Source organism: Copidosoma floridanum, unplaced genomic scaffold (genome assembly GCF_036245765.1).
Source record: "Copidosoma floridanum isolate Cflo_tuat_1 unplaced genomic scaffold, Cflo_Japanese_pri ptg000009l, whole genome shotgun sequence".
In the NCBI taxonomy this organism is placed as follows: Eukaryota; Metazoa; Arthropoda; class Insecta; order Hymenoptera; family Encyrtidae; genus Copidosoma; species Copidosoma floridanum.
Genome location: NW_028321886.1, coordinates 3,560,035 through 4,669,172, shown reverse-complemented (window position 1 = coordinate 4,669,172; position 1,109,138 = coordinate 3,560,035). Strand labels below are relative to the sequence as shown.

The 1,109,138-nt window shown below is 39.3% G+C and overlaps 107 protein-coding genes and 1 non-coding gene across 188 annotated transcripts; 45 read left to right on the top strand and 63 right to left on the bottom strand.

Moving 5' to 3' along the window:
* The first annotated feature begins 1,380 nt into the window (after positions 1–1,380).
* On the top strand, positions 1,381–10,805 carry LOC106640986 (prohormone-2). Of its 4 annotated transcripts, none has more exons than XM_014355183.3 (9): positions 1,381–1,588; positions 3,866–3,986; positions 4,147–4,251; positions 4,529–4,658; positions 5,791–6,084; positions 9,854–9,964; positions 10,061–10,146; positions 10,250–10,539; positions 10,681–10,805. In XM_014355183.3, exons 2-9 carry the CDS (start codon positions 3,866–3,868, stop codon positions 10,765–10,767), a joined length of 1,224 nt encoding a protein of 407 aa, XP_014210669.2. In that variant the 5' UTR covers positions 1,381–1,588; the 3' UTR covers positions 10,768–10,805. The 4 variants fall into 4 exon arrangements, with proteins under 4 accessions (XP_014210669.2, XP_023248156.2, XP_014210678.2 ...); XM_023392388.2 differs by having other exon boundaries at positions 4,144–4,251; XM_014355192.3 differs by lacking the exon at positions 4,147–4,251.
* A 2,554-nt stretch (positions 10,806–13,359) lies between these two features.
* On the bottom strand, positions 13,360–17,580 carry LOC106641020 (peptidyl-prolyl cis-trans isomerase sig-7). 2 transcript variants are annotated; one of them, XM_023392386.2, is made up of 4 exons: positions 15,603–17,580; positions 14,792–15,282; positions 14,480–14,721; positions 13,360–14,302 (listed from the first exon to the last, which is right to left on the bottom strand). In XM_023392386.2, the coding sequence occupies exons 1-4, from the start codon at positions 15,670–15,672 to the stop codon at positions 13,576–13,578; spliced, it is 1,530 nt and encodes a 509-aa protein (XP_023248154.2). In that variant the 5' UTR covers positions 15,673–17,580; the 3' UTR covers positions 13,360–13,575. The 2 variants fall into 2 exon arrangements, with proteins under 2 accessions (XP_023248154.2, XP_023248155.2); XM_023392387.2 differs by having other exon boundaries at positions 14,792–15,212; positions 15,603–15,639.
* Positions 17,581–17,657: 77 nt separating this feature from the next.
* Positions 17,658–34,421, bottom strand: ova (ovaries absent). Of its 3 annotated transcripts, none has more exons than XM_089589416.1 (7): positions 34,401–34,421; positions 25,372–25,672; positions 25,121–25,261; positions 19,958–20,155; positions 19,606–19,806; positions 18,867–19,377; positions 17,658–18,594 (listed from the first exon to the last, which is right to left on the bottom strand). In XM_089589416.1, exons 2-7 carry the CDS (start codon positions 25,576–25,578, stop codon positions 17,831–17,833), a joined length of 2,022 nt encoding a protein of 673 aa, XP_089445542.1. In that variant the 5' UTR covers positions 25,579–25,672; positions 34,401–34,421; the 3' UTR covers positions 17,658–17,830. The 3 variants fall into 3 exon arrangements, with proteins under 3 accessions (XP_089445542.1, XP_089445541.1, XP_089445540.1); XM_089589415.1 differs by lacking the exon at positions 34,401–34,421 and adding an exon at positions 32,518–32,858; XM_089589414.1 differs by lacking the exon at positions 34,401–34,421 and adding an exon at positions 26,250–26,674.
* On the top strand, positions 34,104–35,870 carry Ubc10 (ubiquitin conjugating enzyme 10). Its single transcript, XM_023392399.2, has 4 exons — positions 34,104–34,258; positions 34,475–34,570; positions 34,673–34,859; positions 34,980–35,870. Exons 1-4 carry the CDS (start codon positions 34,226–34,228, stop codon positions 35,138–35,140), a joined length of 477 nt encoding a protein of 158 aa, XP_023248167.2. The 5' UTR covers positions 34,104–34,225; the 3' UTR covers positions 35,141–35,870.
* On the bottom strand, positions 35,824–40,817 carry Dna2 (DNA replication helicase/nuclease 2). 2 transcript variants are annotated; one of them, XM_089589413.1, is made up of 13 exons: positions 40,791–40,817; positions 40,475–40,686; positions 39,681–40,354; positions 38,869–39,621; positions 38,378–38,782; positions 38,084–38,320; positions 37,865–38,011; positions 37,405–37,801; positions 37,143–37,336; positions 36,852–37,038; positions 36,516–36,704; positions 36,259–36,438; positions 35,824–36,181 (listed from the first exon to the last, which is right to left on the bottom strand). In XM_089589413.1, exons 2-13 carry the CDS (start codon positions 40,538–40,540, stop codon positions 35,969–35,971), a joined length of 3,642 nt encoding a protein of 1,213 aa, XP_089445539.1. In that variant the 5' UTR covers positions 40,541–40,686; positions 40,791–40,817; the 3' UTR covers positions 35,824–35,968. The 2 variants fall into 2 exon arrangements, with proteins under 2 accessions (XP_089445539.1, XP_014211220.2); XM_014355734.2 differs by having other exon boundaries at positions 40,475–40,816.
* Positions 40,818–41,338: 521 nt separating this feature from the next.
* On the top strand, positions 41,339–45,340 carry LOC106641353 (uncharacterized). Of its 2 annotated transcripts, XM_089589323.1 has the most exons (9): positions 41,339–41,492; positions 41,603–42,031; positions 42,118–42,427; positions 42,506–42,820; positions 42,906–43,329; positions 43,431–43,612; positions 43,679–44,258; positions 44,320–44,676; positions 44,745–45,340. In XM_089589323.1, exons 2-9 carry the CDS (start codon positions 41,610–41,612, stop codon positions 44,915–44,917), a joined length of 2,763 nt encoding a protein of 920 aa, XP_089445449.1. In that variant the 5' UTR covers positions 41,339–41,492; positions 41,603–41,609; the 3' UTR covers positions 44,918–45,340. The 2 variants fall into 2 exon arrangements, with proteins under 2 accessions (XP_089445449.1, XP_089445450.1); XM_089589324.1 differs by lacking the exon at positions 41,339–41,492 and having other exon boundaries at positions 41,578–42,031.
* A 28-nt stretch (positions 45,341–45,368) lies between these two features.
* On the bottom strand, positions 45,369–51,169 carry Pex5 (peroxisomal biogenesis factor 5). The gene is made up of 8 exons (XM_023392375.2): positions 50,339–51,169; positions 48,538–48,898; positions 47,766–48,180; positions 46,806–47,349; positions 46,214–46,382; positions 45,917–46,074; positions 45,639–45,806; positions 45,369–45,468 (listed from the first exon to the last, which is right to left on the bottom strand). The coding sequence occupies exons 2-8, from the start codon at positions 48,886–48,888 to the stop codon at positions 45,429–45,431; spliced, it is 1,845 nt and encodes a 614-aa protein (XP_023248143.1). The 5' UTR covers positions 48,889–48,898; positions 50,339–51,169; the 3' UTR covers positions 45,369–45,428.
* Positions 51,170–52,802: 1,633 nt separating this feature from the next.
* Mvd (mevalonate diphosphate decarboxylase) lies at positions 52,803–55,029 on the top strand. 2 transcript variants are annotated; one of them, XM_014355787.2, is made up of 8 exons: positions 52,803–52,884; positions 53,420–53,490; positions 53,564–53,631; positions 53,702–53,748; positions 53,825–53,976; positions 54,052–54,513; positions 54,584–54,745; positions 54,813–55,029. In XM_014355787.2, the coding sequence occupies exons 1-8, from the start codon at positions 52,833–52,835 to the stop codon at positions 54,960–54,962; spliced, it is 1,164 nt and encodes a 387-aa protein (XP_014211273.2). In that variant the 5' UTR covers positions 52,803–52,832; the 3' UTR covers positions 54,963–55,029. The 2 variants fall into 2 exon arrangements, with proteins under 2 accessions (XP_014211273.2, XP_089446041.1); XM_089589915.1 differs by lacking the exon at positions 53,564–53,631 and having other exon boundaries at positions 52,805–52,884.
* Positions 55,030–55,204: 175 nt separating this feature from the next.
* Positions 55,205–56,504, top strand: LOC106641384 (tRNA methyltransferase 10 homolog A). The gene is made up of 5 exons (XM_014355796.2): positions 55,205–55,455; positions 55,525–55,834; positions 55,900–56,046; positions 56,113–56,218; positions 56,295–56,504. Exons 1-5 carry the CDS (start codon positions 55,286–55,288, stop codon positions 56,477–56,479), a joined length of 918 nt encoding a protein of 305 aa, XP_014211282.2. The 5' UTR covers positions 55,205–55,285; the 3' UTR covers positions 56,480–56,504.
* Positions 56,505–56,533: 29 nt separating this feature from the next.
* LOC106641364 (uncharacterized) lies at positions 56,534–66,813 on the bottom strand. 3 transcript variants are annotated; one of them, XM_014355775.2, is made up of 7 exons: positions 66,378–66,813; positions 60,188–60,967; positions 58,835–58,948; positions 58,649–58,748; positions 58,417–58,567; positions 58,207–58,326; positions 56,534–58,113 (listed from the first exon to the last, which is right to left on the bottom strand). In XM_014355775.2, exons 2-7 carry the CDS (start codon positions 60,673–60,675, stop codon positions 57,734–57,736), a joined length of 1,353 nt encoding a protein of 450 aa, XP_014211261.2. In that variant the 5' UTR covers positions 60,676–60,967; positions 66,378–66,813; the 3' UTR covers positions 56,534–57,733. The 3 variants fall into 3 exon arrangements, with proteins under 3 accessions (XP_014211261.2, XP_089446038.1, XP_089446039.1); XM_089589912.1 differs by having other exon boundaries at positions 66,505–66,813; XM_089589913.1 differs by lacking the exon at positions 66,378–66,813 and adding an exon at positions 64,635–64,794.
* Positions 66,814–71,890: 5,077 nt separating this feature from the next.
* Hecw (Hecw ubiquitin protein ligase) lies at positions 71,891–79,793 on the top strand. 3 transcript variants are annotated; one of them, XM_014355950.3, is made up of 12 exons: positions 71,891–72,324; positions 72,840–72,931; positions 73,668–74,746; positions 74,857–75,144; positions 75,294–75,495; positions 75,591–75,671; positions 75,954–76,405; positions 76,519–76,856; positions 76,950–77,147; positions 77,229–77,722; positions 77,817–78,282; positions 78,373–79,793. In XM_014355950.3, the coding sequence occupies exons 3-12, from the start codon at positions 73,703–73,705 to the stop codon at positions 78,482–78,484; spliced, it is 3,675 nt and encodes a 1,224-aa protein (XP_014211436.2). In that variant the 5' UTR covers positions 71,891–72,324; positions 72,840–72,931; positions 73,668–73,702; the 3' UTR covers positions 78,485–79,793. The 3 variants fall into 3 exon arrangements, with proteins under 3 accessions (XP_014211436.2, XP_023248159.2, XP_014211450.2); XM_023392391.2 differs by lacking the exon at positions 72,840–72,931; XM_014355964.3 differs by lacking the exon at positions 78,373–79,793 and having other exon boundaries at positions 77,821–77,920.
* A 439-nt stretch (positions 79,794–80,232) lies between these two features.
* On the top strand, positions 80,233–84,063 carry Arp2 (Actin-related protein 2). Of its 5 annotated transcripts, none has more exons than XM_014354908.3 (9): positions 80,233–80,311; positions 80,430–80,636; positions 81,037–81,147; positions 81,339–81,356; positions 82,186–82,265; positions 82,355–82,490; positions 82,623–82,982; positions 83,138–83,416; positions 83,503–84,063. In XM_014354908.3, the coding sequence occupies exons 2-9, from the start codon at positions 80,589–80,591 to the stop codon at positions 83,671–83,673; spliced, it is 1,203 nt and encodes a 400-aa protein (XP_014210394.2). In that variant the 5' UTR covers positions 80,233–80,311; positions 80,430–80,588; the 3' UTR covers positions 83,674–84,063. The 5 variants fall into 5 exon arrangements, with proteins under 5 accessions (XP_014210394.2, XP_014210370.2, XP_014210365.2 ...); XM_014354884.3 differs by lacking the exon at positions 81,339–81,356 and adding an exon at positions 81,898–81,915 and having other exon boundaries at positions 80,236–80,340; XM_014354879.3 differs by having other exon boundaries at positions 80,236–80,340.
* A 326-nt stretch (positions 84,064–84,389) lies between these two features.
* On the top strand, positions 84,390–88,063 carry LOC106641409 (solute carrier family 25 member 35-like). The gene is made up of 7 exons (XM_014355833.3): positions 84,390–84,674; positions 85,665–85,912; positions 86,035–86,165; positions 86,434–86,622; positions 86,757–86,871; positions 86,942–87,037; positions 87,307–88,063. The coding sequence occupies exons 1-7, from the start codon at positions 84,640–84,642 to the stop codon at positions 87,408–87,410; spliced, it is 918 nt and encodes a 305-aa protein (XP_014211319.1). The 5' UTR covers positions 84,390–84,639; the 3' UTR covers positions 87,411–88,063.
* A 188-nt stretch (positions 88,064–88,251) lies between these two features.
* LOC106641402 (solute carrier family 25 member 35) lies at positions 88,252–91,007 on the top strand. The gene is made up of 6 exons (XM_014355821.2): positions 88,252–88,395; positions 89,407–89,788; positions 89,861–90,082; positions 90,163–90,277; positions 90,386–90,480; positions 90,570–91,007. Exons 1-6 carry the CDS (start codon positions 88,349–88,351, stop codon positions 90,663–90,665), a joined length of 957 nt encoding a protein of 318 aa, XP_014211307.2. The 5' UTR covers positions 88,252–88,348; the 3' UTR covers positions 90,666–91,007.
* Positions 91,008–92,084: 1,077 nt separating this feature from the next.
* On the bottom strand, positions 92,085–97,958 carry LOC106641396 (solute carrier family 2, facilitated glucose transporter member 1). The gene is made up of 7 exons (XM_023392374.2): positions 97,868–97,958; positions 96,104–96,252; positions 94,202–94,333; positions 93,567–94,131; positions 93,082–93,488; positions 92,743–93,011; positions 92,085–92,549 (listed from the first exon to the last, which is right to left on the bottom strand). The coding sequence occupies exons 1-7, from the start codon at positions 97,881–97,883 to the stop codon at positions 92,441–92,443; spliced, it is 1,647 nt and encodes a 548-aa protein (XP_023248142.2). The 5' UTR covers positions 97,884–97,958; the 3' UTR covers positions 92,085–92,440.
* A 4,437-nt stretch (positions 97,959–102,395) lies between these two features.
* On the bottom strand, positions 102,396–115,722 carry LOC106640640 (putative chitinase 10). The gene is given in 26 exon segments (XM_089589739.1): positions 102,396–102,737; positions 102,934–103,059; positions 103,163–103,627; positions 103,697–104,213; positions 104,467–104,818; positions 104,886–105,171; positions 105,264–105,449; positions 105,539–106,029; positions 106,432–106,707; positions 106,787–107,191; positions 107,307–107,643; positions 107,714–108,094; positions 108,176–108,487; positions 108,615–108,952; positions 111,274–111,468; positions 111,471–111,809; positions 111,880–112,068; positions 112,132–112,360; positions 112,456–112,946; positions 113,019–113,387; positions 113,461–113,602; positions 113,688–113,873; positions 113,967–114,547; positions 114,622–114,675; positions 114,749–115,002; positions 115,448–115,722. Coding segments are annotated over 26 exon segments (7,935 nt in total). The 3' UTR covers positions 102,396–102,578.
* An 8,029-nt stretch (positions 115,723–123,751) lies between these two features.
* Pdf (Pigment-dispersing factor) lies at positions 123,752–124,815 on the top strand. Its single transcript, XM_014354797.2, has 3 exons — positions 123,752–123,981; positions 124,052–124,189; positions 124,315–124,815. The coding sequence occupies exons 2-3, from the start codon at positions 124,061–124,063 to the stop codon at positions 124,438–124,440; spliced, it is 255 nt and encodes an 84-aa protein (XP_014210283.1). The 5' UTR covers positions 123,752–123,981; positions 124,052–124,060; the 3' UTR covers positions 124,441–124,815.
* A 43-nt stretch (positions 124,816–124,858) lies between these two features.
* On the bottom strand, positions 124,859–130,637 carry LOC106640667 (cyclin dependent kinase 11B pitslre). The gene is made up of 6 exons (XM_014354766.2): positions 130,430–130,637; positions 127,896–128,270; positions 127,064–127,455; positions 125,677–126,979; positions 125,362–125,592; positions 124,859–125,281 (listed from the first exon to the last, which is right to left on the bottom strand). Exons 1-6 carry the CDS (start codon positions 130,483–130,485, stop codon positions 125,002–125,004), a joined length of 2,637 nt encoding a protein of 878 aa, XP_014210252.2. The 5' UTR covers positions 130,486–130,637; the 3' UTR covers positions 124,859–125,001.
* A 260-nt stretch (positions 130,638–130,897) lies between these two features.
* LOC106640545 (uncharacterized) lies at positions 130,898–134,746 on the bottom strand. 3 transcript variants are annotated; one of them, XM_023392377.2, is made up of 6 exons: positions 134,612–134,746; positions 133,878–134,207; positions 132,976–133,214; positions 131,649–132,891; positions 131,347–131,577; positions 130,898–131,274 (listed from the first exon to the last, which is right to left on the bottom strand). In XM_023392377.2, the coding sequence occupies exons 1-6, from the start codon at positions 134,644–134,646 to the stop codon at positions 130,992–130,994; spliced, it is 2,361 nt and encodes a 786-aa protein (XP_023248145.2). In that variant the 5' UTR covers positions 134,647–134,746; the 3' UTR covers positions 130,898–130,991. The 3 variants fall into 3 exon arrangements, with proteins under 3 accessions (XP_023248145.2, XP_089445458.1, XP_089445457.1); XM_089589332.1 differs by having other exon boundaries at positions 132,976–133,190; XM_089589331.1 differs by lacking the exon at positions 134,612–134,746 and adding an exon at positions 134,298–134,403.
* Positions 134,747–137,542: 2,796 nt separating this feature from the next.
* LOC106641008 (MORF-related gene 15) lies at positions 137,543–139,220 on the top strand. 2 transcript variants are annotated; one of them, XM_014355223.2, is made up of 6 exons: positions 137,543–137,755; positions 137,839–137,956; positions 138,028–138,330; positions 138,403–138,621; positions 138,768–138,862; positions 138,946–139,220. In XM_014355223.2, exons 1-6 carry the CDS (start codon positions 137,722–137,724, stop codon positions 139,113–139,115), a joined length of 939 nt encoding a protein of 312 aa, XP_014210709.1. In that variant the 5' UTR covers positions 137,543–137,721; the 3' UTR covers positions 139,116–139,220. The 2 variants fall into 2 exon arrangements, with proteins under 2 accessions (XP_014210709.1, XP_014210704.2); XM_014355218.2 differs by having other exon boundaries at positions 137,546–137,755; positions 138,690–138,862.
* Positions 139,221–139,366: 146 nt separating this feature from the next.
* On the top strand, positions 139,367–140,292 carry Ubc7 (ubiquitin conjugating enzyme 7). Its single transcript, XM_014355204.2, has 4 exons — positions 139,367–139,524; positions 139,606–139,687; positions 139,765–139,883; positions 139,946–140,292. Exons 1-4 carry the CDS (start codon positions 139,482–139,484, stop codon positions 140,203–140,205), a joined length of 504 nt encoding a protein of 167 aa, XP_014210690.1. The 5' UTR covers positions 139,367–139,481; the 3' UTR covers positions 140,206–140,292.
* A 222-nt stretch (positions 140,293–140,514) lies between these two features.
* Positions 140,515–142,266, bottom strand: LOC106641134 (guanine nucleotide-binding protein subunit beta-like protein 1). Its single transcript, XM_014355420.2, has 5 exons — positions 142,138–142,266; positions 141,593–141,857; positions 141,318–141,496; positions 140,919–141,249; positions 140,515–140,850 (listed from the first exon to the last, which is right to left on the bottom strand). Exons 2-5 carry the CDS (start codon positions 141,734–141,736, stop codon positions 140,548–140,550), a joined length of 957 nt encoding a protein of 318 aa, XP_014210906.2. The 5' UTR covers positions 141,737–141,857; positions 142,138–142,266; the 3' UTR covers positions 140,515–140,547.
* Positions 142,267–144,532: 2,266 nt separating this feature from the next.
* On the top strand, positions 144,533–149,769 carry Glob1 (globin 1). Its single transcript, XM_014354989.3, has 4 exons — positions 144,533–144,917; positions 147,317–147,471; positions 147,625–147,850; positions 149,032–149,769. The coding sequence occupies exons 2-4, from the start codon at positions 147,320–147,322 to the stop codon at positions 149,164–149,166; spliced, it is 513 nt and encodes a 170-aa protein (XP_014210475.2). The 5' UTR covers positions 144,533–144,917; positions 147,317–147,319; the 3' UTR covers positions 149,167–149,769.
* Positions 149,770–153,702: 3,933 nt separating this feature from the next.
* Positions 153,703–154,655, top strand: LOC106640534 (uncharacterized). The gene is made up of 4 exons (XM_014354610.2): positions 153,703–153,917; positions 154,008–154,114; positions 154,199–154,355; positions 154,427–154,655. The coding sequence occupies exons 1-4, from the start codon at positions 153,703–153,705 to the stop codon at positions 154,653–154,655; spliced, it is 708 nt and encodes a 235-aa protein (XP_014210096.2).
* Positions 154,656–154,856: 201 nt separating this feature from the next.
* Positions 154,857–155,647, top strand: LOC106640525 (uncharacterized). The gene is made up of 3 exons (XM_014354599.2): positions 154,857–155,049; positions 155,130–155,364; positions 155,446–155,647. The coding sequence occupies exons 1-3, from the start codon at positions 154,857–154,859 to the stop codon at positions 155,645–155,647; spliced, it is 630 nt and encodes a 209-aa protein (XP_014210085.2).
* A 905-nt stretch (positions 155,648–156,552) lies between these two features.
* LOC106640514 (uncharacterized) lies at positions 156,553–159,141 on the bottom strand. 2 transcript variants are annotated; one of them, XM_014354588.2, is made up of 5 exons: positions 158,973–159,141; positions 157,468–158,777; positions 157,238–157,398; positions 157,062–157,162; positions 156,553–156,983 (listed from the first exon to the last, which is right to left on the bottom strand). In XM_014354588.2, exons 1-5 carry the CDS (start codon positions 159,094–159,096, stop codon positions 156,808–156,810), a joined length of 1,872 nt encoding a protein of 623 aa, XP_014210074.2. In that variant the 5' UTR covers positions 159,097–159,141; the 3' UTR covers positions 156,553–156,807. The 2 variants fall into 2 exon arrangements, with proteins under 2 accessions (XP_014210074.2, XP_089445687.1); XM_089589561.1 differs by having other exon boundaries at positions 158,947–158,992.
* A 4,967-nt stretch (positions 159,142–164,108) lies between these two features.
* LOC106640965 (uncharacterized) lies at positions 164,109–187,513 on the bottom strand. The gene is made up of 6 exons (XM_014355154.3): positions 187,278–187,513; positions 178,847–179,236; positions 172,511–172,640; positions 169,401–169,589; positions 166,902–167,038; positions 164,109–166,128 (listed from the first exon to the last, which is right to left on the bottom strand). Exons 3-6 carry the CDS (start codon positions 172,634–172,636, stop codon positions 165,969–165,971), a joined length of 612 nt encoding a protein of 203 aa, XP_014210640.1. The 5' UTR covers positions 172,637–172,640; positions 178,847–179,236; positions 187,278–187,513; the 3' UTR covers positions 164,109–165,968.
* A 116,245-nt stretch (positions 187,514–303,758) lies between these two features.
* sli (slit guidance ligand) lies at positions 303,759–343,729 on the top strand. The gene is made up of 30 exons (XM_014355568.2): positions 303,759–303,946; positions 315,623–315,694; positions 319,667–319,810; positions 319,891–319,962; positions 320,304–320,375; positions 320,459–320,666; positions 322,028–322,191; positions 322,341–322,412; positions 322,953–323,024; positions 323,136–323,207; positions 323,590–323,733; positions 324,563–324,726; positions 326,443–326,593; positions 326,678–326,824; positions 327,078–327,149; positions 327,256–327,327; positions 327,520–327,683; positions 329,617–329,818; positions 331,284–331,355; positions 331,492–331,563; positions 332,001–332,072; positions 332,447–332,610; positions 336,511–336,730; positions 337,984–338,293; positions 339,616–339,829; positions 341,011–341,472; positions 341,992–342,261; positions 342,456–342,602; positions 342,744–342,883; positions 343,213–343,729. The coding sequence occupies exons 1-30, from the start codon at positions 303,780–303,782 to the stop codon at positions 343,297–343,299; spliced, it is 4,461 nt and encodes a 1,486-aa protein (XP_014211054.1). The 5' UTR covers positions 303,759–303,779; the 3' UTR covers positions 343,300–343,729.
* A 4,112-nt stretch (positions 343,730–347,841) lies between these two features.
* Positions 347,842–364,477, bottom strand: stac (C2 and C2B_Munc13-like domain-containing protein staccato). The gene is made up of 15 exons (XM_014355451.2): positions 363,840–364,477; positions 363,577–363,624; positions 359,257–359,593; positions 353,828–353,992; positions 353,402–353,580; positions 352,467–353,195; positions 352,025–352,183; positions 351,769–351,906; positions 351,178–351,661; positions 350,733–351,094; positions 350,481–350,670; positions 350,123–350,423; positions 349,933–350,056; positions 348,372–348,565; positions 347,842–348,177 (listed from the first exon to the last, which is right to left on the bottom strand). Exons 1-15 carry the CDS (start codon positions 363,941–363,943, stop codon positions 348,083–348,085), a joined length of 3,609 nt encoding a protein of 1,202 aa, XP_014210937.2. The 5' UTR covers positions 363,944–364,477; the 3' UTR covers positions 347,842–348,082.
* Positions 349,162–394,578, top strand: LOC106641183 (zinc transporter ZIP3). 6 transcript variants are annotated; one of them, XM_089589616.1, is made up of 9 exons: positions 349,162–349,346; positions 376,645–376,850; positions 378,102–378,272; positions 378,520–378,726; positions 378,854–379,009; positions 379,462–379,675; positions 379,798–379,924; positions 393,007–393,110; positions 393,471–394,578. In XM_089589616.1, the coding sequence occupies exons 2-8, from the start codon at positions 376,666–376,668 to the stop codon at positions 393,081–393,083; spliced, it is 1,137 nt and encodes a 378-aa protein (XP_089445742.1). In that variant the 5' UTR covers positions 349,162–349,346; positions 376,645–376,665; the 3' UTR covers positions 393,084–393,110; positions 393,471–394,578. The 6 variants fall into 6 exon arrangements, with proteins under 6 accessions (XP_089445742.1, XP_014211042.2, XP_014211030.2 ...); XM_014355556.3 differs by lacking the exon at positions 349,162–349,346 and having other exon boundaries at positions 376,114–376,850; XM_014355544.2 differs by lacking the exons at positions 349,162–349,346; positions 376,645–376,850; positions 378,102–378,272; ... (2 more) ...; positions 379,462–379,675; positions 379,798–379,924 and adding exons at positions 386,501–386,961; positions 389,865–390,206; positions 390,872–391,913.
* LOC106640792 (Sterol regulatory element binding protein) lies at positions 394,420–399,144 on the bottom strand. Of its 2 annotated transcripts, none has more exons than XM_089589615.1 (7): positions 398,744–399,144; positions 397,757–398,341; positions 397,052–397,690; positions 396,044–396,976; positions 395,672–395,967; positions 395,289–395,444; positions 394,420–395,208 (listed from the first exon to the last, which is right to left on the bottom strand). In XM_089589615.1, exons 1-7 carry the CDS (start codon positions 398,841–398,843, stop codon positions 394,855–394,857), a joined length of 3,063 nt encoding a protein of 1,020 aa, XP_089445741.1. In that variant the 5' UTR covers positions 398,844–399,144; the 3' UTR covers positions 394,420–394,854. The 2 variants fall into 2 exon arrangements, with proteins under 2 accessions (XP_089445741.1, XP_014210425.2); XM_014354939.3 differs by having other exon boundaries at positions 397,058–397,690; positions 398,744–399,143.
* Positions 399,145–401,798: 2,654 nt separating this feature from the next.
* Positions 401,799–405,420, top strand: LOC106640874 (Lipid storage droplet-2). The gene is made up of 4 exons (XM_014355059.2): positions 401,799–401,986; positions 403,444–403,837; positions 403,918–404,167; positions 404,257–405,420. Exons 2-4 carry the CDS (start codon positions 403,502–403,504, stop codon positions 404,523–404,525), a joined length of 855 nt encoding a protein of 284 aa, XP_014210545.2. The 5' UTR covers positions 401,799–401,986; positions 403,444–403,501; the 3' UTR covers positions 404,526–405,420.
* A 480-nt stretch (positions 405,421–405,900) lies between these two features.
* ash2 (set1/Ash2 histone methyltransferase complex subunit ASH2) lies at positions 405,901–408,786 on the top strand. Its single transcript, XM_014355048.2, has 11 exons — positions 405,901–406,032; positions 406,230–406,418; positions 406,498–406,676; positions 406,748–406,920; positions 407,035–407,209; positions 407,408–407,616; positions 407,677–407,854; positions 407,936–408,080; positions 408,143–408,278; positions 408,352–408,603; positions 408,682–408,786. The coding sequence occupies exons 1-11, from the start codon at positions 405,995–405,997 to the stop codon at positions 408,784–408,786; spliced, it is 1,779 nt and encodes a 592-aa protein (XP_014210534.2). The 5' UTR covers positions 405,901–405,994.
* A 191-nt stretch (positions 408,787–408,977) lies between these two features.
* On the bottom strand, positions 408,978–409,969 carry LOC106640856 (bolA-like protein DDB_G0274169). The gene is made up of 4 exons (XM_014355036.2): positions 409,791–409,969; positions 409,417–409,637; positions 409,269–409,337; positions 408,978–409,192 (listed from the first exon to the last, which is right to left on the bottom strand). Exons 1-4 carry the CDS (start codon positions 409,816–409,818, stop codon positions 409,112–409,114), a joined length of 399 nt encoding a protein of 132 aa, XP_014210522.2. The 5' UTR covers positions 409,819–409,969; the 3' UTR covers positions 408,978–409,111.
* A 530-nt stretch (positions 409,970–410,499) lies between these two features.
* Positions 410,500–429,673, bottom strand: Swip-1 (EF-hand domain-containing protein D2 homolog Swip-1). Its single transcript, XM_089589403.1, has 4 exons — positions 428,840–429,673; positions 416,234–416,381; positions 411,539–411,673; positions 410,500–411,459 (listed from the first exon to the last, which is right to left on the bottom strand). Exons 1-4 carry the CDS (start codon positions 429,007–429,009, stop codon positions 411,322–411,324), a joined length of 591 nt encoding a protein of 196 aa, XP_089445529.1. The 5' UTR covers positions 429,010–429,673; the 3' UTR covers positions 410,500–411,321.
* Positions 429,674–430,434: 761 nt separating this feature from the next.
* tum (Rac GTPase activating protein tumbleweed) lies at positions 430,435–433,870 on the top strand. The gene is made up of 9 exons (XM_014355908.2): positions 430,435–430,758; positions 431,191–431,393; positions 431,484–431,635; positions 431,705–432,128; positions 432,205–432,380; positions 432,457–432,583; positions 432,713–433,243; positions 433,368–433,555; positions 433,639–433,870. The coding sequence occupies exons 1-9, from the start codon at positions 430,671–430,673 to the stop codon at positions 433,697–433,699; spliced, it is 1,950 nt and encodes a 649-aa protein (XP_014211394.2). The 5' UTR covers positions 430,435–430,670; the 3' UTR covers positions 433,700–433,870.
* A 15-nt stretch (positions 433,871–433,885) lies between these two features.
* On the bottom strand, positions 433,886–446,928 carry Iml1 (GATOR complex protein Iml1). 4 transcript variants are annotated; one of them, XM_089589785.1, is made up of 22 exons: positions 446,899–446,928; positions 446,251–446,700; positions 445,573–446,170; positions 445,304–445,500; positions 444,697–445,225; positions 444,120–444,626; positions 443,890–444,027; positions 443,107–443,115; positions 442,197–442,414; positions 441,876–442,081; positions 441,606–441,780; positions 441,310–441,510; positions 440,434–440,532; positions 437,855–437,925; positions 436,597–436,719; positions 436,309–436,516; positions 436,098–436,206; positions 435,763–436,002; positions 435,535–435,695; positions 435,278–435,446; positions 434,719–435,038; positions 433,886–434,486 (listed from the first exon to the last, which is right to left on the bottom strand). In XM_089589785.1, exons 2-22 carry the CDS (start codon positions 446,599–446,601, stop codon positions 434,289–434,291), a joined length of 4,827 nt encoding a protein of 1,608 aa, XP_089445911.1. In that variant the 5' UTR covers positions 446,602–446,700; positions 446,899–446,928; the 3' UTR covers positions 433,886–434,288. The 4 variants fall into 4 exon arrangements, with proteins under 4 accessions (XP_089445911.1, XP_089445908.1, XP_089445909.1 ...); XM_089589782.1 differs by lacking the exon at positions 443,107–443,115 and having other exon boundaries at positions 435,763–436,008; XM_089589783.1 differs by lacking the exons at positions 437,855–437,925; positions 440,434–440,532; positions 443,107–443,115 and adding an exon at positions 439,389–439,462 and having other exon boundaries at positions 435,763–436,008.
* Ssadh (succinic semialdehyde dehydrogenase) lies at positions 441,174–452,829 on the top strand. 3 transcript variants are annotated; one of them, XM_014355012.2, is made up of 3 exons: positions 449,925–450,700; positions 450,783–450,877; positions 450,983–452,829. In XM_014355012.2, exon 3 carries the CDS (start codon positions 451,006–451,008, stop codon positions 452,524–452,526), a length of 1,521 nt encoding a protein of 506 aa, XP_014210498.2. In that variant the 5' UTR covers positions 449,925–450,700; positions 450,783–450,877; positions 450,983–451,005; the 3' UTR covers positions 452,527–452,829. The 3 variants fall into 3 exon arrangements, with proteins under 3 accessions (XP_089445914.1, XP_014210498.2, XP_014210508.2); XM_089589788.1 differs by lacking the exons at positions 449,925–450,700; positions 450,783–450,877 and adding an exon at positions 441,174–441,217 and having other exon boundaries at positions 451,062–452,829; XM_014355022.2 differs by lacking the exon at positions 450,783–450,877.
* On the top strand, positions 447,640–449,815 carry Dhrs4 (Dehydrogenase/reductase 4). The gene is made up of 5 exons (XM_014355279.3): positions 447,640–447,914; positions 448,153–448,333; positions 448,411–448,635; positions 448,725–448,859; positions 448,941–449,815. The coding sequence occupies exons 1-5, from the start codon at positions 447,757–447,759 to the stop codon at positions 449,109–449,111; spliced, it is 870 nt and encodes a 289-aa protein (XP_014210765.2). The 5' UTR covers positions 447,640–447,756; the 3' UTR covers positions 449,112–449,815.
* A 696-nt stretch (positions 452,830–453,525) lies between the features above and the next one.
* LOC106641029 (lipid droplet-regulating VLDL assembly factor AUP1-like) lies at positions 453,526–456,201 on the bottom strand. The gene is made up of 3 exons (XM_014355244.2): positions 455,617–456,201; positions 454,073–454,983; positions 453,526–453,985 (listed from the first exon to the last, which is right to left on the bottom strand). The coding sequence occupies exons 1-3, from the start codon at positions 455,655–455,657 to the stop codon at positions 453,747–453,749; spliced, it is 1,191 nt and encodes a 396-aa protein (XP_014210730.2). The 5' UTR covers positions 455,658–456,201; the 3' UTR covers positions 453,526–453,746.
* Positions 455,897–460,887, top strand: Mtmr6 (Myotubularin related protein 6). Its single transcript, XM_014355937.2, has 14 exons — positions 455,897–455,940; positions 456,996–457,248; positions 457,318–457,431; positions 457,514–457,676; positions 457,756–457,913; positions 458,005–458,133; positions 458,220–458,354; positions 458,457–458,589; positions 458,683–458,909; positions 458,983–459,233; positions 459,309–459,449; positions 459,523–459,649; positions 459,720–459,980; positions 460,052–460,887. Exons 2-14 carry the CDS (start codon positions 457,216–457,218, stop codon positions 460,184–460,186), a joined length of 2,007 nt encoding a protein of 668 aa, XP_014211423.2. The 5' UTR covers positions 455,897–455,940; positions 456,996–457,215; the 3' UTR covers positions 460,187–460,887.
* LOC106641487 (E3 ubiquitin-protein ligase TRIM33) lies at positions 460,170–468,759 on the bottom strand. Its single transcript, XM_089589787.1, has 13 exons — positions 468,116–468,759; positions 466,685–467,516; positions 466,209–466,444; positions 465,857–466,128; positions 465,637–465,747; positions 465,184–465,491; positions 464,564–465,090; positions 463,520–464,050; positions 462,996–463,317; positions 462,598–462,736; positions 462,323–462,512; positions 462,006–462,158; positions 460,170–461,926 (listed from the first exon to the last, which is right to left on the bottom strand). Exons 2-13 carry the CDS (start codon positions 467,037–467,039, stop codon positions 461,756–461,758), a joined length of 3,315 nt encoding a protein of 1,104 aa, XP_089445913.1. The 5' UTR covers positions 467,040–467,516; positions 468,116–468,759; the 3' UTR covers positions 460,170–461,755.
* Positions 468,760–469,770: 1,011 nt separating this feature from the next.
* On the bottom strand, positions 469,771–471,017 carry LOC106640492 (uncharacterized). Its single transcript, XM_014354557.2, has 4 exons — positions 470,575–471,017; positions 470,342–470,458; positions 470,060–470,216; positions 469,771–469,981 (listed from the first exon to the last, which is right to left on the bottom strand). The coding sequence occupies exons 1-4, from the start codon at positions 470,785–470,787 to the stop codon at positions 469,827–469,829; spliced, it is 642 nt and encodes a 213-aa protein (XP_014210043.2). The 5' UTR covers positions 470,788–471,017; the 3' UTR covers positions 469,771–469,826.
* Positions 471,018–471,970: 953 nt separating this feature from the next.
* Positions 471,971–494,473, top strand: Cnot4 (CCR4-NOT transcription complex subunit 4). Of its 2 annotated transcripts, XM_089589677.1 has the most exons (22): positions 474,836–474,994; positions 477,588–477,658; positions 477,806–478,100; positions 478,184–478,325; positions 478,405–478,524; positions 478,673–478,935; positions 479,020–479,126; positions 479,221–479,952; positions 480,269–480,478; positions 480,568–480,923; positions 481,172–481,480; positions 481,686–481,927; positions 490,216–490,374; positions 490,536–490,716; positions 490,816–490,973; positions 491,528–491,685; positions 492,602–492,766; positions 492,864–492,950; positions 493,067–493,240; positions 493,315–493,517; positions 493,579–493,683; positions 493,773–494,473. In XM_089589677.1, exons 3-22 carry the CDS (start codon positions 477,871–477,873, stop codon positions 494,184–494,186), a joined length of 4,515 nt encoding a protein of 1,504 aa, XP_089445803.1. In that variant the 5' UTR covers positions 474,836–474,994; positions 477,588–477,658; positions 477,806–477,870; the 3' UTR covers positions 494,187–494,473. The 2 variants fall into 2 exon arrangements, with proteins under 2 accessions (XP_089445804.1, XP_089445803.1); XM_089589678.1 differs by lacking the exons at positions 474,836–474,994; positions 490,216–490,374; positions 490,536–490,716; ... (6 more) ...; positions 493,579–493,683; positions 493,773–494,473 and adding exons at positions 471,971–472,034; positions 482,588–482,719; positions 482,794–483,128; positions 483,301–483,451; positions 483,612–484,305 and having other exon boundaries at positions 481,686–482,007.
* On the bottom strand, positions 485,610–488,102 carry ohgt (E3 ubiquitin ligase component cereblon). Of its 2 annotated transcripts, none has more exons than XM_089589679.1 (8): positions 488,008–488,102; positions 487,555–487,723; positions 487,222–487,370; positions 486,790–487,122; positions 486,455–486,704; positions 486,228–486,373; positions 485,956–486,152; positions 485,610–485,870 (listed from the first exon to the last, which is right to left on the bottom strand). In XM_089589679.1, exons 2-8 carry the CDS (start codon positions 487,616–487,618, stop codon positions 485,693–485,695), a joined length of 1,317 nt encoding a protein of 438 aa, XP_089445805.1. In that variant the 5' UTR covers positions 487,619–487,723; positions 488,008–488,102; the 3' UTR covers positions 485,610–485,692. The 2 variants fall into 2 exon arrangements, with proteins under 2 accessions (XP_089445805.1, XP_089445806.1); XM_089589680.1 differs by having other exon boundaries at positions 488,033–488,102.
* LOC106640803 (ATP synthase subunit C lysine N-methyltransferase) lies at positions 494,266–495,642 on the bottom strand. 2 transcript variants are annotated; one of them, XM_089589681.1, is made up of 4 exons: positions 495,226–495,642; positions 494,996–495,117; positions 494,733–494,921; positions 494,266–494,651 (listed from the first exon to the last, which is right to left on the bottom strand). In XM_089589681.1, exons 1-4 carry the CDS (start codon positions 495,320–495,322, stop codon positions 494,502–494,504), a joined length of 558 nt encoding a protein of 185 aa, XP_089445807.1. In that variant the 5' UTR covers positions 495,323–495,642; the 3' UTR covers positions 494,266–494,501. The 2 variants fall into 2 exon arrangements, with proteins under 2 accessions (XP_089445807.1, XP_014210437.2); XM_014354951.2 differs by having other exon boundaries at positions 494,271–494,651; positions 494,996–495,168; positions 495,235–495,640.
* A 3,337-nt stretch (positions 495,643–498,979) lies between these two features.
* LOC106641085 (arrestin domain-containing protein 3-like) lies at positions 498,980–501,887 on the top strand. Of its 2 annotated transcripts, none has more exons than XM_089589584.1 (7): positions 498,980–499,361; positions 500,286–500,408; positions 500,482–500,708; positions 500,791–500,967; positions 501,064–501,261; positions 501,372–501,483; positions 501,564–501,887. In XM_089589584.1, exons 2-7 carry the CDS (start codon positions 500,288–500,290, stop codon positions 501,725–501,727), a joined length of 999 nt encoding a protein of 332 aa, XP_089445710.1. In that variant the 5' UTR covers positions 498,980–499,361; positions 500,286–500,287; the 3' UTR covers positions 501,728–501,887. The 2 variants fall into 2 exon arrangements, with proteins under 2 accessions (XP_089445710.1, XP_014210809.2); XM_014355323.2 differs by having other exon boundaries at positions 498,980–499,799.
* A 165-nt stretch (positions 501,888–502,052) lies between these two features.
* Positions 502,053–504,239, bottom strand: asf1 (histone chaperone asf1). 3 transcript variants are annotated; one of them, XM_014355116.3, is made up of 4 exons: positions 503,730–504,239; positions 503,474–503,669; positions 503,097–503,212; positions 502,053–502,915 (listed from the first exon to the last, which is right to left on the bottom strand). In XM_014355116.3, the coding sequence occupies exons 2-4, from the start codon at positions 503,580–503,582 to the stop codon at positions 502,550–502,552; spliced, it is 591 nt and encodes a 196-aa protein (XP_014210602.1). In that variant the 5' UTR covers positions 503,583–503,669; positions 503,730–504,239; the 3' UTR covers positions 502,053–502,549. The 3 variants fall into 3 exon arrangements, with proteins under 3 accessions (XP_014210602.1, XP_014210614.1, XP_014210597.1); XM_014355128.3 differs by having other exon boundaries at positions 503,474–503,661; positions 503,799–504,239; XM_014355111.3 differs by having other exon boundaries at positions 503,474–504,239.
* Positions 504,240–504,772: 533 nt separating this feature from the next.
* Positions 504,773–508,356, top strand: l(2)41Ab (lethal (2) 41Ab). Its single transcript, XM_014355102.2, has 8 exons — positions 504,773–505,301; positions 505,413–506,035; positions 506,112–506,355; positions 506,450–506,860; positions 506,942–507,463; positions 507,544–507,834; positions 507,911–508,069; positions 508,132–508,356. The coding sequence occupies exons 1-8, from the start codon at positions 505,011–505,013 to the stop codon at positions 508,354–508,356; spliced, it is 2,766 nt and encodes a 921-aa protein (XP_014210588.2). The 5' UTR covers positions 504,773–505,010.
* A 117-nt stretch (positions 508,357–508,473) lies between these two features.
* Positions 508,474–510,488, bottom strand: TyrRS-m (Tyrosine--tRNA ligase, mitochondrial). Of its 3 annotated transcripts, none has more exons than XM_014355380.2 (4): positions 510,409–510,488; positions 509,995–510,178; positions 508,963–509,858; positions 508,474–508,883 (listed from the first exon to the last, which is right to left on the bottom strand). In XM_014355380.2, the coding sequence occupies exons 2-4, from the start codon at positions 510,162–510,164 to the stop codon at positions 508,510–508,512; spliced, it is 1,440 nt and encodes a 479-aa protein (XP_014210866.2). In that variant the 5' UTR covers positions 510,165–510,178; positions 510,409–510,488; the 3' UTR covers positions 508,474–508,509. The 3 variants fall into 3 exon arrangements, with proteins under 3 accessions (XP_014210866.2, XP_014210875.2, XP_089445711.1); XM_014355389.2 differs by having other exon boundaries at positions 510,340–510,477; XM_089589585.1 differs by lacking the exon at positions 510,409–510,488 and having other exon boundaries at positions 508,963–509,808; positions 509,995–510,041.
* A 5,237-nt stretch (positions 510,489–515,725) lies between these two features.
* Positions 515,726–641,670, top strand: LOC106643267 (uncharacterized). Of its 4 annotated transcripts, none has more exons than XM_089589306.1 (6): positions 515,726–516,585; positions 595,091–595,150; positions 602,721–602,747; positions 617,391–617,487; positions 629,034–629,499; positions 637,865–641,670. In XM_089589306.1, the coding sequence occupies exons 1-6, from the start codon at positions 516,483–516,485 to the stop codon at positions 638,033–638,035; spliced, it is 924 nt and encodes a 307-aa protein (XP_089445432.1). In that variant the 5' UTR covers positions 515,726–516,482; the 3' UTR covers positions 638,036–641,670. The 4 variants fall into 4 exon arrangements, with proteins under 4 accessions (XP_089445432.1, XP_089445433.1, XP_089445434.1 ...); XM_089589308.1 differs by lacking the exon at positions 515,726–516,585 and adding an exon at positions 543,305–543,467; XM_089589307.1 differs by lacking the exon at positions 602,721–602,747 and having other exon boundaries at positions 515,727–516,585.
* Positions 641,671–645,725: 4,055 nt separating this feature from the next.
* LOC106643263 (apoptosis-inducing factor 3) lies at positions 645,726–649,150 on the top strand. Of its 4 annotated transcripts, XM_014358332.2 has the most exons (7): positions 645,726–645,998; positions 646,387–646,448; positions 646,673–646,965; positions 647,048–647,938; positions 648,016–648,229; positions 648,323–648,560; positions 648,770–649,150. In XM_014358332.2, exons 2-7 carry the CDS (start codon positions 646,442–646,444, stop codon positions 648,906–648,908), a joined length of 1,782 nt encoding a protein of 593 aa, XP_014213818.2. In that variant the 5' UTR covers positions 645,726–645,998; positions 646,387–646,441; the 3' UTR covers positions 648,909–649,150. The 4 variants fall into 4 exon arrangements, with proteins under 4 accessions (XP_014213818.2, XP_014213816.2, XP_014213811.2 ...); XM_014358330.2 differs by having other exon boundaries at positions 645,726–645,965; positions 646,387–646,965; XM_014358325.2 differs by having other exon boundaries at positions 645,726–646,317; positions 646,387–646,965.
* LOC106643266 (uncharacterized) lies at positions 649,137–649,972 on the bottom strand. Its single transcript, XM_014358335.2, has 2 exons — positions 649,756–649,972; positions 649,137–649,447 (listed from the first exon to the last, which is right to left on the bottom strand). The coding sequence occupies exons 1-2, from the start codon at positions 649,812–649,814 to the stop codon at positions 649,183–649,185; spliced, it is 324 nt and encodes a 107-aa protein (XP_014213821.2). The 5' UTR covers positions 649,815–649,972; the 3' UTR covers positions 649,137–649,182.
* Positions 649,973–654,127: 4,155 nt separating this feature from the next.
* Positions 654,128–656,107, top strand: LOC106643264 (glucose-fructose oxidoreductase domain-containing protein 2). Its single transcript, XM_014358334.2, has 2 exons — positions 654,128–654,736; positions 654,807–656,107. Exons 1-2 carry the CDS (start codon positions 654,253–654,255, stop codon positions 655,475–655,477), a joined length of 1,155 nt encoding a protein of 384 aa, XP_014213820.2. The 5' UTR covers positions 654,128–654,252; the 3' UTR covers positions 655,478–656,107.
* Positions 655,915–668,440, bottom strand: LOC106643262 (uncharacterized). 5 transcript variants are annotated; one of them, XM_089589857.1, is made up of 10 exons: positions 666,337–668,440; positions 664,989–665,740; positions 664,358–664,895; positions 663,823–664,245; positions 661,539–661,595; positions 660,501–660,763; positions 660,026–660,418; positions 659,076–659,438; positions 658,164–658,256; positions 655,915–657,649 (listed from the first exon to the last, which is right to left on the bottom strand). In XM_089589857.1, the coding sequence occupies exons 2-10, from the start codon at positions 665,696–665,698 to the stop codon at positions 657,310–657,312; spliced, it is 3,180 nt and encodes a 1,059-aa protein (XP_089445983.1). In that variant the 5' UTR covers positions 665,699–665,740; positions 666,337–668,440; the 3' UTR covers positions 655,915–657,309. The 5 variants fall into 5 exon arrangements, with proteins under 5 accessions (XP_089445983.1, XP_089445985.1, XP_089445986.1 ...); XM_089589859.1 differs by lacking the exon at positions 658,164–658,256 and having other exon boundaries at positions 655,915–657,652; XM_089589860.1 differs by lacking the exon at positions 658,164–658,256.
* Positions 668,441–670,404: 1,964 nt separating this feature from the next.
* Positions 670,405–675,308, top strand: LOC106643180 (leucine-rich repeat flightless-interacting protein 2). 3 transcript variants are annotated; one of them, XM_023389463.2, is made up of 8 exons: positions 670,405–671,011; positions 672,079–672,310; positions 672,497–672,623; positions 672,809–672,948; positions 673,044–673,449; positions 673,526–673,651; positions 673,730–673,926; positions 674,002–675,308. In XM_023389463.2, the coding sequence occupies exons 2-8, from the start codon at positions 672,227–672,229 to the stop codon at positions 674,110–674,112; spliced, it is 1,191 nt and encodes a 396-aa protein (XP_023245231.1). In that variant the 5' UTR covers positions 670,405–671,011; positions 672,079–672,226; the 3' UTR covers positions 674,113–675,308. The 3 variants fall into 3 exon arrangements, with proteins under 3 accessions (XP_023245231.1, XP_023245230.1, XP_023245232.1); XM_023389462.2 differs by having other exon boundaries at positions 670,406–671,011; positions 673,724–673,926; XM_023389464.2 differs by lacking the exon at positions 672,079–672,310 and having other exon boundaries at positions 670,406–671,011; positions 673,724–673,926.
* Positions 675,286–679,099, bottom strand: LOC106643239 (uncharacterized). The gene is made up of 3 exons (XM_014358285.2): positions 678,808–679,099; positions 676,772–678,327; positions 675,286–676,606 (listed from the first exon to the last, which is right to left on the bottom strand). The coding sequence occupies exons 2-3, from the start codon at positions 678,203–678,205 to the stop codon at positions 675,590–675,592; spliced, it is 2,451 nt and encodes an 816-aa protein (XP_014213771.2). The 5' UTR covers positions 678,206–678,327; positions 678,808–679,099; the 3' UTR covers positions 675,286–675,589.
* Positions 679,100–680,096: 997 nt separating this feature from the next.
* On the top strand, positions 680,097–683,588 carry bwa (alkaline ceramidase). Of its 3 annotated transcripts, none has more exons than XM_089589426.1 (5): positions 680,097–680,408; positions 681,074–681,250; positions 681,804–681,960; positions 682,044–682,281; positions 682,471–683,588. In XM_089589426.1, exons 2-5 carry the CDS (start codon positions 681,158–681,160, stop codon positions 682,790–682,792), a joined length of 810 nt encoding a protein of 269 aa, XP_089445552.1. In that variant the 5' UTR covers positions 680,097–680,408; positions 681,074–681,157; the 3' UTR covers positions 682,793–683,588. The 3 variants fall into 3 exon arrangements, with proteins under 3 accessions (XP_089445552.1, XP_014213767.1, XP_014213766.1); XM_014358281.2 differs by having other exon boundaries at positions 681,004–681,250; XM_014358280.2 differs by having other exon boundaries at positions 681,001–681,250.
* Positions 683,589–683,948: 360 nt separating this feature from the next.
* Positions 683,949–685,164, bottom strand: purple (6-pyruvoyl tetrahydrobiopterin synthase purple). The gene is made up of 3 exons (XM_014358307.2): positions 684,799–685,164; positions 684,432–684,511; positions 683,949–684,287 (listed from the first exon to the last, which is right to left on the bottom strand). Exons 1-3 carry the CDS (start codon positions 684,861–684,863, stop codon positions 684,004–684,006), a joined length of 429 nt encoding a protein of 142 aa, XP_014213793.2. The 5' UTR covers positions 684,864–685,164; the 3' UTR covers positions 683,949–684,003.
* Positions 685,165–685,931: 767 nt separating this feature from the next.
* rudimentary (carbamoyl-phosphate synthetase 2, aspartate transcarbamylase, and dihydroorotase rudimentary) lies at positions 685,932–707,120 on the top strand. The gene is made up of 25 exons (XM_014358243.2): positions 685,932–686,385; positions 688,915–689,053; positions 690,291–690,567; positions 690,651–690,970; positions 691,046–691,619; positions 691,733–692,143; positions 692,227–692,694; positions 692,768–693,329; positions 693,392–694,194; positions 694,277–694,475; positions 694,565–694,716; positions 694,801–694,905; positions 701,178–701,426; positions 702,383–702,634; positions 702,748–702,912; positions 703,014–703,175; positions 703,284–703,455; positions 703,765–703,880; positions 704,218–704,623; positions 704,707–705,020; positions 705,107–705,248; positions 705,340–705,410; positions 705,491–705,669; positions 705,809–706,016; positions 706,163–707,120. The coding sequence occupies exons 1-25, from the start codon at positions 686,274–686,276 to the stop codon at positions 706,358–706,360; spliced, it is 6,756 nt and encodes a 2,251-aa protein (XP_014213729.2). The 5' UTR covers positions 685,932–686,273; the 3' UTR covers positions 706,361–707,120.
* LOC106643211 (uncharacterized) lies at positions 695,207–699,854 on the bottom strand. The gene is made up of 7 exons (XM_089589705.1): positions 699,490–699,854; positions 698,446–698,753; positions 697,807–698,059; positions 697,083–697,538; positions 696,589–697,022; positions 695,956–696,479; positions 695,207–695,893 (listed from the first exon to the last, which is right to left on the bottom strand). The coding sequence occupies exons 1-7, from the start codon at positions 699,723–699,725 to the stop codon at positions 695,267–695,269; spliced, it is 2,838 nt and encodes a 945-aa protein (XP_089445831.1). The 5' UTR covers positions 699,726–699,854; the 3' UTR covers positions 695,207–695,266.
* Positions 707,121–707,587: 467 nt separating the features above from the next.
* Positions 707,588–715,679, bottom strand: LOC106643217 (uncharacterized). The gene is made up of 3 exons (XM_014358251.2): positions 715,371–715,679; positions 709,581–709,731; positions 707,588–709,208 (listed from the first exon to the last, which is right to left on the bottom strand). Exons 1-3 carry the CDS (start codon positions 715,390–715,392, stop codon positions 709,010–709,012), a joined length of 372 nt encoding a protein of 123 aa, XP_014213737.2. The 5' UTR covers positions 715,393–715,679; the 3' UTR covers positions 707,588–709,009.
* Positions 715,680–717,505: 1,826 nt separating this feature from the next.
* Positions 717,506–718,703, bottom strand: sing (MARVEL domain-containing protein sing). The gene is made up of 4 exons (XM_089589684.1): positions 718,518–718,703; positions 718,256–718,438; positions 718,019–718,159; positions 717,506–717,667 (listed from the first exon to the last, which is right to left on the bottom strand). Exons 1-4 carry the CDS (start codon positions 718,692–718,694, stop codon positions 717,590–717,592), a joined length of 579 nt encoding a protein of 192 aa, XP_089445810.1. The 5' UTR covers positions 718,695–718,703; the 3' UTR covers positions 717,506–717,589.
* Positions 718,704–719,425: 722 nt separating this feature from the next.
* Positions 719,426–721,540, bottom strand: LOC106643216 (MARVEL domain-containing protein sing). Its single transcript, XM_089589737.1, is given in 7 exon segments — positions 719,426–719,598; positions 719,677–719,928; positions 719,999–720,232; positions 720,491–720,816; positions 720,905–721,145; positions 721,148–721,273; positions 721,360–721,540. Coding segments are annotated over 7 exon segments (1,533 nt in total).
* A 635-nt stretch (positions 721,541–722,175) lies between these two features.
* On the bottom strand, positions 722,176–729,630 carry LOC106643231 (uncharacterized). Of its 3 annotated transcripts, none has more exons than XM_014358274.2 (6): positions 729,539–729,630; positions 729,300–729,394; positions 726,675–726,801; positions 722,589–722,765; positions 722,399–722,503; positions 722,176–722,310 (listed from the first exon to the last, which is right to left on the bottom strand). In XM_014358274.2, the coding sequence occupies exons 3-6, from the start codon at positions 726,783–726,785 to the stop codon at positions 722,242–722,244; spliced, it is 462 nt and encodes a 153-aa protein (XP_014213760.2). In that variant the 5' UTR covers positions 726,786–726,801; positions 729,300–729,394; positions 729,539–729,630; the 3' UTR covers positions 722,176–722,241. The 3 variants fall into 3 exon arrangements, with proteins under 3 accessions (XP_014213760.2, XP_014213758.1, XP_014213759.1); XM_014358272.2 differs by lacking the exons at positions 722,176–722,310; positions 722,399–722,503; positions 722,589–722,765 and adding exons at positions 722,880–724,157; positions 724,251–724,361; positions 724,526–724,711; XM_014358273.2 differs by lacking the exons at positions 722,176–722,310; positions 722,399–722,503; positions 722,589–722,765; positions 729,300–729,394 and adding exons at positions 722,880–724,157; positions 724,251–724,361; positions 724,526–724,711 and having other exon boundaries at positions 729,539–729,624.
* Positions 729,631–730,611: 981 nt separating this feature from the next.
* On the bottom strand, positions 730,612–749,368 carry LOC149375243 (plasmolipin-like). Its single transcript, XM_089589653.1, has 4 exons — positions 748,781–749,368; positions 732,796–732,963; positions 732,584–732,679; positions 730,612–732,211 (listed from the first exon to the last, which is right to left on the bottom strand). Exons 1-4 carry the CDS (start codon positions 748,919–748,921, stop codon positions 732,131–732,133), a joined length of 486 nt encoding a protein of 161 aa, XP_089445779.1. The 5' UTR covers positions 748,922–749,368; the 3' UTR covers positions 730,612–732,130.
* Positions 733,414–736,615, bottom strand: LOC106643181 (dynein axonemal intermediate chain 3). The gene is made up of 5 exons (XM_089589704.1): positions 736,240–736,615; positions 735,688–736,160; positions 734,322–735,614; positions 733,922–734,236; positions 733,414–733,863 (listed from the first exon to the last, which is right to left on the bottom strand). Exons 1-5 carry the CDS (start codon positions 736,598–736,600, stop codon positions 733,414–733,416), a joined length of 2,892 nt encoding a protein of 963 aa, XP_089445830.1. The 5' UTR covers positions 736,601–736,615.
* A 509-nt stretch (positions 749,369–749,877) lies between the features above and the next one.
* Rpt6 (26S proteasome regulatory subunit Rpt6) lies at positions 749,878–751,839 on the top strand. Its single transcript, XM_014358340.2, has 6 exons — positions 749,878–749,946; positions 750,024–750,116; positions 750,211–750,355; positions 750,439–751,076; positions 751,153–751,428; positions 751,504–751,839. The coding sequence occupies exons 2-6, from the start codon at positions 750,099–750,101 to the stop codon at positions 751,642–751,644; spliced, it is 1,218 nt and encodes a 405-aa protein (XP_014213826.2). The 5' UTR covers positions 749,878–749,946; positions 750,024–750,098; the 3' UTR covers positions 751,645–751,839.
* A 297-nt stretch (positions 751,840–752,136) lies between these two features.
* Positions 752,137–756,536, top strand: LOC106643230 (uncharacterized). Of its 5 annotated transcripts, XM_089589633.1 has the most exons (7): positions 752,137–752,805; positions 753,017–753,430; positions 753,516–753,808; positions 753,839–753,952; positions 754,079–754,531; positions 754,656–755,274; positions 755,338–756,536. In XM_089589633.1, the coding sequence occupies exons 1-7, from the start codon at positions 752,665–752,667 to the stop codon at positions 755,509–755,511; spliced, it is 2,208 nt and encodes a 735-aa protein (XP_089445759.1). In that variant the 5' UTR covers positions 752,137–752,664; the 3' UTR covers positions 755,512–756,536. The 5 variants fall into 5 exon arrangements, with proteins under 5 accessions (XP_089445759.1, XP_089445758.1, XP_089445757.1 ...); XM_089589632.1 differs by having other exon boundaries at positions 753,516–753,949; positions 754,656–756,536; XM_089589631.1 differs by having other exon boundaries at positions 753,516–754,529; positions 754,615–754,662; positions 754,735–756,536.
* Positions 756,537–757,990: 1,454 nt separating this feature from the next.
* LOC106643237 (actin nucleation-promoting factor WAS) lies at positions 757,991–761,636 on the bottom strand. The gene is made up of 7 exons (XM_014358282.2): positions 761,143–761,636; positions 760,348–760,628; positions 759,971–760,270; positions 759,600–759,897; positions 759,184–759,525; positions 758,770–759,037; positions 757,991–758,693 (listed from the first exon to the last, which is right to left on the bottom strand). The coding sequence occupies exons 1-6, from the start codon at positions 761,236–761,238 to the stop codon at positions 758,783–758,785; spliced, it is 1,572 nt and encodes a 523-aa protein (XP_014213768.2). The 5' UTR covers positions 761,239–761,636; the 3' UTR covers positions 757,991–758,693; positions 758,770–758,782.
* Positions 761,637–762,631: 995 nt separating this feature from the next.
* On the top strand, positions 762,632–765,546 carry LOC106643254 (uncharacterized). 2 transcript variants are annotated; one of them, XM_089589669.1, is made up of 8 exons: positions 762,632–762,708; positions 763,015–763,509; positions 763,588–763,849; positions 763,925–764,056; positions 764,127–764,288; positions 764,369–764,560; positions 764,649–764,857; positions 764,933–765,546. In XM_089589669.1, the coding sequence occupies exons 2-8, from the start codon at positions 763,325–763,327 to the stop codon at positions 765,096–765,098; spliced, it is 1,308 nt and encodes a 435-aa protein (XP_089445795.1). In that variant the 5' UTR covers positions 762,632–762,708; positions 763,015–763,324; the 3' UTR covers positions 765,099–765,546. The 2 variants fall into 2 exon arrangements, with proteins under 2 accessions (XP_089445795.1, XP_089445796.1); XM_089589670.1 differs by having other exon boundaries at positions 762,849–763,509.
* A 2,089-nt stretch (positions 765,547–767,635) lies between these two features.
* LOC106643223 (monocyte to macrophage differentiation factor 2) lies at positions 767,636–776,284 on the bottom strand. 3 transcript variants are annotated; one of them, XM_089589548.1, is made up of 6 exons: positions 775,831–776,284; positions 770,699–770,900; positions 768,721–768,966; positions 768,280–768,541; positions 768,145–768,183; positions 767,636–768,007 (listed from the first exon to the last, which is right to left on the bottom strand). In XM_089589548.1, the coding sequence occupies exons 2-6, from the start codon at positions 770,770–770,772 to the stop codon at positions 767,765–767,767; spliced, it is 864 nt and encodes a 287-aa protein (XP_089445674.1). In that variant the 5' UTR covers positions 770,773–770,900; positions 775,831–776,284; the 3' UTR covers positions 767,636–767,764. The 3 variants fall into 3 exon arrangements, with proteins under 3 accessions (XP_089445674.1, XP_014213744.2, XP_014213747.2); XM_014358258.2 differs by lacking the exon at positions 775,831–776,284 and adding an exon at positions 771,767–771,858; XM_014358261.2 differs by lacking the exon at positions 775,831–776,284 and adding an exon at positions 771,371–771,623.
* Positions 776,285–776,886: 602 nt separating this feature from the next.
* Positions 776,887–782,483, bottom strand: LOC106643232 (monocarboxylate transporter 10). Its single transcript, XM_014358275.3, has 9 exons — positions 782,291–782,483; positions 782,030–782,166; positions 780,071–780,222; positions 779,716–779,989; positions 779,483–779,621; positions 779,237–779,402; positions 778,898–779,144; positions 778,639–778,803; positions 776,887–777,545 (listed from the first exon to the last, which is right to left on the bottom strand). The coding sequence occupies exons 1-9, from the start codon at positions 782,467–782,469 to the stop codon at positions 777,373–777,375; spliced, it is 1,632 nt and encodes a 543-aa protein (XP_014213761.2). The 5' UTR covers positions 782,470–782,483; the 3' UTR covers positions 776,887–777,372.
* A 50-nt stretch (positions 782,484–782,533) lies between these two features.
* nero (deoxyhypusine hydroxylase nero) lies at positions 782,534–788,014 on the bottom strand. 3 transcript variants are annotated; one of them, XM_089589384.1, is made up of 5 exons: positions 787,816–788,014; positions 787,150–787,446; positions 786,742–787,065; positions 786,339–786,659; positions 782,534–782,569 (listed from the first exon to the last, which is right to left on the bottom strand). In XM_089589384.1, the coding sequence occupies exons 2-4, from the start codon at positions 787,424–787,426 to the stop codon at positions 786,352–786,354; spliced, it is 909 nt and encodes a 302-aa protein (XP_089445510.1). In that variant the 5' UTR covers positions 787,427–787,446; positions 787,816–788,014; the 3' UTR covers positions 782,534–782,569; positions 786,339–786,351. The 3 variants fall into 3 exon arrangements, with proteins under 3 accessions (XP_089445510.1, XP_014213786.1, XP_089445511.1); XM_014358300.2 differs by lacking the exon at positions 782,534–782,569 and having other exon boundaries at positions 786,092–786,659; XM_089589385.1 differs by lacking the exons at positions 782,534–782,569; positions 787,816–788,014 and having other exon boundaries at positions 786,092–786,659; positions 787,150–787,794.
* Positions 788,015–788,784: 770 nt separating this feature from the next.
* On the top strand, positions 788,785–796,174 carry gig (TSC complex subunit tuberin). 2 transcript variants are annotated; one of them, XM_089589892.1, is made up of 25 exons: positions 788,785–788,949; positions 789,029–789,165; positions 789,247–789,440; positions 789,503–789,706; positions 789,774–789,948; positions 790,011–790,353; positions 790,426–790,574; positions 790,645–790,986; positions 791,064–791,288; positions 791,351–791,600; positions 791,685–791,803; positions 791,878–792,054; positions 792,132–792,297; positions 792,372–792,568; positions 792,640–792,756; positions 792,839–792,996; positions 793,072–793,735; positions 793,790–793,955; positions 794,036–794,234; positions 794,303–794,492; positions 794,586–794,705; positions 794,785–794,957; positions 795,031–795,523; positions 795,598–795,768; positions 795,855–796,174. In XM_089589892.1, the coding sequence occupies exons 1-25, from the start codon at positions 788,871–788,873 to the stop codon at positions 796,077–796,079; spliced, it is 5,433 nt and encodes a 1,810-aa protein (XP_089446018.1). In that variant the 5' UTR covers positions 788,785–788,870; the 3' UTR covers positions 796,080–796,174. The 2 variants fall into 2 exon arrangements, with proteins under 2 accessions (XP_089446018.1, XP_014213734.2); XM_014358248.2 differs by having other exon boundaries at positions 794,559–794,705.
* Positions 796,175–796,366: 192 nt separating this feature from the next.
* CNPYb (FGF signaling regulator protein canopy b) lies at positions 796,367–797,657 on the top strand. Its single transcript, XM_014358303.2, has 5 exons — positions 796,367–796,633; positions 796,699–796,825; positions 796,902–797,036; positions 797,120–797,284; positions 797,358–797,657. The coding sequence occupies exons 1-5, from the start codon at positions 796,531–796,533 to the stop codon at positions 797,473–797,475; spliced, it is 648 nt and encodes a 215-aa protein (XP_014213789.1). The 5' UTR covers positions 796,367–796,530; the 3' UTR covers positions 797,476–797,657.
* A 4-nt stretch (positions 797,658–797,661) lies between these two features.
* Positions 797,662–798,360, bottom strand: mRpS33 (mitochondrial ribosomal protein S33). The gene is made up of 2 exons (XM_089589890.1): positions 798,309–798,360; positions 797,662–798,230 (listed from the first exon to the last, which is right to left on the bottom strand). Exon 2 carries the CDS (start codon positions 798,110–798,112, stop codon positions 797,765–797,767), a length of 348 nt encoding a protein of 115 aa, XP_089446016.1. The 5' UTR covers positions 798,113–798,230; positions 798,309–798,360; the 3' UTR covers positions 797,662–797,764.
* Positions 798,361–799,745: 1,385 nt separating this feature from the next.
* LOC106643246 (organic cation transporter protein) lies at positions 799,746–805,325 on the bottom strand. Its single transcript, XM_014358302.2, has 9 exons — positions 805,188–805,325; positions 802,745–802,876; positions 802,158–802,374; positions 801,295–801,556; positions 801,013–801,202; positions 800,804–800,921; positions 800,340–800,700; positions 800,074–800,258; positions 799,746–799,956 (listed from the first exon to the last, which is right to left on the bottom strand). The coding sequence occupies exons 2-9, from the start codon at positions 802,867–802,869 to the stop codon at positions 799,765–799,767; spliced, it is 1,650 nt and encodes a 549-aa protein (XP_014213788.2). The 5' UTR covers positions 802,870–802,876; positions 805,188–805,325; the 3' UTR covers positions 799,746–799,764.
* Positions 805,326–809,143: 3,818 nt separating this feature from the next.
* LOC106643228 (senecionine N-oxygenase) lies at positions 809,144–812,350 on the bottom strand. The gene is made up of 6 exons (XM_014358267.2): positions 812,061–812,350; positions 811,763–811,907; positions 810,593–810,854; positions 810,056–810,159; positions 809,652–809,903; positions 809,144–809,576 (listed from the first exon to the last, which is right to left on the bottom strand). The coding sequence occupies exons 1-6, from the start codon at positions 812,261–812,263 to the stop codon at positions 809,256–809,258; spliced, it is 1,287 nt and encodes a 428-aa protein (XP_014213753.2). The 5' UTR covers positions 812,264–812,350; the 3' UTR covers positions 809,144–809,255.
* Positions 812,351–813,006: 656 nt separating this feature from the next.
* LOC106643229 (RNA exonuclease 4) lies at positions 813,007–814,912 on the bottom strand. 2 transcript variants are annotated; one of them, XM_014358268.2, is made up of 2 exons: positions 814,207–814,912; positions 813,007–814,134 (listed from the first exon to the last, which is right to left on the bottom strand). In XM_014358268.2, exons 1-2 carry the CDS (start codon positions 814,480–814,482, stop codon positions 813,571–813,573), a joined length of 840 nt encoding a protein of 279 aa, XP_014213754.2. In that variant the 5' UTR covers positions 814,483–814,912; the 3' UTR covers positions 813,007–813,570. The 2 variants fall into 2 exon arrangements, with proteins under 2 accessions (XP_014213754.2, XP_014213755.2); XM_014358269.2 differs by having other exon boundaries at positions 813,007–814,131; positions 814,207–814,800.
* Positions 814,913–814,951: 39 nt separating this feature from the next.
* Positions 814,952–816,913, bottom strand: LOC106643182 (uncharacterized). The gene is made up of 8 exons (XM_089589738.1): positions 816,562–816,913; positions 816,273–816,430; positions 816,046–816,120; positions 815,818–815,958; positions 815,521–815,718; positions 815,360–815,452; positions 815,160–815,271; positions 814,952–815,090 (listed from the first exon to the last, which is right to left on the bottom strand). The coding sequence occupies exons 1-8, from the start codon at positions 816,682–816,684 to the stop codon at positions 814,962–814,964; spliced, it is 1,029 nt and encodes a 342-aa protein (XP_089445864.1). The 5' UTR covers positions 816,685–816,913; the 3' UTR covers positions 814,952–814,961.
* A 912-nt stretch (positions 816,914–817,825) lies between these two features.
* Positions 817,826–822,979, top strand: LOC106643278 (protein-lysine N-methyltransferase SMYD4). The gene is made up of 5 exons (XM_014358356.2): positions 817,826–817,905; positions 819,207–819,870; positions 820,239–820,502; positions 820,923–821,529; positions 821,766–822,979. Exons 1-5 carry the CDS (start codon positions 817,853–817,855, stop codon positions 822,251–822,253), a joined length of 2,076 nt encoding a protein of 691 aa, XP_014213842.2. The 5' UTR covers positions 817,826–817,852; the 3' UTR covers positions 822,254–822,979.
* Drp1 (dynamin related protein 1) lies at positions 821,333–825,836 on the bottom strand. 4 transcript variants are annotated; one of them, XM_089589871.1, is made up of 8 exons: positions 825,604–825,836; positions 824,727–825,291; positions 824,409–824,656; positions 823,801–824,331; positions 823,533–823,735; positions 823,020–823,288; positions 822,717–822,928; positions 821,333–822,636 (listed from the first exon to the last, which is right to left on the bottom strand). In XM_089589871.1, the coding sequence occupies exons 1-8, from the start codon at positions 825,703–825,705 to the stop codon at positions 822,580–822,582; spliced, it is 2,187 nt and encodes a 728-aa protein (XP_089445997.1). In that variant the 5' UTR covers positions 825,706–825,836; the 3' UTR covers positions 821,333–822,579. The 4 variants fall into 4 exon arrangements, with proteins under 4 accessions (XP_089445997.1, XP_014213839.1, XP_089445996.1 ...); XM_014358353.2 differs by having other exon boundaries at positions 823,020–823,335; positions 823,544–823,735; XM_089589870.1 differs by having other exon boundaries at positions 823,020–823,290; positions 823,544–823,735.
* A 1,051-nt stretch (positions 825,837–826,887) lies between these two features.
* LOC106643270 (uncharacterized) lies at positions 826,888–841,538 on the top strand. Its single transcript, XM_089589869.1, has 17 exons — positions 826,888–827,304; positions 827,634–827,701; positions 827,791–828,708; positions 828,809–829,138; positions 829,376–830,283; positions 830,365–831,590; positions 837,180–837,400; positions 837,472–837,636; positions 837,708–837,833; positions 838,080–838,387; positions 838,462–838,742; positions 838,826–839,044; positions 839,122–839,241; positions 839,328–839,667; positions 839,740–840,041; positions 840,113–840,219; positions 840,377–841,538. The coding sequence occupies exons 1-17, from the start codon at positions 826,896–826,898 to the stop codon at positions 840,617–840,619; spliced, it is 6,291 nt and encodes a 2,096-aa protein (XP_089445995.1). The 5' UTR covers positions 826,888–826,895; the 3' UTR covers positions 840,620–841,538.
* Positions 840,822–842,955, bottom strand: LOC106643272 (uncharacterized). The gene is made up of 2 exons (XM_014358345.2): positions 841,926–842,955; positions 840,822–841,853 (listed from the first exon to the last, which is right to left on the bottom strand). The coding sequence occupies exons 1-2, from the start codon at positions 842,832–842,834 to the stop codon at positions 841,578–841,580; spliced, it is 1,185 nt and encodes a 394-aa protein (XP_014213831.2). The 5' UTR covers positions 842,835–842,955; the 3' UTR covers positions 840,822–841,577.
* A 62-nt stretch (positions 842,956–843,017) lies between these two features.
* On the bottom strand, positions 843,018–847,499 carry LOC106643271 (bolA-like protein 2). The gene is made up of 3 exons (XM_014358344.3): positions 847,140–847,499; positions 843,864–843,958; positions 843,018–843,796 (listed from the first exon to the last, which is right to left on the bottom strand). Exons 1-3 carry the CDS (start codon positions 847,200–847,202, stop codon positions 843,691–843,693), a joined length of 264 nt encoding a protein of 87 aa, XP_014213830.1. The 5' UTR covers positions 847,203–847,499; the 3' UTR covers positions 843,018–843,690.
* Positions 845,043–847,122, bottom strand: LOC111642876 (dolichyl pyrophosphate Man9GlcNAc2 alpha-1,3-glucosyltransferase). The gene has a single exon (XM_089589873.1). It carries the CDS (start codon positions 846,883–846,885, stop codon positions 845,125–845,127), a length of 1,761 nt encoding a protein of 586 aa, XP_089445999.1. The 5' UTR covers positions 846,886–847,122; the 3' UTR covers positions 845,043–845,124.
* A 22,667-nt stretch (positions 847,500–870,166) lies between the features above and the next one.
* Positions 870,167–873,787, bottom strand: LOC106643184 (uncharacterized). The gene is made up of 5 exons (XM_089589736.1): positions 872,321–873,787; positions 872,009–872,205; positions 871,792–871,930; positions 871,184–871,405; positions 870,167–871,108 (listed from the first exon to the last, which is right to left on the bottom strand). The coding sequence occupies exons 1-5, from the start codon at positions 873,341–873,343 to the stop codon at positions 870,167–870,169; spliced, it is 2,523 nt and encodes an 840-aa protein (XP_089445862.1). The 5' UTR covers positions 873,344–873,787.
* A 559-nt stretch (positions 873,788–874,346) lies between these two features.
* On the bottom strand, positions 874,347–879,000 carry LOC106643185 (calnexin). 3 transcript variants are annotated; one of them, XM_089589504.1, is made up of 8 exons: positions 878,352–879,000; positions 877,800–878,232; positions 876,827–877,122; positions 876,083–876,742; positions 875,866–876,006; positions 875,266–875,388; positions 874,952–875,140; positions 874,347–874,880 (listed from the first exon to the last, which is right to left on the bottom strand). In XM_089589504.1, exons 2-8 carry the CDS (start codon positions 878,125–878,127, stop codon positions 874,824–874,826), a joined length of 1,794 nt encoding a protein of 597 aa, XP_089445630.1. In that variant the 5' UTR covers positions 878,128–878,232; positions 878,352–879,000; the 3' UTR covers positions 874,347–874,823. The 3 variants fall into 3 exon arrangements, with proteins under 3 accessions (XP_089445630.1, XP_089445631.1, XP_089445632.1); XM_089589505.1 differs by having other exon boundaries at positions 877,800–878,215; XM_089589506.1 differs by lacking the exon at positions 875,266–875,388.
* A 17,228-nt stretch (positions 879,001–896,228) lies between these two features.
* On the top strand, positions 896,229–904,628 carry Vmat (Vesicular monoamine transporter). 3 transcript variants are annotated; one of them, XM_089589638.1, is made up of 11 exons: positions 896,229–896,353; positions 899,062–899,253; positions 899,428–899,560; positions 899,659–899,801; positions 899,899–900,081; positions 900,183–900,284; positions 900,353–900,527; positions 900,592–900,643; positions 900,733–900,916; positions 901,020–901,153; positions 901,274–904,628. In XM_089589638.1, the coding sequence occupies exons 1-11, from the start codon at positions 896,239–896,241 to the stop codon at positions 901,343–901,345; spliced, it is 1,485 nt and encodes a 494-aa protein (XP_089445764.1). In that variant the 5' UTR covers positions 896,229–896,238; the 3' UTR covers positions 901,346–904,628. The 3 variants fall into 3 exon arrangements, with proteins under 3 accessions (XP_089445764.1, XP_089445763.1, XP_089445765.1); XM_089589637.1 differs by having other exon boundaries at positions 899,404–899,560; XM_089589639.1 differs by lacking the exon at positions 901,274–904,628 and having other exon boundaries at positions 899,404–899,560; positions 901,020–901,162.
* On the bottom strand, positions 898,854–898,925 carry TRNAA-CGC (transfer RNA alanine (anticodon CGC)). The gene has a single exon. It is a non-coding gene; the product is annotated as a tRNA-Ala (tRNA).
* Positions 904,629–906,476: 1,848 nt separating the features above from the next.
* Sou (required for meiotic nuclear division 5 protein souji) lies at positions 906,477–908,978 on the bottom strand. Of its 6 annotated transcripts, none has more exons than XR_016292868.1 (8): positions 908,655–908,978; positions 907,963–908,246; positions 907,741–907,878; positions 907,360–907,658; positions 907,179–907,281; positions 906,944–907,098; positions 906,721–906,885; positions 906,477–906,634 (listed from the first exon to the last, which is right to left on the bottom strand). XR_016292868.1 is itself a non-coding variant. In XM_089589358.1 (8 exons), exons 1-7 carry the CDS (start codon positions 908,887–908,889, stop codon positions 906,807–906,809), a joined length of 1,293 nt encoding a protein of 430 aa, XP_089445484.1. In that variant the 5' UTR covers positions 908,890–908,978; the 3' UTR covers positions 906,477–906,634; positions 906,781–906,806. The 6 variants fall into 6 exon arrangements, 5 of the variants coding, with proteins under 5 accessions (XP_089445484.1, XP_014213776.1, XP_014213777.1 ...); XM_089589358.1 differs by having other exon boundaries at positions 906,781–906,885; XM_014358290.3 differs by having other exon boundaries at positions 906,477–906,885.
* Positions 908,979–909,273: 295 nt separating this feature from the next.
* Positions 909,274–910,471, bottom strand: LOC106643250 (Vacuolar H[+] ATPase M9.7 subunit a). Its single transcript, XM_014358305.3, has 4 exons — positions 910,237–910,471; positions 910,073–910,120; positions 909,890–909,977; positions 909,274–909,715 (listed from the first exon to the last, which is right to left on the bottom strand). Exons 1-4 carry the CDS (start codon positions 910,332–910,334, stop codon positions 909,695–909,697), a joined length of 255 nt encoding a protein of 84 aa, XP_014213791.1. The 5' UTR covers positions 910,335–910,471; the 3' UTR covers positions 909,274–909,694.
* A 700-nt stretch (positions 910,472–911,171) lies between these two features.
* On the bottom strand, positions 911,172–914,715 carry Spt (Spitting Image). The gene is made up of 12 exons (XM_089589580.1): positions 914,607–914,715; positions 914,238–914,444; positions 913,972–914,157; positions 913,727–913,900; positions 913,538–913,662; positions 912,960–913,462; positions 912,685–912,887; positions 912,422–912,623; positions 912,140–912,349; positions 911,989–912,072; positions 911,635–911,913; positions 911,172–911,544 (listed from the first exon to the last, which is right to left on the bottom strand). The coding sequence occupies exons 1-12, from the start codon at positions 914,658–914,660 to the stop codon at positions 911,285–911,287; spliced, it is 2,487 nt and encodes an 828-aa protein (XP_089445706.1). The 5' UTR covers positions 914,661–914,715; the 3' UTR covers positions 911,172–911,284.
* Positions 914,716–949,385: 34,670 nt separating this feature from the next.
* On the bottom strand, positions 949,386–951,027 carry LOC149375242 (glutathione S-transferase D2-like). Its single transcript, XM_089589897.1, has 5 exons — positions 950,805–951,027; positions 950,657–950,715; positions 950,241–950,382; positions 949,660–949,827; positions 949,386–949,581 (listed from the first exon to the last, which is right to left on the bottom strand). The coding sequence occupies exons 1-5, from the start codon at positions 950,937–950,939 to the stop codon at positions 949,438–949,440; spliced, it is 648 nt and encodes a 215-aa protein (XP_089446023.1). The 5' UTR covers positions 950,940–951,027; the 3' UTR covers positions 949,386–949,437.
* A 906-nt stretch (positions 951,028–951,933) lies between these two features.
* Positions 951,934–955,248, bottom strand: LOC106643189 (glutathione S-transferase 1). The gene is made up of 6 exons (XM_014358221.2): positions 955,134–955,248; positions 953,350–953,505; positions 952,970–953,028; positions 952,717–952,858; positions 952,377–952,541; positions 951,934–952,282 (listed from the first exon to the last, which is right to left on the bottom strand). Exons 2-6 carry the CDS (start codon positions 953,488–953,490, stop codon positions 952,139–952,141), a joined length of 651 nt encoding a protein of 216 aa, XP_014213707.2. The 5' UTR covers positions 953,491–953,505; positions 955,134–955,248; the 3' UTR covers positions 951,934–952,138.
* Positions 955,249–956,079: 831 nt separating this feature from the next.
* LOC106643190 (uncharacterized) lies at positions 956,080–972,655 on the bottom strand. Its single transcript, XM_089589735.1, has 37 exons — positions 972,138–972,655; positions 971,906–972,061; positions 971,541–971,836; positions 971,339–971,447; positions 970,990–971,255; positions 970,848–970,929; positions 970,115–970,772; positions 969,829–970,016; positions 969,584–969,751; positions 969,345–969,494; positions 969,193–969,268; positions 968,999–969,118; positions 965,619–965,686; positions 964,939–965,496; positions 963,894–964,343; positions 963,743–963,818; positions 963,551–963,658; positions 963,301–963,460; positions 962,981–963,068; positions 962,519–962,886; positions 962,157–962,434; positions 961,749–961,960; positions 961,360–961,671; positions 961,200–961,278; positions 960,925–961,128; positions 959,873–959,894; positions 959,226–959,826; positions 958,694–959,155; positions 958,439–958,619; positions 958,187–958,358; positions 958,037–958,118; positions 957,576–957,961; positions 957,228–957,505; positions 956,955–957,145; positions 956,556–956,867; positions 956,411–956,492; positions 956,080–956,330 (listed from the first exon to the last, which is right to left on the bottom strand). The coding sequence occupies exons 1-37, from the start codon at positions 972,644–972,646 to the stop codon at positions 956,178–956,180; spliced, it is 8,661 nt and encodes a 2,886-aa protein (XP_089445861.1). The 5' UTR covers positions 972,647–972,655; the 3' UTR covers positions 956,080–956,177.
* Positions 972,656–991,700: 19,045 nt separating this feature from the next.
* mAChR-B (muscarinic acetylcholine receptor) lies at positions 991,701–1,009,885 on the top strand. The gene is made up of 8 exons (XM_089589614.1): positions 991,701–991,934; positions 1,006,264–1,006,494; positions 1,006,595–1,006,775; positions 1,006,972–1,007,726; positions 1,007,766–1,008,177; positions 1,008,244–1,008,766; positions 1,008,836–1,009,211; positions 1,009,454–1,009,885. The coding sequence occupies exons 1-8, from the start codon at positions 991,827–991,829 to the stop codon at positions 1,009,880–1,009,882; spliced, it is 3,015 nt and encodes a 1,004-aa protein (XP_089445740.1). The 5' UTR covers positions 991,701–991,826; the 3' UTR covers positions 1,009,883–1,009,885.
* Positions 1,009,886–1,014,366: 4,481 nt separating this feature from the next.
* LOC106643256 (uncharacterized) lies at positions 1,014,367–1,016,769 on the top strand. 2 transcript variants are annotated; one of them, XM_014358313.2, is made up of 4 exons: positions 1,014,367–1,015,702; positions 1,015,781–1,016,070; positions 1,016,142–1,016,278; positions 1,016,371–1,016,769. In XM_014358313.2, the coding sequence occupies exons 1-4, from the start codon at positions 1,014,807–1,014,809 to the stop codon at positions 1,016,521–1,016,523; spliced, it is 1,476 nt and encodes a 491-aa protein (XP_014213799.2). In that variant the 5' UTR covers positions 1,014,367–1,014,806; the 3' UTR covers positions 1,016,524–1,016,769. The 2 variants fall into 2 exon arrangements, with proteins under 2 accessions (XP_014213799.2, XP_014213798.2); XM_014358312.2 differs by having other exon boundaries at positions 1,016,139–1,016,278.
* Positions 1,016,770–1,017,503: 734 nt separating this feature from the next.
* On the bottom strand, positions 1,017,504–1,019,004 carry LOC106643193 (vitamin K-dependent protein C). Its single transcript, XM_014358225.2, has 7 exons — positions 1,018,909–1,019,004; positions 1,018,747–1,018,828; positions 1,018,495–1,018,663; positions 1,018,196–1,018,401; positions 1,017,895–1,018,103; positions 1,017,754–1,017,811; positions 1,017,504–1,017,667 (listed from the first exon to the last, which is right to left on the bottom strand). Exons 1-7 carry the CDS (start codon positions 1,019,002–1,019,004, stop codon positions 1,017,504–1,017,506), a joined length of 984 nt encoding a protein of 327 aa, XP_014213711.2.
* A 686-nt stretch (positions 1,019,005–1,019,690) lies between these two features.
* On the bottom strand, positions 1,019,691–1,026,062 carry LOC106643194 (transmembrane protease serine 9). The gene is given in 12 exon segments (XM_089589734.1): positions 1,019,691–1,019,873; positions 1,019,976–1,020,178; positions 1,020,622–1,020,827; positions 1,020,866–1,021,061; positions 1,021,153–1,021,228; positions 1,021,639–1,021,669; positions 1,023,296–1,023,413; positions 1,023,483–1,023,734; positions 1,023,828–1,024,036; positions 1,024,137–1,024,299; positions 1,024,373–1,024,529; positions 1,025,931–1,026,062. Coding segments are annotated over 12 exon segments (1,926 nt in total).
* Positions 1,026,063–1,028,013: 1,951 nt separating this feature from the next.
* LOC106643195 (transmembrane protease serine 11B-like protein) lies at positions 1,028,014–1,029,453 on the bottom strand. The gene is made up of 5 exons (XM_089589733.1): positions 1,029,363–1,029,453; positions 1,028,955–1,029,114; positions 1,028,714–1,028,892; positions 1,028,284–1,028,489; positions 1,028,014–1,028,199 (listed from the first exon to the last, which is right to left on the bottom strand). Exons 1-5 carry the CDS (start codon positions 1,029,451–1,029,453, stop codon positions 1,028,014–1,028,016), a joined length of 822 nt encoding a protein of 273 aa, XP_089445859.1.
* Positions 1,029,454–1,033,402: 3,949 nt separating this feature from the next.
* On the top strand, positions 1,033,403–1,035,228 carry LOC106643197 (trypsin-1). Its single transcript, XM_014358228.2, has 7 exons — positions 1,033,403–1,033,474; positions 1,033,553–1,033,784; positions 1,033,877–1,034,039; positions 1,034,131–1,034,339; positions 1,034,653–1,034,855; positions 1,034,932–1,034,989; positions 1,035,086–1,035,228. The coding sequence occupies exons 1-7, from the start codon at positions 1,033,403–1,033,405 to the stop codon at positions 1,035,226–1,035,228; spliced, it is 1,080 nt and encodes a 359-aa protein (XP_014213714.2).
* A 732-nt stretch (positions 1,035,229–1,035,960) lies between these two features.
* LOC106643198 (soluble guanylate cyclase 89Db) lies at positions 1,035,961–1,041,422 on the bottom strand. The gene is made up of 13 exons (XM_014358229.2): positions 1,041,381–1,041,422; positions 1,038,649–1,038,848; positions 1,038,340–1,038,533; positions 1,038,095–1,038,228; positions 1,037,777–1,038,013; positions 1,037,461–1,037,699; positions 1,037,282–1,037,389; positions 1,037,011–1,037,179; positions 1,036,788–1,036,931; positions 1,036,552–1,036,705; positions 1,036,361–1,036,470; positions 1,036,127–1,036,216; positions 1,035,961–1,036,053 (listed from the first exon to the last, which is right to left on the bottom strand). Exons 1-13 carry the CDS (start codon positions 1,041,420–1,041,422, stop codon positions 1,035,961–1,035,963), a joined length of 1,914 nt encoding a protein of 637 aa, XP_014213715.2.
* A 3,183-nt stretch (positions 1,041,423–1,044,605) lies between these two features.
* Ggamma1 (guanine nucleotide-binding protein subunit gamma-1) lies at positions 1,044,606–1,046,184 on the top strand. The gene is made up of 2 exons (XM_014358253.2): positions 1,044,606–1,045,342; positions 1,045,921–1,046,184. The coding sequence occupies exon 1, from the start codon at positions 1,045,062–1,045,064 to the stop codon at positions 1,045,272–1,045,274; it is 213 nt and encodes a 70-aa protein (XP_014213739.1). The 5' UTR covers positions 1,044,606–1,045,061; the 3' UTR covers positions 1,045,275–1,045,342; positions 1,045,921–1,046,184.
* Positions 1,046,185–1,046,196: 12 nt separating this feature from the next.
* Positions 1,046,197–1,053,300, bottom strand: DNApol-zeta (DNA polymerase zeta catalytic subunit). Its single transcript, XM_014358254.2, has 18 exons — positions 1,053,148–1,053,300; positions 1,052,792–1,052,978; positions 1,052,619–1,052,712; positions 1,052,046–1,052,546; positions 1,051,746–1,051,974; positions 1,051,395–1,051,670; positions 1,050,802–1,051,323; positions 1,049,706–1,050,703; positions 1,049,470–1,049,623; positions 1,049,024–1,049,389; positions 1,048,742–1,048,924; positions 1,048,349–1,048,661; positions 1,047,957–1,048,275; positions 1,047,644–1,047,892; positions 1,047,470–1,047,580; positions 1,046,978–1,047,396; positions 1,046,539–1,046,779; positions 1,046,197–1,046,441 (listed from the first exon to the last, which is right to left on the bottom strand). Exons 1-18 carry the CDS (start codon positions 1,053,284–1,053,286, stop codon positions 1,046,292–1,046,294), a joined length of 5,451 nt encoding a protein of 1,816 aa, XP_014213740.2. The 5' UTR covers positions 1,053,287–1,053,300; the 3' UTR covers positions 1,046,197–1,046,291.
* A 6,646-nt stretch (positions 1,053,301–1,059,946) lies between these two features.
* On the top strand, positions 1,059,947–1,085,051 carry singed (fascin domain-containing protein singed). Its single transcript, XM_089589650.1, has 8 exons — positions 1,059,947–1,060,378; positions 1,074,341–1,074,757; positions 1,077,182–1,077,425; positions 1,078,086–1,078,219; positions 1,079,974–1,080,257; positions 1,081,084–1,081,244; positions 1,082,512–1,082,982; positions 1,083,105–1,085,051. Exons 2-8 carry the CDS (start codon positions 1,074,701–1,074,703, stop codon positions 1,083,308–1,083,310), a joined length of 1,557 nt encoding a protein of 518 aa, XP_089445776.1. The 5' UTR covers positions 1,059,947–1,060,378; positions 1,074,341–1,074,700; the 3' UTR covers positions 1,083,311–1,085,051.
* A 333-nt stretch (positions 1,085,052–1,085,384) lies between these two features.
* On the bottom strand, positions 1,085,385–1,088,874 carry LOC106643238 (ribonuclease Z, mitochondrial). The gene is made up of 7 exons (XM_014358284.2): positions 1,088,831–1,088,874; positions 1,088,339–1,088,688; positions 1,087,505–1,088,219; positions 1,086,996–1,087,414; positions 1,086,523–1,086,921; positions 1,086,095–1,086,438; positions 1,085,385–1,086,014 (listed from the first exon to the last, which is right to left on the bottom strand). The coding sequence occupies exons 2-7, from the start codon at positions 1,088,528–1,088,530 to the stop codon at positions 1,085,600–1,085,602; spliced, it is 2,484 nt and encodes an 827-aa protein (XP_014213770.2). The 5' UTR covers positions 1,088,531–1,088,688; positions 1,088,831–1,088,874; the 3' UTR covers positions 1,085,385–1,085,599.
* Between the last annotated feature and the right edge of the window lie 20,264 nt (positions 1,088,875–1,109,138).

Genomic DNA, 1,109,138 nt, shown 5'->3' with positions numbered 1-1,109,138 from the left:
AAAACTCCTCTCGCGTCCCAATCGGTATACGGGGCTGAAACCCGAAACGGCGTGGGCGCCCCCCACCGAATTTGGCCAACCGGCGCCCTTATAACTCTCCGCGTATCTCCGTCTCTGACGCGCCGGCCTCATCGACTTTTCTTCGCTCCCTCCACCTCCCCTTGCTCATTTCACCCCCTCCTGCCTCCGTTGGTCGGTTTCATTCATAAAACCAACGACGGCGATTTTCTTTACGTGTCGTATATATACGTATACAAAAACATGTGTGTATATATAGGTAGGGATGCGTGGCTCGTGTATCCATGTACGCGTGGGTAGGTATAATGATACACGTTTTGCGTCGCGCTCGAATTTACATGAAAAACTGCGGGTATAATATCAGCTCCATCTCGGTGATGTGAGAAACATCTGTGGATAAACGAGCGTTGGGTGATACGTTGTACAGCCCAGCAAGTAGATGAAGCCTATATTTGGTCAGACGTCTATTGGGAAAAGCAAGTGTATATAAGGTATCAAGGGAAAAAATTTGACTGTACGTTTGGTATTTTTCAATTTCCGATTTCAAAGGCTAATGTGTCGATACGCGACAAGTGCACGGTGACCCAACGATAAAAAAACACTCTTGCACGCGTGTGACAACAACAACTTGCATATTCATATGTCGGTGGAGCACCAACGCGACACCCCAGGAATGACGTGGCGGAAAAAATTACATGTATACACGCGAGTGTGTAACCCACCGCCAAGGTCGTCCCTCTGCGAGATACAATTGACCGGCAAAGGGACATTAATCAATCGAACCGGCGCCGTTATCATTGTGTACACAGCTCCATCGGGTGTCTCTTTCTCCCCGTCCAACGACAGTTCAATCGCTAATCATCGGGGCACCGGCATAATACGTCGAACGAGCTGCTGTACCATCGCCAATGGTGCACACCCCCCCCACTCCCCCCTTGTTTGTCATCGATACGTATAATATTGTATAGGAACTCGAGCACATAAATCCAAGTTTTCCCCCAACCGGAGCATCCGGTCGTTTACAACTGGTGTCGCACTTTGTGCAAACAAAACAGATCAAACAAAAAGAATCGATATAATCCATTTGTGACGCTTACGGCGCATCTGCTGCACTCACCCCACCCGGTCTCCACTTTGAATATATCGCGTCAGCGCGAGGCGCTACATGTACCACAGCCGACCCGAGAGAATGAGGTACAGCGTCAGAGCCACCCCAGAGGATGGGAGGGAGGGAGGCGGTAGTCTCTCGCCACCCCCCTTTTTGCTCTCGACGTAGAGGGATTTGCGTGGGTGTCTCTCGCCCGAGAGGGGGTAAGAGGGGCTGGCCCGGCTGTTGGGTGCGCTCGCCCCTCGGAGCCATTGCGGCCCGAAACACCCGTACGGAAGGACGCGCGTGTCTTCCTCCCGTTTGCACTCGCACCTCTACGTTTCTATAACTATCTGATACTCCTGCTTTCGACGCCAAACGAGCTTCAAGTGGTGCGAGGGACAGAGGGGGCTCTTTTCAAGACTAGCTCTGCTTGCTACCTATACTCCGTACCGCTGACAGCTGCTGGCTGCGCGTCACGAGGTGAGTCTCGTTTTTTTCTTCTTCTCATTTTTCCAGTTAAATACCAGGGGTTTTGCTTTATAATACACTGTTTTGTGGGCTGACGTGTGGGTATATACGTTGGTAAAAATTTCACGCAATTTTCTTGATTTCAAAGGAGGGAAACGAAAAATGATTTCCACCTTCCCTATATATGTATAGCTGCTCCCTTCCGCGCACAGAATTTCAGCGTAAGGGACAAAGGGATGAAAAACAATTTCCGCAATAAGCCATCGGAGGAGCGATTTTTCGTCCCTATGCATATAACCAACCACGCATCCCCGCTACTGTAGCCATGCATATACGGATTAAACGTGCGCCTCTATCCCCGCAGGACGAGCAACAAGTTGTGTCACTTTGTCCCTCCCCTCCCTCGCCGACCCTACGTCTCCTCGCAGTAGGCAGAGCGTGGCTTTTGGTGTCCTGGACTGTCTAGTGGGTTGTCCATGCATGTCGCGCACGGACGGCACATTGACGTCAACGAGGGCTTCATTGACGTCACGGTAGCCAACGGCTTAGTTATTTTGTATCGCAAACTGTCGCACGCGTCTACACGTGTATGTGCATGGGTGTTCTATCCTCGGGCATCACAACAGTCACTTGTTTTCCCACATCGGCTTCTACATTGTCCTTTTGTTTCTCTTTGTCCCTTTCTCTCACTTAGACTTGTCCTTGTGCTGTACGATTATATCGATCTTTGCCGAGGCTGCCTAAGCTTCTTCTTTTTTCTTTTTTTCCCCAACTCCACTCGGATATACTCTATAGTCGTAGCGATAAGCGTCATCTGTCGACAATGGACGATTCGACCGGAAAATTGTCGATGACTCGATTTTTCCTCACCGATAATCACACGCGTGCACCCAACCGAGGCTCTTTTCGCGCCAAAGATACAAAAAAGCCCGCGCGTGACTTTTACAATTCCTTTTGGCTTTGACTACACCGTGGTTTGATGATGCATTGAAAAAGTTTACCCCCTCCCCTCCCCGCCTTTACCGAAAATCGATTTCCCACCGTACGCTCCGTCAGCAGAGTTGTTGCCTTTTTCCGCTCATTCGATTATACCCGCAAAGTCTATTAAACTCTAACGGCGGGGTATATAGGGGGGAATTGTTGATGTACCCAATCGAGGGTTAAACAAAAATACGGTGCAATGGCACTCGGTGACTAAAAAAAAAAATAGATTCGAACAATATCGTCGAGACGCAAAAAAGTGTATATCGATTTTAAACGTAGATCAGCGCGAGCACTTGCAACTTCGGAAGCACGAGAAACTTTCTCCCTCGAGGTGTGCACAACCTATACTCTCAAGGGTAAACTTGGAGCCAGCCGACCATTCCCGTGATGCAGGTACAGGGAGAGCTTGCAGCCCCTAGAAATTGAAAATCAATGCCCGAATGTACCGCACGGCCGCAAATTGCAGGCGTCCACCGTACATATATATATATATGTATACATACCAACGGTATATGATATTATACCTTGTGCACTGGAGGACTCTATTAGCGCGGTAGAATCTCCCTGTATACGTGGTACTATATACGTTAAGTCTAATGGAACGCGCCGTCGTCGTAGTTCGACGAGGAAATCTAATTGGGTTACACCCGCGCGATTCTCCCCGTGTGTTAATATGCTGCGTGCACGTGCGGATAGTACACCTATACACTGGGTCGGTTCGCCTGATGGCGTGGGCCTATATCGCGCCACGAGTCTATTAGAGTTGCGAGGCTCGGCGCTGCACGAATGCGTATATATATTGCACTTTGAGGGGAGGGAGAGATTCGTGGGTGCGTTGAAGCGTCCGAGGAAACAGAACAACCAAATGAACCGACGTATATGTTTAATGAACGCTCTCAGGTGGCCCGAGGTGTTTTCAGTTTGTTACCAGTTTTTTACCAAAGTAAAAAAAATAACGGAACAAAAAATACAAAACAGAAGGGGTGGAACTAACTTTGATAAAAATTACGTTATAATATTTATATATATATATTTTTTTTATTTCCACGAGAGTTGAAACATCAACAGTTGGAGCTGTTTGATTATTACTTTTCAAAGAGATAAGTCCTTCCAAAGAGAGCGCATATGTTCGCCGTCCGAAGGCGCAAGTAGTCGAGATCAACGTTGGGTCAGACATTGCGATTCGTTGGGGGGAATCTGACGCGTTGATTTAGGGATGTTTCGTTGAATGAATAGATATATATGTATTAAAAGAAGAGAACGAGATCTCATGACTTGTGGTCTTTATGGGTTTGTCTGTTGCAGATGTACTCCGAGTGGATGTGGTTCCTGGGGCTGAGCGCGATACTCGTCGCGGTCCAGGCGCTTCCTACCGCAGGACTCGCCGACGAAGCCAAAAAGTCGGAGCAACCGGCCAGGCCCAAAGGTAAACAAACGCTCGACGCGTACGTTACATATATATATACGATCGCTTTCATCCTCTCATCCGTATGTACATACATGTCTATTATTTCTTCGTGTTCCGCGTATCTGTCCATCGGCGCTGCACGGCCATGACGTACATACACTTACACAATGCGCAGTAGTCAAGCGATCGCAAGAACTTCTCATGTTCGGCAATCAGCAGAATCAACGTGCAGCAGCCGACCGGAACGCCTCACCTGCCAATATCGCCCCATCGCTGGAAAAGAGTAAGCTTTCCTCCCTCTATCTCTCTACCCATTGTTTGTTTTTTCACGCTATTGTTGATCCGATCTTCATGAAAACTACACCTGATTGGATGCAACGTGTGTACAGAGTTCGTTGTGACATTTAAGAGGAAATTTTAACTAAATTTCAAGTCGGGAGGCAACAAAAAAAAAAACCAAAGCTCTTCCATTAACGCTCTATAGTCAGTAGAGTCAAATTCATCCATCGCGCGTTGCCCTCCATTGCGTATATCCATATGTTCAACCGGTATCTCTGCAGGAACACTGAGCAATTCTGGACTCGAGGACGCGAGCGCCGTGCTGTCCGAGGCCGAGCAGCGCCCCGAAGTCTTCCCCGGCACTTACATCATGGACCAGCCCGCTGTGCCCCAGCGCGACAACAATTACGAGTGAGTCTCTTTTATTGTGCGTCGTAAACCTATATACAGTTTAGGTAAAGCATGATTCGACAGTGCACCTGTTAATGCGAATAAACGTATAGGACACACTTAGGTCACCTCCCCCAATAGTCCTCTTTTTAGACGCGTTTCTTCTGACGTCAATTTTCGGCATTTGCATCAATCGATGGATTTTCAGGCGCGGTAGGAAAAACAAGGGAAAAACGTGCCCTGAAACGTACGTTTATATACATGTACTTGTACGGTTAATCGCGTAATTAATTCATGGAAAGACTCGCGCGATAAGAACAGTTTGAAAATAGCTTGGTTACCGGGAACGGGCTTGAAACGTTTTCACGTGGAAACGGCTCGAGACACGCGCGTCCCAGCTATTGAAAAGTTATAATATTAGAAGGGTACTTCGAGCGAAACCATCGGGAATGAAAACAACACCACGTGCTCGTTTGTAAAAACATTCGTCCCTCCCCATGGCAGGGAGAATGGGGGGGGGGAGAGGAACCAAGCAAGTGGTAGTGGCCATGTGTGGTACCAAAGTGGAAAAATCTCGGTTACGATAAAGACGTGGATTCGAAGGACACGCGTACACAGGTGAATTGGCCCCAACGCGATTGACGTCAGCAGAGGAAGGTGTGTTGTACGTACAGATCCCCCCATCCTCCCCCCCCCCTCTCTCGGTAATTTTAGTTAATAACACGGCTCGGGTGTTTATCCGCGCGGACTGTACCGTTCCGACGATCGAAGTGGGCTATCGGGCGGAAAAGAGAGACCACGGAGGGACGCGACGTGGCTTTTATCGAGGGGATTTTTTTCGTGGTCACGTACACACACTGCGACCAAATATCGTGTGACGGTGGATTGAAAAAAAAAAAAAACATAAAAATAATAATAATAATAATAAACTGAGTAACCTGCACCCCTACGGTGTGAAAAGAGATCGAAGCACGAAAGAAGCGAGACTAACGCTTGAATTATCGCCACCCCCAGAGGGATCGCGATATGGCACGCAACTCTACACCCTCTCTCTTGTGCACTCAGAGACCCATTCTGGCACCCTTGCAAATCTCTCTTTTTTTGTTGCTCACATTCATTTCTCTCTTCCCCCCTCTCCGCGCAACATGTATAGGTACGGCCGGGTCCTGGTTAACGAGCTGGACGACGTGTTCCCCCGGAACTCGTGGGACCGAGGTCCCCAAAGGTTCGGCCGGAATTACGCTGTCGCCGGCCTCTCGGCCGAGGAGCGCCGCAAGCGTTCCGGAGACTCGAGCTCGCCGACCACTACCACCACTTTGGCTCCCGCCTCGCCGTCCTCATCTTTTGCATCCATCGTCGGCACGGCCCCGCCATCGCCAGCTGTCGCCGGCCCTTCAAAGTCCTCGGCTTTGCTCCCGCAGCTTCCTCCGGCCCAGCCCAAGAGAAGGTAAGCCCATCCACACGTACTTCGTGTATTTACCTCCAGGTATACATATTACGGCAAACAGGATGCGCCTGGATTCTGGTGATGGTTCGTGTTTTCGCACGAAGAGCAAAGACGAAGAGAGAGAAAAATAACCAGCTTCCCCTGAAATTGATGGAAGAGCGCGAGTACAAGTATGAACTAATCGCGTTCAAAAAGCAATTCACCCTTCGAATGTATGCATGCATATAAAGAGCGAGGTTTATATATATATTATATACCTACCGCGTAAAAGCTCATACTTGAACCAAAAATCGTATATGCCGTTCCTTTTCTTTTTCTCCCCCCGTTATACCTCGGGTATCGCGAGAGGGCTATAATAAATAATATACACCTGTTTCGTGAAACTCGCAGAAGCTTCGTCACTTTTACGATGCACTAGGAGCGTGTGTATATGTATGGTGAAACTTCGAGGGGGGTCGCGCGGAAGATAGATGGGAGGGGGGATTTTTCACGGGAGCACAAGGTTTCCTCGGAAATTTCAGCAATTTCATTTTCACCCGCGTGCGAGTACGAAATTGCACTCGAATAGGGTATACGTGGACCGGCTTTTTTTTTTTTTTTTTTTATTGATGGGGCGAAGAAGCTCGTCCGACGTCCACTCGTGTGGGGGGGGGGAGGGGCAGGAAGAGATGCGTCTCTTTCTCGCGTCGATATATATACACGCACCTTATTTAGCTTTCCGTCCACGAATGTCACGTATTCGATATCTCCTTTCTTCCATTCGTGGATGTTGTTTTTCTCTTTTTTCTTTCCAACGAGTTTTTGTTTTCCACGCGCGAAATGCGACGCGTGACGAACAACCAAATGGTGAAAGACTCACCGGGCTAATCCAATAATCTTCGTGAACACCAATCTATGAACTTTCGATGACGAAATAAAAGAAGCGCCGATCGCGCGTTTACGTAATAATTTTTTTTTTTTTTTTGCTTCCTTTTTATTTGTCATAGGAGACAGTACGATCTTCTCAGCGACAGCCGGCATTCCGTCGAGACTATTATATTGCACCCTTCCCTTCTTATTCCTTTAAACTTCACTTTATCGCGCCCTTTTGTTTGCTCCCTCGTCTCGGGCTGTATTGTTTGAATTCCTTCACAGGGAGAAACAGTACCTACAGACGGCTTCTCTCGTTATTGACCGGCCTACTATCTTTTCTCGTTGTATTGTTTTGCGCTCTCCAACATTTTTCGATTGTTTAACCGCAAACAAATACCTTACACGACGATTGGTCGAACAAATATCACTTGTACACGCCGAGGGCTCTTGAATATATACTTATATATCGGTAATGATCGTTTATTCCCACGCTCGAAAAACCCTTGGGAAAAATATACATCTATAAAAGTGTAAAAAAAAAGGGGCTCTATTTTTTAGTCGTGACGTTTCTTCCTCTCCGACCTTTCCCTGTACACCTTACATTCGGGTATGTAGACGGAGGGGGAAAAAAGAAAAACTCAGCCAGACGTACTCGACTTTCTCCAAAAATACACCCTCGCGACCGTCGAGCAATTAAGGTGTATTTATACACGCCAGCAAGTCCCGTTTCCTTGAGAACCCACGTGTATATATATATATATATACACTTGTACAGTATATGCTTTACACGTAACCCACGTTTGAAAGCGCATCACTTTTTACCTAATCCACTATTATCATGTAGGTTCACACATGCGAGTAACCAAATGTACGTGGCACAGCTAAACTAATATTATACACGTACGCGTGTACACCTATACATCCTCCGGAGATAGAGGAGAGCGAACGCGTTACTCTGGCCATCGGGGACGAGGAAAAAATATTTATATGTACGCAGATTTTATACATATCGCGTGCGCGACAGTTGGAATAACAAACGTTGCCTTCCCGCTGAACAAAGGTGGCTGATGTGCGCGGCGTGTATGTGTGCGCGTGAAAGAGAAAAAGCGTGGGAGGACACGTATACGTTTTACACGAGCGATTCCGCAAAAAAAACAAAAAACAAAAAAAAAAGAAAAAGAAAAAAAAGAAAATACCGAATTTAAACAATTTTGTCTTTCGAGGCACGTGACTCGGGACCTTTGTTTTCGAGGATACATGTACATACTATCAAACAAACCAAGTGTGACCCGTTTGAGCTTTTTCATTCAATTTTTAACCAAACTTTCATTTTCATTGTAAAACTGGGGAAGTAAAAAAAAAAAAATAATAACGGTTGATTGCAAGCTCGCGCATATTTTTTGTCATCCTCAAGATAAAAAATCCGGTCTCTCAGTGTGTCCAAACGAAGAAAAAAAAAAAGAAAAAAAAAAAAAAAAAGATTTTTTCGTAGATTCCCTCGTGTGCGTATACTCTTTCCTCGGCCCAAAGGGGAGCTTAGCTACTCCGGGGGTGGCTCCCGAGCCAAAGGATACGCGCCCGCACAGGTGTATGTGTATCAAAGTTACGTACGGAGGAGCTTGGTGGTGGTTAATGCCGGAGAGGCTGCGTCCTCCCGTGTAACGTGGCGAAAAGCTGAATGGAAGCGCGTGTGGAAAGTAGGTCACGCGAGGACTGGAAATCTTCCTACATAGCCTCCCTTTTTGCCCCCAACCGGGAGGAGGGGAACCAGCTGACGGGAGCAACTCCTACATACATACGAGCGCGTATCGATCGAACCTCCTGCTCCTCCCATACACCCAGTGTATACATGCATGTATATACATACACTTCGATGCGTGGGTTAATTGTATATGCAATGCCGCGTTTCACTCGCATATATGTATACATTGTACATTGGTATACAAATTAGGGGAAGGGAGAGGGGCTCATTAAAGCGAGAAACGCGAGTATACGCCAACAGGTACAGAGCGAGGAGAGCTTGTTTAAATTATACTCGGTATTGTTACTTTCCGTTGTTCTTTCCCTTGTCGATAAACTCCGTGAGGTAAGTTACAGCTCGATGGGATTTGTCGCCAAGTTGTACGAAAGGGCTGTTCTGGATCCGACAGCCGTCGAGCCAAGATGCATCAGGCATCGAGTTGCTTCGAGCGAACAAAGTTAGATCGAGCCGATCGGTACAGGTACCCACTCGTACTTGTGTGTTTGTTTTCGTACGAACGAAACGTTGAAATTTATCGAGCGCGCTCAGTTTGCAACGCGATCGTTAAGAGATCGGTATCGAAATACTGGAACTACTAATACTATATAACTCTGGAACGCAGCGGTTGACAATGTTAATAAGGGCTTTCATACAAAAGTACAGAATAAGCGGCACGTGTGCAGGTTTGCGCGCACAAGATCATGCGTAGCTGCACAATGGAGAGGCCTTTGCCAGGAAGTGGAGATAAAAGCTCCCTCGGAGAGAACTTGCGAGCCAAACGACACATACCCGAGGGGATGAGAAAGAGAGTAAAAAAGAAAGAGCAGGGGATGGGGGGGGGAGACACTTGTGGACGAGTGCTCGCATACGTACATGGGCGGACCACGTACTTATCATAGGTATATACACACTCGTTCGGTCGTTCACTCGCGACTCGTGTGTTTTCGATCGATTCTTTTTTTTTTTTTTTTTTTTTTTTTTTTAACGAGCGTCACGTTGCAGACGCAAAGATTTTCGTCGCGCAATATCATACCTACACACGTACACGAGAACACGAGCCACCACACGCGTTGCTCAGCAGTTTTTTTTCTCAACTTCCAATGGAGTTATATATACATGTATAAGAATCACAAGGTATACATATATTGTAATAATGTGACGGCGGGCCTGTTTCAGCATACCAACCTACTACCCTGAGATCCGGTACAAGCGCGAGTCGGACGTCGATCCGGACAAACAGCTGTACGCCCTCCTGCAGCTGTACAACAGCGAGCACCGTAACAGAGGGTGAGCTTGTTTGTTTTGTTTCGCCATCTAGGTATATGTATATACCTGTAGTATACGGGGGGGACCGTTTAAACATGAATGCTAATGGTGTTCCAGAAACTGGAGGAATTACGGTAACGACGAGTACGAGAACATCGAGGACGAGTCGAACTTGATGGGGCTCGACGACGAGGACCCGAGCGGTAATTACATATACATGTCATTGGAAACCAGCACGTCGACTCCCATCCCCCCCCCCTCTTTAACATTAATCGCACGACACAATCCAATTTTTCACAATGGCAGCCGGCTCGTGGCTCGACAACTCGATCGGCTACCCCCAGCAGCCCAACTACCTCTCGGCCGAGCCCCTTTTGAGCTCCGAGCTCGCGGCTCTCGGGCGTGCAGCCAGGCCCCTCGGCTACTACGAGCAGTACCTCAACCAACAGCAACAACAGCCGCAATACGCCGGACAACAGTACGACGCCGCCGGGGTACAGTACGGCACGCCCCAGTACGGATTGCCCCAGTACAGCGTCCACGGCTCTTACTACCCGCCCGAGAAGAGGTTCATGGTGTCTAGGAAACGAACGCAGGTCGGTACAACAATTACAATTGCATCACGTACACCCATTACATATATAGTATCAAGTGGGCCGCAATACGATTCACCGTTCAACTCAAGTAGATCCAATCAGATTTCGGTCAGGCATAATACATCCGTTCGTTGATTGCAGAATTACGACAGCTACGGCGGAAGAAGTGGTTATCTCGTCGGTTCGAGGGGTTATCCAACCTACAACCAGCATCGCTTGCTCTACTAGATCGATCGATGAAACACGCGCCTACACACACACACGTACACATATACATACACGAAACGTCAAGAGAAATGGGAAAAGTATTATAAAAGGGGATTCGTGCGCGCGAATTGGCTGTTTGCCGGTCATGTGCCGGTGATACAAATATACGTATAGGCAATTCGCTCGTACATGTACATACCTGATGCGGAGGAAGAGGAGGAGGAGAACGAAAATCGACAACATAATATAGTCGAGGATAATGTTGGCCTTGCACCCGCCAGTTTATTTTATTTCCTCTTATTTGTTTTTCAAATAGATAATCAAAGAGTAAGATAATATATATTTATGAATAAAACTTGCAAACAAAGGAGAAAATAAGACCGAGTAATATTATAACGAGTAAGTGTACAATGATAATTAATATAATAACAATATTTCGGGCGCGTGCTGCATGCATGTACGATGTATGCACGGTGGCTCTTTTTTTGTTCTTTTTTTTTTTGTTCCTTCAATGAGAGTCAAATTTTATCAACCTTTAATCAACACAAAGGAAAACAAACTTATCGTGCACACGTATAATTATAAATGCATGTATATAATATATACGTGTTTTTTCGACTAAATCGGTTGATGGAAATTCGCGCGGTATCATGTTGTTGCGTAACAAAAACACGCGCGACATGATCAAGGGTCGAGTGCGCGGGCACAGTTGCTTACCACTATCAACAAGAAAATATTAAAAGCAACGTGCAAAATATAATTTTTTTTTTTTTTATTTCTTCTGAGATGCTACAACAAAGCGAAGCGATACTTTTCCTCCGAACAAATTTTCATAAGTGAAGGTGCAAAGGGACGAGTGCATAAGTACACGCGTGCATACGTATATTTGGAATAGCAAATTTATTTTTTTGTAAAAACATTTTTTTAAAGCGACGCGACAAGTTTACTGGCTGATGGACTGATAAAAAATATAAATGTATATTTTTAACCGTGATCTTAAACGTTTACGCATCTTCCTCTTTAAATTCAAAGACAAATTTTTAACTTGTGTGCGTTTACACGGTCTACAGTTTATAAGTACAAAAGGAACGAGGAAGAAGGAAATTTCAATGAATTTGGCTTAAAAAAAACGCCGTAGCGTTTAATGCGATCGCTTCGCTTCGTACGTTCGATAACGTTCTTCTTCGTAAGGCTAATGAGAAAAAAAAGACTACTAAGGTTCGAATTTTTTAAGTGTCCAATCCTCTCTGTCGTAAGCTTATATAATATATATACACAGCATAAAGTATATAATTAAGGTAAACGTAAAAAAAAAAAATTTTAAAGCGCAAAATAAATAAATAATCTTTGAATTATAATTAATTATAGTTATTTAGAGTTGACATTTTTTAGGGGTGCAAGAAGACAATTTATTTTGAACTGATATTTTTTGTTGCGGAAAAATTTTATTTTTTATAAATAAATAGATAAATAAATTTAAAAAAAAAACTAAATCAATTAATTATACAAGACTTGAAAAAAAAAAAAAAAAAAAAAAAATATCCGACATGCTTTCATGGATGCATATTAACGATCGATGTTGGAGTGAATTATTTGGGCTATACATATGGCTTTAGAACGCACTAAACGATTTTCTGGTTAACACCTACCAACCATATCTACAATACCGGAAAGTCGATTTAAAAAAAAAAGGAAAAACAATCATCAATGTATATCATAAAAAAAAAAAATTAATCTAGTATTTTTTAATCTCGATAAAGCTATTTGTAACAATATGCATCTTGGACATCGAAAGGCAACAAAAGTGGGGAAAAAATAAACGGAGTGTTGGATCTCGAAGAAACAAATGGATCTAAAATTTATTTATGTATAAGTACTTCCATGTGTACTCGTATGTATCTACATATATTTATATATATATGTGTGTGTGTATAACTGGAATCCTTCTTTTGCATCAAAAAGATATATGTAATGTAACGCGATGATTCAATGAAAAACAAACACATTACACGATTTTTGTCGAGTCTTTATGGTGCTTACTCTCAAATTGAACATAAAAGAGAAATAAATGCACTCACATGCTCTTGATATGTGGGATGGATGAACAAAAAAATCGAAAACCAAAATTTTCATGCTATTGATTGTAAGGACGAGAGGATTAATAAATAATTATATTCTACGTATGTAATTTATCGTCTTTTTTCCTTGCGAAGCTTCAAAGAAGTTTCCTTTTGGAGATGTTCCAACTATACGTTATAAATAGTGTTTTCTCGAAACTAGCTTTTACTTTGATAATAACGAAAAGAAATTGGATTTTCGGGGTATAAAAGTAAAAATAAGATCAAAAATAGTGTTGAAGTAAGATTTTCAGTCTTCTATTTTTGAAAATGCGGTATGCTTACTTGTGGGATTCCAGAAAAAAACCTCGTGTTTTAATTTGTGCGACAACGTTTTTTAAAAAGTTTTTCTTCGCTGATTAACTTTTCTTGGTAAAGAATATATTTGACTTATACATAGCGATAGTTTTGTATAGAAGCCATTGGGAAAACTCTTTGGTATAGTTGAGAGCTTGGACTATAAGTACTAAAAGAAGAAGAAAAAAAAAGAATTACCTTGAATGCAAGATTGTAAACATTTTTTTATTTTGTACTCTATGTATTGTAAATAAACTTACCATCACACTTATACAGTTAAAAACATTCGCGTTTTAATGTACAATTTATGAAATCATACAAAATTTAGTTTTTTTTTTCTTCTATTATTAAAGCTAGCATTCATTACGTTCATTCATACCCACACCTATATTATAAAAATTATATACAAAATCTATTAGCTTCTATGCTTGTGTCGTCGTTTACTACTGTTTTTTTCCTCTGATCTCTCTTTCGACTTTCGACGTTTTCCTGAATGTCTATCATTTCGCTCTTCCTCCGAAGAAGACGAACTATCTCTAAGTTTTTTTTTGTGCTTTTCATCTCTCGAGTTTCGCGAATCGCGTTTTCTATCTTTCCTATCTTTACTTTTGTCTCTTCTGTCTTTACAAATGTCTTTTATTTCTCGTCTTTCCCTAACTCTTTCCCTACTCTTTTCTCTCTTTTCTTTGCTTCTACTCCTATCTAGTCTTTTCTTACTCTGTTTTTCTTCCCTAACTCCACGTCTTCTATTATCCTCATTTCTATAAGATTCTTGCCGTCGTTTATAGTCTTTTTTCGAATCATACCTTCCTCTATTTTCATCTCGATCTTTTCTATTTTCATACCGATCTTTTCTTGGGCTTCGCGATCTGCTGCGCTGCCTAACTTTCTTGTTTCTTCTATCATTTGGCATTTCATCTTTTTTTATTTTACCATTATCATCATAATAAATTATACCTTTGCCTTTTCCGCGCCATCGCATTTTAGCCACGGACTGTGAGAAGTCAACGTGAATTCGGCGGTCATCGATCAGTACGTTATCCATCTTAAAATACGCATCTTCACAACTTTTTCGATCAGAAAATTCTATAAATGCGTACTGCAAGGAATCTCCGGTTTGTTTGTCCCTGATGACTTCACAGCTGAAAAATAATTATACATGACAAAAACTTGTTCTACTTGATGATTAAAATAAATTAATTTTAATTTTTGTCTCAAACAATTGAGAATTTTTATTGATTTCATTTAAAAAAAAAAAAAAAAAAAAAAAAAAAAAATTAAAATAGATGCATAACATATGATTATTAAAAAATCCGTACCTAACAATTTTTCCAAATCTACTGAAAATTATCTCAAGATCGTCATCACTTGTTACTGGGTTCAATTTACAAACAAAAAGGACATTTTCTGGTGGGGCCATGTCAGCATCTGGAATATCACCAACTATCTCCAGAATCGTTGCTCTAGCTTTGGCTTCTTTTTCTTTTTGCATTTCAATGACTTCTGCTTCCGTCATTCCTGCAGTGTCGTCAATTATCTCATCCGCTCCAATACGATCACTCTACAAATTTTTTACATCAATCATGAGGTGTACCTACTTTCTACCTTTCGTTTATAAATTGATGGTTTACCATTAAAGCTTCTTTAGTTGGTGACGGGCTCCTGTCTGGTATCGTCAGGTCTTTTGGATCATCATATGGATCCTCTAAAATCACTGTATGCGATATCCTAACATCCTGATAAGGTCTGTGATCCGTGTCGCAGATTGTCTCGTTAAATTTTAAAATAATCTCAAGACCCTCAGTTATCTCTCCAAACACGCAGTGTTCTCCATCGAGCGACTGCAGATCTGGAGCCAATGTAATAAAAAACTGTGAACCTAACATGTTGTCGCCACAATTCACCATTGAGATTAAGCCAACTTTATCGTGTTTCAATTTTGGCAACTTTTCAGCTTCATAAAAGCGTGCTTTTTCTCCTAAAACCACACCATAAATACTCATTCCACCCTCTCCAGTAGCTGTAGGATCTCCTGTCTGTGCTATGAAATTGCTTTGCACAGTAAAGAATAGGTTCCAGTTGTAATATTTGATTTTGCATAGTTTCAAAAAGTTGCGGCAGGCTAAAAGTGTCAACAGATGATTGTATTGGTCAGTATCTTAATAAAAAAAAATTACATGATGTTTCAAATCTATCTCATCCAATATGCTCATGTATAAGAAATAAGTAAATAGACAAGGAAATAAATAAATGAAACAAAATTAGTTTCCGGTATTGATTATTAATAAAAAATTCCAGTACCTAGTACAGAAATAATTTTTCTTCCCTAATGTCCAGAAATAGTAACGAAAATAAGAGAACAGTGCAACTAATACATTAAAAAATACTTCTACGCAATATAGCGGAAAGTATAGGGTTATGATACAAATGAATTAAACTCACTTTGTGGCCGCTCCTCAGTGTAAAGGTCAACTGTAAAATCACCTATAGTAGTTTCGATAACTACAGCCATTTTTACGCTTAGTTAGTGCGGTGTACTTGTTTTATTGATAATTGATTGAAAAAATGACGATTTAAGAAGTAAGGTAACCTCAAAACTGAACGCGATCAAGGAAATTTGGTTATTTCTTTTATTGCGATTAACATAGTTTCTTTTTTGTGCTCACCGAATAAATTCTAATAATTCAAAGACAGAAATTGACGACAAATGCTCTCGTATATTTTACAGTATTTTTACAATACAGCTACACTTGCGTTAAAGTAAACACTCGTCAACTCGTCATAAATCAAATCAACAGAACGAGTTTGCATTTGCGCTGCTGTCTGCTCAAGACGACGCCGCTGTCGCCGCACACATTTCGTAAAACGCAATGGCCGATTGATTAGAATTTTTTTTGGCGCGGATATCATTCTTTCGTATTGTTACTACAATAAGTATGCATCCTAAAACTTCAACATTATTTTTTACCTAAAAAAATTGTTTTAGTTTGAATCCGCACTCTTGGTGAGGTATAAGAAAAGTTTAAGATCTCTTACCATTGTTTGAATTAACGATTCAGAGTTATTGATATTATTATTTTTTTTTAACTTTAGCAGTCTTTAACGATTGTTTTTTTTAATTACTCATCCTAAATATACAAATATAAATATATATTTATATATTATGTAATAATAATAATGATAATAATAATAATAATCACTCAAAGTCGATAATCATTAAATTATGATGACTGTAACCATACAAACGCTATCCATTACTTTTCTTAACTTAAAGAATGCTATAAAAAAATATAACGATCGACTTTTCCAAAGAGACTTAAAAAAAGTTTTAATTTGAAGCTACAATTAATTTTAAGGTAAATAAATGAAAGTATACATGTACAGATCGATGCAGCGTATACGGCGCTGGAATAACTCATATTTTATATCGAAGAAAGAAAGAAAAAGACACAATGGCTACATTTTTTTTCAGCACTAAGTAAAATTTATATAAAAATATGGAGAGTGAAAAATCTACCTCGTCTTGGTTCCGTTTGACGGACATAACTCGTAATTCAATCATTTACACCCATACGTACGCGCACACACACGTATACACACACATTTACACGAGTAATTTTTTCAAGTTGCATTGTTTCATAATTTTTTTTTTTTTTTACTGTCATTTTTTATTTTCACATTATAATTAAAAACAAAGTGTTTGGGAGACAGTCAACACACTTTATTTTTCTTATACTCTGTTAACAAATTATTAATTATTAATGTTTAAAAAACTGACTGTTCCTATTTAATGTTCATGTTTTGCTTTTCATTATTTCGCTGATAACCTCATTCGACGGATTTTCAGTGAAATACATTTACCTAAATCATTGAGAACTACAACTATGACAAATAGATCGCGTCACAACTGGTTTTGCAGTCTCACGTATACGTTATTTTTCGAGCTCATAATGAACGGTAAAAACAAAATATTACTGTATTCTATTCAGTGGCAATAGGAAGAGAAGACAATATGAATATATATATAATATGTATATCTGTACAATTTTTTTTTCACTTTTTATATGTTTTTTATTCATTTTTTACCTTTTATTTTTCAGATGTTACGTTTAACTCGCACTCACAATTTCGTTATTAAGTTTCTTCAACTGTCCTTTAAGCAAGATTTCAAACAGAAATATCGGACCTTGCTTTAAATTGGTCTGCAACTGTAACGACTCGCAGAGCTCTATCTCCTAACTTTTCAAAGCAATCGCTTCTTCTGAGACAAACCTCTTTGTTTTTTTAATGTTTATATTTCTCCATTAAATTAATTAAATACTCACAGTGCTCAGCATTACAATGTTTGAGCCATGCTGACTCAATGTTTGACTCGTTGCTGAGCCACTGAGTTTTCAGAATCTCAGGAAAGTTCATCCATTTGAAAAAAAAAAAAAAAAAAAAAAAATTTTAATAATACTCTTGCATATTTACAACCATAATGTTAAAAGAGATACAAAAAAAAAAAAAAAAAAAAAAACAAATTGTTTCTCAGAAACAACTTTATAAACTTATCATGATGTGGACGTATTTTAGAATAAAATAGACGTTGCACTGCAGTAACCCATCAGCACTGATCGACGTCTTTTAAAAAGTTTGATGAAAACCAGTCTACCTGAGATCACAAACGTTCAGGGTTCGTCGTCGTAGGTCGAGGCCGAATGATTAAGATAGCTGTTTCTGTGCTGGCTCGCAAGCCAAGTCGTCGTTGAATCAGCCACGTAATAACGAGTCTCGCCGCCGCAATATCTGTTGGGCGATATGTACATGTTCATTTCGGGCACACCCTGCATTGTTGTTTGCTTCTTTCCCAGATGGTCGTAATTATCGTCCATGGGCCTATACGGGCTCGAGCTCACCTCGTCCTCGGACAGTTCCTCGTCAGACGAAACGAGATCTACCACGGTAATCGTCCTGCTTGCGTTCCTTGACTTTGCGAACACCATAGGTGAAGGATTCGGGCGCTTTAGAGTTTGCGGCTTCATCAGAGGAGTTCGTGTTACTACAGGAGGGTTGACTGGCCTGATTGGAGCGACTACAGCCTGCGGTCTCTTATGATGTACGGTGGTCAAGCTCACCATGGGCTCCCTGATGCTTAGTTGGGACAGCAGTGATAATGGTACTGGTGGTGGAATTGGTGGTGAAGGTGGTGGATCGTCGTCTTCGAGGTCGATGATTTCGATAGGGTTGGACTCGTCACCCGGTTCAGCCTCGAAAGAGAGCACCGACTCGATCGAAGGTGATCTTGGTCGAAATTGTGGCACCTGGCGCTCTGGGCTCTTATACCTAGAAGGATCGCGTTTCAGCTCTTCAAGCTTCTCATCAGTAAGTCGTTCTACAACGACGTAGATTGGCTTACAGGACAGATATTTCAACTGAGAAGGAAGATCCAACACTGGAACAACAACAAAAAAATAAAACATAGACAACGCTTTTTTTTCAATTTTACGCGTCGGTCAATATAATTATATCGACAAGGAAAATCTAAAGCCGTCTCTGTTTTCATTTTTTCAAGTACAATCATCGAACACGAATGTTTTACGTGGATCAAACGACGCGGGATATAAAAAAAATTAAGGATATCCGGATATCGAAAATAAAACATTTTTGCCTTTCTTTCCTTTCCACCTACATATAAAGAAAATGTAAAACTGAGATCATACTCACTTGGTTTGCCGCTGTAGTTTCCAAAATTGTACAAGTGAACGTACTCGCTCGATCGTGACGTTTTATCTCGGTTTGGTTTGTATGTAACAGACCATCGATCGAGTTCGTACGTTTTTGTGAGCCACTTTGGCTTCAACGATATGGACAAGGCTGGTGCGTGTAGGTGCCTTTCTATTCTGTCGAGTCGTTCCTGCTGGATGGCTTCTGTCATCATTTTCGACTTTTTGCCGAGAGATAGACCAGCTGGGGAGGAAAAGGGTATCGTGGGACATCGGGTAAGATTTATGGAGCCGCGAATGCGATTTGAGGAACGGAGTTGCGCCGAGTCTAAGAACGCCGACAAGGCGTTCTTTTTGTCACTACTCTGAGTGCTCGGTTGATTTGTGTTAGAATTGTTTGGTCTCATGTGAAAATAGTCCATAAATTGGTCTTGCGTCAGTTCTGGTTCCCCTTCGATATCTATGGGTGTTGGTGGTCTTGGTTCAACGGTATAACACAGTTTTTCATGTTCCTATGCGATGCAAACAAAAGAAATTTTTTTTTTTTTTTTTTTTCAAATAATAAATTTTCTATGTGACAAAAGGTGTTTATTGAGGATACGTTTATCCTAATATCATTTTTACGTACTGAATTTATTTTTAAAACGTACATAATTTACAGTTTTTTTTGTTTTAATCTCACAAAAATTCAAGACTGATGAAAAATAGGTAAATCTAAGAAATCTTTGATGAAAGTATACCTGCATTTGATGATAGCCAATCAATTCTGCATCGCATGTATCACAAAGGTAAATATCGTCGGTTGGTGGCTCTACCATAGCTGGGGATGGAGCTTGTCTTTGGGATCGTCTTCGTAGACACTTTGCTAAACTGGAATTTTCTTTCGATTTTTTAGCTGACAGCAATTTTTTTCTTGGACTCTCGATTTCTTTATCATAATTCTAGAATTGATACATTTATTCAGATATGGATACGAATAAAATTAATTTCAGTACCTTTTAAATTTAACAACGGTAATTTTTTTTCCATCCCTCCAAATTTTTACATTAATCGCGAAACAAATGAAATGAGGAGAAAATTTTAATTAATTACCATATTTTCAATACGAAAGGTAACTAGTAGTTTTCCAGTAGTTTTGAGGTATAGGCTTGTTGTAGAGTCCCAATTATTGATATATTCCAGTTTTTCGTGAGGATATTGAGCCAAATAAGAACAGAAGCGAAGTAAATATTCACTTCTGTGGTACGTGTAGCACCGAAAAACGAGTTTTTTTAAGTTACTCATATAGCTCTGAAACGTAAATGAAGTAACGAAATGAATACACCTACGAGTTTTGAAAATTCAAGTATACATAAAAATAAGACTTTTTAAGCACTTTGAGTGTGCTGCTGTTAGAGAAACTTAATGTAAGTAAATAAAAAAGAATTTAGATTATAAAATAATGTTGAGCAGTATGAAATATGGTTGATTTTGTTTTTCAACAGGATTTACGGTGCACGTATACTCTACAAACATTACATGACAAAACTCAACAATTTTTATTATTTAAACGCTAAAAATATCTTTATGCTAAAAACCTGACGATTTTTGAAACCTTTGTATTCCATTAGATATTTTTCTACCTCCCAAAAAAAATTCAGATTTTTACCTTCTGAATTTTTTAGATAATATAATCAAATATGCTATAAAAAATGCGCAGTTTAAGAATTAAAGTTGAATTGAAAGAACATGTATCTGAATTTTGTTATACTGCCCGTTTCAAGAAAAAACTTTTGTTATTAAATTTTAGCAACAAAGTGAAATATTAAAGATGTTAATTAAAAAAAAAAATTATTTGTTTAAATTAACGAGTATTATTTTTCTTAGCTCATTCTTTAATTTCCTTGGCTATTATATTCGTTAACTATGAAGTAGTAATTTTTAAGACCAAAAATACTACCAGGAATTTTTAAACTACTTTTCCATAATTAACACATCATGTTTCCTCTGAATTAAAATTAAGTATGTTATCCCATGTATTTACTAATCCAATTGATGCGAGGTTATGTTATTTTTTCTTTACGAACGTAATACATTTTGGCTAGCTCCTATACTTCAATGATATAATGAACCTCAATGCATAACCTATCATCTAAATCGACTAGTTTCAGCTTCCATATTTCTAGTGGATGGGTTTTAAAAAAATTCTAAGAATACATTTTTTCTGGACTATTAATATGACTAGTATTTTTTCCAATGATGTCCATTTTTTTAACTTTACTTTAATTGCAGAAATTAGCTTAACCAATTTTTTACTGATTTAAAAAAAACTGAATATAATTTTCAACTTTTCACTAGGTATATTAATTTAGAAAAATTCTATTATGTAAAATTGTAGGGGGTGAATCTGATAACTTCACTTCAAGGTATTACACGATGATAATAGTAAAAAAAGTCGACTATTTAATAATTAATACATTAATATAAAATTCGATATTTTGGAAAAATACGCACACATAAAAAATTACGAAAAAGATTTGATATCCAAGGTTATCCCTCAAGTCAAAAATTATTGTCAAAAATGTTTTGTGAACGTAAATTTATAAAAAATAGTTTTTAATTCATATTTTACGTAAAAATAATTATAATTAATAGTATATTTTTACTGTAGCATTCATTAATTAATAGTAACAATATTATATTAGAATGCACGTAAAAAATTACAATTAAGTTAACAATGAAATATTTAACATGTGTTTTCTAGTATTTTGAAAAGCACATGCAAAACTACCACATAAAAAAAGAAAGATAAGGGCTCAACTCAAAAAAATCTCAGATTATTATATTACTATGAAATAATGAAATTAAATATTATATTAAACATGAAATGAAATATTAAAGAGAAAAAAAAAATGTATAATATGTAGTTGTATTAAGAATTGACGGAATAAAGTGAAAAATGCAATTAGAAGCGATAGTAAGACTGAATCCTCGCCAAACTTATTAAAAAGAAAAAAAAAACAATTTGTAATACAAAAAAAAAGAAATATAAATAAAAGTCGTAAATATGGCGTCATTAACATTACTAAGAAATGATATAATATTAAATACTTTTTATGCCAGTGGCCTAAAATGTTCACTTGTCACTCGCTGCGACATGAAAAATAATTGTATACGTACCACGGTCAGAAGTGAAGAAGCCTCATTGTCCTGTTAGACTGAGGTAAAGCCAAGACTTTCTTAATATTTATAGCCTACAGTTAAGTACTTGATGTACTCAGGGAAATTATTTCGAGAAATAGTGAAATCTACGGCTTAGCATATTGTGCCATAAATGGATTAACAGTGATTCACGTATGTCGTCAACACATTCCAGTGACTTTAGTATGGGGCAAGCGAATTGGCAAGCTCAGCTCAGAGGGCGCTAGAGAGAACAGCCGATTTTTTCGAGCAGAATTTTCGATGAAGACTTAATTCAAGAAATTAAATAAAACTTATGGGGTTACTTCATGGCTGAAAATTGCAAAAAAAAACTGAAAAATATTTTCTTAAGATTTAAGAGACGAGGTTATACGCTATCATAATTTTACTTCATAACTCACGAATAAAAATTACCTAATTTATTTTAAAAAATTGTAACACTCAGAAACAAACAACTTTCGTACATAATGCTACAATCTTAAATTGTTAAACTATATATTTTATGAGAACACTACCTTTATTAATTCTCCAAAAAAAATACTAAGCTTGCTTCTATTATTTCCCCCTGATAACTACTAAGTACATGAAGGTGTGAAGTGCCACGTCACTCGAATGTGGTTCGTTTTCATGGGACAGAGAAAATGACGCAAGCGTCACCTTCGAAAGTACAATATACTTAGGTCTTTGTTGTGCACCAAACTTTCGATACTGTAGGTTAAAATGGTTACCATGCATCTGAGTCATGCTGCACGTGAACAGAAAGCACTTGAGTAACGCAGCTCACGAGCTCACCTCGGAGTTGTATATTTAAAAAGTTGATAACAATTACATTTTGATTGATGTTTGACACATTCGCAGTGGACGAAAATTTTTCATCTATTAAAGATGAGATCTTGGCACTATTTCTACCAAAGTTAAAATATTGAAGCGTTCTGTCAGTGCGTCTTTTTAAGCGGGACAATGACTTGTCATTTAATAATTTTAGAATCTGTTTTATTAAAAGCTACAATCCAAAGTAAGGTGCAGCTATCAATAAGACCATGTATAAATAATATAATAGTACAATTTAATATTATCAATATAATTTAAACAGATTGATGGATCACGCGACGAAGCCTATTTAATCGAGATTTTATTTGTTAAGGCTAATCACATAGTTAGTTCATAGCAAGAAAATTCAAGTATGTCAGGTTTAAGACATAAAAAATATAATTAGTACATTAAGGTTAAATCAAAATAAGTATTATTTGTTAAGAAAAAAAAAAAAAAAAAAAAGGGGGTTATGGGTTAATTAGTTGGGTAATGGGTGAGGGGTTATTGGTGGAGGTTAGGGTCAAACCACTCTACTTATTTGAGTGGTATACAGGTAGGAAAAATACAATATAAAAATATTCCAATTAAGAGTTTGTGATGTTGGGTTCCACTTAAATAAATTTTGAATTTAATAACTAAATTGGACTTTTCAGTTGTGAATATTAGTATTTTTTTATTAAACTTGATTTTATTGTGAAGGTCCGCGATTGCAATTACTTAAGAGGTTATGTTAATAAAACGCAGTTATACATGATTTTTTTTTAAATAAGATATTACAGGGGGAACTGAGGATTTGTTTGTATTGACAGATAAAAAAAAACAGTAATTTACTGACTAATAATGATGCTAAGCGTGAGAACTATCAGAATTACAATAAGTATGAATACCGTATCTGTCCGTAATAGCAAATATGAAATAAAAGAGTTAGATATTTTTAACGATTTCATACAAGCGACCCGAAAGTGAGTAACATAACCTTCATTTCGTTATGCCAAATCAGAACGGACTGATCTCACCGTCAAAGTGACACGAGAGTGATGAGAGTGACAATAAATTACGTTTCCACCACAGTCGTGACATTGTATTATTTTATTAACTATCAGTCATCTGTTGTACTATTTAATTTAGTTTCTTTTCAATGATAAAGCTGTGAAGAATGCGCTTATTACGACCTTCGTTAATTTTACGTCTGATAACGCAAAATGGTTAGAAAATTGATACAATATATGTACAGCCTATACAAATTAGCGCTTTTCTTTCAAAATGGGCTCTGCTATCCTTTTTTTTATTCTTATAAATACTTACACACAAATATTTCGATTAAGGTATGACTAGCCCTGTCAAATTTCAACTTCATTAATAAAGAACCTTTAAGGCAGTTCAATACATAATAGAAATGATGAGTTACTCATGAAATTTCGTATGCAGGTAAACTAATATCTAATAGGAACTTTATTTAATTTTTGTAAATTTAGAGATGCCTAAGAGGTGACAGCGGGAGTGGTAACAATCATAGTTATAATGAATTTAATATGGAATTATCAGGATTGTCTTTCTGTGCACTTCTACTGTCATATATGTATATTAAACAAAATAACGACTAGCTTTTAGTCATTTTTTTTGGTACATTAAAAAATATCTAATTTACAAAACATAGTAAGTTAAGTAATTTACTAGCTTAATGCTATTATTTTATTTTCTTTTATGTAAGATATGTTATTAAATTTTGAATATTGACATATGTGTAAATAGGTTCTTTATCGATTAAATACTTGGCGTCAGGTTTTTATCATATAAATAAGTAAACACGTATATTAATTATTTTTACAATAATCAATGTGATGCAAAAAATTAACAATGTTATTTCTTTAAAACCATACTTTGTGATAAATTACAGTTAACCATGGTCAAAATTTCTTTACATAATCTTGGCTAATTTGAATGATGTATATTTTGAAAAGATATATATATATAAATGACAGAAACATACATTTTAAAGATATCATACTAATGTATATTAAGAATCTTTCTATATTTAGAACAAAAATTAAGATACTGTGTTTACTTATTCTGAAGTATAAGTAGGGTGAGCCTAGTTAACAATGAATCGATACAAATGTTGTGTACAATGAAATGTGTTAAATTTGTATATGCATTTCTTTGTAATACTAGGATGTTTTGAAATTGTTCTATAGTTCTTTACTACAAAATATTCACAAGATATAATTGAATGTGTAGAAAAATAAGTAAAAAGATACTTACATCATAAATTTTTTTGGGTCTCACAATAGGTATAGAAAATTTCACTTCCTTAGGCCACCATTTTGGTTCACTTATCACATCAGTTGTGTCATGCCCCAAAGAACACTGTACCATAAACGTTATGAATCTTTCCAGCTCTGGCTACATAACAAAATTATTTCTTTTATAACACACACTCAGTTTTTACTTCTCAAAAGTATATTCATGCCAGTCCATGACTGCTCTTGTATTACAAGTAATACAATACATACCAGTGTGATCTTTTCCAAGGATGTGGGATATCCATTGGCAAATAATAAAGGAAGATTTGATATCATTGAGCCTTCCTCGACAGTATCGCCGGTGCCTAGATCAACATCCCCAGTGGCAGCCATCATACTTTCATCCACATAAGTGGAGAGAGATTCTTGCCCCAAACCTACCCCATAACTATTTTCTTGAACAGCTGAGTACCTCATTTTTTCAACATCAGCATCTTGATTTTTTTGACACCACCTTCCACGCTTGTATCATAGCGTGTACATGTTACAAAAATTTTCGATCCATAGTTATCTGTTAAAAAAAAAAAAAAAACATTTTTTTTTCAAAGTATAAAAAATATACAGTTATAATCTAAAAACGAAAAAAAACTAAGCAATATTTCTTTTGATCATAAATTAAATCAATAGTTTTGTAATGATTGAAATATTCATTTTGTTCAAAAATACTTTTTTTAGTTTTACAATTTTTTATACAAACTGATGTATTTATTTTTTTTATTTTTTTTATTTTTTTTCTTTATTTTTAACCCAAACCTTTTAAACAGGGAAGAAAAATATATTTAAATATTATTTAAAAGAAAAACAATCAGTTCCAAGTTAAAAAAAAAAAATCCTCGAGGAAGCTGTAGATGGAAAAGTGGAACAAGGTTACATTCGAGCGTCCCTCGTTACGCTCCAAGTTGGAAAAGTCACGAACCGAGGAACTGACAGTCGTTCCCCGATTACGCTAGTACAGTCGCCTTCAACTGTGCACGTAGTTCACGCCACTACGTAGCCAAAGATGGCGGAATTCTCACAATTATATTTCAAGAAAAAGAAAGAGCCAAGGACTATCTATAGGAATTACAAAAGAAATGCTAGAGTAATACCTCTAGTGTGATTGTAACTCCCTTTCTATGAGTTTTCAGCTGGGGACGCAGTAGTCTTAACGACTTTTTACAACTTTGTGTTCCTTTCCTATTTCTCTTGTACTCATACACTTGCGCGCAAATACACACACGCGCGCGCGCGCACTATCGTCCACATGAGAACGATAAAGAACCGCGCGCAAGACAAAAATGCTCTCCACGATCCCGAAGAATTTATAAACGGGAATTAAGCCTCTTAGGTCTGTACTCGCGCCGGGAACGGTGGAACTGCAGCTGTTCTACGTCGCTTGACTACAGCTCTATACTACTTTTGCTACTGTCGATGTGGCGGAGGGGAAACAAAAGTTATTCTCGCTGTATATTCTCTATACTGTATAGAACTACTCCAAGTTTCCTTTCCCTACCAGCTGAAACTACAGCGGTGAGCAACGCCAAGCGACTGAACTGGGAGCTTGTGAAACTATATTTGTGCGAGGTCATAAGTACACTATATACAAATACCCCACACGTCCACGCACGCGCACTTACTCCGGGAACAATAATGAAGTAAACATGGAGGAGTTCCAACAGACCCACCACACCTAACCTTCACTCATTTTTATGCAATCGACGCCATTTTGACGTAGTTGTACGTTACTTATGATACACTCATATATTGACAAAATATGTTTAATACAACTGTTGAGATCTAACTTTTTGACAATCAACGTGTTGTCATGTCGTAAGTTCTCTTTTTATTCAACAAATGGAAATTCAAACAATCGACCAATAATTTCAAGAGTCTTAGAGAACCCTAACCTTCAAGTTACACAGTTCATAAGTGTTCTGCTCTAATCACAGTAATCAGTTTAACAATACTTAATGTTATAAACGTAAAAATTTACAACGCCAAAATTAGGATCGGCCATTGAAATGTAGAAAACAAACTTGTCAACGAAGATTTACTTTTTCAATAACTAATATCTTGTAGGTTATAATAACCTTACTACTTCAATCATAATTACAGTAATACGTAAAATAATTCGATACATTTTTTGCATAAGCACAAGTATACTTCAAATATAAGCACAAAGTATATTTCATGTACATTCTAGAGGTTATAGCAGGTTTTTTTTACAAATCACCATACCAACTAACAACTTTCAATATTTCCTTGCAATTTTCTCAATAAAATAAAAAATCGTTGTTCATTCTTTGGCACTTCATAATCCCCACCGCCCCCCACAGTTTTTCTGTCAGCCTCCCACTGTCTCCCCGCATGCTATGCAATGCTTTTTAAGTCACCTTTCTCTCTATATATATGTATATATAATTATTAAAGATACAGAAAGAGACTATACAAATCAGAACTGAAGCACTTAAAAACAATTTGTACTTGATTTATATTAACAGCCCCCCCCCCCCACACCAATAATTCTATTTGTTACTTTACACCATATTTTTTTATTAATAAGTATGAAACGTATAAAACAATTGAAGATACGTGACTTTGCGATGTATGTGTTCAATTCTCAGAGTTGTTATATTATTGTCCTTTTCTTTTTTCACGTTTTTATCTGTATTTTCTACACTATCAATGCTGAGTCAAATAGATTGATTTTACACTTTTAAATGTTATGAAAAAAAAAAAAAAAAGTTTTCAAGAAATTAAATGTAATTCAGAACATTTATAAATCACAGTCAACATTACATATAGACTCAAATAAAAAAAATGATTGCCTTCAATGATGAATGATTCATTTTTATACGTGGGTGGCGGCTGGCAAGCGAGGCAAGTAGAGGGGGCGGAGTCCCACGAGTATGAATATATACCTACACGTTTGTATACGTGAAAACGTTATACTGATTCAAGTAAAGCAATACTACTAGCGGTCAAAATCTAATAGTGGACATTTTCCTCATTAAGCGATTTGGAGCATATTTCGATGTACGAAAAATGCGATTTTAAATAATAAACAATATGATAGTAATAATAGTAATAGTAAAACCCACGAGCCCACTTCATACTTCATAAACAAATGAAAAAAAAAAATTTTCCTCTAGAATTATGACCTAGCATAAATAATTTAATGAGTCAGTATTGGAAAATTAATTACTAAGGTAGTGTCTGCAAACAGGATCGCAATAGTAACAGAAACATCAACGAACAGACAGTAAAACTACAATATTTTAACGTAGCGAAGATTTAATTACATTAAGCTTGCATTAAAATCAGTCAAAAAATTTGGTTTAAAAAATCAGAGAAGATTTAAAATACAAATCAAGTATGCACCATTTAAACAGTTAACAGCACTGCTAACCTATAGCAGCTATAAGATTTGAATATATTATTTAGTTTTCTACCTGTACTTTCGCATGTCTACAAAGAGAAGGGTGCTCCAAATGCGAATTGGACAAGTTTAAAGCAGTATGTGAAACTTGTATGGTTTTTAAACATCACCTACCACCACACTGATCGGATATCGAGGAGTACAGTAAAAAATATACTTTTATAAAAATCATTGCTGAAATACATACTACATTGAAATGAACTTTTGAAAAAATTGTTGCAAAAATTTCCTAATGATTTTTTTTATTAATATTTAAAATGTAAGGTTTCGTTACTTTATCAAGATAAATCAAACGCAATATTGTGACTAAAATTTAAATTATCTTAAATTATTCAAAAAAAATTTTAAAGCAACAAGAATTAGTATGTTGTTATACTTCTGCATAAATTTAGTTGCACAGTTTATTGATATATTTAGATGTTACGTGAAGTATAAAATATTTTTCCAAGTCCAGGAATATATCAAATAGATTATGAATTATTTATTATTTTTAGCATTACTAAAAATATGTGTGATAATATAATACAAAAATTTGATCACCTCGACCTTTGCAAATATTAATGATTAAAAATATGAAGTCTTAACAACATATGTGTGCCTTTTTTTCAGCTTGTATTATACCAAACATACAAAATACTTGGTATTTTATTTGATACCTTTTTCATTTCACTTTTATTTCAACAGTAACTATAGTCTTGTGTAAGTGAAGTAAGTAGAGATATAACGTAACTGCGAGTTCAAACTTTCTACGAGTGTAGTAAGTATAACTCGCAGGATACTAAACAGAAGGGGCTTTATTTTATGAATCTACCTAAACAATTTCCCAGTGATTAACTTTAACTATATTTTTTGCGAATACAATTTTTTACAACAATCTAGCTGAAATACCGCAGGAATTACATTCAATATTTTTTAAAAATATTTCTTCTTGGTAGAAAATAATTGATTCTTAATGTAAATTGGCTATATGAAAATAACATGTAATTGTACAGTAACATTAATTTTAAATTATTATAATGTTAGCATGAAAAATACGTAAAATTATAGAAATTGATGAAAGTAATCATTACCATCAAAAAAATTATTTTTGTCAATAATTATGTAAAAATGTGTAAATAATAAAATGTATATTATGTTTATTAAAGACAAAATTTAGTATATTTTTAGTAGCTTGACAGTGATTTTTTGTAGCTGGGTTACTATTATTAATTATTTCGATACTTCAATTTTTGTGTTGGCTGTTTCTCGATTGTTGACTGCTATTTAATTCATACATGGTGCAAGAAACAATTTTTTTAGGGCATTCTTACACAAAATAGATAATAAGTATATACTTTCCAAATTTTATGATTTACATAAGTTAAACAATTACTGAGTATATTATTAGCCACTACAAGTTTTGAAAACTGGATTGTAAGCATAATTTTTATTGATACATCCGAATAATATGTGCACTTAACTGACATGTTTATTCGGGATTATATTTAAAAAAAAAAAAAATTGTGAATCAAATTAAAGCTCTGCGATGCCTCTCTGGACTAAAACCCTAACTAAAAAAAAAAAATATCGTGTTTGTGTTAGATTTTGGGAACCCTGAAACGTTTTTACAATTAATGTCGTTTTAACGATAAATTTGAAGCAAATAAGTTAATATTACACCCCCTCAATACGAACTTAATGTTTCTAGAATGCTTACAAAAAGGAACCTCATCTAGCACTAAGAATACCGTTATATTTTTGACGACGTATAACCAACTGCAAACTTTTTAATGAATTAACTTTTTATACTTGTGTACATAAAACAATTACGGAAATATATAATATTTTGATAATGCTTATGAGTTTAGTGAAAGTTAATAAATTTATGATTGATTTCAAGTACAGAATTTTAAATCCATAGCGTATAGATACGATTTCTATAATTCAGCAAAAACAAAGTATAAGGAATTTAAAATAAAACTTTAAGCGTCATAGTCTGGACAGTTTGAATAAAGTAATGCGGTATAAAAATTGACCTATCTCAAGTTTGCACATGTTGATAAAAGAGCTCGTTCGACTCACTTATTGCTAACGAAATGCTACTTAATTGAAAATTTTTTATTTCAGCTTTTTCTCAACAAATAAATGCAAAAATTTTAAGGTTAACTTATTAATACGTTGAGTAATAACTTAATCAATTAGAGTTCTGTTTGACATAAATTTATTAGCACACTTTTTGGCTGACACTTATGAGTCGTACCTCTTATCCGCTATTAATTCGAAGCTCAATGCTTACAAACAATGATGAATTTGCCAACATTTTCAATTTGCCTACACTACCTTCAAGAGGGTGTGGGAGAAATAGGTTATGTCAAGTAAAAGATCTGTTTTTTTTTTAGTTTTTCCTCTATTGTTTAACAAAATTTAATAGAATTTCAAAAATAAACTTAAGAGTTACAACAATAGTAAAGAGCTTTCACTCTTGAGTTAAAAAAATAAATAAATAAATGATTTACTTCTTTTTGACTGTAGAAAATTTGAGACTGATCATAAGTTTGACAGTCATAAGTATCCACACTTACGTCAAGTTACTGTAAATATTAAACAATAGTCTTCAAATTGGGCTAATATTTAGTCATTATTGCAATCAGTGATTCAGTGACGGTAGCATATTAAGAGGAAAAATAACCGAAACTAATCAGTCACTGTACTTATCTCACTAAACTCCTATATATCTAAATACTAAATGATTTACATTTTTGCGAAACCATTACAAAGCTTGGCTTTTTAACTTTTTTTATTTTTACCAAGGTATGGTACCACAAAATTTGTTATGTTTCGATTATTCTACGCCGATGTTTGTTCCTGTATTATTCAATAAAACTTGAAATTTCAAAAATAGACTTATAATCAATCATAGAAGAAAGCTCGACTGTTGGTTTTGGAAAAATAGTATATGGGTGAACCAAAACCAAACATAACCTCTACGACTGACGTTTTTTTAAATAGATGATCCTGTTTTTATCTTTATAGAAAAAAAATCTTGCAAGGTATGATTTATAATTAGGATTGTTATCCAAATAGTTTTTTTTTTCAAAATTAAATTATGTATAAACTTGTTACAATAATCACTTGAAAAAGTAAGAAAACAAAAAACAATGTTTCCTTACTGTATGACTTATTCTAATGACATACGAGGAATTTTTATTGTTTTAGCGAAGTCCAGCAGAACCCTTACTAACACACCGTTTAATCAGGAGATAAGACGATAAATGGGAGAGTCCATCTTAGGTGACTCAAAATGACGATATAATGTATTTATTAACTTGATACATGTTTTCGTATATTTCTTTAGCATTATTTCTTGTAGGAGGTAACGAATAAACAATAAATTTAAAAATCGCAACTAGTATTAATTGTCAAGTGACAAAAATTATACATACATACGTTACAAACGGTAATATAAGATTTGTTCAAACTCCTTACGATTCGGTCCGGTTCTCTTATCAATATATACCTATATATACAGAACCAGATATGTTTGGTTCGCTATATATAGGTATATTTTGTTAAGAGAACCGGACCGAACCAAAAGGGGTTTGAACGAACCTGGTTTCTGAGGTTACGTAAGTGCCGATAACCTCCTTAGAAAAATTTTCGTATCACTATAAAATTGTGTAATGTGATGTCATGATGTAAATATTGAAACTATTGAACTCAAATAAAAAAATGTTTGAATTTTTTTATCTATAAATTATTGTCACCTCTATTCAATAATTTTATGGCAAACTTGCGTAAATTGAGGTGTAATCTTGTAGGTTAGGAAAAACAATAAAATGCCAGCAGTTTGATAAACAAAAAAAATTAAATTTACGTTACTAATTTCATCAAATATAACGAATCTTTCAACATTGAAAGCCGTAGAAATAAAAGAAATTTTTTAATTTGCGGAAAAATACCTTGATTTCTATTTCAGACGTTATTTATGAGCTTGACCACAGCGGGATGATTTAGAGAGCACCAGTTCGACAAAATGGCGATTGAGTGTACGTTGGCAGAGTACGAGTCTAACCTCTTTGTTTAGTCAGAACGTTGCTGACAAAGCAAGAGATAAAAAAAACACTTTAAAAAGATATACACTATCAAGCCACAAATATAAAAAGTAATGTAGGTACTTTGAGGATACAAATAACACAAGCTATGCTTAAAATCGTCACTAAAACGACAAAATATACGAGAGACAAAATGTATCGTGCTTATTTACTTATTAGTCAGACTCACGACGTAGAAAACACATCCGCAGCCCGCGATAGCTTGCAGATAATGCAGAGGCGGTTTGTTGAGGCCTTGAGGCGCTGCTGTGCTGTCTTTCTGTAACGCACATTTAACGTTCATTGGTTGTACACCTACAAAACTAGATTGTCGACTATTTTCGACAGAATTTGAAAAACATTTACTTGTAAAAAACCGCAACTTTGAAAACGCTAATCCAAGGAGTAAATACATATTAACAATTATTAAATAAATATTTGTACCATAGTTACGGTATTTTGATTAATTCAATGTAAAACCGTTTTAATATATATTTTTCCTTGCATGGTAACAGAATGAAAACGAATCATATTTTTGAAAAAAAAAAAAAGCCAAACGGTGTGTTTATCACTTTTCTTGAATTTTTATTCGTAAAATAATTTATGAAAAATAAAACCATAAAACTTGGAGCCAAAACGTAGTTTCTTTTGTATTAATAATAATATTATCAATATTATTAAAATGGTTACTGTGCTTGTGAAAATTTCCAAATTTCACTGTAGCTCCATAAAATGTTCAGTTGGGTGATTTTGTTAACGAACATTAATGGGAACCTTTAGGGTTTTATATCTACTTGTGGTTTGACACCTTAATTGATAAAAATATTCATGACAAAGTGAGACTACTGTCACTCAACAAGAAAGAATTTAACGTCAAGAATTAACATTATCATGCACAACTCTCAGATGAAAACTCACCAACTTTTTCGTTGGATGCGAATAAATCCGTCGTGTCCTTTAGTCCTTTTGTCCAGTTTCACTTTACCACACAGTTTAAGATCAAATACTGATTTACTAATACAACAAAAGGCATCCCACGGTGTATAACTCAAGTATCCGAAAAATTGTATATATTTATGACCTATAGGTTTCATATACTAGGTAAGTAAGTAGCACACTATACTTAATATAACTCTCAGCTTCATTTAATATAAAACCCCTATTTTGGTGATAACTTCTAACTTTCTAAACGTAGTTTGTAGAACTTTTGTAAGTATTGGCTGGAGTTTCTAAGCTACACCTAAGCGGCTCTTCGCCGGACACGTGCAACACGTATATTACACCGTACGGTATCATCGTCGGTCGTCGAGATTTTGGGTCCTTGCCCTTTCGGCTCTCCTCGTCATCGTCGTCTCCGCGACAATTGTAACCCGCAGTTGGCGGCTCCTCTACACCAGTGTGTGTCCATAATCTATACCTATACCTAGTACTTGTCCATCCCATATCCCATCAGAATATCAGATGTGTAGCTGTACAACACTTCTCTACAAGTTACGATAAAAATATACGTTTCTATATCATAAGACATAGGTATAACTCAACGTCGAGCTTTCTCTGAAATTTTAACAGTGTGTATATGAAAATGGCAGCTACGAGAAGGCTGCAAAAGGTAAGATGTTCCGAAATTCACTGAGTGTGCAGCTTCGACTATTAATTCCCTGGAAATTTACCTTTGCGCTTGTTCTGCTCTGATTTTCTCAAGAAAACTTTAATTTTTAAATAAGTGACGAAGTGAGATGGTTATACTTAACCTGAGAGGAATAAAGATTCAGGGTAGAGCCAGTGCGTGGGATTATCATTTGTACTTAATTTTTTTTTCCCCCAGGAGTTGGGCGATTTGCGAGCTTCGTCGATGAAGTACTTTACAAATATACAGGTCGATGAGTCAAATATCCTCACTTGGCAGGGCCTTATACAGCCGGTAAGTCGACATCCTTGTCCTCACACGGCGATTCACTATTTTTTTCTCCATGTATCTCTGACTTGATTGAATTTTTGTTTCTTTTATTTTTGCTCCAACCAGGACAATCCACCTTATAACAAAGGTGCTTTCCGAATTGAAATCAATTTCCCAGCTGAGTATCCTTTCAAACCACCAAGAATAAATTTTAAAACCAAGATATATCATCCAAATATTGATGAAAAGGGACAAGTGTGTTTGCCAATGATCAGTGCAGAAAACTGGAAACCAACCACTAGAACAGATCAAGGTTATTACATTTTAATATCTGCAAGTTTTATGGTCTTAAGTACAATATTTTAATTTAAGGTTGTGCTGTTGCATATGAAAATTAAAGTGCGTTTGTTATTTAATTAAAAATAAATTACAGTGATACAAGCACTAATTGCGTTAGTCAACGACCCAGAACCCGAACATCCACTGAGAGCTGATTTGGCAGAGGAATTCCAAAGAGACAGAAGGAAGTTCCTTAAAAATGCAGAAGAGTACACAAAGAAATATGCTGAAAAAAGGCGAGAAACAGCAGACTAATCATGTTCATTGTAATTAACACCAAGATGCCTGACACTTTTTTCCAGATTTTGCTAGAATGTGTTTCTGTATCAAAAGTGGAATCAGGCTGAGGACATTTTTGTACAGTATAATTTTGATTTTGATGCCGAAGATAAATACATAAAAATTGTACTATTTATATGAAGAAAAAAAAAAAAAAAAAACTTTTAGGAAATAACGTATGTTGTAATTAACTATTGTGTAACATATGTCTTCATTAATAATGAAATACACCTTTTATTTAAAAAGTGTGTACTTTTCAAGTTTCTCTGATAACTTATTTATATGCTTTATGTTAAATAATTGCACTCCTGATATATTAAGTAGGTAGCCTATTACAAATTGTAAATTGTTATTTGCAACTAAAGGTTAAGTAGCAAGGTAACTTTGTTAATGAAAAGAGAGTTTATTGCAATTTTTAATGCATTCAGCTCAGAGTAGTACCCAGCTTGACGCTTTATTTTGTGTGAAATAAATTACTGAAAGACTTTTTCAGATGTGAATAAGCATTTCATGCAACCTAAGTTTAAACAAATATATAACTATTGTAATTTTGAAAATCGTTAAAATAAATTTTTCAAGAAAACACTATTACTTTTCAAACATGTATTTTTATTTATAAAGTAAACAATAAACGTACATGAAAAAATTGTATCATGAAATTAAAAATAAATGTGCATAAACTGTAGAAAAAACAAATCGACATAGATATCTGAACAGAGTTATTTTTCACTTATAAACTTACTATAGTCATGGAAATAAAAAATTTGTACTTTGCAGTTTATTAGTTGTATCTTTGAGAAAAATCTAGACTATTACCCTAATAAGATCTTCAAAACTGAAATCATCTTCTCCATCTTTTAAATCATAAATTTGGTCATGGAATTTTAAAGCTTTGATTAATTTTTTGAATGGCGTATACCTATTTAATGTATTGAGATCGCCTACAATTATCAATTTGTGTTTAGCTCTAGTCACAGCCACAGTTAAACGCTGCTTATCTTCTAGAATGTCAAATTCCTGCAAAAATAAAAAAAAAATAGTGTCGGAAAATCTCATAAATTAATATTGATAATCATTAATTAAGTTTCACTCACTGCTACATCAGTGTCTTTTGGTACGCTTTTTGAGCAACTATAAATAATTACGTCTTTATCACGGCCTTGATATTGATCAACAGTATTAACTTCAATATCACTGGAAACTATGGAGCGCAACAATTGCACTTGAGCTCGATATGGTGCAATTACGCCAATGGTTTGAGCATGTACTCCTAACTGCAATAATATCGTTGTGAATTTCTCTAGATAAATGTATGAAACATTTATTTATATTTGATTGGGTCTAATCTCACATTTTTAAGGACTTCCGTTAACCGTAAAATCATAGCCGTTTCCCAGTAGTTCGAGTTTCTTGATTTTTTTTGTTCTAGATTTATATCAAGATCGAGATGATAAGTGGCTGATGTATTTAGCATTATTACCGAATTTTTTAATCTTAAAGATAGCGTTTTTCTTATCCACCTTTCGCACAGTTCCAAGTCCTGAATATTATTTTGAAAATTAAAAAAAAAAATTTTCTACATCACAAAGAGTACTAATTATACTTTTTTTATAGTATGATTTATTTTTACTGCTATATTATAGTGTACTGTCCTCAAAGAGGTATGTACACTACCAAAAATACTTACAGCACAATTAGTTACAGGTATAGTAGAGATTGCTACTTTTTCGTTGCCAATTTGCAATTGGTCGTTATACGTCAATTTATTTGCGATATTCATAATGCATTTATTCATTCGATACTGCTGAGTTAGAGCCACTACATTGCTTTTTGCATCTAATCGCGCAAATAAAGATTCGTTTATACCCATTTTTCTGAAAATTACATTTTTCATTATTTGAAATATTGAAATTTATTTTTCTTTTAGAGTTTAAAAGAGTTTTATAATTGTAAAGTAAAAGCAAATAAAGAAACGAACCTTGCTACGTTATTTTTAGCTATTGGAGGTAACTGTTCTGGATCTCCAACGAGAACAAATTTAGATGCACAGTAAAGTGGTCGTAGAATCGTTGGCTGTAAAACTTGGGTACTTTCATCAACGATGCATACGTCAAATTTACGCCGCGACAGATGCGTATGAGTCGAACCATAGCATGTTACGCCAACGACTTTCTGTAGACATAAATTAACGTCAAAACTAAAGAATAATGTACAATGTTCAAGCACACATTGACCCTTACTTTACTGCAGTAAAGAGTGTGCAAGGCTTCTGGCGAATCACATTTTGATGTCAAATTATCATCACACTTTTCAATTAAAGCTGAATGAGCTCGCGAAGTAGATCCAAGACGTATGAAGTCTACATTAAGTTCCAGCAATTTTACTAATATGTTATCTAAAGCGGTATTTGTGTGGGCAGTAACCAGTACAGACATATCTAATTTTACCAGCAACTCGATCATAGCGACCAAAGTTTGCGTTTTACCAGTTCCTGGAAAGCCTTTTATTAACAAGTAATCATCAGCTGCCAAAGCTTTGAGGACTGCGTTTTTCTGATTTTCATTGAGTCTTTTTAAAATGCTTTTGCCAGTTTCCAGTATTGATTGCGGGAAATCAGATGAAAATGTCGCTGGACGTCTTGAATAACATATAAACAAATTATCATGATTAAGTTAATAAAAACCAGAATAATTTTTGTACCTTTCAATTATTATTCTTCGCAATTTGGAACAAATTTCGTGATCATCCAAAAGACCTCCTAGTTGTGACAAATTGTGCGTTAAAAATGAGTTGTATAAAGATTTATCTATGTGATATTCTTCATCCTTATAAATTTTGGTTATATCTCTAAAATAGTGTTAAATACATTAAAATGATACAAATATTACAGTTTCATATGGAATCGTAATGTTTTCTTACTTTTCGCAACGCACAAAAATACTAGATGAAGTATTGCTATCAAGATATCCAGTACAAATATTTATCCTACTATTTGTGCTTATAATAACGTATTCATCGTCTGAAAACTCTAACGTATTAATTTCTTTTTTTGAATTGTCACTATTTTTCAATCTTTGAAATTCGAGAAGAAATTTTCCATATTTTGGAGTAGCAGCAATTATCTTCAAACCACTGATACATGAACCTCTCTTCTCTCTGGTGAAAAAAATTCGTTTTAAGCACTTATTAAAAAGTTTTTGTAATCTAGATTACCTTTTAGAGGGCTTCATTGTCCAAAGATCACTCCATTTGAATACATCCTCGTTTTCAGTAATTTCTTCAATTTGCATTAAAGTTATCCACTTTTTTACGTATTCAACGTGTTCAGGTAATAAATGACTAGTTACGTTATCATCAAGATTTTTAAGATGATGTCCATCGTGCATTTCTTTTCGATCCCCATCAGTAAGGTATGTACAACATAAAGATTTGTAAGTGCATTTGGAACATGAGTGATGATTGATAGGTTTTGGTAATTCCATAGGCAAAACCTTTTCTTCGTCTTTTGTTTTCATTATTACTGGTTCACGTGTCGAATAGTAGGCTACCGAGTTTCTCAAAGTAATTAAATCGCGTTGTGCATGATAACTACCAATTACTTCTCTCATTGTATTTTCTCTGGAAAAAATATTGCAGATTCGACAAAATTCAGTTTGTATTCTTTGCAAAATTGTCATGGATTATTATTTAATAAAATGTATTACCTCAAATACAATAGTAGTCCCGAGTTTGTTTTACGTTCAGTCATATTCATCATCATTGTATAAAGGATTAACTGTCCCTGATGTTCATTTGAAAAACTTGCTCTACCAGTTTTTATCTCAAGAGGAAGTACTCTGCGCTCAACAGTTGGAAACAAATTATTTTTTGACTTTGTCGTAACTTCAACAGTTAAATCTATTTTTCCTTTTAATCCTAAATTCGGTAACCAAACGTTTTCTTCAATATCACAGATTTTTTCAATTCCACCATCAAAATTATTGTCAGGAGCATCCGGTTGTACTCCTTTGATGTAGCGTTGTATGAATTTATAAATTTGACCAATTGAAGGCCTCATTAGATTTTTGCAATCAGCCATAGAAACTCCAGCACTGTACATCATTTGAATGGCATGTTTTGATTTTAAAATGTCATTAAGTAAATCATTTATTTTCTTAACTTCGTATATTTCCTTTTCCAAAACTGTTTGAATAAGTTCATGGGTCAAGCTTCCTGTAAGCATAAATTGACCAGTGCCTTGATAGTATGGTAAGCTTTCCATTAGTCTAAACTTTTCTTGAAATAAACTCCGTCTATTACACCACAGTGCATTAACAACTGAAGTTCCAGAAATTAAAGTATCTGGTTGATTTATGATCCAGCCACAGTTGTTATCAACAGTCCAGTATTTAGCATCAGGAGATTCTTTCTGAGCTTTTACAATAACACATTCTCCAGGTTGAATTTTCGTGTAGCGCCTGAAACAAACAACTTTTTTCAATATTAAAGAAATAAGTAGATAATTATTATTACTCACCAGATTCCAAAACATTTGACAACTTCAGTAGCTTCAGTCTTTGGATCCTTGACAGTCATTGTGAAATCCATTTTTTCCCAAACAATATCAATGATAAGACACCTCTTTGGCTCACTTAAGTCAATGGTAGTTTCATACGACCAATCATTCACAAAAAAGTCATCTAGTTCATTGGCAGTTTCTTTATTTCCCTTATGGTTGAATGACCAATCCTCATCAAATAAATCATCCAAACTCTCTATAGATTCTGGCAACTGACTGTCAACCTTTTCCTCGTTGTTCTTTTTATTAGTTCCACACACAGTATTGCTCTTGACATCACCATTAGCTTCTATTGAGGGAATCTCTTTTAGCACCTTTTCAGGAGATTCTTTATTCTTTGAAGGCACAACATTTTGATTCTCAGTTTTGAGGGCAAACTCATCCTTTTCATTTTCAACAACAGTGATGTTACTATCAAAGGTCTTTCTGATCTTGGCCAACTTTTTAGACAAAGGATCCTTGAATTGCTTTCTCTTCTTGAGCGAGCCATCTTCGGTTATTTCATAGTTTTCTGATTCCTCATCGTCATGCTCAGATGAATCTGATGAACTTGCAACCAACTCCATAGCATTTTTTGACTGTGCAAAGTAAATGCCGACCTTTTTTTCTTGCGGTAATTGTAGAGGTGTACGCTGAAATTTTTATTTAAAAAAAAAAAAAATTAAGATAAATTGAAAACTATTTCTAACGGGTACGTGTGAGAGCCATTATTATTGAGAAGAGATACACTTATCATGTATTGCTGCACTTGCCTGCTTGGTGGGTGACTCTTTGTCATTATCTACGCGCTTTTTCGTCACTTTTAACGGTGTACTCATACTCGTTAACTTCGAAGACTGATCCTTCACGTAAAACTTTGGTAAGTATACTTCAACAAATTGGCAATCACAAACGAAACGAGATTCACGATTGACTTTGACTTGTTCATTTCGCGCCAAAATATACGGAAGTCCGGTCACGACATCTAAGTACATAAATAAAAAACGCAGAAGTAAAGAGTGCATACGAGTGCACGAAAGAGCGACATCACAACAAGTTTCAAAAGTAGACGGTTTCTATTTCATTTACTTAAGTATACAGCTTATAATTGTTACATCGTTATGCGGAAAAGAGATTTGTTTATATATATGTGTATATATATATATATACACTTTGTACATATCTCTACTTTTGCAGGTCGATTTTCAGGTAAAAGATAAATTGTACACTTCCCGCAAATAACACAAACAATTTCAACTTTTGATCTTCCATCTATAAGATTAGTTGCGGCTGGTTTATTATTAATTACATGGCTCTGCTTTGAGTTGATAATTATTTGGATAAGCGCCATCTAGCGTTGCAGATTTCTGAACTAAAAAGTGGCCCTAAAATTCTGAAGGAGAGTTTTAGGCTTAGGCAGTTTAGGCCCTAGATCCATTTAGTCAATTACAAACCAGCTGCAATAATAAAATAGATATGTAAAATGAAGATAAAAAGTTGAGATTGTCTGTGTTATTTGCGGCTGGTACACAATTTATCTTTTATCCCGAATGGAACGCACCCTGTATATATATATATATATATATATATATATATATATGTTTTGTTTACATCGTACAGCAGAAAACACAACTCCATAAAATGTCAACACCTGCACGCTTCAGCACTCCGAAAGCTCTCTAATAAACACTACATGCGAACAACTTATTTTTATTTTCTAATCACTCAGCTGAAATTTGTGTAAATTCTGAGACAAGAAGTGTATATATATATATAGATACATCATACCGAGTAAATACACACTATTAAACTATCTATTTTTTTATGAATTGGGGGTTTAGTTGGTTGTTACAACCCCCTTCGATGTAATAGAAAATTCAAGCGTTTTATTGTTTTGTCAGAACGAAAATGGATGATACGATTACGAAATTCGTGCGCAAACATCTGCAACTGCTTCTTTTGGAGCGCGAAGAAGATCTTCAGAAGTTCTTTAATGACTTTTCCCCAGTCAATCTTCATTATTTGGAAAAAAGTGGTCTAGCTCTTACCAAACTGAACATTAATAACATTGTCTGCAATGGACCGGAACGTTATCAGATTGACTTTGAAAAAGCTGATGGTCTACCCTTGGAGCATGGATTATCAAGGGGTGATCTGGTTATCTGTATCAGATCAAAGGAAAAAGGCCAGATGATCAAGGCCATTGTCATGGACATTAGCGAATCTACTTTGAGTATTAGCTCAAATGGCCAGTACGAGGATGTTCAGGATGATGAGCAATTTACCGTGGTCAAGTCCGACTCTGATTACACTTACAGGAGTCAGACAAGGTTGCTGCTGATTTTTTCATCTTGTGTAAACTTAATTTAACTGTTTTTTTTTTTTTTTTTTTCTAAATATGCTTGTGTGGTTTTAGAGCTTTAAACGCTTTGGAGAAAAAAGAAATTTATTCCTCACAATGTCTGGAGATAATTAAAATTCTATTCCATAAAGATGAGGATGTTATTCACCAATTACTGGTTGCAGAAGATCCTATTCTCAAAACAATTTTGGATGATGATGATAACATTAAATTTCACAATCGAAGTCTTGCTAAAGATCAAAAGCTGGCTGTGGAGTTTTCTTTAAAAAGGAGACATTTTGCAATTGTTCAAGGACCACCAGGAACTGGTAAAACCACAACATTGATAGAGGCAGTCGTACAATTGCACAGATTAGGCAAAAAAGTATTAAAAAGATATCATTTACATATATTTTATGATAAGTTATGTAGATTTTACACTAATTTATACGCTAATTTACAGATTCTCATATGTGCCCCAACCAACGTTGCAGTAGATAATTTAGTCATCAGACTTGGTGGAACAGAAGCTAAGCCGTTGCGTCTAGGTCATCCTACTAGAATCGCAAAGTCGGCTCTAAAATATTCTTTAGACTCGTATTTAGAGAGAGATGATAGTTTTAAGGATCTGAAAGATATTAAAAAGTCAATAAAAAATCTAGAGACAAATGTCGAAAGCAGTGGAAGAAAATACATTTACAAAGAAATAAGAGACTTGAAAAAAGAATATCGAAAACGTTTGTCTAGACTTACCTGCGATATACTAAGGAGAAGCACTGTATGGATCTCGATTAATAAAAAAATAAAATTAAAATAAAGCAACTATTAAAAATTACATTTAATAACTTTTCCTACTATTTCAGGTAATACTATGTACATTAAATTCAGCATCAGCAACTAATGGTCAAATTCAAAGTCTTCCAAAGGATCACTTTGATGTATTGATTGTTGATGAAGCATCACAAGCTATGGAAGCATCAATGTGGATTGCCATTCCAAATGCTCCAAAACTCATTCTTGCTGGAGATATAAATCAATTACCACCAGTAGTATTGTGCCAAAAAGCCGTTGATGGTGGTTTGAATATAAGTCTGATGGAAAGAGCAATAAAAAAATTGAAAGACGATTGTTTTGTCAGATTAACAAGACAGTATAGAATGAATGAAAAAATCATGTCTTGGGCTAGTGCCAAATTTTACGATAATACACTTGAAGCTGATGATTCAGTAAAAAACCATTTACTCAAAGACTTACCTTTATCAGACAAACATGACGATACTTTGACAAGTAAGCATATTAATTTTGATAGAAATATTGATTTTTTGCATCAACCCTCTAACAAAATTGATTTGAATGATGAAGTTTAAAAAATAAATTCTTTACTGTAGGCGAAGCTATAGTGTTTATCGACACATGTGGTTGTGACTGTGAAGAATTTAGGTCTGGAGTTGATTCTGCATCCAAAGGAAATGTTAGAGAAGTTATTGTCGTACATAAAGTTGTAACAGCTCTAATCAAAACAGGTTTGCGACACAGAGATATTGGTGTGATTACTCCATATGCATTACAGGTAAAATTTTTAGATTAAAAAAAAAACATTTATTCACAACTTAATGTTTCGTGCAAAATACTGTAGGTCGACTTTATCAAAAGAAATTTTGCGTCAGATTCCTACAATGTCGAAGTAAGCACAGTGGATGGTTTCCAGGGAAGAGAAAAGGAAGCTATCATCATTTCGCTGGTCAGAAGTAATCAAGAAAAGGAACTTGGCTTTGTCACTGATTTCAGGCGGTTGAACGTTGCCGTTACGCGAGCAAGAAGGTCGCTCATTGTCATAGGCGATAGTGAAACAATGGAGAGTGACGATGTTATCAAAAGTCTTTTAAAGCATATAGAAGAAAATGGCTTACTACAGTCGGCAGAAGAGTACCTTTCAGAAACTGTCGACAAAGAAAGGGAAATAGAAAAACCATTGCAAAAAAACTTAAAATCGAAATCCAAATTAAAGACAAAAAACAAATCCGTGAAAAAACAAAAAAATTCCAAAAGTAAAAATGATATGCCGAAAGCACAAAAACAAGTTAATCCGCAACCATCTGAAGCACTGAAAAAACCTCTCGATAGAACTAGTGAGAAAAAAACGGACCTCAACATTTGTATGAATAAAAAAATGTACAATATTTATGAAACCATTTCCACAGTTCACTCGGACCAAGGTGAGAAACAGCAATATGATGAATTTTAATTTACATGTAATACAAGGTTTATTTAATGCAGAGGAAATCGAAACTTCTAAAGAAAATGATGAGCCAGACGAGGAAGAATCATCACTTTTGGAGATCTCTGAAAAACGTCCAAATAAAGAGCAAAGTAAAAAAGAACAGACGATGGAAAAATTTGAAATTAAAGGCACGAAGGAGAGAGTTTGCAAAAAGATAGAAGTCACAGAAAAAAACAGCGAAAATGAAGTTTTGCAAGATAAATCTGAAGTAAAGAAAGAAGATAACTTTGACAAAATTGTTCAAGAATTTGCAAAATCAAATTCAACGTGTTCGTATCAGGGGTGCAAAAAGTCAACGAAACTTATTCAACTTATTTGCCAGTTTTGTAAAAAGTGGTATTGCTTGGAACATGGTAAGAATAATTGTACATTAATCAAAATTTTTTTAATAAAATGTATATATGTTTGTCTTCCTTTTAAGGTTTACAAGAAATTCACGGATGTGGTAACGCAATAAGGCAAAAAGCGCGAAAGGATTTCAGACAAAAACAAAAAAAAATAGAAACTTGTACAAAAAAAGAACAAGACAAATTCACAAAGAAATTAAAAGAATTGGAAGAGGCGCGAAAACCTAAGAAGAAAGCTACAAAATGAGTAATTTTCACAGGTATTTCATTAAATAAAAGTCAAATTTTGGTGTTGTCGATACGACAAATTTTTTTTTTTTTTATTAAAAATATTTATTTACAAAGTTCATGTCAGTTACGAATTCATCATGCCTTTTTTAAATAAACATACGAGTTTTAAAAAGAAAAAAAAAACAAAACAAAAAAAAGAAGTTGCTTTGCTCTTTGAGTCGAAAAAAAATTTCTTCAATTACTTCACAAGTTTAACATTAAACTTCAACTAATACATGATTTTTTCCCAAGTATGCACTTGTTGGATAACGATTTTTATAAGGTAACAAAAAAAATAAATAAAACTAAAAGTCAATGTAAAAAACATGTTCTACATTGGTTTGTAATAAACAGCAAACTTTACAAAATCAATGTACACCATGTATCCTACATCAATATAAATTCGTTAACAATGATACGTTCCCGTCTTTTTTTTTATTTTTTATTTTTTTATTTTTTTTTTTAATGATTTTTTATTGCTTCTTCCCTTACTCTATTTCAAACTCCTTATTCAACCTGGCGAGATCCCTGTAAAAAAATATTTAAAATAGTTATTAAAAATAAAAATTCGAATTGAAAATAAGTTAAACAAAACTTGTAATATAAGTAAGTATAAATAACTATCCAGATTGTGAATACATGTAGTAGAGAAATAAAACTAACATTAAAAAAATGAATATTTAATTAATATTACTCACCTATTGTCTATAGCATCGTTTAAATGGTACATGTGCATTAGCGATACAACCAGTCTCAGGGTTGACCAAATTGTGTCTGACATTACTCTCATTGGAGCTTGTTCCCCAAACGCATCTCTACCCGCAGCTTGTTGATTCAACGCAGTCAATAAATGCTCTCCAGCTTCCCTGTAATGATTTGAATGATTTATCCATAAAAAATCACAAAAATACCAAAATCCGTTAGGAAATACAATTTAATACTTCATTATGTTGAAACAAATAATAATTATATTTACTTGTAGGCATTTAAATTGATGCACGAAATGCCAAGGTTATATCTAGCGCGAATAAAACCGGGGGAGAGCTCGAGTGCTTGATGGTAAGCTTCTATTGCTTCTTCCGATCGTTGACTGTTTGCCAAAATAGCTCCTAATCTGTTCCATAGCATTGGATCCTGTAACATTATGAATAAAATAAGTTTCTTAATAAAATAAGCTTCATGACACACAAGATTTAAGCTGTATGAGTTTCATTTGAAAAAAGGATGTTTTAAAAGTCAAGTTACATTTGAAAAATTGTCAAGTACAGCTTACCTTAGGCCTAGCTTGAATCGCAGCTTTGAAACAATCTGCCGCTTTATCATATTCGCTTGACAGATTTAATAAAACGCCTAGCCCACATTGGACGTCAGCGTCAATTGTGCCGTGCGGCTGCATTCGAGCGGCTTGTATAAATAAATCTTTAACTTCTTCGTGAACATCGCTGTAGAGAAAATTAAAAAGAAGGAACGTGTCTAACATTAATCACTTCAATTGCATAACTATAATATATGGACTTAGTAACAGAAAATATTAACTGCGGCATTGTTCGAATCGACTATTTGGAACTTTTTGTTTTAATTAATTTTAATAATTAAATGTATCGAGTATTTATAATCATCCCATTAAAATGATCAAGATTCACAAATAGTTTAATAAAAATTTTTTTTAGGGATATCCTTGTATTATAAGTAATTTACAGCCATTAATCAGCTCTTTTGGCACGAATTATTTAACTTCCTATAACATTTTTTTTACAATTTTGCAATGCATCTCGTGTGATTTATTGATGCTAGTAAAAATCGAATTTATGACTTAGGGAGGAGCCGCGTTGCTAAAAAAAGTTCGTGTAAATATGTAAACTTACTGAAACAGAATTGTGGAGACGCCTATCTGCGAGGGCGGCTTGCTGGCCGGTTTTCTGGACGTCAGGTGCTTGTACTTGTCATTTTTGAGCAGCCAGTCTTTGAGCGTAAGGCAAGCCTGACTTTGATAAGACTCGTTTGTGTACGAAACGGCAAGTGCCATGAGTGCCGTAAGATTCGCTGGGTCGAGTGTGAGACAATGTTTGAGTGCTGATATGGCCAACGGATCCTGCTCATTTTCAGCCTGTGTTTTACCAAGAAGGAGCCAAGCTTCGGCATTTTTGTCGTCTTGCTTAGCGGCCGCTTCGAAGCACAGCACTGCTCCAGGCAGGTCGCCTAACTCTAGTCTATTTTTGCCCTCCGACAATGGATCGGTCAAACGCGTCATAGGATTCTCTTCGGTGAACGAGTACTCCTTGAAGGGGTCGTAGAAATTCTCGTACTCGGATATCCATGGGTGGTTGGATGATAAGTTCTCAGTTTTGGATATCTTCTCCCATTCGCCCTGAAGTTGATTCCAAAACTCGTCTTCGTATTTTTTGAAATCTGAGCATATACAAAAATATAAAGACTTTGTTGAAGCGAACCTGCCGCTTCGTCGACTTCTTTTTATTGTTTTTTTTTTTTTTTTTTTTTTTTTTGTTTTTCTTTTTTCTTTTCGTTTTATAATGCATATCTTTTTTGCAGTACAGCTGTCTTAAAAAATTAAATATTTTCTGTTTTATTGTCTAATGAGTATCGTTATTTTTGGTAAATACTTGTATAACGTCTTATTAAACTAAGAAATTTTTTTAGTCTCGAGATTTTTTCATTATTGTCTATAATGCATATCTGTAGGAGCAACCACTTGTTAAGTTGCTGTTATCTGATGTTAATTCTATTTAAAAAAGATATGTCATTTTAAAAATAAGCTTTAACAAACGAAAAAATTCGATAATCTGAGAGCATTATGCGATGCTTACCTTGAGAACGACCGTCTTGCGAGAACTCGTCGACCCAAGTGCCGGCAACGGTATTCATTTCGTCGATGGCATTCAAAACGCCATCAGGTTCCGCTGGGGCAGTTTCTTGAGCAGACGCCTCGACTGGCTTTGTATTTTGGGTTTCCACGAATTCCGAAGCCCATTTGTTATCTACATTTTCTGTTTTCGACTGGTTGGGATGGGTCACGTTATCCTCTATTCTCATGAATTTCATGAATTTCGAAGAGGCATAGTCTGAACTGTCCGTATTAACGTCGGGGTGATCGATGCTCTGTTCTAAATATTCTTCAGCCCATTTAGGGTTGAGGCCCAGCTCGCGGGTCTCTCCTGGGAAGGCAACTGTGGTATTCAAAACTGCTGGATGGGCATTCCAAATATCATCTCTGTGATTTTCCTATGTTGATACATTAAACAGCACATTACGTAACAGAATTTACAATTAACTGGTCATCTTAATTTTCAACTAGTACACGCTATTAAAAAATTAGTGCAGAGCCAATTATTTGAAGAAATATAATTTTAAAAATTTATTTAACAATTTCATATAGTTGATATACATACTACTTGCCATATTAAAAATATATTCAACATTGATATCGATATAGTTAGTTTAGTTCAATAACAGAAAAATATTTGATCTAACGTTTAGTGATTGTTGAAAAATTTATTTGATAATTAAAAGTACGTGATATACTTTGGGTGTAAATAATTAAAAAATCATCAAATTAAAAGTAATGAGATGTAAATTTACTTGAAAGTGTCCACCAGATTGTAGATACTGGTTGGCCCAAGACGTGTCTTGGTTTGTCAAATCTTCACCAATACCAGTGGCAGTAACTGGTGGGTATAGACTCTGATCTATGTCTCGTATCTCGTGAAGCAGACTTTCCATCTTAAAAGTTTGCGGATGGACAGAAGACTGTTCCTCAAGAAACTGTTTGACAAGCTGGTCTGAATTTCCAGTTTCAAAGGGACTTGCAGAGCCAAATATATCTCTGACACCCTCATCTTTCAGGCCGTGATCCTTGACAAAGTGGGAAGTGAGTCGCATTAGGGAACTGGGTCCCCCACAGTCACCTTCCACTAAATCTCTTAATGCCATCTTAAATTAGCTGCAACATGAACAATAATAATAGTAACTGATTAATTATCGTGTTAATTTTAAAAATGAGAATTAATCGGCTTAACAATGCATTCAGCAACGAAATAAGAATGTTTAAACGAATTTACTTAAGATTGGTGTGTTTGCTGTATAAAAAAGGCCTGGCATGAGTTTCTCAAAATAAACAATCAAGCGCACAAAGAACGAGATACGGAGAAGATAATTAATAATAAACACTGTGTCAAGGCGTGACGAATCCTTAGTAGGGAAACGTCAAAAAATCGCCATCGCTACTGCTGCTCGGTAACCACTACCACAAATATATTATACATACAATATAAACATGTAGGTATGTAACGTAAGTAAAGTAAGTACACATGTATATTGTACATAGCATGAGTGAACACACGACACACGTCATCTCTTGTGACCGAACGGCTCTTTCTTTCTTCATTTGAAGCAGCCATTGAGAAGAAATTGGCCGGATAAAAAGTTGAAAAAAAAAAAAAAAAAAAAAAAATTTCTTCTAATTAATAAATATTTCAGTGACTACGCAAATAGGGTACGGAGAAGCTTTCCCACGATGTATTGTGTTTAATCGTTAAATGAACCATCAATTCATTATAAGTATCCTCATTTAACGATGATACAATTTGATACGTGGATGAGTCGTAAGCGGTATACTTTAGGTATGCAGAGCTGCAGTCAGCACAGGAAGCAAAAAAGCGATTTGTTTACAAATATGTTTAAAGGGACAATCACCATTATGCCTCGCCATATCCTCTCAGCGCGCAGCAATAGGGGCAAGAGAGGGGTGTGTTTGGGGAGGGGGTACCCTAATCCAAATGTCTCAAGGTCGTGTGTGGTGCAGCAATTGTGATTTTTATAATTATACTTTTATTGTTATTTTGATCTTAGTTTTCAGAAGGAGAGAGAGAGAGAGAGAAGAAACTCGTTAGATGTATTTGAAATATACATATAAATGATTGTTACATACAATTCATTATTATACACGTCCTCTTTTCTCTGCCAGAGTTTAGCTAGTCCCTACTTACGTCCTACATCATGAAAATATTAACTACATCAACTCTCGTTAAATTTTTCTTTTTATTCATGTCTACAATGTGCAGATGTAACAAACAGCAACTAAATAAACTAAGTCGACCAGATCTCTTGATTGAAAAATAAAAGAGGCCATACCAAGAAGAGTATTTAGGTGTATGTGCTGCAAAACAAAAAAAAAAGGAGACAGACAACACGGCACATCATATATATACGAGGGACCACTTATAACGTGCGAACTCCGAAACGTGAATCTTTGCATCCGGTCCCGTGATGCGGGCGGAAAGACAAAAAAATCAACAAAAATCTACGTGCACATAAATTATGGGTGTGTTTTATATACACATTACGTATAATACATGGGCGTGCTTTTACGCCTTTTACGTACCCTCTTCTACTGCACACGAGGTCAATAGACGCAGGCTATACAAGCTGCAGCAACAGTCCTGGACGATACTCTCCCCGCGCGCGTACACACTCGCACACAATCACTTGGATACGGCACGCATGGTGTATGCACTATATGCAGGAGGAGGAGGAGCACAAGAGGAAAAGACGTGGAAAGAGACGGAAATAAAGCAAGCGGTTTGGTATACTTTGGTAGTGTTCGAACAACCAAGAATATCAAGAGAACGAGAGAGAGCGCTAAACTCTTTCTCTATACATCAGTCTGATGCTTGCCTCCGTTTTCCCGTTTAAACGATGATGACGACGACGACGACGACGACGACGACGAGCGATGATGATGATGATGATGATGATGATGACACACGCTGCTCACTCGTGTGTGCAGCTTTTCCGCTACTTCGCGTAGCGAAGCAGGGCTGCACGGCTAACTTACCCCTGTACTCACCGACTCGCCGTCGTCGTAGGGTCGTTTATTGATATATGTATCCGTATTCGTAGGGTTACTGTATATTTATTTCTATAATAATGTAAACACACACGCACTCAACGGCAAACTAAATTAACTAACTCTGCCAGTAGTAGTGAGGTATATAGTTGCGTTGCGCGACCGCGAATTGCGAAAAAGGAGCCGCGCAGTTGAGGCGCGCGACCGACGGCGGCGGGGCGACGACGAAACGAAGAATGGCGAGGAGGAGAAGGAAAGGGGAAGTCGCGCGAAAAGAGCTCAGCTCTGCAGCTCTCTCTCGAACACAAAGTCGTCGGCGAGAGGGAGTAAGAAAGAAAGAGTTTTGCTTTCTGTCGTGTCTGGTACAGCAAAAGGAGAAGAAACATTGTTGGAATGCTGCACAAGGTCGGGTAGTCAGTTTTACAGCAGTAGACTATATAGCCTACACGTTTTTTGTTATCAGCGCCATCTAGCGTTGTGATTTTCGGAAAATATTTGCCTAGGGGAAATCGTCTTGGGGAAAAAACCCTAGATTTTAGTTCTATATATATTAGGCCTAGGGTCTTCCACCAGAAGGAAATCACTATGTTACAGTCGGTACAAATCCAGAAACACGGGCCCTGCAGTATCAACGCTTATCTTATTTACCCGTCAAAGGTATCTTCCCTACCCGTTGTCGACCGTCGGTACGTCAGTACGTTGAGTTCCCTCATTCCAACGTCATCTAGCGTTGCGATTTTGAACTATTCCACACATTTAGTTATACCTGCAACGAGTTAACCTTCGGTACGGCAGGGCCCGCAGGGTCGGTATTTCTGCATCAGTACCCTTCTGGCGGAAGACCCAATGGATGAAATTGTAATGTGAATATACCTATATAAAATATATTACTTATGTGTGTATACCTATCGTGTGTCGTCAGCTCAAATACTTAGTACTGAACAGAATACAGAACTGAACTGTTTTCTTGTTAATTACTGTGGATTGTGGAACAGACATGAGTAGACTCATCTCTCTGCTGTAGAATAAGTTATACAGTGCGAGTTAAGACTGCGGTCTATGCCCGTCTGTCGCCTGTCACAAAACCTGCACTTCTGTACACCTATCACCTATATATGCCGCCTATCCTATACACTCTGTGTACACTCATGCATTCGATTCGGGAGTTTACACTTGCAGTCATTCGCAGCTCTTTCATGGATGAAATAAATATACAAGACTGTACCCATATATATATAGACTGTACTTGGATTACTTGGATAAACCTTTAATTTGCTTCTAAAGTCTAAAGTAATTCTCATGCGTTGGTGATAGTTATAACCTCCAAAGTTGAGTTATGTATATATTATATTGTAATAGGTTGAATTATCTGATGAGCTGAATAGCTGATTTTACTTATGTGACGCATTGCCGAGAAGTTGTATTTTTTGAATTATTTGTTATTTAAATTTTGGAGCACCGTAACTGTCGCTTGAAATATGATCGATCTTTAACTCTTTCTTTTTCTGTACAGAACACATAATACATATACTTTTATTATACTCGATATGATTGTCTTCTACCATTGTTATTCGAACAAATACATTATTTTTAAAATAACAATTTCTGTACGTATAAATGAGTTGTAACCGACAGATACTCATGAATGATATTTAAATGTTTGATACGATTTTTGCTATGATGAAACGCCCATTGCATTAAATTTATTGTCATAATATGAATATCATATACAATATTGTTTGATTCGTATAGTATTATTACAGAGAAAGAAAACAAATTCAGCTCTCACAGAGCATCAATCATCATAAATAAGCATATTTACATCTGTAAGTATGTCAGAGTCAAAAATTTAAATTCTGTCGTTCTACCTATATATATATATGTTGTGCAGTATTTACCTTTGTGTCGTCTGCTCATATATATGTATATATATATATATATGAATTGAGTGAGTGCGCAACTCTGCACGCCTCGATGAGCTCGATCATTCGTCGAGGCAAGGCGACACGTCGCACAGGAGCTTTTTAAAATGGAGCGCGTCACCTTTGTTGCTCCTGTAAACCTTGCAGTTATTAAGTATTGTAAGTAACGTGACGTTTTACAAATATTACTACTTACTGTGTTCCGGTATATTTTGTCTCAGATAAACTGGATTTTTTTTTAAATTTAATTTACTGGTGAAATCGGTAGTATTTGGAAATGTTGGTCAACTTGTGCGAATTTACAGTTATCTGGCACATTCCTTATACACATATGTTAATTATATTTGACTAGTCGAATTACCTATTCATAACTTTAAAGTATCTGAAAATGTTGATTTTGAGAAATGTTTCGAAAATAATATTTTCATTTACTCTGTGCATTTGAAAACAGTTAGAGTTAACGGTACATTTAAAATTTTAATTTATTTAATAAAAATATTAACTGTCTAAGAGTGTAAAAACAGAAAGAATTTTTTAAAATGTATTTCGAGAAATTTATATTGTCCAAGGATTCCAAGGTCCTTTAAATTACTGACCAGTGTGTTTTGTGGGTATAAGAGTCTAATTGGTTAAAAAAGAAATTCTGTGCAAAAATTCAAGTTATAATTTTATGTTAATAAAACTTATTTTTCAGGGGGAAAAAGAAATGAAGAGTTGATACTTCCAATTAATGATTCACTCAGTGCAACCTTGGATACAGAGCATGTGAGTTAATATTCTTCCAGCAAATTAAACGAACGAATTAATATACATAAATGTACTGCACATTTGATTCCAGTTGTGTGCCAAGACAACTGTTATGATTAGCCCAGACTTTGAACAAGATAAAATATGGTTGAATGGATGGTAGCACACATTACTTTTCCATCATGATTTTTATTTTAAATCAAATATTAAGTACTACCTTTCATTTCAGTGAGGAGTCAATAGAAAATGCAAGGCTACAAAATTGCCTAAGAGAAGGTAATCTAATACATTTGTTTCAATATAACTTACCATTTAATTAAAAATACAAGTAAATAATTACGGTTACTTGCAGTGAGAAAAAGATCCCAATTGCCAGATAAACAAGAAAATTGGAAAGTTCACATTTGTTCAGAAAACAATTTTCCTACTTCTGCAGGTTTAGCATCTAGTGCTGCTGGATATGCTTGTCTAACAGTAGCTCTTGCAAAATTATTCAATGTACAGGTGAGATGAAAAATAAAAATTATGTCAAATTAGCAATATAATTTTGGTAATAATTTTTCTTCCTTCATTTAAAAGGGAGATATATCAGCCATAGCTCGCTGTGGTTCTGGCTCGGCATGCCGTAGTATTTATGGAGGATTTGTCAGATGGTATATGGGTGATAATATTGATGGTAGTGATAGTATTAGTAAAGAAGTTTTTGATACCAATCATTGGCCAGACATGAGAATTTTGATATTAGTTGTAAATGATACAAAGAAAAAAGTATCCAGTTCTGAAGGAATGAAAAGATGTTACCATACATCGCCATTTCTCAAGTATAGGGCTGAAAATACTGTTCCTCTGAGAATAGAACAAATGCAAGAGGCCATTCGGGATCGAAATTTTGAAAAATTTGCCGAATTAACTATGAAAGACTCCAATGAAATGCATGCAGCTTGTGCAGCTGCTTATCCTCCGTGTTTCTACATGAATGATACCTCTCATCGCATAATTGAACTTGTGCATGCATACAATACAGCTCACGGTGAAATAAAGGTGGGTTGAAATTTAAATCTCGCTAAAAGCACTTAGGCTAAATTTCGTCTGTCTTCCAAAATATTTTTAGGCTGCCTATACATTTGATGCTGGTCCAAACGCAACATTATTTGTTTTGGAAAAAGATGTTTGCGAATTATATGCCGTAATCAATAATTATTTCCTATTTGTTGACGATCGTCAAACGAAAGATCAAATTGGAAAATCTCTACCGGGTGCCTCGGCTTCCTCAGTAAGTATTAAAAATCAAATACCGTTTGTGTGGCATTGGAGATTGTAATTTAAACATTTTGTTTAAGGAACTCTTGAAAAAAATAAACATAGAAAAACAGCCTCTTGGAAAATTAAAGTATGTTATTCATACGCGTGTAGGTACTGGACCAAAACAAGTTTTAGATTCTGAAAATCATCTGTTGGATAATCAGGGTTTTCCTAAAAAGTTATATTAATTATTTATTCGTTGGCTTGTATTTTGTAATTGTGTTATGTTTTCAATAAATTTTATTACGAAATTATGCATTTTTGTTGATAATATATAAAACCAAATTCACCTTGTATAGTGTTTTTACGCAGACAATCAATTAAAATATTTCAAATTCCTGAGCGCCAATAGCAGAAGATAATTTATGAGCGGCGGAGGGGGTTTATACTTTTTACAGGTTATGTTGTCCATAAGCACCATGAAGAGTGACAGTTAACATATTTGTAGTGTTATCCTGTTTGTAAATACATGTTTTATTTATTTATAATAATTGTGAATATTTTGTGAAAAATGGAAAGTTGTGTTGAAAATACGATACCCAATGTCGAAGAGCCTGAAAAAGTAGAAAAAGTTACTTTGGATGCAGAACAAGCCAAAGGACAGGAGCCAACATTGAGTAAACGTCAACTTAAAAAAATAAAGAAATTAGAAAAATGGTTGAAAATAAAGCCGGAAAAGAGGTATAATGAAGAACGACAGATTTTCGAAACAGTTGGAAAACATTTTTTTATCTCTTGCATTATTTGCAGGTTAAAAGAAAGGGCCAAGGCAAGAGAAAAAAGAGCCATTGCTAAAGCAAATAATCTCGATTGCGGCCCATCCAGAAAGTATCTAAAAACTTGTACAATGTCAGATAGTCCATGCAAACTCAACGTAACAATTGATTTGTCCTTTGATGACTATATGATAGGCAAAGACATTGCTAAATTGATCAAACAGATTTTGAGATGTTACACTTTGAACAGGCGAGCTATTGCACCCTTGCAATTTTCGCTAAGTAGTTTTGAAGGAAAATCTTTAGTAGAAATGAAAAAACATAACGGTTACGAGAATTGGGATGTAAGTACAACTGTGGATAATTTTACGTGATTTCTATTCCATTCACTTTTAATTTCACGTGATAGGTGTTATTCTATGAAAAACATTATTTGAGTGTTTTTCCAAAAGAGAAAATTGTATACTTGACAAGTGAATCGGAAAATGTTATAGAAGACTTAAATCACGACCATGTGTACGTCATTGGTGGACTTGTTGATCATAATCAACATAAGGTGAGTCATTTTCACACAAAGTTCTTTATTTTTAAAGTTTGTTGTTAATATTAATGTATTGTTTAGGGTCTGTGCCATAAATTAGCTGTCGAAAAAGATGTAAAACATGGCAGACTGCCTCTTGATAAATTTTTGCAGATGAAAGCAAGAAAAGTATTAACCGTCGATCATGGTAAGTACAATAAAGTACTTTTAATTTTGGCAAATTTTTTTTTTTTTCAAACAGTACAAAATACTTGCTTTTTCAGTTTTTGAAATAATATTGAGGGTTGCCGAGGGTAAAACCTGGCAGGAAGCCTTTTTACAAGTTTTGCCTGAACGTAAAAATGCTCAGCCAGTCACTAATAGTCAAATTTCAAATGATTTAGAAGATTCTCAAGAATCTATACAGTCAACGGTTGAGGATATGAATGAGTCAGTAAAAAACAATTGATCGTTTTTCGTTGAAACTGAGTAAAAAAAAAAAAAAAAAGTTTATCAAATTTACAGACTGTTTATATTCCTTATACTTTCGAGACAGATTTTTTATTCACAGTTCTAAGGGATATATATGTAAATATTAACTGTTGATTTACATAGTGAACAAAATAAAAAAGTTATTTTAAAAAACATAACGTTAGACGGTTGTTATTTAACTGGAATCAAAAATCATAAATATGCTTTTCAAGTAATTGTTCTTTATTCAAACAAATCCTTAAGTTTTTCTGTTTATTTATTTTTTTTTTTTGCTCACATAACGCTCTCGTTTAACACGTAAAACTGCAGTTTTCTGGCATTTGTACTTAATCGCTTGAAAGAAGAGTACAGAGTACTTCTTAAAATTATTAAATACAATCATACTACCTACGTGTGACTCATAGATATCGTAAATATTTATACATAAATAAATAAATTTTATCTATCGGTATCTGGTAAATACTACTCGCTGCAGAAAAACAAATAAGTATCTCATGTTCACTTTCGCTTAAGCAGAATAAGTTGATGTGTCTCAATTAATATCGCACTTAAACATATAATTTGCAAATCCGTTTAACAAATTCATGTAACAACAATATCGAGGTTAAAAAAAATCAATACGTCCGTTTTCGTCGTTTTGTGTGTTTAAAACTTTACAAGTAAAAATGACGTTATGGCTGTACAAAACAAAACATGGTAAAAGCACGAACGGAGTAATAAAGAAATAAGTGCACGACGAATCAAATATTGTTATCGTAAATGAGTTACACGCCAAAGAGAAGTGCAATCACGCAATAAAGTATTTTGCGCTTAGTTATTTTGGTTGAGAATGGAAGGAAAATGCTTTTAGCGTTAAACAACACAACAACATGTGTGTGTATTTGTCGTAAGCACAGACATATACGCGCGCACTTAAAGAAGGCCATTGCGAAAGCAAAGACAGGCAATGGATGTCGAAAAAAGCCAGGTACACGGTGATATATATGAGTAAAATGATTGGTTTTATCTGAAACTCGACGCAGGCAGAACTGTTTTTGTTTATGTCAATAACTTTTTTCATTTACCCTTTTATTGATTGATTTATATTTTATCATGTTTTCATTTTTTATGATCGCAACAGACACAACTTACTTGTTGCTCTCTTTTACCCTCTTACAATTCTATAATTGTATTGTTGATTTAATTTCCTTACTTATTTACTTTTATTATTGAAAAATAACGAAAAGATTGCTCAAACGTTTTTCAATTCCTCGATTTCTATAATCTCAAAGTCATCGTCGCTACTGTTGTCGCTTCTGTCCAAGTCCAGATGCTTACTGTTCTTGTCGAGCTTCGTGGCTTTCTTCCGTACCATGTCTTGGAGCGCCTCGCTTTCCTCCTCCTCTTCCTCCTCATCGTCATATGCATCAACGTCGCTGCTGTCGGACGAGCTATCTTCGTCTTCCTCACCGATGCGCCGATTTTTCCTGGACAAAGCGTCGGTGTCGTCGAAAGACTGGATCTCTATATCGTCCGACAGATCGTCCGCGCTGTCTTCTTCGGCTTCGTCGTGGGAGGGCATCTTCAAGCCCACGAGCTCCTCCTCGTCCAGTTTATCCGACGTACTGTTACCTATAGATTGGAAAGAAAAGAAAAAAACGTTTTTCCTTTCAGGAGTTTGTTTATTTATGAAAAAACAAAAAACGAAAAAAAAATGTTAATTACCATTCGCCGAGTTTGAATTCGGTGGGGCTGGCGAGTCGCCAGTTTCGCCGGCTCGGTCCAACACTCGGAGACTGTCTTCCGTTACTTCTGGTAGGAATTCCGATATTTCACCATCCTTTTCTGTAATTTCGGGTCAACCCCGGATTACTCGTTGTTCTACGATAACGCGTGATGATTAACGTGTAAGCAAACGCGCGTAGGTATACACACCTGTGTTTGATGGTTGGTAGCCAAAAAACCAGACGAAAACCGGGGGCATGACGAAGACGCTGGTAAACGAGATGTAGACGAGAAAAACAGGATTGATGCACGGTATGACGAAGGCGGAGAATGCGAAAAGAATCAATAGGAGTAGGAAGAACTGAAAGAAAAAGCGAAGAAAAGCATTTTAGCATTGGTCCACACCATGGAATTCAAGGGAGAAAAAGAGAGAGAGTCTCACCATCGTCGGGCACTCTCGATTAACTTCCTCAACCATCAGTTGTAGTTCTTTCGTGGCATGTTCCACGTCTTTCTCGAACCGGTTGTATTTTAGTGTGAACCTGGAGACAAGGAGAGGGAAAAAATAAAGTTTTGCTCCAAAAATCACGGAAATCGGTATAACGCGGTGTGGAAAAGTTGTACTCACTGAGCTTTTTTGTGATCACTTTGCGGTTCCATGACAGCGATGCTGGAAATACCAAATATCACAGCAGCACTGCAGACCGCCGTGATACCTCGCAAATGGAACAATACCGTACTCCTGTGAACAATGAAAATCGGCATCATTGAAATTGTAAAAATATTGGGGGAAAAAAACCGTTAAGCGAAGCTTTTATTGTGTTACTGTTGAGTCTTGCTGACTTGGAAACGTCTCGCGAATATACACATTCACACGCTTGTTTGTCTTTTTTCTTTTGTGCACCTCCCTTGCAGAAAAAAAAAAAAAAATCGAGAACTCTGACGCTCTTCGCACCTACGTCTTCGAGGGAGGGAAAAAAAAAATTGCAATTGACGTTTTCTTTATTCGTATACGTCAAGTTTCAGGACGCGAAAAACGTATGTAAACGAGATGTTTTCACACGGTCGTCGAATTTTACCAGCAAAAATGTACCGATGATAAAAAAATTAAAACAACAAAAACTGCGGTCAAAGCGTTTTATGGCAACTCGTCTCCTTCTCGTAAACAGCAACGCGCACACGCTGTTGAATTCGGGAAGTGATTATCCCCTTGGATATGTTGTTATACACTTGTGCGCGCGTGAAACCTGTACGTATACAGTATAAAAGAGCAATTCAAGATTCAAGGACAACCTCGAGCTCGAGCCAACGCACATGTATCTATTTTTTTTCTTCTCTGCGCGATAACCCGAGCTTTTATTCCGAGAGAAGAAGAACAAAAATAGTTCCTGGTTATTGATCAGGACCAGGAACGAACGGAAAGGGAGGAGGGATGTATTAACGGGACTCGTGAAAATCTGTACTATGAATAAATAATTAAATAAACAAGGGGAAAGCCTACGATGAATTCTCGTGTCATTGAATTTCGTACGAGTACATAATTAAGTATACACACACACACAAACGAACGGCCAAAGTGCGCGCGCTAAGCAATAATGCAGCGACCGGATGAATAAATATATACACACGTGCTCGTCGAAATCGCTGAGGTATAATTATAATATCGGGTGTTTTCGATCGGGCCATCGCGGAAGCGCGCGCTTGCGTACATCGAGTACAGTTAAGAAATGTGGACAGTCACACTCGAGACGTAGGGACTGACGCGATGTCGCTCTTTTTCCCGATGACTCGGCATGCTTTTATTCACCCCCTATTTTTTTTTTTTTTTTTCCATTGACAAAACTCCCCCTCGAGATATACCGATCTCCGATCGATTCTACTACACGCGTACCTTAGATACCCGTACCAATGGTCCCACGAATGATTGAACAAAACAAAAAAGCCCCAATAGAAATGAGAAGAAGAAGAAAAGAAAACACACCAGAATATGACGTTGAAGGCGAGAAGGTGGATGAGGGTGTGCTTGGTATCCTCCCAGAGCACGATGCGGCCAACGTGCCAAACGAGAAAGTTCTTGATCTCGCCGATCCTCAGACTCGACGGCTCGTCGTCTTGTTCGACCTGCTGCTCGTCCGCCAGCCCCTCCCGGCCATCATCGAGCTCAGCCGCGGCAACGGCGCTCGTTTGCGACGCTACCGATCGTCCCTCGTCGTCCGACGACTCGTCCATCCCTCCTCCCGCGATGATGCCCTCTTTGAACAGCCGGTGATACCGATCATCGTAAAAACTCGTCGAGCCCTCCCGTGCGGAGGGCCGGTCAAAGAGCCGCGCGATGAAGCAAGACACGCGGCCGAGTAGCGTGCCGGGGCCGACCGTTTGACCCTCGTGGTGGTGGTGACGGGGCTCAGGTGCGCCGGACGATGCAGGCGTTGTTGACGATCGCGCCGGCATTGGTTGAGCTCGTGCCATCTTCTTCGCCAGAGCCGCTTATTCGCATGACACACGTGATGTGTATATAGAGTGCAAGCGCCCCTGCACGAGCCGCAACAAACAATAACAACCGAGTTTTTGTCTTTGCGCGGGAAATTCTTGCGGCTTCTTCTCGATATTCTTCCGTGGCTCGACTCTTCCTCCACCTCTTACGCGTTGCTCCGATTTTATCGGCTTAATTTTTCATACTATCTCCTTACGCATATATGTACCTTATACGCAGGTATAAATGTGCAGGCTGTGGTGGTGATGCATCAGCTGCACGGATTCGCTGCAAACAATTGGAAAAACCTCAGTGTTAGTTGCGATTTGTTTTTTAGATTATTTTTCATTCAATAATAATAGTAGAGGGGGCCACACGCGTGATTTGGGAGTTGGCTGATGAGCGGAAAAACCTCTCCTATATCTTAAAAAAAAAAAAAATTCAACTACTCTGGTTGTGGTTCAAATTGCAATTGATTCGGTACACCAAGAGCGAGTGTACGTTGCCAGCTCTCGTCGGGGTGAATGAAATGACCGAGTATATAAGTGTACGTCAAACGCGGCGGTGGCGCTTCTTGAAAAAGGCTCGAGCGCAGTAATGATAAATGAAGCGACAAACAAAAAAAAGAAAAAAAAGAAAAGAATCAATACGTAGGAGAGGGAAGATCGGTATGTCACGCGACTTCTTTATCCGATCCACTCCCGCCCTCTTTTTTTTTTTTAATTTATTAAAATAAATACAATGTGGTGTACATATGATCACGGAGAGATGCAATCGCTTTATGGTTGTATAACACACAGCGTCAGCTTCCGCGCATCTGGTTTGTCGTGTTGTGCGTTTCGAGTGGAAGCATATACCCACCAGAAGGAGCGTAAATGTATACGCAAGTATATGGATAATCGATTAGATAGGGCGAGAGTGTTATTTTTGATATGCGCATTGAAATACCTTGCGTTTGCTCTTGTGCAGAGGACGAGATTATACATGGGAAAGATGAATCCTCGTATGATTGCGTTCAAGATATACCATTTTTTCGCTGTGTATAAATATTGTTGCAAACGCCTTACTCACGTACTTATATATATAGGTGACACGCGTAACTTTGGCACGCGCGTTGCTCGTTTTGTTCTCTCTTCGGCTTACTTATAGCCTTTTTTTAGAATGTCGATTCTGGCTTTGCGGTTTTTACTTTCTAGAAGCTTTTGGCAAAGTGAAACGAACCGCAGTTTTTTGGCTTTCTTTTTGTACAATACTTTTATTTTGTCTCATCAAAAATATGGGTGCTGATAGAAATATTATTTCGCGTGAAAAATTGTTGAAACTATTAAAACATAGCACCCATCAGAAAATACGAATTAGCGGTTAAAGTGAGTTGTTTCCTTTCATAAAATTTAATCTTGGACAATTTTCAAAATATTTAATGAGTTAAAGTCACGTACGGAAAAGTTCTGCAAAAGAAGTTCTCGCCTTTCTATGGATGATTGCACATCATTCTTTACGTATTTATTATTTTTTTTTTTTTTCACGTACCGTTTGGCCTGAAAATTATTTATTTAACAAAATAATACATTCAGAACATTAGAATCTATTTTAAATTGAATCAATATTTAATACATACTGCAGTTTTTTTCCTTCATATAATTTACAATACCAAAGAGTCTTACAAATTGTAGAAAATTTATTTTTACTCACGAAATACCCCGAGTTTGCGAATGTTAAAAATCTGGTTTTTGTAAGGGGTCAACAATTTTTTTAAATCATCAATTATAAAACAGTACTCTTTTTTAAATTTAATTACCAGCTCCGTTAAAGTGAAAAACAAAGAAAAGAAATAAGGCACTGTACCTACAATTTAAATATCAATTTAATACTTTATTACGTTTTTTTAGAATTGAATAACATAGCTAAGCAATAGTTTTCGTGATAGTAAATGATTAACTCATAGTTAAAAGTGACGATAAAAATCCCTTTTAAATAGTTTTTTTTTTTTTTTAATAAATTCTGCGGACACCTGAATAATCGCCTATTAAGATTGTGTGCTACATACTATTGCTTCATTTTACGCAATTTTATTTGCAAAGGGTAAATATGAAATCACACTGAATGAAATCATCGAAAATTAAAACAAGTGTTACGTACGATATGTTTCTTTCCCACGTAAGACAAATAAAAAATTCAGTTAAATAAATTAATCGAAAATATCGAAGAAAACAGTAAAATTGATTTCTTATTGTTTATACTTGAAGTTCTTACTGTAGAGTGAAAAAAAAATCAACATGTAAAAATAGAATCAACACCAGGTAAAATTATTTATGATCTTTTTACACCTGATTTTAATTAAGAAAAGCATTTAAGCGAGCGGTTGTACAAGCCGTGATGTATTGTTTAGACGTTACGCGTTAATGAATTTAGTTTCAAGGCCAAGTGTTCATGTTCTACAACACTTGTAGATTTACCCGACAGAAAAATGGCCTATCAGAAAAAAAAAAAAAAAAAAAAATTTAACCATGAAAACTTGTATCAACATGTTTTGGCACATCGAATACGGTATAACAGAACGAACAACTACATAACAGTCGGTTGCGATAAAAGTTTATCATATGAAAATGACAAATCACACAAAGTGCAGTTGACGCGCGATTTATACGTACGTATATCTAATCGGCGCTTCCGACAGTGTAACAGAAAACAGAAAGTATAAGTAAGGGCATATTATTGAGAACATAAATGTGTTTAGCATCGGGGACGCGTGTGCTCACCCGAAACGATCATGTACTTGATTCATCAGTTCATTTGTATCGTCACTATGCATAAATCATACACGCCTACAATTGGAAAGCTCAATAAATTATTTCGTACATATATGTATCGTCTATGCCTATACGCACACGGGAGCTTCGTGCAAGGCACTCGTTTACTTTACTTTCTGCAACTGCGCGCGTACATGTATTTACGTGTATCGGGTCTCGGATGGAGTAAATAAAAAAAATAACGATGCCAATACGCACTTGAAAAAAAGGAACAAGATCTTGTTATCTTGTAGTCGTTTGCGCATGACCGAGTCGTTTATGAAATACTTGGAGATAAAAACAACAATTACATCACTCGGATAACCGACAATAGGATGGAAACATCATTTCCGCTGAAACGATTTCTCGAACCTTATTCCTCATTGCAAAATGAAAGCAGTAAAAAAAAAAAATACGTGAAGCATCAATAACAATAAAGTACGAATCTTGAACATTTAAAGTCACATTATGAATGTCAAAATATTATTTACTACTTTTTTTATACTATTGTACTTATATTTATACTATGTGACTGTAACACACAGACTATCCTATACATACTACATAAGTATAAGGTCGAAAAAGTGAGAGGAAGAAAAGAAAGAGTAGGTTTGCGCGCAGATGGTACAGTTGCAGCATACACACATGTACGAAGATATATTATTATATTATGTGTGCGCCACATACCTGTGTACGTGTGTGTCTTCCTTTGTTCTCTCCGCAAACGCGCCCCGGAACTCCGCGACTTTTCACAGCCGCATGTAAGAATCGCCCGGAAAAGATTTCCAATTTCGCTACGTTTCATCCCGTGGTTAAAAAAAACCAAAAAAAAAAAAAAAAAAATCATCTTAAATTTGATAACATTTCTTTCGAGAGCAAAATCAAGTTTCTCCTCTCTGTACGTAAGTATACAGGAATGCGCGAAAAAAAAGAAAGACTCGGATTGGTGGACGTGACACAGAAAAAGAGAGCTTCAACGCGCACACCTCTTTTGGTTATACCTATTACTTACCACAATGTAACAAACCTTGCTAACTGCGGAGAGAACAAAAACATCTCTACAAACACACATGCACACACGTGCGCCGTACGCTCGTCTCCACCGACACACGTTTCAAGAAGTCGGTGGAGAACGACTCTTATTTTGGGTCCCGTCATTGTCTCACCTTTAAACCAATCAGCTGATGACTTAACACTTTGTTCGTCGCACGCTCAATATGTTTTTGTCGACGACCAGGTGGAATGACACTCATCATTTTTGTTTAAAAGTAGGTACACATGCTTTGATGTACCCTCCGGTAGACAATACATGATGTTTTGTGCCCGTGAGGTTATTCCTCGTTACCTAGTCGAACAAGCAGGTACATACAACTCGTTAAATAATTCGCGTTAATTAACGACGAAGCACTGTAGGTATATAGCAACGTTGACGCGATGCAAGTTTAAAAGGCATCATCAGGTCGCGCGCGTGTAAAAGAGATTTATCAATATAACCGAGTGAAGTGAGGCGTTGGCGCGCACACGCAACCTATATAATTATATCGGAGCAATTTGGAGCTTTACAGGTATATACACCCCAACGCTCGTAAAGCAAATTGGCAAGCTCAGCTGGTGTGCTTATATTGGCTCGAATATTGTGCAGAGGTGCAGAATCCATTCTAGGAAATTTTACCCCGACCGTATTTTACCAATTAGTTGTACAACTCCAACGATTATTTCCTTTTCTTTCAGCGATGCATCCGGTGTATAAATATAATATATACAAGGTAACTATGTACACATATTATATACAATAAAAAAACGGATTCTCCGTCTCTCTGCGTTTGTAGGTCTTGCACATGTAGTTTTGCACTGCAGGCGCGCACACACATACATATACATCACCTATAAACGTTAACGATGCCAGAGAGGAGAAGACAGCGTGATTCGCTACTAACTTGAGTAGGTATAAGTCTATAGGTATATGTGTGTGCGTGTGTAACGTACAACCTATGTATACTTATATATACCACTCTGCTGTCAACGAAGATTTAATTTTACTCCATGTATACTAGTGTGTGATGCTTGTGATTACAATATAAGGCCCTATCGTAGAACACGACAATTTCAATATTCCAAAAGATAAGATAACAAAGGAACTTATCAGGAAACATCTAGTTTCTTTCGTTGTTTTTTTCGTTTTTTTTTCCCACGAGTTTTGATTGTTGATTGTTGTTTCCCGTGGACTATTAAACAATGGATGGTTGCGATGCGATGAGCTTCAACAACCCCGTGAAGCTTGACTTATGGAGGGAGTCAAGAGGGTGTTGGTGAAAAGTATTTCTCCAAATAGCCCAGCACGTACAAATATATGAATATATATACACTCCCACGCGAGCTTGGCTCTACTGCACTGTCTTAGCACACTGTTTTTACTTGCTCTTGGTAAATTAGTGTTGGGAAGACGAGAGAAAAAAAAAAAAAAAAGAAGCGGGCATGACCACCCTGTGAGACTTGATTGTAAGTACGAATATAAGTTTTTACCTATGGGGTATATAGTCAAGACTATTAAAAAAAAAAAAAATAAATAAATAAATAATCGTATAAATAGATAGTGTGTTCGCGGGTGACAAAATAAGCTCTAATATATCCATCGTATATATATATATATATATTATAATATTGGATGTATCTAGTTACCTACTCGTGTATAAGTATACCTACTTATTGCGCACTCGAGAATATACCGAGGCATTGAAAGTGTATGTATTTATGTGCATCGATATCAAACTACCTTGACTTGACAGTTCTTGATGAAAGGAAAAATAAAACAATTAAACGAATACAAAAGTATAACGCAACAGCCAACTTCCACCGCGTATACGTATATATATATAGAATAGATGTCATAGTAAAAATATCAAACGAACCTTTGCAGCTTCGGCAGCAGCGACAAACTACCAAGCAGCAGGGACTTATCTGCTTTTTTTTACGGTCAACACTATTTTTTTATGTATAATATGTAGGTAAATGAAAGAAAACTAAGCATATACGTGCCTAATATATACGTGCACACGGATATGACTGTAATCAGAGGCACAAAAACACTGTTATGCTCCAACAACTACTAAATGGAAGTACACCTGGACACTGTGGTATTATGACAGTGTTGCACTATAGACGATGAAATTCATGTAAAACGAATAATGTAACTGCAATAATAGCACAAAGCACGTACTTAATGTGTACAACAACAATACCATCCACCTACGAAGCGACGCAAAATAAACATATATATATATATATTCTACGTATAAAGTATATACATATGTATATATTGTATTTGTGTGCCCTCCAAGGCAAGTGCAGAGCAACTAAACTGGCCGATCGCTGTGATGATGCTGCTGCGCATGAAACTCCGCGCTCCGTTGTGCTCAGCGCAGAAAAAAAAAAAAAGCAGAGAGTGGAGGAGCCGAGTCGGCCGATCGAGCCGAGAGAAAGAGTGACGACACCGCAGCCTTTCTCGTTTCCACCCCCGCGCCGCACACCCTTTATACTTTCCGTCCGCATGTATGTTTTCATATACATATACACACACACACACACACATGCATGCATTGCGCGCGTACACATATAATATTTGCCACTTTGCAGCGTGAATTGCAAATTTCATGGGAGGGAAGAACAAATAAAACTTTGCTAAATCTCGCTGACCAATACTTGTTTTTTTCTCTTTCTTCTCCCTTTACTCGCCTTTTTTTCTCCAAGTATGTATATATTGCTTTTCCGTGATGGTAACAACATTTTTCACTCGATCCCGGTTTTACACGAGTAGGTATTTGTGTATATGTAAGTACATTTGTGATTTCGAACGTTATTTGGGACGTTATTTTGATTATTCCCTTCGTTTCGGGGCAAAGAAGCCTTGTACCTTTGTAAGTATACGCGTGTCTGTATAAATACGTAGGTATAAGCTTTTGTTTACGAGGCCAGTACAAGTACAAACAACCACAGCAAACTCTCACGTCGTATCTCGCTATAAGTACTACGCACTTTATATCTTGAAATACGTCGATTTGCGTCAATCGTACCAATTAACGATACACTACACACGCGGATGTAAGCACTTGTGTTACGCGTAATGAAGTTTCATGACGCCTCAAACCATCTGTTTTTCTTTTTTTTATTCATTCAAATCTTATAATCACATATATTTTTTAATTTTTCAGTTCTTTTACTGAGTATAGTCGTCAATATCGCTCCGCCAAACGATTCGATTTGTATTGTTTTAAAAATTTACCAGAAAAAGAAACATCATCACTCACTTTCCCTACTCTACAATATACACGCGCACAAATACAATACAGCTTCGGTTAGCTGAAATGTTACACCACGTGGATCAAAAAAAATTTCACTTTCTGCTTGTACATACCTAACTGTCGAGAGTTGAAGCCAAAGGTGATGAGACCCAACAACTTGGCGAAATCACGACTTCGATAACGTTGATTTGTCTCTTTAAAAAACGATGCGTTAATAACGTATAATTTTCCATCGCGTAAGCTGCAGGTACATTATTATTGCAAGTTATTAAATTTCCCGAAAAGACAAAAAAAAATCACTCAGACAAGATCTGACCTCGAAGTACTGCTTCAACATCCTCGTGGCAAGCCTGAAACACCAATGACTCTTGCTGAATACACGCGTGTTTGTAAGATGTACATAATATAATATTTTCATTTTGGTGGCCCATCAAAGATCGTTTCCTCCTCTCCCTCTACTCTGGGATTCCCCCAATGGAAATATGATCTGGAGCACTTGTATGCATTGGAATCTATACCAAATAAGTGCACAGGTAATTCTTTCGATCTTTATGATATTCATTTTTGTGCAAACTCGCCAACCTCCTCCTCGTTTATTACCATACATATACTTACGTATGTTCAAAGAGGACCGATTACTTGATTATATACTATCTCATCGCGCACGTCAGCTGTATAGTATACGTAAATTCGGCCTTACTGTATTTTGTTAATCGAGCACAATTCCGTATATTAATATACATCGGTGAATGTACAACTTTCATTTCAATTCACACGTTATTTACTGACTTCTCTCGTTTTTCCTTTCCTTCATTTGAATATTATCAAGCGCCATATTATTATTTTTTTGGTTTTTTTTTTTATATCTTCAACAGGAGCTGCGTAGTTTTTGAAAATGTACGTGGAAATTTCGTAACGAACGTCGTGCCAGCAGATGCATGTACTTACCTGTGTAGGTAGCGCGTGTAAAAAATACTCTTGTCGACGAGTGTGATATTTCATAGCATAGGTTTTTCTTTTTTATAAAACGTGACCATCGAAGTAAACAATTTTTATCCTCGATTTCACCGAGCACAGTTATGAAAAATAATAATTTTGGAATTAAATAAATGATTTTTGCAATTGTATATTTTAATTTTACGATTACAAAAAAAAGGGCTCTTGAATCTGATTATTATACATTTTCTGGTATTACGATGTTGTGGATGTGATGTCGTAAAGTCGAGTATTCGTTGTTTAAAATTCTCGTTAAAGATTTTTCAAACGACGATACTTGAAAGAGCAATTAAACTTTTACGCGTCTCCATCTTGACAATAATTTGTTTAGTAAAATTATCGTTTCCAACATTATTGTCAACACCGCCGTAGTAATTTTTCCTTTCCTCACTAATTGATATTAATATTTATTTAAATAAATATTTTTTTTATTCAATTTCTATTCCATTGTTATTTTCATCGTATCTAGATTTTTCGGTCACGTTTACATGAATCAACGAACCAAGTCCCGATAAAGATATAACGTAAGTATATAGACAAATCTAAAATTCACGCGGACTACTATTTTTAAAACGGCACGCCAAGTTTATTTACTTTCTCGAGAGCACACCAAATGAGAGCAAATATGCGTACGTACCTCTATATTATACCATTATATTAATATACCTGAGAAAGGAAATTGCCAAATATACATACATGCGCAGTTCGCGCTCTTTGTTTACGTTTATCAATCGAGTGAGTGCCCCGCCGAAACGAGCGCGTCTCTCTGCCAAGTGTTTTTACTCGATGACTCATTCACTTTTGCCGAGATAAATTTGTTAATTTCTAGGTATTATATATATTATACGTTTCACCAATGAGCGCGTGCATCACGTCTTTTTTTTTTTTTTTTTTTCAATTGTTTTTCACGACTTTTGATGGTCAAGGAACTTTTTTTCAGCTATAAATTATTGATAAAAGAAAAAAAACAATTATACATAGGTGGGTATATCGCGCACAATCACCAGACCTGAGCTGCAGTGGTGACTCACGAGCGGACGCGCACTTTGCCGTCGAAGAATTAATTGGCACTTTTTTTCGTTCACGCGTGACGTTTTGTTAGTCACATGTGACGCTTTGCAAGGAAAAACAATGCAACAGGTCTGAAATCGTACTTTGAAATTTGTTCGGCGATCGAAAACTTTTGCGAAACAATAATACTCTTCCGTCATCTCAAAGTTTTCGGTTCGACAAACAATGTACCACTATACGTATAGATTCTTATTTCCCATTTGCTTGTTTTACAAGAACAGTAATTGTTACGAAATATTCATCGATGGCGTTGAAATACAGGTAAAAAAAGTCCTTTTTCGTCCGGTAAGTACATATTTTATAATATAATGAACGAGTATATTTATGTGCCTTATAGTACACGCACAAACGGTAGAACCGTTTAAAATGATAATTACGTGCCTCTTTAAAAGCACAGCCATCAAGGACTTTTCGTCCTGCTTTCGCGGAGTCTTTGGGGACTCTATTTTTTTTATTCCCCCCTTTTGCTTTTGGCCTTTCACTCGCGTATAAGTAGGTATGTATGCTACGCTTCTATGCCGAGGCGCACACGGGCATATCGATATCGAGATAAATAGGCAACGGGTGTACAAGTAGAGCCGGCTGACCTCCATTCCTTCCCCGATATGTTGCTAAACTCGATTCGGTACGGAAAATGGCATGCCCACTTGGTACGAGGCGTGCATATAGAAGCGCACTGTTTTCCTCGTTTTCTTTTTTTCTTTTTTCACTCTCTCTCTCTCCCTCATTAGGCATTTTGCAACGCGATTGAAACGCGGTGCGTCGAACGGGAGAAATATGTAATCATATGCAGGTGCTATTGTAACGTGGACTATAATTTGCGAGCAGGTATATATACATATTCTTGTGTACGGTAAGACAAAAACGGGTATCAGAAAGCGATGATCGCTCGGTGGCGTGATTTTACCGGTGAACCTGTTTATGGATGATTAGGTATGTTGATAATGATGTTATTGGGGAGTTCGCTTGGGAGTCAACGCTGCCCAATAGAAGTGGGTCCATTTTTATCCCTTTCTCTCTGTAGGTTCCCCGGCATTATCTTACCGATTTTTTTTTTAATGCTTGGATCGGTCAATATTTTCTCTTGCGACGAGACGACCTGGATAAATGTAATACATTTATACTAAGCCATGCAATAACGGTTCGAAACGGTACATAATATTGATAAAAGTAGGTAATTCTTGTTTTATAAATAAATATTATAAATAGTAAAACGATGTTTAAAACATTAGTGGCAATGTCTAGAATCACACTTTAAGACGCTCGAGAACAAAGAAATAAACGAAACAAATACTAATAGTTTAGAGACTATATTTATTTATTTATTGAACCTCAGTGTCCTAAGCTGTCGTTGATGAACACTGCACCCCTACAAGTGACGCGATCAAACCATTGTCTCATATTTCTTTTATTTATTAATGTTTATTACATTTTAGCTCTCCTCTAAAGGAAAAAAGAACATATCATCGGATTTGCGCGATAAAACAGAATTTGAACAAGTTGGCAATGACTGTACGGTCGAGGCTGACCACCTGCCCATACTTGCCTATCGTTTTTTTTTTTTTTTTTTTTTTTTTTTTCCAAGTTGCGACAGTAAGGACAGAGAGAGAGAGAGAGAGATTCACTTCTCACTCGATCATGCGATCATCTAATAAATGAATGTGTGTCAGATGGTGCGACTACTGCAAGTTTCGTCAATTAATAGAAATTATTTATTTTGTTTTCGCAAATGTAAATATATAATAAAAGTAACTGGACAGTTGAGTTTAAATTCTGTGCCGAATTTATTTTGTAGTTGTATATACTGCAACGTATCTTGTGTTTTAAGGACTGTTAAAAAAAAAGAAATAAACAATTAAAATAATGTAAAAAAATACAGCCAACGCCACAGAGCATCGAATCCTGATGCCAATATTCAAATCTCGCGCCACGAAAAGAGCGACAATCCCTGAGGCCAAAAATCCCCTTTGCACCCCAAGATCTTAGGAACTTATGATAAAATATATTTTTCCAACCAAGTATATACTATTTACAATCCAGTGCAGCAGAAATGCATCGTCTGACTGGCGTCTGCACGTCCATCGTCTTCTGCACATCAACACGCAATAAATTCGCAACAAATCGGGCGCGGATCTTTTCAATAATTGTTCAAAGTCCTCCGATTTTTTCGCACGTTAACCATCGATTTAGTTACAACGGAGAGCACACTCCCACAGCAACCATACACCGACCGTACGTTGCGTAAGTGTGCGCCAAAAAAAAAAAAAAAAAAAAAAAAAAAAATCGTACACGGCAAGAAGGTCGCGGTCGTGGTCAAACAAATACTCGGTAATGTGTGTGAATTTATACTATCTACGTGGATCTTATCGTATAAACAGCTGATGAGCTCAGTGCTGTGCCAGTAGATGAAAAAAAAAAACAAAATAAAGGAATTTATTCAACTTATGTGCATAAAAGACGCACGATTCTTAAAAGGGGACGTGCAATTGAGGTAAGTTTAATTTTCAATGTCACGCGTAACCATATAAGGCGATGCTCACTTCCTTTCTTCCTTCCTTCCTTACCCTCATCACAATATCACGTCGCATTTCCGTTAAAAAAAAAAAAGAGCCGCCTCAGTGTCGCCTGCAGTCGGATATACTCTCTTGCTCCACAGCCAACTTGATCCATGCACACATCCGCTTTTGGGAGCAACCCCTAATTTTTCTTTTTTTTTTTTTTTTCTTTTTTTTTTACTCCATAACGCTTATGATGATGATTATGTTCGTGCAGCTTGCAGCTCATCTACTGTCGCTGTATACATGTGTTTTTCTTTTCTTCATTCCCCGAATAAAAGTGTACGTGTACGTTGGCTTCGTTTCATCTTCTACACTGTAAATTTTAATAATACTCGGTTTTACAGTCGCAGTTGTAAATAAGTTGTATGTGTAAAAACGCGTTATTTACATGCCCCATGTATCATCATTGCCAAAGAGATGGATTTATCATTATTTCTTTGTTTTTCAGGCAATAGATACAATCTCGTTCGTTCCCAAATACCACAAACATGCTCGGATGAGTAGTTTTGGCAGCTTCTGTTGTCGTCGGATTATCGATCGGTAAGTAAAAGTGTATACACATATATATGTATTTGTGCGTATTTGCTCGCTCGTACACTTGCGGCGTGACAGCAGTTTTTGTTTTATCGTTATAGCTGCAAAGTAGAGTCGAGTCTCACTTATTTGGAATTTGATTACTACTTATGCATAAGTACATCTGATTTTTCTTTGCTGATTCAGAGATACAACTATTCATAATGAGAGTCGCATCGTTACTTTTTCGCGCTGCTCTCGAGTTGGTATAAACGAGCCGAATTTACCACAAAAACAAATATACAATTACATTCGGTCCACTGAAATTGAATAACAGTTTGCCCAAGGGGGTGGTGTTTATATAGTACCGTTCGGATAGCTTCCGTATACCTTTGAATTCTGGCTTCTAAAGAATTGTTAAGTAAAGTGGGCGTGTTTAAATATGTCGCCTCAAGCCAAAGTTCAATTTAAAAAAAAAAAACATTTTTGAGTAAAATCTTTACCCTACACAATATCGATGTTTTCGGGTTTTAACACCACCGTTTTAGGGGACAATGTACAATTGTCACGTCAAATGCTTCCACTTTGCCGGCTTTGATCATCGTATTTTTCCTCCTCGATAAAAATAGAATTTGGCCCGAAATCTGGCGCATTGATCAACGACGCCCACGAACGGCTCTAGCGTTAGTTATTTATCATCATACATGTGTATAGATTTGTCGACAGCGAATATAAGTGACAAACATTGGTTTGGATTGTTCAGGTGCGGGGGAGAAAAATGCCGTGGGCCAACGTGAAATGCCGTCGGGAGTAGACGCCGCGGTGGACATGGTGTCGAAGCAAGATGACGGAACCACGAGCACCGGGGAATCGGGGACCGGCGAGGGGACGACCAGCCCGAACAGCGCCTCCACGGACGACAACGTGTGCAGACAGGGGGAGAGCAACGACTCGAACGAAGACGCCGGCACGACGACCAGAAACGACAATTACGCGTACAACGACGTTGCCGAGGCAATGAACTTGGACAACGCCCCGTTGGTGTTGTCCCTGAGCCAGCGGGGCTCGGCCGTCGTGGTGGAAATCGACGAGCCGACGGGGAGCGAGGAGAACGACGCGGAGAACAACGTCACTGGGCCACCCGAGACGCGAATCTACGGGGATTCCACTTTGGCTGCCCGTAACTTCACCACGGATAACACGACGCAGACGTCGCTGCCGGACATTGTGTCCCAGCTGCCCAAGAGCGAGCCCAACCGGAAACACGTGGCCAGATGCATCGCCGAGCCCAACAACTTGCACCACCAGAATGACTTGGGTGGCAACTTGCAACAACCGGCAAGCAGCAGCGGAGCAAGTTCAACCACGGCAACAGACAGGTCGGGCGACAACAGGGAGCACCGACCGAGGCAGCAGCCAAGTGCGGATGACAGAGCTGCCACCGGCGCAGCCTCGAAAACCGTGCCAGCCCCGATGTTGAGCGCTACGGAGGTGGGAGCAGCGACGGCTTTCGACAACGTCGAAGATGACGAAGATGACGACGACGACGACGACGACGACGACGACGATGTCGTTCTCGTCAATTGCGACAAGCCGTTCAAGCTGCCCAGTCTGGTGAACCTGTACGAAGCGGCCGAAGCGCAGAGAGCCGAGCTTGAGGGCCGCGATGTGCCCACCGTTGGACATCAGAATATCGGCACGGACATGTTTGCCGGGGAGAGCAGCAGCAGCAGCAGCAGCAGCAGTAATAATAGCAGCAGCAGCAACAGCAGTAGCAGCAGTAGTAGTTCTAGTGCAGCCGAGTCTCTAATGCAACCACCTACCGATCAGCGTAGGAACAAGGTGAACACGCATGTTACATTATTGTAGACTATTTTGCACGATTCGAACAACAGATTTGAAATGACCAAGGGGCTTTCCTCGCGCGTATTTAAAATTTCGTTTGGTTTTAGACTGCGGCTGAGGTGGCAAACGGCCATGGCCGCGAGGGAGCCGAGTACTACCAGCTCTGGCGTAGCACCGGGGGCGTCTCGTCCACCTCGTCCACGGATGGGGTTTACCACACCCTGTATCCGAATCCACCTCCGCTGCCACCTCGAGCGGTGCACAAGCCCTTGCATCGGACGAACGTGCCGTTCAAGCTACTCAGACGTCAGGCCCAAAAGCTACCGGCGATGCAGCGTCCGGAGGACTGCTTCAACTTCGAGATCGTCGACGTCGACGAGGCGGCCAATTTGGAGGTCAATTTTTATTTACTTTACAATGAATTGTACTCTTTGTTAGACAAGCGCCAAGTTAGCCGAGTCAAGGGATTTACAGTGAAATAAGTCATTTCGCGGGTGTTCGTGTACATATTGTACTCAATATTTGGCCTTTTAATGTGATGCAGGCCCGCACGGCAGTGACAAAGAGCATAGCGCTGCTGAGTTCGCCTCGTTCGCATCACCGTCCGCTGTCGAGGCCGGAGACATCGGCCTCGTCGAGTAATTCGCAATCAGAGTGTCCACCCACGCCGACACATCGGCCGAAACCTCTGCGCCCGCTACCCATGTGTCCTACTCTCGCTACGGCCGAAGAATCTCTGCCCTCGTGTAAGGAATCGCTCTAATTTTTTTTCTTTTCTTTTAAGACAAAATACTTGTATACTAATGAAAAAAAAAAAAATTGGAATGGTTCGATTTTTCAGCCTGGGAAGCACGAATCGACAGCCACGGCCGTGTTTTCTACATCGACCACATAAACCGCACAACTACGTGGCAACGTCCAGGTGAATAAAATCTTTGATACCTGCATACTTCCAACGACAAAAAAAAAAAAGCGATTTTTAATCGGTAGTTTTAGCTCGATGGGGAAGCAATCTTGTTTAATCGTGAGCACCATCTTGTTAAATTAAGTTAACGATTTATGTTTGCTTATTTTTCAACATTTTTTCTCCTCCATAATAATAAAATCATTTTTTACATTCAACAATACTTTTATCACGCAAGTCAATGTTTTATTGTTGTTGTTAATTTAATTTTTTCGCAACCAAAAAAAAAAAAAAAAACAGGCTCAACGTCGCGAAACGCTGGCTGCGACGTGCGCTTGCAGCACTTGGACCGGCGCTATCAGAGCGTCCGTCGAACGATATCGCGTCCGGACAACATTGACCGCGAACCAGCGAGCAGCTCGAGCTCGTCACTGCACTCTGGACAACAACAACAACAACAACAGTCGCAGCAGCAACAACAGCCCGAAGCGTACGACATAACTCGGACGCCGGCGGTGCAGTTCCTCACGAGGCCGGACCTCTTCACCGTCCTTCACACAAACACCGAGGCCATGGAGTGTTACAATAGAAACACGAGCCTCAAGTACATGATCAGTAAAATCAGGCGCGAGCCCAGAGTCTTTCCAAAGTACGAGCACAATCGGGATCTCGTGGCTCTCGTCAACTTCTTCGCCGACCAGAGCAAAGATTTTCCAACCGGTTACGAATCGAAGCTCGACAGGACCGGCAAGGTAAGCGACTATGATGACACTCGTTATTTCAAGCTATCCACCATCACGTTTCGTTGGAATCAATCGAAGAATTTCAAACGCTTATTGGTAATGCGACGAGACTTTATTTGCAGCGCTTCTTCATAAACCACATGAGAAAGTCGACGTCGTTCATCGATCCGCGATTACCAACGGAGGCCGCCCATCCGCGCACATTACCGGACGAAGCGCCGATACCTCCGCCCCGGCCCCAACAATCGATGACGACGAGCGCGCCCGACATACCCGTGGCCTACAACGACAAGGTCGTCGCCTTTCTGCGCCAGCCCAACATCATGGACATACTGAAGGAGAGGCACGCGGGCCTCGGTCAGAACGTCGCGCTACGCGAAAAGGTCAACGCGGTGCGCATCGAGGGCACAGCCGCGCTCCAACGCTTGGGCCACGACGTACCGCTGGCTCTGCTCTTGAGGTAAGGACGCACATCCAATTGACGGGCACCAGTACGTATACTCACAACTGGTTGGTATATACACATGCACACAATAAACGTATCTTTGTACAGCTTGTTCGAGCAAGAGATCATGTCGTTCACCGGTAACGTTGGCAGATCTCCGCTCAATAGTCCGCACGCGTCGCCAGGTCTGGCGAGGGCGTCCGCCAGAGCACCGGCCCCCTACAGGCGGGACTTTGAGGCCAAGCTGCGCACGTTTTATCGCAAGCTCGAGAGCAAGGGCTACGGTCAGGGCCCCGGCAAGTTGAAGTGAGTACTGCGAGGAAGGAATGAATGTATATTGAATTAGCATATGTATTAATTCACCGTGCGCTTTTCCCCGTTGTACAGATTGCACATTCGGCGCGAACACCTTCTGGAAGACGCGTTTACTCACATAATGGCCGTGTCGAAGAAGGATCTGCAAAAGGGCAAACTGGTCGTGATATTCGATCGCGAGGAGGGCCTCGACTACGGGGGTCCGTCGCGCGAGTTCTTCTTTCATCTGTCGCGGGAGCTCTTCAACCCGTACTACGGGCTATTCGAGTACTCGGCCAACGACACGTACACCGTCCAAGTCTCGCCAATGTCCGCCTTCGTCGACAATTACCACGACTGGTTCAGGTTCTCGGGTCGCGTGTTGGGCCTCGCGCTCGTTCACCAGTACCTACTCGACGCCTTCTTCACGCGGCCGTTCTACAAGGCGCTGCTGCGAATACCCGCCAGCTTGAGCGACCTCGAGAGCCTGGACCAGGAGTTTCACCAGAGCTTGATGTGGATCAAGGAGAAGGACATAAGCATCGAGCCCCTCGAGCTCACCTTTTCCGTCACGGAGGAGCTCTTGGGTACTACAGGGCGCACATATTATACCTACGTATATATTTGTTGCTTTTTGAAAATCCGATTGAATTTCACGCTTTACGTGTGTACATTGCACAGGTAGAGTCGCTGAGCGTGAGTTGAAGCCGGGCGGACGGAACATCTCGGTTACAGAGAAGAACAAGAAGGAGTACCTGGAGCGCATACTACGCTGGAGGCTCGAGCGCGGCGTCGCCGAGCAAACCGAGTCCCTGGTCCGAGGTTTCTACGAGGTCGTGGATCCTCGGTTGGTGTCGGTCTTCGACGCCCGCGAGCTCGAGCTCGTGATCGCCGGGGCCGCGGAAATAGACCTCAACGACTGGCGAGCTCACACAGAGTACCGCAGTGGCTATCACGACGCACATCCGGTCATCGAGTGGTTCTGGAGCAGCATAAGTCGCTTCACGAACGAGCAGAGGTTGCGGCTGTTGCAGTTCGTCACTGGGACTTCGAGCATACCGTACGAGGGCTTTGCGGCGCTGAGGGGCTCCACCGGGCCCAGGAAATTCTGCATCGAAAAGTGGGGCAGGCCAAACAGTTTACCCAGGTATATTATATGATACAAATAATGACTGATTAATATGATGTACATGGTCAGGTGTGACGGATTGGTCAATTTTTTTCTTTTTCCCTTCAGAGCGCACACGTGCTTCAATAGATTGGATTTGCCGCCGTATCCAACGCCGGAAGTTCTCTACGAAAAACTGCTTCTGGCGGTCGAGGAAACTAATACGTTTGGAATAGAGTAAGCGGAGTGTTTTTGGAAAAATTCCTACGGCAAAACTGCAATTTCTTTTATCCGCATACTTTATGAAGTATATGATGAGCTTTCATTGTCTTTTCCGCTACTTACAGCTTTGATTCAATTGATAAAAGGAACGCGAGTTGTTTGACACGGCAAAGGAAACGGAAAATGTGGAGTATGTTTGGGTGTATTTTTAGAACGGATAGTTTAAAAAAAAAGTAGTTAACCAATCGGTGCCCATTTTCGTATCTTCGTTTCATTACTGAAACACCAGAAAAAAAAAATAAAAAAATATGCCTTGACAGAAACTGATGAACAAAAAATCAATAATGTTTTGACTGAATCACTGCCTTTGTCAGATAAGGAAACTAACAACGATATAAAGAATCGACACAAGTGTAGAAACATTAAGCTTTTGTAAGCTCTCGAAGATGGATGAGAAGGGAGAAGTTGAAAGATCGCTGTTGCTCGGATTATTATAACTATTGTAGGCTGTACTAATTTTCGGTGAACCGTATAATGTATTACATAATATGTAAGGCTTATACATTCAGTTTCCGAAAAGTAGCCATCTGGGATTTTTTTTAAATCTTACTGCATATAATTATATGTGTACAAGAAGAGCACACATTTTCAAAAGTATCATAACAGCTGAAAACTACCGTTACTTACTTTTCGTTGATGGCATATTATATGTATGTTATAGTGGAGTACGACATATATATTTTTTTACTATTTGAACTTGTAATGATTTTTTTTTGTTTTTATAAGTTAAATAGTGAAAAAGTCTCATAAGACTGATTAACATTGTTATTAAGTTATTTACGATTGAAAGGTAATTTGTTATCTCGTACGATCAGTATATACTTTGATTTTAGTTTATTTAATTTAATTGGGAGATAAATTATAAATGTACATACATTTGTAAAGGTCGAGTAGACTATTTCTTCAAAGTTATATATTTCAAGGTACAGGATAAACGCAAAGAAAAAAATAAAGAGATATTTTAAAAACTACCCTGTATTAAATGTGTGTAAAATAGGATGTCGTAAGAATACCACGATATTGATTATTAACAATCGTACAAAAAAATAATAAATACGCGATTCAATGCTAAAAACTCTTTATTCGCGCGCCTCACAAGATGCGCGCCTGTTATCCACATAAGTACAATTGTGATTAGAAAAAAAAAAGAAAAATAAACCTTATGTATGTATTCCAAAAGTTAATGTTTGCTATGTGTTAGAACGTCGCCTTTTTTTCTTGTTACGAAGAGAGAAAAAAGTAAATAAACGATGCCTTTTGTTACGTTACTTTTGTCTACACTTATATCTCATTTACTTTCTCAATTTAAAATGTATAAATAACTAAAGAAGCCCCTGTAAATTTTATCAGCTAACTCGAACACCGGCAGTAAGTATAAAATATTTACCATTTTTACAGCATGATTAATCTTAATGTGTTTTTGACGTAGCGATTTTAGCAGCGATCCGCGGCTGCAACTGCCGACAACTGAATCATTCACAAAAAAGGTGAGTACGCTGTGGAACGATGCTCGCGTATAGCTTATCTTTTCAATAATTTTTGATAAGGTTGAACCACTCACAATAAGTATCGCACTGTCAATGCGTGAGTAATGAAAAAAACGAAAATAAAAATGGTTCTATACTACTTACCTACACTTTTACAGAGAGACCGAGAGATGAGATGGTATATATGGTATGCTTTGCGGCTATACATACATATATGCAGTCTGCAAGACGCTGTTTAGTTCCGTCGTCGTATACGTCACCATCAACAGTGTAAATTTGTGATACTCCGAGAGGAGAAGGTACTTTGTCGTTAAATTATAACATTTAGGTAGTGTAGCGTCATACAAATTATAACAGTTATATCAAACTATAAAATTAGTCGTACTCTTATAGGTGGTAACAATATTTATATTGTAGTGGACGAGACGGAGGAGGCTATGCTGTGTGTCGGCGACGCCCATTTTCGTAATAGATTATAAGCTGCCAAGGGGTTTAACTGAAACTGTCAAGTTGAGGAGTTGTTGTGGATATAATCCTTAGTTTGTGTAAAGATTGATCGGGAGTTGAAGTGCAATAATGGACAGCAAGGGCAGGAAAGTCATCGTCTGTGACAATGGAACGGGGGTAAGGTTATGTTTGATGGTTTTATTTATTTTTTTTTTTTTTTTTTTTTTTTTTTTTGTACTCCGATTTCCGATATGACTCATGTTTTTATCATCGAGTTAAGAGTTTTGGGCGATGATATTTCTTTATGGTGGATTTAATTTAAAATTTGATCGAATTTTTGAGTAAATGATTTATTTTTATTAAATTTTTGTGAAATATTTTGGATAAAAGTGTTCATATTTAGGGATTAATAGTTTCGTTGATAACGTCTGCGAGTGTCATATTTCTTTATCTATAATGGCTCACGAGTATAAACAATCATATCTGTAGAATTCTATATATCAAAAGAGTGCACGTTTTATAATAGTAAACTCAGTAAATTTTTTCAAATCAGAAGATTTAAAGTAATGTTTTTCAGTTTGTCAAGTGCGGCTATGCGGGATCCAATTTTCCAGCACATATATTTCCATCCATAGTGGGACGACCCATCATCCGAGCTACCAACAAAATTGGGGATATCGATGTCAAGGTAAGACATTAATTGTATATTATTTTATCGATGACAGTACAATAAAGGAACTAAGTCCTACATGACTCGTTTCCTTCACAAGTCTACGACATTTCTAAAAAAAAAAAAAAGAATCTCAGCGCGTTCTGGGATTCGCACAATAATTGCAAGCACTTATGAAAGCCTAATCACGTTGTTGTATGTATTTTCAGCAAGAACTTTGTGTCCGCGTAAGTCAATTTCTGGAGTCTTATATTTGACGCAACACTAGCACTGATCAGAATTACTCTGTTATTTTGACCAAAAAAATAACCATAGCGATGTACTATATCACGTTTGCAAGCTAAAACATATATAAAATAAGGAGACAGTGAAATTATGATAATCTTTGTCCACAAAAGTTTGACCATTTAACTAATACCTTCATAAATATGCTGTCGTTTGGAGTCGCAATTATTTTACAGAAAAAAAGCTTTAGTTTGCGCTCGTGCGCTTGGTGTGTTGCTAAAAAAAAAAAAAAAAAAAAAAAAAAAAAAAAAAAAAAAAAAAACATTTTTTTATAGCAGAAAAGTAAAAAAAAAAAAAAAAAAAAGAAAAAGAAAAAATTACTAATTATCGCGAGGAGAACTAACGCACAACCCTTAACAAATGAATAATAACCGCCAGAACATGTGTAGTCCTGTAAGTTATCTCATTTTGAGCGTGCCTAATAGTAATAATAAACTTTTTTTTGTATGTTTGCGTATGCTTGCCTATTATATCTTCTGCTAGGATGTGCTTGAGATGCCTGTAAGTCTAAAAACAATTAAAAACGCACTTTTTGTCGTTGGTTGTAGTCTTTTTTAGCTTAATCCTTGATTTTCTTTTTGAACATTTTGTTTCTTTGTCTGAACATATACTTACGTTAATGTCCATTTTAAGCCTTTTTTTTTTTCTCATAGATATTCTTTATCATTAAATCATGTGTTGTATTGTTTGCAAAATTTTTGTTTGTATAGAATCTTTGCATTCTTTTTCTTACATTGTGAGTGTGATAATCGTCCAAACGTTTTTCTGCAGGATCTTATGGTTGGCGAGGAAGCTAGTAAATTACGGTCTATGCTGGAAATCAGTTATCCAATGCAAAATGGTATTGTTAGGTAGTTGAAATTTTTTATAAACACTAATTTTAGTTTTTCGAGTTAAATAATATAAAAAATATTTCTTTTCGGTTTTTTATATAATACAGAAATTGGGAAGATATGTGCCATGTGTGGGATTACACCTTTGGTCCGGAAAAGATGAATATCAATCCCAGGGAGTGTAAAATTCTTTTGACAGAACCGCCAATGAATCCCATAACAAATAGAAAAAAAATGATTGAAGTATGAACACAACGATAATCAAGATGCATCTAAGAATCATTTTAAACTTTGCCCATTACAATCATCATTAAATATTTCTTCATTACGATTATCGTTGCAATATGTACAGTACAATGTTGCTATTGATTTTAGGTAATGTTTGAAAAGTATCAATTCGCTGGGACATATATTGCAATTCAGGCTGTACTGACGCTTTACGCTCAAGGTTTAATTAGTGGAGTCGTTGTGGACTCTGGCGACGGTGTGACTCACATATGTCCAGTTTACGAGGAATATGCCTTGCCTCATCTTACGCGAAGGTTAGACATTGCCGGTCGTGATATCACGATGTATCTCATAAAACTGCTCATGCAGCGCGGCTATGCATTCAACCATTCTGCAGATTTTGAGACTGTCAGAATGATTAAAGAAAAGCTCTGCTATGTAGGGTATGACATTGAAACCGAGGAGAAGCTTGCACTTGAGACAACCGTTCTTGTGGAATCTTACACGGTAATTACTTTTACAAGCTTCAAGGAACTCTAATAGATATGAAACCTACAGTATAATTATTAAGTTTTATTACTGTTGGATTCTTTTGGATTTTTTTTTTTTTTACATATAGATCTATCCTCGAAACATTTTTTAAACAATGAATATTTTTACAGTTACCTGACGGCCGCGTAATAAAAGTTGGTGGAGAGAGGTTCTCAGCGCCAGAAGCATTATTTCAGCCGCATTTAATTAACGTTGAGGCTCAAGGCATTGCCGAGCTTGTGTTTGACACGATTCAGTCCGCCGATATCGACATGCGTAGTGAATTGTACAAGCACATAGTACTTAGCGGAGGCAGTACCATGTATCCCGGTTTACCGTCGAGGCTCGAGCGAGAAATAAAGCAACTTTATTTGCAACGAGTATTAAAGAATGATATTTCAAAGTTGAATGTAAGTACTATGTAAATTATTTGACGATTGCGTGGTGTAGCCCAAAGATTCGTTTGCACCTAATATTATGATGTTGGTTTTTGCAGAAATTTAAGATAAAAATTGAAGACTCACCCCGAAGAAAAGACATGGTGTTTATAGGGGGAGCGGTACTAGCGGAAATTTCCAAAGACAGAGACGATCACTGGGTACTGCGAGAAGAGTACGAAGAAAAAGGACTAAATGTGATGAAGAAGTTGGGTTCGCCATACGTCTGAGACTAACCCCATCCTAGATTTTCTTTATTTCTACAATAAAGAATACGCATTTACTAGTATCTAGGAGAATAAATATTGCATTTTTGGGAAGGCACAATAAGCGTGCACAATATTGGTGCGGTTTAATAATAAATGCTCTGGTCAAAGCGCTCGCAAAACGGATCGATACGAACATAATTGCAAGGAAACAATAATCAACACAAGAACTATTCGAAGCATTAAGCAGATCTCTTTTTTAATATTCCACAAGGAGCACGTTTTTCAGAGCGCCAGTAAGATATTGCGTCGATAGTTTCTACAGGGATGTCAAAATTCTCTATTGACATCCAACACTTGTAAATATTAACTCTTTTATTAAAAAACAGTGTAAAAAAAAAAAAGAAACAACAATTTTATTGATGTGATCCCTTTTCGTTTTTTTTTCTTATTTCTTTAAAATATTTATACGGCTGCAGTTCTTCTCTGCTAGTAGTTTGATAAATAACTTATTTCCCGCAGTTGGCGAGAATCGCCCATACCTATTACCTGTATGCGAATTTTCGTAATTAAATAGACACGTTATCCGACGACCGACTCGCCGACAATCTGGGGATCTAGCGCAGCCGCATAAGGTGCATAGGACATTAGAAATATATATTTGCCATCAGCTTCAGACTTCAGTAGCTCCAAGCTTCACGCGTGCGCTCATCGTTCTGTGCCATTGAGGTATACCGACTCGCAAGTTTTATAGAAAAAAAAATTAAAAAATTCAAGTACACGTGAGTAATCTTGAGTACATACCCTCGCACGACGATGAGAATGCAGCGGTGATTACATTTTCTAAAGTGCATGTCGGCGTATCAGTACAACAAGCAATGCCGAGCGGATGAACATGCACCAGCAGCAGCAACAGAAGAAGTGCATCGCAGATGTCAAACTACATCGAGATAGCTATTGTCGCGACCCAATTTAAGTGCTCGCATCAGAATGCCGGTCATTCATGATTCAAACGCCGACAGACCGTAAGACATGTTAATCAAATTGTGCCGATTTCATTGTTTATTTTCATTGGTTTTGCATCTTTGAAATTAAAAAAAAAATCAAAGCCTTTTAAAAGGTTTCCGTTGATGATTACGTAAATTCATATATTATCACGGGGAGCTTGCAAGCTTTTATCTCAAATCCAACTTTCCACATTTATTGCTTTACTTACTGCTGTCGTCATCGATCTCGAGGTTTCGTGGGTATTTATACTGTCAAAAAATGAGTTGCATATTTGCACTCGTATACGAGGATGCGTTTATAGATGCATGCAGAGACGCGCGTAAGAGCGAGAGGGAAAGAAAAGCTCGGATCGCGCGTGTCCGTCTCTCTCGCTCTTACGGGCTGTGTGACGGGCGAGTCTATCCAGTTTGTAGACTCCATATATATAAACGCACCCTTATATTATTATTATTATTATCACTATCATCGTCGAAACGGTTGAGTACAACTTACCGAGGCACCTGTCATTTGAAGGTGATTCTTGTTGACAAAACGAACAGCTAAATATATAATATAAATGTGTACAAGTAGTCGGTCACCTCAGCTAGGCTGGATGTACGTACAGATGTATAGTAATATACAAGAGACTAATACTTACAGCCATCGGCATGGCATATTCAGAGCAACAACAAAAAAAGATAAACATTGGATACAACCTCGCGCTGGTTTATTAGCATTCCTCTGGTGCATATAAAAATGTTCAATGTAGTTAAATAATTAAGCCGTTGCCAATGAGCTAACGTGTAGGTCTTCCGCGTCATCTGCGCTGCGCGCTATACATCACTTGCTCTTTTATTTTATTCCAAGCGTTTTTTTTTTTTTTTCCAACTGTACCGAACTAAGTATTGCTTTTTTTTTTTTTTTACAAAAGAGAGTGGAAAATAAATCTGGCTTTAAACAATTACAATACCATTAGCGATTAAAAAAAGAGATGAAAAAAAAAAAAAAAAAAAATTGATGCTCAACAGACCGGGCATAGAATTCGCGTTCGCCGCGTTGTCGGGGGTGGGAGCCGGCTGCTTCACCAATCCCGTCGACGTCATAAAAATCAGAATGCAACTCCAAGGGGAGCTCATACGAGGTCCTTACCCGAAGGTCTATCGCAACACGTTGCACGCTTTTTACATCATCGCTCGCACGGAAGGCGTTTTGGCCCTGCAATTGGGCCTGATGCCCGCTCTCGTCTTCCAGGTCTTTTTGAACGGCACGAGATTGGGTAGGTATAATAGGTTGTACATGTGCAACCTGTACTTGCATCTTTTTTCTCTGTGGTTGCTGGAAAAAAAAAAAAAAAAAAAAAAAAAAAAACAATAAATACCTGTTGTGCATAATATATAGGCACGTATCACTGGGCAAAACGTTACGGTATCATTCTCAACGAAAAGGGCGAGACGAGCATCGGCAAAACGGCACTCGTGTCTGGTTTTGCCGGCATAACCGGCGCAGTGATCGGTAGTCCGTTTTACTTGGTAAGTTTTTACATGTATGCACATCCTGATGCTTGGAGGATAAAAAAAAAAAAAAAAATTGACAAAGCGCCGTCATAATGTGTTCAAACTTTGTTCAAGATGCAACAAAAAATGTAAAAAGAGACCTGACATTTTTTTTAACTTGACGCACGGGGCAGAATCTTCGCGATTATGGCGCTTTCTTTTCCCCAAAGTGTTGATTTGGTTTAAAAAAAAAAAAAATTAAAATTAAGCACAATGGGGGTTGCAATGGCTCGTACTTGTACAGGTAAAGACGCAGCTGCAGTCGCAGTCGACCAAAAGCGGCATGATCCCAGCTTTTCGGCATCTGTGGAGGATGCACGGTTTTTTCGGCCTGTACAGGGGCTGGTACGCTAATTTGCCAAAAACCTTCATCGGCTCGGCTACTCAGCTCACGGTGTTTGGCATCGTCACAGACTGGCTCAAGCCTTACGACGTGTGTATAACACATTTATTATTTGCAAATTTTATTGGTTGAAACAAAAAAATAATAACAACTAAAAAAAGGGAATTTGGTATGACATAATTTAAAGAAAATAAAAAAATAATAATAATTCACGTGTTACGCAGGCGTTCAAGGACAAGCCGCTACTGTTGACCTTTGTCGGCTCGTTAATCAGCGGTTGTTGCTTGGGAGTGGTCATGCAGCCCTTCGACGTTATATCGACGAGACTGTACAATCAAGGTTCGTCAACTTAAAAAAAAAGTTGTTCGATTGCACGGGGACGTGTTTTCTTGTACTTGCTTGTTTTTAGGAACGGATGTCAAGGGAAAGGGTGTTAATTACAACGGGTTGTTCGACGCGTTGTACAAAGTTTTCACGGTAGAAGGCTTTTTTGGCTTGTACAAAGGTAAGTGTGTTTTTTTTTTCTCTTTCTTTTTCAGGCTATATTGAACATATCTACCATCATACCAACAGTCCCGAGTTTTTGCTGTTTAAACATTATTCCACAGATACGTTGTTGTTTGTTTTATTTTATTATTTCATCATTGCAAGAATGCTCGTGTTTTACAAAATATTTGTCATTAAAATATTGTGTCACGTGTAAAATAAAGTTTGAACAGCAAAAAAACGAACGATTTTCTACCTTTTTGCAATGAAAACTCCTTGGTTCAACAGGGATAACTCCAACTCTGTTCCGGAGCGCGCCTCACGTGGTTCTGTGCCAAGTGTTCTATGAAAATCTATCTCAACTTTACGACCAAATTTATGCAACTGCGTGACTTGGAACCGAAGCTCACGGATGACACAATTTTCCACCCAAGAGTTGTGAAACTGTTCATAGTGAAAACAATCAACAAATAAACGACTCTATACAGTAGTGCCTAACGGATGCTTTTTCTCTAGGTTTAACTAGAGAAAAACGTTCAGTCTCTGTTACAAACGTTGTTACAACTAATCGGTAAGGCGTATCAGTCACACATGTTAATTTGTTCAAGTACGTGAAAAACAGTATGTGGTACACGCAAGCAATACAACGATACGAGTATTTTGATTTAATTTTTCCTTTTATTTTATTGTAAAAAAATTAAAAAATGTATATTGTTTTCAATTGCACAGAATTTATGTTATGTACTATATTTTCACGTATAAATTTACGACAAAAAAGTTAACTAGCTCTAAATTGAAAAAAAAAAAAACAAAAAAAAAAAAACAAAAAAAAAACAGGTCAACTTATCCGATGCAATGCTTGATGTGACTTTCGCGTTAACTGGCAAATCTTTATTTAGATGTAAGACGATTAAGAGGATAGAAGATGATATATATATACATATATAATTTGATAAATAAACTAGGTAAACCGACATTTGACTCATTTTTCTTCGATTTCGTCCAAAGTTGACACCAAAACCGATCAATCCTCCCCTCAATGTCATCAATCATAACCCGACATTGTGGTCATCGACTCCGCACAGTCAAAAGCAAACATACATGTACACACGGACAAGCGCGCGAGATAATGTACACGAAAGTTGTCTGTCGTCACAGTGGAGGGGAGCGTTTCCGTGTACGGCAATCGTTATCTGCTAAGGCGCTCGTACATATATGTGGACAATAAGTAAGTAGAAGGCAGCGAGCTCCCGCGCAGCCGAAATTATTCTCATGCTGCGGATAAATGAAATAAAGAAAACGAGAGGGATACACTGGAAAATCGGCAATAATGGCCGATAGCAGCGGCAAGCATCGCGTGCTCACCAGCGACAAACCGTGAGTTAATTGTGTACCTACCCACTGTTTGTACTTTTATTTTTCCTATACTTATTTACTCCCGCACCAAAAAAAAAAAACAAAAAAAAAAAAGATAGAGAGTTTCAATTTTGGAGATCAGGTAGGTTCGCGTGATTGGTAAAATCGTCGTGAAAATACGATCTCTTGGCAGTGCTGTCGCCACTGTGAAACAAGTTAGCCTATTGCGAATTCAAGCTCCTGCCAAGCAAAACGGTGTACGCGTGTGTACCGTGACCAATCGATTTTTCGCGGAATAAAAGTGTATGGGATTACGTAAAGGCCTTGGGTGCATGTGTATATGTGTGTCACGTGCATTTTAGAAGCCGGCGGGGATAGAGAGAGAGAGAGAAAATAAAGATGAAAATAAAAAAAAAATAAAAAAAGAAAACAAAATCGACCTGGATTCCAACAGGTTGTTTTCGCGTCGGAAGGTGAAGGTCGCCTCATTACATTCGACGATTTTTCAGCCGATTGCCACGATACGCGAAATCTTCGGTTGACGGAGGTATATAAACATTGTATGTATTGTACTTGTCAAGTTTGTTTCATAAACACTGTACATCTATGCGCTCGATATTTTTAAATAATTGGCACAAACATGTGCAGTGATCCGACACGATATATATGTACTTATCACGCATGTACTAACATGTACGTCAGGGAAATAACGTATCTTATCTGAAAAGTCAACAACACGCCACGTATTTTTTTTTTTTTTTCAGGCGCAATGAAAAGATTAAGGTTTTTTTTTTTCCCACCGGAGCTCGTAATAACATATCTTCTCGAGTTTTTATTAAAAACGCTTCAAAATCCAATCGGTTGATATTAATTTATCATCGTACCAACTTGTTGAAAACAGATTGTTCATGGGGTGAAAATATATAGGAAGGATAATTTTGTTGGATGTTTTTTTCTACAGGCAACGATATTAAATTTGTATGAATATTTGAAATAAAGAAAAAACTAATTGCACGCGCACCGTGTGTATAGACCAGGTGTCGAGTTCGTCATAGGAGCAGCCGCGGCGGTGGGCGCCGGTTTTTTCACGAATCCCATAGACGTGGTCAAGATACGGCTGCAATTGCAAGGCGAGCTCGAGTCGCGGGGTAGTTACAAGAAAATTTATCGGAACACGTTTCACGCGGCTTACACCATAGCCAGGATCGAGGGCTTGCTCGCCCTACAGCGAGGCCTGGTCACGGCTCTGGGATTTCAAGTTGTCCTGAACGGCATGCGTTTGGGCTCGTACAATTTGGCTAGGAGGTACGAGCTGACGGTCAACGACAAGGGCGATACCAACATCCTCAGCACGGCTCTGGTCTCCGGAGTCGCTGGTTGCGCCGGTGCAGTTCTCGGAAGTCCCCTGTATTTGGTGAGGCACAATTTTTTTTTTTTCCCTCCCCCCATAGGTACCCAACTTTAATTGGCTCGAATTGGCTATCAGGTGAAAACGGTGCTGCAGTCAAAGTCGTCGAAGAGCATTGCGGTGGGCACCCAGCACGAGTACGCGTCGGGTACGATTGACGCGTTTCGCCACCTCTGGAGGGAGGGTGGCTTTTCTGGTCTCTACCGCGGATGGTACGCCAACATACCTCGAGTTTTCGTTGGCTCCGCAACTCAATTGACCACCTTCAGTCTCTTCTTGGACTGGCTCAAACCAATGGAAGTGCGTTGATACGATGACGTATCTGTATAGTTTATTTTCTTTCTTTCGTTCAACTTTTTTTTTTTTTTTTTTTCCTTCAGATATTCGACCAAAAACCGATACTCTTGACTTTCGTTGCATCTCTGCTTGGAGGAAGTTGCGTGGCCTTGACCATGCAGCCTTTCGACGTCGTGTCGACGCGCTTGTACAATCAGGGTAATTTGTAACTTTTCCCTCTTGTTTTTTTTTATTTTATATTTTGCTTTATTGGCTGATAAGCGCCTGAATTAGTGTAAAGTTGTTTTCAAATGATAGTATTTTCAGGCACGGATGGAAAAGGCAAAGGAGTTCTCTACGATGGACTGTTCGACGCGCTTTACAAGGTGTTCAAAGCCGAGGGACTAACCGGATTGTACAAAGTAAACGGGCGATTTTATTCATTATAAAATTAATTTTTTTTTTTTTCTTGTTCACACGTGCATTATATAAAAACTTTATTCTTTTTCAGGGCATATCGCCGACATTCTTCCGCATAGCTCCGCACACTGTTCTTTGTTTGGTGTTTTATGAAAAATTAGCCAGGCTGTATGCTAATTACAATTAATACGAAAGTTTGACGCTACGTAACAGATGAAGGCGTGAATGTTTCATACATGCATGTGATTTTCTTAAGCGTAGATCACTTTGTCGGTGCACCGTGTAAATGTTGTATTGTTAAAGGGTCCTTCAGAGTCATTGACTCGTAGTATAAGGTCTTATTGGCACCCAACTTTTCTCTGCGAGAAAGCTGCCAGAGTCTATTGTTTCATCATGTATCAACAGTACAATTTATTAAATAGATCGTATGAGATTATGCTGTTTTTCTAAAAGTGCATCCTAGATTAGTTTTTTTTCGTAATAAACAATCTGTTGGTTGTTGAACAAAAAAAAAAAAACAAATATCATAATGCGTGTTAAACTATTTTTTAATAAATCTAATGTTGGAAAAAAATTTCTTTTTTTCTTTTTTCATCATTCCGAATAGTATTAAAAGTTGGTTGGACATAAATAAAATAATGAAATGACATCTGTATGGTAGATGGATGATATCGTGAAATGTGAATGCTGATTTTTGGAAGAATCGAATGAGAAAATAGATCATTATTATTAAATAGAAGGGTTTGCTTATAAAAATTGTCAACACCGTCTTTGTCATTAACGTATAAAATATATTCATCCTTTCTGAGTTAGTCACGATATTAGTTTGTGCATACATTACATAAATATGAGGTATAAAAATAAGTTGTACTTTATAATAAATTGAAGTTCAACAATTACGTAATGGATGAAAATTTGGCAGTAACTGTCGAGTCAATTGATATTTTCGGCATAACGATTTCAATTACTCCAAATAATGATGATTTCTCATAATAAAATAAATTAAAGTCAAAGAAAATGCACGCTAGCAACGTACTCAGATAAAATATTTTTTGTTAAAATATTTAACAAGATTAAATTAACCTACATTCAAATGAATTTTCATAAAAATTTTTTAGTAGCCAATACGTATAGCTAACGCAATGCAACAGTTAGACATAGCTTGGAACATATTTATGTTACTGCGTCGTATTTTCCAAAAAATGAAAATTTTGCGTAGTGTGTGTTAACTATTACCATTTATAAATTTTTTCCTCTTATGTTAACACATTTTTAAATAATAGATTGAACGGCTGTCGTGCAGTAGAATTTCAGTTATACAATATTTTCACAACCAAAAGAATAATGGTATCTCTATGTACAAAAAAATTATTGGATAAATGTTACCGCAACAAGACGAGAGGTGTACAAGCAAATTCTGCACATAGTACACAAAAAATAGTTTAAAGAACTCACAAGTTTCTTAATTCATTAACGTATATGACTTAGCATGAGAGAGACTATGACAGCAAATCGTAAAACTTTTTGCTTGAGATATGTATATTCAACTTTCTTTGGATGTGCATTAAAAATCACAAAATGTGCAATGCTGACATTTTTTCTTAAAAAAAAAAAAAAAAAAAAAAAAAAAAGGCAACATTGTAGAGAGACACAATTGATTTTTATAACGACATGTATAACCTGAAGCTTGAAAAAAATTTCTTCTCTACGCTCGTCGTGTAATAAAAAGAAAATAAGAAGAAAAAAAAATCATCCAAACAGTGAAAAATTCATAAAAAAAACCTATAGAATTACCAAGGTGAACAAATTGCTTATCCAGTCTCTTATACTAGCGACTCGAGCATATAAGTACTGTAATTCAAATACTTTTTTAGGATACTGTCCACCGACTTAACTTTAAAATCCAGCACCAAAGTTTTGTAAACAGTATTTATAAGTTAAAAAAAATATATTATTGTCTACTTATGTTACGTTTGAAGCAGGACCTTCGAGTGGACGTGATTTAAGTCCTTGGCTGACTGATGCTGCAATTTCAGTCGTTGTTTTGCCTCGCGTTTCTGGCAAGTATTTTCTGGAAATGCACCGTGAATATTGTTTTTAATCAGTTTTGATCATACTTTATAGAACAAAATTTATAACTCTAGTTTTTGAAATATAAACTGTTTTAGAACATTTCGAGATCGTATAAATAATATGTATTATAAAAAGATTTAAAAAATTGTATAGAATGTAACTAGATAATACAGTGAAGTGAAGTATTTTACCTGCTAAACAGCACCAAAACCAAAATGCACGTGGCAAACACGAGGAAAGAGTAGGAGTTTATCCACTCTTGCAAAAATGGAAAAGTCATTCCAACAATAAAGTTTCCTCCCCAATTGCACACGCTACCGAGCGACATGGCTGCTACTCGAGGGCCAACGTCAAACAGTTCTGAACCAATAAAGTAAGGAATGGGTCCTAAACCTATACCGTAAAACAGTACAAAAGCAAGCACTGCTGCTATACACACCCATCGCATGAACCCAAATTCCTGTAAGTAATAATAATCAAAATGATGATGAGTGAACGTTTGATTTTTAAAAAGATTTCGTTGTACTTACAATGAGAGCAATAGAGGCGCACAAAACGACGAGACACCCAATGGTCGAATATGCACTTACAAAGAGAAGTGTTCTTCTCCCAAAGCAAGACATAACAGGAACAGAAATAAGAGCCATTCCTATATTAATTATGCCAGTGCCAATAATAGCATATTCTGACTGTTCATTTGACAATTCAACTTTTTGAAAAATGATTTTTGAATAATAAAATACAGCGTTGACACCACTAAGCTGCTGGCCAAGTTGTAAGAGGCAAACTAGGATGAGAGGCAATCTGAGGGTAGAGTCTTTTATTACATCTATTATTGTCCACGCGGTATCGGTGGATTTGTTTGCTAATTCCGATTCCAAGTCATCAATCTCAGTTTTCAGAAGCATTATATCCATATTTCTGAAACGGCTCAGAGCTGAAAAAATTCATCATTAAAAATCTATAAAAATCTATATTAAAGTTAAAAAAAAAAAAATCTTTTTCAACCACACACCGTGTAACGCCTTCTCTTTCTCTTCTCTAAAAACAAACAGATATTTTGGACTTTCTGGTAAGGCATAAGTAAACAGTAAGGCAATAAAGCATAATGGAGAGAATGCAGCCAACATGTAATTCCAGTGTAATTCGTTTCCCAAGACATTTTCTAAACTGGCGATTTGACCCAGCAAAACACCACAGGTAATTCCTAATTGACATAGAACCCCAACAGCACCACGCAGTTTTAAAGGAGCGATTTCCGTCATATAAGTCGGTAAGAGACTTGTTGCAAGACCCCCGGAAAGTCCAACAATCAGTCTGCCTAAAAGGAACAGTTCTACTGAATGTACAATTGGTACTAGAAAGAGCATAGCTGCACCAATTATGCCACAAACATTTCCGATGGCTAGCGCTCCTCTTCTACCCAATTTATTAGCAATAACACTTGAAATAAGGGAACCAGTCACTCCTCCAATTAGAAAAATTGACACTATTGAGGACCAAAGTGTATTAAGCCAAAATGAATTAATTTCAACACCATAGTTATCTTTGATGCTATCGTTACAGAATCTCTTCATTACCTGTTTAAGAAAAATAGTCATATTTGTCAATTTGAAATAAATGTATTTATTAATGCTCTATAATACTCACACTAGCGGCATTGTTTATAACTCCAATGTTGTACCCAGCAGGCACAGCTGAACCTAAACAACATATTGCACCAGCCAGCATCAGCATGGGAGTCCATCCCCCAGCTTTGATTTCATTCCCAACAGAGCTTCTCTGGATTAATAATAATAATAAAAATAATTTAAAAAAAATCATAATAACAGTAATAATAACTGTTTGTAAATGTATGAATGTGTAAATACGCGAAAATAAAGTATACAGCGAGGATACACTTGAGTTCATTCATAAGGCCAGTTACAGACAATTGTTCTTTTCGATTGAACTAATCAAATAATTAACTCTTAAATCAGTTTGCGACAAATAAGGAGTTGAGATGAGAGGAGAATACAATCATCTGAATGAATTGCGTGAAGTAATTTAATTTCTTGTAAAACTATATTCTACATGACACCTCATAAATTTAGCAACTCAGAGTATTGTCAGGTGATGAATTTTAACTTGTAGAAATTGAAATTCAACTAAAAATTGTATGATTTCATGATATTTATGTAATATTAATGACGGTCTAAATAAAATACAAGCTAGTTTTCAAATTTGAAACTATGTATTAGATCATTACACGGTATTTCTTTTGTATAGAAAAATATTACAAAAAAATAATAAAATTTATTAATATTTTGCATGACATGGACGCAAAAGCGGAATAAAAAAATATTAACTCTGTAGGTATATGTAGAAAATTTTTTAAAATTATTTCATCTCTCATGAAATGGAAAAAAAAAAAAAAAAAAAAAAAAACATTTACAAGTTGTCAAATGACGCAGCTCACAGCGTATTCATACTACTTATAGCGTACGAATTTTTTAAATCTAAAAATAGTCATGATGAGTCTTCTTTATTTGTCCAGTTAAATAATCTGTATGAGGGCAAAACGAGTCCTTTGCGAGCAAAAAATGTCCACTCTTTACCCTAGAAGGGTTTAGGATTAATAAGAAAAAAATGCAAAATGTATATCCGAAACAGACTTTTCAATAAACGGCTATCTTAAATATTAGTGTTTAGATAAGCAATTTTTGTGTGATAGTCGATTGTACAGAAAGAAAAAAAAATGTATATCAAAGTGTAGTCTTTTTTTCGGTCGCAATCGGTAGTGTTTTTAATGAGCGTAAATTTATCAAATCATTACCTATTAAGATATTAGCATTATCTGTCAATACGAATAATAAAAAATTATAATTAATAATTTGCAATCTTGTACGCGCGTAAACTGAAATACAAAGCTGATGTCATTACTCATGATATATGTTCAATGCTTGTACAGCGTGTAAAACTAAGTATAACTACCGCGTTTAACAAAAATGATAAGGTTTCGTTGATTAAAATAACAATTTTCCAACCGATTGCGACTGAATATAGTGCTCCACGTATACCTTTTTTTTGTTAGCAACATATTTTGTACAAAATCTCTTTATATGTAATGCTCAGTATCGAAGGTATTATTAAACAATTTAATTTTGAAACGTGTTTTGCATTTTTTAAAGTAAACCCTTTAATAATGTCAAATCGAAACTAGTTTATCGGAAAAAGTGAAAGATATTGGCATTGCTCTTGTGTAAATTGTTTTTAGAACAACTTCCTGTTTTACGGGACTAATTATTAATACATTCTAACAATCTCCTACGTATATACCTTGCATGACGCGTTCTAAAAAGGAAAAAATTTTTTAATTAAATGAACCGCGATTTTCACGAAGAGTGATATATTTTTTTTACTTGACGTCAATTGAAGTATTTATGTATGGTAATAAAAAAATATGGTTTGAGAAAAAAAAATAGAATAAAATAACAAATGAAAGCTATAATAATTTTCTTATTGTCAAATACTGAGAGCAATCAGTAGATATAGGTAGTTAGGTAAACTCACCTTGTCGTTCGATTCGTCGTTGGACTTGAAAATGTATAGAGCCGAGACATTGGAATCCTCAGCAAGTGCGGGTTTGTTATTAACAATCAGCTCATCCTTATTTTCTTTACTTTCTGAAGACATTGTTAAATTTTTTGAGGGATATAAGGCTGAAAAGCACGAGCATGTGTTACATGTGTATATCACAGGTAGGCAACAAACAAAAAAAAACAGTTTTTTAAGGTTATGGTGACACGGTGTTTATAATTCCCACACCTCTTATTGTTTACTTTTAACTCTGCTGAAGCTAGTGGCTATATAGCTATGTGCTAAACTAAAACTACTTATATAAAGTATAAGTAAGCGAAAAATGTCATTTAACGATTGTCGAGTGACAAATGCCGATAGCCGAGCCGTCGTGGTCGTCGTGTCGTCTGCTTACCACCCGTGGGAGAACGCGCGCCTCCAACTTCAGTTTCAAATCTTTTGTTCGACGACTAAGTATAAAACATGAGGCATCAACGAAGTAGGTGTGCTTATTTTTTATTAAATAATTTACGTAACTACATATAAAACTTAGAGTTTAAGCATATAAATTATATGAAACGTATTTATTTTTATCATTAATAATTACCTCACGTAAACATATAAACGTATAAACATAATTAATAAATACAAGCAACACAATCAAGTTAAACTTTGATGGTTTTTCCTCTTACAGAATTGGGACAATTTTTACGAAATAATTAAATTTCATTAGTTAAAAAACAAAAACAAAAAACTAAACCAAAGTTGAGTTTGATTATTTTCTAGCTTTATAGAGATAAGCCTATGATATAAATGTATTCATATGCGATGAGTATTTGTCCGCATCGATGAAAGCGTCAGTCAAGGTTGTCGATTTGTCAAACAAACACATTTTTATCATTTCTTATTGTATGATACTCGTTTAAAAAAAGAGGGTTTTTCTCTCTTTTTTTCAACTAGAAATAATATTTCTTGACGTATTATTACGATTACTATAGTATATAGGATATAAACTATCCGTTGGTCTGTCATCTATAATCAATCGTCATAATATATATCATTATCTCGCGACGAATCTTGGTTGCAGAGGTTGAATATGTAAATTTAGCTATTTTGTTAGAATTCTTTCGCATTACTGAATGCATGATTTCTTTATTTAATTTAGTGTTGCAGATTATTGTAGCAATCAAAAAATAGAAATAAAAATTTCATTCATCATCCAGAAATAAAATGACAAAATTTGACAAGTATACATTAGAAATTCAAGATGAGGAAAACTAAAAATTAAAAAATTAAAAAATGATATCTGAACATCCGCATACGTTCTACTAGTTTCATAAGTACTCGACAATATATCGATCGATAGCAATTATTTTTTCCTGATTTAGTTATACGTATGTAATGAAATAGGTTTGTATAATTGCACCATCAATATAGAATTTTCATTGATTGGGAAAAGCTCTACGATGGAATCTTTGATCGGAATCGTTTAAATTGGATTCTAATTTTTTATAAATGAAATTAAAGTGAAAAGCTTCCTACATGTATTTATAATTGAAAAAACAAAAATCATAAAATTTACGGAGAAATTTAATGAGTTTTAGTAAAAAAAGCGCTTACTTCACGTATTGCACTTCAAACAATAAACTTTCCAAGTTCATATTGTGTCCATCAAACAATACCCACTAACTTTCAATTAAAAACAAACTTAAACGTCTAAGCAAAAATAATAAAAAATTTAAAATAGTCTATCAATACCTTCATTATTTGTCATGATCAAGTAACGCAAGCCGAACTTTGAGCTGTACTTGTCCCAGAGAAGCTGCTACCGCGCGTCCTTCAACTTTCACAGATTTTTCCCGAGTGAGCTAAGTACTGCCAATACGAAGATTCCAAGTATGGTAGTGACGCAGAACTGATGAGCTCGAGTAGAGAGAGAAAGAGACAGTTTCTCGATTCAAAATTAATATTCTCGGTCATTTTTTTCAAAACAATTTTTCAATTCTTTTTTGTGCTTGAACCCAATTTTGAATATTTTCAATGGATTCTCGTACCCATGCCGTGCTCCCAAGGGAAACTCTGACATATACATACACCCGTATACTTGCTTGATTCAATTCATTTTCAGCTTCAATGAACCGTTTGTATACGTCGTATTATCGTTTGCCTGAATTTTTTTGCAAAAACACAGTCGACCTATTCTTCATGTGCACAGAACACAGATAGCACTAATTTACTAATGTATGAATACAATCTCATCAGTTGGCGTATTATATAAAGTCTTTTCTTGTCAATGAATTGCCTCAATCTTAACGAAATAAGTAATCATGAAAACAAAACATATTACTTATTTCAAGAATTTTGCCATCTCATTTACAGCTTTGTATCCGTTGACAAATAAATTTATCCTAAAACCATGTAAAAAACAACTATTCTGATTTTTAAAATTAAAATAACTTGCTTAGAAAAATATTTGCCAATTTATTGTCACACAGCTTTCTTCGACTCTTCCTCCTTCTCTTTTTATTCTTGTTATTTTCAATAAACATCACAACGAATACGAAAAAATATTTTTGCATTAAATAACTAAACTTCAAAACTACTGATACGATATTTATTGATCAGTTATGATAAAGAACCTCCACAATACACGCATTACCATAAAAAAGTTCTCTTTACACTATGGTTGTGCTGAACTATGATCATCTAAAATCTGTAATGTCGTGCCCTCACCCGGATAATTCCAGCATATTCTTATCTCCCGTTGTCGTACAAGTCGTCAAAACGGTAACGTAGGTGGCAGTAACTTTCATGACCTGCAAATAATTATTGAATCTGTGTAAAAACCCGTTAGTCTATTTTAATCATTAGATATGTCATTAACTTTTCCGAACGACTCCATTGACAGGGTCATTATTTTGCCTGCGGTAAGTTGAATCGGCTCTATTGAGCTACGCATGAGCAACTTCAGTAACATTCTGTCTTTCGGGGAAATCAGGTACCAATTGTTGCAATATCTACAACACAATTAACAAGATTTTTTTTTTTTTTTTTTTTGCCAGCACTTTATATTTCAAACAACAACTACATATTTAGAACTTACGAAAAATAAAAAACTTTCTCGCTGCTGTTAACGAGCATTTGACCAATGAGATGTATGTATAAACAATATATCATTAAACCGAGCATAAAGTAGGCGCCTTTCAAACTTTTTACAAAAGTATTGGGAATGCAAAACGACTAAAATTAATTTTTGGAATTACATCTTCAATACTTGGGTGATTTTTAATTGATAGATAAACTATTTAATTACATAAAAATATGTCATCGCCATTGAAATAGTTGCCAACAATTGTAGTATGGCAATGATTTCGCAGAATGCAGCGTCTATTTGTTTGGTATGCCTATAAAAAATAATATGAAACGACTGTTCCATAAAAATGCTTCATACTTATTACAGTATCGTGCAATAAAACTTCTATTTAATTTAGGACATAGAAAATTGCATTGTCTTGTGTGTGATGTTTTTAAATAAAGGTGTAAAAAAATATTAAATATGTCGCACGGTTGTGTAATGCCCGAACAAAAGTTTATAGACGCAGAAGTTCTAAAAATAATGTTTAAGTAAAAAAAAAAAAAAAAAAATTATGCCAAATTATGACTAACGGTTGTTATTTTTTACTTTATAGGAAAAATTATCAAACATGTATATATGTTATAATTAAAATTGTTGCTGTGGATGGATGTATTATTTGTGCCTTTTTGTTCTAATTATTTTACACTACCTCAATATTCGATTATGCAAAATCATGATGGCTTTTAAATTTTCTTTAACTTCTTTGCGATTGTCCATCGAGTAATTACCTTTGCTTTCCTCAAATTGGCCAATACACTCTAATCTATATCTAAATATATTAATCATCGTATAAAAGTACCTCGTCCACAAAATGTACAAAAAAATCTTAATATCTTACCCCACGATACGAAGTAATCCACAACCATGTTTTACGGAGATAACGTAAGTTGACGTTATTGCGGTTTCCAAGAACAAATTTTCGAATTGTACTATTGCCATGTGAGTAGTTGTTGAAAAATGATAATCTGTTTGATTGAAAAAAACGTAGTCGCAGTAAACAAGGACCAATGGTGGATACGTTTTGGTATCGGTGGAAAAATATTTGATCAAAATGTAGGACACGTATGACGGCGCCATTAACGTCACGAGACCAATGACTGAAACAACTGGAAACAATGTCACTCGATGATTTGTCGAAGCAAAAAAATGTCACTTAAATTATTGAAATAATTAAACTCACCGGAGTAAAAGTTCACCATTAACCGACCTTGGTTACAGAATTTGTGAAGTATGTCAAGCTCTGTTTTATCTCTCAGGTACTTCCAATCTTTTATCATATGGGTGAACAGCGATTTTATCTATTGGCATAAAATTTCAAACCTATTATTACATCCTTAAAAAAAACAACTAAATAATTATTTATGCTTTTATATGACCATCGAGTCATTCAATAAACATACTTGTGATGATTTGTTGTACATTATGATGTACTTTAGTATACTGGCAATGCAAAATATCACTGCGAGTGTATTTTCAAGAACCACGGTGATCTGTGTACCAATGGATCCGTACAGCATTACTACCTAAATTTACCATATCAATGTATTATATATTGAATATATAAATGTGTGTTGAAAGCAATCAATGCAAGTATGACAACACTTTTTTTTTTTTTTTTTCAAACATACTTCTGGTATTAAAATTGACAAAATAGAAACTATGAAAATAAAAAACATTATGTATGTCGTTTGGAATGATTCATCCGGCCATAATCCCGAATACTTTATAAATAAAGATGCAAGTTTATAATATCGGTCGTAAAGGGGCCTCATTTTAACAACTATTTTTAATATTTCCTGCTACTTTCAAATTTTTCGACTGCGTGCTGGTACTTGACGGAGAATCGCACAGAAATTAATTCATGTTTTTCTACACGTTGAATAAAAAAACTGTATTATTAACTGATGAGAGTTTAGCATGAAATAAAGATACACATACAAGTTTTATGATTCCTACGATTGATTTTATAATAAAATAATGCTCACGTTCTAGAGAAATCGGCATTCATATTCAATAATGAAAAGGTATCGATGGTTATAATTTAATTAAAGATATTGATTAAACACAATACTCAAACGTATAGACGTTGTAAAATCATTTACAATTAAAATATTGCATTTTGTGTTATATTCATACTTATAGGCTGTTTTTCTTTGAAAGTAATAACATACAATTTTCATATTATTTTGAGAATAACAGGTAAAAAATAAATTGTACGTTTATGATTTACTATCATGTATGATTCGAATGATAGTGTCAGTTTACCAACTGCCTAATCATTATTATTATTATTATTATTATTATTATTATTATTATTATTATTATTATTATTATTATTATCAGTTTTCAAACAGTCCTTTAAATAAAAGTTATCTCACTTTTGTACTTATAAACAGAGTAATGTCGTAAATATACGTTTAGTTTTATTTTGACATGACGTGATAAAGTAAAATTTTTTTACTCAATGGGATACGAAACAATGACATTTTCGAAAAAAAAGATCTATATATACGCACGTACGTAGTAGTAAGAATAAATTATTAACAAATTAAAACATTCGAAAATTTATGCTAAACGATAACTATGTAAAATGATGGTTATTGGTAAATAAAAACCCTTTGTTGCTGATCAGTTAATTGTTTTTATTTTCATTCTTTATTCTCTTTGTTCTTTTTTCTTAATAATGACATTAACAGTATCAGTTACACCAGTGCTAAAGATGAAATAATATAAAATCCAAGAATGGACTATAATCATAGCTATTACAACAGACTAAAAACTAAAACCTTAAGTATACACATATAATATGTGTTATATAAAGCACATACATCACTTATTGCTACTGTATATCTTACGTGTACCATAACATGTTAAAACTAAAATTCATTATCTTCCAAGCATCTTTGGATTTTCTTACTTAAAAGCTGCGTATGTTAACATTAAATTTTTTTTTTTTTTTCAGATGCTAGGAAAAGAATAAAATGAAACATCTTAACCTTTGTCCAATTTGCCCATACTTCTTTATTTGTGGATCTTGAGCGTAACAACTGTTGTTTATAAATGTTTTTAATTAAATATCAATTTGATTGTGTTTACCGGCACTTTGTTACGTATAAAACGATTACAAGGATTTTTTAATCCATAGGCACAAATAGTGTGCAATAATTACTCTCGTCGTGCACGAGTAAACCCCATGTGCAACGTGTCAAAAAGAATTGATTGGAGCAAAGGTTAAGAAGCGGCAACACACTATTTTTTTCTTTATAGCCATCGACACACGATGATACCTATATATACGCGCATATAAAAAAGAGAAAGATGAGAAAATAAAAATTACGTGCAGTCTTGTATATGATCGTACTCGCCGCGTAACCCACGCGCGAGTGCGTTCAGCAGCGGGTACTTGCCGCAGCCACAACTGTTGCGGAAGTCGTCTAAATCCAGCGCCCAGATCATACCGCCGCCCAGATCCAAATCTCTGATGAATTTAGCCTGGAAATTTTTTCATGGTGGGGTCAATTGGTAATTCACATAAAATATTGTTCATTCGTGCCCGCAATGTATGGTTAAGTAGCGCATCAAAATCATCGAAAAATTACGAGATTCGAAGAGCAATGAGTGTTTTACGCTTACATCAATTTTACACCACCCTGTACAATAAATGATACTAGACATACATGAAACCAACCTTTCTAGCAACGTCAGATACGTCGTCGTAGCCAACCCATTGGTCACCCCTCGTGGCGTACGGGCCGATTCGACCTTCCGGATCTTTGACGACCGTCCAGCCGTCGCGCTTGACTTTGCTGCAGATCTGCAAGTACACATCAAGTCACGTGAGATCGATCACGTGTACGTAGGTATCATACAAAGGGACGTAAAAGTGCATAGCGTGTAATAAACAAAAGCCACCGTACCTCGTAGAAAGCCAAGAAGCCGGCGGCCCGGGTAAACTCGCCGGCTTGTCCGGGCCCAGGGGCGTGCGCCTGAAGTCCACTGTTCCCAGGTTGGGCCAGTGTGAAGCTTTGGCCGTACATCGGCGTGCCCATGACCAGCCGGTGCGCCGGCGCGCCCTTCGATATCCAGTAGCGCATCGAAAAGTTGGCGTTGAAGTAGTCGTAGTCGTCACCAGGATAGTAGTACAGGGGGGCCAGGTGGCCCGTTTTCTTGTCCCACTGGCCGTGGTAGTCGTACGTCATCACGGCTATCCAGTCGAGGTAGCTGGCCAGTTTGGGCACGTCGTAGCCGTGGTCGATGACGCGCTTGCTCGACGACACGGCCGCCGACAGGAGAAGCCCGCGCGGCCGGAACGCCTCGCTCAGTTCGCGCGCCCACTCCGAGAAGCCCTCCTTGTCCGACTTTGGACCACTGCCGCAGTCGACCTACGTACGACACAAACCACACGGTCACGCGTATGTCATGACAATGGCGTGTGTGATGTGTACACCCACCTGCCAGCAGACTGGGTACTCCCAGTCGAGGTCGAGGCCGGAGAAGCCGTGTTTCTCGATGAAGCGCAATATGTCCTGGACGAACCTCTTCCTCGCGGCTGGATTGTTCACGAGGCGGCTGTACTTGTCGCCTTGGGAGTCGTTCCAGCCTCCGAGACCGATGAGCACCTTGATGCCCTTCTTCGTCAGAGCCGTCACGCGCTCGTAGAACCGGTTGTCGACGTCGGCCCAGGAATCGTGCATCTTGATGACGAGGCCCTCGTAGTCGAGGACCGCGAATCCGTAGACGATGTGCGTGCAGAGGCTCGGATCTATGTCCTCGGGCAGATACTTGCCCGCTCCCGGTCTGTACCACGCCCAGTTCGTGAAGTAACACACCAGCTTGCGGCCACCGAACGTCGGCCCACCCGGTGTTGATTCCACAGGATGGTGGTGTTCGGTGGTGGTGGAGATTGTGGGAACCGTGGCGGTTGGCTGGCTACTGGACGACGATGGTGAAGATGACGGTGTGCTGGTACTACTGGAATAGAATATGAATATACGATGAGCTATCGGTGACTATACATTGTTACGGCATAATGCCAGAACCTCCAACTGCGCACGGTGAGTTGTTAATCGTCGAAATTTTTTTTCAGAAGTACGTCGGCGTACCGTGAGGGTGTTTCGTTGTTGGTCTCGTTCAACCTCCGTATTAATCACAACGATTTATGCTTACGCAAAAAATAACAATTTTCACGCGCTAATCTAAAAGTGCTTGTAAATAATCCAACCTGATGAGTTGGTTGTCCCCATCGGGCGAGCCAGGCGTGGGGACGTTGCACTTGGTATTCATCGGCCAATCGCAGTGGTCCTCGTTCCAGACAAGTCCATTAGGACAGGTGAGCTCGGTCAGCTGGCCAAAGTTGCACAGGTAGTACTTGCGACAGTCCTTCTTGTGCGGGATGAACAGGTGGTTGTGACAGTCGCCGATGGGGTTCATGACCGGCGGTTGACCGTCAACCGCCTCGACTTCCACCGTGTCCGTATCGTCCTCCGTGGTTGCTTCCATACCCGGAGAAGTAGCCGTAACAGCGGTCGAGGGTTTTGCGGTCGTTCCTGGGGCTGGTTCAGCTAAGGCTGAGTCTGCAAATGTTCAAACGTTATAATCAACGCATCACGGTCCTAAATCGATGAAAAAACCCAAACTCACCCGTCACTTGGCACAACGGTCCTGGAGGGTATCTTCCTAGAACACGGTTCATGGTTCTTAGGAGAGGACTGGGTTCGCAGCCGCAGTAATTCTTGAAGTCGTCGAGATCGAGGGCCCAGACCATGCCACCACCGAGTCCGAGCTCCTTGATGAACTCGGATTTGCGCCTGACCTGCTCCGCGTCGTCGAAACTGACCCACTGGTCGCCCTTGTAGGCGTAAGGTCCAATCCGCCTCTCAGGATCTTGAACCACCGTCCAGCCCCGCTTGAGGGTTCTCTGGCATATCTGCAACGTGGCATTCAAACGCAATTCCGTTAAACGTCACATTTATACATTATTACACGTGTGCTTTGAATGCCCACGCGAAAATGCCGTACCTCGTAGTAAGAGAGGAAACCACGGGCTCTGGTGGCATCCCCGGCTTCACCACCACCGTAAGTTAGGGCGTTGAGTCCATTCTGTTTGCTCTCGGCGAGGGAGAAGCTCTGACCGTATAGTGGAACACCCATGATCAACTTCTTCGGGGGCGCACCGCGTTCCAGCCAATAGTGAATCGAGTAGTTCTGGGGGACAAAATGATTAAAACGTGCAGTAGAATTTGTACGACGAGTTGGTCAGTGCAAATAATCTTTAGCTTATTTGGAACACTTACAGCGTTGAAGGTTGGCTCCCAGTCGTCGGGACGAGCGTAAAACGGAGCATTGTGTCCCGTTTTCTTGTCCCACTGGCCGTGGTAGTCGTAAGTCATCACGGCTATCCAGTCGAGGTGCTGGGCGAGCACCGGCACGTCGTAGCCCTCGGTGATGACTCGCTTGTTCGGCGACACGGCCGACGAGAGCAACAGACCGCGGGGCTTGAACTCGTTGCTCAGCTCGACGATCAGTTTGCTAAAGGCGTCCCTGTCCGATTTTGGGCCCCTCGTGCAGTCCACCTGCCAACAGACCGGGTACTCCCAGTCGAGGTCGAGCCCGTCGAAGCCGTACTTCTCGATGAACTGCAACACGTTGGCGATGAAACGCTGCCTGGCTGACGGATTGTTGGCCAGCCGGCTGTACTTGTCGTCCGCCGAGTCGTTCCAGCCTCCGATCGCGACGAGGACTTTTTTACCCTTGGCTCTGTACGCCACCACTCTCTCGTAGAATTCTGCAATACGCATCACTTTCACGATAAGCACACGAGTTCTCGAAATATTTTACTCCTTATTTTATTACATAATCCCTATAGTGGATTTCACATGGAAGTGTTCTTGCAAGTTATATACAGAATAAGTTACAATTGGATTTTTATCGTTCATTCCGCATGGCATGTATGCCTTGTGAATTTTTCTTCAATTTATGTAATGCTCATCTATAATGGCATTTGTAATTATTAAGATTTATACAAACGTATGTATATACAACCAAATCATGTTTCTACTTGGTAATTACGCCGATTTGATGAATATTACAGGGGAACACTTCCATGGGAGTTGAATTCAAATTTCCAAACGTAATCCATCGAACCTCTCTGTATTTGGGATGGATGTATAGAAAGGGAGCGACTTACTGTTGTCGATATCGGCCCAAGAGTCGTGAGTCTTGATCGTAAGAGTCGAGCCGTCGAGGACCGCGAAACCGTAGATTATGTGGCTGCAAAGATCGGCGTCTATGTCCTCGGGAAGAAATTTTCCCTCGCCCTGCCTGTACCACGCCCAGTTCGTGAAGTAACAAACTACCTTGTACTCGTCCTCTTTCTCCAACATCAGAGGCGCGCTGCTACCTGCCAGCGGAACCTTCGCCGGCATCCACTCCAACTCTTGTCCCACGTGTGGCGGAGCTATCGCTGTCAAACGCGACGTAACGTTTATGGCCCCCGCAAAATATGGCAAACGAGTAAAAGCATATACGTATAGTACACATACGCCTGTCGTGGCTGTTGGGCGGCTCGGCGAGAACCTGCTGGAGAGTGTGCATCAGGGGATGCGGACCCTCGCCACACCTGCCCGTAAAGTCATCGAGATCCAGTGCCCAGACCATGGCCCCACCTAGATTCATGTCCCTGACGAACTGCGCCTTCTGCCTAATCATGTCGGCGTCGTCGAAGCTGACCCACTGGTTGCCCTTGTAGGCGAACGGGCCCATGCGACGCTCCGGATCCTGGACCACCTGCCAGCCCTTGTTCCTTATCCGGTAGCAGATCTCGTAGTAGGCGAGGAAACCCGCGGCCTTGGTGAACTCGCCCGCCTCGCCGGCACTCGCCGGTACGTTCAAATCCGTGCCAGCGCTCGGATCGTTCATCGAAAAGGATTGTCCGTACAACGGCATACCTGCACCAACAATGTTGCTTGTCAATCACAAAACGACTCTTTCTCATATGGGACCAGTTTCCATTTTATGGATATACTGATCTTTGAAAGCTGGACGAATCAAAGAGGCACCCACCCATGATCAGTTTCCTCGGCGGCGCGCCCTTGGAGATCCAGTAGTTGATGGTGTAATTGGCATTGAAGTAGTACACGTCGTCGTTGGGGTGGTAGTACATGGGGGCAACGTGTCCCGTCTTCTTGTCCCACTGGCCGTGGTAATCGTAAGTCATCACGGCTATCCAGTCGAAGTACTCGACGAGGGCCGGCACGTCGTAGCCGGCGTCGATGATTTTTTTGTTCGGCGACACGGCCGACGAGAGCAACAGACCGCGGGGCCGGAACGCCTCGCTCAGTTCCCGTATCATCGCGGCGAAGCCCTCCTTGTCCGACTTTGGGCCACTGCCGCAGTCCGTCTGCCGTTGCGGATCAGATCATGGTTATTTATCCCACCCAAGGATCAGGAGGAGTATAGGATGTACCCACCTGCCAGCAGACCGGGTACTCCCAGTCAAGGTCGAGCCCGTCGAAGCCGTACTTCTCGACGAACCGGAGGGCCTGCTCGACGAACCTCTTCCTCGCGGCTGGATTGTTCACGAGGCGGCTGTACTTGTCGCCTTGGGAGTCGTTCCAGCCGCCGAGGGCGAGACTGACATTGAGGCCGCGCTTCTTGTACGCCACGACTCGCTCGTAGAACCGGTTGTCAAAGTCCGCCCAAGAGTCGTGGGCCTTGATTATCAAGTCCGAGTAGTCGAGGACCGCGAAACCGTAGACTATGTGCGTGCAGAGCGTGTGGTCGATGTTCTCCGGCAGGTAGCGGCCCAAGCCACGACGGTACCACGCCCAATTTGTAAAGTAGCACACGATCTGAAGTGGACATTTAATGACGTTAATAATGGCACTGGCTCTGATCGATACGCTGCTTCAGTTTTGGAGTCCCGTTCGAACCTTAAAGTGGCCGGAGAGGGGCGAGACTTTGTCGGGGTCTACGACGGCTGGTGCCAAGGTGGTCGTGGGCGCAGGGGACGGCTGGGCTGGAGCTTGAAACTCCTCGTCCGAGTCGACGTGGTCGGGCGGGATTTCTTCGCTGCCGGTGGATGTGGGCTTGCATTGGGCCCTGATTGGCCAGTCGCAGATGCCGCTCGCCTTGTTGAAGTGGAGCCCAGGCGCGCACTGGAATCGCTGGGGCTTGCCCCACAGGCAGGCATAGTAGCTCCCGCAGTCGCCCGGCACCGGCAAGTACTTGCCGCTCGTACAACTCTGCGCTCGATCAAATTAATTTAAGATACATTTCTGTTTTTACACATTATATCGATCTTACACCTAAGGTGATGAAAAAAAAAAAAAAAATCGCGATACGTGGGTATATGTATGAGTATACACCAACCTTCTGAGCCTCCTCCGACTGTTTGAAGGGGGCCTTGTGCTTTTGCTTCTTGGCCTTGTTGCTTCCGCACGGATTTTTAAAGGCCCAGTCGCACATGTTCTTCCCGTCGTTCCAGTTGAGGCCAGGGCCGCACTGTTGTTTCACGAGATCGCCATTGACGCAGATCAAAAAGTGGCTGCACGAGTCCGGGTACGCGTAGTACTGGCCGTGCTCGCATACCTCGTTGCCTGGGTTTTGGGTCGTCGTCGTCGTTGTTGGCCTTTTCGTGGTCGTCGACGCAGGTGACGTGACCTCGTTTATTGGCCTCTTTGTCGTTGTGGTCACTGGCTTTGAAGGGCCTAAAAGGACGTTTTTTACGTGATTGCATAGGTGACTTTACCATAAATACCTATTCGTGTATTCTTCTCGACAAATTTTTTTTTTTTCATATTAATAATTTTCGATTGCATAAGCGCGTTTAGATGGACGCGTGCAGGTGTTTGGATGCACAATAATTAACAGAGACACGCCAAGAGAGAGAGAGAGAGAGTTGTTAACGCGATGTATTATCGAGTAAGGGAAATCTTATAAATGTACATGCTATCGTAATACATTTTTGGGTGAGCTAAAATTTATTTACCGATTTCTTTGTAATGTACAATTATTATTTATCGTTCAATTTTTACAAATCTCAAAGTTAGTTTTTTTTTTTTTTTTTTTCTACTACAATCAAATAAATTTTTCATCCCATTTTTCATAAAGTCTTATTAAATTAACTAAAGCGTTGTATAAATTTTTTTTTCGACAATTTCGGAAAGTCTCGATGAAAACATAAATAGATGCACTCGTAAATGCTTGTCTGAGTGTCAAAACTATTTGTGAAAGATTAATATCAAAAGGCTGCACAGACATACGTACGCGCTTAGTATAATTAACTGCTTTAAAGGTTCTCCGAAAAAAAAAAGAAAAAAAAAAAACTTGACGATATATCTTCTTCTTCTTTAGCTTTGATACTGACATTTATAAAAACTAACTTGCACCACATAACTCCTCGTGATAGTAATGATCACGGAGCTACCACCGAGAAACTCCGTAATTACCCGCGCTACCTTCGTTGCAATAATAAGACGAGATAATTTTAGGAAGGTCTTATTAACGAAACAAAAAGAAAGATCTGCTATTTTGTAGAAACTCGGAAGTGTGAAACGACCGGTAAGTATTACACAAACGTGTAAATAAAAAAAAAAAAAAAATAAATAAATCAAACTTTTGGCGCAGAGGATTAAACACGGAATTCAAGATACCGATTTTTTTTTTTCCTCCTGATTTTTGTTTATTGCACAGTACGAATGATGAGTCCCAAAAACAAAAACAAAATTGTGTAAAAAAAAGTACCTTTCTCGGTATCCGCACAAGTTTTTCCACAGGCCCCGGTCTCGTTTCCCCGCGCACCGGTGCCCAACAGCAAAGAAACCACCACAGTCACGAAAATAGGCCCGTGAATCGCGGACGACATGTCGATCTAGCAGCGATCGGCAAGCGACTCGCACCTGCCTCGGAAGCGCGTCCGATAGTAAATATAACAGGCAGTCCCCCCCCGAAGCCGAACGACACAATGAACGTGCACGCATGCAACTCGCTCTTATCCACGATATCTGTACGCGTACAACAAAAGGGACATTCTCGGCCGATTTTTTTTTTTTTTAATTTTACGGCTGCTCCCACCACTATCCGGCTTTTTTCTTTAAATTCACCGTCACACACCGTACACCTGCTTACGTTTGATACACTACGCGTATACAATATATACCCGCACATCGATAAATAATCAACGATTCGTGCGTCATTGCGCAATGAGCCATTGTCGGGATGCGTGAGGTGCACATATAATATTATACACTTGTACACGTACACACCAGGAGGAGGTATGATGACGTAGGCGAGGATGCTAAGCGCTTAATTACAAAGTTCGAGCGTGGATGATCGATTCGGATCGCCGCTGCCGATGGGGGTATTATACTTATCACGTATATAGGTACACCGATCCTGAAATCCATCGTCCGATGATTGCGTGTGTTACACGTGACCTATACCCAACTCGTCAATTATTCATCCTGCCAGATGGAGATATCTCGGGAAAGATTCGATTGCGCGCTGTTTATTTATGATTTTTTTCCCTTCCTTTTTCATAATTCGATTCGAGCGTGAAAGACAACGGCGCGCAAAGTCATGAATTTCATCGGCGAGCTCTAATTGGTCCAGGAACGAACATCTCCCAAGTGGATCATACATCCGGTGGGGCAATAAACCATACACACAGGTGCCACTTAACGAGAAGCGCGTTGATCGTTAAAGTTTTCATCTTGGCTCCTCCTTCAGTGCGAGTTTAGCCTCGTTATCTAACGTAGTACGCTGTTCATAATATACACATATACCACTTCCTTTATTCGTCTTTTCAAATTAATCGTGAAATCTTGATTTTCAAAGGATTATTGCGACAAATTCTCTATATATCGCGCAGTTCATTATCCATAATAATCGTTCGATTTGTTTTTTCTTTTCCGAAGAAGCTTTGAATTACACAGTCACACAAACAACCACACAAAACTCAGTGGGAATAATGAAAAAAAAAAGAAATAAAAAAATAAAATAAAATAACAACATAGAGCCTCACCTTGGCACTTGGCAGCACCGGGCCAGTCGCAGAGCTTCCTCGTCGAGTCCCAGTGCAATCCCGGGGCGCAAAACTCGCGCTTGAGCTCACCGAGCACGCACCGGTAGAAAGTACCGCAGTTTGTCGGGTCGGACTGGTGCTCGCCGGTATTACAGGCCATACCGGCCAGGGAACCCGTCTGACTTACCGGCGGTTTCCTACATGAGTAAGATGACTTTAAAAGCTACTGTTTTTTTTTTTTTTTTTCTTGGTAAATACAATCAAACCACACGCGTACCTTGTCGTAGTGGTGGTGGTGGTGGTGGTGGCACTTGTGCTCTCGGGCATCCAGGAGAATGTAGTGGTCCCTTGGTGCCAGGGAGTCGTCGGCCTCTCCGTCCACGTGGGCCAGGTGGTCGGCCTAGTCGAGGGAGTCGTGGGACTCGGCATGGGTTTTCCATCGTTGGAGTCGGTGTGCGGCGTCAGAGTCGGCGGGACCGGCGTGACCGGCTCCTCCGGCTTCTGGCAGTCCTTTTGCGATGGCGCCGGAGTCAAGAGTCGCCCTACAAAATACATTGACCGACTATTGTGAAAAAAAGAAACGAACGAGAAAATTTACCGCCGTGTACGTACCCAAGGCCCTGTTGATGCTGCGCAACAGGGGAAAAGCCTCCAGGCAGCAGCGATTCGTAAAATCGTCGAGATCGATCGTCCAGGCGGCCACCCCGCCAAACTTCTTCTTCAGCACGTACTGGCCCTTGTACGCGATGCTCTTGGCATTGTCGAAACTCACAAATTGATTCTTGTGATGAGCGCTCGGGCCTGCAAGGAATAAAAAAACCCAATATATCCTTAATCGAAAGGAAAGAAAAACCGTGCACTCACCAGGTCCGAGTTGCCAGTTGTCGTTCTCGAGTCTGTCGCAGATCTCGTGGTAAGCGAGCATACCGGGCTGTCTCGTGTACTCGCCGGCTGTACCGGGACCGGCCGACGGGGCCCCGAGCCCGTGCTCGCTCGGTGTCGTCAGCCGATACGATTGCCCGTACATCGGTATGTCCACGATCAACTTTGACCTGTCCGCCCCGAGTTTCACCAGATAACTCAACGTGTAGTTCTGCAACCGCGTATAGACGCAAACCATCATCACAACTGCGCGTAATGGGAGTAGAAAAAAAAAAAAAAAAAAGGGAAGCACGTGCGGGAATTTACCAGATTGTAGTGGGGCGTGGGGTCATCGGGCACGGCAAAGAGCGGGGCCAGGTGGTTGGTCCGCGACTCGTAGGCCCCGTGGTAGTCGTACGCCATGACGGTCATGAAATCGACGAGCCTCGATATCTCGGGCACGTCGTAGCCCCGGTCGATGATCTCCTTGTAGCCCGAGATGGCGACCGCGAGGGCGAGTTTCGGCTCGTGGGCGTCGAACTCGGCCCGCAGCTCGGCCAGCAGTTGCATCAGGTTCGGCCGGTCCGTTTCAGGGCCGCGCCGGCAGTCGCTCTGCCAGCAGCCCGGGTAGTTCCACTCGAGCGAAAGGCCTTGGAAGTTGTGGGCGCGCAAGAAACTCGCGGCCGAGGCGACAAATTTCCGACGGGCCGAGGGGCTGCTCACCATGCGCGAGTACTTGTCGCCGGCGCTGTCGGTCCAGCCGCCCAGGGCCAACAGTACCCGCGGCCCGGCTATCGAGGTCACCCGCTCGTACAGATCTGCTTCGCCAAAAAAAAACGTCACAATCACCGGTACGGAGGGGGGCCAAGAAGAGTAAAAGAAATACTCACTGTTGTCTATGTCGGCCCACGAGTCGAAGGGATGGAGCATCAGGGTTTCCGGGTTGAGGCCGGCAAACGCGTAAACGATGTCAGTGCAGAGCCGCGCGTCGATGTGTTCGGGGACAAATTTGCCCTCGCCCTTGCGATACATGGCCCACGAGGTCAGGTAGCAAACGACCCGTGGTCCGTCCTCGCCGTCGGCCTTGAACTCGAGCTTGTCGTGGCTCTGCCGTTGCCGCAGCCGCTCCAGCCTCAAGCTGCCGTACGAGGACTTGTCGCTGTGCCCGGGCTTGCAGACCTCGGGCCGCGCGCCCACGCACCGGCCCCGCACCGGGTCGTAGAACCGGCCTACTCCGCAGGGGCCGCGGTGGAGCCGACCTGCGCCCAAACACCAACTCCATAGTGTCGTGGGAAAACGATCAAACGCCCATATATTGGGTGATGTACTCACCGTCGAAGCAAGACAAGAACCCGGAGCAGTTGTCGGGGTCGCTGTAGAGGCCGGTTTTCGAGCACTTTTCCCTCGGCTCGTCGAATATGCCCAGCGTCTTGACGGCCGCGTTGAACATTGGCCACGCGTTTCCGCATATGCCCTTCGAACCGACAAAATAAACACATATGTGAAACTCGTCCCTTTTTTCTATTCAACGGGTTGTCATGAACTGTGTCGATCGGTACCTGGAAGTCATCCAGATCGAGCGAGTATATCGATATGCCTCCCAATCTGGCGGATCGGGCGTAAGCTGCCTTGATTTTCATCGACAACGGGTCGTCGTAACCAATCCACTGGTCGCCCAGTACCAGGTACGATCCGTTGCTCTTGTGTCTCTTGTACTGCCACTGGTCCTCCAATTTCTCGCATATCTGCGGCCCATTTAACACGATTATTCGCATACAATATACCCAATGGTACGTATATATATATACAACGTATGAGGTATATGTATGAGTTTGTACCTCGTAGTAGGAGAGCTGGCCCCTGCGTTTCGTGTACCGTCCATCGATGCCGAATCCCACGGCCGCGTCCGACTCGTCGTTGCTCGCCATGCGATACGACCAGCCAAACAGGGGTAGTCCCACGATGATCTTGGCGGGTGGGGCGCCGGCGCTCGTCAGCCGCTCGACGAAGCCGATGAGGAGGTCGAGGGGCGCGGGTGTCGTCAGGACCTGGGGATCCCGGCTCGAGTGCCAGGAGCGCAGCACCAAGAGGTCGACCATCTCGGAGAGCTCGGCGTCGGCGACCTGTTCGGGCCTGAGGGCGACCGCCAGGTAGTAGCCGCGCTCGCGCAGGGCACCGCGCAAGTGACGAAGCAAAAGCTTGAGCGAGGCCACGCTGCCGGTCTCCCAGTCGATTTCGAATCCATCAAAGTCGTGCTGCTCGAGAAACTCGAGCGCCGAGCTCACAAAGATCGGTAAGCGCTTCTCCGGCAAGGAGAGGATCTCGCGGTAAACACGGCCGTGATCGGCGGAGCTTAGAGAGACGAGGACTCGTAGCGCCGGGTCCCGACGACGCAGCCCCACCGCGGCTATGTAGCCACCTGTTCGATTGATGTTTATGTATAAGGATAGTTTGCGTTTGGCGATATACCGATTTCTTTTTCGTCCGATTTACCTTTGACGATGTCGTACTCGGGATCGCGCGGGATCACCGTGAACTCTCGAGGATCTGGAAATCAAAGTTGGCGGTTGAATCGATGGCCCATGAGAGATAGGTGTATATCGGTAAAGTATACACTTACCGATGATTGCCGCGCTGTATACGAGGTGGGTGCACTTGTAAGCCGGTAGGGCACGGGGCAGTAGTGCAAAGGGCTCCTCGCGGTACGTGGACTCGGCCTCGAAGTGGCAGAGCACGTTTTTGAGGTGATCGACGTGCCGGATCGCAGGTGGAGTCAGCTGCTCCAGCCAAAAGGCCTCGTGGTCGAAGCCCCCCTGGAAACTAGGCGCCGGTCGGCGCTCCACGGCCTCGCGTAACGGCTGATTCCTCGACCACCTGTTTGTACGTTATTTTTCCATACGCGTCACTGTACATCCGACTCTAGAGACATGTATGTATGGGGCCAAACTTTGCGTAGATCTCGACGACGGTGATTCATATTTTTCTCGGTAGACGCTTATTTGAATAAGAAGAATCAGAGGAAAGGAGAGAGAGAGGGACGACTAGTAGTAGTGCTCGAGATGCCGTTTAGAGGTCACCGATCTCTAAAATTAGTGCCAAAAAAAAAAAAAATGAAAACTAGTTTTTGGCTAGCATGGGGAACGGGTTTTTTTTCTCTTTTTCATTCTGCAAGAGCGCGTCTGTTGCGATTAAACCCCCCCTCCCTGCAGATGTTCCAAAAGTGTCACTCGTCCCGACGGCAGAGTCGTCTTATCTTACCCCGGAATCATAAGCGGATCAATAATATGCCGTCCGTTCGATGCGGGGAATGTTTACTCACATCCTGGGGCTGGTCTCGACGGCATCTCTGAGCTGCTGGCGGCGAGACTCGGGATGATCGGGTACCGATTCCACTGCCGATCTCAAGGGCAAGCTTGCCGATCCGTAGGCGGAGGACCACACGTCGTCCGGCTGGCTCTCGACCGCCGTGCGTTGGAAGGTCGGTACGTCGGCTGGTGGCTCGTGCTCGTTCCCGAGGTGCCAGGGCAGGTGATGGGCGGTGGCGAGGGCTAAGAGCAGGCCGAGAGCCGCGATCGCCCCGATCGGCCGGCCCATCGCTCCTGTGATTGCGGCCGTTTACTCGCGCGTGTCCCTGAAACGATATCGTGGTTTTAATTTTTTTTTTTTTTTTTTTTTTATTTGGACAATAGCTGGAACTACATTTTGTTGTTTTGTTTTGTTTCTCTGGTGCACGCAAATACCGGGTTGCACGTACGCCTGTGGGTTTACAATTTTCTTTTACAACATTAGCGCGCTTCGAATATTAATGACGACCATCCATCCGTACATCGATTCGACTTAGTTTTACGACGATACGATGTGACGTATTGTTACCTACGCTGCAAGTAAAACAGTTGGCATTGACGAAAATGATAAAACAATAAGAACAAAGTTTTTTTTGTACATGGCACCGACAAACACCCAAAAAGTGTCTCACAAACGATCGTTGACCGAAATCCTGACGCGAAAACCTCACCTGCGATGAAAACCGAGTATACGTAGGTACATTGTATCGCTATGTATATAAAGAAAAGAAGCTCGGCCCGATATCCCGCACTGCCGCACTTGAACAATTCGAAATTTTTGAAAACACTGGCACGATATAATCACCTCAACTCTCGGTCAGTACAGCCAACCTCCGTCTGTAATGGAAAAGACAAAAAAAAAAACAAAAAAAAAACAAAACCAAATCCACCGGTGTCTTTATCGGGTCCTCCGAGTTCCAAATGAGTGCGACTCTGTTTCGGTGCACGGCCAAGTATGACGCGCCGGGCTTGGCGCGAGGAGTCAACAGCGCGGGGGCCGGTCGAGCGGCGAATGCGGTATTCCGGCCGCGTATAGGGCCCATATATATACGCTCGCGCCTTCCCCGCGGTTTTTTTTTTTACTTTTATATCTCACGCACGTACGATACATGCACGCCCGTGTATGTAAATAAACGCGTGTGGTGCGCGCCAGGAGGCCAGCAGGACACCACGACTATGGGTGTGTATTCTTTTTTTTTTTCCTTCGTGTACATATATACGTGTGCCAGTACGTATCGAGGACTCCCCCTCCTTTTTCTTCTTCCTCTGTGGATACATATAGTGCCTCCTCTGATCTCGTATGTGTGTATATGTTGTACAATTGTACCTGTACGTTTATCGGGCGCGCCGATCTTACCTCATATGTTTTCGTTTCTCAAAATCGGTAGCTGTGATAATGCTAATGAGACATCGGGGGGCCTGACAGCGACAGAAAAAAAAAAAAAAAAAAAACGAAAATCAATTCATCGACTGACTAATTTTTACCGAGAACCTACGGTACTGCTGCGGTCATTAATTTTTTAAACCGAAAAAATGGGGGTAAAAAATCATAGTAGCCGATTGTCGGGGCATCTCAACTTCACGTATGTATCAACACAAGTGTCCTTTTTTTTTTTTTTTTTTTTTTTTAGACATTTGCTGGCGAACGAAGCGAAAATCGAGCGATCGGCACGCCCGCGGTCGTTGGAGATTTGAATAGTGTTTTTAATTTTTTTGAACGGGACAATCACGCGACCTTTCCCCCCCCTCCCCGAGCTCAATGATCCGTCAAATCTCACGTACGTTGCTCATTAGAGGCGCTTGACCTTGCTCTGAATCCACGATTGTTAGATGAAAAAAAAAGTAGTTTTTTTTTTTTTTTTTTTTTTATCGAGCAGATGGATAAGATCTATACCGTAGTTTTGAAAATCGATTAATCGTGATGTCCGCGAGGACTCGGTTCGTTGAACCTCGCGGGTTTTTAATCTCGTTTAGGTCTCGGACGTCCTGCCAACCGATTTCGCGCGAAATCTCTGTCGACGCCCCCGTCCGTCATCCTCTTGTCGCCGAATCTCCGAACTTTGCATAACAGCATCGTGCTCGTTTCGGTACTGCAAAAGATCTTATCGGACGATTTATTTGTGAGTTTTGCATACGAAACACATTTGCAAATTAATTTAATGCAAACAACTGTACAATGTCTTTTCTTTTTTTTTTTTTTTCTTTCTTTCTTTCTTTCGGGTACGAGACTAGTATGCTTAAGTGCACTTTGTTCAACGCCATCAAAATTCACACAAGCGTCGTATGGAAGGTGATTTTAATTGGCCGTGGAATTAAAATTAAATTGTTGAAAAAGGTCGATATAAAGTACTTTTATAGCGGAAAATAGACGATCGATTCGTATGGATGTACAGCGTACTAAATAATAAAGAAAAAAGACTCGAGATCAATGTGCAGGTGTACAGGTATAATTATTATTATCATGTGCTACTGTACGAGTAGGGCAACGACCTTTGGCTTTGAGTGGGTACATCGAGCTAATAACGAGGGTTTGACGTATAATCAAAGGAGGAAAGAAAAAAAAAGTTCAGTTATACCATAAAGCCATAAGCTCTCGTTTCTCCATACTTTTTTCTCTCTTTTTTTTTTTTTTTTCTTTAACGCAATGTAACGTAAACGGTGCCCCCCTGACGTAATGCGTTACCTCGATTAACGAAAATGTTGTTAACTAGTCCCTCTAATTGTATCGATCGAGAAAAGCTCTGTTGCAACCCGTTACGCCAGAGTAAGTAAATTCTCAGAATTACCTTCAGACTACAATAATCGCGTTAATCAGTATAGCAATTTACCATTTTTTTGGAGGCATCATTTTTCTTAGCCAAAATATTGCCTTTGTTCGCAGTAACGATGATACGAATGAAATAAAATGAAATCCCCCTCCCCCCTTCAATAAAAAATGGAATTTCTCAAACCTTATCGGGCCCCCGGAGACCACTGCCAAAGAATGCAAAATAGACGGAACAAAAATCACCACGGGAAATGCAATAAAAACACCCGCAGGTATACATTCCGGCAGAAAACTCGAATGCGGTAGAAAAAAAAAAAAAAAAAAAAAAAAAGGACTTTTAAAAGCACCACAAAGCCAAGTCTCACCTGCAGGTCCGACACGCGCAGATAAAAAAATACGCACCCTCGCGCCTCGGCTGCATGAAAAAAAAATCCCGTTAAGCTCTGCGCGGAAAATACAGTCCCTCCCTTTTTTCCCCCGCTGAAAAATAAAAAAATGAAATAAAAAAAAAAAAAAAAAACAAAGAAACAAAAGCACCGAGCGGGCTCGCCGAGCTCCAAAGCATCGATGATATCCATACAAATGGTATACCCACGGATCGGCTTCGTGGCAATAAAGACCCCTCGCGTTATCTCCTCTCTGCGCTCGACTGGTCGATTAATGAAACGTCAGCCGGGCCGCGGTACCCCCTTTTACTCGCGTGGCGGTCTTTGCTTTTTATCGCGCGATGACAAATTTCACCTCAGCCCGTGAGTTATGTGCACGCGCGGGCGAGTACAATCAGTACCTTATGACCTTGTGGATTTTTCGAAGCGCCTGCAACAGTCGTGTGTATACCACATTGTTGCTTGTTACTTCCATCGGCTGCGGACACATGCATTGCACCGGTCATTTTCAGAGTTGGCCCGAGAGCCTCATTTGGCCGCGGATAAGTCTGGAGCACTTTTTTTTTTTTTTTTGACTTTTAGTAGTTAATCGTGTGATGATCGCTACCGATGTTGATTTTCATTTCGAAAAGATCCTCCGTGTCTGTACTTAACCGTTCCTCTCTTTCCATCCACTTAATCAATTATTTTTGTTTCAAAATCCCCGTCTCGATCTAAGTACTTTTCCATTACAACTTTAATTACCAGCTTCAGTCTCGTTTTTTCCTTCTGTACGTAATCCATCGTTTTCTTTCATCTCGTCACACGTGATTTTGGTCACTTTTCATCCTTGCTATGAGTAGTCGTTTCAAATGACCCACTTGATTCGTAGCAGCGAATTACGTAGTAGTAGTAATAATGAAAAAAAAAAAAGCAAAAAAACGCTTCTAGTATTTATTATTTTTTATTATTATTTGTGTTTTTCTTTGTTCCATCCATGTAAGAGTTGTAATTTTTACTACCGTTATTCAAGTTAAAAAAAAAGAAGCAAGTGTATTGTGTCTCAAAAAATATGTAAATCTTCATAAAATTAAAAATTCCATCGTATATACCTCCGTGTGACTTTTACCAGCAAGCGTTGGCTCAAATTACACATTCATTTTTTTTGTGCATTTTTTACTTCTATTCACCCCTCATCCTTTCCGAGAAGTGCAAAGCACCCATACCTACATTAGCTTGGTTTTACTTATTTTTACAATACTTTGATCAAAAATAATTGGGTTTTTTTTTTTTTTTTTGTTACATCCTACCAAAGGCTTTGCAGGTTGTCTCTCTCTCTTTTCGTAACCCTCGTAAGTCATTGACCATCAACACAAAGGCGCACAAAGTCAATACAAGGGCACGTATCTACACGAAATGTAGGGCGTGGAGGTATAATTTTACCGCGTTGTTGAATCGGCCCGATTTCTCGCTCAGTCGATCCATGGATAACAGAACCAATCCGCCAGTGGCAGACGGTTTTCTTTGTGCTGTCGATAAAATAGATGAAACCCGCTACTGTATACATCGTACACTCCTCGCCACTGTATAATTATGTTGCAGATACCCCCCCCCCCCAAAGGTGGTCGGTATACCCTCCCACGCGGACGATCTTACGAAACGGAACAAGTACACCGGCAATTATGTATTATTCGCCTCGTCGAGCTGTCCGAGGAAGTAATCGAGCGAAAGACGCGTGAAACGAGCTTTTTATTTATATAACTACCTTTTTTTTTTTTTTTTTTTTTTTTTTTTAAATCAAATGAATCAGCAGTGTGCGCATCACGAATCGGTGTGAATTTGATGTATGGGCAGGCTTTATTTATGGAAAAATTCTTCCCGACAAATCACGTGGATCCCAAAAGTCGTGAGATCAGCAGAGCCTCGCGAGTTTGTTTTATTTATCCTTCGGGTCTTTTACAATCATTGGGAGCGAGATTTGCGATGATGAGTCTTTGAAAAAAAAAAAAAAAAACGGCTAGCAAAATACAACCTTCGAGCAGAGAGGCAGAGCACATGTATACGTGGCCGGAATCTTTATGACCCCTTTGGTGCGTTTTATCTTTCCTCGGCATATCCCATACGTGCATTTGTGCATATGACTATACCCCCGTGTACCGATCATAATCCGCGTTCATAAACGCATTACCACCGAGGGAAAAAAAAAAACAGTCATACAGAGGCAATCCCCTTATTTCTCCGATTATCGAAGATGAAGCTCATCCATTCGCCTCGAGGCGCGACGTTTATAGGGGCCGTGCCTTTTTTGTACAACGACGCTTCGCTGAGCCTTGCAATTAGATCCCTTGGGCGCGAGAAACGTGTGCGCACGCACTTTATAATGTAACACGCATACGCGAATCCCATTTTTTTTTCCCCCCCCCCATCAATCGATCCCTTCGATTTTTTTATTCTCTTAATGTACCCCTCAACACGTTTCGTGGAATTAAATTGATCCTCGAAGGTATGAAGAAAAAAAAAGTGAACGATGTTTACAAAGGAAAAAGAGGATTTTAGTAAGTACAGCTAAACTCTGAAATTTATCATAAAAAATTTTTTCCATTTCTTTATTATTCGTCGGCCTTTCAACGCCAACTTCATCATCGGGCTCTAGGGGTTTCCTTGCACCTATTCTGCTACAACTGGGACCATTGACTTGATCTTGTACACCCATACTTTTCCATAAGTCTTATGATGAAAAAATTGCAAACAATCAGAGGAAATTTTAAATCCATAAATTATTTTTTCTTTATCATCATTCCCACGCTTTACACCTACCGATCCCACATTGTATCGATTCAAAAAAAACTAACTCTTATGTTGTTATTCGGGTGTTTTCCTACGACATAGCATACAAGTATAGTGCGAATTATATAATTATTAACTCTCCATAAAGTGCCCGTTGACAATTTTTTCGTCACTTCCATAGGGTAGGTGGAAATAAAAAGGCAGTGATCTTCGGAACTGTACGATCGTTTGCCAACAAATTTAACCATTTTTACCTAGAACTTAAGGGCACCTCACTACCCAAAAAAATCGAGGTCTAGGCTATAAGGAAAACGCTGGATCCAAGTAATCGGTATGTCTGCAGTTTTGTATAGTTGTCGCCAGAGTCCAACGAAACATACCTGTTAAATATATATACATCCACGTGGACGAAACATTTAAACCAGACGGATATTTTTAATCAAACAGGTAGATATACACGCGTGTATCGAGTATAAAAATCAGCGTCGACGGCGCGCCGTAAATCATAGAGCGGGTGGCTCTCCCCCCGCACACATTGTAAACGTGTAAGCGTCAAGCGTGCAATAATGACGAACATAATTTAAATAAATATAATACTATATTATGTTGCTGAGCCAAACGAGGCACGGTACTTGTATGGTATGTACACGAAATCAAGGGGAAGGAAGGAAGGAAAGAAAGAGAAGTAGATGAAAGGAAATAAACGAAATTTAAAAAAGAGAGAGAGAAGGAGATGGAGAACGTGTGGTTCTTTTTGTTCTGTGTTGTCCGGGTGGAAGGGGAGAGCGAGGGAGAAAGAGTGACCTGGTTCAAGGCCACCCGGGGACGGCTGGTTAGTGACCCGGCTTGGCTTCTGATGCTGGGGATTATTTGCTACGTCTCTCGAGTGCTTTTTCTCGGCTAACCGGGGAATCGCATGTATGCGCAAACACGCGACGCCACGATCGGTGGTTATGGTAAAATGCTTTTTTTTTTTTTTTTTTTTTTTTTTTTTTTTCGTCTTAAATTGGGAATTTTTAAACCATGCTGTGGGACCAAGAATCTTAACATTTCCCTCTATCTCCAATCGATCTGTTTTCACGAAGATCCAAGTATATATAAGAGTCAACGTTTTTTCGTTTCGTTTTGTAAATTCAGCAAGATTTTTCAATACCATTATTTAAACGACAATTGATGAACTGCTCGCAGTTTTTTTCATTCGACGCTATAAAATCGGCAAAAAGCAACCCATAATAATTACCGATTTCATGAATACTCAACTCTAATTTGTCTTTGGATCGTTACATTCACGCAACTCAATGAACGTGTATGCAGTGCTTCGCTTGACTTTTATCTTATTCGTCATTTTTTTTCCAAGTTTTACGGTGTCCTTAAAAAAATACGAAAAAGGTCACTGTTTAATTTGAAATTATTATAAGTATTTTTAAAAAATAGCGGACTTTGAAATTTGTTTTCAACTCGAAAACAAAAGAAAAAAAAAAACTCTATATTGTGACCATTTTGTTTTCTTGACTCATGAACTTGTATGGGATGACGATGTGAAATCAACTTCCTGTTTACGTATGGAAAATATTGCGAATCAACTATATGATTATCAATCGCATACCCAAAATGTTTTTGTAAATATATAATAGATAAGAAAGACAACGGCGAATTGGGAAAAATTCGCAGCTAACTTTCGATATTATATAGATATATATCTAACGTGTTTCCTGCATGCGCCGCAATCTTCGTCCTGCCGATGCATTTCTCGAGAAAAGTGCATCGGCGATGTTTAACATCGCTATGGTATTTCTATCAATGTTTTCTTCTTCTTCGATGCCCCAAAATACATTTAGCCTGTTCGGAGGGTCACCTTGAAAATCAGGTTTTTCTGGGCGAGGGTAGGACGACAGCTACGTTATAGCGGCGCAGCAAGTGCGGATATGTTATCCACTCGATTCGCAACTGGATCGTCCGGTGTTTATTTTTTTTTTTTTTTTTTTTATGTGGAATAAGTATTAGTAACGAGGACCTTTTTTTTCTTCTTTTTTTCTTTTCTAGAACTGAAGCGACATAAATGCATATCTATACATGCATACTTTGAAATGTATATTCATGATTCTCATTTAAACTGCTCATCCCAGGAGTTATTGATTTTATAAATATATTTATTTCTCACGGTACGTCTTGATATATATATGTCTATCAGAAGTGATGACGATCTAAATGTATATCATCGGTATCGCCACACGTACAACCATTTAAAGTTAAGCTTACGTTACATCCTTTTATTACCGTCACGCACAAGCGTAAGTATGTACAAATGTAGGTACAATCGATGGAATGACGCAAGATACAATCAATCCCATTGAACCGATAGAAAATGTCTTTTGCAAAGGGTACAGGGACAGTCAATGGACATCTCGGAAATAGATGCGCGTCCGGTGCAGATGTTCTTGGCTAACGAGTCGACTCGATTTTTCTACCTATAAAAGACGAGGATCGGCTAAGGGCCGCTCATTCAACGTCCTGAAGGAGCTACCCGTATCGACGATCCATATATTTTTTTCCCTCAAAGTGATTTTAAGCCATTATTTGCTACATCGAGGTATATATCCATTTCGAACTACACCTTTTTTTTAAACAAGTTGTACTTAGCATTTGTTTGCTCTGTGAAGGTAATAAAAATGCAGTCTTGGTTGAACGGCTTTGTCAAAGTTTCTATCCTCTTGGCGATCATCTGCTGTGCTTCCGCCTCGATGGAGGACGAGTCACACAGCTTGGTCATGCCCAACAATTTCTACGGACGTGATTTGGTGAGTACTATTGATAGTACGTGTGATCTTCACTACTTTTGGGAGATTTTTTTTTTTTTGTGATTCAACGGTGCACTTATTACTCATTGGGTAGTTTGGGTGAAATGAAATTATCCCTTTTGCAGGATAACGATTTGCTTGTGAAACTTTTGCTGACGATGCCCCAGCGCCTCTGTCACCCCAAGAGGAACTCGGATATCATCAATTCGCTGCTCGGTTTGCCAAAGAACATGAACAACGCCGGAAAGTAGATTAATAAGCATAGATAAAAATTGCGTAACCGATCCAACATTACCCAATGGTATTTTTCAGTTGTGCTTATCATGATGTACATTTATGTTTATAATAACAATGTTTATAGTGAAAAGTTTAATGAAAACTTGCTGCTGTGCGTAATCGACAATAAATTTTGATTGCGAATCATGGAAAAATTTATAACACTGCTTAACGGCTACACAAAAAATAATTTGGTTGTTTCTTGGGGAAAATTTTTACAAGCTGTATATCTCTATGTTGTTTGTTTAACATGAATAAAGAGCAAAAAATACGTAGAAAAAATGTGAAATTTCTTTTTGTAACATTGTGTACGAAATGTTTATTGTAACTTCAATGAAAAAGAGAAGAAACAAAATGTCACGGGAATGCAGCTAGAACTAAAAGTAAACCTAATAATTTACAATATTTATTTTATTTACATACAGTCTTAGACATCTACGATTTGTTCTCTGCCACAACATAAAACCGGTACAAAAGTTAACGCGTTTCAAAGTAAAAAAACTTTGCGTGATCACACATTGGCAAAGGCTATGCTGTCAAAATCTCAATTGAAAGCCAACACCAGCGGGTCTACCAGCCTCTCTCGAGCCCATGTGAAAACCAGAAGAATTATCCTCGTCCTCGCTCAAAGCCTTGAATTCCTTGCCACCACTGGGTGGCTTTGGTGACGCGTTAACTGTCCGCACACCAAATTCTGATTTCGCCGGCCACGTGGGAAACATGGCTGGATCTATTGGTAACGGCGATTCAGAAAAGTACGAATGTTCCAGCGCCTTTTCCGCAGTTATTCTTTGAGCTGGATCATACGTCAAGAATCTGGAGAAATACAATCAGCAAGTTAAAAAAAAAAAGTAGTTATCGAGGTAAAAAAATGAAAACTTTGTCCTTATACTTACTTTACTAGCAGTTCAATTCCCAAGTCAGACAAGGATAAACCGAATCGCTGCCTTATACTATTCACAGGATACTGCGCAAATGGGATTTTTTTTACCATTGGCAGTTTGCTGTATCCCGGCCAGACTCTGTCACTTGGTGTACCTAGCTCTTTGAAAATTCTATTCAATAATTCGATTTCCGATTTTCCGGGAAACAATGCCTCCATTCGCAAAAGTTCAGCAAAAATGCATCTGCATCGCAAAATAAAAGCAGCCGTGAGATTACGAAAAATCTCAAAAATATTGTTATATTTAGATTTAGTTCCTCTTACTCACCCTACGGACCACATGTCGATTGGCGTACTGTATTCTTTAGCTCCAAGCAACAATTCAGGTGCGCGATACCAAAGTGTCACGACAATAGATGTATACTGCTTCAGTGGCGATCCATATTCTCTGGCTAGACCGAAATCACCGACCTTTAGAATACCTCTGTGACTTAATAGCAAATTAGAGGTCTTAAGATCCCTGTGAAGTATCCAATTGTCGTGCAAGTGAGCTACAGCAGCCAGTAGCTGTTTCATTAAGCACTTGATTTCCCCGGGAATAAAAACATGATTTTTCATTTTCATCGTTTCCATGAGAGACTTCAAGTCGTGTTCGACATAGTCCATGACAATAAATATCTTGTCCATATTACTACCAACAACTATTTCTCGCACTGTGACTATGTTGGGATGCTGAGCCTTCAGCAGAGTATTGATCTCACGCAAGCTTGTAATGGGAAAGCCATCTTTTTCTTTCTCCATTTTCAAACGTTTTAGAGCTACTATTTCTTTTGTGCGTCTGTCTTCGGCTCTGTACACGACGCCATACGTACCTTCCGCTATGCGATTCAGACACTTGTACTCTTCAACGCTTCTACAACCCTGAACTGCTGGAATGTAGGGAGGCAATTCAACCTCCTTGTCGGGAACATCTATGGTTTCGTTGTTGTTTGATATCTTATCGGTACCATTTGAATCAATATGACCAGGCGAATCAGCGCCCGATCTGTCTGACTTGGCAAGCTGATCGACAGACAGTGGACTAGGATTATTGTATTCCGAGTCCTCAGAGTTTTTCGAATCTGTTGAATCATCGTCGTCATCAGTACTCGTAGAACTGGAGCTCGAAGAGTCATCACTCGAACGATCGCGTTGGTTATCTTCCTCGGATGCTCGCGAACGAATACTTTTAGGACTACTCCTGTCCGATTGATTGCCTATGTGTATGCTCTCGTCTGATAGCTCGACAACTGATGGATCGTGTGGAAGCTGCATTAGTTCGGGACTGTGTTGGCGTTTTTCGCCACGCATTTTACGACGATTTTCAAGCTCTAGTCTAGAGTTCTCTTTGATTCGGGACATTTCGCGATTGGCTTCGATAAGTCTCTGGCGACGAAGCTCTTGTTCTGTCATCTCTTTTGGATCTTTTGTAATAGATAGCAGCTGCTGGTGCTGGTGTTCCGAAACTGACATTGCCTCCATGCGCTCTAACTCTTCAAAGTCCTCTATTACTTGCTGATGCTCGCGCGAGTGGTGTTCACGACTTTGATGCTCCCTCATTTGATAATCTCGAGCGTGCTTTTCTCGATGTACTAAAAAAGAATAAAACATTAAGTATTTGATGTGAGCATTCGACAAAAACCTAAAAATACAGTGACTTATCAACATTGACTCACCTATTTCTTTCTCCATTTTTTCCCGCTCGCGATCTCTCGTCCTCTCGTGCTTATGCGACCGTTTGTGCCTCTTTTCGCGTCCAGAAGATATCCTCTGATTTGATTCCACTATCTCAACGTCAGGATAACTGTCTTGCTCCATTCGCATGTGTCGATTACTGCGTTGATCCTCCATCCTTATCTCCCGACGATCTCGTTGCGATTCACGGTTCATTGACTCTTCCGCTGCCATCCTAATTTCTCGCCGTTCGCGTAAATCCTCTACACGTACTTCGCGCCTCTCACCTCCCCGAGAGTCTCGTGATGAGTCACCACGGCGTGATGAAGAAGACGACGATTCCATTTTGTAGTCTTGCATGTCCTCGCGTCTTTCCCGACGTTTATCCAGTAATCTGAAACGCCGGTATGAATGGATTAAATTATCTGAAAGTTGTCATACAGTGAGTGGTAAAGCTTTTATGCAAAATGACAAGTGTAAAAAATAGTCATTATTTTTGATAATCCAAAAGTATAGCTGTTTATTTTAAGACAGCACAGTACCAGCTGCATATTGCTCGTGAGTAAATACGATATATCAAAATGCAAAGTCATAGGTACATTGATGAAAAAATCAACATGTAAAATAATGATATTTAGCAGGGCTTGCTGAAGATGGGAAAGAAAAAATTATTCATTAAAGGCTAGTCGTTAAAAACTTTCTAAACGTTTTTTCAATATTGAAGATTCAATTTTAATAATGCACCAAGTATTTTTTTTGTCGGGCTTCATCAAACGTTGAAATTAACTACAACAGAGCACATGTGTTGATATATTTAACTAAAATCTGACTCACCTTTCCCTTAGATCCTCGAGGACCCTGTCTCCTGTACTTCGCTCTTTTCTCTCGTGCCTGGTGGGCTCTCGCTCTCGCTTGGAAGGATCTGACCTCCTGGTCTTCTCCTCGATCTCCCCGTGCCTTCGATGCTTGCTGTGTTTCGTGCCTCCACTGTCTCGAACATATCTACTGGTGTCATCTCTTTCCCCGTGATGTCTCGACGTCGACGATGACGATGACGATAACTTGACGCTGCGCTCCTTGTCCTCTCTGCTACGGTCCGAGTGCTTGTTCCGCCGATGGGAGGATGTCGCCTTTCGATGGCGCACCACCGCCTGGGGCGGCTTTATCTCCAGGGAGTCCGTTGTGTCTACGCCTTCTCCCTCGGAATAACTTGAGTTGGAAAAAAAAGACACGCGCGCCCGACGCTTACATTAGTTAATTCCTTGTGTTCGTACACTCGTTTTTTAATCTGTATTTAGATCTTTAGTAAATTTAGTAGTTAGTAGTTTGCAAGAAAAGGAATTTTATTGTAATTAATAAGTACACTAGATTACGCCGCGGACGCACATAACCTTGTGATTCGTGGTTTAGTTTCTAATTTTAATAGTGATTATTTGTTATTATATTATTTTATTTAGGCTGTGTTTTCATTAAAAAATTTTCCAACGGAAAACTAGTTTCCACGAAATTACCTTGAAATGGACTTGCGAACTGCTGGCATTTTTCAACATACCTATAGGTATACACTACAATAGACACTATAGTGAACCCATACACTGTACATGATTAAGAGTACGATAGCTGCACTGAACACATCGCTTTTCTTTATTTATTTATCAAATAAGAAGTGAGTATATTCAATCGAATTTACTTTCTCATGAAGCCTTTAATACTTATAGATGCACCATACATCACAAACATGTACCTATACTGAGAAAACTGCAACAAATGTTACAAAATTGTTTGCTAGAGCAAGTCAGCCAGTGCTCCGAATGTTGAAGCATTGAACTTGAACTGATGCGTACGGAAGCCCGGTCTGCACGAAACTGCACGTATATATTATGTATACAAGAGCACGAAAGCGCGCACATAAATTGTAAAGCAGACGGTTTCTATTTCATTTACTTAAATATATATACAGCTTATAATTGTTACATTTATTTACTTTGGATTTTATCATTCTGGTAAAGAGAGCACGGTGTAAGATCTACGTGAAGTTATGTGTAGTAATTATACTCATCACTACGAAGTAGTGCCATATGGTCGATTTTATTAAACCATACAAGTAGAATATCTATACTTTTGGAGTTAGATTTTCGGGTTAAAGATAAATTGAATCCTTGCCGCAAAACATCACAGACAATGTCAACATTTTATCTTCTATCTACAAGATTAGTTGCGGCTGGTTTATAATTGCAGATTACATGGCTCTACTGTAAGAGAAATAATTATTTGGATCAGCGCCATCTAGCGTTGCGGATTTCTGAACTAAAAATTGGTCCTAAAATTCTCAAGGAGAGTTTTAGGCATTTTCAGCCCTAGAGCCATTCAATCAATTATAAACCAGCCGCAACTAATGTTATAGATGTCAAATATAAGTTAACGTTGTCTGTGCTGTTGGTGGCAAGTTTGCAATTAATCTTTTACCTAAATATCGACCTTCTATATATTTATACTTTCGGGTAAAAGATAAATTGTAAACTTGTCGCCAACTATGCACATAACGTTAACTTATATTTGATATCTATAACGTTAGTTGCGGCTGGTTTATAATTGATTAAATGGCTCTAGGGCTGAAAATGCCTAAAACTCTCTTTTAGAATTTTAGGGCTACTTTCTAGTTCAGAAATCCGCAACGCTAGATGGCGCTGATCCAAATAATTATTACTCTTACAGTAGAGCCATGTAATCAATTATAAACCAGCCGCAACTAATTTCATGTATATTACATATAAAGTTGACATTGTTTGTGATGTTTGCGGCAAGGGTTCAATTTATCTGTAACCCGACAATCGACCTCCTATAGCTCCTACAAGTATATTGTAGAAATGTATTGAAAATTAAAGTCTCATGTCTACTTAATAATATGAATATTTATTTGGATATTTTTGTCCAATCATTAGAGATTTCTTATTATAATACAATGGGCTACTGTAAAATAATTTAAAACAGCGTACATCTTATGGCTTCATTGTACTTTTTGAGTAAAAATCATAAGTAGAATAAACTTGAGTAAATGTTTTTGTAAAAACAGTACGCAGCGTGGTATTCACAAAATCACAACACTAACTATAATTTTTTGTTCAAATTATAAAAGTAACATCAAGCATATTACATGTCACCATATCAAACTTGTCATGTATAAATTCAGACTTCAAAAAATATTATTATGTGGTCGATTAATTCAAGCAACAATGTATATATTAGTTACATCTACTTGAGTATTAATGCTTTCAATAAATTTAATGATAAAGAAAGAATTGTTTGAAAAAAAGGAATGTATGCTGTTGATACCTTAACCTATAAACAGAATATTACATTGCACTTACTATCCCTCCGGAGTTCTCTTGAGCTCTCCATCCTCGCTCTGTGTGTCTATATCCATGTCCAATTTATCACTCGTTATTCAGAAAAAATTTATTTACAATTCCATGAAACTAAAATAAAATTTACTGTACAAAATTTGTATAAAGTCAAACTAACAAACAAGAATGCCTCCGTCAGAGGTATTGCACTAAACTTCTGCTAAACTAGCGCGTCTGTGGCCTGCGTTTTGAACCGAATGAACCACAGTTTCATACTAACCTTGCTGACGAGATTTGCCGTGTTAATAATTATATATTTAATATACCTATATATACTTACGTATAAAATTGTACAATATCCTATCCGACTGATTATGATTCATTAATTGATATACGTAAAAATATCTGATTTCTAACGAAACGAATTATTTTACTAAAACAAAAGAGTTGATGAAAAAAATATTCCATAGTTTTTATTTAATTAACGTATATATGTACAGTCTTATTTTGTTCAAAATTTATTGGTTGCAACATAATAATGCAGGTACAATAAACGACGCCTTCAAATGCTGTCCAGTTTAAATCATCAAAATTTTAAGTGAAAACCACCACCAGCAGGTAACTGAGTACTTGTTGACATGTGAAAACGAGACTCCATTTCTTCATTTTTTTGTTCCTTAAGTGCCATAAAATCTCTACCACCGCATGGTGCTTGTGGAGACGCATTAATTTTTCGCGAACCAAACTCTGATTTAGCTGGCCATTTAGGAAACATGGCTGGATCTATAGGCAGAGGTGATTCTAAGAAGTACGAATGCTTTAATGCCTCTTCTGCAGTTACTCTCTGAGCTGGATCATATGTCAGAAATCTGTAAAATTTATAATTAAAATTAAAGAAAAAGTTATATGAATAAAATAATGATAAAAATTAGGTAACTAACTTGCTGAGTAATTTGGTTCCCAGGTCAGATAATGACGAATTGAAACGCTGTCTTAAATTGCTCACGGTATAGGTAGGAAATTTTATCGATTTTACCATAGGCAATTTACTGTACTCAGGCCAAATTTCATCAGTTGGAGTGCCTAATTCATTGAAAATTTTGTTTATTTGAGTCATTTCTGACTTTCCTGGAAATATTGGTTCCATACGTACAAGTTCTGCAAAAACACACCTACAAAAATACATAAGAAATTATGAATTTTAATATACCATAATAGTTATATGTAAATTTTTTTTACTCACCCTACGGACCAAATGTCGATTGGCGTGCTGTATTTTTTAGCTCCAAGCAACAATTCAGGTGCACGATACCAAAGCGTCACGACAATAGTTGTGTACTGCTTCAGTGGCGATCCATATTCTCTGGCTAGACCGAAATCACCGACCTTTAGAATACCTCTGTGACTCAATAGCAAATTAGAAGTTTTAATATCTCTGTGAAGTATCCAATTGTCGTGCAAGTGAGCTACAGCAGCCAGTAGCTGTTTCATTAAGCACTTGATTTCACCAGGCATGAATCTCCGTTTTTTGGTTTTCATTGTTTCTATGAGAGACTTCAAGTCATGCTCAACATAGTCCATGACAATAAATATCTTGTCCATATTACTACCAACAACTATTTCTCGCACTGTGACTATGTTGGGATGCTGAGCCTTCAGCAGAGTATTGATCTCACGCAAGCTTGTAATGGGAAAGCCATCTTTTTCTTTCTCCATTTTCAAACGTTTTAGAGCTACTATTTCTTTTGTGCGTCTGTCCTGAACTCTGTGTACAATGCCATAAGTACCTTCTCCTATTATATTTAGTGACTTGTATTCTTCAACGCTTCTACACCCGTGAATAGCAGGAATATAAGGAGGTAGTTCGACTTGGAGATCCATTTTTAGATTGTCTTTGGAGATTCCGTTGGTACCATTATGTGCAGGTGAACAACCGTTTGATTTGCCCGACTTGGTGAATTGGTCGATTGACAGTGAATTTAGATTATTGTTTGAATCATCAGAACTTGTGGAATCAGAAGTATCGCTGTCATCATCATCAGTACTAGTAGAACTGGAACTTGAAGAGCTGCTGCTGCTACTGCTGCTGCTACTGCTGCTGCTACTGCTGCTGCTGCTGCTGCTGCTTCTTGAATGCTTACGCTGCTGATCTGTGCCTGACATACGCGAACGCTTACATTTAGGACTGTTACTGTCTGACTGGCTGGCTGTGTGTAAACTATTATTGAATACCTCCACAATCGAGTTATGCAAATGTTGACTGATCTCAGGACTATGTTGTCGATTGTCATTCGACGTTGTACGAATTTCTTCGTCAATTTGATGGGATACCTCTATTTGTTTCTTTAGTGAATCTCTTACTAATTGCAACTTTTGTTGCTCGCATTTTGAATCTATGGACATTTTCATGGATGCATGCTTTATTGAATCCATTGTAACTTGGAATTCTTTCTGTTGATACTCTTGAGTCAATTTTTTTTGGTACACTGAAGAAATTATAAAAAGTTATAAATATGTTTTAAATCAATTTAAATCATTTAAAGAGCACTAATCTTGTTGTTTTCACTTACCCAATTCTTTCTTTGTTTTTTCATGTTCACGATCTCTTGTTTTTTTATGTTTATGCGATTTCTTGTGTTCCTTCTTTTGCATTGAAGATGGTGTCACGTTCAGATTTTGAATTCGATCCATCATATCAGGATGATTACGTGGCACTTCACGTCTTTTACTACGACTGACATGTGATAAAGAAGATTTCTTGTCATAGAAGCAACTTTGATCGTACCTTTTTTGGTGGTCATTTGAAAATCTGAAAGTTTAGGAAAACTGAATTACAAAATTTACAGTTTTTAAAAATTTTACTGTAATGACTTTTATTAATAATGATATTTTGGCAATACTAAAGATAAAAAAGAACTTAACCACTGAATGACGGAGAAAACATATTAGTGGCTACATGATGCAAGTCAAAAAAATAGTACTTATCACCCTGCAAGAGTAGTCCATGTTATTTAAATTATAACTGGAGTAAAGAATCACCACTATTATTTAAAAATAGTTTTTCGTGTAAAATTTCTGTCCAAAAACGAATATGAATGAAAAAACTATATGATGTCCATCCATGTAGGTAGAGAAACAGATTTGTAATTTTGTGTCACCGATTCGATTTCTCATCTTTATTACATCGTATGTGTAAACTATGAGGTGAATGGGTTTTAGACCTATTTAATGGTGAATGAATGATCAATGAGTCATTAAGTACCAATACAATAAAGTATTCAACTTAAGATTATACTTTAATTAGATTTTCAATGTCAGCTTTGTACAGGAACATTTTCTTGGTATTATGTGGCTGATGCATATAATGCCATGTAAACACGTCTTAATTATCTGACAGTAAATAAAAAAATATTGAATCGCCTATAAAATGGTATATGTACCCATCAATATAAATAAATGAATTGGAACTTACTTTTCTCCAAGATCTGTAGGGGACCAACTATTCGTACTTTGATTTTCCTTCTTATACTTGGAGGACTTTGATTCTCGCTCAACAGGTTCCGATCTTCTAGTCCTCTTTTCATGCTTACTTTTGCTGCGATCTCTGTAATGTGCACTACTATCATTTGCGTCCCATGTTATAGATGTGGATGATGACGATCTACCACTGCGTTCCTTGCCATCTAAATTACGAGTAGAATATCTGTGATGACTATGGGAAGCTGACTTGCGATGTTGCACCACTGCCTGGGGCGGCCTTATTTCAAGAAAATCTGCTGTATCTGCGCTTTCCAGAGAGTAGCTAAAAGAAAGATGATGCTTAATAGTTAGCATTGCCACATAAGAAATTATGTGTACACTTGTTTCTGAAATTTTACAATAATTCACGTACGAATTTGTTCTCATTCTTCAAATATGGCAATTACTGGTGCATTTCTTTCAATAATTTTAGATCAAGAAAAAAAGTAATTTAAAACAATAGCTATAACATCTGCTCAACTAAGTGTAAACAGTATTTTCTCATATTTCTATGATCCTTGAAGGTTCAAAGATTCAAGTACAACTATCAGTTACTAACTACATAACAAATGAGTGAATCAACTAGTATTTTGAGGATAAAAAGAAAAGCAAGGAATGAAACAGTTACTGCTATTTTAATTTTTGATTTGAAAACACGAAAACTTAACCATCACTAAAGTAACTTACTATTTTCTCTTTGTAATCCCATTATCTCTCTCCATGGCTGATTAAAAGCTAATAATTACAATTTGATAAATTAAATATTATTAATTAAGAACTTTACGCGCTATGTTTCCGTGATTCATGTCTCTTTTTCGACAAATGACGATAATGTAATATATTATTCAGTACCTATTATACCTATAGTCTACTCATCTTTCATTCAGTCTGTTGCCAACGCCATCTAGCGTTGTGATTTTCGGAAACTTTCTATCTAGGGGAAATCATCTTGAGAAAAAAACCCTAGATTTTAGTGTTGCCATCTATATATATATACATTCATCTAGGGTTTTCTGACAGAAGAAGCCGTGGTGTCGGTACTGATGCAGAAGTCGTGATCTGCCGTACTGACGCTCAACTTACCAATAGGTATTTCTTCCCACGCATTATTGACCGTCGGTACGGCAGAGGTCTATTGATGCAACACCATCTAGCGTTGTGTTTTTAAACTAGGGGTGTTTTCCGCAATCGTCACCAGCAAGTGATTCAAGGTTGCGCTCTACGTTACCGTCAGGTCCGTAAGTCAACTAACCTTGAATTAAACTGCACTCTGTTCCGTAATCTGCACTTACTGAACTGACGGTAACGTAGAGCGCAAATTAAAATTACTTGCTGGTGACGACGATTGCGGAAAACATCCCAAGCAGCGTTACCACCACGACCTACGTAACTTTACAGCCTCTGATTTTATTATTCTGGTAAAGAGAGCACGGTGTAAGATGTACATGAAGTTATGTGTAGTAGTTAAAGTAATGCCATATGATCGATTTTATTAAACCATATGAATATCTACATTTTTGGAGGTCGACTTTTGGGTAGAAAATAAATTGTAAACTTGCCGCAAACAGCACACATTACGTTAACTTTTTATTACCTATTTGTAAAATTAGTTGCGGCTGGTTTATAATTAGCAAAGTGACTTTGCTGTAAATAGCAATAGTTATTTGGATCAGCGCCATCTAGCGGTCTTTACTTTTTGGCCAAAAGTGGCTCCTAAAATTCTCAATCAGAGCATTCAGGATTAGAGCCATTTAGTCAATTATAAACCAGCCGCAACTCATGACGAAGCTATAGAATGAAAAAATAACGATACGTGTGTTTTTGGCGGCAAGTTAACAATTTATTTTTTACCAAAAAATCGACCTACTATGTGTTTTTACTTTTGAAGATAAATTTTCAAACATAAGATGAATTGTTAACTTGCCGCCAAAAACACACGTATTGTTATTTTTTCATTTTATAGCTTTGCCATGAGTTGCGGCTGGTTTATAATTGACTAAATGGCTCTCATCTTGAATGCTCTGATTGAGAATTTTAGGAGCCACTTTTGGCCAAAAAATAAAGACCGCTAGATGGCGCTGATCCAAAATAATTATTGCTACTTACAGTAAAGTCATTTTGATAATTATAAACCAGCCGCAAATAATCTTATAAATAGACGATAAATAGTTGATATTTTTTATGCTACTTGCGGCAAGTTTCTACATTAATATTTTACATATCTTATATGGCTCATAAAATCGACAATATTTACAAAATTACAATACTCTTGACCTTTTACCATTAACTCATGTAAGCACAAATTAATCAGTCCATTAAAGAGACAACCGAAGAAAAAAGGCCTGAAAAAGAAGCACAGTCACACGAAAAGTCTCACATAAGAATGGAGCATTGGATCTCACTTGATCAGAGAAGGTTGGGTTCTTTGTTTACTTATAACACATAAAATTTACATCTCTGTAACAAATGTATTTTTCAATTAGTGAGATCCGATGTTCCATTCTTAGGAGACTCTTTGTGTGACTGTGCTTCTTTTTCAGTCCTTTTTTCTTCAGTTGTCTCTTTTCGACTGATTTATTTAATTTACGTGTACATGTGATCGTGATTAACGATTTCTGTAACACAAATTTTGCTTTGTACATATTATATAAGTTAACTGTTTATTGGACATCTAAAGTTGAAGGGCTGTTGGGCTGTTCTTTCATTAGTTAATGGTAAAAGGTCAAGAGTATTGTAATTTTGTAAATATAGTCGATTCTATGAGCCAAATAAGAGAAGTAGAATATTGATGGTTTTGGAGGTCAATTTTAAGGTAAAAGATAAATTGTAAACTTGCTGCAAGTAGCACAAAAAATGTTCACTTTTTTATTTGTATCCATAAAATTTGTTGCGGCTGGTTTATAACTAATAAAGTGACTTTACTGTAAGTAGCAAAATAATCATTTTGGATCAGCGCCATCTAGCAGTATTTATTTTTTGGCCAAAAGTGGCTCCTAAAATTCTCAATCAGAGCATTCAAGATGAGAGCCATTTAGTCAATTATAAACCAGCCGCAACTCATGGCGAAGCTATAAAATGAAAAAATAACAATACGTGTGTTTTTGGCGGCAAGTTAACAATTCATCTTATGTTTGAAAATTTATCTTTAAAAGTAAAAACACATAGTAGGTCGATTTTTTGGTAAAAAATAAATTGTTAACTTGCCGCCAAAAACACACGTATCGTTATTTTTTCATTTTATAGCTTCATCATGAGTTGCGGCTGGTTTATAATTGACTAAATGGCTCTAATCCTGAATGCTTTGATTGAGAATTTTAGGAGCCACTTTTGGCCAAAAAGTAAAGACCGCTAGATGGCGCTGATCCAAATAATTGTTACTTATTATGTTAGAGCCATTTAATCAATTATAAACCAGCCGCAACTAGTTTGGTATGTATAAAATAAAAAATTAAACATTGCTTCTGTTATTTGCGGCAAGTTTATAATTTATCTTCTACCCAAAAATCGACCTCCAAAATCATTAATATTCTACTTATCTTCTGTGGCTTATAAAATCGATTGTATTTACAAAATTACACCACTTTAGACTTTTTACCATTAACTCATGGAAGCACAAATCATTTTTATTGCATCTCATAAAAATGTGCCCAGAAGATTCGAGATTCTATAGGCGCCAAGATGGACGTCAAATCTCATTGTTTACGTTCAGTTTACGTTACGTCGTCTCGTGCGTTTGTTGATTATTGTTCGAGATAGAGTCTCATTTATTGATAGACAATTAAAAGTATCTGCACAGCATGCCTAACAGTTCGAGTGCTAAATTTCAAGAGGGTGAGTTACGTCTTTGTTTAAAGAATTCATTACAAAACTTAGACAAGAAAAATACACCGAAAAATTTGTTAAACATTTTTTAGGTGAACGCGTTTTGTGCTTTCACGGACCATTGATTTACGAAGCTAAGTGTTTAAAAGTCAATGCGACTGAGGAAAAAAAAATTAAATATCTCATACACTATGCTGGATGGAACAAAAAGTTAGATTTTTCATTTGTTTTTTTCAAGCATTGTTGATGCAGAGAATCACGAATGTGCATTTTATTTTCAGTTGGGATGAATGGGTTCCCGAAAGTAGAGTTTTAAAGTATAATGATGGCAATGTACAGCGTCAAAAAGATGTTCAAAAAGCACACGAGACTCAACTCATTGCTCAAAAAGCAAAAAAGTCTACTTCCACTCTTTGCAAAGTGAGTTTGAAAAATCGTGAAATTAAAGATAAAGAATCGGAAAGTAGGTGTAGTACCCCAACTCTTTCAAGTGACAAAGCCAGTACTAGAATACAAAAAAATAGCGGATCCATCACACCAACGTCAAATGATTCGTCTTCAGATGGGCCAAAAAAAAAGCGAAGGTTAGAACGGCTACTTTTCTGATAACATGTTCTTTGAATTAGAATTAAGCCTCTATACATCATTATTTTCAGCCGAATTGATCCCACCATCGAGACAGAAGAGCAGTTTTTGACAAAAGTTGAAATCAGAGTCAAAATCCCGCATGAATTGAAGCCCTGGCTTGTTGATGACTGGGATGCTCTAAGTAGGCAAAGAAAATTGGCAATATTACCCGCTAGACACACGGTTGACAAAATATTAGATGATTATGTCAAATTGAAAACATCGAGTAAAACCAACACCCCTAACAAGTAAGTTCAAGTACTTAAATTACTTGTGTCTATCAATCTTGTAACCATGAGGTGTTTTTTTTAAACAGAGAAAACGCTATTTTGGAAGTGACAAAAGGGTTACGTGAATACTTCAACGTAATGCTAGGAACTCAACTTTTGTACAGGTGGGAAAGACAACAATATGGAGAAATTATGAATGAAAAACCAAACACACCAGCTAGCCAAATATATGGAGCCTTCCATTTATTAAGACTGTTTGGTAAATATTATTAACATGTAGTATATCTATTTTAAAGTATATTTATAAACAACTTTTATTAATTTGCAACAAAAATTTTGTAGTTAAACTAGGAGGTATGCTAGCATACACTCCATTGGATGAAAAAAGTGTTCAGTTCCTTCTTACACATATTCATGACTTCTTAAGGTTCCTTCATAAAAACAGTAGCGACTATTTCAGTCTTCAGGACTTTGGCGTGGCGCCTGCTGAGTACCATCGAAAGTGCACTTGAACAGAACTGTGAATAAAAAATTTTTACGATTATAGAAATTTATTAAATAATTGATTATGTGTAAATAAAATATTACTGTTTAGCAATAAAAGTTTTTTTTTTCTATTCTCATTACTTTTTTTTTTTTACTTCTAATTGAATGGGATTAGCCGATAGCAATAAATTTTCATAAATTTCTATGCTTTTGCGCCGCCCACATTACGAACTGACAAAAATCAGCTGATTGTGACAATTTGTGACATAACCTTTGATTTGACAGTTTGCCCATTGTTTTGTGTGTGTATTGTATACGTATTCACGTACAGGTGAATAAATCATACTTTACGGTTTTTATCATTAAATAACAAAAATCTTAATAGTTAAAAAATGGCGGGTTCAGCCTTACGACGTTTAATGGCTGAGTACAAACGTAAAATGACTTGCAACATTATGTTGAACACTTATTTTGGAGCAACAGTATCAATGTTTAATTGTACTTAATGAATTGCAGAACTGACAGTAAATCCCCCTGAAGGAATAATTGCCGGCCCAGTGAATGAAGAAAATTTCTTTGAATGGGAAGCTTTAATCTCGTAAGTTTGGTAAAACTTAGAAAAAGTGCACACATTAACAACGACATTTTTAAGCTTGAAGTAATATGTTGTTCCAGAGGACCTGAGGGAACATGCTTTGAAGGTGGTGTCTTTCCAGCCAAGCTAACTTTTCCCCCGGACTATCCGCTAAGTCCACCAAAAATGCAATTCACCTGCGAAATTTTTCATCCAAATAGTAAGCTGTGTTATTGAAAAATTAAATAGAACCTGAACCTAAGCTTCATTGTATCTTTTCAGTTTATCAGGATGGCAGAGTGTGCATCAGTATATTACACGCTCCTGGTGATGATCCCATGGGTTATGAAAGTAGTGCCGAAAGGTGGAGTCCTGTACAAAGCGTTGAAAAAATTCTGTTGAGTGTTGTGAGCATGTTAGCTGAGCCAAACGATGAAAGTGGTGCCAATGTTGATGCTGCAAAAATGTGGAGGGAAGACAGAGCAGAATTTGAGAAAATCGCTCAAAAATTAGTTTGCAAAACTCTGGGAATTCCAGCATGAAAATTTTTAATAACACAGTTTTTTTATTGATAGTTTAAGGTATTTTGTTAATATTTTAAAGTTTAAATCCAGCTGTGGGGTAACAAAATGATGGTTCAATAAAATTATAAGTATTTTTCATGCACTGTTGTCAATTTTTCATTTAAATTTTTATTGAAGGAAGATTAAATTGACATTTTATTTAATACGATGATTAAATTACAATGAAGTATGAAAAATAGAATAAACGTTTTTACAAATCTAGTCTAGTATTAAAATTTTATTAAATATTTATAAAAAAATATTTGTATTATTAAATAAGCAGTGTTCACAGTGCTTTTTCTTCTACAGTCAGTATTCAAATTAGTTATAAAGGCTCCAAAGAGATATTGTTCCATCTTTTCCAGCAGCAGCCATTATACAATTGCTATTGTAGGCTTCAACTCTACTGGTTGAATAAATAATGTCGTGGACAGTATCTTTATGTGTATCCAAAACAGCTAATGCTTTGAGAGTTTTCCAGGAAAAAATTCTTATTCTACTATCCCAGCCACCAGCAGCAAATATTCTCATATCTGGCCTCATAGTAACAATTGAAGTACCTGGATTTTTTAGAGGTATTACCTTCTTTTTAGACAACTTATGATCTTGTGATAGTGAAAATACCTGAAAAAGTAGGACTTAGAAGTAAAAAATACAAATAATGTATATGACGGGATAAAATAGTTATTTACATTTAAATTATCTTCAGGAGTTCCTACAACTCCACTCATGACAGATGTGTTAAAGTCAATAGTCATAGGACAAGCATCGAGAGTTAGGGATGATAAAATCTTTTTGGATCTTATATCCCACAATAGTAATTTTCCAATGTCATAGGCAACAAGTACGTAATTAAATCCATCCAAACACGGTTTCATTGCCATAACATCTCCGAGCTTATCAATGTCTGGAAAACTGAGAGGATCCAATTCTATTTCTGTTTCATACGTTTTCAAGGAAAACAAACCAATTTTTGAATTATTCAGAGGTATGAACATAGTATTTTCTGTTGATTTTTGACATCTAAACAGACGTTTTATAATAAGTACTATAAAAGTATTATTACAATAGATAACTATTTTCAAACAGACCGACAAAAAGCATAATAATTCGTTTCAACAGTCTTAGTAACTTCCCACCGAGAATCATGGGCTTGCCAAAAATTGAGTGCACCTCCTTTTCTCTGAGTCACAAGATTTTCATCACCAAAAATTTGTATTCCATGACAAGGTGCCTCTGATGAATTCAATTTCAACAATTCTCTGTTTTTCTACAACAAATAGAATGAAAAAGTCGAAATATTTTTTTGTGATACAATATAAATTGCCTTAATATTTATACAATGCAGATATATAAATTGCCTTACTTGCAAGTCCCAAATGTGCACCGAGCCACTTTCAGCTCCTGCATAAATGTGTTCATAGTGAGGTGAAATGCGAAATAGCAAACAATGAACGGGACCCATGGTCCCTTTCATAACGTAGACAGGATCTGGTGGAGGGGCTGCCATTTTTCTGTTATAAACTATTTACTATTTTATCATTAATAACCCTTTGAAATGGAGGTAAACCCTGTGAAAGTTGTCACCAGCAAAACGTAAATGACTATGCCGATGAAAATGATAATGACACCTGTAAAGAAATAATTTTATGACAACTCTAAATAAATTTTTTTTTATGTATTCATATATTATAAAGATTTCCGTGATAACGTCACTCCTAAGTAAAATTTTTATTTTTGACAATTGATGCATACATGTCCTATATAATTTTATAAATACATAAAAGAGTAGGTATCCGACTTTATTTCAGACAGGTATTTTAAAATCATGACTTAACACTCTTTAATAATATTTTTAACATTTCAACAGAACAAAAGTTATTTAAAAGCAAATGAAAACTTATAAAATACCATTAAAAAATACACGAAGCAACAGGTGGAAAAAAGTGACTAATGTATGCACTCGATTAAAAAAAGACACAATTAATTCCTACAAGCAACAAAAGACTGAAAGAGTCGAAAAGTGACCTCTCGAATGTGGGAAGAGACACAAACTTTTGAACTTTTGAGACGTTTGAAGTTTCACAGAAGTCGTCTGCTCTATAAAAAAAATATACCCGCGCGCGCGAAATTTAATTTTGCCACGCTCCGGCTTTCCTTTATCGCTGCTATTTACTGCTAGAGAAACTGAAACGATTTCATTGAAATTTAGAGAAGGTTTTTTATACTTTCCGGTTCATTTTCTTTTCACTCACCTATCCTTTGAGAAAAAATTATCAAGTATTATAATACTATTATTTTAATATTTTCATGAATATTGTTTTTTTTTTTTTTGCAATCTCTTTTTATCCATTTTTTTAAATTTAAATCCTACATAAAAGTAATCCTGTTAATAAATCTTGTAAATAACGCTGACATCATTTTCACAATCACAATTAAATAACGAATCAATAATTTAACCGATGACCGTAGACGTGATAAATAAATAAAACTAAACTCAAGATCCACTCAACGATCAACGTATGCTCGAAGTGCTGATACGCCTTTGCGTTAAACCAAAAACGACAAGACCGTTACAATAGAAAAATACTTTTTAATTAACAAAAAAATAAATAAACACAAGCAATACAAGTTGTTTGACGTATTTTCACATTTATGTCATTTACTTTAATCATTTATTTCATCAACTCAATATTATTGAATACTGTTGGTGAATCAGCTGTCATTTTTTTTAATTAACTCAAGTTGGAGTATACAAGATTTCTTATATCATATACGTTATACCCAACACTAATGCAATCGGCGAAAAAATATATAAATTAATTACAATTTAATTAAAAGTCTGGCAAAAAAGTTCTTGAACCGTTACCACAGTAAATAAAATCAAGCTTGATGAGACTACATCTTAAATTGATGTAGAAAGCTTTTTATGAAATCTCACCTACGAATTTTTCTCTAGGCAAAATATGACACACATACACCTACTTAGAGAAACTATCGTGCCTCTAATTGAACATGTTGGACAATTTGCTGTGTTGCTGGCGGAGTTTGATTAATTTTTCCAAAAGAAAAAAAAAAAAAAAAAAAAAAGAAAAAAAAAAAAAAAAAAAACAATGCATTGATTGGTTGTACGCGAGTCTATGTAGCGCGATAGAAATGAAATTAGAGTAACCACCCAAGTCTGCTGGTGACAAGAGTCTGCTACTCTAGTCGAGATCAAAAGCTCGAAAAGTCCAAGGTGCACTCCACCTGCACCTTTTCGTCTCTATTGCTTTTTCTCCTTCGTTCACGTGTTCTTTTAAGTACAGGAAAAATTCCACAGAAAAAAATCATTCATTGAAAAAACTGTTTTTTTTTCAGTTAGGAAAAACTTATTGTTCAAACGGACGGAACGTGATCAGAAATTTAAAAAAAACGTACAAGCAGTTGCAAGTAAGACTTGTAAAAACATCATTCAAATGAAAATCTGAATACATTTTAAATATTCATTATTAAAATAATAAGTGTACATGTCAGACGTTAATAAACATTCGTCACAATGGAGATTAAAAAAAAAAAACTTAACATTGACAAAAGTAACACTTTTCATTAAATTTTAATTTTAAACGTGATCAATTGAAGATAAATGTAACTTTTGTTCTTTGTTCGGGCATCGTTACGGATGAATATAAAATAATTTTTGATAAATAAAATCTATTGAGGTTTGAAGTAAGACTCGTCGAGTCGAAAAATTTGTTACACAATGACCAGATATAGAATAAAACCATTCAATTTTTTGATATAAAATTATATTAAAAAAAAAAAAAAAAAAAAAAAAAAAGATGCAAATCATCCATGATCTATCGCGAATACAAGATCTGCTCGTTCAGCCCAACGGGACTCGAGATACTTAGCTAATGCCTACACAGGTGAAAAAACCAAGTTTTATCTATAGTTATTTGTCGAATGTCGTTATCGATTCTGTACTTAATCGTACACGCAACAACGCATGTAAAAACGGGAAACCGCAAGTTGTTGGCAAAATCATCCGTAGCGATGCACAATACATATATGCATCTAACGCGCCTGCGGGCACCGGGAAAAAAATAAAAAGAGGGAGATAGCGAGCTTGCGCGACGCGTGCTTGCGCAAAAAAGCCGGCACCAGAGACCGCAGAGACGGAGGTTGTATGTACGTATACATACGGGTAGGTATAAAGGGAGAAGTAAAGAGCTGAGCGATATGTTGCGTGTATACGTATGTATATGAATTTGCCTGTATACGTGGCACGAGGGAGCTTGCGGTGGTAAAGACGCGCGGCCTGTCTATCTCGCACTCGGCGCTCGGCCGCGCCGCTGATCGCGAGTATATAACGCGTGTTCCTCCCGCGCGTGTAAATATTTGTCACACTTATCGCGTACCTTCTTATTTCTATTTTTTTTTTCCCACATCGTGCAGCATCGGCTCCAGCCCGGGAGGCCTATTTTTTTTTTTTTACTCTTTAGTTACATTTTAATTTACGTTTTTCTTTTTTGTTTCGTTCTTGTTTTTCCCTCCCCTTTCCCACTTCTGTTGGCTTCGAACGACTGATCGGGAAGACTTTTTTCCACCAAAGTTTTACCCATCGTTTTGTGCAGTGCTACCTCGTGGGACATCGAGAAAATCTCAATTTCAAGATCGCCCTTGTGCCTAATCTTATCGTTCACAAAGAGGTATTTGAGTTGTTGTTTTCGTAGTTGGTTCAAGCTGTTTTTTGTCCCCCGCAATCCTATACTTGAATATTGCGTTTTGCTCTTGCGAAGTGACTTTTTATTTCGACACGGCGTCGGTGGTGTTTTATCAAATTCAAGCGATGATTACACTTGTAATTACTTCCGACGTAACTTTTAACCATACCATAGTTAAATTAATCTTGTCGATTTTCTGTTCCTTTAAAAAAAACTTTAGATACGAGTACGTTACAATACAAAGTTTATTCTCGAGGTACATTGGATGATAGTTGGCATTGTTTAAATAACGCGGGGTACGTGCTATTGAGCTTTTTCGGGTGTTTTAAAGTATTGTGCGCTAATCACCCAAAAGCTTGCAATATTGTAAAAGGGACAGTTCTGTTTGTTTTTTTTTTTTTTTTTTACAAACCTAGTAATTCGTTAACTAAAGAACAAAGTGATTTAAAAAAAAAAAATTTTTAAACTATCGAGAACATTGTCTAGAGGTATCTAGTGCCATGCCAGTGGTACCTACTGTTCTGATATTAAAAACAAAAAAAATTTTAATTAGTTTCTGGTATTTTTGGTGTTAAACACATTATTAATGTGATGTTTAAAAATTGACTTAAAAAGTATAAAAGTCTGGATCCACAAACGTGTGTCCCAAACTTTAATGATCATCAGGGACTTTAAACAGGATTTTTTTCGTGGAATGGCTCATATATCACCGGCAGACGCCTTAATTTTTCTCAGTAGTAAGAGCCGAGTACAATCAGCCGAATGGGTTGATGGATGGAAAGAAAAAAAAGGACTTTTCCATCTCGGCCGCAGCTCGAAACGAAAAAAACCTCTTTCCAATCAAGTAAATTGTACGTGCCTAGACTTTCTCCAAGCACATTCCGTCGAATTGAATCCGTCTATTTCCGTAGTTGACGTACACAACTAAAATTCGCCCTGAGATAAATTTTTTTTTTAAATTTTATTTCTTAATTGTCTTTCATTGTTCTTAAATCACGTGCTTCGATACTTGAAAACCCAAAACTCTGGAATTGTATGTTTTATATTAAAATGAAACATGGGACAGAACAATTTCGGTTGGTAAAAATGAATAATTTATATTGATCCTTTTTTTTTTCTTTTTTAGTTATTTGTGATATAACTTGAACAAAACTAATTTTCAATATTCGCCAGCACCGGGTACTCGCACTTGTGTTTCTCGTAGCTCTCTAAAGTAAAAAATAAAGCGACACGTCATTTACCTAAATAGTTTCGAGACAATAAGGTTTGAGGAAAAAAAAAAAAAATGAAAAAAAAAATGAAAAAAAGCAAGCTTACATGTAGGTATGACGTTTTCTTTTGAACGTAAAATACAAGCAATTTTTCATCAAATGTCCCATGAGTTATACTCCAAGAAAAGTAGTTACATATTTTTCCACTTTTAGCTTGCAATTACCTGTACTCGTGTCAAGTCAAGCAATATAAGTATTTCCTTTTTTCCCAAAATTGTCTGTTTTCATTCAATCGCATGGATAAAAAAAAATTTTTATTTTTCGGTATAATGTGGAATTGAAAATACCGTACTCGTAAGAACTACTAGTAAAAATATTCTGTCACTACGTCAGGAAATTTAACCAAATCATTACTCCAATTTGGCAGTGGAGATAGTTTCAGTTGGAAGTAAACTATTTTTTTTTTTCCTTTTCAAACTATATAACAACCCTCAATCACCCTTGAATGCCCGCTTTTCACCTCTTTCTTTTTTTAAAGAATAATAATAATAAAGTACAATCGAAGCAGAACAGAACGTCTAACGCTACCATTATCGCGTTCTCTCGATGACATTGAATAAAAAGAAAAAAAAAAACAAAAAAAAAGAAGAATTTCGACTTCACGAGTGCCGAATCGCTATACTTATATATTAACGCATGACGAGGAATCGACGGGATCACACTACATCATCAGGCGCGATAAAGTGCACCACGTTAATTGGTCCAATCAGAGGGTGTTGGCAATTAAAATTAGCCAAGCGTCTGCGCGTCGTCGTCGGGAGAGCAAATTCGAACGGCACGTATATATAAACGGGTTGTTACTTTTGCGAACAATTGGGGAGCTTTTTTTTTTCTACTATAGCGAAAAAGAAACAAAAATAATCCTCATAATCACGGCAACCACTCTCCTTTTAATGTGCCGATCGTAAAGTATTTTTCGTTCGACCATTTGACCCATAATGGATCCTATCTGTCTCGGGTTTTATGCTCCCACGCACGCAGTTGACTCAAACTGCAATATAGCCGCAAGTTGAGGGCACGGGCCAATTTGCATTTTAATTGGCTTTTGGAGCGGCGCTAACGATCAGCTGTATGTATGTATGTATGTATGTGTATGTGTTTGTGTGTGTACAGGCAATGGGCTCGTCGACGAGCATCTTGTGGGGCAGCGAGGGCACGGCCCCCGACGCGGCGACAGGACTCACGGCCAAACAAAAAAAGATCGTCCAGAGCACGTGGGCCGTCGTCAGGAAGGACCCGATAGTCAACGGCGTGGCCATCATGATTGCGTGAGTCGATCGTATAATACATTTATAATCTTGTTGCCTCTCCTGAACCCGGCATCTCGAGCCAAAATAACGCGGAGGGCATCGGGATACGACGATGCCATTTGCGAATGAAAAATGTCCTCGAGAGTAAAAGTATTAATCAATGGCCCCCAGGTACTTCAAGGAGCACCCCGACTACCAGAAGCTGTTCAGCGGGTTCAAGGACGTGCCGTTGGAGGAGCTGCCGGGGAACAAGAGGTTTCAGGCCCACTGCCAGAGCATCATGTCGGCCCTGAGCAACGTGATCGATGCCATGGGTGACCCGTCGCTGCTCGAGGCCACCCTAGGGGCCATCGGCGAGAGGCACCACAGGCGCGGCCAGACCAAGAAACAATTCTTTGTGAGTCGACGATACACAACATCATATTGTACATCCTCCGCGCATATCTTTCTTTCTCCCGTGCGTGACAATTGCGGCCCATCGAGGGGAAACAAAGGGAATTGACTATCGGAATCCGTGTCATTTTTTTACAACTCGCCAAATGTAACGGCAAATAACATTTTAGCTCGCGTGTTGATCGAGCAAAATAATAGAGCTGACGCGTATTTGACGCGTATCTCGGTATTAGTTGGAAAAGCTTCCGCAAGAGCTTATTTTCTATCTCGATGGCTCGCTTCTGTAGTACATCAATGATGTGATTGAAAAAAAGGGGGAGAAAAAAAAATGTATTCGCGATCTCGAGTGGAAAAGAAAACAGACCGACGCAATGATTCAAGTGTGTATGTATATACCCTCGATGCGAGCAGTGTATCGAGTACGGCATGCAGAATGAGAAGGAGAGAGAGGAAACGCTCTCGAGCACGAGGTACATTAATATTATTATTCTTATTGTTATTGAGCGCATCGCGCGAGAGCAGTTGAGGCGTAAATTATCATTCCATTGTCGCACGTACGTGAAAATTGCGTGCTCGGCATCAATGGCTCGTCTATCCGTTTCACTGCGCGCGCGGGTTTCAATTGCGTCTAAAGTGACGCGCGCGGCGTACAATCGTTGAATTATTATATTTTGCACGAGCATACAGATATACGCCCATTATGCCACGGTCATGTCGGACTCGTGTACACAGCCTTTTTCTTCTTCCCTTCCGATGCGATCGCCAACGGATACGTAGCTTAACTCGTTGGCGATCAATTTCATTCGACGACGATTGCAACTATCCATGACAGGCTGCACACGAGCGATTGATGCACTCCTGTTGACAGTCTCCTGAAAAACAATGGTTTTTTTTTTTTTTTTTTTTTTTTTTTTTTTTTTTTTTTTTTGTACAGTTCATTGTCCCATAAGAAAAGAAAAAAAAAGTTTCCAAGATTAATTTTTCAAGTGGCACACCTCGCGTTGACGAATTTTGTCCTACCCGAGAAGACTCGTAAAAATTGTCATCCCAAAAGTAACGTCCGTGTATAATGTCGTTGAAGTTTCAGTTGGAATAAAATTTACGATCCAATAAAAAAGGCAATCAAGCAAGATTGATAGTACGGGAGTCGGCGCCGACGATTTGAATGAAAACGTGAATTTACAGGAACTGAAAGACGTGGTGATGGAGGTGCTGAAGCAGAAATTCGGCTCGAAATTCACGGCTGAGGTGGAAGAGGCCTGGAGCAAGATCCTCGACGCGGCTTTCACCGGCATGTTCAGCGCCGTCCCCGATGTTTAACAAATCTTTCTCTCGCGGAACGGTTCGCTGCTTGCGCCCCAAGAAAAAAGAAAAAAAGAAGAAAAAAAAAATCATGTCATCTCGCACCTTTCATTTGACTATATATATGTACTCATTGGGTTCATCCTCACTTGCAACTACGAATTGTTTTGAGCCGGTGATGGGACACACTAACTGATAAAAGTCCTAACTATCCATGTAAACAAAGCTCCATCGAAGGTGGTATTTTAATACCGAAAAATTAAAAATTTTCTATTTATAATATTAAAAAAAAGAAAAAAAGACGACGACGATTTTCTTTTGTAACGAGTGTATGTGTAAATAATAATAATAATAATAATAATAATAATAATAATAATAATAATAATAACAATAACAAATTAGTACAAGGCGCTTTATCAATCAGAGTGAATCGTATTCAGCTTTTTGAGCATCAAGTTGAATACTTTGGTGCACCTAAATATTGACCCGACGTACGCTGTAACAGATACAGATAAGCTCAAGCTAACGCTTTCAAACAAATGAACCAAGATACGTAAATGTACATTTTTTTTTTGCTCTGCGTTAAATTTTTCAAGCTCAAGCGTGGCATTTGTGAAAAAAAAAAAAAAAAAAAAAAAATGTAAGTAATTTAAATCCCAAAGTTAAAAGAAAACAAACTTTCGTGAGTACATCGGGTCGACGCGATCAATTGATTTTTAACTCAAAGTAAGTATATCATTGTCGCGAATGAAGCAAAATGTGACCTTGTAAATAATTAATACCCACGTCAAAAGTATAAAAAAAAAAAAAAGGCACGAAAATTTGCGTAATAAAACAAAGTACAAGTGCGCCCTCGCGGTTATACATTCGTCCCCGTTGAACATGTTGCCGTACAACAAAACAAGAATTCGTTTGGGAAAAACTGCGTTGTACCGCGGATACGAGTCGACTGTTCCGCGAGTGCGAGAAAGAGAGCCACAGAGCACGAGTTTCCCACTCCGATCGATAAAATCGCGGCCGCATATGAAACACATGCACACACACGCGCGCCACCCCCTTTTTTCTCTGCCACCGCAGCCTCCCCCCTTCACGTGTTTCATGTTCCGCGAGTCTTTCCCTGTACCTACCTCCTTCTCCACCTTATCCTCCTATTTTTGCGCAGAGCACACATTGTATTCATCACTATGTGGTGTACATTCACACGTAGGTAAGGGAGAGATAACGTCGAGACGGGGGTTGTTGTATTTTGCCCTGCACGCTGGGACAACAATAGAGGTCGACCTGGTATTTTTGTTCGTTTCTCGGAAAAAAAAAAAAAAAAAAAAAAACAACATGCCATTTGAAAATAGTATGCAGACACAATCGTAAATGCGTATAGCAACCGTAATGCTCTCGTCTACGTCTACGGGGTGAAAAAGTTGATTCCGCTCAAAGCTCTCTTTATCAATTCATTGGATATTTATATTCATGCTCACCCGGGTAACCGTAACGACTTGTGTTTATTCCGAGTTGCTAGGTTTTTTTTTTGTTTTCTCAAGCGCTTCTTCTCGGAGTGTGGGTTCATCAGGCAAATCAAGGCATCACCATAACAATGACAACCAACTAACTCTTGCACAACGTTACTTTCAACGCGTCTTACGTGAATATATTACTCGGTGACTATTGCATGTATATTATATTAATAATAATCATACACACTTGTGTGGGCACATAATTGTATGGATTCGTAACAAGTATATATACAATAAACAAACGCTACATTTATTTTTTTAACAAAACCTTTTTTCTGTACTGTGCTCCGTTTAACATGTTTTTGTAATAAATTTTATTGTAAAATGCATAAAACCTCTTTACGCCAACTTCACGCAATCTCCTCCTTATAAAACAAAAAAAATTATGTATACATTATTTATACAATCTTCGCAATAAGGTATTTAATTGTATTTACGAAACAATATAGAAGAACCCGGTCGTCACGGTGTACGCCAACGATCGAATCAGTGAGCGCGACGCTGTGGTGTAGCGCGTGCCAAAGAGTTTCCGCACGCTACAGTTATTTACGCGTGGGAATTCCTCGCGGTTCATCCATAGAGGTATAAGAATAGAGGAGAAAAGGGGGCGTGATATGCGACAGCAGAATTCGCTACGTAACGAGGCATCTGTCTTTGTCTGGCAGTTATGTTATTGGTCGAGTCATACATGAGATTGAATCAACTGTAGGATTCAGGACGAAGAAGTAGCCAATAACGTGGCTTTGGCAACAAGGACAGATGCCCCGTTACACTTAGTTATGCTGTCGCTGCCGCTAATGGGCTAGTATAGCGCTTTTCCCCTCTATTCTTATACCTCTATGGGTTCATCCCGCGCCCGGCATCTCCGACTTTGAAGCAAACTTTTGCCTCCCCCTCCCCTCCCACCGCGCTACCATACAAGCATCGGCGTTCCAGCGGAGCTATTTGGCCAGGAATTCCCTTTGCCTCTCCGGGGCAATCTCGAGCCCCTCGTTTCAATTTTTCGCCCACCATGACGATGCCAAGGAGCTCGACGCAACGAAAAACCGACCGAGCGGAACTCACCGACTCGAGAATCCTCGTCGTTTACTTTTTGATTCTCAGGGTCTTCTTCTTGTCGAGCTTAGTGTAGCAATCGGCGCAGTTGGACCCGCTCGCGTTGAGAACCCTCAGAGCGTCGAGCTCCGAATTGATCCTACAGAGATCGGCGAGGCACCTGATCTTGTTCTCATCGCACTTTGCGTCATCGCACGGCTCGGCTCTGCTCTTTTTCCGAAACAACTTGAACCTCTTGCGCTTCGGCTTGCCTATAACGAAACAATAGTTACGGTTACGGTACAATTAAGTGTGTAAGTGTATGTATATGTATATCTGCTTACCGATCTCGGGCTCGGCACCGCACCTGCAGCACTTGCACCCAGCACACTGGTGGCGCACGATGCAGGCTATCTTGTCTTGCAGCTCCCTAAGCTCGGCCTTGCCGATCTTTCCCGAGCCCTTTGTCCTCGGCTTGCGACCAAAGATCTTCCTCCTCGCCTTTTTTGCCGGCTTGACGACCGCCGCGGGCTTCTTCTTCTTCTTCGTGGCAACTGGCTCGTGGGACTCCTCGGAGCCGCAGGTGCAACCCTCCGGATCGTCCAGGTTGTGGCGCTCCATTCCGATATCAGGCGGGCTTAGACACAATTTTTATCGTTATTTCGCGAATGAACTCAAAGGCGTATTATATACTTACCAAAAAAAGGGAGGCCTTTGGCGCGAGTTCCTCCAGAAGCACAGGTACAGCAGGCTCGAAGCCACCAGGGACGCGAGACACGCGAGGACGGCCAGAGCCACGTGATGATCGCTCGTCCGGCTGGGGCGTCTGTCGGCGATCGGCTCTCCGACTGGAATAACTTCACCGTTGCTGCTAGCGTCGACGAGAGCACGGACTTTAGCGAGACTTTTTGTCGTTGAAGACTATACTGAAACATATACTTGGGACAATAAGCCCGCGTGGTTGTGGACTCACTTGGTTATGACTTCGTGCGCCGTGACTCTGATGGTGGTAAGCAACGCAACGCAGAGAAAAAGAGTCAAAATGTACAAGGGCGTCTGACCACGCTGTGTATATGAGGTAACGAAATTGATGGTCATTACTGGCTGGGGGGTCCAGTGGTCGGGAATCCAGTGGTACCGGGTTGTCTCCGTTTCCGCTTGCGTCGTCTTCCGTGCCCGGCAGAGTGGCGTCGGCGTCGGCGGTACTGGTCGTGGGGCGGCATCCCGGCCAGCCGCAGGAGGAAGCGCGCCGGGGATGGTTGGCCCACCGCATCCTTGTCCAGGGTGTGGACGCTGTCTGGAAAAATCAATGTCCGTTTTTATGCGCCCACCTGTGGTGTTTCGGTGGCTCATAGCGCGTACTTACGTGGAGGGACGTCGGGACGCCAGAGACTGCAGTCACAGCTGGCACCGGCCGGCTGCTGATGCGACGACGATGGCTGGACCGTTGATGAATCGATGGCACCCTGTGCTCACACGGTTGATGGACGAGCCGTTTGTACAGTTTTGGATCGGGGAATAAAGGTTACAACTTTATGTTTATCGCGCACCCATACGTACCTCCAACAGTAATGCCATTAGCACAATGAACCCCGACGAATGACGTGAAATTTTCATGTTGAAAAACGTAAATGGAAACCAATGGGTCCAACAACGTCGAAACGACAACTGACAACATCTCGATGGTGGGGTGAGTGGGGTCTCATATTGATCTCATCAATCTCATGATGGATGGTTATGTTGTCATTATTATGTCGTATACGATGCTGTAAAGAAGTAAAATATCTCGATGACAAACAATTAATCGTCAGTTAACGAATGAACGGGAGAGCTTGTTTTGATTTACGATTCAGACGCGAGTGTACAGGACGGCGATGCCGATGAGGGACGAGTTGAACAAAAAACGATAGCTATATATATTCAGCGGGTAATTAAGTGTAGTATAAATAATGATATGTATGATCGATGTGAAACTTTGTATAATGTTTAATCGGAGGACCGGCGGATCATGCTGATGGTGAGCGGCGACTCGAAGGCAGGGCCGACGGGCAACTTTTACTTCAGTCCGTTGCGCCTGCGACCGGTGCTTGGGTCGGCTTATCTGGCCGCGAAGTCACCGAGGTCGGTCAAAGAGTCCAGGTTAGGTTTGCCGCTCGACGTCGAGCCCCAACGGGCCAGGCACAACGGCCCCAAGGACGTCGAGGACGAGGCAGTTTACGCAAAGTCACGTTGTTTATTGTCGGGCTTGTTTGGGGGAGACCTACTGTGTGAGTTTTTGTTGTTGACGTTGGCGATTGAAACGTGCATGTACAGAACTGACGTGGACGACAGCAGCGGGTCGGAGACGAAGCCAAGGAAGAAGAAGCACGGGAAGACGAAAAAATCAAAGAAGAGTTCCTCGCTGGATTCTACCCTCTTGGGCAAGTGTATATACAAGAAGACTCGAAGGCCACTATATACATAAGTATGTAACATATATTTATGTACACGTTGGGGGGTTCCAGAGCACCTGTGCCCAAAGTTGCGAGTTTCCGTGGTTCTCTCGGTCCTCGGTGCCATTGTCGTAGTTGCCTGCTGCTGCGCGCTGTACCTGAGGAGACGCATCGTCGCTTGTTTCAAAAAGTGCTGGCCAGGAAGCAAGAAGAAGAAAAAGGCGAAGCAGCAAAAGTACAAACGCGACTCGTTTATCTTCTTCTTCGTTATCGGCAATTATAAAAATCCCGCGCGCACAGCTTGCTCGACGCCGAGGAGGGCGGCTACCCGTACCAGCCGTCCATCTTCCGGAAGTCGGGTAAAAAAAAGAACAAGGCCCCCGCGAGGCTCATCGACACCGGGACACAAGACAGTCGAACGTCGATGGCCATGGCCCACAGCCAGCCTCCGCTGGAGAAACCGAAAAAGGTCGGCTGCTCGCCTTGTTGCAGGAAAAAGAACAAGAAGAAAAAGCTCCGGAGAACCTGAACAACCACGAGCGCGCTTCACTTGTTGTTTATCCTTGTTAACCATCATATTGGTAACACTACTTGTAAGTGTGTATTTTTTTTTTTTAAATATTTATTCGATAATAAAAAGAAGAAAAAAAACCCTCGTTTACACTTTGTTTGCTTTTTCATTTGTATTGCAGTGAGTTACATGTACGTATATTCGATAAGTTGTGCGATAATGCTGGCCATCGCGTTTGCTCTGCTGATTTGGGAGGGTGGCAGAAACGTCGTCCCCGTCGAGGGTACGATAGATGTTAACCTCTCGGAGCTGGAGTACTTGGCTGCTCGGCTGGGACCGCGCGAGTGCCGTAGTCTCGCCGCCGCGCTGCACTACGACTCCTTCGAGCTGCCCAATGATCTGGCCAAGGCAAGTAAGGACTGAATCTACGTTTTGGTCCGGACCGATGCAGGTGTTTCGTGCATTTTTAATTTTATTCTCGCTGCTGGGAAGGTCGAAAGGTAGAGCCGAGTCTGCCCTGTTTGCGGCACCTCTTGCACTGGAATAACGGCCTCGGGGAAGGCCGAGGCCAGTCGCACGAGCTCTTGGAGCGCAGGCTGCGCCAACTCGGCAGGAAAGACCTGGCCGACTGGTTGGGCAGGACTGTTTTCGCGGAGCTTAGCAAGGACCTGCTCAGGGTCGTCGACGAGCCGCTCGGCAAAGTCACCACCGAAGCTTACACCGAGAGGTGAACTACTTTGACATTTGATCACCAATTGCCGGGCGCGTCCGATTGATTTATCGATTATTGTTTCCCATTCTTTGTTAGCCAATCGACAGAGACAACGACTACCTCGGGGAAATCTCTTGGCAACGAGGACCATGGATTGTGGGTACTGGTCAATTGGATTGTCTTTCTGCTGTTGGGCGTGCTTGTTTTCACGCTCGTTTCTCTACTCGGTCTGATTGTCATCGACAGAGTCGCTCGTTGCAGGTACGACGAGTACTCGGCGGTGGATCGATCCGAGTGATGGTTAACTACTCATGTTTTGCCTTGTTGTAAAATGCAAATCGTTTGACCGTGAATGAAAAAAAAAAAAAAAAAAAAATCCCCGAGTCTCAAAACATGTTGTGGGTAATCACATGCGCGCGTACATGTCCGTGCATAATAATTGTAGATGGATGTACTTGGGAACAAAAGCAGCTCGTCTTTAACTTTGATTGTTTAGAGTGTCCGCGGCTGAGCGACGTGCATAAAAAATATGCATCGCGCGCGCGAGAGGAGATAGGTATAAGCACACGGGGGAGGCAGAGGAGGAGCTATAGGCTACTCGTTTCTCTCATTCCCGACGCCGAGCTGGAGAGGGAGGCTCTGCGGAGGCGACCTTGACCAGGAAAGATACCACACCACCGGGGAGGACAAGGCCGTACGCGCGCGCGGAAAATTTAACGAGAGAGACGAAGAGAATGGAGGCATTTTCAGATTTCAATCGACGATTTATTGTGGAAACGCTTCCTCCCTCGCTTGCCGGCTTTTTCTGTTAGCCTTTTTTTTTTTTTTTCATCAACAAACGGCTTTTTTAATTTTGGAAACTCAGCAAAGATTGAATTGAGTGGTTGAAACTGTGAAACCATTTGACCCCCCCTTCTGAGATAATGTGTCTGTAGGTATAACCACAACAAGCTGCTGCTTAAAAGCCGAGTGTTGGTAATTAACACTTGCGTAATTGACAACAAACTGTTTGGTCAAAAATTACATGACTTCAAGTTTTCAAAAACAGATATCTGTGAAAATAAGTCCATGTTGTGATAGAAATTGAAGAGAAAAATTTTATTTCATTCAAATGTTATATTTACAAGTAGAAAAGAACAAAAAAAAAAAAAACAAAAAAAAAAAAAGAAAACAAAAAAAATAAAAGTTTTTTGTACAGCAAGAGAGACTTTAATATCGCTTTTCAAATCTTCTCTTAGGCACGGCTTCATTTAAATAAAGCATTTTAACAATATAACAATTGATTGTTTTTACAGGGTCGTGTTTGACACAGACATGATTAGATTGAATTGCACTGCAGTAAAACAATAGGAACTAAAACTTTTTGTACTAATTATAATTACATTACGCTTATTCAACTGTAATATTGGCAGTGCACAACTAATTGGTATACATTAAAACCAAAGAAAACAAGACTTCTCACGCGTCATCAAACTGTCCTTCTTGTATTTTAAATGTTTGTAGTGAACCATAAACTCGCATGGATGCTACTTCGGCTTTAATTCTTTTTAAATGAAGATCTTCTGGACAAAAACCTTGAGGTTTTTGATACATGTAATTTTTAGACTTTCCATTGTCATACACAATTTTGGGATCTGAATCGATAAAAAGTTATTTGTTATTAAAATTGTTTAATAAAACAAGAAAAACATTTTTTCTCGTTGTGAGTTTACCTTGAGGATCAAATTCATCATCGGTGTCATTTTTCTTATCCCAATCGTTATCGGAATCAACATTTGTATTTTTGAAATTTTTTTCGCTGGCATCATCATCGCTGAAATCATTATTAAAAAAAATAATTTGTTTTTTCCAGATGAAAGTAAAAATTTTAGAATCTAACAATAATCACCTGCTTTGAGACCACCATTTGTCTGAAGGAATTGACTTGTCACTTTTGATTGACTCGCACTTTTTATAACTTTTAATTCTTTCATTAAACATAAATTTTGAGTTTTCTTTGTGATAAGCTAAGTAAGTGTTGTACAGCTCAGAGTATGGTTTGTCTCCCAGCTAAAAATTTCATAATAATTTATTATTATTATTAAAATTGACTGTATCACAATATCTTTAAATACCTACTTTAATGCGATCCGTTGAGAAAAAGTTTTGCTCAACGTCCAATCCTTGCAAATTAGACATTTTCATAAGTTCACGAGGAAACTTTTCTAATTTATTATCATAAAGATCAATCCATCTTAAAACCTTCAGTTTTTCAAAAGTTTTTGGTAATCTCGCTAAAGCGTTGTTATTTGCTTTCAATTCCGTAAGAGATTTTAAATTCCCAATATTTTCTGGAAGCATAAATAAACTATTTCCATCAACAATCAAACATTCTAAATTTTCTAAAGCACAAATTTCTTCTGGTAACCACATCAAGCAATTAAAACCAACATCAAGTTTCTTTAAATTGACCAGCTGATTAATCTTGGGTGTCACAGAAGGAAGGCTAGTGGCTCGAAAATTTAGTTCTGTAATCGTCTGTGTGTTCTTTAACAGTTGGGTAGGCATTTCATTAAAAATATTTCCCGAGATACCCATAACGTCTTCTTCGTTACTAACGTTCATTTTTTCAAGGCACACCATGTTTTCTATCATCATGTCCAACACTGTATTTGATAAATTCGAACATGTCATCGAGAGTGACTTGATATTCAAAAATCCTTCCTTACCTACAAAACTGTACACATCAAACTTTGTTCGACTTAAATCGACATCGTTCAGTTTAAAAAATTTTGGCGTGATCACCCAATCGGGGAATTTATTGCAATTTCCATTGCTTTTGGCATGAAATTTTTCCAAATTTTTTGTGCACGGTATTATGTTCATCCTAATATTCAAATTTCGTGAGATATCCAAAGCTTTTAGCGTGATCATTCCATCTCTGATACACTCAGGAATGATCTTAAAACTATTATTTGACAAGTCGAGTGTTTTTAGTTTTTTCAAATCACCATAAGAATTGGGCAAAGTTTCCAATTGATTGTTACTTAAATCTAATGTCTCAAGATTCTTCAATGCACTCAAACTGTCTGGTAGCTCGGTCAGCTTATTGTGACTCAAATTGAGCGTAACCAAATCCTGCAGTGTACCAATAAGATCTGGCAGTGCCGGCATCATATTATTATAAAGATCCAGATTGTTTGATTGCTTCAGTTGGTCCAGCAGCTGAGAAAATTTTGTCAAGTCGTTGTTTTGCTCTATCACTTTGTTTAACAGTTTGATTACTTCTTCGGACAAGACTCCTTGACTAGACTGCGATACTAGTTTACTTATGTCTAGGGCACTGTTACCGTTTTTGCCAACAGATTGATCGATGGTATTGACATAATATTTTGACTCTTGATCACTGACCATAGCAGCGGGGATTTGGACCGATTCAACATCGCTCCCTGTAAACGAAAGAGAAAATGGCAAAAATGTTTATAAAATTAAGAGGTTAGATTGACGACAACGTAAAGCAAGCTTATTGGGATTGGATAAAAATTAGAACGGGTGGTGTGTTTACATTATATATATACGCAAATTACGGGAAAAGCGGTAAAAACAAAACAGACATACACTAGTGATCTTAAAATTATTCTCACCGAAGCAATCGGAAGCTGGTTCGTGCATTGTTGACACTTGCTCATATTCTTCACTCCAGCGATTGTTGTTGCTCGTGTAACGATGATATATCGGTTGATCGTGGTCGAAGTAGTACGCGTACATTGCTACAGATGCCGGTAGAACGGTTGCTTTTTTCCGTGTTCGAATGAATAAAAAACTTTTCCGATAACATGAGAACGAGAAAAAAGCCGCACAAGAATCCTTCGCGCTTTTTTGCACGTGTAGGTGTGTAACGGGATCAATGAGCTTTGTTTTGATCTTCTCCCTCTCTCATTGTCTTCACGTGGAGGTGGAGGAGTATACATTTTATATATTCTGTTGCAGCGACGGTTACGGCATAAAGCGGCCGTTCATCTGAAACAGCGGCCAATGTTGAACGTATACCTATATATCTCGTGTTTTGGAATGGTCAAGGATGCTACAATTAGTTCGACTTAAACAAAACGGCCAAATAATACGTTTGTGGATTGAAGCATTGCATAAATGAGTAAGTAAACAATTACTATGAACCATTTTTATTTGTTTGCGACGAAATTTTCCTATTTGCAACGCCTTACACAGACGCAGGCGGTTGTTGTTGCAGTTATAGGACTGTGAGATGTTGAAAAAAAAAAATATGCGCTCGTTAGATATTTAATAAGTATAAACTTTCATTGAAGAAACCTATTAATTTGTAATACTGCACACTTGCGAATTTCCATAAAAATTTCAGTAAAAATTTTTCGTAGAGCTGCATGCTTATGCATTTTTCTTTCAACTAACCTCATGGAAACTCTTAAAGTGTAAACCGATTGCATATCATGTATCTTTTAAACAAATTCCTTTAAAAATTGGATGGCTTCATACTTTTGAGCTCGTAATAAGTATATAACTCACAAATGACAGCCTTCTCTTGTACTTTCAAGTTGATGACGTCAGTGCTAAAAAATGTATTGTTTCAACTAAATAATGTTAATACAATTCAGATCACTGAATACAATGATAGTCAATATGTCATTCACACTATCTACGATTTAATGCTTAGAAAAAACTTTTTTTACAGTTTTATTAACAAGATTGATTTTCCTTTCTCTTTTTTGAATACTTATTTTATTTGCAGATTCCATAACGTTGAAAGTAGCTGAAAGAGCTTAAAGTTCATCAGCATACCGTATTGGTGATACCAGTGTTAGTAATAAAATAAAAGCCAACAAAAAACAGTGATTGTGAAAGATTCTTCCTCGCTTCTGGTGCGTGGTAAAACAGTAGTCTGCGGCAAAAGGAAAGGCGGACAAATTATATACGCATCTTCTCTTACAAGTATGTATTGTTTATTTATTAAACAATAATTTTCTCTTTGTACAGCGCTTTCTTCGTCATATATGACCTTAGGCAGTAAGCAAAGCTGCGAATCACATGATAACTATTATGAACATTACATAAAGTTCGAAAACATACATAACCACCCATTGTAAAGTTATAAGCTTCTTTTGATTTCGTATTAATATTTTTAAAAACATGCAAGTGTAGGTACTGAAAACAGATTTATTTTCTTAATCCCCACAAATAATAATTATTATTATTATTATTTGCACTATCAATTGCATGTTGTTTTATAAATAAAAATACATTAGTGCCTTTCAAATTTATAGAAAAAAAAAATAATAATAAGAAAAAATTTTCTTTGAAACTAACAATACATCCAGCTAAAGTATCAACTACCTAATATGCACTCACACGCTATAAATTTTTTAACAGAAACTAATAATTTCGTATACTTACCTTTTAAGAATTTCAAGGTGATTTTTATACTATTAACACATTTGTACACAATTTCCTGAGCAAACTTACGTGACAACTGCATAGTATATTTCTGTTTGAACTATTTGAAGATTAGGATGACGATTTTTTAAAACAAACAGATAAACGGTGAGAGATATGTGTGTCTTTACCAATGGACTGAACAAAATTTTGAAAACACTCTATTGAATCTACCCTATTTAATTTGACACCTGAGGAAGTATTTATCTGTTTTTAGAAAATCTATTACGTAGATAATCAACAAGTAGAGCGATAAAAATAGGAAAGTTCTTTTAGTCTATTTTTTGAGATGGATAAAAATACCACAAAAATTCTGTCCATGTAAAAATAAAAAAAAAAAATTTTTACGAGTACAACGTGTGTTCTGCACAAGTTTTAGTAGTGGTTGAGTACCAGAAATAGAAAAATAGCATTCCAAATATAGATGGCTCTTCTGTTTACCAAACAACCCCTTTTTCCACCTCACTCACTGATGTTAGTGAGAATTTAATAGTAATTAATTAATTATGAAAGTTTTCCATCATTATTGTTACATAGCGAAATAAAATGAAAAAAAATACCCAGTCAGTTGATTTCATACGTATATAGTTTTTGCGTTATGAATACGTACCTACACCCTACGTCTTCACTTTTTTTCGACATTTCGGCAGCAGTATTGGTAAACATCGATTCAAATCAAATTCCAGTTAATTTTTTTAATTTTATTTTATTTTTTTTATTTTTTAAAAGTAGAGGAAGGTGCACAATAAAAACTAGGTATTTGATAAATTGAGAATAAAAGTTTAGTTTCGTGGCAGATAATAGTAAAATATGAACATTTACATATTGTTGACAATCGAAATAATATTTTGTTAACAGAAAATTCAAATCTATATATATTTATATATTAATACGCAAAAAGTAGGGAAAACATAAATCCTGTCAGCAAAAATAAACACTAACGAAGATAATAATATAATAAACGTAATTGCACACGTGTATTTGTCAATGTGAGGATTTTTCTTTTTGTCCAATCGGTAATCATTTTTCTTGGTTTTCAATTAAATGTATACTTTATCTTTAACAATTCAAAAATATCAAATTTAAAATTGTGCTAAAGCAATATTGCTATATTGTCAGTTTTTTTGTATTTATTTGAAATTGACTAAATTTTCATAGCATTGCATTTGAAAGAAAAATGCTTACTTAATTTTAAAAAACCCTCTGAATAATTTAAAGCACTAAAATTTAAAAATTCCATATCGAAAAAAATGATAAATTGTAAAGTTGTTTGAATATAATTTAAATAAAAATATTTTTCGGTAAGTTATGGATAATCCTTTGTGCGATTGTATATACGAGAATTTCTTTCGAAAAAAAAAAAAAAAATTATCATCGCTATACAATTTTATATTTATAATCCCTTGATTAGCGCATATTCATTTCTTTTTTTTATGTTTTCATACAAATATAAAAATATGAAAAAATTAAACTTCTATATTCACATTATTTTCATAAATTTTCGCGTCTCGATGGCATGCATGTCTTTTTACAAGTTTGGATGGGGTATAATAAAATATTTTTTTTTTTTATTCATCTCATTATTTCATCCATTTATGAAGTAAAATACATTACTTTGCTCGAGGCTTGGTAACTAAGCACCGAAGCTAGGCATCGATTTATTATTATATTTCTGTAATTTTTCTTATTATGCGTTTATTCTCTATCATCTAATATTTTTAACAAAACGAAACGACCATTTAGACAAAAATCTAAGTTTTTTTTTTTTTAATCGCATCCATCGAAAAGTTACTAACGATCTTAATACAAAATCGATTGCCTAATAAATAATTTATTGTGTGCGCAACGTGTACGTGTATTTTTCATAAAATTTTTTTTTATCTATAAACTCTCTATAATATTATAAATTATTTTATCAAACAAGTCTTAAAAATTTTTAATATTCAACAATAAATATCAATTTCATTTTCTTGACTAATAAATACACCTTTCATCTACAATTCATCTTTCCGGAAGTTCATTAAAAAAATATCAGTGTGTAATCCTTGAGAATCGAGATCGCGAAAAACATTTCGTTTTCTATCAATCTTCGTTATCTTATGATATTAATGAAAAAAACAAAAAAAAAACTGTTTAATTCGGTTTATTTCCGCTCGATTGTCAAAGCTGCTTAAATTACTAATATCATATTCTTTCGGCTCGTTTCAATCTCGGATCCTGAAAAGTTTCAAGCCATCATGATATAATAAATCATTTATTTAATCAATTTCGCATTGCAACATCCGCACGTGTGCATACACAAGTATACATACGTGTACACGTGCATTTGTGTGCAATTTATACATACGCAAGTTATTCACGTTCACTCACTCAACTCGTATAGGTATACTGATATACATAAAAATTAAAGTTCGGTACGTAACGTATATATTTATAAGTATATAAATGGTATTGGACGCTATGTATTTCTCGCTTTTTTTTTAAATGCAACTTTCCATATGTAATATAACATACATGCCTGTATACAAATGAATGCGCGCGCGCGTGTGCTTGTGTGCCTGCCAAACTGTAAAAAAAAAAAAAATCACGAGATGTAGAGGTAATAAAAATTGACACTGTACATTTCAATGTATCGAAGCTCTCAGACTTTTTGAGCATCTTGTAGTCATCAACCTGATCCGGCCAATCCGGTTTTATTCGTGGTACGAAAAAGAATACGTGCCAAGAAGAGAAAAAACAATCCAAATAGTGTGAATTTTGTTTCCAATCTTTTGATTCTAAAAATAATTTATAAATGAGTATTCGCTCGGAGCGAGCAATGAAACAATTTTTAACTTGAGCTTCGGATTGCTTATAGAGCGGATACTTCATGTATTAAACATTTTTTTTTTTTTTTCCATCTGTCCAATTTTCTTCTCGTAAAACAAAGCAAAGCTAAACAAGTAAGCAGGACATCGAATTATCGGCAGTGCAGACCTATCTCGTGATTTTTCACAGATTTCGACGTGTAAGTACACACATCCACGATTCGACCGCTCGCTCTTTCTCCTCTCGTCCTGCGTCACCCGACCCACAAGGAAACGCGAGAAGCCCAAGAGTATATTATATTATAAGCGAAACACACCCAAGGCAACATACGAAAAAAACACACGGTAGGAAAAAAAAGGATTGTATGGTTGTATATATACGGTGTCGTAGCCCGTGATTTGCTGGCTCAGGGGAAAAAAAAAAAAAAAAAAAAAAAAAAAACCACCAGGAGGAAGAGGGGGTACTTAGTATAAGGTACGCGCACGAGCTCGCGCGTGGAAGCGTTTACGTGTAAGCGCGCGCGATACACCCCGAGCATACGTCGACTAAGTATATATATATATACTACTCGTTGGCCCGCATTCTTTTTCGGCATCGGCGGCGAGAAAAGTTCATTGACGCCGCGCAAACAGCATCGCCGGGACTACAGCGGCATATCGGCACTTTTTTCGGCTGAACCGTTACCTTAGCCGCGATGGCCCGGAGCTGATCCTTTTTCTTCGCTCTCGACGAGCCAAAGTTACATCGAAGCTTCGATGTGCCACTGCTTACGGCTACCGCCGACGATGCGCCAGGTAATCTTCTCCCTTGGAATGTTATGCGATAGGTACACTGATGCACGCGCCTTCTCGCCCTGCCCGAGCAACGGGCGGTATTCTTTTTCACTTGCTTCACTGTACATTATACGTTTGCACTTTGCGTCCTTTATTTCGAAATCGCATCGTTTTTCAGCGGAGAGAGGAGGAACTCGGGGGGAAACCGTCTTGTTTTGTTTATTTATTTATTTTTATTTTTATTTTTTTTTGTTCACCTACATCGCACCAGCGTAGTTCACAAAATCTCTTGCACAAATCCTGATCGAAGCGATGACGCGTTAGTGTCGATAAAACGTATCGCCGGTTGATGGACATTAATCCGTTACCGCGAGGACAATTGTTTCTTTGACACCACTTTCCCGAGGAGCGAAGCAAATATAGGCAATTTTGCCATTTCACCTGGAACTCACTAGCGGAGCACTGAGATTACGCGTGTAGCACTTGGATTTTTTATTTTTTAAAATTTATTTTATTTTATTTTTTTCGTCGTCCTTGCAAACACGTCGTGTCTAAAGAAGGAGGAAATATAACCATCCATGGCAAAAGTCTCTTCGCAGCGAGAAAGATTTGTATCCATACCTATGCACGTGTGCTTCGAATTTTGACTAAAAGTCGCGAACGAACGAATAAAAAAAAAAAAAAAAAAAAAAAACATCAACAATCGGTAAACTAAAAATAATAATAGATTAATATAATTATTATTATTATTATCATCATCATCATGTGTCGTAAATATATTAAAACATATATCATTGTTTTTTATATGTGTATACATATATATTATTTTATATAAATATATATATATAAATGCCGAACGATCGGCCAACTCATCCGAAAAACAACACGAGGTTTCGTATCACAGTTTTGCCCCTCCGAAATTTGCTAAACAAACTTGTGTGTCTCCTTTGCTTATACTTTTATTTTTCATTGTCTTGTCCCCCTCCTTCATCATCCGACACCACAGTCGCCGTCGTCGTCCTCGCGGATCCATTCGCGTGTTCCAGATTCAGTACACACAAATACACACACACACTGGTACATTTTATGTTGTGTCAGACTTGAGATATAGATCGGTTGGGCGTACAGTGTGGTATTAGTCGTAATGGTAGTATAGCACTTAGCATCCGGGGACCGACCAACTGTACGACGGTGAAAGGCAAAATCTCTTTTCCTTCTCCTCCTCCTCCTTCGAGCTCTTTTTTGATCCTCGTTTTTTTTCCTCCCTTCCCTCTCTCTCTTTCTATCGACAACAACAAACACACCTGTCGAACGAAATTCACTGTGTATGCACTTCCTCCCTCTATATCTCGGTTCACTATGTATTTATAAACACTGCGCACGGGTACTGTTTTTTTTTATTTTTATTTTTATTTGTTTTTTTTTTTTTTTTTTATTCTTCTCTCCCTCTTTCCGTTGGCTCTTCGCGTTGTACGCGTTTTCCACCTTTGAGCGAAGGAGATGCGGCGACGGATAAGGAGATAAAGAAAGAGAAATCTTGTATAGGTGCTGAACGTTGCAAAGTTATATTACGTCCCGGAGCGTCCTCGTTGTCTATATCCTACGCTCGAGGTCCTCGTGCAGGAGACTGTTGTTGTTGGTCTCGTGCAGCGAGCCGGGCGATGCTTCTTCCGGTTGCTCGTCCCCGCCGCTCAGCTCCAGTTGGCCGGTGCTGCTGTCCCCGCTGCTCGAGCCGCACTCGCCGTCCACGAATCTGCAATCATTACCGTTTTTGTCATTTGGGCGTGTATATACTTGCGATCGCGCGAAAAATCTCGGCTTTTGAACGACACTTTTTTGTGATTATTACCGTGACTTTGACGTTTTTTTTTTTTTTTTTTTTTTTTTTTTTTTTTTTTTTTTTTTCCAATTGAAGAAACGTGTTCTAAAGCAATGGATTTAATACAAGTACGTTAAATTACTCGCCGTTTTATTTGCATACCCTGTTTTATTTGCTTTAGCGAATCAGGTACGTACTATTTTTTTTTATCAGTTCCCTGAAATTACTATCGCACGAAAACACTTACTTTATATTGATATAGCTGCGGTGCATGTTTTAAAAATATTTTTTATGCAACCTATGCTCCAATTAAATTTTCAGCAGCTATTTTACCGTCGAATCACGATGAGGGGTATACACATTTTTAATTACAATTTTATCGCTTATTCCGATTACTTCTATAAATAATAGCTTTACGTAATACGCATTTTTATAAACGTCGAAAAAAAAAGAGCTGCCTTTTTCAATAGGTCTTATCGAACGTCGATAATTAATTCCAAAGTTCAATGAGAAAAAAAACCAACGAGCAAAAACAATAACCCTTTTCAAGAACGATTTCACCACGAGAGTCAAAACTTTTAAATTATAAAGTTGCGTATGATTGATAAACAAAAAAAATCTTTAGGCAACAGAGCGATCGGCCTCTGCCCGAAAGATAAGGCAAGAAAAATAATAATAAGTAACACAATGGAGGGATAAAAACTTACGTGTAAGGCTGTTCCTCGCCCCGCATCTCGCATATGACATTCGTCAGAGCCATTATATAATTCTTGGCGAGCGTGAGCGTTTCGATTTTGCTGAGCTTCCTCTCCATTTTCACGTGAGGTATGACTTCTCGCAGTTGCTGCTCGGTAACAAAACAAAACATATCAACGATCTAATCTCGGAGCGTGTGTTTGCATTTGTAAATTATATCGTACATTGTCACGTATATTGGTAGATTTTTTTTTATTTTTTTTTTAAATTATGCAATGATGAATTTACCACTGTTTTGAGTAAATTGATTTATTGTTAATATCTCTCGGTCTTTAGTTTTATTACATTTAGGAGGGAAACGATAATGTTAAGACGTGTTGTTTAAAAAAAAAAAAAAAATTTAATGCTTCATTCGCACACGTGTGTAAGAATTAACAATTTTTTAATTGTAGTGACTGAGGAAAAAAGCTTTATTTTTCAACCGATGCTCATTTTTTAACGATTGGTTGTTCTCTCTTGGAATTTCGTACTCACTTTTAGCAAAAAATTCAAGCTTGATTCAACATTGTCGATTGAAAAAAGGCAAAATATGTTGATGTGACATATGTTTGTATGTAGTTTCAGTAAGAAATTTGATAAAAATTGCTTTTTAAAATACTGTTGAGAGACAAATTGTTTTAAGTACCGCACTCAGACATTACAAATCATAAAAAAGTAAACAAAAAAAAAATGACGCATCAAGAAGTAAATAATTTTTACTGAACAAACGCAAAGAATCAACCAAATAAGTAGACAAACGAACAAATGAATGAAAGTAACAAACAAAATTTTGAAAAACATACGATATTATTTAGTACATTTCAAAGCTTCGATTGATGTAAATGTAAAAATGTTTCGTTTATTTTTATGCTGATATCGAAATTCATCCAGCCTTTATCATATCCATGTAAATGTGACTGCAAACAATCATTAATGTTACGTCATGTACTTTTGAAAAACAGGACAATTAATGCCGTAATTCAATAAAAAAATTTAATTATTTGATCGATGGAAAAAAGAAAAAAAAACATGAATAAGCCTAAGGTGCCCTTATTCTTGTATTCCCCCAACATCAGTGTAAAAGTCAGATGGTAAATTTACCCAGGAGAGAGCAGCCATACGTCACACGTACGTGGGTATATGTCCTCTATTTTTATATCAACGAGCTCGATTTCACAAATACAGGCATCTGAATACCCTCAGCGCGCAGAGAGAGAGAGAGAGAGTACCTATCGGGCGACGGGCTATTTTCGCGCTCCATATCCGCGAGGCGCATAAATTTTGACGGCTTACAGGAATACCGAGAAACCGGTGCTACTGCTCTATAATACGTCCTGCCATTCATCTTTTCTCGCGCATATACCCATACCCGTACAAAAAGAAAGAAAAATCAGCATCGCAGAAATTCACACGTCGACGTCGACGTCTCGATAAGCTTGGAACACTAATCGTGTATGGATACGTGCATGATCATAAATATATATATATGTTCTGCCACCGCAACGAAAGGCCATCGGGGCGTAATATTAAAGTTCAAGTGCAAATTTCACGCGGACAAATTTCAAGAGTCATATGAAGTGTCATTTTGATGTGCTGCAGGCGATTATGTGCTTTCAAAATTCACTGGGTCATTTCTTCATACCGAAATGGCGATAATAAAAGTGTTCCCCTGAATGTTTAATCGTAAGTAATACACTCCCTCTGGCAATAGCCTCCTTCAACGAGGCTAGCCTTATATTATTGACAAACGGGTTTTTTTTATTTTTTACAAACTTTAATTCGAAATTAATGAGTTTTCCTATCAAGCGCCAATTAAGTTACTCTGTCCAGAAGCGCGTAATCGACTGTTTCGGGTGTTTGAGCTTCAAAGTTTTATCTGTGTATTTTTTCATTCCTCGTAACAAAATCGAGGTACAATAAAGGTGACTTACAAAAATGCAAACCAATCAGGTGCATATACCTATTATATTTGCGTACGTGTACGAGGAAAAAAAAAAAAAAAAAAAAAAAAAAAAAGGCAGAGGATGAGCTTGAAATGTACAATGCATCAGTCGATAATCTGAATCGGCACTATTGTTGTTGTTGTTGTTTTCTTCTTCGTTGTATCACGTACGGCCGCACATACTTATTTTGCGCAAAAAAATATTTCATCACGTTGTAGATAAAAATTGTTTGCAGCCCTGTACATGTGTACACATTACGCGATCATTTTTTTTTAAATTTATTTATTTTTTACTTTATTTTGGTTTTTTTTCTGCTCAATTTAAATTGCTATACTTGGAGCGCCCCTGGGGTTACTCTCGAGCACGCACCTAAAGCGATTGTAGCTCGGATCAAATAATATACAGATATATGGATTGTAGCAGCTCGAGAGTAATTATAGATCGGAAGAATGGCTTTGCGTGAGAAATGATGAGAGAGATGAAACAACGATCGAAGTAGAGGAGACGCTATGGGGCAGGTGATCTCACCTCGAACGCGTCGTTGAGCGAGTGCATCCTCATCCTCTCGCGCTCGTTGCTCTCGAGTCTCCTGAGGGTGCGTTCCCGCGCGGAGATGCCATTTTTTCGTCTGCGAGTCGTCGGTGGTGCGCCTCGGCTGCGCCGTTTCATCCGCTTTGGGCCCCGATCGCTGCCGCTGCTGTCACTCTCGTCGCCCACCTGTGTGACAACCTTTAGTTAGTTTGGTTGAGACCACTATTCTAGGCGATAGGGGATTGATTGGAGATTTTTTTCTATTTTTTTCTTTTTTTTTTTTTTTTTTTTTTTAAGTACGAGAAATACACTTTAGATGAAAAAAGAAAATAGGTTTTTCGACCGGGAGTTCAAAGTTCTAAGTGAAGGCTTTTTAATTTTTTATTTTTACGTAAAGAAATTACGTTGGAGGTACGAAAATAATAATCCCAGAACCATGTCACGTGCTTTAAAAAAAGACACCTACTATTTTTAATGATACATTAGTCGGTGATGTCAATGTACAATGTCAACACCTCGGGGCGAAAAAGCGTTATCTCGAAAACTTTTTAATAGGAAGAAAGCGGTATCTTGGACGATCTTTTTTGGTATTTCAAAAATGCTCGCATTTGGTGATGAACTTGATGGATTTTCGTAATAGGTAGTTTTTCGTCGAAGGAGAAAGATAAAAATTAAAGTTTTTTTTTTACACATGCCTTTGTGATTTTTTTTTCTCTTGTATTATTTAGAAAACAACAGTAGTAGTGAGAATAATAATAAATTACATTTTTAATGTGGAGCTTTTTTTTTTCTACGAGGTGTCGGTATGTAGGATATATGCGCCATTGGCTCGAGATTTTGTTGAATCGAGTAGATGTAATTACAAGATACATACTCATTTGATCGGTTATTCCGAGTATTTAAAATCACGAAAATTAAATTTGTTAATGTTTATGCGCGATCGAGTGATTTTCGGGGATTTTCGTCGATAAACCGAGCGGTAACTTGAGAATCGATCGGCCAGATGGTACCTATATTTTTATTTTTATTCAAGAATGTCTCGACGTTTTAATAATAATCTGCTGTTGAGATACACCCAGTACATTGAAAATATAGTCCGAAGCCAACATAACGCCGTTACGAGTATCATAATTTTGTGTTTCGACATCACTCGTGCAAAGATATTATACCTTGTATAAAACCGGTGCATGTACATTATTACACCATTAATTTCGCGAGATTTCGCTTTTTTCTCTCGATAGATTAGACTCTCAATTTTATTCACGACTACGTACAGAATTATCGAGGAGGAAAAAAAAAGGCAAATTGAAAATAGAAATAACCCTGTGGCACGTAGGTATACGTATACTAGCCATAAATAACAATCACGAAGGTATTATAAACGTAAAAATCACGGCTAACAGCAAAAGTAAAAAAAAAATAAAAGAAAAAAAAAACAATAAATAAAAAAAACTTCATATCTCTAATAGGATCTTCCAGTGTATGTGTTTCAAGGCCTATACCCCTCGTTCGTTAAAAATTTAATCGCTTATCGAAGATAATTTCTCTCTGCCGCTTGGCCGATTGGAGGCTACAGCAACAACCGACGGGATTGAGAAATCAATATTTATTTGCGAATTATTAAAACACCATCAATATTTTAATGCCTAGATAAAACACAATCAGCCGCTCCCCCCGTCCATCTATCGCGTTGGCAAAGCCGCGAATTTTACGGACCTCAGCTCAATTGAATCTTGGATGTGGGATATTATTATACTTTATGAGTTATTATGTATGGCGGACCGCGATAACGACTTGAAAAAAATTTCCCCCGGCCTGTGCGTAATAATTACCGACCGTCCAAAGTAAACATTTGACGCGAAGATAAGATACTTGTGTACGGCGATTTTCCAATGCTCGTGCTCGGCGTGAGCCGCGTCAAGTGCGAAACTCGGAAAAACACGATAAGTGTGTGTATAAAAAAAAAGAAAAAAAAAAAAAACCTGCGAAAAATCCCGAAGCATCAGCAGTACATAATGGATGCCAATGACGAGCGCTAATTGTCGCTTTACAACGCGATCGGGAATAAAAGAATGTACTCGCTCCGACAATGAGGAGAAGAAGAAGGTACACAGTCGCGGGGGGCCGGGGAGACAAGGCACCAGACTGGAAATTCGAGTTATGCAAAATGCGCGCGAGCCGACGAATGCCCACATGGCGGGAGGTGTATAGGTTACCACCGACTCTCGGTTCCGTGAAATTTTTTTTCGACCGAGCATCAACGAAATCGCTTCGCGTTTCTCACCTTTGACGCTGTTAAACTTCTCACGCGGTAAAAACCCACGTACACGTTCACGCTGTACGCGTATGAATATGTATATGTACATAAAAATCCATTCGACTGTCCGTCGGGCGATTAAACGAGACGCGCGGCTTGAAAAATTAAGAACTCGGCTCTGCCAGCGAGAGATGGATTTTTATCGATCCCCTCGGAAGACGGGGACGATTTGTTTGCAGGAAAAGTTTTCCCTCGAGAATTCGGCGACTCGGTTATCTCTCGCCGCGTGCTTTCTCCCGGCGCGCACGTCACATGTAAGTATACTGTTTTTTTTTTTTTTTTTTGTTTTTTTCGTACTTGGAGCGGCTGATTTTTTCCAGCAAAAATAATCACTGTTGTTTTTTGAGAGGGAAAAAGACAACTCGACTATCCGTAAAGTAATGCCTGAAAATATAATGCTTCGCGTTATGTGAACGAGCACGAAATAAAGGCGTTGACGGCGTCGAATTCGCGCGTCGCATATGAGAAAACCAGGCACGCGATAGCGGATCCGAACAAGGAAGGAAGTGCCGCACACGTGTCTGCGTACGTAATGAGCCAGCCTATATCTCCTGTCTCCTGTGGTTTCTTTTTTTTCTTTCCCCCCCTCCATAATATACCGTCCAGGCGACTCGTAAGCGCGAAACTACGCGCTGATCGAAGCAAATTTCACATTCGCCTCGGCCGCGCATGATTTTGCGGTGTAGCTGATTAATCGACGGTTCGTACAGGTGTGAGAGAAACAAGTTCATGTTTACGAAAGGGTCGTTGTACAAGGGAGGGCAAATAATAATAGGGTAGCGATATTCACCTCGGCGACATGGTGGCGGCCTCGTTTGCCTGTCAAGGAGTCAACGGAGGCGTCGTCCAGGTCGATGTACATCTCCTGATCGACGGAGTCCTGGTCGCTGCCCGACAACCTCTCCAGATTTCGCATTATCCTGGAATTGAAAAAACATCCTCATTAGTCGACATTCAATTCTAATTGACCAGTGGAGATAAGCACTGATCGGTCAAAGTATAGACTAAACGCTTGGGGGCATGTGTCGCTTGGTTTATTTCTAACGCGGTTAATGTCTCATTTTGCCCCGGGGCTCCTTTTTTTTCTCATTAGAAGATTAATCTGTATATTGTTTGAAGACTGATCTTTTCTTTTTTTAATATCGCTAATGGCAATGGTTACTAATGGGGGTATTCTGCTTGCGCTGGGAAACAAATAGAAATAGAGCCAAGTCGAGTTATCAATTAATTGAAACCGCGATAGAGGAGAGTGTAACTGGAGGCCAGTTCGCTGTATTGTCTTTTATCGCGAACAATTGCAATGATACATCCTACAACTCACCACTAAGGTCTAAAATTAATTTTGATGGCCAACATTAAAATTCAAAAAGTACTTTTCACTTTGAAGTGCATATTATTAGTTTACTCGTATTACGTTTTAATTTATTTAATATATAATATTGGTTAACTATAGAGAAGATGCAGGGCCATCCCATCCCCATGGGCCAAAAACGTCTCTCGAGAAATATTGTATAATAGCTGGTTCTACAGAATGCGATTTTCGTGGTATTATTTAAAGATGTAAATAAAATTAGCTTCCGTACTTCTGCATGTCTGATGTGATACATAATTACAGTATGTAGCTGCTCGTCGCGTAATCACAGGCTACTTTGTCATTCTAATGCAGCCGAAGACGATTGCCACTAGCTGATCAGGTCTAGTGTTCTTTAGCAGACCGTGAACTTTTTTTTGTTTCTACAGCGATATGATAATCTGTTTGAGCTTATCGCGGGTAACAGTTTACCGCAACACGCACGTGTTTTATCACTTTGAAGATGTTTAGGGGCAAAACGGGCAACTCTACACGCGTAGACGATACATCGGTATAATATTGGATCTTTTTTTTTTTTTTATCAATGTGTGCCTGTTTACACGGTACATCTATACATATGCTTACAAGTATATAGATTTTTAATTTCGTCGTGGATGACTGACTGTGCTTCTACGCAACTTTTTAATAGTTTCTATCGCTTTTATTTCGCAAAAATACTATAATTTGGAAATTCTAGTTTGTTAAACCATATATGCTATCTCAATGAAAACTTGAAAAGTTGCACGTTGTTGATTGCAAAGAAATCCAAAATCGATAAACATGCAGGCGACTGCGGCTTGGAAAAGTCATACTTTGCGAATTTTTAATTCATAAACTGTGAGTTTCATAAAAAAAAATTGAGAATGAGCCAATAAAAAAAAATGCTATCACCTGGTTGTTCGAAAAACAACACATGCTCATTTCTATGATTGAAAAATGTAAAAAGACCAAAAAAGTACATGTATAGCGTAAGGTGTTTGTGTGCATTTGCGTTCGTTGATACGTATGTCTACGTGGATGTATGTAATGCGTTGTAAACAGTGAGCATAAGTGACGCTACAAATTGGGTCAAGGTGCAGCGAACCGATCAAGTTCATTGACACTTTGCGCCTACTGTGCGCGTATACGTATAGCCGCGAGAGAGCGGCATTCCGTAGATTTTTCTTCCCCCCCGTCCGTCCGTTTTTCCCTGCACGCATGGGTATGACCACGGTCGCTTCATCGACGCAAAATACATTGGCATCCGGCATCGACCTTGACTCTCGATTTTTAACTATGATTCAAAAAAATTTTCGCCCTTTCACTTTCGATACCGTTTAATAAAATATCGAGCTTTGACGCACGTTTCGTGCTATATACATGCGTGTAAAAAATGCTGCATCGCGTTTTCGTTGGAGAGGAAAAAAATTCGTACCCTGAGGAACGTGATATTAGGTAACAGGACGAGACGTTTTTTTCCACTAGTAGTTGTCGATAAAAGAGTATATCGAGTTATCGTGAGTATGAGCGGTCGAACAAAACTTTGTTAAAATTAAGCCTACGTAAGACAAACAAGTAAAATGAAAAAAAAAAAAAAAAAAAAAAAAAAATCATTCAGCAACGCGACTGCTTCTACCACTACAAACACCAAGTAAGTACTGCTATTCGCGCGTACTGCGCAAGTTTTTCTCGAGATCGCGTGAATTCCACTTTCCGGCTTCGTAAGCAAGTTAGCACATTTAATGTACATACGTGCCCGCGCATTACATCCGCGATGATCTTTTGCGACTGCACTGCTGCTTCTTGAAATTTTCTTCACGGGGAATTCCCCTTGAGTGCGATTTTACCAATGGTATAATCAAGAGTGAACAAAAAAAAACCATTTATGATAAAAGTGTTTCAATGACGTTCTTACAATCGCGTGTTACAAGCAATAATTAATAAGGAAAAAGTACATACTCACGTTTACTATTTACAGGAAAATCCCGGAAATTGAGGTAGAAAATTCGCTTCCAATTAATAGTAAAACGATACGCACGTCGATTCGTTATCACGGTATTGCCCTGTTGATGAAATAATACATTGTTCGTGATGGTTCATTTAAAACTCATTAAAGAGTTAAAGTTTTTTTTTTCGACCACAAAGAGTAGACACGAGTGAGAAATGCAGGTGTGCCTCGCGTTTTTCCACGAACCGATTTAATACCATTGTTATTTAAATACAGTCATTACAATGTAATCGAAATCTAAGAAACGAGTTATACTTAACCATGGCACATTATAATTCATTACGAGCTATTAACTAGAAATGGTTCCTCAAGTGCGTACATTATTACGATGTTTGATATCGATTCTAATTGAAAACGTATTAGTTACCATTTTTTGCTCGATTTATCATTTATACCTTTTATGCATCGTCTCTACCGTGGTTATTTTATTTATTAAAACTTCTGCCACTTAAATTTGTCTCTAGTAATGAATTTCGTATATAATTTAACAACTCTTTAATGAATAAAGTTTGTGCATTCATTTTTTGATAATTTTTTAAGCATTTATGTAATATGGTTAAGCGGTTTGCTACTTTTTTTTTAAGTGGAGGTGGTTTCCGTAAAAACGTATATTTTCATTAAACTCATAGTAAAATTATCTATAATTATAACAAAAAGTTTTTTGTTTTTTTTATGATAAATGGCTATTTAAGCACTTTTGTCGCTTGCGGAAAAAATTACTCTTCGCTTTCAAAGAGTCGAAATCGTCTACATTAACAATTAATATTGCTAATTTAATTCAATGATAAGTAAAAGTTTAAGAAAGCCATGTGCCATCATACAATTTAAAGTAGTATTTTTTTCACGTTAATAGAGAGCGCGTGAATCATCTCACATTGTTCGATACTCATGGATTCAGAAAATATTACGTCAAACGATGAATATTAAAATTAACCACTGTACAAATTAAGAGAAGAAAAGTAAATATCTTCCCCCACCAAAAAAAAAAAAAAAAAAAAAAAAAAAAGAGAAAAAGAAAAAGAAAGAAAAAAAGTGTGTTGTCCATAAGAAAGCTCTTCCTCCGGGCTCCGGGGGCTTAAAACACATGTGTCTTCGCTCGGGTTATTGATAAGAGTCACCTACACAAACACACCCAAGTGACACTATATGTATGAAAATTACGTTCACGTATAACATAGTTCAGCGCAATTTCCTTGATACTCGTGTACGCTCTAAGTGACGCCGATTGCCGTAACCTTTTATTGAAAGAGAGCAAGAGAGAGAGAGAGAGAAGTGACGTATAGCGAATGAGAGATGTATATTAATTGCGGCTAGAATACGCCGGACGGAGAACCAAGTACGTCTGTTTATGTAGTGTGTCACGAAGACGAGGAGGAGAGGAAGGAGAAAGACATAACGATCAGAGATTACTTTGTTGTTGACTTGTGTCAGGTGCAGTGTTAGGATCAACGAATGTTGCTGTATTCATCAAAGTTTCATTCACTTTGTAAAGAAAAGAATTTTTTAACCTATAGATGACGTTCGTTTATGCAGACACAGCGAACGTACGAGACGAGGTCAATCCATAGTTCATTTACAGCAAAACCATATGATGAAATTAATTTGTATGATTTTACAAAGCGAATTTATAATAATTCGCATCCTTGTCGCGGTGCTAATTCACGGCACAAAAATCATAAAATAACGCCGAGTCCGCATAACACAACATAATATATACGTATACCCACGCTGAGATTTATTTTGTATTCTCTTAGCTAAACTACTGCTGACTTGACGCATACCACCACGCGTGTCGTGCCATTTACTTGTACGATACATCGGTTTGTGTATATATGTATATAAGTGCATCTACGCGGGTGAGCATACGCGCTACAGTACATTGTGCATGACGTGCGATACTAGAGACCTATATAGAGCATTAGTCGCTTTATTCGTTGATTTTTGTGTTGACTGTTGTTTGTGTCATTTTTTCAAAGATAATCTATTGTTTGATCTGATCATCAGAATGATAAGTTGGTCGGAATTCGCCTGATTATGACTCTTTTCCTTTTTAATTCTTAGAATTGAATCGTAAATCACAAATGATGATAAATTTGCATTGTATAAACGTACGTGAAGTTGTATTACTAGCTACGCAAACTCGGTTAATTAATCCCTTTAACGATGTACCAAATTGTCACACGTTATTCGTCCGAAATCAGCGCCAATCGAATCGTACAAAAATTCCTACAGCTTTTGCTTCATCCATAAGACGTATGCGGGTCCAATAAATATTTTTTAATTCATCGTAAATACAGCTATTAAAATAAGTTAATAAAAATAAGTTTCTACTAAAATATACTATATTATGTGTGAAAGGTTTATTTATTTATTTTTTAAATTTTTTCATACGAAAAATTAGTTATATACTGAAAAATGAAAAAACAAACATTTTTTTTAAATGTGATTGATTACATATTTTAGCAATTTCTTGGAAGACATCTGTTTTCCAAAAATAGTTCAGATATTTTATGCCGTTCAAACTGATAAGGAACACGCGTAATAAAACGTTTAAAAAACATTTTTAATTTTATTTGTTAAATTATATAATCTACAAAGTTACGAATAATTAAAGCCAACTTTTGAATTTCAAAAATTGTTTCAAAATTAAATAAACCTGACTAAATTAAATTAATTACCGGTAACTCTGGTTCCTGATTTTTAGGTATTTATATTACCTCTTTCGTAAACAGCTACAATTAACAGGAGTTTCATTGTTTCCCCATGATTTATCTTTTTCTTTGAAATTTGAAAGAAAAATGTTACTTCTGTTAATGGCAGCTATTTTCAGAAGAGATAAGATAAGTATACAAAACTTCAATGAGAAAACGTGGCATTTGTAATATTCAAAATAAACAATGATTAAGAAAAAAATAATGCCAGAAACAAAATTTAAATTCGATTTATTGAGTCATGTATTTTTTCAATTGAAAAACTAATTCTATTTATTATTTTTCATTATTTAGCATATTTCTAACAATCTTTCAAAGACATTGAAATTTTCAACCAATAAGTGCATAGCTTTCTCTCTCAGATCGAAAAATCAAAATAATTTAAATTCATCCTTCATAAATAGTAATGGATCAAATGTTGTCCCACTTGTATTTAAAGTTTAATTTTTCTTTTACTGGTACAGATGTGAGCTGAGATGGAAAAGTACGATATCACGAAATATTTCTTGATATTTTAAATTTCTCAAACGTCATCACACACTGTTTTTTTTCCCACCAGACCAACTTGTGTTTGATTTGCTTTCTTAGATAACGTTAGATGTAATGAAGCTATTTTGACAGCAGGGAAATAGGAAGTAGCTTATGCGTGACGTCGACGTTGTACCACATAATATATATATATATAATAAGCGAGTAGGGAAAAACCCACGAATCCCTCGGACGTTATCTTTGCTTATTTTTATATTTACCAAAGCGTCTTGTCAGTGAACTTTTTGGTTGGTTTTCACGGTTCACACGATTTCCAAGTCATTTCTGTATTTACGACTACGAAATTTCCACCCAAAGTCTCGTTATCAAAGAAAATTTCTTACCACAATACAAATAGAAAAATTGCTTTAATATTTTATTTGTACCAAAGAAATCCATACAGGTGTTCTGTCAAACACATTAAAAAAATCCTTTTTCAGCGATATAAAACATGGGAAGCCCACTCGCCTATCGTCTAATCAAAACAAAAAAGCTTTTGCGTTGGGAGGCAATGATGTGTGTCATAAAATGAACATTGGGTTCACTTACCCCTGGCTAGAAGCCTCGGTCGATTATGTACGTATACAGCTCTGGCTGTGTGTCTCCCGAGAGTCCTCGACTTATCTCAGGAGAACGCCCATCCAACTATTTGTTTTTCTTCGTTGTGTCCTTTTATTCGCTGTTTGGTTGGATTTGACCAACTATTACACTCGAAGGGATCGATTTTAACTCGGAGAAACACCTTTTACTGCGCACGTAGGTATACTAATTGGCTACTGCCGTTATATCTTTTTTTTTTTTTTTTTTTTTTTTTTCAACGTCGAACTATGACACTTTTACCCGTTCGTGGACTGATTCCTTATTTTTCCTCGTCGCGTTTCCAAAGTCGAGCCTATCAAGCCTGCGAATCACGTCGCATCGCCCAATCGCCGGAGAAATCTGGAACACCAAAAGAAAGAAAAAGTTGATTTAATTTTACGGATGTGCAGAAGTTACTCTTCTTTAAAGTAAAAATAAAACATTTTCATCCAGGATATTAAGGTTTTATTATTTTTTTTTTTTTAATATCTGCCATGGCTTGAGTAGTTAGGTATACGCATGTAGGATTCGTACACAGTAATAGAAAGATACTAGAATAATTTTTATTTCAACGAAGCGAGCGCAATCGCCACCATGAAATAACCAGCCCTCGATGTTACGCGTCAATTTGATACACAATTATTTAGCGCACCCATGGAAATCAGTACTTTCGGTATGTTTCAATTGCTATCAGGGCAATTTATTTGGGCAAACACTGTTGTTTTTTCAATGAACTGCAGGGGAAAGGAAAGAAAGGGCCAATACTCTTGCTCCGAGGTAACATCGTTCTCTCAGACTCGGCAGAAAAAAGAAAATGCCTCTCTTTATGATCCTAACTAAGGTGTCCATTCAGGAATCGAGGCGCATCGGTACACGGAGGTGATTGGAGAGCCAGAAAACGGAGCCATCAGAGAGACGCGCGCAATATATATAGGTGCAACGCATGCACAGAAGGAGGAGGCTCGCAAATATTTCGTGAATGAAGCGACGCTCGGCGTGTGTGGCGCGTAGGCGGCGAGGGGTATTGTAAGTATAATTATCCTTTCGCGCGAACGGTGCGAACCTTAGGTCGCGCCGCGTGAGATCGCATCATCAAGGAAAGATCGAGGTATACGCGCGCGACATACAGTCGTATATACTTATATGTACAGATGTATACATGTATAGGTGGAATATAGAATATAATAAAGTGTGTATAGTGGCTGGCTCGTCAGAGCGAAGCACCGCGGCATCGAGCGGTTGCGAATGTACAATCTGTGTACACGTGTATATATATATATATATATATATATATAAGATGATGGCTTTTCCGCCTTTCGCCTCGGCGGTTTTGCGCTGCTCGTCGAGTGGTTTTACTGCTCGAGGTGGAGGTGCCACATTATATGTATACATGTATAAATCGTGGCGGCGGTGCGGCATGCAGCAGAGGAGGCGGCCTAAGAAATGGAGTACTTTCATTTTCGCGTGCGCTAGCGAGAGAGAAGAGTGTATTATATAGGAGAGAAAGAGAGAAGGAGAACGGCAGCGAGCTCGGCATTCCTCGCTAATGGAGATTGCGAAAACGTCTTGAATCACTCTCTCTCTCTCTCTCTCTCTCTCTTCTTTTGCGCGCTAGAGTGTGCACATGTATATATCTCATCACCTACAAGTCCCTGTACACAACACCGGCTTGTAGGTGTGCTTCATCACTGCGATTTATACATATATGTACAATGTGTGCGTCCTTGTGTAAGTATATAATATACAGGGGAAAAAAAATCGGTGGCCAATCGTTAACCTACCCGTACTCCATATCTGTATACATCGAGCTTTGTTTTCCATCTCCGACTTTCTCCGATGCTCGCTTTGATTTTCCGCGATTATTGATGACCGACTCGCTTGATGTTTGCAAACGATCGGCTGGTGTCTGCGTCCGGTTCTCGAGGCAGAGATCGCTATGTTTTCTTCGATTTTTTTCCTTTTTTTCCAAGCTTGAGATTGAATTTCACGAGGGTTTATAGGTACCCTGGAGTGATTGGAGATGCTAATTCCTAGTTAAATGTAAATCCTCGGTTTTAAAAGCGTTGAGTTATTGCGCAATTTCGTATACAAACATATACATGCGCGGGTATGATTACATTTTTTTTTTTTTTTTTTTTTTTCTATAATTTTAAAATCTCGTACTTTCAAAATACGAGAACTCGTAGTTGCCGATCCAACTTCTCGATCTGAGCGGTTTGGTGATTATTTTGTCAAACGTTTAGTACGCATACGGTTTTTTTTTTTCCTCTCCAGTTTTTTAGTTTTACGCAATGAACGCGTTGTATGAAATTTCATCGCGCAGATTTATTTTGAAATTTTAATGACCTTATTGAAATAAAACGTATTTAATACTTACATTTTATACGATTCTAATTAAGATTAGTAAAAAAAAAAAAAAAAAATCAAACTAACGTATCACGGAGTTATTTTAGCAAAAAAACTTCTCGTACCAACGCTGAAAATCGTTTAAAAATGTATGCACGTCGTAAACTTATGAGAGGTTTTTTTCTTCCACCTGTTGTGTTTGCACTATATATTTAATGAAAATTTCGTTAGGTTCGATGGATTTGAAAGAAAACTCGCGAATCACCTAGTGTACAACCCCCTTTGAACGTGACACATCTCGTGCAAAACGATGAGACTAGAGATCGAAGCTCGTAGGCGCATCTCCTGTTGCAATATAAGTACTGTAGACTCGTCACGTCCGGCAAACAGAAGCAGCATCACCGTGGCCACAAAGACTGGCACAAAGAGTTTATCGGCGACCTATTAAGGGAGAGGAGCAGCTCGCGTCGACCGCGCGGAAGTGCACCGCGACGCACAGTGCGTCTCGCGGTATCTCTCTCTCTCTCTCTCCCTCTCTAGGAAAAGAGTCGCGACTCGTCTGCGGTGTAAGTAAGTATACTTGGACTAGCGCGAGACACCCGACATTCACCGAGTGACTTTGCCGGTTCCTCTACTCTGATGCAGCGTATTATATACCTATAACCTATTTGCAGGATTTCTTGTACGCACATGCGTGTGCTGTATGTGTACCTCGTGCCAGCATCAACCGAACGGCTGATGTAACGTATGGGCTTGCTCTACGAAGACGGCCCGCGACCAACAACCGGACTGTATCCCTCGCTCTCTCGGCCCTATTAAGCTTCTTTTCTCGCGAGCACCGGGGAAAATAACCTGTACGACATCCGGCTTGGGCCTTTGATTACCCTATCTGTTTTCTTTCTCCCGTTCAGTCCCAGTTTTGCACTCTCGGGCGTTGGGAGGTCTCGAGGTACTTATGTGTGTGTGGCATATATACCTATTATGTACCATGCTCGGTTCGTTTGCTCGCGTGCTTGTTGCTTGGCGCTTCGAATCGGGGAGTCGATGAAATGTCACTCTCGCGAGATTAAGTATTGTTTTACTTTTCGGCGAAACGCCGCGTTACTTTCGAGTATATATATAGGTAAGCACCTAATTGGTGATAGATTGTGTGGCCCAATTGTTGACTCGCTGGCTTGCATCAGCAAACGCGAGATAAGATAACATTTCGCTAAATTTGGACGTTATTTGGGGCGCACGTTAAAATTTTTTTTTGCGGACAATTAATTTGAGACTCGTGCTCTTTTTTTTGTTTGATCGGGGAAAAGATAATTGTACCAGTGCCAAGATTTAATAGCTGCCATTTGATTATTGTCGTAGTTATAATTATGTTCGGAGTATACAGATCTTTACATGAAAATGCTTTTTTTTTTCTTTTTCTTTCTTTTTTTTTTTTTTTTTTTTTTTGTAGTGAGCATTTACAACTACCAATGGATTTTAATAGACCAAGGCTAATTTTCTTTCGAACTAAGCACCTAGAAATTTACGGTCGACAGTTAAAAAGAAATTTTTATATGCTTAAGAAACTATATGCATTCATAAAGTTTTGTTGAATTTTTATTTTTCACTTAAAATTAATCCTTTTTTTCTTTATTAGAAAGCTTATTGAGTAGTGGACATTTAATTGAAGAAGAAAAATAGCTTTGACGAGTTAAAATTTAAATATTTCCAACAAAATAGCGATTATTTTTTTAAATAGACAACGCATTAATTGAAAATTTTTTTAAAGCTTATTTGTTATGGTTACATGTGTCACAAAGTTTTTTCGAAAATTATCGAATATTAACAGATACGTAAGCATACCCTTTTTTAACGTTTTTAACGTTTTCCAATGAAAAATGAAGACACCTTTACAACATCTCCGTCAGCAATCCGAGTTTCCATGACGCACTAGTATGATTTTGCATTGTCCAACAAGGTGAATGGGTAATTCTCGCGCTTGCGTTACCTTGGAAAACTACGATGTATCCATTAAACTCTTGTTTATCACGTAAGATTAACAATGTCCCATTGGTAAATAAATTACATGGTCTGCGTGATTTTTGTAACGATTATCATTAAGTACCAATTATTTGTTCATCGGTAAAACAATAAGCTACAACGTGGCAAAAAGTTGAAAAATATGTGTCTATTAATAAACTTGTGATTCAAAACAAAGGAGCCGAAAAAATTGCTTAAAAAGATATTACTCAAGTGCACGATGTCGGTATTTCTTCGAATGAAAAATAAAAACACGTACATATATATATATATATATATATATATATATATATATAAAAGCAAATTTGGGGCTTAGCCTTTCCCCGCAATGTACCGTACAAAAGATAATCGTTGGAGGCATCACTTGAGATTGCCTATATCAAAGACCCGCAACCTTTCAAGGCAGCATCTCTCTCTCTCTCTCTCGTAATGTTGACTTCTCCACTGCCTTCTCTCAGCCAGGAAAAAAAAAAAAAAAAAAAAAAGAGAGAGAAAAGTAAGATTGCACCAAACGGCACTGCCCTTACGAAGAAGGAAACCGAGGAATTTAATAATTTAGCTTCGCGATCGGCCGCTCGTTCTTTATTTTTGCTCATTACATTTTGCGTTTATTTTTCTATCGGTATTTTTGCTTGATAATATTAAAAAATTTTTTTCCTTCGATTTGGCAGAAACGGTCCTCTCTGATACACTTTTGCCGGGAACACGGACATTCATATTTACACACTTTTTTCGCTGAGCACGCCAACTCGTGCAGGTTGTTCGCTTCAACGCGAGCACTTGAACATCATTTTTTCTCATTTGTGTCACTTGGTGTTCATAAATATGTAATACACAGGTGTACCGGGTGTACCACGTCGTTTCACTTTTATTTATTTAGCTTAACGATCCGTCGGTGCTTAGTTATTTCATACGTTTAATTTTTACTCGTTCACTGGTAATAACCATAGCAGATTAAGGCATAAGCAATTGTTAAATATTCTCATAGTTATCAAAATTCTTAACTTTTTAAATTTCTCATTCATCGACCCTAATCAAACTAAAATACAAAAAATGTACTTGTAAAAAAAATTTTTGTTCAAGTTTCCTCGTTCAATTATAGTAGAACTAATAATTACACAAAATTATTCAACGTGCGACTGATTATTATTTTTATAATTATAATGTGCTTCCCCTTGAAATGTATTTCGGTGCTATTTTTTATCGAAATTTTTTTGAGCTGCTACAATCATAAGAATATTAAATGTATTCATCAACATGTTGGAGTATGTTGAAAAAAAGTTTTTAATCAGTGTAGCTTTGGTAGTACTTTCAAGCACCAAAAAATATTAATCGCGACTTTAACTTTGCTTTTTTTTCAAAATTTAATGATAATCAAGAACTGCCAGCATCACTTGTCATATTGCATAAACAATTCGATAAGTCGTGGTATCGGTACTAATCTCTTAACTTTACGACGTACAAGACCTAGCAACAGTTTGGAACAAAGCGAAAAAAAAATTAGCCTAAAAAAAATAAATTAAAAATATAACAGAAAATAGGTATAATAATTTTGATTCACAACCAAAAAATATTATATTTAATTCAGTAAAATTGACTTTGAACACTTCTATGACAACAATAAGCAAACAAGTTTTAACGCTTTATTTTTTAGTAAATTTTGAAATTTATAGAGATGTCTTGTATTACTCATTATTTTTAATAATAATAATTATTATTATTATCGGGCATTCTTGTGAAGTAATCGTGACTAAAAAAAAAAATATTTTTTCCATGATAATTCTGTTTCAATTTATGTAACACACTAGACACTAAACCGGAATGCAAATAAATTAAAAAAAATTTTTTTTAAAACCATCACAAAAATACAGTTTCACTCGAGTAATTCGATATATTACTTCATGTCAGTCACGAATTTTTAACAATCATATTGGATGTGTTGTTTTAAAGAAGAAGATTTTTTAATAATGTCACCAAAAGACTCGCAGTAAAATCTTCACATTTTTCTACCCACCAATACGCGACAGAACTGGCCTATTGAGATCGCGTGCAAAGAAAGAAGAAGAAAAAAAAAGGAGCATTGCCAAGTAATCGCGTAGGTGGATTTTTCGCGGTGACACATACACACGTACATACATACATACGTACATATATATCCACGGACGCAGAGACAGTGTCCGCGTTCGCCTATCGATGAAAGTTTCGTTGTCGAGCCGTAAATACTGCTATATTTATACTGCCGCTTTATCAGGAATGAGAGAAAGAGAGAGAGAGAGAGCCCCGCGAGCGTCTGACAGTTTTGTAACGCGCCAAGTGAAATTTCTCTGGCTCCGGCTTCGGTATCGCGATTCCGGCCGATCTCGCGATTTCTATGCGGGAACGCGCCGTCGCTGCCGTGGAATCGCTCTCGTCCGCTTTTTAACTTGTAATTAAATTGGGTAAGGTTTTTAATTAAAATTATACCTTGGATCGTTTTCTTTTTGCTTTTAAAGTTCAATTAGTTATTTTTTTTTTCTTTCTTTCTTTTATTCATTTTTTTAATCGAAAATTAATGGGATTTATTCGAAAAAATTCACTTAGTTGATATCTCGTGCGGACAATAGATTGCGAAAACTTTTTTTTCCATATCACCGATACGTCGTCGATAAAGTTCTTTATACTCAGAACTCCAATTAACCAATAAATAGCATTTTAAAGTTTATAATTCGACCAGTGCTCCGAGAGTTTGATGGTGTTTTGTTTCATCATCCAAAAGCCACGGTTAAACAAATACCATTGACTCTAAATTTAACAGCGAAGGTGTAAAAATCTCGATGGACACTTGCACGAATGAATTTGATTTAGAATGTCGATAACATTATTTTTCCTTATCGCAACGCGTGTACGAGCACACACGTATATTTTTACACTCGATCCATTTTGTGTCAAATCAAACGATTGAACTTTGTAAAATTTCAATGAAAAAAACTAGTGCACTTCAATTCATCGATATCAGGTGGTTGTTAGAGGTCTAAAAAAACTCGTAAGCAGAGTGAAACAGTATTATGTATTCGTGTTAAAGGCCAGCGTGATTTTCATACTTCTACATGTGTCTATACATGTCTCGTGTTGGAGATTGTGGGGTTTCAAACAATTCCTTTTTTTTTTTCGAGCAATATTTAAATCTTATCAAACATACTCTCAAGATCCAAGTTTTATATAACTTTTCTTTTTTTTCTTTATAAAAAAATAATGTGACTACATGCTTATCGGAAATTTTAATGTTGGCATGTTGAGAAAAAAAGAGGATTAATCTATACTTTTCGAACGATAGAGGAATCTTTTTTTTTTTATCTTTAATGTAAACTTATGCGTACAAGTATACAGACTTGCCCACACCACGGTATTGGAGTCTCGTTTTATCAAAAAACACAGAGATACAGATACAGAAGAAGAGAGAGGGGAAGGAAAAAAAAAAAAAAAACATACGTATATATATAAAGTGAAAAGTGCTTCCCCTTTGAATTTTACGTAAGCATGCACATCAGATACCTACACCTACAAGAGCATCTCACGAACAACAAATACACGTTCCATCAAATCGTGGGTAGCGTTTTTTCCTCCTACCGATTGCTGCGTCAAAGTGAATTCAGTCATTCGTAAAAAAAAAAAAAAAAAGTGGAGGATAAATATTATAGAGTGAAACATTGCAAGCTCGCATATTTTGCGTCACTTCCGTGCACGTAAAAAATGGGTTTATGTTTGGGTTTGTAAGGAAAAGAAAAAAAAAAAAGGTGCGTGCACACGTACCGTTAAACGGCAAACGAAGAAGAAGAAGAAGCCGAAGAAAAAACTAGTGGCCGGCGCATACTACATATTTATTACGTACAGATGTATTAAAAAATACCCGTCTTAATAGGTATTCAATTAGACCCTAACGTATACTCAAAGTAAAAAAAAAAAAAAAAAAAAAAAAAAAAAAAAGATAAAACATAAGGTATATTATAGTTAGCGAGGAATATATATGTAGATGAGAAAACAGTAGAATTCAACGCACTCTTTTTTATCTTCTTATAGGATCTTCTCTCCGCATTCCTGTGCGCGAATGTATTTATTCGTACATACACGTGCGTACATGAAACGTGCATGTGTGTATTTTCACAAGCGGTGACACTGAACGTTGTGCTCGTCCCCCTGGAACTCTGGTGTATGCAAGTACACCCCCAACACGGGGCGAAAAACTTTTCGTCCTGGTGTTACTTTTCGGACGAACGAAAAGAGAAAAAAAAAAAAAAAAAAAGAAAACTACACTTTGACTCGGTCTCTTTGATCGGCAGCGCGTTTTATTCGTACGGAAAAAAACGAACCAACAAGAATTGACGGATCTCGTGGTTAAATAATAAAAATAAATTTTAAAAACCAGCCGAAAGCTGCGTGTTCGCCAGCGATACTACGACTACGGCGACGACGCGCGTGTCTCAGCTGTGCGAACGCCCGATACGGACTGACTATAACTGTAAACGACTACTTGTTGCGGTTATTCCCCTAGCCTCCCGCTCCCCCTCTTCTCCCCTCCCCCCCAAACTCTCCAGGCTTGCTACTTTTGCAGTGTTATCCCCCACTACTCGATAACACGTATGTATATATATATGATACCTATACATGTACTTGATCCCAGCCAGCGTGACTGGCGGAGCGCGTACATGTACATGGGTGATTTTACAAAAACCGCGATATTTCGTGAAGCCTATGTTCAAAAAACAATATTTTGCTAAAAGATGACAGCAAATTATTCTTAAATGTATTTTTTGGTCGAAAAAAAATTTTGTTTTGCGTGGTTGTAAGATACCAAAAAAATAGGGTCGTTACCGTAGTGGGAAGCAATTAAAAATTTTATCCGATTTTATCATTAACGGTTCATGGCACCTATACGCGTTGATTTGAAAATTTTTTTTTTACTTCATATTATTTGAAAGTCTGAAGTGTCAAACATCTTTTCTTTCAGTTTGGAATGATAAAAAAAAATGTTTGAAAAAAGATGGGGCCTTTTAGTCGTGAAGCCGTCATTTGAATTGCGCGCAATAAATGATTTTATTTGTCCATGTGACCAATTTATCGCCACTAAAAAAAATTTACCATTTACCGTCACGATTTTTCAAAGTTTTAAAAAAATTCCTTTAAAATTAAGATGGCTTTTTAAAAAATGTCAACAGCTCCGGGCCCAAAAGTTTCTAGCTATTTATTGAACCTTGCGTGAGATAAAAAACCAAATTTTTAACACCGAATGTCAAAAATTTCATTGTCTCGAAAAGTCGCAGTTTTTCGTGAAACAATCCATGTATAGGCATCAAAGCCGGCTCATGTACCTCCCCTCCTTGCTCTGGATCCCCCACTCCTTCGCGTGTGTATTCTCTCGCTCCATCTCTATCGTATCTCTTGTAAAAAAAAAAGCTTCGACGACGACCGTCGAGTTTGACTTTCTGCCCCACCGAGTCTCTCCCGTAACCGGCTCCGAAAAAGTTACGGTGGCGTCTCCACTGCTTTTTGGTATTTTTAATGGATTTTTGGTCACTGGAATGTCGGCCTTTAAAAAAAACCTGGAAGATTACGGCTCACCGGGCTGTCATTGGAACGCATACATTATATGCACGTATTTACGGACATTCCCGGTTCGTTCCGATCGAGACGCTCGATAGGATTTTTCGGGAAAATCCATGTTTCCCCCGTCTACACTGTACATCCATACATTCGATTTATCATCGGCGATCGTTTGAAATTCTTAGATGCAAAAGGAAGGGGAAAAGGAAAGAGAGAGAGAGAGACTCCATATTATTATAGTCGCGCGTTTCGAAAGCTCACGACGAGTACTTACGGTGAATCCATTGTCGCGAATTCCATGGCTACACGCGTGGACTTTGCAGTTTAATCTTTAAACGTGTGCGCCTAATGGTTTTTTTTTTTTTTTTTTTTTTAGCGCGAGCGAAAGTTTTTTAATTTGGGGGAGGAGGGAAAGCGATTGTTCAACCATTTTGGGGTCTCCCTCGACGATTCGCATTGGAAAATACCTTGCGTTCAATAAACGGTATAAACTCCTAGTCGGCCAAAGGGGGACTGATGGCACTCAGAAATAAAAAAAAAAGTTTTTTAATGGTTGCAAAATCAGCATTGAAGCCAAGGTCGCTCGGCGAGTCATCCAAAGCCGTTAACTGGACAAAAATAACGCATAATTAATCTGCATCGAGGCACAGTGTCACAGCAAAATACCTATACGTTTAACGGTGGATAAGAAAATGACCGAACCGAATCATCTGTACATATATATATATATATATTAAAAGAGCTGTACGCATCGCTTTTATCAGCCGGATGCTCTTGGGGCTGATGTGTGTGAGTGTTCGTATGCATCGAAAGCTTCGACTCGTTATAGCCACTGACGTTGGGCGGACTAATTAAATACATACCCACGCGTATTTACATGCATATTTTTCGAATATACATACTACTCTCGGTAGGCGTTTTCGTTCGGCAGGTGGACATGAACCCACTGTGTCACCGAAAAGCGAACGAGTTATTGACTCGTTGTGTAAAAATGTATAGGTATATATACGTCACATCCATTCACGTGTCGTAGCCTATTTATTTTCATGAGAAGAAGGGTGTATATATACATATGTATGTATATTGGGTACGTAATATATGTATTGGTACGTACAGGTACACCTAAAGCAGAGGCTGCGTGAGAAAGAGGGACGAAGCGGGCGTGGGTATGTGTATTATATTGTCCGTATATATATATACATACACACTTCCCGACTGTTAAGATCTCGGACGGCAACGCGGCGTTCCTTTAAACCAGTTTCGGTGTACCTACACCACCTCCAGGTTCACCTGTGTTTGCCCGTTCCCCCCCCCCTCTTTCTTTCGTTTCCTCCATCGTCTTTTTTATTATTACATTTTGTGTTATTTATCCATGCACTCGGTGCATTCGGTTTCACGTGCACCTGCAGTTCCATAATGGTAAATATTTTAGGGCAATGTGATGTGTATACAGCTGCGAACTTTGGATCTACCGTAACAATCCGAGAGCGTATACATTATTATTATTATATATTATAAGGTTTTTTTATATATTATAATCGCGAGCAAGTGCCGGAATTCCACCAAAGTTGTCTGTGAGATATGGTGAAATCCGTGATGTCGTCAACTTGATTCATTTCGCACCAAATGACTCGGGTTGATGGCTGTGATCTACTGGATATAAATAGTTCGAGGGTGGATACAAGACTGTACAGTATCACCACTAAGTGGGTCAATTATGTATATAGATTTATTTACAAAAAGACATTGAAGCATTATATATACATTTCAGAATGGCGTGAGTAAGTCTTGTGATGCCTTTTTTTATTTGATTTTTATTTTTAATTCATCGAAATTGAAAGAGAAAAGAAATTTATTGTTAATATTATAAGATGCAACTCTGAAACTTGGCAAAAACTTGTACACATCACCTCAGAGGCGCTTGCCCAAGCCAGTGTCTGGCACCATTGACACCAAAGTAATTTCGTGGTAAAAGAGCGCATTTTATAGATATATATTGTTGTTGTTGCACAAAGCCAGTATATACTATATACACATATATAAATGCGCAGGAACGCGAGAGAGTGAAAGTATCGATTCGTTCCGGATGAATTCAATAGCGCGCGCGCATTTCAATTCCCTCTCCCTCGCGCGAGCTTAGATGTACACGAGCGATAAAATTAGCCAAAAACACTATACGGCCGACGACCGTGACGTGCTCTCTCCCACTACCACTAGATATACTTGATTCCCTTTACATCATCACGAATGTATACATGTTGTATCCCACATGCGTAGGTGATTCGAGACGGAATCTCGCCCAAATCGATCGGGCATCAAACGAAAAAGGAAAAAGTGGCATTGTTCGATGTACTTTTGCAGCTCAAACTTGCACGCATCTCTCGCTCGATGAATTTTCAAACGATAGTTCGTACATGTACGTGTACGCGTACTTATACAGAGCGACAAGCGTTAGCGCAAACCGATGATCGGTATGTGAATGTATGCGTGGGCGAGAGTTTTTTTGTTTTTTCTCTCGTGTGCGCTGTGTACGGGATACCAACAGGGAAATCGATGTACTTGTATAAAGGTAGGTACATGGAGAAAAGAGCCCGTATATGCGTGACACATGTGCTAATGCGTCTCTCGTGTGTACAAAAATAGAACAAATAATGTCGCAAACGAAGGAGAGAGTATATTTATATTTTGGTCGATTAGCAAATTATGTGGGGTTGTTCTCCGACCGCGCGATCAAGTGTCATCGTACTCCTACTTTGTGGATATTTTTAGAACCAAACTAATATGTATACGCATATTTACATATACGAGAAAATGGAAAGTTTCTTTTTTTTTTTTTTCTGTAAATCGTCCAAAAAAGAAGGATCAAAATCTGTAAAATATATACAGGTAACCAGTGCCGTAAATATCGTACCATCAATTATGCATACGGTTCCGATGAAAAATTCATAATAAACCGCGCATATATAAATATACATCTATTCCCCGTACACTATAGCAAGCGCTAACGCAATTGTATGTACGTATACGTATTAACAACAATCGGAATATATTATATTCGCGGCGCCTTAAAACCAATTAAAATTTCCATCTGGTTGGAGTAAATTGCAAAAAAAAGTGTATACACGTATAGGATAAATACCCTACCGTATATATATATATACGTACATATACGTGTACGCGCGGCTCTCGCATTGGGCAACAACAGTATATATAGAGAAAGAGAAACAATTCCAAAGTAAAAGGTCTCGGTACGGGTTGTATATTTGTGCATTGTATACATATATGGACTTGCGAGATAGAGAGAGCACGGGAGAAGAAAAAAAAAAAAAAAAAGCAAAAACACACACCTTTACGTGCTTAATCTTTGCCAACAATTAAATCTAGATCGTACGAAACGAGAGTCGAAAAAAATAGAGCGAGTGAAAAAGAAAAAGAAAAAAAAAAGGAAAATCAGTCGAAACGCTCAGGGAACTTCCACTGTGTACGTGTATATAGGTATATACAACGCACTTGGCGAGGCGATCGGCTCGAAGTTGTACGCGATATGCAGATGAACTAGGATATACATAGGTGAGCGAGAAAGAGAAAGACCAAAAGATCACGAGACTCGATAAGCGATACGTATATATATATACAGTCCATATACTTTTATACCACGAGCACAGTGAGAAAAGAGAGGGTGGGGGAAAGTAAAAGGAGTGGATCATACATCACGGATGAATGAATGAATGGCAGCAGCAGCTCGTACAGTGCAACCCCTCCCCCCCCTCTCACGGTTCCCTTTTTTTTACATCATACCTGTCGGCTGTCGAACTCGAGGATTTCGAAAGCCCGGAGGGTCTCCGCGATCCCCGGAATTTCACTACGAGCCTCAAAATTCTATTGACGGATACCCCCTTTTTTTTCATTTATTTATTTGTCGAGTCGGACACACGCTTCAACCGCGCACGTTGAGCAAAGACAAGGCGAGCGATAGCCATCGCAGCCTCTGGGCCATTTTTTAAATATTTTTTTCCCCTCCTCCAACTTTTTATTTCAAAACGAGGGTACTTGTACACGCGAACCGTGATTAATTGAACTTATCGATGCTTACGAGCAGTGTGTTATTTTCCCTCTGTGTATACGCGTGTGTGCTCCTGCAGCTCTGCGTCTATTTTTAGCTTTCGGAACTCGCGCGTCACGATTACGAATTCGTGTATAGATTTTCGAGCCCGCGAGAAAGGTCAGATTTTTTTTTTTGCCTCGAGACGTGAAATGCTGATGATTAAATGATGGTTGTATATGTATACCAAACGGTCGACGAGATGACAATCGTTTTGGGGCAAGTATACCTCTTCGTCAGCGTATACGGGTGTAGGTTCGCGTTGTGAAAGACACTGGTCTCGCGAAACCAAGAAAAAACTCTGACCTTCGTCGACGAATCCCTGATGCGCGAGAACGGCCGTGCGGTAGGCACACACGTATATATAGGTATTACTCTTACGGGAGACGAGCATTACCGTTAATCGTATAAGGACGTTGACCAACGCGCTGTGCGCACCACGTCGCACAATACACGCGAGACGGCTATGGTTAAACATTGTTTGGTTACTTGAGCTTCGGGAGATAATAATTATAGGCAAGTGCGTGTATAATCCATTCTCGAGGACGACGATTACATGCGGATTGTGCTTACATGGTGTATGTGTAAGTACGTGCAGGATAAGTATAAGAACACAGCCAAGTGCGTCACGCGCGTTGTTTTTAGTCTCAGAATCATCGGAAGCTTGTAACGATTTTTATGAGGCGAAGAAACAGTATGAGAGGAAAAATTCATACATTGGACCATCTGCGGATAATTTAACTTTTTAATTTGCAGCGCGATCAAAGCCAAGAAGCATCATTATGTATAGCTTAATTAATAATCATGAAATTTTTTTCCAAATTTATTTTAACACCCTGAAATTCACACCGAATGTTATCTTGTATTGTGTGTTTTTACTCATTTTGCTTTTAAATTATAGGAAAAAAAGTGACAATTTTAATGTCATATTTCCCTTAGTAGGACCCATCTGTATGATGAAGTTTCGATCGTTTGCGTTCAACAAAAAAATTAAAAATCATTTTTTCAACTAAAAAAGGGGAACGTTTTAGGTTATGGGCAAATAATTTGCAAGATAAAAGTAAAAATGGACAATATAATATTTGAAAGTTTACCGTTTTTACTAAATACTAGATTTTTATTTGTAAGTGAAATTTAGTGAAAAAACAAAAAATGAGGTATCAGTGTATATTTGGAGTACAATCAATTTTATTTTTAATGCTACAGTAAGGAAAAAAAAAACTTTATCAAAACAATAAAACTGGCCTTATCCTGAGTAGTTCCCGCGTAAGCTAAAAATTAAATGAACGTATGTATATAAAATTCTCTAAGCTCGTACACATATGTATGAGCCTGCAAAATGTAGTCACAAGAATTTTTTTTCTTTTTTTTTTCTTTTTTTTTCTTTTTTCAAGCCAACAGTCAAGTGCCAGAAGGATAAAGAAATCGATCATTTATAGATATTTATTTATTTTTCGTCTTAGTCCGGACACCACCCTTACAGATCCTTAACCCAGATTCCTGAGTGTAACGACGGCACGGCTGTTATTCCAAAGGTAATACAAATATATACCTACAGCTAAAAAAAATTAGGCAAGCGATCGTAAATAACAAACGAGCGAGCAAAGTTGAAATATTGATAGAAGAGCCCGGGGGCCCCAAAAAATCAGCCCCAAGGACCCACAGTCGTTTAGTTTCTACCGTGAAAAATATCGCCAATCCCGATAGGCCAACATGACAGTGTGTATGTATACGTAAGCTCGGCGAGATTCGTTGTTTTGTCCACGCGAACTAATAGAGATGGATTGGTGAAAGTCGCCGATCGAGATCGGCTCTTTTCTTTCCTTTTTTTTTTTTTTTTTTTTTTTTTTTTTTTTTTTTTTTTTTTTTTTTTCTCCGCGCACCCAAAGAATGTATCAATTTTCGCTTAGATTTTTCTTTTGCCTTTGTTTTAGATTACATTGCTCCGTAGATGTTCGCATGTGAGGTTTGATGGAATACAGGAAAAAATTCGAGTTGATTCGAAATAATTGTTGTGCTGATACCAACGTAGGATACTTTGTTGTGTTGATTTACGTGACGACGCGACGAGTGTAACTCGAAAAAACAGTCGTCAACAAAGAAACAGTTTCATTCATAGTAGCGTGTATATATATATGGATGTAATTATGTGTACGACAATAAGTAGTTTACCATCGTTGTTTCCGCGCATGTAATACGTGAGGTGATAATACACGTTGGCGTTACAAGCGCGTTCATACATCACGTATATGGTTGCGTAAGGTGAGGGCGTAGAGCGGAAAAATTGTGTCGTGTGGTTTTTTTTTTTTTTTTTTTGTAAAATACGTCCCGAAGTGCAAATAACGAGTTTGAAGATTAATTATTTATGAACACGCGTCAAATGTATACACAATTGCACGGGCGCGTGCGTCAATTTATTTGGAGTTATTTCTTCTTCTCGAAAGCACGGGTGTGTGCACAAGTGTCTGTACGAAGGCCTCGAGACGATGTAAAAAAATAAGTTCAACTTACGCATATACATTATATACGTGCCCGTGTCTTTATCATCAATGTCATTTGCAGGCCATATGGGTTTTTTTTTTTTTTTCTTTTTTTTTTCATCATTATTATTATTATTATTATCATGAAAGCGATAAACACCGTTTTTTAAATGTTATTTTTAGCTTTGAATTGGCTAATTAAAATTTCAGGGCTTACGACGTTTTTTACGCGAATAACACACGTATATGTTGAAAACTGTTGGAAAAAAAAATTGGTGTATCAATGAATTCCGCGTTTTCCTTTTTTTACAAAGACATCGTGACTTCCTGCGCACGACAGGCCTTATCTGTGTATATACTTTTTGAATCCGCAGTTTCGACAAAACAGCGAAAACAGTCAGGAGCTTTTGCATTGTCTTTTTTACTTGAACCAGAGCTTCTTGTCCCCATCGAATCTCCACGCAGGAAGTCATCGGAGCTTACGTAAAGGCTGAAAATTAATTTCACGGCCGCTGCTGAAAAATTGCCACCGGCGAGAGAGCCATTCAACACAGACACTGTACACGGATATAGTCGTGCATGCGCATGAATATTCTCGCGAAAATTAATGACGCGCGTAGCACGCGGATCGAGGGACCGACAGTTCCCGACACCGCAGGCCAAACGCGTCCGTTGCGAAACGCCCCTGTATATATACCTGCGATGTGTATATGCAATTGTTGTCCCGTGCATGTATATATGTTTATCAAAATGCGCGCGCGCCAATCAGCCTTTATTAAACCTCGACGTGGACTCTCTTTCCACGCTGTTGTCTTTTTTTCACTTGTTTTGTTAAAAGAAAAAAAAGAAAAAAAAAACAAAAAGCGCTGCCACCTCGTTTTGCTTCGATGTTGTTTTAAAAGCTCTGGAAAAATCAACCGTTTGCTCCTTGGACAAAATGAGAATTGTAAATCAACGACAATCACCGGGCTGGAATCACACTTTTGACAAATCGGCGCGTCGGCGGAAAATTTAAGACTCGGATAACGGGCGAGGGTCACCGGCTGGGATTTACATGAACAATTAACGACGGAGGAGCTTCCTCGAGCCTCGGAGCACGTAGTTTTCAAAGCCGAGAAATCCGTTCGGTGGCTCATCTGCATGATAATCCAGGCGAGCCATTTATCTAACGAATTTCATTAAAATGTCAAAGACACAATGGAGATGGATGGAGAGTGAGTGAGTGATTTTTCCCGCATGACTTGGCACACGACTTCGTAACCGATCATTAATGAACAATAAAACGCTCGCTGCATGAAAGGGTACATGGAAGACAAAAGCGGGGGGGGGGGCACATACTGGAAAAGTAACAAAAACAAACAAACAAACAAACACAAAAGCGGCAAAAATTTCACTCGTTATAAAGTGCTGACAAAAGAAAAAGAAAAAAAAAAATACCCCGTAACGATCATCAATCGAGGGGGATATCGCGAGTGGATCAAGTCCTTTTCTTGCTGGTATAGGCATTGTAATACGAAAATAAGCAAGTGTGTACAGCGCACCGTATAGTCCCGAAAAAGCGTCGGAGCGTAAAAGCCAGAGCTTTCCGGTATGGAGAACGGAACAGCGAGAGAGAGAGAGAGAGACAGGGGGGGGGGGAGAGGAGACTCGACAACTTGTGCAATGACCCGATTATTAGCGAGGCTCGCGGATAAAGTTGCGCTCGTCGGCCTAATCCGTGCGAGTGTATGTATGTATGTGTGTATACATCCTCACAGACACGTATACACATGGCATACCTCGAGCGCTGGTGTGCCCGTGCCGTACGAACAACGGTTCTGGCATTCCTCGACAGCTGATTCAGTGGCTGGCCAGCAGCACCAGCAACAAGTGGCATATTGGTATGTAGGTAGGTAGGTAGTGGTCACTGGTGGTCAGCACCGGCACTCACACACCACCCGTCCTTATTTAAACGATGAAAGAGCAAGTATCAATATAGGTATATTGGGTGCATTAACGGAGTCCATAGGTACACAACAGGTTGTACACGGTACAGAGCATAGTTATATTATTGTGAGTAATGGTACCTACGTTGGTATGGTGTACCTGATGTGCTTTATACATATATAGGTACATTCAAGTAGTCGAGATATTCCTTCCACGCGCCTCTCAGACCTGCTGTGTCTTACCTACGACTACTTACTTACTTTTAAGTACTTACGCTATACTAAGTATAATGGGGATACATATGCTTATGAATATTACACACATTTGCTGATGAATGATTTTTTTAAATATTTTTTTTCTTCCTTCTTCCATCCATTCGTGCGAAAGAGTAGGTACGTGTAAAGGTTCTATTGCGAGTTTTCCGGTGTACTTTTTCATTAGTTCTTCGCAAATCAAAATAAACACAATTCGTTGTTTGGATTTTTTAAACGCAGGAAAAGCAATAGAAACAATAACTATCCATTTTTCGGGTAAATGTTTTTTTACATCGCACGATAATTGTTCAAAATTTTGCATCAAACCATTTATTCGTAATTAGTAAACCATCCAAGTAACGTTACAAACAACCGAGAAGTATTTGCCTAAGCCGAAATAGGTAAAGTGTACCTATATATCATCGGAGTCACAAGTTGACGATGCACAAATAATAACAGGATACAAAAACGTAGCAGTGAAACCCGCGGATTTTCGTACAGCAGCCTCTTTTTTTTTTAAATTTATATATGCTCTCGTTTCCATGCGACTATATACGACAGCGGCCAGCGCAAGTTGTTGGACTGAATCGTGACTCGTGTTACATATTATATACACGTACCCGTACCCGTATGATATTTATACAATGTGTACTCGCACAGCGGAGCACTTTGGTGTTATATATAGGTGCCTACGTACAATAAGTATATGGATATAGTGGAACAGCGCCGGCTTGCAGGTCAAGGCCTTACTGTACATAGGTATTATCTATTCTTTCCCCCCTCCTCGCCACCTCGATCCTTTTTCTTCGGAGTTTTGCGGATCGCGTCGCGGTACTCTCTCTCTCGCGGCTGCTCCCCGCTCCGGTCAGCTGATGATCTATTGTTTCGTCGGGATTCCGGTTGGCTTTTTTACGTGGGATCTAGATTTCTTTTTTTTTTTTTCTTCTCATTCCGTACAAGCGGGACTTTAAAGAGGGACGCAAATACTTTGGGCGCCTTTTACATCCACACCCATGGGTTTCGGACCGATCAGAAATCTCTTGAAATTACATCGTATCGACGCTATCTCTGGTGGATGCTCTTTGGTGAAAATTACGGAAAAAGCTTGCGTGCCCACGTAAAAAAAAAATAGAGACAACATCAGTGACGAGTCTCGTTCCTCCGTTACTCCCTTTTTAAATTGATCCTGTGGTGTCATAATGGTACGTGGCGCTATATTTTTTCTTTTTTTAATGTTTCCGCTCTCCCTCTGTATTCTACGCCACGCCGCGCTCTCCGTATCCCAGTCTACGCGACGTAGCTTTAGGACGGCGAGTCCCGAAAAATCCACGAACCTCTGCTTCCGCTGTTACGTATTGTATGAACACTAGGGATCTCGATAAGCAGGAAGCCGTGAGCCATTTTTTTTTTTTCATTCCCGACGGCAACAAAGTATGTGAATTTCTCTCCGACGCGAGAAAGAACAACAAAGTGTATACACTCGGGCTATTAAAAATTTAATTTTATATGATCACGCGACACGAGTAATTAAAAAAAAAAATGTGCGTTTCCTGTATCAAAGGTTTTTCGGTCCTCTCTCGGAAGCGCTTGCCATTTTTGAATCTCGACGCGCCTGTTGGCTTTTCCGTCGCTGTCATATATACACGTATACGTGTATCATTATACTTTCACGCGTCCCAATCAGTTTTGTGGAATTCGTGTGAATAAAAAAACCTCAAAAGTCAATACACCCGATGGAAACTCATATACATGGTTAATTAACAAGCACACCACGAGTGACCATTACTGCGAAGCGGAGCAAATAACGCATTTACTTACGTTGCTGTAATCGGCTTCCGCAAACTTGGAGGAAAAAAAATAACGCATTGATCCAAGAATTTATCAGCACCTATGCACATACGTACTTATGCGCGATAAATAAAGAAAAAAAAAAAGGGAGAAAAACATTGAAAATCCAAACACACGTGTGTACACATGAGGTGTGAGTACGTGCGTATACAAATGAATCCCGTGAAATAGCTGAAGAAGCGTATAGACAAGGTTGTTTCTTCGCGCGACTCTTTCCGTGTTCATCATACCTATACATGCATCAGAGGCAGATAAATATCCCCGAGATGAGTCGCGCGCCAAGGGGGGGGGGGAGTCATTAAGCCCTGACCTTTCCCGACGCTTGTACGCTTACTTGCCTCTACTTGGCTGCAATTATTGTACGGTAAGCGGCTGATGGGACACTTTTCCGCGCACACGTTCGTCACGGGGATTACATGCACTGTCCGTGTACCAAACTGTAGAAAGTTAGCCGTGTGTTTCGCGCATAGTGTATACCGTCACATAACACACGTGGATTTGCACGTTAATTTGCCGATGATTTATTAACGAGCTATACAGCGGACTAGCCATTTCGCGTCTCCTTCGCTCTTTCCTCGCAGCGGTTCCACTTTTTTCTTCTGATTGATTGTTGCTTCTTGTTTTTTTTTTTTTTTTTTTTTTTTTTTTTTTTTTTTTTTTTTCTCCTTCGGCCACGTGAGTGATGATGTGCTAATGCCAAGCAAGTACAAGTACATACATTTCATTAGTCACATCCACGTGAGTTTTCCTGTGTCCTTCCCCTATACATATATATATCTTCTCGAAACAGTGTGTAGGTATAAATCGCGATAACAATGCGCGAGATCTTGAAAAAAGAGGAAAAAAAAAAAAAAAAGTATGAAAACAATAAATCCACGTGATTTTTGTATGATTCCACTTTCGACAAGTGCATCATTGACGTGCGGCTAATTGCACCGCGTGGCCTCTAATGATCGCGCTCGTCGTGCTTTATGCAACAATAATGGTGATAACAAGGTAGCGTCGTTCGCGATAGATTTTTTTTTTGTTCCTCCCCTTTGGATTATCGTTTCACCGGGAGATCGTCAAATCCGACACTGGCGGTCGTTAAAACTTGAATTGAGCGAAAAAAAAAAGGAATAATCCCGGGACGACCGGCATCTGTGCTCGTAGCTCCGACGCGCGTACAAGAGTTTCGTACAGAGAGTTGCCTCGCGGCTTCCAAGTGTCATGTGTATACTCGTGGGTTTGCATGCAAATGTATACTTATAAGCCCGTGGGCTCGAAAAAACCAGCATAATTTTTTAATCGCACCCGTACAAGGGAAAGTAGCTGAGATGAGGAACGTTCGCCATAGAAATCCCGGGCAGCTGTACTAGTAGCGTTTTTTTTTTTTTTTTTTTTTTTTTTTTTTTTTTTTTTTACTTCTGCTTGGTCACTTTGGGAACTACTGCGACTGTCTTGGCGCGCGTGTACTCGATACATCCAAAATTACTGCAATTGTATCGATATGGACAACAGTTTGGGTATTGGCAACGAGGCATTAAATAAATAAAAAAAGCTCGAGCGCAGTGCTCGTTACAACGCTTCGGGTACTTACGTCGCTGAATATGCAGCGATACGATAATTTTCGTACCAAAAGTCCAAAACAAACTTACTCGATCGAGCGAACCCAGAAGATCAACTCTGTTTGCCTTTCAGAGCCGAGATAAGCTTCTCACGCGGTATTACATTAATTTTTCGTAGCACAATTTTTTTTTTTTTTTTTTTTTTTTATCATATTGGCTTTTTACGGTTTTAATGTGTATAGCGTCGCGGTTTTTCCAAGTGCTGTATGCTATGGTAGTTGGTTACATGCTTTTTTTTTGTATTAACAACACTTATTATCCAACTATGTCGGGGAATAACATTACGTAACAAGTACTTTTGTAGATAAAAGCAAACACATAAATCACTGTATACCTACTTTGTTGGTGGATTACAAAAAATTTTATTCTTGAACTCGACACTTGGGGGTTTTTTTTTTTTGTCTCGAAATCAAGGATGACGAAAAATGATTTGCTCTCATTGTGGGTACTCGTGCATCAACAACTTTTTATTTTATTTTACGTAACATTCGATTTTCATGTGAAACAACCGTCCCGTGTAAAAACACAGCATCTCGAAAGTATAAAATTACGAAGGGAGGAAGATGTTCAATAGGGGAAAACCCGTTCTGCGGAATCACAAGAGGTTGTATCTATATTGATCTATATTGCTTGGCGTACATGTACACACATCTGACGCTCCGCACAAACGTGGTATAGTCGTTACGCACATCCAAGAGCGCGTATACAACGTCTGACCTGATAAAACATCAATTACAATGACAATATTATGATGAAATAAACGTTTATTCGAAGATATAACGTCACTTGTATCGCGAATCGATTTCATCTCTGTCGCCGTGCCACTTCGATAAAAGACATGGATACAGCAGGTACAAGATACACCGGATACATGGTAGATTGTTTAATTTTTCAAGTAGGACACAATCGTACATTGGCAAGTATACCGAGCAATTGTTTTGAAAATTGCAATTCGGGAATTTCGCTGGAGCGAAACGTTTATAAAACAGACCCGCAGTGACCACACGTGGGAGGATCAACAAGCGATGATCAAGTGCCGTGCTGTACGAAGCAAACTTGCGTAACGATTTAATCGGAAATCCATACGAATTTTTGGAATATAAAATAATACACGCTTTTATGATTTTATCGGCAGCTTTGGACATTATCGATCGGATCGATCGATCGATTATCGTCGCCGGAATGAGTCACTCGAGCGGGGGGATCGCAGAGTCTACGATTCGGTCTAATTGTTACATGGCTCCCGGTACTTGTATTTTTCTCGAGGACTACAAAACGCGACAGCAAAATGAATGATGAGAAAAAATATGAAAAACGCTGTTGTACGCGATCTTATGCATGGCGTATTTGGTCAAAAAAGGCCAATTTCGAAGCTTTCAACCGAGAAGCGTTGGGTAAAAATTAAACTTTTTTTTTTTTTAGTCCCACTGGTTTCCTTAAAAGCTTGATAATGGTACAGTTTTGCAGGGTCATCAGTAGATGCTTAATAAACTGCTGCTGGTGGAGCCGCCGCTGTTGAGAGATAAGAGATAACGGCTCGGAGTAACCAGTTACACGGTTTCCAAGTCACATACTCGTGCGTGTGACATTTATCGAATTAATCTCGAATCTCGTACGTATAAATATATTATATACACATCACACACACGTATATGTATATAAAGCGATACACGCGCATAGTATTCAGTGGTAATGGCATTGCTACAGTCCAACTCGTTGGATACAAGTTAGTTTTTGCGTGGTGAAAAGTATAGTCTCGGCCGTGCTCTCTCTCGCTATCTTATCGCCACGCGCGCTCGCTAAGGTATAAAAAGCTCGAGTCGATGTGAATTTTAAGAGGGAGAGCGTATTGTATCCACATGCGGTGTACATGTATATATACAGAGCAGCGTTTGTTTGGCGGCGGTGTGGCGTTTAGCAGAGTATGTAATATATAATAACATAGAGCTCCGTCCCCATAAATTGACAATCGAGGGCCAATATTCGCCGAGCAAATTGAAAATTTTGCGTGATGTAGGCGGGTGCACGATGCATGTACTATGAGCCTCACTTCCTCGTTTCTCTTTGCCAAGCGCCCCTTTTTTCTCGGGGCGTTTTTCGACCGTTTGGTTTTTCGATGGACGCGCTCGTAAAAATACGTGAGAAAATGCTGTGTTAGTATATATATATATATATATATATATATATATAGGTATACCATTTTTCCAAGCGAAGAGAAATTTCATCTCTGGAGAACGTAATATGAAATTCACATGTATAGGCAAGAGGAGGAGCCGGTGGCGAGGATCGTAATTTGTCGTCACCGTCGGAGTTGGAGATTGTGTATAATATATGTATACATTATATAGTAGTACAAGTAGAGAATAGTCCGTCTATCTTTTTCATTCTCACGTGCATGCCCGTGTACCGGTGCTGATGTTGTATACAGCTGATGCAGGCAAACCATAGAAGAAGGAGCGAGCGCATAATCAGTCACGGGCAACGGAGCTTGGTTGTATTTATTTTTTTATTTTCATTTTTTTTTTTTTTTTTTTTTTTTTCATTCAACTATAACGCGCACCGCGTAACTATGTTTGTATACGTATAATAGCCCTCGCAAGTGTGTCCGCGTCACCTTACCTCACAGAGATCTTAGATAAAAACACCACTATACCTGCCTATATGGCGTCTATACTGTGTAAAACCTCTGTTACTTTTTTTTTTTTTTTTTTTTATATATACCTACCTGTTGAGTCTGGCGCTGCAACACCCGCTCCTGTGAGCCATAAGTATACAGGTATGTGTGCTTTTAATATATACCCATACCGTTCGTTTCATTTTGAGTGTACGGTTTGCGTAATAATCACTCGAGGTCTTTGCTTCGCCGCTTATTGCAAGTTTTATTAAAAACGACTCGTAATTTTCGTATTGCAGATGACCAAGCGAGGAACTTCTTTGTAGGATACTGCACACGTAGTTGTATGGTATTGGTTTTTTTTTTTTTTTTTGTTAGTAGAAGTGGGAAATTTGGTGTATTGGTTTGAGGTAAAAATCGGATGTTCCTGTGTTTGGTTCTTTGAACAAGTGTGGAGACTAAAAATGAGAAGAAGAAATTGGGTATTCCCGTCCAATTCACCCAACTTTCCAAAAAAAACCACGCTAATAAATAGTCCGATTAACGATGCAACTTCTTTTCTCGAAGGACAGTAAAACAAAAATGTATGTATCAACGAGAGTTCCGGTTGCAAGAGACGGGACTTGTTTTTCGTAAAGACGAAGGAACAGCTAATCTACATGATACGAGGACAAATCATTGTGAAAAACAGCATTGAGTTCGGAAAAACCCTAATATGTGGGTTACACATGAATCTTCCGTGTATTATTACGAGAGGTGATAAGAGGGGAAACTTATCATCAGCATGTTCATACAAAAATAAGAAATGGGGTTAAATAACAAATCGCTCCACGAATTTCACGAAAAGCGTAACGTCATGGTTTACATCAATTGCGGCTTTTTCCACAACCTTCGAACTAAAGGAATCGCTTGCTTAAGGGCATATTTTTTAAATTGTTCAGTACATTGAGTGACGACCAGTTCAACAGGATCGTAAAAACCTTTGTTTCCATTTTTTTTTTCAAACCACGACCACTTTTCTATACGCATCGCAATGTTCCGAGACTACGATAATTCGTCTTCCCAAGTTACTTCTGCAAGCTTTTCGTCCCATCCATAGCGTTGCCACCTAGGCTTTTTTTTTGTTTTAATTTCTCAACCATCGTCAGCTTTACCCACACACGTGTTACATGCTAATGCAAGTTTATCTCGAGATTTAATAGCTACCTGGCCAACACCACTTTTCCATGTACGCTCATTGCACTCAACTAATTTTCCCGCTCGCGATACAATCTATACCTACTTTCGGCCGTGCATTTAAACGAGCTGCTGCTTCACTCTGCAGCACATGCACACACAGAAAGAGAGAGAGAGAGATACCTATAGATAAATTGTTGGCGTATTACAGGCACACGGACATAAGAAACAAATTTTCCAAAGAGATCCACTTTTGCGTCTATAAGACTTTTTTTTCTTTTTTTTTTTTTTCAACGCTTTAAGACGCACAATATACGTATAAGGTTGCAACTGTAAACGCAGCACGTTGTGGGGTGCACAAATTGAGGCGGCAATATTTACCGACTCGCAACGAGAACTTAATGCACGCATTTGATACAAGCTGTGCGTGCACGTATATACAGCGGTCAGTGGTATAAGTAGTGGTACAGCAGCAACAGCCTTGCCGCTGGCTTATCGCGCGCGGCCGAGCGAAAGGATATGCCCCGATTGAATAACGAGATAGATAAATAGACGCCTGGATTCCGATTGGAAATCATTTATCACGTTTATGCATGTAACGGCCGTATGTATATGTATGTACAGCTGCCGCCACCGCAGTCCCGGAGAAAACCTATTTTCACGGCTCGCGCGCGTGTGCGAGCATTTTCTCACGTATAGGTACTTTGCCGCGTGGGGTCGAGCAAAAAGGTCCGAGAGCCCCGTGTTTTTCTTTCTTCTGAGCTAACTCTTCGAGGTTTCATTGAGAATTCATTTTTAGGCTAGTCGCTGCAACGTCAGCGGGGGGGGGGGTTTTTTTTTTTATTTGTTTTTTCTATGCCAACAAAGGCACGTGCGTGAAATTGTTATTGCCGAATTCATTGGGTAACGAGTTCCACGATTATCCATAGAAATTTCTTTCACGCGCGTTACGCGCGCGCTGCTGTTAGCTGCAAGTATTTTTTAATCCTGCCTCAAAAAGATTACGTGAAAGTTAAGAGAGTGGAAAAAAAAAAAAAACTACAAAACCATTTTACTCCCCCCCCCCTCTCCCGCGAGAGTTTAGCGAAGACGGTGGCTGTGTAACACTTCAATAGCCGATCGAACCAAGTATGTTTAGCCATGAGAAGGAAGTGGGTAATTTTCGTTCGATCAAAGTGAGAGCCATTTTTTTTGTATGCCTTGGCCACGTGATAAATGGTGTATAATCGAGAGCGCGAAAAGGAATTTTGATTCATTATGCATAACATAGCGATATTTTTTTTTTTTTTTTTTTTTCACCGGTGACGATAAGATAGGAAGGGGAGAGTTTATCGTTACGCGTATTGCAATAGTTTTTTCGTCGTTTTCTAAGTGAGGTGTACGATTTTTGTTTTGAGTTTATTAAAAAAAGTAGTAGTAACTGGCACAAATTTATTTCGTAAATTTTTTTTTCTTCTATTCATACATACTTGAACAAATTGTTGTACTACTTTACTTCCTCGTCAAAAGGAAAATTCGTGTATAGATAAAAAAATTTGGTTTCTTCAAAAATTAGCGATGCACGAATTTGAACGACATCTACCTTCATCCATTGGAAAACGAGACAATGTCTTTTTTCAAACGTTAAACATTTGTCATAAGCCCATATAAATACGTATAGATATTCGAAAGTCTAAGGTTACGGCACATCAGAGTCTGATTGGCATACCAACCGTTGACATATTTTCGTCCTCTTCCTTGATAATATATATACACGCAGAAAAGAATTACAGGAATTTTTACCGTAAAAGCTACCGTAAATAATCCTGTGATAATTTGTCATTACGTAAATTTTTACTGTAGATATTCATGAATTTTTACCGCATTTTACAGTAATTTTTATGGTAACTGTAAAATTTATCCAAAATTCACTACAATTTTGTAAACTACGGTTAAAATTCATGAACACCTACGGTAATAATTTACGTAATGACAAATTATCACAGGATTACCGTTGCTTTTATGGCAAAAATTCCTGTAATTCTTTTCTGCGTGTAGGTACCAACATTTTTCCACTTTGCTTCTGTCTTCGGGCGGATACTTACCTCTTGACCGAACGAAACAAAACAGGTTTTGTGACTAAATTAGCCCCTAATTGGTCTCTCTCTCTCTCTCTCACCCTCAGAAGCGATTAAACGATTTCTCAAGGGAATACGAATATATGAAAAGTACATCGACATGCTCATGTATATTTACAACGCGCAGGTACACATTTTTGCGAGGCAGGCGCTATCGGGACACCTATTGAAGTAACTTTGCTACGAATACCTGTAAGTGTGATTATTCTTTGGGGCGCTTCATTTGTTTGTTTGTTTTTGCCAACACCTTAAATTACTGCTCAAACTGTTGAAACGAAACATTATTTTCCAACAGCAGAGCTTATACCTTGGTTGCTGGTCCCTTAATTTTAATTAATAGACATTGTTTTATTAGGTGAATGGGCAAGTGTGGCCGGTTAAATCAGTTGATAATCTCCACGAAACAAGTGTATTTTCTTTTCTTTACTGTTTTTGAAGTGGAATTTAATATCTGTGATAAAATACTTGGGAATTTCAGACATTTAGATAAAGAATTAAATATAAACAAACTCTAATTGCCTTCAGTGATTTATATACAGGCACATTTTACGATGTGTATAAATCCTACAAGTGTCACCAACGTTTTTATTCTCTGATAAAACAACCGATTAAGCAGTATAGGTTTTCTTGAAATAGTAATCAGTACGAAAGTAGTTTGAAGATACGCAATGTTAAAACAATACGCCTTGGCACATTCTTGGAGTCTTGGATGGAAACAACACATACGAGGAGAATTTTTCCTCTCAAAAATTGTAGTGTCATTGACGCAACAGTTTATATATTAAAAAGTAAAATACGGTATGATTTCGTTCCAAGTATCTCTAATGTCTTCAATGGATTTTTTTACAAGTTGGTGTGTATTAGATAACTATCGACTTTGATGAAACTTAGTATGAATATAAAATGTGCATTATCTTACCGGAACTACGCCTAATGAAATTCAATTTTTTTTTCCCCCTAATACACCTCCCTCATTAACGAGTGAGTATGATTTTCTTTATATACTATCAGCTAAACTACACATACGTTCAAACCAAAGCTGACAATCCGATTGGTCTGATAAAAGAAATTATTTCATGTCATTAGTGAAAGTGTGGTAGGATCATCGATTTTAAATAACCTCCGTTAATCATACATTTGTGGTAGAATTTTTACATCTTACATAATTGTATGCTAGTTGTTGGTTATCTATATTATCTAAAGAGGAAAAAAAAACAATTAAACAACGTTACATTACTTTTAACGGAACGGAACAACACATAAAAATGTGCCATCTAATTCAGTTTGTCGCAAGGATTATGTTATTTTTACACGTTATTTCACAAATTTTCATAGCTTCGTGCTCCATCAGCGCATAATAACGTTGGTGAAATTCAGTATAGGAAATAAATAATAAGATTATTTATTTAAGGTTTATTATGACTACACAAGACCAAAAATCAAGATATTAAATATAATAATAATAATAATAATAATAATAATAATAATAATAATAATAATCCTGTATTTTTCTTACAACAACAAATTTTTTCTCGTAATTTTTCCCTACCAAATCACTCTTTACCTTTTCAGTTTGCTTCTGCAGTATTGGGACGGACAATGAATACCCTCAGTCGTTGGCAACGAATCCACTACGATGCTGGTGTGAGCTTCTACAAGTGGACAATTGTGTATCTGGGTACGTTTCACAAATTCGTAATAATGTGTGTGTGTATGAGTAAAGGGTAGTAGACGAGAGGGAGACATAAAAAAATGGCCCCACACTATACAGTACGCGCATTGGAGGTTCCCCGAGTTAGACCGTATACGAGCTTTTTTAACAATTTGTCTCTCTCTCTCTCTCTCTTTAATTTGTGTATAGTGTTTACAAAAAAACACATGTATATAGTACGTACACAATACGAATGTGGTCTCGCACGCAGTGAAAGGGAATTGGCTGTGAATTGCGCGTGCTCTCCCCCGCTGTTCTCCGATGGCGCTCTATACTCTCTATACTCACTCTCCCTTCCCAACAACTTTTATCATTACATATATTATATGTACCGTAGGTGCAAGATGAAATGACGCGTACTCAAACACCTGATATGCCCACCTATATGAGCAAAGAGATACGGGCTTGCAGCGATTGATACTGATTCCCCCTCTCTTCTTCGGCTGCGATTTTTCGCAGAAAGTCAATCGGCCGATGCTGGTGTTTGGCACAGTGGTTGCAATTGTTTTTACAAACATTAATTAAACGAGAGCTGTTACTTTGTCGGAGGAGATCGGGTGGAAACTCGTTTCCCGAGCCAAGTATTTATGTATATATATATTATGGGCGGTGTAGTTTTCGAGCCGTAGGTTTCACTAGTATACAGGTATACATCGCGGTATACGGCGAAATGAAAGCAAATTCGAATTATTTTATGATGACCTTTTTTTCTTCTTTTTTTTTTTTTCTTTTCATTTACGTTTCAATCATACCACCGCGCGCTCGCTGCTCTTGAGTTTGATTTCTCTCTCTCCTCGAGTTGACTCGAACGATAAAAATTTATGGGTGTCCGCCGATAAAATTGAAGAATAATACCTTTGAACGATATACCATATATTTTTAATGGATCAACTTCTCTTTGGCCGTACGTATGATACATATATAATATACAGTATCCGCGAACACTGAGCGACCCAATTCTTTGAATCAAAGAAAATTTCTTCACCCTCATTCCGTTAAATATTTTCTTATGAGTAAAAAAATATAAGTTAATTGAAAATAATATTTTATTAAATTAAAATTTTCTTTTTTTAATTACGAATTTCTCATTTAGTTGTACGAAATGTTTTTTTTTGGATCGACTAAATTTGTTTGAATTAAAAGAAAATATTTAACGGAATGAGGGTAAAGAAATTTTCTTTGATTCAAAGAATTGGGTCGCTCAGTGAAGGAATACACAAATGATGAATTTCAAGACTAGTCGGGTTTTGTGCCCAAGCACGTATACTCAACAGTAAAGTCCCGAGGGGCGCACATTATGCCAACGTGCGCGTAGTTTTTGCTACCCCCCCCCCCTAAAAATATTCAAAATATCTAATTAAGCGAGTCATTTGAAAAACTGGATTTGACAAGTGCATACACTCTCGTTGCGTGTAATGTATACCCGTACATACAAGTACTTAACTTGATACCTGCATGTATACGTGAAAACTGCACGCCGCTCCCCAGAGAGAGGGAGAGTTGTCCGGGCGTTTGTCCGCGCCGTGCTGTGGGCCTCGATCGCGAGACTCGGCCTACCGTGATATGTATATGTTATATGTACCGCAATCCCAAAAGGCTCTCGGGGCGGGTTCTCTTGGTGGAATTTTTGTTTGTTTTCTTCACTCTCGCGCGTTCGCGAGGCTCGCCCTTTTGGAAACAGGCGAGCGCTCGGAATTCTCTCGTCGTTAGCGCGCTCGATAAAATTGTTGGGTCCGCGTGTAATTCTCACGTGGCTCCGTTGATGGTTTTTTTTTCTTCTTCCTCCCTTTTTTTTTTTTTTTTTTTTTTCTTTTCTTTTGGCGGTATAGAGCTGTCGTTATTTTCTCGAGTTTATGGGGAATCGTTTGCTGTCCGCGTCCTGTGGACCTGCCCGTGACGTTCATATTAATGAAAAAAAAGGCCTTTGCATGCAGTTGTTTTTTTTCCCCCCCAAAACGATCCGAATATCCTAAATCATGCGTTTTACGCGCAATCGATGTAACTTTAAAAATCATTCGACGAAAACATAAGAGCGCGATGCTTTCAATGATGCGTATACGCATAAAAGCCGCGTTTGATGTTCAACTGCACTTCAATTTCTCGGTGCAGGCACGACCCGACGGTTTTATGCGCGTAACAACATTTCGTTACGATAATCGCATCCGTAAAAAAAAAGCAGTCGAAATTAATAATATGATGAAACGCGACAACACAGCAGCAAAAACAAATCAGCCTCTGACCTTTTGCAGTATAGCTGTGTATACACTATCTCTCAAATTGATGTCAAAAAGTTTTCACGAATACCCAATTATTTACACCTAATTAAAACAGCTTTTTGTAGTTAATAATGAATATGATGTTTTGTCTGCTGAAATACAATTACCAAGGAGAGTGGCTTCTTTGACCAAAGCAAATTATGTTGCATTTGAAATATACTCGGAAAGTTTTTATACAAGCAATACCACACATCGTATTGCTGTATACAGATCAACTTACTCATGTATATATTGATTGTCCAAAGAAAGTGGCGTTGGCGTTTCACGTAATACAATTATTTTGAACAACAAAGCCCCACAAACTTCTCAAGTATAGTAACAATACGTTTTGTGGTCCAATGTTTTCGACTCAGCCTCATGGTAGGTACTGCTCTCATGTATATATGGTTTAAGAAAGTCACAGGGATTTAATAGCAGCAAAGTCTGATAATTCTTGCGAAATAGACGTCTCCTGGGCCATTACACCTGGTGTTCTTCGATGCAGAGAGGCAATTTTGTTTTCTCCGCTGCGAAAATACCAAACTCTCCGTACCTTGGCACTTACAGGTATATATAATAATATACACACACGCACAGATCCACCTATACATCGGTGTGCACTTATATTTATATCCTTACGACTTACATGCACGTATGTATATATGTATGTATACAAGTATAATGGCGTGTGAATTTTCACCGATGGACGGTTGATTGGAAAATCGCGTTCTCCCTCAATTTTCTTTGTTCGGGTGTAATATATCTTTCGGCTGAGACGTGCGAGCCTCGGGAAAATTTATGTCGCCATCGGGTTTCCGTCCGAGGGATAATTAATTTCTCGCCAGGCGTACCTACGTTGTGTACCAACTGTTGCTTGTAAATAACAATTAAAGTCGAGCAAAAGCGTTTACACGTTGTTTGTTGTTTTGTTTCACCCTCACGCTCAAAATTATAACGATAACAGCACGAGTATTGTGTTGGCAGCGAGTATAGCAACCCAACGATCGTCAAACTTGCACGAGTAAGTACATTGCAGGGAGGACGAGTAATGATTGTACTTTTGAATACGCGAAACATATGTGTATACGTCATTGAGCAAGCGATGGTTATGTATATAGTGAGTGAGTTTCGCAAGAGACTCAACCCATTCGTGGCGACACTCGATGCATCTTTGTCGTCCATGGACTGGCCCAGGGGCACGTAGGATGCAAGGGACCATCCTGGCTCTTCTCAGCGATCCATATACACACGGGAACTGTCGATTCATAAATTCATCGTTGGAGCTGGGGAATGAAGCGATTCTCTCTCCCTGATGCTCGTACCATTGTCATCCGATGTACATGTTTTTTGACAGCGGAGCTAACGCGCGACTATTGTGTATGACTGCCAACGACAAGAAATTCTGCCCGTGCCGATTCCAACTTCGAACGGTTCGTGTTTCTCTCCCGTCGGCTCGAAGTGAAATCTTTGAAATTTTCCGCGGAGCAAGGCCCCGTGATGGGCACTGTAGGTCTTCAAATCGCGAGTCGTACTTGTATTTCTGGCTCCATGCGGGTCCAAAACTACAATTTCGAACTCGATCCCAAGCCTATACAGAGAGACAACGGGCTAGTGCATCACCAGTGCACGTGAAAACGAAAGCAGGGCAAACCATATATACTTACATATAAATATCGCGAGCATTATTATTTCCCAGTCCCAATTATACTTGTACTGTTTCGAAAAAGGTAATGGGCGAAGCATGCCGTGAGGAGTCCGTGCGCACGAGCCCTCGGTGGGTATGACGTCAGGCTCTGCTGCTATACCATATATTGTATAACCCATATAATATACCACCGATACGAGTACCGCTGCAGCTCGGAGGAAACCAGTTCGCGCAGAGATCCGCCTCTGCCGCGCGTAGGTACATTATGTGCGCCGAGAATTTTTCAGCGCCGCTCTCTGGGGCACGAGGGGCACGCGCGCTTATTATGGCCAGAGAGAGAGTATAATATATTATTAGGTATCTACGGAGGACTGGCTCTGATAATATGGTAGGTGTACATTATATATATACTTACCTCGCGGGCGTTGAAACATTCGTGTCAAAACGTCGGAAAAGTGTAGCGCCGGGCGATCGATGCGACCCTTTTTATCTGGTATTTATTGCATAGAGAGCATATTCCCCGTCGACGGATGATGATAGAGAGAGTCTATTGTGTGAATGCAGGAGCGTTAGAGAATCGTATCCTATGAGTATAATATTGTGTTGGCTTGGCGCTTATTTTTCTTCTCGCGTGCGTCCAACGCTTGTCTAAGTGCGTTTTGAATCGCGTATAAATTCAGCGTTGTGGTTTTCATTGCGATTCGTCGCACATGTATGAATTTTAATGATCCGATCGGTTGTTTAATACATGGGGAGATGGAGACATGGATTATTTGATTGAGGTGTGTTTTTTCCTTGTGAGATTTTTTTCAAAAATATAGTGTTACGAGCGTAAACACAACGTACCCATCAATGTTCCTGTCGATTGTCGACGTAGGTAATTCTCGAAGCTAACGAAATCGCGCTTTTGCCGAGATAAACTATATTTATTCAGCCTTGCAGAAACAAAAAATTTGTTTCATCGTAATCATAAGTTTTTGTGTTTATTTTCAATTAGAAAAAAATGTGTAGGATGATCGAATTGGAAAAATCAAGTTACCGATACTCGTTCAAATTGGCCGGTCCTTTTACTGTTTGCTTGCGAATTTTGTGACCATTTCGGTGTTGCGTTGGTAAAAAAAAATTTAATTTATTTTATTTTTATTTTTTTTCCACCATACAAGATTTATGTAACGTTGCTGAGGAATGCGAGGTGATGGAACGCCAGGACCAAACGGACAATGAACGCTTTCCAAATAAAACGAAACACTAGCCGACTTGGCCATTATTTCGACCAAGTTTCTCCGTAACCACTTCAATTGCAATTTCCTTTCAAATACACGCACACGTATACGAGTACGGGTGTACCACATAGCACGCTCTAACAATACATACATCTACTGTGTTATTTTATTTATCGGCACATACAACGTAAAGCAAAGCAACAGCAGATAGTCAGATGTGGTTATTCAACTGCGTTGATATCCAAGCTAAAGGTATTATGGTATATCAAAGGCTTCCCTTGTCGGCCACAGCGCTATGTACTACAACTGTATCCTCGTATAATTGCAGAGCTCACGTATAGCTCTAATTTAGTTTTAAAAAAATCAAGTTTTCGCGTTTACTCATAAAACAATCGAATTTTGAATGATTTTTGAAACACTCACTCAATCTCTTGTGCGATCTGATGATTATTCTTTTTTTTTAATATTTGAATAAAATTGTTATTATTTTTTTTTGTTTTTTTCTTTTCATCTTTAAGCGCGATTATAAACCTCGAGGAAAATTGTTATTTTTAAACAAACATATACTTTTACAAGCAAAAACGTGGAAACTGCCGAACAATAAAGCGCTCTAGCGACTCGGGCTTATCCAATTTCCCGAAAAATCAGTTCGATCCGACGACATTGACGCAAACCAAGTAATTGGCCCACAGAATTTCTCTCCATGATCCATCGTCGAGCGCTATGTACGACAATGCACGAGACACAACGGTTGTTATCGTTCGTGGGGAGTGCAAAAGGATGGATAAATGTATAAAGTGCGGTTCTCCGAGTATCCGATCTTGTTGCAACGAAAACCGCACGCACCGCCAAATTGAACCATTAGCTGAGTCGGATGTGATGGGAGGTCCACCTGCGCGTATCCGTATACCTATATACCTTTTTCCTCCAAGAGAGGCGCACCGCGGGTATCATGCACAAGTTACCTTGAACAACGAAAACACAACGGCTGCCCCCAAAGTGAATATCCGTATAATGTGCAGTGTATACGGGAGGACAATGAGCGGGAACGCGCTGAAGGGGGGGGGGGCTCTTCCATTACACCGCTTAAATGGTAATGCACTTACACGAGGCAATGACTTTCTCTTCTCTCTTTCCTCTCTTTTGAGTTGTACGTATACATATATGCCCCCCGTTATAAATCTCGAATCGAATGTATAAATATAATACCCAAACTCTGCTGATTTATTCGTATAATTCATACACGGGACACGAATGACCCGTAACATTGTATTTCCCCGTATGCATAGCTCGGTATATATGCATGGGTTTTTTTTATTTATTTATTTATTTTTTTTTTTTTTTGCGGCACACGAATTGTCGCCGATAGCGCACGGATTAGCGAATTATCGTGAGCACAGCGATGAAATTGATAAACGCAGGCTGATTAATCGCACGCGCTCGCGTGGCAGTGGTGGTATCTATACTCACGTACCTGTGTGTGTATGCCTCGAACGTGCAATATGAATTATGGGGCTGGACGGGAGGGTATAAATCGCGTCGCATACCGCAGGACCCGGGCAGAGTTTTGTCGTCGAAGCCATAAATTTATTATACATATGTACATACATACACGTGTGCATACGTGTACGCGTGTATTCTCATCGCCCTCTTTGCACTGTTCTGCTGCTCCGGCAATCACGACACACGTATTTTATCAAACGCACGCGATGCTTATCGATATCGATCGAAAGCCTGCGGTGTGTGTATGTGTGTCAGGAGAAAAATAGAATGAGAAAATATATATATTCATAGCGTTGATTTCGCTGCTCTGAATATCATTATTTTTATCATTACTCAGGTGCAACCTGGAGATTGCAATGTATCATTCGTATAGGAGAAGTGTGGGCGATTCAAAGCTTAATTATTGATGATTGGTTTATTAGTTTGGACTCTAGGTGCTTTTTTTTAACTTTGGAGTAGATGTAGGGTATTTTTCTCCCTTGGCTGAATCAAAATACACATTTTACGTTTCGGGAGACGTGAGAAAAAACAACAGTTCCCGTAAGGGTGTAAACTATCTTTGTGTCCATATCATTGATATTGTATCAAATTGTAAAAATTGGCGCTTGCCCTGATTTTCACGACAGAAAAAGTATGAAAAAACAATTTTGTTACAAAAAATGCATTATTAATGAAGAAAAAAAAAAAAAGAAAAGAAAAGAAAAGAAAAAAACGAATTTACATAAATGTACGGCGATTCCAACATTCACGCAATATTGATGCCGTAGGTATAGGCACAGTTTGAAAGTTAAAAAGAAAGAAATACGCGCACGCGAATAAATTTATTCGGCCTGGCGGCAGATCATCCGAAATTGATAATGATAGCTTTCGATACTTCTTGCGTGAAAGCTGTTTTGGTTACGTAAGCCCCGGAGAGGCAAAATCGAGCAGCTGCAGCAGTATAGTTGTAGTACCTATATTTATAGGCCGCTTAGAATTTTTCTCATCCAGTTTCGTGGTATATGGTACATGTATTGTATATACTCAATGTCTGGATCGATATGAACGCAGCGATAACTCACGAGCGTGTGTATCCGTACACGAGCGATTCCGCAAAAGGGACTCTATAGATGAGATTTTTAACTCAAAAAGCACATAACCACTTATTCTCCTTTTGGACCAAGAATCACCATTATTTGAAGAAACATTGAAATAAAATTCTATAAATATCGGAGCGTATAATTTACGCCATCAACACTTGTATATAATTATATATAATTTAAACTCGCAAAAAATTCGCTCCCAACATGTAGACAGTGAATTAGAAAGAAAAAACAATGTATCCAAATGCAGAGTTTTTTGTGGAATCACTTAAAAATATAAGGACTCGTTAACAGCAACGGCGCAAGAAAAATGCAGTTCCAATTCGCGGAATCGAGTACTCAAGTATACATTATTTTATACATGCAGCCCAACGCACAATGTTTGCGCAAACAGATCGACAAAGGCTCTCCTTCCCGATTCGCGCGTAAGGATATGTATATCGCACGCACACGCGGTCAATCGTATATTCGCCGCAAAAGTCAACCGCAATAACAACAATAATAATAATAATTGAGATACCTTTTTCGCGCCAACACCTCCCCGGGACCGTCGGCCAGGATGCATGGGATTTTGCAACAAAAGCATTATTAAATGCATAATATGATTATAATAGGTCGAGCGTGGCGAGGGCAACAATTGTGTCATTAACGAGAGTGCCGATTCTAATCTGTCCGCGCCCATTATTATCCGCTGCTGCTGCTGCTGCTGCGCCTCGGCGCCCGCATTACACGCGCTCTTATCATCAGCGCATATAGGTATAAGGTCACGTTACGCTTTCGTGCGCACACGTGTTTCAGGTATTCCGCATTTATTGACTTACCTATATATGTATATAAATAACCATACGTGCGATTGCCCCACGTAAATCCAGGTGCGTTTTTTTTTACAAATTAACTCTCGATTCAATTTGAAACCCTTGCGGGTGTTTGATTGTAAAAACACGACCATACTCGTATCCTTTTTTTTTTTTTTTTTTTTTTTTTTTTTTTTTTTTTTTTTTTTTTTTTTTTTTTTTTTTTTTTTTTTTTTTTTTTGAAAGACTACGAAATACTTGATGTTTAGTCTCAAAAGCACCTTGATTTACAGTATATAAAGTGCAACAATGCGTGGACTCTGCGGAGCAATATATCTACATCACACCTTGGCACTGCCAAGTCTACATTCCTGTGCAGGAATAATCCCAGACGCGGGTACCTATACCTATATATGTCTGTCTCGTGTACTTGGCGAGAAAATCGGCTTTTTACGACCGTCAAAGTTTGGTCGAGCGCAACGTAGGTACAGGTACAATACTGAGTATTATATATTATACACACTGCCAGGTATACTATTATGCTTAGCAATGCACGCAAGCAAGAGAGAGAGAGAGAGAGAACGAGTTTTACCTTTAGATCCGGGTTAATTGATCGGCTACCGCTGCTGCTTTTTTATATTCTCAGCTCATGCAAAGTGCAAGCGTGCACCTTTTCTCCTGTTTTTTTTTGTTTTTGTTTGTCCTCACTATCGTTCTCTGCCTCTATGCCGTGTAAAATCTGCCGGGCGACACTTGTTCGCCGGTTGCATGGCTCTCTCTCTCTCTCTGCTCCCGAGGTTCGTTCGCCGAAGCGATTTATCGACGCTGTGGGGGTGGGGGAGGCACCGTTACCGATTTCTTTTGTCCCCCACCTTTCTCTCTTTAGGGCTCTCCGGCGCTTTAACCGCTGTAATCGCGCCATCGCAGGACCCGACCCTTCTTTCCGTCCGAGTTACATCTTCTCTCTCTATCTCTCTTTTTTCTTCTTTCTTCTCGTTTCGACGATTCCACGGCTCTTTGGGCATGATTTATCCGTGCATTGTTCTTTCATCTTCTTTAATTCATACGTTACTCCGGACAACAGGTACACGTACAAGTTTTCCTTTGGAGGATTAGGGCAGCGACGTCGGCTTCGCGGTGTGTCGTTGCCGAACTTGGGGATAAATCGCCCGATCCGATGATGGGAATTAAAATTATATATATATATATATATATATATATATATATATATATATATATATATATATTGATGTACTGTGACGATTAAGGATAATTACCTTGACTACGCGGGTGCTTTTACGGGGGGATGAAAGAGATGCGCTACATTTTATCACGCGGGTGATCTTGGCTCTTTTATTTATTTTTTTTTTCCTTCGCGTGATATATTATATTTGTAATTGAAATATTTTCATTTGGAGACATATAATTTTTATAATTTTTCGATCGAGCGTACATGTGGTACTCGGTACTGATGAAGCCAGTGAGGTGTAAATTATCTTAATTTAATGTAAGCTCATAAAAAAAAATGTGTCCCCTGTTTTTTTTTTTTTTTTTTTTTTTTCTCAATGTCATCGGGTATTGAAAAAACACAAGTTGTATTTTAAATGCTCCTTAGCGAGTCACACGATCTTCACGATTTATTCCTCTTACTCTTTGCTTTGCGCGCTTATTTCGAGGACAGCACCGGCTGTCGTTTTAAATCCTCGGATTCGAGCTCACCTGCAACTCGGCGCGCTTGGCCCTCGAACGGGTTCCGAAAATGGGCCTGTCGAGCTTTCCTCGTACGAAAGTGCCGTGAGAGTCTTTCGATCATTTGGTTTGCTCGAGTGTATACTTTGCCGATGAGAGATTTGGATGTAACATACTTCATCTGTAATATGCTTCATTTTTTTATTTCGTTTTAATGATTTTTTTTTATTTATTTTTTTTTTCATTATAACATTAGAAAGTACAGACTGAAACAGGAATACTTTTTTAATTTTTTTGCCAAAAATGCAATGCAATATTTATGCCTGAAAAAAAAAAAAATTTCGGACAAAAATAATGCATTTCAGTTCCTAAAAATAAAACAAAGGCAAAAAAAAGAATTGGAAAAGTACTTAAGTGTTTGATTTAAAATACTTAACCATAATTTTAAAAATCTCAAAAGTATTGCACTTATCTGCTAAAAAAAAATTTTCTAATGCATTGAGATTAGTGATGAATTAAAAATTGTGCCTATATTTCTGGAAATTCAGATACTTAAAATTTGGCACTTTTTCGGCTAAGATATTCGATGCGATTAGCCAGCAGAAGTCAAACAAGCAATGATACGGCGCTGAAAATACGTAGATTTAAAATATTTGCTCGCGTTTTATCGTTGATATTGTGTTATTGGCTTGCGCAATTGTCGTGTACAACTTATCATATGGCAGTTCTGGAACGCTTTGAAAATTTACGACCAAATAATAATCATACCTGTAGATTTACATTTTGAGTGATCTCATTTGTGCAAATATTTCTAAATTTATAAATATAAAGCGCTTCGTCATTCGCCACGACGAATAATTACGGTTAATCATTTTTTTTTTTTTTTTTTTTTTCTATTCAAACATCGCACACTGCATTATCGTGTCTTTCAAAATATTCATCGTCATTAGGGAATATTCATATCTCATTTAATTTTTGAGATTTACAAGTATAATGGATGAATAACTCTTGTAGTTTTTTTTTCCTCTGCAGTTGTAAAGAAATGGCGGCGAACCTTTTATCTTCCGTGAAATGAAATTTCCAGCCGTAATGAGGAAAAATCATCTAATCTCACTTCCCATAGTTACAGACGTTAGTTAACGAGAGCCGCTAGATTTAGCGTGAGAGATTACCAAGTTTTTGAAAAAAGTGGAAAAAAAATCAACACCAGGGAAAACCCGTGGTAATCAACCCAACAGGAAAGTGTCACCCGAATTCCTTCCAGCGGTGCGGCGTATAGGTTTCGAGAGGAAAGAGCAAAGGGACCGAGGCTGCAGGGTAGGGCAGAACCTGTTTTACTCCCTCCTCCCTGTACCACCGTTTTACTTAGTTTCTCGGTACCTTGGATCTTTCACAGCTTTATGAGTAGTTAAGGGAAACAAGCTTAAAAAAAAAGGATAGAGCATCCTCTCCCCGTGTGATTTTCAAAGTAACAAGTGAAGGAAGCAGACAGCCAGTGATTAAGAGAGAAAGGGGAGCCTTTCACCTTTCGAGAAATTCTGAAAACCACCAAAAAAACAAGAAAATGAAATAAAATTTCTTCTTCATTCATAATTTCACAATTTCATTTTTGATACGATTCTCGATGTGACGTGAGTACTTGGTCGTATCAACTCGTCGCTTGTAGTATTTTTAATTTTTACTCCCGCCTTGTGTTTCTCTCGATGTTGTTATACTTTCCTCTTTTAGAAAATAAATATATACTCGTGGGCTCTGCTATTATTTAAAATAAATAAAACTATTTTTTTTCCTCAAACAAAAAACATATTATTATTTAATTATATTCATTTGTTCGTGAAATACTTCTTCTTCAAACACCCGAATTGCGAAAAAGAGATACCGTAAAGAAGAAAAAAAAAAAAAAAAAAAGCACGCAGGCATATGTATATATATCAGTTAAGGCCTCTTACATCTTCTTTCCCCGTGCTACCCGAGGTGCTACCATTCGATCGTGACAAATGCGTGTTGATACGTATAATATGTACTCAAGTGCTCGCAAAATTACGCGGCTTCTTCTCTTTTTCTCTCTCTCTCTCTCTCTCTCTTTGTCGTAAATTACCTACCCGTGCATTTATTTTGTTTGTATATACCATACGTTTCGTTTATCTACGTGAGTGCACAACTGTAGGTATATTCATACACGTAACCTCGCACGTAACACTTTTTGCCAAGCTCGTTTGTAAAAATTTACCCCAGCCAACACCGGTTTCTTAATTTTTTTTTTTCTAGTAGCATGGTTTTTCATACTCATAATCGATTACTTAATGGCATTGAAAAAAAAAAAATAATAATAATAATAATAAATAAAAATTTATGCCATGTTTCTCCTCATAAATTTTTATTTATTATTTTTTTTTTTCAGGCATACACATCATTCGCATGCTTCATGTTAAAAAATGCATCATTCCTTTTAGGGGATAAATTTACATAAACACAGCAAATATTATCATTCAAAACTTCGGAAGAAGCAAAACCTTCGGCATAATATCATAGGTCTTCAACCTCAAGGATCTCAGGGAAGGAAAAAGTGACCACTATACTTTCTTCTCTTGTGAGCATATTTTTCCTCCGCGAGGATAATGCAATCCCGTGCGTATGATGGACGAGCTCCGATGCAAGAGAGAGAGAGAGAGAGAGTATTATCTAATTTCATGCAATAAGTAAAGGGATTAAGGAAAGTTGCTGCGTTGCACAGCCTCTGCGTCGTGACCCGCTTTCCCGAGGCGTCGCAGCTTCAAAATCGATTTCATGATGATGATAATTTTTTTTTTTTTTTTTTGTCTTCCCCTCTAACGCCTTTTATTTTCTCTCGCCGCTCGAGCAACAAACCCGTCGTCTCTCTTTTCCTCCTTTTACCTAATTACCATTTCATTTATGTAAGTGCAGTTTATGAAATGCACATTTTACGTTGCAAGGCACTAGGTGATACAACATCCCCCTATCGAACGCACGACTTTTTGTCCATGAGTACCTATATACGTACGTACGTATTATCTGCGTCGAGCAGAATCATCAGGATGATAATGATGATTACGGGGTAATTCGTATCGAATGAGCGCGTCTAAAAATCTGCGGTTCATCAAGTTTGTAATTTCTAAACTGCAACAGGTCTCTTTCATTATACTTTTTCTTTCTTTTTCTTTTTTCACTCCACGTTTTTCCTGTGCGAATGAGATGAGAAAGCGCCCACTTGTACAGCTTCGATCGAAAGGTCCTTTAAATAATCGAATCGTGTGTCCCATTGGCTTCCGCAATCCACTAAAATTTCACCAGTACCTTCGTCGTCTATGTTTAGAAATTGTAGCTTATGTGTGGGTTATTGATCTACCTTCCGAATGCGGGCCACTCGGGCTGATTTATTGACTCTTTCTAATTATAAAAATCGTCCTTGATACTTTTTTTTATAAGCCTACTTATCTGCTTCAAGGTTCACGGAATATTAAACGAAAAAAAGACAATAAAAAAAAAGAGCCAATTAATAACCTCGTTTAGTTATTTAAATACGAGACTTGGCACGACCAGCGGCTGCTGTACTTTTTTTTTTTTTTTTTTTTTTTGAAGATTCGCTCGAGAAGCGTTACATCATAAAAAGTCAAAGATTCGAATAATTCTTTTTTATCGTCGCACGCGTTGACGAAATCTTGATTTATAGTCATTTGATATGGTTTTCGAGGTTGAAGCCACCCAACGCGTGCAACTTGACAAAAGTGCGGGCGATATTTTTTGCGCCACGCGCGCGTTGAAGAAATAAAAAATGGAAAAATGAAAAACATCAGTTCGTAATGTACCACTGTAAGAATGTATTGTTTGCAAAGAGATATCACTTTCCACATACAAGCGAACCAAATATTATCACACGAATACTTGAACGAAAAATTTCATATTTCTGAAATGGAATGAAAAAAAAAAAAGATACACTTTATCGTCAGAGTGGGAAAGTGATGTCACATGTATAAGGTACCAATCATTCGTCAATGCCGCAAACACCTTTGGTTTCACCTTTTTTTTTTGCAAATGAAATTTAACGATCATCTCCTTAAAGCCAGACAATCGAATTCGCTCCCCTTTTTACCAAAGTGCATTGCGCAATGTTCTCTCGCGGGACGAAATCGCGGCAAGTGCATCGAAATTCTCGTTTTCGCAGCAGCAGCTATTATGGAACGATCGGCTCGAGTTCGCTTAACGAGCCCCGCTCAAATTCTCTCTCTCTCTCTTATGTAAATCGTGCGAGCAGCGGTATTAGTGGCGCGCACGCAGCAACAGCATTTTTTTATAAATCACTCCAGGCTATTAATTGCCACCCGATCCAAAGTGTAATATCCACGTACATGCGCGCACTGTGTGGATACAGATAGTGCGTGTACAAAAGGCGCGGTGTGCACACGTGCCTTTTTTTTTCTCAGATGAACTGCGATAGGGAAACTGAAACTCGAAAACTTGGGATTGTATCGTTAATGTTTGTATTTTATTCATGTCAAGAGGAAGACAACGGGGCATGGGTATACTCTACACTCACAAGTATAGAAAATGAACCCAGTATTGAATGTAAGAACAAAAGTACCATTTTTACCTTTTATAGTAGTCATCGTTTTGAAAGCATAATTTGAGTCAATGTCACTTGATAAAGCAAACGAAAAATTAAGTGTTCATCCATTTGAAAGTAGAAGAGGTGAATTTATACTCGTGAAAAGAAAGGAAAAGAGAATTAAAAGCGATACGTCTTTTTACATTCATTTTTTCCCCACTTTTAGATACAGTGTCAAAATTTTCGATGCCCCGAGGTCAGATTTTGTTCGTAAAAAAAAAAGGCAGCGCTAATCGACAGTTTTTCTAATACGACATGTATTTAAATGAGTTTGTAGCTCTCGAGTTGTAGAATATTAAAGTGTTTAAATTTGGAGAGCGGCAGTTTGTGTTTGCATCATTTAGCGTATATATCTTTGATCGGTTTGGGATATTTTTACTTGGCGTGCCTTCGGGCAATTGTTTAATTTTCGTGAGTAATGAATTGCAAAATAAAAAAAAATGAATCGCATTTATACATCGAATAAAACACAAAATGGGACGAACGCGCGAGTTGTGGTACAACAAATTTCCGATTGTCGCAACAATGCTTCATTGCGAAATTATTTTTGCTTATTGTTGTTAATACTGTTGCTCGTATCATAACTTGTAATATTTGCCATATTTTTCGGCGAATGCTGTACAAAACATTACCGTTAGTAATTTTTCCTGTTGATGGTATTAAGATTGTAATGTATGCCGATTAATACACCCTCTGAGATTTGAAAGAGGTAAAATTCGAGCTTCAAGAGGGAGATATGACGTAACATCCTCAAAGTGTTACTCATGTATAGGCATTATCATCTCATTGGCCGCAAAATTGTCCTCCTCCACTATTATTGTTATTATTAATGAACCAAGCCAACATGAATGTGCAAAAAAGTAACCAACAAAAGGACCCAAATGCACTCTCTACTTTTCAAACTCACCTCGACCAACCCCTTCTCAGTTATCTCATACGCGCCCATAAATCAGATTCTTCATATTTTGTCCTCCTCCTTCTGCACCCCTCTCTCTTTATCTCTCGAGACCCTCCATATGCATACTTCCCAGCGCAGTGAACTGCAGCCAAGCGTTTCTAAATCAACATATCTTTCACTCTTTCTGTAAATATATATACCTTTGTTTGTACTGCTTGTATTATACATGTATAAAATCGTGCGAGTGCATACGGTTGTTGTGGTTATAATTGTGCCAGCCACGCAGGTGGTACGGGCAGGGCGTGGTGCGCATGCTATACATATATATATTTACAGGCGAACCGAGCGCTGGTCAGCTTTCCTCGACAAGGCTGTTCTTGTTCCGGTTTTGGAAAAGTCCCGCGAGCTCGCACACACGTTTGGCTCTCTTTTTACACTTGCGTGAAAAAGATCTAGAGAGAGAGAGAGAGAGAGAGAGAAATAGTTGAAAGAGAGGGATATAATATATTATCGGACATATACAGCTGCCGAGCTAATGGGGGCCATAAGTGTTAATCGATACTTTTTATCATCGTAATAAAATTTTACGATTATTATCGAGGTGAAAATTAAATTTACCCACACTATAATTGTAGGTGCGTATAGTAGCGATGATTAAACGGAATTTCGAAATACTGCCCCCATGATTTTGTTTGTTCACGTACTCCTGCACAGCGGAAAAATTCATTGTTGTAGATAATTTGTCGTGGTAATTTTTCAAAGTTGTAAAAAAAAAAAAAAAAAAAAAAAATAGTTTCAGTGAAAGTAGGTAGATGGTATCGTAGTGACAGAAGACGACGAGCATTGGTCCTTGTATGATACATACCTACAAATATACTTAACTATTACAGGATACGCGCTGTCGGCGTTTGTTATTTGAATCGCAACAACGCATCCCCGCCACATATATGTATACTTTCTAGGGGGCCCGCGCGTATCCTTTGACATCCTCGCGTGTATAACTTATACGTGTCCGGGCGCACCGTTGAAATAAATTGATCAAATTTGTCATTTTTCCCCCGAGCTGCGAGTATACAGGTATACAAAATTGTAACGTACGGCCGGCGCGGGGCTTTTGAAAAATCACCGCTTGGTTTTCCGTCGAAAGCACGGCTCTAATCCCCGGAGACTAATATACATGCAGAGTCAACGAGGTCGCTATTCATGTAACAACTCTAGACTAGGGTGGGGGGGGCCCATACGTATAATTTTCACGAGGCCCGCGTATATGCGTCCTTGCCTCTCTCCTCCGCCCCCCGCGCTCCACTAGGCGCTACTATCCACTCGAGGCGATCGCGAGCGAAATAGCCGCCGTGAATGTGGGCGAAAGTCACAGTATACAGGTCATACACCGGGGATACCGGAGAGTATCCTCAACGAGAAAACTGGCCACTTGTGTATACCTGCACGGGTCCACTGAGACACGCCCTGCTCGTGCGCTACAGCGCAAAGAAGAACAAGAAGGAGAAATGAAATTAAAAAAAAAAAAAAGAGTCCGAGGTAAATGCCTGCCATCCGACAACACAGTGTGCAGCGGTACACGTGAAATAGCTGTTGCGAGTCGTCTTTTTTTTTCCCCTCTCTAATGCACGCGTCCACGGTGGTGTGTCGCGGAATATTGAGTGGATGTTTCTTCGGTACGCGGAGCCGTGTTTCGCGTACGTATAGGAACGCGTTAATCATTTTCTCTCTCGTTTACAGCGATCCATCAGAGTCTCAACGAATATACATAATGCAGTTGTCCACCCCGTAGCCATGGTGTATATATACCTACAATTTGATAGGTCGTGGTATTATATCTATGTACTTTCGTGACAATCCAGAGCCGATCGGTGTCAAACTCTCAAACGGTTGTCCAACCCACGCCTAAAACCAGATGTTAACAAACGTAAATGCATCGATTGGATTCTCCTGACTGGGATTTAATTTGCGAGATGCAGAGAAATTATCCCTTAAGGGACCAATTGGTGCAATGGTAATGAAAAAAGTTTCTCCTCGAGGTAAGTCGATCACGAAGGACCGGGGGAAAAAAGTGTACTTGGGATAGCGAAACTTGTAAAGAGGATAACAGTCATCGGGTGTTTGTTGATATTGTTCAAAGGAGAGGGGAAACCAGAGGAAGGACGAGCCGGGCCCAACGTAAGCGCCGGCCCAAAATATACATCCCGGCGGTCACTGACCCAACTCCCCCCCCCTCTCGGGTCTTTACCCTTGGCAGCTTGTCGGCTCTCTTCTCGCGATCGCCCGTATAATTGTGTGTGTGGGTAATATATAATATTGCGTGTGCAGGACTACAGGTGCGCGCTCTCGTACTTGCTTATGTACTCGGGCCAGCTCTTTGATGTACTGATTTCTTTTTTTCTTCGCCCCCCGTCCCTAGTGCGCGCGTAGGAGGGGAATTTTTTTTTTTTTTTACTGTGGGTGTTTTTAAATTTGAGGCTGCACCATAAAATAAGTTATATACTTGGGTGCATTTTTTCTTTCGACTGTCAAGGGCGTGTCCCAAGCCGTTGATCGGCAATTGTCTCACCGGACGAAGGGAGAAGAATTTGGAAATTCAGCTCAAGGCCCTTGCTCCCATCCCAAATTTTTGTTTCTTTTTTTCTTCTCTCCCCTCTCGTTGGTCAACTATATACTCCTCTTGTATGTATACTTTTATCTCCCGTGTCGTCCCTCTCGCTCCTCCTCTGCCCCCCCCCTTACTCTCTCGGCCTTACGATCCGAGATGTCGATTTGGAACGATGCTTGACGTGTACAAGCCAGAACCTTTCTTTTTTTTTTCTTTTTTTTCAGAGCGACTGGGTGACCTTTTTTCAATGTATTTTTTATTTTTTTTATAAACGCGATTTCTCGAATAATAATGACGTAATCCCAGGATCAATATTAAAATCGTCTTTTCAAAACTCGCATCGCGAAAAAACATCAACACTTCGGTAAAAATAACAAAAAAAAAAAAGGTTCAGTTGACAATAAATCTTCGAAACCTCGTCTCGATTTAAATGATAATACATTAGCGAAGCAGACGCACTCGGGTTTGTCACGATGTTCGTTTATCGGCGTACCCGAAGCTCTTTTTAGGCTACAACACGCACCTCGGCACCGTACACATACTTTTTTTTTTTTTTTTTCTTTCTCCCGGTCCGAGAGAGTACATTATATATACCCGAGATCTCTCGTGCTCTCCCGCTCGAAGGACGGAACTGGGAAGAGGAGAGCCTCGCCCCTCGCGAATTGCGCATATCGGCGAGGATCCAAGCCGGTTCTGACCTCGTGAAAGCACCAACGAGATCTCGCGTGCAAAGCGATGAACGGGAAAAAAAAAAATAAAATAAAAAAGAGCGAATAAACAGGGAGGGTGGAGACGGGTCGAGGACTCGGACTTTGTAAGTTACCTGCAAGCTCGCAGCTCCGTACACAAATCGAGCCAATTTCTTTTCTTCTTTTTCATGCTCGAGGAAAACTAAATTACTTAGATCTACTTTGAATTATTCCGTCAAACTTTTTTATGTGTATTTTAATTGATATAATTACCGAGCAGTCACAGGGGGAGTGTGTCTTTTTTGTTCAATAGCAAGAAATCGCACGTATCATTAGCAAATACGTTCAAAAAAAAAAAAAAAAAAAAAAAATACCATAGCATCTATCGTATATTCAACGTTTTGGTTACAAAAAAAAAAAAAAAAAAAAAAAAAAAAAAAAACTCCAGCTTCTATGTACAGTACATATCTTGACAGTGTACGACTAAAAGAGGCAGCTCGATCTCCGGCATCGCGACACACATAAGTAAAAAGCCAAGAGGAGGGCGTGGTGAAATTCGGCGTTTAAATGCACCTGCGTCTATATGGACGGCGTCCCCCTTCTCCGAACGTTCGTTCTCTCCCGGCAATTGACGCTTTCACGCACAGCCTGCACCACCTCTTCCCCGTCAGAAGGAATGGGACTGTCTTCCCTCGCCCGACGACGTATTTATTTCAGATCGCTCGCCATCGGTAGGTATATACAGACTTTTTGAGAAAAAAAAAAAAAAAAAAAAAAAAATTCCAATGTTTTCCCTCTCTCGCCTCCATAATATACTCCAACTTTGTGCCCCTTATTTTTTACTCCGACGCGCGAGTTACGTGGGGAGCACATTACGCGGACCGATCGAGTTTTCATGCGCTCGCGCAATGCCCGCTCGAAATTTCGCTGATTGTCCCTACCTACTATAATATACACGTACAAGTACGGGTACAAGGGGATAGTGTATATATATATATAATTGTGCGGTGGCACGAGATTTGATGTTGCGGGCCTGATGTTGCAATGGTCAAGTGGGCGCATTGAAAATCGTTGGGTGAAAAGGGATAATTCGCAGGCTCGTCGTCGCGCGCACCGGGTATTTGCGTTTTTATTTGATGCCCGGCCGACGTTTATGGCGCTATGCAAATTGCACAGCGCTCGCCGATCCATGAGAACGGAATAAAGATGTTTCTCTCGCCCCCTCCCCTCCCCTCTATATGCGCGATGGTTATTGAAAATGATCGCCATAAGCTTGTTGACCCATTGATTTTCGCTCGTAAGCACCTCTTGGGAATTTAATTGAGATCGACTTTTTTTTTTTCCCCCGGTTTTATATCGTCGGCTGTCTCCGCTCGTGCATCGCCTTGAAGTTTGCACTAATTTCTTTTTTTCTTTCACTCCCTGTAATAGACACAGGTGCTTTTGTACTTCATGCCCTGTTTACATACTTGGCTCTTTTTTTGGCGAAATATTTCGGCAGCGATCTATCCCGATGGGGGTCAAACACCTATACCATTTTATTTCTTAAAATTCCAGCCACACGAAGGGGTCGGGTATGATGGACGTTTTCTTAAAAGAAATATATATATATGTGTAACATTGCATGGAGCGGCTAATTGAATGTGAAAAATATCGTGCATCGATCAAGCGCGTAATGTTAAAGCCTCTCGGGCCGTAATATGCATCCATCTCAAATTACCCGGAGTGGGGGGGGGGCGACACTCCGCGCAACGTGTAATTACGACCCGCCATATACGAACACATCGGACGCACCGTGTTACAATATTAATACTGATTGTCTCGCTTTTTTCCTTCTCTCGTTCCTTATACTTGTTATTGTCACCGCTGTTTCGATTCTGTTTCTCGGATGCGTCGATGAGTGTATACGTGCAATGGGGAGGTGCTGCTTGTATTTTGCATAATATATTGTATCCGCCGTGTGCGCGCGGGTACCGATCGGTCACTGCAACGACGGACGCTTAATTTATTTTCTCCTCGGGTGAACAATTACACCTCGACGCGCATGATGCAGAGGCATTATACCGACCATCGTGTATCCCCAACCTGCCCATCATCTTTTACAAGATAATATACGTATTATTGTAACAGCGAGTGCCCAAAGGAGTTATTTTTCAGGCCGAGGTACCGAAATTGACTGGTCTTTCGAAGAGTAATTTTGTTGTCTCTCAATTGCGTTGCTGTTACAATAACACACATGCATACACCTGCTGGGATGCTGACTTCCTGTCCATTTTTTTTTCTTCACGATGTAACATGTTTTTTTTCTCTCTCCTCTGTATACATGTATGATTCAACTGACTTTTTCGCACTCGTACACATACAGATAGTGGTTTCATCAAAAATTTTTCCACCAAAGCATCGGACAAGATAGGGTCTCACATGTCAAAGTATACCTGTATTCCCAAATAAGCAAGCAACTTATGAAACTTGAACGTATAGGCCAATCTCCTTGCCAAAGTACCAAAAGAGCCTTAACCAGCGTTGTCGGGGGGGCTCTCCTTAAAATTCTCCCTTTCGTATACACTTACCGGCAGTAAAGTGCTACATGACCCGGATCGGCCCTCCCTGTACCGTTTCCGCGTCCAGCGAGTGAAATTGCGCCCGAGGCACGGGCGTCGCCCCGCATCCTCCTCTCCTCTTTCGGCTCCCTTTTTTGCCCCAAGTCTCTCTTCTTCATTATCCCGTCCCGCGCGTCGAGACTTTCCTCCTTCGGCTCCTCTTTCCCACAGTACTTACCGACCCCTCCTCCCGATTTTGCTCTCGTGCTCCTTCCACGCGGTATACTTTCTTCCGCTCATCTCACCCCGCCTTTTATCAGGCTCGGGCCGAAGCGCCACGTCAGTCCGTGCGACGCGAAAAGGGACCCGAGGGACGGCAGCTGTCGAGCGGCAATCTCGACCGATCATTGTCAATAAGGTCGGTCCAGTGTTAATATCGTATACACCCCCACCCCCACTACCCGATCCGGTGGAAATTATCTTCCGCGGGGGATGAATAATTCAGCATTACTTTGCTTGAGCGTATATAGGGGTATACCATTTCGTCGTTGACGAGCGATGACGACGCGCGCTCAATTTGTATTTTCGCGTCGTTGTGTACGGGACCGGAAAATCGGTGATTAGGCGCTCGGTCGATTTGGGAGGCTGTTAATCATTGCTCAGGCTGTACGAGCCACGTGACTCGTGACTTTCGTTTTTGCCGTTTTGAATAATCGCGGGGCTAGTGTGTCTATTTTGAGTTTGACTGAAGTAGGTATAAATACATGTCTCTTTGATGAATATAACACATACATAGAGTCAACGTGAAATCTGATGATTAAGGGACCCAGATTTTTGTACGCCTTCTGTCACTCGCGTGTATTTTCGTACGCATGAAAAATACCAAGCACTTTTTTAAGTACACAATTTGTCGCGCGTGGATCCTGATTCAAAAAACGTCCCCATTGCACTTTTGATTGGACAAAAAAAAAAAAAAAAAAGGAAAGAAACCATATTTCTCTGTTTTCAGCAAACGGATTGTACCTGTGTATTCATTGCAAAAAAACAAGTAGATATATCGCTCCTAATATACACAAAAAAATCAGATCAGCCCATGTGTGCCTGTTCTACATGATCAAAAGTTCGACAACTTACGATATGGAGGACGAGCTCCTGCAGGAGTTATTGGCCTCCTTGTCCGCGCAGCGAGGGATTACTTCCGTGTAGTCCACGTGGGAGAGAAATCCGTTCGCGTGGGCGTTTCAATTTTAACGACGCGCGTGTGGCTTGACGTGTAAGAAGGATTTTTTCGATCGACCACTGGCAGCGGCTACCGTGGCATTTGGCTCGTTATGGCAATTGCTCGCTCCGGATCCGATGTAGCATTGTGAGGTTGGCTTTCTCTCATTGGCTCGTTCGACATTTTTGGAAAGCCAATCGACGGGGGGACCACCGGATGTCGGTACAAAACATCGCGAAAATCAATTGTCGTTACAATGTCTCCCCTCCCCCCTCTGGTATACAATACTGTATACTTTTCCAGCTGCTCGTAGATGTATACCAACGTGAAAGTTGATCGCAAATCGATCTCCTCTCGGACACACCGCCCAATTAAATTCGAGAACCTGGAATTCGATCCATCGCACGGGAGAACAATCTAGAAATTGATGGGAAGCACGCAGAGCCCTGGGCTGTGGTCTTGTGCTTTTATCAGCCAGTGCTCCTAATAGGTGGTTGGCTACAAACTAGTTCGTGTAAGATCGGATCCCGGGGGGCGCGTTTCTGTTGTTCTCGTAATTAATTTTTAATCTACGTGTGTTTATTAACTATATAATGATAAAGATGATTAGAAAAAAAAAATTGTTCAGATAAGATGAAAAAAAATTTCATGAAAAAAAATTAAAAAAAAAAAAACTCAATTTTCGCTCGCATCGTGGGTATAATCAAAGGATATTTACGACCAGAGGTGTATTTATGCGCGCACCGGAGCGAGAAAAAATATCTAACGGGGATTCGAGGAGCAGTACATAAGTAGTAATTAACAGTACTGGTCAGACATGTGTGCGCGGTCCGAGAGAGAGTTGGTACAAGTCACTTTAGCGACATGAATTTTGATGCCACGTTATTTTTATTTAATAAATCAGCCGTAGGTACCCGTACACTCGAGAGTGAACGTAAATTAACAAACGGCTAATGTAAAAAGTGATATTTTAAACAAACTTTTCAAGTATCACGTGAGAAAATTTATTATTTTGGTTTTTCTCCAACTATCAAAGTCACGCATTGTTTCGTGCATCAAATTTCGATGCTGTTTGCCAATTGGAGTCAAACTCGTTGTTGAATGAAATTTTCATCCTGTTGGTCTCAACGCGAGCAAAGCCAAGTGAAAAGTTGCCTCCCCGCGGGAGTACATTGATTCTCGCTCCCATCGATCACTTGGCCATTGGCTGTCTTTCAAAACGACGCGCAACGAGCCGCGACTCGCTACTTTGTTTGCGGCTCGCGAATTTCGTAAAAGTTTTCTCGGAAACTTGGCTGGGCTTACCCGCCTATACATGGGACACTTGTGCACCCGGTCTGCTTACACTTAACGACCACGCCCACGAATCACCCGCGGTGGCAGTTCGGGTTACCCAAGAGCTTCGGATGACGCGTATATATATATTTGTGCACAATCATGTATAGGAAGCGAAAAACATTGTGTCCTATATACCCGCAGTTAGATAGTATTTTGCTTCATGTACTTACGCCAATTACGGTCTTGTTCAAAATCAAGAGAGAATATTTCCGCCAAATTTCAGTACAGTGTAAAAACTATTTGGCACGTTGAACTTGCTGCGTTGCCCATTGCGCGAATGCCCAAAAATGGTATACAAATAATTTTATAATTCATCCCTATGATAACTCTAAGCTCGTGGAAAGTGAAAACAACGATCCTATACTGTACCTATGCGTACAACGCACACGCATGCATAATTACGATAGCGAGTCGAATGAATCGTAATGTATAAGTATATCGTACCTGTACATACGTGCGCGCTAGCAATGCTGTATATATAGGACTGGCGTGCGTCATGTGATCAGTTGCGAGAGATACCCAATACGTGCGCGCGCGAGCTGTATGTATACGTAGGAAAAAGTACTTTGGTAATTGATGAATCATCGGGTATCGCCGTTTGCCGTTGTTATTTGGGTCACGCGAGAGATTCGGCGAGCTCGTGGGGAATACCTATATTTATGTACGAGTGTTATGTATACCTGTACCCGGACGTACAGAGGCGCGCGCTTTCGACTGCCATGCGACTCGGGGTTTTTTAGAATAAAAGAAATGCAACGGAAAATCGGGGATTTCGACACCCCGTGTACACGTGAGTTTTTGTCACTTTGATGACGACGACCGATGACGATATGATAGGTATATATCATTTGCATTTTCTGCTTATTAGCATACCGATTTTTTTTTTTTTTTCCTTTTCACTTCAAAGGTCAAAGCAGGCGATAACATTGGAATTACCATGGACCCATCACCACATTGAGTAATCAATTTCGTTGGTCGCATAAATATAAGTACGGTTGTACCCACTTGTGAGTTGTTTCGTAAAAATATATTTAAGACTTGGAAAAAAAATCTCCACGTACAGTATGTGACCAGGACCCCGTAACTTTTCGTTGCTTCAATTATACGCATCAAGTATGGAAAAAAGCGCGATAATCCACGCATCGTATATATATATGTGTGTGTGTGTGTGTCCCCAGCTTGGCGTGAATATTAATCAAGACAAGCGAATAAATTGCCCCCGACACTTTCGAGCGGAATCCTGGAATGCCTCGAAACGCTTGCCGCAGTATCAAGTGCCCGGGAGGTAATAATCTTTGAAAGCGGTTTCTCCGCCGTATACTCTCGGACCAGGAGGAGAGGAAAAGGACTGTATTGATGCCAGTCTCCTATCTCCCACGTATATTACCTATACACAAAAGCGTCACTCCAACGCACGATTCGGTCGCAGTTGAGCGTAAAATTTTCGCCAAAAGAGAGAAATCCTTTTTCCGGGCTCAACGCGTTTGGGGAAAAATCGGCGAGTGTACAAAAGCGCAAGAGAGCGCAGCGACAGAGGGACAAACACATAAATCGGCCGATTAAATCGGAAAGCGCGGCGCACGATTTCGCGCTCTTTGAGGACGAATATATATATACATACCGATATCTGTATACATCACCGCGTCTCGGAGAGCGCAATGGGGGTATATAATACGCCGGCCCGAGCGCTAGGAATCCGGATGTCCAGCCGAGGAAAGCGAGCGCAAACAACCGGCCACCGAGAGCTGCGCAGGTATATATAGTTGCGGCTATCGAAAATACTGGGCTTTTGTGGAAAAAAAAAGTTTCCCAACAATATTTCGTACACGCCAGTGGCACTCTGCGAGTTAAAGCAGTTTCAATTCCGCGATTCTTTATCTTGATCGTTTTTGTTGTTGTTGTTGTTGTTGTTGTTGTTGTTGTTGTTGTTGTTACAACCGAATCGAAGCGTTTATTATCGACAATGACGAGGCGACGTTGCTGAGCTGCAGATCAGGAAGATCGGCGATGACTCTGTGCATTTAATAAGCAAAGTATACCCGCGACCCAGTTTGGCGATACGAGAGGATGTTAATTATTATTAAAAAGAATATACAGGGGGTACCTACACGGGAGAGCTCGGTGGATGAGATTTTCACGCACTTACGCGGCTCTCGGTCTTAATGAGCTTATAAATTTTTCATCTCTCGCATCCGATGGATTTAAGGCACGAAGCACCTTGGAAAAAAAGCTTTGGTAGTACACGTATATGTACGTGTACAACTCGTACGAAAGACCACCTGCTGCATCAGCCTATTGGGTAGACCGAGGTATATTGAGAGAGAGAGACGAGGGAGCTATACGTCGATTCATTAATTCACGTCGCCGTAATAACACCGCATTAGCTCGCGGGATGATCTCGCGAAAGGAAAGCACTGCCGAGCCGATGCACCCATGCATATATATACGTATTACGGACGTACTTGCACGCGTATTTTATATTACCTACCCCCCTTATACCTGATGCACCGAGGTTTTACAGCACCGAACTTTCTACATAAGCGTGCATCGTGCATATAAAAAGCATATTGATGTGCGCGCCCGCGGAGGAGGCTCTATTACTTCCGAGAATCCTCGCGCGTGCAGATTCCCGATCGAGAATACAATCCGCATGAGCCCACCCCCCTCTCGACGCGCACGTGGATCGGTATATGCGACGCTGTTGCGTTACAGGTCGTCCGGTTCTTTATTTGAGCCCCTGCGGGATGATTGTTGTTGTTTTGTGGGAGAATTATCCAAAGACTTAACCGGATGGTTCAGCGATGTGTGTGTATATATATATATATATGTATATACATGCAGCATGACGTAAAAGCCTCACGGTGCGCCGCACTCAGGGGAAGGGAATGTTTAATTTTATAAATATTCTGATCAGCTGATGAAGATGCTGTTTCCCGTAAAACTGATCAGTTATTGCTACCAAAAGGTGTTGGGTAGTTTGTATGTTTATTAGCAGTGACTTTACTTGGTTTCGTCTCGAAAAGATGAAGAAAAACCACAAGCAGTCCGACAACTAAAAACTTGGGAATGGGAAAAAAAAAAAAGAAAAAAAATTAATCCCAAGGAGAAAGTACGACGCGAGCTACGGATACGTAGGCAGGTACATACATGCACAAGCTCTTGATGGTGTATCGAGTAACGTCAAAAAATTCTTTCACGCGGCGTGTACTTGTACACACCGAAAAAGTGTATATTCGGACGCGTCGACCTGAATTATTTTCGTATGGCGTGACAAAAAAGAAAAAAAATAAGCCTCACTTGCGCCCAGGAGGAGAGTCCTTGGGAGTAAAAATTTTGCCTCTCTTTCTCCCCCTCCCTTTCGATCGAAAAATCTCTCGCTTACGCCCAAACCCGAGGCCACATTATCTCTCTTTTCGAGGCGAGTAACAACGGCAGCGGCGATTCGGACGCACTTTCATTTCAAAGTCACCGGCTTGTAACTGTCAGGAGCTACTTATGCCGCCGCTCCGACGTGGCCGCGGTTGAAATCGCGGCCGCGTTTTCGCCGAATGAAAAAAAATAAAACAAACGAAAAAAAAGGCATCTTGGCAAAAAAATAACGACGACGACCATCTCCGTTGTTTATTATTTGTTATACACGATGGACCCAACAGAAATAAACAAAGGCGTGGAATAATATTATAGCATAGGGTTGATGAACGAGTTTTAGATTCCATGTATTTCCACGAGGGAAACTCACGTTATGCCGTGAAAAATATTGTATCTGTAAGTTGTACTACCTGTACCCGTGCATTCTCTCACGTCACCCGATTTCGTCGTACACGAGAGATCTGCAAAAAGGGCGTCGGTGCGTGCGTATACGGTATACATGTAGCCCACCGATTCCGGCTCGCGGAGAAATTTAATATTCCCGCGCGAGCCGAGAGGAATCCGTTAGAGTGCAGGTAGCCGATCGGCTCCGACAAGCGGTGTCGGATAATTGCGGGCGGCGTTGTCTCTCGGACAAGGAAAACAAAAACGCCGAAGGTCGATGTCGCTCGGACCTCAGGCTCCTCGATCGTTTCACAACTCGCGTATACATATAAATCCATATTATATACCCGTGAAACAAATAATTCAACACAGAGACACGCGAGCGAAGGATTCCATGCACCGAAATCGACGAAACATCGATCAATCGGCCGATCCGAGCGAGGAATTCATCATTGTCGCGGGAGCGAACGTATCTCCGCAGGGAGCGATTTTTCAGGGGTTTATCTGAAATTCTGTACGTATACACTTACGTTTGACGCCGGTGAAATATATCGATCGAGGGGACAGCAATTTTCTTCCGCTCCGCGTCCCCATACGTAAGTACATTCCGTATAAATGTATTGCGAAGATAAGCAACGACGCGAGTGATTTCGTCTCTTGCGGCGTACACGCTCGGCCGAATCGAGTTGTCCGTATAGAAATGAGAAAAATTGATGAACAATTGTCAAGCGCTGGCCGTCGATCGGTATAGTTTTCACTTGCTCGTGAAAAACTGTGTGTGCAGTATATTTAGGGTAACGATTGAGTGATCACAGTAACAGTGACAAGATAAAATGCGAGAGGCAAGGTGCTGCCATGATGATGATTGTCCGTCGACATTATTTTTGAAAACGCGCACGCGGTCCTGTACGAACAAGTGCAAAAAAAAAAAAAAAACGAAGAAAAAAGAAAGGCGAGAAGCGTGTGATCGCAATTTATGATTTGACGTCGACGGTTATCAGGACAGAGAAAGTCGGCGGCGGTGCAAACTGTCGGGTAATAAACGAGTTTATAAACGACGTGGGATTAAACTTTGGAAATGCAAATTAACGAGAGAGGCGGAGCAAATGCGAGATCGGAAAGAAAAAAGAAAAGAATCGGTATACCCCCCCTCCCCCCAACCCCTTTTTACTGTGGTATAATATATCCTTTTGTATAACAATATACAACAGTATACAAATAAAAAAAAAAAAAAAAAAAAAAAAAAGAAAAGAAATCATCGGGCAAATTTGTCGAGAGCAGAGTAGGTGTCCTTGGCGGAGGTTGCGACTTTGTAAAACGCGCTGTAATGACAGTTATTGCGCAACCGTACGCTTGCCGTTCGCGATAAGATTTTGACGACGCGCGGTAAATTATTTGAAAAATTTATTTTCACCGCGGTCTGCCTCGATTCACAACAGTCACAACCACGTGAACGCACAATGGAGAAGAGTTTGATTGGGAGCGTTGCGCAAAAAACTATGCCCTCGAGGTTTCAACGATTTCTGCGGCACCCTGTGCTGAGAAAGAATCTACGCGTTGGCACAGGTTGCAAATTATTTTTGGCGCAGTTTGGCCCTTGCGTAACTTTTCATTTCCAAATAATTACTTGCAAAAGCGCATCAACGCAGACGCGATCGCAATTCTATCGGAGGCATCTCTAACGCACACGAGGAGCGACAATTCAAAGCGACTCTCTTGGCGAATTCCGTTTCCGAGGTGAAAGGTAGAAAGGTGCGCGCACGTGTGACTTATACCTATACGCATGTAATAAGTATGCATGTGTATCTATACGCACGTGCAAACAGCGCGAAATCCGTACATAAACGCGTTTTTTACACCTTCAGGTAACGGTGGGCCGAAATTTCTTAGCTCAATCGACTCGGAATGTGAGAACCTAATGTCCTTCGGTAGAGTCCGCGGGTCCATCCGATTCTTTCGGCCCCCAAGACAGTAACGGATGTGAATCCCTTCACGAGTGAAAGTTTCCGGGTGTCCCTACCACCTAATCTTATTGATTCCTATACATAGATCATTCGAGTTTTTCTACCTCGTGATTTTTTTCCAAACACATGCACACTTTGCAATCCTGGCGGCGGTGAGTCTTGCTCGTGAACCCATTCGCCTCTTGTATCGATTTTTCCAACTTTGTCCGATGGATCAACGACATACAGAGGGACACGCGACACGATACACCGCGAGAACCGTCCCATGTACATCGCGATACCGCATCCGCGTCGACGGAGATGAGTAATTTCAAGAGTCACGCGTCTCTGGCAACGAAATAACCAGAACCGCGATTCTTACGCAACCCGTACTCTACGTGTATACTTATAGTTATATCCACCTCATTGTTCTCCCCGATCCCTGGGGGAGACGCTCCGATTTTAAAGACTCGTTGTGCGCGCCGTCGTCATTATAATATCATCCTCCGTTGAGGAGTGCAACACCGGGACGTTGTGTGGTGTATATATGTCATACGGGTATAAGATCATCTCTATAGCGCAACCCATTGGCTTTCTACACGACTCACAATAGCTGCAGCAACAACCCACGTGTGTCTATTATACGAAAGGCTTATACATATGGAGAGAGAGAGAGAGAGAAAGGGGTCCAAGGGGGAGGTGACAATCGTGGCTCGGTAAATCACGCGGGCTCCGCGAATATTGTCGCGATACCCATCTTGTCGCCGCCGCCGGCAAACATACATATACTCTCTGATCTACTGTATAGGTTATTAAGTATACATGTATTGGCGTGCAAATAGGTACACCGTTTTTTTCTCGGGTCTCTTATTTCTCTCGTTCGTGATGGCTCTTCTCGCCTGATGCCTTGTGTGTGTGTGTGTGTGTGTCTCTTGTAACGTAACCGCTACAGCCACCACCGAGTATATTTATATAAGATAATACTTGCCGATTTACAATAAGTCACCCGGCGAGTCTCCCGCTACTTAAGGATCAAATTAAAAAAAAAAAAATAAAAAAATGGAGCGTCGCAGTGCAGCTTATTGTGTCGTCGCCGTACCTGTACAGTAGTGGCATCAGGAAAAGCGGATTATAGGTATAATATATATATATATATATATGTACGTGTGTAACATTGCACGCTCGGTAGCCCCCGCGCGCGACGATTTGTCGAAGAGATTACTCGGCTCGCGGACGGAAACTCTTATAGTTTGTTCTGGCAGGATTGCGTGCAGTGGTTTTGTCTCTTTCTCTCTGGAAATGCTGTGCAGCTACCGATTTTCTATTCTTTTTTTTTTTTTTTTTTTTTTTTTTTTTTTCTTTCAAATAAACAATGTTATGATATTATACAGTTATCGACAGCTCGGGCTGACTGTTGATTTTGTTGGCAAAGGAGGAAGGGGGTAGTTGTGATTGCATAAGGGCTGCAGCGGTGAATTTACGAATTGGCGATTAGCGACTCGAGGGGGGAAAATTTATTGAGGGCGATAGCGGATGCTGGAGGCACCTAATATGGACGACGGAGCTGTAGGCGCGAGCGTCCTGCTCGTGGAGTGGGTGAATTTAATTGGGGAAAAAAAAAAAAATTAAAATTCGTACTAAGCGAGAAGTTGAGGAGACCAACGGGAGGGAGGGGTAATCGATGAGTTTCCGAATGATTGTATAAACTCGACGCGAATAAAAGTACTGGTAGAAAGAAAAAAAAAAAAAAAAAAATGAGCTCGCTCGATGATAACCCGAAAATTGTTTTTCACGTCACGCGTACAATTTATAAGTAAACTTGGTAAACCATACACGCCATTGACCCTTTCACCTTTGCGCACAAGTATCGTACGGGTGCCCGCCTCAATAATCAAAAAGTCATAAAAAAAAAATGATGCGTGTTTACACACCGTGACGTTAAATCACACGCATGTACACTGTACGAACACGCGAAAAAAATTTGTCGAAGAAGCCAGAAATCCCTCTTATTAGCCGTGGCTCCGCGTTTTTGGTATTTCGACTCTCATCGGCGGGTAGGTAAACGCCAAATGCGTCAACAGGACAAATCTTTCTCTCGGAAAACATTGTGCCGATCGTTACGCGTCGTTAATCCCGAGCACACACGTAATATAACAATGACGATGCAGCGGGCGGAGAGATAAGCGAGGCTGATTCGCTTCGCGCGTGCGATATGCACTTTTGTTTGTTTAATTTTTTTTTTTTTTTTTTTTTCAGGGGCACTGTTTTGACGCGACAAAAAAAAAAAAAAAAAAAAAAAAAAAAAAAAAAAAAAAAAAAAAAAAAAAAGGGAACAAATTTTGCGGCTCTGCCCTCGTTTCCAATATTATATATTAACCCATATCTACGGATTGAAATCCAGCAATGTATACGTACACCGTCTCCACCGCACCGCGATCTCGGTCTCTTCCTCCCGTTCGGTATATCTCGGCGTCGTTATCGCCGCGGCCGAGATGACCCGGTAGAGCGACCCCAAGTGGTTACTCGCCGCGTTGTACACGTATACAGCCGCGAATGATTCGAGGGACAAAAAACGCGACGAATTTGTAAAAATAGGATCGACGCTGGTGGCGACGACCTCGTTGCGAGGGACCGATTAACCACCGGGGAGATACGCGGCATTTCATCTGCGGGTGCGTAAAAAAAAAAAAAAACAAAAAAAAACAAGAAAAAATAGAGAACCAGAGCCCGTACTCGCGATACACCACGTACGTATATATGTATTCGCGACGACGAGCTAAATGGGACACGCTTTTTGTACACGTTTGCATATATATATGTAAGTATATTAAGTATTTGTACGTAGGTGATGTTATATGTAGGTATATACTTACGGAGCTGCACGCGATGCGGATGTATATGCTCCTTCAACTCGCGATCCCTCCGACGCTCACACGTAGCGCGCTCCCCTCGTTGGTTGCTTTTCTTTAATTAAACAGCGAAGCGTTTGTGTTGCGCTAATGAAAACATTAGCAGCGCTCTCTCATATATATATATATATATATATATATATATATATATATATATATATATATATATATATATATATACTTAATGAGTATAGTACACAGATAGGTACCCACATTTATCTCTCGTGCGGTCTGCCGACGGCCGTATCCACATGTATATATATACATATATTGCAGTATTTCGCAAGAGATCTGCCCGATGGGCTATGTGCTCTTAAAAGCCCGACGTACAAATGCCGCGAGTACCACTTTTTGCGTCTGAATCTCGTGCAACGCGTGCAATGTAAAATGCATTGTGAAGAGTTAAGTAGTCTCTCTCTCCCTCTCTGACGTATACTTTTTATGGACCGCAGTTCTCTTTTCAAGTGTACCACTGCCATCGTTTGCGCAAAAGATTTTTACACTTGCCTGTATGTATATTATGCATGTTTTGTGCTTGTGCGCGACTCCGATGATGTTTCAACAAAACAATAAAGTTATTATTGTTATCGTCTTCCGTGATTGCATTAAAAACTCGTATATCGGCATTAATCGACCGATTACGCGCTCCAGACACGTAACGGCAGTAACAATCTAAAGGTGCGAATTACAAACTGCTCCCTATAAAAGTTTATTTAACGTCTTCGCTGATCGATATCGACGTATGACAGGTACACACGCGGACGATTAAAATTTTTCGTTCTCCGTCTTGGTGGACTGATTTCTTTGCAGGTTCGTTTTACGAGCACATATGCTCACACATCCACGTGATGGATTTCGGCGAGAGCTCAACCCGAAGGTGGAAGCAAAAAACCACCCCACGATGCGCCGTGCGTACGCGGGCCACGGAAACGCTAATTGGCAGCGCTCGTCCCGCTTATTTTTTTTCTTTTTAAATTTTTAAGGAGCGCTTGGGAGAGCTGCCAGTTTCATTTTTCGCAAGCAATTTCGAGCCTGTAACGATGCCCCCCTTTTTTTTGCTTTCCCTCCTCTCGAGACACGTCAAAATTCATACGGAGCGCGTCATCAGTGACCGATATCGCCAATCATTGGGATCGATTTGATAATTGTTCTCGGCTCTTCCCCCCCCCCCCGTTTGTGTTCGATAAGAGGTCCATCCCGGAGGAGCGCCTAATGACCAAAAAACAACAGCCCAAGCGCACGGTGTAATTCCCAACTTTCTCCCCGAGGGTCGAGTGCGCCACGTACGAGCCGAAAAAAAAGGAACCAACAAGTCCCAGCCGAGTCGTCAATTCGAGCGCGGTCTGGGGCGTAATAAGACATTATTTGTTTGTTTTTTCTCGGAGATCGTCAACGGCAGATATCGCAATTTATGGCTCGAGCATCGCCGATTTTCCTCCACGGCAAAAACAACGGGGGTCCTCGAGTCGGGCGTGCTGCTCCCCCGTTGTCATCGATCGGTTAAGCGGCAAAGGGGATCCCGGCCCAAAGAGATTCGCGTGCGCGGATGTATATACAGTTGCCTCTCTCTCCCTCGTACGTATATAACGCATATATACGCGCGCGTAATACTCGCGATTGCGTAAGGTCGGCGGCGCCGATTTCTCTCCTTCGCTCGTTCACCCGCCGCGGACGTTCTCGCTCGGTTGAAGCGCGGCTTTTAATTAGCCCCGTTCGACCGAGCGTCTTTCCTTCTTTTTCCCCCTTGGATTACGCGGACGCACTCCACGCGGAAGGATCTCTTTTGGCCGGAATAATGTGATCTTTCATTCTTTTTTTTTTTTTTTTTTTTTTTTTCTTTTCAACCATGATCGCTAAATTGTGGTAAAAATACGCTGTGATTTATTCCCCATCGAGAGCGCCTATGCATGATCAATTTTACCTTATTTCCTTTTTTTTTTTTTCCTCAACAACTACGTCGGCTACGACGTATACACACGCCGAATAATTATACATGCACTCGAAGAGAAAATGTAACTTTCACTGGGTACCTGCTTCCTTTTTCACCGCGTCCGGCGACCCTGGCGAGCTTTCCTCGGTTATCTATTACCGATCATCGCGTCTACACTCTGGCGTTTTCCCGGGACCAAAAATGTGGCTATGCGAGATCGAAAACTTGAAATTGACCATCGCATCACTTTGGGAGTAAGGAAATAAAAACAAGCGTATATATATATATATATATATATATATCGCGAAAGCGCTTAATTACCACGGGAGCCAGCTCTCCTTACTTCCCATCCTTTTCACCTCTCCCTCGAATTCTTCCTCTTATTCCTTTTTTACTTCCTCCTGTTTCTCCGCGTATCGTAATAAGCGCGTTTCGGACGGTATATACGTGGCATTTAATTGGGCGCAATTTTCGAGCTAAAGGATCCGTACAGGATTTAACGAAATGGAAAAAAAAAAAAAAAAAAAAAAAAAAAAAAAAAAAAAAAAAAACAAAGTACAAGGAATACCCGTGTAGTTGTGCTGGTTCGCTTTCTAATTGGCGCGCCTCGAAAAATTTGTCGCGCGCTCGCTCGCGTCTGATGCCCGTCTGGATGACAAAGTCGGCTCTGATGGATGGCTGCGCTATTAATATTTCCTCGTGTCGTGTACACGTAGGTAAGTGTACAAAGCCAAGACCGAGGAAACGCGCATTGTTGGCGCAACTACAGCCGATCCGAGCACTTCTGGCATACATATGTATAGTCAACCACCGAGGGAACGGGCTCCGGTCGTAAATTAACTCACTTTTTCTCCCTTTAATGAATAATTAGCGCGAAATAATACACATACAAAGAGATCCAAGACAAGAGCGGTGTATAATATAATGGTCGGCGAAAAAAAAAAAAAAAGAAAAGAAAAAAAAAAGTCCAAATAACTTTTACCGCTGCTGCTGCTGCCATAAATTGTATCTTTCTAATCGGCCGTGATATTCCGTGAGGTGAGTGCTTGGTACGGCCAATAAATAAAACAACTCGCTCTCTAGATAAGAGCGTATAATTGTTTCTCTGAATATTGCCTCGGGAATAATGAAATAAACACACTTGAAGTTCCAGGCAATCGCTATCGTGCTTGTCTAAACTTCGATTTATTTTTTACCTTGGATGATCTGAAAATTTAATAACGCAGAGAAGCGTATTTCGTTGATTTAATTGCACTTGCGCAACGTGCTACTGATTTTTTTTTTTTTTTTTTTTAAATGCGTCGACGCGAGAATCGATCGTTGGAAAATCGGCAAGCCAATAAGCCATAACGGGACCCCGATATATCCAACAACGTTACCGATTCCTTGAGCGCAAAACCTCAGCCGATACCGATATCTGGTATATGCAATATGCAGGTATATACACGACAGAGCAACAACTCGCCATTAGAAATCCTCCACGTACACGTATGTAAAATACAGTACACGTAGGTGTTCAAAAAAGCACCTCCGCGAATCCGAACGAGTTGAGCAACAACAACAACCTCTCGGGCTCTTGTATTCAAAGTAAAATCGCAACGGCCTCAGCGAGGCCGCGCGTGCGCTCGCACAATGGCATAGAGATCGGTTACTCGATTTTCCAATATAGCTGCGTTTCGGGATGCTCGCCGATACTTTTACGCGCACGTACGGGGGAGTTCAGACGCCGCGGTACCAAATTTCGCAACGCGTTACATATTATAGGATAGCTCGTGTACAGTGTGCCAATCGCCGATCTCTCGCCAGCGTCTGTTGTGCCGTTCACGTACGTAAAGGATGGTTTTCCCCGAGATCGGTTTTATTTTTATTTTATCTCAATTTTGTTTTGTTTCTATAATAAGTGGAGCACGAACAAGTAGTATATTCATGGGGGCCGATGACTGAGTTGGCAAATCTTTGAGGATGCTATTCTTTCGAAAATCCGATGTGCAAACGTGCTATTATTGACTTTTTCAAATGCAATCGTAACGATCGAGACTGAAGACAAAAATATCTCTATGAATAACCGGTGTTTCGAGCTAAGCATTTATACATGGAAATTTTTTTGCAAATCAGTAACCGATTACTCACATCTGCTTAGTCTTTAAAAGTCTCGTTGTTGTTATTAAATTTTCGGAAAAAGGAGAACAATAGCGAGATTAAGCAACATCGAAACTGCCGATGAGGTCGCTAGCGTACGGAAAGCACGACATAACGTACCGACCGTCGATACGATTCATCTTACCGATCGTGAGTAACTAGTAGGATCACTTATCCTCCGATGGTAATGGATCTTTGCACCGTCGGTCAAAAAGACACGAGCAATATATGTTGAAGAGTTACGTTGGGATAAAAAATGTACCACACAAACACACCATACAATAAAAACCATATAAGTATTCCATTGCTCTTGGAATACTCTAAATGCTATGTTGTGACTAGAATATCTTATCCGTTTGATCTTACACGTTTCCTCGTACAAAGCGCAATTGCAAAAATATATAAATATCCAGTCCTCGCCTTCGTTAATATTAAGTATACATAATGAGGTGGTCGTGTTATCGCACTCACCGCATATATATTATATGCGTGGCAAAATGTTATAGCACGCGGTATAAAGTACATAGATGTTCTGCTTTAGGGCGTGGCCATTTGATTGTATAATGGGATTAGTTGAGAGCTCACCGCTAGCTGGCGTAAAATCGATTGACAGAGAAGCGCATTTGCGCGCTGCGTATATATATACAGGTATACGTGTAAGTAGGTAGGTACTGCTACATCAATCTCTACCTCTATACCTGCACCCTCTCTCGATCTCTCCACCCCGGGCTTTCAATTGGTTTTGCGGGCGCGGTGTAAATAATGTCTCACGCATGGCTTCTCTTCGGGAACGCGGGATCTCGAGTTTCTGGAATGCGATCAACCTCGTGTCATCTTTCCTTTTAACGCTGATTTTCACCCTTTCCCCGTGCTCCCAGTGTAATTAAACCAAACCGATGTTACATTCTATCTTTGCCTTTGATGCCACGTTCACGTAATTCCGAAATTACGATTTCAGAGCAGAATAAAAGCCGCGAGAGTTGCTGTACTCGTTCTCTTTCTATTCGATCGCGCGTACAGGTATAACGAGCCAGCGGGCCAATCGTCAAATATTAAACCGCCTAATGGGATTGTATATACGTTAAAAATGTCCAGACCGACGAAAAAAGAGGTAATATAGTGTAGAATAATTAATAACGTTTATCGCTCGGCCGAGTGACGTACGTGTGGTGGACGGATAGAGCGTCAACGGCCGCGATGTGATGGGCAATTTCAAATAATTGACGGACGATCCGTTGCAATATTGGAAAACGAGTCATCATTGACGACCTTCCGCGTGACTAAATTATACACTTGGCCGAAAACGCCCATCTTTGGCCTGATCATCGGGGTAATTGTGTGATTCGGGTCATACACATCACGCTTATGCGTTTATATGTATAATACACACACGCACACACACACGGCTCGTAACCCCCTTTTTCTTTTGCAGCATCTCTATTATCGTCGTTTTTCCAAATCAACCAGCTTCGCGCGCGCTAATGAAATTTCGACGCGATCGCCTACAATACGCGTATACGAACCTTAATTAACGGCAATGCCCTTCCGTTTTCTTTTTTTTCCCCGTTATAATTAAACTTCGAACGCGAGGTGGTGTGGGCTGCAGTCGATCGGGACACAACTATTTGTTTGCTGGTTTTTGCTTCCCTCGTTAGTTATTAACGATGCGGTGACTTGCCTACCGAGTTTTAATGATTAATTTATACCTTCAAAACAATTCGCGAGAAGACGCATCCTTTCAGGACACGGGAGGGTTGTCGTACGACTTTGATTTAATTAATGCCGCTCCGCGAGGATGGTATTTTTACGATGGTGAAAAAAAAAAAAAAAAACGTAAACGTAACTGATTAACATTTCCGCTTTACCGTATACTATAAACGTAAATTTGGTACGTGTGTTAAGAGAGAATAAATAACAAATAAGTAGCGTCTTGCCAATAAGGAAATTTCATCCGACTTTAAGGATACATTTTTTTTTTCTTTTTTTTCCATCATTCGAGATTTTGAGCGAATCAGCGTTAGAACAGGGAATATATAAATATACGCGTGAATAACCATCGGCTGTATATCGCCTGGGCGTTTAAAATGCAGTGGTGCCTCCCGTTCCCCCTGTCGCGACTGAAACAAGACGCATATTCGCGTTAATGCGTGTATAGTAATCTTCTTAAAATATATACGAACGATAAGGAAAAGGAAATATTCGTTAAGTCCCGCGTTGCACCCGAAACGGCTTTTGTATAATGTGTCGCGTGGGACAGTTCGGGGGAGATGAAATCGGCAACGCGTTAATCCTCTAATACGCTTCGATGGGGGACGATGAGAGGAGGTGCTTTCGAGGAAGGAGAAAACGCGTCGACTTTCAGTGATCCCGGGATAAGATTGTTTTAGTGTTTTTTTTAACTAAAGTTAACTCTCCATACTTGATTCTGATAAAAACAACAATCTCCCTAACTGAAACATTTACATACATCAATGACTTGACGTTTTTTTTTTCTTTTTTCGAACCCCAGATTATTTTTGTTGTACAATTTTCGTTGTTTCTGTGATTTTCAGAGCTTCATGGAAAATTATCGGACTGCAGGTCGGGGCGGTGGCTTCGATGTCCGTTCCATTGCGACCAACCAAGCAGCCCCCGGCGTCTATACTTCTCGAGTGTATGTAGGTAAGTACCTACCACTTAGTAGCTCAAAAACACGAAGTAGGTGTACAGCATCGGGAATCTCTTCGCACGGTCCTGCACCGTCGAAAAAAGAGGGGGAAAAGGGTCGGCACATATATAGGATCCTGTGCTCTGGAGGACTAACTTTAACAACAACTCTGTCAGCCGCAAGCCGCGGAATCGCCCATTCCCATCCTCTTAAGATGGTTCGAGAGACCTTTTTTTTTTTTTTCAATCAATTGATACGATTGCCGTGTGAGGGGGCAAAATGCATTCTCCCTTCCATTTTTTCACGTAAACCGAATGTAGGACGATGGAGGGAGTGTGGGGAGGGGGCGAATAAATTATATTCCATTGAACAAAAAAGAAAAAAAAGGGAGCTTGAGAAAACAATGTGGTGCACAGTCGTATCCGTGCAGCAATCAAATCAAATGAATCCTCCGAAAGGAGGAGGGGACAAAGAGTACGAGGGAAAGGGAGACGGGCCGATCGACCACCGCAGAGAACAACCGCTGAACCGCCGAGTCACTGGACACCGAAAGCACCCGTAATCCCTCGCCGAGAACATCGGAAACTCGATCGAAATCATTAGCGACGGGAAAAACAGAGACGTTGTTTCGAGGCGCTCATCCGAACGGGGAAATAAGAAAGAAAGAAAAAAAACAACCAAACGACTTTCCACACCTTTTTGTTTTTCTTTCTTTCCCTCTTTCTTCTTTGTTTTTTGTACCTTCGTATACGTATACATATATACAAGGGCCGCCCCATTTGTCGTCTCCTGCCTTTTAACAATGAAGACGCATTAGGATGTGCACGTATATATATATATATATACCTACATAAGACGAACGAAAAAAAGTTGAGAGCATGTCTTCCTTCCCCTCTGTGTATCCTACTGTTTGTCATCGGCAAAAGAGCCGTGACGTGATTTAAAAACCTCCAGAGAGAGAAGGGGGGGAGAGGCGGAAATCCGTGCATTGTACTATACGTATGTATGTATATACATATAAACGCTCTCGCGCTCGCAATCATCATCATCATCATCATCATAATTTTTCTCTTTTTCTCCCTCTGTGGCTCGCTTTTTCTTCGTTCCGCGTTATATATATACCGCGTGTGCTCTGCTCTCGAGTTTCGAGATTTCACACAGCGAGGAGGCTCTTCTTCCCAAATGGAATTAGACGAGCGCCTCTCTTCCCTTCTGTATATAATAAGTACGCGATGCAGCTGGAATTTGAGCGCCTTATACCACATACATTTTTATATATATATATAGCCAAAAGCACCATCTTTGGGACTTGGGTGTGCGTGTAGTTGTCGGATGTCCGTGAAATTCGACCATTTTTTTTGTCGTATTGTGTTCGGGCTAATCCGCATCATAAATATTAACATACACAATAGCGTGATTTCCACTACTCCCCCCGATCACTTGTATTCTAATCATCGTCATGCCGTACTCAATGGCCTGTGTCTTCTCGTATAGTCATGTGGACCGATGTGGTTGCGATGGTAGATACATGATACATATATATATATAATAACAATGAAGTTAATTCGAGCAGCCAAATTGTAGCAACGGTATACCGTTAAATACCAAATTAAAATACATGAAGGGTACCCGAGGTAGAGTTTGGTATTTGAGGGTACTCTGCAATTTGTAAATCATAAAGTTTAGACCGAATCTCAATGTCAAGGGTTTTCGGGAAAATTCCTTTGTTAATTATTCCCGTGTAGGTACGCATACCAATAACCATAAACAATTAATTTCACGTAGTTACACCAATCGCAATTATTCACGACGAGCGTGCAGGTTTTCCCTACCTATTTGTATACCTACATCGCCCAAAGAACCATTAAATTTTTACACCGTGTGTATAGACCTTATATATTATACATCATTACGTGTACAAATTAACGCTCAGGGAGGAGAGTTTAGCGACTAGGCGCTTAGGTGTACGTCGATGTAATGTATAAATGCATGTACGTGTAACTATGACCACACTTGTACACGTACGGAACGTACATTATATTATACATGTAGGAGTTGCGAGGACTGTAAAACAGTGTATGCATAGTATTTAACGTGCCGGAACTCGGCGATTTCGTTGCCGCTGAAACTTTGTCGTACATGAAAACACTCCATCTACATGCATATATATATACGAGTACAGCACTGTAATACGCGGGTACAGTAGGTGTATACATATAAGTGTTTGCGACTTTAGACAGCGCAGGTGATTCCGAGCGAAATTTCATCGCGGCGCGTTGATGCCCGTTGTTGCGGATGAAATTTCAAATTTCTCTCGAGCCGATGGTTTTTGAGCAAGCGACAAGTATAAATTTAACATGGTAAATAAGATCCCCCGTCCTCGTGTAAATACGTCGCAGGAGACATGGTCGATAGGAGAAAAATTCACTCGCCCTCTCGAGATGGAAGTAATGTTTTGCACGAAAGTGCAACAAAAAAATAATTTTAACGAACAGCGCGCGTGTGCATGATGTCGTGGAATTGGATTCCCCGTGTACTGCACAAGTAGCGTGGAATGATCGAATTGATCCATCGATCGCGTTTTCCGTGCTCGCGCGCGCCCTGCTTCGACGTGTCACGACAAACGAACGTCAAAGACGCTCCAAAGTGGCTCTCGATCTCGCGTGGACGATCACAAATTCACCCTCTGTAAAGTCACGGCTCAGCGCTTTTATGATAATCCCCGTATACCGATGTATCGACCGTATAGGTACATATGATCTGTCTTTCGTTTATGGAAAAAAAAAAAAAAAAAAGGAAAAAGGCATCGCTGTGTTTTACGACGCGTTTCGTCATACTCGCGTGGCCTTTTACAAGCCTCGAGATAACGATATCGAAAGAAAAGAACACGAGCCGAACGAATCATCCGCGCAAATGCTCACGCATATATACACGCGCGAGCCAAAGTCCCATTTCAGCTTTTTATACCTGTACGTGTACGGGCTCCGATGGTATCGGCCCTTTTTTTTTTTTTTCTCCTTTGCTTTACTAAAAGCAAGGAGCTAAAGACGACGGCGTCGACGCTACACGATTTCCGATAGGCCCCCGTGCAGTCCTTCCCCCCCGAGAAAAGGACGGGGGGAGAGAGGACGAAAAAAAAAAAGCTGCATCGCCGGATCAGGTAGATCCGCTTCTGGTCGTTCTCGGGGTCGTTCGAGGATCAAGGACACCCGTGCCCGTGTATCTATATACACGCGTGGATGTAACGCATACACACGCGCATAAATACAAGCCGTGGAAATGCTTGGCGCGCTCGGAATGCAGCTCGGGGATGCATCAGCGGACGCGCGCGTGCAAGGGATGGAGCCAATCGACCGAGCTAATGAGCTTTGCCTCCGTTACCTTATAGTTATTGGTACATTATACCCAAGAGTGATTGTGTGCTTCTCCTTTTATTTTCTTTTTTTCTTTTGCGGCTCGCGGATGATGAGCGTTATTATTTATCAGACGGAGACCTATATATATACCCATTATTCTCGGTTACCTTGGCGGTGATTACTATCTCTCGGAGTCACACTTGCACGCGTATCGAGTGTTTATCCATCGGCATCGCGATCGCGCTAGTCAAACAGATAGCGTTTATTGTTCGCCGATCGATTATTATCTATATGTATACGTCCGGGCCATTAGAGCAAACTTGCCGTTCCCGGTATCTCCGAGCGGATGAAAACTTTGTACGTATAGCCACGTACCTATTAATGGAGACGTCCCACCCACTTTGTTGTTATTATATATGTGTATACACGCGTGGGGCCTAACGCTAAGTGAGCTAAATATGAGGTTGGCTTATTGCTTAACTCGGATGGAAAATTCACGAGGGTTTGTTCGAGCAAGTTTCGCAATTGGCGGCTTTTCTCGGTTAAAGAGTAATTTTCGGCGCCCGTCGGGTTTCACGTGCCAATAACCGGGGCCGGTCCATACCGCGCGGGATGAATTATTCTGCGATGGTGGAAAATCGATGGGATATACTTACCACCGCGAAACGCAAACTCGTCCAATGTCCAGTACCCTCGTGACATTCGTTAATTGTCCAAATCGGTTTGCCAAGTATATATATTTATAATTATACGTAGCTCGAAAAAAATCATCTGATTGCACCACCATTGGTGTATAAATATAGTATCGATTACAGGGGGTTTTATGTACGCTTATACTGTATATCGAATGCGCCTCATCACAATGGTAATGGTGATGGCAGGTCACGAGGCTGAAATATTTGATAAACCAAACAGAGTACATCCATCCCACGTGTGAATAATCAAAGGGGGCGCGATTGATTGGCGTTGAAAATTACACACGACGATATAATTACAATGTAAGATGGTTCGAATTTAATTTGAAATTGCCCGTACCTCGTGTACCACCCTTGTTATTCGCGCAAAGGCGTGGATTAGGAGGATCAAGCGAATTAGCCGTAGCTTGCATTACTTATTATTCAAACACCAGTAACTGCGACGACGACGGACGACTCCGCGGGGTTCAACGCTCTGCAATCACTGCTCCACTAGCTCTTGGTATATATATACTATATACGTGTGTTTGGTATACTTAACCACCACCGTATATAGCTGATGATGTGTACATGGGAGCACACACTTACGCGGAAGGCAGCAACAGCATTACAGCAGTCGAAGCTAAGAATAGTTTATAACAGAGCATCATCGTCATCAGCCCAGCAACGCCAAAGTACTTGTTGATGTATATATATATATATACACACACACCTATACATGTAACGTGGAATAATTATAGGCGCGTCATAATCATCCCAGTCTCTCTCTCTCTCTCTTTCTCTCTGGTATGTATATATGGGAAACACCGACACACAGACACACATCTAAATATATAAAGCGCATTAACAACTCGCACGTGTATAAGGCACACTCGACACTTGGAATTTATCTCAATTAGGTGGTGCGTGCGCGCCCAAGATTCACGGTTGATGTATATATACCTAGTCGTGGTTGTTTCAAACAGATAATTACAACCCGAGAGGTAAGTACTTATGGTCTCGAGAGTTTGATTTTCGTACCGAAAGTGTTGGCAAGTAAGCGTGTTCCTTCGAAAGATAAAATTGACGGAGGGGGGTAGCTCGAAGACCGGAAGCGAAGGCTGCGAAAAAGCTGGTTATAAACCGCAAGGGCCCAAAACAAGAGGGGAAAAGGGGCGAGGTAGATGAATCTGCATGGCTGGGAAAGGAAAAGAAAAAAAAAAAAAAAAAAAAAGAGGAGAAAGACATCAAAGCAACAGTCGCTCCTCGCAAGAGTCGATCAAAAATAAAGAGGCGAGAGAAGCAGCAGCTCGAAATACATTATGATAAGCGGAGCGTGGCGTCGCTCCTCCGACCGGCGAAAGCACCGTCCGGGAATACATATTACGCTGCGAGACGAAACAGTTTAGCGGAGAAAGAGACGGAGTTGGGGAGCAAAAAACGACGGGGCACATGGGCGTATGTACCAGCTTGGCTCTCGAGCGTGGGTGATCTATGAGTTTTTCGGACCCGATGTACCGCCTGCATGTACATAAATATAAATATATACAACAGTCGAATCGAGGAGAAAGGAGCCACGGTGAAACGATAAATTTACGTATAATTAGATAATATACTTATTTGTGTCCGATACAGCTCCTCTGATCGCAGGGAATTCCGGGCAGTGTCTATCTACGTGTACACTGATCAAAGTATCGGGTTGCACAGAGCGCAGTTTTTTTTTTTTTTTTTTTTCTCTCCAACTTATACCGGTACCACCCAGTGCTCGAGAGAGATATACGTTACACCGGAAATCCAAGCGTTTTAGCCGGAAAACAACTCGAGCGTTCGATAATTCGTTGATCAACGAGTGCCCGAGGGTGTCCAGTTCCTATGTAATTAAAAACCACAATCGGAATATTGTATGGTGTCCGGGTGTCTTTTTGGTCTTTTTGGAAGAGAAAAAAAAAAAAAAAAAAAAAAAAAAAGTTATACATGACGTGTCTGCAGTTAGGCTACCATATAACTTCCGATTGAATGGGAATCAGCCCACCCCGGTTTTCCCGGTATAATATACACACGCACCTCCGTGCGCTTGCACAAATGACTTTTCTCTCTCTCTCGTGGTACGAGTGAGGGCATAGCGGTCGCGTGAAAAATTCAATCGCGCTTTTTTCGAGTAATCCCCGAAACGTGACTCCTCGAAAGTGTAGCCGTGGCCAATTCAATTAATGAGACCATAGGTACTCTCTCGATGTGTCTTCGAGAGCATCTGTCTCCCACGGACGGAGGGCTCGGCGATGAAGATAAAAAAAAAAAAAGGGGGTGATGCACCCGAAAATATAAAGGCGGTACCTATAAATATCTTCTCGTACGTATGCGTAAGTACTTTTGTACGTAGGTGTATACATAACAGCGGATATAATAAAAGCAGAGGAAGAGAGAGAGAGAGAGAGCTTGATGCGTGTATTATATCAAAGGGAGAGAGAGAGAGAGTGAGATAGCAACCGATAGCCGAGAGAGAGAGAGAGAGGCTGTACGAGCGGAACTCGCCGTTTTGGCCTTTGGCGTTTCGCTCTCGTTTGTTCCTCCTCCTCCTCCTCCTCACCTCCTGCACGTGGTGTACGCAGATAGAGATAGACGTACAGAGATGTATAACCCCCGTATAGTATACAGTAGAGCAAACAGTCCCTCCCCTTATTAAGCCCGCGAGCACATGCGAGCTCACGTACTCTATCTCTCTCTCTCTCTCTATCTGCTTGTACTGCAGGGGGGTATAGGTGTATATGTATATAGCGGCTGCAGACACCTCGGCAAGCCTGGTAGCGGAACAAGCACAGTAGCGATGGATATATTATATACATTTGCAGTACAGCGTCTTAAGCGCCCCATTCATTGTACTCGCCCCGCGTTCTACCGTATACCCACACACACACACACACACACTATGACCCAAGTGCACGGGGTGTGTGTATATGTAGGTACGTGTCAGCCTCAGGCAGCGTCGTTCTTTCTGTCGGATCAATGCCGATCGCGAGGACAAAAGAAGTAGCTGGTATACTACCACTACCGTCGGACGGCGACGACGACGTGACGTGACTGGACGACGCGCCCGGCGGATCAGAGTGGCGCGTACACGTATAATGCCTCCACTGCCCCCGGGGGCTTGATTTATAGAATCAGCCCCCGAGAACTCGTTTCCATATTTTCTTTCTTTTCTCTTTTTCTCTCTTCTCTTTTCTCTTTCATTCATCACCCAACTCGATTCACCGCTCCCTTTCGCTCTTTTTTTTTTTTTTTTTTTTTTTTTTCTCCTCCCTCCCTCCCTCCTGTCTCTATCGCGAGTCACCAAGCATTACACATACAGCGGCCACGGCAGGTATTGCACACATATTATATACGTACGCGCGCCTTTTGACCCTCCCCCCCCGCGTCCGGGACGGTCGGGCTTCCTGCGCGACGACGGCCAAACAACATCCGGTGTGCATGTGGAATTTGCCAGCAGCAGTGGACCGCGCGTGCAAGAAAGAGGGAAACAACCCCCCTCCCCCCCGACACGGAAGAGGCGTGTATTAATTTCGTGCCGAGCTTTTTAACCTCCCGCTTTCCATCACCTCCTTTTTCCCGTCCGGATGAGAAAAGTCGCGGGCCACTCGGAGGCGTTTCCGCGGTCGAAGCTGGCTGCACCACGGTTTTCTTTTATACATTCTCTGCTGCTCGTTTTTTTTTTTTTTTTTTTTTTTTTTCCCTCATTCGCGAGGGAGGGAGAGCACGAATTTGCTCGCTGGACGCGGGTGCAGTGGATACAAGGACCGGCTGCTCCGTCCACGGAGTTTGAATGCGCTCATTTCGCGCTGTTTCCCTGCTTGCGGATGGAAAAAACGATTTTTGAGCGCCATGCATACCCACATCCGATTGTTTGCCTGTGAAGGGGTGTACGTATAAGCTCTGCTTCGATATACCCTTCCATTGTCTCGTCGTTTTATCGGAGATATATATAAGTATAGGTACATATACGTGTTGCTCCGTAGTTTTAGTTACGATTGGGAGTACCCATGAAATTATTTCAATGCTGGTCATCAGCAGTAGCAGCAACGCATACGTAGCGTTTAAGAAAAATTTACTGCATTGTATTAAAAAAAAGCAAAAAAAAAAAGAGTACCTTTATAATATGTATACTTTCCAAATAGAGGAAAACACTTTTCGCGCAACGCGAGTGTTGTTGTATTTATTTCCTTCCCCCGACCGAATCGCTCCTGCTCATATTCGCGAAAAGTACCTCGAGTGGGGCGTAATTCAAGCTGCGCGCGAGCCAGCGAATATATATATATATATATATATTTTTTTTTTCTCCCGCAGAAGAGCGTAGCACAAAGGTCGTCCCGTAAATCTCGGCGAGCGGGTATATGCCGCGTGTACCGTTGCTCTCTCGGAGGGCCCGAAAAAAAAAACAAAAAAAAAAAAACAAAAAAAAAAAACAAAAAAAAAAAAAAGAAAACGGAAAGAAAACCGCGAATAACAATATTTTATTCAATCTACCGTTTCTCCGCGCTATTTAATCGACCCCCTTCCTCCCACCCTAGCACGGCTACGTAAACACATATCTCTCCCTTTCTCGGAAATTAAACCATCTCGCCGTCGAGCTTTGGTGACTGTACACACCCAAATCCCTCCTTTTGTACTTGCAACCACTATGTACTTCATAAAAAATCTCACATTATTTATATGACTCAATAGCACTCCCACACCGAATTTCCCAAACAAATTTCCAACTCGCAATGGCTGATGGTCCATAATGCTCGATATATTTTATAGACTCGGGCAATGTGTAATATACTACATGCCGGGCGTTAATTTAAAGATTTAAGTTCAGGGAGGAGTTTGCAGGTGCAATTATGTACAGCACCGTTTAGAAATGAGATTTCAGAGCACGTCCCTCCTTGATTTTCTACTGCAATCATCGACGTTGCGCGCCCCAAAAGTTCACAGTAGCGCTCTCACGAAAACTCATCCACGACGATGAAAAACAAGATCAGCACGACCCGTCCTGCACCTTGGAAATTCCGCTTGAGGAAATTCATCTTCGCCCTATGAGCTACACCATACATGTATACCCCGATATGGTAGCATATTTTCACTCTCGGATTTTTCGTCCCGGCCTGTTTACAGAGGACTATAATCGTCAAAGCGCGCCAGAGCGAGCTGCAGACGTACAAAACCCCTCGGTGCTTCCATTAACGACGAATCATCTCGACGAACAGGTATACATACGTAATGTGTTCAAGATGGAGAGAGAGCTTTCACTAGAAGAAATTCTCGGCCCTTCCTCCTCCTCCTCCTCTTGCAATGGTCTTATCTTGGCCGGGGATCGGCCTCCTCTGCGGGCCATCCTCCACACAGCCCACACGATACATAGGTAGGATGTAGAGGATAGGCCTTGTCACTTTGTGTTTTCTTGTCGTTTCGAAGAGGAGGAGGCCGGCATGGGAGAAAGAGGTAAAAACAAACATCTGGTGGATCGAGCGCGATCGGCGACACGGAAACAACTGTTTTAGGTATATACAATGTATCATGATTGGTGCACGGGCTTCTTTATAATATATGTAAAATTAGTGTACCTGCAGGTACTTCTTATTAAATGTACGACATGGTGTGTATACACTTTTTGCGAGATGATTGACGCTCCGAGACGCTTGGATATTGTGACGATCGTGCGACGTTGATAATTTTCGTTGCCTAGATTTTCCCGGCGTACGTGCAGTACATATACACACAGACGCCGTTTGCTCTCGTCTCAGCATGTATCAGGCGATGGGTATATACTTATGTGTGCTCGCACAGAGAGACAGCTGAGTTTCAATTTAGAGTCTCGCGTCTTTGAAGACAACCAAGTATACGTGTATAGTAGACAGCCTCGCTTCGCTACGGGTATAATTAAAATTCTTCCTTGCAGGTATACAAACATATATATATATATATATATATATATATTAGGAACAATGGCCAATTACGAAAATCGGAGTCTTTGGGGCGGAAAGGCTATTAATATTGCATCGAATGAAAATTAAATGAAGTAAATGGTATAAAAATGGCAAATACGGAACGTTTAATTGGAAGCTCGTTGTGACGACGGCTCCATTAATAACGCGTACACGCGAATAAGAAGACGAGCAAACGACGGGCCTCCGCGTACGGTATATATATATAAGACGCGTGGATATATCGCTAAGAGCCCCAAACTTCCTTAAAACATGTACGCAGGCAAAGGCAAATATGTGCCCGAGCGTTCGGAGGCGTCGATCCGCTGAATCCCCGTCGTCACCGAGAAGAACTTCCCGATTGAGTCTATATTCCTCCGAGATTTGTCGTCCGTATACAGGTGTGCGGCAGTCAAAGTTTAAATTGGCTAGGCTCCTCTGACTAATTCTTTCATTTTCCTCTGCCTTCGCCTCTCGCCGCGATGCTTTTAATTTCATTGAGGAGAGAAAAAAAAAAAAAAAATTACCGATGGCTCTACCCGTGAAAATCGCGCGGGGGCTAATTGATTCACCCCTCGTGTACGTATATTATACAATATCCTCCCGTCTCTTTTCCCGTTGGCGGTGAAATTTCATAAACTCCCTCGTCACCGTCTTCTTTTTCCCCTGATTGACAACACGGCTGATTGCACGCGGTACACACAGAGGGGGTGAATTTCACTTTTCACCCCCATGTATATATTATATACTTACGCTCGGAGGGACGGAGCTGTGAATTCTTCAATCGCTGCAGCAGACGCGTCGGGGCGTGATATATTGTGTTATATAGGTAGGTAAACAACAAAAAGCCCACGGCGAGAGCTCGACGTCTCGCGGTGGCGCATCGGAGAATTTACCCCGAGAGTTAATGAGTATTCATCCCTCCACGGTGAGACTAATTATCTTGACTATCCGAAATATAAAGCGCGCACAGCTTATAGACACGGTATAGGTACACCCGTGTTGTGTATCTTTTATGAATATATGTATAAAGTGCGAAATCAGTTTCACCTATGCAAGAGCAATTCGGACATGTATGTGTACACTTTTGGAAGGACTTACGCGGAATCCTTTTCCGAGGCGCGTGTGTAAGCCCACGCGGATAGAAACGGAGAAACAAATCTCTGCTCTCGAGACGAGCCGGAGGTGTCGAGGAGGATGAAGCAAAGAATGAGCGAGAGGAGCTGAATGCAAGAGATGAGCCGAGGATGAGCGAGAAAGAGTACAAAAGACAAATGAGCTAGTTGGAGGCGAAAGACCGGGGGGAGGCGGAGGAGGGGATCGAACAAAAAGAGGACAAGGATACACACACACACACATATATATATACTTATGGGTCGCGAGCGTAGTTTTCGAAAGGGGGAAAAAGGGGTCTTTACGTGGGGGTGCAAAAAAAAAAAAAAAAAAAAATCGATCGGCGATACATCGGCATTTGCATCCCTTTCCTTCGTTAAGGGTTGCACATGGATATGTATAAGCTTCTATGCGCAAGCATCCGGATCCCCGCGATACAGGATCATCCTCTCTACCCCCCCGTATAAGCATGTACAAGCGACGTCGCCAATTCACGTCTTAAATCGCGATAACGTATACGTACGTATACGCGGATGGAAGTGGTACAAGGTAAGGTATTACCTACGGCGTCGTCGTGTAGCTGCCGACTCCCCTCGCGCCGCATCATCCGGTCTCGCACGCTCGCTCGGCTCTTGGTGGCGAAAGCAAGCAACCATTGGTTGGCGCGAGCTACCACTACCATGGTAGGTACCGAGAGTGTTGGATATGTATATATATGCGCGAGCGCGGGGCGCCCCGCCAACTGTATGTGTATATATAATACTCGTGACGAAGGGGAGCGAGAGAGAGACGGAGCGAAGGTGAGCTGCCGCCGCCGTTCCGACTCTCCGGTGGCGGACCAGTTGAGCGCGGGACTCCGGCTCGAAAGCACTGCCGACGAAGCATTGGCGCCAAGGGACAAAACAAAAAAAAAGGGAGAGAAACAGAGAGAGAGAGAGCGCACGGGGGTGTTTGTTTGTTCGTACGGGGGTGCGGACTCTTTAGATTTGTCATAGAAACTCCAGTGCGGGTGTTGGAAATCGGAAAAACAAGGGACGACCGATCTGCTCGATCGTGACCGTGGCTGCGATACGGATCGGTAAATCGAGGAGGGTAAGAGTGCGCGGTCGCCCTTGAGAGGAAAGAAAAAAAAAAAAAAAGGAGGAGTTGGTGCAGACAAGAGTGCAAAGGCGAGAGAGACGGCGTTTTATGTAGTTCGCGAGACGGCACCGGCAGCGCCGGAGGGACTCGACGACGGTCAGGTTCAACGCACCTGGGCGCAGGAGGACAAGGAACGACGAGGAGCAACGAGAGAAGGAGGAGGAGGAGGAGAGGATGCTGCTGTTGCATCGCGATGCGCGCCGCTGACCGCTTAGCGGCTGCTCGGACGATCGGTAAGTCTTTCGTCGCTCGCCTCTTCCTTCCTCTCTCTTTGAACTTTTTTTTTTTCAAGAGAGAGAGAACGTCCTGTGCAACACACCTCTCGCAGGATTTATCTCTTTTCTCGCGCGTAGCCTCCATACCGATATGCCGTGCATGTACGCGACCAAGGATCATCTGTAGCTCGCCGATGTTCTTTTCTTTTTGTTTTTCACCTTCCCGCCCCGTACTGGTTACTTTTGCTTTTCTTACCGATCTTTACCCACCCCTTTTACATTATGCCGCTTAAGTAACGAGCCGACGTCCGAGTATGTATAGGTAAATCGAGCCATTGTGTCGATTCTCCCTCGTCGCGAACTGCAGCTGACGTGCATCAGGTATATGGGTATAAGGTTCGCGCGAGGGGCCTGAGGCCCGTAGGTACATACATGCGATAAAAACATTGCGAAAAACCCCCTCGGCGAGATTTATGGCCCTTAATGAACGATTTCGTCCCCTCCCAGTCTTTTTTGCATCTCCTAGACAGACGCGGTAGGTATATTGATGTCGTGGGTACACATATTACATACATCACCCACCCATACGATGAACAATGCCCGAGCGAGGGTCATTTGAAAATCAAATGAACGAGCGACGAAACGAGCCTGTATATCTACCTGGAGATATATGCATGAGAGAGAAAAAAAAGAAAAAAAAAAAAAAAAATGCCCAATAAGCCGATGCTTGGCCAATCAATTAGCGACCGATCGCGAGTAGGAGTCGCAAGTATACGTATACCACTACATGCGCGTGTAATCGCAAGCTATCGGTGATCCTCGACCCTGTTGTTGAGTGGGATTTTTCAGCCGCGTCTCTCTATATGCCGAGTGAAACAAAAGAGATAATCACCCGCGTATAGGCCGGCTCTTCTGGTGCGCTGTATACACCTCATCGTGATCGGTAGTACTTGTGTTACGCACGACGAGATCCCAAAAAGCCGTGGCTGGTACTTTAATCCCCTCGACAAAAGTCCTGCGTTGTTTCAAGCTTCGCGTTATAGCCGCAACCTGAAAATGCTCGTCCTTATTTTTCGTCTCGCGGTGGGTGTACCATTGTCCTCGCGCCGCAACGTAGCGCGAAATTTTCGTCCAGCGGAGGGATTTCGGTGTGCACGCGGTCCCGAAGAAAAATGAGGAGCTTTTTTGAAACGTGAACCCGTCGCAGGCGCATCCAAAAAAGTGCACACAATGCACGAAGAGGAAACAAAAGGGAGGGGGAGAGCATCGGAGAAGTTAACGGAAGTGGAAGATAAGCCGCGCGTTTTTAGCGGCGGGGCAGACTATCGGCTTAGACAATCTCTCTCTCTCTCTCTCTCTCCCTTTTTTTTCTCCGATATAGCTCGAATTTGGCTTCCCGACGTACATAGCCGATGCTCAATTGCAAGAGAAAGAGAGTCGATGGCGCCCGTGCCGATCGTGATTATGCTTATTATACGTACAATTTATAAGGTATGTGCGTACAGGTATACGATGCAGCTGCAAGACGTGTATATACATATATACCTATTCTTTCACATGTATACGTATACATATACGCGATAGGAGCAACTCTGTGCCGCGTATACTCACTATTACCCATGGGAATCGAGCGGATGCAACGATGCGAAGTTAAACAGAGTGCCCGTGCAGTGTATTACCTATACTCGATGTGTGTACAATATATATATACTGTACAGAATTGAGAGAGAGAGAGACGAACGGCGACGTAATTGAGGCGTTCCACGATGCAGTTACATAGTATATAGCAGCAGACCGTCGGCCCCTTATCCTCCCCCTATTATATTGTACGCACACACATGTATAAGCACGGAGATACCTATTATCCACAGCTCCCCCGAAATGTCCATCCAGTCTACATCACGAATGAATGTACCTACTCCACTAGGACTGCTTCTACTATCGCCTACACGTTGCACTGGTGCGTTATCAAAGCTGGTCTCTGCTCCTCCTATACTTTCACGTACTTACTTTCTATAGCCCATACCATATAAATGTACATATATAAGTATGTGTGCTTACACATGGGCGGTACCACGAGAGCCTCCCCGATGCAGAGTGCGTGCGTGACGCGCGTGCGGGATATATAGGCACAGGGAAAACAAATTCCATTAGTCCTGATGCCCGTGTATGGAAGCGACAGAACAACACACAGCCGGGCCTGCTGCAAATATTTTCGCGCGCGCGCGTCACGTGCCTTTCAATTAATCAAGGGGGAGGCTGGATGTGTGTATGTGTGTGTGTGTGTGGACGGGCGAAACAATAATGGCCCTTTTGCCACCCTTTTTCCCTTATCTATATGTATAATTTAACGCGTAAGGCTACCCGATTTTACAATATTTATATCGCATACCTATGTAAGGTCAGCCAAATCTTTTTACCTGTGTGCGCGAGTAAATACAAAAGAAAGAGAGAATAATATATACACGCGTGAAAGACGGAAAAACCACAGCAAACAGCCCTATATTGTGTACATGTATATTATATTATATATGTATAGAGAAACGCGCGCCACGCCGACAGTGATACATGCGAATGGTATACACACCATGAGCGCGTGGTGGGCGCAAGAGCGGCATTTTTACATCCTGCACCGCCGGCTGTCTTCTTATCTCGCCGCGGAACGCTACTTTTACCTATATATACACTTTATACACAAACGTATGGGTTATACACGTACTCTACTGTCGATTGACAAATCGGAGCTACCAATACCCAATACCCGATGTATATGGTATACATATAACTTAACAGTGCACCTGGGCGCTGCCGCGGCTTTCTCTCGGGAGGAGTTCTAGATTCCTTGGCTCATTCCCATACATATGTATACGCCACTTGCCTAGCTTTGCTTTGAGAGCTAGACTCGGATATTGTGTATATACCCTACAGAGGGAAAAAGAAAGGGGGTGGATCAAAGCTCGTCGACTCTTGACGGAAGGAGAAGCTTTGAGAGGACATTTCGGTGGTCTGCTTGGGCTCTATTTTTTTTTTTTTTTTTTTTTTTTTTTTCCTCCCTCTTCACAGTCACCACCGCCGAGGGAGGAATCGAAAGAGAGGAGGTGTTTTCAAAAATTCACGAGACCACCGCGCGACAGCCTTTTCAGGGCTCTCTTTCGTATTGGACGCGCGCGCAAAGAGCCGATTAGTGAAAAAAAACGTGCACTTGCATCCCGCGGATTCACCGGTTATATATATACATGAATCATCGACTGACGTTATATTTTACGCTGACGTGTGTTTTGAAATATGGTTTTTTTTTTTTTTTTGTTTTCTGCTTTTACGGGCCAGCGAGCGCTGATGGATAAAACCGATAGGAGTAGCTCTCCATACAGCCGTATATGCATGACGTTTTTCCAAATGAGAGAAACGCGAGACCGCGGGAGCCGGAAAAACATGTGAGGCTCCACTGCATATATATAGATCTTGATAAAAGTTGTGCACATACGTTACTCGTATAGGGTATACCGTATACACGGGTGCTTTTTTTTGCGAAAAATCAAAACGTATACAACCACACAGCGTGTACAGTTGAAAATTGATAGAGATCGTTAATTTTAATATGTACGGGAGCGCATGTTGCATAACCAAGGGGGGGGGGGAGGGGGTACGACCGGTGAGTGGATTGCGCAACAATTATACGACAAGGTATAGGATCGACAAACCGTTTTCCGATCTTGGTCCAAACCAACACCCATACAATGAAATAATCAAAAAGAAGAGCCCCCGAGAGCCCTCGGTCGTCGATGACTCTGGTTTTGAGACCACAATCGATCGACAGCAGCTTCTAGGTGATGTATATAGGATGAGGAAAAAAAAAGCAAACTAAACGGGGTTGTCGCTGTACGCGCGGTCACGAGCACTGCTCTCGCGGAGGTTGATTGCATTTTGGCCAAAGTAAGGAACGATCCCGCCAAAGCTCCCGAGTCCACTTGGATAAAACTCCTTCCATCATCTGTTGTCTCTTGCTGGAGGTACACACGGAGAGAAAACAAGCGAACGAATGAAAGGAGCCGGAACGTCTCGCTGTTTACGGACAAACTTCCGAGGCGCACTGGGTCCCAACAAACCGCGGAGTGACATTAATTTACCCGTATTGAAGAATTTCACTTACGTGCACATAATGGGATACTTTCTTTTCTCTTATCTCCCATATATATACCGGAGCGCGAGCAAACTCGTATGTACATACAAACTTGATAGCTGTAATGTATATTATAGGCTCGGGTGACCAATGGGGCCGTAATCGCGCTGTGCGTTATCGATAAGTAAGCGACTTGGCTCGCGGTGAAAACCAGTCGAATGGTGATAAAAATATAAGTCCATACCTTACGTGCGAGGTTCATATATATATAATTTTTTATCATTTCCGTGCGTATACACGTGTACTCGCTCGTTTCATTGTACCCATACCTACTTAGCAGCGATGACTCTGTCTTTCCCCCCTTTCGAGGGCCATTTCCCTTCCACTCTTTTACGTGCGAACTAATCGCGAAAGTGCTCGACGATGTAAACCTGATGTGAACACGTGATGGTCATTGGGGCGCAGGGCGAATTAAAGTTCTATAATATTGTAATTTTTTTTTTTTTTTTCCCCTCCGACGAGCTTAAACTTCAATTTCATCGCGAACTTTTGCTTCTCTCCCCGGAAGGATCGAGTTTGCTCGTAATACACGTCCTTCGAGTGGTAATTAGGTGCCGGGCCGAGAAGTTCCTGCGGGAGGCGGTCGGAAATTAATTTAATCTTCCGCTCGAGACTGGCGTGTGTATAATATACATGTATACGGCCTTTCGTACAGTTTGCGAGTTTGAGCCTGTATACTTTTTTAATTTTGCTCTTCGGCATAGGATCGGCATTAGTACTCGACCTGGAGTGTTTGTACTGTTCGATCAACCACATACCTCGTGGAAAAAGAAAAATATGGGAAAATCTTGGAGAGTATCGGTCGCTCGCCATCCCCCCGACTGTGCCCCGTCGAGAGTACAGTGATAAGCAGCAAGCAAACAGTCATCGGGGGTTGCGAGAGAAGAAGGAAATCGACAACAATGGCAAAGGGCGACACCGCCGAGAGGATCGATTTTCCTCGGCGCGAATCCCAAGCCCTAACCATCGGGGTCCGCGTCAAGCGTATATTGTACACACAGGACTGTGTGTGTGGGGGGGGGAGGGGGTGGTAGCCGGTCGGTAGGGAAAGAAAAAAAGGGAGGCGCGTGGAAAGAGGATACACTTATTTCGCCGCGAGGATGTTGTGTCAACGACCGCAGTCGCACGCGTAAACGCACGTACTTACGTCACCCATACATAGTAGAGCTCAGGGAGCAGAAAAAGAGATGGAGTACCCTCGCGACCCGATGGAAAGGGAGAAGGAGGACGACGACAACGGAGCTCGATTCGCGGGTCGAGCGCGAATTATTGCTCTGGGAAATCCAGGCTGCCGTTTATCGCTCGATGCGCGGGATCGCTTCGTTTATGTTACCGCCGATGATGGCCCCGCGGTGCGCAACGTAAACGCGGTGCTGTTCTCGCGAGGGTTTTCCCGAAGCGCCAATGGGTGCGGTTGCCAACTCTGTGTGGCAATAACCCATCGTATATACGGAGCTGCGACGCGTCGTCGCTCGATGTACATCGGTGTACTGTAATCTCGAGGTTTTGCACGACCACGCGAGAACTGCGTGTATATAGCTTTTGGGTATTTCGAGAGCTTTTCCCTGACGCCTGGCTCGCTCACGCGTCAGTTTTCCATTTTCCTCGCTGTCCATCTTTCCATTTTTTTTTTCCATTTAATCTTCCTATAAGGTTCCCAGAAGGACCAAATGTACCGAACCGCGGTCGTGACGAATCGACAACCGATCCATGAGGACCGATAATAATACCGTAGGCTTTTCTGAAGGCCACTTTTCCTGTTGCCTCGACTTTCAAAGTGCCCCCACACTGAGAGAAAGATTTATTTACCATCAACGTACAAATATGCTCACAGAAAATTAGTTTACTTTTTAAATTTCAACTGATACAGACGGCATCTTAATATAGTTAACATGCCATATTTGCGTTAAACCTGCGCTGCGTTAGATGGCACTATCACGTGGGATACATATTATACGTAAGTTAATAGTTAACATATGAAGTTAATTACTAACAAGTCCTTCTCTCAGTGCACTTACCTACAAGATCCATTCGATGCGATCGACTCGCGGATAGACATACGCAGGTTTGTGTGCCATACAGTTTCACAGCTACAGGCCGTGAGCATCGAACTTTTACATACGTATCGCTCTGGCTGCTCTAATGGAAAAAAACGTGTAATTTTCCCGGGCACGAGTACAACTCCCCATTTACCCCATATTTTTCACACGTAACGCGGTAGTATATACGTATGTAGGTCCATCGGCCGCAGTTCCCGGGTGGGTGCACGTGAATTGTGCGAATGCATATTTGATCGAAGCCCTAGATGTAGGTATACAACCGCCAGTATACGGCCGAGTGTCGCTGCTGCTTCTGCATAATAACGTGCACTGGGGGCTATAGAGGCCCTACTTGCGCGTCCCAGCCATTAGAGGTAACGGCGCTGGGATACGGAAAGTGCATTAAAAATTGCGGAAAGAGCTATAAGCTCGAGGCGGCGCCGGCTTCGATTGGCACCGCGGCGACTCGTAGATGCCGAAGCACAGCGAATCGAGTAAGAATGAAAATCCACCTCGTGATATATATACAATAAAAATAAAATACATCATTGGCGCGTTCAATTGTATGTATAGTTATAGTTTGTACGTGGCACGGGTGTGCTCGAAAGCGAGGGAGGGACGATAAAAAGAAACGGAAGTCGTTCTCAGCAGAGTCCGGCCGAGGTGTCGAGAAGAGCCGCTTGTATGTGCGCGACAGTAACGAGATAAAGGCGTTTAATGAGACTTGCCGAGCTTATACGTGCACACATAGGGGGACGAAAAGCAGCAGCACCGGCTTAAGATTACGGGGATGCGCGGGATGTGTGTCTTTGTGCTCTCGCACGCGCGCCCTGCCCTTGTGTAAGCGTCGCCGAATAAAGAGACAATTTGTTTTCCGATCCGAGGCCTCTCCGTGTGTTGGCTGTCTTGTGGGGGCGATAAAAACATGAAGAAGAAGGGGCGAGTGGGTCGTGGTACGTGTATGTGTTTTCGTGTAGGCTGTCGAGAACGAGATATGCTGATGCGATTTGGAGCTGTTGATCTTTAGTGTCTTTTTTTTCCACAAAAGGCTGCTCTTCTGTGGCTTTTACGAGACATCTTTTCATTTGTTTTTCTTTTTTTCTTTTACCAAAAGAACACCGAGTATCAAAACATTGTAAACAACGTCTGCATCGATTTCGACTGCTGTAGCTGTACGATATGCTATTTTTATACATTTTTCGACTGATTCATCCAATTTTTTTCATGCGCTCGCGCATGGCAAAGACGTTAAACGATTTTCAAAAGTCGCTGTCGAGCTCAAAAACCATACAGGGAAGCACAGGTATAGTATGTTTTTAATAAAATCTATCTCGGCTTACCATCTTTCTTTCATTAGGGCCGCGTAATCGAGAAACGAATTATCAGCTCTTACGTGCGTCGGAGTACAAGGACACGATAAATTGGAGCTCCGCGAATGGGGAGGCAGGATGGAAATTGCTCCTTTTACCCCGTGCACTAGCTTTAAAGTGACTTCTCAAATTTAAGCGCTAATTAGAGCACAAAGAGATAGGCAACTGGAGGAGGGGGGGGGAAGAGCGCGGACCCAGGGGTTATAAAGGTAATTATATTTTTTCGATGCGGCTTTTACTAGGCTCGTCTTGTCCTCCCACCCATTTTTTTTTTTTTTTTTTTTTTTTATTCATTCAACCTTTTTACGCAAAATTTTTTAAAGCTCGTAATCATAAAAGAATCTAAAAGCGTATTCACGTTTTTTTTTTCTTCACGAGCCAGACAGCGTCATTTTTCTCTGGGCACTGCTGCCTAATCTCTCTCCCCGCAGGCTCTTTTTTTCTTCTTCTTTTCTCTAAAAGCACTGCGCGACGACGATGATCCTTCAACGCGTGCGCGCACGATGAATTTGCATAATCTCTCGCGCCGAGTTGTAAAAATTAATGGAAGCTAATTGCCTTACGAATTTTCAAGTCCGTGTGCTTACGTTTCTCTTCTCTCTCCTTTTTTCCCTCCCCCCCCCCACTAGAGTAAACACACCCGTTGGTGTACATACATGAGCGACCGTATACGTATAGTCGTGTTTTTCGCCCACTTTAAGCGTAAAAGCCGCTTCATTGCGTGCACGCACGAGCTCGAGTGTTGAAAGTAACAAAAAAGAATAAATAAATGAACAAAAAATGGAAAAAAACAACACAATAGTACACACTATAGCAGCATTATCCGTCTACCCACGTAAACCCCATACGTATACGTACGTGATGTATACACGCGACATCGGAGTGTCCAAATGTCCCCCCCCTAATGAATAAATTCCATCAATTAACGTCGAGACGTATACCTATACACAAAGGCAAATACACGCACACGGAGACAGACGCGTGTATTAGCCAACATTATGATTTATGCGTCGAGCAAACGATGCACGGGCGCACCGGCCGCGATACATAACCGAAATGGTCGTCCCGCATGCCACGACACAGCATATACGCGGGGATCCCTCCCTCCATTTGATTCACCGACGTTCTCGCGGCAATTTTCAGCTCGACGTACACACTATTTATTCCCATGCACACGTATATACATGGAGCATACAAATGCGCGCGAAACTGGATTATTTACCGATCCGCGTTTTCGAAATCGAAGCGCTTTCCCCCGATCTCGTCGGGGAAATAAAATCCTCCCCCTTGACCTCCACCCCCCCCTCCCCCAGCAATTTTCTCGCAATGCACTCCCCGTGTGTGTATGTATAATGTACCCTGTGCAGCCCGTGTTGGTGTATCCGGTATCGCAAACGCTAGAGAAGAGCCTCGAGCTGTTGTGGGAAAGCGCAGGACAAAAAGGACACACGAGTCCAGGGTTTCGCGTTGTACGCGCGGTCGGGCAGAGACATAGATACTACGGCGTTTACACGCTTGTCCTTTTTTTTTGTGTATGGGGTACGTGGAAGGGGAGCCCGTATGAAATATAAAACAGTAGTCGAGGCAGAGAGGGAAGGTATGTGTGTGTGCACGGGAGAAGAGTGAAAATGAAACTGAGTGTTTGCGAGAACCCGAGGGTGGGACGGGCACGGCGACGACTCGAGCGGGCCCGGTAAGGGTGTACACACGTGTGCGCAGGGAGGAGGGGGTAGACTAGGCGCGGGTGAAAATTTTATGAAGCGTTCAGTCGTCGTTGCCGATGCTACCGCTGTACGCGAGTAGTTTTACGCGCCCCCGCGACTTTTAAGTAGATCTCCGTGTGAGACACGTAAATGTACGCATATATAAGAGCGATTCTGATCAACGGTGCATATACTTGAGGCTTTCCGTAAGAAAAATACACGATACACGAACAAAAGAGCTTCCTCAGTTGTGAGGGACCCTTTTGACCCGCTTGGTCAATTTGCGTCTTTAAACGGACTGCGTGTTTTTCCACCTCGAATGTTTAACGTAGGAGAGATAACCAACTGTGCCAACGGAGCATCGGTTCGCGGATTTTCTTGTCCTGCCTGTATATCGACCGTACACCGTGCCGTGCCAACTTCGACGCATTATTTATAAATTCCGCGATACGAACAATCGATGCACACCCGCGCACGACTGTGCTCTAAACACGTGGAAAAAAAAAAAAAGTCGCAAGCAAAGTCTCGCATCATAAACAATTTGCGCACGCTTTGACTTTGCGGAGAAAGCGCGACAAGCGAGTTTTGCTCTTTACGTTTGTGTCCTGCACTGGAAAAAACTACGCGACGCACTCACGTAAGTATAGATGTACGTAGCCGAGTTCTTGTGCGTACGTGTATACCTGCATAGCTACACATAAGATAGACGTGTAAAACAATTTGTACAGGAGCCATTATGTATATACGTTACCATAAACAATCGTAACAGCACTATAGCATATAGGTGAAATGGTGCGCGTATCTCGGTGGATATATGGATGAAACTAAAAAAAACTCCATTGCGCACTGCCGACTCGCGAAAAATGGGGTGCACTTTGTATATAAGAAATAACAACAGCAGGGATGGGACGTACCCGTACGTTGGTACATGTTTATTTAATATAAAATATGTGAGAGAGCGCAGAGTACCTGTATGGCTTTAGAGAAATGAAAAATGCACGAGTGACAAGTGTACACGTACGTGTACCGCGAGTGTGAGGAGCTTGAGGAAAAAAAAAAAAAAAAAAAAAAAAAAAGTATAACGCGAACTCCCATTCGGAGCTAGTGTATAGATTTTCTACGAGTGCTCGTCTCCCCCGTCGTATTATCTGCCCCCGAGAGTACTTACTGCTATACATACGTGTATATGTATAGGTACAAATGTGCGCGGATGAGGGACAAAGTGGCAGGTCGTGCGGTGGAAAACTACGGGGTTGAGGCTCGCTGTCGTGCATTACACGTCCGTCCATTCGTTCGTTCGTTTCGCCGCAGCTTTTCCAACTGGCACACATACGATTGTCTTTAAATATTCACCGGCCCGGCATTCCTATAGGTATTTCCCGTTTTTTTTTTTTTTTTTTTTTTCTCGCTCTTCGTACACGTGCATGCAACGAATCGATAAAATAATTGACCAGCGGACTATACGTGTGTGCACCATACACGCGCCCTCGTTTGATCGAGTGGCTTTTTTGTCCCCTTCTCTTTTTCCTTTCTTGCCTTCCCTTTCCCTCAAAGTGGGTCTCCGATCCCTCGGGAGGGGATCTTTTTCTTATTTGGCCCGCGGCCGGGTCGTGAGACCACCAGCTACCGGCACCCGCTTTTTTATTGCGTCCTCCGGGAGTAGTTTACTCCCTCGTTTTCTTCCTCTTTGGCCCTTACACACATCTCCTTCCTTGCAATGTACATGAGGATGGGGATCATTAATAGAATTTTCGTGCGCGCGTTTACGCCCGTCTGCCCTAAAAAATAACTTGGCGTATCTTTCGCGTTTTTTCCTCTCTCTTATTTCTTCTTCTTCTTTTATCCAAACTCCATACCAGTGAGCTCCAAGGCTATCATCTTCCTACCCCCTTTTTTTTTTTCGTGCAGCTAGTTTTCTTCGATTTTTCGCAGTAAAAGCTGTACACAATCGCTTTCTATATAAATCAGGAAGAATATCCTATACATAACGCAACAATCCGAACGAAAGAGTATATAATATACCCACAGAGAGCGGATGAAAAAAAATGGAATCCAAGCGCCTTACTCGTTTTTTTTTTTTTTTTTTTTTCGTTGCACTTTGCAGGACAAAACCAATTCACTGGCTGTCAAACGCAAATCCGATAGCCGCGCGGTTAAAAAATATGATTATCGTTATCCCCGTTTTGCGTCAATCAAACACCACCACCCCCAGCCCCTCGCTGTCTCTACAGACGTATCTTTTTTTTTTTTTTTTCCATCGATAACTCGGGGTAATAGACGACGACGGCTATGCACATCAGCTTATTACAGAGCGACGCGACGGAGGGACCACCGGTACGATTTTGTCAAAAAGCTCGTCCTTCTCGTTTATCTTTCATTGTCCCATTATACACGCGTATGCATTTTACACGAATAAACAAATTGCGACAGTGAGGGTGTCCGTTATTTCTCTATTTCTCCATGACGATGTTCCTGCGGTGCAGTAGTAATTTTTGTCCCTTCCGGCGCTGCCCCGACTGCTACAGCGCTCGGCCGTCAGTTCGCCTCATCTTCTTGTCAACGCAGCACACACACACACTAGCTCGCCTCGATCGCGTTGTTCGTTTTTTGGCTGCTCGCTCGCAGCGGGACAGAAACACACAACAGAGAGGAAGCCGCCTCTCGGCAATTACAGTAGCCGCAAGCGTCAACGGAACGGACGGCTCCGTTCGTCCCAATTCGCAGACGAGGAGAGGGCCACCTCCGTCCGCTCTTGCCGTTGTCATCCGTATTACCCACACTTGTCCTCTTTGCGGTCGATCCTCACCAGATGGATACACGCATGTAGAGGGAGGCAGGGAGGGACCATCCACGCCCCGAGTGATATGTATGCGTTTGATTTATTCGTTGCGCGGACACTCGATACATGAATCGCAAAAAATATACTTACAACCGACGTCGGAAAATATTTTGTTGTACGCGCGTAGTAAAATCCCTCGGATTGAAATGAAGTTACGGATACACTTTTGCCGGTTAAAAGAGAGCTTGGGTATAAGAGACGCGACGTGCAAATTAATCATCCCAACGCGTGTACACCATATACTATCCTTTTTGCTTCTCTCGTTGGGTGCTTTTTAAAGCCGTCCGTTCGAAAACGACGGGAGGAGGGAAGAAAACAAAAAAACAAAAAAACAAAAAAAACTCAGAGGGAGAGGCGCACAGTCGGTATAGACAGGCACGCACACGAGAGCGAGAGTCTCGGGTTGATTAATTTCTCTCGCGCCTCGTTAGGGGCCACCGGACGCGCATCTTCGTTTGACTCCTTGCCGTCTCCGTATACTTGTACACATATATTGCACGCCTCTGTGTGACATAACGTACAAAACACGCCTGCACCGTCGCGTATCGCGTGGTTTTAATTATATCCGCACCCGAAAGAGACCCACGCCACAATCGTCCCCGTCGTCTTGGATGTGTCCTTTATCCCTACGCCCGTGAACTCGTCTCCCGAAAAATTTACCGCCCGCTTAGCTTGTATTGTATATATATGTATATGCACCCGTTTGGCGTATAAATATATATAAAAAACAGCAGCAGAGAGAAGTCACCAAGTCTCGGAAGGAGGCGGTGTACAAGCTCTACTGGCTCGGAGTCGACCGTACGAGAGGGGACAGGCGAGGGGTGCAAGGGTCGCACGGAGAGCGAGGCCGAAGGCGCGCACTGTCCGCAACCATCGGAGGCCGATAAAATCTAATTCGCGAAAGAGCGCAAACGAGCGACGACGAGCTCTCTGGTGGACCCCGACTCGGCTCTAATGCGCTTTCGTGATCCGTCCCCTTTGCTCCGCGTGTACCTTAATACGTATACCTGCTCCGCACCTCTGATGCCGGCAGGGATTAGGTACACGGATTTTATCTCTCGGGAGTCCTTCTTTCTACTTTATTTTATTTTGTTTTTCTGCTTCTCCTCCTGTCGCCGTGTGCGTTGCCCCTTTTTTTTTTCATTACCTTCTTGTGCATATACAGAGCACAGATGTTCCGTTAAATTTTAATGCCCGTGGGGGGGGAGGGATTCATCAGAGTATCGTTTTCCATTGAATCGGGGGCAAGTAGTGCTGGCGTTGCAATAATTGTCCCTTCAAACGTATATTATTATCATCGCCATGTATACTCATCTCGCGTAATCGGTATACATGGCAGATATAATATTCGATACGAGCTCTCTCGAGCCATATAGCCGCTTACTGCTTTGTGAATAAAACCCGATCACCCGTGCGGGATGAAAATTAACAATTCTATACATTCCCCATCGGCGCGCACCAACAGCGAAATTATAATAACGCCCCCTTTCTTTGAGCCGCGCGTTAGATACGTGTATAGTATATGTGCGTTCGTCGGTTCGACGGTGCATCGGACGCCCCCATCGCTCCAAATATCTGCCATACACGGACGCCCGTATGTAGTAAATTAAAAGGGTTGGGGGTGGAGGAGGAAAACACTCATTGATTAACAAATAAATTGCAACGGAAGAGTAGGTATATATACAGGCGCTTGCCACCTCGTAGATCATCGAGGATATGTGTGTGTGCTCTTTCGATGCCCCGTGCGATATTTTACGCGTGCATAAGTATATACACGTATTCCGCCGACACTCCCCGCTTACAAATATATGTATACACATTTATAGTACCGAAAAAGGGAAAGCCGCGCTAAATTATCCCGAGAGTTTACGTGTGTATATAATACATGGTATGGCTTTTTTCCTCGAAAATTTCACGTCGGCGCATTTAAGTATTCGTCGCCCGAGAATTACGCGACTCGTTAATTTCGTGCCCGCGAGCGGATATAAGTACACCCGAACGAGAGTCGTTAACGCGCTCGCGTCCTTTCATCCTTGCAACCCAAGTGTGTACATACATATATATGTGCGCCTCTCTGTGCACGGCCGAGCGCATTATGCGCGGTGTCTACTGATCATGATGTATAATTTACACGCGTATACTTACTCGCCGGTTAATCAATTGAAATTTCGTCGGGGAGGGAAATCTGAATGTGGAAAAATTGAAATTCATCGGTGATATACGAGGAGGAGGAGGAGGAGAAGAAAAAAAAAGAATCGCTCCTCATCGTTGGCGTTTATTAAAACGAGCTGTCCAATAAAATGAAAATGAGCGCCTCCGTCCCTTTTGTATCGTCAATTAATTTTCTCGTCTGTTCTTACTCGTATAAAATAATAACAACATAATAATAAACGAGCTCCGGTACACGCAAAATTCCAGGACACGCGGTCGGTCGTACCTGTCCTTGGAAATCCCCCACGGATCTATTATTCAAGCCGCGACGTCGCGTTTTGATATGCCCTCCGGTGGCGTAAATTATCGCCCCGATGCGAGAGGTGTATACCGGCTGCATCTACATCTTATAAAATATTAATCCCCCTCCAGCCCGGCTCCTCCTTAAATATTCGAGCGAGCCTCGGTATACGGCGAATAAAACGCGGAGGGCATGTGTGTATATAACATATATATTACACACCCACGGCGCAAGTTCCATTGTACATTTAAAACGGGGCCGGGCTCTGCTGGTACAGGTATATACACGTGCTATATAAATGTTACCGAATTTCCGAGGGACCAATGCACGGAACCGCGCGAACAAGTAATTTCGACGAGTAAGCGTTCCCGCGTGGATTCTTACACGGGAAATAGTTCCTTCGCGCCTCGGTCCCGTTACTTTTCCGACTGGCAAGGAAGAAGATAGGGGGTGGATTTTCGGCCACCTTTGATCCCGGGGCAAAGAGGTGTTTAATTGATTGTCCATCGAGACGCGACGAGGGGACGCTTACAGGCCATGTCAAACAACATAATAAATATATAACCGTACGATCGAATTTTGTACCATTCGACAGGCATATAACAGCTCACGTGTAATAAACCGCGATAAGGGGCGGGTGAGAGACAAAGATGGGTGGTATATATACATCCAGCTCTGTTGTGTGTATACCTATACATAATATTATATAGTCGCAGGGGCGAGCTCACACGTATACAATGTACATACCCATACCTGCAGATGACTATATGTACGTACGACCATACACAACCCTGGTCAGAATGAGGCAAAAGTTTTTAAAGTACCTACAAACGACGAGCCCATCCAATTATCGTAATTAAGCGAACTTCATCCCTGGAGTAACTTCCGGCTATTCAAATTGAATTTCATAGTCAAAGAGAGCGGGGGGGGGGAGGTCAGGAAAAAAAAGTAGCAGCAGGTAGCAATTGTGTGTGTATATATATAAGGGGTGGGGGAGTAGAGACAGAGACTTCTTCTTCTCCTTCCTCCCATTCTCATTTCCATCCGCAGTACTTACTCGGTACCCAGCTACCACGACAACGACCGTATACCTAAGTGCAGCAGCGTGTTTTGTTCCCTGATCCCTCTCTTACTCCTGCCTGCCCTTTTTTTTTCCCCTCGGTACAATAGTGCAGTTGCGGAACTGCTTACCAGTGCCCGTGTAGAAGTACGCACCTATACATACCCACGAGGATATACGTTAGTATATATAGGTACGTAGAGCGTGTACGTGCACACTCAATTGCGCTCGTTACGTCAAAGTACGCGACAACTCCATTGAAGCCATCCGCCCTTCTTCCTAGTCCTCTACTGCGGATGTCTGCTTCTCTTTTATCCCGCGTGCCTCAACCTCTCGCATTTATCTTCTTCTTCTTCTTCTTCTTCCCCATCCCTCTCTCTCTCTCTCTCTCTGACTGACTGACTGACTGGTTCTTCCTTTCATCCCAGAGTTTGGGTATCCCTGTATGTATCTCCTCTCCGGTTGAATATGTGTGTCATTATAACTTTGGAAATATGCTGCTTGCGCGCGCGAGCCACCTCATCCGAGTTCACTTGCAAGTGGGTGAAAAATTTCGCTGCGCTCTCTCTTGCATATGTACTTAATTGCTTTTGAACATTATTATCATCATCAGCAGTCGGACGGGTGATTAACGTTTTTTGCTTTTCTTTTTTTTTTTTTTTTTTTTTTAATTACTTAGCGAGCGGTCCGCGGAATTTTTGCAAGATCGTTATTACACGCGTTTTTGACGAGCTCGCGACACGGTAATTGGATTTCTTTTTTTTTGGCAATTTCGCCATTGGTACATGAGGGCGATTCCATTCTACCCCTACAGTATTCACGTTGTATGAAAATTCGTGTATAAATGGATATACTTGAAAAATTCAGCTTTTTCAATGAGATGATAATACAATGTAGTTAGAGCTGCTTTTTCTTGGGGATTACTCTTTAGTTTCGCGAATTTTCGACAAAATTTACAAAAACCCGTAAGTATTGACGTGGGCGTAACTGAATCGGACAAAATGAATCTCGAAAAAACTCCACAATTGACTAAAGTGCCATTTTTCTGAATGATCCACCTTTCTTCGTTAAAATATAAATAAAAGCTTTTATCGACATGTAATTAATAAAAGAGGTCGATTTAACTGTCTTTGGTCTATAATTTTGCTGATTTCGAGTCGAGTTTATTATTATTTTTGATCTCGATAAAAAAAAAGTGTGTCACAATTAGGTAAAGTGACTAAAATTTTATTGAATTTAATATATATTGTTTATAAAAAATGAACCCAAAGTTGCCAGACTCGTCAGTGCTGATTACAGAAGCGGTGAAAAGGTAAAACCTGTAAAATTTCAACTACTTGGTAGTGTTTATCAATTACCGTATAATTTGTATGCCGATTCGTTTATTGTTATCTCCTCCTTCTCCTCTACTTTTGAGCCATTTGAGTGCACAACATCGCTTTGTGTGGGCGTTGGCGTACAAAAATACTGCCGCGTAATAAAATCGACAAGATGCTGCAAGTGAGCTGTAAAAAAAAAAAAAAAAGAAAAGTCGAGCATTCGTGCAATTATCGTAAAGTACTTGGGCACTCGTACAACGACATCAAGTGTTCCTATACATTATAAAACGGCACGTATCGCGAAGTAACGGGTTAAACGGGACGTTGTCACGATTTTTTTCTCCTTTTTTTTCCTTTTCTTTACTTACGCAGCAAGTATATTTATATTGTAATATAAGCACGGCTGGGCTGTCCGATCAATCGACCGCTCGTTCTTTCGAGGATAAATCTGAATATATAAGCCTGGAAAGAAATTGATGATCCCCCTTCGGACAAATTGAAAACATAGATGATGTATACATTCCGCTCCGATTTGGAATTGTATTAAAAAAAAAAAATAAATGAATAAAACATCCAATGTGTTATGACACAGATGACTTTAGGCTCTTTACTCGAGACTCGGACGATAAACTTGCAAGGTCATATAATATTGTAAAATTGTAGTTGTACAACTTGAACTCTTTGAGGAACAAATCGTTAATCGGTATAGCGTAAAAAATGTTGTTTCTTTTTCCCCCAAATGTACATGGAAAAAAAAAAAAAAAAAAAAAAAAACATCGTAAATCCCGTATACACACTCCGTCACAAAGCGCGCACAATCAAAAAGTCGTTTATCTCGCCCGACGATCCCTCGCATCGGCTTCCGTACACCTACTCCGTTGCGTGACAGCTGGCTTAAAAATTTTTCAACATCAAGCCCATCAGCTGGGTACAAGAAAATAAAATAAAAACAATTATCTCCCTGTCCCTTGACAGCGCGTTTGTCATCGCTTTCACGGTAGTAGAGTGGTATATATAGGTATAAGTTAAGTGTTTCACCGGCGCTCTTTTTTGCGGCGTATACCTACTGTACTGCTCGCGGTGAGCCTTACACTGGCATCTCTATCTGTCGCTTTTGTTCCCCCTGTGCCTACCCACTCGGTCATAAAGGCTCTCATTATCACGACAGAATCGCTACGACAACGACGACAATGTAAGGAGGTATAAGTAACAGAGAGAGAAAGAGCACAAGCCGCGACAAAGGAACTTTGCTCTCCATTACCTATATATTGTATATACACCTACCTCCTTCTACAGTCTCTCTCTCTCTGCTCTATGAAAGCTGTACGTGTGTAATAATACATCATCATAACATTATATAAATTTTCAAGCACTGGTCTATCATAATGTATGTTACATATACATACGCGGGGTGGTTGGTAGCAGCAGAGAGGCGTAATACGGTGATTCAGAAACATTATATATAGGTTCCTATACCCGGAGGAGATCCAGATTAAAATCCTGTGCACACGTAGATAGATAGGCATGCTCTCTCCTTCGCCTGCAACAACTGCAGTAGCCGTATTATAATATATACCATATTGGCTCTGAATTGGCTATAGGTGTATGCATTTGGCGTATACATTGTATACCTTCTTTCTATACATCTTTCCCCGAGGCAGAGAGCATAATATTATAGGTACACACGTTGTGAGTTGTCGTATGTTGCGCAAGTCTCTCGATCTCTCGAGCTACCGATACGTTGGCATAGGTACATATGAAATTATTATTATTGTTCCGAGAGCGAATCTAATCGAGCGCATGCATGCGTATGTAAACGCACTCGCTTCTTCTCTCTCATTTTCTTCTTTTTTTTTTTTTTTTTTTTTTTTCATTTTCTCTTTCTCTCCCCGTATATAGGTATAAGCACCCCACGTTGCAGTGCCCGTGCATAATACGAGCTTGCGGAATCATTTTTTTTATCCTCTCTCTGCCGGTCCTCCACCGGTGCGCTGAGCTAATCCATTTTTACGATTTGCCCTCCCCATATACGTATACACTCATTTGTATTATCTCTCGGAAAATATCTCGTTGGATTTAAACCCGTGATTTATCCGACAGTCATCCTCCGATCCGCGGGACTCGGGATCGAGAAGAAGAAGCGGCACCGCCGACGATCCGATCGCCACGGCCGTTTGGGGATTCGCGACTTTCTCCCTTTCTTGTTTTTATATTGTATACGACTTGTATCCCCCGAAGCCGTGATACGTGCGCTTTCGGAGGAGACCCGATGAATAATACATTCGTGCGTCTGCCTTCGATTCGCGAGGCTCAGACTCCTGGGGAGCGTTTTGTGACCCATCGTCACGGAAGCGTCTCCCGGCTCCAGTGTATACTTCTCTCGACACGCTAGTTTGAGAGCAATTATTACGTGGCAACCATAGAGCCCGCCCGGGTGTGGGCAGCGGTTGTTAAGTGCCTCCTCCTTCTCGACGATTGAGATGTATTTTCGGAAGCCGACACCGTAGCGTATAGGCACATGAATATGTACATAAAAGTGTATACACATCAAGTGGATACCGTAGCAGGGCTCGATATAGGTGACAGGGGGACGGCAAGACGGACAGAGTCGTAAATAACCTTCGATTATTCAAACATTCACTTTGGCTCCCGAAAAAATGCTTATACCCGAGAGCAATGTATATACCCGGTGGGAGTTAATACGGTTGGAAAGCCGTGTCGACCTCGCCGGTGCAGGCGTCCAGAATAATTTCGATGACCCGAAAATTCACCTGATGCTTCGCCCAATTGACGGCGCATATCCAACGGTTATACACTGAATTATTCTTTCCATCAGCCTCGCTCACACTATTACCCTGTGATTCCAGGCGACATCTCCATTACCCATATACCGGAGTATTTCCAACTTCTCCCTTCTCCTACATGAATTATATAAATATGACCGGCGGACGAGTTTCCAAATCTATAAAAGCTTGTTTCGCAATCGCTCGAGGCTGTCACGGTGTAAATACATATGGAATATTATTCTCTTGGCTTGATGGACAATAGTATATATTATTGACGCGCAGAGAAGTGAAGGAGAGAGAGTAACTTAATTGATTATCTTCGTGCCAATCGAGCTTGAAGGAGAAGAAATGGAAAAAAAAATCTGCGGATTTGCCTACAGCTCCCGTTTCCATGGCAGTTTCACCGTATATCTCCAGTTAATTGCAGAGTCGGCGGGGAATGCCGACGACCCTTTTTTTTCCTCTCGAAGAATGAAAGAGAGGAACGGGGAGGGGGAGGAAAAGAAAAGTTTGCCTCCCACGCAGACGCGACATTCGTTAATTTACGCCCACGAGTGTAGTATCCCCTCGCGCTTAGAGGCTGATGACGCCCCCCGCATCGCCGGTCGCTCGATTAATCATTACCTAATCAGCTCCTCCTCCGGCGTGGCCATCGACAATTCCCCGTCATCGAGGACATGCCCTGCCGATTAACAAAGGGGATTATTAAGTATACGGACTTTTTTTCCCATCAGCAAGTGCATCACCGTTTTACGTAAGAGCGCGGATAGGTATATACAAGTACATGCACATCGAGGGCTTAAACGCATCTGCCTGCAGCATATTCAGCCTATACGTGTGTACCCTCCTCGCTCGTTGCTTCGGTGTATATGGTCGTCCGGGGTGCTCTTTAAAACGAGAGCAGCTTGCGGGTTTAATGGGATGCACGTGGCGGGCGTGTGCTATCGGAGCCTTTGCTTGATGCCTGGGGAAAAAAAAAATAATAATAAGTGCCGATTAAGTACATATACACCGTGAAGAGGAGAGCTACTGCACTACGTACATGCATGCACAAGTTTACCACGTGTGCGTTACAAGTACTTACATCAATCAAAGCGCGCCGCGATTTTGTTCATCTTTTTTCTTCTTCTTCTTCTTCTTCTTCCTTGTGTGTGCAATCGAAAAAAGAAAATCTCTCTCTTTCGGGCCGTGCGTGCACATATATACGTATAATAGCGATGGCTTGTGGGACGGTGAAACGTCAAATGGTTGTACCAAAGTTACTGTGCCGTTGCGAATCAAGCCGAGGGATTGCCTTGGCCCGAGAGGGGGTGAGAGCCACAGGTAAGCAAAACGCTGCAAACAAATTCGCTGGCACGTAAGGGTCGTATTTTTGGATAAACTTCTTTGTCCTCGGAGACTCGCGCTTTCGTGTATTCCTACATGGAACAACGGGTGAAACTCTGCGTCGGTTATGTATAGCTACCGTAATTTACCGAAAATTTGTACAAGACAGAGAGGCGTGTAAAGTACCTCGAGGAACGAGTCCAGAGGTAGGCGGTGTCAAAAATTTCTCTCATCTTCGTGCCTCGGTGTGGCGGTCGACGAAATGAAAGGGAGCCGAGAAATACGATGGGAGTAGCATCGCCGCAGTCATCACCGCGTACGTAAATACGCGCACACACATGAGAGGGCGAGAGAATATATTATATATATTATATACCCACATACGAGCGAGAGCTAGGGATGAGGAGGTGCAGCCCCGAGACAGATGAGTGGGTGGAGAAGGAACTCTCGCTGGCCCGTTGGTCGTTGTCTCGGATTGTACATTTCACAAATACCTGTACCGAAATAGAAAATCGCCTTATGGGGATCCTGTGATTTATGGAACACCCACACGCGTATACAATATCACACACACATATAATACGCTCTACACGCGCTACCGTGGACGGGTTAATCTTACGTCCGGACGCCGCTGGCTCATCTGCGCTCGATATCGTTCGCACCTACACCTATACTGTCTTTATACATATTGTACGTACCACTGCCTCTTCTATTCGCACATGTATATTATTAACTTTCCTCCGCAAAGCTATATATATTACAGCCCGCCGATTTACGCGTACGATAATACGCGAGCGGCCCTAGAGATTAATTTATCCCCGTGTATATATATACACCAGCCCGCAATATCTCGAGGGCCTTTCCCTCCGTCAAGCTGTTGGCTCGCTCGCCTCCGCGAGGCTATGCATTATATAGATGCCACCTTGTTTTTTGTAATTTTTACCCAAGTTTCAATGGTACTTCCAATGAAAACTGTTCCAGCTGATGTTTGTGTTTGACATTTTTATCAAAGTGGAAATCCTCCTCGGGGTGGAAGGGGAATGCGCGTCCGGTAATGGTTTCTACTTGGTGGACACCTTACCACCAACTGCGGAAAAAACAATACAATATAAATCGACCCTCGAGACCCTTGGCAGGCAGCTTCCAACGAAAACTTGACGTTTGCCAACTCCAGCCGTATATAATACTTATCAAAGTGTCGATAAAACAACGATGTACGTTACATCCGATACACCTCACATTATGTATTACACTTTGTCCGCCCGACATCTGTTCCGTATATATACATATACATATATGTGTAACAAAAACAGTCAAAGTGTAACACGCCGTTCCAGCTTAATTACTCGCTCGCGGCGCGCGGTTACTCAAACAAAAGCGGCAGGCTGACGCGCCTATATATGTATAGTTGCGCACTTGAGCTCTCGAACGCAGGTCTCAGCCCCATCGCGCTTTATACGTGTGTAGATACCACGTGTAAGGGTAGGAGCCGCTAATTCGTATAATCCGAGGAGCAGCGGCGCACGCGAAATTGAACTTGAATTCAAATTCATGGCGCGATGCTCATCCTGCGCCCCCCCCAACCCCCTACCCATCTTGTTCGCGCAAACTTTGCATGAAACGCGAACTCGTATACTTGTACGTACTACGTATGCACATGCACGTAAGATTGAAGCGAATCAGCACTAGTCGAACACCTGTGTATGTATAATTATATACCATGTTCAAACTTAGTTCTGGGTAACGCAAAAAGAATTGGGGGTGTAGGTGGCATGCAGGGTAAGGAGAGAAGAGGTGAAAGATCAATGAGTCTCGAGGCTCTCCGTAACAATGATCCGATGCCCAGGCACGCTTCTATATGCATGGAACACGGACAATGCCCAATTAGCGGGGCCTTGTGGTATGGGTGGGCGGGCTTTCGTTTTTTTTTTTTTATTTTTTTTATTTTTCCACAACGCACACCTCCTTCCCGTTGTTGACGTATACGTCATCATGTTATGCCCCCTCGGTCAATCGGGTTTCTATTCCGCTACACGTACAATGCAAGGCTTCACCGCGTCGATAGATACACAGTACATATTGTACACGACTCTTTGATGATTCGGTGTTCGCTGACCTATATACCTATATATATATTATATTATATATACTATGTGGGTTATCGGACATAAAAGACACCCACCCTAATTACGTATAGGTAATGCAAACAGTCAATTATTCCAGGGGATGAGAGTCCGAGGCAGCCGAGTCGGAGATTTCTGATGGTCCGAGAACCCACGCGTGTATTATACACATGCTCATGGGAGTACTTACGGGTGTAAAAGTCACATTTACTGCTCGTCTCTTGCATGGTTGGGGGAGAAAAATCGAAGCGACGTTTATGACGAGCCGAAAATACTACTTGGCCACGTACGGGCGCCCGGGCGTTTTTTAATAAGCTGCTCTTTGGCGCGCGCGCTTTTGCACGGGAGGGGGGGGGAGGAAGGGAAGGGAAGTTCATTAACTCTTCCCGGGAAGAAGCAGGTTATTTTGGCTCGGGCATGGTTAACCGATGATTTATCACGCGTGACTCGTCATTTTTCCTTTTTTCCATCCTCACTCGTCGCTCGCCCGCTTTGTGGATTATATAAAACTCATCGAGTGCCCTCGGATCTATGCTCTCATGAACCTGCGTTAAAAACCTGCTACGACGAAAAATCATTTTAATCTCTATGAAGGAAAATAAGTTTTTTTCATTTTTTTTTCTTTGATAAGATATTTCGATAGACGAGGTGTGTGTGTGTGTGTGTGTGCTGTATCAAAAGAACTGCGAGGAGACAATAAACGTATACAAAGTAAAAAGGATATTGCAGGAGGTGATGAAGCGGTGGTAAATATTAATGGAGAAGAAAGTCATTTTATTTCAGTGTGTGCTCATACCTTGTTCACGGTCTTGGGAGGGAGGGAGAGAAAGTCTCCTCTCGCGATTCGGAGATAGCGAGGCGAAGGCCGAGCGTGACGAGGATATGGACGGGTACGTACTTTATTGCGCTGGAAAGTGACGCGCGCGAGCTTCGCTTGTTTACGATATAGCTCTTTAAAAAAAAAAAAAAAAAAAAAAACATTATTTGATGTCCAATGGATAAAAAAAACGTAAAGTACATCAATGTGTCTTTCGAAACCTTTGTACGTTTGTACGTACCTCTATACGTTCAGCCGCGACTCGTGCAGGCATAAATCATTTCGGAAGAGCAAAGACGCGCTGCAGTGTTCTCTCGGGCGCGTACACGAAGGAACTTTAGTAGGTTACATAGAACCGAGAGACGGAGGAAATAGGGGGAGAAGAGGAGATACTGGAGTACCTGTACAATTATGTATATACAGACATATTACTCCCGTGTCTTCCCGACGTAGCGAAACATATCGCGCGCGAGGCATATTCGTGAAATTCAAAAGCTCCTCTCTCTCTCTCTCGGCAACCTATTCAATTCGCGTACTAGCAGTGGAGAGAAAAATTCATTCGTCTCTCTCTCTCTCTCCCTCTGGAAAATTGCTGCAGCAATGTACGAGAAAAATATCGTTTCATTCAAGTGTTACTGCTATTGCTCTCTCGAGGAGAAATAAAAAAAAAAAAAAAAAAAAAACCTCACAAGAGTATATATTATACGGCAAGCGATGCAGTGTATACGTCTAATGCCGGTAAACGCGTGGGCGCCGATTTTCCCGTGCCGGTGACACGAAAATTACGATAACGACGACGACGACGTTGCCTGCATCCTCGCCTCGGCTATTGGTTCTTGCGCATTATGCAGACACACACGCCTACCTGCTCGTTAAAGAGATCTTGATTGCTCTTCCTTTCTCTGTCTCCTCGTAAGAGGCTCTCTGTACATGTATGGGTGCTCATATACGCGTGTGTGTATATATTATACGGTACGAGCCGACAAATGCGAGCTTTTATGATTTTACAAGGTTTTTTTTTTCCAACTCCAAACGCGCATATACGTACACACGAGCTATACAAGTGCAGCATCCACGTGAGGCAGGTGGCCCCAGGTGTGCTTTTATTGCGCCATCCAGTTTATACGTATAGCCATAACGAGATCGTTTGTCTCTTCCCTTTTTCCTTTTCTCTCGTGTACTTATATGCATATACTCTTCCCATTCGCATACAATATGCGTAATGAGCTGTCGAGACCTTTACGACTTTAATTGATTCGTGTCGCAGCTTTTTATTTTTTCGCAGAGCTACGAGGATAATTGCCTCTTGTGTACATGTATTGGAGTTTACGTGTACCGTAGAGGAACGTCCCGGGATCCCGGATCGATCTCGGATTAGCCACAGCTTCCGCGGGTCGAACCGATTGGTCCATCGTGTGTTTTTTTTTTTTCTCTTTCAACGGAAGAGTGGGTGTTATTGGGATGTATCTCGCGTTACGCGTCACGAGCGAGAGACGGGCGCGTGACAGTTTTGTCGAAAGGTGCAAGTCGTTACTTCCGTCGGCGCGTGCGAGTTGAAGAGAGAGCACACACACCGGAGCCCACTGGATTTGTTTTCCTTGGCTCGCGGGAGAGGTATATTATTTTAGGTCCGTCGGGCGAAGCCGAGGAAAAAAAAAAAAAAAAAAGAAAACATCATTTTCCTTCGCTCGCGGCGCACATATACTTACGCCTTACTCGCGGACCATGAGAAATCACTTTGCCGACATAATAGCGCCGGGCGGAGGGACAGACACACGTATATCTCTCCGAGTAAGTACGAGTGATGTCTTTAAGTTGTTTTTTTTTTTTTTTTTTTTTTTTTTTTTTTCTTTATTTCCCAATCCGTTCTCGGACACTCGTGCTTGTATTTATTTGTACACCCCTGATGTACGAGCTCTCAAGTAGCAGCGCCCGCGTATACCACGCGCTACCGAAAGGTATTTTAATAAGGCGAAATTTCAATACTCGCCGAGCTCGGCTGATCGATGGCCATACTCTCGCTCCTATACATTATTATATATATTATTGCGCTGCTAGCTGGATGTAATATGCATACCATGATACGCTCGCGTTTATAAATGACATCGATTTGTACGAGCGGGAAATATTGGAGATACGCGAGTATCGAATAAACATTTATCCATATGCATATTTACCGATGTACATATGTTGTATAGTGCTGGTCTAAACACCCAACGCATACATGGAAGGATGATAGTCCGACACACTGCCAACAGGTTGTAAATTCGCGCTACGCGGAGTATGTATACATATACAAATGACTCTTGATGGCGAATGGACCTAGTAAATGTGAACTTGCGGTAAAAAAGTATAACCCTCGGTAACTTGATAGCTTTATATATATAATACATATTTGTGTATACAGTAATGTAAAATCATGCGTCAGTGATGATGATAAAACGGGCGAGTAAAAAGAAAACATCGCGAATGGTCGTCCACTCGGTGGATTAGCATTTATGGCGCGACTGCATAAACGCGTTTCCTTATCTAATAACCCGTTGAAAGAAATAATCGCCCGTGTACCCACCATACTACCCCTATACCCTATATATATATATACATAACAATGCTGGTTCAGCACCGAAAGATGAGCGCGCATGCATTCCACTTAAGGCTGCTCCCGGTGCGCTGTCTCTCCTCCTTCCATCCCTCGTCCCGGCTCGGCTAATTATTATTAGCTTATCGTTAAAACTTGGCCGATAAATTAAGCCGAGCCGAGATGCTGAAGAAGAAGAAGAGGACGACGAGGACTAAGAGTAAGTCAGTCGGGTGTCTCCCGCTAAAAGTACATAAATTACGCGAAAATTCTCCCGAGCTCGCGCGTCTTGGAGGTACGCTCATTCATAAGTCGCAGGAGCTAACGAGCGCCATGGTAATGCAAGGAAGAAGCAGAGAGAAACGCGCGTGTATAATTGGTGGGTCGGAAGGGGGGCTGCCTCGTTATATACTCGCGTTGGAACGGGGAGGCCCGCGTTTGAGGAAGCTCCGCCATCAAGGTTAGACGCTCGACTTTGCAAGCACAACGCACCATAGGGCCTGGATGTACTCATCGACTCGCTTGGATAACGCGAATCATTTAAAGAGGCCTCTGCTCCTCCAACCCCCTCCCCTCCCATCACCTCGCGTTGGGCGTAACACACAGCTTTCGTGCGCGCCGCGCTTCATGTTATATATATATGTATATTTATACACTCGTCTCGTCCAAAAGTCACCCTCTGGGCGTCTCACTTGACTCCTCCACCTCCTTCTCTTTTTCTCTCCTGCGTGTGTTTACGTGCACAAGGTGAAAGGGACTTTTTCTTCCGCGAGTTTTCTGCATCTTTTCACTCGCGCCGTACGGCGTACGTCGCTAAGTTTATCATATTTTTTAACGTAGTTTTGTTAGCGATTATTTTTTTCTTTTTTTTTCTTTTTTTTTCTTTTTTTTTTTTTTTTCCATCCAACTTATAGTGTGCACCGTTGAGATCCGTGGGGCATGTAAGTGTATAATATCACCATGATGGCCATTTGGATGAAACGACATTACTAAGCTAAACCTATAAGGCCACGTATCCCGAAAAAAAGAGTCCACTCGAGGTCCCGCGCGAAAGCAGCGCACAAGAAATGGACAAAGGGAGGGAAAGAAAAAGAAAAAAAAACAATGCACAGAAAAAGATAAAAGCTGGGGGGTTAATTAAACGACCCTGGCTCGCATAAACAAGGGGGTTGGAATGAAAAAAAAAAAAAGGGGGGGGGGGAGAGGGATAAAAAGGAAGCATCGGCCAAACATATTAGTGAGAGCGAGTGCGCCCTCAAAGAGTCATAAAAGAAAATCCACCCGAGTAACTATTATAACACACAGAAAGAGAGAGAGAGACAGAGGACAGAGACCTGACAAAGTCACCCCCAAACATTGTTCTTGTCACCGCAGAGAGAGAGAGAAAGAGAGAGACCATATACACGTACACGCTTTTACGTACGTATACGCACGCCCACAAACTGACGCAAACAGCAGGGAGAGAGAGAGAGAGAGAAAGAGATAGAGAGTGGTACGTATACGAGCTGCCCGTCCCTTAGATCTCTCTCCCTCTCGCTGTGCTGGCATTTTTTCCTTTCCTCCCTTCCTTGGAGGAGTCCAAGTCCATCTCGACCGCGGCAGACGCAGTAAATTACGAGAGAGAGAGAGAGAGAGAGAGAGAGAGAGCGAGCGAGCCTTTGGAGAACCGGACGGGAGGGGTGGACGTGTATACGCGTATAGGTACAGCTCGGCCTGCTGCCAGAGACTTGGAGCCTTCGCCGATGTGATTAGATTTTCCTTCTCCTCCAACAACGTGCCTTCCTGCTCGAAGGCTGCTGGTGCATGTGCCCATCACCAACTCCTTCTTTGTGCATACAGCCACCCCCGAGTATACGTATATATTATACGCTATGCAGGTCGGCGAGATGGGACACGCACAAAGACATTATACATCAGCTATATACCTGGCCGGTACGAGGCTCCGCGGGCAATTTCGGGGGCTGGGCCCTCTCCCCCTCCCATATAAGTATCTATACGTAAGGGAGGCACGAGTGGCGGAGAAAGCGCTTAAACATACCTAACGAGATTGCGAACAAAGTGCCCCCTTCCCCCCCCCTCCTCACTATCCTCTTGAACTAGCCATTTTTTTTTATTAATAAGTGTAAGTATTATTATACCAGCCGGCTGTATGAAACCCGCGCCCTTTTAAAGTAGAAGCTATAGGGGGAAAAAAAAAAAAAAAAAAAAAAAGAGTTAAAGGGTGCATCGCTGCTCTCATCTCGAATCTTCTTTTCTCTCTGTCCGCGAGTATAGGTGATGTACCTATATTGAAGGTATGTATGTACCTACGCTGTAATAAACCGGGTCTGGCATTATTTGCATGACAAAAAGGTTATATAGCTACCCCCATACATATACACACACACACGCGCACACACAACTCATTATACACCGGTACAATCTAAGCTCATGGCGTATGAACTATCGGTAAAGAGGCCCTTCCTTCCCTCCTCTCCTTGTTGCGTGTGTTTCAAATCGATACATATATAATTATACGCAAGCTCCGCAATACTCGCAACGCTTTATATACTTACCTTTTATAATTATGTCAGCTCCGTCTTTTTTCCCCTTTTTTTTTTCGTTTAAATTTTTCATACTGTACCGAGCACTCGCGTTGATAGAAAAGGGGTGGAGAACGGAGGGAGAGGGAGACAGTGCATTATTTTGCGATGCTAATGTAGCGCCCCTTTGTCCGAGCGACGGACAGCTTGGGCCCCTTGTTTGAAAAGCACGCGCTTAACGAGATAGGAGATGCGCTTACAGAGGGAGCCTACACGTGTGTGCACCTCCTGTACGTATATGTGCACGCTTCGATTATACGCCAAGTCGCTAGGGGTACGAACACACTCACTCACTCACTCGCGTGATTTTACGTGCATATAATACACGAGATCGGCGAAATTGACTATGTGCAGCATCGAGGGAAAGAGAGAGAGAGAGAGAGACGCCTGATGCAACTCTCGACCGACCCCCGATCCACGTCAAGCGCTCGATCACTTTTATATTATATATATGAATGTTTTATACACACGCACTCTATGTACGCCTATGTATTTTATACGTTGGCTCGCCTCTCGTCGAGGGATGCCCATTGTGCGCAAACATGCTTTTTCTTCCTTTTCCCTCTCTCTCTCTCTCTCTCTCTGTACATTTTTTTTTCTGTTCGTATACACAGCATATTCAATTGTATATATGTATATTATCATGTGGGTACGTGCAAGATTGCAAATGACAGCTCGGCTAATGTATTATAAGCTTTTGTTTTCTCTTTCTCTGTGTTCAGGTGAGTTGAACGACTGCTCGCGTGCGTGTGGCTCCTGGGAGTATAAGAGGCCACATTCATACATATATATGGATACTTAATAGAGGTACAATATTGATTGTCGCGATGATGGAGCCTCAATTTCGTAAGTGATCATAATATATTGACAATTTATTGCCACGTACGATTACACGTCATTGCCATCGTTAATCATCATTATTGACACTTGTATTATTGACAATAGCCTCTCCAACTACATAATATATATTTTCCATTCCTCCATCTATATAATATTCCATTTGCGATTTACGATTTTCGCGTGTTCAATTGGACGTAGGTATAATTTATTGCACCACGACACGAGTGTTATTCTTCCGTTTGAGAAGCAAAGCACACAAATCCTGTGAATTAATAAAGCTTATCAAGCATCGCTCCGGAATTAATAGCAACGACTACGACGGCGGCAAAAAACGAGCGGGAAATCGCGAAAAATGACAAAAGTCACCCCCGTAAATCCCGTACACCTAAATAACGAAATTCGTTAGCCCGCGGTAGGTAGGTATATGCTTATATGTATATACGTAGCCGTACAAAAAAAAAGGAAAAAAATTCCTCGCGCTGGTAGGTATACCGAGGTATACCCCATGCGCATTTATTTATCACCGAAAATTTATCGTCCCCCGGCTCTTCGCGAAGGCACGTTAATGCGCGCGCATTACAAAAAGGGGAAAAATGTCTCCTCTTCCCATATTTTTGCAAATAAATGCGCGCCCGAGAATATATATACTTTTTTGTTCCCTTTCTCTCCAATTCCGCGCAATATCCGCCCGATCTGTAACTGCGGGCTTTTAAGGCTGTTTTGTTCGCGTCATCCGAGTCCCGATATCACCACGAGCGTTCCTCTCTTCTTTCCTTCGATTCCGAGGTGGGTGGAGTGGTAAAGGAGAAAAAATGCTGCGGTGGCGAGTTACCGTAGATATATGTATGTTGCAGCAACGCAGGGGTAATCCTCGCAACCATTGCCGCAGGATAAGGATATATTATATTGTACTCGTGTACTCGTCACGTGAGGCATCTGCGTCTTATACCTACTTACCTTACGTGATACGAGATTTCGATTTAACCGAGCGACGAGTTGTCCATCTGTACACAGAAACAAGGGCATCTCGTCTCCCCGGGACGGATATTGCGTTCCTGTTATTTTTTGTTTGTTTTTCGTTTCATCCACTGTTATTGCACCCAAAGTAAATTTGCTGCGCGTCATCGATGCCTCGACGAGCTTTTCACTAGATGAAAATTCACATAAAGTGGTCTTTTCGTTCATTTCCTCTATAGTCTCTTTTTACGCGCAAACTACTCTTTAACAGCAGTCGTTTGTCCTTTGTTTCCACCCCTCCCACGAGATGAAGAAGGAAGGAAAAAAAAAAAAAAGAAAGGAAGGAAGCAGGAGCGCGGAGAAACACAAGTGACCCGAAGAGAGGGAGAATGAAAGGCAATAAAGCGCAGATTGAAAGGTTTCGTCAAACAAAATGTTTTATTCCGCGGGCGGGTAAACACGGAAACACACTCACGTGAACTTGCACACAGAAATTCACGGAAACACACGGCCAAGTGAGCAAATTCCCCCAAATATATAGCTGTGTAACAAATACCCCCCCCCCCCGTTGTTTCAATCGATATTGCGCTGAAACTTTGTCAGCCCAGCGCCAAATAAGTCATAATACTCGTTACGTGTCCACGCGAGGCTTGTAATTAGTTTCGACCCACCACCTTCAGTCGAGAAACACAATTGCGGCCGGCGTTGCACCAATACGCACGTACACGTAGCAATCGATCACAAATCAACATGACGTAGCTTGAATCTTTTATCGCGAGTCTGCGCGACAAATTAATACATTATACGTACACGCCCAAATCGAGATCTCATCTCTATGATAAACAGACAGTCGTATCCGATTTGATAAATTTGCAAAGACGCACTCCATCATGTATATACGGGCTACCCCTCGACGTTAATGGTCCCGGCAATTCGTAATAGATTTCCTCTCTCTCTCTCTCTCTCTCTCTGTATTACGAGTAGAGATACCCCAGGCAGAAGCGCCACCGATCTCGATTAATTTCTCCAGTCTGTGTGGATATGGGTATGCGTGTACATGCAGAGGCACTTTCTTCTTTTTGCCTATATATATGTGTACCCAGATGTATTTTTTCCCCGTCTATAAATTCACCCCCTAATAAACCCTACGCGGAAAAGAGAGTGCCTACATTATACCCTCGAAGGAGCGAAATTCTCTCGAGAACCAATGACTCTCTTGTTCAAGCGTATATATACATGTATATGATACGTAAGTACAGTGTATATGTTTAAAAATCGATTTCTCCTGCCCGAAAACGGAATTCCACGATGCCACCGCCCATACAAGGTTATCGCGTACTCCCATCGCGTGTATTTTCCCCCTCGCCCGCCCATCAGAGGAATGTACCGTATAGAGATACACGAGCGCCGCTGGGCGACGACTTGCTCTCCTCTCGCTGGGCTTTTTTTTTTTTTTTTCTGGAAAGGACTCGTGTTGCGGGATAAAGAGCCGAACGCTCGAATTTCCCTTGGTTTTCTTGCTCGCGCTTTTTTTTTTTTTTTTTTTTTTTATAACCACCGATAAATTAAAAAAAGAAAACTCGAGTCGGCGATGGAAGTTTTTATTTTCGAACGGTAATATAAAATATTATTCCCACCCATCCCATCCAATGTCCATCAACATAAAACGATCACACGAGCGGAAGCCAAACTTTTGGTTGTGGGAAAAAAAAAAAAAAAAAAAAAAAAAACAATTGAAACGTTGAGCGAAAAGCATCGCGTTGAAGTGGATCTCGTGAAAATCTCTCGTCGAGTCCATCCCGAGCAGAAAAACCTCAAATCGGCCAGCAACGCAAATCGAATGAGCTATCGGGTCGAGAGGGCCGTAAAGTATCGGCGGGAGAAGGAGAAACAAGGGAAACACAAAAGAAGGGAGGAAAAGCAAAAAAAAGCCCATAAAAGAGCTTTTCCCTCTCGTGTGCGTGTATACACACCGTGTAACGGTGCTTGCATTGGACCGTGTGTATTGTACACGCCCGCCACCGCAAAGAGTCAGAGAGAGAGAGAGAGAGCGCAGTTCGGGAGAATTATCGTCACGCGATAATTAAAAGAGCGTTATGGCCCCATCCGCGCGTGTGCTGTACCAGTACACCTCCCTTGTTTTTCTCTCTCTCCAGCTCCCGAGAATTAAATGCCATTACAGTGCGCTGGAGGTCGTAAATATCGATTCTCCCCGTCGCGTGGCACTATGAACACACCGAAGAAAAGTAGCCTCGAAAAAAATCGCCGGGCGCGAACATTTATACATATACAAGCACGAAGCAAAGGAATTGTACCCATACACCATGTGTGCGTGTATGTAAACCGAAATAGAGAAACTCGGGAGCTGATACGTAAGTGTTACATGGGAGCAAAAAGACTCGTGTATGGAGTAGAGAGAGGAGGAGGAAGCCTTCCGTCTGTAGCTACATATAATCCATCCCGATGTACACACACGCACACTCGTGTCTGGTGTTACCCCCTCCCCCCCAACACACCCATACGTATGTGATATGGGAGCTTGGGGAGATTAGAGGAGGGATCTTTTAATCCCCGTGCGCTTTCTCTCCTCTCTTATTTCCCCGTTCCGCGGTATAGCGGCTTGCGTATGTATGTGTACATACACTTATATTCCCTTCGCTCTCTTTCGACAGCTCATTGTTCGGCCGTTTCGCGTTTCTTCTCTCCCTCGTTTAATTGTTCCCAGTGCAGTTCGCTCGCTGAATAAATTACGCTCCTCTCGTACCCGCGCGTGCATATGTATACTACTGGGTCACGGGTGTGGTTTTTTCCTCCCAATCCTCTCTATCTCCCGATCCCGCGCACGCCCTACCCCTAAATTTCCTTTGGCCTTGTTTTCCAATTTGCGCGTCGATCGGTGTCGCTTGAAATTACTTTTCCATAGTCTGTTGAACTCCTGCATGATGTCCTTATTGTTGCATACATCTCGATTTCTGGGATCTCAATTGTATCGCCGAGTATAGGAGATACTTGCACGCGGCTAAACTCGTGTACATTTTTCTTTCTTCCATCCTGACAGGGAGGGGGTTTGAAGCATTGCAAAATCCATCGTATCCCTTATCTTTTTCTTTTTCATGCAGATATACAAGTGCCATTTTTCGCTCTCTTGCATATCTCTAATGTCATGCATATACTATACACGCGCGTCCAACCATCGGCCTTTATTTTTTTCATGCAAAATTATTCAATTTCGTGCCGAGCGAATAAACACATAATATATGATCATGCAGATACACACGATTGCGGATATTTATGTTTATTTTCTGGTTTCGTCTACCAGCCTTATTTGCAGCTATACTTAGACTACACTGCTGTTGGAGCAATCAAACGGTCATTAGCATACACGAGTATATGGTACACGTGAATATAATATGATGCTTCACGTCTAGGATTGTAACAAACGCCAGTGAAATAACTTCAAGGTGTATTCACGCCCCGGTGTCCCTCTTGTTTCAACTGGATTTACGTCCATACTCATCGAGATCCATCTCAATAATAATTTATCGCGTAGCTGTAAAGCCCAAGCCTCTACTAGTGTCCATCACCAAGGACTCGGCAATTGCCAGAAACAATCCGCAAACGATCGACAAACGAGGTTCGATTGTAATAAACAATCCATAGAGTCAGCTCACTCGTAGAGGAAAAAAAAAAAAAAAAAAAAAAAAAAACCTTTCGTTTCCTCCTCTCCCTTTCGATATTTTTTTCCCCGTCTGTTACTCACCTAGACTGATGCACCCCCTCTCCATCTCCCTCTTTATTTTTTTTCTCCGTTTACCATCGTCATTTCATCCCTCGTCTCTTTCTTCTTGCCCGACTGCTCGTCTCTAATACGCACACATATTTCTTTCTTTCTTTTCCTCTCTCGACAGCACACGCTGACGGCTCTCTGCCATACCGAAGTCGGAGGTAATAGTGGCCCGCTAAAAGCCAAGGCAATCTACCCCCTCCCCCTCCCCCCATCCTCCTCAAATATACATAAAAGTTACGTGTGGCCGAAAGAAGGAAATAAGCGATGAAACGCCCGACGTATCCATTTGGGAAAGAGAAAAAAATTGAAAAGAAAAAGGCAAAGAGAAAAAAACAAAAAAGAAACGAAATGTGGAGCAAGACGCGTTCCGGGGGTGGTTTTTAGGGGATGAAACAAAAAAAAAGGGCCGAAAGCAGTCGAAAATGTCGCTCCGCGTATAGGGCGAGTGAAGGCGAGCTCGGACGACAGAAGCGAACCGTGAACAACGTGCACTTTACCCGAGCTCCCTCTCTCTCTCTCTAGATGTACCCACCGTCACCATATACCCATATATATGTATACACGTATATTTACTCGCGCGAGAGATACGAGCGTGATCACGACGCTGTAGGTACACACAGCCAAGGCTGGTTTTCGCTCGCACGTACACTTTGGTTTCCGAGGGTGGCAGCCCTACTTTGGTTGTTTGTTGTACACCGGAACGGGCCGAGGGGTAGGTGCATCATGTAGAGCGTTGTCGGCTCCATGCATTATATTGTGTATTCCACGAAAGATCATTAGCCCATGTGTCCAACAGCGTTATCGTGCTTTCCCCGGGGAGAACATGCACGCGTTGAAGGAAACGGGAGACACACTCGAGCCGATCTCATTGTTTATTGATTATTCGTGTTTTTAACTTACGATTAATCGCTTCATCTAATGGATGAATTTTCGCAAATAAATTGCCGTACAACCGATAATTGGGTTTTTTTTTTTTTTTGTCGACTCGCTCATGTATACGTGTACATAAACCGTGCAGCCATCCACGACACGTATACTTGCACCTATACTGTACGGATAAGAGGAAGGAAGGGGCGAGAGGGAGGGGTTCTCGGTCCGCGATCGCGAGAGAGCAAGGAGATTTCTCGTTTTGCTCGTGTACACCTCTCGTCCCACAGTTATATATACACCTGAAACGCGCGCACCGGTCCATGAACCGTACAAGTACAGGCGCGAGGTGTTGGCTGGCTGCCCTCAACGATAAGTATACATGCACCCATATATATATATATATATATATATATATATATATATATATATATATAATACTACACATTATGTGTGCTGGAGCGTTGGATGTAATACTATTGTGCGCCTATATATGTATACGTACAGTAGCCGGACGGTGGAGGCTCGCGACTCTCGTCGTCCCTCTCCTCCTCTCCCGAGAGAGCTTTGCTCGGCTCTGATATGGCTGGCTTGGCTGGTGTAACTAACTAACTAACTAGCCAGCCAGCCCTAGGAGTAGGTGCATTGTACTTATAGGTGGAACCGGGGAGAGGTCAAGAGGAATGACGAATGGGAAAAGGAGAGAGGAAGCGAAAATGGCAAACAAAGTAATAAAAGGGGTGGGCGGTGGGGGGTGATAACGGACTGGAAGTATATATATTGTTGAGTATGTGACCCGGGGATGATCGTAGAGCGTCGAAAGTTGCAGAGTTACCGAAAGTATATATATAGGGCTGGTGACGGATAGTAGGGTAACTCGAGATATTTAGCCTCGGTGATCGAAGCAGGGAATCGGCGTGTAGGTATACATAGAGTGCTCACGGGAGGAAAGAGAGTGGCGAGAAAGTGCAGGATTGAGGCTCCGTCTTTGGTTGCTTTGCCGCTTTCTCCTGGGACGTTTTTTTTCCGTTTTGTTTTATCTATATATATATAATATATATATACTCAAGAGCATGTACACGGCTTGCCCGTAGCTGTAATTAAACTCGGAGCTCGTGATTTTTCGGACGAATGACGCGCAAAGAGATCGCCGTAACGTATACGTAGCTCGAGCGTTTGACGTAGAGAGAACAATTAAAACGGAGACGGGACATTTTTTTTTTTCTTTTTTTGAGCTTTCCAAAACAGACAGACGGGGTACGTATCTCGAACAAAAGAAGAGGAACTAGAGGCAAGTGCCATCCGTACGCGATTCGGTGCGCCGATAGCATGGCCATTGTCGTTATTCCTCCTCCTGTGACGTTGCACTGAGCAAAAGAGGCAAAAGTTCGAAAAAAAAAAAAAAAAAAAACGACACATCAAAAGCAGCGCGGAATCAGAGAGAACAATGATCTCTGTCCTCTGAGCTCTGCAGCTAGAGAGCTATTAGCTAAGAAAAACCAAAAGTGGGATAGCTGCACGATAAGGAGTAGGGAGAAGAGGGATGGAGGGAGGCGAAAAAAGCTCGGGGTGGTATATACGAGGGACGCAAATTGAAAAAGACACGTCGACGGGCAAAAGTCAAAGGGCGGCCTATTACAGATCAAAGATTGCGGGTGACAAGTGCATTATATGTATATACATGAAGGGGGGGGTAAGGGGGGTGTGTACAGTTTAGGAACCTCACGTGTAAATGTGTGTATACGAGCACACAATGGGAGAAGAAAGGGAGGGAGAGAAAAAAAAAACTTGGCCAAACACGCACACGTACGGAGCCGTAAGTACTTATGCCTTCAATGCGATAATGAAAGAATAGAAAAGGAAAAAAAAAGGGGGGGGGGGGGCTCGCGTGTACGACAAAAAAGAGTCGGAGGAAGAGAGGTGGGTGCGAGAGGGTTGGGGAAAAGTAATAAGGAACGCGACATTCTCAAAGAAGAGAAAGACAAGTAGAGGAGGTGGGGGTGAAAGAAGCAAGTGCGCACACGAGAGGAGGGAGGCATTCGCAACTACCGTAACTAGCTATACATGTATAGGTGCCATATCCTATACAAGAGAGCAAGGAGAGAAGCTTAAAGGGGCACTCGCTCGGCGAAACTTTCCGAGGGGCTGATTTTTCACTTTTCTTTGTGACTCGACGCAGCCAGTAGCTCCTCCTTGCCACTTTTTTTTTTCCTTCCCCGACGCCGTCGTCGCTCTCTCGTCGACTTACTTCCGCTTCCCTTCCGCGTTAGTCTTCCACCAGCGAGCGCCCCGGGGCCCTTTTTACATGTTCAGCCGTATATACATATAGGTACACGGTATAGACGTCGGTCTCTTTTTGCGCCCGAGCGAGCGCCGGAGCCACCGCAACTCCCCGATCTTTTCACGGTGCCGTTGTTCCCTCCCTTTGTCCTCCGCCTCTCGCTGGTCTCGACAAATGCTCTTACGTATACACATCATGGGGTATAATATATTAATAGCAACGATGCATTGCCTTCCTCGAGTCGCGGAGGAGCCAAAGCCATGGTTAACAAATGTCCCGAATCGGCCCCATTAGCAATGGCACAATCGTCCTCCAAAGTCCCGGAGGCGTCTTTGAGGGGCCACGGAGCGACGGGAAGCGGATCTGCCGGGTTTATATTCTTTTTAATTGGCCGTGCCGCTTAGATGGCACGACTCCTCGAGTCCCCGTATCACACTGTATGTCCCGCTCGTCGTTCGTATTGATTTGCGTTCCAAGTCTGCCGCGAGTTAGCCTCGCTCGATTGTTGTCGCTGATGTTTATTGTTCCCCGACGCATGACCCGTTATGTACATGCCGCCTCGAGCGACGGACCACTCGCAATTATGCGCTCGCCCATGGGGGCGCCTCGATGGCTTTTTCATGATTCGATTCGTCGAAATCAGCGAGAGCTATCGTCGTTATACGTGTGCCTGCCAGTACAGGAGAAGAATAGGGGAAGATGATTTTTCGAATCTCCTCTCTCTCTCTCTATATAACTTTGACAATGAGCGTTACCGTGCACTTTGTCCCGTGAATTGTGTATATATCATATCGAGGTTGCATGCCCCGTAATCGCGATAATTCAATTGTTCGGTCGGGAGCTACCTGTGCTGGATTTAACGAGGCTGCTGATTACTTGACGAGCTTGGTGGCAGAGTATAGAAAAAATATGTCCCTTCCGATCGGCCCGTGATTGTCTCGTTTATACCCACGTGAATTGGGTACAGGCGTTCTCCTGCCACAAAGGACCCCTCCCCGGATTGGCCGTTGCGATTTATCCGACACCAGAGTAAACAACTGTTATGTGCAGTACATATATATATATATATACAGTTTTCGACACAAGGTTAAAAAAAAAATAAATTTCAAACATTTCTGTTTAATAAATTGCTTGATTCTGATTCTCAAGATTGGAACCGCGAACAAGGCATTATCTCATGACTCTAAAAACTTTTAAAATTATTTTTAATAAAAACAAACTTATACAATCTTACAATAGCTACAATAGTGTTAAAATAAGTCTAATCAATTACGTTAAATTTATTTATTGCCAAATTATACGATTATTACTATTACCAATTTTATTAATTATTTTGTCAATTATAATTATATGTATTCTACGAACTATTACTTTTGTCATCTTCACTGTATTCTTATTCCATTGTTATTAATTATGTTGATAATTTGTTATGTATCTTATTACTCTATTAATTATCTGTAAATTATTTGAGAACCATACGTGGTTATACCACAAGGTTTGAATAAAGAATTAATCTAATCTAATCTAATATATAATATAGGTATCCGTGAACCGTATGTTTGGGCCCTGTAAAGCCATTGGGAAAAATAACACCGAGCTTGCCTCTTTATCCCCCATCCCGTGATGCATATGGTTGTGTATATGTAGGAATAATATTGACACCTGTGCAAATAAATCCTCGAAAATTCCGTCCTCCCCCCCATCCAATTAATCGTCGATTATTCAAGCCGTGCGCGCTCGACAATTTTCTCGTGTCGCCGATGCGAGGGGGACTCATCCCCTGCCACGTATCGGAAACGCGGATTAAAACGCCGAGTCGAGTCGAGTATATAATTGTACGTTCCACGCGCGGGTACGCGGGAAAACAGATACTCGCGGAGGTGGACGGGAGAGACGCGCATAAATCAATAATCCACGAATCGCGTCGCGCTCCGTCGGTGATGCATCGCGCAATGCGTTACTACACAGGAGGGCCCAAGGGGTAGAGGTATACAACACGGAACGTACATATAACATTAACAATATACACAACGCGTCGTTGCTATTCATATACATAGCGAGCGCGGGGCGCGTAAAGCGTGTCCGAGTAGGTATATATACCTTGCACTGTACACTAAAATGCTTCGACCTCGCTCCAATCTTAACCGTGTATGTATATACTGTAGTTTAACAGCACGTGGGAGATCGTAGAGGAAAGATAATTAGCATAGCTGCCTTATTCTCTCTCTACAAACGTATGACGAGGCAATAAGAGAAGCTCGGAATCGAGAACAGGAAAAATTTGGAGCGCGCCGACCTCTACTTGAGTCTTTTTCTCTATACCCATCGGTGCTCATCTTCTGTCTTTTTTTTTTTTTTTTTTTTTTTCTTCTCTAATATAACCTGTATACACCCATACATGCCATAGCTACATTGTGGTCGGTCCCCCCCGACAAAACGACTTTTCGTGTGGGCTACCATGTGCGTGTGTGCACAGACGGTGTGTTTCAAAAAGATTAAGATCCGACTGGGACTTTTTTTTCGGCCCGGTCAATTATTGTTACGGCTGCGATTCGTGTACCGGATAGGGGAGCGCGTTGTAAGTACACGACAGATAAAGCCTAATGGCAATGTTCGGCTGTAGCACGGAAAATGGATATCTCCACTTTCTTTTTTTTTTTTTTTCCTCCGTTTTCCCGAGACTTGACACTTAATTTACGGACGATTACCTGTGCTTGTGCATGAACACGCAGAGAACCGTCGGGAGAAACATTGGAAACAAAAAAAAAAAAAAAAAAAAAAAAAAAAAAAGAATGAAACATTCCCTTTTTTTAAAACATTTTTTACTCCATCGATCGACAAGCGCTAATTGCGTTCGGGGCGCGCTGTTGTTGCTCTACACGCATGCATCAATATGTATCGTAGCGCGGCCCATTTGAAAACCATAAATTTGAATTTTCATTTCCCTGAAGTCGGAATTGGCTGCGGCCCCGATGTTCCACCACCGTCGCCGCTGTTGTTGCTGGGAAATTGCATATTTCGCGCGCACTCAGCTATACTCGTACGTACACGCGCATGCATTTCCCCGACAACTCGCGATGCATATAACGCGGGTACAGAGAGAGAGAAACGCTCACGCGGCCGTTTCACGTTCGATTATTTAATTAAGTGCCAGTTATCGTTGTAATAATTACAACGACTACGATTCGCGTTTAAATTTAATTAAAAGCGCTCGTTTGTGGGCAAACAATCATATATATACGTTTACCATACCATCGTTACATTGTATTTCGGTTTTAACGCTCTGGACTACAATCCGATTACAGTTTAGCCCCCGTACCTCCATTTGCATTTCACACTGTATTGCGTTTGTTATGCCCAAAACTCATGGTCAACGATGCAATTGTAAATATACCTCGCCTGATGTACCTTTGCTTGGTTACAAATGTTATACCCTTGCATAAATATGTATAGGTACATCTAAATCTCCAATATGGACCCGTTGCAGCGCAACTATAGTATCGTAATGCAATCATATCGTCGATCGCGCCCGAGTAGGTATATTGGTAACTCAGAATCGAAACGCGAATCGAGCCCCTCGCGCATATACATGTATATATGTATGTACGTATGTATATCGGTATCTAATTTAAATATGCATGAAGCTAATATGAACTGCAGCCGAGCGATAAGAATTTTTCTTTTTATTTCAAATCCCAACCCTTGTACAATTACGCTTGCAGATAAAAAAATATATGTGACTAAAAGTGCAACGGAGGCGCGAAATTTTACCTACACGTGTACACATACATGATACAATATAATATATCCACGCGGTAGTATCGGACTTTCAAATCTCGGTCGCAGCGACACGAGCAACGCCGATGCAAAACGTTAATCATCGGCGAGAGAGTATAACCAATCCCTCCCTTTGTTCGTGCACCAATATCATGAATGACCCCATGTATAGTACGATATGAATATTAAACATCCGTATGGGGGACGTCCCAGAGGATGATGATGGTTACTAGTGATGCGCGCGAGGATCGGTGGATAAAAGGAAACAGGTGAAAGCTACACGCAATTCGTAAATACAACTCGCAGGAGTATAAGCAGCCAAAACTTTCATTTTTCGTGTGTCCGTACGTGCATGTTGTACACTATATACGAGATATTAAGTGTTATTAATTATACACACAGGGAAACCCCTGATTGCTCTTTCGTTTATCGCTTGCAAGCTCGAATGTGTATGTATGTATACTGTGTGTGTAATTACAATCGCTGCAGTGGACTCCCTGTTTATCCCATGTTATACCTGTGGTACACATTTGTACACGTTCAACGATACAATCATCGTTGTTATTATTTAACGCATGGCTCTACCTTGTGAATTCAATCAAAAGTGCCTTACCCGTGTAATATATAATAATAATATTATTATAGAGGCAATACGCACTTGTAAAAGGCCGCAATCGCGGGACTTTCCGCGCGCTCTCCTTTTAACGCGGAAAGATTAAAATGTATACATCCACGCGGAGAAGTTAATTACAAGGCTGTACATGTAGGTATTTATTGCACAAGACCCATACACGAGTGCGCGCGTGAAACATATTACGGGAGGGCTTCGTCAAAGTCTTTGCCGGTAATTACCTTCAACTCCCTCTTTGCTGTCTGGACGCTGCTGCAAGCGCCTTTTTTTCAGTTTTCCTCCTCGAAAAACCTTTCCAAGACCATATGAAGCTCGTACGCGCACCTACATGTATTATGTATACCGACACGCGCGCATCATAATTCCTCCTCCGTTCACGTTCACGGTGGAAAAGAAAAAAACAAAGCAAAAAAAAAAAAAAACGTCCCCGTACTTGTAGTTTATTACCTGCAAACGAAATGGGGGAACCCTCTCCTATAATTATAATATAAAAGCATCCGTATATATATATGATGCTTAGTATAAAAAACGAGAGGGGCCCAAGTGAAAAGTTGAAAAATGTTGGATGCCCCGCTATGAATCACTTTTAGCTGAAAGTGTAAGAGCTCCTCCTCGTATACGCGTTAACTTTGGAGGAGAGGCTGTAAAGGCGCATTGGGGGTGGAAAAAAATGAAGCAAATAATCCCATAGCTGTAACAAATTTGCCCGTGTTGTGATTACAGGGCGCGGGAGTACAGCGGGAGCACAGCGTCTGGGATAATCGAGAAAAATGGAGGCGGCTGCTCGGGACGGAAGAGGAAGGAGCCGATGGAGGACGCCGCCGCTCGTTCGTTTGCTCCTGCCCCTGCTGATGCTGGTCACGGCGACAACGAGGACAGGGACGTCAGTGGCTGCAGCCGGTGGTGGGGGTGGCAGCTCCGGCGGTCCGATGGTGGACGGCGCGGACCTCGAGACCCTGGCGGGGACGATCGGCAACCACAACGGGGTGCGCTGCCCCTGGGCTTGCAACTGCGGCGGACAGGAGCTCGACTGCGCCGAGAAGGGCCTCACCCAAGTCCCCGGGAACTTGGCTGCCCTCACCCTCGCCGAGAAACTGTGAGTATAAATATACAGCACATGTGCACTGTTATTGTTATTATGCGCGCACCCAGTAATATATGGGAGGCGGAAGAGGGAAGCTCTCCGTCTCCGAGCTCTGTGTGTATAGTTGAACCGCGAAAGGAGCAGGAAGGAAGGAAGGGGGTTGTAATAATTCGCGTGCGCTCGGACGCCCACTGTCTTCTGGCGCTCCGGGGGGCCCACAGGGATGGTCCTTTTTTGTTTTCGCGCTGCGCGTTTGCCAAGTGTGTAGCTCGACATTTCCGAGCTGTCCGGTGTCGCGTGAAAAAAAAAAACAACGACACTTGGGCTCTCCCGCGGATGATGTACGTGGATATATTTTTGTACCCTTTCTTCTTCGGCCGGTCAGAGAAATCGGGGCCGTGAGTTTTCCGGGGGGCCGCCACCTGTTACTCGTACATTCTGTGCTCATCCGAGCGTCAAAGGGCTGTACACCTGTATATTTACTAATAATCCTTCCCGAGCGCCGCGGGCAAAGTTTTAATTCTTTAGAAAATATTGGTTTCACGCGCCAAAGAACAATTTCGGCCCTTTTTTCCTGTTTTGCCGTACTTTTAACTCGTTCCTTCGGTAATTCCGCGACGCGAAATTGAACGTGAAATCCAATTTTTCAGCGCAACGAGATTTCCTCGATGGATACTTGGTGGTTTTTTTTTTTTTTTCCTCGCGCAAGAGATCGACGAGCGAAAAAATTTGCTCCGACAGCGAACCGCCTGCGCCACCGAAAAATTCAAACAGCGCCGGCTGCTGTGTATATACAAGTGTAATTAACAGGTATATATACAAGAGCAGAGAGAGAGAGAAAATGCTCTCGTTGAAACAGGGAAGGGTATTTTACTTGTGTATGTAGGTGAGAGGAAGAAAAAGAAATCGGTCGACCGATGTACAGAGGTGCAGAGAGGAGAAAGAAAAAGAAATCGGGGGAAAGTAAGTGTACAGGCGGGAGGTGGATACATAAAAGTCACCCTCGGCAGGGAGTGAGCGAAGCGGCGCGGAGAAAGACACTAAAACGCGGGACAAATCAAGTAAAAGCAAGAGAGATAGAGGGGATATAGGCGAAAACTCGGTTTGACGATAAGACGGGAATGGCTCTTGCCCGTCTCTTCTGCTGGACCTGAAAAGGCGGTGCTTACGTCGTCGTCGTCGTCGTAGTTGGCGAGACGTCGGTAGAGTACCCACCTATATACTTATGGAGTTTGGAAATTTTATCGTCGCCAGACGACCTCGTCGATGGACCACTCGATAGTCCAACGCTTGGTCCTTCTCCTCGTGTTTACGCAATGATTTCCCAATCGCGTTACACACGACTTTTTTCCTCTCCCTCCCCCCTCCCACCGCGCGCTTTTTTAAGTATGACCGGGAAAGCGTTGTACCGCTAAGTGTTTTGGAGACAGCCGTGTCGATGGCTTCGCGACAATAACGAGAGCGTCGTCCGATGTATAAATACATAATTCGAAACTTTCGCCGGTATAACTCGATGTTACCCACTGATACGTGTATGAGTTACACACTCGTGCTCCTGTAAATGTATATACTTGTATTTCCCATACTTAACTTTTTTTTACGAGAGGTGCCATTATTGCGGGTCGCCGTGTATTATTATTATTATTATTAAAGATGTTTTTGTAAAAGCCAGCTCTTACGCGTGCACGGAGCAAGAGATAAGAGATACGGAGAGAACGGACGGCTTGAATGCTCGTGTGCACGCGTATGTGATCACCAATATAGGTGTATGTGTGTAAAACTTGCGTTGAACATTTTTTACTTCGTTATATTTTTGTTCGATCGGCAAGCGAAAAAACAGCAATATTATACGCTCGCGATGATCGAGATGAAGATATTACCCGGAGGCCATACTTTAGCACAAGTAAAGAGGTATACATATACAAAAGATCCAATCTGTTTAACCTGCCGTTCCGTCAAACTTACAAACGAGGCATCACACGATATTTTAGTCATACTAATAAATATACACTTCTTGTCCACTTGTATTTTTGATAGCATACGACGAGCCATTTATGGCCATTCTGTCGGTCAGTGTTGATTATTTTGTTGCGTAAACCATCAACACATGTAGGTATATCCCTCGTAAGCTTGAAAAATGAAATCGACAAAGTGTCAGGGGGCAACGGGACTCCCATGGAATACCACAAAAAACATTGTAGCGACCGTACGTGTGAAACAGTCTGCAAACAAAGTGGGTGTAAGAAAAGAGCACGAGTGCGAAAACAACAATAAAAAGAAGGGTGGGGAGGGTGTACGTATACACCCCATCCTTCGTGGGTACATAATAGGGTGTGAAAAGCCGTGAAAAACGGGGGGGGGGGTCGAAAGGAAATCCCGTGGCGAGCAGCGACCCCCGGCGCGTGAAAAACACATTAGGTATTCCGGATGCGTGAATCGTCGCGTCCGCCGCAAGGGATGTACAGATGCACGGCGGAAGCGCGCGTACAATGTATGTATAGCGACGAACGAAAAATAGAAAGGCCAAAAGAGAGCAATTAGGACCTCGTGGGTATACCCCAATTTGTCACGAACGGGCCCTCCTTGCTCTCGGTACAGAGTGACGTATCTATACATCACGTCCCGAAAGTACTTGGTTTAAATTGTTAAAAAAAAAAGAAAAACTCACTCGTCACGTGTGCGGGTACATGTGTATATATCACTCGCACGGAAAAAAAACTTTTACAAATATATGATAGGTATACGTATACGTATGCCCGTGAATGCGGGTTGCAGTAGCTTACAGGACTATACTCAGACTCGCTCGAGCAACCGGGTAAACACGGGCTCGCCTCCTCCTGCCTGCAGGACTCCTCTCGATACCCCACAATGAATTCTTTCTCCCTTGGCCCCTTTCGCATCGTATATATACCTATACACATCGGTTGGTATAACCCGGTCGTTGCTAAAAGGAAGGGTATGCAAAGGATATGCTGCCGATGCTCAAACGGTGCAAGGAAAGCAAAGAAAAAATTCGCCCCTTGCGTTCAAGTGCTGATACACGAGCCATGGGTATATATAGGTATGTACATGCATCACGGGGCTCTCTCTCTCTCTCTTTCTCCCTCTGCACTCGGGATTAACTAACAGCAGTACACCGTGTGCGTGCGAATCTAAGCTTGTTTAGTTTTTTAAAAAGTTTTCTAGTGTGCTGATGCCGATGTATACTAGGTGCCCCGTGATGTGTGAATTTATAGTGCGTCGAGAGGCTATACACATGCAGCCATGCACGTATATATATTATGATATTGCGTACACGTATAGAGGGAGAGGGAAGAAGAGAAGAGCGCAATGGCGCTGAATGGAAATTGAATCGGAATGCCTGCTGGCTAACTCTTTGCACGCGTGAGTTCCCCTCGCGCCTATCCCCTGGATGTATATATAGGTATGTATACCTACATACTGGTGTACGCGGCTGGACTATATATATATATATATGTATATGGTGGTGAGAGAAAAAAAAAATAGAAAAAGATTTTCCATGATGCGAGGTGATGTGTATGTATATACATCGTTCTCTCTTTTCATTCGCGTTGGAGTGGATTTTATTCGAATAAAGAGTATTGATTATATCCCCAGTACGTTGGGAAAGACGAGAATAACCCGCGCGATTCGGAAAATATCTCCTTTCATCGCTCGTATACGACCATTCGTTCCGTCCCGTGTCTCAACGTTACACACACACACACACACGTACGAGGGATAATTATTTTAATTACAAAATTATCGTCGCTGCTCGGGCTCTCTCCACATTTTCTATATAGACAGATGTATAGGTATAAAAAATAAAAATAAAAAGTATTGATAATTCTTTGCTTTGTTCCTACAATGTAACGATATAATTCACACGCGTGTGCCCGTTGCCGCGTATACTACCTTCACGTACTTGGATGCCTACTCGACAGATTTATCGATCTCCGAGGGCGCTCGTGTGTACACCGATTAATACCCGCGTACATATATATATATATATATAGATTTATACCTACGTACCGTAATGCCGATAAGTACATCTCCGGCTCTCGCTTTCCTATCTCGTCCAATCAATCGCTCATCTCTCTCTCTCTCCTGCGATTTCTACCCCGCGAGTTTCTTCATTATACATTTTTCTCCCCCTTTCCCGCTTTCAATTACAATGATCGGTGTACCCGTGCGGATAAATTTTACCATGTACATGATAGGTGCACGGCTACGTATGTGTGTGTACATCGATCCGCATCACGTGTAACGTGCTACAATATACATATAAGTACGTATAATCCGAAGTTAACATCAGCAGCGTAAAAGCGATTCCCCGTTCGTTCTCCGTGCACTACTATCTGCAATTAAACGCAATTTGTAACGCTACGCTCTGTACGTCTCCCCATCACACGCATATATATGTATAGTGTACCCATGTACCGCGCGAACCCTCGCACTTACATCCTCCTATACTCCCATGCATGGTTGTCTCTTGCGCGTGAATTACCATCACCCAAGGTCTATCGCGTATCGGGGTCTAAGATTCGACTTTTCGCTCCCCTCCCTCCCTCCGTTTTTCTCTGTGCTGCATAAGTATACAATTTGCTCGACCGGCCGGCGACGCAAGCATATGTCGCGCTTCCCCCCTATACACATATATAACTATACGGCACGTGTACCAAGAGAGAGGATTATAGATTCGATGATTCCTCCACCCCCGCCTGTGCATATACGTACGCTCCGACACCCTAAGCTTTCGCCATGTACACCGTATATTTATACAGTGTCGTCTCGAAGGGGAGTTGTCACGCAATATGCCTGAGCACGGAATACTTACATATATGTGTACATGTATACCACCTATACTGCATATATATGAAAAAATTTGGGGCTTTGCTCTTTCTTTGGCTCACGGCACGCGTTCTCTTTTGTGTTTCAACGCGTGTGCTTCCAACCGCATGCCTGGGCACAAAGGACACTTCCTGTGAACACCTTTTGGTGTCATATACCCACATGTGGATTGTTGCGGGAGACGAGCTCGGGATATTTAAAATTTTTTTTTACGCGTTTTACATATAAGTCAATGATGCATCGAGCAGCTCTGTTTTATTTTACATTGTTCTCTCGACTCCGATGCTCACTTTACATTATTTTGTGTATAAGTACATCTATTTCCTTGTAGGGTGGAATAAAACAAAAAAAAAAAAAAAACCAAACACAATAAAGATTGATTATCACCATGTTTACGGGGTTGAAAACCGTATAACAATCAAATTCGTTCAATCGTTCGGTTACAGCGAAGCCGACTCGACGCGAAAGTTCGCGTTGCAAGTTTCACGAGAGCTCGCTCACAACTGCAAGCTCGCGCTTTTTAATATTTCGGGTCAACAGGGAAAACGTGAAATTTAATATTTGAAGTGCCCGCGCGTATATAAATTGCGCCGCGGCTCGGTGTTCGCGAAATAGTTGTGTTTGCACGTGAAAAATCATTCCCATTCACATAGTAAATTGAATTAAACGGCTTTTAATAATAGAGCGTGCTCCCGTTATTTTATTATTATTATTTTTTTTTTCCATGCAATAAATGTTATTACTGCAGTAATATTGACACTGGTGCTTTATTGCCGTGCACGATGAATATATTATATGCCTGGCTGTTGGATGAATTGAAGGTGCATATGATAGGTATAATGTTGTAACGGAGGCGGCCATTCGTAATGCATAAGAGACATAATGGCTTTCTCGCGAGTTCGGAATTAAATTTTAATAAATATGACGAGCGATTCTTTTCTCGGAGATACTTATCCTTGTATATATACGGACGCACAAAGGGGTAGGTAATTTTTCATAAAAACTGCATGCCGGCCCGAATGATCAGCAAACTCGTATTGCACGTTTCAATTGTCATCTTCATAAATACATCAACGAAAAGTCAACGGCATCCGCGCTTTTCTCCCTGTACGCGTAAAATTTTTCTCCAAGTCGAGCTGTTTCGCATTACTTCGAGCCGATAACCTTTGCTCCCCTTCTAAGCACAAGTACAGCCCCACGACGTAAAACTCACGCAACAGACATTATAGCTATGAATGTAGGTGTGCATGGATATATAATGTATAAACACAACATCTTCCCGAACAAAAGGCGTTAGTGCGCGCATGCATCCACCCCCCCCACCCTTTTCCTGAAAAGTTTCGCGCAGTCGAACCACCCCCATCCCCGTGGGTACACACATCGAAAAATCTGCAAGCCAAGCAAGCTCGAAAGCTCATTCACGCGGTGCAGGGGAAAGCTCGCGAAACTTTAACGGCCGATATTTTCCGCACCGGAAGCTCCGCCCCCCCATCTATGCATCCATCTATCTCGCGAGCGCATAAATCAAGCTGGCTCCGCGACGCGTGCACAAAAGCTGTGTGTGTGTGTGTGTGTGCACATCAACGTTTCTTCTTCTCGTCCGCGTCACTTGTCCCTCCGTACATAATATGTATATATATATATGCATCTTGCGTCTATGGGTACGCGACTGCACTCGGCATAATTTATGCGGCCCCTCCGCCTCTCAATTAGCCGTCAACACCCTCCGCCCCATCCCCACCCTCTTTCTCGTGTCTAACGACGTTAATCAATTACCAGAAGGCACACAATACATGTGTGTATACCTGCTGGCACTGCCTATCCACCCTCTTTCTATCCTGAGGGTAGATCATCGGGGCATCCCTCACTCTTACCCTCGACTTTTGGCTGTAGCACGCGCGAGCGCTCAACTCTGTGTGTAAGGGTCCCAAAACGCTGGCGATGATGCCTCCCTTCCTGATGCCTGACTCCTCGTTTTTCGCGTCACAGGTGGTGTGTGTGTGCGTGCGTGAGGATATTCGCACGGGGGGAAGAGGGCTCGATCAAGAGCTCGCCAAAGACGGATCGATGCGTATTTCAATTACTTTTATCAAACGCTTCGTCAGGCGCTCTCCCTCATGCAGGGAGAGTTACGTATTTCGAGGGTGTTTTTCAAAGGGAAAAAAGGTGCACGTAGCTCGAGTCTTTTTTGTCCCGGCACTTACTTGCTTGCGCTCACACTCGTTTCGCCCATCGAGCCTCTGCCCCGGTGTATAAGCGAGGCTTGCATGAGAAATTAGAGGCCGCGGTCCTCCTCCTTGCATATATATATAAACTCGACTTTCCCACTCTCGCGTATACGGGCAAATTTGTCAGCCACAGGTTTTTTTTCTTTCTTTTCTGGCGCACGGCAAATATTTCCACTCCAAGTCAAAGTAATTAAAATTTTCCAGTGCTCGTATACACACGCAAAGTTTAATAACGAGAGTTGAAGACGATTTTTTTTCCATTTTTTTTTTTTCTTTTTTTTTTTTTTTTTCACTCACGCAATTAAACAGAAGTTAGTTCGTGCGTCGAGCGGGAGATGTTTTTTTTTCTCTTCCTTTCATTCCCAGTCGGACGTCGGGACCAAGAGGGGAAAGAACAAAAAATGAAAAAAAAGAAAAAGAATGTATGAAAACTTGGCTCGTATACAAACGTATAGGCGCCGGCACGCGTAATGCATGTATTTTCTTCATTGTGGCTTGTACGGTGTGTATAAAAACGTAATAAACCACTGCAGCCCTACTTTCACCCGGTTTTTACAACCCTCGCGTATATGTGTGTGTATCAAGCCGGCGCTTTGCGGGAGGATGAAAACTTTTTCCGAATAAAACGCGATCGTAAAGTCAGGCACAACTTTAGTGAATGCAAAAATTTCTGTGTTTTTTTTTTGTTTTTTGTTTTTTCCGTTTCATTCCCTCCACGGCCAACCTGCTTTTTCTCGCTTATACACCCTCGAGACCAAGCGGCCCGGAACGTTTTGATTGATACACACACATGTATAAATCCTCGGCAACAATACACGTGTGTATGCACATTTTCTCGGATCGCACATGGGCACTCCCCCTTGGAAAAAGAGAGTGGCACAACGATTCGTCACTTTGTGTACGCGTATATCTAGACGAGGCGCGATTCGTCATCATCCAACTTAGCGTTCAGTCAAGAAAAATCCATCGTCTGCGAGTAATGATTTTGGAAAAAAAAGGATGTGGGAAAATATAAATCCGGCCACCCGATGGAAAAGGGAACAACGCGTGTAGGCTCCCAGGGACCATTAATTACAAAAAGCACAGTCACTCTGACGTTAAGCTCGTTAGCTTTGGGGGGTAGGGGGAGGCTGACACATTTCCGATCGTCCGCGCAATCGAGCTTCATTAACTTTTCCATTCGAAAGATCCATCGGCGCGAGCTCGGGAGGATTTTCCCACAAATGTGCATCGCTTTTCACTCCATAATGGGGTTAAAAAAAAGGGCTCGCCAAACAACCTGCATTACACTATGCTATACATATAATTAGCAATCCTCCGAGGGGGAGGAAAATAAGGGGGGAAAAAAAGTGTAGGAGTGTAGGAAAAAGCAGCCACGCGGAACGTAAGTGACTGTGGGTGAGGGAATGGGTAAAAGTCCGACAGGAGGATCGACATCGAAATTGGAGATTTCTTACGAAAAACTTTTCCACGAGAATGCCCCCCCACTCCGTTCGGAGAGTAGTATATCCCCCTTGGCGCCGCAGGGCGTCTCTTTCCATCGGCTATACATATTATACATATACCCGTCGCCACGTAAGGACTGCATATATATACTAACCGTCCCCAAGTCCCTCTTCTGTTCCCTTTCTCTATATATATATCTTCTCCCTTTCCTCGGGCTTTATTTGCATAATTCGTGCATTAGAGCGCGAATGATTCGAGGAATTTTTGCGTCTTGGTCGTCGTTCCCGCTGATGGCATTCTTATCCTTATTATTATTGTTACCGGGCCATGGCGTAATTCCTCGCTTGTCGGGTGCCGGCACACGGGCTCGCCTCGCGTTGCACGGATCCGTCATGAATTGCTAAAACGTGTACCTCCTCTCGACTCTTGGATTGTTCTCATTCGTAGAATATATATAAAAGTATACCCATACCCACGACTTTTCAAAGGAAAAACATTTCGGCCACTGTAGGGATTTTCAAGTTGTCCTCCAAAAAAAAAGTAATTTTTTTTTCGCTTTAATCAAATTGTACGTATGAATTTCTTGATCGATTGTCGAGTAAGTACACGTTGGATTTGGCGCATCACCTATATACTTTTCTATACTTGCTCTCTTTATTTGTCAAGATAAATGCCACCCGAGAGTAAGAAGCACTTACTCAGTGTCTCGCTCGTCTCCTCCTCCTCCTCCCTTCTTTTCTCTCCTTTCCACTTCGAAGGAGCTCAAGAGGAGCTTTGCCCATTACGAGCAATAAATAATGTACAAAGATACCGCGACCGCGGATTCATCCTTCTCTCGTGGAAAAGCTTCTTATTACAAAATGTAGGTTGCACCCTTCCCCTCCCCCCTTTTTTTTCCTCCTTCGATAAAACGAAAGACGAATAAATCCATAGCCATTAAAAAACAATTTGGCGAGAGTCTCCTTCGACGCGGTACAGCCGAATTGTCCCTCTTCTTCCGAGCCCTCGTGCCTTCCAAAGTACACCCAACAAATTCACTCTACACCACACCTACGCCAGAGTCGATCGCCGGGGAGGCGACCTCACATAGTCATTTAATGCCGTTGGTATACAAATGTATAATACCCACAGTATATTATTTCATGGTCCACCGCGAGCGGGCGTGGTCCTCGTATAGTTATGCGTATACCGCCATGGCCAACTATATATTATACACGATACACTCGATCCATCGGCCGAGCGGACGCTATGCACACGCGACGCAACGGGGTGGCTTCCAAAATCAATTTCAAGTACCCCACGCGCGCCTCGGCGACGCCAGGGTCGGACGATGATTATTCCCGGCACGTTTTTTTTTTTTTTTTTTTTTTTTCCTCCTCCTTCTCTCTTTCTCGCGCGAGCGTGTGTGCCCGTGAGAAGCCCGAGAGAGCCGGATCAATTGATCGCCCTTACTATCATCATGGTATACGTGTAGCGGGCGTTTGTGGTGGTACTTTGTATTTTTCGCGCTATTAATCTGGATCGTATGAATAAACATTTTTTTCTGCTTTTTGCCTTTTGCAATATCCAGTTTTATATATTCAAAGGCCAAATTGATGAAGTTATGTATGTGTGGCGAGGTGCATGCTGGTACTGGGCCTGCAGGTTACATAAATCACGATAGGTGCGCGTTTATACCTATATATATATACGTGTATGGCGTATATACAGAGCGACACCGATATCTTGGCCGGCGCGTTAAAGCAAATATCCATTAAATAAAAGGAAAATCAGATTGATAGAGCGCAATTTACGCTTTCATAATTTGAACTGTCGGGGGCTCCGTGATTTACAGCGCTCGGCGTGGCATTTTTTTTTTTTTTTTTTTTTCTTTTTTTTTCATCGTTACAAAAAAAAGAAAGATCGCGAAATAATCGAGCTGTATGTACTCAAACACACGTACACACTTACGTATTAACAAAAGCAACGATGTTGTTCTCTTCGTCAATTATATCGCATCCCTTCATTCCCGTCCACATTTCGTAATTGGACTGGAGCACGGACGTTTGTTAATTAATGAAAAACAAGGTGAAAATGTCACGATTGTCCTTCCAGAGTGCAATTAAAAGCTAAGCGTGCAAAACGAGCTTTCCCCGCCTATTGTGTATACGCGTACTTACTCTCGGCAAAACAAACAACACTGCAATATTGCGTAAGCGGAAAACCGTATATATACGGACACGTAAGTAATAATTGTACGAGAGTTTCGCCTTTGCGACGATGGCTTTTATCGTTGTACTCTCGACGCGTGAAAATCAATAAGCCGAAACTTTTCATTCCTCCTCTCTCTCTCTCTTTTTTTTTTTTTTTTTTTAATTGAATTTCATTTTGCGTCTCACTCTGAGCCCCTGTATAACTATATTCTGTAGTGTAAAATTAATTAATTAATTAATTAATTTATTCACCCGCAGGCTTCAGCGGACTCGAATGTAAATGACGGTTCGACAGGAAGCTCGAGGACGGATAAACTTTTTCGCCCTCCTACCCCCTCCCCGAAAATACTCCCACCAAAGCCAAGCTCCTCGAAACGCCACTGATATTCCGTTATACATACAGATATTAAATACAATTTCTGATGGGTTAAACAAAGCAGCTTTTTAATGAGCAATTTTGCACCCGTTGGCGTCCTCGTCCCCCTCTACTGTATTTTATAATAAATTGTTCGTGAATCAGCAAAACGAGTTTTTCGAGCGATGTACACGTAACGAGACGAGTTGTCGTTTGCTTTTTTTTTTTTTTTTTTGGAAACGCGTGTGTAGAGCTCATCTAGCGTACACATATTAAATCATATACGTGTGGTGGGCAGGGCTTTTTCGTTCGCCGCTTGGTCGCAGAAGGCGGGTGGGGGTTGATTGATTAATGACCGCGTGGACTTATTGAATTTAATATTCGTGCGCCGCGGAGAGGTTATTAGCGTGATTGAGGAGGTTTAATTCGGGAATTCAGAGCCGACCGATGCTGCTAGCGAAAGAATTTAATTACGCGCCTTTCGAGAGCTTTTGCCCCCCACCCCACCCCGGGGGGGCATAGAAATCGTCATGTGTATGCATACGTGTGCATCTGTCTCGGCCGACATTGGTATGCCGATGGATTGATGAGGTTTTTTTTTTTATTTCTGTTTCAGAGATCTACAAGGCAACAACATCTCCGTCATATTCAAGACTGACTTTGAGGACATGGCTACCCTTCGGCTCCTGTGAGTACATACAACATAATATACCAGACATATAAATATACCTGTTGGTATTTTAGAGACCTTTCGACTTGTTGTTCTCCTCTCGATGGGGGAAAAGTCCCCTCGAACGGAACGAAAGGTGCGCTTTTCCGGAACACCGCATCTCCTGGGATGATTTCGAAGGGTATATAATAATAATATGTACGATAAGTGCGCGGAGCAAACAGTTAAGCCGACTCTTTGCATCTGAGTGAAATCAAAGCGGGGCACAATGAGTTTGTTGTTTGCGAGTGCAAAAAATAAAAAATAAATAAATAAAAGGAGGGAGAGAGAGAGAGAGAGCACGAAACTTTCACCGGCCCTCCGTAACTCAGGTAAGAAAAGATGATGCTGCGAGATAAAGTTTTTGCGGTTGTTGCGGTGTGTGTGCGCCCGCCTATAAAACGTATGGTTTAAAGTTTCCTTTCTTATGCGTTGCGCAACGTATTGTTGTTTATCGTGCGGTGGAAAAACTTGCGCGAGCATCGATACAGCCGATGATGAAAAAGGTGACGGGTGAAAAAAAAAAAAAAAAGGCTTGTCGCGAGAGCGGAAAAACCTCTCGAAAATTCACCTGAAATTCAAAGTATTTTTCCAAGAGATTCCGATCGTCCGAGCTCTGTATCGTATCGCGTTCGCCTTTGATCGTTAATCAGCAAGCCGACCTGTTATATACATAATACTCGTACGAGAGGAGCAAAAATCACGATGGGGCCGAGGTAAGGTATAAGCGCATTATGAGACAAGAAAAGATTCGCCGACGAGCACAAGACAGTGAGGAAGAGGAGAGGTATATCGTATCGGCAGAGTTTCCAGCACAAGTTCACTTTGAAGTTCGCTTGGAAGCAACTTGATCTGGCAGATGCTTTTATGGCAGGACGTACATGACCACGTACGTGCGCACGGGCAATTTAAGGGGAGCCGATGGGAACACGCCAGTGGCTTCCTCTATATAGTATATGTATGTGTATATGTATGGCATGGGTGCGCGAAAAGGCAGTACCAATCATATTGGCGCGTCTATCGACGTCAAAGCAATATATATAGGTAAGCACAGCCAGCGCTGTGGCCCTCGAGCATCGCGAGTGTGTATAAAATTGAATTAAAAATAAGTAGCAGCCGTGCACTCTCACCGACTCGCAAGCTCTCTCTCTCTCTCTCGAGCATCGCGCCCCCGCACCTCTTTGATAAATGGCCGACGAGCGCAAGCTCCCCTCGGTGCCAAAGCAACCTGTGCCGTTTGAACCTCCACCACCCCCTTCGTACTCCCGCACGGTTTTGCCGAATCTCGATTTCTCGCGTATACCTCTCCTTTTGGGGATTCCCCGAAGAATCTCCTTTCGGCAGCTATACCCAGCGCGCAAGACACGAGATCCGGGGCTACATGTAGGATCATCGTATCCGCTGATTTTCAAGCGTATCCCGTTTGTACCTGGCCCGTACATCGTATCGAGTTTCCGACACCGCTGTCACGTATATGTCTTGTATATGTATATGTGCTCTACATAATTGTATAATAGAGCGTTATTGTTATCCGCCCAGCCCCTTTTTTTTTATTTTTCCTCTGCAAGTTTGCGGTAAGGGCATCGGGTATATATGGGGGTTTGAAAAAATTCTATCCAACTCGGGTAGTAATAATAATAAATAAAATAAGAATGAAAAATCAATCGATCGGTAGAGAGATGATTGAGAGCGTGGCTCGGATTGTGTGTGTCGTAAACACGTACGAGGCGCATGCAGTGAGAATTTTGAAATTTCATACAGCGTCTCGGGAAAAATGAAGCGGCAAACAAAAAAAAAGTGTGCAGAGGTTGCAGCGGCATGTACGTATATAATAATAATAATATGTATATACTCGGGTGTGGGTCGTGAGCAATCCTTCGTACATTGTATACGTATACGTGGCATCAAAACCGCACGGCTGTACATTGCGCAGCGACTGCAAAAGGGAAGACGACGACGACGGGGATGACTATTTTTATCATCGTCTCCAGCTCGTGTACGTACACGTATGCAAGCGATTCCACGAAAAATCATCAGTTGCTCACGGTGTCTCGGACAACACTGAAAATAATGTTTTTTGTAGGTGCAGATTTTTTGTTCTTGTTTTAACAAACTTTTATGGAATTTTCCAAGGAAATTGTTCCCATTTGTATGCAGATAGAAAATTACAATCGATTTTTATCATCAAACGTAGGATGCTGGATTATCAGAGTCTTATTTTGTCGAGCACACCCTCCACAGCAAGATTTTTCAAAAATTGAATACAACTTTATCCCTCGATATCATCAAAATGAATTTCAGCGGATGCGATTTTTCGCGGGATATTTCCCGTACGGTATATACCATACACGTAGTTTATTATACTCTCTCTCCCTCGGCTGGCTTCGCATGCCGGTCCAGGCCGGTTGTATATACTATTACGTGCTGCCGATCGGTAAGCCGAGATATCGATTTCCCGCTCTCGCGCGCATCATCCACGGAGAGTTGAATTTGAGCTTTGCTGCCCGTCTCTGTACAGTATATATACGTATACGCGCGTACTCTACGTCAGCGATTGATACTTCTACCTATACGCATATTTAATTGAAATCGACTTTGCGCACACGCACGTACAGACGTGCCTGTACTTTTATTTATCAGGATGAGCTTGTGGAGGTTAAAAATTTCCAGCGGCAACAGAGGATCATGCGTACTCGTGTAGCTCTGTATCGTGGATAAACAGTGCAAACAGTGATGGCCAGGTATAATTGGAAAGAGATCGAATTCAGAGGGGGATGTGGAAAAAAACGCGAATCGGCAATTTCCCGCGTATTCCGAGCCGCGGTTGACTTTTTTGCGGATCACCAAAGTTTACGCGAGGCGAAAAGCCCGATGTGTGTTACCGGGCGCGCACGTGCATCCGCTTTATCGAATGGCTTTTGCAATTTCGCGTTTTTTCGCGGTCGCGCGGACTAAAAGGCGTCGGAGAGGGAGATTGGTACGTGCGAGCGCGCCTCGGTGCTTCGGGTACTCCGCGACGGTCCAGAGGCCATCGTGTTTCTCGATTTTTCGTTACCTCGAATTTTATTTATATTTTCAGATGAACGTTTCTTTCATGGATGTAATACGTGTATTTTTCGGGGCAAAGCAATGGTACGGTAATGAATAAAAGTTTTCCGAGACCTTTCAATTTCGAGTCATCGGGTTTTCTATTTATAAGAAACGCGCAGATAGCCGATGCAGCAAAAAATAACAAAGTGGCCCGTGCCTCCGAGGGAAATTAAATTTTCCCTACGCTACGCGTCATATATATATATATTAAACGTACGCCTCGCGTTAGTTTCATTCGCCAAACTTGATTATCAACATTTAATCGACTTATAAATACAACTCGCGATCGCGCGCTTTCAAACTTTTTTACGAGTATACACCTACGTGCACGTGAAAAAGGGTCGTCCACTCTCTTGATAAATCGGTCCCTAAAGAGGGGAAAAAAAAAACTCAATTTCACACATCTATATGTATATACGCAGTGGAAGCACATCGTGCACTCAACGGAGGAGTAATCCATATGAATTGTAATTAAAGTTAATTTAGCTGGCGCTGAAAAATTCATTTCATCCCTCGTTTGGCTAACTAGCTCGTAACGCGATTGCCATTATAATATTATACTCCCTTTTGCCTCGTGACTTCTGTCGTAAATCAACCTCTCGTCGTCGTATTATTCGATCGCGCGACTTTTTCCTCGTCGGAGGCTCAACTCTACTGGTAGTACCGTGTGCCACCACCGGCAAAAAGTTAAATCAACTTATGTAAATCGAGTTTAATCAGCTTTCGGAGCCGAGAGAATCAGACCTCGCTCGACTTTTCCGGGCAAAAACAAGAGATGGTAACAACAAGTCGAAAGGTACACTTGGGCGTGCGCCCCGAGATAAAGGGGGCCCTTTATTTTATTTTCTTTCCGCTTCGCAGACAACTGTCGAACAATCAGATACACACGATAGAGCGAGGGGCCTTTCAGGACTTGGTGAGCGTCGAGAAGCTGAGGCTCAACAACAACCACATCCGCTTCCTCCCGGACCTCCTCTTCAGCAACATGATGAACTTGAAGCGATTGTGAGTTGGTTTATTACAAATACCTTTTTTCTTTTTTTTTTTCCTTTCAAGGATTATTTTAACAAACCGTCTCGTTTCAGGGATCTCAGCCACAATCAGATCTCGATGATCGGCCAAAAGACGCTCAGGGGGATCGCGTCGCTCAAGCACTTGTGAGACTCGTTTTCTACCTCTTGTTTCAAACAAAGCTCTTTGCGTCGTATCTTGACTCATTTTTTATGCTAATTGATAACGATGACAATACTTTCTCCGAAGAAAAAAAAAAAATAATAATAATAATAATCAATAGACGTGGAGTATTCGCGATGACCGAGCACTAAATTACGCCGAGGGAAAAAAGAGTAGTACATCAATACCTACGAGCTTTTTTTTTCGTGAGTTACGCGTACAAAGCAAGTGCCGTGTCACAAAAATCAATAGTACAGGAAACAGAACGACGCAAAGCGCATGGCTATACGTGTGCCGAATAATTTTGTTACCGTTTTTACCACAGGCTGCTAGACGACAACGAGATAAGCTGCCTCGACGAGGCCGCGATCCGCGAGCTGAAGGAACTGGAAATTCTGTGAGTACATATTTATAAGATGGAGCCCTTTTCACCGTGCAATTTACTGAATTTTCATTGCTCCCCTATATTTCCATTGAAAGGACGCTCAACAACAACAAACTAACGACGCTGGGTAAGGACACGTTCGGCGGACTCGGTCACCTGCGCACCCTCAAGCTGTCGGACAACTCGTTCACGTGCGACTGCCACCTGATCGGGCTGTCGCATGTGCTCAAAAATTTTCCGCGGCAGAACACCCGCTGCTCGGCGCCGGCGCACTTCAAGGGACAAAACCTCGTCGATTTGCAGGTGCGAAAACTTGTTTTTTTTTTTCCTTGTCCCCTGCTCTCTTTCGATCAATCAACCCTCTCCGCATCTCTCTCTCTCTCTTTGTGGCGCATTTAAAGCTAACTGCGTGAAGCGTAGGCGCGTTTTCTTCTTTTGTTTTACCGATCGTTCGAGAGAGCCACGGGGCCTTTTGTACCCTTTTTCTCCAATATCCATCCCGGAAACACTCGATCATCGATTGAAAGCGCCTACGTATACATGCACGTACAGCGATTATTTAACGAAACCCTCTGGACGGGATAATATAATCCGCTACGTAATGGAGCGAGCGGGGGTGGGTGGGGGCTTTGTGGAAAATGAGCCGGGAGAGTGAGAGGTGGGCTTGTTCCTCTTGCTTTTGGCGCGGCTCGGAGGGACCGTGTAAGTAGAAAGTTGGCAAGACAAACGACGAGGAGGAGAAGAAGAGTCTCTTGAACGGGCGCCAGGAAAATTTTTAAAGCCCAGCCCCCTTCCACGGTGCAAGACCGCCCCCCCCCCTTACATCGGAACTTCAGATAAGACAATGCCGAGATTTGTCTTTCGGGCGTGGCTAAATCTCCGCTCCCCCGTGTATTAATGGCTAGCCGGAAATGTAATTATAGATAAAATTGCTCTCTTGCGTGCATGACGGCATTTCGCGCGGATTACCCGATTTCAAACCCTTTGGGCCGTTTAATAATGCGTCGTCGTTAACCCACTTTTTCGGAATCACTTACCTCCCTTGTCTTCCTTACCCCGTGGAATACACATTAAAAACAACACACACGCGAACTTTCTCAAAGACAAGGGTATACTTTTTTTTTTCCCGCAGCTTTTTCGCGATGAGCAATTTTCAACTATACAGAAGCACTCGCGCGTAAACCTCGAGTGCAAAGAACGAAAGAAAGAACCCGAAGAACGTATACACCTCACCTCGTGGTTTCGAGAGCTCGTGCTTTCAAAGTGCACAAAAGAACGTACCTATACGTGCATAATATATATATACCCTACCCACAAATATATTTCTCGTGCCCGTATACACCATCATATATATTATATACGAGTCGGTACTGTATGTATGTACCCATGTTGTACTCGTGGCGTCGCGATGAGAATCTCCTTTTTCTCTCTTTGCCGGTGGTAGACGAAACACGTATATATATACATAACAACGAGCGCAACGTATAGGCGAGAGCAAAGAACGGAGAAGAGATGAGCGCAAGGAGACTTGCACGGTGTACCTAATCTAATATGATGTATTGCGCGTATCCATATACCTTCCCTATAATAATATTACACACATGAACGTGCACGGCGTACAAAATATATTATGTATGTACGTATACTTACGCGTGTGTTTACAGGAGCACGACTTGAAGTGCTCGGGTCTGGTTGAGAAGCCGAGCTCGGAGTGCAGCAGCGAGCCCCAGTGCCCGCATCCGTGTCGTTGCGCCGACGGTATCGTCGACTGCCGCGAGAACTCCTTGACGAAGGTGCCGACTTACCTGCCCGAGGACACCGTCGAGCTGTAAGTCCATAATATATACTTATATAGATATATATCGCCCCCTTTATCCCCTCATCCGCCCTTCAAGTGCGTGTACATAAATATATTATATACGTAGGTATACACGAGTGTTCACACGTAGGGGGGGTTTTTGTTCTGCATTTTCACAGGCGGCTGGAGCAGAACGGCATCACCGAGATTCCCGCCAAGGCTTTCTCGCCCTACAGGAAGCTGCGCAGGATGTGAGTGTTAACTTATGTGTAACATGCAACTTTTTATACCGTTGCAATATCGAGAGCAACGATTCGGCAATAAGTATACTTACATGTCCATGGTCGACTCTTGGGCATTTGGGATCGATAAATCCGAGTTGTCGCCTTTTTTTTTTTTTTTTTTTTTTTTGCCATTTTTTCAAATAAACGTACCTTGGCTAGGCCAACAACGGGTTATCAATTTTTTGGTGCGTGTAACGCGAGTGCCGCAATTATATTGTGCAATTGAAAACGCGCTCGATAAGATTACGAGCTGCTCCCGAAACCGGTACAAGATTAACGCACGTTTTGCGAGGAAAAAGTAGCTTATTAGCTGAAAATTAATTGCCCAACGGCGTCCAAGTGGTGCATAAAGAATTTTTCCGGGAATGCGTTGGCGATAATACACATGCAACCGATTCGTTCTTGGGGGAAGGGAGGGGGGGTGGGAAAAAAATACCACCTGTACGTATACCTAGTATTTAGTGGAAGTATCGAGTTACAATGTGCCATATGTGTCTTGTCTTTCAGCGATTTAAGCAACAACAAGATCCGGAAAGTGGCAGCGGACGCCTTCCACGGGCTCAAGTTCCTCGAGTCACTGTAAGTGATCGATAAAGTTGAACTTTATCGATGGAAAAAAAGCAAATGAAACAAAACGATGCATAAAAACTAACGAGAAATTGATTTTTTTTTTTTTTTTTTTTATCGTAGCGTGCTCTATGGCAATAAAATTGCCGACCTGCCGAGCAAAATTTTCCAAGGCCTCACGAATCTGCAACTTTTGTGAGTATATACGTGCACACGAAATATCCGATACACAATGTAACATGTCCTATACATAATATGTACGTACATTCGAGAAAGTGCCCTGCACCGGCCGTATACTAATGAAGCCGTTTATTTTCGCTTCTCCCTCCCATTTCTCCTTTTCTCTCTCTCATAACCGGCTGTCAAAGAAGTTGATTTATCGCCGCTTCCCTGAAAAGTCCCTTCCCGCCTTCCTTGCCTCCCTGACAGAAAAAAAAAAACAAAAAAAAAAAAAACAAAAAAAAAACCGTTTTCAAATACTGCTCCGGCAGACATGCTCCCACGAGCGATAACACCACCATCAGCAAGTTATTTATTTCCATTTTCAACAATAACATATCCTCTTATATTTTCGCAGACTATTGAACGCAAACGAAATATCGTGCATACGTACGGAGCTGTTTCGCGATCTCTCCGGCCTGACGCTCTTATCTCTCTACGACAACAACATCAAGTCCCTGAGCAACGGGACCTTTGCCAATCTCCGGAACATCAAAACTCTGTGAGTACACACGTCGCATTGTACACGTATCGGAAGCTCCGATCAAGTGCAAAAAGTGCGCGAGGGCGACCTTTTCTTGTTGCTTGTTTTCTTTCGAGCCCCCCCCCCCCGATTTTATCTGGCCAATGGGACCCGCATTTGTTTTCCCAGAGCTCGCGTTTTCATTAAAAAACATTTGTCCGTTCCACCGCGAACTTTTGCATCGATTGAAAATGATATAGGTATATACCGTGGCAGTAGCTTCTCGTCGGATGCCGCTGCAATTTTTCGAGATCTTTTTGATGAAAATGGTAAAAAGGGAGGGGAGGGTAAAAGAAAAACCACTTGACAAAAAAAAAAAAAAAAAAAAAAAAAAAATACACGCGAGAACATCGAAAAGTGTGTCATCCATTCAGACCGTATCCCCCGAGTCTGTCGCACATGCATTGAAATTCAAAAAGGAAACGGCTTACAGCCGTCATTAACCCCGCGCCGACGGAATACACTACGTATAATATACTTTACCTTTACCTTACGTGTATAGGTGTAACATACATATAATATATATATGTATATGTATGCACACAGAAGTCGCATGTATAGCTCGTGCAAGCGCAAGATCGCGTGTAATTCCGCTGTCGCGCCCACTTGTCTCTCTATTTGCTTTTCCTTTGCTTCTTTCTGCTTGAAAAAGACGTTGCCCTTCTCTCTCTGTCTCCCCCTCGTACTTTTTTGCGCGTATATATATATATATATATATATATATATATATATATATATATATATGCGATTGAAAGCACACGCAATGCACCACACACATGTTCTACAACGTGTGCGTATACGCGTACAGGCACTTGGCGAGGAACCCCTTCATTTGCGACTGCAACCTGCGCTGGTTGGGCGAGTACCTGCACAAGAATCCGATCGAGACGTCGGGCGCGCGCTGCGAGTCACCCAAGAGGGCCATCAAGCGCAGGATCGACAACATGCGCGACGACAAATTCAAATGTAAGGGTAAGCACGATTTCTTTTTTTTTTTTTCTTCTTTTTTTTCATTGTACTCGAAATTAACGTTGTCATTGTATATTATATTCCTTTATAAGTGCAGATAAATTATGCACACTTGATTGGTTGAACGACAATGTCGATGATTGTACAAAGCGACGAGAAGGTTCCGCTCTCAAACGCCAAAGTGAGAAATATGACCTGCGATTTGCATTTCCCGACGTTTAATCATCCCTCGCTCCCATTAGAATTATAATAACTCTATCAAAAGGCCGTTCGCGCGCGCGTCGCATAATGCACGCGCCCGTGGCTCGTGTGGCTTGTTTCAGTAAACATTTTAATAAATATGCTAATCCCGGCTAGAGATGCGCACAATTTTTAGTAATGTTTTCCATCAGTAAGTATACCGTATCGCGCAAACAGCGCAGGATCATCATCCGCGTTGGAGGCGAGTGGTGCTCGTGGAAAAAAGCTCGCCACGGAGCAGCTCGGCGAGAGCTTTATAAAAGCTCCCGGCCGAATATTATCGGAGCAAAGAGCAAAAGGCTTCGAGTGCGATAAAACCCGCGCACGCAAGAAAATTAGCGGCGGTGGCCGGTCGTGCAATAAACGCAACTCTCTCGGGAGAGCCCACATACGTGTACGACGTTATACAGTCGACGCACGCGACTCAGTCGAAGGAGAGGGGGGGAAGGGAGGGCAAAAAAAAGCTGCGAGCCTGCACGCGGTTCCGCGATAAATCGTCCGATTGCGGCCGCTCGCGTATATAGGTACGGCCTCGATTCGCCTCCGTTCGAAATTATAATCCCCCGGTTTCGTGCGCGCGAGGTGTCCCTCCTCTCGACTCTATATACGTATATATATGATGTAAAATATAAATATAGGCGTACAACACCTCGTGCGGACGCTCGACTTTCTTTCCCATTATTCCCATTGCGCGTCGTCTCGCACTTGTTCCGTACTTTGCGTCCCTCTCCGAGCAGATTCGATCCGGCGGGTTCGTGAACATATCGAACGCGCGTTTGTCACGAGCTGCCGACGAGCCGTTTGATATTGAAAAAAATTCGTTTCTTTCTTTTTGTTTTTTCTTTTTTCTTCCTCTCTCGAAGCTCTGCATTCGTCACGCCGACCGGGGAATGAAAGGAGTCGGGCGCGAGGCAGAGAAGAGCGACTCACGGAGATTTATATTTGGCGCTTCAAAGGAACTTATCGGACGGATCAATTTGATGAATCACGGGTTCAAAAAGAGACGAGCACGGGGCGGGAGAATATTTTATAAATAAATTGAGACCGGCTCTCGAAAGCGCGCATCGGCGGCTATTTTTTTTCATTCGGTCGGTTATTTCGAGACTCAGTCCAAGTGTACCTATATACTTGAAGAGAGGCTCCGTGAGCACATTGAAATGATTAATTAACGCGGCGGGGAGAGATGATTGAAAGAATTCCAGTGGAAATCATTATCCTTCTCTTCTCGAGTTGATCGAACAAACTTGGTCGCGCGCCTCCTCGTCCCTATGTACAATCGTTCGACGAAGCGAAATTTAAAAAAAAAAAAATTTTTGTTTTAATAACTATGAGCTCGAGTGCGAGAGATAAAAGTTTTCCCATTCAACGAGCTGTTTCTGCATATTGCATACAGTTCTAATGGAATATATATATATTCTCCGGGTACATTTTTTTTTTGTTGGCTCTTGAATATGGAAAAAAAAAAAAAAAAAAAAACAGGTGACGAGGAAGTCCTGACGAAGCGGGCGGGTGAGTGCATACTACCCGGACCCTGCCCGGCTCACTGCACCTGCAACGGCGCGACTATCGATTGCTCCAACGAGAAGCTCACCTCCGTCCCGAAGGACCTGCCCATTTACACCACCACACTGTAAGCGATTGCCCCTACGTTTTATGTACCACCACGTCCAGTGCGAAAAATAATCATCGATGACTTTTTTTTTTCTCGCTGAAGATTACTCAAAGACAACGCGATCGAAAAGATCAAGGCGGAGGGGATTTTCGAGAAGCTCCCGGAACTCCAGCACCTGGACCTCACGGGCAACAAGATCTCGCGCATCGAGGCTAACGCGTTCAAGGGGGCCCACAAATTGGTGGATCTGTGAGTATAGTTTTCTTTTTTTTTTTTTTTTTTTTTTGCACCCTAAAATTTATAAAAATGCCGATCGGAAAATTTGGCCAAGTTGGCCAGCGAAGACCGCGCGAGTGGAAAAGTGGAGGGAAAAAGACTCGCGCCCAAATATTATGAAACTTTTAACGAGTTTGGCCGGAAAAATTGCTATAGGATTAAAAAAAAAAAAAAAGAGAAAAGAAAGAAAGAAAAAAAATATACCAAACAAGTAAAACTTTTTCAGACATCTGTCGGATAACAAGCTCCGAGAAGTCCACACGAAAATGTTCACCAGCCTCGCGAGCCTCAAAAACCTGTGAGTATATATCTACCTACCTATGCCTATACACGCCATTAACGAGCCAGTCTCACACGTACGAATTTTCCTTTTCTTCCGCCCACGCCCGTAAAACCAACGACAGGTATCTCCATGGCAACGCGATCACTTGCATGATGAACGGATCCTTCGACCACATGCCCCACTTGCACACCATGTAAGTACATTTGCATATACACACATAGGGACATATACAATAGAGAAGCTCTCGTTAGCCCTTTTCTGGGACGACCGTCATTGTCGACGTCTCCCGTTTCCCCTCGAAATCGGAGCTTCGATAAAATCCGTGTACGCTCTCGAGGGGAAAGGACACTCGGTAATACGAACGTGAAATCGGGAATTTTCGTAGAAATGTCCAGGGGAACCCACTGTCGTGCAACTGCCATCTGTCCTGGTTCTCCGAGTGGCTGAAGAGGCACGAGGCGGTCAAAGTGACCGGACACTGCCACGACCCGCCACGGCTCAAGGCTGCGGCCATCAACGACATCCCGAGGCACGAATTCAAGTGCACCAGTAAGTACTTTACTCTTATGTCGATTACTTGTCGGTTTGCACTGGTGTATTTTTGTGCACTTGCGAAGCTAAAAATATTTTTTGAAAACCGGCACTCGGGGGATGGCAACTGGAAATCGAATGGAACGAGGATTAAAACTCCGATGATCCTGTGTACTTGAAAATGTGATTTTTATCGTGTTTGCGTTTCATTACATTTTATTTTATTTTTTTTTTTTTTTCAAAAAATCCTACGTACATTTTACCTAAATTATTTTTCTCTTTTGGAAAAATTAATGAAAAACTATGGCATCCCGATGAAAGATACACGGAACAAATAAGCAAAGTACATGCCGATCGACTACTCGTTATTTGTTTCCCAAAAGACACGTATTTTCCCCCCTCGATGATCAACACCCGTGTGTCATAAACACCGAGCCGAGTGCAGGGGGGAAACAAACTCTTTTGCCGCAGCCGCGTCGTGCCGATCTCGGCGAGCGATTATTTATATGAATTCGAGAGCATAGATCGGAATTTTCAGCGTATGCGATGTATAATCCACACTCACACACGGGAAGTAACGGCGGAAGGGAGAGGAGGAGAGAGAGATCGGCCGGCTAATGCAGGTTTTATATATACTGTCGAGAGGAGAGATTCGTTTAAGAGATAACAAGCAGACGTGTACATATAGGCGCGTTAGATTTGTCTCGCGCAATGTCGTGCATTAATATAAAAAAGAGCTCTCGAGCGAGATAGAGAGAGCGTCGTCGTCGTCTCTCGTGTAAGTCGTTATACTGTAATCTTAATTTCTTGCTCCAATAGAAAGTCGCGTGCTCGCCATACTCCTGCGTTTAACGGTATACCTACAGCTAAAGCACACACGTACCCTATATATACACCCAAGTGCATAGGCACCAACGATCTCCGGTTAATTAAGAGCGCGACGAAAGTAATCGTAGTCTTTTTTTTTTTTTTCTTCATCGTCCCGCAAATAAAACAGTTTCCACTTATACGTATCACGCGAGCGATTCGACACTTTTTCCTTTCTTTTCGAATTTACCACGTATGAATGAAAAAAAAGTTACAGAGCAGCGCGATGTTTCGCGCGCACGTGGCATGCATGTGTTCCGTAACGAGAGCTCTCCATGCAAATTCAAACGAGACCTGATAAAGCGCACCTTCGCCTCGTCCAGCTATACTATACAGGGTACGTGTGTGTATAATATATACCTATCGTGACAAACAAACAGACACGCGCGCCGCAAACGTCGACTCGTGTAATATAGCAAAGAGCAAAGCGCTCGCGCTTAACGAAGCCGAGTGAACATTTGCCTATGCGTACATGAACATCGAGAGAATTTTTTTTTTTTTATTCATTCCACCGCAAATCATCGGCGCGCGCCTACAGTAATATCCGTCTCCTCGATGCTCGTTTTACCCCGCCGCCGCACCGATGATTGTGCGTTGATCAACGCGTTATTGCCCATGTGCATGTACTCTAGGGAGAGAGAGAGAGAGAAATTTGCCCTCTCCCTCTTGACTCCCTGTTCTTTTTTTTTTGTTCTTCCTTTTCTTTTCTTTTTACAAATACGATACAATAAGAAACGGCTCGAGTGTCAGCGGTCGGCTCTAGCGCGTGTCGCTGCACACGCCAACCGTAATCGCGTAAAAATCTTTTACGAGTTGGTATACGAGGTACGATTGCTCCCTATTCTCTCTCTCTCTCTCTCTTTTACCCTACATATTGTACGTATAGGTACACCTAGAGGTTCTCTTGACGTTTATTGGCTTCAACGTGTGTACGCTTCGGCCACGCACATCAACGCGACACTTGGCTTATCGATGAACAAACGCATCGAACAATTGTATACATGTACCCGAGTAGTCAGGCGTATGATACGTGTACGAGACTTAAAATAGGCAAATAATAATAAATAAATAAATAAATAAACAGGCGACAGCGTGGGCTGCCTAGGCGACGATTACTGTCCGCCCCAGTGCAGTTGCGCGGGCTCGGTGGTGCGCTGCTCGCGCTCCCGTCTCACGGAGATTCCTCGCGGCATACCGCCCGAGACTACGGAGCTCTACCTCGACGTCAACGACATCAGGAGCATCCAGCCCGAGAGGCTCGCCCACCTCACCATCCTCACCAGGCTGTACGTATACCATACATACATACATACATATATATACATGAATCAATGTGTCGTGTGTGTTTTTTTCATCACCCGTACAGCTCGTCGATCCAATAATCTCTATATCCGTACATATCTGTACGTCCTACCAGGGATTCTCGGCATTTTCCAGCCGCTCTCCGGTATACCACAGAGCTATGGTTCAACGCGTACGGATCTTATACGTATATATTATATCCGATACATTCGCAGTCGATCGATGAATCTCTATCTCTCTCCCGCCCCGCTCACCGATCGTCCTTGTTATTCATTCTTGCATGCGCGGCCCCGAGAGATTCATACCCGAGTATATACTATATATTATCTGTTGTGCAAGACTCCGAGGACGGAATGTCGTCCCGATAATTGAGATTTATACCTTTTTCTTTCTTCCGATCCCATCATGTATAGAAATGTGTACGACGATTCTCTTTTTCTTCTTCTTCCTTCTTTCATTGAGAATAAGCAGCGAAACTCTATAATCATGCATACTACGTGTGCTAATAATGGCCCTTTTTTTTCGCTACCATTGGCTTACGCCATTAAAGCTTAAGTTGTAAGTATGGGCACGTGAAACCGAGACAATTCATCGTCTGTTGCGTCTTTCGTTTTTTTTTTTGTTTTTCCGGGGTAAAGCCGCAGGGAGCGAGCGAGGGACCATATTCGGACGAAGATTAATGATTTTTCCATTGAGACGCGGTCAAACGATTTTATTGCACGCGGAACAGGCTATAACGCCGTGAGAGTATCTTGTGCACACGCATGGCGATGATGACGCGTGACGAGCGATTTTTCAATGATGTATGTACCCCTGACGTGCGGCTCATACGGTGTCACTGCAGACCCCAAGAGGATGAAAGACGTCGCTGCAACGCGTGCCGAAGAATTTAATGATAATAACAACGAGTATACATAACGCAGGGGGTTTCGCGCGCAGGAGAAAACACGCTATAGTTTCGCAAGTCCCGCGCGTATATACCTAACACCTAATACTTTAACCGATCGTCTCTGTGTTCGCGAAGCGGACGAATAGGGGTAGGGGAGCCTCGATCAATGGCCGATTGGTTGTTACGTATATTGGGTATGAGACTCGTGTATAAGTATGTAATATATGTGATGTCGTTACGCAAACGTGCACCGATATGTATATGGCACAGAGGCATGCGGGCCGATTTTTCGCGATCTCAAAGGGACCATCCGTTATATATTATATCCATGTGTATTTAAAAAAGTCGTTTTTTTTCCGCGCAGCTAATGGCCCCTACCCTCTGACGTTCTTTCAAACAACTCTCGAGGGTTACACAACGCGTTACTCGCTAACAATAACACAAAAAAAAACCGTAGTCTCATGAAATTTTATACATACTGTTACGGAACAAGCAAAGGCGTCTCTCCATTTACGTTATGTGTTATATTATAATGGTTCGTTTCATTTAATGAATTGCAGGGACTTGAGCAACAATCAGATCGGAATGCTATCGAACAACACGTTCAGGAACCTTACGAAACTGGCACATTTGTAAGTATACGTGTAACACACATACATTAAACGTCCTCCAGAAAATCTCTCTCATCTTTGCTTAAGATAAACGACGTTTTGTCTTTGTTTTAACTTTATTTATTAATTGTTTTTTCGTTTCATCATCTGCTTACAGAATCATTAGCTACAATAAGCTGCAGTGCGTGCAACGAGGAGCCCTGGCCGGACTAAAGTCGCTGCGCGTCATGTACGTATACACAGTGGAATTAAGTTGTAATAATATACGTGCACGTGCACAATCATGTTTATACCAATAATTGATGATACCTACAAGTACTCGTTGTATATTAGCATCGTTTACTTGTGATGAACGTATAGTAATGTATAGGACACGCAGATTTGACGCTCGGTTGAATTTCCCAAACATTTATTAACGTAATATTTTAAATAGCGTTGGAACGACAGTGGGGTCGTAAATTTGTACATACGGGGCAAGTTGATTTTGGACTCGGAACGTACGTGTAAGTACGTGTCAAAGATAGAGTGAGAGCATCATGTAGGCGCAGGGGGATAGGTCGGGCAATCAATTAAGCCTACATATGTATACACCTGGCGTAGATGTATATTGTGTGGGTTATCGCGTAGTGGATACGTGTAATGATTGCGTATACATGTATGTTGCAGCTCGCTACACGGCAACGACATATCGGTCATACCGGAGGGCGCCTTTGAGGACCTGAAATCCGTCACCCACTTGTGAGTATTACGACGACAACGTCTCTTATCAAACCTATACGTACACACACATACACACATGTATAACGGATTGAGTTACACGTAATTACCTGCAACAGTACATCCCAAAACCTTGTATACACATACGTACGAGACATACATAGCCATACGTATCTCTACGAGTACACGTTTAGGCTTGGGATCACATGTGTATGAATGTAACGAGCCCTGGTCGATAAAGGGCTTGGTTATGCATACATATACATGTGGATAAAGGTATTACGTGCAGAGAGTAGGTATCTACACATACACAGTTACACGTGACATACGTATATATAATAATAATAATAATATTGTCAAGTGGAAATAACGTAAGCGTGTAAACTTGTTTGAAGGGCGCTGGGCTCGAATCCGCTCTACTGCGACTGCAACATGCGCTGGCTGGCAGAGTGGGTGAAGCGGGATTACGTGGAGCCGGGAATAGCTCGTTGCGCCGAGCCGGCCTCGATGAAGGATAAGCTGCTCCTGACCACCCCGGCCAACGCCTTCACGTGCAAAAGTAAGCATCACCCACTTACTCTCCTCCACCCCCCTCTCTCTCTCTCTGTGGTTATTCTTACTCGTTTTTGCATTTTCACGTTTACCCTTTCTTTCTCACCGGGGTCACGTACATTTTACACGATGCGTTAATGTTAGCTTGGCCTCTGTTTGGTCTGCGGTGCCTTTTGTGTGTGTATACGCTTCTCGCTCACCAGCTGGATTTCTCCACAGTGGGTGGATGCCGATTAAATTTCAACGAGACTTTGCTCCCGAATCAAAGCTTCCTCTACCGTTCTGGCTGTGCCTTTTAATTTTCAGGGCTGGGCCGAGAAAACCCCATTTTTTTTTTTTCATCGAGGAAATCGACTCTTTGATTTTTGGCTTGGAAATGCGGGAGCCTTGATTTGCCAGTTGATGGAAACGTTAATTGCAAAATCTCTCTCTCTCGGAAAAAAAAAAAAAAAAGGTCATCCGTCGCAAGCGGAATCGCTCGTTATCGTTTAATTGACAAAAGCCGCTGTTGTCCGGGCACAGCGAGCGCGCATGTATTAATTGATATTTCGTGTTATCCGCGCAAACGAGAAAGATATATGTATATATACACACACCTTGCAGCTTTTGTGTTAATTCGTTCGTTCGATTTAAATGGTACATCGGTGCCCCCAGCTGCGAGAAATACAGCCTGTAGGCTTTTATCATCGTCCTGTAGTTGGTTTTCGTTCCATATTGTTCTTTTTTCACTCATTATTTCATCCGACGCCTCGCTCCGTGGTTTTTCCAGCTACACGCCTTTTTTCTCCCTCCTCTTTTTTTTTTTTTTTTTTTTTTTTTGCTTTGATTTGCTTGATGTTTTTTTTTCTGTTTTGGTGTTGGAATGCAAAACTCACTGGTGATGGTGCAAGCTCTTTCGCATGTAACGAAACCGAAAAACTTTTCCAGCTTGGAAGTAATAAACCTTTGCTGCAGAAAAACTTTGATCGAGCTCGATAAATTCATCCTTTACTCGTGTTTGATTGCGAAAAATCTCGCAAACGCATAAAAAGGACGATTAAACGAGAACAGCCGTAATAAATCGCGCAAAACGTATTATTCTTGCATATACTGCATATACAACTTAAATCCATAACGATATTTCGTTGTTAATGGCGCCATTATTGTCATTATGGTTCATGGTCGATCGGAGGGCCTGGATTTCGACGCGATTACCGTCGTATCTCTGCACGTGCACGAGCATAAAGAGATCTCAGTTTGAAGCACCGAAGACGGGAAATAAACGACTCTGGCGATACGCCTTTTAACGTCATTGCGACCCACCTGAAATGCACTAAACGACCGCGCCGACGAAGAACTTGAAATATTATATAAATATACCCTATGCCTAGAGAGCAGTGCACACACACGCACGCAAGGAGCACTTGATGGCTCTCTGCACCTCTTATCCCATTTGCTATCTCTACTTCTCTCTCTTTTTTTCCCTCCCCGCGCGCGCGCCCGATATTTACATTAGCATCCCCCGCAAAAATCGCTAAATAAATCGGATGCACCTGAATTCCCTGATTGAAGCACAGTAAAAAAAAGCACGGCGAGTCGAACAACCGTACAACCCGCGGAAAGCAAGGAAGCTGCATGTAATGTAAGGTCACCGGACCCGTGGGAGCGAGGAAAAAAAAAAGCCCCTCGTAAAAATAAATTTTCCGCATCCTCGAGCTCCGTCGAGACGTTTACGGGGGCCCGCAGCCGGCCCTCCTCGTGAATTGTGCAACGCGGAATTACGAAACCGCGCGTCCTTATAATAACGCGGAGGTCGCACCCGCAGCTTTTTTCCCCCTACCGCGTGCACCACTCATAACGTAGGAAAATACCCTCGATCGATTATTTGGCTCGAGCGGAAGGGGTCATTGGGGGAAAGTACGGTAACACGGATGAGCGGTGCTAAATCAATCGGGGCAGAAGAGAGTCGCCACGCCGCCCGTTTTTCCGTGGTACGTTGGCGCCCGGTGTATCGCGATAAGAGCTACGATCTTTTTTTTTTTTTGCGTCGGTGGCCCGGTGCGAAATAAACTCGCGGCTGATAAATCAATCGAGATGTAGCGGTTTTTTTTCGACCGCACACTGTATTATAGGTACATTCCCACACATGGGTACCGGCAAGTGATGTGTAAAAGGGGCACGCGCGTACAGCGAGAAAAATTATGGTCGAACCGAGCGTGTCCCACTTATTAGCGGTTTTCGTCATATTTCCCTTGTTTTTTTTTTTGTAAATTCAAACATTAGAATCCATTACCGATTTCTCATATCCCGCGTTCTATTTGTACAACGAATTTCAGTTCGAGAGCTTTTAACGATTGTAACGTTTGCTCGCGTGGATAAATGGAAAAAAAAACGGCCGGGATATCATCGTTTTTACTGAAATATCGGTAAAAGTTTGGTACCATCGACAGATGAAGCAGATTAGTACTCGAGATTATACGTGGAATGTGCGTCAAAGCTGTAGTTGCGTTTGGCAATTTCCGGAACGATTTCACCCGTAATATTCACATCATATCGCACGAGACTGATTAGCTCTGACATTCGGGTGTATCCCGAGAACTTTATTTTTAATTCTGTCGATGTACGCACAACTGGTATCGTCGCAATGAAAATAGTTTGCTTCACTTTTCGCGATAAAACAGAGCGAAATTCAATGCGTATACCCTCGAGATTCCTAAATTTACTTGGCGATATTGCACAAAAATCGTACATCCGTTGCTGTACTTGGCAAATAGGTGGAAAGAGCTTGCACGGGTGCTCTTTATGGCACGCTTTTACCGCGTGGCACGTACATTTTCTTTGCTTTTGTCATCTCTTTTGCAATGGAGCTGTTCATGTACCAACCCCCCAAACCTATTCCGATACCTAAAATCGACTTTTACTTACACGACACCGTTATTACGTGCAATACAGTAAAACTTTTGCTTTGCAACGAATCATCATCGAGTTAGAAAGAAAAAAAAAAAAAAAAAAAAAAAAAAAAAAAAAAAAAAAAAATTATTATTCCTCCATTTACCTTAATCACAGTAATATCACCTCGGGTAAGCGTAGATAGAAAGGCGAAAGGAGGGGGGGGGGGATTTACGTTCGTGCGCGATATCGGCAAAGTTGAGCCACTTTTTATATTTCCTGGGAAAAATCGCCGAGTAAGGACCCACTTTGCCCAACGATAATACTTCGAGTGCGTATACCTGTATATGCATACACGTGTAAACTTGCAGGACAATCAAATTAAGCTTTTACGACCGGCACTTTGCAGTTTAGTCGCGCGTATACATGTATATATATATGCACTTATATCTTTGGGCGATAAGGTCTCGGTTACACGATTTAGGAAAAAATCTCTCCTTCCTTCCATCCCTTTCTTCGGAGTCTCGAGAGCACGGCTTTTCCGAAGAATTATCGCAGGGAGTTTAAAAGCCCACTCGTACGGTTGAAAACAAGCTTCTTGAAAAGCGCGGAAATCAGATAAAAACGAAAAGTGCCGTATCCCCGCACACGGTGGACTCGGATTAATCATTTTTAGAAGAGAAAAAGCGCGAGGGCGGAGAAAAACGATGGCGCGTCGATAAAACTTTTCAATCTGTTTTGAGAAAACTCGCCTCAACTTTGCACAAGAGTTGCGCCAGTTCGCGCGACGGGCTCTCGTGTATGGTGTAAAAAAACGTCCCCCGCTGTATTAAACTCCTTTTTTTCCCTTATTCGTGTATCTATATGTGGTAGTTTGTTTGATTGTTAAGTGTGTAGTGTGCTTGGTGTATGGCTGTTGGGAAAATAAAAAAAAAATAAATAAAATTGGGCTGTTGGAGGCGAGGCAGGCAGGGAGGCATCGGTCGGGTCACATTTACTAAAATTTCTCTAATTAATCGTAGACCTTTCTTCCGCGCAGCCAAACAACAGCCAGCCGAGGTACTGGCGAAATGCAACGTGTGCTATACTACGCCCTGCCAGAACGGAGGAGCATGCGAGGCGCTACCAGACAAACACTTTCGTTGCAAATGCGCGCCAGGATATCACGGGGACAGGTGCCAACATAAAATTGACGCGTGCTATGGAAATCCTTGCCGGAACGCCGGATCTTGTAAAGTACTGGAGGAAGGAAGATTCAGGTGACTCTCCGTTACTTGACACTCGAACACGTTGTATATCGTACACATTGTTTTCTTCTCTTCCATTTTTTTTTTTTTTTTTTTTTATTTCATATGCCGTGTTTTGTTGTTTTGGACTTTTTTTTTTTCCTCAACTTTCTCCTGCTTTGCTCCGCTCTTTGGGGAATTAACGAGCAAAAGTCGAAACTGTAGTGTGTAGAGGTATTACGTTTGCGCGCCCTCCCTCTCTCGAGCTATCCCCGGGTTTGTCTTTGCACCCCCGAGTTTCTTAAGCCTATAAGACTGTTTCCAAGTGTACATATACTATGCACACACACGCGCTCGCGCGCGTACCTTATCCGAGCGTCTCTCGGATTTTTATTTAACATTTGCATACACAAATACTCTCTGGCTTGTTGGTAAAAAAAGGAAAAGGATAGCTCGTGCTACCGCCGCCGTGTATACTGTCGAGCTCGATTAATGCACTATACGGGGCGGAGGGTTGTTGGCTCGAGCTTTTTGTTTCGCTACCGAGGCATTGCTTTACTTTTCCCTCCATCCTCAAGTTAGTTTAACGAGGTGGTGATGCTAGAAGTTGGGCATTTTGTACGTGTATATATTGCATATATAGATGATGTCGTTGTGTTTTTGTTGATCGGTGCAAATTGGATGGTAAATTGAAATTCTTTTCTCAACGAAAGTGCCACTCACTGTAAACAGCCGGAGCTTTTTGTATCAAGAAGAAAAAAAAAAAAAAAAAAAAGGGAATGAAAGCTTGGTTCAAAGTTCCTTTAGAAAAGTAAATCGCTCTTAATTCATCCGCTCCATCGTCGGCTGCACATTTTTATAATATCTCGAAAGACTTTCTGTACTCACTCTGTGGCTTTTATAAAGGTTTCTCATCAACTCTCTCTCTCTCTCTCTCTCTAAAGCTTTTGGGTCAAGTCTTTTTCCTTTTATAAATACACGTACGTGTATACACATCTCTATGTTTAACATTAAAATGAATATTATGTAGGTCGCCTAAAAGCGAGAATACGGTCACGAGCCATTAGCCGGTCTAGCTTTGAAACGCGCTGCGTGAAAAAGGGCCATTCGTTATATCTTGCACGCGCAACTATATATCAAACTGCATGGCAATTGTCAAATGACCAACGCAACTAATCGCCTTTTTTCGCCCGGCAACACTCGTTTCTGAATACGTATATAATTATGTACGCTGCGTATGATGAGAAAAAAAAAAAAAAAAATTGTTTTCCGATCGCCAACTTAAGTTGCAACTGCGCACCCGGATACGAGGGGCTCCGATGCGAGAGCAACGTCGACGACTGCGCGAGTCACAAGTGCGTCAACAACGCGAGCTGCGTCGATCTCGTCCAGGCCTACCGATGCGACTGCCTACCAGGATTTACCGGCGAGTACTGCGAGACAAAAATACCCTTTTGCACAAAGGAACACAATCCTTGCAAAAACGGAGGCAGATGCGTCGACCACCAGAGCCACTACAGCTGCGAGTGCGCGAGCGGCTTCGCTGGTGCCAATTGCACTGACAACCTCGATGACTGCGATAATCATCTCTGCCAGGTGAGGTTACTCTTTCACCCAATATACATAATATTCAATAATATTATATTATGTCCTTTCAAAAGCGACATTGTTTCGTACCCATATGTACACACATGTATGTTATTACTTGTATTTTCCGAGCCAACTCAATTATTTTATACCCTCCCCTCCCCCTTAAAATAAATAGCACGCGCGCTTGTATCATCGATTGCGAGAGCACGCGTGTATACGTATACATTATGGACAAAAAGGAAATCCAACAAAACAACAAAAGGCCTCTCCCCTTTCGCTGCCTCGAGTCTATATGTTAAAATCAGCGGGGATTAATCTGCAATGTTCGCACGAGCCTGTAACATGCACGGGTACGGATCGATTGTCGGAGTACATAATCCCTCGAGAGAAAGGAAAAAAAAAAGAGAATCTCCCTCTGGCCGATAAATTCCCGAGGACAAATGAGCAATAACGGAGGAGGATTTTCTCGAGGTGTAAAATCACGTTGGTCAATCAGCATCAATGTATACCTTTCTTTTTGTTCGCTGTAAAAGCCAACTTGGCCGCACTATATCCCCCCCCCCGTGTACGCGTATTAAATGGCTTGTTCGTCCTCCACTCTCTCTCTCTCTCTCTCTGTCATTTTAAAAGGCTCACTCGACGTAAGCTACTTTAAAGCTTGACCGGTGGTAAACTTTTACACATAAAATCACTCGACGCCAAAGCTCGAGAGTGAAAGAGGGAGGCTGGGGGGGGGAGGAAAGAAAGATATACACCGTAGGATATACGAAGAGGAAAAAAAAGGGGTGCAGCCGGTCTCTCGTGCACCCAAGTTGGCAAATAACGACGTTACAACAAAGAGCATCGAGATTCCGCCATTAAATCTATTAGAGGAGGGAAGTCCTCGCGCTACGCGATAGGTATAAGCTGTACGGCTCTGCGGAAAGATTGAGGTCAACGAGCTTATATATATATAATATAGGTAGATGAGTTGTACACACGGCCTGCTTCCACATGAAGCAATGCTATACGTACCGCGTTATATGTACAAATATATTTACCATGTAGGTGTGTGTATGCATTTGGCGTGCTTTGCGGAAGACTTTCCTTGCCTCGGTTCGCGGGTATATACTTACACGCGCATCTTTATGTAGAGGTTCGCAAAGAGGATCGCGGTGAATTTGTTTTGCTCTCCACCGAGGCAATAAGTGGCGCGTATAAGCTCAGCGTCTATCGATGGAAAAACAAATTTCCTCTTTCTCTTACCTGCAGGGAACATTTCAACATAATCGGATTGAAATAAATGAAACATATATGTATGTATGTATATTTTTCCGTTTGATTTGCAGAATGGTGCTACCTGCATCGATGGCATAAACAATTACGCTTGCAAGTGCGCACCAGATTATACAGGGAGGTACTGCGAAGTTGCACCATCAACTGCCTTACTATACCCTCAAACTAGTCCGTGTGCTCATCATGACTGCCAACATGGTGCTTGTTTCCTACCATCGCCGGGATCTGGAGCCGATTACCTGTGCCAGTGCCATCCTGGCTACACTGGTGAGCTCCCCTTGCTGGGTATATACTATATGTACGCCAACAATACTGCCACGAACCGATAAATCCACCTTTTATTTCTTAATTAAAATCCACTATTTGCATAAAATTAATATATATTACAAGGAGCGCGTGATTTTTCATTCCCTCCCTCCCCCCTCCCCCCTTTTTTTTGTGACTCGGATTGTTGAATGACCGAGGAGGAGGCGACTCGGTTCTTTAATTACATTCAGGGGGATGTAAAGTGCCTTCGTTGCTCCCCCACCGCGCATTACCATGCAAATCGCGCGAATTCTTAAAGCCTCTCCCCTTCCTTGATTCGCCACTCCCCATCGGCACGATAATTGTCTCTGACCTCGCAGAATTCCGCCGATCCTCGAGTTCGGCCCAATATACCTAACTAAAAAAAAACAAAGAGACCAAATGAATAAAAATTGCCTCGGCGTGTGGCGTGACATTTTTTTGTTTTACATCGATTACACGAGATATACTTACGCGTTCATACGAACTATAGTATAAGTATACACTTGAAGCAATACTCGCGGCAAGCTCTCTTTCTCTCTATCCGGAGTCGGATCAAAGTTTTTAATTACGCCCCTCGAGGTTTCTCTTCCCACGGCTTTCCTCAGATCGACTTTTTCCACGTAGGTATGAGTTTATTTCCTTTTCCTTTTCTCCGCTGGTCCAAGCAATTTTCAAAGGACCGGGCGTTTATCTCGAAATTGACTTTTCGACGCGCGTGAGAACGAGAAACTTGGCCGAGAGAGGATCGAGCCGGGCAATAAAAAAAAAAAACAAAAAAAAAAAAAAAACCCAAGATCTCACCTTCGGCCGGTCCTGCGCGCGTGTATACTGTGCACACGTACACGCGGCGCCCTGTCAGCGCGTCCGGCAAGCTGCGACTGCCGCCGCGTTGCCCAGAAAATTGACTTTTACCACGGAGCTTCCGCATCTCTGCACTTGTATACGGGGCTCACACCACTCTTTTCCCTTTTATTCCTCGCGAGAAGTCACGTACTTACTTACGACTTGGGGCGGGAAAAAAATTTCGCCCACCCCTCCCCCTCCCCGAAGTGATACGCACGACGGAGAAATATAAATAAAAATACACGTAGTTGTGTAGGGAAAAAATGTTAGTAATGATAATAATAATAATAATAATGATTGGGTTTTGATGAAAAAAGGCAAGCGGTGTGAGTACATGACGAGTCTGAGCTTTATCGATAACAACTCGCTGGTCGAGTTGGAGCCACTTCGCACGAGGCCCGAGGCAAACGTGACGATTATTTTTACAACGAGCCAGGAGAACGGAGTACTGCTTTATGATGGCCAGAGCGGCGAGCACTTGGCCGTGGAGTTGTTCAACGGACGCGTCCGCGTCTCGTACGACGTGGGTAATTACCCGACCTCGACGATGTACAGCTACGAGCAGGTGTCGGACGGCAAGCCCCACATGGCCGAGCTCATGGCCATCAAGAAGAACTTTACCATGAGGATCGACCGGGGCGCGGCGCGCAGCATCATCAACGACGGGCCCAAGGACTACCTCAAGCTAACCAAGCCCATGTACGTCGGGGGCGTTGCCACGGATACTGCCACCGTCGCCTTCACCGAATTCCATTTGCGCAACATTACGAGCTTTCGGGGTAGGTGTATAACTCTCTCTCTCTCTCTCTCTCTCTCCAGCCATCCATGATCCATCCATCCGTCTCCCCTTATTCTTACGCGAGTTGCCACCGCCACCGCATAACTATATACGTTATTGACTCTGTGTGTTATATACACCCACCAATCTACCTATACCTATACTGTGTCTGTCGTCCCCCTTTCTCTGCTCGATTGAATTTTATCATTGACGCGCCGCTGCCGCCGGGGGAGCGCTACAATTGGACCGCCAACCAACAGCGTATCATCCAAGCCCTTGTGCTTTTATTAATAAGCCGCACAAACAATTGTCTCTCTTTTGGCCCTCTCTATATACGTATAATATATGGTGTTTGCCCGAGGCTGCCCGGGGCCGGTGGCAGAGTTTTATTAAAAATTTATGCTAATGCCGGGCAGCCCCTCGAGCAGCCTCCCATACCCCCAAAAGTTATTGAAAGCCGGTGATAAAGACGGAGCTGGTGTCGCACTTTGCGCGCGTCTGTTTCATGTTCGCGGCTCAGGGTGCATTTCGGAGATGTGGATCAATCATAAGCTGGTGGACTTTAGCAACGCGGCAAAGATGAGCGGGGTCCAGCCGGGCTGCGGGGCCAACGACGGCAACGAAGACGACGAGGAGGAAGCTGACGAGGCGAACAAGAACGGGGGAACAGACGGGGCCACGGCCGACGCCAACGCGGATGACAACATGCAAGTCGACAACGCCGACCAACACCAGCAGCAACAGCACCTCGTCGTCCAACAGCCCCAGCATGTCCTGCACGAGCATTCGGGTGCGCCTCTCTCCCCTGACACTGTCAATTATAATACTATCTCGAACTGCTGCATTTGCTGGATTTTCTCTAGCTAGTTTTCTTTGGTTTAGCCGATGCTGGAGTCGTTTAAGGCTTTTTTCCCTTGTCCGCGAGTACTTTAGCCTCCAACTGATTTTGTTTTCATTTGTTGGTTTGTGCGTGGTTTTTCCCAGATTTCGCGGTGTTGTCCAGCTCGAGCAACATCGACCCTTGCATGAGACACGAGTGCAAAAAAGGCTCGGCTTGCGAGCCCGCGCCCTTCGGCACCGGCTACACGTGCAAATGCCAAATCGGCTGGCAGGGACGGTACTGCGACAAAGGTAACGTACTCGAGGCAAATTGCTCATCCACGCGAGACACCCTCAGGTTTTTAATTTCTTTTTCTTTTTTGTTCTCTCTCTCTCTCTCTCTCTCTCTCTCCCCGGTCTTTTACTCGTACATGGGTACAAAACGCGATGCAGCGCCGACCTGCCGGAAGGAGCACATTCGCGAGTACTACACAGCGAACGGATGCCGAAGCCGCCGACCCGTCAAGCTCGCCAAATGCTGGGGCAGCTGTGGCAACTTTTGCTGCTTACCGCGCAAGACCAAGAGGCGCAAGGTATTCATCATCATTGTTATTATTACCACCTGCGCATTCATTTTTCTTTTTTGTTTTTTTTTTGTTTTTTCACCCACCCCATCCACGCGCGTCAAAACAACAACGATCGCCCCGTCTTTCATTCAGCCATATTCAGCGAACGCGCTTCTACGCTCGTTCAACTTCTGCAGTTCCAATTAACGCGAGATAAACACGACTTGTAACGTCGCTGACGTCTCTTGAGGGAAATTAAATTCCCCTTTTGCCCCTCCCAACCCCCCGAATGGGGGAAAATGCTGTGTACAAACGAGACTGCGCGTGTATACTTCCTCTGCTCTTCGTGTTTCCAGATTCGGCTGATCTGCAACGACGGCACCCGGTACACCAAGGACGTGGACCTCGTGCGCAAGTGCACGTGCACGCGCAAGTGCTACTAACTCCCCCCCTCCCCACGTCTCCCTTTCTTTATATTATTTCCCCTGTATAACGTGTACGTCTAAAGCGCCACTCGACGAGGGGAAAAGGAGAGACAGCAGCCGGATCTCTTGGTGCACTCCGAAGCAGCGTTGTATAGCAGGAGAGGAAGTCGAAGCAGAGGAGCCAGACTAGCGTGAAAGGCGAGCTTGCGAGATACAGTGGTCGCGGAGGGAAGAGCACACCTGCGTCCCGTGCTATATATGTATACGTATACATGAGAGCGGGAGCGAGGGTGAGGGATAAAGTTTCGTCGCTCGGTGCATCGGCAGCCGGATGGGGCGTGCAAGTGCTCGCGGCTCGATACGCGCATTACCGGGCTGGTTAAATCCTTACAGCTGCTGGGCTCCGCTTGTACGCCATGTACCAACATCCCCGGCTGTGCTGCTTGTACTTGCACGCTCGACGTGCCCCACATATATATAATACACATATATGTCCGTGGGAGTCTCTGATACCGCGCGGCTTTTTTCAACCGGAAAAGCTCGTCTTTTTTTCTGATCCTCTTTACATGCCCCTCTTGCAATCAAGGGATGCTGACAGAGAAACGTCTTTAAACTGTCAGTTGTTTACCCCACGGCGGATGGTAAAAAAGCAATATCGTGCGCGCGAGGGGTTGCAGTTTTTTTTTCGCCGATAAATTTTTCTCGACACGTTTACGGGACGCCCGACGGCTCGTTATGTTATTAGTCGGGGATCGCGATACGGCTCATATATACGTAGAATCGCATTTGCATAATATTTATGAAAGTGCAATAATTACCGTCGAGCTTTCCGTAGCTTGGTGGCGAGTGCGCGCGTCGCGGTACAATGACGAATGAACGTACGCGCACCTATGCAAAAACCAAGGGGGAATACCGAAGAAGGAATAAAAAAAAAAAATCAACGTCTCTTAGACCGTATGCAGTCTAATGGGATATTGTATATACGTGTGCGCGTCGCGTGCAACAGCAGCGGCAACCCACGCGTAATTATACACCCATACGTGTTACGGGGCCCTCCTATTTTTTGTAAGGAAAAAAAAAAAGCTCAGCCGCTTGCATATACGTGCTACAAACAATTACCCTCCGCGTCTACTCTCTCTCGCTCTCCCTCTTTTTGGCTCCGCCACTCTCTTTTCCTCCTACGAGTATTATGTGGAAGGAATGCGCGCGCGGTGCATTGTATACGCTTGACGAGGGAATGACAGATGGATCATCGACGTCTCCTTTCCAACTCCTCGTGCTGTTTTATCTCCCTCACCCCCTCTCTCTCTCGCTTTTTCTCTATCTTTCATCCCCATCCTCTCGACCATCCGTATATAATATATGTGCACATTTTCTATTCGCTCGACCGCCAGTGAAATCTGTCGGGGCAGAAATTTTATTCTCAATGTTGGAATGATCGTGATTACGCGACTTATATCATATTTTATAATAGGTAAGTAGTTATCGAGAATCCGAAAATTTTTGCGAATCATCGTGTTTTTCATACAACGGATTTTACAAGTATATAGGTACTCTTACAAGTATCTCAAGGTAATGAAGCAAGAATACCTTTTTGCACGTTAGCGAGATTTTTTTGAGATTTATCATTGATTATTACCATACACCGTTGGAATTGAATTTTGTAATTCGCGCGCGGGACGATGTAAGTATACGGAGTTTCGTTGTACGAATGTAAAAGATATTTTGTGAAATTGTACATGCATCATCGCCCGACGATGACACGTATAGCTTTTTTAAACTTTTCTAAACATATTTTATCCGAAAATTATTTATTTTTAGCATTAGACACGGATGAGCCTTGTTATTTTTGACGCGCGAAAGTCAAAAATGAAGAGAGACTCGACATCAGTGCGAACATATAATATCATATGTTCAACGCGACGATTTCACATGCGACATTTCACTGCCCTCTAGTACAATATACTTTGGCCCGCTGTTTAACCACCCCCTCGCCCGTGCCGTCGTGCACGCGAGAGCCCGTCTCCCATCAACTATCGACATCTCCGATTCCCTTTTCATACTATAATAATATCCTCGTGCCCCCCCGCCCCTCTCTCGTATATATGCTAACCACTGTCTACGTAACCGATATTTGCCTGCATGTAACAATATGTGGATTTGCGATTATTAAAACATATACATAAATAATACACATATATATATACATAATACGTGCATGTATATTTAAAAGTGCGACAATTCGTCTGGCATCCCTGTACATATATATAATCGACGACGCTTTTTGTGCTCATAAGCTCTGCCCGAGGAACCCATCATAAAACACGTACTCAAGAAGACTAAGGAAAACAATTTAAAACAATTAAGTTAACGAGTTAACCGTAATAAAAATGTTCTAAGTACAAGTATGTTATAACGAAACACAAACAAAGTTTGATAATAATAGTAATAATAAAGAGTAAAAAAAAAAAAAAAAAGAAAAAAAACATATACAATCGTCGAGTAAGTATTACATTAAATGTAAACTAAAAATTTAACGCAATAACTGTTTATTATTCGACGGTGAGTGCGTGGCCACCCTGAACTCGAAAATATTTCGTAAAAAAACAAACTTTTTACGGAAAAAAAAAAAAAAAAAAAAAAAAGATAGTACTAATAATAAATAAGCAAAAAGACAATGCAGCGCAATTTGTGTTCGAGAAACAGAAAAATTCGGGTGCGGGCACGCACTTCCGTTCACTCTCTCTATCTCTCGTGCTAAATATTTAAATGAACCGGAAAAGAGAAACAATGTGAGAGTAATAGATGTTTAAGAAAATTAAAAAAAATCGGTCGAACCACGCATCTATGTATTTATTTTAAGCAATAAGTTTTTTTTTGCTTTACCCTGTAATTACATCGAGACAAATGTCATGTATTTTATTATGATTATCATGTTTAATTATAAATATTATTATTTTCGATACTATTATTGTCATTATTATTATACCGATCGCATACGTTAATTATACCACGTGAGAGAAAATTTATTTTCACTGCTCGACAAATTTCGTTTAAATATTTGTAACGCATTTTTTACGTTGTCGTGAAAAACTTACGTATCACAATATTTAGTTTTATAAATTCTACGCTCTTCTTTTGCGTCCAAGTGCTAATAGACATCTCACACAGGTGCAGTGTAAAATAATTTCATCGCAATTTTCTTCTACTCGCCGAAAACACTTCATTTTTATATTTTTGTTACGTGATTCAGTTCACAAAAATAGTCATGTTGCTTACATAATAAAAATTCGAAAAACGAATCGTGCGACGAAATTAATTTACTTGTTTTACTTTTAACAGCTCAGTATTTATAGTTTTGTATGTACATGTATGTATAGGTATTTTTGTTTTCATTTATTTTCCTTTGCTATCCAAACAATTCAATGTAAGGGAAAAAAATACAATGCGTCAGAACCGAAAAGAAGATAAACAAGAGTTTTCTCGATTTCATAAGAAAACAGATAAAACATGTACCTCACTGCCAAGGTAGAAGAAAAAAAAAAAAAAAAAAAAATCCGCTCGCGGACTTTGTAACAAAATCAGTCACATGTATAGTTGAAGCATCCTAAGATAACACAGTAGATTGAACGAGAGAATAGAATAATGAACAATAAAACTACGTGAATATAAATGTCACCTTGCTTTTGGTGTGGGGTGTGCTTGTAAATTCGTCAAAGAAACAGCAATGTTAACGATAAAATGAATAAAAAAAATTTTTTAAAGTGCAGGTCTTCCGCTCGTGGGTGCTTCGGTTCTCCAAAATAAAAATAAAAATGTCACGTGTGCTTCGCGCCTTATGGTATATATATATATATATATATATATATATAGATAAATTTTTTATTCGATTAATAAACCCTATATAAATATATTAAATGGCTATAATGTATTCACTCAGCTCAACTGCCCAGACACCGGCCAGGAAGTTTTGTAAAAAAAAAAAAAAAAAAAAAAAACAAACAAACAAACAGAAAATAAAGATTGTGGAATAAAAATAGACAACATAACAATAACATTTTCTGCGAAGGAATTGATTGCACGTTCTGCTGATCAATAATTGTGTGGCAATACCAAATTAACAAAGAAAAAAAGAAAAAAAAAAAAAGAAAAAAGAAAAAAAAAGAAAAATACCATTTTACTGTAATGTCCGAAAGCGCCTAGCAAACAGTATGGCAAATCAGGGTTAGACAAACGCATTCAGATTCAATGTTAATTAGATTATATTTAATGTATTACTTGTCATTTTTTATTCTATTAATAAATTAATATCTGATAATAAATGACGAAAGAATATTCAAACGTATATAATATATATATATATAACAGTCGTTAGCTACTTTTTTTATTATCACAGGAGTAAATTCGTAGATGACATCACGTGTATTTTTGTTTTCCTCTTCCATTTTCCATAATATATAGATGTGTACACGTGATCCTACAAACACGTAAACAAGGGCTCATCGGGTGTGACGATAAATAATCTTTCAAGTACACTTAAAAAGATAAGCAATTTTTTTTTTATCCTTAAAAAAATAACTTTAACAAATATCATCAGATCATAACGGCTCTTTGTTCCGTTACAGTACATATATGTTTTATGATCGTGAGGTACACTGCACAGAAGCTAATTGGTTTTTTTTACACATGCTTCCTATCGCACTAACGGAGCTCCATGTATTGTTATTATTATTTTTATATTATATTCATGTATAAAAAGATAGAGTCAGCTCGGGCCTGGTGTTGGAAAAAGACGTCATCTTCAGCTGGAGTTCATTTTCGACTGTAGCCCCGACATGAAGTTCGATGCCAAGTTGTCGCCCTTGCGGCGTGACAAGACGTTGATAACTTCGGAACCTGATTAAAAAAACAAAGTCAGAGGGGGGGGGGGAGCTTGGAAGCGTCTCTCGCCGTACACACCAGTGGCAATAATCCAAAAGTACCATTGCGCATGATGTATATTATGCATATGCAATTACAACTCGAGAGAGAGAGAGAAAGCATTGTTAACTTTTAAAGGTATGCGTAGCAATGTACACGGTGCGACTCACTTTGAGATGTGGGCCGCGAAAGTTTCAAGTGGATTTGTTCAAGTTGGCCGAATCCCTGGTGGGAGTCCTTCTCGTGGATGTCGCCGAACCGCATGAAACACTCGGCCATGAATTTCGTTCGCAAAAAGTCCTTGTCTTTCACTTCGAACCTTATTATTGCGTTCTCGAGCTTCCTCTGCTCCGTCGTCAATGGACTGAAGCGCCGACGAAAACGAGAAAACGAGAAAACGAGAAATTCCATGGATATAATTATTATACACGTCCGGCCACCCGTCACTTATTTCACGTATTTTCTATCGATTATACACCACATAGTCTCATTAACGCACGGCCGTTTATTACCCGCGTATCATCGGCTTACGCAACACTCCCGGCTTTTTACTTCTTTTTCGAACACGTGTATGCAAATACGCGTGAAGACAAAATGAGGACACGCGAGTACTTTGTGCACGAAAAACATGAACAAAAAGTTAAAAAAAAATAAATAAATAAAAGGTATAAATTTAAGGTAACGAGAGCGAAGGAAAAGGGAGAGAGAGAACCGACCCAAGGGAATAATACTCGTGGGTAATGATAATTCGACGCCCAGAAGAGGAGGAGGAGGACGGCGACCGGCTGGATTATTTTCTATTCGTCTATGTGTGTTATAGAGGTAAGGAGTCGTTGGTATGGAGTCACGCGACCGGTGCCCAAAGTGGCGGGAGCCGTGCCGATTGGTCGTCTTTGTGTGAGTACAGGTCGCCCCTGTGCCTTCTCCGGCGCTCCGGCAGGCCATTTTTCGTTCTGTACTCTTTGAACGTCGACAACGTGCGGAGGGACGCGCGTCCTCCCTGTTATTATTATTATTTTTACTTTCTTTCTGACATACGCGCACAACAATCCGGTGGTACCTACGAAGTATCGATTTTTCACTCCTGGATCTCTGCTCGCGACATCGAATATCAACTCATCGAGAGGATTCCTCGTCTGTTGCAGGTAAGATTACGATTACGGATAGTTAAAAACATTATCGACACCCATAAGTAGGCCGTAAAATTAAATAATTTACAAAATTTTCGCCGCAAAAGGAAGACGAACAACAACGTATTTATACTCGGTGAAAGTGTACTGCGTGTACTATTCGGAAACAACTCAAAGCCCGTGTTTTTAATATCTACTTGGAGAGAAAGTAAAAATGTACGCCAGTGTAAATCACAATATTTGGAAGATGACGCGTGTTTTTCGAGCCACAGTTTTAAAGCCCAGAAACAGGAGAATGACAAAACCGATGTTTTGCTCCTCGAAGCATAAATCTCTTTTCGACCCCCGGATGACTGCCGACTTTGTGTGTATACATATACTCGCTGTTTTCTCCGCAGTCAGCCATTTTACGCTCCAAACGTAAATCTTGCAAGTATCTACAATAAAAAGGCCCGTCGCGCGTGTTCGGCGCCCGTATTTATACGTATACGTACAGGTACACACAAACAAAAAAAAACATCCACACACATTTAACTTGTCAACTAAAAAGTAAATAGCAAACGAGCTCGCTGCGGGTGTGTGCCAGTGCGCATATACTCACATGTTGAAACTTTCGTCGTAGAGCGGAAACTGCGTTTCTTTCTGAACGCCCGTCTTGAGCGACTTTGTCCCCGCGAAAACGTCCTCGGGGTAGAGGGTGATTTTCACGTAAGAATTACAGCTGCCTGCCAAAGCGAATAAATAAAAAATAAACAAATGTATGAATATGTACACACGCGTGTCCCACGTACCGTCCGTAGATCGGAGATTCCGGGCGTTGAGTATCTGTATGTTGAGGAGGTCGTTGAAAAAGTACGCCTTGACCGTGAGCATGCCGTGGGGCTCGTTCTCGATACCCGACTGTTCCTTTAGCCTGTCCAGGTAGTAGCGGTGGATGACCTCGTTCGTCTCCATGCCGTAGAGCTTCAGGGTTTTCTCGATGCGCTCGAGCACCTGGACGTTCGGCACCTCGTTGGTCCCGAAATTGAAGAACTGTATGAGGGCTTGCAGCGTTTTGTGCAGACTCGAGTAGTAAGAGGGCGGTCGGCGCCGCTGGACAAATTCATTTTCTTAATGAGTGGAAGAAAAAAGAAATAAATAAAAACTCACCTCCAAGTTACTGTCGACGAGCGAGGCCAGAACGGCGGCCATCAGTTCCCAAATGATGACCAGGATCCTCTGGAAGTTGTCCTTGTTGAGATTGTCGTGCAACGTTATGAGATTCTGGTCCAGGTACTCCATAAGCTTGTCCATCGAGTTGCTCGACGAACCCGACAACTCGGCGCCCTCCATCAGATACCTGGTGCACCGGCACACGTGAACGTAGGGAGAAGAGAAGAATGGAGGAAAAAATCGGCTTACCGATCCATGGCGGGCACCATTTTCCGCGCCACGCTCTCGAGCATGTCGTCGATCTTGTTCTTCATCGTGTCCTTGGCGTTGTCGATGATGAGCTGTAAGGTACGATTGCACCGATCGGCGTCCTGTTGGCTGAGGTTCTCGGCGAGTGCCTCTATGACACTACCGAGCCCGAGATCCTTGGCCAGCGGCTCTATGGACGTGCGCACGTAGTCTATGTTGTTGATGGCGTAGCACCAGGCCACCGACACGTTGAACTGCCTGCCGTAGACGTTGGCCGGGTTCGCCTCGTCCTCCTTGCGCTGCCTCTCCTCCGCCTTGTTGGCCATGCAATCGACGTAGACGATGCAACACTTGCATATGTCCTGCAAGGGCGCGTCATTTGTATAAACATTGTGGTGACAGAGACGTCGATTGGCTCGTTCATAGGAAAAAAAGGACATGTTACATCGATGATCTTGGCGACAAAGGCGTAGGCACCCTCGGTCTCGGGCCAAGCCAACTGGGTCCAGAAGACCTTGATCTGGTAGAAGATGGTGAGGGCGTCGACGGCGCTCGATGTGTACTGGACGCTCGAGTCGACCGGCTGGAGATTGTCGAACTCGACCGCCCGCTCGATTCGCTTGATGGCCTTGTACGCGGCTATCTCGAGCCAATGGGCGACCCCGTCCTGGAACCACGTGTAGTAAGACTGGACCTTCATGTCCTTGAGCTCGTCGGGGCAAAAGTTTTGGCCGACCGCGGCGAATCTTTGTATGGCCAGGTACAGCTCGAACAAGGTCATGCCGAGGCCGAGTTCCGGGTCGTTCGAGCCATCGAGCTCTATCCTCTTTAACCTGCCGCAAATGTCCTCGATGATCACCATGCACAGGCTGCTCACGCGCTTCTCGTACGCTATGTACAGCGTCTTTGTGTACGGAAAGTTTATCGTCCTGCGAAATACAACAATCGCCATTACAATTATCATCAACTCGTTTGTGACGGTGTAGTATGGAAAATTACAACAACAACCAAAAAAACAAAAAAAACAAAGACGCACTTGATGAACAATTTCTCGTAGAGCTCGTAGGCGCGTTGCAGGTCCAGTCTGACCAGTTGAATTATTTTAATGTGGTACTTGAGAGCCTCTTCGTCGCTGTCGCTCTCCAAATTGTTGTTCGCCACAATGTACTCGAACCTACAGGTGCGTATACATGTACATACGTATAAGGTTGTTCGCATCTCCCCCCCCCCTTGGGTATTTTCAATCTAACTTTTACCCGCACACGTGCGAGCAAAGCGTTAATAATACTCACCGCTCGGCGCCACCTCGAATCACCGCGAATTCCAAGGCTTCGGGTATGCTGATACGGTCGCCGTCTAGAATTTCCGGGGGCAGCCACGAGTACATTTCCAGGGGGAACAGGTTGACGGTCTGGGGCACCTCGAGCGACGACGACAGCAACGAAATCATTCTACGTACAGGATAAATATGGTTTGTTTTTTCTCTTTGCTTTCCTCCTTTGGCGCGTGTACAGCATATAATATATAATGTATTGATTTCCGAAAATGGTAATTTGGAGGTGGGCAACAAGTTTTTTGGCGCACGGGTTGCGTAACGCGGAGCTCGGAATTTCAGAGGGGAAGAAAAAAAAGGCACGCATCGGGCACCGGTCGTCGACCGAATACTCGGCATCGCTCTCTCTGTAACTTATGTAGTGAGGAAAAAAAAAAAAAAAAAAAAAAAGCATCGCTCACCTAAGAATAGCGACTAGTTGCTTCATCATGTGCTCCTTGTCGACCTGCAGCCTGCGTATCTTCCTGAGGGCGTTGAGGCCCGAGTAGAGTATCTTCTTGCACGCGTCCCAGAACTGCAGGGCCTCCTGGTCGGAGAGGCTCCCACTTGCCACGGGAGCAACGAGCTCCTCGGCCAGTTTGAGGAAAACGGCGAAGCTGAGCTGGTGCTCCTGGTGGGCGGCCGCGAACTCGATCCACCGGGCCAGGTTGACGAATTTGGGGCAGAGGCCGCGCTGGACCGCGTGCTGGAGGACGACGACCTCGGCGGGCCCGGACCAGCCGCCCTGCCAACTGTACCTCTCGGCAGGGTGGCTCTCGAGCTCGTGGAGCAAGAGGATGCGCAACAAGCTGCGGTGCTCCTGGTAGGCCACCCGGGCGTTGTGCTCGGTGCTAAAAGCTAATCGGAGCTTCACCAGGCCCCGGCGCTTCGGCTTGTTGTTTTTCTCGAGGGCGTACCACATGACGTGGCCCGTCACGGGGATCGCCTGCAGGGGTACACGAGCCCCCCCGATGAACTCGTTGTCGTGGTTGCCGCTCGTCGCCGTTATCGCGATCTCCTTGGCCAGTTTCACGAGGCCCCGCATCCCCTTCACGCTTTTCACTTTGCTCATTTTCTCGGGCACCGACTCCGCCGCGTCAAAGTCCCACACCTCCAGGTGCAGCACATCGTTTTCCGGGTTGTCGAGCGGCCTGTGCAACAACGCGTCGTTTATCAATAATATATATATGTATATATACATGCACCTGCGCCTTTTCTCCCGGCACTGTATAAAGAGTAGCATGGGTAAAAAGTGGTCTGTCGCCGGGGCGTGTGCGTGACGTTTATTTGTTAAGGGGGAAACAGAGAGAGAGAGAGAGAGAGAGAGAGAGTTCATTATCTCAACCGAGTTACGCACATTTCAAAGTGCTCGTGCCAAACGGGTTCCAAGGTCTCGGGCTTGACGGCCGTGTTGAATCTGTGGGTCGGCGCCGATTCCAGATATAGAACGCAAAATGGGTCGCTCTTCCCGTTAGAATCCAGTGGGTTTAGCTCCTTGGCCTCCATCACTTCAACGTTCAAGTGCATCTTGGGTGCCTAAAGTACCACGGACAATACATTTATTTTCTTTTTTCCTTTTTTCTTTTTTTTCTTTTTTTCTTCACATCCCCTCCCACCCTTTAATACTCTTCGTTATCTCGTTGCCAATTTATCGATGGCGAAACGTGCGTGCGGTAATTTTTGCAACCATTGTCTTTCAGAGGCAGAGGTCATTTAATTGATTTTTTTTTTTTTTTTTTTTTTTTCTTCATCGCCAAACTGTAATAGGATGATGAATGTGTACCTCCATCTGTCGCGTTTCCTCCATGACCCTCTGGTGCGTCTCGTCGTCGATGTTGAACGCTTTTTGCAGGTATTCGACGACGTCATCCTGCGCAACTTCGTCCACCACGTCGAAGCCAATCTGGTGCTGGATCATGTACAGCAGGGCTGTGTACAGCTCCTCTACCTGAAAGCAGAGATTTATCGGGTGTTTTTTTTTCTTTTCTGATGTCTCCAATGCTCCAACCCCTCCCCCCTCCCCATACCCCTCCCCTTGCCCTTTAAAAACACAAAGTCGTACTCAAGTAGGTTAATGAAACACGTTTCTACGAAACTAAATTTACGCAAACGCAACATCTTCGAAACGTGAATGGGCCTTGGGTTAATTTTAGCCGAGAAATCGGTATTTAAATCTCTCATTTGCTCGCTCCCCCCGACCATTATCACCGAGTTTCTGGCTCGGTTTTTTCTTTTTTCCTCTTTTTCCTTCGTTTCGGAAAAGTAAACATCACAAAACACTCGTATACGATATATTTATACAACCCATCCGTCACCAGAGAGAGATTTATCTTTCAAAGCAAACGCGACGTCGCACGATAACGCCAAGACTCGTCAACCAAAAGGAAATTCCTTCTGGTGTTTTCTAAACACACGTGTGTTTACTGTATACCCCCTTTGTATGTGTGCTTTATGTGTATATGTACATGAGAATAGAGGGCAATAAAACTCATCGCCTCGTGCATCCTCATCCCAAATGTTCCAAGGTCAATTTTCTGGTCGGGCAAAACCGTTGCAAGACAGAGGATGCACCACCCGCGCACGCGAGCTCGAACACTTTGCGTCGCGTATAACATATACGTGTATACTTACACGTCGGGGGGGCATGTGCGCGCATCGAAAATAGAAGCACAGAGTGGCAATTCAAGATCAATTAAGTTGCGCGGACGTAGCCGGTAGTTAATGGGTGTCGTTTTACCGCTGTGTAATTACACGCTCGATCGATCAAAGCGAGAGCCGGTGCTCGTTAAAATACATACACGCATCGGAGTAAAGTGAGGGGTGGGGGTGGTGTACTGCACTTGCCTCGAAGTATTTCCCACGCCAAGCCGGTGGGCCGGTGATTCGGCTGTGCGGAGCCATCGGCAGGGTGGTGGGCGCTACGCCACTGCGACCAACCCCCGGGTCCGTCACACGGCTCGCTGGACCATTTCTACCTCCGACTACAGCTCGACACCGTCGTCGCGGAACGGCGATGCAAGTGTGCGCCGATTTCTCCAGATCTGATCGGTACAGTGCAATAGTTCTCTCTCTCTCTCTATCTCTATCTCTTAATATATGTACACCATACGCGAGTTTGCTCGATCAATGGACTTTTTGTCGAGCAGCGGCTGATTTTCTTCTCCTATTTTTTTTCTCTCGTCTTCCCCTTCGCAGTCGAGAGGAGTCTCACGCAAGGTCGGGAGAAGAAAATCGCAAACAACCGATCGCGTTGTCCGCCACGGGTGATTTTCTTCTTCGAACGAATCAAGCTCGATCGGTCGGGTGTTCCGTGGGAGTATTATTCTGTTGGAAATGTTGATTCTCCTCTCGTGCAGTCGAGCGAAGCTAGAAAAATCGAGGCAACTCGGCCTGAAAACACCAGAGGCATCGCGGCCCGGTGCGTTACGAAACTCCGGTACACTTTTACGGCAGCGCACATCCATGTAGCTTTCGGCTACGGAAACTCATCGCCCACTGTCACCGTCGTAAAAACCATGTGTACGTTATACTTAGCGACGGGTTGACGAAAAAAAAAGAAAACGAGAAGGTAAATCCGTGCACCGACCCGCCCTTTCACTGGGTTCTCGGGTCCTTTTTACGATTTCAAGTTCACACGCGCCCGTTGCTGTATGTGGTACAACAAGGCAGGCCGATAGCTGTGCTTCGGCGAAATCCGAGTCCGCACTGCGAGGGGGACCCCAGGAATAGCCACGCCGGACCGTTGCTGTTTCTACTACTACACAACTTCTTCTTCTTCTTCTTCTTCTACTTTTCTATCTATATCAAGACGATACCGAGATACGTATAGACACGGGTGGCGCGCGAAAAATGCACGCGTCGACTTTTCTGTGCTCCTACGCGCGAGCGACTAACGCTGACTGCAAGCTCCCCGTGCACTTTGTCGATGGAAATCGCTCGATCGGAAATTCCCCGAGAGGAACGAAATTGCAGGCCTACCCGCCTATACGAGCGCGTAAAATTCCCCCTTGGGCCGAGAAAATCGGTTCCAAAGAAGCTTTCGATGCGTATGCGACACGGCTCCGTACATACAATATACACATGCTCGAGCCATTATTCAGCGGTATTTCTGATTCCCAAAGCTCATTTTAACGCGTTAGCAAACCGTACCCATTCTGTCCCAATGCATCATCGCGAGCGCGCTCACCCTATTACAATATTATACACACACCCCACCGAGTCGCTATATGTGCGGCACTCGCGAGTGAATAAATCCCGCGCTACGTGACTTTTTTTTCCCTCGATCCCGTACTCCATCATGCCCGTGACAATATTGTACAAACGAAAAGTAAAACTGCGCAAAGGTTAAACATGAGTTGTTGGAGCGATGACGTGGTTTAAACGTGCTCCTCCTAACCGGCTGTACGTATGTAGATACACGAATACGTTGAAAGCTCGATCGAGTAGCGAACGTAATCCGTTCCGTAACATACACCGCACGGGCGTCTGCTGATGGAAGGTGGAGGAGAAGCTGTGGGTGGTAGTAGAGCTTGCGAGAGCTTGCACGAGAGAGAGAGAGGGGGGTACATAATCCGTGCACGCTTATGGGGCGTGGGGGTGTTGGCACGACGGTAAATAAACGACGGCGCGAGGGTTGAGGTCGCACACCTGATGATTACAGAGTGGGTTTCCTCCTTTACTATACACTTTTTTTTCTTTTTTTTCAAGTGGCCGGTCTCCGAAACGAAATCGCCCGGGCTATCGCAAAGTCCAAAAAGATTCCCAAAGTTCGCAGCCCCAATCGGTCGCCGATTCTTTCCGTATTCGGCAACAAGACTAGAGTACGGTGATTCTCCACGCCAACATGATGTTTGTGTAGTAATGTACGAAAAACGCGACTCACCGTCTTTTTTTTACTCCTCACTTGTATGACGATGGGCTGTACTGTATGCGCGTAGGATCGTCTCGGTCGTTTGCGCTCGACAACCAGTCCCCGAATCGACTTTGAGCCTCGCACCGGTATTATCACCGGCAACGCTGGCATGGCCTTTCGTTTTTTTTTTTTTTTTTTTTTTTTTTTCTACCGCGAGCCCGAGTGCACCGGGCCGACTGAACCTTTTACTTTGGTACCTTGGAGTCCCTGCTCGCGTGTAAGCGGCATTGCCCACATTCGAGGCGCCGTTTTAACAACCAACCAACCCTCGTTTCATGTGTATTAATGCACACGCGGCAGCCGCGTCCTGTGATCAATACCGGACAATTGGTATACGTCGGAGTCTTCGAAAATTAAAGGGTCAAGTTCGCGAGATGGTTTATATCGAAAGTACATGGCGACGTGAAGAGCTTTCAATTTTGACCTCCTGGTACCTACAATGGAATATTTCCCTTTCGGTCGATAGTTACGGGCTGTTTAAACTTTGGTGATAAACGCCACGATTTTATTAACCATCATCGAGTAACATTCATTTCCCTACTTACAAACTTGTTTGAAACTAGTTCGGCCGTAACTTTTGATCCAATAAATGTATAATTTGGCCCTACCAGGGCTCCAATTTGCTTTCGTTTATATCCCTAGAGGATAATAACGCATCCACTCTTTTTGCTGTGCTTTTTCCAGGGTGAGGGTGGGTTACGAGAAAGGATGATAATGGCTGCCCAGAAGATGCAAAGTATAGTCACGTCAATGTTCACCGTCTCGTGATTTTTTCGGAGATTTCAACGTGTATATTATGCAGGCGTTGTTGCTTGTATACACGTATACGTATATACATAAAAGGGAACACAGTGCGGGCAACGACTTACACGAGCGGGGGCTGTGTTCGTGCAATACTCGTACTTTTTATGGATCCTGCGTTCATTAATACAAATGGAAGTATTGAAAAGAACTAGGCTATGAAATATAATTTAATTTTCGTTACTCTGCATTTTCTTTCTTTCTTTTTTTTTTTTTTTTTTTTTTTTTTCCATCAGCTTTGAGTCCCCACTGTACATATCGCCCCTTACCATCTTGGTAAATGAACCGTAGAGACACTTTAGTGAAAAATGGCTGTAGTTCGATATCCTCGTACACCTAATGAGTATTTAATTTTAAATCGTAATAAATAGCACGTATTTTTTATTAAAAATTGAAAAAAGTACGACAGTGTTGGATAATGTAAATTCTAATTATTTTGAAAATTTTAATACAGATTGTTGCGATGAAGAAAAGCTTTTACTGTACTACATCGCTTTAAGAAAATCGTTCAATATATTGTACATATATACGTGTACAATTATAATTTAAAGAATAAGATAAAAACACATACATACAGCATTGTTTTAAAACATTTCGAATGGGTTTTTTTTCATTTAATTATTAAAGACGTGATTGAATGTTTCGCAAAGATCCGAAGATATATGATTCTCTATTAAGGAAGTTTTATCGTCGATTGCATGTTATTATCTATTTACGTGTACCGCGTGCAAAAAGTGCATGCCTTGGTACGTATAGCGAATCATGTTTTAGTAAACACCGAGGAAACCATTTGAAACTACAAAAAAAAAAAAAAAAAAAGACCAATTAATTTGTTAAAAAATCCCCGATGTATAATCGAATGAAACGTATCGCGCGTGCTGAGACCGATAAATCGATTTCCCGTTTTCCATCCAATACCCCAGCTACTCCAACTTCCATCAAAGTAGTATAGACTCGGTATAGCCAGCCGTAGTCTATATACACAATATATTATATACAGTGTCTCACGTCAGATAGTTTCGGGGCTAAAATCTTGAGTGGCCGTCGTCCCGGCGTGGACTGCCGGTTATTGCGAGCCCTCCCCCGCTTCGCAACCCATCGAGAAACTCGGATCCTTTGACCGTTTACGCGCACACACTCCCGTATCGTGAAGCAAATTTGCAAACTCGTTAGTTTTTTTGGACTTTGGTACCACTACAACCGATAAAAACGATACCGATATTTCACTGCATAGTAGAGGACGCTCTCCATACAAAGCGAAACAGCCCAATCGTGGCCACGCCAAGCTGGCTTACTCTTACATTGGGACTATTTGCAATTTAGTCCTATTCAATATCATGTAGATTGAATACAGTTAACACCGAGTATAGAACCAACGAGAGCTTGCAAACCTAAATTTTCCTGATGCATTGGATAACTGATATGCAGGTGCTACAATTTCCTCGTTTTATTTGCGAAGTGGATGAACAAAAGTACATGTATCAATGTTTTCGACTCACGTTCAATCCAACGGACTTTGCGACGATGTTGTACGTGGTCTCTCCATTCTCGCTTTCGGACTCGGTGGAGTCGGCAACCTGCTCCCCCTTGAGGGCGATCTCCTTCTCGGTGTAGAGGGCCTCCCTCTGCTTGGCCACGCAGAAATGCGCCTCGATGTCCTCCACCTCCTCCTTCCCCTCTTGGCCGGTGTTACATGTACCGACGGCCTCCTCGTTGGCCTCAAAGTCACACGGGGGTGTCGCCTCGGGCAAACTTTCCTCGAGCCGCTGCGCCTTGGCCTTGTCGGCAAGACTAGTCCCGAGCTTCTCGAAAAAACTGTTGTCCTCCTCCTGGATCCTTTCGTTGCGGAAGGGAGAAGAAAAATAATGGTCAAAATTGTCACCGCAAGGACCGTCCTCTCTCCCTCTCGAGATGCGGTTCGAGTATTTTTTTCCTTTTTTTTTTTCAAACAAGATCTTGAGAGGCATTCTCCCGTTGATTCGCGAGTCTTTGATGGGCGTTAATTGTGCAAATTGCGGCCGTAAACATTGACCGATTGCACGTTGATTTGTGCCTGATAATGACGATGGGAAACAATTTTTTGAAAAACAAAAAATAAAAATCCTACTTGGCCATACGATTCAATACGCAGATCTAGGACTGATTGTACGGGGGGGACTTCCAATAAAAATCGTGCGAAACTTTAGATCCCGCGAGAATGGATAAACCCGCGCGAGGTGAAGGATATTTCCCGCGAAGATCACGGGCAATTTGAAAAAATATGATTGGCCGATCGTTAGCCAAGATAATAATTTTGTGCGGCGTTGAATAATTCAAGCACAAGGTAATTCATAATTTGCCTGTGATTACTGTTATTTTTTCTTTTTTTTTTTTTTTTTTTTTTTTTTTTTTTTTTTTCTATCATCATCGTACAGCTCTTTTGTAGGAGTATTATTTTTTACTATACAAATGTCATTAGTTTATTAAAAAATATTTTACTACCTTTGAAAAGCACAAATTTAATACTTTTGCACTTCACAATACTTCAAAATGATAAATAGTTACTCGATATTTGAAAACTAAAATTCACCACATAAATCAACGTGTAATCCCATGCACCGGAAAAACAAGATAAAACGTTTAACAGCAAATTCAATGTGAAAACTGTCAAAAGTACCCGAACCGCAGGACACCAAGTAAATGAATAACAATAAAATGAGAATTACGTGCGTAGTGTTGTTACAAGCGTACTAGTCAAGCAGTAGACAAGCTTTTTCACTGGCATTTCGATCCCATGCACAAAAAACCACTGACGGAACAATGCAACGGTACAAAAAGCGTTTGATCTCAAAAAAAGCGAAAAAAAACGATATGCGCCTCGCTCGAAAATGCGCAGGTGGAGTACTCGACGCGTCGCTCCTCGGTCATACGTGCGACTAAAATCTCGCTCCGGTATTATTCGCACTTCTACATCCCAAAGCTCTACGCGCCGGCTTTTTTTTTTTTTTCCTCCACTGCCTCGTTATAACGTGATTCGTTTTCTCTTCAAACACCCGAGCATTATCGTCTTGCGATGGAGCATTGGTGCACTGGTTAGCGGAAAAAACGAACCATTTATGAAAACAAAGATTTTTTCCTCCTACGCCTAATACTCTTGATTAGGATTAACGATATATAAATATTTTTTAATTAACATTCCAAATGTTGAACTGATTTTTTTTTCTTTTTTTTTTAAATTTAGATTAATTATTTCGTGCTCATTAATGTTACAAATACTAGAGCCGTTAATTAGACCATCACTAAAATATGTGTAAAAAATTCGTGAGAAACTGACAAACGTATTTTTTTTTATTTTATACCGTGCGTTTTAAGCCCACGAAAATTTTTTCTTCGAATTTATTAAGTATAAAATTTATATGTACGTGAGTTGGTTTATAAGAACATTTCATTCAAGCTATGTTTTTTAATAATGTGATAAAAATGAATCGTGCACAGTTTCATTAATTGTAATTTTCTTACTCTACTCTTAAAAATATCTTCATTCTGTTGCAGCCGATCAATTAATTTTTAATACTTGAAGAAAATATTGATACAAATCGGGTAATTCCCTCAATTTCGAAGCAAAATCACGCGATTCTTTTTTTTTTTTTTATCGAATACTTTAATGAATTTTATTCCATGGAGTGAAACTGAAACATGGCTCTAAGATAAATATGCTGTGTGCCCGTTTGGGTAATCTACTACAGTAGTATCGGTAAATATCAAAAGTTTTTATTATAGATTTGAAGTAATAGTTAAAATAAATAAAAATACATTTTTTTTATAACGTTGCGAGCATCATTTAGGAACAAAAAGTTGAGAATTCTTCATCTACTAAAATAATAACAGTATGATGATGTGTCCACTTAATACAAGTCGTTACCGATTCATATGAAAATACGTGAGATTAAAGAAGGTTTCACAACGCGTAAATCTCGGTGGATGGCATTTTCATGTGGGTATTACAGTATTCGGATGAGATGTTTACTTTGTTATTCTTATCTACCATATTCAAATCTTTTGAAAGGACAATTCGGTATCTACAAAATAATATATATGAAGTATGTTAAAATAAAGCGTTTAACCCGTGCAGTTAAAATTTCTAGTTTTACGCAATGCGTGATAGTAAGTAGCATTAAAAATCGTTTAAGAAACAACCAAATTTGTTTCCTTACAAGCAAATTAAACCTGCGACAGAATATCTCACGTCTTTCTACACTTATTTTTATGACTAGATAGATTTGGGTAAAATAGTTTACATTGCGTTGAGTCCGTTGTGTCTGAAGCGTTTAAGGTAGCTGTATTGCATGTTTTTCTAAGTAATAAATTTTTTTCATTGCTTTACAACTGTAATTAAAGTGTACCACTCGTCTTCAACTCCTCAACAATTTTTATGAAATATATTGGAACTGATTAAAACATTATAACACATTTTACATAAGCATATACATATTACAGACGAGGGTATATTGGTATTGAACAGTAAATGAATATTTTATTACTTTTTAAGTTACAATAGCAAATGAATGAAAGAAAAAAATTACTAAACAATTTTTATAAACTACAATAATTTAAATGACAAATGTTTTGAAAAATTCTTCAAAAACAATACCAAAGATAAAAAATTAACCGTAAACATCGTCCGATATTATTGGTTTTAATAAAGCAGAAAAAATGAAGTACGCTCGTCGTGTAAGATTTTGCACTCGGTAAGAATGTTTTACGATTCCTTAAAAAAACGCTTGCTCCATCATAAAGTTTCTGTTTGTGCATCGTGTAAATATGTACTTTGGCTGAGTCGAGACATCGCTTCACGTGAACATCCCAGCCGATAGTAATAATTATTCATCATATTTAATCACAATGTACTTATTTACTGTTGCCGAGCATCACGAAACGAATAATCGGACATTGCAAAAGACAGGCCAAGAAATTCATTACAGATTAAAACTATCGAGCAAGTGCACGCGTGTGGATTGAAAAAGTACAAAAGTGTGAGAACGCACGCCCGATACTTTATGAAAAACAGATTGCGATGCAAAGCCCGAAGGTCATTCTTTTGTATAACGGCGTATGTATCTCAACGTGTTACTAACTCTATACTCGTACAGTGCGCGCGTAATAGATCACCTAACGAGCGCAAGTGCGAATCCTTGATACTGTCATAACGATAACGCACAGTAAATTCATTACCATCGTGCGTTTTTTAAGCCTCTGTGTGTACATTATAGTATGAATTTATATACACATGTCATGATGATGCCCAGCAGCTACATCAGCCGGCACTCTCGCAGCCTCTCGTTAACCCGACGATGACGTTTCTCATGCCTATACCCACATAAATATGTATACGTACATCAGGAGAACGCGTTTGTATAGGCATACATACACGGCAGAAGACCTTTCACCGGCATATCGCTATTCACGGATGACTCGAAACACCGAAATAACTCGCCAAGCCGATCTTTACAAATCGCTATACCTACTTTATATCATGTTTTATCGCGTTGCTTTGAACAATATTTACTTTCGTTACAACAAATAAGTAGGTACACCTGAGAATCCAGGTACATGCAAACCGAGATCTGAACTATCTATAGACGCGTACACGTTAGTACAATCGCTATAAATAGGCATCAGGTGTATGACGAGGTGATGTAAATATAAATATACGTAGATCGGCGAAAAACGTATAACAAATAAAATAAAAAAAACATCACAGGGACTTGCACTGGACAAGACAAACATTCGTACGGTATATATATATACGTCTATATCCACACACATAATAATATAGTTACCAAAAATAATCGGATATTTCAATCGTGTTAGGAGAGATACCGTCAGTACTGTAAAATAATAATCATTAGTGAGAGGGTGCATTTTTATGTACAAAGTGTGGCTATTTGTTTTTATTAACACAATATTATGGGCTACAATGTACAGGTGTACAGGAGCTCCGTAGAGCGAGGGAAGGATCGTTAATTAACGTTAAAATATGAAAGTACTTGATATAGGTGAGCTGTACGTAAGCGTTGAAACAACAAAGAAATGAGAGTATTACCTGGCCTCGTGGCTACTTTGCTCTTGCGGCTCCTTTATTTTCTTCTCCTGATCGGCAACGAACTTGTGATAAAAGTTCTCCCACATCTCATCCTCCCCGTTCATTTTCCCTACGAGTTTGTACTTGCGATCGTTGGAAATAAAAAAAAAAGAAAGGTCAATCGGTAAAATCCCAAATGAATCCGCGCACCAACTGGAACTGGGATCTAAAAATACGCAAAGCGCACTTTCACAATAACACTGCGCGCCGACCAACTCCCAAGCTCCGGGGGCACCTTTTTGTGTCGCGCACGTCCGAGAATGCTCATCAACTCGGGCCGGTTGCGATCGGCTACCGAGTACACCAACGGCACACAAATACACACCCACACGTGCACGAGTATCGGCAATAGTCACCGGTCATATTACATCTACCCCACCGTGACCCGAGGAGTCACCGACCCAAGAGTCCCAATCACGTGTTTGCTCGATTACTTAATAAGTAATCATACTTATCCGTTTGTCAAATGTAAGTACAAACTACTGCTGTCCGATGGAAAACAGAGAGGAGACGCGGCGTAACGGCGATCGAGCCAACGACGACTATGTATGATTTCGAAAGGCAACGGTATAAGTAGGATACTCTTACCAGGGCGGCGATTTCATGGCTAAAAGTAGTGTATGTTGTGCTATAAAACGTTACTCCAGTTGGAGCTGACAGGTGGGAGAGAACGTTGACAATGCCTTGGAAGGATTATCTTGCGAGTCGAGCTTGAGCTTTTTTTATTTCTTTCACTCCCGGCCGGCGCGCGGGAGATGTCAGCACAAACTCGACGAAAACCCGTACTATCGGCAGAGATAAGTAGGGAGATTGCCAGTGCCTATGTTAAAGAGTGTGCCGATGTTTCGGCGCTGATTTGAGCGCCAATCCATCGTGGCCAGCAGAGGAACCGTGCACATGTTTTCTATTGGCTGGCGGCTTGTAGGCTCGGCTCGCGGGGAGAGGTAAGGGGAGATCAGTGAGGGAGACATGAGAATCCAAATGTGTGCATCGGTGATGGAGATGGAGATGGAGGACGGAGGAGAAGCTAAACCTATATGTATACAACGGGCTATATATCTATAGCTGTAGTTGTACACTGCTAATACGGAAAAGAGCTGCGCGTATTACTTTTCTCGCTTTTCCTCCCTGAAAGAAAGATAAGCTTTTTAAATGCAGTTGATCATTCGTTCAACTACAATAAACAAAACATAATTGTCACGTTATTAACAATTTTTTTTTCATTTTTTAAAAAATGACAAGCTCAACGCAATTAACATATTTTTTTGCTTTTTTCAATGAACGAGCGCCTTTATTCCAATAATCCGGTGCGCTCAATAGTTCTTCACTTTTACGATAAGTGAAATTATTGAATAATATATGAAGGCATTCACCACAACGACACACTGTACGCACAAATATTTTTTGTACTAAGTAATATTATTTACTAATATACTGAACACCTTTACCCGAACGCTCCATTGCACTGACATCTTTTTTTTTTTAATTTATATTTTTTCACCATTAATACATAGCTTAACGGCAATAATACGATAAAGCTTAAATTAAATCTCAAGCTTTGAAACTTTACGATAAACATATGTAACTTTTAGTCTTTGGATATCCCAAGCGCTACCAGCTGAGAGGGCTAGAGCAGGAGGGTGGATTTTACTTTTGCGGCTCCGGGTTCCAATCTCACTTGGAGCAAATTTTTTTTTTTTTTTTTTTTATTCCAACATTACTTTAAATGTTCATACCTTTTTTTTATGATTACTTACGTATTTTAATTTATCAGTGACTAAAACGATTTTTTTTTTTTCCTATATTGGTACACGATCCAAGAAAATTTTTTTCCATTCATGGCTAAAAAAATTATTTGACGCATCAAGTAAAAACTTTTCAAGTGCAGTTGATCATTCATTCAACAAAAAAAAGAAAAGCATCATTGTCAAATTATTAAAAATTTTTTTTTCACTTTTCAAAAAATGACAAGCTCAACGCAATTAACATATTTTTTTTCTTTTTTCAATGAACGAGCGCCTTTATTCCAATAATCCGGTGCGCTCAATAGTTCTTCACTTTTACGATAAGTGAAATTATTGAATAATATATGAAGGCATTCACCACAACGACACACTGTACGCACAAATATTTTTTGTACTAAGTAATATTATTTACTAATATACTGAACACCTTTACCCGAACGCTCCATTGCACTGACATCTTTTTTTTTAATTTATATTTTTTCACCATTAATACATAGCTTAACGGCAATAATACGATAAAGCTTAAATTAAATCTCAAGCTTTGAAACTTTACGATAAAAATATGTAACTTTTAGTCTCTGGATATCCCAAGTGCTAATAGCTGAGAGGGCTAGAGCAGGAGGGTGGATATTACTTTTGCGGCTCCGGGTTCCAATCTCACTTGGAGCAAATTTTTTTTTTTTTTTTTTTTATTCCAACATTACTTTAAATGTTCATACCTTTTTTTTTTTTCATGATTACTTACGTATTTTGTTTTATTAGTAACTAAAAACATTTTTTTCAATTACTGTTTATGAAGAAGTAATTATCAAAAAAGAAAGTCATTACAGCTTTGTTTGTGGTAATACCTGTAATAGGTTATTTTGAAAAAATGCACGTTCTCTCTGTAGTTTTTCCGGGCTGGAAACCGGCACACTAAATGTGGCTACATTGCGCGCGTGTTTTTTTTTTTTTTTAATTTGTTGAGTGCTTGACGAATTTATTGAAAATACTACTTCAAGACAAATTGAATAATGAAAACTAGTGATTAACTAGTTACTACAACGAATTCATAATTACTGAAAATTTTTGTAACTGTTATAAAAGTGAGTTGTTTTCCGAAAGCACTATAATTATTTCGTTAAGCGATTATTTTACGACTCGAATTGAAAAGTATAATACAATTCTCAGTGACGCATACATTATGTACATAATTATAAAAATAATAAATATCGCGTAGTAAACAATATTTTTACAGAAATTTAAATTCATGACTCCTATCACACACAGTAGCGCATCCTATCTCGTTTGCATCCCATTTAGAGCGAGAAATTATTTTAATTTATTACGGCTAATAATAATAATAATAGTAATAATAATAATAATGATAATAATAATAATGTCTAGAAAATTTTTTAGACAACACAAAAACAGTCCTTATTCTTTGGCAATGAAACAAGTAATTTTTTCTACATGACTATCTAAGACATACTAATCAATCATTTTTAATGTACAAAAAAAAAGTATTTTGCTTATAATTTAAAAAAAAAATTTTAAATTACTTTTTTAAATACTTTCAAGCAATTCAAGAATTCGTTAACGTCAGTACTTGTAATGCAAACTAAAATATGAAATTGAAATGATTAACTGCACTTAAAAAGCTGTTACTTAATGCGTCAAATAATTTTTTTAGCCATTAATGGAAAAAAAATTTTCTTGGATCGTATATCAATATGGGAAAAAAAATTTTTTTAGTTACTGATAAAACAAAATACGTAAGTAATCATAAAAAAAGGTATAAACATTTAAAGTAATGTTGGAATAGAAAAAAAAAAAAAAAAAATTTGCTCCAAGTGAACCCGGAGCCGCAAAACTAAAATTCACCCTCCAGCTCTAGCCCTCTCAGCTATTAGCGCTTGGGATATCCAGAGACTAAAAGTTACATATGTTTATCGTAAAGTTTCAAAGCTTGAGATTTAATTTAAGCTTTATCGTATTATTGCCGTTAAGCTATGTATTAATGGTGAAAAAATATAAATTAAAAAAAAAAAGATGTCAGTGCAATGGAGCGTTCGGGTAAAGGTGTTCAGTATATTAGTAAATAATATTACTTAGTACAAAAAATATTTGTGCGTACAGTGTGTCGTTGTGGTGAATGCCTTCATATATTATTCAATAATTTCACTTATCGTAAAAGTGAAGAACTATTGAGCGCACCGGATTATTGGAATAAAGGCGCTCGTTCATTGAAAAAAGCAAAAAAATTTGTTAATTGCGTTGAGCTTGTCATTTTTTGAAAAGTGAAAAAAAAATTTTTAATAATTTGACAATGATGCTTTTCTTTTTTTTGTTGAATGAATGATCAACTGCACTTGAAAAGTTTTTACTTGATGCGTCAAATAATTTTTTTAGCCAAGAATGGAAAAAAATTTTCTTGGATCGTGTACCAATATAGGAAAAAAAAAAAATCGTTTTAGTCACTGATAAATTAAAATACGTAAGTAATCATAAAAAAAAGGTATGAACATTTAAAGTAATGTTGGAATAAAAAAAAAAAAAAAAAAAATTTGCTCCAAGTGAGATTGGAACCCGGAGCCGCAAAAGTAAAATCCACCCTCCTGCTCTAGCCCTCTCAGCTAGTAGCGCTTGGGATATCCAAAGACTAAAAGTTACATATGTTTATCGTAAAGTTTCAAAGCTTGAGATTTAATTTAAGCTTTATCGTATTATTGCCGTTAAGCTATGTATTAATGGTGAAAAAATATAAATTAAAAAAAAAAAGATGTCAGTGCAATGGAGCGTTCGGGTAAAGGTGTTCAGTATATTAGTAAATAATATTACTTAGTACAAAAAATATTTGTGCGTACAGTGTGTCGTTGTGGTGAATGCCTTCATATATTATTCAATAATTTCACTTATCGTAAAAGTGAAGAACTATTGAGCGCACCGGATTATTGGAATAAAGGCGCTCGTTCATTGAAAAAAGCAAAAAAATATGTTAATTGCGTTGAGCTTGTCATTTTTTAAAAAATGAAAAAAAAATTGTTAATAACGTGACAATTATGTTTTGTTTATTGTAGTTGAACGAATGATCAACTGCATTTAAAAAGCTTATCTTTCTTTCAGGGAGGAAAAGCGAGAAAAGTAATACGCGCAGCTCTTTTCCGTATTAGCAGTGTACAACTACAGCTATAGATATATAGCCCGTTGTATACATATAGGTTTAGCTTCTCCTCCGTCCTCCATCTCCATCTCCATCACCGATGCACACATTTGGATTCTCATGTCTCCCTCACTGATCTCCCCTTACCTCTCCCCGCGAGCCGAGCCTACAAGCCGCCAGCCAATAGAAAACATGTGCACGGTTCCTCTGCTGGCCACGATGGATTGGCGCTCAAATCAGCGCCGAAACATCGGCACACTCTTTAACATAGGCACTGGCAATCTCCCTACTTATCTCTGCTATCGGTCGGTACGCGCATTTATGTACTTACTCGTCGACGCTCACGAGGAAAACTACATTATTCTCCGCAGTTGTTAATTGTTAATTTACTTATCTCTACTCTCTTTGATTTTTGTTTTTTTTTTTTTTTTTTCAAATCGGAGCAAGTGCAAGTATATTTACATCATACCGGTAATGTTATTATTTAACACCCAAGTGCTCCAATTACGTTGCAAACAGTAGTAGTACTAATTAGATGCGAGGTGGTGGCAAAAATTAGCACTGGCAAGCTTGTGTTAAGTTATACATAAAAAAAAGTCACTGCTTAACACGAGCGAAACAATTATTATTATTCAATGCGACGCACACAACTTCCTGTTTTGTTTTTTTTTTTTTGTTGATCAATGTTTATTTCACCCTTATCGTATGGATTCACTGGAAGAGAGACATAAATAAAATCATGCGTCCACAGTTTGGCTGTTTGTAGTGTAAGAAAACAACGTAAGTTATACGCACAATCGAAATTAGCAACCAAACTGTTTGGAAAAAGAGCTTTTCAAAAAGAAAAATATGAGCAAGTTTGTCTAATCACTTGGAATGTCACACGATTGGGTACCTCGATCACTTGGATGTCTCACACTATGAGCTCAAGAAATGTATCTCTCTCGTTATAGGTTTAAGCTGTTTCTGTAGGTATATACATATATATGCAGTGCAGACATTCCGGCATCTCAAGAAGTGGGTGTATATATGCGGACCGACTGACTCATATCTATCGAGAGCGCATTCGTATATACAAGACACGTAATGTTACGTATGTAGGATCATAAGTTGCCGCATCGCGTCAATACATTTCAGTGCAGAGACTTTGTATTTCGCAGTCTATTATTTGAAAATTCACCTCATTCGAAATCGTCAATTTGGAAGCTTTTTTTAATAGGTCATTCCTTAGTGGACATATACGTATGAGGTGTTGGTTAGATAATGTGAAAAAAAAAAATTAGGCTATCAAGCAATTGTCTAGATAAACCTTCGACATAATTAGGCTTCAAAATAAGTATTGCCTGCAGGTGTTTAACAGCGACGTTAAAAAGTTCCGTTCGGCGATCAAACTAAACGCAATTATCACAATCAACATAGATTTTCGTCATTAAAAATCGATTGGCCAATACGGCACTCGATCAATTTCGTGCACAATCACAGTGCAGTATATCCTCAAATCGGTGGTATATAAATTAATACGCCTACATATTTACATGTATACATATCATTGCTACTCGGCACGAATAATCTGAAATCGACTGCCAGCGGCGCAACATTAGATACCACCCCATCCCCCTCCCTCCTCGTGCCATTAGTAAGACCTTGACAGTGGCAGAGAAGTTTGAGTAATACCCCCCCCCCTAAATCGATTGAATGCTCATCTCCAAGAACTTCACTTGCACGCGCGTTGGAACTACTGTTTCTGTCAAGAGTCTGCTGCAGATGCTATAGTTGTTCTTTGGGGTATCGGTGCTCAATCGTCTCGTGTACCTGAAATTTCATTCGTCCTCGTTTCGATTTCAGGTCGATTTGATTCTCCACTTGACATTTATACATTGCGTCGAAAAATCCAATTGCAGTACATTTCATCCAATGCCTGGCGCAATAAACAGAGTATAATGTGTGTGTGTGTATTGCTTTATCGCTTATTTTATTTTTTTCTCTCGGGTTATCGAAGAGATCCCTGAATTTGATTGTAATGAACATTTCGCAAAAACGAATTGTTAATTTACATCGATTTTTTTCGTCAACCCTGGTTTTTTATATTTAATTGCTTATTTGTTAATATTTAATTATTACTCGACTGTAGTACAAAAGTAAAAAAATATTTGGTAATAATCGTAAAAACGTGTTTCCTGTAAGGTGAAAAAACTTCCGACCACTGCTGTCGATCGTCCACTACGTGATTCACAAATAAAATACAAAGAAAACTGACAATTAATTGGGCTTATGACAAGTAATCTGATTTACAATAATTTTTTATCACTTGGATCTTTGATACAACTAACGCATTTAATGGCAACTCACCTATGCAAGCATCATATAAAGATAATAAGTCTTTCATACAAAAATTGCTTGGGTATTCACCTCACTTCCGCACAGGGAAATACAAACTGACGCAGAGAAGGCACACGTGGAGCCTTGATATTATCATCGGACACTCGAGTACTTGTAGTTCGAAAATATATTGTACACAAGGAAAACGCGAGGTGCGCGCAAGAGTGTGTAATAGTCTGGGATTCACAGCTGAATGTGGTAATCCTTCAAAAAGTTTTTTTTTTTTTTTTTTTTTTTTTTTTTTTTTTTTTTTTCCACCAACAAGCGCCTTATTGCCTTAGATTACTTTCATTTTGTTTTCCTGAGCTTGTTGTTGCTGTGTTAACTAATTAAATTCAAAAACTGTCATTTGCTTAGAGTCATGGAAAAACAAAACAAAGAAAAGAAAGATTATCGTTATCAAGTTGATGTAGAGAGATCAGTATCCGTTAAAGTGTCCAAACAGACGTTTCTTAGGTATTCGTAGAAAATAATAAGACCCGACGGTAAATGTTTTTTCTGATCAATGCTCGCACGTCTTTGACGTCTCGGGTTTTTAGAGAAATCAGCCCGGCTTATCCCCTTGAAGCAAAAATAAACCATATCAATAAACAATTTGTTAACACGATACTGTATTAGTTCCACTGCAATGTCAAAAAATAGCATACTTATACATTGGTGGTGTAAATCGTTAAATTTTCATGTACAGTCGTTTTTTTTTTGTAAAAAGAAGGTGTAAACTTTGGAGTGTGCATTAGCTGTTAACGATAAAACGTGATAGAGCCGAGATTGCGTTAAGCCACAGCCTAAATCCTAGTAGGCATTGATAGCCTTATCTCAGCCTAACGCTTAGGTTGAGGTGCACAAAAATCCAGATTTATATCGCATGTTAGCCGAAAAAAATTGTTATCAAAGTCGACGCGCATCGTTCAGGAAAAAAAAAAAATACTGACCTATCGCTTAACAATAAGATTAGGCTCCTTCCGTGAAAATTAATTAGGAAATTTTTTCAACACTTCAGCCGCATTATTGTCGAATTTTTTTTCTGTTTATTGAAATCATCTAAAAATAAAATAAATGAACTTTATCAAAGTATCATCTAATAACGTTAGCACACGTAGATGATTATCATGCCTCAACCTAATTTGTATTTGTTTGTTTTCGTGGGTTAGAATTAGTCAAGCGTTCGTTATCAGTTATAGCCCAACTCTGCGCAGCTTGAAATATAAATCGTTATCTGTAGGTTTTAATTTCATTTCTTTGAGTTGAAAAAAAAATTGGAAAATGTTTTTACGTTTTTTACAGTATTTTAATGGAAATTTCATGGGTAATGTAGTGATTTTCAAAAAAATTATCTTAATAAACTATCGCGTTTTTCATCGGCAAACAATCGTGTACATACAATATTAAGTGAAACAAGGCACGACAGTGCTTCATCAAGTCATCGTTAAAGTAAAAAATTTAAATCTTTCAAAGTTAAAGCACGTACTTATTTTACTTCCTTTTTTTTGTCTTTAAAAACCTAATAATAAATGAGTACATGTTTTGTTTTGTACGTAGACCCGCGCTTTATCAACACTGGCATGTAGTTGACACAAAAATAAACTTTTGTTTAAAAAAATATTTAACACGCATGGCTCCACGAATTTCATATTTTATGATCTTTTGCTTTTTACAACACTACTCGTGGTAGGAAAAAAAAAATTTATTCAATATTAAACTGAAATGAAAAATGTTAAATACGATAAATTACTTTAATAATTATTAAAATCAAAGTAAACATTTTAAAATTCTGCGAATGTTTAAAAAAACACGGGGTCGCGGAAATCACGCGTCAGTTTGGCCGAAATAAACAATGGTCCGCATTGCTACGAAGAAAAAAAAACTATAAATAAAATTTAAAAAAAAAAAAGAAAATTCAGCCAAACAGAGTGCATTCACCGGGCACTCCTCGTTTTCTTCATTCTCCAGCGGCAGCTGTTTTTCCTACGATAAAAAGTACGGCAAGCCCAACCGGCGATGTTCTCTCTTTGTCCCGAGCATCACCTGGTACATAAATGATTAACGACCATCCAAGGAAACTGCGGTGGTACCTGTAGGTATACACATTAACTGCTCCTTAGCTCTCACCACCCAGTCCCCACCCTAAAATTCTGTATAGTTTTCTTTCCGCCCCATATTTATATCGTATACTCACCACAACCATACAATGGATATATGTATAAGTACAACACGACCACACGGGCAAGTGCGTCCCATCTAGTATACCCAATGACGTTCTTACATCAGTTGAGTCGGAGCACCAACAACGGCGAGAGTTGTAGGGACGCTATTCCCTTCCACAGCTTTGAGATATACTTGCCTCTTTGGCGCTCAGTTTCAACCAAGTATCCTGTTGCTGCCGTTCCTCGCATCTCTTGCAGCTAAGCGTATGTAGGTACCCGCATATTATTTTCCATTACACCTCTAATCGCCGGTCTCGGAGTTGCGCCCGAGCGTTTCATTTGCATCGAGCTGTTTTGTGGAACTTTCTTCTTCATGCATGGTTTCTTTTCTAATTTTTTTTTTTTTTTTTTTTTATCTTTTATCTTGTCTAAGGTCGTGACAGTATACATTACTCACCTCTATATACATTTTGTCAACTACCTTAATTACTGTTTGGATATAAAAAAATGCTTCACGAGATTATTCTATGTTTAAAACATTGTACATTGGATTTTTTTGTGCGCGATACAGTAATGGAGGGTCAAAGTGCGATAAGCGCATTGTCTGTATTCCCGTGTGAGCGTCTTACCAATTACCGTCCTGATCTACTAGTGAAGTTTTACCGGCTCGTCATCACCCCTGTTGTAAATTACGCCAAAAATGAAGATGTAAAATTTTTCAATGCTGCTTCCAATCACGGTATCCCAATTTCGTTGCTGTTGAAAAATCGATCGATGTCGAAGAAGGCTGGCAATACATTTTTACATGTGGTTGATGATTGATTTGATTGTTTCATAAGTACTTATTTATTTTCGTGGTAAATTTTTTTTATAACTCGAATCAACACCCGCATTTCATTTGAATTGTGAATTAAATTTCGACCTCTCGAGCTGCTTTTGATAAAAAGTGTACTTGCTTTCGTAGAATAACATTATAAAGATTTGTTGTAATGATTTTTATACACATATACTGTTTTATGCATTATTTTTTCTTATTTATTTATTGTGAGGAAGGAAATGGCGAGGTCAAAGCAAACACAAATATTATAAACAAGGTGTGAATTTATTTGAATTAATGTCTTGGATTTGAATGTTAATAATAGTTCATGTTTTTTGATGCTCAAGTATCTAAAATGCGCAAAAAGAACGTTTGTTTGCCTTTAGTGAAAAGTAAGACACCACTACTAGAATAAAAGTTTCATTTTATCAGAGTTGTATATAATAAAAAAAAAGATTTCATCCAATTGTAATAATAACCGTTGTTTCACCGATCAAAGGTTTTTGATCTCTTCGAGTACAATAGTCTTATTGTTTTGGACGAGATTATTTTTTAAAGAGCATTTCTAACGCGCGTGCGAGTGCACATTTCTCTTTAGGATTTGGTAAAACATATAGTATTTGGAACTTTGCACGAGAAATTGAATTTCATGCACTTACTGCTTATTAAATATTTCGTTATGAAATAGCTATACGATAAGTACTTGGCAAATCTATCCTATAAGGCAGATAATTATGACGTGCCTATTACTTATGCTGCCACGCCTAATATTGTTGATTGTTCAGTCCACAATAATGATTTTAATTGTCTTCCAAAACTGATAAGATTGTGATACTGTCTTCGAAACGGGGCCTCATCCCGATTTAAAACAATGGGAACTGAATAACAACCGTGTCTTTGATTATCAAATTAACATTGAAAGTTACGTTGTATGCTTCAAAGTAATTTTAATTTTCTGTCATTCAATTTTAATCATACCGTGGGCGATTGGACACACCGATCCCATTACGAGTGTGTCCTTCAAAAAATTATCGGTGCGGTTTCCCCCTCAATTGAACGAGTAACGAGACCCAACTTGCGGCGTTCGACTCGTTCGGCAATACTTTGGTAATGTTCCCTCCGTTTCAGCGGATATGATAAAGTAAGTTTTTGCTTATCGCCACTTTCACCGATGGACTAATGTGTTCCGCGAAAAACGATAAAAATCAAAATCCAGAAACTAAAAGTGCAACTTCCCAATCAATCCTTGTACTGGCATTTATAGCAACGGTCTAAAAACAATCCAACAACAAAAATATTAAGGAACCCTCACTATTGTATCAACCGTTAAAAAACATACGTAATGCTGATTGAAATGGCACTACGTGATGTTGTAGCCATAACTGCAAACGCTGTTTTACTACTTTTGTACAAATTTATCATGTATAATTATGATTATAATGTATACTGTTTGCGTAATAATTACCGTTGCCGTGCAAAATTGGTGATATGTTTTAAAAAATATCGGCAGACATTTGATGAAAAAAGAAAAAAAACCAAACTGAACAACACTCGTAATCTAAAAGAATTGTTTATAAATTCTTCTTGCACAAACCCTTGGACATTGTATATATATTTACACCGTATCGCTATACATGCAAAAACGTAAAATTTTTCTCTTGAAACTTCGTGCCGGCGGTCGTAATATTGTTTATTACGAGTATAAAAATAAAACAACTCGGCACAGGACACGAGCAGATGATGTGTATATAATATACACATTCATGTTGTACATGACGGCACTTTCAAGAGCTTTAAGTGCACAATTAACAATATACGTATTATCTCGGTGATAAGGTCACGCGGCGCACAGCTTTGACATTATGTACATGGCGATGCACCAACACAATACTCGAAAGGCACGTATACACGTTAAAAATATGATTCTCGAATACTCGTGGAGCGGGAGCTTATACTTAGGTGCACGGAGACACACACATAGAGAGATACTCGTAGCGTAACGAGTAAACGAACGAGTTTCGGAGTGCGAGTACATATATTTGGCCGATCGATTCATCGGAGGCCCGTCAGTCTTCGTTTATCGGGAGCGACGGCCGGTCGGCTCCTTGGCTTACGCTCGCCTAATCACCTCCCCGAACGACTATACGCGGCCCGCGTTAAACTCGTGGCACTGATAATATCGCGGCTCCCATATCGTGGGAACGTTTTCTCCTCGGCGTCCTCTCTATCTCTCTATATCTCTCGTAGGGCTCGCGTGACACACAATATAACATGTGCAAGTGCCACAGCGTGTGCGAAAAGTTCGAGGACCGGTACTGCTCCCCGAGTGAAGCTGAAAAGCGCGAGCCACGCGGCGCCTGCTGACTGGCCGCCCTCCGATCGAACGAAAAACGCGCAAAAAATAAACAAAATCCCCCTGAATCTAGTCAATCTGGTGTAGTTATATATATACCCGTACCGCGTATAAATCGTTGTGCGAATATTAATTATTTATAACATATTAACACATCTGTCATTGTTTCGTTGAATAATTGCGTAGTATCGCAGCGCGCTTTTGACGATGGCGGCGTTCAACGAGTCGGGCTTCGATGGGGAGGAACCCTTTGACGAGAGTACGAGCGTGCTCGTGGCGAAAAGCGTGACCATGGCCTGCCTCTGCTTGGTCAGCGTGTGCATGGGGGTGATACCGATGCAGGTGGCCAAGTGCTTCAATGTCGGGCCCAGTGACGGCATCGGCAATCCGAGGTGAGTTTTTTCTTTTTTTTTTTTTTTCCACCGAGTCCGAAACTCGAGTGTGTTTTCTTCGTCGGGGCTTATCTCTCGAGGAGAACAAACGTATTTCAAGTGCTCCAAAGAGGTGATTGCGCAGCTCCGGAGATATGAATCATGTGTGGATTTTGTTGGAATTGCATCATCGCGTGGCTTATTTTTATTACCTTCATTGGCAAACGTTTTGTTTCGGCCTCGGATAATCAGCGCAAACTATCCTTTCGTATAATTATATGTGTATTATGTACTTACTTTTGGTTTGGAAAATAGTTTTCGTAACTGATATGATTACCCCTGTGCTTTCACCTGGAAAATTCCACGAGTGGCTTTTTCGCCGTAATTTCCTAATCGTGATAATGACGTTCTTTTCTTCGGCCAGGCGGGAAAGTTACTTTGATCCAGATACAACTTGTTTCCATTTCAATTTTTTATCGTACCTACCGGTGTAAACGACTTCCCAATTTAAAAATTTAAAGAGTCGTCGAAAAAAAAGCTCGTCAAGTTAATCGATTCTCCGATACAACCACGATTTCTCTGATTCGTCACACACGATAACCAATAAATTTACTTTTTTAATTAAAAGCATTTCTCGTGTGATATCGAAAAAATGTTTTTTTCCCTTTAACGTGTCGATGATTAATGTATTTTTTTCGTTTCTGATTCAAATCGCCTCTGCTTCGAGTGCCCGGGAGACTTATTTATTACACTCGCGACGAAATACCCTCATCTTTATTGAAAGTTATGCGCACTCGATTATAACTCGATACTGTGATCAGGTGCGCGGAGGAATATATAAAATATATTTATTATGTTTGACTCGGTAACTAGTAATTAGAAACATATATGCAACCGACGCTCCTTTGATCAAACCCTCGAAACCATCAATCGTACGGATGGCCAAATTACGTAGTCAAAATACAGTGAATTTCAAAACCCCGCATGTATTAAAAAAAAAAAATGTGTATTTGAATGTACCTTAAGTATGTGCTCGTACTACATACCCCACGGAATATTCTTGCAATTTGTTCAAATGCATCAAGTTTTTATTGACCTCTGCAGAAACCTTTCAAGACTCGATTGTGTAATTTCCGTTACGAATTTCAATGACACTAAAAACTTTAACGGCAGCAACAAAGATACTGCACATCTCGAAATACGCGATACCACGTTTTTTTTTTTTTCCTCATTGTACATGAAAATAAAGACAATATTGTATCGCAAACGCAGGTCATTGAAGTACGTGAGCGTACTGTTGGGCTTCGGAGGTGGTGTTTTGTTCTGCACGATTTTTCTGCACGTGCTGCCGGAGGTCGAGGAGGGCGTCGCTCAGCTCACGGAACGCGGCGTCCTTCCAACGGAACTCAAGATTTCCCTGGCCAAAGTTTTGTGCTGCGTAGGGTGAGCTGTTTTGATTTTTATTTACTTTCCCGCTTCATTATTTTTACTCGCTTTCCGCAACCCGTACACGCGGAAGTCATTCACACCCAAACAAACAAGTAATAATGTTTTTAATTTGACAATCGGTTGATTTTTCACGCGGGCTCGTAGTATAGTGCTTGGGAGCGGTGAATTTCATTTTGCCGTTCCACATCGGAAGGACTGATGCAATATGACCGTTTCGATGGTTTATTTGTTTTGCGCTTAGGTTCTTCATAATGTACTTTATCGAGGAATTGGTGCACACGCACCTGAAATGCCAAAGCTCGAAGAAGCCGTGCATCGAGCCAAATTTGAAGACCAGCAGCAAAGTCAGCATCTACTCGACAGATTCGGCCGAGAATTACGGAAGCGTCGCCGATCCCAACTGCAACCATCACCACCACCATCACAATCGTCACCAGCACGAGAACGGGTGAGTCATGAGTATACACCTATACTCGGGAGCAGCTATTTCTTTGTTTTTCTTCGGCAAACACGCCAACTCGAAAGGCATTGAATGAAATTCAAATTGAATAATAACAAAAGTTGTATCGGTACAGATGTGAGATCGGGCACACGCACCTCAATGTCATCGACAGCTGCGACGATTACCACGACGGGGCCCTACGTGGCCTCTTGATCGTGTTGGGCCTGTCGGTCCACGAATTGTTCGAAGGTCTCGCCATCGGCCTCGAGGGCTCAGTTGCACACGTATGGTGAGTTTTCTATACACCTTGTATTATTTGATCATGTATGCGAACGCGCGTCAAACGCACCCCTTTCAATTCACCGTCGAGTTACGAGTGCAGGTATATCATACGCAACACATGCGTACAGTTGTGCCCCCAGACATCTTTTTCACAAACTTTACGCGACCGAACTCGAGATAACATCTAGAGGATAATAAAAATGTATTGGATCGTAAAATCATTTAACCGGAAAAAAGAAACCGAGTTTAGCCGTAATAATAATGGACATGTGCGCGTCTCTCCTTGAATTATTCATTAGCTCCGGAAGAGCTGGAGATAAAAGACGAATATGCACAAACGTATATGGCGTTGAGTGAATTTTCTCGCGAACGTTGTACCGAGTGGTAAAAATTAAAAAAAAAAAAAAAAAAAAAATGGAAAAAGAGAAGAAAAAAAAGAATAAAAAAAATGCTTCAAAGGTACATGTTCGGCGCTGTGGCGGCCCACAAGTTCATAATCGCCTTCTGCATCGGCGTCGAGCTCATGACTTCTCGCACGCGCACGCTGCTCTGCTACATCTACGTCTTCATGTTCGCGGTGGTCTCGCCGATGGGCATCGGCATCGGAATGCTCCTAGTCGGTGGAGTCGGCACCGATGACGTTCAGGGATCCATGACGGCTGTTATTTTACAGGTATACACACCCAACACTCTGGACACAGTTGTAATATCATGCCCATCGCTCTTGTACTTTACACGGGAATTCATATCGGTTTTTACAATTTGGCGTTTTTTTTTTTTCTTTTTTTTGTCAAGGGCCTTGCCTCGGGGACGCTGCTGTACGTCGTGTTCTTCGAGATACTGGACAAAAACCGCAGTGGCATGATACAGTACTGCTCCATCATCTTGGGCTTTGCCCTCATGCTGGTTATTCAAACACAGAGTAAGTACACCATCATTATTATTATTATTATTATTATTACCATCGTTGATCGTACCAATGGCTCGATTGTTCTCTTTGTATTTAATTTTTCCCCGCGTTCGCCTTGTACCGATCTTAGATCGCTGTATCGTAATATTATTATTATTATTTTAAATACATATACCTACACGCAAAGCAAAACAGGTATGTCAGCGTATTCCTGAACGATGTATTGCCGTGCCTCGCTCAGTAGGGAAGATTACCTTACCGATCGCCAGTTGCGATACAACCTGCGATCTGCGATCGCGAATCGTGTACGAGTTGCCAGAGAAACAGATCGGTGGCGTCCCGTTCGAACGCGGCCAAGTACGACATCGCGGCACAATATAACGCTTGTTGTTACTCTCTGCACGACCAGCGGTTGACAGTAATAATAAAAAAGTCCTCTTTTACGAGAACCCTCAGGGTAAGATCGGGGTCTCGAAAGGCCTCGTTGAAATATGCATTTGGAAAAATCGAAAAAATACAATAAAGAAAAATAACGTCGCACAATCGCTTTCGAGGAATCAATTTAGTTAACGACCTACTGGGGAAAATATCAGTGTTTCCCAACGTAGCGCAAAGTCAACGAAACACGAGTAAACGAAAAAAAAAAAAAATGGGAAATAATTTATTCGAAAGATACTACAGTCCAAAGAGGAAGGACATGAATAAGAGTCGCACTAGGGCCTTGAAGATCGGTAAAAAAAAAAATATTTCTTTTTTTTTAATCGAGCCATAACTCTTAGGGCCACAGAAGGAGACCCTATCGATGTAAAAATCTCTCGTGACTGCGATCAAGTAAGTATATATATATAATACCGAAAACGCATCACTGAATCTAAAAGTCGTGGACCGTAAACGCCTGCAGACTTTAATCAATGAGAGAAAACCCAATCTCAGTTATCTCGGGGCAATAAATATAGTGAGACATCGTAGATACGGAAAAAAAAGCACGCGTGTAAGCACATATAAGTATATACCAGCGCAAGAAATGTAAACGTGTTCTTACACTTTTTACGCGGTTGTTGAACACATTATACGTGCTAAACACACACGTGGATGTTTATTACCCGTTAATCGCATATATATGCTCTCATGCGTGCCACGTGCAATGTTTACACACACGTGTGTTGCAAAAGATAAGTAGGCGTAAAATTTTTACCCGTGTATTGTCCACGCTTATGAAAATATATATTATATATCGCGCATAATGTATAATACATCAGCGAGCTCGTGCCACCCGTACCTAATCCTTGCGGCCCTTGCGTAACCCGTCGAGACAATTCGTTCGTTGTGTCGCTCTATACTGTTGCTTTTATTTTTTGTTTCTTCCTTCTCGGAGGAAAAAAAAAAGAAAAAAAATGAGGAAACGTGCATTTCTTTTGTTTTCACGTGACGCGTGACTCTTTCACGACCATAGTGACACCAGCGATGCGAATGTAAGACACGCTTATAATAAACGACGTCAAACGCCCAAAACTAAAAGCTTACAAAAATTTATAGTCATATAATTATAAAGAAAAAAAAGCGAGAAATAAGAAAACCAACAAAACGAGAGCAGATGGGTGTGGGCGTTATGTATCCGCAGAAGGGCCGAAAAGATCAAACGCACAACAGGTCGAGTCAATTTGTACCAAGATATGGAAGAAACGAGCGCGTGTCAGCGGACGATAACGCAATATAAATGCCCGTGCGAATCTACGGGCGTCTGGAATATTGTGCCAACATGGTGAATCCGCGGGAGTGAGAAAACGAGGGAAATTTGCGGATGCATTATTTTTGCGCTCGAAACGAGGAGCGCGTGGGTGTCCGGTAAATGTCATTATGTGTGCATGTGTGGGCCATTACCCGGGCAATTGACACGAATCACAATAAGTTGAAAATTGGAGCATCACCGGAGGAGGCGAATTCAATGTCAAGACCCAACGACAGTAATTCCGTGAGCACCGCCGATATGTGTGCATTTACATCCATATAGATGTACACAATATTATAGGTCACAGGTGGTGCTACGACATGTAGTACGCCTGCAGGACTGGCCTTTTGTTTTTCACGTACACTGTACCGTCCTGCCAACTGTCATCCGATACTTTTGGACCAAAGATAATATTATTGAGTCAATGCGTACTATATGTCAATCGTTTGGAATATATCGTACATGGATATGTGTAAAAGTAGGGAAATAAATGGCCGAGTTTACCGGAAAGGGGCCAAAAAAAAAAAAAGAAGAAAAAGAAATACGATAAACAAGTGAGGCCTTGAAACTTGTACAAAACCAATTTAAATTTACAAAGCTATTTCGCGGACTTTGAAAATGGATCAAAGTTTATGCTTACGCTGCTCCAGTTAAAGAGCGCACATATATATGCCACAACACACGAGAGCGAGTTGGCCAAACTTCCAAACTTCGTTCCCACGTAGTATTACGTAGAGGGGATAATTATGGTACTGGTTGATCGGCCCTCGAGTTCAGTCTCTTTAATAATCAATAATCAAAAGACAAGATTAAAATGAGAAAAAAGAAGGAGAGATAAAAGTTTCGACCGCGGCCGTGCACGCGCGGATGTACATGGGGTGTGTGTGTGTATAGAAAAGATTGACCCAATAGCACAGATAATACACGCACGCGAACAGTTGTGTATACTTACCTACACGCGTTGTAAGAGGAATTGTATATATTACACCGGTGCCGGCACGTGCGAACATTCCCTCGTCTTTCTTCTTCTTTTTTTTTTCTGAAGAGATAAAAAAAAAGTCACGTGCTCCTCGAATCGTCGAGTTTTTGGTTCCTTCCCTGTTACGAGTGTATAAACTTAGAGCCATGTTGTTTCAAACAGCGTCACAACACACGCGCAAATGAGTTAGAAAACCCGGCGCGAAGCGACAAGTGTTCGTATATACTTGTATATATATATACTTGTAAAACCTGCCTCTGGCCGCGCGTGTCCTTCTCGGGACATTTAGAAATCGAGATCGCCGCGAGTGTTTTGTTCTCGGGGGGCCAAGGCGCTGAGGAGATGATGTTTTCTCCGAAGGCCCGTGACTTGTAGATTTTTTTTTTTTTTTTTTTTTTTTTTCAATACATGTCAACTTATACGAATATATAGAAATTGCGCCTCAATATTAATCGCGTACCGAGTCGACGTGACAGTCGAAGGATCAACGTCTCCAGCTTTCGAAGATTACCGGCTTTTGACGCAAGACCTTGCCGATCGTGCCATCACACACTCACACACACTTTTCGTACTTGATATAATTGACGTGAGATGTTTGTTTGCCTCGGAGAACAAAGGGTTCAATCATTTGTATTGTACCGTGTGACACCTGATTTCTTGGTAAAACGATGCCCCCCACGCCCCAGCCGTTATCCAATTAACGGTCGTCATCTATGAATCAGGATATGTATGTGGCGATAACAAAAAAATCTTACAGCAACAAACTGTCACTCGCGCCAATAAACTGTAATTATATGGTCACACCAAAGTTATCCTTCCCTTTCTTTTTTCGAAGTTGACCCATCCGATAACGATCACAGTTGCGCAAATCTGAAATTCCTCGAGTGTGTCCAAAACAACCTTTCCATCCGATACTTACTCGAGAGTGGGCAACAATATTTCGGTACCTACATCAAAGGCGTGCAGATCGGAAATCCAAATGCGCACCGATCGCGGGATCGTTAATTGGTGATGCAGGGGGCACCGGCATTATTGCTACACGCAGTTGATTTCCCCGTGGAATTTCACATAAATTGCGGACCCACGAGGGGAGGAAACATTATATATATATATATAAGCGATGGCGAAACAGCTACAAAGCAATACACCTATACATATAATTACATATTACGGGAATGAAAAAACTGAATATGCTCGTCTCGGAGCTATATGGTACGTGTACATGTATGCGTGTTGTGGAATATAATATATAGCTATTTATGTGATTACACCCAGTGTGTGTTATGTATACATGATGATCGAACTCGCTGAGATCGGCACGAATAAATCACGAACATTGAGAATTTGCACCGGTATACCCATACAGTGCGCGCGTTTACTTCATATAGACGGACGTGCTCGATCGCGCTCCACTTTCGCTTGAACCTTCGAGTTTTCAGGTGTTTGGGTACTGGAGTTGACGGCAATTTGTAAAAGCGCAACTCAAACTTGGAAATATTTCAACTTTTTGCTCAACGATCGAAGGAATCAACGTGTCGATTTATCAGATAACTCGACAATCTGCGTTAATCCACGAGCAATTGAAATTTCCAGATGATGGATCGGCCGATTATTCGGCTTCGCGGAATAACGTTGAGCGTGAGCTCCATCGATCGATCCCGGGCCTTTGTCTGCCAGAGTGAAAGGAAAAAAAAAAAAAAAAAAAAAAAAAAAAAGTAACAATGTATCTACACTCGTTAAAAAATTATGGGCTGGGAGACCGATGGCGGCAAGTGGAACTACATTAATTCGGCCGATACGCGGTCAAAGGCCACGTACCGGGACCATTTAAGTTCCCATTAGCCGCGAGATGCTCTAAACAAGCAGCTCCAATGTACGCGTGGATGCGATTAAGCGCTGCATCATCCACATGTACTTGATATACCCAAATGGTTAACTCGAAGAATCGGCAGCGACAAAGTACGCGATGTCGATTTCCTTGTACTCTTTGAAGTTCGCCTTCGATTGACGCGATGCGTCGATCGTTAACGCCTGTCAGATACGGAGTTTTACGATCGCAAAAGCTTTCGTCGTCGAATTACGAGGGATCTCGCTCGATTTCGTCCTGATTTCGCGCACACGGTAATATACGACGCGCGCGCGTTTGAAAAAGAGGAAAAGAAACAAAGATCGAGGTTGACGATCGGCAAGTCGCGCTTTCGACAACCTCGACGATCAATAAAACTTTGCCGACTCGTTGAATTGATTATTGTCGTGTGTATTATGAAATACAATAAGGACGCGAGGGGCTGTCCACTAAGTTCTCTCACAGTAGATAACAAAAGATCAAATGGGAGAACTTGAGAGAATTTACAGAACGAAGAGTACAAATGAGAATGGAAGAGTACATGCAAGAAAACTTGAGAACAAGAGATAATGTACAAGAGAACTTGGGAGTATTTATGAAATTAAGCGCGATCATCGAGTAAATGGATTGAGTGGTGGGGCTGAACAGAAACTATAGTTTCTCTCGCTTTACCATCCCTGCGCTCCCATACTCTCCCTTGTTCTCTTTACTTATCTCAAGTCTTCTCTCCCGTTCGGGCAGCCCCTCAAAGAGCACCGTGTGTTTGCGCAGATCAATCATACGTGCCCACCGAGTCGTTTTTGCAATCGTTGATTGCTCGTCTATAATAATCGTACACGAAAAACCTAAGCTTCTCGATGGCGGGTGTATAAAATCACCTGCTCTCGCGGACGTGACAAAACAACGAGCGTAACATAATACACGTTTTGTATCAAAGATGATTGCATCGATCGAGAAGGCGATAAATAACGAGCCGAAGGTGTACTGCATGGCTACAGAAGTGGTGGCGGTACGGCAAACTCGTTTTCGCCCCGGTGAAGCGAACTCGAGGAAAACGAAGGCGCTCGAGTTGGAGGAAAAAGTGAAAAGGAGCTCTCGATGGAAAATTTTTTAGGTATGGTCGGAAAGCCCATGTGTAAGTTGCACACGTACACACACCCTTTTCACAGCTGAGAGTCAAAGTAGATATAATATATACGTGCCAAACAGTTCTCTCTCTCTCTCTCACTTGCTTTCTCTTCAATCGATTGTGCATATATGTACACATCGGGTGTTTGCGTGTGCGGTTGAAAGGAAAGAATGTACGTATAAATATATATATGTATACATACACGTGCATCGCAACCCAAAAAATAAAAGGAGAGTCGAGCAGAGGACTATGTGCTGCTCGTGAAAAGAGAGTCGTCCGGCCAGTCATTTAATCTTGCCATCGTCAGAGAAAGAGAGAGACATACTTGTATCCGAGGAACTGGTTTTTTTCAGTGTCTTAAAATTTTTAATTACAGGTGCCATGTGTAATATATATATTATTTACTACATACATGTCGGTGGGAACCTCTATACACGTGACTCCCATCTTTCAATGTAATGATAATACAATATACGTCCACACGATACCATCATAGCAGGTATACACAATATGTACACCTATACGGAGGAAGAGATGATCAAAAACGACTTTGGATAAATACATATGGTAGAAGTCAATTTTAGCAGCTATAAAAGCTCACGGTCCGGTCTTTTTGGGGCTGGTTACACAGGCTTGTAAAGCTCACTCCGGACGTACACCCACTTGGATAAGAGTGACATACACGCGATGGAGTTCCCTCCACCTCTTTCTCCCGCACACGTGTGATTGTGTGGGCGTTTGGATACATTTGTAGAAATTGTACATGACAAAATAGTGTACGGTTAACAGTATGAAAGTATACAGAGCTAAAGAAGAGGCAGAGGGAAGGTACTATAAGGTACGTTTGCGTACCTACATGTGTCATTTGTGCAAGTACGTGAGAACATGTGTATATACGTATATGTTACGTACAACCATGACTTGTATACCTCGGTGCCTCCTCTATATATTATCTCCCTCTCGCGATATCTCCGCAGTCTTCCTCCGCGTTTTCATTCCAACGCGCGCACTCGCCGCGGACAGATCCACGTATACCACACATCACCGCACAAAACACGCCGTTCACGCGACCGCTGCTGCTAAAATACACATGTGTATAGTGGCTTGCTAACGCTTTGCTTCGTGACTGTTAATCAGTATACTTATAACATGGATGTATGAGCGCGTGTGCCGGTCACTATACGTATTGTATTACTTTTTACTCGAGAATCGGAGCACAAAATCGGTCATACCGATCCGATCGCTGTGTTGATTTTCGCATTTTCGTTCCTTTTTCGTGCCAAAAAAAGAGTGGATGAAAACCATGTGTCTCGTTGACAAACCAAAATAACAAAGGTTACATTGTTGAAAAACAACGTGCTTGTGTGTGGGTGGGTGCTTAATTGGATAATATACCTCACGTGTTGCCGATATTCGCAGGTCGTGATTGATCAATTGGAAACGGTAAATTTAGCTAGAGGTTCGGAGCTGGCCTGTCTGCGCGTACATGTATTTGTTTTTTTTTTTTTTTTGTTTTTTTTTTTTTCTTTATCGGAGGTTGTACGGTAACGCGTGTAACGGAATCCCGAGTTGGGAACGTTACAAAATGCGTTTATTGTGATTTCGCGTCTCATACCGATTTCCTCGGACAAAAGTGTTGCATAACACGAGCGAGTGTTTGAAATTTGGGTCTCAAGTTTGAGCAGCTCGAGGCCGGAAATAATTATCCGTCTTGTGAAAAACGAGAACTAACCGATCGAGCCGTGTGCGCGCGAGTTTATACACATATACACACACAATTGTGAGCACAATACGTACGTACGTATATAATATTATACGTGCGAGTGCAAGTGGCGATGCAGAATTCCTTCGATGTGATCGATAGGTAGATCCCGAGAAGTTGATTAAATTCGCGCGGCTGCGCCATCCGATCGATGAAAAATATATGTGCATGAAAGTAGCCGGGCAACGGATAACTTGTTTATAACCGGCGCTATAAGTACGGGCACGCGCGCCCGATTTTTCTTTTGTTTTCTACCTTGGAAATCATCTTTCCCCCCCCCCCCGATTAATTTTATAAGGAATATTATATCAAGGGATTTGACAATACGTGTGAGTGTGATTTGCAATCGTTACCGATACGATCTAGCATGTCACGGGGATAAGATTCAAATTTGGCATCGATCGTTTTGATGCTTGCGTTAATTAAAATCGTTCCTTTTTTTTTTTTTTTTTTACAATTCGTACAAACACAAAACAACAACAATAACGTCTTTCCGAGACGAGAATAGTTTGCCCTTCCGAGATATCGTACTATTTTTATACCTGTACCAGACGTGCGTCCGGCAAAAATAAATTTCTCACTCGCGTGTGCTATTTTTAATCAAGAACGACAGTATTGCGAGATACTCGTGCAAAGACAGAGTTACGTAATAAGTATACACAGAAAACATACACTCGTGAGATTCCTTTGTAAAACGATCGAGGTAGCGATCAAAGGTGTTGGGGAGGAAAAAAAAAGATCGGTAATATGCACGACCGATATTGTCAAATGTTGGAGCGCGCGTGCGGTATTACATCAAATTCCGTTCGCAAAAAAAAAAAGAAAAACAAAAGTAACGCGTTATCGTAACACTTAATTTTATGCTTGCCTTTTTTTTCACCCCGTGAGCGTTGCATGCGTGGAAAAAAGTGATTATACGTAACTGTATACAGTTGCCGCAAACACGCGTCGAAAGGAAGAAGAAAAATTAAAATTTGTCTATCCCAACGAGACAAGAGAATGCTGAATTGGGATTTATCACGGTAGCAAAGTGAAATATCTCGTACTCGTATTTTTTTTTTCTTTTTTTTTTTTTTCAAATGTCCGTGATCCTTTACTCGCATTATGTTGTGTCAGTAAAGCAAATATATCTCTAAACTTCCGATAAAAGTCTAGGCTTATCTGAGCTCGTATGTAAATTGATAAGAATTTCAAACTAAAAATCGAGACCACGTTAACCGCGCCGATGGACTTTAGTGAAAAATCCAACGAATTTACGCGTCAAAATAATTTAGCTTTCAATACACACTGCCAACGCAAAATTTCCAGAAGAGAAGACAATCCACTGCAGCTACACAACAATCTCCCTCTCTCTCTCTCTGGCTCTTTTATCCTCACTTCCTCGATCATCGGCTTTTACGGGCGGTGTGGTGTACGTGTATACGCGTTCATTTCACGATTGACTCGTTTACAACCCCACCCCCCTACTCCCAACCGAGGCCGGTCGCACAAGTCTTTGTCCCGATTTTCAAAACTATTATCATTGAACGAAAAAAAAATAAAAAAATAAAAAAATAAAAAAAAATCCTTCCCTCGATTTTCCATCGCTGAAAATGTAACCTACTTTCGTCGAAACACACCTGTCGCGACGTGTAACCGTGTGCAACTTTTTTTCTTTCGATTTTTCCGTAACAACTCGAGCAGAACGGCATTTTCCAAGAGTAGGCACTTGATTATCGAGCGCGACCGTAAATTTAATCATCCCCAGCTAGACCGTAATTTCACCCGCCGCCTCTAACTGCACAAACGTCCGAGACACAGAGAGAGAGAGAGAGACGGACCATCAGAGCCGTAAATAAGCTAATCGAGGGCGGACACTATATATGTATATGTACGTATACGCGCCGACAATAATTACCTTATTACACCTCGCGCTGCTTTCCGTTCGTAAAAATTGATCAGCGCGCAGTCGTCCATAAATTATTACTTGCGCAGGCATTCGTTGCGCTCTCGCTTTCTCAAGTTTTTGCGGAACTATTTGACGTACGTAGGTATACTTTTTTTTTTTTTCCCACATTTGCCGATTTCACGCGATCAAGCTGCTCAAAAGTACTTGCCCAAGTTTCAAACACACGTGTCGCACGTATTATACAGAGATTGAGATAGAGAAAAGGTAAAAAGATACAAGTACACCTCGACCTCGCTATTACGATGATTTGTTGTTTTTGTTTTCTTGTAACGAGTATTATTGTCATCGATGACGCTTAAAGTTTGTGCGCGCGGACGGGGGTACAGCACGTAACGTATCGATCGATTGATCACCAACGACAGCGGTAATATCGCTAATAACCAGCCGCGGATTTTCAAATCAATGAGGCTTTAAACCCGTACACAGAACATGTGATCGATTGGCAAGATCGGCAAAGGTGACGAAACGAAGCGAAAATCTTTGTGACGGTACACCGCAGTCACCGGCAAGAAGGATGAGAACGAGCGGCTGTTAGCGAGTGTGTACACCCGCGTTCCAGAGTCTCGAAGCAGTTGGAAGCCGAAAAACCGAGGGGAGGAGAGAAAAAGGGGATAAAATGGACATGCCGGTGGTTACGACGACGCCAACCTCCTCGGACGTGAGTCCTGCGACGATTCTCCTGGTATCGAAGATCGGCTCGATGTTCGTCCTGGGATTAGGTTCCCTGCTCCTCGGCACGCTGCCTCTGATGATCGGACGCTGCCGGGCGAAAAAGTGCGAAAAGAGCATCAGCAGGCGCGCCATCGGCAGCAGCGTGTCCAGCGCCTCGACTACCCTCACCACCGGCTCTATCGTCACCGCGAGCAGCGGCTCGTCCGCGCAACCGGCTGATTCCTCGCAAGTAATACGCCGAGATCAACACAACCATCCCATTATTTGGTGGTTGCGCGCCAAGTTGTCGGGGGGGCGTGATAGAGTTTTTAATCAAGGGATAACGTCATTCTCACGCGCTTGTTGCATAATGTTAACGTACAGTCGTTGGTAAATTGCAAGCTCTTGAATTTTGAAGTATTGTTTTCCTATTATTGCTCACCACGTACGAAACTGTGTGTGGCGAGGTACAGTATAGAGGATTATTCGATTTGGTCGACTTGCCTGTACCTCGTGTTACATACTTATAATTATTATCCGCGAGACAGGTATATACATACATAATTATACTGTAGCGATCAGGGAAAATTTTTGTTGCTTCCCATATCTTGGCTCGATGAAATACCGGTGTTTCGATAAAAACACGAAAACAACATTCCTAGATTTTCGCACGACCATTGTTGTTACGAGGATAAGCTATTACTGCTGCTAAGGATAATGAAAAAAAAAAAAAAAAAAACAATCCAATTACATTTAGAAAGTCGCGTACGACAGCCGTGCGCGTGTATGAGCAATCAATCAAAAGACGTTTGGATTCATAAAAATAAAAATAAAAACCCGACAACTCGGCGCGATCCAACCGAGCGACGCTGCAAAGTCTAAAGAAAAGAAAAAAGAAAAAAACAAAATTGTCAGGGCCTGTTGACGTCCCTGCTGCTGTGCTTCGGCGGGGGAGTCCTGCTCTTCACGACCTTCCTCCACTTGGCACCGGAGGTCCGCGAGAGCGTCGAGCTCCACCAAGCGAGCGGCCGGCTCCTGAGCCTCGGCAGCCTCAGCCTCGCCGAGCTACTGTTCTGCGGCGGCTTCTTCCTCGTGTACCTCGTCGAGGAAGCCGTCCACGCCGCCCTGAGCGGCAAACCCGAGTCGTCGGACGCCCTGCTCTACCGCACCGTGTCCGTCCGGCGCTGCAACCACGCTACCAGTCCCGCCCACCACTACAACCACAACAACGGTGGCGGAGGAGGATCATCATCAGCTCAGCCCGTCCCGGTGAGAGCTTGGCGCCTGTCCGAGGGCTCGGAGGCCGACGAGGAGCGCTGCCCCGCGAGCAAACACGGGGACCGTCCCGTCTTTGTGGCCGCGGTCGCTCCCATCCGGCACAACGACCACTACCACGACCGGCCGCTATCCCAGCGGGGACACTTGCCGGGCTGCGAGGAGGCCGGTCTCAAGCCACGAGCCAACGAGCCAAAGCCCAAGAAACAAACTCGGCCCCACGACAACTCGATGCGTAGCCTGTTGACGGTCCTGGCGTTGTCCTTCCACGCGATATTCGAGGGCCTGGCCGTGGGCCTCGAGCCGGCCATGAGCTCGGTCCTCTACTTGGCCGCCGCCATAGCCACCCACAAGCTCGTCATCTCCTTTTGCGTCGGCATGGAGCTTTACGTGGCTGGGGCCTCGAGGCGGGCGATACTCGGCTACTTGAGCGTTTTCTCCATGGTCACGCCCCTCGGTATAGCCATCGGGCTCGGGCTCGGGCAGTTTCGCGACGTTGGCGCCGGGGACGAGACCCTCGGGCCCGTGTCCACGATACTCCAGGGCATGGCGGCCGGCACCCTACTCTACGTCGTCTTCTTCGAGGTGTTGGCCCGCGAGAGGGCCAACGACAAGAGCGGCTTGCTACAGTTGGCCGCCATCTTCGTGGGTTTCATGCTCATGCTCGGCCTACAGCTCGTCAGTAAGTTTGTTGTTGTCGTTGTCGTTTCCATCTCTGCGCTCCTTCTCCTCCCCGATCCTCGGCTTGGTTGGTGCAAATTGTATAATATTGCTGCACGCATCGTTTAGGCAATTTGGAGCAACCTGAACCTTCGTAATGAATGTTAATGAGTATACATACCTATGATGCGTGCATGCCTTCATAATATACAATGTCAAAGAGAGCTTTTTTGTCTTTGACTGTTGTACACGCGGGCATCAAATTTACGTGACGTACAAGTACTCGTATAGAGCGATTGTAATCATGCAAATTGATGGTCTTGTGGATTGCGTCACTCGTCACTTCGTTGTTCATGACTTGAGCTATATTTTACCCTATATACATATTATATACACGATATTTTACCATGATCACCGATGGCTCCGCCTTTGTTTCTTTACCTGCGCGTATCTATACATAATATAATATAATATACCTATACTGGCGAACATTGTGTGAATGCGTATACGGCACACACGCGGATAATTCCAGGTGTTATTGATATACACCTATACCTACTCTTTAAATAATGATATAATGAAGGTATACAAGTACGCGAGGCCAACCCATGACTTGTTTGCCTTGGGTCAGCACATGATTTTTGCTTACTAACTACGAAGTAGATATCCATACAAACCCATATGGAGACAAAAGGTCACATAAACTCGGTCCACGTAGTGCAGGGAGTGGAATTTTGTTTTCCCTTTTGGAAACTTGATTAAATCAAACCACTTTTATTTCAGGATCAAACAGTCCTTTTTACTAGTTTGATGAAACCACAATACCACAATACACGGTCTCGTGAAGCAGTGATGGTGTCTTAATTATGCATACGTACATACACCACACAAAAAACGAAATTCCAAACTTTCTTTACTGACGCATGTATACGTTATGGCCCCGGTAACGATGTAAAATTTAGCACATGCTGCGCAGCACAACCAAGAATATAGTACACATGTTTCGGCAACGCGAAAGTCCATTCCAATTGAATATCGATGAGAACCATCAGGAACGAGCCTCGGAGTTTTTACATTTCCTTTACTATATTGTATTTTTTTTTCTTTCTTTTCAGCCGCTCACTCGCACGGAGGTCACGATCATGGGACGAACCATACACACCATACTCACCCCGAGACCCTGACCAGTTAAACGCGCACAACTGTTGTTGCGTCTTGGGTGAGTACATTATAATGTACATATTTTTTTTTTTTTTACGTATCTTCTTCGGTTCGCCCAGCGTGTAACAGAAGCAATTATTTTTATCGCTCAGAGCGCCAATCCAAGATATTTTGCCATCGCGTACATTTAGAAAGTAAGATTGGTTTGAAGGAAAAAAAAAAATTGAAAAAAAATCGAAATCTTTAACGCGGTGACAAGTGTCGTCTCGTACGTGTCTAAAATTAAAGAAAATGTCGATCGGGGGTACGGTGAGATAGACTCTCGTTGCCGTTTGTGGGACAAATTTTATTTTCTTGAAATTTTATTCATCAGGTACCGAAAAGTGAGGATAATAATCCTTTTGTTATCTGTTTACAGGCAGTGCCATCATCGTCGTCGAGCAAGTAACCATCAAGGCCGTTGCAGATGGTTTATCGACTGCACTATGACGTAACCGCAGCTTTATATATGTATATGCACGAAAATGATCGTGCATGTATATATATACACACATACAATTCATAATAAAACAGCCGTAGAGCCGTATTAAGTACATACATCGCACAAAAGCTCTCCGGTTCCTTTTTGACCTGCACAAGGGGAGCGCGACTCTTATGCAGATTTAGATAATATACATGTACACGTGTACCTATACATATATATATGTCATGAATTATTTTTTTATCGAGTACCTACAGTTGTAGCTAAAGTCTAGTTGAAAAAAGAGCAATAGAGTTTAGGTTTCAAGAGGAGCAAGTGCGTCTCGATGGATATTTAGATGCATGATAAACAATTTTTTTTTTTTTTTCCTTATTTTTATCCATGTCCTATTATTAAGAAAGCGAAACTTTCGTATGTTTTTATGCGTGTGTGTGCGTTTATTTGTCATAAGTTATACTGACAATATTATATTATTCTTTAATGTTATATTTTACAATATTTTTCTATCGTAATGCGCGATAAAAGAATAAAGACATAGTAACTCTGTAATGTAAGAAGGTGAGGTCATTTGGGACAAAATCACGTTGTCTTGCATTTAAATGTATTACGAGTATTTTTCAACTGAACTTTTTTCCGAAAGACTTACGCATGATGTATCATCGTTACAAGTATGATAGTGAGAGATCTTTGGAAACTGTAATTGTGTTTCCGAGAGAAAAAAAAACAATATTTTTGATAGGTTTTTAAAAGTTAACTTTGTGATAGGATTAACCAGTACAATAAGAATGAGACACGTTGTTTTATTTTATATAAAGACTATTATATAATATAATATAATATAATATAAAATGATTATTTTACATTATTTTTATTACGATGTATGTACAGAGAGACGAAAAGTTTGGACGTAATAATGATTAAGATAAATGGTATAAATATATTTCAAGTTTTTTTTTTTTTTTTTTTCCTTAATTTTTTCCAAATTTATTATTCTTACTTTGTACATTTCCCATGTAAAAAAAAAAAAAATAAATTAATATAACTACCATAACGGGATTCTATTTTACATGTATATACAAAAGAACATCTTACTTGAAAACGAACTTAAAGATCTACATCAGTGAGATTTATGTTGGTAAGTAGAAACAAAATATAAATTGGTTCTTTTAGTAACTCAAGTCCACTGCAAATTACTTTATAAGTAGACTCCACAAGAAATTGCCGATTGAAAGAAAAGCTTAGTGACACAATCGATAATTTCAATGCCACAAAAACACAACATAATAATAAAGATAATAATAATTAAGCTTTTAAGACTAACTCAGTTGGATGATATCGTCGGCGTGAGTTGCCTGATGAGTTCGTAGCACTCCTGTAGCCTCTTGCGGTCGCCAATGCGTTCAAGCGTCTTGGCCGCCTCGGCGAGCATACCTGCACGCTCGCCCGGAGATGCCAATAAAAGTACCGGTAAGTGCCGGCAAGCCAGACACAGAGCCGCGGCATGCTCGCGCTCGCCACCGCCGTGCTCGTTGGATCGGTCCTTCCCACAGATCACCGAGCTCCGGGAGTTGCGATGGTGCAGGCTACGATCCAGCAGAATTTGCGTCTTCACTGGAGTGGCTCCGGCAATTATCCTGGCCGTTGCCTCGTACAAGAAGATTCGCGGTAAAACGGACTGAAAGCAAACGATAATCGTTTAATTCCGCGTGACTCGCAATATACCGATGTCGTTTTAAAATTTACGAATATACTTACTGGTATGTGCTGGCAAATTTGTCTCATGCAGGCCAGGTCTCGCTGAAAGCCGACCAAAATGGGGTTGACGGCGGATTTTTTTATGTCTCCTTTGACTTCCTCCCATAGTTGGGTCCTCACTTCCAACAGCCAATCGCATACCCACAGTTGAGTGAGCTAAAACAAATTGCATTAATTTTTACAAATGCAACAACGATGGAAGTCAAGCAATGTTTGAACAAATGACTTGTTGTCTCGACCAACCACGAGACTTGCACTGCAGAAGTACTGCACAATCAAGTGCACGTGCAATGCAACTACAATGCACTCTCGTAGCAGCTTCAATGGATCACCGTGTTATTCAATGATAAAAATACAATCAATATCTAAACGGTATATCTTACCAAAACATTTTGAGATGACTGCTGTTTGCAGTTGTAGTAAACGGTCGAGTGCTCCAAGAACATGCTAGCTTGATCGATGAGACGCATCGCCATTCGTTTCGACGGTAATCTCATCAATTGCAAAAGGAAAAGCACAGCGTGGGGTAGTGGATTTTTGTTGCCTGATTGCGAACTTTTTTCGAATGGAAATTTGCCCTCGACAATGTTCCATGCGTCCGAATCCTCCTCACCCAATCTGAAGCTGGCCGCGACGCACATTGCGGCGCCCCACCACAATCCGATTTCATCTTCAACTTCTGAAAAAATATTGATTACACTTGTTACGCTCATCTGAACTAGTGATTTAATCAATTCGATTCGAAAAAAACTCACTGGTAACTCCAACTTTTTCCTCACTGCAAATGCACAAGTCAACTTGGGCCGAAACCATGATTTTCCGGGAAATATCGAGCAATCCCGACGAGTGAGCCTCGCCAACTGTACCCGCCAATAATCTCAAGCCTTGGCTAATAAGATGTTCCCTGTAAGCTCTGGAAGCATATGACAGGGGGTCCGACTTGTTATTTTGCTGAGTAAAGTCGCTCTCTTCTTTCTGACCGTAGCTCCACTTCTGCGAGACTAGGAAGCGCATAGCATCGTCGTCGACGATCCACTTGAGCTTCTGCGGCACGACGCAAGAAGCCAACAGATTGCGAGCCTTGTTGAAGTAAAATTTGTGAACTATCGGGAAACGCGATTGCTTGAAACAGAGCGCCGCGTTCACGTAGATCTCGGCCAGCATTGATTTAGGAATGGTCTCGCCGGAAGCTTCCGCGTAGTTAACAGCGGACAAAGCTACGTGCACCAGGGAATTCTTCGAGCCACGGGACAACTTGAGACACAAAATATGCTCGTAGACAATGGCCATCTCCATAGCCGATAACTCGGCCAAGTACTTTTCGGACTTGTCGGCGATCTTTTTACCAAAGAATGACACCAGTCTGCTGATGTAAGTGCGATGCAAGAGCTGACGAAACATCTGCCACACGGTCGCGAAGAAAACCTCCATGCGCGTAAGCGGCAGATGATGCGAAAAGTACTGGAGGCACTTGTGGAGATCTCGATAGGCTTGTTCGTAGTCGTCCTTGGACATGTTAAACTCGGCTTGACGTCGCCAACGGTGTAGTTCCACGGATACCGTATTGTCGGCTGGTAGCACAGGATCACCATGTAGTAATAATTTGTATAAACCAAAAGCAAGGAGTAGTACATTAGTTAGCCACAAAAATACACTACTCCAAACGTTTGGCTCGGAATCCGGTGTATCTGTAAAAAGGAGTTATCATTTATGAGCAATCGTTGTAAATCATTTTCGATTACTATTTGTAAAAAAAAATTCACGCAAACCTCTGTTATATTCTAGAATTGTTCTTCCCTCGTAATTCAATTTGTAATCATAATTGAATTTACTCATACTGTTCATGACAAGTCCAAGTGGATTGAAGGCTAAGAAGATAAAGAGGAATGCACAGAGCGAGACGCGGGTGTGATCGGTCATACCCTTGTTTGTGGGAGCTGTAGGTCTATGTATATTCTGCAAAACCTCCGGCTCCTCCTTGATAGTTGGAGGCGGAGGCGAGGGTGGCGATAAGGGCGCAGGTGCCGGTGACAAAGACGGCTCGCTGGTATCGGAACGCGGAGGCGTCAATTCACCGCACACGAGCATGTCGCGAACGTTGTGACGCTGTGCTGACATTTTCAATGTCGCGTTTTCCGATTTCAATTTCGAATTGCAATTCTGAAGATGTCTGATGTAATCTATTGTTTTTCGTAGAATCGCCGATTTGTTGAGCTTAGCGTCAACCCCAACGACAATGTTTTTGAGCTCGATAATTTTATCATTTATCGACGTGCGATACCGTCTCTCAATTGCGTTGTGAGCACTACGCTTAACTTCCTTGACTTTTGGAACAGCTACATGGGTACTCGTGTTTATTCTATTTATTTGAACTTTGTCCGTGTCCAATACAAGAGGAATTCCTGAAATATTTAATAATTAAAACTAATTCACCTTTTTATTGCAAAACTGATGGATGTATTGCATACCTGTTGCAAGAACGGTGCCATTGCAGGTATTTACTAGAGTGTGAATTTGATGCTGCACAGGTGCAGTGTTTATAGCTTGTGATGTTCCAGAATAAACAATAGGCTCGGATTTAATAAGCTTAGCCGGTAACAGCAACTGCCTCTGCTGCGCGGATACAGGTGCCAAGGTAACCACAGGTGACGATTGAACGTTGAAGTTTATGTTTGGAGAAATGGTATAATGTGAGCCAAAAACAGCTTGCGCCTGAACAGTCGGTGCTTGCACAATTTTTTCCGGTGCCACCTGGGTTACCTGGGAAAGTGGTTGTCGTTGCTGTAAATTAACACTCGTCTCCACTTGACTGGGCTGTTGACATTGTATTTGTTGCGCTGGTATCGTCAACACAGCAATATTTGGTTTGGTATTGATGGGTTCTTGAAAAATTGGATTCACTTTCATCTCTTCCGAACTTGAAGTATTAAAAAGATTGAACTCCAAATCTCCTTCCTCCATAGGCAGAGAAGAATCATCGAGTTCCAACAGATGTTCATCACTGAACAAGTTATCATTGTTCAGCAGATCATTTTCACAATTCGACAATAAATCTGCAAATAAACACGCAGCCATTAAAATGTAATCATGTAAAATTCACACCAAATGGTACAATCTTTGTTGAAATAAATCAAAGGGAAGAAAACAATTTAAATTATTAAATGTGAAAGGAGAAGAACAATTAATCATAGTTCAAAAGAAAGCCGAACGAGATGTCATGAAAGGCAAAACCAGAGAAGTGTTTACCACCCAGTGTTTTGTTTACATGATTTTCGACTGGTGGCGCACTGACATTTAGCAGAACACATTTAAAGTCCAAGCTGATTGGTGTATTTCTACAATAACAACGCACGAGCTCAAAAAACTAATTAAGAAAAAAAAAATCCAAGGCAATAGTATCTCAATAGAAGGGGTTTGTGATCAAGTACAGAATGCAGTGCATTGTATGTAGGTACCATCGAAGCCGGTCATATCGTTGATGCCAAATGTGTCGGTAGCGGAGAAGCCGGAGAAGTCGTGCTCCTGGACGGGAGCCCAGGCGTCGGCGTCGCTCATCGTGCTGCTTCCGTATAGCGTTATTCTTCCGGACGCTGCACTCGAGTAACATCAAATGTAATGAAAATTAAAAAACCAAAACAAATTGTTTTCACCAACGATTATCACATGTGTAGAGAGTCACGCTTTTCACTGCACACGACAGGATACAATAATAATAAGTGGATGGACACTGTAAGAATAATGTACACAAACACGAGTTAGCAGCAACGTGTATCAGGTATAACCGGGAGAAAGCAGCTGGGAATATGTCAGAGAGGTGCCGTGGAAAAAAAGAAAACCACAGGAATCACCCGACCTGCGCCACAGCCAATCCGAACGGCAAACCGAATCGGACGATATTACGTCACGAGGTCACGTGGATGCGCTGAGATCGACTACAGAGTCCGAAAGTCACTGATTGGCTCCGCCATTTTCGGGACTAACTAAGAGAATGATTTGGATCAGCGCCATCTAGCGGTAGTGATTTTTTTGGCCAAAAATTGCTTCTGAAATTCTGATGGAGAGCTTTAGGCAGCTTAGCCCTGGAGCCGTTTAATCACTTATAAACCAGCCGCAACTCTTGAAATAGATACAAAATAAATAATTAACGATGTCTGTGCTACTTGCGGCAAGTTTGCAGTGTATGTTTTACACCAATATCGACCTCCCTTATATTTACACTTTTGGGTAATAGATGAATTGTAAACTTGACGCAAACAGTGCAAACAACGTTAACTTTTTATTTTGTATTTATGAAATTAGTTGCGGCTGGTTTATAAGTGACTAAATGGCTCTAGGGCTAAGCTGCCTAAAGCTCTCCTTCAGGATTTCAGAAGCAATTTTTGGCCAAAAAAATCACGACCGCTAGATGGCGCTGATCCTAATGATTATTACTACTTGTAGTAGAGCCATTTGATCAATTATAAACCAGCCGCAACTGATTTTGTAAATACAAAATAAAAAGTTAACATTGTTTGTGCTGTTTGCGGCAAGTTTGCAATGCACCTTTTATACGAATATTGACTTCCTATATATTTATACTTTCGGGTGAAAGATACATTGCAAACTTGCCGCAAACAGCACAAACAATGTTAACTTTTCATTTTGTATTTATTAAATCAGTTGCGGCTGGTTTATAATTGATCAAATAGCTCTACTACAAGTAGTAATAATCATTTGGATCAGCGCCATCTAGCGGTAGTGATTTTTTTGGCCAAAAATTGCTCCTAAAATTCTGAAGGAGAGCTTTATGCAGTTTAGGCCCTAGAGCCATTTATTCAATTATAAACCAGCCGCAACTAATTTCATAAATACAAAATAAAAAGTTAACGTTGTTTGCACTGTTTGCGTCAAGTTTACAATTCATCTATTACCCAAAAGTGTAAATATAAGGGAGGTCGATATTGGTGTGAAACATACACTGCAAACTTGCCGCAAGTAGCACAGACATCGTTAATTATTTATTTTGTATTTATTTCAAGAGTTGCGGCTGGTTTATAAGTGATTAAACGGCTCCAGGGCTAAGCTGCCTAAAGCTCTCCATCAGAATTTCAGAAGCAATTTTTGGCCAAAAAAATCACTACCGCTAGATGGCGCTAATCCAAATGATTATTACTATACTTATACTGGAGCCATTTAATTATTTATAAACCAGCCGCAACTAATTTCATAAATATAAAATAAAAAGTTAACGTTGTTTGCACTGTTTGCGTCAAGTTTACAATTCATCTATTACCCAAAAGTGTAAATATAAGGGAGGTCGATATTGGTGTAAAACATACACTGCAAACTTGCCGCAAGTAGCACAGACATCGTTGATTATTTATTTTGTATCTATTTTAATAGTTGCGGCTGGTTTATAAGTGATTAAACGGCTCCAGGGCTAAGCTGCCTCAAGCTCTCCATCAGAATTTCAGAAGCAATTTTTGGCCAAAAAAATCACTACCGCTAGATGGCGCTGATACAAATGATTATTACTATACTTATACTAGAGCCATTTAATTATTTATAAACCAGCCGCAACTAATTTGATAAATACAAAATAAAAAGTTAACGTTGTTTGCACTATTGGCGGCAAGTTTACAATTTATCTTTCACCCGAAAGTATAAATATATATGAGGTTGATATTCGTATAAAAATACACTGCAAACTTGCCGCAAGTAGCACAATTATCTTTAACTATTTATTTTGTATCTACGAAATCAGTTGCGGCTGGTTTATAATTGATTAAATGGCTCTACTATAAGTAGTTATAATCATTAGGATCAGCGCCATCTAGCGGTCGTGATTTTTTTGGCCAAAAATTGCTTCTGAAATTCTGAAGGAGAGCTTTAGGCAGCTTAGCCCTAGAGCCATTTAGTCACTTATAAACCAGCCGCAACTCTTGAAATAGATACAAAATAAATAATTAACGATGTTTGTGCTACTTGCGGCAAGTTTGCAGTGTATGTTTTATACGAATATTGACCTCCTATATATTTATACTTTCAAGTAATAGATAAATTGTAAACTTGCCGCAAACAGCACAGAAAATGTTGAATTTTCATTTTGTATCTGTCAAATAAGTTGCGGCTGGTTTATAATTGACAACATGGCTCTAGGGCCTAAAATATCTAAAGCTTTCCTTCAGAATTTTAGGGCCACTTTTTAGTTTAGAAATCTGAAACGCTAAAACCAGCCGCAACTAGTTGTGTAGATAGAAAATAAAAAGTTGACATTGGCTGTGCTGTTTGCGGCAAGGGTTCAGTTTATCTTTTATCCGAAAATCTAACTCCAAAAGTGTAGATATTCTACTTATATGGTTTAATAAAATCGACCATATGGCACTACTTAGAAGTGATTACCATAGTTACTAGTTACTACACATAACTTCACGTATATCTTACACCGTGCTCTCTTTACCACTTTACCAGAATGATAAAGTCCAAAGTAAATTGTTGTGTGCGCGCGCTTTCGTGCAATCGTAGTCACGTGTTTTTGTTCACTCTTCTGCGTTTTTATGTACTTACGTAGATGTCGTGAGTCGTGACCGGGCTTCCGTAAGCGTATGTATGACATATGTATAACAACAAAAACAACATCCCATACCGTACGAGCCTTTTAGTTTGTCAGCATAGGCCATAGCTCCCGGAAGAATTTTAGCGTATATTTTTAATAAGAGGTAAGTGATGTTGTTTTTAATTTGTCATGAACAAATATTGTAAAAACTATGCTTGTATTTTCATATAATATATCTCGATAAAACACATTGTTGTCGATGAAAATACACTTGTCTGACCCTACAATACTTAGTATAATGTAGGTACCAACTTGCGTATCAAAATACTCTTTACTCGACGCAATAATTCCTTATTATTACTTACATCGCCATTCGTTATGTTGTGGTGTACGAGTGTGTACATACGTATTTACATGCATAATTACATGCATGATACATTTCAAGTGATGCGTTGCCTTCAGTATAAGAGTGTATCTACACCAGTCGTGACCAGAGCAATTTTTTTTATTCACGAGAAGTCCAGCTGATTAATATTTTAACTGCACATTACTCCGAAGATTCTTGCAACAGACTTCAATTTAATGATCAGTAAAAACGTTTTGTTCCTACAAATATTTCGATAGTTTCAATTAAATTGTTATTTTTAATGCGAAAATATTCATTTGAATTAAATTCACACAAATTCATTGCTTTTTAATATTTAAATTGTATTCATTGCGATATTCTTGGTCGAGTCATTGACATGATGGGTTTATGTTCAAGTCATCATATGATCGGTAGAAGAAAATTTTCTTGCCTCAACGATCCACGCGTTACAGTGTATTTTTATAAAATAGCTATACTTACACAACAAAGTTTTCGGCTAAAAATGTTTCGTAAAAGCGTGATAAAAAATTAATTCTTCGAGTTTACTTTATTTTATTTCAGTATTTAGTATACTTGACGTGATGCGATGTTTGTAATGCATTACCCGATGTGATGAAGTGTCTGGAAGGATGCTTTTTATAGATATAATATAAATAATGTGTACATGAAATGTGGCGTAATGTGGCGATCAGTGATAATAATTGCCCATCTATATATAACTATACATATATGACATGAGTCATACAAACTGTATGTACACTCGTGATACGTGTTTTTTACGTTTTTTATCGTCAATCGTACACGAATTCTTTTATGTATGTATTAATAGTATGTCAATCTTTTTTTTCCGAACGTCGAAAAAATAAATTCAACATTCCAATCAATAAATCTAATTTTTTTTCTCCATTTCGTTAATTCTTGGTAAATAATTTTTTTTGTTTTCTAGATGTAATGAATATTTAAAATCCAAAAAAATTGCATCATTTGGAAAAACAATTCATACACTGTCTTTAAAATTATATTTTTTGAAAATTTGAATATGTTAGATTTTTTTATATCGAAATAAAGTAAACATTTTTTTTTTTAACTCCAAAAGATGCGCAGTGGTATTATCGCTGTAGAGTTATGGAAAAACCAACACATTATACTGTTTTTTCCTAACATGTTTGATGTAGTGCTCCCCAATATACCTAGTCTCTGTACTAGACATTAAATTAATATCCATTTTTTATATAAAATACACTTCTTTTCAGGTACTCATTTTTCCTAAAACAAAACCAAAAAAGGAAGGAAAAAAAAAAAAAGACAACTATGTCGGATCAAACCACAAACGGAAGCAGCCCTGCGGTGAGCAACGTACCACACCTGGAGGTGATCGACCGTGTGATGAGCATACCGGTTGTCCAGTCAGCAATCGAGAAGACCAACTCCACCTACTCTTATATAAAAGATTCGCACCACCTGATCAACTGGGCGTTAAATTACGCCGAAGCTGGATTGCACTATGCTACTGCCACGGCTGTACCGATGGCTGCACCTTTGGCTAAAAAGTTTGAGGGCCCCATTAGCAGCGTCGACCAGAAACTCTGCCAGGGCATGGACATGGTCGAGCAGAAGGTGCCTATCGTCAAGCAGCCGCCTACTGAGGTGAGGAATTTTTACACTGATCTCCCCCATTTCTTGGGTAGAGATTTACGTATAAAAATGATTGTTCGTTTCTTTCTCAGATCTACGAGGCCGCGAAAAAAGTGTTGAACAGCTCGCTCCAGCCAACGGTTGAGAAGCTCGTATCTGCCAAAGAGTCCGCGAGTGTTCAAGCCAGTCATCTCAAGGAGATCAGTATCAACAAGGCCAATGAGATCTTGAGCACCGACTACGGTGCTCTGGCTATCCAAGGCGTCGACAGCACGAGTGTCCTCATCAACCGCCTCCTGGATAATTTCTTTCCACCGGCAGCCAATGAAGAGGAAACTCCAGGTATGTAACTATGTATCAAAGGCAGTTTAATGCAGTAAATTAAAAATTGACTTATTTTATAATATTCTCTCTCTTCCCCTGTCTTGCAGCTCCAGTATCGGCGGACGAGAACAAAGTTCTTCACGCTGTCCAGACGATTGGCCAGCTGTCAGCAAAGACGGCGAACCGCGTGTACCATTCAGTGGCTGCACAGCTGAAGACCGTTAAGAAAGAGGATGTTTCCAATTACATATCCAGTGTCGTGTCAATTCTTCACTTGACCAATTTCCTGAAACTCGGACATCAGCCAGAGACGCCGAAAAGTACCGACGAAACAAATGGTGATTCGGCGGCTTCGGATAAGCCAAAGTCCAGTTAAAGAGAGGAAGACTCGGCAAAGAGATGATTTATTATTTTTGGGTGATGGTCGTTAACTTCTATGCGTATCGAAATTTATTGTAGTTGCCAATGAAAAGTTGAGCTTTTATGCATATATAGGCTGTATTTATTTGATATATTTATACATATGTTTACCTGAGATAAGAAATTTTATACAAAGTTTGTAAGAGACGCTTATTGATGAAAATTTTGATACCTGTTTTTTTTATATACTTCATCTATTTTATAAAAAAAAATATATGTCTCGTAGCTCTGAATGCTCGTTTCAAGGACACGATTTCGTAAATACTGTTTTTGTAATGTACACAATTGTAAATCTATGAACATTATTATACTCGTTATTTTTTTATACAAGTCTCAGTGCCAGTACTGATATTGTTACTTTCACAAAAACCGTGTAAGACTTTTAAATACAAAAAATCTTCTAATATATTTCTAAAAATGTACAAAATCATCGTACATACTCCAATATAAAATCACAGGACTTGTGTTTAAAAAACAAAAAAAAATTTGGTATTTGTATTGTAATTTTTTATACGTATTTTAACACTTCTGTAAAAAAAAATATTAGAGTATTACGTACATTACATACATAAATAAATACTGTGTATAACTAATGTGGGTGCCAACAACGAAAAATAAGTCTTTAGCTACTTTTATACAAAAATGTTTTGCATGAAAATTCGAAACTTATTGCTCCATCTCGATTATTGAATTTAACAAAATTTAACTTTTTCCTTACATGAATATACATGTATATATCTGCACATTTTTGCAGTACTTGTAATAATTAACAAGTGTCGATTATATTTTATGACATATGGGTATATAGCATTTTTATTTTTTATGTTCAATAAAGTACTGATCTTTATTAATTTGTAACGTTTTGATGATTTTTACCTAGAATTTATTATTTCAATAATTCGTATCAAAATATTTTAAATGTATTTTTAATTTGTTCAAAAATACAATGTTATCTCGTATATTAAATAATTGTTTCGCTGATGAAAACAAAATGTCCCACTATCAATTTAAGTGTCAGTGTAAATTGTATCGTACAGTTTAAGTCTGGTTTAAGTTAGTTTATTGGCTTTGTATTTTTTTACATATATACAGCCTGATGTTACGGACCGAAAATTTCGGCTGTATTCCGCAAATGCTGTATAATCTCTTTCCCACGTAACGACGTATAACAATTATAGGTACAAGCTGATGTACTTACTTAAGTAAATAAAATAGAAACCGTTTGCTTTGCAACTTGTTTTGATGTGCGCTCTTTCGTGCACTCGTACATAAGTACGTGGTTTTGTTCACTCTTCTGCGTTTTTATGGAGATGTCGTGACCAGGCTTCCGTAGAATCACCTTCTCTCTGAAAGTCAAACACATCACTTGTCGCGCTCGATGCGTCGATGTAAACTCCCTTACTTAATCGCGCCCCTTTAAAATTAATGTTTACAATGTCGGAGGTCAAAATAGAAGTAGAGAGGTAAAAAGTCCTTCTTATAAATTAAGTAGTTTGTACTTTTATAATGAAAAAATTTAAGGATTTTTTAAACTTTTGTACTTAACCTTCATATTTATAAAACTGATAAAATTTGATGTATAAGATTAAATTTTAAGGTTATAGAGTTGTTTGACAACAAACTAACGAGAAATTATTTCTTTTTATTTATTATCTATTAGCACAATGCTGGAAGAAACAGACAATGTGCTGAAAAATGGTAATGGTGAAAAAACTAGTGACAGTGACGTTAATTACAAGGAAGAAATAAAAAACGAAATCAAGGCAGAAATTAAAAACGAGTTAAAAACAGATGAGATGCATGACAAAACCAATGGACGTGCGACAGTCGAAATTGGAAATTGTTATTGGTAATTGTTTCATCAGTCCACTAATTTTTCTGCAAACGTATCATATTTTTGCATCATGAGGTTTACAATTTATTTCTAGTGGCAAAGATAGAAATCTGAATATTGCAGAGTTGTTGTGTGCCAGTTGCACGAGATGGTTTCATGAATCTTGTGTTGGATATCAATTGGGCAAATTGGTACCATTTATGATGAACTACGTTTTTGTATGTAAAAATTGCTCTCAAACTGGACTAGAGAATTTCAAGAAAAATCCAGCACGTAGGTTTTTGCAACTAAATTTTATACTGCTCTATTATAATTGAACTTATGGGTGTGTGTTTGATCTACAGAGTTTCCACAAATGTGCGTGACTGCTATTGCAAATTTAATACAAAGTTGCCAAAAAGATAATACCAACAGAACTGTCTTTCACAAGGACAGAGATATAATTCCATTTATAGAATATCATTGGGAAAGCATGACAACAATACCTAGAAGAGTGACACTGTCATGGCATGCAAGAGTCAGTATTTTCTTTCATTAAATCTCTTACATGTTTTCTTCTTTTTCATAAAATAATTTCTCTTGACGTCTTATCTAAATAAAATAAGTTAATTTTAATCAAAAATCTGCATAGATACACAAAGCTCTGATAAAAGATCTTGGAACACTTTTTTTTATGGATGACACAGCAGCAGAAAGCCAGCTGTATGGACTTGTATGTGCAGATCTAATGTCCATTAAACCTAATTATGAAGCTATGGTGAAAGGAGGTACTTTGAAAGTGACTGACATGGGAATACAGCAAATCGGTAAATACAAAATCTAAGATTTAATCAGCTATTTAACAACTTCAACCAAGCCTTATCTTATCTATACACTTTGTGTCGGGTATTATATAGCTGTACGAATTTTTTGTTAAAAACTTCAACTTGAAGCGATATATTTTTGTTTCTTCACTTTTGCGGGCTTTGTAATAATGTTTTGTCACATTGATATAAAAATTACAGTACCAATATCTGGTGGCATGAGAGGACGTAACTCCAAACGTAAGTTTCCTGTGGAGGGAATTAGTTCTGGTCCAGGCAAAAAAGGTAGAGGTTCAGACATCACAGCTGCTAAGCTCTCTGCTCATGGCTACCCCATGGATCATCCTTTTAATAAAGAAAACTACAGATATATCCTAGCTGAACCAGATCCACACGCGCCTTTTAAACAAGTAAGTCAACTTTTTTATTGTAAAATTTTGGTAATTGAATGTCACGTGTTATTATTTTAGGAATTTGATGAAAGTAGTGATTGGGCTGGTAAACCAATTCCTGGGTGGCTTTATAGACCACAGAGTCCAAATGTTGTGCTTTTGGCTTTGCATGATAGAGCACAACAGTTGAAAGTTTCAGAGGATAGACTGACAGTTACTGGCGATAAAGGATATTGCATGATCAGAGCAACTCACTGTGAGTATTTAAACATTTTTGTAAGTTCAAATTTTATGAGGCATTAAAATTGATTGATCATTATTAAATATCATATTGCAGCTGTAAGCAGAGGTACATGGTATTGGGAAGCAACTCTGGACGACATGCCTGAAAATTCTGCCACTAGGCTTGGTTGGGGCCAAGAATATGCTAATTTACAGGCACCACTGGGTTATGATAAGTTTGGCTACTCTTACAGATCTCGGTAATTGACAATATTTCAAAGTATGTTTTTCAACTTGTTGGATTCATAAAAAAATATTTTAGTAAAGGAACGCGTTTCCACGAAAGCAGAGGAAAACATTACGGTACAGGATATGGAGAGGGAGATACTGTAGGATTCCTCATAATATTACCAGATGATTACAGGCCGTCACACATTCCTAAAACATATAAAGATCGTGTATGCATTAAAAAAACAACTTTTTTACATCAATTTTCCCCAGTAGTGACTCAAAATTTTTTTTATGTTTTAGCCATTAATAAAATCCAAAAGTCATTTATATTACGAAGAAAGGGATCAAATTCCGGAAGCTATAAAAACATTAAAACCTCTATTAGGCAGTAAGATAGTATATTTTAAGAATGGTGTTACTCAGGGAGAAGCTTTTGTAAATATGTATGATGGTGCTTACTACCCATGTGTTTCAATTTACAAAAGTGCCACAGTATCTGTGAATTTCGGACCACATTTTAAATATCCTCCTAAATGTGTCAATTTCAGAGGGGTAATTAATAATTTGTTTATCTTTATAATTATTATAAAACGTTACCATGTTCCATGTAACTTTTAATAACTCTTTCAGATGTATGATAAAGCAGAAGAAGCAATTGCAGAACAAGCAATGGCTGACATACTGTTTTTTACAGAAAACGAGGGAAAATTAAGATTAGACAATATTACATTATGACACTAGTAAATGTTTTTAGTTTCGTTTTACTTTAATTTTTAATAAAAAAAAAAAAAAATTAAAAAAAAATTTCTTCATACATTTAGTCCAGCAATGTCCTTTGGCTATTGAAAAAAATTTGAACGAATACGGAAAACTTACATATGAAGTAAGTTACAATGACATAAGTTAATTTGAAAATGCAATTTTATCTTAAGGTGTGATGAGATTTTTTTATCATACAAGTATTTACATTTGTATAAAAACCATTTTCAATGCATTGTTAGAAAATTTTAGCTATTCATTACAAAATAAGCTTGATAAAAATTTGTCAATCACAATAAGCCTATTTGCCAAATCCACCTCTACAATTAGGACTAGGCTCAATTACTTTAGTGGACTCTGCCCACTGACTTGGTGTTTTAGCCTTAAAGAAACATAAAATTATCTTTATAGTTAAAATTTAATTGAGATAAGACTGAATATTAAAATTATATACTTACGTCAATGGATAGTGCATGAACATTAGACCGCAATTCATCACTGAGTAACTCATTAACTAATCTATGTCTCTGTTCAACATAAAAGTAATTTTAAATAATGCAGTAAAACGCTCGAAAAAATTTTTTCATTTGTAAGATTAATAATTACCTTGATCAATGGTAAATTTTCGAATTTGTCGGAAACAACGACAACTTTAAAATGTGTTTCTGAGCCTTTGGGCACATTATGCATATGAGACTCGTTGAGCACATCCATGTAAACAGGATTAAACTTTTCCTCCAATTTCTTCCTCATTAGAGTTTCAACGGGTTTTGGAAAAACTGCCTGGGCCATCTGACGAAGTGTATTGTTGTAGCAATAATCATAACCTGTAAATCATTTTTATTACAATGACACATTAAATAGCACTTTCTCTGATTCGTTGTTGAATCGTTTTATTTTTCAATGAGGTCTCGATACTGGCAGTCCTTTAAAAATCGCAACCAATTTATTTGAGTCTTTTATTAACGTCACAAACTCACCATACAATCGTGCAAAGATCCTCAACATCTATAAGCAGAGAAAAAAAACTTAACGCGAGTTTTTTTCAAGTACAGTATTTACTTGAATCAAATGGCAAACGAGAAATAAAATTTTTGTGTTGATTTTCGAAGATAACATTAATTGCTATTGGTGGAGTTCTATGTTACTTTGAAAATATTTATATATTCTAACGTGTGTTATAATGGTGACTGGTCTAGAACAATCGGTATTGTGACGGTCTGCAAAACTGCTTCGTCCTTTGCTATATTCATCCGCTAGGTGTCTAACCGTTCCTTCCGCCCGTCAGTGACCGGAATTGGTATCGATCGGGTCGGTACATAATGCTGTTTTAATTTAAATCGGATACTCTCTCAACTATACAAAAGATCAGGATTATTCCCGAAAATACAATACATATAATACATCAATAGCAACTTCTGGACGTTCAATGAGACAGCTATGGTGCAGGTGCTGAAATACCCATATAATCTCTGCCAATCGCTCACAATCGTTCCTCTCCAAAGTTACAACGGTACTGAAAAATCTAACAGCGACCTTTTGACACTTTCAAATCACTGAGCACGAGATTACGATAAGATGGAACTATACGGTATATCTAAAATCTTCAGCTGGTATTTTCAGGACATGGCCACAGCAATGAAATCGTTAACATTATTGGGACTATTGAAATATAAATAATGGCAGTAATTAATACCAATGCAGTTTTATTAAACATGTATGTACAACACAATATCAATTTGCGCACTTTAAATCATTTCAAATACATGTAATAAATTAACATCTACATAGTTGTATAATAGTTTCACATAGTTTATATACAATACAAAAAATTTTTTTATCAAGAAACAACATTGCAATAAATAAATAAATGCCCATAAGTATATATAGGTGTGGTGACAAACGGTCCTCTGTGCGCGTCAGTCGATCAGTGTTAATTTATCAGTTCGATAAAAATGTTACATTTCGGCTCAACGTTTGTAAACGCAATATTTTAAAATGCAGTATATGGATTTTTTTGTATGCTTTTTTTCCTTAGTACAAGTAAAACGTTATTTTAACACCTAAAAATTGTTGTTTTCTTTTAATTAAAATTCGACAAAAATCTAGTAAACTATAAAAATAAATGCTCAACATGTTTAAGAAAAGACAAAATGATACACAAAAACATAAATTGCACTGTTGTGCGTTTTTTACGCACTTTCAGTTAATATTACAATGTTGCGATTAGCGTAGGTATATCTAGGTTTAAAAATATTAAAATGTAACCAACAGTTGTACTGAATCAAACAAGCGTTTTCATGCAATATTATTTTTTTCTTATCGATTCTGCAAAAAAAAAAAAGGAAACAGAAACATAAGAATCTCGATTTAAAATTCCTGTCGATAACAAAAAAAAAACATTCCGATAAAAATGACCAACTCGGCCAAAACATACAAATATATGATTCGTTTACAACGATGAAACGTAAAAATGCATAAACGATCTCTATAAAGACTTCACCAGCTAGTTCAATTGTTTCCGAAAATAGCCGCCCGCTGTCGGAACTGTTCGCGCCGCGCTGCCTTTTCCTCCTCCTGACGCCTACGTTCTTCCTGCTCCATTCGAATCTCGTGCTCGAATTTATTCGAATTACTTTGCTGCTCGATCTGGAAAGCGAAAATATAATTGTAGGAGATATTTATTACGCATAGTTAATGAAAAGGCAATTGCTTGGATCGATCTTACTTTAGCTTCGAAGAAGTTTTTGGCACCGTTGACACCGACCGCGTCCACGTCCACTTCTGTGAGTCTAGCGAGCTGACCCAAGCCAGAGTCGTGCTCGAGTTCACCGGCAAGCGCTTTGCGGTAAATCAATAGGAACTGCAAGAGACAAAATAAATTTTTTAAAAATCACTCAACAAAATATTACGTGCTGACTCTCGTGCACCTTTTTTTCTTTCTTTTTTTAAGGGGGGAGTATGATTTTAAAATGTTGGACGAAACCGTTTCTTAGAAAAACACGGGATTTTCATTGTATCGGTTGTTGTACCCATCAGATCTGCACGCGAGTCGTTTAATTAAGAGAGAGGGGAACAACTTTCCAATCCATGTAATTGTTACCATCCATCGAGGCCGTGCGCTTGAGTTACGATTAATTAATGTAACCGATTTTCGGCTGTAAGCTTTGAAAAAATTACAGTTACGAAAGTTACATATAGTTATGGGTACATAACATTATGAAGGGAAGGCATCGGTCACACGTGACACTCCAATGACTCATTTTCTTTCAGTCAGCACCGGGGAGGGGGGGGGGGGAATTGTCGTTGTTCCGGTGAACTTTGAATTTCCTATATCCCAATGTCACGAGTAATATACACGGTAAACCCTACAGACTTGACAGATTAATTATCTACTAATACTCATACGAGCGAACTGATTAATTGTGCTAATCATCGGCAAAAAGAGAAAATTTTTCGTTATACGTTTGATTGTATGGTTGTGTGGCCGATATACTTACTGACAAACGGTACGATTTCTAATTTTCAAATCGAGTCCATTCAGTAATTGGATACACTTGGAAACATTTCGTGGGTTTCCTCCTCGTGTCAGATTCCATTGAATTTTTTTTACAGTAAGCCGGGTATTACGACAAGAGTAAATATACCTATGCATCTGCTCATATTGTATAAGTTTCCCTGCAACTACGACATTGTCTATTTAATGGTTTTTTAAAAAAAACAGAAAAAAAAACAGAAAAAAAAGTTTAAATGTCCCGTGTTACTTGCAAACAAAATGACCCCTAACACGATCCAACCGAATATTCCTTATACGGACAGAGTAAATGTATACCTTTTATTGTACTTGCAGTGATAACATATCATCATCATCATCATTGTACGTGATGGTGAGTCACTCGTGCAATATAAGTACGTACACGTGTTTACCCATTTGAAATTTCACACGCGCTGGGGAGCAAAAAATCAATAAAATCAAGCAAACTACGCGAAATGCCACGTTTAAAATGACCCTCTCCTGCATTGCACTTACTGTACACACGATATGACGCATAAAATTCATATCATATAATATGAACATGTATGTTACAATCGCGTGCTAAATATAAACACACGTACAACGAACAAAGATAAGGGGAGAGAGAGAGAAATTGTCCACTCCACGGATAAGAGGGAAAGGGCGAGTGTACCACCAAACAGCGGGGGAAAAATATATTACTTGCGCGTGAATTAACGAACGAGAGGATAGCGATTGGTATCGTCTTTTCCCGCAATTGTATTCTCACTGCATTTGAATGATTCATTGCGCTATGAGTAATAGGGATGTGTACGTACACCATACATTAAAAAAAAAAAAAAAAAAAAAAAAAAAAAAGCGATTATCGAAATAAGTAAACTAATGATTTGTCCAGACACAATTTATGCCCACATTGATATTGTAGGGGAGCAAAAAATTGTATAACTCGGTATACCTATATACCTCATGATTTATCTTTACCGCAGCCGATCTCTGGTATATACGTAGTATATATATTATTATTATGGGGGAGCTGTTTACTCCGATGGAACTGACAAACAATGCACACGAAGGACGAATATGCAATATTATATGTATATGTATGTACTGGCGACCGATACAGCGAAAAATTCGCGTGTATTCATTTGCAGAATACTTGAACAAAGGAATAATTAAATTTATTGAGATGTAAAAAAAAAAAAAAAAAAAAAATAGTAATAGGAATAAGACTTATAGACCTGCAATAGGTGCCATTAATTTCACGTCTCACGCGTTGTACATTGTATCGTATCGATGATGCTACTTATTGTGGCCTCAGAGAACTTTCTTGAACGAAGAGCCGGTCAGCGCGCGACATCATGTAAGTTAACGGCAAAAACGGCACTTTCGACGCTTTTACGTCTATGCGCGTGTATACGTATACGTATTTGTCTATGGGCACACATGGGTATTTTATTACTGCTATGAAATCGTGCTCGCACAGATAGATAGATCCAAGTACATAGGTATACACTTTACGAGAGATAAGTATGGTATACGCGGACGATACTTTTTATTGCCATGTATACCTATCTAATGGCTAAGGTAAAACGCCCAATACTTGGACAGATTTTTCGAAACTAATTTTAACGCTCATATTCCGAAGTTAATGTGCAATACTTCCATATTTTTTAAATAATTACTTGTAATTAGGATGCCTTAGGATTATATAACACACAAAAAATGTTTTAAAATAGCTCTTAAATAATAGTTATCGTACATTTTAAAACATGTCAACTTATCGGAGTAGTTGGACAATCATTCTCGACTGTCGTAGTAGTTGGACAACCTTGAAAACCAAAAGTTGGACAATGCTGCAGTACTTGGACAAGTTGGAAAGCAGTACTTGGACAATACTAACTTAAACGATTTTACAGTTGTATAAATTACGATAAGGCACAAGTACTTATTAAAACTAAAGTATGTATTTAGATAAATACCTTATAACGAAAAAATGTTAACGAAGGGGATAAATAATAACAAATTTATTACGTAAAATTCGTAAGTAAAATTATTAATCTTTTTTCCAAAAATAATTTATTAAATGCAAGATAAATCCCTCAGGGTGCATTTTGATTTTCAACATTTTCAATTGTGAGGAATCGCACTTCTCCTTCTTGATTTGAATTTTCTTTAGAAGGAACTGCATCTCTTCAATAGCAAACGAATTATCCAACTCAATTAAGCTCTCACCTCGGTACTCAGTTTTTTCAATTATTCTATCAGTGAGATAGTGTAAAACCAATTTTACTGTTTTTTTTTTAATTTTGTTATTTAAGATTTATTTTTAATAAGACTATAATTTTTCTTACTTTTCTTTTTTGTTTTTGTTGTATGACCTCCACTTTTGTTCTTTTTCATTATTTTATATTTTTTTAAAAACATTTTTCCTCTTTTCAGAACCCATACTTCATCTGTATTTACAGTGAATTGGAGGTTAACTTTTAAAAATGTTGAAAAAACAATTTTCTTAAAGCGGTGCACCCCTTAACAACAAAACTGATTAGTAAAGTGTTTTTTTTCTACAAAGTACTTCACTTTTTATACACTTTTGTTTAAAAAATTCGCATAAAAGATTAACTACGTTAAAAGGTAAACAACTTTGATTGTATGTCCATGTACTGGCTACGACGTTTTTGTGCCTATGACCTGAAGTTGGACAAGAGCTCCACGTCTGTCCAACTACTACGAAATCGTGAGGTGTACTTGGACAGCTAATTTTACATTATAAAAATTTTTTTTGTCCACGATTACATTAGAAATATTGTTAATTAATGTAAAAGTTGTAAAATAATACCATACAGCATTTATACAAATGCATTGGATTAATTTTAACGAGCATTACCTATTATCAAAATCATAGAAAACGGAGAAAAATTATCGCAGTCTTATGGCGCCTACGGTGAAATTTAGAATCATTCGCATGTATTAAATGTTGCTGAAATTTTTTTAAAAATTCAAGTATATCATCAATAATAATCATAGCAATATTAATCTATTACGTTTTTTAAAATATCTCTTTTTTATTTGCTACAATGACTGATTTTCCACTGTCCAAGTATCGGTCTGAATTTCAGTTTTGTCCAAGTATTGGGCGTTTTACCTTATCTATGACCGAGCGAAAGGAAAGAAAAAAAAAAAAAAAGAGCCACGCACACGTATACCTAAGTAAACGTATACGGTATATGGTACGAGGAGTGATGGTAAACATATGGGTACACTTTTACTGTGACTGTCATTTCATTATTTTTATTATTATTATGATCATTAAAAATACATATTTCCTATTGATCTTTAGGATCAAATATCAATCGCGATGTAATATACAGTGAAACAAGCAAACGCAAGTCTATATAAAGACTATGGCATCCCAAGTGAAGTGTCGTTGGAATTTTCGATACTTATCGTACCCATAAGAATTTCAATCACGCCGTACTTGAAAAAGAAAAAGCCACGCGACTGCAATTTATTATACCGGAAGCCCCGTGTACGGACGAGGAGCCAATTCCCAATGGCCATGCAATTAAGCATATACCCTAACTGCACGTTCAAGTATATAATATATAGTGTGGCCCTGGTGTATGTGCACCTCGACGTGGTATACGTACATTCAATTTTTGTTCTTCTGTAACAATAATAAAAACAAAAAAATACAGTGCTCGAGAGGGACAGGGAGTGCGCGAGCACTGTACACGTGTATCGTTTTCCAATACAAAACACACACAAAGAAAGAAGAGCCTGAAATCCAATTGACGCGCGGAATCAAAGTATATAAGCGCCACGAGTGATCCAATCGCCGGGTTATTTCGAGATTATCTATGTTTAAGTAAACAAAGAAAGGGAGAGAGAGAGAAAAATAAGTTCACTGACCTCGCGAAAGGAAATACGTCCGTCCTGGTCCTCGTCGACCTCTTGGATCATCGCCTTGAGGCCCAGGTGTGTTTGGGGCGCTCCCAAGACCTCCATCATGCGCTTCAGCTCGTTCAGATCCAGAAAACCGTCTTTTCCATCGTCGAACCTGTTTAATTATCAATCGGAACATTACTATGGGTTTCTACATTATTTTTATTTATTTATTATTTTATTTTTTTTCAACTGCGAATATAGGTAAAAAATTTAATAGTATTAGGTGTCATATATCACGCACTTATCGTTGATTTATGTTGTATATTCATAAATCAAACATTTCTAGTCGTGGGTTTCGAATGATTGAAACGGATCGCAAATTATTCATCGTTTCGTATATACTGTAAAATGAAAATAGAAAAAAAAAAAAAAAAAAAATATATCCTTGGGACCTCGTGTTGAGAGTCGAATCTATTGAATTATTCAACTTGTTTTTTCTCTTTTTCCCCACTGGCAGTAGGTGTGTCCATGTTTGTACATTGTGTGTGTAAAAAATCGTTGAAGCTTATAAAAAAAAGCTCGTCGGGTCTTTGAACCGTAAGTGTCGCTTGAATCCTTTCACTAATTCAGTATTTTTTTTTTTTTTTTTTTTGTTTTGTTCAACCCGTTTTGTCAGCTACAAAAGAACAAAACAAAAACGAACTGAAAAACTTGTCTAATGCATAAATAAACTGTACAGTGAGTCGTTGTACTCGGCAGGAAATATCAAAGTGATCGAAACAGAGATTATTATTTCCTGCATGTACCTTTTCAAATTAACAAAACGTATTTTTTAATTAACAATTAATATACACCACCATTACCCCCCAAATGGAACCCTACAATCTGCCGTGTGAACTGTTTGCACTTACGTTCGCGCCAATTGATTCAATGTTCAGCCTAATTGCCATCATCTTAATTGAAACAACGGCGTTACCATCATCTGATTAATTGTATTACCTATTTCCTCTTCCTCCTCCTCTCTCTTTCTCACTCATGTGTGAACAAGAAAAAGTCGTGCCGCGCCATTAGGCATCGACGAAGCTTGTACTAACTTTTTTTTCTCTAACAAGTAAGTATATTCAACGAGGAGGAAATCTTTTTTTTTATCTGTTTCAAAACCATGTACATTATTTTATCAAATAGTTTGGTTGGACAAATTGATTGATAGCCATGAAAAAAAGAAGAACGAACGAGTTAAAACACTCGATGTAAAATATGATCATCCAAATATCAAATTATCTAATTAGATCGATTCCCTCAATGAGCTTCCGCGTAATATCAGATGGAAATAAAAATCTCTCGCAAATCGATTGTTTCAACTAACCCACACAATCGTATAATCAAACGGGCTTTTCTCTCGCGGTACTTATTCGGCAACCTGTGTAAAAAATGTGTTTTATGGGGTATCCGCATGCACATAAATATACGCGTCAAGATCGCCAACCGCGCGTATACTTGTAGGGTAAGCGGTAGAGCACTGATACTAAAATCGTTTGGAAAATCGGTAACAAGTGAGAGCGCCACTAGAGAAAATCACCAACCATTATCATTATAATCATTGGTCCTTCTGGCGTCTCGTCGCGCGAAAAAACTCTCACTCATAGGTAGGTATACGCGCTTCCGCGGTACGCATACAACACTGTACAAGTCATTTGGCGAGAGCTGACGCTTGTTCCGTATTATGTACGCGCGTATACGTACTTGCGTGTGCCATTTTTTTTCCCCAAGGATGCAACGTTGCGTTTAAAAATATCGGATGGGGAAAGCTATCGACGAGTACTTTGATTGCGCGGTATCTATATGTATAGTTGAGGGGAAATCGCGTGTGTACAAAGTTTGTTTGTGTGTATATATACATATATACGATGACGATGTACCCCAAAGTGCGGAAGTGATTGTTTCTCTTCATACTCACGTGTGTATTTTTTTTTTCTTTCATTTTAGACTGCCCGTACGATTTGTCACTCTCAATGATTGAACTTGGTCGAGTTAGCGCGTACGTTACCGCGTGTGTGCAATCATATTCAATTTTTACCGAGTGTATGAAACAAAAAAAAAAAAAAACAAAAAAAAATACAAAAAAATCAAACATTATATGCTTCAACTTTGCGAAGCAACAACTTTTCTGTTTGTCAGAGGGGACGGAACAACGGGCTTCCCAAGCAATTTTTTCACGCGCGAGTGTAATACACGCATATGCTTATTAATATAAATATATTACGCGAATACAATGCAATTACCCATACGGTGGAAAGAAACGTATACATCAGCAATACATGATGAGGTCGATGATATACACCACCTTCGCCGAATCTCTATGTAATTAAGTGGGTATACGTTATACATGTAGTGTTTCTGTGAAATATGGATATATATAGAGAGACACAAACGAGAAGTGCGATTGTCACGATTAAGTTCCAGCGATGGTAAGTTTTACGCGCCACGAAGTTTAGGTGGTGTGTGCACACTAATCGTATATAATCGGGGCCGCTCGATGAAGACGAATGCAAAAAAGGTTTAAGAGTAGGTACACTTGTACATGTATCTCCGAGTCTTGTGCTTAATACACGCAGCGTGAGCTCGAGGTCAAAGGAGGTTTTCTTTTCTTTTCGGGTCGCGATCGATTCCAACCATGCATAATATGTCTCATACTTTTGTATGGCTTATGAAGAAAAATTATAAAAAATACTATTTTATAGTGTTGATGTGATGAAAAAAAAAAAAAAAAGAGGACCGTTTAGGGGAGTCACAATATCATAATTTAATTTTGAGCATTGTGATTTACACAAAAATGGTCCGATTTAAACGGGCCAATAGAGACCTTGGGGTGCATAAACACTGTACCTGCATCACAAAAATCAGAGAGCCGAATAAGTACAGATGAGTATATTATGCATCCAGCGCGTTTCTGCTTCCAAGTTAAAACCCAAGTCAGAAGATAATTGTAAAGAAACTTGCATGTTATACATATATACACGTGATACGAATATTTTCACTACAATCTACTTCGTGAATAATTTCGTACCAGGTATATCTTCGCGACAACTGGGACAGCTCGATTTTTTTTGCGAAACAACTTTTTTTTATCATTTCGGATTGATCACCTGTATAACGCGCTACACCGAAGTCATAATGCATCATGTAATCTCAAACATTGTATTATATTATGCAGTTGGCAAGCGAGCGTGAAGTTGTCAAAGCCTATCATATTATATACCTATGTACTTAAAGGTGATTGCGAGAGGCAAAGGTGTTTTTGCCATTCACTGACATTTCGCAGGAGATTTAAGTCGAGCAGCACATACATAGAAGAGAGCGTGTATATACACTGATTGCGTCAACAAATTCAATATATGCTCTGCGCTTTACACAGTCGTCCTATTTTTTTTTTTTTTTCATAAACAATGCCGCGTTTGTATTTTACCCGCGCACAAGCTGTGTCGGCAAAAAAGCGCTGTGTTGTTTTTAAAAAATATTATTTGGGTACCCTGATTTTGATCTGACGAGAGATTTTGCAACTTATGTATATAAAACACTGGCTTGACATGTAACCATCGATACGTAAAATTAAAAAAAAAATTTTTTCCATCAGTCTAATTTGAGTCGCGAATCGCTGTGGTGATCAATTTATCCATCCAATTATCATAAATAAAAAACAGAGCCTATGATTGGTGTATCGGGTACCATCGAAAGTTGTACACGATCGTATACCGATAATATTAATTTCTATTAAATTTTTCTCCGATACATCATCGTTAACTTCAATGCGTTAACGGCAATGTGTATAATATACATAATATATATAGTGTATTTCTATATGTGCATAGAGGTAAACGCAAAAATATGTGGATAATTATATAGATAGGTGTAGTTGCAGGCATCTGGAATTTTCCCGGACAATGTAATGTATACAACGTTACTCACTTCCTCGCGACTTTCCCGTTTCTAAATCCAGCTAATCTGAATAGGTGTATATCTATACGCTTTCGACGAGACGACGGAGACGACGCTGTAAGTGTATGAGCATGTTACCTGCATACACGAGCGGCTCGTCGCTTTTCCTTTCCTACATGGAGAAATATATACTCCGATACAGGCAGGTACATATTATAGTATAAATTTCGTGTCGCAACGTATATACACGAAGGACCCATGTGTATCAGGATACATGTAGGTACAATGAGTCTCTATACTTAGACGATTGCTCGATGTGAATCGGTTGAGCGTCTATAATGATTACGGATAAAGAAAGAGGATCAAAAGAGCCGCTAGGAAAGACGATTTCTTTTTTTTTTTTTTTTTTTTTTTTTTTTTGGCGCATTTGACGCTCTTAAATGGTCAAGTTGAACAAAACATGAATAGGTAAGGCGTATACTCGCAGAGTACAGGTACTTTACCTACACACAACGTTTGCGAAAGTGGAGCGAGAAAAGTTCGACGACTTCGTCCTTGCAAAGAGCCGACGGGGGGAGGTGAAAGTGTCTACGTATTAACTGTGCAATGCTTTATATACAATATACATATTATTCGGTGTCTCTTTGATCTAATGTACAAGCAGTACGAGTATATAAAATACGACGAGCAATGGGCGACCGATAATTGTCCGAAACGCCAGTGCCATCCTTAGTTGGTTCATATACATACATACATACACACATACACACACATACATATTTGTGATTCAAAGATTGAAATCGCACTTAAATCACAGTTAAATCGTCTTAAATTACTGAATCACGTGAACAACCCCTGGATTTGCGAAGAGGAGGACTCATGCATAAATTATTTACGTTACTTTGTAACGTGTTTTTATGTTTTACAGTAGAAAATCCGTTAGTAGGCTGCTGCTGTGTGTGGTTGTGACTTTTGCTTTTTCTGGTGGGTTTTATTTCGTTTAGATTGGATTACTTTTTTTTCGCGCGTTTCTACGATACGAAAGAAACGGAGAAAATTATATTTATTTTGATTTGATCGCACGATAGCTAACGCCTTGACTTTGGTGTACATATATATACGTGTTTGTACGTAAGTATGTGATGTGCGTACACTAAAGGTTTTCGAAAATCGATGCCCATCGCGTTAAGTAATTTTTTTTTTTCTTTTTCTCCTCGCTGTCAGTCGCGATTACTGTAAATACCCGGTGCGTACGTTATTTATTTATTTTTTTTTATTTTATTCCAAAGACAGAAGCGTTAAAGAAGAAAAGCAATTTATTTGAAAATAAAAGTATACGTCAATTAATTTCTTTTCTTTTTTCCTTTTTTTTGGGAAGAAATGCGCGGTAAACCGTTTTAGATGTTTTTTTGTTTCTATGAAAAAATAATGCAATTGAAGTGATAAACTGTGATTATAATTCGATTTGGAGTATTTTAATATAATTAAAACGAGGTCTTTTTTTTTTTTTTTTTTTGAGGAATTTTAACGATTTAAATAACAAAGATACGTATCTTTATTGCCTTAATCAAAACAATAACATCGTCATTAGCTAATGACTCATTTTGGTATACATAAACGCGCACTATCTTATCAAAAATACGCCTAATAAAGTTTTTTCTAACAGTAATGCTGACCAGTTAAAAAAAAAGTTTTTTTTACAATACAATATCTCCCTGCCAAGCACGTTCAGTTTCTTACGTATATAAATTTTTTTAATCAGCCTCAAAAAATCTTACCTATATAAATGAATGCTGTTAAGCTTATATTTGTGGCCTATACAAAAATGTGGACGTCCTTGGCGGGGGAATGTATATATGTAACAGAAAAAAAAGTATATACGTAAGTGATGGGATATCAAAAATTTCAACAATACAATATAGTTCATCTAAACTCGAGAAAATTAATATTTACGCTCATTTGTACCAAAACTCAACTCAATGCAAACTGCCGCTGTTATCGCATCTTCAGCCGAGACAACGAGCGTCGTCGTCTTGGTTTTCCAGAAAAAAGCGCTGCGACGCAAAACAAATCTTTTCTGTTTCAGCCACGTCAACGAAATCTAAATCGCAGTGTCTATTTTGTTCTTCAAACAAGCCCAGATATACGACCTTTTGACAAATACCATTCGGATGTATATACATGTACATCATGGGAACGAGATGAAATTTAATCATATACTTTCAGATATTAAAATTAAATCACACACGATGTCGTGACATCAAGTGGTGACATGAAAGAATCGATAAATAACGCGTCGGCCAAGTTATTTACCTAAAAAATCCGTCAAAAAGAGATTACACTGAAAGATAAACACATGTATCTACATTGTGCTACTTATCTCGTCTATTAACTTAATGGCTATACTTACAAACCAACGACGAATAAGAAAATCAGCTTCGATTTAAAATTCAAAAGCTATCTGTGAAAACATGTATACGTATTATTAATAACACTTAATGTTTAAAAAACGGCTCAATAAAAAAAATAAAGAGTACAGTGGCGATGGACCGATGGAGGTGGGAAAGAAACAAAATTTTTAATTTTCATTTTTGCTTCGAGCCATTGTAAATATTACATTATATACCGCTCATTCCCAGTATATCGTTTTTACGGCGCTGACACCACCATAATTTATATGGAATTTTTTTTTTCCAAATGTGATCGCTTTGCGAGGGTCCGCACATGCACACAATCGCCGTCGTCGCCGAGGAGGTCCAGCTATAATTCGAGTCCACGCAGAAGTTTTAAAAATAAAAGAGAAGACGCGTGGGTGCACAAACGAGAATAAAGATTTCTTACGGAAAGCAGTTCACTCGACTCTTTTTTTTTTTTTTTCAGCTGTTAAAAATAATGTTAAGGATTACCCGCGTGTCTCCCAGCCATCGGGGAACTTTAATTTTCTTTGCTTTCACTAAAAATATTACAAATATGGTCGAAGGATGAATTATTACTACTCGATTTATAGATTATAAATCACTTGCTCTAAAAAGATATAGAAAGTCGAGAGATATCAAAACAAAAATGCATAGAAAACTCGCTTGATATATTAATCCTGCATAAAATACATACATAAATAATTTTTTTCTTTCCAGAAACGTTACCTTTTTTTTATCGTCGTTTTAAAAACTTGACAAAGGAGGTACGCTCTCGTATGCCTCGAATACAAAATCAGTGACCGTCTCGCCAACTCTTCCAATCCCCATCGTTATCTGTGTGCACTCCCAATCACTTTCCTTTCTATTTTTTGCTTTCAGCATCAAAATAATACCCGTGTAATTTTTCAACTATAAATAAAATCTACAATTTTTGTAATTACGGTGTATTAAAAGAGTCGAGCGGCTAAGACGTATAGCGCGTCAACTTTCACGAGTTTCTGTCGGTGTGTATACGTATATACACACTATATTTTAACGTGAACGTCTATACCGATGGCAAGGTGCATTGCTCTTCCCAGAAAATCGATTTCTGGCGGAATATGACGGCGCACTTACTAAAAATACAGGCGTACAGATACCTTAACGATCTCCTCTTGGTCGACGAAATTTTCGTATCGAATGAAAAGAAAAGATAAAAAAGGGGCTGCTGGCATAATTTGTTCTTGTTGTGGATTTTTTTTTTTTTTTTTGATCGGTAACAAAAAAATAATTTACGCAACAAGACTAGATAACATAAACGAGTTCCACTGCTGTACAGGAACCATTCGGTCCCATCTATTTGCGTCACATACACACGTAAAATTTTAATTGGTCATTCGGTGAAACTCCGCTTTTGCAGCTTCCATGCACGATATATATATATATATATATATATATATATATATATATATATACGGATCCACACCGATCTATAAATAAACCCGAACCACATCTCGCAAAATCTCGGGTGCACATTTTACATGTATGTATAGTTGCGAGGATGCATGGTGATACCTATAACTTATACTTTTTATACACGCGTGTATTATATTGCATATATTAATAGTACACAGAGCGAACTAGCGTTTATTCCTAGACATACGTGCCGCAGGTGCTTTTGGAGTTTCGTTTGAAATATAATGTAGGTGTGTAAATATATATTATATACCGTAGAAAAGCGCGCAAAGCGAGTTTCATCTTACCTCTCGTGTGTGCTACTCGGAAAGAAGACGATCCGGCATGGATAACAGTATATACGTGCGCAGCAGTGGATATTATGGTGTGTGTGTGTGCTGCTGATGCCGAGTCTAAAAGAGTCCGGTCGCCGGGGATGAGGCTGGAGAGTATAGGAGCTCGTAAACAAGACAATTTTAGAGTCGGTGCAGCGTCGGGCATCGGTTGGGGATTTTCGGAGCAACGAGCCAAGGGGTCGCGGATTGTCATTATTAGGCACACGTCGTATTATATGCACAGAGAAAGGGGTGAGGCTTTTATTTATAAACAATTTGCGCGGCGCAGGAGGAAGGGGACGTGGGACAGGAAGGCCGAGGGTATTCGATTCGATGGAGCATGTTGTTGTTGTTGTTTTTTTTTTTCCTTCTTCCAGTCGAACGGACCGGACACGCTATTGCATATATAAAGCGGTAAAGTGCACGATGTATAACTCTTACAACGATGAAAAGGTAAAATTTATCTCTCACCGGTTAATTTTTACGACGGCGTGGGATGCTGTACGGTGACTCGATGGGGGGGAGGAATTAAAATTTCGCGTCAATAACCACTGGGATATATTATATAAGTATAGTATGGATGAAGCACCGGCCTGTAATAATATCGCGGTAATAACACAGTAAATATAGCTAGGGTAGCCAGGGGGTAGAAGAAAAAAGAAAGAAAAAAATTCACAGTGGCTTTGTTGTTATTATTCACATTCCAAAACAATGTATGGACTAGAAAAAGCGTATCTATACCAGCTGTAGGGCAATACTTGCTCTCCACACTCTCTCACCCTCCGTGGTGCTGTCGTCAGACCCCCTCCCTTTGATCCACCCCATTTTTCGCCCTTCTGACCTATATATTTTTTTAAAGGGGCTAACATACACCCTGGATTGCCTGGCAGCCCTCCTAACAATTTTTTTTCTTCTTCTGTATTTCTGTTTATTTCTATGTACTCTTATACTCGGCTCTATGTACAATATAAAATCGCAAGTGAAATCTACCTGCAAAATGCGGGAAAGGGTATTTATTTAACGGTAATAGTTTTGCGAGAAATGTTGCATCTCTCCATACTTGTTTGGTTCTTGTTCAAGAATTGTTTTCATGTAAAACGTCTATACAAGCCGAGCAAAACGATACTTGGTACGTAAGTGTGGCGTAATACTGGCACCTTTTATTGCGTTCGAGAGCGCGAGAGGGAGTTTGATCCTTTCCCTTTTTCTGCACCATATAGGGAGTAAATCTTGACGCAACGCTCGACTGGATTATACTCACTGTGCAGGTGTAATGGCAATTGTGACTCCAATATGTGTGCATCGATGTGACGCTTCAATCATCATCGTCTCAACCGTCCACATCTTTACAAAAAACAAAATCAGATTTTTTTTTTTTAATAGTTGTCGCGATCGCGACTCTGTGTACCTTACAATAGATGATAAGGGGCCGCATATAATGGTAATGTATGTGTATGTGTGCACGATGAACCACCTTATTATATATTTTTTTTCTGTATCATCGTCAGCTGTGATTTGTACCTTTTATTGAGGAGATGTCTTTGGGCTCATAAACAGCGTATATACATAAACGGTGCATTGATGCATCGACAGCTGCACGTTTGATTTGCTGCTCTCGAGTCTACAGTGATGGTAAAGTGTACGTACATACATATTGTACTTACCTATAATTATTGTATCGTGCGCTTTGGTCATTGCTTCAAATAGAAGATAAAGGGAGGATGAATGCTTTGAGATGTTTTTTTTTCAAACTCTTAAAAACTATAGTTTAAGGCATATTTTACAAACAGTTGTTGTTGAATAAATTATTATTCCACGCAGACAAGTCAGTCCAATCTCAAAGCAATAATTTATACACGTACTCGAGTGTATACAAATCTCACGAACGCAATGAAATTATCGTCGTTGGCATGACGAGAGCCAAGAGAAAAAAAAGTTGGCCTACCCGTGCATTAATTATTATTATTATTTTTTTTAATTTATTTACAATGATACAATCTCTTAATCTCTCTCTCGCTCAACTACGGAGTGTCTGCATGTTACAGGGTAAACACACATGATCCTGCAAAACCTTTGTTCATTCACAACACGTAGTTGTTACTATATAGGCGCGTGCGTGAATCAGATTTGTTCGTTACCTGAGCAGAATTAATATAATCACACAAATGGTTAAATGGCACACGATCTAATGCTGCTACAGTTATTATGCCTTCGAGATTTCGAGTTAAGCTTAGAAATATGAATTTCCATGAATGACAGTCTCCGTGTATACTATTTAAGTACACGCGGTCAAGATTGTCCGTCTGCGTCAAATTATCGAGATCACGACACGATATAGCAGCAGTATATATATATATTTCCGCGTGCACGCGTCACGATATATCACAGATTATGCATCGTAAAAAAAGGAGGCATGCGTGTGCGCGTCCTCGATTCTTTTTTAATATTATTTATTTTTTATCTTGAAGTTCTTGGTACATATACTTACTTACCTTTCGTTAATGGTACAAATACATGTGTATAATATGACGCGGGAACGTAGTAAGGGGTAACATCGTAAACGCGAACAAATTTTACCCGCACGCGCAGCCTATGCTTGAACAAATGTGTATTAAAACGGCTCAAGAAATGTCTATACTTATTCGACACCCGTAAAACCGTAAGAGTTTCGGCTACTTACGTGTGCTGCTGTTACTTGCGTTGTGTTAAATTTTACGCGACCATTATAGCTCGAAATGACGTTTGGTATATTATGTATAGCCCAGAGCACTCAAGATGGATGATTGCCGTGTATGATGAAACCATGTCGTACATTGGAAGAAAAAAGCGTAATGTACGGCCTCAAAATTTAATTTGAAAACCAGAAATTGTAATTGTCGTTTGCGAAACTTGTGTGTTATTATGAATATGATACATAAGTACATCAGAGAATATTTTGTCTCTTGATGCAAAAAGTACAGACATGACGCGCGCATGTTTATGTCACTAGGAACAGAATTTTCGGGAAAACCAATAACTCATCCGTGCGTCCCTAGATTTTATTTACTTGAAATACAACGGGAATCGTCCCCTGCGCACTTACTTAAAAATTCAGAAGTAAAAGTGCACCACGCATTTTCATTGTCTACATCATTTTACGAACATTATCACATGTATATATTATAAGTGAGGCACATAATATTTATTAAAAATCTCGGCTATATATTAATGGCTTCGATTCTTACCGTGTGACAGCCAACGTGCACTTAAAATCTAACTTTGGCTTAATATTGTTTCGTGATACAAAACGTTACAGCAATTTATTCATCGCTCCTCCTGAAAAACGTTTCATTTCTTTCGCAACGATTGTGCTATACACACGAGCGCATTAACGCGCAAAATAATCAAGTTTGAGCGCGGTAATCTTTTTTGATAACGATTTGAGGCTCGCATGTACAGCGAGGCCTTTTATCGATCATAAGCATCGCCAATCCGTTATATTGTATGATGCGCTAATGCGATTGGCTCGAAAGATTGCCAAGTTAGAAATCGATGGACGAAGATTTTACTAATTGGTCTAACTCGATTAGCATTTTAAGTAAAGCAAAGTATTTTTATACTTGTTCGATAGATACTGTTGGTATTGCGACAGAGGCGTGGTATCTACCTGCTATCATCATTAAGTCATTAAAATTTTTTAAATACAATTTTATCAGTCTGTAATCAAACGGAGGAGAATTTTATTTGTTTTTAATGCAATAATACAGAAATAACTTAGGAATGATGATAATAGCTATGGTTGATAAACCATTCATGCAATAAACGGCAAAATAGCAGACTATAGGCAAGATAAATTATATCGACAAGTTCACCAAAAACCACAAAAAAGACAAGCGACTGTGAACAAAACGAGTTTTTTGCAGTTGATAAAGCTTTTAAACATACCATGATAATTTGTATTTTCAAACGTATAGTACGTGTGTTACATCGTGTAGGCAAAAGTGTATACAATAATTAATCGTAATCAACAATAGTACGCGTACATATATACAATTTATGTGCCCACATGTGTCCAGCGTAGTTTTGTTTATTTAGTTACTGAGTTTGGGTATCATTGCTTGAAAATAACGAGCAATGTTTTCCAAGTATTCGAGCGACGACTCGCCGGTGGTACATTTAAAAGTACCTAATTTGACATATAATTGAATTTCCAGAAACGATTCAAATATACCCGCATCCTTCGGGAAAGAAATATCGTGACTTCGGAGACACGCACTAGGGAAGAAAAAAAGAGGAAATAAGGAAACGGAAAGAAGATAATACCCTTATACTTACACATCTAAAGCCAGCAGAAAGAGAAAACGACCGAGCGGATGAGAGGACGAAGAAGAACCGGAGAATGACAATAAAAGAAAAAAAAAAGCGATTGAAGAGTGAAAGACCAGGGAACTACTACTGGGCAAGGAATAATAGATAAAGAATGAAGCTAAAGGTGCATATAGGTAAAATATACATCAATAGGGAGTTACCTGTTGAAGGTCTGCTCGTATTGTTTGATCTGGCGCCTGGTCAGCTCGTGAAATTCCGTGTAGACGTTGACGAATCTGTACTGTTTAGCCACTTCGCGGCCCTCCTCGAGATCTTCGTTGATCTTTTGCCGTCTGTTTAGCAAAGTACTCAATTCAGCGTCAGCCGGCATTTTTTTTTTTTTTTGTTTTTTTTTTCCACACGTATATTTAAAGGTCTTAGGATGTAATATATAGACCAGAACCAGAAGACGAGTAAACTGCGACACTCGTGTGTACGTGTATTATCTGAACTTCTACAACGACAAGCCTCAAGGTCAAGGCGAGAGAACAGGCGAGGGTCCTTGTAGCTCGCGCGCGTACGTATAATACAGCAAAGTAATATATACAAAAGCGTAGTGTATAGGTATGTGACACACGAGGGTAAGAGAGGGTTGATGCGACCTTCACCCGTACACTTTTATAATATAAAGTTGATTCTTTTTTATCTGTATACCAACTGATGCCTCTTGTGAGCTCCTCTGAATTTACCTTTCAAAGTTCGATCGTTAACTGCGTGTGATACTTGTATGCGTATACTACGAGTACGCGAGCGCGAAACTCTGAAATCCTGTGTGTTATTGTTATCCTGAGATCAGTAAGTATCGATCAGCTGATGAGATGTGCTCAGATGCGTTTTTCACGTGTACGGGGGTCGAACAATCAATCTGTGGAGAAACCTCGTGGGTACTCAACTGTAAGTACTTATAATTTATTGAGGGATGCCAAAAGTGTGTAAATTTAATAAGAGGTGATGAGCAATACGTTCAAGAGATGCTTACAGCGCGGCTGACGCGCGTTGACTGCGGCCTATAGCTGCGCTGGTCTGAAATGTCTGAATCTGAAGTATATAGTATATAGTGGCGGGAAGAGAGAACGAGACGACGAGACCTCTCTTATCTGCCTCGCAGCTCTGCTTATACCTATATAAAATGTACTCTGTTGTTTCCACACTTGTCAAGTTATTAACATTAAAAAAAAAAAAAAAAAAAAAAAAAAACGATTATTTTTACCTCAGAGTAAGCTGTAGCAAAAAATATTCTTTTCCGCCCTCGGGTGGTTTTGGGAGGCTGGTACTTCCTCGGGCGAAAAAGCAGTTTTCCGGAACTCGTTCGAAAAGTCTCCTTTACGAACCTCGTTACGGACCTCGCCTTCGGCTCGGGCCGCAAACCTCTCGGTTCGCAAACAAAGACTTTTCAAACTCGTAGGAAAACTACCATTAGATGTATTTTTTAAGATTTTGTAAAAATCATACCCCATTTAATAAGTTGTTGCAATATACATTATTTAGGCTCGTCTTCGTTTTTATAGCAATACTATTAAATTGTCTAACCAATAAGTATATTACGTCGACCATTATTAAAAAGAAGTCGCTTGAGTGAGTTTTGAATTTTCGCGCCTTTCCCTGGTGGCGACTCTACGAACTACTATCTCTTTCCTCCCCCCCTCCACGATTGCGCTGCCCTACAAATCTTACAATTGATTGGTTGAATTCGAAAAAGAAGTCGACCAATGAAGAGCTCGGAGAGGCTGAGTCTCAGTGGCATTGGCAAATTAGCATTCACAAGGATTGTGTGTCCTGTCAACGGATCTGCGAGTTCTGCGACTCTGTTTTCGTCGTTAAAGCGCGTCATCCTCGTCCATGTCTCGCGCGCGGTTAATATTTTTTTTCTGATCGACGACGATTCCTTTTTATTTTAGCATAAATTAGTCGTAAGTGATAACTCGATGATTATTATAGGTACGGTTTTAACAATACTTTTGTAAGGAAACCAACGTAAACAAGCTAGCGAGGATGTCGACAACATCCTTGTCGTTGCTGGCTAGCTATGACGAGCTCGTCCGGTGCACCAATGTCCTCATCAACGGATCCTGTGAAGGAGGTTAGTGTATATACACACTTCCCGGCTTAATTCATTATGCTCAAGTTTTTCGTTAACTTTTTCTGATTGCCCTGATTGTTGGTACTTGGGATCAATTTTTGTAGTTTTTGAATAGACTTCGATTAATCAAACGACCTGGAAATAAAATTTTTTGGTTTGAGTTAAATAAAAAAATAAAAAAAGTCAAAGCATCTTTCAGCAGTACTACAACTTACTTGTCTTTGCTTGTGATTTTGATTAGCTTGAGTTATATATTTGTATAAATAACATGTTATTACTTTACGTTAAGGATTGTTACTTATCTATTTGTATAAATTCTATTCAGCGTAATACTATTGTATACATAATACTAATTTTTTCATCCGTCTATTGAATTAGTTATTGCGAACATTACAAAATAAATAATTTTTTAATAATTATTTATATCTGTAGAGTTTCTCCAGTTTGCTATTAATCAAGAGGAAATAAGACAAAAGTGGTTAGCTTCTGTGCAAGAATGTCAACGTCTTCACTCTGCCTTAGAAAAGGCTCATCATGAAGCAGCCAATTTGGATAGAAAATTGAACCATGCCAGACGTTTATTGGACGAAGAAAAGAAAAAAAGGAGGCATGCCGAGGACCAGCGTCACGTATTAGTATGGCATAATTTCCTTGTGCATAACGCATGGAAAAATATTTTGTAAGATTTTATTTTATTTTATTTTATTTTTTTTTTTTTTCCACAGGAAAGACAAATCACTTTGGTCAAAGACTTATTGTTAACTGATGGTGGTAGAAACTTGAATGATGAAACTAGAGAAAAACTTCAGTTTTTAAACAACACAACGCTCAATGGACGACACAGCTCTTCACACATGAGAGATCATCTTCATGACAAGTGCGTATTTTTTGGAAATACATGTAATCAAAGTATTTTTGTCAACTGAATTTGTAATATCTTTAACAGACTGAATACAATAACAGAAATGGACTCAACTGGTTCGATATTAAGTGATCTTAGTTGTTTTTCCAAGTCTGAGGATGATTTAGACACCAGCATAATAATACAGCAAAACACCAAGAAACGCGAGTGGAGAGAGCACCGCCCGAGTGGCGAGTACATAACTAACAAGAAGCGTCGTAGCGCTTTGCAAAAAACAGTAGATCTAAACAGTTCGGACAGAATAGTTGCAACGACGACGGTCGTGGTGCCAAAAGATGGTGCCATTACGGCATCTTCGGTCATCGAAGCTGTTCCTGGTGATGAGAACCAGGATCCAAAGCCAAACTCATTGTCCAACGAGAACTCGCGTAGAAAACGTAAGAGTGCCAGTGTCGAGCGCAGAAGCAAGTCTAAGAGCCTTATCTTGGATCAAGAAATACATCCCACTGTGAGTTTATCATAAGTTTAATAATTATCTTATTTATTTAGTTTTTTAAAAAGACGTATAATTTTTGTATCTTTAGCCTTCTGCACCTAAAAAGGATATTATATCTTCAAATTCAGACACGGAAAACAATTTTAAGCCCAGTCCAAATATTGGTGGCTATGTGATGAATGCCAAAACTACTATGAGAGGTCATAGTTTTAGAGAAAAGCCTGTTATGATTCCCAATATACTCTGCACACCTTGTGGTAAAAGGTAATAATAGTATTGATATTTAATGTCTTATTGTATATGACTAGTTTTTTTCATTTAATATTAATTTTCGTCTTAGGATACGTTTCGGCAAAGCAGCTGTCAAATGCATAGATTGTCGGGCTGTTTGTCATTACAAATGCAAGGAACTTGTGCCTCTTCCGTGTGTTCCAACCGGAAATACACCCACGCTCCGTGGTGTTTCGGTATGTGATGTAGTGTATGGTACCAAATGAGCTTTAAACATTATCGATGATTTTTTTTCCTCACCATTTAGTTTTCAACTAAAAAAAAGCGCACACTAGAAGTTTCATAATAAAATATATTTTCAATAGGGAACTATTGCTGATTACACTCCGAGATCATCACCTATGGTACCGTCCCTGGTTGTGCACTGCATTAACGAAATCGAACTTCGCGGTATGAATGAACAGGGCTTGTATCGTGTAAATGGTGGCGGTGCCGATGTCAAGACTCTCAAGGAGAAATTCCTTAAAGGTCGAGGTGCCCCCAATCTTTCAGATGTTGACATTCCAACGATATGTTCAACCCTGAAGGACTTTCTCCGCACTCTCAAGGAACCTCTGATCACCATAGGGTTGCGGGACGATTTTGCTCGGGCTGCTAATATGGAAGACAAAGTAGATTCCGAGGCAGCGCTGTATCAGGCCATTTCGGAACTACCTCAACCTAACCGAGACACTCTTGCTTTCTTGATATTGCATTTGCAAAGGGTGTCAAGTACACCTGAATGCAAGATGCCCATTACCAATCTTGCTAAGGTTTTTGGACCTACTTTGGTTGGATATAGCAGTGTGAACCCCTCACGCATGTCAATACTCAACGAAACCGTGGAGCAAGTTGCGGTCAGTATTTTTTATTGTAACATTTTTGCGATAAAAGGAAGAAAAAAAAAACAACTATACTTTAGACTTGATGAGTAATGTGAAGTACAAAAAATATTTAAACTAATTGGGAATTTAATTGTAGGTCGTTCAATGTTTGCTAAATTTACCATCAGATTATTGGGCGAATTTCGTTAATCAAGACCACTTGAATGATGTGCCATTGAGCACGCCTAAAACCTCATCTTTAAGACATACTCCTTCAACTGACTCTCTTACTACTTTAAAACGCACAGACTCAAGAGGATTCTTTCAAACACCTATGAGTACATCGTAAGTATAAAGTTTAATAAATTCCATCTCTTAACAACTACTGTTTTGAACCACAAACGTATTGTTAATTTTTTTTTCAACAGGAAATTATTCAGGAAGAATAAAAGATACTTTGGAACTCCACCATCAAAGCAAGTACATTAAATAAAAATAAAAGAGACTGTAGTTCTACATCTATTTTACAGTCACACTGAATGGACTTTTAACTTTATAAGAGCTTTTTTAAACGAACAAACTTTTTATTTATAAGTATTTATAAAATTATTTTGAAATGGAGAAACTTACTATAAGCTTGAGATATCTTTTTAATTGATTGATTATGTTGTGTATTTTAGGTAAAAACGTTTATTTTATCACTTTTGAAATATATTAACTTAATAATTACATAGTACAAACGTTATTATTTTTCAATGTCTCTTGATTCATTCAATGTAACATGAATAGCGTTTTTTAAAAAAGTAAAAAAAAATAGATACTTTACTTTAGGAAATAGTTGAACAATATTAATTTTTTAATTTATTTCCATACAAGATTAAAGTTTCGACTGTTTTGCGTATTTTTAGCTTTTCACTTTGCAATGTAGGTAGGATAAAAATATCTACAAATCACAAGGGCATCATCTTACTTACTATTTATCGTTGTGGTTGCGCGTAAATGACTTATTTTTGCATTAAAGGACTAGAAAAGCGCAATCGTCAAGAGATGGACAAATGAAAAATATCCAAACTTTGAATCACTTAGCGCTCGCATAAGACTTTTCTTTCAGTTCCCAGCATGACTCCCAGAATCTCTTCAATCGATTATCGCCATTTGAACAGAAATGACGAAAGTCCTGTATGATTTTCTTCTGAAAAAATTCATCTCCAGTACCCGAAACCGGATACTTCCACTTGCGACTCAACATAAGATTCCATGACCACAAAAATCCCATCTGAAATAAAAGTGAATCAAAAGTTTATTTGAGTGTTTTAGATATTTTATATTGCAAATGATGCATATTCCTTTACAATAGGAATCTCGCGAATTAAGTGCTTACATATTGGGTTACTCATATTATCAAGTTGCAGTAAAGTTAAAATTAATAAATTTTTCAGGCAATTTTTTTTTTTTCAATTAAGAAATTGCTATCTCTACAAAATTAAGAAGGAACTTGGCATATTTACTCTTCGATCCATGCTGTAGTCGTTTTTATTTTTGCCACTGACATGCCGCGTGATGTAAGCTTCGTGTGGACTGAGCTGTTGTTCAGTTTGTACTGGATATCGCTTCTGAGTAACATTTCGTCGCATCACGTTGCTGCAGGAATGTTCACGCGGTCGGGAGCTCAAAGTCGATGGCACCAATACGAATGCGCTGCCCGTCACGTGAACATATTGATGAATGTTCTCGTTGCTCTCTACTAAACAGCGCATAAAACCAAAACGCTGCAGAATCACCTCTTGGAAGAGAAACAGTCGCTGAGCGTACGTTTCTTCTTGAAATTCTGTTTTAAAGCGAGAAAACAAGGAATTTATTTGAATGAGTACTCCAAAGCAAATGTAGGTGTCGGGTTTGAGTTCGTTAAAACGCGAATGAGTGAGATTTTTACATGGTGTAATCTTTGTAACAACTGAATTATAATTAATGAAGTTAATAAATTGACATTAGTTTTAATACGTTGGCTTGTTGTTTTATTACAACATGATTTCCACTATAAAGAAACGAATAATGAAATGTTCTTACCTTGGAAAAGATATTTTTTTCCAGTCATAAGGCACTCTGTGTTCAAAGGAATGAAAATAGGCCCGCGCAACGTATCACTTTTAGCGGTGAATGGTAGAGCAAGCAAGTCACTTGGAATCGGTATCATTTGGATGCCACACAGTTGTGCCTTTCTTTGCCAAGTAAATATCTACATGAAAGGGGGGAAAAAAAGAAAAATCTTTTTTGTATAGCATGAAACATTTTCCAGTCAACTTTTTACGATTAAAGGTACTCACGAGATCAGCCACTATGTTGCCCGAAGCTGCCACCCATTGAACAACCAACTCATAAGCATTATCTGGTTTGTAAACCGACTGATATTTCAAATGCCCCCACTCGATTCGGTCACTCTTGTTATTGATGTCTATATCTAAGTAGGTTTGTTTGTACATTTGTCCTGCAAAGTAATAAATTGACGATTTTTGTTGATTTTGTTGTTTCTGTAAATGGTAAAAACAACAAACCCATCCAATCTCGTTCGTCTGATACGTCGACTATGTCAAGATTTTTCCTGAGAAAAACAGGAACATCAGATTCGTCTTTACTATCACAGCTAGGAATAGATATCGGTTGAGACGCGCTTGATAGAATGCTGGACGAGCTTGAGTTCGATTGAGGCTCGCACCAGCCCTTGGGCGCTCTCATCTCCACCTCGACCCACTCGTTTTCGAAACTCTGCGTGTCACCCAGTGGCGAGGAATAATCTGGAGCTATATTGTACATCGAAAAACATTAAAGGAAACCATACGCATAAGGCAATAACCATTTTATTGCTTCGAGGAATGAGTTGGATACTCACCTTTTTGGCCATCTTTATCTTGCACAATGTGGTACAGATAATATCCCAAGATAAACGGCTTGCTAAAGTCCCCGGACGCGTGGCAAATGAGTTTGTCCGCAATCATGATCTGAAGAAAATTTTTCAAATGTCAGATGTACTAATCGTAAAATATATACATATATGTATAAGTAAACCTATGAAAAATGTTTTATAAATAGCGAATCGTCACCTTCATCAAGCCAACAGCTTTGTCAACGGAAATGCCACCTTCCATGTGATTATTCAGCCACTGAACGGCATCGGCGCTGACGAAAGTTTGACTCGGGAGGGACGGGTGCTGCGTGAGGAAGCCCACTCCGGTCTGCGGGTGCTTCATCGCCTCCAGAATCTCGACGAGCGAGGCGCTGCTCTTTATTTTCACCACCTCCGTCGCTATGCTGATAAAAATTCGAAACATTTTATATGCGTTAATGAAACGTAATTTTTTTTTTTCTTTTCTTTTATTCCCTCAAATTACTTTTCATCGCTGATCTCCAAGTGTTCGAATTGTAGCTGCTGCTGCTGCTGTTCCGCGGTTAGAGGAAGTGTGACTTCGCTGGCGGGCGACACTCGGCCACGATCCATCACCTTAGAGCCAGATCTATACGTAACACATTCAAGTACGCGTGTAAGTGAAAAAAAAAAAAAAATGTCCTCGTACATCAAAAATCACCGGACACGCTTTTCACGCAAACGCGTATTATAATTTTACACTACGAGGCGGTGTGCATTAATTAGGGGGTGCAAAAATCGAAGCGAAAGCTTTTTGGAACACGTGTGCGTGCGGTTCGAAATGAAAATACACGTATAGGGATTTTAATTGCAGGTTGACTAATGTGTCCATCAAATAATGTACTGGAAATACTACAGCTTTTGAAAACATTTATTGCGTATTATTGTTGTTGTTGGAGTTACTGTAAGTATATATCTTCGACTCGTCAGAAAGAGGAGACAAACTCGGTTTTTGCTGTACATAAAAAAAAGGTACCTCTCGGGTCGTTGCAACTAAATGTGACGTTGTAAGTTTATAAAATTGTAGCATGTTGTGCACAAAATAATTATTCACGTACATAGCTGTCGGTACGATTCCGGAAGTCATTTTTTGTTGTATAATAAATTGTTCAACATAAAATAAACTTGATCCAAGTTGTTTACTTGTATGCACGGGTAAATCATTTAAACTTTACGAAGTTTGGAGGATAACTCGATGGTTTATTCAAACGTATTATTATTTTTTTGCTAAAAATCGGAGTTTACTTTTTTTATTGTGTTAAATTACAAATGTCCCCTTCATTGATATAGCAGAACCAAATTCACTCCTTCTTCTTCCCAGGCGACGATATGCACGTGTTAGTCACTGGTATGGACATTTTTATGGGAGTCGGGGGCTTGTTAAATGTTGTACAACTGTCTAATTCAACTTTAAGATCGTAAAGTGTTGTTTCAAATTATATTGAAAAACCATTTTAAAATAAATGTCCAAGTTGATGAAAAAAAAAAAAAAAAAAAAAAAAAAAAAAAAAAAAAAAAAAAAAAAAAAAAAAAAAAACGTAATCTATACAAAAAAGTAAGAAAAGCCAATCCAAAGTACAAGTAAATATGTAATATACCATTATCCAAGCATCTATATGTGTACGTAAACGAAAAATTAAAAATCGTGTACAATTTCTATCAAATATTGAGTTTTACGAAGATTTTCAAATGAAAAAGAAAGAAGAAAAGAGAGAAAGACAAACCTGGCTGGTATGTGGCGAGGAGTGTCGAGGGCCGAGCGAACAGCCGAAGGTGAACTCACTACGTGCTTTTCCTGTACAGAGAACCTCGTCACTCTCTCACTCACACACGGGAACTAATTTTTTTTTTTTTTTTTCAAATAAACGCGTATACACGTGTAAAACATTAAATGCACTAGTCAAACAAACAAAAATAAAAAAATAAAAAATTCAAGAAATAATATGTAGGTAATAGGTATAAGGTATATGTACAGTTAGGTAAATAAAAGAGCATTGCCAATTAGTAAGTAATATATACATAACGGTGTAGGCGTGCGTATAAAAGTGACGCATCTAAGTACAGCGCTGTGCTTAATTTTTCTAATGTGCATATTACATGTGTAAAAAAAACAAACAGTATCGTTTTCAAGAAAATGCTTGGTTGGTCCCTTCTGAGCAGTTTTTGTAATTACATTTGTAACTCCACCTGTAAATACATTTGGAATTTCACTCGGAATTACTTATGGGGTTTTGGTTTGGAGAAGCCATCGGTAATTCCAAGTGGAATTCCAAGTGGTACTAGAAGTAACAGTTAAATTTGATTTTTTGTATCGGCAAAAAAGTTAAAAGTTAAAAGTTAAAGAAAAAAAAACAATTTCATGCAGTGTTATGATATTATCAGATGTTACCATGGGTATGGTAAGACCAAAACAGAGGGATTTAATTAGTTTTGAGGAAAATAAAAAAAAAAAAATAAAAAAACTACAAAATTAATTTTTGTAGAATTTAAGAAAAAAAAAACTTGAACCCCTTTGTTTTAGTGTTACAAATGTAATTACAAAGAACTGGTCAGAAGGGGTGTGGTTTATCTCTTGAAAACATGCTCTCGTGGTTAATAACTACGCGGACCAAGTCATATCAATATAGCATGATGCAGAGGAATGATATAGATAGCCGCCACGCGCCACTACAACCGAAATCTGCAAACAAACATATGAGTAATATAAATATAGAAAAGCATGATTCACGACCAATTTATTCACACATGTCAATGTTTTGTTCTAAATACTATCGAGAAACTCCTCCTGTATACAAGTACAGCAAACTATACTTAAAGCATCCTCATTAAGCTGTCTGTAAATTGATGCAGTGCGCTAAAAATATGCAAATATACATGTGACATTGTAGGTTTGTGCGTTTTGTATACAGAGTGAAAGACGCTCGTGTTAGGACATATTTACATACGGAAGTATTTTTTTTTTTTTTTTTTTTTTTTTAATGACTACTAGCAATCACGTAAAAATTAATACAATCTACAAAATCTAAATTCTATATCTATTTAGTGAGTGAAGTGGAAAAAAAAAAATACTTCGGTGCAACAGATAGTAGCAAATTAATTACAAAGAAGGACAAGTGCAGCCAAGCGAGCAGGATACCATATCTATTCTATGCGCAAAAAAAAATTATATCAATACAATATGTATAAAAAAATGTGTGTCTAAGTGTGTGTGTGTGTGTGTGCTCAATTGCATCCGCTTTATAACAGACTGCGTCAAACCTTGGTCTAGACTTCTCAGGCAGCCGGTTACTCCCAACTCGCTCGCGGAAGGGCGAGCTACCCACTACGTTGTTCTGCAAATTTACGAGGAAAAACAGAAAAGTATTCACTGGTTTTGAGCATTGGCTTTTTTTTTTTTTTTTCAAAAAATTGTCGGGATAATATCTGTTATGTCTTTATATCAGCATATAAAGATAAGAAAGCGCTGTCTTTAGTTTTATTGGGGAAAAAAATTTCGCTATTTCGGAAAATCTACTTGGACAATGAAACATGGGTATTCCATGGCACAATTTCCCAAATAAATGTAAGACAGCGCTTTATTGTTGCAATAAACCCAAAGTATCGATGTATATAGGGTCAAGGACAATGGTCACATAGCTGATGTATAGCTTTTAACATTTTCAAGGTTTTTTTTTTTAATGGAGGTAAGCATTGATAATTATATTCTCAATAAGTACAAACGACAGTAAAAAAATTAACAACAAAGTCACGATGTCACGATTACAAAAGCAAACTTTAGTAAAATTAGTCATATTCAAGATTGGCAGTAATTTAATTAAGTTAATAACGAATGGGACGAAAATCGTTACATGCCTCAATTGAAAGCATTCAGTGTTGTTTCATTGAATTATCACTAAATTAAAATTTGCCAATCTTAAATTTTTGAGTAAAACGAATAATTATAGCCAAATTTCAACTCAAAACAACAAACATAAACAAATGTGTTGGAAACGTGTGAGTGTTGCATAAAATATTTGTTCAGCAAAAAAGATGCGATCAATAAAACATTAGTACGTATGTATACGTGTATTGACACAATATACAATCGTGCCGCCTTGATTCTGAATGAAATGTTCTCTATAAATAACAATAATGATAATAATAATAATAACAATAATAATAATAATAATAACTATGAAAAAAGGGTTATAATAAAGAGAGAAAGAAAAAAAAAATGAGAAAACAAAAATTTCAATTAATATTGTGTGACAGTGAATTAATAAGTATATGGGGCGTTGATGATGGATCAGAGCGAGAAAAATACCTGCTGGTTAGTGAGGGATACCAAACTCGTGCTGTGCCTACGTCTTATCAGATGGGATGCAGGATCTCTTGGGAGTACCCCACCAAGAGCTGTTGGGCTCTGAAACACATCATTCTGGTACTCTGGACCTTTTGCTTGTTTTAGGACCAAGTTGCTTTAGCCGATCATTCGTACCGATCAGTGATGCGTTTTTTTTTTTGTTTTTTTTTTTTTTTTTCTTACATCGGCCTTTTCGCGTACTTCCCACGAAAAAAAAAAAAACCTTAACTCTTTAGGATGTTTATTAATCAATACTTTTTTTTTTTTTTCGGAAAAACAATTGTAAAAACAAGGTTACTTTTAACTGAGCAAAGAGTTAATGTTCTTTTTTTATTAATTTTATTTGTGCAATCAATCGGTGCACAGGATTCCACGTAAGCCCGTAAGTATTAGACTTTCTCTTCATATTATGATTAATGAGTGGATGCGTAAATAAAGTGTTAGAGAGAGAGAGAAAAAAACACTACTAACAATGAAATAAAAAACAGAAAAAATCATTAGAAATCGTGTAAACGGTCAACTAATAGCTTTGTAATCGGGGGATTTCTAAAATGAGCAATATAAAAAGGGTGGATCTTTGTTATTAGCGTCTCATCGAAATATGTCTCCATGCATTTTTAGCTTGATATACTCAAGTGCGGTTAATGTAACGGCATTGCTTTGCTGATGTTGTTGAAAAAACTCAAATCAACGATCGCAGGATGGTAATAAAAAAAAAACTATGCTCAGTGTGTGCTTTGGTTAAATAAATAAATAAATAAATAAATAAATAAATAAATATCAGAGCAAGATAGAGAGCAGAGGTAGAAGACAAGTGCATAGCGATTGTTGAAATACCCAGTTCTTGTTTGGTTGGGGTCGACGAATCTTGTTGAGCCAACCCTCGATGAATCGCAAAAAACCATCCATCAACGAGGTCTGCTCGGCCGAGGTCGACGGAGCGTAAATGTCACAGTGGCTGGAGCCATCCAGTATTTTGCGCGTCGCCTGATTTGGCAGTGGTACGAGGAACACACGGAACCTCCAGTATTTGAGAGCCTTGTGTCCGACACGGGAAGGAAACATTTGCAATTAGAGATGGCATTTGGCAAAGTGTTGTCGGTGCGTATGTACTTGGTAAACACAAAATTCACCTCGACCAATGCGAGATCCGTGTCCCCTCTCGTACAAATGTAGTGGTCCAAGTAGTTCCAGTTGTACGTTTCCAACTTTTCGGTGGTAAAGGACACCCAAGACACTTCGTACGTATCGTGATGGGGCGCGTGAAAGCGATACCTGTAGTGTATGTTGAACGGCGGGTAGGGATGCCTACATATTTCCACAACAAAGAATCACGAAGACTTTCTTGATAAGTACGATATGAAAAAAAAAAAAAAAAAAAAAAAAAAAGAAAAAAAAATTACCTCGGCCTATATCTGGTAACGCTGATCGAATTGCCGCGCAGCGATATTTTGTGAAACATCCTACCAATGCTCAGCAAGTACTCCTCCTTGTGCTCCGAATCAGCCTGCCGACCGGCCCGCATGATCGAACTTATCGGCGGCGCCGAGCCCGAGCCCGGCGTCGCTATTCGATTTTTACTCGGTGGCAGGATTATCAACTGGAATCCCTTTTGACGGGCAAATCGAGGGTAAACAATTTATTATTTCTTTTATTTTGTTGTTGTTTTTTTTTCCCTCGGTTATAAAATGTTTATGATATAATTGCGTGAGTTGGACGCGCACCTGTGCGAGCCGCTGAGAAACGAGTTCTTTGAAGACCTCGGGGGTGGTAAGGGGCTTCCTGTAGATGGCTCGCTGCTGGGCGTAGTCCGCGTTGACGTCGTCGGGTAGCAGATCGTAGTCCGAGACTACGTAGTCGTTTTGCAGGCTACGCTTGTCCGGGAAGTAATCGGTCGTGATGGGCAGACAAGCTGGGATGGTCAACGATTTCCAGTCCACGCCTGTCACAGTTGTACACGGATGATGTACGCGCGGGGCACAGAGAGGATTCAAGAGTTTTACATCGCTCCATATGTACAATATATTGTAACGGTATATATACATATGTGCTGTACAAGGAAAACTTCGGTGTGCTATACTGTGCGGGGAGGGTGTAAGAATGGGAGTTTTTCTCTTTCATGCGAGGGTAGGTATATGGTGGTGCAAGGGAGCTGTGAAAGCACGTATGTACAACATACAACGATGATAAATAAAGCACATCAGGGTATTGCGACGAAGCTCGAGTGATTTTTACTCATGCGACTTTGCTAAGCGCTTTACTCGTTAATTCTAAGATGATACATTTAATGGATATAATATACACTATACAGTCGAGTGAAGCCTCATTGGTCATTTAACAACGTGAACATAAACATGTTCGTATATTATCATCGGGGGTGCCATACATGTCATTTAATAAAAAAAAAAAAAGAAGAAAAAAAAGAAAATTACAAGTTGATAAAAATTGACCGATTAAACTTCACAGCGAGCGTTGATTCGGTAAAAGCTACGGAAAGAAGCATTGTTTTTACAACCCAACAAGTTTTGGAGGTGAGACAAAAAAAACAAACAAACAAACAGATAACCGACAGGAAAATGAGATCCTCTTGATATACTAATAGTTACTAAGAGTGTGTACTTATACTTCGCTAACCTATGATCGCTGTTTTATGGATACATCACAGTGGTAACATCGAACACGTATTGATTTCATCATCCAGCGACGTAAACATTTTCCAACAGTAACCAACCACAGCATGGAAATACAAATTTAGTGGTTTTTAATTTAGTTTGAGCTCGAAATCCAGAGTTTTGAGATTAATTGTTTTTTCTCTTCGAAAGTTATTTTTACTTTTGGTATAAAAATAATGAAAAAATAAATAAATAACAGTAATAATAAATTTGATGTTCCATTTTCATCAAGTTATTATGTACCAATTGCAAGATTGGGACGATTTATTACTGCTGTAAAGGTAAAATTTTTAGTAACCGGGCAAGTTTACAATATCGCAGATGCGTTACATTCAATACCCTAAAAAACAATTGTAAAGCAAATGAAATAAAGTAGCACGAAAACATACTCAAAGTCAGCTGTATGAATCATGAGATGAAAAAAATCTTTTTTTTTTTTTTTTTTTCAAATGGAACGCAAAAACTTCAGCAAGCAAAAAATAGTCAATGATTGAAAGTATGAGAGTAAAATGTAGAAAAAAAATAATAATAATAAACAAATAAACAAAAAATTCCTTGGACAATTGAGACTTCCTGTTAATATTCCATTTTATGTCATTCTCATGAGTCTTATGACGCACTCAATGAACTATCAAGCTCGTAGCAATGATACAAAATAGCATTTCGGACGTTAGTTGGCTGACAATTTTTTTTTTTAAGTTTAAAGGTCATTTATTATATAAAAAAAAGTATTTCAGATACATACCCGTCGTAAGAGCAGGTGTCCACTCTTGTTCGCCTGTTGCACCCCAAAGCAGAGTTAGGCTTTTAGGGCTGTTTGATGTTTTTTTATCAATGGTATTGGTTAACAACAGATTCAATCGTTGCGATTTATTTTTCTGCTCTGTAAGAGAAAATGCAACAATTCATTATTATCGTAATTACGTACTTCCCAATATCTGATAATTCAAGGATGAAAAGAAAAAAAATTCTTACGTTCATTGAAACAAGTTTGTGAGGCAGATCGCGACATGGACGAAATCGACCCAGTGGCAGATTGAAGGAGACTAGGCTCAGCAGGTGAGGTTTCCAGGGTAAAGGTCGTATCGGAAATGCTGGTTCGCGGCTCCAGGAGAGTATTACTTTTCTGAGCTTGCGGTAGTTGGCGCTGCTGGCTAGTTGGAACTGCTTGGTAGTGGTGCTGCTGTACGAGAACGCCAGTAGGACCCTTGGGAAAGATGTGAGTCCAGCGTCTTCGGTTGCTCGTCAACTTGATCGTTACGTGCGAGGGATCAAAGGGATTGATGAGAGCACGACCTGGCCTCGTATTACCGGTCGACAATGTCGTAGATGCAGGCTGATGCTGAATACCATGATGATGATTTATTGAGTTATTATTTGGGGGACTACCTGCACTGCCCACCACCGGTCGGAAAGGTGGTGAGATTTCGGTGTCTGTTGCGTCGCTCTTTAGCGAATTTCGTGAAAGGGTGGAGAGATTAGCTAAAACGATATTAGAATATTTGAAATGAAAATTTATATTATTAAAACCAAAAGATCATCTTAAACTTACCAGTGGTTTCACTGGTAGAACCGTTGCTTTCCATCGGTGGATTTTCAGTTCGTGGAGGAATGGTTATCGCGGCGCTGCGCGAAGCAGCCAAGTTTGGCATGAGTGGATCCGGTAGAGGGTGATGAATATCCGGGTCTGACATTTTACGCTTCAGGAGCTTGAGCGCCTGAGCGTTGTTGTGCGTTTCCATGCAAACGACACTCGTCTTTTTCGTTCTAGTGGTTACACGTTGAAGACTCGAGCTATGAATTGACGGCAATTGAAAGACTTTGGCATCATACGCGTCATAGTCAAAGAACGAATTGTGCAGGTACTCTTGAGTATCCTCCTGAAGGAGCTTGGTTTTGTTGTTCAGAAATTTTTCGCTACCATTTTCATTTAATTGCTTCGAAACGCGTTGTGGTAGCTTGATTCGAGGCACAAAAGTTGAGTTTGGAATTTTCTTGTTGGTTGAGTAAAAACTGAGGTTTATCCAATGAGGCATGCTGTAGTCATCAGGCACATTCATGGATGAATCTTTATTGTGGAACTGCCAAAAATACAAATTGGAAATAAAAATATCTACTTGTTTTGGTTTATTTTTTGTGAGATAAGTAAATGTAAATACCTTTAACAACGGAACAGCATGCAATGGCTGTTCTCCGACACAAACTAAATCACTACCAACTCCATTATCAATAATTCTTTGTTTGGTAACATTTGTTAATTCTCTGTCTACTTCAAAAACACCAACACCTGGTGTGATGACAACTGAGAGTTGACCAGTTCTATCAAAACTTCTATCCAGATAATGTTTTTCAAAAACTGGAAAAAAATTAATTTTACAAGACATTGCATCGATTATTACGAAAACTTGAGAACGTTTCAAAACAATACCATTTAAAGACATATTTAAAACTTCTAAAAAATTTCCTTGGGCAGCTGTTGAATTAGTTGCCTTAGGAATTACAATGCCGGGTTTCTGATGATATTCTAAAACAAATTTTTGGTAATCAGTGAAAAGTTTTCTCAGCTGTACCAGAGTATTGCTCCAATCTTCGTAGCGTTCGTTTTGAACTGCAACTCTGTAAAAATCCTCATAAAATCTGCCTTTGTAGTCTTGTTGCAGGCATTCCTTCATGTAATTGGGAAATTCTTCAAGACTAGTAGCATTGTAAAAGGTTCTTGAAAACAGAACAATAGTAACTTCATGATTGCAGCCATTTTTCTTCCATTTTTGAAATAAATCCGCCAAAAAGCCATTTACAGCTTTTTCAAAGTAGAGATCTCCATGTATATCAAAATCCCACATTTCAGAGCTCATCTGAAGAAAAAGATACACCATACTTGTGGACGAGCGAAAGACAACTTTTGTGTCATCTGTTATGACACCACAAGCAACTCTGTCTCCTTGGGACCACATTTCGTACACTTGGCATCTCATGCTACCACCACAGAATTCGATTTTTTTGTTCATATAAACACATGTCTTGACCTGAAAGAAAAGACAAATCATTGAAAATCCAAAAATCCACATTTATAATGATAATCCCATTATATATCAAAACATGTTACCAAACTATTCTTCAATCTCCACATTTCACTGCGACCTAGATACTGATCTTTAAACGTCAGCTCAACAGAATCCAAAGCCACATCATCAGGATTGACTACATTCATGTAAACATCTTGAAATGTTTTTAGCTGGAACATTGCAGCTATGTTATATTCCACACTGATGGTCTCTCTGCTCTGCAGGTCCTCCTTAAAAGAAGTAACCTGCAAGAGCAGTCTGCTGTAATCATCTTCAGGATGATAAATCTCAACAACATCTCCCGTCTTAATGCCCGGATAATCCTTGGGATTAATAATCAAGTCTTCACCACTGAAATTTTTTTGATGCACAATAAACTTGAAAAGCTTCATTTTCGCTAGCTGGCCATCCTAATAAGTTTTTGATATTTATAGTCGTTGCATATTTAACAACATACATATAGACTTTACACCGTTACAGCTGTTCAGCCTCTGCAAAAATTATAAATAAATGAACAAACAAATTAAACTTTTAGTTACTAAGCAAGTGGACAAGGCTGTTGTAGGCCATAAAGGGGCAAGATAACAAATAAAAATGATGTATACGATATATATATATATATATATATATATATATATATATATATATAACGTGTGCACAATATCGCAGTGGCGCTCACTTCAACTTACTTTATATTGTCATTTCACATTTAATTGTGTAGATTCAGAAATTATGTTTCTCAGCATTATATTTAGATAATTTTCAATAAGCAACGTATCTTATGAGAAAATCGCGTGTTTATATAATCGTATTGTTGTGGCTCAGTGTGACATAAAAACAAAGCTGTCACTTAAATAAAATTCAAATTGATAAATACAAATTCGAACATAGCAAACGATCCGTTACTATACTTATGGACATTTCTCCCTGGAGAATTGTCCTCTGTCAAGGTCAACAACTGTACGTAAATATAAGCAAGTGATTGTAGCCCAGACATGGTGTTTTATTTATATTATGAAGCATGTTTTATTTATTTATTTATTTTTTTTTTTAATCAGATTAATATATTATACAGCAATAAAATTTGTTTTTTGTTTCTAATATATTAACTACAATGATATTTCAAAAAAATTAATGAATACTTAGAAGTTTTTGAAAAATCTATCGACAGCAATATTTATTTATGTTGGATTCTTCAAATAAAATCTCGTAAAAAAAATCTTTGAATCGTTAAATAAATAAGGGTATCATCGCTTTATCGTGTAGGCATATCATATGTAAGTATCATCGTTTCATATGTACTTATATGTTATCAGTAAAAAAATAAAATGGTACACATGAATGAAGTATGCATGTGTACAAAAAGATAACGTTTAAATTGAGCATACATCGAATTGAGGATATATCAAAAGAGTATACTTATGTATGTCAACAAAATATACACATATCATCACCACCGATCACGGCGCTCACAGTTTAAAGATATATGATGTGCTTTGAACGGTGCATTAAATAAGTTTACGGGAGAGGTGACTTGGCATTTCTGCATGATCGGAAAATTAGCATTAAATAGGCATAAAATGCTTATACGAGTTGCAATGATGGAGCAGACAGTTCGTAAATTCACAAGTGCCACCAAATCGGCAACCAATAATTGCCGCAGGTTGGAAGGCAAGGTTGCAGTTGTCACAGCCTCCACCCAAGGGTATGTTCTTTTATTTTTATTTTTTTATTTATAAGTGTATTTCTCAACTCTGTTTTAATGCATTTTAAAAGATTTAAAAAAAAAAAAAATAAAAAAAAACTCCAAGTAACATTATATTTGTGTGCGCGCATGAATTATATTTTTTCTCTGTCACTCGAACAATTGTTGAACAGTAAAATTATTTATTTTAAACTTTACATTTTTGTGTACAATTAAGGATTTTGTTGTTATTATACAGAATCGGATACTCTGTAGCACGCCGCTTCGCCCAAGAAGGAGCCAAGGTTGTCATCAGCAGCAGAAAAGAATCGAATGTCAAAAATGCGGTTGAGCAACTTGCGAGTAAAGAGGGCCTCGAGGTCTCCGGAATCGTTTGCCATGTGGGAAAAGCCGAGGACAGGCAGAAACTCTTGAATGAGGTCCATACACTTAGAAAGAACTTGATAGGTATGATGGTACAATGGTTTTGATTTTATACTTTGGTAAGTTTACGTAGGCAGTGGTGCGCTATGGTGGACTGGATATTTTGGTGCCAAACGCAGCTGCAAACCCAGAAGCAGGTCCAGTCATCGAATGCAGCGAGTCTGTTTGGGACAAGATATTCGACATCAATGTCAAGAGTACATTTTTGTTCATAAAAGAATCATTACCTTTTCTCAGAAAAAGACAATCTGCCTCGATTATTATCATGTCCTCGATATCTGGATATCAACCGCTTAGTGTAAGAATTAATATATCACGCATATAACAATAATACTAGACAATTCTATAATACGACTAACTTGTATTCTATTGTATTTTATTTCAAAGTTGCTGGGAGCGTATTCTGTTAGTAAAACGACCTTGCTAGGACTGTGTAAAGCTGTCAGCGAAGAATTGGCAAGTGAAGGAATTAGGGTCAATTGCATCGCTCCAGGAGTTATAAAAACAAAGTTCTCCCAACCAGTATGTATACATTAACTGTTAATAATATATTCTAGTATGAATAGTCCTAATAAAGATGTATTCTTTTTTTTCTTCGTATAGCTTTACGAATCAAAAGCTGCGATCGATACAACGCTGACAATGATACCAATGAACAGACTGGGAACTCCAGATGAGATTGGAGCTGTTGCTGCATTTTTGGCAAGTGACGATGCGGCATACATCACTGGAGAAACAATTGTAGCTGCCGGAGGAATGAAATCAAGGCTTTAAAAAGTTTAAGTATAGTAAACGGGATGTGTTTCATCGTAATTTGGAGATTTTGGAATTTTCAAACTTTAGCTTTGTATTTTGATCGCGACTGGACCAAGAGGGATTCAAGAAAACGGGGACTTAGCATCAAGAATTTGCCAATTGATCAAAAAATCTTTTGGTGAAGTGTAATTGGTTGAGGTGTTATTATGTAAGTACTTTTTTGGTACGTCTTTGCATCATGTTTTTATTTTTTTAAATATTGTCAGGTGTGATTGTTTTACACGAAGTGCCAATAGAAGTGAGTCTGCCAGACTCCATGTAATCTCACCCTTATGTTAATACTAAAACGAATAGTGTAGCACATTTTGTCATCTCTAACTTTCTCATATTAGTTCACAATCTATAAAGTGATTGTAATATTTCCTTTTTCTGAATCTATTATAGAACAAATATATATTATATTATTAATGAAATCGAATATCTACAAATGTGTTATATTTAAAATATATATTTATAAATATGTGTATTTTATTATGGGTGAGCGTGAAATATATAATAATGCAGCTATTTTATTGATGCATTAATTTGAAAAGTGTTGGGTGTAATCGAATTTATGACCTCTTTAGTTGATACATTTTATATCTTCCAATATTTTTTGTTAAAAATTTCAAATCTGTGACTTTACATACAATTGTTAAATAAAAAATATTTTTGTATGCCTATCTTGTTTTTTTTCAATACTGCACATGTACCTCTTTCCCGAAAAAAAAATTTATTTACCCACTTCACGTATAATAGCATATAAAATATCTTATTACGCTAAAAAAAAAAAAAATCCTTTTGCAAGTTTAGTTCCAACTAGCGAATGATGCTGTAAGCTCGCTACTTTTCTTTTCGTTCTTGCTGTCCCAAAAATTATCATAAATTAGCTCAGTCCTTCACTTTTGGAGTTGCCATTCATACACTATTAACAACAAAAATCGCGTATATATATATATCGTGTATAACCTATATATACAGTACTTTACCGATTGTACCATTTCTACAATTCTACCGAAATAGTTGTACAATGTACACGCTTACGCTTACGCGTGGTTTATTAATAATTAAGTATACACTAAGTATGAATTTTATTTTATATAAGACTGCGCATCCTCCCGCCTCTGACACTCTGATCGATTCGGCCGATTCTGCGTAAAAATTTCTTGTTCGATTCCTGGAATGCCGTGCATTTGACTTTTTTAAGGTTACAAAGAGCTTTTTGCGCAAAACCTAAGCTTTGCCCAATCGTCTGTTAAAATTGATAATTAAAATTGTGTTCTTAAAAATTCTCATTATCGAATCTTTTATTGATAAGATAATTTGTAAAGACTGTAGATTTATATGTATAAAAAAGAAAAAAAAAACCATATCACTGACAAGTACATTTTCACTAGAGCTGCCGAGCTTGCGATCTGTTTGATTGAAGGTGATAATTTTTATTGAAATGACATTGACGGCAATTTATTCAAGAAATTCGTTTAAGCATATTGTTGAAGATACAGTATAGGGAGTTGTTTGAATACATTGAGGCAGCTACTCTCCGACTTGGATTTTATGTGATATTTGTGAGCCAAGATACTTGTTACTTATAATTTATATCTATCCGTGGAGATAATTGTGTGTTATTGATAAATATATTTGTTCTAGAATATCATAATAATGATAAGATGTTTTGATAAGTAGACGATTACGTTGCTGATATATATTGCTGTCTAAAAAGAAATCAGTATTTTAATAAAATCGTCCGTAAAAGTTTGATAAATTTATCTTCTGAGTAATAGTTTTTTCACAGGATATTAAAAAACATTTTTTCTAATTTCGTACCCGAAAAATTTTTATTTTTGTAGAACTAAATCAGCTGATCATCAAGATGTTTACCAAACTCTCTCCGCTCCAAACTACAGTAGCTAAATCTTCCAGTGGATTTCGTTTAATCAGCTGCCAGAAGAATTTAGCTTTTATAAATGGAAAATGGGTTGGAGCTACAAGTGGAAAAGTTTTTCCAGTCATAAATCCAGTGGATTGTTCCACGATAGAGTGTGTCCCAGACATGGATGCCACAGATACCAGCTTAGCAATTGATGCAGCTTCTCGGGCATTTCTTACATTCCGTAAAACATTGGCTAAAGAACGCAGCGATTTATTGAAAGCTTGGTACAATTTAATGGTTAAACATTCAGAAGAACTAGCTGAAATTATGACGAAGGAAAATGGTAAATCTTTGGACGAGTCAAGAGCCGAAATAAGATACGGTAATTCTTTTGTCGAGTGGTTTGCAGAGGAGGCCAGAAGAATCAATGGTGAAGTCCTCATGGCTCCATTTAAAAACAGGGAAATGTTTCTGGTCAAGCAGCCTGTTGGAGTTGCTGCTTTCATAACTCCTTGGAACTTTCCTCATGCTATGATTACAAGGAAAGCTGGTGCAGCCCTTGCAGCTGGCTGTACCTGTGTGATGAAGCCTTCGGAGGATACACCTTTGACTGCACTAGCTCTGGCTCATTTGGCAGAGGAAGCTGGTTTTCCTGCAGGTGTTATTAATGTTGTGACAACGAGCTCAGAAAACTCGGTAGCTGTTGGTCAGGAGCTCTGCAGTAATCCAAAAGTGCGAGCTCTGTCGTTTACTGGCTCTACAGCTGTTGGAAAAATTTTGTACCAACAATGTGCTCCAACTATGAAGAAACTGAGTCTCGAATTAGGTGGTAATGCACCATTTATTGTATTTGATACAGCTGACATTAACTTGGCTGTTGCTGGAGCAATGGCTAGTAAATTTAGAAATTCAGGACAGACTTGCATCTCTGCCAATAGATTTTTCGTGCATTCCAAGGTTTATGATGAATTTTTTTGCAAATTCATGACTAAAATTGAAAGTGAAATTAAGATGGGTGATGGTAGGAAAAAAGGAAATACTCATGGGCCTTTAATTAAAGATAGCCAATTGCAAATAGTAATGAGACTTGTTAACGATGCTAAAGCTAAAGGGGCTAGCATACATTGCGGAGGTAAGCTGTTGACTGAAGTAGGACCTCTATTCTATGCCCCTACTGTGATAACTGACGTTACCCGAGATATGGAGATCTATGGAAAAGAGATATTTGGACCAGTAGCTGTGATACATAAATTTGATGATGAAGAGGAGGTTTTAGAGAGAGCAAATGAAGTACATGTTGGTCTAGCCGGATATTTTTACTCTAGAGACATATCACAAATATTTAGGGTTGCCAGAAATCTAGAAGTCGGAATGATTGGCATCAATGAGGGTTTGATTTCATGTACCGAAGCAGCATTTGGTGGTGTCAAGGAATCTGGTATTGGCAGAGAAGGATCTAGTCACGGAATTGATGAATACGTCGATATTAAGTATATCTGCATTGGGAACATTCAGCATTAAAAAATTATTTTCAAATTTTAACAAACAATCCACCATAAGTTAATTTTTGTTATGTTGCATGTTTTAGAGATTACAACCTTTTTAATTTTTTTTTAGAAAATATAGTTTAATTTTTCATTAAAAACAAGTAGATATGCATATTTAAGTTCAAAATATATCTAGGTCACTTTCTTGATCTGCTGACAAAAAGCGTTAAATCAACAGTCTTCCATGTTAAAAAATAATAAACTTAAAATAGAGCAACATATTTGTGCAAAGATAATAAGATACATTATCTACATGATAATGTGTATGTATGTATATAAATATATATTTCAATCAATTATTGTAGCTTTATTTATTTATTTTATGTAAGTTTTTTTCTTTTTTTCTTCTTAAATTCATTTCGTAACATTTCTTACAAAAAAAAAAAGTATTAATTTTCTAAAATAAAGTTAGTTAAGGAGTAGGGCCAAAGGTGTACATCTGTACGTATCATTACCCTTCACCTCATCAGCGTTTCTTTTTATTGATTCTACTCCAGATCACTCGGAAATCCGGGAGTAGTTGAAAAATGTGGGAGTTAGAAACAGTAGAAAAAATAAAGAGGGAAATAATTTTGGTTTACGAGGGAACAAACAGCAACAAAAAAAAAGTTGCATACAGATAGCTTCCTTACATTTTAATAGCTTTAAATTCTTAAGCTTTTTTTAACCTGGGTAAATTTAAAATCACTCAATCTCTAAAATTTTTACCTTTGAAAATTAGTTTTTATAAATTTAGTAGTATTTAACCATGATTTTATTTTTATATATTTTAATAAAAATTCACTTTTTTGTTGAATGCAAAAAAAAGTGGATTATTTTTGTGCTAACAGGATTGCAACATTTTCGAGTGAACTGTTACAGCGTATTATAATTATACACAAATATCATCTGGCAATATAACTTTTAATATAAATATAACTTTTTTTTATATGAACCTCGAAAGTATTATTAAGTGGTAATTATTACTATAAAATTTTCAAAATCTTAACTTTATTAGATAATTACGACACAACACTTAAACATTTTTTAAAAAAGAAAGATGATTTCTTATATTTTTAATTGATACAGTGTTTATAAAAACAAAGTAACGTTTAATCATAAATTTACAAACATAGAATCATTTTTAAAACAAGTTAATTACATTTAATAACTTATAATACACTTGTTCTCAAACTTTCCCATATATAAACTCTGTCAACAGTCTTTTAAACCATGTTTCTTAATATATTTTTCTCTTGCTTCTGCAATCATTTTTGCTTTCCTTTCCTGGAAAGTTAATGCTGTTGTACTGGTGATACTTGTCATAGGTGTTGATACCAAAGGCTTACTCCTTGAACTGCTGGATGAAGCCGTAGTAGGCGCCGGTTCGGGCGTATAAGTAACAATACCGTCCAAAATATTGGTAATTGTAACGTCAACATTTCTAGTTTTTACTACAAAATGAAAATTGATTAGTATCAATGGAGGCGTTTGAAATATTCAAATGAAGTGTTAAAAAAGATTTATGATTTGTTGCTTACATAGATCTCTAAGAATAACGTTGTGCGGGACCAATGGAAGCACTTCACTGACTTGTCTCGCCATCCTTTGCATTTCAATGCTGGCAACAATTTGCGAGCTTGACACACTTTGATTCTGAGGACCCCTGTTTTGTAATTTTTCTATAACATAACGTTTTTCGTACTCTGTTTTGTCGGAAACTGTATGCTGACTAGTCTCAATTTTCAGAGAATCAGCGATTTCCTTTTCCACATCTCTAACAAGAACATCAGCATCCGTATTTCGTTTGATTTTTAAAAATTTCACTGTAAAAATAGTGTAAGGAGCAAACATAAACCACATGACGTCGGTCCACCAGGTTGAGGCGATAGAGGTGAGCTGTATGTCGACGAATTCTGGCCTCTTAGCTTGCAAGACAATAGGCTGAATAGTCGACTCGATAGTAAATGGCCATGTGTTGAACTTTAGCAGAGCCTTGTGACTATTGGTCGCACTGAACTCTGGTTGCAGAGCAATATTGATCTTAGAGTTGGCTAGAAACTGCTTGATCTCGGTGACAAGGTTGTCTTTGCTGCTCATGTCCATTTTTTGGAGACCCAAAGCGTTACTCAGTGAATCTGGAAGGTTTGATAGGCTCGGTGTCACCGTATTTGCAGCTGTGGCCAGGACAAAGTCATCCAAGGCAGATATGTTGTTGGCGATGACGATGCGCGCCTGCTCATCTCGCTTTTCACTGTCTTGGTTGACTTTAACAATGATACCAAAGACGAAGGCGAGGCCACGATTTAAAATCGATCGCAAGCTTTGACAGTCTGGTAATATTGTCGCTAACAGCCAGAGATGCAGACAAACTAATAGTCTAAGTATCACGAGCAACAATCCAACAGGTGTGTAAATCAGTACTGATACCAGTTTCCATCCAGTGGGAAACCTAAAAAGTACGCATAAAAACATCAGTCTGATGTATCTCAATTATTATTTATTACTTTATTTCTCTTTTTATTTAACAAGAATATACTTCAACTTCAAAGAAAATAACTCTTAATGGCATCATCAAAAATGTATAAATCATTGGAATCAAAATGAAACGTCAAATAGAACAATTGTAATTATGAAGTTGTAGAATATACAACAAAAACAAAATCTTTAATTTTCATTTAATATGCAAGCAAGTTTCATGTCGATAACAAACATGCATATACACGTGTGTACATCAAATAGACGTGAACTTGCGAAAGTGTTGAGAAGAGCAGTTTCAAGGACAAGCTTTGACTTTTTTTCGGAAATCTGCCAATTCACCACCTAAGAATAATGGCGTTGGAGGTATATAAACAGTCCAAGTCAACAGCAGATTTAAATATACGAAATCTAAATAGGCTTGAATGCAAAAACACCTAAATTATTTTTCAGCTCTCTTTCTATAAGTACTTCAGTAATAACAATAATTGCTGCTGTTGCTTTCTGTTTTCCGTAGTAATTATTTCTGCTGTTGCTTATACAGAATCTGACGTCACCCTTCAACTTATGTATTTGCAATGATACTTGGATGATTCTTTTGACTCACCTGCTCTCGTTCAACAGCTCCTTGATTTCAATTTGTGACATTTCTCACGTAAAACATCTGTTACGCTGCAGGAAGCCGTACGGTAGAGATTCACGAAGTGAACGCCACTGGAGAAGGGGGTGGGAAGTCCTCTCCTATAATATTTTCCCAGCAGGAGGCTAGTCACAGCAGTACTTGCACTTGCACTAGCCCGTACGATACACACACTAGGAGCTAGGACTAGGACAGACAATTACTGCATTACCACAATTAAAAATATATATATAGCAGCGAAAGACGACACTTTTCTTAGGAATCTGTGATTCACAAAATATAACTAAGTAGGTAAGTACTAAATTTGCTTCCGTGAGAGAGAGCGACGCTCACAGAGAGCGTGTGTGTGTTAAAAGAAAACGATACAAATAGTTTTGACACTTTGACCAATCAGAGGACGGCTTTAACCTTGCATCGACTGTAATTAATTATTGCAAAATATTGTAATTAGTTCGATTTTATTGAACTACATAAATAGAATCTCTATACTTTTGGAGGTCGATTTTGTGGTAAAAGATAAATTGTATACTTGCCACAAATAGCACAGACAATGTCAACTTTTTATCTTCTACATATAAAATTAGTTGCGGCTAGTTTATTATCAATTACATCATACATGGCTCTACTGTAAGTATATATATATAGTAATAATTATTTGGATCAGCGCCATCTAGCGTTGCGGATTTCTGAACTCTGAACTGACTGAACTAAAAAGTGGCCCTAAAATTCTCAAGGAGAGCTTTAAGCATTATAAACCAGCCGCAACTTAGTTGAAGTATAAATAAATAGAAGGTCGATATTCAGGTAGAAGATACATTGCAAACTTGCCGCATATAGCACAGACAACGTTAAATTTTTATTTCGTATCTACAAAATTAGTTGCGGCTGGTTTATAATTGAATAAATGGCTCTAGGGCCTAAACTGCATAAAGCTCTCCTTCAGAATTTTAGGAGCCACTTTTCGCGAAAAATGAAAACCGCTAGATGGCGCTGATCCTAATAATTATTACTACTTATTAGCAGAGCCATGTAATTAATTATAAACCAGCCGCAAATAATCTCATATATATAAAATAAAAAGTTAAGATTGTCTGTGCTGTTTGCGGCAAGTGTACAATTTATCTTTTACCCGAAAATCGACCTCCTATAATCTCTTTCCCACGTAACGATGTAACAATTATAAGCTGTATATACTTAAGTAAATTAAATGAAATAGAAACCGTCTTTGCAATAATTGCAACTTATTGTGTGCGCGCTTTCGTACACTCGACAGTCGACACTCGTTAACTCGTACGTGTTTTTGTGCACTCATGCCACTCATACTTGTATTTTATCTTTTTATGCAGATGTCGTGACGTCGTGAGTGCGTGACCGGGCTTCATCCGTTCCGTGTACTATGATAATATGATGTCAATGTGTTTGGCGCTTGTTGCTGACAAATGCTGAGTTGTGAGTTGTGAGTTGCTGACTGTTCTGTTTTGTGTAATGTGTACGCACACAGCTTAATAATTTGTCGAATCGGACGTCAAAAAAATATTGTTTTAATTATAAAATCAAACAAGTGAAATGAATATTTCAGATGTGATGAAAATCCAAAAGGTTAATACTTTCTATTTACAAAACAATCCTGATAATATTTAATAGTAATTTATTTCATTAATTTCTTAGGTTGAAAATGTGTTAATGTTGGATAAGTATGGCGTTAAACATACACTAGGAACATTTTATTTAACCGAGACACATTTTATTTTTACGAAACCTAATGGAAAGAAAAAAATATGGGTAAATATTGCTAATTTACTTTCTACCATGTTTATTATGTACACACTTGTATGTAATACATATACAACTATGCACACTGTAGGTTTTAAATTCTCATGTTGCTAGTGCTGAAAAATTACCATTACTAACAAGTGGTTCTCCACTGTGTATCAAGTGTAAACATTTTTTTGTCGTCACATTTGTTATTCCAAAAGAAAGGGATTGTCATGAGGTCTACTTGACATTGATAAAGTTATCTTCACCAAGTACTCAATTTTTAATACAAAAATTTTTAATCTTACAAAGATCTACATTATACTTAAAGTAAATAATTTTCATTATTAGCTAGAACAGAAGATTTGTACTGTTTTGACTTCAAAGGTAATAACGAAGGCCTTATACAAGAAATGGGCTGGAATTTTTTCAGTCTTCAAGACGAATTCCAAAGACAAGGTGTTCCTAATGATGAATGGTCGCTATCTTATCTCAATGTTAATTATGAGGTTTCTATAAATAAATAACATACATTTTCATAACATTTTTCTGACAAAAATTTTCAAATGTTATTTATATGTGTAAATTCTTTTTTTTCAGCTGTGTGAATCGTATCCAAAATATTTATATGTTCCCAGTTCATGTAGTAATACTGTATTAATGGGAAGTGCAAAATTTCGTAGTAAAGGCAGGTTACCAGTATTAACTTATTTACATAATAGTAATAAGGTACATTTTGTAACAGATTAATTTAAAACAATATCAGCTCTTTTGAAATTATCAGTTTCAATTAATAAAACTTAAAATCATTTCAGGCTTCTATCTGCAGATGTAGTCAACCATTATCAGGTTTCAATGCACGATGTATAAAAGATGAACAAATGCTTTATAATTTGCTCTGCACAAATCCTGATTCAAAATATTTATGTGTAGTTGACACAAGGCCCAGGGTAAGTCATTCGAAATCATTCAAAAACTTACATGTGTTTTAAAACTGTAATTATTCATGAAAAGCTGTAGAAAAATTAATATATATTTTTACAATTTTTTAGATTAATGCAATGGCCAATCGCGCTGCTGGAAAAGGTTACGAAAACGAAAATTTTTATGACAATATAAAATTTCAGTTTTTCGGGATCGAAAATATTCACGTTATGAGATCCAGTTTAAATAAATTATTAGAACGTATGTCACAATTCGCAATTAAAATAGAAGTCCGATAAACGTCTTATGATTTCATTTATCCAGAGCACGAAATTTGTTCATTTATATTTGCAGTACAAAAAAGTACCTCAATGAGTTCATTTCTCAGTGGCCTTGAAAGCAGTGGCTGGTTAAAGCATATTCGCGCAATATTGGAAACATCATGGTTCATTGCCCGTAATGTTGTTAATGGAATCAGTGTTGTTGTACACTGCAGCGACGGATGGGACAGGACAGCCCAAGTTTGTTCTTTAGCTGCTTTAATGCTCGATCCATTTTACAGGACTATTCATGGTTTCCAAGTAGGAGGAACATTGCGAAAATTATTCTTTTAAAAATGTAATTGCATGAATTTTGATATACTTACATTCTCAGGTCTTAATAGAAAAAGACTGGCTTGCTTTTGGACATAAATTTAATGACCGATGTGGTTACGTGACTGCTGATAGCAAAGAGCTTGCCCCAATATTCACTCAATTTATTGATGCTACTTATCAATTATCACAACAGTACCCGTTTATGTTTCAATTTAATGAACAATACTTGATTACGTTACACGATCATGTACAAAGCTGTCAGTATGGAACCTTCATTGGTAATTGCGAAAAAGACCGGCAATTTTATAAGTGAGTCACGAAATTTCAATGATTTTCATAATAAATGTTTTTGTAGTAATGTTTTGATGAAATCGTTTATGTTAGAGTTTCTGATAGGACTTATTCACTTTGGGGTTACATATCTCAACACATAAACGAGTTTATAAATCCTTTGTATTCAAATAAACAGTCCAAAGAAGCAAGTAATCAAATACTTAAACCAAAACTTTTACCACAAAATATCGTGTAAGTGTATCTTTTTCTTTACTTAGACATAGAAAATAATGTAACATGACAAAAATGTATATCTTTAATCTAGATTATGGAGAGGTCTTTACCTGCGATTTGAAAATGGTGTTCATCCCAGGGAATCTTATGAAGATTTACTCTCAACTATTAATAGTCATGTTAATTCAATAGAAGATCACATAAAATTTCTCACAAAGGTCTGTATAAATTTAAAATTTAAAAATTAAAAAAAAAAATTTTATTCCAATACGATGTATTTATTCACAGAAAATTAACGCAGTAGAAGCTCTTACACCAAATAAAACCGATAAGTCATCTCTCAGCAAACAGAAATTAAACAATGATTATTCAAAAGAAAATACTTTCAAGGAACTTATAACCAGCTTTGCAAGAGATCCGAACAATAAAAGTAAAACAGAAATCCAGCAACTAGTTGCAGAATTAAATTCAGTTTCATTGGAATGGAAGTCATCGAAAAATCGAGTTGAATGTAAATGTGCTACCACGTTTGATGCTTTTAATAAACAGGTAAGCATAACAATATTTTTCTAATGTAAACATTAATTTTCAATGATTGATCACAAAATGTAATGTTTTAGTACCATTGTTGGTCTTGTGGAAATGTTATGTGCCAGCGTTGCATTCGTATCAATATGCTTTCTGGATATTCAACAGAAAGGGCAGTTCCAATTTGTAAATTCTGTTCTCAAAAATATGTGACAGTGACACAATAACCCTTTATTGAATCTCGTAAATACAAAAATGTTTATTTTGCGTTGAAGCAGCTGTACCTAATTTTATGAAACTAGATAAATTAAGATGTATATTTTGTGTTATGAAGGCGATTAATTTACCATTTTTACATTGTACACAAGCGAGACTCCTACAACGTTGAAAATTATCGCACTATTTATATATCATTGCTAGTACTTTAGCCAAGCTCTCTGACACCATATGTCACTTAAGAATATACATTATTTTTCAAACATAAACCATTTTTTTCGTAAGAAAATAAGAGGTCTGTAGTTCCATTAAGACATTTAGAAAAATAAAATAGGTTGACGCTATGGACTTAATGTGCAGGCTTCTAATTGCTGAAGTCGTTTTAATGTTAAAAATTAATTTTATTTTCTTACATAACGATATTAAATGAAAATTTTTTTCTAAAATTGGCAATGTTTTTGATCGCTTCAAACTCTCATGTGCTCTTTCACTCTCACATTCTGGTCGAGAAACTACAGAAAACTTTTTGTAAAGTTACTCAAACTTACTTTTTGTCGGTCCGAGTGACAGTGTCATATTGTTCCTATAGTTTTTTTTTTTTATAAAGTTTGAAATTTCAAAGATAGTAACTTTGTTTTTAAAAGTATATTTAATTAGTAAGCCTTTGCATCTGATTAGAGTCGTTATAAGTTGCAAGTTTGTGATAATCATTATAAAAGAAAATAAAAACCGTACATGTAAAAAGAAAGTATTTACAAATAAATTTCATTTATCAAATGGAGAAGTAAGTAACTAATAAATGTAGAAACAAGTTTATTGAAAAAATTGTTGTTATAATTATTTTTTAAACTATGTATAAACAAATAACTAACAATTTTAATCCATAAATTGCCATAAAAGCAATCCTACAGTTTAGTTTTGTAAAATTCACTAGTGATTAGCAGAACGGGAATATATCTAATCATTGTATCGTGTATATTATTTAGACAAAATATTTTTTAATATCATAATTAAAATATCAAGATTCATATTTTGATCATGATTAAGAGTTTAACAGTTACATAAATCAAACATTGCAATACCTTGATTGCAAAATCTATTCAATAGATTTTATATCATTAAACAGTGTTAATTTGAAATATCTACACAAAGTGTTGGTTTTTAAAGATTTAAAAATTATTAATATTGTATTTAAAATTTTTATCAATTTGACAATTGTCAAATTTTGATTGGACTACACTCTATTTACTTCCAATTGCTCAATTACTCATATAACTGATTTTATGAAATAGTAGTGAAAAAATAATTCTATTTCACCAATAAAACTTCCACATTATATTCATTATAATATACGAAATAAATATTTGCATTGAACTTAAAACATATAATTAGAAATCGTTCAAGCAAAATTCCAATGATTATACGATATAAAATTACGTTCAGCGAAAATAAGTATTTTTATCGACGTGTTTACATAATATACAAGGTTTAAAAATTTTATGTCAAGTTCTTGCACGTATAAAAAATTGTTCAAATCGTTTATCTTACAATACCCTTAAAATACACCATAGCGAACTCTATTAATCATTAATAATACGTCTGTACTTTCTATTTGGTGGAAATACCTCTTCATCTTCTTCTTCTGCGGTAATACATGAATTATCGTAAACATAGTTAGGTATCCATTTAATCAGTAGTTTTTCGAAAAAGTCTTCCAAACTTTTAGCTCCCTGGTAAACTTGTGAGTCCGGCTTAAACGACAATAGAATGTTTAATTTTTTTAAGTCTATTAAATCGAAATCAGAAACATTAATGAAATTTAATATTTACAAGATTAAACGTGAAAGCATTTTTGAACATCAATCTAATGTCAGCCAATACTTGTTTTAAATTTGTGTAATGATTTTCATTTTCTTGATTCAGTTTATCACGTATAACATCGAGAGCTATTGGTTTTTTGATGATTCGATGATATTCAATGATCTGAGAACAAGAATTCAATATAAAATCAGAGAACGTATTATTACTAGCATAATAATAATAATAATAATAATAATAATAATAATAATAATAATAATATTTGTAAAGTATTTTACAGTTATTCAAGACTCAAAATACAAGTTGGAAAATTTTAAAAACTGTTATACCTCTGGCGACACAACTTCTCTAAAAGGTAAACTTTGTTCATGTTGGCAATATAATTCTAAAACTATCCTTTGAGCTATTCTTAAGTCTCGAGCACTCATTTGATCAGTGTCTTCTTTTTTTTCTTCTGGAGAATCCTCTGAACAGTCAAGTACATTAGTACATAACATACATTGCCATGTTTCGCTTTCACTATAAAGGAACAAACATTTTTATGAAAACGAATTTAAATTTGAGTTAATTTTTTTTCAAGTTGTATAAAAATGTTTTTATTTACTGTGGAAAAGATTTCAAGTTTGGAATGTGGCAGTATAAATGGAAGACCTTAGGACACTTATCACAACAAAGGACAGCATCTCCTCCATCCATACACACTGCACACCAATCTTCATTTGGATCATCTTTAGATAAGGACGCTGATACCAGAAAATTATACATAATGTTAAAATTTTGAGAAATTACTTTTTTTTTCTTTCTTTAAATTTTTACATTACGTCTAAAAAAACAAAATTACAATTTTTAACACTTTTTGAAAAAGAATTTATAGTCACATTAATAATAATAACAATAATAATAATAATAATAATAATAATAATAATAATAATAATAATAATGCATTTCATTGAAAAAGTTTTTTTAGATAAAATAAAATTATCATAAAAATAAGTAATTAACCAGAAGAATTGTCGGTCATGGCATTAATTCCTTCATCAGTAGAACTATCCACTTGAGTTGAGTCTAATTGGCTTTTTTGACTTTCAGGAATTACCATTATACCATTGCTGTCTAATTTTGCAATGGTGCGCATCAAATCATTCAGTGATTTTTGACAAAATTTATCCAAGCTTTTTTGAGTTTCATCAGTCTTTTCATGTGGAGCTGGACTTGGTGTTTTCGGCATTGAAGAGCTCACTGTATGGCTGACTGTTGTTGAACTTTGACAGACTGGCACACTTTTGGTATTTATAGGTGGACTAGCGATACTGTTATTACTTTTCTACATAAGTCAAATTATAAGGATAAGTCATAATGTATACAACTACTTACTTAAACTGTCAATTCAAATTATGATCAAAATAATCCCTACGCAAATTATTTAAAAAATTTGGTTGTTTTTGATAAAAATTCGTGCTCTAATTTTTATTGTACAAAATAGGAAAAAAAAAAAAAAAAAAAAAAAAAAAGTGTGTAATATTTACCCCTTGAAGAGCAGAGGAGAGAGCAGATTGACTTTTAAGCGTAATTTTGTAATCGTTAACTGGCGCGGTTGAAAGCATTTGCTGTTGCTGTACGGGATTTTTTACTGGATACGAAGAAGGCACACTGCTAGAATTAAGATTTTGAGGAATGTGCCAACGTGCAGATTGTTGTATCATCTGTGGCTGGGAGTGCAACTGGTGAGATGGCTGTTGATAAACGTTGAGCATTACTGCCTGATGAGGCTGACTTGGCTGACGTATCTGCATTCCAGCCAATAAAGAAGTGCCTGCCGGATAAGCATTTTGTGCCGAACTCAAAGTTCTTTGAGGACTGTTAACAGGATACCTGTACCTAGGGGGAAATCTGTACTGCATTGCATTACTTGGCCTGTACGCCGGAGGATTATGCGCAAGCAATCCACGCAAACTTGGATTTTGATTAATTTGTGTATCTGCTACGGCGCCTGCTGTAGTTACATGTAATTGTTGTTGCTGCTGTTGTTGTGAGTGAGGATGAGTTGATGAAGTTACCTAAACAAAATATAATAGCTATAAATATGTATTTTATTATAATTTGCGTGTCCATTAAGTTAAAGATTTTTTGACTTATTTTTGTTTACAATTCCAGATAAACATTTGCAAAAATCGTTAAACTAAACAGTGTTTGATGAATTGCTAATATAATATATAAAAATAATCAAAAAACTCAATAATAAATGTATATTTATTTATTGTTGTTATCTTACATTACATTTGAAAAATAATTTATACTATTAGAGTCTTTCATCTAGATGAAAATTTGATTTTATTGCAACATGAGTTTTGTTAACTTAATAACGGTAGCTCTATAAATAACATGACTTTTTTCGTTTTTACAATGATTGACAAGTCGTGACGTAGGTATTAGTAATTTTAAGTAAGCTAGTAGAAAAAGAAAAAATAATAATAATGCATATCTGGATGATGTGAACAATGATAACCTTTAGCATACATGATATCAATTACTTTAAGTTGTAAATGTTCACTGATTCATTGCCAGTATACCTGTTGATGACAGTTGCCAAGTCCGGTCCTTTGCGCCATTAGGATTTGTTGTTGTTGTTGTTGTTGTTGTTGTTGTTGTTGTTGTTGTTGCTGCTGCTGTTGCTGTTGTGGTGGTGGTGGTGGTATACGTCCATTGTAATTAGTACTATAAGTCGGCATTAGTGGCGGTAAAGGATGTTGTTGCATACTGTGTGTATTGTAATGCTGCATATAATTTGATGTCTGAGTTTGTAATTGTTGCTGATTAGCTATATGTTGATTTTGCATTGCAAGTTGCTGATGAGATGTTATAGGAATGTTCATAGCTTGATTCATGTAAGTCATATTATTAGAAGGCTGAGTAGGAACTAAAGAAACTGCCTGAGGTGTTGTCAAGTTATCTAAAACTACGCCCATTGAAGAGTTATTCAATTGTTTATGTTCCAATGTCTCATTTAGTGGTGTTAATGATCTATTTGGTTCTGACGGAGGAGTAACTGAAGGATAAACTCTTCCATCAACTACAATACCTCCAATCGATGATATAACTGTAAAAAAGATTTTTAATATTTTTAACAATTTTTCATAAGATTTACAAAATTTTATTTTTTAAATTTACTCTAATTTGCCATTTAACGCACCTTTTACGAGATCTGGAACTTTATCTACATTCAAGTGAATTCTAACAGGAATATCAGGATTAGGAATATCTGCTCTCTGGTTCTTAATTCTTAGTAAGTGATTTGTCACTGTTTTTTTATTGTAAAGCAGTTCCATATCTGTGCCTGCATCTAATGCATAGTTCACAAAATCCATACAATGATCAGTCAATTTTGATAATTGATCCAAAGCAACTTTCTTTTCATTCAAGGTGTTTTGTTTTTGATCACACACCTCACTCAGTCTCTTAATTAACTCTTTTCCTCTTGAACTAATTGCATTTGTCAATCTAAAAATTAAATGTTTATTTTTAAAAGAGCTTACGTCATAAGTTTTCTGATTTTAGTAAATTCATTTAATAATTCATTTATTAGTATGTTCCGATAGTAATAAATAAATTCGTTTATTTATAATAATTAGAAGTAATAACTTACTGAACAACCATTTTCGTTATGTCCTCCACAAGTATTTTTTTCTTATCAGATATTAATCTTTGACGTTCTTTAATCACACCCATGGCAGTGTTTAATAACTCTCTTTTACGGCTATTGAGAAATTAAAATTAATACATTTGTTATCATTAATTCTTATTGATTTTATGATAGTTGTTAGAAACTGTATAGCATTAATAAATGTGCATGCAAGTAAATTTACCTGACATCAGTCAATAAAGATTTTATGGAAGTTTTTGTTTCCACGGCGATTTCATGAATAAATTTGTATTTATGTTCCCTGTGATCACTTAGTTGACAATCTCTGCATGTCAACCGATCGCAAGTTTGACAAAACAACGATAACGGCTCATGTGTATGAATCATGCAAAAAAGATAAATAGATAGTTCCTTCTTAGCATTTTCTGCATTGCCTGATCCCTCGTTCAAAGGTTTTATAGTATGAGCTTGTGTTATTTTCAAGCTACTGTGCGCCTACATAAACGAATCTTATTAGATTGTATCTCTTGAAAATAATTTGCAGGTAATAGTTAAAAAGCAATTAAAGTTCGTACCTTGACACATTCTTGACATATTATTAAATCACATTCAACACACCAGTTGGTTGCTTTTGAGTTTGATGTACAGTTCAAACACTTTCTTTCCTCCTCAACAAGCGTAGGCACATCTTCATAGCTAGCATTGGCATTACTGTCTTCTTCAAGGAACTTGGAAAAAAATCGATTTTCTATCAAATTTTCCGGTTGGCTTATAATATTACAAGCTTGGCACAAAATAGTGTTGTTTTCAACTATGAAAGAAAAAACAGAAACACATGAACATCATAAAATAAAACAGTATCAACATAAACTGTTAGTACAAACTGTGAGAAAAAAAGTATAGGCATGTATGAAAGAGAGAAAATTAACCAGGGTGTGTAAGCGTGAAAGCGAGGAAAGGATAGGAAAGAAATTAAGATCATAAGTGAGAGAGAGAGAGAGAGAGAGATATGAAAGTACGAGGAAGTACAAAGACGATAAAAACTACTGACCTACGAGGTCGGCGTCAACGGAGGTATTTTGCTGCTCGCTGAGCTTGGCATTGATGCAGGCGGTACAGGCTGCGTGAAGGCACTCGAGCAGCTTGGGCTTGTCCTCGGCGACGAAGCTCTTGGTGCAAAGCACACATTTTGAGAGGCTGCTTTTAATCTCCGAGCGCTGTGCATGCTCAGTCGTGAAGCACTCGGCTGTCACGTTTTCGTCCTCGTCCATGGGCACGGCGGGAGCTGCCTGTTGCTTCTCGAGCGCTGAATCTTTCACGGCATCCACCTGCAGCTGCTGAGTGGCCTCGCCGGCTGATGCTGCTGCTGCCATGGCTGTCTCGCTGAGCGCGGCGACGGACTCCATGTCCCACTATATATATTATATATGGGGGCTACATATACACGAGTATGTATATGTGTACATATATATTAATTATATATATGAGTGTGTGTATGTGTGTGCACAGTGCACGTAATGTGAATTTAATATATACAATATATATGTATACAATTTATATTGCTTTAAAATTTAAGGCTTCTGCTAGTCGCTAGTGTGTGCTATATCCTCTATATATATATGTATATATACTGTTTAATTACAATCACTGTTACTGTTGTCTGTCTGCAGTTGCTGCACTTGCGATCGCGATCTTTTAGCAACTTCCTCTGGCAGTTCGATCGTCTTGACCTCCACCTTTGATAATAGCAGTTAGTCCGGTTTCAGTATAGTTATAAGTATAGGTTGTAGGCTTGAGTGTAGATACTTAATGACAACGGGAATTGCGACACCAGTGTTCGATTGCTCACTTTTTTATTAAATATTGAAGGCGGCAATACATAGCTGTAATAATACACGTGTGTAAGTTGAATTTCGTTTTAATGGTCAAGACGTAAATATTTATATTGCCAAGACTGTAAATATAGATATACCGACTGTAGGAATTTGCTCGGAGGTGCTCCGATGAGCTCGAAGCAAAACGCGTGTTTTGGGGCAAAGTTCGGAGGAGCTCCAAGGAGCTCCGAGCTGCTCCAAGCTAAGCCCCAAACGAACCTTAAGTCATTGAATAATTAATAAAAAATTGTTCGAATGTAAGTAATTATCGAAAACATGTCATAGATTTTACTATATGTACTGAGTGAGATTAATATTTATTAAAGTAGACATGTAGGAGAGGGTGGGTTTATTTGAAAACGCATGATTTTGGAATGGTTGTTACAGATGTAATTCTAAATCTGAGTGGGATACGACTATAGTTAAAAAATAAATGTAAAAATGGATATATTCCACCCAACAATACGATTAGAGTAGTTTGAAAAAAAAAAAAAAATTACACGTTCTTTCATCACTTTACTTGTGCATACACAAATGGTGTACAATTGTTTGCAAAGTTAAAGTGGAGAGGATGCAATGAATATATATATATATTATTTTGTTATTACCGTGTGACACTACAACAGCAGCATGTGGTTAGATTGAACACTCACTGCACGGCCTCGTGCCTCAGGGCCAAAAGACAGTACACATCAGAGCAGTCATCAGCAAATAAGTATTACAGTAATCGAAATTTTCACTTTTCACAAGTTGTTTTTGTTGATGATGATGCAAAATATAAATGTAGGCGTGTGCAAGGAGTAACCAGTAAACACTTTCGATGGTCCAATGGAAAGTATTAATTATAAATTTTTTAACTAATGAGCTCGTTAATAAACATAAACAATGCACGATTTCACTCTACACCCTCACTATTCGACAGCAGACCAAGCGCCGCCGCATTCGCACTCGCGATAACTTGCGAATCTCTCGCGGCTACCTACTAATATTTCCTTTCATTTTGCTAAAAAATGGCGGCACAGTAGAACAGTAGACGTCGTAGACGACGAAACAACACTAGAAAATGAAATACTTATAAGTGCCTATGAATATGAAAGCAGAATGAAAGGAAGCGCCGAGTTCTTCCAGGTTCTTCGTCAACAGGTCAACTTTGGATTTAGATCATCTGATCATCACTATATCGTCAGCGCCCGCGTGTGCACTGTGCCGTCAATACCACCGTCGCATGTCGTCAGTCGTCACACTGCCACCCAGCCAACCAGAATGCAAGATATCTAGACGAACCCACGACTGCACAAGTTGTAAATTCGTTGTGAAAGGGGGTAAAAAAAAGCGATCTAAGAGCCCATGGTGAGAGAAATGTGAAAAATTTTAGGACTTATAAGGACTAATACCATTGTTGATTACGCGTTATTGAGATTTTTCAACATTTTGAATCACCGAAGGTAAATATAATTATTATCATGATAAACTTATGGTTCACAGCTTTTTGATTGAAATGATGTTGAATGTAATCTTTTATCATACAAATGGTAATTAATAAAAAACAAAGCTAGTGGAGATGTCACTTACTGTCACCTTACGTCATACCCGCGTAACTTTACGATCGAGATGAGTCTGTTCTGCTTCGATATTCGATACTACAATTTGAAATTTGAGGTTGTATGTTACTGGCTTTAGTGGCGTTTTTGTTTCAATAATTCGGATGTCAGTGTTATTTTTTGCTTTAACATTGTACATAACAGACATCTAGGAAATTCAGAATTGTTGAAATTATTGATGCTTTCACGTTTGCTGTCGTAATAGACCCATAAACTTGTGATATATTTGCTAAACTTATATCTCAAACACACTCCTTAAGTAAATAGTTTATTTGAGGTTGACATTGTTGACAGTGTTGACACTTTAACAGCGGAAAACCATACGTAGGCACGATTGACAGTTGGACGGAAGTCAAATGCAATAGAACGCGGCTTCATGCATATCCGCAATGCAGCCTCATGCAGTAAATGTAAGAGATACTTGTGGGTTTTTTGAAGATAAAAAAAGGAGTAGGTTGAAACTATATCTATTACCTACCTTTATTGCACATTTGTGTTAACAGTGAAAAATAATTACAAACATTAAATTATTTGCTAAATATTTATTAACTTTATCTTTATCAATATTTGTAAATCCGTAATTAAACGTAATTGCTATCTCGAATGTTTTGTATCTTAACTGTAGTAAAATTTTATCTAATCTACAGAAAAAAATTTCTTGATCAACTAATGCAACTCAACATTTGGCTAATTAAAATTTTTTTTTCAACTATACTATTCATTCATCAATGAATTTAACTCCGAAAAAAGGATGCCGCAATTTCAGATTTTTTGGAAAAGGAACAGTTTCCGACTTTTCACATGGTACCTTGTTTTTTGATATTCCTGGAAGTTTTTTTCTCACACTGACAGTTCCAGATGGTTTTATATTAACTGAAAGTATTTATGTACATGTTACTTATCAATTTAAAAACAATGTAATTTTAATATTTGAAATATTTATTTAAATACCTGCTCTGTATTTGTTGGATTCACTTTCAATATTAAAAATACAGGTAAGACTAGATTTATTTTCTCTATTTGCAGTGCAATATTTGTCTTCACCAATTTTAAAACTAGATTTATTTCCCAATTGCAAAGTTTGCCCTTTTAAGTGTAATGGATTAATCTGCAGAATAAGTTCAATAAAGATTCAAATTAGTCCTCCAAACCCGAAAGGGACGGAGTATGAAATAAATAAAATAAAGATTCAAATTATTACAACAAACTTTCTCTACTAAATTCAAACCTTACAGTTTTTGGTATTTCAACAATAAAAAATTCTTCATCATCACTACACTCATTGTAAGTAAAAGTAGTTCCAGCATCACACTCTTCATTTAATTTTTCTTTTAGCAAAAAGTCATCAAGCTAAAAATAAGAAAAAATACAATATGAATATTATAATTAAATCGAATAAGATTAATTAAAAACAAATGTAATTAAAAAATAAATTATGATAGAGGTAACAATTGCCTGATACGTACAGTATGTGGTCTAGGTACTAGATCTGAATGAGACGATTGAGTACATTGTTTTCCATCAGGCTTTTTGGCTAGTTTACTCTTTTTAGAGGGGGATCTTGACATCTTCGAATTATTATTACTCAGTACATTTAAGGGTTCCACAGATTTTTCTGCTTCATTTGATGCAATAGTATTTATTTCAGTTTTCAAATCTTTTGTATTGAAGGCAGACATTTCACTGTATATACATATATCTATATATATACATATATCACAATAAAAAAATTTACTGCGGCTTTAATATTTATTTCATTGCTAAGTAGCAGATAGTCAAATAAGTTTTACAGTTCATTGTACAATTTCAAATGCAAACTTAACCTAAAATATAAAGATTTAAATTGAATTAACTCTTATTCAACACCCTTCAATCTATTTAAGATAAAAAAAAGATGTGTTTAAAAAATTATTATAAAAAAAAAAAACCAAAAAAAAATAAACAATCAAACAGAATTTCTGAAATAATAGGTATAGCGTAGGTTGTACACACGTTAATACATATACGACAACAATATGTGGTCTCTCCTCGAGACAGTCGAGAGTCGAGAATCGAAATTCTGACCCACAAAGCGGCCCCATCCTCAAAAGTATGATGTATAAACCAAGGCCAGAAAAAGGCCGAAAATGACACTTAATCATAACTTATTATTATCTACATATAATTGATTAGGATGCAGCTGGTATATAGTAATGGCCATAATTATAAGCACTTCTTTAGTATCAAAAAAACTCGTCACCAGCATGAAATATGACAAAAATATTTCAGATTTCCCACACGAGTCATGACATTTTTCACAATTTCTGTGAGCTGCGGCTGGTATTACTTTTTGACAACTCTCGGGCCTCAGTAGGTATAAGCTTTTGGACGACTAATCGCGTTGGCGAGTGACACACAAAATACTTACTTGACCTCATTTTTTTCGTCGGAAATTGGAATCAGCAACGATTAATTATTTATTTTTTTTAGGGGGGAGTATATTTTTTTAGGGGCCATTTTCGGGTATGGTAGAAGACTTAGAAGAGTCCCAAATGGAGCAACTTTTTATTTTCTTTCCATTGAACTAGGTTGCGACAGTTATATGGTTTGGATCATATATGGCACTTTTTATATTATTCCTATAGGATTTACGCAAATCATGACGTTTCTCAATTTCTGTATGTGTTGCGGCGGTAATTTTTTTTTATACGTACCTATTTTGGGCCTACTACGTTCCTAGACCGTAAACGGCCCAAACCCACACCCACACACCCCCATTGAAAATGAAACCCATCAACTGAACCGAACTGACGTCGATATGAGCGCCCTCTACTCTAGCGCAATTATCGAAATTTAGAAAACATATATATGTCGCGAAATTTACCAGTGTTTGCGAGAAACGATTCGTGGTGCTAAGTGTGTGTACGAAGAATCCTGTGTGTAAGTTGTAAGTAAACAAATATCCGCTACATCGCGACTATTATGGTGTTATTGTACCGAATGGCATAAGCGGGCTTTGTTAATTAGACGATCACTTGCGCAAATTAACAAAAGTAAGTCAATCTGTGGCCCCATACGTGTTGATCCGAGTAGATGCTCGATGGTTACCGCGCGCGTCCGGACGAACGAACAAACGAAGTCAAGATTCGTCACGACAATCGAGGAAACTCAAGTATTTATTAAGTATATTCACTTCCGTACGACTTTACGACCAAGCCCATCAGTAGCAGCTCGACGAGTTTATTGAAGCCGCATTCTGAGCTCTCAATGTTCTTGTAATTTTAGTGTGAAGCAGCGGGCTCTCTGTCTCGAAATGTTTGCTCTTCGCCTTTCCTGGCCTAATACCCACATAGACTCAAATATCTTTACAATGAGTGGGTTTTGGTAAATTAAGGTTAAAAGCTACAGCTGACTGAATCTGCTGTTCGGTGGCTCGCCCTGATCAGGAGCCATGGGTGACTGCAAGGTGGTGTGCGCAGCACCACACTTTCTTGATCTTCTGCTGTATTGCTTCTCGTGCAAAAATAATATCCGTTGGTTTTGTTATTGTCCTTAGGTATCGACTTTTCAACTAGGTACTAAACTAGTATCTACTGGGCGCGACTTGTTTTGACAATACAATTTGGAAATTTCGGCTCTAGTTCTCGGATATTGCTAGATGTCAAGTATCGTATCAATCAATTAAATCTCCCCTTGCCTGTAATACACGAATATCATATCTCTTTCCTGATTCCTGCATAGATTCCAGTACATACAGGTACATACAGGTATAAAAAACATTACATGAAGATACACGTATTATCGTGTCGTCCAGGTTGTACTTTCATCTCATCAGCTTTGCTCCAAAATGCAGGTTGCATTGGTATAGCTGCATTCTTTAAGTTAGCCTGCGCCAGGCGCGCAGTGAGATGCAACACACACCTACCCTACCTATCTAACTTCGTGCGTGCGTGAGAACACTGCGAACAAGTAATACTACTATATACTTACACTCGAAGAGAAGAGCTCTAGAAGGAAAGAGAGAGAAATAAGTGAAGGGAGAAAAAATATGGGGAAAAATGCCTGTGTTGGTTATTGCTCCATCTCTTTCTCTCTTATCCGTAGCTGTACTCTCTACTCTCTCTCTCTCTCTCTGGAGGTTGCTGCTGCTGCTGAATGCTGATGTATGTTTTTTTTTCTCTCTTGCGCCTGCAGCTTCTTTATTTTTTCTTCTCGTCCTTCTCCCTGTTTATCGTGAGCGCGCTCTCTTTCTCTCTCTCTTTATTTACTATTATTGCTACTTATAGTGTTATTGCAATACTAGTATGCTAGTTTCATATACGTATACACACATGCACATAGGTATCTAACTATCTATAGCAGCAAAAAGCCAACACATCCACGGTTGAGTTGAATATTGGGGAATAAGTAAAACGAATGAGGGAGAAAGAAAGAGAACGAAAAAGCTTTAAAGCAGTATAGTGTGTTGGCTAGCTATATAGCCGTCGTCTGGCTGACTGGTTCATGAGTTTGTGTAAGTTTATAGGTACTATCCTTTATCTCTTGTCTACTTATATGTGTTTTCATTAAGCGTGTATATAGTACCTATACCTTTTACACCACGATAGCTGTGTTTGTGTTATTCAGTTCAGAGTTCAGAGCATATGAAATTGCACCTTACGTATAATAGGTATACTATGATACAATGTATATCTACACTGAACCTAGTGCAACATATATAAATGTGTGTACACCTCCCCACAACTACTTATTCGGTTAATCTATCATTTTTTACTGTTATCATTCTTTCTTTCTTTCTTTATTTTTTTTCTCGACCAGCGAGTCATCTTATGTACAGCTTTGTATTTAGTTGTATCATTCTTGTCTCATTATTACCACAAAATCCAACTTGTACTTTAAAAAAAGTTATCTGCAATGGGAAAGGGCGAATTCACTAGAGAGCGGCGGGCAGGGTCTAGGACGTAGAGGGGGAAGACAAAGGTGGACGTTCTTTGGTGCGGGTGTGTATAATACGTGTAAATATGTGTTATAGCTGGCCTTCCATCTCTGTCTCTGTCTTGTTCGTTTTTTTACACCAGACCAGCAGCAGCAACATCAGCACACCATCCATAGTCACCAGCTAACTTAAGTATATATAACAGCAGCAAAAATGCGAGTGAGTGAGTGAGTCAGACTGTGTGTATGTGTGTGTGTAATAGTTCTGTGACGCGCTGAGGCCGCTGAGGAAAGAAGCAAGAGGAGAGAAAAAGAGAATGCTTACTATATACATATGTACATAAAATACTCTATTGGGTATTATTGCGTATATTGTGTGAATCGTGTCTGTGTATTCTGTGTAAAATGTAGGTACCTATATATAATATAAAATGTGCGCTGCTCTGATGCTCTCTTCATCTTCACTTCTTCTTTCTACTTTCTACAGATCTGCTTCTGCTGTTATACTGTGGGTATATTTGTACGTGTGTGTGTGACTGCGTGATGTTGAGTTGATTGATATACTTAGTGTTGCTGTTGATACATCCCTTATGAACTTAGTTATACTACTGACTTACTCTCTTACTTCGGTCGTAATTCATTAAACTACAGTGTGCAGTTCGGTATATTTGTGTGACTTGTGCGGTGTATGTGTGTGTGTGTGTGTATACAGATCTACACTATCTACACTGTAGATTCTACCAGATGTATGTTTATATACACCTATGTGCACATTCATACAGTTACAGACGCCATCAGGACAAGAAGGTAACGACCGCGAGCGAGCGAGTGAATGGCAAGAAAAATCTCAGGACTCTTTTCCGTGGTCTGCATGTCATATGTACTCAAACCCTGTACTTACCTATCAGCTGTCACAAGAAACGAAAGCGAGCTTTTGGCTAGTCCCGAGTCCCAAGGGTATAATTTTAATTGGTACCTTCTTTTTCTTAACAATCGTGTCGTATAACTTACACTCTGACATCAACAGTTTTTCTATAGTACCTATCGGTATAGCAACTATCTGTAAACGTCAAAGTGTTGTCGCAACAGCGCTTATCATAGTGTTCAATCCAGAAATGGGTGTCAAGTTTTTAATACTATTTAAATTTACCCACACACAAATAATAAGGAGAGAAGCAAAATAAAGATAAATAAAAAATAAAAAAACAGGTTCGTGCAGCAGTAGTATTAGCAACAGCAAGTGTGGTGTGTGCATGAGTTGAGTTTGTGTACTTACTGTATGTACATCTACATACGTCTTAAAAACGTGAAAGGCTTGTGTTATTACAGTATCTCAATAAGTACTGCAAGTAACAGCAGCAGCAATAGCAAACTGTGCGGTTGTTTTTGTCTTTTCATTATCTGGTCACTTGAACTATTATTATTATTGTTGTTTTTATTATTATGATTATTATTATTATTATTATTATTATTATTAATTTAGGAATCTTAGCATACAGTACTGCAGGATCAGGCAGGATCTGCTTTAATGCAATGTATTGTTTGTGCATAACAACTCCTTTTGACTCGTTCATTTGTGAAAAAATATCAATCGTGCATACTACACAACACTTACTGTTGGCCTCACAGTAGTGCTGGTAAGAATATCAATTGAACGTTCTTCAAGCATCAGCGAGAGCAACAGCTGTTTCGGCTCACATCTCATGTATAGTGACGAAAGCTCCAATTTTTTAACCCATCCTAGCAGACAAAATTTTACTGAAGCCAACTGTTCAAACTGTTAAAGCTGTTTTTTTTTAATGCCAATGATTTTTTGGTGGCAGTGCTATAATGGCTGCTGCTGTAGTGCTACTTGGATAAAGCAATGAGCTCGTGAGTAGAAGAATTATTCGTTTGTGTTAGAGTAATAGCGCGATTAAGTATTTGACAAGAGAGAGTCCCAGTTCGCAAAATACCCTGAACATAGAAGTTGTATTTCTATGTTGCGTGTCCAGACTAAAATCAGCGGCAGTAGCAACTTCTTCTACACCACACAACCTTTTTTTTCCTCCCGATGCCATTTTATCCGGTACTTTTAAATTGTGTTTACTTATCGTCTCTCCTTTTGGCGCGATGCACAACAAACAACACCATCCTTCTGCTGTGCTCTGTTCGTGGAGGGTCAGCTGCAAAGATTATCAGTTGATTAACTCATTTTTTTGCTACTTATACTACACAATTTTTGGAGATTAACTAAGTCAATTGATTGACTAGCTACCTAGTGAACTTGTGAAAAGTGACCGCCAATTACGCAACAGTAAACGTGCAGCTCATGCAAAAGAGGTGTACACTAGGTATATCTATTTGGTCATAGTCATCCGTAGCCCCTCCTGAATGTTTATCATCATAAAGATTATGCAGTTTGACAGTTTTCTATGAACAGTTCTGGCTAACATTTTATGTTTTTTGTTTTACTTCTTTTTTAATCGTCCAACAGTGTTAGTGTTCTTTCACACTTTGCGAGCTGAACGTCGTACAACTGTATTGTAATAAAAATATCGTTATCGTGTTTCTACTGGTGTTGGTGCTAGTGCTGCTGCTGTTGTTTCTGCTAACTTGTCTACGTCTATTTCATGTAATTTATGTAGTCGGACCGTGTGCTGTTGCTGCTCTGCTGCTGTCGCGATACTCTTTCTTTTTTACATGTATATATATTCGAAAATAACCAGATAAACGTGAGCAAACGATCATCTCGCGGCCGCATCCCATTCCAAGGAGTTATTTGGAGTCAACTGCCTTTACCTTAATATTTGTAATACTTAAGTACTCACTTCATACCTTATACTTGCACATTTTTTAAAATACACTCTGTGTTTTAATGTAACAAGAAATCATATTTTAATCCTCTTCTCCCATTAGCTTTCGTTTTCTTGACTCGATCTGTTGTGGCTGCGAATTTCGGGGTTTACTATATTTTTATTTTTCGTTGAAGAAAAAAAAATTGAGCTTACTGCAAAATTATCGTCCAATATTCGACGTCGTCGTGTTGAGTAATCCGCTGTTTACAAACACATTTTGCGATGTGTGATGCATAATTTCATTTTAATGGATAAATTTGTTTTCTATGTCTTACTTAGAGTGTGAATACTTCTTGCTACTTAATGCTAATATTTAAACTTTCATTTGAATGATATGTGGATATTTTTTTTTGTTTAATCACTTGACCCTTTTTTTTATTTTGTGTTTTGCAATTACTTACAAATAGGTTAAGTTGTGCTCATCTCCTAAACTTATTAAAAAATTGGCTTTTATTGATCATACACATATTTAATAAATTTATTTAATTAAAAACTTATTCATTCTCTCTTATGTAAGATCCATCAACTAAATGTTTTCTTTAAATGGTATGTTTGTGACAAAATAATCAAATTTAGGAAACAGTTGTGAAATTAATAAATAGGATATTACAATTAATTTCATCAATTTTCACAAAAGAAACAAATTTATTCATTAATTGATAATATTTTTTTCCAGCAAACGTATATTTGTTATCATTTTAATTGACATGCATTTTTTTTTTTTTTAGATTACCAGATACAATAAGAAAATTCAGACACACTTCTTTGCAAGAATAAAGATTTTTGTAAACTATCTGAAGTGAGTAGTTTTACATAATCATCCATGGTATTATTACAAATTGCATTTTAGAATAAGTAGTTTATAACTCATTTGTAACATAATTTATTAATTTTATCATTTTTTGCCATACCAAGTTGGAAAATTACATTTGTCATACAATTACAGGAATCCGGATCTTTAAAAAAAAAGAGATTTTCTTGATTGTTAAGCACAAGAAGACAACGAATAAAATGTCAGTATTGAATCAGAGTGGAGATGATGTGGTTGAGTGTCCACTATGTATGGAGCCACTTGAAGTTGACGACCTAAATTTTTTCCCATGCACTTGTGGCTATCAAATCTGTCGATTCTGTTGGCATAGAATTCGAACTGATGAGAATGGACTGTGTCCTGCATGCCGTAAGGCGTATTCTGAAAATCCTGCTGACTTCAAGCCCCTCTCAAAGGAAGAAATTTCTAGGTATGCGTCAATTGGTTGCGATGTATGACACAAATTTATCATCTACTCTGAACGTCTATTACTCATAATGTGTGATTGTTTAGGCTAAAGGCAGAAAAAAGATTAAAAGATCAGCAACGGAAACAGCGCGTTACTGAAAATCGTAAGCATCTTGCAAATGTAAGAGTGGTCCAAAAAAATCTTGTTTTTGTCGTTGGACTGCCAATGCGTTTAGCAGATGCTGATGTACGTGAAAGAATTAATAATTATTAAAAAGTTTAATGCTTCACTAAAGTACTGTGCTAAAAAAAAAATTTTTTTTCAGGTTCTGAAAAAACATGAGTATTTTGGAAAATTCGGAAAAATTCACAAAGTCGTTATAAATCAAAGTACATCCTATGCGGGCTCACAAGGTCCTAGTGCATCAGCTTATGTGACATACCAGGTAATGTTTACTACATGTCTAACATTCATGGCAAATTATTGCCAGCACTAATTAAAATTAGTCTTTCTTTCAGTAACTATTTTAACGATCAATTTTTTGTATTGTGTATGCATTAGTTACATGTTTATTTTCTTTTAAACCTCAACAGCGTCAAGAAGATGCTCTTCGAGCGATAGAAGCTGTAAATAATATAGTGGTAGATGGTCGGACGATAAAAACATCCTTAGGTACCACAAAGTACTGTTCGCATTTTATGCGCAATCAAAGTTGTCCAAAACCAGATTGTATGTATTTACATGACCTTGGAGACCAGGAGGCATCGTTTACGAAAGAGGAAATGCACCAGGGCAAACATCAGGATTACGAAAGAAAGCTCGTGCAATCTCTACACATCAACACTGCGTCACAACGGTAAAGTTAATTACACGTAATCAAATTAATTTTAAATAATTCTACTTGCAAAGTAACGAGACTTGAATTTTTTAATCTCTTCAGCAAACCAACACCTTCACCACCTGTGACTGGAGGAGTCGTGAGAGAAAATGGGCCCAACACCCAGTCCAAAGAAGCGTGGCCATCGTTACAACCAGGCCAAACAAAAGGTGTCTTGAACAGTTGTCGTATAATTGTCTTTAAAATTTATTTAAACGCTTCTTGCTCTCATCCACAATAATGTGAAATCCATTTATGTTACAGATATTCAACCAAATTATAAAGAATCAACGTCATCCACACAAACAAACAATGTGGTAATTAATGAAAATTGTACAAATGGCACTGCGCAAAACAATTCGGCATCGTCGTCGCAAAAACAGAACAATAACAATAAAGGGGAAAGTGGTGTGAGTACCAGTAGTTCCTCGCGGCGGGGTAAAAGTAACAGCGAAAGTAAAGCTCAAGCAGCGCGGAATAAACACAAAAATTCACAAAACAAGGAAAAACATAGTAGTACAAAAACCCCGTCGCGATCCGAGTTAACCGCCAACAATGTGATGCACGGGCAAAATTCGATGCAGCCTCAAATCAATGGTCAAAACGAAGTTGTGAATTCTAATGTTGAATCAATACCCGTGACTACGACGACAATACCCTCAACAATGATGACTTTGAACAGTGAACTAGTGGTACAAAAATTAAGTGCTAAATTAAATACAGATCCAGTTAATCAGCAACAGCCTCAACTAACACAAATAGTCTTACAACACAAGACGTCAAAATTAGTGCAACAAATCCAAGATCTCAAGATTAATGGCATTGTACAAAACGGAGATCAAAGTCACACAGAAAGTCTTGATTTCATGGTGGAGATCCAAAGAGAGGGTAGTACACCAGCAAGTACAGTATCTAGTTCTGAAGATTCCAATGCAAATCATCAAGTGGAACGTCTAATTGAATCTAATGAAGAAATAAATAACGCAGCTATTTTAGGTAAGTTTTATAAAACTATGAATTTTATTAATTAATGTTATTCACGTACTTTGATAATTTTAATTCGTTTTCTATTGACTGACATTATTTTGTTTTTTTTTTATATTTCTTTTATACTTAAATAGCTTTTATTAAGCCTGAAATTTACAAGTTCAAGTTTTCCAGTCGAATTAATCCAGAGATGTTTGAAAAAATTAATTTTTAATTCGGACAGAAGTATTGATAATTTTAATGTCACGTTACTATAAACATAAGACAAGTTGTTTTGTTTGTAATACACACCTTAAATTAAATTTATTTTGTCATTAAATTACAGGTACTTCCCCAGCAAGTACAAATTCATCACAAAGTTTAAGTCAGCAGCCACCCCCAGGATTACATTCCACAAATATTGTTAGCAGCACTCAGGCGCAACAGATCAATTGCAGATCTATTTTTCAATCGGATAACAATAGTTTCTTTAGTTCAAATACTTTTCAAAAGATTCCTACCAGCACGACGTCCACTCCTCCAACGTCACAAACAGGTGAAGAAAGCTGATATTTTTAATTTAACCAACATGATTTTTGTTGAAAATGAATGTTACGTTAAAAATTGATATCAATATTGTTTTAGGAAATGCAGGAGTTGATTGGGCGAATTCAGGAATCGCACCAATCCCTGATTCTTTACCTACAGTGTACTCTAGCGAAAATTGGCAAGCGGCTTTTGGCTTCCAGACCGAAATCACGCCACGGTCTTCTCTTCACATTTCGCCTAAAACAAGTCCTTCGCCTCCTCCCCGCATATCTTTCAGTAACGAAGATTTTGTCAATACTGAGGATACATATATGAACGCAACTCACTTTAATACTTCATTAACGGAAAATCCGGCAAATAGTATAGCATCCAGTCTGCTTGCTAACACACCCGCATCGAAATTTATGACGGACTTCCAACAAAACTCGTTACAACCGAGGTTAGCCATGCAGGTGAGGCTTATTTTTATAATTTTAATATCCTGTCATTCTTACAATTACATGCTTTTTATAATGATGAACAAAAGTCAAATTTAAACTAAATGGTTTTCAAAAATTATTTATGCAAGATTTTAATCTTTTTTTTTAATCTTAAACTACCACACTATTGATTCCAAAAAAAAAAAAAAAAAAAAAAAAAAAACAACCACAAGAAAACAAAATACCAAAAAAAAATCTGTTATATCATTAAATTTCCAAAGAACACTCAAAATCAAGAAAATGGTGATTATGTGAAGCAAAATGGACACGCGACTCTAGGTGAATTGCACAAACAACAGGAACAACATCGACAAGTAAATTCGGAAGTGATGAAAGCGGATGATGACCTGGGTTTTGATCCATTCCACGAGACGCAAAAAGCTTTGGCAGAGCTCATGGAAAATGAAATACAGATTCAACAGCAAAGGTTGTTTCAACATCAGCAACAGCAACAGAGAGAGCGAGAAGAACAGACGAGAGTACAGCATCCACAAAATTCGATTGGTCTCGCTCCACATCATTTTCCTCAGGTATCTTTACTAACTTAACATTTTTTTTCAAGTAAATTAAGTTGCAAAATTCTATCTGTTAAACTTTGATAATAAATGTATTTTCATTGTACTGCATAAGGAAATGTTCAGAGTATGACTAAGGCTTAATGAAAAACACTATGTTCTTTATTATTACTTTCTCTACACACGTTATGTACTCATTAATTTTGGTGAAATCATTTAGGTGACTCATCTAGCACATTTACAACAACAGCAACAGCAGCAACAACAGCAACAGCAAGCTGCCCACCTACAAAATTTGCAAGTTCTTCAACAGCCTCACTCGCTGATTTCAAGACTGCCACAATCGTTGCTGCAGCCACAACAGCCACCACAGCAGCAGAACGGAGGTGCGCAAAGTCCAGTTCAAGGATCAGTTACTGTTGCCAGTCTTGGACAAAGAAGTAGGTTACCACCTCCAGGATTCCCAAGCTCGACGCCTAATCACATGAATTCTTTTGGCCTCGGCATTCCTCGGCCAGCTCCTACTGCTAACACTCTTTCAGGTTGGCATCAAGCTATCTAACTTTTAAAAAAATCATTATTTAATGTTATGTTAAGGAAACGATAAATGAAAAAACCAAGTAGTTGAAATGGCGTGAGTGAGGATAGCTTCGCTAAAATAGTTCAACCATTAAAAAACTTTCTAATTATATAGTAAAAAATATCTACTATAACATTAAGGTGGTCTGAAATAATTACATAATGTTTGTATATACATGATTCGGTTTTCAGAATAACTCGGGGTATTTTTACTCAAGTGATTAAGCCCAAATTAGATACTTAACTCCTTCTGCACACTATAACATGATTCACAATAATACTTTCAATAACAATTTATTAATACTGCATACTTGCCTTCACGAAGTCAAATAAATGCTCTTAATCGCAAAAATGGCACAGTGCGACAAAAAAAAATTTAACAATGCAAAGGTACTGATCTTATAAGGAATTAACAATGTTACATATTGTACACAACGGTGGTAAATTAATCAATCTTGCCTCATGTGCAGGGGGTTGTACGCCTTTTAGTGCAGACCTTTATGTATTGCCTTTACTCTTGTTGACAAGCCTTTCTCTTTACAGACTTGCTTATGTCTACAGGTAGTAAAATACTGCCGTTCGTGAGTCATTCTTCTGGAGTCTTGTTCACGGGGGCACAACAGAATTCACAAGCCTCGTTTCTTCAAAACCAAAATTCTCTCCTCAATTCTCAAGGTAATATCACGCAGAAGCAATGATGACGACTTGTGTAATGAACTTTGCCTGACACAATAAATTTTCACAAACAGGAGTTAGTAAATGTGCCAGCGATACGATGTATACTTTAAAAGATTGGTGCGATATAAGTACTCAACAGCAGCAGCAGCAGCAGCAGCAGCAGCAGCAGCAGCAGCAGCAGCAGCAGCAACAGCAACAGCAACAGACACAACAACAGCAATTCCATCACCAGGCGCTTTATCAGAAAGCAAGCTGGAACAACTTTGGTTCAGTTTCGGATTTGAATCCCATTGATCCGGCCATCGTGAGTTCCCGGCTTCTTCCATTCCAGAATGCTACGACTAGCAACACATGGCAGTTTTCTCATGGGCACTCTTCACACAGTGTGGCTCATAGTAATCAACAGGTATTGAAATAGTAAATTAAATTAATGAGCAAAAAATACTTTCATGTAAAATTATTAGGTTTCAATTTTCAGCATATAATTTTTATTAGTTGCATGAATGTATCAATAATAATAACTCACAGCACTGCTGTATACATAAATAGTATAGAGATCAAAAAAATTGCTTTTGCAGGAACAAAACACCAGTCCCGCTCAGCACTGGGCAATGCAACCACCACCCGGCTTTGCTGCCTCAACATCAAGCGTTCCTCTGAATGTCCAGCAGACGACGACAGCTGTTCAAGCGCACACAAAGTTCATCTCAGTGGGATCAGAAATCGAGAGTAAGATTCATATTTTAATTAGTATAATAATTTAATAATTTGCATGATTATTGAAACACTAAAAAAAAAAAATTAGTCCTGTGTTTTTTAGCGTTTAACATTCATGCATGTCATACAAAAAATTTGGCTTTTCTAATAGTTTCTTTTTTCTTTTCTTCAGATATTTAGGTTTGTCGAAGATAAAGGGGAAAAAGTACTAGCACGGCGAAGAGTGCAGCTTTTTGATATACAAAAAAATATATATATATATATATGACGATAAAAGTCTGGAAAGCAGCAAAAAATATAAGTCAATAGCATACGTTTTCCCTGACTTGTATCTACGTCTGTTCCCCCATTCCGTAATATTTTATTCGCATTCAATGAATATTTAATATTTACTGAAAAAAAGAGAATATATGAGTTAATCGATTAAACAGTTTTTTACTTTCACTTTATTGTATTTATGTATCCTGAATATGTTAAGAATATTGCAAAATTCTTAAACTTCTGAAATACTAAAAACTTGAGTTTGAGGCGTTGAATTAATTAGTCAGTGAATGCACATAGTTTTGATCATTCAAGCTAAATACAATTATTTTCCATAGTAATTGAAATTTTGTATTATCATTGAAAATAGTTGGTATTCAAAGGGGACCGGAAAGAATGTAAATGAACGTTGCTGCAATTAAGATTGACTTAAATAGAATGAAGAGAGCTAATTGATTTTTGAATTTTTTTCATCTACAAGCACAAGTGTACAATATGTAGAAAAAGTTTACGGGCTCTACAATATTATTTTTTGTACATAAAAAATAACCTTTTTATTTTTTGTACATAAAAAACAACCTTTTTATTTTTTCTTATATAAGAAATTGACGATTAAAAATTAATTAAATTCCACTATTCAATTGTATTTAGCAGTTGAATATCTTTATTAGTTGTAAAAATTGTAAAATTCTTTAAATATAACTAAAATTGTTCAACTTTTAAAATAAGTCATTTAAATTATTGATTTTTAAAATCAACGCCAGTCTGTAAGCGTGTGAGCTTTCAACTATTTCATGAAGGAAAAATAATTAGTTTTGGAAGGGGGAGAAACTAAAACTGTAAGTTGATTTCATTACATTAATGTTTATTGGTTTTGATGTGGATGTGTTACCAGAGTTTGAATGCTACCAACAGTAATGAACTACAGAAGTGGAAAAAAAGGTATTGAACATCATTGGTGTATGCACAAGACTAAAAATTAAACTTCAAATTTATGTACATGGAGTACATGAGCTTTCAGTTGTATCAAACAGATATAATAATCAGTTTGACAGCTGTCGAGCACACTTGTAAAAAGCTAATTCTAAAAATGTTGTAACTAGTGATTATTTTCGCAAGTTGCAACTCTAATGACGTGAGATGTAAGCAAGTGAATAATTAGACGAGATTTGGAAAATTTAGACGATTGCATGGATTATATTATTTTTGTGCAGTGGTCAATCAAGTCTAAAAATTTGACAAATACTTTGGGGAAGTACAAGAACATAGAAAAACGTTAATATTTCAGTACATACGGAATATTATTGAGATGAGGGATAGTCGGAAAAATATATCTATATACATACAGAATAAGAAAAAAAAACCTTGAGTATTCTATCACTTATTTCAACGTACTTTTTATCACCACAATAAATCCTACAAGTGCTATAAGATGTTTGATGAGTTGATATATAATTTTCTGTGATAACTGCAGAATACTATTAGAAAAATTTATTTTGGAAATATTCATTACGAATTGTTTTACTAATATTAAGCTATTAGAAAATCAATATAGTAGTTTATTTTGCTTAAGAATTAATGACTGAATCAAAGCAAAGTATTATTTAAAATCGAAATATTAAAATAATTTTTTAACCTTTTAAAATGGAATGTTTCAGTTACTGTATTGTATGTACCGACTGTTGGTAACAGTTTACACAATTTCAAATTTTTGTGATTTATGAATTTTGTGATGTTAAAAAACACAAATAAGTATTTCAGTGCTAAATTTTCATAATTATATTATTTAATTGGTCAATCAACCTAAAAAGTTCGTTGAGTGGTCAAGAATTGGGTCCTTTACCTTACTTACTATGAAAATTATGGAAGCTACAAAGAAATAGGCACCCATACAGTTTTTTTTGTTTGTTTTTTTTTCACAAACTTTTATAAAAAAAACGAAAATTTAAACATTTTAATTATTAAAATAAAAGATAATCATTGATTTTCTGATCACAAGGTAGTATTTTCACATTCTGTATCGAAGTCATCACCGAGTTTTTTTGATTCTAAATTTCTCCGCACAAGTCCCCAAAATGACGTTGGTTTTAATTTTTTGTCTTTTATGACAGTAAACAACCAACCCATGTGGATTGAGCAAAATTTACATTCTACGATTGTCCATGCATACCTGTAATAGTTTTAACACGATTTTGAGTGACAATATATAAGTAATATGCCATTTTCCACGGAAATGAATCTAGGGAAATAATTACCCGGGAAACCAACTATAATCTGGCGAGGGTCTGTCATCATGCTTTTTAAGGTTTTTGGCATGATAAAGAGTCACAGTGTCATGAGTGTAACCACCTGCATTACAAAATGTGTTTTGTGGACCATCTTGACTCATTGGAAATATATCTGCATGTTTTCCTATCACGTTTTCACAATTGTGGCAGACAAGTACACGATCCTTTAAGTTAAATGATTTATTCTGTAATGCAACCCCAAAATGGTGACAGTTATAATACAAATAATTGCTGCTTACTTTTGTCAAATAATCCAATTCCCATTGTAATCTTGAAACAGCGCAATCGTATGTTAATAATTTGATTCTCTCTGCATCACTTAATGGTAAGTTTTGTGCAACCCAAAAAGACAAGTCTGTTGGATTCATGGGTATAAAACTGCCCCCTAAAATTATTAAGATAAAAAAAGTAAATAAAAAAAAATGCACTTTATAAATTTATTAAAAAGAGTCTGAAATAACTATACTGATTTCAATAAACTGAAGCTGTTGCTTAATAGCATGGGAGAGCCTATGTGAATCATACTGCCTATAAACAAATGCTGGCCAAGAAGTGTTCATGGATTCAAATACTTCTAAATGATCTTGTTGTTTCTGTTCTTTGCCATTAATAGATCTTAAGCTGAGATGGTCCATAGATCTTAATCCACCAAAAAGTGGATGGGAAAGTGTTATTTCTGGCATTATTTTGACATCTGCCAATGTTCTATTTGCTCCCTAAAAGTAAAACAGCATAGTAAATACAAATTCAAATTCTCAAGAAATGATGATGCTATATAAATGAAAATATGCATATTTATACTTCTTTGAACTGTAGAATCTTAAAACGTTGCCTGCCTTTTGCTTTTATGCGTAATCCTTCTCCAGGACTGCTACCATGTGAAAATTCATAAATCTCTGCAGTTGTGCCAATATTTTCAATCTTATTTTCGTGATAACACAGAACACCAAAAGTACGATTATCTTGAATACACTTTTCTAACATAGTAATGATATTTATGTTAAATACTGCTAATGGCAACGTTTGACCAGGAAATAATATCATAGAATCTTTTATTAGCAATGGTAAGTTTAAGTAAATTCCTTCATCTAGGATCGTTCTGCCTCTCAACTCTTCCAGATTGGTTCCCAAATACTTAACAATGAGATTTTTGTTAGATAAATAAGTAGCTCATACTTTTGTATTCTTGGCAAATAAATATGTCACTAATTTGAATTTACTAATATAACTTACAGAATGGGATACTGGTAATGATAAATCGAAATCCTGAGGAGCTTGCTCTGAAGTAAATTTTTCATTTTCGTCATCTGTAGTACTATCATTGCTCTGATGAGAAGAGTTGTCAAACGTTAGTACTTGATTATCTGCGATTGCTGCTGCACCTGTACAGGGCACAACAGTCATTAAAATTACAGATTATTCGTTGATTATTAAAAAAAAAACGATGACAAAAAGTAAACTATAATTATTATATAGTTTCAAATCTATTCGTTATTCTTAACCTAAAATGAATGAAAGGTAAGAAATGCTGAAGTCGGTGAAAATCAGTAGCAACAAAAGGAGTACCTGAATCACTACTTTCTTGCGATGAATTCCTTGACTCTGTGTCGCTGTCATTGTTGATATCCATGTTGGCATACCTATTTGCATCTCACAACACAGAATAGAGAGCTCCAGACATTTTACTTCAGTAAATCGATGATTACTTTTCTTTCTTTAAAACTGCGTACCGTTACTAGTAATTATACAAATAAACATGAACATTAACAAAACGTTCAACCTAAGTGACACACTACCCTAGGAATTACGTCTTTACAAGTTGGGATAAAATTTTAACACCACTAATATGGTAAGTAAGGGTTGAATCACAAATGGAACTGTTGAATTAACAGTGACCAAGTGTGATGTTAAGACAAGTAAAGAGTCGAGTTGAGATTGTTGGGCGTACTTATATTATTCACAACCATATAAAATAAAAGTAGGTATAAAAACACAACGTATATAGTACGTAATACGTACGTATTATAGGGTGTATTATATATACTTGCTCGGCTTAGCGATCCATCAGAGCACTCCGGACTCTGGATATTCCGGATTTTTCAGAGCCAAACACCTGTCCTACTTATAATAGCGCACACCCGAGACCCGAGTGACGAACTGACGAGTAACTCCTACAGTCGATATATCTATATATTTACTGTCTTGGCCACTTAAAAAATTGAGAACACACCACTAAATTTTCAAGATTGGTGAATACTACAAAAATGCTCATACGTAAACTGGAAAAAAAATTAATTGTAAATAAACTATAAACAATAAAAGCTCACTTTTACTGCACTGCAGTTTATTTTTACTTGAATCTAATTGAAAAATATCAGGAGGATCGTTATAATTAAAAAAAGCACCTGTCAAAAATTATATACATGTATCACATAAGTTACATACAATAAATCGTGGAAAAAAGAGTCTCAAATCTCTCAACTCTTGGTAAATTTTTTCGGTACTTATAAAAGTTTGGATTAAAGTATATCACTATACTACACCAAATCCACACCTGCAGAATTGTACATTTAAATTAAAGACAATAGATAAGATGTAATAGAGTAGGCGATTGAAAATGAGAGCTAAAAAAATAGTATAACTATCATGAAAATTGATGAATGTCATGTATTTATATACCATACAAAAAGTTAAGTTTTATTTTTAACATAAATAAAATGCTGTACTGTGTGAACGTTAACAAATTTTTGTTATTTGATCCCAACGAATAATGATGAAACTTTTGTAGTTGCGTGATCATCCTACGCTATCGTATTTATTGTACGCTATAAAATTGTTATTTTCTTCCATGTGTTACGGTAGATATCCGAATAATTTATTTTTTTTTGTTTATCTATGTTACAGCTGGGTATATAGGTAAAACATGTATGTAAGTACATTCGACTAAAATTATAAACACAGTGTTATACAATTTTAATCAATCGCACGAGCAGAAAGTTGTTAAAAAATATCTCAATTTTACGGAAATGGCAAAATTCCAATAAAAATAAATATTTTTTTCCAATTAAAAAAGAAACATCTATAGTTTTTACCATGTGCATTTTAAAAGGGTGTGTGTGTACATGTGCAAAATAAATCAACTCATATTCGACTGTATCGATGCTTGTCGCGAGTGATTGATCAGCGCGTATACGCGCAAGTATAGTTGGACACTTAGAAATGTGTCGAGTAAAAAATGAAATCAGCTGGAAAAGCCAACGGGGGCGCGAGAAGTTAAAAGAAATACAAAATGAGAGAAGCATATATTTAGCTATAATGTATACCTATAGATACTATCGCGAAACATATGTCAAAAGTCAGATAAGCAGCGCGTGTGTTGGGCGAGAGAGAGAGAGATCGAGTAAGTACTTATAAAATATAAGTGCAACATAATATACGTAAGTTGCGGGCCATCCATCATATATATGCGAGTCGATGACAACAACGGCATGTGCATCGTACATGTGTGTGTGTGTGTGTGTTTGTTGCCGTTCGAATCTAAAATTTACGTAATAAAACTACGAGAGGGGGTTGCAACAAATGACGAATCGAATAAGAGAGGGAAATGATATGTGCACGCACACAATAACCAATAATAACACATATATGCGTACGGTCAAGGATACGATGCTGCGAGAGATGCCGATTTGTAATTGCGAAGAAGTACCTACTTGTATTTGGAACAATAGTCAAGTGCAGTACACCGCTAGGAGCCGGCGACCGGGACCGTTTATATATATTTTATTGCTCCGTATGATTGTACACATATACGTGAGACCTTGTGTGCGCGTGTGTTTTTATATGCACACCGGACTACCGCGGGAGCCGGTAAAAGTCGCGGCTACGCAACTGTGCAACACAATTTTAACCAATCAATTTATTAGCCCGACCTGGTATAATACAACTAGTATAACACCTTAGCTGCTTCTTGTTTTTTTTTTTTTTTTTTTTTTTTATATATAACTTGGAGAACAAATTGCTTTCATAAAGCCGCAACCGTGAGATGTGCGTTTATTGTTGTAACAACCTCGTGTGACTATATATATTTGAGAAAAACGGCATCATCGGGTAATGAAAAAGTGTAGCCAATAAGATGAACAAGTTACGGGGAAATGCATCATCGGCATCGGTGACCAGTTGCAGTCGAAGCATCCCCGTGTCAACCGCACTCGGCCCCGACTGTCGTGGTCATCGTCGCTGTAACCATCAGGAGCAGCTCGACAGCGGCTCGGAGAGCGCTCCACTGCTATCCTCGAGTTGTTCCCAGCTCCAAGACATGCTGCCGTTTCACCGGGGCGACTCCGAGACCAGCGACTTTGATTCAAGCTTGGCCGGCAGCTCCTCCAGGTATTGTTACAATATATTTTTTCTCCTATTTTATGCACCGTTATTGTTTATTCTTATTTATCTTCGATGTTACTCGTTTCGGAGAATCTATATAGATTGCTTTTACGTACTGATAAATAAAAAAACAATCACGATGATGATAATATATCTTATCCTTACAGGGTCAATAGAACGATGAAAAGTCGTGGAAGGAGCATTTATGATTCGATACAAAATATCTTACTGCCAAAACGCTTGTTGTCTTCTCCCCTTTTGGGTCGTGACAGAGGGGTCCTGCTGGAGACGGCCCATGCCTCGTTGCCCAATAATCTCCTGCAGCGCGACAACTGCTACGAAATTTTGGTACTAAAACTAATAATACAATACCATTATGTACATCGTTAATTATTATATTGATTCGACTACACGATATTTATATGTGTGTCATGCGTGTTGTCAAAGCTCTACGAGGACGATGTTCTTGGTGCTAATGATTCTTGGGATGAGAAAAATAACGCGTTGGATGGTCTCTTTGAGGCATCCGGTCTACCGGTCAAAATCAACGCAGACAACCACGCGATAAAAGACGTCGAGCCGAAACAAAGTTCACTAGTTACGATGTAAGTTTTGTTGCTTTTATATTTTTTATTTCCATCAATTGGTAACACTTCGAATCACAAAGTTGCGCCCGAAAAACACTAAGAAGAACAACTTTTTTTTTTTTTATCACCCCAATACTGTTGAAAAGAAAATAAAAATAATCTTACACGCGACAAAATGTATAGAAAGTTTTTTTTTGTCATCATGTATACTATACACTATACGTTGATCATTTTCTGCTTTTCGAGATACTGTATTTGTAACTTATATAGTTTTGACGCTACGTGCAATCTTTGTGATTAAATAATTTAATAGTAATGACGAGATATTCCATGCATTATATACGGTATATTTGAAGAAATGCATATTTCATCATGCATGCATCAGCTCTTTCTGGAAATGCCAAATAATTATCACTTAAACTGATTCAAATTTACTTCAGAACCATGTTTTTGTATAGAAATTTTTTAATTTTTTTTTTTTTTTTTTTTTTTTTTTTTTTTTTCAAACATCTCACTCATGATTACTTATTTCACTAACTTTTTAAATTTAAATGAACGATTGATTTTCACAGTTTTTCCGTGTGGAATACGATCCTAGGCTCGTCTTTGCTGACCATGCCATGGGGCATTTACTTGGCTGGTTTCATCCCCGCCGTAATCCTCATTCTCGCGATGAGTGGCTTGTGCCTATTCACAGCTCATAAATTACTACAAGTGCGCAAATATTACGGTAAAAATTACTGCTAAAAGCGTCAAGTTAATGAGATATGAAAACTGTTGTAATAATAACACATAGTTGCGTGAATGATGTTGATGGGATACTCTATTAACCCAGATAGATAAATTCAATGAAAATACACGAGTACTTCGACAAAACTAACGCATGTTGGAAAATAGCCGATAAGTTTCAGATTCGAAACGCGTGATTCTTTTAAATTACGCCCAAGTTTTATTTTCTTTTGCTAGTCGATCAACCATTCATCTACTGCACGTACACGAATGAAAGAGCTTTCTTGTGAGAAATTTATACTTACCAGTGTTATAAAAATTCACAAGCTTAACAATCGTGTACGCCAATGTAAAAGAGATGAACCTCGAAATCGATCATTTGATTAATGAAGCGTGCAAAATGTTCTTTTTTTTCCGATTTCACGCTAACTCGATAAATCTCGAAAAAACAATACGAGTGACAAAACTTTGGTACGAAATCGTTCAAGTACGTTGTTTTTGATGGTCGAGACGTGAGATAACTGCAGATAATTAAAGCTTTCGTGAAATCACCCGTATATACCGAGCTGTTAGTTGGAAATTTTTCAATGACGTTTCCCATCTCGCGTTACAAATTATGCAATAGCGCTACATCGATCGACACACAATATTTAATACAGAGGAGAGAAAAATACATATTTTCCTATGTATCCGCTGAATTGTTTATCTATTATTGAAGTCACCCGATACATGAAACTACACGCATATATGTATACATCTCACTTCCAAGACCTCATTCCCAACATTCATGTTGTTGCTTCTGTATTATATACGTTTAATAAAAATTAAGTTTTTCATTTAAAAATCCCTGTAAAATTCAAAAAGCGCCAAATTATCATATTAATAATTTTTTTACAGTTTTTATGCCATTATTCCAGGTGGGGTAGATAAAATCGAAGTTATGGAACTCAGTCGAGTTTACCTCGGCTCGTGGGCCGAGCGTACCGCCAAAATCTTCAGCATCAGCGTACTCTTGGGTGCTAACATAGCTTACTGGATTTTGATGTCCAATTTTTTGTATAATTCCGTAAACTTTTTTTACGGTAAATCTTCTACCTGCCCCTACTATTATTATTACTATTCACTCGTCTCGAATGACGTATATAATATATGTATATAATATATTCTTGAATTGTGCAGATATTTTCTCCGATGCGCCGTTACTGTTCAGTCCCAACAATAATAGTACTAACAACGACAATTTTAGTAATAAAACCAATGGAAACGGTACGTATAATATATATATATATATATATATATATATATATATATATATATATATATCAGTGAAAGGAATTAAAAATATCAGGGTTTAACAATAACATGATTGTATCGATCGACAGTACTTTGTCCCAGGGAGGAAAATTTCAACAAAACTATGAACTACGAGAAATCGCACGATAGTCTGGGACCGATGTGGGATCTGTACAAAACGGTTCCGATAATCCTCGCTTTTCTGGTGTTTCCACTGCTAAACTTCAACACGACGACTTTTTTTACGAAATTCAATTCCCTGGGTGAGTAAGAAGAGATAGAGAAGAACGTGGCGCGAGAATTAAAACCGTTTAAATAAATCTGGGGATGGTTGCAGGAACGGTGTCAATCGTGTACTTGATGATATTTGTGCTGTCCAAGTGTGCCTCCTGGGGAATCAATATGGATAAGTCCGCGTGGGAAGACAGTTGGATCCTCCGCTCGACGTTTCCGGTTCTGTCGGGCATGCTGTCTTTGGCATTTTTCATTCACAACATCATCATAACAATCATGCAGAGCAATCGTAATCAGACAAAAAACGTAAGCCAATAAGGATTAATCGGCGATACCACCATTGATGCAAATTATTTCTATGTTTCAGGGTCGCGATTTGAGTATCGCTTATCTTCTCGTCACTGTCACTTACATCGTTGTCGGAATAACTTTTTTCGTTTGCTTTCCACTCCCAAAATCATGCATCGAGGACGTAAGTCGCTTCCTATTCTCTCACGTAATATCAATTCAACTAAACAGTAATTTGATACCTTTAATACTTAATACATTCATTCATTTCAGAACTTGTTGGATAATTTTCAAAAAAATGATGGCGTCACTGTAGGAGCACGAGTCGTTCTTCTGTTTCAATCGTTCACGGTGTATCCACTTTTAGCTTACATGCTGAGAATTCAATTATTATCATCAGTTCTGAAAACCAGAGAGTGTCGTACTTCTTACGTCTTGTTTGTTAATTTCGTCATAGTTGCAATTTGCGTTTTATTTGCCATATTTTTGCCTCACGTGGGAACCATACTAAGGTATACTGGAGCTATAAGTGGATTGATTTATGTTTTTACTTTACCTAGTTTACTACATTTGATGATTACACGTATACAAGGGAAAATTAATACATTTAATGTTTTTTGCTACCTGTGTGTGCCAATTATCGGAATACTCAATCTCATAAGTCAATTCTTTATCAGCACCACATAAAACGGAACTATCGAACTACAAAGTTAATAACTTTTAAAACTGTTAAACATGTTGATAGTGGTTTTGTAATTTTATATATTTTTTGTACATATACATACAGTATAGATAGGGTTTTACATATTGTAATAAAATTTCACTGTCAAGTATTATTCACTTTATTACAGGATAAAGAAAAATAAATAATTTACTGACAGTGTATATTTATTATCATAATTACTGTCATTATCAATAGAATTTATTTTACTATAATAGTATAGGTTGTATAAATAATTTGAATGAATGTACAAAATAAAGTTATATAATATATAAGTTGGTCTACTTCAAAGGAGTTTCATACACCCAAACGGCATCGACACCTTCGCCAATAATAACAATTGGTTTATAATTTGGAAGGGGGAATCGGCAAACCACTATTGAACAATTGGGCTTCAACTCTGACTTGAATTTTTCTTGAAGCTCGTCCATCTTAAATCAGAAAAATATTGTTTTCATAACTAAACTATTTAAAATTTTTATAAACTCTGTTTTTACATGGTCCTCAATTACCATTTCTTCAACCCCAAAAATGACAACATTATCATACTTATTTAAGTTGAATTTCCACAAATTTTTCTTAAAAAAGTACGTCTTTGATGATAAACCTTGAGCAAGTGCAAAAATTCTGGAATAATAGACTAGCCATCGGTTAAGCTCTACTCCGTGTGCTTGAAATCCGGCCTTAGCAGCAGCGACAACCTTAAAAACGTATGATTTATTCATATGTTACAAATTCAAACTGATAATCACAGCAAAAATTTATTAAATCTCACTATGCGACCATCACCACTTCCTATGTCAATAAGTGAGCCAGAACGTCCCTTTAAAGCTTGCAAGATATTTTTAACTTGTTCAGTTGTGGCAGGAACGTAGGGTAAGCATATCCTTCTGAACCCTGGGGCGACAAACGGAATACAAACAGTAGTAATAGCCAATCCAATTCCTCCTGTTATAGTAATTTGTAAATAATTTCTCGTTTAGACTTTAAATAAAAAACACTCACAAACACAACCTGTGATTCCCGCAAGAACAAGTGCAGTAGTTTTTGACGTTGCTTCTTTTCCTACGCTTATAGATTGCATTAACTCTTGTTCCATCATGTAAATTCGTAGGAAATTCTCATCATTTATTTAAGTATTCCTTGCAATGAACAAGCGAGGTTATAGTGTCACATTTGCTACTTCCAGTGAGTTAAAAAGCAGTTACAAAAAGTAAATAAAGTCGAGAAAACAAGCAGACGGCTTAAAATTATTATAAGCCATATATAAGATAAGTAGAATATTTATGGTTTTGGAGGGGTGCGTTCCGTAAACTCCAGCAGTTAATCTTCAAGTATCTCGGTATCCTAGATGACATTTGAGTGCTGGGAAAAGTATTGCGTGTTATCTCTCTCACACTAATAAGTTATCTACACATTATCTAAATACTTAAGTTAAACGGCCAGTGCTTACGGAACGCATTCGAGGTCGGTTTAGGATAAAAAAAATAGGATGTTAACTTGCCGCAAATAGCATATAAATGTCATATTTTCATTGTCTATCTACAAAATTAGTTGCGGCTGGTTTATAATTGATTACATGCCTCTACTGTAAGTAGTTATGATTTTCGGATCAGCGCCATCTAGCGTTGCGGATTTTTGAACTAAAAAGTGGCCCTAAACTTTTGACACAGAGCAATTGAGCTCAGAGCTATTTAGTCAATTACAAACCAGCCGCAACTCATAATGACGCTATAAAATAAAAGAATAATAATACATGTATTTTTGGCGGCAAGTTAACAATCTATTTTCTACCAAAAAACCGACCTCCTATGTATTTATACTTTTTAAGATGAATTTTTCAGTAAGAAATAGATTGTTAACTTGCCGCCAAAAACACATGTATTATTATTTTTTCATTTTATAGCGTCATCGTGAGTTGCGGCTGGTTTATAATTGAGTAAATGGCTCTAGGGCTAAACTGCCTAAAGCTCTCCTTCAGAATTTCAGAAGCAATTTTTGGCCAAAAAAATTTCGACCGCTAGATGGCGCTGATCCAAATAATTATCACTACTTACAGTAGAGCCATTTAATTGATTATAAACCAGCCGCAACTTATTTTGTAGGTAAGAAATATAAATTTGACATTTTCTATGCTGTTTGCGGCAAATTTACAAATTATCTTTTATCTAAAAACTGACCTCCAAAGCCATACATATTCTACTCATATTATATGGCTTATAAAATTGACTGTATTTACAAAATATCAATACTTTAGACCTTTTACCATTAACTCATGGAAGCACAAGCAGTACAGGCCTTTAACTTCATAGTTTAAATAAACAGTTAACTTGTATGATATGCATTGTGTTACAGAAATCTTGAATAACGATTAAATACATACGTAAATTAATCAGTTTAAAAGAGACAACTGAAGAAAAAAGGCTTAAAAAGAAGCTTAGTCACACAAAGAGTCTCTTGAGAATGGTGCATTGGATTTTATTAAATAAAAAATACATTTATTACAGAGAAGTAAATTTTTAGTGTTATAAATAAACAAAGAATCCAACCTTCTTTGATTAAGTGAGATCCAATGCACCATTCTCAAGAGACTCTTTGTGTGACTAAGCTTCTTTTTAAGCCTTTTTTCTTCAGTTGTCTCTTTTAAACTGATTAATTTACGTATGTATTTAATCGTTATTCAAGATTTCTGTAACACAATACATATAATACAAGTTAACTGTTTATTTAAACTATGAAGTTAAAGGCCTGTACTGCTTGTGCTTCCATGAGTTAATGGTAAAAGGTCTAAAGTATTGATATTTTGTAAATACAGTCAATTTTATAAGCCATATAATATGAGTAGAATATGTATGGCTTTGGAGGTCAGTTTTTAGATAAAAGATAATTTGTAAATTTGCCGCAAACAGCATAGAAAATGTCAAATTTATATTTCTTACCTACAAAATAAGTTGCGGCTGGTTTATTATCGATTAAATGGCTCTACTGTAAGTATAGTAATAATTATTTGGATCAGCGCCATCTAGCGGTCGAAATTTTTTTGGCCAAAAATTGCTTCTGAAATTCTGAAGGAGAGCTTTAGGCAGTTTAGCCCTAGAGCCATTTACTCAATTATAAACCAGCCGCAACTCACGATGACGCTATAAAATGAAAAAATAATAATACATGTGTTTTTGGCGGCAAGTTAACAATCTATTTCTTACTCAAAAATTCATCTTAAAAAGTATAAATACATAGGAGGTCGGTTTTTTGGTAGAAAATAGATTGTTAACTTGCCGCCAAAAACTCATGTATGATAATTTTTTCATTTTATAGCTTCATCATGAGTTGCGGCTGGTTTATAATCGACTAAATGGCTCTAATCCTAAATGCTCTGATTGAGAATTTTAGGAGCCACTTTTGGCCAAAAAATAAAGACCGCTAGATGGCGCTGATTCAAAATAATTATTGCTACTTACTGTAAAGTCACTTTGTTAGTTATAAACCAGCCGCAAATAATTTTGTATGTAGAAGATAAAAAGTTGACATTGTCTGTGCTATTTGTGGCAAGTATACAATTTATCTTTTACCTTAAAACCTACCTCCAAAATCATAAATATTCTACTCATCTTATATGGCTTATAAAATCGACTATATTTATAAAATTACAATATTTTAGACCTTTTACCATTAACTCATGGAAGAACAAATCAATCAGTCGAAAAGAGACAACTGAAGAAAAAAAGGCCTGAAAAAGAAGCACAGTCGCACGAAAAGTCTCCTAGGAATGGAGCATTGGATCTCACTAAATAAAAAATACATTTATTACAGAGAAGTAAATTTTAAGTATTATAAATAAACAAAGAACTTAACCTTCTCTGATTAAGTGAGATCCAATGCTCCATTCCTAGGAGACTCTTTGTGTGACTGCTTCTTTTTTAAGCCTTTTTTCTTTAGTCGTCTCTTTTAAACTGATTAATTTACGTATGTATTTGATCGTTATTCAAGATTTCTGTAACACAAATTTTGCTATGTACGTGTTACATAAGTTAACTGTTTATTGAAACTATAAAGTTAAAGGGCTGTGCTTCCATGAGTTAATGGTAAAAGGTCAAGTATTGTAATTTTTTATATATGGTCGATTTTATTGACGGCTTAAGCTTTGGCTTTGGTAGTGCCGCCGCGCTTTTTCTTGTTACCAGCGCCATCTAGCTTTGTGATTTTCGGAATCAATAAATCTAGGGGAAATCATCTTGAGAAGAAACCCTAGATTTTAGTGTTATATATTCGGCATAGTAGAGTCTGCCGGAAAGAAATCACTGCACAATCGTGCTGTCATGACTCATGACACTGAGTGTTATGTATGTGTATGTGCAGAAATACGGACCCTGCAGTATCGACGTTGAACTTACCGATGCTGTAGACCGTTGGTACTGCAATGTGCCGAGAAGATACCTTTGACGGGTAAGTAAGGGTAAACAAGTTACCCGCCGGTATGGCAGGGCCCGTACCTCTGGATCAGTACCGACAGTACGATTCCTGTATAGTGATTTCCCTCCAGCAGAAGACCCTAGGGTGGAAGAAACTAGCTAGTTTAAATGTATAGTACTAAAATCTAGGGTTTTTTCTCAAAATGATTTCCCCTAGATAAATAGATTCCGAAAATCACAACGCTAGATGGCGCTGGCAACAAGAAACGATAGCCGCCGTACCGTATACTTCTGCCACTACTGCCAGCGGGAGTGGTATTCTGGTATTCCGTAACTAGTTTGCTGTACATCAGCCTATATATATAGTTAGAATCCATCTCCATCGGGATGTTGAGAGCCATACCATACCGAGCTTCGAGTCTTTTGTTGTATATATTGTAATTGTTCATGTTTCTGCAGTCTTGTTACTTCCACAGTTCTCAAACTCATTAGCTAACGTTTTGTAATTGCAACGACACGGCAGAGCGGCCTAAGAATTTTTTCATCTTATTTTTTTCAACAAAAAATCTCTAATCTGCATCGAACTTGACTTTAACAGCCATGAACACAGCCACGAAAACATTGGCTAACAACAATGGAATAGTTTATTTGATGAATTCGACCTGGAGAATGTGCAATAGACAATAACCAGTGATGTGAATAGAGCTATACACCACGGATTGAAACAACTAAGTATTTTTGCGAAAGTTTTGCAAGTAGTTTGGCGTATTTTACTCTGCTGGACTAACGTTCGCTTATCAACAAACTACAACAATGTTACATTTACCTCTACAAATATAGTTTGATCAAATCGTCAACTACTTTTAGTAACTAATATATACATACATGTTGTGACATACTTACTACTAATCTATATCACATGTACTGCTGCATCTTATATTATTATAGTATTACCAGTTTTCTGTCAAAACTGTCATCACGTATGCACATTATATAAATTAAAATCTCTTGCATCAGCTGTTTCTCTGTCTTCTCTTGTCTACTTTTGCATTTCAACAATGGACAACATAAGTGAATTTGACATTAAACTTGAAAAAGAAATCTATTATGCGGGTGAAGTTATTCATGGTCATGTTATTTTGCATACAACTGAAAACTTCAAATTGAGATGTATGTAAATTTAAAAGCACGCAATTTACAATAACTTTTATATATGTTCAGTGTATAATTTTTTTTTTATTTATCCTATTCTGCAATCACCAAAATTTTATGTTATAAAGTATTTTATCAAATTTTATTACTGTTACTTTTGCATTGTTATTTTTAAGTTAATTTTTATCATTTAGGCTCATTAATTATAAATTCAATGTTATTGTTATTTATTTGTACATAAGCATGCAAATAATCATGTAGAAAATGTGATGAATGTTTAATAAATTCTAGTTTTGTTTTGAATTTATTTGTTTTTTCTTTCCTTTTTTTTCATTCCAAAAAAATTTTGAAACTAAATCATTTACCTAAACACACAATGTAATACTAATACATCACAATATATGTGTGCTAAACAAATGTAGATACTCAATGGTACTTTATGCAATTCTATAAATTTACATGCTTTTGAATAAACTGGGACCACATAAACATGAAAAAAAACAGCCATGAGATTGTCGTTGCGTGGCCAAGCACACGCGGAATGGAAAATTTCGGTCAGCGGCGACAGAAGAAGCGTCAAGGATGACCAATACTTTGTTGACGAGCGCATCGTGGTATGGGGTCATGGTAATTAATCGATTAACAAAATAAACCAAATGCATTATTAATTTGCAATGCTGATGAATTTCTCTGATTTTAGATTCCCCGGAAGGGCCTATTCCAATACTGCCGCGTGGAAAACATAAATTTCCATTTACTTTCAATTTGCCGGAAAGCGCGTTGCCGTACAGCTTCGAGTCTCGAACCGGCTATATTCGCTATTATGTCAAAGCAACAGTCGACAGACCGTATGCCAGTCCTCCTCAAGGCTTAAAGTACTTCACCCTGATTGGTCCTCACATTGATTGTATGGACGAACATTATTTGGTAAAATTATTTAATGCGTATATTATCAAAGCAGTAAAAAAAAAAAAAAAAAGGTACAAATACAATGGCAATAATGTCTTAGAAACCCACAATTGGTACGGAAATACAGTCATCCTGCTTCTGCTGCAGAAGGAATCCAGTCGAGTTGAGCGCCCAGTTGGAAAGAAGCGCGTACGTCTGCGGCGAAAGTATAAAATTACGCGCTTCCATCGACAATAGAGGCATCGAAAAAGCATGGTTACACGTCGCGCTAACTCAAGTACTAAATAACTACCTACCGATTGTTCTGTTTCTTTGAAATAAATTATTTCATCATTGTCGAAACATATGGTAATTAATGAATTGTGACGTTTAGCACGTTGAATTCTTCATTGAGCGTGGTGTGCTTGGAGCAAGCAAGGAAATTCAAAAAGTCGTTATGGAATACAAAGGAGAGCCAGTGGTTCCTGGCACAGCTGTCCAATGGGACTCTTCGAGAAAGATGATTCTTCCCATATGTCCACCTTCTCTACTTGGCGTTTGCCGTTTAATCCGAATTTATTATGTCTTGAAGGTGCACATTTGCCTATGTTATTTTACTTAAAACTCCACTTATTTATACCAATTCATTCTGTTGTTTGTGTGATTATAAATATAACATACACATTCATGATGATTGTTTAGGTGAGTGTTCAATTGGAAAAATCGGGAGAAGATATGCAAATGTATTTTCCCATAACAGTAGCAACCGTTCCCTTTCGAATACCGAATCTCCCTCATCCAAAAATCAAGTATGGTTAGTCATCATTCATTCATTTTTTTTCTTTGTTATCAGTTTATAGATAGCTTGAAAAAGTTATTTTATTGGTTTTTCAGAAATGGCAGTAGACCATGTAGAAGGTGGCTGTTATGTTGGACCTGAATTTCTTTTAGGTCAAGTATATGATGGTACTGAGCATCTAACATCTCAAACACCGCTAGTTCTTTACAGACCAGTCTATGTTTGCATAGCTAGTGAAAAAAAATTACAAAATCAGTAAAACTCAAGTAAAACATCTATTTCCTACATTAAACTTTTTAATCTTGCAATACTTTTAATAAAAACTGTTATATTTACTTGTAGATTTTGTTGTGCACAATTAGTATGAAGGTAAAATGTATACATATAAGCCCTACCGACAATTAAAATTCTTGATGAAGTTTGTGTAAGACAATGTTATTAATTGTTAAAACCTTTTGTATGTAAACTTGTTGATGATATAAATTTCTTATAAAAATAGCAATTTCTACTTCATTAATTTCCTATAAACCTTTAGCTTGTGAATACAAAATTGACATGGATTTCATGGATACTAAAAAATCTAATTTTTATAAAGTAGAAAACATTATTTTTATTTTTATATCTATATATATAATATATACATGAACTATGATGAACATCAAAGTGGACATAGGAGATACTAATTATATCATTAAAATACATTTCCAATTTACTTGATTAATATCAAAGAGATAAATAAAATAGTTAAAGAAATTTTGTGCGTAAATAAGTATCGGCACTACAGATTAAACATAGACAATAAGAATTTTTGAGAAAAGAATAAATTGTTTTCAAAGCTTGAACCTTAATTAGTTTGAATACTTTGTAGTCAATTCATTGATAAAGGTAGAATTTATAAATTAAATTTTTAATGACTATGATATAGCGTAAGTGGCAATAATAAAGTCTAACAAACGAGAAATTATTATCACAAATCCAAGCCACATTTGCTAGGAATACATTCATTTGCAAACAGATGAGAAATGAACATAGGTAATGAAAAGAACTTTGTAATCATTTAAATAATAAGGAAAAAAATTAATTACATCACTTCCATACTGTTCTGCGTGTTTTCCGTAAAAGCTGAAGGAACATCTTGCGTACTTTCTTCCACAGTAGACTGTGCCTCTATACCTTCAGTAATATTGGTTCCTAACGAGTTTGACCCATCATCCCAGTTAATTTTGAATCTAGTGACACGCGGCTTGTCAGCCAAAATGTTTCTTATCACTTTATCAAATTGGGGCTGTGGAGGTGGATTTTCTCTCAATTCTTGTTCACTGTACTCGTTGTTGATGAAATATCCAACTCTCACAAATTCTTGCTTACGATATGAACAAGTCAATAAAACTACAGTGACACCGAGAGCGTCATTTACAGGAATTCTACTCGTGTCCGGTGGATCAGCCTACAATTCAATTTAAAATAAAAAGTTTAAATAACTTTTAATAATCAAGTTTTTTCGACTATACAAAAAATTTTTACGTATAGTCTAAGAAAATAATTTGAATTGTGTAACAAACAGATAACGGTGCCCAAGAAACTGATATTTGTTGTGTAAAGCAAATATTGTGACAGTATTTACTTACTTGGAACACAAACATGTGCCTCCCTTCAGGAATAGGACCAACGTAGATTGTATCAAGAATTTGATCAAACTCTTCTGATTCGGCACATCCAACGTAAATCATTTTCCATTCGAGGTCTGCAAATGTATAAAACCAACACAAGTGAATAAAGTTTCATATTACAAGGTCTTAATAGCATATAGATATAATTAGTAACATCTCGGCGCTTGATATCATAAAGCTGATAAATACATGACGGAAGAAGTATATATGTATGTATATACATATAAAAACAAAGAGTTGAGGTTAGGAGATATCATGTAAACGGAACGCGCGCGAGAAAAATTCGTGCAGCCGTTGTAAAATGTCGCTGAAAAAGCACAATAACCAGGGCCTACCTTCTTTCAACTCCTCGATGCACTCGAACGTGATCTCAAACTGTATTGGATTACAGAATTGCGAGGGGTTGTCGAGCACCGTAACGTTTGCAACTTGTACCTTGGCCATTGTGGAAGTTCAAAATCCAAGGGGAAGACGGGATAAGGTGCACTGCCTTAAGGCTGGGCTCTCTGACTGATACTGAAAACTACCCACCTATATGAATGTAATATAGCGTCGCCGGTTTGCTTGGACACGTATGTAACGTGTATATACGTATTCTTTGGAAACTGTTTTGAGCAAAAAGTGCTGCTCGGCCGCTGCGCTGCTGCCACTTCACACTACCTGGACTGAGTTCTGTTAACGGGCTGCAGGAAGTGACGAGCTCTTTGCTGGTTGTCACTAGGTCACTAGGTTATACCGTGAGCTAATTACTTATTTGATGATTTTTTCAGGTACAACCTACAAGAATGTCGGCACACAACCACGAAGTGCACCAGTGTCTGGTTAATTATTCTCGTGCCTGTTGTACTAGATTAGGTAACTCAACAACCGATTTTATCAACGAACAAACTGCACTAAAATTCTCAAGTACAACTTACAACGTTTAATAATTAAATTTACTATCTCACCTCGAACAAAATAATGTCTAGTTTCTCGGAGAGAAGAAATATATAGTGGCTCGAGTCGAGTATGCTTTTGGCGCGTTATTGTTGCCGTTCAGTGCTGCCAATCTCGACACATCACTCACATCACCAATCACGGCAATCACCACAATTGGAGTCTGCGCACTGATAAACTGATTAATTTATTTTTAAATACTTCGTTGGGAATATAAAAACAATTGATAATCAAAGTAACAAAATGTTTTTCAATTATACATAAAAGTAAGTAGGTGGTATACTCTGTAAAATAAACTATTTGCATTTTGCAAGTTTCTATGACACGACAACGACGACATTTGACGTTTTACTGAAAATCGAATCATCTTCGCGCCCATTTCCTCTACTCTCTCTTCTGCCACCGACACTGCTTTTTTAACGCGCTCTTTTTTTTGAATGCGCTAAGAAAAAACTATATAAATATACTCTACTTATACTTTAAAAACGAGTTCGTGCACGAATTTTCATGCAAATTTTTGTGGGTACAGTTAATTTTTCTCTTTCTTTTTTTTTTATACTTATTCATTATTTTTATTCGATTCACATCGTTTAAACTTATCGTAATATGCTGCAGTATAATCATTTGTTGTAGGCAGTATTACATTTAAACCATTATTTTCCGACCATATGGCTCTGTCAGTAAAGTTTCTGGGCTAGATGAGTACGCAAACATACAAATGTAACACCTGAGAATCCTGAGATCAAGAAGCTATTGTTGAAGTTGTCACCATGGTGATAATCAAACGCGTTCAGGGCACGAATCACCACATCGGCAAAATAATTCGAGCATAAACATCAAGAGGTTCGTCTGATGTTTCAAAGTTAACATCTAAAATCGTGATTGGTTCTTGTAATAGACCTTGACTCTACCTGGTGCAGCAGCATCCAACCAACCATGTCTGACTCTGATTTGTCGGAAAGTGAAACTTCAAAAGAAACAACAAACACGCGCCAGGAGCTCGAAAATTCGAGCATGACCGACTCCTGGAAAGTCCAAAAAGATGATTTCTTCACACCAAAGCAGCAGAAAAAAACGTGGATGAGGGGGGAAGATTACGACGACGACAACAACGATGACTTCAAAATCTTGGATCCGGATGATCCTTTGATGAACAGGTTTCAGGAGGCTCTCAAGTCACACCTCAAGCGCATTGATGAAAAACTTTCCGAAGAGATTTACCAACTCGTAAGGGCATATCGTTATCATTATTTTGAGGCCACCTCGAAACTTCATCCTTAGACATAAACTGATTTTCCAAATGATGTAACAATTTGATTCTGGGTGTCTCCGTTGCAGGGAATAGAAATTAAAGATGCAGAAAAAAAGCGAGAGGACGAGGCCGTCCGTCTGTACGAGCTCCAGAAGGAGACGAGTCGGCAAGAGTCGGCTGTCGACAATTACAAGGATATGCTGGCCGAGTTGGTGAATCTGCGAGCAGACATGGAATGCCGCCTGCAGAGCGCCAAAGAGGCACACCGAGTGACGAGCGAGCGGCTAAAAGCCAAAAAGCTCGTGGAAAAACAGCTCGGCCAAACGATCGAAAGCATAGAAGCGCTCCAACAGCAGTTTTCCAAGTGGGAGGACGAGCTGCGCAATAATTTGACGATATCGCAGAGGATATCGGAAAAGGATGACGCGCTCGAGCGCGAGCTCGTTCAGCGGAAACAGCAGAGGGACTACGTTCTCTTCAAGCTCGAGGACGAGGTCTGGCGCCTCCAGGCCGAGATCAAAGATATGGATGATCAGTTGCAGATCAAAGATGCCGAGAAGGCTTCCCTTAGGCAGACCATAGCTGATGTGAGCGCCGATTTAGATGGCCTCAAGAAGGAGCACAAAACGCTCTACAACGCGTGGAATGTCGTTCTTCATCTTATCAACAAGCAAGACCAGATACACGAAGAAGCGATGCTAGAGCACAGGTTGAAAGTTATTGCAAAAGGTGTATATGTGATTATCGGATTGTTGATTGTAATATGGTTTACTCTGACGTTGCAGGAAAACTCGGGAGACTCTGGAACGTTTGGAAACTCAAATAACGAGGATTAAAAAAGATTCTGACAAAGAAATGGAAAACAACGAGCGTCTTACTTCTTTGCAATCGAGAATAAGTGAAGAAATCCTATCGATAAAAAAATCCAACGAAAGTGACAGAGATAAATATTTTAATTTGGAGATGAATTTTGTTAAAGTTTCCAAGCTTCTTGAACAGAGTGACAAGGAATTAGGTGCTGCTCTACTGGTACGAGTTACACTAAAACACTACAAATTAAATGTCTTGTAAACTAATGGAAATAAATCGATGAATACGTAACATCAATATGTATAATTTTCAGAATTACGAGTCCACTATCGAGGAAGAAAAGTATTTGAGAAAAGAGAGTATGAAATTTCAGAATGAAAGGCGTGCCTTGGAAGATGACATTTTTGCGAAATTGGATGATAAAATTACTCACGACAAAGTTATTAGACATTTAAACAAATTGTTACACGAAGCTAAGGACATTAATTTGGAAAATGAGTTGAATTTGACGCGTTTTGAAAATTCGTATGGAAAAAGTCTTTTGGAATTGGAAAAGTTTAATTCAATCCTGGAAAACGGAAAGTTCGATTTGGATGTCGTAACTCGAAAAAATACTGAAAAACAAGAAGAAATCGACACTCTGCAAGCTGAATCAAAAAATTTCGAATCGCTTTTTAAACAAAAAGAAAGAAAAATAGCTAGTCTTAGCAAAAAAATAGAAGAGGTAATTATTACTTTGTATTTTCTTTATTAAACGTTTCTCACAACGTGACCTCGAATCACCAACCAAACGATTGTATTTCAGATGTTGGAGTTGTTTAGTGGAAAAGAGGCAAATCCTATAGACGCCAAAATTGACGCAATGGAAAAAAACATTGGCGACACTGATAAGAAAATCAAAGAAGGGCAAAAGTTTTGGCTACGTGAACAGGGCAATATATTTTCCTTGAGCAAGCAGAGGGACAGTCAACTCCAAGAGCTTGGTATTATTGCTAGAGAAATCATTCTGATGGAGCAAAAGAATCTAAAGCTTGAAATTGAATTGGAACAACAAAAAAAAGAGGAAGCTGCTGTTGAGAAAACTATGAATACACTGCAACAAAAATTAATTCAAATTAATATGCGACTTGCTTCCCAAAAACAATTCAAAAATAAATTGGAGGATCAAAACAGCACGGTTAAAAACGAGTACATAAAATCTTTGGAAGATGCAGAACTTGAGTTGATAAAATTCGAAGCAGATATAAGAAATTTAAATAATGATAAGTTTATTTTAAAGGAAACTTTATTGTTTGCCCAACAAGAGAGTCTTTCTTGGGAGAAAAAGGTTGCTTTATAATTTTAATATTAATTTTTTATTTTATTTCGTACTTCAGCTAACATTTAAGTTGATATTGTCTGCCAAAGGTTCAACTGGCAAATGAAACTAACAAATCATACAAAGAAGAAAGAAATGCCGGTGGTGACATAGCTATGATGAAAAGTGAAATACACAAGATGGAAATGCGACTTTCTTATTTGCGCAAAGCACAAGAAAAATTAATTCAAGATATGGAATTTTGTGTATCGCGAAGAGACAATATTATTGATGAAGCAGTGGCACGGGAGAAGAAAAATCCGAAAAACCAACACAACCAAAGGATGGTACTAAGAAAAAGACTAGATGATCAGAAAACAAAAATAAAACAACTACTCAAGGTAAACTAATTTTTTTTACGTGAATGTATGTAATAAAATAAAAAAGAATGCTGTAGCTCAAAAAGCGCAATTTTAGGAAATTAAACAAATTGAAAAAAAAACCGAAATCGCATCAGATGAACAAAACAAGTTACTTGAATATTTAACTGAGGGTCAAAAGTTGTTGCGACAAAATGAAGATGTTATCCCAGACATTGATAAACAAATAGCTGAAGCAGAACTCATTAAACACCACGTAAGTATTCAGTTTAATCAATTCTTATTCCCAACTAAAATTTTTCTCATTTGTAACTGCAGAATTTAGAAATATTGGTGAGAAAACAACGCAAAGTCAACATGCTTAGAGATGTAAAAAATGGCCATTATAAATCATTAATTAAAAACGAAGCAATTTTAAGCGAAGAAAGTCAGAATCAACAAAACATAAATAAACAGCTAAACGAAATAATGCAACGAACGGAACATGATTTTCCGTTATTGAAAAATCAAATTCGAAAAATATTATTGACATTAAAAAATTAGTCAACTTTTAAACAATAAATTAAAAAAAGTATAATATTAAAATTAAGTAATATTAGTTTTTATCTTACATAGCTTTATGTACAACTATTTTTACAATCAAAAAAATTTCAAGGCTAGTTCGTAATCACAAATTATAAAAAATTAACACCCACTTCATACACTTTCTGCTGATTGTAATTCTAACCACCTGACAATATAATACGTTTTTTTCCCAGTTCGTAAAAGTGTCACATTATTTCGTAGTATATGTACACTTGGTTCTATCATTAAGTCAGGATCTTTAATTCTTTCGTAATTTATGTAAAATCCACCTGCCCTTATTATTCTGTGGGCATCCTGTGCAGTTTTAAAACAATTTGCTTTCATGGCGATATCAAAAGCAGTTATTTCACCATCAAGGATCAAATTGACAACTTTTGCCCCCTCAAGTGCCATTACAACTTGGTCTTGGGTCATTTCTGATAGTGATTCCAAAGACTTGTCATATAACAATAATGATGCATTTTTGGCAGCCGTTAGTCCTTCTTCTGTAAAATAATAAAGAAATTTTCATTTTTAATGGACCATTTTTTTAAACAATCAATGTTGATCAACACTCATTATTACCTCCGTGAACTAGTAAAGTGACATTATCAGCTAATATTTCTTGAGCTTTACGATTATCCGGGTTTTTTTTGTGCTCCTCCATTATTTGATTTATTTGATTGATTGGCAAGAAAGTAAATAGTTTCAAGTAACTCTCAACATCAGCATCTGTTGTTCTTATAAAAAATTGATACAAATCAAAGCTTGATGATTTCTTCGAAGACAACCAAATGGCATTTTCAAGAGACTTTCCGAATTTTTTTCCACCTTCAGCCGTTATCAGAGGCAACGTGAATGCATACACATCTTTCCTTGCCACTCTACTAATGAGTTCGTGCCCAGCAGATATGTTGCCTAACTGATCACTTCCCCCAATTTGAAATTTACACTTGTACTGATTAAATAAATGTAGCCAGTCATAGGCTTGAAGCATTTGATAAGTAAACTCGGTAAAGCTTAAGCCAGCCTCTGAATTTAAACGGGATTTAACAGAACTCTTGCACAGCATTGTTCCCATTCTGAAGTACTTTCCAACATCCCTGACAAAGTCAATGACATTGAAATTTTTGTACCAGTCATTATTATCAACAATCATCACAGGTATCAAGGGTTCACTTTTTTGCCAAAAATACTTGGCATGGTTATCAAATATGTACTTGATATTTTTCTTGATGGCTCTTGCATTGCTCTCGAGTTGTTCTCTTGCGATGACGGCCCGTATGCTTGTGCGTTCGCTGGGATCTCCTATTAATCCAGTAGCACCCCCTACCAAAGCAATCACATTGTGACCACCTCTTTGCCAATGCAAGAGATTCATCAAGATTAACAAATTTCCAACGTGCAAGCTATCTGCTGTCGGGTCAAAACCTGCGTAGACACACTGGGAAGACTGATTAACGAGCGTTGTAATGACATTTCTAAAAATATTAGTTCAACATTATTCAAAATGAATCAAGAAATATCATTGACTGGTGTACTATCCATAAGAATCAGTGTAAGTCTTGTAGACCACACCAGTAACATTAAATTAATAATAAAAACATTGACAATTACACGCTCGTGTTGGGAAATACCTCTTGGTACATTCCCCTCTCATGTAACTTGACAATATTCCTCGATTTGTGTTTAGGCCCATCGGAGTAGAATAGTTTGGAGATTTTGTAATTTTGAGACACTATTTCACTCGTTCGTCGACGTAACCACAAAAGGCGAAACCCATGCATATCTTCGTTTTTACCTGTTTGTCCAGTGGGAGAAAAATACAGTATATTAAAATAATCTGAGTAATGAATTCAGCTATTTGTAAACTAATGAGCCATGTGCACAATGATTGTAATGGTGAGACACTTGGAAGTTTGTTGTTATTTAACAGAAAAAATAATAAGCGAAGGTACTTACTTTATGTTATAAAATTATTTATACAGTAAAATAAAAGAAAACGACAGCCAAGAATCGTCAAAGACTCACATTACTTGATAACTACTCTAGGACTTGAAAAGGAACTTCGCCTAACTATTTAGTTCCACATGTTAACATATATATTCCAACCGGGTGGTAAACTTTAGAAGCTACAAGCTACAAGAGTCAAGAGTGGGCTCTGTGATAACAGCGCCATCCCATCCTTGTGATGAATATTTGAAGCTTTCGGAGTAAGCTCTAGATTTAAAGTTACTCAATATGTGCATGTTTATTGACAAGTAACTTTACTAGTACCAAGTGACTTTTGTTAATAATTATTTTGTGATGGAAAATGTGCGGGGTCGGACACGTGCGCCTAATTTTCATCATTGTTTTTCACAAATTGTATTTATAATACGTTGGTTCATCAAATTGCATTACTTGGGATCATTTAACTGTACCCAGAAAAATTAAAAAAAATTTTTTTTCTTCCTACAATTATAGTGGTTTTGCATCCACACTCGTTCAGGCTCTCGTCCTGCTCATAAGACTGAGGATCGCTGTAACTATGCCAATGCCAGGCTTTCAGTGATTTTTTGCACTTGAGGTAGTAAATCGTTGCTGTCGTTTAATATTTTTCTCGCTAAATGATTTTTTTCTTCTCTCTTTCTCGATCGATCGCCATCTCGGAAATGAATTAGTTTACGTAAAGGTAACGTCAATTTCGCCGTGGAGAGTATTTCCACGTAATTAATTTTAGCGACACAACGTTGCTTAAGAGTAAATAAATGATTATTTTTGTAGCGACCAACACTGGTAAATTTCTTTTACTTCGATTTTACCTAATTTAACATGTAAAATCGGCTAATTAACAATAAAATCACTATTGCATTACATTTGGTACAGTGTAAAAATATCCGAGGCATTATAATTGTAACCAAAAATGTAAATTAATTATGTATTTTTTCGTACTTTAAAACTAGTTTTTTTTTTTTTTTTTTTTTTTTTTCTTTTTTTTTATGTATTTCATAAAACAATTTAGTATTTTTAAAGGTGTTTCCAAAAAATAAATCTTACAAATACGTGTACGTAAATTACTCATTAAAAAACGTTTTTCTGTTGGAAAATACTTTTTTACTTGTAAATATGCTTCTAAGAAAAGTAATTTACTTTTGATTATATACGTTGACCACGAAAGCTAAAAGAAAAAAAGCAAACAATTTGAATAATGAAAGTATAAGGAAGTGCCTTGTAGATGGAAAATCGACCGTTCGATTTCTGTTTGTATTTGCAAACTCAGTTGTTAATCATTGGTCGGTTATTCGAAACTGCATAATAAATCAACGCGTTAGAAGGAAAAGTTCACAGATGACGTGCTTTTCTAAAACCTGCAATGCCAAAATGCACTTTGGAATCGTATTTCTTCAACTAAACCTTCAAACTTTCTCGCAGAGTAAGCCAATGATACTTTACGTCTCTTTTTCTCTTTGAGTACTGCAAACCGAAATTCTCTTAAATTGCTATACTTTGTGCCAAACATTTTTTTTCCCTTCCTTCATCTAAATTCTTCCTCACTTGTTCTCGAGTAATCATTGCACACTTCACTCCAACAGTTGGCAATTTGGAAATACTATTCTTCTTTACAATATCTTATACGTATACAACTGACCGATAATATCAGCAAAATAGATAATCCGTCTTTGACGCACTTGGCGAAGGTAGCGTATCCGCGTTAATTACTTCCTCGTGCACGCGGTGCAGTAAAAAAAAAAAAAAAAAAAAAAGTCGGACTGCGTACTTAGTTTCACGTCAAACTTTGTCGCTTTACGCACTGGATAACCCGATGATACATCTACTTATATCACGACAGAGACCTCATGGATGCTGATTGAAAAAACAAGCGCTGCACGTGTACCCATTAACAACTTTTTACGATCCTAATGAAATTTTTTACAATTCGCATCCATAGGTATCCCCATTTTTTTTTTTTTTTTTTTTATTTCAAAGAATTTGCATACAAGGCCGAAGCGATAAGCCGCACTTGGACTTGACAAATTTTACGCGGCTATTATGTATATGATAAATGTGTTTTTTTTTTTTTTGTTCTTTTTTTAAATTTTTGTTCTTTTTATCTCGATACCGCACTTTTACTCCGAAAAAATCGAGTTAACATTATTTGTCGCGTATACCTGAACTTATTATCCTCGTAAAAAGAGTAAGTACTTCTTCGTCTGCAACGTCTGACCATACACGGTCGTTATCTACTTAAGCGCGCGTACACTGTTACGAAATGTTTGTTGCATATTTTAATTATCGCACAGCGAGTGTTCGTGTCTTATATCAATGTGCTTCTCAACTTTGTAACGGTTGAAAAGGAAAAAAAAATTGTTTGGACGTTCGTCTCATCGCAAGGAAGGTTCGAAAACAAAAAGTGTCGGTACATTCTTAACTAATTTTGTATCTTGGGATCCCAAGGGCCGATCAGCATCGTCGATGGAGCATCAAGCTCCTCGAAGAATCGCAGTGTAACTTTTTCATCTCAACTTTTCAACCATCGAAAATTCATCGAATGAATATGCATTGTTAAAAAAAAAAAAATAATTAAATAAACAAATTTATTTCCAACGACACACAGATATAAGTATCAGATCAGTCAAACTGTACAACAATATAGGTGCCAGTATACAGTTTTTCCCTTTCGAACGAAATGATGTAAAAAAGTTTTACAAAAGCCAAACCATTGATTTTCAAAACAAAACACATATTTATTTGCGCACGAATTCTTTGTATGCGTAGAATTGATTTCCTCCGACAAGGGAAGCTACAGGACAAAATGGCACGATAAACCGAGAAAATGAATCGAAATAGCCATCAGTTATTAGTGTAATTGCACTGGACATGAATGTAAGTGCCGACATGAAAGACCCTTGCGAGTGGCAAAGCCGGTGCGTTTCCACTGTCGGTGGTAAAATAAATAACATTACCTGTACAAGAAATGTAAGATTAAAAAAAAAAAAAAAGAAAGAAAGATCTTATTTTATGTATGTATACATGAATGACCGGTCGGCCGCGACGGCGGTGACTTGCCCGTGCGACTTCCGAGTCAGAAGCACCAGTACAAGCATATATTGTACACGTACAACAGCCAAGTCTGCTGCAGCAGGGGTCAATGTCAGCGCGGCAGGAAGCGTCCTTGACTCTCTCTCTCTCTCTCAACACCTCCCGGCAATTTTTGCTCGCTTACTCTACTTTTTTTTTTTTTTTTTTTTTTTTTTTTTTGTTGCGCTTCGGATCTTATCTGTCTTTCTTTCTTTACCTCCTTTTTCCGCGTCTCGTGAATCATATGCACATCGGAACGAGATGATGGCGTCGAGTGTACATAGTATGTGTATCCAATAACCCACGCGTGGACGGTTGTATGCTACATGAATTGAAAAGAAAAAAAAAAGTTTATTGAGGAAGAAAAGCGCGAGCTGGAACATATCAGCGATACTTTGAGCTAAAAGATCCTCACCTCCTCCATCTCTCTTTCTCTTTTTCTTTTTTCAGTGCAATGGTACAACAGCACCCACAAGACACCCACCGAGACGGATGAATGCTACGAGAGTCGAGCCGTCAGGATTTTCATTTTTTTGTTTGTTTATCGACTGACTCCAAAAAAAAAAAAAAAAAAAAAAAGAACAGGACATCGAGGATTACTTCGATTTTAAGGATATCGAGCCGTTTCGAGTGATCGTCGCGCGTCTAGCAGCAAAATATCAATAGGTACGTGCACGTATATCCAACATTGTATGCATCAAAATATAATTAGTTTGCAAACGAGTGTCCCTTGGCGAGCTGCAACGGCTCACCACTGCTCCGAGCCCAGTAAGCAGCAGTTATAATTATATACGATTTCACCGCACGAACACCCCTAAAAATCCTCTCCGATGGATAATCGTTACCCTTTCCTCGTTTCCTTTTTCTCGAGCCATTGTTTCGTCGAAAAGCCGGTCGCCCGCTCTCCTACACCGCGGCGATCAACATTCCCTTGCACCCCGGAAATCAAAGCCACACAATGATACCACTGTAACATATGTCGGGATAAAATTTTCGCAGCATTGAAAATGTTTTTCCATTGGATTAAATTTCGTGTAAAAATCGGTAGCAACAAAAGAGCAAATGTTAGGTATGGCTGTATACGCAAACACGTGCACAGAACGCCGTACCGAGAAATCGGCAACGATCGGCGGATCGCGTCAATAACCCTTGTACCTACCGATCTCTGCAACCGCACTCCGACGTATTAAACGACCACAACGACGTTGCAGTTGCGAAACGTCATAGTTACAGCTGCAACGGAGAGATTACAGTCAACCATATACACAAGTGGCGTATTTTGTATACATGTATATATAATATGTAACTCGAAATAAGAAAGTTTTTCGAAGGCGTGCAGGTGGCGCCGCGAGACCACGCGACACACGTGCTTATTATATTATATTATACAGTACAGTGGATAAGTATATTTATATGCATAGTGCTCGCACCGGCTTTTAGAAAGCCAAAACCAACCGATTAAGCCGATCTCCGAGCTATATCACGTATTATACACGCGCGCGCTATTGTACGCACACGCATACACACAGTTGTCGATGTAGCCGATGAGACTTGTACATTTCGCGTCGCGCGTCGCTCAGGTGTGTTGGTTAGTATACCTGCCCGTCCGTGTATTGACACACTGCCTTCTTCTTTTCTTACCCTAAAAATTCGCGGAAGAACCAGAGTTGTATACTTTGCGGGAGATTCGGCTGATTGCGGGTGTCGTATATACATGCACGCGACACGCGTTACAATCACATGTGTATAGATTGCTGTAACAATAGACTGCGGATGCCCAACCGATCCGAGTACACCGGTGCATCGAAGAAAAAGAAGCGCGAAGCGTGCATCGTTGAAAATGCGTTACGGCGCTTGACGTTGCGCAAGACAACGGGCCTTATCTCTCGCGCGATTTACCTGCGCGTATAGCGCTCTTATACCACCTGACTTGGCGCGCGATCGGTAATAAATTGGCTCTGCTTGAGACGTCGACGAGTGCGCGAAAATCTACCAAAGTGTTGAATGAAAAATCGGTAAGCAACAAGGTTGGGCCCGCTACCGATCTCCCTCCCTGCAAAGTGTATAATACATAGGTATACGCACGAAAGGATAAAACAATGAAGCGATCGTGAGTATCGGCAAAAGAGAGCCGCCGCCGCCGCCGAGCACATGAGCACACGGACCGAGGCAGCGCGAGGCGCGTGTGTATAATATTATAAAAGAGAAAGAGTGAGAGGATGACAGTAAGTACGGTGGACCGGGAGCAACAGCAGCGGGCCCGCGCTGTCCAGTCACTCGCGAGCCACGACGGAGCTGACAAATGTCCGGCGGCATTGTATATGTACTCAACGAGCAACGACGACAACACACACGGCGGGACTGCTGCAGCTGCATGCGCCGCACTTTATTTGCCTTCGCGCCTTCCTCCGATTTATTGTATCTTGTTGAGTAAGATTTTCAAAGACGAGGTATGCGCGCCGACGCGTGTGTCGTCGTGTGAGTACACCCATCGGCTGCATATACGTATATTGTCGGTCGAAATCGGCAATCGGCCGAGGTTATAACAGCTCCCGAGGCGAGCGTACAAGCGCGTGATGAGCAAAGATGGGTTGATTGACGTGAATGTACCTGTATTGCGTTTTTTTTTTTTTTTTTTTTTTTTGCTCAAAGTGCCATCGTTGGTTGCTCCGTGTGCGGCTTCCGGTATCTTTTGGTACGGCGCGTCGTCGTCTATTTTCTCCGTTTGCAGGTGAATCGGTGCTAATCGCTTGTAATTAACTTTGCGCCGAGCGCCTATGTACACAGATAAGAAGGAGAGCCCGAGTGCGCGTGTTTGATTGGCCTGTGGTACGAGACAGAAAAAAAAAAAAAAAAGAAAAACAAAAAAGCAGCCTCTTGTGTGATAAAAATCGGGATACAGAGTGGTTTGTTCATCTCGCGTAGGAGTAGAGTGTAGACGTGCCCGTGCGCCGTCGAGACAGAGCCGAGTGTGTACACATATTATAGATAGTTTTAGTGCCAGAGAAGTAGGTACAAGCTGTGAAAAGAAAAAAAAAAAAAAAATGCTCAACTGCACCGATCTCGAGTGCATACTGCACCACCATCATTACTACGCGCATCTGCATCAGCTGCAGCCTCAATTGGGTGGCGATCGAGGAAGAGACGGTGAGTTGTATACCTTTTTTTTTCATCTCAAGACTACTTGAGGGCTCACTTTTTCGTTTCTTCAGAGTTGAGAGGAGACTCGGGGCGAGCTTGTATACAAATTGAGGTTGAATCGGTATGCTGATCGCCGATTCGTAATGAAAAATGTTTCATTATTCACAACTCATTTCTTTATATTATATGCGTGATCCACTCGGTATTAAGAATTTCAAATGAAGTGTGTATTTTTATAAGTAATAAAACGAGCCTCTCGAGTCTTTGCGGAGATTAGCATATATTCTAATGTCCAACGATCAGTGAACCCTGTTTTGCCGGCGATGAGAGAAGAGAAGGAAAAAAAAAAAAAAAAAATTAATATCAAAGGATATACCGGCCATATACTCCGGGCAGCACGGAACTAAGCGAAGAGCAGCGCGTAACGGCCCTAGACCAAAGTCGATGATTTCATATAAGTATTGGAGTCGTGCAAAAAAAAGATTAATTGATCACGCGCGCGATTGTATTTTTTTATTTTTATTTTCGCATATACTTGTATACTAGTTTTTCAACATGGGTTCACGACCTTGCTCGCGACAATGTTTTTTTTTTTTTTTTTTTTTTTTTGAGTAATTTTTTTTTAGATGCCTGTCTCGTGTTTAGTTGACGGATGTTTATTGATGGAAGGTTATTGTAGTATTGGACAAGGAAGAGGCGAAGCTGCTAAATATAGCGCTCCTTTCTCTCTCGTTTGATGCGCGTTGTACCGTACTATTAAGTGGAGGATATGGCACCGCTCGTTTGTCACTTTTGCGGTTTCTGTGGTGATCGAGCAGATTTGTGCGTATGTTAAATTGTCGATGTGTTGTTGTTTTTTTTTTTTTTTTTTTTAGCGTGTGGTTTTGCACAATCAAAAAAACAATGCCTCAAACGGCAAGTAGTACGTGTATGACTGATGTTGACGACTGATAGTTTATTTGCGATTCGACGCCGTAATACTAGCAGAAAAAAAAGGATAAATTATTAAACTTGTTTCGAACACCGAGTAATTTACATTGGAATGCAAATTTCTCGTTTACGAGACGTCGTTATAATCTTAGTATACAAAATGCTCATGATAATTTTCGTAATATTAAAACTAATAAAGAAATACAAGAAAAAAAAAAAAGAAAGTAAAAAGTTTTGTTCGACATGTCGATTGTGCTGATGTAACACATAACATCGCTCGTTGTAATTTTACGGTCGTTAACGAGCGACACCGCGTGTAGGTACAAGAAAAAAAAAAAAAAAAAAAAAAAAAAAAAAAAAAAAAAAAGAAGCATTATAATAAACATGCCGTCACATGGTGTATCAATTGAGTAATAAGTATTTCGTTTAAAAAAAAAAAAAAAAAAGTTCACCAAAACACGCAAAAGCCATTGTGTTTGCCAGCGTCTACTTAATCGTACAAACTTTCTAAAAGCACAAATTTATCGTCACGCTTCCCCAACTTGTGTGTATAGGTATACTGTATGCTTGAATAATTTAACAATCATCGCTCTGATAATCGATCTCTTGTTATGTCACTCTAATTCCTTGCATTGTCACGATGATAATTGGCACACAACATTTATATCGATTAAATAAACAATGCCGTCTATGCGCCCCGTACACATAACATCCATGTGCATTGAATAATACCTTATACACTTTTACACATCAGGGTTGTTGTTGTTTAAGCGCATTTTTTTTTATTTTTTTTTTTTTTTAGCATTCACGTCATTAATTTCGCGTATAAGTTTTAATTTTTGTCCTGTTGAAATAATTTAGTTTCGATTAAAAAAAAAAAAAAAAAATAAAAAAAAAAAAAGGTACAATAATAACATATTAGTAGTAAAGATTGTATGCCCCGTGAAAATTCGAGCCAACAATAACACCGTCCAAGGAAGATCATATCAATGAAAAGTAACCATGTTACGCACGTACGTATAATAATAATGTGCGCGCGTTATCTCGAAGAGACGACACTGTACCTACATTATGTAGGTATACACATATGGTTACTATATGTATATATGTATAACATACAAGCGCCAAAACGATTTCCATTCACGGGTCCGTCAAGTGACTTATATTATATTATTATATGCGCGTTTATTATTACGTCCTGCTGTTTGCTCCCGTAAATTTGCGTCACAGCATCACCATCCTTGGCGACCCTGTGCTCTTATCATCTTCACCCCTCCTTATCCTGTCCGTCTTGGTTCTTCTGTATACGTATACTCGCCATTTATATGTATATATACGTTCATACTGTATAGGTACACTCGTGACGCGCACTTTATTTTACGTGTGTAAGGTATTGTCATCCTCTGTATTTTCATGCTCAAAAATCATAATTTGTACAATTTCTTTTTTTTTTTCCCCTCTTAAATTTTTCGACATTATTTTAATTTGTCGTTACGCAGGGCACTCGATACTGCAGTACATGTAACATTACTCCTGATGTAATGGGCGCAACATATAGCTGCACCACATTGTAATTGAACTCGCTGCAACTGTGACTGTACTTATTATCCACAAAGAAAAAAAAAAAAAAAAAAAAGATGTAGCACGATATTACACGAGGCGCTCGTGCATCGGCACGTGAAAGTTCAATAACAAATAGCAAAGTGGGTACAATTGACGAAGCGAAAAAAAAAAAAAAAAAAAATCTCCTCAATCACAAATAACACACAACCCGTCGGTCAATCGCAATAGACACCATGGCACACACAAGTAACTTCCAGAAGGTTTCGCCATCGCTCAAAAGAGAGATAGAGAGAGAGGGGGGGGGCAATGGTATAAATCTACTCGATAGAGCTGAAACTGGACTCGGCCGGATCACCCGCGGTCAGTTGGTTTTCAATTACCGATACATCGTTCCTCTATTGTACACGATTGTACATACATAATAATAATAATAATATACATAAACTCGGGCAAGTAAGAATGATATCTTGACACTCGTAAGATTGTCCTTTAACGATAAGGAGCGGCAAATAATTATGACCAATAGCGGGACCCTCGTTGTTTTATTATTATACACATAATTTGCCATAAGAAGGGAAAGATGAGCAGCTTGTACCTATAGTGTCTCCCGTAGTCGGGAAATAGGGAAATAGTATGTGGCATCTCGGGAAAAACCTGATTGCCCGGGTTATATAGGTATGTTGGACCAATCGTGATGGGATGTGATGAGTATATTTGTGCCCGAGGACTTGTTGGTATATACATCGTGCGCAATTAGACGCAATATGGGAGTCGTTTTGGAGGCTGGCTAACGATGATTGTGCGACGCGTGTAATGCATATGTGTACCTACATAATGTATGTTCGGCATCGGCGATTCGCGCGCGGAATGTTGGGAATCGGGGGACATATCATCTGCATGATCCTGAGGAGTATATATAATAAGCGAAACCCCCGTTGACGCGATTAAAGGACCCTCGATTTTAGTCGAGTCAACGTCGAGGCCAAAATCATCCCATCAAAGCGTAGGTACCCGTATTTACGGTGTAATTTAATGTAATTACCTGTATAATTGTTGACTCCGCGCTTATCATACTTTTTTTCTTTTTTTTCGGAGGGGAGACGGGGGTATAACTTCGTGGCGGTATACGGTTATTATGGTTTTCTCAGCACGATTAGTGGCTAGCCTGAAAAAGAGAGAGAGGGGAAAAAAAGTACCTCCAAATTGCGCAATCTTTGTACAGTAGGTACACCTATAAGGATATAATTTACTATTTGAGTATTGGTCGCGATTGGTGATCTTTATCCGCTGCACAAAGTTCAAACTATATCTATATCTAAAACCCGTGGGCTGTAACATTGGTAATCTGGAGAAACGAGTTTTTTTTTTTTCGTACGCACGTGGACGATCCTTGTACGTTGGACATACAGTGCGGTAATTTTTTTTTTTTTTTTTTTTTTTTTTCCACGCGGGCCAAGAGAAAGGTCGAGAGAGAGAGAGAGAGAGAGAGAGAGAAACGTGTATCGTTTCGATCGGTTTTCACCTGTCGAGTATAGGTACGCTTTTTTTTCTTTACTTCGTCTTTGCGGCTCTAGCATCGGTGCCATTTGTCTCTCCATTTCTCCCGAATGGACTTTCAACGGTGCGTGCGGGCTTTGGTTTACCTATATACCTGTAACATAAAAGTGCAGCTCGAGTGAAACGCCGCACGTATTATGGACACCCGTTGTTGGAGGGGGACAGTATCGAATTCGAAATCAAACGGTTAGGTATTACGTGCACGGACTAAGTATACCGGAGGATCTGCGATTGGATCGCATTTGTTTGATTTCGCTTTATTTATTATTTTTGTTATTTTATTATTATTATTTTTTTTTTTTTCGAAAGCTACCTTTTTTCCTGTAATAATGCGTGCGGGCACGCGTCGTCGCGTTTATTTTTCATTGAGAAACGACAAAAGTCCGACGTGGTTCTTTTTTTTCGACTTGCAATTTTAAAGTTCTCGAAAGGTTATTAACACGAAAAAAAAAAAAAAAAAAAAAAAATCCAAAATTTAAAAAGCATGCGTCGCGTGCCGTAACTAATTATGCAACTTTCGGCGTAAAACGAACTTATGAACTGGTAGACGCAAGGGTGTATAGATCGAAAAATCGTTAAACCGATACACCTAATAGAAGCTATTTTTATAACTGGTTGTTCCGCTAAATAATAATAATCCAACTTAGCGTCGTGAAAAGGAAAAATCCTCACGGTTCACCTTACCCCCGCACTCATTTCATTCGTTCTTTAATTTTTATATAATCAAAATGTATATACAAATATATATATATATATATATATATATATATATATATATATATATATGCACTAAGCATATCTCCTCCCTCGCGTCCGCCAAGTGTTGGTTTCTCTTATATTTACACATCTTATATCAAGTATAGGCACGATGTGTATAGAGTCGTAAAAACTCTGTTATACAACAACTCGACTGACACCGTATTTCAAGGCCGTCGTCATAACCAGCACCGATATGTTGGGGTTTTTCTCTTAATAACGCATTCTAATTGTACCAGAGTTTTCCGCGCACGCCATCGCACCCGTACGTACAAGTATAGGTATACAAAATAAAGTTCAAACGACCGTACACAGGCGGTGATCACAATAAAACTATGTAGTACTTGTACCTGTTGCTATACAGCTGAAGGTTTAGCGTACATATTATATCAACCATACGAGCTTTTTTCGACGGAAGAAAGCACAGGGGAACACACCTCGCGTTTATTTCATTTATTATTATTATTTTTTTTTTTTTTTCCACCACTCGAAATATCGCACGTTCGAGGCCACTGTGCGATCCCTGTACACGCTACGAAAAATATACATACTCTACATTACATAATTATTATGTCTTTAACTCTGTCAACTCGAATGTATTATTTACCCAAAGCAGCACACGTGAGGCTATCATATATCCTCACGCGCGACTCGCAGGTGTACATGTATACATATATATACACGTAGTTGTGGCTTTGGCTTGCCACAGATTCCAGTCCGGTTCGAAGCGCATACCAATGGGGGGATTCTCGACTTTGCATCAGAATTCGGGATACCGTTGGCCATCGCATGGAGCGCGTGCGGGGCTGATTCATGCGCACGAGCTTAATTACGCATCGAGGTTACCGAACGTCTGAGCTTCTTTTTTTTTTCTTTTTTCTTTTTTTTTTTCTTCCAAACTCTGGTTTTAGAGTCATGCCCAAGAGCCAGAGATGGAGATAATAAATGTCGTTTTCGGGCGGGTACAAAGCACCGGAGGTCGGATACCGGTTTTTTTTTCTTTTTTTTTTTTTCAAGAATATCCAATTCGGTCGAATATGACAAAGTGGGGTCTCTTAGCTTTGGGACTGTGAATACCAATATCATAATATACGATCTTGTCTATAGAGTTGACATTGGGGCGTTTCACGTGAACGTAACGTGAGTGTGTGCCGAACACTCCTCGATTCATTTTTATGATCGTCGCTTGGAAGTCTTGAATAAATTCTTTCCACGAGACTTTCAAGAGATAGAGAGGGAAAATAAAGGTACAGTCAGAACCGATTGTTCGGTTGCAAAACACCTTGAAAAATCGTCATATTTGTTAACCAGTCGATTTTTGCCCACTGGCAGTTTTTTTTTTTTTTTTTTTTTACTTACGCTGCACCGTTCTCGTGTAATTTTAATTTTTTTCCTTCCACCGAGTCATCCCACGTGGCGGCATCCTTGATCTCATTACGCTTACGTATATCTGTGATTCGAGATTACCTGCCAGTCATATTATATACACATATACTCTCGGTGGGCATAGAATAAATACGTGGTACAAACGTATAGGTGTATGTTTATTCGTATTTGTATGAGAACTAAAACTCGATTTTTAACGCGAGCAAATTAAGATCATCGCAAGGATAACGAGCACTGCTTTTCACCCGAAATAAAGAGCAATTATTATTTTTACGGCGGAGAAGCCGTAGGCAAATTTTATACCCAACGATTGGACGGAGCAAATCACTCCCACGACGTTCTCATTCCTCTCAAACCTATAAAACAAATATGTTGGGTCCTGATGTGCAAGCTTTGAGTCTCAAATAAGCGCGGTATACACGTGACCATTGGCTTGATTGATTCTCTGTAGATGTAAGCACGTGTGCTTACGCTTGTAGTCCGTCGACGTGAAATTTTTGTGTTTATTGGTTCCTAACAAGTAGGTATATATAATTCAGGGGGCTTTGCTTACCGGAAATAAATAATAAATGTTGTGTACAAAATAGAGAGTCCAAAATTATGGATGAAATCTCGCGATTGTTTTTTAACTTACTTTGAGATTGAGCGAAAAATTTTTTATTACGAATGACTCTGCAGTTTAGCACAAACTTTCTTTTTTTTTTCTTCATTTGGTTATTGCAGATTTCAATTAATACAGATCAGATTGGGTCATTTCGATTTCTCCGTCAGTAGATACGGCTTGTCTTACCTAACTCGGCTGTTTCTACTTAAAAGAAGCAGAGACGATGGTATTTCAAAAATCAGACGATCGTACGTTAAAATAATCGTTGTCACACCACAAAATATACACGTTCGGATGCATTTTCAACATGACGCATTTATTATATTTGTTTTCACCCCGTGGACACAAAAGTTTGTTGTATTTCCAACCAGGTCGCGCAAAACTAGTTTATCGCAGATTAAAATTATAGCTGAACAATTAAGAAAAATTATATAAGCGTACGCTTCCGTTGGCGAACTGAAAGGTAGAGAGCAATGTAGTGCACACTATAGATTGATAATAGTGTGGATCTCCAAATTGGTATGCAGTTACAAAAAAAATTAAAACAATTTCGTAACTTTTGCTTTTGACGTTCCATATACGAGGAAAAACGTCACGAAAGAGGATCCCCTACTTTTTATTTCACTAATAAAAGCGTGTCTTTACAATATTTCGATATATTCCTCCATAACAATTTTATTATGTTCGCAATGAAATCAGATGAGACGATTCGCAGTCTTTGCTAATATTCGGTACTCGCATTTTTTCGCGTCTCTTTTGTCACCTGTAGCCGCGTTGCAAAAATTTCTTTTTTCAAGCCGTATTGGAAGTTGTTGCTTCTCGAATATTTGCCGTCCGAGGAAATCGATCAGCTCGGAGACTCGCGAAACAATCCTTGTCATTGCCGTTTGTAGAAAACGGATGTGCACCGGATCGGCACTGCCTTGGCACACATGCGTCTTCGGAGCTTATCTGATGGTGATGATGCGCGCCTTCACCGATTTATATATATAGACATTTAGTCCAACGGCGCGCGTTTCTCTTCAAGTTCGTCCGATCCATGACGAACTTTACCGATCGTAGGGCCGATTGCGAGCTTGTATATATGCACTCGTTTTTTCATTTTCTTCTCCTCTCGATGCTCCGCGCAATTACGTAAGGTGACGCGTGCTTGTCACGACGCAAATTTGTTTTATTTTTTGTTCCGAGTCTTTGCGCAACGCGTTGCCGATTTTTCGGCACTTTGCCGGTATCGGGTGATGCAACGACCAGTTTTGCGACGCATTACAAGGAACGTTGGTTAATTTTGCGAATTCGCAGTCGTCAATCAATCGGTGGGATTTTATTTTACTTTTTGTCTCTCGTCGCGAGTAAACCAGCATTTCCGAGGTAACGGATTGCGAGACGAAAATGACAAGTGAAATTACACACCCCGACAAGCTATTATATATTTATTATATCAAAGCGTCCGCGCGTTGCGCAACAATCAAATCGAAAACAGCTGCATGGGCCATTTCGACGTTATAGTACACACGAGGGAGCTCGATGACACCGATTCCCGTGACCAGTCAATCGATCCAGAAACACTGCCACACAACGACTGTACACCCGATAGGAGAAAATGTCAAGCTGCTGGTATAACGAGCGACCAGCTCTCTCTTCCTCGTTTCCGGCTTATTGGCTCGCTGATACACATACGTGTCTGCCGGCACTGACTTTGTAATAACGAGGGAAGAGAAGAGAGGGGGGAAAAAAACGAGTTAGTCCCGCCGTGCGGTCTGGGCCGATATCTGAAAGCGCTCCTTCTCCCCCTCCTCTTCCAAGTATATATATATACACATACAGGTGCGTGCCTGCTACGTGGAAAACACAGGTATATATACATATAACCGAGATCGCTTTCGCTCGCAGCTCTTGCCGACTTCTTACACACGCGTACGAGAAATCGTGTTTGTGGACCGGCGACGCTATGGTGATATACACATACTTGTAAGAGTTGGAAGACGCTTTTTATTCCCGTGCCGTTTCCCATGATCGCGAGTTTATTGTTAATCTACTTACAAAGAGAAGCCTCGTACCAACTATGTACGTCGCACTTCCGTAATCTTAACGATATTGGTTATTACCATGTAATATCTTTACGAGCATAAAATCATGGCAAAAAATTTAAACGGAAGAAGAAGCGCGTGGGACGTATTTTTGACAAATTAATGTACAAGTAGGTATATAAGCATATATATCTCTTTTCACCCATTCGCAATCGGCACATGAGTATACGACATATATAGTGATGTATGTGTAGTGGCCTTGTGACTTATCGTTGGGAATATGGACTATACGGAGCGCGACAAGAGTCGAAATTATGGTCGGTCACCGAGAGGGTGTATGACTCGATTGGCCCTGAGCCAGCGCCGTCCAAGAGTATAAGTTCGTACTGTACACGCCCGGCCTTGAGTTTATTTTTCTTTTTACTCGTACTTACGGACGCTCCAGTGAGCAATACACCGAGTCGACAAAGACTTCAAAGATAGGGGCGGGAGGGGGCGGTGATCGGTGCACTTGGTGCTTCATTCGTAAAGCGTATATATTATAATATTATTATGCTCTTTTTTCGATTATCACCGATTCGTGTCCGGCGATTTGTATTGTTTTATAGCCGAGCCATTTTTACTACCGTATACGCGCGGAAATTGTCCCTATACCCGGAAGTATATGGTATTTATTATTTTTTCCTGAATTTTGGAGTTTCTTGGGTTATTGTCGTGCACGGGCATGTTACATTTGGCAAACAAAAAAAAAATATATATATATAATGTACCTTTACAAAGAGACAGGCACCATATGTATACGTGTATTGTGCTTAACAATATATTATAAACACCGAGTATGGGAAAAAATGCACTTTCTACATACATACAAACTCATAGCCAGCGCGTACAGGGGGAGTGAAAAATTTTACGCATTTTTATCGCAAAATTAACATTACAGCACTTGTAAGCGAGTGTATGCAACAACTCAACCTATAGATCCGTTGAATTTCACAATCATGTGTCCAGAGTAAACGATCCGGGAGTAATCAAGTCAACTTGGAGGTAACTGCAGCTTTACCAGCAATTCAACCTGCAATGATTTTTTTTTCCAAATTCCATCGTTAAACAACATCAGCGTCGATTGAACTGCACACTCGGTTAGTTGTGCACGCGTTATGCTTGTCCGGGTGGGCTCGGCTAAGTAGCCGAGTACTTCCGGCATGTCATCGAGTTCAAAGACGAGGCAAGTCGGAGTAAGCGCGGAAAAGCGACTCTTTTTCTCTGCACTTAATTAAGCGCCGCGCGACTGCACTGCCAATCGAGCCGGAAGGAACGTCTACACTTGTCACATCTCCCTCTAAATGTTTATACCCTATTCGTTTTGTTTACTCTACGTTGTTGTGCCACGCATACATGGATCTTCTTCCTGCAGCTTGAAAATCAATCATAGCTAAATTTTCAATCGATTTTTTACTACTAAACTCACCTCTCCTAATTATCATTGTTCACGGTTTGCGCGTGATTAGATTTTTCCTTGTAATCAGATAATCAATGCAACGCACAATAATAGAAAGCAATAAACAAAGTGCCGCTGGTTATTCTTTCTACCGACCAATCGATTTTCTATTAATATATTACTTACGAGGTAGTCATGCAGGCACTCGCTATTAGTCTGGCGCGTAAAACCTTACAGACAAACGTGCGGGCATTACCGATACAACTGGAAGTTTTCCTACGATGATTTACGCACTATGTGTCATTTTTTTACTATTTTTATTTATATAATTACCCAAGTGTTACACCTGTACTCTATACATACAATTATATACGCTTGTGTTACGTGCACTCAAACGTAGTGCTTAGATTTTTTTTATAAATTATTAATTTATCCCAAACAGGACACGCGATCGTTGAAACGCATCAGCTACAATAGTCTTTCTCACGAGTATTTTTTATTTTTATTATTATTATTATTTTTTTTTTTTTCGTACTATGCTCTTTGAGCGTAAGTCGTTTTGATTTTCCATTTTGTATATAAAAGAAGGTCAGTGGATTAATTTTTTAATTAAAGTTACACCATTTGGAGGAAAAGAGAAAAAAAAATTCAACACTGACGATTAAATTACCCATTTCCGAGTGATCATTAAAATATTCGGGACAATCAATTGTAACGCGTACTCGCGTATATTGCTTTCGCGTTTTAAAATTTTTTGTCGTATCGGTAACATTATGTATTCACATCATATGGTACATAATTATATACATCTCCCGAAATTAGGTTAACGATGATCATAATTACCTTGTATGCACGAGCGTGTGGCTTTTTTTTTTTTTTTTTTTACAATTCGAGTGACGCGAGAGATGTGTAATAAAGTTGCTATAGAGTTGCATAAATTTATCGTAGGTATAGATTTTCCGGCACATTACAATACTTTATCCGAGCACTAGTTTACTTATATATACACGTGCATACACACCCGTCTATTTGCGTAAATTTTTTTTCTTCTCCTCTCGCTCTTTCTTTACCGTTTCGACGTTTCATAGTTTCACAGTTGCAATAATTACAAACTAATTATCTGAATAATCGCGTGGTGTAAAAACCACGAGCTCAACCTTCGTTCGCTTATTATTTATGAATAGAGCGAGTGTCCAATACAATGCGGGTACATATTATACGCATTGAGAGCTAACGCGAGAGACCTATTCATTTATTTACACGTGCACAACCACTGCGTTATTTATTATTACCTGAATCCACCGCTTGGGTGATTCAAGAAACAATAAATGATGGGTAAATCAGTTTGGTTCTCACAATAAAGAGGTGTATATTTTGTCTGCAGCATCACCAATACGCGCCGTAAGTATACATGTACAACGAGCTCGACTTTCATTGCAAAAGTGCAAAAGTTTGGGTAATTCCGCACATCATCGTCGAGTGTAGATTATCTACTCCTTTGCCGATTGAATTGCTCATGTCGAAGAACCATTGCTCATGTCTTTTTTTCAGCGATTACTAATTTTGCACATGTGTGTGTGCGTCAATCGCGACGTTTTTATCTACCGCTGAATTTTTTGTTTTTCCATCACCGCTGACTCACAGGAGTTTACGAGCTGTAGGTTATTTCAAATTAGGTTTTTTTCCCCCTCGACCTTTCATCCGCATCGTCATTTCTGTTACTAACCGGTTTTAAAAAAAATGTCATTACTATCATTAGTTTTCAACGCGAAAATCCTACATTGCGTCCAACGACACGTTATTGCCGAATACGATTTTTTTCGTTCCCAATTAACAGCAAATTTTTCACTACATCGTTGAGATGATAACGATCCATCGATCATATACTTTGAAAAGAGCAAACAGTGCCAAAAATACCCGATTCGTCCGGTGTTTGCACAGGTTTTCTTCGAATCACCGATCTTTCGACGGCAAGTGCGCAAACAACGTTCTTACGAGGCCACGTGAAATTTCTCTCGCCTAATCGAAAGCAAAGTTTTCCTCCTCCAGATTGAAATCACAGCCTATGCGAAAAAAAAAAAAAAAATGCCCCTAGAATCCTGTCCCGCAGTGGCCATACCGTACTGCCTGTCCCAATATATAACAGGCAGCGATCCGAGATCGAAGATAATAATCCAACCGATACGAAACGGGGGAGGGAAAAAAAATTGCCGATCTTGCGCAACGCCGCGTTCACCTCGTTTGCGTGGCCCGAAAAAAATAAAATGTAAAAGAACCGGTAGAAATGCCCATGCCAAAGTGCAGCGCTGGACTGTTGGGCGAAAAAAGTCCGCGGTCACCGCGTTTTTTTATTTCCGCGGTGCGGGAAAAACTTGAGCACTGACGTGCACCTTGGCAACGCTCTCCTTTACATGATCGATTTTATTCCCCTCCCTCCCTCCATTTGTTTTTTTTTTTTTTTTTTTTTTATTATCCCTTGTTAGTGACTGATTGCGTTGGTCCGTGTTTTCTCTATAGTGACGAAAATAAAAACGTCCGACAGTTTGATCGTTTGCTGCATCATAAGCGCACTCGACGAATTCACCAAGATTTTTTTTTAGTTGGTGGAGAAAAAAATGATAATAATAATGAGGCATTACAGAGCTCATTACGAGTACAATTGTCACCTGGAGGTCACAAAATCAGCTGTTGCGTTTAAAAGTTGTACCCGAAACGGCAAATAATGTACACATTTAGCGGTACTCGTACGAGGCATAAGTATTGATTTTTTTTTTCGTTGGAGCAAAAATGTTTCAAACTTTTGAGTCACGTTGTACAATGGCATAATGTATGAGTGCGTCGCTCAGTGGCTTCTATAAAAACCTAATAAACGTGTACACTGCGGATAACATATTTTTGTGGACAGAAAAAAATAGTGTTACTATCTTAATTTGGCGCGTGTCCTTGTCTCAATTTTCAGAGGCATCACGTAATGTAGAGCAAAATTTGATTGCTACGTGCTTGCGAGCGAATGGCCCATTTTTATAATTGATCATACACGAAATCTTTTCAATTATATTGTTTTTGTACGAGTGATTTTCAAGTATTGGCTACGATTGATGTTTTTCCTTTTTCTTTTTTTTCTGTAAAATGTAGTATCGTGAGGCGCAGTGAGCACAAATTTAAGGCCCGGGGGCCTTTAATTTCCCTGTAAGCAATAGGTGTGTAATGTACCAAAAGTCAAAAGTCCATAGTTCGTATATATACAGATTCCTTGAGGTTCCTCGAAGTTGTAGAAAAGGATGCGCTGGAAGTAATGTTGACTAAACTATTTCTGCACTAAACTTGGAGTATGGAAATGGAACTTTTTAATGAGTACACTTTGGATGACAAAAAAAAAAAAAAAAAAAAAAGAAAATCCAGCGTTCAGCAACGACCTACTATGTATACACATTTCACGTGTAACACCGTCCAATTGCAACACCACATAAGAGCACAAGTATAACGCTGACCCATTCAAAGGTCATTTGGGACTTGTAGGGTTGTATAAGGTAGTAAGAAGAGCAATAAAACATTAAGTACGTGCAAGTATGGTCATCCACTTGTGATTACAACGATTGGTTCATTTCTTGCACTGGCGCGTGGTGATAATTTAATTGAGGAAAAAAAAAGTTTTCTTCACTCAATGCAGATCGCTGTTTCATCGAGTTGCCTGTTTTATTAACGGGGAAACGCTAAAACTCGAGGTAAGATTACAGTCCCCAGCAATTTCTGATTTTTTGATAATTGATTCTCGTTTATTAGGTAGATATTGATTTAAAATTTCGTATACAATATGTTGGGCTCGATGTTGCAGTAACATGATTTAATTTTTTAAATAATAATAATAATAAACGGTTTGACGGAATGTGTATAGCCACACACGCGTGCAACGGCTGCAGATATAGACGTGAGCAGAGGACGTAAGTAGGTATATATCACCGGGTGTGCATTAAGCACTTGCCTTAACTGGTGACACACCGCTACACTTATTGAGAGCAATCGAGGCACCAACACACAGCTAATATACCTACGCTCGGGACCCGATGTGCGCGTCTCTCCGCTATAACATATTATACTCTCATAGGTATATATATACACATGCGATTCCAATTCAGTCCTTCCGCCAAAGACCATTTTTTAATTAAAACCCCCTTAAACTTCATTTCGTAACGTGTGCAGCGTGTGTCTCACCCTTTCCCCTGTGTATACCCACATTACTCTGCTAGTATGTAATATGGTTTTTTGATTTTTGCACTTGTCAAGAGCAATTCCGTGTAGCCTCGTACGGGCGATTTTACAGGCGCGGTGAGACTTTAAAAACCCTCGGTAAAGACTCGCGAAATGCGAAAAAAGAACGAAAAATCCCACTCGCCGAATTCTCGTCACGGAATTTTCCCAAGAGCGAGGATCCGCTGAAAAAAGAATCCCAAGACCTCACGAAACAGCAGAGGCCAAGAGGTGCAAAAAAAAAAAAAAAAAAAAAGAAACTTGACAACAAAGGCGCTCGACATCGCATAGGAGGTCATCGTAAAATGCACTCTCGTGTGTGTGCAGTGCCGAAAGGCTCGTCACCGTCGCAGCTTGGCTAAATACACGTATAATGTATATACGATAGTTGTGCAGCGCAGCGGAGTAACAACCGACCCTGACACGATCGTCGTCACACTCGTATTGTGCATGTTTCGCGCGATCTTTCGTGTGGCTTTGCGCGCTTGTTCTCTTCTCTCGTTGTTGATTCGTCGATCGTCGTCGCGAAAATTTGAAAATTCTACATTTCGATGGAAACATTTCATCTGGTTAGTTTGAGGGTACACGTGTTGGACGAAACTTTTTGCTATGGGTATGAGCTTGCGATCATTATTTGCCGATCTTGCAGCGAAGCTGTAACGTTGAGGAGATTTTTAATCAGGTTTTTTTTTTTTTCTTCAATTCTGCAGTCATAAAAACAAAATTTAGAGGAACAAAAAAAAACAACAATTTTTCGCTTCTTTTGAAATATTATTTCAAAGAGTATTACAACTTCGAACCCATTGACGTCAAGAGCTGCATGTGGGTTGTATATGTAAGGGTTGGGAAAACAGTATTTTTGCTTCAAATTTACAGTGGCTCACTAAACTCGAGCCCAAACAAGATCGAAGATTCTTTTGAAAAAATATTTTTTTCGCGCTTCTTTTCCGATCGCTGTTGACGCAGCTATTTTTCAATATTCGACGGGTGCAAGGACACCCGATGCATATAGGTCATTAGCGAGTACATAATGCACGTTTGACGTCACGAAAAATTCCATTTTTTTTTTGTCAGTTTAATATCAATTTTTCAACCATCAGAGCAAAATACGCGAACCGAAACACGTAAATCACGCGATCGATTAAATACATCTCCAGTACCTCACAACTCGCCTCCCGGATGAAAAAAGAAGGAAAAAATGGTCTGAAATCAATTATTATCTCACGCGATGGTCGTAAATCAGCGTCTCTTTTTTCCCCTCTTTCATGTACTGCTCCTATAGCTTCCTCCATTTTTTCCTTCTTGTCTCGAATCCAAATCTGAATAATAATGGACGAAAAAGAAAAAAACTGTTCCGTTACCCAGCGAAACAATGGATTTTCCGAAAACTTGTGTAACAATCCAGAAGGTGTGCTGGAGGAGGCGCGATGCAGAGCACGTGATGATCATCCTCGAATAAATTGACGCTCCTCCGTCTCTCCGAGAAACCGAAAGGGGGATCGAGAGAGAGGCGGGGCATGTATCTCCGTTGCGCAACGCGCGATCGAAGTGCAGCCGTGAAAAAAAAAATCCGTTAAATCGGTCGTGCACTTTTGCGGTGAAAGGAGCATCGGGCGTTCGCGATCCGATCGCGTGTCGTGCTACCGCGACACTTTTTAGGGGTATGCATACAACAATATTATGTTGAAAGCTCACGTGCCGTCGAAAATTCCAGATCGACCCGCGGAGCCATGCTGTAGAGTCTGGTTTGAAAAAAATAAAAAATAAAAACACAATTGTGTTTCGCAATCCCGTTTGTTTTGCGTTGCCCGCGAAATGCGCTTAGTACTGTGCCACTTAGCAGTCAGCTGCACATGATTTCTTTTTTTGTACGTTTAGTGTTCCAGATTGATTTTGATTTGCGTGGATTTTTCTCTCTCTTATCCTTTTTTTTTGTTTTAATCATTCAAATGAATTTTTTCCTGATTCTGAAATTATTCTACCGACCTTACAAAACACACTTGGCGGCGACGCGAGTGTACCGCAAAGAGGCTCGACTCACAATTATACACACCTGGAAGAAACAACGGCGAAAAAAAATTTACCGCGAAACACGCCCCTGTTTGTTTATACTCACAGTGATTCATCTACATTACGGAAAAAAAAAAACGTTTGCTCGACCATATGAAACATAGTTAAAAATAGTTGAATCGTCGTAAGAAAAACATATTATTCATGGTCGCGCCAACGGTTTATTTACTCGTATGGTCGCAAAATGACAGAACAAGTGATTTCAATAAACACAAAAATTTGAGGAAACTCGCCGAAATCCATATGGTTAAAGATAAAATGAAAAATTTCAATTTGCACGACAAAAGTCAAAACACACGCGATAAACGAGTTGGATTATCTTTTTTTGTCGCACCAATCGCACCGTAATCCGTTGTGTATACTCGACGAGATCGAATAAGCATATACTTATCGAGGAACAAGCATATAAAGTGCCTCGTTAGGCGGTCAATAAAATCTCCCCGCGCTCAGCTCACCCCGTAACACAGTAACCCCCAACACTCTCCTTTTCATGTATACGCTGCAAGTACCCATACACCACGTATACAACGAGGCACGCGTTACTTCACTTTCAACAGCACGCGCGAACGTCCTTGCCATCCTCCCTTCCCCCTCTGCCCGATGCTGCTGCACTTGCTCGTTATGATTTATACGGAAGCCCGTGTACGCGCGTACCTACAGGGGACCCCCCCCCCTCCCTCGTAAATCAATCCGGCTGGTTAATTGAGTATTTGAAGAACTGCCCGTCGCGTTCGGTCCAACAATTTGTTCCATAATGTTTTTGTTTCGTTTCTCTCTTTTTCTACTGGACAGCCGACAATGACGCTGTAATAAGAGTCATTTCGCACCGTCATTCGCGCTAAGGTCGAGGACGATTGCGGGACACAATTAATGTCGTCTAAAATCACGGACGCGCGCGATTACCGCAATTTCGCGGCGTCGAACGACTCGTCTCCGATTAAACCGCGCGACGCGTTGGATAATGCGTTGTGCAATATGTGGGTAAAACGAGCGTGCATCGTCTCGAATCGTACGAATCCATGGGTCGGCGAATCATTGATTTGATTGTATTGGTACGGGGCTCTGGGATTTTTTTTTTTTTTTATCTGCTACAAAGACATAAGTTGATAGCTCCGTGCGCGTTGATCATTTTAACGTAAGTTTTTTTCTCCTTCGTTTCCTCGATTCGGTTTGCTCTTTACATCAAATGCGTTAGAAAATTTAATGATATACCTACAGCCACTCGTTTGTTTTCAATTCAGCGCTGACGTTTCAATTGGTTACTTCATCGGGACACGGTTTATCCATGCAACTGTTGGACTCGTGATCACATAAATTTTCATCCCATCTCGCAGCCAATTACCTTGGAAACAATAAAGAGGCATGTAACGATCGTTTGTACGATTTCATATTTATGCGCGTCCGAGCGCACACGCTCTGTTCCCCCGCGAGTCTTTTTTTCTTCTTTTTTATTTCAATAATAAGAAAAAACAATGCTCCAATAGTCACTTACCCAATTGCACTGCAATTCTTTCTTTTTTCTCGCTCACTGTATGTTCATCGAGAATCCACCTGTTGGCGCGCGCGTGTCCAGCTTGCGCTTGTCGGACGACAGGGGAAATACAACGGCCATCCCCCCCGGTGGTACGGGTTACGCAACGTGTAAAAGTATCGGTTCACTTTGTACAAGTAAATGCGATGACATTCCAAGAATATTCGTGATTTTGTTTTTTTTTTCTATCTTATTTTCTACGTGAGTAACGCCAACCGCCAAAGTCTCGAAGATTGTCCCAGCGAGGTACACGTGAGCATAAGAACTCGGACAGGGGGCACGTTTGGTCAGCCACGCGTTGAAAATTCATCAGGAAAATAACGCGAATGAACGTACACTTTATCATTACGAGGAAGCGATAGGCATCTGCGTTTCATACTTGATTCGCCTATATAATATATATATATATATATATATATATATATATATATATATATGCATTACGCAAATTGCATCTTCGTCCATTGTGTAATCAAAAATGCATCACGAGCTACATACAATACTTGCGGGGGATTGTGATTTTTCTTGTTCCTCGAAGCTCGGCTGTTGGACGGACGTTTCTTCTTTTTTGTGACCTATGGACTACTTGTTCTATTCTTTATTTAAATTTTTAAGCTTAATTATCTCAATTTCACTTTGAGTATAATCTTGAGTAGGAGATGGTTGGTTTTCGCGTTATAGATTGGGGGATTATATTGAGGTAAATTTTGTTGACGCGCTGGAGCTTTTAGCTCGGGAATTCCCTCCTCGATCTATACTTACCTTTTCGAACGATACTGCAGGTGTCGGCCTCCCTTTCCTGCCTCGGGTTGTATATATGCATCAGGCACTTCACAGGCAAGCGGGTGCATCGATCTTTCGAGGAGAGCGCGAGAGTCCTTATGCGCGAAGGTGAAAGCCATCACAGGGCCGCCCCGTGACTCTTTTTTTTAAGCCACTGTTACTTGCGTCTCAATTTTCCCTCCCTCTCTCTATATATATATATGTATGTAGGCTTCGAGCAGTGATAAATCGCTCGTCCCTTCCTTCTTGTTTGTTCAAGTTTCCTCCCGACCTTGCGGATGAGTATCGGCGTTGTTTAGTACCCTGTGCTTGATTCCGGTCAGTTTGGCCAGCCTTTGGCCTTAAAGTATACTCGAGTGTTGCCGTGGAAATCAAAAGTATTAATTCAGAGGCTGTAGCGTATCTCGCAAAAGTGCAACGTGCAAAGTGTTTGAGAAACAAAAAGAAAAAAAAAAAAAAAAAAAAAAAGCATAAAAATCCTTGAATTCGTTGGACGATCGTGCGGGCACTTGTGTCATTAATTGGGCCAATACTATATTAAGTGATAATCAAATGAGCGTGTATGCCCTCCTTGTATCAAATCAGCCTTGAGCTACAAATCTCGAGCGAAAGATTAAAATACACATGGTTCGCGTGGATCGTGAAAAAAAAAAAAAAACTATAACTCGGGCGTATTTGTATAGAATAGCGAGAGTTTTTTTTTTTTTGCCGCGCACACCTCCGCGAACTTTTGCTCGTTGGCCAATAAAATAAACGATCCGCTCGTGCGATCTGTTGGATGAATTGTGCGGTAATGGGAAGGTGTGTCGCCTCTCTCGGCTGGACGATAGAGACATAATCTTTTTTTTTTTTTTTTTCCACTTGTCGGTCTAATTAATTCATACTCGCAATTGTACAACTCGAGCGTTGAATCTTTCCTCCTCCTCCGTCTACGTACTACCCGCGTCTTTCAAAATATTTGATTTTCGCTACAGAGCCTTGGGCATAATTCATCCTCTTTTTTATGCCCATAGTGTACAATAATTCGTTAGTGAGCCTCAATGTGTTCCGACGAGTCGCGCGTTCACGTTTTTTTTTTTTTTTTTTCATACGATGTATATATATACACGTGGGTGTGTGTTTACCATGATATCGAGGATTAATGTAATTGAGGCCACCTCTGCAGTTTTTTTTCTTCCTCCACTTTTAACCATCTATTTTTACCTCCAATCACTCGTGTAGCCTCTTGATAGATTGTTAATATTTGTCACGACGAGCTATTTTTGCCACCGAGGCCCATTCAACTGATGGAAAATCGAGTAGTTGCTATCAATGAGCCGGTTTTTTTTTTTTTTTTTTTTTTTTCTTAGACCAATGAAAAGAAACATTGTTGTCGATTTTATTAATAGCTACGGGAGACTTGTCTGGGCTTTTTTCGCCGAAGCGTGCCATCAGTGCTGTGACCGACGACGTATTCGATACATATACTGAAACATTGGAATAACACACAGAGTATTAATTTATTACATGGTCGAGAACGAAAAAAAAAAAAAAAAAAAAAAAAGTATCCTGTCTCATGATTTACATTTGACCTCGTCAACTTGCTTAAATTTCTCCCTGCCGTTTTAGCCAAAGCGATCCACGTTTATTCGCCGATTTTTGTTCTTCTCCGTCGCATCACCTCGAAATTTCAGTTATCATTTGTACATACAGCAGTAAAGGACATACACATAATGGCACAGAGCAGAGGTATAGGGCACCCGACGAACGCATCAAGTCCGTGTATATATACATGAAGCAACGGGCGCGTGATAAGCACTCGGTGCTCATGTCAAAAGATCGCGTCTATTGTTGGCTGGAGCTTATACGCCGCACGAGTTGTTAGGATTATACCCAGTGACGCGGTTAACGACAGAGGAAAATTGCCGGTCCTGACACGATGCGGATCAATTTTTATTACGCCAATTTTGCACTATAGGTATTATTACACTCGACTCTTGTTTAAAACTTTTCTTTTTTTTTTTTTTTTTTTTTTTTTTTTTTTTTTTAATTTCACGCCAAACTTGTTAAACTTGCATCAAAGGTAAACCGTGATCAGTGTGATTTATGCATTGAATTTTTTTATTCCAGAGATAAATGATTCGTCGTCCACAAACAAAGTTACCTGCGATCAAATAGCCTTAAAAAAAAATGCTGCCCACATAACTCACATAAAATAATAATGTTAACAATAATAATATAATTCTGGAGGCCACGTAATTCAATTGCCATACCTAGTCGCTTGACAGAATTGAACAGGCATATATTTTATATCCCTCGGATAAAGCAACAGCGTTGCATTTGTATTTATAATCTCACTTGAGATTAAATGTATATGCTGGCAATAAGACGTACAAAAACAATGCCCAAAAATCTTGAAGCAAAACGCAATGTGAGGCGTGTATACGAGATGTTCTTATTACACGTTCATAAAATTATACAGCGCCACTTTGATGATTACTGTGGCTCTTGTGAGCCAACGATCATCTTAAACGTCTTGCCTCTTCTTCTCGGAGCGTGTAATTAATTGTTATCACGCAAAGATACGACCATAATATCCTCAAGGGCTCGCCTGTAAACTAAAGGAGGAAAGGAGCTATCGGTGAGGTATAGCTATGTAATATTTTTTTTTTGTTTTTTTTTTTTTTCAATAACCAGTCAAACCAGAAATCCACGGTCCCATGGCTTGAATACGAAAAAAAGGCCGACAATCGGCCAAAGATCAGAATCGTGCCCCAACCACCGCCACGAACCCTTTAGGCAGCGAAGGAGCGGCCGAGAAAGTCTCGAATATTCCGATAAAGCAGCACGACCTTTCGACTCGGATCGGGACACTTTTTTTCTTCTTTTTTTCTTTATTTTATTGCCGGCAGGCATAAAAGCCGAACAATGCCGTTATGACTGGCGTCCTCACCTCGACGGCTCGGCGCAGAAGGCCGTCGCCTCTGTCGCCGTCAAGACAGAAAGAAAGAAAGGAAGGAAGAAACACTCTCGACCCAAGAGCGCGAGTGTAATTATGCGCGGCACGAAAGGGTCAACGGAATCGATAAAATTTTTCTTTTTTTTTCGTTACTTTTCTTCGTACACGCCCTCTTAACCGGACGAGGAGGATGATCGATTTGGACTTGTTTGCTCGGCAATGTAGGAAGTCTGTAATTTATTTGTCGACTCACTTTTTTTCCCCTCCCTCTTTTCTCTTCTTTTCTTTTCTTCAACTCCGCGAGTAAGGAAATAGAAACCGAGTGGCCTGAAAAGCATCGATCGGCTGTGCGGTTGCCGGCGAAAACGTTGATGGCTGCCGGCTCAAGGATCATCGATTCACTCGGTATATACACACAGTAATTCCTCGACGATCGTGTGACGTGACATTTTTAAGTATAATCTCTGAATTGTATGACACACGTGAATTTTAATTATTTCGTTGGATAATCTCCCGTATAGCATACAAGGATATATATATAATGTAACTTTCCCGTCAGGAATAATCGACCGTATCCCTTGTACACAAAAGGTTTTTCATCCGATTACCGATCACGCATTGCGACAGGTCTCACGAGCTACACTTTCAATTAAAAGTCATTTAATCTTCGTGAAAGTTTTCTTTCGATGCATTTTGTGCCATTTTTTTTTTTTTGTCCTTTCTTCGTTTTACTCGGTCTCTTTTTTGCTGTGAAAAATATTGCCACGTAAATTGAGTTCGCTCGAGTTGTACATGCTCTTTTTTGTATTCAAAACGCTCATTCAAAAATCATTGCTTCGAAGGCGTGTTTCTAAAAAATTTGTTCATCTTTTTTTTTTATCGAGTCGTTCGCATTACTTGTTCAACACGCGCAACGAGAGCTTTGATTTTTGTTTCTATTGTCCATCAACAGACTCGGCCCGCCCCGACCCCGTTCGTCAATACCCCGAAAAACAAAACCCTGTGCCCGAAGAAATAACTCTGTCGCGTCCATTTTGGACTCGCCTCTAATTTCCCCCTAATTGGAAGCACGAATGTAGTAAAAATGGTAATAATAATAAAAAAAAAAAAAATTCTTACACACACGATGAACAGCTATATATATTATGCGGATATCTTTATGTCCGGATTGTGATAAAATTGTGGTGAAATATAGAGCCTCCGTCGCGTGTCGTGGGAGTGAGGAATAGTGCAGTCGTCGTCAAAGTCGTTAGAGGGTTGGGTGTGTACTTGTACCATTAGACACAACCCCTAGCGGCACACCCGCGTTTTATCGACAAGAGCCACTGTAAAAAGAGAGAGAGGGGGGGGGAGGCGCCCTTATGGCCTCTTTGAAGGATAAGGTCGCGCGTGTCGTGTCTATATACAACACAGCCGTGCGGTCATGGTGGCTTTATTTTCTTTTCTGTTTTTCGCCCGTTTCACCGATGATGAAAAATTGCCAAAGAGCTATGGGATCCTGGAAATTTATCTCGCTATGAAACTCGTGCTATTTTTTTGGAGCCTCATTTTTCGACAAATCAGCGCGTCGTTGTAGTAGCGACGCTTTCATTTTTTATTTCAATTGTAATGATAGGTCTTTTTTTTTTTTTTTTTTTTTTTTTTTTTTCAAGGAAAATATGAAGAATGGTAAATTACGACCATGTACCCCGGGTGACAAGCCGTGATGTATGGGTAAGGTTAACATATTCATACACAGTTTGTCGACTAAGGTGGTTTAAAATTTATCGCATCTTACACGAGAGAAGTGATTTTTTTTTTTTTTTCTTTTTTCTTTTTGTTCCTTAGAAGTATAGATGCTCGTTCCGGGGCTGGAAAACAAATTTGTGATACAGTAAAACAGAGCTTTGGTCGTACATATTTACCACTGGTGTGAAAAAAAAAAAATAAATAAATAAATAAATAAAAAATTTGAACTCTAAAAAAAGAGGAAACCAAAAAAATGTCACGCCGGCACGTCCAGCATTCCGTGGTCAGTGGAACACGCAATAAAAACCGGTAAAAGTCATCAGCCGACTAGACAGCACGTGCTTCTGTAGCACCATGTTAAATTTGTTCTTTTTCACGTTTCCAAGTTTGACATAACGATGATATCCTTGTGGTAGGGGAATTTGCGGGTAAATCGAAGAAAAGCCTTGGGGATTGTTTGCAATTTTCACCACAAGCATGGGCAAAAGTATCGATCTCTGCGAGTTGAAAACGGTCCACGTTGACTTTAGCTCGTGATATATATATCATACCGATCGCGGTCAATGATATTCGACTGGAGCTCTTTTCTTTTCATCCACGTATATAGGTACAGCCCAGGTACGGCTGAAACCGGGTAACCTGTCGTGGAAAGCGAACGGAGTAGAATCATATACAAACCGACGGCCCGAGAAAAGGAGAGATCGGTAAAACGTCGATTGACAGATGCGAGCCGTCAAAGCTTAATCGGAATCGGCTGCGATTGTATACGGCCCCCCCCCCTCTCCCCCTCAAGCATCGTCGGGAGAAAATCTCGGGCTTTTTGCACCTTAGACATTGTTGCAACGTGCACGTGTATATTTATACCCGCGTGGCTTTCGCGTCGAATCGGACATACTCGGGATTGTTTTCCATCAGTTTTATAAACAGCCGAGTTTTTTTTTTTTTTTTTTTTTCCATTACATACCTTCAGTAGCGGTATTTATCTGTACACCCGTGCACAGTACATACGCGCACTCACACGCATAACTCAAACACGCGATTTCGATAGCGTGAAATATTAGCTCATCGCGCAATTTATTCATCACGTATAAGTATGTACATTCCTATGTCACAGCAGCTATTCCGCGTTTATGTATATAGCCAGAGAGAGAGAGATGGAAATCAGAACAAGAGAGAGAGAGAGAGAGAGTTATGAATTTGGCCGATCTCGAGACAGAGATGTCATATCGGTAAAAGTATAGAAAGAAAAGAAAAAGGAGAAGAAGCGAAAGAAAACGAGCTCAATATATTATCGTGTGGGTACTCGACACAATATATACGATAGGTATACATGTCTGTACGAATGTTATCTATTGTCCATCACCGTCCCGGAGACTATGGGCATACACGTATAATAATTAATCAGTGCCTATATATATATACAAGAGCACCAGGGGCACGGACATGGGGTGGGGTGGGGGTTGTATACATTAAATACAAGCCCTCTCACCCCGCCCAGCCTCTGTTGTGGCGCGTACGTATGTGTATATCCATACGTCACAGTACCAACACTTTTGGGCGCGGTTTTTCGTGTGTTAATGCTCATGCAGAGTGTAAGTAACTACAAAGTACGATTGTACACGCGATACGCGTATAGGTATAATATGTATATACCGATTCGCCGTCTCTCCATTATAATATCGTATATAGGGCCACTTTCGTCGAAAGGTCATCGAGCGGCCGGTTTCCATCAGGCATATTATACATGGGGTATCGAAGCACACTTTGACACGCGCAGTTTGTTCTTGACATCTCCTACATGTATCACCATACATGTACCGGTCATTCGAAGCGCCGACGCGACCACACAGTGTTGCTGGTTTAGTTAATCGTTATATCTATCAACATACGAGTCCAGTCGTCCAGTGACGTGCTCAATGCGTCCACTTGCGCGTGTATACCTACAGCATTGGAATTGAAATTGCCCCTAAAAATGAGGGAGAGGTCCACTTGTCTCTCTTGAACATTATTGGTATTGCAGGGTGTGCACGTGACAAAGGGTATAGGGGTGCACGCAGACATAATATGGGCATCGCGTCGACTCATGCTCTCACTGCCACCGTCAAAGTCTCTCTCTGTTTCTCCCCGGAGCTGGAGAATAAGTATATACATGGGTAACACACCTACTTACTTACTTATCTCTCCACCTGTGCGCGCGCGCATTATCATGAAGGAACAAATATAAGCCATCCGCGACCGAGAGAGAGAGAGAGAGACGGAGTAAGAAAAAGAAGCTCGTTGCTCCCTCTTCCGCACACCTGATGCAGTGTATATCATGCGGTGATGTATAAACAAATTTCAGATAAAAAATATATTATTATTGCTCATACAATAATATTGTCTTTATCATCACTAGAGTTTAAATTTTACCATAAATAATAAAGTTTTAGGATTGGTGATGAAAGTATTTTTATTTATTAAAGATTTGTCTTTTTTTTTTTTTAACAACAATTCATGCATTGCATGCAATTGCGTCGCACGCATTAACTTTACCTGCATATGCACATGCGATGCGCACGAGTGTGGCGGATATAGGCGCTTCCGTAAAACGACATATCGCATCACAGCTGCTCTGCGCGGCTATACCTATACACGAGCTCAACTCAAGAGCATATTAAAAGGGGGGGGGAGGAGGAGAAGATATAGATAGCAGCGCCGGTAGTTATATATAAGCTTAAAGTAGGTGTGTGCGTGTGTGAGTTTATATATATATATATATATACATATATATATTTTTTTTTTCCCCCGCGGAATACCTACATATCGTACCGCGAGCGCCGAGCGTGGCGCATTGTCATCCGAACCCGCGCTCCCGTACAACGTGTCTCTGTTTGTGTTATTTTGTTCCATTACAATATTCTTTATTGTCTAGATAATACTATTCTTCATATTTATTTGGTGCAGTGTATTTGTTTCATACGCATACGTCTCGTGCTTACTTGTGTCGTATGATGTAGCTCATCTCTTTTGATCATCGTCCCCTTATACACGTGCCACCGCGTCTAGGATAACTCGAGAGTTGTTGTTGTTGTTGTTTTTGTTTTTTTTTTTTAATCTTTCGCTGAAAGTGTGCGCATCTCATTGCTCGTTCCTTAACCGATCTTTGGTCGATCGTGTGCTCTATATATATAAAATATATCTGTGGTGGTTGTGCGTCGTTGTTGTCACATGACAGAGGACAGCGAGGACCGGCGCATGAGAGCTCGCGGAGCATCTTGATCCAGGCTTCTTCGCTCGCCGGAGCTGCCTCGGCATGAATCCCAAGGATGTGTACGTCGTCGAGGGTATCAGTGAGTTCGTCGTCCGATTTTTTTTTTAATTTTCTTTATTTTTATTTATTTATTTTTTTTATATTATTTACTGTGTACATGTACGTACAAACACGATGTCCGTTGGATTGTACCGGTGTACGTTTGATAAAATTAGCCCGACCTGCAGGTGTTGGATTTTTCACACGATTTTTTGGTGCACATGCTTTATTTTATTCATTTTTATTTTTTTTATTTTCATTGCAATTACTTATACACATGAATATAGATGCCGTAACTTTTGAGATAATCGACGCAGCTCGTCGCATCGTTCATGTTACATAAGTTTTGTTTGACAACAATAATTTGCAAAATTAACTTTTATCGAGCCTCGCTTTTACCTCAAATCCACTTATGTTGGAGGAGCAAACGCACGTTGGGGTCTCGTCATGTACCTGTCGGTGTACTCATATACATGCTTTATGCCATCGGCATGCGAATCGAAAAAATTCCACTCGAGAGAGATGCGAATCCGATATATATATACTTAATTGCAGTGCAAACCGCGCGTCCGTCCGTGATTAACACGTGAGTATAGACACATCCGCAGCCGTGGAAAAAATAAGCCGAAAAAAAATGCTTGTCATCGATTATACGCTCGCGCTCGTTGACACGTAAGTGCATGGGTATACAGATCGGCGAGACCCGAATATGTATATAACATGTATATACGTACAACAGGTACAAGAGTCAGGTTGGTGAAGTTGATTCCCTCCCCTCTTAGCCGTGATGTTGCACTCGCGCCTTTTGTATTATGTAACCCTGTGCTTGAGCGATCAACATTTTCCCGGAGATGATGATGATGATGGACGGCTGATGCAGTTGTCTGTTTCTCTGCCAATCTGCGCTTTTTCCTTTTCGAAGGGAAATCTTTGCTCTTGAAAATCATGCCTCTCCCATATCCTCGCGCTCGACACAATGAGTCGTACGAAGAAAGGAAGAAGCGGAGATGAGCGACGATCGCGTGACTCCCGCGTATATACCTGTATACTTGTTCATGTCCGTTGAAAAACTACAATTGGGCCAGGGGGTATATACGTATAGAAACAGGTTCCTCTTTGGCACGGATTGTGGGTCCAGGTATAGTTTTTGAGTGCATTTCGAGCTAATGCCCCTTTTTTCGGGTTCCACAGGAGGTGGTAAAAACCTCGTCTCACGTCCCTTTCCTCGTTCAATCCGAGGCAGTGAAGATGGACAGATTTTGTCACCGCTTTCGGTCGCGTCTTCGGTAAAACACAACACACATTATCATATTATATTCTTACGCGAAGAGCTGTACCTATGCACAGGTGTGCTTTTCAATCGGCGAATCTTATCGTACGAGTTGGAGGTATACGCTCATTAATTAGCGGAGATCGCGTGGAAAGAACAACAAAATTAACATTTTTCGCGTGGTGTTATTATTATTGTTGCTCACGAGAATAAACCAAGCGCGCACGTGTGTGTACACAGTGATAAGTGATTGCAAAAAAATGATTTGTACGTGTTTATTTTTCTTTTTTCTTTTAGCTAACCAAACCGGGGCAAACATCGGCTCGCAGGTATACTGCCAAAATCATCCGATTTTTCATTTTTCAGAAGATTCGGCCAAAATACCTCGAGCGCCGTATTCGAGGTATATTTGTGTGCATACTTGTACGTATACCTACGTGGTAAATTTTTTGAAGAAAAGACCTCCCGACGTAGTCGCTTCGGGAAGGGCCTTCGACGCGTGTGTGTCCGTGAATGCGTATTAAGTACACATATCATGAGCTTCCCCGTGCAATGCATATACCATACATGCACCTGTCGGCTATACGTATTATACAAAGAAGAGTATTGTATACATGCATCTTCACTTGGGTACTTACGAACTCCTCGTCTCATCTCTCTGGTCTCTCACACTATTATCTCTTCGTTGCTGTTGTTACATCGGCTGCTGAGGCCTCCGGCGATACGTTCGACTATACATAATACGTCATGTATATATATATATATATATATACACCTATATACCCTCGCACTGCATGTACACGAGACGATAATACGTTGAGTGCAGGTATATAGGTATGTACAGAAAAACAACGTGGTGGCGTGATCGCGAAATGCTATACCTAATGCGCCCTTTTTGGGGTGATTATTGTAATTGTCAAGCACGAAAATTGGCAAGGCGCTCCCAAGAAAAGTTCATTCCACCCTTATACTAAACATGGTACGGTTGCCGGGGTCGTTGTGTATCTCTCCCCCGAGTGCCCTCTCGCTATGTACATAATATATATATATATTATATGGGTGTGCATATTTAATCGATTGGGAGCAAAAACCGCGAGATAAGCTTTTGTACCTTTGCATGAGCTGGAATGTCTTTTTTTTTTTTCTGCTCGACTTTATCGGGAATGTCTCGAGCTCTTTGTTCGTATAATATCGGGCAATGAAAAAGTAAGAATAGCCTCAGTCATGATAATTCCGGTCGGTGTATTTCTGGAAAAACGAGCTTTATAGCTCTATAGCGTATACGCGTGTCAATTGGCATTGCGTGAAAATAATATTAAATGACCAAGAGATGATGGGTGGAGGTGTGGGAGTGCGCTTATAATTATATATGCACTTATCAATTGTACTTTTTCTGCATTAATCCCATTTCAACTGGAGTAGATTAGGTCGTGGCGGGGAAAAAATGTAAAAAGCTTATATATGGGCTATCAGTCGTTAGCCTGATAAAGTTTATAGGGTATTTTTATAATCCTTTTGGCGCTACCATTGCATCGCACGCTCAAGTATATACGCGTGCAGGTTCATTGATCTGCTATATATTGATGCTCTTCTGATTGAATCACAGTGTGTTATAGTCATCAAATCATTCATCTGTCACAAAAAAAAAAAAAAAAAAAAAAAAAAAAACGCAGATAAATTAAGTAATCGTCGCCTCCGATACGTACCTCGTATACGTTACTAAGTATCACGCGCACGACAATTAATAGAATGATCATAGCTATTGGATTATTGCCTATTATATTATAATGACCGTATTTCCCATTCTGGTGTTTTTTTTTTTTTTTTTTTTTTCTTTTAAACTCTATTTTTTCAATCGAGCAGTAACGTCATTTACCTGTGACGATAAGAATTCGTAATACATGTACAGTATCTCGTTACATGTTTCTTCTTCCTACGCTCTTTTCTCTCTTGTATACCTGTATGGAGCTTGATTTTATTTTTTAAAAACGCGCGCTCAATTGTACTTGTCTACTAGTCCATAACGAAAGCGTATACCAGATGCATCGATGCTTTTGGACCATCGTAACGTATAAGGAAACACACGTGAAAAAAAAAAAAAAAAAAAAAAAAAAATTTCCTTCGTTATTCTCGCAGCGAAAAAGTTTGAACAATGGCTCGGCGAATCATTCAAAGCAGCTCTATCTGTATCTCCCTTCCGGCGCGATCCGTTTCCGATTGCGCAACCGCGTGATGCTCGCAAAAAAATTATATCCAAAACACGATCCCACCGGCCAAATGAGGAGAAAAACAAGCGCGGAAAGAGAAAAACGTAGGGCGCCGGTTTTTCCGAATGCGCACATAATCGACCTGCGGGTGTTCGAAAAACGAAGAATCACTGGTCCATTGTATGCGCACCATCGCCAGTCAAAACGAAAAAAAAAAAAAAAAAAAAAACGAAGCTTAAAATTGCTGCTAATCTTATTTCCTTTGCAAGCTCTGCTGAAGTTTGTTTCGATTCCGATCTCACGCGCTTTGTTATTTAGAGATGAAAAGCCTCGTGGACTCCGTCCGCTGTGAGTTATTACTTTTTTCATTGGTTGACGACCAACGAATGCCGTAAAGACTAGTATACAACAGTGAAGGGCACACTTTGACGCCGAGGTCGTGAAAAATAAACAAAAAACACCTCTCCCATACCTAAAATGTGAGCTCATTCCAGCATCAATTTTACGCTTCGGATCGCGCCCAGAAAAATCAAAACCCCTTACATCTCATCCAAAGGGGATGTCATATTGCGGGACGAGCAGATCATATCACAAGCTTTGAATATAATATAAACCCGTAAAATGGCGCGCAAACGCGGGTTTTAACAATGGCATTGTCGCGCACGACTCTGAAAGATTTATGCCTCTATTTTTCCGCGCTCCGTTTTCGCGGCAAACAACTTTTTTACACGCACAGCACGTGTGGTACATTTTTACCCAATCGCGCGTACTTTTATTCATATAAATATATACCCCATGCGCCGCGATTTGGGATTTTACGTGTACAGTTAATGCTTTTCATTAATATTTCCGTCACAAAGGTGAATATACGTACACTTTTTATTTTTTTTTAAACCTACCTACAATATATTATGCTCTTTCTCGGTACCTCCGATGTGCAGTATTATATATGTTTGACGTTGTTCCCCCTTATCGGGTTGTTAAAATTGTTGCGAAACGTCGGGTGAGCGTACACGTGAGATATACATACCTACTTATCATATTTGCGATTGAATTTCATCGAGGAATCCCATTTAATCTCCTCCATCGCTCCACTTGTCGGGGCGACGGAAAGTTCAAGATCCTTCGTGATGTGGCGCTCGGGTTTTCCGGGAATTTACGATGTTTGACTCGGAATTATTTATCACCATCGCCCGAGCCTCGCTTCGATTGTTCAGTTTCAGCCGTCGCCTTTCATCTTTTCTCTGTTTTACACCAAGGGCTTGTAACGTCACTCGCGGTGGGCAACATAGTATTTTTTGTAAGGTTGATTTTTTTTTTTTTTTTTTTTTTTTTTTTTTTTTTTTTTTTTTAGATTTTTAACGTTTTTGAGGTTATTTTTCGAAGAGTAACATATATACTAGACCTCGAGCTGTGAAAACTGATTCTTTTGTTCCTAATGAGCAAACGCTTTTTATGAAATAATTACCGTATTAGCACAATTATGGGCTGTACTTGCTTACCAGCGTGAAAGATGGGCATACTTTGGTGATGTCTGCTCATGTCAATGGAATGTTGTACTCCGGGTGCGTAAAAATACTTGGGCAAATCATTTTTATTCCCTGCTCGCAAATTTTCGTCAGGGTCGCGAAAAAACATTGTTGCCGCGCGAATACCAATCGACCGTGAAATTCCCCAAAATGGGAAGCGTTTGCTTTGCTATCTGCTGCATTTATGTTATAGTATAATGAAAAAAAAAAAAAGAAAAAAAATAAGGTAAAATGCAAGTACAAAAGTAAAATGAATTTGTCATATCGTCCAACTCTTCCATCTCACGTGTTGGTGCAACCAAGTGCGACGTCGCATTATCGCAAAGTCGGATCTCAAGTGCAATGCAAATAGCCGAGAGTGTGATCGGGTCTCGTCGAGATTAACCCATTGTGTCGTATACTTACCGAGCGGCCTTGCCGGTAGTAAATAAAAATCCGACCAACGTCCCGATTAATATTATCACCTCTCGCGCGTGAAGGTGCAGGAAACAGGAAGACTTTTTTTTTTTTTTTTTTTAAATATACGGCCGTGCGCGCTGTACCGCGATTTTTTCGTACAATCCTCTGTTGTTGTTGTTTGTTTTTTTTCTCCTTTCGACAAAGACAATGCCATGAAATTTTACAAATTTACGATTTCGTGATCCCATATGCACGTCATTGTTATTTATCGCGACATGTCCTGACCCCAATTAAAACCGCGCCTTTTTCCAAGCCCAAAATCCCCGCAAGTAGATTTTCGGAACAATTGGCCCCGAATAATGTATTATCGGAAACAAAAAAAATTGGATCACACCGAAGAGAGAAAAGAAACAAGATAACGCTGCTCCTTACTCGTTCGGTCGTTTGTATATATGTATATGTACGCGCGCGGCCAACCAACCAAGTGCAAGCGCCCACACAACCGCCCCGACAGCGTCAAGTTCAGGGTCGCCGTCGATGCCAATGCCTCGAAAAGAATACGTCCACACGCGCGAACGGACACACGTTTATGCTATACGTGTACACGTAGAAATAACGATGACGGATCCCGGGCTATAATATGTATATATGTACGCGCACGCTGATGATATATATATAATTCACGGGAAACTGGCAACCCGCAATGATAACGCGAGTCGCTCTTCTCTCCTTCCGCATATTTATTGTTCATTCCGTACACCATACACGTGGGGCAAGATCGCCGATTTATGCCGAATTTTTCGATGTCACGCTCATTTTATACACGTTAGAAACCTAAAACAAATCACGTTGTTGGTATATGTAATAATATGTATGTAGATATACGCAACTGTATGTATACCTATATGGTCGTTCGGCAAATGGGATATGCTTCCGGCTACTCGCAAGGTTGTTTTTGTACTCTGGAAGTGATTCCCCAACCAGCCGGTCACTCGTGCACGCATTGTCAAGCGTGTGCCTTAGATTTCACGATTAACATATACCAATCTATATATATTATATATTTCACTTGTACCTGGTGACAAGAAATTTATAAAAAAAACTCGAACGCGTTGATTGAGATAATAAAAATAATATTGCTTCGAATAAATCCCCGGAGTGGAGAAACATTCCATCTACGAAATAACATTTGACAAACGTCTTGACAATTATCGAGTCGCACTTGGTGAACAACGTCGTTTATAGTTTTGGGAAAAAATAACTAATTTGTCACTTTTAAAAACCTTTGTGTTCCTATTAAGTGAAGAAAAAATAATAATAATTTGCGTCACACGCCTGCCTAATTTATTTCAGTGTAACAATAATTGTTCATCATTTCGAGGAGTAATTTCTATTTTTTGTACAGCAATTTGTTATATCGTGCCATCAATGAATTACTTTGAAGCAGGGAGCGCACGCCATCGGGGCAGATTGAAATCTAGTGCTCTTTTCAAAACCGCAATCAGCAAAGTAATATCGTTTGACGAGTCGAGCCAACGATCTTTCGTCGTTTGACCTTCTTTGGCGTCCGAAAAACATTACATGCGCCCATTGTTCGGTGGAAAAAAAAAATTGGACCAATTTGTCGGTGCGTCGAGTGCCAATATACCAAACGATTCACGCATCAACGCGAGACCCGTACAAACGACGTCACTATGGCGACAAAAAATTTGTTATGATCCCTGTTATTACGTGACGTGCGACGATACACTTGGCTACGTGTTCTGGTGTGTAGATTAATATTCCCAAGGGACGTGCCCCCCGCTGCATCTTTAATCCGGTTGTCATTTTATGCTCGACTTTGGGCCAAGGATCCGAAACGGCCCCGAAAATTGCTGATGGAAACGACGAGTCGCGTCCCCGAGGCAATTATTTCAAAATACAAAACAATTTATTCGAGTGCCCCGTTATATGTGTACCGAGTCTCCCCAAACATCAGTTCTGCCTAGTTGCTTCGAGCTGATGGTTATTTTCTTCACACTCGATCAAGAGAATGATAGTACGGAGATTCCCGTGAAATAAATGAACGAGCGAAAACTCCTCCTCGATCGAAACGAATTTTTGCTCCTCCTTGTTTCATATACCTTGAAAGACACGAAAAATGAAAAAAAAAAAACCAAAAAAAAACCATCGACCCTTACGTAATAAATCTCTCGCGCGAGTTTTTCTTTCTCGCCACTTTACATGTTGATATCAATTTGCTGTAGGGGCACGTTACCTAACTCGACGCATATCATACCTGTACACGGTGCACAGGTTGCGCTCTAGACTGTCCCGTCGAAAACTTAATGCATGTCTTTCGCGAACCAAGTATATACCGTCTGGCCGAGCAATTATTGCGCGCACTCGCCGGAAACTTGCAATTTGTCCTACGTATATATACATGCGACCGCGTTTTTAACTTTATACTCATTGTTTATTGGGTTATTTTTTTTTTTTTTCACCTATAAGAAGTATAAAAAAATGGCTTATTTTCATCCTGTACGTAATGAGTTCGTACGATTAAGTGTTTACGGAAGTGAGAAAAAAAACCTTTTTATAATTCGCTTCGATTATTTTTCCGGATCAGCGGCTCATGGCTGCAACTGACCGTGACGACCTTCTACCAAATGGATTATTATAGGCATTATTGTATCCTACGGAGCTCAATGTCGAGTAGTCGTTGCATCTGAAAAAATTCGATTTTTGTCTCTTATTTCGACGCGTTTTTCACCTAAAATTCTTGGCACACGGTAAACCAAAGTCACAACGATTGACCAGCAAAAATTCTTGCTCTGCAAGATAAGTTTGAAAAATGAATTACTTTTCAATTGAAGCGCTAAAACATGGCACGATCTACTTTACCAATAAAGCCAGAATTTTAATTCCAACAGAGCGCGTCCCTACACTCCGGAATGATTCCTCGTTCGGAAAGAAAAAAACAAAAAGCTGTTTTCCAGAAGATGCAGATATACATGTATAAGTCATACTTGTCGTCGACGCGTCGTAATTTTCCGCAGATTTTTTTTCTTGTTAACATTTTCGAGAAATAAAGGAACAGGTGGATCTTTGGCAATGAAATTAGCGGGAGGATGCCAATACGTTGTCAAAGTTGGCTCGCGGCCACGCGCGGCTTTTCTGCGCCTTTTTTTATTCTTTTTTTTTTTTTTTTTTTTCGCGAAAACACGAAAAATGACCTTGACTGAACTGTTGCGTTTTAAACGCGTATACCCATCCATACTTGAACGTACGTGGAAAAAAATGAAAAGTCAAATAGTTCCATCCGATCGACGTTGTAATCATGGAAAGTTCGTTAATAGCCGCGCACCTGTTGAAATAACTGTAGCTCGAGTAAATAGTGAATATTCAAATCAATGATTGAAAATGTGCGTATGCGCGCGTGGCAAATTTTTTTCAACGTATCTAACCAATTTTTCAGAGCAACTAAAGTTTGTGCTTTATTTTGCAAATCGACAAAAAATAGTATCTCATTTGTCTTTAAGGAAAGGCCCGATGCTGACGATTTTTATTTATCCAACGCACAGGTATATTATATATACCATAAATATGGTCCGAGTAAACAAGTCTGTAATGACAGGAATCCCACATGGCGCACCGTGTACTCATACCTCGTTTGCCCGTAACATTTTTCTTATTTCACATGCACAAGCTCCACATTACCACCTACGCAATTTATATCAATATGCTCGAAATGATGTCCCGGCTGTATATGGCCTGTAATCAATGCTCATATTTTACGTAACCGTACTCGTAGGAATTGCCTCTCCTCGCGCACACGCGCGTACCTTACACGTAACGTGCGCTCCTCGTTTGCCATCGGGCAAATCCTTATCGGTTGAAGAACTCGTCACTCCGCAAGCTCCCTTCAATTCTCTTTTCCCCTCAAATTATCATTATAAAAGACGCTCGTGTGCCAAATTTATGCTCTTTGTTGTTACCATTATAATTAGTATATTTTCTCTATGTGCAGTCCATTTACGTGTGTGAATGGATAAATTGATGTAGTGTAATCACAGGTGAGCCTTTTTGGTTTGGGGCTTTTGCATATCTACAACGAATGTTCGCGTGGTGAAAGTACGATGTTATTGGTAATGCAATATTATTACCTCAGCATCGATATTACGTGTATTAATTGAGTGCAGCGTGTTTGGTTTGTTCAGTAATGCAGTGCAACTATGTTTTGTATCGTTGAAACGCTTATGGATGTTTTTTTTTTTTTTTTCATCACATAAGCCTGCACGGAATAGGAGAACAAACTTGAACCAATTGTGCTTTGCAACGTAAATCTATGGTTTCCAAGCACCTTGTCCGTTAGGATAATTTGAATTCAAATGTCTTCCAATCACCGTAAATCAACGCCGACGTCCCGGGTGGGTCATATTTATCCGAAATAATGTTTGCAGATGTATGATTTTACCGAAAAGCAATTTTTCCGAAAGTTAAATAGCAAATAGTTAATATTGTGTATTATGTTTATGAAGAAACTTTACAGAGCCTATAAATTATATGACGAATCGACAATAAGGAGACTTGTAGTTTACCGACAAAAAAATTCGCCGACAAATAGTGAAATTATGTCGGCATTTTTTTTTTTCGGCAAATTTTATTTCTGGTAATTTTTATGTCGGTTTATTATATTTTATTGGATTCTTTATTTGTTTTGACTGTAAATAGTTGCACCACATTCTGCTTTGCCTCGCATTATCCATGAGATTATTTCCAGGGAAATCAATCAGAATCAGTCAGGTTTTTTATACGTACCATAAATCTATGGTGTGCAAAACTGTTGGCAGATTGTAAAGACATTATTAATGAACAAGTTTATCGTTTAAAAATAGACATCAGTGCGTATCAAACATTTTTGCAAACAATTTCAATTTTTTCATAACACATAGTACAAATACATGAAAAAAAGTTACGATTTGTAGGACTACAAATTAGATCATTGTTGTTGGTTAATATTTAGCAAAAGAACTATATTCTTTCCATACTACTTGTACTAAACGAAATTACTAATAAGGTTAATATTATTTATATTTCTTTAATTGTACTATTGCAACCCGCATTTTCAGTGACTTTTACGGGTACTTTCGACCATTTCTGTACAGAAGGTGTTGATGCTCTAAGCTGAGTAGTAAAAAACAATCTTTACCTAATCTTAGAGTGCCCAACTATCATCAATTAAGCCCTGTTTCAACTTTCCTGAACTCTTTTTTCTACCTTCACTCAAGTTTCATAAACTGGCTCTGGCCCTTTCTCTAACCTAATGTGCCTACGAAGTCTAACTCTAGGGTTGAGAAACAACCACAATACTCAAGAATAAATTACAACCATATTCATCTTTTAAAAAGTGAAACTGACCAGGATTGTGACCCCTGACCCCACTGAAAGAGTCGTACCCCAGATTCGTTCCAACCAACCGAGGTATTACCTCTTTCAGTCGCAAGGCCAATACTTTATCTACATTCAATTCAGTAGTTTTTCAGTAAAAATAATGTATTTGCCAAGAAATAATTGGTACATACTGGTGTATGTGCCAGTTATTAAATTTTTTCCCTTTTTTATCATAGTATGTACTATTTTACTTCAACATTTTCAGACAAATTTGTTGTATAAAAACTATTATATGAACCTGTTTGGCAATATATCATTATTAAAAAATCAAAACCAAGAAATCTGAGGATTTTTTATACGTGATAAGGAAAATAATCATGCAAGTAGAAAACAATAGAATTGTATGTAAAACACGTCTTATAATTCATATTTTCTATTTACAGTATATTTTTTTCACAACTGCAAAACAATAATGTACGTATAGCATTTTTAGTTTGGATACGATCTCGGTGACTTCTAATGTTTTGTTTCTCTCATTATCGGGTGGTATATCGTCTAAAGTATTGTAGAATGGATCATCTGAAACAAACTAATAAATAAAGTAGTACGAAACTTTACACATTCTTATGCCATAGTATTTACATTTTGTTAAAATAAATGTAGTTGGTACTAACAATCCAATACATATGACTTATAATGTCCTTGATATTTATTTTCATATTTTTCATGTTAATTTTAATTGTTAATTAATTCAGGAAAGACAAAATATTACAAAATTATATTAAATTTTTATTCAATAAATTCATGAAAGACTTTCCTTGCAACAATTCTCCAACATGAGTACCATCGAATCAAGAAAATGTACAAATTATCTTTTATTTCGTGGTAGGCTGTGGGAAGGAATTGTAAAAAGACTACTTAAGTCAGTATATACTGAAGTAATATATCTATTATCTATTACATTAAATTATTATACCTTAAAAAGTAAATTTATTTTATTTAATATATTTTATAAGTAAGGTTTGTTTGACTGTACTTTATCACATCCTTGTATATACTAACGATTATATCAAACAATGTTTAATCATTCCTACCCAGAAACCTGTAAATGGTTATACCAAGCTTTGCTTTAGCCCAAGCTTCCGTTAGGATACTGGTCTGTAGCAGCTTAGTATGTTTGCTACACAAGCTTACATTAAAGTGATTGCAGCAAATATGAAGCGTCTGTTCTTTTGTTTTTATCTAACTATGATGAACTTCATGTCATGCAATTGGTGAGCAAATATTTTAATTAATGACAAACAGAACCAAGAATTGTTTTAGCCCAAGCCTCCCATATGATACTGGACTGCCACAAGTTAGTTTTTGCTACATAGATAAGCAATAAATTACGTTTAATATAACGATTGAACACTTATATTTATTTACATATTTTATTTTCCTTTTTTTAGGGGGTAGGGTTGTATTTGGTTGTTACCAAAGTTAATTTAAACTTCGTTAAAATCATTTTAGTCTTGAAATATTTTGGAAAAAGCACGATCATTACAGAAACAATAAAATATTTATCATGTCAATATTTAGTTGAATGATACTATATATTTCATATTTCCAAATTACAAGTGTGTATTGGTCTGGAAAATGTTGCTAACATTGAGAGTCCCTGAAAACAGGAAAACTGACGATGTCTGCGTGAAAATTCTAATCAATAACAATTTTTTAGTCAACATTATAATACTTACTTTTAATAATACACGTAATCATAATTTGAATAATAAGATGTAGGACAATACTTCTGGAAGCATATAAAGGTTAATGTCCAAATTTTTGCTCAGGTCCCAATTACCGCCCAACTGGACATTTTGGGAATACAAATATTAAGAATTAGATCACGGATAAGACAAAAATATGTTAGTTTACTTCATAACTTTAAAAATATCATGTTTATTATGTAATTTTATAAGAAGTGTTTTTTTAAATTGTACTACTTAACAAACGTAATTTTTATAAAAAGAAACGACAACTTAATGAGCGGTATGTAGGACATTTCGTTTGCTTAGCTAAGTGGTTATTGGGACATTATACAAAAACTACATTACAACAACAAAAATGATACTTTTCTCTTGTGGTCAGTTGTACTCGTCACTATCTAGATGCCATATGAAACAAAATTTATCATTCAAATCTATTGTGTCAATGATACGAAGACAAACAGTTTTAATTAAAAAATTTTAGGAGAAATGTACTATACAGAAATTATGTGTTAAAAGGTTAAGAAGACATTTTAGAGAAAAACTTTCTCAACAAACGCGTTTCTTAATGAGCTCTACAAATTTTCTATTTAACATTTGATGATAAAATTTTCATTTCTGTGATGGATAAAAAAACTCGGTTTTTCGCTGTTGTTGTATCCATTTTGCATTACCGAATGTCTGAATTGCGATCTAAAGCAAAAAGTAAAAAAACAGAAAGTTATATTTTAAAGAGATTTACAACTCTGTCTTTGATCGTGGACGTGTACAATGTATCTCAATAATATCGCGAAAAAACTAGTGTTTTTCTCTAAGTCAAAATTTTTGTTTTCGATGTCATTTTATAACCATCAGCTAAGACATCCAATCCACAACTATATACAAAATTTCGGCCGATTCGGATCATAATTACTTAACTACAAAGAAAAAATTGATAATGTACATAAATACGTATACCACGTGATCAACTGAAATTATCCTCATAATAGGTTCACAATGAGTTTTACATTGAAAATATTCGATTTATAAGTGGTTACACTTTTTGCTCTGACGAACTTACGAGACACTCGCATACATTGGCCGTGCCAAAAAATAACCAGTGTTCATTATTTTACACTTTCGAAAAAACTTTTATCATAATAAGAAATAAAAACTATACAATAACTGGAAACTAAATGTCTCATTTTTTAACTTTTTAATATCAAGCAGATAATATCACCTTGTAGGAGGCATGCTAATATATATACTTAATTCTATAACATAGAGCAGAGCTCTGGGAGGAAATACGATCTTATAAATTGTATGGGATATGGAGGTATTCTGAGGGTAGTACACAGCTTAACAAGTCGTTTAATAGGTTACGATAATTAGAAAAATAATATATTTAAACTAATTAAACACAACGTCCAATGGTGGTACTGTCAAATTTTGTATTTATTAAAAAACAAAACGACGTTTTGGCCGTTTGGACAACGTTCCAGCCCTCATCAGGTACAAAAATCTATGAGTAACAAAATTCTTTACAATACAAATTTCAGAAAAATATAATAAACGCAAATTGAGTTAAATGTATAACGTCGTTTTGTTTCTTAATAAATACAAAATTTGACAGTACCACCATTGGACTTTGTTTTCAATTATTTACCAACTGTCATTGGACGTCTTATTTGAATAATATATTTTAACTGTCATTTATAGCACGGGCTATGGGAGATATTCTGGGGATGTTGGGGTTTTCATGATTACATGAATTGTAGATTATATGAACATATATCGCCTAGTGTGCATACGATTTTTTTGTCGTATTAAACTTCTTTAACACATGGTAGCTGCCAACCACAGGGTATTTAAATCATATTAACTATTACATCCTACATTACATGATATGTTTGACATAATTTGCTCCCAAATTTCGTATGGAAGAAATAATTTGATTATTCATACAGACGTCTTAAATGCTACGAAAAACTACACTGTTATAAAACATACAAACGCGTTTTCCAAAACCTCTGTAAGTGACGAATGACATGTAATTTATAAGGTTACACATTAACTTTATAGGCAGTACGTAGTCCAATCGTTTCTCTATATACACCTGAACACATTTTTACTAAGTTCTTCTTTAGCCCAAGTCTCCATCAGAAAACTGGTCTGCAGTATCTTAGCCCTTCTTACGTTCAAGTTTTCACTAAAGTTATTTCGACAAAATATGCTAATATACATGTTTTATTCCCAAGTAACCACGGTAAACTTTATGCCAAGCGATCGGTAAGCAAATATTGCAATTAACTACTATGAAGCTAAACCAGAGATCGTTTTAGCCCAAGCCTTCAATAGAATACTGGACTTCCACAAGTCGGTTTGTACTACACGGTAGGCTATAATTTGCTTTAACGAATGCTATTACACATTTAAACATCAGTGCATGATTTACTACATCTTCATTTTGGAATTATATCTAATTGTCTTTTAAATAGTCTTAACTGCGGTAGGGAAAAATACACAATTGCATGCATAGTCTGTTCGTGTTGCATAATAGATAATTTTCGTTTTGGAAAGTAACTATTGTACATTAAAGTTAAATGACATGCCCTTTATGTACATCAGTTTTATGGATTTACTTAATTTTTTTGTAAATGATGCTTATCTAGGTCAGGCGAGTTAAAAAAAATATATACCTCGATATATGTTGATTCCTTAGTGATAATTTAGCATTTGATAGTTGATCGAACTAATGTCTTCGGCTTACGCGATTTCTCATCCGTTAAAGAAAGTTTTTTAAACTGTTGTAGTTTATGTACATACATAAGAACTGGTACACAATAAAACACTAACTCATTTCTGAACCATACGATTGATACAACATGCAAGCAGTATTGGATTAAAATTATTTAAAGTAATCAAATACATACACCTATCTAGAGCTTTGCTGCAGCCCTAGCCTCCGTTAGGATACTGGACTACAGCTATTTAGTTCTTCTCATGTAACAGTTTATGCCAAAATAGTTTAAATAAATATGCCACTTCTGTCTGTTTTATTCTAAGTAAAGACATATTTAGTAAATACTAAGCAATTAATACAGAAGAATCTCGTAATAAATTAATATTTTATAGATAAACCGGAACACATTTTTACTAAGTTCTTCTTTAGCCCAAGTCTCCATCAGAAAACTGGTCTGCAGTAACTTAGCCCTTCTTACGTTCAAGTTTTCACGAAAGTTATTTCGACAAAATATGCTAATATACATGTTTTATTCCCAAGTAACCACGGTAAACTTTATGCCAAGCGATCGGTAAGCAAATATTGCAATTAACTACTATGAAGCTAAACCAGAGATCGTTTTAGCCCAAGCCTTCAATAGAATACTGGACTTCCACAAGTCGGTTTGTACTACACGGTAGGCTATAATTTGCTTTAACGAATGCTATTACACATTTAAACATCAGTGCATGATTTACTACATCTTCATTTTGGAATTATATCTAATTGTCTTTTAAATAGTTTTAACTGCGGTAGGGTAAAATACACAATTGCATGCATAGTCTGTTCGTGTTGCATAATAGATAATTTTCCTTTTGGAAAGTAACTATTGTACATTAAAGTTAAATGACATGCCCTTTATGTACATCAGTTTTATGGATTTACTTAATTTTTTTGTAAATGATGCTTATCTAGGTCAGGCGAGTTAAAAAAAACATATACCTCGATATATGTTGATTCCTTAGTGATAATTTAGCATTTGATAGTTGATCGAACTAATGTCTTCGGCTTACGCGATTTCTCATCCGTTAAAGAAAGTTTTTTAAACTGTTGTAGTTTATGTACATACATAAGAACTGGTACACAATAAAACACTCACTCATTTCTGAACTATACGATTGATACAACATACAAGCAGTATTGGATTAAAATTGTTTAAAGTAATCAAATACATACACCTATCTAGAGCTTTGCTGCAGCCCTAGCCTCCGTTAGGATACTGGACTACAGCTATTTAGTTCTTCTCATGTGTCAGTTTATGCCAAAATAATTTAAACAAATATGCCACTTCTGTCTGTTTTATTCTAAGTAAAGACATATTTAGTAAATACTAAGCAATTAATACAGAAGAATCTCGTAATAAATTAATATTTTATAGATAAACCGGAACACATTTTTACTAAGTTCTTCTTTAGCCCAAGTCTCCATCAGAAAACTGGTCTGCAGTAACTTAGCCCTTCTTACGTTCAAGTTTTCACGAAAGTTATTTTGACAAAATATGCTAATATACATGTTTTATTCCCAAGTAACCACGGTAAACTTTATGCCAAGCGATCGGTAAGCAAATATTGCAATTAACTACTATGAAGCTAAACCAGAGATCGTTTTAGCCCAAGCCTTCAATAGAATACTGGACTTCCACAAGTTGGTTTGTAAGGTTAAGTGATGTTGTCTGGAAATATTGTATATTTTACATGCATTTGTAATAAATAAGAGTCACTATTGAAAACAAAGAAAACTCTAGCCAAGTACTAACTTAAAAGGTTCATAACTTGATTTGACTTTTAATTATACTAAAACAATTGTATTATTATTTTTTCCTCAGCAAAAGCAATTCGCTGTATAGGACCTTTTAAAAAACATCATCTTCGTACTTCATCGTTATTACTTATGTACCTGATTTTATATTTGATCAGTTTGTAAATACTTTTTATTTTATAAGATATGATTAAATGGTTTTTCGGATGATTATGGCCAATGTATTTTCTCAAATGCCAATAATGAAGTCAGGGTATATATGTATAGGCTTTGGCACGGTGTTTTATTACTACTTGAATGTACGTTAATATTAGAATTTACTGTTGCGACTACATTCAATTTAAATTACAATAATTAGCCAGTTAAATTTTTAATAACATTTTTTCGAATACCACAATCTATATTTACGAATGTTTGAAGTGGTTTGATACAGGATGATGTTTACACTGCTATGTAACATTAATGAGTTAAAATATTATGATATAGGTAAATAAATGTCGAAGAAAATAGTTTGGAGCAGTATTAGTTTAAGAAACTTACGTGCGTATACAATGTTCAAAGAAATTTAATATTTTCGTAAATTTTTGGGATATAATGTCAGGCTGATCAGTTATTTCATCACCATTTAAGAAGAATATCGCTACTGACTTTTACGTACGTACATAAATATCTTTGGATTCACTAAACCACAATGTGTTTTGTTCTGAAAACACTGAACAATACCAAAAAATTTTCGGGACAAAAATGATTAAATGTTGACAGTTTAACACGGTTTCTTATAAGAGAACATGGTTAGGCTATGTTTACAGTGGAATTAGGGTATATTATAAATGTGTTGAAACAAAAAAAAGTTTTTATACATATCATTGTGTGAAATGAAGATGCTAGACAAAAAAAATTAATCCTTGCCAGGCATTTCTCAAAAATATAATTAATTATGGTCGTATCCTTTCGAGTTTGTTGAGTGCAAGAGGAGGTGTGTGATAAAGGGGGTACATCTACGCAGGCCGGGAGGATTTTCCGTTCCTCGCCTTTCTAAATGACACTCCTAAATCTCCTTAATCTACTTACACACACATACATACACACACACACACAAACACACGCGCGCGCGCGCTACAAAATAAAAATTAGTTGATAATTTGTAAAGAAGAAATACCGTTGATTAGGGTATTTTCTATAATAGCTAAATAATAGGTAAGGGTAAATAGCTACTAATCCATCTTCTTCCTATTCCATTAAAAAGCTTAATTTTATTACTATATGCCTGTCAATAGTTGAACACTTACTGGAATGTTACCTATCTACGTTCAGAAGGAAAGTCTTTCAATTGTTGAACAGACTAACATTATACTGGTACAACTTATTTAAAATTGAATGTACTAAAAATTAAAAACAATTAGAAACAAAAATCCTTTTTTTTTCTATCATTTTTAAATATTCTGTAATATTTGTAAATAATGAAAATCATATCCAAATGATGAAATATAATTGTTAAATATTTTTACACATTTCTTAATACTCATGTGAATGAATGTTGCAAAATTTGTGGTCGTTGCTGCTGTGGTCGAAGATAAAGATTACGAAAAAATAATTTTAATGCCAAAACATCTCTTGGAAACGTTTACATCGAATAGTTATAAAAATGTATTTAAGCAACATAAAACAGTCATAAAATTTGAGTTTGCTTATTTACCAAACGAAGCTCTACACTTTTGTTTTATTTTATTCTACTCTGTTTAAGCATATGTGACAATACAACGTAAGTATGTTTTCTTAATAATTAAAACATTCATACTTAGGTCAAAATTACATAATTTACAAGAAATATGCACGTTAATTTATATTTTTATATAATAAACTAAACCCCAACGATCTTACCGATAATTTCACGGAACAAATTTTTTTTTAAATACTTAATATTTGAGTTATTACTATACTTTTATTAGTTATAAAATGTTGCAGCACCAGCCACTTTTTTTTACAAATTTCATTAATTTCGGTAAAGTTTCGTACTAGTAGTAGCTTTTTCATACATTATTAGCATAAAAGATTAACGCACGTCTACTTATAACAAGACAAACTTTTTTATAGATACTTTGGATAACACTGAATAAGTTATTTTTATTATATCTTCAAGTGGCTTGGGTATTGTGTGCCATAACGAGAAAGGGGCCACATATAAATACATTTTTAAAAAGAATTATTCTTTTAAAAATTATTTATCTTACGCTTATCTTCGATTATACGTATTGTAATTACTTGAAATTTTACAATATATTGCTAAAAACGAAATTAGAATTTTTTATCGATATCTGCGCATGTGCAGAAGACCATGGATCACTTTTTTCTCAATTTTTTCAAAATTTTAGTCGTCAAAATATTAATTTCATAATCTTTATACTCTTATACAAAATATTGTGTATTATAAATTTTACTGTTTGAGATACATCTCAAAATATCGGAGAAATAGTCAACTTCTTGACGATTTTCATAAGCCTACGTATTAAATTCGCAATTTTTCAAAGGAAATTTTTTTAAAAAAATTGATGATCTCAGCATATCTTGATTTTAAATGAATTCAGCATATCGACATTATCTCATAAACTTCATTTTCATAAAATTTTTTTGGATATTTTTGAAGTGCCTAAGCCACCTTAAGATTGTTTGTGATTTATACTTCATCGTTCTTTGATAAATTACACTCAAAATTGCAGAATGTGTACGTAAGCCTTTAATGCTAATTATGTACGTATTTATAAAAAACTACTCACCATGGTTTACTTTTCTAAAAAATGTTTCCCGAGTTACTGTGTGCATCCTGTTGAAAGACTTAACTGTTGCTGGTATAAACGACGACGTTTAGCATTTCCTGGCCTCTTCTGTTTCTTTCTCTTTTTCTTTTTTTTTCTTTCACCATCATTTGAATGTGTGACAGCTTGATTTTCTAAACATAAAATTTAGTTCGACTCACTCCACTATTATTGGTATGTATATATATATATATATATATATATATATATATATATATATATATTTATTACATAAAATGTTGCTAAAACATTTCAACTGTACAAAAAAAAGGTGCATGTAAAAGAGAATTAAAATAAAGTTTAGCAGAGGTTATCATCCAAACTTCTTTTATCACTTGGTTAACATTAAGGCAATGAATGTTAAAAACCAAAGGAGGTGCATTATCACATTATGAAAGTTTGTATGTAATTTCATTCTATTATAATTTAGTTTAGGAATATAATATTATAATTGTTTTCTCTATACGTTTGCTGATTAACATGATATAAATTACAAAAGTGACTGAAAACAAGTTTTTTAAACAACTTTTTATACTTTTACATACCTTTACACGTGACTTTGAGGACATTATGATGTGATAAACTATCATCAGACTCATTTGGATCGGACTCAGGCACAATTGTTGATTTCCTCATAATATTCTGCGTTCTCAAAACATATGTATCATCATTGTCTGAATCGGGAACATCAACATTAGATTCTAGAATAAAAATATTCAATTACTTAAAAAAATAGTAAAGCACATTAAATAATTAGTAAAAAATTTCATGACTTTGGTTTTACTATACACTTTTCTTATACACAGGGTATTCAGTACGTCAGAGATAGTTTCTACATTACCAACAGCCTTACCTCAATACAACTTTTCTGATTCATTCTCAATGGATTATGATAAATTTAGGCTTTAATGATTCCTCAAAGTACTAGCTTTGTGTCTTTTCTCATCAATATTTGTAAAATCAGCTTTAAAATTTGTAATAAATAAAAATGTATTTAGAAAAGACTGTTGACAAGGTAGAAACTCCCGATGATATACTGAATGCCTTGAAGGTTGTATAAAATATAGTTTTATTATTATTCTTATATTTACTGCTAATTTACATTAAAGAATGCAGTTATACAATTCATTGTTATTATTTATAAACATTGTAATCACCCTGCTATTGCGATCAATTACTCAAATTATAATTCTCTATGAATAAAAATAGCAGTTTTATGACAATTTCATGTATACCAAACCCATTTTATTAAATTAAAAAATGTGCTTGAGACTAAGTGTAGCAACTTTTCACCGATGGATTTGCGAAATTAATTCATAGTTCAATTGGGATCTTACATGAAAAATTCTGTTTTGTCCGTCTTGTATAGTTTTGAAAAATAATGGGCACGTATTTTTTCTTTTTTCTTAAAAATAAAAATCGAAAGAGATATAGTTTATACATAGTACCTTAAAATTATGGTATTTCAAAATTAACAGAAAACACTATACATATGTGACCTTGTAAATCATACATTACACATGGATATTCTACAATTAAGTACGAAAAAAATCAGCCCAAAAACATAAAAAACGGTATAAAACTTTCAGTGATACAGCGTTTTTAAAAAAGTATCAAACGTACACATAACCTCAAGTAACGCAGAAACGGTAACATAAAATTTGCTCAAAATTAAATATTGTCAACATAATATCAAAACCAAGTGTTTCTGAAAGTTTCAAGAAAAAAAATTTATTTTTACTCGAGTTACAGTGAAAAGTAAAAATGACTGTTTTTCTCATATGTCACATACATACGGAGTATATCTATAGCTATGAAGAATAGATAATCTTTATGGGACTACATCTTTTAGAGTTGTTGATTTAAAAAAAAAAAAAAATACGTGCCGAGTATTTTTCAAAGCTCTACAACACGGACCAAATAGAATTTTTGATGCAAGATCCCAATACTCCGATTAAAACTACTCACCGTCGTCATTACTACCAACTCTACAGTTTATAGCATTACTTTGCTGAGTAACATCCAAGTTTTGGCCTTTCAAATTAGGCGAATCACTTCTGTCAGGTTCATTTTTTTTATTATAATTATCAGTTTTGCCATACATTTTTTCTTTATAATATGTGTTAGCTGCAAAAGATAAAATAAATTTTAAGTTATTTAGCAATAACAACCCAACTATATCAGTTTATTATTATTATAACTGCAGTTAATATTACTTGACGGACAGAATTTTAGTTTTGGATAATTACATGTCATAGTCTTACGGTGATCATAACTGCCGATACGTCCGTACTCCGTCAACATAATATCTTCTAGTACACTGCAGTTGTCGAACTGGGTAAAATTACAAGAAAAGTTTGGACTACAATTGATACTAGAATGATTATAGTTCCAGCTACAATTTCTATTATAATTAATGGTACAGTTGCTTAACTCTTCGTGTTCATCGTTTTGCTTGTCTTCACGAGCATTTTTACTGTGATCTGAAAGAATATATAAAAATGTAATTATATGTCATTAAATGTAAATCCTTTAATTTATTACTATTGTCAAGTATTATTATGATTGATTGTTTTTCAATATTTTAGCGTTACATGTAACACTGTGTTCTTACAGCATAAAAAAAAAGGAACAGTAATGTAGCAGAATTTATATGGGTTTATGAACAGTTAAAATTTTTTTAAACTATAGCAACATTTTTATGGCTATACTCACGTCCACGTTCAATGAAACAGTTATTTACTGACGTATTATCGGGATGTGGATTAACAAAATTTAGATGAGTTCGATTATATTGTCTCTGAAAACGTCTCTCCTTATTTTCAAAATTTGGTGAGATCCTTGATTCATCTGTTTTGTCATTTATAATACAGAATACATGATATATAAGCTATAATGCATTAACGATTTCTACGGGCAAAAGTGACATAAAGAATAACTAACGACTAACCATTCGAGATTTTCACCGGAGAAAAGTTGAACATATCTTCGTCTGATTCATGTGTATGATCATTAAGATTGTTGATTTTTGGTTTTTTTCCATTATGATCGCTGTTTTCTAGTGGGGCACATGTGTTAGCATTGCTCGCTTCATGATCATCATCACTATCTCCAGGAATACTCAATCGATCAGGAAGTAGTGATTGTAACGTTTTGTTTAGTTCTGTATTTTCTTTGGGAAAAAAAAAACCATCTCCCTCGTTAATTTCACCACTCATGTTTGCGTCTTCTTCTGTTCCTTATAAATAAATAAAGAATTATATTTCAGTACCATGTAACAGTAATAGTTATAGTACAATGCCTTAGGAAGGTTCATTGGGTTTCGTAGGAACGTTGCGGGAGATATACAACGTCCATAATATTTTAATACGTAGAAAGTTTATCATATAAGCAACAACAATTGTACTCCATACATAACTGAATATCTATTTATGTTTAACTTGCAAATACCGAATAAAATATTACTTACATGATTTTTAATAAATTAAAAAATAAACATCTTAATTGTTTTTATTATTAAACCATGTAAGTACTTGCACTTTCAGAGAAAAAATAGTTTTTAAAAGTCAACAATTTTTTTGCTCCAGACTCTATATTAATTCAGTTCTCCCAATATTTTACCGAACCCATTGGACCTCCTTGAACCCTAGTAACAGAAACTTACGACTGTTAAATTCGTTGTTGTTGTTTAATGGAGGCATCTGCTCCTCATCATTAGGTGTGCGTTGAGGTTCATCATTACGTGCTAGTAGAGGTGCGTCATTAAGTTCATAATCATTAAGTGCGCTTTGAGATTCATCATCTAGTTCCCCGTCGTTATGAGCGCGTTGAAGTTCATTATCTAGTTGATCATCATTTCGTGCGCATTGAGGTTCATCATCTAATTCAGAGTCATTAGGTGTGCGTCGAGGTTCATCATCTAGTTCTTCATCTGAGCAATTGTTTTCAAGTACCGGAATTTCAGAAATAAGTAAGTCTATATCTTCTATACTAACTAATGGAAGGTCTTCGTCACGGTGGCTTATATCGTTCATTTGCATTAGCAGCGTTCTTAAATTTTCATCGAATTCGGGATCTAAAAATATACTTGTCGAATTTTAGGAATATACAGGCTAATGTATAAACTGGTGGTTAGAGTTAGTGGTTTACTGGGACTAACATATATCTAGTATGAGTATAGAGATAGGTTATGGGACATGACTAAGATTATCACTCTAAATTTGATTGAAATTGACTTGCTTGAGAGACTTCAAATAGGTAGTTAAACGTTATTCAAATTTAATATTAGTTCTACTCCATTATATTCTATTCTAAATGTTTGAATCATTTTCTGTACAAAATTATAATGTAATAATTTTTTATTTTTTTCTTTAATGATAGATATGTGCTTTTCAGAGCCACTTCCTCTAACAGCCAGCTTGAAATCTTACGCAACTACAAATTAAAATTTACCATTGCGGTATTCCAAAATATTACTATTTTGCAATAGAACGTTTTCACTGCATGTTATCTGACAATCTAACTGATCTTGTGTATTTGCCATGTTATTTGCAGAACAGTTATTGCAGCTACAATCATCATTTTCTTTCTCGATTCTAGCACATATTTTACCTTTGCAAGGCAATAACAGTTCCAAAATTTCAGAGGCACTTATTTCCTGTCTTGCGTACTGACTCCATACTGACGTAATAATTGTGAGGATTTGTAGTAATATTTTATATGCAATACATAAATTAAATAAATACACACACACACACATATGTATTAATCAATGAATGCACAATACTGTGTACTATAAATTGTTCCAAGGGCTTTTTCAATCCTTCTTTTGGCCCATACTTATATATAATTGTAATAACACTAGCAGTAAACATTGCTTGCTCCTCTTAGGGGCTAAAGAAGGCTTAATTAACATAGCGGAGGATTGAAAAAGCCCTTGAAACAATCTATAGTAAAGAATATTGTGTATTCATAGAATATCGTTAAGGGGCTTTTTTGCATTAAGGTTTATTTCACGATTGAATCCAATGTCAAAAAGTGAGGTCAAATATTAAACAAAAAATTATTCTATAGAGATAAAATCATTTAAAGAAATAGACTGGTAATTTGACATCTGCTCGTAGGTGTGCGAAAATTGTATTAGGCATTTTTATACAATTTTTTTTTCCCTCTCCTGTTAATGAAATCTTGCGAAACCCCTGTCTGTTCCAATAACTTCGGATTTAGAAAATTATTCTCAAGATTTATGTAGTACATAATGGAATAATAAATACTTGTACGAATTTATAGTAACCACATATAAAACTATTATAGTGATCAAATATAAAACTATTTTGCGATATTATTTTAACAAAAATTACTATGAGACAACTATAACGTCTGTAACCACGAAGTAATAAATCATTATTGATAAAACAAAAATTAAATAAAAATACGTTTATGTTAGTTGTTCACAATTATCAGACAGTGCTATTGTTACAATAAAACATCTTACTGTGGTATCTTCCATTACACTGTATTGTGGTAGTTTTTGTCACAAAAGTGCCATTGCCTTTGGGGCTATTTTGCGGCAGCCGTAATGCAGCTCTGGATGGATGTCACTTTTGTGACGAAAATTACCATTACGTTGTGTGAAATTTGTAACTCCCATTATTCTGATATATTATTTAGCAAAACCTTCTTATAGAATTTATGTACGTCCTCTTCCCATGAGAGAAAAATAGTTCAAGCAGATCTGACTACACTTTTACTCTAACTATCTAAAATAGTTGTTGTAATTCTATTATACGTTGCGTGATTTTAGCAGTGTGAATAATTTTTCCTTTAATATTTTTTGGATAGCAAGAATATCATTTTCAAAATAATTCAATGATGTTCAACAATTTACCATTGATAATTTTTTGTTGTCGGCGTGTTGTGGAATATCTAGGGTTTCTTGAAATTTTTCTTCCATTTCTTAACAGTTTTAGGTCAGTATATACATTATCTGTCAATTTTACTAGTCCACCTAGAATCAAAGTTTTCGTACTGTACCGTTTTTTGAATTCATGGAATTGGAAATAAATTTGTGAACAGTGCGTTAAAGCAACTTATTTATGTTCTTTTATTATATTAAATTATCACTCATGATTTTGTACTTACGCAAGAATGACCAAGGTTTCGAATGAACTGTTAATATATGTACGAGTTCGCTATGGAAAGCCTCAATAGCATTTGTTGTGCGTATTATTAAGCCAAATACTGTAAATCCCTGGGGACTAATCTGTTTAATCCAAAAATCAGTGAAATACTTTAAAAAAATTTTTAGTTTCGATTTGTGCTTTCCTTGCAATTGCTCCAGAAGTTGTGCGTATTCGCTTACCACACACTCGGGTGGTACAAATGCCAATAACAAGAGTTTCTTAACAAATATCTTTGCTTCTTTATTTTTTTGGAGATAACTGCGCAACTTTAAACTATGTAATTTTCTATGGATTGCCTGAATAAAATATATACGGGTATTACTTATACTGTAACTGCTTGAGGCTTCAACGTTATTAATAGTAGTAATAAGATTTCAAGAAAAATTCGCCATTCTATAATTATGTCTTTGTATGGCAAAATTTTTACACCGTGAAACCTTGTGTTAGCTGTTTGAACGCGAACACGAATGGTCGATATGCATGCAAGCACGAAATACAGATTCTCAGCTTGTGCACTGGTATTATCAGTGCACATACGGTCAAACTTCGATGCCTACGCACCTTACACCTCAGTATTAAAACAGCTTGCACAATGTTTCATGCAGGTTTCATGCAGATACATATTCATGCTGAAAATATGTAAGGTAATAGTAAGCACTTGTATTATAGCATAAAATTCAGCTTTAAGTACGCAACTATTATAAAATAGTCTATCTTTTTTGAAAAACCAAAAAGATTATAAAAAAAAGTTGGGCTTATAAATTATATCACATGTGATTGTAGTTTTTGGGATACAAAAAACTTACTCTGTCCAAATGGACGTTGCATCCCACACGACGTGCCAATGGAAAATATTTTTGCGCAGAGTTGCGCAAGGCAGTTTCAAAGTCTGATAAAAAGATCTCAATTTTTTGAGGGTTGATCAAATTGTTTTCAATAACGACCTTAAACAATGCGTCATAAGCATTCTCGGTTTTTCTAACCAACAGAGAATATATCATGGGAAATGTCTGGTAATCATAAAAAACATATTATATACAATTTTTTGAATACGGAAATATAGCTTCAAATAATAATGACGTTAAAATACAATTTTGATATAATAATTTGTACACGTTATATGTATGTAAAAAAAAAGAATATGCGATTTATGAGGATATTCGCCGTGGGTGGGGTAGCGCCAGCGCCGCGCGTAGCCACTATTGAAATTGCTATAATGCATTTAAACAAAGAAAATTAGCATGGACGAAATAGGCAAGAGATCATTTTTTATTGATTTGAGCAATGTTTTAAGGTATGTTAGTGATGGTACGCGTCCAATTGTTGAAGGAAAACGTATTTGCAATACAAATCATGTTATATTTTGTGGTATCACTGGCCAAAGCGACAAGGATATTGACTTTCTTGCGCTCGTACTTCGAACGTCAGCTCTAAATGACAAGCGTCAGCTCCGAAAATGCGCTCCGCATACAACCATGTTTGAGGTTACACGCTTCCCAATTTTACAAGCGATGGTCCACGCATCACGGATACCTTTTTTGGGGGGGAAATAATGCACTGACGCTTCCGCATTGACTTTATACTGTAGCACAGCACACCAGTGACTTAGTATTTTTTTAAAACCATCTTTAATTGTCTTTCACATTAGTAACCAATGTGTTTTGGCTTTGTTTAATTGCGTTATAGCAGTTTCATTGGTGGCTACGCGCGGTGCTTGCGCTACCTTACCCAAGGCGATTAGGTATCTCGACTCAAAAATTTGGCATCCATCATTTTATGCCGTAAATAGTAGTAAGATATATATAGTTAACAACTTTTTTAAATTTCAGTGTAAAAAGTTAAGATTGTCCCCTACATATATAGAATAAGAATGTACTAATCCTGGAGTACGTATTTGTATTAAAAAATTAGACCATCTTTAAACTTTAAATCTACAAAAATATTATTTGAAAAATGGCTATACTTTATTTTTAAATTTCTGCATATAGGGCGTAATCGATATCTGATAGTCTTCGAATTTTCCACGTGAGTTTCAAAAGTAAAAAATCCGCAGTTACAATATATGTACATTAGTAACGAGTCCATTTAATGATTATTGTTTTTACTCAGAATCAAAAATATCATTATAACGGCAACTAACAAATAAAAACTTACATGACCACATTTGATTCCCACAATAGTTACTAATTGTTGAAATTTGGTTCCCCTCAGTTCAGGTGTTGTCTGAAAAGTTCCATCAACTAAAACCTTTGTGACAGAATTAAACTCTGTTGCTAAGAGTCGACTGTCATAAAACGCTACGTGTTCTTCATTATCTTCGTCAATAATACTTAAGATCTGTAATTGAGCCTCATCGCCTTGCAAAAGTGTTGTGTTGTCTGGATGTCCTAGCTGTTCCACAAATTTTTTCATGTTTTCAGGATTAGACGGAAAAACATGTTTACGCCATTGAACCATTTTGGATTTTACGTCAAGATACGAAATTTTTGTTTTCACTTCTGGATACCTGTACGAAAATTACTCAACAGTACATGAATATTTGTTTACCTATTACCTCATGAGTAAGAGTATCTGTTTATAGCTAATCGCTGGTTCTACCAATACTCAAGGATGGAAAACTCTAAAGAGTGTTTTAATTACAGAAAGTCATTTTTAGATTGTGTACCAACTTGAATTATTCAACACTTATTTAAGTAGAAAACTTAAATAGCAAAATTAAATAAAGACTACCATCGCAGGATATTCAAATTTATATAAATGTATACTACGATGCTGGTATTATTGAATAAAAAGTTTATTTTATTAACTTAATTTTTTTGAGTTTTAATGGTGGTTATTATTACTATAATAATAGTCACTATTAATTGTTAATGATAGTTATTACAGTATATTGTTATCGTACAATTTGTATTCAAGGTTAAAACTATAAAAATATCTTTATTTAAAATTGTAATATAATGTAATTAATGCATAAATGTCTGATTTCTCAAAGAAAATGCATAAAAAATTGTATTGCCAAGCCTCCAGATTGTACTTTAATTGAGGTAAGTATTTTAATTGTACGTTTCTTTGTAGTAAAATAATGGTTAATACAATTAGTAGTACATAATATTCAATTTAAACGTAAGAAACAAAATGCAAAGTACTAAAAAAAACTGTTATAAAATTTTCTTGTCGAGTAATCATAAATTTTTCTATTTCTGCCGTAAAATTTGCAACACTTTCTTAATGATTTTCATCATAATTTTTGTTGTAACAGTATTTGAAAATTTCGTAAAACATACATTCACTATTGTTGTTTGTTTGTTATAATGTGTATGTTCGTAAAACTAACATTACGTTTTCGTGGGATGGCAGAATAAATAAGCACATTGAACTGCCACTATTTATAAGTAGAAAAAAGTTGCTGCAGTTTCGCTGGGAAAATTATATTATTAATAATTAATATATCTAACTGGTTTAATTGTACTTACAAAAGTATCGTCGATTCATATAGTTTCTTTAGGTCATAATAATTGTTATGCAACGAATCCTTTAGTGCCTTCTCGAATTCAGCTTTTATGATCTTAAACTTCGAACTGAGGCAGCTCTTAGCATGTTTAGAATTTGGACGAGCTGTCGCCACCCATACACCATGTACCAAATTCTGTTCCCCTTTGGCATAACAATGAGGTGTACTGCAGATCAAGAAACTATCCAAAAAGTTGAGCCATAGAGTGTTTTCAAAGCAACACCCGAGGCAGGAAAATTAATTTTAATCCAATATTTAAATGCACGTTAATTTACAAATGTTGTCATGCATTGAAGACAACATATATTTGTACTGTCTATGTAATCGTATTCTTATATATCATAAATAAAGAAATAATTCAATAAAACACTAACCGCTTCGTTTTAGAGTAAGTCTTGCTTATTCGAAAAATACGACCATCAATTATACGGTCTCGTTCATCTGTTTTACGTTTTGGACCTTCATAATCTTTTTTTTTCCGAGGACTCATTTTGCTGTTGGAAAATTAGAACTGATAAATTACTGTAAATGGATGTCTGCATGATAGGGTAGAAAATTGAAATCGTATAAGAACAATTTAAAGCAATAAAATATAAAGCTAATAAACAGTGCGTAGTAAGGATAATTTTAAACAAACAAGCATATTCAAATACTGCTTCACGGTAAAAGTTGTGACGAAAATTGAAGACTAAAATGTATCTTGCAACATTTTTTTTTCTTTCGTTTTGAGGTGGTATAATCTTTCAGATATTCTTATTAGTAATAGCTTACTACTACACACGAATGAATTATTTTCTGGAAGTTTAAGAACAATTAACATTGGTTACAATGTTTTTGTAGGAACAGACTGTTTTTCTAATTGCTGAAAATGTTGAAAAGGGTATTTTGTAGAAGCATGCCTTATCATAGCAGAGATGAGTAGAGAGATTGCTAACGCCAATGCTACGATGCGAGACGACTTTTTGGCACTGATCGGAGCGCCCCGCTGCGGCCAGCCGTCGAACCAGGCGCACATCTTACTACTCGTATCAAACCGCGTGCGCCTACGAAAAGAGGAGTGTATTCGCGTGGAAATGATCATATAGGCGCACATTTTGGAGACACGTAGAAGGGGTATATACCGAATGTGCCTACGAGGAGAGGAGTAGACATGTCGACAATAGCTATACAGATAAGCGCACAGCCAAAGCAAGCGACGGCACGAGTTTTTCTCTTTTTTGACTTTTGACTGAACCAAGTATATGCTATATATATACAACTGACTCTTGCTCTCGCTTTTGCTTTAATGTTATCTATCATTGAAATTTTTGTGCCTATAACTTTGGTGATACAGACGTATCACAAATATTACTTGTTATACCAGTGATAAAGTCACATCAATACTTGTAACATCTAAATTTATCTACAAGCAGAAAAATCATTTTCCAAACATACCTTATTAAGATTGAAGTGTTTGTATTGCTGAAGAATTCTGAAAAGGTGTGGTCAATAATACTAAATTTATAAATAATGAAAAATGATTGTCAAAGCATAGTATGTAAGATTGGTTATTAAAATACACTAAATTGAAGATGAGTACAATATAAAACATTGGTAATGAGCTGTGTATTATGAAATACTGTTATTTTCAGAATATAAGAATATACATGCAGATAATAAACGAAGTAGATAAAATATAAAAATACGTAAATCGAGTAATAATACTTATATAACGAGGGCGCAAGAGTATAAACTGGAGTTGTGTATAGTGGTTGTCTTACGAGGGCATGAACTGCGATTTTGAGCACTGTAGGGCCGAATGTACTTTTCCAAAATGTTCTGAATACTTTAAAATACAGATAATGCCATGAACTGAATGTAACAAAATAATACCCTGCCAATAAAAAAATACCGCAATAACCGATCATGAAAATATAAAGAGCAATACAAAAAGATCCACTTACTTTTCAAAATAAAACCATGATAAAAATAAAGCAATGGTTACTTAACATAATTGAATAAAGGTGTATTGTGTAAAAACTGACTAATTGATAACAATGATTGAGGTACTTAAAATTTCTTAGAGCCTACAGCCAATGAAAAAAATAATAATAAGCCCTGAATTTTATCAAGATCGAGAATTGGATTTCTATGAAATATTTATAATTACGCACGTATGTATGCCCATATACACACGTATCCTTCGTATCGCGAACACCATAAAAAAACATCTCTTGTAACTGATATTTTTTTTATTTCTTATGTGGGTTAATTACCTTAGATTGTATTTTTAAAAGTATATCGTACATTGAACTTATATTGTACACTATAGTAGCTACTGACACTGACTTGTTGTGCACATGCATTTTGTAATAAGAATAATAAATATGTGCAAATTACAATGCTTATTCGGGGAAAAAAATTTTTTAATTTTTAATTTACTACATATAAAACAATAAATATTTAGTTTTTACGAAGTATGTGACATTTTTTTAACCAAAATACTTTCGTTACCGTTTGTCATGTGAAGCAGTATATTGTAGTAGTGCTTCAAAAAAGTTTTTTAATAAATATTTTGGTTTTTGTTTTATAGTTACTTAAGTATGTAAGAGATATTTATGAAATGTTATTGATTTTTAAGCTTTTTTAAAGCAATGGCTTTTCCCAGAAACTATATCATTTCCGTTATAAAAATTGAAAGGAGTATTTTATTAGCAACACACGTTATTACAAATTGTTTATTATTACGTGTTTACACTTTTACAGACATACTAAGTAAAAATAAAAAATAATTGCCCCGACCGATAATTATCAAAGTATACTTTGTATACTTTACACATAATGAGATTTCCGAGGAAGTAATTTGTTACATAATTTTTGTTATTATTATTACTATTATAAAACTAAAACATTGAAGCAAAGGTTGAAAAAAAAAATTTTGTATGGTATTTTAAAGTACTATTTTATTAAATACGTTTTCTATTCTTTGAATACTTAGAGAGTCTTTTGTCATGGGAGTATTGCAAATCCTAACTAAAGTGGCTTATATATATATGTAATACAGTATATTTTTTAAGGGCCTCATAGAGATAGTACAATTTTGAGAATAGACAGAGATCCTAAAAAAAAAAGACTATGTGATATTAGGAAGCACCGCAGCTTTGTTTGTGATTGCGATCATTTGTTAGGTCACGTAGCCATATTAATTAGTGAGGGTGTATTCGGTTTTCATCATTCGTTGATCATTTGATAGTAATTCGTCTGTAAATGTACGGTATTAAGTGTACATACTCTACACGTCAGTATACTTTAATATGAAAAAAGATATACTGTACATCGGAGACACTGATCGATCAGCGAACTAACAATACAAATCGAATGCACCCTTAATGAAAGTCCAGCTTCAAGCAATTCCAAAAATACCTCTGTCTCACTCCTTACTCTAAAGATATCGGTTACAAGTGCTACATAATCTTTCCTGCCTATAAATGCGTGGTGGTGTAGCTGTCGTACATAAGTATATATACATATGCACACACATACACACGTACACATGTCGCCTGCAACTATTTCTTTTCATGCTTTCTAACAAAATATAACTTGGTGCATGCATATATAATATACTCTCGGCTCGGCACCGGCAGCTTGACCCTCGGCACTCTCGGCTGACTTGGCCTTGTCTTCTATAGCTTCTATAGTCTGCTTATATATATAGCCAAACAGCTTTTGCTTACTGGCCCGCAGAGCCCGCACATGCAAGTATACCTAAATTTTGCATTTACCATGCATTGAGGTGGTGGTAGCAAGAGCCAGGCCAGCCAGTATGGCCCTTGTCTCGGCGGTGTAACGTGCATCTCTCTCTGGAGTACTGAATAACTTGGAGGTGACTGAACAATTAGGTGTGATCGATAGAAAATGACGCACGCCATCACGCGAGTGTACTATACTAATGCTGAGAGGTGCGTTAGCTTGGTTCTGTTATGCAACGAAGTAACCAGTGTGTTAGTGTATTTTGTGTGTGCGGAATGCAAGCATAAATTGTGTAGGGCCAAACTACTTGTAGCCCCCAGAGGGTATTTATTCTACTTTACAACTTTTTCGATACAACGCTATACCACGAGCTGACGGTTTTTTTAACATCATAGTATCATTGATGAAATTGGTTATAGTTTTTACATTGATACGTGTTTATATATATATATGGAGTGGCATTTAGTGCTCTTGGCGCGAGAAAAGATGCGAGAGAGAGCATGCGAGCGGAATAATTGTAGCTATGGACAATCATCGAGCAGCTGTAGCTATAAGCTAACTTTGCAGACTTAGGCCGCACACACATGGAGCAGGAATCGGCGCGGCACGGCAAAATGACGACCAATCAGAGTGAAGCAACGTGTGCAGCCGCGACAAATACTGCGCCGATTCCTCCTCCATGTGTCCGCAGCCTTGCGTGCAGCTAGAGAGAGAGAGAGACATTCTTTTCCGTGTGGATGCTATCTTTCGCACCTTGTCTCACGCTACAAGCACTGAGTGATATCTTAGCACATGTACGTATGCTCTAATAGTGTACCGTACCCGTACCCTGTAAAGAAACTTAAACTGAAAACATAACTATAAATACGTTGGTTTACATGAGCTGTGCTGGCATCCTACATATATATGAAATACACAAACACGAACAACACACAGGCTATTTTAGTGCGTTACACACTAAGGCTATTTCGCTTTCAAGCAAGAGCAGCATGATAACGTGGTGGCGTGCAATCCCTCCTATAGTCGTTCGGTCGCCTCCTAGTTATTTCATGCACTGGAGGCCTACGCACTTGTCAGCATCACGACGTTCATAATACGCTGTTTTGCACCGCACTGATGGATTTAGCCGGCACGACACAGTAAATATTTTTGGATAAGGGTCAGCGAGCAGAAAGCAAAAAGACATTGCAGAGTGTACACATTCCGATAATGCTATTCACTGATGCTTAGAGCTTGTTTTGAATGTACTTAAAAACTTACCCAGGTACGCAAGCAACAAACACTTAGAGTGAGCTGTACTTAGTTTAGATACTGTGAAAATTATTGATGCACTGTATACATACTATCGTCAGAAGTATTATAGATCTGGTGAAAATGTCGTGCATAAAGTATACGTACAGTAGAAGTCATTTTTTTATAGCACGTGTTCAAGCCGACGCACGACAACCAATACATATGTAAATATACAAAAACTAGAGCGTGCAGATGAGTTGCCGCGTGAGGCTTGCGCCCTTGCCCACCCAAAGCACGTGTAATTTAGCATTCTACTCGTACGTAGTACACTTCAATGTAATCGGTAAAATATCTTTTGTCCTAAATGGGAGGGGCGGGCAACGTTGCTATCATCTACGGAAACAAGTACTTGTATATACTTTTCTTGTATGCCTATAAAGCATAGTAATATACCAAGAAAGACAAAGGGGCAAACTTGGAAGTGTAAAAAAAAATCGCGGCATTGTGTTTGTTAACGCTTGCATGCACTTGTCACGTACGATATACCTTGGTACTGATTTCGCGACGCACCTCCTTGCCACCTAATCCCACGTTACACACTGTTTTATTTGTATTTTCGAAAATGTTAATGATCACGATCTATCAAAACAAAATAATCACCTCAAAGAGAACAAAATGGTGGACAGGCAAGAAAAAACACAAATGCAAAAATCTTTTTCATTTGTCGCGAGAAAAAAGTGATGTGCACCGACCCATCTCCCTTCGTAATACTATTGTAATCAATAGAAATTTCCGTTTGGATTTGCAATATCAGAGTTTAACTACAAAATAACCGCCAGTACAAAATGTCTGTCAGAAAATGGACATAAAGATTGACACTGTACTGAAAAATCAAGGCAACCGAAAATATGATGGAATACTGAACCTATCCACGCACTGTTTATTGACGCATTCGAACCAAATAAAACGATACATCAAACATTTTAACTCTGTACTTACTTGCAGATAGAAGAGACTACGTAAAGTGTGTGATGTTACTGCAAAAAGCTATGAAGTTATTTGGTGATCTCGCTCATCACGTTGCTTCCGTACCTCGTACTCGCTTTGACACCTTCGGCGCCGTGGATACACGATCACTACTTCGTCCTCTTGAATAGGTAATCCAGAATAAACTCTTAGATACGGTTGCCACGTTGCAAGTTTTGCTACTGCAGCGTACACGTGAGGGTCTCACGTGTGATTATGCCATGCAAATATAGTGGCTCACAATGCGATCTTCCGTTTGCGGGCAGAGATAAGTAGGGAGATTGCCAGTGCCTATGTTAAAGAGTGTGCCGATGTTTCGGCGCTGATTTGAGCGCCAATCCATCGTGGCCAGCAGAGGAACCATGCACACGTTTTCTATTGGCTGGCGGCTTGTGGGCTCGGCTCGCGGGGAGAGGTAAGGAGAGATGAGTGAGGGAGACATGAGAATGCAACTGTGTGCATCGGTGGTGGAGAGAGGAGAAGCTAAACCTATATGTATATGCATACAACGGGCTATATATCTATAGCTATAGTTGTACACTGCTCATACGGAAAAGAGCTGCGCGTAATACTTTTCTCGCTTTTCCTCCCTGAAAGAAAGATAAGCTTCTTAAATGCAGTTGACCATTAGTTCAACTATAAAAACAAAAACATAATTGTCAGGTTATTAACATTTTTTTTTCATTTTTCAAAAAATGACAAGCTCAACGCAATTAGTACATTATTTTGCTTTATTAATAAACGAGCGCCTTTATCCCAATAATCCAGTGCGCTCAATTGCTCTTCACTTTTATGATAAGTGAAATTATTGAATAATAAATAAAGGCATTCACCACAACGACAAGGTACGCTCAAATATTTTTTGAACTAAGTAATATTACTTACTAATATACTGAACACCTTTACCCGAACGCCCCATTGCACTGATATCTTTATTTGTTAATTTATATTTTTTCACCACTAATACATAGCTTAACGGCAATAATACGATAAAGCTTAAATGAAATCTCAGGCTTCGAAACTTTACGATAAACCTGTGTAACCTTTAGTCTCACTGAACACTGAGCGTTAATAGCTCAGATGGCTAGAGCAGGAGGGTGTATTTCAGTTTTGCGGCTCCGGGTTCTAATCTCACTTGGAGCAAATTTTTTTTTTTTTTTTTTTTTTATTACAACATTACTTTAAATGTTTTATACTTTTTTTTTATGATTACTTACGTATTTTGTTTTACCAGTAACTAAAAAGTTTTTTTTTTTCCAATATTGGTACACGATCCAAGAAAATTTTTTTTCCATTTATGGCTAAAAAAATTATTTGACGCATCAAGTAAAAACTTTTCAAGTGCAGTTGATCATTCATTCAACAAAAAAAAAAAAAACATAATAGTCAAGTTATTAAAATTTTTTTTTTCACTTTTCAAAAAATGACAAGCTCAACGCAATTAACATATTATTTTGCTTTATTAATGAAAGAGCGCCTTTATCCTAATAATCCAGTGCGCTCAATTGTTCTTCACTTTTATGGTAAGTGAAATTATTGAATAATAAATGAAGGCATTCACCACAACGACAAGGTACGCTCAAATATTTTTTGTACTAAGTAATATTACTTACTAATATACTGAATAGTTTTCCTTTGAACTTTGTAACTGTTAGTAAAGTATTTAAAGATTTAAGCTTAACGGAACGTTCCGAATGATATATTTGTGGCACACCAGAGTCTATATTTATAATTATACCTATATACATGGGTTGAATTATATAAACACCTTCTGTATATAGGTATATTGTGTACATATAGACTCTGGCGTACCACGAAATTTTCATTAGAAATTCTTGAAATGAAAAATTGCCGTTGTACCCGGGTAAGCTCGTTAGTATACCTTCTGGAACGAGTCCTGAATCACATCTTTGTAAAGAAACATATGTAGACAAATAAAATAATTGAATAAATTAACTGGAAAATGTATTGAGTATTTACAGTACACAGGTCCGTATCGTAAATGTTTGATTGACAGTTGACTTGAGATCGAAATTTAATTTTATTTAAAAATTAATTGCAAAGCGTACGTAAATGTTGATAACATAACCTTTTAAAAATGAATGGCATAAGTGTATGCAAAAATAGATAGCATATTACGTATTGAGTTTATAATGGCTGAATTTACAAACCGAGAGTTTTACGTAACAAGGTTCGTAATAAAACCTTTTCGAACAAGTTACGTACATATTTCCACCTGAGAACCCAAAATCAAGCGGCAAAGGTACTATTTTGAGGTTAGAAGGCGGAAAAATTGTTTCAACCTCTATTTTTCCGTGATTCTTTACTAATTAATTCTATATTTATTACATATAACGTGAATTTATATTTTCACCATACTGACGCTTCGCGGAACGAAAACTCCTTCTCCTGGCGCAGGCTTGGTGAAAAATCGTATACGCACCACGTTCGGAGGTTAAGAAATGTCCTAGATTTCACGTTAACCGCCCTCGGCTTCGCCTCAGGTTTTTCGCCTTTGTTTATTCACATGAAATCTGCGACATTCGTAACCTCACTCACTAGGTGCGTAATATACTAATACTGTAGTACATTATGTACGTAGGGATCACCTAAAAGTGGTGAAGCGGCACCACTAGTCGTTTGGAGCCACTATAGCTTGGTTTCGGTGGCTTGGCACTCACGCCTGGGAGCAAATAGCCCCTAGGCCAGCGAGGATTTTGCCCTGTACTACAAAAGAGCAGTGCTACTGATTTTCGCAGTGTGGCATCTCCGATCGGGAGAGTCTTTCCACCAATTCCCTGTCAGTGTACGTACTGTTGTGTCAAATCAGCTAATTTCTGGCTTTGATAGGTAGCTTCTCGCTACATGGTCGTTAGAGGTACGTGATGTGAATTTGGTACAAAAAACGCTGACAGTGCCAAACATTCAACGTTAGTTTAATATCTGTAGTAGTAATATAGGTTTGTTGGTTTCAAAAGAATTGTTACATAGTCAAATACATATATTATGTAGTGATCGAGACACGTACGCCACCTAGTGTTGATTATGCGAAGCGCTACATAATTTTCTCAGGATGTAAGGCTTCTTGGGATCACCTGTACACAATCCATGAATAGGCCTATCGTATATACGAATAGATGATGTTCTTAAGATGGTCAGCTTCAATATGTAATTTTTTTTACGAAAATCTATAAAAAATTTAACGAGTTATATGACAATACGTATCTTTGGCAGCGAGCTCGCAACGGACTCTCTATAAAATCCCGTACATACAGAAAAACTTTGAGATCTTTTTTCTCGAAAACTACAAAGCTAGTTTCTCTACAATTTCTATATGTTATTTGTAATGATAAAATGAATTATTTTTTTTAATTTCATAGAAAATGAAATATCACCATAACCCCCTTGAGTTGTTGGCTGCAGCGCGCGGCACAGCAGTACAACACTACAACAGACGCCCGACGTCTGCTTTAGTGCTGTACCGCGCACTGATGCCAATTTAATCGCTTCATCTATAGTCCACATATTGTAATATCACTGCTATGGTACCAATAAGACAAAAAATAACTTGTGCCAATTTCACAAAAGTTAAAAAAATATTGTATATGATCCATGGGGATGGGAAGTGTTTTTTCGCAATAGTGTGCGGAAAATAGGTGTTTTTCGCACTATTTTTAGAGTGGAAAATTGATTTTCCCGCATAGTGTGTGGCAAAGGTTTGTCCGCACATTGAAAGAGATTTTGCTACACACCGTAAATCTCGCGGGGAACAAATTAAAATACTGTGTATGTACAACTATCATCACCTGGTCTAAGTTTCAACTCGTGACTGAAATTCCTTCTTAATGACTTTTTTTTGGTGAATTTTTTTTAAAACTATAACATATTAATATTTCAAAACATTTCATTGGGAACCACGACCCCATTCAGTCCGTACAGGGTCCTTAAAAAAGTAACAACAGCATCCCCCCCCCCCCAAATTAAAAAAAAAACTAGACTATTGCAGATAGTGCTTATGCAGTACATTGTATACGTCAGAAATAACAAACACTCGCTTTATACTTAATGATTTTCTTCTTATTAATACTCTACTAGAAAAAGTGCTTTGAAGAGTCATACATTTACAATATTATCTATCCATATACTGCAATACTAGCATACCAATATTGCTAAAATGCTGACGTGTTATTTTTTCTCAAAATTTAAGCACGCGCAGCATATTAGAGTCGTGGCATTCATATGCTTCCGCAGTGTGTTCACACGGGCATGAAGAATGTCGTTCGCATCTGGGCACAAATGTACCATCAATCGCAGCCTTCAGGCACGTCAGTTATACTTTGCGCGCATGAAACAAAGTATACTATGTGTCCTACTACTACTTGTGAAGATTTTTAATACTTTTTCATTCCTTGGGTACAAGATTTTGCATTATTCATTATATGCCCTAGGAAGAAGAACTAAAATTTCCATCTCTAGTAATAAATAGTATATTACGCACGTACTGGGTTTTCTTCAAGGGTGATAATATGGCTGATTTTAGAATTTCTTAACTTCCGATCGTGATACATACACGATTTCATGACACCTTATGGCTACGAAACGCTACGCTAATAGAAGGAACCACTATTTGATCACAAACAACAAGTATGATATTTAATACCTTCTTAGTATCTTGAGCCGGTTTGAATTTGATGTATACATCATACCATGTGTTACAAAAAAATTGAAATTGTTTGCAAAAATGTTTGATACGCACTGATGTCTATTTTTTAACGATAAACTTGTTCATTAATAATGTCTTTACAATCTGCCAACAGTTTTGCACACCATAGATTTATGGTACGTATAAAAAACCTGACTGATTCTGATTGATTTCCCTGGAAAATAATCTCATGGATAATGCGAGGCAAAGCAGAATGTGGTGCAACTATTTACAGTCAAAACAAATAAAGAATCCAATAAAATATAATAAACCGACATAAAAATTACCAGAAATAAAATTTGCCGAAAAAAAAAAATGCCGACATAATTTCACTATTTGTCGGCGAATTTTTTTGTCGGTAAACTACAAGTCTGCTTATTATCGATTCGTCATATAATTTATAGGCTTTGTAAAGTTTCTTCATAAACATAATACACAATATTAACTATTTGCTATTTAACTTTCGGAAAAATTGCTTTTCGGTAAAATCATACATCTGCAAACATTATTTCGGATAAATATGACCCACCCGACGTCCCGACAAGATTATCTCGGAATCTTTACAACTCTTAATTCACTTCTTTCGACTTTTTAAGTGCTGTTGCAATAAATCAATGGTCGATTGAGCATTTTGTAGTTCCCTTTTTTTTCTCCTTCTCCACCAGATGATAGTGTACATATACCATATCTAACAAAACATCGATTCAACTTTACAAGCCAAATCACATGTGCATACATCACGAAGTTCTTCGTTCCGGAAAAAAAAAAAATAGTTTACATATTATTTTTTTTGTCATTATACTTATTTTTCACGAAAACTCGTTATCCTTTTCAAATTTACGATGACATTCGTTGTATGTTCAGGAAATTATATACTCACTTGAACGATCTTGCAAATCGATAACAATTATTGCGTTATGCCTGGCGCACACGCGCCATTAAATTGATGCAAGCGCAAACACACGTACTAGTCGAGCCGCGGTTTTGAATTTTCGTACGTAAACCCCCCGTTTCTCGGAGATTTTTGGCAGTAAGCTCAAAAATATTTGGCACTATTTCAACGCGTGGGGTTGTGTGTAGTAGCCGTGCACCCGAATTGCGCTTTGTTTTGAAATTAGTTAGATTTTTTTTTTTTTTGCGAGACGCCTCAAAAATGTTATGGGTCTCGTCTCGTGTAAAAACGGAAAATTAAGATAATGAAAAAACATCGGCACCAGATCGGCAAACCAAAATAACGACCATCCAAAATGAATTAATAAAAATGAAGCGTAGTGCGGAAGTTAATGTACACCTGTGCGTGTGTACCTGTAGACGCACCTAACTTTGTGCCAGGACTACTGATATACTTGTATAGGAGAGATAACAACAACAACAACAACAATAACTGTCCGGAAGATGTGTTGTCGGTCGCTAATATATACTACCGATGGTCAGCGCTGACCTTCGCTTTTTTTCTTTTTTCCCACCTCCGATGTACTTACCCACTGGCATTCCGAGTCTCTCTGTACCGTAACCTTGTCACGTTCATTTTATCATCACACCAGTCGCCACTGACGCGCTTTGGCGCGTTATTCATATTTTTGATACAACCAAGCAATAGACACGCAATATATGGTTAAATTTTTTAATTAATTTCCAAGTGCATAATTTCCCTCGATACTCGCCCATGAGTTGGTTTTTTTTTTTTTTTTTTTTTTTCACAGCTACGTGTGATCTACACCATGCACTGCACAGTTACACTTGTGCATCGTCAGCGTTAGCCAATGGTAATGCTTCCGTCGATAAATAATTATAACAATTGAAGGCAGTATAATAAATTATCTTGGAGCATCCTGCCGATTGACGAAAGCAGACCATTTGTGATCGCAAGCATATCGCTGTGACTACTGTATATATGGTACATTGCATTGTGCGTGTGGAAAGTGGAAAAAAAAAAAAAAAAAAAAAAAAAAAAAAAAAACCAAACGCTGGTAATTATTCTTTTGTGTACAAGTACCTATTTATTCGTGTGCGTGAATGTTGAGTTAAATCGACTGATTGATACAAAACGTTACACCTAATGCGAATTCAACTGACGGAATGAATGATTCTATACCTAACTCTGACGACAATTGGACTGTATCGCGTGAAAATCGGTATGGGTATACACCTGTACCTGCACCCAGACAATGACCTCTTCCTTCCTCTTCGACATGTCTTTCTTCGTTGCCGATGTTTTCGGCCGATGGGACACGTGTTTTTTTTTTTTTTTTTTTTTTAATTTTATTTTCACGTTTTATAAGCCGGTGTAACGTACGATTCTACGCTTTTTTTCTTATAAGCTGTGCGTGTATGTCAAAAAATAACAAATCGGATGACACGGCCATATGTGCCGTAACAATGTACAACAATCCACGAGGATAATAATTGTATTTTTTTGTAATCAAGTTACTTACTTTGCGGTTATCAGAAAAGCTATTTGTTTTGTTAACCTCTGCTGCGCATAATTAGCAATTACCTGTTGTATGATTTTGATAAACGTTTACATTAGGATTGTTTCTTTGTTTTTTTTTTTTTTTCACACTATATATGACAAAAAAGATCATAGTCCTTTTTTTTTCAAAAAACACTTTGAAGCCGATTTTCGTAAAGTTTCGCGTGCGTTGCGTCTCTCGTATACCAAACAGAGAACGAGAGAGGGAGAGCTTTTTCACGAGCACGAGTCTCGTGTCTTTTCTCACTTTCACTTAACAATAAATATATATAGTGCTAATGGCCGAGTCAACGCATACATTATACATTTTAACGATGTCCCGTCGTACCATCGATCGCCCGTGCCGTTCCGTGTTGTTTTTCCTCGCCTCTTTTTTATCTCTCCTTTTTTTTTACTGGCTCTAAAACCATTACCTTTGATTGTATCGTTCGAGTGTATTGTAAATTATACTTTTATTATTATTTTTTTTTGCGATGATTTGTTTGAACTGATTCTGTCACCAATTATTTAATATGGACACAGCAAAGTCAAGTAGGAAGTTCTGGTGTACAAGGTCTTGTTTCGGCTCTTGCACTCTCCCTCCGCATTGATCGATACTTACTCCCTGTTTACACTTTACACCGATCCCCGATCCATACAGTGTACGCCCTGTTGATTCACACAACACTCTTTTACCCTATAATATCCTCCAATGATGGACAATTTTCTTTGTTTTTTTCGCAACGACCGTACACCTACACCCACGTAGTTATCATTTTCATTTTTTCTCATTACTTTGGAAAATGCATGATCATGTGTAACGATATTATTTCACAATGGCATTAAAATATATAGGATACTGTAATATTAACAGTAGCTTACGCAAGTTTGCGTGCACGTAAATACGTGGATCAATATAATTGTGCGAGATACAGGTGATGGCTGGACGCATCGTAATTTTTGTTGCGTCGTCAATTATCGGCGGCTTATCGGACCCCGGAAAGTTGTTGCCGTGCCTCCGCCGAATCCGATTGATTTAAAAAAAAAAAAAAAAAAAAAAGTGTTTGTTGACATCGTATACGCGCGAAGCTGCGAAAAAGCTCCATCGCCCACTCCTCGTTGATCGGTAGCGTTGACAACGGACTCGTTGAAATCATCATACTCGTCCAAGAGATTCGAGAACTTTTGCGCAAGGTGACTGTGAAAAAATAAGAATAAAAAACCATTGATCCATCAATAGTTACAACCGATCACTTTCCCCATCGGTGATGGCCATACCGATCTCGGCGCGCCGGCTTAATAAGCCACGAGCGTCGCCAACACCGAACCCGATCGCGTATGCGCGTTTCGTTGGCAGTACGCGTGCTCCATCGTTTCCGCTTCCGAGGCACGAAGGGTGTCTTCTCGTGTACGACATTATAACTCGCTTTGTGTCCGAACGGGAACTCCTATACTATAGTCACACGAAGAACAATGTGTGAGTATATACGTTGTCGCGTATCTCCGGGGCTGTAATCACATATTTTCAAAAGCTCCACGCAACATCAAGAGAGAGAGCACCTCGAAGAAAGAAGCTGCACGGTGAGAAAGCGAGGAAAGTCGCATATATGCATACATAACATGTCGCGGTCGGCTGGCGCGTCTCCAAACCTATACAATACCGAGTTCTTCGTCAAACCGGTAATAATAATGATATAGATTCGCTCTGTATCGGTGACGCCTACATACGATGAAAGAGTTTTTGCTTCGGCGTAACGTGACGCCCCGGGAAAAATAATAATATCGCTCTGATGGTGATTCGGTTGGGGTATTCCAGAAAGTGCAGGGATTCACGTGACGGAACTGTTGCTGCACGTGTGCCAAAACCCGAGTATGTGTACAATCCGGAAGGTCGGGAGGTTGTCGACGCCAAAGCAGGTACGTGATCTCCTGAGGCCTCTCGTTTGATCACCTCTCGATGACTCATCCAAAGGAGATCGGGGCACGAGATTCTCGGCCATCGTTTTCGAGGGGACGTCTCTGGCGGCGCGTCATACGGGGACAGCCTCGTGACGTTGCGAACTGCGCCGCGCCTCGTCATACTTACATTGTCGGTCGGAAACGAGACAGCGGAGAGCGCTGCGCTACGAATTACTCGCGATCCCGGGAATGCACGTAAGTATATAGGGATTCCGAATTCGTTGGATGAGGTAATAATCAAGATCGGGTTCAAAGTCACGCGCCGCTCTCGCCGAGTGCGTGTATATAGACTGTTTTTGTTGTTGGTGGCGGAGTTTGGTAATGAAATTTACCATTTCGTGTGCCAAGAATCGGTGGGTGTACACTATATACATGCATTACACGCCCGTGCGAAGAGTTTCCGCGGCTCTTTGGCTGTTAGTTGGAAAGCGAGAGAAAACTCGGCATTGTGTGTATATATACCTACTTATTGCGCCTCGGGGCTATTGAAAATTTAAAATATATATATCCTCGAGCCGTTGTGCAATGTCCATTATGTATTATAAATATACTTATACGTGTCATTGTATACTTGGTTGTTGATGAATAACGCGGCTCCTCGCGACTTTTATTGCGCCCCATTATCATTTTACATTTTTTGTTGTCCCTCCTTCGGAATATCGGAAAATCCTTGTTATACCATTCGAATGGTAATTTCTTAATTGCTCGGTGTTGTTTCTTTCTTTTTTTTTTTTTTTTTTTTTTTTTATACTCTTTGATGCCGTTTGATTTGACTAATGAATTTTAGGTAACGACTCGAATCGAGTGAATGTGGCTGAAAAATGATCGACGCGTTCGAGGTGAATTTCATGAGAAAAATGCAACTAGTTTTCTAACATATAAATTAATTAATTTCACAACTTTTTCTCAAAGATGTTATGAGTTTTTTTTTTACCTCTGACATCAGGCAAATAACGCGAGTTGACGATGTTGGCTTGCTTACGAAAACTTGGAGCAAACCGAAATATGTGTGCATCTACAGGCCATCGAGGCTCTTTTCGTGACGCAAATGATGGTTTTTCTTGGGCATTTTTTTTGCACCTCCTGAAATGTTGAATCGATAAATTACAGTATCATCATCGTTTGAAGCTGTATTAAATGACACTGTATAAAAATGTTTTAAGATCCGCAAGTTTAGGATTGGTTAATTTGTTTTCGCATTGCAGCTTAGCCAAAAATGATGCATTTTCGTACCGATGACGCATCAGACATTCATCCTGTTGAGCAGACGTGTATCCAAATAGTTTGCTTGGATTGCCGAGTATAGTGGTAATATACTGTATAAAAGAGTTATGCAATTGACGTAACGAAAGGATAAACTAATAGGAAAAAAAAAAAAAAAAAAAAAAAAAAAAGAAAAAGATTAGCATTTTATAACGCGTTGCGTAAGTTTCTTCCGTACAAGTAAATATTAGCCTTTCGTGCAAAACTGTATACTGCATGATACCCATGCTCGCATGACTGGCCGACTTGAGATGTATATTTATAGGTACGATGTCTGTACTGCCCGTATATACCTGCAGATAATCATGACGGATGAGATTTCGATTTTCCGCGACTGTCCGCTGAGAGAGAGAACAACGATAAATCTCCGTGGTACGCGAGCTGGTAATAGTGGTATCCGCATTGGCGCGCGTGCGGAAAACAATTGAAAAATCGATTTATTCGGTCGAGCTGCGTTACGTGTCGTATTTTGCTACTTCTCGAGGAAATCGTCCACGACGCATCACGTGACGACGATATAATCATTTATTTCGTATTTAGTACATACCTACTTATATATATATATATATATATATATATTACAAACTATAAATACTACATTATTTGTTGCTGATTTGTTGCCCCAAAGTATTGTAATTGGAATTTCATTCACTTGTGTCTTGTTATGTATTCATGTAGTGCAGATACTCGAAAAAAAAAAAAAAAAGGATGTTGCACATACGTCAATCGGGACCGAGCAATTACATCTGCGAGACTCGTAGCGAATTTTTTTTTCTTCATTCGATTCGAGAGTTGACGTGTGACTTGATTTTTTAAAGAAAGAAATTAAAATTTTGTGTCAATGATTCATCTGTTTAAATTGAAGTAGCGTTTTTATAATCACAGTCTATACTCGTACTATATATTCAATACTTCCAAATTCAACGCAGAGTTGAGTGAGCGATAAAAATATATACCTTTTTTTAACGATTGAAAAATAAATAAATTAAAACTTGGAATCAAGTTGGGACAAGCGAAGCAAAAGTGATTGGACTTTTGCCAGTATATGGCATGCATAATTAAGTACACATAGATCCTTGTAATACATTATGTCGTTGCTGGGTGCTGCTCTTACACCCCGAAGCTTACCTCACATGCGTCTCGAGGCTAATGTAATCGAGAAAGGGAGTGAGCAACGACTTTCCGTTCTTGGTTCTTGCCGATTGCAATGTGCACTAATTGTCGTTCCGCTTCCGATATCTACCGATTTTCACCGATCTCTCGTTAATCCGGAGATTGCGTAAGTAATGCCGAGCATTATTGGGTATAGCGTTTTGTAAAAAAAAAAAAAAAAAAAAAAAAAATGGGTATCGAGTGACTGATCGTCAATAGGGAGAGAAAGAAAAGTCAATTTGGAATCAACATCAGTGATTACGTTGAAGCAGCAGCATCCCCGATCGCCTCCTCGTGTTTGCCTTACAAAGCGTTTTAACGATATTGCAAACTATTTAATACACATATTATGGCGTAGATCAAGAAAATTCACAGATGCATTATCGCGATGCGCGAGCACTCGATTTCATAGCACAAACATATTTTTGTTTACATCGCGAATGCATTGCGTTAAATGTCTACGGACTCTCGTTTTCAGTAACGATGCTTGGCTCCTTGTTTACCATAGTTCTATTATATCCTTGAAATACAATCACACCTCGTACCCTTAAATTTGGTTTTCCGCGATATTGAGGTATCTTATATGCACAATTTTTGTTTGTTTTTGTTGTTGTTGTTGTTTCGGTAGATTAATTTTTTTACACATTATTCAAACGCGATATTGAAAACTCGTGCTTCAGCAGGTGTTGACGACTGGCACTGTGCATGTTTGCGCGTGTGTACCTTGAAAGATAATTTTTTTTTTTTCCCCCTTTCATGAGATGTAAACAACGCTGACCCAAAAAAATCTAGTTTCCCAAAGAGAGCAATCGCTCCCCCGCGTGCATTTATGTGTGACGCCGTAAGTGCCTACTTCATTGAAAGACAAAGCCCCGGTTATCTGTAGGTGTATATGCATATACATGTACTTACTCGTATACGTAGTTTAATCGTATTTATTTTTTGTTGACATACATCGAGTCTTTGCTCCGCTGCACGGGACGGAGAGAACGAGGGTTATAATAGATCATGCACCTACGCTTTATACGTGTCAGTTTTTTAACTGTTGTTGGATTCATTGTTGTAATTTTTAACGATACATTGATCTCCGTTGAAAAAATTATAAATTGGAAAAGAAAGTTGTACAATAGCATTTTTGTTGAAACAATAATTTTTTTTTTTTTTTTTTTTTTTTTTGTTTTTGTTACGTTTGCTGTACATCCCAAAATAGATACCCTCAGCTAATAGGTTTTCAAACTGAGACCGTAGAGCGTTATCCAAACAAACTGTTACGTATATTTCATACAATGTATTTGCACTCGATGTGTATGACGCGCGTATACAGTCACTTCCGCGTATGTTCGATAATCGGCAAATAAGGGAATACATGTAATGACAGCGACGACCCATTGACACACAAACTTTTCAGGTCAATCTTATTTATCGTTGCGATTTACAAATCTTTCATTTTTCTTGTTTGCACACATCAAAGTGATCATGATCTACACAGTGTACATAGCTGATTCAGGTATTTCACAACAATATTAACGTACGAGCGAAAAATTTCACGTAAACAAATGTTTTACATTCCACTTAGAAGAGGCTGATACAATCGATCGTCAAAGTGTCAAAAACAAATAACACTAGCTTAGCTACGATTTAAAATATTATAAAAAATATTTATCGGCCAATTTAGAGGTCGTTGATAGTCGTGAGAACAACAATGCGCACATCGTTGTGGGAGATTGGGATGTCCGGAGACGAAAAAAGAAAAAAAGAAAGAAAAAAATAATTCCCCACAATGGCCTTATATACCTTGTAATCTACGGTGACTAATACAACGGAAAAAAAAAAGTATTACTGGAATGTTCTTTTTTTTACACACGAGGTATAAATGTTTGTTGTACACATAACGATATAGCTCTAAACAAGTACATAATATGTATATATCACCTATGCTCTCAAATATATAATTATAAAACTCTCATTGGAATTGTTACATTTCGATCCATACAAATTCATACATAAATTTTAATTGAAAACGTTCATGCTTATATATCTTTAGTATACGATTAAATTGATAACCACAAGTATATGTTTATGTCTACAGTCATTGGCACACGCGCGAAATGCTGATGAAAATAATTATCTCCTTTCCTGCCACCATACTCGGTCACCTGTTGATAACGCCGGTACGTGTCTTGGATTCGGGCAACGCGGAGGGAAATTAGTTGCTGGCACGCGGGGAAAAGAAGAGACTAATATGCAACAACAACAATCGACTGGCCATTTTTTTTTCACCGCAGTGTTTGACGCGCTCGGCACTCGTGCCTATACACGGGGAATCTCTTATTGTCTCTCCGTACCGTAGTCGCGGTGCAGCTACTTTGTATGCACAAAAGCTCAAGAGACGCTTGAGTCTTGAACCAGTTGGCTATGACGTGTGTGTCGTATCATCATAATAGTGAGTGCGTGTCTTGGGAGGGTTTTTTTTTTTTTTTTTTTTTTTTTTTAATTTTAAACGCATCATTTGCGCGTGGTACCATAAATTAATAAAACAAAATCAATCTTGAGTAAAACGTTTAATTCAACTTTTTGCCCCGCGAATAGTGTTTCTGTATGAGTGAAATTAACGACAGCCATTGTTAACTATTCTTACAAAAAAGCAATCATGTTCATAGGTGTCGTTTGCAAGAAGATGACCACTGAAAATCCAAGTATGTTCAAATATTGCATGTGTCCAAAATAATTGCCCAAGTTAGTTGTTGCAATAGCCATTTTTTATAAAATCAGCACTGTAGTGTTTGAGGAATATTCAAATTGATGGATCATCAAGCATTTGACCTGTACTATTGAAAAGAATTTTTTTTCATGACAATCGACCAAAACTCAGGCTGGAGAGTGCCAAATCTACCTTAATTTCCATATCGTAGCTCGGATGATCCGATGCGCGTTCATTGATTTTGATCGATCTATCTTTAATTAAGATCTTTTTACGTATACTTTACGTGCGTTTATCACATACTCAATCTTCCACTACCGCGTGTTTTTTGCGACAAGTGATTAGCAAACTAGTATGTACATGATTGCTTGTAAAGTAGGGAAAAAAAAAAAACTATTATCTCGGGGTTGTTAGATGCATCGTAGTGTCTCATTTACGTGGTGGTCAATAATAACGAAGAAGATTGTTTCGACTATTTACGTGAAATTTGGTTTTCACTATTTTTAACAATAAAAAAAAAAAAAAAACGAATTGTATAATTAAATTGAGGATTCACAACTTTTTCGCGCACGTGTATCGAGATAAATATTTACGTATACATCTTGTATGTCACGTGCATTGAACAACAAATGTGTTTCAATTTCTCAACGAACCAAAGCTGTCGAGCTTTAAATCGATATTTCGTTTGTTACGTCAGAAAATTATTTTTACGTCTCCTCGCGTGCACGCATTAAAGTGTTTCGTATTGAAATTTAAATGATATGCTAATAATCGTCAACATTCGCCTAGATGAGTCGTATGCCTTGTTTTGCATAATGGTATAGGTTTTATGAAAACTTTTTGCCGAAATGAATCACACAGGGTTTACCATCTTATATGAAGCATTTGCATACATTGAAAATACAAAACGCGAGGTACTATCTAATTAATGCAAATTTCTTTTTGCATAATTTCAAGCCAGATTACTCGGCAGTACCAGGGACTCTTCTCAAATTTTTACGGGATGTGTCTAGAGATTCCCAAATCTTTATCTATAGTCCCTAAGGCCTATTCATGCTGGTGTGCCGTAGCACAAGGACAAGAAAATTGAGTAAATTGGTTATAAAATATTACTTGAACCATTGAAAAAAAAAAAAAAAATGTGTATGTACACATCAATATACATTGTACATAAAAGACATGCTTACTGCAACGAATCGTAAATTTTTAAGTCTCATATTTTACAACTTAGAGTAGTGAGTATATCCCAGGGATTCCCCTCAATGATTTAATAATTCATCATGTATTTAACTGGATCTCCTCGAATTTCATCGAGATTTTTTTATTGTCAACACATTTTTCAAGATGGAAGTATCGAATATATATATATACGCATCAGGTAGTTCTTTTCACTGTATGAATTGTATTATAAATTTTCAGAAAAATTGAAGCTTATCGTCATTTGGCTTCAACCAAGTGTAAAATCCAAATGATGTAACTGTTACAGTGCGGATCGCAGCTATTTATCTTGTATTTGAGCGATACGGGCTTTGCTTCGTTAGGCCCCATATTTTTGATGATTGCGTGAAATTGCTTCGTTATCTGTTATGTCACACATATTCCACACATAGATAACTAATTTTTAAGTTGTCACGATCGATCTCAAAATTAGGTAATCTTTTGTGTGTAGCGTATGACGTAAAAACATTTTTTGTTTGTTCAGGCCTGGGTGTAATGTTTTTAGAGAGATAACTTTTTTTTTTTTTTTTTTTTTTCTTTTGGCAAAATCATCTATAGTTAATTATGAATGTAACGTAATTTGCAAATTTTATTAAATTATGAAGTTACTTTTGATATAATGTTTCGTGTTTTATTAAAAAATCATGTTAATAAAAAATGGTCATCTTTTGTTCTAGCTTTATCCACGGCAGCTGAAGATGTGGGAAATGGAATCGAGTTGCCGGAAAACGACACGAGTAAGTTTGTTTTTAATAATTAATTAGAAAAATTTCAAAAACATCAGTTAAACCAGTAATTTATGCTAAACTCATACGTTTTATCTGCGTTTTAAAATAAATAATTGTATTACTTTTGAACCGGCCAATCGATCGTAAAATTTTGACATTTTAACAGAGCGTGTGCTTTTCAAGAAAAAAAAAGCTCATTATTTACCGGTAAAGTAGGTATCAGTTTTTAACCGTCATGCACACGTTTATATCATCTGATGGCCGTTGCGGTCATATATGAAATCCGTTTGATATTTATCGCTGGAGCTCCGCTGGAGAAGACGATAAAACAGATATCTGCGTTCGTGGTGATACACCTGTTGGTTATACCTGCCGCTGCTGTGATGAGAATTTACCTCGAGCTGATTTCCCCCTTACCTGTAACCTGCAGGTGCTCGATCGATCGGCAAAGTTATCGATATACCTACATTTAATTTTTAACAAACGCGTGTGACGATATTTGTCTTTGAAGATTATTACTTTATTTATTGCACTTCAAGAAATGGAAAATTATTAATTTCAATTGAACAATCGTTTAATTTTTTTTTTTTTCCTAAATCGTCTCCATGAGCTGCTGCTCTTTGTGGGCACACGCTACCGATCAATCCGATTTTGGCGCTTCAATTTTTTTTTTTTTTTTTTTCTATTCTCCCTTTGCAATCGTTCTGGCAAAAAAGTTCGTTTAGAACAAAAGAAAAAAAAGCTGAGAGATAGAAAAAAAAAGAAACGGGCAAGAATAAGAAGAAGCGCGTCGTAGTCGTACAATAAATTAATGACAAGGTTCAATTGATGGTTGACCCTTGCGTGCCGCGCAACAATCAGTCGTACTCGCTCGGATTCGCGTGTACATATTGTACGTGCAGCTGCATGCCGCGTTGTACATAAAGTCGCAATCCATCCGAAATCACTCGGTTGTCTTCCTTTTTTTCGAAACTCGAACTCCCTGTGGTAAATCTTTGCCGAGTCACAGTTGTATGGGCTGTTGACTATTGTAAAATATTGAGATGAAATGCTTGGTAGCGTGAGAAAATTCAAACGAAGCATGGAGGTAAATTTTTGCACAATCCAATGTGTACAAACGCCAGGCGCGAACATCACTCCGAGGAAGGATAAACATTTTGCGCAATCGAAAACACGAAGCTTTTCCTATACGTACATATTACATACACCGGCTGGTCTAACGGCTCGTTGAACATAAACAAATCACTCGACTGTATGGAAATTAACCGGTAGCGCGAAGAGCATTATCTTCAACGCGCCAACGACTCATTGGGTATTTAACGTTAATTCATCACATTAGCTGATGCAATCGAACTTTCCGAAGAACATGACAAATTTTCATTGACAATTTATTGTTTATACTCGTTCTTACATCACACAGCACAGAGAGACACCAGACACGTGTGTTACTACATGGACTGTATACTGTTGTCCCTTTTTTTATACAGATTCACAAGTACCACACAACCCCTACTTTTAAATCTATGGACGATTTGTCGCTAACTTAATTGTTAACCAAAAACAAAATTTGTCGCTGTTTACAAAAACTAAGATGTAACAAGTTTCGCTGGCTCGATATCATTGGAAGGGGCTACAGCAAATCTGCAAGCGAAAAAATGAAAACCGTGTGCCATTTACCATTTGTTCCTTGATTTCTCAAGGATTCAAAGTTAAAAGGGTCCTTTTCGCGAATGTCAAGCCAACACGTACCTAAATAAGGTGTAAAAACATCCAAACCATTTATAATAATACCGCTTATTTACAAAAGTATGCTTGAATGTATTTCAAGATGATCCGGTGCAAAGTACACGTGTGTGTAACGCGTCTAATGGGCTGAAAAGGCAGTTGCTCACACGCGTGCCCTCAATTAGTGCGGGGCCCAATTAGTCCTTGACTAATTTGCACTGCGTCGCGTGTCTGTCGTCTATAGTCTAGGAGTCACTCTTGTGCACGGAGAAACAAAAAAAATGACGTCAACAGCAGCGCAGCGCACACAAGAGACCTTCTTTAGTGCTTACGTGGAAAGAAAACACTCATATCCTTTTCTTATGCACGTTCGACAACAATGGTTTTTGCTAACCAAGGTTTTGACGTGGGTACATCATAAAATTTCGAGGCCTCTTCAAATCCCGTATATATATATAATATAGTGTACTGATATGATATGCACTTTTTTCGTATCACCAGCCCTCGATACAAAATGTAACAGGCTCTTCCAGCCACGGCACGTGGAAATAATTACATGAATTCTCCCGCGGATGCGATATGTTTATTGTTTACGTGCATTGGGTATAAGTATGCCCGTGTGTAGGTTTACACGTGAGAAAGGCAGTGTTTGGTATATGTATTACAGCCATTGTGTAATTTCATTGGATGCTCTTGGATGTCTGATCGCTCGCGTGTTTACGATAGAAAAAGATGCGCTATTCGTTTATTGATGGATGTTATACTTGTGGTATAGAAATTTAAATTATTTGTAGTCTCAAAAAGTAAGAGAGAGAGAGAGAGAGAGGAATTTTTTACAAAATTTCAATTTAGATAGGGTGTGTTATTGTGCAGTGATGCTTTGGTTGGTTTGGTTGAAAAACATAAATTTCTTTCATTTTTCATTCTACGTGACAAATCAGTATAATCAGAGTACGCGCTTGCTGGATCACAAATGACATACTTAATTTATGCGTGTGGCTGTAGCTTTCATACGCACGTGAACACATTCACGCACACGATTCAGGTATACGATCACAAAGTTTCAATAATTAATCGTCGGCAAGAAGATGTCCTCACTCGATTGCACATCGATTATTTTTCTTTCTCCTTCCACTTCAATTGCATCATACGTGCATGTACATTTTAACGCGACCTTATGACCTATTCGCACCTTTAAAAGCATTGTACATTATCGGGGTCTCTTTTCAATGAAGAAAAACAAACAAAAAAAAAAAAAAAAAAAAAAATTTAATCAACATTAAGGTCACTTTTTCTTCTGGTAAGGATCACATGGAAAATTGGAGCGAATAACCGTGAAATTGGGGACTTCCGGCGACCCTTGTTTTTCAGTCGCCGTGAAGATTCTAGTTCCAGCTGGATGTTACCTGCAGATACGAGCTGGACCGTCGTTTACGTGTCGCTCGATCGACTCGACTTTTGTTCCTAACGATATATTTATGTCCACGGCCGTTGAAAAAAAAAAAAAAAAAAAAAAAAACTGCTGCAGCTTAATCCAACGATAATCACCCCAATTACTATTCCACACGCGATTATACACATATGCTTGCGAGCTCTAACTATATCATCGAATTCGTGCTCAAGTAGAGAGCATCAATACCGATTTTTTCCTTCCTTCGAGAAATACGCACATATAATTAACGATCGTGGCAGAAAAAAAAAAAAAAATAGAGTTTCCTGATTTAGTGCAATCGAAAAATCGGGGTTCTTCCTCGTGGAGGTCAACTGTTCCATTCGCTCAAGGTTCCCCCGAAAGGCAATTTCGACTCGTTTCGATCGGCCAGTCAATTACTGCCCAGGCTCGCGTGTGAATAAAATACGAGAGCCCCTGTTGCATATATTATTATTATATGTACACGTGGCAGGGCTATAATGACTCGACGTCCTGGGCCGTGCACCTACTTATCTCGTGGAAGTAAAGTATACAACAAGTTGTTATCTTGACCAAAGTTTCACGCCATATTGCAGGTATAGGTAGTTCAATCGATCGGAGAAAGAGTTGAGATCGGCATTGCCTCGATCCAAGTCACACGCCACTTTGTATCCCGATTACGCAATATAGGTAATATACGGTATGTTGGATAGGAAATCTTGTTTTTTTTTTTTTTTTTTTTTCCAATGCGGCTGGGAAACGACAGATGCCAAAGAGTGATTTACGCGAATGCCCATGCACGCATACTCAGGTAGACGCGTGTTGTTGCTTAGATAAGAGTTTTGTGATCGGAAGAGGGGGTTGGGGGAAAAAGTTTCTGCTTCTTCAAATTTTCGAGCAAGCGGCTCATCAGCCGCAGATAAAAGTCAATCGCATGGGGTCTCTCGCCCCTTCCAGGATTGACCTTCACCCGATTGACATTGCACGACGCCGGTGACAGCCACGGCGCTCGAAGAACTTTCCCCGGCAGCGGGTATGCGTTGCACGGCCTGTCTGATGCATATATATATATATTTGCGCCTCTTATCGACCCGCGATCTCGGACCGCGACATTGCACTTGGCTTCGCCCCGCGCCAAGGCCTCGCTGCCCTTTAATATGATTAATGGCCCCCACTTTTTTTCCTTCCCCTTTTGTTGGCCCTAATCCTCACTCGTGTATAATATACATATTTATACGCTATTAAATTGCATATGCGTCCGTATAATTAGTTGGTGCACGGGTCTTTCATGAAATTTATGTAGTTCAGTGGTCACCCGAGATGATTATTATGATATTACTTCCTACAAGGGCACGCGGATAGATGTCGTAAAGGAAAAATGATTTGAAAACTACTGTTATTGGCGGGTCACACATCCATCAATTGAATTTCGGCAGCCGTGCGTGGGACCGGTTATGAAAACGACACTGAAAAATCAGGCCCCTCTTGGTATAATTTTCCACTTTGTCGCCAATACATCGTAAAGAGCGTTTGCGCGGTAATATTATGCGATACGCAAACGGGAGATAGAGAGAGCGAGGGACTCTTTACGTGGTTGCACATGTGTGTGTGTGTGCAAGTCGGGTCATCTCAATTGAAGCGGAAAAGTTCAAGAGGGATCAAGGCGTTGTGACGCAAAGGAACGCGCGCAGCATCTGCTGGTGGGCCGACGATGGTGCCGCGGCAGCTGTATATATATATGTAACGCGCCAAGACCCCCCGCTGACGGCTTCAGTTACGACGACCACTGATGCTCGTATCTATACGTGTTATATATATTCTATTTTGATGACGTGCATAACTTCGACGGACGCGCAAATAATATATGGACGCTTGTTCGAATGTACGTAGTATCTACGAGAGCAAAGATTACGTTTGATGATACGCTTGGGTGGATTTCGACTGGGAAACGGATACTTTTTCCAGTTTTTTTTTTTTTTTTTGTTTTTTTTTTTCACCAAAAGTAAAAACCTGCAACAATGAGCTTTACCATGTATAAAATGTATTGCACTTGTCTGTCGGAAACAAAGATTTTTCTCAATGTGGGTGTTGCAATCAGTAACGACTTAAAACAACCTGTTTTGGCATAAAAGAAAGCACTTTTTATTGTAAATTCATGAAAAATCCGGATTTCCAAAAGAAAGTTTGAAGAACAAAAAATTGATGATACCACAAGCTCTTGGGACACACGGCCACTCGATACTTTCGTTGATGTTTTCGGCATATAAGTTTAGCGCAATCTATAAGTGACGGAGATTCCAATTTTTCGAGTACGCAATAACGTACACATTAAAGCAGCTCATTTGCGATTGGGACGTCAGCGAGTATCCCCCGATGTTCGTGCGGGTAATATGGAAAATCACGCAATTATCACGTGGGCGGAGGGAGGCCATCGTGAATTTTAGCCGATCATCGTCAGCAGTAATAGTGGCTAATTGGCCTCTGAGGTCGCTCAGCTCGTACACACGGTTACTCACGCGCCAAGACTGTATACATGTTACCATATTATCGGGAGATCGATTGAACAGAGTAAAAACGAGCCAATGTACTCGTTGCGATACGTTGATTTCTTTCTTACTTTTTTTTTTTTCTTTTCCTTTATTTTCATTTTAATTGTATTTAAAAAATAGTTCCAGTTATGAGTCTATTTTTTATGCGATTTTTCGAACACGCGTTGAAAAAAAAAAAAAAAAAAAAAAAAAAAATCAGATTTTAGGACTTCTAGATATACTTGTAACTAAATTAGAGTACTTATCCAGAGATATCGCTAACGCGTGTCTAACCACGTGGCAGACCTTGATGCCACCACCGCTATATACCAGCACTGCGTCGTTACCTAATGTCCACACTACAAACACACACACACACACACACAAATATAAAAGACGTTCAAGCATTAATGGGATAGTGAGAGCAAAAAAGTGGTGTATGATATGCATAAACAAGTTTTTGATTTTTCAACTGCAGATTTTGTTTTTAATTTGTCCTAAACAGCTAACTTTGCTTCAATCGACAAAATGACCCTTTCATTTTCCTTCGAAAAAGCATCGGTCGACAAAGGTATACGAATAGACATGATGAGTCGATTTCTCTGGCGAAAAGTCCAATTTTCCATCGACATCCAAGTCCAACCTCAACCACGAAATTCTGCGAAAAATTGAATAAAAGTTACGTCCACCGCACGAGCAACGCCGCAAAATAAAAAAAAAGCTCAGCCAAGCCTCGCGTGATTAACCAATGAAACCGATCAACCTCTCGGTTTGTATCTCGCTCGGCACGGCCGATGATTTCTCTGACCCCTTCATTTTGCACGTCATTCCCGTCACTATACACGCAACGATCTGTTACACGAAAGTTGGCAAAAAATAAATAAAACGAGCAACGAACATTTTCGCCAGCGACTGGCCGTGTAGAAAATAACAGTCTGCTCTACGTCACTTTGCATGCAAGTGTATAGGTGTAACTGGATCAACGAAAAGCTCAAGAAATCCCCTTGAGCGTGTGGAGCTTGACCGCAAGCGCACCGAGTACATGCACACACGCATACACGGCCGTACCGAAACGCGAGAGGGAAGGGCGGCTGAACTAGGACATCGGCACCCCGACCGAGTTGCGCCTGATGTGTGCATAACGTATATCGCCAAAGCGCCAGCTTTTAGGCTGCTCTATATTTCTCGACAACTGGGGGGAAAAGAGAGGTAAAAAAGTTGAAGTAAACACGCACAAAAAACCAAAGGGGAAAGAAGGGGGAAAAGAAGGAAAAAATATAACAAAGTCGGGCAACTCGTGCGTCAGAGCCGTGTACCTATAGTATAGTTCCTCGTAGCGAAAGAGGCCCACCCTCGAGCGCGAGTGACCCTGTCGGCCCCTTTTTGACGGACTATTTTAAAGCGCGGCCTGGATATCGGGAAAGGTCTCTTTTGGCGCGACCTACGTACAACGGTATACTTACGGGGAAAGATGCGAACCACTCGTTTGTTTTTTGGAAAATAAAGTACATTCACGGTAAAACGAAAGACTTTCTGCAGCGTTTAACAAGCAATCTCGCGAAAAAATGCGCCTTGTTGAACTATTTTGGTTGATTGCTTTGAGAAAGCGAGCTTTTGTGCAAAATGTATTTCAGTTTTTAATAATATTTTTTGCTGCTTCACGCGGAGGCTGGTTTTTTTTCTAATTGACAAAATATAAATGAAAAAACACACTTGCTTGGAATACGGCTTCATTGCATTGGTGTTTAAATTTTTTTATAAATTTTCTAAACAAAGTACTTGAATGAATGTGAACCAATCAATGATCCTTCAACTCTCAGCATGACTTATTGTGGTGATACAAGTACACCTACCAATAAAAATTATCCATCAGTACCCACGTTGAACATTAATAGTCGTCATTTTGCTGTTTCAGATTCCTTGGAATCACTGTCACATCTCGGTGAGTCTCTCTTTTTTTTTCTAACCAAAACACTTTTTAAGTTTCACTATTGTGTTGTTGTTGTTTTTTTTTTTTTTTTTTTTTTTTTTTTTTTTTTTTAATTACCCTCCAAAACCCTTATATTTCAGGTCAATTAATTTAATTCGATCAGGTTTCACAAACAGTTTTCAAGTTTTAACAAAGACAAAGCCTATAAATTACGAAAAACGAGGCAAAAGAGTAGAGTTTGCGCAGATTGAAGTTATACGTCTTCCGAACTTTTGGCCGCCATAAATCGAAACTTATTAACAACAATCGCCCCCTACCCCCCCCCCCCCCTCGTAAGTTAGCCGCTTAGCTCGACACATGTGGTTACACTTATATTGCACACATGTATATGTATGTATATATATATATATATATATATATATATATATATATACATTTCCGGGGTCGTCTATTGATTCTTCTAAATTAAGACCGCGTATTTTCTTTCTCGAATTCGTATAGTACACACCGCAAGACGAAATAACAAACTTACTCTCAAAGAAGTCAGGTTTCGTACAACCGAGGTAGTTTGAAAAAAAAAAAATAATAATTCCAACCTTCAATAAGATTTCATCCGAATGCAGCTCGCATACCGTACATTTTACATCGTTGCTACTGTTACTCTATCGACTAGAAGATAAAAGAAAGAAAAAGAAACGTATACCAATAAGCTGATTGTCGTATTTTTCCATATCTTAACGCCAAGACGACGACGGACGAATTACTGATTGTTATCACGTATAAATGAAGAAAAATTCGTTCATCTGATTGGACGAGTCAGATCCAAACGAAAATACGTCGAGTTAGGCATTAGGCACCCATTGGGTGGTGGATATATACATTTGCATGTATATAGTCGAACGACGCGCCGTGGCTTGATGCGGCCCATTTTCAAGCTCAACTGCGCCTATAGAGACACTCGTCACGACGTGGACCAGTATATGTAGGCAGTTTAGATACACGCGTATATTTATACGTACATTACAATACATGTACATACGGAGACGGAGAGTGAGAGAGAGGAAATGGGAAAATAGTAAAAAAAAAGGATGCACGCGGATGAAATTGCACGCGCGACCCAATTTAGCCGCTATGGCCACTCGAGACCTTAGTAGCCCTATATATATATACTTACGCACAAACACATGGCACTTTACGTGTACACTTATCGGATGGATCTTACGATTGCGCAACTCCTCTCCTCATGTATAAAATATACATTGCATTCAAGAGCTAGAACAGAGTTTCTGTTTTTTTTCTTTTTTTTTTTTTTTTTTTCATACTGGTAGTATGTTTTAATAAATGTTAACTATTTTGAATCTCCATAGTAATGGCACGGCTTTGATTTTACCTGGCTATACATGAAATCACAGAAAATTGCTAAGCAAAGTGAGGAAGATATCGATAAGAGGATCATTCAATTTAATTGCAATGAGTTTGCGTCGCGCACATAAAGTTAGTGGCCGTATCATTGCAATCCAATCAGTGGGAAGAGAGTAAAAAAAAACAAATTCCTTTTTGTTTGTTTACAAAAACGAGGTACCCAATCAGTGTCAATGACAATTAAGTTTCTTCTTTACGCGAATCGACGACTTTGTACTGCAACTAATTAAGCAGTTGCGCAACGTTTTTCGATTTTTACTTCTCCTTCTCTCTGTATCGGTGTTTATTGGAGAAAAGTGCGCCGTTTGCTAGAACCTCGTGACCAGCGCAACTATATGTACGATGACGCAGCACTTGCAAGCCATTCAATGAAAAATCATGATGGAAAGCTTTCCCAGCTAAAAACTGTGATGAATCCAAGGACACGCGTTCAGGACTTTTGGAGTCAAAGTTCGGGAATATAATATATTTATCGTTTCTCGTGGACACCGACGAATTCGCTCGCTCGGGGTTACTCCAGTTCATTTCAAGTGCTCGAAAGCTTTTTTTTTTTTTCTTCTTTTCGTGCACAATAGAAATAACAGACATCGGTTGAGCTTGTATATAGAATAAATTTTGGTTGCACGGCGCGAAAGAGAATTGCTTGATTGGATGATGATTTGCACTTGAAACGCGTTATAACGAGCGTCGAAATGTTATTGCGTGCTACGATCGGCCGCTGCGACATTTAATGACTAAAAATGACGTGGGTAGGTACTCCGCTGACGCGAGCTACATGACGCGGCGTTGGTATACCCGTAAGACTGTTATGTGCATTCACCATACTTTTGTACTATAAGTATACAGCCAAAGTGACGCATCTTACGATACGATTGCATAACCTTGACTCCTCTTTACGAACAAGTCGTACGTCCAAACTTGAACTTTCCTTGGATTTTTTTTTTCCCACAGCTAAGAAGTCTTGCCACAAGGGATTTTTCAATGCCCCCTTCACAAGCTCCACGGATGCAAAGAATGTCAGCAGGTTGATTTATCGCTTCAGGTTACGCGTGCGTTGCTCTCCCAATAAACCCAATCATGAAAAATCACCTTCTATACCTTGTAAAAATATGGGGCAGTTTTTGAGTTACGCGTAACATTTCGAGTAAGAGCGGAAGGCATGTCATTATGCAACTTAACACGGTCACTACCGACGCGTCAATGTCAAAGGCAAATCCTATTTGTCGATATACTAACGAGTGTGTAGATTTTAACCACTTGCACACCTGTCACCAATATTTCAGATGACGTCGTCGCGGTGCGTTGTGTCATTGCGCAACACACTTAGTGATGCATTTAAACTTGTTACAGTCGATTGAACGTCGTATTGTTGTACACGATGCAGATTTGATGATCGACCGAACATGTGGACGACAAAAAACTCTTCAAGTCCTTTTTTTTTTTTTTTTATTTCTTTGTTCTGCCTATGAGGAAATGCGTTTGTTCGTGTACGTATGTAAGAATTTTTCTTAAACTCAATGGAAAATAATAACTTTAGAAAGCGTTTTTTTTTTTTTTTTTTTCTTCTTTGAACAAAAAACAAACAATGAACTGTTAGCTTGTCCCTTGTGCTCCTGATGATAGGGGGGAAGAAAAAAGGGCAAACGGAGAAATAGGACAAAATAATAACACCGGCGCTCCTCCCTCGGCTATTTCCGACGCGAATAATCCGGTCGGCCGGTCAATAACTCCGGCTGCTATTAATAGTATATACATATACCTACATGCCCAAGTACAAGTACACACACGCACAGCAGCGTACATGGTAACCATTTTTTTTTAACGATCCCCATGTATTCCTACCTGTTCAAGAATTTACGCTCGTATATATTTATATACGCTTAGCTACCGATAAGTTGCTGTAATATACAATTTAAGCTATATATATTTGGGGATAACAAGTGTTGTATAGTTTACCGTCGCGATGTGCTTGACTTATAAATTTAGAGCCGCTTTCTCGTTCAGTCTGCAACTTGCGGCTTCTCCTTCGGGTGGACAAAAAATGTCATCATCTCTTGTATACATGGTACATTTATATCGAAACTGACAGTGAGCCTCGTGCTTCGTCTATTTCCATGGAATAGTGAGGAGCACGCGTTGGCATCGTGCTCGAGCCGAAGGGGGTGAGTGTTGCGCGGATGTAGCGCTGGGTGATGGAATATACCTATACCGGCCGGGAGGAAGTTCACAGGCTAGCACGAGCGTGGCTTCCCGGGGTGGAAAGTTTCGAGCGGGCAAACTTTTCCGCAGCTGCCTTGGAATCTTTTCCCCCTTTTTTCTCCCCCCACCCCCTTCTGTCGGTTTCACATTTTCCGTACACGACCTTTTTTTTCTAAGTTATTGCGGTCGTTGCTCCGTTTCGGTTGCTGGTGGCCAAGTGTGTGAAAGATCATTGGTTCGAGGAAAGGCGGGGGTCCTTTTCTTTGACTAGGTGCTTTTAGTTTTTGTTTCAAACGCGCGGGATGTTATTTTGGGCTGAAATCCTTGTTTTAAAAAACATTTTATTGTATACATCAACCAAATAATTAGTTACCCTCCATCTCATCGTCAAAAATTGATATTTGTTAAGTGATAAAATCATCGGACAAACAGTTATACTTACCTGACGACACATGGAAATTTGATTGTCATAAAAAAAAAAAAAAAAAAAACAAAATCACGTCATTTTACAATGAAATCGCTCGATTATGTTCATGTTTTGTTTCCCCAGGGGGGCTCGTTTAATAGTTGCCTGTTAAATATGTATAATTGTTCGTTTGCTTTGTTTCGTGAGCTTGTGGCTATTTTTACCATACGGGTTTTGCTTAGAGATACATCACATTAGGTTCTCCATTACGAATTGTTTTCTTTTTCGGAAATATTTTTATAAAAGTAAGACACGTTGATTATTATTTGAGCACACCCGAGGCAATCGTAATAAATTACAAGTTGTTTTTATGGGACACAGGTCCGTCTAATCATAGAATCGGGGATATTTAAATATAGCTTTGTTTAAATCGGTATCGAAATTTTCGTCCTCTGTATCAGCTCAATGGCTTGTATTCATATTTAAAAATGATGACTATTGAACTATGGTACTTCTATAAACTTTGTTACGTATGATTCAAGGATCGAAGGATTCTTCATAAAAGAAACCTCTTGATTAAAGGCGAGATTTTTACCTTCCGTAGGATTTATAAGATTTAAAAAATTCCATTATGCAAATGTGTAGGGAGTACTCCCAACCTTCCAAACGGTAAAAACTTGAAAACTCTTGTACTTTCCAACTAAAGCTCGTTACATTCACTCCATCTGCATTTTGATGAATTTATGATGTTACAATGAAATGAGACCGAAGGAATAATGGCTGAAAGGCGTGCTATACCGTGCCCCAGATAACCGAGTTACGTCACTATACTGCATGCGAGGGGAAGAACGAAGGTATACACATACACACGAGAGCTTTTTCGACAGCAGAAGAAGGGGATACTTACACGGGGCGTAAGTACTGCAGTGAAATCAGGAGAAAGGGGAGGGGGTGTATGGATCACGTTTGGGAAAAGATAAATCGGCGGCGTTGCTAGGCTACGCTCTTTTTTTTCGAGCTTATCCGCTTGGATGCCTCAAACTGAACTACGCTTCGATGGCCCCCTTATTTTCCCCTATATACGGACGATGCAACGATGTATTTTTATGTTTAACGTGATGGTTGGTGCTAAAAGTCAGCTGGGCCCTAAATGTACGCAACATCACAACATGAATCAACAATTACGAAATTGTATCTTACAAGCTGGGATTCAGTTCATTTTTTTGTTTCGTTCGTCCGATCGCATTATTATTATTATTATCTTGATATTTCACTTTGTAAAATTAAAAGTTTTTGATATTTATACGAGTGAAGACCCCGTGAGGCTTTTTTGCTGTTCACTTTTAGCTTGTAATTTCCTCATCGATTTTCAATAAAAGCCGTCTTCCATCACCTCACTGACAAATCCATCACACGGACGACTCATCCACAGTTGAGAGACAGATTTTACGTATTGGATGTACGTGTAACCTCTTTTTAGAAGTACATCCATCGAGAAGTAAATATAAGTGATCTTTGATATGATTAAAAATAGGCGTCCGGATTTTCCAACGGTCGAGTTATCGAAACAAACCATATGTACTTACATAGGGTATACATACAAGCGCGGAAGCACCACAACAACGGACTCGCGAAAATAAGCCTCGTTAGCTTCGATCTCGTTGATTGTTGTTTCATTTATATTTTGAGCGAGTAAAAATCTTCCAGCCAAGAGATTGAGAAAGAAAAATCAAGGGTTACTCGTGATTACGCGTATAGTACGTGGGTGCTGTATCTTGTCATCCAAATATAACCCCCGCGGCGTGTCTGCCTTCGTTCAAAGACTCACTCCTTGGCTGCTGCTTGTCTTCTTTCACAGCACTGTAATAGTAACATGTAAGGTGGTTGCAAGCAACTTTTTTCGTTGAGCTTTCACCGCCAGTCGTGGGAGTAAGAGAGTAACAATTCGAGCACTTTGGTGTCAAATTAATTGAGAAGCAATTGTAGGTCCACCGAGCCTTTATCCGGCCCAACTAAAAAGATATTGCTGAATCAAATACCAAAGATTTTTGTAATAGTTGGTTCGAATGAGGAAACAAAAAAAAAAAAAAAAAAATGTATTTTCACCTCTTACGTATTAGGGAGGAAGACCTGCGGCGTTGCTGGGCAATGCGGCCGTGCTTGGACGCCGAGTGCGAGAGCATCCTGTTTTTTTTGCTTTTCTTCTCCGTTTTCTTTTCTCCTTTTCCTCTTCTTTTCGTGTTGTTTCGCCAACCTAATATCCGCGTGCTCCCCGGATACCTTTATGGCCAAGGACGAAAAAAAGATACATATATACATATATATAGGTTCAGGGCACCCACAGATGCCGTGCAAAATTTTTTACTCATCCCTCTGTACTTACGTGTTTCTTGTACCTGCCTTGCTGTTCTTGTACACCCAGTTCAGATGCGGAATGTTCTTTTTCGACGTAATATTTTCAATTTTTCAAGGAATCAGGATAAAAACGAGCGCCCCGGTATTTTTTTTGTACCTGTTGAAAAGTTGCTCTCCAAAAAGAGCTAGCTGCTATAATTTTCCGAAAAGTGCTTTCGACGTGTACGCTTTCAAGAGTTGTACATCGCAACAAACGATCGTTCGACGTACCCGTATAGCGTCCGGGAAAAATAAAAAATTAAAAGAAAAACATCGATTGCGCAACAGATCGATCCAAGCGAGAGAGATAATACACGAGGGAGGAAAATGGTTATAAATTTTCCAAGAGCCGTCGACTTTTCGGATTTCATCGATTACGGATGTCATTGGTTGACGGCCATTGGGTATTGACAACACTTGTGTATTTTTTATGGGAGAAAGGTGCCAAGCTTTTTGACTTACTACCCTTTACGTAGTTCGTTTTATGTCCGAGTGCATAAATCAAGTGACTTCACTTGGAAGAAATATTACAAGAGTAGCTCATGCCTGTACATATAATTATCTCATGAAATTTACGTGACTTGTGGTACGGGTAACGTTATCGTTGTCGTGCAGATGTATGGATGTACGTACACGTGTCATTGACAATAAATTGTCAATAATTTTTATTATTTATTGACTTTTGTACTTATCAAATGCTGATATTTTGGTTAGTAAAAATTCTGGTACTCGAAAATTTTCGAAATAAAATTTCACTGCAAAATCGCATAGGTACTTACAACCTATAGTTGAATGACACCTACAATTTAGAAAACTGTCATGAAAAAAATGCAATAACCAATTTCTTACAAAATAAGGTTAATCCCTTGAATTAATACTTTTGTAATAAAAGATACTCTCGTATCAAAAGAAACGTGCCTAAAAATTAATTCTCAAATTTAAATGTATACTGTGCATTATGCAGTACGTACCTAACTTTGATGACGAAAAAAAACGAAAAAAAACGAAAAAAAAAAAAAAAAAAACTAATCGATACACATCACTTTGCCTTTTGCCAACTGTTACGTGCACAAAATCATCTTTTAAGTCAGATAACCTTTTCTAGTAATAGTAATAACAATAGAACCACTTTTTCTGTTATAGTCACGCGAATTTACCTACTTGTAACACGTGAATTGTTTTTTGCCTGGCATACGATTATTTTGCAGTGCTCTGTATTAGACAGGCTATAACGAGCAATATATGTACCCAATTGAATAATACCGCGTATAATGCCTGTGTCATTTGTTACTATAGAGGTGAGAGTTTGTGACACGCCGTGTGTGCTCGTCGTACGAGGTTACTTTGCTTCATTGATTATTAATTTCCTCGTATAGATTGTGCAATTTATTTTTTTTTCAATAAATTCTCTTTTTTTCTCTCTCTCTCGAAGATAAATGCAATCATCACTTTTCAGTTCAAAGTACGTGTAACTGTCAGAATGTACTCAAGTTTTGTTGTATTACAGTACCATCGGAAAAAAAAATAACTCTGAGCGGTGTGTCTAAAAAGATTTATGATCCAACTGATTTACAACTCAAGCACTTTGTCAACGTGTACAACGTATAATCTTCGAAGATAAACAACAGTATATTATAATCAAATATGTACGACGAGTACATTTATTAGCTCGAGCGATAAGAGGTGCGAAAATTCAATGTAGTTTTTAATGATTGAAAACAAAAAAAAAAAAGAAAAAATTGATCCTTCGAAACCACAGCAGATTTGGAGGGCTTTTTAAACCCGAGCAAGTTCGTTCAGAGTTTGGACGTCCGCAAGCCTCACTCACATATTCATTTCCCGTCTCTTGGGAAAACCTTACTTTGGACACAAGATGTGCAAAAATGAGCGAAAAATTTGTCGAGGGGGAAAACACGGAGACCCGAGTTTGGGTACGTTGATCCCTGCTTCTCTCACCCACTGGCAGAGTCTCCACTTACACAGAGTTTTGTTTAGCTTTGAAACCGCGATGCGTCTCGATACAACGTGTTTGCTTGCTCCGTTATGATTTACCTTCGAACTCGTGTTGGGTGCACAACTTTATTGCCTAAGGACAGCAAATAAACAAATCGCCTACAGAACACGCCAGATTTGGTCATTCGCAATATGCTCGAAAGCATTAAAATGGCTTGGGTATATAGCAGCTGGCACGAGAAACCAACTCGCGTATAATTACAATCATATTTTTACCAGCTCTTCTTTTTTTTTTCCTTGGCACCGACAATCCTCGACCTCTGGGGGAAAGAGAGTACCTGTACCTAAATATATATATATAGTTGTACCTAATAATGCAATATAATAATAGCCGAACCATGCACGATTCTCGGCTTGTTACATCGTTTATTGCTCGCTGTTAAAATGTTTATGTACGAGCTTTTTGCACATTTCGGCTTCTATCTGTTTCGTATACACGTACTTGGGTTATTCCGAAATGCTTTATTGCTGCCAGTTCTGCAGCTAATGCCTTCGAACTGTATACCTTATACACACGTGCACGCAAAATTCGCTCGTTCAAGCGGAAATAGACGCGGGCCCTCGTGTGTATACGTATGGGTACAATATATACCATATATGCGCTGGTTGATTGTGCAGCAGCAAAAGCTTTTAGAAAAGAGTGGGTATATATAATGTATATTATTCAGGAGAGAGAGAGAGTCACATCTGGTGTCTCGGGAAAAGGACGACATGCAAAAGAGCTCCGCACTCGCCGGAGAGGCGAAAATAACTGCTTAATCCGTTTGGATTGGCGCACCGAGGCTGTTTCGAGGGGTGTATACCTATATAACCAATGACCGGCGCGTTAGCTCAAACAAATCATTAGGCTAGGGTATCTTTTGCCACGGATAATTTTACCCAATCGGGGTACACTTGAAACAATAATGCGCTTGATGAGATTTGAAACAAAATAAACAAAGTTCGTCTTTGGGACATGGGGCATGAGTATATTATAACAAAGGGGAGGTTGAAAAATCGGGCACCGGTATAGGTATTTTATACGAGTATTTTTTTTTTCTCGCGAGCACTCATCGCGCGTAGAGAGAGTGCAAGACAATATATAAGTATGTTAGACTCGTGTGCGGGAGATAAAAGACGAAAGCGCGTCTCGGTGATGGGGATGACGAGGCAAAAAAGCATTTTACATTCTTCCTTGGGACGGATACATCAGCCTGCATGGAAAATTCGTCGTGAAACCAGTTGTTTTTTTTTTTTTTCCTTCTTTCTTTTTCTTCGGCCAAAGAAATGTTTCCCTGGTCTCTTTATACTCGTGGGAATGCCCATCACACAAAGACGTAGACTTACGCTTCATCCGCGTGGAAACGTAAGTACATCTTCTACCTTGGTGCTGTTTGAGGGAACGAACAACCAAACGAGAAAATCATCAGGAAACTTGACGGTAGACGCCCCGCGTGACTATAAACATTCACGTGATGGCACGAGACAATTCTATGGGCGAATCAATCTGTTACGCGGTGCAAAAAAATACACAAGGGGAATAAAACAATAGCATTGTTGCTATACCGTTGGTCTTGCACGAAATACCAAAGATGCGGAAAATCGGAAAATGATACCTTGGTTCTTCAAGTACAGCAGCTATATAGGGTCTTGGAGAGCTTCCAGCCCGGCAGTCCACGTGTGTGCCAAAACACAATTTTCGTTGGGAGAAAAGAGGACGCAACGCGACGGAGGCTTCCACGGGAGGATATTTAGCGAGCGTCGACCCCGAAAAAGACGTGAACGAGGAGGAGGAGGACGAAAAAACCAGAATTGCACACCAAAAGCCGTACACACATACCTCCAACCCCCTAAGCTCTCTCTCTCTCTTCTGCGCTTATACACCAGCGGGACACCTGTATAATATATACATGTATTACACTGTGTACAATAGGTACACACTTAGACCCAGTATAGGAAGGTATACATACGCTTACAGCGCTTCAAAAGAGAGAGAGAGAGAGAGAGAGAGAGAGATAACGGAAAAGGTATATAGAAGAAGAGAAGCTGCTAAGCAAAACGAGAACGAGGGAGGTATACTTATTTAGGTAAGGAGAAGAGGAGGCCAGGTGTTGACCGCGTCAACGTATAGCTTCCTGTACTTACCTACTCTCAGGCTGTATAAAGCACCGCTCGAGAGGACTACGACGGCCACCTCTCATACTCCCTTTTGCGTGATGCGCCTCTCTCTTCCCCCCCCCCTTCTGCAGTCCTCGTCCTGTCTTGTTCATCCCTCGCGCTACCAGTGCGGCAACCTTGCACCTCGCCTTGCACAAAAAAGCGTACACGCCGGCGACTTTTTTCCCCGCGTTCCTTCGAGACCGTGTGCGTATGGAGAACCTCCGCTTGCGTCGTCATCTTCGGTCGCTGCTCCTCCTTTTCTTACGCCCCGAAGGGAAACAACAAATGAACAAATAAATAATGACGCCGTGTGCTGTACGGTGGAAACTGACCTTCGACGAAAATGTAAGGTGCACGCGTGCAAGCTCCTTTTCATTTGTTTTGCTTCTCCGCGCGTCTCGTTAGATCGTCGACTTCTGCATCACCGATACTTAAGTATATACTCACCTTCACGTGCCTAATGTTATTGTGCGTGCAATATATTGTCGAAAGAGGTGAACAGGTTCAACTGAAACATCCATGACACACTTGTGCATCGGGTACTACAGAGTTGCTCCAATTCGTTGCAATTCGAGGCACGTGGCGAGAGAGCGATAAGATGCACTTGAAGGCTTTTCTACGAGTGGAACGCTCTGTGTGCCATGTATATATACGTATAATATAGTGACCACAAGAGCTTAACTCATTTTATTGCCGTGACGTTCTGTAGGGAAGTTTAAAGTTTGCTGTTGGAAAGTGTACGGATTGAAAGGAAACCCTCGATGTTTGGGTTTTCGTATGCAGTTGTGGCAATTTTTATAACAATTTTGGTTCGACAACAGATGTCATTGTGAATCAATAGTTCAACAAAAAAAAAAAAAAAAAAAAATTCAGACTGTCTTTTCATTCGTCTAAATGAATCTCATCAACAATATTTTACCAATTTTCGCAAATAGAGCTTTCACACCGAATCCACTCAGTTTATAATTATCACCAATTGTACCGATGTCATGATTTTTCGTATACGCTTTTTTACTACATATGAAAGAGAAAGAGTTACTATTGCGGCTGAAATGTGCAAAAATTATGTACTTTGGTAAAAAGCTCTTTTAACGTGGCTAATAATAGCAGTGATGATTACTTTATTAAAAAAAAAAAAAAAAAAAGATTCACACGTAGATAGTGATAGATAAATCGTGAAAAAAGCTTACGTGGATGCAGTCACGGTTCTATCAACAGTGAGACTACAGGATAGTATAGGAAGGTTTATCGAAATATGTTGACTATATATCTGCCCCCTTGATATATTGTTTCAGTATGACGATTGTTACTGTAAAAAAAAAAAAAAAACCGTTAAAGTATTTCACGTGATATTCACTACGTTTCCACCCGAGTCGTGAAATACTTACATGTATACGTAATCTTCTTGAATTTTAATTTATCTTTCTATTTAATTTAATGATAAATCTTGCACACGAAACAATTCAACTGAGATTTTACAATTATTGAAAAATAGTTTTGCCATTCATAAGAGACGATATTTACTTATGATGAAAAAGCCGGACTTATTCAGTGTTTGAAGTACTTTTCATCGTGAAAAAACTTGAAAAAAAGCCTTGGAAATATATTATCTGACCCTGTAATTTATTTAAAACACAGAGTGGTCAGAAAATATAAAAACGCTTTCAAACATTCCTCCGAATGTTTATGATTTTTGACATTGCACGCTTCACTTGAAAGTGATAATTTTTATGCGCTCGTAAAGTCCGGACGAAACCGTTTTTTTTCTTCAAGTCGAACAATGTGAGGAGAAGGCCGATTGCAGTTTGTCCCGACAGAGTAAGATGACCTTACAAGGTTGACCAAAAACGACAACTGAGTTGTCAAACGAGACTAGATTAGTCGAAAAATACGCCTCTTTTTCCCATGTACCAGCTCCTCTCGAAAAATCCCTACACATGCATCATTTGTACACACGTTATTTTTTTCAAGAGTCTCGAATCGCACGACAAATCCCGCAACGGATGATACTGTACACGTAAGTAGGTAGGATATCTACCAACAACAGGGCTCAATTCACGGCATAATCTAAGAAAAGCTCCAAGTCCGACGGATAAGCTCTCGCGTCTGAAAAAAAGCTCAGCTGCCGCGGTGACGTCAAAAGTCACCGGCTGGCGCGCAGTTTTCGTGGAATAGTGGTGCTGACGACTCTCTTTGCGAGCTAATGGAGAGAGAGGGACGAAGAAAAATATTACAGCTATAGCTCTGCGGAGCTTGTTCAATTTGTGTATTATTAACTATAGACAAGGAGCCTCGACGTTCTCGAGCCTATTTTTAATGATAATCAGGCCAGATGAGCTGTTACTACCGAGTTTTTTTGGTAATCAGTCCTTTCTTTTTATTTTTCTTTGTTTCGACGCTTTGCGCATAGGTCGAAGTAAAAATTTTTAAATAACTACAACACTTAAAAGTGCACTCCTCGAAACACCTCGGCCAATAAATTTCCGAAGAACGGAGTGTACCTAAATACACATCCATCGGGCAACAGCAGCACGTGCGAGCTTTGGCAAAGCGATAAAAAAAAAAGACGTTCGGCAAAACCGTGTAGACCAACATAATTTTTGCGCGAACCGTGGTGTGTTTGCTCGCCACGTGCGTCTCGTGCAAAGGGAAAAAAAAGGGCAGTGTACCATCCGTCTCTCGATAAACGCGTGTGTTTATTATTTATTCATGATATCGTTTGACCCCGTGCCTTGGCTTCAACCGCACGCGCGCCCTTTACTCCCTCGTCCTTTCACGCGGGAGATTCATCCTCTCGGCGGTCGGCGCGTGTATACACCGACCCATGACACAGGTAGTCCTTGTTTTCGCGCCAATACGCGCACAATATACATGCAAATAAATATGGTAAACGCCGTGGAAGCAGCCCCGTTTTATTTGACCAAAAAAAAAAAAAAAAAAAAAAAAGGATAAGGACCCTCGCGCACGTGTCGCGTTTTTTCACTTCTCGATCCGATTCCACGTGCGAGCTTATTTGCGCCAATATACACAAAAAGGGTCTATTGACGGATGACTGTTGTACCTTATAATATATTACACTGCGCGTTCATTTGTTGCACTGGAGGCGCGCAACGCGTTTTCCTTTACGCGAGATGTGCGCTTGAACAATCATAAATCATTTTCGAAACTATTGTCTTGTTTTTTTTTTTTTCTGTTTTCTTCTCGTAAAACAGACTATCCAAATTGACGAGGCTGTGAATAGCTATATACGTCAGGATCGAGCGCATGTCTGTTTTATTAGCGTCTAATGAAAAATTATTGCTGTCACTGTCTCCCTGCTCTCGTTTATGGAAAAAAAAAAAAAAAGAATGCCGCAGTTGGTCTCCGCTGACGTCAAATCCTTCGGCTTTGCGCGCGGCCCGGTATTGTATGTGTTTTTACAACTAGATATAAGTACATGCATACACGTTACACAATTATAAGAGCTGCAGCCGTAGGTGTATATACAATGGTGCTACCGTCACGTGCGTCTTATATGTCAGACGAGACGCATATATAGGTAAAGTATGACGATTTCCCTGACTCTGCAGCGGATGATCAGCCCGCGTGTTCGCGCGAATGAGCTGCCTACTGTTGTAAGTTGAGGCGATTTAATGGCGTATTTATGTACATGAGCTGAGAAAAAAAAAAAATTACTTAAATAATACTGTTGGGACGAGCGACGATCATGATCTTTTTTTTTTTTTTTTTCGATCAGATTAAAAATTATTCATTAATCTTCCAATACTCGTGTTTTCTTTCCCGATTGAGGTAGCGAATCCGAACCCGATTGAAAAGCTGTACATGCAAATATTAACGTGCATTTGCAATTTCCAAAGTAAAACTATCGGGAGATTGAATAATCCCATCGCAAGCTCTCAAAGTGGTCTGCAGACTTGAACGTAATGATCGTCGATCTCTGGGAAAACCAGTTTAAACGCATATGTTTTTCCTTGGAGGGGAAAAACTAATGATGTATAAATTATATTTATGAAAAATAAAAAAAATAAAAAATAATAATAAGAAAATAGTGGTATAATGCCGATTACCGCCTTCTGTTGCAGATCCGCCGGTCGAGGGCGCTCTCTACATGGTGTTCGGCGTCATGATCGCCATGATAGCCGTCGGCGTCATCATCGTCCTCGTTGCCGTTGGCATAAGGTGAGCTCGATCAGCATTTTTTGCTTTTCTCCATTACCATACACATAATTATGTTCAACGAGGAAGCGAATTCTTGCAAAGTGTATACCTCCCATCAACAATAAGTTTGTTGATTTGCATTGAAACGTCTTTAAGTATGTTTTGTTTGTTGTCGAAATTTCATTTCGCAACCTTGAAAGCTCATAAAGCCCAAAGTCACACGCGGTGCGGGAGAAAAACGATAAACGAGCCAATCCGCTCTTCAACTTTGCAATCGTTCATTCCTTTTCTCTCTGGAACAATAATTGCAATCATGATGAATAACGTAAACAAAGAGACAGCCTCGTGAGCCAAAAAAAAAAAAAAAAAAAATTAACAACAAGCCTTGAAAACAATAACAACCAGTTGGTGTTCCCTCCCACCCCCCGAAATTTCGACGCGTCTAACGAAAAACAAAAAAAATAATAATAATAATCGGATAAAACCACTTACGGTGAGATGTCGACAAACTCACGGCGCGACGAGGGTATACACGTGCACACGAAGGGTATCGAGTCCCTCAATTGAGGACATGAGTGTTCAACTATCGAGCGAATTGATAATTAAGAGCATCCACCGACTGTGGTCCGACCGGCCGATTTCGAGAGCACACATCCATGTATTGTCGTCCGCGTGAAATCTCGAACGATCCTCTCGTCCGTATAATACATGACAATATGTAGCATATACTTGTAGCATTTGTATATGATAATTATTTGTATCGATTGGTGATCGGTAAACAGCACGAGGAGCGACGTAAATTACCCCACTGCGAATTCGCTTTTAAAAACTATAGTAAAGCGATGGTGGGTGCGATCATCGCAACACAGCGATGTGTCATCTGAGCCGCCTGTCGGGAAAAAACAACAACAATCGGCCTAGTCACACAGCCCGTTAAACTATAGCTGATTAGCTAACTCTCCGTTGTGCGTGTATATATATGTATACTTGCTTATACCTGCGCATACACTTCCCCAAACGTATATATCAAGCGTTCAAGCTCGTGACTGCGGTAGTTTCCTCATTTTTTTGCGTTTAATTGAACGAGCGAGAGAAACATCCGTAATATTATACGCTATTGGCTCGACTACTGGATAATCGGTCCTCTCCTTGCGCAGGTGTCGCTCTTTTGAAATTAAAATAATAATGCATCGCGTCAAATTGAACTATAAAGTGACTTTTTGTGGGATCAGTAGGGGAAAAAAAAAAAAAAATTAGTCGCCACACAGGCTTGGGAATGTCAAGGCTAATGGAATCATTTTGCACGAATTATGAGTACTTTGCGTGTAATTTGCAAGCGTATAGTGAATGAAAACAATAAAAGTCAGGACTCGGCTTTGGGCTCTACTCGCTACTAAATCCATACATTCTCTTCATGGTTTTTTTTTACAAAGTGTTGATGATTAAGTAAATAAATAAACAAACAATTTATCTGCTCACAGCTCTTGGGAATAAATAAAAACATGAAGATTATATCAATTTTCTGTGAATAGTCGTGCGAGTAAAATAATGGAGAGAAAGAAAAAAATTTTGATCTCGTGTGTAGAATAAACAATGAAATTGATAATAAAAAAAAAAAAATAAAAAAACAAGGGCCCCCAGACTTTTAGGAACCGCGTGAAAAATCTTTGCTCAACCAGAATTCGCCGGATCGCTCGTCCTAAAAATAGTGGAGTTCGTGCAAGGTTCGTTTACCCAACCACGCTTTTTCTGCACATGTACATACACTCGTTATCCCCCTATACAGAATTGAAAAGTTGGCGGTGGAAAAAAAAAAAAAAAGAAATCCTCGAGCACGGCAAAACGCGTTGTCGAATTCTACGAGGAAAATAAGAGATGAACGAGACGCCAATGTCGAGCCGAGCGAAAAAAAAGACATTATTACGCAAACAGCTGGTTAGTACGCATTATATATCGTGTCTCAGTTTATTCGTTCAACAAACTCGAGCGGCTTCCCTGACTTAAGTTTGACGTTTCACGCGATTATATTACCTGCGATTGCAGACAGATTATGATTAATCCGCGGCTACATTGTGACTCATTTTCATATGTATCATTTTATTGTGACTCGTGACAATAAAGTAGTGCTTTAAAACTTTTGTTATTATTTTTTTTTCTTTATTACTAAATGTAGGTTACCGGGATGATCGATTAGTTGGTTACACATTTGGATACATCGATGACTGACCGTTGGAGGATGGTCAAGAATATACGCGTTGTCTCATCGTCAGTTGCGTTGTATACGTCACTCTCGCGAGAAATTTAAATGATGGTTCATTCGTTGCGTAAATTTTTGCTTAAGGAATAATTTTTTTAGCTTGAAAAATAATTGTTTCTCTTTTCTTTGGATATAGCAATGACGCGTGGCTTTACTTACGAAGGGTTGAAACAAAGAAATACTGAAACACATCGATACAGCTGGCAGCAACGAATAATTTGACGATCGACACCGTAATTCTCTGACTTTACTGCAACAATGACGAATTAACAGAACTTGAATGACAAAAATTACAATTGCAGTTCTTTTAAAACCCTTTTTTCATTATACTGAATTGTTTGAAAACAGCCCTGTCTAGTATAGTGCTTCGAGTGATGGTAATTTCCTCGTTACAATTTCCTGCTCTTTAGCGAGGAATTGCAAATTCAGATGGTAATTTGTTTCTAACGATTCGCTGGAAAAGTGTACAATTGTTGATTGTCAAAGATAAAATTTTTAGCGAAATCATGATTATATTATTATTTTTTTTTTTTCTTCAAGAGCATAGATTTTTTCATTGTAAAAGCAGTATAACTTGATTAAAAATCACACACAATCCGGGATATTGAATAATTGAGGGTCCATTAGTTTATTGTCCGATTGGGTATTTTATTTTTGACCCACTAGGGTAAATTTAGCATGTGTGCATAATGTAATGTCACTGATGAAAACACGCATTTACCCTCATCCACGACTGATGTGCATAACGATACATTTACGGGGATTATTTTTGGACGCAGGAAAGTTCATAAGCGTCTCGTTGTAATATCAATAATAGACGCAAATGTGCGTTTGATTTTGATCTCCTTAAACGTGACGAGCTCCCACGTAACCAACCGCGCTAGCTCTCGTGTTATGTGATAAATCATTATCTCGTGTTATGCGAGGCGTCGTATAAAATAACGCGTTCGGCCAAACAAGCGTGACCAAACACGTACTATTATGTGTAACACGTGGACCCACCAGCGATTGCATATTTATTTTGTAGGCAGAAGCGCGCGTCACTGCTTTAACGTTATCGTCGCGCGTTGGCACCAAGCACAAGTGAGTTGTTTATTTTAGTCACTCGAAAAAAAAAAAAAAAAAAAAAAAAAAAAAAAGAAAATCTCTACGTTTTGAATAATCTTTGTAAATTTTTCTAACAAAGGAGAATTGATTAGCTGTGCACACGCAGGGTGTGTAACATTAATACGTGCAACTTTCGTGTCAATATATCCAATGTAATTGTAAACGATAATCTGAAACTTTGGGAGAATAATTTTCCATACCTCGATACGGGTTTTTACAAAAATCCCTTCGTTGATTCTTTTCTCGAATCTTTTGAAATAATTAGTACACAAGCAGTAACACAATAAAAAAAACCGTAAATCTTTCCAGAATCATGCAAAGTTTCCAATCTACGTCAATCGACAGTTTTCTGTTTTCTCATTACATGCAAACACGGGAAAATTCCAAAGAAAGTATCGGTAAACTTATTTACTCCGTGCTATCATCCGACTAGATTCCATTAATTTTTTTCGTAGATCAGATCTAAAACAAATATCCCGCAGTTTTGTGGTGATAATACAGAGGAAAGTGCAGTTACATAGTCAAGAGCATGAGCCACAAATCAGAGAAACACTACAATTACTATTTTTGTTCAAAAATTTCGTTATTGTTAACAATTTCATTTTAGGGATTGGAAGTTTATAAACATTAGTAAAGTTGGTGTAATAATTATTTGACAAATTTACAAGAAAATCATGTAATTCCCAAAGAACAGATCGAGTCACGTTTTGGCGCAATCAGTTGGGAATTGAGAGATAAAAGTTGGACTGGCAAGTTATAAAAGTACATATTATTCGGCTCTCACGTCAGATTCGAAAAACCATCCACTATTCGTCGAGTCGAATGAATTAAATAACATGCGATTCACACGGACGCTCAAATTAATTTTAATGAACAGCAGTTTTTCGACCTGCTGGTGCAAAAAGTCTATTGCTCAGTAGTACGGTGAAACTTTTTCTTTATCTCAGTTCTCAACTGATTCGAGATATAAAGTATAGGGAGGAACTATCGCCGATACACCGAATACGTGCGAAGGAGTACAACGTGACCGATAAGCAGGTCGAGTCCATTGTTACAGACTCAATGTACACACACACCACCTTCATGGTATACGCACACGAGATATTTATAAAACGATACTCAATGGAACATATAATATATTACACCGGATACCAGTGTACCCACACTCACATGGGCTTATCGATACCTGTGACGGATCAATGTTGTTATCGATACAAATCTTTTCATACCGTATTACGTATAAATACGATCATGCAAACTTTTTTTACTTTTACACACTGGCTATTTAATAATTAATAACAATTCGAGCGCAACCTCCGTTGAGACTCTACACGTCACTAATTTTTCTGTATCTTCTTTGTCAATCTGTGGTGGTACTTATTAAAGCATAGCTTACATAACGTGCATGTGCGCAAAATATACGCGAATCGATACGAGGAGCTTCAATCACCAATAAAATCGGCCTGGCGGGCTCATTAATATTGGAGCGGTCCCCTGCACCCGTCCCGCTTCAAATTATTCACGAAATCAATTCGGACCTCCGATTTATTCACCGTCATTCAGCTCTATACAAATACATGTAAGCCCGGCATCTGCATTATGGAGCAGCCCAGTATACGTGTGCGTGATAAAAAAGAAAAGAGGGATGGTATCCCCGTCCAATGCTTTCGCTCGACGTCATCCTCTTTACCGAATGTATTTTTTTTTTTTTTTTTTTCTACATCATCTTCTTTTTCATGTACACCCACGTGCAGGTATATATAAGCTCATGATTATCGTACATAATTATGATGGTATACGAAAAAACTCGGGGAAACATGCATGGGTATAAATTGTACAAAAATACGTACCCGTAGTATGCATTACGGGAAATAGAGATGATGATGATGATGATACGAGGGCGTCTGCATGGCAATTCAAGCGCGCGATTGAAATAGATTTTCCATCAAGTTGATAATGAGAGGCATCGGGTCTCAAGTGCCGCGTCCGACGTGTGCTTTTAACCGTATCTCGCTTCTACCGAGCTATGATAGCTCAAGCGCAAAAACCACTTCGACAACGCCGTGTAGGTATATCGGCTGAATGTAAAATCCAACTCCATCGGGCATCACTGATAAATACTATACCGATAGATCCACGCTGCCCATTACACCGCACTCAAACTGCCTACACCAACCTTTTTTTTAATTCCTTTAGCGAGCACGAACTCGTACATAACATACGCCAAAGTCCATTATTGCAAACGACTCTTTTATTTTTAGCCTTAGCCAGCCGATGGCTCGTGAATAAGCTCCTCGAAGCGAATTGTCCTTTTGATGAAAGTTACTTTCCAGAAAAATAAGTGAGGACATACCTTTTTTTTTTGGATTTTTTTTTTTTTTTTTGGCGATGCCATGCAGACTGATCGATCGGCCCGATTGGTACTTACTTTGGATTATTTAGGCGTGAACAATTGTATAATTAAATACTCGCTACAATTATTGCGATCTCTTGTGTTTTCAACATACACGCGATGATGTAGATGACATAATATACATGTGCGCATGATTACGCTCATTCAAAATCATCAACAAAGTTTTGTACCACAAAGCAACATAGATTATATATCATAATTTATTGTCATCTATGTCGCTGTAGGTACACGTCACAAGTCACAATCGTGGTAAACGCGCGGAATCATCGCGTGTGTGTTGCGCGTTAAAAAAAAAAAAAAAAAAAAAAAAAAAAAAGATTATTATTCGTTGTTGCAGTGTCATTGATTCATGCATAAAACATCAACGACTTGCAGGACAAACTCCAATGATCGCTCAATTCTAGAGCAAAGCAAAACAATAACAAAAAAACACCTGTACGGCTCGAAACATCAATATTTTCCTCTTTTATCTATATGGATAATATAATCAACGTTGGCCGAGCGATTGACGTCCAAACACATTTTTCCTTCTCGTCGCGTGATTTCCACGCATAAGTACGTATATTTATACGTCACAAGAAAGGGCCATTGTGGTCATTAGGTCGCATGCAGGTAATTGGATTTAAGACTCATTGGAAAAAAATATTGTTTTTCACTCAAAGAGCCGGAAATGTACATATACCATACCCAGTGGTAACATTATAGAATATGATATCCGTAGTTTCTATGTCGTCAAAGTGCGTGCATTGTTCTTGTTTACGTTTTGTAATCAATACGTATATTTACGTATGCCTATGCACGGGTGAGTGTCTTTTTTGAGAAAAGTTTTTAAAATTTCCATTGAACGCAATTTATGAACTCTTCAATCGACGACTTGACAAAAACAGAGACATTTTTTTTCCGAGTATATGATTTGTCATAGATGACTAACCCACGAAAGGTCGATATTCCGAAAAGTTGTACACATAAATACAACGAAGCTGATATCGATAATATACGCGGTTTCGGAATTTTTACCTCACCCTGAGTTGGTGATTGATGATTCAATTGTTCTCTGAAAAAAAAAAAAAAAAAAAAAATACATTCAGTTTTTATGAAACCATTAACTAAACAGAATTTCAACTTTTCTCAAAAATGGTACCCACCCCTAAGGCATATTGTTCGCACAAGGGCTCGTTTACTAAACTTGTACACCCATACAATCATGCAAGAGGCACTACTTTTTGTTCAGGAATCACATGGAGTTGCATTTGATTAGATAATAATTAGGAAACCATATGAAACGTGACTCGGAAACTTTGCCAAATAGCCGTTTCCCCTCGCGGATCTTGTCGGTCTTCAATTCAAGCGCGTTAACATATATCCTTTACCATCGATGTCGAGATTAATACATGTATATATTTTAAAATCACGTCACTCATCGCTTACAAGTAGGATTGATCGTCCAGTCAATTACCTGGTACCGATTGCAAACTCGCTCAATCATGTGACGTAGAAGAACTTTTTTACGATTTGATCGTCTATAGTTTCGAGTGGTTGAAACATTTTTTTCTTTCTTCCTTTTTTAATTACGTTCAAAGAAAATCCAGAAATAGAAATGCCGTTTACATTCACCCATACAACGCACACCGTAATATCGATATCTCGATTTAATTTCATCGAGAGCAAAAGCTTTCACGGTCCACGTATATATGTACAATTGTAAATAACGTGTGCATTAGCTCAACTATACTATTGACAATAACGTTCGACCAAATTTTTGGCAAAGACCGTCCCCGGCTTTTTCCACTAATGCGCGTGTACATTTGTGTACGTATACGTATGTATGTATACGTACAGCGAAATAATCGTGCACGCGGCGAGACTCTCGGGTGCGCGGTAAGTATACTATTTTAAGGAGCCGTCGAGACTCCCGGACAATGGCTCTATCCCGACAGCAAATGTCTGTAAGGTATATATACCAGTACCAACTTCTTCGGGTCTATTTTCGTGGATATGCCGTTTAGTTTGGCACGTGAATTCGCAGTATGTGTGTGCGTGCGTGTACAAATATAATCCATCAGTCGAGGCTCGTGGAGCAGTGTTTCCGCCTGCGCGGTCTGATGTGCATTGCCTCTTTTTATGAATGTACTTATAGAGCAGGAGAAAAAAAAAAAAAGAAAAAGTTTTTATCGCCAATCGAAAGAAAAGGGACGCAAATGAAGTAAAAATCGCCAGGCAGTTTCGTACATCAGCTTTGCTTTTCGCGTGTGATATAAATGTATGCATTTACTCGAAGCCAGTACCAAATAAGTATAGTCTCGGTCTCCCGTTGTTTCATTGTCAAAGAGCACATTGAATGACATTGTACGTGTACCCCCATATACAGTGACGCGTAAAAGTTTATACCTCATCCATTGGCCGATAAAGCTCCGGTCTTGGCCATCAGGTATACACGTAAATATACATTGATGGCCAATTACGCATACGCGGCCCTGTTACATGCTCGGGCTCGCTGTTTCCGATTCACGTCAGTTCATCATTGGATAAGATGATCACTCTTACATACGTATACATTATATACCTTCGTATACCTGCTCACATACATAGGATGGGAATAAACAAAGATTTGAATCCGTGAGCTCGTGCTTTCTTTCATCCATTTTATTTATTTATTTATTTTTTTTTCGTATCGTCATCTCTTGGCTTTTGTTTCGCTCGCGTAAAAGAGAAAAGAGCCTCTCTTTATATACATAGACCGCGTGCCATATAACGTGATTGCAACGTTGTTATACACGCATCAAGGGAAAATTTGGCAAATCGCTGCATATGTGCTCGAGCTTTCATAATATACAAATAGATTGACCACCGCTTCGTTATATATACCTTACGTCCTTCATTAGGAGCGATCGTTACTTTTGTGTGTGTAATCGCGAAAATAGGATAGTCCACATATGTACGTTATCGTCATCGAGATCGATTGAAATTATGCACGCAAACAGATGTTACACATACAGTGGATATCGGTTTAGCGTAACGCTGATAAAAACAGATTCGAAAGATTATATACATTTATACCGGTGATCCGTTATATAGAACGCGAGGGCGGCTGTTATATAGCAATAGTCGGTTAGACTTTGCCTGCCGGAGGAAATGAGCTTTTGTCGTTGCATCATTGGGAGGAAAAAAAAAAAAAAAAAAAAGATCAACAAACAAATGCAATAAATCGACCTGTCCATGTGCAAACTTTCAAGATCAAGTTCACGGCTGTCTGCCGCGAGATTATCCCAAGGCGGACTTACGTAATTGCAGGCTTTCACTCGTGTAGCGAGACATCGCGTTGCTGTGAATCACAATCGTGTGGATGATTTTTTTTTTTTTTGTTTTTTTGTTTTTTTTTTTTTTTGCCGATGAGATTTTCGATTCGTGTTTCTTATCATGCCACGGGCTACCGATGTCAAAAGATTCATGCGATAGGGTAAAAGTATAACATTGACAATCTATGATTGAAACGATTACTCTGTACACCGGGAAGCTAACACGCGAACTTTGCGATTATAGTAGCCAATTGCGTTTGATTCTGATAATTCTCTCTTTAAGTCTGACAAGTTTCTTTTAGTATTGGACTGCCTTGAAACTCTAAAAAAAAACTTGTGACCGAAGCTTCGCCTAAAATACCTGCTTTGCTGAATAATCATCGGAATGTTGCACTCATGCAGAGCTTTTTTTTTTACAGAAAAACAAATTGGAAAAAGCTCGCAAGCTCCGCTGAATTTTGAGAAGCGATTGGCTTCGTGTTATTAGATGGAAATAATCTGCCGTTGAATAATTTTAGATTTCCCAGAGTCGTGTAAGTACAGTAGTAGGTATACACCGAGGCCGCAGCCGAGCCACCAAAAATACCACCCATGATAACCCCTCCTCGAGTGGGAAAGCAAAAAAAAATCCATCGCGTCGGGGTCAATTGAGTAGAATCGGCTGCGTGAGCTCACAAATTGGCCAATCAATAATATTCAACGATCGTTAATTCGCGGGATGCTTGATGAGGCCCGCAAAAAACCCCCGAACAATCGTCATCACTCGATACCCCCCAATAGACGATCGTGCATATAGTGATGAATTAAATAAACCGATCGCGTCGAGGCCAAGACGAATCTCTTCGACATAGGGAATTGTTTAGAAAAAGGCATACACGTGTATTATGTCCAGAACGTCATAACAAATATTTGTTGCTCAATCGTAAATCATCGATAAACGTTACCGGGAAATTGCTGCCCGTCTCATCGCGTAAGCTATTACAAGAGTATAGGTGTATCAAAACCGCACGGATAAGAGACGGAAACCCCAATACGCGGCGGAGTTTGTATACTTGCACGACTGCTCAATGTTTACTTTCTTGCCTAGCGTCAAACGAGTCACGTTAAAACCGTACATAATTAATGGAAATTTCGTAAACACGTTTGTTGTCGTACCCCGAAAGCTCGAGCGGATAAAAAAAAAGGGTGTTGGACAAAACGCTTTTTTCGGGACTCCCGGGAAACCCAGCGGATATATTTCACTTTTGCGTACAGAGATGAAAATAAAAAAATAAAAAAATAAAAACAAAAAACCGAAGAGAACGAAGCGAATAAAAAATAAAAGCTCACTCGGCAGCTTTCTTTTGAAACGAAATTCCGGTGTTCTCCTCCTCACTAACTCTCTGTATACGGCAAACCAAACGCAAAGCAGGTACCTACAACCCCTTTAAGTAAGTATAGGTACAAACACGCGAAAACAAAACAAAAGAAAGAGAAAAATAAGTCACATTGTCGTGAGTCGTGGTATACGTATATACGCGCGCAGGGAAACAACGCCGGCCAGCCATTGGCTGGCGTACTTTGGCCAATCGTACCGGGCACGCGCCAGTGGCAGCGGCTATAAGAGCGACCCGCGGCGCCACCACCGGCTCAGAGAACCAACAGTCGTCTCTCTGCTCAACGAGAGGCGCCTCGTCGCGAATTTCGCTCCGCTGCGTACTCCCGTTACCTACAACAGAATCACGTTAGATAAAAACTGTGTAATATTAATTATAATTGCTCGCAAGAGCGTTTGGTTACGCGCCCGTTTACGTGACGTCGAAAGGGTGGCTGGCCCCTATACGGTTTTCTCTCTCGACGGGCTCGTACGCCCTCCTGGTCGACAGTGTTGTCAAGGATATCGAGCGACCAAAAGAGAGGGAGGAAAAAAAAACAACATAAAAGAGCTTGACTGGGTTACTTCCAAGCTCTCCTCGTTGTACCCCGACGCGATGTATGTGGTGCAAAACGGGAAACGCAACATTGAGGATTGTTGAGGGCAAAAGTAAAAGTGCCTTATTGGCTGTCGCATCGTTGAGTTTGTGCGCGAGTGGTGCGTTCGAGCGACGCTTCAAATAATCCAAACGACAAACAATATATGATAATCAGTGCTTCCGAACAGTTGCAAATATACGTACACACTACCCACCTGTATATATATATATATATACTCGAATAATATGGAGCTCAGCTAGTGTGGACATAGAAAAAACCATAGTCAATTTGAACTCCGAACTGCGGTTCTCAAAACCTCCGCGTCTGCTCGCCCTATAATTTATATAAATAAAAAATATTGTTACTATACTCGTAGCGCAAGAGTTCGTCTCGGGTTTAACCGAGTCGCGAACTGCTTGGGCGTAAAAACCGGCTCGAAAATTCCTACCAACGCCGCGAAAAAGCTCACGAGGCTGTACTTGAAGTACAAGAGTATGGTCGGGAGCAACGGTACGATGATAGCCATACGGCTTGTCCGCAGCAAGCTCCGGAAGCGCGAGGACCACCAGCACCATCACCACCACCACCACCACCACCATCATCACGGTTGTGGCAACAACAACAACAACAACAACAACAACAACAACATGGTCCATCCGGAGCAGCAGGAGGGCGGGGCGACTTTGCCACGCCAGTCCAATGGTCACGTCAATCGGGCCCTGGTGGCCAGCACGTTGACCCTCGACTCCTGCTGTACCAGCTCTAATCTGTCGCCACCTCCTGCCCCTTCGTTGGAAACAGCCGCGATGTCCACCGTCAATGCCATCGCTGCTCTAAACAATGGCTGCACGACGACGATCACGTCCGAACAGTGCGGCCCGGCAGACAGCGCCCAGACGATGGTGTACACGACAACGGCCAGCGCCGAGCAGTTCATTTGGCAGTTCCCGCCGCCCTATCCGCCGCCCAACACGCCCCCGCCCCAGTACACGCTCTACAACGATCAGGTTTGTACTTTTATACAATCAATCTATAAATTATTTACTTATTCATACAATCATGTTGCAATTTTTCATGCCGAGGATGCGTACTTTCATCTCCCAAAATTAACGTTTTTCGATATATTTATTTATTGATTTATCGAGTGCCTCACGCTAGATACTTATGCATTATGTACGTGAAAACTTATTTTTAGTGCCAGTGCATCCTCGGCGTGTTGTCGTCGCATGTTTTTTTCTTTTGTTTTTGGCACCTTCGAGTATATATAATATTATTGCGCGTTAAAGTCAAAAGATATATTTACAGCACAATTAATACACATTTGTATCACGTATTGCATTTTACATATACTTTTGCGTGGGTATAGGTGTAACTACACGATAAATTGTCGAACCGACGCGTATGTACAGGTATTCATAATAGAGATTTAATTGAGCACTTCCAAAAATAAGAAATACTAATTAAAGTTTAATCTTTTAAATGCGTAAAAAGAAATATGTATAAATACCAGAGCGTTGAATCATTAACAGCGTGCGTGTATAGCCGGTGCTTAAGTACATACACCGCGAGCTTGCAATCGAAAAACGTCGCAGCAACAGTTACTCATCCACTATTTGGGTATTATAAAATGTTATTAACGCATGTAATTGTATCTAGAACGGTATATACTTGGAACCAAGGCTGGCTAACGACAGCCCGGCGACAGTCGCAACGTATATTTTCTTATCTGTTAAAATACGAAACTCGATTTCGTTGACAATCCAGCGGCTGTGCTACATAGTCTGGTCGTGGTTTGTTGAAAAAAAAAAAATCATAAATAAATAAATAACTTTCTCCCTATACTGAAGAAATGATGACACTATGATGGTATCAAAAAAAAAATCTTCGAGCGCGGGGCGAAAAACAATAAGGAACTTAAAAAAATTGTCGATAGTTGGCATCGCGTGTACGCTAAAGGTACTTTGGCATGTATACGTACTTATGTTTCGTAAAAGCGCCTGTAATCATTATCATTACCCCCGCGTTGACGATACATCAGCAGTTGGTGCAACCGACTTTTGCGGCATACGAAAAAAAAGCAACTCTCGTCGGTGCAGTTAAATTAAAAAAAAAAAAAAAAATTATTAATTCTTTCGTCCACGTGTGACACCTATATGCATGAAATATGCACATGAAATATCCAACCATGTGCAAATATAACGGACACGTGCGCGCTCCCCCCCTGAGATGTATACACACACGCGTGACGATTCAAGGCCATGAGCGGAAGGGGCAACAATAACCACCAAACGGGAGATCCTCAGAGTCGGCTCGAAAAAGACCGCGTGCTTTCCTTTGATTAACAGTGCCCGCGTACGCGACAAATTGGCCCGATACACGGGCAGATCGATCAAGTGGATCAAGTTCGGCTTCGACGGTCCCTTACTCGTAAAGCTCGGCTACATATACGCCGTCGCGGCTCAATTAATCCGAGCTTTTTACGGCATAAACCTCCCCAGAGGAGTGGAACAAAACAACGCGTATACCATTCGATTAATTACATCCAACATTTCGTTTCTCGGTTGTGTGTTGGCGCGTGTGAAAAATCATGCGGGGAAAGTCGAGCTTGCACAAAAGCCACTTGGATGGGTTTCGCGAGGGGGGGCGAAAAATCAGCTCCATCCGATAAATATTCGAGAAAAATAAATTTTCCTCGTACGCGCGTAATACACACACACACGTATGTGCACACTTTGTACCAGTTGAGCAAATGAGCAAAGAAAACAAGCAACTTTGGAACAGACAACAAAACGCAAGAAGATGAGGAGGATACTTGTGTGTGTATCCAATCGAATCGCAAAATAATGTACTTATGTTTATTTACCGTTGCGCGTATACTAATGTGCATTATTTCGCTTCCGATCCGGCCAACCGTATGCACCGCAGCTTCGGCATCTGGTTGTAATAATTTTTTTTTTTTTTTTTTTTTTTTTTCTTTCAATCGAGTAGTTGAAGCGAAAATGTTTGAAATTGGTACGAGTTGTTTATTATTATTTTTTCCTTCTGTATAAATAGGCTTACCTCATCTCGATTACGCCAAGGCCTTCGTATAGTTTTTACTTTTTTAAAAGCGTACTCGTGTAAATGCAATACAGATATGTGTGTTTGTCCATAGAGAGGAAATTACTGTCTCCGCATCGACTCGTATATCTATATTACATATACGGTATGCACCGACGCGCAATTTCAACTATCGTAATTTATCGATATACCGATACACGTCAGGGTTACCAACTGTATTCCATCTCTCGCCGTTTGGATTGAATTTATTATATATACAAATCGTTAACGCGTAATTTTCATTTGTTGTTGTAGTGACATTTGAATTGCTCGTCGTGTACACACGTGCGCGCGTGCGCCCGCGAGGCAGCAACAGTGTAAGGTCGCGGGAGCGTCGCCAAGGAACGGAACAAGCGAGAAAAAGAGAAGAAAAAAAAGTATACATATATTTAATCAATCGGCAACGTTGCCGGCGCGTCACGCACATTATAACCCAAACTTATACGTATAAACGGCATGCTATACATAGGCACGTTATATACGTACACCAAGTCTGCTCATGTAGACGCGCGTCGGCGTGTGTTGGTGTAGACACCAGGTACTCGGCCAAATGTCTAAAAAAACTCGGCTCAAATGATCGGTAACGCTTTTAGTTTTCACCATCAGATCTCGAGCAACGAGTACCGCACATGGGAAAACTTCATCCCAAACTGAGCAACGGTTAATGGAACGGCTGATAAATCCTACTGGTACATTTTCACCAAACTCGGGGCTTAATTTATTGCCATTCCTCCTCCCAGAGGGTGTGCCGAGCAAAAAATCTCCATCTCGCGATTTTCCAAAGACTTTTACGTATATTATGAACGCAGAGAGGGAGAGAGCCGCTATACATAAACAGACACGGGCGAGCTTGCGACGTGTGAATTCCTCTTTGGCACCGTCTCGTTTTCTCACTACATAAGTAATACATACACCACCTAAACGTATGTACGTATATATACATATACATATATATATATATATATATATCGAGTTCTTCCCTTCGTTGTGTGTATATACCTACTTATCTCTCCTCATCAGCAGCGTTGGTGGCCGCCACCGGTGTTGTGACATCGTCTCACCGTTTTACGCTCCACTTATCATATATGGCCCACAGATTTTGTATGTACACGCACCTTCTTGCGATGATCGATCATCACACCTTCGGCTACTGATGTTCTCGGCATCCCTTCAACACCTCGAAGGGAGGGAAAGGGTATACCTATACATGATACTCGTGACAAGAGATAAGTATGTAGGAACCGTGTACGTTGTACTTTTTTTTTTTTTTTTTTTTTTTTTATCTCGAGGAGAGCTTGCGTTTCTCATCCATTGGTGGTAGATCACGTATGCATGTATAATTATGTACATGGTTGGTGCACATTAGTCCTTATTCAATTAAGCCATTAGGTTCAAGGGCCGCGAGCCGGGTTTCGGCCACGGTGCTCTCCATTTGCAAAACGAGGGCACACCGATCGATCGCAAACCACTGTTTTTTTTTTTTTTTCTTTTTTTTTTTTCTTGTTTTTTCTTCCTTCTTTCTTCATTTTACCTCGTTCTGCCGTATAATTATGTATACTTACAGCTCGTCGCAAGCTCGTATACGAGCCATCGGGGCCTATGCAGATAACCGTATGGAAATAAATGTGGGTTGTTTTTTTCCTTTGATTTTCATTTTTCCCGTGTACCTATAAGTAGCCGCAACGGCTGGTGAGTACGACCGTTTTTGTCTCTTTGCAATGGATGGATTACATCCAGATATCAACAAAAAAAAAAAAAAAAAAAAAAAAAGAGGCTAAAAAGGCTTCCTGGCGCTCGGTTCCTCTCTGCTCGATCGCAAGCTCTTTCTCGGCTCTCGCGCGAGTCACACGCAGCTTGATTTGGCTCATACGTGGCTAAGATGTATATGACATTTGGTTTCACGAAACGTGCGGCTTAGATAATTATACGTAATATCATGTACAATTTTCGTGCTCTCCGTCGAAGATGAGCTTTCATTGCATATACGGATACGTGTGCCGAAAAGCAGCCCCCTCTCGTTGTCGTACAATATACATTGCATTGCACAAAGAAAGGAAAAGAAAAGAAAGAAAAAAACGGTCATCGGAGCTTTTACAAAAGTATATGTACACGCACAACGGGGCAATCGTGAAAACGATGATTATCCTCGAAAGGACGACTATCGAGTTCTCTCGTGTGTGTGTGTATACGTAATAGATGTGTGTGCGTGTCCTAGATACGCAACACGTGAAAGCGGGAGCGAGACACGCAGATCGGTATAGTGTACAATATACACTACACGGGTATAGCGAGGGCAAGCGGCGCTCGTGTATATAACGCGACTCCCCCTTTTCCTCCATCACCGGTTCTATTAATAGTCGAGCTGCGATATTTTTGTGTGACACGTATGTGCGCTTGTGTGTACGCGCGAGTATGATGTATATACATATGTATAGGGACGCGAGCGTGAAAAAAAAAAAAAAGAGAGAGAGACCTTACCGTCTGGTCGTTACACTTTGTGCCTCTTGGTATCGGGTGTGCGTACGCGTATGGTATAAATTATTGATGAAAGCACCATCATCCGAACGATATTGTTCACGTTTCCCGGGGTTTTAAGAGCTTTTTTTCACTTTTGTTCGTTTGTTCTCAACAGTAACCAACGACGTACAAATGTATACGATCGAGTCTCCCTAAAAAGAAGGTGGACCTATATGTAGGTAATACAGATCGATAAAAGCGCTTCGTTCGGGTTGATTGTCGCGCGTAGGTGTCGTTTGGGCGTAATTGTTCAAAAACTACGCAAGTGCGGTCTACATGAAATTTTCGATCAACCAAACGATTCAGTGAGACCGTGGCGTATAGAGAGTTTTGCGGGGCAAACGTAGAAGAAGACCGGTTGGCTCTGGTCGGACTATTTTCAAATGGTTACACAACGCATTGCGGGCGGACGGGCGGTAATTCACGATCTCGGGCAAAAGCTCCGAGTGTAAAAGGAGCACTTGGTCTCCTTACCGATCTTCCAAACCGTCGATGTCCTCGACACGTGTACGTGTAACATCGTTTCTCCAAATGCAAAAGTGTGCCATTAATCGCGTTTACGAAAAAACACGAGACCGCGGCGGCGGCGATTCTCGTTAAAGTCAAAATTAACTTGGCTGTTTATAAATCGGTTCCGCGACTATCGTCTGGCGGCTCGTTTCGTCCGGACGAGCTTTTGGCCGTGGTGGCTAAACACCGCTCGATGTCTGAATTATTATTATTATTATTTTCGCTCAGTTTTTTTTTTTTTGCCTTTTCTTTTTAATAATCCACACTTGCACTCTCGAGGTTGGCTTTTCGTCGGTCGGGGGGAAAAAAAAAGTTTGAGAGACGATCCACGTATATATAGGCGCTCGTCGAGCGGCGGCCACGACAAATCAGCTCAGCTCGACTTGTTTCCTGTGTCATACCTATAGACATTGTTTGTTGTACATATATGTATATGTGCGTATCACCTTATACCCTACACGCGCCATCACCGTATCAGTCTCTCTCTCGTCTTATGGCTTATATGCAGGCCTTATAAACTCACGCTCAAGACTCCCGATACGACCGCCGGGTTGTCCCATGCACACGTAACATACAAGTAACGCACTCAACGCCTCTTTGTAACTCTTGTTCGGAAATTTACGTACGTAGGTGTATGTAGGTTCAGCGTTATATTAATAAAACGACGACCGGTAAACATATATATTTAGAAGTTGTGACCGTATAGTGTCATCGAACATAATTTTTTTTTCGGTTTGACCATTGGACCATTTTTGTATCCCATGCAAGATGTACAGTTGTCGAGTTGGTTCTTCACTTTGGAAAAACCTTCACCCTCTTCATTATCCGTATAGTGGGCGTGAACGCAAATTTTATTGTATACGTATTGTATACTTACAAATGGGCACATAAAAAAAAAAAATGTTCCCCAACACTGAGTACTCACGATAATTGTATTGGAATACGCCCGCGCTAAACAGATAAGCGTGTGTTGTATACCGATGTTGGCTCCGATTGAATATAGTCATCCCGTACCTATGTACACAGGGTTTCTAACAATTTTCTACCATCGTCATTGCCCGCGCAACATATTGGCCATCCATATATATTTATTATATACACCTACCAGCTATGGTACATATATTATACACCTATACTTACAATGGGAAAAAATGCCGGGTATTTTTCATCTCTCTCGGTTTTTCCTCGGCAACAGTGTTCGCGCCGGTTGCATTTACACAGGCGCTACCGCAACTAGTGTGCATATTATATATAAATAAGTATTCACGTTTTATGCTCTCTCTTCTTCTTCTTCTTATTTTTACACTTGTACTTCTATACGTGTGTATGGGTCGATCTTTGCGCACGTGTGTGTGTGTGTGAATTGGAAAACGAAAGAATATGGGAGAAGGAGATGATGTTCGTGTGTATAATACTTATATATGGGTACAGCACAAAAGATTAGCTCTCTAAAATTTGCCGAGCATCGGGAATGGGCACGCAACTCGACGTAGGTATATAATTATATGTATAATTTAATTATAATGTATATACACAGAGTAGATCATTCAATGATGAGATTTCACGGGTACTTGTATTATAAATTACATGCGATGATTGACCATGTAAAATCACGCAACGTATGACACAAAAGCTGATTGAGTGTAGGTTCGTCGAATATCTATACCTGTGTGTACATGTATTGTATACCCAAGAGGAAAATGAAGAAGGAAAAAAAAAACAGGAAGAGAGGGTATAAGTATGGGTAGGAAGTATGATGAGAAAAAAAAAAAGAGACATGTATACTTGTATAGGATATATACAAGCGGCACTGTGTAAACGGTGAAGCCGATCGATAAGACAGAGGGGCAAAAGAAAAGAGAGAGAAGACGAGCTAGGGGGAGAGAGAGAGAATAAATGGATGGAGTTCCATATATACATCAGCAGCAGAGGGAAGTATATAGATGCAGTGGGCTATGGCTCCCCGTAAATGATGGAGACTCAAAAGTGTTCATGTATATATGGTGGAACAGGCTCAACGTGACCGTGCATCATATATGTGATATGGTTCAATGACCAAAATGAGACTATATACGTATCTCCCTTTCTCTGCACTCGCGCACGCATATCATCGTCGCTGCGGGTGAGTGCGTGGGAAAAAGATGGATGGCAGGCCCTCGGCGTATATACGCGTGTTTTATCGATCACCAACCAACGCCATCGGAGTATATATACGTATGCACCCATACCTATATTATTATAGTGTACGTCCATATTTTATATGTATACATATACTTTGTCGACAATATTATACATAACGAAATAAAATTTCATCCCAATCGCCGGTCAAAAATCACAAAGTGGTGTGGTGGTGCTGGGGTTTAAATTTAGCGACGCCTCCTGACGCGCGGCTGAGACAAGATAGCTTTGAAAAATAATTAAAGAAACAACGCGTCACCGGCTACCTTGCGCGTACAAATATGGACCGCTCGGTTTTATAAACGCTCGCCTCGAAAATCGAGAAGGGGGCGAGAAAAAGATGCCGATCGATCGTCGTCCTGTATAGCGAACCAAAAGGTCTCCTTCAAGGGGCCAAGTCAAATCTATCGGTATACAACGTCCATCGCGTATATGGGTACACGCGATTTTTCTCCATTCCTCGTGCATTGCACTATCCATCTTATGTTATAACATGTATAGGTATAACATGTGTGTGCTTGGGGGAAAAAAAAAGAAGGAGGAGAGGAGAGAAAGTCCCTTGAGGTCCATACCTGTATAGGCACCATGTGTTGGGCACTATGAAATAAGTATGCGACACCATGAGACATGTACCTATACACATACCGTGAACGATAATCCAAAAAACCCAGGCGCAAGCACGACGGGCCGAAACTTACCCAACCACATGGTGTTGTTTCAACAATACATTATACAATACCTACTTGTGAGCGTTTTACGAAAAAATAACGAGCAAGTGAGGGGGTCCACGAAAACGGCGCCCTTCACTTCAACACTATATAGTTGATTTACGAGGTCCTCGGACACATAACTTTTTGGCACCTCGGTAGGTTGTGCATCGTGCAGGGAATGCACGCAAACACATACGCACATCCATCCCAGGTGTCATAGCTTATAGGTTCATACTTGCCAATAAATTACCATTAAAAGCTCAATTAAATCTCGGTGGTGTATATACATTAAAATGTTAAGCGTATATGATTGAATTGTATATGTGTAACGGTATTCTTTTTTTCTTGCAAATTCCAGGACGCGCTAGTACACGGGCTGTCACAGACGGACAGGCAGGGCTTCGCCAAGGGCTTCCGCAAAAATCTGGGTGGACGCTGGCGTCGCCTGGTCAACAGGAAGCCAGAGTCGGAGACCTGCGCCATACCACCGGAACTCAAGGACCAGCTCAAGACCATCTACGTTTATTAAATTCATCCGTTCTCGAAATTCCGTATCACAATTACGCATATAATATACATAATATACGACACACACACACACTTACCACGCGCTTTATATATTGTTACGTATGTAGGTATATAGACACTATTGTCATTCGTTTCGAACTTGTGATGTATACGGATGCAATGCTCGTGCGCTCAAGGGGATGCAAAATTCATGGATACGTCACTATGCCCCGAAAAACCCATAGTTCAGCTCTATAAGGACCAGGTCGTCGATTTGTTGTTATTAGTCAATAGGTTGTGCCTGTAATGTACCGTTGTAGCTTTTTATCTGTCGACAAGTGGGTTAAAACCCATGGGAATAATCGAGAGGTACGCATAACCATCAGATGCATCGTAAAAAGGGACATGGATGAATGAGCAGTTTTAACAACAAAAATGGGCCCTTCGGCACGGCTACGCAGTGTACCTATGCGTATAATATATATACTTTTTTGGCTATCATATACACAGAAACGACAAGCACTCACGCAGACACAATATACATTGACATATATAATAACATATGCTATTCTGTGCATTGAACGAAAATTGTATTTGCGCGTATTATTGTACCAGTTCAACGATCGCTGACGTTGATAGTTTATACACATATACATATAAATATGTATGCATTATATTACGTAATATTATAGTTGAAAAGGAAAGAAAGGCGATAAAAATCGTGTTTATAAGTACGCGTGCGAAGCAATGCTATGATTTTTTTGGAGGAGTGAACGACTGAATCGTAAAACTTGTCAGTTATTACACTGTTACGCTATATCATTATTATTTTGTTGTTGACGATGAATTATTAATACGTGTGTGTGCGTGTGTGTGTGTGTGTGTGTGTGTATATATGCAGCGCGTGAGAATTTAGATACCTATACCTACGCGCAAGGAGCGCGTTCGCGCGTAACTATTATCACTACTATGGCTACTATTATTATGATTACTATCGCTATTGATATGATTATATTGTATAGGTGCAGAGACACAACGAGCTATAAAAGAAAAGTAGTATATATATATAGAGAGAGAGACGCGAGCACAAGTCGTATTGAGCGTCGGACAAAGTCACAGGACGCGAATGGCCAACAACGATTTCTTGGTGCCTAAAAATAAAACAGTCGAAGCCGCGAACGCGTATGAAATACCGATGCGCGGCGCGACGTTTGTTTGCCGATGACGCGCGGAAAAAATTTCATCCGCACCAATTATTGTTATTAATTCGTCGCTCTTGGCGTCTAATTTGATCCTATCGAGCGATGGGCTTTTCATACGCATATATATCATCATTATTATTATTATACACGTACCCGCGGTGAAGAGTATACTTTCTTCAAATCAGTCAAAAACATATCAATACCAGTGCCAGAGGATGAAATTTTTTTCCGAATTATCGTACAAGGTGAAATTCATGCACGGACTAGCGCGCCACGCGAATATTTCGCAACGTGTTGGTTATTGTATTGGTCGGTTGAGAATAAAGTTTTGCACGCGCTAGTTGGCGTTGTACGAGCGGGACGATAAAAAAATGTTAGGGTATATAAAAAAAAAAAAAAAAAAAAAAAAACCAAACAAACTGTCAAGGACCGAGAAAGTGCCTTCTTTTTATTTTAAACTGGCGCGCTCGTGTCGTCGCAACTGTCGCCTTGTCGCGTGCACACATATCTATTGAAAGATTCGCTCGTATATGTAAGATTGCGGGTCGTACATTGACGCGATGCGAGATAAAACGAAAAAAAAAAATTTTTTTATTGACTGGAGATTATTTATGTCCAGTGGGCGTATTGGCGATTTTGAGTTTAAAAATTTTCTCACCCGACTCGCAACTTGTATCTTATACTCACGACTCTCATCTTCCAAAACGTAATTTACCAGAATAATATTATTTTCGAGCAAACGAGCGATGTGGAAAAAAAAAGAAAAAAAATCAATTAGTCAAAAGCTCGTTTGACGACGACGCGGCGCTGATTTGTTCAGAAAAGCCTTCATGAGACTGAAAGTGTAAAAGGGTATACGACAGCGAGCTTACATGATGAAAATTGTTGCTCTTGTGTGTACGTTTTTTGCGCATCCCCTACAAAGTTTTAAACATAAAATTTCCGTCTGATACCGAATGAACCAATTACATTTTAACAAAAGTTTTTTTTTTTTTTTTCTAACGAAAATGTCTGATCCGGGTGAAAGAATCGTGCCTATTTGTAATGGTATTAATTAATTAATGGCAATAGACAAGATTTATTGAAAATAAAGTTAAAGCTTTTGTACTTGAAAAAAATACGTTAATTATTCGTTTTAAGCGGATCAACGAAAACGATTCTTCTGCTCGGATGTGTCATTAGTATTATGTCAAAAGCTGAGATAAATAACTGTATATTTTAAGAGTTGGAGAAAAATGTGTAATCGAAATTTAACGAAAGAGAAGAAGAAAATGTGACACTCGGTGCTGCCCTTTTGGATTCTTGTGTAGAGAAAAAAAAAATAGAAGTCTCGACGCTGTTAAAACAACATTTAAATAAATCGTTTCGATTCGTGTCTTGGCAGCTCCGTTCTCACACAATCTACTATTATTCTCTCTGTAAATAAATGTAAAAAGAAGCAAATAAGGAAAATGTTCGCGTAATGTTGTTATTACTATCAATTTTTTGTTTTTTGTAAAATTCTTGTATACTACTGTAGGCAAAGAATTCTCTAATATCTTTCCAAGTATCTGTGATCGTTCTCTGTAGCTATCACCGTGAGACAACGTCGGCAGTTGTACATAGAAAGCAAAGCAAAAAATTAAAAAACAAATCCGAAAGATAGAGAAAATAAAAATAAAACGCGGTCTCGAGACGGTGTAGCCGACGAGAGTATATCAATGATCCGGAGAGGTGTGAACTCGAGAACTCTTACTAACAGTGTACGATGGCTCACATTGAGCTCAAACTACAAATACTAACCGCTCCATAGTATTTTAGTTGAATTGTTGTATCATCTGAATTATTTGCTGGTCGATTGTCGAGTAAAACATATGCAACAGAATGTGTCCAAACGTATACCGTTTACTCTTGTGTTGTCCTCTTGAAAATCTGTACAAAAACCTTTTGTCTGGATACAATACAGTTGTGTATTTTTTTTTTTTTAAATATAATATTTTTTTATTCTTGTTTTTTCCAATTTAATAGTTGTAACGCACACAAATAGATCAAAAAGAAGAAAGTTCAATCATTACCTAAAAATTACTGTATTTTTGTATGGATTTTTGATTGTGTGATCATCAGGGATGATCGACCTGTAAAACGGACTATCCTTGTCCAAATTAATTGTGTGGACTAATCGAGCGTTTTTCTTGTTTTTATTCACATAATCCTTTGAGAGTTTATAACAATACGAATGAATATATGAACAAGACAAAATGTGAATATGCCTAAACACATATCCGTTTGTAATTATAATGATTAAAACTGAACAAAGGAGCCAAACCTTTTAACTATTGTATGAACGATGATATTACAGTGTAGAACTAGTTTTGTCCCTAGTCACTTGATTAAATTGTTAAAGACCGCCTCCTTTTAGTTATTTCTTTTCTGATGTTAAAATACAACAATATCAAATAAAGTATTTCAAATGAAATTTATCAGTACATCATCATTGACAAAACCTTGTTTTCAATCCCCATAACATAACCTCCTCATACATTGAAATCTCTGAAAAACTATTTCTGGAAATTTTTGGACTAAAGATAAAAAAGATCACATTTTCATCAAACCATTTTTTCTTGCTCTAAACCATATGAAAAGCATGCTTGCCAAGAGGCATCAAACCGACAAAATGATTACCAAAAAAAAAAAACGTACCCAATGTGACTAGGTATGTGACACTATCTACTCACTTGCTTGAAACCGCGTATAATTTACAAACAATAGATCGCAATTCCAAATCGAGCTCCAATTGCTAATTTTCTTCTTTCCTGTCATGTATAATTTTGTGTATTTATTAATATAATTTATATTTTAATATAATATTAATATAAGTTTGTTTATACTTTTGGAGATCAATTTTTTGGTAAAAGATAAATTATAAATTTGCCGCAAATAATACTATCAATGTCAACTTTTCATTTTATATCTTTAAAACTAGTTGCGGCTGGTTTATAGTTCATTACATGGCTCTGCTGTAAGTATAGTAATAATCATTTGGATCAGCGCCATCTAGCGTTGCGGATTTTTGAACTAAAAAGTGGCCCTAAACTTTTGATACAGAGCAATTGAGCTCAGAGCTATTTAATCAATTATAAACCAGCCGCAACTCATGATGAAGCTATAAAATGAAAAAATTATCATATATGTGTTTTTGGCGGCAAGTTAACAATCTATTTTCTACCAAAAAACCGACCTCCTGTGTATTTATACTTTTTAAGATGAATTTTTGAGTAAGAAATAGATTGTTAACTTGCCGCCAAAAACACATGTATTATTATTTTTTTATTTTATAGCGTTATCGTGAGTTGCGGCTGGTTTATAATTGAGTAAATGGCTCTAGGGCTAAACTGCCTAAAGCTCTCCTTCAGAATTTCAGAAGCAATTTTTGGCCAAAAAAATTTCGACCGCTAGATGGCGCTGATCCAAATAATTATTACTATACTTACAGTAGAGCCATTTAATCGATAATAAACCAGCCGCAACTTATTTTGTAGGTAAGAAATATAAATTTGACATTTTCTATGCTGTTTGCGGCAAATTTACAAATTATCTTTTATCTAAAAACTGACCTCCAAAGCCATACATATTCTACTCATATTATATGGCTTATAAAATTGACTGTATTTACAAAATATCAATACTTTAGACCTTTTACCATTAACTCGTGGAAGCACAAGCAGTACAGGCCTTTAACTTCATAGTTTAAATAAACAGTTAACTTGAATTATATGTATTGTGTTACAGAAATCTTGAATAAAGATTAAATACATACGTAAATTAATCAGTTTAAAAGAGACAACTGAAGAAAAAAGGCTTAAAAAGAAGCTTAGTCACACAAAGAGTCTCTTGAGAATGGTGCATTGGATCTCAATTAATCAAAGAAGGTTGGATTCTTTGTTTATTTATAACACTAAAAATTTACTTCTCTGTAATAAATGTATTTTTTATTTAATAAAATCCAATGCACCATTCTCAAGAGACTCTTTGTGTAACTAAGCTTCTTTGTAAGCCTTTTTTCTTCAGTTGTCTCTTTTAAACTGATTAATTTACGTATGTATTTAATCGTTATTCAAGATTTCTGTAACACAATGCATATCATACAAGTTAACTGTTTATTTAAACTATGAAGTTAAAGGCCTGTACTGCTCGTGCTTCCATGAGTTAATGGTAAGAGGTCTAAAGTATTGTAATTTTGTAAATACAGTCGATTTTATAAGCCATATAATATGAGTAGAATATGTATGGCTTTGAAGGTCAGTTTTTAGATAAAAGATAATTTGTAAATTTGCCGCAAACAGCATAGAAAATGTCAAATTTATATTTCTTACCTACAAAATAAGTTGCGGCTGGTTTATAATCGATTAAATGGCTCTACTGTAAGTATAGTAATAATTATTTGGATCAGCGCCATCTAGCGGTCGAAATTTTTTTGGCCAAAAATTGCTTCTGAAATTCTGAAGGAGAGCTTTAGGCAGTTTAGCCCTAGAGCCATTTACTTAATTATAAACCAGCCGCAACTTATGATGAAGCTATAAAATGAAAAAATTATCATATATGTGTTTTTGGCGGCAAGTTAACAATCTATTTTCTACCAAAAAACCGACCTCCTGTGTATTTATACTTTTTAAGATGAATTTTTGAGTAAGAAATAGATTGTTAACTTGCCGCCAAAAACACATGTATTATTATTTTTTTATTTTATAGCGTCATCGTGAGTTGCGGCTGGTTTATAATTGAGTAAATGGCTCTAGGGCTAAACTGCCTAAAGCTCTCCTTCAGAATTTCAGAAGCAATTTTTGGCCAAAAAAATTTCGACCGCTAGATGGCGCTGATCCAAATAATTATTACTTCTTACAGTAGAGCCATTTAATCAATTATAAACCAGCCGCAACAAATTTGACAGATATAAAATAAAAATTCGACATTTGTTTATACTGTTTGCGGCAAATTTACAAATTATTTTTTATCTAAAAACTGACCTTCAAAGCCATACATATTCTACTCATATTATATGGCTTATAAAATCGATTGTATTTACAAAATTACAATACTTTAGACCTTTTACCATTAACTCATGGAAGCACAAGCAGTACAGGCCTTTAACTTCATAGTTTAAATAAACAGTTAACTTGTATGATATGCATTGTGTTACAGAAATCTTGAATAACGATTAAATACATACGTAAATTAATCAGTTTAAAAGAGACAACTGAAGAAAAAAGGCTTAAAAAGAAGCTTAGTTACACAAAGAGTCTCTTGAGAATGGTGCATTGGATTTTATTAAATAAAAAATACATTTATTACAGAGAAGTAAATTTTTAGTGTTATAAATAAACAAAGAATCCAACCTTCTTTGATTAATTGAGATCCAATGCACCATTCTCAAGAGACTCTTTGTGTGACTAAGCTTCTTTTTAAGCCTTTTTTCTTCAGTTGTCTCTTTTAAACTGATTAATTTACGTATGTATTTAATCGTTATTCAAGATTTCTGTAACACAATACATATAATTCAAGTTAACTGTTTATTTAAACTATGAAGTTAAAGGCCTGTACTGCTTGTGCTTCCACGAGTTAATGGTAAAAGGTCTAAAGTATTGATATTTTGTAAATACAGTCAATTTTATAAGCCATATAATATGAGTAGAATATGTATGGCTTTGGAGGTCAGTTTTTAGATAAAAGATAATTTGTAAATTTGCCGCAAACAGCATAGAAAATGTTAAATTTATATTTCTTACCTACAAAATAAGTTGCGGCTGGTTTATTATCGATTAAATGGCTCTACTGTAAGTATAGTAATAATTATTTGGATCAGCGCCATCTAGCGGTCGAAATTTTTTTGGCCAAAAATTGCTTCGGAAATTCTGAAGGAGAGCTTTAGGCAGTTTAGCCCTAGAGCTATTTACTCAATTATAAACCAGCCGCAACTCACGATGACGCTATAAAATAAAAAAATAATAATACATGTGTTTTTGGCGGCAAGTTAACAATCTATTTCTTACTTAAAAATTCATCTTAAAAAGTATAAATACACAGGAGGTCGGTTTTTTGGTAGAAAATAGATTGTTAACTTGCCGCCAAAAACACATATATGATAATTTTTTCATTTTATAGCTTCATCATCAGTTGCGGCTGGTTTATAATTGATTAAATAGCTCTGAGCTCAATTGCTCTGTATCAAAAGTTTAGGGCCACTTTTTAGTTCAAAAATCCGCAACGCTAGATGGCGCTGATCCAAATGATTATTACTATACTTACAGCAGAGCCATGTAATGAACTATAAACCAGCCGCAACTAGTTTTAAAGATATAAAATGAATAGTTGACATTGATAGTGTTATTTGCGGCAAATTTATAATTTATCTTTTACCAAAAAATTGATCTCCAAAAGTATAGATATTCTACTTGTATGTTTTAACAAAATTGACCATATGGCACTACTTAGTAGTGATTACCATAGTTACTACACATAACTTCACGTATATCTTACACCGTGGCGACCGTGCTTTACTGATACTTGTTCTTGTGCGTGCTTATGCATTTTTATGCAGATTTCGTGACCGGGCTTCCGTAAATACCATAGAATTTTCCAATCCACACGTATTACTTACTGTTAATTTTAAATTTAGATATTTAAAACGCATAATCTATTTACGAGAGCTGACTCGTGAGGTTGCAGACATTTTAAATATCTATAAGTGTCTAACTTTCTGTGTAATGAGGAATTGTAAGTCTAGGAGTAATGACTGTAATAAGTATGGTACACATATGATTCGCTGATTGATAATTTTTGTAGATTTTTTATGCGTTATAAAAGTTCAAAACTCAGAACTTGAATTTAACACGTATACTTAGTTGTCCGTAATTCGTGTCCTGCTCCTGAACATAGAGAGTGCACATTCCACATGAGTACCTATCCACTAAATTCCACTTTCACAGCAAGCACGTAAACAACTAAACAACACGAGCAATTGAACATACATACTTACCTACACATCCTTGGCGTAAAAAAAAAACAAGGTGTGGTCCTGTCAGTCCTGTGGTCAAGCGCAGCTATTTTTTTACGACATGCGTACAAAGTACTCACCTATACCTTTTTGGTAGTTTTAAAAGCATTTAACTTACAGAATTCTATTTTGTATACTTAGGTAGTTTAATTCGAGGTTGAAATCAAACATCAATTTGTGGCGTACAGTTTAAAGCATGTCAGGTAAGCAAGAGCCTCCCAGTAAAACACCCTGTACACCCAAAGAGACTCCTGACAGATCCGCTGTTTTTCGGACCAATGTTCGTAGTTGCAACTGTCCCAGTAAGTTTCCTTAAATACCATTCCTTCCATCCTTCTATTGTAACAATTACCTATAATCGTATATGAAAAAAAAAAACAAAAACAAAAACAAACCATGATACAATCCTTCCTTGCCTGTTTCAAAGGCAAGGTAGACAGTGTAAACTACATCGAGGATGTCGTGTGCAAGGAGGAGGACATCAAGGAGAACGAAATGAAATTGCTGCCACTTGGCACGGAAGGTAAAAAGATACTGCTAATCAAGCAGAAAGGAGAGTTGTATGCCATTGGCACAAAGTGCACTCATTATGGGGCCCTGCTGCATACTGGAGCACTGGGTGAGGGACGAGTCAGGTGTCCCTGGCATGGAGCCTGCTTCAATATAAAAACTGGAGACATCGAGGATTACCCTGGGCTCGATTCTCTACCATGCTATCAGGTGAGTTTCTCCTTATTTAAAAAAAAAAATTTTTTTCCCTATTGACTAAAATTTTTTATGATCGTTTGTTTCATGCGCTAAGGTATCAGTTGAGAAAGGCCAAGTAAGAGTCAAAGCCAAGATCACAGATCTTGTTGCCAATAGGAAAACTAAAGAAATGTGTAAACTCAACCCAGGACACCCCGAGACCGTTGTTATTGTTGGTGGCGGCACGTCTGGCGCTACTTGCGCTGAAACGCTTAGGCAAGAATATTTTGAAGGTAGAATCGTCATGGTTTGCAAAGAAAATGTTTTACCTTACGACAGGGTTAAAGTCTCCAAAGTGCTAGACTTTGACGTGCAAAAAGCCTTGTTGAGATCAAAAAAGTTTTATGACGAAAATAACATTGAGACAAAACTAGGAGTCTCTGCTGTGAATTTAGACACTGAGAAGCAAACCATAGGTCTAGATAATGGCGAACAATTGCATTACAATCACCTGTTTATTGCGACTGGTTGTATCCCAAGACAACATAATGTGCAAGGAATAGAATTGCAAAATATATTTGTCATGAGAAGCTATACAGATTCAGAGGCTGTGTTCAAGCAGCTGGGATCTGACAAGCACGTTGTGACATTAGGTTTAGGATTTGTTGGTTTGGAGACGGCAGCCTACTGTGCTGATAAGGTTGAATCTGTGACTGTTATTGGCCGGGATTCTGTACCGTTTAGTACAGTTTTTGGAGAAGACATAGGGAAGCGTGTTATGAAAGAGTTTGAAGAGAAGGGTGTCAAATTTATAGCCAACAATGGTATCTGCAAATTCTTATCGAGGGAAGACAATAAACAACTTGTAGGACAAATTGAACTCAATGATGGGGTCGTTCTGAAAGCTGATATAGTTATATTGGGAATTGGCTCAACTTTTTCTACTGATTGGCTCAAGGAAACAGGAATTCATCTCCAAGATGATGGTTCAGTAACAGTGGATAAAGTATGAAAATTCAGTTACACTGATTATTTATTAGCGAAAAATCGTAGATGGTAATGTTTTTTAATTCATTTTTATAGCATTTGAGAACTAACATACATAATATATATGCTGGAGGAGATATTGCGTATGCACCAGTGTATGCTGCTGGAAAATCAGCAGCAATTGGTCATTTTTCCTTGGCTCATTATCATGGCAAAGTAGCAGCACAAAATATTTGCAAAAAAGGGACTTCATTAAAAACTGTGCCGTTCTTTTGGACTACTCTGTTTGGCAAAAGCTATCGATATTCGGGTAAAACATGAATTGTGGAATTAAAAATCATAGAGTTTTTTGTTATTTAAAAAAATTACAAAATTTTCATTCTTTATTGTTACTTTTATTTAGGATTCGGAAAACCTGAAAAAATTATGATACATGGATCCTTGGAAGATTTAAAATTCTTTGCATATTACATAAAAAGTGGTGAAGTTGTAGCAATGAGCAGTATAGGCACAGATCCAATTGTGGCAGATTTTGCCAATAACGTTTATGAAGGCAAAGTACTTACTGAAGAGGAAATTGAAAAAGATCCAATAGGATGGATGCGTCATAAACCTAAGGATTTTCAGCCAGCCGTGAAGTCGTAAGACTTTTGAAATAAGTACTTATTTCCGCGGTGGTACACTTGAAAATTAAAAAAAATGATAATAAAATAAAAAACATAGAAGCAAATGAAACTACAAATGATGCGGATTTGAGATTATTCAAGATTAATAAGCTCTTCTCTGCATGCAACTTACAAGGGACCAAATTTGTTCTTAATGCTTTTGAAAAAATTTTATTAACTTTTAGGATATCATCTCAACAAACCAGGAGCTACCATACCCTTACACTTCAACGTTTGGTTACAAAAAAATTCATCAATACTCAACCTTTGAAGTATTCAAAAATTATAGGCACTTTAACTTATTTGAGAAAGTTGATACTGTGAATTATTAAGTTTATTTATTCTTAGAATAAAAAATGATTAACCTGTTGCACACAAACATTCTTTCATGATTTTCTTAGTTATTTAAGTATTTATCTAAATGCAGGGTAAGATACTTTATTTCTTAAGTATTATATTGTTAATAAAAATTTTAATAACACAGAAGATTAACAATAATAACTAAATGCTGGTACTTAAAAATTGTTATATTTTTAGTAAAATAAATAAACGTTATTTACAATATATTTACTGTGTATTAAAGATCTTTTATTGATAACTAATCCCAAGCATCTTTCACTTTTAAATGAGCCAATCTTTCTGCTAAAGTGACGTGCTTAGAAAATTTGTCATTTCTGAATTTATAGTGCACAGCAATTGCCATTTCTTTTTTATAATCTTTATCTAAATCCATGTGACCATAAGACTGCTCAACTGTTAAATAGGGATGTCGCAAAATAAGCATATTTTTTTCAATCCTTTCGTACTTATACCTCAAGTTTGCCAAGTCATTGATCTTGGGCTCTACTACCACTCGATGTTTTCTGTAAAAAAAAAAAAAAAGGAATAAACATTAGACATATTGAAATTAATTACAAAAACACAAATGATTCAAAATAATACTATTTTATTTAAATTCTACTATTTTATTATTAATACTTGTAAGTTAGATAACGCGAACGCTTTTTTTCTTTCAGTTCATTCGTTTCTAAAATATTTTCTAAACTTTTGTTTATCACATGCACCTAAACAAAACGTAACATTAATTACCGATGCTCAGTCAAATCTTTAAAATCACAGTAAGGTTAAAAAGCAAATAATCGAAATATTTGTTAGAAATACAGTTACTAACCCTCTGTATTTATATCCATATGGTTTTTTACCAAAAAACATTATCATTGTGAGTCTCATAGCGTATCAACAAATTATAAAAATGTAGGTTTTTTACTTGTGACACATACAGAAACACTTGCATAAACAACAGATTACAAAAAATTTGCCTATTAGGTATATATAAGTATGTACAATAAACTGTACTGTAGCTAGTTAGTAGTGTTAGTACCGGAAGCCTTCGGGTGTGAGTGTGATATGAGATCGGGCTTCATCGGAATCATCGGTGGCCCTCGGTCCTCGCCCTCGCTCATCTTGTTTGAATTTTAATCAACGCCATCTAGCGTGCGATTTTTCTCGTCTCGTGGTCTCGTGGCTCAGGCTCAGATACCGCTACTGACGTTTTTTAATTTGAGGTGACGAAGAAAAGCACAGCTCAGATTTTGCCGTTTAAAATGACACAGAAAAATCTGAGTTGAGCTTTTCTTTGTCCACTAACAAACATTGGCTATATTCGACGGCCCGGACACCCTACGGACGTTTTTTTGATTTGACATATAAGAGCGAAGGCCACCGATGAAGCCCGATCACGCTCACAGAAAATGTTAACTTTTTATCTTCTATCTATAATATTAGTTGCGGCTGGTTTGTAATTGATTACATGGCTTTACAGTAGGCTGTATATACTTAAGTAGATAAAATAGAAACCGTCTGCTTTGCAACTTGTTGTCACTGTTGTGTGCGCGCTTTCGCGAATCTTCAGGAAGCACCAGCGCTCCCAAAAGTGGCTACCGAACTTGGAGGGAAATTCAAATTGGCTATATGGAGCAAGACGCAAAACCTCAGATAACTCGACAACATTCCATACACCATAACTTGATCAATTAATCCTAAGCTATTTAACCCAATAACCCAACGCGCCCATACGCAGTATCACGAGCATTAATAATTAATAAAATAAATTAAACAATAACGCAAGCGCCAATCCCCACACAACCCGAGGCGCTTACTGGTCACTTTAATTATTAAGAAAATTAATAAAGTAGAGCAAGCGCCAATCCCCACACAACCCGGGGCGCTTTCTGGTTACTTTGTTAACTAATATAAAAAAAAAATAACACAAGCGCCAATCACCAAACAACCCGAGGCGCTTACTGGTCACTTTAATTATTAAGAAAATTAATAAAGTAGAGCAAGCGCCAATCCCCACACAACCCGGGGCGCTTTCTGATCACTTTAATTATTAAGAAAATTAATAAAGTAGAGCAAGCGCCAATCCCCACACAACCCGGGGCGCTTTCTGATCACTTTAATTATTAAGAAAATTAATAAAGTAGAGCAAGCGCCAATCCCCACACAACCCGGGGCGCTTTCTGATCACTTTTTTAATGAATATATTAAATAAAATAACACAAGTGCCAATCCCCACACAACCTGAGGCGCTAACTGGTCACTTTAATTATTAACAAAATTATCAAAGTAGAGTAAGCGCCAATCCCCACACAACCCGAGGCGCTTACTGGTCACTTTAATTATTAAGAAAATTAATAAAGTAGAGCAAGCGCCAATCCCCACGCAACCCGGGGCGCTTACTGGTCACTTTAATTATTAAGAAAATTCATAAAGTAGAGCAAGCGCCAATCTCCACACAACCTGGGGCGCTTTCTGGTCGCTTTAATTATTAACAAAATTAATAAAGTAGAGCAAGCGCCAATCCCCACACAACCCGGGGCGCTTTCTGATCACTTTAATTATTAAGAAAATTAATAAAGTAGAGCAAGCGCCAATCCCCACACAACCCGGGGCGCTTTCTGATCACTTTAATTATTAAGAAAATTAATAAAGTAGAGCAAGCGCCAATCCCCACACAACCCGGGGCGCTTTCTGATCACTTTTTTAATGAATATATTAAATAAAATAACACAAGTGCCAATCCCCACACAACCTGAGGCGCTAACTGGTCACTTTAATTATTAACAAAATTATCAAAGTAGAGTAAGCGCCAATCCCCACACAACCCGAGGCGCTTACTGGTCACTTTAATTATTAAGAAAATTAATAAAGTAGAGCAAGCGCCAATCCCCACGCAACCCGGGGCGCTTACTGGTCACTTTAATTATTAAGAAAATTCATAAAGTAGAGCAAGCGCCAATCTCCACACAACCTGGGGCGCTTTCTGGTCGCTTTAATTATTAACAAAATTAATAAAGTAGAGCAAGCGCCAATCCCCACACAACCCGGGGCACTTTCTGGTCGCTTTAATTATTGATAAAATAAGTAACATAACACAAGCCTTAATCCCCACACAACCCGGAGCGCTTTCTGGTCACTTTGTTAATTAAAATAAATAAAAAAATAACACAAGCGCCAATCCCCACACAACCCAGGGCACTTTCTGGTCGCTTTAATTATTGATAAAATAAGTAAAATAACACAAGCGCCAATCCCCACACAATCTGCGACGCTTTCTGGTCGCTTTAATTATTAACAAAGTTGATAAAGTAGAGCAATCGCCAATCCCCACACAACCAGTAAGCGCCCCGGGTTGTGTGGGGATTGGCGCTTATGTTATTTTATTAATTATATCAATTAACAAAGTGACCAGAAAGTGCCCCGGGTTGTGTGGGGATTTGTACTTGTGCTATTTTATTAATAATTAAAGTGACCAGTAGGCGCCATGGGTTGTGTGTGGATCGGGGCTTGTGTTATTTTATTAATAATTAAAGCGACCAGTAGGCGTCCCGGGTGGTGTGGGGATTGGCACTTGTGTTATGTAACTTATTTTATTCATAATTAAAGTGACCAGTTAGCGCCCCGGGTTGTGTGGGGATTGGCGCTTACTCTACTTTGATAATTTTGTTAATAATTAAAGTGACCAGTTAGCGCCTCAGGTTGTGTGGGGATTGGCACTTGTGTTATTTTATTTAATATATTCATTAAAAAAGTGATCAGAAAGCGCCCCGGGTTGTGTGGTGATTGGCGCTTGTGTTATTTTTTTTTTATATTAGTTAACAAAGTAACCAGAAAGCGCCCCGGGTTGTGTGGGGATTGGCGCTTGCTCTACTTTATTAATTTTCTTAATAATTAAAGTGACCAGTTAGCGCCTCAGGTTGTGTGGGGATTGGCGCTTGTGTTATGTAACTTATTTTATTCATAATTAAAGTGACCAGTTAGCGCCCCGGGTTGTGTGGGGATTGGCGCTTACTCTACTTTGATAATTTTGTTAATAATTAAAGTGACCAGTTAGCGCCTCAGGTTGTGTGGGGATTGGCACTTGTGTTATTTTATTTAATATATTCATTAAAAAAGTGATCAGAAAGCGCCCCGGGTTGTGTGGGGATTGGCGCTTGCTCTACTTTATTAATTTTCTTAATAATTAAAGTGATCAGAAAGCGCCCCGGGTTGTGTGGGGATTGGCGCTTGCTCTACTTTATTAATTTTCTTAATAATTAAAGTGATCAGAAAGCGCCCCAGGTTGTGTGGAGATTGGCGCTTGCTCTACTTTATGAATTTTCTTAATAATTAAAGTGACCAGTAAGCGCCCCGGGTTGTGTGGGGATTGGCGCTTGCTCTACTTTATTAATTTTCTTAATAATTAAAGTGACCAGTAAGCGCCTCAGGTTGTGTGGGGATTGGCGCTTATGTTATGTAACTTATTTTATTCATAATTAAAGTGACCAGTTAGCGCCCCGGGTTGTGTGGGGATTGGCGCTTACTCTACTTTGATAATTTTGTTAATAATTAAAGTGACCAGTTAGCGCCTCAGGTTGTGTGGGGATTGGCACTTGTGTTATTTTATTTAATATATTCATTAAAAAAGTGATCAGAAAGCGCCCCGGGTTGTGTGGGGATTGGCGCTTGCTCTACTTTATTAATTTTCTTAATAATTAAAGTGATCAGAAAGCGCCCCGGGTTGTGTGGGGATTGGCGCTTGCTCTACTTTATTAATTTTCTTAATAATTAAAGTGACCAGTAAGCGCCTCGGGTTGTTTGGTGATTGGCGCTTGTGTTATTTTTTTTTATATTAGTTAACAAAGTAACCAGAAAGCGCCCCGGGTTGTGTGGGGATTGGCGCTTGCTCTACTTTATTAATTTTCTTAATAATTAAAGTGACCAGTAAGCGCCTCGGGTTGTGTGGGGATTGGCGCTTGCGTTATTGTTTAATTTATTTTATTAATTATTAATGCTCGTGATACTGCGTATGGGCGCGTTGGGTTATTGGGTTAAATAGCTTAGGATTAATTGATCAAGTTATGGTGTATGGAATGTTGTCGAGTTATCTGAGGTTTTGCGTCTTGCTCCATATAGCCAATTTGAATTTCCCCCCAAGTTCGGTAGCCACTTTTGGGAGCGCTGGGAAGCACAAAAAATTGTTACTACAGCCATAATTAATACAATAAGTATCGTATACCTAAAAAAGTGTCTAAAGTTGATTCCTCAAATAAAATGCAATAAACAAAACAAATGGAAAAAATACTGTAAAGCACATAATTCATTTCATCGGCGTCTCAAATCCAAAATGCTACCTGGCATCGGAGTTTTCGGTACAGGTAGTGTAGTTAAAGTGTTCATACCCTTCCTCAGGGAAAAGGGCTTCAAAATCGAGGCCATATGGGGCCGCACGATAGCCGAAGCGTCGGACGCAGCCTTGGAACTTGGCATCCCCTTTCATACGAGCAAAATCGACGATGTTCTACTCCGACGAGACGTCGACCTCATATTTATCATGTGTTCACCGAGTTTGCATGCGCAAATTGCCGTCAAAGCTCTGGGAATAGGCAAGCACGTCGTCTGCGACAAGCCCGCTGGGCTCAGCCAGAGCGAAGCTCTCAAGATGGTCAAGGCTGCACAGTACTATCCCTCCCTTATCAGCATTGTTAATCACAGTTTACGCTTTTTGCCTGCATTTACTAAGATGAAGAAGGAATTGGAGGAAGGATATTTATCTGGTCCAATCTCTGTTGTTGACATCAGAGTTCAGATGGGTAGTTTGCTGAAAGATGGTGGGTCGATTTCAAATATTTCGTCAAGTTGTCGAGAAGTGGGCTATTTTCATTGTTTTATTTTTTTCAGGGTATGACTGGTTATGCGATGAAACAATGGGAGGAGGAATTTTATCTGTGGTAGGCAGTCATGTTATAGATTTGATATCTTATCTAACACATCAAAAAGCCATTAGGGTTCATGCAGTCGTGAGAACCTTTACCACAACAACAAAACACATTAAAGGCATTAGGCACATAACAGCTCCAGATTTTTGTTCCTTTCAAATGGAACTCAGTGGAGGTACAATGGTCACGGCTACTTTGAGTAATCACTTACCTGGTCAGCTATGCCAGGAAGTTCTTATTTGTGGCCCAGGTGGTCACTTGGTTGTGAAAGGCGGAGACTTGTATGGCTGCAAAGGACACCAGGAAGAGGTGTTGTATCTTGATGAAGTGAATGCCCAGGATACAGCTTCAGTTGCAGATTTCATTCCTCGGCCTTACATTAAAGGTCTTCAAAAAATTATTGATGCTCTGAGAGAAGCTTTTCAACCTGTGGAGGATAAAAGGGGATGGATAAATGAGCCTGTATCTAGAGCTGCTACTTTTGAAGATGGCTTGTATGTCCAAGCTGTGATTGATGCTCTGAAAATAAGTAGTAAGAAAAGAGAATGGACCAGGGTTATTGTAATGACTGAGGAGCCAGATCCAAATCCGTTGCTGAGTGCAGCTGTCAGGGCTACTGCAATATCGATTTAAAAATGACAAGTGGTTTTTTACTTAATTTTAAAACTTAATATTGTAACATGAAGTTTCGATAAAACTCGGACTCCACGAAATTTGATTGTGAAAATATCCAATCACTTAACGTGTGTCACACCAAATGCAGTATATATAGGCGATAAGACACAAAATCAGCGATACCTAGTACAAAATGTAGCTTTTACGTAGCGGGCAATTTTTTGAATGCTGTGGCTTGATGTCGCTTTACTCAATATTTACTCATTAAAAACAAAATTTAATTATCAATTAACTTTTAAGTATTTATATTTTTATACTTGGTTTATTGTACGTTTGTATTTAACATTTGTATAAAAAAAGGATCGGTATATTTTCTACTAAATGTATCTAATAATATGAAGAAACAGTTTTTAAATAATAATATATGGGTGTAAATAACTCAATAAAAATTTTACTATTCATCTTATAAAATTAATTATTATTTTCAAAAGTTGATTGTATTTTACAATGAAATAATTTGTTTAGCAACATAAAACAATATATGTATCGATATCGCATTTGTGTACATATACGTAACACATAAAACTCTGTTCTAACTTTACAAATTTTTAGATTGATTTATCTTAAATACAGAAATAAATCACCAAACGAGCTTTAACTATTCATTTTATTGGTGTGTCCTTTTAGTCTTTGATAAAAAAAATGATAGGTACAATTATTTTTTCATTACAACTAACGCAAAGCAATTAATTTATTTGGACTATTAGTTATGCCTACAGTATACAACCTGATTGTTTACTATACAAAAAAACTTTTCCAATTCATAGTCTGATTTCATGAATACCGAGCTGAAACGGTCGTGGAACGATTAATTTCAACAGTAAAAGATTTTTTGATTCTGCTAGTTCAAGATCATGTTTGAGTGATTTTTACGCACCGGCAACTTGGTTATACATTAATAATAATGTAAAGTGATACGTCTGCTTTGATAGCTGTGTAAGAGCGTCTTTGAGATTGCATTCAAAAAGTGTTGCTCAAATAGTAACTCAGAGATCGATAAGCTTTTAACCTTTAGTAAGAAAATTCTTTATAATTCTGTACTCAAAGATCAAATTATTTAATAATTATCAGTGCAGATCAATTAACTATCAATCTACTTCAAAGTGCATCTTTATGTATTCTCAAACTTTTATGTCATACAACACAAAATACGCTAGAATATGTAAGCAGTAATTTGCTAAGAGATTTATTTTCAAGGAATTTATGTTTCTTAATACGAGTACTCATATATATTACAAGATTTGTGTTGTTAGTATGACTGTAACGATCAAAATAATTTCCATTTAACTAGACATCTACAAAAGCAATACTACTCAGGTGCTGTTCATGCTATAAAATAAAAAAAAACCTATGACTTTACATTTCAATTCGTAAAAAAACAAAAGAAAAAAAAATGAAATAAAATAAATAAATAAAAAGTCCAACTAATGAAAACCACATAACTGCCTCAAAAATGTATAAAAGTAGTATTCAAACTGTACACCTTACATTCTAAATACACAAAAATAAGATTAATCTAAGAAAATTTACATAACAGGATTGCATTTTTGAGGCCTTTCCAATAGACGCACTCATAGCGCCTCGGTCTAAAAACTACACTTCCGTTTTTACAATGCAATACATTTAAAATAATTATCTTTTGTTATTAGGCTACCGCAATGCTTAACAAAATTACGTTGGACCCATGCAAGCACAGTCAATAACAGAAAGAGAAAAATGTATGCTTTCAACATCACTAAGTCTCTCCTGCGTACACATTTAACGCCTCTGAGAGTAGAAAACTTTTATTTTTAAGCTTTCAATTTTTTTCGCGCGATCGCGTCCTCAACAGCTTTGAGTTGCTTCAGTAACTCTTCACGCCTGGTATTGGCACCTTTTTTCGCTACTTTGGCTGCTTTTTCCGACAGAGGTGGAGATTCAGCATGCCTTTTTTTACCAGGGAGACTTGCGTTGCTAAGTTTTTTGCTGGCCGCCAGTTGCTGGGTCATTTTCATTTTGAGCTCTTTCAATTCTTTACGGCTAGAGCCTTTGCGTTGGCGCGCTTCCGATGACGAATCTGACGAGTCTGACGAGTAAGATGAATCCGAGCCGCTACTACTGCTATCAGAGCCAGAGGAACTTTGCGAGGATCTGCTAAAAAGCAAGGGTTTATCAATTTTCGTTTTTATTTGTCTTAATTAGTGTGTATGATTTTAGTATAATAACATAGTTTATGATCGTTATGGCAGGAAAATACGTGTTATTATATATTAATAGGTTTTTAAACGAACATAAGAATTGTGTTAAAAATAATAAGTTACGTTCATCAAGATTTAGATTAAATGTATTTGATGATGCAACACAATAACACAGATTAAAAAAGAAATAATTTAAATCACAGTAATAATAGTAGGTATTAGCTTACCGCTTTCGTTTCCTTTACGATTGCAAAAGGAAATATTTTACGTTATTTCAATGTGCGAGTTATTAAATTACAAAAAAATTCTAAGATAAACTTTCTTTGTTCGTTACATATTTTTGATAAATTATATTTTCCTCCAAATGTAAAATTCACTGTTCAGAACAGAAGTTTCAAAAGTAACAAGCAGTGTTAGATGTTAGGGATAGATGCTACTTCTAATGCGAAATAAAAGAAAAAAATTACGTGTCTGATTGCTCGTCACTTCCATCAAGCTTTGACAAGTATGCTTTCCAGAAGGGATTCTTTTCAGATAAGGTCTCGAATTCTTCTAGTAACCTAAGAAGGCAATCACAAACTATTTTTTTTACACTGAAAGCGTCCAATTATAATATTAGTAGTGACAGACATGCGAGAAATATGTTATTGAAGTATGGTTACTTGAAAAAAAATTTCGAATAAACATCGACTGAAAAAGCTAAATAAGTTGTAACACATATTGTTTATGCACTGCTAATTATAAAACGGTTTCAAGCTTAAAGTGAAGGTAGCCATAGGTTTGCGTAAGGTTAAAGCAAATTGAATAAAAGCAAGGATCGAAAGTAAAAATGTTGATAGTGAAAATTATGTGAACGTAAAATTTCAAGATATATGGCTATTAAAGAGTGCGGCAATTGTAAAAGCTTTTAATGATGGACATCTAAATTAGTATTTTACCACAGTTTTGATATTAAATGAAGAAAGATTCACTGTTTCGTTACATTTGGTAAATTTAGACAAAACGATTTCCCTTCAGAGTTTATCTTAGATTTTTTTCTGTTAACGTTATTTGTAAATTATATAAATATATTTGAAACTTAAGAGTAAAAATAAAAACTACAAAAACTGGTAGGTATTGTATGTCAGCATTCAATACTTATTTAAATATCAATAATATTAAAAATTCAATCAACGAATTATTTGTAAAGATCAGCTATGATTTATTGTCCATAACTTTGAATTTAATTTTTAATGGATGTGCGCTGTGAATGAATGTATTTTTAACAAGAGAACTAGTGATTTCGAAGCTGAAACTAAGTAAAAAAAAAAAAAAGTGGAATGTGAGAGACAGAGGCGATATTTAATCATTTAAAAACCTATTAAGTAAAAATAACTAACCTGGACCTCGAGTGGCTCTTCATAACTTTGGCAACAGCAGCGGCAGCCAGTGCTCTTGCACTGTCCCTTGCCTTTTCCCTTTGCTTGAGACTCGCTGCGAGTGAATTAGGAGGCGGTGGATTCAAGGCCGTGCGCCGATGTAAAACCGAAGAGGGGGACAGTTTAACGGACGTGCGTGGCGATGGCGCAGGTGGATTCATCAACATTGCTGCCGTAGTTCGATGTGACGACAACGAGCTCGGGGGTGGGGAGGTAGGAATTTTCTTGCTGCTTGCTCTGGACCTGGGTGGAGGAGATGGGGAACGGGACCTGGAGACGGATTCATAAGAACTGTAGCTACTGTGACTTGAGCTACGGCTAGAGCTAAAAAAAAGTTTAACGGTGTTTTTTTTTTTAGAGTGGGCGGTTCTTTTTTTACTTCTGTTACTAATAGTTGTTACGATGTTAGTTTGCACTACAATTTCAACTGAATTTAACCTAATTGAGCAATATCTCAATATTAGATTAATATTATTACTATAATTGTTATTTTGTAATAGAAAATTATGTATTACTTTCTTTTAACTGTATGAAAACCAGATCGACGATAATTAGCACTTTATCAAACAAAAAGCTAATTTATCACACAATCTTAGTTACAAGAAAGTTGAAAATTTACTGGAAATACAAGATACTCAAGTCGTTTTGTTAGATTAAAGATGCAGAACTCTAGACCACATACAAACGCGACAAAAGTCAATTTAGACAATGAAAAAAAGATGCCCGCACCTCTGTGATTCCATGAAGCATGCACAAAATAAAACCGGATCTTAACAAAAAATTTTATTAAAAAAAAAAAAAGCTTTAACAAATAGCAAAAAACCAAAGCTTTTGAAACATGCCACACACGCGCGCACATTTGCAATACACACGTAAGTTCAGAAGCATTATTAGTATCTGTATAAGTATACCTCGACGAAGAGTAAGATGAGCCCGATGAGTAGGATTGTTTTCGAGATCGTCTGCTTGACGAAGTGGCATGCCTCCTGCGTCTGCTATGAGAAGTTGGCGACTTGCGCCGCATCCACGGATCGTCCCACTCGTCTCCTCGTGTACGCTCGACAAGCGCCGTGTCTTCCTCTCGCCACACTTTGGTCGAGGGCACGCGTTCCACGATAACTTCGCGCGAAGGTCGCTTGTGTTTCTTTTCATATTTGCTAGCAGCTCTGTGGAAGTACTCGCGTTCTCGTGGATCTGGCGGGTGTGGAGACGGTGAAATTGAGTGTGGTGCGGCACGCGGCACCATGTGATATTCGGTGCGCTCCCGGTACTCGGGGCCTCGTGGCTCTTTGTAGTGGACTCGCCTATAAAGTAGAACAATCATTCAGACAAGTCGAGATATACTTTTTTTGTTTCACTGCGATGTAAGCCAACAATACAACAAACCTATAGTACTCGGGAGGAGCGCCACCATGATAGTAAGGGTCAGGCTCATCAGCATATTCAGTTGGGGTTGCCCGGGGCCCAGCTCGCCTTGTAGTCGGTGGCTCACGTGCCGGAGGCCACCTCTCGGCTGGTGCCTCAGGACTAGCGGGTCTCACGTAATAACCAGCTTCTCGCTCGAGTTCGTCTTGACCTAGACCCAAGTTCATCTTTTTCTCTTCAAAATCCATGTCAGTCTCTTTACGTTTGTTGGCTTTTCTCATCATCTAAAGAACAAGATTTCGGCATGTAGGGGAAAAAATGATTCCACGAGTTTATCTAAATAATTAAGTAATAACGTAAAAAAAATAATAGCCACGTACACGAAATTTTGCAAGTTGTGTAGGTCGAATTATAATTGGTATTTAATGTTAAAAATTTCAATGATTTAGATTATGTTTTAATTTCTTCGTTTCAAAATCGACTTACACAATGAATCACTGTGATTCGAGACATCTCCCTTGAAATTTTATTGTGCACAGGATACCTTCGTGATCGATATTATTTTGCCGATTACAGAGAGATTTTTTTATTATTTCTATTTGAAAAATGACAACCATTAGTTAAGCGACTAAATGAAGGTTTCGTTAGTATAATGATAATAAAGCCAATGGAGTTATTAGCTGTACTTATACACAAAGATCGATTCACCTGAATTTTTCCTTAATATGAGTCGTATAAAGTTCAGTTAGACTTAGGACATCTGTTCAATTTTCGTAATAAATAAGCATGCACGATTGTCAAGTTAATCTTTAAATGCGGCGTGTTTAGTACACGCGCATAGAAAATCGAGGATATGTAAGTATAGTTATTCATTAACAATTAAAAAATACTTTTGTACGCGGGGTCGTGATCTGGCTATTTTCATTACTCCGTGTATTTTTTAAATATTTTCATAAAATTTACAACAAGGGAGTGTTAAATATACTATTATAGCAATTACGATTTCAAAAGTTAAATAATAATAAAAATTACGTCTCTACTTTAAACAGATTATCTTACAATTAACTGTTTCAAAATTTGCTGCCCCTTCCATTTTCCAGGTCGTCGATTACGCATCTAAAGTAAAAATTTGTATGGTTCAGAATGACAAAGATTATTTGAGACAGAATAATCAGAAACAAAAGCAGGATGAAACACTACGAGAAATTGAAAACTAAGAAATTGATGATGATAAATAAAAGAGTGAAAAACGAACTCAAACGCATAAAAAGATTACAACTACCAAATTATAATGCTAGAAAATTTTGGTGCAAAGATGAATCAACCACACAAAACAAGATAGTTTCGAAATAGGAAATGTGAAAAGTAAACCTTTCTTCTAATTATAAAAGATCTTTCTAATATTTGGACCTTTCATTTACGAAAAAAATAAAAAATCTAGCAAAGACAAACAATAAAGTACAACAAAAAACTTGGACATATAAGAAAATTTCAACCAAAACATCTTAACAAACTAGTTCTTGTGATATTGAACTTAACAAATACATGTACATTTGTTCAACCTAACAAATAAACTATATTTCACTAAAAATATATAATAATTTCATTAATACAAAAGAAAAAAAAGACTTTTCTCAAAACTTGACAAATAATGATTACATACATAGTGGGTTGGTCTTGATACAATTTTGAAATAAAAAATTTTGAATAAACACAAGTCAGAGTTTAAAATTTACGTATAATCGAGATTTTTTGACGAAAAAAGTCTATATGGAAGCCTGATAGTTACGTTGTTTTAGTTGTAGATTTTTTAAAATGATATGAATAATAAAACCTAAATATTACATACTAGGACTAAATTAAAAATTACCAAAGTGATATTTTCATGTCTGCAATCAATTATTTCACGATGATAGTGTAATGAATGCAATTTAAAAAAATTGACATATTAATAATAGTATTAGTTTTTTAAATTCAAGAAAAACTGTTTTATATTACAAGAGCTATGAAAACGTTGATTTTTTTTATTCAAGTTATTTTTGCAGAATTTATAGTTATATTACTGAAGTACTTTGCAACATCCAAAATGATAACTGTTCAAATATTTTTTGAATAATTATCTGCAAGTATAATTTTGGATAACTAGTTATTTATAACAAGTACAGAAAAAAATATACACATTACATCTAAATCTAATTATGTTTTAGTTACCATTAAAAAAATGAATTACTTTAAATTGCTGATTAGTAGATACGTTTCTTAAAGGGTTAGTTAAGTAATGGTATACAAAAACATCAATACATAAGATATAAATGTATTTATACATATAAAAAAACGATTTCTGGATCGACGACTTAAAGGGGATAGAGGTGGTGAATTTGTCTTTAGGTTTCCTGGTAACTTGAATTGTCTTTTTTCAACACAGGGAATCGATATTTGCTTGATAAAATTTGTCGATACTAAGAGACATGAATGTTTCTAGTGCACAAACGTACAAATTACTATATATCTAGTTATTAACAATTAAACATTACTTTTTAATAGACCAACAAGAGGGTCTGAGTATTCTTTTTCAGTCTATGTAATAGCTTAAGTTTTTTTATTCTGATGTTAGTACTGGAGACAGATTATCTCGGTTACCTAGTCCATACCTACTTTAATTTCATATTACTACTGAATCATCCACAAATCGTATTTAATTTTTATTTTATAAGTATGCGAGATTTTCAAATAAAAGTAGTAAAAAATGATCATGTTGATGTTGTTTATTTTTGAGTGAAATTCTCCAATGTTTCTCAGATGGTCGATTTTCAAGTATCAATTTCTCTGAAAAATATGAAGAATTTGCGATTTGCTTGTGTAGTATTGCATACGATACAATTAAACAGAATATTTAGCATTAAATCAACTAATTTCTTGATTTTTGACTAGTAAAGCATATGTATTAAAAGTAAAAAAAAAAAAAAAAAAAAAAAAAAAAAACACTAATGATTTCAATAACCATTTATATATATGTATATATATTTAATATTAATTTTGTAACTAATGATGCACATAAAATAATTATTATTGATATCCAAACAAGTTTACATAGTTCGCATTTCAAAAATAAACAACTTACTTCAAGATACTCTCCACAAATGGTTGCTAACGGCGATAACTAAGTTACTAAACAATAAATACAATAGATTTAAATCATTGTGGACTTGGCAACCAACTTATTTCGGCACTCCATGTGGAAATAACATTAAAAGAAAACTCAAGTTACCGGGGGAACCCAAAGTAAAAAATCAAAATACTCAGACCCCCTGACGGCCGGGCCAAATAATCGTGGTTTACCGACCTCCTTGGCGTGCCTCAAGCCTCTTTCCCACGCACTTTCAGACGGAGCCTCGTCAGTTTTTGGGGGATGATGGACAACAGGTGGTCCATAGCCAGGCATAGGTGGCCTAATCAACGGTGGCCTATCAATATGTGGTCGGAACTCGTGAGGAGGATGTGGCGGTGGATAAGCCATGGGTCGCACCATATCGAACATGGTGTAGTTGCCCTTATCCGTGACTCCGGGATGTAGAAACCTACAGCTTACGCCCCACGTACACTGCCCACGATTGTAGAAGCGGCATACCGGTCGTGGTTCCGTCTCTTCGGGTCTAGCTTCATCACCGTCACTTAATTCACCTTCCTCCAGTTCGGATTCGAGCTTCTCTCCATCCTCTTTTGTGTCATCTTTATCATTTATTTCACCCGCCTCTTTTTCCTTAGCCTAAGATGAAATTTACGTTTTTTTAGCCTTACTACTTTGCAAATAAGGTTTATAACAGCAGAGACATCAACTTGAAACGTAAAAAAAGTTCTAAAACCCAGACGACAATCACCTTATCTCTCTTGTCTTTTTTGATGTTTTTCTCCGAGGGCTCCTTAAGCTTGACTACTAGCTCTTCTTCCTCGTTTTTCTCATCGCTTTCCTTGGCATCCTTAGCATCTTTCGACTCCGACTCGGCGTCTTCCTTTACATCCTTCCACTGTCCGTCGGCTTCGAAGTCAAGTTGCTCATGATCATCGTTCAAAGTAGCACTGTTCTTCTCCTCCCTTTTGCTCTCTTCATCCTCCGAATGGTTGGGAGTCTCTTTGCTCGTCGGCCCATTTGTTGCTTGGCAAGCCACCGTATCGTCGTCGTTGTCGTCGTCGTTGACACGTCGATTTTCATCGCCGTCCACGCTGTCAAGGTCTGACACACCGCTCATGTCCTCGTGACTGTGATCGTGTAGTTTGACTTGTGACTCATCAGCCTCCATCTCGCCATCCGATATCTGTTCGCCGTCCATTTCGTACTCGCTGTCTCGAGCAGGTGGCGGAGATGGTGAACGCGGTCGCTTCTTTCTCTTCTTCTTCGACGCCCGAACATGGTCAGATCTGAAATAGGGTTTACGTAATGAATGTACATGTATAGGTAAATAAAAAATCAACAAGTCACGCCTGAAAAATATGGTAGCAAAACACACTTACCCGGTGGGTGACTTGGGCGTGCTGCGAACAGACTGGGGTGAAGTTAGCTCAGAGATGTAGGACTTGGGCGACGTGGGCTCGTCCATGTGCGAGCAGGCGGGCGAGTTGACCCTATCGGGTGATTGGATCGATCTAGGTGAGCTCCTACCGGCATCTGAATGATTGTGCTGTTGCGGCGAGTGTGGAGAACGTGGCAAGCACGGAGGTGAGTGCGGCGAGCACGGGGAGCGCGGTGACTCATCGCCAGAGTCCTCATATCGGTAGTTCTTGGGTGAGTGGGGGCAGGAAATGTGATCCGAGTCGGCACTGTCGTCGCGTTCCTCGAATTTGGCTGAGGCTGGTGATTTGGGTGAAGCCGGGGACGCGGGACCGGACGCTTGATAATCGTCTGGAGAGGCTGGACCGGAAGCAGGAGATGCAGGCCCTGAAGCCGTTGGAGAGGCTGGACCCGAAGTTGTCGGGGAGGCTGGACCAGATGCTGGGGATGCAGGTCTCGAGACTACTGGGGAAGCTGGACCATCGGGTGATGCCGGTCCGGATTCCGGTGAAGCTGGGGCAGAACAAACCGATTTACTCCTGTAGGAGGCTTGACTACTGTCCGGTGTCTTTGAACGCTCGCGAGACTGAGGTGATGCTGAGCCGTCGGGCGTCGTCGCACTGGTGCGCTCTTCGTTGTTGCTTTCCGAAGACGAGCTCTCCGAGTCGGACATAACGATGATACTCTGATTTGGCGCTGAGTTAATTAATTCAGCCTGGAACACAGATCAACGCTCGATTAGCCAAATATTGGGTCATAGTTAAAGTTCATTATTCTCCCGTACCATCTCAAGTGATACAAGAAGCTTTGTTATATGTTTCATGTGTTTTGCTTCTTGTCATTGAATTATTATTATTATCATCATAAGCATTAGCATTTTATACTTCAAATTATAAATTAAAGTGACAAGCGAGCTTATTGAATTGTTGGGGTTTTTTCCATTCCCATTTACATTCGCGATTTAATATTTTTAAGGATATATAAAATAATCTTGAATGAGCATTCACCTTAGCATTAAGTTGATATAATTTTTGTAAACAATGATTATTAAATCAACTAAATTTTAAGACTAAAACCTTGCATGAAGGAATCATTTATCATTACCTTTTCAACGCGTTAACTTTTTTTCTTTCAATTTTTACTTGTTGGGTATAACAGTTTTATACTATTCAATTTAAATAACATTAAAAAATTTGTTTTATTCATAAGTACTCACTCAACTATTTTGTTTATAAATATAAAAGAGATCATTCAGAGGGCAAGAGCTAGCTCTTCCATCATGAAAGTTTGCGGCTGTGGCGCTGGGCTTACCTGTGTCGAAAAGAGCCCATGCAGTACTTGCTCTTGATGTTGTTAGGCACAAAAAGGTTTCTACGAGCGCCATTGCGTCTCGTCGAGAAACACTTTCTCGTGCAAATGAAAACTCAAACTCGCGACTAATTACTGACTCGGACTTTAACTTTATACTTAGTATAACAACATATTCGGCTTGCATTTCACGATGCAGTGACGACATTTTTCGTCTTGCGTAGGTAGGTTCATTACTTTCTTACTGACTTTTGGATGAAATATAAGTTTTTGTACTTTTTTTTTTCGTTTCCTTTTCTTTTCTTTTTTTTTTTTTTTTTTTTTTTTTCTCAACACGCTCATCAACGTGTTTCGATAAACGAGTGTATAATGACGCGCGCGAAACTATGACTTTCGTACACGATATCGCGTAACTATACTTGACCGGCACCGATTGAACTTTTCGGTTATTTCATTTTTCGGCATACTCGCAACATTACAATGCCTGAGTTTTTGCTTTTGTCATCAATAGATGACAAACTTTGAACTTTTTTTTTTCATTCAACAAAGTTTTCTCTAAACTATAGAGCACAACACAAACTACATTAACATAATATGGTAGAATGCCAAACTGTAAACTTATACTTTTTACTTCCACTAGATTGTTCGTTTTGCTTTTGGTTTTTTAGCGAGCGAACTTTTTTGACCTGAAAGAATGGTTTTTGGGCGTGCGAAAACAAATAAGACTAAGTATATTAAAAAAAAGCAGAAATCAACATGTAAAAATAGTTGTTGGATAAGGAATGTATACATATATAATAAGCAAATACAACAAATTAATAATTGTAAGAGATTAAATTCACGAGATAAATGAATGTTAAAATAAGTGGCACTGATCTATCAATCCTTTCTTTACAATTAAATTTTGTTTGTAACTTAACTGCTTCATATGTTTTAAAAGTAGTCATACAATTACTATTTTTATAGCAATAACAAAAATAAGTTAATGCACAAATATTACATTAACTCACGTTTAATTTTTTCTGAAAAAGTATTAAAATGAAAAAAACAATATATTTGATAATTATGAAACAAATACAAAAACTGTTAAGCTTCTTATACCATCACGGGTGTGGGTAAGATGAGACAAAATGTTGGCTGATGCAATTGTCATAATTAACAACATTGCAGTAAACAAGTCCTAGCTCTAATTTTGACAAAAATGGAAGAACAAAACAATACCAAAGATAAGTACAGATCTAATTTCAGGTGCAAAATAAAGAAGGGATTGTAAGAAATAATAGCTATCTCTTTTTTGATAAATATTTAGTTTTCTTAGGTTGGATTTGCTTTGTATACATGTTTGCATAAAATAACTATCAAAGAGAGGTAGGTATAGAAAAATAAATATCAAATGGTTACTTTTTCCCATGTAAAACTTTACTAGGATGTAATAAACATTTTAGGGTGTGTGACAACTAAAAAAAAAAAAAATTAAAAGTGAGAGAGAGAGAAAAAGATTATAACTTAACGAGAATTCAGCGAATGAACAAAAATAAATTAAGTTATAATTTGAAAAATGATGAAAGTTAGCCTAGTGCCGCGTACGGAGTATGAAGGTTAAGAGGATAGGCAGAGCGTAATTAGATGTGATAACGTGTGTGGGTGCATGCCTCTAATGTATGGTATAGGTATCCTCTCACGCCCACGCACAGCTTTCCAGCAATAAACAACAATTCACATGAACAATAAAACCTCTCTCTTTTTACAAAAGGAAGAAAAAAAAGTTAAGAAATAAAATGAATCGAAGAAATAAACGATAAAGTTGACAATACATGTGTGTATAACACGAGAGTTGCACTGTAAACATGTATTTCCGCTATTTTTTTGTAGCCTGAATTTTCTAGGTTATGAGCTAAGTTACCTTAGAGAAGTCGTTGTCGACGACGGAACACCACACAGCAATAAGCAGCAATAAACAATCCAAGAGATGCTTTATAAGTCGTTGACGTCGTCCTTGAGAAAGCCGACGCCAGCTTTAAGAGCTGGACGAAATACACAAGAGAAGAGAAGATCGTCGTTCGCTCGCTAGACACGCGCACTACCGAGAGAGAGATCAGCAGCAAAATGGACGCGAGCGGTCTAGGGGTCTATAGGGGAAGGGGAGACGCGAGACGCTGCGCAGCGCGTAGCTATGCTGTACATATCGATCGATCCACCGTGGACTGAATGCCATATCACACCATATTCCTGATGGGAACGACACTCAAGTACTCAACACTGGTTCTCCTGGCAGAACCTTCTTACTCCAGACAGTGCTGAATTATCCTCGCGACCAAAATAACTCGCTAAAGTTATACTTAGTTATCATCGTAACTTCATTACCCCAAAGGACGAACGGAGAAATTTAATCTCTCCCGCCCGCAAATCTAAGTATTATCTAGCCCAACCTGGTCACACTGGCTTTTATTTTGGAGCCTATGTAGCCAATAAAGTGAGAAGAAGAAGAAGAAGAAGCCTGATGGGAATGATGGATTTGGATGAGGGTCGTCGTTGGTTAATTTGGTTGGGTTTTGGTCCCCTTCAGCAACTGTCAGCAACCTTTCAGGGGTTTCAGGGCTTGATTGAGTCAATACCTTTCCCACCCTGCAGATCCCCAGTGGCAGTTCTCACTGATTTCCGACTATTAAGATATATTGGTCCCCCCTCAACGACCTCAGATGTACCCTATAGTTACCGTTAGTGGTCAGTAAAAATATATTTTGGATGGATGATACATATTTTTTTGGTTCTCTTAGCAAAGTATACCTACGTTTAGCGAACCAAACCGCTAAGGCCGAAGGCTAAGCTAAGTAGAAGAGTAGAACTGGTTCTGTATAATATATAGGTGCATTTTGTTAAGAGAACCGAACCGAAACCAAAAGTGGCTTGAACAAATCAAAGATTCGTTCACCTTACAATCCAGGGACGGTCGGGGACAGTGTGGGCGAGTCGGAGACGAAAGTGTACCCTTACTTATGTGATGGCGAGCGCTCCTGACGGAGACTGTCTCAGGGATTTCGGAGCACTCGGAAAGTCCGAAATCGAACAAATCTGATTCATGAGATCAAGACGACAGATACGCATTTTACTCACTCTGCGTGTGTGACCATTGAGTAAACGAATGATTATGTAATTATACTTCATTAGTTCGTATAATTACGATCGAACTTCACTTACAGGTAAGTTCGTTTGATCTATAATAGACCACGGATGGTACGGCTACAGATAGAGATTTACATATACATTTGTTAGTTCGGACTGTTTTGATTCTGATTACAGAAATACAGTGGTATATACATATACACCTATAGTAACTTTTGGAGTAACCCGGATGGATAATATAATACCCTTCCTAGGATCATCGACTCAAAACCTAACTTTTCTATTTTTTAATTAATTTATAATTAGAATGTAATCATAACTTAATTATATATTGGATTCCGGTTGATAAAGTACCTATTGTTTATTTGTATTTTGCTTAACAAGAATTTTAAAAATTTTTTAACGTCATCATCTTTTTAACCATCTTCTGGTAAAGACGGTCGCAATATTTATTTTACTTTCTTACATTTGATTTAACGATAGTGTATAAAATGTTAAAATCAAAACAAAATTTACGAGAAAATTTTCCAACTTCCGTATACTTATCCTTTGATTCCGATTTAATTTGATCACTTTGATTATAGGGTCGAGGATATACATACCACCAATATTCTATATTCTACATACATATATAAGTAGTTAGGTCTTGAGGGCTTATTTTTTAATAGAAAAAGCGCTGAAAAAACATGTCACTTAAAAAGAAAAAAAGGTGTTATAACATTAAAGTAAGTACGCGATGCAACGTAAACGAAGACGATTATATTAACATTGTAGTTTTTCATGAAAAAGAAAAAGACATTGTCGTCTTGAAGAAAAGAGATAATGTATGTACCAAGTTTATATTAATTGTTATTACGCACTGTACCTATATAAACTTTTTCCATACCTATATATTATAGTGTATATATATGTAATCTCATATAGGTATAATATAAGTATATTTTGTAGCGACAGGACAGTCAGTCGAGCCGCCAGAGGTACTTATAGCCAGACAGCAGACATGCGACAGGCGACAGGTAGGTACGCCTTGTTCACGCTTGTGAGTTTGATCGTTCCCTGTGTTGTTGCGTGTGTTGTGTTTTATAAATAATTGTGCGTGCGCGACAGCTTGCGACAAATCGGAGTTTGGAGTCTAAGAGGTAAAAAAAAAGAAAAAAAAAAAAAACACTGAACGCGGTGTCTGGCGTCTGCCAAGCCAATTGGAATTCTTGAGAAAAAAAATTTGTGAGCATCCCATTAGTTACATGGGTGTATGAAGTACTTATTACTCTCGACTCTAGACCTTGGTTTCGGAATCAAATCGAACCATGGTCCATGTCGTCGTCGTCACCGGTTATAGCTGCTGTATGAGAACAGGGAAATGAAATAGGTGTGCAGCGGCGGCGAGGTGAAGGAGGAAGAAGATATAGAAGGTGGCGGTGAAGGAGCAGAAGAGGAGGAGGAAGAGAGGAAAAATTACCTACCTACGGGTCGCCCGCGCGCAACCCACTCAATTCAACTGCTGGAGCAAAAGGCGCTACACGAGTAGACGACGGCACCTTATAACCTTGTCCTCGTGAGTATGCGCTTATATTAAATTATTCCCTTGTGCGTGTACAACTTTACTCCTTCTTTAGTTCTATTCGTATACATACATTTTTTTATGCGTATAGACATGTACCTAAACTTACCTATATTATGTGTGTGTTTTTCTTCACCTCGCGTATATTTTACATTACCCCCGAAACCCTTTACCTATCTCCCCCCCCTCCCAAGTCATAAGTCTTTCACACGATTTCTCTGTAATACGCCTTATCATGCATTTTGGAGTCAACAAAATATGTATTTACTTAATTCGAAATTCGATCGAGTAGCTCGACTCTTAAAATATATATGCGTACATATATATGTATAGAGACACGCGTAGTCTGCTACAATGATCTCTCTAATTTTTTTTTTTTTTTTTTTTTTTTTTTCATGCAATAATCGCAAATATTACTGTATATATACAGGTGGAAACGATCAGATTAAAATTTTTCTCGCAAGCTCTGTTTTATTTGTCAATTTCTCATCGTGTTTTAATATTAATTACCCTTGATTTTCTCAACTTTTTTTTTTTTTCTAAACTTACCAATTGGACGACAGAAGCTTGACACGCTAACCCGTGCGTTGGTGTGTGATTCACTTTTTTTTTTTATTTGGTCGCTAATGGTCAGCAGCCTATACTCATCTGTCATGTACTTTTTACCTTTTTCCTAATTTTGCAGCTATCTCTCATATCTATTTCTCGCTCTCTCTTTTACCAAAAGTACCGTAATTTATTTAATTGAGTACTCAAATTTTTCTCTTTCTCTTCCACACGTTACCCAATTTCGTTATTTTCTCTGTACTTAATAAGTACTACTTATATACTTAATATCACCTGCTCTTTTAAAGTATTAAATTAAACTTGTTTTTGTGTGCTAATATGTATTCAAGGCTTTATTAGCATCATATATTTAAACTGCTTTGTTGTCATATTCCACTCACTACCCATTCTTCTTTCCATATTCATACACCTGCGTGCATCATTTATATTTGTTGATTTGGGTAATCTATTGGTTTAGCTTTCATCATTTTATGTTTGTGTTTGTCCTTCTCTAGCTTATCATTCTGCAATGGTGTGACAAAACTGAGGTGTATTCTTTTTCTTCATGAGAAAAACAAGCTTGTCTTGTAGTTGTTGATTAGAGTGGGGGTGGAGGAGGAGAAAAAAAATTAAGATTAGCAGTACGTATTAAATTGCCTCACAATGGAGACATCAGTAGCAGGAAGGCGACGCACTGCTACTAGGCATTCAGCTGAAGATCAAGCACTTGATCAGATTGCTAAAGAGGTACTGCTTTTAATCTCGTCATAATGTTCGTATTCTGATCTTAGTTGTATCAAGGGTTGTTTTTTTTTTGTTTCTTTTATTTTATTTAATATAATAAGCACTAGATTTTTTAATTTTTTTATGTGTTGTAGTATCTATACATTAAGTTTTATTGCTAAATTACTAGACTGTTTTGCATGATTGCAGGCAGAGGCAAGACTGGCTGCACGAAGGCAAGCTAGAGCAGAAGCTAGAGAAATACGAATGAGGGAATTGGAACGGCAGCAGAAAGAAGCTGAAGAGAATGCAGATAGAGTTTTTGATATGTGTACAGGTAATTAAAAACTTTTATCATTGATTTGAAAGTATAAATTATAATTTTAAAGCAAATATAAAATATATTTTTCATCAAGTGAAAGGTATGTATTTTTTTCATATGAAATAACAAGTATGATAATTAACAATTTTTAAAATGATTGTCTTACAAATGAAATAAAGAATATTACTTTTTTATTATAGCAGATGCAAACAGAGCAATGAGGGTTACACCAGACCCTTTACGTGCCTCTAGACTACTTGCAAATGCCAACAATTTTCAGTCAAGTAGAAGATCTTCTGAGGATTCTTTAGAAGATGCAGGTCTTGGCAGGGACCTAAGGGTATATATTTATATTATGATATTTTTTTAAGTTATACTGTAAGATTGTAAAATATGTTGTGTGTGGTTTTTTAAAACAATATTTTTATGTTTCAGTTGGAACTCAAGGAATGTGAAGAAAAATTTAGGAAAGCAATGATAGCAAATGCTCAATTAGATAATGAAAAGTCTTCCTATGCATACCAAGTAGACTTGTTAAAAGATAAACTAGAAGAATTAGAGGAAGTTATTGCCCAGCTACGTCGCGAACTCAGGGAAAAGAATCGCGAAGCAGATCAAGCAAAGCGTCTTAGTCAGAGACTGAAAGAGGATTTAGATATTTGTAGGGCGCAACTTTTAGAAAGGGACACGCTTATACAAGAAAATGGATTGGTCATAGTGGAAGATGAGGGTAGTGAAAATGAAGAAACGCCGAAGTTGAACGGACCTGTTTGCAAAAAAAGAGTGCTAGTCAGTACAGAAGCTGCAGAGTTATTACAGAACGCTGGTGAAGGTTCTTTAGGTCTGTAAGCTTTGTTGGTATTGCTGTAAAAAAGGTTTTTATGAAATCAAAAATTATGTCATGCACTTCTATACAGATGTTCGGCTGAGAAAGTTTGCATCAGAAAAAAAAGAACTACAGGATGAAATTGGGCATCTTAGGCTAGAACTGGAAGAGGCAAGGAATCGTATGAGGCCAGAGCGATCTTTGGGTTCTATGCTTGGTAATAAATTGCTTGTTGTAATCCGTTGTTCTGTAGTATACACATTGGTATAATTCTATCATGATTTTTCAGATTCAGAAGACGCTCAGAGAGAAGCTAATAAGTTGTTGGCGGATTACAAGTTCAAATTACAAAAGACAGAGCAAGATATGTCGACTCTTCAAGCGACTGTTGCTAGATTGGAAAGTCAAGTAATACGTTACAAATCTGCAGCCGAGGCTTCTGAAAAGGCTGAAGATGAATTGAAAGTTGAAAAAAGAAAATTACAAAGAGAGGTGAGACACTAATGAATTGTCTGAAAATAAGCTATCTTACTGTTTCTGCAAAAAATATTTTGAAATATTTTATAGGTTCGGGAATCGCAGGGTCGTGTTGAAGAATTAGAAACAGCGAATTCACATCTGCAACGACGTTTGGACAAACTGAAAAATGCAAAATCAGCACTTTTTAAAGAACTTTGATAGTTTTGTATACTCGTTCGCCGAGTATAAACTACAATTAATAAATGGCGTGTAAATACGAAAGAAAAAAAAAACAAATGTTAAAAAAGCGCGTCATCGTGTTCTCGTGTCCACGCGCAAAAGTAAGGCGAATTACTACTTTATCAAAGGCTAACCGCTAACTCAATTTTACCAGTCTGAATTCTCGTTTTTCTTCGTTCCCTATTTCTAATGGTTCAGCTAGTGGCATTTTACAAATCTCTTTATATAATTATATTTATTCACGAAATACCCCTGACTGCGTGTTTTTAGAATTTATACACAAAAAAAAAAATCAAGACTTTATACCGTTTTTGTCGTTTGCATTTTTAAGATTTTCACGTCAATCATCGTTGAAAGTGACTGAGATATTAGTTATGAAGAATGTTTGATAAAAGGTGGAAATAGTTAAGATTATTTAAAAAGAGAAGTGTATAGTACCTATATGATAGTTATCAAATACGAGTTCAAAGTATTTACACCAGATAAATTCATTCACCTGGTAAATTTTGCATACTGTGGTCTAATTTTTCAAGCATACCAGTATGTATTTTAGTTGATATTTGGCTAAAGCAGCCCCTCGATTAGTCAAAACGTACGTTTTTTTGTATCACGCTGCAATACGCTTAGCGAGTTGGCTTATAAACTACGGCCTATAGAGCGACCTACAATAACTAAAAATAATGCGGGCGAGACTATTTCATAGAATTTTCTTCTATTTAATAATTTATCAGAAAGACAAAGTAAAAAAATAATTGGATTACGGTTTTTTTGCTATGGGCGACAATTTTTTTTCTGTTTTCTTAATGAACTGCTTCTTGGTAAAATTAATCAGTATCATGAAATGCGAATGCGAATGTTTGCGTTGTATTTGATTTTAGGCATGTTTCTATTATCGTGAAATTTGTATAATTTTAATCTCTTGCTCTTATCTTTTGCTAATGGACTTAGAGTCGACCACTGATACAAAGCGTTTGTTTTTAAGTCTTAATTGTTGAAAAAAAAAAAAAAAAAAAAAAAAAAAATGAAAAAAAAAAGGAAATAATAAAAAAGAACCTATATGTATATCTTGTTTATGAGACAACGGAATGAACTCTCATAAAAAATTTTCAGCCATATGCATTTAAAAAGTTGCATTGGTTGGAGCTGATGAAATCGTGTTATAAAAAAATTCTTTATTAAACAATTCATATTTACTAAAAAATTTTAGTCTCCTTTCCTTACAATGACAAAATTCTCCATGCACTCAAGTAAAATACTCATACACTTCAATATTTTTCCAATAATACACTTTTATAGTTATAGTTAATTATATTTTAGAAACGAATTAAAAAATGGAGCTTTGAAAACAACGTTATATTACTAACATTTAATACGTTAAATAACATAAAAGTATCTTACTTAATGAGCAAGTTAGTAAAATAATTTTTTTTTTAAATTTGAGAAAAACCTCTCATTGTCAATCGATCGATGAACTTGCTTTTGGTTTAGCCCAATGTGGACTTTGAGCTTCTGTCAATGGTTTATTTGATTTAATAATGCTTGGTGGCTTGAAAACGGGCATCGGTCTAGCTTTGACTTCCATTTTTTTTCTCAATTCAATGTTCTCAGCTTTTTCTCTTTCTAATTTTTCTCGTTCCTCTTCTTTTTTAAGTTCAGCTTCTTCGGCTTCTTTTTTTTTCATCTGCTCCTCGAAATCTTTTCGCTGTTTAGCTCGTTTGTCTGTGTTGAGTTCTGTTAAAACAGAAACGGATTTTTGAGAAAGCTTACATTTGGGCTCCAAAATCTTTGGAACTGGGCCATTATTTTTATTTTCTTGATTTTCAGTGGCAGTTGATGATGGACTCACTTTCTTAGGCGCTACGAATGGAATCGTCTTCTTGATAAGATTTTTCATCGAATTTGCGTAGGTTTTTTTCGTTACCGGTATGTTATTTGTCAGTACAGTCGTAAAATTCTCTTTCTTCGGCACGTTATCTACTTTTGATTTATAAATTTCATTCTGAGGCTTGGTTACCAAGTTTTCATTCGATTTTTTATGCAAACTATCTTTAGATCTTCCTCTTACCAATACAGGCTTAAATTCTGGAACTTTCTGAGCCTTAAAAGTTCGGAGTTTTTTTTCTTCCTCCATCATCTGTTTTATTCTTTCCTCTTTTTTCTTTTGCATCTCCCTATTTCTATCATCAAAGCTCAACGTACGGGCGATGGTTATTTTTTTGGCTTTATTTGCTGATGCAGCTTTTGGAGCCGATAGATTTCTGCATGGGGTTTTGACTGCCGTTGGTACAGGACGGGCGTGAAATTCGGATTTGTTTTTCTGTTGCTCCGACTCTTTGAGCTTTTGCAACTTCTCTTTCTTTTTTGCTTGCAATTCCCGATTGCGCGCTTCAAAGCTAAATGGCATTATTTTTGTGGTCTTTTTTTTCATGTTGACTGGGTCTAATGGAATACCAAAGTATAACACTTCCTCTTCCTACAAACAGTTTTAAAAAAATTATTGATAACGTAAATAAATACACATAAAAAAAACTATATATACATACATACATATAGTAGTTGTTTTGTAATATTTAAGTATTTTTACAGAAAAATACAAGCGCTATAACATAAGAAAGATAAAAGTTACGAAATTATTTACCTTAATTACAACGCTTTTTTCCTTAGTAGAGACGATAGTTGGAACCGTTTTTGCCGGTACTCTACGAGCTCTCTTGAATTCTTGAGTCTGATTTAGTTTAAAATCTGGAGGCTGATCTTTCCTAGTCTGAGTCAAATGGAAAGGCTCTGGATAAGTGACTAACTTCTTTTCCACTTTTTTCAGAGGAGCTGGCTTTTTTAAGATATCCTTACGAACTGGATTGGCTTTAATCTGATTCTGACGAATTTTCTCTAACTCTAATTTCTCTCGTTCTTCTCTGCTCATTGCTGTCACAGGTCTGGTCCTCGCTTTGCACATCAAAGCCGGTGATGTTGCTCTTGTCAATTTTAGCGATTGCTTTTTTAATAATTCGGCTTTTGTGCTTTTTACATTTACAGAGTGGAATCGTTGCGGCGTTGTTCGCTGAAACTTGGTAACGGCTTCAGCCATGCTCACGTACTTACTTGTGGCTAAATTTTTGCTCATGCTCAGCCGCCGTTGATTCGTGAGACTTACATGACGTTTAACTTGTCTGTGCCATGCATTACCAGTTAATGTTGCAATTTTTTTCTTTGAATCATTACTTTTAGAGGCAGGGAACGGATCAAAGGACGTGACAATTTTGCTTTTTGGAAGGTGCTTGCTTTGATTATCCTGGACTGCATCATCTACTTTGATTTCTCGTTCTGGTTCCGGTTCCACTTTTTCATCAGAAGTATCTGGCTCCAAGCTAGTTTCGGAAACTTCAAGTTTTATTTGAGATGTCTGCTCATTTGTTGAGCTATCTTGATCTTGCTCCAATGTTTTTCTCTCTTTTTCGTCAATGGGCTCACATTCATCATCCAGTCGAATATTTACCTCAACATGATTACAGCCCTCAGTATGTACATTTTCCTCATTTTTGTCAATACCGTCATGTTCATGCTCGTCCTCCAACTTGTCCTGCTCAAATGAAACATAGTGAGACTCATCCAAGTCATGCTTGGGCGTGTTCATCGATGCACACATGGATCTTGTCACTCTTTGTGGTGTTTTAAACGTAGTAGGTGAATCCATGAGGCACGACTTGTTCATAGACTTATCACCTTTACACTTTTGCATGGACAGTTGCAAGTTTTTCATAGCCTCGGTCAATGCATCCTCACGTGTTACCTCTTTGACTCTACTCTTCCTGCAGCTGGAAGTTCTACCCTTATTACTTTTTACTTGCTTTGGAGTCTTTTCAAATATTGTATCGTTGACACAAGATTCATTCAGCGCATGCTTGCTCAAGTTAGATTTTACAGAATGATTTGGGGATTGATCGAAATCTGCCAAGTCAGATTTACATCTGTACTCGTGTGCTTCATGCTGGCGCAAAAAAAAGTCATCCTGAGTCACCTGTGGACTTGGAGCAATAAAATCTGCCCATTGTGGTGCATCAAGGTTATCCATGGTGCTTTTAATTATTTAGGAAAAATTCAATAGATCTAACAGGAATTTTATATAAATATTGGCTAGGCTATTGCGGTTATTTCCTTCCAGTTTAGCTTTGGTCGCTAAATAATCAGCATAATCTGAAATGAAAATACGAAATTTTTTTTTTTTTTTTTTTTTTTTTTTTTATGTACTTACAGGATGTAAAATTAATAGTTTGCATATACTAAAGGTAATAATTTTATAATTAGTAGAAAAAATTTTCAGCACTCTATAATAGGTACACTTTGTATGCACAGACAAGTATTATTTCAACAAATCTCAGAAACTGTCACATAAATTAGCAATAAAAAGAAAATGAGAAAATCGATGGTTTTGTTAGATAGGTAAGCAGTCACCATTTACCCGATAGGCTCAAGTGATTAATAAAATCATTTTTTAATTGCACAACTATCAAAATTAGCAAATCAACACAATGGGGTACCATAACTGCACGTATGCGTGCGTATAATTTCACAAACCGCGAAAAGATATACTACTATAGAGGCAAGTTAAAAGAATTCATTGATACTTATTCATAATTTAGTACCTACATCTCGAATAAGATGCTGCAAACTTACCGGTCACTGAGCATACAAGTGGTTACCCTGCATGCGAGCCCAGAATGGATTGCAGTACTAAATTACGGCAACACAACGAAGCAATCTAAATTCAACAGCACTCGAATTCTTTGTTTTTAAATATACATACTTATTTTAACACGTTGATTAAACTACCGCACCAAAAAATAATAGGACACTCTTGCAGGTGAAGCTAAAGCGAAGCACGTTTATCATGCTTTTGAAGAGGCGATTTGAAGAGAAGTAACCGTCAACGGCCCTCTCTCTTTCACCCGTCCTTCATGTTCATGTACTACTGCTGCACTGCACTCGGCTGTGATGGTGTTTTTGAAATTCAAACGGCTAAGCTGAATGCCGATTGGTTAGATTGATAAGGCTGACCAACTTGACGTCGTTAAAGCAACTATGGTGAAAAACCTTTGTATAGAGTGTGTGTCTGTGTATGAGCGTGACTAAAGTGTCCACGAAAGTCACAGATTGGCTCCGCCATTTTTGCGAATTCGGGACTTAATTGGGAAATTAAGGATATCCAGCCAAGTAGCGATGTGTGTGTTTTTGTATGCGTGCGAACTGCGGATAGATTCTAAAATCGTCTTGAAAAAAACCCTAGATTTTAGTGCTATATATATTCGACCTAGGGTTTTCCGCTAGATAGAAATCACACAGAGATCGTACTGCCGGTACTGAACTAGAAAAGCGCGCCCTGCCGTACCGATGGATAGCTAATTCGTTGCGCAGGTATTTACAATGTATATATATATAACTATATGTTTTTGGAGTAATTCCAAAATTGCAACGTTAGATGGCGTTGGATTGAGAGAAACCTGGGGTACCGACGGTCAACGTTTGGGAAGGATACCTTTGATGGGTAAGTCAGTTAACCGTCGGTACAGCAGGACCAGTACCTCTAGATCAGTACCGATCAGTACTGTTCCGGCCTGTAGTGATTTCCACCTGGCGGAAAACCCTAGATGGACTATATATAGCACTAAAATCTAGGGTTTTTTCTGAAGACGATTTCCCCTAGATGAATAGATTCCGAAAATCACAACGCTAGATGGCACTGACAATGAGAAATGAGAGGCAGCCGTGTGTGGATTATTTGTCTCTCTTGCACACATGTGGAGGAAAGGGTTGTTGGTTATTGGTTAAACAGAGACAGTTGCACAGCCTTTAATTAAAATTTACTTAAAGCACATCAGCTGCCAAATACACCCCCGCATTCCCCCATACATGTATACATGTGTATATACTATATAATATAATTGGGTATAGCAGACATACTGACAGCTGAGCAGAGCTGAGAAAGAAATGATACTTATTCGCTTTGTTTTCAGTTCGTGGTTTTGTTTTTAGCTAACTTTCTTATACGCATACAGTTGTCAGTTACATTGTCAAGTCGTCGTTCAATTTGCGTAGTATATATACCAAAGTATATCGTATGTTTAGCATTGATGTATAAAAACTGCTAAGTTGATGACTTGCTAAAACTTAAGAGTGCCTAACTTGATGAGCTGAACTCGATAGGACGACAGATCATTAGGCAAAAGAGAAAAACTGTCAATAAAATTCGATACCTTGTGCAAAGTGACGTGATTTAGGTACTTATATACTTAAAGATTAAACAAATTAGCTCGAAATGTCGATAGTTTAAATAATAAATGTTCATAGCGATATTTTTAGATAAGTAGACGTGGAGACAAAAAATAGCTCTTTCATATCGTTAATAAATCTGTTCCAAAGTGACATAACCTCCGAATAAAACGTTAGATTAAAAAAAATTCATACTTAAGTACAAACTAATAAAAAAGAATACAAAAATATTCTTGTTTGATTGAAATTGATGCAGTGGTTAAGTTGCATGCATGTAATCATGTCGTGTTATCGAGTTCATAAATTGACAGCTGCTTGATGCATATAGCTATAACGTACATGATATTACTCATGCACCTGTGAAATACAAAATAACAATAAAAATTGTAATTCTTTGATTTTATCTGCATTAAAGTATCATTTTTTAACTCGAAGCTTCATGTACAGTATACATATAAAAAAAAAAAATGTATCAGTTACACAATGTTTTTTACACTATGGCACATAAAACAGATTTCTTAGATTCAAGTTAATATGAAAGAGCAAATTTTAATATACATAAATATCTGAAAACATCGCAATAAACACTTATTTTTTTAGAAGATATCTAATTTGTCAACACTACTTATTGGAGACTTTATTAAGTGCTACTTTTGTGCTTCAATTACTGCAGTTGTTGTTGCTGGGGATCATTGAATCCCCAAGCGCGGCAACAGTAACAAAGGAGTCAAGGAGTGATATTGTAACAAAGGCAAATATGTGGAAGCCCTTTGAGCCGGGCAGCTCCCCCGTTGATTGGTGTGAGGGCAATTACAGCATTTCGCCCAGCATTGCTGAGTTCATGAATACCGTGAGTACCTGTACTTAAATACATTATACTTGTAATATCGGTTATCATTTGGTTTTTTTCGATTTCTGCTTAGATCGTTTTTTCTAGAGGTACTATTATGTACATAGGTATTATTTTTAACACTGCCTTTTAATCTTGTCCTTTTTTAAACAGGTGTAATTTAATTTTTTCCAACAAAACGCACAAGGTTTATTGATTTTTGTCTATTTTTAGCCAACTATTAAAGGGAGTTATTAAACGTCTTTTTAAAGTGTACCTTTTCTGTGATGAAAAAAAAAGCAAATAAGTTTTTTATTCACCTAATTTTTTTACAACAACAGTTTGTTTAGTAAACTATATATTTTACAACAAATAATTATTCATATTTTTATTATTTAAAATAGTCATAAGAGACAATAACGAGGCAGTATTATGTACTGCATACTTTTGCATAAGTAAAACTGTATCATGTAATAATGCAATTTGATAATAAAAACATAAAACATGTAAATGCATATTTTATACAATTAGAATAACTGATTTCGAGGTAATAAAGGAATTTTACCTTATTCAGCTAAGCAACGTTGTATTTCTTCTACTTCCACCAGTATTGATGCACCTATTTAGAGACTATGGTAGATTTGTAAATCCTGGAATACATCTAATATGGTTTCTGTTGATGCTTGTTGGTGCTAGTAGTGCATATTTTCATGCTACTCTGTCATTAGTTGGTAAGAATCAATCGATAATCAATTTACATGATGTTAATTAATATTAATGGCGTCAAGATGAGTTAATATAATACTGTTTCTAGGACAACTTCTAGATGAATTAACCATTTTGTGGGTTTATATGGCAGGTTTTTGTCTGTTTTTACCGAGAAGGTATTTTCCTACTGTAGCTAAAAATAATCGGAAAAGATTTTCTCTTTTTGTGATACTACCAACTCTATTGGCTACTGTATTGGCCACATTTCATCCAGCTGTAAATGCATTTGCATTGATGACCCTTGGAATACCAGCCATCTGGTTTATGATTCTTGAGCTGAAGAGGTACGTCTTCGTGTGTAATGACTAATATAGTGAATAAATTACATTTTTGTACAAAAATGATTGCTTAAATTTTAATTTATTCAATAGTACCTGGCTTGCTAAAAATTATTAATACCTAAAAATAGTTTTTTCTACAGAACATTGTGGTCTTTAAGAGCCAGTTTTCACAAAGTATAATTTTTTTTGCAGAACAACGTCTGGAAGAGTGTATAGATTGGGACTTCGCTGTGGAGCAGTTTGGCTTCTTGCAGTCACATGCTGGCTGAATGATAGATTATTTTGCGATACTTGGCTAAACTTGAATTTTCCCTACCTTCATGCTTTGTGGCACCTCTTTATTTTTATCGCTAGTTATACAGCTGCCGTTTTATTTGCTTACTTTTCGGTTAAAGAGGAGAGGCCCCAGCAATCTCCAGTGCTCAAATATTGGCCAAGAGATGACTTTGAGCTTGGTATTCCCTATGTTACATTAAAATGTTACATCAAAGTCGACACAAACACAAACATATAACTTTGTTTTTTAATTTCAACTCAATAATACTATAGTTATTAATAATCATAATAATAGGAAGGCTGAAGATTAATTAATATTCTAAAAAGTATTAATAGAGGATTGCAAAACCGAGACTGAATAGATTTTCAATTATGTATCAAAGAGACAAAAGAAACGTAAGTACATTAATCTGGAAGATCATACGGTAATTACTTGCGAGTATATTATTTATACATAATACAATAATAGCAGAAAATGAATGACTGCATAAAAGAGAAAAAAAATTTTAAACTTAGATACCAAATGTATTAATCTAATTAATACTTGTACACTATGTCAAATTAGAAGCAGTTAACTTATTTCATATAACAGTACATAAGCTGTGCTCAATGTATAACGTAATATTTGTCGATAAATATAAAAATAGAGATTTTTAAGGAAGTGTAAAGTTTAAACACAGCCAATAAAAAGAGAAGTCCAGATGGACGATAGTTAAGAAAAATTGATTAGAGGATAATCGTAATTCACGATGTAACCAATAGTTGATGCATTAAATAATCACAATTATTATAATCGCGTTGTCGGTTTGACAAAATTCGTTTTCTATAATTCTTTATATAAGTTATTGAATTTCGTTGTATTAGTTTGTGCTGTAACAAGGGTATGTACAGGCCGATTCTGTATTTTAGAGGTGTGTTTTTTAATTTTAGATAATATTTATCATTCATTCAAAATTTATACCGTAAATATTTTTAGTATGTGTTTCTTGTGTTTAATGTGTTATTTTATGGAAAAAAAATTAATAAAGAGGCAATTATAAAAAAAAACTGTTTTTACAAAAATTTTTTCTTATTTCACAATTTTAGTAACATTATAAGCTAATTTTTTTCACAAAACATTTTATAAGTTAAAATAGAACTCGCATGATTATTTTGCTCGTACAATACGAGTATACCATATTTTATTTGTGCAATAATTTATTACCCTCAGAATAAGCCATTTTAATAAATGAGACAAATGCAGTTTGAAAATAGTTTTATAGTAATTTTTTAATGTGACGCAAGTCTCCATGAATATTTCGAAAAACTTTTAGACACAAAGTTTTACTCTATATTATACTATAAATTCTTATCGCTATAGTTATTTTGATTAATCGGTTAAGAGTTTTGTAAAATAAAAAAAAATAAAAAAAAAAGAACAAGTTTTTTTAAATGATCATACTTAAAAAATTATTGTTTCTCTCCTTTGTAAATGACGATGTTATTATCCGTTTCATAAATCTTGATTTCATACAGTAATTCAGGTTTTGGCAGCAGTTTTTTAATTTCGTCGAAAATATATATGGCAACATTTTCTGTAGTGGATACAACATTTTTAAAATACGGAACATCTTTGTCCAAGTTTTTGTGGTCCAGCTGGTCCATGAGAACTTTCTTCATGTAAACCTTCAAGTCCGAAATATTCATGACCATTCCTGTTCTTGGATCGACGGGACCTCGAACTGTTACTTCAACTGCCGGAAAACAAATCACTTGAATTATAAATTATATTTTCATCTCTAAAATTCAATAATCATGTTTGTTTTTTTCTATTATTTAAAAAATTTTAAAAAGCGTAACAATTTATTTTATTTTCCATAAATAAAACGAGAAATCACCAGTATAGTTGTGCCCGTGGCCCCAAAAATTATTGCACTTTCCGTAAATGATTTTGTTATCCTCATCGCTAAGTTGTGTACTGAAAGTAAAGAAAAATAAACAATTTTGTAGTAACTGTTCAACAACAACAGTAGCAATAACATTGGTAAGAATTTTTAATTAAAAAAAGAAGAAAAAAAAAAAAAATTGCCATAAAGGAACGGCGATACTAAAATGTAATCAACAAGTGTTTCTTTTTCAACAGGTTTGTTACGTAAAGTACAATCGGTGGAAAAAAAAAAAAAAAAAAAAAAAAACTTGTTACAATGATTGGTCAGAGCGAGTAATTGAAGAGAAAAAAAAAAACCTAAATAATAACACACCCACCTGTGGAGTCTGTGGCAGGAAGAAATCGACTCTTTTCTGGTGAGATAGGCGATCGGTATGGGCATTATTCGATTGTTCTTCTCACTTGTTTCGGCACCTTTTCCCTTACCTCATGCCCAAACGCAACGTAAAAACGAACCGATGCCTACAACCAAGTGGAGTAAACTGAAAGGGAGATCGCGAGTCTGTCAACTTACTCTCTCTCACAGCGCACAGATTTATGTTTTGCGTGTGTTATATCGCGTGTACACGTACGTATGTATGCGATCAATGTGCGTAACGCGATATCGATTTTTCTTTCAAGGGCAATACGCTCAAGCACGCAATATTATATGGTGAAAGGTTAGTGTTTCACGTATAGGTACGATCCCGCTAGCGTATTTAAACATATGAGTGAATCTTTTCACTCGTACCGAGCCATTAATTATAGTTTTTTCATCAATTACGCGTGTTTATTGTCACGGTTTACCATCGAGTACTGCATTATTTTTCAAAACTCGTATACCTCTATTTCATTTGTTGCGCATTAATTTATTGACGTAATTGGTTTTTTTTTGTGCCGCGGTGAATAACAGTACTCTTGGTACGTGCCACTGTTTGTTAGTCCCAAAACAAATTACATTCAAACGTACACCATACCGATGACGAAAATGACGATTGCAATTTATCGAAAAAAAGAGATGTCGATTTCTCGATAAAACGATGGAAATTATTCAAACAACGCGCCACGATCCGTAAGATTTAAAAAAAAAAAAAAAAAAAAACAAAAAAAAAGTATTAAATAAATGCTCCTCCTCTCGTGCACGCGCATATCCGCGACACCCGCAATTTCGGAGCGCAGGCGCCGATTTCCAGGAGAGAGGACGAGAGGAAGAGGAGGGAATAAGAAATGACGCTTGGAGTGCACAGAGAAAGAGAGAGAGAGAGTAGGAGAAACTAGAATGTGGATATACAGGGGGGAGGAACGAGAGATGATGATAAATCAAGGGTGGAAAGGGAAAAGAGCCAGATACACTTTCCGAGGAGGCGAGAAAAAGACGGAGCTTGAAGACGTGCGCTACGCCGGCTCGAGCCATCATCCTATATGTTCTCATCGTCTCCCAGGCGGCTAGTTCAATTCTACATGCCGTATATGCTCCTTTATAGTCATAAGTAGTTTGTACCACGGAACACATATAATATAGTATTGGGTGAAACGCGCCAAGTATCGCTCGTGTCTCTCGCGTACCTATAATATATACATATGCACGTACAGTTATCATTATTATTATTATTATTATTATTATTACAATTATCGTAGACAGGCGCGCGCGCTTTCCTCGTGTGTTCGCACATGTACGTATCGACGCACGTTAAAGAATTATTAACACCGGACAAACGTGTTTCGGAGGAGGAGCTCCTTTGTATAGTATAATTAAAAAAAAAAAAAAAAAAAAAAAGAAACAATTTTTTTGCATTAATTTTGGAGCAGGACAATGAGTCCGGCTAGAGAGGAGGGCAATCGTTCTTGTTACCTGGTGCTCGAGGACGGCAGCGTGTTCCCGGGCGAGAGTTTTGGAGCACGTCGGCAGATAGATGGAGAAATCGGTGGGTCACCATCATTCGTTTCTACACACACACACACACACGCATGCAGTAAAACCCATTGTTGAGAGTAGCGTTTCTCTCCTATATAGAGGCACGGCTGACAACTTTTATTGCGCTCCATTCTGACGAGCACGTGGCTTGAACCACTATGTTATAGGTGTAGGTGTACGTGTGTACCGTGGGATTTAAAAATGTTCACGAAAAGTAATTGACATCGTCGAGATTACACATACTTTCTGGGCTCTTATTATTCTTATTATTTTTATTATTGCCATCGAACGAAAATCAAGAAATTTAAACTTTATTACATACATTTTTTAAAGCTCCTCCATGTATAATTTGTACGCGTCGTTTTTCTTTCTCTCTTTATTTTTTTTTCTTTATCTCAATGAGCTTAATATCGTGCCTTGGTTTTTTAGAGTAGACTCATTTACGATACGGTAATTGTTAGCGTTTACTTGTTTTTTTTTTTTTTTTTTTTCTCTTTATCACCAGTGACTTTTTTTCTTCTTTTTTTTTAGTAAATGTACCAGCACTTATATAATTAACAAGGCACTTGTAACTGGAATTTCACTTAGGTTTCTAGCTACTCTTTTGGTATATTTTTTACATCGGCTGCAACTTACATTTTTCAAAGATTATCGAGATAGTATTGTATATTATATTATACCGAATACCCAAAATATAATCTTCGCGTACCCGCGTTGGATTAACCAACAGTATGCATATAAGCTCTCTCTCTCTCTACATAAGTATTGTGTAATTCGCGTTCCTGTCATTTTTCGTATAGTTTCAAATTGCAATAAAATTACACGTAATACTTATCGGTATGCATATTCTATCTATTTTCTAAAACGTCTATTAACTGATATTTGTGTCGTTTCTCTGCAATGCCGCATTTGTAACCGAATTTTTTATCGTACAGAAGATAAATAGTTGTTTTTTTCGCAAACTCAGCAAATTCGTTTATTAAACCCATTTTTAAAGTTATTTCTTATTATTTTTTTTTTCGTTTTATCGGAACACTGCGACGTCAACATCTTGCGTTCGATGAAAAATCGAAACAAGCCTTTCCATCTATTTTGCAAAATCAAAAACTACTTATGATAATTTCATCAAAAACTTATTATAATCATTTTGACGCACTGCGTAGCGGTAATGGTTAATTTTTCAAAAACGCCTTATGATTTTTAGACAGAACGGAACTCGACGCAAAATACATAATAAATTTTCCACGCTGCCTAAACTCCGATCGCCGGCGTTTTAAACCATACCCGGTTTGTACCTCGTGCATTGAAACATTTAACTATTTAGGTATCATATGTGCGAGCAGGTATACCTGAGTAATAATCACTACTGGGCTCTTTGATCTTGCCAATGTACCGCTTTGAAATTAAAAAATTGTTGCTTATTTCATTTTTCTTTGTGTGCTTTTGCTTAATCTATGTACAACACAGTTGATCGAGAACTGATAAAAAAGAGTCCACATATATTATATACATATATGCATAGAGAGAGAGAGAGGGCTGGACGTTGAACTTTTCGAAACGCATAAAATATATGTATGTGTAAACGATTGACAGTGAAGGTCTTGAAAATTTTTTGTTCATCCCTTTATTATTTTAAAAAATTTAATCGTTCAACTACTTGAAAATTTAACGAAACATATTAGTTCTGTGTATTGCATAGACACAATTAATTTTATGGATTTTTGATGAATTTAAAACAAATTTTTTTTTCTAAATAAAGTACTTTTAATGCTGAAAAATTATCTATTGACAAAGCAATATTACGAAAAAATTTTTTTCAATCCATTTTATGTATATTCAAGCTTATTGATCAAATATTTGAATAATTTTTCAAATACTTTTTTCCTACATTATTTTGTCTTTCAAACTATGACGTATGATTTTTTTTTTTTTTTAATTTTGTTAAATATTGTGTTTATGAGCAGTATTAAAAGAAAATTTTTTTTTTTTAACCACAAATAATGCACTGTATTTTGAAAAAAATCATTGTTAAAAAAAATTTTTAAATTTAATTTTTTAAAATTCTCTATCACACGTAGATTACGAATTGTGCCTGAAAAAAATTTTGTCAAGTTCAACTCGTTTATTTGACTGCTTATAAAAAAAAAAAAAAAAAACCCTTAGTAGTCTATGCAACGATATTTATTTATTAACTCGTATCCCACACTCGTGCACGTGCCACCTTATTTACGAAATAAACCAAACATGAGAGACATGAGTCAGCCAGCTCTGTCTTCTCCGCAAGATTTTCTCCGGCATATATGGAAAAAAGAAAAAAAAATGATGAAAAAGAAAAGAAAAAGAAAAATAAATCAGAGTAGCCACGTGCAGGAATTTTTGTTGGACCCGCTTTAGTCCGAAAGTATTACATTTCATATTTCTCTTCTATACAAATGAAAAAAAAAAAAAAAAAAAAAGATCCTTATCTCTGTCCTCACGTGTCATATGGTTGTCGGGCACATTGATGTTATATATTATTTTCTCTATGTGCCGTACTTAGTTTTTCAAACGGGGATGGTCGGCTACCCCGAATCGCTGACAGATCCATCCTACTGCGAGCAAATTTTGGTACTGACCTATCCCTTGATTGGCAATTATGGCGTCCCCAGCGACGAAGTGGACCAACACGGACTTCCCAGGTGATTTTTCTCAATATTATTTTCACGCGTTTTTTTTAGAAAATGTTTTACTTTTTTTTGTAATTTTTTTTCTTCCTTCTCTATTTCATACATGCTTTTGCAGTTTTTTTCAACTCGATTGCATCCACCAAACTATAAGTACCGATCTTTGAACACGTTCGTGTACTTATTAATGAATCAAAACACCGATAGTGGAATGCTGAGTCGCTTTAGTTGGCAAAACAGAGTAAAAGATCTTAAAATGCGTGTAATGAATCGATTAGCGCATAAAAACACACACGTACGAGATTAAAATAATATAACGACGAGTCGACGATTCCATTGTACGTTCATCATCCGAGTAACATATTCAATATGTGGCTTGGGTTTTGAGGGGAAAAAAAAAAAAAAAAAAAAATCATTTGTCGATTAGCCGCAACTATTTCACCCGTCCGATTCCCTACCGCTCAAATAGTAGGTGCGCATCGGAAAAGTTACACTTCCTCCAACAAACACTAGGTATCATCATAATCTCGTTTCCTCGATGAATGAAGAAGGTCACATGTACCATATGATGCAGTTTTGTAAAAAGATAACGCGCTACAAGACGACACTAAGTATACGTAGCTGCACGTATATATATACGCGCGATAACCTTTCGAATGTGGTGTGCATATAGTTTTATTGGATGATGCACCATCAGACGCGTCACGATCCGCGCGCGTGATAAATCGGCTTGCGCTGCCATTATTGTTCGACTTATAACGTGCGTGTGTGTGTATATATATATATATATATGTACACATGCATTTGATCGCGGTTACTTAAATCATTCAATTTTTGCTAAAAACAAATAATGCACTGTCGATGCCAAAAAAAAGTTTTTTTTTCCATCCAACAAGTAATATGCACTGTGAAAATAGAAATAAAACAAAAAAGTGCCAAAGTGTGTGAAAAATCATTCAAATATTTTATGTACAAATACTTTGCAATAAACCTGAATATCTATGTGATTTATTGAACTTGTTGGCGAGGAGTAAAAAAAATTTTTTCTCCACTATCAAAAACAATGCACTTTACTTTAATTTTGATTTAAAACCCCGCAAAGAAATTGCAGTGCCAACATACGCAATGTATATAATATATATATATGCGTGCGAAACGTGTTTGAAACCATGTACATACTATGATTGTTGGAAGAGGAAAAAAAAAAGAAAAGAAAAGAAAAAAAAAAAAAGAAAAAAAAACTATTCTTCAGATGGTTCGAGTCGGGAAAGATCTGGACCGCCGGTCTGGTCGTCAGCGAGCTCTGCGCCACGCCGAGCCACTGGCGACAGAGCAGGTCCCTGTCCGACTGGATGAGCGCCGAGGGCGTGCCCGGCATCCAGAAAATCGACACTAGGGCCCTGACCAAGGTCATCCGCGAGAAGGGCACCATCCTCGGCAGGATCGTTCACACTCTACCCCCGGACCTCGCCACCCTGCCACCCATCGTCGACCCCAACACTCGGAACCTCGTAGCCAAAGTATCACGGGTAAACGCCTCTCCTTTTTTTACTTATACCGATTTTTCGAGAAAAAAAAAAAAAAAAAAAAAAAACCACTCAAAATGTCCCAGACAACGAGAACGACCTACAACCCAAAGGGCTCGCCGCGCATCTGCGTGATCGACTGCGGCCTCAAGTACAACCAGTTGAGGTGTTTTCTGTCGCGAGGGGCTCGCGTCGACGTCGTGCCCTGGGACCACGAGGTGCAAAACGAGCCGTACGACGGTCTGTTCCTCAGCAACGGGCCCGGCGACCCGAGCACCTGCAAACCGATCCTCGAGAACCTCAAGCGCGTCCTCGCCGGGCCCAACGGCAAAAAGCCCATTTTCGGCATCTGCCTGGGCCACCAGCTACTGTCCCTCGCCGCCGGCTGCAAGAGCTACAAGATGAGGTGAGCCCACCACAACTCCCCGTGTATATATGGTCGTACAAGTGTACATAAATATACATATATACATGTATGTAGGTACGGCAACCGAGGACACAACCAGCCGGCGATCCACCAGGGCACCGGGCGTTGTTACATGACCTCGCAGAACCACGGCTTCGCGATTGACGAGCGGAGCCTACCCCCCGGCTGGGAGGTGCTCTTCACCAACGCCAACGACGCGAGCAACGAGGGCATAGTTCACGCCACCCTGCCCTACTTCTCGGTGCAGTTCCACCCGGAGCACACGGCCGGGCCGCAGGATCTCGAGTGTCTCTTCGACGTGTTCGTGGACGCGGTGAGGGCCACCACTGGCCAATCCGGCCCGATGACCGTCAAGCAGAGGCTCCAGAGTAAATTGACGTACGTACCGGTTGCCGCGCACAAGCCGGGGGAGGAGCGCCCGAAGAAGGTGCTCATACTCGGCTCGGGGGGCCTTAGCATCGGCCAAGCCGGGGAGTTTGATTACTCGGGCTCGCAGGCCATCAAGGCCCTCAGGGAGGAGGGCATACAGACGGTCCTCGTCAACCCGAACATCGCGACCGTCCAGACTTCCAAGGGCATGGCCGACAAGGTCTACTTTTTGCCGATTCTGCCGGACTACGTCGAGCAGGTCGCTATGCTTCCGTTGTCTTATTTTTTTCACTTCATGTGTCCCACAAACGTGCACGTCTCGTATCCATCGTATCCATGTATATTGTTTGTTTTGCGCGTGGCCCATTGCAGGTGATACAAGCCGAGAGACCGGACGGGGTGCTGTTGACGTTCGGCGGCCAGACGGCGCTGAATTGCGGGGTGCAGCTTCAGGCCAAGGGGATCTTCGAAAAGTACGGGGTGAGGATACTGGGGACCCCGATCAAGACCATCATCGAGACGGAGGACCGCAAGTTGTTTGCCGACCGCGTCAACGAGATCGGGGAGAAGGTGGCGCCGAGCTGTGCCGTTTATTCGATCCAGGAGGCCCTGGAGGCCGCCGAGAAGCTCGGCTACCCGGTCATGGCTCGGGCCGCCTTTTCCCTCGGTGGTCTCGGCTCGGGTTTCGCCAACACCAACGAGGAGCTCAAGACCCTCGCCCAACAGGCACTCGCTCACTCGCACCAGCTCATCATCGACAAGTCGCTACAGGGCTGGAAGGAGGTACGTGCATCGTCATCGCCAAAGACGACCGATAATACGTTATTTACGTAGGTGTTCTCATCGGTGCACGTCAATCGTTCCAGGTCGAGTACGAAGTGGTGAGGGACGCCTACGACAACTGCATAACCGTGTGCAACATGGAGAACGTCGATCCCCTGGGTATACACACCGGGGAGTCTATAGTCGTCGCGCCGAGCCAGACCTTGTCGAACCGGGAGTACAACATGCTGCGGACAACGGCCATAAACGTGATCCACCATCTCGGCATCGTGGGCGAGTGTAACATACAGTACGCCCTGAACCCCTTCTCCGAGGAGTTTTACATAATCGAGGTGAACGCCAGATTGTCCAGGAGTTCGGCCCTCGCCAGCAAAGCCACCGGTTACCCCTTGGCCTACGTCGCGGCCAAACTGGCCCTCGGCATACCACTGCCGGACATAAAGAACCTGGTAACCGGCAAGACCACGGCTTGCTTCGAGCCGAGCTTGGATTACTGCGTCGTCAAGATACCGAGATGGGATCTCAGCAAGTTCCATAGGGTCAGCACGAAGGTACTCCGACTCGTATGTAATTGCATCCTTGTCTACGACATGAATATAAATATGTGCGCGTGTGTAATTGCAGATTGGCAGCTCGATGAAGAGCGTGGGCGAAGTCATGGCGATAGGGCGAAAATTCGAGGAGGCGTTCCAAAAGGCCCTGCGCATGGTCGACGAGAACGTCACGGGTTTTTGCCCGTACCTCAAATCCGTGAACGAGGAAGAACTCGAGAAGCCGACCGACAAGCGCATGTTCGTCCTCGCCGCGGCGATAAAAGCCGGCTACACGACCGACCGTCTCTACCAATTGACGAAAATAGACCACTGGTTCCTCGAAAAGATGGGCAACATCATCCATTGCCAGAGCGAACTCGAGAGCATCGGCGGCCAATCGGCGACAGGTCTCTCCTGCGAGATGCTCCTCGAGGCCAAGCAGCTCGGCTTCTCGGACAAACAGATCGCCATGGCGGTCAAGAGCACCGAGCTTGCCATCCGGAAGCACAGGATAAAGTGCGGCGTGTTGCCATTCGTCAAGCAGATCGATACAGTGGCCGCCGAGTGGCCAGCCAGCACCAATTACCTCTACCTCACGTACAACGGCACCAGCAGCGATCTCGATTTCCCCAAGGGATACGTCATGGTGATCGGTAAGTCATGATGAAAAAAAAAAAAAAAAAAAAAAAAAAAACAAAAAAAAACAATTCAACAGGTTCCGGAGTGTACCGCATCGGGAGCTCGGTCGAGTTCGACTGGTGCGCGGTGAGCTGCCTGCGGGAGTTGCGCAACCTCGGCAAGAAAACAATCATGGTCAATTACAATCCCGAGACCGTGAGCACGGATTACGACATGAGCGACCGATTGTACTTTGAGGAGATATCGTTCGAGGTGGTGATGGACATATACGATCAGGAGGCCCCCGAGGGCATAATCCTCTCGATGGGCGGCCAATTGCCAAACAACATAGCGATGGACCTGCACCGCCAGCAGGCCCGCATCCTCGGCACGTCGCCCGAGCAGATAGACGGGGCGGAGAATCGCTTCAAGTTTTCCCGCATGCTCGATCGCATCGGGGTCTCGCAGCCGAGGTGGCGCGAGCTTACCGATCTCGAGGCCGCGGTCGAGTTCTCCCAGGAGGTTGGCTATCCCTGCCTCGTGCGGCCCTCGTACGTGCTCAGTGGCGCGGCCATGAACGTGGCCCACTCGGACAACGATCTCAAGACTTACCTGAAGAACGCGGCCAGCGTGAGTAAGAAGCACCCGGTCGTCATATCCAAGTTTATCCTCGAGGCCAAGGAGATAGACGTTGACGCGGTCGCCTACAACGGGACCATTCTTTGCATGGCCGTGTCCGAGCACGTGGAAAACGCCGGGGTGCACTCGGGCGATGCAACCCTGGTCACGCCGCCGCAGGACATTAACGCACAGACTCTGGAGAAGATCAAGATCATCACGAGACAGGTGGCCCACAATCTCGAGGTCACCGGGCCCTTCAACATGCAACTCATTGCCAAGGTACGCGCGGTTTCTCTCCACCACTCGTTCCTATGATTGACTTTTTTTTTTTTTTTTTATGATTTCACTGTAAAATTTGCAGGACAACGAGCTCAAGGTCATCGAGTGCAACGTCCGCGTGTCCAGATCATTTCCGTTCGTCTCGAAAACCTTGGATCACGATTTCGTGGCTGTGGCTACGCGACTGATCGTAGGCGAACCGGTAGAGCCGGTCGACGTTCTCGCCGGCTGTGGAAAAGTTGGCGTCAAAGTACCTCAGTTCTCCTTCTCGAGATTAACCGGTAACTACAGTCCACGATTTTCGTTTCCACACCCCCCGTTGTATTGATTTGTATATACCTACTACCGTTGGCAATGTATTTGTTGAAAGGTGCCGATGTGACTTTGGGAGTTGAAATGGCATCAACGGGAGAAGTGGCCTGTTTCGGGGACAACAGATATGAGGCTTACTTGAAGGGCATGATGAGCACGGGGTTCCACATTCCTCAAAAAGGAATACTCCTGTCGATCGGAACGTTTAATGTAAATGTCGATTTGCCTTTTATTTTCCTCCCTCCCGTGTGATTTGATTCGCACGAGAGTAACCACGTACTTTTTTTGCCGCAGCACAAATCGGAGCTCCTGCCGTCGATCGCCAGCCTTCAAAAAATGGGATTCAAGCTCTACGCTAGTATGGGAACAGCCGATTTCTACACGGCCCACAAAATCGACGTGAGTGTACACGCAATCACTTAATTTATTATCACATAAAAATATACGTATGATTAGACAACAAATCATTAATATAAAAAGTACACACAGAGTAGACAAAAGTAACGAAAAAAGCATCTTATCAAAATATATACGCTTGGCTGATCGTCAGGACGAAATCTTGAAATATTCATACGCAAAACAAAAATCTATACATACACGTGCAGTGCAGTTGTTATTGCGCACGGATGTAAATCTCGTTTCATTTGTAACAACAAGACAAAAGAAGAAGAAAGAAAAAACACATGCTTCACGTTTGGTTGTATATATACATAATTTGAAGAAACTTGTTCACGTAGTGTCCAGATTGTATACGTATAATCTACCGCGTTATTTCCGAGTTGGCAACACCCTTGAGCTCCCCTTCGTCTCCCTCGGCACCGCTTGTGCCTCGTTTGTCCACGTCAGCCGGGAACTCGTCTTCTTCTTCACAGGCAACAACCTGTCTTTTGGTGAAAATCGGCCGATCGGCAAGGCTTCTCAGCGACCTCAGTAGCGCTTTCGGCTCACCGGGCACTCCCGGACTCTGCAGGAAAATCGGCCAGTCCGAGTTACGGCCCAACAACGTCTCCGGCGCCTCTGAGCTACCTCTCCCAGCCCCGTCCGTGTGATTATCGGCCGATTCCCCGTTACACCCCTCGTAACTGACTTGTCTACTCGTCCTCGAATCGGCATTGTTTCGCTTCGGGATCTCCGGCCTCGGGGGCACGTCCGGCGGCCTCCTACGGTCGTACAGCTCGCGCGCCTGCTGCAACAAGCTCCGCGCCGTGTCCTGGTAATCCTGATCCTCGGCCAACAAACTGCCCAACAGCTTCACCTGGTCCAAGTAGGCGCGCTTCGATCTCGTGGCTCCCCTCTCGTGGCAGCAGCGCGCCACCCTGAGAAAGTGCTCCGCGAAAAACTCGAGGATCATCGACAGCCTGATGGGGGTCAGGGGCTCGCACTTTTCCTGTTAACACACATGAAGTATGTAAAAAACGAAGCAGAAGAAGAAGAAGAAGAAAGAAAAACCTGAATGTCGATGACGGAGTCGTGCTCGCGTTTTGGGACGACGGCGATCCTGTCGGTGCGCCTGCGGGACGAGGCTTGCATGATGTACTGTTGGCTGTTTTGCTTGGCCTCGGTCCAAAAGTCCTTGCCAACGGGGTCGCGCCTCGCGTAGTAGTACCCAAGAGCCGACGAGGAGCCGTGCGATTCCTCGTGGCTGACCTGCAGATTCGAGTTCCGAAGCACGAGCTCGTGGCGCGTCAGCAGGAGCTTGAGCAGCCTCGCGTGGTCGAGGCGCGGATAACAGCACAGGCAGTCACCACCCCGGCACACCTCCGCCTCAACTCTCTCGTACTGTATGCCCTCGAGGGCGTGGAGGACGAACAGCACCGGGTTGTCGATGATGCGCTTCAATTGTTTTTGCGCGTGCAAGAGATCGTCCGCGTTGACGTTGGCGAACAAGTTGCGCTCGTGCATGAAGTAATCGGACATGGCCCGCTGCTGGATGCAACCGTGCAGGGACTCGAGCAAATTCAGGGTCCACTGGCCTGTCGGGGCCCCCCCGCCAACCCAAACGCACACTTGGCACATATTATAATCAACACACCAAAAGACCGGCTATATTCATGTGATAGTGGTTATATATTGTATACGGACCCATGTGGAGGACCGACCAGTCGGGGTTCTTCTCGGCCATGAGGAACACCATGTTGCGCACGTGTCCGGTGTCGAGGCCAAAGCTCGGGCCGAGGGCCCTGAGGAAGGTCTTGTGGAGGACGAGGCAGACCGCGTAGACCGTGGCTTGGCTGGCCGAGAGGCACGTCTCGAGGTAACGCTCGGCGGCGGGATAATTGAGGCTCCAGTCGAGTTTCCAGAGGGGATGGTGGCGGTTGGGCTCGTCGGTGGCGGGGCCGTGGACCCGCGACGTCTCCGGGACGAGGAAGCAGCCGCACTTTTCGGCTCGCCGGAGCTGCTCGTCGCTCGGCCACTCGGCACGCTCCCGGTCCAACCAACCCCGCGCCCACCTCGGCCAAGGACTCGCGAAGCACGGCACCACCTCGTACGCCTCGATCTTCACGTACGCGCTCTGACTACAAGTTTTCATAGTTTTCATTCGTGGGTGCGACGATTCCTTTTATATGTGTACTTACTCCTTGGGCGAGAGGTGCTCGATCGTCTCGAGTCGGATGGTGGCGTCGCATCGCTTGGCGTTCCTCACGGTTGGCTCGTCGAAGCCGAGGAGCCGGCCCGCCTGGGCCTTGAATCCCTCGTAAAAGTACTTGGCGAGCTTGTACCCGTTCACGTACACAATGTCCTTGTTCTTGGCGATCTTCGCGTCTCGTATGCGCCTCTGTTGGCGCGTCAGGGCCTTGGGCTCGCGCTTCGGGTTGTAGATCCGGCCGTCGTACGTGAAGATCACCGTTTTCAGACACTCCGCGGGTATGTCGCAGCCCAAGAGCCACGAGTTTTTCTTCCTGCCACCGCGAGACGTAACGCGGGGGTAAGCACTGCTCGGGGTGCTGGAGTCGCTGTCGCTGTCCGGGCCGTAGGCGGTCGTCGTGTACCCGGAGCTACTCGAGCTACCCGAGTTTGCCGGTCTCTGCGATCTGTTGTGCGTGTTTTTTTTTTTTTTTTTTTTTTTTTTTTTTTTTTTTTTTCTGGTGAAAGGTTTCGCGAAAGAAACAAATTGGGGCATCGAGCGAAAGATAACGGGTAACAATGTTTGCTCGAATCTTTCCGATGTGGATCAATCGAGACAACAACGATAACGATTATAATTGTTGGCCATGGCTACCGATCGAGCGAGTTCCCTTATCTGCCTCCGTGTCCACTTGATTGGGGGGGAGGGGGGAAAGAAAATAAAAAAAAACATACCTCGGCGTACTTTGACCGTTCGAGGTGACCCTCGCGTTGTCCTCCTCGTGGTAATTGTCCTCGTCAAAGAGATCGGGCATGGACGTGGACGTTGACCGCGCCAGCGGAACGCTCCGTTTGCTTATGGGACCGTACACCGAGCCATCGTCGCTGTATGCTTCACTTTCGTTTTCAACGATCGATGAGACGTCATTGCCGTCCAGGCCGTTTTCTTTCGGAGCCGTTGTTTTACGCTGCTCCAGTCGCGCGTAGCCTGGGAAAAAAAAAAAAAAAAAAAATCGGCAATGCACAAGTGACGACTCATCGACACAATGAGAAGAAGACTTCGATAAATCATCATTGTACGATGCGTGCTTGGCTAGTAACGAGTTCTCGTTCCCGCAAAAAATGCAAATTCATCAAAATTCCATCTAAACTTTGACGATCGCTATCGATCGACGTCTTATTGATACCGATCTCCCTAGCCGTGCAAAAATGATTAAACGATTTTTTTCCTCGGCTCGTGCGTTACGCGTCAAAAGTCTTGTACTCTTTTACACGACAACATACATATAATGTACAACTGTGTAGGATGTGTACACAAATGGAACGAGAAACCGATCAAACGATCGAAAAATGGTAAGAGCAGGATCGACGAACCTTTGTGATTGGCTTCCCTGAGGACAAAGTTGTACTCGATGGCGAGCTCGGTGGGATTGTAGTAGTGCTGCGTCTCGTCGACCTCCGCGACGAGGACATTCTCGTAAATCATGTATAGCCTGATGGGCCGGATCGGTTCGACCGTGACGTCGTCGTTGTCCGATTTGCCAGGTCGGGTCGTAAACCTCACTCGATCGGCAAAGTGTTCGCGCAGCACGTCCGGCATCAGGACCGATTTCATCGGCAGGAGCTTTTGGTTGATCTTTTGCTCCTTTGCCACCAACTTGCGTCGGGCCTCCTCCATTTCCCTGTTGAAAATTCCATCACCCAATGATCATCACACGGATCAATCGTGCGAATCGAATAATATATTTTTCCGCGTGTACAGAGTACATATAATTCATACGCGACACTTGATAATTATCTAACGACGAGTACGCGGATGAGAAAAAAAAAAAAAAAAAAAAGTGATGTACATCAAACAGTGTACCCTCGACACACGCGCGAGTGCCTTTAATCAATATTGCACTATCAATTTGATGACGCGCTAATAAACGTTATTTTTAAGGAAGAGTACGTTCCCGGCTCGATAATATGGACTATACATATACACACAATCGTAAAGTCGCTTTTTTTTTTACGTTTACGAGCGTATATAGTGGTCAGTTTTTTATTTGATTTTTTTTTACAACATCACGAAGAATTAAGGGATATTTGTATAAATTATACGGTTGTGGGTGTAAAGTATACCCCGCAGATGGATATGACGTGCATAATCGAGGAGCTCTCCTTTATCTCATCCTCCAAGTATCCGTGGGAGTTCAATCACCCGTACTTACAAAGTTAATGTGCAATTTTATACCGATGCGTTTTTTATATTTTCCATAAAAATGTGCGCGATTCGCGTCATTGTTCGTAAAATTAAATAAGCTAATCGATACTTCACGTTGCACGCACTTCGCAATCGACGAGTGTTTCCAACATTATGTACAGATGAACGATCTCTTTAGCAAAAGAAAAGAAAGAGCGTAGCGGCAAACTGACCGTTCGTAGTTCGAGAAGAGCTGGACGGAGAGGACGAGGTTGTCGAGTATGAAAGCGCCGGGCCTCTCCTTGATGAGCCTCTTCATGGCCCAGAGCTCCTCGCGCTCGGGATCCCCATCCTCCCGAGGGCCATTCTCGTTACCCTCCGAACTGGCCCTCCTCGGGGCCCTGCGCTTTCTCGTGATGCTCGTGTTGCCCATCCTGTCGGCCAGTCGCGACACCAAGTTGAAAGGCATTTGCCGGTCCAGCAGCGATTGAGCACCGGCACCGCGAATAACCCGGACGACTATCGGAGCTGTACTAGCTTAGGGTGCGGGCGACCGGCATTGTTGGCTCGAGGCCAAGGTTCCCAAGAGTGTACGGAGTCGGCGACGAGCGCGTCGCTGATAATATGCGTTACCGAGGGGAGGCGGTATCGTGAGCATCGGTGTGTCGGTGAGCCCGAGAGAGCCGGCGGGTAGGGGGCGCAAGGCCGGTCAGGGTCTCGCAATTGGTCAGTGCTTTTTATCGCCACTCGAGAGATTGCGATCGCGGGAGGAAAAAAAAGAACAATTGTACATACATGATTCCAAGTGCCGGTGACTCGTAGAGCCGAGGTGTGTGTTTTGTCCCTTGCACCCGGGAGTCTTGGGGCTTGTTTGGGTTTTCTTTTGATTTTCCGGATGTTTTCGGGACTCCAAGCAAATCGCGAAGAAAACGATATCATGCACAGTAAACCAAATATATTATACTTTTCTTGGATAAAATTGTCGCAAACTTTCGGAGAACGTGCATTTTTTACGATTTTCCAGCGCTACGCGCTTGAGGCTTCGGTTGCTAAGTTAGTACCATGCCATTATGTTATTATATATTTTATAGCCGTACAACGCAAAGGACACGTGTGAAAATAAAAATAAAAAAAAAAAGTTATTGATTACTCTTTAGATATTACTTAGGAAGTTTATCATGAAAAAAACAAACAATAATAACGAAACGAGCTTTGTTCGATGGTAGATTGGGATTCGTATAAACAAATTTTTCAAACCTTTTTTTTTTATTTTATAAATTTTATAAATGCTCACGAGTCAAAGAATGGAAAAAAAACAAACAGTTTTTTCAAAACAATAGCCTTAGAAAGAAGCAAAATTTTGAACACATATAGTTGTATATCCTGATATCGCACATATATGCACACCCGCACACACAGACGAGAGATCTCATAAAAAAAATCCAATCTATCGACTATCTTATCGGATAATGGCGAGTGACAAATTAAAAAACGATGAAAAAAAATCTTGCTAATCCCACTACTCGCAAAGATGACGACGACGTCGATGATTATGATTATAAAAAAAAGAGAAAAAAGGAAGAAAAAGAAAAGAGGAGAAACTGTCCATACAAAGGCTATACGTGTTGAAACGGCCAAGTTTGTCCTTCTTCTTTTGCAAGAGAGTTTGTTTGTATCGATTTATTCATTTTTTTTTTTTTTTTTTTTTCTATTTACACTCTATATTGAATGTCTTAATTTTATCCATTTTGAAAATCTATCTAAAAACAAAAATTTTGGTTGTCTATAAAAAATGCATGCTCAATAATTGGTAGTGCTTACACTTGATCTGTTTCGCTCCTATAGTACGACAACCGATTCCTACCGATTTTTTTAACCAAAATGAAAACCTGATAACTCAGTAATGGCAAAAAATGTACAGGTAGAACCGGTGCAGTGGACGTTCGAGGACGTCGTGGACAACGAGGACTCGAGTCCGAGCGAGTTACGCAACCTTGCCGATTTCTTGTCGAAGAAGCACTTTGACCTGGTGATCAACTTACCGATGCGCAACGGGGGTGCACGGCGGGTCTCCAACTTCATGACCCATGGCTATCGCACCCGCAGACTTGCCGTCGATTACTCGGTGCCGCTCATCACGGACGTCAAGTGCGCCAAGCTCCTTGTCGAGGTATGATTCAACATTTTTTATGCACACAGGTGTTTAATTACGTGCCAAAAATTAAAACAATAAAAATACGTGTCGATCAACGTACGGTGTAATCGAGCTTTCGATCGAAAGTATATAGATACACGCATTCCTTTTTTTGGTAAGAATAGCCGATAATTTCGTCATCCATCAGCATACGTATAGGTATATATTTATACAATCATCGAGTGTTTTTATACTCCCTGCGCGTATTATTTTTCTATGACTAACAGCCCACCAATGCGGTTGAGTCATTTTTTTAATTCGTCGATTGATTGATCGTTACCAGAGGTAAAAAAATGACTTTGCCAGTGCAATGTAAAAAGCAATCAATAATAATAGCCAGAAATTGAAAAATCTTGTAAGTCTTATACGATGAATAATTGATTTGAATTATATGGCTGCACCTACCTACATTAGAGATAAAACAACTATCTTTTTTTCTTCGATCGATCAAAAGCTCTCATTGATCTCGCGCTATTTTTATTTTTTATTTACTTTTTGTTTTTTTTGTTTTTGTTCAAGTTCACGTGAGACTACCAATAAAAACCCCTATGAAAATGTAATAATTGTCCTCTCTACAAATCTAGTTTCCATCTTTCGGATTATTTAATGAATTGAGTTTAATACCAAAAAAAAAAAAAAAAAAAAAACAAAAAAAACAAAAAAAAAAAAAAAACAATAGCTTTATCGAAAACGTGCACTTATAATAGATAATGAAGTGGCAGCGATAGACAACCACGCAGTCCGAGCAAGTTCCCTTTGTTTAATTAAATTTCAACACGGCATCCGATAACACCAGCGTTTTTTGTACAAAAAGTTACAATTTCCACGTGCCAGTAACGTACGAGTAAACTTTCAAGTTACGCGTCGAGGGAAAAAAAAAAAAAAAAAAAGGGAAGAAAATAATTAGCGTTTGTTACTCTTATCGCCATAAGGCCTTGCTGATGCTCGAAGGCAAAGCACCCCGGATGAAGACCCACACGGACTGCATGACGTCGCGCCGGCTGCTCCGGCTGCCCGGTTTCATCGACGTGCACGTGCACGCCCGCGACCCCGGCGCCACCCACAAGGAGGACTTTGACTCGTGCACCGCGGCTGCCCTCGCCGGTGGGGTCACCCTCATCCTCGCCATGCCCAACACCAACCCCTCCGTCGTCGACGAGGACACCTTCGCCCTCGCCAAAGAGGTACGCATCAGGTTTTTTTCGCACTATATAATATAACACATATTATATTGTCTCCACCGGTTTACGGTGCATAAACCTATATACAAACCATCGATTGTTCGCCAACCCCCCAGCGGGCCAGGGCGAGCGCGCGTTGCGATTACGCCCTATTCGTCGGCGCCTCCTCCGACAACCACTCGACCATCGTGGAGCTCGCGCCCCAGGCGGCAGCCCTCAAAATGTACCTGAACGAGACCTTCACCACCCTACGCCTCAAGGACCTGACCGTTTGGATCAAGGTAAAACCCATAGCGGCTCTCCCCTCCAAAGCAAACTTGGTCTTATTTATTTTTATCTCCGTCCTCCTCCTTTTTTTTTTTTTTTTTTTTTTTTTTTTCAGCACTTTGAGAGCTGGCCGCACAAGTATCCGATCTGCGTGCACGCCGAGGGCCAGACAACGGCGGCCGTGCTGCTCCTGGCGAGTCTGCACAAGCGGACGATCCACGTGTGCCACGTGGCCAGGAAGGAGGAGATCGAAATCATCCGAGCGGCCAAGGAATCGGTAAGGGATCTCCCCCCTTTTCAGGATCCATCCCACGGGTGTATACACAAGTTGGCTTACTACTGTTTCTTTTTTTTTTTTTTTTTTTTTTTGTTCACCCACGTGAAGGGGCTCGCGGTGACGTGCGAAGTTTGTCCGCACCATCTGTTCCTGTCCCAGGACGATCTAGACCGGATAGGTCGGAGCCGCGGCAAAGTGTGCCCGATGCTCGGCACCAAGGAGGACGTGCAAGCCCTCTGGGACAACATAGCCTTCATTGATATTTTCGCGACCGACCACGGTAATGCCACACGCTTATTGGTAAACTTTGAAATTTATTGCAATCCTTGCGTGGACGGTTTTACCCGATAAGACAGCGCAGAGGGTATACGCATTTTTTCCAAAACACTCTCTCGTCGCTGTTGTTATCGGTCAAGCAGGGGAATCCCCGATTTATTTTTTCTTCGTTTTTTTTTTTTTTTTTTTCTTTGTTTTGTTGTACTATGAAAAAAAAAAAAAAAAAAAAAATACCAATATCGCACACCGATAAGCACACTGGAACAAATGCCAGCAACTGTACCGTCCTTATTGTTGTCGTTATCGATTACAGCACCGCACACTGTGGAGGAAAAGTCCCGCGAGTCACCGCCGCCAGGCTACCCTGGCCTCGAGACGATCCTTCCGCTGCTCTTGAACGCCGTGAACGAGGGCAAACTCGACATTGAGGTCAGTGTCTCTTGTTATACACGCAATATAATACATACGCATGCTGCATCCCGAGTTGGCATGAACGCGTGTAGTGTATATACATATATATATAAGTTGCACAATAAATCGTTAAGCACGACAACCGATAAGATATAACGACTAGAGCTACAAAGGTCAGGTGCATCGGGTGTGTATCTACAATGACACTTTTTTTTTCCTGCACATCACGAGTATACATACGATCTTGTTTGAATTTCACGCATTACTTTGTCCATTGATGATATTATTTCCTCAAGTGTTTTGTAAGGTATCACTGGTTTAGTAACAATAGCCAATAATTCAACCATATACTTAGGATGTGATCGACAAGTTCTACCGGAACCCAAAGCGCATCTTCAATCTGCCCGATCAGCCCAACACGTACGTCGAAGTAGACCTCGACGAGGAATGGACCATCCCGGAGGCCATGGCGTTCACAAAGTCCAAGTGGACGCCGTTCGCCGGCATGAAGATTAGGGGTTCCGTTCATCGAGTCGTCCTTCGGGGCGAAGTGGCCTACGTCGAGGGCCAGGTACTGGTAAAGCCTGGCTTCGGGCAGGACGTGCGCGAGCAACAGAAAAAAATTAAACTCATGGCCCCGAGCGTGTACCAAACGGCCCCGGAGATCACCAGCCGGCCCAACTCGGCTATCGAGAACATACTGTCGCCAAAGAACAGGCCCTACTTCAACGACAAGCACGACGACGACGAGTTGCTCATGGGTAAGGACTATAGTTTCATTGGTTATGTATATTCATTGACCATAGTATTATGTGTTAATTCATGTGACGTATATATATGACAGACCCCCATGGACACCTGCTCCATCCTTCCGTTAAATCGACGAGCGTTCATTTCGGTGGGATGGAGAACGGGTTCGTGTTGCGTCCCACGTCGCCGCTGCCCTTCAGCACTGCGATCCGCTACAAGAGCGACAGCAATCCTAACCTGTTTGTGCCGCCGGCCGGTACCCCCTCCGTGCTCAACCACGGGCTTGCCGGCCATAACATTCTTTCGGTCGACATGTTCAAGAAAGAGCAGCTCAAGGACATTTTTGACGTGGCCCACGACTTGAGGAAGAGCATACTCGCCGACAGGCCCCTTGATCACATTCTAAGGGTATGAGCGATATTTTTTTTTTTTTTTTTTCTTCTTCTTCTTTTTTTTCCAAATTTCAAATTATACATGTGTACAACTTGATGCAGGGAAAAGTGATGGCTTCGATGTTCTACGAGGTGAGTACGAGGACGTCGTGTAGTTTCGATGCAGCGATGCAGAGACTGGGTGGCCGAGTCATCCACATGGACGAGATCAAATCGTCGGTCAAGAAGGGTGAAACCCTCGAAGGTAATTAATACATGATTATTTGTAATTACCCACGATCGTGTACATGTATTTTTTTTCATTGTAATACACGTATAATTGTACCGGTTTGCAGATTCCGTGGCAATAATGGCTGGTTACGCCGACGTAGTTGTCCTTCGTCACCCGGAGCGCGGCGCTATGAATGTAAGTGCACCGTCAAGTTGTACATATTATAATGTACCACAATGGAAATTTGTCACGGTTTTTGTTTGCTTGATCATCAGAAAGCTGCGATGCGATGCCGCAAGCCGCTTATCAATGCCGGGGACGGTGTTGGTGAACACCCGACCCAAGCCCTGCTCGACGTCTTCACCATTCGAGAAGAAATGGGCACGGTCAGGGGTTTGACGATCACGATGGTCGGTGACCTCAAGCACGGCCGAACTGTTCACTCTCTGGCGAGGTTTGTCTTTGATGTTATTTTTCTTTTGTCGCTACAAAATTTCCAAAGCCACGATTTTAAGAAAGCACTGCAGGCAACGCGCACCAGTGTGCCATTGTTGACGTTATTGGTTTTTATCGGTGTGTGTGTGTGTGAAAAGGTTGTTGTCACTGTACGAGAACGTGCAGTTCCGCTACGTCAGTCCGCAGAGTCTGGGTATGCCAGACGAGATCGTCAAGTACGTGGCGAGCAAGGGCGTGCCCCAGGAGAAGCATAGCAAGCTCGAGGACGTGCTCGCCGAGACGGACATTCTCTACATGACCAGAATACAGAGGGAGCGCTTCGCCACCCAGGAAGATTACGACAAAGTGAGCCACATTTTTTTTCCCCACATAATTTTACAATAATTATTACGATACACAATTTGTATGTGTACGTTGCGTACATATTATATGTATACGTCACCCAGCGCCCAATTAATTATATTATTGGGGCCATTGTTTGACATTTGCAGGCGTGCGGTCACTTTGTGGTAACGCCGCAGCTGATGACGCGTGCCAAGACCAAGATGCGAGTGATGCACCCGCTGCCCCGTGTCTTCGAGATAAGCGCCGATTTCGACAACGATCCCCGCGCCGCCTACTTCCGCCAGGCCGAGAACGGCGTCTACGTGCGCATGGCCCTCCTCGCCATGGTTCTCGGACGCTGCTGATATAATATTATGTACTATGTGCACCCGACCGATCGCTCGACTCCTCTGCTCCTCTCGTCGTTATAAGTATTAATTTCACGAACATAAGAGGCTACACGCATGCACCACAATGAATTACTATATTCCCAATTCCATATTGTTTTTTCAACTGGAAGGCATACAATTATGTCTTTGGAGGGTAATTAATGTATTAAGGTTGTACGGACACGAGCTTTAAACGACGAGACTGAATTTTTTGACGATCGATGTTTTGTAACGTTTAGTGCGCTTTACCTGCGTACACTTGAATCGATCGGTGAATTATCGAGCTGCTTTTATCATCACGACAATTTTTATTTTAGTACGTACACATAAACAAGATCTTGTGCCTTTTTACATGTAGACGATTCATGTTGAGATTTTGTCCAGCTGCCAATTGTATGTGATGTAAAGCAGAGTCGTTTTCAACACTCGTGAATAATTGACCGTATACCATCTGTATGCGCGAATCAACTGTAGACGTGTGTGTGATTCGGAGACGGAATGTTACACAGGGCCGGTTTTATCAACCGATTTTTTTAGGCAAATTAATTACGCAGTGCTATCAGCTGGCTGATTGGTGTGCAAAGAGAATTTTTTATTTTTTTTTATTTATAACTCGTTGAAGAAAGCCAAGTTTTTTTTAATATTATGGATCGTAATAGTTGACATGGGAATATAATTAGTATAAATTAGGGTAGGTATTTTACATGGTTTTCTCTACAGATATATATATATATATATATATATATATGTATGTGATCGGTATCTACTCATAATCATTTTTATTAGTCGAGTTTTCCATTTTCCATACAAAAATTATATATTTTGCCAAGATAAATAAAGCTACGGCTCAAAAATGTCAATAGTATGCATGATCTATAAATGTATGAGCTACTAATCGACATCTGTGTACGGTATTCCTGATGAAATACATTTTCTTGAATTTAAAGTGCCCAAATTCTGGGTGGAATCTTATCAAGAAACGCAATTTCAGATTAAGTATACTCGGCGGTACATCATCATATTAATAAGGTATGGCAATTGTTTTGCTCAAATATGCGAGAGTAAAACAAAAATTTGTTTTCATTGATGCTATTTTTGGATGATTGTAATTTTTGACAACACATTTTTTGATTGTTTTTTATATGTTACATTACAGAATCAGCAATGACAATAAAGAAAATTTTAATAACGCAATCAATTGTTTTTCACTTGCCACAATCTAATTTATTTGCTGCATCAATTTAACTATACATTCGGGATAAATTGTTATAACGAATAATTGGCCCACAAATCATTAAAAAAAATGTTTTAAAATACCACAATTTGTAATAGAGTTATTTAATTTTATTTAATATTTACAATGACCCAACATGTTTTTAGGACACGATTGTAATTGCAAAAATGGTTTGATAATTATTACAATGCCACAAAGTATGGCCTCATGCGATTGTTCATCGCATGTATAAATAACACGCTTTAATTACGTAAACTAATAACTTGCTTAAAAATTTTTATATTAAATATTTTTATGCTCACAAATTTAAAGTATCTCGCGTAAACCATGCACAAGCATACTTATAAATAACCTTCTCGTCATTGAAAACCTTTTTTTTCGTACTTTCAAGTGAGTAACATTTGAACTTTATCAATCAACGATTTTCTCATCCCATATGTAGTGCCTATTTTTACCAATTGTCGTTTATATAGCAATGGCTTAATTGTCCTACACGTACGTTAATTACCTCGAAAAGCTTCAAGCGTTTTGTAATACAATATGGTAAACTATAAAAAGAAGAATCTTCTTAAGGACTACTGCATGTGACTTAGTTGTAAACTATATATAGATAATCCATTAATTTTATTAGGAATTATTTTCTTGAGTCTTAGTTTTAAAACATTTCATCATTACACATTCAGATCTAAATTCAACGTACGAAAAAAAAAAAAAAAAAAGAAAAAATCTTTCACATTGTTATTTTATCTAAATGATACTCTTAAATCGAAGGACTTACAAAAATAATCGATGTAATTACATGTAATTCATAAAAAATAAAAAATGGTTAGATTAAAATCAGTTACATACATGTAAATGTGCATTTCCGAAGCAATACATTTAAATGCATATTATAGTCTTGAAGTCAAGAGAGAGTGGCCTGTACATTAAAATTCGAAAATTCAGGACACGAACCGTTCGGTGACACACATCACAGGTTACATACACAGATTCGATGAGACAGTGGTAAAGTTTGATTTATCATCTCAAAGTGGAAAAAAGTTCGGCAAAGTCTGTCGATCGGATATTATGAGCTTCGTTATAATATGTACACGCATGTTCTGACATTTATAATGTATATACATGTATGTACAGAGGAGGTAATCGGAGAATGTATAACGGGCCCGCGTTGTCACACCCGCGTATGCATCCGTTCATCACGAGGAAAGAAGGGGAAGGACGAAAGGTTTAATTTCTCATTGACGTCACACCAAACGCAATGTGGCGAGGATTGCAATGTTGCTGGGTGACACGTCTTGGAGTAAATTAATATGCACATGGCTGTCTTCTCCTCGTGACTTTTGTCACGTCGCGTCTGCGGACAAGTATGAGCGAGTGTGCCGCGTCTTTGGTCACACAACGGCTATGTCGATGGTCGTGGTCGTCGGATGGACGACGTTTATCGAATCGTCGTTTGGGCACATGTCCGTAGCGAAGCACTTGGAGTCCTCGCGCCGGTGCTGGTGACGCTGAGATCGGCCCAGTGGTGGCATACCGAGGCGCATCCGCTTCCGCTTGCCCGACGACGATGCCATGCTGCCGGCGGTGTTTCTGCGGACACGGAATCAAGCAAATCATGAAAATAAACCCTTACGGTAGAAGGTTCAAGTATTTTGTTGAAAATTGTCAAGTGCAATCGGTACGGTTCCTCGGTCGGGATCGCGGGTGTTTGCCGGTTATCGGGTTGTGCCATTTTACGGCACGTTTGGACGATACTGACACGTTGTTGGTTAAAATAAAGTTGTTTTTTTTCTATCTTTTTTATTTTTTTTTTTTTCCTTCGAAATTTCTTGAGTAATAACGTATTATCTAAATAATGGTTATCGATGTTCCAATAAAATATGAAAAAAATAACTTTATCGGATGACTTGATGGCACGATTTGCGATTCAAGTATAAATGAACGTAGACGACGTGAACTCACTGGGTTTGATAGTCTATGAAGATGCCCATGGAGAAGAGGAAAATTATGGCAGCCAAAACACCAACGATCACGACGACCAGGGTGACCAAGGTGCCCTCCTCCTCGGGCGTCAACGTCACTTCGGTCGTTGGCCACTGCACCTCGTCCGCAACTGCAAGGCAACAAAACTTATGTAGTTTTCACGCACAAACCACAGTCGTGCTATTATATGTATATGCACGCGTTATTATTATTATTATTATTATTTTTACTCTAATGTGTGTATGTGTAGGTACTACATATAAAACAAAATTTGAGATGCGTGGGTTATATGGTCGTTTGGATCTTTTGTTTGTGTGCAAATGTGCGAGTCGAGAGTGACGCAATTGAAATATTGTGAGTTTCACATCCGGAAGTACGTAATTAGAGGTATAATGTGTAAATGAATTCGTGAGGATTGCCTGATTGTTAAAACCGCTAATGAAATTATCTTTGCGTTGACAACGCCACCAAATGCCCGAGATTGCAAACCTTATACTTTTTGGCCATAAAAATTACAATAATGGTAATGGTTACCACATCGGTATGTTTACGTGGTTACACACTCGTTGCCGGAATCTCCAATTATCCGCTGTTCGTGTATTTTTGCCTTATCACTCATACACGCGACAATAAACATCAACTGTTGCTGGTTGTAATTATATTTAGTTTTACGTAATAGAACGGTGTATTAACGCCTCGTTGGCTTGTTTTTGCCGAAATAGGATTTGGGTATCTATGGATTCAGACTTGGAATTTCTCGTCTGGTATGTATGATGACGTGCGCTTTGGAAACGCATTGGAAAAAAAGAGTCGTGTACCGTGTACATGTACTGTGAGAAAATCCACATTGGCAAAAACTTTTCTAAATTGTAGAAAAAATCGTTTTACATCTATTAGGCGACGAAAATCATACAAAAGATAGTAATGTAAGCTTTGTTCTTGCACAAAAATCACCAGGTACGTGTTACTGGATTTAAAAAGAGGGGCGTGGGGGGTTGAGCGAAAATTATAATATAACGATGTAGGTACGTTGTCGTCAAAGGTATTTCCCATTCCCGAGTGTACATTGCTTCTACAACGTTTAAAACATAGTTTGTCTCCATAATCATGTCTTTCCTGTGATCAAGCGAACAACGAGCCAAGAGTGCTGTTGACAATTTTTTTTGTCCCGCTGCAAGAGTATAGGCACACACGGAAACTTTTTTATTCAGAAAATAATATAGAGGAATGGATTTTGTTTTTTTTTTACTTCGAAACACCCTCGATTGAATGAGTTGAGGAACGACAAGGATAAAAACTATGCATGTATATTGCATAGGTGATCCATTAACGGTTGTTGCCGCGAAATTTACTTATCGTTAACTTTGGCTCGCAACGATAATTCACAGTGGATAATTGTAAAGTATTTCGTAGAAGATGTCGTGAATGAGTTTTGCCAGTAAACGAGTCAGTATTTAAAATACGAAAAAATGTACAAGTGGAAAACCGTACGAGCTTTCACTAACGTCATGCAGCTGTACAATAAATACATTGAACATTTCTAAATCCAAACAATAAATGATACTTGGTTGAGACGGAAAAAAAAACAAAAACAAAAAAAATGATAAACAAAAATTAAAAAATGTTTTGTGCTGAATCAATTGGCAGCTATCATTGTCTCTCCCTCTTTTACATCGCGTTTATAATATCAGCAACGCAAGGTCTGTCTGGTAAATCATCGACGATTATAAATACACATATTTTTATCACGCGGTAAATATTTTACTGTCCACGATATTGGGCTCATTAAAATAAGAGTAGACTATACGCGATCGAAACGTCATAAATTTATATAACACGCGCGTCATCGAATTGTACGTGTATACTTCGGTATTGGTGTAGGTATACGTAATAACATATGATCATCGCCATCTCGCGGTTTATTGTCTAATTTTCCACTGATGGCTAAATTAAGCCCCACACCAGCACAATGGTCATACTGAATCGACAGCCCATCACCTTATGGACAATCGACGCTTTCCACATGCGGTAAGTAGACACCGATAGCTGAAACGATTGGTCAACCGATCATTTTTCAAACTATGACTATATAGCTGGTATGATGACGCGAGCACGGCTTATCATAAGCCCGTACAAGGTTCTGATAAACAAATATATTATTGAAAGATGAGAGGAAGAGACAAAAAGGTGCCGATTTTCAACTTATGCGCGGGTACATTGTCTATGACGCACCAAAGATTATGTTTAACATCTCTATACATCTCTATCCTGTTGCGAATGTTATCGCGTTTTGCGAGAAATATATACGTGTATCGTAATTTTTGGTACAAATAAATTCAGTTTTACTATTTTTATTTATTATTATTGTTTTTTTCTACGACTGACACTTTTATGATGTACTAGCTTTTGCGACGTGTAATTTAATACTTGCGATTCCTCATGTGTACATCACAGATGTATGTATAAACCACGACAGTATGAAGGCTGTGTAAGGCGGAAAATTTACATTCAATATTATTATGCTACACATTTTTTTTTTATCATTATTAATAATTTTTTTCTTTATGTAATTCAATTGTATTAAGTCATCGATGCAAAATCATATGAGTCACAAATTCTTGGTCGAGTTTATTACTTTCTCGGTCACTTAAATAATATGAATAAACTAAAAAAAAGGCACGATTAAAGCGATGGATTATACATACGCTTTATTTGATCTACTAAAGTAGTGCCTATTTTCTAATAATACTATAAAAAGTTCCCGGATGGAAAACAATAAGCTTAATGCAATAGCAACGCGCGCCCTCACGTGTAAGTATACGTTTATTAATATAATAGAGCATCCGTTCCTTGTGCACATCAACCCATCATCGTCGTCCTCAACGTCATGGTCATCTGACTTGTTTTTTTTAATTTTTTTTATTATTTATCATCCATAAATACTCGTCAAAATGTTCAAACTGCAGTGACATACTTTGAGAGACTTGGAAAAGTGTATTTTTCGATTCGCTCGCCAAGTCCAATGTTGCCTCAAAAGTGATAAGAAAGTCTATTTGTAGTCGCATGGATAAATAAATGGATTTTCGCGACAAGAGTGAGAGAGACGCGGTACATTGTTGTTGATAACGATAGTTGTAATACAAATTAGCATTCAGTTGGAGTGTACTTGCACGCACGTTTTTCGCGATAAAACTAAATTCGCATACTCAAATGCAGGCGTTTCTGTGTCTGGATATCTTTTCTTTTTTTTTTTTTTTTTTTCATAATAATATTGGTAGAATATATGGTGGTTCGTACCATACACTTTTTTGTATTTATGATACGTCCTCGGTTTTCTCGAAACATAGACATAGATTGTATAAAGTACGTGCACAAACGATTCCACAAAAAATAAACCAAATCCTATGAAAATATTGTTTTTGAGGCTTTAACCTGCAAGACCGAAGATTAGTAATTATTTATCATCTGGGAATCCTATAAAAAGTAATGATTTTTTTCGTGATTGACAAAATAAATGGTAATAATTTATGAAAGGCTCCAGAATTATTTAAAAAAGGTTAATAATTTATTTTGCGTTCATACTGTCCCTTATTCGTATATAAGTGGGCACGTGAAAGATAAAAAGAAAGTATATACAAAAAACATCTTGATTTACATCTAACGAGAATTTTTTTTCCCTGTATCGTTGGTATACGTACATCATCCATATGCACGAGCTCTGACGCGGATTTATACATATGCGTCGTCGTCGGGGGAGTAAGTATTTAATTTCACTGATATTATACAAGTGTGCCTGCGATGTATCAGTTTCCAGACTTGGGAACGGGTGATTTTTATCAATTTTTTCATTGTACAATTTTTAACTAAAAATTTTATGCATTATCTGTGCTAAGAAAATTTTTTAAATCAATTCTTACACAAAATTATTTCCATAGCAAAAACCATCCATTATGATTTGAAAAAAAAAAAAAAAAAGAAAGAAAGAAAAAAAAACATTACTTTATATTTTACAATGAACTTTAACATCAGAAATGTATTGTATTTATCTGATGTAAGAAAAATTTTTATCAGTATTTTGTTGTACATAGTGAAATTTGTTCAACTAAAACAGTGCACTTTATTCCGAAAAAACTATTTATTAAACTATTTCAAAATCCATGAAATAATCGTGCTCAAGCCTGATCAAGCCAAATTTCGACGGATAAAAAATGTTAATTAGTTAATGAAAGTTCAAGAAAAATACATTTATCCTTAAAAAAAAAAATAAATAAAAAAATAAAAAATAATAACGAGATTTCTTTAACTTGACCTAGAAATTTTTGACCACCAACATATACGGTCAAGCGCTTCGTGGCAAAGTTCCTCCCTCCTGTTTACTGGTTTTTTTTTTCCAATTGATCTCGAATACACGTATAACGACACAAAACCTACCTAAACATATCTACATGCATTTATAATTATAACGAGAGTTCAAAGCTCTGGAGGTCCAAGTGGAACTAATTTTGCACTATAATAGAGACTCAAACGCCCAGTTTGATAAGCCAAGTGTTGAGCTGAAAAAACTGCGCGGTCGCTGTGAAAGATTAAAAATATTTTTTTGGGGGGAGGATGTGTCGAGTCACTGTCCCGTGATGATTATCGGGTGCGTGACGTTCATTGATTCATCTCATTTGGTGTTCTATCACAAAGAAACTGGATATCGAGTCGAGTGAATCGTTTGGCAAGAAAAAAAATGATATAAAGTTAATTGTTAATTTTTAATGGTGAAAGTCTTAAATAAATGCAATGATTGTCGACTTGTCATACAGATTTTTGGGATACAAGTGGATAGTATTGATTGGTATATGTAGGTACGCGGCTATTGGAAACGGATTAGATACAAATTTTATCTTTAAAAATGATCAGCTTCTCGACGTCAATTGCGTCAATCTAAATAACTATAGGTATACATTCAAAGCTCTTGTAATCTCTTTCGCGAATTCCATATATTGTGAATGGTTGAAAAGACGTTTCCCCTGATTACGAGGTAGCAACGAAATTTTTTTTTTTTTTTTTTTTCATCGAAAGTGAGGGCGCAAGGGAATTAAAAAAAAGTGATCCGAAACAGAGAACAGCTGGCTTGGTTTCCTCCTGCGCTAAACGGCAGTGAGGATCTGTTGAACAATTCGAAAAAAAGTCCCCCGCGTTTGACAACGAGGACGAAACCATCGACAGGTGAGAGCGCGTGACAAACACCGTCTTTGAAATTCATTGATATTTTTTATTTACTCAATAAAATTTTTTCGCCCTCTTGACAACGATCCGCGTCGCGCTTTTTAATTAAAAATCGAATCAACGCGAGACTGTGTATACGAAAATAATTTAAATAACAAGGGTATTTACAAACGTGACTTTACACTCGATGGCAAACGGAAAGAGTTCAGAGACCTGAATACTTATTTACAATAAACCATCACACGTGCCGCATTCCAACGAGCATATTTATGTGCGTTTGTGATACAAGTTGAGAATGTACTTACCTCTACTTTCTAAAGCGCAAAAACAAAAAAAAAAGGAAAAGAAGAGTAAGTACCAAAAAAAAAAAAGAGAAAGGATGCAACGAGGCACTGGACGGAGAATGAAAAGTCAGGTGTGAGCATTACTCGAGCGATTTATGCGTATAGGATCGGTATGGGATATAAGAGCACGTGGTGACGACAGAAGTAGGTATATATATAACAAAGTATCACTTTTATACAGAAAAAAAGTAAAGATAACCAACGGACTCACTCTTCGCTGACATATTGTTCATGTTCTCGTGCAGATTTCAGTCAAGGGGTAAATTTATCATAAAAACACCAGCTCGTTCGGAAAAAAAAAACCCCAATACAATATCCTACCGATGTTCAGATCATTTTACCGCGCTAAACTTGAATGTGGTAAAAGTAACGCGCGTTAAAAAATGCATTTGACAATCGTATGGGTGGAAAAATTTGGCAACTTATAGATGCACACAAGGTGCTCCGTGAAGGCTCATCGAGGGTAATATAAATATACACAACAAATAAAGGTGTAACGTACAAAAATATATGTGCGCCTCGTACGAAACGCCGCGGCATACTGAAAGTACAAATGTGTGGCGGCACGTCGCGTGCGTCTTATATATATATACACCCACTTATTGCGATGCCATTTATATTATATATGTATACATGGTTGCTCTGACGCGTGCGAAGGAGAGAGAGAAACGGAAAACTGTGCGACACGCTGGCCGATTATTATATATTGTATCCTCCCTCTCTCTCAGCTTACTTTATAGCTCTTGTGAACGTGCGTATCTGTATGGATTGTATCTTACCTTGACTCTCGTTACTTTGACGTTGACGAAACTCTAAAGGGAGAAGCCCCCGAGGGACACGCTTCTTCTTCTCCTTTTTCTATTCTCGTGATCCAGAATCCACAGGATATAAATATATTTATATGCACGGAAGGGAGAGAGAGTCTCTTTATTTCTCCCTGTCTCTCTTTCCACGACGGAATGCACGAGACGGGCGAGAGACGCTAATGTGTCTGCAGACTTGGAAATCCGGGAAGTGCGAACGAGGTGTTGAATATAAGTATAGAATACATTTATTTATAGGGGAGAAGCTGGATTTTTTTTTTTTTTTTTTTTTTTTTTTTTTTTTTTTTTTCCTTACCTGCGTTTAAAGTTTTCCAAGATGTGCGAGTTGATGAAACGTCTGGATGTTTATTGAATTTATTGCGCATTTCGTACTATACGCATAAGTATTACGGTGCAATGGAAAAAACGAAACAACATAAACACATACCGATCTTCTGACGTTACAAAACGATTCGGTGAAGCCACATATATATTATACATGCACGAGAGGCGATCAAAACCAGCAACAACTGGACAAACATATGCGCGTTCATTTATGTGAGTTGACGTGTAACTATTTGGAAAAAATGTGCACGTCCGAGGACGGAACTGATGCTGATTAACGCCAACAGGTTAGCTAAAGTCGAGAGAAAGTCAACCTGTCCCATCGAGTCGGGGTAACCCCGACACTTTGTACAACTTGTCGGCACCGCGGACGCCGCAACGATTAATACCAAAATGAAAATTGTTTCGTTTTTTTCTTCATTTCAATATTCGATTCAGGTATATATATATATCGCACCAAATGAACAAATAACAGGATAATATAACAGGATAACTTTGCATAAATCCTTTATTGGACTAAAAAAACAACGGTGTATTTACAAAATCATTGTACAGTCGGTACCTTATTATTCCCATACCTTACCTATGCTTACATGATAGTATACTATGTATATTTTTTTTTTTTTAGGAACAATTTGCTTTTCCAGTCTATCAGACGTATAGCGTAAGTACATTACGCGCGTGCATCTTACAGGTATGTATAAATATACATATAAGTATATAGTTCAATGAAACACGCACTTGGACGAGACGACGCGAGCCGTAAGTAAGTAAGTATAGCCACGGCGGACTATCAATTTCCGGTTAGCTTTGAGCGCTACTTTGCTCCCTCTTCCTCTCTACATTCGACCCATATAATTATACACTATCTAATCGTTGACTTGAATTTTCGAGATTCAAGTATTTGATTGTAGTTTTTTTTTTTTTTCTTTTCCCCACAAATATGTACTAATGCAATGATATGAAAACTGATTAAAAAAAAAAAAAAAAAAAAAAAAAATGACCTTTTACCATTAAAAAAAGTGCAAGTATCGTACAAAAGAGTTGGGCGCGGAACAAAGCTTTTGTCCTCTTCTCCTCCTGGAGCGCGTAAAAATGTATATAAAGTTATCCTACCTAAGCGCCCCACGAGAGCGCGACTCTTTGAAATAAAGTCCAGCTCATCGCGCGATAAGTTTTGCGCTGCATGATAATATATATATATACACGCGTGTGGCCACGAACGATAGGAGGAACAAAAATACAATGTACCGGATGGATGCACGGCTTTGTCGAGATTTCGTTATCTTTGTCCCCTGAACTCGCTGAGGCAGTAGTAAGCGTCCACGCCGTGCAAAAGCCCAGCGGCACAGCTCAGCGTCTGGAAATACGAGCAAGCATATACATCTTATGTATTAATGAAGGAAAAATTGTACGGATGCATCAGCGGATATGTATACATCATGTAAATGAAATTTCTCGGGGTGACAAAGAATTTGCCCACTGAGGATGATGATTTTTGTACCAAAGTGTACCCACACATTTTCACGGATGTATTTTTTTTTTCTTTTTTTTTATTATACTCGAGATAACAACGACGCGATTTTGTGCACTACAAGTAGCAAGGAACCTTAGTATACAGGGGCTTTATGAATTTCGGGAAAATTGAAAAAAAGTATTCGCACCGGATGGGCATGATATGTCCGTGTATACGATAATAAATTGTACTCACGTAGGCGGCAGTCATGGCCGGGTAAACGTCGAAGCCCGCGGTGAAAGAGTAGATCGGCCAGAGAAAGAGCTTCGTGGCGATGGCGAGGTAAGCCGCGGAGGTAAGATAGAGGAAGCAGGCCAGCGCGTTGAACATCATTTCCTGGGAAAAGCGAAAGATCAGTCGTTGCTTTTTGTACTCCCGATATATTTTTGTTGTTTTTTTTTTTTTTTTTACTCATCGGGCGGTGATGCTTACAAACAGGGAGGCGCGGATCAGCCTGTACGATTTTTCGGAGACGATGTAACAGACGAGGAGCATCGCCGAGGTGAAGAAACAGGCCGACGATGTGGTCAGGGAGCCCTCGAATGCCGTGCCGATCGTCGCGCTGTACCTCAGCCCGTAGTTTATCAGCAAACTCTGGATCATACCGCTCATCAGCTGCGCCAAAAAAAACCAAAAAAACCCAAAAAAATGAATGAGTATGACAATTTGCACGTCATGTCGCGGCCACACTCACTGTTTCGAGGCCCTTGAAAACGCCGGGCAGGCTTTTGATAAACTCGACGTGGACGCACGTGCAGAAGCGCACGAAGCAGCACTCGAAGCCACCGTTGCCGTGGGCCGTCGGCATCGGAGCTTGAATCCTCACCACCGGACCGGTGCGATGACCACCGCCGCTACCGATCTTTACCATCGTGATCGAACCGATTTCCGAAGAAAAGAAAAAATAAAAAATAAAAATAAAACAACCTCGAGCCACGTGATGTCGCGAGTCGAATGATCGGTACGTACGGAGGCGATGCACCGACCCCGAGTCAACCGGTAAGACTAACGATGAGCCTCCACGGTCGTCCCAAAGGGATGGCCTTTAGCCGCGGATGCATATAGATTGTCGCGAGAGTCGCGTGTCGTTGCACCCCCCGCATACCTCGCGTATACTCCCCGGCGTCTCAGTCGTCGACACCGTCTCGCCGCCGGGCCTATTTCGGGCGCGCGCTCCTCACCTTCGTTCCTTTTTTTTTTCCTCCCTCCCTCCCCCTGTTTTCCTTTAGCTCTCTCGGTCGTGTCGCGTTTTTACACCGCTCCCTTCCCTTACACGACGCAGGAAGAGATTTAGCGCCTCCGCGAGCTTTTTCCGGCGCAAGCTCGCACTCGGGGCGAGGGGGGGGGGGCACTAACAGCTTCCGACTAGCTCCGGATGCCGGGGAAACGATGTTTTCGGAGGGACAAAAATATACAATAGGGCCGAGAGTCGCGCGTACAGAGATCATTACATTACGTGGGTGTGACTTGACACTTGGGATGGAGCCGATCTTCTCATGATGATGTATCGCTACAAGATTGGTCATTTTCCTTGGGTTTTATTCAAATTCAATAATTTAGCACATATATGTTACATGTATATGATATGATGATACGGGTGCATCAGCGGTGACGTCTTCTCTCGACTTTCAAGTAAACACCTCCGGACGGCACTTGGATGAAAAAATTGTTCATGTACGTCAAGGGGGTCCGCGTGTACTTGCTCGGCGAGAACCTGAACTCCCGAAGTAGGTAGCACAGCGCGATCTTTAGCTTGAGGATCCCGAGTCGCTTGCCTGTGTACACAAATGAAAGATTAGCTGTAGGGGCGATGGGCCACGGCAGCTTTTTATTTTTATCATCATATACCATACCGATGCATATCCTGGGTCCCTCACCAAAGGGCAGGTAAGTAAAGTTGTGCCGCTTGGCCGTGTTCTCGGGGGTGAAGCGGGTGGGATCGAATTTCTCGGGATCCGGGTAGTGGTTGGGGTCCGAGTGCAGCCCGTTGATCGGTACGACGAGCATCATGCCTCGGGGCACGCGGTAGTTCGAGCCCGGTATGACAAAGTCCTCGGCGCAGACGCGGTTCAGTACCGCAGCGCCCGGCTGCTTCCTCAGCGTTTCTGCACGAGCATATATATGTCTCATGGGTCATTGGAACAAAGAGTAGGGGTGGTGAGAAAATCGACCTACCGCAGAGCACCATGTCGAGGTACTCGAGCTCGGTGAGTTTTTTGTAAGTGAGACCCTCGGGGTCGTCGAAGGCCTCGTCTATCTCCTCCTGGAGCTTCGCCTGGATCTCGGGCTCGAGGGCCAACTCGTGCAAGCAGCAGCAGCATATTGCCGAGGACGTCGTCTCTTGGCCCGCGGCGAAGAACAACACGGCCTGCGCGACCGCCTCCACCGTCGACATTTTTTCCTCGCTTGCTAAACATTTTTTTTCTTTTTCTTTTCTTTTTCTCAAAGATGCATATGGTAAGAAGCAATAAGTTATGGGGTCAAAGAGTGAAAGATCCATACGGGAAAGACAAAAAATCACCCAGCATCACTTGCCGATCAAATGAGTTTCGTTTAAAAGACGCTGGCTTTTTGTTTATTTCCGTGAATAAAATACGCTTTCCATTTACATTAAAAAAAAAAAAAAAAAAAAAAAAAAAAAAAAAAAAAAAAAAAAAAAAAAAAAAGATTCCTCGTCGTCCAGCTCGATCCGACCTTGGTCCATGAGTTGCACGAGCATGTCGAGAACGTCCTTCCTCGCGAGATTTTCGGTTCTCCGGCGCGCCACCATTTTATTGAACAATTGGAGGAAAAACGCGTGGACCTCCTTCCTCTTGGCCGGCACCGGGCAAAACTTGACCAAACTCGGCACGTATAACGTCAACAGGACGAACATCTTGCCAAACTCGTTACTCATCTTGCCGTGCCTGTACACCTCCTGCTCATCCTCGCCCCTGCCCAAACTGTTGCAATTCAACCCAAAGGCGATCGACGAGATGCAGTCTATGGTGAACCTGTTTGTTCGCACAAGGGCGTGAGTGAAATCAAGTGGGAGGGGGGGGGGGGTATACGCAAGTGGAGGGAGGTAGGGGGTCAACAGACTTCGACACCAGGTCCTTCATGCCGACGAGGTCCGAAGTCGAGAGGGAGTCGTCGACGGCTCGAACGAGCTCGCGGATGATTTCCTCGAGGAGAGGGTACATTTGCTTGAGCTTGCCGGAGGTGAAGGCCGGGGACAGCTTTGTCCTGAGGCTCCGCCACTTGTCGCCGCAGAGCCGCGCGAGATTGGCCGACAGGGGGTCCTTGTGCTCGTTGTTGTAGCTGCCCCGGTCGCGGAAGCTCGGTAATTCTTGATCAGCACGAGTTTGACGAGCTCCGGGTCGTTTATCACGATCAACGGCTCGTTGAACAGATGAAGCCCGAAAACCCGGTGCTCCCTCATTTTGTGGTAACTTGCCTTTATTATCTCCCCTGCTTAAAAATACGTACATCTTTTCTTTCTTTCTTTCTTTCTTTCTTTCTTTCTTTGATAATTAATCATGTATAATCGAACCGACCGTGAGATATTTTGCCCTGGAAGTAGGAGATGGGAATGTTACCGATGAACGGAATGGCCCCTTTGACGTACGGCACTCCGTTTCGGCTCCAATAATCGTACACCATGAACTTGAAATATATGTAAACGCCGATGGCTATTGCCGCGGACCAGCCGAACAGTAACTTATACAATGATTCCATATATATGTTTTCGCTGCAGCCACACTATGGCATACGTACACGCGAGTGACTCTCGATAGGCCACGGGCTCATTACTCCGAGAGCCCCCCGAGTTTACATAATGAAATATAGGCCAGTATCTTTCCTTCCTTGTTTCATCAAAGTAGATAAGATTGCATATATACTTTCGTTTGCGATGCGTATTTTTTTTTTTTTTTTTTTTTTTTTTTTTTTTTTTTTTTTTTTTTCGTCAAAAAGCAGATTTCGCAAGTTTGGGCGAAGCAAACAAAAACGCAAGTCAGTGAAACGGCGCGTCGGGACTAAGCTGATTTCTTCATTTTAGGGACGATGGAATTAAATTGATGGTCATTTTCGATAGATATTGGTCATAGATAAGCAACAATGGATATACTTGAAAAAATTCATCTTTATCATTTCAACATTTTTATTATTTTAATATAATCATCGATAAATGATTAAGTGTGCATGGGTACTCCAGAAGATGGATGATTCTTCGTTGCTGTTGGTTCGTCGGGTTGCTCATCGGCAGGGGTTAGCAGAGGCGATGAAAAGTTTTTTTGTTTTTTTTTTTTGTTTTTTGTAAAAAAATATTTTCCTTAACTATCATAAAAAAAAAAAAAAAAAAAAAAAAAATTGAACACGGTAAAAATTACTTTAAAAATTCTTTAGAAAAATAGCGTTTCGTTTGTACTCTGTTGATTTTAAATTTTTCTACGGATGAGAAAACCAAGGCTCGCAGCGTACAAAAGAGCCATTATAAGTCCAAAAACCTGAAAAACATCATAAACACATTTTTGTAATTTTTCGTAGAATATTTTGGGCTTATGAGAATTTAGGGAGTATTATATATATACTTACTCCGGCCAATAGTAAAGTAACGGAATTTTTGGGATTGCTTTCGGAGAGACTGACGATGGAGCCGATCAACAACAGCAGCACAGCAGAGCCGTTGTAAATGATATCCTGTGGGGCGATTTCATTAATAAATAAAACTTGTTTTGTGTATTACTTAACAGTTAACTAATCGAGTTTAAATAAAATCACTCACGTAATTTGTCTTTCCTATAATGGGCTCGGATACGGGCGAGAAAAAATAACTGATTATAAAGATGGCAGTGCCCAGCATGAATGCAAATGCCACGAGCATCAGGAATATATCAAAATTGTTTATCCACTTCTCACTCCTGCCGTACAACACGAGTAGAACTACTACGAGCCCAACAACCTGCATTGATCAGATTTGGTTTTTTTTTTTTTTTTTTTTTTTCAATACATTTGTCCATACGTGTTGAAAATATATATTTGGATGATTAAATAAATGCATTAATAATTAATTCAATTCATCAAAAAAGAGCGTATAATTTATTGTGTGCTTCAAAATTGCAACGGGAAAACAATTTCTTACATCAAGAGCATTGTATTATTTTACAAATTACATGAAATTGACCTAAAAAATTTTTGTTTTTTTCCTTCGTCACGTCGCAATTGTCCAGAATATAAATTCGAAAAAGTTATAAAAATGCACGTTATAATTTTTTTTTTTTTTTTTTTTAACTTACAGTAGCTTTGTAATAAAATAAGAGCTTAATGTTAGTAACAAAATTCGTTAATAAAAATTCAACAATGTGCATCGGTGAGAGACAGTAATGAAACGTAAGTAAACTATTGGCTCTGAGTTAACTGTATGTGTGACACAAGTACCCAAAAATTGTATAGTCTGAATAAATTAAATGCTCTGCTATTGCAATCGGCAGTTAAAAATTGTGCGCATACCATCTACAATATATATAATGTTTAACTATATACTTTCACGCGTATGCAGCTTAAAGCTTTCAACGGTACGTGAAAAATAAAAATTTGAAAGATAACAAGCTTGGACATTATTTTTTGTCACGTGGCACTATTCTTTTGTTCAACCGTAAATTTGACCTTCGTTTTTGAGCGATTTATTTGATTTCACGCACGCAACTGATACATGAAATTTATGAAACTTGGAAACGATGTAATGTGGACTTGGATAGAATCAAATTTTAGATTTGGATTTTTTAGTGACTGCTACAATCTTATAGCACATTTAACTTTAAATGCCCCCGAAGCCATCGCTTGTGGTTGTAAATATATATCAAAACAATTTTAAATACACACTCCAACTCGAAGGAGCTGGTTCGAAAACATTACAATAAATTTGCACATTTACAATTGTTTACACATAGATTTGGAAAAAAGCAGACAGTATAAAGTTGTTTTGAAACGTGTAAGTTTGCAATAAGTACGAGGATAAAAATAGTAAAAAAAAAAAAAAACAAACAAAGCGACACACATCACAACATCGCTTTTGCTTCGAAACAGTTCAAAATGTAGTCAATAATCGGGTACACATCGTCTATACATGTACGGCATTATACATCATAAGCACATAAAAAAAAAAGTCCGTATATATGCATAATGACTATGAAATAAAGCACAACAGCTGCATGCTCCTCGATATTTGCTCAATGCACATTGATCGCTGGACGTGTGTTTCGATTTTGGCGTAATTCGTTTAGATGGCCCGAGAAGTACGAAGAGCGAATATGGTGGTGATGAAGTACAAGATCGAGTTTATGATGCTGAGAATCTGCAAAATAAGGTGAAAAGGGAGATATGGTTTTTTTCAATGCCAAAGTATTTATATAGAGGGAGCAAAGAAAGAGAGATGAGGGTCACTCACGGATGCGGTAAGTTCCATTTTTTCAGCATTATAATACCTTCTGGACCTGGTTAAAAGCGTCACAGAGGCTGCCAGGAGGAGGGCGAATCCCAACGCATGGTACAGTAGTTCCTGTTCGAAAAACCATTTTTTTTTTTTTTTTTTTTTTTTTTTTTTTCATTCGCATATACATTAACACCGATCACGACGGCAATTTTATTTATTTTTTTATTTTTTCAATTTACGCACATAATGGTAACAATTTTTTTAATCCAATGAAACACGAGTGTACTCACAAAAATAGTTTTCGTGATGATGGATTCTGTGGTGAAGGAGCATAAACTGCTGAGAACTAGTATCAGCGAAGTCATCATGAACGACGTGGCGACCAGCAGGAAAAACAGATTCTCGAAGGTGCTGTGGCCGTTGTATGTATTGTTAATAGCGTAAAATACGATGACCACGGAGATGATGCCCAGTATCTGAATGGTCACGTTATCAATTTTTTTTTTTTTTTATTTTATTTGTTGTATCTGTTTGCAAATTCTCGTCACTGCGGGATGAAAGCCCAGCAAGTAAGATATTCATTACGTGCACTAAAGTATTTTATGAAATATACCTTTACTGGCTATTAAAGCCACTCCCTACGTTACAACTGTTGCGCGTAAGATCATTTGCCGTCAATTGAGTGGAATACTTTAATATACGTGGATGTACTTGCCGGACTTTTGTTGTGTTTGTGTTGGCTTTGAATTTTTTCACAAATAAAGCATTAATAGCATTCGCTAAAGTTTTAAATACAGGCGAGCGCCGTCTTCAGCGAAGAAAAAGGTAAATGTGCCATTCTGGGAGTCATGTGATGTGTGTTTTATCGTTTATTTGTACCTGTTTGTTACATAAAACTGTTCGGTTGACAGTTTTTTTATCACTTTTTTTTTTTTTTTTCAACCGACTGACTAATTGCGATTTAATTTCGAAAAACCACTGCAAAAGTGACACTTTCAAGGCCTGTCGTTGAGTTTGGGTTTTAGCATAGGCGCGTACAAACAAAGGGGGACACGTATCGTTGTCGTTCTGCATCTTAAGTGTGCATTATTTATGATTCTCCGTTACCATCCATCGCAATATTTTCGTCAATTAATTCGTCGCTCGACTTCTCACTCGCCTTGTTCTCGCGTCCGAAAATGGCACGATCAAGGCTCTGACGCGCGACATTCCTGAATACACCGATCGGCCGTCTGATTACATATTGTAGCTATTATGTATTTTGTGTACCTCGCTCTCTGGACGTAAACATAATATATGTATGGTTTGTTTACTTCTTACAACAATTTGCGGAAAACAAATCGTTGTCGAGACTAATTTTGTTTAACGCTTTGTAAAAATTTGATTATTTTTTTATATCGAGTTAATTATGCTACACGGAAATTGTTCATTTTTAATTCGTGATATCGTACCTCGTACAGTATTACTGAATATTTCGTATCTGTTTTTTTTTTTTTTTTTTTTTTTTTTTTTTTTTTTTCGTATATTTTGACGGATAAATTTATTCGGCCTAATGGTTTATTTTTGTATCGTTATAATCTTGGGAACATAAAAATCGTGTTTTGGATGACTCATCATTGAAGCAGCGCAATGGTTACTTCACTATGAAATAAAAATTAAAAAAAAATGTTTATCAAGCCGCAATAAAATGTACAGCGCAACCGCACGAGGAATTCGAGTTTATCAATATAAATAAAAGTGACAGCCGATAAAATAGAAGAAAAAAATGGTCATGATGAGAGGGTGGCGTGACGATGATTCGCGTACGAAAATAAAGATGAGGCTCGAGTTATCGTCATATATATAACGTATATACGGAGAGAGAGAGAGAGAGAGGAAGTTAAATTTTCACACGAATTTGAGCGCTCGGGCAAAGCTTCTTGGAAGAAAATTCGACGAGTTATAGACGAGCCAGTGTAGCTTTTGGCTGATGGCGTTACATTTTTCACCGTCACCGAATATTTCATTTTCAAGATCGTCGCGTTTACGTTGCAGCATTGATATTTTTTCCCAAAGGCCGAAAAAAAGATATTCCTTGGAGCACTACTTTTTTCAAGTTGATTGTAACGTAACGAGAGAAAGAAAAGAACCGATTTTTTTTTTTAAGTTTGGATGGATTGCAAAACTACAGCTATTAGGTATGAATGAAACGAATCAATGAATGGCAGTGCGTGCGCGTGATGTAATGTATTTTATAATATTGATGAACGGCCAAAAGTATATGACCGCGTCCAAGACCTGCGTTTGTGCGATCGGTAACGATATCGTTGGTGCAAAATCGGTACTCGACTGCAAGTCAAACTGATTTCGAAGCAACGTAATAAAAGTTGTGTGTGGATGTTATTAAAAGTGAGGAAAAAAAAAAAAAAAAGGTGAATATGTTGTCAGGGGTATACGAACCACTTGTGCGATTTTCAAGAGGCCCGCCCAGCTCTTGCAAAAGCCCACGTTGATGGACGAGGGGCTGCCGGTCGTGACAGTGCGGGTTTGAATGGTCACCGAGTGAGACATCTTTGCTCACTGTTTTCTGAAAAACATACAAAATAACCATTGAATTAATACTTACGATTAAAAATGACTGCCTCGTTAATTCACGGCCAAACGATAAAATGGCCCCTGAGACGCGAAACCCGCATCGCGTGGCAGAAAAACGGATTGTTGGCTCGGTAAAAATAAAAACCCAACAAACAGACTCTGGTCTACCCGTTGAATCCAAAAAACGAGGAAAACAAGAGCGACAAGAACGTCAAACCTAAAAGAGAGAGAGACCCGAGCGCTGCACCATGTAAGTGTACCATAAGGTGCACCAAAAGAGCACAAGGCCGCGCGCGGTGATGGTGGAGAAGGAAGGCGAGCCGTCTCTCTTTTTCTTTCGACTGACCCACATATATTGAGCGAGTACGCGCTACGGAAATAAAAATAACTTCTCCTCCGGCCTTCTTTTCTCCGGTTTTGCCTCGAAAGGTGGTACACACACACATATACATATACTTGTCCAACGAGCGTGCCAACAGTTCGAAGCCATTGACGAGCCGTCATCATCCCCACCTCCTCCCCGTATGCTGGCCCGTGCAATTATAATTTTGCGTCAAAAACGCCGCCACGAATTTTAAAATGTCACTCGCCTTTGTTGTAAACGCGCGGCTTATCCCACAAGAGTTCGTCGTCTGGACAACAATGGCACGTTCCGCGTACCTTCTTCCACCTCGTACAATGATAATTGTGGGCAACATATAATGCGCAATACGTAAGACAGGAGCGGAAGAAACATCAGCCGCGCCCACGGATGCTACCCATACAAATAGCCGTGGTGATATGGGTGGCAGAGAGAGAATTAAAGTTTTTTTAGGCCCGAGCTGGCTTTGTCTAGTATGGTTATACCTATTGGGAGCCAAGTTACGGGGTTATCGTGATAACTTTAAATGGGCCCTATGGGAAAAAAACCGTGTGTTAAACGAAAAGGAGTGAGAAATCGGTAAGACTTGCTTCCTTGCTCAGGTCGCTCGATATTCTGTTTCTTCGAAATTCCAAATTTTTTTTCATTCAGCTCAGATTTAGGAATCGCTTGACCGTGACGTTCTCGTTGACGATGGCTCAAATGGCCACTTAGCGTCAACCTAGCGCCGCATATGGATTATACGCATTAATACGCATCACATTTTGTTGATTACAACTTTTATTAGGATTGAAAAAAAAAAAAAAAAAAAATGAAAACGGTGCGAGTATGAAACAAAAAAATAGTTTTCTAGGGAAAAACAAGCGTGTTTCCGGAGATTCCAAAAGATACCGAGAGTATAGCTACGTTATCGTTATTGTGTCAGATGGAGATAATTGGTAACGGTATATGTCACAACAAAAAGATGGTCGATGAGGAAAAAAAAAAAAAAAAACAAAAAAAATAGTAATCATACATGAAGAAAATAAAGGAGTAGACAACAACGACGGGAGTTCCGAAGCGGCTAGGTGACCTCCACGAAAAATCGATAATCCTGGCGCCACTTTTATTTCCCCATGGTACACATAATATATAACTGTGGCCTTCCCATGTACTAGCGTCTCCCTTTTTGATGGACAAGTATAGTCGCCCAGCGCAAGTATAATAAATAAAAAAAAAAAAAAAAAAAACGGGTTACTACAAGTACCAGTGCAGTGGCAATTAGTTTTAAATGTAAAAGCTGATGTCTCGCAAGAGCCGCTCCCCCCCTCCCCCTTGTATTTGCCTAACGGCCCGAGATAAGAAGCAAGTGTTACAACAATTTTTCGCTTCCAATATCTTCCAAACAGCTTGGGCATTATTTTTGTTCGAGCGCCAAGTTAAATGTTGCTTCCAATAATTTTATTCTTGGTTTCGGTGAAGTTAATCCACGCTTAGGCTTGTTCATTCGCCAAGGCACCACGAAATTTTATGTACGTGATAAACACTTCGTAGTTGAAAACGCATAAAGAAAAAAAAAAAAAAAAAAAATCGCGGGGTATTTTCGTATACGTGCGTATAGATGTATCTCGCGTGAGTCACGTTTATTCGTATACTCTGCTCGTTTCGACAAAAAGATAAAATTTGCATGTTCCGATTAATATACATTTTCGAGCTTGACGTAACGTCTCAAAATGTCAGATTATGCCAATAAGGAGCAAACGAACAAACTCATGCGTTACGCGTAAATTCAAGTTTTTACTATACCGGTGAGATCCAAGCTGAATCTCGATCGGTTGAAAATTGCACGGACCTCCTTCGAAATAGGGACACTGTAGTGAGGTATACCTACGTACCTACCACCGGTTATTTCACATACGATATAGACGCGCGCTTCGTTTATACCCCGACACTTTGTAATGTATCCCAAATATATACAAACACACCTAAATTAACGATACACCGTCCGGAAAGACGTTAGCCTCGCAAATTTCTGCGAATTGCTCAAACACATTCCTTATACAATGATTCAATGTTTGACGATAAGTGTCGCCGCAAATTCGAAATATCGCGACTATTTGATCAATTTTGAACGAAATGTAAGTACATACCCTATATAATATCTATACTCGATAAGCAGTCTGTGATAAAACTGGGCCCTCTCTCGCACACTCGCGCACTATGACTGATACGTCTCCCAAATGATCTGCAACATGCGTTTCATGCGTGAAAACAACCAACACGAGAATAATACATATTATTGTTATTATTATTACTAATAACATGTAGCTTCAATTCGGCTACAAAAAAAGGTAAAAATAGCAAAGCAGAGATGATGACGTATACCTACCCAATGTAAAAATGTGCTAGTACTAAAAAAATAAAATAAAAACAGTAATTCGACTCGACTCGGCTTTGGTGGCAGTTCACGTTTGACTGAATTCACCGAGCAGCCGGAGAGTGAGTATTATGGGACAAAACACACGCGCACACCCACATCGCCAAGTATATATATACATACATATATATATATACATGAAGTAGGTGACGTCAGGGCCGGTGATATCATCCTTCGCTTCGACTCGCGAGCGGTGATGGCCATCGCGAAGAAGAAAATAAGTTGACCGGTTTGCTATCTCGGACGAGTAAGTATAATCCTTTACAACAACGACGAGGACGAGTACTTGATCATTATTATAAAACTTTCTTTTGTTTTTTCTTTGCTTCGTTCAATTTGTCCACTGCACACAATATTTTTATATACGTAGATGGAAAGTATATTACATCTGAATTGTATACGGACGCAAGTAGTGTGTAAGGTGTGGCGAGACGTAGCTGCTCTATACACATATATACATTTTCATAATTTACTTTTGTACCTATGCATATACAGACACGAGAGGCGCGAGGGTGTGTTCGGATGATTGTCCTTTGGGAGTGATTTTTCTACTCAAGGTATTCACATTGGGAGACTTGAGCGGTCAAAGGGGCCATTAGGTGCCATTAGGTGCCATTGTACTTTTTTATTGAAAAATTTTTTTTAATTATATGAATAATTAAGGGTACCCTTGACTGCAATTAAAATACATACCCGGGGTATTAACTTTTATTCATTCTTTAGACATTTTTTGGCACTCCTGCACTTGAAATTCCACTTACAATGATGGTGAATGTGATAATGATACTTCTTGAATTTTTACTCTGAAAGTATGACTTATATGATGATGACTTATACAAATGCATATTATTTACTTGTAATCATGTACAATATTGTATATTGCTTCACCTCAGTTATAACTTAAAAATATAGGGAATTACCATTTTTGTCCATGATAAAAATATGACTCAAAAAATAACATTGTCTGATACTTTTACATTCATTTTTTTCTCGAGGGTAGGACGAATATAAATTAACAAAACAAATTAATGGTTTCAATCGTTAATGTATTTATTTCGTTTGTTGTGTCCATACTTTGATCGTTTTATGCATTCGATAACATTTTTGCACAGAGAACAATCGAATCGACAGTTGTTAATATAATCTAATCTCATATAGATTATAAAAAAAATATATATATGTATATATATAACAGTGTATATTCTAGTTCTATTTTTACTCGCTTCGTAATGTTCTTTTCATACTCATCATATATATCTTTAGAAACAAATTAAATATATTTTTTACGAGAATTGTTATTTCTCATAACAATCAACATATCTATATAAATACGTACATGTATAATTTTCTGATGTATTAGATTACATAAAATTAAGGCGCAAAAAGCAGCATATTTTTTCAAAAAAGTCATTTGAATTGACATAAAAAAAGCCACAACAATTATCTGATTAGACAAAGTTGTTATTATGTAGCATCTTACGGTAACTGAACCCCGGTTTTTTTTTTTTTATCTCGGCACTTGAACATTCCAAAAATCATGTGTAAAATTTCACATCTTGTACAGTGTGCCATTTTCTTATATACCATAAGTACAATAAAAAAAAGCGAGAATAATAAACTTAAATTGAAGTAGCAAGAACACAGTGGTTATTGATTGACGTAAGAGCAAACATACCTATACTATTATTAATAATAAAAATGTTAGCTGTCGCAGTAATCATTCAATAATAATTAAATAATACATAAAAAAAAGGGGCACAATAGTGGTTACAAACGAACATAAGTAGGTTCAGATACACGCGCATGTACCAATGCGATAAATTGCATCCCAAAAAGAATTTTTATGTTAAACATTAAGTATAAAAATTGTTGTACTCGAAGATAAAGAGTCCGTGACGCTGTATGCAAGGGTATATGACAAAGCTAAGTTTGATGTTGAGGAAAAAAGGAAATGGCGAAAGAGAAAAGGTGCGATTGTTGGCGTAGCAAGAATATTTGAAGTTGCAAGGATTTACAATACAAAGATAATACAAAAACTGGTTTAACAAAAATGGCTTTTGGGAGTTTTTTCTGCAAGGAGAAAACTAAAGACCATAAATCCATTGCTGTCACAAAAAAAAAAAAAATTAATAAATAAAACGTACGAACAAAATGTGGCGTATTATATTATGGGTATCCAATGATTGAGTGCTTGTGAATTATAGGAGCACAATAAGTCTTGCATTTGTACGCGTAGAACTATCCCATATGTATTGAAATAAAAAAAGAAAGAAAAGTTTCAGAAAGACTGTTTTAGTTAATACACAAGATGTTGTTGCCTTCACTTTACTGCAGTAGAGATCCAGTCTTTACTCTGTTATATATTGGTATACAATAAATATGTATATATATATATGCATCGTAGAGATAATAATACAAGCTGACTTGCGCGCTGCTGGGTATAGGTACAGACGTCGAATAATGGCACGGCCATTTTTGCGGCTGCATCATGTACACCTCTTTTGTTGTGAATGTGTAATGCATTTGTTGTGATTTCTTTTTTTCCTAACGCTGACTACCCACGTGCTCCAGATAAAGGTAGTACGTGCCGGCTGCATATGCAAGGGTATTAAACAATCCAAAGACCTGTAGAAAACAAAATACATGCAATTTCATCAATGTTTGTCGACTTTCTTCTAATACAACTATTTTTTTTTTCTTTTCACAATAAAAACTCGTATCTAATAAATCTCCAACAAATTTTTGCTGGATGTGAAAATATTCCGATTTTTTGCTCATAACGTAACAAATTGACGTCTACAATCAAATAAAAATAGTTGTACGTTTTTATGTTGCGTTAGGAAAAAAATATCAAACACAAAAAGCTTGGGTATTTAAAACCAATTGTTTGCGTCGATAGATATAAACCTATAATTGTATTTTTGATTAATTTGACGCTTTGCAATGATATTTGTTCTTAAAATGGCATAAATGAAGTATAATGCATGTAATACTAACCCCCGCAGCAATATACACAGCACCTCTGACTACTGCCAGCTCGCATACGAATGCCGTGAAGTAGAGAATGGTGAAGATTCCCGTGTTGAAGAGTTCCTATACGGGCAAAGAAAAAAAAAAAAAAAAAAAAAAAAAACAAACGAATAAATAAAAACCTAAACTTTTCGAGGTTGCCGATACGATGATCTTTGTATGTGTGCACGTTTACTCACAGAGAGCAGCCAATTGATGGGTATCTTGAGCGATTCGCGGACGGAGAGAAGATAGATGACCGACCACAAGCAGGTCACGATAAAGGCGACCACAACGACGAAGGTGAACCATCCACCGGCAGCGTAAGGTGACGACGAGCCCAATATCAAGCAGATGATGCCGAGAATCTGGAAGATTAATAGTCAATGATGAGCCACGTTTGCCAAGATAGCTTTGTTACACGTAATTATCAGTTATATAATATATATTATTACAATCGAGAGTGTTTCCTCGAGATGCAATGTACACACGCATCGCAAATTTGGAGTATTAATTTACTCATTTACCCAATAACCCCCACAATACAATCTTACAACATCAATCGCAACAATCAACCTTCGATCCTGATATAAACGAGGATTTTCCATTGTTTAATTTTTTGATTCAATAATCCTTTCGTCCACACAAATAATATATCAAAAGCCTTGTGTCACGTGTTGTGAAAAACGTTTTTAGGGAGGGGAGGGTGAAAGAAATACAAAAACCATTCCTACTTTGGTGGTTGTTTATTATTTTAATTTGTCATTAACATTTTATCATACGCGGTTGTAAAAAATCATCCACGAGGTCTCTTGTTTTCAGCTGCAGCCATCCCCGAACGCCTCGTTCCACTCGAAGCTCGCCTCCACTCTCCTGCAAAGCTCCTCGCTGATCTTCCGGTACTCCAGCTCCAGCTCCTCCCTCGGCCTCTCTGCCACGGCCTCCCCGTCCGAGTCTTCCTCCTCGTCATCGTCCTCAGCCCCATCCGCCTCGTTACCTCGGAGCACCTCCTTCGCGATCCTCTCGTCCAAGATCTCGTCGGCCCGAACGAGCTCTCCCCTGATCTTCAGCCACCTCCGCGCCCTCTGCTTCTCGAGCGAGACCAGCGGCTCCCGCTTCCTCTCGAGCTCGGCGGGCTCCAAGCCCCTCTTCCGCAGTACCACCATCTCGGCTCGCCTCAGCTCCTCCCGCCGCCAGAGCTCCGTCCTCGAGACGCGCCGTCGCGCCCGTCTGCGCTCCGCCTCCTCGCGCGCCAACCTCTCTTGCTCCTATAACAAGAGATGTACATGGCCACTGTGCGATCGAACAAGAGATATAACGGTATACCTTGACAAACTTGTCGCGCGCCTCCCGGTGCCTCCTGGCCAGCTCGGCTCGTTCCCGCTCTGCCCTGCGCCTCAGAGCTGCTGGGTGCCGTCCCAGGTACTCGTCCTGCCACCGGTGAAACTCGAGCTTGCGCCTTGTCTCCCGCCACGCAAACTCCTCGAGCCACTCGATTCGCTCGGCCGCCGCGCCCTCGTCCTCGCCCTCGTCGGCAAAGATCCGCAAACTCGAGGGCCCGTCCAGCACCGCGAATGACCACTGATTCTCCTCGTCTCTCCCCGAGCCCCCAGGACTCGGGAAGAATATGTACGGCGTCACCTGCATTGCACAATTTTATAATTTATACATACATTTAACATGGGTGTATATGTATAATTGTATGTACAACAAGAGAGCCGCTCACGTTGTTGGAGATTATCCGTAGGAAGAGGGGTGCGCCAGAGTTGCGCTTCAAGTCCCAGACCTCGAAGGATCCGTCGAGCCTGGCGAGGCCGATGGTCCCCGGTTTGCCGGTACTCCAGCAGCCCTCCCCGTACCCGAGCCTCGCGTCCGACCTTCTACGGTAGAACGGCCCCTCGGGCATGTCCTCCTTCCACAGGGCGAACACCCGGCCCCCGACGCTCAGAAACACGTCCTCCAGGTGGTCGCACCTGGCCAGCGTCCTCACGCGACCGTCGTGAGCGGTGCACCTGACCACCGGCTTGGCTAGACACGGCTCCGACTCGCCATCAGCCTCCTCCCAAGCGCACCGGGCGACCTCGCCACCAGCGGTGCCCACGAACACCGTCCTCCTCGCGGACGAGCCCCACGGGAGATGGAAGCTCGTGACCGGGTCGTTTAGTTCGCCGATCGTTAATCGGTGGACGGGTGAGAGAGCCAAGCGCAGAGGACTGAGGGCCCGTGGGGGACTGGCCAGGGATCGCGGTAGGCTCCAAAGGTACAGGCCACCCTCGCCGGAGGACGTGGCGAAGCAAGGTCTCGGCGACGAGGGGCCCACTCGCAGCCACCGGATCCCCGTGACTCCGGACGCGTGGGACTTGCCGTCCGAGGACACGGCTATCGTCGCCTCCCTCCTCCTCGGGGGCTGACCGGCACCGCCGCCACTGCTACTCTCCAGCCAGTCCATCGGTATCTCCCAGACGACGATGCTTCCGTCGAGGCAGCCACCGACGAGGATGCTGGAGTAGCTCCCAATTGGGCAGAACGACAACGCCGAGACTCGCTGATCGCACTTTAGGAGGAACTTTGGCCGCAGGGGATCCGACAAGATCCACAGGGCCACCAAGCCATCGTCCAACGTGTCGTTGGTGGGGTCCAAGTAGGCGCAAGCGAGGAAATTGGTTCTCTCGGGGTGCCAGGAGGCAGCTAGCAAGTACCTCGTCTTGCCGATCGTGTCCAAGTCCAGTAGGATCGTCGACTCGGGATAGCTCGTTTCGCCGATTGCCGGTCTTCCCGCTGGTGGGGCGTCGCCCCTCAGGTTGGCCGCGTCGTTCACGTGGAGGTTGATCGAGGCGTTGAAGGAGACGGTGTTGTCGATCTCCGTGGCCCAACCGGTCGCGAATCCCGCGAGCTTGGACCACTCGAGCCTCCTCCTCTCCGCGAGTCGCAGCGCCTCCTCGCTGACGAGCTCCTTCTTCGGCCCATCTGGACTCGAGTTGTCATCACCATCCCCCTCTTCCCTCGGGGCTTCCTCATCCTGTTGGTCAAAATTACCTCCAAACCCATCGTCTCGTGTGTGCGTACATGATTTCTCCAAAGTTACCCTTTACCTCCACCTCGTCTTTCGTTACTTCCTCCTCCTGCTGTTGGTGCGCCCACAGGTCGGCAAACTCCCGGGGCACCTCGAGCTCGTGCTGCGTCCACTGGTTGGTGGGCCGTGCGGGGTAGGTCTGGGCCTCGGAGTGCCGGCTGCCCAGGTGGGTCTGGGTAGCCCCGGCGAGTCGGGCGAGGTCGACCCTCGGGTGGTTGTCCGCCTCCTCGGGGGCGAGCTCGGCGCAGGTGTCGCGGGCGTCGGCGAGGTCACGGGGCCGGAGGAGCTCGGCCACGGGCACGAGGAGGTCGAGCTCGCGCGTCGGGCCCACGGGACGCGGGGACGCTATCTCGGCTGCCGATCCTCCCTCGCGCCACGGCCCGGCGAGCCTCTCCACCTGGCGGCGCGCCCCTTCTCGGAGCCGAAGCGTTATCCAACGGTTGCGGCCGGCTACGGCCCGGCAGGCCTCTTTGCTCGTGCAGATCGCGAAATCTGTTGGATGCGATCGCCGGTCATCGGGGCCACGAGTGCCCATTTTCAAGTATAGGGAGTAACAAAGAAGAGTTCACACCTGCTCCATCGGGGTGGCCGGTGATCTTGTCTTCGGCGTACCCGACCAGTAGCCAATCCGCCGTGGAGGCAGCGATTCGTCCGGATAGCCCGTGGAGGGTCGTGTCCTCGCGTCGCGAAACTTCCAGCAGAGCTTGCCGGGGCACGTAGGCGTAGGGGCACTCGAGGTACACGTCCTCGTTGACGACACAGCCGAGAAGGGCTTGGGCCTCGCGGGACAATTTCACCCGTTCGACGCCTTCGGGTGTGGCGGTTGTCCAGCGGTGCTGCGATCGGTTGAGGGAGCATTTCTCGGTGTCCGTCTCGTCGGTGGTTTTTTCACGCGAGCGGCTCAGCCAGGAGTCGAGCGGTGCCGCTTCCATGGCTCCGACGATGGCCCTCGACTGTGTACACACGACTGTACGTACAGCATCGATCCAACTTTACGCCACGGGTATATAATACACGTGGGCAAGGGAACTATGGGCAATCAATGCAACTCTATGTGGCTCGTTTTCACGAGTTGTCGACTGGCTTTCTTTGTCTAATCGCACATTTCTCTCGTTCAACGTACAATAATATTTTTTCCTTTTTTTCCGATGCACACGTAGGCATAGTAAAACAATAACATCTAATAATAATAATAATGATAACAACTTCTAATTACTATGATATACATAATATGATTAACAAAAATGCACAATTGACGTTGCATCCTCATTCGAAGCCAAATTGTATTGTATAACGATATATAAGTACGCACAATGAATTCTCCCATACAAAATTCGTCGCTAAAACAATTCTTTTTCTTCTTCTTCTTCTTCTTCTTCTTTTTTTTTGTAGCTATTTTGGCGAACTGTACGAGCTCGCTATTGCCATTGCCGGCGTCGTTGGCATAGTGGACAACCGTCTCGGATAATTTCTTTCACTGTATACTTCAACATTTCTTTCACTGTCAACTCGCGCGTATAGAATACCTTTTTGGGACCGATGGATTAAAAAATAAAAGGAGCCGTCGTTGATTTTTTGGATCGAAGATAAAAAAACCGGGGATTCCCCGGATGACATATAAGACACCAGCGCTCGGGGAGTTGATGAACCCATGACTCCGCGTAACAAACACATGGATCTAAATATAGTCGTAGCGGGGGAGCGAGCTTTTCAAGAGATCGGAGACTTTACAGTGGACCACGTCTACGAAGCCATTCAATATTACAATGTACATAACGTACGTGGCAAAAAAAATGCAGTCCACGTGTCTCTCGTGTCCATGACCTTCTACTTAATCTATTGGGTATATGTTACACTTATCAATCGAAATGTTTCAAAATATCCCATAAAGAGACAATATGGAGCTTAACATAGTATCATTGTGTTACAATCGTTGCTGTTGAATGAAAGTGACTGCTTATCGTCAAACATCGACGACGCGAGAGCCTACTTGGAAGCACTTCTTATCAGGAGCGTAAATCATGTACCGTTGCGTGGATACGATCTGTAGGCGCAGCTGATGCATTGCTTAAGTACATATTGTGGTATACACTCAAGTTTAAACGAGGCGTCGAGAATATGAAGAAGAAGCTGTGCAAGTACTTGTACATGCACACATAGAAGCCAAAGTATGATTGGTCTGTTGGTACACACCACGAACTGGACGGCATTATATCGTATACATATAATGCATATACATGTATATGCCTACCCAGCCGCTGGCTCTAAAAATAGATGCTGGCTCAGGTCGTATATATACTCCTTCACGGCTACATTGCTAGAGGAACAGTGCAGTAGTACCTAGCGTAGGTACGGAACGTGGGAGGGAGAAAGTTTTTTGAAAATTTTCACTTTTGCCTAATTAATAACTACACAATTCGTAGTATATGCATCATCCAGGATCGAGTAACGAGGTACAAGGGCCATTTTTTCCTTTTTTTTTTTTAGAGACAAAAGTGTGCATGTACGTTTTTGAGGAGAGCGACGTGAGAAACGTTTGTTCGCACGTGTAAACGTAAAGCAGAGATGAGTCGAGTAGTCTATATACTCATCTCTGCATAAAGCACGTAATCAACAATGTTTATTTATTACATAGTATGAACAAGTAGTTCGAAGCCTTCGATATGATAATTTTGAGTAACGAACGACTGCAGTTTCGACAATGTCACAAAGGAGTTAAAATACGTAATGGGGATTGACTTAACAAAATAAATGTAAAAAATTTTTTAGTTTTTTTTTCGAACCCCCAAAGGGAGGAACGCATACAGCGCATCGCTGTTTCTTCAGCGGAGCGACTTTCTTCTTACGTTCCTTTCCGCTTCTCTTGCGACACAATAGTTTATGAGTCTTCCTTCGGGATGAATGTAACATATTGTATTTATCCACAGGTCTTTCTTTTATACAACATAAATGTAGTCCCGAAGTTCGCCAACTCTTGATGAATTTAGCCATTTTTGGCCATTATTTCTTTTCATTTCGAGCCATAACTGTTTAATCGAGTTGCCCCCGTCCCCTTTGTCTGGAGAGTAAAAAGCACTACAGCGTCATTCACCGGAGCTATATGTGTGCTGAAAATTTCACGGCGACTCTTTATCAATGCCAAAAGAGTATAAGTATACGCGAGGTGTATCGCACATGGGAGTTATAGACCTCAAACAACGGAACTTGGTGTATGTCACGGCTGCCTCGGGCTATAAACTTCCTTAATAATTTATACGCGCCGCACACACATACACGTGTATACAGGTATATCATACACTCGCTTATGAGCGCATTATCGTGTATTTTACCATTGAGCTTCCATTTCGATGTTTCTCGATAGCTTATCTTGCGTGTATATATGTATACCCCACAATTGTTCTGATTTTGACGTATTCTCGAAGTAACAATTTTTCGATAGGTACAACGCCAGAAATCATGGGTTCTTCGGCATTGGATTAGGGGGAATTGAGTGCAGAGAAATGAGAAATATATTTACATCTTTTCTTTTTTTTTTTGTTATCACGCTTTTGATGGTTGAAAAAAAAAAGCTATTTTCGTTGCTTTTGTAATCGGTTCTTCTTGTTCTTTTTTTTATTATTAGGTACTTATCCACTCGAGACAATAAAAGATAAAGACAAAAGGATGAAAAAATACCTCTTTACCAAAGTTGAAATTCTTTCATCTGCACAAACTTACCTTAAAAAAAATAGTACATGTATGTATATTATTTGTGCACACTCAAATGGCAGTGTGGCTATACGTTGCTATGCATAATGTAATCACGAAACAATGCGGCGATGTCTCTTTGATGTACAAGTATTTTGACACACAGTTTTCTTCATTGTTTAAATCATGCCCATTACATTTTTTCTTTCGAAGCAATTAAAACTGAAAATTCATGTCGAAAGATTTAGGTATGCAGCTAATTGGGGTTTTATAATTTTGATCAGTAATTAAAATACATATACACTAGAACGGTTATGCGCGGGCTTTCGACTATAGTACCGGAGTACATTATAACGTACATTGGTATGAATATGGTTAATAGTATGCTGTAAGAGAAATTTCACGTCGGAAAATTTTCTTATACATATATATATATACGTCAAACGAGCGCACTTTTCATTAAGATGCCAACTAGCAATTGGCTCGATTACTATAATGACACATTTCAACTTTCTGGTTTTCACGAAATTAGTATCGATCGCGTTCAACCCCGCACCTGTATACTTGTGTACATACCAGCGGATCTTTATTTATTTTTATTTTTTCTACTTCCAATCGTACAAAACAAAAATTTACGATATCTCGGTCACCAAAATACGAGCCAATATGTGAATCATACGCAACAAGCAATGACGAGTGTGAGGACGATAAAAAGACGCACGTACCCATACATGTACATTGCGTTTGTATCACACGCAATGTGTATACTTGCAAGCTCGACGCTCGACATTGTATTTATATAAATTCCGGCCACTGTCCGTCATTTCATTAGCATCGGCTGGCAAGCGGTACGTTTTTGCAAAAAAATAATCAAGTATTTACATGTATAAAAGCTAGGGGGGGTTCTGTCCTTGCGCGCCAAAGGAACGCTTTTCTCCTTTCATTAGGTAAGTAGGTATACATATATAGCCAATGTAATTATACACACGCGTGCTGTTTCAGTGTCAACTTACTCACAATATTTAGGGGAAGAGATTTTACGTTCGGAGAAGACAAAAAGAAGTTTCGTAACGAGTGCTCGTAAGTCCTTTTTCACTTATCGTGGGAGAGGTGCGTGTCGCACACAGATCTGTAGAAAAGAAAAAGAAAAAAAAAAAAAACTTTTGAGCAGCATTTAGCCTAAAGAGCAAAAGAGGACGTCATCATCCTGATCGGGCACCCGAGCATGTATTATATGATACAGCAGTGCCGATTACGTAAGGCGATGTAGGTATATATTATGCATTACCACCACGAGCGTGGGTATACAATATAAATACATAAATGGATAAATGACGCGCAAAAACACACATAGATACGCAATACATATGCACAATATAATATATACAATGAAGCGTGTGACCTTCGAAGCGGAGCAATGTTCGTAAATGGCAAGGCGTGCGTTTTGTTTTTTCCTGGTTACATGCTCGCACCTACGCTCGAGGGACTATAAAGATGAACATTTTTTTTGCTAAAACTCCGTAATGTGCCGCTTTGGCCATTTAGGTTGTTGGGCCTCTCGTGCAAGATGACACAGAGGACAACTATACTTTGTTAACGTCCATTTTTTTTTTTTTTTTCATCTCTTTGTGGTTGTATATATATAGAGATAATAAACTTGGAGTATGTTAATTTAATGCTTCAAGAGCGCAAGTGCGAACACGTTGTGAGTGTATATGAGGGATAAATATTAAATGTACACAAATATATGTAGGTAGTGGGCAAAAAAAATTGATAAACCACTTGTGATGTTATGCGTACTGCGTCATGTTTATTGTTAAAATTCATCGGAGAAAGTGATCAATATATGTTTCTTTTACTAAATGGACATCTTCGAGTGTGTCTTAATTGGAAAAGAAAATTGGACTTACTCAACAAGTTAAAATATACGGAGGAAAATCGTCATATGTCAATACTCGGTTGGACACGTGTAAGTGGGTCAAAAAACAACGAAAAATCATGAATCATTTCGAAAACCAAAGTGACGAATGCCGATAAGTCCCTATTGTTATCTGTACAAAGAGTGCCCCTTAAACACACGAGTAGTCGCTAGATTTATCAGTTGAAATTTCATCACTATAATCTTATGCATGCGGGTACTCGAATTGTCTTGGCCAGCCAAACATCATCAACTTACCGGCATTGTACACCGCGTTTTTTATTTAAATTTAGTAATTTCAAGCGTTGCGGCGTAAGTAAGTACACCAGAAATGAATTTACTGGAAAAGCTACCTCATTTTCACTGATTCCATTTTGGAGAGTACATTATATAGGCAAAGAAAGTTGCCTTTTCCACGGAATTAGCCGCTTCTCCCGAGTATAGGTAGGCATCCACAAAAAACGGCATTGAGAAAAATTAAAAACCAACGATTCATTAAAAATGGAAATTTTTGCGAAAATATCATTATTTTTTCAAATTCAACCGTATTCAATTTTCCAAAAGTAGGTACAATTAACGAGGAGCAGCATAGCAACACTTTTTCAACCCCTTGAACGAAAAATCCTCCATCGATCGTTACGCGCAAGCATGAATTGATATATAAGTACTGGTATATATACATATACGTATCGATACATACGAAGGTATACGCGTTTGAAGTAGCGCAAACGATATAAATATTACAGTCGCTTGGCCTCCACACTTCTAATATATTTTATATTTATATCAACGTGTGTGTTTTTATTAAATTGAGAAGGTTTTTGATGCCACCACTTGTAAAAGTCCACACTGATCCTCAATCGTAGGTGCCCAGCTGATCCTTTTGAGTTTGTTACCTAATTAGACACGCGTAACGTGGGGACACCAAAATGGGCAGGTGATCGTGTCATTTATACGTGATTTTATGAAGAAAAAAAAGAGTAAATTTCGATCGAGACACTGTTTTGCAAGCCTAAACTGTAATTGCAAATCCACAAAATTATAAAAAAATATTTAAAATTATAGTACTCATGCCGATCATCTTGAAGGTACGCGTGGGAGTGGTTTACCTGTATTCTTGGCTCTAGTATGTATATACACAAGTACACCACCATCTCTGCGTACTAGGAAACGCGTTAGATCGAGGGTACAATAGAGATATAAAATTGGACGACAGAGCGTATACATATATAATTATATACTCTACATGTATATATACATTTGCTTTCGCGATTCATTTGAATTGAATAATTATGTATGAAAATATTACAAAAGAATTGTGTACAAATGGATGGTTGGTGCCGTACATAAATGACATTTACTCGGTGTTTCAAGGGGGCATTTTTTATTTTTCACTCCTCGCTCCATCAAAAAAATTGCAAACGTCTCGTTATAATTATGTACAAAGACACATTAATAAATTATTCAGAGAGCACGCAATACCATAATATATTTAATTATACATCTACATTGTACTTGCTGCATGTATTGTGTTACCGGAAGAAAAAGCCAACGGGTTTTCGCGCGCTCATTCAAGTTACGGGCGTCTGATGTCTGCAGTTGCATGTGTGATACAGGTATACACTCGTGAGGGAATGAAAGGAGTAACGCCCGGACACAAGTGCGAACCGATGCTATACGTACAACACATTAGAACCCTATGTGGTTGCGTTATATTATACTTTACACATACCGCCCGTCCGGAAAATCCATTGCATATCCGCGGCTTGTCCAGCGTCACAATCAATCGCTGTGACTTTGAGTTTACCCCTACACACAACCAATAATTATACTTACCTTTAAAACTAATTCGCCATACCGTTAAAAGATTAAGCATAAAGTACAAATACATAATATACGTGTACCTGTACTCTCTCGTTAAAGTGCCCCTCTCCCTTTTTTTAAAAGTTTAGCTTTTTGCTTTTAGCTGCTATCAGAAACCTACGTGCAGTTTTCCCATGACGATTATAGGTATTACGGGTTACGAGCTGGTATGAGTATATATTTTACTGTAAACAACACGTTTTTACTGCTATTAGAACTGCTGTTCTTGGGCACAATGATATTATGCATATATAAGCATGGGAGAACCGAAGATAAAACGGTGTGGTGTCTGCGTGTGCACGCACACCTGCTGCAATGCGATAATGGATATAATAATAATAATAATAATAATACATATTTTACATTGCGGGTATAAAGTATCGTACGCGTCGATTCGAGCTAACGTGATTTTTCTTACCACGTGCCTTATGTACACATACTTGGATGATTCCCCGCTGATGTAGTATACACGGCCATGGATCTCGTAAAACCGGTATCTATACAAGTGTATTTATTTGTATTAAAAAAAAAAAAAAAAAAAAGTTACAATAATATAGATATGTGTGTCGGCAACGGTAATAATATTGAGTGAAAACTGTGTCACTCACGTGTAACCCAAACTTTTGTTTTTCCTGAGCCTAACAACGTTGTTTGATGCATTTCCTTGAAAATTATTCATAAAGAAACGAGTAAAACAAGAAAGCCAAATACGCTCGTGTAGTACGGAATCCCAGACGGTAAGTTCAAAATGAGCTCATCGTGTCATTTCTAGCGATTCCCGTGAAAAAGAAAGACACCACTCGGAATGGGAGGGTATAAATAAGTAGGTACACACGTGTAACCCCATAGGTGATGTGCATGTATATTTATGTCCGTCCAAACTCCCCAATTATTCATGCGACGATGGGTGGATTTTATATAAATATAAATCCGAAACACGCGGTGTTCAACCCTTTTCATCTATATTTGGGTGTACCTATGCCGATATTGATCGCTACCTATGACAAATATACGACACGCCCAAATAAAAAATTATACAAGTGTACAGGAATACGCGATCGTGCCGATTTTTTCGCAGCGATCGGCACAGCGACGACTCGAACGGTTTTGCGAGTCTATACGTGTGTATGTATCCAAATACATACTCGCCAGAAGTCTAGTTTACCGTTATTTGCGTGCCTACCTACACATAAATACATACATGTGTACTTGCATGCGTACCAGTTATGAACAAGTTCAACGTCACGCTGTGTACTTACACCAACAACCCACCTCCTCTCCGGAGAGCCCGTGTTCGATAATAAGTCGTGCGTGTATGCATATACCATATCTACACCTATAAAGTTCATGTATAATATTATGTCGCGCGCACTTCACACAGAGCTGGCTGTACCTATACATATACTGCAATAAATACGTGCAGCAAAAAAAAAACGAGAAAAAAAGAGAAGTGTTTCTCTCAGTCGGTGAAAACGAAGCGTTTGAGTGTAGCTGTTGGCTTATTACGATCTCGATACCGATTCGTGGTATCGATCGTTCGATGTATAATAATCTAATGCCGAGTGTGTCAATACCGATCTGCAAAAGACGCCAAGACGAATAACAATAAACCCGTCAAAAAATCGTCCAACCGGTTTTTTAACAATATCAGTTGGACGGTTGACCGGTACATATAATAAGTATTTATATCTCGGTGGGGCGTGTGTGCATGAGCATGCATATAGTTACCGAACAATCAAAAACAAATATATAGTACCTGTGCTCTATATACTGCGTAACACGTCTGATTTATATTGATTAATCGTATACACGCCAACTTGTAAATATACATAGGATTGCAAGCGCGTACATATTTCATAATATGTACGATCCAAAGCTTAATTAAGTACTGCGCAGCATCTGATCTCTGCATGGGCCGAGTCATCAATTGTCATGTCTCATCTTCTCATTTCTCGCCATCTTCTACTTAAATTTGAGGGAAAGAGACGTGATATACTTGTTGGATTTTCTCACTCCGTTCGTACGCGATGTCACCTATACACCGGTATAGGTGATGTATACCGATATAAATACTACACGTATATGTGTACCAACAGCAAATTGACAGGCGCGCCCACGGCGGTATACTTAAGCCCACAAATACGGGAATGTCACGCCAAAAGTCGTGCTGTATACAATAATATATACTGCACGAGGGACGTGTGTATAGACATATGTATATGCCTGGACGATCTCTTGCGTAAGCATACCGGTTTCTCTCCATAGTAAACACACACCGGTATAAGTGCAGTATATACACATAATACATGCGTTTCGAGCTCCACTGCTGATGATGTGTATATATATAGGTACTGCCGATATATACTGTTTTCTCCTCTGATACATAATATATAATGAAATCCATGGGCTAACTATATATTATACACGTATAGGTAAGTTATAAGGGAGAGAAAGACACCATATAAAAGAAGAGCGAAAGAAAACCGGTCAAAGGAGCCTCTACGGTGTATATGTATATACATATGATATACTTGCATGTATATAGGATAACGTGTAAAACGCGGTAAAACGCTTCGACTGCGCTGCGCCTCATATATTGTTATACCAATGTCAGGCTGATACTTACATATACGAAAGATTCCGCATAAAATTGGTGTATTACTTATTAATACTCAAAAGATTGACTTGAATAATGGTATGGTCAATGGTATTTTATTTGGTGACGGTCGCTCGTATATTTAGTCATGATATCGACTAGGGTGACCGTTGTGGTGGTGAAAAAAAAAAGAGAGACTTTACGAGTGGGTGTAAGTATTTTATAGTGTTTCCAATTATCAACTGTGCTCATGACATATATATATATACACGCGTATTTTTCGTCTCTTTCTAGCATCCCATATTGTTTATTGCGTGAAAATAAAGACTAAGAACGCGTCACGTGGTACATTACATATATAGTTTACCATCTATTTGAAAAAAAAAAAGAAAAAAGAAAAAACAAATAAAATAAAGCGTAAATACACCAGATGCGCTAAATTTAAAAATCTCCCACACGCGTACACGTTTGTATATCTACACCTGCGTATAGCATTGGGAGGAAAAAGCGAGAGAAGAAGAGTCGACCGGTCGCGCCCACACGCGGGATCTTGCGAAATCGGCACAAGAACGTCATCGGGGGGGAAAAAAAAAAAAAAAAAAAAAAAAAACAGAGATGGGTACAGAGGTAGGTATGTGTTTGTTATATAGGTGCTGAATGTATTTACAAACACAACTTACGTATACCCACATGTTATTGAATTCATACGCATTACTTATTACTTTTATATATAGAGGGATGTGGCATGACGAATCATATATTGTTGTATGGCTACCTATATATTATTTCGTATGCTGCACGACCATTACGCATGACATTCGTATTCGTTTACGTGCATGTAATAACCGTGAATTTAACAAATGGTCGGTATGTATACCTGCGAGTAAAGGAAAATACAACAAAGACGACGACGAAGGAGGACATCATCCACAGCGACTACGACCTCCATTTCGCTGCGACGCGTGGAAAAGAGTTATGTACTAACCACACGACTGATATTTTCAGAAGAACAAAAAAAGGAAATGATGATCGAGGCTCGTTCATGGTATATGATATCGGGCACCTGCGAACATGTACGAATTAGAAGATACGCGCTTCAAAAGCATCAAACGTATACCTATACCTAATTGTGTTTTTTCGTTATTGGCGCGTGTTACTATTATTATTATTATTATTGTTATTGGTTGTTTGAAGTTGAAGGAAAAATAATTCTCATTGCCGATTATACGTTTATGTCATCAAGTTCGTAACACCTCAAGTAGATATACGAAATACTTAATTAGCTAGAGTTTACACAAGTAAACGACGACCATGACGACGAAATTGCAGCATCAGGAAGTTCTTCAAAAAGCTCCGTATACGAGCACAACGAAGAATTAAGACCCAGTTGGCTTTTACCTAAATGGTTTGGACGTGTAAGTGTGTGTGTGTGTGTGTGTGTGTAAAAACGCGAGCCTCGCCCTCGACTTCGTCAGAGGTGCCCCCCTTGTACCGATCGCATTTTCTTATTAAGAAATTAAAGAGCCAGACTTTCATTGCGCATCGCGAGAGAACAACAAATTTTTTTTTTTTTTTTTTTTTCTACGACAATTTCATGTAGAAACGAAGCATCGACCGATGTATCGATGTATTGATGATTTGCGGCATTTAAAAACTTTAGAAGCTGGTTTTCGATTCGTTAGTATAGATATACATAGGGAAGTGATAATATTTTATCGTCGAGTCGGTTTCTTGGGCCGCATCATCGGACTTTTTGGGAGAACCAATAGTCAAAGACATCTAAGGAAATAATTGATACGGCAAAACGCTCAGTTTTTTTTTTGTTTTTTTCGAGGGGCGTTTTTGTTTCCAATTACGATTCCAATTAAAGCAACTCAAGTCATTGCAGCCGATCGATAAATATTATACCTACTTTCTCGTTGTTTTATTTAACTCGACAAAAAAATAAAGCATTCGTTCTTGCAGATAACACATTAACCGATGTTAAAGTTTGTAGCAACGATCGCTCCATCGGGGTAACAGACGAGCACCACAAGCTAACATCGATATACTCGTATAACTTTTATTTACAATAATCTTAAACGACATACATCTGTTTTTTTTTTTTTGTTTTTTTTTTTTACACCAAATTTCGGTTCAACGGGTGTTTGTGCGTGTAAATGCGAGCACCTGTACATCGACGTGTTCAGTAAACACTGTAGATATACCATCGACTGTTACGATAGCTCAGTGAACCGTATAACGATCACTGCGTGTACTCTCGTCCTCTCTTTGATTCTCCCTCGATGCGCATCTCCTGGAGTTATGTATACTTTGATCAGTTTGCCATCACAAACGCCAGAATTGTACCATTGATGAAAAAAAAAATTCCAAACCCGAGAAAAAGATCGGTAAGGGATCGGTAACAGATTTCAAGGAGTACCAACAGCCATAAGACGACAGTGTGGTGAAACGAGAGCAATAACGTTGCACGCAACGGAGCAACGGTTTTCCAGCCCCCCCCCCCCCGCCTCTTCTGGAGCATTCGACTCGTCGTGAGAGTGAATTAAATAAAACACTGAACTTATATATATGTATACATGCGTGCAAAGAGAGAGAACCAAGAATGAGAGAGAGAGAGAGAAAGAGAACGCATATAGGCGTGACACCCGAGAGAGAGAAAGAGAGTCGGGGGAAGTAATGTAAGGTGCAAGGATGAGTTGTTAATGTTATGCGTGACGTGTGTACGCGCGCTTACGTATCTATTAAATTATCTTTTGCACAATACGCAATAAGTATACCCTGTGCACTTGCAGAGTATTGACTCTTCAAACTCGATTGCAGGTAAACCAGGGAAAACTAACCGGTAAGCGGCTGCGGAGGGGAGGAGGGGGGAAGTAACCGATACGCTCCGTTCGAAGAACAGTTATCTAATTTACAAAAAAAATGTACATTCCTTCTCTTCCCCCACTCTCTTTCACGCTTACTTTTTTCCACTCGAAACTGGTTGAAATAAAAAAAATAAAAAAATAAAAAAGATGAAAAGCTTGTAGTTTTAGTTCAACTTACAATCTGGGTAATCTTGAGGACACCGGGTATCGTACGAAAATACTCCACGTTCAATCTGAACGGTGACGACGCCGGTCCTCCGGTGCCACGGTTCGCCTCCTGGCCGTTTTGCACCGTCACCGTTACGCTCTCGGACATCATGTCTTTTTTTTTTTTTTTTTTTTTTTTTATTACTATTGATGGTGTTGTTGGTTGTTTGATTATTCCAACACACCAGAAACCCACAAAACAATTTATGTATATACTTTTACGTATTAAATGAAACGCAACAACACCCGCGAATCCACTATTTCGCAACGAAAAAAAACTCCAAACGAGGATCACTGATGTACTAAGAAAGCGATTATGAATAACTATAAACGAGTCTCGTGGTGATAATCGCTGTGGTGTGTGTTTAATCAATTACAACGCGTATACGTATAGGAACAATAAAGTTATGAGTGAGCGATTGTGTAAGTAGGCACTTGCGTGGTTCGTGGGCCGAGACACGCGACAAACTGAAAACGCGCGGTGACGGACGGAGACGGAGCCGCAAACACCGAGTAGAGCCTCTCTCGTGGATCGTGGAGCGACCGTTCCCCACCCGTGTGTGCGAGACACTCATCGTATCATCAACGGCTGCGATACCGATATCCATACTTACTATACATGTGCCAACTATAGACAACGTTGTGTACCTACGTGTCTTTGTTGATTTTACAATGGCACTGTTGCAAATATATGTTACCATCATTCTCATCCTCACTTGATTCCCTATATTTTTATATGAAAGCGGTGTACGTGTGTAGGCGCGTATTCGATACTTTACCCATCTATATTATTATTATTATTATTATTATTTTTTTTTTTTTTTTTTTAACTGTTAATCGTATGATACAATCAACGTAAACATTGTGGGATTTACAAGATTAAGTCCTTGAATCAGTTGAATCATCTTGCGAGCGTGCGCCACTATTTTTGATTCACGCAGATTTGAATTTGGCGCCCTTTGCGTCATGCGTAACGAAACGAAAAATCCCTAGAGCTTCGATCTAGGGGAAGGGTGACCAACAACCACGAAAATCCCCTACTCAAGTAGCAGCAGAAGCGATTGTGTGGCGAGTCGTAGTGACAAGCATTTTCGAGAGTACCATTATAATATACACATCATCTACTTGTGTTTAAAAGTACCGCAATACATTTTCAATCCCACAAAAACTTTCATGATTACAGCATAAATAACGAAATATCTGCATTCTTTCAGGCAACTTCTCGAAGGGTGGGCTCAACTACACATCCGCAAAGCCATTCTTGAATCGGCTAATTGGGAAGATTCAAAATGACGCTTATTAACAAGGTAATAAACATCAATTCTAACCTATTGCCCTTCATTGCAATCACAGCCCACATCACATTTTTTCTACGTATTCTATCGTTTTTCTTACTTTCAGATGGAAATTGATGAAAAAAACGCAAAGGGCGAGGGCTTCAAGCCATATTACATTCAAAAGATCGAGGAGCTGCAGCTCATCGTAGCTGAAAAGAGCCAGAATCTTCGTCGTTTGCAAGCTCAGCGTAATGAACTCAATGCCAAAGGTATATGACTCTTTCAAAGTTACTTATTCACGAGTACTTGGTGTTGATTAAACACGATATTAAGTCGGTGCATGTAATTTTAGTACGTATGCTGCGTGAGGAGCTCCAGCTTCTCCAGGAGCAAGGTTCTTATGTTGGAGAAGTTGTCAAACCAATGGACAAAAAAAAGGTCCTAGTCAAGGTTCATCCAGAAGGAAAATTTGTCGTCGATCTGGACAAAAACATTGATATAAATGACGTGACTCCCAATTCAAGAGTGGCCTTGAGAAACGAAAGCTACACACTCCACAAAATCCTGCCCAACAAAGTTGATCCTCTTGTTTCACTTATGATGGTGGAGAAGGTTCCAGACTCAACTTATGAAATGGTTGGTGGTCTTGACAAGCAGATTAAAGAAATCAAAGAAGTCATAGAGCTGCCAGTTAAGCATCCAGAGCTCTTTGATGCTCTTGGTATTGCACAGCCCAAGGGGGTATTGTTGTATGGTCCACCCGGTACTGGAAAGACTCTACTGGCTAGAGCTGTGGCTCATCATACAGAATGTACATTCATTAGGGTTTCTGGTTCCGAGCTCGTCCAGAAGTTCATTGGGGAGGGATCACGTATGGTCAGGGAACTCTTTGTTATGGCCAGAGAACACGCACCATCTATTATTTTTATGGATGAGATTGATTCTATTGGTAGCTCTCGTATCGAATCTGGATCGGGTGGAGACAGCGAAGTACGTATTTATTACCAAATTGGTATTTGTTGAATAATATTTACAAATTTTATCTAAATCTGCGTTCGTTTGTTAGGTTCAACGTACAATGTTGGAACTTCTTAATCAACTGGACGGATTTGAAGCCACGAAAAATATCAAAGTTATCATGGCAACCAACAGAATCGACATTCTCGATCCCGCGCTCTTGCGTCCGGGTCGTATCGATCGTAAAATTGAGTTCCCACCACCAAATGAGGAAGCGCGTCTTGATATTCTAAAAATTCACTCGAGAAAAATGAATTTAACACGTGGTATCAATTTGAGAAAAATAGCAGAGCTCATGCCTGGTGCTTCTGGAGCAGAAGTGAAGGTAACGTAAAATTGTAGAATTCACTACGTTTACGTTATTATCAACATTTACCATTTTTCTTTTTTTCTTTTACAGGGTGTGTGCACCGAGGCTGGTATGTATGCTTTGAGAGAGCGCAGAGTTCACGTAACACAAGAAGATTTTGAAATGGCTGTTGCTAAAGTCATGCAAAAGGATTCGGAGAAGAATATGTCCATCAAAAAATTGTGGAAGTAAATGAGTATTTCAAGTCCATGCTATTTTGTTAATCGGAATTTACAATTTACGGAATTTAAAATGTAACACATGTAAAAAAAAAAAAAAAAAAAAAAAAAAAAACAACAACAAACCATTTGAACTTGTATCGAATTATACTTAATAGCAATGACTGTTTGTTATGATGATTTTTTAGGTAAACATTAATTTTATATGCGTAAGAATAAAAGTATTTGATAACTTAATTTTGTTTCATTCAACTGCAGAGTTTATCACTGCTTCGTTTGGTTTTTACGATCAACTGGCTATACTCAATTGTCAGAATAAAAAATCCATAATTAGATCAATCAATCATGGGAGCTTCGGAAAATCGGAGAGAAAAAAAAACCCACATAGATACCCGGCGGTAATTTACCCGCACGTATAAGAGTAAAAGAGATGAAGCGATATTACATATTGCAAATGGCTGGCGAGAGAAGTTCGCTATTGGAGTGCAGGAGGCAGGAGCAGGAGGAGATTATTACTACTGTTGTAGATATGTAATAGCTGACGAGAGTAACGTAGATAGGGTGTATGTGTCACCGTAGTCATCAGTTTCGACTGTTTCGAGGCTCTATACATGCATCAAATCGTCGTAAAATCCGAATAATCTGCGCGATAATAATCGTGGCGTTCGCGCAAAACTTGTGTGTCCGCATACTTATTAAGTACTTGGGTCCTTGGGTGTTGTGCCTTGTTTGGTGCCGATGTAATGATGGATTCAGAATTCAACGAGAAGCCGGCTTGTTGCAATAATACTTGAGTGATGCGTGCGCGCGCGTCCGCTCGCAAGTGACGGACGTTGTTTTCCTGGTCTCGGCGCTGCGCGTCATCGGCATCATCAGCGAGAGCAAAGTGTGTCTATATTAGGGTAGCTGCAAACTCGTCAGGTTGATGTGTAGTGTGTGGCGACATTGGGAAAGCTAGGGGTAGAGTGAGCGCCGACGTTGTTGTTGTCCACTAGGGCGCAGGAGGAAGGGGACCCGGGACGCCTACGGTACAATGTCGGGCTATCGGCGCGTCAACTACTACGAGCTCTGCCGGCTCTGCACAAGCAGCGAGGGCGACAAACTCGACATCTTCCTCGAGGAGGGCCGCAGGCGCCAACTTCAGAACAAAATACAAACCTACCTGCCCATACAGGTCAGCTGTTTTTGCTTTGTTTGGGATAGTTATGATTAGTCATCTGTTTTAATTGATTGAGCATTGGTAACATCTAAGATAAAATCAATGGAAACTGTGTGTTTTCTTACGAGCAATTAGTAATTCATGAGCCATGAGATAATTATTGATGTCAAACCGTCTTAAATAACATTTCGAGCTTGAGTACATTGAATCTTGGTCTTTTTTTCAGGTAGCAGAGGAAGACTCATTACCAAAAATAGTTTGTCTCGAGTGTGTAAGGAAGTTGGAAAGCTTTATTGAGTTCAGGGAATCAGTGAGAGCTGCAGAAGGTATGCTGGAGTCGTATTTCACTTCCATCAGATTTTCCGAAGATTTCTTGAAAGAGGGAAAGGTCTATGTAAAAAGTACTGTCAAAGAAGAAAAGCCAGTAATTATAGAAGAAACTCAGGTTGACGATGATCCCTTGGCTAATGTTGTTGAAAAAATAGTAGTTCCACCAACAACGACAAGCGCCCAAATTATAACAGATCAAACTCAGCAATCACAGCCTCAGCCAGTACTTGTGAGCAGCATCAATGCTGCAAATCTACAAATCATAAGCGGGGTCCAATCGAGAGTTCAGCAATACAAATGTGCAATGCAGGTTGTTGATTGCTTCATAAGAAATTATAAGAAATTTATTTTGGTGGGGGAAATATTTGTTCAAAGATACTTTTTTTTTGTTTTAGATGCAGTCTGGTAATGTAGCAGCAGCTGTTGTTGAGGCGACAGCTGAAACTCATTACAGTTATCAGCAGCAGACATCTCAACAAATGCCCACCCAACAGAATCAAACGCAAAATCAAATAGTGGAGCAGCAGCAGCAGCAGCAGCCACAATCCCAGTCGACGCAAATTCAAGTGCAAAATCAAATGCAGAGCCAAAATCAAATAGCACAGCAGCAGGTACAAACAGTACAAACGCTGAGGCAGCTGTCCCAGCAGCCATCATCTCAAGCTAGTCAAGTAAGCCAGCAGCAACAGCAAGTTCAAGTGAATCAAGAGCAACAGAGCCAGTCTCAAATAACTCAACAGCTGCAGCAGTTACAACGACAACAACGCGAGCAATTTGAAAAACAGAGGCACTTGCACCACATAGAGAAACAGCAGCAACAACAGCAGCAGCAACAGCAGCAGCAACAGCAGCAGCAACAGCAGCAGCAGCAGCAGCAGCAACAGCAGCAGCAGCAACAACAACAAACTCAGCACATTCACATTACAACTGCCCCAGAACCACAGCCGCAAGTCGAGGTGCACCGCAACATTATCCTCAAAACTGAGGATGTTCATGAGCAAAATATGCAAGTAGAGATGCAAAAAAATGAAGCAGTTGTGGTAAGCCAACACAATCAGCCGACATTTACCACGGTTCAGGCATCGCCCGAAGTCTTTTTAAGCCTTGGCTTTAAAGACGCGCTAGCGACACAAGTAGCCACGCAAATCGTGACGCGTGATGATGCAAAAGACCTCAAAGACTTTGTTAAAACAACGGAGGACGCAATGTCACGTTCCTCCATCAACCATATTTCCGAGTTCCTGAGAATTCGCACTACACCAGAACAGCAAACCTCATTACTTACAGTCAACCCTCAAGCGATATCACAGGCTACCCACCGACAGTACGTATGCTGCGACTGTGGCAAAACCTTTCCAACGATCAGTCAAATGAACGACCACGACTGCACAACGTCATTACTTACAGAGGTATTTTAAATTATTATAATACATTACTTTCGTTGATCGTACAAGTTGACCGTTGATTTAATACCGTTTTGCTAAATAATTACAGCAAGTACGAGAGATGACTGATGTCAAGGAAGAGGAACCAACGACGCAAATGGTGAACGGTGCTGCTGACGTCCACATGGCCGATGCAGGAAACACTTCGAGTAGTACGAACAACGGCAACGTGGGCAACAACTCCAGCGTGGGTCCGTTTAGCTGTGACATTTGCAACAAGCCATTTAAACGAAAAGAGCATCTTTTCCAGCATCGCAAGCTACACACTGGCGAGCGACCCTATGTTTGCACCTCGTGCGCCAAAGCTTTTAGTCGCAAAGAACACCTCGTACGACATTTGGTCTCTCATACCGGACAAAAGATGCACGAGTGCGAAACCTGCGGCAAAACTTTCTCGCGCAAGGATAATTTGCACAAGCACCGCAAGACTCACGGAATGGCAGGGCCATACATCTGCGATCACTGTGGCAAATCCTTTGTCGTCAAGCATTACTATCTCATGCATCTGACCACTCATGCACCTATTGTTACGGACGGTCTCAATTGCGCTCAAGACGCGTTACCCTACAAGTGTGACATTTGCCACAAGGCTTTCTCCGTCAAGCAGTACCTAACTACGCACAAGCTTAGGCACCGGTCCAAAGGTAGCAGTAGCGCCAGTAGCAGCAGCAGCAGCAACAACAACAATAATAATACTGGCACCACCAACGCGCAAAGTAACAACACAGGCCAACAGCAGCAGGTGCAACAGCAGGTGAGCTCGACGAGCGAGCTGACGGTCACGCGGGATATCACCAGTGTGAGTATGAGTAACGGTACGACAACACATCCAGCGAATGGATCTGTCATTGAGATCCAGGGTGTCGTTGAACGAGCTGAACCTCAGCAGCAATCTGATACTTTTGTCGGTAATCACTATCAGGGCAACGTGGCGCAGTTTCAATGAGATAAGGGGAAGCGTGTCTACTACGTTCTCTTGCCAAATGGAAACAACCATAAGATCGTTGTTGTTTAAATGGCTTGAAAAACGCGGACACGCTTCCGAAACTGACAAATTTTGACTCTATATCACAAGTAACATTTTTTTAATGGTGTTTTTCTCTCCATTCATTCCCCCGATATTTGTAAATTTTTTTTTTTTATTTTTACATTGCCTAAATGTTTAAGAAATTTTGGCGAGCAATTATAACGTGTAAGTCGTAATACATTTAAGAGTCTTTTATGGCCGGTAAAGATAAGCAAGGAATATAAAAATTGTATAAGCGATGATATAGATTGCTATGATAGGGTATCGATTTATATGTTTTATAACTAATTTTAGCTAGAGGTGAGTAGCTATAGATTAGCCATATTAGTTATGAACCTTAATCTAATAATCTCGAATGAAATTCTCCGGCCTCAAAAAAAAAGATAATAATTATTTTCTCCAAAATAGTGAGAATATGTGCAAATATCGAGTAATCGATGATTTTCTTAAAAATTATAATTTTACTTTAAATCGAAAATAGTTTTGAAATTGCCATACCTAAATTTTCAATTTTTTAGATTATTTTAGCAGAGACAAATATCGATATTTCATAGAAAAAATTATATACTATTTAGCATAAGAAATGAGAGAAACATTTATTAAATTGTCGATTTTTAGTGTCTTAAGGGAATTCTATGCATAGGTATGAAAGAGTACGTATATATATATTATGTATATTTTAAAAAATCTGTATCATAAATGCGTGTTACAAAAACCGAGATTAGAATTTACAAATTTCCTACAGCAGTTATAAGGAAATAATTTACTAAAACTGATGACAAGCATTGCTTTTTCTATCTGTAGTAAAATCGATGCAAAATTTGTTTATACTAAGCGACAAATAATGTACATCATAAAACTACATTTTTACAGGATAAATATAGAAAAAAAGTTTAATAAAAAAGTAAAATTTATTTTAATAACAAAACTTTAAAGCAAAAAGTTGTAAAATCAAAAATGTACATTTCGTTTGAATCCAACTTGGTATAAACAATTCTGCATCGTTATCTAACGAAGCTGGTGCCATGTCATTTTGTAATATAATTTTCCACTAAGCTGAGATGTAACAAAACGTCAACAATTACGTTTACGTTTTCTTTTCTCTATCAATAGCCAAAAGTCATTTGGATACGTTTTTTTGACATTCGATTAGAATCAATCGTCTTTTTATATCAGTAATTCTTTAAAAAGTTTTAGCAAAGAGTTTGCAAAATCATTTTTTTAACAAAATAAACAAATAAATAAAAATCCACTTTCATTCAGCAAAACATTACTTTGCACCTGGATACATAATGACCAAGTAAATTTTGGGCTTGTAAGCGGGTCTCTCCCACGCGTATTTGTGCAAATTTACGTGCACGCGTCTGGTGCACGTATAGTTACACTAATTAGTATATAATAATTAATTTACGATAAGTATAGGTACGACTTCATTTCATCTGCGATATCAAAATGAGAGAAAAATTAATAGATAAAATATAAATGTACGAGGTGTAAGCGAGCTCAGTGGTGATGAATCATAATAATTTATGTCGAAATTTAAAGGCAGAACAAATGCACGTTTAGGCCGATATTTCAAAAAGATACAAAATAATGTCGGGATTTGTATTGTACTTGGTTTATGTATTTAAAAAAAAATTATTTAATTTTTATAGCTTTACAATTTTTTCACGCAGTTCACATAACTTAAAACTTTTTAATGTACAGATAAAGCCGCGTAATTTTGTAATTAATGTCATAAAAGATAATGACATTTTCATGCAAACGAAAACAATTGCGAACATTGAAGTATTCAATTTTTCAATTGCATTCCAGGATAAGAATGCAAGAAAAAACGGTAACATGTTCCCTGCATTATGGAAAAATTAGGTGGAGCAAAAGGATGTTTTTGTTTGAGCAATAATTTGTAGTTATTGTATTCGCGCATTATGCATTACTTTTTACATTAGACGTGACTGTTAGCAGATTAACTTTGATTATTAAACGGCTGTGGAATTAAAAAAAAAAAATAACAAAAATAACTTGTGGAATTAATTCTGACATAAAAGTAACTACAGCTACAAAATTCTACTTTCGACTTTGAACTATACAACCGCCGTTTGAAAATCAATTTTCTTCAAAATTTGAAGTAAAGAATAGCATTAAATTTACATATTTGTGTAAATTATTATAAGACCAAAGATTAAAACATACTGTGTAATATATTACTATAGTCATTAAACAGTAAAATGGATATAATTATACATAAGTCTATTAATAATTCACCTATCCCTAATGATAAATTACACTTGTAAATAAATGAAACATTGCATAAAGTCGTAAAGCCTTTATTATAATTGTTAAATTAGTAAAATTAGTTGAATTAACAAATTATACATAATGTAACAAATAATATTACTCTATTATGAAAACTATTTTCAGTTATGTTAATTTTTACGATGGTATTCACTGACGAACTTAAAGACTAGCCTGTTTGAAGAATATGTCGATACAAAGGGGCGAGACTTTTTTTTCATTAATAATATTTAATTTCCTAATAACGAATCATAATGAAAGATACGTCGTTGATAGGATAACAATGAGTAACACAATTTACGCATATTTGTGCGTATAATAATAATCAATTCAAGTAAAAACACATTAGGCACTGACAGGAAAAATGTTGCGAAGCGCGATTTTTTCTAAACTCAGGTAAAGTAGGCTTCAAAATTTTTTGACTTTTTATAGATTTAGCACTGACAGGAGATAAATTTTGAAAGTCGTATCTACTTTTAATTCCATTCTTAGTCTGAATCAATCGATTATGGATTCAAATTTCTTAAAGGTATGTATTAAAACTTATCTATCTGTTATATACATGTCTGTATACATATAAAATGTATATTTTACAAAACAAAAATTTACTTTACCGTTTAGAATAACAGCATAAATAATACTTATTAGATCGGTAATAACTTGATAACTACTATCGACATCAATATGAGTCTTTTTTTTCTTTTTTTTTTTTTTTACAACCGCTTTGTTTTGTGGTAATGACGTTAGTACTTCCATGTGTAAGGAAAAACTTATTTCAAATCCATACATATCACAATCCAACAGACCTAGAAAAGTAAAAATAATGAAAAATTTTTAATCAAATATTGGCAATAACATTTATCAGTTCAATTATTTTAATACCATTCGTAATCTTCTAATCATTCCATTCATCGTCATTATCACTAAAGTCACTTGAATCTTCACTCTCACTGTACATTACTCTTGAGCGTTCGGCCAGTGCCCTGGTGAGCGCAGCAGCCAATCCGCCTTCCGCTAAATTTGGCGTAGCACTGTTGGGTCTTGGTTCATTCGCAACTGGTTTCAATGTAATTCCTTGACGAATTTCATCCAACAGGTTATTTCTTGGATTCGACGTAGTGGGCGATTTCGTTTCATCCCTATTTACTTTCTACACAAGTCAAGTTCAAATACATTTAGTTTAATCATCACTTTTTGGGGGGAGAGTACAACTATTGTGGCGTCATATGTGCATATATTGTGTGTAGTCAATCAGAACGTGGACCACAGTATTTAATATAATTATTTCATACTTACTTTAAGAGAAATTCCGGATCTTATGGACTCCATAAGCATAGATCTTGGATCTGGACTACCATACTTATTATCATTACCGTTGTCCATGTCTCCTTGATTACTTGCTAGATTGGGCATTGGTGGGGGAGGTGGATTATTTACAACAGCTTTTGGAGGTTCTTCTGGCATTGGCGGTGGGGGTGGAGGAGGCGGTAACGTGGGCGCACAAGCAGCAGCTGCTGCTGGAGGAGGAGGCGGCCTTGATGGAAGTGTTCTGTGCACTGGAGGCGCACTTGGAGGCGCTGGGGGAAGCTGACTTTGACTTTGAATTGGCGGTAATGGTGGAGCTTTCCTTTGATGACTCTGTAAAAGGAATCATAATTTTCAGACCAGAGCTTAAACGTGATTAAAATTCTCAACACGGCGGAAAAACTTGCATTATTTGAATATGTATTTGTGCTGGGTAGTAGTGTTCTTGCTGGTACAGGTGGTGGCGGTTCTGATTTTGGCTGAGGTTTTGGCACTTCTTGTTGATGTACAATTGTTGAGGATGGTACTATTTCTTTTTTGACAGCACTCATTCCACCGTGACTCTCAATAAAACCGTAAATAAATTCTCGCGTTTCTTTGTTATTTAAATGGTTCTCTGAAACTCCTATTTTTTCAAAAAATGCTTTTAATTCTGGTTCCATTACCCGGCAATCATTCAAGTCAGTCCCGACGTGTTCAACATGCCTAAAATAATATCAATACAATCAGTGCGTAGTTACATGAGCTAGGTTTAAATGTAAAGGGATAATTGTAATACCTAAAATCGAATGGTAATCCAATATCATTTGTAGTTAATTTCTTTTTTTCATCGTGACTCTTTTTTTTCTTTTTATTTTTACCTATAGAAATGTTTGTTAGGCTTCTGTTGACATTCATAGACAGGGGCGAGCCATTTGACAAATTATTAGGCATATTTGGAGTCAAACCCAGAGAAGGTGTGCTAATACTTTGGTTTTTAATTTGATCTCCTAGTCCCCTTTGATTTCCCATTTCCATCCTTGAAAGCTTTTCGTTTCTACGTCTGGCTGTATTATTTAGTTTTTCAAGAAGAATATTCCTATAAAGACATTACATTTTTGCTTTGAAAAACACATTTTTTTCAAGTTAAGTATTAACGGATTATTTTTTTCTCACCTCAAGACAAAAGCATCGGTTTCACTGGCAAAATTAAATGCTGCCATATAGTCTTCTGCTTCAAAAGTATGGAAATATGCTTCTGGAGCCTGATAATCCATTGAATTATAAATTTCATGCTCCCACAGCATGGCTTTCCGTTGAATGCAATATAGCCTCAGAAAAAAACTGCGTTTAAAAGGGTCTTTTATCAAAGTAATTATTCCTGTATTCTTTTTAATCCACTCATGATGTCTGGGGGATTCCGTCATGTATAATTGAATTATACCTGCAGCAAGGCACTGTAAAATTTCAAACAATTAATTTTTTACATTATGATGATACTGTATATTACTAATATTAATAACGATTCGATAAAATAGAGCTTAAAATAGTTGAAAAATCAAAACTAATGATTCAATAGCTGTGACTCATAAAACGTTATCTATTTCATTGATGATTACTGTGTGTACATTAATATTATTATTCATGAGATTACTAGAGACCCTAACATAAAATGTAAATCGCCCAGCCCATTCGTCTTATCTATATAATTGATACTCCACAATCCTAGTTGGCATAAATGTTTACAAAATAAACAGCAGCAACAGAAATAGAATGAAACAGAGAACACATGAGAGAAAAAACATATACTATGCAGGTCAAGCTCGAAAATTGGAGAAGAAAAAAAAGATAAGTTGTACTAAGTCGAGGAAATCACGTAAGCCTTGAAAAAAAATATCTCGATGACGAAACCAAGGTATCAAAAGTAGGTGCCTATAGATCAGAAACGTCAAAAGCAATAATATAACTCACCTGACAGCGATTGCCGATCAATCGAAAGATCTGCTCGTTCTCCTCGGGTTTGAGAAGAACGGAGCCCCGGTGCTCGGTGACGCTGCCCGACTTCATCCTCCCTATTATAATAACTTACTGCTGTAACTATCACACTTCACTTGGTCGACGTCGTTGTCGTCATCGTCATCTTGAGTCAGACGTGAGCTTGGTGAGCTACTGAAGGAGTAATGAGGGTTAGGTTGGTGACAACCATGTCGTCATCGGCTGGAAGCTCCAGCTTGGAACTGTTGACCTGGCGCGGCCGCAATAATTAATTATTATTAACAGCCGTGAAATCCAACACAAAACAGCACGAACGTCGAGGATCACCGGACCGCGGTACTGCGTGAATGTCAATACGTCACGTTAACGTCATCTGCATGGTAGAGAGGGCAATAAGTATAGGAACCTATAGGTATGTTTTGGAGACGTTTGCTATTTAACAATTGTGCCTCCTGTTTTTGCAAGAGAGAATATTTGTGTGTATATATATATATATTTTTTTCTCTCTCTCTCTCTCTCTTTTCCTAATCTCTTTTCCACCCTTCCACACTGATGTATACAAATTTGTCTGCTATGAGCTCTGAACACTGCTGCTAATACAGTGTACCCGCACGTAGTACCAACTGTAGCCATGGGTGTATTCCGCAAATGCTGCCAGCAGTTACGTAGGTCGTGGTAACGCCGCATGGTCGGGCGGCGCTAGCGTCAACCTGTACTAACTGTCGGTGGGTTCCGCATGTCAACAAACTCCGAAATATCAGATGGCATGGGAGCGAAAACAGTAAAAAATATCGAAGTTTGTTGACATGCGGAACCCACCGACAGTTAGTACAGGTTGACGCTAGCGCTGCCCGACCATGCGGCGTTACCACGACCTACGTAACTTAACTGCTGGCAGCATTTGCGGAATACACCCTAAGATAATAGATTCGTTCACCTTACAATCCAGGGACGGTCAGGGACAGTGTGGGCGAGTCGGAGACGAAAGTGAACAAGTGCTCTTCTCCGATCGTCCCCGATCGTCCCTGACCGTACGCGATGCGCAGTTGTACACGTTAGGTTAGGTTAATGCAAAAAGTAAACAAACTTGTTTGTATTTGCACTTCTTTATTTACAAACTATTGTTTACATACAGCATTAACCTAACCTAACGTGGGTGCGTTCCGAAAGTCAGATTCACCGCGTAAATGGCAACGCTGCTGTCACAGATCGTCACATAAGGTAAAGTGACTACTGGAGCTGAGGTCCGAAATGCCAAAACAAATCGCGCTTTTTTCCATAACACCGTCGCTAAAAATCACGATTTGTTTTGGCATTTCGGACCTCAGCTCCAGTAGTCACTTTACCTTATGTGACGATCTGTGACAGCAGCGTTGCCATTTACGCGGTGAATCTGACTTTCGGAACGCACCCACGTACAACTGCGCATCGCGTACGGTCAGGGACGATCGGGGACGATCGGAGAAGAGCACTTGTTCTTGTTCACTTTCGTCTCCGACTCCGACTCGCCCACACTGTCCCCGGCCGTCCCTGGATTGTAAGGTGAACGAATCTAATTTATTATTATTCGTAAACGAATTCCCTGATTAATTTTTATAAACTTTTATTCGTATGCTTACAATACGAGAGATACTTTTTCAAACCTTGTTTATGAGCATGTTTACGTTTTATGTTGCTTAAAGGGATGGTTTAAGTTTACAATGTTGGTTAAAATGATTTTTGAGACAAGGAGCTGCAGCTTCACGCGGTTCTAGCAGTAGATTTCAAGTGCACCATTTTGCTCTATATAAATTTAAAAGTTTGCGTGTTCAATTTACCTATATATATATATGTATATATATTGTATAGATGTGTCACACACCTTCGGTTTATGTGTACGCGTGTGTATTGCTACTTTTCTCCAGCATTTGTTGACAGCTCGTTGACAGTTGACATTTCATGATTTCATCGCTGCACGTATAGGAATAGTGGTCGTATCGTAATTTTTACATCGAATGTTGCGTTAACCATCCACGTTGTCAGTTTGTCTTGAAAGTTTGGTAAAAGAGTGAGAGGTTCAAGGAGAGGGTGAAGAAAAATAACTTATGTTATTGAAAGTATAGTTAAAAACAAGAAATTTTTGTAAATCGCATATTTGATATTGTGAGAGATTTTCAAAATGAAACGTGCCAAACCGGAGTCGTCGTCACCCTGCAACAAAGAACTTTTACATTCTAACCCAAAACGCTTGAAATATCTTGCTCAAGAAGAAGATAACAACTATAATTTGCTCAACTTGTCTGATGATGTGTTACTCAATATTTTCAAATACCTGTCGTCGTTTGATTTGCTGTCTTTGCACTTGTAAGTTCTGTTGTTAAACAAATAAATTATCAACAGTGCACCATTTGTTTTGTATCATAATTTTCTTCTTTTTTTCAGGTGCTGTTTGAGATTGTGTGATTTGTGCCGTGACAGAACGTTGTGGAAAAGTGTAGACTTGCGTGGCAAGCACTTGCCTTTTGATGAATTGAAAAAATACGTCAGGTTTTTGCAGCCTGTAACTAAGTTCCTAGCACTTCGTGGCAATAAAAGAAAAAATGAACTTCCAGAACTTATGTTGAGTTTTTTAAAAATAATCAGCAAAAAATGTACCCAGCTGGAGGACTTTATTCTTGAGGAATATAGCATATCTAGAGAAAAAGTAATGTAACAATTTTTTTTCAATTCAACCCTGATAATTGAATATTATTGTAATGTATCCATTTATTGATATTAGATTCAAATAACAAATTTTCCTACGACACTTAAGAAGTTATCTCTGCAAAGTTCTCAACTTTTAAAAGGAAATATTGTTCAAGTAGAAAAATCATATCTTTACAAAATAGATGACCACATGCCTAATTTAACAGTAAGATTGAATTACATCTTGTACATAACGTTTTTAAGTTTTTCATACAAAGAAAATATATCTTCTACAGACTTTGATCTTGACAAATTGTGACTGGCTTAATTCACATTCATTTATAGCAATCAGTAAAATCCGAAATTTGAAAGAAGTACGATTAAATTCTTGTCATGGATTAGATGAAGAAATAGCATATGCAAGTCTTGCATGTAGATATGGACTAAAATCATTGGAGGTATTTATGACTGACTTTTTCTTTTTTTTGAAAATTCTTACAACACATGCAATAAACATCAATTTATACTTCCTTAACAGCTGTTAGATTTACGAGATACATTTGTTGGAGATAGTGTTATCAGCAGCTTCAGTCACACATCAACTTTAACTGAAATGTATCTTGAATGTCCAGGTGATGAAACAGCACCACACCCACCTAATGATAATCTTCAACTAATAGAGCAAAATCCTGAACATAGATACATAGTTTTTCAAGATAATCAAATAGCTGTTGGTTGATATTTTTCGCAATTGCTTTCATCATAGCCAACTGTTTAAACAAATATTTTACATCAGATGAATAATTTTATAATTACAGATGGTCAATGAAAATGAATACAATCATTTATTTCGTAACATCGTGAATAATGCCGATAGATTTCAAGTTTCCGACCGATCTCTGTGCACTTTAGGTTTATGTAGTAACGAAAACAATGAAGAGATTATTAATTTGCGTGAAGAAGTTCAGCTGGTTCAAGGCAGAGCTCGCACTTTAACTAATCCAAAACTTAAGAAATTAGTCGTTAGGTGAATATATTACTGTTTTTTTAATATGATAATTTTACTAAGTGATTATAACAAGCTACTTTAACGAAATTTTAGAAATTATGCTGGGGTAACAAATCAAACTCTTCTTCATTTTACTGTGAACGGTCGGGAATTAAAATATCTCGACGTTACTGGTACTTCTGTGACAAAGGAGGGACTACAAAATTTCAAACTCCAACGGCCTGATGTTACTATTATTTCGTCTTTTGAGGAAATATAATTGTAAGTTTTATTCATAATATAGTTGTACCTATAATGAATACATTATTACTAGTATGAAATAAGTATTGATTATTAATAAAAAATGAAATAAAAAAAATCTATATCATATGTACTCATGTAATCGTGAAGTACATTTTAAATTTTATTAAATTTTTAGATATTGTTTAAACAAGACTGTACTAGACTTTTTAAATAATAGGCAAATCGTGAGGTGTATACTAAAATATTTGTATCATATCATTACTATTCTGTAAGTTATAAATAAAGACAACATGTTTGTCTCTGAGTCTCATTTTCATATGTTCTGCATCTTTTTTTTATAATGATTGTTAGCTCCGCCATGCTTTATTAAAAGCCTGAACTGTTTTCATCGCATCTTGCATGAGTATAATAGTAAAATATTTTTAAGAATACTTACCAAATGAACTAAGGTTTTTTGATTAATTGATATTTACACATGATTTCATACGGTACAAACAAAGGATAATTAATATTAAGATTACAAAATAAATTGTATAATTTTTTTCAATTATTCATTTATTTTCCTTAATCAAATAATCGCAAATAATTCAAATTACAATACGATTGGTATTTTTTTCATGATTAAGTTGAACTTGACCTTATAATTTTATAATAAAATTGTCTACGTGACAACCTTTAAATGCGTATACACAAATTTGTCTGAGATTCTTTTGGATAAATGTATTCGAAACTTTGTGCTCTGCAATGAAACTTCTGAGCACATTTCTTACGCAACTTATAAAAACTTGATGGAAAAAAATTTGCGTAAGAAACCAAAAGAAATAATTTTTTCCTTCATGGATTTAAATTAGTATACGAGTAACATACAAAAAGGTAAAAAAATAAATAATACTAAAAAATGTTTTAATCCTTTTTATTACAAAAAAAACTATCGACATACGAGTTTTTTTCTGTAATAGTTGGCTACCCGTGCTTTTATCTTAATTTCCATATGCTGACGAATCCAAATTGGTAACAAAAAAAGACAATTCTCTCTACCAAATAGCGTAAAGACAACATCAGACACCTATACAAATATTAATACATCAGCGCAGAAAACTCGTTTCGCAAAATATCCGATGTCTCTTGAAAAATTCAAATCCTACTTACTGATTACTTTAAATAATTAACATCTACAGAGATGTCTTTATTTATTTATTTATTTTTTTTTTTTCAACTTTTAAGAAAGTGTATAAAATACAGCTTAAATAGTCAACTGCACGAGATTTCAGATTGAAACAGTTTTAAAAACAACAATTGTATCATACTAATACAATAAAATTTTCAAAGAATAAATTGTTCAATATTAATAAAAAAAAACAAAAAATAAAAATTCTACTTATTGTACTTGTATTTTAATTTAGAAATACTTGTGTTTTTATTCCCAATCTTTACTTTCAATATTATTTTCAGGGAAAGGTGGGGATCGATGAGTCAAAGAAACGATAATTATTTATAAGTATTTTTAAAATAAATATTAAAATATCATACTATCACACTAGCGATTTCTCTTCTGGTCATAAAAATCACTATACTAAATTTGATTTTGTACACGACCAGTTCACCCTTTTTCAAAAGAGCAAACAAGTAATCATTGCTACAATAATTTTATGTTAAAAATAAACTCAACTCCAAAAAATTGGAATGCAAGAAAATATGCTCGTGTCGCACCTACATTCATTCAGAAAGTGAATTTACAAAAACGAGATCCAAGTAAATCCCCTTTTTCATCCTCGTTAGATGATTCGTCATACACTCCCTGTTTAACTATTAATTCATCGTGCTATCGTTTGTCGCAACCATCATGCGTATCACAACAGTTTTTAAAATTATTTTTTCTTGTTGCGTGACAAACAATCAGCTACACAACGTACAAGAAAGTACTTTTACATGTACATTTTTTACAGAAAGATATTAGCTTTGATTCAGTTCAGCAGACTTTTTTTTTTTTTTTTTTTAAGTAACTCACACCATTATCCGTGAAAAAATGATTAAAAAATCAATTCTTTCGATAAACTCCACTCTTGTAGTATGATTCAGGTGATGACACGAAGTTGCCTTGGAATGTACGGAAGTAAAAGTATATACGTGCAAAAGCTATCATCGTCATCATTTTTGGCGTACAAAAGATTCCGATTCTATCGAGCTTTTTGTTAAAATTGTCACTATATAGGGTATAACGATCCGCGTAGGGTTCGAGAGCCGACCGAGGTTGTCTCAACTGCTCCACGAAGACGTCAGAAAATATCGTACAAATAAATTTCACGTTTCCGTATACGTATAATACACCCACAAAGCTAATTGTTTCAGTCGAAAATCTTTATTCGCGTATCAAATGCGGTTAGGGGGGGAAAAAAAAAAAGAAACCGGAAAACGCGTCGAGACGTCCCACGCATCGGCTCTCCAACGACCCATGCTTATACACATCTCGGCTTTGGCATCTGTATAGTATATATTACCTACATCATTGATTTACGTTGACGTATATTATGCACAATAATTATTATTCACAAATAATAATAAAACGTAGTACAGTACATGAGCACGTGTGGCACATAAGTATATGTATATATATGTATACGTATAGTAAAAATAAAATGTATGGTCGTGCCTTAGTACGTATTTTATAATATATATTATATGCTAGAACTCGGTGCGAGTCGCGAAGAAGCCGAGCAGGCGCTCGCCGGAACTCAAGATCGGCACCTCGGAGTCCGGGTAGAGGTGACGGAGTATCGCCAGGTAGTGGAATCCAGCGCCCACCGCGACAAACAGGTGCCAGATTGCGTGGGCGCACGGGATCCTGCCGTCCGCCTTGAAGAACACTATGCCCACCAGATAGGCGAGACCGCCCAGCTTCAGTTCGGCTATGTTGTCGTACTCGGTCTTAAAATGAAACGAGCCAATCTTACACGAGAGAGCTTTTTTTCCCCCTTCTCTACTTGTAAGCTCATTCCGTGTTTTTTTTTTTTTTTTTTTTTTTTTTTTTTTTTTTTTTTTTTTTTTTTTTTTCCAACACTTACGATTATCCGTGCTGCTCCTGACGCGTTCGAAAGCATGGACTTTGATGACAAAAGAAAAAAGGAAAAAAAGACAGAGAGGTAAGATAGATTGTAACAACGATAGCAATAAAAATACGAGTAAAATAATAAACTCACGATGCCGACTATGGCGACGCTGGGCCCGAGGCCCATGATGACGTAAAATAGGGTCTCGAGCCACTTGTAGCGCTCGTGGAAGATCTGTTGGTAGAGTATGCCGACCGCGGCCATGATCCAGATGAGGATGCGCGTCGTCGGTAGTAACACGTCACCTTGGAAAGGCTCGTGGTTCAGCCACGGGAAGTAACTGGCCGCTATGAACACGTAGATCATCGCGCGGTCGCACCGGTGCAATACGTCCTTCAAACTCGTCAACTTTCTACGATTTCATACCGGGGGGGGGGGGGGGGAAGAAAATAAAAAAAAACACGATAATTTTCGAGGCAAATGATTTAATCGCCTACCTTATACATTCAATATTTGATACCGATCTTTGTACCGATCAAGGGGTATGAAAGAGTAAATCGTGATCAAAGACAGCGTGGAACGGTGACTCACCCTTTGTGAAAGCAGTAGTGAATGCCGTGGAAGACGGTAGAGACGATGAATAGGAGCGAGAGGGAGGTGCCGTAGATGAGGGCGGAGAGTAGCTTGGGCCACGTCGAGGCGCGCTCGATGAGCTCGAGGGCACCGAGGAAAGCCGGGACGATCCATATCCCGTGGCTCACGACGTTCGCCACGTGCTCCACGAAAGTTGGCACGTACGCCTGGTTCGTGCACGCCTTTGGATTCATCCATTTCACTCTACGCAAGTTTATATATATATGTAAGCACAATAGCGTTTAATTTCACATGAAATTGCACGTCCCATTCATACATACATCTTCTTGGTTCATGGGTTTTTTTTTTTTTTTTTTTTTCCTCGACGACTGTGCGATGATAAAATCAAGCACGTGTAGGATCTAAAAACTAGATATATACGTGTCCACGCATGATACATCTATTCGTTTACTGTTTCAGTGTGCCAACGACCTCCTCATAATTTAAAAATATAATGTATATATGTATTACATGGAGATCGGTAAAATGCGAAAGATCAAACTAAATAACATATAGGTGTAGCAGTGCGATTTAATTACCGATCGTCGCAGTTATTGTTTTGCAATTCGTGTCAAATGTACATGATATTTGCATACACTAAGTATGGGTGCCTATACATATAATATGCAATACGAGCACATATACATGTATATGGTGTATCGGCTGCAGTTTGAGCATATAGTGCATATTTATATTTGTGTATCGTGTGCACTCGAATCGATGCGTATACCCAATACATATATATATATGTATATATATATGTATTTATTATTGTAGCGCAAGCTCGCGTGCACGTATACTTTATTCCAAACACGTGTGTGTGTATATTCGATTGAGATAAATTTATAGAACGAGCGTGTCGCCGAGTAATTACATTTGATTGGCGAGTCAAAGAGTATATATTTATATGTAGGTACGTACACGAAGCGCGAGCCAAATCGGTATCGTTGAACTCTACGCGACTATAGTTTAAAATCGTATAAAATCGCCGTCGAACTTTCAACAATCTTGGTAAATCACGACGAATAATAATAATAATAATAATAATAATTATTATTATTATTATGTAACTGCTGAAGTATAGAACTTTCTTTGTGTATGTATAATGTGAACGCATACACGTGATGCACGCGCGCGAGTCCTTTCAAGTTCACGTCGATAATTTCATTTTAAAAGTCGCACAAACGCGTGTAACTCGGAACTGTATCGGAAACTTGACATCCGAACGAATGATAATGATAATTCAATTATACCGTAGCGCATGATATAGGTACAAGTAGGCTGCGATCTTTATAATGCACGAGTGATCGGTGTAAGATCAAAAGCGTGATTTAGTTGAAAAAATAATAATTGTGCTGTTTAATCAGCTAGGTATATGCAGATTATTTATTTTTATTTTGCAATAGCATCAAAGCAGCACTGTTTTGTATCTCTTACCATACTAAATTTTAGTACACGCTGCAAGCGGCATTGCGCATACGATAAATTCCTCATGCCTAAGACAACCTTTTGATACGCTCAATCTACACAATATGAAAAAATATATATACGATGAATATGTAAAATGTAACTTGCTAATTTAACACCACTACAACGCTGTTACTGTTATTATCTATTATTATTATTTACACGTGTATAACATTTCAATGAGTGTATATAATATGATGTACGTTATTTCACAGGACTTGACATTTTTGTTGATATTATGATTGTTGTTATCATTATTATTGTGAACAATAAAGTAAACACATTAATCATATTATATATATTTTTTAAGTAATGATAATAATAATAATAATAATAATAAATTCGTCGTGTAAAATGATGTATTATTTTAAAACACACCACATCATTCAAATCGTCATAATACTTTTGGTGTCACATGTATTAATTTCTCTCATAAGTAATATATAGGTGTAAGTAAGTATATACTCACTCCTTGAGTCGACGCATTTGCAGGGTTCTTTTAATAGTCCCATTGAAGTGATGCCAGTACGACTTTTCCGTCATCGTTAACAACCACAAAGACTAAGTGGCCGACATTCCTGTGCGATGGAGACATTTGCTCGGGTTTGACGATGTGATACAGTGATGGGTTGTCAAATTTATTGTCGCCCTATACGCATGTATCGGGTGATCTGCAAGGAAAGGAAAAACAAAGAAATAAATAAAGTATATACGTTAAAAAGGTGATTTTTATTTATTATTTTTTTTTTTTTTTCTAACATAGGTTACATACATAGAAGTTGAGATTAATGAATCGTTTATCTTTGCATATCCTCGATACGGATAATACCACCTGGTATTTTATATTTTAAGTTTACTCGCGATGACAGAATAATAATAGACAACAGCAACGGCATCGAATGCACGCTAACGTAAATAGATTTTCTATCGATAGAGGGATAACAGGTCAATTTGAACGAGCTTTTTTTTTTTTTTTTTTTTCAAACTTGATGCACAAGATATTTGCGAATAATCATTCGATTCGTTACAAGTCGGTAAACTCTATTGAGACCAAAACCGATGTACTTCAAGCTTGACTTCCTCGAGGCTGCCTAATTGAAAATTTTTTCGAAAGCTCGCTCGCGTTAAAACGTACAAATACCTATTGTGCTCACGGTCATACTTATCCCCATAGCGCGGAGTTGAATATTTTCGATTTAACGTTGTATAACACACGCGACACAACACACTCGATCATAACGAAAACCGGCGAAATGGAGCGCGGATAAGAGCTCCTCTCGATCTCAACTATACACAGCGTAGTCGGGCGAGCGACTGGCGGAGCTCAAGTTTTTTGGCATCGGCAAACCTGAGACGCGCACTTTTGGCGATCGATACACGGTACAATATGTACGTGCACGTTGTTTGGCCTTTTATTTTCACTTGTCCAGGGGATAAGCTACGCGCGCCCCAGCGGAAAATAAAAAAAAAAAAAATGAAACGAAATAACATTACTTATAATATACTTATGCACCCGATCGGTGTGGGCCTGCGGTACCTTTATTCCCGATTTTTGTTTCCTCCAAGGGGATTTTTTTATACACCTGCAGGTACGTATACATTATATATAACTTACGTCCTCGAGGTATACATATACACGCCAAGGGAGAAAAGTGGGAAAAAAAAGAGAAAAAACTGCCGACGCGTGCTCGAGCCGATGACGATCGGACGGCTATTGGCAGCTGAGGGAGAGAGACTGCAGCCTTTTGCCGCTCGGCTCATTTACGTAAGCCGGCGCGCGGATCACTTGTACTGCACATATGCATTGTTTTGTGTGTGTCTGTGTGTGTGTGTGTGTGTGTGTGTGTGTGTGTCTGTTTAGACCTCATAAGTGCGGCCGATATGCGGCTTTGTGTGTCGTAAGAGAATCTTTATGTGTATAGGATGACACGCCGATCTCTCGTGCAGCGTGGACTGGAAAGAAAAATGAAGGCCAGATTTGTACTTACGCGTACTTCTCTATCGTATCCGATCGGCGGATCGAGAAAAATCGGCGGCTCGTATCGCTTTTGTTGCCAGTACGTACGATTTGTTTTGCACGCGTTAAATCATAAAAAATTGCTATGATGCTTGTGCGCGTTTTTTTTTTTTTGCAGGGTACAGTAAAAGCATGCCGATTTATTTATTGACTGCGCCTTAAATGTAGATCAACTGTTTCGAACTTGGGGGCCAATTGAGCGTCTTTGGTGCATTTTACGATTCGCGTTGAGCGAAGAAAAGTGGAACAACGGAATTAATGGGCTTTCTCGATTGTCATTGTTTTCGACCCATTGGCTTTAGGTCTTAAAAAAAAAAAAAAAAAAAAAAACAATTGACTCCCCCGAAGATTATACGATGTTCTACTTATTTACTATTTTTTTTTTTTTTTTCTTCATACTTTCCACATACGTATAACGAATTTCACTTTTGTCGAGTATACAGGGTCCCCAGCTGCCAAGATTATACGAGGGAGTTGCCGAGAACACGAGCCAAAAAGTAAAACCCGCATCGCTCGAAAAAGAGAACAGAGCCATGCATACAACGGGGGGGAGGAGAGAAAGAGATAGGTCAAAGTGCGTAGACGTAATATTAAATACTTGCGCCGTATTCATATCGGAAGGGACGATCGATCGGGCCTTGCATAGTCCCTGTGTGCACCAAAAAGCGTCCCTTCGCTCGAAAGGATTGTATGTATGCAAGTGTACACACGTGGTCACTTTCAACAAAAGACACGAGGGAGAGTTGCTGGAAAATGTAGGTCAGCCGGTATAACGTGTGGGTATCGCCCAATCAACCCCCGGGAAACCCTTCGGAGGACGATGGTTGTTAGCGATTGGCACCCGCGGGCTACTTGTAAATATTCACGATGGTTCCGCCCTCCCGGGACGCTCGATCGGTTCGAGGGTGAGTGCGTGTTATATTGTTATATTACGCGTCCATACTGATGTTACTTTCATGTGCAGCAAAGCTCTCCGAGACCTGTCCGAGACGTGGGATTATGAAAGCCTCGGGTTGACCGTCTTATTGCTTTTCAGAGCTAATTATTCGGGACACAAAGGATGAGGTGCCTTTTTTTCCTTCGCGTTAACTTTGGTCAAAATCTCTCTCTCCTATCTTTGTCTCGATTAAAATTAGCCAAGAGAGTCTCGGCCGTGTTAGATAAACGGAGAAAACAATTAGGGGGCCTTTTGCCTTTAATCTACGTAAATAAATAAATTAATGAATTAACAAATAGGTGCTCGCGTATAATGATGCATGCGAGGACTCACACTGTGTTCTTTGTGGAGATGTATTGATAGGAGGGAGTGTATGAATATTGGGCATAAAAGGGGTGACCTTAGCCGTGGAGAGCACCTCTTAATTAGCGGGATCGAGGGCTTGCCAATTTTTTTTTTTTTTTTTTTTTTTTTAGATTCCTCAATTCTATGCGTCAAAAATTTTTACTTTAGATTTTTTCATTTGCATTTTGTTTCCACACGAATTTATAATGAGTCGGTTGCGCGGGCGAATCGTTACTTATTCTCCTCTGCTGCGTGTATACATATATACTCGTAGGTTCTACGTTGGAACTGCGGGGTTTTTTTATTTTTTTTTATTTTTAATTTCATCCCTGAAAACTTGGCTCGATGATTTTCCGCCTTTATGTGTGACACGCTTTAAAAAAAATGCACAATAGGTACGAGGGACACACGTGTCAAGTATTATATTTATCATGTGTTGTACAATCTTGACCTTGCCCTTATTTATTTTTTTTTTTATTATTTTTTTTTTTTTAATCTGCTTACAAGGATTTCGGAAGGTGGGCCACAAAAAAAAAAAAAAAAAAGATTGTCTATATTTACTGAATCTTCAAAAAAACCAAAATGTTTTCCGCACGGATCACACGTGCTATTTTCAATTAATCTGAAAACGCCGGAATTAATCATTATTTTCCAACGGATAGCGTTTGGTGTGGACCAACCATCAAATTTTGTGATTTCGGGTACGTAGATATATCCCGTCCAATTTTTATACAATACGAATGATCGGTAAGTATACAAAATATACACACTCGTGTTGTATAAAAATTTCGATTTAAAATAATCAACAAAAAGACTCGTTCACACTATTTGCTACCACCACCATAGGGGTTGCGGTGCATGTATCGGAAGATGCACTACTGTAATACATGTATTTTCGATCTCGAACTCACGAGCCCCTATATGGAGTTGGATGCAACGTGGAAAGCGACTCTATATATGACCGACCGTGAACCCTCCAAGTACACTTATGTGCCTTTTTTAATATTCTATCCGGTCGCTGCTGATGTTGTGATCATTACATATACCTATTTCAGTGATAAAAAAAAAAAAAAAAAAAAAAGTCACGTTTAAAAGTCGTGGTGCGTAGACACAACGAGATCAAGAAATCGCTAATGGTTCGCATGAAAAGCTCCGACGCGCGCGCGCATTACGTTTATGTATGTTGTACGCATGAAACGACCTCGTCAAGTAAAAATTTTCGTTTCATTTTTAAAAATAAACGCGTTTCGTATTAATGCGTTGCGAAAATTATACATGTATTTTTTAAATATGCTATCATGCGTCCTTGAGAGTCTACCATTGGTCGATAGGCTTTCTTTGACCTGTTTTTTTTTTTTCAATTTTATAAAGTGTTGATAGATTTATGTTTTTTACAAATTTCATCATCATGAATAACGAGTGTAGTTGAAGATTTCCATGCACAAAAAGTGCAAATTTACGTTAATTACCTGTACCTATGCAACAAAATATAGTTAAATTTGATAAGCTCAACTAATTGTTTGATCTAACGTGCTTATACAATGAAAGATATCGCAAGAGGAAAAAAAAAAAAACCAAATCTGATCGTGTCCGTCAGGACAAAAGATTATAATAATAAATACAATTTGAATGATTTTACTTCAATTTGCGAAGCCAAGAATTTTAAATACATCTATATGTAAAATGAAAATTCAGAGACGACAAGCATGCATTAATCGATCCATTTGTGAGCTCCTCGGACGCGTGCTTTTTTTATTTTTCAATAACTCGCGCACACGCGCAATTATCATAATTTATTATTCAATGGACAACTGGTGTTTTTTTTTTTTTTTTTTCCTCTTTCAGCGAATGAACAATCGCACTGTTTTACAGACTTGTATATTCAGTATATTTTAACAATGTAATTAAAATAAAATAAATGCGCAATCGCTATGAAAATGTAAAAAAACAACAGTATTTTAATAGATAAATTCTGTACGAAAATAAGTAAGTACACAAACACAAATTGTCCCGGCAGTGAATTCCTAGCACCTTTCTCTTGGCCACTTTCATCTTTAATTAATGCGTATACGTATATGTACACTACACCGCAACCATTATAATTATCAAGCGAGAAAAAGATCAAGTGCAAGCGAGCGAGGCATGAATCAAATGCTATAGGTATGATATATATGTATATGTACCTCGCTCTGTATAAACCACAATCTCCGCGAGCCGACTGTCGAGGGAAAATTAAATTAAAAAATTCATCCTACGAGTCTACGTGTAGGAACAATAACTGAAAAATAATTTATTTACTCGCCTCGACGTGGAGCTTCTCCATCCTCGACGTGGGTGCCAGCGTTTCACCGTTCACTGAGCGACTGGATTTAATTTCAACTGGACAGGCATACTACGTGCTGGAAATTCGGATTTTAGAGGGGGCGGAGGGGAAATAATAAAAAAGGAAGGAAAAAAAAAAAATTACTACGGAAGAAGCCGAGAGGAAGACAATCGTTTCACGAATTATTGTGTCCACACGCGAGATACTGAAGATCCGGAATCCGGAGGCACAGCAGCTGATCGCACTACATCTTGTCGCGCATATGACCCGATCACCCCCTGTATTTTTTGAGCCAAAAGCTCCTTACGATGATGTATCTTTTTTTTTTTTTTTTTTTTTTTAACCATAAAACTAAAGCCTATATACCTTCGCGGGTGCGCCCACGTCTACGAGGGGCTTAGCCCCCGCGGAGGAATGTTGGGTACGACAGACGTGACAGGCTGGTCTTTCGCTTTCTCTCTCTTCCTTTGCCTTTATTACTTCGTGCGAGAGCACGACCGTGATATCGATGGGAGCAAAGGGGAAACCTATATACCTATGTACATTTATATATATTATATTGGGTTGAGGATGAGGTGTGGGAGATAGAGCCGAGTTGGAACGGCGCCACCCGACAGCAGCTGGTATATATATGGCCTTTCGGCGCGACTATTCGATCGTTCGATGAAAATTATTCTTTTTTCCAAATTGAAGGAAGCACCTTTTTTTTCATGTCAACAATTGACTTGGCACGATAGGTCGAAAGATTGAGATAGTAGCTCTTGGACGCTGAAACGTATTGAAAGTACGATTAATTAATGATGCAATGAGATTTTGAGAAATTTAGTGTAGCCACTGGAATATTAAATAAATGTAGTTCAAGCTGCGATCGAATCACCTTATAAATTGGACGTGCGTATCATTTCCAAGTCCATGAGTGATGTCATTTTTTAATTAAAAATGTATAAACGAAAATAAAACACCTCATCTTTTACAAACATTTAGAATTAGGATGATTCAATTTTTTAATAATAACCACAGAAGCATTTTCTGGAACGTTATATTTTATTTTATTTAATTCATGGCAAAAATATTTTCCATTTTTTTTTTTAATGGATTTTACAACGACGTGCACGTCATATCATCTATATTACAATTTATTAACGTTTGCTAAGTTTTGTCATGTTTAAAATACTGACCTAACTCTATCCAACAAATGCTCTAGTCATTAATGATTAACGCACTATGTATGTACAAACATACAATATTTTATGAACAAGTAATGCATATTGCATTTAAAAAACAATAGTTGTAAAAAATACGTCTTCCCTGGAAAATTCGCTCAAACGAGTGAACATCTTGTACTCAAAACACAACATATTATGTATATTACGTATGATTTGTGTTTATAAAACAAATAATAAAATTACGTTTACATGTAGAACATATCGTCAAACATCAACGAGGTACTTTCACTATTAAAAAATTAATGGAAAAAAAAAAAAAAAATTATCGTATATGTAAAATATATAAAATACACCTTCATCTGCAAAATTTTTCAATAAGTGGCGAGCACTCCTGGGAAGCCATTGTTGCCTGCATACCGCGTGAGCAATGATTTCTATAACGATACTCGTTGATTCGTTCCAGCGAGTTAACGTTTGACAACTGTCGAGTTCGCTCACCGCTCAAATACAGAGTTGCACCAGCGATCCCTAAGAATCAACATTGTTCGCTCTTTTTTCTTTTATTTACTAATTTTAATTTTATAATAATACATTTTTTTTCTTTTTTTATTAGTGCTTGTAGATGAAAATTAAGCTCTTGATGCATATTAAACGCATGCTTTAATTCCCCAAGTGGCTCAATGATGATTCGTGCTTTGTGTATGCGTGTAAATTGTTCTTTTTTTTTTCGTTAGTGCATCACAATTCGTTTTTACAGTAATGCAAAGGAAAAAAATGATGTTTAATGCCCTTATTGCGACTCGATTACTTACTTTATATAACGTGCAACATCTTATTGTCGAGGTTTTGCGTTTAAGATTGAAATTAATTTTCAATCGTAGCACAGCTTGAAATTTGTTTGTTTGTCACACATTAAAATAGCACTAGACAATTTTTTTTTATTTTTTATTTAAGCGCAATGAAAATGCTGGGAAATTTAATAAAACACCATTGAATATTTTAAAAAGCAAACCCTTGGCATCGTAGTGGGTTCTTAATTATTTTTCGTCAGCCAATTTTTTCCCACCACTTTATCAACATGCTCTTAAACTTTGCCTCTCTCGACGACCACAAAAATACGCCCTTTTAAAAAATACGTAGGTACATTTTATCTTATTTTAAGCAATTGACCTCTCAATTGTTTGCATAGCATGAAAAAAAATGTTCTCTTGTCTACGGGTATATTATGTACATTTTTTTGCACCAAAGGCGTTTTCTCAAACGCCAGTCACTCTCTTTCTCGCCTCATCAAATCGCACGTACACATACACCAGTGATTTGCCACAAAACAAAGCAACGTAAATAATAAATTTACACATGTATGTGTATATGCAGTGAGAAAAAAAATTTTTATAATTATTATTGTACCCTGTTCATTACGTTCGCTTGTTCTATATAACACCACACATTGCACAGGCAGCCGATCACACGCACCGGTGAACGTGCAAAAAATACCCAAAACGTAATAAATGCATTTTTACGATCTAATGCAAAAAAAAAGGAAATCAAGGCAAGGAGAGAAAGGTGCACGGGATCGTCGATCGCGCCCAGAGTAAGCTTTTTAACTTTAGTTCACACTAACCGTTCTGGCTTTTAGGATCGGTCAACGACTCTACGTCGGGACCCATCTCTCTGTCGTCGTTGTCGCGATCGATCGGCTCGTCCTTCACTCTGTACACCAGGCACATCGCCAAGGCACCAAATATCGGGGGCACACCTGCCAGTAGGAACGACATATGATACGATCCTGCAACATAATAAGCGAGCCGTTGATTGATCGTTTTCATATTTATCGATATAACCTACCGATCGATAAATCGGTTGGTTGTTATTGTTGTTACCTGTGTGGTCGAAAAGTAGACCCGCAATGGGAGGGCCGACGGTCAGGGGTATCGAGCACAGACCCAATAAAAATCCAATGGCCTGGGCAGCGTCTTTTTTCCCACAGATATCAAAGGCGATTGGCCCGAGGAGTGAAATGAAGCAGCCATCGAAGAGGCCCATGCCGAGCAAAATAACGAGTAGTATCGAGTAAGACTTGACGAAAGCAATTATCATCGTCAAGACGCCTATGCTGACGAAAGAGATCTAAGGGGACGAAATAAGTATAGTTTTTTTTTTTCCACAAGGAATTTTTAAAAGTAAAAAAGCAAACAACATTGATGGCATATGAATTATACCTGCTGGAGGAGTATTCTATTGACTCTCGGAAGATCGGCGACGTAACCAAAGACGAGCCGTCCGATGCCGGATGTTATACCGATGCACATCAGAGGGTACGTTTTGTCGGCTTTTTCGAACGTTATGTCGACGTACTTTCCAATGTGAACGTACGGGACAAAGTACCTGCAAACAGTTTTGGTTTTTCTTTATTTTATTTTTTCTTTCGATTACCGATTTATTTTCGACGATGAAAAGAAGCTCACCCGAACAACGCGATCGGTATCGCACTGGCCCAGACGACGTACTTTTTCCTCTTCCAAATGGACCGGTTAACGACCTCTTTGAGCATCGTCCGGAACTTCTTCTTGCCGATCATCGACTCCGTTTCCTCGGATGACTGCACTGCACCGATCGAACGAATCGATTACGATTAGCATGAAGAAAAAAAAAAAAAAAAAAAAAAAAAAAAAAAAAAAAAAAAAACAACCAAACTCACAGGGTATGGGCTTGAAGAGAATGGCACAGGGCATGAGCACGGCCGTGAGCACGGCTAGATTTTTGAGCGTGACCTCGAGCCCATACTTGTCCAGCATCCGCTTGATCACGTAAGGCAGGAGGATCGTGAACACCGAGCTGCCCGTCGTCACGATGCCGTTCACGAAGCCCAAGTGTCGTTTGAAGTAGTGGCCGAGAATCACCAGGCTCGGCGTGTAGGCAAGACTCGCCCCGAGGCCGTACATCAAGCCGTAGGTCAAGTACAGGTACTCCACCTGTCGATTATGTTCAATATAGGTGTATATGCGTGGGTATGCGGATCTAGGGTGGACGACCCAAGAGCTCGATTGTTTTACCTGATCCACGAGGAGGGAGGAGGCGTACATGCCCAGGGCAGCCAAGGCGCCACCGATGAAGGTCGTCCGTTGGATGCCGATTTTGTCGGTGAGGATACCGGCGATCGGCGACAAAAAGAACGTCGTGCCGATCGTCAGCGAGCCCACGAGCGCTGAACGTCACAATACACGGAAGATGTAAATACATATTTTGCTTCATGTTTTATTTATTTATTTTTTTTATCTATACTTGACCATTATCGCGTTGTATGGTCAATAATAAGAAAAGCACAGCGAGCGTATATTTTAATTTATCTGCGTTGCTAGAGGGGCTGGAGGTGGTGTATGTAACGTCATTCACGAGATAGCCGGGAAACTTGTATAATAATCCGAATTTACTTTTCTTGTCGATCATTGTATACTTATGCCGGTAGGGGCTGTTGATCGGAGAGAAAATCTCGGTTTCTCCAACTATAGAGGACTATGAAAATGTGTCGCTATTTGAAATGTAAATGAAAATAGAAGCTCTCGCATTGGACACGCAACGTCAAGTCTTTTTCTACTTGTTACCGCACACACGCGTGAATTTATATATAGTAGGTACACGTGTGTAAAGTATTTGACTCTTGTTGTCACATACATTTGAAATTTCTCAAATGCCTTTCAGCGTTAATAACGACCGCACGTGCCATTTTTTCCGCTAATCAAAAACTTCCTCTTTCTCATGCATGCGCCTCTCCTGTATATCTGCACACATTTATGTGTTCTGTGCATTATTGAGGCGCGGGAATCGGACTGAATAATTTAAATTTTAGTTTTTTTTTTTTTTTTTTTTTTTTTTTTTTTTTTTCCCATTAATGCATCGAGATAAGGTGTACAATGCCTACATGTTGGGTATTGTTAGAAAAGTTGTTGCAAGATACGAGTACTATCTTGCACGGGGATTGATGAGAAATCGAGTTTAATCAGCGATTGTCGTAAAAACCTTATCTTCGTGTAATGTAACGTGACGTAATATATATGCGTGCAGCGCACAATGAGGATTAATTGGTTCGTTGACCGGAGCAGCTTCTTTGGCGACGATCTCCTCGTCTACGATGATTAATCATATTGTTAACTCTTTTCATCGGCTATCCTCGTTAGCTCGTGTCAATATAACATATACGTAGATACTTGTACACATAAGTACCCGTATGGTTCTTCTCTCGCGTGCATTTCAAATTTAATTACATTATTCAGTGACAAACATTAGCTTCGAACTGTACGTGTGTTGATGCAGATTAGGGCTCAAGATACTTATTTTGACTTAATCATTTTTTTTTAGTTACTACATACTTAAGTCAATTTTATCGGGTTCTCTTGTGGTATCAATAAAATATTGTGTTGGTACGGAGCCCAAGAGTCCCTTGTAGGTATATATTTGTAAGAGCAAAAAAAGCAACTTTGCACGGAGACTGGTAACGATATCCGTTTCACACACCAATCGTTGATAAAGTACTCGTACTTAAGAGAATGCTTTACGTATTTGTTTAACCACGATAGCAACTTTGAAACAACCCATCATCATCATCACGATTATCGAATCATTCAATTGAGAAGATTTTGCTTCGTTTCGAAGTTTCATTGATCGATCGGCAATACACGTGCACATGTCAATTTATCGCTTCGTTAATCAGACAAGTGGCATGCGTTCGTACGTATACCGTCGTACAGGTTATTCCTTTTCTTATGAAGCTTCATTAACCCGATTAATCGTATGTAAAGAAAAATCAACGAGGATAACATCATCCTTATGAAAATCGATCAAACCACTACAACATCCCGCAAACTTCAAATGATTTACAAAATGGCATCGTTACTTCTGAAAACTTCATTCGTCGTTTGAAATTCTCGAGAGTGATTCATGCGTGTGATTGAGAATTCCCAAAAGCTACCCGAGTAGATACCTATATGGTGATAAAATATGTGTGCGGTGCTTACCAACTTTGGACGATACTTCAGTCTCGCCATTTGACGTCAGTCTTTTCTGGAGTTCCAGGTAAACGAGCGAATACGTGTTGATGACGCTGAAGAGGACACCATTGATCATAAAACTCGCTATCATTATGGACCAGGCCCTATTAATCATAAAACCATTTTTTTTTTTTTTTTAATTACACGTATATTATTGCCAAAGTATGCAGTATAGATAGTCGATAATCATTGTGAGACAGGTCAAGTAATGTAATCAGTAAAACGAACCTCAGGCCACCGTCGGGCGGCTCTTTTCTGTGGCCATTGACTGTGCCGTTGGTGGTGTAGCCACCGGCGTCGACGGCCTTGGCATTGAAGCTACCACCGTTCTCGAACTCGTGTTTCGGATGGTAGGCTTCCTTTTCGTCTTCTCGATTGTTATCATTTGCGAGCTCGGCTGTCGTCATTTTTTTTTTTTTTTTCCCCTTCCCGAGTCACGAGTGGCCGTTATTTCAATCAATAATGCAAATCCCAAGGGTTTCGTTGTCCCTCGCGAGATGCGGTGATCTATTGATAAAAACATTTCATCACCTCATAAATGTATATATATCTTCGGAAATATAGTAATATGATCTTTTGTAAGGATGATGTAGGAGAGCGCGATTTTTTTTTTCTGTTCTACCTGCGGGTGAATCAAATATTTCGTACCCCCATACAAATGTGTGATTTTTACTAAAACAATTTATGCAAAGTCTCAGAAAATTTTATCAATTTCATACATCATATTTTTAACTATTTTTGTTACTTATATAGGTTTACAGCAAGAATATTACATACACAAAAAAAAAGCTGCTCTTCTGACTTGATTACTCACAGACTCGTGTGACAACTAAAGAGGTATATATAGGTACGCATCATAAAATGACCCTAGAGAGAACACCTTGGTGTATATAGATAAATTCTGAGTAAACGTTAGAAAAATGAAAGGCCATGCAACGAAGAGCACGTGCAGCAAGTTTGCTTTTATTTTATACGAGTATATCTTCTTTTGTAGTTTTACGTGTGTAACTTTATTTTTTTTTTATTATTTTTTTTTTTTTCGTATAATTCACATCTTTATGGAAGAAAATTATCGAAATACATTCCTGTACGGAATGAAAGCTTAATTAAACTATCGGACACGTGTTTGCGCTCTCTCGCCATCTGTTTTTGTAATTTATTTGCTTCTTATAAATCAATAAATTGCGATTAATCGATTGACAATGTTTATAAAAAAAAAAAAAAAAAAAAAATGCATCCGAATTGTCAGTTACAACGCTTTTTGCTCTGATCTGCAAAAGTAAACATTTTTTTTAATTCAATCCGTTCGAGCAAACAATCTGTACCCTGGCTCGTTTATTGTTCGAAGATAAGACCCGTCAATGTTAAATTTGTTGAGTATGAATAGACTTTCGAAGAAAGCTTTTTTAAATAGATAATTTAAAATGACTCGTGACTCATCAATCCGACCTTTTGTAGTTTCTTTTCACGCATACTTTAATTTTTTTTTTTTTTTTTTTTCCGAAAGAAATTTTTAATTGGCGATGCAACCAAATTTTTATTCAACGATTGCAATCCGGACGACTCGAGAACTTGTATGCGTTTACCCGAAATTTGATAACATCGAGCAAAGTTTTGATTCTGACGTCTGTAAAACATACATTGCATCATCTTAGAAACAGTTTGTCCTTCCTTATCATGTTAACTCGAATAGATTTTCATTTAGACATTTGTTAATTGTACGAAAAACCGTTTTTCAGGAACAATTGCAGTTAACAAATCAACAAATTGAAGCAAAAAATATTTTAATCGTTTTTACAGAACTATCAAACATTAATTATGTACATTAGATTCAGGTCAGGGTATTAAATAATTATCTTAAAAAAAATTATCATTCACGTTTTTAACACGCTGATAATGAGAAAAAAAAAAAAAAAAAAAGGATTGTCTTCAAATTTAATTTACAAAATAAATCGAACCAACCCTCTAAGGCGAATACATTTTTCGCTCGGCATCCTTCATTAATCCTTGGTAAAAATTTTCCAAACTTAGCGGGCAAAGATAAATTTAACAGCATCAAATACAACGATACGATATAACGATAATACACATCATTTTATCCTCTATACGTACGATGCGCCGATGGTTTTTTTTTTTTTTTTTTTTGTACCTGACACGCTACAGATATGTAGCCACTGATAAACACACAAATTCACCTGTGCATTAGAAGAAGCGTAAAATTTGAATAGAAATAATAAAATTAGTCGATAATGCAATGCAGAGAGATAAACGTGAAATTTATGCGCGAAATAGCGCTTGAAATTTTGTGCATGTTATGTTGCACGCACCTACACACCTAAATATACTTATTTATATTGTAACACCGAGGCGATAAATACAAGCTTTCTGGCGCATAAATGAGTAATACTTTGATAAACCGATGCTTGCACGTACGATATCGCGTGTAAGTACGTAGATGTTCCTGTTGAAATTGACTCGTGTGTTTGGCGAAGGACCGAATTGCACGAATCAGTTGTACCGTGCACGGGTTGTTTTTCGCGATTATTTGCCGGTAAGGTATACGTTACACGTACACGAGAAAAATGTATGCGAAATGATATTTGATAGCCCGATCGAGATGACCGACTAAATAATTAAAGGTGCGCAATGCTAAGTAGATATACATTTTGTGACAACGATTTTTCCTCTTACCGATCGGAAATCTGTTGTATTTTATAGAGACACGTAAATGTTTTTTTTTTTTTTTTTTTTTTTTTTTGACCGCATATTGTACTGTTATCGAAACGTTTCCTCGTTAAATAAATATAGGTAAGGTGATTGAGGAGAATATTCTTTATTTTCTTTTGCCTCCCCAACGCGAGAGTCCCGAAAGGTTCCGCGTAGGTGTAAAAAATTACTTACGACAAAAATAAAGCTCGTGTCCCACTTGATTGAAAATACTGTCGATTAAAAAATGTTATCAAGTTAAAAAAAAAAAAAAAAATTTACAAAAACTTTGTGTTGTGAATGCCCGCAACGCAAAGCCAAGGCTTCCAGAGCGGTGACTGAACGCCACGCGTGCGATGCTCCGACTAAGTATTCCATACGCACTTGAATTCGTGACGACGACGACTGCGACAGTGCGACGTGCGACTCAATTCGCCTTTTACAATACCTACGTATTACAAATATATACACGTACATCAATATATGTGTGTAGCCATAGGGATGGATAATGGATAGGGGAGTGGTGAGGAATTTTTGGTCTCTCTTAACTCTCCTGGTGATGCACATAAGTTGGGATGGAGAGAAACCGGTGTGGTAAAATTAGAGAGAGAGAGAGAGAAAGACAGAGTTAGGACTTGCATGGGACCAAAGTGAAACTGAATGGATAGAAAAAGCCTGCGGAAGAGCAATAGTATACCCTGTTGTATTAAAATTCTCTTTTCTGAGAAAAGGCGTTTTTTTTTACAGCTTCTCTGGTGCTCTGTCTCGGATGGATTTTATTTTGTACTTTTTATATTTTTTTTTTTAATTGTAATTTTTTCTAACTAGAAATATAGAAATGATGAAGAAAACATAAGACCCAAGCAAGTACATTTGAAAATATTAGTGTGTATACAACAAGATCGTAATGATCGAGATGATCGTTTGATAAATTGGATCATAGATCGATTTTCTACGTTAATTGACTAATTTATCTAAATACGTGGACAAAAATAATAGACTTTCGTGCTAAAATTAAAAAATGTACATATTTCACTGGAATTACTTTTTATTAACACTATGCATGCAAAAATTCAGCCACTAAGTGTACGTGCGGTAAATAATGTGTTTTGGAACTCAAAGAAATACATACAATGCATAATCAATTTTTTTTTTGATTAATAATTACATAAAGACTTAGTTGCAATGACATTGTGCATTTTAATGTAAGTTATTGAAATATCACGATCTAACTAAAAATTATTTTGTTGGTAATCTAAATTGGCAGGTTCAACATTGTTAATAAATTTAAATACTTATGATTTAGGGTATCAAGATGTTTTTATAAGAAAGCAGATCAGTTTTTAAATTGGACGTGAATAATGTTAATTGTAATGATTACTGTGTATTCTAGAATCTGTGGGCAAAATTCAAGTAACAAGATAGAAGTTTGATAAGAAGATGTAGAGCAAAAGAGATTCAACAATTTAAATAAAAGATTTAAACTCCAATTAACTGTTAATTACATTGTGTTAATTACAAAATAATTTATTTAACGTTTAACTGCAAATTTATAATTGTTTTTCATTACCCTTTTTGTAATTTTATTTCACTGATGCTAAGCTATTGGCATACTGGAATTCCGAGCTATTTTCATATTCACACATATCTAAAGCGATTTCACAGCTTTCACGCACAACACGTTTTTCGTCCTTCAAGTAATTTTTTAAAATGTCAAAACAATAAGGCGTTGCAATAGCTCCGAGAGCTTCAGCGCACTCATGCCGCACCATTTCGTTTTCATTGGCATCTTCAAGTGTATCTTTTAAAGCAGGTACACTTGCTTCTTCTTGCATTTGACCAAGTACAAATGCGACTTCATGCTTAAATAGTGCACTACCAGCCTTTAGTCCTTTTATAAAGAATTTAAATCGTTATGAATTAATAGATAATTATCCATGATTTTATAAATTTAAGCAAACTTATCTACCAACCTTTGGCAAGAGCAAGCACACTTTCCTCAGTACAGAGATTTCTCAGTGAAAACATTGCTCTGTATCTGTCAAATAAGGAAGCATTCTCATCCAATAGGACTTTTGTCAATTCATTCACATCTTTCACTTCAGCAGGTGGAGCTGGATCAATTGATGCATAAGGATTTTCTGACTGATTATGATCCTTGTCATTGGCACTTTCGATCCATTTTAACCTCCTCAAAGCTAATCCACAGGTCTCTGCAACTTCTATCACTTTATCCTTGCTGTATTCTTCTAAAACAGGTATGACGCTAGTATCACCTATTGCTCCCAGTGCTTCTCCTAAAAATTAAAAACCTTACCTCAGGAATGAAATTTCATGAAAAAAAAAAAAAAAAAGAAATTATTTTAAAATACAATACTCACCAGCCTCATGCCGCACCATAGGTTCTTGATTGATGTCTTTTAAAACCTCTACAAGTACTGGAATAGCACTAGAGTCCTGCATTTGTCCAAGACAATATGCAAGTTCATGTTTTAACAATGCTGAAGGATCACAGAATCCCTTTTGAATTTGTTCGATTGCCAAATGTCCCCCAATGTTTTTCAAAGTAAATAAAGCACGAAATCTTTCCTTCAGCGGTTTACTTTCATCGTTTAAAATTTTGCCTACAGATACAATTTCTTTCTCTTGAAAGGTCATTTTGATTACTCTGGAATAAACTGCTCAGAACGTGGAAATAAATGTTTCATCAAAGTAAGATTTACAGTGTTTTAAAGGAAAATGATTGAAAGCTTTTACATTTAAATTACAAATCAGTTGAACGCAATTACACAGTAATTCTTTTTTTGTCAATAAACTTTTGCATAGATGAAAATTAAACGTGTAGAGATATTTATTGCATGGAGTGAATAATACAAAAAATGAAGTAAAGTGCAGCTTTTCAAAATATGCACAAGTAGGTGAATGATCCTAATTACATATCTACATCATGGAAACGTCATAAAAGTTCTAAATTTTGGTTTTACATCTAAATGGAAAATCTACAATCATCGTAACACTTTGAAATGAACAACATTCATGAAACTAACCTCAGTGAAACATGTATCATCCGTACATCAAGTTGTCATGTGTCATCGTATTATCGTATATCGTATATAAAAGATGGCAACAGAAATGATGGTCCTGTAACAGTGTAACACACGAATTTTCGGGTCAAATAAAACGTGTGATGTATAGGTAGAAAAAAACATGTAAAAGGGCACATGCAGATGCAGCTGATGCAGCCACTTTCCTATATAACTTTTAAGCCAGCGCCATCTAGCGTTGTGATTTTCGGAATGTATTTGTCTAGGGGAAATCGTTTTGAGAAAAAAACCCTAGATTTTAGTGCTATATAAATTCGACCTAGGGTCTTCAGCCAGAAGGAAATCACTTTATCGAGAGATCGTACTGTCGGTACTGATGCAGAAAACGGGCCCTGCCGTACTGACAGTTTACTTACTTACCCGTCAAAGGTATCTTCCCTTCACATTGTCGACCGTCGGTAGGACAGGGTTCACTGAATCCAACGGCATCTAGCGTTGCTATTATGGAACTACTCTGTATTGTACCGTGTATCGAATTACAGATGACAGCCAAGTCAGTTAACCATCGGTATGGCAGGGCCCGTATTTCTGCATCAGTACCGACAGTACGATCTCTGCAGTTTAGTGATTTCCTTCTGGCGGAAGACCCTAGGTCGAATGTATAGCACTAAAATCTAGGGTTTTTTCTCAAGATGATTTCCCCTAGATAGAAACATTCCGAAAATCACAACGCTAGATGGCGCTGTGCATCTTCATGGTGATATTTTTTCTTGTGGAAGACCCTAGGTCGAATATATATAGCACTAAAATCTAGGGGTTTTTTCTGAAGACGATTTCCCCTAGATGGATAAATTCCGAAAATCACGACGCTAGATGGCGCTGATACACATAATTTACAATTTTTTTTCTTTTGCTGTAATTGTGATTGTACCTATATGTATGTTGTATTATTGCTGATTTGGTGTACGCGGAGGGGGGATTACTTAAGGGTAATAATATGATTAATTTTTTTTATATTTATACTGTCAAGTGACTTGGGTGATAGCGGTGGTGGCGTTATGTCGAAAATGCGAGTCCAGGATAAAGACAACAAGACCTTGCCAGATAAATTGAGACAGTTTTTTCGAATCAACAAAGGTTAGTTGAAGTAAAGTAAGGAGCATTTTTACCTATTTAAATTTCTCGTATTTTATTATCCTTTTTCTGGGACGTCCAGGTAACTTTAAAAGCCGAGAGGATATTACTCTAACGCACAGCATCGAAAAGGAGATCAGCTCAGACAATCCAGTTCATTGTCGTACAAAGGTGATTAGAGATTTAAGCGATGCTGTGCTCAACAATCAGTGGGAGGATGTAAGTTGCAATTCTTCTTAATAACAATTATATATTAGTTTGTTTACTAAATTTTATTGACATGAGAAATTTCTGCTCTAGTGTGCTGCTGAGAAATTATGGTATTTGGTCCATGATCTAATTGGACAAGACGTTTCCAGAGAGCACAGGCATGTAACTCTACACTTTTTAAAATGTCTCATTCAAGGACAGTTTTCGAGACTCTCGTCTCTCATGAGAGTTAAGTTTTTTAATGTCATTAAGGGCCATGATATACCTGAAGATATTGAATTAAGGTAAGACGAAATTTTAGATTTCTCTGAAACCAATCAAGCTTAAATCGTTCTCATTTTTACAGGCTTGAATTATTACAAACTTTAACGGAAAATGGAAAAAATATTACACATTTGGAAGAAAAAATGGGTCCTTTCCTTCTTTCTTGGATGCCAACGGTGACGAGTTCTGACAACAAGAGAGGAGCAGAGTTCTTGTCTCTACTTGTAAATGTCATTAAATTCAACTCAGCATGCATCGATGAAGATATCGTATCAGGATTTGTTCAGTAAGCTCTGAAAATTTTGTCTGCCGTGATCATAACGAATAGCAATCATATTTACATAAATTTTCAGGTATATTTGTTACCTATGTTATTATAGTAATGACACAGAAGTTGTTTCAGCAAGCTTGGAAGCTTTAGATACAATCGTGTGTTACAGCAAATTGCAGCCAGATTCATTACAGACATTTATCATAGCCTTGTGTCGTAGTGTTAATGTTGAATCTTACTGTCAGATGAGCTGGAAGGTGAGTTGATTCAAGGAAATATTGATTAAAAACATTTTACGTTATTATACCTCTTTTTTTAGATAATGAAAAACTTACTAGGGACACACATGGGGCATTCTGCATTGTACAAAATGTGCTATTTATTGCAAGAGCCCAATTTTCAAAAAGACGTACGACTTCTAAGAGGAGCCATATTTTATATAAACATGGGCCTTTGGGGTTCACACAGAATACCAAAACTCAAGTGCAGTCCTTCTTCTGTTCTACCATCGTTTTCTGAAGCTCTACTATGTAACCATCCCATCGTAATGTATGAAGTTACATTATCTATTCAAAGATTGGTTTATAAATACGGTGTTGAGATCGAGCAGCCAACTTGGAGCATCATACTAAAAATTATTGAACAAGTGATCGCACACACAGGTAAATAAAGCTGGAAAGGTTCTTATCCAAGAAGTAATTATCTAAGCTTTTTTGTTATTTATATTTTCTCAGAAAGCAGTAATCAATTAGCTACAAAACAAGTTTCAACAAGCTTGCATGAAACAATCAGCAGTATTGAAAACCTCTTGGATAGTAATAGTTACAATGGAAACATTCAAGGCTTTTACGAACTCGTTGAACGTTGTTCTGACGCAAGACCAGTTAGTTTCAGTTAGCATTCAGTTTTGTTCTGTTTTTTTTTTCAAGATTATTAAAAGTCCCTCTTTATAGGAAACTTCAGTACTTAAGCTGATTGATTATAGAGCTTCTTTAATTAGCCCGACCTGCCATCAGTGGCAGTGTAAATTGAGCTCACTAATGGAACATTACTACAAAATTGAAACAAGAACTAACGTCAGAGTTAAAGCTCTTGACGTTTTATCAAATATCATTCAAGTTAATAAGTCTAGATACGAAGATGAGCTAATAGAACGTATTGTTGTGCCTCATTTGCAACACTTGGAAGCAGATCCAGATACAACAATACGTATTGTTGGTGCCCACTTGCTGATTGATATTTGTATGGAATGTGAGTCAAAAAGATGCTTAGAACTGTTAGATATCTTGGAGAAGGTAAACTTTTGGATACTTTAAACGCAAGGAACATTACAAACACAATTTTGTTTAACATCCAAATCGTTTTTCGGCAGCTAATCAACAAGCCATTCACATTAGATGCACCAGTACAAGATGGTATCGACATAAAAGATGTCAAAGCAGCCGTTGTTGGTGTTATTAAAATTCTAACACAGAAAGTATATCGTTTACCGTCCATTCATGCGATTCGCGCTTATCAAGTCCTTGTGAATCATTTAGAACTACATTACCAGGATCCAAAAGAAGTTTTCAGGGATGTTCCTACGATTCGATTCCTGGTCAGTTTTTGACGTTGCAGGATCTTGTAAGCTCTTACCAAAATCTTTTTGTCCCTATTTAGATATTTGAGTGCTTTCTCAAAGGCAGAGCCAATGGCTTGGGTCACTTAGGTTTTCCAGATCCTTCGACCGGCGTTGTCAACCGCTACAGTCCTTACTTAGTATTAGAAAATAATACATTAAACTCAAATACTAGTAGTGCAAGTCCACCTCCGGCTAGTCCTGTTCCCATACAAAGTACATCTCAGATCACCAATATATCACTGGCTCAGGCGTGTAAAGCCGTAACCACAGCTATAAAACAGGAAAAAGGTAAACATTTACCTTTTAAGATATTTTACTTAAAAAAAAAAAAAAAAAAAAAAAAAAATGCTAATATTTTGTTGCATTTTATAGACTGGCAAGTTTTACAGTTAATTTTAAAAGAGTTGCCTCATCTGATGCAAAACAGAGCACTTATATTGTCTCGACACACAAACGATATTGCTTCTTTAACAAGCGCACTGTGCTCTATGGTTTGTGACAGGTTTTACGAGGAAATCTACAAATTCAATTTTTCATGAAAATACATAGATGAATTTTCTTTCAGATCGATGACAAAACTTTCAAACCAGCAGATTCATTGCAAAATGTCTTCAACAATGTGCCTCCTAAGTTTACTTTTTCTGAATTTCGCGAATATTTTTACCCAGTTCTCTCCGCTTGCACGTCTTACCATGCACACTTTGATTTAGGCACTCAACAACGTCTCATAAAGTGTTTTGAAGTAAATGCAGTTTCATTTTTTTTTTTTTTTTTTTTTTAACTCATGATTTTGAAAAATTATTCTCAATTATCTTTTAGGATGGTTTAAGAACTACGTGTGCTGGCCAATGCGTTACAAGTCTCATGACCTGCACTTTAGAAATGCGCGATACCATGAGCAAATTGGTATCTAATGTTCTTTTAAGCTTATCCAAGATATCTGATACAGTTCACATTGCAATTCCAATATTGGAATTTCTTTCAAGTAAGCCATTATAAAGTGGTTTGAAAATCATTCAAAAGTACCAATACCATTGTTTACATTACAATTTTTTTCAGCGCTCACAAGACTTCCCAAAGTTTTTGCGAGTTTCACTGAAGAACAGTACATGTCGATATTTGCTATTGTACTCCCATACACCAAGCCAACAAAGTACAATCATTACACGGTATCGTTTGCGCACCACGTTATTGCTGTATGGTTTTTAAAGTGTCGTCTCCCACTAAGGAGAAACTTTGCGAAATATATAACGAAAGTAAATAATTCTTTATATCATAGTTGATGTGAATTTCATGCGATTCGTATGTTTAATGCAATGTTTTACAGGGTTTATATTCCAATGCCAAAATGCTTTTAGAAGAAGGAAACATATCGAAACCCGACATTAGTCTGAGTAATGAAGATTCATCAAATAGACAACGAAGTTCCAGCTTGACGGAACAAGTAATTAGACTTTTAATTGATTGAAAATAATGACTATTCACTGAAAAATTTTATTTTATTAACATTTTTTGTTGTGTATCAGGGAAGTAGAGCACGCAAGTTTATCAAAGAGAACAGAGCACTAGACTTAAAACCCCCGGTGGATAAAGCTCTAATGAATTTTCACATTGAGCTAACGGAAACTTGCATAGATCTAATGGCCCGCTACACTTACTCGATGTACTCTGCGCGTCCTAAAAGGTATGTATAAAATGCAGTTAATAATAATAAAATTTAACGTCTTTTGAAAATAGTTACAATTAATCAAATTTTTAGGATACCAGCGGCTGATTTCCTTCTAAAAGAGGGTTCCTCGGTGACGTGGATACTCGGAAATAAGCTAATCACAATAACAACGAGTGGTTGCAGCAACAAGGCCATGAGAGGTCCATTGTGCGACAATTGCTGGGCTGCGTGTAAGACTAGTCCTGAGCACACGCGTTCGAGCCACTCAAGCCTACTGCGTGCTTTGAGCATCGACGGTACCCGAGAAGCTGACAAACTATCTCGACAGTCGTCAGGTGGTCACGCAAGCTCTAGTGCCAATACGGCCGCAAACTCGCCGACCGAAGAGAGTAAACGCTCGATCGACGAAGCTGATACTTTCAAGCCAAAAATAGACTCCGGAGTCGATGGTGCCGATCGAACTGAACAGCAACAGCAACACAGCGAGACTTCCAAACTCGAGCAGATGATGAACACGGACAGGCAGGAGGAGCACCAGCCGTGCGCATGCTGGTGTCAAGGCTGGGCGGAAATCTACGTAAGGAGACCCACTGGCGACATGTCCTGGGTCACGCGGATACAGAATTCCCTGCACCTGGACACGCCCTACGACTTTCCCTTCGACAACATCACTGCTCTCTACATGCCCACGGCCGAAATGATACCGCAAAAGAGCCAGGATCTCTATTCCGAGTTTTCGGAGGATGAAATACCGGTTAGTATTTTCATTGATACTTTTATGACGGTAACTTATGAGTGATCCTTGTAGGATTCAACGGAGAAGAATCTCGAGTCACTTCCAAACGAGACTGTCAACATACCTAAATCCGGAGCCGCGTCTTCGTCGTCAGGGCCGATTGATATTCCGAGTTCTCCTGCGCGGCCCAGCCCATGTCCTCAAGATAGTCTTGAAAGCTTGGAAGAGGGTGAAGATGGTATAAAAAATATATACATATCCCTGGTTCCCCAAATTTTTAATACTTATAAACAATCATCGTCTTCCTTGGCATTACAGAATCAAGAAAATCTCGAAATCCAGTGCGCAGATCAAATTCTAGTCCCGAGATGAGTTCAAATTGGAAAAATCCATTTTTAAGTAAAGATAAACTTGTTTTACCTCAAGTTGATAGAGACGACCAAAATAGCGATATGGATGCCAAATCAGACGCCGATCTTAAAAAGCATCTTAAGAGTACATACTCTAAGGATATGAGGTATGTATCGGGATTGTATGCATCACTTAAATGATCAATACAGTTTATTGCAATATTCAATTTTTTAGAGTTAGTTGTGAAGCAATACCTGAAGAAATATCGGGAATGGGTACAACGCCACCCTCGACTGAAAATGCTGGGGAACATCGAACGGGATTGTTATCACAGAAATCTTATCCCGGTGCTAGTCAGGTGACGCAAACTGCAAGTCTAGCCACAACAAGTATGACAGTACCTCCGTCGCCAACTGCTACTCAGGTAAATCTTGAACATGTGAAGAATTTTTTTTTTTTTTTTTTACGATAATTTATCACCTTTTGTCAGCCTTCTACAAATCTATTATCATCAAAGCCACCTCAATCACCAACTCAAGCTTATCCTCGATCCATGGGGCTAGATTCGAGCTACAATCGTCAGTCGTGGATTGTAGATTCCAAACCACCACTTGGTCGAAATATTCTGATTGACAAGGTAATTTTTTAATTTTTTTTTTATTCGAATTTAATACTTTTTTCAACATTGAATATAACGGTGTCATAAAAATTGTTAGCTTCGAGACGAAAAAGCTGATCCCTCGACTCTGCCACCTCTTTCATTCCGAGATCGTGGTTACACAATATCTGTAATGAGTCCCGCAAAAATTCGTCGCAATAATTCACCTCGAATAAAAGATCCACCGTCTCAAGTAAATTTATCCAACAACAGAAGCGGCATCAATCCTAGGTAATAATCATTCTTATAAACTGCATAAAATGAATCCTGTTTTTTCTAAGGATATTTTAAAATTTACTTGTAGCTTCATATTTTTGCAATTATATCATTCGACGCACTTTGGGCCAACTGTGGAAAAGCCATTGTTAGTTCCGCAAACTAACGCTCTCTTGCTGACTTCGATTACAAATTTAGACAGGATACAACCTTATGAGACACACAAAATTGGAATTCTGTATGTCGGTCCTGGTCAGGCAACGAATGAAATAGACATTTTAGCGAATCAACACGGCTCATTACGTTACGCACAATTTTTACAAAGCATTGGTACCCTTATAAGACTGAAAGACGCAGATGAAAGCATATTCCTTGGAGGTCTCGATCGTAACGGTGAAAATGGAAATTTCGCCTACATCTGGCAGGACGACGTTACGCAAGTTGCATTTCACGTTGCAACATTGATGCCCACTAAAGTAAGTGATCCAAAGTGCACATCAAAGAAACAACACATTGGCAATAATTACGTCACGATTGTGTATAACGAAAGTGGAGAGCCTTACAATATCCAAACTGTAAAGGTAAAATTTTTTTTTTATTTTTCTCAATCAATTATATATTTAACATTCCCATTACGCAAATAATTGAATTCTAGGGTCAATTTAATTATGCTTGCGTTGTAATCCAACCCCTTGATCACAGTACAAATCAAGTAACAGTACAAGCTAGAGAAGAGCTTAGTGAGCATATTGGGCACAGTGAACCTAAAATTATATCTGACCAAAATTTGGCAATTTTATCTCGACAACTGGCTCTACATGCAAACGTAAGAAGTTTTTTTTTTGTTGTTACTTTAAAATTTATACATTAAATGAAAATTATTATTAAAAAAAAAAAAAAAAAAAATTTTAGTTGGCCTCTCAAGTGTGCTCTTCTTTGAAACAAAAGGATCGCAATCCTTATGCATCCAATTGGTTGGAGCGTCTTCGACACATTAAGCGCTTAAGAAAACGAATTTTGGAAGAATTGTTGAGAAGAAACCCCAACGATAGTGGAATAAAAAATTTGCTGAATGATGAACATAAATTAAGAGTTGCCGATGATTTTGTTCAAGACTTTACAGATTTTACAACTTAAAATTTTTTATACAAAAACAATATGTGATAGCAATTTTACTACTAGCATATGAGAAGATGATGGAGATGCTAAAGAAATAAAGTTATTTAATGTAATGATTTTATTTTTGTAATACAGAACTCTATCCAACATCCCGAAAAAATAGGACATTGACCTAGTACTGTAGAAAAAACTGTGGATGATGATCAAAACTTTGAATTTCCCGCTTTCTATCTGAAACAGTTTAGGGATGAGAGATCTCTCCAAGATCATGTTAGGCCTCGATTAATAATTTTGGGTACCTTTGCCAGAGACTGCCTTTGCCCTTAGTTTTACTATAACGAAACAATAACGTATTATAATAAAATAATTACAAACTATAACGCCAAAAAACTATGTTACATTCCTTAACTTAATTTTGCACCATTATTAAAAATAAATAACGAGTTAATATTTTTTACACTAAAATAAAATGTATAAATGTGTTGTGTTGATTTGTTTACTCCTAAGCAGTATTTATTGCGATACTGATATTGAAGAAAAGGAGGGTGTGAAATATGCAAACAAATGCGAAGGTACATAAATTTATTAGTCGCTTACCATTTTGGATACGTAAATAACAAAAAAAACTTTCTTTTAGTTTGCAAAGTAGTTGCTGTAGAGTTGGAAGCTAGGCTCGAAGAAACGGGAAAAACCAATGATGTTTTAGAAATTGGTTATTCGATAGACGATGTCGCCCCGAAAAAAAGAAAAGAGTACAGAAAATCGTGAGTAATTAATACATTATTCTAAAAAGTTTGACAAAATTCGATCGAGTTTTGAATTTTTTTTTTTTTCTTCCAGGGAACTGAGATTAATTGAATCTCTAGAAAATGTATGCAACAGGATTTTAGAATATAATATACACAAGGAGAGAACAGATAGTACAAGATTCTCTAAGGGCATGAGTCAGACTTTTAAGACGTTGCACGGACTTGTGTATGTGTTATTTGTTAGCTTTGTATTTTTGTTTAAACACATTTACATTATAAAATTTACTTATATCTCTAATAACTGTTTAGAGATAAAGGAGTAAAAGTAGAACTAGGAATCCCATATGAACTGTGGGACAAACCCTCTGTTGAAATAACGACATTAAAAAATCAATGTGAGAATTTGATTGAAACTTATGAGAGTGACATTGAATATTGGTACTACAATCACCAGGGACAAGTTGCTTTAACAAAGTATTAATCATGTTTTTATTATACTCTTGTATTTTACTCAACTATTTTACTATTTAAAAATTGCATTTCACAGATTTTTATGTTCTGAGCGAGCATTGGAAAAAGATGACGATAGTTGTTTAAGGGAAAAAGGTGATACTGGAAAGGTCAAAGACACAGAATCCAAAGAAGCCATCCAAGAGGAATTGTAAATATTCTTGAAAAAAAAAAAAAAAAAATGTACTTTTATTTCAAGACAGATTTTTCTACTGACTATTTTCAACAGACTACAATAAAAGAATGTGATATCGTTAAATTTATTCCATTATCGACTCATCTTTGTATGTACAATATTGATTGGAAACCATTACAATATATTATAACAGGAAGAGACTATGTAACTTGGTATCTGTTTTGTTTTATTTTAAACAAGAGCTATCACATCAGTTACGAAAACAATGATTTTTATTTAAAAACAAATTATAATAAAAAATATACTGTCTAGACCAGCACTTTCACAGTTTCCTTTTTCCTCTCTCCCTTCTTCCATACAGGCTTGCCTCTAAGCACTCTCAGTCTCTGGTACTCCTCTTTAAAGTCTTGATGCTCATCTCTGAAGAGGCCATACCATCGCAGGTGTTTCATTAACACGTGTGATTCTCTGAGTCGTGGGTAGTACTCAACAATCTCTGGATTCTTGTTGACAGGCATGGCGCTAAACAACTCGACGACTCTCATTGACTTTTTCGTCGTAGGTCTGGCCACCTCGCCAAATATCCGATTGCTCAATCTATTCATACGCTTCGCGTAATTACTCGTTACAGTAGCAAGATTTATGTACTTATTCATTTTTCAGAAAATTTTTTGTATTATTGTTACTGCTCACAGTATACTTCCACAGTTTGAGGTTGGAAACACTTTGTGAGGAATTATTCCACATCGGTCGTACGCAGACGTGTAATAAAATCTGCAATGATAAAAAGTAATTAACTATAATACATGAAAGTTTAGTCAATTCTGGTGTTGTTTAATTGATCAACAATACTTTATACACAAGCGGATGACCGAGTTATTCATTCATCTTCTTCCCCGGCAATTTGTCAAGATAATAAGATAACATAAATGATGGCGGTAAAACTTGGTATCTTTTACGAGTTATTCTTTTAAATTAAAAAATAATAATTACTTTTTAAAAATATTGTTTATTCTATAATTTTTTTACATTTATCATACAAAATTAACGTAACACTTTTTTTTATAAAATAAGGTTTTATAACAATATATTGTTGTACTTATGTATATTAATACTTATAAATCTAAATCAGTGTATTTTAGACTTAATCATTGAACTTTTAAGATTATTAATTAACATCATAATGAAAATAGTTGAAATCTCAAACATGTTGTTACTGTTGTTGTTTTTTTACATCAGTCAAGCTTGAGTTTAATACTGTAAAAATTATTAGTTTTGTATTTTGAATCGGATAAACATCTTTTGTGTACAAATGTTTAACATAAAATTTTGCGTAAATCTATATGCTTAAAATTAATAAAATTGCGTAGGTCTTTTGTGTCCATCAAAAATTAATTAACCAAATTAATTTTATAAATCTAATATAATACGACGGCACGATAATTAACGTATATTTAAAAAATTTTAAACGATACAAAGATTTCTCGAAATATTTCACTTATCAGTACATTTAAAAATACCGATTTACTAAAAATATTTTTTCTTTCCAGAAAATAAAGTATAGTTATCTCCAATGAAGTAATCGAAAGCTAAAAAAAAAACACGCATTATTATTTGATAGATAAATCCGTAGATTATATTGTATTACTTTTGTCGTTTTTCGTGCTTATTTACATGGCTCATCGAACTTGATTATTTTAATAGCTTCTAGGTAAAACTAATAATATACTTAATTTTGATAGATATGTGTTGTAATCATAATGTGTTATAAATAGTAGTTTGTCAATTATCTTGACCGACCAAAATAATGTAAATTTCATTGAAACCCATTACGGAAATGAGAAAGTAATTGAGAGAAGCTAAAAAATGTCGACTGTACACGTAACTAATGATTGTGAAATTTAAAAAAAAACAAAAAAACAAAAAAAAAAAAACAATGTCCTTTTATTATATTTTTTATGTTGTCTCTCATTTAAAAACACTCAGACGCACACGCGCGAACCGATTTAACTGGAAAGGGCAATAAATTAATATACACAGCTCGTTTGATCGGCGATTCCGCATCGTCTGTCTCTCCCTCTCGCGCTCATCATCTGCCAATAAAGTTATTCGACCTCTCAATTGGCACAAAACGACCATATATATATTATAATACATTATTGGTCGTCGGAAAACTTGAAATAAAAAATCGGTCGACGCTTCATGTCTTTTTTTTTTGCAATATCATACGTGTACTGTTTGTATATACGTATATTATAATGTGTTAATTGCATCGGATTTTGAAAACACACGAGCAACGATGGATGATCTAGGCGGCCGATCCAACGACACCGTTGCTCGCCGATTTTTCGGGCTTCCTCTGGCCAATCCGCTCGGCCTCCTCGATCGTATCCGGCAGCTTCATGCCCAGCGTCTCGGGGAAACTCAGCGACATCAGACCCGCCGTCAGGCCCATACTGCCGAACAACACCAGCGGCAGACCCTCGAATATGTACTTGGCCTGCGTTGATCGGCATCAACAACGCAACAAAACATTTATTGACGACCGTGTCGGGTAAACAATTAGTAAGAAATGGCAAACAGCCAACGAACAAATATATATCAGAGAGAGACTTACCAGTAGGGGCGTCTGCGGCGCAAGGATCGAGCCGATGCGCCCGGTCATGCTGCAGATACCGAGCAACGAGTGACGAAGCGTCGTCGGGAAGAGCTCGGTCGTGTAGACGTACGAGGTCGAAAAGGATATGGATATACAGCCCTTGCCACACACGTACATTACGAGAGCTATCGTGGGCCAAATACCTGCGGAGCCAAAAAAAAGTATATCGTTAAAAAAACGAACGTGCAGGGTCATTTGGCTCTTTTGTATTTTCGTTGATTTACCGTAAGTGTGCTTCGGGACGAACTGAATGGCCAGACAAAAGAGCCCGCTGAGGATGAAGGAGCCGCACAGGGTGGGCTTGCGTCCGGCCCGGTTGAGCAGGGGCACGACGACGATGTTGCTCGGTATCTCGATCGCGCTGACGAGGATGAAGTTGGTGTACTTGTTGCCGGCGAACTCGGTCGAGTTGAGAGACAGCCCGTAGTAGACGAACGTGTTGGTCAGCCAGCAAAACGAGCAGATCAACAGCCTAAGGAGTATCTTGGGACTGCGCCGGATCTGGGCGATACGCGGCTCGTCCCCCTTGGCCATCGTGTCGCCCTCCTCTTCCTCATTGCCGGACTTTTTGCTCTCCGCTTCCTTCTGTCGGCGAATCGTATGTTTTTTTTTTTTTTTTTTTTGTTATATACATACAATGTCGCGTGTGCTTTTGTCAACAAAGTAAGATTGATTGTGGTTTCATTACGGTGTTTGTGCTCTTGAGCTCCAGGAAGGCTTCCTCGGTGATGTCGAGCTTGTTGACCGAGGCCATTTTCCGGTACACCTTTTCGGCCATGTCGCGCTTGTCGTTGGCCAACAGCCATCTAAACAGGAGAACGTTTTTTATTCTTTTTTGTTTTCCACGCAAAAACAGATTTTCCCACAAAATGAAATAAAGAAAAAGGCCAAGCTCACCTCACGGACTCGGGTAGTACGAACATGAGGAAAATCGCGAGCAAACCGGGCCCGTAGATGATCCTCATGATGACTCTCCAATTTCCGACCCACATGGCGATCAAACCGAGCCACATGTTGCCGACCGCGTAGATGCACGCGAGCAACGTGCTGCCCCAGATCCTCTGTTTGACCCCCGTCATTTCCATAGCTGCATGCGTGATTTTATGAAAACAAACACCATTACAACGAAAACAACGGCAACAAGGATATAAGAAGAAGAAGAAGAAGAATAATGCTTACCGTAGATGAAGGTAGCGCTGTAAATGCCGGCGGTGAAGCACGAGTCGATGAACTCGAAGGTGATGAACATCCAGTAGTTGACGGAGAACGAGTGGATGAGGCCGCTGAGACCGGCAAGGCCGGTTATCGTCGAGAGCACCGTTCTCCGGCCGTACTTGTCCGAGAAGGTCGAGGCAAAAGTCAGGCCAAACAGCTGGCCCAGATTGTTAAGGGTACCGACCAGGGTGAGCTTCCACCGATTCACGTCGCACGTTATACCCCACTGCCGATCGAAGTACACATAATATAATATATATCGTTGAGCAGGTAAACATTTCTTTTTTTTTTTTTCCCCCTCATTAATTAAGTACAAGGAAAATAAGATCGGTATGTTATACATCACCAGAGAGAGAGAGAGAAGAGCACGCAAATCATGCGCCATTCATTCACAACGACAAGACACACTGTACCAATTAAAAAATTCTCTCGCGTCTACCTGTATGCAGTATATACAATGACGAGAAATACCTTTTAAATTGCCTCGACGCGATATGATACCTGTACATCTTAACGATACAAGCACTCTTACACAATTATATTACTAACGTATCGTTTTCCTTTCGGAAACGATGTACATCCGATTGTTCTCTCTACTTGTGTACCTACATGTAATTGATTGAAATCGCGAAACTGAATGAAATGCACCTATATACATGCAGGTAATTAGCTGTAATGAGAGAAGCAATTAGTTGTCTCTCTCTCTTTTTTTTCTCCTTATCCTCCTTTGATCCGGTGCAGGAGGAAGCTTCTCGTTGTTGAAAAAAAAAAAAGGATGGGGGGGGGGGTTTCAGGATTAAACAAATTAGCCACATGCAATATTATACCTCGTTGTGTATGGTGACCTCGTTGGGATCGTAGACCCAAGCGTCGCAAGGTATCGTCCTGTTTCTGTCGAAGAAGCCCGGATCCGAGCAATCGCTCGTCACCGCTGGTACGCGGGCCGGGTAGCGCATGCAATTCTCCGGGGCCAGCGAGTTGTTCAGCCACGACTCGCCCCCGATCGTCGCCGTCTTTGGATCCTCGCATTCCGGAACTAGACACCTGCTCCCAAACAAAAAGGTATAATGTATATACACTCTCATCGATCCACGAGATTTTGCGAGCACACGAAAATCATCGTAATAAATATAACTTTTCATGTAACTTCAACTGTCCTTGATCGTAAAAACGCGAGAGACGCACCGTAAACGAGCACGTTATAAAACCCCAGCGCCGAGTGCGGATTTGAAGCTATATACCATTGTGTATGTATATTAGGCAACAATTAAACTTTGTTGTACGCGCGTATACGGAGAAGCACATAGAGGTGCGATAATTGTAAATTAACACGTCCCTCTGCAAATAAGTGTACGGGTATTTATATATGTATCAAAAAAATATTATGCAACAATGGGATCGAGCAACGACTCACCTGTACTTGACTTCGCCGGCGGTGAAAACATAATCGAGCGTAAATCCCGCCGACAGTATGAGCGGCAGCGTTATCAGCGCGTAGATCGTCAACTGGTACTTGCCGAACGTCTCGATGCTCTGCATCTTGTTCCTTGTGTGTTATGGTTATATTTGGTAATATATACTTTTTTACTGTTATTATTTATGTATTACGTCAGTCTTCGGGGGCCAAAAACAAATCGTACTTTTTATATACGCATATCACACAGACAAGGTGTCGTTGAACCGATGATGACGCTGTACCGTTGCTCCCAAACCCTGTAATTTTACGTGTTGGTTTTTTTTTTATCCATCGCTTCGTCCGAATTTACCTACGAGTATAGGATCATTGTAATTTACGAGCTTGCGCGTCTACGTGCTTTTTTTTTATGGACACGTGGCAATAATGCATAGTCGTCGCGCGAGTGTCATAACTTTTGACATTTGTCCTGAGGCAGCTTGCACGCGAGTATAAGATTCAACTTTACGTATAAGTATATTGTTTCTTACGTTAAACTCGTAACGATCGATTACGTAAGCGCCATATGTATATGTACATAATACGCCGATCGACGACTTTTAACAACGATGATATATAGGTAATACTTGTAAACCACTTCATTGTTTTTGCGAGTACACGTGCGCGTTCCCTTTGACATATATAAATACAAATGTTGGGAGCTTTATGTATACTGTACACCCGCGCATCATGTGTATAATGTGTATACTGTTATCGATCAGCTATACATACGCCGTACTGGAATACATAATTGTATTACGTAGGGGGGTGGCAAAAAGGAGAGCTTTCGCTGATATATGTATACCTACAGGTTGATACAACGTGCCGGAAATACTTATCGGAAGGGAAGGACTTTCTCTGCATTTTTCGAATTTTGAATCGTCGATACTCGAGAAGCCCTTCAACATGCTGTCTTTACTCAAATGTATATGCATACTCACGTCAATGGAATCGTTTGTAAAGATATATTGATGGAAAAAAAAACTAAGTTTTTTCTCATTTTTTCACAATTCTTTAACAATTTACTTTATTCGGTGCTTATAAAATTTACAAATACAGGCAAACAAAAAAATCCTTTTTTTTTTTTTTTTTTTTCATGGAAGCAGTATTGAAAATTTTGCTGTACCGTACTATTGAAAGTAGAATTGTACTAATAGTGCATAAAAATAATACGTGTTGTTTAAAAATTTTTCATGAAAAGTGAAAAGTTCAATGGAACGCTTGAGCGGTCGTGTCAGCGAAGCGCGTTCGGTGCCTCCCTCTTTTTCTCTTATCCGTGTCGTATTATCACACGTTTGTATATATTAAACAAATAGATAAAACATGCTCCAGCTGACGCTTTATCTTTGATCTCGGATTAATTGCCGAAGCTATTAACACTTTTTTCGAGATTTTTTTCCGATAAATTCATTTGTTTGATTTTCTTTTCAATACACGATTTATTTTGTACGTAGGTCTTGACACAGTTTCTCGGCACCTACTCACCTGAGATATACTTAGTAAAAGAAAAATAAATGTTTGATTAAGATTTCGATTTGTTTTTGAAAAATTCCTATCAATTATTCTGTTTATTCTTTATTTTCCAAATAAATATATTTCCGAACGATTTAAAATGAATTCAAAGATAAAGTTTTTTTTTTTTTTTTTATGTACACTATATATTTACCCTCTCGCTCTGATGATAAGTACCTATACATTATGTTTTGATAAATCATTCGACTACGATATGTACACTGTAGTGACTGTAATTTATACGTATTAAAGTTTCACAAAATTTTGTAAAAACGTGTTTGGAAGCACAAAAAAGTATATGTATATTCACAACAAATCTCATCTCTGTTAATTTTCAACGATAAAACGTTCAAAAGATTAAGTACCAACTGATACAACCAAAAACCGGCAAAGTAAGCCAATCGCTCCATCCAGCCGCGTCTCGTAAACATAAACTAAACACACATGCGTTACATACGTATCTTTGGCAGGAATAAATCGTGTCATTGACACCATGTTGTTGCGTATTCATAATATATGTATAACGTTACTATACACATGTATAAATTATATATTCTTATACCGTGGGTGCACACACGTGTATATATATGTACATACGAAGCGTCGACGCTTACCGATCAATGAAAGATTCTGATTCGTCACGGTGAGCGCTGTGAACAAAGCGCCGCTACTTTTTTTTTTTTTCTCAACCGCATAATTAATCGGTTAACTGGTCGGTTTAAATCAAGGCCCATTTTTTCTCCTCCAATTTTAACCATACAATCGGCTCAAAGAACTCGGTGTTGCAAGCAATTAATGTTTACTCTGTCGCAACATCTAACGCAAATTGGAGGTGAAAAAGTTATCAAATTAGAGGATAACCAAAAGATAAAGGGGTGGGGGACCCACTTACCGTCAGTTTGAAGGCTCCGCACGTTAATAATATTGTTTCCGACAAACCCACGGAGAGAATACTTGTAGTAAACACACCGCAGAGCAATCTGTTGTGTATATGGCACGTAGAAAACTAACTTTATCACTCGGACATGAATGAAAATACCCTCGTGATATTTCTACGGATGGACAAAAAAAAAAAAAAAAAAAATATCCAAGTCACAAGAGCGTGAGTCCAAAATTCCACTGACGCCCCCACGAGACGAAGCGATCGGCGTGAAGATCGATTCCGTGTGAAAAAAGACAACAAAGCCACAAGAGGCCTTTCTCGCCGAAAAATCGGCACTATGGTAAAACGTAAGGAAAAAAAAAAAAAAAACTGCCACTATCGTGTAAATAGTGAGCTCGCGTGCAAGTGTATCGATCGTGCGCTTGCGGTGGAATGTATAACGCGCGATAACCGCGCGTCCGGCGGTCCACTCGTCGGCAGCGCGTATGTCCGTCTGTTGCACGTTTTCTGAGCACATATATATTATATACGCGGCTGGGGAGGCAGAAGCGTACACTTTGAGTAAAAGAGATGATGTGCCGGCGTGGAAAATATACAGAAAGAGAGTCGATGGGGATACGTGTCGCCTCTATTAAGTATATACAGTCTCTTTGGTATTTATTTTTTCGAATGCGTGTGTCTGAGAGTGTGCGTGTGTTACATGAATGGGCCGTACGTGAGATGGAATAGAATGTTGTTTTCCTATTGTGCATGGAAGAGCAGGGCTCGTTCTTTTTTTCGTAAATACCTCACGTGTCTCGGAATAATGCGCGACTGTTGCCTGCTTCGAGACGGTCATGGTATTTTCTAAAATTTCGTCACAGGTGTTTGGAAATCAGTTCAAATGTGGGCATACATTTTCCAAAGATTTCATACGCTGCGAGAGCTACATTTACATTATAGTTTGTCTTGCATCGGCTCGACAATTATTAATACAAAAATGATAATCATTGAGTTGCGAGATTCGCTCTCGCGTGCGTCGGTAACAAGTGACGGCAACACGTGAAATCGACGTATACGAGTAATATTATGTTGGCTCAATTGTGATTTAATGCATATAGTTAGGTTGTTGCTTATTGTGGACGATGTTTTCGTAAGTATATTTGCTGTCGTGTTTCAATACCTTGTCCCCAAGAATAACATATGTCAACTCTTTCACTTTCATAGTTGTGAAATGAAATTATAAAGGTGTTTGATTGAAAAATCGGTATGAAAATCACTCGGGGGAAAAAAAAAATGCATATTTCGGTAAAATATACAACTCGTAGCTGCGTGTCAGTGGCAATGAAAAAAGTCAACAACTGATTAACGAGCTCGAGAACTTTTGACTGTGACGGTTTTCAATCATCTTTTCGAAGTATTGAAATAACGTTTACCCACCTCCAAACAGGAGCGAGAATAAGCAAACAACCGATCGAAACAAATGAGAAAAAAAAAAAAAAAAAACAGTAAAAGAAAAGTTTGCGTAAAAGAGCGTGTCATCGTGCACGCACGAGATGTCCAAGTTTCGCGATTTTCTAATAAAAATAATCCCGAGGCTGTACACGAGCGAATATACCGTCAAACTGGTAAGTACTGGTTAAAACGGCGCAGCTATTTACTACGCGCGCGACTCGGCGCGAGTGAACTTTTTAAATAATGATCATTAGGCGCACCGATGACGAAAAAAAAAATCTTGAATCCATCAGCCAGTGATTCATCGACGAGCGTTTTATAGGCGCGAGTGAATATACATATATACGTAAATATTCGCTGGCCGTGTAAGCTTGGTTATTTTTACAACTTCATTTGATTTGAGTAAAAGAGTAGAGACGGCTTTCTCGAACGAATTCTCATTTGCCAACAATATTGTGCATCGATTGTTTATTAAAAGATGCAAATGCATATAAGTACACACAAGTGCAGCAAATTCGTCGACCTCGCGGCGTTAAAATGAGAAAACATTTTTTTAAATTTATCTACGTGAGTTGCGGTCACTGCTATTATCTTTGACTCCAAGCTTCGTACCTCGTTAACGCGCTTCTCGCTCTCGATTAATTTTCCTCGTCTACGGATTATCATTTAGCAATCATGCGGTGTACACATATCACGTGAGTCCTCTATTTACGTGACGATGGGTTGCTGTTATTATTTTGTGCTTTTTGATTGAACCATCGTCGGCTGGGCTGCCACGTTATCGGTTAATCAATTTTTTCTTTTTCCTTTGAGCCCCTCGCGTTGACAGACGAAAGAAACAATAAAAAATCTCGTGAGCTTTTGAGGATTTTTTTTTTTTTCAACATGAGAAAACTTTTTACTTTTCCTGCAGATAGTTTTTTTTTTTAAGCACAGCCAAGGTGGTCTTACTTACCGATTGTTTGTACAAGCGATCGATACCTGGTGGAAGAACTTTGTTATTTTTACTCGGTATCGATGACACAGTTCGATACTACACAAGCAGACAGATAAGAGCGCAACATTGTTGGGGAAAAAAAAGTAATCTTTGAGTGAGCCTATCGGATGATCGGTAAAATCATTTCATAGGCGCGAATGGAACAAGAAGTGTGTTTGTATTAAATAATCAAATTTTTTAATATTATATAGACGAGAAAAGTGTTACGGCATTGTGCACGGGTTACGATTACGATACGCTATATATATATAATTAAGCAAAATTGACCGATACAATTAAAGTGTTTGAGAATTTTTCATAGGATTCGAATGAATACGCTCGAATGGTTGACGCATTAGCGCGTCTTTTCAGCGCTAATTATACGAGCTCGCGTAAGTATATAATATAGTGATGCCTGAGATTCTACGTAAACAAGAGAGTTAATGGGTAATTACAGTAGCGATGCGAACTATACAGGACAATTGTCTCTCTACGTTGGTCATGAAAATTTCGATAATCGACACTAGTACTTATGTGGGTGGGAGCATCACGGCTTTTTACCATCAGACAAACTGAAATCTGGAAAACCAATATCCAATGACTTGTATTGTGGGCAACGCAAATATTTGAAACACCGGCTACTAGATGAGACAAATCGAGATTAAGCTTAGAACAAAAAATTTGTTTTGAGACGAAACGCATTGTCTTAAGTTTTTCTAGTGATTTTTCTAAAGAATGTATTTGATAAAATTTAATATAAAGTGCTCGTAGCGTTGAGTGACATTTACACGTATAAGCGGATAAAACGCGGCTTTGAGGTTGAACTAATTTAAGGATTGATCAACTGCAGAGATTGCGATACAGAAATAATTGCCATGAAAATCAGGATATTATTTCTGTACCAGAATTTTTTTAAATTCATTTATGAATCGTTGCGTCATTATACGCATAGCATCGATCAGTGTTATTTGTATCTAATATCTTTATTCCCGACAATTTTATTACAATCTAGTCGTACTTTGTTATAAAGTGAAACAAAATGTTTTGCTTTTAATTTTTTTACCGACTGTCGTCAATAGTTCGTAAAAAAAAAAAAAAAACAAAAAAAAAAACAACAACACCAAGTTGCAGTTTCAGCGCAAGAAGGGCATATAGTCTAGCTCTCGTGATCAAATTGGAGCAACTCGAGCGAATAATTCGAGCAATTAGCTTGCGGCGACGACAACGACAACTCGCGCGTTGCGACATAATTGCATCAGTGATGGTCCCGAAAACGCTGTCCTCCTTTCTCCGTTTTTTTTCGTTTTCTTTTTTTTTTTTTTGGTCATTGAGATCAAGAACAGATCGATCCATCGATCGATTATACACTTGATGACAGGATGCGAGGGATCGTTAAGCAAACAGTTTCCAAGTGGTTTGTTTTGTAGTGACAACGGCATGTTTATTCGGCGTATGAAGCGACATTGCTGCAATGAATCAGCGTCAAGAACATTAAAACACCTCGTCATACAAAAGTAATAAAAAAAGAAAAAAAAAAAAAAAAGGCACCATTAAACCAAAACGATACAAATGTTGTTTGTTGTCAAATGTACATCAAAGTAAAATTGCCAGTAACGAAGCGGATATCGGTACGTAGAACCGAAAGGATCGAGAGTGAATCGGTAGTCTCACTGCGCAACGGTACTCGTAAAATTGTCCGAGTCGATAATCTCGAATCTGTCCCCCCTGTAGTGGACAAGGTCGTCCAGGAAGCGCTTGCTACTGACGTTGTGGATTTTTATGAGCACGGGAGGCAGGCTCTCGACGCCCGCAGTCCTCGCCAGGTCGTCGTAGTACTCGCCCTGTAGGGGTCCCATCATGTGGAACTGCCGTTTCGACCAGCCTCGCACCTCGAACCGGTCCTTCTTCTCTTTCTCGTGATCGGCCAGCATGGCACTGCGCTCGGGCAGCTGGGCCTTGTTTGTCCAAAATTTCAGCACAAATCGAGCCTGCGGTAAAAACGTTTCATCGGGTCAGTCAACGAAAGATCGGTTCATCACGATGATTTGTCACTGCGCGCTTACCTGCAAGTCAAACATACTAAACGCGCAAACGTAGAAAGGCAGCCCGATGAGGGCCATCGTCGGGTTAGCGATGGAGATGACCTGCTTCCACAGGGGCGCGACCATGTTGTCGTCCACTCGGACCCCAGCGGCTCTGGACAGGAACGGGAAGCTGTACTTGTACCCTGTACAGTAAAATATCTCGTCGACTTCGGCTTCCGTCTCGTCGGCGAACTTTACCGCGTTGACTGTCATTTCGACAATGTCCGGCTTCTAAAATGACAAGTCCAAGTACCACAATCGTAAGTACATAATATAGAGCGCGTATGAATGTAAGTTGCCTTTTTTTTTTTTTTTCCTTAACGATCTTTCGCGCGAAGGTTTCGCGGTAGGAAGTCGATGTTACATGTGCATGTAGCTCTTACTTGTGATACATTTGCAGGAAATTGTGTCAAGATCTCTTCCGTCGAGTGATGACTGAGAATTACGCTGGTGGCCTTCCTCGAGATCTCCAAGGCCAAGTCCATGCCTAGGGGTCATGGTTGCATTATTAGATCGTTTGATACACACGTATATATATTTCATGAAACAATTATTTGACGATTTTTCACGGAATCCTTCCTAATTGATCTACTTATTACAAGCATCATCGGATGATAATCAGTTGGCATCCAACCGATTTTCACATCATTATCACCCAATTTGTGGTAATTAGTGGACAATTAATCAGCTATAAATCAGGTGATATTTTCATATCAATCTGACGCTTATCAACAGAGATAAAAAAAAACAAATAACAAATTTCTCCAGTCATCGTCTCTCTGATGACAAGAGCTGAGTACACGTTCGCTTGCGTATATCATTTTTCTCACTCGTGAAAACCTGCCATGCATCCATAATATATTATCTCGATCTCGATTAATTCAAGAAAAACGTAAAAAAAAAAAAAAAAAACAACATACCGGACGGTCCAGCCCCGACGACGACGACCCTTTTGCCGGCAAAGTGCTCGGGTCTCCTGTAGTCGTGGCTGTGCAACGTCTCGCCCTTAAACTTGTCGGCGCCTTTGATCACCGGTATCGCTGGCTCAAAGTAATGCCCACTGCAGACCATCACCGCGTCGAAGCGAACATCCAAACTCCTGTCGCCCTTGAGGTCGCGTACGCGCACCTTCCACTCGCTCGTATCACCCACGGGTTCGACTAGCTCGACGTTGTGGTACAACTGTACGTTTTGAGATCGAATTTTCAATGTGTTTATTTATCATTTGTTTGCTGTGCATTTCATTTGGTAATGATAGCGTCAGTTGTTGCGTTGGTCCAATACCGATTTCTGGGTAATATACACGTCGCCGTTTGAAAGGAATCCGAGAAGACTATAACCGGGATGCGTGCTGTCGGTGATTATATGTATATATACGTGCCGGATCCATTATAGATGATGATCGTCGGATCGGGTAGGGCTCGCGAGCCGTACATCTCGAGAAAGAGGATACGCGCTGCGATTCTTGGTAAAAAATGTCAAAAGGTAAATGTAGGCCATATGGAAACGATTTCAGAATAAATCGAGAGATACATATCTCTCTGTGTGTTGGATTTATTTGGAAAACGTAATTTTTAATACATATATGTGAGTACTTGTTAAAAGTATGATTAACAACACCGTTTGTTCTTTTAAAATATACCTTTTCATTATTTTTTCCTCGCCGTCCCGTACGTGTCAGTCTTCCGTATTTATTATTATTTTTTTTTTTGTCTTCCCAACACGAGCAATGTTAACGAGCAAGCCCGATCTCATTGGTTTCGTAATCCATGATCAGCTCGTGTATTAATTATTTAATCTCGGGAATAATTACAGGCGCGTAATGGGCCCGCGAGCGCTCAACAGAGCGGAAATCTATATATCGTAGTATAATCTCACACGTCCATTATTTATTATGTACATACTTGCTCGCGCGGAGCTTTTTCAGCCAATTTACGCGCGGATACAAAAATGAATCCTTTTACGTAATAAGCAATAATATACTTACGCACGTAGGTACTTTTGCTTGGAAAAACGCGCGTATATTCTTTTTGCTAACTGTTTTAGTATAATACCACAGATGCAGTTATTATGATTATCCTCCGACTCACGTGTATGTGTTCTCGAAGCTTGAAGTGCTCGGCGAAGCTTTCGAGGAACGCCAAGATCTCCGTGCGCGTGAGATAACTGCGTTTCTCGCTGTTTTCGGGTATCGGGTAGCCCGGATATCCCATCACCTCTTTCGGCAGATTTGTCCTATACATCACGATAAAGGAACCATTAAAAAAAAAAAAGAAAATTCGTACTTTTGCGCTACACATGACCGAATTGCCGATCGTACGCGCAGCAAGTAAAAAACATGACTAATCTCGAGTATATCACAAGAAGTATAAATACATATGTTTTCACCTGAGACTGTCGTACATGCTGGAGTGCACCGGTAGGCCGTACTCGTCCTTCCCGGTCTCGGGCACGTAGACCCAAGTGCCGCCGATTTTCCCAGTTTTCTCGTAAACGACTGCCTCGATCGGGAGCGCCTCGGTGCTGGCCTCGAGGACGCGCCTGAGGGCGGCCAAACCCGCGGCTCCGGCCCCGATTATCGCGATCTTCATTCTATTTCGGTATTTTTACAGGCTCTACTCGTCGATCGTCGTCGCGTTGCCCCCAATCGATCCTACGGTGCCAAAGCTCTCACTTGAAGTGATAAAAGCGCGAAGAGTTCAAGTATATTATTCGAGGTGACGCGGTTGGAGGGTATATCGAGAATTGATTTCGGGCCCGACGACTGTGAACGATGACGATTAGGGGGAGAGCCGATGATTACGCTTTGTGAAGAAGCGCTGCATTTTGATCAACAAGTGTGTGTATATATGTAGATAGACACGTTGTTGGGCGTAATAACGAGGTCAATGTGCGCTACCGTACTTTTATCGAGAGCGACTTTGTTTGGATCTCTCCGCGGCTTTGTGCGTCTACTTGTATCTTTCGCGGAGGAGGAGGAGGAGGAGCTTTTGAGCAGCAGAAGTCGCGTGTGGGGTCTTTTGAGTTTTATTTATACATTTTCTTGCTCGAGAGACGTGGGTGTTTTTTTTTTGTCTCATAGTTTTAAATAGATGGAAGCGAAATGTACAACAAAAGAAGAAAGAAGAATAAAATGATAAGTAATTGTTATCACTTGGAGATGGAATTTTTTTTTTTTTTTTTTTTTTTTTTTATACAACGCAGAGTATGTACTGGTCGAGTTACTTTACTGGTTGTACAGTTTGTACATTATAATAATGCTGCTGACAATATAAGTAAATTTGAAAGGTGTAATAAAAACATAAAGTTTCTTACCAGTTGGCTTGTGTAATAATTCTCACTTTATTGGTAGGATTCAAGCAATGAAATATTCTCAACTCATACGCAAATTTCTCATTTGTATTTCAAGTGCTGAGCTGTACAAGAATTTACAATGTGTTTTTATTTCAATGAATAAAAAAAAAATCAACTGTTCATTTCATGCTAACGCGTTGCTGACATTTTCAAAAGAAAGGATACACTATTTGTACAGCTTTATTATAACTCTTGATTGATCACTTTTAACAGCGTTACTTTGAGCCGCTTCTCAATGCGACTAAAGCAATATACAAACTCGCGTGTTATTTTATACCACGATTTTTCCTTCCTTACCGGACAAGGTTTCAGATCTTTACGCTTGCGGTTCTTTGACCACTATCTGTTGACCCTCAGTCTTCCTTTTCCGATAGGAATACATTTTCCTTTGTTTAATCTATATTTACAATGTTCGTGGTAAAATAAGTCTTTGATTCATGCTTTAGGTAGCTAGTCAATTTTTTAATCAAAAATATACTTTTTAAAGTGTAATAAACAAGCATAATAACTTAACACAAATTAATAGCACAGACAACTATCATAATCATTTTTTTATCTCGAGCTCCCACTTTCTCTTATACAACTGATACAACTGCATGGCTGCTCGAGCATCTTCAATCGAATTATGTTCACCAGATTGTATATCTATTCCGAGCAATTCAGACGCTAGTTTTTTTAGACTTGGAGTGTTGCCTTTGGTTATTTTTTTAAAAAATTTATATCTCGATGTGTCTCGCTGACTCTTCTTTGGATGTGACAAGAACAAAACTGCTAAATCATTGTGCAGAGCATGACCAACCAGTATTCTTCCCTTCAGAATATCAGCCACTTCTTTTTGAACGACTTTGAAGTATTCTCCTTTAGCCAAATGATGAGGTCTGATACCACTGACAGCAGTTCTGAAATCTGTAACTTCTTCTGTAGGCTTGACATACTTATCGTACACACAAAATCCATTCTTGTTTACAATAGAAACGCGAGCTATCATACTATCAACACCACCATTGCCTATTCCAACCATTTCACAATCAATACCAATGGCTTTCGTAAGTCCTGTGTACGCAGATGGCTTTTTTTTCTCTGTAGTCGTACTTGTGATTTCTTGCTGCTTGGATCCACAAAATATTAAAATAAGATAACGGACAATTAGACACAAGAATGTAATTAGATGTTCTATTACCTTTTGAACCTGACTAACTTGTGGCTCACATTCGGTTTCCGGATTAAATGGCCTGTAAGTGCGCTTTGCTCTTTTCACTTTAACTACAGGATTATCTGAGTTTTTTGGGTCTGGTCCATCCAAGATATTCTTGAACCTTTCCCAGTTGGATCCGGGTTTCCTGAGTCCATTTTCACCCTTTGTTTTGCCTACAGGTGATTCCTTTTTCGCATCCATAACGGATTTGTTCGATTTTGCGGATTGATTTTTAGCCTTACTATTATTTTCAGATATCATTATGAGAAGTTGATGAACCGATTAGGAATCGCGACATTCAACTTGTCAAACAACTGCTGTCGATCACCTTTTAGTTTGTTTTAGCAAATGTTGTATGCGTCGTGTGCGAAAACGTGTCAGTTCTAGTTCTCCGACTATTAACATATGTAACGTGATTGAACATCAAATATTAAAAACTTTAAACCAATAACACGCTCACAAGCCTAAAAACACTTAAAAAAATTGATGTTGTTTGATTTAATTTGAGATCGATCACACTTTTTTTCGCAAATCTACAATTTTTAAATTGCATCAAATTCCATCAACGATATTCATAACCTTAAATATTTCAACGGTTTTTTTCTCTCTCTCTCTCTGTAATTCTGTAATGGATGAAGTGCGCATGCGCACATTTTTTAATCTTATATTCTAATATTCCCAATAGCGCCAAAGTTTGAAAACAAAAACGTAATGATCATTATTAAGCGGTAGTTTGTAAATCAATGCAAACCAATTACTTTATCAAATTCTACTTCAAACTCTCTTGGCAATCCAAAATAACTAATTTTCGGTAAAATGCTTCGCATGAAGTTGTTCCTTAGTGACTCAATAGTCCTGTGCTTCAGGTACTAAATAAAAAAAAAAAAGAATATTTTTTCCAAAATTAAATTTTTATGGGAATTATGCTTTCAACTTACCCCAGCATTAGAAAACATTTTCCATGTCGTTCGACTATATCCACGGTGAATCAGATTATTTTGTACCAAGAAAGTAATCATCAAACGCATTTCTTGGTCAGAATATCGAGGACTAAAAATATACATTGAAGTTAATTACAGGTATGAACATTTTTTTCATCAATACCTAACTAATAAAGATATTTATAAGTTTTAATCACCCTTTGAAAAAACCACCGCCAGATCGCGGTACTCCTGTTTCTTCAGTCATTATAATATTTTCGGGAGGTGGCAATTTTTCCCACCATTTAAGGCTGAAAGAAAAAAATTAATCATATGATAAAATTGAAATTGACCTAATGATTGAGTACAAGTGGCTTACCCTTGAAAAGAATTAAATATTTTCTTAATTGTTTTCTGAGCAGATTTTTGGTAAACGAAGCTATTTTCTTCTGTATCTTCGTTTGAGGGCCTTTTGGTTTTTTTTTTCTTTTTTTTAACCTCTACTACTTCAATGTCACTATCTGAATCATCGACATACAGGCGTTTCCGAATTATTTTATCGAGCTGTTCAATTGAACTGTACAAAATTGAGTAAGTAATAAATGAGTCAAAAACTACCAAAAGGTGTATTTTTAATGTATTGACTTCTTTCGAATATAATTCAAGAAATTTATACCTAGATTCTTGATTCTTTGGTTTTTTACGTTTAGTCTTTTTAGGCGACAAATCATTTTCCTTGTCATTTTCCAGAATCATTTCTGTGGATGAACTGGCATCTTTTGTGCACTGGATGCATCGCACATGAGTGTGGTAGTAACTGTCAAAGATGTAATAACATTTATAATAATTAGTCATGAAAATAAACAAGTATTTGAAAGTTTATCTTTACTAGTTGAATAATTACTTGACACATGAATCACACTTGAGCACATTTTCCGCCACCCAGCAGCAGGGATCAGTTGATATTATTGGGGTAAACCTGTCAAGTACAGAAGCTCATTACTTGTACATCACTGTTTTCTCATTAAGTCCCACGATATTTCAAAGTCAATAAAATAATTGTAACAGGTAATAGAAGAAGCTGTTAGACCTAACATCATTCATACAAAGTTACGTGTGGTTAATAAATACCTGAATTTTTCGATTTCAGGTATTTTTTTGTCGTCAATGGCTGTCGATATAAACCTAATATCGTACAAATCTTCCCTTTTATTATTTTCACTCTTGAGAAAGAAATCTTTGGTCACTAATATAATCCTCCCATCATCTCCAACGTGACCATTACATTTCTGTTGAGTAAAAAGTATTTAAATTAATTTAGATCAAAGACAACGACTTTCTTTCAAGTAACGTTTCTCTTTGGAAGAGACAAGAGAAAAAAATGACATGGACAATAGCCTAGATAACTTAAATTACTTACAGTCACAATGTCTTTTAGTCTATCCTTAATATCACTCTGAAAGCCTTCAAATTTAATTGAGACACCAGTAAAGAGGTACTGATGCCTTTTATAAAAGGGCTCTTTTACCCCTTCAACATTCATGACGCACGTGTGGATATGTTGTGACAAGATAGGTATAATTACTTGTTTGGGGACCTTGGGACACACACAATTTTTGCATGCAAGATGATTAAGATTCGCCTTTTATCTCATCATCCCGTGAAGCTCTGTGTTTACAACGTTATAAATAATTACTTTTGAAGGTAACTTTTTTGTTGCCGGCTTTGTGAAAAAAGTACGCGTTGACAAAAACAAGAACAGACAAGAACTGCGTCGGTGCATGCTGTCGGTATACTGTCGGTAGAGAGAGGTCTGCCCGTCTGCGCCGTAGAAAAGATCGAGAGTCGAGAGAAACTTATGTCGACCCTCGACTCTTTCGACTCATCGACGTAACCCAAAACAATCGATACGGCAAGGCGCCAAAATTCAAATTGTGAGCTTGCTCTGGCGCGTGATTCGGCCCAACGTTTGTATACTCGTAAATCTGTTGACTGTTACAAGTCACTAAAGGTGAAAAAAAAAAAAAACCATAACATAAGCTGCACACATTGTACAGTGCTATTCAACTTTTTAAAAATCCAAATAAAAAGGTTATAATGTATGTACATACACGCGTCAATTGGAGCTTCGAATTTAACAGTTAAAAAAAGAGCTTGCGTATTTACTCTTTGATTATAGTACATTTTGAGCTAAAGGAAGAACCTGCGTTATCACTGAAAATCCATCGGGGATAGGTGATCTACACATATGCGAGATACATATTTATATACACGTATATAGCTAGTTCGGACCTTTAAATCACCGATTTGATCACTATTGTCGCGCTCAACGTACTGTAGTCCCAAACGTGACCAAAAGCTACGTACACCAAGCCCGTAAAAAATCGGCAAAAGCTTTGGATAAAAACAAGAAACCATACACAATACAATGTACTTGGAGGAGCAGTCCATAAAAGTACAGGGGAGAAATGAAAAATCGAACGCGCGAACAACCGAAACGGTCGCGGATGGAGGGGGCGGCGGGGGGTAAAACGTGTGAAAAGCGTGTGTAGAAAGAATAGGGGCCTCGCGCCTCTAATTTTAGCCGGCGCACTATTTTTCTCGCCCGTTCGGCCAACAACCACCGCTGTAACGCTTGTCGTCGCCGCGTTGACTTTTTCTAATGCCGCAGGAGCTTTTCTCGCGCGTCAAAGCTGTACCAGCCATCGTGTATGATGGAGTCGCGTAGGAGGAGCGCCAGTTACAGTTGTGGCGGCAGACGCGGGTGAGAGCAAGATATACCATACAATATTTGCATAAAATCGATATAACAATTAAACATCACAGCAGTTATCCATCGCTAAATGTATATAGGTACTATATAATAATTAACAATTGCTGAGAGCTTGCGGTGCTGTTGTGTATATATGGAATGTGTATATATTTATCATACAATATGTGGGTCTCCGCGTGCACGCAGCTCTTTTGATGTATAAATGGCTCCGCGCTTATTTGTTTACGTCTTCCGGGTGAGTTTATCATTGTGAGAGGCTGCGAGCGAAAACACACCCGCGCGCACCACCCACGTACGTCAACCGTGGAATTTTCATTGGGTGAACAGCTGTGGGTTCTCTCTTTTTTTTCCCGGAAAAACTATATCTTCTATACGCCATACGATCGTTCGTTCGCAAGCTTTTGCTCGGTATATATATCGTGCACGTAAACACAATAACTTACGGTGCAGTAGTTGCGGTCAATCGTAAAAATTGGGTGTCAATTTGAGTGACACGAGTGCGTGTAGTACTGTATTATCATTATTTTTTTTGTTTTTTTTGTTTTGTTTATAATCAACTAAATGAAGGGCCGCCGCAAAACTGCGAGCATATCAGAATATTTTTCGCGATCGGCCGATTGTTTCGCAACAGCACATGTGTACCATCGTCTCATGTATATGTATATATTATGCGTATACATCACGCGCGCGTCGGGTCTAAAAATAATAATATATTCCACCCGCGAATGGCAACAAAACATTTATACCGCACACGTTTATTATACGCGCGTTATACGATTGAACCATGGGTGCACGCAACAACAGACGTTATACCTATCATGATATTCAACATCGACTGGTACTTATATGTAATATAAAAAAAGAAAAAAAAAAACTTCTGACGCGAGATAAACTTTAAAATGGACACACCCAAATAAACGCATCAATCATCCGCCGCAGATATACATATGTTACATGTGTAGGATTGGGCGCTCGCACGCGTAATGGCATCACATTATACAATGATCAAAACGATGCAGAGTAGATGCATGTATACATGTATCGCCCACTCTCTAGACGAGCGGTGTCCGTGAGGGCCTAAATATACAAAGAGAAACTCAATTAGACGCGCAAAATCTAAATTGATCGAAGAGAATGGCAATGACGACCGCGCAAAGATCGCTCGCTCGCTCGCTGCAAACTATATAACGACCAGCAAATAAATCGATCCTACACTGCCTACACTCATCTCTTGTTTTATATTATTTTTCTTTCCCTGCATTTTTGTTGAAATAAAAGAGTCCTTTGCCCAGGTTGTTGGGCGAGTTCGAGTACACCACGGCCCAGCAGCTCAATAGCGATGAGAGCTTCAAGGCCCGTTTCGGGGAGTTGTCGGGCGCCGGTAATCAAACCGGTATGGTCGCAGCGGTGCTGGACGCTCTCGAAGCGTATCCCAAGGTGGGGGACTGCTTCAGGGGGAAGGACGAGAAAAAAACAGCGCAGCTGTTGCAGCAGGACCAGGCCCAAGAGGAGCCGGACCCGCAACTGCTCGCCAAAGCCCTGGGCATTGCTCCGGCTGGTAGCCGGCTCTTCTACGACGTCCTCGCCGAGTGCGCTCGAGCCGCGTATCTCACCGGGGATCCTCTCAGGTGCATCAAGTACTGCCGGTTGTTCACCGAGTCGTTGGACCGGCAGGAGGACGGGCAGCTCGAAAGTCCCCCGGTTGCCGAGAATGCGAGGATCGACGTGCTCCTACTGCAGGCGGACTGCTGCAAGGCCTTCAGGGACGCCATCGGGGCCAGGAGTCTGCTGAACGAGGCGATGCGAAGGATCGGGCTGATGGCCAAGGGCAGGTGCATCGGCGGGGACGACGAGTCCTACAAGTTGGAGAAGGCCGAGCTGCTTAACAAGTTCCTCCAGAGGAAGCCCAGGAAGACGCCCATGCCGGACGATGCCGCTTGGGATCTGCTCCGACAGGTTTGGCATTTTTCTTTTTGTCACTTGATGCAGTTTACGGTCCTAATTGGAGAGGAGTATACAGTTCATCATCATTTGTATATATGAGCTCTCGCGTGTGCGCTGTACAATGTACTAGTGAAAGAATCCATTCAACTAAAATTAAACTTGCGCGCGATTGGCCACTCGACCCGAATTTACCGTACCGTGGATGATGGATGGTTTATAGAAACGCGACAGCTGTAGAAGAAAATTGATGCGAAACAGATATATTCCCGGTGCTCATATGAGTGTTATTTATATTTATAATACCTTTACTTAATTGTGTACCGAGTTACAATATTTTGCAAACGATCACGAGTGATAATTTTTTTTTTTTTTGTCTTCAGGAAAAGATTGTAACACCAACGGTGGATGGAAAACCTAACGAGTATCTGCGTAGCTGTTCCGACGCGGTGGCTCTCGGCAACGATAAGATCAAAGGTCGGAAGCTGTATGCAACAAGAAAAATCAAAGCCGGAAGCGTCCTCATAGTCGATCGTCCTTATTCCTATTGCACTGACCTAGCTGCGATTCAGACGAATTGCCTCTACTGCCATGCGTCTTTAAGATTAGACAGCAACATCAGAGTACCTTGCGAAAGCTGCCAGACGGTAAACATAGGTCACATAATGTATACAACTTTTATTTATTTTTTTTTTGTTCATTAAAATTTTTTCTATCTCCATCGTATCCACAGAAATAATAATACGGTTGTGTGAAAGTTGAAAGTAAAAACACTATACTTTTCAATAAGTTTTACTCTTATTATTAAAAAAAAGAAAAAAAAAAAAAAAAAAAAAAAGTAAAGTAAAGAAAAAGTAAATTTTAACGATATTATTGAAAAACGTAGTATTTCTTTTGATACAAAATCAAAAATCAATGTACGTACATTGTATAATGGTGGGATCGTCATCAACAGATAATTAACAATTTTTGTAACAAACGTGGTACTGAAATTTGCTATACATAATAACTCTTTATCCGTTTCAAGATTTCTGCAATGATTATTTAATGTTACATTTGGATTGCAGGTGCAATTCTGCTCCAAAGATTGCCAACAACTGGCGTGGAGTAAGTTTCATAAGTATGAGTGCCGAATCTTTGACTACTTTTTTGACAGCAAAATCCAAAGGATTAATGCGCTTCTGGCGTACAGAACTGTGGTTACAGCTGCCAATTTTGATTTTCAAGATAACGTTCTGAGAATCAATCGAGACTTTTTGCAGCTTCACAACAGTCATGATAAGAATACTTTCGACTTTCAGGCTCTTAAAAAATACGATTCGCAAGATTATAAAACTGTGTTTAGCTTGGAAACTCACTGCTCTGATGCTGACCCGAGTGAAAACTTGGAACGAGTAGTTTATGCAATATTTTTTGCAAAATGTCTGATTTATTCGTTAAATTACTTTTATCCCGAAGCAGACGATTACAAAGGCCATTTACATGTTTTGGCAGTAGCTTTATTACACAGCATGCAAGCCGTTAATTGCAATGCTTATGAAATCGTCGAGAACGTCCGAGATGACGAGACAAAAGTCTTACAGCCACGGAACGTCGGAGGTGCCATTTACACGTCGGTTAGCTTAACTAATCACAGCTGTTACCCTAACGTCGTCAGGCACTCTTATTCTTGTGGTAGGTATAGTTCATGAGTTATTACACAGCATTTTAAATTTGAGACAATAGTTCACACTAAGGGCAGTGACGTAAATAATGCTCAAAATCAAACATTTCTTATTTCCGCTTGTGATTTGCATGCGATTTAACGTGCCACACAGCGTACCACAAGCGAAATTTATTGCTCACGTAGCAAGCAGTTTTAATTTTGTGAATGCTGGCTTTTCAAAATTTTTTTTTAATATTCTGTCCAGGTACGGTCGTCGTACGATCACTGCGGTTCATAGCTCAAGGTGAGGAGATTCTCGACTGCTACGGACAACATTTTCTTGAAAATGAAAGAGATACCAGACGCAAGTTATTGGAAAAAAAGTATTATTTCAAGTGCCAGTGCATGGCTTGTACATTTGATTGGCCAGTTACATTACCAAATGATCAATTTGATTTCAAATGCAAAAAATGCTCGCAGGCATGCCGCAAAAATCACGTTTTAGCCGAGTGCGCAAATTGCGGCCGAAAAACTGAAATCAGCAAACTATACGGCTTGCTACAATCTTCAATAAAAAAACGACTAACAGCTCTGACAAGGATGTATGACGGCAATTACAAGGATGCATTACCATTGCTTCTAGAGCACGCACATTGCATTGACAAGATATTGTCAGAACCGAGTCTCGAAATAATAAAGACGCAACAATCGATCATCCAATGTTTGAATGCGATGTCGTCTACATCCATTTGAACATGCTACACGTGATGCGTACAGTGTCATTTTTGATCTCTTCCTACCTACTTCTCTGTAATAGCGTAAAGATGAATGTTTCCGCATATGTAATGCAACCTTCCTTTTTAATTTTGTTTAGCATCCAGTGCTTTTTGCTTCTTGTGGCAAGAATATTTTATAAATGGATGAGACCGACATTTTTAATTGCGTTAAAAGTAAAAGTAAATATTTACATTCATATACATAAATACGAATCATATCTGTCGAGTAAATTATCTAAAATCATGCGTTCACACTTTGCATTCTATTGAAAACTAGATCAGAAAAACAATCTAACACTTGGATTACCACATATGCGTTTCGCGAATCTCACTTATAATGTGACCAGCTTGAGTCAAAGCCTAAAAACAAAAATAATTTTTTTCATCAAGTTTAACGTTATAAAATATATACTATCGAGACTCTGTAAAATTTTTTTTACCTTAAGCATGTCTGCAGCTTCTTTGCGCCTAACGGCAATGTGTTCGCTCTCGTTGAGTAAACATTCTGCCTGGTCTGACTTGTATAAATGCGTAACAAGTTCGCTTTGTAAATTATCCTTTACATAATTAACTAGAAAATGCATGATTGCCTTTGGCACACTGTCCTGTATGGACTTTCTCACTATATAAAAGTATGATTTAATAAGCCTCTCTAAAAGTATAAAAAAAAAAAAATATTAATGATACCTTAAGAAAAATAAAACATTGAAAAATTAGAATTTTCGTCGAGTTATTCAATTTACCAATCACGTCACAATCACGTTGCTCTCTTTCGCTAAATTTACGAGAAGTCTGTGTAGGTACTTCAGGTAATAAATTAACTGGTTTTTGCTGCGGTGAGGAGCACTTTTGCAGCTCAGTTGCAACATCTTGATTAAGATTTGGAATTGGGGAAACTGTATCCTCGCGATTCCTGGTCGGCGATCCATCCATAGAACTAATTGAGTCAGCTTTGCCCTGTGGTATTAAATTACTGAGCAGCCAATGATTTTGTTGCGCATTTTCTTTGTTACTCTGCTCCAAAAATGCATTGTATTCATCTCTATTGTATGATGATTTCTAATACAAGCGTTAGAAGAGAAGATGTGTTATTGTGGGGTGTGGATAAAAGCAAGGGACACCCATGCAGTCAAGAAATTTGTTATTTTTGTTTTTAAAAATCGCATGGATAAAAAGTTAAATTATTTTCCATGATAAAGGTAGGGTAAGGCATTATATGCGCATTATCAAAGTTAAGCAGTTAAAAAAAAAATCACACAATACTTACATTTTCAATGGGAATAACAGAATTACTAGTTGAATTTGATGCTGATATATGTCTTCTACTTTGATGTTTTGCTTGGTTTGCAGCATTAACCTCTGCATTTTTAATAAAAGAAGAGACAAGAGCGGCGTCTTTGTGAAAATCCGGATGCTTAGTGTTTATGTAAGCTAGTTCTATAGCGACTAGATTTTCTACCTAAAATTCAATACGATCTTCATGAATGTCTGTAAATTATGTTACAGTGATTTTATTGGTCATACCATTGAATTAGTTGTGGGAAGTCGTCGGCGTAAAAGTTGTGTAACAACTTCAACAATTTGTTCATGAAGTTTGGGGAAGCGCAGCATTTCTTGCTGCACTTCCGTGCCACAATGCTGAATGATCCGTTGCATTTCTTCATGTACGAGCTCCACACATCGCAGAGAAGGCTCTTCGAGTCGACGAATTTGCCGTTTGACTAGGAGTTCAAAAGAAACTTCAGGCACAAAGAGAGCAGGACGTGGTCCAGTAGCATTTCTAATAGCAGTTAGGATGTCCCATTTAGTTAAACCAGTCAGTGGGTGTATGGAGTCCAAAACTCTTCCAAAAGTTTCGTGGAAAATATAACAAATTCGAGCACCACCACAAAGCTCAGTTGTCTCTATATTTCTACTTGTGCCTTCTATTGTTGAACAATAACTGCTGGCAAATTTCGTTATTATCTGGAGAAGAGTTTGAGCCTTGTCTTCTACATCCTCCCCATAAGAATTGAGCAAAGTTTGAAATTGAGAAACCATAACATTGACTCGTGTCTAAAATAATAAAAAATAAATACAGCTCAATTTGTCCATACATGAAGTGACTTTACTTTCAATATTTTTTTTCCTACTTTCAAATCAGGTAAGCAATCTCGGATATGATGCATCAACAAACGATTCAAAGTTTTTGCTAAATATGGTGTTCCATTTCTATTAGCTAGAGTAGGGTATTTACGCTGCAAAAATGCAGCTTCATCTTTTAAAGTTTCCTGAATTGATTTTTTATTCATAATGTCTTGCTGAGAACGATTCACCACACCAATAATTCCCAGCTTCACAGGAATTACTCTGCCGCATAGGATATCAATTGCATCCGTACCTAAACAAAATAGGGAGATTATCAAAAATATCAATTTGAAAAAAAAAAAAAAAAAAAAAAGTGTAAATACCAGCATCCATAAGATCTAATTTTGTAACAACAGCCAATGTCCTTCTCCCATCTGGATCAACATCCTTACTTAATTTCAAACTTTCACTAGTTGCCATATCTGTGTTAGCAGTTACAACTGCCAAGATAATTGAATTTGGATTGCAGATGTATTTTAGGACCAACTGGCGAATTTGACCCTCTATGTCTTCTGGCTGATCTCCAACAGGAACTTTTGTTATTCCAGGTAAATCGATCATTGTCAAATTTACCACGGATTTGGAAAATATTTTCAAGTTAATAGGCTCTGGGCAGATTCCTTTGTTAGCACCAGCCATTCTGTTTGTTTCGTTATCAATTTCATCCCTTATCTCGTTAAAGTCCTTGTAGATCCTGTTCTTTTGATGTAAAAATATGCCCCATTCATCAACATCAAGCGTGCCATCTTCTGCACTTCTGTACTCTTTGTCATCTTTTGGAGTATAGACTAATTGAAGTATAAGTGGTCTACGAGTCACAATGCCTGTACCTCGGGGTAAAAAAGTTTTGCCAACGATGCTTTCAATGACTGACGATTTACCAGAGCTCTGAAAATTATGCAATAACACATCATAAGACTGCCATGAAATTGAAAATTAGATTTTCAAAATCCACAAAAATTACAAGTGAAGATACACACTGAGACAAGCAATAATTATTTAACAGTGGTAAGTAAATAGCTCGGATTTTCACGACATTAACGAAACAGAACGAGAATCGCAGTGCTTAGCAACAATCATCATCGTCATCCTCGAGCAAGACAATGGATATGTAATAGGTATACAGAAGAAACAATGAAAATGTATGTACTTCAAAAGACATGTTGAGAGTCAAAAGAAAGAGAAAAGAACGAGCCAAACCTGCGTGCCGAGAACAACGATCTGTGGCAACTGTATGGCGTCGGCGCCGACGGTGTTAAAGACATCCTGGAGCTTGTTAATCACGGGAATCAGAGCCTCCATCCTGGCTGATGTCGACCAACCCCCCAAGAGTAACGGAAAACAAAATGACAACCTCAAATTCTCCTAAAAATTGAGAAACTCCCGCGGGGTGTGCAAACTGCTGTAAGCTGTAAGCCAGTTCAGCCAGTAGACCGCGAGAGAGAGAGACCGCGACTGCTCTTTTTCTCTCTCGCTTTTTTTTTTTTTTTTTTTTCAGGGCGAAAGGGGGACGGACGAACGATGTGAGAGAGAGTAGAGAGGGAAATTTTGACTTTGGAATTTTTAACGGTGGAGCTTCAATTGTAAAAAAAAAAAAAAAAATGAAACTCGCGATAATTTCAAATCAAGTACTGGCTTATTTAAGTAATCAACTAAACTCTTACATGTGTAGGCTACGATAAATTCTAGTTATTGAAGCTACATTCAGCTGATTCAGGCGCAAGTACAAGAAAAAAAAAGCCTACGGACCTGAAATAATAATCGACCTGCCAAAACAAAAAGTATGTTTTTAAACAACTTTTTTTCTTCCAGGGAAGTTCATTCACACACCAACACTCATCAGATATACCAAATAAACATGAAAAACAAATTTTGCAGATCAAATAAAAAAAATGTTTATACCAATAACTATTTGGAAGTTCGGAAAAAGTTTTCCAGTCTCGATCATTCAGGTGCGCTCGTGTTTTTTAAAACTGTTTTTCGCGCAAGAAGGGAAAAAAAAACATACACATGCCTTCTCCTATCTCTAAATTATTAATTAATAATTACACCTATAACGACGAGAGAGCGACTCAGATCGCCACCCCCAACGCCATGGTAAACCTATGTATAATCATATACGTATCATCGTCGAGAGAGAGCTCGAAGGGATATACTTATTAATGCAAGCAAACTACAAGTTACGAGGAATATTGCATAATGTCGTAATGTACAATGTTTGTAGTTGTTGAGAAAAAGTAAGGATAAGAAATAATTACAAATCAAGAATGTTCTTACACTCTTGGTGTAATGCGAACTCACGAATTGCATGCATGAAAGGAAGTGCGCATGTAGATTGTAGAATGGAAGCGAAAATATATAGAGGATTAGCCGATTAGGAGAGAAGAAAGAGAAGAGAAAGAGAGAGCGCGAATCGGCAGCAGAGGATCAGAGAGAGAGAGATATCTCTCAGAGAGCGCGCTTCGCGTTGTGGGTTGTGGGGAAAAAGCAAGATGGCCACCGATGTCGCATCGGGTAGAGTGTCAGAAGCGCGTCGCGATGTAAATATTAGCGTAACCGGGCCCGGGGCCACGAGCACGGGGAAACGCGAGCCCAAACTCATCGACCAAGAGGACGAAAACAGGAACGTGCAGTCATCGTCCTCGTCAATCGTGGGATCTTGTCGTCAGCGCGAGCAAGAAGAGCAGCCTGAGAGTACGACATCGCCGTCGCCGCCACCGCAGCGGCTCCTAGTCGCTACGCCCACCAACACCATCAGCAGCAGTAACAACAACAAAGCCCAGCTTGGGAGTTTGATTGCAGGGGTAGCTGGGAGCAGAAGCGCTACGTCCGAGAAGGAGGTTGACATGTCCGGGACCGGCAGCCCGCCGGCCCGGACCGTCGATCAGGAGACGCCTCGAGGTAGCTTTTCCATTGTTCTTTTTCTCTACTATTCATAAATGCGATCGAGACGTGCTCCTCTTTGCGCCTAGGATGGACGTCCGATGACACTTTTGAGTTTAGCTGTTATTGCTCTCTGTTACTGCGTTCGTTGCGTCTAATATATTGTTATGTTAGCGGCCCCAGGGAGACTCTACTATTTTTAGAGCCCAAATAGTTTGACCCTCTCCTACTCTCTCTTTCTTTTGCACTGCCGACAACAAGCTCCAGTTTTATGTGCTCGATCGTAGTTTGCTCGTTGACGAGTTTCGAAGTAGTTAAGTTTTTTTTTTGTTTTTCTTTTTTTTCAGAAGACAAGCCATGCATAGGTACCGACAGTCCTGATATGTCCATGAACACCGATCCTTGTGTACCTATTGTAAGTATACACACATATATATCTTTAAATTCAGTACCATGTACACATTGATACATGTTGGTTTACTTTAATTTTCTGGTTTATTCTAGATTGATTCAACGTCGTCTCCTAAAAGCAACGATCATTGTGCTCCAGAGCTTCGTCTTCAGGTAGGAGAGCGAGATTGCATGGTCAACAAGAGTCCACAAGTGGCGGAAAGCCTGCAAAGTTCTGGACAATGTTCTGGATTTACCAGTCCACTATCTCCGGACTACCCACCAAGAGTTTCCACTGGTCACAACAGTCCGGCTAGTATTATTGTCACTAAAAGCTCGATGACCTACGGACTACCTATGATGTCCTCGGGGAACACTTGGAAGACAAAGCCAGAAGTTATTGAAAGACCTTCTTGTATTAACCAGCAAAAAGTTGTGGAAAATAGTGTTGATCAGTGCAGTATTCAAAATGAAAAGAAAGACATAGCTATAAAGCATGAACTCCCAGTGGAAAGGCTTTCATCCGTTAAAGTTGAGCAAGAGCCTACAGTTAAAAGTGAACCTAGTGAAGTAAAGCCATCGACAACAGTTTTGCAAAGCAAGTCCCATTCATCATCTTCGTCTTCTAGAGATAAGCGTAAATCAGACCGTTCGGATAGACATAGTTGCACGCGATGTTATAAAAGAAGTAAAATTAGAAAAACCAGCATTGGTATACAGTGTCGTAGGGATAGGAAAAATGGCCGATGTATAACACCAGTGTTGTATAAAGTTCCAAGCTTTTCAAATTTTATTCAGAAATCAAATAGTGATAACCTGAAACTTAATTTGCAATTTAAAAACTGCAAAATATTAAATAAAGCGTCTACTAAATGTGACTCTTTAGTTTTATTGCAAGGATTAAAGTACAAAGATTACATTCACATAGAAATTTATCCTAATGGTGGAGCCTCAGTAGTTCACGCGTATCAGGATGAAATCAATAATTTAACCAGTGAACAACTTCAGGAATTCGCCCAAGAATACTTTAAGGTAAATGTTTGTTACTTGATTATCTTACTGTATGAATCTTTTTGTATCTGTTTCATGAGTATGTATCAAAGAATTATACTAATAATAATTATTTTTATAGGTCGTATTCAAGGAAGATGAAAATGGTAATGCTCATCACGTAATGGGAATCGTTCACAATTCTGCATCATACATGCCAGACTTATTAGATTACATGGCTGATTTATATCCTACATTGACTGTGAAAAATGGTGTACTAGGACACAAAAGTGACATAGAAACTACGACGATGCAACAGTACAAAGAACATGTCTGTAAATCTTACAACAATGGCACTTTTAGATATGGACCTTTACATCAAATTAGCCTAGTTGGTACAGTTCACGAGGAAGTAGGAGGCTATTTCCCTGATGTTCTGCAAATGATCGAAGAAAATGTTTTTTTAAAAATGGTGATTGATTATTTTCTTATGCGTTTGCTGTGCGTGATTTAATATCAAATTTTTCTCATTCCACTAATTCCTCATTCTAACCAGTGATTACTACTTCCTTGAACAGCATGTTTCTACCTTATTATCCTGTCAAGATGTTGGCTTTTCTTGCCCAATTCCCTCAATTCCAACAAAGTAAGCTTACATTTTAACTCCGAATGGAATTGTCGATAAAATCGATTAAAAATACTTTTACAGACCATGCCCTGGGGTCCTTTATCAGCGGTGCGAATGGAGAGTCCCCAAGAATCTAACGACGGACCAATCCTGTGGGTTCGACCAGGTGAGCAGCTTGTCCCTACCGCCGAGATGAACAAGAGTCCGTGCAAACGTCGTCGCACTGGTATCAATGAGCTCCGCAACTTGCAATACCTACCACGCTCCAGCGAAGCTCGCGAGTACATGTTTGAAGATCGAACGCGTGCCCACGCGGATCACGTAGGCCACGGTCTTGATCGCATGACTACTGCTGCCGTAGGCGTCCTTAAAGCCATACATGGTGGCCAGGACTCGGAGCTTAATCGCATCACCAAAGATGTAATAGCCTTTCATGCTTCCGACTTTACTGAACTCGTGGAAAAATTACAGCTTGACTTGCATGAACCACCAATCTCACAATGCGTTCAATGGCTTGAGGACGCCAAGCTTAATCAACTGCGCAGACAGTCGATTCGCTATGCAAAGATCAACCTCTACGACAACGACATTTACTTTCTTCCGAGAAATATTGTTCATCAATTCCGAACTGTTTCCGCGGTATCTAGCATTGCCTGGCACGTAAGGTTGCAACAGTACTATCCGGAAAATCTCGATGCCACGGCTAATATCAACGCAGGTCCTAGACGTTCCTTGCAGCATCAAAAAGAAGAAAAGGTTGCCCAGGAGGTTGAAGAAGACGAACAGAAGGAAAATACGGATAGGCAGAGAATAAAAAAACGCGCGAGTGTTGACGAAGAGAAAAAGGCCAAGGAGCGAGCAGCCGAGTATCAGGGCAACCTTAAGAAATCTGATCAGCAACAGAAAGAGGCTGAAAGACAAAGACACAGAGAGCGAAAAAATGATCGTAAACAAGAAAGGAGGAAAAGATCATCAGAGAAACGAGACAGGTACTTGGGCTTGATATTAATGTTTTGCATGTCTCGAAAGTTTATTCAAATGTAATAAAAGTATTAATTTCAAATTAACAGGGATAAAAAACATCAAGACCACCACCGTAGCACCGGTAAGTCCAGTAGTAGTGGTAGTAGTAGTAATAGCCATCGCCACAGCAGTAGTAATCACGAAAGCAAAAAAAAACACGAAAATAAGTCGTCTTCATCATCGTCGACGTCGTCGGAGCATAGGCGACACAGTTCGTCAAGTAGCGGTCAACATTCGTTAAAAACGGAAGCCCGCTCGTCGAGTATTGTTAGCCAAAGTATCGAAACTCTGCCTAAGACTCCTCTCCCCATAGAGATACCAAAGTCCAGCGTTGAGACTTTACGAAGCAATGGCAGTAGCAATGACGAACAGACGAGCGTAAAGCAGGAAAACGTCCAGATGAAAATTGATTCAGAATTAATATCAGCTCGACAAAAGGTTGGAAAACTGTATGCCGGTCAGGTCGTAGACAAAGCTCTGGAAATTGCAGTTTATAAATCTAAAGCTGATGTACAAGAGGTGTGCCGATCGTTACGCGATGGTGTTAGTTCGGCCTCGAAGGAGATGTTGGAAAGGATTCGCAAAGAAAGTTTGGAAATTGCCGAGAAGCTGTTTAACGAGGACAGCGCGAACGTTGAAAAAACTTATAGGCTGCTCGAAACAGAAACCACTGGTGCTTTTACTTCAAAGCTCGAATGTGCCACTGAGAATGCCGTAAAAGCTTTGATTGAGATGGCAGAAGAATCCAAAGAAGAGGAAAATAATACGGATAAAAATGAGTCTGCCAAGGAAACAGAAGTTGTTGAGAAAGTTAAAATGGTGGAGGTTGATGAAGCACCTTTGTTGACATCCTCGTCGACTATTGAAAAATGTACCAAAGCTCCCTCCATGGAAAAAATAAATAGTGAGAGTGACAATAAATCCATCAATGAGGTGTCGAATGAGAAGTCGAGTCACAAAAAAAGCGAGAAGACGCACAGCAGTAGCCGAGATGACCGTAAGCACAAGGAGCACAAAAAGAGCGACCATAAGGATCGCGATCGAGACAGGAACAAAGATAAAGACAAGGACCGCACAAGGCACCACAGTAGTAGCCATAGTAGTAGTAGCTCCAGCCACCGGCACAAGGATTCAAAAAGTAAGTCTTCTTCGTCCTCGAGTAGTCATCATCGCTCTTCTCATTCATCCTCGTCCCACAAGAGCTCTTCCTCATCTTCCGAAAAAACTCAAAATACATCGGATACGTTGAGTTCTCGATCTTCGAGCAGTTCTAGTGGCCACAAGCGCAAACCTAGCTCGAGCAACTCTATCGTCAATATTAACGAAAACGAGGCTAAGAAAGCACGTGTGGAAACAACGAACGACGTATTAGTTGCAAGTAGTACGACTGACCAAATTATTCAGCTGCAGTTTCAACCTGAACCTTAGCCGCAGCAGCAAAGCGATGTCGCGAGTACGGCGACATGAATCGCCACAACATCAAACGATGCACGGCATTAGTATTTAAAAAGAATAAATAGTACAACCTTGACTTCTAAAAGTGAGATAGGAATGAATAGCTGAATATAACGATACGGTTGCTATCTCGAGTCTTGCGTTTCGCCGGGAGCGAAGCATTAATAAAAGAACAAAGAGCACATTAGCCGGCAGAGGTGAGGCAGTCGTATTTCTTTTTTTTTTTTTTTTTACTACTATCATTATTGTTTTTTTTTTTTTTTTTTTTTTTTTTTTTTTTTTTTTTTTTTTTTTTTTTTCCCCTCTTCAAAAAGGCAAGTACGGGTTATAATGATTTGTCCTATTAGAATCTCTAATCGATGTAGAAAAAGTATAAATTGATTAATCAAAACTTTGTATTGTAACTTATTTATAAAATTTAATTTTTACCATTAATGTGGTCGTAGTCGTTATTACATTTTAGTCAATATTTTATACATGTACTTAATTTTGCTCAAACGCTTACTGAGCAATCAAATTTAAGTTCGTCGATTTTCATTTCATATACAACGTGCGTGCACGTTTGTACTGTACACAATACTTGTGGACCAATTAAATAGATGACAAATCGAAAAGCCGTAGCTTGCCTTTGTGAATATGTAAAGAAATCTACTATTAAATGCCTCAAAACTCTAAAGGTGCATACAAAAAAATTGCAAGTTTTATAATTAGGGGCTAAAGAAGCGAGATGCGAATTTTCTTTTATTTCGTTACGATTAAATGTACATATGAAAATAATCTTAGTGAAATGTATGTTCTTATCCATTGAAAGTGAGTCCTTTTTTTTAATTTTTTATGACTGAGTGGATAAGAAATATCTACTCATTTTATTCGATTCTCGCTATTTAATATTTATAATGCGCACTTTTGGCAATTTTGGGCCAATATTTTAAGTTTTCTCTTTGTAGAGTGAAACATAAAGAAGAAAAAAAGGAAAAAGATTACTATATATTACATTTGGCTTTTTACTTTAAAGACTTTGCACGGGGTATTTAAAACCAGTATCACTTTTCAAGCAAAAGAAATTATATAAAAATATATTATAATTTTTCATTCTGACAACTTTCAAAAGAATAAAGATGAGATGTTTGGGACAGCAAATGAGATGAAAATGACTCCCTTATAAAAATACCGAATGAATATGTAGCATGATTATTTTTAACAAAAAAATCGAACAAAAATTTCTTTATTTTTCACTTGTTTATCCACCTAAATATGTAGATAGTTATTATACATAAATTATTACTATTATTTTTATTATTATTATCATTATTATTGATGCACTTCCTTTGGGTTCAAAAATTAAGCATCATACATGTTCATTTTTACTATTACTATCATTGAATAAAGGCAGGTTGTGTTACTCATGCGTACACGTGTATATTGGAATTGAAACGACAAAAAATTTGTGTACATTTGTAAATATCAGTCTCGGTTCGAAAATAATAAAAAACTGAAACATCAGTAAAAACAAATATGTAAAGAGAATTAAAACAAGATGAGTAAATTACCATACAAAAAGTGACGATTAACGTCTTAAAGCATGTGACGAATTTCGCCCCTTGTTGGTAAAACTACAAGTTGAAGAGAAAATTCATAAAAAATTTATCTTTATATTTGCGTAAAAACTGCTGCTGGACGTTGATTCTTATAAGATTGACAATTGTACACATTCTCATAAAACTGTAAATACTTTTAAATCGTATCTTTTAATCGATTCAGTTTAATATAAGTACTTTTATTTAAAAATCTCAATGCAAAATTTAATTCAGGTGTTAAAGCTTGAGAGTGTTTACATTTGTCAAGGTGAAATAGAAGTGTATATTACGATAAACTGAGTTCGAATACTATACATGATATATTACGTTGATCGAAAAAAATTCACAACTCAAATATATATATACATATATAAATATACATATAGTAGAATATAGTTTTACATATTGTACCCGTCTCACGTGTAGAGTCGCATTCCAGCTAGGTTAAAACAAAATAATTAAAATTACTTTTATCAAGCACACTTAATCAGTTTTCATGTCATTTTTGAAGAGTATTTTATTCATTATCCACACTTGTTCTCTTACTTATCTAAAATATTGTAATTTAATTCGAAACAAAAGGTTGCGAGATCAACCCGAGCTTTTTTATTATTTAAAACTATACATCTTTTTTATAAAAAAAATAAAACAAATTAATTAAAAAGTATGCTTTAACTAATATTGAACAAATAGAGTGTAATATTATCATTATTATTAATTATTATTATTATTATTATTACGTTATCAGGATAAAATTTTAAGCTTGTACCTGCAAAATTGTTAGTATAATACGATTAAAAAAACATTATTTACACTTCAAAAAAATATTTGTTTCATTTACCTTGCACATTTATTTTCCCAGGCTTTTTACCATTGCAAAAAATTCCTTCAGAAAGACAGTTCGACTTTTGACAACAATTAGCCCACATACTTAATACTGACAAGCTCGTAAGAAAAGCAACAGTCAGATTTATATCTTTTTAAATGTACAGTTTCTCATTGTATTTTTTCTGGTCAAATTTTAATGTCAAAGAGGATAGTTCTTGTCATTCGTTGACCCGCACGTATTTTATTTTATTTCTAATAAAAAAAAAAAAAAAAAAAAAAAATACTCGGTCGTTTGCTTAGTTTAGATTTTTGTAAATGACTTTTAGATTAAAAGACAATTGTTTTTTTCCAATAATTAATTATCCAAAATAGACAATTTATAATATGTTATTAGGCAATACTCAAGATAAAAATAATAGTTTGATAAGAAAAAGTAATTAAAAAAATAATAAATCTAAAAATAAAAAGAATTCTCGGTACACATTATAAAGTATGGCATTTTTTCGCCAAATTTGGGATCGTTGTGTCTCGCTTGATAAATTTTATTTATTTTTTTTTTTTAATTCATCAAACTAGTTACGAACGCGCAATCATGACGTCTTATGGCAAAAACCATCATTACTCTCGTATCATGTATTATTAATTCAGTAAAGTAAAGATTTAGGGTCAGATAATTATATGCATTAATTTAACAATTCTACAATTGAAATTTTACATGATGCAAGTCTTTTTAATAGTTGAAAAAAAGTGTTTCTTATGATTCGATCGAGCAAAGTTCTCAAAGAAGCGACAGGTGCGTTTATGTACTTTTCTCCCCAAATGTGCCCTCGATTTGGACAGGAATCCAAAAATAGAATCGGTATAAGTCTTGAATAATATCATGTTCGTTGCAACAGTATATCGTATCCGGTGTATGGTGGGTATACTTAGTTATTAAAGCTTTTTGAACTGCGGCTCCAAAACGAAATGAGATGAAATTAATTATTATGTTTGAGTCAGAGAAAAACAGCACGAAGAGAGAAACGACCAATAAATCTATCAAACTCAATATGTGCAGGCACTACTGGTACATATAGTTACAATTTTTAATACACCTAGACGCTGTCTAATGAATAAGTTTTATGCTTCGCGGTGTGTGTGTGTGTGTGTGCACAACTCTGTATCAATATCATCATCGTCGGCCATTCTTTCGAACATCAATCGGGGTTCGGAGACTTCGGAGCAGCAAATATGAGACTATAAATAATTGTATGTGTGCATGCTTATACGCATGAGCACGAGTATGTTGTATGTGTGCGAGGGAGTAAAAAAGAGAATAAGTATAAGACAACCACGACAATAGGTAGCTTAGTTGGTGGTTGGTTGGAGCAGTGTATAAGTTAAGTAAGTAGCAGCTGTCTGTCCTAAACAGCGGCGAGGACGCGCTGACAGAGCCTCTCCTCGTCGCACACAAATGCGCAGCCAAGAGGATGACGGGCCCCAACAACAGCATCACCAACAGGATAGCTATCAGTGCTTCGAGGAGGACACAAGCAGTGCAGGCACGACTACCACTGTTGGTATCGCTGACTCCTGGAGCAAGTACCGGACGGTCGATAGCACTGGCAACGTCAGTCCCAGTAAGCCTTACATTATTTATGAGTCTACTATATATATATATTTGCTCTCAGTTTGTTGTTGATTGCTTGCATTTTGTTTTTCTCTCCTCCTCACTTTGTTCTTAAATATCTACTCGCATTTTTTTACATTTGAAATACCTCTAAAATCTATCCATATCTTATGCTTGTCATCCAGCTTCATTGACAACTATAATAAAATAATAATAACCAAGGACTCTCGTCTTATTTTTTTTTAATTAAAAAAAAAAATAACAATACCCACATCCATAATACTATACTGCTACTGATGACTTTAGCTGTCAATTGATGTAGTAATAACTAATTGCATCAAGAGCAGAAAGCTTTTTCTGTTGATTGATGTTATGATACCTATATATATATATATATATAAATATATATTATGTTGTGAAGCTTCTGCTGCTGTCATGCTGATTGTTGTGAGTTTTGTTTTGTCCGACTGCATGTTCCTGTTATTCACCTGTTACAATAATGTACAGTACACTTATTCGTGCTTACAAGTGGACAAGTGTGCAAGAGTACAGTAGATTTCTGTTTGTTTGTTTTTTTTTTTTCTTCTTTTTTTATATCTTGAACAATTATTGTACACGAGAGGTGAAATCGATAACGAGATAACACGCATTTACGTCATTGCATCGAGTTTTTCCTGGAATCGGATTTAGATGATAGAGATAAAGAGCACGACGTTCTCAGGTATTCTATTTTGGCGCAGTCGTACGAATGATTTTCTGAAGCTATGGTGCATTTAATCTCCCGTAAGTTGGTAATAGTTTTTTTTTCTTCTTTTTTTTCCGATTTTCAAGTGGTTTTACAAAAAAGTGTGATTTTTTTTTTTTTTTTAATTTTGATGGAAAAATTCAAATATCAGCCGCTGTTGTAAGAAAAATAGTTAATCACCTAATTAAACGAGGAGATTCTTTCCACTCGTTAGCTCACAACATAGCTTGATATTTTCAAATTAGTGATTCTCGTTCTTCGGGATGAATGTACTAACGATATCAGTAAAAGGGGGAAGATTTATTTCTCCCAATCAATCTCACAACTCTTTTTTTAACTCGAGGTATCTTTACTGAAAAAAATATAATGGGCATTATTATGATCAAGTCACGTGTACGTGATAAAATTTAACTCTGAGAAATGAATGCAGAACTGTTATAGCAATTTCGCTAATTAGATAAACTTGTTTTTTTTTTTTTTTGTCATTAACGACTCGAGAAAACTAGTTAATTAGCCTGTAAAGTAAATGAGTCTGGTTGCGTTGATAATCGGTTCAAAATGTTATCATGTTTGCGCGGAGAACAAATGAAGAATGTTTGCACGCTCATATTATATAGGCACTGCTTGCTTTTAATGTGTTTCTTTTAGAATATGGATCTATGTTGTCTTGCCCTTCCTCAGACAGCCGGATAAAGATGTCCCTGCATGGGAGTGACGACACTCCCAACGAGTCGGGTGGTCGTTTTATGCCTGGGCTCGAGTCCCAAGTGCTGTCGGAAAATGTTTCGCTGTCGCGCAATCCTGGAGTCACCTTTGACCCCGACATGTACTGGGAAATGAATTATCACGAGGCTGCTATTTTTCTCGAGGTAATATTCTTTTTTCTTTTTTTTTTCTTTTTCCAAAACGATAAATTTTTTTCTTTAATGCGCCCTCGCAGGAAGGCCGAAATAACGAAAAATTCGATTCCCATCCAAGGCATCCAGAAGATCTACCGGCATATTTATTAGTCCACAACAGTTGGTATTACGGCCTTGATCTCTTCACATCTTTAATTTTGCTTGGTTTAGCTTTTGTGGAAGAACCAGCGGTGCCTCTGTTTCAAGTAAAATTTCATTTCGTTTCAAATGAAATGCGTTTTGTTTTTTTACTTATTAAAATTCTTGACCTTTTTAGCTCCCAGTATGGGCTCATGGTACAATAGAACTTTTAGCTTTAATCTCTATCGGCGTAGAATTAGCTTTAAAATTGAGATGGATCGGATGGGGCACTATGCTAAAACACAAGAGAACGATGCTAAAGGTAATTGATTTACGCGTCAATAAGTAAACCAACATACACGTCTACATTACTAACTTTATAAATGTAGACGTTATTTATACACGTGACCAGATTTATCCGGTATACTAATTTACGTTCTAGTGCTTATTTATGAATGCTAAAAGAACTACATCATCAAAGGCGAATGTACATGTGCACACGATAAAAACACAAAAATACCTAGCTGTCTATTGTTGCTAGGTACTAATGTTAATACAATTATTTCAGTGCATCACCCTTTTCATAATGTTTGTTGAGGCTCTCATCGTTTTGGTTCGGCAATCGTCGCACTTCAGGGTAACACGAGCGTTGCGACCCATTTTCTTAGTAGACACGAAATACTGCGGCGGCGTCCGAAGATTTATCCGACAAATTCTACAAACGTGTCCACCAATCATAGACATGCTGGGACTTTTGTTATTCTTCATTTTGACTTACATGGTTCTTGGGTACTACTTGTTTTTTGAAATGAACAGAAACTTTGCAACTCTGCAGGACAGTTTTGTCAGTCTTTTTGTTTTACTTACTACAGCAAAGTACGTATTTTATTCATAAAATATTGTGTATTTACTAAATAATAATAATAAAAAAAAAAAAAATTATGTTTCAGTTTCCCAGACGTTATGATGCCATCGTTTTCGATAAACAAATGGTACGCGCTTTACTTTGTCTGTTACCTGTCCACTATGCTCTACATAATGATGAATCTCATGCTTGCTGTTGTCAATGAAACTTTCACTTCGGCCGAACGCGATAAGTTAAAAAAATTATTTCTCCACAAACGGAAAGCTTGTCAACACGCATTTAAACTTCTTGTTTCGAAACAAAATCCTGACCAAATGCGTTTCAAACAATTTGAGGGGTTGATGCGTTATTACGCTCCAAAGAAATGTAAGTTTTTTTTTCAAATAATTGTAAGTCATTGAGTTCTTTTTTTTTTTTTACAGTAGTAAAAGAAAATTTTCATATTACAGCAATGAAGGACATCGTGTTGATGTTTCGTTACTTGAACATATCTGGCAGTAGATTCTTGACATCCGATGAATTTCTAAATGTTTACGATGCCACGGTGTTAACTTGGGATCCTCAATACTCTAGTGTGCCATGGTACCACATGGCATGGCCTCCGTTGCAAATTCTCTGTCAAGGAGCTCATGCTGCTATTAACTGGCGGTACTTTGAAAGTCTGATTTGTAAGTAATCAGCTGTATTACATTGTTAAAAAATCCCTGTTTCGATTTGAAAAACGATTGTCATTCATTTTTTTCAGACACTGTTATTGTCGGCAATGGAGTTGCCATGGTTTGTCGTATGATACAACCAGAACCTGATCGAGAAACGTCAGCAAGTTTATTTGCTGCCAGCTGGGATACACTTCTTTTTGGTGGTTGTAAGTATAACTTGAATAATATATATTTTAAGTTTACATAGCTACACGGATATTCTTGAGATGTACTTGTTTTCTGTTCTGTATAGTGTTTGCGGTAGAAGCTCTTACAAAAGTTCTAGGTCTTGGGGTAAGACGATATTTGAGTTCCGGTTGGAATCTTTTCGATCTCGGCACATCGGTGATGTTATTGGTAGCAGCTTGTGGCCTGACCCTTTTTCCCGGTGCAGTCTTCCTAGTTGTCTTCCGACCTTTGCGAATGTTGCGACTTTTTAAATTGAAAAAACGTTACCGTGATATCTTTGGCACTTTAGTCCTCCTCTCACCATTGATGTGTTCTACGGCAATTGTTATGTTGGTACTCTACTATTTCTTTGCTATTATCGGCATGGAGCTTTTTGCTGGATACGACATGAGAAATTGTTGCCAGTACGTAAATTCTGTGACAACAAAATTAACACTTATTAACAGGCAACTTAATTAATTGTGTATGGTCAACAGGAATACTACAGTGGAAGACTTTTACAAATATTCAGTGAATGGAAGTACAAGTTTAGGATATTACTATTTAAATACCTTTGATAATCTGATGGCTAGCTACATGACATTGTTTGAGCTTACTGTTGTTAATAATTGGTTTATACTGATGAACGCTTATGCTGTCACTGTTGGAATGTACACAAGAGGGTACTTTATGGTTTTCTACTTAATAACTATGATAGTTTTGACTATTGTAGTATCCAGTTTTCTTGAAGCTTTTCGCTTCAGAATTCAATACAAACGATCAACTTCAAAACGCGATGGTGATTTGATATCCCTTTAATCTCAACTAAAAATTAATTAAAAACATCTAATTAAAAACTTTTAATTTTAGAGGAAAAAATGCTACACGAAGAAGTTGAAATAAAATATGACGAATTACAATTAATTGTTCAAGACTACCGATTGCTAGAACAAATTCGCGAGTTTTTACCTGTTGGAGTAAGTATTGAAACTCAGACTAATACTGCTAAAAAATGCTTTAACAATTTATTTATTATTACATACGAGTTCTTGTACTTTGCACATCCATCAATACATGTAACATATTCGAGATTGAGACAAAGACTTTTTATTTTAAATTCTTATCTATTTACAGACAGCAGTATTTATTGGCTCTAGGCCACGAACGAGAGAAGTCCTACAACGTAGAATGTATATCCACGAAATCATGGAATGGCTTTCAGAAGCCAAATCACAAGAACGGTTCGGCACGTCCAGCGGTGTCAATAACTTTGACGAGGATAGCATAGATGAACACAGAACGGAAACGGATAGTGCAATACTAAACGGCGTCACGTTAACACAAAGAAGACAAAGTGCAGTTTTCAATTCTGCATAATTGTTGTATGTATATATAGCGAGTAAGAATTATGTTTTCTGTATTTTAACAAATTATGACGCAGAAGACGAGCACCTAGTCAAATGATTTATACGTTTTAGCAGCACGCGCTTTTTAGCAGTTTTATTAAAAAATCTAACAAATCGAGCTTAATTTCTATGACCAAATCGAATCGCGAGCATTTAATAATATTATAGTTTGTAACTATGTTGTTTAAAGGGCAATCAGCACATGATTATTTTTATTTAATGTCTTAAGCCATTTGGATAAGGAAACGACAAATTAGAAATAATTAAAAGTATTGTATAAAAATGAATGTAAAGGTACACATTTTTCAGAAATATTACGTAAATATTTTAAATGAACAATTCTTGATAGTTGCGATATAATGGAAAAAAGTAAAATATTTACATATGAAGCCTTTTATATTAAAATGTTTTCGAGGTAAAATGACGTGTTGCAATTTAGCTCTGATTGTAGAAATAGGTTTATTTTATTTTTGTTACCAAACAATATTCTCACCTGTAGTTGTGATAGATTATCAAATTTAAAAAAATCTATTTAAAAAGTATTATTGTATAAAGATTATAAGTTATTTTAAGATTAACTTTTATTTATGTATTTATTAACTATATTAGCTGGTAGAAATCAATTCCCTCCAAATTAAATTTGTATGATAAATTTTATAAACTTAAATTTCGTGAAAATATATACACATAACATTTTAAATAAGTAAAAAGACGAAAACAAAGTTTAAATAAAAATATTTTTTACATACCCCGAACAGTGAATATCTCAATAGAAATATTTATAATATATACACATACAGTGTATAATAATTGTTTAAACAATCAACTTGTATGATGTGATTGATGTAAATGCGAAAACGGCGAAAATTGAAAACAATAAATTAACGTTATTTAAGATACAAAAATTGAAATTATACTTGTTAGGTTTCCTAACTGTCCTCTGACGTTTTGTGAATCTGAACCCCTGAGCCTCCCAAATTTGTTTCCGATACTGTAAAACCACGACAAGTCAACTCAAAGCTTAAATCACGAACTTTTTCCTCTGGTGCATCGGGTGGAATGAGCACGTAAGCAAACCCACCTCCACCTGCACCCGTAAGCTTTGCTGAAAATCCGTATCTCTTAGCATTCGCACATATCGTGTCCAAAGAAGGATGCGAAACTTGACACGTAACCAAAAGACCTTGATTTATGTCTATCAGAACCTGCCGAATCATGAAAGAATTTAACGATGCTGCTAATGAAAAATTCGACTATTTAAACTAAATAAGACTCACCGCGAGCTCGTTGAAAGCAGAACAATAGCGATCGTCATCGTCAACCGTCACAGTTTGCATCTCCCTGAGCAAGTGGATGACCCGCTTCGCGACCTCATCCATGGCCTGTAGAATTGGCTCAAATACTCGAGGATACGTGGTCTTCAGCCCACACAACCTCTCGACGAGGGTTTTGGTGCTGCGGCCGACCTTCGTGTCGACTATCAAGATTTTTATTTTTCTGGACTCGACAACGGGAATAAATTTGGGTGGGCTGCCTTTCCGGAACTCGACGACCGAGCCGAACGTGCAGACAGTATTGTCGATACCGGACGGCGCGCCATGCATGATTTTTTCGCAATTAAACGCTAAATTTGATACGATTTCCCGATCCTGGTGGTTCAGGTCGTACGGAGACCGGGGATCCCTTTGCAACCGAGCAAAGTGCAAAAAGCAGGTGACTAGACTGACGGAAAACGATGCCGAGCTGCCTTGACCCGAGCCGATCGACAGCTCGGTGTTGAGCTCCAGCCGGAAGGGCACCAGTTTCCAGGCCTTCTCCATCTGACTAACCTGGAGCATCGCGTACAGCAAACACTCGACGCCGCTTTTGTGCTGGGCCGTGTCGCACTTCAGGGTGTCGTCCACGAATTCGCGTATGTACGCGAGAGTGGCATCGTAATCGGATTCATCCTTTTTCGGAGCATTGGCGCCGAAAAATCTGTCGCGCGTTTGATCGACGGGGATCCTCAGCGACAACCCGACTTTTCGCATCTCCACACAAATCGAAGACTCATCCTCCGGTAGCTGGTGAAAATCGAGGCTGGTGTGTTGATCCAAGCTTGCGGCAACAGCTGTTTTGTTGTAAACAACCGAGTGCTCGCCGAATAGGATGACTTTGCCCGGGGTCGAGATTTTGAACGATATCATCGCCGGTCGTACGGCTCAAGCGCGCCCGATCGGAAAGCTTATAGTAGGGCGCTTAGAAGGGACTTTTGAGGGTGCAACTATTGACCGATAAACGGGCTTGCTTATACGTTGAACGGGGCGGGGCGCGTACAAGGTCCTTGAGAAGCGAATTTTCAACTGGTACCTAACCAAGTCTACAGCTGCTTTCTTTCTTTTTTTTTTTTTTTTTTTTTACTTTCTCCGCGCGACGACGATGTATACGACGGTAAAAGAGATAAATTGGAATGACATACTTTTTATTCGGAGTCTGGACGGCGCAGCAACAATTATCGAAAATTAAAGCTTATTGAATTTTTAATCAAAGAACGTCAGCCGATTACAATCAGAATTTATACAAAAAGAACTCAAAAACATTTTAATCAGCGTTGTGTAAACATGCGAGTCGTTGCTTGATAAAAAATATTTGCTCAGATATGTTGATGTATACTTATGTGCGATTCAATTGACACGATACTTTTCGGCTTTTAAGTATACCAATGAGGAAAGAAAAAAGAAAATTTATTTCGCGTCTCATTTTGATGATTGTATTAATGACAACAACTAATTTACGAATAACATATTATAATTGCCACGTATGTGGTACAGGAAAAGATTTATAGGTTTGCACGACTGAAATGAGGTTTAGCAAAGTAGCTTACTAAGGCTGCCTTACGAAGCCCTTACCCGTGCATCGTTATGGTGCTTTTTCATGCCACTGCTCGTCCCAATGAATAATGTAGTAAACTATTGTGTATTGCAGTCCTTATGAATGATGGCTTCGTCTTTTTAATAATTTGACCGAGATTCGGTTGGTTTGTTTGTTTATCATTAAATGTATTTACGCTTGCTGCTTCGATTCCGCCTCCCACTGCTCTGGAGTCAAAGTCTTCTGTGTAAATGCATGTATGCTTTTTAGTTCTTCTTGCAAAGTGGAGTTGACTAATCTGTGGTAATGGTTATTTTGTCAGGTGTCGGAAAGAAAAAAAAAAAATTCAAAAAATTTAATTTTACCTGTGTCTCTGAAGAAGAGATTTGCCTTCGAATTTTTCCGATACGATAAGAACAGTAAACTTAGCACCACAGCCGTCCGAATCATCGACGACTTCCTGAAAATATATGAAAATTTCCAAAATAAAAATAAATAAACAAAAACAGAATAAGGTGTTAATTATAAAATACTCGTACGCGTCTTGAAGATTTTTTTTTCCGTGCTTGTAGGAAGAGGAAACGACAATGTGAAGGCGCTATTGAGTAAAACTGCGTTTCGAAAAAACATGATGTAAATTTATTAATATTTATGCTTTACAGCCAACAGTTGGCTTTTTTCATGTAAATTCACAGCAAACGACGAGCGTCTTTGGTATACCCGACCACAATGGCACTGCTCATCTTAATTCACAAACTTACAATAAAGTATATAAGTAGTACTTAGGTATTTTTTTGCATTCGTGACATCACAAGTCAAAATAACGATCACTGCATGGTAATTTTTAAATTTGCACAAAGAACGTAACTGAAGAAATACAATTTCTAAGATATTAGAAATAATGAGATTGCTTTAAAAAAATCTTTTAATGAACCATAGGTATTCTGAATGAATGTATCTGTGATTAAACTGTAACTCATTAATAAACAAAATTATCAAAGACACATATTAGTGTTTTTATTACAGTTACTTTTTTAAATTAAGATACAAAAATCGTATGAAAAACCGAGTGATAGTTAATTGAATAATAAATACTATTTAATAGTAATGATAATAATAATTTCTATTTATGATATCTCACTATGTAAATTGATGTAATGTTGAGATTAAATAATTTACTTAATACTTGAATTAGAACAAGATAAGACTACTAATATCTGTTTCAATGAAAATTTTTTATACATAGACGTAATTAAAAAGCTATTACACATAAATTTTTTATCACGCTATTCAATGTAAGAAAACAGCCGCTGTCTTTTTGTTTTTTTAAGATACAATAAATTCAGCAATAAAGTTATTCATTATGAAAAGGAAAACTCATGCAGATTATCTAAATAAATAAAAATTACGATCCAGCTATCACTACATTGACTGATATAATGTCACAGTATGAAAGACGAATAAATTATACTATAGAAAATACACGCATGTTACAAACAAATTTTAACACAAAAACACTAATCAATGAATTTTTAAAATATTCATTATTACCACAGCAGTTTTATTTATGTTATGTATTGTTGCGTTTTAATGAAACGTGTTCAGTACATTTAAATGCTAATAAAGTTACTTGACTTTGAATTTTCGTGCTGGAACAGTCACAGCGCAAAATTGTTTGTAATTAAAATAAATTAAGAACAATACAAAATGTCCGCACGAATATACAGATACAAGTAGCGGGTATAAGTCTGGATATCTTTTGGGTGGTTTTATAAACCCACTGCATAAAGATAAAATAAGTACACCTATAAGCGATAGAGTGAACAAAATATCAACATAAATATCACTAGTGGTCCACACACTGACACTTTTCTTCACTTTTACTTTTTTCGAACCTTGTTTCACAGTTTCTTCAAGTTTTTCTTCCTTAGGTTTCAGGATCGTGCTTATTTTTGGTTCAAACCACATCCAAGAGACTAGGACAATAAAAAATATAAGTGTAGCAATGTATGCAGAGTATAGTCCATCTTTGATCAATAAAGGCAGCATACTGAATACAGAAATCACAAGAAACCAAAAGCAAGGTAATGGATCTTTGTAGAATTGTAAAAGAACGGGTATTGCAACTAATAAAATAGATTTTTCATGAACTTGAAAGGAAAAGAGAAAAAAAGAAAGAGACGAATTTATGAGGGCTAGCAAAAATTTTTCTCTTGAGGGTCTGAAGAATAAATCAAGGCTACTTGGTAACAATGAAACAGTTGTAGATACAAGACATATTTGAGCCAATTGATAGTTGGTGAAATAATTTTTCAATTTATAAAAAACATTGACTGCACACCAAACATTGGCTACTTTGTCCTCAAAAATACCTCTTGCCAATGGAAAAAGTCTCAAAATTAAATCCATAAAAACTTTTTTGTCTCTTAAGAATGGAGCCCAAGTTACAAAAAATGTCATGATAACAGACATAGAAGTGCAAATTAATGTACGTAGACAAGGAAGCAATGTCTTTCTCTTTCCAGGAGTGTTGATACCAAGAATGTAAAAGAAACACGGAAGAGCGTGATAGAGCTCCATTTGCTTGTAACTTAGTGCAAGCATGAAAAAGATAGATCCAATGATGGGTGAGTTTTGAAAGAGTGCAGATGCAGCGGCAATAAAAAAGCCAAGAGAAACGCAATTGTACTGGAAATGTCCATAATCTATGAGAATCAAGCCAGGGTACAAAAGTATTGTGGCCAAAGTAAAGTGACGCTTCTTAAACATAAAAGACTCTTTGCTATCGTTCTTCTCTTGCTGCTGCTTCTTAACTTTAGCATCAAAAAGTGGCAAGATCACGTTAACAAAGTAAATCACAGCTGGAATGAATACAGCCAGATCGGCGACTAGAACCGACAGTCTCATAAAGTACTTGTGCACAACCGACTCGTAACCTCTCGATTGGTGCAGCTTAACCGACTCGGGATCAACGACTTGAGCTACCCTGCCGAGAAGATAGCTGTGATAAGCAGTAAGAGGTGGATAATCCAAGCCCCAGTACTGCAAATTATTATCGGACGAGTTTGAATACCACTGCGTATGGGGCAAATTGACGGTTACCTCCTGCCAATGGCGCTGGGCCTCATAATCACCATACATGGGAGGCTTGCCAAAGCCGCTGTATGGATGGCAGGAGACGCACCAGCGGAGTACGAGGGCCAACCCGACGACAAGACAAATTTGCAGTACATCGGAGGAGAAGCAGAATGACGACGACGGTGACGCCGGCTCGCTTTTGCTCCGAGTCTGAAGCTTGGCTGCCGCTGCAGCTGCGTCGCTGCTATTGTTATGGCTGTTGTCCTTGCTACGAAACTGCTGGACGCTCGCACTCTCGCGTTCACGCATTTTTTTGCTCGTTTTTTTACTGCAATTACCCCGACGACGACGGGTTAACAGACAGGTTGCAGTATTTTTGAGGTTATGCGTTGGCGTCGTTTACTTTGTAGATGGTTAACACTCTTGCTTTTTAAACCTCGTACTGTATTTATACTTATATACTAAAACTACATGTACTTATACTTTATTACTCCCACTGATACGATATATTTTGTCTAAATCACGAATTACCAGACTTGGGTGCGAATTTTGTTAACACTTACGAGGTGCACTGGCTCGAGCTCTTCTTGAAGCTTCTTACGAAGATCCTCTGTGGAATATGGCATGGTGTTTTTCAAATGTATTGAGCGAGTATACTTAAGCTTGAATATTTCAAAATCACTAAGGATGAATATAAAAAGGTTACACGGTACACTTTGTTGCAAAATAAATACTTAGACACACTGTTATTTCAAGAGGTATGATGTGATGTGAGAGCCGATTTCTTCTGCAAATTGGATTATTATTGGACGCAGTTGGTCGTTGGACACATGTGTGAATTGTTCATTCGTCGAATGGTCGACGATTCATGAGTTCAGTAAATCAAGTAGAGCTATGGGTGTATTCCGCAAATGCTGCCAGCAGTTAAGTTACGTAGGTCGTGGTAACGCCGCATGGTCGGGCAGCGCTAGCGTCAACCTGTACTAACTGTCGGTGGGTTCCGCATGTCAACAAACTTTGATATTTTTTACTGTTTTCGCTCCCATGCCATCTGATATTTCGGAGTTTGTTGACATGCGGAACCCACCGACAGTTAGTACAGGTTGACGCTAGCGCTACCCGACCATGCGGCGTTACCACGACCTACGTAACTTAACTGCTGGCAGCATTTGCGGAATACAAGATTCGTTCACCTTACAATCCAGGGACGGTCGGGGACGGTGTGAGCGAGTCGGAGACGAAAGTGAACAAGTGCTCTTCTCCGATCGTCCCTGATCGTCCTTGACCGTACGCGATGCGCAGTTGTACACGTTAGGTTAGATTAATGCAAAAAGTAAACAAACTTGTTTGTATTTGCACTTCTTTATTTACAAACTATTGTTTACATACAGCATTAATCTAACCTAACGTGTACAACTGCGCATCGCGTACGGTCAGGGACGATCGCGGACGATCGGAGAAGAGCACTTGTTCACTTTCGTCTCCGACTCGCTCACACCGTCCCCGACCGTCCCTGGATTGTAAGGTGAACGAATCTACAGTGTTGGTCTTCAGTCCTTAGATTTTGGCCCCGAGCGCTTGCCAGCGCCACCCCCGGGGCCAACTAGAAGTAATCAATCAGACTCATCATGCGTGCCTAGTTTTTTCAGTAGAGTAAGGCCTAGTTTGATCAGACATGCCCAAGCCCGAGGTCGCGGAAAAGTCCCTACCGTTTCAGCAGACGAGTGCATTCAAATAGATTGCAGAGATTGCTATTGACGTAGCAGGTGCGTATTTTGAGTATGTTTCTATTTTAAAGTAATTTAGCTTAGTGATTTAAAGACACTTGCAATATTACATCCAAATGTTTAGAAAAGCTTTGTTAAATTATAATACGAATTGTTGCTTTACGTTGCAGATGCCTCCTTGAAAATCATTTTGAATAATGCATTTACTCTGGTTTGGGTTAATTTTCCAACCCACGTTGATTTGATGCACATGTCAAAAGTGCCCTAGGCATTAGGATGGATGCTGGTTCACTGCCAGAAGGTGTTCATTACACAAGGTAAGAACGTCGATATTGTTAAAACAATTAAAGTTGAAGCAATTGTTGGAAATTGATTATCTTCTTTCATTTACAGTATTCGAGCTTGCGATGAAACAAATGTAGATAAGGGATCTGTTTATCACATACTTATCACTGCAGTACAGCCAGCAACAGTTCCTAATAATTTATCCCTTCCAGATCTCATCTTTAAAAATTCCTAATTCAAACCAAACACTGTCCAGCATCAGCAGTGGTTATTGTGGTAGCAAGTTCGACATGAGAGAAGTTTGAGCGATGGCAGACCTGAGCTGCCTGACGTGTTGACTGTCATAAGAAGGCAGAGAAGTCAACTGGAGAGTGCTGCTACGGACTGTAAGTCTTGAAGACTGTATTTGCCTGACAAAAGTGACACTCCTAGTTATATACCTAGTTTGCAGAGGTTCAGCCAGCATACTATCCAGCCACTTGAGGCATGTGTATTGGCTTCTCCAAGTGAAAAAACCTAAGGTAGCGAGTGAATCTAAGCATTGTGCATCACCGATACCAGCCATCGTTCTGGAAGAAGGAGGACACGCCAGTTCAGAAGAAGCTGTCACTGCCACGTTTACCAAGCTCAATATAACTAAAAGTTTAGCATCCGAGATTCCCAGCACGAGTAATCAGCTAACGTTGCCAAAAGACAAGACAAAACATCAGAGGACATTCTCAACATCGCGCGATGGAGATTATAAGTCGTGTTCAGAATATGAAACCAATACGGATCATTTGCGCATCTGTCTTGTTTGTTTTCGCCATCAAGATTTAACAAAATAATTTGGGGAGCTGGCGGAACGAATCCAGCTGGCATTATTGTGAGTTGCTATGATTGTGGAAAAATAATGATTCACTTTGCTGACAAGATGTTTGAGAACGACAGCAACTGTTTGATTAGCAGTCCCGACAAACACAAAGGTCCTTTGAGAGCACTGGACTTTAATCCATTTCAGTCTCATTTTCTAGCTACTGGTGCGACAGATAGTGACATGAATACTTTGTATATTAATTGGACAAATGAGCCTATGTCTCCTAGTCCCAAAAAAATTTACCACCTGAGGATGTACTGGATAAATCATGGAATACACGAGATACGTTACTTGGCAACATTTTTTTAAACATTCATAATTGACATTAGAGCATTTTGTTGTTTACAGTGCAACACATTCTTGCTTCAACATTTTCACAGCGTTGTGTCATTCAAAGAAGAATTAAGCCATGGTAATACTCACCGATGCCAATTCAAGAGCCTTTATAAGCATTATCATCAGAAATTTTAACATAACAATTCTTCATCTTTATTGAAATGTAAGTGAGATGAAAATCAGTACACTGACATCTTGATATATAGTCACACAGCTGTCTCTTGCTTCAGAAGAGGATTAAACTCCAATTATTGAACTGTGGGATTTGAGATTTGCGACCACACCGTAAAAACATTCCAAAACCATCGAAGAAAAGTAATATCAATTGCCTGGAATCCTTATAATTCTGATCTTCTCAGTTATGCAAAAGACAATAGAATTCTCTCTTGGAATCCTAATTTCAATATTCCAGTACGTAGCAGTTAAATTTTTTTCGCAACTCTGTTTTTTATTGTGTGATGCTTATTTTTTATTACAAATCTTATTTTAGGGTGGTGATACTGTTGGCTAATTGGCTCAAACAAATCATGGAAACTTAAATGTGTCTTAGTGTCCTAGATGAGCTTGATTGGTTGTGAGTACTACTTCATATGGCCAGGCAATAGCATACTCTCTGTAAGGTGGAGCTGACCATTGATCTGCTGAAACGTTGAATAAAATGTTGATTCATTTCATGGCATGAACCCATTCCCACAAGTCTCACAGATGATGCAAACAGAAGTATATTATGAAAGTAATGCTGTAGAGTCCCCAGTCTCTGGTTTAATGGTAGCTAACTATGCGAATAATATCATACTTGAAGTTATACTTTTTATTTCACTAACAATGAGAGTTGGAAACAAAAATAAATTAGTACCCGAACCAAATAATATACCAATTAAGTCAGACTATACAGCTGAAATTGATGATCAAACTGCTCAATTCCAATAATTGTAATTAAAACGCTTTTAACTAGTGTTCTCGTAATTTATGTAGCTCCACAAGCTTCCAAAGTAATATTTTGTAGCTTGCTATACATGCCAGTATATTTAAAGTTCAAGCAATCAATACAGTTATTGCGCTAAAATTGTTTAAAGAGCTGCTACTTTTACAAATTTAAGTATTAGTTACATTTCAACATTTTTACAAATTAAAGCTACTTTTTTTTAGAAATAACAAACATTTTATTACACCTGGATCTGTCCTTACTCTTTTCTTCCATTATCCTTTTTCACGATATTCTCTATTGGGATTAAATTTTTCTTTGAGCTCATCAATAAATGAAACATTAATTATACACAACTTTATATATCAAAAGAAAATTGCTAGATCTAAACCTATAGAAATGATGTTAAGACAAAGACAAGACTATTTAAAGAGTAAATAAAAAATAGAGAGGTAAACATAGAGACAAATAAGAGGGTAAGTCGAGTTATTAAATTGTATATTCGTTTATTCACCATAAATCAGTTATTAAAAATTTTTTTTTTTTTTTTTCTATTTAATGATTTTAATTTAGTAAACGATTTTTTTTTCGTCACATTTTTTACAGTAAATCTTTCTCTGTTAAGATTGCACCTGATAATGAATATGCAAAAGTTGGACCCAACAATAGCTTAACAAAAAATCAGGTAACTGTTAAATGAACATTATGTAAACACTGGGTAAGATTTGCTCAAGATTAACATGAATATATTAATCTAAAATTACAAGAACATTCTGAATAATAATTAAACTAATTACTGGGAAATAAAGTGCCAGTCTAAAAAGCCTTGCTGTTTCGGAGATTTTAACAGTAAGTAGAATAATTCTTATGTAAGCAAGCGGTGGTGATAACTAGACCAGTCATTTATTAATTCATTTAATGAATAAATGATTCCTTCGGCGAGCAAGTGACGGCGATAAGTAGCTCTACCATTTATTAATTTACTTAATAAGTATATTATTTCATTGACAAGCAAGCAGTACCAAAAATAAATTTGGCGATTTATTAGTTTATTTGATGGATAATTTTTTTCTTTGACAAGCAAGCGACAACAACAAGTAGCTTAGCTTTTTGATGGATTATTGAGTTAATAAATTTATTCCTTGATGCGCAAGTAGTGGCAATAAGTAAATTAGCTGTTAATTAGTTTATTTAATAAATTTATAACTTCTTTGGCGAGCAAGCGATGGCAGTTCATAGCTCAGCTATTTATCAGTTCAGTTAAGAAATAAATTATTCAGTTGGGGAGCAAGAAATGCCAATAACAAGCCCAGCTATTTGTAAGTTTAATGAATAAATTATTTTTTTGCTGAGCAAGCGAAAGCGAAGAGTAGCTCAGCTATTTAATAATTTGTTTAATAAATATATAATTTCTTTAGCAAGCAAGTGATGGCAATAAGAAGCTTAGCTATTTATTAGTTTCATAATCTAATTAACTTTTTAGTGAGCAAGCGACAGCAAGGAGTAGTTCAGCTATTTATTAGTTTTTTAAATGAATTAATTCTTTCTTCGGCGAGTAAGCGACGGCGATAAGTAGCTTTACTATTTATCAATTTACTTGATGAATATATTATTTCTTTGGCAAGCAAACAACGGCTGTAAGAAATTCTGCAATTTATTAGTTTATGTGATGGATAAACTATTACTTTGGCGAGCTAGCAATGGCAATCAATAGCTCAGCAATTCATTCGTTAGGAAAAATCCGGTTTCACCTGGTGCGTATTCGACCAGAGAATCACGAGTCAGCCAATAACACTACGCTTATGATGCTTTTACTGCTAGCCTAAGTTACTATTTTATCTATAAATGATATATCAAAACTGTAATGTTGCTTAGCAGCAATGTTTGATTGCCTACTGACACTTTGTTTTTTACAATACTGAGAATGGATTAGATAATGCTTGCTGATACTTGCTTGCCAAAGATATAATTAATTTTTCTTTCTTTTATGTTTTACCAGGTTAAGTACCGTGACAGTCTAAGCATCGGATCCAGGCTAATCTCTACCTGTATCACTCATACTGTTTCGCATTCACCCAGGCTCGAAGACCTGTTCAACAAGGAGAAAACTCAACAAGAAAATTATTTTGACATCTAACTTAACGGAAAAACCTTTTCTGAAACAGACCGAAATTTATAGAATCTTTTTCCAGTAAAAAAAGCTATTTAAAAAATCTGTACTCTTAGGGAATTGAACCCAATAAGACCCCTAGAATAGCATTAAATCCATAACGAGCACGATGACCACTGAGCCAAGGAAAAACAATTAATTTTTTTAAATAGAATGAAAGGTGGGTGATTGACTTAATGCCAACGCATGCTCAAAAACAAATAACTTATTTAATTAATGAACAAATAAAAAAGTGAGGTAATGTTTGCTGTCACTTAGTCATCATAAAAACAACTTCTTTATTAAATAAACTGATTAGTAAGGAACTAAAGAAATGATTCATTTCTCAAATAAACTTATAAATAGCTAGGTTATTCATTGCCATCGCTTGGTCGCCAAAAGAAAAATTTACTTAATAAACAAATAATTAAATAGCTGAGCTACTCCTTGCTGTCATTTGCTCACTAAAGAGTTAATTAGTTTATTAAACAAATAATCAGCTGAGCATATTATTGGCACCTCTTGCGCCCTAAATAAATAATTTATTTATTTATTTACTGAACTGGTTAATAGATAAGCTACATTTTGATGCCACTTGCTCACCAGAGAATCATATTTACTTATTAAACTAATAAATAGCTAATTTACTTATTGCCACCGCTTTTGCTTGCCAAAAAAATTATTTATTTATCAAATAAAATAATAAATAGCTCAGCAACGCGTTGCCACCACTTACTCGCAGAAGAAATTATTTAAGTATTGAATGAACTGAAAAAAAGCGAAACTGGTCCTTGCTGTCAATTTCTCGCCAAGAAAATATCTTATTCATCGAACAAACTAATAAAGAGCTGAAATACTTATTTCTGTCAGCTGATAACCAAAAAATATTTCGTTTATTAAATGATGTATTAAAAAACTGAGTATCTTTTTGCCGTCTCTTGCTGATCAAATAAATATTCCAACTATTAAATAAACTTATAAATTGCTAAGCTTTTTCTTGCCATCGCTTGCCTGCCAAAGAATCATCTTAGTTTATATATAAACTAATAAATAACTGAACATTTATTGCCACTGCTTGCTTGCCAAAGGAATGGTTTATTTATAAAATAAATTCATATACAGCTTAGTTACTCATTGCCATCACTTTCTTGCCAAAAATAAAGATTATTTATTTAATAAACTTATCAAAAGCTGGGCTTTTTATTAGCGTCACTCGCTCCAAAAATAAGTAATTTATTTACTAACTGAACTGATGAATAGCTTAGCTACTTACTGCCATTGCTTGCTTGCCAAAGAAGGTACATATTTATTAAATGAACTAATAAATAGATAATTGCCTTATGACCACTGCCTGCTCACCAAAGAATAAATTTATTTATTACACTAATGAATAGCTAAGCTTTTTATTTCCATCACTTTCTTGCTAAAAAATTAATTTTTTCTATTAAACTAATAAGTAGCTAAGCCACTTATTGCACACCACTTGTTTGCCCTAAAAATATTTTATTTCTGAATTAAAATATTGAACAGCTAAGCTACTCTTTGCTGTTTCTTGTTTGTTAAAGAATGAATTGATTTATTGAACTACTAAATAGCTAATTTACTTATTGCCAATTATAAAATCGTTTTTTCTCGCCAAAAAGTAATTTATTTGTGAAATAAACTAATAAAGAGCTGAGTTACTTTTTGCAACCGCTTGATCGCCCATGTTGAATAAACTTATAAATAGCTAAGCTTCTTATTACCGGCACTTTGTGGCCAAAAAAATATTTTACATATTAAATAAATTAATTATAGGATTCGCTTATTGCCACGGCTTGCCCGCAAAAAACATAATAAGAGCATCAAATAAACTAAAGAAAAATTCAGCTATTCATTGCCACCACTTGCTCCCTAAAAAAAAAATCTCACTATTTAAGAACCTGAAAATAAAGCTAAGCTATTCCTTGCCATCAGTTTCTCGCCAAAAATGTATCTTATTAATCAAACATTTTAGTCAAGGGCGAAAATACTTATTTCCGTCGCTTGCTTACCAAAACAATATTTTATTTATTAAGTAAACTTATAATTTGCTAATTTACTTGTTAAATTCGCTTACTGGCTAAAAAAGAAATAAACATAGCAGAAAAGTAACTAACAGCTAATCAAATGATTGCCATTTCATGGTGGCACCAAAGAGTAGTATATTTATCAAATAAATCAATCGATAGCAGATGACCTTACGGCTTCTTTTGCTCTCGCTACTAAAATAGATCATTTATCAAGTAAACTAAGAGATAGTGAAGCTATTTATTAGTGCCACTTGCTCACCATAAAAATAATTTATTTGACAAATAAACTATTATATAAATAATTTCATGTAAGGCCATCGCTCGCTTGTCAAACAAATGTATTACTCGTTAAATAAAATAATAAATAGCTAAACTTCTTATTTCCGGTACTTGCTCGCTGAAGAAATTATGTATCTACTTGATAAATCTGAGATATAGATAAGTTACTTCTTGCCGTCGGTTGGTCACAAAAAAAATTTTTTTATTTATCAATTTAACTAATACAAAAGCTAAGCTACTAAGTTTTACCGCTTGCTCGTTGATCAGATAATTTATCTATCCGATAAACTAATGATTACCTAAACTACAACCTTCTGCCACTTGCTCATTCATAAAAAAATAATTTAATCATCAAATAAACTTAAGAATAGCTAATGTACTTATTGCTGTGACTAACTCGCCAAAAAATGTATTTATTGTCAAATAAACAAACAAATAGCCAAGCTGCTCATTGTCGCCACTTGCTCACAAAAAAAATAATTTATCCATTCAACAAACGAAAACTAAGGTAAGCTACTACTTGCTGACAGTTGCTCATCAAATAAATAATCCATTAAAATCTGAGCTACTTACTGCTACCACTTACTCGCCGAAGAATGAATTTATTTACTGAATAATCTAATAAAAAGCTGATCTACCCGTTGCCGTAACGTGCTCACCAAAAAATTAATTTAATTATGAAATGAACTAATAAATAGATAAGTTACTCATTGCCATCACTTTCTTGCCAAAAATAAAAAATCAAAAAGCTGAGCTACTCGTTGTCGTCGCTTGCTTGTCACAGAAATAGTTTATTTATAGGCTAGCAGTAAAGAAGCATCATAAGCTTATCGTTATTGGCTGACTCGTGATTCCCTGATCGAATACGCACCAGGTGAAACCCGATTTTTCCTAACAAATAAATTGCTGAAATTCTCGTTACCGACACTTGCTTGCCATAAAAATAATTCATTTGACGAATAAACTATTATACAGCTAATTTACTTATTGCCACCGCTTTTACCCGCCTAAGAAATAATTTATTTATTGCATGAATTAATAAAAAGCTGGGCTATTTACCACTGACGATTGCTTGCCAAAGGAAAGGTTTAACAATAAAAGGAATTCATAAAAAGCTGAGCTATTTATTGCTACCACTTGCTCGCCAAAAAATATTTCGTTTATTAAATAATGTATTAAAAAGCTGAGTAACTTTTTTCCGTTGCTTCCTTGCAAAAAAATGCTTGATTTAATAAATAAATTTATAAATAGCTAATCAACTAGTTGTCGTCACTCACTCACCGAAGAAAAAATGTGGTTCCCAAATAAAATAATAATAAGCTCAGCTTTTTATTTGCCGCTGCTTGCTTGATAGAAAAATAATTTATTTAATAAATAAATTAATGAATAGCTAAGCTTCTCATAAACGTCGCATTCCCGCTATATTAATATATCTATTTTTAGATTTTGTTTTCTCTATTTAATAAATTAATAAGTAGCTACGCTACTTTTTGCCGTCTCTTGCTGATCAAATAAATATTTTATCTATTCAATAAACTTTCAAAATGCTAAGCTTTTTCTTGCCATCGCTTGCCTGCCAAAGGATCATCTGAGTTATTGCATAAGCTAATAAATAGCTGAGCTATTAATTGCCATTGCTAGCTCGCCAAAGTAATAGTTTATCCATCACATAAACTAATAAATTGCAGAATTTCTTACAGCCGTTGTTTGCTTGCCAAAGAAATAATATATTCATCAAGTAAATTGATAAATAGTAAAGCTACTCATCGCCGTCGCTTACTCGCCGAAGAAAGAATTAATTCATTTAAAAAACTAATAAATAGCTGAACTACTCCTTGCTGTCGCTTGCTCACTAAAAAGTTAATTAGATTATGAAACTAATAAATAGCTAAGCTTCTTATTGCCATCACTTGCTTGCTAAAGAAATTATATATTTATTAAACAAATTATTAAATAGCTGAGCTACTCTTCGCTTTCGCTTGCTCAGCAAAAAAATAATTTATTCATTAAACTTACAAATAGCTGGGCTTGTTATTGGCATTTCTTGCTCCCCAACTGAATAATTTATTTCTTAACTGAACTGATAAATAGCTGAGCTATGAACTGCCATCGCTTGCTCGCCAAAGAAGTTATAAATTTATAAAATAAACTAATTAACAGCTAATTTACTTATTGCCACTACTTGCGCATCAAGGAATAAATTTATTAACTCAATAATCCATCAAAAAGCTAAGCTACTTGTTGTTGTCGCTTGCTTGTCAAAGAAAAAAATTATCCATCAAATAAACTAATAAATCGCCAAATTTATTTTTGGTACTGCTTGCTTGTCAATGAAATAATATACTTATTAAGTAAATTAATAAATGGTAGAGCTACTTATCGCCGTCACTTGCTCGCCGAAGGAATCATTTATTCATTAAATGAATTAATAAATGACTGGTCTAGTTATCACCACCGCTTGCTTACATAAGAATTATTCTACTTACTGTTAAAATCTCCGAAACAGCAAGGCTTTTTAGACTGGCACTTTATTTCCCAGTAATTAGTTTAATTATTATTCAGAATGTTCTTGTAATTTTAGATTAATATATTCATGTTAATCTTGAGCAAATCTTACCCAGTGTTTACATAATGTTCATTTAACAGTTACCTGATTTTTTGTTAAGCTATTGTTGGGTCCAACTTTTGCATATTCATTATCAGGTGCAATCTTAACAGAGAAAGATTTACTGTAAAAAATGTGACGAAAAAAAAATCGTTTACTAAATTAAAATCATTAAATAGAAAAAAAAAAAAAAAAATTTTTAATAACTGATTTATGGTGAATAAACGAATATACAATTTAATAACTCGACTTACCCTCTTATTTGTCTCTATGTTTACCTCTCTATTTTTTATTTACTCTTTAAATAGTCTTGTCTTTGTCTTAACATCATTTCTATAGGTTTAGATCTAGCAATTTTCTTTTGATATATAAAGTTGTGTATAATTAATGTTTCATTTATTGATGAGCTCAAAGAAAAATTTAATCCCAATAGAGAATATCGTGAAAAAGGATAATGGAAGAAAAGAGTAAGGACAGATCCAGGTGTAATAAAATGTTTGTTATTTCTAAAAAAAAGTAGCTTTAATTTGTAAAAATGTTGAAATGTAACTAATACTTAAATTTGTAAAAGTAGCAGCTCTTTAAACAATTTTAGCGCAATAACTGTATTGATTGCTTGAACTTTAAATATACTGGCATGTATAGCAAGCTACAAAATATTACTTTGGAAGCTTGTGGAGCTACATAAATTACGAGAACACTAGTTAAAAGCGTTTTAATTACAATTATTGGAATTGAGCAGTTTGATCATCAATTTCAGCTGTATAGTCTGACTTAATTGGTATATTATTTGGTTCGGGTACTAATTTATTTTTGTTTCCAACTCTCATTGTTAGTGAAATAAAAAGTATAACTTCAAGTATGATATTATTCGCATAGTTAGCTACCATTAAACCAGAGACTGGGGACTCTACAGCATTACTTTCATAATATACTTCTGTTTGCATCATCTGTGAGACTTGTGGGAATGGGTTCATGCCATGAAATGAATCAACATTTTATTCAACGTTTCAGCAGATCAATGGTCAGCTCCACCTTACAGAGAGTATGCTATTGCCTGGCCATATGAAGTAGTACTCACAACCAATCAAGCTCATCTAGGACACTAAGACACATTTAAGTTTCCATGATTTGTTTGAGCCAATTAGCCAACAGTATCACCACCCTAAAATAAGATTTGTAATAAAAAATAAGCATCACACAATAAAAAACAGAGTTGCGAAAAAAATTTAACTGCTACGTACTGGAATATTGAAATTAGGATTCCAAGAGAGAATTCTATTGTCTTTTGCATAACTGAGAAGATCAGAATTATAAGGATTCCAGGCAATTGATATTACTTTTCTTCGATGGTTTTGGAATGTTTTTACGGTGTGGTCGCAAATCTCAAATCCCACAGTTCAATAATTGGAGTTTAATCCTCTTCTGAAGCAAGAGACAGCTGTGTGACTATATATCAAGATGTCAGTGTACTGATTTTCATCTCACTTACATTTCAATAAAGATGAAGAATTGTTATGTTAAAATTTCTGATGATAATGCTTATAAAGGCTCTTGAATTGGCATCGGTGAGTATTACCATGGCTTAATTCTTCTTTGAATGACACAACGCTGTGAAAATGTTGAAGCAAGAATGTGTTGCACTGTAAACAACAAAATGCTCTAATGTCAATTATGAATGTTTAAAAAAATGTTGCCAAGTAACGTATCTCGTGTATTCCATGATTTATCCAGTACATCCTCAGGTGGTAAATTTTTTTGGGACTAGGAGACATAGGCTCATTTGTCCAATTAATATACAAAGTATTCATGTCACTATCTGTCGCACCAGTAGCTAGAAAATGAGACTGAAATGGATTAAAGTCCAGTGCTCTCAAAGGACCTTTGTGTTTGTCGGGACTGCTAATCAAACAGTTGCTGTCGTTCTCAAACATCTTGTCAGCAAAGTGAATCATTATTTTTCCACAATCATAGCAACTCACAATAATGCCAGCTGGATTCGTTCCGCCAGCTCCCCAAATTATTTTGTTAAATCTTGATGGCGAAAACAAACAAGACAGATGCGCAAATGATCCGTATTGGTTTCATATTCTGAACACGACTTATAATCTCCATCGCGCGATGTTGAGAATGTCCTCTGATGTTTTGTCTTGTCTTTTGGCAACGTTAGCTGATTACTCGTGCTGGGAATCTCGGATGCTAAACTTTTAGTTATATTGAGCTTGGTAAACGTGGCAGTGACAGCTTCTTCTGAACTGGCGTGTCCTCCTTCTTCCAGAACGATGGCTGGTATCGGTGATGCACAATGCTTAGATTCACTCGCTACCTTAGGTTTTTTCACTTGGAGAAGCCAATACACATGCCTCAAGTGGCTGGATAGTATGCTGGCTGAACCTCTGCAAACTAGGTATATAACTAGGAGTGTCACTTTTGTCAGGCAAATACAGTCTTCAAGACTTACAGTCCGTAGCAGCACTCTCCAGTTGACTTCTCTGCCTTCTTATGACAGTCAACACGTCAGGCAGCTCAGGTCTGCCATCGCTCAAACTTCTCTCATGTCGAACTTGCTACCACAATAACCACTGCTGATGCTGGACAGTGTTTGGTTTGAATTAGGAATTTTTAAAGATGAGATCTGGAAGGGATAAATTATTAGGAACTGTTGCTGGCTGTACTGCAGTGATAAGTATGTGATAAACAGATCCCTTATCTACATTTGTTTCATCGCAAGCTCGAATACTGTAAATGAAAGAAGATAATCAATTTCCAACAATTGCTTCAACTTTAATTGTTTTAACAATATCGACGTTCTTACCTTGTGTAATGAACACCTTCTGGCAGTGAACCAGCATCCATCCTAATGCCTAGGGCACTTTTGACATGTGCATCAAATCAACGTGGGTTGGAAAATTAACCCAAACCAGAGTAAATGCATTATTCAAAATGATTTTCAAGGAGGCATCTGCAACGTAAAGCAACAATTCGTATTATAATTTAACAAAGCTTTTCTAAACATTTGGATGTAATATTGCAAGTGTCTTTAAATCACTAAGCTAAATTACTTTAAAATAGAAACATACTCAAAATACGCACCTGCTACGTCAATAGCAATCTCTGCAATCTATTTGAATGCACTCGTCTGCTGAAACGGTAGGGACTTTTCCGCGACCTCGGGCTTGGGCATGTCTGATCAAACTAGGCCTTACTCTACTGAAAAAACTAGGCACGCATGATGAGTCTGATTGATTACTTCTAGTTGGCCCCGGGGGTGGCGCTGGCAAGCGCTCGGGGCCAAAATCTAAGGACTGAAGACCAACACTGGCGGAATACACCCATAGTCCGCAGGCTAAGTATACGTCCTTAAGGAGGCTTGGGCGATTTTGAATTAAATGCTGGCTAGGTCTGAAATTCAGAGATTATATAGATAAAGTTTGCTAGATTTTTTTAGGAAAACAAAATAGGTAGGTCAACACATTTATTTTCGAGAAAATCGCTTGTGAAAATTCGTCATTTTAACACGCAACCTTACGGAACCCGAAATTCAATAGACTACCGTACCGCAATAAAAAGCTGTGGGCCCACACATTAAATTGGTACATGTACTTGAAAGTATAAAGAATCTATTATTTAAAAAAAAAAATAGGATCAACACGTTAAATTTTGAGAAAATAGCGAGGAAAACATCGAACATCAGAATTGTTTTGTTCAGGTACTTTAAGTGCGCATGCGCTGTACATTCATAAACATACAAGCATGAAAATAGAAGTCTTACACAAGTATAGGTATATAATAGCAGATGAGAGCAAGAGAGTACAGTGTTGTCAGCTTTATCGTGGCAGGGCCGTCATCTTTACACAAGGTACCTTGGAAAAACTAATAAATTTTTTAATATCGATTTTCCGAATGACTTTTCCGCGTTTTATTGCTATTTTGTTCACACATGTGTATAATCAAAATGATTATAAAAAAAATATTACAAAGAATCATTTGTATGACAAGTACCCCACAGGGGCCCCTCAATAGATACGACACCAAACGCCCAAGCCTCCTTAACCGCCTTTTTCACTAACGTTTAGAACAATGATTGAGACAATCAATGATTGTATCATGAGTTTTTGTATAAAGTTCAATTTATACAAATAAGTTGGTAAATATAGGCACACATGATTAATATTTAAACATTTTAAGCTGTATAAATATATAACATAGATTCCAAATATGCATTATTACCGCTGGAATATGCTAACAAAACCAAATATCCGTCTTTCTCACCCAGCAAAATAATAGGTATCTGTATAATCCTGTATCAATTTATTGCACACATGCGAAATGTTCAATGACAGTAAACAATGACATAATTTCAAACTTTACTTTTAACTCTTCATTTCACACGTAATTTTACAATGCAATTGATAAATTATTATTCATACAAAAGTATTAATATTCTTATAGGAGGTCGATTTTCAGGCAAAAGATTATTTGTAAACTTGCCGTAAACAGCACAGCCAATGTCAACTTTTTATTTTCTATCTACACAACTAGTTGCGGCTGGTTTTAGCGTTTCAGATTTCTAAACTAAAAAGTGGCCCTAAAATTCTGAAGGAAAGCTTTAGATATTTTAGGCCCTAGAGCCATGTTATCAATTATAAACCAGCCGCAACTTACTTGACAGATACAAAATGAAAATTCAACATTTTCTGTGCTGTTTGCGGCAAGTTTACAATTTATCTATTACTCGAAAGTATAAATATATAGGAGGTCAATATTCGTATAAAACATACACTGCAAACTTGCCGCAAGTATCACAAACATCGTTAATTATTTATTTTGTATCTATTTCAAGAGTTGCGGCTGGTTTATAAGTGATTAAATGGCTCTAGGGCTAAGCTGCCTAAAGCTCTCCTTCAGAATTTCAGAAGCAATTTTTGGCCAAAAAAATCACGACCGCTAGATGGCGCTGATCCTAATGATTATAACTACTTATAGTAGAGCCATTTAATCAATTATAAACCAGCCGCAACTGATTTTGTAAATACAAAATAAATAGTTAAAGATAATTGTGCTACTTGCGGCAAGTTTGCAGTGTATGTTTTATACGAATATCAACCTCATATATATTTATACTTTTGGGTAATAGATGAATTGTAAACTTGACGCAAACAGTGCAAACAACGTTAACTTTTTATTTTATATTTATGAAATTAGTTGCGGCTGGTTTATAAGTAATTAAATGGATCTAGGGCTAAGCTGCCTAAAGCTCTCTTTCAGAATTTCAGAAGCAATTTTTGGCCAAAAAAATCACGACCGCTAGATGGCGCTGATCCTAATGATTATAACTACTTATAGTAGAGCCATTTAATCAATTATAAACCAGCCGCAACTGATTTTGTAAATACAAAATGAAAAGTTAACATTGTTTGTGCTGTTTGCGGCAAGTTTACAATGCATTTTTTACACTAATATTGACTTCCTATGTATTTATACTTTCGGGTGAAAGATAAATTGTAAACTTGCCGCCAATAGTGCGAACAATGTTCACTTTTTATTTTGTATTTATCAAATTAGTTGCGGCTGGTTTATAAATAATTAAATGGCTCTAGTATAAGTATAGTAATAATCATTTGGATCAGCGCCATCTAGCGGTAGTGATTTTTTTGGCCAAAAATTGCTTCTGAAATTCTGATGGAGAGCTTTAGGCAGCTTAGCCCTGGAGCCGTTTAATCACTTATAAACCAGCCGCAACTATTGAAATAGATACAAAATAAATAATTCACGATGTTTGTGCTGTTTGCGGCAAGTTTACAATTTATCTATTACTCGAAAGTGTAAATATAAGGAAGGTCGATATTGGTGTAAAACATACACTGCAAACTTGCCGCAAGTAGCACAAACATCGTTAATTATTTATTTTGTATCTATTTCAATAGTTGCGGCTGGTTTATAAGTGACTAAATGGCTCTAGGGCTAAGCTGCCTAAAGCTCTCCTTCAGAATTTCAGAAGCAATTTTTGGCCAAAAAAATCACGACCGCTAGATGGCGCTGATCCTAATGATTATAACTACTTATAGTAGAGCCATTTAATCAATTATAAACCAGCCGCAACTGATTTTTTATATACAAAATGAAAAGTTAACATTGTTTGTGCTGTTTGCGGCAAGTTTGCAATGCACCTTTTATACGAATATTGACTTCCTATATATTTATACTTTCGGGTAAAAGGTACATTGCAAACTTGCCGCAAACAGCACAAACAATGTTAACTTTTCATTTTGTATTTACTTAATCAGTTGCGGCTGGTTTATAAATAATTAAATGGCTCTAGTATAAGTATAGTAATAATCATTTGGATCAGCGCCATCTAGCGGTAGTGATTTTTTTGGCCAAAAATTGCTTCTGAAATTCTGAAAGAGAGCTTTAGGCAGCTTAGCCCTAGAGCCATTTAATTACTTATAAACCAGCCGCAACTAATTTAATAAATATAAAATAAAAAGTTAACGTTGTTTGTGCTGTTTGCGGCAAGTTTACAATTCATCTATTACCCAAAAGTATAAATATATATGAGGTTGATATTCGTATAAAAAATACACTGCAAACTTGCCGCAAGTAGCACAATTATCTTTAACTATTTATTTTGTATTTACAAAATCAGTTGCGGCTGGTTTATAATTGATTAAATGGCTCTACTATAAGTAGTTATAATCATTAGGATCAGCGCCATCTAGCGGTCGTGATTTTTTTGGCCAAAAATTGCTTCTGAAATTCTGAAGGAGAGCTTTAGGCAGCTTAGCCCTAGAGCCATTTAGTCACTTATAAACCAGCCGCAACTCTTGAAATAGATACAAAATAAATAATTAATGATGTTTGTGCTACTTGCGGCAAGTTTGCAGTGTATGTTTTATACGAATATCAACCTCATATATATTTATACTTTCGAGTAATAGATAAATTGTAAACTTGCCGCAAACAGCACAGAAAATGTTGAATTTTCATTTTGTATCTGTCAAATAAGTTGCGGCTGGTTTATAATTGACAACATGGCTCTAGGGCCTAAAATATCTAAAGCTTTCCTTCAGAATTTTAGGGCCACTTTTTAGTTTAGAAATCTGAAACACTAAAACCAGCCGCAACTAGTTGTGTAGATAGAAAATAAAAAGTTGACATTGGCTGTGCTGTTTACGGCAAGTTTACAAATAATCTTTTGCCTGAAAATCGACCTCCTATAAGAATATTAATACTTTTGTATGAATAATAATTTATCAATTGCATTGTAAAATTACGTGTGAAATGAAGAGTTAAAAGTAAAGTTTGAAATTATGTCATTGTTTACTGTCATTGAACATTTCGCATGTGTGCAATAAATTGATACAGGATTATACAGATACCTATTATTTTGCTGGGTGAGAAAGACGGATATTTGGTTTTGTTAGCATATTCCAGCGGTAATAATGCATATTTGGAATCTATGTTATATATTTATACAGCTTAAAATGTTTAAATATTAATCATGTGTGCCTATATTTACCAACTTGTTTGTATAAATTGAACTTTATACAAAAACTCATGATACAATCATTGATTGTCTCAATCATTGTTCTAAACGTTAGTGAAAAAGGCGGTTAAGGACGTATACTTAGCCTGTATTCCGCAAATGCTGCCAGCAGTTAAGTTACGTAGGTCGTGGTAACGCCGCATGGTCGGGTAGCGCTAGCGTCAACCTGTACTAACTGTCGGTGGGTTCCGCATGTCAACAAACTTTGATATTTTTTACTGTTTTCGCTCCCATGCCATCTGATATTTCGGAGTTTGTTGACATGCGGAACCCACCGACAGTTAGTACAGGTTGACGCTAGCGCTACCCGACCATGCGGCGTTACCACGACCTACGTAACTTAACTGCTGGCAGCATTTGCGGAATACACCCTATATAGTGGTTATTGGAACTTGGAACGTTTTATATTTCCGTACGTTCCTGAAGCAGTTAAATATATTTCATTGTGAACGTTCACATTGAAAAGGGGGTTCCACAGGTTCCACTGTTCCGCTGAACTCAAATTGAGTGAGCAGACTGAACAGACCTATACTGTGTTCTCTATCAGTCAACGGCTTTGTTGCCTGATGGAAAAAGAGGTATAGGTCTGTTCAGTCTGTTCACTCACTTTGAGTTTAGCGGAACATTGGAACCCCCTTTTCAATATGAACGTTCACAATGAAATAAGCAAAAAATGTCCATGTGAATAGCTCCAATAAAATTCTTGTACTGAAAACAAAAAAAAATAAAAAATTGAAGAGGAAATCAGATTCAGATTTAGGAATGAAATAATATTAAGAAAAAATGGTTATAATCATGACGTCAATTTTATGCTTTATTACTTTCTTATCTTATATAATTTGATACATAACGTCGTGGATGATCCTGTGTATGATCATGAAATAACAACAAAATCAACTGTATTATAATAAAAACACTTAGTAATAAACAACGAAACGAAGATTTGTTTTTCAATATTATGAGAACTAAGTAACAGTTGCGCACTCATTTCACTGTCATTGTCATATGGCTCGAAAAATGCGTTTTTTTACATGTGATGTTTTACAAAGATGTTGGTCCACATATTAACGCTTTAAATGCAACACGACACAATAAATTAGAAAAAAAAAATCTCTAACTAAATTTTCTTAAACGTATTGTTACGTGGAAAAGAGATTGGTAAGGAGGTGCGTCGCGAGAATGATCAACACTTATTACGTCAAAGACCTTTATTCAAGATACCACATTTATAAGGCAAAGTCGCACGTGTTCCCTTTCGTGTTGCATTCAAAGAGCTTTTTACGTAATTTTTTTTCAAACATAGCTTGTTACGACTGAAAAATTTTTAAAAATATATATCAAGTCACATTTTATGAAACCGCTTCAGAAACATTCTAGCATAGTTTCAACAAAAAAACTCTCAATGCAATACATGTAAATTTTGATTGCACACGCAGATCAAACATAAGCTTCAAAATAAGTTTTTATTAGAATTAAAATACCTCTAATCAAATGTCCAAAAATGGCTATACATCTTGGTTTATACTTTTTTTGCGAAAAATTTTCAACCAATTTTAATAACTTGATGTTAAAAAATTTCGTAAACGTCATACACACTATTTTTAGCCAGCTTTACCACACATTGTTTTTCATCATTCCTCATTTACTCCTAGACCCTTTTGTCTTCTAGGGGTATTAGTCTTTACGGATTGGTCCCCATGCGGGGAGAGTAGTTTTTAGTTGGTAAGCACCCGGGTGAATTCGTCGATACCTCTAGTTTATTTTTTAAAGATGTCTCCTCCTTGCCCACAAAAAAAAAAAATTTTTTTTCCCGAATCGCAATTAATATAGTTGTTTGATGATTTATTTGCTTTAAAAAAGACGACTTTATTATGTTTATATTCAAGTATAAAAATATGTATTTGGATATTTGGACCATATATTATATAGATGACGCCGAAAACAGATGATTTCTTATGTTAACAAAAAATGATTTTTATTTAGCGAATCCAGCAAAAACTAACGAAAGCGTCATTGATTCGAAGACATAAATCGAAATTGAGAATTTCAATGTAAATTAACACTTAGCGATAAAACAAAATTAATGAAAAATACACGGGGAAAGGTATTTCAAACAAAAACTTAATTTCATATCAATACAACTCGATTGTTTTTTGTTTTGTTTTTTAAACCTTCCTTCGTGTAATATGAGCGAGAAATTCCATAAAATTCACCGTCATAGAAAAAATCACGGTAAGTCATCTTGACATAAGCTTAAAAATTGTTGCGGCTGATGGAAATTACCATGCAATTCTTGCCACATAGTACCAAGCTCATACTTTCATGCCGTGCAACGAGATAAAAGTTTCCCTCATCCGAGCTAATGGAACATGTTACGATAGACTCGCTTTAGCGAGGGAAGTATTGCTTCTCGGGTCTGACTGGCCACGCTTTCGTACGTGACGCTACTTTTTATAAAAATTGTTGAAATTTGTATACTTTTTATGAACGACTGTAACAAGAAAATATGTTACGAGCTCCGAACAAATTAATACCGTACAGTTAGGTAATTTTTATGAAATTTTTCTCTCCGTGTAACTTAAATATTTTTCATTACTGAAAGTTTTCAGTTACATGCTTGACATAACATAAAACTTAATGTGATTCGAGGTCGCATACTCGCTTATATTTACAATAAACAATGACTTCAATACAACGTCTCGCGAGAATTCACATGGCACAAATTCTGCGTCACCTCATTCGAATTCGTCATGCAATCAAAAACAATACATTTTTGGTGCTACACGAGACGAGAACTCGTTTACAAACTCTTGGTGAACCATGTGCGCCAAGTTTTTTAATTCGTCACCTCGTCTATCATTAACGTAATAATATGTATTAACAAACGAGTTAGTAGCCATGACCGCATTTATTTCGAAACACAAAATTTAATTGTTGTCAGACCCGCTATACATGTAATAAAATAATGATGATTTATTTATCTCTTACTTCGTAAATTAAACTTTTCAGCCTCCAAACATATAAATGATATTTTTTGCAAAACATCAGTTAATGCATTTTGTTAAAATTCCAAAATTATGTTTCCTGGATGAAAAAATTTCCGTGGAAATGAAAAAATGTCCCCCGGACAAGCACCAGACCCGAGGGACCCTTTGTGCTTGCCCCGGTTGGATGAGCACCACATGCGAACATGATTTTTCTACTAAGGGCGTAGTAAACGTCCAAAGGTTAAAAAAACGCCTAAAGTAGGAACAGTAGTTTTCGTCACTGGTGCTTAGGGTGAGATTACATGGAGTCTGGCAGTCTGCAGACTGGCAGAATCGCGCTAAGTTTAAAATATGTTTCAATATTAATATTTAAAACCTGTTACGTAAGCAAAGAAATATTTATCGTAATACATTTGCATTTCTGTATTAACTAATATTTACGAAAAAAAAGGCGACGAAAAACGTTTTGTCACAGTTACATATTGTTATACATACCAGGTTACATCAGTGACCCTACTGACCGTCTGTGCGATGTTAACATAAATCTATAAAAAAAGTTATAAAACAATATTTGACACGTTTTATTGTAAATGAAATTGATTGTAACTAAGCCTTTATTCGGTTATGACAATAATTACAATTTTTTCTTTATTTTACTAAATTATTCTGAGATGTTATAATTTAAACATAATTTAAACTTAGCGCGATTCTGCCAGTCTGCAGACTGCCAGACTCCATGTAATCTCACCCTTATCCTTCCAGGGCGATCATTGGGCCCAAGGGCACTCGCGCCTGATGCGCCTCAGTGGCGAACCATATATTTTTCTTACCAAGACTGCAGTATGGACGTCCAAATGTCACGGAAAATGGCCCGAGGTAGGAAAAATGAATTTTTTTTTTTTTTTTTTTTTTTTTTTTTTTTTTTTTTTTTTTTTCATAAAAATTACCAATTTTTATGTGCTGAATAAAAAAAAATTGGTTTTTGTTATATTATATCATATTATTTAAAAAATTATATAAGCACAGTTCCGATAATACGGAACAAATTTAATACTTGAGACGAAACAATCAATACTTCACTCCAAAATCTTTGTAATTTTACTTTACATGGTGGGAAATGAGTTTAAGATTAACGTGAAAATTTTCTGAATAGAGCCTAAGAGGGAACACAAGAGATTATGAATCAGCAAAGCTTGTCAGCGTTTGATTTGGGTAAGCGGCCACAGAAAAAAAAAAAAAATGTACACAGGGAGTTTTTAATTTTGGGGATTTTAAAAAGAGACAATTTTGTTTTAAACTTGAAAATAGCATTTAGAGGTAAGGAAGTTAAATAATAATAATCTGGGGAATTAGAGATATACTAAATCACATGTGTATATATACATCATGCTACTCGTTAGCATTATTTTTTCACATATCACGTATTTTTTCGTTTTTTTTTTGCGATATTATTTTTGTGTTAACAATCCCTATGTTTTTGCTTCGCAAAATCTAATTAGACAAATTTTATATTACCTAGTATGGAATATTTACATTACTACAGCACTAAAGTAGCTGATAATTCAATAAACTTCATTCAATAGAAAATACTTTTATCATTCGTGGTTTTACGTTACGGTAAAATTTGTCAAACAAAATATTTTTATCAAAACTAAATATGAAAAATAATCTGTTAAAAAATCATCGTTATCGTTGCGAGTTGTAAATAACATTAAATGATTTGTTGGTGCATGAATAAATAAAAAAAATTTTTTTTTTAAATATAACAGCTTCGAATTTTTCGCCAAAAAATAAATAATTGCAAACACTCGCAATTTCGAATAAAATTTGTATATACGAAACTAACCTTTAGTATTATAGTCACTACTATAATTTCTCGTTATCAAGTCCTTCTTAATTGATTTTTGTAACCGATGTAACTCACTTAAGATGCTATTTCTTGTATTTACAATTGTTTCAACAGTCTTTTTTTGAGAATTTTCTGTACAACCCGTATTGGATTCCACAAATTGTAAAATTTTTGCATTACAACTTTTAAAAACAACTTTACTGACGACGTTATTGTTGTTATTTTTTCTAATATTCACTCTGTCACCATCATGCTCTGCATCATCATCGCTATCATCACTATCGAGTGCACTTGCAGTAGATCGTGGAGTAAACCACGTATAAGAACGTAAGTCAGAACTAGTGGAATTGCAATTGGCTGAGTTGTACACGCTTGAAACATAATTAGAAGAGCTACAACTGTTTGAAGCGTAACTGGTTTCATGTTCTGTTACTTTGTGTGATACATCATTACTTGATATGGAAGCACCAGTTTCTGATAATGCACTTTCCGATGCATTCTCTGAAGTTCCATCGTAATAATCGCTGGAGTAGTCTTGTTCTACATCTTTTACGATTCCTACTTCGTCAACAGTTTTTTTTTCTCTTACTTCTGTATTGAAGCTGGAAACTTTTGAATTTTGCAAAGCGTTAGACAATTTTGTCCTATACTTATTCAAAGCTTTTATTTTTTCGCTATTGCTAAGATATCCTGTTGAAGGCGAGGAATCTGTTTCACGAGGTTTTTCGATATTATTTCGTCTTGTTTCATTTTTAAGACACTCTTTTAATAATTCCGATGGATTTCTCAAACATCTTTGATAGTGCTTCAAAGTGTTTTCATGTTTTGGAGAACTATAATTTCCTGGAGCTGCTAAATTATTTGCTACCATCCATTTGCTTATGTCAAGATTGAAACTATTTACGGCAATCAATTTCACAACCATAGAGTTCCGCTAAAAAAAATAAATTACTCACATACTTTTTTTTTTTTTTTCTTTAAAATTAAATGGTAGAAAGTAATAATTTACCTCTTCATTAAAGCTTTTAATACGTGCAGCAAAAGATTTTTCCAATACTTTATTCGAAAAAGCTTTGCATTCTTCTTTTTCCCATTTAAGTTTGTTCAGTGGTTGAACGTTGTACAAACTACAAGGAATAGCTTGAGCTGGAAAAGAAGAAAATTTCTTTTCCAAAAAGTACAGTTCGTTTGGTTTGTAAAAGTTAAGTGTACCATAATCATACAGGAGGACCTAAAAATTTAAGTTAATTATTTCCAGGTCCTTTCTATAAAAGTATTATTTTATATCTTAAATCGCGAAACATGGGTACTGACACCCCAAAGGAATTACACAATTGTCGACTCATACTACGATTTTAAACGTGAGATGTAATATTTATTTAAAAAAGCATAAGTATATTTGTACGGATGGTTAGAATTTGCACATGAGAAATTAGTTTCTCAGAAGTATAAGCCCAGTGAGTAAGGGGCTGAGACTTACACTAGTGAGCCTGTATCACCCAAGTTCCTGAGCTACAAAAACTGCAGCTTAAACCACTGTGCTATCGTGTTTTCCTCAATAAAGATCAATTTGTTTTCAATTAAAAAGTATGTGTATTTAAAATTAATTGTACTCACGACTATCTTGCCATCTTTGATTTTCGTTATCACACCTCTGTACCACACATTGGCATACATACAAGCAACATTAAATCCTGGTTGAAGTAGGATTGGTGTGATTTCATACTTCTCTAACTTTTGCTGTTCATAAAAATCACTAAAATATTAAATAAAGAACATTAAGACATTTTTGTAAATTAATAGGCATGTAAAGACTTAAGGTAAAATACATTACTTCATTTTTTTTACGAATGAATTTATTTTCTTTTTATACTTTAACAGTGTTACCCAAAAAAGAGTTGGATAAAATATTTCAGAAACGACAACATCTATATACTCTTTATCTTTATAGGATGCTACATTTGGTTGATTAACAATATCCCCACAGCTCATGAAGTTATCTGGGATTAATGTTTTGGATACTGGAGAGGACTGTAAAAACCACCATTTAACTGGTTATTTGTTGGATAGATGATTTAAAATTGAATTATGATTATTCAACACTTATACAGTACAGAAAGAGTACTAGAAATATATTCCAACATACCACGACTTTAGGAACTGCATCAAGAACGTATCGCCTTTCTTCTGATGGTTCACAAGGTTGTTTCTTAGAAAAATCTATGTATGCTTTTACGGAATCTAAAAACTCTTCATTCACTGGTTTTCTAGCATCAATAACTACTTGTTTTGTGCATTTCAAAGGTTTAACGATTTTTAAAATATCGGGTAAAGCCACAACGAATTCAAGGATACTGTTAAATCCCAAATCACAGTATTCCAAATCCAGTTTAAACTCGCGACAGAATACTTGAGGCAACTCTGAGCAAATTATGCCATAAGGATATTTTTCTACTAATTCTTGCAATCTAATTTTTGTCTTTTCTCTAATCATGTCACTCACACAATGGAATAACATTGTGCCATTTTCATCACTCGAATGGTCATGGTTTGCCTTACTATTACGCTTACTTTCCAATATTTTATCCATTTTAAAGAAAATACGGTCATCGTCATAATTCAAAATGTGATTATAGTGAGCTAACTGTTTTTCCAAATTTTCCATATGGTAAAATGAGTATGTACCAGTGTTAGTTGTAAGTTCAGTTAAAACATCTTGTTTGCTTATGCTGTTTCTTCTTTGGAATGATATTTTTTGAGATAATTTATTAAAAACATTGCACAGCACATGAGGGCTCACTGTGTTACCGCATTGCAAGGCTTTAAAATTTAGTCTACATTTTTGTTTGGACTTTAAATTTTTATCTCTGTTTAAAGATACCAATCTGCTGATATGTTTTGTTTTTTCGTTTTCGATATAATACACACATAGCTGTTCTTGGTTGTTCAATCTTAAACGACAAACGTCATTCAAACTTCTGAGAAAGTCCACCAAGTTTGTGAATTTGTAATCTTTGAATGGAATGTCGGTATCTTCCAACTCTTTGAACATATTGTTTAACTGAGCCGGCGTCACATCCTTATTTTTTTCAGAAATCAATACCGATTTTATAACACTTTTGAGCTCTTCTAGCTGCGCCAAATTAGAAACACACGTTATTGTCGGCATTTTTATGTTATTTTTAAACTATTTAGATGAATTCCAACGTATTTTTTTTACATTTGACCTCTACTCCGAACTGTGAGAATAACTTTTAGTACTTCACACGGGAAAGAAACTTCTCATTATGAAATTAAAACAAAACATGATATATGTTTTTGTTTATACGATATAGAACACAACATTTCTAGACGTATAGAGAATGGAGCACGACTGTTTAGAGGTTAGGAGAATGTAAACAAATTATGCAACATGGAGCGGGGAAAATAAAAGGTACGATAAAACATCTCTTAACTTTTTACACCAAAAAATATGTGTATGTAATTAAACTTTCTCACTATTTCGATGACATGATAAACAATACACAACAACAATCATAAACCACATGGGTACGGAATGCGGAATTGCAAACTATGGTGGTGTTGTGTGATGTACGTATGACACCAGATTCAGAACAGGTGCCCATCAGGTCCAGTCCAGAACAAGACGAGATGAGAAGATAACTACAAACTACTACTGGACAGTACCCTATATAGTAATATAGTGCACCGGTGCACGAAGTAAGAAGAGCCTATGAAACGGGGGGGGGGAAGTCGGAACAAAAAGTAGTAATGCTCACACTTTGAAATCCAAGTTTACTCATCGGAATGCATTTAGGAACGACCATAGACTATAAAAAATAGACTGCTCGTTCTTATGTACGGCGCTGAAGCACAGGTAGAAAGAGACACGTGTGTATCTGTCTCTCTCGCACATTCCCACCTTTGGCAAGTGCAAATCTTGCACTTCATATTTTAATTCTTACAAATTTTTTTTAATGAACTTATTTTATCACTATACGATATCAAAATTTTGAAAGGACATAGGTAGTTGTATAATTTTTAAGATTATTAAATTACTAAGATTTATGATTGAATCCGGGTTTTCATGGAGAAGTCATTAAATATACCTACATTGAGGTAGATAGTATTCAAGAGAGGTAAGATGAGCGAATAATAATAGTGTTACAAGATTTTTTAAGTTCATATTTTATTTCAACAGAACGCGCAACGTGAGATAAAAACTCGACGATAGGCGTTAAAAATCCATTCAATATTACAATATATATTATATCTGTATACTGTGTGCACAACACATACTTCTTCAAAGATTTTTATTAAACAGTATACAAATTACACTCAACGTAATAAATGCACTGTTGCATACAAAGTAATACATGGTGATATAATTTTTTTAGAAAAAGCTAGTCTTTCTGTCTTTGAGACACATGCACATGTACTCTGGTTCTCTCATTCATTCTATTTGACCGTTCATACTTTAATTCAAGATAATTATTTATACTATAATCAAAACGACAAGTTTTTACAGTGCACATGTCAGTTATCTTAGTGTGTTTATTCACAATAAGATATACGGAATGTGAACTCTGTGAAAAAATTAATGCACTTTTTGTTGACTTACAACCTTCATAAAAAAACAACAGTCATAACTATTCTTTATTTGGTTTTCTTCTTCGTGGTCCCTCGGCTTTCCCGGATGATTCACCCTGCGAAAAATTTACTTATATATTATTCTGACACAAGTTGTTATCTAAAAGCATGTTTGTTCGTTTTTTACCTGTTCATCTGGAATAATTTCTTCAGTTTCTGATTCTTCTTTATCTTCAAGCTCTTCTATCGTTCCTTCAGCTTTATCTTTTTCCGTAGCTTCCTCATCTTTCTCTAAATCAGCATCTTCTTTTTCTTTTTGAATCAAAGCTTCCGCTTCAGCTTCAGCTTCATCATCATTTTGCGATTCTTTTGTATCCTACACATTAAGTATGGATTTAATTTATGTTTGATTTTTTTTTCTTTTTTTTCTTTTTTTTTTTTTTACTAAAAAAACATCAACAAAATACAATAGCTTTTTCTACTCTAGCATAACGACTGTACCTGGCTTGTAAAGCAGCAACAATAAATTATGAGCGTTACAGGTATTCCTAGCAACATTATATAAACAGTCCATATCCATGGATTTTCAGCAGTGAAGTTTATGATCCCTTGCAAATAGCCAGACTACAAAAATTTTAATAGAAAAAAAAAAAATAAAAATAAAATACACAACACACAGCAAGAAAAATGTCACCTGTCTAATGATTTTTTGATTTTGTGTGGTAATAGTACATACTCTTAGTGCTAATTCAATTTAATTGATCGACCCCACATCTAAAGCAATATTAGGATACGATTTTTTTGGTTTAATTACAAAGCTTATTTAATTACTTTTATAAAAGGGCTCAAATCTACTACTAAAAATTACGTTTTTCATTTTATCACGCGTACCTCCGGCTCTCGAGCACGTGAAATAAGGAAACAAATGTATATACAAACAGGGATAGAGCAATAGATTAAATATGCAAACCACCACCCCGGTTTGTAATTCATCATTCTTCTCATTTTACCCCACCAAGTTTCCTAATTGACATTTTTAAATATAATTTAAAAAATTGAACATTTTTCATTAATTATGGCATTTTTGGTAATAGCACTTACCGATTCCCTGGAAATTCTTTGTTTGCGAATTTCAAACGTATCTTCAGCCCATGTTTTAGCCACTAATTCATCATCAGTGACTATAATATTGTCAAAGAGCATGTCAGGTGACATGGACCACAGTTCGAAACCAACAGCATACTGTAAGTGTATGTCATTGATTAGCAAAATAAAAATAAAAATTTAAGAAACGATTTTAACTAGAAGACAGACTTACAATCGGAGTCATTTTAAATGGTTGTTGATCATTATAATAATTTGGATTGTGGATAAGTCTAGGTTTCCATTTTCCTTGGTAGTTGGGGTTATTTATTAGAGGTGGAAGCCATTTGCCTTTGTACTGAGGATTGCTAATTAATTTTTTTTGGTAAGGACCGCATCCAGGTGCATCTTTGCACTTTGGGTTTTCAATCTTTGATGGTTCCCATTCACCATCTGTATCTTCATCCCAGTCTTCAGGTTTCACAGAATTTGGATCCGGAATAAATGGTGGTTCATTCTCTAGCCAGCCATCAGGCGCTTCGTTATCCTCGTCAACAATTTGAGCTGGAGCATCTTCATCCCAATCATCTGGCTTAACAGCAGTAGGATCTGGTATTTTTTCTCTATCGTCCCAGTCTTTTGGTCTTTTGTCTTCAGGATCTTCAATCTCAAGTGGTGGATTGACTGGTGGGGTAAAATCATCAAGCAATGAACCTTCATTTACTACGTTGTCATCAACTTTGATCACAAAAGTATTGTCTGGTTTAACTATCAAAGTATACAAATGGGGTTGCTTATCTTGAAAAATTTCTTCTAATCTTTCTTTGGGTTTTTTAGCATGCTTCTCTTCAAATGATCCATTTAATGGATTCTTATGTCTAAAGATAAAATGCAACTGAAAATTTTAACAGCAACGTCAGTTTTGTTTTAAATCCATCAGGCATTGTGACATTACAAAATACATTCATGTAAAATATACCTTTTGATCATTTCCACATTTATCAGGCCCAAACATGATAGTGTAAGGAGTCTTATCATGAAAATCTCTCAAGTCTTTGTGTTTAGGATCCACAGATAATAATTTTAAATAGGCCCCTCCACATATTTGGTTATCTTGAAAAATGACTTCATACTGTACAATTAAAGGTTTATCATCAAATATGAAAGGTTTGTCAAGACGTTTAGAGATTGCCGCATGTTTAGCCTTGCTTTTGAGTACTAGACCAAGGTTACCCTTTTCTACACCTCTGTTTGGTTCTTCTACCTCCCAAATTCCTGTTGATTAAAATTGACACATTAAAAAAAAAAAAAAAAAATCATTTTTGTTTGCTTACTTTTTTTTTGTAAAAAAAGATAAACACAGAAAAAAAACAGTACGTGTATACACAGAATCAAATTAAAATTTTTGTAGCCTTAATCCCGTGGTTAGAGTAAAATCCAATTATTAGATGTACAAACTTACAATCACATATGCAAACGTCGGATATCATTACTTAAAAGTTGATTTTTTTCAATTATAACATAGAGTTTTCCAATAATGGAATTGATTAATTCGAGGTAAAGTGTTAAAAATAAATGTGTTTCAATCTGTTGCAAAGATGAGTTAAAAAATGTTAAAAACTATACTGAGAGTTTAGTTAGATCTAGTTCATTGCTGACAGAAAGACGTTGAACCCGATTAAAAGATCGACCCAAAGCAGGCGAGTGAAGGGGGGGGGGTGGTTGGTCTCGGGAACAAGTACATCTTCTATAAGCAAGCATAGAGAAGGGTCAGCAAGACGGGAGTACTCTGTAGAGTAGGTAGGTAGAGCAAAAGGGGGTGAAAAAAAATGACGCTAAGGCGATTAAGCGTAGCAAGGGAAAAAAAAAAAAAAAAAAAAAACGAACAAAAACGATAAACTACAAGTAGTGAGATACACAAGATAAATGGATATGCAGTTATATCTTTGAACCATCGTATTTAGCGATGTCCTCGTCGACATTCTCCTTCTTGGCCTGGGACTTGATCCAATCTCTTTCAAAGGCCTGGGGGTCGTCAAAGTTCTCGATCAGATAAACGGGTCCGGCGGGCTTGGGACTCTGGTACAAGAAAGTAACGTCTTCGGGTTCGTGGCTAGTCAGAACGGGCCTGTCCTTGGGTGGCGCTTCCTCAGTCTCCTCCTGGGGCGACGAGCTCGCTAATATCAAAACCGTGGACTGATGGACCAGCAGCAACAGCAACAGGATCAGTGCCGACTTGCTACGAGCCATTCCACCGACTGTGGACTGATGGTGGTGCATGGCCTGCACCGCGTGCGTGTACGCGCCGACTCTCGAAGATGACGTCGACGGTAGACTGATGCAAGCTAACCGATGGCTTCCTTTTCGTCTGTATGTAAAATATATCTATAATGGACAGAGACAGTCAATTTTTTAGCTACAGGTACAAGGAGCACGAGGAGGATGAGTCGAGACGATGTGTTTGATTATGCAGAATACCTTACGTGTATTTAATTAATACTTACTACGTGAAGGTGCGCATGCACACGTCCCGGGCACCGACTGCTGATGGTTCGCTTTCTTTTTTATTTTCACTACACCTACTACCTACTTCCCTGATGGTTGGTAGATATATCTATAAATATATATGTGTGCGTGGGAGGCACTGAACTTTTAAATGCCCTAAACTCGATTAACTTATTGTATTTAAGGTGGACAATGTCGTCGTCGCGCGAATTATATGTGATGTACCAATATGGCTTTTGGTAGATTGGAATTTTATTATGTCAGCCCAAGCCCCAACTGCAGCTGCACGTTAGTTAAATGAGTATTTTTTAGAATTGCGACCGGCTTTTTTTTTTTCTTTCCTGTGACGATACCTACGATGTGACTGCACACCGCCCGCATTTGTTTACTTACTTACGTTGCCGTTTCAACTGCCACGACACGAGGCGGCGTCACACCTATAAACCTCTGGCTGTTGGTTTGCCGTGCGCATCGCGCATCATCATCAAGAAGAGAAGGAGGGGCAGAGTAGGACTTTTTTTCTATTCATGTACTTATTACAGCAATGATGCCGACGAATCAACGACCGACACAATTCACATGCACCACTACAAACTATATAGGTATACAGGTTCAACGTAGTCAAAAGTGCATGCAGGGGTGCCAGAATAAGTAGGGGAACGTGGGGCGGAGGTGGGCATAGCCGATAAAATGGGCATGCAAATATTTAAAAATAAAAACATATTTTTAGCTGAATCCTCTGTAATATACATATACAACATCAATAGTTTCTCTATCCAAACAAATTTACCGGACTAAAAGCTTTTTTTTTTACTACGAGCTGATTCAACTCTTAGTCGAAGATAACCTACAAAAAAAAAATTTTTAATCACTTGGCAAATTTATTATACATGACCTACATAATTATCCATGATATTATTCGAAAGCTTAGATCTTTAACTTTGACAGGCTATTTTTTTAATTTTTTTTTTACTTGTAATAAAAGAGTTGTTAATAAGTAAAAAATATGTGTTGCGAGGGTGGGAATGGGCACCAAGGTGGGGCGCAAATGGGCCCGAGCAAGAAAGCAGTTCCGCATCGAGCGTCTACTATTTGTAGGTATAGGTATACCAGTTGTATGTAGTTAGCTGTCAGCTGTCATACTTTATAGGTTAGGCTATTTATTTTTATTTTTGTTGATTTTTTATGTAGTTTTTCAAATAGTTTTTTAAAAGTATCGAAGCCAAAAGTAATATCGAAAATGAAGGTGACGAAGCCTATAAAAATTAATAAAAAAAAGTTAAAATTACAATCCAACCAAGTCGATATACCTACAACACATGATACGATTAAAACGACAATTGATAGTGTACTTAACTCAAATATTTGCATCGAGGAAGATTGCATCTCGATTAAAAATATACCAATTATTTTTCAAAACGATATCTAATTCTTTGTTTTAATTATTTTTCAAAATATATTACTTTTGAGTGTTGTATTAGCATGAATCAATCCAAAGAAATGCGATAATATTGTGATTAAAATGTGATTTAAAATTACAAGAGATTAATACTTAAAAATTATGTATATTATATTATTTGTTACAATATTTTTAATACGAATACTGTAAGTACTGCAAAATAAACTTAGATTTAAGATCAGTTTCAAAACCTACACACTTTCATACTGGGTGCATTATTTATCCGTGCCCATCCGCGCCCCACCCCCTGCTCACCCGTACCCTATGGTGAGGCACGAGTGAGCAGTTTTGGATGTTCTCGTTCTTCAGCATAAAAAAAATATATATTTATAGATTAAAGTTTAGCAAAGTATGGCACGGTAAAGTTAAGGTTCTTACCGTGTCAATAACGCTTGGACAATAATAAAATACTCAAAATTGTTGTCACAGTGAAATAATGAAAAAAAGGTGCCCACCTCCGCACCACGTTCCCCTATGCGTCACGCACGCCACGGCGTAACGTACAGGGGGTGGTTCCACACTTGGGGAAATGGGGAGAGGTTCCCGTTCAAGTAAATGCAGACATTGAAGACCCGGGCCCATCGGTGTATTCAACATTTATTTACTGATTGGCCACGTCATTTAATGCCAGGCCCAAATATAAAACCACCCATTATTAACGGAATAGTCTAATAGTGATACACCCCTTTTATACTTGTGGCACACTAGATAGGGCGTATATAAATATATGCCAAATGCGATGCAGACATTGTAGACTCGATCTCTTCTATAGACTATAGCGTGTATACGTAACATCCGTTTACTCACATTACATCAATACAGAACCTATATATCTATACCAGATCTATAAAAGATACCCACATTCCCACTTATATACACTTTCCTTGAGGTAGGTACTCTGATCCCTTATATAACGTTTAGTGAATGATAAGTATAGAGAATTCAGTAAATAAAAGAAAATACCCACATGTAAGAGAAACAAATTTATCAGTCCAGGTAGTAATGCCACGTTTTTTTTTTTTTCTTTTTATTGTAGATGACAAACAAAAGGCAAGAGACTAACAAACATTAAAATTGAAATATAACAACGTTAAAAGTTTTTCACCAATGCATAACTACATATCTATGTTTTTATTATCTATCTGTAAAATTAGTTGCGGCTGGTTTATAATTATCAAAGTGACTTTGCTGTAAATAGCAATAGTTGTTTGGATCAGCGCCATCTAGCGGTCTTTATTTTTTGGCCAAAAGTGGCTCCTAAAATTCTCAATCAGAGCATTCAGGATTAGAGCCATTTAGTTAATTAAAAACCAGCCGCAACTCATGATAAAGCTATAAAATAAAAAAATAACGATACGTATGTTTTTGGCGGCAAATTAACAATGCATCTTGTGCTTGAAAATTTATCTTCAAAAGTACAAACACATAGGAGGTCAATTTTTTCGTAGAAAATAGATTGTTACCTTGCCGTCAAAAATACACGTATCGTTGTTTTTTCATTTTATAGCTTCATCATGAGTTGCGGCTGGTTTATTATTGACAAAATGGCTCTAATCCTGAATGCTCTGATTGAGAATTTTAGGAGCCACTTTTGGCCAAAAAATAAAGACCGCTAGATGGCGCTGATCCAAATAACTATTGCTATTTACAGCAGTCACTTTGATAATTACAAACCAGCCGCAACTAATCTTACAGATAGATAATAAAAAGTTGACGTAGTTTGTGCTGTTTGCGGCAATGTTACAATCTATTTTTTACTTAAAAGTCGACCTCTAAAAATAGAGATCTTCATATGGTTTAATAAAATCGACCATATGGCATTACTTTGTAGTAATTTCTTTAATTACTACACATATCTTCACGTACATCTTACACCGTGCTCTCTTTACCAGAATGATAAAATCAGAGGCTGTAAAGTTGCGTAGGTCGTGGTGGTAACGCCGCTTGGGGTGTTTTCCGCAATTGTCGTCACCAGCAAGTAATTTAAATTTGCGCTCTACGTTATCGTCAGGTCAGTATAAGTTAGTAAAAACAGCAGACGACAGTCAATAGCGATAAAATCTTTACTTTTTTCTCGACTTTCACGTCGTCTGCTGTTTTAACTGGCCAGATTACGGAATATATAGAGCGCCAGTTTAATTCAAGGTAGTTGACTTACCGACCTGACGGTAACGTAGAGCGCAACCTTAAATTACTTGCTGGTGCAGACGATTGCGGAAAACACCCAAAACCTAACAACATTGACAACCGACAATGGGAGAACTCGTTGTTTGCAGCTTTCGATTCGGAGCTTGAAGCTTTTATGATTGCAGGTCAGTAACTGACCGCCAGTTAGCGATTGAAAAGTTGCTACGCCAGCTCGCCCACAGATGGCGGTTGGCCAAAGTTTGAAAAGTTTCGATGTTCGATTCAATCAATAAAATATCCATTTAAACATATTTTTGTTTTTTCAATCATTAAATGTAGCTCCATAAACATTGTTATCCTACTTTGGATTGAAAGAAAATAACCAAGCATTATTTTTATTAAAGGTTCTTTTCTACGTTTCAGAAAGTTGGGACGAAATAAATGAAGTAACATAAAAGCAATCCCGATGCAACACAGTTATTTACCAACACAATGCATAAATAACCTTCGAGCACACCGAGCGTCAAGCAAGACAGACAAATATGAATTTCCTCTCATCATATTTATTATCTGCACTCTCCCAACGCGCGCGCACGCACGCACGAATCGTGCGGCAAATAAGCCACAATTTATTGGTCAGGTCGTATAAAGGCGTGAATTGTGGGACAAAGTTGATCTTTGGAGTGAATCGAGAGGAGTGCGTTGCAGGGGTGTAAGGAAAAAAAAAGGGGGCGGTTATAAAGCTCCGTCAGACGAAACGGCGAAAAGGTTTTCCCTGTAACTCCCGGATTATGCCGGCTGTCCTGTGGCGTTTCCTCCTCATTGTAATACATCATTTTTGCTTTATTTTTTTTTATTTTTTTTTTTTCTCCCACACCTATCGTACACTTGATGTGCCTACACCCCTCGAGTGCTCCACGCTACGCCGCGAATCGACACTTTGCCCGTCGAATGGCAATAAAACCCCCCTAACTTTTATTTTCTTTATTATTGTTAAAAAAATAAAAATACCTTGGGGCGATGCAACTACACGATCACGACAAGTACCAGTTTCAATAATCTCGCAGTAATGATAATAATGAGATTATTGTCAAAACAAACCTCGAGGGCCCAATAATTTCTTTTCGATCGTAATACCTATATATATATATATATGTAGTGAAGGGATTAAATACCTGCCGATTAGCAATTAACGATCGCGCGGTCGAGGCCGGGGATCGTTTAATTAAATATCGCGCGATGAAAACTCTTGCTATTCGCTTCGATTTTTGCAGAGTCTGCGGAGGGCATTAGCCGAAAGGGAAGAAGCCACGCGCACCTTCTTCCAACGAGAAGTTGCTTACTCTTCTCGTTAAAAGCAACGACGATCCCTGTCTCCTTACCGATTGGCCTACCTATCGACAATCACGTCTGCGAGACTTTGTTGCAGTGTATAACGTATACACCTCTTGGGGCAGGGGATCAAAACTAGGGAGGTTTTTTTTCCCTTCTCCTTCGTTATATCCATTGTGTGTATATATGTTTTTTCCCTGCCCCGACGCGGCACGCAGAGTTGAAATTTTTGGAAAAAAAAAAAAAAAAAAAAAAAAAAAAAAAAAAAATTGAAATTTAAACTCCTCAATCAACGTATTTTATTGTTGATCTTTATGAAAATAAGTTGAACGAAAGTAAGGATTATTATTTCAAATGAAACAACACATGAGGGAAAATATATATAAAGTTACAAGTGTTTGTGCGACTAATAGGACGAACCCAATAATAATATACGCCTCGTCCTATTACTTTACCTCGCAAAGACTAATCGATAATGAGCTTTTGGATATGTCCGTACCTGCCATATTCCAGTGTGTATACACAATGGTAATGTATTGGGTAAATAAACAAGCAATGGAGCGCGTGGTAATTCATACAAACGACACGTGGGGACAAGTGAAATAAAAGTAAAAGCACCGAGTGCCAAAGAAGAAAGAGGGGGGACGCCTGGAGGTATAACGCATGTATTTATTCAGAGCCCCAAGGTGATGCCACTCGTTGCCTTTCATGAGTTGCTCGGTCGTTGGGCTGATGGTCATTTTGCGATTTCATCCGATTTTTCTTCCCTTCCACCCTCACGCTCGAGGTGCCGAGAAAATGAATGAAACAAAGGGGCGAGAAAGCGTTATAAATAAAGATAAAAGTCTCCCAGGAGCGGAGTGAATACGTGGCCAGGAGCTGCTCGAAAAATGACGCGCACTCGGTGAGAATCAATCTTCTTCTTCTTCTTTTTTTTTTTTTTTTTTTTTTTTTTTGCTACATCTGCGTTCATAAAAATATGCTCACTCACAAAGATGGTAAAAAAAAAAAAAAAAAAAAAAAAAAAAGAAAAAACCATGATGTGGTCAATGTAAGAACATTATTGTTGACTTGTATAATTTATTTCCTTTGCTCAATTTTACGTATCAGATATCGTTTGATCGAGCATTGCCGAGAATGACACTGTAAACATCGTGATAATACACTCGATTGGTCGAACAAGAGCAACATAAGTATAATCGACGATACCGAGAAATAATCGATACGTCATCTGTATTCGCGGATGAGACGCCGTTTCGTACATCTATAGCTGTCCGTGACAATCCGTGGCAGGACGTGCTTGGAAATATTTGGCTCGCGACTACTCCGGACCAAATGAAAATTGTTCGGGGTTGATTTATGGCCCGTATGAATTTCATTAAAACGTTTTACGGCCATGGACGGAGGGCATCCGTTGTCGAGTCTTATGGACCTTTGGCTGCTCGTTCCCTTCCGATATAAAAAGCTTATGGATGGGTTGCTTCGCACCAATCGATTACATTCCAAGAAACATATCTTTCATTGGGGTTACCACACTCGTTTCGAATTCGTGCGCTTTATACTTTATAAATGGATGCAATAAGGGCAATTTGCCATTTCCTGCCTGAGCACATGTGCCTACTTCATTCAATAATTCGACATTCGTGTGGCAACGTCTTGTCGATTGATATGGATGCAAAAAGCATCAGGTTCGACTAATCGTTGACCTATACTACTTAAAAAAAAAAAAAAGTTCCTTCCGTGTATACACGCGCTTGATCATTACAGGAATAATGTGGTCGGTGTGTTTATGACAAACAAGTGAACATTTTATTGTATTTTCTGTCATTTACAAATTACCTCAAAAAGCGTTGCTTGATTGGAAAAAAAAAAAAAAAAAAAAAAAAAAAAATACAGATCTTAGGTAATCGCGTACTTTTCCCTTGTTCATTCGTTCCCACGCGTAAACTTGAGAGCTATATGTATCTCCTATTGTCACAGTCACCGTGAAATTCCCGGAGAAAAAGCAAATGCTGCAAAGTATATACACAGATGCAGCCTAAAAAAAATAGCCAGATCCCACGGGAGAAAAAAAAAAAAGAGGAAGGGGGAAGGCGCGAAACAATAGATTATATCGATAGCGATGTACCCACGTAAGCCGAGTACTAGCAAAAATATATACATAAGTATACGTGTACAGGGTGCGCGCGTATACATATACCCGCATTGGAAGGTGGGGGGGGGGAGGACCCAAGAGGGAACCGCGCTTTGATTAACAGGCCGTAATTGTGCGGCGGATCTCTTTCCACGGCAAAGTGGGGGCGGAGAGGGGTAGAAATCGACGGTGAAGGAACCTCTGGCGCGGACAGCCGTTCATATTGAGAGTAGGTATACAGGAGAGCTTCCCCCCGTGAAATGCTAGGGGGATGCAGAACGAGAGAGAGAGAGAGAGATGTAGCCCCTACCCCGCGTACAGTAGTTTACCGCACAATGGGAGAAAACTCGACGAGTCGATTCTCATTCGGTTTATATGTGTATATACGTTTCGGTACACCACCACCCTACGTGTATATATTATATAGTTAATCGGAAGCGGGTGCGAATGCTGCGAATTCATGTACATATATATATACATGTACATAGCGTTATAGTTGGTAGCCTATTTCCCCCCCCCCTTTTTCGCGGCCGCCCATCATCGGCCTCTTCCGAGGCGATCTCGAAAACGAGGGGGGAGAGCGAGGTACTCTCGAGTTAATGAAATCCACCCGAGCCCGCTTGCGTTCGATTCTGTCCCGACTATAAATATACTCTCTCTGCTTTTATCGGCAAAATTGTTGAAATTTTCTCCACCGCTACATAGGAATACACGTTGCTCCTATGTATACATAATACATGTATATTACTTTATATTCGTCGCAGTCATCGGTAATCACATACGCGCGCGTCATTGCAATAAGGGGGGGGGGCGACCCGTCTATCGTGCAAGTAGAAAAAGACAGGTTTGGTCAGCCAAGCCATGCTTTCGTTTTCAATCGAAAATTAATGATTTCTCCGAACACTGTTGCCTCGGTTGTTTCACCACGTGCATTGTACGCGTGCCAATATGCTAATATGTGAATAAATATACCTTTATACAGCCAAGCATTGGACGAATGTGTTGTATGCACGTGTGCGCGAGCAACAGCCACGCGTCCTCGAGCTCATATACGTATATGTGTATATATATATATATATATATATATATATATATATATATTTTTTTTTTTTTTTTATATTATAGTGCTCTACGTCCGGCTCCTTTTTTAATAAGGGCACTACTATGGGCACTTAGCACTTGGGAAAGGGACAAGGAAAGGGATGGGAGGCCTCCCCATCACTGGGAGGGGGGTAGGGGGAATTAGGCAAATTTGCTGCGAGAAGGTCGCCTAAACCCTCCTCGAGGAGCATTGCGTGGTGAAAAAGCACATGTGAAAGACACAGAGGTACTTTGCCCATAAAAGTCGCACTGGCCGGGAATTGAACCACGGTCTCCCGCGTGCCAATCCACGACCTAGCCAACCGAGCCACCGCGCGCTCTATATATATATATATATATATATAGACAGACAGGTTCGTGAAATCAACAAGTGATAGCAACCCGTTTGGTGTTCTCTCTCTCTCTCCTCCCACGGGCACTCCACAGGTGGCAGATAAGAGATTCGGCCAATACCCCCACGACATTTTCATGTACGATTAAAAGGCAAGCTTTATTACATTTTTTTGTAATACGTTGAATTATACTTTTCATTTCTTTTTTTTTTCATTTTCATTTTCACTTTCATTTTGTTTTTATGCAGCGAAATAGCACGGCAATTCCTCGAGCGTATCACATAATATTTAATGATCGAAAGAATCATCGTGGCGGAACTCATTTGGAAAAAAAAAAAAAAAAAAGAAAAAAATTAATTCAACAACCACTCGGCGGTATGTATATACGTATTCATTCTGGGAAACGAATCCCAGGTATACATATAGAAAGAGATGGGCTCGATATAAGCTCCGAAGGCTTCCGGAGGAGGACTTTTAGCGAGAGGTATAATAATAATCGGATTATTTCGTGCCACTATCATTCGTTCGGTAGGCCCTTTTTATTATCTACCTTCCTCATTCCTTAGCTCAACGATCGCCCGGAGACGTGGGAGGGATGGAAACAGAAAATACAAGAGCAAACGGAAACGTACTATTGAGGGATGAAAAAAAAAAAAAAAGAGAGAAGATAAAACCATGCTTCCAAGGAGAGAGAGAGAGAGAGAGAGAGAGAGAGAGAGGGATTTGCTCCTGTGCGATCCACAGACATGGGAGTAGTTAAACTTGTGGCGATTGCAGGGGGCTAGTGTATGCGCGACTTGGGGCCTCGCAAGGTGCCATTCAAATTCCACGGTTTTCGAATGGAAAGTAATACTTAACCGAGAAGGAGCAATCGTATATATAAATGAACTCTTTCTCCCCCTCCCCTTCTTCGAGAGCCATCATTTTTCCAGGGCAAAATAATAATACAGTGGAAACGAGGAGTCGTCTCGATTTCTCGCCTCGAGAAGTGCTCCGCAGAGGAAGAAAGAAAAAGAGGGGGAGAGGCCGGGTTTAATAAAGCGCGCAGAGGCACGCAGGCACGTCGGCGTCACCTCATATCGGGGATATTCCTATCTAGGGGCTGCCGAGGAATGCGCCACGTGCCGGGGATGCCGCGCGCGTTACTCACACACCCACGGCTGGGCCTCTCTATATTCTCGTCCTTATTTCCCGTTTCGCGAGTAGGAGGAGTGCCGTTTAGCGGGCGATTTCATTGATGGAAAAGATTATCGCGGCCTTCATTTCAAACGCTCGAGGCCGCCCACGCCTCTCTCTCCCCCTTCGCCGTGCCTGCACTCTGATTAAATGATATGCCCTTTGCACCGGTCAAATGTACATATATAGTTCTCATTCCGTCTCTTTTGTTTCAATCGCTCGTTTTGAAAAAATAAAGACCAAAAGCGCAGCGGATCTTGGCTCTTGATGAAAATCTCGTGGCCTTGCTAAGTCTTTTGAGGATATATACGTTCGATCGTTACAGATTGTCGCCCAACAGGGCAAGGAAGAAGGAGAAACGAATGCGATGCGACCTGATTACCGATCAACCCCCCCGTTACCGAGATCTATAATTTCTCAAAACCGGAGCTTCGGGCGACTATTTTTTTTTTTTTTCTCTACAAAATGAACTCGCGCATACAGCCACCGAAATGGTATAACGCGACCGGTCCAATGTGTATATACCGATTTGTGCTGTATATCATCGGGTGAAACATAAATATATATATATATATATATGTGTAGTAAATGAGTATGAGGCGCGGGGCGTTTGATCCGATCGTGTTTGGCGTATCGCAGGAGGACTGGTCGGTCCAATGGCCGCGTACCTCACGCGCCGTGTAATATCCGGTTGGTCGGCCGGCGATCCTCGGAGCATGCGCCCCTCGTGGGTATGCACAATACCCTTGAGCTGTGCGTGGCATACACACCATCAGCAGTGTATACACGCACAGACACGGAGGGGCTTCTTGTATACGGTGTACATGCCTACGCGTGTAGGTTTACGGGTGGTGATGTATATATATAGGTCGCGCGGGAGCGAGAGGCGGCGCGAAAGAGTCCGGCTCGGGGCGATCGGGCTCGGAGACGAGGAGCGGCAACGCGACGGACAGCAGCTGCGGGACTGAACGAGCGGTGGTCGCAGTAACAGCAGCAGCTACGGCAAAGGCCAGCATGCAGATGTCAGTGGCGGTGGTGCCGATCCCGGTGACCGAGGACGATCTACCCGAGGACGAGGAGGGCGGAACGAGCGGGCGCTCCCACTAGCTGGTGCTCGTTACGGAGGGCGGGGACGGCTGCTGCTGCTGTTACTGCCGTCGCCTGCGGCCGTCCTTGTACAACACCGAAACCAAGTTGACCGTGAGTTTTTTTTTTTCTTTCTTTTTTTCTCTTTCCGTTTCAGGACAACCGATTTTTTTGGACATCCCTCCGCGAATCGTGCACTATTTTTACGAGGTTTTCCTCTCTGTGCGTGTGTGTGTGGCATGCGTTAACGTAATTACGAAGAATTATGTGGATTGCGAGACAAAAAATCAATCAAATCAACGACCCAATTTTCTTTTTCTTGTTTTTCCCAATTGATTAAAAAAAAATTGGCAGTTTCGACAACAACCTACGACTCGTGGACGCAATTTGCAATCCAAATCGGATGAGGTAGGAGGGGGGTGGAAAGCCGTTGGTATTACAATTACCGTGGCAACCTTTTTCAACAACTCTTTGATCGACCCCTGCCTGTCTTTGCTCATGTGCGAAACGAGTCCCCTCGAGCTGCATAATTTCACGGATACACGTATATTATGTACATCAGCGCAAAAGCTCGCCACTCGGTGCCCCTATACGTATATATATGTAACGACTATTCACGAGTGCGTATACATACAGTCGATCCTCAAAGCCCGTCCGGCGCACGCATCGCTTATCTCTCGACAGCCCCTTTCGCGATCCCCCGCAAAATTCAGCAAGATCGCACGGTCCGAGCTTTTGTTCCTCCTCGTCTGTCGAGACTTCCTCCTCCGGCCCACTCGAGTCTCTCATTTCCACGTGTCACGTCCACGAGTGGCTTTTCCCAACGACTCGGTACACCCGCTTTTGCCGATATGCACGCCCAGGTCCCTCCACCCACCCCTCCTCTGCATGGATCCTTCAGGAAATTGCCTTATCTCTCGTCCTGCGAGTACGATTGCACACTTGTGTGTGCGGAGCTCAAAGGAAACACGGTCTCTCTCTCTCTTGGAGCTGATTCCATTGTCCGTTATACGTACAAGTGAGTAATGTATTGCAAAGATGATACTTCTGATGCCCATGATTACACCCTATCTTGTGCGAAAAAAAAACATAGTAACGATCGGACCGATTTCTCCCTCCAACTCACGCTGATGATAATCCTTTCGCCAACGCGCGCCTTTGGCTCCATGTATTATGATAAAAAAAAGAAAACTCCTTGTCGCCATCCCCAACTTAAATCGGTAATAACCAAAAGCGAAGAGGCAAACGAAGGAGAGCGTCTCCAGCCCTGTACCTCGTTAAACAGAGAGATCATTCGATGAGCGGAAGCGATATTGTATACACGACGTTACCCACCTTTTTTTTTACCTTTTGAGCTTTGGGGTAAGCGAAAAGTGCAATCTCCGCATCGCATAATGTATACCCAGACTGTATGCGCGACAATAGAGGTATGCACACGCGGCCCCAAAGGGTGAGCGCTGGAGGAGCCGTTAACTCGAGGGATAGGCCACTCTCCGCCTACCATATCATACCGGTTAATGGAGTGATCGGTAACCGAGTTATAAAGCAATCTGCATAAGCTATATACGCCCACACTCTCTCTTTCTCTCTGTACTTTACCTCCGGCTGTACCGAACACTTTACGTGTATATATATATATATATATATATACAGTATACAGGTGGCTGGGTGGTGTACACCTGGAAAAGCCCCGTTTCTCCCTGCCTCGCAGCATCAGTACCGCCGGTGATTGCCGGGGCTGATGGAATTACCGGGACGCGCGGGGCGCTTCTGTCGCTTAGTTTTTGTCTGCGTGTCATCTCTTTGATGATTTCGCAGCTTCTCTCTCTTCAAATTACATTTGACTCTCGAGTGTCCGCGACTTATATCGAGCGGTGCGAGGAACCTTTTCGCACGTATAACTATAGTTCTCGTTTTTACAGCCGATAATTCAAGGGTAAATGCGTATACCTTACACATGTCTGTTTCTCTTGGCTGGTTTCATAAATTTCTTTACATCACGACAGAAGATGGTTGAATATCCTTTTCTTTTTTTTTTTTTTTTTTTTTTTTTTTATACAATAAGCGTACGTAGATACTACGCGTACATAGTGCAAAACACGACAGTCGAATCAATGCTGTGGGGAGAAAAAAAATTGAATATAGGAAAAAACGATGGACGGATGTACATACATGTATAGGTGGGTAATGCAATTTCTCGGGGTACAGGCGGAGAGGCGCAAAGACTAGAGCGGGCGAGGGGCAATCAAGTGGCACATTCGAGACGATAAGATTGAATTTGCGCGTATAGTGAGGCGGGGCTTTATATATATATATTGTAGACGTCTCGGCGAAATGGTAATGATAAGGTAAAAGAGGGACATGGGCTTTTCTGTCCGGCAATATAAATATACGATAGACTTATCGTATATAGGCCTTAAACTCTCTCTCTCTCTCTCGATCGCTACGTGTCTCACTAGAATGGGTATATACGTACACACTCAGACGAAAAAGAAGAAGAAGAAGGAGAAATAAAGCCTGTTTCGGGAGCGAAAATTTGCATTTACGCGCAAGCGTTGGGCGTATCTTCTACTGTTCCAGGCCCGACGATTGAAACGAATATTCTACAAACGCGGGGACTTTGTGCCTTTCATTCGCCCCCTGTACCCAATACGTGCAGGAATGGTCTGCGTCGCGAACACAAAAAAAGGGTAATCGAGAGGCGCGCCCGAAAAAATCGTTATCGGTTAGATTTTAAATTTAGTCTGGTCCCAGGATAACTTTTATACGTATAGGTATTTGCACGAGTAATCTATAGTTTACTTTAGCTGAATAAAGCCAATTTCGTGCATATATATATATAATCGGCCACAACGCCACAAGCGGACGGTTATAAATTAACGGGGAAAGATCACGTTATAGGTATTTCATCGGTGTAATTACATTTGAAAGCTACAGAGAGAGAGAGAGATAAATGATCCTTGTCCCATATACGTTAATTTTGAATTTTGATGATTACATAGCATGCATAAAGTGTTACTAAATACAAGTATTTGAAAGTGCAGAGGTATACGGAGGGCAAAGCGGTAAATGCAGAGCCAACGAGACTCTGTATATGATAGACTCCATTGGCCGGCTAATTGATTTAAAGCCCGTGAGAAAATAGCTGGACGCCGATGCACGCGTGTGTACACGCGACGAAACAGGGAGTCGGAGAGAGAAATGTGTGAAAATACGTATATACGCGTGCACCGATGGACCTGTATGACATCACACGCGGTTATAGCGGTTATACATATACACGAGAATATAGAAGGAGGCGCAACAAACAACAACGTGTACCTACCTACGCAGCTTTTGGCATCGGGGGGCACGTCAAAGTGCCAATCTGTGCGTGGACTCGGCCGCGGGTCTCTCTCTTTTACTTCCCATCGCTCGCTGATTCCCTCCGGCTCACGCCCCCCCCCCCCGGCATTAATGCAATTTCTCGGCCCGGCACAGGGTGTATTTTGTGCCATGTGTCTCCGTATCCTCCATATACATTATATACATGTACAGGCAAAAGTCCCGTAGTAATTCGCTTAGCGCCGTAATATCGCACTCCTGCGTACGTCCCCTTTATTCTGTGTATCTACCATATTCGTATATGTACGTCCCGTCTCTTTGTACAACAACTGATGACAATGTCAAATGGAAAGCGATACATTCCGCGTGATTTTACCTGCCTGATCCGGGATTTAGGGTACTTTCTCCTCTCCCCATAACTTTACCCCCCATAAATATCACGTGCAAGTGCGTGGCCTTTTTTTTTCCTTTTTCTCGAAGCTCTAATTGTCCGGGCTTTTGTTTTTTTGTTCAGAGTCCTCGCCAAATATACGCGCCGTAGCGGTTCACGGTCTCCGTACTTGTTGAACCCAGCCCGAAGCAACAGTTGGCTCTTCGGGTCCTTCCTCCCCTCCCCAAATCTCACCCTCCTGCTCTTATGGCCCTTGGTTCATTGTACGCCGTTGTCCACAGAGTGATTTTTCTTTTCCTTTTTTTTCCATTTCCTTTCCTTCGATACAACATCTGACATTTTGTACAAAAAAAAAAAAAAAAAAAAATCAAAATGATCCATCGATTAAATATATATTGTTGATCATCACAGAGTCGCTGTCACACATAATGTACACCCAATAGCAACATCGCAGGGCAAAAAAACTCGTCCGTCCAATTGGCGATCTTATATTTTGCCACCATAATATAATTATGTGATACCAAAGTTGACGTACGCACAGTAAGGTGTACATCGGATTATATAAGCTGTACACACTTTCAACGATATATTTTAACGACTAAGATGTATATATATATATACATATACAGGAAGGTAGTTATACATATATAGATGGGGGTACAATATAATAGCTGCAGGATAGTCGCGTGCACCTAATTGCCCCTTAACGAACTCTCGAAACTCGTGTCGCTTGTCCTAGCCCCATCCATCCTTACACTATACACGGGTGTACATATAGTTTGATTTAAGCAACTCCACCGTCAGAGGCAAGACGAGCTTTCCCCGCCCCTCATTTCACACATTTCCCTTACCTTATAAATTAAATTATTGTCAACCAGACGCCCGTGTTTCTCTCTCTCTCTCTCTCTTCCCTCTTTGGTCCACACCCTCTATATTTATATGTACAACACGCAGATAGATAGATAGATAGATAGAGAGGGAGAGTTAGTTTAGTTGCGTCTTCGTTCTCTCCCACTCTCTCTACCTGGTGTATCTCTACACGAGCACACAATGGGGGTGATCACTCGTCAACTTTGCCCCTTGTTCTCCTCGTAATCAATTTTCTCGAGTTTGATAAGATTTTCACGGCTCCCTCTCTCCCTCTCTCTGTATTCGCTCGAACGCTGTGCTGATCGAATCACACATCATCTATACGTATATAATATCACTTCATACGGGTATACACGGTATAGGTATAAATAGGGGCTCATACCTTCCAATCGTTGATGAAAAATTCTCACGGACAAGGGTATATCTTTTTTAACTAAATTTGTTTTTTTTTTTCTCTTTATCCCCCCCCCCACCCCTCACTCTCACTCGTTTTACCATATTTATATCACCTTTTGACAATTAATATACGATACGTGAGCGATGGATGGAATGAGAGAGAGAGAGAGAGGGGGTGGGGGTTGAAGAGTGCGTATGTGTGCCTCGGTACATACGCGCTGGCGATTTTGCGATTGACGGGGGGGACTCTACGTGTACATCGAACCCAAGTGGCTTTGATAAAGTGACCTCCTCCTATGTGGTTTCGTCGATTCATCGGCCCTCGTTAGCGCGGCTTTATAAACGTCACTGGTCATCACGGGCCTCGTGCTCTTGACAATCGTTGGATCTCGCCTCGGTGTAATTATACACACACACACACACCCGTCCAAGGTAAAAATACACAACATAACGGCTAAGGGAAAAACCTTGTAGTAAACCTCTCCCTTTTTTTTTTTTTTCCTCCTCGAGAGAGATTTGTTTTTTGTTGTTGATTCATTTTTCTTTGCGGAGCTTTCAAAGCACGAGTAAGCTTTTCCCCCCCCACCCCACCCCTTTGAATCGGATCACCTTTTCCGTAAAACCGAAACGTTTGCTCGGAACATTCAATAATAGCCATACAGGGGGGGTTTGCGCATATTGCAAACAAAAAACAGGGATGGATTTATTTTTTCGTCATGCCATCTGTACTCGAGGACGGTCCATGTGATTGCCATCAGTGCGCAACTGTATATATAACGTAGACGCTTATAGGAGGTATTGGGGTGGTAAAGCTGTGCGGCAAACAAGCTCCCACCATCGGTCGTTCTTTCGGTAATTACTCGAGCCGAGTACAGAAGAGGAAAAGGAGGAAGGAGAAAGTCAACGCATCAGGGGGAGATAAAAAGGAAAAGAAGGGAGTAGATTGAACGGGGGCGAGTCGTTGCTAAAAGCCAGGAGCGCAGGCATCGGGGGCTCTATAAGTGGCGCTGGAGAATGGAACCTTTCAGGCTGCCGGGAGAGGAGCGTAATGCCTTGGCCCACGCTCAATTGAGAAAGAGACAGATCGTTCGGAACAAGTGGAAGAGAGAGAGTGACGAGCTGTCGGTGGGGGGAGGGAAAGGAGCCTCTTAGGAAATGCTGATTGACTTCCTCCTCTTTTCACCACATTTTTTCTATCTACGGGTGCAGTTTTCTATTTTTTTTTTTTTTTTTTTTTTTTTTTTTTTTTTTTTTTTTTTTTTTTTTTTGAAAACCACGCGTTCGACGGTGTCAATTAATTTACCAACCACGAGCTCATTGTTATGGATGTCTCGCGCCAAGGCTATGCGAGAAATGAAGGAGGAAAAAAGTTGTCCTCGATCTATACGTATAGAGAGAGTGGGCGGTAAATTAAAAGTGTCGGGGCCGCGGGAGTGACGAGTAACGGGGAGTTTCGACAAAGGCCGACGGTACGTATAGAAACGGGCTTTTAAGCGCACCCGGGGAGCTCGTAATTGATACGGCTAATTGCACTCGCGCCTCTTGAATCTTAATTATATCGAGAGATTTTCTTTTTCTTTTTTTCTTTTTTTCTTTCTTTTTTTTTTTCTCTCTTCCCTTTTGGTGATTCGCGATGCGCACCTTTCGCCCTGATTTTTCAAACGAACGAGCGAGCCGATCGGTTCAACTTTTTTTTTTTTCTTCTCCTACCAACAATGCCAAAAAACCATCGCTGTGTACGATAAAAAGTTAAAGGAGATACGCTTTTGTGCATAAGTGTTCATCAGTAAACTGTACAATTTATTCCAGCCTCCGATATTCCGCGAAACTCGGTCTTGTCCCAGGTGTGGGTGGATATTTTTTAAGGTATATGGATGGATTATTTGAACGATCGAGCCTTTCGGCGTAAAAGTACCGGAAACTCCGGGGGAGCGTGAAATCGCTCGCGCGAAAAGGCAAGTAAATCTTGAGCCCCGCCCATAAATATACGTTTCAAGCTCCAACGAGTACGCATCTTTTTTTCTCTTCTTTTCGTTCTCTTTTTTTCCACAACGAAATTAGATGTACAATAGAAAATTATTGAAAATCGATCGATTGAAAAAAAAAAAAAAAAAAAAAAAAAACATGTACGTGTGTTAACAGGCGGGGGAAGTAGATAATGGCCGGGGAACAGTGGAGCGGCTGGCTGCAGCGCTGTCGCGAGTCACGAAGCCTCGTCCTCGTGATCGTCGCCATAGCTCTGCTGCTCGACAACATGCTCCTGACAACTGTTGGTAAGTTAATATAATCACGCAATTGGGAGTTGGAAAATTGATGTTTTTTTTTTTTTGTACGAGTACTTTTAAGGAAAACGCAAAACTTTGGAGCTTAGCCACCATCCGGGGGTCAAAGCGATCGCGGAAAGAACAACTTTTAACGACCGATTTCCCAAAAGTTTTCTGCCTCTAATCGGCAAAAGCGAGCCGAGGGTGGAAAAAAAAAAAGGATGGAAATCGGAAACCGAGGAGCGCAATTAGTCGACCCCTGTAAATATACGCTGGCGAGAGAGCTTAAGACGACGATTGTCTCAACGAGTTCTCGGGTTGTCTTTGGAAAAAGCGTCTCATTTTGTCACCGGGTGGGCAGTGTACTTTCACAAGTGGGCGACAAAAAGCTCGATTAATTAAAATCCCTCCTTTATTACCACGTACATTATACATATATCTTTCGGTACCAAGTGACGTGGGGTTTTATTTTTGCCGCGTATATTATATATCATACACGCCGATCCTAAAAAGTCCTTACCGATCGGCGTTCGAGTGACGATTTTTTGCAAGATGATTTAAGAAAGAAAAAAAAAAAACCTCTTCCGACGAACGGAAGATCATAGGTATACTCTTTTATACATCGCCCGCGCAACTATCCTCAATAAGAGGGGTGGGGTTGCCTTTCTTTCCCTTTCCGCGTTTCCACTCGGCGAAGCGCAAAAAGGACGCGCTAAGCTGAAAAATGTCCTGCATGCGCCTGGTGCGACGAGGTTTACTTGTATTGTAACTCGTGGTGGTGGGTCGAGCGCTCAACTCTTAAATGTTGACTGAAACCAGTTTTATCGAATAGGTAAATATGTGCGACTACGAGCATTTTGTGGCGTCAGACGGGCTTTTGCGATTTATTGCCAATATAACAACGAATTCAAGGGAAGGGACACATTTTTAAGGCGCTATACGCTTGTCTGCTGGAGCGATGAAATTGGGAATGGTATTATTATGGTATATTATGCGCCATAGAATATCTTTGGGCGTTCGGAATCCTTTTTTTTTTTTTTTTTTTTTTTTTTTGAGCTCGAGAGACGATACACCACCTCTGTACGTAGGTAAGTAAGTACCTATACCTACAGGGAGTAAAGAAGAAAAAAAAAAAAGTTGCGGAAGATTTGCCAAGATTGGAGTAAGTACTTATATCGAAAAATATCCCGAGTATCCCCGCGAGAGTTCCACGTCGTACTGGATACTTGAATTTAATTATGCCTCCGCATGATTCCCTCAGACCTTTTTTTTTTCTTTTTTTAAGCTGCAGAATTTAATGAAAAAAAAAAATCCTTCATTTCAAACTCCCATTAAAGTTTTTAATCATTATCTTATTCCTTGGACTTTACCATTAAATTGACGTACCCATACATGTCCCAGTATTTTTGTCGATAGCTTTCAACAACGTATAATTATTTTTACTTGCTCAATGACCTTGAATGCGTAAAAAAGAAAAAAAAAAAAAAAAAAAAATAGCCCGTAAAGAAGAAAAGTTAAACAGTATAGAGTGTCGATAAAAAACGATCGAGTAGAGGCCGCGGGAGGGGGGTGGGGGTGGTAATTAAAAAGGAAAGCAGGACAGGTGTCTCTCTAATAGCCGGAGAAGAAGAGTATACTTACAAAGGAAGAAAGAAAGCACACGTGCAACCTGCGTACAAGTAGGATAAGAGAGTACATAGTACAATATGTATATATATATACAGCCGGGGAAGAGAGGAAACCAGGAAAGGCACTTCCGGGCAAAGTAGCCGTCCTCGTGCACGGGGGTTGGCGCGGGAGGGAGGGGGGGGGGGAAATAATCGCACGCGTCCCTTTGCGGGTGGACCTTATTCGTTTTTCCAGCTTTTAACTTTTCAGCTCGTCTATAACCGCCGTGCGGGGTATGATGTTTAATTCAAGAGGCGAGACCGGTAACATATGGTCGGCCCACACGTCAGCGCGCCGTACATATATACGTGTATACGCGGTGGAGTCTCTCGGCAATCCGGATAAGTGGTCATGCATTTATGGAGCCAACGCCACTCCCCCGCCCCCCCCCCTTCGTCGGGAGACCGGGAAGAGAGAGTGTTTTTATTTATCATATACATACGTGTGCTCACGCGTGTTTATATATATATATACTTAGTTTCACCTACGATATCAACGTAATGTCGTATATACCTAATAGGAGATGCACGTTGATTCGTTGTCTTTGGTCTTTCCGTCGCTTCGTTTTTAAATTTTTCAATGACATTTTTGATGATACTTCATGCGCTCGAGCAACGATATACCTTGCGCGTTTATACGAATGGCATTTTTGGGTCAAAGCTGTCATCAAATTAATCAAACTTGAACTGTATATGTTTAATATTATTGTACAAGCATCCGCGTGATAATATACAAGTGCAAAAGTACTTGTAAACAAAAACAAATAAGAAAAAGAAAACGACAATAGATACAATGTTTAATAAATGTAAAGAAAGGAAGAAAAAAAAAAAAAAATGGTGTTTGGAGGTGCTGGGATTTGAACCCAGGACTTTCAGCATGCGAAGCAGACACTCTACCACTGAGTTACACCCCCAAGATACGCTCGGTAGGTCACAGAGCCATTCTTGAGGCACTGGCTCCCTCGGCGCTCGGCTTTTTTACATCGGAGTCGGGCGTCGGCGCGAAGAACAAAAACGTTCGATGATAATTAAGATGATACTTGTTTGCAGTTCCCATAATCCCGGAGTTCATCTACGACATGAGACATCCGAACGCCACCTTGAGCCAGCACCTCGACGAGGCCGTTCATCACGGGCCAACGACGACTACCCCACCGACGACACCCGGATGCTCCTGCGCCCCGAACAACTCCAACAACTCGCCCCTTGAGTTCATCCTGTCCACACCCCCCACCGACATCGGTTTGTTTGTTTGTTTTTTTTTTTTTTTTTTTTTTTTTTTTTTTTTCACTGCAGTCTTACCTATCGTACAACCATTATATATAATATGAATGACAATTAAAAAAAAAAAAAAAAAACCAACGAGCTCATCGTCACTTTAACGGTTCGAAGAAACCACGACGATCAACCAAACAGCGGTAGATTTGCTGGAGCGGAAGGAGAGGCACAAGGAACTGCTCGAGGAGACGGTGGCCGTCGGCATAATGTTCGCCTCCAAGGCCTTCGTACAACTCTTGGCCAACCCGATAGTGGGGCCCCTTACGCACAAGTACGCACATATTAGAATATTTTATTATTTTTTCAAACGAGAACCATTACATAATAGACACTTGCGTATTATTTTTATGTATATATGAATGTCCGCAGGATCGGCTACAGCATACCGATGTTCGCCGGTTTCGTCATAATGTTCATCTCCACCTTGATATTCGCCTTCGGCCGGACTTACGGGATACTGTTTCTAGCTCGGGCCCTCCAGGGTATCGGCTCCTCGTGCTCCAGCGTTTCCGGTACGTATACATTATATTATATACATGTGTGTGATGTGTGTAACGGCATATATGCATCGGCTCGATCGTCAACCGATCTTGGACGGTTCGCGTATAGGTATGGGCATGCTGGCGGATCGGTATCAGGACGACAAGGAGCGAGGAAACGCCATGGGAATAGCACTGGGTGGATTGGCCCTGGGCGTGCTCATCGGGCCGCCCTTTGGTGGCATCATGTACGAATTCGTCGGCAAGACCGCGCCCTTTCTCATTCTATCGGGCCTGGCTCTCGGCGACGGAGGTCCGTACTGCTGCTCCTATACTAAGCTGTTGTTGTTTTTTTTTTTTTTTTTTTTTTTTTCTCTCAATTATACGTATAGCTGTTGTTTTTCAAACTTTCAGTCCTTCAGTTGCTGATGCTACAGCCATCTGTCACCTACACGGAAGCCGAACCTCCGACCCTGAAGTCACTGGTTACCGATCCTTACATCATCCTCGCTGCAGGTATATTGTATTATTTAGCCCCGCAAAATATTACAATTCACCATGTGTATAATAACACATGCAATTAGGTGCAATAACATTCGCCAACATGGGAATCGCGATGCTGGAGCCGAGTCTGCCGATCTGGATGATGGACACGATGAGCGCGAGCAGGTGGAAACAGGGCGCAACGTTTTTACCAGCTAGCATAAGCTATCTCATTGGCACGAATCTTTTCGGGCCCTTGGGACACAAGATGGGAAGGTACAACGATCATGTGGTCCCTATCCTTATGATCGGTATTAATTTCACTTTGCGTTGTTTCCAGATGGCTGGCCGCCCTCATCGGTCTCATCGTCATCGGCATCTGTTTGATGTGTGTAAGTTGACGATGAGTATATATATATACCAATATTTTTTTTTTTTCCCTCTTCAAGCTATGGTTTTAAAATTGATGCGTCGAATGCAGATACCCCTGGCGAAGAGCATCGACGACCTGATAATACCAAACGCCGGTCTGGGCTTCGCCATAGGCATGGTGGACAGTTCTATGATGCCCGAGCTCGGTTACCTCGTCGACATAAGGCACTCGGCGGTTTACGGCAGCGTCTACGCGATCGGCGACGTTGCTTTTTGCCTTGGCTTTGCCATCGGTACGCATATATACCTACGCGTTCCTACAATTTTAGTTTATATCAATACGTCAATGTCGCGAATGATGTATATATTATAATATTTTACCGATTTTCGTTTCAGGACCGGCGTTGAGTGGGACTCTGGTTAACACCATAGGTTTCGAGTGGATGCTCTTTGGAATAGCTATTTTGAATTTCATTTACGCGCCGTTCATGTACTTTTTGAAGGCCCCGCCGACAAAGGAGGAGAAAAAGGTACGATAAGTATTCCAACGGATCGATAAAATCTACATCGATTAGACATATCTTTGTGATCGATCTTGTTTTTTTTTTTTTTTTTTTTTTTATTAATTATATATTTTGTTCTTTTTACAGTCGTTGATCGTAGGGGACAAGTCGTCGGTTCGTTACGTGAGCTACGAGAACGAAGAGGATGAGCACGAGTAAATCTGTTTGTTTGGATCGGTACGTCTGCCAGTACATATTTGAACGAGTCTTGTTTTTACATTTCTTTTTTTTTTTTTTTTTTTTGTCATTTATGCATATTTTATACATACGCAACTACTATCCGTACTCCTTGCGAGTGGGCGCACTTTTGGGCATCTTCGATGCAATATCCATACAGATCCTCATTGGAAATTCTTACAGATTTTGGTACAAGTATATTATATGTTATAATAGATTAACGTCCTGGCAGACAATGTCTGGTTACGAATACTATCGAGGGATCGGCTGTGTGGGTGATGTGTAACGCTCATCTCGTAACTTAGTTTTTGTTGAAAGAGAAAGTTTTACCGAACGTTGATTATGAGATGATACTCTTACAGATTTTTAATTAGTTGTAAGTATCCGATAAACTGATGCCAAAAAATAATACTTATTGCCAGCTCATTTTCAACAAACATTAAGTATATTTAACTATTCTTTTTCGAATCTACAAATAAGTATATAAATGTTTTTTTTTTTTTTTTTTTTTTTTTTTTTTTTTTTTTTGTTTATTCCTTTCCATCTCGAAGTAGCAACTGTGGATAACAATGTATATTTGATTTTTTGGAATCTCCATTAAACACCCTTGGAGTATTAAAAATATTTTACTCGTTTTACAAACTCGGTGTTACCTGTACGCTTACGTTATTGATGAAACTTACTTACAATGAATATAATTATAGTAAATAAACAAGTTTTGCTCTAAAGCAGCGTTGTGTGGGAGTAAAATAAATTCATGAATAACAGGAGAAAAAAAAAAAAAAAAACATTTAGGAGAGATCGCGAACTGTAGGAAATTTGTTTTGGTCTTACAAAAGTACCATTGACCATGTAGAATACACTCAACTACATAATTATGTGTTATTGTATATACACATAAGATGTACACATTGTTCGAAATTATATACCTGGCATATCGCAATGCAAAATGTCCGCTTATGTGGAGGCCAAACTGATGATGAACATGACTCGCTTAAATCACGTATTTTGTAGTTTTTCAAGTAGGTACCTCGTTGTAGGTGCTTTGCTTGAAAAATGTACAAAAATCGAGGTTTCAGCGAATAAAGTATTAAACTGCGAGTATCAAGTCAAGAAAATCAAGTTCTGAAAAAAGGCACCATTATTGATACTACCTCTACCAATACAAAAAGAAAAAAAAAAATCACAGAAAAACCGTGCTATAGAGACAACTAAAAAAAAAAAAAAAAAATTGACAGTTCATCAGAGCTGTTAAAAAAGCTATCCCGATTTCTGACAAATTTTCAGGAGAGTCGCATTTTTCATTTTTAACTTCGAAATTCGTTTATTGGAGAACCGCCCGGTTTGAGTTCCTTGAATGGCTGCAGGGAAAACGAGCGTTAAAGCGATCGGGAAGGCATGAAGGTGTTCTCGCTCATCGGATCTGATTGCGTTACTTAAAATTTGAACAAATGTATGCATTAATGGCGACTCCTCCACTTTTCAACCGATCAAGACCTTAAAAAAATAAAATAAAACAAATTAAATAGTCTGAAACATCCGTACGCATGAGTTTCGAAAGTGGGTGTTGTTAAAACGTATATATGTACTCGTTCGAATAATAATCGATTAAAAAATAATAATTCATGTGTATTGAAAATTATATTTCGATGAGGGTGCGGTCGGATGTTTCCGATATGGACTTGGAATAAAAGATATAAAACAGATATTTATTTATCTCTCGGAGCGTATGACGAATCAACAATGATCCTGAGAAACTTAAAAATAGAGGATTTGCAGCGGGAAACTCTAGGGCTGGACTTTTGGGAAAAAGAAAGTTAAAAAAAATTATAAAAATGTCTCTCGCGCTAAATTCGTAGAAGCAATACTCGAGTTGTAGAAAATTAAAATAGAAGCAAAATACTCAATATAATTACAAGAAAGTTTGATGCGTGTTTAAAAAATATATAAAAAATTCAAAAAAAAAATTACATGTGTCGTTGTTGGTCTGTAGTTGAAGAAAAAAAAAAAAAAAAAATTCTGTCGTGTATTTATTCTGAAAAAGTGTTAGAGATAGGAATGTGTCTCGACGTGAAAGTTTGCAATAATTTTTTTCGCGTTTCGTTCATTCAGATCCTGAGCTACTGTAACAGTCGTATAACGTGTGCTTTACTTCGTATTATATATGTATATGTATGTATGTATACTTACTCAAAAAAACTAGATTATAAGAGCAACTATCGTAGTACTTTGCTTACCATTAATTTTACCGTTCAGTACTGCAACGAGAGACTAAAAAAAAAAAAAAAAAATTAAGATCAACAAAACACCATTGAAATCCAAAAGGGAATAACAATTTCGAATGAAAAATAAAAGAAAAAGTATGGGAAAAAAAGAAACTACAGCATTCCGTTGCAAATCCATTGAAAAAAATAGGAGCGTGACAAGGCGCGCCTACTCCCGGAACGATAAGTGAGTCAATTCGATCATCGCTGATTCGTCAAACGATACCGAGACGGAGACAAAACCAAACAAACAAACGACGAATAATTACTCTTGTAAACGAACGACAAGAAACGAAAACAAAACACGAAACTCGGAGCCGGTAGTTGTACGGAGTGAAACCTGCGTAAGGTTTGAAAGATGAAACATAATATATGTGTGTCGCTTGAAAATCACACGAGAGAAATCAAATTACTGTAACCATCGTGTTTTTCTCTCGGATTGTGCAAATGTAACAAATTTAACATTAATTATCAAAAATAATTGAAGGTTTTTTTTTTCTTCATTACTATTCGAATGGATTTGAAAGAATTGTAAACAAAAAAAAAAAATACTTTACTTCAATATATTGACTATTTAACCGTGGGTGTAAGCTATTTACAATTTATTTTTTAAGTCCTGATCATACATAGAGTGCGATCTCGATCGGAGTGACCGAGTGTCTGTGTGAGTATCGTATAGGGATGATATTAATAAAATAATAAAAGAGATAATAATTACGTATATAGTTGTTGCGTTCGGAAACGAATACAGTAAAACGCGTATGTTAAGGCTTGAAAAATCGAATTGCCAAATCAATCAGTCGATGAAATTTTATGAAACGTAAATTTGTCGACAGCGAAGTCGGCGAATCTTCGACCGGAATACAACGAAATATCATTTTATTTTAGCTGTAAATTTTGTAACTTTTACCATATAATATCTACATGTGTAAAACCGTAACGATTGACAAATTGTTATCATTTTCAAAATCATTTTGCATTCGGTAACAACAAAATAAAAAGAAAAAAAAAAAAAGATATATGAAACTATCGATTTTTAAAAGCAATATAAAGCAAAAAATATGCGTGAATCGCAAAAATGTTAAATGGATTATTCAATAACGCCTGTAAAAACTGTATTATTATATAACAATAATTTGCTGTTATCGTTAACAAAGACACAAAAGTAATTGAAACTAAAAAATGTTATTGTTGGTGTGGTGACGAGGATTCAGCTTGTTTTTGTTTCCATATTTTTTATATTTTGAAGGATTTTTGTAAACTGATTCGAAGAAAATTAGTGACTCGATGAGGGCTGCCATTGTGAACAGAGACAATAAGCAATGAATCACACAAAAAAAAAATCCCTTGCTTACTCTTAAAAAAACAAGACTTACCATAATGTGTACAGAGGTATACTGTACTGTTAACAAAAAAAAAAAAAAAAAAAAAAAGTTATATGTAGATATATTTATGTGTACTTGTAAGAATCAATTCAAGACAATAATAATACCTGAATTTGGTCTTTGAAGAGAGGAAAGCAGAAAAAAATTACAAATCAACTTGGATGAAAATTTTTTAAAAGTTGAGCCGCAAATACTGAAGTATTCGACGTCAAGTATACTTGTTGTAAAATGATAATACGATACAGCTGGTGTATGGGTCCGATAAAAATGTACTTTATCATCGTTAATAAATAATTTGTATGAGGGAACAAATAACGAAGATACGAGTTTAAACAAATTTATTCCGACTTCGAGTTTCGTAAAGATCAGTGAGTTGACGTAATTTGACACGAGCAGGTTGATGGGATGATTTATTCTATAAGAGAATAAAACAAACAAAAGTACCGAGTTAATAGATGAATGAGGAATCTGCAACGACGGAGAACAAAATGTACAGCTTACATAAGCAAACAAATTTCAATCGAATTTACTTAGTGTACATGTAAAAGTGTGTGTACAATTCAAATAAAGTTCATTTACTCCTCAAGTCAGTAGATTATAATAAATTGGGTTCTGAATTTCCATCTGCAATGCATATTACATACATACATTAATTTATTTATTACTATTATTTTTTTTTTTTCGAATTATGTATGAATTTATAATGATACCTATTACATAAAATAATTTAGTAATGAAAGAATGATACATACTTATAAAACTATTCGTAAGAAAATTCTTTTTATGGATCAAATAGCAACAAGTCGGTTTCTACATTATCAGTCTTAAATAGTTAAATAAACTTATTAGTTTTAAAAGTAAATTGTTTTATTATTTTTTTTATTGTTAAAATTAATTGGTGTTGTTTTGTGTACATAAATAAACAATATTATCGACATGATAAGAATAACATTTATTATTGTTTCTCATTAATAAAAAAACATCATCTATAATCCAACTGTTTGTAGTTCAAGTTAATGCTATTATTTACTAGTTATTTTAAGTCCTTTGTGATGAATATACAAATTTCACTCATAACTTTTAAAGTTTTATTTTTTTTGCAAACTGCATTAGAAAAAAACATCGAATTAGAATTTTACTGACATAGTTTTTAACCACTTTTTGCCACTTCAACTGAGAACGCAGTTTATATAGGACTCTGTAGTCTAAATAAGTGCTGTGAAAAAAATTTATTTACAAACACGCATGATATTTTCATCCCAGTTCTCAAAGCACTTAATTAGTAAAAAAACTACTCATTTATTATTGAAACACGCCCGTTATACATATACAACATCTGTTTCTTTCCTTTTTCACATTGTTATTGATAAGTAATCGGATTTCACAGTTAATTTCGAAATTTTGAATAAAATTTTAAGTTAAATAACAATTATGCAATCAAACATAGTAAATTATTTTTTTTTATTTTTTTTTTTTTAAATCATACGCTTGTAAAACTTTATGAAATAAAGTAGTTTTTTTTTTTCGATGAAAATTTATCTAAAACTTTATTTATACGGCATCATCTATACATAAACTTCTCGAAATTTTTGGTTTTTTTTTCTCGCTATTGTAAACCCAACCTGCCAAAACAGAAATAAAAAAAATCAGACATGTAAGTATAAAAATAGTTTATAAAGGGCCAAAATCATGCTTTTTCAGTTCGCACCGTAATAATAAAAACCTAATACTAGTCATGGAAGGAATATATACTTGTAAAGTATCGTACAAATATGTGTTCCTTTGCTATCACAATTAGAAGTAAATGAGCCTAGCGTCTTCTGGATTTTGATCCACCGGGCAGTATGGGCATTTCAACCTGGAAGTGAATTTTCTTTAAAAAGTGTTTTCGCTATCAAAGCGCTTGAACTACTTCTTACTGAACGACTTACTTGTTGGCATTGGTCAATTTATTCAAAGCATCACGTGAAATAACGTGACCACAAACAAGCTTCATTGGTGGATTATTTTCCGTGCTCTGCTGTCTCAAGATTGGACATGCAAATACAGAGTGGTAGCGCCCTTGCTTTCCCAAATCAATTTCAATCTGCAAACAGAATATTTATATTATATCTAATGCTACAAGAAACAGAAAAATAATTCTACTACCGCTAGAGATTGTCTTACAGGAAGTTCGTCTTTTCCACTCCAGATGCCAGACACTTGTCGTTGTTGCATAACTTGTTTTATATTCAGTAGAGCAGGAAGCGCCGTGATTCCAGCTGTTATGCTAAAAGTAAAATAAATTTTGTTAATTTTTTATACTAGTATCTTTTGATGTACACGTAAAATGCACAGTAATCTTTACCACACGGATAATGGACTGTCGACGCTTAGTCCTAATAGCGTGCACGCTTCCTTTGTAAAAACATCATGAATATCAAGCCACAGAGTGGGATCTAGTAAATGACTGTAAGGAGATAATTGAATTCCGTTTGGTAAGTACAGTAGTGTACCCATGAGAGATTGAACTTCTTTTTCGTGTCTACTGACAAATTGTGTCAAATGTTTTCGCGCATAGTCTATTGCTTCCCTTTGCTTACTTGGTCCTTGCTGTACCAATCTGATAAATTGTAACCTATGTAATTTGAATTCTAAGGAAGAATTCTGAAAATAAAAATGTTTTCATAACTTTTGTTCCTGTTGCTTGTAAACTACCACTATCATATGATCAATGAGAATGACATACTTGTGCAATGAGTGCTTCTCGGTGCTTTGATGCCCATTCCAAAGCTGGTTCTAAATTTTTTTGCTTCAGGCAATCGAGTATGTGATTTAATTCCGTGAATGGTTCTTTTCTACCCTCGTCAGTCTTGATTCCAGCTTCCTGAAATAAACCAACACAAAAATGAAATAGCTAATTGCCGAATCGAAAGTTTGAAACAAAATTAAAAAAAAAAAAAACAATTACTGCAGCCAACTCATCGGCAATGTCCAGCATTCCTTGGCGATAAAAATGCTGACAAATGACCTGATTGAGTAGATGTGTTTTTTCTGCCCCAGAGAAGACATCCTCTCTACTTGTGCTGGCAAAGTCTGCTATAAAATTTCTGTCTATTGCTTTTCCTACCTTGGAAACCGTACTGTGCAACTCCCGATGATCTGTTGCCAATCTGTGAACTGTATCCCTTGCTTTGGTCATTGCTTGCTTCAAGATTTGCAATTGCTCCGACGTCAGTTCATGATCTGGTGGTGCTAAACGACAACAAAAACAATAACAAAATAGGTATGAAGAAGATGCACAAGTTTTTCCTTATCTAGTACTTAGCAGTACCACAACAGCTGACAAGGAAAATAGAACGAAGATCCTTTCATTTAACCACTCAAAGCACTCAATTGTCATCAATTGCCTGGTAGGTACAATTAACCTTGTGAAAAATGTATATAGCTCTCTTATATCTCGACAAGGTAAACCTAGAACTTTGCCCACAAAAGTCACAAGTATAGACAGTTGTGTTGTAGGAGCTAATGCCTCCAAAGGCCTTTGTTTTGATGTGCGTTTGAGCGCAAAAAAAAAAAAAAAAAAAGAGCGAGAGAGTGAAAGAAGACAAAGAATGGCGCACTTGATCAAGTATAAATAACAAGGTACACAACTCAATTTACCTTCCTCAAGTTCTTTTTTTAACGACTCTATGTGATTGACAAGATCCCTGAGAGTTGTGTCCGCGTGATCGTTGATCGCCCCAAATTTGGAAAGGACCTTGTCGACTTCGCGCTCGACGGCAGTGCAGGCCTCCATTGTTGTCTCTCTGCTGCACTGTGTTATTATTTTATCCGCTGCTCCAAGACTCCTAAATGCACTCGCTCTCTCTTCTTCCTCGTCCTTTTGGCTCTGCATATATGTGAGCAACGGTCCACGACTGCACGCAAACCGCTGATCTTCAGCTTCTGAACAATCTGCACTTGCTATATTGCTGTGTGTTATTTTTTTTTTCCTCTCTCTCGCTGATGGTTGCTGTCTACTTGTTTGCCCCCTCCGCGCGTGCACAGCGCAGCAGCAGCAGCTGACGTCAAAGTCACAGGGTTGCCAGATTGGTCAACTCTATACACTTATATAGATCAATTTTTTTTTTTCATTCATACTTTTTTTTTATTATTTGCTTGATAGAGCCTAACGAAGAAGTTTTCAATAATATTAATAAGCTTCATCAGATTTTTGTAACAATAATTGTAATGATTAAAGATTTATTGTGTTTTTTTTTTATTGAATATTTAGTGTACATTGTGTGTGACAAATAAAAGGAACAGTTAGCAATTTTTTTTTTTTTTTCATCTATTCATTTGTTTGACGCTTGTAGAGCTGATAAGTTTAACAAATTTCAACTCAAATATCTTATGCAACAATGTTTGCAAAACAATATCAAAAACAATCAGTATCCAAATAAAAATCAGTTTTCAAATAAATATCCTACAACACTTCACATTTATTCCTTAACAATAATAACGTTTCAGAAGCTTTGATATGACTGGTTGAAGATCAACGATTTATGGTTCAACATCCACTCGTACGATGAAACGGTGATCTATTACTGCTTACATCATCTGAGCAAAATAAAATTCTTACATTTCGTAAATTATATCCTGATGATTTAGTAATAATACATCATTGGTTAACTTATGTACAAGACAGCAGGTGACGCAATTTACGCAAACGGATTGCTTTGCTGTAAACAAAAGAAAATGGAAAAATTGTTTATTGTTTATTGATTATTGATTGGAGGCATATCACACACATAAATGGAGTTTAGGCAAGGGAAAACATCTATTGTGGTTTGAATTGCACAAAAGATACATTTCAATCCTAACCCAGTGAAAATTAGTATTCAAAATATTCTCACCCACTCTCTGCCGATCAACAGTATTGTCTCATTTTTCAAAACAGGTCCTATCAGAGGGTTCATTTGTGCCATATAGCAGCACAGCCAGCTAAAAAAATAAAACAAACATTGATTAAAATTATCTTGTTTGAAACTACAGTTAGCCCAGCACGATTCAATCAAGTATAGGTAATGGGTACTTACAATAACCAGCAAGTAAAGGCTGTGAGCATCAAAATAACTTGCAAAATCCTAAAAATAAACAGATACTCAATCAAACGAGCCTTAATACTCATAAAGACGCAACGCTCGTAGAGTCAAAAGACAAATCAATGAAAATAACACCCAGAGATTCTCCTGAAGCTTACCCCTTGTTTGGGCCAGCAGGCACGAGGAACGGCAGTACTACGCCCACCACGCCCCAAAGAGCTGTGAAGAAGAGTACTGGGAAGAACGCGGCTCCCATTTTTTGGCTAGTCAAGGACAACTTCGGGGAGAGAAAAAAAAGAGGCAAACTGGACCCAATATTAATTTTTGATCACGTATATCGCTCTGGAGCGACAAGGGTGTCTGCTCTACTGTCACATGACGATTGTTATCGAAGCGCGTGCGCTTCCCCTACTTTGCCGCTTTGCGTGTATGCTTATCGTTTGGTCGTTTCGACTGTTCGATCTTCGATTCAACATAACATGTGCGCGATATTTCGAGGTATTGGGATTTAAAGATTTGAACATTTTTTACTCTCTGCTTCAAATATTTATAGATGAGTATAGTACCACAATTATGCATAAGAATCTTGGGACGTTGTTGTTATCGGACAATCTTTTGCAGCTTCTAAACATTCACCTCGTCTCCTCTTCATATAGATTTACAAAGGTAATTAGCGCTTCAGCCAAGTTCGAATGCAATGTTTTATACTTTTGTTTTTGTAACTTGTACTTCCTTAATGTTTTGAAAAATTGTATAATAAAACTAAATATGTATTTTTATGTTATTGTGGAATGGGCCAACCGAGTGACCGACCAAACAATAAAGAATATAATGTACTTATTATTCTGGATGTTAAAAATACTTTTTGAAATAATTAATAAGCATTAAAATCGTGAATTAAATTTCTTTTTATTCAACCCAACGCAGTCAAATTTTTCACAATAGATAAATACAGTTAGATTAATCTTTAAAAATTCAACAATTAAGTTGATTAACTCTAACCATAATAAAATAATCAAATTAAAAAAATAGATTTTTAATAAATAAGATTAGCCTTAAATTATCACTGAATCGTTCGTGATTATTTAAAATATCTCGTCTCAGTGGCATCTTAATAATCAAAACTTACTGATAAAATACAAGAAAAATTAAATTAATCTTTAATAAATACTGAATTAAGTCTTATCTTGATGTTACTTGCAATTATCACAATTTATAGAAAACGTTAATTTTGTTTTTTCTTTTTCTTGTTTTCTCCAAACTCGATCTCGCTGGCGCGTCTCCTCCGCCCGCCATCGAACACTCACCTACTTTTTTGGCAATTTTATTGATCTGCGATCTGTTCAACTGTTTCATTTTATCCACAGGGAAGCACGCATTGGCTTTCGAATTTCCCATTGAATCTGTACTCACATTCATGGCCGAATCCAATGTATCTGAAAGTCCCGTGAGATTCTCCAGTATGTCTGTAAAAAAATGATTACAAAAACCGGTAAACAAATGAATAAAACTTGCACTGCATTATTTAGAGTCAATTTAATAGTCAATTTTTATACTAGTTAAATCAAGAGTCTCCGCCGTTAGATCTATTTCGTCATCATTCAAAAAGCTGTCTCTACTAAATAAGTGTTGCCTGACGTTTGATAAATTTCTCATGACCAGTTGATTTGGCGTACAGTTTTGTTTACGGGATATCGGAGTCTTGTACATGATGGACCATTCGGTACGCATCATGCGACCTTTTTGAATGTAAGGCATCAAGACCGACACGTCCGACTCGTTTCTCGGAACCGTATTGGCCGGTTGTATCGACAGTGGCTGTTTGTAACTTTTTACTAATAACATATAATTGTTAAATTACACTCTGTCACGACTTAATTGTAGAATTAATTAAGAAAAAACTAATTCACCTGAGTAAGGAGTTCTTATGTATGTCATTGTCTTTTGGTCGAAAGGAAGCCCATGAATACTTGAAGGGAAACTTAATCCGTGATCTAAAAGTTCAAACGATTAACTAAGTTTCAATTCATTAAATTTTGGTTAAAATGATAATGCGTGTACTTTTATGGATTGATTTACTCAGCCCTTTTACTGATTGACTAGTTGATGTATTCATGCTGATTGAGTTGTTAATTATAGTTGAAAGTATGGGAAGTAATCTCTTGACGATTTTAAATACTATTTCGCATCTGTTTATTACTCGAAGTTGTTCAGGAGCTGTAGCCTTTTTGGGAAGAAATTTTTTCGACGCTTTATCAGCTTCATAGATGCCTATGATGAAATACAGTTGTGGTTGATGGATTGATTTGGAAAAATAATATATTTGACTAAATAATACTCTACCCGATTTTAGCTCGCGAATAATCATTAGCGTTTGTTTATCCACATTTTCTTGACCAATGTCTTCAATTGTAGCAGTGATTTGTGTGGCCAGTGATAAAGCTCTTTGAACCAAGACTTGTACTTGAGATTCAGTTATATCTTCTCTGTTATCCAAACAATCATACATTGCGCTGATTCGTTGTTGCAAATCATCTTGAACAATCTAAAGAGTTCTTACATTAGAGTATTTTTTTCTTTTAAACTAAAATAATTTTTTTTCTTACCTCACAGTAAGCTACTGGATCTATAATGACATTAACTGTGGCATGAAATTTATTCATTTCTTGTTGCCATTGCACAGTCAAGAGTTTGACACATGCACGCATTTCCTCGTTGTCAGGATGCAAATAAAAGGCCGTGATAGAAGGGATCAATTCCATTTCCAACGATTCAAAGCTAGCTAGGCAATTTTTTATTTTGGCAGCTCCTGTGAAGTTAATAATCTTATTTACATTGATGACATCATGGAAAATAAGAAAAAAATATTGATTGTTCTTACGGTTTTTGTCCCTACAACACGCTATAGCAAACTTTCCAATCTGAACAGACTTATCAGATAATTGATCAAATTCTTCGATAGAAACGTTCAAATCTGTATTGGATCTTTCGCTTGCACTTAAAGACGATCCGCAAGTTTTAATTAATTTTTTTAAAGCACCAAAAGGATCACTGAAAACTTCCATTACAAGTGTAAGGACCGAGAGATTAATTTTACGCTCTAATCTGTACAAGGCGTCAGTCAATGTGTTCATGAATAAATTATTCATTGTTGGATCTGAAGGATTAGAACGCAGTTGCGTTTTTAAATTTTCAAATTCTGTCAAAATGGTTTGGCACGTTCCACTTATAGCTTCGAAATTGTATGGCTGACAGACTTGAGCTATCGACATAGCATGTGCAAATACATCTTCGATTCCAAGCCACAGAGCGTCACACTCCTTGATCTGCTCCTCTTGTGTTTTGATGTGCATATTAGCAATAATATCTAGTACTAAATCAATCCTATAAATAAATATAATGTTCTATTTATTTCTACCTTTTTAAATTGATTGAAAACGCTTATATTTACTATTTTACCTGTAAACAAAGTTATTTTCTTCTTCCAAACGTTCATCTTCCACAGAAGGCAAAGGAGTTTCCAAGACATTTATGATTGCTTCAAAGCAGAAGCACATCCTCTCACATGTGTATTTTTTACATGCCTAAAAGACGTACAAGTATTTGTTTTTAGTCAGCATAAAAATTTTCAGAACATACTGAACTTACATAATTAGGTGCATTCATTTGATGTTGTTCTTTTATAACTTGGACCAACATACTGAAGGACATGTACAATTGGCAACAGAACAAGGCTAACTTTTCTGACAGAAGATTTGATATCAAATTTTTCCTGTACAGCTGTAAAAGGCAAAACAAATCAGCAATTGATGTACCCAATTCCTAAAACAAACAAATACATGTACAAAATTAAATTACGATAATGAACGACATTTACTGGCAATCTGTATTACTTTGATGTTCTGTAAATCTTCTATCTCACAAGCGTTTCCCATATCTTTGACATAACTTAGACATTCTTCAAGACTTTGTTTCAAAGAAATAACTTCGGTTTCTTCCAGATTTTCCAACAACAATCCAAAGTTTTCAATCAATTTGGTAAATAAAGTCTTATCAACCTGATTTTTTACTTCATGATCCTAAAATAGTACAAAAGGCTGCAGTAAATGAAAATTGAAAAAAATTATCTGCATAAAAAATCTAATGAATTCTCAAGTACTTTTTGGTCAAAGTCTACAGCACAGAAATCTTCGATAATAGACGTGATCTTTTTCTGCATATCTTGGTAAGTGTCAGCATTTTCTTTTGATGCACATTCAAATTTTTCAGCTAGCCTATTTAGCTGGTCCAAAACGAGTTTGCTCAGTAAAATCATCTCTGTCGAATCCTCAGAATCGTAAAATACTAGCTTCGATAATTTATCGATCTGTAATTGATTATTATTTTGCATCAATACACGTCAAAAGAAGATCGCATAGAAAACGAATGCTAGTCGCAGGATTTACTTTTATGAAAAATCGTCAAGAAATCGCGAGCATTGACGAATTAGGGAATTTGTAAAATATTTAAGTATCTCCAAAATAATTACCTGCTCTTCAATGGGATGGAAAATCTTTAACATTTTCTTCGTTTTTAATGACATTTTCGCTTATTTTACTACCGCCGTAAATTGTCAACGCGTCAACGTCGATGCGGCAAAATCTAATTGAATACGACCGTTTACAAAACACTACTACCAAACAAGATAACTTCATCAGTTATTCAGTTTAATTCAGATCAGATGAAAGTGTGTGCCCACTATGTCGGTAATACGGGTTCTGTCGTACCAATGACCGCCAGTGACAGAAAATTGTATTACCGACATTCAACAATAGGTAAGTGCGATCCCTACTATGTTGACTGCAATGCACGCTCGCGCTCTACAAATGCTGCAGCATGAATTAGCACCCTCATCGACTGTCTGCGGTAGGGGGTATATATATAAGGGTAGGCAAAAAATTTGGTTTGGGGCCGAATTTTCGAAAAAAGTTGAGATTTAACTTGAGTAGAAAAATATCACTAGATGGCGCTGATCTACATTTTTTTCTTCATTACATTAAATGGTTTGTGATTTGTATTGGTTTTAATGAACCATCGGAACATTCGGAACCGGGTGACACTGTCACACACGCGGGTTATGTATAAATTATGTTGTCATCTGATAACCTCAATTTTTAAAGTAAAAAGAATTACTGTAGTTATTACCAGAGAATCTCTGAGATATGTTTAATATTTTCTGTTATTACCATTAAGTTGGATAAACATAACTCAGCAGCTACTTATTTAGAATATTGAAACACCTAAGGTATTGTAAAATATGAAAATACGGTACTCAAGTATAAGTGTATTTTAATAATATTTTTCTTAAGCTTATACAAAGTGATTTACAGTAATAAAAAATCATCACATACATTATCTACCAATCAACAAATTGATTTTCTAAGACTTCATGTCACTTTATGTAGTTTGTTGATGTGATTTAGCTGTTATACCTACTTGGCAGAAAGATAATTTAACTTAGACAAGTAATTTAAAACATTTCTGTGTTCTGCTGGTCATTTAATAACGAATGGTTTTTTGCAGAGAAAAAGGAAAGAGACCGATGATACTTGATAACACAAGAGAGCGAATCCATACACTTGGATTTCAAATAAAATAAATGGGTGAGTACCACCCAAAATTATATAAACTGCAAGCCTTACAAGTTCTTTGCGATAATGATTGTTATCCAACAATACTTACATTTACCACCCACCGTGATCCTTTACTTTTATGTATTGATCCGAGGTTTAATTCTCATAAAGACAAGATTGATTTGTCATTATAATAATTAAAGTACTTATTATGAACTAAAAATACTTTGTGAGATGCCTAGACCGTTCCTCCCTTGAGCATTTACCAAAAATTTACGTGTGAAAAATCGTTTTTTCTTTAACGCTACTGCATCATGCTTGGGTGAAAAATTAATTGTTATGTCAGACGTCATATTTATAAATTTTTTTTTTTATATTATAGTGTACTGACCTCAGAAAGGTATGTACACTGTATATATATTAATATTGGAGGCTAACCATCACCCACGCGCAAACTAAATGAGCTACAAGAGATGAATAAATAAATAATAAAAACTTGAATAAATCGAAGTTTAATTTTGTGCTTATTTTTCTATCGTAGGTACACATGCCAATTAATCTCAATGCATTGCCAACAACTATTATACCTTTCGTGTGAAAATGTAAAAATCGTCACACGGCACGACCGAGCATAAAAAAAACGTCGCTCTGACAATGCCGTAGATTAGACGCACCCAGCAGATGTGTGCGACAGAATCTCTCGTTTGGATTTAGAAAGCCATACAGCATTTGGGGAAAGCACGTAGTAAGTATACACACATGATTTATCCCGTGACAGGAAAAAATAAGCCACGCTCGTACAATATACTGTATCAAAGGCGTATAAAGTAGTTGTCGGCTTTCAGCGTTCAAAATAAATTCCAAAAGAAAAGTGCCCCGCGACGATCACGTTCCTTCCGTTAGTGCGACGCGCTATGGAGTCCCAAGACGTGCTAAGGTCAAGTTGAAAGAAAAAAAAAAAAATTAAATGCCAATCGAGGAGAGGCAGGTGCGTGTGTGTATTATATAGGCAGACGCCGGAGGATGACCCGAGAGAGCACGTGCTTCCTCGTTTGGCTTTTGTTGTGGAATGTTGTGCCTTTGTCGATTCATAAATTCTAGCGGTGGCTGCTACATTGCCTGATGTGTGTTGCCCCCTGGAATGCGAATTTTCGCTCCTTCGAGAAAGAATCACTCTTTTGTGTTAATTTTTTTCTTTTGGACTTTGTATCGGGAAATTTGTTTTTGACGGATTTCCGCTAAATGAGTCTCAAAGTATCGGAGGTGCGATTTTGAAGCGGATTTATTTCAAGTACGCGAAATACGTATTATTTTTGTTTTCTGGGTTCTCAAAAAATTTTTTTGGCAACGGCATGTCCGGAATGTTATTTTCATTTTTTTTTTTTCTTCAAAAATTCTTACCGTGTGACTCACTAGATTTCAAATGAGTGTTATACTAATCACTGTTGACATGAAAATGGAAAACTGAAATTTGGACATCGTCTGTAGTTTGGTGAAATGAAATACTGTTTTTTTTTTTTATGTATATTTATATTTATTTTTCTAAATAACGTTTAAACAGTAATTATGTTGCAAAATTTTGGAAAATCTATAAAACTCGGACTTTCTTGGCATCGATATCAATCAACGACAAGGCCAAGTTGATTTGCATGGTCAAATTTTTTTTTTTTTTTTCTTTATCATTTTTAAAACGATCGTTACAAATGATGCGAATAAATATTTTTTTTTTTATTTTCATGCAACATCTATATCGGAAAGTCATTCATTTACTTGTTTGCATGAATCGCTCGCCAGTGATTGTTTGCAAAAACACTCAAGCATACATTATACAAAACGCAATTATTGTACAAATCTATCGATTCAATAAATTACTAAAACGATACACACAAAGCACATTTGCATATATGTACATAATTATATAAAAATCGCTAAAGTAAGTGAATACAAAATGTAATCCCGTATCGCAAGACGCTTCGAGTATTTTTATCGAGAAAATACACCTAGAAAAAGATCATATTTTTATATGCACGATGATAAAAATTAAACAAATGTGCGAACACCAGCGATTAAAGTCCTCGCAAAATGTATAAACAACAATTACAAATTATAATACAGTGGTAAATCGCTTTGTAGCCGCTAATCACCGATTTCGATGATGGGGAAAAAAAAAACAATAATCATAGCGCACGACGAAAAAACACATAATATTAATATCACAGTTAAAAAATGCCGGCGGGCGATCGGCACGTTGTTATTATTATTATTATTATTATTATACAAAAAGATATACGTACAGTGAGAAACAGAGATAAGTATAGATCGTAAGAGAGAAAGACAGAGAGAGAGAGCTTTCGAATCGGTCGGTAGGTCGATATAATTATATCTTACACAAAAGTTTATTTATATTTTTCTCGTGTACTATTATTACTCTTGATATCCTTTTTTCGCCTTCAAGCAAACATACTTTCGCATACTTGTCCCACGCGGTGACTCGTCGTTCGTATACACCGTGACGATTCTTCCGTTTTCTTTCTTTTTTTTTTTTCTCCCTCAATTGCGAACGTGTGTCGCGAATAGTATCTATGGATTTAATGGTGTGTCAATAAAAAAACGGCGAGTAGAGACTTTCGAAGCAGCTCGAAAGGTAAATGCACGACAGGAAAATGAAGGAAGGGGCAGCGAAAATGAGCCCAGTTTGTATGTTCCGAGCGAATTCGGTAGCTTCTTTTTTTTCTTCCCCCTTTCATTCTTATTCCTCTTCTGTTTCTGATACATCGGGACGGACGTGCTGTCGCGCGCGTGAGTCATAAGTAGGCCTTTTTTTTTTTTTTTTCTCCCCGTGACGCTTTCGTTCGCATACAAGTTACTCCATCATCTACACTTTACTGGCTCTGGTTTTTTCCCTTTCGCATCTGCAGCTCGACGAATCTCGGCTGTTTTATAGATCGGCCGACGCGTCACGTTTTTCGCTTGATAAATTTACCGACGCACTATATTCGTGCAGGTTCAAGTATTCATTGTACCATCCGGACAATGGCAATGATCAGTGACAATGGTCCTAATCCCACAACGATTGCCGAAAAAAAAAAAAAAAAAAAAAAAAAAAAAAAAAAAAAAAAAAAAAAAAGTCAATACAATGAGGTTCTCGAAGAGTAACGAGAAACAAACAGCACCTTTACCTCGATGGAAGAGGGGGAGGGGAATGAAATAGTCCAAACGTATACGGACGCTCGGTCAGAGTGAGTCACGTGGGCCGATCGACTGCACTTGTCAACGCGCGCCTCAACAGGACCAAAGAGACGAACAACGGATGTACAACGGAAGGACGGGCCGTTCAAGAGCAGGCGCACTCGAGGACCTTCATGTCCTTCCAATTGGAGACCTTGAGCTTGGTGGGATCCTCCTCGTCGAAGTAAAGTATGTCGATGTCCTCGAGCTTGCTCGGGGCGCAGCAGGGCCTCGGCACCCTCGTCCTGTTCTCCTTCCACATCAAGCTCTGGAGTATGGCGTGGTGGGTGGCCGGGTTGTAGCGGGGCGGGCACCTACCCCGGCAAAAGCCCGCGTCGAAGCTCCGCGGCTGGATGATGAAGTCGAAGCCCTCGATGTCCGTGAACTTGACGTGCATGTGGTGCCGGCAGCACTTTTTGCTCTCGCCCCGGCACTCGGTGCGCCGGCCCCGGTGGAGCGACATCAGGTGGCCCCCACGAACTCCCGAGGCGGACAAAGTCGACGCCGAGCGCCTGACCCGCGAGGCCCGCGTCGACGTGACGGCGTGGACGTTCAAGGTGCCAAAGGTCGCGCTCCACCTGGACAACGGCCTCTTCCCGTCTTGCCGATCGTCCCTCTGAAGAGGAGAAAACAAAACAAACACAGTAGATATAAAATACATATATCCACATCTCGAGTAGCGCAAAACGGGTGTGCGATTAAATACACCTTGTTCATGTAGTTGTGATGCGCGTGTTTTACCTTGTGCCACAGTTGGACGATCAGGTGGATGGGCGTGGGGAGCGAGCGGAGCCTCGCCTCGAGTTCGCTCGTGAGGTCGAGGTCGATCCAACGCCGGCGGGAGTCGTGGATCGTGCGGCTGGCTATGAGCTCGGCCACCCCCGTTTCGTTGCGGCTGCTGTAGACGCGCACCTCGGATTCTCGTTGGCTCGTCGAGTCCGTCGTCTCTCGGTGGTCCAAGAGGAACCTCAGCACCGCCGATTCCACGCTGCCGATGCTGTGGCCCTCGAGCGGCGACGCGGAGATCCTCAGCTCGATGCCCGCGCCGTCTCTCATCGGCTCGTCTACGATTTAGGGATGGACACGTACTTTGAGCACAATACACGGACACCGGATGGATAACGTTTGGAAGATTATACGCTTAAGAGAAGGATTTTGAGTGGTTTCGGGAAAAGCCTTTCGAGATAAGCGTTGGACGCGATGACGGAAAAAAATCCCGAAATTCTTCGTACGAGGCGGTGATTCACGGTCGAGTGAATCGGTACTCTAGCGCTCTCCGTTCGATATATATATATATATATATATATATATATATATATATATATATATATATATTATATATACTAGTTGTGGTTTTGTTTTTTCATTTTACAATACATGTCACGGGAGATCCCGAGAGTACGGCTAGGCACGACCATCGATTTGTTATTGTCGGAGAATAATACAACATGCGAAAATATAAAGTCAGCATCCAAAAGCCATTAAATGGAGTCGCAGAGGTCCTAGTACACACGGAGAATATTTAACAACACGTACTCGCGCGGAAAGGAACTCGCCAAACATTTGTCTTGCGGCTCATGTTGTACTTACTCGAATGTATACCCGTACACCCGGCGTCTTTCGAAATGTACCTACATTTTCTCTGATGTGACCGGTACCACGTATTATCATGAGAAACACACTGAAAAATGATGGGGGAAGGGAGGGTGGATATTTAAATAAATTAAAAAGTTAAGCAACAGGCGACCATATGATGATGGGTACCAACAGAAGCTCTGCTTTTTTGTTTTCCAGCTGTGAGGTGAAAAAAAAAGGACCAAAGCAAACACGTGCTTCGATCGGCAGTAAATGGCACCATGGAATAAGGCGTTGGAAATGAAGGACATGCAAGTCAACTAGGTATGGAGGTACCGGCTTACACCCAATTTCAATAAATTGAAAAATCGAAAAAAAAGAAAAGAAAAGGATTCCACATTTTTCGTACGCCGTAGTCAATGAAGTCACGAGCAAATCTCCTATACATATACAGAGCGCCGCGTTCCAAAGCCCCGCGAATAGGCCAATAATAGTCGGTGAAATTATAACTGCCGATGAATAGCAAAGCTCGGAATGCGCCCAAGTATGTTCGTATATACAACGTCCAAATACGCTACGTATACGCGGTTGGCTTTTTGGGGGAAATATATCGGTTCATCTTTCGAGCGATTAGCAGGTGCGTATTGCAAGATGGATGAATCGAACGGGCTGTGGTGCATCCCACGCGCCACGTCATCCCCCTTTTCCCTTGAAATAGACCCCTCGCGTGCACCAACGCTGCTCCAAATAAATCCGACACGCGCCGCTTGCAGGCTTTCCTCCCGCGTAACCGATTCCCTCGTCGGAACAACTTGAGCTTTTACCAAACAGTCGCGCGTGCCTCTTACACCGGCTCGCACCCCCTCGCCCCATTGGTCTATTTAGAGAGGAACAACAGTCCCAATCCTATTTGTCGGTAACCGCGCATATGTTTATATTACACAGTAGGAAGTTTATCGAGCGCGAGAGGGTGACTGCTCAACCGTCCTCCTCCGCGCGGTTAGTACATGCAAAATAAATGCAGTTGCAAAGTCGACGTTTTAGTTAAGTTGGAGTAGGGTGTATCGATAAGGAGCGTTGTGGGCGAGACAAGCACGTTTCGAAAGCCCTAGGCCTCTTCTCGCGTACGTGTAGTCCGGAACCCGAGCTACCGATTTAGATATCGTGAGGAACGAGAGGTAGCGCGAGTCGTCGTCAACAAACGGTACACCGCGCGACTTTCTCTCTCATCTGCAACACGTGTACTCGGGGAGCGTAAAAAATCATACACCTATACCATTCCCATGTTCTCTATACACATGATGTATAAATGTACGCGGGGAATGAGTTATTGTATCACCAATGGCTCGAGATCTACCCGAGCGTGCCGTGCGTGTCACAATAAACGACGCTTCTTCGGGATTATCTCTTTCCCTCTTCTTCTTCTTCTTCTTTTTTTTCTCTCTTTTAATGACGTCGTCCCCCGAAAAATCTCTTTCATCCGTTGCTGGATCGTAATATTGTAATACACTTAGGGGGCGAGAGATAAAAAAGAAAAGGAAGTAAAATTTTTAAAAAACGCGTTCGACGACGATGATTCACACTCGCAAGTGTTACAGCCGTGCCCATATCATCACCAAGGGGGGTACGAACGACACATATATGCACGCGAGGAAAAAAAAAAAAAAAAAAAAGATGGCTTGGATTCATCGTCGAGCGGTTAATAAATTACCTCTACGGCTCGTCTATCCCCCTTGAGGAATACTTACGGCTCTTAGTCATCGGACATTAGAGTATATAAAAAAAAAAAAAAAAAAAAAAAAGAAGAGAGAAAGGTATTTGGATGCGAATCCTCGCACCTCTTTGACTCGAAACCCCTTTGTCGATTTCACGAAATGTATCAGTTATGCAGCAGTTAATGGGACTCGAGCAAGGGTAGAGAGATCATAAAAAAAAAAAAAAAAAAAAAAAAGAAAATTAAGAGAGACAAGCGGGAACACATAGTAGATGATACCAATAATTCCCAAAGTAGAGCAATGACTGAAGCTAAAGCGTGGGGGGTTGGTGTACCCATTGTCGTGTACGTACAATAATGTATTGTCGTATCTTTTCGTTAGCCATTTTCCTCTATTTTCAACTGGGCAAGCTAGACTATATCGTCAATTTATTATATACGTTGCAACATAAAACCGAGTGAACTTTGCGCAATGCAATTATACCTCGCACGTGCGATGTACATGCATGTGTACAGGTAAAAAGTGCAGTAAAGGGAACAAAAGGAAAAAGCTCGAGGGGGGGGGGGTGGTAAAATTCACTTACCCCGAGCGTACATCGTAAAAAGCCTCCTGATGTGCGCTCCGTCGTCGGTGGTTCCTTCGGCCGAGCGGCGTAACCTCGTCATGTACTCCTTGTGCGCCCTTTCGTACTCGGCTTGACTGACGTTCGCCTGCACATGCGTGGACAAAAAAAAAAAAAAAGTCAATTATTATGTATAGAGGGTGCAATTGCAACACTCGACAGTACATATTCATACACGGGCTTTAAAGCCATTGTGTGTATACCTTTCGAAGACCCCGTGTTAACGCTCTCTTTTTTTTTTTCAACGTAAGTACATCATATGTATTAAGCTCGTACTCGATTATTCGTTACTCTTGACTTAAAATCTTCTCGTGAAAATCAAACGAGTATTTCCTTGACGATAAAAGACACCTCGATCATCTTAAACGCGCGTACACATCTACCTATACTTATATTCTTCTATTGAAACACTTGTGCAACGGACGCTATTTACGAAAAAAGGGCAGCTGTTGATAAAAAAAAAAAAAAAAAAAAAATTCTATTGTTGAAATAACCGATGAGTACAGGTGTATAGGTGTATATATATATAAATGCGCACCGGGTGTACCAATCATAACTCTTCATCCCTCGCCCCCTAGATCTTAGTCCCTCGGATGCTGTACATTAGTGCGTCTGAGGATGTCCTGATGAGACGCGAAAAGTGCAGTCTGGCAAACGCGAGGGTAAAAGTACATGAGCGCGGTATACTTAATGTTTCAGCTTTCAAATCAAAAGCACGATGGCAGACAAGGGGAGAAAGAGAAAAAAAAGTATGTGTATATACTATACGGAAAGCGGCATAGTACCGGTGACGTCACCAAAATGAAACTCACGACTCACGTGAGTATTACCAATGTTGTAGTATATAGCCACGAGCAATAGAAAATTATTATTTATTATTTGTTATTATTATTATTATTATTATTATTATTATTATTATTATTATTATCTCATCACTTTCGCCAGCAATTTCTGAAGCCGTTATTAGTTTTTCAATACATTAAATACAAATATATTTGCATAAAATTAGTACATGTACGTTTAATATACCTATGCATGTAGGTCACATATATATTTCACTTAAAAACGCGTGAGACGAGTGATGAGAGAGAGAGAGAGAGAGCGCGTATCATGTGTATTATATTATACACGCACAAGTGTAAAATTGTAAGTATAATAAATGTACCTATATATATATATATATAGTGGCGATGAAGTTGTTCATTGATGAATCCAAGACCAAAAATACGCCGGAGGAGCGTATATATACTTATGGATATAGTAATGAACTATATAAAGAAACGCGTGCCTATTATCATCTTCTTTGCTGATAAAACATAAATACATGTAAAGAAGCGTGGAAATGCGCTTCGTCTACATTGCATCTCTATGTACACCAATAGGTACATTAAAAATGTATATTTTATAGCTAGACATATGCCCGTATGCATGTCCCTTTTGTTTATTGCTTCCAAATATTGATAAAGCATGGGTATATTTTTATGTATATAAGGTATTTGGTCAATCGCTGTGTAATCGCTCCGTATATAGTATCGGGTATATAATATACGTATTTTTTATTTATTGTGCCCGAGTAATCGCATGTGTGTATGTATGCGGGGAATGTTCATAGATATGCACGTTATTTACGAGAGAACTCGGATGAAGCGAAAAAGACAAAAGTTGCAATTGTCGAGCGTTTAATGTATAGGATTCGAGGATGTCGATATGATAATCATAATAATAGTGTAATGTAAACCTGTACCAACGAATTTAATCCATGAAGAAGAATGAAACCTCTGCAGCTGTTTTTTTTTTTTTTTTTCACAATAAATGATGCGCTTTGGTTCAACGCCCGTTATCTCCTTCTTGTTGCAGGTTGTATACGCGTACAATCTAATCTAATAGGGCACCGTTTGAGAATAGAAGCGGAAAAAAAAAAAAAAAAAAAAAAAACGCTATCGACTCGAGAAACAAGTTATTGGTTACAACTCCGAGTTGCTAGCACATATAAATATTTGAAAAATCGCGTGTGCTCGATTTTATTACATATTCTCAGTTGGCAAGCGGTTCCCTCCTTCACACTTTTTCGAAGCAGTTCTTCTAGGATTTCTTTTTCTTTTTTTTTCCATTACAAGTGGTGGTGTTGCTCTTTCCATTGTTATACAATGCACGTATACACATCACAAACACATGATTTACCGAGTGCACTTTTGGAGTGGGTGTATAGGTACACATGTATTATAAAGGGAGGTACATACGGACACAAGAGTGACAGAGATTGGGTCCCGTGCACTCGAGAGAACGGTTAAGCGTAAAAGAGAACTGGGAGGGGGGGGGGAGAAGTGCTTGCAAGCCATCAGGAGTGAAAAGCTTATACCACAGGCTAACGGCGCACAATGTTATTGTTCCCTCATCGCTAATGCATTGTCCAAGCGCTTTTCAGATACAGTAAACTCTCGCGCTCACTCACACGCAGTAGGTACAGGACAAGTAGTGCAAGTACATAGGAGGACGAGGAGGAGGAGCAGTGGTTTATCCATATGTGCTTTTATACATACTCGTACTGTATAGCAGGGAGGGCGCGATTCGCTTGCGGTGTGGAAAACGGACGAAAAATATACAGAGCTATACCCGTGTGTGTATACATGTACATACGTAGGGCAGGAGCTTGCGACATGATTCAGTTATTCAGGTCGAGCTCATCATCGGTTAGTCCTCGCCGGCGAGCTTTTTGCTCGTCTCTCGACGCTTTTATACTTTTATACACGGTGACGTGTGTAAGTACCCTTTGCAGCACAGATCATTGACACAACATATATAGGATTGGATGCATATACTTTATTTTCTCACCGAAATTAAATTTGATTGATTTAAAAAAAAAAAAAGAAAAGAAAAAAAGAAAAAAAAAAAAAAAGATCGTGTCATCCATCCGCTCGTTACATTCATCGTGATAGAGTACATAAATCTTTATGACATTACGCAATTTGCCAACGGAGATCACATGTATGTATACATATATTATTATTATTATCTCCGCAGCCGAGTCACGCGTGATACCCAAGACGTACAAAATCCCCATACTTTCTTCCCCGTCCCCATCAGCCACCACCGGATGAATGGGACGGAACTTTTTGATCTCTGCAGTATAGGTATACACGCATCGACGCCTTCGTCACCAAACATCCAACCCATGCATGCAAGTAACGCAAATAATACGTATACTTGCGTTGCACGCGACCAACCTCCCGCTCATTATCAATATAACCGGTGAATAGGCGGCCTAATCAGTTCGGCGAAGTGCCCGAGCCATGTTATACCCACACAGCTCTCTCTCTCTCTCTCTCTCATTACTATTATAGAGCATATGACTCACGTATGGGACGCATCGTTGCACGCTTCTCGACTCCGGAATAGCCCGATTGCACCCACATATATATACCTAATAATAGCACCCACATCTCTTCCGGATGAGGTTGATTATATTCTCGTTTTTGTTTTGCGGATTTCGTGGTAGTGTGTTTCATGTATGTGCAGGTACGCCTATACTCAGAGGTAACAAGTTGTTGGAACGATTACTCATCGGGCAATCGAGATGCTATCGGATTGATATCGACACATCTTTCGGGATCCAAGTTCATTAAACTGCTGGTAACGAATGACGTATTTTTGTGATGTTAATTACTGGGTGTCGAAGAGCTTGCGGGAAGGAAAAAAAAAAAAATGTAGCGAAACCTCGAATCGTCAGTCGAGTATAATTTTTTGCGAATAACAAAATACGTTTTTAATAAAGGCTCGTCAATTGGTGTCAACATTGTTTCTCCAATATCATAATAAAACCTGACAAAAAAAACATCGTCGCTTCCAACTTCTAACGCGTCGACGCAAATCGTTTGATAAATCATGCCGATCTTCAATTACCACGTGGTAATCGCGTGCGCAATTATGCTAATCGAAAAGAAACCCAACACGCACGCCCATTTATACCAGCGAGCAAAGCCTTAACATACCTATACTGCGGTAGTGTTTATTTTTATTTTTATATATACACATACGAGCGTGCCATACAGGTACATGAGTACATTTTACGTCATTTATTCACAATGTCTTTCGCATAATTTGATAAAACGTAAACCACACGTAGGTACTTGTCATTATCATTGTTATATATTGTTATATTTTGATCGAAAAGACATAACACAAATTTCAATGGAAAAAAAAAAAAAAAAAAAAACTATAGACAGTTAATCTCGTTGGTACCAAGCAAACAAACAGTTGTAGTCGTTTTCCTCGTAATGTAAGATCGACTGAACCAATTATTGCACAATCGTGTAATTCAGTCCAGCGAGGTCGCAGACCAATTAGGCATGTATATTATAATATATAGACTGGCAGCTCTCAAATAATAAACTCAATCAATGAAATTTTTCACGTTATCGCCGAATAGGCGATGTATCTTTTGATCGAAATTCAATCGGAATGCCGATTCCCGAGATAACAGCAAAAATGTCGAAAAGTATCTTAACGACCCCCAACTCCAGGAAATGCGCGATCGAGAGCCGATCGGTACATATCACACATATATGTACTTATACGCGGATGAGCCGAGATATAGAGCACCTGCCAGCTCCTTACCTTGGCCTAGATATAATCACTCTCTCTCTCTCTCTCCTTTTTTTTATCTTTGCGCAAAGAATCGCGTATAATCGTCTAATGCCACAGCAAAAAGGATATATACCCACCAATAATGTGCATAGTCCATGATACGCAGTTCGCACGCTCGTTGTACCATATCTATGCCCGATTTGATAAAACTCGCACACGTCGGACGACAGGTCGAGACGTAACGTTTATATAAATGCCGTTTGCTGGTAATGAGCATTGAGGGGAAAAAAAAAAAAAAACGCGCACAATGCCAACGCAACAAGAAACCGGTTCACTGAGCATTGACACCCTCGCCATGAATCGCTCGTTCTTCGCCTGCACGCCTAATATACATATATGCAAGATACACGCCGTGTACGAGTTCATTGTGTTATACACCGGGTGCACCGCACGTTCTAATGCACGAAAAATTACGATAATTGCCCTCGCCTGTACGTATAGGTACGGGCGTATACCGTACAATCTGCAACTTGCGGCAAATTACAAATCTATATGTATAAATATATATATATATATATATATATATATATATATATATATATATATATATATATATATATTGTGTACAACGAGTACAGTCTGGTATGCAAAGGTCGAGGAGTCTGCGTGGAAGCGAGTATTACGTACTTGTGTACAATTAGTGCTGCCGTCGTCTTTGATTCCGACGGGCTTGACCCAAATAAAAATATAATAATACACTCTAATTCGCGTCTCTCCTTTCTGCCACTTGTGCATGTATACCCTGTATTATATACCTGCATAACATACCGTCGTCGCGGCGCATCGTAATCACCATCGGCTTTACGGTTCACGAGCTTACCCTCCACTTGTACCTATATGATATAATACAATGTACTTGTCCAGGGGTATATATAATATATACGAGTGGGTATGTGTATATCACTTTGTAACGAGTCAATGCTCTCTCTGCCTCAAGCTCGTACTTATCAAGTTTCATATGGTTCATCTCCGTTGTATACTTATTTCCATCTCTTTCAAAAATGAAACAAAAAAACCATAAATAATAATTTTGGTTTTCCCCCCATCCTCCGCGATGTATTTTTAGACGCGCGATAATGACTCTTTGACCGGTGCTCGCCTTCATCATTGATATAATTACGCTGTACATCGGTCCTATACCGGTATCGGCGCCATCGCGGGAGAAAGGAGCGCTCGGCCTATATATGTGTTACGCGATCGATCGAAAGTAATGGGCTTCGCTCTGGAATAACTTTTGGGGAATCACCAAAATAGTTTGTTGCCTCGAAACAATTCCATCGCCGTATAAAGCGCATATATACACGTATAAATAGGCACGAGGACGATACATCATCGACCGACGTCCACGCGGAGGACCTGTTAACGAAGCCTCACCGGCTTGGACCACAAGCTGCAGAGAAAGAGAAAGCAAAATTCGACAGCCTATATATTATATACACGTGTTGGTCGGATTATAATATTATTCAGCCGGATAACATCTATATATATATATATATATATATATATATATATATATATATATATATATATATATACAAGAGTAACGTGTGTACCCACAATGCACGTATTGTTTATAACATATGGTTAAACAAAAGCGCGAACGGCAATTGCCGCGCCAGAGGGTCCGTAGCATCGAGCCTCATTAATTTTATGTCCGAGAGAACATAATATGTGTGTATGTGTGTATCTACCGTTCTCTCGTATTTACCTTTCCCTCCCTTCCCGGCTCGTTCCATTATCTCTCTTTCTCGAAGCGCGCGTACATTTTTCCTTTTTTTTTTTTTTTTTTTCTTCGTCTTTTCCCATACACCAGAGTTAATGAGATCTCATGAGCGGCTTCTTCCAGGTATGTTTTAACAGCACCTTTCACGAGCCATGCTAACTACTTATCCAAATTTTTTAATGACCACTTTCCAGGATAGTGTTCGTTTTTTGCGGGCAAGCGCGCACGGGGTATAGGTTATTGGGGGAGAGTAATGTGTGTACATTGTTTTTTCCTCCCCCTTCCCGATTATCGGTTTTAATAAAACGCGTGCCCTCGCACACACATTGCGACTCGAGGAGTTTTATCATTATCGCGGTCGCGATGAAGTATAATTACATCATATAATATAAACGGGAAACTCGCGTTTATCAAAAATTGCACGGGTATAAACGAGACGCGTCACGTCAACCTTCTCCAGGCCGATTATTCGAGTCCCGCGTCCGAGCGCTCCTCTCATCATTCATCGAAAACTCTCCCCAAAGGCGTAAGTAGGTATGGTATATCATCGTTTTTTCTCTAAATTTTATCTCCAATCGATTTCCGCAATGTGCAATAACGATAATCGCGCTTTTGGCGTTATTCATCAATCGGAACAGGTATATGGGGGGGGGGGATTTATTTTCGCGCCTGAAGCTGAGTGACATTTTTCACCCACGATCACCGCGACACCTGAATATTAACCCGTGAGCGTCGATCGTCGACGTTTCCTATGTTGTGTACGAACCAAAGACTCACGCTAGATGTACCGATTTCCGCGTCGTCCTTGCTGACGTAGCGTACATATTAAAATGGCTCGAGAATAAACAGAAAACAGAGAAGAAGAAAAAAAAAAAAAAAAAAAAAAGACACGCTCAAGAGTGAACGGCCGATGCTCATCGTCGTGGCTCTCCAGAGTAGGCTCTATAAGTATGTGCCACGCATGGCCAGCAATACCGATCTCTCCCGTGAGATTTTGAGGTCGCGCGCGCGCGGTTTGATAGACCTCGACGCGAGGCCGCGGGCGACGTATATTGTACATGTACGCGGAATCGTACCGCCTGCCTATATACCGATCTTCCGTGTCCACGCGCACCTATAAATATACTTACCGATTAGGGAACGGATCTTTCCGCGGTACACCGTCCCTGCGCGCGGGGCTTGTTTTGTCATTTTTTGCTCGCTTCCTTGCGGGTCTCAGCGATTCGTGTGCAGAATATGCGCTGAAAGATGCGCCGTTTGCTCGAGAAATCCGGAATATTAATAACACCCGATCGCCGAACTATACGACTCTCCACGCGATCGGTATTGATATTTATGGATGGTACCCTATTATGATGAGGATAATGATGATGACGATCATTAACGCTCATATATGACGCTCGAACGGTACGACTGCCGGATAGGACTTTCGGGATTCCCTAACTGGATGTGTATCGGAGGTCATGGTCTACGCTATTTACGTAAGTTAAATCAGCTCGCAGTATATTCCGCTTCTCGAAATAAAACGATAAATTATGCAATTTCAGATGAGAAATTTATACCTGATGATCGGATTCAAACTTGGGACTTTAGATTCCAAGTTTTGTTGCGAATAAATCACAATTTTTTTTTTGCATTACAGATGATGGACGGTAGGTCGATCGGCAAGACCTTTGGACAAAAATAGAAAAAAAATAATAAGGGAAAATGGATGCACGGTATGTGGAAACACGTCTCCACGAAGCTCCGATAGAGAAAGAGAGGAGAAGGAAAGAATGGGGGTCGATTTCTTATTGTCGACCTTCACGATTAGTTTATTATACAGTAAAACGTATTGGGGACTACATATTATATTATATTTTATTTCTTTAATTTCGTTGTATACCTGTGACATGCCAAAAGCTTGATTCAGACTTCAAGAATATATACCTACCGGAAACTGATACATCGTGGTGAATTTGCCGATCGTTACACATTCGGACGAAAATAAAAAATTCCCTCCTCCTCCCCCACCTCGTAAAAAATGACAGCGTGAGAGGCTCGTAGTACAGTTTCGGCGGTGCCGAAGCCTCGATTCTCAAATATGAGGCTCCGACACTACTTTAGGTATGCGTCCATTACTGCGACTACCGTTCACACTCGTGTAAATATACGTGTACATCATGCCTACTCGTGAGCGCCGTAGTATGGAAGCTACAGTGGCACAGGTATACATAGACGGGAGGCCAAAAAATGGCGTTTTTTTTTTTTTTTTTCATCAACGAGATTACACCTCGGCTACCAGTGACGGCGGCGAGACAAGGAGCGATAAGCTGCTTTAGCTGCCTCTGCTTTTACTTTTTTTTTTTTTCTTTTTTTTTCCCCGTCTTGAGAAGCAAAGAACGCGATGAGTGCGTGGAGAGCGGGAAAAAGAGGAATAATGGACGCCGGAGAAGTTCAAAGGGGCGCGCGTCCTGTAGGAGCCGGAAAAAGGGGACCCACTCGGCTGAGACGGTCCCCGCAGGACGAACGCAATTCTTTTTCTTCTACTTTTTTTTTTTTTTTTTTTTTTTTTTTTTTATTTCTCGTTTCTCTATTTCTCTTTTTTACAAAGCTGTACACTTGTAGCGTGAAAATGACAGAGCACAGCAGCAGCTGCAAGCGGGGAAGGAAAAAGGGTGACGTTAGCTCTTTTTGTTCCTCCTTCTATTTTGTTTTCATCTTAGCTCGTTCGCGGGGGGTAGGTGTCACCTTTGGGTGTAGGCGTACAATGCTTGCGCTGTGCGAGGATGGCGCTTTAATATTATGCAGCGAGCCGGAACCGGCAGTAGGTAGCGGAGGCGCGTCTGCTTCGCGGTTCGTCGCTCGCTCGGAGCCGAAATGAAAAAAAAAAAAAACAAAAGAAAAAGGAAATAAATTTTAGAGATGGAAAAAAAAGCAGCCGTATAGCGAGGGTTCGTGTGTGTGCATGTTATAGAGATGCACTTCGTACTGCAGGTAATGTGCGGATGCGAGAGGAGGAAGGGAGTGCATTGTCGCCGGGACAAGACGGAACGAGAAAAGAAGTGGAGGAAGAAGAGGGAGTCTCGGCGCGTGTCGATCGGCTGTACGCCACCTCGGCGTCGACACCGTCTCATTATGATACCGTGTCTTTTTAAATTCACCTCGCGAGCCCTCGACACACAGAGACAGAACTTTTTGTTTGTGTCTGTGTGTGTGTATCAGGAAACTTTTTTTTTTTTTTTTTTTTTTTCGTATACCTTCGAGAAGCCTGTCTCACGTGTTTTTGTAGGCACTCTGGAAGCTGCAGCGCCGATTTGTCTTTTGGCGCGCATAGCAGTCGAGCCTGGGATGACAATGAGACTACTAAACTCTAATCGTGCCTTTTTTTTTCAACGATTAAGTCGAACTCGGATCGAATCGATTGGCCAATGGCTATCGGGTATTATTTTTCGGTTGCGTAACGATTTTCAACAATTTTACCCACAAGCCGTAGTAAAGCTGAACGTGTTACCGAATTTATGGTTTTTTTTTTCTTTCTTTCTTTCAGAGTCATCGCTGAAAAATAAATTGGGCAAGCCGAGCTCGAAAAAAATCAAAAACCACGTACAGGTGTCCATCCCACGTGTTGAAACTGATAAGATTGTACATCTATAAAACTGGTAAGCTCGTATACGCTCGTTTATCTGACGAAAAAGTAGTGAGCCAGCATTCACGTGTGCGTAAAAGTATTTCGAAAATGCAAATCCGTCCGGATGGACCCGTACAGCGTAAACACAAAACCATCAAAGTCAAAGGAAAAAAAAAAAAAAAAAAAAAAAAAGTCAACTTTACTGCTCCCCTCGAAATAAGTTTCCCCTCGGATTTTTTGCTCCATCATCGGCAGTCCTCTCGCGTACACTATCAGCGCCTCGATCGCTCGCACCGCGGGAGAGCTTCGCCCGTACATATATATGTATACCCATACGTCCAAAATTCACTTTTAATGTACCCTCTTCGATGCAATGTATACGGCTGATGTCTTATTTTTAGGCGTGCGCGTGTTGTCGGTGCACGGGCCCACGTGAGAGGGGTGATGCGTCGTCGCTGAGGAATGCCAAAGCTAAACTTTGCAAGATCGGACAATCGCGTGTACATCGTTATTATTATTATCGATGCTTGCAAATTCTTCGGTCCCATCATCCGCGAAAACTTGTCTCTCTCTCTCTTTTTTTTATTTTTTCTTTCTTACCACAATGTAGAATTGCCCTGGTCAATGCGTGCAATTCGGAGGTGCTGTTATCGGCCGATCGATCTCGAGATCGGGGGGAAAAAACACGTGGCCCGCTGATGGTTGATAAACGTGTAAAATATTATACATGTAATACGTGCTTTGGAAAAAAAAAAAAAAAAAAGAAAAACTAGCAAGTGGATCGTAATTCAGGTGTTTTATCTGTGTGAGGGTATTCACGAGGTGCGATACTTGTGTCTAGCTTTTTGAATTCGAGGGAAAGAGATAGCGAGGTTGATGGTGCTGCTAAACTGTTGCGATACAAGTTTAATACCGATGCTGCTGACCTGAATTTTCAGCTGTATAATTAAACATTTCTTGGAGTCGCCTTGGATTGGCCTATGACGTAGTTATATGGTATTGTAAAATGTATATTCTTGAATGAGGAACTTTGTAGGTATTACATCATTTTGTTTTACACATATTGCCTGACCACGGGTAATAAGGAAAATAATTGAATTATCCTGAATTCTTTTTTTTTCTCTGTTTTCCTCTTTTTTTTTTTTTTTTTTTTTTTTTTTTTTTTTTTTTGCTTCAGTAATTTAAAAAGGAAAAACAAATGATTAAATCTGTGAAAAACATACTGTGATGCAAGCTGATTTTTTTGTCAAATTTTTATCGTTAGGGTGACATGTATACTTTTTACATCATAGAACGTCCAAAGGGGGAAGTAACATTATACAAAATAGTTGTATTTCAAAAAGATTCTCATTTTCGCGGTCGCAAAGTAGCAAGGAAATTTCTCTTGGTGCAAATCATCCGATCAAGTTTTAAAGCGAAGATGAAGTTTTATTTGGCAAATTATAGAGCCCAATAAGATGCAAATGATCCAAGTCTCGAAACTTCTCAGATAAAATGTACACCCACGGAGTTAATGACACACATAATATAAAATATACCCGGACCACACTCAAGTATACGTATTAGATTTGAAATTTAGAAATTTGTTGTGCAGTCGTCTCCAAAACATAAAAAATTCACAGATCATCGTTGTAGGCCATGATTTATTACTGTAAGCAGAATTGCGCATTATACACTTAATTTATGGAACGTCAATGCCAGAAAATAAAAATAACAAAAAAATAAAAAAAGAGAGAGAACGGACCACCTGACGTATACATCTCGTACAAAATTCCAATTCTGCCATCGCAATCGTCACCTTCTTCGTCGATGATAAAGCACACCAGCTCAACACACAAAACCACATGCACATAATACATCTCTCGCGCGTCGCGAGCTTTACGTATCCAGCTCTCATCTTTACACGCGACGATGCAGGTGAATTTTCATGCCTCTGTCTATCTCTCTCTCTCTCTCTCTTGGTCTATCAAGTGCCACTCTGTTTATTTCCAGCCTCCCCCCTCCCACCTACCCCTTATCTATACGTACGAAGAGGAGAAGATTCCGATGCTGCCGCGTAATTAGCATAATTTCGAAATCCGTCTCCGACACCACGTGTGTACACACAGGTATGGGTAAAAGTGTTAATAATAACAATAACAGCAACAATAATGATTATAATGTGTATACCTATACCGGAGGAATGCCTGATACCAAAGAGTATACTGCTACCTCTATCCCCGTTAGCCTGCACCACACGTGCGTCTCTGCAGCTTGTTATTATATTGGCAGAGCCATCCACACACATATAATATATTATGACAAAGACTCGCGCGAGAGAGGAGTGAGCGTAGAAGAAATTTTCCGTCGTGCCAAAGTTGTGGTGGTGAAAAGTTAATAGGTACGTGTGGAGAGAAAAGACACGAGTACGGCAACGTAGTTTGCTATTTTTTATTTTTTTTATTTTTTTTTTTTACCACAAAACGTTACAAATTACTGCAAGTCTTTACCCTCGGGGTGCATACCTACTTATACGTGTGTACACGAGTGAATTTCACGATGCACGGACCGAGACGGACGTTGTAGCCTGTGTCACGAGTTGCAAAAATATACAACGTCAGCGTATCGTTGACCCGAAAATTGTTGGACGAGGCATTCGATAAAAGGGAACCGCGTAAGTATACAGTTTTTACACGACCGTGCATTAATAATCCCACCGTACCTACTCACTTTTAATTAAATTTCACGTACAAAACAAAAAACAAAAAAAAAGATCTTTCAGACACGCACGCAGACGTATCGCAGCAGGTAAATGTACTTGTTTGCAGTGCACATTATATTAAGTATACACATGTAACGTACGAGCGCGCGTGAGATCGAGTAATCGAAAAGTCAGGTCGGATCAAGAGTAACCGAAGCGTGCGATGATATAAGCGACCGACCGATTGGGAGAGAAAAAAAAAAAAAAAAAAATGCCAACGAGCGCGAGGGAGAAGGAAAATTGAGACACATCTTTGGTGCTTATAATATAATGTGTACGGTATAGGTATATATTATGTACATTGAAAGTCGAAAGCCGGCTTTCTCGCTCGCGCGTCGGACACCAGCGGGAGAAGAATATTAAGGGAGAAAGAGGCGAGGAGGAGAGAGCGAGCCGACCGACAGACAGACACCTGTTGTTGCCAGTGTCGGGCCTATACGCTCAAATCTTCAAAAATCAAAAAAAAAAAAAAAAAACGAATAAATCCTGTGGATATTAGGTATATAACCCTTTTCCTTCTTACATTGTTAAACATGGATTTATAATTAACACTAAAAGTTTCTTTTTCTTTATTTATTTATTTATTTATTTTTTTTCATTCAATGAGCAAGTATCTTGCAGCCACTCCATTCAAAGCAGCAACAGGTTGACTGCCAGAAAAGCATGCAATTTCACGTGGTGTACTTGAAGAAACTGGACCGCTTGTCTTTCTAATTTGGTATACGCTTGGGCAACTAAATTTATACGTTCGTACTTTTTCTGGGTGGGGCAGAAAAGAGGGTGTAATTTATTATTGCAGGGTAAACCAGATCCAAATGATCATAGGTATACATACCAGCCAAGGTGGCTTTTCAATTTCACCTGATGATTTTTTCATAGATTCCAACGTGTGGCTGACGGGGATAATGATAATACAAGGCGCCTCTCGCAGCCCGGCGGCGCCCGCGCTCCTTCGTATTCTCTTCCGTTATCAATTTTCCTCCCGTCTCATCTCCTCCGTTCTCCCCGTATCGGCTATTTGGCAACTTTCTCCGGTCCCGTATAGAAGAGAGGAGCGAAGCGAGACTACATAATATATATATATATATATAGAGGATTTTTACTGCCCGGGAAAACGAGTGGGAAAAACTATGCCCGTACCGCTACCCCCCCGCCACTTTACTACCTGTCCGTCTTAGGAAACGGATATGCCCGACTACTGTCCTATACCTAAAGGTGTGTCGGGGTGCGTTCACAGTTCGAAGAAACTACAGCCGTGGGTCCGATCTCGGTGATACTGCACTATATATACATATACTGTTCTGTTGTCGAGTGCAGTTGGCGAAACTCTAGTTCCCCGCCCCTTGACCCTCGTCCTGTTGGTTTCTGTTTATCCGGTGTCTAGCTGTCGACGGTCGAGACACAGCTCTTGAAATATACACCCAAATATGTACCCGTGGACAAGTTAAGAACACCTGTACACAGTGCATACCGATCTAGGTTGTTCAATCGTTACGCTCAACGGGAAAACTGCACGGTCATTGTAAGCGGGCCCACGGTGGTAGTTGCCCCTATACTCCGAGATGATCCTTTTTTTCCATCAATTAATAATACGCACAAATGGCAAACGGTTTTTTTTTTTTTTTTTTTTTTTTTTTTTTTTTTTTTTTTTTTTTTTCGCCATTCCGTTCGAGCACGTTATTGAAGCCAAAGAGTCACAACCTCACTATTCGTATACAAGCGCGGGGGGGCTTTGTTTTTTCGTTCCTTTGCACCGCAGAGGTGGAAAAATAAGTGTTTTTCGCGTGCGTCGCGTGCACACACAAAGCTGCCTATTGTCGTGCACGCACGGGTATACCCGAGAGCCACGGGCGCGGAGTTCGCGGAAGATCACTTATCCGACGCGCAAATTTTTTTTTGCTCCTCGAGACCGAAGGAAACCCGGTCTTGTATGTAATGTCAATAGTCGCGCATGTCCGTCGCGATATCTATTGTTGGGGTTATTTGCCGGCCCGCCGAGTGTGCCGATCGATACGATCACCGGAATCGGTATGGACCGTCCGTGGCTCGTTGTTATAGTTTCGGGAATCGCGGCGAATTTTTTTCCTTGTTTGACGTTCATCGGCGACCGATACCGCGGGCTATCGCAGTTTGCCGAACTTTGGCGTCGGAGCCGAGCGAAGAGCGGGTCTCCGGGTATATAATATAATGGCACTCCGAGCCATTGTTCGGCGAGCAGCGCGAGCCACGGAGATCGGTAAATTTCGCGCGTCTTTTTTATTTCGCGCGACGCCTCCGGTGATCGGGTCTTCTCCCTCGGTTTTTCTTTATGCGCCGATAAAACTGTTGGCCGTGTGAGTTACTGTCACAAGTCTCTCTGCTCTGTGTGTTTTTTAGTGCCGTGACGCGAAGGGCCAATGGACGATGATTGCGTGCTTTGTGACGTTGCAGTTGTAATAGAGTTTCGTTTCCCGAACGAGTTATTGTGAAAAACTCCACATCATTTTTTACCGAAACGATGACAATGGACACGGTAAAAATCAGCGACATTACATGTATACACGTCATATCGAGAGCAGACAAAAAAAAACTTGGTTGTCTTTATGGGACGGCGTGTTATCGTCGAACTATGTGTACATAACTTGATTTTTTTTTTTTTTTAGTCTCAACTCATAATCCCCTTCTTGGCTACTGTATTGTAATGTCAACGATTTTTCATTGACATGGTAGAGTCGATTTGACGACATTATTGCTGCTCGATACAATCGAGTATCCACTAGATACTGTTTTCGAGAAAAATCTAAGCAAAAGTTCCGTATTGTATAATCAAATTTCATAATACGCACGAACAAGTTAATAAATCTCATATCGCTTTGTAGTGGGGAAAACTAGCCGTGCCGGCGCGTCGACTTTATCGAAACATAATACCTATATACACGACAAAGCACAAAAACGTCTCGGTCCCGGGACTCACGACACTATGCCTATACGTAGCGAGGAATCGATGCAGTAACAGTAATTATAATGGGGATCAAAAATGTCGCGTATCATCAGTTGCCGCAGCACTGGCACACTTCAACATCATCAGAAAGAGCCGGCTACGATACATGAGCGCCGATTGATAAAATAGGTATGCACGTATACATGTGGCAGGCACTAGAAAAGCGGAAGGGAGAGACGAAAAAATTGGCAGCTCTGTACGACTCGAAGGAAGAAGCCGTTTGATTAACCGCCGTACGAGCACGCAGTGGAATTTTTGATGCCCGTAAAGTAGGATGATAATAAAGGCGCACAAGAGCACGATGTACAGGCTCGGGTATCGATACGGCCAAGAGTCGTAAAACTGCAGTGCGTAATAATAGTCATGTTGCACCGTTTTTCTTTCTAAAGCCACATCTGGGACTTTTTTTTTTTTTTTTTGGGCCCTTGCACCCTACATTATCTACTTTTTAATTGATTATAATTGGATGATTGCGTGCTCTTGGCGGGTGTGTGTGAATCGCAAACCATTTAATTATAGTTGTGGGCTTTTATACGGAGACTCGATGAATTTTGTGAGCTTTTGTCGAAGAACAATTAATCATTCCTCGACGGTAGCGGCCTGTAGATTGCGTAGACGGCGAATCTAATCGAATGGTCAAAATCGCCGATCGTTGATAATAAATAATACAGCTTAAGGTTTTTTTTTTTTTTTTTTTTTTTTTCAAGAGGTACGACTGTGCCTGTCTTTGGCGTCGATTGAATATCAATTGGGACTGACGAAACAACCGATTATTGCCGATTTTTGCGTTAAGATCGATAAAAAAAAAAAAAAAAAAAAATCTTATACAGTAGCGTTTCAATAAGGAAGGCTTTCTTCGCTGTGTATACCTAATGTTTCTAGTCGAAGAAAGAAAGGAAAAAAGCACGAGTGTACCCACCTTGGCGATGTCGGGCGTACTCGTCAGTCCGAGGGACTTGAGCATGCTGCTCTTGAGATGAGCGAGCTCTTCGGCGCTGAGCTCGTCGTCGAAATCCTCGTCGCTCCAGTAGCCCTCGGCCATCAGCGTCTGAATGCCGTGGAGCAAAAGAAAGCCCAACCCAATGCCGATCAGCAGTATGAGCGTCAATCGGCTCTTTGTCGGGGTCTCGTGCTTCTGCTGCTGCTGGGAGATGCAAGGATGCTCGTCCTGCTGTTGCTCGTAGTAGTGGGAATGATAATAGTTCTGGGCACACTGCTGGTGGTATCCCGAGGTGAGGAGCTTCGCGAAGCCCATAGCCGTAAAACGCTTTGTTGTTGTGTAGGTCGGAGCGAGGCCCGGGCCTGTCCAACCCAAGGCCTCCCTCGTCCGCCTCCTGATGCACTCGAGGGATGCTCGCTTATGAGCCGGTAACTTTCTCACTTGGGATCGGCAATAAATTTCGCGGGCATGTCACTCTAGGCTTACTACACAACTTTGTACAATGTTGGCTCTGTGGTGTCCTCGCTAGTGCCAAATCAATCGAGGTGGGTAGAAGTTAGACGGGCCGAAGATTTGGCGCGATCGGTTGTGACGCGTCAAAAGAGCCGCTGAATCGGCGCCACCGCTGGCTCACCATTTTTACCTCGAGAGTAACGATCGATCGTCAGAAGAGGTATTCACCGTTTCGTGGAAAAAGATCGGTAAAAATCGGTAAAAAATTCGGTTGAAGGAAAAAGTGGTCGTGAGTGACGAGTGTTATCAGTGTAGCTTGGCGCAACAACCGGGACAGAGAAAAAGGGAGGAATGGGCGACCGGCTCGAGCGAGTGCCGCGTGTCGACTGTTTGCTCGGACGCGTCGGCCGCGAGTGTATATGCCCCCTGTATTTCTCTCTCTCTCTCTCTCTCTCCCTCCGTCGCTCTCTCCCTCTTTTTCTCTGTCCCTCCGCGTGTACGTGTATACATACTCACTTATAGTATCTCTCTCTCTCTCTCTTTTCGGAGTGCCGCGTGTATATATATACAAGTATACAGGCGTAGGAATGCCCGTCTCGTGCGCATCCGAATGTGTCGTCGTCGTCGTCGCATCACCGGTGCTCCCCGCTACCTGTGCCCGCACACCGCATACAAGTACCCAACAAGTACGGGTGTAGCCTCGGTCTCTCACCTCCTCTTCCGCGTCTCGACGAGATGTCTCTCTTCCGTTGTTTTTCGCCACGCACTTCCAACACGGGTGCAGAGCTTTTTACCCTTTCGATTTGCGTTTGTCGGCTCGCGCTTGGCGCTTGTTTCTCTTTTTTGGCGTCTTCTCTTCTACCCTTCCGGAGATTGCTCCGAGTTGGTTTTCGCGTCTCGCTTCAACCACGATCATGAAAAGTTAAAACTTCATCTCTCGAAGTTGCTTTGAAGCACGTGTCTACAGTTTCTTTTTTTTACTTTGGGCTTTCGTTTGCAAGGGAGTGACTGCAATTTCCAGGGGAGTGTGAGTACACCGGGGGTTGTAAGTTGACAAAAAAAAAAAAATTAATTATTTTTCCCGTTGGGTCCAGCGTGTAGGCGTATCTCACTCGAGTGGCGTGTGTAATGGAAAAACTTGGCGTCCATAGCGTGGCCTACTTTGGGGGATGCTAATACGACAAAGGGGGTGAGAAATCGTGTTACAACATACCATACGGCGACGCACGGTTCGTCCAGCGTGAGCAGGACGCTGAGAAAATAAGAAAAAAAAAAAAAAAAAAAAAAAAAAAAAAAACGGTTGAGCGCGAAAACGTCGAGAGGAAATAAGTGTAAAAAATGGCATTAAAAAAGTGCGAGCCCGTCTGTCTTTGCAACGGGACGCCGCTGCGCGCATTAGCCGTGGTACATACCCACGTAGTCGGCGCGACACTTGAACCCGCTCCCTCCCTTCCACCCTCTCTTTTAGTTTCTTGGAATACGAGGAAGGTAAAAAGGGCGTTCTATACTTGGATGATGTGTTTATATACGTGTACACGATAAACATACGCGCGTCATACGGACGCAAAGTTCACGGGAAAAAAGGCAGGGCTAAGCGACAGCTTTCGCCCGCGCGTGTAACCATATTTATATATATAATTATACCCAAGTATGTACATTTTACACGTATATACTGTACGACGCGTATATGGTGGCGCGTGCGTGAGAGAAAAGATAGATAAGACCGGCGTCACGTTGTAGCCACTATATGCCAACCCCCGTCGACACTTTACGATCGAGAAACAGCCGTACTTGGAAACTTGGAGTGCGTAAAAGGGTACATTATTGACGAGAAAAAAAAAAAAAAAGGTGAGAGGGGGAGTGTGGGGCGGGATGAATCAAAATTCCCGTCAACGGTACAACGTAATACACCTATTGGCCAGGTGCAAGTGATGGGAGGGCCCCAAGCTGGGGTACCAAATTACTGTCATTTTTGCTTAATTAAGGAAAGAATAACAGTATTTCGTCAAATTTACAGATGTTATCATCACATATGCATAAATAGTATCAATATTATGAAATTGCAGTTACACAAATGTAAAAAAATAAACTATGTGGTGCCAAGAACGGTTGTAAAATGTTTGAATGTAACAACATACTTATTAATGAAGCCTTGTTAGTTTCCGATCCAGAGCACACTCTCAGAAGCAAAGGACAAAAAGAAAGATAAATACGCGAAATAAGACATGATCATTATGATTTCTATTATTTAAACATTTATGAAATGTGGGTGTAAGAAAGTGCTGTGTTGTTCAGTGTAACAGAAAGGCAAAGACAAATGGAGTAAAATTACATAAATTTCGATGATTATCCAACTGTAAATAAAAGTAATATTCATGTGCATTGCAACTTAGACAATTTTCAAAATAATCTAAATAAAACGTACATGCAGATTAACTTTGTAGGGAGCTGAAGTTATCGATCGAGGTCTGCCTTATTACGACGGCACTTGTCAAATTGCTAACTTCATCACTAATATGAAATTCTGTAACATCGCACACATGACTACTTTCAACCAACTGTTTACCTTTTTTAAGGCTTCAGAGTTAAAACAAATCGAGTGCGTGATATTCCTAAAGCCTGTTTTTATGATAACATCCATTATCAGATAAATAAATACACTAATTTTTTGCTAGTTAATTAATTATTACTAAAAGTGTGCATCGGTGTATGCTGTTGACGTGTAATGTGGGTACCCGTGGTTGCATGATTTTGACACCAAGGGTGGCGCTGCATGACATGCAACTGGCCAATACAATGTCACTCAGGTATGATGTACCGTATAGTATATTTTTGTGGTTTCAAATCACGAATAATACCCGTACCGATTTTTAAAAAATCGTCGCAAAGACAACCATTAATATATGTCTTTTTCTTCTTCTTATCGCCCATTTTACAGGTGTACCCGTTGTAGTTTGCTTATAATATACACACACGTGTTGGTGGCTATTGTTACCCTAACACGCAACAGATCGCTTGTCGATCACTATCAAAACGGAAGCGTTAAATTATGCTCACGGATTATGAATAATTAGCCGAGTACCCGTACTCATTGGCTAGTCCAAACAAGTGATGGCAAGCTGACGTTACCTTATCATGAAGCGGGACAAGTGTAAGATGTACGCGTTGCGTGGAAAAAAAAAAAAAGTAGCGCACGGTTCATCGGTATAGGGGAACTATAACTGCTTTTACGCTTATTAAAAGTGTGTACACCGTACTATATATATATGTCGCAAGAAACAGGCAAGCGTAGGTACACTTATTACGGGCTTTGGATCCGCATACATGTATGTATATAATATTTACACGCATATACCTGAACCTACACGCGCAAGTATAGGTATTTTTGACACGCGTGACATTAGCAACGAAACGCGTGCGATATTTAATTTCGACACGCTGCTGATGCCTCATGTAGTGTGCGTGTGTGTAAAGGTACTGCATGTGCCACACACACACACACACACCATTTACCGTGCATGCGTGCACTCTTATATATATGCATATAAGTATGTATGCGCCGAGGCACTTTATTTCCATCAGGCAAACGCAACACGAGTATGTGCCGGAGCGATAAAACGAAATTAAAAATGCCAAAGGAGAAGAGGAAGAAGCTGGTCGGTCGGCCTGATGGTCTCGCGTATATGCGTACACGTAGAAAGTGAGGGGCGGTGAGGGAGAGAGAGGTATATACATACTACCTGCACTCTGCAGATTCCCATCCCTCATCATAAACGCGTGCAGTGCTAATAAACAAACGTGTATATATTTATATACACGTGTACGTATACAGCACACATGCAGGCTTCACCCCCTTTACCTCTAAAATGCGCCTTCGATTCGATAATCTGGGCCTTGAGACGGGGACGACGAAGGCTGGGCTGGGCCACGAGTGCACTGCACGTCGGGTTTAATTACTCGCAGGCGTCACGTATGATACGTACGGCAAAAGGACGACGAGGGATGAAGAGGAGGAGGTGGGCCAGCAGCAGCTGCCGGGTGGTCCTGGCGAACACCTCGACGATGGTATATACACCATCGGTACTCATACAGTGTACCTATAATACATAACGTCGTCATACGTACCTTCCAGTTGTGTGTATACGTGCATACGGATCTTTCCTCGGTTAACCGATATGATGACGTTGTTTGCGAGCGCGATCGGCTTGTTTGTCGTGTGGCGTTACTGCTCTACATTTACCTGCACTTTTTTTTTCTTTTTTTTTTTTTTTTTTTTTGCCTCTGGTGTTTTCGAGGAGCCGGGGATCCGTTAAAGCTATATTGTGTTCTCTTGGTACATCGGTATACGCACGTTTAGCCGTTTCGTGTGACTCGTTACTGCATTGGCCATTACACGTCGTGATATATTTTTCATTATATAGTCGTACATTGCAAGGTAAATTCCAGACGTTTTGAGGAAAAATGTATACGCGCGTGATACATAATGGCACGCGAGCGCAGAACGATTTAACGAGAGGGAAACGCAACAGTGTGCAATCGGTTGGATCGATGAAAATATCCCCGTGCGATTACGCCAATGGCACACTGGACGATTTGCGAGATACGTTGTTTTTGTAATGTTTATGCGCTCACGCGTGCACGCAAGTGCAATTAGAATATCCTTATTGTTTTGTTTCCCCCCCATAAGAGTCGTATATGATCGAGCGATCGTCGTTTTACGCGATTGATTGGATATTAAAAAGCGGCTTTGTTTCGCATTGTGATTTATTGTGCTCCTCGTTGGCGATAAATTAACGTGTCAAAGGTACCGGTGTGTGTTTATTTATACGAGGACATAATATATAATACATCGTACCGCCGTTAACAGTACATAGACTACGGCAGCTATTTAGCGACACCGGTCGGACTGGAAGAAAGAAATAATGTGATACCTCGTCGAAAGCGCCGATTGGGTATACATATTTATAAACGTGTACGGGCCATGATTTGTATGGGGAAAGGGAAAAATATACTTACTGTTTCCTCTTACAGATTTTAATGGTATACCGATCGGTATACATAGCAGGAAAACCGCGCTGTGAGTAATAATGTTATACCGATCTCACGAGCTATATATACTGTCACGTAAGAAATGTTCTCGATTTTTCAAATTAATTACTACTTATTACTTGATCGACTCTTTCAAATTCGCACCATTTCACCTATTGTACGTAAGTACTCGCTCGCATTTCGCACGCCAAAGGAAAAAAAATTATTCCAATAAATGAGTGTTGGGGATTAACAAAGGCTTAAATTTTTTACCTACACCCATTAGCTTTTTCCGTATCGTATTTACTAGATGAAGCTGTTCGAGCAGTTCATGATACAGACCGATTTAATTATTTCTCAAATGTTTTCAACGGATGATGGAGGGATGAATATATGTGAATGAAAATTTGTCCCAATCAATCAAAACGGAATCAAACTCTGTAAATGCGTAGGTACGCAAAACAACTACAGACAAGTCAACGAAGTGAAAAAATATTGTCCTCGCGCTGCAAGGACTGCGCGACGATATAATATAGGCAGGGGAATCCCCCTTACGGTTCGCGTTTTTTATAACTCCTGTATTTTTTCCGTCTCCCGCGACAGTAGGTACAAGTACTATACACGAGTAGTGTACACACGCGAACCTGCGATGACGCGATGCCGCGCAATGCATCACATACTTATGTGTATACAGTTACGATGTAGAGTGCAACAGACTTTCCGCGAATTCCACTCTCGGGGCCAATCAATAAAAGCTCCGTAACCGGGACTGCGGCCGGCCTTCAACTTGCACTAGAAGCGTTCGCCGAACTATTTATACTTTATGTATTACATATAGGTATACGTGTATAAGCTTCGCATCCTGATTATCTTGCATTGCGAACTGTTTTGTCGCGCTCTTCCCGGCACTTATTAAAAATAAAATTTCCGAAAATCAAACACGTTTTGGATGAACGTGCAAGTGATTCTAAAGAATATCGGTTGATGAATTAGTTGTCAAGTATTACGAAAAGGGCCATTTCTCAAAAGTTTCAAATTTTTACCGCTCAATATTTTTCTTTATAAATTATGGTAGCTCTTACCATACGAAGTTCATTAAGGTTAAATATTCGCATTTTATCAATGAATACGCGACTCTGATGGTTGAATTTAAAAACAAGTTACGAATTTCAAGACGAACCAGCTTGTCCGATAATACGTCAATGGAACTCTGAATTTACGATTTTTGTGTATAGCTTCGATTACACGTGACGTCATTACAAGCAGACTTTGGTACAATCAATTTATATTCAGAATACAATATTATAAGTACAGAAAAATCTTCTCCCAGATAATACGAAGAGCATTTGAGGTATTAAAGTTTATTGTAAAGTATTTGAAATGAAATGATCAAGTACTTTTTCAATAGCTTTGACTAATTTTTTTCTACCTCGACGCAGCACCTTAAAAAAGTTGCATTTCCAAAAAATCGAAGTAACACCCGAGCCAAAGTCTTATTACAAGCATATTATGCGATTCGGCAAATCAATTTGATCTTTGGTGACGCACTGCAAGTACCTGTTAGAAGAAAAAAGGCCTAGCAAAATTCCTCGTAAAGAATGTAATGTACGCGCAGCTACAGTTCCCTCTTTGACCCACTTATTCCCTCAACGCACGACATACGGTCACTTGATCCAACTTAACCAGTGATCCGTCACGCTACATTGTCACACCGTGCACACGTTGTAATTGATTATTAAATTTGGAAAAAAAAATAAAAAAAATAAAAAAAATAAAACAATCAGGAAAGTCGGCGAAGCTTCACAACCAACGACGATGTTACTTAAACGTGACATCATCATAGTAGTAGGGTAATTGCGCTCAGTCGTGGATGTATATAGTAATTGTCATGTCCCTACACGCGCGATGAGTAAGCGGCTGAGGTCCCGGAACCGATTGATCGGGATTTCCAGGTAACCCTATTTCTATCTATCCTCAGGCAGGTGCCACATTAACCATGAACTTTGAATTCCCCGCGAGGCCTCCCTACACCCCCACAGTTATACTACCCGCACGCGCGCTCGCGTTTTCTTTACTTACCACCTATACGTCCGATAATTTTTCTCTCTCTCGCTCGCTCTTTCTTGTTTCCGCTCGAGCCCCTCGAGAGAGTTGCTCGTGGTGGGTCGGTGGTATTTCCCCGCGCGTCGGTATCCGGAATGGTCTAGCTCGTCTGGGAAAATTCTAGCGAAAAGCTCGCAAAGGGCACAGGCATGGCCGCCGGCTAATCGGTTTTCTCGGAAGCTCGCGGGGGTGGCAGCCCCACCCCCGCCCGGTCTCTCTTCGCTTAATTAACGAGGAGCTCTCTCTGGGAGGGGGTGGGTCGGGAAGTCGATCGCTTTTAAATGAAACGCGCGTAAGTTCCGTTCCGTGGAATCGGCCGAGCTTTTCGCGCCGAGGCCTCTTGGCTTCTGTTTGGCTTTGCTCACCCCCCTTTGTCACCTCTCTCTGCTCGCAAGCTGTCGTTTGCAGGAACGTTTTGATGCGCGTCTCGCGTAATTCGACGCAAGGAGCTCTGCTGGAAGGGAAGGAAAAAAAGAAATAAAAATCCGGTCTCACCGAATTGCAGGCACATTACCGTGTCGCTGCTTATTCGTCGAATGGTTTGGTTTACTCGTTCTCGGTAGGGCGATACGCTGTGTGTATAGTTACGCGCGCGTATTTCATTCAATCGTGTTTGATCAGTCCCGGCCTCGGGGTTTTAATTTAATTTTTTTTTTTTTTTCATGAATTCCCGTAGCCTCGATCAACCCATCGACTAGCTTCGGCTGATTTCACGGGGATGACAAAATTGGTTATTATATGTTCTCGAGCTCGTGCGTAAAGCTGCGAACTACAGTTTTATAGTCGTTCCTGCACAACATGGCTATATTACGTGGAGTCAAACACCGCCCAACCCATTAGTAAAGCGTTCCTTTGCATGTCTCGACGTGTGCCTAAGTAGTGCCAAAAAAAAAAAAAAAAAAAAAAAAAAATTTAAAGCACAGTTAACAGCAAAAGCTCCTCGATGGGTCGTCGAAAAAATCCACCCCGAAGGGCACGGTGACATCGTCCCGAACCGTCAACGCGCGCTCCTTCCTCGACGTGCGAAATACCTATATGCTTTCTCACGGCTATTGTTGGGAGAGGAAGTGGGCGAGATTATTATTTGAAGCGTTCCCCTGCTCCTCGACCTTTTCGGCGTTGCCTCGCAGAAAGAAAGGAGAGCAGAGATAAACCGAAGGGCTTCTCCATTTTTTAACCATTGCACGTACGTGCAGTAGTAGAGCACGACAATGTCATGTAGGTATATATATGCCTGTATTATGTATATACGCGCGTATGGTATGTACCCTCAGAACGAAACGTCCAGAAGCGGCATTCCGTGCCGTAAGGCTTCCTATCGCTCTCTCTTCCTCCTCTTCCTTTTTCTCCCCTTTCCGCCTCTCTTCGATATTTTTTTTTTTTTTTTTTTTTTTTTTTTTTCTCTCTTTTTGCGCAAAGTCTATTGAGTAACGTAAAAATCACCGTACGGTAATATGACGTTTAACAAAGATTAATTTAGCAAAAAAAGCCAGAATCACAGTATTGTATCTTACAGCAATATATTTCAAACTTTTTGCAATAAAACATCGTACTCTGTAACTGTACGTAACAACGCGAAAGGTACAATACAGGCGATTAATCATTTTTAAATTAATAAACGTGCAGTTTTAAAACTTATCATATTGTGTACGATGTTAATGTGCGTGCAGTGTGTAAGAGAGGAGGCTCTTGGTTGGAAATTAATTGACGAACGAGCGAAAGCGAAATATATATGCCAACAGTCAAGTTTCGCGAAAAAAAGGGAGGAGTAGGTGGTGAGGACATTTGAATCCTACGAGTATCGAGTGAGACTTTTTTTTATCATCCCCATCATTTTTTTTGCACTCGGCGATCGTGTTTGTGCAATACATTATAGCGCAGAGAGCCAATGTGATTGAGATACTTTGAAAGGATTTCTTTTGCTTCTTCTCCGTTTTGGGCATTTTATCGAAAAACCTCTGCGGGTTTAAAAAAGCTTCCGGGAATAATACGTTGCATTCGAAGGAGCATCGAACAAAAGTGTGCATGTGGAATTCGGAGGTGTTCTCGTGCAACAGGCACACCCGGACATTTCAAAGAGATTAGGTCATCGTTCTAAAACACTGCATCTAAGAGAGAGAGAGAGAGAGAGAGAGAGAGAGAGAGAGAGAGGAAAAAAAGGATAAAGACCGCCTCTGTCCTAAGTGATGCTCGAGTGCTATCGTGAAGTATATGTATACACGTGCGTAGTGCAGCGAAAAGTTATTTTTCACTTTGGTACATTATGCATGCCCTACTGGTTCATTGAGTGATTTACTGTTTTCATTATTACTGTATTTTAAAGGGGAGAGAAGAAAATTTCGATAAGCTATAATATATTATGGTAAAATCGCGTGATGATGATTCATTAACTTTGCGTCACTTGGTCAACGATGCTTTTCAACATTTCGACACCTTCGACGTTGATCTTCTCGTAACCGGGAGTCGATTCCTTCACACGATCGATCCATTTCGTCACGTTCTCGTACCCATCGACTTCGAAGCCCAACGCCTGACGAATACATTTATCTTCAACAACTAATAGTCCCCACACCCCCACGTGCGTAATGTAACGTTGTTGTTTGCTCACCTCGGCCGTCGTGACGGACGAGACGATCGACAGGTCTGCCACGCTCAAAGTCCTGCCGGCCACGTAGTCCTGCCGCCCCAGCATCGCGTCCAGTACCCCAAACGCGTCCCTCAGTTTCTCCAGTTTCTCGGGCGAGTAATCCTCTTCCATCTTGAATATTACTGGGAACTGCAATTTTTTTTTCTCTTTTCTTATCATGGAATATGTGGATATTTGCACACGCAAAGTGAAAAGGAGCGAAAAAAAAGCAGCTTCTGCCACGGCTGATGTGTCATAAGACAATATTCCGTGTAACCCGATAGTGCCTGCATGCAGGGCGGGTAATCTCATCGAGTTGGTTGGAAAAAACGAAAATCCACGGGCCGTAGGGCTCCCGCGTTGGGGACAAAAAAATCGGTTCTTTGATGTCGCCTTTCATCAGTTCCCGTGACGCGAGAAATTTCACGAGTTATACCGCGGTTCATTAACGGAGCAAAGAAGAGAAAATAATAATCAACGAGCCTTTCTTTCCCATCCCACTAATCACGTGTTGCGTTCAAATCAATCAGTGGACAAAGAGGTAAAAATATGACGGTCCGTACGTAGTACTGAGTTATTGACTTGTAGAGCGTGGCGATGTCGAAATTGAGTCCCAAGTTGACGAGCGCTCGTCCCTCCGGATCGAATGGCAGGATTCCCGAATCTGGGCCGCACTTCTCCACCAGGTAGATCATTATCGCCCGACTGCAACAGTCACCATCATTTTTTCATTCATCTTCGAGGCGTCGCGATGATTACCTTATCGCTTATTATGAAAATTTGAAGAAAAAAATCGTGCCGAAAAAATGTCACCAAATATACAGAACAATGTGTGTGTGCAGTGCATCGGAAATTGTCCCGCACCGCCATCTGACGTTACAATAAAGAAGAAACAGGCGCGTATCTTGGGTCGGTCAAAGAGCGGTCTTTCCTGGTAGTGCATCGTGATTAAATATTTAAAAACCTGCACTGTGCGAACCTTTCCCCAAGTTTGAAGTCCTCGTCGACGAGAAATGGCACCTTTTTCTCTGGATTGATCTGATTGAAAACACGTATGATACTCGTGAAAATGGATTATTGTTAAACAAGAAATAATTGGTAAATCGAGAAAAGAAAGTAAATAGTACCTCTTCGAATTCCGAAGTGAGTTGTTCGCCTTTGAAAATGTCAATGAAGCAGAGTTCGAGCGAGACGCCGATGTACTCGGCTGTCAATAGAATGGCCCGAGACGGTGGACTGTACGGGGCGTAATAGAGTTTCATCTCTCCGCAAAGTTATATTTTTTTTCCTTTTGTTTATAATAAAATTTTTATCAATCGGCACAGACACGCGACAGTCGCGATAAACGGGGTCGCGTTGTAGGCTGGAGCAACGGCACCGCACTGAGGGGGTTGCTTATAGCTTGCGGTATAGTTTCATTACGCCAGAGTCGATATTTCAACGTGACAGTGGCAATATAACGTAACATCATATCTCCGTCTTACGTAGTATCATAATAGATAATCAAGATTATTTAAAATAAAACTTTTTTTACTTTGCTCGTAAAAATTATTAATTCATTCATCGTTTGTGGAATGTTTCATTCATAAAAACACATTTACAATATATATGATGGTGGCCAGTAAGTGCTAAAAAATAGCAACGACAGCGAAAATTGATTCATTACAAATGAAATATTCAACAGGGAAATCGATCAGTTTTCTTTTCCATAAGATTCTTCGCTAACATGTTTATTAGTTTTATACTGTAACTTACATTTTCAGCTGATAATTGTAAGTAGAATCTAGATTTAGAAAAAGATATAAGTATAATTTAAATCTACGAATTGCTTACGCCTCACAAATTGAATTTGCCTCGGTACACATGAATTTTATGAATATGTTGTTGGGTTTTAACATTATACCGTTCATTGGCAAAGTTGTTTTCTATCATTTTCATCGCGGAATCCATCGACCTATTGTACTTACTGTGTGTTCACAAAAATAAAGTGAACGGGTTTATTTTACTTCTAAATATGCCTTAATAAAAATTGTTATAGCTGATGAATGTGAGTTTTAATAAAAAAATTAATATTTTATGTGGACTGCTCGTACTCTTTACTGGTTGGTCGAGTGTCTTGAACAGTTGTTAATGATTTATTAACCAAATGCGAGTAAATCTTTTGGTCAACGTGTTCAGGTGTAGACATATATATTATATGGTCATTAAAGTTGATGGGCTTAAAATTGACATAAAAAAAGAAACCAAAAATAGAAATTTGGATCACAAATATAAATTTATTTCATACATTGAACATAGCGTTTTACTTGTGCTTTCTTCGTTTTGTTTATTTGTGATTTTTCATAAAAATTAAAAAAAAAAGAAACAATAGATCACGGAATGATCACGATAATCACACAAAAGCATCTGTTTTCTTCCTTCTTTTGAGATTATTGATAAAAATGACTGCTCCATACATTTTTTACTTCTTCATCAAGTTGTCTATCAGAGCTTTGAAAGCTTTTAGACCCTCGCCATTGGTCTCCTCGTACTTCGGAGCTTCCTTCTCCATCCTCGCCAACCATTTGGTGACGTTCTTGAATTTGCTCATATCGAAATCGATGATCTGAAACAAATGATCGAAAGCATTGAAAAACCGATAACCACCTGTACTCTCGTAGTTTTCGTTCGTCGCTATTAGCCAATTGCAAAATGCGTACCGTGAAGTTGGAGACAGATGGAGTGAGAACCAGATCGGCCACGGTCATGCTGTTTCCAGCCACGTAGTTTTGTCCCTCGAGGAAGTTCTCGAGGTAGCCGAGGGCCTCGTTGCACTTTTCGAGTTTGTCCTTGTCCGCGGGTGCACCGCCGAACACTTGTGGGTACTGAAATCAACGTCAACAAGGTTTTATCTCAAATTTTTTGGTAAAAAAATAGTAATTACGACAATTAAAAAGTGCTGGATAATTTTCCCCGCTAAGTTTCAAGATAATACTTGATTGCAAGAGTAAAAACATTGTGAATTTTTTCTCGAGCTCAAGTCTCAAACATATAACTTACGTAGTAGTCAGCGAATGATTGGTACATGGTTCCCATATCGAAGTACAGGCGCTGGTTTATGACGGCACGCTGTTTCGGGTCTTTTGGGTAGAGGGAGTCGTTCTTGGCGTACTTGTCGCACAGGTACGTGCAAATGGCTCGACTGCACAAAACACCACGATGTTAAATATTTTTAACCTTTTTTTTTTTTTTTTTTTTTTTTTTTTTTTTTTTTTTTTTTCATTTAAAGAAGAAAACAAGTATCGTAAAATACCTTTCCCACAAGTAAAATCCATTGTCGTTCATGGTGGGCACGGTGTGCTGGGGGTTCATCTGCGGGAAGAAAATATCATTATTTATACTGTCAATGTAAGCTATACAAAAACATGTAGCTCGGAATATTTAAAGTCTGCACAATTGTTTTTCTTTTTTTCAAAAAGCTTTTTACACACAAAACACGCGTTAATACGTAAACGATGGATGCGTTTATTTTTTCAGCGGATCAATACACACACGTATTTGAAAAAATTCACAAAGTTACTTGAGAATTTCGTTTTTTTTTGTTTTTTTTGTTTTCTTTGTTACTGCAGAGATAAGTTTTATTTCCGCCACAATGAAACACTACGTGATTGTAGGTCGTAAAACTACACTTGCCTTGATGAACTCGGGCTTGAGTTGCTCCTTCGCCATGAGGTCGGTGAGCTTGAGGTTGAGCTCGACCCCGACAGCAGCGGCGACCAGACGGACCGACCGGCAGGGCCCGCTTCCGGGAACGTAGTAAAGATCGACCGGCATTGTTTGGGGTGTGTTCTGAAATGTAAACGAGCCTAAATTAAATATTGCGCTTTGAAAGGGTTTGATTCAAATGAGCCAACGGGTTCCCTTCGCGTTTCCAAGGGAAAAAAGCAAAGGTGGCGTGTGTAGAAGCCAATGGACACGAGGAGGAAGTGCGACACACGCGAGCAAGGGAGCGGTCGGTGCACTTCCAGTTTTACCGCCTCGTCTATATATTAAGTATACCCACCACCGGAGCTTCGGCCTACGCGCCGCGACATTCTCCTCGGCGTACTGTATATACGTGTATTTCTCGTCCTGCTCGGAAACTCTGTGACACGTGAGTGTGTAGGTATACATGTAATGCGCTCTCTCCTACGTTACATTGACTTATCGATCTGCTCGCCTTCCGCCTGCGCTCGATCTAGAAACTTTTTTTTTCCCTCCCCTCCACCGGCACAGAAACTAAATGGGAAATCGGTTGCGCCCGAAAAAATAGAAAACTCCTGTGTAGCAACTACATTTCCTTGTATGATCCCCATTGTCGAGACTACAGTTGAATAAGATGGACGATATTCTCCTATCTCGCGTCATTAAACTTCACTTAACGCGCGAGCCTCGAGAAATTAAAGCGCGAGCTGTCTTGCCGGTACACACAACAGCTATATACATGCCGTCGGGGATGTTTCGCAATGAGCCGATGTGCATATACTAGCTTCTCGAAACAGGAATGCGCGTAAAGGTCCTTGGTTGGAAAAAGGCGCGCGCGAAAGAGATTGATACGGCAAGTGCCCGTGTACATATACATTTTGCGCGCACTCGTCGTTCCCGGTGTAAAATATTATCTATACACCCAACATCGCATCGGCGACTCGCCGGCGAGTTACTGCTATATATAAAATATGCTCCGTCTCCTTTTCTCTCCCTCGGTCGAGTCATCGCCGACGCGACAACGCGCTCCCCGAGAACGTAATTATTATTATTACGGAGTCAAGTGCGGTGTGCCTATTTACTTTTCTGTACAGCTCGCGATTCTCGCGTCTTCCCCCCCCCCTTTTTTTTTTTGTTTCGTTTTCCCACGAGGCGTATACGTGTGCGGCTACTGTCTCTCCCTCTCTCTCGCGTGGCTCCCTAAAAGCCGGCTATTTTTTGTTCAACGCGTATAGGTATTACGGGCTTTACGAGTATTAAATTAATGCAGCTATGACGATGATTTCAGAAATTGTGCAATTGGCGATTTTGCTTAAAGTTGTATTACCATTTTTATTAGAGGACTGTGTGGAGACTTATTTTTCCCTTCCCCAACTTCTTATCTATTGCGTTTCTGGAAACGTTGTTTTGGTACCTCATTGTACGGACGTTGAAACTGATAATAGTCGACGCAAGATTATCTCGTTTGTTGCAATCGATGCTTATTTAACGCATACTATCTGCGATGAATAAAATTTTGCGCAACAGAGTGCCAATAAATGAAATACTTAAAACTAGTTTGTCGCAGTCGTAGTTGATTTTTTAGACGATCGGTTTGCTTTTCGATCAACTATTATCGTACTTTCAATCATGAACGAGAAGTATTAAAAAAAAAAAAAAAATACCTTTAAAACACACACACACACAAGCCACACTTAGGTACAAAAATAACCAGAACTTGCTGGTGGACTTACCGTTTGTTCACGAAATTCAAGCACTAAAAAAAAGGACGAGGGTCAGCGTCGCGGATATAGTGTCTCGTGCTGGAGCGTCGTGGCACGTCTGAAGCGGTGCTCGCTCGCCGGGGCGTAACGTTAACAACTCTGGCAAGCCTGCGATGCCGGCGTCACTCTCTCTCTCTCTTACATGCACAATCACAGTTACACCCACACGAGCGAGCTCCGCGCATGTATAACATCACGAGCGATGCGTCCACCATATATACCTAGCACACACAACGTGGATTCAACTAATGACGATCTACCGAATAAGCAGTCGCCACCGATGCCTATCGTGCTTGCTTATACTTACGTGCAGTCAGACCGCACCGGGCAAGATGCAATATATTTCTAGACTCCATTTTCGTGCAGGTACATTGGAGAACGTAGATGACGTAGATCCAACGTGAAAATTAAGTCAAGATTTTTACGAATGAGCGAAACATCGTGAGATGCGATTGACGATGAATACGGTTACTTCCACTAGGCTCTCGAGGGAACGATGAGTACACGATATAAACACGCCCTCAAGATTTTCGCTTGCACAAACCCGAGTTGAGATAGGATTAAAACGTAATAGGTTTTAAATGCAAAGCATTAAAAATGTTGGGGAAAAAATTATTCAAGGTTGCTATACCGTGTTGTGGTAGTTGTCAAGAAGAAACGGTAATTTTTTTTTTTTTAATTTACCGACGTAACGCAAGTGAAAGTCTCTCGGTTCATGTTAGCCTTGAGTTGGAAGCGTAAAATCGTTAGTAAATTCCACGGCAGCGCAACAAAAGGTATGTCAAAGACATGTCGGATAGTACAAAGATGGCAACCGCCATACTAAACACATCCAAGCATTCATCCGTAAACGTTTGAGTTATCAATGTAACGATACAATCAAAGTGATGGATCACTAGTGGCAAAGAAGTTTAATGTTGGCATTTTTATTCAGAAAATGTTTATTTTACAACTACTGGTAGTGAAGGTTTTTCTGTTGTATTATACATAATTATCATTAGTATCATTGATAGTTTAGCAAAGTTGTGCTATCTGTCCTTTTAAAAAAGGCCCATAATAGTTTGCTTTTTGATCAAAAACAGAAATGCGGTTCTCCGTTTGCTTTATTCTGCCATTAAGTTTGTCCAAAATGAAGGCAGCTTTTTCTCGAGACAGAATGGCTTTAAACTAAAAAGAAATTCATATTAGTTTCAAATAATTATAAAGATCTCGGTGTGCAAAAATTAAAAATTAATAAACAACTTTACTTGATCAAATTGTGAAGTCTGTCTTATTTCGGAACCCAACAAATCCAGAAATTGTGTAAAAGAGTCGGTTGCGTTTCCAAGCCTAAAATTAATTAAATTAATATACTTTAAGAATTACCCGCAACAGTTAAAAAAAAAAAATTACCTCAACAATATTTTATCAAAGTGATTGTTGATGAAATTCAAACAAATATTAATTCGCTTGTCATCCCCTGATGGGTACAAACAAACCGCTTTGAAAACAGACAAAACTTGTTTTTCTGGTATTGTTTCGTTGTTTGTTATAGTCATGTTGAGAAAATTGTTCAAAATAGATGAGTTTTCAGAACAACCAAGATGTATGAGTACATCCTCCGATTGTTTTTCCTTATACTTGTCCAACATTCGATTCCAAATCGATTCGTTTGCGCCGTGCAAACCGACACATTGAGCCCAATCTTGTATATCAATTGAACCTCTGTAAAAATAATTGTTCAATGTTGATCAACAAGTTTTGGAATGACTCTTGTAATTGATTTAATTTTAATGAATAAAATAAGCTAACAATTCGGATTTTTTATTATCCAGGTAAGCTTCTAACTGCTGCGTAGCGTTGTTCCAACACTTTTCGTAGCCAAAATGACAAGCCCAATAATTAGTGATTCTCCGTAGTAACAAAGTTAAAAAGTCATCGTCTGGACGGTCTTTATAACCAATTTTATCAGCTATTGGAGTAATGAGGAATAAACTGAATTTCTGGATAAACAAAAAAATGAAAACGTTTTACTCGAATGGAATAAATTGTGTTTGTTGATTATTAAATTGTATTTATTGTTACCTTTAAGCTAGGATATGCGTGAGTGTTTGCTAAGTGATAGTTTAAAAAACTAAATATGAACTGGGCGTCGTACCATGGTATGTAGTCTCTTTCTTTTCGCAAGTAAGACAGAAGATCGAGAAAAACATCCATATCTAAGTGTCTCTTGAGTGAAAACTGGACGGCATCGTTAATGATTTGTGCTCGATTGATGGGAGATATTTTATCATAATTTTCACTATTCAAAAATCCCGCCAATCGTTTCCAATTCTCTTTATCGTACAAAACGCGATAGTACCCTGAATATTAAGGTGTTGTAAGAGCCAGATTAGCAGAAAAAAAATTTCAAAATAACTTTTGTTTCGTTACCTGTTTGCTGAATGTTAAAAACAACCCAATCTTTTGAATCTACACCTTTAATAATCAATTGTTCCATCTCTGGCTTTAACCAATGGGTTGGGTATGTTGTATTGAAATTTGGATTTGACTGAGTTGCATAATTGATTGGGATCCACCACTTGGTCGTCACATTGTTCTCGGTTAGTCCGAAAAATGTGACTGCTGGAGTTTGAGAAACTTCTATCGATCCATCGGTATAATTTCTTTTTACTATTATTATGGGATAAAGTTCTGTGTTCACCCATGATTCCATGACTTTTGCAATACTAATATTTTTAAATCTAGTATCTTCGGATACATTGATAGCATTTTGTACTGCATTCCAAAAGTGATCAAGTCTCACGGCTTTGTATTTGCTGTTATTTTGAAGTTTTTTAACGTAAACGTTATAATTTATTTTAACGATTTTACACTGGTATTTTTTTACTTACTTTGCTTTTAAAAAGTTTGTAATACCAGAAAGAATAATATCTTCACTTAAATAGTATGACATCATTCGTATCAAGGATGCACCTAAAAGTATTTTTTTTTTTACAATACGCGTATGATTAGGTTTTGTAAAGAAAGTCTAATTCATTTACCTACGACCCGTGAAGAGTAAGATTTTCTTAATAAACACTGAATATCCTCTGGATTGTCGACATACAGTTTTTCATTCAGTGGAAAACTATCCGTGATTTTATTGGGTATAAATGACTTACGTTGCAACTCCCAGACAACGAAAACTTCTCTTAATCGCCAGTTAGGCATAATCTAAGTGTCATAATAATTATTTATATAATTATTGGTTTGAAATGTAGCGATAAAAATTCCATTAAAATCAAAAGTGTAACCTTGTCTGCAATATAATATTTTATGTATTCTGTTAGGGCATCATTTAACCACATGTGCTTCCAGGAAACAGGACTGATGAGGTGATTAAACCACTGGCTGACAATGTCTCGGGATGCTTGTAAAACGACATCTTTCTTTTTTTGTGGGCCTGACTTATCATTATACAAATTCTGAGTTTTTCTAAAAACCAAGCAAATTATTTAAAGTTAAATCGTATTTTCTGGAAGTTCAACAGCAGTATCAAGAGATAATACTTTAATGTTATAAAACCCATGCTCGCAGAAGAAGTGACATCAGCTTTTTCTGGAATGATGAGAGTTATTATAGTATTTAATGGATAATTTATTTTTGTTAAATTTTCCATCAAAGACATGGCCTTCATGTGCGTATTTTGTGCGAGTTTGACTGATTTTAAATCAGTAGCCGTAGCATACATGATGTAAGTCTTGTTTTCATTTGTTTTTGTCAAATTCTTTAAACTTTTTATCACTGCAAAGTTAAGTTGATACGTTGAGATATTTGACATGGGATGCGAATGAGACCATTTTTGTCCTTCTTTGAACTCAACGCAAGTTTTGGGTGTTTTAGGCATGAGTGTCGTGTAGTTTAATGAAGTTTGTATTGTAAAATGAATTTCGGCTTTTGCTCCAAGTTCATCTCGACAAGGAAAAACTCGCCTTGCCGATGTTGGAAAAAAATTAGTCAACAGCATTCCACTAAAAAACCACATGAAACTTTGTTATATGTTTGATTTTACAAAGCATGAATTCGATGAAATTCACTCACTTTTTTTGACCATCGTCATCTTTGTAATATCGCCTGTAAACACCAATAGGATCGTTATTGATGGTACCCATGTAATTTATTTCCAATGTGTATCTTCCCGGTCTTACTACTTCTTCAAACTTAATTGTTACTATTTGCTCTTGCTTGCGGTAGATAAATTTACACGGTCTCACCGTTTCGGACGAAAAAGCCAACGCCTCGTCAGAGTGTTGAGCCAAATCGTGGTCATTTTCCAGGTCCTTGAGTGACGTTAATGCGTCAAAGGTATCGTTAACTCTACCTTTTAAAGCCAAATAGACGCCTTCGTCACAAAAATTCAATTCTTGAGAATGTAAAGATACGTTCTTTGTTGGTCGTAGAATAAGAAGATCTATATGGACGTAGCCACTAAAGTTTCCATCGTTAATGCACGGATCTATGTAGACTTGATAACGTAACGGTTTGATGTGATGAAAAAAGTCACAAGTTTTATTTTGAATATTTTTCCGTTCTCCACAATCGATTTTTGTACCCGATATTAATAATACGCAACTTGCTAGAGCCAAAAATGTTCTTTCTATCATCTTGTACCGACTACAGACGGACGCCGTTTGACACGTTTCTTCGGATGGTCATTCAGTACCTGGCAGTGTACTTATTGAATTAACCTTGAGCGATGAATAAATTGTACTAAAACCTTGTAAAGATGATTGCATTTGGGGTATGGGTAGCCTTCAATGTTGCCAATTATTTAACCGTGTAAAAAGCAACTCGACATTTATTTCAGAATACACACATTATTTTACTACAAGCTTTTACTTGTCACCAACATTTAGTTTTATGAAAAAAATTAGTATGCCATACACAATTTTCAAATTGAAACAGCGTCATGCAAAGTTTGTTCATTATAATCACAATAATCGATACTGATGTTTGATGGAAAATTCATTCTAAATAAGTATGCGTAAGTAGTGTTTATTTTTCAGGCACAACCATTCTGTGCGCAATTGGTACGCTTGAAGCCTTTTATTATCGAGGGGTCAAGTTTGAACATATAATTTATTCACCTAGACCTATATTTACGAATCAAGCGAATTATACTATCGTCCGAACCTATAAAGCTATTATAAGACTGTTACGTGACGTAACTCTTTCATTTTATTTTACAATAAAACTTTATTAATTTCTACATGTTGAGTACACAAAAATATAACAGTCTACCTTAAATAAGTTTACAATTGAAAAATATTTTGCATTTAAAAATAAAAAAAAAGTGAGCTCTAACAAAATTTTGCTCACTATTTATCAGTCAAATGCATTTAAAATATGTAATAATAAGAGCGTATGACTGGATGTATGATGTATGTTTTAAATGACAATACCAAGTTTGTACTATTATTAACCATTTAACTTTGACAAGTCATTGCCACATTTATCCATAAAATAAACTTATTCATCATTTGAATTAATAATTATTAACAATGATTATTTTTCCTTGTAGGATGGGTACTAGAAATGCGAACTTGTAATCAAAGAGATCCTACGTTCAAGTCTTGATTCTGACCATCTTACATGTGTATAGGGACTAGGTATAAGGTCTTTGAGTACATTAGAACCACATATAATTACAGTGGAGTGCAATGCAATAACAGCAGCAATGCCAAAACAATTTCACCTTGATAAATTAGAATAATGTTTTAAAAAATGCATTTTTATTTTAACAAACAAATATGTTTAACATAATTAGTGCTGAAATTAAAAGAATGGACGTCGAAAAAAGTTCTACACCATTTTTATTTGATCGCTCCATTGCGCTTTTAATTATATCTTGGTTTTCTTTGAGCCAATCAATGTTTTTCTTTGCTTCTTCTATGGCTGGCATTACCGCATGTTCAGGAAAATCTGTATCTTTTATACTTTGAAGCTGAAAAATAAATAATTGAAACATCGTAAATAGTAATAGTTGAGAATGTCAAACCATGAATTTTAACTTACCTTTTCAAATTGAGCAGTAGTTGTGATTTTCTTGCTCACAGCAAGAAGTACAGGCGTTATTTTAGTAGTATCAATATGCCTGAAATTAATACATCAAGCCAATATTAGATGTTACTTTTATTTGTTGCTTGACGTGCAAATATTACGACAAAAAAATTACTTTTGCAGAAGAGCTGAAAATCTGTATTTTATTATATCCAAAGTAACGTCGATTCCCACTTCGCTATTTTTATGTATGTATTCAACTATTTTTAGCGTTTCATTTTTAAGATGGGAGTTTTCTTTCAATGTGTAATTAAAGTAGTAATCTAAAATATTCTTATCAGACGAACATGCCAACGCTGAGATCAACATTTTTTTTTCATCGTTATTTGTTGACGAATCACTTTTATTTAATGCTTTATTCCAAATTTCAAATGTTGCATATCGTAAACCATTACACAATGTTACTTGTTTCAAGTCGGGAGTTATCCTTAAATCAAACGGTAAATTAAACTTTCTTTGCTCAAGGTAGGAAGAAATTCGCAACAAACATGTATAGATACGCACCAAGTCTTATTTGAATCTTCAAGCCAACTTTCTAATACTTTTTGTGTTTCTGTGATGCACGAAGTCTCATTTGATTTTACATTCAATTTACATGCCCAATCAACAGCTGTGATTCTATTCAGTTTAGTTAAATATGCTTTTTCAGATTCATTACGTGCTTCTTTAAAGCCGACAGATTCAATTAACGGTTTCATTGTTTTTGAAGCAAAGTCCTAGAAGATGAGATGTCGGTAACATAGAATATCTTTATATAAGTATCAATGTTACTTTTAGGTAATAAAGCAAATTAAGCATTCAAGCGTCCAATGTATCACAGATAAGTATTGTCCATGCAATAAAAAACCAGTGCAAATAAACAGGTAATTTTTTGTGCAAAAGCGCATGAAATGACAGTGCAACGAGCATTACCTTGAAAGCTGGATAAATCTCTGTATCCATTAATTTTGACTTTAGCCACGAAAACGCTTTAAATCCAGGGTACCATGCGATGTAGTCTGTTTCATATTGTAGGTGCTCAATTAAGTTCAAAAGAATCGAGAGTTTCAATTTTCCCTGTTTGGCGAAGGCCAAAGCATCGTTTATTAATTGAGCGCGATTCAACACGTGAATACTTGTATGATTCTTTAAATTGAGATACTTAATTATCAAATCCCAATTTTCTTCGTCATACTGTACGCGGTAATAACCTGTAAAAAATACAACATTAAAATTAAATTTTGGTTCTCGCTTTTGTACATTTCTCATTATTTGCGCTACGATGTAAAATTAACCTGTTTGCTGCTTGTTTAAAATTATGAACTCATTTGCGTCAATTGTAATAGGAATTTTGTCTGTTTTTTTTGTTAGCCAGTGTTGAACGGATGTATCACTAAATTCTAAATTTTTTTCTCTTGCAAAATTAATTGGTATGTGCCATACGTGTGTACTATTTTTTTCTTCTTCGCTCGGTTCATAAGTGTAAAAGCGTTCCTGAGTCACTGTAATACTTTTGGAATCATTACTTCGAGTAACTTTTACAACAGGATATCCTTTGAAATTAACCCAAGTATTCATGATAGCTGTCAAGTTAATGTCCTTGGATTTCACTGCTTTTTGAATAGCATTGAAAAGATCGTCAGAATCGGCTGCACTGTGATTTCTATCATAATATATGTTAAGCGGACCCGTTAATCAAATTTATTAGTTTTTTTATATCAATTATGAAAATGGATTTTTAATATAAAATAACTTACACTGTATTATTTTTCAGATATATGTTAAGTCCTTTCCTGAAAATCTCTTCGGTAAGGAAGTGTTGCATCATGCGGATAATTGCACCCCCTTTAATATAAAGTTAAAAATGTCGTTTAAAAAATTGGAAAACATTTTCGAGCAAGCTGTAGAAAATATGATTAAAATTTCATATATAGATTGTTCATCGAAATCTTGGCGGAATGATGAAGGTTATCTTAATGTAGCAACAGCTTACTATGGACTATTGAATGACTATTATCACCGGTTATATCAATACTCAAAGCTTTAAATGGTCTTTAGATGATCAAGAAATGTTTACCTTTCTTATACGAGATAGAATCGAACAATGCTCTAATCTCTTCAGGGCTATCTACGTCATGGTTGATAGGATGAGTTTTCGATTCACAATCGAAATCGAATGCCGCGGTTTGAATAGATTTTACGACCGATTGTTCGACTGAACGCCATTCTGGTTCGACCTAGAAAAAAAAAAAAAAAAAAAAAAAGTAATTTTCGTTTGCATTGTATTAAATTTATGATCATATGATTTATTGGAAATTTTTTCTCACCTTGTCGGTTATGTAGCTTTGGAAGAAATTTGCAAACCCTTCGTTTAGCCATATGTATTTCCACCATTTTGGGCTCACTAGATTTCCGAACCACTGGTGAGCGAACTCCTGATGAAAAAATCAAAATAAATTTAGAGAAACGTTTTAAAAAGTGGCTCGGCAAGTTATGCGAAAAGTAAATAACGAAGTTACGTGGGCGATTGTTTCCACGATGTTTTGTTTGTTGCTGGTAGTTGAAGTATTGCCATCGAATAGCAAAGATTTCTCTCTATCATGAAAAGTATATTTGTCTTTTTTAGAATCAATACGTGTTGATTTGATAGATTTTTAAGAATCGTCTTACTTGTAAAGTACAAGTCCCCAATTCTCCATTGCTCCAGCAGCAAAATCTGGAATTCCAACTTGGTCCATTTTACCCATGTCATAGGTTACTTGAGTGAAATCTTCCAAGGCTTTCAATAATTTTGGCCCACTTTCCAAAGCCACTGAGGTATGATTTATGAAATCGGCTTTAGCATAAACAGTAAAATTATCAGCATTATGTTTACTTTCGAAATTCGAAACTACAAAAGCCACCAAATAAGTTGACATTTTTGGAGTTGTCAGAAATTTAGTTCGCGTTTCATTTTTATTATCAATGGGCTCGCTTTTTTCAACTGGTTTATTCGAGATGGCTTTGTATTTTTTATCGTGAACAATGGTGATGTCAAAGGTCGCTTTAAACGCTGGCTCATCGAAGCAGGGAAATGCTCGGCGCGCATCGACTGGTTCGAAGTGTGTTGTGGCCAGCCATCTAAAACAAAAATTTTTCTTAAAATTTAAACATGATATTACATGACTAAGGATGCTTGTGTTCAATCATGTGAATTCTGTAACTGATTTTATCATATCATACGTGATGTGGAGGACCAAATCAAATTTTGAATAAATACGCGTAAACCGATAAACATAAACTGATTTATGATGTATATCAGTGTGGCATTCACACTATTATACTACGGAAGTAATTTAAAAGCAACAAATATTTTACATCATAATTTTTTCCATGCCCGATTCGAAGTGATTGTATATACAATTTTATACGAAAGTTTCTAAAGTCTCGTTATCTGATTGTAAAAAATTTTGACATACATAGCAATTATATTAATTATTATAAACTTCAACTCTATAAAATGTGTTATATAATATATGAAAATTCAAGTATAATAACACAATTCACTAATAATAATCTATCATCCATCAAAAATATCAATAATTTGGGCCTTAGTACTTTAAGTGGAAAGCAGACGCTAATAACCACACCCTTTTCGATATGATGTGATATCGGAAGATTTCAGATTAAATAAAACAAAAAATTGAATTGTAAAAATTAAACTGTAATTACGTACACTTTTTCACCCGCCTGATTGACATAAGAACTTCTGTAAAATCCATGCATGTCATCAGCTAGTATACCAGAGAATTTTTTAATCTTCAGTTTGTATTTCGAACCTTCCTTGAATTTATAATTACCCGTTGTTTTAATTTTTACGAAATCAGTTTTTTCGTCCGTACTTAGTTCAAAATCTATTATTTCATTTTCTAATCCTTCTTTTTCTAATTCAATATCGGCTTTGGTAAATGTTAAATTCCTAGCGTGAAAAACTATTTCTGCGGTCTCGTTTAGGACCGTTAATTTTATCATGACGGATCCATCAAAAGTAAACTTCTTTTCACCCTCAAGATGCGGAGTCAGCGTAAGTTGATAATTCGTGGGTTCTACGTCAGAGGGTAATCGGTAGTTTACTTTCGTTTTATTTTCTGTCTTCTGAGCGATATCGTTCGTCTTAAATACATGATTTTTATCCGATGAAATAGGTATTGACAATCCTTGTGTTGTGAAAATTAACGCCAAGAAAAATAACACGCTCACTTTCTCACGCATCTTGAATGTTCCTTTGCAATTTCTATTGTTCACACAAATTATACATAAATGTAATATAATTTTAATCGAATGTAAATATTTGCTTTTACAAAAATAGGCACTTGAATATTTGAAGAACGCCAAGTCCTTAAATTTATTACTTACGTGTTGTGTGCTTGACGAGAGTCGCACAGAACAAAGATATGTTTCAAAAAGTAGGAACACTCTAAAGACTGACGCGCAATATACATCACCTTATATGACATCCCGTGAAGATTAGCTAGATAAGGACTATAATCGCGTTTCTAATCTTATCACAGCTTTTATCGATACGGTAAATAGAAAAATTACAACCAACGAATAAATTGTTCATTTATTGCGCAAAAATTTGCTTTCAGTTGTAAAAAAAATTGTTTAGTTTAGTGTTAGTTAAGCGACAGTAATCAAAATGATCAAAAAAGAAATAAAAATATTAATTTTTTTTTATTTCATGCATCGCGAATATTAACTGTTTACTCTATGTAAAACAGTATACTAATTTCAACATGAAATTCTAGTTTGATTAAAACGTTTTCTCATCAATATTATTACCCTTTGTAAACTCTTTTATTACTTTTTTTAACACAAAGTACATTTTGAAGTTTCCTATTGAATCTCACACGGGCTTTTCACTTAAAAACAACGATGACTAAATTTTGTACTACATTCATCGCAGAAATAGATAGTATCGGCCTGTACAAAGTAAATAAGGCTTGGTCGGGTGTCATTGAAATAAAGGAATTGGGTTGAATTGATACAAAGTCAAGTGTTGTTAAAATTTTATAAAGTCCATTGTTTACATCAACTATTTTTAAAAAGTAATGCATTTTCAGGTCCCCATTTTTATGTGTGATTTTAGATATTTGTAAAATTTAAAAAATTATAATTTCAAGTGAACAACACAAAAAATAGCAGTAGGATTGGTTAATTTTCTCGAAAATGTAATTTGATCGTAAATTACAACATATTGTGCTGTGTTCTTTATCAATTTATAAACTTTTTGTTTCCACAAGAATTATGTCGTGATGACTAATCGTATGAAATGCAATCAAAGATGGTCTGAAGTGTCAATCGATAAGTATAAAAAAGGAAAACTAGGACAGCACGTTTATAATTACTCATTTCACGTCAAAATAGAAATCAACGTCATAATGTTTTTCATCGCTGCTTTATGTTTTACATTGGTATATTATGAAGCATGATTTCATAAAGTAACATTTTAACAGGCCATACAAATTTTCAAACATTTTTTTTACATCATTCGAATAATACTTCAATTGTATTCTCTTGAAACGCGTTCCAAATATTATCTCTCTGGTGAAATCATTCAAGAATCTTGGTGTCATATTATAAACAATAATCTCGAAAGATAAGTTTAAACAGATTCACTAACTCTTTATACATATCGTAAAGGACTTGCGTAATTATTATGTTGAAAAAAGTATTTAATTAAATGAAACTGTGGAAAAAGAATTGACGTTTATCATCGAAAAATGATGATTAAACGTAATTGGTTAAAAATTTTATTTTCCTCCTTTCGGGCGGAAAGTGAGGGCCGAAAGTACTTTCAGTGCCTATTTCACGGGCGGAAAGTGGAACCTCCCGCCCTAGGGCGGAAAGTACATTCCTGCCCTAGGGCGGAAAGTACATTCCCGCCCGCAAATAAGAAAAATTAGTAAATTTTGTAGTTGGTGCTGTACATTATCAATATGTTATATGCGACATCTATCAAATATCTTTCTTTATACATCTTCAAAACAAGACTTGATTATTTTATGAAATTCTATTATAAGTATATTTTGTGTATAATTTCTTAAGAAAAAATATAATATTACAATAAGGGAGTATTATATCTCTGATTGCCATTTTTTGATACTCATACTCTCATTCCACCAAGTTTTTTTTTTTTCGGGAGATTAGATTAATTTAATTTATTTTTTTTTTTTTCGGGAAATGGTTGTAAATTTTTTTTAATCGAACGATCAATTGATTTTTTTGGACGAGGGGGGGGGCTTTGCCCCCCCTACCCCCCACCGGGGGCTCCGCCCCCTGGACCCCCGCCGGGGGCTTTGCCCCCTGGTCCCCCACCAGGGGCTGCCGCCCCTGGACCCCGCACAACCTTTGATGCGAACTTTCGTTTATTAACAATTAACTCTTACTTATTTTAAAAAATTCCCTACCTTACCGACTACTTTTTTAGACTTATTATTTTATAAAAATAAAATCATACTCAATTTTAAATAATTGATGCAAAATACGAGTTACCGTTCTTCTTCATGACATCTCAATCAATAAACATAGTTTTATATATACAACACAATTTATAAATAGGGAAGTTCACTAATATCTACACTGCAGTCAAGATATTCTAGCATACCAGCTTTAAGTTTTTGTTCGTACTCAACTATTCTAGTCAATACACTATTCGAAACACCTCCGTTATTTTTTAACAGAGGTTGCAATATCTTAGAATTCATTTAAATTTACCGCTGTGAATCAACTCATTAAATTATAAAAAACCGTTTCTTGCTACAGCGCCACTACTGCAGTACTAATCAAATTGCTCCGTTCTCTTGATACAGGCCGCGCGCGCATTCCTTTATTTATAAAATCTTAACTTGCACTGTTCTTGTTTTTCAACACTAATTTGATGTAAGTATCAGTTATTTTCACAAAACTTATAAGTATTAGAATACTAAACATTAACTAACGCTTTTTTGTCAGCAGAAGCTTTTATTCTTACTGACACAAACATCGGATGAACTCATCAGACTATAGTTAAATTCAGTGATACAGCGACATTAGATAGACATTGAATAAATATTTTTCATTTTTAATCCTGTAGTTAAATTTCTATTGAAGTGATCATTAACCAGACAAAATACGTTCTCACTTTGCGCCCTTAAGGAGAAAAATAGGATACGCGACTCGGGCGGAGGCCTTCCCGCCCTTGAGCGCACTTTCCGCCCTTCGAGTACTTTCGGCCCTCGGGCGGAAAGAATATTCCCGCCCTGCGGGCGGGAATCATCTTTCCGCCCTTGGGCCGAAAGTACTCGGCGGGCGGAAAGTGCGCCCGCGGGCGGGAAGAAGTACTTTCCGCCCTAGTGGCGTAATATACTATTTCGTTACGTATTACATGCAAAAATTTATATACTATAGTGTACATTAATGCAATATATTTTTTTTATTTAATTTAAGCAAATTCAGCAAGACTTGGAAAATTATTTTTAACTTTATCAAAAACTATTTTGTAGCCGCAGTGACATGAATTTTATCAGCCGTCAACACAATTGTTATACGTGGTCAAAATTTACCAACAGCTGAAATCTGAGGTAACGCTGCACTCTAGTGACAAAAAACTGTACCTAAAATACATTGATAACTCACTCGATAAACTATAACTCTGTATGCATATGTACTTATATTTATATATTTGTTTTCAATTAATTATGTTATTCGATGTCATTTTTATAACCGTGTACCTTTTTTCAGTTGAAATAATTTGCGATTTGTAAAACACAATCGTTAATCCACACTAAATTATCATTTGCCTGTTTGATTGCCTTTTTACCAGCCTCGAAAGCACTTCCAAGTTGACCAGCATTTTTATTAACAAACGAAGTTAACTAAAAAAAAAAATTGTTAATTAGATGTGTTTCACAAAAAAAAAAAAAAAATTTATAAATATTTCCCGAGTTACCTCATCTAATTGCTCGTTTGACGTTACTTCTTTTCCTATCGTGGTGAATATGTCTCCCAAAAATTTGAAGTCCCTCCTAAAATAACAATATATTCCTTAAGTATACAGCACAAACTGGATTTTCTGGCATTTCCTCGACTCTGTATACTTACAAACGAATTATTTCCATCAACTTTTCGTCCACGTAACCCAACACGTTGCCAATGTTCGCACTGTTTCCAGTAACAACCCACTGGATCATCGAGAGCCTGTACTGAAATTTAACGTCAGCTGCACCAGGTCGAACCGCAGCCTCGATGTACCTTTGACCAATAAAAATCCCATCAAAAATCACAGAAGACACACACAGTCGAGTAGATAGGAGATTTTCGAGTCTCTGCAAGTTTCTTACCTCCTGACGAGATCGGAATCATCCGTTCTAGCCAGTGCTTTCATCATAATCTCCTTTTCCGGGTAAAGATCGCTCGTCGAAAACCTCCGCCACAATTCAATCCAATCGTCCTCGGTTCCGTTAACGATGCCAACGCGATAAACGAAATCCCGCAAATTGGCGGGCACCCTTGAAAAATATGCAATTAAAAATACATACGTTATACGTCAACTCGCAAGGTATAAGAAAGTATCGGCGACCCATACGCTTTGCTCTCGTCCTCGATCCAGTCGTCGAAAAGCGATTTAGCCCTCGACACGCAACTGTCGAGGTTCACCGAGCACGCGGTCGAAAGTATCAGATTGCGCTGCAGCCTCCGGATCCTCGAGTCCGACGGGCGCTCCTCGAAGCCCACTTGCTCGTAAATCGGCCTTAGGAGATCGGCGGCGTAACTCTGCGAAAAAGCCGAATCCACGGATCCTCGGGTTTGAAAAAAAAAAAAAAAGAGAGAGAGCAGCCGATTTGGCTCGAAGGATAAATCGTTTGGTGTACCCTGAAGACCAGCCGCAGCCCCGGATTCCCCCCCAACTTGGAGTCCAGCAATTTGATGGCTCGGCAGGCTGGGACCCACGGCTCGTACTCGAGCTCCCGCCTCAGGTACCCCGCCAGATCGAGCGCCAGCTTGTACTCCCTGTACCCAGCCCTCGCCAAATTGAAGACGTCGTCCAGCAGGGCCGCTCTGCTGCTCCTCGGCAGTCGCAGGTGGCCGCCCGAGAGCAGCTCCTTGAGAAGCTCCCAGCCACCCACTCCGTAATCGACGCGGTAGTACCCGATCTGCCGGGGATTCACGACGTACCAGGTGTCGTCGCTCGCGGTGTCCGGCAACTCGGCGACACTGGTCCTCTGACCGTGCCAGCTCGACGACTCGACGAGTGGTCCACTTTTGGTCGACGGTGCTGCTATGGTTACCGGAATCCACCAGGAGCGAGCCTCGTCGGCTCCAAGGGACGACCTGTTCTTCCGACTCAGGTGGAAGACCTCCTGGGTCACGAGGATCCGTCTGACACTGACTCGGTTCACCCGCACCAGGGGATAGTTGGGCTGGTTGGCCCAAGATTCGACAAAGTCGGCCACACTTGGCGCCGTTGGGGACTGATATACTCGCTCCAGGTGCTTGTACAGGTCGGACGGAACGACCGATCTGTACTGGCTGTAATGAGAACATTGGCAGTACAATACTTAACGATTCCAGCAATGTAAATGGCACACGTGGATGTTTCCTCACTATTCCCGAAGGTACGAACGCATAGCGTCCTGGAACGGCTCGTCGCCCAACGTGTCGGCGATCATGCGTATGATGGACGCGCCTGTAAACAAGTAAGTATGTCATGAGTTTCTTCAAACGTTGGATGAGTGGAGCCAATGACCTTTCTTGTAAGTCACGAAATTGAGGGCAGCCTTGGCGGAGCTGGGACTACCGACGTCGCGGCCGTTCATCGTCCTATTGTGATCCTCCGAGTCGGCGAGCAAACTGGTCTGCAGCGCCTCGACCGCGAAGAATTCCCAGACGCGCCAGCCCCGGTCCGTGGCGTCGATCGCGACGTAGGCAAAGTACGTGGCGAAGCCCTCCTTCAGCCAGGCCACGTCCCAGAAACTCGGGGTCACGAGGTTGCCCCACCAGCTGTGCGCGTACCTATGGGGGCATCATCGACATTACACATCACTCATCACTCTCGATTAACCTCAAGGATGATTTGTAAGTGTCGTGTGTTTTACTCGTGGGCCACCGTGACCAGGGCGTCGCGGACGAGCCCGAGGGGCGCTTGACTCTCGCTGGCCAGCGGCACCGACTCCCGGTACGCCACGAGGTTCCAATTCTCCATACCTTGGGACCCAAACACACGGCGTACTTTATTTATTATCCACGAGATATAATACTTAATATATGTATGGTTGGAGTATGTGCACGCAACGTCACCGTGGAAGTTGAAGTCCGGAATGGCGAACTGGACGAGGTCGCCCTGCAGGGGATCGGTAAGGTTCGTGTACTCCTCGAGGGCCGAGTAGATGAGCGGGCCATAGACGAGGGTGGCCAAGGGCCCGGGGAGCTCCGAGTCGCCAAAGCGCGTCCACAATGGGATCCCGGCTCGTCCTCCTCCTCGGGACGGGGACGTGAAGTTGACGCGGTGAAAGTCGTGTATCGCCCAGCCAAGGAGATACGTCGACATGGGCGGAGTCCTCGCGAATTCTGTGACGTAGTAATCTGGCCAATCTCTATACATACGGTACACCGAAAGGGACGTTTTTATGTTGTTGGGGCGTTTTATCTCTCTCTTGACTTACGTGGCGCTCACGGATTCGGGGATCGTGTTCGAGGTCACGGTTTCGTTTGCGTAGTGGCCCACGCGCAGCCGGAATCTGGCCTTGAAGCCCGGCTCATCCCAGCAGGGAAAGGCCCGTCTCGCGAACGTCGGCGAAAACTGCGTCACGCCGATCCACCTTTGCAAAAATCGTCAATGTCTTTGTCAATGTCTGTTATAATTGTCGAGACGATTGCGTCTCCGTCATACGATACCTCGTGGCGTTGCCCGACCCGTAGGAGCTCCGATAAAAACCGAACGCGTCGTCCAATACCGTGCCGCGGAAGTGCAGGTTCAACGAGTACCTCCCCGGCGCCAAGTCCTCGGTCAGCGTGATAACGTAAAATTGGGTGTCGCTGTTGTTCCCCTGGCTCTCTATCGGCACGGTCCGTTGATCACCGTTGCCGTTGTCCTCGAGTAGCGCCGATCTCTCGCTTAGTACTTCCAGCTTGTCTGCGTGCAGAGTTATTCGCCGGGTCGTCTCGAGGACGCGTAAGAGAATCGTCACCTCGCCATAGTAATTGAAATCGCCCCTCGTCACGTTTGTCGCTAAGGAGAGGTCGTAGAACTCGGGCACCACAGTCTTGGGTAGCCTGTAGAGCGAAGAGTTGTTTTGGCCATCGATGGCCCCCGGAGGTGCCGATTTTTCATCGATATCATCGGCACTCGCGATAGCGACGCTACAGATGCAGTAGACCACGAGTTTGTACGTAAAGACCGACATCGTTTGCTTCCTCGCGCCACGACGGTAGCCGCGATACTGGTGGAGACGAGATTTTTTTTTTCTTCATTACAAGATATCTTGTCGTATCTGGCGCACACGCATACCGCATTATCGATAACTGATCGAGTGGCTGTACCTGTTTTATGTACTTTATTCGTGTACGTGTGAGAGGAAAAAAAAAAAAAAAAAAAAAAAAAAAAAAGAAATTTTTTAGCCCAACATACATACGTATATTGGTTTGACATTATATTCATATCGTCGAACGATTCGCTTATCGTATTCTATTACCTTACTCGTTGGATGGCGATTTTCATGCCCTCGTTCGGTACATTGTAAATTAATTGTTTTGTTTTTCCTCTTGACATAACATAAAACGCGTCGTTTCGTTTTCCCTTGCATCGGTACAGCTAGCAAATATAAGATTAAAGTAAAAAAAAATAAACAACAACAAAGGTTTTTCATAAGCTTGCGTCTCCGAAAAAATAATTAAACAACGCGATGCAGGGAGAGCTGAAAAGCCACGCCGTGAAAACCAGTCCAAACGAGCGCGCGCTTGGAAGCGATCGCGGTAATTAAATCGCGGTTGGTGTATAGGCACGTATACATGTATACAGCACTCACGAGGCGCGCACACGCGCACAAAGAGGGAGAGAGTAGGCCAGACAACTCTTGGCTGTTTGTACGCATAATGCTTCGATGATGCGCACACACGTGTATATATGTATAGGCGTGAGCAAACGTGCAAGCGACGATGGTGAAATTTGGCCAAACGTGCGGAGATGGCTGCCGGCCCCACCGGGTGTACATCGGTCTGTACACGCGTATAAATATCCATATATATATATACATATATACCTACGCGCGACTGAGGTTTGCCCCGCCACTTGTCCGGATTTGCATGTAATTGAGTGTGCGCTGCCCTACGTGCCCCCTGCCCCCCTCCCCCACCTGCTCTGGTGCACATATACATATATATATATACATATTGGGTAGTATAGCTTGACTTTGGCCTCGACCGCTGATGTTATGCCTATATACATGGTATTGTACACTTGCACGCAAAATTTCTTTGATGTACATGTATGGGTGCAACTGTGTACCCCTGTGTCGCCGATACTACGCCTTTGACATAGGTCCTGTATATCGGTGACCCGCGGTACAGTCAACCATCAGCCAGGATACTAATATATTTTTTCTCGTGGCATCTTTTTTTTTTTTTTTTTAAATTTTTTTTCTCTTTTCGACTGCAACCATAAGATTGCGGGCGCTTTTTCCAATAGTTTACTTGGACGCTCATCCGTACAGTTGAGCTTGGAAGTCAATTGATGAGGATTACATCAGTTTATCCGGTTGTCAAAAGTTCGTGCTAGGAAGAGCGAATAAAACTTCCCCTTAGATTGTCACCCAAACGTCAATCAAGTTGCCAATCCAACGTAGGAAACGAAAAAATACAAGTGTCAGAAAAAAAAGGGGGTCCTCGCAAAATAATGGCGCGATCAATCCGTTGAACAACGAGGCGAGGATTTCGCGCTCCATAAGCAAGCTGCACGAAAAGGACTATAGCGCTTCGTCTCCCCCACTTTCCTCGAAGATGAATAATTACTCGTCGCTTTAACGAGGCACCGCTCTACTACTGGAAATATACACGTATACGTATATAGGAGGGCAGATATTAGGTGTATACGTGGCTGAGGCGTCTAATGAGCCGGTTCACTTAATGAGTCGCCTCTCCATCCACAGCCCTTGTCCTTAGAGTTTCGCTCCTGTTATCATCCGTGCCTATGTGTATGCACACGCGGGCACCGACGTTTCTCTCGATTGCAGTTGATCATTTTTTTCTCTTCTTTATTTTTCTTTTTCATCAATTTCATCTCAACTCAACGTCTTTAAAGTTCCACCGGAGGCAGAGGAATCGATTAGAGCACCGATGTCTTTGGGTCAATAATAATAACCGATGAATGAGCTCGCACTGACGATTGGCATACCCTGCATAATGAAGAAAGTGCAGCGCGGGGCGTGGGGTGTCATACTCGTGTCCGCGTGTATACGGGCGTATCCTGCAGCGGGGAGGATGAGGTGCGCGATACTTATGAATACACGAGCACATGGATGTACATATAATCGTGCTACTCTCTCTCTGTAACAACTTGCGCTCCCGCAGTGTGGCTTTTGTCTCCGTTTGACAATAACCGGGGGCTTGAGGGGACACGTGGCTATGTATATATATATTTATACACACACCCGGTTGCCGGGGAAATTTTCAAACGCGACCGAATTAGGAGTATATATGAGGCCTTTGCTGCTGGTGTGCTGTTTGCAGATCGGGAAATATTGACGCCTTTCTCTTTTAACGAGGACCGAGGCCCCGCGGCCTGCCGTGCCAGTGCTGCTGATAAGGGCACTATTGTCTACATGCTCAAATGAGGGTTTTTTTTTTTTTTTTTTTTTTTTGGTTTGGCCCATTCTCGTGGTCTACAGCCACCGGTTTTTTTACTCTGTTTTTTTCACTCGTCTTTTCGTGCGTTGTGGTATGCTTGTCAATAAGTTTCTTACATCCGCAAAGCAGACTAACTCCTTCCAAATTGGCTGTATGGAGTATACGCGAGTTGGGAAACGAAGCTTCCACCAACGAGTGACACGCCATGTTTATGTTATTTGGTGCGCTCATACCCTCGAGGTGGAAGTTACTTTGTTTGACTACTGTAGATAAACAGTATAACTTATCAGTGGCTATCATTTGCACGTGTTTGCTTTCCCTCTTGCGTTTTTTTTTTTCTTTATTGGTTCGCCATTTCGCCCGGGGTACTTTTTTTTGGCTCAACATGTAGCACAAATAATAACCCGAGCTCTTTGAATGTCGATCCTTTGAACCAGCCTACCAGCACAATCTCCATTTATACGTATACCACCACTGATATCCAGGTTAATGTGACTAAAAACAAACAAAAAAAACAAAAATTTTCTTGCATCTCGGATAAGAGCACGAGAAGCACTACAGTCTTTTAATTGAACAAACCGACATTTCGGTACTTGGTTAATGGTAATACGAGGGTAATAGAAAAATAGCGAGGGAGAAACAAAAAAAAAAAAGAAGAAAAATTGGACAAACGTTAATATATTTTTTTTCTTTTCTACTCGTATAATCTACCGGACAAACGATACGAAAAGTTGGTGAAATATGGGGTGATAAAAAAAAGGTCATTTATCCGAGCAAAAGAGATGTATAAAAGGAGAGAAAAGAAAGCCCTTTTTCGTCCTCCGTGGAAGGGGCTCTCCCTTCTCGATCTTTTTCCCCATAATCGCGCCCTTTCCTCTCCTTTCAGATGGAGGAAAAAAAAAAAAAAAAAAAATACATATTAATGGCCGGACGAGTTGTTTTTTTTTTTCTTCTTCTCCTTAGCACTTCTTGACGCGCAAAGTTTCGGAGATGGTGGCTTTTGGCGTGTACGTGTATGCATACAGGCGCTGATAAAAATGTAGAAAGAGTAGGTGTCACGAGACCTTCTGTCCCCTCGAGCACTTTTTCTCTATCTCTTATGTTTTGTTCTTTTCTTTTTCCACTGCTGCTGCTATTGCCGCTGGTATCGCCGTATCGCTCATTCTTTTCACGCGCGCGGAGAAGAAAACTTGGTGATAACGTTCCGGTGCACAAAGACCGACGACGTTGCGCGTAGATTGTGCACGCACTCTATACATATATGCGAGCCTTTTTTTTTTTTTTTTTTTTTTTGTGTCATCACGGGGAAACTTGCCGTATAGTTTTTAATACGCGCGCCTGGAAATTCCCCACATCTCGAGAGAGTTCGGGGTGGCGTTTATTTATTTTTCGTTTCATTGTCCCAACTATACGATGTAGGGTAAACTATGAGCTTCGTGTAATTGTTTCATTTTCTTTTCTTTGTTTTCCAACAACTGCGTTTACCGTAGCTCCATACAAATACGGTCAAAAGACGAAACAAAAATCAAGAGGTAAAGGGCAGATCCTCGTGGCGATGGGTCTAAAAAAAAAAAAAAAAGAAAGAAAAAAAAAGATATTTTTTCCAATCACCCATCCGTTGCAGCTATTACACCGTGTATCTACAGCGTGGAGCGGAAGCACGAACCGCGCGCGTGGGAGAAAAAAAAAATCGAGAGCGTCACGTGCGTCACATTTGCGATCAGCTGGCTCTCTCTTTTTTTTTTTTTTTTTTTCACGTGCACAACGTCCAGATGGACACGTATACATCGATCGATCCATCCCGTGCATTTTCCTGCTTCGAAGCAGCCAGCGCTGACGAGATTATCGGAACAGCCGCTGGTGTACAGGTGTACGGAAAACGCCTCCTTCGCCGACCTTGTCGGCGCATTAAATCGGCCAAATGACGTTTTCCACTCGCGAGTCAAACTATACGGGGAAGAGATGTACCCAAGCATCGAGGTACAGGAGCGGCCTTTGCAAACTACTCGCGCTCGTCCATTGCCTCTTGGTGGGTGTGCCGTGGTCTGTATACACACATATATGCCACCACACGAGAGTGGTATGATTTCGTTACACCTACACACATGTATATGCGCTTGAAAGCACGTTTCAGGTAACTGGAGGCCGATGGGTGGGTGTATACATATACACACGCGCGTCATCTCGATTTGACGTGCACGGTGTATACCGTATAGCTACACACCCGAGCGATTTTTCATTGCATTAGTTTTCCGCTTGTGGGGTTTTCGTTGGCTCGGGTCGTCGTGATATCGCGTTTATTCAGGCCAGTTATAATTGTTGCCGCTGCATATTTTCCAAACCAACCATTTCCCGGGTGATTTATTCATCTCGACGCGCCAATTCACCCTCGGGGATGTTCAGGTGGTCATCCCCTTCGGCTCGCCGGGTTCTTTTCATTGCGAAACTTTGTTGCGCTCGCCGCCTATTAATACCATCTTTTCGGCCGACTTTCAAAGTTTTCACCCCAAGGAAAAAACTCGAGACGAAGGGGGAAGGAGAAAAATATATATATATATATATATATATATATATACGTCAAACGAGCGGATCAATGCCCGCGAAGAGTAATTAAACCGTATACACAATGTGCAGATGCAAAGAAAGTTCGCGCGCGCGAGGAAGGTCATTGACAGTAGTGCGCCAGTCTGACTACTTTGGAATACATTTTTCGCCACATCTGCCCGCATATATGGCCATCGCTCGTTTACTTACATGTGACGGTATATAGATAGTTTTTTTTTCTTTTTTTTTTCTGTCCGTGCACAGTGAAAGGTCAGAAAAGCTGAGCTTGGAATAATATACCCGGCAGCACGGGGAAGACACTGGCCGGCTTGCTCTTTGGCTGCTTTGTACCAGCGCACGGCAAATATTAGCGGAGGATGATGAGGGCCTCCGAGCGCCTTCTCTATATTAACACCGCGTGTATACGTGTACACCACGTGCGTATACATACCTTGTCCCTGTATACGTATACACCCCGTAGAGAGTCTATATATAGAGGGATGGGAGTGGTGTAGCCGCGATATTGCAGTCGCTGGGTGCGCTTCTTCGTCTATACCGTTGCTGCCGGTGGTGTAGCTTTTTCACTCGGGGAGAGATGCGCCGTGAGAGAAAACTTTGTATCCGGCGGGCAGAGGCTTTCAATGCCCCCCTCGTGTTTGTGGGGGATGGAAAAATCATCGCCGATGCATTCGCTTAGGTTTTTTTACATGTATATAGACGTTTGTGCGTATACGTGTTTTATAAATCTTTGATTTTTATCATTACACTGGCGAGAGTTTTTTTCATTTCATTTTTCCATCCGCCGGACCAACGCGGTGCTACTACCCTCTTAAGGTTCCAGCAATTTTCCTTCGGAACTGGATTATTCGATTTCAAGGACCACCGCGTCTTCGCGCGTCAAAGTAAAATGTGCTCCTTGGAAAAAAGAAAAAAAAAATGGAGAGTTTAAATTTTCCTACCACCACTCGCTGTCTGTTCTGTTTTTGCACCGGAAAATGCCAAATCGGAGCTGTTGCTGCTGTTGTCATTGAGACAGCTGCTCCCGAATCGAGGTATTGTATGTCGCACGGAGGGATGCGCGTAGAAAACCGTATTCGTTGTACATTTTTTTTCCAGAAAATTTTTGGCACGCCCGAGCACACAGTATTTAATATCGAGAAAAGTCAATACGAAAAACCGTACGAGTACCCGAGCGTTGTCTGTATATGCGTACATGCGTAGGGCGCAGAAGAACAAGGCGGGCTCACAAAGAGATTCTTATTTCTTGTGCTGCTGGCTCCTTTCATGGATTTTTCAAAGAGAATCGTTGAGAAAGGGAGCGAGTTGCTTCTTGTATACGCCGTAGAGTCTGCGCGGTATGAGAAAGCAAAAAAATTCCATCTTCAAAGGATAAATTGGACCGTGGAGAAACAATCTTTAATACGTATTTCTTTTTTTCCCTCTTCTGTATTTCTGTACGTCGTCCCCTACTTTATGCGCGCGCTGTCGAGAAAATATTAAAAGGAAAGCAAAAATCATAGGCATCATCGGCCGGTACATGCCAGTCCGTGACTTACTTTGACGAACGAAAGGTCCTTGCTTGTACTTGAAACCTACGTGTATTGTATTTAGTGCGACGGAGAATCGTAGATTGGTTGATTATTTTAATAAAAAAATGCACAAAATTGTCTTTACTACGTATAAAACATGGGAAAAATACAGTACGTTTCACGTATCCAATAGGATTACAAAGCAAAGAGTTCTTCGGTTTCTGTACTTCATAAGAGCAACGTCTTACACAAAAATCTTTGTATTATTATCGATCAAGCATCTTACCTCTTATAGTTCGATTAAATAAGATTGAATGAGGTTTCGCCAAAATGATGAATTCAATTAGTAAGAATAAAATCGTTTCAACGGTGTTGTTAACGACAAGGGGCACGTGGTGCAAAACCTTTCGTGAGAACAGACCAATTCAATCGGACTTTCAAAGAAGCTCGTATTTAAACGCGCAGGTGAGAATAATCAGCCCCGACTACGCGATCGTCGGGATCCAACTGAGAGGGATGAGAGAGGAGTGAAAGGAGGAGGAGGGAGACGCACCTAGAATCCCAAAACCAAATCGTATTCTTATACAGCGAAAGTAGCGCACGCTTCTGGAATGCCAACAACCGGTAGAAACCGGGGGGGGGGGGCAGGGGGCGTTAGGAGAAGATCTCATTTGCACTCGTGTGGGGGAGGGGGGGGTGTACCTGCAGGTACGAAATATCCTAGACAAGAAGCGGGTTTGTTGCCTGGAAATGTCAAACGGGGCTTCCTCCTCCTCCTCCTCCTCCTCCTTGCTACTTCTTTTCCGCCGTTGGCTATATTATACTCTTATTCTCCTGATGCGCATACGAATTAGCCTGTTTGCCTATGCATGGATAAACTTAACTTTGAAAAATGAGTCGCGCAACGTTTTTCCAATTTCGCCTATACGTCGCGCCCACGACCTCAACTGACGCGTGCCTCGTCCCAACCCTCGTGTAGTGAAATGTTGTCGTTGAACCGTCGCTCCAAATTGGATCACACGTCACAGGTGGACCTGAACTTGTATTTTTTTAAATTTCCATTGCCGATACATTGCCCGTACTTACACTGTAATAAATTATTCTCACATCCGCGATACCTACCACCCTCCAAAAACTCGTGAGCTGAGAGAGAGAGAGTGATACACTTGCCCCAAGCTTAATTATCACCCCCTAACTATAGGTATACGATACATAGACACACCTGCAGGCCGACGATCGACAGCAGGAGCACGCGAGATAGACCGGCCGTAAGGGACGGATTTTTCCTTTCGTGTACGGTGGGGAGGCGACTATAGGTACGTACGATGTATACCGGGCACAACAGGAGGGAGGGAAAAAGTAGTTCGCACGCGCTTGCGGGCTTGCGCCCGAGCTTGCAGGTACAAGGTGGGCTTGGTCGGTGGGGAAGGGTGAAGGGGGGGAGTAGGTGGCTGCTGACATGGCTGGTAGCTGCCAGAGAAGCGGGAACGGCTGTGCTGCACACACACAGAGAGTAAGAGAGCCAGGCCGTGTCGTCGCCGCTGCCGCGCTCTCTCTCTCTCTCTTTTCTCTCGATTTCCGAACAAAGCTCCTTCTCAATTTGTCCGTAAAGTAGTGCTCGCGCGTGTGTGTGATTTTTTAAATTTTTTGTTGGTCGATCGGTCTCTGAATGTGCCATCCGCTTGCCGATCTTTTGCTACTAGATTGCTGCTGCTGTTGGGCGTAGAAAAAAAAAAAAAAAAAAAAAAAAAAAGCACAGCGACGGGGGATATGAAGAGCCTGCGGGAATCACTCGGTAGATCGAGGGCCAACGGTTGGCGACCCAACACCAACGGCGGCCCGCTCGCGCGATGATGACGTCGCCGGCGTCGATTCTGCCGATCTCTGGGGAACCGAGCGATAGGGCCAAGGCGGTCGCTACGGAAACTCGGCCTACCTGCGCTCCTTTCTACTACCAAGTCCGATATTTACACCGATTCTATCGACGTGAGTTTTTCTTTCTTTCTTTAAAAACTCCCGGGACTAATTGGAGAGAGTCCTTTCGGTTGTGTTTCTACAGGTGTGGGTGACATTGTTATTGGAACTCGGTTATACGTGACCACCCGGCAACGTGTTGGCTCGTTGTGAGCTCGTAAATATTCATGGGCTGGATTAACAACCGATCTTTTACTGCTCACCGTTGAATATTTTATGAGTCTCGGAGCAAAAATGATGCTCGTTGAATGAAAAAATTTTTTTTAAAGGGTAACTCGTTGTCCACGATTTGCTTTTGCCGTGTACGCGAAAGAGTCGATATAGCCATGAGATTCCTTGTGACGATTTTCATGTTTATTTATTCATTTTTTTTTTTTTTTTCGTACATAGTATCCGGCAATCAGAGCTTAGAGTAGTTGGAAAAACTTCTTTTTCCTCGAAACTGGGGCTGCCTGTGGCTCTCGAAGTTATTCATCAAAGCGGGCGGAAAGGAAACAGTACTCGTTAGCTGAGTGAAAGTACACCGATGATCAAAGAGCGAACGAAAAAAAAAAAAACGAATCGACCGTCTGACCATCCCGAAAGTATTACGTATTTTTAATTAAAAAAATTGCTTCGCCAGTAATCGCCGTCAGAATCATTACTCCATTACAAAAGTTTTAATATCTCGACGCTCAAAGTATAACTTTTTTTTTCGCTCTCCGCAAAGTACCGTTTACCCATCGTGCGAGTATACAACAGGAAGAGCCAGCCCCAGGCAATAAGCTCACAAATCGCTCGTGAACTTCGCGCTAAGCTGCCATCAGCATCGCAATGAAAGACACACCGAACTCTCTCCCCCTCTTCCTCGTTTTTTCAAAGTTGGCATTATTCCGCTCCGAACACTCGAGAGAAAGCGCCTCGTTGTGAAGCCGCGCGCGATTAGCGTATCGTCAAAGGTGCCATTTCGAAAGTAGAGCGTCGCCTCCCTCTCTCTGCCGTCTAACGACGCGAGACAGAGGAAACCCACCTTGTATCTGGGGTCCAAGCCCACTCTGACCGACCGAATGAACCGTACACAAAGTATAAAGACACTGGCTGGGAAGTTACCGGTAAACTTGCAAGGGAAAGTTCGACCATCCCCCCTTCCCACCCCTCAACTGCGTGGTCGTGGTAACGAGGTATTCCGACCCCCCTTCACCTCGGTAAGTGTCTTTCGTTGTCGTGTGTTTCCCATGACAACAAGGAGCTCCCGTCCACTATACGTGTGCATCGAGTACTCCTTCGTATTCCTTCCTTTGGCAAATACATCAAAGTAAATTGCACCTAACGCGGAAAGAGCTTAATCCTACTCTATCGACTATTGAAGCTTGTGGGATATGTCAGGGAGAGGTTTTCGTTGGTTTATCAGTCAACTTATTTGTTTTCTAATGGAATTTAAACCAAATGGGGAAACTATTCAAGTTGTGCCTGATTTTGTGGCTTTCAATGTCTTGGACAGCCACGTCTGACCAAACCCTTGGTTGTTCTACTGTTCCGTACGTAAAGGGATACATTTAAAGGCTTTAGTTGAGTTTAGACTGAATGTACATAGTATTCAAGTTACGACTGTTTTTGCGGTTGTCAAGGTGTACAATTCCCCTTGGACAGTCGTGTCTGACCAAACGCTTACTTGTTTTACTGATTGGTGCATAAAAGGTCCCGTTTACAGGATTTAATCGAATTTAGATGGGACGTGAATACGATTAAAACTACGGCTGATTTCACAGTTTTCTATGCGTTCTGTAAGTACAGGCTATTGCTGTGTTTGGCCAAACGCTGACTTGTTCCACTGCTGTGTGCGTATAAAGTTACATTATCAGAGCTCAGTCGATTTCAAAGTGAAAAAACTATTTTAGTTACAATTGATTCTGGAGGTTTCAATGCCTACCGTTTTTAATGGCCGTTGAATGGCTACGTCTGACCAAACGTTGATTTGTTCTACTGGTGCGTAAAAAGTTGCGTTTTTGGAATTTCAAAGACACTACTTTAGTTATTTTTGTAGTGCGTAACGTGTGCCTACTTTTCTACTTTTTGGTGTCTGAAAGATTTTATTTTTAAGACTCAGGTTACTACAATTTTTCAGTTTGAATGTGTGATACATAAGTACAGACTCTGGCATTATGGCCATGTCTGACAAAGCGCTGGCTCGTTCTACTTTGCTCTGCGTGTAAATTTACATTTTCGGCATTTTATCGAGTTCAAAGTGGATGAGTAAATGACCTACGCATTGCCTAATTGTCAAGTTTGTACCGTGTGTATATTTTAGGTACGTGTACTGGATTTCGTATGAAAATCGTGTCTGACAAATCGCTGACTCGTTCTACTGATCGTTTTAAGCCTGGTGTGCTCACTTGACAACCGAGTTTTTATATTTCTGCACACCACCGACTTTCCCACGTTTGTTTGGTGTTATTCTATGGGAAGTCCTTTGGTCATTAACACGGCAGGGGTCGCAAGACAGGCTATGCCAACAGCTAGCGTGATAGTCGAAAATTTGGTTATACATTATGTCCGTAGGCACACCTCGTGTTCTTTATATCCTTGGAGGTACTGAAGTTGCGTCTAATTCCACCGGTTATTAACATAATCTGTCTTGGGTGCTTGTCTGATCAAGCATTGACTTGTTCTACTGATTTTCACGTAATAGGCCAATATTCGAGATTCAGGAGCCGATTAACTTAGCTTGTGAATCCAAAACTGATTCTTGTCTTTCGTCTTACCCTTTTTTCGTTAAATTAAATTTCGCGTTGCAGATTTATCGCTCCGTACGAAGTACGGGTTTCTCCATAGCACGAAAAACAGCACCGATAGTTCAAGCGCATTCGCACAAACATTAGTCATATAGGGGACAAATATTTGGACAAGCAAAGAGAGTCGTCGCTGGAGCACGAGCGAAAGTTCCTACCGAGAGCTTCCGGTGTGCCTAACCAACTCACACTCGAGTGCAGGAAACCGACTACCTGTGCTGGGCTCGCTTCAAGCGTTTCAAAGCTCCCCCGGATTTGCCGGGGCTCTCTTTTCACTTATTTATCTTTCCGTTAAAACTCGTCGAGTCCATTTTTTTTCCTGCCTCGTGAGTACTCGGTTGAGGGGAAAAGAAAATTGTTCAACTCAAGTCGAGTACGTGTTTGCGTAGTGTGAGAACAAAGATTTTCTCGTACCGTGTAAGACTTTGAAGAAATAAAAAAAGGGGAAAAAAAAAGTTTTGTAGTTTTGTCGACAGAAATTGTGATCGGAAGTAGAACGGACATTAAATAGTAATAATAATAATAATTAAAAAAAAAAAAAACTGTTTCCATTGGCTCCAATGTAGTTAGTCCGACTTATTCCTCAAATCGGATGCGAGTACAGCTCTAAACAAATCTTCGAGTCGCTCAGGAAGAAACACTGTACAAAAAGTGACCACCTCCGCAGCACTTGGAAGAGCAACAGGCTAAAGTATCGGTGTAACGGTGATATCTAATAATAAACAATAACTCCCCTTGAGCCATTGATGATAATATGGCTCATTAACCTTACGAAGGGGGGGGGGGAAGGAAGCAAGCAAGAAGGTGTCGTCGCAATGTCTCAGCAACAAAGAGGGAAGAGTCTTTTTTTTTTTTACCTAATGAAATGCACATTGTGCATATGTATTCGCATAGGGTATCAGCTTGTAACGTGCATGCATATACACGGACAAGGGGAGACGGAGAGATAAAGGGAGCACTGGAGCTCACCAGTATCAACCCTGTTGTCGTATGGATATACCTACAGGTGTACACCCACTGTGTAGTGGGTATACTCATAGACATGTCATCGCGCGTGGCTGCAACGTGGCACGGTATAGCAGGAGAAAAATCGATTTCCATGCAGAGGTACGTTTATTCGGCGCTCATGAGCATAGGGATATGGGGAGGCTATCGATGTCGCGCTGGTGTGTATACGGTCAGTATGACACTCCAGTGCTTGTATACGAGCAGTCTTACAAAAAAAAAAAAAAAAAAAAAAATCCATGCAAGACTTCCCCAAATTGGAAAAATTAATCATAAAAACATTGCAAGTAAGTAATTCACAAGTTACTTCATTAACAGAGTTTTGTAATTTGCAGAAAGAACCCTGGATTTTACAAAACTTTGTTAATTTGCAAATTACAAAATTAGCAGGAAAAAAAAACGGGCAACATTTTCTCTCCTTTTGTAGTTATTTTAATCTACAGCTTTAAGAAAATAAATTAAAAATCTCTGAAAGTGCGTCGCGCGTCACCTTATTTTTCTTTACGAATTTTTTCATAATTTTCGAAAACATCTTTGTCCCCAAAGAGCAAGCATTTTGAAAGGCTCCTAGTTGGATTTTTTTTTTTTTTTTCGTGATACTCGTCATGCATTCACATCCAACATCATCGTGTACGCGTATTTATACACTCTCTTCACAGTACCGTCCCGTCGATATCCATACAATACCTACACAGTACCCTCGATCGGCAGGTCGCCTGCACGGTTGGCCTTTTCATTCTCGTTTGTTCGAGCGTGTCACGCAGTCCTGCATGGCGATTATACTTCTTAGACATGCAGTTTTTTTTTTTTTTTTTTTTTTAGGGATAGGGAAGGAAGCTTGATGTTTTTTTATTACCAGCCATGCTGGGAGGTGCCCTAAGCTTTCAGTGTCACGAAAGTCCGTATATGCAGTTAAGCGAAGGCCAACTTACACGTACATATACATGTATACACAAACGTATCGCATCATATATACATAACCTTACACACGATGCACGTGTACATGTATATGTGTACGGGAAATCTCGTTGCCGCGAACTTGCTCTGTTGTTATTGCTTACCACCTGCTCCACTTGAGCTCCAATGGAAAATATGGGTCATGAAGTGTGCTGTACATTTAAAGCTCCGTCGTTTGTATACCTACCTACTTTCTGTTTCCATGTCCATCCCATGTGTCACACGTGCGCGTGTTAAGGGACTGTCGTGACTACAATAGCCATTCTCTCTCGATAGTACGGGGCGATGCGTTATTTATGTTTACACAAACATCATGCTAAACCACTTTAATCAATTGAATGGACAACAATGCAGTTTGCTCGATCCCAACACTCAGGGTCCTACTCTATTCTCTTTCTCTCTTTCTCCTCCGTCGTCGAGAGCTTGCTCGTCTTGATTGCTCCCCCCCCCTCCGCCTGCTGACGTAATTGTGACAATGAGGAATGGTCCACCCTTTTCACCCAACAACCGCAGCCCCGACCCTCGGATTATGGGGCTCGTCGCTATTACCGCGAATTTTCGCACCACTGGCGTTTTTGGCGCCCCTCGGATTCGAATCTACATCTCGAGAGACGCTTCGACCCACGAATATTGCTCGATCGTTGGTTACCCCCCCCCCCCAAGGTCAATGCAACGCTATTACATGAGTGCAAATCCGTAGCGTAAACATCCAACGTGCTGTCGTCCTCGCTGGCTTCCCCCCACCAAGGATAAACAAAACCCAACTCTGATCCCTATCGAGTATGTGGCGTGGAAAAGGAGGGGTAACACGTGCCCAATATATATATAGATCCTCGCAGCTTCGAGTATACCAAGTGCACGCCTGCACTCGGCAAACCGAGGATACAGTGGTCCACCCGAGGAACGAGTGACTGTGGCTTTTTTTTTTGCTTTTTTGCTAGCGACGCTCAAGAGCCCAGCAATTACTCGGGGATACCTGCTGCGGCATACCTGTAGAGCTTGCGAAAAAAAACGATCGATATACACCGACGCTGTTGTGGTAGTATAGTCGATGCAGTAGAGGGAGAGAGAAAAAAAAATCGACTAAACCTCCACGGCTTGGAGAGCGCGGGTGAAAGAAAAATCTCAATCGTCCGGACTCTTCCTTTCCACTGGCTTCTTTCGAATGTCTTTCGCAACCACGACCCTCCCATTGTTTCGCCACCCGCTGCTTTTACTATACAGTGACGTTTTCGCTCCAATATTTGCCCGTAGTCGGTTGTTTTTTTGGTATTTTTTTTTTTTTTTGTTTACATCCTTGAACGTGTATATAGGTATAGCTCTGCGGCATTCTGTAAAGCTACGGTTTTCCAATTAACCGCGCAAAAGTGCGTTTACGGGCCCGGGGGCAAACGTTTCATTATTTTTTGCCCACCCCTACCGTCGACTCGACCGATTTTTCTTTTTTTTTCTTCGTCAAAGAGAACCACGACTAGTACATTTTTCAAAGTTCACGTATCATCGAGACGCCCGATGGGTGTCAAAATATTTTCTCGAGGGTTCCGTACGTCATGTACGTTCCGGGGAGCGAAAACTCGGGCCGATATTTCCGGTCGGCCACGAGGGAATACCCACCCGTCCACGGGCTCCACTCCGAAAGTAAGCCACGATATCCAATTTACGAGTTTTCAAGTCGCAAGTTCAAAAGACGTGGTTTTCCCTTTTCCCCCTCTCCTGTATCTGTGTGTCACGTATACACGTGTACATACGATGCGTGCGATTGAAAAGCCCCATGGTACGGAGATAAATACGCGACAATTTCCCTCGAAAAATTCGGACCGAAAGGATTCTTTTTCGGCTTTTCTCTCCACCGAAATGGCCGAGCAGTCGCCTGGACTTTCCGTCATCGGTAAAAGCCACAAACACTGGGCTCAAGGGGGGGAAAAAAAAACGCGTAATCCCGCCAGACTGTTGTCAGCCGCAGGACTCGCGTCTGTTGACTCGGACCGATGTATAACCCTCCGCATCAAACGATACACAACGTACATGTTCATCCCCCCTTGTATGTACGCACATTAGTGTCGCTCGGCTGATAAATCGCGTCCATCGGTTTCCTCTCAAAAGGGGGAGAAAGAAAGGAAGAAGGAAGAAGCCCCCCTCGTCTCTGTACTAATGTCTTCTCGTTTACACGTGTGCTCGCCGACACGTGGCTATCGCGGCTCCTTTCACCAAAGTCGATCATCGGCATCGTCTCGCGCACGATAAAACTTTTACTTCTTCGCAACTGCATCGAGGAGAGCCTCGTTGGGCTTTCGAGGTATATACTTGTATACTGGGCTCGTTTACCTCGAGTTGCTCGTGAGAATTGGCGGCTCGGAGGAAGAAGGTCATAAATAGTCGAGATGAGAAAAAAAAAAAACAAAAAAAACAAGCTCATATAATTTCGTGTTTCAAACGTATACAGGAATACATTGTATGCGTATTACTCAAAGTAGGCTGCAACTTTGATTAAATCACGCGATAAGAACGCGCGTGTGCCGACGCAAGCGAAATACACGCAATTTGTTCGGCTCATCAAGCGTCGGGAATATCAGCAGAGAAAACGCACCGTTGCACTTGCCCACGAATTAGTTGAAATACCGAAAAATCCTGATGATCCTTGCTCGCGCGCGCGGATGTTACGTAAAATGATAGCTCCGCGTGTACAACCGAAGGCGCATTTTTCGGCGGTGGGGCGACGAAGATTGAGAAAAAAAGAAAAACAGGGACATTTTCGTTTTTGTGCCTTGGATACCCCAGCTTCTCTCCAAATCCATCTGGGATTATTTCCCCCCTTGCCCCGTTCGAAGAGTTTGAAGAGAGCGCGGGATGATAGCCTACGGCCGGAGAGAGAGAGAGTTTTTTTCCGAGCGCATTCCCGCTTATCCGCAACTTGCCGGCCCTCGAGAGACGTATACCCACCCTTTTCTCTTTAGTCGCCACGTAGTGATATGATAATATGCGCATGCATATGCGATGCATGTACATGTACATATAACGTGAGCTCTGAGGCTGGCGGTCAAGTTTTTCAGTACCCAAGCTCCATTCAAACTCACCGGCTCGTACGATAATGCTCGGCTCCCGTCGAGAGAAAGGCTATACGCGTACACCCTCAACCCCCGGCACGGCGAGCGAGAAGAGCTTGAGATTTCCATCGCTTCCCATTTATACATACGTATGTGTGTGTGTGTATGCGTGCCCTACCCCGGAATTTTCATCAGGGGTAAACGCGCGTACTGAGCTTTTGCTGTCTCTTTCTCTTTGCTGCGATATTAATTTGTCCGAGGGCTGTCGTCCGTAGTTGTCAGGAGGACGATACCTCAACCATTAATTTCACCCATCCCCAACTTGGTCATTGCGCGTGATACCCGGGGTGGAATGAAAAAAGACTTTCTCTCTCTCTCTCTATCTCTCTAATTTACAATCCGGAAAACCAACTCGATCCGACGGAGGAAGGGGGAATATGAAAAAAAAAAAAAAAAAAAGGGAGGGCCGGGAAAATCCGAGGGAAAAGAAATCCCACCGAGTGCTGGAACGAAGTTTGCGGCCCCGGACTGAGGAGGAAGCGAGGTTCTTGCGGGGCTTCCGTCAGCTAGCGCGAAAATTATGTCAATTTGGCCGCTCGTCCGGTGTTTTCTTTTTCCTCCCTCATCTTTTCCGCGGAAACGAGAATCCGATTAACAATCGACGGGCGGGAGATAGGGAAAAATCGACGCTGCCCCGTGTACTTCGAACCACTCGCAATTTCCGCCTTTCGCTTCCGCGGTCCCCCGGGGGACACCGAAGACGTTGCTGCGGGCTTCTGTATATCTACGGTAGAGAGAGTGGAGGGGGCGGGGGGCTGGTATTAATTTTTCCCTCTCTACCCACGCGTATACTCGAAACCAAGGCCAAGAGGTATTCCCTGGCGACTACGCGATGCTCGAAAATTCACCGAATCGCCCGATGGAAGCACGAGCGCACGATAATCGCCGTCGCGGCTGAGAGCTTTTTCTTGCTCGGGCGGAAATTACCCGGGCGAGAGTGGCTCGATTAGAATTGCAGGGCTCCCCGTCCCTTCGCTCGACTCTCGCATTGTCAATAATCCCCGTCCAAATTCTCTCTCTATTCTCGCTCAAATATGCACATTACACACGTACAGGTGCGCTGATATTTGCTGACGATCGATGTGGGTGCTGGAGGTAAAGATAGCAGGGGGGGGAAAAAAAACAATGCCGGCGTTAAAACTGGAGCATCGACGGCGGCCTCCGTCTGTAATCGAAACAAACAACAACGAGACCCGGGCTGTGGGCGAGGACAAAAGTCACCAAGCATCCGCCGAGCCGCGGTTTTGACATCCAGACCGCCCGACGGATGATCCGCGGTAATGTTTCATCCATGTATGCGTATACTGCTCTGAGGGGGGCACAAAAAGAGTCGAATTCGCGTGGCTCGCGGCGGCAAAGTTACGCCGAGTCGCCCGACTGCGCGTGTATGCGTCGTTGGCCTGATTTTAGAAACAATCCTCCGATTGGCAGAAAAGGGCAAAACCCGGGGAGGGGAATTTATTTCAGGTTTGGGCCCATTCTCTCCCTTCCCCGTGCGATTGTCGCCGTTGGACAGGACGTTGGCAACTGAATGTGCAGTTGTTCTTCTTTCATTGTTTTTTTCCATTTAAAGGCACAAAGACAGGTAATGAAAAAAATGTAGTCAAACCGTGCGATAAATAAAGAAGGTAAATCCACACGAAAAAGGGTCATAGCTACTGGTTCCACTGGAGTTGTGGATCCCTTTTTGCATCCGATAAAAGGGAGTCGCGGCGAAAGGATATCGGGTCGCTGAGATTGCGAAAATGCCTGTACACCGACTCTGCTTCACTCGGCTTATCCCCGGATAGTGCTCTTATTTTTCACAATTTTAGTCTCGTGCATTGACGACGATGAGGATGACGATGGAAAAAAAAAAACCCCCCGTCCATCCGACCGTCGCTGTTTTAATCCAAAGATAGAGGAACTAAGTAAGTTTGCCGTAACGAGAGAAGGAGCGAGTTAGTTCACGAGGGAGATTATTCATAAATAGGCGGGAGCTGCAGCACTGCTCGAGAATAATGGCAATCAGCTTCGAAATAACGACGGTCTTGGGGTAGACGCTGTGGAACTGTTGGCTAACTCGAGTGAATTACCCGGACTGCATTGTTTTGAATGCGAAATTTATGAAAAGGAAAAAGTACCTTAAAAAAAAAAAAAGAAAAAAATAAGTCGTTGGAATCCGTGGTTTTGCGAAAAATCAACAACAACAACGGTAAGCTTAGCCAGCGAGCGGAGAGTCGTTAGTTGATGCGGTCGAATAAAGACTGCAAGCATTTTTTCTCCCCCCCCCCCCACCCTTTTTCAACAAAACCATCGCGCGCTAATTCGATAATCTTGCTCTCCATTTTGCAGCTCTCGTTGTTTTAATGCTTCGCGTCTATGGACTTGACTGCTGGACCTTTTTTCAATCTTTTTCTCTCCCTCTTCCCACAATCTTCCGAAACATTTTACTCGCCCGACTCGTATATCCTGATAATGAAATTTTCGCTGCTAAAGAGTTTTTTTTTTTTTCTTCTTCATCCATTTTAGAGCTAATGAGCTTGAAAATCTCTTGTTTTTCTACCACACGTGGTTGCCTTTTTTCGTTCTCTCGCACAGAATTCAAAATTTTTGCCACCAACAGTGACAGATTTCACGCTCTTGCACCCTACCAACAATCATAATAATAATAATAATAATAATAATATTTATAAATTTATGTATCACTCTTAAAAGGCAAGATGTTTCCCTTGTGTTGCAGCAGCGACAGCGGCATCATGCACCGTCGAAGGTGACTGAAGATACATCGAGCAGCGGTGGAGAGGCGCGAAGCGGCTAAAAGTATCGCCCTCTCGCCGGCCTCGGCTGCAGCGACGGGTGCCCCTCGATCCGGAGGGGGCTATGGAGTTTGACAACGCAACGGAGAGCGGCCTCAACGGCACCGATCCCAGTCGCAACGGCTCGACACCGATTTTCGCGATCGGCAACAAGTTCATCGAAAAATGGCAAGTTTTTTTTTTTTTTTTTTTCCTTTTGTTAGAAAAAAATAATAGTAATTATATTTATAGTATTACTCGATTCCCGGAGAGACTGGTATAATTGTTAGGCCGAAAACCAGCTCAGGGAGAGAGAGAGAGAAAGAGAGCATTGACTCTGGAAAAACTCGTGTCGGTGTACCGCACGAAGGGAACAGTCCAGTCTACCGTAGCTCGACGTTTCTTTTAATTTTATCATCGTAGTTGGACTCGATCGATGAAGGATAAAAAAAAAAAAAAAAAAAAAAATCACGAGAACTCAACGTTGGCGTGTTCGTCTTAGCTGCGGGTAATTCGAGTTGCTGCATTCGCTTTTTAATTTTCCCGTCGATAAATATATGCAGTAGATATATACACACACGCTCACACATCCATCGCAATATCGCACACGAAAACAATAGTCTAGTTCCAATATTCGCATGCAAGTGCAAGGAGTACTAGGATTTTTTTTTTCCATTTTCCAAGAAATGAAAAATCTGATTTTCCCTACTGTCATCACTTTTCCCTCGCAAAATACCATTAGCGCGTCTTTTGAATGTTGACCTCTACTATATATGTATACACAAACCCACACAAGCTAATTGTATTCAAGGATCGTGAAGATCCCGTAGGACGTAAGAAAAAGTCCTGCCGTCCATCAGCCACGTGCTCCAAACGTAGATACGTATACACAAAAGCCGAAACTGCACACGATATCCTTGACCTCCACCGTTACGGCGTAGTTACAGGGAGTAGGTTTATGTAGTTCACGTGATGGCGAGGAGGACAAGCTATGTTTACCTGCCTGCGTGAGAGCAGTCGATTTAGGTGCCTATATATATATTTACATGCATCGCCGTCCTCATCGACTTGTTAGCCACACCGTGTACCCACTTTTTTTTTTTTTTTTTTTACACGTGTGTACACACTACTACCTCGTCCTTTTTTTTTTTTTTTTCCTCTGTCGAAGGTCCACGTGTTTACCGGAGACTCGCCGGTCCCGGTGGTTGTATTTGCATCGCCCTCTTTTTCTCCTGCCATGCCTATTCAGGACAGGAGCATAAACACGGAAACAGATTCTCGTCGCTTCAACGCCAAAGAGCGCTAAAGTACTCACGCGAGCTTGTTTTTTTTTTTTTTTTTTTTTTTTTCTCCCTCTCTACGGATCCATTCCATCAGAGGGAAAACACCAGGTCACTTTTATTTTTCATTCGTGCAATTGAGCACGTGGCGCGATTTCCCGGCATCCTTGCCTCGTTAATTCATCACGGACATCGCGCTCCTCGCGCTCACTTATTCATCGGTATTACAGCCTCGGGGTTTTCCTCGCGTGCGCTATCGATGAAATTAAACAAATACAAACAAATAATACACGGACATTGCGAGCGGTGTCAAGGAGAAATAATTAGGTGTACTCTGTCGCGCAAATGTGCGCGGAAGCAGGTTAAACCGCCTGTTTTTTTTTTCTTTTTTTTTTTTTACAAAGAACTCGGGGTATTTGCTTCATGTTGTACAAAGTTCTCGTGCAAATTAGTTTTGACGGTCCTTCAAATTGGTCAGTCAGTAGTTTATCATCGATACAATTTTGCAAAAGAGAATTAGCGTGCCAATCAAGCGTGTCCTTTGATTTACGGAGGTTTTTTTTCCCGTTGCACGGCAACAAGATCGATACCCCGGTCTAGCGGTGGAATATAGGGGATATTTATTGGATTATTTGGAAGTTGCGGCCTTTAATAGCTGGCCTTAATTTTCTTTTTTTTTTTTTTTTTTTCTCCGCGCGACTCGATTGTCGCGGGTGGAGGAAAAAAGAAAAAAATAATAATCTATACACGGGAGTGTTTCGGGGACGAGAAAAATCAAGCGCCCCCCGGAAATTTTACGTATGCGCTCAAAGGACGAAGTATATGGGTCTGGAAAAAAAAGAGCTCTGCCCTCCAGTCGACTCTTGATGAAATTATTTTGACGAGCCAACTTTTTTTTTTCACTTCGTCTTGCCTCTTCATTGTTCTTCAATTGAATTCGTCGCGAAACGAGACTCGGATGAAAAGCAGCTTTGGGAACGAAAGGTCCCCGGATCCCCCTTTTGACGCCAAATCGTACACGTGTACACGAAGAGTTCGAGGGACGACTCTGAGCAACGTGCGTCGCAACGCAATGCTCCCCCCGTTTTGTCGCCTTACTACTGAAACGTCGAAACTTTGGTGCTAGTGACATTAACACTGTTGATAATTATGGACGCGTGAAAAAAAATTTCAACGGTAATTTGCTAACAAAACCATGTATAATAAAAATGGGATAGTAGGGTAAGCAAACTATTGTCTATGCATACAAGCCACAGATTTTAGGAGTAAGTACGGAATATTGAGTTACTTTGTCATCTCAATCGAAAAGGATGACAGGAAATGTAGTAGGTACGTAATAAATTAATTACATTGTGCCTGTATGAAATTTGAATTCTTTGTAATCGTGTACAAGGACGGCTACAATTATAGAAAAAAAAAAAAACCCACCGAGTGCGTGATTGTACGCATCGTTGACAGCACGCAAGCAATGGAATAAACGTGGGAAACCAAGTTGTTGCTTTTTTTTTTTGTGTTACGTAAACAACCAAATATTGTTTATCAGGTAGAGTTTTAACTCTGAATAATTTGATAACGAAGAGATATCCTCGTGAATATGACCCCGACACGAATTAGGTCGAGTTGTATTCGCGGTAAATTTTTAAGCGAATAATAAAGTTTAAGTAAACACGATGTCGGTGGTCGTCAAACGATAAAAAATTAACTAAAACTACTCACGAGAGTTTTATACTGAAATTGCAATTCGGAGGACATCAAGTTGAAATGTCATTATAATTTTAAAACTACACGTGGTCAAAGATTGTGTTTTTCGAACTCTTTATTTTAAGCAAGAATTTTACGGTAAAATGTAACAGAGGTGGAGCACATGGTTTAAAAATTACATGATCCAAGTGAAATCTTTCGAAATACGAGGAAGGAGATGCACACGTACTCGTACGAAAGTTGGATCCCGGAATACGCTAGCGGCTACGTTTTACAAAAATCAAATTCTTCTTCTTTCGGATGACCTACAAAGTTCTCCATCCACGGAGCCCGGAAAAACGTTAAGAAATAAACTTACGAATCTGAAACTCGCTAGTTTTTTATTTATTTTTTTTCAAGCTGAAACATAAATTTTAATGTAAATTGATTCAAAGAGCCGCGTTGCCGCTTCGCCGATTTAAAGCTCCCATTGATAAAGTATGTGTGAAAAAAAGGAAAAAAATCTCTCGAGGACAATTTTGTACGGGCCATCCCGACAAACACGCCCATAGTCGATCGATCAATCGATACTAGACCGCTCCACAGGATTAAACCCGTATAAACTGTACACTTGCCTTGTATACCCTTTTTACGCAGACCCCCTTAATCCCAGCGATCCCTCCTTATGCCCCCCTCCCCCCCGAAACCGATATCACCTTCATCTCGGTTTCTTATCCGTCCCGAGAGATAAGGTGCACATGATAGCTTCGACAGTGGTCGATGATGTGCACACTTGCGAGTGATTGACGAGGAATTTCATGTACACGGCGGGACGATCGTACCAGAAAATCTCCTCCACATGGATGGATTCCGTTGGGTTTTTCCCGGTCAAACTTTGCTCCCATCACGGAATCCACTTACCTGTATTTATATACATACATACATACACATACACTCCAAGCAATCAATTTTCATGATTTTCTCTGCGCGCAGTGTATATATACGTTACATGTGCAACATATTATGTTATATTATATGATGTATACGTCACAGATAGTTCTCTGCAAACTAATATCCATGATGGATCATTATTTTTTTATCCACAGCTTACATTGTCTCGCGGTTGTGTACATACACGGTTGACCCGATTTTCCGCGCCACAGTGCCGGGGGGGGGGGGGGCGTGCTACTCCCTCCGATTGAAAGAGAAAAGTCGAAGCGCTCGTCCGTGGAATCATCATTATCATTCCCCGCTGTATGGAGTTTCCTCGCGCGTTCGATTATTGGCGGGTAGCATCGAGGCACACGTTACGGGAAAGAAAAAAAAGGACCGGAGCCTTTTCCACCTTCACCAAGCAGGTGTTTGTATTCGGTGCTCAGGGGCGACTCCCTTTTCCGTGTGTTACGAGCCAGAGAGATGGAGAGGATGGCTTGGTTGAAGACGCGAGCAAGCGAGTCAAAGCATCGACGCTGTTGTGGAAAACGGCACACCCGGTAGCCATACACACATATACGTATCGCGCTGCACGTGTCTATTCATCCGATACGTATATATATGTATACTCGGGAGCCGCGTCCATCCTTGTCCCTATACATGTATATGCGTGCATGCTCTCTCTCTCTCTCTCTCTCTCGGTCATTGTAGCCGTAGGTGAAATAGTACTAATAACAATACAGACTGTCCACTGGGTGTCAAAGGTATGTACACAAATGTTTATGATCCCCTATCGATTTTTATACTCGCTTCCGCGTAGGTGTGCTGCTGCTCTCTTTTGTTGAGAAAAGCTCCCGTGCCTATTGCACTTTCTTTTTTTTTTCTCGTGACTTACCCATATACCGTCCCGTGTATGTATAGATGGTCTCCGTTGTTATCACTGCAAATGTATATTTGTATTACCTATTGCAAAAAGGGTGCAAGGACAGCACCACGTACGATACTTCGGGGATGGATTAGTTTCCTCGGTATTGGGGGAAAATAATGAGCTGACGTACTTCGGGCCATGAAACAATACCCATCATTATTCCACGAGCTACAGGGGGGCCGTACACGGTGCTTGAATTATGAAGAAGGTATGGTCGTTTGATCGACCATTTCCTCCCTGTCGTAAAAAAATAAATTACACTTTGTACTTTTCATGGGAATACCTGCTAATACCACGCATCACCCCCTGGCTGTTGGCTTATTCATCCAGCGCGTGTGTGCGTTCGGACTTTGTGCACGTGAAACCATAGGAAATTTATACTTTTGCAAAACAACAATAAGGCATTTACGATCGACTCTTATACCTATATACTTATGTTTATTCGACCGATCGGGTTGATACAATTTGTATGAATTAAGACCGATCGCTGTTTCTCGGCGAATCCCAATATGCTCATGCACGCCTGCGCACAATCCACTGCACCCACCAGTTTTCCATTAACCAACCAAAGGACCTTTGCGTGTACCTATGTGCCCCGCGCTCGTTTCTCTTTGGACGGGAAAGACCGGGACTTTTTCGATTAGGGCGAGAACAAGCGAAACCAGATGTTGATTCACCGGATCAAACAAGCCACCGTGTAATAGCATTCAGCAGCCCCCCTTGGATACTCCAAGCGAAACATTTAAATTCCCAACACGATCGACTGGAGATACTATTTTTTTTTTCCTTCCTTACAACTGTCTTAACGTCAATGCATACAGAGTACTGTGGTTTTCCAGCAAAAACATACGTGCGTCAAAGAGACTTGTAAGAAAAAAAAAAAAAAAAAAAAAAAAAAAAAAAAAAAGGCTAGTATGACATCCAGTCGCTTAACATAGACGTACACGCCGTGGAGGGGGTGTCCAAGGTAACTCCTGCGTTGATGACGCGGCAAGGTAAAATTGGTGTACAAATTGTCTCGCATCTCTCCTGCTCCTCCACCCTGTGCATCACCTCGACGAGAGCGCGAGTGCACGGGTGTTCATTGTACATTACCCGTATGCCCCGTACATCGAGGAGAACCCATCGGCGCGTGTATATCGGAGAAGCATCGACGCTATCATCAATACCCGTGTGCGTCTCCCGTCCAATACACACCAACCTAATTTTACCTATACCATATTATCCGAGAGCCTGTAGATGTACCGTATATTGACTGTTGGGTGGGTCATGGAGGCGATTGGATGGGGAATACCGTTGGACCCGAGCAGAAAATTTGGGGACATTAATCTGTATACGGGGATGGGCCCAAGTCACGAGAAAAACCATTGATTTGCTCTTACCGAGTGAATATGATCAAAAGAAAGGTGTGAAATAACCATCGAGTGAGATATTGCACGCGTATATATATTTTAGCTATTTGGATGCGTACACGTGCACGGGAGGGTCTTGTCATTGTTATTCGGGACACACATCCATCGGAGATCCCAAAGTAATACTTGGATGTGGCATGTCTACGATCATACCCTATAGGAATATAAATATTGTATCCTTTCCTGTTTGCTCTCTCTCTCTCTCTCTTTCTCCCTGGTGTACATGAATTACCATAGAAATGTCCAATATACGTATGGGGATCCATTAGATCCAGATCCCTTGATCGCTGATCTCGTAAAACTGATAGAGTTAAGTGTTTTTTTTTTCCCCCACGAAAAAATGGAAAATCCAGCGGGTGCTGGCAAAAACTCCCACTTGGAGCCAAAATTACAACGTCGTTCAAATACATGTATTCACTTTTCTTGACGAGGCTAATATACACCGCCTGACGTGAAATTCATTCAACACAGATAGCCCACTCGCGAGCCATTCGAAGAGAGAGGGAGCTCTGCATATAAGTACATGCATCGTGTGACATTGTGCTTTGAGGCTGCGCATGTGTATGTGTATATGTATATGGACACACGTGTATGAGTATAAGCACGCGAAAAATGCCCGAATCGATAGAAAGCCCTCTCTGTTCGTAAGGGTACGAAAAAAAAAGGTAACGCAAAGGGGAGGCACGTGATCTTGAAAAATAAATTCCTCCCGATAGGGACTTTGTCGCAAGTCACCGGGTGAAACGACTCCCCACGTAACGTACATGTGTAGACGGGAGGGAAAAAAAAGCTCGTCGCGCAATCTCACGCCCGCAAATTGCACGAGCTTGTGTACACGTGTATGGCATTCCGATGTATATATTATCTCGGCGTGTGGTGAAAATGCGAAGCAAAGTGACTCGGAGATTTCGTGTATAGCGTATCCGTAATGTGTAGAGGAGAACATAACATATATGTTGGTGAAGAGAAGATAAGCGAAAATGTGGGACCGAGTCGCGCGTTCATGGAGTCCTTTTCAAAACACGGTACCCGGTGACCTTGAATTTTTTATTTAACTGATAATCTACAAGGCAACGTAATTTTGGAGGTGAATCGTATGTCCTCGGTACACCAAATCCGGCGACACCACCAGCGAGTGTACAATCGACGATAAACACACGCAGCCGTAGCGAGTAAGTAGTAACAGTCAGTATTTGATCAGCCAACGGAGGCGCGTTAAATTGCCAAGTCAACCCATTGATCGGAACCTATATACATGCCTCGCGAGAACCCGTATATATCTGGCAGAAGCACTCGCTGACTCATTGTCCGTATCCTGCATGTGTGTGGTAGGTCGAGGTTTTTCCAAAAAAGATCGCAGGGAATGCTAATCGAAAGAGAAGGTGGAAAAAGTCACGAATAATTCCAATTAGCGTATACATATAACGTGCAATTTTTCTTTCTCTTTTCTTATCTACTTTTTTTTTTTTTTTTTTTTTTTTTCGCTACAAGTATGTGAAATTTGCTTCTGCGGGCGAGCTTTCGGCTCCGTGAGATTGCATGCAAATGCTTACATTAGAGCTTATCTACCCCACTCCCAATGCCCTCTCCTTCCAACCGGGTTTTTGTTAACCTTAGGAGTGTGTTTTGGCCAGTGCCGTACGGTTTTTTTTTTTTTTTTACACGTTTGCGTGAGAAGGATCTTTCGGGACTCCCGTTTGTCACTGTATTTTCGCCAGTTTACAGAAATGCACGCGCTTTAATGGAGATTGCAAATGGAAACCTGCTCAGGGCAAAGCGTAATAAAAACGCAGTGGTGGATGTTTTGCTCCTCTTATACCTCGAATAGACGATGGTGGATGATAAAAGACGTTTTCTCGAAATTTCGAAAGTACAGTCACATCTTTTAAAGCAAAAGGCATACACAGTGGGGGGGGGGCTACGGGAGGAGCAACGAGCCCAGAGGATCCGTGGACGTATAACCGACACGGCGAGAGAGAGCTGGGAAAGTGCAAAAGTGACGGTCCTCCTCGAGGGCGAGCGGGACTTCCCTCTCCCGAGTAATTAAACGTAGCTTTGCCCGAGTCCCCCCGAGCGATTGGCGAGTACTCCCCATATCCACTATACCTTCATTGCTGTCGGGCTCCAGGAAAGCCGAAGATAGTTAACCGGCGGAAAATTACACGAAAGACACCCGAGTTCTCCAACGATTCATTTACTTCCATGAAACAGTGTCGCATAGAGCCATTAAAGTCGCCGTATTGTAATGTAGAGCTTGCAAGCTCGAGCACTCCGTTATACACACATATATATATATATATATACGTATGTCGTTGAGTCTCGAGTTACGTGTGATAAAATTCATGCAAACGAGGCGTTTTTATGCAAGATTTCGAGTTACAACGGCAATCGACGACGGCCAACGAGGGCTGTGAGCGCACACACACAAGTACAGGGTGGCCTTCCCGAATTGAAAACTCGAGTACAGGCGCAGCTGTGTATAAGTATTTATAGGTACAGCATATTCTCACGTACTAGCGTCATCGCGTTGCCTCCTCAGCGATTCAATCATCGTCCTCCGAGAGAACTTTTCCACGATCCATCGACCAAAAGGGGTGGGGGTGGGGGGTCTTCCGCGAAAACTCGAAATAAATCACGTATATATACGGTACACGCGTACGTACTGCACCTCTCGGGGAAAATATTCAATTTCAAGTAGGTCCCGAAGAAAACAACATATAGAGCAGTGGGTGCCATACAGTGGGCGGACGAAATGCGATTTCCCTCCCCTCCCTCCCGCGAAATATTCCTCCTCCGTGGGCGAAAATGTATACCCGACTCGTAAATCCGATTTGCGAACGGATCGAGGAGGCGAAGAAGCTACCGTGGCCTCACTCCACCTCGAAACCCAACACGCGAGGACGGAGAAAAAGAGTTCCGGGGGGGTTGGGGCCCGAAGCAAGTAGGCCCGAGTTGCGGTGGAAAAAGCCTGCAGTACGCGCGACACCTGCCCGCGCTAGACGCTCTTGGAAAGAAAAAAAAAAAAAATGGCCCTCCGGCCATCCTACTCGCTCGACTACATAATATTATACGTTGAATGTACCGTGCTCTCTCGCGGCTGAAAGACGACGAAGCAGATAGAAGAGCGTGGGCCGGGAAGATGAAGGAGGAAATACCCTCAAGGCTCGCGATGTTTTTGTCTCGATGCGCGCGCACGGGCACCTATATTTATTGTCCCGCTTGTTGAGGGTGTACGTACGCTTATCACCGTAAGTCCGGATGTCTCGTGAGCTCCGGGTTGTCTTGGTTATTGGTACAGGTGTCCTATAGGAAAAAATCCAAAAAAAATTATCCATTCGAAAGATTTCGATCAGTGCCCTGCCCACGTATACACTTATTGTGGTAACGAGAACAACCGGCCGATAACTCAATCTATTAAAAGGTTATATTTTATATACATCGTGTAGGTGTGTGTATATAATATATGCGCAAAACAAACTTTATCCCGCACCACCACCACCAGCATCAACAACAGCAACAACAACATCAGTAACTACTCGTCGAACTATGAAGCCCTCCAATGTATACCCATGTATATATACATTCATAATGAAATGTCGCGTTTCAAAATGGCCTGCCACATCAAAACGCGGTTAATTACGCTTCAAAGCTTCCAACAAAACCTGAACATCTAGCCACTTTGCCGTGAAATATACCCGACGCTCGTATGCTTTATGTTGTGTGGCTGTACGACACGCGTACTTTAATACCGAAAAGCTCGATAAATTAGCTCGAATGATAAATAAAAAAAAAAAATAAATAAATAAAATAAAAACAAACAAAAGAACGAATGAAAAAAAAAAAAAAAAGGTCTTTGACGTGCCAGTTGTATATATAGGTACCAAGTATGCTCCTGATGGTGTCTTTTTGCAATGTTACGGTCTTGCGTGTATATGCGCTACATGGCTGTGGCCTCCCCATACGAGAGGCGCGTCTGTGATGCTCCGGTCTTATAATGCATTTAGCCCCGGTAGGTATAGGTGAATAGATACTTGGAACAAAACAGCGGCCACATACTGTATAATATATGCGGTACACGAGGCCTTGTATACACATTTCCGTATATGTAACGATTACACTTTATAACGTTCGCGCACAAGCGGGTGTAGTTGAGTAAACATAATGTATGCAAGTGTATTGCACTTGAGCGGCGGTGGTTTTTCCGTGATACCTCGTCCCGGCATTCATAACAATAGACGGAACGATGCACGTGGTGCAGCCGGCAACTATACTAATGCAAAGGTGCTCTCTCTCTCTCTCTCCCCCTATCTAAAATAGGTTGCAGCCGCAACCAGGGGCTTCGGAGAAATGCGGGAGTATAATTACGTATGCACGATAGACACAATTATCCATCCATCCCGCATAATGCAGCTTCCCCCGTAACCGGGGGGAGACAATACAACCATACAATTTAACCGGCTTCGGGTAGTAATGGTACATGTATTATATATATATATATATATATTTACGTGTAATCAATGTACGTGTAAGGGGATTTTAATTTTTTCCTACGTCACTGCCCATATACAAATATTTCCGTGTGCTTGTCTATTGGGTATAGTACCAGGGGTGTGAAGTAGGTATACCTGCGGGGACAAAGTTTCCTTTCCCCGGAAGAATAATCGAGTACTTGAGGCTTCCAAGTTACCTGTATAGGTATACATACGCCTCGTATTTGCCATTTCACGAGGCCCTTGGCTGGATATTTTTTACGTGCAAAAATAGGCTCACCCTTTCATTTCAAAGATGAGTACCGAGATCTGTCCGTGCATGCATATATATATATATATATCTCTTTCGTTCGCGCTCGAAGGAGGAGAGAATATAAGTGTGGCTTTGAATTAGGATCAGCCTCGCGAGGAGGATCCGATGCTCAAGGAGAGAAAATTAATTCTCACCTCGCGTCTCGCGGTGCTTGGCAATTTCGTGATTAAAGCGCAGGGAAGAAAGTCACTGGGGGCCGACCCAAGCTCCTTATAAGCCCTCTCTCACTGTCGAGTCTATGAATTTTCAACGAGCGATGCTCGCTTGACTTTGTTTTTTTTTTTTTTTTTTTTTTTTTTACTCCTCGACTTATTTTTCAATATCCTTTCTGCCGCAAAATTTGTCCCTATACTTAATTTTAATGAATTCCAAGAACCTTATTCTGTCGAAAAGGTACGTTTTTTTTACGTTTATTGCTTCTGCCTCGTCGTAAAAAGCAATAAGAACGGAAAATATAATGCTGGGATATCGTGATTTTACCTCACAATGAGTGAGCCCAAATTTTTTTTTTTTTATTCTCTTTAATTTTACTTTTGCGTGACCTACTGTACGTTTAAATTTGAATCAAAAACAGTATCATCGGACAGTCGAAATTTTTTATGTGATTTTTAAAATCTCAAATGGAAAAAAAAGAATAACTGAAAATTGGTGCAGATTTTATTTGAAGTACAATAGCGTGATGGACGGAATATCAATCTGAAAGGTTGACCGACAAAAAGAATTAAAATCAAACTAAAACGTTGATTCCATCGGAACGAATTTTTACGAGTTATTTTTGTAGGCGAAAAACTTATTTTTTCATTCAAATAATTTGACGAAAAACAAAATGTTTATTTTGCACGTATATCGAAGTATATATACTTTTCATAATTAAATGTACAATAAAACTCGAATATCGGCCAAAGGGTTTTTTTTTTTTTTTTTTTTTTTTTTTTTATGTAAACAAAGCAAGCCAGAAAATACATCCGTGAAATTTCAGATACTCCATCAAAAACACATAAAATACACAAGACTACGTTATCACTGCTTCAAATAATATTTTGCATCGTGTGAAAATATCGTATTGCAATTTCTATTTTGTACTTGTTGGCGTGTTTATTCATTTGCATTTTATTTCCAACCGATAGACAAGCTGCATGACTTAACAGCTACGAAAACTTACGTGAACCGTTTTTTTTTCTTTTTTCTTTCACATTTCTCTGCAAATCGATGAATAACAGTGATTACAATACGGCTAATAATTGTAATAACGTAGCGATAAAAGGGAACCACATCGAGTTGATGAGAAAAAAAAGGCCGTGGTAATAAAATGATGTGAAAGAAAAGATTATCTATTATGTATGAGGAAGAAAAAGCGCCGGAGAGGAGGAGAGAGAGAGAGAGAAAGGAAGGAAGGAAGGGAGAAAACGCGTATAAAAGCTCCCTGTTCATACCTGGGACCGAGTATATAACAAAGGCCGAGGATTGGTACAGCAACCCTTGGAGGGGGGGGAGGGGGTGGCGCAACAGTTTACGCATTGTAGTCTCGCGTGTATATATATACACAAGCTGAATGCGTCCACTGGAGGAGAAGTAAAACATTGCCGCATCGCGGGAGAATAAAAAAAGAGGAGGGCGCGCACACGAATCGCTGCCCGCGTAAAAGCTCGCGACGAGAGATGCCTACTTGTTGCCCGCTCTCGATCCTCTTTTTTTCTCTACCTATACATGTTATACTTTCAACTGGTCCTTTCTGAGCCTCCTCATCCGTTCGCATCGGACTGTACTGCTATTTCGAGATTGTCTTTTTTTTTTTTTCATAAATACCCTATCGGCTTTTAGTTTTTTTATCCATGCATTTTTTTCGTACGGATACCAAGCTCATTTTTTACAATCACCCTACCTCCCCCAATAAATTGCGAAACTACTGATTCCGCGCAGTGATTTTCGTTTTGGGTTGCGATTTAGGTATAATGATTGATCAATTAATACCCTTAAATTACACACACGTCATACGTTTCCTACGGTTTGATCTTAGCCGTTATGTCGGTTGGACAAAAAAATATCTTGAACAAAACAATCGGTATCGAATTTTATAACGAAATGAAAAAAAGGTTTAGTAAAACGGAGGCGCATTTAAAAAGCTTTATATGAAAAACTCCCGAGCAAGTATGACTCGAGCGGGTCAAAAAAATATAAATTGCCACTCGAAATATATCGGAATCCTCATTTACCGATAAAGTTATCAGGTCTACGAAAGCACGGACATATACTTGTAAAGAAAAGTGAAACGGTGAATTTTTACTTGAATCTTCCCAAACTCATTGTAAGGATGGTGTACCACCTAATCCGTTTTTACCGCAAAATCCAAGTGCCGTACCGGTCGCGCGATCGCATCAGCGATGGTTCATCGAGCATTCGGCCACCTATTCAATAGTAATGGAGCACAGGTATGAAAAAAAGAGGGGGGGGGGGAGAAAAATGCTTGATCTAGTTTTTGAGTCAAGTTACAAGTGTGTACAGATATACCACGAGTGTGTCTCGCATCGGGTCGTTCCGCAGCCGCTCTCGTGTAAAAGTAAGGAGAGAAGCCGGCATTTGCCCGCGAGATAATGGATCCCGCCCTTCCACCACCACCACGACTCTCCCCGTGTACACATGTATACTGTTCTTTGTATTCTGCCCTCTTTAACTTTGCTGCTTTTTGCCGATATACTATACGACCGCGGGAGCCCCGACAGCTCCGCCTCTGTTCTGGCTGCAAACCGTACCCATACATTATTTTCTGCAGGTTCTCCATACATCCATTCTTACAGTTTGGCATGTAGCAGCCGCAGGTTTTTCGGGCAAACTCGGAGCTTTTGGTATTACCACCATCAGCAAACGTGTATACAATTGTCTGGTCCAAGACAAGTGAATTGACAAAAACAAGCGACTCGCCCCCGGCAGAGCGTTACAAGGGGGGTTGGGGAAAAAAAAAAAAAAAAAAAAAAAAAAAAAAAAAAAAAAAAAGAAAAGCTCGGATGGAGTGACTTTTTTCCCCACAGAGTTTGAGCTGCCCGGCGTCCGGTGACGTGGGTGGGAAGCCGGCTGATCGACGCGTTGAATTATTTAGACGGGAGGTACCCGTATACCTCCCCTCGGCAGCTCGTCGCGTCCATTCACGCCTATTTCGGGCTCATTGTGCTCCCGCGAGCCCCGGCATTCATCCCCGCTTTTCATAGCGCGTCGCCCTCCCTCCTCCTCGTCTTTTCTCGCGAAACGTATATGTACACGGCGTCGCGGATAAAACTCTGCCGTTGACACAAAACTACGGCGATGACCCGCGCGAGCGGAAAAAAACAACCACGTCCCCTGATTAGGGGGGGGGGGGTTGATAAATGTTACTTTGGGGGCGAAAAAGTCAGATCCCGCGCACATAATAAATATATGGGTGGATATGCCTCGATCGGCCACGTCCGCTAATGACATACGCGGTTTTTGCCGGTCGGCTGTACCATCAGGAAGCTGCGCAAGCAGCAGGAGCGCTTCTGCCGTTACGTGTACGACAAGGTGCTCGTGCCCGAGTGCGTGACCCAGTTGAACGACAGCAGTGGCTGGCCGGGCAACGACCAGGACCACGACTACGCGGATTTGTTCGGCGATTGGTTGGCCGGTATCAACGCCACCAACGTCACCGGGCTCTCCTCCTCCTCCTCCTCGTCCAACGCAACGGCCTTTGATTCCCAGGATGGTAATGTACTTTCTCGTTTGTTCGATTGCCTATGTATACTTGCGTTGAAAAAACGAGTCGAAATCAGCTGAAGTGAAACTGTCCCGCGCAGAGAACATCCTGAAGCCGGTCCTGCCTCCGTTCGAGCCGTGGGTCGCTGTCCTGATAGCCCTGACTCTGGGCATTTGCATCGTACTGACCGTGGCCGGCAACATCCTCGTACTGTTGGCCTTTATCGTCGACAGGACCATCAGGCAGCCGAGCAACTACTTTATCGCCTCGCTCGCTGCCACCGACATGCTCATCGGTAGATACACACAAACTTTTTCTGTTTGTTACCGATTAAACACGCGCAAATTTCCATTGTTATCAGTCTCCATATTTAACCATAACGGACGCGTAACGGCACTATGCTCTATTAATTATACTATAGCTGTACGTATATTTATATATATATATATCTTAAAATGTATGTATCTATGTGTGTTTTGCACGTGTACAAGGTACGGTCTCGATGCCATTTTTCACGGTGTACGTGCTAATGGGCTACTGGGATCTCGGACCCCTGCTCTGCGATCTTTGGCTCTCGGTCGACTACACGGTTTGCCTAGTGTCCCAGTACACGGTACTCCTGATAACCATCGATAGATTTTGCTCGGTAAAAATAGCGGCCAAGTATCGAAGCTGGCGCACCAAGAACCGCGTCATCTGGATGGTCACGATAACCTGGATCATACCCGCCCTACTATTCTTCATCAGCATATTCGGTTGGGAGCACTTTGTCGGCTTTCGCGATCTAGCCCCCGGCCAATGCGCCGTGCAATTTTTGAAAGACCCCGTGTTCAACACCGCCCTCATAATCGGCTACTACTGGACGACCCTCGTAGTCCTCTTCGTACTGTACGGGGGTATATACAAGACGGCCTACGACATGCAGAAGAAGAGCGAGGCCAAGCAGCGCAAGATGCAATCGATGGTGGCACTGAGCGCGGGTGCCATGACCGGTATGGCTGGCAGGGCCGCGGGTATCGGTATTACCGGCACAACTGCCGCGGCCAGGGCCCTGCAAACACAACAACGGGACGCTACGGGTGGAACGAGAACCGGGACCATGGCCACGGCTTCGGACAGCCGCAGCTGCACCGACGCCAAGGAGACGACCCTCCTCCTCCAACCACCGACTCGCCAATCCCACCCAACCAAGGTCTTTTATACACCCACACACGCGTACCTACCACCACATGTGGATTATTTACATGTACGTAGGTAAAATGCGTGTCCTCGTTTGCAGTCGCAGCTGGATGCGGCGGTGGAGGCGGAAAAGTCGGAGCGCTCGAGCAGCCCGATCTTCGACTCGGACGAGGAGAACGCCGCTACGACGGCCCAGCAGCAGCCGCAGGAGCAGCAACTCGGCAACTTGCGCCAACGTTCCTCCCTCGCCGGACTGGTCGCCCAGTCGGGGGTCGCCCTGCACGTTTTTGCGACCAACGGCCGCGCCAACGGTGGTCTGCCCATCAAGGTGGAGATGAACAACCTGCCCGTGGCCGTTGTCGTCGCCGCGGCCAACCGACCCTCCCCCACCAGTCCAAGTTCCGAGCAGGTCGTACAGACTCAAAAGCCGCTGCCCCGTATACAGGAGATTGCCGGACAGACGCTCGTGGCGGAAAACAAGTCCAGCCAGGGTGAGTTGGGTTTTACGTTGTATATACGTTGTACATAATTATGTGCACCTATTGTATAATTTGGTCTTGTTCTCGATGCCCACCAAATACCAGGGAGCAGCGTGACCCTGACCCCGGGCCAGTCGTTGCACTCCCTGGAGGCCGGCAATAAGACCCTGGTCGAGGAAGACGAGTCCACCGAGCAGCGGAAGCTGCCACAAACGGCCACCACGAAGGACTCGACGTCCTCGAGTTCGCACATCATCCCGCCACCGTCCGAGTTTCGGGGTAGCCCGGCCGCGTCGGAGAACAACACCACCTCGTCGGCGACGTCGTCGCTGGGGGCGGAGCAGCGCCGAGGACTGCTGGTGACGGCCGACGGGCAGTACGCGACCTACGACATAATGACGGGCCTCGACGGCGCCGATTTCCGTTACATGGACGAGAGCTCGGTTATCGTGCCGAGTCCCTCGTACGAGAGCCCGCCCTCCTCGTTCTCCTGCAGTCTGGCCAACCCGCTCTCCACGACCCCGTCCTCGCCCCTCCTAGGCGTCCCCGCCGGCCTCAACACCAGCCTCCTGCAGGCGGCCCTCATTCGCGCCACCGCCCAATCCACGGGTACCACTACCGGCCAAAAGTAAGCTATATATATATATATTATACATCCGTACACGAAGCAAGGGTATATAAGATGTCCTGTCTCCAGGGGCGGGGGGGTCGTCGCCACGGTGAACGCGTCGAGCCAAACGCTGCCGCCCCGGGTGTTTATAACGCATCAGAGCAACGCGGCCTCCCAGACCTCGCCGCTCGTCGTCAGCAAGCTCAACACGGAGGTTACCGTGCGCCCGGATGACGCGACCCGCAAACAACCCGTAACCAGCATAGTGCCGACCACGGGCACGCCACCCCAGGTGCCCGAGCACCAACACCAACAGTCCTCCTTGACTACGAGCGGGCAGCAGCAGAGGCAACAGTTCGATAGCAACCTGCTGGTGGCCTGTGGCACCTCGTCGTCGAGTGGCGCCTTGCCGAGCACCTCGGGAGCGACGACCGTCGTCACGCAAGGCCAACCGGCGTCCAAGGTGGGTTTTGAAACTTTAATGTCACGTTGGCACGCGCCTATACGTGTCGTATATTGTAAAATATCTTCGTGTCATCCTTTGACGTAATTTGGGCAATCGTGACATGAAACTATGAAAGAAAAAAAAAAAAAACTACATATTTATTTAGCTTAATCGTCGTCTCGTGACGAAATTCTATAAGACATGTTGTGTGTGTTTTGTCGTGCGCGCCACCACATCCTGGAAACGTTGGGAAACGTTAGCACGAGGAGCTGAAGAAGCAGTCGAGCAAGCGGGACACCGAGGAGTTAGAGGTGGGTCGAGGCGTCGGGGGTGGGTCGCGCCGCGACCTCGTCAAGGCGATCGGCAAGCGCCTCAAGGCCAAGACGCAGAAGAAGGATCCTACCTTGGGCCGGCAAAAGTCGCGGACGGAGAATCGGGCTCGCAAGGCCTTTCGGACGATATCGTTCATCCTCGGGGCGTTCGTCGCCTGTTGGACGCCTTACCACATACTCGCCCTCGTCGAGGGCTTTTGCTCCGAGCCCCCGTGCACCAACGAGCACCTATTCATGTTCTCCTACTTTCTCTGCTACGCCAACAGTCCCATGAACCCGTTCTGCTACGCCCTGGCCAATCAACAGTTCAAAAAGACCTTCACGAGGATACTCAGGGGCGACCTGCACATGACCTGAATCACATTTGTACCGTACGTTGTACATATATTATGACATAATATTATATGTTTATGTGTATGATTACATTGTCAAATATTGCTTGACTCGTTGAACAAGGTGAACGCTGCTGATGGTGGTTGATAGACGTGGGTGGCATATTGTTGGTATGGGTAAAGAAGGTGTCAACAAGAGTCGAGAAAACTTGTGCGTTGACACGTGACTGTAGTTTTTTTTTTTTTTTTTTTTTTTTTTTTTTTTTTTTTTTTTTTTTTTTTTTTTTTTTTTTTTTCACATGAACTTTAAAGACGATACGCGTTTCGCCAAACATACAAAATATTACTAAATCGAACAATTTCCTTTCAAATCACCCCCAAACTGATCACCAAAAATTAAATCAAATTAAAACAATTTTTACCCAACCATCGTCGTTTGCTATTCATTTTACCAAAAGTGTTCGCTTTAATATATAAAAGAATTAAAGATATGAACAAAAACACATTGGAAATAAAGTATATCATTGTTTAAAATGTTTGTAGCCCAATGACTGTTTTTTAATATAATAATTATTGATCGTTACAAATACGATGTATGAAAATGATAATACTAAATGAAACGTTGACAAAGATTGAAATTTATTTAAGAAAAAATAAGAAAACAAAAAATATATACATACCGACCGCGAAATAAACAACGTGAGATTAAGAAAAAAAAAAAATAATAAGAAAAAAAAGGATTGAGGGTGTAGGTAGGTTTATATGTGGAAAACGGTTTGTTGCGAAATCTCGCGACGTATATACGTATATATATATAAGAAGACCTTTGTAGTTATTGTCAATTGATCTCCTTGTGGCTTCAATAACGTATAAATATAATATATTTATACACGCGCGCACACACACACATGCATACAATAAACAAATATGTAGCTACAGATGATTGTCTCACCGTCTGAGCCTGTAGTGTGTGTGTGACTGTGGCATGTATTCACTTGTAAAAGTGTGTAAATATTTAAAACTTTACAAGGGTTTTAATCGCTAACAAATCGAGTGGTAACAAATCATACAATAATAAAGCTTATTGTATTTTGGCGCGTGGGTATGCGCAGAGAAATAATAATACAAGATAAGACGAAGCAAAAGGGTGGAAAGAAAATAAATACAAATGTACATAATGTATATGAGCGAATTATCGTAATCGTAAAAATTACAAGTTACAATTATTGTAATTATTATTACTATTACTGTCAATAATAATAATAATAATAATAATAATAATAATAATAATAATAATAATAATAATAATAATAATAATAATAATAATGAGAATTTGTTTATTTTACAAATAAAAATGAAGAATATGAATAAAGTACTGAATTATAATATGTTGTAATCAGACGCTACAAGCAACAGGGCGTAGCGTAAAAATATACCAGATACAATAAATAGTATTATAATAATAGAATTTCCAAAAAAGCAGTTGCAGAGTGTCAGGAAGAAGTTCATGAGTATAGATAGATGTACAACACCTATATATTATATTATGACAAAAAAAAGTTTTAAAAAGATAGTACGTCCGTATACGGGGATATACATACGTATAACTATAAAAATACTTGTATACGTCGTGTATATGTATATATATATATATGCGCAGACACGATGAATTAATTAACAATAGATAAATATCCCTGAGCCTGTTGTTTACCAGAGCTTCATCGAGTATAGCGCTGAAAAGCAGCTGCTCCGCAAAGACGCAACAGTGAAATGAATGAATGCGCGTTACCCTCGTGTCTCTGCCACTTCAATTCTATATATACATGTACACATTGCAGTCAATACTTTTTTTACATGTATAATAATAAATGAGTATTCATATCCAGGTTTACTTAGTATTTGATTTTTCGAAAAATAAGTTTGCCGTACATCCGATCATCCGTAAGCGTCGGATTGGCAGAGACACGGTACGAAAGAGAATACTTGTGATGATTTTGCGTTCATGGATGCAGGGAAACAAAAAATAAGGATATGAAAATAGGTGCGTACCTGTGCGGCTCGTTTTTTCGTCATTGCCTCCAACGGTTCGTTAAATTCTAGGCTAAAAGCGCGAGCACAAATAAAAAAAAAAAAAATAAATTAAAAAAAATAAAGGGACGTTTGTATGTATTAAAAAAAGACAATGGAGAGCAGCGGTCGAGTATCGAGCTGCCTGTACGAGCCCTCGCTCGGCTTGGTCCTTGACTCTTTGCGCTCCATTTTTTTTTTTTTTTTTTTTTTTTAGATGCCTGCTCATTTTTACTTTTCAATTTCATTTTTATTACATCAACTAGTGGCTCCCGTGGTTCATGCGACATTACATTTTATCGATCAGGTAAAAAAAGGCTCAAAAGCGCGTAGAGCTGCACTTTTGTGAAATGCTCGAGGAAATGCTTCTTTCTACATCTTGTTTGATGAAGGGAAAAAAAAAATATTCGTATCGCGTATGAAAAATTTTTGGTACGCGTTTCCAAGCTTTTTAAAATACAAAGAAGCTTAACCGACGAATAAATGGCTTTTAATGAACAAAGTACTATAAAGTACTGTACCCATTCGATTTTATACACCTGCAACACGGATATAACGTAGGTACATACGATTTTCATTTTGTTACATTAAATATACAACTTTTCAGCCGATGCATTCCATGAGTTGTGAATGCGAATCAAACTGAGAAAGGAGAAAAAATCAATATTGTTGCTATGCATCATGATAGGAAAGAAAAGAAAAAAAAAAAAATAATTTTTCGATAAAAGTAAAAGTAATAAATATATCAAATCGGTGAGTGCGCTGTGTAGCCGAACCAATGTATAGCCTTAGCGACGTGTAAACGCGTACAATATGTTCGAACAATAAAAATAAAAATCCATATACAATTTTTAGAGCTTCAACAATGAGAGACCTGATTATAAACAACAGTCAACTTGATGTGTGTATATGCCAATTAAATATAATATCATCCTGATTGTCGTTTGTGCTTCAATTAAAATCTCATTTTTGTATAATTTCGAACATTCCTGATCTGCAACTTGTAAATTAAAAAATACTTTTTCACACGAGTGTGGAGGCCTAATTTGAAATTTTTATAAGTAAAAAAACTCATTTCGTGTCAAAGGCAGACTATACATCATAATTATACATAAAATATGTAATATGTATACCGATTGCTGACAGATCGTTGCTTGAAAAAATTAAGTTATCCGAAGAGAGCTTTTGGTAAGTGAGGAAGAAGGTACCGATAGTGTGTTGAAGTGGAAAATACAATACAATAAAATTTAACAAATCTGTAAAAAAAAAATGATACTAATATAGAGGAGCATTAAATTTTAGACCTATATATATACTTGTTACAAATACGCGATTCGCCAGACAATCTCGCTATATATACACGTATGATATTTAAAAAACTAAACACAAAAAAATAATGTGAAGAAAACAATATCAATCAAAATATTATACGTACATGTACCTATAAATGAAAGAAAAAAATCATACCAATTAACTGTCTAAAGAGAATACAGGAATACAGAAATATAATGCATATAAAAGATGTGTTTAAGATGAAAAAGCTTAAAAAAGTTGTATCGTCAATGAAATATATACCGAAGAGCTATAAGCTGTGCAATTAACGTTTTGAACGACATCGTGTATACTCATGTGCAGAGTTTCAATTAGAAAAGTTTAATTTACAATGAAGGCCGTAGCTGGAATTTTTATTACTTTTCACTGCATTAAAAAATGTATTTAGATCCTCAAACAAGTGCATTAAAGCAGAAAAAACTGAATAAAGCAAACAAAAACATGAAGTAAAGTATAATATTAAAATTATAACTGTTTCGATTGTTTATTATTCTCACCTTTAGTAATAAGTAATTATCATTGTATTTTTTTCAACAGAAATATAGTACATTATTAATTTTTTAATTTTCATTTCTTTTTTGTGTTTTTTACTAAAAACGATTTTGAACACATAACTTGTGTGCATTATGCATTAACATCAGCCGGTATGACAGATGGAGAAAGTTACCGACTGGTGGTTTATTTTTCCAGTCTTATATATATATATATATATATACATAATTGTTGTTGTATGTGGATAAAATTATGAAATTTTCAGAAAATTCACCCAATCCCATGGATTTGAATTCATCATTCAATGCTTAAAAAATTTTCTATAAGCTACTTTATTTTGTAAAGAAAATTGGAATTTAATTTTTTTTTATTTTCAGGTTTAATTAAACTCAGCTGTTATTCGGTTGTCAGCAAATTACGAAATGGATTCTGTACGATAAATTAACACCTTTTATAATTACCTAAACTTTACTTTTGTTCATACATAAGTGTACACATGACAGTGTCTATTCGGACACGAATATACATACATAGTAGATAGTATACACACAAAAAATGTATACCTATATATATTTTATTATTTATATGCATATATATATATAGTCGTCACGTCTCGTCGCTGTCGCTATAGTCGGTAAATATTTATGGTATCATACGCGTTTCAAGTTGTACTTGCGCCTTTCATTTATTTATTCATTTAATCATCGTTAAGTTAACATACCGTAGGACCGTAGTAGATTTAATAAGTACGCAATGTGTTGATAAGTACGTCAGTGAAACGAAACAGTTAAAATATTTTGGGTATCAGTCAACGGAGAGCGACCGGAAATGTCCAGTGCGGAATCGCGTATTTCGGAATTTTCCGATAGAATCTCAAGTACACCTTCCTTCGATGGAATTATCAACAATAATAACAACAGCAATAATTTAAGGAGTTTCGTCAGGATTTTCAACTTCATGTTCGCATAACCTCTAAGTACATACTTGTTTTCTTACATTACTATTTTAACGGATAGTCCGGAGTTGGTCAAATTTAAGTTAATCAGTAAAAAACAACAATGGGCAAAGAAGTTTATTTTTACTACTCGATGACGCTTATCGTACTGGCTGCGGGCATTGGTCACTTTACTGCAAGTGTCCAAGCTGTTGCAATCTCGGACACAAACATGCTCCAAATGATAAGCGTTTGTCCGTCCGTGTCGTTTGTAAATGGTTCGTATTATTTAACCGAGTGCAGTACTACGTTGTACCACAATAAGTACACCGGAGACGGCAGCGTTCCCAAATGTATGGTAATCTACGACATAATGAATAGGATATGTACTTACCAGAGCACAGTGAACATTAACGATAAGCTCCAATTGCCACACAGTGCCAATGATTTTGATGCCCATTTGAAAAAACTTGAACCAAAACCTAGTGATAACATCGATATTGAAGATAGTCTGTGTAACAGTATAGAATCTCTGTTCCACAAACTAGAAAGCATAAATGTTCAGCCAGTCAAAGAAGTTATACCATATAAAGAAGAGTATGTAAATAAAATACTATTGAAGAGAAGTGATTGTAAATATGTTTGTCACGATCCTAAAGAGGTGAATAAGTTATGCATGGTACTTTATTGGGCAAACCAACTGTTTTCCACTGTGCCACCTGTGCAGGGTAACAGCATCAATAAAGATAAGTTAGCTGTAGTAAAAAATGCATCAACTGTTAATGTTGCTTTGCAAACAACAAAAGAAACATTGGCGACAGTAGTTAAAAGTAAAGGTGTAGTTCATACCAGTGAGACTGAGTTAGCAAAACCAAAGGTTGAGCAACAAAAAAATGAACAAGTTGTAGACCCAGTGAAAAATGCTGATAAAGGAATTTCTGATATAACTAAAAAAACAGAATACCAAAAGCAAGAAAATATTGATGGTACCAAGATTGATAATCCTGGTAAATTAGAACAGTGAGTTAATAAATGAAAATATTTTATCCTTACAACTTTTTAGTTTTTATTTTTTATTACAAGAATTTTTTTTGCAAGGACTCTTATTCCTGCGATGGTGAGCAGTAGTAAAGATAAACAAAGTTTACCATCTCCTAGTGACAAAAAACCAGAACCCAAGATATCAGATGACAATGAAAATCACATGCAGCCAATTTTACAGTCAGAAGACAACCCTGAAGAAGAAGTAGTCCATGCTTCTGAAGATCAAAAAAATAAAAAAAACGATGATCCACCAAAAGATTTTGATCAAAGTCTTGAACCAGAAGCTGGGGATAAATTAAATGAAATGGAAAAAGAGGAAAGACCCTTACCAGATGACGATCAAGGTATTAATAATTATTTTTTCATGAAAAAAAAAAAAAATGTCAATAGTAATGCTGATCATTTTTCATAGAAGATTCCCTCATACCGTATCAAAATAAACGAAAATCTTATTCAGTAGACAAGGAAGTGGAATCACACGTTTTTGGATATTTTTTTCTCATGATAATGTGTTGCATCTTTATGTACATTGGCTATTCAAATAAACAAAAGGTGAAAATAAAAACATCACCAACAGAATGATGCATAAGCATCTTTAGATAAAATTCGTAATGTAGGCTAATGTAAAATTTGATACTTCACAGATTTTGGCAATGGTTTTAGAAGGAAGACGTGGAAGAAGAGGTCGAGGAAATAGAAGAAGGCCAAGTACTGCAAGTTATAGAAAACTTGATTCCAACTTAGAAGAGGCTGTTACATCACAGTGCAGTGCTAATGTTACTCACGTCATTTACTGAATGAGAATAGTTGAGTGAAATCTTAAGTTTTAAATATTACTTGGTGATATTGAATTTAAGATGCTTGAGACTTTGTATCAACGTTTATAAGTTACAACGCAATCCTAAGGCTTGCATAAGAGTGAGTGTAGATTTTTTTTCATGCTTTTATGTATATTTAGTTGTTAATTAAAAATAATTGATACTTTGAGTCAGAAATGTGAGTATTAAATATTGTTTCTCTTGTGTTTGGATAAATTTAATTACAAGCTTTTACAAGTCTGTATTGTAAATAATATATTAAGTATAATCAAACTTTTAGAGCATTTTTTAAAAAGATGGTGAATTTTTCTTTCTAAATTCAATGTAAACACTTTATTTTTGCATTTTTTTTGCATATTATTAATGTAAAGAGCAATAAAAGTTCGAATTTCTAAGTATACTAATTTCGGTAACAAGATCTATACATTATTGAACCCACAAAACTAGAGCACAATGAAGTTAGCTCATTTTTAGCTGAATTGCATTAAAAATGGTTTCGCGAAATTTCATATAAGTATTCATGAGCAGAGGCATGTATATAACTGCTATAAAAAGCTTAACTGTACGTTGTACATTTGCACATTTATAAAGTCAATCAGTTTCAGAGTAAAATCAATTGTGAAATATCAAAACTTGATTTGTCTAAAAACAAGTAGAAGGCATTTTAAAGTATATTATATATTATACGTTAATTATTTGATATTGTGGTAAAATGACGACATAATACAACGTCTGCATAATAATTCTTAGTAATACTTGTAAATTAAAGAAAGTTTTTTGTATGAATAAACAATTTGAAAAATAAAAAATGTTTTTAATCGGTCCGTAGATTTTTTGTTGTTGACCTGTTTATTATTACGAAAAACAGTAAAATATAAGGGAAAAATTTACTATCAAAATTAGAAGCAAAACGACGGTCAGCAACAATTTTTAGAGATTTTATTAAAAAAAAAAAAAAATCAGTAAGCAAACATGAGGGACTTTATCTCCGGCACATCGAACGGTCTCAAACAGTAGCAGGCGTCCTTTGTTTTTTCGTAAATCCAATCGAGATGGGGTGCGATTTTCGTGTACACGGCCGTGCCAATGGTGTCGTTGCAGTTGTTGATGTCCGACAAAATACCTGCAATTATCACGTAAGGAAAGAAAATCAACAACACCCACAAGTATGCGCCAGTTCAATCAAAGTATGAAACGTCGAAGCCTCACCAACTAGATCGTAAAAGCCATGGTAAGACCTGTGCATCACGGAGGAGCCCGCATCGTTCTAAAAACAAACGCACAAAAAGCCACGAGTTTTTATCAAATCAACGCTCTGTAAGTAAATCATCAAACGAGAGCCAGCCTTACGCGACAGACAATCGAGCTCATGCCAATAACACCGACGCAGCCGCTCTCCTCGTGGTAATACTCGGGCCTCGCGCCGCTCCTCAAGCACTCGTGCCTCCCCAAAACGGGCAAGCCCAGCTTCCGCGGTCGGCACGTAAGCGGCGCCTCCGCCACCGACGGAGTCTCCGACCAGCCCATCAGAGTGCCCACGTGGCCCAGGTACGTCGACCCTATGGGCGTTGTTTTTTTTTTTTTTCCCATTTCACACATTTAGTCTACGAAAATAAGTGTCAACTGCCACGCGTGGGGCAAAATAGCTCACCGGGTTCCGGGAGACAGGCAGGCAGGACGCGCCTCTCAAGGTGCGTCGACCGGCTGAGCCGCACGAGGGCCAGGTCGTGGGCTCGGGACTCGTAATTGAACTCGGGATGCGAGATGAGGGCGTCGGCGCTCATGTTCACCGAGGACACGTCCAGGTGGCACCGGTCGTACTCGCCCAGGGCTACTTTAACCTCGGGTGGCGTCGCGCTTTTCGTTGTTGTATATTTGACAAAAAAAAAAAACCAATTACTCACTGGCGCCTTAATTTTAAAACGAGCGATAAGTATATTGCATACGTACCCGATCAGTTGGCTAGCCGCGGTCAGGACGTACCGATCGTTTATCAGTACCCCGCTGAAGTACAGGTTGCTGCTCTTCACGTGGACGTTGGCCAGCCAGGGGAACTCGTGGGTCTCTGTGAATTCGCCACCCAGGAACCTCGCACCCCCACGGTTGGATTTTCCGCATACTGTCCATTATATGCATATGTATATGATACGTGGGTCACACGAGCGAGCGATCGGTAAGGGGATTTTCTTTTTTCCGACTCACCGCAGTTAAGGCAAGGCCGAAACTTCCCGAGGAGGATGTCGAAGATACGCCTTGGGTTTCTCCTGGTGCCACTGCGTTTCGTCTGTCGAAGGATTAACATTGACCAATTGGTCCTGCTCGAGTGGAAAAACCGTAATATAATAGATTGCGACGATACTTTACCGTAATATCGTGGCGATCGTCGGCCAAGGTGTAGTTGTCGGGCAAAACGAGGGCCACGGCTACAAGTAGGCACTTTACGACTTCCTGCGTCCTCATGGTCTGTAATTATATAGCTTTTGCCGGAGAGTCAACGAGACACTGATCCTAGCCCCGGAATATTATTACTTACCACAGCAAAGCAGTGCCCGTATGATTTTTTTTTGTTTTACTTTTTCCTTCCCTCTTTTTGCTCAATTTTGCCTTTTTCTTGCACTCGTGTCTTTTTCCACTCCTATTATACATACCACAGGCCTCTTCATGCGGGTTTTATGAAATTGCTGGGCTTTCATAATTAATTTTACGCGTGTGTTTTATCTACTCCTGAGTATTTTTTTGTTTTTTTTGTTTTGTTTTTTCGATGCACCTACCTTTATACAGTTATTTTTGATACAATCAATAATAATATGTAGTTACATCGTCTCCTCACTGTATGTATACGTTATTTACAGTGTTAAGTCGTGCGGCGATGGGTGAGAAACGTTGCTCTCTGTATCTCTCAAGTATAATCAATATAATATATAATAATATTTATTGTTATCGAGTACAAAAACCACATACAGTAACATATAGGTATACGTATAGATACACGCAATAAATAATAAATAATGATACGTGCGCGAAGTTGATTGTAAAGAAATGTATAAAAATACGTGAAAAATGGCACTATGAGTAAGCACACGCGATGAATATATTGCAGTTGCAAAGTAAATAAATAACGACTACCCTCTACTCGTTCGAAAAAACTAATCCTTATCGCAAAAGCATCCCTCCTTGGAGTTACTCTTGATCCAATCTAGATAGCGCGTGACTCTCGTGTATACCCCAGGGTAGCCGGGTCGGGCGCATCCGTTTCCCCAAGAGACGATACCGATCAGCTCGTACTTTTTGTCCCCCCTCTCGGTAATGAGGGGACCACCACTGTCGCCCTGCAAAGGAACAAGTTTTGAAGATTTTGTGACGCATGGAAAAAAAAAAAAAAAAAAAAAATTATATCCCATGGTTGGACAATGGCACCAAACAGTCCTTACCTGGCAAGAATCCTTTTTTCCCTCCGGGTAGCCGGCGCAGAGCATGTTTTCGGAAATGACGCGAGAACTGTAGCTCGTGTTCCTGCAACCCGATAGGCTCATGACGGGCAGTTCAACGTAATTCAACGTACAGGACGCTTTGCCGTTTTCTTGCACGGTGCCCCAACCAGAGGCGATGGCCTTTGAGTCTGCGTACAGTTTTTCTGCCAAACAAGTCACCGATACCAAACAGAGTTTACTTACGTGAACCGCAAGAATTCCATTGTTATATGTTAGTACAAAAATGCAATATTAGCTCTGTCTTTTTTTTATTTTTATCTGTATTTACTTACCCGAGTTTTCGCATTCATTAGCAACATATAAAATCGTATACCCGCATATGCGTACATAGAGTTGACAAATAGCGACATTTTCCAACTAATTACGCAACAAATTTTCTTTTGCACCTATTAAATTCGTTGAGGAGCTTTTTATAAAAATTGTATATGTATAGTGGACTTGATATGCCCGAAAATCGCGAATCTTAGAGTTGAAATCCTAATCAGTGTGTCAATTAAAAATGAATAAAAAAACAGTGTATGCGTATACGAAGTCAAATAATCGGTGTAAAAAAATGTATATATTTTCCGATCCGCGTTAAAATTACCTTCAGTTTTGGGCAGACATATGGGCCTGATGGTGTCAGAGAAGGAAACCCTGTCGCTCAGTCTCAGCAGAGCGATGTCGTTGTTAAAGTTCATGAAACTGAAATTCCCGATGAAGGCCCGGGCAACGTACCTCGATTCCGAAGGTGCCTTTTGCACGCAGCGATCGTGCTCGCCCAACGTCACTTTTATCATGAACCACATGAATCTGCACGGTGGTTGAAAATTAAAAGAGAAAAAAAAAACAAAAAAACAATTTGTCAAAAAAAATAGACTTACCCTTTGACGCAGTGCGCGGCCGTCAAAACGTATCTGTCGTTGATGAGAGTCGCGCCGCAGTAAAATCGGTTCATATAAGAGAGCCGGGCTTGCCAGGGAAACTCATTGGGGAGAGCCGACTGGCCACCTACAATTCTGCTGTCCTCGTTACGCAAACCGCAACCTAAATCGATTGTTTGTTCCTCAACTCAGACTTACATCGCAAACTTGAATAACTCGGGCAAGCGTATACGTGTGTATATATGTATACTTACTGCAGTAACAAGGTCCGGGGGGTGTTTTCAAATTTTTGTTTTTCAACAGGTGGAAAAAGGTTCTGTTGCTCTCCGCCTGAAATCATCGTACCGATTTCTCGTGATTATATATATATATATATATATATCTACGCATTTTCATTTTTCCAACAAATGAAATACACCATGGCGTATAAAATGCGAATGTTTTGTAAACACTTGAGCAAAAAGAAGGAAAGAAAGAGGGAGTTAACTACAAATTGCTTGTGGTGAAACTATCGGGAGGTATAAGTAATAAATAACGTCGTAGTCACAGCGAGAAAATTACCGGTTCGCGAGGTGTATGCGTGCGATAAACCGTAAATCGGTCGACTTACGTCGAGCTCGTGGCTCCTCGTCCCCGATAATAAGAAAATCTGCACCATCAGGAGAAATCGCACCAACGGCCCGAGCTTCGACGTCATGTTTCAATATTCTATCGACGACAATGGTATGTGTTAATAATACCTGATACTGCTCTGCTTTAACTTTCTTCGATCTGTTGAAATAAAAACCTTATTTGTACAAAATCTAGTAAAAATCCATGAATCAAAAAAAAAAACTCGCTCTGAAATGATACAGAAAACGCAAAAAAAAATTGAAATAAAAAATTTCCTCACTCACCGCACACAGAGAGAGAACGACACTTTTGAGATGAAAGACCCTCACGATTATTAGATATATACTATGATAAGGAAAGTGCGTCAACTGTTGAACAGCCACATCAGCAGTCACCTTGAGCAACTAGAGGGTATATAATGTGATTTGAGGACCTGCAAGATTTGGATGGCCAACGGTATCTATCGCTCGGGAATCCCGGGGGCTGCAGCGAGGAAGGCCTTGGCTCGACTGACGTCGACGAATCGACCTCACTGCATCGAGAAGTATATATTATACAGTGACGGCGTGTACTATTACCCGTCGAGGGATGGGTAGGAGTGCGCTTTTCGCGTGTGTGAAAGTATAATGTGCGTGACTGCGTGCCGGACCCAGTAGTATACATGTATATAAATTATGTAGTTAACAGCAGGTCCGTCGCGGTCGCGATCACGGCCGCGCTAGCTGTCACTGACCGGAGCGCCGCGTAGCCCATATAAGCCGGACACTTGCTAGCCGCGATAACGGATCGGCAACCACCACATATTATATACGTTCTGGATTCTAGAGTTTACAGTTGCCTCTCCCTCTCGTTTCTTTTGCTTGCACATATATATATATCCTACTCATACGTATACAATATACATACGCACACTTCAATGCAGCTTCAATCCTTGTCCTCTGCAATTATGGTCCATCGTAGGCGCAAACTGGATCAAAAAGTACCTATACATTGAAATTTGAGAGCGATAGCGCGATCTTGATCCATACCGATTTTTCTGAACTACACGCGTTTTTTAATCGCAAAGGTTACAATTACACTGTCGTAATGAGCCATGATATGGGGGGTGCAAGAAAAATTTGTTCCATACCACTTGGTCCCATGGTTTAATCATTGTTTATCACTTGGTTTATTTTTTTTAAATACGGAGCCTTCATTGTGGTGCACCGGTTCAGCCATCGAGAAATCATACTCTTCACGAGAGATCGGCATTTCAAAGACAATAGGTATAATTTAATCGGAAGCGTCGTCGAGCATATTCGTCACCGGAGAGAATGAACCGTTACCCCAATCACTACTTGCGTATTCCGAAAACAACCCATGGCCTCCTCCTCCTCCTCCTCCTCCTCCTCCTCCTCGTCACCTGTTATTCAAAAGTGAAAGAGAAAGACCATTTGTGCCCGAGCGCGACAGTGCGGATCGTTTGTGAGGAATTTCTTACGGCGAAATATATATAGGCAATCTAAGTGGTTTAATTTCGTCGTATATATACGTTGCTGTTATTGTTTTATTTTTCTTTTCTCTTTTGATCCTTAAATATAGTTATACATATACCTACAATCGTGTGCTTAAACAACAAATGCATCAGAGCAGTAAAAATCTATTTTGGTCGTTACAATTAATATATATATTTTTATGTGTAAAATGTAAATTCGTCTCAGAGTTTTCACACAAAAGAAAGGATAAATCTTCGTTGTTTACAGGTATCACGTATATTGCTTCTTCTATCGGTAAATTACTGTTCACAGGCTGCATATGCACGAGTCCTTCATGTTAAGCTTGATCCAGTTGAGATATCGAGCGACCCGCGTGTAAACGCCAGGATATCCCGGTCGTCCGCAGCCAACTCCCCACGAGACGATACCTGCGAAATAAACAAAAACCGGCGTCAGGCAATTACCGATCTCGATCTCGATCGTATGTCGTCGCATACCAGCGATCTCATGTCTGCCAGCCTCGTCGACGAGCAGGGGGCCCCCACTATCCCCCTGGCACGAGTCCTGGCTGCCATTGCCCGCGCACACCATGTTCTCGGTGATGCGGTTAGCCCGGTACTTCATCCTCCTGCACTGGTCGAGACTGAGGACCGGGACGCTCGCCTCCTGCACGACACCCGCCAGCATACCACCCTCGGACGTGCGACCCCAGCCGACGACCGTGCCGTGTTTACCCGCTGGATCACTACCTATAACCGCCCAACACAACAATACCCGTACAATGTTTGGCACCGGAGATCGGTAAGGGATGCAACATGCGTGCAATGGTAATGATCACCCACTCGGTTTGGGCAGACAGACCGGCCTGACCGTTTTGGAGAAGCCGACGGGCTTGCGGAGCTTGAGCAATGCGAGATCGTGGTTGTAGGACTGGGTGTCGAAGTTCCGGTGCCGCACGACAGCCCCGACGGCTCTCATGACCGCCTTGCCGTCCGTGTTGACGTACTGGTCGTGGTCACCAAGGATTATCCGGATCTTGGACCTCTTGAGCCTATATACATATATATCACCCATTCACAATGATTGTACAAATTATATAATAAAAAAAGGTAGCGAGTCAACGCGCGATATAATTATATGTGTGTACGTACTTTCTGACGCAGTGGGCCGCGGTGATGACCCAGTCGTTGGTGAGTAGGCTGGCCCCGCAGTGGAACTTGCCGTCGTAGACCAACCGGGCGAGCCACGGGTACTTGTTGGGCTCGGAGGGCCGGCCGCCGACTATTCTGTTCTCCTGGTTCGACAGCCCGCATTCTATGCGTAAACACAAAACGGGTGTTTAAGGCTTACTTGTGCAGTCATTTTTGACGTGTAGTCTGGTACTCACCGCACGTGCAGTTGCGTATGGTCTCGGCGTTGACATTGGACGCTGACGATGCATTGTCACCGGTGCTACTGGTTATTCCGCTGGTGCCAAAGTCGACGTCGATACCGAACAGCTCGTCGAAGAAGATTCGAGGAGTGCGATTGCCGATCCTCCCGACCTGGAAACGCACACGTACACAATGTCATCACCTCGCGTCTCAAAATGCGCATGAACTTTAATCAAGTATACGCGATGCATCTTTAATGCATAGCTGGTGTTGTCCGACGTTACGTTCGAGCGTTCTCACTTTCACGTATACGTGCACACACGGCGGGTGAGAGCAGATGCGTGTCGGAGGGGAGAAAGTGACCACGCCGCCCGCGCGCATTTCTAGGTCAAGGCCTGGAATGATCTGATCATCGTTATGGTACATACACACACGAGGCAAAGAGAGCTAAATGTGCTCTTTTTTTTCGCTTTGCTTCCGTTGACCGTCGATCGGACCGATCGGATGACTAGTTTATTAATTTATACGTGCTCGGATTGATTCGCCTCGTTGAGGGGGGGGGGGGATTATATCATGGGATTTTTCGAGCTCTGCGGAATAGGAAATGGTAATTTGACGGGCTCGGAAGTGGGATGTGTTTACATCGAAATGCAAATCGATCCTCTCTCGTCTGTTATTCACGATGACGGTGACGATGGCGATGCGTGTTGTTTTTTACGATTCGGGCGCGTATAATTTTATGGATTTTACCGAAAAGTATGATATTACGCGTAAATCGAGGTTTAAGTACATGGTTACGGGTGACGATCGGCGAGTTACGTGTATATGTAAATTGTTGACAAACGCGAGATGTAAAAGCAAGACCGTTTCTTTGTATATCCGCGCGTTAGTGAACAGCTGCTACAGTTTCATTCGGTGGTTCGCGCTAACGATGAAAAAAGGGAAAAACCAGTCTTTTTTTCGCCACAACGTTAAAGATCGGCATTTCACATGTTTGTCTCCAAAGAGAGAAAGTCGGGGATTTGGCTGGGTTTTTTCGCGTCAAACAAGTCCAATCGATAAATGCAATATGTTGTTTTTTCATCAATCGGATATACATCGCGGTCGCAGGGTCATTACGTGGAAACTTTGTATTTGCGTGTATTTTGCTCTTCAGCGATGTTTCTTTTTTTTTTTTTTTTTTTTTTTTTATCTAACTATTTTTTTCCGTCGAGCAAAATCATCGTTAAGAAAAAAGTTACTCGAATCAACAAAAGTCGACTATAAAACACAAGTACACTTACTCGTAATTCGGGCGTTTTCGGACGCATGTATAAAAAAAAAAAAAAAAAAGAAAAAAAAAAAAAGACCGGAAAAATCCGTCCTCGCATTACTGTAAAAAAAGGCGGACCGATCGTGCATTTTAGTCACGTGCTTGAGCTGGAAGAGAAATTTGGCTACTCGCGCGCAAGAAAGAAAAAAAAAAAAAAAAGAAAATTAAATAAGAGCACACACTCGTGCAGCACTTGTATACACGTATAAACGCAATAATGGCACACGACACAAGTATATATATACACAACAATTACTCACGTATTCGATCCTATTCCTGACGGGCTTAACGGTTCCCGCATCACCACGACAGCAGATCGGCACCAATAATAGCGCGACGATCGAGCCGAGCATCGTCATCCTCCTCCTCCTTTTCGCAACGATCGTTCCCATGTTGGCCATTGGTTGGCCAAAAAGAAAAGAAAAGAAAAAAAAAAAAAAAAAAACCAAAAAAAAAACAAAGCACTCGGTTGCGTATAAGAGATATCTCCCTCGACAGGTATATATCGCAACGAATGGGCGATGAATCTCGGCGAATGATTTTTCAGCTGCTGCCGTCGTCGTCGCTGCTGGACCGCGGGCGCGCTCGCGCATTGTGATACCGGGCCCGCGTCATATCTCTCTCTTTCTCTCTCTTTCTCCGTCGCGTCGGAGATTTTGCCGAGTGGCGCGGAGTAGATACTGCGAGGGACGCGTGCAAAACTCGGGACGGCGGCGGGTCAGGTACGGAAGAGGAGTGTTGCGGGAGCGTCGTCGACGAGTGGCGGCCGATCTTTGCTTTCACTGCTCCGTGTGTATTCGGCCGCCGGCGGCTCGAAGAAAGTACTCGCTCGTACTTGTACCTAACTACCACGTACACATCCTTCCTCCCGCTCTTTGACGCCGACATCCACCGCTTTTTTTTTTTTTTTTTTTTGTTGGCTTTTCAAATGCTCCTATTCGAGCGTGGTGTGCTCTTTTTTCCAGTACAGCACGCGAGCTTATTTTTTACAACTTGGGTAATTTTACGATGCATGCACCATGAGTCATCGAAAGCGAAAAGCGCATCACCTATTGTTATGTGCAGTTGTTTCTCCCGATCGACAAGTTCCACGTGACGTGTATCTCTACCGTCATCGTTTTTGTAGTTCTTTTACACGTGCCTCATGGTTATCGATACATTCACATGTCATTGGCGATGGCGATTTTTTTTTCGTAGATGAAATCAATATTTTTTACTTCTTACTTAAAAAGATGTTTTTTTTCTTTTTTTTTTTTCCTGCGTAACGTTACTCTTCGGATGGAATGTAAGAGATGTGTGTATAATGCCAATACAAGTACTTTTACTTTGAGCGCATGCTGGGAGTGTTAAATAAACACATACACACACGCATCGGTCGTTGTTGAAATAACGCGTTCCACATATGGTTTTGAAAAAAAAAAAAAAAAAAAGTGTTTAAACTTGGTGGGTACAGTTTTTCCAAATAGATGTATACAACATCGATCCCATGTAAGCACCGACTTGACCTTAAAACGAAATCTGATTTTACGTGTTATTGTGTGGATTTTCCGTTCTCCGCCGATAAAATCGATACGTGGAGCATGAAAAAATACTGTTTTCACGGTTCAATCGGTCCTATCGAAGCGAAAACAAGTGAAAACTCCCCCGCGCTTTTACGTACAAAATATATATACGTGTATCACGCCACTGTTAATTTGCACTTAAGATATGTATCATATATATATACGTGTGGCGAATTTATATGCAATACAGAGATATTATAATGTATACGTACCAACTCCATGTAGCGCTCGGTTTCACTAACCTACATCGAAATGCAAAACGATTCCGATCCACGGCCTGCTTTCGGGGCCTCCTCCTCGATAATCTGCACCCCCTTTTTTTCGAATTAACCGCATTTTTGATCAATTTTGGTAGATTCGCGAAATAAACGGACAACAGCGAGGAGAGTAGTTCTTAATTGCATAATATTTTTGTCGTATAGATCTAAAAGTTACATCACAGGACACCTCACGGAGGTTAACGTACATCGTCATCATCATCATGTAAATATATATATACTCGTAATCATATGCACTTGGTGGACTAGATTAATGTTCTTCGGCTTCTGTATATGGATATAAAAATGTATACACACGCACACAATTATGCCAAATCGGGCACACACGTATGTATACACGTAACATATCAATATTATGTATAATGGCAGGGCTAGAAAAATCTTTCAAGCTGTAGTCAAAGTACACCCGAGAGGCCTCAAAGGCGAGATCCTGTACAGCAAACTTGAGCTTTGGTACAAACCCTATACTGTTAACAATCATTGTCTTTAATGAACGCGAAAACTCAGCTTGGCGGGGCGCATATGCACTCGTCTTTGGTGTGAGCGGCTATCCAGTCCAGGTAGTTCGGAACCTTGGTGTAGACACCGGGAAAGTTGGGCCTGGCGCAGCCGCGGCCGAACGACACGAGACCGATGACCTCCATGGCACCTCTGGCGCTACGGACGTGGAAGGCACCTCCGCTGTCACCCTGGAAAAAAAAAAAAAAAAAAAGGATGAGCCCTGGCTGTACGGTTTTTGTACCATATTATACGAGCAAACGAGGTACACTCACCCCGCAAGCGTCGCGTTTACCGTCGAGATACCCGGCACAGAACATGTTGTCCGTGAGCCGATTGACCGCGTAGTCGGACAGCTTGCACTCGTCCACGGACATGACCGGCAGATCGACTTTGCGCAGCTCAACGCTGACCGGCTCGCCCTCGCCGATTCGGCCCCAGCCTATAGCCACGCCTGTCGCCCCGATGTACTTGAACTTCGCTGTCGATTTACCAAAGGTATTGATTTTGCTTTTTATCAATTCAAGCAACACTGACACGAGTGTTATCATTACATTTTTTTTAATTTTTTTTTTTTTTTTTATTTAGATACTTTGGTAACTGTATCACTCAACCGATTTTTAACGGTAAAGCGACCCGATGGAGCTTAGTTGGGTCGTATAGGTACAACTGAGAGAGATTATCGCGAATAGATGATGTACTCACCGGCATCGGGTAAACATACGGTCTTTAGGACTCCGTCCAAGGGTACCGGCTTCTCGAGTTCGATAATAGCGATGTCGTTGTTGTAGCTCAACCTGTCGTAGTCCGGATGCACCGAGAGGTACTTTATGCGGTAATGCCCGTTGTCCGCAAAACGAAGGCCAAAGTACTTCTTCTGGAACCTGATGCCGATTTTATACCGATTTATCGTGTGTTTGTTTTTTTTGTATTAATTTTTACTTACCTAACGATGCAGTGAGCCGCTGTGAGCAGGTGTTTGCGCGTTATGAGGCTGGCCCCGCAGTGATGGGCGCCTTGGTAAGTGATCGCCACGGCCCAGGGAAACTCGATGGTGTTGGTCACGTCCCCGTTGACTATTCTTGACTGCCGGCTAACGCCGCACACTATACGGTTCAAGTAACAGTTTTCAGTGAATTAGTTTCGTCGCCCAAACAGAGATCGGTATGATCGGCAGTTTTATTTTACATGATAATATATAAAGGAGAAAAAAAAAAACATTGTTTGAAGAGTACCGTACGAAAGAGAAAAAAAATCGAAGATTAATCGAATACAGAGTTGATTTATAAAGATACGAGGGTTTACGCGTCTAGTGCCATACGTATATATCCCTATTGGACGCATATATAGTTACCGCAACTGTTGCAGGTATTTTTTGGCACGCTCGGAAAACCATCGGATCCTGGTACGTCAAATCCCAAGCTGGAAATGTTGTTTCGAGTCATCATCGACGATCCGCCCAATACCTATAATTGTTTTACAGTTTTTTTTTTTTTTTTTTTTTTTAACCCAAGCTCCACGAATGTAAAATTGTATAGTGTTACATGAGTGAAACTTCTTTTGGTAGGAAAAAAAAAAAAAAAAATTGATAAATCGAAAAGATTTCTCACCAATCGTGGAGCAACCCGAGCGTCACAAAGAGACACTGTGTAAGCGAGGAGCCCAAACAGCAGAGTCGCCCCAGCCATCACTGCCGATCGACAATTCCTCGGTCTGGCTTCCATGACCGTCATCACCTGTGCACTTTTGTTTGTCCGTTCTCTTCTTTCTTTTGAAACAAAACAACCAACCAACAAACCAACAATGGAGAAGAAGACAAAAAGAGAGAGAAAAATGACGGCAACGAACAACGCGAACCGCACCAAGAGCCGCGACCGCGCTCCCGAGTCCTCGCCGCGAACTCGGAAACTCGAAAAGTGACGATCCGCGGCAAAGATTTTGCGCGTTTTATAGTTATATTATAACTAATAACAGGTGGCTCCGGCCAACCTGGAGGGGGAGCTTCACCTTGGCTGGTGGAGCGGCTGCCTGCATCGGGCAAAGATAATATGCGCGACCTTTTTCGCTATACGTATATACACGCGCGCGCTTTTCATGCGTATTGGTGTAAACAAGCCTATGGCGCAATATCTACCATCGCGGGTGTATACGTATACTTAACTACATGAAAAGGAAGACAATGTCATCTGAGCCCAACTTATTATTCCCAATGTCGCGAACGCGCTCCTGTTTCGTCACGCGGCTCTCTTCCTTTCGTGCCACAATACACTTTTCGTGCATGTAGTATATATACATTACTCTTTTACTTTATTGCCAATGCCCATTTGCATGTGCATCGTCGCATCTTTTTCTCTCGAGCGAGATTTTATTTTTTATTTTTTGTTTTTCCTCCTTGTCCCTCCCTCCGAGCGCGAATGTAGAAATCGCGCAAGTATTTCGGTACATCGCCCGAGTGCATCGGGCATTATTTCGTATGCCGCTCGTGCCCCCGCGCACGCTGCAGTAAACTCTTTGAAACATTTTCACTTTCATCTCGATGAGGGGGTTTGTTTTTTCTTGTTCTTGTTGTATCACTGTTACATCTGCACTTACTTCACTCTGACACTAACAACAATAACCTACTGCCTTTTCTCTCTCTCTCTCTCTCTCTCTCTCTCTCTCTCTTTTCTTACGCAACCTCGACGAGTTATTGTACGCGTAGCCGAAAGGGCAAAGAAAAAAAAAGAGCGAAACTTGCGAGCTTTCGCTTTTCGGCTGTTGTAAAAATACAACTGCACAATACACTTGTCTGTACGACAATGCAAGCTGCATTTTGATTAATTCTTTCTTTTTTTCTTCTTTTTTTTTTTTTTTTTTTTTTTTTTTTTTATTATGGCTCCGCGTGTACAACTATTTTTAACGCGCGCCTCTTGTTCCTTATACTTGCGAGCTTTTAATACACGCGCGTGAGCTAAATTAACGTCTCAATGGAAAATATGATGGCGGAGAAAGAGTATACGACGCAGTGTGTTCAACACTATTTTGTCCAGAGCAACTTGATTTATGGCGCTCGTGTCTCCTCTTTGCGATTATGGAGAACTAGAGCGCAAACTAAATACCTTTGATGATTCGTGGAAAATGGAGTATTGTGTTTTTTTTTTTTTTTTGTTTTCCCCTTCAAAGAGATGGCAAAGGGACCGTCAAGCAGGTCAATGTCTGCGGCTACGTATTACATGGAGTGACCAATACGCAACTTCTTCGAATAGGGCCATACAACGCGTTGAAAGATGGCAAATAAGCATCGTTGTTACACGAACGCATAAATTTTTATCGGCTAATCGTAAAAGAGAAAAAAAAAAGAGCACTAGCTAATACAGAATAATATGGTTTTCCACGAGAGTTACGACCTGGGCCTTGAATCCTGCCTATTCACTCGGAGCATATACGAGCGCACAGGAATACGGATGCTTCGAGGGTTATTGAAATCGGGGGTGTAATAAATACATGATGTATCATCGCGTGTACAATTACCGATACGCGTGCATTTTGCTCGTATTATGCTCCTTCATATTTAGTTCAAGTTCACTTTTTCCAGACAACTCGATAACGAACGAGTGATTTATTATTAGCCAGCGCACTCGGGCAATCAGCAACGCATGTGTTAATCGACGAGTAGAAATGATACACCTAATTAGATTCACCGCGGCGGAGGTGTCTACAATCGAGATTAACCCTCCCTGTCCCTGTAATCAGGAAAACCACCATCGGTTCCATCGTCAAACTTGTGGATGTACATACATAGACACGCGCGGCTGTTCGGTCTAAATCGTCCCTCTGAGGTCGTTCGTACAGCTCTCGAGTTCACGGGGACCGAGTTGACGGCCGTCGCTTATCAGTCATACACCTCCAGGTAGTTGGACTTTTTGGAGGTGAGATAAGGAAAGGCGACGTGAGAACTCGCGTGGAGGCCGTGAAATGTTTTTTTTTTTTTTTTTTGTTATCATGTTTCCTATTGACACATTGCCAGTTGATTCGACGATTAAGCTGTACCGCGTTAAAGTGCCGTTTTTTTTTTGTTTTTCCTCTACGAGGACGATTTGCCCATCCCCGTTTCGGACGATTACACGCGTTTGCATAGAGCGTACAAGCGGAAAACGGGAGAGAGGAAGATAAAAGGATGGCGAGGCTCGCGTGCGCCTCTCTGGCTGATAATGGCACCGATAATGTGGGAATAATAAAAAAAAAAATTAATAACAACAAACCGAGTGCATCGGGACAATGAATCAGCAGAAACGAGACGAAATAAAAGGAATAATAAAATATAAAAAAAATCGAGAGGAGCCCGCATGAGGGTGCTATGACCCATATACCTTGGCCCACTGCAGATGGGCAACGATGCTGACGATCACCACGTATGTGTATGTGTGTGCTCGTGTGTTTATCGTGTATAAATAACGGGGCGATGCTGCTCGATATGCGATGCCTCTTTTTCTCTCTCTCTCCAGAGAAGGGGCCTGATGCCCGATAAGCAGCGATGTCCTTAGCAGATACGGAGTTTCGGAGGAGCGTCATCAGTTGATGGCTGGTAAATCGTGTTACATTATACAATAGAGTGCGAGGCCGACGACGAGCCTTTAAACGCTATTGAGACAACGAGCGCTTAGGCGACTCTTTGTTACCGGATAGGCCGATCGGTATAAGCTCGTGAGAGTAAAACGTGTGATCTTTTCGCCATTAGTATGTAGTTTTGCAGACAAACGTTTCTACCATGAATATACGACGAAACGAGATGACCCGCCTCGTCCCACTCAAGAAAACGATTTCTCCCCAGCGGGAGGGACATTATATATCAATCGGCGCGCGGACCTGTTTCGGGCAGTAGGGTTTCGACCAGCGAGCGAGAAAAGGCCCCAAACGGCAAAAAAAAAAAAAAAAAAAAAAAAAAAAAAAATGAGAGGAGGACGAGAGGAAAAAAAAATCGATATGTTGGAAGGAGGCGAACCGGTAGCATCGATACATGCTATACGTGTGCATTCAACACACATCTCTCTCTTTCTCGGGGAGCAGAGCACATAAGTTTGTACACCGAGAGCTAGAATATAAATATATATACGTCGTATGCTCGGGACTAGCCTAAATTTTCACTCCCGAGAGCGGTGGGCCCGTCGACGCGCCGCCTCTTTTATTTCTTCCTTCTGGTGTGTATAAATAAAGATTCGCCGTCGAGGCTCGGGCCTGTGTGAAAGTGTCGCCCGAGCCGAATCGTCGCGAGTTCCGATCGATCGTACCTATACGGCACCCGATCGCTTCGTTGTACATCTGAGAAAGTTCCTTACAGTGCGCGACGCTGGCTTTATCTTTTTTTTTTTTTTTTCCTTCCTGTTGTTATTGCATTTTCCAGCGAGCCATCGGAAAATGCGCGGGATCGTTTGCGTCCTGAGCGCCGTCCTCGCGCCGATCGTTTTAGCCGATATCCTGAGCAGCCAGGTAGGTGTCAGTCGAACGGAAGACTAAACAATTTCCAATGGAACCAATGATAAATATAGAAAAAAAAACAATGTCAAGGTGAAAATACCGGGGACAAGCGGCGGAGAGCGCACGGGCGGGGGTCAACTGTCGTGGACCACGAGCACCGAGATACAGCAGCAGCAGATCGTCGTACTGACGGACGAGGAGAATTTCTTCATCAATTGGCTGCAAAACGTTTTGGGCTACCAGCTACAGTCGTCGACGACCACGACTACGACGACATTGCCACCACCGCCCTCGAGCCAACCTGGGAAATGTCGCCCCTGTTGTGAGTTTATTTTTTTTTGTCACTTTTTGCAACTCAGATCAGTTGAGACGATTATTATTATTATTATTATTATTTTTTTTTTTTTTAACTAGACTGCGGCCTGACAAACACGCAAAAGAGGATCGTCGGCGGCGTCGAGACTCAGATCAACGAGTACCCGTGGGTCGCCCTTTTGTCCTACCGGGGCAAGTTTTACTGCGGCGCCAGTGTCATCAACTCTAAATACGTCCTGACAGCAGCGCACTGCGTCGACAGGTGGGTACTTTTGATAAGGTCGCTTATTTTTTTGTTTTTTTTTTTTACATTGAGCATCGATCGGTTGCCCATACGATACATCTACCGACAGGTTTCAGATGAGCTACCTCACCGTGAGGATACTGGAGCACGACCGCAACTCGATAGCCGACTCAAAGAGCCAAGAGTTCAAGGTCAAGGAAATAATCAAGCACTCGGGCTACTCGAACGTCCAGTACAACAACGACGTGGCGCTCATCAAGATAGACGGGGAATTCGTGTTTGACGACAAAATGCGACCGGTTTGCCTGGCCGAGCGAGGTGAGTCTGTATTTTTTATATACATACACATGGATATTATATTGTGTTTTTTTGTTTTTTTTTCAATTGCTTTCCACTGCAAAATGGGCTTTTCCTTGTTTTCTTTCGTTTTTTCTTCTTCTTCACCGCCCGAGTGTGTTTAGCATTTGAAACGCGTGTAACGTATATGTCATGTACATAATATATATATATATTTATATATATAATGTATGACACGTACAAGTGTATATATATATATATATATCCATCCGGTGTGGGATGTACGATAAAGAGAACGCGTCTCGTCTGAAATTGTGTTGAATCTCGCGTGTAGCTAAAACTTTCACCGGCGAAACGGGCATTGCGACCGGTTGGGGAGCCACCGGGGAAGGCGGACCTGTTTCCAATACCCTGCGAGAAGTTACCGTGCCAATTATGTCAAACGCCAACTGTCGGGCATCTAAATACCCGGCCCGCAAAATCACCGAAAACATGCTGTGCGCCGGATACAAGGAGGGACAGAAGGACTCTTGTCAGGTATGTATTTACCGATTTTTTTTTTTTTTTTTTTCTTTTCCATTACAAATATTTACAAAACATCTTTACCATTTAGGGCGATAGCGGTGGTCCCCTTCACGTCAAGAGAAGAGACGGCTTGCATCAAGTGGTCGGTGAGTGCACGCCTCGGTCATTACAGATACTTCGTGTGTGATTAATGACGAATTTCAGCATTTTTAATGTAACCTTTTTTGTGCTCGTTGTCACAGGAATTGTGTCGTGGGGCGAAGGATGCGCCCAGCCCGGCTTTCCCGGGGTTTACACGCGAGTCAATCGTTACCTCACTTGGATCAAGCGCAACACCGATGACGCCTGTTACTGTTCTGAGGACGTTTTGTGGCGCAATCGATGATTTTTTTTTTTTAACGTTCAACAAACAAACGTAAACAAAAAAAGAAGAAGAAGGGAAAAAAAAATAGCTCACGGAACTCTTGAGTTTGGGCAAACAAAGCTGTGGGCACAAAAGAGATTATTAACTTTCTAAATTTCACATGTGAATGTAGTATACATAGGATGTTTATTTATTTATTTTACTATAAGTAGCTAGTTTTTTTTTTTTGTTTTTTTTTTGTTTTACTTTTATTTATAGTAACATTTACGTACACATAGACTGAGCCTCAGTGTTTGATCGAATCTCACGCAATACATCGAGATACATCGCGGCACGCGCGCTTTTATTCGTCAATGGACAAAGGCGCGTTGCCGTAAATTCGTTTTTTACGTTTAATTTGTGATTTTTATTTTTTATACGTATCATTGAGTATTCAATAAAACCACGGATTTTTCTAAGAAATCATACATATATATATATATATATATACACGTACAACTAGTCACATCGGCAAGAAACATGTACATACATCTATTTCATAAAACTAAACCATTAAGGGCTCATACCTCCGTTTCACTGTGTTCGCGATGCGTGAGCTTAAACGATGAAATAAAAAAAAACATGTGTTTACAAAATAACGTCGTTTAAATTCGTCGTTATATTAAGTTTGGTTGAAAGACAAACGAAACGCACGTAAAAAAAAAAAAAAATTCATAAAAGCACATTGTTATCCATTCATAAGCATCACATTGACTAGATCGATTCGATCGACACCTCCTCCAACTTGGGTCCCTGTTCGCTCTCCTCCTTCGGGTACAGCCAGAACGTCTCCATCTCGCCTTTGCCCTGAAAATCAAAAGTATTATCCCCTCCTTTTGCGAGTCTCGGAAAAAAAAATAAACATCCCTTTTTGCCTTACTTTAATTTTGACAACTCCACGTGACTCGATGACGTAACGATCATCCGGTAGTAGAGCCTTTGTGTGCGGTGATATGTGAATCTTCCCGGGCTTTTACCGAATAAAATTTATTATGTCATTGACGAAGAATTGCAACATTTACGAATAAAAACTTGCTAGAATCGCATATAAATTATAAGTAAAAAAAAAAAAAAAAAAAAAAAAAAAAAATGACATTGAGGCGAGTTTGCATACTTGACCGGTAGTCTGCATCCTTGAGGCCGTGTTGACAGTGTCGCCGAAGAAACAGTACCTCGGCACCTTTATCCCAACAACGCCCGCGACCGCCGGCCCCGAGTGTATTCCTATTTCAAAACCAAAAACAAAAAAAATCGGTTACCGATCTTTCCACTCCTCGGCCGAAAAGGACGATAAATCGCGATTACCGATCCGAATCTGAAGGTCCAAGCCGGACGGCAAGATGAGCGAGCGAACCTGCGCCAGCAGCTGGATCGACACGTCGGCCACGTTGATCGCGTGATCCAGCGTTCGGTCCGGCGCTCCGCTAGCCGCCATGTACACGCGCCCGACCGTCTCGACCTGTTTGAAATGTATATTATTTATTCATTGTATACGTGCTGCAGTTGCGCCCATCGTTTACGACACGAGACAATCCGAATACCTTGTACACGTTGAACTTGTCCATGAGCGAGTCGAAGCACGAGTAGACCGCATTCATCGACGAGACGATGTCCATGGCGCCCTCGATGGTCGAGTAATTCAGGTCGCAGAGCTCGCAAAACAGTACCGACACGGACTCGAAAGACTTGGGGAACAGCACCACGTGAGTTTATATGGATGCATGGCGTATAAAGTTAATTGACAACACACAAGTACAGGTGTACCTCACAGGTGTCCATCTGACTGGCCCCGGCTCTTAATCTGTCGGCGACGCTCTGTGGTATCATAGAGTAGAGGAGCTCGTCGCTCTTGTTCTTCCAACGATCGAGAAGCTCGTAGCTCTGCTCCAACTCTTGCGAGCGCTGCTCCGCTTTCTCGCACATCATCTCGAGCCTTTTTTTTTTTTTTTTTTTTTTTTTTAACGGTAAAAAGTGATGAATGAAATAAAACGTCAATAATATCAATACGGTACAAAAGAAGAAAGGCAATGCCTACCTCCCGCAGTGCTGCCAGCCGGCGAGCACGAGTTCCCGACTGAGTCCGTGGGGATTCAAGTCGTTCAAGAACAGGCCCATACTGAGCAGCTCGTCGAGGCTATTGATCCTAAAAATGGCCCCCGATTGGTCAACAAAGTCAGGAAGGTGTAAACAAAAACAAAAAAAGAAAAAACTTACAGTGGACTGCAGAGGAAGATGATGGCCTTGATGTCGTCGATGTACCTCATCTGGCCCTTGAGTAAAATGTTCCGCGTGCCGTGGCTGCCCCTCCGCGCGAGCATCAAACTGTTGGCCGCGCTATGATCGCTGCCATTGTCGCTGCCGCTGCTTTCGGCTTGCCGCGGATCCATGGCGCACTCCTCTATCGTCGACCTCACGAGCTCCAGCTCGAACATGACCGAGTGCAGATACATGAACTGCGAAAACAATTGTAACATGTATTATCACAAAAAAAATGGAGCAAAAGAAAAAAAAAAAAAAGGTAAATAATCACGCTGGCCCAGGTGAAGCTGATGCCCTTGGGCCTGCGCAGCCGAAAGATCTCGGTGACGTGCTTGTCGAGGATCGAGGACGCATTGTTGCAAGCTTGGAGCAGCCTGCCCCCGACCCCTTGGATGCGCATGTCCTTGTCTATGACGACGCCAAAGGGAAAGAGCCGCAACAGCAGCGAGCACGAGACGGGCGTGAGTTCTTGGCACAACGGGGCCTTCGTCCTCGAGTTTTTCGCCATCTGCGTACGTGTGAGTGTGTGTTTATGTAATTTGATGAGCGTCAATGTTTCGTAGGCGATGATGCCTCGACTGCGACTCACGTAATTGCGATTGTCAAAGTCAATGCGGAACTTGACCATGACGCTCCTGGTGCCGGGAATGTTGTTCGAGCTCTCGAGAACTCGGATGTCCAGCGAGGTCTCGTAAAGCTCCTCGGCTATTTGAAAGAGTTGCCCTGCAACCATTTTATCATCCCGCGAAGGGATGCATAATTCATACCATGCGTATGTATAATTGCGCGCGCGCGCGCGCGTGTGTGTGTGTGTATAGGGCCACACGTTATTACCCATGAAGTAGTGAGTGAAGCCCTGGCGCGTGCTCCGATAGACCAAAACGACCCCCTGCGGATCTACGTGGGTCAGGTACATCGAGGGACTCTTCATTTTCGGGTAGGTGAAGCGCATCTGCATGTGGATGTTGTCGACGCTCTGCAGGAAGTCGCAAAAGTACCGCCCCGTCGCCTTTATCATCCGGCCGTAACTGTTATGAACAACAACAACAACAACAACAACAAAAAGTCGAGGTAGATCGGTAAAAAAAATCGGTTGGCGCGATCGATCGAGTATAGGTACAATTTATTTCGTCTACGGCTCACCCGAGATTGTTGAAAAACCGTACGAAGCATTTGCCGAAAAATTTCATGACGTTGTCGATGGTCTCGCAAGTGTGCATTGCGAGTCCCGCGGCTAATTTCGTCATCAAATCGTCAGGATAGATCTGCCGAGTGTTGAAAACCGTGTGCTTTGCTCCGGCTCGCTCCAGAATGTCCAGCCACATGTCTTCTCCGTACTGCAGCTTTATTGTTGAAAAAAAAAAAAATAAATAAATAAATAAATAAACAAGTGAAACAATGTGACATATAGTTTCGTGTGTAAATAATATATGCACATACACGTATGTACCAACCGATATGTGTACGCGTATACGTATATTTATTTTTTACTCAATTATTCACCGAGCGGTTTTCCCCTCTTCGATTCCTTTAATATTGAATGCACATTCGACGATTGAGCACTTTCGGCTACTCTCATTTATTATATACTTACATTACATTGATTACCGGTAATTTTCACATGTATGTATAAATTTAAGACAAACGCCGATTTTTTATTTTTACAACCACTATACGTATAGTACTATTATTATCTCGATCAAACCAAACGATAGCAGTGAATCACTTGACTTTGTTTTTTTTCTTTATGTTTACTTTCCTTTTTCATCCTACCTACATTACTGTTCTGATCCTTAACGATTTCCATTATCCTTCTCGTGATGGTGGTACTTTACTGTCAAACGAAACGCGCACCAGTCACGAAGACACGTTTGTATGTCCACAAATTCAATTATACCAATTACCCACTTCCTGCGTATGTATTCATACATACGTATATACACGTGTACAATAGATACCGCGTGCATGTGTATACACGATGAATAATAATCATTGAGTTATATCGACGGACATAAAATGAGAATCCTTAAAACAACAGCGACCGGCCGGCGATCGAAGCGATTGGGTATTCCATCGAGTGTGGCCGGAGCGTCGACGAAAAGACGCATACAATGCCGATGTTCCTGATGCACTCATGGGGTGGGGTAATTTTTGAACTTGACGTCGGAAATTGAACAAAATAACATACGGAGCGTCGCGGTGTGGCGTACGATAAATATTATTTCGGTTGAATAAACCGACACGCCTTCCAGAAACTTACGCGCGATCAGTGTATAATTATATACTATTTTGAAGCTCGTCGAAAATAAAATCTCATACTCATTGAAATATATATCTAGGTATACTTATGTCCAGTTCGTCGCGTGTATATAGAGAAACGATGTGCGCCTTACAGCTTGTTTGTTTATTCGAACCATGGGGTTGATGATGGGCAAGAAGTAAGTATGCCATGAGTTAAAAGAACGATCGATTCGATCGAGTGTGCGTAGTATATAGTATATGTACCTAATCAAGTAGCGCTACAGGGGTATATATAAGTGTTATACAACTGTTGGGAGGGATCGTTGCGATGGAGCAAAGCTCGCGTGGGCTTATTTTTCTTATTTTAATTTAATGTACAATGTACGCTATTGTGTATGTACATCCATCAAAATGTGTACTTACGAGAGTTCGTTTGATATATATACAATGACGGGGCAAAACTTGGTCGATTATTGACGTTCGGAAAATTCCGATTCCATTTGATTTTTAAAAACAATTGGTAATCATTCGCTAAATTGCCCATATCTGTGGCTAACGAGCCAGCACGTGTCCGCAGAATCGATAGCGTCCGAAAGTTTGCCACCACGCCCCTTCCCAAAAAAAAAAAAAAAGAAAAGAAAAAAGTTTTTCATTGTTTTACCAATACATCTATTGCCGACGTTGAAGATGGATGTTTCTCTTAAAGCCGCGTTAATCAAACATCTATCTGTACAGGTATACGATACACGCTGTATCGGCTGACGCAAGTGTATATTTATGGCGAGCACATAGCAGGTGGCGATGAAACATCGTTTAGGGGGTGCGTCACGCAAGATGAAAAGTATATGTTGATGTATACCACACGGAAGTTTTGAACGACAAATTCTGTGATGGATTATTATATGTTGTTTATGCAAATGTTTCCCTCGAAAAGTGTAAAATATAACAATCCTTATTTTTAATTAGATAAAAATGACTTTTACATCGTAAAGATTGCAATTTATTTATTTATTTTTATTGTTATTAAATACAGATCACAATTTCTGCTACTGATGGGTGGGTGAGTCATAAAAACTCGAGGTTTGTATTTGGGATAAGTAAAAGAGAAAAAAGTCGATCTGCTCCGAGAAAAAAAAAAAAAAAAAAAAAAAGAAGTATAATATCGTATACACTAGGGGATACTTCTTTTGGCTCCTTTCACGCCTTCCTATCTGATGGCAGATAATAAAAGGCTGCGAATCTCTTTATTTTGGCTTATCATTCTGATAAAAGGATCTCATCTATTACCTGTATAATCAGTAAACTTTTTTTTCTGTTTCTTAGTCCGATATCGTCTTTTCCTCAAAGGACATCGTTTCGTATCACGAAGCTAAAATCATCGCTCGTATCACGTAAGTACAACGTACAAAAGGATCAAGCGATAAGTTTCAGTTACCATTAGGCTTTGACGAGTTTTTTTTTTTTTTTTTTTTTTTTTTTTTTTTTTTTTTTTTGTTCAACCATATAACCTGTAGGACTAAAAGCTGTGACCATCTTCGTTTGTGCGCAACACGAAAAACAATTCGGTAGTAAGTACAAATGTAGCGCATATATTTTAAATAAACACTTAAAGTAACAATCAAACTATCGCAAACCTGTACGAAGTACTGTATGCTTTCCAGTAGCATTCCATACATGACTGCGATGAAATTGAATTTTTGTTTTTTCTCTTAAAATCGGTCTTTAAAATTCAACAAATTGCCTGTAAAAATTAATATTGAAACCGCGATAACCAATACCACTAAACAAGATTGCTCGCACTTGAAATCAATCACAGAAACAATTTGGACAAAAAACGAAAAAAAAGAAGAAAAAAAAAATAGGCGAGCACTCGATAAACAATCCGTACACGAGTTGCTACTGGCGAGCGCTACTCCGGCCAAGTGATACGCCACTCTCGGTGACCGATCGGTCCGCGTCTGTACAACAATAGCCAGACAGGAGTCCGCGTTTTCCTTTTTACGCACTTGAACTGCGTCTGCGTGCGCACTCTTAATTTCCTTTGCTTTGGATAGATAATATATTAGGTAGGTACTTGGATCTCTTTTACTTTTCTATGCGGTATTTTTTATTTCGTTTTTTTTTTTTTTTTTTTCCAAAAAACGTTACATTCGATGCGAGAAAAAAAAAGTAAAGTATCATCCAATACCTTTTTTTTTGTCTATCAAACCTTGTATCACTTATTACTTACTGCCATGAAAATTTAAAAGGGGGATTGTATACTTATACGCTTCTTGTTATCGCGTTAATTGAAAAGGAAAAGATACAAGTAGAGCTTGGGGTGCAAAAAGGGCCTCGTAGTTAATTAATTGAACTTTGGATAAAGAAAATTTTGTTAATGTCAACACCCACTGGATAGCTTGATTGCAATGTTGCTTAAGATTCACGTGTCGAGTACAACAGAGCGTACCTACGTATTCGCGTGTGAATTTTCATAAAACTGGAGAGCAAAATGGAAAATCGAAAGGGAAAAGGAGAGAAGGGGGGACTCTTTGCCTGTTTCGTTACGATTAGGGAAACAATTAAAGTGGCAGGGTAAGAGATGACGGTGTACAACGTGTGATAAGCAGAGGGTATACATATAATCTCGTGTGTGGATTTTAAATTAAACAAAGTGATTGGTGGTTGATTATTTAGATTTTACCGTGACACGGGAAACGGCGCTCGGCAGTTTTTTTTGTTGCGGTGTTGGGTTGTATTTGATCTTTTATCATTTATCATTAATATATTTGGTATACATAGAATAACTCGTAAAATTTTTTTTTTCCAATTTATTGGGTAGAATATTATGCAGTAAATCTGATTAAAAGTATTAATTAAAAGTACAAAAATCTTTGTTTTGTCCCTTCTGTTTTGTCCCTTCTGTTTTTTCTTTGTTTCTTATCCCTTCAATTTTTCCGTATTTAACTACTGAAAAACTTACCAAGAAATGAAGAGTATTTTCTGCTAAGATTAGGTGAAGTTGTTTAATGTATATCTCTATAAAATTAATACTGATATTATTTTTAAAAACTTTCTCTCTGAATTTCATAGGTAATGGGACCAAAAATTTGTTAAATTTAATAAATATATATTTGTATAAATGTATATGTATACATGCGATTGTAAAATAATTAAAAATTGTTGGTAGCGATGGCCAACAATGAGTAAACGAAATCCTACTATAACGATCATGATGTACGGACCCTTCCGTATAGATTGAATATGTATAGTATATTTTAAATATATATATGTACAAAAATATATTTATGTATTATTTCGGATAGAAGATAAATTAAACGCTTGCCCCGAATAGCATTTTAAACGTCAACTTATTATTTTCTATCTCTAGCGGTCAAAACTTTTTTGGCCAAAAATTGCTTCTGAAATTCTGAAGAAGAGCTTCAGGCAGTTTAGGCCCCAGAGCCATTTAATCAATTATAAACCAGCCGCAACTAATCTGACAGATATAAAATAAAAATTTGACATAGTCTGTGCTGTTTGCGGCAAGTTTTCAATTTACCTTTTACTCGAATATCGACTTCGTATATATTTATACTTTTGGGTAAAAGATAAATTGTAAACTTGCCGCCAACAGTGCAAACAACGTAAAATTATATTTTACATGTATGATATTAGTTGCGGCTGGTTTATAATTAAGTAAATGGCTCTAGGGCTAAACTGCCTAAAGCTCTCCTTCAGAATTTCAGAAGCAATTTTTGGCCAAAAAAATTTCGACCGCTAGATGGCGCTGATCTAAATAATTATTACTACTTATAGTAGAGCCATTTGATTAATTATAAACCAGCCGCAACAAATTTGACAGATATAAAATAAAAATTTGACATTGTTTATGCTGTTTGCGGCAAGTTTGCAATTTACCTTTTACTCGAATATCGACTTCGTATATATTTATACTTTTAAGTGAAAGATAAATTGCAAACTTGCTGCCAACAATGCAAACAACGTAAAATTATATTTTACATGTATGATATTAGTTGCGGCTGGTTTATAATTGATTAAATGGCTCTAGGGCTAAACTGCCTAAAGCTCTCCTTCAGAATTTCAGAAGCAATTTTTGGCCAAAAAAATTTCTACCGCTAGATGGCGCTGATCCAAACAATTATTACTACTTATAGTAGAGCCATTTAGTCAATTATAAACCAGCCGCAACAAATTTAACAGATATAAAATAAAAATTTAATATTGTTTATGCTGTTTGCGGCAAGTTTGCAATTTATCTTTTACCCAAAGGTATAAATATATACGAAGTCGATATTCGAGTAAATGGTAAATTGAAAACTTGCCGCAAACAGCACAAACAGTGTCAAATATTTATTTTATGTCTGTCAGATTTTTTGCGGCTGGTTTATAATTAATCAAATGGCTCTACTATAAGTAGTAATAATTATTTAGATCAGCGCCATCTAGCGGTCGAAATTTTTTTGGCCAAAAATTGCTTCTGAAATTCTGAAGGAGAGCTTTAGGCAGTTTAGCCCTATAGCCATTAACTCAATTATAAACCAGCCGCAACTATTATCGTACATGTAAAATATAATTTTACGTTGTTTGCATTGTTGGCGGCAAGTTTACAATTTATCTTTTATCCAAAAGTATAAATATACTAAGTTAGTAGTGATTAATGTATATATGTGCCCTTCCACTAGCGCTGTCTGGCGGAGAATTTAGGTTTTAGTTGTAGTTTTAACTCGAAATTTGCAACGCGAGATGGCGATGAGTGTAAACTGAAGTAGGAGGGTAAGGAGGGCCTCTACTTCAGCTGTACTAGAGACTGACTGTAGAGGCGTTGTTAAACTGATGAATACTTAATAATAAATTAATGAATCTGTTTTATTATAGTATAGGGTAGTATACATAGGTATAGTAAGTAATAAGAAGTATTAAGTTGCGGTAGTATTGTTACATCGATGTTTTAGTTATTATAATCTGCCAAGCTTTTCATAAAAAAAAAGCTTCAATTTCCATCGCATATACAGAAGGAGGGTTCAAAGCTCGTGAGAGTGAGAGCTAGAGAGTAGTGCACACCCCATCATTAACTATACTACAAGGACGTCGAGGTCAAAAGAAACGTTCTACTTCTACTAGGATTGATTGGCTTTCGTTTTATCTTTGGTGTTTTCTTTTCTGTCGTATTACATACTTACTACTCTGTGTTGTACATTGACACCCACCAAGAAATCGTAAGAGGTCCGATCGAACGATAACGTCGACAACGCATCAGTACACGGAGAGAAGGCGGAGACCACGCCCAGGAAGAAAACCTAGTCTCGTCGATCATGGACATGATAATGTCGAATCTCCAGCAGCAGCGCCAGATTAACGAGCAGCTGCGTCACGAGGCCGCGATAAAGCGCATGAACGTCAGCAAGGCCATCGAGGACCTTATCAAGTATATAATGGAGCACGAGCAGGAGGACTGTCTCCTCGTCGGCTTCTCCTCGCAAAAGTCCAATCCGTTCCGCGAGAAAAGCTCGTGCTCGATTCTCTGAGGGAAGGTGATGCTCCTCGTTGCCCCCCACGGTTGTTCAATCATTTGAGTTTGTTGACAGATCACCATGTAAGTGTCGTTGTTTTCTTTGGCATGTGGGTATTTAATTATTTAAACCTGTGCATTGACACTGTTCAAGTATCTACTGGCCTTGAGTTTTTTGTTTGAGATTCATGATCTGTGCCTATTTATAGAGCTGTTCAAAGAAATAATAATTCGTCTTGTTATCACTAAGCCTTTTATTTATTGGTAGATAGGAGGAATCAATTGTGTAAGTTTGGTTCATTTCTTAACAGTATTCATGATGTAGGTACTTGGGTGATATTCTAAAAAAAAAATTAAGAAATGAATGTACACAATCATGTACATTTACATTTAACTAAGTGTATTAAATATTCATTAGAGAAAATACAGCTTTTTGAAGCAATTTGTTGTTTTTGGTAGGTTTTATAAATAAGGTTTTAAAACAAGTGCTTAGAACTATAATGAATTTATTATTTAAAGAATTATTATTCCTCTAAAATTACAATTATGAGTGAGTTAAACACCCTTGTTTTGACTTTTGTGAATAGCTCATATGAACTGTGTCAAAATTCATTAATTATTAATACAACATTAGGTAATATTGTTTTTCTTTTTTTTTTCAGGTGAATCATACTTCATCTAATTTAAAAATTAAAAAAAAACATATTTATTGCTACTTCAGCCCACGTGTACAAAAATATAAAAATGGAATTGAATCAACTATCAAAAATTAAAGTTCATATATATATAGTACAACTACAAAAATTGTTTTATACATAAAAATCTATTTTCGAGGTTTCATCAAGACAGTTGACAAAACATTTGTATAAAGAAGTATGTTCTATAAAAAAAATAAGTTTTTGATATAATAACAGTATTTACAATAATGTACATGTGTAAATTATTTAAAAATCCGAAAATAATGGATCTGATTTGCATTGAATGGTAATAATTTTGTACTAAAAAAATAACTTTTCATAATAACATGAATGCATCAATTTAAATGTTCCATGCATTGAATTACATCATAAATATGTGAAATTTGTGTACTGTCTCTTTGTGCCTGCATTCTGCGATAAAATATTGGACAATCGAGAGAAGTACAACTATCGGCGTCCATTACACCAATACACGATTCACACATCTGAAACATATACTTGCATTATCATGAAGTAATTTAATAATTTAACAAACTTTGGTTATCTACTTCTAAGTATAAATTTATATATAGATTTGTATACCTTTTTGATATTTGAATGGATTCTTTCATACTGTCTGCATTTTTCATACAAAATAACAAGCGTGAGAGTTTGGTTTTTTATACAATCTGCACAAATACCTCTGTCACATGATTGCCCGCACGATGGACACATTGTATTGCACAAGTATTGAGATATTGTTGTTCTTTGCTTGCGATTGCTGTTGACTAAAGGCACACCTTGTAATCGGTTGAGCGCTTGACGATGAGGCATTTCCATATACCTATTTAAACAGTTTAATAATTCGATTTGGAAAATATAACTAATTGTAAAAATCATAGTTTTAATTACGTTAATGTTATCATACTTTGGAAGTAATGTATTTAAACTTACTATAATTTTTATAAATAAATGTAAATAAAAGTGTAAGTCCAGCCTTTCTTATTTTATCAATGATTAGTTTCAAACTCAAAATACTTACCATGCATAAGCGTCAACTCCAATTAAATTCAGACACCTATTGAGAGGTGGAATTACGACTTTTGTGATGTAATAAACGGCATTAGGTCTTAAGCCTGGATCCTGAATCACTTCCATTGGCGATCTGACGCATCGAATTAGAGGCTCATTTGGTCCACCTGCAACAATAATATACGGGACTCTAGAGCCTCTTCTTGGCACAGCACACGGATCCTTTTGCATGAGCCTTTTCGTGAGCTCCAATGCGGGTACGCATGCCGCGGCCTTGTAGCCCCTCAAGCCGCGAAATTCTTTGGCGAAAGTTAGGTCCTGAATCGATGCCCTTCCAGTAAGGATTTTGTCGAGCTGTCTCGTCACGTATTCCTTTACTTTTGACAAATCCTTCGTGTCAAAGAGTATTCTTAGAGACTTTTCTAGAATCTGCAAAAAAAATGAGTCGCAATAAATACCCACAAAAATGATAAAACAACCGACATCATCAATTCCGATTAACCTTTGCTCCAGCTGGACATCCATCTCGTCGCACAGTTTCGATGCCCTTGGCCAAATAAACCGGCTCATCATTTAGATTCTCGTACATGTAGCCACAATATCTCTTTTTCGTCTAAAAAAAATGCCTCCTCATTACGAATGATCGACATTGTATCAATTAAAACATCATTTGTACCTGTAGTATGCAAGGCATCATGACTTTTTCAAATTTCAGCTTAACCGGCTTGGGGTTCGCCGCGGTAACGACATCAGCGATTTCGGCTCCTATTTTAAAGGCTTCCTCCTTGGATTTCCCTTTCAGGAGGACAAATAAGGAATCCGTATCACCGTAGATAACGCGCGCTCCCCACTTTTTCGTCGACTCCACGACCTTGATAGCTCGTTCCAGGGTTTCTTTACCTTTGCTCACCACACTGTCACCGACCTGAGAAAGAAATTCATTGCCAATTAAAACAAATGCGGTTCAAGACAATCCTAATATTAGTTACCTCGATGCAAGGCATGCGGCCGCTGAAGTTCGCGGCTGTGTAACCGTATGTGACATTGGCGATGAGCTTGAGGCCGAGCTGTCGGGAATGAAGTGCCCTTTGCAAGCCGCGATCTTCCTTCGGGTGATCTTTGATCGCCTTCTTGACCATCAGTCTCGTGTCAAGAATCTCCATGAGCATGCGGGGCAGAATACCCTCGCGTACTTCTTTTTTGACGTACGCGACGCCACAGGGCGCGTAGTTCAGTTTGTTTTGTAATTTTAACGCTAGATTCTTGGGTACTTTTAAGTTCGTAGCTCCAAATTCGAAGGGATGAGGGCTGCAACGTGAACAAGTGTGTATGTATTTTGATGTCAAAAAAATAAAACAAATCATAACGAAATTGCCCTTACGCTCCGATGTTGTCGATGCGACCCAAGCAAGTGGAAAAACAGTAATTGTAGGCGATGATAACACTCGGGTAGAGGCTCTGAAAATCAAGCACGACCACGGGATCGACGTACATCGTAGATTCGGGCTCCATGATGAGGGGCAACGATTCGGGAGCGCGCATGCAGCCTCGTTGATGCGAGGACGGTGAGACGGGTATGTAGTTCAGTGGTTTAGCCAATCTTAGCATCATCGATTCGACCCGAAATTGCGAGCCCCGAGAGAACACCTCGTAAAATTGAATGCCGTAGAGTCGGGCGTGCTCGCTCGTCCGGTCTGCGACATTTAATTTTAATAAATTAAGATAAAAAGTAAAAAAAAAAAAAAAAAACTTCACTCGCGATGTTGTTACTCACTGATGATGTCCAGGTGATGTAGGATTCTGTGAATGCCCAGTACCTTGTTTGTGTAATGATCGATGACTCGCCACTGGCACAAGGGCTTGTTCCACCAACTCGTTAGTACATCGAAACTATAATGCGGCACTCTCTCGTTCAACACGTGATACATTACGCTTTCGTAAGTGTAACTCGTCAAAGCTATAAAGACAAGAGCCATGTTTAAGAAATCAAAACTCGATGCGTTTCGACCGTTGAATTTGTAGAGAATAATAATAATAATATAAGTATCTCACCAACCGATTTCGTATCTCATGATTCGCCATATGTCGAGCACAATTCGGCCGGGCAGCTTGACTTCAGCCAAAGTCTCGATGTACCACTCCTGGGTTGCCTGATCGTTCGACGCCTCCCAATTGCACTTTGCACTGGGAATCCGGGAAATTTTTCCGCTCAAATTTCTCCCGAGCACCGATGCTCTCTGAAACAAGTAGCCCCACGACTGCGTCTCCAGATCCCAGCCGATTAAGATTTCCGGATCACAGCGATCGATAATGGATAACAAGTTTTCGAGCAAAGACTCTTCGCTCTCGACGTACGTCAAGGATTGCTGCTGTGAACTTGCGACGTTGGAACCGACTTTGCTCGAGTCTGCTATAATCACGCCTAAAACAGTATCGGTATCTTCACTTGCCGAAAAGCTTTCAGGACGGGACAAATAGGGAATGTTAAAATATGCAATTTACCGCACTCGAGTGGCTTCACTTTGCTCCAATCTGGGGGCACGTCGTTGTGTATCGCGTAAAATATCGCTGCGATCGGATCGTATCGGGAATCGGGCAGAAGATTCGGCCTCGTGATCACGTGCACTTCCAAACACAAAACTGTCAGAAATTGATGCTGCGAAAAAGATTCGTCGATTGAAACAAGAGCAAAGCGACAGCACGATATTCGAGTTGGACCGCACGACAGAATTGCTTACATTGGTGAGTGCCTTCGCGTTTCCAAGATTTTCGTGAGCGACGTTGAGAGGAGACTTGTGATTAGTAAACTCGATCTGTCCGCAAGTCACTCCGAGGTGTTTGGACGCTTCGCTCTGGAAGCCAAAGCCCTTGTACACCGACAAATCGAACGGTGAGTCCACGATCGTGCTAGTATCCGACCTCTGGGACGACTCTTTGACCTTCTCTTCCTTCCTCTTCTTTTCGGCTTCTCTCGCCTTTTGGTTTTCAGCTTCCAGCCAGGCCTCGACGCTTTCGCGACTCGGTGGCAGAAACAGCGGTGTGATTTGGACCATTTCGTTGACCACTGCATCCTTTGGATCGATCGATGTGACGACTCCGTCGGTCGATATTCCGAGTTGCCCCCAGTCACCCAAAACATCCTTGAGACACGAGCGAAATTCTTCGCTCGACGGCGGTCCTTTGGTTCTGAACAGCGCGCCAGCTGGCAGTGGGTGCCGTGCCATAGCATCAGCGTCCGCTCGTTTGCTAAAAAAAGGCTGAACGTTGGCGCGCTTGGGTTTTTTGTGCTGCTCCAGAGCTTCAATGACGCACTCTCGACTGAGCGACAATAACTGCGCTCCTGCAGCTTTACTCCCATCTGGGATTTTTCTCGCGAAAGACATGCCACCCGACATTATCTCTTTCATCTCCAAAAACTGAGAGAAAGTCGTTTCGTCGTTAGTTCCCTCTGGAGATGCTTCCTCTGCAACGGGATGCAAAATGTCATGGGGAAAACTGTAGCGAGACAAGTTGCTCAGCTTTTCTCTCGAAAACGTCGGATCGTCGGAATCGCTCTCGTTAATGATAACAAGATTTTCAGGAGGCGATGATTTCACCGTTGCAAGCGAATCGTCCGAATCTTCGACCAAGGTGGCGTCGCTATCGGACGTGTCTTTGTCAGTACTGAACAACTCCTCGGATGTTTTGGACACGGGTTTTACAGACCCCGAATCCGTAGACGTTACGTTATCGTCCTCTACTCACATTTTTCAAATGGTTGTGTTCAAGTTGACAACGAAAAAAAAGATAAATAAATACCACAAACTGTAGAAATGAATCGCCGTTTTATCTTACCGTGCTGGAGCTCCTTAACTGGTGAAAAAATGATCTTTTTACTCAGATTCATCCGAGCCATTTTCCTAGAAGGTGTCCTCGTCGATGATGAGGCGGAAGGCGACGACTTGGGCGTCCTCTGGCCACTGCTTACCTCGACATTCAACGGCGAGTAGGTGCGCGTAGGACAGCCAGGGCTTGTGATTTTACCGTCCGATCTTTTGCTGGGGGTTCGCCGAGGAGTTCGCGGAAGACGACTGGTCGCTCGTCGCTTTGCAATGCTATCCCTCGAGTCGTCGTCATCGCTGCTCGACGCTTGTTTTCGCTTCCTTGGGGTTGTTGTGATCGACGACCTTCGGCCTTCAGACGACGGCCTATACTCGCAAGCCACGTGCTCTCGTCGCTCGATCGTTTTGTCGCTGTCCTCTTCATTGCGCGGTGGACTCGAACAAGCGTTTTCCTCGTCAATGGGACCGTCGAGCTGAGGTATGTCCTTCGTTGAATCTGACGGTGCGGCCTCCGTCAAGGATTCCAACACGAGTTCTGCAAATTCACAGTCGATTTTATTTATTCCAATCGAATTGAACTTTAGGAAGGATGTATGGGACGTTTACCGATCTGGGATTCGCTGGAACTTTGCGTTTGGGGTTGCGATTTTTCCTCGTAAGTTCCCCAAGAACTGAAATTAAAAGCATCCAAGTCTAAAGTGGTGAGATTCAAATCAGGTGTTCCTTCATTTTCCTCTTCATCATCCTCTTCGTTATCCTGCTCGAACGGAAAATTTGAAAATTGTCTTTGAGATGCTTGAGATCCAAGAATACTATTATTATCGATTTGACTAGTGGAACCGTCTTCTTGGTCTAAATTCACTAGTACATCCACAAAATCAACTAAAAATAAGTGAAGAGAAGGTTCATTTTAATTCATAGAGACATATGTAAAAAAAGTGATTCTTTGAAACTTACGATCGCTGCTATCCAATGTCAAGTTTCCAAAAGAAGCTTTGGACTGTGACAATATTAATTCGTTATTTACATCGTGACTTGAAAATCCCTGAGATTTTTCGGCAATACTCGTGTCCAGTGGGCCTGCGTGAATTTCCAGTTGAGAAGCGTCCAATAATTTACTATGATCCGGCACAGCTACTGGATACGATGTGTTTTCTGTGCTGAGTGAGATAGAACTTTCATCTCCCTAAAATAAATTTTCAATTAAAATCAAACGCGACTCAATTGAAAAGTTACTCGAAAAAACTATCGTAATACTTGTGATTCAAGAATAGATAGCCGTTGAACTAATCTACTCTGATGATACAGATCACTGTCTGTCATGAAATTCGCTGCCTGAGATCTTTCAGGACTCTTTGGGGGTGTCAGCTGAGAATCTCCACCCAAGCCTGCTTGAGCTCTTCTAGCTTTCTCCTCCTGCCAAATTGCAGCGATGCCTGGGTTCAAATCTATTCCTTTATCAATGACGTCCCTGTTGCCAATGTCAGATGCCCAAGCATCTATTTCTATTTTGCAGACACTCTGTTTTGTGACCGAAAACGGCATATATTGTTTCTCCTCTGATTCAAAGTTGAGGGTATTTTCGGAATCACGGGATAGTTGGTCTTTATTTTCTGCAGCTCCAGCACTGTACCTATGTCTCACACTTTTCAGGTTTATAGTACTCATACCATAAACGTTATAATCGATCATAAACTGTATGGTGTATGGTATGTGAGCTTCGTGAGGTTGAAAAGTCTGATCAAGAATAGACCCGCTCTGTAATGAAATGATATATTAACTGCTAAATAAAAAAAAAAACAATACTTTGAAAATTAACGTTATTCATACATATAGTAAATTCGTTGCTTTCTTGACCATGGCAGGATTGTAGAAATAAATTTTAAAAAAGTGATGTTTTTTTAAATGATAGCCATAAAAAGGTCTGAAACAAAATGACAGATTACAGCTACATATCGCATACACATTTTACAATAGTATAAATTTTTGAGATTGATGCATACATTCCTGAAACCTGTTGTATTTTATAAATGTGTTGTGTTTTGGAGTTGGCAGATCCCAAGGAAACATTGAGTGCCGTGTCCAAAGCTTCAGCTAGGCGATACGCTAGAATGTCCGGATTGACGTGTCCCATATAGGGCACGTACATGTAGGGGAAAACACCATGAATGTGAAGACATACTTTTTCACCTAAAAAAATTAATAAGTCTCGTTCACGCAATTTTCTAGGAATTTGTGCACATTTGCTTGCTACACGTTTTGATAACGTTTATGTCACCATATAAACGAGTTCAATTTTAGAAGGAAAAAAAAAAAAAAAAAAAAAAAAAAAACAATTAAACAAACAAATTTGCATTACCGCCAAGCGTTATGCCAAAAATACGCAAAACAGGAACTTGTTTGATCTCGCTGCCGCGAAATTGTGAAAAAATCGGATCGACGTCCATGATCGGCGCAGATTGGTAACTGTCCAGGCAGATTACCCTGATCGCCTCCATTACCAATCAGTGTTAATACTGTCAATAAATACCTATTGCGTAATTGCGTTTAGTCTTCTGTATACACACAATTGTATAAAAAAAGAAAACAACCACACACCACAACTATATAAAGGTAAACAAACAACACGTGGGGGGAGGGTGCGAATGTGGAGCAGACAACTTTTTTTTTAAAAGAGACGGAGCTATAGACAGAGCGCGCGATTATTCGAAAATAATTCGTAAGCTGTCATTGTCTGCACAAAAAAAAACCAAAAAACAAAGGTAAGGTAAAGTAAGTAGTACCCACATACTTGATACATAACAGTAGAACACAAAAATGAAGTAGAAAAAAAAAAAGAAAAAGATCCTCATTATTTAATCTGTTTAAAAGTTAAAAGTGTATACATTACCCCTATGGGACATGTATAAACCATAAAATAAAAAAAATCGATAATTATATAGGTACACAGACGCAATGACAATACGCACCACGTGTATAAATATAACTGCAACAATAAAGCCTACACGCATAAATTACCGCGGGGCAAACTTAAATAGACACGCTCTGCTGTACTTTACAGGTAGATAGGTGTAAGTACTTGTGTACGTGTGTTCGGTCAGCGAACTTCTTTTTCCTTGCACATGGATGTGTACGTATGTTACATTGTTATATGTGTTATAGCTGTATGCATTACATCTGTTGCTCAGGGCTGTACCGCTGTACTGTATACATGAACTTGTATATATTTATATATACGAAAGGCAAGTAAAGTAAGCGAGGTTTAATGATGGCCTATGCAAGAATGCAAGCAAGTAAGAAGCTAAGCCCACCCCCCTGCTGTTATGTACCTATATATCGCCTCTTGCCGTCACTGCGTCCGTGCAGGTATACCTACACAGGTAGTATATGGGGTTCCGAGCCTCAATGTGTAATTAACGTCGATGTACCATTTCATCTAATTTTTTTTTTTTTTTTTTCTTTTTTTTTCGCTTCTCTCGCTCTATAAACTAAAGAATGAATTGCCTGCATTTGTTGTTCTTCTCAAAGGGTATATAATATAATTATGTATCTAACCGTAAATGCTTAAATGAAGAAGAAGCGTGTAATAAAATCACCAAGGGACGTTTTTGTTATTTATCAACGTGTGGATATGGAGTAACGGTCAAATGAAGCGCAAATGTAATATGCAAATGTATTATTACCTGTATGTAAGTATGATAACGAAAAAAAAAAAAAAAAAAAAGGAGGAGGAAAAATGAAGAAGAAAAAAAGGTAGAAGAAGCAGGACACGTTGTTGTACCTCTCGCGTGGGACTCCCCGCGACGTCTCCTTCCGCAGGAAACGGCGCCATCGTGTAATAGTCGGTCGTCCCATTGACGTTGCGTATACCTGCACACTTAAGTACCCAAGTATCTGATGGGCCTCTTTGTTGTTTGCTTCGACCTTCCGCGGTACACTTTCATCCCCCTCGAAGCTAGTTGCTTTTTTTCCTTCTCTTGCCCGCATACGTATATTTAAACACGGGACCAAAAGAGGTTGACTCCCACGCCCCACATGTACCCGGTTTTTTTTTTTTTTTTTTTTTTTTTCCCGCGCAGCCTCGCGAAAAAGGAAAAAAAAAAACGGGACGCGCGGTACTCGCATTGTCTTTCTTTCGTTACATGAACAATATAGATATGCCTATATACATCGCGTGCCCAACCCCCCCCCCCCCCAAGCTTTTATTCTATGCTAAACAATTTTTATCGTTTATCAACGCCGCGATCGTCCAAAAATAATCTCCTATGAGCGCTTGCTTTATAATAACTTCATTACCGAGGGTATGTATAATATACATTTTTGTTGTTGTTTTTTTTTTTGTTTTTTCATACGATCGAACGATTTCTCTCTCTACCGCTATATCGTCAATTGTCACGCGGATGATCCGCGAAAAAGAACAATAAACAAAGTGATCCAGAAAGTCACACGCATAGGCGTCAAAAGCACGTGTAAAGCCACTTGTTCTTTGCTTGTTATTTTTTTGCCACCAGCACGAAAACTCGTTTAGCTCGACTGGGCATATATATATGTAACACGCAGCAGTGCATCACGCGATTTCCAAAGAATGTCAGCGCCAGTGGCACAAAGAGCGCGTGGACGAGTTGGCGAAGCGTCGTCGTCGGGGACAAAAAAACAAGGACGAGCTAACCAATCATGTCGCACGCGGCGTGTTATAATTGACAGCCTCGATGGTGGATGGCCTGCGCCGGTGATAATCGTTTCCCCATCGATTACCCGATTAACGGTTCGGTTGGTGTTTTTTTGCCGGCGATGATGCTTATAGCTGTCATACGGTGTCGCTCGTGATGTATACCACAGCGAGAAACGAGAGATGGGGTGTACTTATTTCCATGCATCGGGGGTAGTATATAACAATCACGTGCAACTCATTGGAAAATCGAATGATGGTCTCGTTGATAATGTAACAATAGTATATATAACTGTTTCGTCCATCCCTCGTTTTTCGTTGGAACTCGTTCGCTCTGCCGATCGCGGGAAATGAAGGATCGGTATATCGCACATCGAGCTACGTCATCGATTGCAAGCGATCGCTTTGAGGCCGATAATAGCTACTTACCGATCCTTGTAATTGCCGGTATGTAACACACGTTTCTGAAAACGGGAACAATCGTGTGTTTCAACGTATATAAACGTGGCATTGCATCAGTATATAAGTACGAATTCGAGGAGATCATCATTAACGAGTCGTACCTAAACGACCGTACGATCGTGGAAGTCTGTACACACGAAAAAAAGGGGGGGGGAGGGGGGAAACTGATCGGTATAAATTTTTCATTACCAATTAGCGGCAATTGGGTAACATTGTTGACGTCCGATAAAATCGTCGATTTGTCGTCCTTGAGCGCATGTGTAGTTTTAATCTTATTGTCGCTACTTTTTCCGTGGCACGCCAGAACAATCCTTTAAAAAAAAAAAACCATATCTATGTATGGAAAGTTGTTGCGCTTCGTGTCCTACTGCATAACTTTCTTGCATTAACACTCCGATGGATAATCAGCGAATAAAAGGCAGTGCAACGATTAAATATATGTATATCTATTTACGGGTGTTGATTTAATATCGTTTCACCTAAAAGTATGAATTACGTGCACATGTGCGGGTTGCACGCGAAGAGAGAAACAAACGAAAGGCTGGGACTTGCACTTTTAACGGTTCCATCGGTAACTTTCGCGAGTAATAATCAACGGCAAAGATGATGATGCCCTAAATATATATGATGCACCGCGCAACAACAGGGTGCGAACACAAAAAGTAAAGGAGCAAACGAGTGGAAAAAAAGATTCGGAGAAACGTCGCTTGAGTAAGTATTTTTTTTTCAAAGGTATGATTAAACGTTGACTCGGGTATACTCTTCGCCTGTATACGACGGTGATGTCTCACAAAGTGCCCGGCAAACAACGACGACGGCGCAGCAGAGTTATTTTACTTGAAAGGACGAGCTTAAGACTTTATATTTATCGAAATTAGCCCGCATTTTTAATATCTTTCCCCCTTTGGATCCCAGAGACCACAAGCTCGCCATCCGACTGATTCCTACATTATGCGCACGTGAGCGAAATCTGCGCAGAAAGTGGAACACACATACAGCACGGATCCATTCGAACGTGAATTTTTTTTTTTTTTTTTTCCACCAAACCTCCATGCGTGCAAATATATACTCTCGGCACGCAAAATCTCATCCATAGGTTTCCATTCTGGGACACCTTTAGTGGGTTATTGCTTGTTGTATATCCATGCACGCGCGTGTACAAATATAATGCGCTTGTTCGGCAAACTTTCGACGATGCAACGCTGGGCTTTGTACATTTTTTTTTTGTCCACCGCGCGATTTAACGAGCTGCCGTTTCTACGCGCGCACACACATACCTTTGCAGGCCGATTTCTTTTGCACCACTTTGTCGTTTTTAAATGGAAAGAGGAGAATTTATTATAAATTGCTTGTGGGGAGAAAACGCGCGGCGCCGCATTTTTTTTTTTTTTTTCATATCACGTGCAGCAGCTGTTGTCCTACACCTACTTTCATATTATGCACGATGTGCAAAAAAAAAAAACTGCGAAATCGCTTGCGTCTTCGTGCCAACAGATGCATTACTTTTTACGCGTACGGGTGTACTTATAAGCATTCATGCTATCCCGAGCATCAATGCTGCGCTTTCCATGGTTAAATTTTCTTTTTTTAATCTCTTTCTCTTTTTTTTTTGGGTCAATGGATCGAGAAAACTGGAGCTTTTGCGCGAATCACGTTGGACGTGCGGACAAATAAACTGCGTAATCAAATCGATGATTAGCCGAAAAAGAAAAAATCTCAGCTTTAGTTCAATGTACGAGCCGTATGAAAATGTACAACTACAAAATACCGAAAACAGTACGGATGATGGAAACACAGGCGACTAACGATGAATGAGATCAATGTTTATTCATAAATATCTTGGAAAATCATACATTTTAATCTCAAGTATTTGTGCACAACGGATCTTGTAAAGAAAAGATCAAGGCGAATCGAAAATTACACGTATACATTTTTATCCTTGTGCATAGTGTTCCATAACAGGTGCTCGATCGAATTTCATATATCTTCCATCCGTGATCTCGAGAGTTGCCGCATCCACGTGCACCGAAAAGATAATGGAAAACGGGGCTCCAGAGAACTCCCCTACGTCGAGAGATTCTGCATCGGCGATTCCGAACGCCGGACTCTTGTGTCCATGTATATATATAATATGTGCCCGTACCGTAAACGTATAGGTGTACGGGTGTGCACGCACACTGCTTGCAACAGCTCGTTAGTCACGGGCACCTGGCTCTGGATTTTATATATATATACCGATCTCCCTCTCAACGAGATATACGGGTGGTGCACATTACCTCCGCAATTCTGGCCACACGCGGCTAATTAATTCGCAATTAATTAGCTTGATGCGCACACGCGTCGGTCTGCCATCAGCGGCATATCGCTCTGAGCCATCGGCATGGAATATATGTGTATATATACATAAGGGATCGGACCAAGGCTAGCTCTCACATTTATACAATGTGGGTAAACTTTGTACCGTTGTATACTTAGCTTATGGCCAATGCTGCTTTCCTGTATAATAATCATGTGTGGTCACTATGTATCTCTCTGATGATGATGTTCGTCCACGAGTTAACTGTACACGATACTTATATTATTTCAATGTGCTCGCACCATTTATTCGATTTTCGTAACAGACGCTACGATTGCGCATATTTATTTTGACAATTTTTTTGTATTTTTCCAGCTCTACGTATCACATGCACCATTTTTTCATCAGAGGCTGACATTTGTCATTCTCACCTTCTCTCCTTTTAGTTATGGTATTTTATAACGTGTACAAAAGCACCATCCCTGACATGTACACGTAACGTGTAACAATTAATAGTGCAACGCAATCTATATATTTATAGTACTGATCTTGATTCTCGTGCTTAGTGGTGATTACAGCAGATCGGCTTTCTCTCGTGTAACCCGATATGTCTGCACGTTGTCTAGAAACGCAAAGATTTTAAGTATAACATCAGCGTTTGTGCCACGTTACCAGGACCCCCTTTCATCAGAGACAATCAGACTGAAAAACGAGGCTATGCTTCTTTTTTTTTTCTTTCTTTTTTTTTCGATTTTTGTTTTCGCAAACGAACGTAATTTCCACGAGCTACATTTCATGGCCAGCGGCTCTACCCTCATGATAATTAACAATGGAATAGAGCGAGACTTTGTAATTGGCGCTTCGTTTAGTCCACACTTTTTACGACAAACAAAAAATAAGTTTTTTTTTTTTTTTTTTTTTTTTTCTTTCCAAGCCGCGTACGAGAGATGATTGTTCGCGATACATTTTTCGTATTCATTTAAAGCTCATTGTTTAAAGCCAAGAAACAAATCGTTTCAGGGATGGCAAACAATGATCCAAGTAGATGATATTATTTAATATACGGCCATCACTCTCCATAGTACATCGATAACGAATAAACAGTATGTGACAATTCAAAATTACTCATAAAAAATAATAATATACTTACAAATGAGACAATAACGCGTGACGTGTAAAATCTATACGTATGGATATTGAATGAACCAAAATGTAGAGTTAAATATGAATGGTTAAAGTGAACAATGTAAGTAAAGTTTTCATGAACCATAAGCTAACCAAGTATTTCACGGATTTCCAAACTTTCTTATCTGTTGGGGTTTCGTGGTACATATTATTTATATACATATTATATAAGATATGTTGTATTGAAATATCATGAAATGATAATAATAAAATCTACGCTCGATTCGACACGTAGTTTTTCCCATATTAACCATGAATTATTGTCAAATTACATAGTTTTCGATTTTTTTTTCTTTCACGCTGGGATTCACAATGTACCTATATATGATTCAACCCTTTTTTTTTTTTTTTTTTTTTTTTTTTTTTTAATTAATTGTTCCTTGGTTCTTTGGAACTCGTATTATAGGCGGCGCGCGCTACGCACAAACTCTCTCGACCAGGACTGGGGTGGGAGGAAGGTGCTCCTCCACCACTTTCGTGTGTATATTCTTCCCCACGAGCGAGGACGAGTCACGAGAGTACAGTCAGTAGCGCGACAAGCGTCGACTCGCGAGTTTCGTGCCAATATCAGCAGCAATCGTTCTTCAGTCTTTTTTTTTTTTTTACACTTTGATCGAAACAGTCGACGCTACCGCGTTGTTGTACATTCATTCGGTTGAATATACTTAGGTATATTACAATTAAACTCGTGTTGTCTAATTTCGGGTCGGAGCTATACAGTGTACTTTTGCAGCTATTGTTTTTTCAGCTGATCACGTATAAGTATATACACACACAGTTTGTGTACACCCCCCTCTGGTCGTCCGTCGTCTGCTGTGGAGAATATCAGCCAAAAGACTTTTAATTGTTGTTGATGCTTGGAGCTTTTACAAGTGTATATTTTTGGGGTTGATGCTGGCTCGGGGTGTCTTCAACTCATACAGATACCTTTGCAACGGCACAACAACAACAAACCCTTCGCTCCGATCTTTTCACTCGGTGAGTCTATAATATACCTGCCAAGGAATAATACCCGGCTAAGCAATTCGATGTCTAATTCAATACGTGTAATTACTGAAATGACGTTTTATCACCCGTGATTTTCGGTGTATATAGGTGTACGTAAACTTTTTTTTACGCAGCACCTCGTAAAAATTCTTCTTTTTATTTCAATGCAGTTTCAACATACCTCTACACACCGTGATAAATCCACACGCTAAATATAATATAGAGGAGGAAACGCATAAAGTGACTATATATATAATGTACTGCCAGTCGATGTTATCGCGCCCCCGGATTGTATTGTATGTACACGTATATCTATGCACGAAGGGCCACGCAGCTATACTATATAATAAACGTGTTTTTTGTGTACGGATAGGTACTGGTGTGTATGTACAAATGTATATATAAGTAGACGCGAAGATACCGCCCCGGCAACCGGGCAATATCACCCGGCACAGCTCCTCCCACGCCTGCAAAATGTGTGCTCGTATATATAATATACATAGAACGCGATAGTCCTGGCCCCGGGTTCGTCGTTCGTTATATTGTATGTATACCTACACGTATACGTATGATAAAAGGACGACTTTTGCCGGAATGGTCGCACATACAAGTGTATCCATATATATATATATATGTGTAAGAGTTATATATACGTAGGTATATATGTGTAAGAGTTTGCTCCATTCGCTTTGCTCTCTTTTATCTTTCCTTTCTCCCCCCTGATGCTCAGCACACATGTCGTAGTCGTCGTCGTCTCTCATTCCTCCAAAAGTATTCGTATACACATCATGTATTATATATCTATAACTATATTTGGATGCTGCGCCTATAGTCGTGCGGTCTTTCTTTGACTGGCGCCCCCCCCCCCCCCGCCAAAATCTTCCTCAAGATGCAGCACACATATTTATTTATTTTTTTTCTCCACTGCAACGTAAGTTAAATCAACCTCATATTCTCATCTTTCGGCATACAGTTGCATTTGTATTCCATAAAAAATAGAATAAGTAAGTATGCTGGGTATAATTTATTTACACGCGATGCACATGCACCAACTATTAAACGGGTAGTTATATATTTATTATATGAAGGGTAGTGTTGATTGGAATATAATGTTCGATCATGATACGAGATGTGCATACATACTCTCTGATAGAGTTCCTATACTGTTCGCTCGATACCTCGTAATAAATATTACCATATACCATACAGCCTATACCATACAGGACGTCGATGATCGTAGAATACAGGATCCTATTTTTAATAATATTACCTATGTATTATGAAATGTGAGTGCGAGGCGGAGATAGCGGCTGATGCGTGCGTGTTGGTCATTCACGTGTATGAGTGTATACGCATCAAATAAACTCCCCCATTGTGCGGAGGTGGTTGGTTCTTCTATTGAAGGGGAATCGCCCTTTTTCGCGCGACCCTAGCACCTATATATTTATCCATGTATATATACACATACGCCCTGCGATATCACGTATATAAATCGGGGAAGGTATATATATATATATACGGAGGACACGCTATAGGATGAGTATTAATTTTTAGAGCTACGATTACCCGCAACGTAAAGTTTTTTTTTTTTTCTTTCCCACTTAAGTATTTACCTCTGGGTCAAAAGTAGAGTTTTTGACTCGCTGAGTATGTGGACCATACGATACCAATTACAACGGCATGTCCACGCGTTGCGAGAGAAAGGGAGCGAAGAAACCTCTTTTGGTATACACATTATACGTCTTCTTCTTCGGCTCAGGTGACAGGGTATACTTACGTATCGTATACATATATCACACGAAATCTGAGTCATTATTTCACTGTCCAAGTTGATAAATATATGCTGTGTATCGTCACTATACTCTTAACGTTGCTTTATTGTTTGCATGAAATATGGTCTCTCTGATGCAGTCGCCTGTCAATCAATATATAACATTATATCATACACCGAAGGGTATTGTGAAAACAAGTGAATTTTTCGGGGTAAAACTCGAGATTTTCCCACCCTCGTCGATGACACTTGTCGGACTCTTCGTGTTCTCGAGAGACGCGATCGATATTCGTTACTTTTGAATGAGTCGGCGTGTTATCCGCGTGATCGGCAAGTCCGCTTGGACGATACTGTTGATTATTCATTGCATAATATTGTGTATTATTCTTGAGACAAAATATACACGTGTAGTTTACTATGATTAAACCGCAAAGTTATCAAACTTGCGAAATATTGTACGATACCGATTAAATATAAAAAAAATAAATAAAGCTCCCTCGGCGTAAAAAGTGGGTAAGTGCAGGTACGAGAGGAGAAAAAAAAACAATTTACTCCATTCCCTTGATGACCGCAAAAACGAGCGCTGTTTCATTAAGAGATTACCCAATCGCGCGAGAGATGATGCAGTTGCCGAAATCATTTTCAACAACCTCTTCCCACCAGTACACAACAGAACCGCTGGTCTAAGCTCTTTTTTTTTTTTTCGTCCCCATTGTTTTTTCATAATCCCTTTTTTTCATGTCTACGTAGTTGATTGTACGGTACGTTCCATATTGTATATATCATGATGACAATGGTGATGTCTGACAAACAGGAACACAACATCCAAAACAGCTCGGCTCGGGTGTAACACAATACACAAACACCTGTCTCTCTTTATATCCACCCAACCATCGGGTAAGGGACCTATATGTATATTGTACACTAGTATTGGGCACTCCGTATACCTACGAGGCTCAAAATCGATTTAACGCGCGTGCGAAGCCGACTATATACTCCTGCGACAGGCTTCGAAGGGTGAGTAGGAAAATCTTTCGCCCTCTCTGCACGCGCGCCACTCCGGCCGAGCGTTTTCCCCGCACGAGGGCGCAGTTACGCCTGCACCCCTGCACATAAATACATTTATCCATGTATGTGTGTGTCTATATACATAAGGCAGGGCCACCCCCCCCCCCCCACTAACGCCACCCTTATACTATAACATAGCCTCGTGCACGCACTTTTTCAAGGGTCAGGGTCGACGCGTTCTTTATATACTATACGTACATTATTATATTTGTGCCGTGTGTGTGTGCGCGCACGATCATCGTCGAGGGGGGGTCGACGCACTTGCGCGCCACACGTCCTTATCGTACGCGGACCAACATCGTTAGGACTTTTTTTTTCCTTCCTCGACTTCTTCGAGTGCGCCTGGCGTATACGAGCCGCGAGATCGGTTTTTCTCCTCCTCCCGTATGTCTTCTGCTCGAGGCTTCTTTTGAGCGATGCTCTCTCGAGGGCATCCACTGGAAGGAAATAAAATTAACAAAAGGGGCCCGAGGTGGGAGAATAAAGGGGTAATTATCGTCATGAGTTTAAAAAAAAAAAAAAAATTATCTCTTCGTCCAGTAACTCATTTGAGACTCGATTCGAATGTTTGAGTGGAGTACACTTCTCTTTTTTTCTTCTTCTTGTATTGTAAATGAAATACTTGTACCGATTATACATTATTTTCACACGCGAAAAATGAATTGCAACATCGAGAAACTCGAGATGAATTTAAAAAAATAACATATCCTTGTATTAAATTATACTAATGTACATGCAATTTTTTCTTTTGATTTATTGTACGTAACAATGTTTGTACAAGCAATGCTCACATGTGTACTATAAATGAATTTGAAAAAAAGGCCCACAAGAATGTAAAGATGAAAAAAAAAAAAAACAAATCCGCGTTCAAAGGAAACAAATCGCCTGCTCTCCTCTTGGGTGCAGGTTTCAGTCATTTCACAGGGTTCCATATGATTCACCATATACACACGTACATATAATATGTATAATATATAAGGAGCGTGCGTGTCGTGCGGCGCGCGAGCATTTTGCCGCTTTTCAAGCGCTATTTTTGTGCTGCTCTCATGCACGTATATAGTCGTCGTTTCCCCCGAGGGTGGCTTTTTATTTTTCGATGGGCCCCAAAGAAGGAGAGCGAGTGCGTATATATATGCGCACGGCCTCCTCGATCACAAACGCGCACCCGTGTACACGCGATTCACACCCTACACATATTTATACACGTGCGCGCTTGCCACCAAGTACAGTGACAGTGAGTCATTTGCGTCTACCTTTTTTTTTTTTTTTTTTTTTTTTTTTTTTTTTAAATCTCTTCTTTTTTTCTTTTACTTTTCATACAAGTTTCAACCGCACGCTAATGTGTGCCAAGGAAGGGGCGAAAAATATAATATATAGGAGGACGAAGAGCTGTGCTCTTTGCCTGAAATAAGGAGGAAATTCACGTCTGGGATGATGATGGTGGGCAAATAATATCATGTATGTATGTGCACACAAGTGTGTACGAGGAGATTTCCGGAGCGAGCCTTTTACTTATTGTTATGCTGTTGTTTCCTTCGTTTACTTGTACTTCTCATTTTTTTGGTCGAATAATAAAAAATAAAAAATAAATTAATGCAACAACAAACCAAAAGAGCAACTATACGAGTAAACAATACACTGCACGTATAACGCTCGAAATGAATGGATATCGATGATTGGTTCATTGCAAATTTTACAAATCGATAAATCAGCATTAACGTAATATCCTCGATGACCTCAAGCATTTGTGATTGAAAAAAAAAAAAAAAAAAAAAAAATCTTCCTCTGCCACGTATACGAAGCAATCTACATCTACGAGCTGGGCAACGCCACGGTATGCGTGCCTATACATTACACCCATATAGTATACCATTATTATCTCGCTCGTGTGTAAATATACACCACCATCCACGCGGGTGCATCAAACTCTCTGCACGAGCTCTTGAATCATGTACGTAGGTATACGTAAGCGCCGCTTTAATCAATAAGAGCTATACACTGTGTATAATATACATATGAGTACAAGAGATGCAGTTGGTACGTGTGCACGCATATTCGGATCATTCCTCTCTCTCTCTCTCTCTAATTTCTTCTGATGGTATCGTATCGCATTAATGCGGCCGCACGACGATGTAAGTGTACAACAACCATACGGATATAATAACGCAAGGTCCGCAGTTTTTTTTAATTTTTTTTAATTTTTTTTTTTTTTTTTTCAATGGATGCGAGTGGACAGATTTTGTATGTGAATAGATATGTTCAATACGAGAGGTACTTACAAGGTAACTAAGATATTATTACGTTTGAGTGGAAAAATTAAATTTTACCTTGGTGCAATGGTTTCCCTGTGCAATTGATGTTTGGCCATGAACTTGAGCAACGGTGCCGTGAAATGCCTTGCATGAAAATTCTGTTCGATTCTGAAACAAGTATGGATTCTTCAATTTAACAATTCGTTAGGAGGGCCCATTTTGTAATTATAGATGCCCTAAAAAAAAAAAATGGGAAACCGGGTAAGCGGAAAGCGATAGACTTTCTTGACGGAGAGAATCGGTCGTCGTTACCGTCGTTTGTAGCGCGTGCGGTTTAATGATTCGACGATCGCCGAATGGGTACATAAAATAAACTGCAATGTGTGTTAGTTGTTTTTTTTAATCGGCACAAATTGGAAACGAAGTAGCTTCTCGTGGTCGTCCAATTAGATGAATCGTGTATACGCACACACGATGAAACCATTTTACAATAGACTATACGGTTTGACACGGATGTACACAAAAAATGGCACATTGCTATACAAAAAGCCTGAATCGACAAGTGTAGAAGCTCAAAAACAAGATCATTATAAAAAAATAATAATAATAATAACTTGGCCAATAAAATCTGTTGCGCGTTAGCTTAATAGTAATAAATAATTACACGCGATAAACTTTCGACAGGATAATCTCATCATGATCGCGTGGCTTGAAAACCTGTGCACATGATATATTTTACACATACGCGTGCAAAGACGAGTTTTCTTTTAATTGTACACATGTGTGAGTTGTGTCTGTCTGCAGATGAAAGCTAATTAAAAATCGCCCTGTGAAACAGGTACAAGATGTCCTCGGGATGATTTATTATCATAATTTTCGTTTCAACCAGTCGTCACCTCTTTCGCGGAAAAAAAAAAAAAAAAAAAAAAAAAAAAAAAAAAAAAAAGCCGAGATGCTTCACTTGCATATGTATAAATCATGTATATACTCGTGGACGTTTTTGTAACAAAAAGTACAATGCGCCGCAAGCTCTTCTTCCCGAGAGTGCGACTGGTATGGAAAAAAGGCACCCCTCAAAAAATGGATAAAACATCGGCTATGAGGACACAAAGGGGGGAGCTTTAACTGCAGCTGCAAAAGAAGCTTTTTACTCTCTCATATCTCGCGCCTCGTGTCCTCGTTATAGCCCGGCTGCGATACTTGTGCCCCTCATCTGTTGCCAATGCGCGAGTCTTTTCTCCATAAACTCTCTTTTACACACGTACTTATAAGCACGCATATGAACACACACACACGGCACATTTTACGTTATGATGTGTGTATGTACAGCAGAGCACGCGTGTCGCTAGTCGGTCTACTTACAATTGCATTTTTCTAATTGGGAGGATATCATCATCATCATCATCATCGCGCTCTCGAGCGAGATGATACTATTAGGGACTATGTTGCGTGCGTGTGTAGTGTGTAGAATAGGATACGCTTTTTCCCCTTAGACTGTTATTGTAGTACAAAATGTACAAGTACCGATTTTGATTCACAATCGAGATGGTACGGTTGATGCGTACAGCTATATGTATTACTGTATAATATCACGATAAAAACTTGAACTTGAAAAATGCTTCATCGCATGCTTTTTCAATTAAAATTCAGGGTAATTTTTTTTTTTAAACGTTGGATTTTACTCGAGGAGAAACGTAACGCGTTTTGATTTATTTTGATGGATTGTAAATTGTGAGGTATCAATTTGAATGAACCGTAAAGAAAATATTTGACAAAGAACCATTTTAAATCATGTAAACTTTGTGTAGTGTACACAGCTCACGTCTCTACAGTTGTATCCCAATCATACTGTTGTACCTGCACGTTTTTTTAAATTAATTAAATAACGATTCTTAAATTTAATTTCCAATCAACTCCGCATTATATGGTTTGATGTATTCACCGGAGTTATCGCAACAGAGAACAATTTCAAAACTCACTTTTTCAAGAAAAATATTAGTCATAAGAAATAAAATCATTAAAGCCAAATTAAAGTTCGACCTTCAGAGCTACTATCAAAGAAATCCGTTCATTTTATATTGATGTCGCTTTCACAACTTGTTCCGATTACGCTTACAATTACAAGATAGTATACTATCGCGTTTTGTCTTCGATCGCCGTTTCGTTTATTAGTAAGTATATACCTAGTAGGTGTGTATAACATTTGTTCCATCAGTCGGCGATGTCGCAATAATTTCAAGAGTTAATTGTGCCTTTCGTGAGTAACAAAATCATTAAGGGGTTCTTTTTACCTCCAAACACGCGGCACCGCGAAATAATTGAAACACAAGGACTCTTACCGTTTTCACGCGCTCGTTGCCCGTTTAATTGATTCATTTGATTTCCGCGTCCCACGCGACTAATAACAGAAGGTTGCGAGGAAAAACAATAATAAACACCGTGTCTTGTTCTCCCCGGTGATGCAATGACGAAACTAAGTGCCCCGAAAATTGCGGATAAGATAATTAAATGAATAAGTGTACGTAAACGACGCGTGAAAATATTTCAATGCCGCGGAGAGGGCAGCAATGGTCACGATTATACGTTGCGTTCGATATGGTTTTACAAATTAATTGATTTAATCGCAACGCCCGAGATTCGTTTCTCGCTGTACTTACGCGCGATAAACGCGCCGATACGAAAAAAATCTACAATTACAAATAATTGGCAATCGGCTCGCTGAATTTATTTACATCTCAAGCATGCCTATATGTGGTCATAGATGATGGAAAAAAAAAAAATAAACAGTTGTCCGATCAGTAAAGACAAAATACGCAGTGATAAGTGAAGTATACAGTGTATGCTAGATATCATTTGTTACGTCTGGCTGCAGACGCGCGCTTATTAATCATTATGGCGCATTAGCGTCGACACGTGTACATCATTATCCATATACCCTCACGCTCGTCCCAACTTTACACTCTATACACAATATTGAGCGTAAATTGTATTATATCTGCACGAATGATATGCCCGCAAAACTCCCTTTCTCGTTCTATACTTGGCGCGGCCAAGTATGCGACGCGTCGCCCGTCCCGTTGGCAAGCACAGCTCTCCCTCTCTCTATAAGTATATTTTATGTACGTACATACGCAAATAGGTATACCTAAACCATACACGGTGCTGATAATTACGACGAGGTTTCCGTATTATACATATTTCAGAAAATGGGGGAGGGGGGAGAATCTCGAGAGATCATCCGAGTTATTTCGAGGAGAGACAGTTCTATTATATTTTTAGGGCTGCAAGCACAAACCGAATGATAATATTTTGTGGCACACCCATCCAGTATGTTTATGGTAGTATTGATCCGTTACAATGGTATACAACACTTGATCTCAAAATATCAACAAAGGCAGGCTAGAGTAGTCAATACATTACCGATGATTCAATATTGAAATCAGTTTACGTAGAGTCCCTTGAACCTGCCAGTAGAAAGAATGGAGCTTGTGATGTGCGCTTTTTATCAATATAGTTTTCGACTGGATTAGAAACTTTGTGCGCTATTGACTGTCATCCATTTTTAGATGTATAAAAAAGTAATTGCATGTGATAAAATGTGGAATCAAAATGTCGCATGTTCCGTAAGATTTAACGCTTTTTGTTTATTTGTTGTGTTATCGGTTTTTGCGGCTTGAAGTCGATTAAAAAAAAAAAAAATTATAGCTCATAGGTATATTACCTGTACCGATTAACTCTCATGTAGTGACAAAACAATTTCCGGTGCGTCGATTGAAAAAAGTAAACGGTGAATAAATCAATAACGAGTGAGTGCACGTATAACGGGACGCTTTTAACGATTTCGATAATAAAATGAAAGAAACGAAGCTAACGGTGGCTGGTTTCGCGTTTATTGGCGCAGTTTAAACGATCACCTCTTAAACCGACCTCGTACAGCAACGTGATAATTAAGCTGTAACCGAAAAAAAAAAATTACGGAAACACGCGCGTACACCCAAGTAGGTCGAAATTGTAAATACATCATATTATATTTTGTTAAAAGCTCTAGAGTATACCGAGAAGAGCATTTTGTTGATCCAAATAAGTGAATTTGTTTGAATTGAAAAAATTTGTTACTTTGGTCAATAAAATATTTCATAAATATTACTGTGAATGACTTTCTTATTTAGTTAAAGCTTTTTTACTTAAAATTATTATGTACAGGTATTATCGGTTTGAAACAATGAAATAGTTGTGGATAAATAACTATTCATTTGAATACAAACACATTATTGTTATTTTCTTTTCTTTAAATAAGTCAATGTATATTGAAATCCAAAAATGTTTATTCCAATCAATTTGCCGATGATAAGAGTTTAAAATAATAATAATCTATTTCTTCGGTGCAGCCTATATAGTTAGATGCTCAGTAGAAAAGCAAAGGTGCGCAAGCAATAAAGTTGTGTTCTATTGTACGCGGTATAGTCGTGAAAAAATACGTACCCAAGTAGGTACAGGCAAGTAGAATAATTTGTTTCTTCACAGGCAAATACGTGTATGGTGTATACCAGAACGACTTGGGGTTACGGCCAGTCGATCGAGCGTCTCTCTCTCGCTTCGTCTTTACAGATCGCTTGACACACCTGCAGCCGCTTACTGTGGCGCGACGTTCATTTGCTTATTGCCTTTACGCGACGAAACGGGAAAATTTTCTACCTGGAATGAGTTGCCTTTCCTGATGCGAGGAGACAAACAATAGTACAAAACTAGAACTCAAGTCTAACATTTTAAATTAAAATAATACATGAAAAATCAATAGCATGTGCCATTTTTTGGGAAACAGATGGATGCGTTGGTAGTACTTAGGTGTATCTAGATCGCAGAGAGGAGAATAGAAAAAAAAAAAAAAAATTCAATAACAGGTCACAACGCCGCTTGCCCTCGTACAATCACGTAAAATAATGGACCCCCTTCCGTACCCGCATATATATAATGGCACATATTAGTCCCGTAGCAAATTGACTCGGCAAACAGCCTACTTTTACGCGAACCTCCTCGTCGTCGCGAGACATCATGTACCATGTATCTAACGGGTGCTCCGATTGAAAATTTCCGCTCGATCCGCGGAAATAATTAACGCTCGATGGGTGCGCGTTGTGTGTACGTACCTATGATGGAGCGATTATAACAGCGTATAAGTATTTTTTTTTTTTTTTTTTTTTTTTTTCATATTACAATCTCGTATGTATATAATATACGCGTGCGAGCATTTAACCGAGGCACGCGAGTGCGACGAATCGTTTACGCTGTATCATCACGAGCGCACATCACCTTTCTCGTTTACGTGTACACGCGTATATACCGGAAGGGCATATATATATATATATATATATATATGTGTGTATATGTTAAGGTATGCGAGCTGATAATAACGCATCAAGGGCGAGAATGCGTATACGTATATAGGTGTAGAAAAAATAAAAGGAGAAAATTAACATGTGTATGGGAGAAAAAAAAAAGAAAGAGTCGCGTGTGCCCGAGGGAAGGAGGTACGTGCTGTCCCGAATGACAGGACATTACACGCCGAGCTCCGGTTAAGATATAGAAGGTATACGTTATACGACAGCTGCGCGCATCTTCTTCTTCTCGGTTTGCTCTGGAAGTAGGAGAGAGAGCAAGTGCTCGTATATGGAGTATATACATAATTATCTCTTCCGGGGACATGAGAATGACAACGAAGTGGCCGAAGGCGTTGTTTGAGGAGGAGTAGATTGTATATTACAGGGAGGAAACAAAGATCTGTAGATATATCGAAATTGAAATTTTACAAGTTGGATGCCAACCGGTAAAAATTGGGATCAAACTTATAGGTATATAGTGTATATACCGTTGTACCGCGTTGAAGGTAATTCCGAACCTTTGGTATACATATATTATGATGGTCTACGTTGCCCCTTACAATCTTGTATAACAATTATAAAATGCAGCATCACACACACATTCATCGTTCTTCCTCTCTTTTTCGTTGCATTGATAAACCACGAACTTATATTTGTGAGTCCCATCTCAATGGCACCGCATCCTTGTATACGGCCTTTCGTGCTCTCTTTTTCATGCCACACCATTTCTTTATCAAGCTTCCATGTTAAAGATGCCTATAACCAGCTTCCGGCCCTCTATTGCCTTTTTACTTACAATTTTTTATTACCGGTAAGTATACGTGTCCCTACGTGCCTCGCAATAAATGCTCTGGTATATCATTTATCTCCTGTCATCCCCGCGCCTCTGTGTCTCTGGCTGTTGTTTTTTTTTTTCTTCCCCTCTTTTTTGCAGATATATACAGTTCATACGATGATAATAATAATCATACGCACAGCAGAAATCATTAAAAACTGGATTTACTTGTTTACCGTAAGCCCTCATCGTCGCATAATTTACACTACGCGCCTCTCCGGTAAATTAAAAATAAAAAAACAAGGACGAAATTGTCTTTCGACTTTGGCTTAAAAAAGAAGAGCCCTGTAGATTCCTCGAGACAATTTGAGCAGTGCTGTGCTCGGCTATGCTCTCTTGCTCGGCCAAAGCCATGGGATCAATACCTCTGCTGTACACGCTGTATGTATGTATAGGTGCAGCTGCTGCGTATATGTATATATATGACCATGATAGGGCAGGGGCTTGGACTGTGTTTCTCCCCCACTTTCGCGTTTTGTGGTATACATGGGGCATAATATACATTTATCTATGTTTTATTGGTGGATTTACTCGTTTGCGCGTGTCCAGTTTCGCTCGCAATCAATTGCACTATTGATAATAATTAAACGTGTAGCTCCGATGCTGGCAAAATGATGTCACATACACTCATTCATCGACTTCATCGAGTGGCCGTATAATAGTCACGTACACGTGCATCCATATCGTTTCGAAAGAGAAGAAAAAGGTCCCGTTGGACGAGCAAACGCACAAAAGTATTTCTAGCGTTGCAAATTTTATGGCGTTCCGATGACGATGATTTACAACTTCCTCGCGCTAATGACCGTGCGCGCGCGCGCTCGCGTTTCATCGGATTAAACTATACATGATCGTGAACGATGTTTAATCCACCCAACGTGCCGTATATGTATGAGATTAAAAATACTTTTTTTTTTTACAAACGAGAGTTGGATGATGCAGTTCCCTCCCTTTTTTTCCAAAAATCACAAATGAATTTACAACTGCATGGCAATAAAGCGATAGCCATCAGGCTCTGCAACATCACACGTGTACCGTTTCGACGACGGAAATTTTCAATCCCCCCCACAGTCGATTAAACCGATTTCAAAGTACCTTTTCTTTTTTCCTCTTCTCATTGGCCAATCGACTCTTGGGCGAAATAATGGTAATTAAAAGCTCAAAAGAGCGAGCGCACCCTTGCACATAAAATTATGTTATACTTTGAAGGAATCGTAATCGATTGCACCCAAGGACCCAAACTCAGAGGCGCTGAAAAAAAGGACCGATCATTTTGAACAAAAAACAAAAGGAAACAACAGCGCGAGCTCATTAATTTTGCCGTGGTATTCCGTGATTGAATGAAATTCGCGCAAGGCACACTCTCTCGTCAATCCAAGGGACTATATTTACTCGTGTAATATGCGTGTACGTATATGCCTATATATAATTAATTATACGCATCTCGCGCACCGGATGACATTTATACGTTGGCTCTCCAGGGGCCATTGTTCTGAAAAAGAGAGGCGACCACTAGGTTTATCGTGACGAGTCTTCCTTTCCTGCGTGAAAATTTACGGGCGAAACGGTACACGTTGTACACTGCACGCACTGCACACACAAGAGGAAGCAGCATAAACTAACACGTGAATGGGCGCGGAGCATATAAACCATATATTGGGCTCATTCGTAGGTATATAGGTATATAACGCGCGCAGTTAGCCGTTGGTTCGTGTGTGCTCATTACGGGGAGTATAGGTATACAGGTGTATATGTAAGTATATTGCCCCTTATTCTCTTTCCTTCTTGCAGTTCTTGCTCATCTTCCTTATACGCTTAATAGCGTCCGTGCATGTGTACCTGCATATATACCAGATATCGCATTATCTCCGACTTCTCCGAGAGAAGACATCAAAAGCACCTCTGTTTACGACCTATCACACACATTGACATCGCATCACGGACATATTATGTGCAGAGAGGCTTTACGGTTGCTGCACTGTTTCTTTCCTTTCTTTTTCTTCGAGGGCCGCCTATTGTCGTCTATATGAATGGAGTCGCGCCGTTTTTTCGGACACGGGCATCCTTTATCCCCAGCTATTTTGCTTACTTCGGCTCGTGTACATTATATAGGTACCCCCAGCGCGTAATTACCATTCGTGGTTTTTTTCTCTCGCTCTTTTGGCTTTTCTCCTCCTTCCTTTCGAGGATCCTTTTGTTGATGTGGCGTTTTTTTTTTTTCTGTCTCGAAGAACCATCGTGCGGTTGTTACTATCCCTTTTTTTTTCCCGCTTATACAGAAACGCAGTCCTTCGAAAAGAGAATGGCGTGTGTGTATATTGTGATCCTTTATTTCGATCTACATGTACATATACAGGTATTGAATGGTTGACGAGTACATGATAATAATATTAATATTAGCAAAGCCACCCAAACTATGCGATCTTTGTCTCAATCCAATGACAATATATATATATAATATACGCAATTAATAATAACACATCGACGTACAGGTATACATCTTTAAACAAAAACAATAAAGAAATACCGATCAGTAGGACAAGATTGCCACAAAAATCGATAACGTAACGCAATAGCGTCAAAGAGAGATAGGAAAAGAATGTCTCATTCACGTATAATTATTGTTCTTCTTCTTTTCCGTCGATGTTTCAGGTCGTTGTAGTTGTCGGCGTACTCCGAAAGAAGCAAAAGGTCCACATCGGCTGCGGCGTAGCTCGCGGAGGACAACGAGAAGAAGAAGAAGAACGCGAGAAAGCCCGGGGCATTGTTGGGCCCAACAGCGCGCAATTACCTGGATAAACATTATACACACGAGAGAGGGAGAGAGACTAGGAGGTCGCGTGTAATCCCCCATATCGTACTTGCATAACATTACAACAGTATATATACTGGTATACTTGTACAGCCGAGAGAGTATAAGACGACGCGGAAGTTGTGTGACCGGCGCGGAATAGTCGCACATAGAGTTACGGAGGAGCCGGACGAGGAGGAGGAGACGAAAAAAAAGAAGAGATGCAGAGCAACGGCACGGATAGCGCCGAGAACGGCGTCGACAGGACCGGCTGGACCGTAAGTGTTTGTTGTACCTATCACATACCTATCTCCTCTATACTGACAACCCCATACCACTGCACTTCTCATTCTTTCTCTCTTGTCTTTGCGCTTTTGTTCTGGTGAGCCGATGTTCTTGGAGTATTGGTCACATCTACATACATTTGAGGAGTCCCTCGAGGTCACTGGTCAACGTTGTTATTGTTGTTTTTTTTTTTTTTTTTCCATCAAGATATCCCCCCTACATTTGACCTAATAAACTTTGATCACTAGTACTGTACACTCGTCGTGAGCCACATTTATAAATCGCTGTTTCGGTACATTGAAAGTCACATGTGCTATGTAGGATAATATGATGTATTGTGAATCAGAATATAATGACCCAGAAACCCTTTACATTCCAGTCCAAGCAAAAAAGTATACGGGAACTCGCTCGCTCGTGCAGTTTAACTGATGCACCATGTACTAAATTTATGTGTGCACATTATGCACATGTGCCTATATACCTACAAAAAAAAAAAAAAAAAAAAAAAGTGACAATGCGCATTGTGTGTGTTTTTACGCTGCCAAGTAAGTAGGTACGACTGGGACGAAACTCGCGGAATCGAGTCATTGCAATTTAGCTTTCTCTCTCTCTTAACTCCGTGAGTCCATTACAAATGCCTTCATACGTACAAAAATAAATCGCGTCAGCGTCTTCTTGTTCCTCCATTCTGATTCGGCGAACGGAACAGTGTAATGTAGTAACAGTAGAAGCTCTTATTTTTTTTATTTATTTTTTTTTTTTATTTTTTTTTTTTAACGCATCAGCCAAAGAATGAAAACATACGAAGCAGTTAACGTAGATGATATACAATTATGTGTATAAGGCACGTTATTGTATGGCACAACTAGAAAGCCTCGACTGCTGAGTCGATAGAACAAAAAAAAATCGTACGATCGATTGTAAGTATAATATATACTCATTGTCGAGCTCATTGTGTCTCGTGTACGTCGAAGTGTGTATATACATTATATTCCCAGACCGATCGGCTGGACATATATACTGCAGTAGAGGGACGTGCGTTTACTTTCCTCCTTATCTCTCTCTCCGCGTGCATGCAACAGGCATATGGGCAGTGATAAACATATTATGATGCACAGCAAAAGAGATGCCGAGCGAACGCGCGCCTGTCTCGTGGGAATGTCCGAAATGAAAAAAAAAAAAAAAAAAAAACAATAATAAATAAAGTACCTGCATGCAAGAGGTGGAGGAGTCGGTATATGTGGTCGAGAAACCAAGGAACTGGCCGAGCTCCAAATATCTGCTCCGCCGCCCGGCGCTCCGAAATTAGCCAACACGCGACACTCCACACTCCTCTACTACATCTTCTTCTTTTCTTGTCTTCCCAAGCACGTGTACCCACGCGAGATGATGACCTTTCGTCCCCCCCCCCAGCACTACCTGTGCACCCTTTCTTCGGGGTCGCTGATATAAGAAGGCCCAAGGGTGTTTACCCAGACGACGGTGACGATTTTCTTTGTCTGGGAGTATCAATATTCTCGGTCAGGGAAAACCATTGGTGATTGCACTGCGAATAACAAATAACAATCACCTCGTGAGTTTTATTGAATTGTCCACCAAAAAAATGTGATTATTTAATGAACAAGAGTGCCTAGAAAGAGACAATATGGTCTGTCAGTCAAATATGGACGGCCACGGTAGTGCCAACTGTGGTGTATACGTTCGACATTTGTTTCTCGTTTTTCGGCAACCACACGTCAGGGGGAGATGATTCGGTCTCCCTTCCGACTCGCGTTCTTTCATCCGATGTTAACATATATGTTGCAAATATTATACGTTCCGGTCCTGAATATTTTCTAAACACTTGTTTCTTACTTCCGTCTCTCCCTACGAAACCACCATCTGGCCAACTTAGCTTCGGCTCGGGAATTCCTCTAAAATTCGTATTCTCGTCCACGTTTTTGTTTTCCCGTTCGTCGAGTCATGAAACAATGAGGCGATAGGCATCTGCAATCGGCGCATAGGTACACACGATTATAACAAGCCACGCGAGCTGCCCATCTCTCTCAACTCGAGGTCGTTGAATTACAATTAGACGAAACAATTTCCGCAGAGGAGGATTTAGATTAATTGACGCGATAGGGCGCATGGATCATATATTATCAATTCCCCCCTTTTTCTTTTCCCTCTTCTTGTTTATTTATTTATTCTCTCTAATGTAATTCTTGAATATACATATACATACTTTGACGAGTTGTTTTTTTTTTTTTTTTTTTTTTTTTTTAATTCTCGCTCCACAGCATGTTGTACAATATCATTTATATCACCTCTTCCTTCCTAATACACGTAATCTACAAACCAACGACTTGATTAAAAAAAAAAAAAAAAAAAAAAGAAAAAAAAGCAGCAATAACAGTATGTGAAATAATGGTCCCAAGGTCGGCCTGATAAACGGCAAGTTCAAGTACCTGACGGCCGAGACGTTTGGCTTCAAGATAAACGCCAACGGGGCAACTCTGAAGAAGAAGCAACACTGGACCCTCGAGGGCAACGAGCACCAGGTGTACCTGCGCTCGCACCTCGACCGTTACCTCGCCGTCGATCAATTTGGCAACGTGACCTGCGAGGCCGAGGACCCCACCGATCCCGGCTGCGCTTTTCAGATTCAAATCGCCTGCGACGGTAAGTCATTGTTGTTATCCTCATAGCAAGGAGCTCCGTATAATTTGCGCCTCGGGCTCCGCTTTTATTTGGTCTTTCTTGCTATTACAGGGGACTTTCTAGCACCACAATTATGGTTTTTAATTACAACTGCCACCACTATACCCCGAGATTTAGGTGTATCGTATACTCTGAGCGTAATCAAGCGAGGGCTTGCGTAACATGCTATATACATGTACATATTGCGCGAGAGTAATTATCTCTCTCGTGTGACATTCCCAATGATTAATATGTTCCATAATGGCACTTTTATTTATTTTTATTTTTTTTCTGTTCGCTATGTTGGCTTTTAATTCTTTGTCGTACGGTATAGTTAAAAATGTGTATATAAACGATGGGCGATCCACTTGTAATTTTTCTCCGCCCCTGTATAACATGTGTGGCTCGGTATAATCGACGAAATTGTCTTTGCCACACACACACACACACACAATGTACTTTAATCACGGAAGACGCTGTTAATCCCCGTTTCGCTCGATCGGCTTGATAGCCGCAATTACGGGTTTATGGATTAATCTTCTTTTTTTTTTTCCTCAAACACGAGCACGCGTGATGCAGGTGTACGTATAATATGATGGTTGACTCGTGGTTTTTTAATTGTTTAAACTAACTGGTTGACAGGAAGCGGAAGATGGGCGCTGAAGAACGTGCAGAGGGGCTATTTTCTAGGCTCGAGCCAGGACGAGCTCAAGTGCACGGCCAAGGCGCCCGGCGAGTCCGAGTACTGGCTCGTCCATCTCGCCGCCCGACCCCAGGTGTGTATATATATATATACCTTTAAATATCTATTGCTATCAATGATCATTTTATTTCATGTTGCTTCGATGCATCTTCAAAGTTATATAACTTACGAGGAGAATGTATGTATAGAGAGAGGACAAAAATGTTGAACTGAAAAATATACAGGATTCACCCAGCAGCACTTGTATGCGTTGCGATGCGACATGTCTATATACCTATCATGCGCACACGAATATATATTTATTTACTTGTACCTACAAAGAGAGAGAAAAAAGATTGATTAGCTCTATCGGGTTTTTTTTTTTTTTTTTTTTTTTTACGGTCCAGCTCGCACGTTTCGCTCGAAGAATAAATAGCGCGAAAAGCGCATGCAACAACCGTGACGACAAACTTTCGCGTATTAACGTATTTATTATATATTATACGCTGATACGTGCGTGTTGGGCTCACAATTTGATGAAAGTTTCGTTTTTTTTTTTTTTTTTTTTTTTTTTTTTCCAACGACAAAAACCAACTTTGATTAAAGTGATCAATGAAATCGGTTACCTACTTTTTTTCTTTCTTTTTGTTTTAATTATTCACTTAAAAAATTATGTCAAAGCCGCGATGCCGATGATTATATACTGTATTATTTTTACAATCGGCAAGGTTGACGAAAGGAAAATTCGACCTCTTGCCGATTGTTGGCCCGTATATGTGCATCGCTTGAAAAAATTTCAGTTCATTGTAATTGCAAATTATCAGTGGCACCTCGTTCCCCATTCGGTCGTTGCACTCGACAGGTCATAATCATAATAGGTACCTACATACGATGGCCATTGCCATAATATATTATATATACGTATACTCGCTTGCAAAGAGTTAGCCGAGGGATGACCGTGAGAACGTGCTGTGTAGGCAGCAAAAAAAAAAAAATACAAGCTCGTAGACAACAATTCAGCAGCCACATCGATCGATCTTGCGCCACGTCGCGCTCTAAGCAACGGAACAACTAAAGTAGCCGGGATCGTCCATCCGATCGACAACGGGTTACTTTGATTTTTTTTCCCCCCCTTTTTTTTTTTCTTCCAATCCTTCCGCATCATCTTTGACTTACGAAAGTAAGAGTGTCCTGTTCACTCGAGTTCAGGTGTATATACATATACCTATTATATAAAATACTGAGTCTTTTTCGTGCGCTCATGATCTATAAATCGCTTGGAGGCAGGAAAAAAAAAAAAAAAACTGGCGATCCTATTGTGCAACCTGAGGCTTGTAAAGCACAACCTGCTCTGTCTCCCTCTCTCAGCGCTACACAGTTGCAAGTATAAGTGTATATAATAATGGTTTACAGCCCCGGGTACACGACCAAGTCGAGAAACAACTATAGGTAGTACGTGTATACATTGTGATACGATGCGGTAGCTCGATGAGAATGGAATTTCGTGCAACCAAGACTCCGTAAAAAAAAAAAAAATAATAATAATAACAATAACTAGCGGGTGTGTAAACGGATAGATGATTTTTCGCGAATCGCGGGAGAAAACGGTTGCGCGAGGGCCAATTTAACGATGAAAGTGGCCAGATTGCTACGGCGGCGATCTCCCGAGGATGATAAATTCCGTACAAGGTACTCAATACGCGGGCAATCTTTATTAAAAAACAACAACAACAAAAAAATTATTATATAAACACACATTATTGCACTGTAATTTTTTAAACACCTGTTACGCAGCTTTTTTTTTTAATGAAATAAAAGAAAGAAAAAGCAATCATCTGACACTTACAGGTGAACCTCCGTTCTGCCGGTCGCAAGCGCTTCGCCCACCTGAGCGCTTCCCAGGACGAGATCCACGTGGACGCGCCCGTGCCCTGGGGCGAGGACACCCTGTTCACCCTCGAGTTTCGCGGCCAGAGCGACCACTCGGACTCGAAGACCAAGCCCGAGGCTGGTCACTACGCTTTGCACACCTGCAACAACAAGTACCTGGCTCGCGACGGCAAACTGCTCGAGACCTGCACCCGCGACTGCCTCTACGCCGCTGAATTTCACGCTGGACTACTCGCTCTCAGGTACGGGATTTTTTCTCATTTTTTTTTTTTTTTTTTTTTTTAATTTAATTGAATTTCACGTGTCACAGCCAACTCTTGGCGTTGCCAGAGTCGTACAACTCTTTTATACATATAGACGTCGTGAAGTACGGTCTTTTTTTTGGACTGGCTCGTTTGCGAGACACGTAAACGCGTAAACTTGTAAAAGAGACAGAGGAAGGGTATAAAAAAAGGTTTCGAGGCGACGATTCGTTTCGGATGAGTCACGCGTCGGTGTACCGAAACGGCAAATTTTGCAGTGCCACGTGTACTGTACGCCTTTTACCCACCTATAAATGCAGTATACATTTTAAGGCAACGTGCCGGTGCGTGACGCGCCAGAGAGCAGAGATACCGATCTCCCTTGTCGCGGATGGTTTACTGATGCTTTTCTTGCCGTTTCTCTTCACGAACGGGGTAATTTCAGACGTTTAGCGAATATGTAAGTAATGTACTTTGGCACCCTTATTTAACGGCAGGTATTGAATCGGCAACCGATTTTCGTTTGGTTGTACACGTTTAGAAGAAAGAAGCCGGTGTGATGTGAAAAAAATAAACTGTCGCAAAATCCAAGGTATATTACGCATCGGAGATGTAAGCCCCGATCGATCGGGTGGAGAGTCAAAAAAATCCCCGAGGCGCGACGGCTTCGCCTGACTCAGCGCTGCATGAATATAATATATACGTACACAAAAATGCAAACTCAATACCGATCCCAACGTACATGATATACATATATATAAAACGTGTAAAAGACTAGGTAGATGTACAGTATGATGATGTATGACGTGCGCTCGTGTGCCCGTAGGGACGTGACCGGTGGCTACCTGGCGCCCATCGGTAGCAAGGCTGTGTTAAAGTCGCGCTCGACCACCGTGACGCGCGACGAGCTCTTCTCGCTCGAGGACTCGCTGCCCCAGGCCTCCTTCGTCGCGGCCCTCAACCAGCGCTACGTGTCCGTTAAACAAGGTAAGTGCCAACGCGGTGTGAACACCAAATGATGATGATGAGTAAGTAAGTAAGTATATCTCGGGCAAAGCAGCTTATGGTTCTGATCGTTATTTGGCCATATGGAGAGCTGTTACTATATGTATACGTATACACGGGAACGGGTCGCGTGAGTCATCTTAATAGCAGCTGCAGCTGCTCTTTTTTTTTTTTTTTTTTTTTTTTTTTTTATGTATATATGGCTTGGTCTCGTTTTCTCCGCTCGTCCTTTTTTTGTTCTCGAATCAGTGCCTTTTACGGTTACATATACAAACCGGGTAATCTAATTGAATCCGATCTAATTGAAGAGCGTTTGTGACACCGAGATTTTTATGGCAATCAATGGTGCTTATGTGAGTATTTTCATGCCGATTGGCCGTACGATTTCTTCACGTGTCAAATCAAACGTGAAAACTTTACTAAAAGTATATTCTTGATTCACGGCTCTTCATTCGTATATTTGAGCGTGTCTTTTCTTTTCTTTTTTATTCCTTTCCCCAAGTTCATTTCCTGCCATTGTGCCACCCCCCTGCGGCGACCTTGACTAGCTCACCATGTGCCCGAATATATACTTACCTTGATATTTTTACTTCCCCCGCGTTCTCGGAGCGCACGGATTTCCATCATAATATGCGGTACTCTCATTGTTTGCTAGAGAAAAAAAATTTGTGAATGAAATCGGTTGAACATCGGTCTTTTCCAATCGACGAACAACGCGTTCCTATCCGCCAATCAAACATACTCCGAGCACTTTGGAGAAGTAAGAATAAATTTAAACAAACATTCACACGTACACTTACCGTGGGTTTATTCGAGTCTACTCATTGCAGCCGTAAAAGCAAAAGATCAAACCCTATATACTTATACAGGAGAGAGGAGCTGTGTGGGTGTTTTTTTTTTTTTTTTTTCTTTTTTTTTTCTTTAGCTTTTATAATCCGTACGGCTGCAGCCGGAAACGGAGCCTTTTAGAAATTCATGAGCTGCGCGCTGTGCCGATGATGGCATGCTTAAACACCCCGTGCATGCACGCGAGAGTCTATATATACATTATATACATATATAATGATAACTACACATCACGGTATACCCAATTTAATGGACTCACTCACTTTGAAGTATCGATAAAGCTGCGTTTCGGCCGTGCGTGCAGGAGTGTCATCGCAGATCGGAGGATAGATGTATTTTTCATTTGGCCCTTTGAACGAAAATGATCCACCCCCCTGTATACTTATGTATTCCGTTGCCTTAGGTGTCGACGTGACGGCCAACCAGGACGAGATATCGGGCCACGAGACCTTCCAGCTCGAGTTCAACCGGGCGACGAAGCGCTGGTACGTGCGGACGATGCAGGACCGTTACTGGAGTCTCGAGTCGGGCGGCGGTATCCAGGCTGCCGAGCACAAGCGCTCCTCCAACGCCCTTTTCGACATGATTTGGCAGCAGGAAGACGGCACGGTGGCCCTGCGCGCCAACAACGGCAGATACGTGGCGACCAAGCGCTCGGGGCACCTGTACGCCAACGCCGACGACATAAACGCAGTCGACAACGACGCGTCCAAGTATTACTTTTACCTGATGAACCGGCCGGTCCTCGTACTTAGGTGCGAGCAGGGCTTCGTTGGCCCGAAGAGCGCGGCCGGTCCCAAGCTCGAGTGCAACAAGGCCGCCTACGAGACCATACGGGTCGAGAGGTGCGAGCGCGGCGTCGTCAGGTTCAAAGGTCAGGGTCGGCTTTTCTTTACCTATTTTTTTTTTTTTTTTTTTTTTTTTTCACTCGTTACAACATGTGCATTCTTTTACCATGCGGCTGGTTTTATTTTTCTCCCATTTCGTGCACAACAGGTCAGAACGGCAAGTACTGGCACGTGGACAGCGAAGGCGTAACCGTGGACTCGGACGCCCCGGGCTGCGGTTTCTACCTTGAGTTGCGCGAGCCCTCCCGGCTGGCGATCAAGTGCACGGACGGGCGTTACCTGGCGGCTGGCAAGAACGGGGCCCTCCGTCTCGGCGAGGCTGACTTCGCCTCGGCCACCTTGTGGGAGTTTTAACGAGATACGGTCCACTACTTACTTATACCCACTCCTCGTTCGCTTATTTATTAATTTTTCATAGTTTTTCACGGGTACTTTTTTTTTTTTTTTTTTTTTTTTTCTCCTTTGACATAATATGCTACATAAATGAAAGACGAGTCGCTCACGAGCTCCAATATGCTTATAACTTGTGTATGTATTCATTATCACATATACATATTATATTAGTACTACAATACCATGCATATACACATAATATTATACAGGCGCGAAGCGAAGCGTGATAGCGTGAAGCTTGGGTGAATGTGTGTGTGTGTGTTAATTGTGATCGATGTGATTACGTTGTATAGATATATGAGAAGACACGACACGTGAGGTAAGAAGGGTCATTGACGTTTGCGCGCGCGTGCAACTTTTTTTATTTTCTTCTTCCTTTTTTTCTTTTTTTGTATACAATAATACGTTAAATTATTATACACTAGTATACATAAACATACACACGTACACACACACATATGTATGCATAGATACAGGGTGACGTCTTTGCCGCCTGTATATGGGTGTATGTTTGTACTTTCGTCCTGTAAGGGCGAAAAATCGAGAGAAAAAAAATTGATGTACTACTGATGATTTTGTACCCCGAGGCAATTATTTTCTAAAGATTTTTGGAAATCGTATTTACAACAAGATATTTTGTATGATGTGTTTTTGTATGGAGGACAAAAGAAAACAATCATAAGCAGTTAGTGATTCGACGTATGCGATAATTTAGTGTTTAATTATTATTTAATTCAGTGTAAATTCCTACAAAGGAATACGGCGTCACCTAAGAAACATACATTTACCTAACATATATATTTATTGGGCGCATTTGGATTTTTGCACTGCTGATGAGGTATCGCATAAAAGCGTAACAATATTGTTCTCTTTTTTACGGGAAAAGGAGGTAAAAACATTTGCTTTTTTGCAATACTCCGAACTCTTAGGGAATTGAAATGAACTTGCAGTTGTATATGAGTGTAATCAACTGCGAGCGAGAGCCAACTTTGAATCAATCCATTCCAATTCGATACTTTTTTTTATATATGTATATTTTACATATTCGCAAATATATATACACGTGCATTTTTATACCGAATAGATTTTATTCAGGAGAGAGAGTTCGCTTAGCAAAACAATTCGAAAAAAAAAAAAAAAAAAAAATCGAATGATGCAGTGTTCATTTTTATAAAAAAGCAAAGCTTATAAGTTACTAGATAAACAATAAGTTTTTCGAATAACTGAATTTTGCTCATTTTTTACACGTCCGATCGTTGCACATCTGCTACTGATCGTTTATACAAGAAGTTTCGCCTTTTGTGTAAATATATACTCTTAAACTTAACTTTTATAACTTTTTCTACTACTCTTTGGCTAAGTAACTAATAAATATTATTTTAACGTTACTTTTTTTTCACCTATTTCAACTTTTATAAATATTGCATAGACAAGTAAACTATACGTGTTGACGTAACAAAACGACACGAGAAAAGGAAAACACGTTTGTTAAAAAAACAATACAGTAGACATTAACGATATTGAAAAATTATTTTATTTTCTAGCGCTGCTTGTTTGTTTGCTCACTAGTAAGAAGGAAATAATGATAATAATCCTATACAATATTATAACGTATCCTAGCGATACAAAATGACTGTAGAACAAAGCTAGAGATTAATGTAAAACGACGTGTCAAAACTCGTAAAAATAATAAACGGTTTTTATGGAAGATAAAAATTAAACATTTTATTTTAATGTTATAACAATTCCATATATTTTTATTTTGTCCAAGTCCTTAAAAAATCGCCTACGAGCGTACACAATAATTCTCATTAGTATTTGAAACGAATTAATTTTGTGTACCAATTTAATCATTTACATTTGGTAATAAGAATTTTTTGTTGGAACATGATAACATTTGTGGAAGGATGGAACATTGAAACTTTATTGAAACAGTATCTCTGTAAGTCTTATCGTCATTGTATTTACAATTGTATATGAAATATAAAAGTTAATTTGGAAAAATTGTGTTTCAATAAATGTTTGATGCATAAAAAGTTTTTTTTTTTTTCGTAAAAATAATGTATTATATACAAAAAATACGTACAATACATAAAAAATAGTATCACTCTTAGTAACAAAGTACTAATTCATTAGAACTTTGACAACACAAGGAATTCTCATATTACAAAGCTGTCTCATTCTTGACAGTTAATCAAATATTCGTTGACCAAACTTTATGTTCTACTGTCGGTGCAGACTCAAAAAACCTTACACCATGTCTTCGAGTCGCTGTTTTTGAAAATCGCGCTTGATGGCCTTCTGGTAAAGCTCCTCTCGAAATTCGTTGAACATGACTGCCAGGGTCTTGTAGAAGAGTGGCAGTAATGGTAACCTCGACAGACTAATCAACATAAAGTCGTAGGCAATGCCTACATGGCTGTAATCGTTGCCACTCTGCTCGCTATCCGGTAGCAAGGGTAATTTGGCGTAGCGTTGAGAAAAGTGAGTCAACAGAGTAAAATTGACTTCAGCTCTAACACCCATATTTATTGCCTGGGATATGGTCGAATGTCGCTTGGTGATCGCTTCGCTTTCCAAGGCGTCTTCCATCGTTGCCTCGTGGATCAGCAGAAAGCTGTCGCGTGCTAACTGCTGCAATTTATCGCACGGCATCGTGTCACCACTGCAAAAACAATTGAAAGTCAATCAATGAAGTATCAACAATAACATTACTATTTTTTTTTTCCATTGCCATTCATTTACCTGTAACATATTTTTCGTCCGTCCTTTAGAGTTACCGCAACGGCGTAAGCGAATGGACAGTGAGTTACAAATACCGTACTAATTTTAGAAATATTCAAAGCTTCAAATAGAGCTTTTGACTTGGCGACTGATAATATGGGATGATCCATTAGGATGTCCCTATTACTAATTAATTCAAAATTATCTAAAATTTTATTAAATCTACTGCTGTAGTAACGTAGATAGGGCATTATTTGCTGAGGCGCGATTAAATATATGGGATCGTCTGTAATAATTTTTCTCTGCTCCAAAAGTCCAATCAAGCCTAAATGATGATCTGCGTGTAAGTGAGAAACGTAAATGGCCTAAAATGATTTAAAGTGTTCGTGAAAATGCATTGTTATATTTAGTTTAAAAGCAAGCAATTATTATTGGCTGATTATACATACTTTTATAGATTTCAAAACTTTATCAGTTTCTGCTTCTCCAAAAAATCTAACAAGTTGATTAACAGTCGACTCTCCACAATCCATCAACATACTTGTTTCTTCATCTATTTGAAAAAGTATACCACTAGTGTTTCTAGATTTATTGGGAACAGAAGAGCCAGTTCCCAACATCAATATTCTTGGGTACTCTTCTAAATTATCTCCTAGTGCTTTGGTCTTTGCATTTATTTCTGTTTGTAAATCTGCAAGGGAATCTAAAAATCCATCTATTTCCATAGTTTCTTGGATGTACATCCGCGGATGAATTAATAAGTTTTTCTCTGTTGTTAAACCTTTTTCGGGTCGCATTTGAAATACATCTAGTGTTTTGCAACGCCTAACTTTTAGGTTTTCACTGAGCTGCAATTATGAGTGAAATCAGTTATTTAAAACGATAACATCACGAGTGGATACAATTGATTAAAGATACTTACAAAGCTTTCATCTAAATCTTTTTTATTTTCTTCCGTGAATTTTTGATTGCTGTCCAAACTTTTTTCTAAACTCTCTTCATCAATATTAAAAGTATTTTTCAAAGTGAATTCACGATTAACGGATTTCGGTTGGGAATGCAAGAAAGGAAATATCGTGGGATGGATCAAGTGTAGTTGATTTTGCATTCTATGTATAGCTTCACTGGAGTAACCTGTGTTTTCTTCGTTAACAATCAAGTGCGTTGTATCCGAGCCAAATTTGTACATCCACTCTTTGTATTTTGGATTCTTGAGTACTTTTTCAGGAGTAAAGTGTACTATGCACGAAACATTTTCCCTATTTGCACAGCTTTGATATTTTGCAAAAGCTGAATTTTCAATTACAAGATTCATCCACTCTTCATCCGGACACTCTAAAACTACATAACAAAATAAACGTGGCAATTATTAAAAGTGATTTTAAACTGATGAATTATCCTTAAAGAATTTTAAATATTTCAGGTAAATACCGATAAACGATGGGCCTTCGTCACTTTCACCAACCACATCTACACTTTTAACAACAGTTCCATCTATAAGTATGACGTCTTTTCCAGCCTTGAGTTTGCCCATCAAAGGTCCAGAAGGCACACCTAATTCGAGGCACTTTTCCACATTCAAGGTACCAAGCTTCTTTTCTAACTTACAAAAAAACATTAGAAGATCATCAGTTTTACTTCGTTTTTTCAGAAATTTTTTTGCTGCTTTCCGTGTTGGCGAGAATGGCCTTTTTCTGGTTTGATAGGCATAAAAATTAATGTTATCAGATTCTGATCCCGAAGACTCTTCGTCACTATCGGTCTGCTCGCAGGGCTTTTGAATCAGAACGTAATTAATCATCATCGTTTGATCCCTAAATGTTCGAGAAATATCGAAAGGTTTGACGGTCAATTCGTTCAAGTTCATGAAATTTTCAGTCGCCTCGATAACGCCAATCGAGTCTTCAGGGCCATGGAGGAAAATCTCTGGCACTCCAGTTTCTTGTATGGTTAAGGCGACCCCCGGCAGACCACCCATATTGTTCCAAGTGGGCCTCGTGATGAAGATGTTTTCAATTTTCGTGAGCTTGGCATGGTGTTCGTAGGCCAATCGTTGCGTGCCTTCACCACAGTTAAACACGTAATTACAGTGATCGGTGCACAAAAAAACAGACCTGGATTCTGCACGAGTTCCATGACCCAAGACCTGCATTACATGAGGATGTTAAAAATTTCAGCATGATGCAATCTAACTAAACATTGTGTTTTTCGGGCTATTCAACGAGGCGGTGAATGCTTTTGAGGGTTAAACTTATCGTCATTTACCTGGAGATAGGCATAAGTAGGCGCATACTTGACAGATTGGGCCTTGAGGCGCTGACGCTGTTTCTGGAGCTCCTGGACACGTAACTTGAGATCCCTGGGCATGTCGAGGGCCCGGAACTGATGGGATGCACGTGTGGTCGTTGTGACTAGTCGGTAGACTCTTGTGAAAGTACCAAACTTACTAAAAATCATTCCCGCACTCGTGTGTTGCACGCTATTGGTCAACAACTGTCATTATCTATTTACAATTTAATTTTATTGCCATCAATTACCGAGGCTCACTCCTCATCTATAGTGAAACATAGCAGCCGACGTGAGAGCTGATGTGAGAGAATGCTCCCATACCTAACCTTAAAAAAAATAAACAAAAATATATTGCGCATGTTGCACACTATATGCACTGAAAAAAGTTGAGAAGAAAAATGTTATCACTATACTAAGTTAGTGCCATATAGTCAATTTTATTAAACCATATAAGTAGAATATCTATACTTTCAGAGGTCGATTTTCGGGTGAAAGATAAATTGTGCATTTGCCGCAAATGGCACAAACAATGTCGACTTTTTATCTTCTATCTGTAAAATTAGTTGCGGCTGGTTTATAATTGATTAAATGGCTCTACTATAAGTTGTAATAATTATTTGGATCAGCGCCATCTAACGGTCGAAATTTTTTTGGCCAAAAATTGCTTCTGAAATTCTGAAGGAGAGCTTTAGGCAGTTTAGCCCTAGAGCCATTTAATCAATTATAAACCAGCCGCAACTAATCTGACAGATATAAAATAAAAATTCAACATTGTCCGTGCTATTTGCGGCAAGTTTGCAATTTATTTTTTACCCGAAAGTATAAATATATATACGAAGTCGATATTCGGGTAAAAGGTAAATTGCAAACTTGCCGCAAATAGCACAAACAGTGTTGAATTTTTATTTTATATCTGTCAGATTAGCTGCGGCTGGTTTATAATTAAGTAAATGGCTCTAGGGCTAAACTGCCTAAAGCTCTCCTTCAGAATTTCAGAAGCAATTTTTGGCCAAAAAAATTTCGACCGCTAGATGGCGCTGATCCAAATAATTATTACTACTTATAGTAGAGCCATTTAATCAATTATAAACCAGCCGCAACAAATTTGACAGATATAAAATAAAAATTCAACATTGTTTGTGCTGTTTGCGGCAAGTTTGCAATTTACCTTCTACCCGAATTTCGACTTCGTATATACTTATACTTTTGGGTAAAAAATAAATTGTAAACTAGCCGCCAATCGTGCAGACAACGTAAAATTATATTTTACATGTATAATAGTAGTTGCGGCTGGTTTATAATTAAGTAAATGGCTCTAGGGCTAAACTGCCTAAAGCTCTCCTTCAGAATTTTAGAAGCAATTTTTGGCCAAAAAAATTTTAACCGCTAGATAGCGCTGATCCAAATAATTATTACTACTTATAGCAGAGCCATTTGATAAATTATAAACCAGCCGCAACAAATTTGACAGATATAAAATGAAAATTTAACATTGTCTGTGCTGTTTGCGGCAAGTTTGCAATTTACCATTTACTCGAATATCGACTTCGTATATATTTATACCTTTGGGTAAAAGATAAATTGCAAACTTGCCGCAAACAGCATAAACAATGTCAAATTTTTATTTTATATCTGTCAAATTTGTTGCGGCTGGTTTATAATTGACTAAATGGCTCTACTATAAGTAGTAATAATTGTTTGGATCAGCGCCATCTAGCGGTCGAAATTTTTTTGGCCAAAAATTGCTTCTGAAATTCTGAAGGAGAGCTTTAGGCAGTTCAGCCCTAGAGCCATTTAATCAATTATAAACCTGCCGCAACTAATTTGACAGATATAAAATAAAAATTCAACATTGTTTGTGCTGTTTGCGGCAAGTTTGCAATTTACCTTCTACCCGAATTTTGACTTCGTATATACTTATACTTTTGGGTAAAAGATAAATTGTAAACTGGCCGCCAATCGTGCAGACAACGTAAAATTATATTTTACATGTATAATATTAGTTGCGGCTGGTTTATAATTAAGTAAATGGCTCTAGGGCTAAACTGCCTAAAGCTCTCCTTCAGAATTTCAGAAGCAATTTTTGGCCAAAAAAATTTCAACCGCTAGATGGCGCTGATCCAAATAATTATTACTACTTATAGCAGAGCCATTTGATAAATTATAAACCAGCCGCAACAAATTTGACAGATATAAAATAAAAATTCAACGTTGTTTATGCTATTTGCGGCAAGTTTGCAATTTATCTTTTACCCAAAGGTATAAATATATACGAAGTCGATATTGGAGTAAATGGTACATTGCAAACTTGCCGCAAATAGCACAAACAATGTTAAATTTTTATTTTATGTCTGTCAAATTTGTTGCGGCTGGTTTATAATTGATTAAATGGCTCTGCTATAAGTAGTAATAATTATTTGGATCAGCGCCATCTAGCGGTCGAAATTTTTTTGGCCAAAAATTGCTTCTGAAATTCTGAAGGAGAGCTTTAGGTAGTTTAGCCCTAGAGCCATTTAATCAATTATAAACCAGCCGCAACTAATCTGACAGATATAAAATAAAAATTTTCCTCTGTTTGTGCTATTTGCGGCAAGTTTGCAATTTACCTTTTACTCGAATATCGACTTTGTATATATTTATACTTTTGGGTGAAAGATAAATTGTAAACTTGCCGATAACAGTGCAGACAACGTAAAATTATATTTTACATGTATGATATTAGTTGCGGCTGGTTTATAATTGAGTAAATGGCTCTAGGGCTAAACTGCCTAAAGCTCTCCTTCAGAATTTCAGAAGCAATTTTTGGCCAAAAAAATTTCGACCGCTAGATGGCGCTGATCCAAATAATTATATATACTACTTACAGCAGAGCCCATGTATTCGATTATAAACCAGCCGCAACTAATATTGTAGGTAGGAGATAAAAAGTTGACATTGTCTCTGCTATTTACGGCAAGTGTACAGTTTTTTTTTTCTTCTAAATATTTTCTTTTCAAAAGTTATATTCTTTATTTTTTTATTCCAAGTTGATAAAACTGCGAGTTGTGCTGTTTCAGTACTAGAACTCGGTTCACTGACAAATCACTGATCGAATCTTGCGATTTTTTTTAGTAAACAAAAAAGCACGTTATGACGCAGATTGATTAAAAATGGTACGTGTACATAACTATAAAAAGAAAAAAAAAAAAAAAAAAAAAAAAAAAAAGAAACCGTAATATCAGTAGCACACTTCATCACTTTACTGTTTTCATAAATATATAAAATGTAATATGTCGTGATGTGCCACAAAAAGTCAAGAATAATATAACACAGACAAATTCGATTTTATGTATGTATCGATATCGTGATAAAACAAATCAATGTACCTAATATTGCCTGCCCGCGAGCAATAACTTAGCTTGCACAGCTTGGTATTATTGGTTTTTATTGCGTTAATTAGCCGGAAAGAAAAGAAAAAAAAAAAAAAAAAAACACACCGTCCCCCGGGTATAATTACATTGGAGCAAATTTATAACCAGAGCCCAGAAAGGGATTAAGGGAGGAGGGGCACACGTGTATGATTAATAAAACGTCGGGCCATTAAGTACCGGGAAGAAAAACGCTTTTTTTTTTATATCCTACATGCAGGAGGATGAAACGAAGTGGAGCTTATTGCGTCAGCGGATTATTTTCGCTTGGCTGTAAGCGCACTTTTATGCATAGCACGTGAACGAACCAGATACTTAATCTTGCGTTGGTGCATTTCTCGTGCAGAAAATAGAGGGACTATAGGTGGATGTAACCATACGCCGACAGATGGTGGATGCATGGAAGTGACGTTCCGAACAACAATGTCCTCGTCCGTCCGTTGCTTGGAAATTTTCAACGGTAACTCGACTACCTGGTGCGTCACTGCACTTACACTCTGCATTGATAAGTACATAATAACTAGGTGTTTTGCATAAGATTCGCGTACATTTTGTCGTTGTTTAATAGTGACAACAATTGAATAATCGAGAGACGAGTCCATTGCGTACGATATTATTCATGTGCATCTCAACCTCACGATTGTATCTGAAGCTAAACCGGTTCAATACAATACATCCTCCAAATATTCTAGTAATGACCAATTGCAATTTTCTTACTCGCAATGTATATTATTCACCGGTAAATATTTAAAAAATGAGTAAAACTCGAAAAGTATCGTGTATAAATAAAAACCTTGTACTTATTGACTTGTACGTAGAACTGCATGCGAACTGAACGAGAATCTCTCGTTGATCAAAACCCTATGATAATGTAATTTTCGTGCAATCTCGAGGACGTATATTGCGTTTTGTACTATCAGGTGCATGCAACTCACGGTACATCACGGCCACGAATCGTCCTCGAGAAATCGGTGGGTTTTGAAAAATTTACAAATCATATTAAAATTTGATTGAACGTTAAAACATAAAAAATCGGGCATTCCAGTGGTTCTTGTGGAACATTCGCACTACGATAAACACCGTTAATTCCCATACAAAGCGCCCCAATAATTATGTCAGGCTAAAAAAAAAAAGAAGGTATTCTGTACGACTTATACGTTGGGATTTTGATAAGTTAAAAAAAAAAAAAAAAAAAAAAAAAGGAATAACCGGTCGCATCCATTTACAGTTACTGGTATAGCGATGGGTTGCAGGTAATACTTAAGAATTTAAAAAGGATGCTGAGGAGAACCCTTGCCTTGTTAATAACACACGCGCCGATAACCCGTGAACTTTGCCTGCCATTATCCTCCTCGTCTAGAGGAGCTTGGCTACCTTGTATTTAATTTTTTGCTCTTCTCCCTTTGACTTCTCCGACACCCGTCGCGTAGGTATCTCTACAAACCCATCCAGCTATCTCTTCATTTTTTCTCTCTCGTCTTTTCCATCGGTTAATTGTCATAAGATAAAGGATACGAAAATACGTTTTTTTTTTTTTTTTCAACGAAATATTAGCTCAAACAACTAGCAGTGGCGCGTCATATGTGCACCCGAGATGTGTGTAATTGTTTGTGTTCCAAGGGCCATTTTAGTTGGAGGGAAAAAAAAGCTATAGACAACTATACGTAGGTACGATCCCATCGGTATACATATGGCATCAGAGACTTGATCGGGAAGAAGTGCTGAAAAACGTGAGATGAATTATATATTAGACGCGAATAAGGGTAGGACCATACATGACAAAGGGATGGAGAGAATAAGATGAGTACCCTCAGGTATATACTTATACAGGACGATCATTGTCTTTGAAGACTACTCCTTTGCTTTTGGCTCGCGTATACAGAGGGGGTGGGAGGTGGGGGGTGTATGGGTATACATACGTATATATACACCACACGTATGCATATATTGACCTACTCCTCCACCTACGCGCACGGGATTCTCCGGAACGTCAGTCCTGACCGCGCATACCGAGCGACGGGATACATGCATGTATACAAGAAGGGTATAAGCGCCGTAAGCGGGTGGGTGGTGGTATATAAGTAACTGGTGCGCACACACGCGAGAGAGTCTACGTGTACACGCGTGCGTGAATTCATAGCCAGTTTAGCCCCCCATTGAATGGGACCAGCAGCTAGCCTCCGGGTGAAAGCGGTGGGGGGTGGCAAGTCGCCCGCCTCCCACGCAATCGATAGCCTGAGGATCCAACTACTGAATGGACCTTCGTTCCCTCCCCCGACCACCACCACCACCACCACCACAGAAGCCGGCACAGAACTGCGCGAGGAGGAGGCGGTTGGTTTTTCCGTCTCGCTGTGTCGACATGTATATATATATGTATATACCGGTAGCTCCGTGTATTGATTGTGCGGCGACAGAATGGAGTCGGGGGAGGGGGAGGAGCGGGGCAAGAAGAGGGACCATACTAACCCCTCCCACCACCCGCTCCATCGACCCGACGCGGCGAAAAGCGCGGAGCGGCCCAGCTGTGTTTGTGATGCTTGCACCCGGTGTATATATATATGTAGATGCCCACACAGCTCGTGGTATACGTGCACACCTATATAGTTATACTCCCCGCGCGGCCCATTCATTCATAAATCTTTAGCTTTTCCCTCGTACGTGTATACACCGCACACGTGTGCACGCAAGGCGATTCGCAACGCAACCCCCCCTAGTATCTCGATCACTGTTTACATATGATACGCAAATACTGATATATTCACTGAGCAAAGCTTAACGAATTACCTTTGACACGCCACGCGTGTACATTTTACGCAGATACGTTATACGTGCATACAACAACCTGCAGCGAGAGCTTCATTGCACCCACCTCCATCTCTCATTTTCACCGCACGATGTGTAACGCTGTAACTGTAGTAACCCACCCTGACTGACTTGCATTGCTTTTCTTTTTCTTTTTTCCATTTCTAGTCTAGGAAAAGGCTCGTCCTATACTTGTACGTGTAAGCTCAAAGCTCGTCCATTCGGGAGAGCCGAGGCCGCTGCAGACGCGGATGAACGAAAAAAAAAGCAAATTCATTCAAGTGGGTGGTGTATATGTCCCAAATACCTATACCGGGTGTTTTATCCGCGCATGAATTATTTACACACATTTTTCTTTCTTTCTTTCTTTCTTTCACCCGTTACACGGTTACATCCACGCATACGGAGCGAGTGAAAGATCTCAAATCGTTTTCCAATATCCGATACATTATAATATATACGTACGCGCGCGTCTATCCTTACCTTTTCCTCCCCTGCTGCTTCATTCTATGCTAATAATCTTTACATATGGAAAGCGGCGGCTGCGAGATCGTATGGGTACATACAAAAACACAAATATATGTATATGCTGCAAGCTCGAGAATCGGCGATATGATGATCTTCGTTTTCGGGTGCGCCGATATACACCGGATATAATCACGAGGGTTCGCCGAAACAGTTGGATATAGACCGTTAGGGCGCGTAATCGTCACCATGTCGAATACCCTGCATGTGTGTATACGCTTTTCATGCGAAAACGATTGAATCTCTTAGCAAAATGTATACGGTTCGATGATGCGTGTGTTAAACGCAACGACTCTTTGGCGATTTCCATCAAAGGAAAAGCTCATTTTCTTTGCACGCGTAGCACTTGGACCCAATTACTCTCGCTTCAGCCACACGGGGGAGCTTTGCACGCGCGCGCCCACGACCTCTTTGACCTCTCGCTAATGGGATATGCCAATATCGGCCCACGCATGTTTCATCGCACGCGAAGTAAATATATGTAACGCGCGACGGAGGCGGGATATTGAAAACGCCTCCTCCACCTACTTTTCTTAAACTTTCCGCGACATGATTTACGTTGTGATCGATTATGAGATTGGGCATATTTTTTACCGATTCCATCATTATTAGTTTCACGTTCAAGTATATACTCTGCCGAAGAGGAAGAAGAACGCAAACTCAATGCGAGTACAAACTATCGGGTGCAAGGAATCACACGCGGTTGGGTATATACTATGGGTAGGTTGATTACATGAAAAAAAGAACGAAAACTCACGCCGTCGTACCTAACACGAGCGTCGATACTTTTTGCAAGATCGGGCAAAAACCGACGGATAGCGGCTCTGTCATTACGGAATATCGTAACTACGTCATTATATTGTACAATACATATTTATACGTATAACTTTTTGGGAAAAAATAAAACACCACATAGATCCGATCAACAAAGTAACAGCGTCTCCGAAAATTCGCACGGACTTGCCCCTCTGTATGTACGCGCAAAACCTAATCGGCTTAGCCCAAAGTCTCAAGCTCCCTCGACTCTTCGTAAACCCCTGAAAGCTTCCCTCGTTCGCCCATTAGCACGAAAAACTCGGGGTTTTTCTTCTCTTTCGTGTACCACCGTATAACACCCATTGCAAAAACGAGATTAGAAAACCATCAGCGGGCTTTGCCTCCTCGGTTGTCCCTTGTTGTTCCCTATATACGATTGCCGGGTATATCGTAAAAGGGCTTGGCCATTATCTGTATAAAAATGGCCAAAACGTGCGACCACGGTAATAATTTTCTGGGTGGCGCGTCTCGCTCGTACACATATAGTCATTGTGCGCGCAAATCAAAGGCAGGTAACGAGCTGGAAAGAATAGAGACGCGTGTATATACATCTGCGTTGCACAATGGAGGTGCCATCGCTGCAACAGCAGCAACCCTGAGAGAAAAAGAGAGGGATTCCATTGTCTAGTTGACGGTAATTGTCCAACGTTGCTCTTTTTTTTTTTTTTTTTTTTTTTTTTTTTTTTTCAAGCACAAAGTGTTCAATACCACTTTGCGCGAGCTAGGCGTTTTGCTCGGCAACAATGCACATAAAACAGATACATACAATCACAGCTTGGAGGCTACGATCACTCGGCGTCTTTCGAATCGATAGGGCCGAGAGTCGGGCGCGGTTGTAAATTAAGTATAATATGTACCTGTACTTGGTTGTACGTGTAGGTAAGTCGGTTAAGTCACTGAAGTACGTATTGACTATGCGCAAAGCTCGTAAAGATACATGTACATTCAGCTTAGTTCCTATATCGATCGAGGTTTAAAGAATATATAGGTTTGAGCCCACTCGAGGCGTCTTTGTATACGGAAGGAGCCCAAACGGTACGGTCGGAGGAATAGGTATATTCGCGAGTCGATAATGGGATGGTTTCTCGGCTGCTTTTCGGCTTTTACTCTTCTCGACCGAAAACAGAAACAACCGAGTGGAGCTGCAAAATCGGCAAGACGAGAGAGGGAAGAGGAAGAAAAAAAAAAAAAAAAGTGCGTACTCGAAAAAAGTTCGCCAAACGTCTTTTTCCAATGCGATTTGTAACTGGAGGGCCTTTAGGTATAGCCCCCTTTTCCACAATCATAATTTATACGTTATACCGAGTTTCGACGGGGAAAAATTATGGGAATCACTTTAATCCATGAACCAGTCGCTAGAAGCCGACGATCCTGTAGCCACAAGTACTCTCGAAGGGCATCCGGGCGAGTTACGGCAACATTTCCTCGTCGCACCCTCGAATTTTACCCTATACACTCCGAACTATAATCGCGACCGTGTCGGTGACTTTTGAATCAATAATACGTAATAGTACTCTCGTCGTTGTCGATCTGTCGAAACTCTTCGATTCAGTTATATAGTCAAAGGTATATATTAGTAAGAGCAGGGTACTTGGCAAAGTTCGTTAATTCATTTTCAACGTAATGATAACGATAACATCGCGCCATTAGACCTGCGGGACACGAATTTCGCATTAGGCGTAACTTTGTTCTACCTTGCTACCAGCTCGAGCCCAAGTGAATGAAACTCGGGATATTTAATTTTCAAACTATTATGACCAATCGCGAAACTTTGGCCCGTATCGCCTCTCCCTTACTTCGTTCCGGACGCATTAGTATACAGAGACCAAAGATATATATATATACGCATGATGTGCCTGTATGTCTATGTACATGGCCAATATATTGCACAACATACGGACACGTAGGTGTCTATTTTTTCAAATTTTGCACAGATGAACGACTCGTGCGCAACATTAGCGCACCCACGCAATCAAAAACAAAGGTAAGCCACTGCAATTCGCGAAACTCGACTTGGGAGAAAAAAGGTCCAAGCTCGATACGCATATATGCACGAGATCTCGCCCTCAGGACAAAAAAGAAAAGAGAGAGAGAGAGTATCCAAAAGCGTTTTCAGGAAAGTTGAGCGATCAATCAGCCAAAGGGGTTGTTGCTACATGTACATTATCCATCTGCTGGCACCCACGCGCAGGAACTGCCCGTGTTCTTTCGTGCTTTTTTTCCCCGATTATCGCGGAACGGGGCAACAAGAAGAATATGTCGGCCCGACGGCTGTACTGCTTTTGGTGATTAATTACACCCCGCGCACTCTGATGGTATATACACGTACGCGCACCTACACCCAAAAAGCATAGAGATACCGTGTCACTTTTATGCTCGAAGATGGATCGGTATTGAAATGTATGTAGATCGGAAATCGAATACGGGCGTGGCGTCGCGCGCGTGTACCATAAGGTTATACGTAGAAAACAAAAGGAGGAGGGCTCGCTGACGGATTTACGGCTTTTTTTTTTTTTTTTTTTTTTTTGCTTCGTTCTCTCGATCGAGTTGGATTTTTTCGGTTAATTTTATTAGCTGGGCGGACTTGCATGACCCACCGCGGGGCCTTTAATTTTCCAAACGCCAAGGAACGCGTCGATGTTGCCGGGTTTTCGTTGCGCGCGCATGGAATTGTTCCAGCGCGATATTTATTACTTTTGTCGTATTTATCGAGGGCGAGTCGAGGGAAAAGCATTTCTGGAATGTCCCTTTTTTTTTTTTTTTTTTTTCTCTAAAGAAAGCCACGCCAACGTGACGAAAAGAGAGGGAGTTTTCTAGGTTTTGTATTTTAATTAATTTCGCTGCTGGAAAAAAATCCGAGAAACGCCCGGGTTCTTTCTTTGAGAATTTTCATTTCCACGGCGAGGGACAATTGTTATTGCACGAAATGACTGTTGAAAGAAAATAATTACTGAAACCATGCGTATAATATCATCTTTTCAGATAAACAAAAATTCACAACGCGTAAATCTCCGTTTCACAAGTTGCAAGATCACGGCTATCCTCTTTGCTTCGCGGCAACTATCAATGAAAAAGGAAAATGACAAACGCGTAAGTATAGCAACGTTAATTCCCGCGCTGCGATGCGCGTGAGGTAAGAAAAACGCGTCCAACGGAGCAACTTACTCATTCGAATCACAAGGTGCTTCTTCCCTTATGGTCCCTGATGTATTTTTATGTCAATAGGTTTTTTTTTTTAATTTTTCTTTTTCATTACGTTTTCCTAGACATCCCCGTGAAAGCTGCGCGCTCGTATAACGAGGCCGCACGTACGCGCCTGTCACTCGGAACAGCTGAATGGGGCAATTTAGCTCGTCCTTTCTTATTCCTCGTACCCCCGGGGTCCGCTATTTTCGTTCGCCAGCTCGTTCTTCCTTCTTTCTCTTTCCTCCTGTTTTCTCATTCTCCATCTTCTGTCCTTCGGTATAAAAATGTCCCCGATAAATTCCAAAAGGACGAGTCTAGACGACTCTTGACGGCCGACGGAGAGGCACGGGGGGTGGGAGCGCCAGGATCGAAAAGTCATTACAGAAGGGCCCCCACTTATCTCCCGACCAATTTGCTGCGAGGACTCTATATTTATGTGGTATGAGTAACAATAGTCAGGTTTCAATCTATGTCCGCATCACCATGATAGATCGCCGAGCGACTGTCTGACCACACGCGGGTTGTACTACTTGAAGTTAATGAGTGCGCTGTATACTATAGAGTGTGTGCCGTGATTACAAAGTTTATTGGGTATAAGTGTGACGTCTGATCAATTGAAAAACCGAGGGTAGCGTAAGGTGTAAATTGGCGTCTCGTTTGTTTGGAACAAAAAAAAAAAAATAAAATAAAAGGAAAACATCCTGTAATCGTAAAATGAAAAACGAACGCGACACGACGTGACTGTAAAGTGACTCGTTTCGAGCGCCGTGGTTTTGGAGAATCATCAATTTATTAGCCCCCGGGAGTCTTATCTGTCAAGTCGAGCGGGCTCGAAGAGTCACTCATGGTTAAGCGGAGGGGAACTTCTCAACTGTTAAACAACTCTCTTTGTTATCCAACACGATTAATTCTTTTTTTTTTTTTTTTTTTTTTTTTTTTTTTTTTTTTTTTCCAATTGTTCTCCTTCCCTCTGCATTTTTCCGGCTTATTTTTTTTTCCGCGAACACCACTCGGCAGTGCCCTCGTTTAAAGGCTACCTCGTAATTTCTTTCGTAATTAAATTCTCCTTAAATGTTTCTTCTTCTCTTAACTCTTTTTCTGTTTCCCTTTCTGCTGTAATTAAGGACGTTTTGCCTTTTTTTTTTTTCTCTCTATGTATAGAGCAGTCGATGAGTTTTTCTCTTTGTTTCGAATCATTTTTTTTTTTTTTCTCACCAAACATCAATTGTTTTAAGCTTACAATGTACAATCATTCGAAATCTCGACTAAGTAAAAAAAAAAAAAAAAAATTACGCGTAATCAATCATCTCTCGCTCCATCAATATTTTTCGTCACCACGTCATCGTACCGTCGCTTATTTTATCAATTATTCCAAATCAAGAGTCTTCCGGGACACGCACAACCCGAGCGAATGATAAGAGCACAGATTTATGAAGCCCGTATATCTTCTCTTTACGCCGGAGGGGGGATGTATTATACTTATTTTAAAACAGTCCAATATTTTACGGCCGGCCGCTAAAGGAAAACTGCCACGGCCCCGAAGCTCGTAAACCACCGCTGCGCCAGGCTCGATCGTATGGTTTTTTCATCCTTTTCTCTCTCATTGCGCGTGCGATGGCTCTTCTTTTCCTCCCCTTTTTTCCTACACTCCTGGCAGCGATGGTTGATAAACTGCCCTGTACCCCGCACACCACACGAATCGCGAAAATTGAAATCCAATCGCTTATGCGATCTCGACGCGAAAATAATCACATGGAATTTATTTTTTATGGAAAATACGAGGGTAAGGATGTGTAATGGATTGTATTGCCAACTCTTGAAAAAGCTTCTCCGACTTCTCGGACGCAATGAAAAAAAAAAAATCTCCAAATGTAAAATACAGTGTACGGGATATCGACAGTCTTCTCTCGGCAGCTCTTTCTGGGGCTTCGCTCAGGTGCAGAACTGCCGCTTTAACTGGGCCAAGGACACACGCGGCTGAAATCCAATCACTGTATAATACACAGTAAAATAAACCTTCGCTAAACTCGGTTCTAATGCTTCCCGATCCAACTGTGAATCCGGCATTACCTACTCACTATCACTTACAACTCACCCGGTATCAATCGGACAGCGAAAAAAGTGCGAAATCAATCGAGAGCGTTCAATCAAAGTCGACCCTTGTGCTCGCGCGTAAATCGAGTCCTCGGCCGTTGCGAAAATTTCAGTCCAAAAGGACTTGGAGAACATTTCTTTCTCCCTCGAAATGAAAAGGAAATCAGCCGTCCAAAGGCGCCTTCTGTGACGCCTCTGTCGCGTTAAAATTTACATACCTCGGCGGAGTAGGTCTACCGGAGGGTGAAGTAATGAAAAGTCGTAAAAATATCGTTGATCCGATATCCTATACGCGTATCACGTGCCTCTGGGTCAAATTAATTTTGCTGCAGTGACGCACAGCGTGGTTTTCTCGACAACCATATATAATATAAGTTGATCTCTCTCTCTCTCTCCAATTTTTCGTTCCGAAAATCAAAGCCAGGAACAATTACGGGCACACAAGTTTGTGGTGCTGCACTCTGCCATTCGATCTCTATTTGATTTTTATAGAATACAGTACTCGTTGATCGAGCCCCTTTGTCATTGAGTTGAGCGGGTCTCTTTGCAAAAAGTTGGATTTTCACCTCCGATGCAGGTTTTGATATTGCTCATAAAAGCCAGGCTTCGATATTTCCTGAGCGTAATTGGAGACTTGAAAAAGTTAACCCACTCGAATAGTACGTGCATTTCTCCCTGGTGCGATGTATTCCCAGCTATTAAAAACCAGTCCTCCCACGAGCTTTTGTTCTCCATCGGTTTCTCCCTCACCCCCCTCGACCTCTTCTTCCTTCTCCACCTCCGCAGCGACCTTTTTCCGCTTCCTATATTACCTCGGGATGCTCGGATGCAGTGTGCGAGGTATTCCCGGCGCACACTCGCTGCTTGGATTTCCTTTTAATTGCCTCCGGGGAACAAACAGCGGAAACTATCGAGTGCTCTATTCGTTTCTCGTCCATTTTTCCTTTGCCTCGTCATCCGCGTGCAAACAAACGCAGCAAAAAAAAAAAAAAAAAAAAAAAAAAAAAAAAAAAAAAGAGGAAAATTATCAGCGAAATTCCGCTCTTTTTCAGTACAATATCACCATAAAACCTCGTGAAAACCTTCCCGCTTCGATCGAGTGCCATGCTCTTTTTCTTCTTCGCACTCTTGGGCTTATCGATCCTTCCGTTTTTTTACTCATTCCGCGGGTGGTTTTCCCGTTTTTGTGTACACTCGTGGACCCCTTAACGAGTGATAATTCGACACGCGAACGGAATTCACTTCCTCTCCTTCTCGGGTCTAAGACATCAAAGGGGTGGATTTTCCCGATCAGACTATACTTCATTACCCGTGGATAAACAAATACATACACCACATCTATGGGCACCCACTTGTGTGCTGTATAAGGGTTTGGATAAAGTCTGGTGGGGTGAATTGAGAATCGTGGCAAGCGCTGTTTGGATTTCCCACGAAACAATTTAAGTAGACCATTGACGTCTTGTGTTTTTTTCATTGATTCATTGTTTTCATTTTTTTTTTTTTTTTTTTTTTTTTCATAAAAAAGAGATTCCATTAACCAACTTATCTGTATCTTGAACATATTATGGTTCTCGAAATAGTAACTTGATTGGCAAGTCGATGCTGGATAGTTATATCCAATTATATAGAAGTGATTGCCTGAGGGAGTGAATTCGAGGAGAGCTATTTTTGATCCTTGCTATTGTTTCTATTGAACGCCTCGATTCACTCCACCAATATCAGAATACGAGTTTGATCTTTGGTCAGCTGTAAGTCTCTCTTACATTTAAAGTGCTATGTTGTATATATACGAGTTTGTACGAGTGATCACAACGTTATACACATGCATGCACGGCACGTATGGGATTTTTGTTTGACAGATACATGCCCAGAGTTGCAGATGCACAATGTGAACGTTGAAATTTACATTTCGATGTGCATGCAAGGACACGCGCCCAAGATGAATTGCAGAGCCTTGCGGGAGCTTTGTTGCTTACGTGAACGTGAAATGAAATATGGTAGGCGATAAGAAGAGGAAGGTAAGGAATATACGACTTTTTCTATACCAATGTGACTCTTTACATCATTGCTCTTTACATTTTCTCGTGGTTTTTTTGTAAGTTGTACAAGAATAAGGCGATTTTCTTAATTTCTTTTTTTTCTTTTTTCATTTGCTTCTTCGATTTCATGAAATATGTTTTTCACCACGTGTAAAATCGAGTCATTTTGACCCGACGGAAATTTTCATTTTCAACGTTTGTTTTTCAATTTTCCTCTACGTCATGACAATTCGGCGAATACAATTTTCCTCGTAAATTTCTACAATTTGCGCGCAAAAGTTGAAATTCATGTTTTTAAATTGCAACGCTCGGAGCATTCGGATTCTAACCGATTCGAAAGCTCTGATCGAACGTCGTATAATCGTCGATTGAAAACAGGTGTCCCCTCCTTCACGAGAAAACTGGATGGAAACGCCCCAAAAGAACATTATTGCTTTCGAGGCAAGGTCAGTCGTGAGAGCTTTTAAATTCAATAATCCGCTAGTAGTAAATCCATTTTTATTTTTCTCTCGAATTCACAATACATTTCAACTGACGTTGAACTAGTAGACCAATTCGTCGGAGGCGTACATCGGTCTCATCCGTAAAATATACCATACATTTGCCAACGAGCCAAATGCACCGTATATTCCCGACCCTCCGAAATCCCTCGCAGCTGCGCACAGCCGTGCGGGCCATGTCATTCGCTGAATTGTACTGGACATCGTCGAAAATTGTTGCGTTAAACAGCAGTTGCACTTTTGACCCAGTTGTTTTTTTCCCTCGCGCGCATTCTCCGTTGAGCCGTGCCCATAAAAATCGGCACCCGAGGATGAAAAAAATTTTTTTCAATTTTTTTTTTACCATCCGCTTCTCTTTTTTGTTGCAATGACTGCAGTGGCCTCCCTTATGCTGGTACCCCTTACATGCAGAATCAATGTGTCAAAGCTAAGCCGGTGGGAGTCGGGAAAACCAAGCTTAAAAAATATGAAGCATTACAATGTAGACCGATAAAACTTTGAAACTGACTTGTCGAATATATATATATATATATTTCATTTTTTTTTTTTTTTTAACCAAGCATTCTTGAACCACTTTAGCTCGGGGTACGAGGTATTGTGTGAATGCCATTAACAAACGATCAAGTACCGAGATGGGGCAAAGTAAGAAAGCAGCGAGACCAAACGGGGCGTATTGTCGGGTCAACCTATATAGATTCAACAATGAGAATGACAGAGAGCGGCCGCAAGCTCTCTGGGTAAGAGACGAGAAATTTCTCAAAGAGTACATACATGTAGGTAATACCTGCAATGTCGCCAACCATGTGATGTATATAATAGAGCGCAGCGATCGATTTCGCCACCCCCGTAGTTTCTCTTTCTCCATTGAGTCCCTCCGGCGTCTCCGCCTCCGAATTTTCCGGACGAAATTTCGCACGAGAAAGAAGTCGAGATAAAAACTTAGTTGTTAAGGATACTCTATTTTTTTTTCAATATCCTCATAACGATGTACGAGAAATGTTTATTAGTTGTGTGCATTATACAACTGGCCAAGTGAGTCGTTGGTAAGCCATTGATTTACAATTAACAGTTGCGACAACGAACAACCCGGATCCTCCTTGGCACCCAAGTGGGGGGGGGGGGACAATAAAAGTTTGGAAAGGCGAGTGGACCGGTTGGAGCGAGTGTAAATTTTGCACGAGGTATGCACTTGCCGGTGTGTGCGCGATGCTCGCCCGGCCGTGTCGTAATCGGGTAAGCTGCTCGGCCGCGATTGGCTTCCTTCCGGCCGTACGCGCTCGTTATACGTACGCATAGATATACAAAAAGGGGTAGCAGTCAGCGCGTGTCTGTGTGAGCATTTACGAGTGGTGCCGGCTCGTGAATTAACCTGTGGATAATGCACGCAATGTAAGCTCAAGCTATGATGATTCATCGAAAATATTGATGATATACCGGTGTTGATTCGGGATTCAAAAGGCGAGAGCTTTCTCGAGCTTTTATCTCGTTAGTTCGATTTTTCATACCTAATCGATCGATAGTGCGATCAATTGACTGAATCATACAAACAATATGTTTTTTTCCAAGGAGAATGAGGTTTTTATTGCATTTGAATAATTTGTATGATCGCTACGGATTGATTTTTTTCAGTGTCTCTTATTTCCGTACTGTAAAACCGAACGTGAAATTTCATGTCGAATGATTAGTTGATAATGTATTAGAGTAATATGCTGTGTGACACGATAATGCGAAATACCGTATACCGAGTGCTATACGCTCTTCCGTTAGTATATCGCACGCGATTACTCGTGTCTCAATTTGATTGTTGGTACATCCAGACGGAATTGAAGAAAAAAAAAAAAAAAAAAAAAAAAAAAAATCCGAGGCTACAAAGACGAAACAGCGAGCCACCTCGTTGAAATGGCTCTTCAAGAAAACAAATCAGTTAAAACAATACGGAAGCCTTAGGCCGTTTCGTACAGCGCGCGTAAACATCCAGCCGGAAGATTGGTTTTTCGAGGAAAAGTCGGTGTAACGGCACTCGGAAGCGTATAGGTATGGCAAAAAAGTATAACTCGGTTGCAAAGCTTCTTCCGCGGAAAGCTGAGCTGCCAAATACTGCACGGTGTACCTATCCTATTCAAGTAAAAGGCCGCTAAAACGTGGTCCCCTTTTTTGCGCATAAATTCCATTGATGTACACACGCTATATTTATCTCTATATTGACACAAGTATTTTATGTAACGAGAACAATCAAGGGGGTTGTATGTATGTATATATCGATGGAAAAAACAAGCCGTGTATACCTACACTTACGTCGCATGAATGAAGTGACGTCGCGCGCCCCGGTTATATGCAAATAGGATATACCTACGTTTCACTCTTACGTAAAACAATGCACCTTTTTTTCTAAGATAGATCGCAAAGGGCCGAGTAATACTATAGAGATACTTGTGTACAGCGTAAAATTTTTTAGGGCACACATGGGCACGGGTGTACATCCGTTAGAGGAGGAAAATGAGCTGTGCGGGAGATTAAAGTATATATACATGTATACGACTCGAGAGAGAGAGAGCACACAGGAGAAAAAATGAAATTACTTTTTTCGATGGAGAGGAGAAAGTACTGGCTCTTGTGTTGTCCACAGTTGCGGGTGTATATACACAAAGAAACGATTCTAGCGTGTATACATGTAAATTGTCGATCGTCAAAAAGATGCATTTTGTTTGGTCTACTCGCGACTTTTTTTTTTTTTTTTTTTTTTTTTTCCTCCATCTCGTCATTGTACGTAAGTAAAAAAAAAAAAAAAAAAAAAAAAAAAAAAAAAGCCCAGAAACCATTTTTCAGCGCTGTTTTCTCGGCTACGAGCAAGGAAAAAAAAAAAGCTTGCACTCGATTCGTCGATTGATGCGGGAGAGCATATGCAATTTGTTCGCGCCACTTAAAGCTGGCGAGCTGACTTGGAAAGGCAGCTTGGCAAACGTTGAAAGAAAAGCACAACAAGCAAGTAAGTATATAGTATAACACACGAGTAGCTTTGCAGGCGGTGTGGGCGAAGGCGTAGAAGAAGAAGAAGAAGAAGAGAGCAAGTGAGTGTTAGCTGCGTGTTGTACCCACGTCTCTCTGTTTCAAGTTTTAAGTAGGAGTACACGAACATATATATATATATATGGTTTTGCCAAAGGCCGCCCGACGATGGCGGTGGTGGCGGCGGCGGCCGACCCTCGCTTCGCCGTCTTCGCTTCCATTGGCTCGGCTTCAGTCGCTTCACGGTTTCCGGACTCGACGGATCAAACCCCGTCCGTTCGACCATCCATCCGTAGTCTGTCCATCTGTACTCGTTGGCACCACAGGTTAGTTTGCTACGTGTGTGCGTTTTTTGGAGAGCTTTCGACTGGGTTTTTTGTTTATTTATTTTCTTTTTTTTTTTTCATTCATAGAATTCAGCGTTGAAAGCTCGAGCTTTTTGTTGGCGCAATGGGATGATTATACGATCAACGGGGGAAAATTACCGTGAAATTTCACGAATAACGTTTTAACAGTAACGCGCCACTGTTTTCAATCGTCATTGGTTTTTGTTTGCCAAACAACTCGTGTGAGCTTTTATCAAAGTGAAATTTTTTACCGGCGCCCCATCACCTGGTTCATACTCTGAAAATCGGTAATAATTTTGAATGGTGGTCGAGCTTTTAAACTCAAAATAAATATTATAGCTGTGATGATAATATACAACTAGGGTCTCCGTAAAAGAAAAACATGCTAAAGTCACTTATAATTGCAAAGTGTGAATACAAAATTTGATTTTCATTGTAGGTCGATTGGTAATATGGATCAAAAATTGTGCACAACGACCTCGTTTTGTTGTTTATTCGCGTCAAAGGAGGGTAAACAGTAAAGATGGGAAATCGCATTATTCGTGTTGCCGAGCTTCCTTCAACCTTGTTTACTTGAAAACTAATTTTTTAGACCTTTTTTTTTTGCTGTAAATGAATGTTGTATGGTGTGTTAGTAGCCGTGGAATAATTTTCACCCCATCCTCCTCTGTGTGCTTGCCACGTAAATTCGTAAAAAGTATTTTGAACATTAAATTACGTGTACGAAAAATTCTTTGATACGATCATTGAAATGTTCAACCTCTGCTTTTATTGAACAGATAATGTGTATTTTGTTTTGTCTGGACTTCGAGTTCGGTAATTTTTTAATGCCAAAGTACCTGTTACGACAATGTTATATTCCTAAAAATGGGAAGAATTTTAAAAATTAAATTAATCAAATGAACGATTAAAGCAGAAAATTGATGAATATCATTTTAAATTTATACAGATTTAATTAAAAAATTGAAAATAAAGGCGTCATGCTGATATTTTGCGCTTAAGCCAATTAATATGAGAGATGTAAAAGAAGAAGAAAAAAAATTGTAATTACAGATTTAATTTTCCAAGTACAGATCAATACGTACTCCAAAAAATATTAGTTGTCATCCACGGTAAAAATTGCGCAGTTTTGTCCAACATCGGACGTAATCCTTTTGCGTCGTAAAATATCCTTCGTAAAATGAATACTCGCAAGTATAGGTATATTGAAAAAAAAAAAAAATTCTCTATTCGTACAATGAATTCGCATCATCCGCAGTGACGTGTATTCTACTGCTTCAGAATTTCAACGAGACATACGGAGATTCAACGTTAATCTGCCTTCATTTTTTTTCTCCCCTCCCCATCGCGTGCACATCCACGTTTGACGTTTCATAATGTCAATGGTGAAACGTAGGGCAGCAGATAAAAAAAAAAAAGAAAAAAGAAATGAAACATTTCACTCGAATCGAAAATAAAATCTCGTAAATAAGTGGCCATGGCTTGGAAAAAATAAGGAAAGAAAAAAAGAAGCATTTGTTATTGGTAATAATTTTCAGTTTCAACATTGGACGCTCGACATAACTATACAGTGAAATTAGGAAAAAAAAAAAACAAAAAAAAAAAAATCCTATAGCTGCGTTCGACCAAGCTTCCCAAACATATCTAATTAGAGCACACGTGTCGCGCACACCCTCGCAGCAATAACTTGACGAAGCAATCCGCGTCGCCATGAGTTGTTTCAAATACCACACAACAACGCAAAGCTCTCCCAGTCACTTGGAGTTGCACATAATTATCATTGCACCACTACTACTACTGCAGTAACTGCACCATATTATATATTATGTACTCATAAGCAGTGGATGTGGCCAATCTCCTCCGATAAATCTGTAAATATAGTATGAGCATATATGTATCGAGGGCGCGTGCAATCGCCGAAAGGGAAGAGCCGTAGCACCGTTGATGCGCGCAAAGCTCCGAAAAGCTCGCTCGCCCGACGAATCATGCATTTTCTACGTATATATATGTATGTACACATGTACGTGTATCGCCAGTGAGACCCGTAACTC

Excerpts from the sequence above, each read along its gene's own strand:
- LOC106640986 (XM_023392388.2), top strand. The coding sequence starts at position 3,866 with ATGTACTCCGAGTGGATGTGGTTCCTGGGGCTGAGCGCGATACTCGTC. Across the intron at positions 4,252-4,528 it reads CGCCCCATCGCTGGAAAAGA|GAACACTGAGCAATTCTGGA; the intron begins GTAAGCTTTCCT and ends GTATCTCTGCAG. Across the intron at positions 10,147-10,249 it reads CGACGACGAGGACCCGAGCG|CCGGCTCGTGGCTCGACAAC; the intron begins GTAATTACATAT and ends TCACAATGGCAG.
- LOC106641020 (XM_023392386.2), bottom strand. The coding sequence starts at position 15,672 with ATGGCTGTAGTTATCGAAACTACTATAGGTGATTTTACAGTTGACCTT. Across the intron at positions 15,283-15,602 it reads CACTGAGGAGCGGCCACAAA|CCTGCCGCAACTTTTTGAAA; the intron begins GTGAGTTTAATT and ends TGACACTTTTAG. Across the intron at positions 14,722-14,791 it reads CAACTAAAGAAGCTTTAATG|AGTGATCGTATTGGAGCGGA; the intron begins GTAAACCATCAA and ends AAAAATTTGTAG.
- ova (XM_089589416.1), bottom strand. The coding sequence starts at position 25,578 with ATGAGGTACTCAGCTGTTCAAGAAAATAGTTATGGGGTAGGTTTGGGG. Across the intron at positions 20,156-25,120 it reads GACCCAAAAAAATTTATGAT|AGCTATATGAGTAACTTAAA; the intron begins GTAAGTATCTTT and ends TTTACGTTTCAG. Across the intron at positions 19,807-19,957 it reads CCTTTCGTATTGAAAATATG|AATTATGATAAAGAAATCGA; the intron begins GTAATTAATTAA and ends TATCAATTCTAG.
- Ubc10 (XM_023392399.2), top strand. The coding sequence starts at position 34,226 with ATGAAAATGGCAGCTACGAGAAGGCTGCAAAAG. Across the intron at positions 34,259-34,474 it reads CTACGAGAAGGCTGCAAAAG|GAGTTGGGCGATTTGCGAGC; the intron begins GTAAGATGTTCC and ends TTTTTCCCCCAG. Across the intron at positions 34,571-34,672 it reads GGCAGGGCCTTATACAGCCG|GACAATCCACCTTATAACAA; the intron begins GTAAGTCGACAT and ends TGCTCCAACCAG.
- Dna2 (XM_014355734.2), bottom strand. The coding sequence starts at position 40,726 with ATGCACTCTTTACTTCTGCGTTTTTTATTTATGTACTTAGATGTCGTG. Across the intron at positions 39,622-39,680 it reads GTCAAATGTTTTGGAATCTG|GCGCTACACGAAAATTCAAC; the intron begins GTGAGTAATAAT and ends TGTTTGTTTCAG. Across the intron at positions 37,802-37,864 it reads CGAAGAATAATAATTGAAAG|ACGTCCAGCGACATTTTCAT; the intron begins GTACAAAAATTA and ends ATGTTATTCAAG.
- LOC106641353 (XM_089589323.1), top strand. The coding sequence starts at position 41,610 with ATGGATGATACGATTACGAAATTCGTGCGCAAACATCTGCAACTGCTT. Across the intron at positions 43,330-43,430 it reads ACATGACGATACTTTGACAA|GCGAAGCTATAGTGTTTATC; the intron begins GTAAGCATATTA and ends TCTTTACTGTAG. Across the intron at positions 43,613-43,678 it reads TTACTCCATATGCATTACAG|GTCGACTTTATCAAAAGAAA; the intron begins GTAAAATTTTTA and ends AAAATACTGTAG.
- Pex5 (XM_023392375.2), bottom strand. The coding sequence starts at position 48,888 with ATGGCATTAAGAGATTTAGTGGAAGGTGACTGTGGGGGACCCAGTTCC. Across the intron at positions 48,181-48,537 it reads AATCTGGTGGACACTTTCAA|GAAAATCACAGAGATGATAT; the intron begins GTAAATTTACAT and ends GTATCAACATAG. Across the intron at positions 46,075-46,213 it reads CGATTCAAGCTAGGCCTAAG|GATCCAATGCTATGGAACAG; the intron begins GTAAGCTGTACT and ends ATAATGTTACAG.
- Mvd (XM_014355787.2), top strand. The coding sequence starts at position 52,833 with ATGGAGCGCGTCACCTTTGTTGCTCCTGTAAACCTTGCAGTTATTAAG. Across the intron at positions 53,491-53,563 it reads CAACCTTGGATACAGAGCAT|TTGTGTGCCAAGACAACTGT; the intron begins GTGAGTTAATAT and ends ATTTGATTCCAG. Across the intron at positions 53,632-53,701 it reads AAAATATGGTTGAATGGATG|TGAGGAGTCAATAGAAAATG; the intron begins GTAGCACACATT and ends CTTTCATTTCAG.
- LOC106641384 (XM_014355796.2), top strand. The coding sequence starts at position 55,286 with ATGGAAAGTTGTGTTGAAAATACGATACCCAATGTCGAAGAGCCTGAA. Across the intron at positions 55,835-55,899 it reads ACGGTTACGAGAATTGGGAT|GTGTTATTCTATGAAAAACA; the intron begins GTAAGTACAACT and ends TTCACGTGATAG. Across the intron at positions 56,219-56,294 it reads AGTATTAACCGTCGATCATG|TTTTTGAAATAATATTGAGG; the intron begins GTAAGTACAATA and ends TTGCTTTTTCAG.
- LOC106641364 (XM_014355775.2), bottom strand. The coding sequence starts at position 60,675 with ATGGCACGAGCTCAACCAATGCCGGCGCGATCGTCAACAACGCCTGCA. Across the intron at positions 58,949-60,187 it reads GCCTTCAACGTCATATTCTG|GAGTACGGTATTGTTCCATT; the intron begins GTGTGTTTTCTT and ends CATTGTTCACAG. Across the intron at positions 58,749-58,834 it reads AGTGATCACAAAAAAGCTCA|GTTCACACTAAAATACAACC; the intron begins GTGAGTACAACT and ends CCTTGTCTCCAG.
- Hecw (XM_023392391.2), top strand. The coding sequence starts at position 73,703 with ATGCCGTCGGGAGTAGACGCCGCGGTGGACATGGTGTCGAAGCAAGAT. Across the intron at positions 75,145-75,293 it reads ACGAGGCGGCCAATTTGGAG|GCCCGCACGGCAGTGACAAA; the intron begins GTCAATTTTTAT and ends AATGTGATGCAG. Across the intron at positions 76,406-76,518 it reads AGCTCGACAGGACCGGCAAG|CGCTTCTTCATAAACCACAT; the intron begins GTAAGCGACTAT and ends CTTTATTTGCAG.
- Arp2 (XM_014354908.3), top strand. The coding sequence starts at position 80,589 with ATGGACAGCAAGGGCAGGAAAGTCATCGTCTGTGACAATGGAACGGGG. Across the intron at positions 80,637-81,036 it reads TCTGTGACAATGGAACGGGG|TTTGTCAAGTGCGGCTATGC; the intron begins GTAAGGTTATGT and ends AATGTTTTTCAG. Across the intron at positions 83,417-83,502 it reads ATGATATTTCAAAGTTGAAT|AAATTTAAGATAAAAATTGA; the intron begins GTAAGTACTATG and ends TGGTTTTTGCAG.
- LOC106641409 (XM_014355833.3), top strand. The coding sequence starts at position 84,640 with ATGCCGGTCATTCATGATTCAAACGCCGACAGACC. Across the intron at positions 86,166-86,433 it reads TCGGTAGTCCGTTTTACTTG|GTAAAGACGCAGCTGCAGTC; the intron begins GTAAGTTTTTAC and ends GTACTTGTACAG. Across the intron at positions 86,872-86,941 it reads GACGAGACTGTACAATCAAG|GAACGGATGTCAAGGGAAAG; the intron begins GTTCGTCAACTT and ends GCTTGTTTTTAG.
- LOC106641402 (XM_014355821.2), top strand. The coding sequence starts at position 88,349 with ATGGCCGATAGCAGCGGCAAGCATCGCGTGCTCACCAGCGACAAACC. Across the intron at positions 88,396-89,406 it reads GTGCTCACCAGCGACAAACC|ACCAGGTGTCGAGTTCGTCA; the intron begins GTGAGTTAATTG and ends CCGTGTGTATAG. Across the intron at positions 89,789-89,860 it reads TCGGAAGTCCCCTGTATTTG|GTGAAAACGGTGCTGCAGTC; the intron begins GTGAGGCACAAT and ends ATTGGCTATCAG.
- LOC106641396 (XM_023392374.2), bottom strand. Across the intron at positions 93,012-93,081 it reads GCGCCTCTATTGCTCTCATT|GAATTTGGGTTCATGCGATG; the intron begins GTAAGTACAACG and ends TATTACTTACAG. Across the intron at positions 92,550-92,742 it reads GTTTTGGTGCTGTTTAGCAG|AAAATACTTGCCAGAAACGC; the intron begins GTAAAATACTTC and ends GTGCATTTCCAG.
- Pdf (XM_014354797.2), top strand. The coding sequence starts at position 124,061 with ATGCAGTCTTGGTTGAACGGCTTTGTCAAAGTTTCTATCCTCTTGGCG. Across the intron at positions 124,190-124,314 it reads ATTTCTACGGACGTGATTTG|GATAACGATTTGCTTGTGAA; the intron begins GTGAGTACTATT and ends TCCCTTTTGCAG.
- LOC106640667 (XM_014354766.2), bottom strand. The coding sequence starts at position 130,485 with ATGGATATAGACACACAGAGCGAGGATGGAGAGCTCAAGAGAACTCCG. Across the intron at positions 127,456-127,895 it reads CTCGAGGATCTAAGGGAAAG|ATTACTGGATAAACGTCGGG; the intron begins GTGAGTCAGATT and ends CCGGCGTTTCAG. Across the intron at positions 125,282-125,361 it reads GGAATTGAACTGCTAGTAAA|ATTCTTGACGTATGATCCAG; the intron begins GTAAGTATAAGG and ends GTATTTCTCCAG.
- LOC106640545 (XM_023392377.2), bottom strand. The coding sequence starts at position 134,646 with ATGGAGAGAGATAATGGGATTACAAAGAGAAAATA. Across the intron at positions 131,578-131,648 it reads ATCGACATTTGGTCCGTAGG|GTGTGTTTTTGCAGAACTTG; the intron begins GTGAGTAAAAAA and ends GTATTTTTGTAG. Across the intron at positions 131,275-131,346 it reads GGAACCAAATTACTCAGCAA|ATTTCTGACATATGATCCAG; the intron begins GTTAGTTACCTA and ends TAAATTTTACAG.
- LOC106641008 (XM_014355218.2), top strand. The coding sequence starts at position 137,722 with ATGCCTAACAGTTCGAGTGCTAAATTTCAAGAGG. Across the intron at positions 137,756-137,838 it reads GAGTGCTAAATTTCAAGAGG|GTGAACGCGTTTTGTGCTTT; the intron begins GTGAGTTACGTC and ends AACATTTTTTAG. Across the intron at positions 138,331-138,402 it reads GGGCCAAAAAAAAAGCGAAG|CCGAATTGATCCCACCATCG; the intron begins GTTAGAACGGCT and ends CATTATTTTCAG.
- Ubc7 (XM_014355204.2), top strand. The coding sequence starts at position 139,482 with ATGGCGGGTTCAGCCTTACGACGTTTAATGGCTGAGTACAAAC. Across the intron at positions 139,525-139,605 it reads TTTAATGGCTGAGTACAAAC|AACTGACAGTAAATCCCCCT; the intron begins GTAAAATGACTT and ends AATGAATTGCAG. Across the intron at positions 139,688-139,764 it reads GAATGGGAAGCTTTAATCTC|AGGACCTGAGGGAACATGCT; the intron begins GTAAGTTTGGTA and ends ATGTTGTTCCAG.
- LOC106641134 (XM_014355420.2), bottom strand. The coding sequence starts at position 141,736 with ATGGCAGCCCCTCCACCAGATCCTGTCTACGTTATGAAAGGGACCATG. Across the intron at positions 141,497-141,592 it reads TGCACATTTGGGACTTGCAA|AAAAACAGAGAATTGTTGAA; the intron begins GTAAGGCAATTT and ends TATTTGTTGTAG. Across the intron at positions 141,250-141,317 it reads AATTATTATGCTTTTTGTCG|ATGTCAAAAATCAACAGAAA; the intron begins GTCTGTTTGAAA and ends ACGTCTGTTTAG.
- Glob1 (XM_014354989.3), top strand. The coding sequence starts at position 147,320 with ATGGGCTCGTCGACGAGCATCTTGTGGGGCAGCGAGGGCACGGCCCCC. Across the intron at positions 147,472-147,624 it reads GGCGTGGCCATCATGATTGC|GTACTTCAAGGAGCACCCCG; the intron begins GTGAGTCGATCG and ends AATGGCCCCCAG. Across the intron at positions 147,851-149,031 it reads AGACCAAGAAACAATTCTTT|GAACTGAAAGACGTGGTGAT; the intron begins GTGAGTCGACGA and ends GTGAATTTACAG.
- LOC106640534 (XM_014354610.2), top strand. The coding sequence starts at position 153,703 with ATGCTGATGGTGAGCGGCGACTCGAAGGCAGGGCCGACGGGCAACTTT. Across the intron at positions 153,918-154,007 it reads GACGAGGCAGTTTACGCAAA|AACTGACGTGGACGACAGCA; the intron begins GTCACGTTGTTT and ends GTGCATGTACAG. Across the intron at positions 154,115-154,198 it reads GCTGGATTCTACCCTCTTGG|AGCACCTGTGCCCAAAGTTG; the intron begins GCAAGTGTATAT and ends GGGGGGTTCCAG.
- LOC106640525 (XM_014354599.2), top strand. The coding sequence starts at position 154,857 with ATGCTGGCCATCGCGTTTGCTCTGCTGATTTGGGAGGGTGGCAGAAAC. Across the intron at positions 155,050-155,129 it reads CAATGATCTGGCCAAGGCAA|GTCGAAAGGTAGAGCCGAGT; the intron begins GTAAGGACTGAA and ends GCTGCTGGGAAG. Across the intron at positions 155,365-155,445 it reads ACCGAAGCTTACACCGAGAG|CCAATCGACAGAGACAACGA; the intron begins GTGAACTACTTT and ends ATTCTTTGTTAG.
- LOC106640514 (XM_014354588.2), bottom strand. The coding sequence starts at position 159,096 with ATGTACGCGTACTACTTCGACCACGATCAACCGATATATCATCGTTAC. Across the intron at positions 158,778-158,972 it reads ACCAGCTTCCGATTGCTTCG|GGAGCGATGTTGAATCGGTC; the intron begins GTGAGAATAATT and ends TTTCGTTTACAG. Across the intron at positions 157,399-157,467 it reads TCTCAACGGATCGCATTAAA|CTGGGAGACAAACCATACTC; the intron begins GTAGGTATTTAA and ends TGAAATTTTTAG.
- LOC106640965 (XM_014355154.3), bottom strand. The coding sequence starts at position 172,636 with ATGCGAAATCTGGAGAGGTTGTCGGGCAGCGACCAGGACTCCGTCGAT. Across the intron at positions 167,039-169,400 it reads CGCTCAACGACGCGTTCGAG|CAACTGCGAGAAGTCATACC; the intron begins GTGAGATCACCT and ends GTTACCGAGCAG. Across the intron at positions 166,129-166,901 it reads GGCGAGGAACAGCCTTACAC|ATTCGTGGACGGCGAGTGCG; the intron begins GTAAGTTTTTAT and ends TAATGATTGCAG.
- sli (XM_014355568.2), top strand. The coding sequence starts at position 303,780 with ATGGTGGACGGCGCGGACCTCGAGACCCTGGCGGGGACGATCGGCAAC. Across the intron at positions 322,192-322,340 it reads CCCGAGGACACCGTCGAGCT|GCGGCTGGAGCAGAACGGCA; the intron begins GTAAGTCCATAA and ends GCATTTTCACAG. Across the intron at positions 332,073-332,446 it reads CTGAAATCCGTCACCCACTT|GGCGCTGGGCTCGAATCCGC; the intron begins GTGAGTATTACG and ends ACTTGTTTGAAG.
- stac (XM_014355451.2), bottom strand. The coding sequence starts at position 363,943 with ATGAACGGGGAGGATGAGATGTGGGAGAACTTTTATCACAAGTTCGTT. Across the intron at positions 352,184-352,466 it reads CAACTAGTCGCTATTCTTAG|AATGATTTCGTTGCTGTCGT; the intron begins GTGAGCGATGCT and ends TCCTGTACGTAG. Across the intron at positions 350,424-350,480 it reads TCGTCGACAGTAACTTGGAG|CGGCGCCGACCGCCCTCTTA; the intron begins GTGAGTTTTTAT and ends GAATTTGTCCAG.
- LOC106641183 (XM_014355544.2), top strand. The coding sequence starts at position 389,922 with ATGGACATGCCGGTGGTTACGACGACGCCAACCTCCTCGGACGTGAGT. Across the intron at positions 390,207-390,871 it reads AACCGGCTGATTCCTCGCAA|GGCCTGTTGACGTCCCTGCT; the intron begins GTAATACGCCGA and ends CAAAATTGTCAG. Across the intron at positions 391,914-393,006 it reads GCTCGGCCTACAGCTCGTCA|CCGCTCACTCGCACGGAGGT; the intron begins GTAAGTTTGTTG and ends CTTTCTTTTCAG.
- LOC106640792 (XM_089589615.1), bottom strand. The coding sequence starts at position 398,843 with ATGAGCGACGCCGACGCCTGGGCTCCCGTCCAGGAGCACGACTTCTCC. Across the intron at positions 397,691-397,756 it reads TGGCACCGTTCTTGCAACAG|GAATTCCTCTTGTATTGGAC; the intron begins GTATGCAATACA and ends TAAATATTTCAG. Across the intron at positions 395,445-395,671 it reads AGTCATCTCAAAATGTTTTG|CTCACTCAACTGTGGGTATG; the intron begins GTAAGATATACC and ends AATTTGTTTTAG.
- LOC106640874 (XM_014355059.2), top strand. The coding sequence starts at position 403,502 with ATGTCGGATCAAACCACAAACGGAAGCAGCCCTGCGGTGAGCAACGTA. Across the intron at positions 403,838-403,917 it reads TCAAGCAGCCGCCTACTGAG|ATCTACGAGGCCGCGAAAAA; the intron begins GTGAGGAATTTT and ends TTTCTTTCTCAG. Across the intron at positions 404,168-404,256 it reads CAATGAAGAGGAAACTCCAG|CTCCAGTATCGGCGGACGAG; the intron begins GTATGTAACTAT and ends CCTGTCTTGCAG.
- ash2 (XM_014355048.2), top strand. The coding sequence starts at position 405,995 with ATGTTTACAATGTCGGAGGTCAAAATAGAAGTAGAGAG. Across the intron at positions 406,419-406,497 it reads GAAATTGGAAATTGTTATTG|TGGCAAAGATAGAAATCTGA; the intron begins GTAATTGTTTCA and ends ATTTATTTCTAG. Across the intron at positions 408,604-408,681 it reads AATGTGTCAATTTCAGAGGG|ATGTATGATAAAGCAGAAGA; the intron begins GTAATTAATAAT and ends TAACTCTTTCAG.
- LOC106640856 (XM_014355036.2), bottom strand. The coding sequence starts at position 409,818 with ATGTTGAGGATCTTTGCACGATTGTATG. Across the intron at positions 409,338-409,416 it reads AAAATTTACCATTGATCAAG|AGACATAGATTAGTTAATGA; the intron begins GTAATTATTAAT and ends TATGTTGAACAG. Across the intron at positions 409,193-409,268 it reads TTCATGCACTATCCATTGAC|GCTAAAACACCAAGTCAGTG; the intron begins GTAAGTATATAA and ends TGTTTCTTTAAG.
- Swip-1 (XM_089589403.1), bottom strand. The coding sequence starts at position 429,009 with ATGCCGGCTGACGCTGAATTGAGTACTTTGCTAAACAGACGGCAAAAG. Across the intron at positions 416,382-428,839 it reads TACGAGCAGACCTTCAACAG|GTTCGACGATGGAAAAGACG; the intron begins GTAACTCCCTAT and ends ATAATTAAACAG. Across the intron at positions 411,674-416,233 it reads GACGTATTTCCTTTCGCGAG|TTCCTATTGATTTACCGCAA; the intron begins GTCAGTGAACTT and ends TGTCTCTTGCAG.
- tum (XM_014355908.2), top strand. The coding sequence starts at position 430,671 with ATGTCGACAACATCCTTGTCGTTGCTGGCTAGCTATGACGAGCTCGTC. Across the intron at positions 430,759-431,190 it reads CAACGGATCCTGTGAAGGAG|AGTTTCTCCAGTTTGCTATT; the intron begins GTTAGTGTATAT and ends TTATATCTGTAG. Across the intron at positions 431,636-431,704 it reads AGAGATCATCTTCATGACAA|ACTGAATACAATAACAGAAA; the intron begins GTGCGTATTTTT and ends TATCTTTAACAG.
- Iml1 (XM_089589785.1), bottom strand. The coding sequence starts at position 446,601 with ATGAAGCTTTTCAAGTTTATTGTGCATCAAAAAAATTTCAGTGGTGAA. Across the intron at positions 440,533-441,309 it reads CCCAACCAAACAAGAACTGG|AGCCCAACAGCTCTTGGTGG; the intron begins GTATTTCAACAA and ends GATGTGTTTCAG. Across the intron at positions 435,039-435,277 it reads AAAAAAATATCTTTTCCAAG|AATTTCAAGAAGAAACGTAC; the intron begins GTAAGAACATTT and ends GCTTTAAAACAG.
- Dhrs4 (XM_014355279.3), top strand. The coding sequence starts at position 447,757 with ATGATCGGAAAATTAGCATTAAATAGGCATAAAATGCTTATACGAGTT. Across the intron at positions 448,334-448,410 it reads GGCAGAAACTCTTGAATGAG|GCAGTGGTGCGCTATGGTGG; the intron begins GTCCATACACTT and ends AAGTTTACGTAG. Across the intron at positions 448,860-448,940 it reads AAACAAAGTTCTCCCAACCA|CTTTACGAATCAAAAGCTGC; the intron begins GTATGTATACAT and ends TTCTTCGTATAG.
- Ssadh (XM_014355022.2), top strand. The coding sequence starts at position 451,006 with ATGTTTACCAAACTCTCTCCGCTCCAAACTACAGTAGCTAAATCTTCC.
- LOC106641029 (XM_014355244.2), bottom strand. The coding sequence starts at position 455,657 with ATGTCACAAATTGAAATCAAGGAGCTGTTGAACGAGAGCAG. Across the intron at positions 454,984-455,616 it reads GAGCTGTTGAACGAGAGCAG|GTTTCCCACTGGATGGAAAC; the intron begins GTGAGTCAAAAG and ends CGTACTTTTTAG. Across the intron at positions 453,986-454,072 it reads CGTTATTCTTAGAGATCTAT|TAAAAACTAGAAATGTTGAC; the intron begins GTAAGCAACAAA and ends TTCATTTTGTAG.
- Mtmr6 (XM_014355937.2), top strand. The coding sequence starts at position 457,216 with ATGAATATTTCAGATGTGATGAAAATCCAAAAG. Across the intron at positions 458,590-458,682 it reads TTTAAATAAATTATTAGAAC|TACAAAAAAGTACCTCAATG; the intron begins GTATGTCACAAT and ends TTATATTTGCAG. Across the intron at positions 459,234-459,308 it reads AAAGACCGGCAATTTTATAA|AGTTTCTGATAGGACTTATT; the intron begins GTGAGTCACGAA and ends CGTTTATGTTAG.
- LOC106641487 (XM_089589787.1), bottom strand. The coding sequence starts at position 467,039 with ATGGAGTCCGTCGCCGCGCTCAGCGAGACAGCCATGGCAGCAGCAGCA. Across the intron at positions 465,748-465,856 it reads TCTTTATTGACTGATGTCAG|CCGTAAAAGAGAGTTATTAA; the intron begins GTAAATTTACTT and ends ATTTCTCAATAG. Across the intron at positions 463,318-463,519 it reads TCTCCTCTGCTCTTCAAGGG|AAAAGTAATAACAGTATCGC; the intron begins GTAAATATTACA and ends TGACTTATGTAG.
- LOC106640492 (XM_014354557.2), bottom strand. The coding sequence starts at position 470,787 with ATGTCTGCCTTCAATACAAAAGATTTGAAAACTGAAATAAATACTATT. Across the intron at positions 470,459-470,574 it reads TAGTACCTAGACCACATACT|CTTGATGACTTTTTGCTAAA; the intron begins GTACGTATCAGG and ends TCTTATTTTTAG. Across the intron at positions 469,982-470,059 it reads ATCCAACAAATACAGAGCAG|TTAATATAAAACCATCTGGA; the intron begins GTATTTAAATAA and ends AAATACTTTCAG.
- Cnot4 (XM_089589677.1), top strand. The coding sequence starts at position 477,871 with ATGTCAGTATTGAATCAGAGTGGAGATGATGTGGTTGAGTGTCCACTA. Across the intron at positions 478,525-478,672 it reads CAGCTTATGTGACATACCAG|CGTCAAGAAGATGCTCTTCG; the intron begins GTAATGTTTACT and ends AAACCTCAACAG. Across the intron at positions 492,951-493,066 it reads TAATAAAACCAATGGAAACG|TACTTTGTCCCAGGGAGGAA; the intron begins GTACGTATAATA and ends ATCGATCGACAG.
- ohgt (XM_089589679.1), bottom strand. The coding sequence starts at position 487,618 with ATGGATATCAACAATGACAGCGACACAGAGTCAAGGAATTCATCGCAA. Across the intron at positions 487,371-487,554 it reads GCAAGAAAGTAGTGATTCAG|GTGCAGCAGCAATCGCAGAT; the intron begins GTACTCCTTTTG and ends TGCCCTGTACAG. Across the intron at positions 485,871-485,955 it reads GATTATAGTTGGTTTCCCGG|GTATGCATGGACAATCGTAG; the intron begins GTAATTATTTCC and ends AAACTATTACAG.
- LOC106640803 (XM_014354951.2), bottom strand. The coding sequence starts at position 495,322 with ATGATGGAACAAGAGTTAATGCAATCTATAAGCGTAGGAAAAGAAGCA. Across the intron at positions 495,169-495,234 it reads TGTTCTTGCGGGAATCACAG|GAGGAATTGGATTGGCTATT; the intron begins GTTGTGTTTGTG and ends TTACTATAACAG. Across the intron at positions 494,922-494,995 it reads GAAGTGGTGATGGTCGCATA|GTTGTCGCTGCTGCTAAGGC; the intron begins GTGAGATTTAAT and ends TACGTTTTTAAG.
- LOC106641085 (XM_014355323.2), top strand. The coding sequence starts at position 499,688 with ATGGACAACATAAGTGAATTTGACATTAAACTTGAAAAAGAAATCTAT. Across the intron at positions 500,709-500,790 it reads GTATGGACGAACATTATTTG|AAACCCACAATTGGTACGGA; the intron begins GTAAAATTATTT and ends ATAATGTCTTAG. Across the intron at positions 500,968-501,063 it reads TACACGTCGCGCTAACTCAA|CACGTTGAATTCTTCATTGA; the intron begins GTACTAAATAAC and ends TGTGACGTTTAG.
- asf1 (XM_014355111.3), bottom strand. The coding sequence starts at position 503,582 with ATGGCCAAGGTACAAGTTGCAAACGTTACGGTGCTCGACAACCCCTCG. Across the intron at positions 503,213-503,473 it reads CATCGAGGAGTTGAAAGAAG|ACCTCGAATGGAAAATGATT; the intron begins GTAGGCCCTGGT and ends ATACATTTGCAG. Across the intron at positions 502,916-503,096 it reads GGCACATGTTTGTGTTCCAA|GCTGATCCACCGGACACGAG; the intron begins GTAAGTAAATAC and ends ATTGAATTGTAG.
- TyrRS-m (XM_014355380.2), bottom strand. The coding sequence starts at position 510,164 with ATGCATGGGTTTCGCCTTTTGTGGTTACGTCGACGAACGAGTGAAATA. Across the intron at positions 509,859-509,994 it reads GTATTTCCCAACACGAGCGT|AAATGTCATTACAACGCTCG; the intron begins GTAATTGTCAAT and ends TAATATTTTTAG. Across the intron at positions 508,884-508,962 it reads CACTTTACTAGTTCACGGAG|AAGAAGGACTAACGGCTGCC; the intron begins GTAATAATGAGT and ends ATTATTTTACAG.
- LOC106643267 (XM_089589306.1), top strand. The coding sequence starts at position 516,483 with ATGCTCAACTGCACCGATCTCGAGTGCATACTGCACCACCATCATTAC. Across the intron at positions 602,748-617,390 it reads GGAATCACTGTCACATCTCG|ATCCGCCGGTCGAGGGCGCT; the intron begins GTGAGTCTCTCT and ends CTTCTGTTGCAG. Across the intron at positions 629,500-637,864 it reads ACACGCTCTACAACGATCAG|GACGCGCTAGTACACGGGCT; the intron begins GTTTGTACTTTT and ends TGCAAATTCCAG.
- LOC106643263 (XM_014358330.2), top strand. The coding sequence starts at position 646,642 with ATGATACAATCCTTCCTTGCCTGTTTCAAAGGCAAGGTAGACAGTGTA. Across the intron at positions 647,939-648,015 it reads GTTCAGTAACAGTGGATAAA|CATTTGAGAACTAACATACA; the intron begins GTATGAAAATTC and ends TCATTTTTATAG. Across the intron at positions 648,230-648,322 it reads CAAAAGCTATCGATATTCGG|GATTCGGAAAACCTGAAAAA; the intron begins GTAAAACATGAA and ends ACTTTTATTTAG.
- LOC106643266 (XM_014358335.2), bottom strand. The coding sequence starts at position 649,814 with ATGAGACTCACAATGATAATGTTTTTTGGTAAAAAACCATATGGATAT. Across the intron at positions 649,448-649,755 it reads TATGGATATAAATACAGAGG|AAAACATCGAGTGGTAGTAG; the intron begins GTTAGTAACTGT and ends TTTTTTTTACAG.
- LOC106643264 (XM_014358334.2), top strand. The coding sequence starts at position 654,253 with ATGCTACCTGGCATCGGAGTTTTCGGTACAGGTAGTGTAGTTAAAGTG. Across the intron at positions 654,737-654,806 it reads GGGTAGTTTGCTGAAAGATG|GGTATGACTGGTTATGCGAT; the intron begins GTGGGTCGATTT and ends TATTTTTTTCAG.
- LOC106643262 (XM_089589857.1), bottom strand. The coding sequence starts at position 665,698 with ATGTCCGACTCGGAGAGCTCGTCTTCGGAAAGCAACAACGAAGAGCGC. Across the intron at positions 661,596-663,822 it reads GCTTGAGGCACGCCAAGGAG|ATGCGTAATCGACGACCTGG; the intron begins GTCGGTAAACCA and ends TTTTTACTTTAG. Across the intron at positions 660,764-661,538 it reads AAATTTTGAAACAGTTAATT|ATGATGAGAAAAGCCAACAA; the intron begins GTAAGATAATCT and ends CTTGTTCTTTAG.
- LOC106643180 (XM_023389462.2), top strand. The coding sequence starts at position 672,227 with ATGGAGACATCAGTAGCAGGAAGGCGACGCACTGCTACTAGGCATTCA. Across the intron at positions 672,949-673,043 it reads GTCTTGGCAGGGACCTAAGG|TTGGAACTCAAGGAATGTGA; the intron begins GTATATATTTAT and ends TTTATGTTTCAG. Across the intron at positions 673,652-673,723 it reads ATCTTTGGGTTCTATGCTTG|ATTCAGAAGACGCTCAGAGA; the intron begins GTAATAAATTGC and ends ATGATTTTTCAG.
- LOC106643239 (XM_014358285.2), bottom strand. The coding sequence starts at position 678,205 with ATGGATAACCTTGATGCACCACAATGGGCAGATTTTATTGCTCCAAGT. Across the intron at positions 676,607-676,771 it reads AAAAAAGCGTTGTAATTAAG|GAAGAGGAAGTGTTATACTT; the intron begins GTAAATAATTTC and ends AACTGTTTGTAG.
- bwa (XM_089589426.1), top strand. The coding sequence starts at position 681,158 with ATGTGGAAGCCCTTTGAGCCGGGCAGCTCCCCCGTTGATTGGTGTGAG. Across the intron at positions 681,251-681,803 it reads TTGCTGAGTTCATGAATACC|CTAAGCAACGTTGTATTTCT; the intron begins GTGAGTACCTGT and ends TACCTTATTCAG. Across the intron at positions 682,282-682,470 it reads ATGATTCTTGAGCTGAAGAG|AACAACGTCTGGAAGAGTGT; the intron begins GTACGTCTTCGT and ends TTTTTTTTGCAG.
- purple (XM_014358307.2), bottom strand. The coding sequence starts at position 684,863 with ATGCCCATACCGATCGCCTATCTCACCAGAAAAGAGTCGATTTCTTCC. Across the intron at positions 684,512-684,798 it reads TCCTGCCACAGACTCCACAG|TACACAACTTAGCGATGAGG; the intron begins GTGGGTGTGTTA and ends CTTTACTTTCAG. Across the intron at positions 684,288-684,431 it reads CCACGGGCACAACTATACTG|TTGAAGTAACAGTTCGAGGT; the intron begins GTGATTTCTCGT and ends GTTTTCCGGCAG.
- rudimentary (XM_014358243.2), top strand. The coding sequence starts at position 686,274 with ATGAGTCCGGCTAGAGAGGAGGGCAATCGTTCTTGTTACCTGGTGCTC. Across the intron at positions 694,476-694,564 it reads CTCCTTCTCGAGATTAACCG|GTGCCGATGTGACTTTGGGA; the intron begins GTAACTACAGTC and ends ATTTGTTGAAAG. Across the intron at positions 705,249-705,339 it reads GAAGGGTGAAACCCTCGAAG|ATTCCGTGGCAATAATGGCT; the intron begins GTAATTAATACA and ends ACCGGTTTGCAG.
- LOC106643211 (XM_089589705.1), bottom strand. The coding sequence starts at position 699,725 with ATGCCTTTCAACTTGGTGTCGCGACTGGCCGACAGGATGGGCAACACG. Across the intron at positions 697,539-697,806 it reads AACGGTCAAAGTACGCCGAG|ATCGCAGAGACCGGCAAACT; the intron begins GTATGTTTTTTT and ends CACGCACAACAG. Across the intron at positions 697,023-697,082 it reads GAGCACCTCTCGCCCAAGGA|TCAGAGCGCGTACGTGAAGA; the intron begins GTAAGTACACAT and ends GAAAACTTGTAG.
- LOC106643217 (XM_014358251.2), bottom strand. The coding sequence starts at position 715,392 with ATGAACAATATGTCAGCGAAGA. Across the intron at positions 709,732-715,370 it reads GAACAATATGTCAGCGAAGA|TTGCGGACGAGGTGCAGTGG; the intron begins GTGAGTCCGTTG and ends GTTGCCTTGCAG. Across the intron at positions 709,209-709,580 it reads TTCATAGACTATCAAACCCA|AAACACCGCCGGCAGCATGG; the intron begins GTGAGTTCACGT and ends CCGTGTCCGCAG.
- sing (XM_089589684.1), bottom strand. The coding sequence starts at position 718,694 with ATGGTAAAGATCGGTAGCGGCGGTGGTCATCGCACCGGTCCGGTGGTG. Across the intron at positions 718,439-718,517 it reads TTTTCAAGGGCCTCGAAACA|CTGATGAGCGGTATGATCCA; the intron begins GTGAGTGTGGCC and ends TTTTTGGCGCAG. Across the intron at positions 717,668-718,018 it reads CGGCCATGACTGCCGCCTAC|ACGCTGAGCTGTGCCGCTGG; the intron begins GTGAGTACAATT and ends TCGTATTTCCAG.
- LOC106643231 (XM_014358272.2), bottom strand. The coding sequence starts at position 726,785 with ATGTCTCACTCGGTGACCATTCAAACCCGCACTGTCACGACCGGCAGC. Across the intron at positions 724,712-726,674 it reads TCTTGAAAATCGCACAAGTG|ATACTGGGCATCATCTCCGT; the intron begins GTTCGTATACCC and ends GTGACCATTCAG. Across the intron at positions 724,362-724,525 it reads TCATCACGAAAACTATTTTT|GAACTACTGTACCATGCGTT; the intron begins GTGAGTACACTC and ends TTTTTCGAACAG.
- LOC106643181 (XM_089589704.1), bottom strand. The coding sequence starts at position 736,600 with ATGGAAGCGGCACCGCTCGACTCCTGGCTGAGCCGCTCGCGTGAAAAA. Across the intron at positions 735,615-735,687 it reads TAACGAAAGACGAGGTGGAG|GATGAGGAAGCCCCGAGGGA; the intron begins GTAAAGGGTAAC and ends TTTGACCAACAG. Across the intron at positions 734,237-734,321 it reads TACGGATAATCTCCAACAAC|GTGACGCCGTACATATTCTT; the intron begins GTGAGCGGCTCT and ends TGTGCAATGCAG.
- LOC149375243 (XM_089589653.1), bottom strand. The coding sequence starts at position 748,921 with ATGATGTCCGAGAGCGTAACGGTGACGGTGCAAAACGGCCAGGAGGCG. Across the intron at positions 732,964-748,780 it reads TCCTCAAGATTACCCAGATT|ATTCTCGGCATCATCTGCTT; the intron begins GTAAGTTGAACT and ends TTAATCTTCCAG. Across the intron at positions 732,212-732,583 it reads CTGTGTATATTGCTGCGGGG|GTCTTTGGATTGTTTAATAC; the intron begins GTTAGTATTACA and ends TGTTTTCTACAG.
- Rpt6 (XM_014358340.2), top strand. Across the intron at positions 750,356-750,438 it reads TAATGAACTCAATGCCAAAG|TACGTATGCTGCGTGAGGAG; the intron begins GTATATGACTCT and ends ATGTAATTTTAG. Across the intron at positions 751,077-751,152 it reads GATCGGGTGGAGACAGCGAA|GTTCAACGTACAATGTTGGA; the intron begins GTACGTATTTAT and ends TTCGTTTGTTAG.
- LOC106643230 (XM_014358271.2), top strand. The coding sequence starts at position 752,665 with ATGTCGGGCTATCGGCGCGTCAACTACTACGAGCTCTGCCGGCTCTGC. Across the intron at positions 752,806-753,016 it reads AAACCTACCTGCCCATACAG|GTAGCAGAGGAAGACTCATT; the intron begins GTCAGCTGTTTT and ends TCTTTTTTTCAG. Across the intron at positions 754,530-754,614 it reads CAACGTCATTACTTACAGAG|CAAGTACGAGAGATGACTGA; the intron begins GTATTTTAAATT and ends AAATAATTACAG.
- LOC106643237 (XM_014358282.2), bottom strand. The coding sequence starts at position 761,238 with ATGAAGTCGGGCAGCGTCACCGAGCACCGGGGCTCCGTTCTTCTCAAA. Across the intron at positions 760,629-761,142 it reads TGATCGGCAATCGCTGTCAG|TGCCTTGCTGCAGGTATAAT; the intron begins GTGAGTTATATT and ends GAAATTTTACAG. Across the intron at positions 760,271-760,347 it reads ACCGATGCTTTTGTCTTGAG|GAATATTCTTCTTGAAAAAC; the intron begins GTGAGAAAAAAA and ends ATGTCTTTATAG.
- LOC106643254 (XM_089589669.1), top strand. The coding sequence starts at position 763,325 with ATGAAACGTGCCAAACCGGAGTCGTCGTCACCCTGCAACAAAGAACTT. Across the intron at positions 763,510-763,587 it reads GATTTGCTGTCTTTGCACTT|GTGCTGTTTGAGATTGTGTG; the intron begins GTAAGTTCTGTT and ends TCTTTTTTTCAG. Across the intron at positions 764,858-764,932 it reads CTTAAGAAATTAGTCGTTAG|AAATTATGCTGGGGTAACAA; the intron begins GTGAATATATTA and ends ACGAAATTTTAG.
- LOC106643223 (XM_089589548.1), bottom strand. The coding sequence starts at position 770,772 with ATGACGGAAAAGTCGTACTGGCATCACTTCAATGGGACTATTAAAAGA. Across the intron at positions 768,967-770,698 it reads CAAATGCGTCGACTCAAGGA|AGTGAAATGGATGAATCCAA; the intron begins GTGAGTATATAC and ends AAACTTGCGTAG. Across the intron at positions 768,008-768,144 it reads CAGGAGCAGCACGGATAATC|ACCGAGTACGACAACATAGC; the intron begins GTAAGTGTTGGA and ends TTTCATTTTAAG.
- LOC106643232 (XM_014358275.3), bottom strand. The coding sequence starts at position 782,469 with ATGACGACAGCCGAGCTCGCAAATGATAACAATCGAGAAGACGAAAAG. Across the intron at positions 779,403-779,482 it reads ATACCGATCGCGTTGTTCGG|GTACTTTGTCCCGTACGTTC; the intron begins GTGAGCTTCTTT and ends AACTGTTTGCAG. Across the intron at positions 779,145-779,236 it reads ATAGAATACTCCTCCAGCAG|ATCTCTTTCGTCAGCATAGG; the intron begins GTATAATTCATA and ends TCGTCCCCTTAG.
- nero (XM_089589384.1), bottom strand. The coding sequence starts at position 787,426 with ATGACCTTTCAAGAGAAAGAAATTGTATCTGTAGGCAAAATTTTAAAC. Across the intron at positions 787,066-787,149 it reads TATGGTGCGGCATGAGGCTG|GAGAAGCACTGGGAGCAATA; the intron begins GTGAGTATTGTA and ends TTTAATTTTTAG. Across the intron at positions 786,660-786,741 it reads TGTGCTTGCTCTTGCCAAAG|GACTAAAGGCTGGTAGTGCA; the intron begins GTTGGTAGATAA and ends TCTTTATAAAAG.
- gig (XM_014358248.2), top strand. The coding sequence starts at position 788,871 with ATGTCGAAAATGCGAGTCCAGGATAAAGACAACAAGACCTTGCCAGAT. Across the intron at positions 791,601-791,684 it reads AGCTATAAAACAGGAAAAAG|ACTGGCAAGTTTTACAGTTA; the intron begins GTAAACATTTAC and ends TGCATTTTATAG. Across the intron at positions 792,997-793,071 it reads TACTCTGCGCGTCCTAAAAG|GATACCAGCGGCTGATTTCC; the intron begins GTATGTATAAAA and ends TCAAATTTTTAG.
- CNPYb (XM_014358303.2), top strand. The coding sequence starts at position 796,531 with ATGTATAAATGTGTTGTGTTGATTTGTTTACTCCTAAGCAGTATTTAT. Across the intron at positions 796,826-796,901 it reads AGAAAAGAGTACAGAAAATC|GGAACTGAGATTAATTGAAT; the intron begins GTGAGTAATTAA and ends TTTTTCTTCCAG. Across the intron at positions 797,285-797,357 it reads GGACAAGTTGCTTTAACAAA|ATTTTTATGTTCTGAGCGAG; the intron begins GTATTAATCATG and ends TGCATTTCACAG.
- mRpS33 (XM_089589890.1), bottom strand. The coding sequence starts at position 798,112 with ATGAATAAGTACATAAATCTTGCTACTGTAACGAGTAATTACGCGAAG.
- LOC106643246 (XM_014358302.2), bottom strand. The coding sequence starts at position 802,869 with ATGCAGAGCATCGAGACGTTCGGCAAGTACCAGTTGACGATCTACGCG. Across the intron at positions 800,701-800,803 it reads AGCTCAAGAGCACAAACACC|AAGGAAGCGGAGAGCAAAAA; the intron begins GTAATGAAACCA and ends ATTCGCCGACAG. Across the intron at positions 800,259-800,339 it reads CGTCCCGAAGCACACTTACG|GTATTTGGCCCACGATAGCT; the intron begins GTAAATCAACGA and ends TTGGCTCCGCAG.
- LOC106643228 (XM_014358267.2), bottom strand. The coding sequence starts at position 812,263 with ATGAAGATCGCGATAATCGGGGCCGGAGCCGCGGGTTTGGCCGCCCTC. Across the intron at positions 810,855-811,762 it reads AGCTTCGAGAACACATACAC|TTGTACCACAACGTCGAGCT; the intron begins GTGAGTCGGAGG and ends CAAAACGTACAG. Across the intron at positions 809,904-810,055 it reads TTCCTGCAAATGTATCACAA|AAGCCGGACATTGTCGAAAT; the intron begins GTAAGAGCTACA and ends TTGTCATTTTAG.
- LOC106643229 (XM_014358268.2), bottom strand. The coding sequence starts at position 814,482 with ATGATATCTGAAAATAATAGTAAGGCTAAAAATCAATCCGCAAAATCG. Across the intron at positions 814,135-814,206 it reads AAGTTAGTCAGGTTCAAAAG|CAGCAAGAAATCACAAGTAC; the intron begins GTAATAGAACAT and ends TGTGGATCCAAG.
- LOC106643182 (XM_089589738.1), bottom strand. The coding sequence starts at position 816,684 with ATGAATGTTGAAGGGGTAAAAGAGCCCTTTTATAAAAGGCATCAGTAC. Across the intron at positions 816,121-816,272 it reads CCTGAAATCGAAAAATTCAG|GTTTACCCCAATAATATCAA; the intron begins GTATTTATTAAC and ends TGTACTTGACAG. Across the intron at positions 815,719-815,817 it reads CCAAAGAATCAAGAATCTAG|TTCAATTGAACAGCTCGATA; the intron begins GTATAAATTTCT and ends AATTTTGTACAG.
- LOC106643278 (XM_014358356.2), top strand. The coding sequence starts at position 817,853 with ATGATGGAGTCGCGTAGGAGGAGCGCCAGTTACAGTTGTGGCGGCAGA. Across the intron at positions 817,906-819,206 it reads AGTTGTGGCGGCAGACGCGG|GTTGTTGGGCGAGTTCGAGT; the intron begins GTGAGAGCAAGA and ends TCCTTTGCCCAG. Across the intron at positions 819,871-820,238 it reads CTTGGGATCTGCTCCGACAG|GAAAAGATTGTAACACCAAC; the intron begins GTTTGGCATTTT and ends TTTTGTCTTCAG.
- Drp1 (XM_014358353.2), bottom strand. The coding sequence starts at position 825,705 with ATGGAGGCTCTGATTCCCGTGATTAACAAGCTCCAGGATGTCTTTAAC. Across the intron at positions 824,332-824,408 it reads ATTGCTTACCTGATTTGAAA|ACACGAGTCAATGTTATGGT; the intron begins GTAGGAAAAAAA and ends TTATTATTTTAG. Across the intron at positions 822,929-823,019 it reads ACGTGATTGTGACGTGATTG|AGAGGCTTATTAAATCATAC; the intron begins GTAAATTGAATA and ends TTATACTTTTAG.
- LOC106643270 (XM_089589869.1), top strand. The coding sequence starts at position 826,896 with ATGGCCACCGATGTCGCATCGGGTAGAGTGTCAGAAGCGCGTCGCGAT. Across the intron at positions 831,591-837,179 it reads TCGATCTTCGAGCAGTTCTA|AATATGGATCTATGTTGTCT; the intron begins GTGGCCACAAGC and ends TGTTTCTTTTAG. Across the intron at positions 839,668-839,739 it reads GACATGAGAAATTGTTGCCA|GAATACTACAGTGGAAGACT; the intron begins GTACGTAAATTC and ends TATGGTCAACAG.
- LOC106643272 (XM_014358345.2), bottom strand. The coding sequence starts at position 842,834 with ATGATATCGTTCAAAATCTCGACCCCGGGCAAAGTCATCCTATTCGGC. Across the intron at positions 841,854-841,925 it reads CTGCTTTCAACGAGCTCGCG|GTTCTGATAGACATAAATCA; the intron begins GTGAGTCTTATT and ends ATGATTCGGCAG.
- LOC111642876 (XM_089589873.1), bottom strand. The coding sequence starts at position 846,885 with ATGCGTGAACGCGAGAGTGCGAGCGTCCAGCAGTTTCGTAGCAAGGAC.
- LOC106643271 (XM_014358344.3), bottom strand. The coding sequence starts at position 847,202 with ATGCCATATTCCACAGAGGATCTTCGTAAGAAGCTTCAAGAAGAGCTC. Across the intron at positions 843,959-847,139 it reads AGCTCGAGCCAGTGCACCTC|GAAGTCGTCGATGATTCGGA; the intron begins GTAAGTGTTAAC and ends ATATATTTTCAG. Across the intron at positions 843,797-843,863 it reads TCTCTTCTTCAGAGACACAG|ATTAGTCAACTCCACTTTGC; the intron begins GTAAAATTAAAT and ends CCATTACCACAG.
- LOC106643184 (XM_089589736.1), bottom strand. The coding sequence starts at position 873,343 with ATGCCGACAATAACGTGTGTTTCTAATTTGGCGCAGCTAGAAGAGCTC. Across the intron at positions 872,206-872,320 it reads ATGCAGTTCCTAAAGTCGTG|TCCTCTCCAGTATCCAAAAC; the intron begins GTATGTTGGAAT and ends TGGTTTTTACAG. Across the intron at positions 871,931-872,008 it reads TCATTCGTAAAAAAAATGAA|TGATTTTTATGAACAGCAAA; the intron begins GTAATGTATTTT and ends TTAATATTTTAG.
- LOC106643185 (XM_089589504.1), bottom strand. The coding sequence starts at position 878,127 with ATGCACCACCATCAGTCCACAGTCGGTGGAATGGCTCGTAGCAAGTCG. Across the intron at positions 875,389-875,865 it reads AAAGAATTTCCAGGGAATCG|TCTGGCTATTTGCAAGGGAT; the intron begins GTAAGTGCTATT and ends AAATTTTTGTAG. Across the intron at positions 874,881-874,951 it reads AAATTATTCCAGATGAACAG|GGTGAATCATCCGGGAAAGC; the intron begins GTAAAAAACGAA and ends AATTTTTCGCAG.
- Vmat (XM_089589637.1), top strand. The coding sequence starts at position 896,239 with ATGGCCGGGGAACAGTGGAGCGGCTGGCTGCAGCGCTGTCGCGAGTCA. Across the intron at positions 899,561-899,658 it reads GTGGGGCCCCTTACGCACAA|GATCGGCTACAGCATACCGA; the intron begins GTACGCACATAT and ends GAATGTCCGCAG. Across the intron at positions 901,154-901,273 it reads CGACAAAGGAGGAGAAAAAG|TCGTTGATCGTAGGGGACAA; the intron begins GTACGATAAGTA and ends TTCTTTTTACAG.
- Sou (XM_014358290.3), bottom strand. The coding sequence starts at position 908,889 with ATGCAGAGCCAAAAGGACGAGGAAGAAGAGAGAGCGAGTGCATTTAGG. Across the intron at positions 908,247-908,654 it reads AAAAAAAGAACTTGAGGAAG|CACCACCAGATCATGAACTG; the intron begins GTAAATTGAGTT and ends GTTGTCGTTTAG. Across the intron at positions 906,886-906,943 it reads AAATTGACCAATGCCAACAA|AAAATTCACTTCCAGGTTGA; the intron begins GTAAGTCGTTCA and ends CACTTTTTAAAG.
- LOC106643250 (XM_014358305.3), bottom strand. The coding sequence starts at position 910,334 with ATGGGAGCCGCGTTCTTCCCAGTACTCTTCTTCACAGCTCTTTGGGGC. Across the intron at positions 909,978-910,072 it reads GCCTTTACTTGCTGGTTATT|CTGGCTGTGCTGCTATATGG; the intron begins GTAAGTACCCAT and ends TTATTTTTTTAG. Across the intron at positions 909,716-909,889 it reads TGTTGATCGGCAGAGAGTGG|CAAAGCAATCCGTTTGCGTA; the intron begins GTGAGAATATTT and ends TTTTGTTTACAG.
- Spt (XM_089589580.1), bottom strand. The coding sequence starts at position 914,660 with ATGTCATTAAAAACGAAGAAAATGTTAAAGATTTTCCATCCCATTGAA. Across the intron at positions 912,888-912,959 it reads GTGTTGTAGGGACAAAAACC|GAGCTGCCAAAATAAAAAAT; the intron begins GTAAGAACAATC and ends TTAACTTCACAG. Across the intron at positions 911,545-911,634 it reads GGAGACTCTTGATTTAACTA|ACATACTGGAGAATCTCACG; the intron begins GTATAAAAATTG and ends ATTTTTTTACAG.
- LOC149375242 (XM_089589897.1), bottom strand. The coding sequence starts at position 950,939 with ATGAAACTCTATTACGCCCCGTACAGTCCACCGTCTCGGGCCATTCTA. Across the intron at positions 950,383-950,656 it reads GACTTCAAACTTGGGGAAAG|TCGGGCGATAATGATCTACC; the intron begins GTTCGCACAGTG and ends TGACTGTTGCAG. Across the intron at positions 949,582-949,659 it reads CGTCCGTCACGACGGCCGAG|GCGTTGGGCTTCGAAGTCGA; the intron begins GTGAGCAAACAA and ends TGTATTCGTCAG.
- LOC106643189 (XM_014358221.2), bottom strand. The coding sequence starts at position 953,490 with ATGCCGGTCGATCTTTACTACGTTCCCGGAAGCGGGCCCTGCCGGTCG. Across the intron at positions 953,029-953,349 it reads TCAAGCCCGAGTTCATCAAG|ATGAACCCCCAGCACACCGT; the intron begins GCAAGTGTAGTT and ends TTCTTCCCGCAG. Across the intron at positions 952,542-952,716 it reads AATCATTCGCTGACTACTAC|TACCCACAAGTGTTCGGCGG; the intron begins GTAAGTTATATG and ends CGTTGATTTCAG.
- LOC106643190 (XM_089589735.1), bottom strand. The coding sequence starts at position 972,646 with ATGTCGGTCTTTACGTACAAACTCGTGGTCTACTGCATCTGTAGCGTC. Across the intron at positions 963,659-963,742 it reads TCGTGGAAACAATCGCCCAC|GAGTTCGCTCACCAGTGGTT; the intron begins GTAACTTCGTTA and ends TTTTTTCATCAG. Across the intron at positions 958,359-958,438 it reads AATATTATATTGCAGACAAG|ATTATGCCTAACTGGCGATT; the intron begins GTTACACTTTTG and ends TATGACACTTAG.
- mAChR-B (XM_089589614.1), top strand. The coding sequence starts at position 991,827 with ATGGAGTTTGACAACGCAACGGAGAGCGGCCTCAACGGCACCGATCCC. Across the intron at positions 1,006,776-1,006,971 it reads TGCCACCGACATGCTCATCG|GTACGGTCTCGATGCCATTT; the intron begins GTAGATACACAC and ends CACGTGTACAAG. Across the intron at positions 1,008,767-1,008,835 it reads GGTACCACTACCGGCCAAAA|GGGCGGGGGGGTCGTCGCCA; the intron begins GTAAGCTATATA and ends TCCTGTCTCCAG.
- LOC106643256 (XM_014358312.2), top strand. The coding sequence starts at position 1,014,807 with ATGGGCAAAGAAGTTTATTTTTACTACTCGATGACGCTTATCGTACTG. Across the intron at positions 1,015,703-1,015,780 it reads AATCCTGGTAAATTAGAACA|GACTCTTATTCCTGCGATGG; the intron begins GTGAGTTAATAA and ends TTTTTTTGCAAG. Across the intron at positions 1,016,279-1,016,370 it reads GCTATTCAAATAAACAAAAG|ATTTTGGCAATGGTTTTAGA; the intron begins GTGAAAATAAAA and ends GATACTTCACAG.
- LOC106643193 (XM_014358225.2), bottom strand. The coding sequence starts at position 1,019,004 with ATGAGGACGCAGGAAGTCGTAAAGTGCCTACTTGTAGCCGTGGCCCTC. Across the intron at positions 1,018,664-1,018,746 it reads TCGGCCTTGCCTTAACTGCG|TATGCGGAAAATCCAACCGT; the intron begins GTGAGTCGGAAA and ends TATAATGGACAG. Across the intron at positions 1,018,402-1,018,494 it reads GCGGCTAGCCAACTGATCGG|CGCGACGCCACCCGAGGTTA; the intron begins GTACGTATGCAA and ends AACAACGAAAAG.
- LOC106643195 (XM_089589733.1), bottom strand. The coding sequence starts at position 1,029,453 with ATGACTCGAAACAACATTTCCAGCTTGGGATTTGACGTACCAGGATCC. Across the intron at positions 1,028,893-1,028,954 it reads GCGGCTCACTGCATCGTTAG|GTTCCAGAAGAAGTACTTTG; the intron begins GTAAGTAAAAAT and ends AATCGGCATCAG. Across the intron at positions 1,028,200-1,028,283 it reads GTAAACGCGACGCTTGCGGG|GGTGACAGCGGAGGTGCCTT; the intron begins GTGAGTGTACCT and ends TTTTTTTTCCAG.
- LOC106643197 (XM_014358228.2), top strand. The coding sequence starts at position 1,033,403 with ATGCGCGGGATCGTTTGCGTCCTGAGCGCCGTCCTCGCGCCGATCGTT. Across the intron at positions 1,034,340-1,034,652 it reads GGTTTGCCTGGCCGAGCGAG|CTAAAACTTTCACCGGCGAA; the intron begins GTGAGTCTGTAT and ends TCTCGCGTGTAG. Across the intron at positions 1,034,990-1,035,085 it reads CGGCTTGCATCAAGTGGTCG|GAATTGTGTCGTGGGGCGAA; the intron begins GTGAGTGCACGC and ends TCGTTGTCACAG.
- LOC106643198 (XM_014358229.2), bottom strand. The coding sequence starts at position 1,041,422 with ATGTATGGAATGCTACTGGAAAGCATACAGTACTTCGTACAG. Across the intron at positions 1,038,014-1,038,094 it reads ACTTTGACAATCGCAATTAC|ATGGCGAAAAACTCGAGGAC; the intron begins GTGAGTCGCAGT and ends ACACGTACGCAG. Across the intron at positions 1,037,180-1,037,281 it reads GGCTGGCAGCACTGCGGGAG|GCTCGAGATGATGTGCGAGA; the intron begins GTAGGCATTGCC and ends AAAAAAAAAAAG.
- Ggamma1 (XM_014358253.2), top strand. The coding sequence starts at position 1,045,062 with ATGGACATGATAATGTCGAATCTCCAGCAGCAGCGCCAGATTAACGAG.
- DNApol-zeta (XM_014358254.2), bottom strand. The coding sequence starts at position 1,053,286 with ATGGAGGCGATCAGGGTAATCTGCCTGGACAGTTACCAATCTGCGCCG. Across the intron at positions 1,051,324-1,051,394 it reads TTCCAGCGAATCCCAGATCG|AACTCGTGTTGGAATCCTTG; the intron begins GTAAACGTCCCA and ends GTGAATTTGCAG. Across the intron at positions 1,048,276-1,048,348 it reads CGCATCGACAACATCGGAGC|CCCTCATCCCTTCGAATTTG; the intron begins GTAAGGGCAATT and ends TTCACGTTGCAG.
- singed (XM_089589650.1), top strand. The coding sequence starts at position 1,074,701 with ATGCAGAGCAACGGCACGGATAGCGCCGAGAACGGCGTCGACAGGACC. Across the intron at positions 1,074,758-1,077,181 it reads TCGACAGGACCGGCTGGACC|GTCGGCCTGATAAACGGCAA; the intron begins GTAAGTGTTTGT and ends AATGGTCCCAAG. Across the intron at positions 1,078,220-1,079,973 it reads ATCTCGCCGCCCGACCCCAG|GTGAACCTCCGTTCTGCCGG; the intron begins GTGTGTATATAT and ends TGACACTTACAG.
- LOC106643238 (XM_014358284.2), bottom strand. The coding sequence starts at position 1,088,530 with ATGATTTTTAGTAAGTTTGGTACTTTCACAAGAGTCTACCGACTAGTC. Across the intron at positions 1,087,415-1,087,504 it reads CGAAGGCCCATCGTTTATCG|TTTTAGAGTGTCCGGATGAA; the intron begins GTATTTACCTGA and ends TTTGTTATGTAG. Across the intron at positions 1,086,439-1,086,522 it reads AAGTTTTGAAATCTATAAAA|GCCATTTACGTTTCTCACTT; the intron begins GTATGTATAATC and ends AAATCATTTTAG.